Source organism: Cinclus cinclus, chromosome 3 (genome assembly GCF_963662255.1).
Source record: "Cinclus cinclus chromosome 3, bCinCin1.1, whole genome shotgun sequence".
Lineage (NCBI taxonomy): Eukaryota > Metazoa > Chordata > Aves > Passeriformes > Cinclidae > Cinclus > Cinclus cinclus.
In genome coordinates this window covers 75398416-76551848 of record NC_085048.1, presented here as the reverse complement: position 1 = coordinate 76551848, position 1153433 = coordinate 75398416, and the positions used below count along the sequence as shown (strand labels likewise).

The 1153433-nt window shown below is 39.3% G+C and overlaps 18 protein-coding genes across 27 annotated transcripts; 7 read left to right on the top strand and 11 right to left on the bottom strand.

Moving 5' to 3' along the window:
• The first annotated feature begins 37726 nt into the window (after positions 1-37726).
• RASGRP3 (RAS guanyl releasing protein 3) lies at positions 37727-65544 on the top strand. The gene is made up of 16 exons (XM_062489016.1): positions 37727-37796; positions 39323-39425; positions 40066-40128; positions 41258-41389; positions 42235-42382; positions 43956-44129; positions 44545-44661; positions 44964-45239; positions 50803-50880; positions 54668-54784; positions 56970-57085; positions 57871-58018; positions 61578-61614; positions 64040-64165; positions 64661-65025; positions 65536-65544. Exons 1-16 carry the CDS (start codon positions 37727-37729, stop codon positions 65542-65544), a joined length of 2079 nt encoding a protein of 692 aa, XP_062345000.1.
• Positions 65545-73645: 8101 nt separating this feature from the next.
• Positions 73646-91286, bottom strand: FAM98A (family with sequence similarity 98 member A). The gene is made up of 9 exons (XM_062490244.1): positions 91263-91286; positions 90980-91058; positions 87975-88123; positions 86269-86403; positions 83250-83431; positions 80959-81039; positions 79576-79692; positions 76998-77165; positions 73646-75503 (listed from the first exon to the last, which is right to left on the bottom strand). Exons 2-9 carry the CDS (start codon positions 91030-91032, stop codon positions 74754-74756), a joined length of 1635 nt encoding a protein of 544 aa, XP_062346228.1. The 5' UTR covers positions 91033-91058; positions 91263-91286; the 3' UTR covers positions 73646-74753.
• A 10965-nt stretch (positions 91287-102251) lies between these two features.
• Positions 102252-127406, bottom strand: ZNF318 (zinc finger protein 318). Its single transcript, XM_062489183.1, has 10 exons — positions 126391-127406; positions 122556-122701; positions 117074-117707; positions 114534-115958; positions 111978-112077; positions 110946-111232; positions 107580-107783; positions 107008-107107; positions 105893-106011; positions 102252-105501 (listed from the first exon to the last, which is right to left on the bottom strand). The coding sequence occupies exons 1-10, from the start codon at positions 126754-126756 to the stop codon at positions 102745-102747; spliced, it is 6138 nt and encodes a 2045-aa protein (XP_062345167.1). The 5' UTR covers positions 126757-127406; the 3' UTR covers positions 102252-102744.
• Positions 127407-133235: 5829 nt separating this feature from the next.
• ABCC10 (ATP binding cassette subfamily C member 10) lies at positions 133236-148421 on the top strand. Its single transcript, XM_062489182.1, has 21 exons — positions 133236-133411; positions 134328-135696; positions 136514-136741; positions 136944-137100; positions 137792-137931; positions 138392-138471; positions 138614-138785; positions 139777-139875; positions 140097-140286; positions 140658-140735; positions 141113-141304; positions 141729-141864; positions 142252-142447; positions 143166-143509; positions 143644-143813; positions 144121-144281; positions 144723-144976; positions 145270-145415; positions 145854-145951; positions 146147-146259; positions 148233-148421. The coding sequence occupies exons 1-21, from the start codon at positions 133251-133253 to the stop codon at positions 148366-148368; spliced, it is 4620 nt and encodes a 1539-aa protein (XP_062345166.1). The 5' UTR covers positions 133236-133250; the 3' UTR covers positions 148369-148421.
• Positions 148422-150837: 2416 nt separating this feature from the next.
• Positions 150838-159671, bottom strand: DLK2 (delta like non-canonical Notch ligand 2). The gene is made up of 6 exons (XM_062489181.1): positions 159647-159671; positions 157099-157200; positions 155488-155551; positions 152937-153067; positions 152200-152344; positions 150838-151615 (listed from the first exon to the last, which is right to left on the bottom strand). Exons 2-6 carry the CDS (start codon positions 157169-157171, stop codon positions 150838-150840), a joined length of 1191 nt encoding a protein of 396 aa, XP_062345165.1. The 5' UTR covers positions 157172-157200; positions 159647-159671.
• Positions 159672-169755: 10084 nt separating this feature from the next.
• Positions 169756-209244, top strand: TJAP1 (tight junction associated protein 1). Of its 5 annotated transcripts, XM_062490239.1 has the most exons (11): positions 169756-169856; positions 170862-170936; positions 192658-192752; positions 194846-194899; positions 196939-197097; positions 200147-200175; positions 200847-201008; positions 201625-201691; positions 203389-203496; positions 204186-204269; positions 205960-209244. In XM_062490239.1, the coding sequence occupies exons 5-11, from the start codon at positions 196972-196974 to the stop codon at positions 207274-207276; spliced, it is 1893 nt and encodes a 630-aa protein (XP_062346223.1). In that variant the 5' UTR covers positions 169756-169856; positions 170862-170936; positions 192658-192752; positions 194846-194899; positions 196939-196971; the 3' UTR covers positions 207277-209244. The 5 variants fall into 5 exon arrangements, with proteins under 5 accessions (XP_062346223.1, XP_062346221.1, XP_062346224.1 ...); XM_062490237.1 differs by lacking the exon at positions 194846-194899; XM_062490240.1 differs by lacking the exon at positions 196939-197097.
• A 1968-nt stretch (positions 209245-211212) lies between these two features.
• Positions 211213-217116, bottom strand: LRRC73 (leucine rich repeat containing 73). Of its 2 annotated transcripts, none has more exons than XM_062490243.1 (6): positions 216845-217116; positions 216212-216372; positions 215100-215222; positions 213804-213904; positions 213058-213247; positions 211213-211504 (listed from the first exon to the last, which is right to left on the bottom strand). In XM_062490243.1, exons 1-6 carry the CDS (start codon positions 217114-217116, stop codon positions 211434-211436), a joined length of 918 nt encoding a protein of 305 aa, XP_062346227.1. In that variant the 3' UTR covers positions 211213-211433. The 2 variants fall into 2 exon arrangements, with proteins under 2 accessions (XP_062346227.1, XP_062346226.1); XM_062490242.1 differs by having other exon boundaries at positions 213064-213247.
• A 4756-nt stretch (positions 217117-221872) lies between these two features.
• Positions 221873-227055, bottom strand: YIPF3 (Yip1 domain family member 3). The gene is made up of 9 exons (XM_062490236.1): positions 226955-227055; positions 226675-226881; positions 226486-226592; positions 225841-225886; positions 225460-225552; positions 224988-225119; positions 224358-224471; positions 223786-223909; positions 221873-222430 (listed from the first exon to the last, which is right to left on the bottom strand). The coding sequence occupies exons 1-9, from the start codon at positions 227033-227035 to the stop codon at positions 222309-222311; spliced, it is 1026 nt and encodes a 341-aa protein (XP_062346220.1). The 5' UTR covers positions 227036-227055; the 3' UTR covers positions 221873-222308.
• Positions 227056-227140: 85 nt separating this feature from the next.
• Positions 227141-230297, top strand: POLR1C (RNA polymerase I and III subunit C). 2 transcript variants are annotated; one of them, XM_062489179.1, is made up of 9 exons: positions 227141-227209; positions 227292-227363; positions 227455-227562; positions 228043-228175; positions 228280-228399; positions 228603-228755; positions 228929-229078; positions 229593-229709; positions 230025-230297. In XM_062489179.1, exons 1-9 carry the CDS (start codon positions 227141-227143, stop codon positions 230141-230143), a joined length of 1041 nt encoding a protein of 346 aa, XP_062345163.1. In that variant the 3' UTR covers positions 230144-230297. The 2 variants fall into 2 exon arrangements, with proteins under 2 accessions (XP_062345163.1, XP_062345164.1); XM_062489180.1 differs by lacking the exon at positions 228280-228399.
• Positions 230298-231474: 1177 nt separating this feature from the next.
• Positions 231475-261221, bottom strand: XPO5 (exportin 5). Of its 4 annotated transcripts, XR_009933068.1 has the most exons (34): positions 261117-261221; positions 260722-260843; positions 260055-260127; positions 259360-259497; positions 258866-259048; positions 257790-257831; positions 256925-256951; positions 256443-256628; positions 255678-255754; positions 255110-255209; positions 253829-253912; positions 253308-253433; positions 252990-253080; positions 251196-251324; positions 250337-250452; positions 249397-249552; positions 248943-248984; positions 248220-248327; positions 246759-246958; positions 246023-246122; positions 244919-245100; positions 240046-240146; positions 238879-238975; positions 238208-238344; positions 237511-237608; positions 236999-237045; positions 236709-236803; positions 235811-235873; positions 235247-235329; positions 234429-234536; positions 234111-234248; positions 233784-233948; positions 233056-233251; positions 231475-231489 (listed from the first exon to the last, which is right to left on the bottom strand). XR_009933068.1 is itself a non-coding variant. In XM_062490232.1 (33 exons), the coding sequence occupies exons 1-33, from the start codon at positions 261219-261221 to the stop codon at positions 233111-233113; spliced, it is 3660 nt and encodes a 1219-aa protein (XP_062346216.1). In that variant the 3' UTR covers positions 231533-233110. The 4 variants fall into 4 exon arrangements, 3 of the variants coding, with proteins under 3 accessions (XP_062346216.1, XP_062346219.1, XP_062346218.1); XM_062490232.1 differs by lacking the exon at positions 231475-231489 and having other exon boundaries at positions 231533-233251; XM_062490235.1 differs by lacking the exons at positions 231475-231489; positions 257790-257831 and having other exon boundaries at positions 231533-233251; positions 248220-248309; positions 250337-250475; positions 251192-251324.
• Positions 261222-261531: 310 nt separating this feature from the next.
• POLH (DNA polymerase eta) lies at positions 261532-271487 on the top strand. Its single transcript, XM_062489178.1, has 10 exons — positions 261532-261668; positions 261767-261901; positions 261988-262199; positions 262463-262632; positions 265814-265917; positions 266777-266896; positions 267517-267640; positions 268803-268868; positions 269538-269701; positions 270484-271487. Exons 1-10 carry the CDS (start codon positions 261532-261534, stop codon positions 271346-271348), a joined length of 2097 nt encoding a protein of 698 aa, XP_062345162.1. The 3' UTR covers positions 271349-271487.
• Positions 271488-273570: 2083 nt separating this feature from the next.
• On the bottom strand, positions 273571-284372 carry GTPBP2 (GTP binding protein 2). The gene is made up of 12 exons (XM_062490231.1): positions 283965-284372; positions 281736-281762; positions 280951-281135; positions 280537-280645; positions 279792-279989; positions 279341-279515; positions 278483-278702; positions 277925-278060; positions 277458-277516; positions 276568-276739; positions 276125-276289; positions 273571-275757 (listed from the first exon to the last, which is right to left on the bottom strand). Exons 1-12 carry the CDS (start codon positions 284145-284147, stop codon positions 275560-275562), a joined length of 1827 nt encoding a protein of 608 aa, XP_062346215.1. The 5' UTR covers positions 284148-284372; the 3' UTR covers positions 273571-275559.
• A 934-nt stretch (positions 284373-285306) lies between these two features.
• On the top strand, positions 285307-288701 carry MAD2L1BP (MAD2L1 binding protein). The gene is made up of 2 exons (XM_062489177.1): positions 285307-285598; positions 286216-288701. The coding sequence occupies exons 1-2, from the start codon at positions 285413-285415 to the stop codon at positions 286744-286746; spliced, it is 717 nt and encodes a 238-aa protein (XP_062345161.1). The 5' UTR covers positions 285307-285412; the 3' UTR covers positions 286747-288701.
• Positions 288702-288796: 95 nt separating this feature from the next.
• Positions 288797-297998, bottom strand: LOC134042084 (epoxide hydrolase 1-like). The gene is given in 10 exon segments (XM_062489176.1): positions 288797-288998; positions 289961-290086; positions 290418-290526; positions 292390-292604; positions 292918-293047; positions 293410-293640; positions 294405-294585; positions 295382-295595; positions 296470-296493; positions 297859-297998. Coding segments are annotated over 10 exon segments (1572 nt in total).
• A 4231-nt stretch (positions 297999-302229) lies between these two features.
• On the bottom strand, positions 302230-316861 carry LOC134041949 (plasminogen-like). Its single transcript, XM_062489015.1, has 14 exons — positions 316813-316861; positions 313833-313968; positions 313100-313206; positions 311917-312031; positions 310572-310735; positions 309876-310005; positions 309634-309752; positions 308011-308173; positions 307025-307155; positions 306030-306189; positions 304365-304555; positions 303574-303592; positions 303236-303245; positions 302230-302388 (listed from the first exon to the last, which is right to left on the bottom strand). The coding sequence occupies exons 1-14, from the start codon at positions 316859-316861 to the stop codon at positions 302230-302232; spliced, it is 1653 nt and encodes a 550-aa protein (XP_062344999.1).
• Positions 316862-372508: 55647 nt separating this feature from the next.
• MAP3K4 (mitogen-activated protein kinase kinase kinase 4) lies at positions 372509-436674 on the top strand. The gene is made up of 27 exons (XM_062490230.1): positions 372509-372575; positions 385377-385567; positions 389535-390916; positions 394717-394959; positions 399025-399171; positions 400353-400510; positions 400851-400967; positions 401357-401456; positions 401538-401621; positions 403682-403948; positions 405777-405926; positions 406902-407063; positions 409508-409641; positions 411184-411262; positions 413301-413379; positions 415471-415567; positions 416466-416582; positions 420087-420187; positions 421267-421347; positions 422863-423054; positions 423697-423767; positions 425950-426066; positions 427447-427606; positions 434127-434249; positions 434782-434888; positions 435095-435274; positions 436204-436674. The coding sequence occupies exons 1-27, from the start codon at positions 372544-372546 to the stop codon at positions 436222-436224; spliced, it is 4692 nt and encodes a 1563-aa protein (XP_062346214.1). The 5' UTR covers positions 372509-372543; the 3' UTR covers positions 436225-436674.
• A 3616-nt stretch (positions 436675-440290) lies between these two features.
• AGPAT4 (1-acylglycerol-3-phosphate O-acyltransferase 4) lies at positions 440291-496660 on the bottom strand. Its single transcript, XM_062489174.1, has 8 exons — positions 496359-496660; positions 472173-472342; positions 463939-464100; positions 461508-461661; positions 455017-455119; positions 453620-453695; positions 448024-448222; positions 440291-440530 (listed from the first exon to the last, which is right to left on the bottom strand). The coding sequence occupies exons 1-8, from the start codon at positions 496534-496536 to the stop codon at positions 440433-440435; spliced, it is 1140 nt and encodes a 379-aa protein (XP_062345158.1). The 5' UTR covers positions 496537-496660; the 3' UTR covers positions 440291-440432.
• Positions 496661-535657: 38997 nt separating this feature from the next.
• On the bottom strand, positions 535658-1098834 carry PRKN (parkin RBR E3 ubiquitin protein ligase). The gene is made up of 12 exons (XM_062489014.1): positions 1098753-1098834; positions 1092896-1093059; positions 1001910-1002147; positions 978752-978870; positions 909783-909866; positions 880497-880612; positions 802477-802613; positions 655871-655932; positions 644310-644459; positions 551824-551910; positions 538811-538928; positions 535658-535767 (listed from the first exon to the last, which is right to left on the bottom strand). Exons 1-12 carry the CDS (start codon positions 1098832-1098834, stop codon positions 535658-535660), a joined length of 1467 nt encoding a protein of 488 aa, XP_062344998.1.
• Between the last annotated feature and the right edge of the window lie 54599 nt (positions 1098835-1153433).

Here is a 1153433-nt window from a genome sequence, read left to right as displayed (position 1 = left end):
TCTCCAGGACAGGCCAAACAAAAGGTCCCTGCAGTGTCTCTCTCACACTTTGATTCCCTTGTACTTCTAATGTCTCTGGCTTAGTTCCATCTGATTTCCACTGTCATCTCTTCATTCTTCTGTGCAAGTGCAGTTGACAGTATCTGTTAATATGAAGACTTTCCCAACTAATTTTGGTGCAACTCAATTTTTGGTGCACTCAACTGACTTCAGTGACTGACACACACTCCCAGTTTATAAGTGATTTTCTGACACTTCAAAACTTTAAAAATTAAAACAATTTAAAACTGTGAGGCATGAAGTGTCTAAAACCTTTTGAAAGACTAGCGACACTAGAGACATTTGCTAATTATAAACTTTTTCTCTGTGTTTCACAGCAAGTAGTATCTCACTGAACCCTTGCAACTCCCCTGTTGGAAGACACATGGACTGAACTGTAATTAAAAGGCAAATTGTAAGAGTCAAAACAAGATTTTTAAACTCTGGGTTTCAAGGGTTAACTTATCTTCATATAAATCATTTTATTGTGAAATTATAAATGGAATGGGGTATCATCAGCTTGCAAAATTTGTTAATGTTATAATTAGCAAGTATTAATAAAAGTTAATAGAATTCTGCCATTGCACAGCCAGCAGAAGATCTGAGTCTGACACCAGCTGTTCAACAACTGGACAGAAATTTAAGCGAATATTATAAAGGCTTGGGGATACAGTAGGAGAGACCAAGCCCTTAGGATTTATTTGGGCTGAACGCTGAAGGAAAGGGGGGTGTTCCGAGGGAAGCTGGATTTGGGCAGCTAAGATATTTTCTGTCCTCCTGACCTGTCACTAGAGGTCAGCGCAGCTCCTGCTGTGTCACGCTGTCCTCCTTGAAGGAACGTTTAGGAAAAGCCCCAGCTCCTAGAGGCAAACAGTGGCCTTAAGGAACAGCTTCAAGACAGAATTTGTGTTTCTGCAATGGGAGAACGGGAAGCCCCAGAAAAAGAACATAGCTGGAACTGAAAAGCCTGAGCCCAAAATCAGCATAAAAGCACTCTAGAAGTTGAAAGTTTCTTGCAGAGCAACTGAGTGTAGCAATGGCTATTTTAAAAGCAGCAATTAGCCTAAGGTAGAAGTTGTCACCTAGCAAGTCCAGCTGACTAACACTTTCAGAGCTCTTCCTGATGTATGAAAAATAAACTGTTTAATCTCCATGCATAACAAAATTCCTACCCCAGGCTGAGAACAGCTGGTCTAGCTCATGTAAATCTAGCTAATACATGCAGGACAAGGAGACAGGGAAAGCATTAACTGCTCTGGAACAGTTCCTGAATAAAAAAAAAAAAAGTAACAGACACTCATCTTCCCAACATAACAAAACAGATATCCACTGTGATCCTTGATGTCAATGAATAAACCTCATGGTTTGGGACTCTCTCTATGTGCCTCTAGTCCTGTCCCTGGGGGCTCACAAGGGCCAGCCAGGAGCAGCCAGCTACCACAGCACCTGATGAGAATCGCGGTGGAGCAGCTCTTCCTCTTCCTTTTAGAGGAGGAGACGGCAGCAATCAGCTCCTCTCAAGACAGGTGCAAGCAGAGAGATTTGGCACTGAAGAAATGTCACCTTGTGGCAGGCAAATTAGTCACCTCCCCTCCTTGCATGTGTTCCGGTAGGATTTCTCGTGTTCAACCCACCACTCCAGCAGGAGAGCACAAGTTTGTCAGCATGACTCAGGCTCCAACAAAGAACCACATAGCAATACCCCAAAAAGCCCTTTAGAACAGGCTGCCCTACCTCAAATGGCAGCAAAGAGGCTTGGGCTGCAATCTTTCCATAAACTCACACAAAGACATTTAGCACAACTTAACCTAACCTGTCTCCCCTGTTCTGGCAGATGCAGGAAATCAACATCTTAAAATCCAAAAATGTTTGGTCAGCGTTCGGTTACGCCTCTTGGCATAGTGGCAAAGGAAACAAGGAGAACAAAATCATACAGACATATGGGGGAAGTAACTCATCCCAGTCAATGAATTATAACTAAGCAAAATTGGTGCAAATAAGAACCTGATTCCTTAACCCGAACAAAAAGCAGAAAGATTTTAGCCATTTTAAAATATTTTCTTCCCTAATCTATATCTGACTGTGAGGATAAGTAAAATAAGTCAACCAATTCCTGTAGGAAGTATTGTTGCCAGGGATGCATTAGCTGTAAAATGTATTATCACTCTTTCTTTAATACACTATATACAAAGGAGGGGGAAAAATGTAACTGCTACGTGCTTTCTCACTTTTTTCCCTCTGAAACTTCAGTTCTAAAAGATATGTATTATAATAAATGCAAGAGTAGAAAAAATCTGAAGTCTGAAGTGCAGGACTGTAATTCCTGAGGTCATCTAACCATTCCTAATACCTTTGAGTCATAGTGCTTGGGAGTCCAAAACAGGCACCTTGCTGAGCCAAGTGCCATAAAAGAGACTTTCTCCCAACAGAGGTACCACATGAGAAAATAAGATGGATAGAGGTGGGAAAAGTATGCAAATAAATGAGATAATGCTAGTAACAGTGGAGAGAGCAGCTGCCTACCTTGTACAGACACAGGATGCTGTCAGGAATGGGGATTTCTGGCATGGCATCCTGAGCAGTCAGGAGAGCAGAGACACCACTCACAAAGATGGACATGACCAGAAGAACCTGCTTGAGATAATTTCTGAATTTTATGCAACCCCTTTTACCTTTCTGAAACAAAACACCGCCTGCTGCCCTGCAGCAACAGTGTTGACATTTTTGGAGGATGGTGGCACAAAGCAGAGTTTTGCTAAACAGTGTAGTAATGTGGCAGTTTGTAGCAGCTTCTCACAAGGGGGAAAGAAAGCACATGGGTGCTTGCATGACAATTTTACAAGTGGAAATAACATGAAATTGTAAGGTGTCTGGAATAAAACCAAATTACACATACCCTGAGCAGGACTGAAGTAAAGTAGCCCACAAAGAACCTTGAATATAAAGCTGTGACTGAAAAGGGAACAGGAGAAACACAAAATGCAGTTTAAAAAATAAAAAAAAGAAGAAGAAAGATTAAAAGCAGAAATGAAATTACAAACAGCATTAGATTTCCAAATGAAAGGATTACTTCCTGTGCGACCTTTGGCAAATTACTCTATTTTCTTATCAATACCACGGAGATAATATTTCCTGTTGTCACCACACCCCTAAAAGCTTTAAACTCCTTGTTGTTTGTAGAGAAATCAATCACAGAGAAAGGTGATGGGGATGTACAGAAGGTTCAGGCCTTAAGAACTTTAATATTCTGTAAGTGAAGTTTTAACTTTAATCTTCACTATTAAGCTGCCATCCGATTTAAGTCGTGTTCTTTGAGGTATGGAATAAAAAAAATGCATTATGTTTTGGTAAGCAAGGAGGTGAAGAATAAATCAGACTACAGTTTGTCGTCATCCTTCATGGCCATGCAGCCCATCAAAAGCACAGAGAAATAGATTATGGCATAAGGAATTACAGTCCCCAGCTGTGCTAAACTCATGAGGCCACCAACACACTGGGCAGACAATCAGTCTTCTACTTGTATGTTGATGCACAGCCTGAGTCTAACCTGCCATTTTGCCTTAATTTTTTTAAGATCATCATGAATAGTTCTTCACCATGCATCTTTAGGGATGTGTCTATATTTTGATAATTTGCTTGAGTGGCAGAGGAAAGAAAACCAATAAATCTTCCGTACAGTGATCATAAGCTACAATTAAAAAGGCTCTTAAACTCACAGCTCCTCAGCTGCTGTGAATTGGCACAGACACATTAAAACCAATTGGCAGGATTCCTCAGACAGCTCAGATCAGTGCCACTCCACTGAAGCTGATGAAGCAACCCCAATTTGTAGAAGCTGGGGATCTGGCCCACAACCTGCACTTCAGTCCAGAAAGACCATCTGTGTTTAACAGAATCAGAAATCAAAAGGAAAGGCCCTGTAATTTACTGTCAGTATTACTGTCACAAGTGATTTCCATGATGTTAAGTCAGGTAGACTAAACAAGAGCTATAGAAGATAAAAACTAGTTCTTTGTTTCTTCCTCTGCATAGTTTTACCAGTAAAAGTTATGTAATTTCTTGCAACGTATTCTACAAGGCAATGAAATGTGAAGGCAAGAAGGAGAGAACTGAGGAGGTAAGAGGGACAGGAATAACAAATAAGAAATTCAAGCTACTTAATGAATTACAGGCACTAAAGTGTGCTTCCCTGCTCATGCTGATGTCAAACCCATTCCCCGATGTCAGTGGAAAGAGTGGCATTACACAACTCTGCTCAGCAGCCCAAGGGAGGGGCATCATGAATGCAGAGAAGCTTCAGGTAGTTCCATTTTTTATTTTGGAAGCTGTACTGAAAATCCTCCATATTCAGCTTTCAAGGGAATTTGGATACCACTGTTAGCATTCTAATTGTTAAAAGCCAGATGCAGAATTAAAACTAACACAGCAATCAGCACAGGGGGATTGGGTGGGGGAGTGTTGAGGGGAGAGCATATCAGCGCATCTAAATTCATGTTTTGTGGCTCAGTGGTAGAAATCAGTATTATTAGTGCAAAGCCCCTCTGAGGTGTCCAGCAAAAAGCAGGGCTTCTGTCATGCTGCCACGTGATAACTCAGTCCTAAGTTTTCTATGGTGAGGAATTCGTGATTCTCTGTACTTTGAAGAAGCTGCATCTGCACACAGGAACTCACTGAAAAGAGAGAGTTTGTTTATGTCTGTAACACATGCACACATGCATTTATTTTCAGGGCACAGAATGTAAATGGACTGCTTTGAGTTCCATGGGACCAAGCACATCCTAACCCTAACCCCTAATACACAGTGGTAACACCACAGTGTTAACTGTATCTGCTCGGGCAGTCATTGTTTGTCCTGGAGACTAATCCATAAGGATGAGTGACAATGAGACAGACAGAGAACATACATCTCTTCAGCTTTTACATGGGAAAAATTTCCTGCACTACAAGCATCTGCCTTCAGTAACAATTTCTCACCCTGCTCCAAGCTCTCTTGTGGCTCCACCAATCAATTGTACCTGATCAATTCCCAGGGGAAAGTCTGTAGTGAAAACTCTGAAGATCTCTTTCAAGACAGGCTCTCCTCAGGACTGAAATGGTAAAGTGGGAGTGAGAAAATTTGCACACTGGGTGAGAATTTTTTCCAGTGTGCAAAGTCATAATGAGTGAGGGGAGTAATTCTGCCTTAACCTTCCAATCTAATTTTAATGTTTAGAGATATTTTTGAATGACACTGAGAAAATACGTGTGTGATTTTGAAAGAAAGGCTACCAGCAAAATCAGTGCAAGCAGGCTTGTGCAGTTGGGCTCTACTGGCACGGTGCTGACACAAGACAAGCAGCTATTCCAGACTAAGCCTCTCCAGGGCTCTGGCACTGCTTGGTGCTAACAGCACACAGAGCATGTGTGATGCAAATTCAAGTCTGTAACCACTAGTAACTCACTGAGAGGATTTAAGATTTCAACCAAACTACATCTGAATAAAGGTGTGCGCAAGTTTATTACAGATAAGCAGCTTTGCATTTCAGTGCTGTTATACTGTGGAGACCAAGTTTGCAGAAACAGAGTAAGGTCTATTCCACAGCTGCTCAATCGACTTTCACACGTTGCCAATCCTTCAGCCTTGGTTTGAGGTCCAAAAGAGCCAGAAAGACTGCAGCTTGCCTTCAGTCATCTCCATGACAGATTCTTTTAAGCAAAAGCTGGTTTCATGTTTCAGCTGAAGTTGGTATTTGATCTGCTGTTCACTACAAAGGATTACATTTCTCTTAGTCAGATTTGTAGGACATGATCTGCAAAGATCAACATCTTCCAAAGGCTTTCTGCCTGTCTCCTAAATATGATTATTAACACAAGAAAAAAGTACCATAAATATCGTAACTTTCGTGTCCTTCTGTAAATTAAATTATTGCTTTTAAAAAGAGTTTTGCCTGGAACATTTCATTTTGGTTTAACTTTATTTTAAAAAGCACTTTCAAGGAAAACCTTGGTCTTGGTCTTAATTCTCAAAAAATCAACAATGTTTATTAGTAGACTACTATGTCTCTTCCTTTTTTTTTTTTTTCATAAGCACACACATTCTTGTCATGGCAGACAGGATCTTTGCAAAGTTCTCAACAAGCCAACTTTCCTGAGGATGATTTTATATAAACTGCTCTGGCATCATGTGGTCTACCTAAGGTTAACACAGGTTTACTAGTTCATACATAAAACAGCATACTGGCTAATAATCATGATCCTTGTCTACATAATGTCTGAAAAAAACGGTTTAAGGTTCTTCAAATTCCTTAAGTGCCACAGGTCCTTAACTCTCACCACTTTCAGTGTGACCCCTTATCTGTGTATTTCAAATACAAATCTTAAACAGAAGAAAGATTTTTTTTTTTCATGTACATAGCAACAGCTATCTTTCAAGTCTCTGCCTTCCCACTAAAATAATCACCAATCCCAAACCATGCATAAGAGTCTTCAGTAAACACACAGCTATTCTACCATAAAATTACCAATGTAAAAAGCAGCAGAAAGGTTTTTTACAGTGATTTACTTAATTTATATAAAGTGAAGGAAAGGCATGTACCCTTGACATCGGAAGATGTAGGGATAGGGCGAAGAGATACAGATAAATACCTCGCTGTATTCCCATCTTAACTGAGTACAATGTGAAAACTGTTGGGTTTTTTTTTCCCCAGCTTGAGAGAGGCTTAGAAGCTTGGTATGTATTTTTACAACAACTAAGTTGAAAATAATTAAATTGGAACTTCTGTTTTTTTTAAAAAAGCACATCAAAGTAATTATTTTTCTCAAATTAATTCATGGAACATATTTGAGGATTTCAACATAGTTGCTGAGACCTATAGATGTACAGCCATCTTCATTGAATACGTGCACAGCAATTCTGTTTCCCTGCACATAAACACACTTAGTTTGCCTAAACACTTCTAGTCTGCAGGATAAGTTCCACTAAGGAAGAGAGTACTCAGACAAAATGAAGATTCATAGACCTTAAATGTCATAATTAAACCTGGAAGATTTGCACATCCTGAAAAACATATTTTGTCTTCTTAAAGCATGTTAGCTAACTTTGCCCTCTTTTCTAACAGAAAAAAAAAATCATTTTTTCCAGCTCTCATATCTCAAAGAAATTCAAATATTTAACCATAATTAAATCCTTTCAGGAATTTATAATTACTCAAGAGACTAAGGCCTACTGCTACTATGTTTCCTCCTTTTTTTTTTTTTTTTTGTTTGTGGAGTACAAAAGATGACATCCTAGCTTGTTTTTGAACAAGTGTTTTCCTCATGCAAAGAGAACTGTGTCTCTAGACCAATCCCTACCAAATTCTTTTACTTATATTGGCAGGGGAGGGCAAAACCCCCTAAGATCTTTCCTTTGTTTAAATGCATTTCCTGCCTTCCTTACGGCTATAGACTGTGTTGTGACAGGCCTATTTATAGTCCAAAGAAAGGAAAAAGCACCACTGGAGGCAGGAAAACTAAGTTGGGAAAGAATAGAAGGAAGTGTGGCTGCCATTTAGCCAAACAATCTAGAACTAATTGAGCTCAAAGGAGCCCCAGCTGCTGGGAGTGAGCAGAGCACAATCCTGCTTCTCTCTCCTGCCAGGGCTGCTGACTGGGAGAATCATGGGCAGGACACTGCTGGGAGCAAATAACCTCAGCATCTTGATATCCTGAGAAGAACTCTTTCAAAAAAGGAGAGCAATGCAAGTTGGATACCTATCAAATTAAGGTAAGTGCCTCCTTCTGGCATTTCTGCTTGCTCCACTTCTTTTCACATGTGGTCAGGCTGGTAAAGGAAAAAAGAATGAGCTTTGAAGAATGAATGGCAACTGACTTTTAGATAAAGGTTTGGCAGGATGTCTGATTTACAGATATAGAAATCTTAATTCAATTATGGATTCCTCAGGGATTTTCTTAAGCACAAGAAGCCTTTGCTATAAATCCATAACATAACTTTGCTGTTTTCCTGACTTGTGCCATGTTCATCTTATAGACTGTGATGAAGGACTAGAGAAATGTTATGGTAAATGTATGCCCCAAAGGAAAATATTATGTCAACTCTGCATTCGTTTAAAAATACAGATTTAGAGAAAACAGAGGGAGGGAGAAGTATATGAAATATATATTTATACAGGATGTGTTAATATGGAATATTGAAACATATCAAAATGTACATAATGCAAGTTTTATGTTAATTTAGTCTTATGATGTACACTTGAAGGTAGGAACTTAGCCTGAATTAAAGTACCTGAAGGTTTCTAGGGTTTTAGAATTTATTATGGCAGGTAATTGTGTGTATGCATGTACACAAAAGTATACTATGTATAGATATCAAATCAAGATACAATATTCATTGTCACTTGCATTGCAGTACCACATGTTACCATTCTGAGGTCTCATTTAAACAATGACAATAGACTATGAGTGGAAATTTTTAATCTGCTTATTTTCAGATACTATACACAATATTATACTATCATGACTGCATATGTAAAAAGTTCCATTTTAAGATAGATCAGAGTACATACCATTCTAATTCACTGAGTTGCCATCAGCAAGGCAGACTTCTAAGATGGAAAAAATTGAGTTTTTTAAGACTATTTGATTTCTTCAACTCTCAACACATCCTTTGCACTTCTAACAAAGGAAATGCTGTTGTGATTTGCAGGCAGCAGAATAGAAGGTTTCCATGATGCAAATTTTATCTTCGTTGAAAGATCTATGAGCATAACCTTTGTATTAGTCTCATTAACACATTGCCTCTAAGCATATGCTATTCAGATTATTCATTTGTTATTCAGATGTTGTCCAGGATTAGCAGTTTATGGTCAAAAGTTGCTGGTGAGTAAAAAGGAAGTGTGATGTGTTGTTATTCTACTGTATCCCCATAGGATGCTATTATGTTTAGAGTCTGCTATTGTGAAGATAGCAAGGCAGGATGTCATCCATGTAGGTGAAAAGCTGCGATAGGACAATTGTAAACAGCAGCAGTTAGCTGGAAAGCTGATCCAGGGAGGTGCCAAGCAGCAATTCCAATGAAGCAGATGTAAGCCAACACTCATGGAAAGGCCTTTCTTTGTCTGATTTCAAAGCATACTCAGCATGTGCAGTAATTCTCAGTTCTAGGTGGTTATAAGCCTGGTCTTGTGAAGACCAAAATGACAGTAGAACTAGAAGCTTACACAGATATTTGCAAGAGAAAGCTCTTTGGACTGCAACTAGCATTGCATGCTCTCATGTAGGTAACACTCCCTGCTTTCAATTTCAGTAACTGATTTCCCTGCACAAAAACTAAGCAGAAACAGGAAAAAAAGAGTGTTTTAATTTGAAAATTTAGAAAGCATTGTAATTTCTGGTATTGAATAAATGCAATCATTTCCATGAGATGCCAATTGCACAGTGACTACAATACAACTAAAGAGTACACACTGTATCATTCAGATTTATGCAGGACAGTTGCACTCACCACATTGTTTTAAAGCTTGGTACCACTGAATGAATTTGCATGAATGTAGCAAAACAGAAACCTTTCCTCAGCTATAAGGAGGATATCATTTACAAATTAGGCAGTTGCATTGTAGTTTACAGGAAAAGGTGATCAAAAACGTACTGATGCACTTTCACATTTGCCTTTGGAAAAAATACTATAGATGGCACTTAAAAATTCCCTAATGAATACTCTCAATAAACACATATTAAGATTTGTTTCTAAACTGCAAGAGTGCACATGTTCATGAGTTCAAAGTTTGCAAACCAAGGGTTTTATCCTGAAGATAGAACCATGAGGAAAAAATAATTCACAGAAGGAGTGATTGGGCACCGGAATGGGCTGCCCTTGGAGGTGGTTGAGTCACTGTCCCTGGAGGTGTTTTAAAAAAGACTGGACGTGCTACTCAGTGCCATGGTTTAGCTGATAAGGTCATTACCTTAGGTCACAGGTTGGATTTGATGATCTCAAAGGTCTTTTCCAAAGCTGTTCTGTGATTTCAGAAGGCCATAGAATGAAATTTACACCCCAGCACCTTAGAAAATCTTACCACCTGCTAGGGTCTAAGTACTCTGCAGGAGATTGTTTCTACATAAACACTTTTGAGTGTTCACAAGTACTAACACGGCTGCAATTATTAAAGCTGCAAGCTAAAATTTAAATATGAGAATTTGATATACCAGAAGGAAGCTGAGGTTCACATGCTTCCTACCTCGGCATTATTTTGCCAGGTAATTAAAGAGGTTTAGGGTTGTCAAATAAATACTTCAGTCAGCTGTCACTACTGTGTGGGCAGTGTGGATTTCTGGTTCCAGGAAAGCTGGCTGACTTGAGGAAAAATCACATGACTTAAAAAATAATGCACTTTGGGTGACAAGTCATGCCATGCTTTCCTACAAAGCTAGTTCAGGTTTAGTAAGATTTATTATTCCTCATGCAATTGCTCCGATGTAAGCATCTTAATTTCTCTCTAAGCCCTTATTCTACTATACCAGACACTCTTACAAGGAGGCTTTGTGCTCTGAGTCACAGTCAGGCCCACTAAGATTTTAGAGGGGAAAAAAGAGTGGAGAATTACAAGTGTTTGGAGCAGTCAAAGCAAGATTTTTTGAGAACACATGTACAGTCTACAGTAGTCTCACTCAAAAAACAGAACAGGGGAAGAGGGCACACGAAAAGAAACCCAGTTAAAGCACACTAAGAAGTCAACCTTAAATATTAGTATCAAAATAGTTCTAAGAGGAGATGCAGCTGTTAAATACAAGAGAAATGTAAGTGTTAAAAAAATAATTTCTTTGATAATGTCTAAAACACCCAGCTCATAACTATGTGCTGAATAACATCCTGACTCACAAAAATGTTTATGCAGGTGCTTAAATTTAAGCATATGGGTAGTCTCATTGATTTTCAAGCAAAATTATTTCAACAGACTGATAAAATTTAAAGCCTGGTAGAGTCATTAGATCATCTAGTCTGACTACAAACACAGCATGTTAATTTCACTGTTTCTCTTATCCAAAACCCAAAACCCTTATCTGACCCTTATCTTATCCAAAACCCTTCCCTGCTTACAACAGAAGGGTATGGACATAGTATGTTCATGATAAAATTTAAGGGGAAGATCACAGCGCTCTACACGCATGAGTAGAGACCCACAGCAGTGAGAATTGTTCAGGTTGGCACAAATCCTTTAGCTCAAATGGGAATTAAATGTGCAGGCTTTGCACCAACTTACTGCACGAGGGTGAAGGTCAATGTGTGTATGGAAGAGGGAAGAGACTTCGCCCAGAAGTCTCTGTGCTATCACAAAAAGCCATTAACTTTACTTTGGTTGCTTTCCTGCTCTTCTAGCGGACTAGAAAAGTACTGTTGCATAAGTAAGGATTAAAAAAAAAAAAAAGCTTCTTTAAAATCAATTTTTATGCCAAAGTGCAGCTATATTTTTTTACCTTAAGTTCTGTCATTCACCTTGGACCTTGTGCAAATTGTGGTTCAAAATAAGGAGCCATTGTTCAGGAACAGATGAAACATAGCTATATTAACCAAATAGAAAAATACACCTAGAATGAATTTGTCAAATCTCTTACATGGTCTCACCTAGGCAGTTTTAAAAGACTTATTATCTGAACAACAGATGAGAAAAAGTGGGAGACTTGACCTGGCGTCTCTTTTCTAAGGATTAGTAGCAGTGGGTTTCTGCTGCATGAACACACAGCCAGCAGAGTGCTGTTGAAGGATCTATACAATATATGGTACTAAAAAAAAAAAAAAAAAGAAGAGAGAGAGAGAAGAGGGGGAACAAGAAAGACTGTCTTGGAATATAAGTCCATCTTGACAATAGCCATGCAGGTATCTTCATGTCTTAGGTTACCACAAAAAAAAAAAATCTGTTGGCTTTGAGAAGTATTTTTGTCTCTATCTTCTTCCTATTTATGAGGAGTTTCAGGCTTGGTAATCTTGTTACTTAGTATAGTATTTCCTGGGAAGCAGAGGGGTACCCTAGGGGAAGGAGAAGTTTGTCCCGGCTTTTGGCAGCAAAGGGAAATGACAAACACTCTACCTTATGTAGAGGTAGATTCAGTCCCCACCTCTTTCCTAAACTCACTGCAGCAATTTGTCTCATTTCTACAGTGGATGTCACCTCTGAAGTGTCCCTTCCCAAGGCCCTGTCTAGTAATGCTTGCAGACCCATTTATCACAATTGTTCCCCACAGATTCTGTGGGCTCAAACAACTGCACAGTGCAAAACACAGCCTTGCTCTGAGGGTTCTGTAGTGCAGCACCACACAGCCCCAGGAAAATGAAAATGCAAAGTGGCCACCCTGTTGCCAGTATTGCAATGAAGTTGTGCCACTTGGTCAAGGTAGCAGAAATGCAGAACAACCAGAGCAGTTATGGTGTGACACTGAGCATCGTGTGCAGTCTGTTCTGCCAACATGGTCCAACCATGTACCAAATAACTCCATTGGTGGGGCTGGAAAAAGGAATTTAAAGTCAAGCTAACAGATCTGGCATTGTCTCACTAATTGATTAATGACTGCTTACATTATAGAGCTGTAATTCACTTGAGTAAGAAAGAACAAAAATTAATGTGTACCAACATCTTTGTTTTGACAGCTCAGCATTCTTAGGATCCTTTATATTCTAACACACCTTATTTTTCCAGCATAGTGCTCCATAGTATTATGCTCCATAGTGCTCCATTTTGTACTATTAACATACCACAATTATCTTGGAAGGCTGGGGACAAAGATAAATCTTCAAAGATGAGCTCATTACTAAAGGGTAAAGGAAACCCAAACTCAGTCTAAATTGAACTATAAAATATGCTTCATAATTTCATAAATGGGAACAGGCAAGGTAGAGAAGTGGGTTAATGCTGAATTTTTCCATGCTGCTTGACCTTCTTCCAAATCATCGATAGTCTCTTATTTCCCTCTTAAAAGAAAGAATTTTCCTATTATCTTCACATAATGCTGTAGTTTTATACTGGAACACAGCCTATGTGGAATTATGGACCCAGCACACCACTCTAATATAATTCTATTCATTCAAACATGTTTTATTACAGATTACTGTCTTAAGCAATATTTAAAAGCAGTAAAAATATTAAAGAGGAGGATAATGTCTTCATACCACTAAAATAAATGGAACTGGAACTAACAACAGAGAAGGGCCCAGAGTAAAACAAGTGTAAATCCAGCAGTTATATATAGAGACCTTGGGCCCCAAGGGCCTCTGACATACAAAATATTAAGCATTGTGACTATAATAAGCAAATCTCCTCTCAACTAAGGAGCATGGAAAAAATAGCCTCCCTCTTGTCTTTGCATTGAATACTTCATAGGTAGTGGGAAGACACAGATGGATGCAAATTCACTCATCTCAGAGTAAGCTGTTAGCATGAACCCTGAGACATCTGCAGCAGATTTCAGACAGGCTGCTGGATAACAGTCTGACTGATAAACATGCTGCAAGTTGGACTAAATGGAGATCTTGCCTGACAGTTCTGTCAGGGTAGGCATTTGTGGTCCGTGCCTCCTTTTACAGTGCATAAAATTGTGATGGTTCATAAGCAAACAGTCCATTAATTTTCAGTATTTTGACAGAAACTGTTAAAAAAGTAAGGTGTCTTTCTAGAGAGAAGAAAGAAATAAGCTTGATTTTTGCTCTTTTCTGGGTCTGTTACTAGACTCCATTGTTTCCACTCTTGCAATGTCCATGCAAATGGACCATGTCACACTGCAACATGGAATGTAGTGCTCTAAGTTGATATTTGGATACTCACTACCAGCCTATGCTGCATCACTGGGGAAAGACTGACTTACCAAACCAAGAACCACACTGACATCAGTGGTGACAACATTTTTATCAAAATTAATAAGTTAAAAAAAAACATTTTTCACTATTCATGTGTAATACACATTTGACAGGCAATATTCTCTCTATTGTAAAATTAGAGTGAAGAGCATTCTCAGAAATGATTTATACATGACAAAGTTGACAGCAGTTGAACTTAAAATAGGAGAGATAAGTAAAATGTAGAAAGGTATTTTGGTAAAACAGAAATAAATGCATTTTAAAACATGTTCACTGAATTGAAAACTTTCTGTGCAACTGTAATTTCATTTAAAATCTATGAGAGAGGATGGCATGAAGAACTCTGGACTCTTGTATTTGTTTGCACCTAGTGTGGTGAAAAACCATACTTACTGGAGATTTTTAAATGGTAATGGAAATAGTGATTAGCTCAAACTTACCAGATGCAGAAAAACAACAAAAACTGAGAGCTGCTGTACATTCAACATTACAGCAATGCCCTGTCCTTGTTCAGCACATCACTTACAATGAGGGATGGCTGGAGAAACCTAGAGGACAAACCTCTTCCAATGCACCAGTCTGTTTAGAAATATTCAACTTCCATCTAGACAGTATAGTAAAAAAACACCTTTATGACAGATGTGCTTTTGTGCTGCTGTATCTAAGTCTAGAATTACTGGAACACACTCTTCAAACTTCGTTTCTGAAATGAGAACATCTGCCCTCTGGAATATAACTATTCAGTGTAGTTGGTAATAGACAATGAGGAGCTTCTCTTGCTTTGTTTTTTTGTTTTGTTTTGTTTTGTTTTGTTTTGTTTTGTTTTGTTTTGTTTTGTAATCACGGGTCTATTGTCACTGCTACAGAAGATGTCCTTAGTGCCTGCTATCACTGCATGGCACAATTTCACCCTACCTCTTAGCAAGGGAGATGCCAGCCCGCTTTAGCATTCACAGTGCAGAACGATTCATATTTCTCATTCCACCTCTGTACTTCAAGGTGAAACAAAACCAAGTAAAGCAAACTGGGAATAGCAATGTCCTCACAATAGTAGTAACAATTTTAATAATTAAAATTTCTTATGTCTATATAAGGAAGAAATCATAAATTTCCAGCTTCTCTGTGAATACTGTGGGCTTTGGAAAGGCAGGAAGGAATAAGTTTGATGAGGATTGTCTTGTGAATGGGAGTATTATTGTTTGAGTAGGTTTGAGGTTTTCATTCATCCAATCAGTCATTGTCATCCCCTTTCTAAATCTGAGAACCAAAGACACAGTAAAAACAGGACCATCCTCTATTTTTCATGCCAAATTTGTAATCCCTAAAATCTAGTATCTCCCTATACTTCTTTAAAGAAAATATCACATAAGTTAAGATACAATTACCATTAACCTGCAGCTGTGAGCACCCAACATTTCCACAAACCAGTGCACAGATTCCAAGCTGGACATCAAGAGGAGGAAAGAAGGAAAATGAGGGAGATCCCACCAGTAATGTACATGAGAGAAAAGGCTGCCTTCCACCTTTATCATTAAGCTTCATCCTTCCACCTCCTTTCTCTACCTCCTGGATTCTCTCTCCTTTACTCTTATAGGTCTGAGCTTCATAGCTGGATGATGTTCATCCAAGCAGATCCTGGTCCCTTCAAACTGAAATATCCCATCCTATCCCATCCCATCCCTTCCAGTCCAGGTATACTGTTTCTGGGTTTTCCACTAAGCAGACCAAGCACTTAGGAGAAAACTAAGAGCCATCCAAAAGTGGTGGGAAGACAGCCTAGAGGACAAGCCAGAGCCCCTCTGGAACATGGCATGAGAAGCACTGAGGGCACAGACTACTGGTAGAGTGGCTTGATTCCCAGAGAATTCAGGAGTCACAGTAACAAGTGAAAACCTTTGTCAGAGGCTTATAGCTGGGCTGAATGTTTACTAGGTCAACAAAAAAAATCATGCCTGCCATGGTGCAACTGAGCTGTCAGAAAACAAGTTTGTACTTCACAGACTAGAACTACTACTGTTTTTCAACCTGAAAGAAATGTTTAAAAGAACACAATAATTTTTTTTCATCCATGATTTCTGACATTAGAATTATTGGATATTTTAGCTTAATTCACAAACTCTGAATTTCAGAGGGGTACACAGCCTATCAAACTTCCATTTAAATTATTATTTTCTCATATTCTTAAACCACCAAAGGACATTGTTTTCCAGTGAAAAGCAACCAGCAGCCTTGACCCTGAGCATTGTTCTGGGCTTGCATCAGGACATTTAATTGATGATATAAAGAATGGACTGATTTCCAGGGATGCCCTAATTTGATAACTTATCCTTTCAACTCTTACTGTCTTAGAGGTAACGTGACTACTTTGTGCACCCTTGGGCACGAAAGGGGAGGTACACTGTGCATTTGCAGTACTCCTGTGCCCCCTAGAGCATTGCTTTGAAGAACCTGGAACTGACTTAGATTGCTAGGGCTGGAATATAGCCCATAAATGTTTAAAACTGATCTAATGTAATGCAAGGTTGAGAGCCTTATATGCAATATTTTCAGCAAAATTTCCTGTCTGTTATGCCACTCATATGTCCTTTAGCTGGAAGCTGTGTGTAAGAGCTGTAAGAGCTATTTATAGCAGCCCCTTTAACCACACTTAAGTATTTATAAAACATCCTGTCTAGTGAAGGCTTCCATGCTCTGCTTTCATTCACTCTAGCTGATAGTGAAGGCTATATAATATCTGGGACAGTGAAGTAGACCAGCAAACCAGGCAGTTTTTCTGTTAGGTTTGAGTTCCATATATTCTAAAACCTGAAGTCGAATAGTAGGGCAGCCATTTAGGAAACAAAGGTAGCAACACAGACTTACAGCTAATATAACCTGGCCGTTATCTCCTCTTCCATAAGTCTTGCATCCTGTTCCATAAATTCCAGAAGAACATGTTAACAGAAAAGAGACATTTTCAGGCAACCCATAAAACAGATGTCCATAACTGCCATATGCAGAAAATAACTCTATAGTTCAAAATTCTTCACAGTATCAAACCACTGATGTTGAGATAAGCTCCCTATCAGTGATCAATTTCTAAATTAAAACACCTACAATAAATTAAATTACACATAAGCAAGACATAGCCAAGTGCATCTATAAATAAATAAATAAGATAAACAACAGTTAAAAAGAAGCCACGAAAAGAAAGCCTCCCCTACAGAAAGGAGAGGCTCTGGATCAGTTAAAGCAAAAATTTTCCTGATCTCAACCCAAACCAGAATGGACAACTATTCTATTCTTTAGTTCTTTGAGGCTATTCTAAAAGCTATCCATAGTATGTGACAATAAAAATTTCACCTTACATGCACATATCCCCATCAAGTGCTAACTTGAAATAAGTGTATTTATTTTTGTTGCTCCTTTTCAGTTTTTCCCATGTCTCATTTCAGCATGAGAAATCTGTGTTCATCTCTTAGTTTTTATTTGAGGCATTAATCAAAGAATCTTTTGAGTTGTAAGGAATCCACAAGGATCATCATGTCCTACTTGCAAATGAACATCCACAGAGAAAGAAATGTACCTATTTCAATCCAGTCTTCATTTGTTTTCTCAACAGAAGAAGGCAGAATATTGCTGTGTTCCACACAGCAAAGCTTTTGTCATATTTAAGAGGCTATCTGATAGATGTAAGAACACAGCACTTAATTTTTTGTGGCTGCGTTAACTACCTGATCTTCTTTTGTATGTCAGTATTTCTTTTTAAAAACAGGAAAGAATAAAAGGGAAAACCTCAACAAAAATTTTAAGACCTTTACTTTTTAAATGTTTTTTATTATTTCTCTGTTCTGCTTCACAATGACTTAAAATTGTCTGTCTAGCACGAGGATAGATAAACTTTTTCCCACCTAAACCGCAGCTTATGGCAGTGTTTACAGAGCCATAAAATTTAATTTATTTGTCTATTCCTTTCAGAAAGTACAAAGGCTACTTTCCTTTCTAGGGAGTGCGTCCCAGGTTGTTTGTGGAATATTGACATTCAGTCTCTATCATCAAATTATGTTCCTGTGTGGAGCATGACTACCAAATAAAGATGGCTATTCAATGCAGAGTGATGACATTGTACTCTGTGCTATTTCAAATGGCCCAGGTACTTACCAGCATTTAATCAATTATATCAACAGTTGCTGATAAATGAAAAAGAGTGCAGTTGAGACTGCATAAACAGAGAAATGGACAAAGTAATATAAATTGTATTTGTAGACAACTAGATTATTTTGGAACACATTTCAGTCATGCTTCCTTCAGTATCAACAGGGAGTAATTTTGTAAGAAGTTGTAAAGAAATTTAGGACTAATTTTAAAGCTGCATGTAAAGTTCTGTTACCCTTGATCTCAGTGAGTTTTAGGAGAAATGGAATGGCATTTATCAAGGATAGCTCATTTGGTCAATGGGCCGTGCCTTAAAGCACAGTGAGTGCCTTCTCCGGTTCTGTGATCCACGGTCAGGGTCTGCTGGAGTTTCCAACTCAGTTCTGCCAGGGCAGCTCTTGCTCCATTTTGGAACCTGCCATTCCTCCAGTGGTCTAAATTTAAATGAACTCGCTCCTCATGGGCTTATTTCTCGTTTTTAAATTCATCGTTTATCCAACCTCCTTTTTAAAGCCTCCTCAGCAGTTGTGCTGGCCCCTGGTTCACAGAGCCCCGTGCCCTGGGACAGTCCCTTGGAGTGTCCCAGGATGACACGAGGAGCAGCTTGCTGAGCTGCCCAGCCTGACTGTGCATCAGGACACACCTGCAGTAAACATTCCCTCTTTTCCAGGCCTTCCTCCTGCAGGCCTGGTACAAAGCTCGAGCCCTTTGAGCAGGAATCCCAAGGCCAGGGCTCCTTCACCCCCCAGGCTGGGACAAGAGTCTCCCCACAGCTGGATACGCCCGTGTCCGGCCAGGTTAAGGGAGCTCCTCCAAGGCAGGAGCTTGTTCTCTGAAAACTTGTTTGCCCAGAGTCCTGAGAATGGGGAGAAGCTCACAAAGGCAGGCGTGGATAATTAGTGCAAGGGCTTCTTCCCTGCTCCAGGCTATGCCGGCAGGTTTTGTAACCATGTGCTGGTTTATATAATATAAGGAGCTGGGTAAGGTCAAAGGAAGCAACCCGAGTTACCCTTTGTTACTGCAGACTTCGTCTTCAGGGATTTGCAGGCTTTCATTGGATTTTGACAAATGTGCCCACTAGGTATGTCAGTCTACCTCAACAATTTTAAAAACAGGCACCTGGCTCTCAGAAATTCCTTTAATTTGTCCAAATCTCAGTTGCAGCACTATTTATTGGGGCACTTTTGTATTTCAGAAAAATGTCCTATAATGCCCTTTGCAATCCAATGAGGCTGTGCCATCCTGCAGGATCTGGATTGCTTGCCAAACACCAAAATACCATTAACACGTCCTATACTAGGTATGGCAATTGCCTGCATCCTTTCAGTCTTGCTAATTTGTGGTACTTCTAGGGTTTCATCACGGTGTATCCTGTATGTGGGACAGGAATTTCAGAAATTCAGATAATTATATTTTGCACCTCACCCTCGAACTACCATTGACTGTACACCTTTGTCCTTAAATACCTGAATACCTTTTAAATGTGTGACCAAGCTAAAGGGAGTTAAGTGTAAAGTCTCAGTTGAATTCCAGAAATGTGTGACTACCTATCACCCTGGAAAATTCCATCAAAACCTGTTCCTTTCTTGACTTCAGCATTTCTCCTTCATTTGTCCTACATCTGGGAACATGGGGATAGGGATGCTTTTTTTCTTGCTTTCTCTGTTTAGACTTATAGTTCTCACCTCAAAAGGTCTATCTCAGTCTGACTGTACAATGTCTGGCAAAATGCAGCCACATAACCCATGATGTAAAAACGCCAGATGCCAAAATTGAAATGACCTCCAGTATTAATACCCATTACTCTACTGTCCAAACACAAAAGATAGTAAAGTTACCCTTAAGAACAATTAATCCCCAAAAGTAGGACTGTTCATGAATTTTGCATGATCTCTGGAGTGGCCTGGCATTAAAGACACCAGGAATGCAACAGTATTTTAAATTTTCTTGCTCCTGTTTAAATCCCTGTATTAAAATACAGCAAAGTCTGAAGTCAGAAAAAAACCTGAAGTGATCAACAGGGATGTGTTTAACTTTCCACTTGTGCTGCCCCTACTGTCGATTAAGGCTTATCTACTGTTTGGTGTTAGTCATTAAAAAAAAAAAAAAAAAAAAAAAAGAAACCTACTGACAAAAAACAGAAGTTATGGAGCACATAGCACCACATTTCCAGGCAAATGCTTTAGCAAAGGCTGCTATTACGAAAAGGATTTTCTAATAGGGGGAATAATGATCTTCAGAATCTAACCTCCTGGCACGGCAGTGAGATTTATCAGGAGGGGCATGTGACTAGTTAAGACACACAGCCCCAGCTTGAAGGAAACAGCTGCTCATTTCATGCCTTAGCACTTGGCAGCTGGACAAGGAGGGGTGATGTTTGTGTTGAATACTTCTGCAAGATCCAAGCACAGTAAGTGATTTTCCCTGTATTTTTTTTTTCCTAAACTATTACTGCTTTCCCATTTCCATCCTAAACCTTTCATAAAAATGCTTGAAAGGTTGAAGCATATTTTTGAAACTTCATTAATAAGCAGTCATTCATGCTCAGATTGCCTGTGTTTTTGTGACCTGTGATTTACAGCATTGTTTTTGGTCTTGCGGGAACAATGCAGGTACGGTGTTTTGCCCTCGTGCTAGCTAGGAAGGGAATATGGTGCTTATTTACTCAGACGATGGAGTGAGGAGGCTGTTTATGATGACTGTATTTTCCTTTCTCTGTAGAGATAGTCAATAGGTAGTGATGCAACTTGAGTATAGAGAAATTTCAGTGTTTGGCTTAAAAGTACTAGGGTAAGGAATTGACAGAGGTACTCCCTCAAAATAGTGTGATCAATCTGAACAAAATTGCTTGCAACTTGTTACTTTCTGGGAGTGAATGCAGAGATTTTTTTGAAAGGAAAAGGTAGAAGTGGAGTAATGCAGGAAGACTGATGATATACTGATAAAGACATTAATTGAGCCATTCTGAATAATAGTGCATAATTAAATTGTGAAGTCCTCCCTAAAAAAACAGGAAAGGAGTCCCCTAAATATGTCCAAGTTCTTAATTCAATTTATTTTTGGGTTTTTTATGTTTTGTGGTTTTGCTTCATGAATGATTGATGCTCCTGTCTGATAACTTCAGGCCGTAAGAGTAAAAAATTTTCTTTTAAAACCAGAGTGTAGGATACATAAAAAGGAACTTTTGATCAATTATTTACATAGGGATGAATCAGCTTTCTTTGGAGGAAGACTTAATGGGAATGGGAGCAGAAGAATGAATGATGGATCTTGATATGTGACAAGACTAAGGTGCTCTGGAGAAGGTTAAAGAAACAGACAGAGCAGTGGGGTCCTGTTGAGGAAGGTCTAAGAGTAAAAACACTGACAGGTTGCATACAGTCTCTCCTTTAAAGGTGGGGAGAACAAACTTTTCAAAGATTTCTTGCGTAAGTCTTTGAAGACTTCTACTTTTCTTTTAAACATAGTTTATGATTTTGACAGTTAATTGGAAATTTTATAGAAAAATGTCAATTGGTTTCAATTGTTCACAAAACCAGAAGTCTGTGCGGCTTCCTGCCTGCTTGTGTCTCCAAGGGCAGACTGCCTTTGAACCAAGAGCTGAAGTGCTCTCAGCACACTGCAGCCCTCCCACAGGGATACTGTGGAACATCCTTAACAGAGCAGACCTACAGCTCCTGAGGTACCTGGTGTTGTGTCAGGTGCCCCTGGTGCCCTGGGTACCTTGGCTGCAGTGGGGCCCCTCCAGCCTGTCCACATCTCCATTCCATGTGGGGCAGGGAGAATAACTTGTTTCCTGTCACTTTTTATTCTGATCCCACAATAAGTTTATTTTTCTTCAGAACTGTAGGAATTCTGCTTTTTGAGTAAGATTATGCCATGGTGTGCTTGTTTCCAGACACTGTATTTTGTGTTTGTATTGAGTGCTCTCTGTTAAGGAAACTTTCCAGGACTGCTGAAGGACAATGCTGTAAACCCAAGTTAAACCACAAATCCACCAGAAAAGAGGTATGAGCTCAGTCCATACCTGCTGTAACTTCTTCATCCCTGCTTCTCCACAACTACTGTGCCAGAAGGTTGATGCAAAGCCACATGGCTCTGCACCAGCTGGACTGTGAGCCAGCTATATGTGCCTCTTGTGCAGATGATTAATCCTCCAGCAGTGCTGGGAAATAAGTGTGATATAAAAGAGACAACATGATGATTACAAAGTAAACATTAGATAACTGCACTACCTGAGCTGAATGTCTGAAAACATCTTGTTACAGGGGTAAATTAATTGTCTCAAAGAAATGTGGTGGGAGACCTGAGTTTTGTGCCTCTTTACTGTTGGTTATAAAGGTAACTTACAATCAAGGAGAATAACTCATCACTTGGATCTGCAAAGTTTAATTCAAAAACCCCCGCTTTATTTACAGCTTCCAGCTGTCATTACTGTATAGGATTCTGAATTAAATTCAGTACTCACAACTAGACTTCTAAATTCCCTGTCCACAAAATGAAGAAACAACATCACAAGATTCTCAAGAATATTTTTGTTTTAATCCTTATCACGAACTCATTTTGGTAAGAATATTTACTGTAAACACAGCCATTGTACTTTGAGAAATAAGTGTAGTCTTCACGCTTTCCTCACTTTTTGGCTTTTCTTATGAATTCTAAGTGCAATATCTGTCACTGCAACATCAGTCACTGAACACCACTGGTGCAGGCACTGATTTTGCACTTGAGCAGAAAACACAACCTCTGTACCACCACCTTTTAGTATTATTTTATAATATCCTGATCTCATAAAAAACAACACTCAGCTTCTTGAATATACACCCCCATTATGCTCATGTAAGTCAAGGCAGGTCTGCATAGGCATGAAGCACATTAATTAAATTTCAGCATTCTTTGTTCAGGGAAGTGCTCTACCCTTGCATTTCCCCTTGATGCGTCTCTAGGAAGTCCAATATATAACTGAAAGTTCACCCTGGAATTTTTTTTTATTACGTTGTACAGGAGATTGGGCAACAGTGGGGACATTGTTGTCCCTGTGCAGAAGCTCAGTGCAGACCCTTGTCACAGAGAAAATCATGAGGTTCCTGTTAAATCTTTTCCCTTTACTCTGATGAAATTATCAGGGCAGCTTGGCAGTTCTCTGAATGGATGTATTTCTGCTTTATATCAAAACATCTAGCTGAGGAGCAGCTGCACTTGTGCTAGCCCCTCTCTCTAGTTGAGAATGCCATTGTACCAAGGAGCCACTCCCAGGATATTCTCAAATAAAGAGCGGAAACTACTCTTAAAAATACTGCAAGGGCATTTTTTTTCCTAAGCTACTGAGGCCTGGCTACAGTACATTTGTACAGGTACTATAAAACACTTGCATTGAGTTTTTTCTTTTGACATATTTATGGTATATTCACTTTTCACTGCTGAATTTCATAAATTTGTTTTCATGTTGGCCCTTTCTTACAAGTCAGAAATAGCAAGATTTTATACCTAAGAATTTGAATCAAAAGCTTGAAACAAATTCTCAGATATTCCGATTTTTGCTCTTCATTACTTTTCTCTGTGTTTTTTTTTCTATTCAATGTGTATAGCCAGTGAAGTAGTACTTTTTCATTGATAGGTTTTCTTATTGGTAAGATAACGTATCTAAAAACCACCTGGCCACCAGAACAGAGGTGTTGTGATGGGTGAGGGAGGACATGGGGCTTTTCTCTTGTAATGAATGTAAAAGATTATCAGCTACAAGCACCAGCAACAACAACAAAAGAGATTTAGTGAGTCCAGTTCAGCTACGAAGACTAATCCTGCAAATACATAGGTATTTGCTGAGCTGAATTCATGAGAGATCCCATCAGAAAGCTCAGCTAACCTCTAAGTGTGTATGAAGTCAGGATCAACGTGTGAGTGTGTGGAAATACCCACAAGGCTGATGTTTACAGCTCAGCAGAAAATACAATTACCCCTGAGAACTACTCTGGTTGTTTTGGTGGCCATCTGCTGTCTCACTTCTCTGAATAACTGCTCCCCTTGACCACATTCAAATAAGTGAAATGGTTTGACTCTCTCTACGGAGTACTCTCCCACCTGTGATTTATGCATATGCTCCTTACTAATGATCTGGAATTTCTTGGGCAAGAGGAGTGGGCTTCAGCATCTTGCGAACCTGCCAGGCATAATAATACGTGCTAAATTAGTGAGACCTGACCTATTCTTGTTCAGATACCTCATATATTTGGTTCCTTCAAAGAGAAAATAACTGTATCATCTTGAATTAACACAAATTTAATATTAGTGATTCAGCAGTATATCTACTTTGGACTATCACAAAAGTCATACCAAGCTTAAAATACAGTACCTGATATACATAATATTGATATTACGTGTTATATATATCAACACACTTCCATATACAACTCCTTCCAGTCCTGTTAAAGCTGTCTCTCTTTTCAACCCCTTCTATGGAAACCTGCTCCACTCAGAGCAGTGATGAGCTTGTGCAAGGGGGTCTGGAGTGTAGGTGTGTGCAGGAACAGGATCTCAGAGATGAACCAGGATTTTCCATGGTTTCTGAAGTATATTTTACTCCCCAGGCCTGAAACAGGTTGAAGATTTTCAACACAGAAATCAGTCTTAGAGACTGGAATTTACGTTAGTCATACATATTATGGTCAAATAGACTGAACATGGTTTGTAGGGGGGGGTATTTGCATGCTTGCTAAACATGTTGATAAGGCTGCCTTTGACACATGACCAAACATTTGTTGCAATGCTGCGCTCTTATTCATGTTCTTTAGAAAGATGAATATTTCTCCAGCTTAAACTCTGGTCTCAACAAATTGAATTTCCTTAATCTGAGGTAGCATTATTACAGATAGGCTTCTATTCATAACCCATAATTCACTTAGGTCCACCCAACCCATAATCTTGGTGCTGGTTGTGTGGCACACATTGGTCATTTTTTTGTTTCACAGCAACATACTGTTTGAGCCCAGAGCTTGTTTGGAAATTTCTGATATTGCTAGTGGGAAGTAAAAAAAAAAAAAAAAAAAAAAAAAAAAAAAAAAAAAAAAAAGCTTATGCAAATACATAATTGATTACCAGTGGAGAAAATTACATCAGAAGAGGTTTGCTGAATTAGGGGTTGAGTCAACTCACTATCTGGATACATAGTGATTTTTGTCCTCCAAATCAGAATAGCCATGACATTCCAGCCTTATCACACTGCTCATGAAACAGCTTCCTTAACAGACTAATAATAATCTCCTCTGCTAAAGATGTCTTGCCTGCTTTAGCTTGCTTACTCATGTTCTACTTTGCTGAATTCATGAACACATACTTCCTGGAACAGCTGCCACCCTTCCTAAAACTCTTGGTTTCCAGGCCCTGCCCTAATGACTGTCTGTATATTTTTATCTGAAGTAGGAATTGGGGCAGGAACTAGAATTTACCTTTTTCCCCTCTTCTTGAGTGAGTGCTCTCCCCCTTAAATTACACAGTCATGCTCTTGCTTGCTTGCTCCCTGCAGACCAGCGAAATGTCATTATTTCATGTCATATGGAATTACACTGAGGTTCTGAGGATGGTAGATCTTCTCTGTAGTCTCAGCCAAAATAGCATGAGATCTGCAATCCTTCCATTAACTGGAAGAGTTGATCCTGTACCTCCCATAGCTTTAAGGAGTGTTCACAGGTCTCTTCTTCTTAAAGAATTCAGGCGTCATGACTGTACCTATGTAGTTTGGGATTGACATGTTAGATGTGACTAAAGGATGCTTTACACAGACAAGGCAGAGGACTTCTGTGTGTACAGGTCCCAAAAGGATTTAGGAGCAACCTAAGTAGGGAGCTTCTTGATGTTACTGACTCAGATTTTAATATCAGAAATGCAGAAAAAGGTTACAAGCTCTAGACAGTCACCTTCTGGGGTGAAGAGGTGAGAAGTGAGAGACCAGACTGAGAAATACACCCCTGGAGTCAGGCCATAGGAGTAAAAGGGAGCCAGGATTTGGGCTTCTAATCCTTCTTTTGGATCTAGCTCTCAGCTCATATTGCAGAACTAAAATAAGAGACGTGGTTTTCAGATTAATGTACCTTAAATTTGTCTTGTGTCTGTGTTTCAAAACATTTTCCTTTTTGAATACTTGAATTGATTTAATGATATTGAATTAGAAATTGGTGTAAAATTTGATTTTAGCATGGTTATCTGGTATACTAGTGCTTATAGAAATATAGTTTGCTCCTGTAAGTAAACTTGAAAAGGATTGAGCTGTTTTTGAAAACCTGACTGCAACAGCAGCCAGCCTTTCAGTGCTAAATACTGGGGGAAGAAAAACAAGTCTCTAAGCTGTTAAATCAGCTTTTAAACCAAGATCTTCCCAACCCCTTCACCCTTTAATTTCTTCCCCTTACTTGACCACATTTTTCACTTGATCTTAGCTTTACTACATAACCACAGGATTTTGGGTTTTTTTTAATTATTGGAGTTTAGCAGATCTGTAAGGAAATTCTCTGATAAGATCCCTAAATTTGATAATGATATGCTAAGGAGTAAAGACTGATGAGTGTCCCCTATAAATTCAAAACAAACAGCTTTGGATTAATTCAATAAGTCTTTCAAGTTGCTTGGAATGGTCTGAACTGGCCACTGCAAAGTTGTTATACTACCAATTAACTTGCAGGGGCTTAATCTACCATGCCAAAAGCGTACTGGGTAGAGTATGTGATTCTCAGCTGTTACAGCTACAGCAACTGCTCTTGTTGCTTTTCAAATAATGGTGAATCTTTAGCTTACATGAGCTTTAAAGAACTACAGTGTTATATCTTAAGACATGAGCTCTGCAAACTTAACCAATGGGTGTTGATAAGGTTTGTTTTTCTGAAGTCTTATGGTAGTAGTGTGTTCTGTGGCTATGGAAGTAGGATGTTTGTGTAGCTGCAGTCCTGTGTTAAATAGTCTTTCATACAATAAATGCATAACTGCCAAAATAATATTAGCAAAATAAATATCAAAGTTGCTTTTTTGAAGTATTACTTATTAAATCAGGAACGGTAAGATGCTTTTCCTCTTTTCTTTTTTGAGATTTTTTTTTTACACTGCTCCTTCCCCTTTTTCAAGTTGTCTTGCTGTTCTCTATATTTTTATATACAGCACATTCTTACATTACTTTCTTTTTAAAGAAGGCATTTAACTTGTTGGCTGCAAGCAGTCTTATTGTCAGAAAGGTATGTGGTTATTAATAAAACTCACTCTGGTCCAAGAGTGTGGATATAGGAATATAGGAACTGTGGTGACACTGTTATCATATCCTGAGCTCTGTAGACTTCTTGTATCATAAACAGTTTTAGAGGTTTGCTGTTTCTTCATGTTTGTACTAACCAATGCACGTTCCTTAGTAGATTGCTTTGTGAGGAAACAAATTTTAGTCAGCTCACTGATGGTTGCTTTGTTACCTCTGAAAAAAAGTATACAATCTAGTCAGACTGACTAAAACCAGCTAATAATCTCTTTACTGCTCATTTCTGTTGGAGGCTTGGTATTGGAAAAAACTCTGAACTGGCCCAAGAAGCACCGTATGCCTGTTTTTAAAATGCTCTCTTTGCATCATTAAGAAATCTGAAGTTGCCATTGTTCCACCCATCTTCCCAAGGGAAACTCACAAGTAATAACTAGGGGTGAGAAACTGCTTACGTATTTTGATGTCCAGCTTCTGCTGACAGAATTCCAAAAAAGATAGATACTGGATCTCTCCTGAACTTCCAGGCTGCGTTTTTACCAGCCTCTTGCAGGCCTGCTTGCCTGTGAGTCGTGAGGCACTGGTGACTTCTGCAGCAGCAAAGCCATGGCACCACCCAAGCCAGGCATCCCTGCTTCATGTGAGTGTGCAGGAGACTGCAATTTGCATGAGCTCCAAGGGTCACACAGCAGGTCTGTCTGCACCATGTGTGTCTGTCACTGTTTCCTAGCATGCCATTTTAATTTGCACTCTCTCTCTAAAGAGACACAGCTCTCAAATGAATGGCAGCTGCCACCGGGGACTGACAAGGGTTGTTGGCCATTAGCAACTGGTCCAACCACCCTGCTAGTGTGGGACCTATTAACAGGTCTGTGGGGAAATAGCAGTTACATGTGAACCATTTTCTACGTTCATCAAAGGGAAAACAAAGGATTATCCAATTACAAATGCACCATAACAGCCAAAAGAGCAAAAGCAGCCAAAGCTCTGTCCTGCCCTCTGTCCTTTTCACGCTGTCTTGCTCCATCTCAGACATCCAGTTTCCCATTGCTTAAGTCTCTGAAAGCCTCTTCCTGCCTTTATTGTTTTGCCAGCTGCTGCCTTCAATTTGCTGCACTGATAAGTACTTCCCAGGCTGTAAATATGTGGTCGAGACGTTTCTGAAGGCAATCTAGGTTTTGATTGCAGTCACAGGAGGAAAGGTCAGCAGCAAAACTGCTCTCACTACACAAAGAGGCCACTCCTCACACTAGAGTAGATATAGATTGTGAATTCATGGGGAGAGATGCGAAGGAATGTAGGGGTTACCAGGACTTGAGAAGAAAAAAATGAAATTGCACTTCACCTCCCCTTTTCACAAGGTGATACCCTTGCTTTTAGTAGATGTACAGTAACTGCAGTTGTTCTTCAGTTTGAGAAAGGCCAGAAACCAGAAAGAGTGAGAAATCAAATATATTCATCATTGCTGAAGATGATAGAAGGTAAGTAGGAGGTGTTGAGTTCTCCCTAGTGGTACCTGTGACTGCAGGTAATGATTTTGTCTTACCTTGATGCAACATAACTGCAGAGGTGGCCAGTGGAAGAGGGGGAGCATTTTAGAATTTTACTTTTTGGGACACTTAGCTATAATCTCTACTGTTTGGGTGACCAGCACAAGGCTGTAGAGATGGGTGCACTTGAGGAGCCCCATAGGTGTCTGCAATTCCTGTGGCATCATTACAAAGGGCAGCAAAATGTTTGCAGTGAGGCTGCCTCCCAATGTGGGGGCCAGAAAGTACTACTCTATGAGTAGTTAGTCTACAGTGGGAAACAACTAGAAATTACAGAATGATATGGAGTGGAAAAGCTTTTTCTAAGGGAAAAATTGATTTAGAAGCTATGGGTTTGTTAGACAAGAACTTGATACCCAACTTAGGGAATTTTAATACAAGTTATGTGCTCTTATCACTCTTCTTTGCCTTAAAATTGATTGAAAAGTTGTGTGAAACTAAAAGCAGTGCTGACTTCTAAACTGTCATAACTCTTGGAATATTTAACAGCTTGAAAGAAGTCACTACCCAGGGACTGTGCTATTACTGAAAATTTTTGGCTTAATTAAAAATAAGACATACCAAGCATTGTGGTAGATTTCAAGCTGAACATACAGGAAAGTCTAGGCAGATAGGTTCTAGGATTTCTTAGTAATCTAATTTAAAAATAAGTGTGATTTTTCTGGCTTGTCTTGAAGAGAACATAGCTGATAAAGATAAACAACAATAAAATATTAAAGTATTTTTTAACAGATATAATGAATATTCTAGTGGTTTGTCTTTCAGAACTGAATGGCTGATTACTTCCCCAGATGTTTGTTTCTTTTTTTAAATAACCTAAAGAATTGTTCTTTACTTGGGCTGGACCAGCCTCATTATAGGCATGTAATAGTATAACCAGTTGTGAATATTCACTGGTAAAATGCATTTTAACCCTGACTAGGCTAACAAAGCAGACTTGCTCTTGAAAGATACTCTGTGCAAGTCTGTGAATAACAAAGGTAATTGCCAGGAGTTTCTTGGAAGGCTTACAGGCAGTAGTATAACTTATTGGAGGTACTGATGGTGTCTTGCTAGGCTTCTGAAAAAAAGATCAAGTTAGAGTGTGTGAAACTCTTACTGGTGTTGCTGTCCTCTCTCTCGGTGCTGGATATCTCTAATGTGTCTGAAGCACAAAGACTGTCAGAAAAGCTGCATCCCCTGGTGCCACACAAGTTAATCAAATATCTGATTTTGGTAATTTGACTTTACTGGGAATAGCAAAATCATTTTCAAGACAAATCTACTGAGAAGTATGGCTGGGAGTTTTCCTTCTCTTGGAAACAAACTATAGTCTTCCTTAGCTCTCCCTTTAAACTATTGATGTATTTTGGGCAGCTCTACTACCCTGACCCATGGAAAGTGGCAGATGTCATCAGCATAGCATATGGAACAAACCAAGGATGTCTGCTCAGATTTTACTGACATTTATTAGCTGGAGTTAAAATGACAGAGGCAAATACCAACAAAGTAAATACAGGAAACAAATATAGAAGTGGGTGGGACAAACCTAAAGTATGATAGATAATCAATTCCATGAAACTATAATATTGCAATTGGGAATGTAACCTTTGTTGTTTTTACAAATCCAGTTATTAAGCTGTCCATTATATTAAGTGAATTATAAGGGAGAAAACCTGGAGGGGGTGGTGGTGGTAGAGGTGTTATGTTGTCTCTGAAATAATTTTGGTTATGTTTCACAAAAGGAATGCTAAACAAAATGCTCTCTAAGCAGCTGAAGTCTTAATCAAGTGACTTTCTGAGTACTGAAAATTTTTGGTTATGTGATGGTCCATTGGCATTCCTCATGATTTCTGTAAGCTTCGTTTTTATCTTATGTCAGCATGCATTGTACTCCATATGCTAATTTATGAACTTGTACAAGACACTGTGATCTTATGTGCCTGGGTCTGAACTAAAAGCTGGGTAGTCCATGTGAGTGGATCCATATATCCACTTAGTCTCTTACCTGTGGCCCTATTAATTTAACCTCTGTTCCCACAGAAGATATCTAGGGATTGAAGTGGCTTATAATGCCCTTCTGTGTTGATTGGGTGACTCATGAAAGATAATATTAAACTTAGTGGAGCCTTCTCTCAAAATTAAATATAATAAAATATATTTTGAACATTTGTAGCTTGAATACTTTTGTTCTAAGGCACAAATGTGCATCCCTTAGAGGCTATACGGGATATAAGTAGCAAGGTTTTGGCAGCAGAGAGTCTGCAGGAATGGTCTCTGTGGGAGGAGGCCAAGGGCTGCCCTGTGTCAGACACAGCTACTTCCAGCTGTCTTTGCAGGGACCCCATGCAGCTGAGCCCATCAGCCAAGATTGTGGCACCTCTGGAAAAACACATTCAAAAAAAGGCAGAAAATTCTGAGGAGGGGGAAACATGGAGAGAACAAGTGAATGAATAGGAGGAGGGAAGAAGAGAGGGAATAATAAGGTCAGAGGAAATGGAGGTGCTCTGCTGCAGAGCAAATACTTCCCTGAAGAGCCTCTGGACCATTGATAAGTTCATGGAAGAGCAAGTGCACCTCTGAAGGGACTGTGGCCCACAGAGAACCCATGCTGGAGCACAGGACCAGAGTGAGAAGGGAGCAGCAGAGAAGTACAGACCCTGACCTCATGCACTACTTGTTGTCTCACCAAAGGATTGGCTTTAGCTAGCCACCAGCAGAGTACCTGTCCTAAGCTCTTTTCAAACACAGATATCCTACTCTGTTGTTTAGTGTCTTTTGAAGTTCCCCTTTGGAAAAAAAAAAAAAAAGTGAATCAAAGCAAAGCAATAGGGTGCAGGCAGGTGTGCAACAAAGGTGAATGAGTACTGGGAAGTCAGATGAGCCCAAGACTCCCATATTCCATTTTCATTCCTCTCCTGCCCACAGCAGGACTTGTATCTTGCATTCATGGAGCAGTGTCACAATCTCTCCCTTGTGCTGTGTCCCTGCTCCATACAACAAACATCATTGGCAAGCCAGATGTGCCATCCTGCAGCCAGCTGCATGTGATGGCTGAGGTCACAGGCTGGGCAGAAGCAGTGGCATTAAGCTGCCTGACAGTCCAGCATCTCTGCCCGGTCCTGCCCGTGTCAGACCCTGGAGAAACCTGACCCCTGTGCCACTTGCTCAGAGTTTTCTAGAAATAGAGCCATGTGTACTGTAATAAATAAACTGGTACTGACCAGCTACAAGAAATAAGTAATGCTGGGAGAGTGTGAACTCCAGGAGCCACACAGTAGGCAACCTAAGATTGTGCTGATTTGAGCCCAAACAGATGTCTTGATTGCACCTAGAATCCAGCTGGGATTCTTGTTATGGTACTTACAGTCATTTACGTGGAGACTAATAACAGGAAAGGGTCTTACTGTGTGTGAGAGTCTCCATTACATCTACGGGGTAGAAGATGACCCCTGTCCTGAAGAGCTCATCCTGGATATGATTAAGACAGAATAATGGAGAAAAGTGTAGCAAGGGAAGGTACCCTTAAACTTTCTCATGAGACTCATGATTTCTTCTCAATTTCTTTTTCTACATACTGCTATTGATTGGATTTCCAAGTTGAACTGCTCCCACTTAGCACTCCAGCTGCCAGGTGGAAGCTGTTTAATGCAAGCATTCACTGATGTGTTGTGTAGGCTTGGAGGAGGGAGGATGAGGGGGGGTCTGGCTTATTGAAAACCTCAAGAATGTCCTAATCTTGCAAAGAATGCAAGTCTTCTGTATGCAGGCCTCTGGAAAGTTTATAGCTAAACTGAGACCCACAAAGGTGCCTCTGTACCAAGGTGGGACTCTTTGTATGTGCCTCTATTTATTGTCTTTAAGTAGAAGGAAAATAACACACTTTTAATAAATTGGGAAAATGCTACACGTACATTTAATTTGGCCTGGCTAAAAAGTTGCTTGAATTTAATTTAGCTGAGTAAATATTTCCCTGTATGTCAAATTTAAGCCTATTTAAAACTGGCTTATTGATTTAGTTTGCACCTGTAACTGATACAATTTGCCTGAAATCCACCCAAGAGTGCCCACACATGGATTTGCACAGGCTCGACATTTTAATGTTATTTAAACTGCTGTAGGTTGTGGGTGTGGACCTCCCCTTAGTATCCTCCAGCAGTAGAAGTGAAGTCTTTTAGTTTTACTAAAACAGTAAAACCAGTAACCAACATTTAAACCTTGGCTTCATGCTGCCCACCCTGTTCACACCATTTGGTGCTTTTGCACAAGATCACAAGTTTGCTGGCAGAGTATCCTGTTTCTTCTAAAAATTAATGTATTGAACCTGACCACATCTGTCTCCAGAGCTCACAGCCCACATACTTGTTTCAAGTAATCTATCAAGGCAGTCCATAATAGTACCATCTCAAGACTTCCAAAATGTTGAACACAAAATACCATTACACTGCACAAAAATACTAAGGAAACCCATCTACTCAAATGAACTGTGTGCGTGTGGCAGTCAGGGTGATGGCAGGACTTGGAAGGAACTCTTTTAGTTCAGTCCATGGCAATCTTCTAACCTCTGAGCACATCATTGCAGTTGTTTCTGCTTTCCTCCTAGGGAGGAAGTGCACATCCCATTATAGAAATATTTAATAAAATAAATCATGGTATGCCTGACACCATGACTTGGTTCATAGGGGTATTATGGATGTCTCTATTGCCTAAATGAAGGAGAAAAAGCGGCTGGCTTTGAGTGAGTGCTAAGGTCTATGTTGATGGTATCACTGCTGTTTCAGTCTTCACCTATTCCTGATTATCCCCTGAAATCCCCTCCCAGCATGTGGAGGGCTGCCAGCAAGACTTGAAGGGGAAACTGTAGTTCCAAGTGATAAAGAAATGAAAATGTCTGGCTCTGAAGGACTGTGTGCCTCTTGTGTCCTTAACAGCCTATGTTAATAACAGTAAACTCAATTTGATTTGTAACTCCATTATAAGGCAAAAATTTATTTATTAGTTTCATTGCAGTGGGCAATCGTTCCCTGAAACAGCTGGATGGCAATAAGATATTTCAGTGTTCTGCTGGAAAGCAGCTGAGGGCAGAGATTCTCAAAGTTATCTTTGTTTGGAAGTCCAACTGTGCTTTTTGGCAATTAATTTTTTAATAATAGCCACATGTTTAAAACATTTTTATTTTTTTTATATGTAGAAAAACTGCTATGATTCTATTTAATTTTGTGTCTTTCTTGTACTGAACTGGTGACAGAATATATTTTATTTAATCTATGTAGATGGAATTTAGATTTGTATTTTACTCATCCATCTCTACAGGTGCTGGTGTGTGGTTGGATACCATTGTGGCATGGTTATAGACAATTCCTTTATTGTTTTAGTAGAACAGCAGTGCTTAATCACACAAGTAATGATGTAATGGTTGTAGGTTTTGGAGTCTGTAGTCAAGAGATGTGATATCAGGTTTTGGCTCAGACCCAGTCCGCCAGTTCTTCACTCAGTGGAAATGTTTTATTCTTCTTTAAGAATCATTATTATAATAATGCTCTGACCTTTAAAGGTCAGGTAGGCTGTTTGGGAGGACAGCACTGTAATGTCAGGATCTAGGTGTCTGCTACTTAAGTAGTTGATGTAAAATTGAAGAAAAACAGCAAAGCTTCAATTTCACCCAGGGTATTATTTGTTAATTACTATATGGCTGTCTTTATACTGTTGTCAGCAGAAGACAGAGAGGATACTTTCCTATGTTATATTTTATGATTGATGGGAATTCCAACAAAACTTAAAAGCCAAGTAAAATTCTTCCACTCCTACATTTCATGCTCAGCACATTTCTAGGCTTAGACGGAAAATGTAATAGGTTTTCCTTGTTTAATTGTTTGAAGTACTGACTAAAAAATATTTTGAAATGGCAAATTATTTTGTTTTTTCTCCTCTTGAAAGAAAACCTTAGTCTGATGAATCTGGAATAGCTAGATAGCTGGCTTTGAGAAAATTACACCAGTTATTATTTTAGCACTTAGAGAAGGATTTGGGTATGGTCAAAAAGTAAAAGCACCCTCAAAGTGGGATTCTAGGAAAAGTTAAGTGTACAAAGTAGTGAGATTGAATAACACTGCACAGCTACTGGTTAACTCTGAAAGCAAACCAAGCAAATGCTCTGTTTACTTCTTTTTTTTTAATTACTTAAACAGTCTTGGGAAGAAAGACTAATCCTAGGGTAACCATGGGTCCTGTGGCCTGACCAGATTAGAGAGCCACACGTCTCTCTGCATTCTCTTGTTCACACAGCTTTGGGTTTTGGTGTTTGCCCAGTTCTAGCAGGAAGGGTTGAGGCTGCCCAGCCCAGCCCCAGAGCCAACCCTCAGGACACCACTTGTCACACAGGCTTGAGGCCAAGGACCACTCTGTACCCACCTCCTCCTCTTTCCTAAGGGCGTGCTCTGTCTACTGTTGTGTGAAAGGATTCGTTTTGTTTCCCTTTGGTTTATTGCAAGCAGCATCTCTGTGTGATTCCTAGAAAATCAGATGTGTTCTTTCAAGAGGGGGTTCTGCACCACCAAATTTGGAGGAGAATGCTTTCTTCCACCTAGGAGGAAGGGGCAGGATCTAATATTTGCACCTCTCTGATCAAGTTTCTTGTTGGCTGGCTTGGACTGTGACATTGTGTGTGCACTGACTGGTATAAACTCCCTATTCCATGAGCTGTGTTTGCATCCTCCAGGATCCTCTCAATTTCAGGGAAGAGAGTGTCATGTCTAAATCATTGCTGGATGGGACCGGAAAGAACCTGTCTGTAGGAGCACATCTAAAAATACTACTATGGAATCATAGGATTTTTTTTAGGTTGGAAATGACTTTAAGGTCATCAAATCCAACCATTAACAAAACACTGCCAAGTCCTTCACCAAACCATGTCCCTAAGTGCCACATACTCACATCTTTTACATGCCTGCAGGGATGGTGACTCAACCACTTCCCTGGACAGCCTGTGCTTGGCAACCCTTCCAGTGAAGTTTACCCCTAATAGCCAATCTAAATTTCTCCCCTGGTGGAACTTGAGACCATTTCCTCTCATTCTGTTGCATGTTTCCTGGGAGAAAAGGCCAGCCCCCAATTGCTACAAGCTCCTTTCAGGCAGTTGCAGAGGGTGGTAAAGTCTTCCCTCAGTCTACCTCTTTTCAGACTGAACAATGATGGCTCTCTCAGCTGCTCCTCATTGGACTTGCATCTTTGCCTGAAGAGAATATTTTTAAGCTCTTCCAAGCAAAACACTGCTGCGCACTCTAAACAGGCTCAGCACTGCAGGACTCTGAGGCTGGCTCTGTAGAGGAGTGTCCAGTGCAGGACCCTTGTCCAGGTGCTGGGATGCAATGCACTGTGCTGCTAGAGCACCCCTGACCAGCCAGTGGTGTCCTAAATGGATATGAGGTGCAGGTGGGAGCTAGCATAGGCCAGCAATGAGCAGCTTACATATGCCAAGTCTGCTTGGGAGGTGGAGAGACTTCACTGATGGAGCTGCAGGACTGCCGGGGGTCATGGTTGGTTCAATGGTGCAGATCTACCCTGAATGAGAAGGGATTTCTCCTCTTTCTGGGAGCTGGGAGTTGTGTCAGGATGTGTTATCCCTGCCTTTTGCCGAAGAGGGAGCACACCTGGGTATGACCTGGCTGGCTGGAGCAGCACCAGCAGGGCCAGTAGAGCTGCCACTGCCTGGCATCCCTTGGGTGGCTGGACCACAAGTGATGTTTGCAGAGCTGCAAACAGACAGAGACACAGCTCAGTGTGACACTCTGTGTTCAGTGTAACACCGGCCAGTGGCACGGGGCTCGGGGTGGTTATGTAAAAAAGGGTGAAGAATGCCAGTCCTACTAGGACTGGGACTGTGAGGTCTGTAATATGGTGGGTTTGAAAAACTTGGTATTTGGGGGTGAATTAAAGCAGGTATATAGTTCATCAGTGCTTTGCATGACCAGCTTTAAAAAGCGGATGTTATGGGCAATGACTTCTAAAAATGAATTTCCCAAATTCCTGTGTTGGTTCACTTCAAAGACTATTTTAGTTCTAGGCTTGGCTATTTTTTTTTTTTGATAAGTTGCTGGATGTACTTGTTTGTTCAAACACTTGGTGCGATCAGGCAGTACTGGGGCTTAGCCACAGATAGATAATAAAATACTGATTAGTTCTTTAAACATAACCTGTAAAATCACTTCTGAAAACTTGTAACACAGTATTCTGTGCATCTTCAGGTAAAACGATATTTGATATTTAAATGCATAATAGATGCATAATAAAATTTAGAATTTCTGTATGCATTCAGCTCTCTGTGACTGCCCAGCTACCGTGGGAAGATTTATTTTCATTTAAAAAGCTGATCTTAAGGTCCTTTGAAAAATTGACTCCTAGTTTAATATTTGCTGTGAACTTAATTAAACACTTTATGTGGTCTGTGCCAATTAAGACCATTAGCATTATCATGAACCAGTAACCTCAGGGGGAAAAATGGTTATGCTTAAAAACATAAAAGTAGGGTTATTAACTAAAAGTGACTTACAAAGTATAAATAGAATGGCTTGAACAAAATGTGCGTCATTGTACATGCAGGCCCTCATTTACCATCTGCTTTCTGTTTTATGACCCTGGCTATGGATTTATTTTGTGCGAGTGGACAAACAGTTGGACAATGCTTAGAAACACCAGCTGGAATGTAGGGAAAGCTTATGGCAATCTTTCACTTGCTGTATATCATGTGGGGGAAAAAGCAGTTTATGGAAAAGTTGAGTTGAACTGTAAGCATTGCATCCTGATAATTCTTACATATAGTCATATAATTATGATTTCTTTTACTTTCTTCAGATTTTCACTGAAGTCCAGCTAAGAATGCAACCAACAAAATAGAGTGAAAAAGCTGGACATTTGAAGAAGCATCCTTCTACTTGGTGAAAATGTCTCTTATTTTTTGACAACGATTAAAAGACAATGGGGTCAAACAGTCTTGGAAAGGCTGCAACATTAGATGAGCTTTTGAACACTTGTATTGAAATGTTTGGTATGCTCTTTCAATATTTTATTTTGTTGTTATTGAAATAAATATTTTAGTATAAATCCTGCTGTTCTCTGGTTTAGCCAATCTTTCTTTTGGCTAAGAACACTTCTGTTCTGTAAAATTTTCCATGTTTCAATTTGGCCCAGAATCACAGACGCCAGAATTTTAATCACATGCATACTGTATTCCATTTTCTTAATAGAGATAATGCACAATTGTGGGTATGGTGGTTTTTGAAATGCTGGCCTTTACCAAGAGAAATGTTTAGATGAATTAGTCAAGGAGTTATTTCTGGCATTGATCTTTGTCCTGAGTGGTTACACAGCTGTGGTTTTGACCAGTCATTTTTTTTAAGGTTTTTCGAATCATCATACAATAATTGGCAAGAATATGACCTAAGACTCATGTAATATTTTTGCTCTTATTAATATGTGTTGTACCAGGTCTGAGGGAAAGAAGTGATGAAAAAGACCTTGATCCATAACACCATTAATCATTACATATATCACGTTGTAGTCAAATGAGTTCATGGATGGGCTTAAGTATTTTCTAATGGGGCTTTGATTCACAAAGCTACATTTAGATTCTCTGGAGATGCAGGACATCTTGATTGGAATGATCTACTAATTTTTTTGCCATGTGAAGAGAAACAAGTATCTAAATGTGAGAGGGACTGAACAATTGAGGGATGGACAGACCTTGTTACCAGCTGCAGTGAATCCCATATATCCATTTCTGTTGGCCACTATCAAACTTGCTGCTCTAGAACTTAATTAAAGTATTGGCAGAGCCCACGCGCTTGTAGTCTGCTGGAAATAGTGTCTCTTCTTGTGTACACACTCTCTTGACTCTCACACAAGTCCATGTGTGGCTCCTGTTTCATATCATCTACTGTCTTCTAAAAAAGTGACAGACAGAGAATAATCTAACATTGCAGATGTTGGGGAAGACTGATGGTCAGCCAGTCTGCCAGGGAATAACTCTGTGTAGTTTCAGTGGCTACCCTGCAAAGACACAAAGGTCTCTATTAGGCAGCTGGAGATGTGACCTTGGGCACAGATGTGAAGTGCTGCTTTAACATTGAATTCCTTGAAGCAGATCCATTTTAAAAAATAATTTAATGGCTAACTTAAAGCTATAAAGCTGCAATAAAATAAATACTGGAAGTAGTTATATATAAATTATCTTCCCACTCTCTTGATGGACTAATTTTGGATTTGTCCTTAGCTTACTGGCACTGTCTGTATATAAAATTTAGCATAGTCCTGCCCCTGCCCTACTTATTTTTCTGTGGCCTGTTATCTGCACTGCTTTGGGTTTTTTCCTCTGCTTAAATAGCTGTCACTGTATTCTAGTGTGCTAGCAAGTTAACTGTTCAAGGGCAGTTTTTATGCTCTGGTGGTCTTTCCTAACTTTTTGTTAGATAACAAGCCAACATTACCACTTTTGATCCTTTCTATCTGACTGTGCTTAAGAATAAGAGCTCCTCTCTTTCATGATGGGGTTAGCTCATTGTTTCTCTTTTGCAGATGACAAAGGAAACCCATGCTCCAGCCATTTGCCAAGAACCTTTCTTTTAATGCATCGGTGGTATCTGCCTTCCACAGAGCTGGCTGGCAAGCTTCTGTCCACATATCCTTTCCCAAAGTGCTGCAAATTGGCATTACAGTGTCAAGAGCAGATTGGTTTCCTGACTGCTTGTAAAAATGTGCCAATTAATAAGTGACAAACAGGGTTTAGAGGTGAATTTTTCTTCAACATAAAAGGTGGAAGAGAGCTTCTTTATGCTCACATAAAGACCTTGTGGGCTTTCTCAATATGTTCAAGAATACTGACTTTGCATCAACCTTGAATAACTACGAATATGAGGGCAAGATAACTTTTCAAGTGTATCATAGCAGATTGACCTTTGACTACTATGAATTTTTAGTGGCATCTAAACATCTGTATGTCATTTATACTTCTTAATTCAGTAATCATAACTATTATCCTATTTGGTTAGCCAGAGCTGGCAAGAAGACTTTCAGTAGAATATTCAGAATTGTAGAATAGAGGTATTCTTGATTGGGGAAGCGGGGGGGAAATGGGCAGCCAGGAAATAATCTCTGTCTCCTATGATGATGTGAAAGTAAATGAAATATCACAGGTAATGTGGTCATCTCTAGAAGAAAAGTCTGATGCTTTTTAAAATTGACCTGGTCTAATATCAGCCTCCAGTGAATAAAAACAACATTTCTGAATCAAGACTCAAAGCTTTCTTTAGCTGACATACTTATAGAGACGCCGAAGGGGAGAACTGCAATGAATTCAGATTGAAAATCTGCTACTTCATGAGGTAAATGCACTTCTGGTCCTCTAGCATTTTGGTTTTATGTTTCTGTTAATACTATCAATGTAACCTAGTTTGTTTGGATTTTATTACTTGGTCTTCATTCTGCAGTGAAGAATGTGTGAAGTACACACATTCTGTATGTTTAAAACAATTAAGTTGATCAATCCAGCTTTTAAGACACTTAACTGCATCGAGCTAAAAAGTTGACAGAAAACTTACATTATGATTTATATGGCTCATGGTTGTTATGATTTATCAGCCTCTCAGATGGCAACAAGTTCAGTGCCACACAGAGGAGAGACACATTTTGTTTCCAGCTGTAACTTAGTGTAGGAGAAGAAAATTGTCTCTGGTCTGTAGACTTCAATTCGTGCAATCCCTACATAGTTTATGGCGACAGGAGTGTGTTAGTGATGCCGAAGTTCTTAAAAGCTGGGTGTATTCCAAAGCCTGCACTAGCTGCTCTGACCTTGTTTCCATGGGAAAGCTTTCATGTCTTGGGCTGTTCTTATGCAGGAACATTTCCCTGTAAAAGAGAAAGCATGAATTTTTAAGTAATCATGATACATCTTGCTTCACTCAAATGTTTTTTCCTCCTTCCTCTGGATTAAATTACATCACTGAGAAGAAAGGTGAGGGGTTTTACTGCAGCCAGAGCTGATAAAGCCTTTTCCACTCCACCTTACGTGGAGGAGGGGGTTTACATGGATTGCATGTAAGCTTATGTGGCTTACATCTGCTTTACACGGTTATCTTTTCCATTGAAAAGTCTGTTCTGAGCAGACAAAGTGGTCTCATTTGGACAGGAACTAAGTGCAAGTGTTATCTAGGTGTCCTGGCAGCCTGAGTCGGGGCACTGTGTGTGCCTTCTGTGAACGTCACCTGGGACATCACTTTAAATTTGCATTTCAATAGAATGCTGCTTTGTTGAGCTGTTGTGAATTAAGAAAAATTAAAAGATAAAGTGGCTTTGGCCATTTCAGGAAGGAACATGCTGAGTTCACTCTCTCTGTCTAAAGAAGTGTGGATCTGAAATATGTCCTATTTAAAAAATCTATGTAAAATATATGCAGCCACTGAATGTTATACCTGAGTCTCTGGAAATCTCTTACCTGCTGTCTGTGTATTTCAGATACTGGATTTTGGAATTTCCTGCAGAGTTCAACTTAGATCTGGGGCTGATTCGTTTGACTGAAGAGTTTCAAGAAGTAGCCAGCCAGCTGGGATATGAGGATCACATCCATCTTATTGATATCTCCAGCATGTAAGCATGTCATGTCAAGGACATCTTTGTGTCTGGAACAGCAGAATTCTAGTTCTGTACAAAGTATAAAAATATTGAGGTGCTTACAATATTGCCTTTAAATTTGAAGCTACTAAAAATTTGAAGTTCTAGTTACACAGTAAAAAGAAAATTCCTGTCTGTATGTAAATTTTTCATGCAAACAGGAAATAAATTATTTTTCTGACAAAGAAAGTGCCAATTAGTAGTGATTAGTATGACTTTTTTGCCTACAAGTTTTCATACAAAATAACAAGCAGTGTAATGACTGGCATCCTGTGTAAATCTTGGATCTTCTCAGGGAAGCTTTCTTGTCCTCTCATCTGTTAGTTTTTTTGCAATGTTTTCTATTATTTAACTGGAGAATTTTTAGCATTCACATATGTAGTTGCATTGCATCAAAATGATTACAACTACCATTTCCTTGACAAGCTGGAATGAAAGTTACCTGTTAAACATCACCAGACATGCTTTTGCATCTCATCTGATATTGTAGATTTTCTTTTAAAATATGGCAATTGCACAGTATTTGGCTGTCTCTGTTGTTCCATTACTTCAGGGACCTGTGGACTTACAGAGGAAAGATTAATCCTTGATGTTATCCAAATATGTTTTTGCTCTGTATCAGAATCAGTAGTGCACCCAAAATTCCCATCTTCTGTTACATTCTAGAACAGGTCTTATTCTATGTGTTTGTAACATGCTGGATGTCACAGTCCAGATGTCTCATGGTCCTTCTGTGGTCAATTTTACATGATGTATTCCAGCTGTGGGCTACACTGGCATACACCCAAACAGAAGTGAGACTTATTCCTGTTCTGTTGCAGTCCTTCCTATGACTGGATGAGAAGAGTTACACAGAGGAAGAAGATTTCCAAGAAAGGAAAAGCCTGCCTGCTGTTTGACCATCTGGAGCCCATTGAGCTAGCTGAACATCTCACTTTTCTGGAGCATAAATCTTTTAGGAGAATTTCTGTAAGAAGCCCACAGCTTTGCCACTTGCAATTAGGAGCCTGTCTTTAAAAAGTGTTCACATCCTTTCACATTTATGAATTTTTTCTCAACGTTTCAGTGTAGTGAATCCTTATACATCTCTCATATGATATACATAGCCATGCACTTCCTTTGACCTTTTTGTGCCTGATGGCTTTTGACACAGGGAGATTCAATCACAGTTGCTTCTTTTCACAGAGGATTGGACAAGTACAAGAGGCAAAAGTGGATGAAAATTAAAGTTGAAGCTAAAACAAAACAAATGAGTAAGACAACTGCCAAAAGAAATGGTGATTTCTGCTGGCAAATATCCATATGAAAGGGTCACGTGATGTTACTGTATCAGGTGGCAAATGGAAGAGTACATTCTCAAGATGATAAATCAGACTTTTTTTTGAAAGTGTTTAGGGGAATGAGAGAAATCAAACTCCCAAACTAAGAAAAATGTATGAGATTATTTGTTTATTTCAAGGGAGGAAGAAAAAAGAGATCAATGAGGAGCTGAGACCAGTCTAAAGAGAATCACTTTTGATGTTGCTTAATAATGTTCAAAGGTTAATTACTCTAGACTTCAAAATACAGGAAAACACCCTACTGTGATCTCTGCAACACTAACCTCAAAGAAGGAGGGAAGGACTAGAAAAAAGGCATGGATTTCTATTTAGATTTAAGGTGCATTTCAATTCCTCTGGGGGGAATCCAGGAAGAAAACTCAAACATGCAATGAATTTTCTTTTGTTTTCCTTGCTCTTTCTAACGTCTCTGTTAATTCTTCTCTGTTAATTGTTCTTAATTCTTGCATTTTGCTATCGCAGAGGATTCTCTGCAACCAGTGAGAGTTAATTAATCTTGTACTATTTGTTCTCTCAAAGATATGTAATTGTAGAATATGATTAGTCTGAACTCCGTCTTTGGTTTTACCTGTTTAAAAAAATGGGGAAGAAGGAAGGGCAGTGTTAACTATAAGAAGAAAAAAATGTATTATCTGAACACTGAAATACTGTTTATCTGCAGCTAGGAGAGAAGCATCTGTTGTGTTAGAGTGTCTTGTATGTTATTCTAGCTGGCTGGTTTTGATGAGCTGAACCCATCTTGTCTTGCATCACTAGCACCTCCCCACACAAGCTAAAATTTTGTCATAAGTTACTGAGAATCTCCCTTCAAGCTACAGCCAAAAACTGTTTTTCAAACATTTAGGGAAATTTAATTTTTGGGATCCTATAGAGTACCATGGCTTGGAGGTGTCAAATGCAACTGCACAGAATAAAATGTGTAAGTAAATGATAGGAAAGACGGAAGAAGCAATCACAGTCATCTTGCAGGCTTCTATATTTCCTGACACACAAACAAGTTGGAAGTCGACATTTAAGGAAAAGCCACACCAAAACAACAGCAAAAAAGATTTTAAGGAAGAGCTGTTGTGCAGCAGGGTCTGCTGACCCTGAGTCATGGTCACTTTCTGAAAAAGAGGAGCTTTAAAAAGAAAAGTATCAAAGTTTCAATTTGATGCACCAGTTTGTCCACTGTTCTACTGAAAGTGTCTTTTCTCTGTTAGTTCACAGACTACCAAAGTTATGTGATCCATGGCTGCTTGGAGAACAATCCTACTTTGGAGAGATCTATTGCTTTATTTAATGGTATCTCTAAATGGGTCCAGCTCATGGTTCTCAGCAAGCCAACACCCCAGCAAAGAGCAGAAGTAATCACAAAGTTTATCAATGTCGCACAGGTAAGTCCTGCACATGAGTCTTTTTCTTCCAGTATAAAGCAGGAATATAAATGGAGATTACAGTAAACAAATTAGTTGATGCTTTTTGTGTTATTTCCTCAGTGAATAGCCTGTTCAACATCACTGGAGGTTATTTGTTCAGGTGTGTTTTGCCTGCACCTTTTAATTAGTAGATATAATTTTATAATAGTTTTTCTTTGTTGTATTCCAGTTGGCAACTGTCACTATTGTGTGTTTCTTCTGGAGCTAAGCCAATTAAAAAACTAAATACTGAACCATTCTGCTAGTCCCTGGCTTAGTGACTTCTGCTTTAGCCATGATGGGTTGTCTCCTTTTACTTGTTGTGTGTGACACTGAGTAGCTGCTACTTGTATTTTGTTAATTTTTCATTATGCATGATTTATCTCTCCTGCAGAAGCTCCTTCACCTCCAGAACTTCAACACACTGATGGCAGTTGTGGGAGGTCTAAGCCACAGCTCCATTTCTCGCCTGAAAGAGACTCATTCTCATCTGTCCTCAGAAGTCACAAAGGTATGATGGACTGCAGAATATAGACATATTGAGGTGCATATCACCTCCTTGAGGTCTGGTGGGTTCTGCAGTGCAGGTGTCTCACCAGCACAGTATTTGGATCATTGCAGAGCATCCCGAAAGGCATTTGGTTGCATTCCTCTCAATGGAGCAGGATAAGCTCACAGAGATCCTCTGGCAGGCTGCCTGTGCCAGAGAGGAAATTAACACTGTTGACACCCTGACAAGAGTTGTGCTCATTTAAAGATTAAGGAAATGCAATGAATGCTTTCACAGAGACTTGCTTCTCTGGCTATTTGTAGGACTGGAACGAAATGACTGAGCTGGTCTCTTCCAATGGAAACTACTGCAACTACCGCAAGGCTTTTGCTGACTGTGTTGGCTTCAAAATTCCTATTTTAGGAGTCCATTTGAAAGACTTGATTGCTGTCCATGTCATTTTTCCTGATTGGATAGATGAGAACAAAGTAAACATAGTGAAAATGCAGCAGCTTTCCATCACCTTGAGTGAACTGGTTTCCCTGCAAACTGCGTCTCATCATTTAGAGCCTAATTTGGATTTAATTAACCTGCTAACTGTAAGTATTGAACAGGTTTCAACTCACTGCTGTGATTCAATGTTGAGTGTCAGTAGGAATACTCATATCTATAAAGTTAAGTGCATATTGTTATCTTGAAAAAGAAAAGAGAAAAAAATACAAAACAGAAATAAATTCACATGAGATGTTAAGAAAGTCAAAGAGTTTCACTACAGTTGTATGTTATGGTTGAAAGCAGCAACAGGATTGTTATAAATTACCTGTTTTAAGAATGACAGATGGAGAGCTGTGTTTATGTTAGGAGAAGTAAACACTCAGTTCTGACTACTTGGAATGGAGTCTTATGTCCCCTCTGGAATGACTGGGTGACATACTGGCATGAACACACAAGAGAAATTCCAGCTCGAGCATCATTCTGGTTTTGCTCCCCTGTGCTTTCCATGTGACACAGTACACTTCCTATCCAGTAAATAAAAATGTGATGGATTTATACTGGAGCTGATCAGGTACAGAACTTTGCATTGAGGAAGCTGACAAATATGAGCCTGAGCTTGGAGAAACAAAGTTGGTGTGTATACACCTATGGCTTCACTGTAATAAGGAATGGGAAAGTTTGGGGGAATTGGAAAACCTTCTTCAGTTGTGCCTTGTGTGGAACAACCTGGGAACAAATCTTAATCCTGGTTAGTGGGACAGGAAAGAGTAGGCACCAGATGTTGACCCCTGCAACAGTCCTGTAACTTAAATTTTGAACTATAAATGAAGATATTTATTATCTTGTTTTGTTTTTGTAGGGACTGAGAGCTGCTTTCTTGTGACACTCTTTCCCTTCCTGGTCATTTCTTACAAGCTTGGCTTTCAATTGGGGAAAGTGAAACCTCAGGCTTTAGGGAACTGAGCAGTAAAAAAGTGAGTCCAAAAGGGTAGAAATTAGACAATGTGAAGTGAGAGATGGAAGCTGAACTGCTGCTACCACTTTCATTAGGTGTTCTTTCTTGTTGGTGACAGCCTGCTTTCCAAAAGGAGCAGAAAGCTAAAGATTTTTTTAAGACCTTGCAGGTTTTTATATATTCAACATTGTATCAGCCTGAGCTCACATAGCATATCTGCTTTTCAATTTTTAAAAAATGTTTTCCTTGGTTTTTTGTTTTGTTTTTTTTTTTGTTTTTCAGCAAAATGACAGGGATTTTATTTGTATGTCTGTATTTCTTTGTGTACTCCATTTACTAGGAGAAGTAATTGAGTACATGATGGGTACTTTCTCATTTACAATACCCTGATGCATTCATTCATAATATAACTCTGCTGACTTTTTTACAGTTGAGCCAATCTGATCGTAAAAACAAATGAAGTTGCATTCTGCAATGTTGATTCCAGACCTGATCAAGGGTTATAAATAAGGTAGAAAGGTGTAGGTAACCTAAAACCTTTCCAGGTTCTGGAAATTCTGTCTCCACATCAGTCACTGGAAGTGTAGTCGTGGATCAAGTACATTTGTGTGGGAGTATTGATTTGAAATGGTGACTTCTAGAACAGGAAAAAAACAACAAATTTCTATGAAAAGTTCCTGGACCAGAATTTTGATACATACCATAATATGAATATTCTCATTTTTCTTCCTGTATTTAGATTTTTTTCCTTATCTGTGTATATGAATACAATACTTTTTTTTTACACTAGTCTCTTAAATAGTAATAATGGATTAATATTGTAGATTAAAAATTTCTGTCTACCTTTTTGTTGAAAATAAAGTTTTTAATTATTGGCTAGGTTCAGAGAAAGAGGAGAAGAAAAGGTTTGCAACCTAAAGCTGACAAGAACTGACAACTAAAAGCAATTGACCTTGTTGTGTGCAAGTGGTCTTTTAGCAGATTTAGCCTCTCGTGCTGCCTATGTCATCTTCAGTTTTCAGAGCATGAAAAATTAACCATTCTTTTTATTGCTGGGTCTTATCTCTCTAATGTCAACTGCAAAATGTTTTTCCATCCTTACCTTATTTAGAGAAACTCCCTTTCAAATCCAGTAAGCAAATATAAATGGGTACAATGTTTTTCAGTTGTGTGTAAAGCAGCTGACCCAATTGTTTCTTCCCTTCTGCTGTTTTCCCACTGAGCAGCTTCTGTCTGGGCAAGCTTTTAGTCAGTCTCTTGTCCTGATAAACAGTGTGTAAATCCCTTGCCTGGCCTCCCTCCCTTGCAGTGTTGCCTTTTACACTGCATTTAGCAAGTGCCTGGTCTGTGCTTGCTAGACAGGTCAGTCACTGGGTGCTGGATTGCTAGTCCAGCATCTTGCACAAAAAGATAAAACTGGCATCTCATGGGCATGTGGGAATATGGCCTGGTTTTTCTCTTCCTCGGTGGTAGAGTCCTAAGGAGATGATACCTTTCAAGTGGCTTGGATATGGTGATGTTTGGGGAGACTTTGATAAGAGCTATGAAGTGAGGACTTGAGTTAAATGCTTGTGTGAGTGGTGGGTAGTAAACTTCAGGCCAATTGCTCAAGGTGCTTGCATGCATTTTAGAGATGTTATTTTGAGTATAGACCAAAAGGTTTCATGGGGAGCAAGAGGACTCTTGGTTTCAGTGGTAGCTGCTGTATGGTCAACAGTTTGGAAAGTTGATCTTCTCATGCCTTAAATGTCTGCATACAAATTTAGAAGTCTGCTTTCACCCCATGCCCACAAGTTACCATCTCACCTCCTCTTTTTATAAGCATTTTAGCTTTGAACAAGCAGCTTAAAGAAGCTAGCATTTTGCATGGAAGTTAGCATGCCCCGAACAAGGGAAAGGTTTGCTGTATGGACAGCAGGGACACGTGTCAGGTTTACTGGCACGGGAGGCTGTGAAAGCTGAGGGCGATGCAAGTCCTGCCTTGGGCTGTGTAAATGAGTCTGAATTACATGGGCAAGCCAAGTAGATGTGTTACAATTCAGCTGCCAGTGAGCCAGAGTATGTTACATGAAGATGGACTCACTTCTTTACTGCATGATTGCTCTTAGTCTGTGATTATTTCTCTTTTCCTGACTTACTGGCCACACTTGCTCCTCCTGCACCGAACCTTGTACCTGGTTCTGTACCACTCCCTGGAATCCAAGATGTAGTGAAAGAGGACCTAAACACAAGCTTGGCAATGTAGCAGAGAGGGAAAACAGCTTTAATGACAGTTTTGTCATTAGAAAACTTGTATTTGGTAAGGATGCTTAAGGGATGATCTTACCTGCTGTGCAGTATTTCTACACTGGTTTGTTTTTTTTTCACAATGTGGATAAAAACCTGTGGGTACATATTTTATCACTTTCTGTGCATTAGAAGTGGATCTCAGTTTCTCAACTAGACCACAGTGTATTTATTTATATGAAGTGTGTTAAAACTTAAATGGTGCCACCATTTTTCCCTCACGATTTTTATGTCTCAGTATCTATTTATCTAACCTGTTCTGAGACTATATGCAAATGACTGGAAAGTCCCAGTCATTTGTACAGTCTAGTGAAGAGAATGAGAACTACCTAAACAATCAAACTGAAAGTCACCCTCCCTAACTTGTGTTCAGTAAGTTCCAGTTAAAAAACAAAAAAAAAAGTCATGCGCTTCTGACCACTCCCCTCTCAATGCCCCTCCAAATTGCTCAGGAAAAAAAAAAATAGGACAGCAATGATAGTCAAATTAGAATAGAAACTGCCACTCACTGTAAAGCTTATTCTAAGAAAACTCTTATTATACTTTATTTGTCAGGGCAAAACTGTAAATAAAATATAAAATGAATGCTTACATAACTGCATAATCATCATGCTTGTCATTTTTGTGCTAATGTATGAAACTTCTGAACTAGACAATACCTTGTCCACTGCATGCTTACACATTGTGCCTAATGAAGTTAAAACCAATGCTTAAGATAAGGTCACATAATTCAGGGAGGGAGAGATACAAGCTTGCTCCATAAATACTAATGCATTTCCACTCCCAAATCCACACCCAGTTCATCTGGCCTGCTGAGAAAACTGCTCTTACACAGGAACCAGACAACGCCTTTTGAGCTACCAATTCTGCTCAGTCTGTTCTCAATTCCCAGTCTGACCTGATAACAGCATGCACTCCCAGTGCTGCTTATTTTGTGTCTCCAATGAACCTCAGAATAGAGTCACTGAACACTTCACCACGTGAACTATGTTTATTACAGCACTTACTGGTTTAACTTTGTCTTTAGGACGGGCCCTTAACTAAACCTGTGTCAGCAGCTTGCTGGCTGGGTAAAGGAACCTACAGGATGCACAGCCTTTCACTGTGCCCTTAATTACAAAGTGCAAAAATCAGCAGTGTTTCAGCTAGACAAATGCAATAATGTGATCTCCAGACTTCTCTAAAGCCATGTGTTTGCTTTGGGAGCCTATCTTGGGAAAGGGTACAACTTGTGTCTTACTCATCGCACAAAATTGTGTCTGAAAGCGGGTGGTCCCTAGAGGTGGTTCTGCAGTAGGTGTCACTGGTCCTGCTGCTACTTGGCACTTGAGATTCTCTAAAAATAACCTTCTGTTACAGTTGTTTAGTCAGTAATAAGTCTATCTGTCTGCTCGGGAAAATCCTTTTAACTCAATCTTGGCTTAATTGGGGATTTGCAAGGTGGATGATAACTTCAAATCGTGTCAATTCTTCAAAACCAGTTAATTGCAGGGACATGACACGCAATGTTTTTTTCCTCTCGTTGAAAAACATTAGCTACAGAGTTAATTAGCTTTTTCCTTCATCACTCCAAGAGAGGAGGAATTTACAGCAGGCATTGATCAGTGCAAGACCCCAGATGCCAAAGTAAAAACAGATTCATCCTACTTCAAGCGTATTTATGTAACTTCTTTTTTTCTCAATAAATCCTTTTGGGAAAAGAATGAGAACATGATAGAAAAGTTTTTCACTTATCTAGAAACAGCTGGAAGGCAATTTGCCTTATTGCTGAGAGGTGACCGGGAGCACGCTGGGCTGGGCTAAACTGGGACTGCTCTCAATGGAGCATTTTTCTGCATCAACAGCAGTGGCAAACCCACCCTGCCTCTCCCAGGCCTGTCTGCCCAGGGTTTCCAGAGAGGTGTTTGCTGCACAGGCTGATCTCTATAGAAGAGGTGCACCACTATGACCCCTCTTGAGGAACAAAATTTGACCAGATTAAAATCTGAAATCCTTCTGGCCTGGCCCCTCTATGACTACTGTCCTGAAGTTTTTTTCATTCACCAGGTTTTCTCTGAGATCTCTCATGAGCATTGAGCTGCTAGAAGGCAGTGGCTTGTGTAGGGGTGGTCTTTGGAGCCAATGTCCCTCTTTGCATGAGGTCAGCATGCAGCCCCTCTCACCTGTGTGGGGTCAGGGTGAGGGTTGTGCCAGCTCTCAAGTGCAGTGCCCGATGTGAGCAGCAGCGTGTGCTTCACCAGCCTGGGTTGTGTTCACTGTGGAAATCCACTTTCCCAGCAGCTGCATGCGGCCTTGGCACGTCTCCTGAACTCAGAGTAGCAAAACATTGTGTTTACCTTCAGTGGGAGGTGTATCTCATCTTACAAGCCTACACATCCAGCCCAGTCTACTAAACATTTCTGTTTTTCATTCTTTCGTACATATAGCTGTCCCTGGACCTCTACCACACTGAGGATGACATTTACAAGCTCTCGCTGGTGCTGGAGCCAAGGAACTCCAAATCTGTATGTCATCTTTTACTGCATTTTGACATATTGCTTATTTTGTCTGCATGCAGTTGATTTAAATTTTTAAATGACAGTTAATGTGTTTCCTTATTCATATGTACATAAAAACTTTTTAGCTTTTTCTTCTTTTAGCTTTTTTTCTTTAGTTGTACTTGTGTAGAAAACACAGGCACTATTTATAGGTTTTAGTGCATATTGGGAGAAATAAATAGTGGAACATGCCAGATTTCACTGTTAATTATTTTTCAACAAAACCTCTGCAAGTCCTGGAAAACAAAGTTCTGCTTTAGATATATATCCTTTATAAGTTTATATTAATTATTTATTGTGTGATCCTTAGATGATTTTCTGGATGCTGGTGCAGTTACATAAAACAACACTGCATTTAAATATTTGTGTAAGGCAAGGCAAATAATCACCTTAGTATTTTAAAAGTGCTTTGGTATAATTGGCTGCATCTTAGGCTCTCAAGCAATGTTTTAACAGATGAGAATAGATATTAATCTTTACTTGGTTATGTGCAACTGAAGATAATGCTGCATTCATGCATTTTTCTTTATTTTTGAAACTCAAAGGATACAGCTAAATCTCATAATTAACAGTTGAATTTCACTTCAAGTATTATTTCTTCTGCTACCAAAGGTTGGGGACTCTGCTTTCCTCTGAGCATTTCTTCAGTGTGCTAACATTCTTACTGCCTTTCATATCCAGCCTGTGATGGTCTCAGGCTGAGCCCTCTCAAGTCCGACAGCAGCAGAAGAGTGGCTGGAAATGCTTCACAGGGGGTGAGAGCAGGGTCCAGGAGTCTGAGATTATGCATTCCAGTGCTTTTTAAGGTTTTGAAGCATTCTTAAAAGCAAGCAAGGAAGCAGAACCCTTTAATTTCCGAGTATAAGGCTTCTCTAGGGTTTAAAATTGTTAATCACCCTTGGAGACCGGTTTGAGGACTATGTGTGTGTGCTCCCAGTGATGTATTTTGAGCAATGATAAGGAAACTAATGAGGATTTCCAGACTCAACATTAGCTCAGCCTGAACATTTGAAATTCCATTACTGAGTCTCCAGTCCTTGTTGGATACAATTTGACCACAACAGTTGCTGCTTATTTCGGTCATTCTGGGTCCCTCATGCTCTTATTACTGTCAGCAAAGTTGAAATGTTGTGGCCCTATGCTGTGGAAGGACTAATGGACCGCTACTGTAAACGAAGAAAATTATCATATTGCCACTTTGATCTCCAGCCGGAGCTGTAAACAGGACAAAAGCAATACAGTGTGTGAACTTTAACAGTGCCCAGCAGTTGTGGGAGATTTCTGCATAAGGATCAATGAATAACCAGTGACATTGAGCTATTGCAGCACCCTGATGGGTAAAAAGCTGCAGCTGAATCGACAGAAGCCGGACTATTTGAAGCTTGCTTCTCTTTGATGGAGTGCCAAAGCACACAGCCTCTATTAGAGGGGAAAGAATCTGTAGGGCTTTTGTATGTGGAAAAAATTGTCAAAGGCAACGTGACAGCATAGTTATGTCATTCCAACTGCTTCTGGATTTATTGTTATATGGGTACCACTCCCATGCAGGTGCACCATGGAGGAAATGCCTCACACTGCTGCAATCGTTTTGGAGGCAAAAGTGGAGCTGATGTGTTAGCATATGAGTCTGCTGTCAACAGGGACTTGAGCAAGACTTTCCTTCTGCTAAAACTGGGAGGAGAATCTTCAGTCAGTCATAGCAGTCTAAAAAAACACTGAGGAATGACCACCAGCTGTAGTACAGGACCTCCTTGCCACAATGTCCTGTTTTTCCACACCCATTAGTGAACTTCTTGTTGGGAATTTTTACTAATACAGCTGTTGTCTAGAGGACAACTCTGCCTCGTAAAATTATGCCACTGATGATGCACTTAGGTGATTTCTTTTGGTTTGCATTAGAATTCATTTCAGTGCCAAAATACGTAGATGCTTGCAAACATCTGAAAATGCTTTCTTAGTCTACAATACCATGGTCCCTGTGCTGGTGAAATAAATAGGAGATACAATCTGAATCTCAAACTGCATAACCAGATACAGTGTTTTGGAATGTTTAATAAATTCAGCTTGGTAGTCTCTAATGAGTTAGCGCCTTTCCTCATAGGATGCATTTCGAATACATAAGTAAAATTATGGTTGTTCATTTGAGTCTATGAGTACAATAGAAGGAACATGAGGATTTCATTGCAACTTGTCAAAAAATTCCATAAAAATTTAATGAGGCTTCAACTGAAATAGCCCAGAAGGAAGAGGATGACTCTAGTGGACTCAGTCTCTGCCACTGTGCACTCAGACCAGCAGATGTTAAAAACTCCCTGTGAGGTCTTGGTAGTCTAGCACCACACTGACACTTTTAACGTGGATGCTTTGAGTCAGTGCTTTTTTTGGCAAATAGACCTGGATGTCCAGGTTCACTGTACTTCTTATGGAGATTGAATTTTGTTGATATAGGGGTGTTTTCCTCCCAAACTTACTTCTGCACATTTGTATGGGTCAAAATCTATCAAGGCATTGATAAAAGCTGTTCTAATACTTGAAAAAGGAAAAGTCAAATCAATAAAGCAACCCACTAACAAATCCTTTTCTTCTTTTCCAACCAAAAACAGTAAAATGGTCACAAGCCTGTGACCATTTTCCATCTGGATGTCAAAGTGTACAATGCCATTGTTACACACAATGATATTTGTCACATCTTTACATGTCTTAATTGTCTCCCTTTCAAGTCACACCAATTCAGAACAAGACAAATGAGATCCAGATTCTTTGTTCATCAGCTAACACAGGGGCCTTGTGAGACTGTGAACCCTTTCCCTTCTGATCCAAAACACACTGAATTTTTTCTGCTTGACACTGCTTCACCTGCTAGATGTCCAGTGCCAGATGCAGGGAAAGGCCAGTTTGATTTGTAGTGTTTTTCACTCTCACTGGTTATTTTTGAATCCTTATCTGAAAATGTGTTCAGGTTTGTCCAATATTTTCTGCTTGAAGAATCTGAACTGCATTCCCGAGCTACTCCCAAAACACTGTAGTGGGATGGAGGGAGTCAGGCATCCACTGAGCTGTCAGCTACTGTTTTGACAAGACCAAGAAATTTTAAAAATATAATAGTCTGGCTGGTGTTATCTGCAGATCAAGTCAAAGGTTAGAGCCTTTCTACTCAAGCTGCCTAGATGAATCAAGCTGTGCATCCTGGCACATCTCAACTGGAAACCAGCAGGATTGCTGAGCACAATTCTGCCCCTGCTTCTGCATCCTGCTGTCTTGCTGGAGTAGGAACTTATTCAGGTTGTGGCAGTCCCTCATGTGGCTTCTGGGCATGGTCCCTCCAGCAGGGAGCTGGGGGCAGACTGTGGTGATCTCCTCAGAGGTTTTACTGAGGAACAAAACAGTTTTCTGGGCTTACATATTTCTGATGCCCACTGTATCCAAAAACCTTACAGACCCTCCTTCCTTCCCTCTTCCTTCAAGTGTCACTGCTGTTGAACCCTCTGGAGATGTCAGTGAGGAAAGACTGCTTGGATTTGCTGCTGGGTGGTGGCAGTGTAGCTGCAAAGTGCCACAGAGAGCCTGACTGAAGCTGTTAGTGAAGACAAGCAGCCCTTTAAAACCTTGCCTGATGTTTTGCTAAGGACATTTTTACAGCAAAAGTACTCCAGCAATTTGTGGTTGTAGCTCTGACATTTTGAGATGCTTTTAATGGGAAATTCAATGTCTTAATTCAGATTTGAAAGTCTTTGTGTTTTGATCCATCTCTCAGCAGCCTACCTCCCCAACCACCCCCAACAAGCCAGTAGTGCCACTGGAGTGGGCATCTGGAGTGGTACCTAAACCTGACCCTACAGTCATCAACAAGCACATCCGGAAGCTGGTGGATGTAAGTATTTGGAACATTGCACTGGTCTGAGAGAATTACAGATTTGATGTTTTCAACATTATAATTAATTTCAAGCTTATAATGGGATTGTTATGGTTGAGGTGAATTTCAGACATACCATAACAAATTTGAGCCATTACTGACACATTAAGAAATATTTATTTTATTCCTGAATTCAGCAGTGGGATTAATAAATAGATAGGTTTCTGGGTGCAAAGGAGCAATCTTTCACAAGCATCCAAAATCTGACTGTGTTTAATAGATTTGTCTAGCAAATATAAATTCAGAGGGCAAAGTTTAGCTTTTGCAGCTCTAGACACACAGTTCATGTCTGGTAACAGACAGCTGAAAAGAAAGCAACTCGGAAACAAGGTTTCATACATTAATAGGTCAAATGAAGTTTTCTGGTAACTTTATTTCTGGTTTTCAACTTGCTGTTATTTTACTGTCCAGAGCATGTTTGGTATGGTAAAGATAGCATTATCTTGGCGTCACGTTAAAAATGGGGACAAGAGGTCACGCAGAATTAGATCTGGGATCTTCTAGCTTCAGTTTAGAAGGTGATGTGTTGTTCTAGGTAATGTAAACAAAGTTAAGCACGTCCATATTCCTTTAGAGAGACTGAACCTTTCTTTCTGCTTTCTACAAATTATTAAGTAACTCTGGGAGGAAAAATTAAATTCTGACTTTGTGTTACAGATCACTAATTGGGGTTATGTTGTTAAGATAACCTAAACAAACTCTTCAGTTCTCTCACCCAGACTTCAAATATATCTTGCAGTTTACTTTTTGTTCATGCCCTTTTAAAGAAAAAAGTTTCAGTTTTCTTCTAATGTGAGATGCCAGAAATGCACATGCTGTTCCTGAAGTGCTTTTGTCAGTGCCATATATGTTGATAAAAATGACTCCACATCCAAACCTCGCTTGTTAAATAGGAAGCCTTCCACAATTCCTTTATCTTTCCAGAATGTGCTGGGTGGGAGTTTATGTTTGTTTCTATAGTTGAGGGAGTTGCAGTTCCCCATTCCACAATTTTTGCCTGCTTCGGGACATATGATCTAGAGTTTGACAGGATTAAACCATGGTTTGGGGCTTTTGTGGATACAGTTTACTAAAAGGCTCACACCACTCTGTACAGCTGTTTTCCCTTTGCCAATATTTGTTGTTTACTTGCTGCTTTGAGTTGTGCTTTTATCCATTGTTTTTATTACAAAAAGTGTTGAATACTAATTGGGTTTGTGTTTTGGTTCCTTCTTTACAATGTTTTTTCAATGTCTGCCAGTCTTGGGTTAATAATTTGGTAGAAATGGATTTCATCAGGTCCTTGTTAAAACAAGAATACAGATGCCTTTCAGGGCTCTTGGCATATTAATTGAATGTCTTTATCAACAAAATTCTAATCTAATGAAGGAGTCTGTACTTCACTATGTGCCTTTCAGATAGTTGACTTTGACACTCATGTTTTTCCCATCAGCATCACACATAGCTTTAACACCCCTTGCACATCTCTGCAAACAGGAAGACAGAATATAATAACTCCTTAGCAGCTAAGGAGGGCACCCATCACTGTATGTGACCTTTTAAATTTCATCTCATGTCTGGTTTTACTTAGTAGCAGGTTGGGGTGGGTTGATGGAAGAGAATGGTTGTGTTAGACACAAATCATGATTGGGGTGTCAAAATATTTAGTAAACAAAACAGATTGAAATAGTACTGTGGCAGAGTAGAGGTGACCACCTAAGCCAAAACCATCAGAAATACTCATGAGAAAACTGCTGTTGTTTTTGTTTTATTTCTTCTCTTTTTTTCATGATTTAAAATTATACTTATTGAAGCAAAGGAAATATATCCTCACCTGGGGCAGAATTTTAGTGACATATCCAGCAAAGAAGAAAAGTAAAGCAAGAGTAATAATGTGTGAAGAGGTGTGGAGTATCATCACTAGATAAATGCTGACGTCAAGTTTTCTTTAAAAATTAGCCATTTTTCCTGTAGAGTCCAATAATATGCATATTGAAATACTAAACAAAAATAAAAGGAATGAAGCAGATGTGACAGAGCACCTGAATAGCTGTACAGAACATTAAGTTACATGTAATTATAATGTTGGAGAAGCTGTTATAGGTTCAGGATAGGCTAGATAATAATACAATAATATATATATATATTTTTTTTTTTTCCCCAGTCTGTCTTTAGGAACTACGATCATGACCACGATGGTTATATATCTCAGGAAGACTTTGAAAGTATAACTGCCAACTTCCCCTTCTTGGACTCTTTCTGTGTGCTGGACAAAGACCAGTAAGCTTAGAGATCTCTTTGTGGTGCTTTTTTTGCCCCCTTTTCCTCAATTTAAAAATTCAGAAAATACAAATATTGAAGAAACAACATCTCCTAAGTTTCTTGGGTTTGACAAGATTACCAAAAGGCAAATTTAAATTATCATTTAAATTCTTATACTCTAGTCAGTTCTTTAAGCCCTGGATTGGAGTCCTGCTTTGCCTGGTACTTTAAAAATAATTTCTCTAATAGCTTAATGACAAATTCCTGCTGGGACTGAGTCAAAACCCTAGAGTACTTTGAAACTACAGTGGAGATGCTCTATCCAGACCAGGCATCAGACTGATGAAACAAAAAAGGTTCTCTACAGCACAGGGGAAGTTAATGCATATAGCAGAGGGGGTAACAAATATTCTAGAAGGTATACATAACAGTGATTTCCTAGGCAGTTTGTCTTGATAATTCTTGTTGTCCAGAATCTCTGGCTGTGAAGGCTGGTGGCCAGCCAGAGGCATAACCACTTGTTCTGTGTAAGCAGTAAGTCAAGCTCCTTCATTTAGTGTCCTGGTCTGTGCTCTCATAGCACTAACAGGTGAGATAACAAGGTTCGTGCTGTGAGTTCAATGTTACTGTTTAAAGAAAGATAAGAACCACAAAGGCTGTGAGGGTTTTTTCCTTCCAGGACTGTTGCAGCTCTTTCAAAGGATGTGCTTTGTGTGCTGCATGCTTTCTACAATGAGAAAACCCCAAATATTTCAGTGCCATGAGCAGTGACAGGTCTACTCTCCTTTTTATTTCCCTTACAGAGATGGTCTCATAAGCAAAGAAGAAATGATGGCTTACTTTCTGAGAGCTAAATCACAGTTTCAGTGTAAAATGGGACCAGGGTTTATTCATAACTTTCAGGAAATGACCTATCTTAAGCCAACTTTCTGCGAGCACTGTGCAGGATTTGTAAGTATGATTTTAATAATAGCATATCTTAAAAACAGCTTTTTAGCCTTTAATGTATATTGGGGTGGAACTGGTTCCATACATTGCTGAAGTCTCTTGGCCAAATAATATCTCATGGCGTTCAGAAGCACAAAACATTTACTCATGTTGAAGGTGTGCTATCCAATTTTGATTTAGCAGTTTCTGAAAACTGGCATTTGTAAGAATTTCTGTTGGGGGGAACAAAATTACGTTAGCTAAAGGATGTTAAGGACTCTAGGAATGGTCTTACTTGGTTTATCTTAAGTTCTTTAGTTTGGCTTGATTTCCCATGTAAACAAGCTCAAGGGAAAATAGATGTCTGGAGCAGACGATGTAAATGAAGCAAAAGCTGTTCTTTCTCAGGAAATTGCACATGGCAACATAGATATGTTCATAATTCTCTGAACAGCTGTAACAGCCCTAAATTTCTCTCTATTGAATTAACAGATCTTCTAATTTGGTAAAGAAATCAAAAGTGCTTCCAGCAGTTCTGTACTATAAGAATTTTAAAGAATTTATTAGGTTTTGTTTGTTTGTTTGTTTGTTTGGGCTTTTTGTTTTGTTTTGTTTTTAAATTTACTTTTTCTCTCAGCCATAACTTACCAGATGCCACTTATTAGTGCTCTGTACATATCTGAGAAAGGATTGGTTTTGTGGACATTTGTGTTGCTTGTAAACCTTCTGTAAGTTTTCCACTTCAAACCAAATATAGTAAAGAATAAAGAATTGCTATGATATAGAAGTTATTTTAGTGAACACACTTGGCTGAAACCAAGTGTCCACATTTAGACAGCTAAAGCAGTAAGGGCAGAAGGCCACGTTGTCTGCTTGTGTGTGGCTCACATAACAGGCTGTAAACTCAGACCCTGTCCCTGCTCTCCAGAACAGATCTGCCTCTGCACTCAGCGGTAATTTTATTCCATGATCTTTTACACTAAACAATATTTCTTCATGGTTGAAAGTAACAACAACACCACTGTGTAGCACAAAAACTTGCCTCCTTTCAGACCTGCTCTGGCCTTCTTGCTCTATTCCCTGCTCCTATTTTCCACTCGCTTCTTTTGCAACATGTCAGCTTTGTTTGGATGCTTGGAGCCCCTATCACAACCGCTGCCACTGATTAATGCCATGGGGAAGAAGGAATTCCGCCTATTTCCGCTAGAGCTGCAAAAGCTCTGGAGGTGACATGGTCAGTGCTGACGTAGGGGTGTGCTGGTAGGTCCCGAGCTGACAGCTCCAGCAGATCCATGGGGCAGGAACACTGGCCTGAGCCTATTGTTCCAGGCTGCCTTGGGAAGACGTCATTGCGTTTGTGACACTCAGTGTGTGTTTGGAAGGCTTCCACAGCAAAGCAAGGCCCAAGGACTGCCCTGAAACATCCTCTCCTGCAGACATTTTTCTCCTGCATCAATTTTCTAATTGGCCATTGTTAGGTTTTTCATGTCTCCCTGATTACATCCAGTGCAGGAATACAAATGTGTAAGGGGTTGTACAGGAAATGGAAATAAGGTCATTTTTCCCATCAGCTCACTGAAGTCATTGGCATTGTTCTGTGGATGAGTTGGACTGATAGGACAGGAACCAGCTACAGAATCTACTGCATATTTGTTCTGCATTTCAGTACTACTCATCCACGGGTGGAAACCTAATTTGAAACTGATGCACTGATTCACAGTCAAAATAATGTGCACTGACCATGCAGCAGGATGAATTGACATGACAGTGCAATGCACACAGTTATTAAAAGGATACAAACTTTGAAGGTCAAGCTAAGACCTGATGCCATTAAGCAGCACAAAGTTGATATGCCCATGGCCAGTCGCAGTTCTGTCCCAAAGCTGGAGTTGCACCACGTGGCAGGTAGGTGACCGGCCGTCCTGCTAAGCTTTATAATCTGAATTTGCACAGATCCTCTTACCTTGGAGCTGGCTCAAGCCAGCTTTGCAGCAAAGCTGTGTCAGACATGTTCAAAGCTTTAGGTCAGAATCATGACATGACACTTCAGCTAAGCTTTCACTGTGGTGTGTAACCACAACAGTGATACCAAATTTGAGTGGGAGGAAGGTGCAGAGATAAGAAGGTGAGGAGAGAGATCTTCAGTGGGAACAGATTAGAGCTTAAATGAAGTAACAATCCATATCTCTTACAGTGATCCTGTAAAAGAGATCTGGGAATATAGGTCATTGCTGCTCTTTCAAGAGGGACTGGGGTGCTCCCCTGTCACTGCCTGAGCACAGCAACTGCATTGACTGTGCACATATGTGGCATTAGCAAGGAAAGGATAAGCCACAGGCCTTCTATGGACCCAGGTTCCACTGTTGTCCTTTCTGGTCTTTTGTTCACCATTCTTCTACCTTGTCTAATCTATTTCGGCTCTCTCCAGACACCCATTTTTGCTTGCTATTTCTTTTGTGCAGTGTGTGGAGTTTGGGTTTGTTTTGGTGTTTTTGGTTTGTTATTTTTTTTTTTTACCTAGAATATTTCCATTCTTTTTATTTTACTCTTTACTTTGTATTCCAAATGGTCTTCATGTCTTCCTTTTGAACCTTTCTTCAGCAACCATATTCACCCCCTGCTCTCTGTACATGGATACTTATGAATCTGGTGAGGAGCTGCAGGCAGTTTCAGTTTGCCTGGATGTGCTCACCCTCCCTGGTGAATGAGTTCAGGAAAAATAAACACCAGAGTCCCAGGTTTTTTTTTTCCTTTTATGCTAGAGTTAGAAAATACTGCCCCTTCCTCTCACTGCCTCTCAAGAGTGGAAATGCTTGTTTTCATAACGCCATGGCTGTATATATAGTGCTTCTGAGTACATAGAAAACAATTTGCTAGAGAGTTTCCCTGTTTCCAAGCAACCCTGCTCATGCGGCAGTGAAAGATTCCCAAAAGTGGGACCACATGCACTGGCCCTTGGTTGTTTAGCATTTGGTAGTTGCAAGTGTACGTTGTCAAGACCAGCTTCTGAAGGCAGGCAAAGACAGAATTTAATGGCTTTTCTGCCTGTTTCATTCTTCATCTGTTTGGATTTTTCTGTTTAAGTTGGAAAAGCAGGTGTGCAAATCAGATTGCCACGTCTAGGTGTGCTGGGAACCAGTATGGGAACCAAGAACCTAGCTTTTATCCTCAGTGGTGTTTTCTTCTGCTGTGTGTGAATATTATGGGTCAGTGATGTATCTGGAGAATGGATGTACACAGGAAATTCTCCTACAGATAACATTAAGGAGCCTAGAAGCAGAATGTGCTTGGTTGTTTTCACTAAGCTTGATATGATAGCACATTTTAACCCATTTCTGGAAGCAAATGTCATCTGTGTCTCTCCACTCGTAGTCCCATTACTACAAGTAAGTAGCAGAAGTAAGGGAGAAGCCACACAAGTCTTATCACAATTCGAGGGGGAGGTCTGCCTGACAGGAAGGGTGTTAAGAGCAGTTGTATCCTGTTTGTGCTTTTGTAGCCATTGGTACTTCCTCATTGTGACCTTGTTTTCCTTCCAGCTTTCTTTTCTAATTCCTTGACGTTCTTTTGCCTTTCTTTGCAGCTCTGGGGTATAATCAAACAAGGCTACAAATGCAAAGGTAAATAAATATTACAAGGATTTTTTTTTTTCAAGCTACAGGTGGTGGGTTTTAGTACAAGTCAGTCAACCATACCTTTAACTAAAATGGCATATATTCAAACACATCTTACATCTACATTTGGTACTGTCCATGAGCAGTTAGTTCTGACACACTATGAAGTTTCACTGCATTAGAGAAAATACCACCCAATAGGAATGCACAGATTCTGTGAGATAAAGGTTCAAAGCAGCCCCTGACTCCATTAGCTGTCACTTTCTACCAGTAAAGACCTTGTAAGTTGGAAAACCAAGTGTTCTTATCCTAACACACTGAGACATCCTGAAATATATCCCCTGAGACTTGGGTCAGGAAAATGTCTGCTGGCAACAGTTTGTCATGTACATCCATGTGCCCGTAGGGAAGCCTACTTGCAATTTAATAGTGGCTGAGCTAGAAATAGAGAAATATTTAATTCCTAGACTGCCCAGCAGATCTCATTGCAAGATCTTCTTTGGATATTAAACTTATAAAAAATCCTAGAGCTCTTATATCCCTATCCTTTGCTTTCATAAAGAATTTAATTTCTTATGCAGTACTTGCACTGTATTAAGCAGGTCAGGCCAAAAAGGACATTGTAGTGGTCTTCATTGGCTTTAAAATCCTGGACCTATTTATTTCTCAAGCAGCCCAACTCTGGCTGAAGGGCACTGTTGATTTTCATAGCTATAGCTACATTTCAGTTATTAACAGGGGAACATTCACATTTGTACTCTTTTCCCTTAGTCTTACACAAACTCCAAGGAAAAGGATAAGGAATTCACAGTAATTTTTTTTAAGATATACAATACTCCTGTCTCTCTCCAGCCACACACCTCTCTTGCTCAGAGTGGGATGGGGGGAAACAGATAAATCAATTTATGTAATTCAGATATTCCTGTTTACTGACATCTTAGAAGCTTTGAAAGGGCTGGTTGCAAGCTATAGTTTTACTGGTAGGATGACAAAAGGAAGGTAAAGTTTCGTCACACCAACCTGTAAACTCAATCTGAGATCTGAAAGTTCAGCTTCTGTCCTGCATCACTGCCTGTAGCAGTGACCCAGTGGAGACTGAGCAAAAGTGGTTCTGTAAAGTCAAAGTTACAGGCAATGAAGCATGAAAGTAAGAGAGCAGAGCTGCTTGCTCAGATCCTGCAGTCGTCAACAGATGTGAGGGTGCCTGCCTTTTATTGCAGCAGCTACCAGCTACTCTGTGTTCCAGCATCACTGCAGTGTGACCCCCCTTGGGGATGAACTCTGAGCACAGAGCTGTCCTCCTCTGTTTGAACCTCTGACACAGCAAGGGGAGGGAGGGAGTTCCTCCTTTCAGGCCTGCTGCTTACCCCAGCCCTGTGAGTAATGAGATAAAAGCTAGACTTCTTGGTCTGCAAGTGATAGGAGTCCTGCACTTCAAGACAGATCTTTAGTGTATCTGAGAGGGCATGTTACCACTGAGGCAGAGAAAATCAGAGCTGGACATGTACTGCTGTATTAGTCATAGGAACAAGAAAACAGAACTTTCACCCATCATGCCAGCAGTGCTGCCCTTAGCAGAGTGGTTCTCACAGCAGAGTCAGAAATGCAGCATCTTGACAGTGCTCACCTAGAACAAAATGTAGGGCTATGGAGCAGCAATAGAGAAACAAGGGAGATGGGAATTTTTAAACTATGAAAAAGGGTATGGAGGAAAAAGAGATTGTGTTTGGGGCACATCCTCTACCCTTCAGCTCTTTCTTGCATATAAGATCCATACTCCAGCCACACTTCACATAAATTTATCTAGTGATGATGTATCCACAGTGCTTTAAATCCCAGCAGAGGCTTGGAGTGCAGGTACTGACAAAGTCTTGTGTGGATGATACACTTCCACAGAGCTCATTCATGTGCAAACACTGCTTACTGAGCTACCCAGACTAGTTTTAACCTACAGTAGTCTACATTGACCTCCAGCAGTCCTTCCAGATGCTCAGGGTATGGATGCTCTGGTGTCTTCTATCCAAACCTGTTTACTATAATGGGCCCTGCTGGGTCAAATCAAAGCCAGCCAAATAAATACCCTCCCCCCACCTTGAGGGGACTCATGCAGTAGAGCGGAAGTTTTATGTATAGCATTCACAGGATCATATCATTCCACAGCTCTTCCTTGAGACTATTTTATTATTAAAACACCATCTTCTCTCTTCTCTTCTGCTGCCATTTTTCTATTAATGGCTGTCATGAAAATGATCCATTTCTTAGTAATGCCCTTCACACCAAATGATCCATTTCTGTAACGCCCTTCACACCTTCTCTCAAACTTTTTGTTCCTCCAAAGTCCCTTCTTAGTATCTGCCTGCTAATAGCCCTGAGGGATTACCAGATAGTTGTGGCTTTCCATTTGATGACTTGACAATTTCTTTCTTTACAGATTGTGGTGCCAACTGTCACAAGCAATGCAGAGACCTGCTTGTGCTGGCATGCAGGAAATTTTCCAGAGGAACTTCAGTAGGCAGCAACCACGGGTCTCTGCCTAGCAGTCCATCTCTGCCTCCAGGTGAAAGCAGTTTTCCTCCTGTTTTAAACCATTTCTGGAATCCTCTCTAATGGCCAGTGTCAATGTTATTTTTTTCTTTGTATCAACACACAGAGCAGCACTTTTCACTGCACTATGGCTTGTGTTCAGTCCTCAGATTACAATATCCTTTTCTCCAGTGATGGCCTTAGTGTCCTGTCTAAGGCTCATTGTCCTCCTTACTGGCACACCTACCCCAGCTGAAAAGAAATTGTACTTCTCCTTTTTTGTCACTTAGGAGCAAGGAGACTTAGGGCACAATTCTAGCACTGCCTTGCCCCCTGAGCATGCAGATGGTGAGACAATAAAATCTGTGCACACAGTGTCAGAAACAGTTTCCAAGCAGCATATGGATATTGATAATTATTGCTCTACTTCATGTAAAGGTTACCTCCCACCCTCCCCCAAGCTTGTTACCTTTTTATAAAGACCTTGAAGCAGAATACTTAAACAAAACAATTCCACCCTCTCTTTCAGTCCAAGATGAAGTATTTGAATTTCCCAGTGTTGCTGCAGAACATCAGGACCTTGATGGCAGAGCTATCACCCTTGTCACTGGCTCTTCAAGGAAAATTTCCGTGCGGCTGCAGCGGGTGACCACCAGCCAAGCAACGCAGACAGAACCACTCTGGCACGAGCCAGGCTGGAATGATTCAGGTTCTCATACTTTCCCCAAAATGAAATCCAAATTCCACGGAAAAACTGGGAAGAACAAAGGCTTTGCAAAGTGGGAGAATGAAAAATCCAGCATGCAGGCTGACCTAGAGCTAGAAGCCGAGGCCCCACAAGATATACAGGATCACAGTGGAATAGAAACCCTCCCAGAAAGACAGGAATCTGAGGTGAGTTCCAGAAGAAGCCAAGACAGTTTAAAATCTGCTACAGTCTGAAGTCTCATAATGTTATTTGATAGATTTCAGGATGCTTTTTCATTCAAATTTGCCATTGCTTTTTGCACAAGAATTGCTTTCAGAAGAATGCTAATCATCCACAGATGCCTGTTTTCTACACTGCAGTATACACGTTTACTATGGCACTGTAACTGGCAGTTTGGGTTTTGATGTCAGTATGTGCTTTTTAGGAGTTGGGTACTTTTCATTTTGAAAACCATTAAAATAGCCTGGTGGATATTTGGCCACCTTCTGTGCTGTTGAACTCTCGCACTGCACAGTTCAGGGCTCCATGACAGACCCACAGCAATTACCATTCTGACAAATACAGGAGTCCAGGCCAGGCCAGGTTATTGATCTGATGGCTGTTGCTGTCATCCATAAAGCTTATACTTCCAAAGCCTCATGCTTTTAATGACCATCTCTGCCAGCATGTAAATGCTTATTTTCTTCTGCTTGCAGGATAGCTGATTGCTCACTCTGAAGCACAGAAAACTGAATATGACAACTACAGCAAGTGTTGATGGACTGTGACAGACCACATTTGGCCATAAGGAGTGTTCCCATACCTCATCCTTTTAAGCCCAACCATTGCCCTATTTTCTTAGCTGAGAGGTGTTTCAAGGCACTATTTATTTTCTCACGAGTAAGCCATTTGGATGAACATCGCACAGCCACAGCAGAACAGATCTCTGCGCTCAGTGTTTTCTTTTGTATGACTTCTGTGGAAACTTCCTCTACATGCCAGTGAGGATAGATTTGGCCTTCTTTAAATGCACTGCATCATTTCGGTATGTCTGCCAGCAACAGCAATGGTGAGGATAGAAGCCAAGCATCCCAGTTTGTTCAAATAACACTCCTTTCCTGAGGCTTGTCATGATCATTTAAGGAAAGAAGTGTGTGTGTGTGTGTGTTGATTAAATCTCAAACAAAAATCTCTCACAAAGTCCTCTATACTGAAATTCTTTGCACACCTGGGGTTTTGAATTTTGGCCATGTTTACATTGCTACAGTGAACGTAGTGGTGTTCAGCACAGTGATACCAGTTCCCAGACTGGGATCCGTCAAAGAGGCAGCAGCTGGCTGAGACTGAAGGAATTCCATGACACTATGTGCTTGTCTGGTTACACCACAATGGAGAAGGGTCACCTTTGCCAGCACTGATTATGGTAACATTAGTACACAATAAACACTTCAGTTTTAAGTGTGTCTGTGTGTGTGTGTATGTTTGTGCCTGTGTATATATGTGGATGTGATACTTTCCTCTGGTTAGAAAGATGTACATGTTAAGACTCAATGTTCTGAAGAGCCATCTCCAAATCAGCAGTTTGCTAAGGTAGGATCTAGCACCTGAATCTATAATGGTCTGGTTTCAAATTGCATTTCCAAAACCATTAAGTTATGGAAAGAGGACAGCACTCATCTGGAAAAAGAGAAAAACAGAACACCACAAAGCTCAAACCTGAAAGACTGACACAGATGTTAGTCTTCATATTACATCTCCCCACAACAACAGGGGTGTGTGTGGTTGGGTGTATGCAGCACACACTCTGACTTAAAGCCATCCAGCTATAAGATATCCTACAAAATTCAAGTTATTGCTCCCTTCAACATGTTATAAGCCTTCAAGATGAGAGCAATTCCATAGATTTCCCTAACACAAAACTGACAGCTGCATTCCTCAGCAGTAATTTGACTGTAAACTGCACTGAGAGTACATGATGCCTGCTCAGGTTTGCATCTTGCAGGTTTTATTTTCCAACATAACCAGCCACAATAATAAAGTTGTGGAGATTAAAAAAAATATTTTAAAAAATTATCTTTACTTTTATAAACTCAAAGAGAAATAAGCCCTGCACAAGCATTGTTTTTCAAACTAGGATGAGGGCCAGAAGTACACTTCACTCTTACACTGTTGTGGGCAAAGAACAAGCATTAGCAAAAACATGGTCTTGATTTCCTGTGGTGGGTCAGCTGAGGGGTCACAGCCAGCTGACTGCACAGCCACCGTTACAGTGCACGGCTTGCTCACAATGAAAATGATGTGGTGGAGAATTTGAATAGGGAAATTTGGTTATGATCCAGGCTGTTGATGGATCTGTTGAGATAAGCCTCTTAATGCTCTATAAATGACATGTTCATGAGCAACTTCATTCTTAACATTACATAGTTTTGACCAGTGTTTCGTCTGTAGACCTCAGCTCATTTCTTGTAGGTTTTTAAAAGTTATGTGTAGCTCTTGACTTACTCATCAATAAATGTCTTGCAAGCCTGGTAGCTTCATTCAGTTATACGCTTTCCTCAGCAGCAGTTGCAGATCAGGGATAGTCTGCAGGCTCACACAGCTGATCCTGCAAAGCAAAATACTGCAGCCTCCAAGGAGATTCACAAAACCATTAAGGTTGGAAAAGACCTCTAAGATCATCAAGTCAAATCACCCTGTCAACTAAACCATGGCACTAAACACCAAATCCAGTTGTTTCTTGAAATCCAAGGATGGTGACTCTACCACCTCCCTGGGCAGTCTACTCCAATGTTTAACAACCCTGTCCAGGAAGAAATTCTTCCTGAAATTCTTCATGAAATTGAGAAGGGATAGGTGAAAATTTCAAGCACCTGCTACAGCTGGAAACCCTTTGTTTCAGGCATTTAAGGAAGGGGAACACAGAGTGTGTTGTTAGCAGGAAGCATTCATGGCCATTGAAAAAAAGAAAGACACTGAGTAGAAATCCAGCCATTTTTCTCTCCCCAAAAGGAATAGATTTATCATAGACAATGTAATAATTTTAAAAGCATTCAGTCTGTTCACAGAATGTGGATTGCCTACTTCCACAGCAGGAAATCTGAGCAGGGAGAGCTGACAGGGTTTGAACAAATGTTTTAAGAAGTTGATGTAAGATGAGCTATGAGCTTTTTTTTTTTTCCTGTAGGGAGGCCTGAAAATACAAAATTTAGAAAATCTTTTTCTCTTCTTATTTCAAGTGGGCATCTTTTTCTGAACAGGGGAAAGATTTTCTTCACAAAACCAGTATTAGTTCCCCAATCTAGGCAAAGGAACAAAGAGTTTCTTATTCACTTTAACTTAACAAAATGCAGAAAGCATCAGCCATCAGAGTCCCTGCCTGAGCTATGTCTTTGCTGGTCTTGGTGAAATCGTGCCTGCTAGAAGTACAGCAATTCCAGGAGAGTGTCCAGGAGAATGTGCGTCATAATGACAACAATGCTGGATTAATGAAGTAGCTAAAGTCAGATACAATCCCAAATGATGCTGGATACTTCCACCCCATCCATTCTCCCCTGTCTCAGGATCTTTTAAAAGACATGGGGGGAGACTGAGGGATTGTTTAAAAAACAAACTCCCCATAAACACCACACAGTGGAAAGAAGGAAGATGATGTCAAACCTTATTTACAACTTGGTCAGCAAATGCCAAAGAATACAAGCAATAAGAGTAGGTGAAAAATGCAAGTGCTTGGATAGACCCAGTAAGAGATTATTTAGCTGTTTGAGCCAAACCCACTAGGACTTTCTGTGCTTGTGTAAAACTTCTCCAAAGCCTCATGTTGCACATAAGAGAGCTTCAGCTTTGCTTCCAACTTTATGGAGTAGCCCTGAGTGCTTCTCAAGGAGTCAGGAGGACATCTGGCTCCCTCAGAGTGAAACGCAAAGTCAGGTTTGAACCACAACTCTCTCCTCTGCTCTAAACATCCCCAGTTTCACCCTCCTCTGTCCCCCATTCCCAGTCCTGCTCAGCTTTTAGGCTTTAAAACAATAAACCCAGCTTTACAAAGAAACTTGTTTTTAGAAAAAAGATATCTTCTCAGAGGTGAAGTCTTGGGCAGGGGGTAGGGAGAATATGCTTGCTGACCAGAACTAGTCTGAAGCATAGATTTTCCCTGCTAAAAAAGCTGAGCCATCTTCCTTTCAGTACAGCAGATGAGCTAAGCTGCAGAACAAGGTTAGGGGCAGCCATTGCCTAAAATTATACTTTTCTTTCCAAAATTAAACAGCCTGTCACCTCTGTGAAATGTTGCTCAAGGTCTCCTCTACAGAAGTGAAAGCACGCCCTACGCACTGCCCCAATAAGGTCTTCCCTATGGTAAGCCTGGAAGCTTTTGGCTGAGATAGCCTGAACAGCCACAGGAGGATCTTTGCAGCCTTGGACACTATTTCTAGAAGCTTTAGGCATCTCTATGGGAAATAGATTTCACATGAAAAAAAAAAACAACAAAACAAAACAAAGCCCATAAAAACAGAGAACAAATAACAAGACAGACAAAGAGTAAATGCAGGAAGAAGCATACTAAAAGACCTCTTTCTCTATGTCACACCAAGAATGGAAGGGGATCCCAAAGGGGACCAAAAGGGTGGAGGGAGAAAGGGAGAGAAGGAATGAAGGAGGGAAGGAAGGAGTGAATGCATATTTTGTGGAGATAGGAGGCATGAGAAACAAGGGTTTGTTTGTTTTGTTACTGTTATAGAGAAAAAAAAAAATCACATCAAGGTTGCTTCTTTCAGCATCAGCCTGCTAACTGATGAACATCCATACAGCACAAAAAAAAAAACAGTTCCAAGCACTTCTCAAGAAAGCCTTGACAAAAGAGTTGGCTCACCCAGGATCACTGCAAATGATAAAATGGATGCAACTTTGGAAAAAGTTTTTATCAGCACTGATCTGGATTTTCAAAATAAGCATTACAGCCAACAGGCTAAACTCATTGGAAAAAGCTGTGCTGAACTTTGAAGTGCTGTTTACAGCTGCTGACAATCTGGTCCTAGGAGACAGAAAAGCCATCAGCAAAAGGCTACCCCTGGGGCAGTATGAAATTTAGCCAAAAAGTCTGCTTTTTCCATGACTGGAGCTAATGCCGGAAAGTTTAAAAGAGTCCTTATCACCTTCATCTCTGCTTCATGTGTGAAAACGAGTTATGACCTTCCACCTGCCCACAGCATAGGCAGACTCCCTCTTTCTTGAGTTTTACAATAGTGTTTTCCTACTTTTCGTACTTGTTTTTCTCTCCTCTGTTGTGGGAAAGACCCACGTGGACAAAAGGGGAAATTACTGGACAATAAAGGGGAAACAATGACACTGACAGCAATCAGAGCTGTAAAAAGCACAAAATAAACACAAAGGGAAATTATTTTTTCCCTTCTACCCTTGTTTGTCAAGCCATTAGAGGTGTGATTTCTTTTCAGCCAAAGAAGGGAGAAGGCAATGTCTACAGCCAGTAATAGTACTTGCTTTTTCAGATTGTGTCCCCTTGAAAAGCACTAATCTGAAATAAGCAAGCACCTGAGTATGCTGAGAGCCTACACAGGGGAAGCACCTCAGCATATTGCTCTCCAATCACAACACTGCTGTGACTCCAACCTAAGGGCTGGCTAGAAGGCTGATAAAGCAAACTTGAAGTTCAGCATGAGCCAGCCTGTTTGGGACTGCTAAATCATGCTCAATACATTAAAAACACATTGCTACATCTGTACTATTCCTTGCTGTCCAGAGAAATCAGAAGTTCAGAGAGCAGAATCACAAGCCTGACAGTTAAGGACACCTGGACTCTCTACTGCAGTCTAAATATGGCAGAACTAAGACTAAATTATGTGCAATAAAAAGGCATTTGAGGGCTTTTGTTTGCAGGTCTTCATTAACTTAACAGGAAGCTGAATTAACTTCTAGTACCCCAAGAATTGACACAAGCCTTTTGGACACTCAAGTGTCATCAGATCCCAGTGAGAATCCTTATTCCCCACTGCATTTCTCCCACTTCAGCAGTTTAATTTTCATTTCCTATGTGCATAACCTGTCACAGGGAATATTCCTACACCACAAGACTTTTCAAGCTCCAACCACTTCTCCTAACTATCTACTGTCATGAATCTTGCTTCCCTTCTCCCCAGTCCTATCTTATATACTTGACTGGTAAGCCTGTAGATCCTAATTGAGCCAGAGGTTGGTTGAGGCACTTGCCACTTTGCTCAATTCAGATACAAGCAAGTTTCATGGAGACACACAGCCAAAGCCTTAAGGTAGGTTACCCATCATATGTTCTGGCTGAGAAGGCTAATCCATAGCTTGAGGAGCCCCTCTGGGGCCATCAGCCATCATGGCACATCACCAGAGAGCTGCACACTTCAGGATCTTGGCTGCTGAAGTAGAGGAATCTCATCAAGCAGGAGATTACCAGCCAGCTAAAGAGAAAACTACTCAGGGATCAGCTACAAGCCAGAAGGCTCTCTGGGGTGAGTTATGTATGGTGCAAGCTCAGTTTGATCCACTTTCCCTTGTGGGACTCCCTTGCACAGTAAGAAATAATTTTTTTTTCTCTTCCTCAGACCTGCAAGGAAAACCCAACTATCACTACAGTGCATATGGATCATGGTATTCCAAGTCAAAGTAATACACATGATGTGGGAAGTAAGTGTGCCTCCCTTTCCCTAAAGCTGTGCTACTGCACAGTGACACTGCTTAAGAGACAGGGATCCTAACAGAGGGAATGGAAAGGCAATGCAAGTGAAACCTTCAGGAAACAAAAGCCGCTATAGAAAAAAAGGCAGATGGAAAAAACAGAACAAGATGCCTACAGTTTGTGGGAGAAGAGTGGCAAGAACAGGAAGGCCAAGAGGAAGAACACTGTTCTCCTTGCTTGCTTACTTAATTGCCTTTTTTAATCTGCTGGAATTCTGCTTTTGATCAAGATGCACAATGAAACCAAGCATGTATATCCAATCCACCCCAGTCTAATAATATCCACAAACCATCTCTCCTCTCCCAGCTTCTATTTAAGAGATTCCTCCCACTGCAACAGTGCAGGAATCATGTTTGGAAAACAGTAAATATCAGAGCATCATACAGAGAATAACAAAGTGGTGGCTGTTTGCTTTCATTAATCAAAGCTGTTCTCTCCACATATACAAAGCTTGTTTTCTCTGGGGAACAAAGAAGTCACAGCACACTAGGAGGAAACAATAGAGTAAGGAAAAACAACAACAGCTGGCAGAAGCAAAGTGTTTTCTTTCCTGCTGGAAGAGTAAAACCTCCTGTTTTTGCCTTTTTTTTTTTTTTTTTTTTAACTTTCCCCCTCAAACAGCAATAAACTGCAACTTGGCTTGCCCTAAGTCCTGGAAGAGGGACGAGAAGAAGCAACATATTTTGATGAGAAAAAGCTATCTGGGAGGAGGAAGGGGAAGCTCCTACCCCACGCCAGCATCAATTCACCCTGTCACAGTGTGCAAAGGTGACACTCTCCACTGCAGCAACAGCTACAGTCTTGCAGAGGAACTGGCAGCTCTGGCACAGAAAGCAATCTCTGAATGTGTTGATGTAATTCCAGCTGGGGCTCTCTCTGAAGAGCCTCCCGAGTTCCCTCTTGCTAGGAACAAGTTTACTGCACTCTTAATGCACTGATAGAAAACACCATCCTCTTTGCAGTGAGGGGTGTGAAGAAAAGCAGAAGCTGTCATCTTGAAGATATTACATTTCCAGAAAAAAGCTCTTTTAATTTGTCAAACTCTTTACATTTGCTAGTCCAGAACTGTAGGAATCCTAACTCTTAAAAAAACCCCAACTGATTATTTTTGCATGTCTGCAGCTAGTCACCAGCTAATGTTCATGACAAGGTATTACCTTCCCACAGGGGAGACACCTCTCTGGAGAACGTTGCTCTAAGAAACCATCAGTAAACCTTTGTGAAGCAGCAACATTCAGTTTTAGATGCTGATAATTTGAATGGTGTTAAGCAGAGACAGATCTGCATCAGTGATCCTCAAAGACCTGGATTCAATACAGAAATCTTTTCCCTCATCAGGCTTGTTAAATTTGTTTGAAACACTAAAGGAAAAAAGCCATTAAGTCAGATTCCCAAGCGCCTTTCTCAGAGACCTTTGCTTCCAAACCCGTGAATCACTAGCAGCATCTAGTGGCCACACTAAATCAAACAGATTTTCAGGTTGACCGTGGCGTGAAATACAGGCAGAACAGTTCTAATGTTTTTTAGGTTATTTACATTACGACCTTGAATTACAGCAACACCAGCATTACAGAGATTCTCTCAGATACTCATGCTAATACTGTAAGCCAAGGAACTCCCTGCCTGCATCAATCTGGATTCATCCCCAAGGACAAAACAGGTAGACTCTGCCATCATCACAGCCCCTGCTACAGTGATCTGAGCACAGCAGCAAGAACCTACATTTCCACAAGGCTGGAAAGCATCAGGAAGTTCCCAGAAGCAGCATACCAAGTTCACATGGCATGCAGGAGCATAACGTGGGAGACATGTGCTCACACAGCCTAAGAATAACTTTACACAGCAAGAGTATTACGAACTGCTACACCAGGTCAGAGACAAAACAGAACAGAACGTAAGTCACAGCAACTGAAGGCGAGTTCCTCCCACCTGGCTCCTGTTCTGACAGCTCCTCAAAGGGCAGAATGCTTGTTACAGCTGGGGCAACTACAAAATATAAAATAGATTGAAATTAAAAAAAAGAAATTGAGACAGAAATCCCCATGGATTTCCAGCTACTGTAGCAACTGCTTTTTACTGTCAAGGAAAAGAAACTAAACCAAACAGAACATACAGATACTTTTATTGCTCACCTTTTATACAACAGCACACCTTCAGCCATTTTCTTTCACAGCTTTTTGACAATGTTTATGTACACAAAAAACCCAGCAAGAAGCATTATGTGGCTTTCAGTAAAGAAAAAAACCCAAACATTAGAACACCAAACTCAGCCAGGTTTCGTTTTTCTGCAGCAATAATAAAAGGGCTTCCTCCAGGCAGGAACTAATCTTCCCAGGCCGTAGTGCATTTCTTTAAAAAGACAACCCCCAAAACAAACTGCCCTAGATTTGCTGAGCCAGTGGTATTAACTTGCAAATAAAATAAACTTCAGTTTGTCATTTCTTCCAGCTGATTTCAAGTAAAAATTAGGTTTGGAGGAGGAGCAACTTGTTTTGGATGGATGCAGGTCAGTTTGAATTGCTACACCTAACTAGAGGCCTACACACACTATCGGTTCACAATTTAGCTTAGTTTGAAATGATCTTTGCAGATTTTGGCGGCGGTCAGTCTTCAGAGTTGAGCGGGTAGGAAAACGTTGTTTAGCAGGAGATAAGGCTACTGAACATGGCATCCACAGTAGAGCTCAGATAACACAAAACCCCGTTCATTAGAGGAGTTCCCTGTGCGCACACACATGCGCTAGAATGTCATCATGACTGAAACAAGAGGTCAGCAAGCCGTAAAGAACACTCCAGACTGGTTTAGAACGTGAATCTCAACAATGATTTGAAGGGAAAAATGCAGAAGTTCTACTGTGTACTGTAATAGACAAATTTGACAGTATTTGGTACTCCTCCAAATCAAAAGAGAAGGCGAACACAGCAGGCACATTTAGAACAAAAGTGTTTTGAGCAGAGGGAACCAGTCCAACATTCAGAAAGCATGGCTATTAGTTGATGCAGGGGGTAGTGACAATGTCTTTCATTCAAACAGGTAGAGGTGGGTGGGGAGAGGTCTACGCAAAGTTGTGCTTTGCTCTATGCAAAACATCCCACCCGAAGATATTCTACCTGCTGTGTACAAACCTGTACTAATTCAAGCAGCATTAAGTCAGGCCTCTGAAACCAGGTTTCTATTATGTGAGCTCTGCTGAAGTGTAAATTTTGAGCAGCCTCAGCTGGTGAAGTGTCTTCCTTGCCCAAAGCCAGATTGATTATATTGATAACCTCCATGCTGGAAGTGCTGCTCAAACTGCCCTCCTTGATTAAAGTTCTGTCCCCCTCTGCCCCCCCAGCCACCTCCTTGACCTCCTCGGCCACCGCGGCCACCACGGCCACCCCTCCCTCCTCCACGCCCACCCCCTCGGTCACTGTGGGACCCACCATCTTGGTATCTGTTGTCTTGCTGGTAGCCACCGCCACCACCCCCTTGGTAGCCACTTCCAGAATAAGAAGATGACTGGTAGCCACCATAGCCTCCTCCTTGGTAGCCACCACCACCACCATGGTAGCCACCTGTTTGAAAACCTGCATCTCTGTAGCTGCTCTCCCTGTAGCTGCCATCCTGGTAGCCACCACTTCCACCATCTGTCCAGCCTCCTTGAAGTTTGTTTCCTCTTCCTCCTCCTCTGCCACCATGATCATAACCACCACGTCCTCCTCGTCCCCCTCGATCATGGCTTCCTTGTTCATGACCTCCTCGCCCTCCATATGAGTCATAGCCTCCTCTTCCTCCTCGGTCGTGACCCCCATGGTCATAACCTCCCCGCCCTCCATAGGAAGAGTCGTAGCCACCTCTTCCTCCTCTGCCACCACCTTGCTGCGAGCCACCCTCTGGTCTTTTCTGCCACGGTGGCATCTCAGGAGGTGGAGGTTCAATTTCATTGGGCCTTCCTCCTCTGTCGGGCACTCTGCCCATTAGCACCTGCAAAGGGAAAGGGAGCATTGCCATAGGAGTTGTGACACCTCACACTAGAGTCACATTTACTGAGACACACAACAGACAGAACCCACTCAAAGATTTTTACATCCAGAGGCAAATTTTGTGTGTTTGAATATGAGACCTCTGTCTCCAGTTAACAAAACTTAAACATGGAATTATCTAGTACTTGAAGCACTGCTAGCAAAACAAGTCAGGAGACCTGCGCTTTGTGTTCAAATGGCAGGCACACCATCCATCATAGGCAGTACCAACAGTCTTTAACTATTAGTGTAGAATGCTGAACTCAAATAAGCACAAGTATAATGCAATACAGTCTCTCCTAACTAGTGCTCCGAGTTGCTGTAGAAGCCATTGACTTGGTAAAGGGAAGAAAATTTATTTTTCAGTGAGGATATACAGAAACTTAACAGACAGGTATGAGATGCACTGATCAGAGTGGAACAAGACTCTAGAGGTCTTTAGCTAAGGATGGTGTGACCTTAAAAATTTAGCAAGGCAAAATGGGATAGGACATTTTTACTGCTTGAAGTTTTAAAACTATATAACAAAGGAACTTCATGGAAGTAGGCTACTTTGCTATTTCATGCTACTGTCTTGGAAAACATTTAATATTGATAATGGAGGTAAGCTAACAGATAATGCATCAGCAGCAGTGCAGTACTGCATTCCTACTAAAACATACATACAATCTGATGATAGAGTCAATCTGTCTTACCACTTAATTTCTTACACACCAACAACACTAAAAAGGTGCAGAAATTATTTGGGTTAGATGGGCTGTGGACAAAACAGCTGTCCTCTCCTAAATTAGAGCTTTACCTGAGGTACAGCTGGTATTCAAAAGGTAGAAGAGCATGCACCTATCCCCACAATTTTAAAGCACCAAGTATGCTGCTGTACATAGCAACTGAGCTGCAAGTTCAGTACATATACTTTTGTGAGTCTGTTACTCTTGTAAAATCCTAATTTTTGGTACAAGGCAATTGTTTAGTCTAATTCATGTTTCTACTATGTCATTATTAGAACTATACAATTGAGTGTAATCTATTTGTGTACCCAGGCCAATGTAACTTGTGGGATCTTGCCTTGTGATCTTAGTACATTCTATGTACACGGACCAGAAACACAGTTGCTATGTATGTAGGTGTTATTTTAGACATGGTGACAGAATCAGGTAGCAGTAGGGTAATGGCTTCAGTAATTCTGGTAAGACACAGCAGGCCTACTCCCACCGAAAGTATCCAACGTATTTCAGCAATTTTTACTGCCCCAAAGAAAAAACACTGTGAACCTCAACAGCTGAAATGGCACTAGCCATAATCCATTGATGCATTATCTGGAATATACAAACACCAAGTTTCTTATCCTTTATTTCCAAATTCCACTTACAATCCTGAAAAAAATATGATTTATTACTACATTAGTTACTTAAATGTTCCTAAAATATTTAAGGTACCTTAAAGGTACCAAAGGTACCTTATTAATGGCACATGCAGTCTTCTCTCGGATGGACCCGCTGCTCGTTCTCATAATCTTTGACAGATCTTGCCGAGCTGCCAAAAGATTTGCAACTGATATAGTGCACTTAGTAGATAAGAGGGCACGTTTTGGCTGGTAGACTTTAGCCAGTTTTTCTGTTTGACTCTGTCAGAGCAAAGAAAAACAAAACCCAGTCAGTTAAAGCAATGGGACATCTCATCAAAAGAATCAAATCAGCACTGAATAATAAGCCACTACTACAAACAGAACAAAAACTTAACATAAAATCAGTGATAATCACTTTATAATTGAGGATTACTTCAATAAAAGTAGCATTTGTCACATTAATTTCTTAAGTAAATAGGAAACACAGTTCTGACTGAAATGCCAAGACATCAATGAGCTGACAATTTTCACAATATATACATGCATTACTTCCAGGCAATCAAACACAGAATAGAAGTGTGCCACATAGTTAAATGAATTACTGCTAGAATCCAGAAGATACTGAAAGGGAAACACATTTGTGTTTAGCTTCCAGACCTCCTGTGCCTTCAACCCTGACCTGCACCCATTCCAGTTGGGCCAGCATCACCCCATCTCCAACATTTATCAGCAGAAAAATGTCCTGTTAACTCTTTTCACTCTTCATTACAGTCAGCTTCTTCACAAAGACAAGGCACCAAGAGGGACTGGCAGAGCTAGAAATTAGATCCTACACTCAACTTCGCCTTGCATGCAAAGTCTCTTCCTCTACTGCCTTTCAGCGTTAACCATTCTGGCTTTTTTGAACACCTCAAAAGTTTACCAGCTGAGACACAGAGTTACTACACAAGTTACCTCTCTCTTCAGTTATCAAGAGAGTATAATGTGTGAAGCAGTTAGGATAAACCAAACTGCAATCTGAATACAGATGATGGCAGTGGGGATAGGCAAACCTGGGTTTCCAACCTATCTTAACAGTGCAAAAACTTAGGAACACATTTTAAGATCCTAAAATCTTATTTTCCACCCAAAGGCAGAAAACTGGAATATGACACTGGTGAAAGGTAGGAGAACCAAAAGTATTCACCAGAGTACTGGTGTGTTTTTCCCTGGTAAGTCTGACTGAGCTCTGAGCACAGTATTTCAGTCCTGTGATACTATCTTAGATGAAACTTGAAATTTTATCTTTAAAAAATCCCTAATAACAGACTGCAAGGGGTTTTTCCTCCGGTGTTTCCTCTACCTGGAGAAATTTCTAGTTAGTCATACTGTTGCATTCTGATGCTTTCCAAAAAAAAAAAAGAAAAAAAAAAAAAAAAAAAAAAAAAAAAAAAAAAAAAGGAATTATCATCTTGCTAAAAGTTACTGTTAAACTGTATTGCATGTCTGGAATACTACAGCAACAATTCTACAAATCTGTGTTGTTATACTTCTAAAAAAAATTTGCATTTTAATAGATATAAATGCATATACACAATTTGTGGGTTTTGAGAAAATATTTTGTGTAGCTTGTCAAGTTCAAAAACATGTAAGAATTCCTAGGAAAAAACCAAAACCACATGAATAAAGGTGCCAAAGCTGTAACACAGTTAGAAATCACATAATAATTCACAATTTTGCTAATTTTTATTCACTATGAAAATATTTAAACAGTCAGCTAGTTCTTCAGTTATCTACTAAAAAAAGCCTGAAGAATACAAAGTGTAATAGAGAGTGCACCAGCAGAAATCCTACTGAGATGATGAAAGAAAATGGGACGGGTCACAGCTTATTATTAAAGGATAGTTGCTTTTTGAAAAAACACTTATGAAGAAAAACCACTCAATGTTCTCAACATTCTATGTGTCACGGTTTAGCACTAGTAACTCAGTCTCAAACACTGTCAGCAGCATACTTAACACCATGCTAGCAGATCTGGCTTAGTCCTGGAAAATAAATTATATGTACTGTTTTTTAAAAATCCTGTAATTTCTGAGACAGAAAATAGGGAAACCATGCACCTATTTCTAAAAGCAGAATATGTATCATGTACTCAAGGGAAAAGAGATGTCACGTCACAGCCACTTGCATGGCTCAAAGACAAAAGAAGCACATAAAGCATTACCCTATGAGGTAAGAACAAGCAGTGCCTTAGCTGCTTTTCTCACATGCATCTGTGGAGCTGTGACTGCAGACACACTTTGAGTTAAGGAAATATTATTGCTGTGGACAGCACAAAGTAAGATAAGGGATGATCAACAGGAAGATGCTTTTCTATCATCACACAAGACACAGCATTTAATAGTTCACATTATGATCCTCTGAACATGATTGGATCAGTAATCTCTACTTTTCCAGTGGCTTTGGTGTGTAGTTACACAGTCCGACTTCTCATTTTACATACTGATTTAAAACCCAACAAATCAGTTTTAAGTAAAATATTTTTAGTCATCTTCCATTGTCATAAACTCCTTTAGAAACTCAAAACAAAAGCAGACAATTCCTGTGATTATTTTTGACTCATGAAGATCAAAACAACGATGCAGTTTTCCAGAGATACTTATCATAAAAGGCTAACATCAACCAGGACTTCACAGCAAGGTGTCTGTACCTTAGCTCTATCTGACCAGCCAAAGGATTGCACAGTAACATCCAAACGTTTGACTAACAGTTTTCTTCGGACTTCATATTCGTTGACTATGGCTTGATTAATTGCTTCAATTTTTTCCTGAAACAAAAAAGTGAAAACATAATCTATAGATTAAAGTGTTTCTACTTAATAAACTATGTGGATGAAATACAGCATGACACGGAGATACAATGCAGGGCTTAGGACTGCAATTATCTACCTTGTCAAATGAAGACCCAACAGCCAAGCTATGCCTGCTGATGTTATTTTCCTGAAGCTTCCAATGTTCATTTTAAGCCTTCTACCATTTCTAACAGCACAAAAACTGCACACACTACTGAGGCATTTCTCAACATCCACCAGGACAGAGAAGCAAAGGTGAGAAGATACTACAGGCAACAAGCTGTAGCAAGGGCATACGTAACTCCTAAGAAACAGGACGTGCCTTCTTAAAAACTAGTAAGCTTAAGGACAAAGATAGAGCAAAGATAAAGGACTAAAAGTAAGTACAGTACTGTAAGAGGATCTTGATTAAAGTACAATCTGTATACAGGCATAATAAGAAAGGGCTCTATAGGAAAAAGTGAGAAACACCTGGTAGCAGACAGTGGTTTAGTTTGAGCAGCAGGTGAGATATGCACCATTAGGTAAATAATATTTGTATTTAAAGAGGCCTGGCTGGAGGGGGGGCAGCAGGGCCCACTTTGAGTCCCAACAATAGCAGCACTGAAGCAGCTTGCTTCAGCTTTAAGCAAGAGAGACAAGAGAGACCTGAAGTCTTGCAACAGCAGCCATAGCTTTTAGCTCGGTGCAGCAGCAATGATTAACCCAGACACCATGCTCCTAGTACAGCAGGTGACAAATCCCAGCTGGAGAAGATAATGGTTCCACAGCTTGAGTGTACAATGTCTCTCCCAGCTCCTACCAGCATACTCACTGCCTCTTGGAGAGGCTAGGAAGGAAGCAGACTACTCCAAGTGAGAAAAAGAATGGGACATTATGAACAGACTCAGTTTTGCTACAAAGAAGCCCCAGAAGCAGGCATAACACCATCTCAGCAGGACTAGGTCACACAGACAGTGCTGGCAAATGGCAGGACAGGAAGGTTTAAGCTACTGCACAAGCATGCTTGTCAGCACCACCATTGTAGGTATCTCATTTTGGAAAAGTTTAGACTGTACCTGGACCTAAAGATTCATGAGTCTCAGCTGCTGTACATTTATTGCACCAAGATATGCATTATACTGCAAGAAATTATCATCTTGTCTTCAGAAAGAGAAAAATCATTTTGCAACACACAGAATCAAGATCAATACTTGGTATACTTGAAAAGGGCAATGGGCTCTAATATCTGCAACTACTCACCCAGTGAGCTGGTCCTAGTTGTTTCTTCAGTAAAGGTTTTCCAACATGATTAGGTGGAACCTTTGCTAGAGTTTCCTTCAGCTATTAGGAGACATAAAAAAATAAGCTTCAGCTAAAAAAATTAGTTTTTCAATATTCAAATTAAAGGACAGGACTGTTGAAGTGAAAGGAATGACAGAGCAGCCTCCTATATCAAGTTATTTCCTCTAGAACAGAGAGCCAAGCACACTTGTTTTGGAAAGCAACTGCTTTTAGATTTCTGGAAGTCTCAGCTATAATTATTTAAAAATTAAGAGAAGGAACTGTAGCACAGATCTACATTTAAAACAGACACCATGAGGTACTGCTACTCTTGAAGCCAAGGGGATTATTCTACACATGCTCTCTTTAATCCAGAAAAAAACCCCACATTAGTATAAAAACGCTTACATTAAGACTATGTGAAATATAATATGACCCAAAGAAGCCAACTCTTTACAATCAAAAAGAGAAAAATCTTTAATATGAAGCTTTCATTCTAGTATGCATTTTAGGAGTCTGGGCACAACTTAAATTATCTACGCCATCTCAAAATTTCTTGGGATTTCAATGGGGAAGAAATGCAGTAGCAGTGACAAAAACTTCCAAAGTAGTTTGGGGAAAAAAAAAAACACCAACCTGTGTATTCCAGCACGTGATCTAACACATCCAGTGACCTTGTTTTCCAATGGTACTGAGCCAAATCTATTTAAGATTTTAAACCTATGTGCTTTCAAATAGCAGAGGCAGTTCATTCAGGTATCAGCAGTTCATTTTTTAATGTGGTGGATCATTAAAAGAGCCAACTATACAAAGATCTTACTCCAAACTGTATTATATGTGTGAAGAAAAAGCTTGATTTTCACACATTAAATCAGAATACTGCCATTCTAAGACTCACTTTTTAAAAACAAGAATATTGTGATGCATTTTCATTTACAAAGTGAAGTAAATTTTTCAGTTATTAGCTTTAATTTCTCATTCTCAAATACTGCTAACATTTGAAGTATTCAGACTGTAAACATTAGTTATATACAATTTTTGCTAAAACTGTGGGTTAGAAATTCCTGCTTGTATTTCATTATGCTGTAAGGATGCTTAAGGAGGAGGGAGGTTTAAGTCATTGAGAGACTATTCATTTAACCTTACTAGGACAGTAAAAGAGGAGTATGTTAGGAAAACATAAGAGAATTCTCAGATGAAAAGGATTTTAATTTACTTTATATTCTGTATTTTTAGAGAGTCTCTTTCAATAGCAAAGCTTCCTAGCATTGACCATTATGAATATTTTCTACCTTTTATATAAAGAGAAGTACAGCATTTCTTATGTGTCTGTTAGTGCCCACAATAATTCCAAAACAGAAAATAAACTGCTTCCATTCTTCACCTTGACTTCTGATGGAAAATCATCCTCCTCCTTCTCTCCTTAAACAGATCAAACCAAACTGATATCTTGCATAGAAGCAAAACAGTCTTCAGCTTCTTGGTTTTGTTCAAGCAAAATGCAACTAAAAGGTCTTGTCAAACTCTGAAAGTGTTCTGGGGAGCTTTCCAATCACAGAATTGGAAGGGAGCCATATCTGTTCTTTAAAGTTAAGGGTTGTCTTCTGCCGTTTCCTACCTGCTCTTCTGCTCATCCCCTATCCTACAAATTAAGTCACTAAATGCAATTTAAAAGCTTTCTGTCCCTGACCCTTGGTCTGTGCACTGGATAGTCCATTCCATTTAATTTTGTGATTTATAAAAGTGACTCAAAAGTAATTTTTTTTTTTTTTAAATCACAACAGCCTGGAGAACACACACATGCAAGGAATAAAAATAAATGGAATCAGAAGAATTGATGAAGTCTTAGGGGAAAAGGTTTTAAGTTTTACTTTTACACCACCTTTTAACCAAAACATCTTTAAAACATTAGGTTCCTATACAAATTTGTCTAGGTGTATTTCTCAAACAACATTTCTCTTTAACATTCTTCCTGAGGCCTAAGCTGAGTTTTTACTATGTCTTCTGCAACAAGCGATGGCATCAAAACCTTGAGTGACCCTGGAAGGCAATGATAGCAGTAGTTCCTGACCTCATGGCCTTGGCATGGAAAAAGCCTTTAAAATAATTTTCAAAATTCCAACTCTTTGTATATGCAGTAAAACATTAACTCTCCTTAATAATTAAAATACTGGAGTTTCACAATAGGCAAATCTCGCCCAGATTGCAGAACTACTTTCCATCAAAACAATAACATCATAAATTCCAGTTTCTCTTCCTTTGGATCTTACTTTTTTTTCAATTCCGCTGAAGAACTGGAACATCGTTATGTTGGCAGGAGGCTTGGACATGCCTAAAGCAATACAGATGCCTTTTAGCTCCTGAAAGACTTCACTGCCACCTTCCTGGGCTTTTTTAGGAGGGGCATTCACACACAGCATTCTGGCAGCTTCCAGTTCAGAGATGAGGTATGCTGGGGTAAGAAAAATTAGATTTGACCATCAGATATAGCAGAGTTAAGTTATTTTAGAGCCAGTGAAATCTCAAGTGCTTACAACCAACAAATATGCAAACGGACTGTTTTACATAGAGTGAGGGATAGAAATTTTCTATCAACAGAACACCCATATTTACAATTATAGAGCTCAGTGCTAGAAACACAACAAACAGAGGACAGGTTTAGTACAACCAATTAAAGCCTGGAAAAAAATCCCCACAATTCCAGCAGGTATTAATCCTAGAGTTCAACAGAGCACAGCTCTTTTCCTTCAGGTTTAGCCCAACAAAGACAGGAAACTAGGAACATGGAAACAAGCAAGATGAGAGACTGGGATGTGTATTTTAGGGTAGACAAGCAAGCACTTCTTGAGACTCTAGGAAACAAGCAAGAAAATTAGTAGAGAGAAGTGAAATGTTGGATCAACCTCCTCTACTTCCCCATGCAAAACGTAGAGTGGAAGAATAATTCCACTGAGAAGTACTATTGAGAATTCATGTTTACAATAACTTCAGAAAGGAAGGCTGTAACTGATGAAATAGAAGATAGAAAGGCTGAAGTTTTCTTCAAGACCAGAACTGTAGGAGCCTACCATTACACTGTAGCTCCTTTATCAAACAAAAAGAGAAAAATCAAAATCACAATTTCGGTATATGCCCAGAATTTCAGCATCAGGTATCATTTACAGTGATATAAAACACCTTTGTTTGCAGGTGTCACAACTTTAAAGTTTGAATTTTCTTTAAATGCACAGGTTTAACAGCACTTCTCTCCTTAATCATAGTGAGGGCCCATAGCAATGATGTACAGAAATGCTTTAAAAATAAGAAAAACTGATCCTGCAGACACACTTGTGAGCAGGGAGGCAAACCCATGGCTATACAAAAGAAACTTATAAATAAAACTGGGACAGATAAAAAGATTAAGAAAAGAACAGAGCATTTTAATGATCTCCAGAATTTCTTCTAGAATGTCTTCTGCTAAAGATACAGAATATCTTATAAATAAAACAAAATCTTAGAATACGTAAAGCAATGAAGCATCCTTAGTAAGTTCTTTCAGCAACACTTCATACAGGTCTTTCTTACATTGAGCTTTCAATTAATTACACTCTTTTCAGGCCCAGCGAAAAAGAAACTAGCATGAGAATTTTGTTTCAAAGATTTAGAGATCACATTTAAGCTATCTTCAACCTCCTCGGACAATGACAGAAATTTCTAAGTCTATCACTAAAACAAATGGTCTTTAGAAAGCAATTCTTTTTTACACAGCTCTTCTGAAGCAGCCTGAAACTCTTGTACTTTTTGTTTTTGCAGATGCCAGTACCTAACATTGTATTCTAGTGATGCTGCACCTTAAGACAACCAATCCTAACTACTTGGGTTTATTTGGCGCTTTCCTCTCCCAGCAATACCGCTACATCTTCCAAGTGGCAAACCGTGCTGCATTTCATTAAAATGCAAAATACCCTGCCATGTCATTACAGAGGGTTATCCTGTTTCTCCCAAAAAAAACCCTAGTTTTATAGCTCACGTACAACAGGATACCTAATCAGTTCACTTAACGCAGCTAAAGAAAGCTATGCAACTATGGCAGCACACAAAAAAAAAGAGAAGCTGGCACTACTGCAACTTCACATTTGACAGTAAACACAGTATTCCTGCCAGATGGGATACCACAGTTCAGCTCCTGAACATGGCCTTATATTACCAAAACGTACACCCCAAAGGACCTCTGGGATAAACTCTGTGTCACAGACAAGCCAAATTTATTAAATGGCATGGCTTACAGAAAACGAGCTGAAGGGGAGATTGTTAGAGTTACAAACTATTTTAAGTGCAAAAACTACCTCACTTCATTTGACATTTTTTAACATACTATAAAAAAAAATATTCAGATTAAGTCTAATCATCTTTCTCCTACTGTTGAAATACAGGAACCTACTCTGTTAATAATTTCTTGTATCTCACATGAAGGCAGCACTAAATTTCTGGTTTGAAAAGTTAAAGAATCAGCAGCAACTGAGGAAGCAAATAAAACATTAAGTCATCTTGAAATTATAATTAGATTAAAATTAGCACTACAGTTTCTAACTCTGAGGCTTGTGGGTTTTTTAATATGAATTAATATCACACACCTTTAAAAAATTCAAGTACTCTTTCTTCTCCTCTAACATTTCATAAGCAGAAAAAAGAAAACAATTTAGCTATTGTGATCTGATGGGTGGAAAAGGGAAGACACCACCACTGCTAATGGTAATTTCCTTTCAATCAGCAGAAAGCAACAGTGAAGCTATTTACTAAGGACGAAGATCAAAAGAACTGGGAGTTGGGATAAAACATTCTCTCTTTCATAACAATTCCAACTGCTGTCAGTGTAGGAAAATTCAAGTTTTGTTGCACCTTGCAAGTAGTCACACTGGGAGCCTCTAAAATTATGATGAGTCTGATGTTACTGGTCATTTTTACAACCATGCTAAGTAGAGTTCAGTGGCTAAATTCTAGCAGAAGTCTTCAAATAATTCCCTCTTTGCTGTGCCTTTTGAGAATTAAGAGGACGGGGCTTTTTGCTCATCAATGTGAAAAAGGTTAACACTCAAGAATATTTTCCATCATATACCAGGCACATATTGACTGGTAAACCCAGAAGTACAATATTCTGATGCTGTAAATGACAGTAAAAATAATACATACTTTTAGGTAACTATAGTGCAGTACGTTGTGGTAAAGAAAGCAGTATCTCATTAAGTTAAGAAACAGTACTATGAATCTTGCAGAAAACCAGATTTGCTTGCAAGCACCCTTTTAACTTACTAAGCAGCAAGAGACAGTTCTTTTGATTATGAAGGCGTTTTGTCACATCTCCTGACGTTAATGATGCATATGGACAGTTCATTTCAGACAGCAACCCACTCATTTCAAGCTGAAATTCTTCTGCTTCATTTGGACCTTAGAAAGAAAAGAAAAATCATTCATTCACTGCTAGTATATATATATGGGGCTATTATTAGAATGAATTAGCTATTTTTAAAAGTAAATCTTTTGCTGGAATTGCTATTTAATATTAAGACCTGTTTTTAATGGAGGTTAAGTGCATTTTTTGGGTTCCTCCAAGACACAGCACAACCTATTTGGAACCATGACATGCTTCATTAATATAAAATTATGTTTCACTGACAGCTTTTCCAAGCTAATACAGACAGGTACTGGCAACTTCTACAATCAAAAACATCATACATTTTACAGGCCCTATTTTAAATAACAATCATCTCTTCCCATTACAAATGGGTCAGATGGTTATGACAAAGTCACGAATAATTAATATGGCTTATGAGTTATCCTTATTACTGTAAGCTCACATTTGTCAAATGATTTTATTTCATATCAATATCCTTTAAAAATAATTAAGTCATGTAAACCAAACATTTGACTGATATTTCTGTCAAAAAACTACTGAAACTAATCAGAATTTGTTGGGCTAAAAAAAAAAAAAAAAAAGTGATGAGAAGTAACATTTTTTTTATCTTTTGGAAAGAGACTTCAACCCTAAATGTCTTGCTATTCCCAAACTCAAGACATACAAACTGAAGGTAGGACCTGATGGTACCCCATCAGGTATCAGGTACCCCGTCAGTTTCTACTCCTGTGTTTCAAGAATTTGAAATAGGTGTTGGAAGACTTCTGGATTTTATTTTTACACAAGACATAGAATAGGAACTTTATACTACTAGAAGGGGTGAGATATTGTATTATTACACAGAAAGAATGTGAAATACACTCAAAGAAGAAAGAATGAACATGTCAGAAAAAGAGAAAGGAAAGTAACAGATGCTGAGGTAAAAGGCAGAAACCTTTGGCCACTGTGTAAACACAAAGCCAAGCTCATAAAGGCATTATGAGTTAATATATTAGATATTTAGGAATATGGGTTATCATATTAATTTAATAGGTTATCATATCAATTGAATCTGTAGAATGTCATGACAAGAAAATAATTTTTTCTTTGAAAGCTAAGGTTTCCTTCCTTCACCAAAATGAAAAACCATCTTTTTCAGGCTCCTTCTCAGAGTGCTTTACGAAGACTGAAAAATTCACAGCAAGCACAGAGTTAAGGGAATCAACAGCCGAAGAAAATACAGCTAATGTAGTCATGAGAAAGTTACCTTGAACAGCAGCACTACTAACATCAAAACTACAAACAGAAGCATGGAAATAAAAGTATTCTCACAATCTAATAAAAACCCCACTAGCATTAATGTTTCCATAAATCTAGGAACTTTAAAACACAATATGTTTGAACAATTAAAAGCAAAAGCTGTTTTCAGAGGAAAGACTGTTTGATCACTATTATTACTACCTCTACTGACTGTTCATTAGGCAGATTTGAGGTGGAAAATATCCAAAATCCAGCAGTGTGCAGACAACACTCCCTGGTACAACAGATATTGCCAGCCCTAATCTCTGTGGCATGCAAGAACACACATTAAGTGTGTGTTTGTGCTGGAGTTATGACTACTTACTGTTGGTTGCCTGCACGTTTTCCTCTAGTTTACAGAACAGCCGTAACTCAGATACCAACCAAGCACAGAGTTTGGTGAATTCAGGGGAGCTGGCTCCATGAGAGACAGCCTGAGCCAGCGCTCCGTCGTCTAACAACGGACCTTTGTAACTGAGAAGTAAAACAAAAGTGCAGTTTATTAATGTTTCTTGTGAACAATGTCCTTCGATAGATTTGTTTTATGCTGTATACATACTGAGAGCCACAACCAGTGCTGATCTCCTGGAGTGATTCCTGGACTGAACTATAGCAAAAACCACACTGAAAACATCACAGTAAAGTCAGAATTTGTGTGCACGTTAACTTACCATCAAATATCATCAAACATTTCCTCCTCAAGAATGTTACTGTGTACTGTGGCAACTTCTCTGCCTCCATCTCCTGAAGATGTTACTGACAAAAGACACATCCAGGGCAACTGCAGTCTCAAAGAATCCTTCCTGAGCTCTACATACTGCTTTGCAGTATGCTGGATAATTACTGCTGAACAAGTGCATCTTTTTTTGCCATTTCCTATCACATATGAAAGGGTTGCCCTACAAAACAAAGCCTTTGATAGAAATACTAAAGTGATCTGCATGACGATATCCTCTCTTAAAAAACCAACCTCCCGAAATATATACAAGAAAAATTAATGGAATTGGTTCTTTGCATAAGCAAAATAAGCCAAAAATATCACAGCTAGTGTAAGAAAGCATGAGTTTATAGATTAGATCTCACAAAACATAGCTTTCAGGACATCTGTGTACTGATAATCTCTTCGGGGGAGAATGAAGAGTAGGGAGAAGGCTGCCTTATTAACCAGATAGAAGCACAAGTCAGAGTTTACCTGAGTATTTTAGAAAAAAAAAATGTACAATATTATTTTGATACACTGCCCCCAAAAGAGAAAGACATCCAAGAGTGCCCACAACCAACCGAAACCTCTCTTGGGCACCTCTGGACAAAGTCACCCACTACATCACAACAATCCAGTGAGTCCAGGCAAGTCTTGGCCAACCTCAGGAATTAAAAAAAAAAAAAAATCTCAAATTGAAATATAATTCTCCTCACTCTGCTCCTGTGCTTAATACCCCATACAAAGGATTTGGCCTTCACTGTAGTGGATTGTTACTTCAGCCAAGTAAAATGAAAAAGCCACACTCAAAAATAACTTCTACCTCACAGAGCACCTTGACTTGAGACACAGTTAATCTACTGGCAGCTGGTGGAAAGCTCTAATCTCATGTATTACAACCCTACTGCATGACCACAGTAAGATGGACACTTCAAGAGGCTAATTAGAGCCAGTTTCAGTCCCATCCCACAGACATTTCAGACCTACATGTGTAGGTCTGGAAACATCTGGGACTCAGAACATAAACATCAAGTTACAGATCAAAGCAGAAAGGAAGCAACTGCAATCCTTTTGCTTGGGCAGGATTGGGATTTAAGTCTCTGCTCAGATCTTCTAGAGGAACCTTTTCTAGACTTTTTCTTTAACAGAGATAACATCTTGAGTGTTATTTCTCGTAATTATGACTTCAGCTACACATCAATCCGGCCAATAATCCAACTTGCAGATTCCCAACTGCAACAAGCTTTTTCCTTCTGTTTCTGCCAATGGCACATGTTCCAGAGTTATGCTCTCTTTTGGTAACATCGTGCTATCCCATCTGTTTGCGTTTTCAACAGTTCAACAAACTGATTTACAAGAGGCCACCATCTGAACACCTTGAGCATAATTACAAAAAGAAACAGTTCTCTAACATGCAATGCTATAAGAAAAAAATCAAGTGATATATTACAATTATCTTCAGTATCTGATGAGAAAAATTAAGCTGAACCATGAAGACCATGGAGCTACTGCCAAAGCATAAATCTTCAAACACCCCAGTCTTTCCAGACACCAAGAATCAGAAGTCCTTTGGGCACATGCAGTAGTTTTCCCAGTTGTTACCAATATTGCTGCAATCATATGTCTTTCATCCTCCAAATTCTCTTTTTTTCACTGTTGTCAATTTTGCTTCACATAACTTACTTGTAAATCTACTTTCACTATTTGCTTTACTTAATCATGTCAAAAATAAACAACACTTTCTGTCTATAACTGCACAAGTCACAGCTCCTTCAAGCAACAAGTATCATTTTAAACATGACAGAAAAAAGAAACCAATCACAGTATTTTCACTGCAGCAGAGTTGCCTCTTCACATTTCAGTCAGAGAAATACATGCCAAAACAGAAGCCTATTTGTCAAGCTTTGCAACTATCATCACTAACTTAGCCTGGAAATACAATCTTTGTTGGAGCATAGTGACTCTAGCCACAAAGTGACTTATGGGAATGGGGCCAATGTGATTAAATACAGCTGTTTGCATAGAACCAGCAGCAGAAGTGAAATTGTAGCTGCCTGTCCTCTGAACTCTCAACAGTTTACAGACATAAAAGCTTACAGCAGGATGCGCACTCCATGCTCTCCCTTTCATACTTAGGCAACCTTTACCAACTCTGACAAGCTAACAGGTTTACACAGCAAAAACTCACTATGCTATATTACGCTATTACATTTTAAAAATGTAAGGAGGAAAAGCACTTGCTCATTTGCAATTCTTTTTACTTCGTTCCCCCCCCGCAATAAATACGAAGTCTGAAAGTTTTCTTCTTGTCTGACATATCTCTTTATCCCCTCCCACCCTCAGACAGGGCCGCTGCATTCAAGAACCAAGGCGACCAGCTCGCAGGGAGGAGTGACATGCTCGCCAAGGCCGTGCACCTGAAAAGCTGCCCCGTCTGGCCTGAGGCATCAGCAGCAACCCCGCTCTGGGGGCGACTCTGACGAAAAGGGACCGCTCCAGGCGCTGCCCCGAGCCGCGGCCCCCAGGAGCGACAGCGGCCCCGCCCCGAGGCGCTGTGTCCCATGCCGGGGCCGCCCTCTGCTCCCGGCCCACTCCGGGAGTATCCCGCCCCCCCACCCCCAGACACGTACCCCAGGTCCTCCAGCGACTCCAGCACATCGTTCTCCAGGAGCTCGAACTCCATCCTGCGGCGGGGCACGAGGGGTGGACCTGCGCGACAGCGGGACTCAGCGCCACCAATACTCGCACTCCCACCGCCCGCCATTCCTCCCTTCTCTAGCCCATCCCGGCCTCGTGGGAGAGGCACAACGCTCACCCCCTGCCCTGCGGTGAGGGAGAGCCCCCGGCGCCGCAGCCCCTCTCGCCACGCAGCCCATGCCCGCCCTCCTTCCCGAGCCCCGCGGGCCCACGCACCTCTCTCGCAGCTGCGCCGCCGACTGCCGGGTTGGCATCTCAGGGCGGGGAGCGCGGTGCCGCAGGCCCCCGGCCTCACTCTTCACCCGGCTTCTCTAAGGCCGCCCATCCCGGTGCCTGACGGGCGCCGCCTCCGTCCGCGGCGGTCTCCGCCTATCCGCCGAGCGGAGCACCATTGCTAAACTGGGACACGGGTGTGACGCCGGACAACGGGCCGTTTTTGTGGGAGAGGAGCCCGGGACGAGCCAAGGATCTCAGTTTTGTGTTCAGGCGCCAACAAGGGCAGACCCGGAAGAAGGACTCCGCCCTCTTCGCCGCGCAGCCCGCGCAGGAATGTGCTGCGGTGAGCGGCATCGCGGCAACGGGGTGAGGAGGGAGGGAGGACGGGGCGGCGGAAGGGTCAAACCGCGCAAGGGGGCGAGAGTGCGTCCCTACCCTGCAGGACCCCGAGCCGCAGCCGGGACCACAAATCCCGGCGTGCCTTGCGAGTGTCAGGGGTTTCTAGCGGGGGGTGCTCGGCGCCGAATAAAATTAATAAATCGAAACAGTTTCAGTTCAATTACTGAATGGAATCCCCGGGGCTCGTTTCTCTCTCTGCTTCCTGGCCCGGCGGCGCGGGCTGCAGCGATGCCGCGGTGGTTTCGGGATGCTGAAGGCAGCGCTGGACGGGCTGAGCTTGTGCTGGCCGGGAAACTCCTCGAGGTGATGCTCTGGCAGCTTCTAAAAAAATTATTTTAAATTCCGCGGGGGCAGGGGTGGAGTGTAACAGTGTTCACTTTTTCCAGTTGCTCAGCTGCTTCAAGCTGTATAGTGGTTAGTACAGTGTAGCCACAGCCCGCTTACAATTTTTTTAAAAAAGGGAAGAGATAAAGGCTTCTGACAAGCTGCCTTATGGTGGGCTGTGAGATTTACCTGTTTCTCCTTTAGTCCATTCATTTCTGATTCAAAGCATCTCAAGTGTTGTGCTTGGGAGCCTTGCCTGGGTGCATAGTCTAAACTGAAGATCTGGGGGATTTTGATTTTCCTCACAAATTCAACACTGCTGCTGAAAGCTCGTGACCTTTTACTTGTTTGGTTGACTTGGGGGGATTCTGTTTGACTTTGTTGTTTTGGTGGGGGTTTTGTTGTTTGGGGTGGGATTTTTTTATTTGTTTTGTTTTGGATTTTTTTTTTGTTTAAATTTAATTGTTATGTAATGTTTGTGTTCACTTTGCTTGTACAGGTGGAAGTATACAAAGCTGGGCAGTACATCCACAGTCTGACTCTGCTCAGTTGCTGCTGCTGCTTGTGGTCGTCATAATGTTTAGCCCTTATTTCTGAACCTTCTTTTCTTGTCCTAAATATAGGGTTTAAAATCATTCACAGGAGCAGGCAGTACATTAAGCAATTCATTTTGTCCCATGAACACTGTTCCCGTGTCCACTCTTAAATCTGCACATGTTGAGAAGCAAGGATTTTGTGCTAATTTCATGAGGACATTTGCTGTCATCTACATTTACTGCTCAGATAAGCATGGGCACAGAAGGCTCATATTCATCTTGGCACCCAGCTGATGACATCTGTCTTTTGAAACAAATAAATATATTTCTCTCTTGGGTACAGTCATGCCAACACTAGGGGGTAGGGATAATTTGGAAGGCATCTTCTCCGGTTTGTATCACTCAGTTCCCTAACTACTTTAATGTCCCTTCTGTGCTGTGAGAACCACCAGTTTCTTGAAAAACATAAGGATTTTGTGGCTAGGGATGCTAAACTGGAGCAGACAGCTACAATTTTCTCCTGGGAACAGAGATGAGAGCTTTGCTTTGTCATTGCGTTTTAATCAGCCATGATTTTTTTCTTCTTACCAACACAGGGTTTTACACCACAGAAATTCTGGAGGCATGGGAGGTGTGAATGGCCACTGTGCAGCATCCTGGCCTCCCTAGAAGAAATTAATTTTAACACTGGACAGTTTTTGTTTTGAGTACAAGTGCATCTTGAACAAAATAATACTGTCCTGAGCAGTTTGCTCTTGCACAATTAGATCCATAGCTCTGCAGACCAGTTACTTCTGAAAGCAGCAGCCACTTGGGCTCTTGGCTCAGGAAAGGGCTGTAACTGGGTTAGACTTCCCTGGGCTACACAAGGTTCTGCAGATTTGTGAACCTGCAGAACTGAGTTCAACTCTCCTTGGGTTTGTTCTCTCCCTGGGGCAGGAGCTGTAGGGCCAGGAGTTCAGTGTGTCCCTGAGGCATCTTGACTGCAACATCATGGCTGGAGCCATATATGACTCCCTACACTGGGTCACCACTGGAAAATCCATGTAGTACTGATTTCTCCTATGGGAAGAAGCAAACCAGCCCAGACTGCTGCTGTCCTCTTCAAGGGACCCCTGTAAACCTTCCTGGCCCCTTTAGCTCTGAGGGATGGGAATGTATGTCCTGGATATTGGCCAGGTGCTCCCAGGCCGTTACATACAGGTTAAGGAAGTTGGCAGCCCAAATATATTTATTCTGAGAGGTGTGAGGTGCTTCACTGCTTGAATGCCAGTTGTCATTAAACAAAGACAATTGGTTTCCTGTGTACTTGCTTTTGTGATTGATTGGTTTTGGTGTTGGAGATGCTGTGAGCTCTGACTGAAGATAAACTACTTCCTCCTGTGCAAATTCTCTCACAGCTAATATTAATAAAGTAAACCTGTAGCCCTCCTTCAGCTTTGTACCACAAGAACCTGTCAACAGTGGGGAGAAGGCTTGTTGAACTTGCCCAGGTCACTGAAGACACACCCTGATGGTTTAAACCTCACTTCCACAGGAAAGCTAGCCAAAGACAACAACTTTAAGGCAGGCTTTATTTCATTACAGACAAATTATTTTCACAGGGTTTACACCACCCCACCTCAGGTCTTGCCTGTTGGTTGGCTCTGTGCTTGTCAAAAATCCCATGACAGAGGTATGAAATATGAAATCTGTACTTGCAGAACAGCATGAAAAACACGAGTGTTACCAGATGCAGAGTGGTAAAGTGCTGCTAAGCACTTCGGTATCAAAATCGATTTTTTTTTTTTTTTTACTACTTTCTCTGAGGATGCTGCAGTTTCTTCAGTGTCTGGATGCCACAGAATCCAGCCACTGTGCTGCAGCTAAGAGCCCACTGTTTGCCAGACACACAGCTGGATTTGCCAGGTATCAAGGAATGTCAGTTCTGGCTCAGAGCATGCCCTGGTTAGCCAAATGGCCTGCTGGGTAGTACTAAATGAAACCAGACCCACGAAAGATCAAGAGCAGGACTAGGACAAATGACACTTCCCCTACTATTCACCAGCTTCTGACTACTTCCATCTCCCCAGACTTTCTTCAGTCCTTACTGCTGTGCCATCAGGTTCTGCCTAAGAGGATTAGGGACGAGAGGGTACCAGGGCGAGCTGACAGGGGGATTGCCCAAGGCCGGTCATTGAGTGGATCTGCAGTCTGTGGGTGCCAGCAAACTGAGTGGGGCAGTGAGCCTTGAGGTCTTGCCATGATCAAGTATCTGCAGCTGGAATGAACAAGGATCCAGGGCTGGCTACTGGATAAATGAGTATCTGTCCTGTTACTAAGGAGACCCATGCTGTATGTCTTCTCTGTATGTTTCACTGCAGACCTTAATTCCAGAGAGGGGAAAAGGATTATGGTATTGGTCCTGTTTCCATTTGCAGAAGTGCTATTTTCTGGTTTTATATGTGTTTATCTGTGTGGCTGGCCCCTTGCACACACATCAGTGTGTTTGCGTGCTCACTGGGAGTACACACGCAGCCTTGATGCTGCCTGGACCTGGTGAGACAAAGAAGCAGGAAGCTTCACTTCTGTTGGGCTACTAGCTGTACAGACCATGTTCCTGAATATTTTCTGGAGCAGCCGGATCTCTGCTGCTGTGATGTTTTGATTATGATTGAAGTACAGGCCATTCCTTCCAAGCAGGCTGTTGGAACCCACCCCTGCATTACACCTCTGTAGTAATTAGTTGTTTAGTCAGCCTCTGCAGTAGCAATTAAGGAAGGAGAAAGAGAAAGTGGATCTGTAACACAACAAGCTAAAAGCTGGCAATTCAATACTTAAGATTATACTGGTAGGTATGACTGACTGTGTGAAGACTGTGTGGCAAAAACAATTTCTAAAATGTTCTTCCCTGAGCAGCAGCAACAAACTAGTTTGTGGGGTTTTATCATATATAAAGCAGGATGAGGCTATCTACACACTAGAAAGTGATCTCTCACAGATTATTTTCGAGAATAATCAAATCTATGATAAATCTTCGGAAAAAAAAATAAGCACAGGCTGTCTTTATTCTTTTACATGGCTGGCAGCTGCTGTCAGGACATTTTTGTTGGTGAAACACAGCACCACTTCCCTTGAGATGAAATACTTGTGCCAAGAGTTAACAAGGCACTTCGGTGAACACATGACAAAGAAGTTTACATGAATAATTTAACAGGGTAGCTGAGTTTAAAAATAGCTGCAAGATTCTAAATTAAGTACAGACACAGGAGCTTTAAAAAGCCTTTTCCCCTCCTTTAAGCAGCTCTTCCAAGGGATAGAGAAAGGCCCATAAAGGCCCTATGAATCTAGAAGAGTTAGAATCCAGTGCCCTCTTTTGCCTCTATTAATACCTTGTAGTAGCTTGCATTTTTAAAATCCTCTTTAGAGAATAATTTTCAAACAAACAACACTCAGGAATCAGTATAATTTCATAAAAGTTTAATGTTTGTTTTTTAAAATCACACTATTTAATTGAGAGAAAGGAATCCACATATACAGAGTCTTATTGGATGCTGGCAAAAGAGTTTAAATTAGAGATATATCCATGACCAGCAGATTTAACCAGTAAGAATATAGACAAAACCTCACTGATTAGTCACATTAATAATAATGAAAAGAATGTGCCCTTGTACCAAAGGGAGGAGCAAAACATACCATTCCAGTCATGCAAATCTGCACTCACCTTCTCAGAACACGTTTCCAGAAGTCTGGCAGTTCTAGATAACATTTTCTTAGCTCCTGTGGAAAGTAATCACGAGCAGCAAAGACAAAGACTTGTTACAGCAAACTATGTTCATCCTAAAAATCCCACTTGCTGGAGCATCTGGTGGGTTTGACTGCTACAATCCCAAATCTTAGGCCCTTTTAATTGTTTCCCTCTGCTCTACATCAACACGTTTCAATAGCTAAACAGCTAATCTGGAAGGAATTTGTCAAACTGTTAGATTTGATGGACAATGACTCAAACAATCTGTCACTTGCAAAAGTAGCGGGTGCTTTGCTGAGGTGCATGGTCACAGCCCAGGTGCAGAGGGGGCTACAGCTGGGGTTTGAGCCAGATGAGGGAGAAGGCCAATGAAAAGATCCTTTGGAAGTGGGGGCATTCACACATCAGCCTGAAGGTGTTCAACCCTCCCGACAGAGCATAACTGGCTAAACTACACTGTCATGAGAGGGAGGCAGCTGTCATGCCTTAGGTGTCATAAACCACAAAGACCCCCAAAGTGCCCTCAAACTAATTTCTGAGGTCTTTCACCTATCCGTTCTTTATTTTCTTTTCTTTACATATTTTCTTACATGTTATCTTTATGCTTCTGTATTGTTATATTTCTACAGATAATAATCAAACCAGCTACATACCTCCTACCATTTGCAACCAAATTGTTCTAAAACAAACCTAGCATATAAACACTGGTCCTTTAGTGTCATTTCACTCTGATCCAACCCAAGTGATGTATTATTAACAAGAACCTCAGTTACCCCCCTTCAGGAATGGGTTGTAACACAAGCATAATATAAAATGAAAACAGCTGTCAATGAACACACTGTGAATGCAGACAGTTCACTAGGAGAAGGGATTTGTAAGAAGTAGGATAACTAAAAGCCATGTATTTGATGCTTTAATCTAGGATGTTAACCATATAAAGCATAAGGTTTCATTTTACAAACCTGAAATAAACCTTCAACGTGTAAGCCTTTCTTGCATTCTGAAGCACAAATTCAACTATTGGAGAAGTAATTACACATCATTTACTATCTTGGATGATCTCTCTTGTGTAGACTTTATAGCAGCTTGAGGCAGGTTGTCCATGCCTGTATCTTGTATCAAACCAGATGGATCAAATGTGAATGATGGAGGACTATAGCAATGCAAATATCTTTTTTTTTTTTTTCAGCCAGCCAAACTGAACCCATTGCATGACTTCATTGCACTGAATACATAAAATAGAAGTGTGAATTAATTCTGTAACCCTAGGTTGGACATGACAGAGATACACTGATTTTGAACCATTCTCTCACATTGGTAAAGCAATAGAACATGGAAAACTAACTAGCAGAGCGCTTGAAATATAAACAGTACCTGGAAATCACCACATTAAATGGGTTTAATTGCATTCAGCCTTCAGTTCTTAAGAGAAAATGCAGTGACTGATACTCCTTTGCTAATGGACTTTTTATTTTTTTTCCCCCACTAATCAAGCATGTCTAAATACCCATCTTGCAGGTACCTAGCTACAAGACTCCTCTCATCTAATTACTGGCATTTGCATTTAACTCCTGTTTTTTTCATCTCTGACAGGATATGAATACAGCTTAATGTGAGGTGTGATATGAAGTCCATCCCTATAATTTCTTCACCAGATAGCTATTAACAGGGCTTTTCATCCATCACAGCTACCATGGCTCCTAAAGCATTATTTTGTTTCTACATTCACCTTAAGTTTGTAACCAAATTAAACAGGGTAGCAACACAAATGGCTTGTAGTATTTCAGTGTTGCTTAGGTACTGGTTGAAAACTCCCCCTCAAAAGCAGCTTCTTGATGAAAAATTATATTTGATTAAGAATTGAAAACATTACCTTGTGTGCTCTACTGTCTGTAAAACGAAGATTCTTCAGTCAGGCTGCTGGGAAAGGGAATACTATTTGCCTTGAAGCAGCTCTGATGTCGGTTTTATTTCCAGCAGGTGTTCAACTATTCTCCACCACCTGCCCAACCAATTCTAATGGCTCTGCTCTCTGTAACCCCAGTTGATGGACAGCTTCACAGCAATGGTCACAGAAGCTTGACTCATTTTACCAGAGCCTAGAACTGCTAACATATGGTAATCAGCCTTCTCATCACATGCAAAAAGACAGCCCAAGAAGAGGTGGAGGTGGGATCAGAAAACAAACCCCAGAAACTAATTCTAACTGTGGAGCCTTGGATTTCTGCTCTAAGGCAGAAATAAACAGTCTGCAGCTGCGTTATTCTGCTCAAGTTGGTTATAAACATGAATACATCCATATTGTCTGAAAACAGATCACAGAAAGGATAGTCTAGCAACCATAACTTGCATCTCTCTCTTCTTCATGCCAGACAGAAGGAATCAAGCAAAATAAATTTTATGGCTGTTTTATACTCTGGCACGTAGCACAGTGCTGGCACGTAGCCTGTTTGCACATAACCATGCAGCAGGCATAGAAGGACTGAGTTGTCTCAGAGAATGATTTCGCTCCCTTTAACCTTGTGTAATGTTCTAAGAGAATAAACCAACACTGTATTACATCAGGCATCACATGAAAACCTGTCTCAGGTGATTTCTCTTGCCCTGTGCACTAAAGAAACAGTTTTGTCATGCTTTGGGATGCACTGGTTTGACGGAAGGTTCTGCCGATTTTTTTTTATAAAACCTTCAGCTATCACCACTTACTTTCATAGGTATTTCTAAAACTGTTAGGGGTTTACCAGGATAAAAAAAATAATTCACCGTTGCCCACATTTCCTATTGTTCCACGAGAAAATTTAAGTTCTTTGTGGAGCTTCTCTTAGATAAGAATAACGCATTTATTTCCACCCTTGGCAAAAATTAAGGAATCATAAAACCACAAAGATTAGAAAAGACTTCTAAGATCATGGAGTCCAACCATTAACCCAGCACCATTGTGTTCACCACTGACCCATGTCCTCAAGTGCCACATCCCCATGTCTTTTGAATACTTCCAGGGATGATGATTCTGGAAAATCTCTACAAACAGCAGAGACCTTATATCTTAATCTACTACTTATACTTTTTACCACTAGGGTACAAATGCTTTTGCAAAAAATTTACTAACAGAATGATGGTTGCTACATTTCTTCCCTGATCACACACTATTTAAAATTCTAAAACAATTCTCCCAAAAGCCTATCTACTGCTTAGTTAAAACTTAGTCAAAGACAAAATTCCAGCAAACTAGAATCAAGGTTTATGTATCCAACAGACTACTCCAGGAAAATTTCTGTGTTTTGCCTAAAACATTTGAAGGTTTCTTCTCTTTTCCAAACATTCAAAGAGACTGAAACAAGTATTAAAAACCCATCTGGCCTTCAAACAGACTGATAGGATGAATGCAGCTTTTCTATGTGTCTTCTCCCACTGCTTCTTAATCAAATTTTGTTTTGCAACAAACTTCATCCAGGATAAAGGATGTGCCAGCCTCCATCATGACAAACTAAAGGTTACAGCATCAGATGAAGATTCAAGAGTTAATCCATTATTCTTTGACTTTACTAGGTATTTGTGCCTGTAGTGTAAAGATACAAACATTCAAACTATATGTTTCCTTCCTATCAGAAGCTTTCTGAAAACCAGGGAAAAGGTAACTCCTTATCCTTTATCCAGTTTTTACAAAATTATGTCAGGAAGGAGAGGTAATGTATTGCACCATTCAAAGAGACAAGTAAATCCCCATTAACTCACCCCTCCTCCTGAGGATCTGGAAGAGTCCAAGGCCAGCCTAGAAATTAGGCTTCCCAGTCAGTGCACTATGCTACAGCTCTGCCAGCACAGGGGTCGAGTACAGTGGATAAATCATATACTGCAAGCCTCTGGAAATCACAAGAAAAAAAAAGGGGGAAAAAAAAAACCATAAATAAAAATACATGCAATTTCATAAAATTACATTGTTAATGTCTCTTGTCTGCCAATTGGCCTAGATATCATCATGTACACCACCCATTATGTCCTTGCCCATTCCAGCGGTTCAAGGATTACGTGTACTCTTCCCCCAATAGAGACTGAATTAATCTTCCTTCCAGGAGTAAAGAGCCCTACCTCCTCACAGGGATAGAATAAAGGTCATGAATAAAAGCAGTATTTAATTTAGACCACAGGAAAGTTCAGATTCTGGAAAGCTTTACGCATTTATGGGGTAACAACTCCAAGTTTCTCCTTTTCAAAGTTCTTGCTTGCCCTTGGTGCTAGCTCCTCTCCGCTCATGGCCAGCCAGGTTCAGCACTGACCATGACCACTAATTGCAGAAGTAACTGTAGAGCACAGAACAAGGATAATGGAATTATATTGTCCTTTCCCTAAAAATGAAGTTAATTTTTAAAATTAAGTTCCACAGATTACACAGCTTTGCATAAGGTTGTCTGAAGATTGTCCAGATTATTCCATCTGCCACTGTATGCAGTGAGACCTTCACAAAAAACAAATCTGCAAAAGGAAACTAACCAGAAATCACGTGTGTATTCCAAAACAGCACCATCTAAAGTGCAGAACTCTAAAAAAAAAAAAACAGCCTTCCCTTTAACATTTCCCTTCCCTGCACTTGTATCTCTCAATACAAGGCAGGCAAGAAAATCAATTCCCCTCTTCCTCTGTGGATTTACAAGAGACCAGGCACTTTACTGAAAAAATTGGAAAGAAAATGTCGGGAAAAATTTATCTGTCAAATGTAAACAAACTCAGGTATAAAATAAAAAAAGTACAGATGAAAATCAAGAAACAACTTCAAAGGACTTTTTAATAAACCAGGATTTAAGCAATATCCACTCATTGCCCAACTCCATTTTAAACTATCAAAGCATGTCAAACCTTGCCTTCTTTGGTTTTGACAGTTAATCAGCTATCTGATATAAGTAGGGCAAAAATACTAACAAAGATTTCCTATATTCAATGCAGTAATTGCTTAACATCATAAAACCAGCTCAAAGATACTTTCTCAAAACTCTCTTCCCTCCTTAATTACCTTTTTACTGCTGACTTGACCGTTTATACTAGACTTCCAAATGCAGTTTAGACAGTTCTTACTTCTTCATAAGTACTTCTTCATAAGACTCTGAAAAACATTTCATACCTTCCTCACATACAGTCATGGAAAACGAAGACAAATGGTGATTTTGCCTTCTCCAGAGGTCCACATGCAGGTAGTGATTACAGAAATTCAAGCTCTGCTGGTGTCCCACCCTGACACTGCACCTCTGGTTTTACACAGGGTTCAGGACTTCAAACAAACTTCCACTGATGATGTTGACAGTAGTTCTTCCATTGACTTCAGCTGGGAATAAACTGTTTTTTATTGAGCATGATAACTGTTGAGTATCTTCATCATCTACAGTTTCTCCATTTTATTAACTACTACAGGAGTCAGAAACTAATTGAAATAAAACACTTTTACTGAGTTAAGGAAAAAAAAGAAAACCAAGAAGAAAGCCTTGTTGACCTCTGTATGTTTATTTTTTTTAACAATTTACAAATAAAAATGTTATATTTATCCAAGGAAACACATTTAATACTTTAGTCTTTAACAAGCTATACAAATGAGAACCATCACACTCAATAGTTCAAGGACCATTCAGGGTAGGCATGCATGTGTCTGTATCACATGGAGCGAGTCCAATTCCTGACACCAGGGTTCTGATCTTCTTACTTCTTCAGAGCTGGTCAGCTGCTAAATGATTTAACACAAATAGTTACTGGATCACAATAAAATGAAAGAAAGCCTATTTCAAATCACGTAAGTGACCTCAATATGTCTGGTCCAGGTGTCAGGCCACAGAGCCTTACCGATTAGTTTTCTTCTCCAAAAGCCAGTCGGGACAGATTTTCTCCCCTTGTTTACTGATGTGGCATCCATACATGTGCTTATACAATACAGTGAAACACCTTAAGTACAGATGTAATACAACAGTAATTACAAATCACAGAGACAGATAAACAGATGAACAAAATCAACTCTAAACACATTCTTGCATTTCAAACAACAAAAGTAAACAAACCCATGCATTACAGTTCAAAGAAATTTTCAGTTTTAGTTCTTCTGCAAGTCTCCATTTCCTCAGTTCTAAATTGCTGTTCTTGAGCTTGTCTCAGCAGCTGGGCTACTCATGGTGTTACTGACACAAACTGGGTGAGCTGGAAATAACCCAGGAATGGTCAAAGAATAAAAGCCCCAAAATGAAGAAGACGCACGCATTATAAACGGGATTCCATTTTAATAGCAGAGTGTAGAAAAGAAATTGGCAAAAAAATTCACATGAAAAAACATTTTACACAATTAATTATGTACAGAATAAAGTATGTGACTGCCTTCCAATGACTTATGTTTCACTTTAGTCAAGTCCTACCACAGAATGCAAAATACACCCAAAACTCTCAGCTGGAAGAAAAACAAACAAAAAACATATACATAATCCCAGCTCTGGCTCCTCAAATATTGGGACTGGCTGGGTTTACTTCAACCCACTGGGCTTTCAGCTATGCTTTCAGCGATTCCTGAATTCCTTGTAGCTTGCAAACTACTGTCAGGAACTTCTGTTTGCTCAATCTTCTTGCTCTGGATGGTGCACATTCCCTTGCCTCCTGAGCCACCCACCTTCCCATGTCTTTCTTTGAGCCCAGGCATTAAAGTTTCCACACACCCAGAAGCCTGACCTTCTGTGCTGCCTCTGTCACAACTCAGTGACGGCATTTCATCAGCACCACCTTTGCTCTCCTTCACTTGCACAAGTATCTCAGAGGTGGGAGAAATGCCCTGCATTTCTACAACTGGCATGACCACTTCTGTAGTGTCACTATTTGAGGTCTCTGATCCAGGCTGCAGCATAGGTTTCTGAGAAATCCGTGTGCAAATTTTGTCTTCACAACTACCAGAAGTCAATGTAGCAAAATCAGTAATCTCAGTTTCATTAACTGTTCTTTCAATGCCCAGTTTTTTAAGTTTACTGGATTCCAGCCTAATGGACGCAATAGTTTCTAGTTTTGTGACTTCTTCTGTATTTTCCTTTGAAAGTCCTGCTGAAAGGATGCTGAAACATTCATGTTTTACTTTATTGTCTCCCAAATTGAAATCAGTGCTTTTCAACTCAAGGTCTGCTTTCTGGGAGGGTGTCTTCATGTGTTTCACATCCTCTGATGGTCTCTTGAAAAGAAAATTATCTGATCTTGCATCAGATCCAGTGTGTCCTAATGACTTTTTTTCATTTTCAGGTACTAATTCCAGACTGGATCTCAGTTCAACAATGTTTGAGCAAGTACTGACTAACTGTTCAACTCCCTGCTTCTGGGTTTGGTTATCCAATACTGTATGGCCTGAAGGTTTAGGGTGAAGTTTTTCTTGAGCTTCTAATAGAGTACTTCCAGTTTCTGTCTGTCCCTCTGTCAATTCTGAAGCATTAGCCTCATTAGAACCGGATTTTATTTCTGGATTTGGAGCATTTGATAGATCCCAAACACTTTCAGAACAAGAATGAGTTTTGACTATCTGTTCCTTTCCATTACTAGTTCTGGAAGTGCCCCAGAGTAAGTCTGGACTATCAGTTTCTGAGTGAGTTCTACAGTTATCATTTAACTTTTCCTCTACCAAACAGGAATTTCCCAAACTTTGAATTTCATTCTGTATCTCAGGTAACAAAGTCTTTGGGTGTAGGCTATGCTTAGGCTTTACTGCTTTCATTTCCCAGTCTTTTGTCTTTGTTTCTTTCTCCAAGGTAGCAGGAACATTTGTGTTTGTATCTGGAGTTTTATTTCCGTCTTCCTGTCCAATCTTCTCTTGGACCTCAGTTTTCTGTAGATCACAGAATTCCAGACTGCCTGCCTGCTCTCCACCTCCTGTATAAACAAGTCCAATTTCTGCAGGCATCTGGATACCAGAAACAGGGCTCTTTTCTGGTAATTCTGTGACTGACATTTCTGATAGGTGAGACTGAAGTGATTTCTTGTTCATTTCAGCCTGATTTTCAACAGGAGCCAAACTCCCAGTAACTTGATTATTACACTGTGAGGAATCCACATTCTCAGAATCCTCTTTCAACGAGGATGAGCTACTGATTGTTCTGTGGTTTGCAGGTAAGTCTGCAGGTTTTGTTATGTTAAGGTTTTCTCCATTTGGAAGTGCAGAACTTGCAAGCTTGCTGTCAGCTGAAGCCTTTCCACCACTACTATAGAAAATATCATAGAGATCTTTAGCATTGGCTGTGGCCAAGCAAGAATTTCGTTTCTCTATCTTTTTTGCTTGTTCACTGAAAGCAGTTGAAGGTGGTGGTGGTCTCACAGGTGCTGCCAACATTGTCTGTTCACTTTCAGACACACCTGGAGCTACTTCATCTGCAGGAATGACAGCTGCTGGCTGGACTGCTGGAGGAGGACAGGGTGGAGGTAGTCTATCTACAGTCTGAGAAGACTCATTTTTCTCTGCTGCTTTCAAATCCTCCTCTGAGCCTTTTAAAATTACTTCTTCTCCTCCAAAAGCTTTCGATATGATATCTGGAGGCAGTAGAAGATCTGCACTTGTTTCTTTTACCACTGGCAGTGGTTTAGTGGTAGTTCCAGAGGATTTTATAGATAAAAAGGTGTTCAAAGGTGGTGGTTTACTAACTGTTGCAGCATTAGACTTCCTGAAAATCATGGTGGGGACTGGTAGATTGGGAAGAATTTTTGTCGGTGGTGGTGTGGAAACAACTGGTATCCATGGGCTAGTGTGTGGAATAACAGTTTTCCCAGACAGCTTGATTTCAATGGGCTTGATATGGGATTTCACAGACTGACACTTGTTCTCCTCTTTGTTTCCTTCTGCATTCTCTTCCTTTGGAATAGCTCCTGGGGTTTTATCCTCTCTCTCAGCCTTTTTCCAGCTGAATTTCCCAAAGGAGGTCTGGCTTGGTGATTCCTTTTTAGATTCCTCTTTCTTTTCTTCTTTCTTCTCCTCTGTCTTCTCTTCCTTCTTTAGCTTTACCATGATACCCATTTTTCGCCCAGAGGAATCTGTTTTGCCTTGAGTTTCATTATTCCCTTCTCCAGACTCCGGGATGCTCTTTACTTCCTCCTTCTTTATTACTTTTGGGGTTTTCTCATCCTTCTCTTCCTTCTGTTTCTCAACCAGTTTCCGTTTCAGCTCGTTTTGCCGCCTGCGCTCTGTTTCCAGAACTACAGCTAATCCAGCTTGACGGTCTAGATTTCTCCTCTCTTCATAGAGTGGGTTTTCATCTATGTATTTCTGTGGAAATGAACAGCAACATTTTAGCCACCATTTCCATGAAAACAAATGAATAAATAGATGTAGCTCTGACAATTCTGACTTATTCAGTAAGTGCCATCTCAACACTAGGAAAACAGTGAACTTTATCCTAGCAAGAAACTGAGGTACTACAGACTGCTTGCAGCAGTGCTGTTACTTTACAGAAGACACTGTTTCAGCTTCATGCAGAGAAAGTATCTCTATGTACTGATGTAGTGGGAAGTTCTGCTTATTTAGTTCAGTAGAATGCAGTGAGGATAACCAAATACATATAGTCCAAGGAGTTAAATGTTATTCTTCAGGAAAAGAAGACACAACAAGCGGAAGCTAACGCAGGGAATGTCTCTTTCCTAGTACACCAGTTACCAACCTTATATTTATCATTGTGGGGATGACTTTTCACATGCTGCTCTGCTGAGATTTGATCTCCAAAAAATTCATGACAGAGCTGGCAATAATATCCAGTGATGGGAATCAGAAACTCAGAGCCTGAAAAGGCCAAAGAAAATTATCAGAGAAATGAAACTTAATAAAAGCCAAGCTCTTAACAAAATTGGTCAAAGAACAACAACAAAACCTCTAGTAATGTTCTTTTTTGGAACATCTAAGGCTCTCCTTACAGTTACATTATAGGAAACACCACTACCAGGAACAAACATGTAAAGTGAAGAAGTTTATTGCTATGGTTCAAGATTTAAGTGCTCTCCATTGTATTAAAGTAATTGAGTATTCAAGCAGGTTAACATTTCTTACAGTCTTGATCGATTTTCCATCTTTCTGGTATAGTCTACTGAAATACTAAACACCTGGTTTATAAACAGAACACAAATATTTTCATTTAACTTCAGCAAGATTGCATCCTTGTGCCTACAGAACCTGCTACAGTTACCTAAAACACTGCAGATTCTTCTTTAGTGGGTACTACTAGAAATATGCAACAGATTAATGAGTTTATCACTGGCAGACCCTTTAGACATTCATATTTTAAATCCTTTATTAATTTTTAACTCAGTTACAGCTCCTTCCATATGTCTCTCTCACATTATCTGTATCTGCACTATAACAAGTGTCAATTTTCAGGGAGACCTCTGCTAAAAATGTACTGAATGGAAAAGTCTGCTACAAGACTGTGTGGAATACTGTGCAAGATCTACCCAAATACTCCCAGCTCTTGTGGTCATGCTCTAAATTCTAAGATGTTGGCAAAAATTACTTCAGAACTACACTGAAAGACAACTGGTATTCAAAATATAAAACTGATCTTTAAAAAGAAGGGAAGAAACCACATTTTTCCTACACTCTTGTTTCATGACCTTTTCTACAAGAACAGCCAATAAACTAAATAATTTCCCTTTTTCCTAATAATATGGTATCTATATGTGCTTCTATACCAAGGTGAAGTTTTGAAAATCCCTTTCTCTGAGCAAGTGGAACCTGCTGGAGGGCAAAGAGGGATGATAGCTGAGTTAATAAAAATTAACATACCTTTGGCAGGAACCGTTATCTTATCAATGCGTTTTATGGAGTCTTGTTTGGTCTCACTCTGGGTCTTCGAAGCCCAAGGTCTGTTGTAAGGATCCAGGGTCTATTTGCACAGTGACAGAGGTATATATGCTCATATATTACACTAGCAAGGCAAGTACACTTGTCTTTTTCCTTTTTAATATCCTTTCAGAACACTGAACATTAAAATCAACGTGCAAATATTTACAAGAACTAATTTTCCTCTCTTTTCCCTCCCGTTTTGCAATTTACAATGACAAAATAACCTGTGAAAAGTGTAGAATGTAAATGACCGCAAAGAACAGGTAAACACGTGAAACACAAGTGGCAAACCCGAGCAAACTGAACACAGGCCCCATTTACACTATTTGGAATACACCAGTAGCTGTACAACTGCTCAAGTCCAATACTAGGGGAAAATAATTTGATAGGATACTTCTTGGGTTTGTTACTACTTCCGGTTCTCTTGTAAAATGCAGTTCTGTGATGTATGTTTTAGTGTTAATATTCATAGCAATATGAAATGCACTTAGTGAAGGAAGCCTGCAACATACCTGTCTGTGTTTCTTATTATGCATGTGTGTGAAAAAGTCAAACATGGTCCCGCAGATGGTATTGCAGTCTTTGCACCAGTGGTTCCCTGCATCATAATATTCATAAATATTGGCCAACTGGAAAGGATGTTTGGAGGACTGTGAAGAGGATTCTGCTGGCTTCGGGCTTCTACCTCTCGATTTTTCATTAGTAGTTTTTGATTCCTAAATTAAACAGAAGGAAACACTTCTCTAAGACAAGGCAGGACAGACAAAATGCTCTAGAACTCAGAACCTGCCTCCAGCAGAAGCCATACATACAAAAAAAAAATAAAAATGTATCACCTGCTTTTCAGCTCCCAGGTTAATTCCACTTTTTCAGAGAGCTGGTATTGCTGACTAAGTTGTAGCATGGCTGCAGTGAAGAGTTTCCAATAAAAGTCCAATAAGATGTAATGGCGGGATGGTTGTAGGTAATCAAGGAACCAAATTAACAAATTCCCTGTGGCATGCACCCTTCCCACTTTATTGGTTTCACATAACAGTTCCAATTTACCATACTAGCCAAACAGTGCCCAGAAGACTTCAAATCGTTCCCCTAGAGGCTCCTAGAAGTTACTGTAAAAGTAGCTTGGATGAAAGCAGAATGGAAAAGGAAGCAAAAATCAGTTGACTAAAAGTATTTAACTCCATCGGTTTTAGCAGATTGAGTGTTCCTGAATTCCCCAGAAAACTTGTTGCTTAATAATAAAAGAAGGATGGTGTTTTGTCAATTACCTAAGCAAATTAGGTGAAGGATCTTGTGATTTAAACATGTGATGTATGCACTTACATTGATCTGTACAGAAAGACACCATAAAGTGATATACAGAACATTTTAGGACTTTATCCAAAACTAATACTAAACTAACACTTGTAGCAAAACAAGTATTATCTGAAATATACCATGAATGAACCCTGGTAATTTAGATTACAATAGTACTAGATGTATTTTGAGTTCTGAGTTACATTTTCAATGGCATAAAGTCTATCATGTTATCATTTTGCATGGCAGTCTGGAAAAAACAGCATGTTAATTTAGCAGACTCAAAGTGGTTGTGTGATTTCCAAGTCATTCACTACCAGCACAGAACAAATTTATTTAAGCAGATTCAAAATTGTCAAATAGTATCTGCCTTACTTTAAATTCCTAAACACCACCCCCCACAGCATGCATTGTAAATCAAAGAATGAAGAAACCGCCAGACCACTATGCATGACCACTATGCAGATATCCATATCCCAATATAATCTAGTTCTTGGTAGCAGAATAAGAAGTAACCCAATGACCATTTGCATGTATTCTGTCAGCAAGAACATAGCAGACATTCTCTTGAACAATGAGATCAACTTATGATCTGCAGGAGGTGCAGGGAAGGATTTTCACAATGTCACACAAGCATCAATGTTTATGTTATTTATAGACATGCACCTATAATAATACTATCTCAGTAAGAACTTTAAAAAGACAATGCTTCTCAGACAGGTGACAGCCCACTCTTAACTCCAGTTTGTGCATTACCCCAGTTCAAAGATGCCTTTATAATTTGCTACTATTTAGAGCCCAGACAGGGTGATCTGTTTGTTTAGCACAGTAACAGTGGCTTCATCTCTGCACTGACTATGTAAGTACAACACACAGACACAGGGTCAGTAGCAAGGGACCACAAGGTACCTTGCAAGTAAGAAGAAAGGCAAAGGCTTTTGTCCTCACATTGGCAGAGACAACCTGTCTCATTGCCTGCCATCATTCTTTTCGTGAAAAAAAGTTACCAATCACAATTACAATGTCAATTTTAGAGGCTGAAGGCCTACATATAAATGAAAATATTAAATGTTTCTGCCCAGCACTCACAATTTTCCATGTTAAAATAAGGAACGATGAAAAGGAGATCATGTCATTATGGGTTTGGACGACACAAACAACACAAATTAAAATAATAAAAAATACATTCACATGTGCCATAGCTCAGGAAAAGAAAACAATATAACTTAATGCAATGTAGGACATAACAAACATTTTTGTCTATTTAGTTTTATGAAGTGCTGACTGAAGCAAATGATTTTTTAAAATAAGTGGACAGTAAACTTCAGAGATGTTTCGAGAAACAACAAAAAAACAAAATCAAGTCTTTAAATTAAACGTACCTAATGAGTTCTCAGACCACAATAAAACATAAGGAAAATTTTACAGGTTAAGTGTATTTGAGTGATTTTGTAGGAAACACAGAATCACAAAATCGGTAAGGCTGGAAGGGACCACAGTGGATCATCTGGTCCAACCTCCATGATCAAGCAAGGTCATCCCAGAGCACATGGCACAGGACTGTGTTCAGATGCTACTGGAATATCTCCAGTGAGGAAGAATCCACAACCTCTCTGGGCAATCTGTTCCAGTGCTCTGTCACCCACACACTTAAAGAAATTCTTCCTCACATTCAGCTGGAACTTCCTGTGCATTGGTTTCTGCCCACTGCCACTTGTCCTATTGCTCAGCACCACTGAGAAGAACCTGGCTCCACACTCTTGACATCCTCCCTTCAGATAAACTGATGAAGTGCCTTCTCAGTTTTCCTTATGCCTCTTACCCTACTAATGTTTTCCTCCCTGCAAAAAATGTATATGCTAAGTTCTACAGAAAATTCATCTACAACTTCCCATCAGCTATTTCTGTTGCATATTTGAATAAACACCTGAAAAGCAGGGTAACTGATTTCCTGAAAACAAGCATAACCTTTCAGATGGTAGGAATAGCATCCATCCCACTTTCGAAGTAAAACTATCTTCTGGCATGCAGTAAGCCTGTTATGGTACATCCAGCACAGAGTAGTACAGACCATGTCAGAGAGACCATACTGATGCATACTGACATTTCTTAAGTACACAAAAAACATGTTACGCTGACCATCACCTTCAAGTCCTGTGATTTGTTACTATCATTACCCAGTGAGAAGACCAACATGCTCCCAACTTTCAGAAAGCTTTGCTGCTATAAACACTCCTCCCTGAAAGGCCATGACAGAAATTCTGTAGAGAAAAAAGGTCTGTCCTGGTACGGTATTGAGACCAAACAGCTATGCACACTCACGATACTGTTCAATCCAACCAACACCTCAGCAAAACCAAGATAAAAAACAGTAAGCGGGGCTGAACTGCACAAAACCTGAGGAACATTATATACACTGATAGATTGACTCTCGCCTGCATGCACCATCAAAGCCAGTGTATGAGACGTGGTAACAATTGATATCAAATGATCCCTTAGTGAAATGTTTGGGACCAGCTGTCTCCCCAGTGCCCTCTTCTCTTAGTGGGAAAATCATTAGCACGCAAACGGTAAGACTTTACCTTGCTGGAGGAAGATGTTTTCTCTACACCTTTTGCATTTTCTGACTTGCTGCTCTTTTCTAAGGAATCTTTAGTTTCCACAGATGGTTTCCGGGGTTTTTCAAATATGTTAATCCCCAGGATTTGTGCTACTTTGTCAAGCTCAGACTGCTTCTTGTCGGCTGCATCAGATTCTTTATGCAGCTCTGCAATCTCCTTCATAATATTCTCTTGTAGTCTGTTCACCTCAACCAACAAGGGGTCTTTGTGTCCGTCCTTCTCACGACGTTTTTTCCTCAACATCTCTCCTGAGCCAATCAAAGAAGCAGAAGAGTCAGAAATGCACCAGGAAGACTGACTTTAGAGCTGTGCAGTAATTCCAACAACAAGTAAAATACTAATATAAAATTTTATGGCTAAATCTTCACTATAAAGTTGTAAGGATGGAACTGACTCTCAGGTACAGCGTCACTAAATCAGCATGACGTGCTATCTATAAGGACTATCATAACACACATACTAAGAGAGGCACCATAATCCTCCAGAGTATCAATTTAATAATCATTATTTCCCTGCACAACCAAACAAGCAAAACTTAAATTGCATATTCTAACCTGAAAGTATCATTTTCCAAAGGTGAGGGAATTAAGTATTTACTTGGACCAAACAAGATTTAAAGACACAAAAAATTAGCTCTCTTGAGATAGGACCTTTCCATCTCCAGATAAGATTCATGAAAAATTGAAAGGCACAATAACATTTTCAGTTACTCTTTCTCACTTCTTCTAAAGAAGCACTAAAATGCATAAGGTACAACTTCTTTAGCTTATCAAGGCAAGAAGATGCAAGAGCAACTGTTTGCTCAAATTTTGATGCAATTGATCTTAATATAGTAACTAGGTCATTGCCTTCTCAAGAGTTGTGCATTGCCAGGAGTATGAAAATACATTATGGACTATTATTATTTTGGTCCTCCTTCTGTTAGATACCAGGACTTATGACACATTCCTATGGGGGAGAAAAAAGAAGCGGTGGCTGGGTAATGCACTTTACCTTGCTGTTTACGAAGCCTGTCCAATTCAGTCTTGAGATAGTAAAGCTTCTTCTGCCGTGCTTCTCGATCATTCTTCAGTTTTTCTCTCTCTTCTATCACCTAAATAAATTGGAAGGTGTCTGGATTTTCTTCTCTTCCCAACACAAGTTAATCAGTCTTGCAAGAACGACAGGAAGACCTCAGCTTTCCAGACACAGAACACTGCTCGTTATTCCCAAAACGTACGTGAGTATTGTAACACAATAAATACACCTCTCCCTCTGTATCTGAAGGTAACTACTGTGTGGTCATGCTTCAACCAAGTTTGTAGGCAATGTTTTTCCTTTTGGGCAGTGTATTAGTCTAAACTGCTGTTTGTTGCACCACTTTCCAAGGCCCTTAGGCTCAGCTGACTATCTTCTACAGGGCTAATCAAGATCAATGTCAAATGGCTGTTCAAAACTCATGCAGTGTTTGTACAGCTAGCACGGTCCATCAGCCTTCACAGCCTTTCACCTTGCCTCCTGCTTTGACTCTGGCCCATTTTAGATATTAGTTAGGTTTTGCTTCAAATTGACATGAAACATCAGAATGAAATGTGTTTCTTGTTCACTAAAGTAAATCATGGCATCAGAAGCTCACAAATCCTTTTTTCACTGGTTTTCACTGATTCTCATAGAAGGAAACAAAGCAATATGCTAAAATGAAACCTGAAAGGTTTTTTCAGTTTCTCTTCCAGCTTCATTTTTCAAGAGACAATTCCCTTTTTTTTTACCTTCACAAGGCTCTTAAAACTTACTACAAATTCCTCCCTTAACAAACAAGTGATCTTGACTTCCCTAGACAATCACTTCCACTACAGCAATGTCAATGTTGGCAGGATCCCTGAATCCTTCCTGAAGTAGCTCTACCAACACAGTTAAGCAACATCTTAAAAATCGTAAGGGATTTTTTAATTATTATTTTGGTTTTGTATGCTATTTTTTTTTATCATCAAAGCACCATTCTCGCCTTCTGAGTTTTCTGCAGCATGGGGGCACCCAGTGGAGCATGCAAATTTTTATACTCCAAGCCATCTCAGCAAAAACTCAGTGGACTAAGCCCAAGTCAAAGATTTCTGTAGTGCAGACAAAGCCTTGGAAGTTCTAACAAGATGCACGGATGAGCTACCAGGGTATGTCAGGGCACGAGAAAACCACACACCTTTAGCAAAGATAGCTCTTCCAAAAGTACTAAATTTCATTAGGAACAAAATTTCAGCTGTGTCAGCTGAAGAAATTATTATTCCTGCAAGCACCGGAAGGTCACTTATTTGCAGATGTAGCACTTCATGTAAGGCAAGAAAAGGCTCTTACAATAAAAGAGCATATTGCAGCCTCAGTAGCTAAAGGGGGTTTGAAAGAAAAATGGATACAGGTATTTCACCAAGGTCTGCAGCCACAGGAAAAGTGGAAAAGTTTCAAACTAAAAGAGGGTAGATTTAAACTAGATGTAAAGTATTTTTTTACAAGGAGGATGGTGTGGCATGGAAACAGTTTTCCCATAGATCGTGGACTCCCCAGTCCTGAAGTGTTCAAGGCCAGGCTGAATGGTGCTCTGAGTAACCTGGTCTAGTGGAGCATGTCCCTGTCTATGGCAGTGGGGTTGGAACTAGATGATTTTTTAATTGTCCCCTCTTACTCAAATAATTCTATGCCCTTATTTTAACAACAAAGACCAAGTGGACACCAGTCTGAAAACGTAAACAACTTTTGGGAATCCTCCAGTTCTTTGACAGTTGTGTAACTACAGTTTCCTATTTTAAAATACATTCTTCCCCACTACTCTCTAATTATTGTACAAACCAAGATAATTAGAAGTGGGAAACATTAACATGCATGACCTGAACTGGTGTCAGAGCCTCCAAGCAGAGTTTTCCCTAAATTCTTTTCATATTGTGATTTCTGTTAAGAGAATTAATATAAATGTAGAGGGAAGACTGTATGTGATGGTGAATTAAGATATCCTTTAGTATGTATTTAAGAATGTCTAATGCAGGTATAGCCTGGTATACACGGTACCATGGTATACATGGTATTTTTTACAATGTAGCACGTTCAGCTGGAGCTTCCTGCATTTCAGTTTGGGCCTCTTGCCTCTTGTTCTGCCACAGGACATCAGTAAAAAAAACCCATTTTATTTTCTTTACACTGTCCCTTCAGATTTTTACATATCTCCAGATATCTTCAGTTATTTCAGTATCTAAATCTCAGCAGAATAAAGCCAAGCTGTGGCAACCATGTGCTTTCTCTGTAAGATTTTGGCTGGTCCAAAGAAATTCAACTTTGTTTTTGATTTCATCTGTTCTGCCATAGTCGATGGCATACAACTTTGGGAGACTTAAAATGCATTTTTTGTATCACAGATTAATACAGACAAACGCTTAGAAATCTTCAACGGAAGTAAACTAGGTCAAACTATTTTTTAAACTGGAGCAACTCAGGAAAAAAAATACGCACCTGAAGAGAAAAAAAAAGCTTCCACCCCACCAATCATGCAACCCAACACATTCTGAAGTATCAGAATACCTAACATACCTTCTGCTTTTGAGCTGCCCGATTTTTTTCATCCGATATTCTTTCTGTGGTATTTTTGAGAGGGTGTGACGACAGACGAAGGGGTGCTTTGGAATGAGAAGGAGTGGTAGGGACTTGAACAAGCACAGACCCATCTCTTTTTACATCAGGGACATCCTTTCCCAGAGAGACTGTCTCAATCACCCGGAGATTGGGACGTGTGGGGTTCGCTGACATGGCCATAGTAAGAAGACCATGAGCTTCTGGTAGCGTAGGATTAGGCTGCTGGGCAGGGGGGTACATGGGCCAGCCAGGGGCTGCATATGCCATATAGTGCCCATATGCATCGTATCCTGGAGGAGCCATTGTGGGAGGGGGATAGTTTTGGGGCATTTGAGCGGCAGTGTAGTGGGAATAGTTGGGAATTTGGTATTGGGAAACAGAAGTAGGCGTAGGTGGCAAACTAGGAGGAGTTGGTGGAATTGAAGGAATGAGAGAGACAGAAGGAAGAGGCTGTTCTGGTGCATGAGGAGGTATCTCCTGTCCCACCAGCTTGTTCTTAGTATAGTCTGATTTCTGAAGAGAGGACACATCTTTAGACTGCTGGAAAGAGCCCGGAGGTGACGCTGAACGCTGCTGGCCTGACTCTGGAGAACGGGTGTCACTGCGGCTGCGGCGCAGCTCCCAAGCGTCCAGTCTGCGAGTGTCCGAAGAGCGACGATCCGGAGAACGAGACGCCAGCTTTTTGCCATGAAGGCGTTCCTGGGTACGAACAGCCAGTTTTCCAATTTCAGCAACACCAATGTCAAGTCCAATGGTTTTGAGTAAGTCGTGGATCTTTGCATACTCTGCGTTTGGCTCTTCTAAAGGATCCGTCTTGGCAGCTGGAGCAGGAGAAGGAGGTGGGCTCATTTTCTGTATTATTATCTCACTGCTACAACTCTCTGGGGGCTTCTCTATGGGGACAGATTCAATTTTGGTCTCCTCATCCTCATCACCATAAAGAAATTTCTCTTCATCCTCAATGTCAGGAAAGCTACGCCTCCTCTTCTCCTGAGCACTGACAGAATCAGCCATCATGCCCAGAATTCGGGAGAAACCACTGCCATCCTGACTGGCCCTCTCGTGAGGCAGCAGGAAGTCAGTATGGCGATCAGTGGGCTCTGACTTGGGTTCTACTTTTTCTTTGTGACTTAAGAAGTTTCCAAACTTCTCTTCAAATGTCAAAGTTTGGTCTTTGGGAGGCCCAGAGAGTGGTTTCCACTCATACAAATCCTCACACAACTCCTGGTTTGAAGACTCCACAAGAGAGCCTTTGTTAAACCGTTTGAGAAAGTTTTCCACTTCAGAGGCAAAAGGAGCTATGTTGTTGCTCTGGGGCAAAGAAGGCTGACTAGAAAGAGGAAGATCCTTGCTGGGGGCTGGACTGCTTGAAAAGCCCTCGGGCTGAAAGAGAGAGGATACTATTTACTTCTAAGGCACTATGCACCTCACAGAACAAAGGAACATGTTCATTTCTCCTTGAGTTCACAGCTGAATAAAAGTGTTAGAAGAGACAACACACAGTTGAAAGAGAACACAACAGATTACAAATCAAGTTGCCTGGTGATTCTGGAATGCCATGTCCAACAATGAATGCTTATCTCAGAGAACACACAAAATCACAATTATATTTCACAAATTTTTTGCAAGAAATAAGAACTTAAATTTTTTAAATTGAAACCCTGTTACATAATTTTGGGTATGCTTTGAGTTACAGTCACACAGGATTTCAACACCTTAATTCAGGTAAAAACTACTGCATTGGGGTTATTCTCAGCCACTTCTTCAGATATTCGTAATTAATGCTATATTAAATAGCATTTCCAGTAATAGGTATGGAATGCGATCCTCAGTATCGGAGCACTCCTGAGATAAATATGTCACTGTAAAACCAACACTGATCAGTACATCAGGCAAATCAAAGTGATATGTTAAAACACAAAAAGTCAGTTTATCACAGTAGTCACAGCCACTTATCTGTCCATTGCTCTAATTTTGAGACTCAATTGGTATAGGTTTGGTACAAATTAAGGAGGGCTGATGCCAGCCTATAGTCCAAAGTGAACAAAACAAGGAAATTCAGAAGCTGTTTTCAGACAGAGGTACTGAGGATGCATTAGGCAGTTATCTAAGTCTATAAAGAAACAAGAAAGAGACACTGTGACAGGGAAAGAGCTTCAATCAATATCCTGACTGCCTGTAGTACTATGAGAGTCAGCTTTTCTATGAAAGCTGGCCCAGATCTCTGCATCCTGGGTTGCTGAATTTCCACAAAGACATTTTATTCTGTCTCAGATTACATGGTTCCTGATTAAATGTCATAACCATTTAGAAGTTTCTAATGCACTTCAAATTGATACAGCCCTGCAGAAAGGTACCTGTCCTCTTAAAGACAGGAAGGGAAACAAAGGGAAACAAAGATTTGGCTTTTCTAATTTGGAAATCAAACTAAAATTCTGTATCATGAAGTAACTCTTCTGGAAAGTAGAAGCACATAGACAGACACAGAGAGACCAAACCTGAACAGCAGACTCTACTTCCATCTCTACTCGTTTCTTCAAAATAGATTTTTTGGGCATGGGTGGGATTTCTTCAGGCCTATATGTATACCGAGGCTCAGAAGTCTGTAATGTGTTAGTCAAGCCAGGAATTGCATAGCCACTGCCTGAAACATCATGATTCAAGTTTCTGCTGCGCTCTTCTTCTTCTCTTTTCCTCCTTGCTCGGTCAAGCTCTCGGAATTCTTCATTCAGGTATGATGGGCTCAGGCTTCTACTACGGCTGCGGCTTCGTCTGCGGTAGTTTCGCGTTCCTGACGAGAAAACCTGATGCTCTCCACTCACACCATGCATCTTCTCATCCTTTTCATACCGTGGACGCTTTATTTCTCGTCCCCTCTCCTCTGCCCTCAGCGGGTAGGGGGATCTCCTCAGTTTGTCACCATCTCTGTCAGACCCACGAGGCAGCTCCTCCCGACGACCATAGTGTGGACTGTAATCTGAACGGTGGAGGAAAACATCTCGGTTACGGTAATCTTCATCATGCCTCGGAATGAAGGGACTTGAAGGCTGATCTTCATGTGCTGGGTATCTCTCAAGGCCTCGAGGACACGTGAGGCTTCTTGTGAATATTGGACCATCAGCCATATCATCCCTGTGTAAGAGAAACACAGAAGAGAAGTACTTAAATCAGATTAAACAAAGTCTTACTCCTACTCAAGGGTAAGAAATTTCCAAACCAGTTTCAAAATTATGTCTTCCCTCACTTAACAGAACCAACATTTTATGTACTTAAAAGGCAGGGTAGAGAGAAAGACTTATTTTTAATGGTACTGTACTTCCCTCCTAGGAAGTTTACCTGCAAACACAGTGACATGAACCATTTAACTCACAGTGAGGAATAAGAGCCTTGAAAAATTGATAGGATGGATTCGTTTCTGTGAATGTGAGAGACTACAGGTTTTAGAAAAACCCTACTATCATATTTCAGACCACAATCTCTTTCCTCACCTCTCCCAGTAAGATGCCAAGGTCAGATTTCCTATTAATTAATCAAGGTGTAATTCAGTTTCACACTAGCAAATGCAACCAGATCCTCTTTTTAACTTCAGCTGTGGACAAGGACCACAAATTGTATCAAGATTTTCTTTTGCAACAGATACGCAGACAGCACTGTCACTAATCACATGAACCCCATAGCTAAAAAAGGCACAGTTTCTGATATCTATAAACCAGTGAAATTAAGTGTAATGGTACCATTCTTCTGTGCCAGCCCCTGCACTATTACACACAGTGGATGTGCAACCGTTACAACATCAGAATAACCAGCTTCTTCTCTTGGAGTATCTGCTTTTGGACCTATTCCTACAGACATCTACAATTAGTGGTACTGTTTTAACTAAGGCCTTTTCCCTATGCCTAAAAACTTTTGTTACTTTTCTTCAGATAAGGCAGAAACAAACCAAAACACTTCAAAAGTTACCAGCTGGCAGTTTTACTCATTGATATTTCAGAAACTAGCAAGATCGTCCAAGAAAGGAAATGTGTTCCCTAAGTGACATCAATGAGACAGAAGACTCTTTCCTGAGCGAATCAATTTGAGATAAACTATGTAAAATGGCCTGAACCCACAAAAATCACCTCCTCCTACTAAAAAAGGTCCCTCCATATATTTAAGAAGGGACAAATCAAGTCATGCCAGAGAACATCTTCAAAAAGTCTGCAAATAAATTACAGCCCCAGTTTTTCACAACAGACGAAAGAATAAGAGAGATGCACAGACAAGGTCTTTTTATTGGGTATTTTTAGTTTATACATGCATATTTAAGAACAAAATCAACATAAAACTTCACTTTACCTTGCATCATTGCAAAGCATTTATTAGATACTGTATCAGTCCAACACATCTTATAAAACAAATATGGTATGCACCTGTACCCACTGTATGACATGGTATCTTTCCAGTTTTCAGAGAACTACACTTATCAACCTCCTCCAAAAGCACAAAAATATCTAAAAACAGGTAAATTAAATTTCATAAATAAATGTTTTCACAGCCTACATAAAGATATGTCTATTCCCAGCAGCGTGTTTTCTGAGAGCCTGCTAAACCTGTACAAGCTCCATGAACACACCTGATGGAGTAACAGATGTGTTTCACTATATACCTTCAGCTGATTTTTATGCAAATAAAATTATTTAGGTGCACATCTGGCAGCTGTCACCTATAATTCAAACACTAACTGCAGTGACAAAGCAGAGGAATTTTTAATCATCCTCTGGAAAGAAAGGAACAGCAAACCTAATACATTTAAAACTAGTAAGACACTACAAATACACTCTGAATAGCTAAAATGCAAATTTAAAACCTGAAAATTAAATACAGATGTGGGAAAAATTATTATGTGCCTTAAAGGATTGTTTGAAACACGTTTTCTGTGTGTACAGTCCAATAGAGTTACATCCCTCTTAATTGGTTTGGATGATTTCAGCCAGTGATGTCCACTATTGGCCACAGCATCTCCAAGAGAGGACACAAGGTGGTACCACTGTGACCATGCCAATTCTTTCACCATCAAAGAATCCCTGGAATTTGCTGTTTCAGAGATGGAAAACAGACCACAGGCTACACACACATGATGCCTCAGAGACCTACAACTAGTGTAAGGTAATTTACTTTTTGGCATGTTTATTCACATACAAAGAAATAGAAATAAATAGTGTTATTCTGCAGTCAGCAATCAGCAGGACTCCACTTTAACACACAGTCTTTGAATAGGGAGTCAGATGAGCTGTTCATACTCAAGCCAACTGTTACTCTTGATATTATGCCAAAAAACACTATTTCAGAACACAGCTTAATGCAGACCAAGTCTCTGAAGTGATTTGGTCTTTTGTATTAACCTTAGATGAAAGGATTGGTGGGACACACTCTGTATCTTGTGCCAGATAGTAGTAGAATGTCTTAAAAATACTGAGAGCAGGAGAGATGGAACACAGGGAGAGATAAAATATTTATTTTTCACTTTGAGAGGCTGAGATTCTAGAAGACAAAAAAACACTTACTGGTCTAAGCAGGAGACTGAAGCTGCTTAGGTGACCTTGAAGACCCAGTCCAGCAGCATTCAGTGTGCCTATATAGACATGTGCAGGAGACCAGCTGCCCTAGAAACTTGAGGCAAGTTCTTACAGATGTTCTAGGATGGACCTGCATGTCAACATGCACCCTGAGAAAGTCTCCTCAGTATCCTGAAAATCCACTGCTGCAGGAGACTCTAAAAGCCTCCCTGATTTCCCTCCTTTGGTATTTTATTTTCTTTACAGACCAATGAACCTCTCTACCATCCCAAGGCCCTACAAATTACAGAGAATAATGTGTCAAAGTGATTGCTTGAAATAACAAAGTAGAGAAGTTAGCAAAAATAGCTGAGAATAACTAAATTCAGAATTATTTGCTCCAATTATTTCAAAAATTGAAGAGACATCTTCAGGAAACATTTTTAACACTTTTTTCTTTTGCCGTATTTTTTTAACTAGAATGAGAACAAACTACATGCCAAATAAAAATGTGGTATGAGCAGTAACAATAAGGACCATTTTATAGCCCAGTGACAGATATAAAGTCAGTATCCTGGTACCAGGGCAGCCTCTCGGAGAGGGGAAAAAACACTTGATGCAAAATACCTGATAAACAATGTCCTTAACCAAATATTAACTGTCTTTTGAAAACAAATAAAATGGCTGGCAGTGAAGAAACTTAGAATTCAGAAGTAGTACCCATACCCAGATGCTTTAGGAAAAGCTAACAGGTGACTTGGTTGTCACATAATTTAAGCTTCTAGACAATGGACATCACTCAGAAAAGTGCAGCCAGCACAGATTAGACCAAAAAAAAAATCAAAACAAACAAACAAACAAACAAACAAACAAACAAAAACTTGCATACTTACACTACAAATACAAGGAAGTCACTTAGTGATTATAAAGTCTACATGGTCTCAACTTTATCTTCTTCTCATTCTAACTCATCTGTCACTTTTAAACCTCCTCTGGAGTCTATGCTTACTATTCTTTTTCACATCTATGGGTTCTGTAATAGAGAAGTCAACTTTTGTGATTTCTCACATTAAATAAACTCTGCTATACCTGATATTACTTATAACCATGCATCAGCATCACAGAACAAGTTAAATCTAAAATCTCACCTGAGAACATGAAGCAATGGCACAAATGCCACCACCCCCTGCCCACAAATGTTCCTAATTTGCCAGAGAAGTGCCAGTTCCCGACATATCACTTCTTTTTCCTTCCAACCACTGTACTCCCTGAGCATACACACTCATTCTATTTAGAAGATTGCAGACTGCACAGGGGATTTACAAATCAAACACTGATGCCAAGAGAACTGAGGTAAAGGCATAAAAGTGACAGTACCAAAAGACAAACTCTCATTTGGTTTTCTACACCTGCTGAAATGGAACTTTACACCTGAGAAAGACAGGAAATTAATTGATTCTGCTCACTTCCCTCGCTCTCTTTTTTTTTTTTTAACAGTTGATGATATTTGCATCAAAAATGGAAGTGGTAATGTGTTTTTTTTCTGTGCTAGATGCTTATCCCTGACCTGAAAGTGCAGCTGTATGCTCCAGGGCACAAGCTATGCCATCTTTAATTTTGCAATTCAAGACAAAGAGAATTATTTACACAGTTTTCTGATTTTCTTTCTTTTGCCAGATTATACTGGTCCTCCTACTGCACACAAAGAGTGCCAAATTGTATCTACTAATATTTATACTTCAGTGTTCACAGCATTATTTTTAACACAAAAGAATTCTCTCCATTAACTGTTTCTCTCTAATTTCAGTCAAGAGATCCTAAGAATTCTGACACTTCCTTTATAATGTATGAGACTGTCTGACTCTATTCTCTTCCGCAAGGTTTTTTAAGTCAAAATAATAATCTCCTTCAAGCTGCTCTGGAGTTTTCTTCTAGACTAGTCTCAAAAAATTAGGAAAGTAGAGAATTCCTCCCAGTAAATGAGGAATTTAATGGTTTACACTATCCTTATACCAAACAACCTTCCTTTCAGTAAGGACTAGGTACGTTCATAAGAAACAGAAGGTGGCTGAAGCAGTGAAATGTCAAATGAAGCGCCTCCATGTGACATCCCACCCTTAAGGGGAAGGAAGCACTGGAGGGATTTACACCACACTCCCTCCAACAACACATGATGTGCATACTTAGTTTATATGGAGTTTAGAAGCGGACGACAAAAATTAGAGAAGAAATATCTGTTTATAGTTACACAGGCAGAGACTTTTGCTCAGGAATTCCCTGCACCACAACTTGCGAGAGGCTGGGGGAATGTTACTGGGAAGCATCGTTACATGCTTACCCTCATTCCCTAGGCATTCAGTGGGCTAACGAGATGTTTGGTCTCACCCACTAGAGCAATTCCCACGCTGTTTCACCCACGTGAATCCCAACCTGTGGAGGACCATACCTGTCACTCAGGTTATCAATTGGTGAGCCCAGTCTATCAGGCAGCCTCCTTCGCTCTGGTGTGCCAATGCAGTACCGGTCATTACCAACAGTAATCCGCAAACTGTGTTCCAGCGAAGACTCAGAGCGGAGACTCGGCGAGCGCCTCTGTGAATTGAAGAGAGAGTGCAAGCCCATCAATCAGGGGATTTTAATCTCAGCTACAGAAAGGAAAGTGATTCTGCTCTGCTTAAGAAATTTGACTTTGGGGGATGGATCAATTCAAAAAAATCAAGCTAGAAGAACAACTGTTCCAAATACTTCAATTCTATTTAGTTACTAAAGAAAGGGGAGGGTATTGACCGCATTTAACTTTCTCACCCCAGGTGCTAATAACATGCTCTATATTTAAATTACCTATAAATTTTCAACTCAAAAATACATTTCATAAAGCACCATTTTGGAAGACATAAAACCAAAGAGAAAGTCACAAAGTTCCAAATTTGCTGCTGTTCTTTCTTTGTAGAGAAAAAGCAGCTAAATAAATGTTGCATAGAAAACAGTGCCAGGAATTTCTTCATAAAGTGTCTGGATTTCTGGCCCTTTACAACTTTAGTAACAACATGAACTGAAATATAAACCAGTGCAAACAAAGATTTTCCTAGCAGTGATGTTTTTAACAGTTTTCCTCACCTCATTCTGCTTTTAGCAGATAAACACAACATAATATTAAAAATACCAATGCCACTAGAAATACCTTCTGTAAGCGTCTAAAATTACCATTACCATTATTTATTACTGGTAGAGATAAACCAGAGTAAACTAAATAAAGTTGCCTCTGAAAAATCTACATGAGCTCATTATCTCTGCACAGACCTTCCTTTGTACACATACACAGTACACAAAACACCACCACTGCTAAGTTATGCTTAACTAGTTATGCCTCACATTATTCTGAAATATAGCATTGGAATACAGGAATTATCAGAGCTAGGAGGAGTTCCATAAAAACCAGATGAGACTGCCTAAAGACAGAGATACTTGATATGTTTTTTTAAACCGACACAATATAGATTCTGCTTAACACAAAGCAGTGAAACAGCTTCAGTTCTGCAAAACCAGTCATGCACTGCACACCAATTTGACTGCTGAAAACTGCACTAGCAAGCAGCAGGTGCACTGAATTGTCTGCATCCACCCTGAGAACAGGTAGCAGGTTCAGCTCAATCCTCCAAGAGACCAAAAGAACAGCACATAATCTCCAACAAAAGCAAAGTATTTTCCTTACAAATTTACCTAACAAAATTCACTTGCAGTACAAATCTGTACTAGAACCCATTGTGCATACAGCTTTATTCTACGGTAATATATTAAAGATTTCTGTTTTGTTCCATTAAGCTGAATCCCAGCATTTATCAAAACACACTTTAATTACATTTTAAGACCAATTGCCTCGTCCAGCACAATATAATCCTGCAACAGCCTGGCTGAGACACAACATATTCAAGGTGCATGTGTCTCATACAAACACATTCTGAAGGCTCACTTGTGCCCATTGTAACACTGAATTTTGAGGGCTGCCTCAAGAAATTACTACCTTCAAGGCCATCTTCTTGTCATCAAGACTGTGGGCATATAGATGACAATCACCTCCACTGAAGACAGAGAAGTGATGATTACATCTCAGAACAAACTCTGGGCAAAGGAAAAAAACAGTTTACACTAAGAATGTTTGGGATGTTTGGATTGCTTATTACTGACCTATACAAATTGCCCAGAGACAGCAGTTAGGGCAGTAAACATTTGAACTTCATGATTTTTTAATTTTTTTTTCTTAACTGGAGAAATTCCAGTTTTAAAAGGTTTTTGTATCTGGAGCACTGAACACCACCACTAGTCATACCTATGTGTGCACTGCACTGCATTTTTCTCCCTTCCTGTTCTGTCACCTAAACCACATTTACTACTGCCATATTACTGAACAGGTTGCATACCTGTTTGTCATTTCTCCATTCTGTGTTGACCCCACATGCTCCAGTCCTCTAATCTCAGCCAATTTTCTTACAAGAAAGCAAAGAAGCTAAAACAAAACCTTTAAAAAGAACAAGCACGCAGGTCAGCAGGGATAAATAAAAGCAGCCTTTCAAGAACAAATAAAAGTCTGCCAAAATCTCTCACTGTAAAGCCCTGACCTTCTTCTCTTCCATTACATATCTGAGTACTCACCCCAAACCTTTGCTGTCACTCCATGTTCTTCCAATCACCACAAAATTTTCCTCAGCTATTGAGAAACTAACACCATCCCTACTTACAACATCCAGTACATGGCTTCACTGCCAGCATCCCAGTTATGCACAACAAAATGTGTAACGATGCTGTAACCTGGAAATGCATGTACTCCATCTCACAAATAATAACAATTTTGAAAACAAAAATCACAACAATAATAAAAAAACAACCCAAAAGAACTCCCAGAATCAAGGAAATTTAGTAAGAAATCTCTAAGGCTGCTGCTTTCATACTCCAATTCATATACAGGATAGGGACAATAACCTGGAACTTGTACTCAAATATTTTCTCCATTTCAACCCAATACCCTTATCCCATCAGTGTCTTCATTCTTCATACTACATCTCCCACCCTTATGCACATGTGATGTCCCTCTTTCAAGTCCTCTTTCCTTGCTGCAACTTAAATCCCTCTTCCTCAGGCTCCTGAATTCATGTCCTTTCAGTGACAGCTCCAAAATTCCACTTACTAAAATATTTGTGTAACTCTCCACATCTGCACATTTTGTATTCATGAGCTTCTGAAGAGAGAGGGTCTTTAGTTATAAAAGCCTAAAAATTTAATTAAAACTTTACCCTAACCAGTCATGATAACCCAACATATTTGCTGTCTGCTGTTTCCATCATATTTAGTTCCACTCTTTGGAACGCCTGAGCACACGGGAGAGGGTAAAATATAGTGCAGAGCATGACAGAAAGGCAAGTATAACGTTCTTTCCAAATGTATGTGCGCTGGATTGAGTGACCATGACTGGAATACCCCAGGTATGGAAATCTCTTCTTTCACGGTTAATACAAACTCACAATGAACTTTTTACACACCACACACATCTCAGAGTCACCAGACAAAACAATCACCGCACCAAGGAGCAGCAAGACAAAAACTGAGCGAATCCCACCCACACAAAAACAGAACAAAAAAAAATCTTCACACTTTGATTTATTACGAAGGCGCCTGCATCCAAGATGCCATCCACTACAGACGCCAAAACAGACATGCCCAAATCAGACTTTGCCAAGACAAAGTGAGAAGACTGGAACACCCTGCGCACAGCCCCAACTACAAAGCAGCGCCTACCGAAGAACACCTCTCCAAGATATAAATCAGTAACAGCCCTCTTTGTACGCCCGCCGTGACAGCAAAAAGGATTCAGACAAAGTGCTCATTCAACATGCTATCTAAAAAGTTATACTCCCGTAAGTTAAATGATATTTATGCACTAACGCAACCCAATGTGTTATATGGAGGAAAACAACTAGTTACATCCCCTGCCTTAGCGAAAAGACAGCATCATCTTTGAACCTTCTCTAAAATGGCTCTAACCAGTAAGACAAATAAAAACGCAATGGAAATTGGTGGGGAAACATCACTTAAAATTGAAATCAATAATTTTTTTTCCCATTTGACTCTCTAAGGAATAAGGGGGAAATAGCCGCTCTCCCTCCGCACAGGGAGAGCCCGGGGCCGGTGTCATTTTGCAAGGGCCCCGCCAAGTTTGGGGCACTGACAGCCCCCGGGCGAGGGGGCAGGACCCGCACCGAGCCCCCTCGGTGTACCGCTGTATTTACCCGGCTGCTGCCGCCGTCTCCGTGCTCGCTGCCCCGGCGGCCCCGGGGCCCGCCGAGCCCCGCTCCTCCCGGCGGCGACGGCAACCTCCGGCTGCGGTGCGGCGACGGGGACCGGCGGCAGGGCCCGCGGTGGCCCGATGGGGAGCGGTGGCGGCGGAGCGGCGGCGGACGGGGCGAAGCGGAGCGCGGCGGCGAGGCGGCGGCGCAAGCGGCGGCGGGCATCGGCGGAGGAGGGCGGCCGTGGCCTTGCCCCGGCCCCGACGTGCTGAAGCGGGAGGCGCGGGACGCCGACGAGCCGCCCTCCTTCAGCCGGTGGGAGGAGGACGAAGATGAGGGGCCGGAGCGGCCGCTGCCAGAGCGGTACATGATGGCGCCAGTGGCCCGGGGGTCCCGCGGCTCCTCCGGACCGGCCCCCCCGCCGGCGTGCGCGCTCCCGAGCCGGGCGGGGGAGGTGGGAGCCCGGGCGGGGGGGCGGTGCCTGGGGACGCCCGCACAAAATGGCGGCGGCCGGCGCTGCGTGATGTGTGGCGGGGCCGGAGTCGAGGGCTCCCGTTGCGTTCGGCCGTGCGGCGCCTCTTTGCCTCCCTCCGCGCTTCGGTTCCTGGCGGCTGTGACTTGGGTGGCTTTGTTTTTTTTTTTTTTTTTTTTTTTTTTTCTTTTGTCGTTTGGGATTATTGTTGCTATTGTTCGCTTGCTTTTGTTGTTCCCCCCCACACGCGCTCTGTGCTGTGGAGCTGGTCGGTGCGGGTGTGTTGTCTTCCAGCAGAAAGCGTGTTCTAAAGCGATCCTTGCCTGATCGATCAGGCGGTGCTGAGGTCGAGCTTCTAGCTCAGAAAACTCCTGAAGCAGCTTCCGTGCTCTTAGTTGCCGGGAGCAGGGATGGCGGGGTAGGAAATGGCTTCCCGCCTCCTCCCTCTCCTACCTGAGCGCCTACCGCGGGACAGTGGCTGAACACATTTCTCTTGTTGGGGCTGGGGGCTGTCTCCGGAGAAGAATAGGGTTTTCAGATGGGCTAGCGGTCAAAAGAAGCGAAAGCAAAGAAATGAAGGTTCACGTAAAACTCCTTAGCTTCATTTTCGAAATCCGCGAGCATTTTATATGCAATTTGTATTTTCTTGTTAGCCGGATGACGTGTGAAGGCTTGTATTTGAAGAGCCAGTTGATTTTTTGGGTGAAATTTTGGTTGTGTGTTTGGGAATGTATTTGCTCAAACATAGGCACCATTTTGAAGCATACTATTTTTAAGTAGTAGTAACAAAGAGCAGCAGGATGGTGATCTGTCTGATAAGCTGTTTCTGCTGGGAATGGCTTAGTACAATTGTATTAAAGATGACCCCCTCTCGAGATGCTCTGAATGACTGCAACACTACCCAGGCTCAGGAAATGCACTCAATCATCAAAATAAGCATGAGCTATATAAAGATTTATTTTCTATTACCATTGTCCTCTATAATCACCTTTCTGTCCTAAGGCTTGCAGTGTTTGTCAGCGACCTTAAGTCAGCTATAAGAATTTCATCTTTGAGGATGTGCAGCAGACTGTGGAGCTGCTGCTTGTGAGACCAATGGATGCTCAACTTATTCCAATTAACTACCCTAAGCAGCAGGCTTGGTGACACCCAGAGAAGCAGAACACTTTCATATAACCACAAAACTGATGTGTGTGTTGGAATTTCCCCTTTAGTTTTTTGTGGCAGATCAAATGCAAGTAGCTTATCACTAAAACGAATGTACTGTTCTTGAAATGTGTTGGGGTTTTTATTCAAAGGAGGAACATGTTTTCATGCCTTAGTGTCAGGTGTCTGCATCAAGCACACAGTTTCACCAACTGAAGTAAATAAAAATAGCTAAGTGCAATAAAAAGAGTGAGAAAAATTACTTGTTTGTTTTTGGACATGTCTTCCACACTGTTGCTTTTGTTATGTCAGTTTTTAACTACAGTTTGGTTTTAAAACAGACAAGTAAAAAGCCACAAACCCAAGAAACTCAGCAAAGCATATTTAAATTTAATTTTCTATAATAGTTATGCATCTAATATCTAAACATTTTGCAAAATGCCAGAAATTTTCTAACTTTTTTGCCTTATACCCAAAGGAGGCCTACAGGAGATATTCTGGTTGTTTCTAATCACAGATTTTAGTGGCATTTGGAAGGTGAAAGAATCCAGAAAATAAAAACTGAAAAGAAAGTTCATTAAAGTGTCTTATTTGCACACCAGCAAGAAAACTGCTCATGAGAGAAATGGTAAAAAGAAAGCAAACATCCTGTGTGATGTGATGTTAAAAGACTTTGTAAGAGAAAAATTCCATTTGTTGGAGACTGACCAGTGTTCATTAGCATTTTCTAGTACCCTGTCATCTTACTGAGCATTACCTTACAATTAACAATTTGTAATTGCAATTTATAAACTCATTTTCAACTAGATGTAGTACCATCTTTTAACCACATGCCTCACTAAGTTAAATGTTTAAAGAGACTGAGCATACATAGTAGGATCCAGCTAAATTATTCCTAAAAGCAGTACTGAAATCTGGGCCAAATGGTGCAGAGCAAGTTGAGAGTTTTCACATCTTTGGAAGTGGAAGCACTACAGTTTGTCTCAGGGATTAAAAAAGTCAGGCAAGGTCCTTACCTGTTTTGTAAAAGTTTCTGTAACATTCCTGCAATTGGTGCTCTAGACTCTCAATGGATGATAGAGGTGCCAGTCAGTCTGTTCTGCTAGAAGTTCAGCGCCTAAACTCTTTGGAATTCCAAGGCTCATAGTTGAACTTGCAATTAGCTGCTGCTTGGAGATATTTTTAGCTAATTGGGTGCTGAGGGCAATGTTGAGGTAATAAGGTGTCTCTGAATTCTCATTAGTCCCCAAATAAGAAAGGGGAGCAAATTACATTCAGAAAGAACAGAATAAGAAAAATTAGGAGAAGCTTTGTATAAAAAAGTAAACAGAAATTGGAACTGAAGTTAATTCAGGTTGGACCATTAGGTAAAGAAGCAGACCAGTAAAAGAGAAAAACGTAATACCTTAATTATAATTTTTTACCTTCTTGTCTGAGTCAAAACTAGATCCAAGGGCATGAGACAACTATCTAAAGTGGAATGGCAAGTCTATGAGTAACAACAAAGACAGTTTCTGTGTTTCTCTTACAGAATTGGTGTTATCATGAGGAGATGCAGGAGAAGATACTCCTCTGTCTCCTGAACTTGGCATTAATTTTTTCCCTGGAAAACAGGGCACAATATCTATCTTGTGCCTTCAGGTCCAGGCAAAGCAGCGTGTTCATGAAAAATTTTGGACGGAGCCAAGTAATCAAACCTTCCTTGGCTGTGTCGTCATGGAATTTGAGGATGGTTCAGCTGATAGCAGAGTCCTGGCTGGGAGCACAGAAAACGCATCCAAATAGACAATTGCTTTCAGAAATTTTACATCTATAATTACAAGGTTGATAATTCTGAATTTAAGGCTTGTCTAGGCTGGCTTCTGTTTCAGCTCAATATTTACTTATAGCTGGGAAGTGGAATGGGCATGCAGCCTACAGACTCCCTGAGTCCTGGGATTGGTGTTAAGTAATCTGTTACAAAACAAATGCATCAGAGAAGGGGGGGGTGTCAGTCTCCCTTTGCCAGATAGTGCTGTCTCTTTGGGATTTATCAACCCAGAGCATTAACGAACTCTGGATAATAGTGAATAAAATCTGGCCTGCGTGGCCTGTGGAGGTGGATTAAATTAAACCTAATGTTGATGGGGTTTTTTTAAATTTTGAATGCTCTGGGTTTTTTTTTAATAATTGCCAGGTGTATTGTTATTTATAGTGCACAAGGTACTTTGTAAGCAATATAGCCACCAGCCTGTACTCCACGTGCTGCCCATCTTAAATCAGTCAAATACATAGCAGTAAATGGCATAGACAGCAATATTCAGGAAATAACCAAAAGGAAGAATGTCTACTTAAATTCTTGCTGTGATGCTCTTTAAATACACTTATGCAGAACAGGCAAAGTGATTTCAGATTAGTTAGAGTGGATTGGTATTTTCCTGGCATTCCTTTTTTACTATCCTTTGTGTTAGTTTTCCTGTATATATAGGTAATGCTGTCTGGACCAAAAAGGAATCTGTGGTATATGAAAGTTGTCCACCTTTCAGGTGAAATGATAAAGTTCATGGTTTTGAACTTGAAGAGGTTAGGAGAGGTAAGCAAGCAGGATGCAGCACCTGAAAAAAAAAGAATGCTAAATACAGTGTAGCCAAATGGAAAAGCTCTGAGAGTGATTAGCTCAGAGGAGAAAGGTTGTCCTTTGTTGATATCCAAGAACTCTGGTATCTCGCTAAGACACAGAAAGTACTTGTTTGGGGTTGTGGGTATTTTGGGGCTATTTGTTTGATTGGTTTTGGACATTTTATAATTGTTTGGTTTTGTTTGTTTGTTTTCATTTGGAAATAAATAAGACATCAGAACCATGAAACATGAAATCTGAAATCAGCTTCACTTGTGTGCAATTTAGTGCTTCAACCTCACACAACCCTTACTTGTTGTTTTGAGAGTTTTCTGCTTTCACAGCATTTTCTTTGAAGGGAAGCTTCCCTGAGCAGAGAGAGCATAAAACTTACTCTCAAAGCCTCTTCAGGAAGTTTAGTCTAGAAACCTTTGGATGACCTGCGGGGGAAAAGAGCAGGCTGGCCTAATACAGTGTACAGTATGAGTAGCTTGGTCATGTAAAGGCAACCTTGCAACTCTGACACACGAATATTGCTTTCAGGCATGTGAGAAAAGATGATTAAACAAGGAGGGAGGGAGAGAGAGACTTGCAGAGAAAATGCACTCTCCTGCTCCTTTCAAGGAAACTGTGGTTAGAGTAGTGTGGCCACTGAGCTCTTGCTCTTGTCTCTGCTGTTCCACACTCAGACAGATTGCCCTGTTTTCTCAGGAATGTAACTGATACTTCCCTTTCTCAGCACTGCACTGGTAACACCTCCAAGCTCAAAATGCCTTTTGTATCTCTGGTGAGCTGCATGTTGAAAGTAAAGTTTTCTACCTGTGATGTGTTATTTACAGAGATATGCTTAAAACCCTGGCAATAGAGTAATGAGGGGGGTTTGGGACAATTGAAACATTTGGATCATCACCTATAAAAATCACCAGTAGCAGCTAAAATTGCTAGGTAGTGCGGTGACATTTACAGCTCTTTGCTGTTACTGTACAATAGTCCAGAGCAGATGGAGCTGGATGTCCTCTCCAGTTTGCTTTCTCTCATTGGGAAAGTTCTCCATTTACTCCCCCCACCCCAATGCAACATACTGTCATAGTAAAGAATGAGTGTCACATTTGGGAGTGCTGCTTGCATGTGCACTCCAGACAGTCACTGAACACAACACAGGTGAAACAGAGAGGATTCGTTTACCCTGTGTTATTCAGATGGTTGTGTCAGGTTAACACCACAATCTCTCACTGTGCCAGACCTCTGCCACTGTGAGTAGACTGATGTGTTAGTGGAGCTCTTTATAGTAATGTCATTTTCATCTTGTAGAACGGTCTACACACAAAGAATGCTGCACCTGTAAAAGTACATTTATACCTGTAAACACTACCTGGGCTATACCTGCAGATGTTTGCATATCACAGTGCTTCATAAATATGCCTGTGTTGGTTTACACGGTGACACTGCAAATCTGTAATGTGCATCCGGTGCTGTGAGCCAAAAATCATAGGAGAAGGAGGGGACGGATAAGATCACCGGGACAGAACTAGAGGAATTTTGAGGGAAATCACCCTTGTTCACGGCTGGAGCCTGGTTTTTAGCCTGGGTAATTTATACTTTTTAACCGGAAGGTAGAAGTCTGAGCGGGCTGTGCCTGCTGCATTGCTTGACTCTCGCGTCTCAGCCCGTCCTGTGGCTCGGGCCCGGATCCCCCTCGGGCTGCGCCGCGCCCTCCGGGCCGCCAGGGGCGCGCGGGCCCCGCGCCGCCGGGGAGCCGAGGTACCGGGGCGGGGGGCGGCGGGGCACCCGGGGGGAGCCCGCCCGGCTCCGGGAACGTGTTGGCCGCAGAGCCCGCCCCCGGCACGAAGGGGAGGTGCCCGAGCTGGCGCCGGTCCAGGCCTGCGCTGGAGCCGCTGTGGCGGGGTCGCAGCCGCTGTGCTGCAGTGCCCCCGCCTGAGTGCCGAGCTCGGCGCGGCGCTCAGCCCGTGGCGCTCAGCCGGCCCCGGGCTGCAGATGGGATGGGCTGGTAGGAGCAGAAATCCTTATAAAGCCGACGCCTGCCCAGGTGTGCTTCAGTCCGCGAGGCACGCAGAGGGGGCTGGTTCGACAGTCCTGTGTCGCTTAGAGGTACCGCCTGCTTGCCAGGATGGACACCAGCACCCTCCCCTGCCGTCCCGGGGGTGTTTCATGTTACACGCTGCCTTAAGGAGTACCGTGGTGGGAAGCGTTGTGAACATGGAGATAGAATGAATAGGTTATTGCTTAAGCAACTCAAAATATTTTTCATACCGATCCATAGAAAGGAAGGTACTTCCTCATGCTACTTAGAGCGGATAAACTCGCCGTGGGGGGAAAAAAGATCAACCTGGAAATAAGAAAACTTCACAAGGCATTGCAGTCCTGGGGTGACTTAAGGGAATAAACAATATAATTTATTTTAAGATGTAGTTTGATCATTTTATGAAGTAGATTATGATTGTGAGTGAACAATAGCTTGGACTAGTCCAATAGGCTTGGACTATGACCCAGGAACTTGCTTCTAGCTCTATGTTAATTACTCATCACTCCATCTTGGACTGGGGCTGTAGTTTTTATGTTTTTTTACCTCATGCTGCTTTTTCTTTACCCTAGGACATCCTGTCTCTCACACTGAATTACCAGCAAAGGATGGAGAACATCCTGGCTAGTTTGTGTGGGACCAGCCCAGAAGATCCACTCCCTGTGTGGATTCATGGCAGCATTGGCCATTGCTTTAACCAGCTGACATTAAATGTGATTCCTCATGTGATACTTGCAGTGGTCAGTGCCTGCTTCCTTGGCACTCCGAGGTATGACAACTGACTTGTCTGGCTCTTGATTATTGTGCAGGACTGGAGGTGGGTGGGAAGGCTGGAAATTGTATCTCGCTATCATGTGCTGAATATATAATTAGGGAAGGACAAAATAATATAATGCTTATATTTGTCAGCATCCATCTTAATTCAGTGTACTGAAAGGAATCCATAAAAAAAAGAGGGGATTATGGGCATAAAATCACAGGAAGTAATTAAAAACTTTTTCAGTGAATGAGGACTGGGGAAACAGGGAGCACTCTGGGAGAGGATATAAATCCAAGGTGGCATAGAAGATGTATATAAGACAGTAAGGAGTTCAGAGGAAATGAAAAATTGTTTTTCTGTTTACCTTCTTTTGAAATTTGTAAGCATGACAACATTCACTGATACTGAAAGGCCACAAAGAATCTAGTGATAATGAAGTATTTTGATGGGCAATAGATGATAGACTTCACAAGCACAGCATCACTGAAACTAACAGTGATAAAGATAATGATTTTAGAAAAAATATCCCACAGACAAGGAAATCAAGGATCAGAGATGTGACACAGAGAATTTTGTAATCCAAGATTTGTGTTAGAGGTTAAATATACTTTTTTTTTGCTGTTAATCCTGGAGTCTAATTTGACCGCAAAGTATCATAGTTTGCAAACAAATTTCTGTAAAGAAATGCTTTTCTTTGGTAGCATCTAAATCTCTGGTATTGACCAAAGAGTGGGCTATATTGCCCTGGTGTAGTTTAATGCCTACAGTCAGAAAAAGTTACAGATCTAGGGAGGTATATCCGGACAGTTAAGTAGGAGTGGATGTATAAACATGGAGGAGAAGAGAGGAAGAAAGGGCAGTACTGACTGAGAGGTAGTGGAATTTCAACTGTAATTTATTTCACTGCTCTGTCCTCCTCCTCAAGGTCTGGCTCCGGTGTGCCTTGCAGGCCAAGCTGGGGATGGAGAATTGCGACCTCCTTTGTACTTGCTGGCCTATTCTTTGCTGACACCATCCCAGCCACCATTTCCCAGCAGGAGCTAGGCCCTGTGTACCTGGAAGTGCTGGCCAATGGCACCGCTGCACTGACATGGCTGGTGCATGGCTTTGCTCTTCTCATGCTCTGCAGGTCGATTCATGGCTTCAGCAGGGGCCCTGCAGTCCTGGCTCTCCTCACTCTCCTACCCCTACCTTCCTTCATCATCACACTAGTGTGGTACTGCCAGAGTGGGACAGCTTGGTCCCCTTCCCACCCCGGGGTCTCCTGCAGGTTTGCCATTCTCTGTCTGCAGCTGGCCTCTCTGCTTGCCTATGTGATCAGCTACCTCTTCCCCACTGCTGGCAGGCAAGACTTCCTCTCCATCAATCGCTCCTGGCAACAAGACCAGCCCATCTCAGAGCCAGGGATCCCAGTGCCTGGCCAGCAGAGAGTGGCAGAAGATGGTGAGAGCTGGCTCTCACGCTTCTTTTACACCTGGATGAACCCCCTTATGAAGCTTGGCTACCAGCAGAAGCTGAACCAGCCACAGGATGTCTATGTGCTTCCTCGCCAGCTCCAGGCTGCCAGGGTCTGTGGCCGGTTCTACTCTTGCTGGCAGAAGAAGGCAGCTCTTCACCAAGCAGAGGAGGAGACGGTGTCTCTTACCAGCCCAATCATTGCTGGAGGTAATGGGAATAATGATGCTCCAGACAGCCCACACCATGCCCAAAAAGCTGTGCGCCTCGTGTCAGTCCTGCATGCAGCCTTTGGGCTTCGTTTCTACACCCTAGGACTTCTCAAGCTGTCTGGCAGTCTGCTGGATTTTTCAGGTCCTCTGCTTCTGAACTTGCTGGTGAACTTCATGGAGTCACGGCAGGAGCCCCTGAGCCATGGGGTTCTGTATGCCCTCGGGCTCTTTGCTGGCTCCTTCCTGGGTGCTCTCTTGCGGAACCAGTTCAGCTACGAGATGAACAAGATGGCGCTGATGGTGCGGGCCGCCGTCATCTCTGCCATCTACCGCAAGGCTCTGCGTGTCAGCAGCACCAGCCTTGCCCGCTTCACTGTGGGGGAAATTGTCAACTTCATGAGCACGGACACCAATAGGTTGGTCAACTTCTGCCGCAGCTTCCACGAGCTGTGGAGCCTGCCTGTCCAGCTTGCCATTACCCTCTACCTCCTCCACCAGCAAGTGGGGGTAGCCTTTCTGGGAGGCATGGCCCTGGCTCTGCTCCTCGTGCCCATCAACAAGATCATAGCTAACCGCATCATGGCAAACAATGAGAAGATGCTGAAACACAAGGACACACGAGTCAAGGTGAGGGGCATCGGTATCTCTCTGGGTTTGTAGTTTTTCCTTGTTTGTCCCCGAATGTTGGCTTCTTGGCCACTAGTCATGATCCAAGGCAGATTAATTGAATTGCAGCTGTTGAGAAAAATGCCATAAGGGGCAAAAACGCACACACATGCACACACACACACACACTTAGGTCAAAAATGTTTCAGGGTGATGTAGTTTCACCACCACCCATAAAATCATGAACCTTTAGAGTTGTATCTCATTATGCTGAACTTTCTCCAACTGTTGTATGACTGGTTTGCTGAATAAAGTCTCTCTTGTTAGTTTTCTTTAATACTGGGCAGAGGAACAGTCAGCTTGCTCTACATCTGCTGACCTGAGAGCAGAAATGAGGAGACTGCATCCTACAGGGACACCAGAGTTCTGGAAATTAACCTGTCTGGCTCTGGATACAGACTAGCTGTGTCAGGGCAGGACCAGGCCTGAGAGCCGGGTGTTATTTCAAGGCACTGTCAGGTCCCCACAAGTAAATAGTGTCCAGGCTGGAGCTAGCAATTCCACACATCCCTTCACCTGCCTTGTTCATATTTCACTTGGAAATTAGTATCATATTTTCATATTTTCAGTTTTCCTGAGTTGGACACAGCATGGGTGGCTGAAGAAGCTGGTGGGGTGAATGAGCACAGTTTCCGGTAGTTGTCACTTGTCTTTGTTAGCAATAAATGGTTCCTAACATCTCTAGCCTGACCCTTAGCAGGAGACAACTGCACACCCAGGCACAGCCCAGGCTGCCTGGACACTGTTTGCCTAATGTTCTTTTCCTCGTTGCCTACAGCTAATGACAGAATTCCTATATGGCATTCGTGTGGTCAAGTTTTATGCCTGGGAGAAGCATTTCAGCAGCAGGATAAATGCCTGCCGGGCTAAGGAGCTGCAGAAGGTGCGGGCCGTCAGTTACCTGGATGCTTTGTGCGTGTACATGTGGGCAGCAGTGCCTGTTGTTGTCTCCATCGCCATCTTCGTCACCTATGTCCTGTTGGGTCACCAGCTCACTGCCACAAAGGTGAGTAGGTAGTAGGGAGAGCTCCAAACATGTCCTGGGCAGAACACAGTCCACAGTGGAACTGAAGTCCTGAGGCATCCTCTCTGGGAAATGAACCCAGCCCATGTCTCTCCACAGCTCTTCAGGCTCTCACTGGTGAAGCTGTTCGGAGGATACAAGGGAAGTACTGCTCCGGCTCATGGCTGTTTGCTTACCCACGCAGGTGTTCACAGCATTGGCCCTTGTTGGGATGCTTATTCTACCCCTCAACGGCTTCCCTTGGGTGTTGAATGCGATCTTGGAGGCCAAAGTTTCCCTGGATCGAATCCAGCAATTCTTTGAACTCATGGACCAGGACCTGGAAGCATATTATGCCCTAGGTAATGGTTAAGGAATCTGCCAGGCCTGAGACTCTGGTCAGCAGGCATTCAGAGCAGAGAACTGAGGTGCAAGGCCCAGGGGCAGTACTAGAGAGCAGCTGGCTGTCACCCTGTTATTCAAGATGTTCAGTTGGGTAGAGGCAGAGTGGATACACTTAGCTTCTCTTAATTTCTGTGGAAAGCAGGAGACAAGGCTATAATATTCCACTTTACCAACCATAAGCCACTGCTTGTCCTCACAGAGCCATTAGTGTCCCAGTAGAACAAGCAGCTCTCTCTGTCCTTTGACTAAAGCTCTTCTGAAGCTGAAGCCATCAAGAAACTTAAGTGGCTGCCCCTCTCCTGAGCCATATTAGCTCCCTTTCCTTCTTTCATTGCCTTAGGCCAGGTCCCTACTTTTCTTTTACCTTCAGCAATAATAAAACCATGTTATATCCTTACAGTGTCTCCCTGACAGCCATGTGCATCTGGTGTGAGCTGGAGACAGGAGGGTTGGAAGAAGGGATGTATAAGTTTAAGGGCAACTCAGTAGACAAGAGTCTCATTCTGTGGTTGGGTTAAGGGCATCATGAAGTGCCCATCCATGGTCTCTGCATTTGGGAACAAACCTGATGGTATTTGTGATGCCAGGGGCCTTTAATTTTCTGGTCTTCCCATAACAGTGCTTTGCTGTTCCACTTTTCACCTGTAGATAGTCCTTCAGATACTACTACTGCCATGGAGATGCACTATGCAGCCTTCTCCTGGGTGCCAGTTGAGGAGGAAAGCACCAGGCAGCCCTCATCCACAGGCACTCTGCAACTGCACATTGAGAACCTGTCAGTGAAAAAGGTGAGCAAGGACATGGGAGGTAACACAGAAAAATGGTACTAGAGAAAAAATACTGGAAACTAGAAATAATGGAGCAGAGGTGGCATGTTCTCCTCAGTTTAGGAGCTGTGCATCAAAATCTTCTCTTAGTCAAAAGGCACAGGATGCATATTACATCTCAGAGCTGAGAAGTGCTAGACAACATCCACAGTTTACTGACGGGAGATGAACTACTTCTCTCTGATTTCTACTATTGCTGCAGGAGACAACAGGACAGGGAACAGAGCAAGGCTCTGGAGTTTACACTCCTTGCAAATCTGTGTCCTGTCATATCAGGAGTCTGGTTTACCAGACTGTGCTGCTGGATGTGTGAGCTGATCCTAGCAGCCAGCCTACTTACAGGCTATGAGTGGCTCAAGAAATCTGGACAAGCTACCCTGTTTTAGCACATCAGGTTGCTTCTTTTCATTTCCCTTTGCAGGGAGCGCTCCTGGGGGTTGTTGGGAAGGTTGGCTCTGGCAAAAGCTCTCTGCTTGCAGCCATCACTGGAGAGCTCATTAAGTAAGTAGCCTAAAGACTTTTTCCTGCCTGGTCCTTCCATACCACGGCATGTGGGAACTGTCCAGTGTGACTTGTAGGTAATTTTGATCTGTCAGCAGTTTTTCTTTGTTGCCCTCTGTACTCACTTCTGTTATGCTTGCAGACAAGGTGGACAAGTGTATGTTTGTGACCTGGAGCAAGGATTTGGTCTGGCCACACAGGAGCCTTGGATACAGTTTACCACTGTCCGTGAAAACATCCTTTTTGGGCGAGAATATGATGCCGGGCTGTACGAGGAGGTGCTGGAGGCCTGTGCCCTCTCTGAGGACCTAAAAGTGAGTGCCTAGACTGTAAACCTGCCTGGGCCTTCTTGGTGGGCTTTTACATCCATCCTGAGCCTCACGAGGATCAGTCTTTATTCTTTCAGGGTGTGGACTGCTTTTCTAATGTCCCATCACACAGTGTTGCTCTGATCACCAACCCCACACCATTCCTGGTATGCCCATACATTTTTAAGGTGTGAAGTCACTCTTGTAGTACTTTGGATGATTTCTTCTGCTGCTGAGCCAAAAGCTCTTCATCTTGAGGAAAGGAGTTGTTCTTGCAGACCTGATTACTGTTGGGTTTTACAGGCAGAATCTATCAGCACCTGATGCTTTTTTTTGGAGAGGGGGATCAGAAGCAACTTCTTTGGGATTTGGAAGGGCTAAGTCAGTGCTCCTGACATACATTCTAAATTTGAGGTTTATGACTGTATTAGCCAGTAAACCTGGCTGTATATATGGTAGGAAGCTAGCCTTCTCCCGGTTTATAAGCTTATGCCTGATTTTCTGAAGTGACAAGCTTTAGCCGCTTCTGTTTGTTTTGCTTGGAGCTATGAATACTCTGTAAAGGCAAGATTTTTATTTGAGATTTAGTAGAATAAACCTATGCTACCAAACCAAGAGGAGACTTATTTCCAGATACTGAAATTTGGTAATTTTTATCGCCACACTGTTTGGAAGGACCCTGACATAATTTTGATGCACACAGAGCTCTTGTTCTCACAGAAAATTGCTGTGTGAAATTACCTTGGACCAGAAGTTGCTCTCAATGGGTAGTTCAGATGTGACCACCCTATTCTGGAGTGCAAGAGATTTTCATTGCATAAATAAAGCTTGCCAGTTGTCTGTAGAACCACTGTATAGACTGTTGCATTGTTTAATTGTTAGTAAGGTGTCAGCTTTAGAAATTACTGCCAGAGATTGCAGAGGGGCCCCTGTGTCCTGGGTTTGGGTCCCCAGAAGTTTCCTGTCCCTTTCTAAATTATTTTCTTGAATATTTCAGATTTTACCAGCAGGTGACCAGACAGAGGTGGGTGAAAATGGTGTGACACTCAGTGGGGGACAGAAGGCTCGAATAGCCCTTGCCAGAGCCATTTACCAGGTAAATAACAAAGGAGTTACTGTGTAGCAGATCATGCCAAGTCAAATATAAAGAGGTTGGAAGCACTCAGCTGTACAGTGAGCTCTGGCAGCATGTCTTTAAAGCATACTGTGCTGGCCTAAAGATGATGCCACATGGAAACACTTGGACTGTTCTCTACAGCGCTGCCTGCTCCAGCAGGGCCAGCAGCTGTATCCTTTTTTCTTTTGTCTCCCTCCCAGGAGAAAGAACTTTACCTCCTTGATGATCCCCTGGCTGCTGTTGATGCAGATGTAGCCAACCATATTATGCGGAAATGCATTTTTGGAGCTCTCAAACATAAGACCAGGGTCCTTTGCACTCACAGGACAGAGTTTCTGGAGAAGGCTGATGCCTTGTTGCTGATGGACAATGGCAGGATAGTTAAGACAGGTACACTGTCTGTTTTCTCAGGCATTCACTTGTGCCTTTGTCTTGGAGTGGCTTGAGGGAATTAGATTAACTAGTGGGAACCCAGTGATAAAAGAGGACACTGAGAACATTGCATATGGGCAAAGTTGGAGTGGAAGAGAATGTGCAGATGTGCAGATAAAACAGGACAGCCCTAGATGTGGGGAGCTGATGAAGCAGAGGGATGTAACAGGTTGAATGGAGTGGAGCCTTCAAGGTTACAGTTGCTGTATAATGTAGGGAATGTTATGAGAGAACAAAACTGGGTCATTTCAGAGCAAGAGGCAGTGGGAAGGTGGAAAGTTGTCACCTGTTCCTCACAGATGCTGAAGAATTTCCATGTCTCTTCTCAGGCACACCAGCTGATATCCTGCCGCTTGTTGAAGCCTTCCCCAAATTCAAGGATACAAACAAGGGGCATAAGGATAAAGGTCTGTTCCTGATGAACTTAAGGGTAGCTGGGGGAGTGCAGCTGACCGTCCAGTAAGAACCTGTGCCTGATGGCTGCTGGCCTTAGAGCAGAACTCCCATCATCTTTTTCTGCTGTGGCAGTGCTGATATGTGGGTGATGTATGCACAGAAGGACAGGAGGCCCATGTATCATTGGGTATTGGTCTGGAGCAGTATTTGAACCTGTTTCACTTGCAGTCCAGTTTTGGATGAAGAAATGCCAGGGTTGGTGCACTTGTCTTGAAAGTGGGGGAAAAAAAGTGTCCCTCGTAGTTCAGACTTGCTCTGTTCAGTTAGGTACAGCTGCAGGAAGAATTTAACACTGGACTAACCTTTGCTTTTGCATCCATTTCCACAGCCCCTAATGAACAAGGACAGGAAGAGGCCATAAAGACAGAGGCAGAAGAACCAACCCAAAACAGTAATCTCATCCACAAGGAGGAAGAGAAAAAAGAAGGGGCAGTGGCTTTTGAGGTGTACAAGGCCTATTGGATGGCAATGGGTAGCTGCTTGGCAATATCAATCCTCTTCTCACTGTTCCTGATGCAAGGTGAGGCAGTGACCCAGCAGCACATCTCTCTTTAGACACTCCTCTCCTCTTGTCTCATTCCCTGGTTGCATGGAGTCCAGAAGAAAAGACACCAGGGCTTTAAACACTCTCCCTGTAGCAGGAAGACCACTTTTCCCCAAATTAAAGTAGCTCAAAGAGCTACCCTAGTAGGGAGGAGGTACATGTGGGAACTGTACCTGGCATCTTAATGCTGCATTTGCATTACTGTACCTCTGTAGCAGTGCTCTGTCACTGCTGCAGCTCAAGGCCCCTTGCTCCTGCTCTACTACTAACAGGGGAGAGACTATACTGGGCAGCAAGACTATGCTAAAATTATCCAGCAGCTTCCCCTTCAGCTTGTCTACTTTATATTTGCTGATTCAAAAGCAGAAATTCTCTTTCCGTTGTCTGTCTTTCTCTGTAGCATCCAGAAATATCTCGGATTGGTGGCTGTCATACTGGATCTCCAGCATATCCCAGACAGCAAATACCTCTGTGATGGCCTGCTCAGTTTCCCTGCCTTCCCCAGAGCTGCTTCTCTTCTCCACTGCTGGGCTTTTGTAAGTGAATATGGCCCAGAGGTGCCAAAGGAAGCTGGAAATGTCCTTAAGTGCATTTCCTGTGAAGATCCTGGAGGGCAGGCATAGATAAATTGACTATTTCACTTCAGGGGATGTGTGTGGCTGCTTTGACAAAGAGAATCAAAACCCCTGACCTGATGATGTGCCCAAACAAAAGGCTTCTGTTTGGGGCTGATGGAAGACCATCTAGCTGCATTGTAATCAGGGTATTTGTCCCAGCATGCCAAAGGGGTGTAACAGGAGTATCAGGCTAAAGTATCCTGATTTCTCCTGGAATATGCTCTTGGGTTCTTGTGCCCTGTCTGTGAGTTTACTCACATATCAGGAGGATGTTGGCAGATTCATAATCCTCCTCCTTTTTTCCAGTTCCCCCATTCAAGATTTGGTCAAGACCCCAGCCCCTCACAATGGCTCAGAGGATGTGAATTTCTACCTGATAGTTTATGGGAGTATTGCAGGGGCCAACTCCCTCTTCACCATCATTCGGGCGTTCCTTTTTGCTTTTGGCGCTGTCCGTGCTGCTAGTGTCATTCATGACCGACTGCTGCAAAGGATTCTAAAGGTAATGGGCATAAAGTCCAGAGCAAGCTGACATTCTTCTCATAGCTGGGAGTAAGGGTGTGGGAGATCAATTAAGGTTTCTATTTGTACTGGCTGGTAGGATGGTATTCAAAGAAGGGCTGCACCACAACCAGCACAAGGGGCCAGTGAGTTGGGGTTCAAAATGAGTCCTATTCATTCCATGGAAGGATGATTTATGGCTCCCACCTGCATCTATTCACTCATTAGGCTTAGATGTGTAGCCAAATGAGGCCAGTCAAGTCAAAGTAGCTTTTACAGGAGTTCAGGTTTAGATGAGATTGGAAGGAGTCATTAAGCAAGATCTAGGGCTGATCTGGCACATGTCAGTTAACTTTGTTCATGTTTTTGGCTTCCTTGGTTCCTCAGGCTAGAGTTAGGATAGTGAGATTGGAAGTTTGGATTAGAAGCTAGATTTGCCTCACTACTGTTAGGCCATCATGGTGTTTGAGTGCCTGTTTTCTCAGTAGCTGTCAGCCGTTCTATATAGAAGGAGTACTTCTTTTTACCATGCAAACAACGTGAGTTGTTTGGCTGCTAGTGGATGCTGGCTTTGGAGGCTGAGGCAAGGAAGTGGGTTGTGGTGGCCACCGCCTTGTGGCCTTATCTGCTCCCCTTGGTGCTCCTCTCCTGCACACTGTTCTGTGATTGGATCTCACCACAGCTGACTGGCTCTTACTGTCTGGTTCCCTTACTGACAGGCCACAGTCACCTTCTTTGACACCACACCAATAGGCCGGATCCTGAACCGCTTCTCCTCAGACATATACTGTGTGGATGACAACCTGCCATTTATACTCAACATCTTCCTAGCCAACATCTACGGGCTCTTGGGCATGGTGGTGATAATGACCTATGGCCTCCCTTGGATTGGCCTGGTCTTGCTCCCTCTGGCTGTAGTCTACTTCTTCATTCAGCGCTATTACCGATTCACATCCCGGGAGCTGAAGCGCCTCTACAGTGTCACCCTGTCTCCCATTTACACCCACTTCTCAGAGACCCTCTCAGGACTGAGCACTATCAGAGCCATGCGGGCAGCAAAGAGGTGAGCAGAGCTTTGGATTTATAGGCCAAGGCCTTCCTCTTGTGGGGCTGGTTATAGGATGGATGGAATGCCCTTAGTCTGGGGCAGCAGGAGTGGAATTAGAGTAGTGCAAACCTCTATTGTGTGCCTGACAGGTTTGAGTTAGAGAATCAGCTGCGTCTGGAGCAGAACCAGCGCTGCCTCTTTGCCAGCAACACAGTGATGGAGTGGCTGGACATCCGCTTGCAGATGATTGGGGTTGCTGTGGTTACTGCTATTGCAGGGATTGCCATCATCCAGCACCAGAAGCAGCTGGGAAATCCAGGTAAACTGCCGGGGACTGATCTGTGTCCACTCCTAGGCTGTGCCCAAGGGGTTTCTTCTCTCCCAGCCAAGAGCTACACATTTTCCTACAGTGGGGTAAGATCCAGAGCTCTTGCTTCCTGCCCCTAGCAAGTCACCCACAGTGTAGTGCTTCAGCTCTTGTCTCTGCTCCTGTGTATCTGCAACCTCAAGTTGCAGACTCAGACTCCAGAGTCCTAAATTTTCCTTCTATTATTTTTTGTCTGCCCACCAAGATGCCAGCTCCTTCCCTACCAGCGACATTCTTGCTTATGCTTTTGTCCTCACAGGACTTGTGGGCTTGTCACTCTCATATGCCCTGTCTGTCACAAACCTGCTCTCAGGCCTCATTGCCAGTTTCACTCAGACAGAGATCATGATGGTGAGTGTGGAGCGGACAGAGGAGTACACCACAGACACACCCATGGAGCCCCAGGATAAACTGGTCCAGGTAAAAGCTCAAATGTGTTCTTAGGTACTGGCTGAGTACTCATCTTCTGGGTCTTTGCCCTGCACTTGCCCAGGGTTACAGTGAATGGGTGGAGGACCCTTGATCAGAAAAGGGATCAAAAAAGGATCAAAAAGCCAGAAACCACCTTGATCACTCATATTTTACCAGTATATCTCCAGGGGAGGATGAATTTCTGGCAGGAACTGGTAAAGGCTAGAGTGATGGGAAGGAGTAGGGAAGCAGAATGGGTGCTAGATACAAGCTGTGATGGAACAACAAGCCTAGGGGTGGGCTGGAGGTGGGACTGGGCCATATGTTGGTTCTGCTCAGAAGCCAAGCTACCATCTAAAGGGAGGGATGGGGCCTGGACTGTGGGGAGAAGATGCCGAAGATGACAATCTGTCATTATCATACCCTTTCTCACCTGTGTATCCCTCTTAGGTCTCTACTGACTGGCCAAGTGAGGGACTTGTAGAGTTCCAACAAGTGGTCCTGGCATACAGAGCAGGCTTGCCAAATGCACTTGATGGTGTGAGCTTCACTGTTTACCCTGGAGAGAAGCTGGGGATTGTGGGTCGCACAGGATCTGGGAAATCCACCCTTTTCTTGGCCCTTTTCCGTATGGTGGAGATGAAATCAGGCCGGATTCTCCTGGATGGTGTTGACAGCCAGCTGGTGGGCTTGGAGGAGCTGAGGTATGGGTGAGCAGAGTGAAAGGTAGCTGATGGTGGCTGGATGCCAAAGTAAAGAGTGAGGAGCAAAGGACTCACTATTGTGGCATCTTCTTTTCTGATTGTGGCAGGTTTTTACGAGTCTCCCTGTTATTTCTTGACAGTTGTGCTAAGGAAGTCAGGCTGAATATGTGACCCATGTCTCTGTGCCTCTAAGATTTGTAGCAAACTAAGACACTCCATGAAAAAAGAAATAGCAGATCTTTGCTTTTCTGCGGAACCCATCCCATGAGCCCTCAGCTTTCTTTTGCTTGCAGATCTAGGCTGGCCATCATCCCGCAGGATCCATTTTTGTTCAGTGGCTCAGTCAGAGAAAACCTGGACCCCCAGGGAAAATGGACGGATGCTGAGCTCCGTGAGGTGCTGGAGCAGTGCCACCTGTGGGATGCTGTTACTCAGATGGGTGAGTTGGAAACCAGTGAGAAGCAGCTGATGGGTGCGGGTTCTGCAAGAGGAGAGAAGGCCTTAGCTCAGGCAGGGAGCTGAGGTGGATGCAGTAGGGAATGGGTTAGGCAAGGCCATGCTAGAACCAGTGTGGAAACAGGTCAGTAGGACCCAGTGGCATTCCCTGACATTTAGGACTGGCAGGTGATGCATTGGGTGGCAGAATTTAGCTGGTGAGACCAGGCCTCAGTGGGTTTTAGAGAAGTAGCTGAGAGATAAGCCAGAACCCTTAGTTTTAAGGAAACTGTGCCAGATGTTGCTTGTGTCTAAGTGTAAAGGCTCCAGTTCCTAAGGCCTGAGCAGAATTGGGATTTTGTGTGCTACTGGGAAAACCTTGGACTGGTGGAGCTGTTTGCGGCCCTGTGCAGATGATGACTGCTGATCTTGATTCTTGCAGGTGGACTGGATAGCAATCTGGGAGAGAGGGGAAAGAGTCTGTCTGTGGGACAGAGGCAGCTGGTGTGTCTGGCCAGAGCCCTCCTGACGCAGGCCAAGGTGAGTGCACTGCCTCCATCGGAGCTGCTGGTGGCTGTCTGGGGCAGCAGAGGAGAGCGCTGCAGAATCAGAGGTGTAATTTGGAGGTGTAATGGGAACAGATATCCTGTGCTAATTTCCCAGGCTGTCTCTAGGCAGGGAGTGGGGTCTCTGCTGTGGTGCTTGGGCACTCCCTTCACTCTCTGTCCCTGGCAGGTGCTGTGCATTGATGAGGCCACAGCCAGTGTGGATGAGAAGACAGACCAGCTGCTGCAGCAGACCATCCGCCAGCGCTTCGCTGACAAAACTGTTTTGACAATTGCTCACAGGTATGGAAGAACCTCTGTGCCTAAAGTCATCCTGCCACTCACTGGGAGAAAGTGGCTGCACATGCCATGCCTGGGCCTCAAGCTGAGCACAGAGGTCTCTGTGAGAAGGTTTTTCAAGTGCCAAAGCTGGACCTTGCCTTTTGCCTTTTCTGCTGGGTGCTGGGAACAACTGATGTGAAAAGGAGAAAATGTACCCAGAAGTTGTGTCAGCAAAGAGCAAAATGCCATCTCGTATCACAGATTTCTCTTCCTAGGCACTGCCTGCTGGGATGAGTAGGGCAGGTGAATCTTTCCTTGTGGTTCTCCCAAATTAGGGTGAGGAGTAATGGAGAACTATGCTAGGGGAAGGGGCAATGTGGAGACTGTGGAGGAGCAGGTGTCCCCTGGCTCAGTAGAGGGCAGTACAGGACAGCCAGCAGCAAAGGGCTGCGGTCAGCCCCTGAATAGTTCTGTTTTCCAAAATCCTGAGTTTTAGTCCCAGCCTGCACCTTATGCCAGTAAGGTAGACACAGCCTAGGCAGGACAGGACAACAGTGATTGCCCCACATCTGAGAGTTTAAGAGTAGAATCAGTGGATGGTTGCAGCCAGAGGGAGGAGGGCAAAACATGAATACTGCAGAGAAGGGATGGTGTTCTCTGCTCTTATTCTTCCCAAGTGGAGAAGCATTTGGAGAATGGTTATGCAACTGTATGGAGGGTGTTTTCAAAGCACAGAGGTTACCACCAAAATAAAAATCAAATGAGCAGGTGGCAGGGGCTGGTGTCCTGCTGCACAGGAGTGGGAGTGATGGATGACAGGCAGGGTGGGCTGGGCCTGGCAAGTAAATCAAGTGGGTCTTGTTATATACATCGTGTGGGAGGGAAGCAGGAGGGGTGTGAAGGGAATGTGGTTCCTACACTAGGGATGTTAGGCATAAATAGAATAGAAGTGCAAGGGCACTGTGGGCTGAGATGTATTTGGGTTGGGCGTGGGGAAGCCACCTTTGATGGGGGAGTAATTAAAGAGGAGAAGCAGCAGAGGAAGGTGTGGCAAAAGGCAAAGCAGCAAGACGGAGTTGAAGATGGCCCCAGCCCCTTTTCCACTGGGATGAAGAGCAATGGGGGAGAGCAGTTAGAAGAGAAGAGTGATGATGGGGTTGTTTTGTATCCATGTTTTTCCATGCCGTTCAGCTTTGGGTGAAATCCAGGATGAGAAGTGACTCTGTACTTGTCTCTTGCCCCTCCAAGTCATTTCCAGTGCTGCAGCCTGCACTCTCTTGGAGATGAATGTGTAACCAGAGTCTTGAACTCTGTGATGCCTTTTACCTGCTCAAATCCTGAGCTGTACCTTTCTTGTGACTTACAGCTTCTTAGGGCTGTAGTTTCACACTGAACAGTGCATGACTGTGCAAAAACATTCCTGCTGTCCTGTCGTCCCTATCCAGAGCCAGAGGCTGCTGCTCTGCTGGCAGTCTGGGCAGACCTGGGCACATGTACGTGCAGTGGGTCCTGTGGTTGGCTGTCTGGCAGCTACAGATCCAGTGGTGGTGGTAGCATAAGCAAAGATGCCAGACTGCAGGGGAGTAACAGCTGATGCACAATTTCTACTGTCCTTGGGAGGTGGCAGGAGAGGAAATGTTGAGGCAGAAAAAGCAACTCACTAACCCCTGCAGGGATGGAGACATTTTGTGCAACCCCAGAATCAGGCATGCCCTGAGCTTCGCCCCCACAGAACTTCACTCTGCGCTTCTGGTGCCCTGCCATGCCCAGCAACTGGAAGGTATCACGATGCTCTCCTAAGAGGTGCTGCATTTCAGCAATGAGCAGAGGCTCTATGGGAAGCTGCACTGCACTATGACCTTGAGTGCAGACGGAGATCCTCCACAGCTCCTAATGCTGGACATGTCTTGGGCCACCCTTAACAGCAGGGGAAGCGGTATCCAGAGCTTCTTCTCACATCCACCAACCTGTGTCTTGGCATTTGTTGTCCACAGGCTGAACACCATCCTGGACTCAGACCGTGTCCTGGTAATGCAAGCTGGGAGAGTGGCAGAGCTGGATTCACCTGCCTCCCTAAGCCAGAAAGATGGCTCCTTGTTCCAGCGCCTCCTGCACAGCAGGCAGCAGTGACCTCCCTCCTGGGCTCAGCCCAGGCAGCCTTTCCAGCTGGCTTTCCTCTCACCTCAGACACCAGCCCTGTCCCTGCAGGGCCAGGAGCTGCTGAGGACAGGGAGGGGCTTATTCCTGCCTGCAGGCAGCAATTGTGTGTCCTCAGGGATGGGAGTGTGGCACTGTTGCCTCTCTCTATTAAAATAAGGAAGATGCAACCTGCTGTTTAGAGTTATGCAAACTCTAAACAAGCTCTATGCAAGTCTGGTTGGTGGGATCCTGCTTCCCCGCCAAGGCTTCCCTTTGAGACTACAGAGGGATTTTCTACTCACTGAAGAATCAGTAATTCCTAGTTTGAGACTTAGTCTCACAGATGTAATGTAAAATAAAGTGGAAATAGCCTCGTGAAGCTGTTAATTCAGGTTCTTGCCCCTTTTCCTTACCACCTATTTCCTTATGAGGTACAAGAATGGTGCCCTCTCTGCACAGACAACCCTACTTACTCCCTACTATTCCCAGAAGGTTTTTCCAAGCTCAGAAGGTTGCACCTAAGGACCTTGCTGCTTTTCCTCTGGTTTTCAGTGGAGGAGGCCTTCCCCTGACAGGGCAAGAATGCAATTACATTAAAGGCCTCTAAGGCTAGTTTTTTTTCAAGACGGCTCCTTCAAGGAAAATTCTCTTCCTTCTGCCCTGCTCCCAGCTGCACAAACCCACAGCTGACTTCAGTTTTAGGATCTCACTCTTACCCTTGGCACCTGGGACTCCTTCCCAACACTCTCAAGGCAATGATCGCCCACACCTTTGCTATGCTGCCCAGGGGTAGGAGCCATGCCCATCCCTGCAGACAGAAAATAAGGCAGGACAACTCCTGTGCCACAATCTGGGTTTGCATTCTTGAGGGAAGTGATGGAGATATTCAGCAAGTTGCTGAGCAACATGATCTACTTGCATCTGCTGAGAGCAGGAGGTTGGTGTTCAGAGGTTCCTTGCAACCTAAATTGTATCATGATTCTCTGATACACTGTTTCTGGGCTTGTAGTTGTTTTATTTGATAAAGGTATATCATCCATCCATGTATTAAAAAAATAATCTTTCTGATGAAGCTCCAGTCCCCTCTCCCAGGTCTCACTCCTGCCTGAGCAGTCACTGCTTGGATCACTTCACACCACCTTGAACCCAGCTCTGCAACCCTCCAAGCCAGTAGTAGGGTTTGGGTTGTGGGGAGTTTTGCCCCACTGCTTAGCTGCCTATGCCCATGAGGAGGTACAGAAATCTCTGGTCTTGGGAGAGAGCCACTGATTGCTGCACACCAGACCAGCACAGGCAGGAGCAGATCTCATACACAGCCTAAATAACCTGACCATCTACTGCCTCTTAGCCATGCTTTCTTTAGCAGTGGTGGAGAAGGCAGTTCTGTGTCTGCTTCCCATATTAATCCCAGGCTCAGTAGCCTGTCCTCACATCCACTGTGGGGAATTTATCCTTTGTTCTATTGAGAAATGCTGCAATGATTGATTTGAGGTTAGAGTTAGCTGCCTGCATCAGAATGAATGGGAGAGGAAAGGAGGATCCTGTATTGCTCCTGTACCAGCCACAGCATAGCCTTTTCCTTCTCCAGCTTTGCCTATGAGCACATATGAGAAGGACCAGAGGAACTCAGAGGAGAGCAAATAGTGAGGAAGAAGTGCACTCTGCAGAGGCAAAGGATCTTGGTTATTCATGAGACCAGAAAGGACGGCTTGGTAAGTGGGTCAGAGACCCCTGGATTATCAGGCGGAAAGTACAAAACATGTTTGTAACTCCAAGTCTGACAGCAAGAGAAGGGTGCATCAGCCAGGGCAGAAGAAGGGCATGAGACCTGCAATGAGTTTTGAAGTTTCTTTGAACTGGCTCACAGAACCACAAAGCCAGGGAGCAAGGGTGTTTGCTCACTCCCTAGGGACATGGCATTTGAAATTACAGCCTCCAGAAACAGCCAGGAACTTTTAAGACCCATGCAGCCACAACTGTCCCAAAGGCCCCAGAAGAAGCATCCCAACACCAGCAAAAATGAGGATAAAGCCCCTTCCCATAGTCACAGAGAGGCATTACAAAGGGTCTGGCAGGATTTCGGCTTGCAAGAGGGCTGTACCCTCCTCAGCACTACCTGTCCTGTTTCTGAGTGCTGGTGTCAGATTATGCCAGTGCTTGCATGGCAGGGGCTGCTGCAAGCAGCACACCATCGCTGCCCTGCAGGGCTGGCCCAACATTAGCCCTGCCTTCAAATGCCCATGGGTGCCAGCTGAGCCAGCCAGACCCAGGCCAGGAGACAGCACAGACCCAGGCAGGGCCACCACACCAATGCTCAACAACCAGGGTTTTGTTGATATGTTTGCTGCCCTGGGAGCCCTTCCCCGCTGCCCAGTCATGCTGGTGTGGTTCCACAGGGTGCAGTTTGAGGGGTTTGCCAGCATGATGACCTGACAGGGCCTGGTTCAGAGTTCTCGCAGCTCACAGCTCTGTGGTCTTCCTTGGCTCAATCAAGATGGTGTTGAGCATGCCCACCTGACACTCCTGGTCTTGGAGCTTTCTTGCAGCCTGAGAAGGGCTTTGGCACCAGTTCGACCTTTGACGGCCTCTCTGCCAGTTCCTCAGCATTAGCAGGACAGTGATGAGGACCAGCACTGCTGTCAACACCCCGAACACCAGTACTGTCACCAGCTGGGCTTCACTCAGCCCTGAGTCCCTTTGGGTCACCACCTCCTTCACAGAGATTTTCAACAACCCTCCCCCCGGCTCTTTCTCACTGTGGTTGGCCACACGCCGCCCTGTGACCACAGTCCTGATGGGCTCTGGCTGCGTCACCCCCAGCATCTCACCAGTGGTGCTTTTCACACCTCCAGCATTCTCATGGTTTGCAGGGTGGTAGGGAGGAGACCAGGTGGGCTCAGGGACAGAGATCTCACAGGTTTTGCCAGTGAAACGGTCAGGACACAAGCAGTCATAGTCATTGATGCGGTCATAGCACTTTGCCCCATTTTTGCACGGCTGGCTGGCGCAGTCATTGATGTTGATGGTGCAGAAACGCCCTTCAAAGCCCACCTGGCACTGGCAGGAGAAGCGGTTGACACCATCGTGGCAGGTGGCCCCGTTGGCACAGGGGCGCATCAGGCAGTCGTCCACATCGTGCTCACAGAGAGCCCCCACAAAGCCAGCGAGACACCGGCAGGTGAAGTTATTGGCAAAGCCATTTTCATCTTGACATTGCCCACCATTCTTGCATGGAGACCTGTGTGGAGAGAGCAAGGATAGGTCATGGCTCTGGAGACCAAGCACCTTCCCCCACCTCAGGGAGGTAAACACACAGAGCTGCTTGCATGGTCAGTGTGTTCAGCTCTCTCCTTGGCGGCAGCTATCTCTAGAAGACTGGGTGGGAGTTCCTGTCTCCTTGAGTGAGAGGCCATGGGACCTCCTCAAAGGCTGTGGCTGCGCACAGGCCCACCAGCCCCCAGGGAAGGTCTTCAGCCAAATGATCTGAAGAGGAAACACGCCTTCCTGATACTTCCCAAAGGCATCATGGATGTCAGCTCATCACGCCTACAGCAGTTTGGCTGCCTGGGAGATAGGATGTCCCAGGCATTATGAACAGATTCCTGTCCTCCTACAGCAGGGACAGGAATCTGTTCAGATTGCAGCAAAGACCTTGCCCTGGTGGGACTGTGTACTGCATGCTTCTAAACCAAAGCCAAAGGTGATTTTGGCTTAACTCCATTAGTGCATGGAAATTCAGAGAAAATGAGCCAAGCTGGGCCTGCACTTGGCAGTGTGTGACCCGAAGTTAATGCTATGTGCAATCTCACTGCAGTGTCTTACCCTGCCTTCTCACATGGCCCTGTCTTCATCTCACAGTCCTTCCCATGGAAACCTTCTGGACACAAGCAGGAGTACTCCCCATCTCGATCATAGATGCACTGTGCCCCGTTCTGGCAGGGGGACTGGTGTTCACAGATGTGTATGTCTGAGGGGAAAAAACAGTGTGAATTAGAGAGAAAAGAGGGTTGATGTGGCCGACAGTGAAAACACAACCCACCAAACCCCCTGGGGAATGGAGAAATGACAGGAGCTTCTGTCTTCTTCCCTCCAGTAGGCAGCTGCAGCAACAGAAGTGCAGTGCCTGTGTGGTTGTGAGGAAGCAGTGCATGCCAACTGTCTGACCAGTGGAGACCCCCAGTACAGACGAGTCCCTGGGGCTGGAGAAGGGGAGTCCCCCAGCCACCTGCTGAAGGCAGGAAGCCTTGGGAAGAGCAGGGGATGATGCAGCATGGGAAATACAATTAGCTGATCTGCTCCATTTCCTGAGGCAGGCCAGTGCCATGCCAGCTCGAGCCATACAGCCAGGGAATAGGTGTCAGCAGTCTGATCTCTTTTGAAGGAAGGGAATTGTCCCAGTTGTGGCAGCCAGGCAAAATCCCGTTTCCCAGGCAGCCAAAATGGCTTCACCCAGGTGGCTTCACCTGGCTACACTGGCTATGCTGGCTGACATATCCATGAGGGTGTTCTGGGCTTCTGCCCTCAGCACCAAAGGCGGGGTTGTCAAGCCCACGACTCACCTTTGTCACAGAACTTGCCGGCCCAGCCGGTGTGACAGATGCACTGCCAGGGTTGGTGGCACGTCCCGTGAAGACAGCCCGGCATACGCACACACTCCTCGCAGTACTCCCCCTCCCAGCCTGGATCGCACCTGCAGGAGCACAGGGCATTGCAGCATAATCACATCCCAGCATGAGCTGCAGAAAAGCTGGCTTTGTGCTGTGCAGGGCTCCCACAGACACAGCAGTGCTCAGAAACCCTCCCAAACGAACCATGGACCTCCTAGCTCCCTCCTCCAGAGGTAAGTACTGGCATCTCATCTGTCCAAGGAAGCAAGCAGAGCAGGAGCAGACACCCTCTGCATCCAGGAAGGGTGAGTCGCCAGCAGCAGAGTTCAGCAGCTTCACTTTCACTGCCCACATCCCTCTGCTCTCCTCCAACCAGCTGCTCTGTATACACGACTGCATTAGCTCAACAATTCCCGTGCTTCCCACAGCAGGCAGCCACTCTGAAAGGCAAAGAAAAACCCACCCCCTAACCCTGAGCTTCTTGAGGGAAAGGGACAAGAGGCTGCTGAGGTTCGTGTGTTCCACTGCTCCTCTCTGCATTATAATGTGTGTCATTTTTTTGGCTGGAGTGCACGATAATCCAGCTGTGAAACCTCGCTTGCTCTCGCTGGTGCACAGAATAGACTTATCAGCCAGCTCACAAGGAGAGCACGATGGGAAAACCTGTAGCACACAACGAGTGTTCTGGCCCCAGAAGAGCAAGGCAGTGACAATGACTAAGTAAAGCCAAGCTGCATTGCTCCAGTGGCAGGAATCCCTCAGACCTGCCAGATCCAAGGCGGAAAGCAAGTGATAACAAGAAGAGAGCTGAGAGAAGGTGGCATCAAGCCACAGCAAAACTCGAACCAGCACAAAATGAAACCTAGCAAAAACAACACAGTTTCTAGAGTAAGAAAGGGTGTTCATTTTCATGGCTGGGGCTCATTTCAGCACAATGTGTGGTGACTGCAGTTTTTCTGGGATGGTCCACAGCTGCACTTTCAAACCTGGAATGGCTGTCATCACTGCATGTTGTTCCAAAGAGATGAGGAGTGAGGAAAATGTTAAATATATATATATATATATATATATATATATATATATATATATATATATATATATATATATATATGTATGTTTGTATATATGTATTAATCATAGATTTTTCTATGGGATTGGAGGTGATACCTGGACAGCCCTGAGCAGAGGGATGTGGACACCCTTATCCCCCAGTACCTGCAAGGAGCAGGCACCATCAACCCTTCTTCAAAAGGGAGCTGGCCAACCTAAAAATTGCCAGGGATAGAGCCAGGTAAACAGCCAAGTCTCCCTGAGTTTGAGGTGATTTGAGCTACTGCAAAGCCACAAGGTTCAGCAATGTTATGGAGGCCTGAAATCAGCAGCAGCAACTCATGTGCAGAAAGATCTGCAGCTGGGACACCTGCCACATGGTGACGTGTGGCCTTTCTCACCAGGGGCTTTGCAGCACCCTGCTCTCCCAACCAGCCACAGCTGCTAAAAGGGCTCAGGGACAAGCCTATGCAGCTGCAAACAGGGGCCCAGCCAAACCAGAGCTGGACACTCCCCGATGTGGCAGTCAGCAAGAACAAGTGGCCCAGGTGTGGTGTGACACTGGGGACTGTCCTGTGGAAGGGGACTGACCATGCCCTGGCAAGAAGAACAGGGTGGCATGGGCATTCTGTCCCCTTGCAGCCACAGGTGTCCCAGCCAGCCCAAAGCCAACCTTTGCCTCTTGGTGCTGCCTTATAGAATGGGGGCTCCAGATGGTCCTGCAGTGGGACAACAGGCAGTCCATCTACGGCAGTTCAGAGCAGTTATATGGGTGCTTCCCAGGCTGCAGTGCAGGGTCAGCCTCTGAGCTCTGACCCTGCAGGATCTGGGCACCAGCTGGAGCTGGGATGCCAAGTACCACATGTGCACTTCTGCTGCTGTAGCTCACAGCTTGCTGGTAAACCCTTTATGAAAACATCCAGAGATCCCCACCACAGCTCAGGCTCCTGAGAGGGGACCCCTGAAGCCCTCAGCTATAAGCATGACTGGAAGTTCTTTTCTTCCATGCCCCAGGGAGAGCACCTCCACCTCAATCAGTGACGAGGCCAAGCAATCTGGCCAACCCTCATGCCTGCCCTGCTGCCTGACGACTTTCCTTCATCATACCTGAGCTGAGCCTGAAGGCTGCTGCCCATCACCCAGGCATGGCCAGGCTGTCCTAGGCTTCCCTCTAGACAAAAGGGGCTCAGCAGAGTAACACTGGTGAGTGAGTGAAGGTGAGCACCCTGGAAGCACAGGAGCAAAGGCTAGAGGGGACCAGCAAGAGGCTGAGGCATCAAAATCTCTCACTCCAGAAGGTGTCAGGTAAGAAGAGAGCATCGATTTCAGGTGTGGGTGAGTGGAGGAGGAGATGCTTCAGCTCTGAGCAGGGGTGTAGGCACCATGGACACAGTGTCAAGGGGGAGAGAGCAGTTACAGTCAGGAGCAGCAGAGAGCCAAAGACAAGCCATACCTGCACTTCCCATCCTGGTCACAGCAGCCGTGGGCGAGATTGCAGCGCTCACTGCAGTCATCTCCTAAAAGACAAGAGGCATGTGGACTTGGATTAAGCAGAGACTATAGGTGATTCCATATCTGCCTGTGGCCCTGGGTGTTGCCTTAAGTGCTCATCCTGCCAGAACTGTAAGGTGGGGGACCTTCCTTTCACTGCTGGATACCACACTAGAAATAAGGATTTCATGATAACCCAACCAACAGTAATGCTGTATTTATTGAGAAATGGGGCTCTGCTTCAAAACTACCCAGTCATCTTTCCCACCTTTTCTCTGCTGCCTCCCTTAGATCTTGGACCCTTTTGGGCAAGAGTTGGGGTTGCCCATGCACTAAGACAACCTGTGAATAGGGACTGACCCATCTGGGACCTTGGTCCCACAGTCTTGCAGCAAGTATGATGGGAAAACTCAGGGCCAAGGACTGCAAGGGGCACAAAGGATGAAACTAGAAAGAAAGATTCTTATTTACCTCCCAGGGTGCTGTTGTCCCCAAGAACAGCTATTGGCACAGAGCAGTCTGACAGGGGCTACTGCCCTCTTCCAGGACCCAGTTGCCAGCACTCCCCTTCCAGCACCGGGAAGCAGGACTTGGCATCACATGGGGCTAGGTATCCAGTTCTGTTTATTTATTTAAAAGCTACAGAAGCTGTAACTGAGCCATGGCCTCGCTGTGCCACTTCTCATCCTCTCCTTTGTGCCAGGTGCTCTCTTTCATTCCACCTTCCCCCCTTCCCCATCACTTGCTTGCATCTTAGCTCCACAGGGGAGCTGGTTCACTCTGGCTCCACAAGCAGTAGAACTAGAGCAAATGTCAAGAAACAGAGGCTTGCTCCAGAACTCTTGTGTTGAGTCTTATCTCCCAGGCCAAGGCCAGGAGGTGAATGTCCTTACCTGAGCCCCTCCATCCTGGACTGAAGCAGATTAAAGCCCCCATGCCTAGAGATGCATTCAGGCTTCCCCAAGCAGCATTTTGTACTGCCTGGGAAAATGAGCAGGGGAAGAAATCCTTTGTGCATGCAATTTTACTGCAGTGAGGCAGAAGGTCCCATTGCACAGGGTAAGAGCCTCCTAAAACAAGTCACTATGGAGCTGGAGCAGCATCCTGGGACTGCTCAGCTCCAAGCCTGGGTTATCACCACCTTTCCTATTTGTAACCATCTCTCCTGGCACATGGCTTTAGGAATTCATTGCTTATCTGGAGGAGGGATAGAGCAAACTAATCTTTGGGAAATTATTCAGTCTCATTGGATCCAGGGTTAGCTGTTCACTTTTGGGACCTTCTTCCCCCTGAACAAGATCATTTGTTTGGGAACCCATTCACCCCGAGAGGGACAGAGCAGCAGGGATGTCTGTACCAGTCTGCTCAGCCACTGCCACCCCTGTGGCCAAGAGTTTCTAAGGTGTCTCCAGTGTCACACCCCAGGTGATTAATGACTGGGCAGCATTTTCTGCTTTTCCAGGTCAGACCATCTCTATTTTACATGGAAAACCAAGGAGACTTCAGCAATGCCAAGGACAAGGTTTGGAAAGATGGATATGAAAGAGAAGGACCCATGTCTACAGAGACTCACCTTGTACAAGCTGGTGATGGGCCAAGAGGATCCAAATCAAGGACATGAGCTGGAGACAGAAACTCCTGAGCATGGTCAGTGTGGCCCCACCGAGATGAACACCTACAGAGAGAAAAAGAGCGAGCTCAGCAAAATCCCTCTGCTGACACCACAGCTTCATTTCATACATCCCTTCCTCTCTACTGCCCGGGAGTTCTGAGTTAAAACATCCAGTTTTTATACAGACTTGTCAACACACTCCTCTCTGTCCATCCAGACTCCTTCCTCTAAGTCAATGTTAGAGCACTAAGAATTAAAAATCTTTTGAAAATGTGCATACAGGAGAATCTAGTGTGCACACTCAATCCTGACTGTGTAATAGCTCAGGCTATTAAACCACATCTTCCAGCATCCACCCCTGGTAGCTCCTGTCAAGAGATCAGAAACCTCCAGAAATACATACCCAGCTGTGAGGACCTTCATCTTCCCTCCCTAGATCTAGGAGGCTTCAGCTTTGTGCTAAATAAGGTCCTCTCATGCACATTTGAATGAATAGATGGGCTGAGCATTCTGCACAGTGCCCAGGCTGCTTTTCAAACCCTGCAGGAGAGCAGGGAGCCCAGTAGACCTAGCAGAGGAGCAGGCAGTAAACAGCAGCTCTCTTTCATTGTCCAAACAAGAGAGTGTAGCAACAGGCACTAGAGCTGGGCTGCAGCCCCCGGCAGGAAATGTGAACACACACCTCTCACTAGGTGCAGTCCTTTTCCTCAGCTGTCCTGCAGAGAGCCCCGTCAGCCCAAGGTTCCTGCACCCATCTATTTTTCCGACCGCCTCCTGCCCTCTTGAAGTAGCATTAAATACTTTCCAAAAGTGCTTCATTCCCTCCCAGCCTTCTGGGGTTGTTAAGGGCAGGAAATTCGAGGGTGATATCATAAATATATTACTGTAATGAGATGGGAGGGGTTAAACAGTTCTCTTAGGAGAACGGTGAAGGTATGGAGCAGACTCTATCCAGCTGCGTGGGTGTGATGAACATGGGCCATTCCACTTTCAGCTTGACTCTTTAGCTCTGGAAGGTTATGTTTGGTCCATAGTTGTGTGAGAGATTTCTAAGATGGAGACATAAGTCCTCCCAGCAACCTACACATGCACTGCAGGAAGAGGTTTTGGGGTCCCTGCTAAGAGCTTCACCTGCCTGGACCAGAAAAAATAGCCCATAAAAACAATGATGTTGCTTGAAGCATCTCCCCAGCAAACAAACCACCACCAACGAAGGATGCAGCATTTTCAGAGGGGCTACAGGATATTACTGTCACTGCCCCAGCCATATCCCACCATGGATTGCTCCATCCTCTCTCCCCACAGTCCCTTTGACACCATGCTTGCAGGACCCTCCTTCACCTCCTGCCCCTAAACACTGGGTAGTGGTAAACAGCTGCTGCATTTCAGGGGAGGGTGAAGCAATTGCTATGAAACTTACAAAATAATTTAGAGATGAAGAGTGAGGATCATGTTCCTCCAGGGCTGTGAAAAGCATAAGCTCCAATCACATGCTAAAGGCTGTTTTCTCCCCACAGCTCCCCAATAGAGGCGCAGCCTCTCAGACCTCCTGACGTAGCCATCCCATGGGTACTGCTCCCAGCAGAACCCCCGGGGCTGCCCCGGACCGAGGCATCCTGGGCAGCAGCTGGTGCCCAGGAGAAGTGTGAGCAGGTCCCACATGGGCAGGCCTGGCTTTGGGTCACAAGGACACGGGCGAGGGATCTCCATCCGTCCCACTCGTCCACCTCTGCCTGGCCGGGCTGGGGGCTACCAGACCTCCAGGTGCTGCGAGGACGCCCCGGATTCTATTAACCTCCCTCTCGAGGGTATTAGGGACCGCTGTGCGCTTGGGGACTACCAGGGACATCCTCAGGATGTGGGGTATCAGGCATTGCCCCTAGTCTGAAGGCTATCGGGACCCCTCCGGACTGCGGTCCGGGAGCAGGGCTGGAACCCGGGGGATGCCGCGCCGCTGCGGCTCGCCGCGCCTGTCCCCCCGCCCCCCCTCCCCCCAGGGCTTTGGGACCACCCCAAGCCCCAGTGCCCCCCGGAGGGGCACGGCCACGGGGGTGCTCGCCTTCCCCACCCCACCCCACCGCACGGCCGCCCCCGGAGACACCCTGGGCGCAGCCCCGCCGGTGGCCCTGCGGCCGGGGCGGCGGCGGGGAGAGGGAGGACCGGCGGGGCTGGGGGCTGCGGGTCCCCGCGGCGCTGTCCCCCGGGCCCTGCTCACCTCGGCGTCGCGGCGGCTGGCGGGGCTATCGCGGGGCGCGGCGGCGGGGGGCGGCCATGCCCGGTGCGGCGGCGGCGGGGCTGGCGAGGCGATCGCGGGGCTGCGGAGGGAGCTGCCGCTGCCGCCGCCGCGTGTGCCGCGCCGCTCCGCCCGCCGCCGCCGCCGCCGTGCAGCCCCGGCCGCCTGCCAGCGGCTGCGTGTGCCTGCACATCCCCGCTCCCTCCCCGGGACATCCCGCCTCCCGCCGCCCCAAACCGCAGGCAGCCCCCGACCCGGCCCGCCCTGCCCGCTCACCCCTGCCCTGCTCCCGCCGCCGGGGACGGGGGGAACCCCGGCACGGCCCGGGGGAGCTGCGGCTGCGAGGGCTCGCCGGCCCCGGCCCCCAGCACCGATCGTAGAGCACGGAGAGGTGTCCCGGGCTGGCCATTCCCCGCAGGGGCGAGGCCTTGCTGGGGGTACCCCCGCCAGGGGCTCGGGGGGCTGCAGCGCTCGCTGGGGCAGGGGCGCGGTCCCGCCGGGCGCTGAGCCTCTCCGCCCGGAGCCCCTCTCAGAAACAGGTGCGCCAGGATGCTAGGCTTCGTTTTGCTCAGATTATCTGAAATAGTACTAATAAGTACTATTACATTAGTAATTAGTACATTAGTACTAATAGTACTAATACACCTCCTGCAGTGCCTCCCTGATGTCCCCGGGGTCCACTAAAACGCCCCCACCGGCAAACTGTAGGGTTAAGAAGCCCCATCCTTAAAATAAAGGTTCAACTTGTAGCAGTCACCCCACAAGAAAAGAAGCCATTCAGAGAAGCTGTGGTTCCCAGTATCTCTCTTGCTGCCACTCACAAGATGTGGACATCAGCACTTCAGTGGACAATAAGGAATGATAAGTCAGCTGTGGGAGAGGGTCTGGGCTGTCACATCTTCAGAAGAAACAGCTGCCCACTCTCCTCCTCACCCTGCTACCTGCAGTAGCCTTCCTGCTACTTGACAAGATTGTATCCATCACCTTCAAAGGTCCTAGCAATCCTTAATTAGATTACAAGTTCGCATCAGTCATCTCTTTTCTACTGCTGTATCCCACAAGGTTTGCTGTTTTTCACCAGGAAGGAAGAAGAACCATGTCCTACAGGCACTTAATAGATGCTTTCACACTCCATCTCATCTCATTAGACAAAGCTCGACCCATCCCTGCTAATTCCTCCAGTCCCCCCAGCCCTCTGCAGCTCCTGACAGCCCTGTCAGCACCCTGTGGCAGCCACCGGTAGTTCTGCAGGGCCCAGGACCCAGTAACAGCCCAGGCAGCAAACCCATCCAAGCCAAGGTCTCTGCCAGCTCTGAGCAGGGACCCCTGCTTGCTCATCCTTGGCATGGCTGGACAACACAACGCATCTGAGTGACAAAATGGGGGCCTACCACCCTGCCTACCTCTGCAGGAGTGCCTCCTTCCTGCCTCCTTCCTGTTCTCCTGTCAGCCAGGAGCCCTGTTCCTTTCCTTGCCCTCCTCCTCCTCCTGTATCTATCATGACACAGACAGAGGGATGGAGAAGCCCAAACCTCCTGCTTAGGTTGCTCCATCAGCTCTTTGGATATTTATGAGACAAGTGTGCTCCAGCTCTATCCTGAGATGCTTCCTGTGATTCTACATCCATTTTCATCCCCTGATCCCTCATAGCCAGCTCAACCTGCTTTTGAGCCCTGACTCCTACTATGTCTGGACCTTACAACAAAAAGGAGAGGGGAAGGCTGAGGGCAAAGCACAGCTTCTGGTACTTGATTTAAAACTGGACAGCCTTCCCTTCCAACACTGCAGCTCTAGGACCTAGAATAATCCACACTTCTGCTTTGACACCCACAACACCCTGCTTTGCACTCTTTGCCAGTCATGGTTGGAGGCCAAGGGTTTACTGGCAACACCTCCAACACTGAGTGTAGGCTGCTCAGTCTCACCCTCACTTCCTCCTTGAAATCCTACCACCTTCAGTAACTGTGTCAGATAGAACACCGCCTCCTGCAGCATCCTCATCTGCTCCCACATTCCTCTGCTGGGATCTGCCCTGGTCCTCACCACACTGCACTGCAACGTCATTGCACAGCCATGCCCGGGTGCTCTTAAACCTCACTTGGCTAAACGTGCCTAAGAAAACCCTCTGGATGCTGTGTGTGCATTTGAATGGGCAGATAGGAGGGGCCTGCAGAGGGACCCCGACATATGCTGGTAGCCATAAGTATCTGCATCCACAGCAGAGCGCTGTGAGAGGGGGAGATGAGGTTAGGTTGCAGACAGCAGAATGGGACTCGTGGCTCTCCCCGTGCTGCCTCTGTTGGAGGTGAGAGATGTGCCACCAAGTGAGGGTTGTCCAGGCTGAGGAGGTAAAGTTTGTTGCTGAAGATCTGAGCTCCGAGGAAGGGGAATGAACAAAATCCAGGGTGGGATTTCAGAAGGTGGGATATCTGAGGAATTGCGTTTTGTGGTTTGAGGTTTTGTTTTGCATGTGAATATCACAGAGAGAAGCAGGCAGGGATGGACAGGAGTAAAAGGGGAATACAGAGGAAGGAGAAGGGACTCATGCAATGTGGATCTTAGGTGCACTCCTTCCTCCACACTGAAGGGCTCCTGTCCCATCCCCAGGCACAATCCTGTGTCTCAGGCTTGCTGTGTCAGTCCATGGACTGCCCACTACTATTTAATCAGAGCAGCTCTATTTGTAGACCCAAGAAATGGGCATTGAGGGGTTTCCTGTGCCTGGCTTAGACCCTGCTCTACTAGGCTCTGATCCCTGCCATGCCATCCCTATAAGCATCTCAGATGGAACAGCTGCTGGGTCAGAATTAGGAAGGATTTTTTCCTAGCCATAAGAGTCCCTCCATGGCTCTTCACTCCAGTGAAGGAAATCCCACAAAGCAGGCACCTGGAGTGGGAACTGGAGCAACCTCTTGTCATGGTTTGCTCTCCAATGCATGTCAGATGAAGACTCCCTCCCCCACCATCATCCCAACACACCATCACCACTGACAGACAGAGGGAGGAATTACCTGTCAAAACCAGCTGAAGCTGCTGCCCTTTCTTCCAGAGTCTGGAACCTGCACCTTGGAGGCAGCCAGACATCAGGGACAAGAAACAGATGCTGGACTGAGAAAACAAATAATGTTGCCTCTTCTCCTTCACGAAGAAGCCTTCTCCAGAGCAGAAACTCTTCCCTGTGCAGAAGTCCAGAGAAATTTACCCTCTCCTGCTCACTCTAATTCCTCAAGAAAGGCAGAAAAGCAGCACAAAGAAGCTGGAGAAAGACTGCAAACACTTCTGAGCTGCCAACTCAAATGATCATCCTCTTCAGCTTTTGCTCTGGGTCACCCTCTCTGCCTTAAGCACAGCACCAGCCCGGGGTCTCTAGGTCAAAACAAATGTTCTCCCCCATCCCACCCCCCTTGCTTTTCAATTCCACCCCAGCCCACAACAAACAGCAGCTCGCTGGCCCTACAGCCATGTAACCCAACCCCAGCCATTGTTCCCCTTCCACAAGGTCTATATTTGACTTTGCAGCAGCACCGTGGCTGTGCATGTGTGTGTGTGTGTGTGTGTGTGTGTGTGTGTGTGTGTGTGCATATGTGTGCACACTCTGCATACACACACTCCGATATTTGTTCAGAGCCTCATTCCCCAGATGCCCGGGATTGCTTAGAAATAGCTTCCATGGGCAGTAGGTGTTTGTGCCTTCAGCGGGGAAGTGGAGGGGGCAGGCAAAAGAGAAGCGGGGAGGGGGTGGAAGTTGAAGGTAGAAAACCTCCACGGTCTTTTCTCACAGTTTGCACCATCTCAATGCTCTGCCATTCTGTGGAGCATGGCCAGGCTGGCAGACAGCAATGCATGCACTCAACAGCGGAACTGATGGCATATCTGAGGAATGATGGAGAAAAGGACAAGCTGTGGTCTTGATGACTCTATCTGGTGTTATCCTGCCCCAAGTTTTGCTCTCTGGTGGCAAAAATGCAATTAAGCCTTCAAAAACTCTTCAAATCTTCCTAGGTCTCTGGCTGAGACTGCCAGAAATGCCTCTGGGAAGTACCCAATTCCCCTAGCCTGGTGGCTTTGCAGGGGGATTTGCATTTCCCTTTGCCTCAGGGAATGGGAGCTGCCCTTGGATTCACCTTCCTACGTTCCAGTACTGCACTAAGAGGAGCCATCCTGGGCTACCCCAAGATGTTTGTATTTGCCCAAAACCTCCAGGAATGCTGCTCAAGTCCACTGTCACAGTCCCTGTGACCCTGGAGTATCTGGGAATGCTGCCTAGACTTGGCATGAGCTTCTTTTATTTGTTTCTTTTGCAACCTACCAGGACGTAAGGCAAAATGAGGAAAAAGTGCTATCCAAATGAATGACAAGGAGGATTACTTTCATCCTAAACACTGATGATCCAGTCAGCTCATTGCCACTGGCTAACAAGAAAAGGCATTAATTTAAAAAAACCTGACTAGACGTTTATATAGACAATGAGAATAAATAGGAGTGAACTCCAAAGAGCTATAAACCCTCTTGCTTCAGGGCACTGAAGATGAGTTCTAGGCAATGGTATAAGGAGCAGCTTTCCACAAAGGCAGATTCTGCAGTAATTTTGTGCAGGGCAATGTTTGTACCTTTCCCAGAGCCACACAGACCCAGCCCTGGAAGACAAAGGATGCTGGTCATGGGCAGGCACTATCCATGCATACCCACTGCACATATTTACTATCAGCAAGGCCATGGCAGGATGAACTGTGTGGATGCCCTGGTGGTGCCTGTGAGATGTCCTGGAGAGGTGATTCCTCTCCAGGTGTTCAAAGCCAAGTGTGAGCCTCCATCCAAGCTTCTGATCATCAACTTGCTTCTCCTGCTCTCAAAGCCAGATGCAGGGAGTACCTCATCATCAGGGATGCTGCTTCCTGAGAGGTGGTCTGCACTCTCCACTGATCTCCAAGCAGCTGCTCTCTTGGGACTAGCTAAAATCTGACTGCCTGCTGGACTACTCCACTAAAACAGATCCTCTGAGTGTGGGAGAATGCATGTGTCATTGTGATGGGCCTGAGTTCAGTACCTGACAGCCTTCAAACATACTGTGAGGAACAGCAAAAATAAGCATAAATCACATGTTATTTTTGAAATACAGATTCATCAAATTCACCCTCAGTACTTCAATCCAAGACAAGACAAAAGTACCAGGGAAAAAAAAAATAAAGATTGAATTCTGGCAGAAAAACATCTAGAATTGAAGAGGGGGGGGAAGAAATTGAGGGGTATATATATGGAGGACAGTTAGAGAAAAGAGTGTCCCCACAGCCTGTGTCCCCACAGCTCAAAAGGCTGAGTAAGTCCACTTCAAAAAACCCTCATGAGTTCATGAGAAGGTGTAGGATCTTGTTTTGCCCTGTGATTTCTGGCTTCCCTCTGTGTGCATGTACAACAGCTAATGTCAGGGCTCTCCCAAGGGCACCGATTCAGGGGGTGTATCCATTCCCCCCACCTGCCTCCTGCTGCTGGGAGGAGGTCTGGAAGGATTGGAGCAGGAAGGAGATGTCTGCCAGGCTTTCCCTTTCCTGGCACACACCTGTGGGTGCCTCCAAGCCCATCTCCAGCTACGTGGTCTCCCTTTGCCTTTCCAGCTGGCAGCTCTAGCAATGAAACCTCTTAATCTCACCAGGAGCATGCAAGCATTTAATGGGAGACTCTTGAAGCAAACCTTTTGTACTTTCTTGGTGCTTGCCTCTGAGCTTGCTCCTGGGTGTTTACAGAGGATGGTGTATCTTGGTGTTTGCAGTGAAACCTGGCAGGAGAGCCTGTTGTAGAGAATGTCAAGGTCATTTCATGAAACTATGGCCTGTGCTTAGAAAGACTTGAACCCTGGCTGCAGAGGAGTCCATAATTAGCAGCCCCAGGGGATGTGGACAAGTGTTGGGAGGGAGGCTAATTGTAGACTGACTGTCTCCTTGGCCTTCAGCAGCTCCCGTGAAGCAGAGAAGTGGTGTGCTCAGCCAAGCACCAAGCGTGTCCTAGGGAAAGGTAATTCCTCCCTGGCCTGCCTGGACCTGTCCCTATAAACAACAAGAGCTCCACAGAGAGAGCAGTGCTGCAGATTTCATGAAAAAAAAGTCTCTGTGAGCTGGAGGCACATGCTAGGCACACAGAAGGGCTCCTTGAGAGAAAACACACAGCCATGTGTGTCTACACGGTAGAGTCCACTAGTCCCTGCTCTGCCTCAGAGGGTTTGGGGGATCAGCTACTGCTTCCCCATTTGTGTACCATGGTGAAGTGCCAACCCCTGCACCCCAGTGTGTGGTGTTCTCCCCTTGCATGCAGCGAACACTGTGCCCAAACCCGATGGAGCCCCGTCTGCCTGCACACACCAAGGAGAGCTGGTGTTACACCTAACCCTCTGCCACCTCCCCGTATTCTCCGATGAGACATCCCCCCCCTTCCTCTCCACATACTTTTAATTCAGTTCATTTCCAACACTTTATTAGCATGACGAGCTAAACAAGTTTTGACGAAGGGGAAGGGAGGCAAAGTCCTTTGAGTCTGAGGCTGACACAGTGACTCCAGCCTTTGCTTCCCATGGGGTTTTGCCTTGCATTGGAGCAGCCATCCTGCCTGTCAGGCACATTCCTTCCACTCCTTCACCAAGGCAAATCACTGGCCATTGAAGGAGGGCCCTTCAGTCTCTGCTGCACAGCAATGCTCATACTGGATTTAGCACTCAGTGGGCTGAAGAATTTACAATGAGCTTTGGTGGGGTTAAGGTGAGGCTGCCAGGAGGTGAAACTGTGCAGTGCTGGGGCAGCTCCTTCTGTAGGGAGTTGACCTCAAGGAGCAGTGGTATCTGTGGTGTAGGTCCCAGCTGGGAACTGAATTTTTCTGGAAATAATACCCTATATAAGGTCACAGCCCAATACCTGGTCCCTTGCAGAGACCTGCAACTGTGCAGGTAAGAGCTGGAGGCACCTGTACAGGGCTCGGTACAAGAGCTGGGATCATGGCATGGAGCTGGCGGTGAGCAGAGAAATGAGTGGGATGCCACAGACAAATACTTGAGGTCAGAAAATCCCAATTTCAGCTGCCTGCCCCCAGGAGTGATGCAGCCAGCACAAAGTGAGTGCAAAGAGCACAAATATACCACTGCCAGGTTCTGTGCTCTGCGCACCTCGGCAACAGGCAAGAGCTTACTGTTGCCATACAATTTTATGGCTAGTTAGAAATGGCCAGTAGGGGTCACTGATATATATTAATTTTATTCCATTTTTATATACACATATTTATAAATATATAGAAGACTTGCATAGACAGCAATTGTAATTGGCAAGCATTGATATGCAGCGTATTCTTCAAGCATACAGGCTGGAGGGAAAGTGCCCCTGTGTATGTTTGAAATACCAGAGTGAGCTGTACGTTGTGCTCTGCTCAAACCCAGTGATGGCATGAAACCACCAAGCTGTGCCAAGCACCGGGGTGCTGCAATGGTGGATTTTTTCATTGTTCCATGACAATCTTCTCTTTGATATTGCCAGAGGTGCTTTGAGAGAGATTCAAGAGATTCAGAGATTCAAGCCTTGAGAGCAGGATATTGCATCTGCTTGTGTTTCTGTGCAGTGTCCAGCACAACTACATCCCAGCCACAACGGGTGCCTTTGGGCAGTCCCATAAGACTAATAAATAGCATTTTGGATTGGATTGGGTCAGCACTGTTCTGTTCTTCAGCCACCAATGCTAGGAAATGTGTTTGCTTGAGAAAAGACTCCACTGTTTTTTGGATGTTGAATCTCTATTAAACTCAAAATTGAGTCCCAGCCCTCACTCTTATGTAGTGGGATGGCCTGAACTATACACGTGGGTATGTTTTTAGCAACTGTTTTATTGGTGGGTTGGCTGTATTTGTCGGGTAGGTGTATGCTCCAGGCATACTGGCAGAATGTGGCTGTCCAATTCGACATCCACAGACTTGTTTGACTGTCACAGGCTGGCAGTATTTCACTGATCTTATTGTTCCTGAAATGCTGTTAGTTTTGGGGGCTGAGCTCCTCTTGTATTGGCATATCCCAGAGTGAAAGCTCTGCTCAAACTGTCTCACCTCTTCTGGTTTTGTTAGGCTCAGCCCATCCATGAAACATCTTTTGCCTCTGAGGGTTTCCAGGCTGATGTCTGCTGGGGAATCCTCAGTGCAGAGGATTAGAGAAGAGATTAGATTAGTTGGAGAAGTAGCCTAGAAGGCAAGTATTTCATAGGAGTCCCTTCACCACTGCAACTCTCAGGCAGGTGACAGCCTCCAAGTCAGCCACCAAGGGGTTGTCCAGCAGCCGCCAGCTTCCCCACTTGACCAGGTTTGATGGAAAACTTGAGAGGACCAAGCCTGCACTGCCTTCTTCTGGTGGGGAGATATTATTTCCGGCATCTCCTTTTTCACTGGCCAAGACCATAGGCACTTCAGAGGGATTTGTCCCTCCACAGGGTGGCACCTGCCCCTCCAGGGGTTCCTTTTATTCAGTTACAAGGGTCTATATAAAGTGCTGCCAGCTGGAAAGTATTTTGAAGAGATTCCTCCCTGCTCTTCACTAAGGGTCATAAATTCAGCTGGTATTTGAGAGAATCTCAAATGTACATCCAGGACTGTTTGCTGAGGGCTTTACATCCGCCAGAGGCCCCTTAAAATAAAAGGATTATTGGGAGTCAAGTGTTAGATTACCTGGTGCTTGTTAATTGAACTTCAGAGGCTTTAGTGAGCAACTGGCTCTAGCAGGGAGCTGCACTTTGGTATTAATGGTGTTATATAAATGAATATAATGTAACCTAACGTCATGCTTCTGCATCATGTCGCATCTCTTGGCTCAGGGCAATAGTGAGTCCAGCTCACAAGCATACCGGATATGGGGAAAGGCAGGGTGGATGCATGTGGAGAGGAAGAAGGATTGCAAATCAAGGCCTTTGGGATCTGAGGGAAGAGTTTTTTGGTGCTCGGAGCAGGTGACTGGTGCTCAGCCAGCCCAAGCCGAGTTCCTGTCTCCCTTTGGCAGCCTGACTTTGAGGTCTGATTTTTGAGAAGAGTCCAGTTTAATGGAAGCAGTAAATGACGAGACCATCTGAAAATCAGCCTCTCTTCTTCCTACAGGACTTATTTCACCTAGACTTGGAAGAAGCTTGAAGATCCTACTCTGACAAGTCATTAAAAGAAAGCAAAGTACTCTAATCATTGCTGCCATCAGTGCTCACCCACGGAAACCTGAACAGACCACAGCTGTGAAGGCTCTGAGGCAGCAAGGCTCTGTGGAAATGAGAAACCTCATCAGCTATGAAAATTTCATCAGCTGGTGCTGTGGAAGCAAGAATCTGGAAGTGCAGAGCAGATGGACAGCCTGGATTCTTGGAGCCATTGTCCTTCTGCTTGTTATCTGACTCCAGCACAGGGAGGATTTGGAGAATTTATGGGGGCACAAGTACTGACGGCTTTCTTGAAATATCCCTGGCTGACGCGTGGTGTGGTGCAGACAGCACTTGCTGGGTGCTTGGCAGACGTTTTTGCACAATATTCCCAAGGTCATGGAAGCGGCGTCCTGCTGACCACCTGTTTTTTATTGTGTAAGAGAGGGGACCATTTGGGCAGAGTCTGCAGTACTGTGAGCCTGGTACTACCTGAATGTAAATCTGAAGGCTTTGTAAATGTAGTAGTACATTGAAGAACATAGTGTAAATTCTATGAGGACTTCTCTGAACTGGGCAAATTTCCTCAGAACTAGGCTCCATTATTTACTGTGTGAATCATAGATTCATGAGATGTTTGTGAAAGAATGGATAACAGGAAATGGAAGCAGTGGGTGAGTCTATGTACTGGGCAAGAGAAGTAACAGAAACAGCACCTGTCTGAGCTCAGAGTTGAATAAAAGGGGTGATTTGGTTAGAAATTAAAATGTACTCGTTTTTCAAAGACCCAATACTAGAACAACAGTGGAAGATTTTGTGTCAGGGTTTGCCTAGCTTTTGCCTGGTACATGCTGTCCTCAGCACCTCTCCTTTAGGAGGCAGACAGGTGTCCTTGGGGGGGTTGCAGGTGAGTTTCTCCATTTACTCCTCTACCTTTCTCCTTACCTCTCCACCTAGTCCCACAGTTGGGTTTGTATTTCCCTTTTGACAGGCTGAGTTACGTTCCAGGCTGTGGGGTCGTTTCTTAGAACAGGGCACGCGTAAGAAGGGTCGGGAGCCGGTCCAGTCCCCAGGCACGGCCAGCGGCACCTCCCGTCCCGCCGCCCCTCGCGCTGCCGGGACCGCCCTGCCCCGCCCCGCCCCCCCGCGCGTGCCGTCCGATGACGCAGCCACGCTGCGACGTGGGGATTCCGCCGGATTACCCGGCGTGCCCCGCGGCAAAATGGCGGCCTAAGGCGAGAGCGCGGGGCCGGGCGGGGGCAAAGTTTGGGGCGGGGCCGAACCGGGGCCGAACCGGGGCCGAACCAGCTGCAAAGTCAGTGGGACCCCTGGTGGAGCCGAGCCCGACCGGGTCAGAGCCGGGCTGGGGCTCCGGAGGCGGGGAGCGGGGAATGCGACCGGCTGGGGACGAAGCCCCGGGCGTGGGCCCCTACGCCCCGGGCCTCTGCGGGCTTCGGGCGGCGCTCAGCGAGTGGGGTGGACCTTTCTGTTCACGTGTGTGGCGAGGAATTGTAGAGTTCCCCGAGGACAGCGGGTTCGGGCGGGTCGCACCGTGGGCGGGGGTGGGGAGCGGTGTCAGACAAGTGGGGCAGGGGCCGGGTGCGGGAGGGTGCCACAGCCCCGGCCCTAGGGAAGGGACGGTCTCCGTGGGGAAGTGTGGGATACCACTGACTCAGCCAACAGTGCGTTACCGAGCTTTCCCGGGGAGAGACCCGTGTCAGGGGGCAGTGCACTCAGGGGATCGGCACACAGAACCGTAACCGTTCTGAGTGATGGAGAGTTAGGTGGTGTGATTGAGAATTAGATGGTGTGGGGGATCAGAAGGCAGTGTCTCTGTAGGGAGCGTTGCTGAAGTAGGAGCTGCAAAGAGGAATAGGTCTGGACCAGCATGTTAAAGAACTGGAATGTAACTGGCAGAGGCAGGGTTGGAAGCGAAGAATCAGCCTTCTGGTGTCAGTAGGGGTTAATAGGAAATTCTCTGCCAGCCTGGACATCCTCTCTAGTGCAAGGGATGCTTCCCCCTATAGAACTAGTGTGCAGCCTCTGGGAACATGGGGAGACTTTAAAGGAAAACAGGTGAACAGTAAATATTGTACTGCTTCTGACTCTGAGCTTGAGCACTCTGCATAGAGTAGAATAAAAGATGGAGTGCTAATATGCAGATTTTTAGGTATGCATGAGGTTGCATTGGTAGGCATCAGGGTGTGCAAATGATACACAAATCTGGCAAGGCTGAGAATGGCCTAGATCTGAGAGGTGCCAGGTGGATCTAGTCCACTGAAAAGAATTGTCCATCACATGTAGATAGTTCTGTGCCAGTGAAAGCTTTTCAGAGCTGTGCATTTCTGTTTTACAGATTCAGAGGAGGAGCCAGGATGAAGGGCCTATGTAAGATGAAGCAATGAATCCTTACTGAAGCATCAGACAGCAGGTAAGAGAGCCAGGAACCAGGTGATGCTGAGTCAGACTGTGTTCTTCTTGTACCACTACTCAATTTCTTTGAGAACATATGAACCACATGCTTGAAACACTGGCCTTTCGGTGGTGTTCTCTGCATCACAGTAGGCCTGTGTTGCCAGAATTGAGAGGCCACGGGTGTCAGTGAAATGGGAGTCACCCTGAGGAATTCAGCAAGAGCTTCTGGAAAGAAAAGTTCAGTTAAAGATTTAGGGCAGTGCTCTTGACATGTGGTCTGGGAAAGCGGTCTTAGCTGTGCTTTATCAGTGCCAAAGTAGCAATGCTGTCTGTATAATTCACAAGGGATATGCCCAGCCATAATCCAAATGAAATCCTTTCTGATGATCCTGCTCTTGCAGTAATAGCCATGTCAAAGTTAGGTGGTTCTAGTCACCCTCTCTTCTGTCAGATTATTTGTTCTACCACATTATTTTTCCACAAAAACTTTTAACTGTTCCATTGATGGGTGGTATAGGTGTACCTGAGCTCACTGTTGAGATCCAATTTAGAGGAGCAGTTGTTTGGTACCCAGCAGCTGGTTTTTTTGATTGTGCGCTGTCAGATCACCTTTATAACGTTTCCTTTCTCCTTCACTTCCTAGTGGATCACTGCAGAAAGCATCTATATCCCAGCAGTGCTTTGCATACAGTGTGATTTAGCTTCTGGGTGTTAAATCAGCATTTAAAGTACCAGGTCTTAGCTGTGGTATCGAGAGGAGTTTTTTATTCCTTCCCAGGCCCCCAGTGCTTTTGAAATCCTGTGGATGCATTTCAGCAGGGCCAGTGGAATTCCAAAGTGCAGCCCATGGTTATCTCCATCTTTAATATTAACAAGACATTGGGTCAGGAGGGGATGAGTTACTTGCCAAGACCTGTTGCCTCTTCAGTCTCCAAACCAGCTTTCTGAACTAAAGATGACCTTGTGTGCTTTTCCACTCTGTTTAAAGTTGTTTGTTGGCTGCTGCTAAGTCACTTGCTTTGCAGCCAACAAACCCTCAATTCTTATCTCTGCCATTCACTCTAAATACAATAATGGCATAGCTTGTCAGGGAGATAGGTTAAAGCCTTAAAAAATTTGCAAGTCTGCCTGCTTCTTGTCCCAGAGCAGAACAAATGAAGTCAGATGGAACGAATGATTTTTGGTCGGCATGCTGGTCTGAATGGTACCAGAGCTGGCTTGGAGAAAGGCAGCTGGTTGTGACATGTGTTTTTAAAAAAGTGAAGTGTTTTTAAAAAGGTGAAGAAGGCCATGCTATTTGAGTGGTAGCAAAGTAAACAAGTTTTAGTAAAATGTAACTGTATTTTTTTGGTAGTTGATTTCATAATTGTGATTCTTAGAGGCTGATGGTTTTTCTGAAGGTGAACTCCCTAACCTGTTAAAATGTCTGTCACGTTTTATGGAGAAACCACTGAACTGGATTCTGAGATTTCCATGTATCACCACATTTACAGTGTAAACCCGAGAAGCAGTTCTGTAGGTTAGGTCCTGACAGATTTACTGTGTTGTGTATTTGTTGTCACTGGCCTCACTTCTCCAGCACAGAGTGATAACAGAACTCTCTGCCTTACATGTTGCTGGGAGAATTGCAACACGTGGAGGTCTCAAATGAGCCTGCATGTGATACAGATCAAGGGTAGGATTCCTCTGCTAGTAAATGAGGATCTGGCTTGAGACCTTTTTGATTCATCTTGCTCTTTTTACTGGGCTTGTCAGGATCTGGAATTGTCATAATAGAGCACATTTTCTTGACCATTTGACTTGATTAGTGCTTTGAGAGTAAATTTAAGGTTCTGAAACTGGGTACATTCATCTCCTTGCTTAAGGGCTTTTGGTTAGGAAGGTATCCCCTTTCTGTATGACACCCTGAGCTTTGGAGAGAGAGTGCTTGTTGGCATTCATGCCAGCTGTGTGTATTTCGGATCACTAGTAATTGAGTAAATGTGATCTTTTCTGAGATTCGTTTAGCGTGGGACTGCAAAGGAGCTATGTGTGTAACCTATGCAAACAGGATGAATGCCTTAGGGCATTAAATCATCCATCCTGTTCCCCTGCCAGTTCCCCTACCTGAGGGCTTTTCCTTAGATCTAGATTGGCTGAGTCTGTAACTGTAGTAGGAAGAATGTTACTTTTTAAAGTTGAAATACCTTTACAGCTGAATGGAGGGGAAGAGAGATGCTATGGTCAGAAAGATACCTAATTTCTGCTGCAAATTTATTGTGTTCAGTTCATTACTGTTTCTTACTCTTCATTCTTTGTTTGGAAAATATGATTAACAGTGGTTTTACTAGGGATTTGAGGATGAACCCATAAGCACGTAGATGCTTAGATGCTGTGGTATTTAATGCTTTAGTAAAGCTTGGTGGAGGAGAAATGAAAAGGATATTTCAAGCTGTGACTTCAAGATGAAGCAGACCTTTGTCTGATCCATTGTCCTGTGTATTCTGTAGCATGGTGAAATTGCTATGGAGTGCAAGTCAGGCCCTGCCTTGTTCAAGGCAAGTGGGCACTCTGACACCTCACTGTTTTTGCCTTCCCGGGAATTATTGCTTGTTTTGTTCATGTCTAACTTTGCCTGAACCTTTTTGACTTCCAGGACAATTTTCTTTTTTTTGCTTTGTTCGTTCCATTCTCGGAAACTGTTCTCTTCGTTGTTAGGATGTTCATGTATGGTTTTATCCCAAATATGCTCAGCCAGAGAGGGCCAAAAGCAGCAGCATGCAGGATGTTTTGTAGTTGCAATGACATGAGCAAGCGTCTCCAGAGTGACATCCTGGGAGCTGCTCTTAGGAAGGAAATGGCATGGAAAACCATGTAGGAGTGTGAGAATAGCTTTGCAATGGTTGGAATGCAGTATAAGCATCACTTGGGTGGGCTCAGTTTTCCTCTGCTTTTCGGCAATGCTGGGTGCCAAGCCTGAGGAAGACTGCCATGCAGGGGTGAAGGAGCTGGAATGTATTTCTTCAGTTGAGGTGAATGCAATTCAGTGAAACTGATAGGCATCAAACCGAATAATGATTTTAAAGTATTTTCACATGATGTCTAATCTGTGGAAATTCACTACCGCATAATAGTGCTGAGGCGAAGAACTGAGCGGGATTCAGAAAAGATCAAGCACTTAGGAGTGGAAATGTTCAGACTTGCTTTAGTTAAAGAACTTGTTTTAGAAGGTGTATTTTTCATACCTAATACAATCTCTTAACAGGTAAAGGTTTGAAGAAAGGGCAGTATGTTCCATAATTGTCCACTGAGGCTTCTTGCTCCAGCTACTGAACCATCTAAATGTATTGGTCTGTGTCAGGGGCAAAGTATTGAATCACTTATGTGCTATGTTAGGTTGTTTGCTGACCTTGCTTTTTGTGGTAACAGCATTAAGGTAAAAAAACAAAACAACAAATCACCAAACAAAGAACAAATCCACAAAGCACTGCATCTGCTCTGATTAGTCATGTTAGTTGAGGATTTTAAGCTGATGAAGAGCAGGGTCTGTGGAAAGACAGTGTGGTTTGTAGAGGAGGACCATCTTACTGAAGAACATGGAGACGTGCAGCTATTGTCTTTTCATGCTGAGTAGTCGAGCAAAGCACTTGCTGCTCCTTCTCTTTGCTTGTAAGAGGGAAAAGAATGTGTGGAGTTTGGCCTCTCCACATTGCAGTCTTGTGAACTTTAGTCTGTAAGGTGTCTGAAAGGCAGGGCTTTAAGGCTGTTCAAGTGAGTTCTGGTATATTGTAGCATGAGCCTCAGTGTACTAATGTCTGTGAAGACAGTTTGTGTCCTGTGCTTATGTCCAATCTTTTGAGGATCAGGAGAATCATCAGTGCTGCAAGTAGGTATAAATTCCATTTGACGCATAGGCTAATAAAGATAAGTGGCAGTGGCATGAAGATTTGTATAAAAAGCTGTTTTTTTGGTAATGTTTGTCTAAATGCAAGGGGAGCTGAAGGAAAGAAGTCTGTATGTGTATTTTCAGAGACAGAAGCAGGATATGTAAACCTCAAGATCCCTGTATGGGCCCTATCGGCTTCTCTGGGAACAACATGTGCTTTAGGGCACAACTTAACCCTTTCATGGCACGACTAATAGCTGAGAATAAACAGTTACCGACTTTCATGAAAGTTTTGTGTTGCTGTTAAAGTGAAATGCGTCAGGATTGGAAAGTAAGCTTTCCTGCAAGGCTTAGACTGATTTTTAGGCAGAGAGTATCTGCTCAGCTTCTGGTGGCAAGAGAGAACTGACTTAAATTTTTGGTTTCTTAAGGGACAGCGAATTCAGGCGTGGAAGTCCCACAGTGACTTCCGTGTCTTTGGTTGAGTTCTGTATTTGTATTTTAGCTTTGTGATAAAGCTGGCTTTGGTAATGCTGTAGGAGTCATAACTGGATTTTCTTACTCTTGTGTTTAGTCTCTCAGTTGTCCAGCTGTGTTAATGTAACACTCATGCACAAATATTTCTGAAATCAAAAGGGACAGATGAGGTAGTCTCTCTAGCTATTGAGGAATTACACATAGGCTCATAAAAAGCCTTAGGCGAGTTTTACTTTATAGCATTTGTTTCAAAAGAATATAGGTTATTTTCCCAAGGTAATAATTAGATAATTGTTGTGGCTGTAAGGTTTTTGACCATTATTTTGGCATATATTACTCAGAGTAAGTGGTTTTAGACCTGCATATGTCTTGCTTCGCAAGCTCGCTGCAATTCTCAGAGGTGCCTTGCTGCTCTGTCTCCTAAATCAGATTTCTTCTTGCAGCTTTAGTGTTCATTAGTGATGACTCTGCTGCTGCCCAATGGGAAGGTTAAAAATATTCTATGATTTGAAATCTGGTGTCTCTCACAGAACTGAATAGTGATTGCAGTTAATGCTGCTGTTCTGGGGCTTTTTCCCTGGAGTATTTTATTTATAATTTTTTCTTTATTTAGAACTTTTCTCCCTTCTCCTGTATCTGTGGGAGACTTGTACCCAGTGTATTGTATGAAAAGTACTTTCAAATGTGGGAAAAGACAAAAGTGGAAAATGGCAGGATTTTTGACTTAGAATTAAGTTGTTTTAAGTAACCTTTCTTGAGAATGGATTTCAAGTTTACATCCTGCCTTTAAGCGTATTTATTTTTCTGAGCAGAAAGTGTCTTGTGTGCTAAAGTAAGCAAAATATCTTTATTTCCCTTTTAGAATTTAAGCATTGCTTACATTACAGTAAATGAATACTGGGAGGTAAAAACTTTGCTCAGAAGGGTTTTCTCAGGTAACTGCATTTTGCTAGAAATACACTCTGTTATTAGATGTCTGTGTAGGCACTCAACTCAATTTCTTCTAGGACTAATGTGGAGAGTCATTTTTGGCAAATATCCCATACAGGTTTGGTTTGATTCCTGAAAGCAAATCACCCTTGCTGGGCTGCAGAATTTTGGTAGATTCTACTTTTAAGTGTATTTATTTTTCCATGATTAGATGATGCCTTTGCATATAGGTCCCAAGGTGTATCTGAGATGGCTGTAACAGAATTCAGTGTCATCAAGGCCCCAGCTGGATGGGGCTGTATTAGTGTGCAGCTCCAGAGATGATTTACTGCCTGACTGACAACTCGCAATATAAACATTAGTCCAAGCATGATCTTGTCCCAAAGCCCCGCCTACACAGGGAGCCAAGAGTCTTCCTGCCACGCGCCATAAATCATTTATGGTTTGCTCATGCCTGTACATTTGAAAAGCAGCTGTGGAGTGGGGATTAGCAGTTTGCAGAAGGCCCGTGTGGGGCTAAATTAGGGTCTCTTGTTCTGGTGGTGAATACCAGTATTGGAATAGCAGGAGTGCTTCTCGGCAGTGGAAGACGATTTACTCTGCGAATGGGGGTGGGTGCAGGATATATGTGAGGGTACAGCAGCCAGGATTGTAACGCTCCAGTTTGATCTCTGATGCCTGATTGATAGTTGCCCAGCACTGCGTGGGATTGAACAAGTCATTGTTAGTTCTGTGGGTTTAACATTTTATTTATGTATTTATTATTTCTATGTATTTTACACGTACGTATAGAGACACGAAACGTAAGCCTGCTTCTTCTGTCTCCTAGGAGCTGAAGGATGATAGAGTTTTTCAGTGTTTTTTTCTCGGTGTGAAGAGTGATTTCCCTTTTGCTAGCCCATGGTAGCAGAATCAAATTATGTGCAAGGCCATTTGGGGCTTCACAACTAATTTTAAGCCTTTATAAGAAGTTTTACTGTGCTACTTGGATTTATGACAGCTTTGTGACTTCAACTCCCAAAGTAAAACTATTTTTGTGCTGGCTGCGATAATTTAAATTACCTCCTCGAGCTTCTAATGACTACCTCGTGTTTATGGTGAAAGCTCCCTTTTATCCAATCCCTAAAAGCACAATCTGTCTGGTAATGTAACTCTAAATGTATTGGTACTTTATATCAATGTTAAGTACAACAGAGCCTAAAGTCTCTGGATACCTTCAAGTCTTCCAGTAATAAAGAGAATATGCAGGTTTTGCTGTGGAAATGGGACTAGACAGTAGAGTTCAGAGATCTCCTGTGTGCTGGCTGAAGGACCAGCTGCTGAGTAAAGCAGATACAAGTAGATCATTTTCAGCTGGGTTGGTTACTCATTAACAATCCTTTCTTGGGTGGGTTGAATAAGAATCCAGGCAGAATGTGTCAGCAGGGTGTCCCCTCTAGATGCCTCCGCTGAACATGAGTGCTTCTGGATGGTACTGTGAAGATCCACAGGGCCATGGGCAGAAACAGTGGACTGTCGGTGAAGCAGGTGATTGTTTCCAAAAGGACACAATAAGGAGACTTCTTACTATTTTGTTGAAGCTTTTGCATGGGCTTCTCTCTCAAATAAGACCATTTTCCTGGAGCTTTCCATTGTGCTCTCTTCTGTGGGAGTTCTGGGGATGGTAGCTGGAAGGGTTGATCCTAGTCTTATTTTAATCTTGGAGTTGCCACCATTTTTCTTATTACTTTTGGCAAAAGGCTGTATAGTCTGATTCTTTCTGCTCTGCTGAGATGGAGGCCAGATAGCACCAAATATATTTGTGGCTGTTTGTGTGGGCATTTTGAGATTTGGAAGGCACTTTGCTAATGAGCTGTAGGTCATTTCATGTCAGATTGGCTGAATTTCCATTGAGCTGGTTCTTTGCTGTGGCAATGCATATGGACTGTCTGTTTGGGGATCCCTATTACCTATCTCAGATGGAGAGGGCTTTCCTCCTCTTTGCTACCTCCTCTCTCCCCACAAGAAAAAAATCATCTGGAGAGCTGTTAACCTCCAGACTGAATTAGGTGTTTTGCTGTTACTTATGTAGACCTTTCAGATGTATACAGACGTTAGAGAGGGGCGTGGATATGTGATCATATTTTGAGCTTTCCCTCCTTCTTGTTTTTGATACTGAAGTTGGAATTCACCCTTCCCTTTTCCTGGGAACTAATGTGAAGGAAGTGCTGTCACCCAGAGCAAAGCTCAATCTGCTTGCCTCGAGGTCCTGCCTCTTCAGGTTAGGACTTTGTCTGACTTCCACAGGCAGCAGTTTGTTTATGAGCTTTTGTGAACCTTGTGGGGTAGGTCTGAGAGGTACTACTGTTCAGAGCAATGGAAATTTCAACTCAGCCAGGAAAGGGAAGGGAAGAAGTAGAGTTAGTGCAGTTAACTCTTCCCCCCACCACACTCTTCTTTCTTGCCTGTTTCCTCACCTGCCCAGCTGTGTAGTAGGTTAGCAGTACGTGTCTGTTCTTATTCTTATGAAAGTAGACTTTGTTCTCTGAAGACTGCTAATCATGCCCCATGGGGGTGTAATCAGTTATAAGGTATTTAATGCAGTGCAGGCGGGAACAGGCTGCCTGGCTGGGCTGGCAGATTGCAACACTACAATTATAAAGGGCCCCTTTCCCCCACTCACCCACCCACCCATCAGTGGCAGGATGAGGGTACCTTGAAACAGTATTGAATCTATGAAAAGCAAAGATGTAGTGGGGGAAGGGAGAGGAGAGGCTGTAGAGGCAGCTCCTATTCTGGGAAACAGGCAGACCTGCATTCTGTGAGAGCTGCAGCCATTGCAGGTTGCACTGTTGAGACTTGTGGAGTTCGGTGGCGTCACCATCGAAGTGATTGCACAGGGATGGCCCTTGGCAATGTGTAGAATAGCAGGGGCTTCCATCCTGTCTGAAATGGGTTTTCTTGTGGTGGCTGGGGTTGGAGAGGTATGGAGTGGTTAGAAGGGGAGAAGCCCATTCTCCTCCATGCAGTGATTTAGACACCTAATCTGTAAATCCTGCCAGGCTTCTATTTATATCTTTGGATATAAATCTATTGGTAAATTTGGGCTTTCATGCCTCATTCTTCCAAGTGCTGGAGCTACTGCAGCTTACTGAAGGGAACAGGTAGCCTGAGGCCTTGAATTTGAACAGGCATGAGAAAGTCTACTGGACCTCGGTCTGGTCTTGTTACTTAATATCAGATCCTTTCCCTTTGTAAGGGCCTTGAAATGCACATGTGGGGTGTGGAGCAGCTGGGCTGCAAGCCTTATAAATCATCCCTGTTCCAGCAGCCTGCTAGATGCATCGGCTTGTCTCTGGAGTTTATGGCTGCATTGACCTTTCCCTCCCAGGCTCCCCAGAGGTTACAGTGTTTCAGCCCTTAATTTGTTCTCTCTGAATTTCCTGACACTGTTTTGTGTCTGTTACATTCAAGTCCCTTACATTCTTGCTGCAGTGCTCTTGAGAGTGTTGGTTTTCCTGTTTGGTGCTGAGGAAGCACTGGCTATTGAGTCTCAGAGTTAGGCCTTAGCACTGGGTGATGGATTTTTAAGGTTTTCAGGAGTGAGTTGTTGTTTAGTTATGTTGCACAGAATAAGTGCAGATTCACAATGTGGGGAGCTCACAATATAGACTTGAGAATTCTGCTGACAGTTTCACATCTGAGGCATCCTTCAGAGTAACTTCATATTTGAGGATGTGAATTCTTTGGAAAACTTCAGGATTGTAGGAGTGCTGCATGAAGGAGCAATGTTTTATCTGACAAGAGCACAGAATCTCTTTGCAACTCTAAAATGATGAGGCTCTGAGATAAGAGGTTACTTGATGTCTTGGGTATTTGTGCATTAAGTTTTTCTTCTCTTGATCACTGAAATGACCCGGTGTCAGTGCTGTAGTGGAAGAATGTTGTACAGTGAAGGTCAGATCTCTCTGTGTGGACAGTGGAGATAAGCATTTACAGACGGATTTCGCTGTAATGAGGAAGTGCCTCTGACCCAGAGAAGCTACTTAAGGTAGAATGGTTTCCTAGGGTTAGAAAAACACCCAGATCCTTCCAAGTGTCCCTGTTGCCCAAAGTCAACTTCTTATTCAGAAGTTGCCCTGCCCCCTCAGCACAAGAGGTCTCAGTGTTACATTTGCCCCTTGTCTTATAGGAAAAGTCAGGGAAATTAGCTTCCCAGGCTAGTGAACAGAGCTGTTCCTGCTCTGGACTGTGGCTACTTCCTAACCCAGGCGTCAGCTCTTCTCCCTGTGGCTTTGCATGCCCAGTTGAGAACCCTCCTGCCTTACTCTGTTTCTCTCATCCCATGGGTTCGAGAAATTGCCTGGAGAACTTGACCCTCACACAAATGAATTTGGGACTGAATCTCTCGGGGTCCTGACAGTGGCCATGCAGGCAGGTGTGAGGACAGAGCATGGTGGGTGTCAGCAGGGTGGGTGTGTGGGCTTGCTACTTGTTTTCCTTCTCCGCCTGGTGAGGAATGCAATGTGTTTGCCTTCCTTGGCCTGCGGTTGCAGCTGCATTCCTGCAGTGGGAGTCAGCACGGCGGCGGGCGGCGTGCTGTTCGTGCCCCGTGGCTACATGCTTTCAGCTCCACATCAAAGGTTTGTTTAGTGTGTAGCTTGTGCCATTCTTGGCCACACCTGGTGGCCTGCAGGCATGCAGGAGGTGGAGTCTGGCTGTGTTTGCAGATGGCATTCAGGGTTCAGACTTCTTGCTTGTGGAAAAGCTGGAGCTGAATCCTTGCTAAACAACCCCAGGAATGCACCGGGAGAGCTGAGCGGCACAGTCACTCCAGGGGCATGTCCTAGCAGCAATGTTTCCTTTATAGCTGCAGCAAAATAACTCATGCCTGCTTCTCCAAAGGAACTGACTGTTTGCTTGGGTGTGTTGTACGGTTTAATTTACACCGATAAGGCAAATTAAGGTTGGCTCGTCCCCCCTGCAGCCTGTGTGCTCTTGGCAATCAGCAGATGATTGAGTGGTTTTGTGCCATCCAGCTCTGCTCAGTACATGAGATGTCTGCCTGGAGATGGACTGGCTCTGGGATTCAACCTGGGTAGGAGTGTTTTCCCCACTCAGTGGGTAAATGTTCTGTTCCAGCTTCTGGAAAAATCTTTCTTTTTCTAGCTGGTGCCCCAAGAGCGGAGGACAGGAAGTTTGCTGAAGGATGGCAGATCAAGATGTAGCTGTTATTTTGGGATCCTTGACATGTTGTCTGTTTCGAAAAATGGTCACTAGTTTGCTATGCACCCAGCATGCAAGCCATCTTTGTCCTCTCTACAAGTCTTTCATTTGCCTGGCACAGGGAACTGTGATCCCATTTGGTAGTGTTATTGTGGGCAGCCCATAGGCAAGGCTTGTGGAAGTAACAGCAGACCATCTTCTGTGTTCTGGGTAAGCCCTGGGCTGTTCATTATCCAGTTTGCTTGGATCTTTTGCAGTTTCCCTTTTGGCAATTTCTAGTAGCCTGAAAGTCTGTGACTTGCCACTCATGTCCTTACTAAAGTTAATCTTCTGCAGAAGACCTCCCTGCTGCCATTCTTAGACACTAGCAGGAATGAAAGAATTTGCTCTTAGAAGTCCTCTGACTTTATAGCTTAGTTTTTGCTTTTTAGCTGTCACCATGCTCTCCACGTGAGTCACTGCAGAGCTCACTGCAAACAGGTCCATGTCACCCTCTCTCTAGAAGGTTGTATCACTTTCAAAGCAGGATCTCAGTGACAGGTGATAAAGGGAATGTTACTTGTTCCAAGGCTCTTAGCATTGTGAAACAGTTGGAAATTATTCACTTTGGGCTCTCTTCTCTTTTGATTTTGTGTAAACTGTGCATTTTATTTCAAACTAGTTGCCACTGACTTAATACGTGACTATTAGGGTTTGGATGCTGAGAAAGTGCGTTGCCTGAATCTTCGTTTTCCTTCCTCTGTTCTGTAGTGGCAGACTGGACAATATGCCCTGCAGCAGCAGGAGGTGGTAGCAAAATACAAGTAAGTCTAAAGTTGGATTGTGTGGCAGGTTACTGATAGAACATTTAAGTGTGTATAATCATTGTCATACGGGCTGTTTCAGCTTTGTCATGTGATATGGGCTATGGCTGCAAAGATGGAGGTCTTGTTTTGAATTACATACTGCTGCGGCTAACGCCTTTCAATTGCCAGGAAAGGAGTGAGGGAATAAGAATGAAACAGATCTGACATTGGCCAAGGAGGAAGTACGGCTGATTATTGGCCTTTTATTATCCCTCCTGTCAGTGAGTTTTAATATGTTGTGGAGTAACTCCTTGTTTTGGCTTCCCTGCTGCCCTTCAAGACTGTAGGAATCCAGGCCTCTGTGCTCCTGTATCCAGTCCCGGGCCGTGTGTTCCTCTGGCTAGAGCTGTAACCCTTCCAAGTAGCTAGATCTCCCCCTGGTGGAATAGAGAACAGAAGGCATGGCTATGTGGATGGAAAAACTGGGAATTGGTCTGATCCTGGGGCACCTTGAGCCGGCAGCAGATGCGGTGTTTGTCCAGTTGAGACATTCCTTAGTCCAGAGTCACAGACTCAGCAGAGCTGCACTCGTGCAGCTGCATGAAGCTGAAGGCATGAGTAAACAGCTCACTGTTGTTACTGAGCAAACACCTTGTCTGCACAACATCTGCCTGGCTATGTGCTGGCATTCCTCCATGGTCTTTGCTCTTAGATGAGCAGTGAGCTACTAGCTCTTTGGGTTCTTGTCTGACACTTGACAAAAAAAAGGTACCTGGAACGTGGTGGCTTGCTTTCTTTAAGATATATGAGGTTTATTAGTCCTAAGTTAGAGCATCAATTGAGGATGACTTCATTTGTAGCTCAACTATTTCACGTTCTCTGCTTGCTCTCTGAGGAGCTGCATATGGTTTACTTATGGGGGATCTACAGGAGGGAGCCCTGTGTAGGGGAAGAGCTTGTCTGTTTAACATTACTAAAGAGGAGTGTTTTTCCTTAACCTTAGAATAATTAATGGACTTGTGCTATCCCAAAGGACAACAGTGGTAAAGGCATTCAATTTTACAAGAGCAATGCCAGGCATGGGATGTAAAGTATTCTGCAGGAGCTGACCTTGTGGTAAACTGAAGTGATGGGCCTTTGCTGCAATTGCCCTTTGGGACCATTGATGCTCATAATTAGCTCCAGCTGAAGAACAGTAGTAGTGCTAGCAATGATGACAGATGTGGAAGGAGGTAGTTGATGAGAGCTCTCTCTGACTCATCTGCCACAAAGAGAAGTTGTCTGAGGGAAGAGCTGAAGCAATTCAGCTTGGTCACAAGTGGGGGATCTGTGGTTATCCTTCTCCAAGGGAGGAAAGTAGACCTGGGAGGTACAGTACAGTATGTACAGAAGGACAAGCAGTGCAGCCCATGACTGCTGTTGTAGCCCATGACAGGCAGCCTCCCTGGGCAGGGCAGGGCATGGAGATGTGAGTCCCCTCTGCTCTGGCTGGGATCCTGCTGTTGAAAGGACTGACTGGAGCCCAGGGGAACAGGGAGAGAGGAGCCGTAGTCAGTTGCGTGCTTTACACAGGTCATCAGTAAAAGATAGATGGGTGGATCTGTTTGTTTTTCCTAAGCTGGATTAAGCCATGTTATATTTCTGTAGTTGAACTCAGAATGAAATCTCTCAGTAGTTCAATGGTGCTGAAGACTAAGGGAATAATTTTTTAAAAAAACCAACCAAAACCAAAAAACCCAAACCAAACAAATGAGGCAAACTGAGGCAGATTAACTACAGGACCACACCACAAAAAAATAGAGAAGATGCTCCAGGGTTACATGCTGCTTCAGGAGCCATGCTGCTGTATTGTTTACAGAGTTGAGACAAGTTTTGTGCCTGTTCCTGCCCCTGGCTCAGGCTCTGAATCTGCTAGGCCAAAAGCATGGATTTGAAAGGCGTCTCCTTGTTCTGCCTTTGTGGCCTGTTGAGATGAATACTGCCAGCGTGTACAGGATTGGATGCTCTTACACTCAGCATTGTGCCTGGATACAGAGGCTGACTGGAAGTCAATGAGGAGTACTTGTTTCAGTCTCCAAAGTAGGCAGTGGCATGGGTTAAGTGGGAGATCTCTGTGCCTGGTAGGAATCCTGCTTTGCAAAGGAGTCAGTAACAACACCATTTGTAACCTCTGGGAAGTAAAAGGGCCAGGATATAATCAGCTTTGGGAAAGGGCTGAAGGGCTGTGGTGACCCCTTTTCTCTTTCATCCCTTTGTTTGGATAGTTTTATTCCTCAAACACCACTTTGCTTCTCTCAGTGCTGCTCTGCTTTTCCCTGCCAGCTTGCAGCAAATTATTGTTCATTGTAGGTGATGCGAGGTTCAGGCAGCTTGGTTGAAGAAAACCCCACGGGTATCCTCACACAACACTGGTATTGCTAGTTTTACTTCATTATGCTGGCTGCTGTATGTATTCAGTGCCACAGAGATCATAAAATATTTCTGTGCTAGATCTTCTCTGATGAATAGCGCAGAGGATGTCTCAAGTTTCCATGGCAATGCTTCTGAATGTGCTTCTGTCACCAAAGAAAGAGGGACTTCCAGTTGATTAAGATTTGAGGATTTTGTCTGAGAAGGGGATGGTGGTGAAACTGCATATTAGTTGTTTGCCTGCCTTTGGATGTGCCTCTGACTGATACATAATCTGGAGGGAGAGGAAGCTGACATTTGGCTAATGGCAGAGATGGCCTGTGTCGTGCAAACTACAGCTGGACCCCTGGACATGCTTAACTGTTCAGCTACAGATGCAGCTGCACAATCACTCAACAGTTAAGCCTGTACCATTCTCTGCCTCTCATATCTGACCATCTGCTAGGGAAAAGCTAATTAAACCAGAACGATTCTTGCTGGGATTAAACCCCAGCAGCAAAAAAAATTGAGTATAGTACAAATATTGTTCTATTACTGGATCAGGGTTGCTGCTTTATTTGTTCTTATAAAAAACTGCAGGCTATTCAACTCACTTGCTGTCAGGTAGGTGTTTAGCTCATGCACACTTTCCTTCTCTTATATCCCAGATCATTCTTGTTTTAAGTGCAAGAAATAAGGCTGTCTTGCTGAATTTTTGTGCAGTTCCTTTCTTATGACAGCTAAGTCTGTTTTTATTTAACTTGCAACTTAAGGCAAAACCAGTCCAGAAGGCTGGGGTTTTGCTCCTAGTGCTTCATTTTCTCTACTTATGGAATGGAAATTGTTCCTACCTTCTTTGCATGTATTTATGGTGAGAATGAATCCTAGAGTTAATGCAGGGCCACTTATCTTTATAGTTGCACCACTGTGAATCTGAGACCTAAGAGCAAACAGTTTATTGCAAAAATACATCTGCGTATAACTTTGAGAGTTGAAGTTTAAATCCTGTAAAAAAGAAAATGTGTAAGTGTGGTTCCCTTAGTTGCTGAATTCTTGTGTACCTATAGTCTTTGATGCCATGTGATATGGGCTTCAAAATAAATAAAAAAAAAAAAAAGGGAACTTACAAGTCAGGTCGATTTCAGGGCTGCTGTGTGTATTCAAGTGACAGTTCACCACTTTATTCAGAGTTGTGGCAGTTTTGTTTCTGAAGGCCGATGAGGGATTTAGTTCTCTTTAAGGGGCTCTGAGAGTATTCTTGATAATGTCATTCTCTGCTAAACATGGAAAACTTGCACTGAAGAGGAAATTAGTTCTGCACAGTGTAGCTCAGAGGCAGCAGTAGAAGGTGGCCCTGAGGAGAGAGAAATGCTTGTGTTGCTGGTATGGATGTGAGGAAGACTGATAAGCTCAAAGTGACACGATTGAAAAAGCAGGTAGAGATGAAAGAGTGCCAAGACAATGAAGATAAATTTAATCTTGATATTCAGGGGGAAGAGTTCAAATAGTTTTTAATGAAGAATGAAAAGAACACTACTAATTTTAGAATTGTTGAAATTTAATTTTGACAGATATGTTTCCTGAGGAAACGCTGTAGGAGCTGAGGAGATATGAGAGATGGTGTTAGAGTGTGGGTTTGTAGCATGTTAGGCTGTGACCTAGGACTTCGTTTGTATATGTGCTTAACATACAGTTAACAGGAGAACATATTTTGGTAGAAGAGGGTCAGTAGTAAGACTGTGCCTGGGGGCAGGAAGATAACGTGCTCTAACTCCACACTGCAGTTCACTCAGATAAATTGTTGGTGAGCCATACCCTTAGGAATGAGCAAGTGGGGAACATTGTCTTCCAGGAACTGCTCCAGGTATGTTGGACATCAGCAAGCAAAAGCTGTGTGGGAGTATGGAAAATAGAGAGCGAGTATTTGTGATCACCCTTTCCATCTTGCTTGGGGAAGGTAGAGACATTCTTGAGCTGCACTGGTCTGAGCATTGTTATGATGTTTATTTGGCATAGGATTAATAAAACTTTCAAGACATATAAATGTCAATACTTTTAATATCTTACTATACCTTGTGTAGTGTACTTAGCTTACTTTGATTCTGAGAGAGGCCACACTGTTGTGGGTTTGGGGTTTTTTGGAAGGAAAAAACCCCAAACCAAACACAAAAACAACAAAACCTTTGGACATAGAAAAGTGCAAAAAAGGGTTAATGTCAATATCGGTAAGGATTTTGCCATTGCAGGGAAGTTGTACTGATTTAACTTAATCAGATTAGGGACAGCTGTGATTATATTAGTGCAGCATTCCTGTATAGGCATCCTTAATTTAGTTTGTGTCTGGTATCTATCTATTTAACTTAAGTTGTTTCAATGTAAAGTGCTCTTAAACTGAATTAAGAACATTTGCCCAGGAGCGTTATACTGCTTTATATTATTTTCTATGTCAATTTAATTTAGTACAGTGTATATGTAGACAAGACCTTGGGGAAAAAGCTGATCCTTTTTATTACTTGCTGAACAGTCTGTCATGTTTGGCTGCAGCCATGTGATCATGGAATGAAAGAGCCTGTTGTGGTGCATGTTGGTGGAGGATGGGTGAGCTGATCATTGTGAGCCTTTGTACAACTTGGTCATTCTTAGCCTTAGTGTTCAATTAAAGTAGGGTGATCGTCCTTGTAAATGAGGCTTTTTTTCTGTCTAGAGCAGATGTGAGACCCCTGTCATGTTAAGTTTTGCCCTCAGCCTACCAGTAAAAGTACCTGCAACATGGTTAGTGTCCTGTTTAGGCAGCAAAATCAACATCTTAAAACTTGGCACAAATGTTTAATGTTTGAAAAAAATTGGATGTCTGAGCAGGTTTGAGCTGGATTTTGCTACTTTTCTTCATCCATAGCTGGAAGTAAATGTCACCCAATTTTGATGCTGTTTCCTTCCTGGTCTGTGTCTCCCAACAGTATGTGCCACCTGTTACATGTGGTGACTTACACACATACAGAACTTAAGGCCAAGGAGTAAGTACTGCAGATGTCAGTTCTCTTTTCTGTTTTGGATAAATCTAGTCAATACATCTTGTGTTCTGCTTGCTGGTAAAGGCTCTGTGGGAACAAAATGGCACGTGAATTACTTTGCAAGCATGGTTGTAGTGATAGCATTTCAGAATAAAGCTGACTACTGTAAACAGCCGTCTTTTTTTTTGAAATTTGTTTTAGTCAGCACCTGCAAGCGTTAGGGTTGGACTTAGCGCCTCCTCAGCATTGCAGATGCTCTGTAGGCTAGGTCATTGTAGCAACTTGTCCATCTGTCCTCTGTAAATAATGCAAATAATGTGCTCTGCTCTATTGTCCCACTGTGTAGATACTGCATAGTGTGTCAGCCATCTGTGCATCACTGAGACTCTCGGACAGAGGGCATGTTTTGGAGAGTGGATTGTGGCAAGTGTATAGTTGAATGCTCCAGCAATGGAGCATTCTCTAGCATTACTGTATCTCTGCTAGAGGGACATTCAGTTCCTGGCACTGAAGAGATGGAGACTGCAGTTTGCCCAGAACGTCTGAACCAAAGCTTGAAACAGGAGGACTGCTGATATTAAGTGCTGGGGGTTGTGTGAGACTTAGGGACTACTTACAGGGGCTGATAGTCTGCCTCTCAGTAGTTGAAAAATTTAAGCTGCTTCTGACCTTGTCCTAATTAAATGCCTTTTGGTTTTATGCTCTGGGAAGGCAATGTATGATTTTCCCCCTCTTCTTCCCCTCCTACACAGCACAGGATATGACAGAGGTCTGGGAAAGGAATTCCTGCATGGTGATTTTCTACAGAAAGCTCCCTCTTTCAGCTCTCTTCAAATGTTTGCTTGTTGTAGCCCTTCCCTTGCTTGTATTTCAGAAAGTTTAAGGCCATGACTCCCAAATTTCCCTTGTATGACCTACCAGCTTCATCCAGATACATGTTGTTAAGGGTATCAAGATTTGCTTTTTCTAGCTGGGTCCAGATACTTCCAGAAACTTCTGAGAGTTCTCCTACTCTCCATGAGTTTTTATCTAATGTTCTGTTCTTTCTTTAAATTTCTGAGCAATATACTCTAGAAGTCTCATGGGAGATCTTAAAAGAACAGGTAAGAAGACAGAGTGAGGAAGGACATGAAACCCAGGGTGCTAAGATGAAGAGACTCTGAAAGTTTGTAGCGTAAACTACCTTGTGAGACTTGGAAGGATCACTGAACAAACTAAACATGCTTCTGGTGTGTCAGCAGTTCTGAATGAGAAGCTGTCATTAGCCCTTGATGTAGCTGTCTGTGCTAGAGGTAACTTGGTAAATGACTTTTTGCTGAGCTGGTTCTTGTGCAATTTCAGGTGTAGCCATTAAAGGTGGTTCTATGCTTTATATGCATTAAATAGCTTGTGCTCATTTCCTGGTCAAAATCTCCCCTGGGTATTTTTATTCTCCATTAACATTCCTTCTGGGGATTAAATTCTGGTCCTTTGCTTCCTGTCCTGTTCCTGTTCAGATGTTAATCAGCTGTTGCATTGTATTCCAGTTACATGTTAGTGATGCTAGCATTTCTTGGTCAGTGTTGACCAGTCCTGGCTTCTATAGAAGAATTAGGGAAGCTAAGCTACTCTTAGCACAGCAGAAAGTAGATAATAAAATGCACACTTAAGTACAGGGTCTGAGATCTCTGTGTTGTGGAAGGAGAGAACAGGACTGTAGGAAACGTGTGATTCTGATAATTTTTAAGAGTATTCTGCGTGATGCAGCGGATATGACTGATACATGATATGTCCTGTGGTATTTCCATTCAACAAGAACTATGTATGACTGGAGTCCAGGGATTTCATTTTCTTTGGAAATGTGTTAGGTGTTAAGTAGGGCTTGTTACATGGACTGTTGTTCAACAACTAGCCTGATCCCTTTTTCTTGATAGCTCCTGGAATTGTTCCCATGCAGAGAACAGGGGTTTCTGCCTAACAGTCAAGGTTAATTGGTACGGAAAAGCAGAAATGAGCAATAATCCTCCTGAAACTCAATTTTAATCCAAGGGTCACTATAATGCTATTACTCAGATCTGAATTGTGAGCATTAACATATGAGCAGAGCTGAGCTGTGAGTCTGCACTTGGAGCTGTCATCCTTTTATTTTAAAATGAGCTTCAACACAGCCAGCAGTAGAATGGATCTGAACATTCTTTTGAGATGCCTTCTCTGAATGAAAAGATCTCTCTCATTAAATGTTAAAGGGGCCTTCAGTAACCTTGCAGTCCTTTTCAATTGTGCTTGGCACCAGCAGTCTACAGGTGCTGCTTTTAATTTCACACAGCTTGTTTTTCTGTCCTGGACAGACATCCATTGGTGCAGTTATTGCATTGTCCATCTCCTTGGTTAGTTGTCTTGTTCAGGCTTTCTGCAGCAGCTTCTCAGGTAGTCTGGCTTGAGACTTTCGGAAGCTAACATTTCCTCTATCCATAAGCCCAGGAAGGGAACTAGACAAAACACTCTTGTGTTTGCTTTTCATGAAGCTAGTCAGGAGGTACTGATGCCTCCTAAAGCAGGATATGCAAATATCCTGTATTGGATATGCATGCAGAATATAAGTTGGTCCACAGAGAGCAAATATTCCAGGTTTACCGTGGTGGTGAGATGTGTTACAGGACATTTGTTTTTCCTACTTGTGGGTATTGTACCTGCAAGATTTTGAGTGTGCTGACTCTGATAGCCACAAAAAATATTTCTGTAGTGTTAGAAACAAATGTAACTGTGGTTGTGTTATGGAATGTATTTTTTCAGTAATACAGGTTTATCTTTCTGAATAAAAAGCAGTGCTAAAGAAATGCTGCTGGTAAGAGGAAAAAGCTGGAAAGGTGATGTAGTACCTGAAATAAGAAAATTTATCTGCTTCATAATCACTGTATTTCTCCTGAGGAAGGGACACTGCTGACCCTTAGCACTGGTAAGAAGGCAGTTTTATAAGGTCAGAAAAGGCAACACAAGAGAAGGTGATGATGAGCAAAAGCCTGCAAGTCCTCTGCCTCTTGGCAGGGAATGTTTAGCTGCTGCAGCTACAAGCAGGCAGAAGTTGTGTGCATCCTAGAACCAAAGTGTTGCCTACCTCAGGCCTCAAGGGACTTGCCAAATATCAGGAAGAGACAGTAGGTGCCTACAAATGTTGCCCTTTTTATTTCTCTTGTTCTTTCCCTTTTTGTCCAGAGCATTCCTGTTTGCACCTTCCTTTTTCTGCTAGGGGCCTCTTTCTTGTTACTGGAGATAAAGCCGTGCTTATGGGTGGTGGTGTGGTTTTGTATGCAAGCCAAGTGGCTGTTTATTCTGTACAGGGCCCACAGAACTGTCTTAAGCAATTCTGTGCGAGTTGACATCTCTTTGTGGTGTGTGGTGAAGGTTTTGCCTTTCTCAGATCACACAGAGAACAGAGCTACCCTGCAACTGGATTTTACACTGAGGGATCTCTCTGGTAAAACCAGCTAGAGTCAAGCTTGTGTGCTGCCTGTGCAGCTGCACTCCGTCGCTATGTTGTGGTTAATCTGTGCTGGCAACCAAGTGTCACACAGGCACTTGGTCATCCCCCTGTGCTCCCATGGGGATGGAGAGAACGGGGAAAAAGTAAAACTTGTTGGTTGGGGTTAGAGCAGTTTAATAATTGAAATAAAGTAAAATTTAATAACAGTTGTAATGGAGAGAAGGAGAGAGGAATAAAACCCAAGAAAAACAGGTGATGCACAGTGCAATTGGTCTCCACCTGCTGACTAATGCCCAGCCTGTCCCTGAGCAGCAGTTGGCCCTTCCCAGCAACTCCCCTCAGTTTATATACTAAGCATGATGCCATTAAGTATGGAATAGTCCCTTGCTTTTGAGCCAGCTGTCCTGACTGTGCTTCTTCCTAGCTTCTCATCCACCTTGTCACTGGCACGAGACACTGAAAATTCCTTGAGTTAGAGTAAGCATTGCATAGTAACAGCTAAACCATCAGTGTGTTACCAGCATCATTCTTATCCCAAATCCAAACCACATCACTCTACCAGCTACCAGAAAGAAAATTAACTCTGTCCCAGCTGTAACCAGGACATGGTGTCCCTGTGAAGAAAGAGTTTGTGTGTGTTTTGTCAGTGTTAGCTTTGTGGCCCTCAATAAGCCATTCCAGTGAAGCTGTAATTGTCAGTGAGCTTAGAAGTCAGACTGGAACAACAGTGGGCAATAGCTAGAAGACAACAGAATTGGACCTACTGCAGGTGATAGACTCGTATAAAGAGGACTGTAAATGTTAAGGAATATTACTGATGAGAGGTAGAAATGATGGATAAAAGGAACTAGGAGTTTAAGTTTCCTCTTGTGTTGCAGTGCTAATTAGAATAGCTGAAGAGCTGCTTCCTGCTGTAGCTCCAGGCTAAAATTGAGCTTCTGCAGGGTAGTCTTAATGTGGACTTGACAGCAAGCTCCTTCAGAGAGAGGCTTGTGAATAGTGTGATGAGCAGAATTAGTCCCTTCTTCTATTTCTGGATATTACCTATATCCATTTCTGCTTTGGAGCACAAGGTCCATCTGTTCTGCTGAGAGTATCTGCTCCTCTCTGAACAGAGGTGTGGTGAATTGAATGACCTCGGGATTCTCATTCCGTGGTAGCAAGAGATGCTCAGGTATTGTAATTGTAGATGAGGAGGCCTTTGCTGTGCTGTTCACTGCAGGGATGTCTGCAAAACAAAATTAGGTTGGTGTGGCAGAGCGGTTGAAGCAGAATGATGGCTACTGGATTCTTGATGGTGGAATGCAGGTGGGGGAGCAGTGACCCCTGGAGCTATGGAGGAAATACATCTGCCTTTCCAAGGTCAGTTACTGGTCTGCACAGGCATCCTGCTTGATGGAGAGATGATTAAAAGACCTGTGCTTTCTGAGATACAGTGATGATGTGGAGCTTTTACAGTGGAGGCACTTGGCATTAGATAGTAGTCTGACGATGCAGAAGTTTGCTGTTGACTTCTGCCCTGGCACCTGGCTATGGGTTGCTCTGAGCATGCCTGGTTGTTTCCATGTTTTGTGCTGATAGGTGACAGACACCAAGTTTCCTTTCTCATGTTTCAGGAGCTGTTGGCCAGATGCTGCTGAATGCTGACAGGAGAAAGCTGATTTGGAGACAAACGACCAGAAATGTTTGGACACGTCGTCACTTTGGATCTGTAAGTCTTTGTTTGAGGGAAAGTTACTTGGCAGCCCTGTGAGTTTTTGAGTATCTATGGAAATTCTCAGATAATGAAGGTAGATTTCAAGTCCTGGTATCTTTTCCTGATAAGTGGGGATGGAGATGGCAGGTTAACATAGTTGCTGCCTCTAGGGTAGGAAGCAGGAGAGCTCTGTTTGAGCCTGAGGAACTGTGTGCTGAGAGACAGGGAGGCCTTTGGCATGTTCCTTTTGAGCACAGCTGCAGTGGAAACATGTGTGGACCCATGGGTGCAGCTTTTCCTGGAAGCCTCTGTCTGTCTGCCATGTGGCTGGTGGTTATGCCTTGATGCTGAACCAGCTTCTGCTGGGAGTTGATGGAAAAGCAGATTTAAACTATGCTGGCCTGATCCTTCCTGGAGGTGCATGTTCTTTCTCTCTTTCTGCCCTCATGCTTTAGTTTGTCCCACAGAGCAATTCCACTGTTGTGAAGCTGTTTTTCCCTGTGCTAGTTGAGACCCGACTCCAGCATTGTAGCAAGGAAAGGGGCCAGACAGCTTGTTAGGGCAGGGCCAGCACTGGGGCACCTCTTCAGTTTGTTTTGGCAAAGCTTGATTTTGCATGGTCCTGGTTGCCTGCTTGTTCCATTCACCTTCAGTCTGACTCTCCTTGCATGTGTATAACTGCTCCACACCCTGCCTCCTGTCCCACCTCCCAGGGCTTCATGCCACTGAAGTGGAAAAAGTAGCAAGCAGCAATAGTGCTTCAGGGAAAGGAAGGCTTTACTGAAGTCTCTCATGCTAGTGGCAGAGTGATGGCCACAAAAACTACTCCCTTACAGCTGACTAACCCAGATTAACCCAATTCTCTTACTGTAGTGATAGGTACCTGTTGTGGCTTGATTTCCACTGGCAGCTGAGCATAACTCAGCTGTTGGCTCGCTTCTCACCCCTCGGTGGAATGGGGAGAGATTTGGGAAAAAAGTAAAATTTTTTTGGTTGACATGTAGACAGTTAAAGGTACAGAAAAGGGAGGAATCATAATAAAATAAGCAGAATGTACAAAACAAGGGATGCACAGTGCAATTGCTCACTACCTGCTGACCAATGCCCAGCCAATTCCTGAGCGGTGGCCCCTTGCCAGCTTTCCCCCTAGTTTGTGTACTGGCCATGATGCCATATGCTGTGGTACATCCCTTTGGACAGTGGGGTCAGCTGTCCTGGCCATGTCCCCTTTCAGCTTCTTGTGCCTCTCAGCCTGCTCACTGATAGGGTGAGAAGTTGAAAACTCTTTGCCTTAATATAAACACCACTTACCAACATCTAAAATATCAATGTGTTATCAACATTATTCTCATCCCAAATCCAAAGCATAGCACTTACTAGCTACTAGAAAGAAAATTAACTCTATCCCAGACTAAACCAGTTAAATACCTCAGGCTTTGACCAGAGGGGAAAGTTTTTTCTGAACCTGTTTTGTATCCCTGCTTGGCTGGATATTTTACAGAAGCCTGTTAAGAGCAAGGTAGAGTATGATATACTGCTTGATGGAAGTCAGAGAGTAGCTTGCCTTCCTCCCTTGTGGAGGTGTGGGTTATCATAGCTCTAGGCACAAATGTTTTGGCTCAAACAAGAGCCTGATAATTGCCAGCTCATTTGTGGGTGGAAAGCACTGACCTAAAAAGATGAGTGAGATACTTGTTAGCATCACCAAACTTCTGTACTGAAGGCTCCACAGTTAACATCCCTCTGCAGTGGCAGGAAGATTAGCTGGAAGGGTCCCATTCTAAAGGAGGTTTGTTTAGTCCTTTCGGGAGCCAATGTTGCTTTGAAGCCATTGCTTCATGAGTTTTGAGTTTATGTGATTCCAGTTACTTGAGTGCCTTGAACGTTTCCTTGCCATGTGCCTTTCCGACTCTTGCTGGGCTATGTGGCCAAGTATTTCTCAGTTCATTTTCTTTACTTTCAGAAGACCTGATGTGGGTTGAGGTGGGTGCCTAGAATGAGGCACCCCAGTTGTCTGTGGCTGTAAATATTCCCTATGCATTACATATTTATGGGATGAGATTTCAAGCTGGCTGTTTTGGTAGATGCTAAGCTATTTGTTTCTCCAGGTCATCTGAGTGAGTGTTGTGGCTTCATGAGGCTTTGAATCTGAGCCCAGGCAGGTAAGTGCTAATGTTCTTATGAACTAGAGAAATGATTGTGATTTCAGCTAGGCATATCTTCATGATCATCTCCTGTCCTTAGCCTGGCAGAAATTGAGGGAAGAGTCCCCTAGACCACCTGTTTGATAGTGGGCCATTTACAAACCATCTTCTGGTCAGGTTTTCAGCCTTTCTCTTTGAAAAAAAAAAGAGAAATGTCTTCCCAGAAATCAGACCTATCTGTTTTGCTTAGGGATGCAGTGAAATGTGCATTCAGTATTATGGATGTATTTTTTTAAGTATTAGAGATCTCTGCATCTAATTAAGTCTTTTTAGGAGAAGGGACTTTGAGGGAATGACTGCAGCAAGGACAAAGTCCCAGCAGTCTGATGGGGGAGATTAACAGGTTCGTCCTAGGAAGTTGTGTTGTGGAAAGAGAAACTTGTGAGCTTGTGTTTATAGCAGAGTGAAGGACGGTTTGCAAATGTACCTGTGAATTATAAAGCCTGTTATGGCTTGGGACTGCTCTGTGCTTGGTGCAGACACCTCCCACTTGCCTTCCTCTCAAGGGAACTCAGTCTGGGTGTCAAAAGAGGCAGGTAGATTAGTGTGGATAAGAATTGGAGAGAATTCTCGAGGCTCCATTTAAACTCTTTACCATGTAAAATGCCACTGTCCAACACACAAAGTGAATGAAGTCTGCTGTGTCACAGTGACTGCAGGTGTGCAAAGGGGAGTTGTGTGGCCCTGCTTGTAGAAGTGGGGAGAGAGTGTGATCTGAGTGGACACAGGTCCTGCACTTTGAAGGGCTGCAGGTCAGGTGCTGAGGATTGCAGAGATGCTAGGCTTCCTGAGTGTAAGGGTCCTGCAAGGGAAATGAGAATGAGCACTTGCTCCAAATATAGGACAACTATGAATGATGCATATGTTGTCACTGAGGAAAGTCTGGTATTGGGCTCTGCAGTGCCTGCTTGATAGCTCTGAGACTTCTTGCCTTGTGTACAGCTGAGTGGTTGACATTTGGGCTGCTGTGGGGAAGTCTTCCTGCCCTCAACAGATAGAAAGGAAGGTGTTTCTTCCACGTGTGAAAGACAGCTGCTTTTTTTCTTCGCTGTTTTTTGCTCTTGTACTGCTCCTGCAGCAGGAAGAATTCCAGCATAGCTAGGGTCAAGGAACTAATCTTTTCACTAGTGGTACAGCTGCAAGTCTATATATTGTGCACTTATTCACTGTAAGGGTGGTGAGACACTGGAACAGGTTGCCTGGAGAAGTTGTGAACTCCTGGAGGTTCAAGGCCAGGCTGGATGGGGCTCTGAACAACCTGGTCTAGTGGAACGTGTCCCTGCCCACAGCAGGGGAGTTGGAACGAGATGATCTTTAAGGTCCCTTCCAACCCAAACCATTCTGTGATTCTGTGTTTCAAAATCTGGTCTTAAGTACCAAGGGGTCAAAAACATTGTTCCCTAATTTCATGCCACCTGTGATTTGGGGATTGTCTTTGCCTTTTCTATCAGACTAATCAGTTGTTCTTTTGACAAATCTCCTGTGGTCTGCTGCACTAGGGTCCCAGTGTAAGCCAAAAAGTTCTGGGCTCTTTAATGGCTGAAGTCTCCTCCCACATAGTCCCTGCTGACAGTGACAGGACATGATCAATAACTCCTGCTCCAGCTGTCACTGCTGCCTGTAAGGCTTGCAGTTTCCATATTGAAAAAGGCCTTTCCTAAAGAGCCTAATCAATATGCTGCTGTGAGGTCTATTCTCATTTGCTATATATAATCCGGACACACACAGTTACGTGAGTGAGCGTGTGTAGAGGGGGAAGAGGATGTGCCAGCCCTCTGCTCTCACTGCCTGGGAGAAGGACACAGCTGCCTCTTACTTTGTTCCCTCTCCTGCAGCTGCTGCTCAAGGCTTGTGGCTACATCCTTTACCTACTCTATTAGCACTCTGGATGGGGACCTGCTCTGGGACTCCAGGGGAGCCGAATTCCTGCTGGGTCACTTCTAGGTTCAATGGAGCAGCCGTGACTGTGTCTTCTGTGCACTTTCTGCTGTTGGTAGGTAACTCGCTTTCGGAGCCACGCAGGTGGGAGGATGTCGAGCACAGCCCCGTCAAAGAAGCCTTACCGCAAGGCGCCCCCGCAGCATCGTGAAATCCGACATGAGGTACCCATCATTCGTGATGACCAGGATGGAGTGATCTTGGCTGAGCAGAGTCAGGTAACAACTTGCCGGGTGACAAAGGGCTTAACACCATTGCACCAGCAAATAGGGTTTAGTTACACCGAGGCAGGCCAGCTCGAGCAGGCAGAGGGGTTTGAGGTTTGCAACCTGAACTTCTCCTCATCGTGGTCCCTGGAGTCCAGCAGTGAGAAGGAAGTGGCAGGGTGCAGAGCAGAGTTGAACGTCAAGAGCCAGACTGTCTCTCCAGCACTTCAGCGTGGAGGGAAGATGGGGCAGCGAAGTGGGAAGCGGTGCCCAAACCGCAGTCACGGGCACCGCAGCAAATTTGTGAGCCGTAGCATGGAGACAGTTCTGGTGTCTGGAGATGAAAGACACCATCCCACTTCTTCTTTCAAGAGCAGAAGCCTGGAACGCTCACTTATATTTAAAGAGCCTCCTGAAGTCCTGACACCGAGGAAATTTCGTGTCTCCTCTACACACCTGCCTCTCAAAGGGATCCTAAAGCAGACCACCATGACTGGCTCATGCCCTGAGAGCTTATGCAAGTCCCGCTCAGTAGAGACACTTTGCCACGGTGGTGGCTCACGCAAATACAGTGATCCTCAGCTCTGCCTCAGCCCTAGGGAGAAGCGCTCCCTGGAGCAAAGCAGCAGCAGGGCCACTGACTCTGTCAAGCGCAGGGAGAAGATCACAGAGGAAAAACTGCAGTTCTCCAAATTCCTGGATGAGATTACCCAGCGGGTGCTGTGTCCCAACCGCTTGCGCTCACTGGGAGAGACCAGGGGAGCAGAACAAGACCAGAACTCTCCCCCTTTTCCCAGAAGCTCCGTGCCAGAAGGCCAAGGGGAAGGTCGCCCGAAAGGGGTCAAAACCAAGCATGCAACTGAAAGATCCCCCTGCCCAAGCAGAAGAAAAGCAGAAAAGAAAAGTGAGGGTCTGGGAATGGCTTCGGGCCAGAGAAAGTACGCTGAGGAAGCTGAGAGAGTTTCCAGACTAAGAAAAAAACCTGTCCTTGGGAGGAAGGACAGTAAGGGAAAACTCCATTCCTTGGAGAGAAGGGTAATAGATCTGTGTCAGTATGAGCTGCAGCAGCTGGGAGACCTGGGGCTGGCAGGGACACCCTCTGGGCAGCAGCATTCACTGTCTTCATGGAAAAGCAGTGCAGAGGGCAGAAGGGATGAAAGCAGTCCCTGTTCACAGCTATTACAGCCACACCATCAGTGTGCTAAGCTTGGGCAGAAGCGTGCAGTGGAGCCGAACTACCCAGAGAAAGCATCCTGCTCCACTCCAACATGCTGGAGTCGGGAGGAGGGGTCTACCCCATCTAGATCATCCCCTTCCTTCAACCTGGCACTAAACAAGGTAGGTGCCAGGGTCACCAACTTGCAGGCAGGGCTCTCACAAAGGCCAAACCCCTACCTGGATCTCATCTAGTCTGTAATGCCAGGGCAGAGAGTGAGAGCAGGCCCTCAGACCTCATGTTGTGGGTGCTTAATCACCAGAAGCTGCTCCCTTGTGGATGCCACTCACGGCTGTCCTACAGGTTGGGTGTATCTTCCTGGGAGTAACCAGCTTCCCTTTGGCCCCAGGAATTAAGGAAGGTAGAAATTGGTGCTCTTCTCCCCAGTGCAGACTTCCCAGGTGTTTGCTGGTTGAAGGCCCTTCAGGCTGCTGGGCAGTAAGTGTGTGAATGAGGCAGGAAGCTCTGCTGTCAGGAGGTGCTGGGATGTTCCTGGTACTTTGTGTGTGCCCTGTGCCTGGCTGTCTCAGGGCACTGGATCTTTGTATGATGGCTGTTTCAAGTCTTTTAAGCTTTCTCCTCTTTGCTTTACGGCAATGCCATTTTCTTGTATTAATAAGAATCACATTGTCTCCTTTGCCTGGTCACTATCATCTCCTGTTTGTATATTTGTAGGGATAGGGGAGGCAGTTACTAGATAATTCTGTGTGAATTAGCTGATTGCCATGTGGAGTCAGGAGGTGAGAAAATAATGGATTGAATCTTTGCCCTTAAGAACAGAAGGGTGTATACAGGTGTTAAAGACCATTTTCTTAAAGCGTGAATTAATGAAGGAAGCAGCCCTGTGATGTCTTAAGGCCAGAACTGGGATGGTGTACCTTGTGGAATTGTTAGCAGATCAACAGCCTCATCCTTGGCTGTCTGACACGGTCTGTCAGCCCAGAGCTGACCATGACACTAATAGACTATCTGAAGTGTGGCAGCACTTGGGTTTGTGAAGTGCTCTTGGTATCAAGCACCAAAAATAACCCATGGGCAGTTTGGATTTTGTGAGAATGGTCAGTCTTGGGCTTTTACAAAAAATATAGTTGCTTCTAGTGCTAATTAACTATCTCCTAGTCATCCTGACAGGCAGCAGCCATCTCATGAGTTAGCACTGAGTTCAAAATAGCTGAGCTGTGTGCTCTTGCCACTGTTTTCTGTCTCCTTGTTCTGCAGGGCCCTGCTCCAGCTATCTCTGGGGGTGTTGCCTATAACATTTTCTTTTACAGGCTTTTCTGACCTTTAGGGTTTCTTCTGCTATCCTAGAATAGTTACAGTGGCTGGTTTCAGGTCTGTAGAAAGAAACCTATTTTGCGGCACAATCTGGGTGGTATAATTGGTAGCCACATTTTTCAGCTCTCAAATGATTCCCATGATTTTTGTGGGGTTCCATGGGCCCCACAAGTGATTGCTGTGGTGACAAGTGAATCCTGTGTATGCTGGCCTGTGAGATTCCTGCTGCCCACCAGCTGTGGATGTGGAGGAAGATGAAACACCTGCTAAGGTGGTGATGTTACACGAGATGCTGAGATTGCACCATGGGAGGGTAAAGTTACCTAACTTGTGTGGTGGTTTCTCGTCCATCTCTTCTACCCTGAACCAGAATAAACAGTGTGTTTTTTATCAGACAGCTGAGCAGTGTGTACAAATCCTTGTAGCTCTAAGCTTACCTAGTATGAACTGTCAGAGCAGGGGAGGAGGAGTCACACCTAGGGTCTAGCAACCAAGACTGCCTTTTAGGACAGTGTGAGAAACCAACTCCTCTTCTGAAAGAATCTCACAGCTGTTTTCTTCCCTGTGCAGGAACCCTTGACGGATGCAGAAAGGATGAAGTAAGTGTCCTGCTCTCCCTTTATGCCTGTCATACTGCAATGGTGTGGGTGCTGATTCCTCACATATTGCCTGTGCCACCTGTGCAATGAAGCTGACTGGCCCTGCAGGCTCCTCTCAGATCTTCAGTCTTCTTGGGGCTGTGTGGGCAGAGCTTTGGTCTGTGCCTTGCCAACCTGTGCCTTGCATGTCCCTCCTGCTAGGGAACATGGACCCCCAGTGCAGATGCACGCAGAGAAGTTGGTGGGTGTGAAAGAAAGTAGAAGTAGTCTTTAACAGAGGTGGAGAGAGGATTTTTCCCTTCTATTCTTCTAACCTGGACTGGGATAAATTATTGATTGGTTTTCATTCATCAGTGAGAGACACCGGAGCTGTGCAGCTCATCTGTCTAATTTATGCAAGCACTGTAACCTGAGAGGGAGCTGGGAGCTGTGGCTGGCCAGCTGGCACATGCTTCTTTGCCCTTGTTTCAGGCAAGAGTTTTTTGTCTGTCTTCTCTGACAGAGATGTACCTCTTGCTTCATGTGTTGGAGTCTCCTGAGCGTTCAGCTCCTGACTTTCTGGGGTGCCTGTGAGGGCTCTTGGGCCCTAGTGCAGGGCAGCAGGGTGGGGGTGCTGTTGTGGAACACTCCTTGTGCACTCAGTGGTACCTTGCTCCTGGTTCCTGCCCCAGGCTACTGCAACATGAGAATGAGGAGCTTCGTCGAAGGCTGACATATGTGACTAACAAAATGGAGGCAATGGAGAGGGAACTGGAGTCAGGTCAAGACTACCTGGAGATGGAACTGGGCCAGAACCGTGAGGAGCTGGAGAAGTTCAAGGACAAATTCCGTAGGTATGACAAAGAAAATGAGAGGGGTGGAGTTAGAAAGATCCCTCTCACCAAAGACTCCCTCAGCTGGCATGAGCAGACTGTGTCCTGTTGTGCAAATCAGAGGTGTGCTGCATCCTTGAAAAGGTGCACCTCCAGAGTCTAGGGGAGATAAAGGCTCTGCAGCCATTGTTTCTTCCCAGGTACAGTGTAGGAATGCTGCCAGCATGAAAGGCTGATGACAGGGAATTCTTCATCTGTTGGATGTAAGCACGTGTGCAAAACACACCACTGGTGGCTGCAAGAAAATACATCATTGCTTTACCTGAAAAGTACCTCGGTTAAAAATCAGTGCCAGTCACTGGTCACGTGCTTAGAGGTGACATAGCTCAGAGGAATCCTCCAAAGTCATCTACATCCCCTCCTGCAGGATCCTTTCACCCTGCCAGCCTCATCTTGTCTCCAGTAACTTGGGGTCTGAAAGCCATCATGTATCAGAGGTGAGGCATAGTTAATATGCCTGGTTATCTTAGTAGCAGTCTTTCTGAGTTCTAGAGTTGGTGGTTTTCTTAGCAGCTATGAAGGCAACTTGAGTGGGTGCCCGAGATCCATTCCCAAGCATACAATCTTGTTTCTGTAGGTTGCAGAATAGCTACACTGCTTCCCAGAGAACCAATCAGGACCTGGAGGAGAAGCTGCATGCCCTGGTGAGTGCACTATTAAGTCTCTAGAGAGATGAGACCAGTGTGTGTTAGGAGCAGATGGGGGAAGGGACCCTGTCTTTACCCAGCAGATGTGGCAGTGGGTGAGGGGTGAGATTCTGGCCGTGACCATCTACTCCCCATTCCGGCTGGTGTCATGAGTGGTTTTCTTGATTTACAGAACCCATACTTGGTCATGCATGAGCGCTTTGGTTCTTCACAACATAATCGCATGGTATTCCGTCATGTTGCTTCAGTCCCTCTCAAAATGCCAGGGATGTGTCAGCTAGTCTTGGGGTGGTCATCCTGGGAGGATGGGGGCAGTCAGAGCAGAGCCAATGTGTGTGGATGTCTGTTGTGTGCATTCATAACACTCATGGCTGTTTCTTTTCTCTCCCTCCCTCTCTCTTTCTCTCTCTCCTCCCCATGCTGCCGCTGGCACACTCTGGGCGCACTCACCTCTCAGGCCTCTCTCAGCCAAAGCTGGATTTTTGCAGTTGCGTCTTTTCGTTTGTGTGTTTTTCCTTTTTCCTCTTTACGTGTCTCAGCCTGTTGGTTTCATTGTCAATCCCACATACACCATCTCAGATGGAGGGGCCCCAGCCCTCGTCCAGCCAAGGGCTCACCTGGTATCCAGCAGCTGCCCACAGATGCAGCAGGTCCTAGCTTGCAGGGCTCTATCTTAAGAGTGTTTGACTCTGAGCCAGCTGGAGCGTGGCATGTTGGGAAGTGGTGCCCATAAGCAGTGGCCCTGCACAAGGTGTGGATGGCTGTGAGCCTTGTTTGCTCCCTTTCCTTCCCCTTCTCAGCTGTGAGCAGGCAAGTCAAATAGCTGAGGTGCTGATTGCCTCCATGTAGCCCAGGATGAGATTTCTTTGGTTCTAGAACTTGAATTTCTTGGGTTAATATTCACTCCCAGTTATTCATTGTGCTGGTGCCTTAAGAGACTGCATACTGGGGAAGTACTGGCTCCCTTATCCCCTTGCGTGCTGCTATGCTGTACCCATGATGCACAGCTGGCCCTGCTGGTCCCAGCCTCACAACACCCTTGGGCAGTTTAGAAGAACTTCCTGAGACAGTGACATCTTGGTTGTTCTGAGTTTTTATCCCTCTTTGCTGTTACATCTGGGTCTCTGTCAGCCCTGTACCTGAACTGTTAGGGAGTCTGAAGAGGCAAGGTTTGCTGCTTTAGGGAGGACATTTGCTGAACTTCAGATTAAGCGACAGGTCCTTTTACTTACTAGAGCAAGGCTTAAACACTTTCAAGATGGTGCCTTCCTCCTTTTGTCCATTCAGTATTGACTGCTGAATCTTTTCAGGCAGTATTGTTTCAGTTTCCCCAGGAAGGAGGGCTGGGTATCACAGTCTCAGAGGTATTTGCTACCAGTGGCAGGTTGAGATTGATTGCTCAAAACCACCAGCTTTTTGTGAGGTACCATGGGAACCTGGTGCTTCAGGAAGAGATACTGCATTAAGGAGGCTCAGACTCAACCTGTTGCCTCTGTAGCTAGCAGAGCAGCTGGTCCCATTTGGCTTTTGGAATCACCTTCCTTTGAAGAGGGTTGTCTCCCTTGTCTGTCTGTCTGTCTGGAAGTTTTTTGTATCCCAGCTGAACATATCATTGTGCTATGCTTGGGCTGAGGTGGGTGATGAAGCCGGGTTCTGTGCTAGGGAGTTTTAAGCCTGATGTTCTTGCATCCCAGATTAAAAAGGCAGAAATGGACCGCAAGACGCTGGACTGGGAGATTGTAGAGCTCACTAATAAATTGCTTGATGCCAAAACTACCATCAATAAGCTGGAGGAACTCAATGTAAGTGTCAGTCTGCAAATGGTTATGAAAGCGTGTGGGGTTTTCCTTTGGTTTAGTCATTAGTGTAAAGGAGCACATTAATGATTGCAGTGTGTATGGCAGTGCAGGAACTATACATGATAGCAGGGACAGACAAGCAGAAGAGGATCTGAGAAGCTGAACAGGGAAGAACAGATCTTCAAGTTTGATGTATTTGCTCTTTTAGGCTTAGGGTCTGACCTGAGTCTGGGCTGTACCTATGGAGGGGTCATTCACTCCAGAGCTGGGAGGGAGCTGATGCCTTTTCTACACCATTAATACCAGAAGTTTCTGGATCCAGTGCTTGACTCAATTAACTGCTCTCAACTCCCTCCAGTCTGTCTACATCATCAGATGTGGCTGAGCTGTGGGATGGGAGGGAAAATCTAGTGGGGTTTTTGGGGCTGATTAAGATCTCCAGAGGGAGAGGGGCTTGCTACACTGACAAAGGATACTCCAGCAACAGGAACTGGACTTGAAAGGGACACCTTGGCTGAGTTGTAAGAAAATACACGAAAGTATGGGGAGGAGGGAATGGCAGTGCCCGCATGAGCAATTCATCAGATGCCTCTTCTGGTTTTTGTTCAAGCAGTATCTGGTCAGGTGGTGCGTTTTTGGGTAAGAGTTTGTGTGAGTCTGACAGTGTTGCACACCTGTGCCCTCTCTTGCAGGAACGCTATCGACAGGACTGTAACCTTGCAGTACAGCTGCTCAAGTGTAACAAGTCTCACTTCAGGAACCACAAGTTTGCTGATGTGAGTAGTAATCCTGCTACTACTAATCCTGGGGAAGAAGGCCTCATGGGCTTTGACTGCATTTTGCTTTCTCCACAGGGCTGCTGGCCTCTCATCCTTCAGTCTCAGAGGTGGGGGGAGGTTCCTGTTCCCACTCCCACTGAGAAGGCAGCACAGAGCTTCTGCCAGCTCCTCTTTCATGACAGCTCCATTTCACAATTCAGCCAGGAGCTGTTATAAAAAGCACAATAACCTTGAACTTGATAGCCTGCTGGGTGCATGCTGGCAGCTGGCAAGAGGACAGACCTCTGTCTTACTCTGCGCCATCCTTTTTCCTTCCTCACCTGGCCACATGGAAGGGCCATACTGCCTCATAAGAAGCAGAAGTAGTCTGACCTGATGTCACTTACTACTCTGAGGAGAAGTGTGTGAGGCAGCGTTCAGGGTTTTCTGGGCCTTCTGAGCAAGAGAAGCTGGTACCAACTCACTCCCCCTTGTGGGGAGGGATGAAGGTGGGGGCAGTTCAGCTCATCCTGCTCTCATCTCCTTTCACATTAGTGGCATCGGTTCTTTGGCTGAAAGTATTGTCCAGGCCCTTAGCCCAGCTCTCTCTTTGCCATAACATCTAGTCTCTGTCCCTTCTTGTGTTTCTCTCAGCAAAACTACATGCTTGTCTTTTTTAACTTAGCAGGTGACCACTATGTCACCCTCCCCCATTGTGTCTCAAATTAGCACTCTTGAGGTCATTGTATCAGTTACTGCTGGGGTAACCTTGACCTCTCTCCCAGCTGTCCCCCATCTCTGGAGCTTTGAAATCTGCTCCCCCAGAATGCTGTGTTCCACATGGCTGCCACTGGAGGGGGTTTGGTGCTGAGCAGCTGTGCAGACAGCCTGCCTCAAAGACAGCTGTTTTTATGCAGTGTGTCCTGCATACCCAGATGTGGTGCATTTTCCTTCTGGCTGTGATGGGACAGACCTTGCTGTGCCACTGAGTTGCTTGGGGACCTCTGCTCTCCCCTTCATGCTTCACTTGCCTGTGGTGACCCAGGTGAGGGCAGTTTGGCAGGGTAATGGGGAGAGCAGTAGTGCCCATTTACAGCAGAAGGGGTAGTGATTACCCCCTGTGGAGATCCCAGTCTAACAACTTTGGTAATAAGCCCTATGTTTGTCTTTCTGACATGGGGAGAGCGAGGAAGCGGAGTGACATGTTGGAGTTGGTAGGAACACAGGAAGGCATCGATCCTGGTCTGCAGGCAGGCTGCCAAGGCAGCATGGCTGCAATTATGCATTCAGGGAGTGCTGTGGATCTCAGCAGTGGGGGCTGTAGAGTCACTTCAGTGCAACCACCAGCTGATTTTCCACAGATCAATAGACCCTTTCCTAGCATGTGCTGGCTGGGCCTTATCTCTGTGCTCACAGGCATGTGGGACTGAGCCCACGTGTTGTCTTTACCTGTTGACTTTGCCAAACGGAGCCTGTGAACCATGGCCTAGAAGCATGACTGCTGTGACAGCTAGAGAACCTTGTTAGTCACTCCTGGGGCAGGTTTGCTTTGAAAAAAGATACCCTTCTGAAGGCAAAGTAGGTGAATGATAAGGGTCAAGATAATGACTACAAAATACACATGTAGGTTGGTTGGAAAAGGCAGATTATATGAAACTAAATGGCTTGCATGGCAGCCCTCTTCTAATGTCCTTTTCCTTCTCCCTAGCTTCCTTACGAGCTGCAGGACATGGTGAATAAGCATTTGCACAGCACACAGGAGTCTGCAGGCCCTGGCCAAGAGATAGCCCACACCTTGGCTCCATCTGATGTTGTGCCCACCTCAGTCATCGCCAGAGTCTTGGAGAAACCAGAATCTCTGGTTCTGAATTCAGCCAAGTCTAGCAGTGGCAACTGTCCCATGGCTGAGGATGTCTTTGTGCATGTGGACATGAGTGGAGCCCTTTCTGATGCCTGCAACAGTGCAGGGCAGATGGGGAAGGAGGGAGGAGATGCAGGAAAACAGCAGAATGGTGGCTGCAAGCCACAGAGTAGTGTGGAAAGTGTGCCTGAGGAGGTACCTGCCTTTGAGAAGCTAAGCCCATACCCTACTCCCTCACCTCCGCATCCTATGTACCCAGGGCGCAAAGTGATTGAATTCTCTGAGGACAAGGTAAGGATCCCAAAGAACAGCCCCCTGCCCAACTGTACATATGCTACACGCCAGGCCATCTCCCTCAGCCTGGTACAGAGCGAAGATGAGAGCTGCGACAGGCACCGGACACTCCCCAGCAGCCCTGCTTCAGAAGGACGCCATTCAGCCTCCAGCTGTTCCTGTCAGCAGTCCCCCAAAGCAGCCAGGGCTCACGGTTCTTCCCAGAGCAGCCCGTTCAGCAGCCCTCCCCAAATCCCGAGCGCCTTTGCCAGCTCTGCCAGCTCTGAGGAGGACCTGCTGGCTAACTGGCAGCGTATGTTTGTGGATAAGGCACCCCCCACCTCGGAGCGAGTGCTGATGAATCGCACAGCTTTCAGCCGTGACACAGCCCCCGAGCTCCAGAAGAGGTTCAGCCGCTCCATGCAGGAGCTGGGTAGGGCAGCGTCAGCTTACTCAGATGGTGAGGAGTCTGCACAGAGCTGCAGCTGGACCGTGAGCCGGGACTCGAGCGTGGACACAGACAGCACCGAGTCCAGAGCCCGCAGGAGCCATTTCTCCTCAGACTATGGTACAGATTTCTCCCAGGATGAAGCTCAGAAGCTGTTGCTTGAAAGCAGCGGAGGTGCTGCTGAGCCTGAAAGCCCCTCACCAGAGAAGCACAAGGACTATGTAGACCTTGGCTTGCCTGAGAGCCCAGCCGAGGAGAGAGAAATGCTGCTCCGGGGAAACAAGGAGAGCAGCCAGGGAGGTATCCAAGAGGAAAGCGGAGAAGGCAGGGTCAAGCCTCCTTTCATTCGGCCGCACCGCAGCCCCAAGAGGATGGGGGTGCACCACTTACATCGCAAAGACAGTCTGACACAAGCCCAGGAACAGGGCAACCTTCTCAGCTGAGGCGGAGCAAGAAGCAGCCACGCTTAGCAGAGCTGTGGGATGCCCTCATCAGTCTACCTGAGGGAGAAGCCTCCCTTAATACTCTCCTCCACAGGGAAATGTGCTCTGAGGTTTTATATTTCCCCAGCACCTCAGACCCACAGTACAAGCACACATGGTGTGCAGAAGCACACCCACTGCCCTGACACACTCGCAGCTCTCTTCACAGCCTCACACTGGTGCCTGTACCAGAGCTAGTTCTTGGTACCCCTTGTCTTGGTGCCTGTGCCTCTTTTTGCTCTCCTCCCCCTTCCTACTCAGGTACCTGAGGCCCTGGGTGCTCTCGAGTTGTTTCCCCACAGCTGCTCTGCTCTCTTTTAACTTGTGCCAACAGGGCAGAGTGCCTGTGTGGTGGTGTCTGATTCCCTGGGAGCCCCAGGGGCTGTGAGTGGGGCATGAGGACTCTCCCAGCAGATGGCTGTGTGCCGTGGGGATGTGCTGGGATTGCTGGTGTCTCATTTTCCTCCTGGGTTTTGTTTTCCCCAGCCGCCCACTAGGTGGGCCTCCAAAATCTGCCTCTGCAAGGTCGCTGTTGTGTGTCTCCAGGGCTGGGCTCTGCACCTTGGTCCTCACTGGGGCAATGCACAGGGGCTGGTGCTGTGGTGTGGGGCACAGGTGCTGCCTGCTGAGGTGGTTCAGGGAGGCAGTGCCTGCTGGGTGCTGGGGTTTGTGTTTGTATGTCTCCTCCCTCACACCTCTTCCCCTGCTCTCTGTGCTGTTTTGTTTGAACGGTGCTGATGTTTTGCTCTTGGGTGGGCTTCTTTCTTCTTTCCAAGCCTTTGGTTTTGGGGTGTATTGTTTTTTTCTTTCTCCCACCCTGTATAAACAGACACAGCGTTGGCAGCCAGTCTGATGCCTGCACTGAGGGTGTGTTGAGGAGTCTCAGCTATCAGAGCTGCACTTCCCTCTGATCCTGGCCTCCAGCCTGCAGAAACCCCTCCAGATTCAAGAACAAGGTCTTGCCCCAGGCAAGCAAGGCGTGAAGGATGCTACCGGGCTTTTCTGGGAAGGGCTTGGTGCAGGGCCAGCAGAGATGTGAGGGCAGCATGCTGAGGAGCTGCTCCCTGCAGATGCACTACCTCATGGCTCGGCAGCAGCCGTTCACCAGGGTCTCCTTGCACGCCCCCTTCTCTGGGGAGCTCCAGGCTCTGGTGCTTCTCTGGGGCCTCCCTTTCTGGGTGGAGCTCTCTGTGTGTTTTTCCTAGCCTAGTGTGATATTGTGTGACTTTTCTTCTCAGTCTTGTGTGCTCAGTGTCTTGTTGGGGGGGAGGGAAGGGGAGAGGTCTGTAGATGTAGGTATTTTTTTGAGGGCTTAAAAAGCCCAGGCCTCCTATTTTAATTTTGTCCTGTGCCCTTGTCTGTCTGGTGTTTCTTGGCTTCCATGGGGGTACAGGGCAGAGAACAGCCCAATTCCCTTCACCATACCCCCTTCAAACCCTGCCCTCAGCCTGCTGTCTGGTTTTTGAGTTGCGTTTGTGTTGTCCTCTCACCCTACACCATGTGGGCTCTCCATTGGGCTGGAGGAGAGCATCCTTCTCTCCAGGAGGGAGCATCTGTTAATATGCTTACATCAAGATTTGCAGCCAAGAGCTGTCTGGGGGCCCTGCTCCCCTCCCCAAACTCCTGTCTCTGTAAAGGGCTTGCAGCTTGTAGCTGGGGCCAGCCAGGGCTTCAGCTTGGGCCTGGAGGCTCCAGGGCCAGTGAAAGGGAGCTGCAGGCCTCTCTGGCAAGCTGTGTAGGTTGTTTTATGTACCCTGGGCAGAGCTGCTGCCTACACACTCACCTTGTTTCCCACCTAGAACAGTTGTGGAGCTGGATACCACCCTCTAGTGGGGGAGGTGGGACTCAGTATTTCACTGCAGTGTTTCTCTGCAGGCAGGCTGGTGCTGAGAGAGGGATCTGCTGATCCTGCAGAGTGTTTATCTCCCCTGTCTCGGTTGTGGAGGGGTGGGGGGGGGGGGTATCTTTGTGTTTGCTGCCATCAGCCACTCCACTGCTATATTTCTCTTGTTCTTCTGCAGCACTGCTGAGGGTTTGCATCTACAGCAGCTGCCAGATCCCACCTCACTGATGTCACCTGGGGTTGGCTGCTCACTGAGTGAGCTACTTTGGCTCTGAGGCTGCTGGTGGCCTGCAGTGGGGGAGGCATTGCCCCCCAGGGCTCAGCCCCATCTCCCATGAATCCTGGCATGCTGGTCAGTGGACAAAACTTTTGCTGAGGCAGCTGAACCGAGCTGGCCTTGCTCTGCATTTGGTTGAAGTAGACTGAAAAGCAAAACAGTGAAGTGGAGGGTTGGCAAAGGTATGCATTCCTGCCCACCTCCAGCAGTATTGGCTCTTGGGCCTTGAGCCCATCCCACTTCCAGTGTCCCAACTCCAGACTGTTAATCTGTAACTAATGTGTTTTTTTCTGAGATTTTCAAACTGATGTATATTTTAAGACCAGAAATAAACTATTTTAAAAGTAGATGGCAGTGGCTATATTGTACTTGATAAGACCGGGACTGGTGTATTCCTGGGCATGTGAGGGTGTAGAGCTACTCATGGTACAGTGTTCCAAGTTGGTTGAACTGTGTGTGCCACCCATTGTCTCTTCCAGGGAGAGTGATCCTGTGATCTGTAAGCTGGTGCTGAATGTACCTCTCAGTGTTACTTGTAAGATTCTGCCTGCCCCATTTCACATATTTTGCTGGCTGTACTGATCTGTCTTGGTAGACCTCCACATCCTCAGCTAGCATAAGGTGTAGCTAATCCTTTAATAGTGGTTGGTTTTCTTGGGAGTCCCAGCTTTTTGGAGTCATCTGAGAGTATCGGTTCACTTCAGAAACTGAGTGACTGGGACCACTTAACATGCCCCCTTGCTGGGTTTCCTAAGAGGTTTATAATTCTAGATTCCGTATTTTGTGGGAGGAGGAAGGACTGGGGGTGACTGGACATACCCCAGACAGGAAGCCCTTCAACCATGAGGCAGAGAGGTCTGCAGGATACTGATACAGACACTTGAAAGCATTTCCTTTTCACATTGAAGGGTGCTGCAGAAGTCAAGAGGACTGTCGTGAGTTTTCCTAAACTTCCCACATTCTGCTGCCTGTCTTTCTGACCCGGCTGCATGCAAGCCTAACACTGGAAAGAGTGTCTTGTTTCTTTGTCCCCGTAATTAATGATTTTATTCCTTGTTCCCTTGAGTAGCAGCTGCTGCCACAATTTAATCTTCTAGCCTAATCTGAGCCTTGAAACACGATCTTCCTTGTCAGCAAGGGACGCTTGGCCAAGCAGCTCAACCCACGGTGCTGGTGCAGGCTGAAGCCTTCACCAGGGTGTGTAAGGCTGATGTCAAGCTCCCTGCAGAGCTAGATTAGCCATCGCTTCCTCCTGGCATGAGGGAGGGCCTGGGGGACAGAAAATCGGGCTGTCACCGACCTGTCCGCAGGGCCGGGCCCGACTCGTGGAGCCTCGGGAGGCGCGGGAGAGAGAGCCCGTGAGGCGGCGGGCGAGGGGGCTGGCGCCCCCTGCCGGCGCTCCGAGCCCGCGGCTCCTGCCCGTGCCTGGCCTGGACGGGCCCCGAGCGCCTGCCGCGCCTGGCACCGGCCCGTCCCTGTCGGTACAGGCCGGGACCTGCCAGGCCCTGCCCGTCCCTGTCGGTACATGCCGGGACCTGCCAGGCCCTGCCCGCATCTGCCGCTCTCTGCCCACACCCGCTGGTCCCAGCCGGTACCTGCCGGCGCCCGCCCTCCCAGGGTCGCACAGTGGCGGAGGCGGACACTGCCGAGTGGTGCCACCACATCTGTGACCTTTATAAAAGTCTCATCGCGACAGCAGTACAAGCGATAGAAAGGACATCTCTTATACACATCTGAATAAATACAGCCTGCAGGCGCAGCCGGGCGTAGGGGTGGCAGGGCGGCGTGAGCTATACATGCGGCGACGGGGACAATCACAAGCGGCCGACGAGGCGTGTGACGGCACAGAGACGTGTGTAGAGGTTTGGTCGGAGCAGGCTCCTGCGCTCAGAGCCGAGGGAGGCAGCGACAGGAGGTGAGATGTGTGAGAAGAGGGCTGGGGAGCCCCGCGGAGGCCGGGGCGGGCTGTGCTCGGCAGAAGCAGGCAGGGTAGCCCAGCTACATCTCTGTTTCTGCTAAGAGGCTGTCACCGAGGCCTGACGTCATCAGGACCATCTGGGAGCTGGAATCTGTGTCGAGACAGGGAGAGAACCGTGAGCCGATCCGGCTGCCGGAGAGCGCAGGGCTGTACTCCGGATCCAGAGGTGAGGATGAGGAATTAAAACACCGCAGGGTGGGAAGAGAACTCCTGAGAAGTGTGAGATTAAGTAGGAACTAGGCCTGCTCTGGGCACGCTGCAGAACAGAATGGATTTTTGAGGAGAGGGAGAAAGAGACAGCAACAAGAGGCCAGAGGAACATCAGGTCCGAGGACCCCCACATGCAAGTGATCCTGGTTGTGCTGGCCCAGCTGTGCCCTTACCCAACCCTGCACAGGCCTTTAAATCTGCACTCATTGTGTGTTCTTCAGTAGAGAGACAGTGTCCAGGGGGGCAGGCTTCAGGCTGCACACCCACCAGCACCACACAGGGTGGTTGGTGTTGCCTTCCAGAGTGCAGGGAATGCCATGGGCAATCAGCCATGTTACAGCAGCAGAGGCGTGGAAATACTGATTTTCTGCAGTGCATGAATGGAGGGTTTGTGCAGCCTTCCCCTGCCTGACTCGGGGAGCTGAGGGCAGGTTGCTGGCTCTGCCATGGCTAAGAGCAACAGCCAGGAACACTGTGACTCTCCTCACAGCAAGTGAATCAACTGCAAGGAGAATGTAAGTAAGAAACTTAACAGGGAACCAGTTTCCCATCCAGAAGCCTTTTGAAACTGAAAAAAAAAATAAATCTGTTTGTTCCTGGATGGGAGGGAGGAAATCTCTAGTGGCAGTCCTGCACATTCAAAACTACTGCAGGGAAATCTCTATTTCAGGAAGTGATTTCTGGAAACTAGATCCAAAACTTGGCCAAACTGTCACTAAATGATTTTTATGGGTTTAATAGATGAGGATCCAAATATTTTGAGGCTCAAGGATTGGTTGTGCTTGTCTGCTGGTAGTCTGATACGAGAATTGTGAGGGGTGAAGGACAAATGAAGGTAAAAAAGGCAAACCCTCAAACCAGCTGGATCACAAGATAGGCATGACAGAATACAATATCACATATGGAAACTACACCGAACAGGCTACTGCTATCTCCATAATATACCTTTTTTCTATTACAAACAACAGACAGACAGTGGCACCTAGCTAACCACTCACATCTTTGGGACGTAGAGATAGGAACAGCTGATGCTGTGCGGATTGCAGGGAGGTTCTGGAAACAGTGAGGAATGACACAGGTTTTGGCTAGGATATCTGGCAAAGGCTCCCTCCTGCCCTTGAGTTTTAAGACTTTCAGATTTCGTTCCTGCAGCATCAGGAAAAATGCCTCAGAGGTACCGTTTCCACTCTTTGCAGCAGCTGCATTGTCCTTGGAGGCTGCCTTTCCCAGAGCATCACGGCCCAACGCTATTTGACATGAAGGTCACGCCTGGAGGCATACATATTCCATGGAGGTTGTATGTATTCCAGTTCATGGGGAGAAGGGACAGACCCATTCACCAACCCCACTGCAAGAGGCCAGTGGCACTGGAAACACCCCAGACATGCCAGTTCTTGCCCCTCAGCTCCTGCCCCCCAGCCCAGCTCCCAGAGCTCTTACTGTTCTGACAGATCCAGGGGTTCTTCTCCCTGGCTGTGACTTCATGGGCCTCCGTCTCCTCCTCTTCCTCACCCTCTGAGAGAAGATCAGAGATCTGCTGCTGCAGCTCGGGACTAATGTTGTTCTCTGCCAGGATGAGCGTTCGTAGGGCTGTGGGGTAATTCTCTACCATGTCCAGCAAGGTCTGGGGGAGAGTGAGATAAACAGGCTGACAAGCATCACAAAGACTGAGCAGAAAGAGTGTCAAGTGCTTTGTCTCCCTGCAAACTCCAGCCCTCCTCTCTTTACTTCTATCTTCCCTTGGCCTTGACCTCCCTTCATCAGGCTTTATGAAAGACTGAGGACTTCCCATCTTCCTGTGGGAAGAGCCAAGCTTGGATTTTCTGGCTCTGTCTAAAGAAGGGACTGCTCTACACTGCTGCTGTCACATATCCAGGCCCCATTCCCTCTTACCACTAGAAGCTGGAGATCTGAGAGGAGAGTCTGTGTAACTGAGCCTTGGCCTGTGTTTATCCACAGAGATTTAATTCTGATTCTCAGACAAAACTCCAACCTCATTTCTTCCAAGAAAGCAGCCAGGGGAAAGCAAGAACCCCGCTGGGTGCAGGGAGGGAAAGGGGTGTGTGTGGACTCCAGTGTGTGGTTGGAGGCAGGTGTGGGTCCTGGGGCCTCTGCAGACACCCCTGACCTGCGCCCTTGAAGTGTCAGTGATGCTGTAGAGTAACCGTGGGCTCCCATACCTGAGCTGACTGGTTGGTAAGTCCTGTTCCCTCCAAGTCCAGCACTTCAAGGGTTCGACTGGAGGCCACAGCAACAGCGAGCATCCCGGCTACCTGGTCACCTGTGGGAGGAGCAAACCAGGGCTGTTAGCAGTGCCTGCCTTCCCTCATGTAATGACATGCCCTCATGCACCTGGGGCTGTCATGGGAACATCCTCTGAGTATTTCTGCCATCAGACAACCTTCCAAACCAGTTACCTCATGGCAGAAAAAAAGCTGTTAACTGAGAAAAGAGACAAGGAAAGGTGCACCATTTTGTGGTTATGGGAACAGTCATTGATTATCAGGGGGAATACAAAGGAACACAGATTTGTTTTATTCCCCAAAGAACCATATCTTCCCCAATCTCTTTCCTACTCAAGGAGGCAAGGGCCTTTAACAGTCCCTGTAGGGCATCCCAGGCAAAGAATAGGAGCTTCAGTCTAGGGAAAGGCTGAGTCAGACAGAGGACTGCACCAGCTGGCAGACTGCCTCCCTGGAAAGGGGGTAGAGTTTGATGGGGGGATGCAGCAGGATGAGGAGCATTGAAGACTGATGTTGGTGAAGAGACACGACTCCAGAATGTGTTCTCACATTCTCTGTTGAGTGCCAAGATGCCATACAACCGTGACACCTTCTCTTGGAACAAAACCCAGACTGCTGTCAAGTAACACCTTGGGGCTTTTCCTGTCCAAGGGAAACTACCTGGTCAGAGAAGAGGGCCTGGGGGAGACTCTGCTTGCAAACAGGTTGAAGAGGGGAGTATGATCCTGATGCTCAGAGCGGCATGGCCTGATCTCCTCCTCACCACCTTGCAGCAGAGCAGGAGAGAGTTTGTTTCTATGGCAACGAGTGCCAGGCTCTCCTCCTCCTCCTCCCTGCTGCTCCAGGAAGATGAAGGGGGAGTGCAGGGACATACTGCATCTGCCAAGCCAGCTTCAGCACCCAGGGCTTCAGGAAGAAGGGAGACATGGAGGGTCAAACGTGACGACAAAGGTGGCGGAGTAGGCAAGGCACAGCCTCCTTTCTGCACCTCCCTGCAGGGCATGTCGCCACCTCACACAAGCAGAGCAGTGAGGGTGGCTTCCCCTATAGCTGAAGGTGCCTGGCAGGGAGAACTTGCTGCTGGGGAACAGAGGGCACCTATGCAAAGAACTGCCCCATCCTACTGTTGATGTTTTGCCATCTTTCCAGAGCTTGGTCCCTGGTCACCCACTGGTGCACATCACACGAACGCTGAGAGGCAGGAGTGCTCCTCCTCCCTGGCCCCCAGCTTACCTAGGGGGTTGTAGTCCAGGTTCAGCACGCGGAGCTGTGAGCTGTGAGCCACTGCAATGGCTAGGCGTCCCCAGCCTTTACTTGTGATGCCTGGGTTGGCACTCAGTGTTAGCTCTTTAAGGCCTGGAGAAGAGAGAGAAGCCAAACCAGAGCCTCAGGGTCCCAAAGCAGTCACAGGAGAACTTGTTCAGCTCACCAGAACAGCTTTGGGTTGTGTCCCCTCCACTCTGTAGGGCTTAAGGGCTTGGTTTGCTCTGACAGCTGTCATCATGTATTTCAGTGATCAGTGAAATATTTCACTGCCTTCAGCGGTGGCCCTTCATTTGACCATGCTGCAACTGCCCCATCTATCTGCTCTCCCAACCTGCGTCCTGCTTACCCTAAATAGCAAACACAATGGAAGCTGAAGAAGGTGGCATGAGGTGACAGGCTGGAGAGAGGACAACAGGGACAGTAGTCTCTGAAGCCTGCACCTGAGAGGGGTGGCCAGCAAAGATAACAGCATCTGTGGCATTATGCACACACAGAGGTGGAGGGGCTGGGAAAAAGTGGAAAGCACTTTAAAAGTCAGAAGAAAGTGGTATTACCTCAGCACATGCCAGCTCTCAGCTTGAGTGGGCCACTGGCCTCACACCACCAAAGACCATTCCCTGCAAAGACCTGAGTCTTGGCACGAAGGCTGTGACCATGCAATTACATACTCATGGAGTGCTCCCTCAAGCAGGGACAACTCCCAGGCACTGATAATAAAGCTAAGTGCTGAGGTAGGGGCGCACCAGATATTTATCTATGGTGATTATCAACACACAAATGCAAAATAATTAATTCAAAGTCCAGACTGTCCTCTCCTCCAGTTTCAAATGCTGCTGACATGAACCAGAAGCAACCTGTTAGTCCCTGAGCTCCAAACTGCCAGCAGGAAACACAAACCTGCCAAAGGGAACCACTTGTCTATTGCTCGACTTATCTGCTTTTCTTAAGGGAAAGAAGTCCTTAGCCCTGGCAAACCATAGAGCCTGCCTCCTCCAGGGCTGAGGATTTAGTGCTGCATACATCTGATCTATGTGAGAGCTCCACCAGTCACTGAGCAGCCCACAGCCCCTGGTGCTTACCAGACTTGGCCCCATCAGGCGGCAGGAGCCCACAGATAAGGTTGATGCCTTCATCACCCAGCATGCAGTCTCCTAGATCCAGAGCCACCAGCGAGGGGTGGATGGAGAGAGCAGGGTTGAGGAGGGCCAAGCCTGCATCTGTCAGGGGACTCCCATGGAGGCTGTGCAGGTAAAAGGGAAAATTACTACGGAGCCTTCTTCCTGGGGGCTAACTAACCTGACAGGGAGGAAGAAGCAGACAAAATGAGGTGGATGACAAATACTGACCCCAAGTGGGCAAAAAGCTTTGGAAAGCCTCTGTCGCTAGGGTTGGCTGGGCGCTACGGTGGCCCTCCTCTCCAGGCTGGGACGAGGGGTGCAGGGTATGCCAGCGTTGGAGCGGCAGCCCCCATCACCGGGGCCGGAGGACCGGGACTGAGAGGCAGGGCCGTACCCAGCCAGCGGGGACAGAGGTGGCTCCCTCCCAGCCAGGTGACGGGCAGGGGCTTATCCTCCGCAGCGTCAAGGGCATTTTCCCTCCGACAAGACACAAATTCAGGGGCCGGGCCCCGAGCTGATAGTCCCCAGAAAGAGTCGTCCCAGCCCGGGAGGGGCCGGGGCCCCCTCGGCAGCCCCCGCCCCACTGTTACTTACAAGAGGGACTGAACGGAGCGGTTCGTCTTCAGGGCCTCGGCCAGTTGCTTGACGCGGTTGATGTTGGAGACGATGCCCAGGTTGAGGTTGAGCTGCGCGAGGGAGCGGGACTCGGCCACCCCGCGGCAGACGTGCCCGAAGTCCCGCTCGGAGAGCTGGCAGCCCCGCAGCGACAGCAGCCGCACCGAGTTCTCCCGCAGGCTCTCGCAGATGTCCCGGATCTCCGCCCCCGACAGCGTCTCCCCGGAGATCTGGATAGACCCCGGCAGCATCTTCCTCCGGCTCGGAGCGCCGCCGATCCCGGGGCCGCGCCGCCCGGGCGCCGGGGCAGAGCCGCGCTGCGCGCTGCCGGCCGGGGCGGGCGCCGCCGCCGCTGCTGCCGCCGCCGCTGCCGGCCAGTCCCGGCCCGGCCCACCGCAGCCCCGGGGGCGGCACCGCGCTGCCTCACCGGCGGCCGCCGGGCCGCCCCGCTCCGCCCGACGGGGCGGCGGGACCCAGGGTAGCCATCGGCGGGGGCTGATCCGCACCGGGGCGCGGAGTCGCGCCGCCCCGCAGCGCCGGGCGGGGGCCGGGCAGCCCCGCGGGTCCCCGCCCCGCTCCGCCCGCACCTGCCGAGCCGCCCCGCCTTCCCCCGGCCGCCGCTCCGGGCCCTTCTCCCCGCACGGCCGGCGCCTCCTCGCGGAACGGAGCGGGCGTGGAGGGGCGTCCGGCACCCCTCATCCCACCCCGGCGTCTCGGGCGCCGACGCCATTCGAAGCCCTCGGGGGCTGACGGCAGCGCCCGCTGGCCTGAGGAGATGGCGGGGCCGGGGCCGGCCGGGCTGGGTCCCGGACCCTGGAGGCGCAGGAGGGGATGGAAGGTGGAAGAAGCATCTGGGAAAGGCTCTCCATGCCAGTTCCACTCCCACCTGGGGAAAGGGCCCCAAGCCATTGGGCCATGGCACACCCTGGTTGCTTGGTCCGAGGAGCTGTGGTGTTCCATGGCTTCAGTGGCGTTTAATACTTAAACCTACTAAACCTGAATCCTCGACCTATGATTTAGTGGCGAGGTCAGTCTAATCTGCCACTCATACCTAGAGCTTGTAAGAGCCAGTGCTTGGAGGCAGCTGCTTGGAGGTGAAAGTTGGAGGGTTGGGGAAGGGCCACAGAATTCTTTATCCCTGAGCACACAGCTCCTGCCCTCAGCCTGACCTGAAATATGCAGAGCACACCCCAGCTCCTGCTAATTCACAGGTATGGATCACAGGGATTTGTACCCTCTCTCCCCCGTTGAGTAATCCTGTACTTTGAGAGATATAGGAAGCAGGGCCCCTGTATTTTCAACTTCACTGAGCTGAAAAAGGAAGGCAGTGATGTGGAAATTAGGTTAAACCGCCTAAGTAGGCAGCTTTCTGCACGTAACTAATCTGGTTGCTGCATATAGCAGTGCTCAAGTGAATTCCAACCCAGTGGGTAACACTGGGAAAAAAACAGGCTCCTCTGCTTGGTTTGCAGGCCAAGGCCCAGGAGAGAGGGGATGGAAAGTGAAGAGAAAAATAGTGTGGAGGGGGATATGGAGCACTTCTCCATTGAAATGGTGGAGCAGATCACCTGAGCTGAGGATGCATGTTAAGTCCTGAATGAGGTAAGGAGAGGAGCAGCTTTAAGACTTTGGCTTAAACTCCCAGTGTGGGTATCGCCACACCCTATCTGTTCTCTAGAGTACCTACAGCCCCCTCTTTCTTTCCCTGTTGCACGGAGATGCACGACCTTTATACTGCTCCTGCAAGATACACCAAGAACTGACCACTGGCCTTGCAATATGAGCAGCAGCTGCAAGCATACAGCTGTGGTACAGCTGTGGTACTGTGGCTTATCTCTAAGGTCACATTAAAAGACCCAGGTGAGAATGGGATCCTAAGTATTGCAGGATGGTGAAGGACAAAAGACTGGATTTCAGTGTTATAGGTGGGGGGGGGGGGGGGGGGGGGGGCGGGAGGGGCCCAAGAAAATCCCAGCTGCTGCTACTGCATGTAGATCAACTAGAAGGCCACACTCAGACTCACCTTTCAATTACTGCCGGGCACTACTCAACCCATGCTTTTTTAACACAGGCTATTATTAGAGAGGTGCTTGGAGGAGAGCCCTTGGGACAAGTCCCGCTTCCACTGACAGCAGCAGTCCCAAAACACTGATGAAGATGCCCTAGTGCCTTTTCACTGCCTATTGTCAGGAGCCAGAGCACACAGAGGAGACAAGTATCCCACCTACTTTATTCTCAATTCATTGAAAAAAGTGACACAGGAGCTAACAGTCCAAAGCTTTGGCTCACCAAACCTAATGCAGGGCTATGCAGAGGGGACTTTGGCAATGCTATTTTGTGTAGGACTAGATGTTTCTTCCTTGTCATGTGCAGTTACCCAACAGGTATGAGGAAGGTCATTTATTGTTTACCTGCTGGGGGCAGAAAGAGTGGTGCCATTGAGAGTCAACACATAAATGGAGAAAAATAGTGGATGAACAGCAACTACAGTGAGAGTAGACACAGGAAAGGAAACTAATGGGAGAAGAAAGAGCCTACCTATAGCCCAAAATCACAACTAAGGTGACCATTAGTGCAACAAGGATAGACTGTAAGAAGAGTTGGACTCTCAGGTACTGCATAGGAGAGGAGGAGGTCATAGATGCTTTAATATTAATTTTCAGCTTTAATATACATCTTTCTAATCTAACAGCTTTATATGTTTGTTCCATATTAAATAGAGGGGCTTACGCAGAGCTATTTTTACTCAAAAGGGGGAAATGATGAGTGGGTTATTTCAGATTTGCTGCAAGGGAGAAAAATTATTTGAGATTTGCTGCAAGAGCTGTGGCAGGGAAAACAAAGGCAGAGGTAGTGTTGCATGATAGGGTTTTAATGCTTGTTCTGATAACTAGAGGACTTGAGTAAGCATTGAGATGCCCTCCCACAAGGACTTTATTAAGCCTGCATGCTCAGCATGCTCCCTGGAACTGCAGCATGCATGCATTTCCCTGAGAAAACGTGTCCTTCTCTGTCAGTGAAAGGCAATGCTGAAGCTTTCAGCTGAGTACTGAATTTCTGGCAGTAAAGAACAGTTCAGCTTCCAGCTGCTGCTGCACAGAGAATTAATCAGGGCTGAAGAACTGGAGCAGAAGCCCCACAGGTTCCAAGAAAGTGGTTGGTTGTCACCCTGATCATGTCCCCAGCTGACACAATACAGAAGCTGCTTGGAGGAAGTATGAGGAGTTTGCTCACTGCTCTCCACTGTGCTTTGAGTAAAAACACAGGGCACCCCTCTGGTTCAGCTGAATGGCTCAGTGCAGGAGGGAGCACAGCTGTTCTCCAATTATGTCGTAGATCAGCAATGGTACAATTTGGTGCAGAATGATTTTTAATTCTCAGCTGAACTTACTCCAGTGACAATTGTCTCTTTCTCTTTTCCTCCCCCCAGCCAGTACTTCCAGAGTTTGCACCAAGAGAAACAGATCCATTCTAGGCTGCCAGGGCAAGAACTTGGAATTAGAAACAAACCTCCCATGGAGATATAAAGAGAGAAATACCAGAAGCAGCATTACAAACTAACACTTCCATTTTGTCAAGTTTTGAAGTAATAGAAATTCTAGGAGCTTAAAGTGGTTCAATTGGTCCAAAAACTCCCATGGAGACTACTAGCCAAAATAATTGACAATTCCCCCAAGTAGCTTGCTCTGAGTGCTGTTCTTCAGCCAAAATGTTTCCCAAGGATGGGGGTCAGGAGAGGAGAAGAGAGTGAGGAACCTGTCTGTTAACGCATGTGATTGTTAGCAGAGAAGCTTTTTGCTCTTGAAAGGGGAACAAATTATGAATGCGGGAATAAGCAAATAGTGGAAAGTGGGGTACTGTGACTGAAAATAATCAAGTCGTGTCCAGTGACATTTTTTTCAACTGAAGCAGATGACCAACCTGATTACAGTAGCTGGCACTATCTTCTTCCCTTTTATTGCACCTTGGCACTAGCGTGAATGCCACTACAGCTGCATCCTCTCCCACTAACACAAAAAAGGGACCAAAGTGCAGTTCTGACACCCTGCTTTGTGCACTTGTGGGCACACCAAGGGCAAGATCCTGGGTTTTTTTCTGCCTGAGTTTAAAGATAAGCTTCTTTGAGGGGTAGCTCTTCTCCCCCAGAAGTCCAGAACTACTGGGAGTGAAAAGATGAAAGCCAGTTACCAGCTAACAGCTTCTACTTGCAGACCAGCAGAAATTCATGCAGTGAGAGAAGGGTGGATTACTCAGTTGTGCATTACTGCAGTGCAGGTAAGCCTAGACTGGGATGCTCTCCTTACCCATCCTTACTAGAGTTTTCCTGCATCAATACACTGGAAATTAATATGCTAACTTTATTTCTGTTACATACTCTGCTTTTTCTCCCTTTGTTAATTGGAAAGACCAGAGAGAAGGCTGCCAGAGGCCCTCAAGGCCCCAGGAGTCCTTTAAAAAATAAAGCCTAGACTCAGCTTGAAAAGCCAGGCAGTACACGGCAGAACGGGTGTGTGGGAAACCAAATGCCACTCCTGCCCAGAGGTGACAGTCCTATGGCTGGGAGACATGAGGGCCAGCAGCACAAGGGTGGGCTGAACTGGCCTCCTAATAGAAATATCCACTGAAGACCTTGCACAAGCATGCTGCCCTGCGTGTCCTACAGAGCAACACGGGCAGAAGGGTGGCAGGAAAGGTACAGTGAAAGCATGGGGATAGATATATTTCTAACACACAGAGCAGAAGGGATGGTGAGGTGAGATAGCAGCTTGGAACAAGTGAAGAGAGAGGGATCAATATGGAACATGACAAGAAAGAGAATGTGGTTAAACACTCTGCTGTTCCTGAAAATTGCCAGAGGAAGTGAAGTTCCGGTGCCTTTTGAACTACTATGCCTTTGAAAAATGTGCCCAAAACAGGACCTGTGTCACAGAACATCTGAAGAAGGACAGAAGAAAATTGCAAAGAATCCTGCTTTGAGTCTAGGACAGGACAGATGAAGGCGCAGAGACCCAAACACCATGCTCCCATCAGGCAAGCAGGCTCAAGCAGAAGACATCACTCAGCACCAACATCAACTTTAATTCTTCCCTCTTCAGGACAGGAACAGGGCAGATACTCCTGGAGTTACATCAGCAAGCAGAAAGAGGGCTAAGGAACAAACTGTACTGGGAAATCCCAGCTAAACATGCAGGCAACAGAACCACTCTACTCAAGACAGCCCAGACCTGGATGGGGGAGAGTGTAGCTCTTCTGAGTCACTGAGGTGTGACTCACCTCCGCTGAGTCCACTCAGCTGCCCAAAACTGTAACGCAGAAGACGGGTCCAGGAAAGCAAAACCAAGTTGTCTTCTCGTTGTTCTGTCCTGTTCCTAAGAGGCAGCAGGTTACTGTGGCCCTATGCAGCCCCAAAAGTAGTGAAGGAAGCAAGTCCAAGTCTGTAAAACTACAGGGTCAATGCAATGGTTTTGGCTGTTGTGTTCAATACAGCATTGGAAACAACTGGAATGTCTCGGGCAACTCTCTGAAAGGGTGGCATGTTGGGTCCTTCCAGTGTGTCCAGAATACCTGCAGAACAGAAAAAAAGAGAGAGATCAAGAGTTAGTTCAGCTAATAGCAGATGGCACATTTCTTCTTGCTTTTCTCTCTGTCCAGGTAGTGGTTGAGGGTGGCAGGTGAAGCACTTGCAGGCAGGGAGAGGAGACATCTAGCCCCAAAGACTGAACAGGAGGAAACACTTCCATCCAGACACCAGAGTACACACCAGAGCTTGTGCATGGGGCAGGAAAACTACATATTCCCAAGATGAACACAGATCCTTTTGCTTTGAGGGTGTCAGATCCAGTCCCCTGCAATTTGACCTGAATGCAGGTACTGCCGGAGATGTTGCTCTGCTGAGGGAAATTGATAAAATCCAGTTTCTACTTCATCCCACCACAGAACTCGCTCTTAGACCAAGACTCACCCTGACATACACTTGCAGACTCACATTAGGAGCTGCAGCTGTGCTGCACTGTGGAATTTTTGTCACTGCAACAACAAACAGACCATGCCCGGCAGGAAATACACAGACTGATGCAAATGTTCTCATGTCTCTGTCAACTACCCTCTTAAGACTGCTAATCAGTTTTGGAGTGCCTTGAGGAAAATTGCTTGGAGTATATTTTATTCTATTTCATCTGCCAAAAAGCTGCAGATCAGAACCTTTGCCATAAGAGCAGATTCAGGAAAGACAAGATTTATATCTAAGAGGACTTGCAATGCTATGTATAACCCCTAATTATGCAGATTTATCAGCAATATCACAAACAGGTCTGGCTGTGTAAACTCATAGAAGAGACTTGCAGAATTGCATATTTAGGGATCTGGAAACTCTCTAGAGATGGGGTGGTTGGTTTTGGTTTTTTTTCCAAGGAGATTGGGACTTTGTTAAAAAAAAACAAGAAGAAACATGGAAGGAGGACCTGAACATGCATGGCCTGGTTAACAGTACCAGCTAGGGAAGATACAGCTTCTGCTATCTTTGCTATACAAAATAAGATAAAAAACAGATGTTAAACAAAGAAGGAAAAACACTTATGACACATTTCCTGATCAGAGAAAAGCAACCTGACTTCAACAGTATTCAGGAAGAGGCTGGACATCTGCATGCAAGAACAGTCAGTGCTGTTACACTTGTGGGTCCTGCCTCCCAAGTTGGGTCTTAAGTGCTAAAACTCAGTGCACAGTAACTGATATTTACGTGCTGCCCTACTTGAACAGCTTCTTCTAAAAAAATCTAGTGGCAGTCATTTTAAGAGTTGGAAACTGGCACAAATGTCCAAAGGACAGCTTCAAACTGTCCATCCTTTCTCCCAGAGAGAGAAAAAACAACTTTTCTTCTCCCAGGTCTAATAGGATGTCTTTGTATCTCCCTTGCTTACCTTCTACCACCTTGTGATACGCAAAGTGCAGATAGAGGAGGAAAAGCATATGCAGAGCAGCAAGAGTCCCACACAGGATGAGCCGCTGGGTATGTCCCACGGTGCGTGACACCAACACAGCAACCTAGGAGAGAGGAGGTGATCAGAGACAAGGCAGCTGCTACCTGAGCCTCTGGCACTGCACTGAAGAACACATGGAAGAACAGGGCCAAACAGTGAGAATCTGCAGAAATGCTGCACTGAGTATTTTTCGCAGTTTTCACCAACAAATTTAGAGTAATTGGACACTGTTTTGTGTAGGTGAACCTTGCCCAGTCTTGCCAAGAGCGCAGGATGCTCAGGCATGGCTCTCCGCAGCAGCAAGGGAGTAAAGGAACCTCCTGCAGCTGTTAAAATGGGTGAGGATATTAATGCAAGCAGCACCTCCATACACCAGTGGCCAAATTATGCAGAAGCATAATTTTCTTCACAGCAGTTTGGCTGTGAAATGAACCACGTCAAGGAACAGAAAGCAAACGCTTCCCTTTCTTTTTTTGTCTCAGGAAGAGGACCCCAGGCTGCCTGTCCCTTACCATTCGTAGTGTAGAGAGTCCACCAACAACCAACCAGAAGACATAGAAGAGGGAGTGGAAGTGGATGTTATAGGTGACAAAGAGAGTGATGCAGTGTCCAAAGAGACCGTAGCCCTGACGAAACAAAAATGTCCATGTTACAAGCACCAGTCCCACACAAAGGGCCATTGATGAAGAGCATGAACAGCCTATTCCTGCAACACTTCATCATGGCAAAGCCTCAAAAACCACTAATTCACTGCCAAACAGTCAACTAGAACAACTTTAACAGCAGCTCACAGACAGATCATCTGTCTGAAGGATTCACAGGCATGTCAGAGATTGCAACAACATGGGAAACAGAGGAAAGATCCTCTAATCCCAGAGAAATTGGAGTCTCCTGGCTTTTTATCACCAGGTTCTCAAATCAGAAAGTGCAAAGAAGGAAACCTGAATGAAGGAAGTGCCTCTTTGTACTACTGCTGTGCCTGGGAAGGGGCAGGTCAGAAGAACATCCTGGAATTCTAGGTTGTCCCACTGCAGTTTCCTGGGACCAGCAATTATGAAGATTTTTCCTGTTCTCTGGGAAAAGCTTGTTCTGGAACACCATACAGCCAATGTGCATCATAGGGCAGCTCCATGAGTACGTACCAACAGTGAGAGCATCTGCACCATCGTAATTTGGGCATTGCACAGATATGCCAGGAAATACATGAACGATGAGACACCCAGCCAGTAACCGAAGCAGGTGCCAATGGCTGTGCCCATCAGTGTGCCTTCCCTCTGTGGAGACAGTGCCAGGATGAGGAGAACTCAAAGGAGTGACCTGCCAGCACCCAAATTAACCAACCCCTGAGAGTCCCAGACCCTTTGTAGGCATCATCAAACAGCTGGCCAGCAGCATTCAGGGGGCCACAGAACCTACACCCCAAGCTCTCCCAGCAGCAGAGTATCAAGACTTTCTGGTATATCCTTCCTCCCACCCCCAAACCAACATCCTCAAATCAATTTGCTCAGCCAGATGCTTATTCAGTTATAGAAGAGGTTTCCTCTCCTTTTCTAGCATCATTACAGCAACCCAGAGCCCAGACAAACCACCACTTATCACTGAAACTCGACGTACAATGATGGTGTCTGAGGTCTTCATTCCATGCAAAAGAATGGCCACCAGTGTGAAAACCAGCATGAGGGGTCCATACAGCTCGCCTGCAATCTTCTACAGGAGGAGACAGGTGAGGGAAAGTTTGATTGGAATCCCTGAACACAGGGTCCCCACCACAGGCAATGTAAGAAGTGCACTGGATGGAGTTTATCACCTAGGTTATCGCCTGAGGTTAGGTGACAGCACACTGAGGTTTGCAACAACCATGCAAAGGAGCCACCAACATTTTCAGGGAGAACACCTAACAAACTCAGTCCCTAATAACATGGATTATTAGTTTTACAAGGTGTCTGTGTGACCGTCACTTGCCCGTGGAGTCTGATTCAGCAAAAGGGAACTCACCTGTGGGAAATTAATCATCTTCACAGGAATCATGGACTCCAGCAGTCTGCATCGCAGGAAATAAGGAAATGAAAACAGAAGCAGGAAAAACAACAGGATAGTTAACAAAATGCTTCAGAAATAAAAGATCCCATATACCCATTACCAGTGTTTGCTGTTGTGTTGAAAGGCTCTGAGGGACAGAGGATTCTTTCTAAAGGGTCAGTCAGGGTCACTAAAGAAAGGAAACCTTACTGTTGGGGGGTTAACTTTGCTGAAGGAGGTTCATTGAAAATGTTTACGGGTCTGCTCAGGGAGGAGAGATCATTGACACAGCGGCAGGAAGGACAGGTAACTCTCCTCATAAAAACTCACAAAACTTTGCCTTGTTGGACACAACTGTGTTGCAAACCCAACAAAAGCCACGTAAGGCAGTCAAGTACGAAAAGAGCCCTTTCTTCTGTCCTGAGCAGCAAAGCCAGGTGACAGGGCCGCCAGCCCAGCCACGGGACCTCACTAAGGCGAGCTGGACAAGGCACAGTGTGTTTGCCCAGACGTGAGTCTTCCCGCAGGGCTGACAGCCCACTCCTGCTTGCTCGCTCGGAGCTGACCGCCAGACTCCTGCAAGCACGGAGCCGGCTGCCTCCCCTCGCCGGGGCTGCCCACCTGGCTCGCACTTGGACGGGCTCCACATCGAAGTAGGGCCGGAGAATGTCGATGTTGGCGTAGAGGCTGAAGGCCCTGGAGGCTTGTCTCTTCCCCACCTGCCACATCTGCGGAGAGAGGGAATCGGGCAGCGGCCGGGCGGGCCGGCAGGGACCGCGGCTCCGGGGGCGGCCGGGGCACAGCGCTCACCTGGTCTGCGACCTGCCGGCCCAGCTGCCCCCGCAGTCCCTTCATGCCCAGGAACTCCCCGTCCTCCTCCTCGCCGGCGCCCGCCTCGCCCTCCGCCTCCTCCTCCTCCTCCTCCTTCATGCGCTGGTGCATCTCCCCCATGTCCTCGAAGCTGGATCCCGACGTGTCGTCCATATTCTCCATGTCGATGACGGCGGAGCCGCCACCCTGCGCCGGGGCAGACACGGTGTCAGCACCCACCCGGCCCGGCCCAGCCCCGCCGCCCCCGGCCCGGCCCCACCTGCATATTGTCCTCGAAGCCGCCCCATTCGGCGGCGGGAGCACCGCTCCTACCGCCGCCCGCCGCCCCCGGCGCGGCCATAGCTCCCAGCCCGGCCCCGCCGCGCTGGCCCGGATGGGCGGGAGCCGGATGTGACGGCGGCCGTGGAGCGGCTCCCGGGGCCCGGGAGCGCCGCCCATCGCCCCCATGGCGGCCAGGAGGGCCACGGACGAGATGCGGGACCGCGTGGTGCTGGGCGAGTTCGGCGTCCGCAACGTGAGCCACCCCGGCGGGACGGGGCGGGGAGCGGCCGGCGCCCGCAGCCCCTCACGGCCCCGCCTGTGCCCTCTCCTCGCAGGTCCACACCACCGACTTCCCCGGGAACTACCCCGGCTACGAGGACGCCTGGGACCAGCGGCGCTTCGAGGAGGTGGGTGAGCGGCGCCGGCGGCCGGGGCTGTCTGCGGGCGTGCGGGGTCTGCCCTGCGGCCGGTGTGACCCGCGGTGCGCGGCTCCCGCAGGCGTTCCGCGTGGACGTGATCCGTGAGGAAGAGGACACCCTGGAGTTCGACATGGTGGGCATCGACGCCGCCATCGCCAATGCCTTCCGCCGCATCCTGCTCGCCGAGGTACCGCCGCTCCGGGGCTGCTGGCCCAAGACTTGCTTGACAGGGAGCGTGGAACGTCCAGCCTTGTGTCAGCCCTTGCGGAGAGCTGCGAGAAGCGCACGTTCATTCCGCACGTGTGCCAGGAGCCCAAAGAGAATTAGGGGTTCAGCAGCATATAGGAATGCTGTTGGTAGTGTCTGCGGGTCAGCCTTTTCGACACAGCTGTGCTGCCAACCTATAATGCTGACAAGTGCTAAAAGGTTGACGATACCCCAAAGCCCTTTCTCCTGCCCTTCACTTGTGATTGATCCTTAAAAAAAATGGGGATGGGAGTAGATGGGGTATAAGGGTATATTGTGTACCCTGATTTGGCAGAAATAGCACTCAAAATAGTCTGCATGGCAGTTATTTGTGGGAGAGAAGGAACACTTGAGATAGATATTCTCTTGACATGTAGTTCAACTGTTGTCTTAGGCTGACTTGATCTCTTGTCTCCCTGAGGTGCCGACGATGGCTGTAGAGAAGGTCTTTGTGTACAACAACACATCCATTGTGCAGGATGAAATTCTGGCTCATCGGTTGGGCCTCATCCCCATCCGAGCTGACCCTCGGCTCTTTGAGTACAGAAATCAAGGTGAGAGTCTTGGATAGAATAGAAATAGTGAAGGTTTATCTCAAAGTAGGAAATCGGGGTTGTGTAAACTGAGCAGAAATGTAATTTTGAATGCTTCTTCCCAGGAGATCAGGAAGGCACTGAAATTGATACTCTGCAGTTTCAGCTGAAAATCAAATGCAAACGAAACCCTCAGGCTGCCAAGGAATCATCTGATCCTGATGAACTGTATTTCAATCATAAAGGTGAGATCTCTCCTAAAAATAGGTGCTGTTTTTCCTTTTTGGTCTAGGAAGACAGGACTTGGGTTGTTTTCTCAGCCCTGTATGCTCACAGGGAGAGTTGATTCCATTCTGCTCAACTTAATTTTTGCTATCTCTAGTCCTGTACAGGTGAGTGACCTGCTTTGAGGCAGCAGCTGGCTGATGCTTGTGGCTTCTCTTTGCAGTGTACAGTAAACACATGACATGGGTGCCCTTGGGGAATCAGACAGACCTTTTTCCAGATGCTGACTTCCGACCTGTTCACGATGACATCCTCATTGCACTGTTGCGACCTGGACAGGAAATAGATGTACTTATGCACTGTGTCAAGGGTATAGGTGAGTCGTGGCTCCTGGTGCAGTGGGACAAGGAATGTCAAGTGCTTGGACTATAGGGCACTGTGGTATGATGGGGAAGGGTGGAGAACTGGCTTTCACCGTGGAACTTTAGGCCCCAGCAACCTTGTTCCCTGAGGCCTGCTCTCACCCGTGACTCTTAACTCTTCATACAGGTAAAGATCATGCCAAGTTTTCTCCTGTGGCCACAGCCAGTTATCGACTGCTTCCTGACATTACTCTCCTGCAGCCTGTTGAGGATGAGGCAGCTGAGACATTGCAGAAGTGCTTTTCCCCTGGGGTCATTGAGATCCAGAATATCAATGGTACTTTTTTTCCTGCTCTAAGTGCCTTGTTCCTTGCAAGCTTTAGTATAGACTGATTTGAGGTTAGAGCCAAACTTTGCAGGAACAAAACCACATTGTGATGTTGCCTTGCTGAATGGTTCATGCTCTTTTAAGCCTGGTTTTATGGATGAGTGGCTGCCACATGCAGATGTGTTGGGTGATGAACAGGGATGCATTGGATACCTGTCCACAGAGCTCTGCAGCTGCTGACTGCAGCTTCCAGTGGTGTTCAGTTGTGACACTGGGTAGTGAGCTTGCTCTTTCCAGCAGCTGAGTGTGGAGACTTCTTGTGTCTTTTGAGGGGTGCATGTAGGCTTCATGTTTGGGTTTTTCTGCCAGGCTGGAGTTTGATGTTGGGTATATACGAATTCTTTATATTGGTGTCTTCCCTGCCTTTGGTGAGGGGGGAGTGCCTGTTTGAGGTAAGCATGTGCAGTGACCATAAGGCACCCACCTGCTGCAATCTGCCCATCTTGTTTCATCTTTCCGTTAGGAAAAAAGGTGGCAAGAGTAGCCAATGCACGGCTGGACACTTTCAGCAGAGAAGTTTTCCGACATGAGAGTCTGAAAAACCTTGTTCGCCTGGCGAGAGTACGGAACCATTACATCTGTGAGTGCCTGGTTTTCCAGAGTCCTGACATGGTTTGTGTGAACAAGCAGTGACTGGCCAGCGTATGTGGCTGGCTCTGTTCCTCTCTCCACCCTCAGCCTCTGAATCCATACATTCAGAATGCAGTGGGTAACTGCTTGCTTTGGGGTTGAATCTCTTGGTGCTTCCTGTTGGCAAAGGTGACTGCTGCTCTGGCTGTGAATATCTGGTTTGCTGCAGTGAGGTGTAAGGGGAGGGACAGAAGCATGGAGCTAGGCGCATGGAGGCTGAGGCTGCCTCATGGCTGTACTGACTTGTGTCTGTTTCTCTGTGCAGTCTCAGTGGAGTCGACAGGTATCCTGCCTCCAGATGTGCTGGTGAGTGAAGCCATCAAGATCCTGATGGGGAAGTGTCAGCGCTTCCTGAATGAGCTGGACTCTGCGTCTATGGAGTGACCAGGCTGTAGCTGGGAAGGCAGAAACCTGCACTGCTGTTCTGGGCTTCCTGCACCTGCCTCTGGGGGCGATTCCTCTTCCATAGGCAGGAGGGTTCATAGGGGCTTGCTAAGAATCCAAGGACTATCTCTGGATTTTTCTGTTGGTAATGAGCTGCAGTAAGGAGATGCACTAAAATAAAGGCTTTTTTAAAAAAGCCGTCTCCTGTGCCATTCACAATTGTGAAACCATAATACATGGAGAAGAAAGTGGCAGCAGGTCTAAGTAAGTAACAGCATTTATTTTAGATGGTGTGCAGTGAGTGAATAGACTGATAGGGCAGTGTAGTAAAGCACTTCACACCAGGTCAGTGAGGTTTGACGAGTTGGTGTTAGAGCACAGCAGTTTGGCAAGTGTTTCAGACCAGCTCTGGGATGGTTAATATGGTAGAGAAAAGGCTGTACTGTCAGAGGACTGGAACACCTCTCCTTATCTGGAAATTGAGACAGCTGGGATTATTCAGCCTGGAGAACAAGAAAGCTCCAGGGAGACCTTATTCTGGCCTTTCAGTATATAGAGGCGGCATAGAGAAAAACTTCCCCAGGGTCTGTAGTGAAAGGCAAAGGGGCAACAGGTTTGAACTGGAAGACAGACTTGCACCGAACATTAGATATTCTTTACAATGAGGGTGAAGGTAATTTGTCACAGGTTGCCCAGAGCTGTGAATGCCCCATCCCTGGAAGTGTTCAAGGCCAGGTTAGATGGGGCATTGAGCAGTGTGGTTGAGTGTTAAGAGTTGAAAATCTCTGGACATACTGGTGTGTCCCAGTTGCTGAAGTCAATCCACACTATAGTGCTGGACTTTAGCAAGTAAGTAGAATCAAAGTTCTGTTTCCTTGGGGTAGAATTACATAGAGCATAAACATCCTATTAGGGTGAATATGCTGTAGGGAGGAGGTACACTCTGCATCCTGGCTCCCACCCCAACCTGTCCCATTACATGCTGCAAATCCAGGCATATGCTGCACTTGCATATCACATTTTATCACTGTCTGTCTATCTCTGTGCTATTGCTTTGCATATTTACGGGACTGACCCTTGAATAGCCTAAGGGTTTTGCTTTGACAACACACACCCCTCAAGCTGGGATCTAGAATTAAAATAAACTAGCAGTGAGTAGCAAATAAATACTTCAAAAATGCAGTTTCCCCTTCACCTAATTAAACTATATAGTCTGGAATGGTTCATCCCCTCTCTGACAGTGTACTGACCACTAGCAAAGGTGCCTCCGTTGTGGTAGCTGGAAAAAGGAATGCTGAGAAATCTCCAGGCAGGTAGTCTGGCCACATCAGAGGCCTCTGATCTTACTGAAACAGATAAAAGAATAAAAATGAAACATGACACCACGTGTATGAAACTGGAATAGCTTTACTGACATTCAGGTGTAACACAACCAGTTCAGAGACAGCTTCGGATTTAAACATTCCTACAAAAAAGGTTTAAAATCCATTTTACAAAAAACCCCTTGTGTCTAGCATGAAGTCACAGAATGTTAAAAATATCACAACACAATAAATACACCCAGCCTTTGCTAGAGCCAGGAGCCATGTTAGCTCAGAGGTTAAAAAAGTTTGAGGCTAGGGAGAAAAGTGGAGGGTGCTGGTGGAACAGCAGGGGCAGGAGGGTGAGTGGATGCCCAAGGCCTGCTCTTCCTCTCTGCACTCCCACAAGTCCCACCTCCAGCCTTCTTGTCCAGTCTGTCCATGTGGAGACACCACTTTTCCACCTACCACAGTTTATTACTGGTTCCATCTCCTGAATGGCAAAACTGCCAGCTAGCTCTGGACAGACCCTCCCAGCTTTGCGCTAATTCTAGGGTAGATTGTGTAGTATTTGTCATGTAAGAATAAACAGCTTTGCAGACTGGAGTGGCTTCATAAGAGTCCTACCACGTCGAAAACCCAGTTTCTGACCTGGCTCCCCACTGTAAACTGCAGTATAAAGCTCACCCTTCCTGCCCCACCATGCAATTCTCTGAGAAGTACCAGACTGGTTAAAAACACGGGCTACTGTCACCTCCACTGCAACAGGGTGAGGAGATGCCTTCTGGATTGCAGGTGCTTCAGGTATTGGTCCAGATTTTATTTACGCTGCGCTGGCCAAGTTCTAGTCTACAGGGTGTGGTAAAATGAAAAAAAAAAAAAAAAAAAAAAAAAAGAAAAAAAAAAGGAAAAAAATGTCCTGCTCCCCCTGAGAGATGTCCAAGAAAGGCTGGCACAAAGTAAAAGCCTTCCAATTTGGCTCTGGGTAGAACAAGCTGTATGATCATATCTATACATACATATGTATATATATGACAGTGTCTGCCTCTTTCTAGAGAACAGTTGCACCTTAGAAAGGCTGATCTCACAGGAGATCCTGGAGCACTGCTAGGCTTCCTGGCACGCAGCCCTCAGCCCAAGGCTCAGCATCCTGGAGGGAAACAGATTCAGCAGAATTCCAGTCCACTAGGGACAAGTGCTGATAAGCATGACAGGAGTGTCCAATGTGTTCCCTACAAAGCCTGGCTACTAGCACCCAGAGGAAGATTAGGGTAGCCCCTTTTCACATGGCACACTACTCTGCCTTTTGCAATAATCCTAAACCCCAAGGGAGGATGAGGTGGAGCAAGAGTGACCCGAGGCTACAAGATGATCAGGCTTTACCCTAATGAGGTCTATGGACTTGGCTCCCACCTTGCAGAGAAGCAGAGGTGTAAAGATGCTCATCCAGTGGAGGGGAAGGAGTCAGGAGAAGAGCTTAATATTGACTGGTTCAAATGCCACCGCAGGCCCCATCCCAGTGTATGGAAAAGAAGGGGACAGGACCCGTAAGGGGCTTTATTCAGATGAATGCTTGTGGAGGCGGTGACAAGGAGAATCTAATGTGCTTACTATGAGGAGAGACAAATTATAAGGTTGGGGAGGAGACGGCTGCAGCATCCCAGGCTTAGGGTTCAAAGAGTACATTGAAGCCCTCTCCATCCTCGTTTTCTAGCACATCTGTCTCCAGTGATGGCTTCACCTTTTTGAAGAGAGATGGAAGGTTCCGGATATGAACCTCCTTGCGGAACTGCTCCCCGATGGGCTTCTGCGGAGGACAGAGAGGCAGGCATCAGTCATTACTGTCTCCATACCCACACTCAGCTCAGGGGCAGCTTGCTTGCACATCAGAGACAGACCCCAGGTTCTGAGCAATCCTTAGGTCTGGACCCTGTCCTTGCATTTTTAGGAATTTCAGGCCTGGCCTTTCCCAAGTGCCAGGGCACTGAGGTAACCTTTAGAATACCAGCTCCCCAGCTTCTAATTCAATGTCAAAGGCTCCACCACCACCATCCTCACAGAAGTCCAATGCCCATCCAGCAGCTTCAATCATTTTAACACCCTGTTTCCCTGGGCACCCTTGTGCAAGGTACCCACAGCCTCTCAGTGAGAGGCCATTGTTGGAGGGGCTGCTCAGTCTGCTGGACCTCCAGGGTGAAGAGAGGAAGAACAAACACTGAGAACATGCTGCAACAGCCTCCTGGTTGGGAAGGGGGGTGGTTGGTGAGAGGAGGCAGGCTGGCCACCCCATCACTTCTGCAGCATACAGCTGTGAAATTTTCCTCCAGGATATCACTTACCCCAATGCAACCTGAGATGAGGCGCTTGAAGTGATCCTTCCGGCGCTTGTCTGCCACTTTCTGTAGTGTTGGGTTGAGAAGCTTTGAATCAAACTGCTCCAAAGAGTCCAGCTGGATGTCTGGGATCTGCTCCATCACTGCCTTCAGCTCACCATAGCGAGGCCGCTGCATGGAGAAGTACCATTAACACAGCTCTGCTATAACAGCCTTGCCCTCCTTGGGGGCCATTAATTCTTCTGGGCATTAACCCACTGGGCATGTGATCAGTTTTCACCATTCCCCTCACATTCCTCAACCTCACATGTGGATAAGAACAGAATTTCTCACCAAGGCCTCGTAGATCTGGAAAGCCAGGTGGACAAGAGCTGCCATGCAGCCATCGTGTTGCCCATGTACCTGTAAGCCCTTCAGCACACTTGTGAAAAACCAGGACACAGCATCGGGAAGGAGGTTTCCTGGAAGCACCTGGGGAAGAAGCACTGTCAGCACTGAAGTAACATGCTGGTACATAACCACCTTTCTGCAACAGCTTGCTCTTCCTGAGGGAGAAGGTGCCCAGGGGTGAAGCAGCCACGCTTCTCACAACGTTCAGAGCTTCCTCTTCCAACCCTGACAGAACTAATCCCATCTTCCTCCCAGAGGTACCTGTTTGAGCAGCGGCCAGCAAAGCTGTGTTGTGGTTCTTTGGCAGGACAAGGTGTCCTTCCAGGATAGGGATGTGTAGGCAGTGATCAGCACTGCAGTGCAAACATCCTGAAAAGGAGTCAGAGAGGAAAACCAGTCAGAGAAACTATTTCCTACTTCCAGCATTCAAACCTGATGGGAGCCAAGAAGAAATCAAGAGAATCTGCAGGAGCTTCTGAGAATCCTGCATCTTACTGTTGCTCCAGTGGAAGGTGTTCACCCAGTGTGCACCATCATAACCATGAGGGACCAGTGTTAAGTTAACCTGCTCCCTTCATCTCCCTGGGAAAGACCCTGAAGCACTCAGGGACTCCCCTCAGCTGCTACTCTCAAGTCACTGCAACAACTTCTACAAGAGCTTCTGAGACATCCACAGCAGAGTACTCTGCACAATGGGTGGTATTAGCACTGTGGCTCCTGTACCACCTCAGGCAGATTTTACAGAAAAACAAAGCTGGATGAAGTTCTTCTTCATGAAGACTGGGGCCCAGGATGAAGGCAGAGCCAGGGAGCACCCTGGGGGCTGAATGCCCAGGGCCTTTCCCCCAGAAGCACTGAGGTTCTGTAGCTGTGTTATAACTGGATCCCAAGCCCCATTTGCTTTGTGGCTTCTGCAAGGCCCTTAAAAGCCATGCATGCTCCCAAGAGGTGATTCCCACATGGGGAACACTCCGGCAGCCTAGACCTAGATCTAGACACTGCAGCAGTGTCTGGCTGCAGAGCAGACAAGTGTGGCAGAGTGCAGAGAAAGGATGGTGGCAGTCAGAGCACGTTCTTACCTCTTGCTTCATCAGACACTTGCCGAGCTCAGTGAGCTCTGCGTTGGCAGGGGGAGTCACGTCCGTGGCCATCGCCTCATCATCTGCAGAGCAAAGGCTGCACTGTGAACGTGGCCTCCCAGGGACTGAGGGGGACACAGGCAGGCTGCAAGAACTAAGCTGGGAGCCAGGAGTCAGCACACAGAATCAGTGTCCTGGCACAGCTTACCGAGATCATCTATTTTGAAGCAAAAAGCACCCACCCTATGTGAGGCAGGAAGGGCATGCAACTGGCTACCTTCAGCTCTTGGGAAACTTCCCATCCCTTTCTGCTCCTCAGCCCACTTCTCAGGACCTTAAGAACCAGCTGCTCCAATATGCCACCTGTGAACCTTACAGCACATTAGTTTCCAGGCTAGACTGGATTTTTCTGTGGCCCCCAGACACACTGGGCAGGATAGAGCTGGAGGCTTTTACCAAATCTATACCCCAACACAGAACTTCCAGCCTCCCCCTAAGAAACAGGAAAGGAACAGTGCTTGTGTACACCAAGGGCAGGAAAGGCAAAGGTAGGCATTTACTTACCATCTCCATCTACAGCAGCAGTAGTGTTCTGTTCAACACCTTTCTTAGAAACACAGCAAACAGCTGCAAAAACAGTTGCAGATCAGAGGAGCAGAAAAAGAAAGCTGCTACTGCAGAACATGCAGAGATTATCCTACAGACTCTGATGGGCTCACAGGTGCTTCAAGCTCCCCCAGCTCTTACAGGGAATCTGAAGAATCAGAAAGCCCAGTATAAAAGCTCAATACTGCACTATCTGGAAGGCTGTAACACCCCACCCACAGCACCTTCCCACAGTGGAACCTGTTGCACAGTGGTTGATTCATACTACTAAGAACCAGGAATACGCAAAACCATCTGAAGCCCATAACCCAAGAAGAACACTGACTTAAAGGAAAAAAGGCCAGTCAAAAAAAGAGATAGAAGACTGAGCTCTGTAATCTCCATGGAATCAATTTCCCCAGCCTCTCTGCACAAAGCCATGCTGACACAAAAATGATGTTGGAGAAGGGGAACACAAGGGAGGCTGCTTTAGGGGAGGGACTCTTCCCTTACTTCTGGTTAGAGACATGGCAATTGCCAGCAACAAAACTGCTCTCCACTTGGCTAGTCCACAAATCCATGTCCCATACTGGGCTCCAAAGCACCCAATTCCCTGTAGGACTAGATTCCTACAGGAACGGAGCCAAAACCATGGAGCCCTAGAAGCTAACAAAAGGAAGGATCTCTCTTCTAAGGTTTAAAATTATCTCTTACTAGCTAAGATTATGGCAGGGCTGTCTCACATCTGCCTTCTCATGGTTATGTTATATACTACTGATAGTTACAATTAAGTTTCACTGCACACTGGGAATTCCTGTTGTCCTCTTCAGGGAAAACTTCCCAAATATCTCAGAAGACCTAGCCTGATTTCACTTACTGGCGAGATCCATGACTTCTCGAGTCAGCAGCCTGACCAGCTGTTCCTCAAGCATCTCCTGAGACTCGGGGTTGTCATCTGCAGCATCATCCTCACTGAGGAGAACAGGTTTTAGTTTGACAGGAGCCAATGTCTTCAAGTACCCCCTCTGCCCAAACACAGGGAATGAGCCACCAGTGTGTCTTTCAGCCCTCACTGGCAGGGCTGTTCCTGGGCAAAGGGCCACATAAAAGACCAAATCTCCATCCCATTCTCCCTCTCCCTCTTTGTACCAAGGGGTGGAAGCTTACCAGAGCATGCTTCGCTGGTTGATCACCTGCCATTTCTGGGACAACCTCTGTTCAAGACAAAAGGAAGGATCAGATCTGGACACAGAGCAAAGAGACCCAAGCAATAGCTGCTGGCAGAAGCACAAGAGCTTTAAATACAGCTCTCACACCAAGACATATTTTGAACGGCAGGAGGACTGGTACCAACTGTGTTGGCATGTGAGTGAGCTGTCATGAAAATGACAGGACATGAAAAAAAAAACAACAAAAACCAACGCATAAACCCAAAAAGTCTCAGGGCTGCAGGTTGAGAAGTTCATGTCCAGCTTTGAACTCACAGCAAGTGGTGCTATGCAACAGCCAGGGTTCAAGGCACTTTAAAGCACCCCCAGAACATCAAAATCATTAAGCATCAAGGCTCTGCCCTTGTCTCTGCTGGCTCTGTATAGACAGACATTCTCACATGCTGCTGCCAGCTGCTACAGAGAGCCAGGGCTGTCAAGGAACAGGCGCTGAACAAGCTGTTTTCTTACCATGTGCAGGTAAGTAAAGAGTGGTCCCAGCATGGGGCAGACAAGGGTTTCATAGTATTCTGAGGGGCATGAAAGTACTAAGGGCTTCACAAACACACCTGCACAGACCAGTTAAGGAAGAGATCCAACACATAAGGCCAGCTGCTAGGGAGACGGCAGCACAGTGCCCAAGCCAGCCCATTCCTCTGGGAGACCAAGGGACAGACACCTGGAAGCCCACCTTCTCACAGCCCTGAATTAACAAGTGGCATCTCTATAGAGCAAGAACATCAGTTATTCAGCTCTTTTCCTGACAGTTCAGCTGAGAAAGTGAAGGGTGCTTAGCACCCATCTCCTTAGCTGTGAAACTGAATGTCTACTCCTGGAAAGTAGGTTAGGAAACCCACGTGATCTCTCAGAGAAGCACATTCTAATGTCAAGCTCCTCACTATCTAACCCCCTTAGCACTAGAAGGCACTACTCACCTCTCACAGTGCCTCCAGAACCACACAAATCTTTTGCATTTATTCTGACCCCATGCACTGCTCACTCTGCTTGTGCCCTCCTAGGCTCACACCTCATCCACACTGGGTGTATCCCTGTTTGTTTAACTCCTCAAACACCTTTCTTTGTCTTGGCCATACTGAAAACAATAAAGGGTTTAAATTTATGTCTTCAGAGCCTCCCAAGCTGGCCTGAGACAGTGATGGAAGGATACGGAGCATGGGGCGCAGTCTGTAATCAGGAATGTTGTTGAGGTTGTTGAAAGCAGAGCTGAGGAGCTGGGTGGCGAGACCCTCAACAGTGTAGAAATCCTGTTGCATGGAGGGGCCTGCATTTCCCAGGATGTGAAAACTTCAACAAAAAACAAGTTAATTACAAGTCTGCTAGATAAGTACCACGTCTCTGATCTGCAAAGGCTACAAGTACTATCATCTCGAGACTACACAGTTGTCACATTGCTAAACAAACACTACAAAGGAATTTTAGCACAATATCTCTTTTTTGGGGGGATACCAGCAGAGGGACAATGAATTAAGCATTTAAGCACTACAAGGTACTTTCAAGTGCTGATGTACCCTGATACATAATTAGAAGTGGCAAAAGAGACAAATTAGATCAGGATATCAGGTAAGTGCACCAATCTGACTACCTAGCTGCAGAACAGCTAAAAGCAGATCCCCATTTTGAGGTAGTTTTTCCTGACAGCTCTATGTCTGTGTGGCAGGTTACAAGCACTGAATATAGGCCACCACTACAGCTTGTACTTGGATATTACAGGATACGCTCACATGAGAAGTCTACCTGTAAAGGAAGTCAGGACCCCACAATAACCTACTGCTCTGGCTGTGCAGTGCTGGATTGTGCTGAGAGACGAGGTGCTCTTACCAGTTGTCGTAGAGGGTACAAAAGAAGCCCTGCATCCTTTCTAAGACCGTTTTGTAAACAGGAGAGTCATAAAGTTCCAACAAAGGCTGAGGGAGACCTGTGGAAAGGAATGAGCTTCAGTTACATTAATGTTGCATGAATGGGAGAGCATGGTGTACCTTCAGAGCACGCTGGCCAGACCCCAGCCAGCTTGATGGCAGCTAGACAGAGATCAGCCAGGTTCAGGTTGGTTGCACCCAGAGCAGAGGTGTTTCCACTGAGGTTGTTGTAGCTGCCCTATTTCTCTCTTATTTCTAAAGTAGAACTTACTTGAGCTATTAGAATAGAGTCAGCAGCAAAGCTGACAGTTGTTGCAGCTCCTCCAATAGCTCAACCCTTCAGGTTTGTATTCTCTGCCAGGATACAAGCTACTGTCAAACTACAATACTAAAAAGTTTAGAGCAGAGATCAAGGCGCTGCTGTTTTATGTGCAGGAGCTCACAGACAAAGAGTTTTTTAAGTCACAGAAAACAGATAAAGGAAGCATATCCTCATTTCATAAATACCAAATGGAGAAAGAAAGGCAAAGCTACTTGTCCAAAATATTTTACTGTCTGTCAAAACCTGATATTAAACCCCAATTTCCAAAGTCATGATCCACAGTTTATCCACAAGGCCACCCCATTCTGCTTGGCTGCAAAGGCTTCTGTATTCACAAGCTCAAACCTGTTTCAAGAAGGTTACAAAGGCCTCTTTCTAATATGTTGTCTATAAACAAATGCCAGGGCTGCACTGCACAACTTGCCTCTTGCCCTCCAGGACAGGTCTCTGTACCAGCACTCAGGGCTCCTTCTGAGCACTAATTCTGCTCAAAGGCAGACAACTACAGCACCCTTCAGCCTCTGCAGTCTGAAATGCCATGTTGCAGAGACCACCACGATCCCATTGATGGGATAAGAAGTTTGGCAGTGTACCCTTCAATGCATGCAGAAGAAACCAATGTGTCTGAGACCAATAACTTATTTAACGTCTTAGTTTCAGCTGGTTCTAACCACAGCTGAGCTGCAAAAACTATGAAGAAGCTAGTCCTCCAGCCCTATTTTACTTTCACTGTTATGGACAGAACACTAACTCAAATTATCTCTTCAGAATCTGCCCATACATTCTTCCTGAAGAGAAGCCTCTTACCTAGAATAGCATTCTTCTCCACCTCCAACATGTCCAAGGCCTTTGCAAATGTATCCCCCAGCCTAGCCACCATCTCTGGCATGTAGAGGTTGTTGTGAGTCCTGAAACAGAAGAGCACTTGATTTATATTAATGCAAGTCAACCTCTTTTTGCCCTTGACAGTGGAATCCTCTCCTTCAGCTTGTGGACAGCTCTTCTGAGGCAGATGATGAGGAAGGTGAGACCACGCACATGTGCATGGGATCCCCCTTCCTCACCTGCAAAAATATTGGGGAAGCTGACCCAACAGACATGGAGTGACTCCACCTCACGTCCTGAATCTCCTGGCTGCCCCTTCCACTTATTTCAGTTCATCCCACCCCTTGCAAAGCACTGGCAGTAAAAACTCCCAGCAATTCTCCAGATGATGCTGGGAACAACTTATTAGCTTGGCCAAAGGGATCAGAGAACGTATTTTTAAAACTGACAAGACATGGATTCTGTAGTCTCAAAAGATCTTCTGCATCTAAGGCCCCTGCAGAGGGAGGGGTTGTTTCAGCTCCAAAATACACACACTGCCCCTCAGGGATGGGTCACAGTCCCCAGGATGGCAGGTGGCATTGGAGGGACTCTAGTGAGAACACCAGTCTGATCAGATGTTACTCATGGCAGGCACACGTGCCCCCTGGACAACCCATCCAGCTGGGAACAATTCCGCATCATAGGAAGTGGCCACAGTCAGCTGTCTGCAAGGGACACCAATTCAGCCATGGGTGGCTGGTTCTTGCCATCCAGGCCAAAATAGGTCCCCTCTCTTAGCCAAGGTACTGACTCAGAGCTGGACACAGCAGGGGTGTCTCTCTCACCTACCTCTCTCCTTTGAGACCTCAGACCTCCACTCTGGGTGTCGCCAGCTGCACACAGCACAAATCCTGCAGCCTCCTCCAAAACTGCAATGCCATTGTACCTGCTGCTAGAGGTGATCAAGGGCAACTCAGTATCTCCCCCTTGAGCAGCGTTTCCCAAAGCAGGGGGTACATGGGAATGGCTGGGGCAAGGGAGGGTAGACAGACCTCAGGATGTTCTCCAAAGTGTCAGCTTTCACTCATGTATTCATTATTGGTTTTTGGTTGTTTTTTTTAAGGTCTATGTTCATAATTCTGGCAACCCTGATGCAGTGATGTCTGCCTGCATTTGCAGAAAGCTCCAAAACCGCAACTATCCTGTTTCTCTCTGCAAGTGTTAAATACTTCCCTGCTCACTGCACATGAGGAAGGCAAGTATGTGAAGTTCATAAGAAAGAGCTACACAAATGACTTCTTAATGACTCATACTCTCATTCTGGGGTGGATCTAACACCATGCAACAGGCCTCAAAAGGGCACAAGTTGATTCTTCTTTGTCAAGAAGGGCCAGGGAACATTCCAGCTTCCACACTGGTTAATGTTGCCCCACTGAATCAAAAGGTTGTACATTTCTGCTTGAGGCTATGCTGAAATCTAGCCACTAAATCTCTTGTATGTCTCCTGCCCACTCCACGCCAGCGTTGGCTTTGTCTCACACTGGGCGGAAGGCCAGTGGGGAAAATGCAGGGACTGTGGAATTGCAAAGGCGAACTGTGAAATCCCACTGCACTAACTCCAGCAGGACAAGCAGTATATCCTGAAGGTATAGACATGGTACCTAGTTGTTCCAGAGTCCTGGAAGTATTTTCTTAAGTCAGAGTTGGGAGGCAGATGTTCACTTACAGGGCAAGCTGTCTTAATACTTTAGTAAGTTCCCGGTGGGAATGGAGAGAAAATGGCCAACCACCCACTCTCCATGGGAGTTAGAAAGGCATTCAACAGCCCTCATATACGATGATGCAGCCCCGAGGCATGTTCCAGCTGAGACTTATCAGCACACCTGGGCACCCCACACACAGGACAACAGTAAAACTAATTTCAAGAGACATTTATGCTTTACAGAAGACAACCAAAGGATATGGCAGGACTTGAGGGATTTTCAGTGATGGTTACAGCTCTGCTAGAAAGAGTATCTGATGCCTAGAGAGAACAGCTTGTAAACAAGAAGATGAGTCCTTTAGGATAGTCCATGATTGAAAAATTTTTTCCAAAGCTGGAGCTGTCTACAATGAAAATGCGTACAGCATCCATGTCTACCCAAGAATTCTTTCACCAGCATTAATGCTTCAGCAATGTCAGCACCTCGTCAATAGGAGTTCCAAAAAAGCCTTTGTCTAAGCAAAGCATTTGCTGAGCCTAAGCACTTAATTTGTAACAAAACACGAACAAATCCCAGCACAATAAAGGCTCTGCACCAATCAGGTCATGCAGCTACTGACTGCAGAAATTGCACCAAGGTGGTTGAAAAATCATTATTTGGGTTTAAATTCAGGAGTGAACAGTTTAAGCCAGAAGCTAGAAAACATCAAAATGAAATGAGGCATCACAGAGGACAGGAGAATCATTACTCTGAAAATTGCAAGCAGTGATTAATAAAGGAACCTCGAAATAAATCATTAAATATAGCTACCAACAGAGACTAATACAGGTAGGTACAATAGGATGCCACGCAAAACTACCTTATTCTTCTCAGTTGTTTGATCTCACCCATGACCTACCACCTTTAAGCTACTTACCACCCTGGCAAAGGCCCAATGGCTTAACAGCTTCACTGCTTCTGTCTGCTAACACAGCAGCAGAATGCTACACACTATCCAGAGAGCAGCAGACCCACCTGCTCAGCCTGAAAAACCCTCTTTGCTAGCACACTGGCTCTCGGTTCAGCTGCTCAGCAGGATCCATGCTACTGCTACTTGCAGATCTGCTCACACAGAAACCAACACATCCTGCAGGGACTTCCCACAAAAGCATGTGGGCAACACTGGATGCTGCTTATCCCTACAGAGAGTTGCCTAATGGCACAGATATAAGAAAAGCATCTATCCCCACGTAGTAATGCAACAATGTCCCTGAAGGCATCCTAAATACAGGCAGCTTTCCTGCCAAGCAGCCCTCCTCATATCCCTGTACCTCCTGCCTGCTGACAGGTGGCTACGGATTCCACATTCTCCTGTATGACCCACATTAGAGAGGGCTTGAGGAAGACATACATGGAAAAGGCATGTGAAGTCAGCAAGGAACTCAACAGGAGCTCCATAGCACAGACCCAGCTTTGCCAAAAAGGCATAAGCATCATCATCAACACTTGCACTGAACAACTATGAGCTTGCACTTGTCAGAGGCCTATATATCCAGCAGCAGTAATGGAAAAATATGAAGCATAAAGATTTACTGTTCTTAATAAACCATTCATTAGTTCTTGGAGCATCCAGCCTTAAGAAAAGCCCATATACCTCTGAGTGAAGTATGGGTTTCTCCACGTACGTTACTACCATGTGCACAGAAAATATTTCAGCCTGCAGGTGAGATGCTTGAACACCAGAGATGCACTATCTCAAAAAAAGCCCAAACCAGCCATGGAGCCTCTTCCTTTATATATTGGATTGAGAACATCGCTCATGTGTTCTTTTGGAGGTGGTAAACAGCCAGGCACAAAGTTTCTGCTTCTTCACAGAAGTGGTGACAGAAGCTAGATGACAGTTTCCTAAGTTTGTTGTAACAGAGATCTCAAGTGATTTTACTACGACACAAGTTCTGGTAAGAACAGTGATTGCACGAGGAGTAAGTGTCTGGTGCAGCCTGTTGAGACCTTGGGCACTGGTTCAGTTGGTCTCACACAACGTGACACATGGCAGGCACTGGAAGAAATGGCACGAGGCTACTGCTTCTCAGGGCAATTCTACCTAACCTCTTCTGGAAGCTCATCAATAGATCTTCAGCCTTATAGTATAAAAGGCAAAAACACTTCAAGCACAGTTCCGTAGGTCTACTTGGTCACTGGCTGAAGTACCACACCCTGTACTACCTAGAGTTTTGTGATGAGGAACACTGCCAGCGTAGGCCAAGACAGCATGTATTTGTCCCAACAGTCCAGCATGTTGCTTCTCTCTGGAAGCAGCACATTCCTGAGCACAGTGACTACTAAACATACTTGACTAGACAGAGCTCAGGTAACACGGCCCCTTTCCCTTACAAACTCAGGAGCTGAAAAATCTAAGTGGATCTGAAAATGCTCTTTCTCAAAAGGCCTCTGCCAAGGATAGAGCATCAAGTTTTCAAGCATGTAACATGCTATCTCACAAAATTGTCCCCTAAGTCTGGCAAAATCCCAGTGTCAGGAGTTACCCTGAAAGAGACCTTTCCTTTGTAATTCTGGGAACTGTATTATTCAGGATTTTCCTTTCCTGCCTTTCCTTGCTCCCTCCTCTGGCTGCCCCAGACCTACATAACACTGGTGACATGAAGAGAGGCACTGCATGGTAGCAACAGCCTGAAAGTATGCATCCACTGATCTCAAAAGCAGAAAGTGCTTCAGGAGGCTGCTGCTCATGTTCAGCAAAGCCAGCTTAATTTAACACTGAAGAGAGAACAATGTGAACAGGATGCGATGAGAGCTGGGACTGCCCTGGTGGTGACAGGACAGGTGGCCTTGTAGGGGCTGAGGGCAGAGCAGAGATGTTAGTTGACAAATCATTAACTGGGTGGCAGAACTACAGCACTGGAGGTGGGGGAGGCAACCCCAGCACAAGCGCCCTTTAACTTTGATGGCCTCTTGTAGGCCATGCCAGTGAACATTCAGAAGGCTCCCAGTTTTCCCAGTGCAATTCCCCACTGTGAACAGTCAGGAACAGTACTTGGGCACTGACACCAGCCTGTATTTCCATTGGCTTCACTGGGCAAACAAGCTCTGAGCATTCCATGTATTTATCACAGTTTGGCTTTCAGAGATTTTTAAGTCAACATAAATGATTTCAAGTCAACTTGACCCACCTTATGAGAGCAAGTAAATTGTCAAAAAGCTTCAGGACCTGCTCAGTGCAGGGATTACGGTACATTGGAGTTCCACTGGGCAGGTATCCCAAAAAGAATCCTCCAGCTTTTGCCTCCTCGGTAGCAGCAGGCCAACGAGCTCGTTTCACAACTCCCAGAATGGTGTACACACAAAAGCTAATCTGCAGCAGGAGACGTGGAGAAAGCATTTCTTAGCCAGATCACAATCTGAATCAACAGGTTCTCAGAGAAACATGTCATCATCCCATCTCAAAGGGAATGTTCTACAGTGAGCCTAACCTGGTGACAGGAAGAAACTGGTGAGTTTCTACCATGAAAATACAGCAAACAACCATGCTGTATTCCATCAACTTCAGAGAGCCCCGGCCATGGCAGTATGGCCTAAGAATTTACCATCAGACAAAGCATCAAATGCATACCATCTCATGAGCATGCAAGCAGCCAGGTAGGCTGCTAGAAGTAAGAGTCTAGACCATCAGCTCCTCACGTCCTTCATGTGCTGGGACAGATGCAGGATCTGAGATGACACCAACTGCATTAGCCCCAAATCACAAGCACATCTCTACGGACTGCATTTCAGTTTCTTCTACAGATCTAAGAACAGCAACTCCATTTGGCAGTCCAAGTGAAGACTTATACACTAACAACTCAACACAGGTCTCCTCAGATGAATTTTAATCATATTCTGTGCTCCAGGCTTAGCATCATGTTTTCAATCCTGCCTGATTTAAAAAGCACAAAAATTCACTGTGCCATATTTCCAAAAATCATCTAAATCAATTGCTTCTCCAAAACCAAACTATTAAACAAAGAGAAGGAAACAGTGCTTCACTCTGATAAATAATGTGTTTTTGCATGGCCTGCATGCTCTTTACTGTAGCTTAAACAGCAAAGGCCAGCCTGCTGTTCTGTAACATGAGAAACCTATTGATCTGCATTCTAAAGAAGTACATGATCAGGAGTAATGATCATGTACTTGTGTTATAGGAGTAATCTCATGTGTAATCGCAAGATAAATGGGGGATGGAGGGAGGCAGATCTCCTTTCACTAATGATTACACCTCTCCTGGTAATGATACTCACTCTAGACCGGTTCAGACCACTAGGATCTTCCAAGACAGGATCAGCAATTTTGTTGTCTGCACCCACGTAGGATATAAAGGCTTCAGGATCTGAGAGGACTCTGGCAGTAGCAAAAGAGAGCAGTGGGATTACTGTTTGTACCAGGAATTTAAGCAGAACTTTGCACTGGCAATAAACATCTAACAAATACAGAGCAGGCTAGAGAGGCTAGGTACTACTACATCCTGTGCATGGGTACATAATTAAAAAGCCTCAGAGATATGTACACCCTCCAAACATTATCAATTCTCTTTGGCTGTGGAATCTAAAAGCTTCAAGTCTCTTATGAAGATGGCCATGCTGGGAAAGCTCTTGTAACATGCCCAGCTACCCAGAGCAGCAAGACATCTCAGCTTTAGTAACAACTTAGCTTCCTAGCTTCTCCTGGGGATGAGCAAGGATATCTTTAGTTTCTCAATTTCTGCAAACGCTTTGAGCATGCTGGGGAATGTTCCTGTATTACCTCAATCAACTCTTACCCAGAATTTTTCAGTTAACAGCATTTAGTCTGTTAGCAGTTTCTGAACTGTAAAAGAGCTATTAGCACAATGACTGCCCACGGCACAGGAAGTCAAGAGGCAGCCCACCACCCTTCCATGGCTTGTGTGTTTCTTTACTGGGCACAGCATTACCTCATCAACATCTCCAGCTCCAAGTTGGAGAAGAAATGACCAACAGAAAGAAAAATAACCCATACCTCTGCATCTCTGGGGAGAGCCATAAGCCAGCCACAGGAGCCATGAGCTCCTCCAGGAAAGCCTTCTGTCGCTCATAGTCCTTAAATTGGTTGCTGATGAGCACAAGGGCCTCCATAAGAGCACACTTCTCCATCTGCGTCAGAAGTAGCTCATTTGACAGCAGCTGTTTCACGTGGTTGTACAACATCTCAAAGTTTGGCTAGAAAACACATCCAAGTAGAAAAGCATCACGCATTTGGTATGGAGGAGGGCCACTGGGGGAGGTAGAGAAGGGGGGGACTGTGCAGCTGGAGGAGCATGTCTGTTACCTTTTCTCAACATAGCCATCTCCTCCTCACACTCAAGCTTCTCTGCATATTCAATCTAAGAGAACTTCTATTGTTCCCTCTATCATTATTCTGCATCCATTTTACTTTAACTCTCCAGAACGACTGAAATAAGAGGAGGAAATACCTTCCTAGGCAGTTACATCTCTTAGAGCAGTATCACACCTTAAAGCAGTTCTGGTGCTTTTATTTGCCCACAGAAAGCACCTTGCTTCTTTGGCCAGACGTCGGATTCTACCATCTCTTTACTTGTGGTAAGTAACAATTCATATGGTTACAAAGAATGCCACAGGAACTGTTGCATTTCTTCCCTTCCTTTCTCCAGTTGCCACCACATCTACCCATAATCTTGTACAAGCAATCATCCCCTTCAGCAAAGTCCTCTGAATATCTTTTGGGGCAACTCTGGGTCCTTGACTCTTCTAGTGAGGATGTCTGGCTGGCCATGGGAAAGAGACAGCTATAGCTCAAGGACCAATAAAGTGGAACAAAAACCAACCCATTAGTTCTTAGCACCAACTGCAGAATGCAGTCTGGAACCTCCGAATTACCTAAATTAAAATCCTTTAAATCCTTTGTTTAAACAACCAATGTCCTATGGTCCTCCCATAATCCCAGCTCCCGCTCCACAGAAACACATCTAAAGAATGTTGCATGCAGAGACTGTTTACTTCAGCAAAACAAACAAAACACAACTCATGGAATTTAAATGTACCTGTCTTCTAGTCTCCTCAAGCTCATCCAGAAAACAAATACTCTCCCTTTTCCTCCTATGTTCTGTTAACATTAGAAAATCTAATGATTAGCTATGCTAGTGTCTTCAGCTAAGGAGAATCAACTGATTAGGTGATAACATGGACATTCAGCAAACATACCCATGAAACCAATGCAGTGCTGCTTGTATCCTCCTCATCATCCCTCTTACATTTAACCCACCCATCTAAAATTCAACTCCTCAGGCAGTAATTTTTTCAGCAGGGAAGAGAGAGGTACAGGGAATAAAAAACTATGCCATTTGTGCAGCAGGAATGTTTCTTGCAAGGAAAGCAGAGACTGTAGCCAAGGAAGCTGAAGATCCCATGAAACCCAACTGAAACTGAGGTAATACTCTTTATGACAGTTGCATTTACATACCAGGACAAGCTGAGGGTAATCCCGGCACATCTTTATGATTGAGGAGCACGCGTGCCTTCTCACATTCTTCACTGCTCGAGTTCTAGGAGCCTGGACAGACACAACAAACTTCAATGCAACAAAACAAAAGTTCAGCCAAATGCAGGGTATCTTCAAGAGACAAATTCATTATATATAGATTTCTGCACTGTTGAGCACAGATCAAAAAAAACATTTCCATGCCTCCCCTGCTACCTCCAATCAATCATGCAGCAACCAAATTTCTTCTGAAGCAGCAGTCAACTCAAGAAGTCCATGTTTAAACAAGCTGTACCTCAGGAGTGAGGATGCCATGGCTCTTACTAACTATTTCTAGACTCCAAACACTCCTTAAATAATTAGTGGGTTTACAGCCATCCTTCAGAGCCACATGTACCAAGTACTGAAAGAATAGCCAGGGCTAATGAAGGGATTTCACTCTCAGGAAGGCCAGCACTGACTGGGGAACTTAGTGTACTGGCCTTAGAGCACACCTGTGGCCTTCTAAGCTTGTGAGACAAAGCTTGGTAGGCTACGTCAACCACAGAGACCAGCAATATCTAGAGACTCCCCAGCTTTTCAGGAGCAGAACTACACTTGAGAAGCCTACTACAGCAGAGTCTTCAGACTCAGGATGCTCTCTCCAGTAGAATATGGTTTGATCCAACTGTTATAGCTCATTAGTAGATAATAATTCAGACATACCTTACTTTCTTCTACAACTTCAAAGGTAACTGAAGCAAACAGCTGTGAGAAAAGGGAGGAAAAACCAAAAAACTCGTATCATTTGTTAATATTCAGCACTCATGTCTGAGCTCAAGGAAGAGGTAATAAAGATTTTAGTGCAACTTCATTGAAGTCAGTGAAAAACTCCTGAGTGAGCTGAAAGATGAATCATCAATAAAGTACGGCCTTGAAATAGAACATGGCCAGAGCATGCACTTAATACTAAGATTTAAGGCTAAGAACTACAAAATTTGGGTTAATTGACATTACTCTTCTTGTGACAAGCCTCAGCCTCAGATTCTCTCCCATCTTTAACATGAAGCATAGTCCTTTCCTGACAGCAACACCGAGAGGACTGATTCCTGCAGTTTAGTCCAAGAGTCCTGCACCACAAAAAACTGATCTGGTTTTAGCAGGGTCTGCACGTACCTACCTTGGAAAGTACTTGCGGGAGGTATTCTGGTCGGTAAGTGACAAATGGAAAGAGAGCAGAGACATTGGTGAGCACACAGGAGAGGATGAGAGGATCTTTTGTTTCAAAATTAAGGACAAGCTGCAGCAGATCTATGCCATCATTCACTGGGATTTCCTACAAGGGTAGGAAAAAAAAAAAGGAAAGTAAAAGGCAGGCAACACTCAATACTTCAACCTGTAGTATGGCTCCTACAAAACCTAGGAAAAAAGCTGAGGCATAAAGGACAGCAGCATCACCACTGTTGGCAGGGCAGTCTTTGAGATATCAGTCTCTAGTCCCAGACTGGGAAAGGCAAATTTCCTGTCTCAGTCTGTCTCCCAATTCTCTTGACACTGTCCAACAGATTCCATGCTTAACCAACTGTATTGACCCATATAATTATTCTACTGTGATTAGACTGATGAGTGCACGAGCAGCTTAATCTAATGAAAAAATCAAGTCAGTCTACATCAAACTGATCCTTCTGATTTGCCTGCTCTTGAACAAAAGACAGAGAGAAAATGCTTCTGATCTACTCTCTGGGCATAGTTCCTCTCATTTAATTAAAAGTTTTAAATTTTTTTTAAAAATCTAGTAAGAGGATAATTAAATAAACTCAATAATTTTATCCTTAAGCAATCTCTTCTCTAGAAAGGCACTATGTAAAAGCATGTCACCTGAGCACTCTCCTGTGACTTCTCATCCCATAGTGTCCAAAACTAAGACACACCAGTATCAGTTTGGTGTCATCAAAAGAAGGGTCATTATTCCTCATGAGAATGGCTCACCAAACAATCTGGGTTTTGCATGGAGGTAACCAGTTACTAAAAACTGCTCAAGGATAACATAACTGCAAAAACCCACTGGTGTGGACCCAGAAGAAGCCAGGAGAGAAGGCAGGAGCATGGGATACACATACATCTTTATCCATGGTTCGAAACATCTGGCTGATGATGCTCTCCGAGAAGAAGGTCATGGCATCCCACTGCACAAAGGATGGAGAGAAGATGGAGCAGAGACCTTCGCCTGTCTTAGCTGAAATGAAGAGAACACTGGAGCTCTCACCATGCCCCTCAACAGCAGCCTGGGAAGCTCTTGTGCTGCAACTCCTTAGCACTCAAGTATTTTAAGCACACAGTTCTCCCTGCAGATACCTGGCAGTGATGCACCGGGAGCAATTAACGTAATCCCATGTGATTTGCATCATTCAGGTGAAGGCTCGTGAGACATAAGTCTTTGAGGTACTATGCAGAGCAATATGAACAAATCAGAGAAGGGAAAAGAAGGGAGACCACATGCCTAGATTCAGCACTGCAGGCAAGACTGCCCTCAGTGTGACTTTGCAGAGCACCAAGCAGCCTTCCTTCACAGCAAGGAAAACAAAGTGAATGACAAGGGATTTGCCAGATATGCATAGCTTCCCCAACATAACTAATTAATATGTTACAAAGATAAAATGGCCCAAATAATTGTAAAATTGTATCAGAGGGACAGCTGTACCTGTTCTGCAGAGAGATTCTGGGGAAAGAAAGGAGGAGCCAGGGACTTTACTTATTCCATAAGTAGACTCCAAAGCGATAAATTAGGGAAGGGGTGGGTTTGACTTGGTTTTGCTTTTAACTTGCAAAAAACTTAAAAGCCTGAAAATCTAGCACGGAGTCTTAGCTACCACTTAAAAAACTTCCAATGACATAAAAAAAAAAAAAAGGCCAAGAAGTTTCTTCTTGGCTTTAATGAAAAAATAAATCCCATATCCCTGATTTTTTCAGGTAACCTACAGTTCATGGGTCCAGTATCAACAGGAGCTGTGAGTTGGTACTTCAGCCATTCACCGGCCATCTGGAAGCCAGTTAGAGGGTCCAGACGACAAGCCATTCTCATCACCTCTCCTTGCTGGGCTCGAAAAGCTGCAGGGAAAAATCACACACCAAGAAACCAGCTGATGCTGCAAATTTTGCAGACCCACAAACATTATGGACTTTTGCTTTGGCAACAGCTGTGTAGCAGCCACAGATACACAAACAGTAAAGCAGGTACAACAGCATGGGCAATTTTGGAAGTGATTAAAGCAGGCAAAAAACCAACGGACTAACATTTAAAAAGTACAATTAAAATGCAGTATGAATTATGAAAATCTATGCTGATGTCTTTTCCTGGTCTTAAAAAATTGAGAGCCAGAGATGGTTAAAGGATGAGGGGTTTTTACCTCGGTATTTTAATAAGGGCCTTTATTGGTGCACCACTTCGGCAAGGTGCATTGCAGCACCTTCTACCTTACCAAGGTAAAAACCCCTTATCCCTTAACCATGTCTGGCTCTCATTTTTTCATACCAGGAAAAGGCATCAATGCTAAAGCAGATTTACTACAATTAAGCTGCTATTCTTCACATAAAATACTCTTCAAACTATAAACGTTTACTGCTTACAGAGCATCTTGGGATACTGAGAAAAAATACCACCATTAGATAACTGCCACTTCCTTTATCTAAACACACTTTTCCTAGATTATTCAACTAATGACAAATTTGAACTCAAAACTCTGTTGCATTGTTTTCAATTTCAAAAATACTAAAAACAAAATACAGAACAGGAATTTCACTTGTTTCAAAATATTCCAGTGCATGACCACACAAAAAAAAATCAGGTCTGCTGACTACACAGATGCAACTTGCATTGTTTAATAAAGTTGTGTTGCCAAGTAATTTTATTTTGTGTTTCAAATTAGTTATATTTTCTTATATAAGTAATGTCTTCAATATAACTTAGTCCTCTAAAACTATTTCAGATTCTGGCTTTATGCATTTAGCTACTTTATAACTTCTACCTAAACGGATTTATCACAGTAAGTAGAACTATCTAGTAAGCAATAAGAAAATGCAACACTTAAAATCTTCAGACATAAAGGTAAAAAGTGAAAATTTATATAAATTATTCAGTGTATTCTCACACCCACCAAATTAATACCAAACTATACCAGTAGTACCAAGTACCAGTTAGTACCAAACTACAACAGCCAGTGAGAAAACCAACTTCAGTTTTGGGAAGAAAAACACAAAATGAAAAAAAAAAGTAAAATCATTAATATCCAGTGCTGGTTTAAGATCCCAATTAAATTTGGCTATTTGAATTTCTCAGCTCTAGCTATTGATACTAAACCAAAAGCTTCCTACCAAGGCCAAGACATTTTCTTTCTCAAATGACATCTAAAGTCTTCTGTAAGCTGACTTCCTCTCCTAACCTGAGCACGACTTGAAGCTGTATGATTTCCTCCTCTAGGTGACCAAAAGACACATTTGCTTTGACACCGGAATGCTATTATAATGGCCATCTATCTGACAGCCAGCAAAACAACAGCAAATAGTAAAATTAACACATGAGCTGCCCCAGGAAAATCCTAACTTAATTTACTCCAAGATCCAGACTTAAAAAGCTGAGAAACAAATTGAACATTAAATGGAACAAATAAAACAAAAGTCACCAATCCAATTTGGTAGGCTCCAAGCTCAGCCAGTGACTAAAAGCAGGGAGGCAGGGACAGAAAACAGAATGCACAAAGGGTCATGGCAACTTACAATTGAAAAAGGCATTGAAGTCCTCATCACTGTCAAAATCAAAACGGGAGTATTCACAGCTGGGGCTGTCTGCTTTGGAAGGAAAGCCCACCTGGAGACAAAGTGGAAAAAGTCAGGAAGAAAGGTAAGTCACCCATCACATCTAACACCAGCTTCAAGGAGATGAAGGCTGGAGACACGAGCAAGATACAACTGTGCACTCAGCAGCCTGGAGATCATGTCTGGCCACGACATAACAAAAATGTAGTTTCTTCCCCCATGACCCACAGGCCACGTTCACCAGACACCTTCTCACAACCAACTGTGATTTCCACATACCTTCACCAGGTTGGTCATAGATGCACGGAGATACTTGGGAACGACAGCCAGCAACAAAGGATCATGAGACAGAACTTCATGCCGAAAGAGGGCTCCCCATGTGATCTGGGTGGAAGAGCGCAGAAACTGGGGGAAGAAGAGAGAAAAGAGAAGCAGAGGATTTCAGTGCTGGAATTTCCACTGCTAACATTAAGTGCTGCTATCAGAGAGCAACAGCAAATTATACTGGCCATCAAGTTGAGGCCAAGGCACCTTGAAGGCACAACCCAAATTCCCAGAAAGCAAAAAATCTTTAATACTAGGGCTGGTTGCAAATTCTGCATTTTCTGCTCAGTTCTCTGTGCCAGGAACTGCTCCTGATGGGATGGCAATGGAGAACACCCTGCCTTTCAGGCTTTCAGCTGAAATGGAGAGCCTAGTGAGCAATATTAAGCATCTGAAGTTCTGCAGTTTTCTACTGGCTAGCTCAATTATGCATTCACACACACAGACACACGTGAGACTTTCAGCCCTTTACATACCTGGCTGGGATGGGTTGTGAAGGCTAAAAATGACTCAAGGTATTTTCCAAAGTTGGCTGGCGTTTCCACATCACAATCTGAGCCCTATGAGGAACATGAAGTATTTCAGACAAAATACTAACTTTATGGCAGGCTGGGCTCACAAATGGTATGTTTCAGGGTAAAGCAGGAGCACTACATCCAAGGCCATAGACTGTAAAGGAGCAGAGACAGAAACACTGAACAACCGATTTTTTTCTGAAATCAGTATAGCCCAAGGAGCATCAAGTTCTGTTGACCAGCCTGGAGGTGCTGGAGACACTACTACCCTCATTCAAGAGCAAAGGGTAACTTCTCACATAATGGAGTTGCATTAAAACCGAATTCACAACCACTGCTGCTGCCATGAGTCACAACTGTACTTCTATTGGGTCAAACCCATGCAGTATTACCAAAGTAGTGTAATTCAAACTGAAGAATTTCACAAGAATATACACCCAGATAATTTCACTCTACTTCTCCAAATGTTATGTGCATTTAACATATGGATATCCATGACCAGTAACTTTCTTGGAAGTTTGTCAGGAAATTAAGTTTTGCAGGGAGCCATAAATTCAAGGTTTTGCTGCTTCTCAGAAATTATAACATGACCTAAGAGACTTTACTTTGCTCTATCACTTTTACAGGCTGCTTGCTTCAATCTCCTCACAAACAGCATCTTTCAACAAGCCTGCTCTCTTTATTGTAGAATGAGCTGAACGGAGGGAGTGGAAATTCAGCACCAGCATGGCATGAATAGTATGAATTTTCATCTTCATCTCAAGATTGACACAAAACATTACAAAGATGAACAGCAGGAACAAAACCCGCTTCTTCCTTCAGCTTGAGAGAGTCTTGATAGAAGAACAGACAGGTATACTCTCTGAGTTATTTTTATTGGGAAATTTAAAAGGCTTCCAAAAGAAGACTAGATTTTCTGTAGCAGTAGCCAACTAAAAACTTGATCAATTTTCAGTGAAGCTCAGCATATTACAGAGGTTATAGGAAATAGTTCTTGATGACAGCAAAGCCCTGGCATCATTTGGGGTCCCTCCAGTCTATCTTCCTATGACTTGGCAGGATACAGTTAACCCACTTAAAAGCAGAGCCATTTCTGCCTTTTGGAAATGCATAGAGAGAACCCCCTACAGCTGCCAAAAGTGCAGAGAGAACCCTGGCCCTACCTTAGATCAGGGCTGTCTCAAGCCCCAGCCCTAAACACTAGCCCTGCCAGGGTTGCTGTTGGTATTAATAAAGACTTACTAGCAACGCACATAGCTGGCTGCCCAATGCGCACAAAACTTGGCAAAGTCTCTTCAAGAAAACATAGTGCTTCTCCACCAGGCCTTCTCCATCTGCTGTCCTGGGAATGAGGGAAGGGGAGAAAAACAAGATCACAGTTACTCAGGCTGTAGCTGTCAGGGACACTGTTGTCTATGTTGTAGATAAAAAGAGGACTAGAGTGGAATTTGATTTTATCACAGTGGGATTTTCTTTGCTATTATCAAGAAAAATTTATTGGTTTATATGGCTTTATTGGCATCTGAAAACCTCTGAAATTGTCTCTTTGAAAGAGTTCCCCCCTCCTGATCAGTTTCAGGCTAAAACAGAAAGCCAGAGAAGCTGTGATATTTTCACCTCTTTGTCTTTCAATTATGGGTTTTGAAAAAAAAAAAACAATCTGGTTTTCCAGGTTTTGCAAAAGAAATGGCGGTTTTGTCTCTTCCTATCCAGTCCCCACTTTCTTTGCTTAAGCAACAGGATCTTTTACACCTACAAAGCCATTTGTATGCAGTTTTGTGTGAAATCACAGCAGCACCACGGTACTCACTGGGCAGCAGAGAGGATGCAGTGCATGGCAACATCTCCAAACAAGACCATCAGAGGCTTCCGATCCTCCAGCTTACCCTACGCACAAAACACACCACATGCCTCAATTTTAACACAACTATTTATTCCCATCTACATAAATACTTATTTCCATCTGCAAGCAAAATTAGGTGAGTCACAGTTTTCTTTACATCTGGGGAGGGGCTTAGAGTCCACATATGATTTAAGGAAAAACTTGTCAAAATTCCAAGGTACCTGATCTAAAAAAAATTGTCCAAGCAATCCCACCACAGGAACTTTAAATGACAAAACCGACCCTGAGACATTATTTTTTATTCACAGAAGACTGGCTAGCTATTTGCAGCCAGCTGATAGCCACTCAGCCCTGACACTCAGCTGCTTGTGAATGAATGGGTCAAATCACCTGTTTGGATCCTGCTGTCATTTCTCTGAGCTGCCAGGTGACACAGCTGATTACACTGTTTTCCACTTCACAGTTGTAGGAAGTGAGGGGTAAAAGGTCAGTGGGGACTTCCAAGTTCAAACAGCAAGGAGAAGCGAGCACAGAATTTGGAGAGGGCTGCAATGGTTGTTCTATGTATTGTGCTGGCCTGACATTTCCACAAAATATCATTAACAGATTCAGTTAAATTTGCATTTTGATTCTCAGATAAAAGGGCAAAAGCATTGCTCAGTCTGAAGAATTATACAGGAGAACAGGAGAAATATAAAAGGGAGCCAGAAGACCTGGGGAAAAAGAACTCACTTTCCTGCTGACAGCAATCAGGAGACACTCTGCTGCTCCAACTTGGAGTTCAGGTTCATTCAGGAGTAGACACAACATCTCCAAGAGCTTGCAGTTGTCTGCTGTAATATGGCTAAGGGCTACCCAGTCAATGTAGCCAGCCAAAGTGTTGAGTGCCGCTATCCCCACACGACAGTTTGCCTGGGCCTGTGAACAGAGAGGAAGCACAAGGTCACAGCCACAGAAAAACACCAATTGCCATCTAAAGCCACTCACTCCCAGAAGTAACAGTACCAAGAACCCCCATGAGAAAGTGAGAGATTTGGATCCTTCTGCTGCCACTCCTCACTTGTCTCGTTCTCAAGGGGTTTGTATCAAGAGTGAACAAATCCATCTGCATGAAACTGCAGGCAACAGACTCAAAAGCCTGAGAAAAGCCTAGTTCTAAGTAACCTTCATCTTAAGAATTACTAATGAGCTAACTCCCATATTGCTCCACTCACCTTTGGTTCCTGAGCCAAATCAGTCTTCTGAAAAAGAAAACAAGAGAGGGTAAGTGAACAGCTACAGCACACACTTCCACCCAGCCACTGCTGACAGGCTTATCCTAGAGGACACAGCCAAAAAAGAGGCTGCATCACAGTCTCATACTTAGGACACTGCTGCAGCCAACGAAGTTACCTCTGCAGCCCCCAGACAGCTAAGACAACAGGACAATGAATTGCCAGGTTAAGCCACAATTCCCTTCTCATCCAAAAGGTAACACTCCAGTCAGCAGGCACAACGGAGACACGGGACAAAAAGGAAAGGCATTTTGGTACATCCTAGAGGCTTCCAGGAAATAAACCTTTGACCTTTTAAGAGCATCTTACACCCAAAAGCCAGACTCCGAAAAGATGCTGGTGGCTTTTAAGACTCAGGTCTGAAAGGGTGATTTATCAACAGTCAGAAAGACAGCTGGAGAGAGCTGGAGCAGTGACTTACAGCCTGACTCCCAGGCCTAGGACACTCAACAGCAACAATGCACTGCCTGTACCATCTTTTTGCCTAATGCAAACAAGTCCTACAGATATTCAGGTTTGGTTTGTTTTTAAGATGCAAATATACCACAAGCATTTCTTTCTACTGCAAGGTTTTGGTTTGGACTATTCATTGCAGTGATTTTCTAAGTTAATCAGCTTGAGTCCCAAACATTTAATATATGACCCACCGCATACACACCTTTATTAATCCATCATACTTATAAAGACTGCACACCATTATGGTTTTGGGGACCTGTCCATCATCTCCCCCAGTCTGTGAGCAGGCAGGTGAACACCCAACCCTCAGTAATAACCCTGTGCACAAATAGCCCAAAGATCTGCTAACCTGTGGAGTGGTGAGGCCTTCTTGTTCCTGGGGTGCTCCAACCTTGCCAATCAGAAAGATTCCACCATTAGAGGAAGCAGCCACACTTCAGAGCCTCAAGCATTGCAATGCAAACCTTACCTGGAAATGTATTTCAACCAGACTACAAAACACACAAGGGTCACCCTCCCACCACCATGAACCGCACAGAAAACTGGCTGCTCTACCGGGGGGGGGGGGGGAGGGGGTTGATCAGACTGACAGTGCATCAGGAAGGTGTACTGAAGTCAGGCATAAAAAGGGTTTTTCATTGGTTACCAGTTTCACATTTAGTATTAACTCTGGATTTTAATTCAGGGGAAAAAAGAATATGAGATACGACTATGAAACTAGTTTCTAGTTTGGTTTTTCAACTGTGCTTCACTCTCAAATCCACTTCCTTTTCACAGGAATGGACTGGGGTAGAGACTCCCCTCCATTATCCGTTGTGACTGACAGTGTGACTGCACATCTCTGATTCTACGCAAGAATTCAGAAAAGAAATCTGTTTACACAAAACCAGAAAAGCATTCTTCACTACAACTTCGCAAAAAAATGGGCTTCCTGACTTGAGCTCTTGGAGAAAAGGACCAGAGGCCCAGAAGCAAGTTGAGACATCAGAAACTCATGCATTTTGGTGCATCATCTCTAATGTAGCACTGCAGCATGAGAGAGCAGACACGACTCCTGGATGGCATCTCTTAATCACTGTGTGTTACATAAACCACCCTAAATTACCTGTTTCTGCCACAACCACACCTTCACTTTGCTAAGCTGTACACCCATGGTGCCAGCACGTATTCCAACAGTATGGATGAAGCATGCATACAGTCAAGCCATTTACACTAGCAAAATCAAAGTACCAACACAAACACTGTCAGCTTCGTGTGTTCAGTCTCTCTGATCAGCACCAGATTCCCAGGCCATAACAGATCCCTACCTCAGAGTGGCAGCAACAGATTCAGTTTCTGCATTTGTTTCCCCAACAATTTGCAAGCTGCATCCCAATTTCTAAATGCTTCCAGCACACACTAAACCCAAGGGAAGGAGACTCTTACCATGCATCTGTACTTGCTGACGTTCTGCTGCAGGGCAGTTAGTAGGAAGCTGAAGATCTTTTCCATGTTCTGGGTGAGGGTTTGCTGGATATCTCGTCGCCGCTGGGTGGGTAGAGTTTGAAAAGTCACCACATCCTCTGCCAAACGTAGGAGGATGAACATCACCAGTTCTGTCTGAGTTTCCTGATGTCCCAAAGTGAAATACACTCCATCAGCACAGTCCAAACATTAAAATCTCTAGCGACTAGCTCAAAGATGTGGAGAGAAAGCAAGCATGCATGAAGACATAGGTCACACGTTGAGAAAAATAAAACAAAAGGATGGCCTTCTTTCTGCTAGAGTCATTTCAGGATACCTTAATCTTACAGGGCTTTTGAGTCCATCACCAACCTGTCTCACTTGACCATGAGTGAATTATATTTTCCTCAGGATGATGGAAGACTGAACCCCATACTAAGAGCAAGCAAAAGAGACCAGACAGCTGTGTTTCATACCCCTTGCTTGGAGAGGGTATCCAGCTCCTTTAGCATGTCAGGCCAGTGCTGAGGCCATTCCCGCTTGATCATCTCCACCACAATGCGAGACAGTACATCCTTAATGTGACTCTCCTCCTCCAGGATACTTTGAGTTCCCTGTGACAGAAAGGGGACAGTTACACAAAACAGCGAGCATCAGGCATTTATAACTCTGACCCAAGAAACACAGTGTTTGCAAACATTCTAAACCACTAAAACAAAACAAAACAAAACAAACCAAAACACTCTTCATTGCAGATACATTAGATGACACTCCTATGCTCCCATGCATCCATAGCTAATAAACTCTGGGAACCAGAAGGATTCTCCTCAAAAGCAGGTCACTTGGTCACGAGAGCAATCACAACAACAGAGAAAACACGACTAAGATAACAGCTTTAGTATTTTTGCAAAGGATAAGAACATCCGTAGTTACTGAATTTCCTCCTAAGGAAAGAAAAAGTGCCTTATATGTGTTATACAAGTCTCACAACTTCCTGCCATGTAAGGTAACATGGCTATTCACCTGAATAAGCACTGAAACAACCAGAGACACAAAGCAAAAAAGCAACGAAATGCAAAACTGCATTTAGATCCTCTGTGCTAATTAACTGGAGTATTTTTTAGTTTTGCTCTCACATTTCAGAGAACAGCCTGGGGGAGCAGGTACTTACACTGGATATGAGGCCCATAACATTGTTCTTTAGATAAACCTTTTCTAGGCGAGGCATATTGTTCCAGCGGTATCTGTTAAAAATAAACATACAGAAAGGAAACCAAGTCAAAACATTTGTAACGGTCTCTGACTTCACTCTCAAGGAACCATTGCTTCTTCACCTAAACTACAGACACCACAGTTCCCTGCCTCTGCCAACACCAATCCCTTAATAAAAAGACTGAGTTAAAACTGCTGTTGGCAAATGGGCGTACCCCCCGAGGTCAACAGACACCAGAAGCAGCAGCGAAAGCACAAAGCATATGGTCTGTAGAGGCGGCAGAGAAAGGAATCTCAGAACAGAACTAATACAAAGCCTCTTTGTTAGCAGGAGACCAATGACACAACACTGCAAAGACCTGCTCGTAACCCAGTGTGCTTATTTTCATCTTGTGATGTCAACATGTCTTACAGCTCAGTGAATTCACCTTTGCAACCTGTCTGAAATCAATTCTCTCCTCTCCTTCTTTTACGGAAAAAGAAAAAATTCCAGAGCAAGACTGTAACTGTCCTCTGCTGCAGAACAAACTCCCGGGGGCATGAGGTGCCGGAATAGTCACTGATCCCTGGGTGGCGGCAGGCCGGGACCCGTCCCCGGCTCAGCGGCACGGGACGAGCTGACTTACTTGACCACATGCTCCAGGATCTGCAGGCCGAAGTGCCGGACGATGGCCGTCTGCGTCTTCTCCGCTAGCTTCAGCCCGCAGGGCACGCAGATGGGGCACTTCTCCTTGAACTCCTCGCAGAACTAGGGGAGGGAAGGCCGGGACGCGTACGCGCAGTCACACACCGGGGCAGGAGGTGGCAGTCCCATCCCTGGCAGAGCACGCTGGGGGACACGCGGCCGCCCGACCCCCGCTGCCTGCAGACGCCTCCCAGCACCTCAGGGGACGCCCGGGACCGGCCCGCCAGGCTCTCGCTCGCCCGCCCGGGTCCGTGCGGACGGGGCACCCGCGTGGCCGGAGCCCGGCGCCCTCCTTCCCTCCGTCCCTCTCTCCCTCCGTCCCCGGCCGGGCGGTACCTTGAGGGCCTCCAGGCGGTACCGCTGAGTGGACGCCGGGTCCATGATGACGGTCACCGCCTTCACCAGCTGCTCGCAGAGGCCGCTCACCTGCTCGGCGGACATGGCGGCAGCGGCGGGCGGGCGCGCGCCACCGGCCACCCACGGGAGGGACGAGCGAGGCAGCCGGGACGCAGCTCCGCGCATGCGCCTCGAGGGGCACAGGGACACGGGGAGAACGCGGGCGCCGCGCACCGTCGCGGCGGGGACACGCGCACGCCCCACCGCACCCCCGAGAACTACGGTTCCCGGCGTGCCCCACGCGGAAAGTACGGGTGCCGCAAAGCGGCGGGCCGAGGCGGGGCTCTCCGCCCCACCGAGCGGGCGGTTATTCAATCATTCACTCAGTCGGGCGGGAGCCGGTGGCGGCGGCGAGATGTCGCGGGGCCGGGAGCGCGTGGTGGCCCTGGTAGACATGGACTGCTTCTTCATGCAGGTGGAGCAGCGCCTCGACCCGCAGCTGCGCGGCCGCCCTTGCGCCGTGGTGCAGTACACCGAGTGGCAGGGCGGCGGGTAGGTAGGCGAGCCGCCTTGGTGACCCCAGCTCCTCGTCCCACCCCGCTCCCCGCGGGGCCGGGCCCGCCCTGCACTTCACCTCCGTGTCTTGGCAGGATCATCGCGGTGAGCTACGAGGCGCGCGCCTTCGGCGTGTCCCGCGGGATGTGGGCGTCGGAGGCGCGGGCGCTGTGCCCCGAGCTGGCGCTGGCCCGGGTGCCGCAGGCGCGGGGCAAGGCGGACCTCACACGGTGAGAGCGGGGGCCGGGGGTGGCGGCGGCGCGAACCTCCCTGGTGGCGCGGGGCGGCGGCTGAGCCCGTGCCCGCCGCCCGGCAGGTACCGGGAGGCCAGCGCCGAAGTGATGCAGGTGCTGTCGCGCTTCGCCGCCATCGAGCGCGCGAGCATCGACGAGGCGTACCTGGACCTGACGGGCAGCGCGCGCCGCCGGCTGCGCGACCTGCGCGGGCGCCCCCTGGCGGCCGCGCTGCTGCCCAGCACCTTCGTGCAGGGACTGCCCGGAGAGCCCGGCGCCGATCCCGGCGGGAAGGGTACGCACCGACCCCCGCCCCCCGGGAAGGACCCGCTCTGCCTGCTTTGTCTCCCCCGAATCGCGAGCGCGGTTAATGGGGTCTGTGTTTTCCGCCGTGAGTGGCTTTTAGGGTGCCCGCTTCTTCTCCCTGTGGCGGGAATGCACTTACAGAAGCCTGCGGCTGCTGGCTGGGACTGGCTGATGCTGCTGGTCCCTTTGCTGGGCTCAGCAAGAAGTGCCATATCGTGTCCCCTTGTGATCTCTTTTATGTCCCTTTTCTAGAGGAGCTCCGGCAGCGTGGTTTGGAGGAGTGGCTTGCGTCGCTCTCTTTCGATAACCCCGACTGTCCTGACCTGCAGCTGACCATGGGCGCAGTAATTGTGGAAGAAATTAGGGTGGCAGTGGAAGCAGCTACCGGATTCAGGTGTTCAGCTGGCATCTCACACAACAAGGTATGTGCGTAGAACATCAGCCTTGTTTTTTCTGGGTAGCAGAGTCAGAACATGCTGTAGATGCTCTCCTATACTTACAAGTGTCCTGTAGAAGATGAATCAAGGTGGGAATATGGTCATGTGTGATCACACCTTCAGAGAAATCATGAGACATCTGGAAATAGGAGGAGTTGTTTCACCAGAGCTGTGGCCTGGACAGTCAGCAATCCACTCATTTACTGCCTGGATTCTTGCTGTATGCTAATGAGTGAGCTCACTAGGAAGAAAAGGGGTTTAAGTCTTCCAGAAATGTTTCCTGTAGAAAAAAAACAATCATAAAGCAGGTAATCTTCGCCTCGAGTTTCAGGTAACAGTCACTGTAGCCAGTTTTACTGACACAAATTCCCAGCGACTCGGCAGCAGAAGAACACCAGGCTGGGGCACCAAGGTGAGCTGGGTCGATTTTTGTCTTTCTGGTGAGTCAGTGTTTACCCTGCTGGCCATGGGGATTTGGGTGATGCTCAGCCAGCTGCTGAGAGCAGCCACAGGAGCTCTTGGTGCATGACAGCAGCTGCAGGAACAAACTGACTTTGACAGAGGGTTTCCTGCTGGGTGAAAGGCAGGCTAGTTTACTGAGAGCACCTCTTTTCTTCTGCCGACAAGGGGCTTATTTATACAGGTATGACTTATAAAGTCAGGCTCTGACTTAAAAAAAAAAAAAAGAAAGAAAATTAATACTAAATGGATGCTTTGGAGTTCAAGGAAGATATATTTCATTTTAGACTGCTGCAGAAACAGCTGGTACTACTGCCAGCTGTACACAGGGACTGGAACTGGTTTTACACTGGCTCCGTTTGAAACTAGAGCAGATTGTGAGGCAGAAATGAGCTAGCTTGAGGAAGGCCACTGGTGTAGAAATTTCTGGTGGAAGGTATGTTCAATTTGCCTTTCTCCTTTTTTTTTATTAATAACAAGAGAACTTCCCTGATATTCCTAGCACTTCTCCTAGCTTCCATTTTATATGCCAGCTTTTTTGTTGTTGTTGTTGTTGTTGTTGTTGTTGTTTGTTTTTTTTGAGAGAGTAAGGACATTGTGAGGTACTTTGCTATCCCTGAAGAACTGTGTATCTGTAGCAGCAAGCACAGTGCAGAGATCACCACAGCATACTTGTGGCTGTGCAGAACAAAAGGGGTGCTCTCAGTAAACCAGCCTGCCTTTCACTCGGCAGGAAATCCTCTGTAGCTACAGCATCAAAGTCATCAAAGTCAGTTTGTTCCTGCAGCTGCTGTCATGCACCAAAAGCTCCTGTGGCTGCTCTCAGCAGCTGGCTGAGCACCACCCAAATCCCCATGGCCAGCAAGGTAAACACTGACTCACCAGAAAGGCAAAATGCAACCCAACTCATCTCAGTGCCCTGATCTGGTGTGCTTCTGCCACCAAGTTGCTGGGAATTTGTGTCAGTAAAAACCATTCTCAGGGTACAGTGACTGTTACCTGAAACTTGAGGTGAAGATTACCTGCTTTATGCTTGTTTTTTTTCTACAGAAAACTCTCCCAGGAACTGCTTTTCCCAATGAAAGTACCTTGTTAGAGTACACCAGGAACTCAGATGATGAATAAGACCAAAAAACCTGGAGGATAACAGCATGGTTTTATCAAGAACCACTCATGGCAAAGTCAAATTCATCTATGTGCCCTCTTTGACAGCATAAGTAGACAAATGTGCAGGAAAGACTACAGATGTGAGGTGTCAACATTAAAGTTTCTAACATACATCACCCTAAGATGAATAACTTGATGATGACACTGTAGCAGACAACATGACTGAAGTTGTCTGAAGGGCATGCATCTTGCTAAAGAAAATATTACTGTTTCCCACAGTGATATTGTTCAGTGAGTTGCACTCAAACTGGGATGTGTAGAGTGAGATCCTGGTGGCATCTGTCCAAGGTCTGCTAAGAACGAGTATTTTCACTGAAGCCTACAGAGCGGGAACAGCTGTATGAATTCAGCTGTTGCACAGATGGACCTCAGGGCCTCATCTGTGAAAGTTCTGAGATGAAATTAGAGTTGAAAATTCTGAGCTTGAAAAAGCTTAGAATCAATCTGAAATCACTAAACAGTGCTTTTTATGCTCCTCTTATGTTTACTGCCTGTTTTTGTGGTTTATAGAGAAAAAGCAACCAGCAGGATTTTGGCTAAGTCACAGTAAGTCAGGAAGTAGCCTGGAGTTGTTGTGGACAAGGAGCAGGATGAGCCAGTAATATAAGTGCTCTTACAGAAATGCCAAATCCTGTTTTAGCATGTGCAGTTTACAGAAGGTGTTAGAAAAAGTAAATGATTTCTCCCCATGAAGTCTCAGTGATTGGTTTGGCTTCCAGCTCATCTCTTTATGAGGTGGGTAAACTTGGAAGTCTCCAGCCAGACAAGAAAAACAGTGATTGGACATCTGAAAAAGGATCTTTGTCTTGAAACGAGTTCAAATGTATGTAAGCCTGTAAAATGGACTGTTAATAAACATCATAGCTCAATAGGCAGGCAAGAAATTCTGCTTAGTTACAGGATGTATGGCAAAGCAGTGAAAGAGGAAGTTATTAGAGTTGTTCAATAAAACCTCAAACACCCAGCTAAATGTACTTCAAACTGGTCTGTGTATTTTTGACCCTGTGGTATCTTAGAGTGGGAAGGGAAGCTGTTTAGAACATGCCTTCCGGGCTAGCAATTCTGCATATTAAAGGTTTCCTTTTGCAGCACTGTGCTGCTGCAGACCTCACAGAGAGACTATTCAAATAGTGCCGTTGAGAAAAAGTAAGACAAACAGAAAATTAAGGAAAAAGACGTACTGGGAGACATAGCCTGGAGAGGACTATGAACATGCTGTGGAAGCTCTAGCATGCTTGCCTGATGGAAAACTGTAGCAACCACAACAGATGATAGATCTTTATCTGCATGGAGTAGGAGTTCAGCAATTCACAGAACTGAAGCCTGGGAGCAGCTTTGCTTTCAGAGTACCCAGCTAGTGCATGTCAAATCCTGAGGTGGATACTGCCTAAGAGCAAGCAGTGGTGCAGCCTGCACATATCCTAGCAGCTATTCCGAAGGCAGCTCTTAGATGTGATGCAGCACAAGCTGTTGGGTGGAGTCACTTTAGGCCAGTGCACGGTGTATAATAACTGAGTTTCCACCCTCTTCTGTGTTACAGACACTGGCCAAACTGGCCTGTGGGTTGAACAAGCCCAACCGCCAGACACTGGTGTCTGCACGATTTGTGCCACAGCTCTTCAGCCAACTGCCCGTCAGTAGCATGTAAGTACCAGGGAGCTGCTGCTTTAGTGCAGCCTGGGGCTGCTCCTGGCCACCTCAGCACAGCAATTTGATGCTCACTGATAGCAGCCAGTAGAGGCTCTCAGCTCCACAGTAACTGCTCGTCAATGTAGGGAACAAATAGAGGGAATCCTGACAATGATCCCTCGTGGCTGTGAGCAACAGTTCAGGGGGAATGTGCTTAGGAAGTTTCAGCCCTGCTGCTGAAGAAACCACAGTCCAAAAGCCCACTAGCAGCCTGTGGGCATCCTTTCCCAGGGTAAGGCTATGGTCAGGATGACTACTCGGGTGCATAGGTGAAAGCCAGAAACAACTGTAGGCAGGGAGGCCATAGCTGTTCCCGAGTGTGAGTAACAGGTGTGCTCACAGAGAGCAGGTATGGTTTTCTTTTGAGCATCCATACTGTGCACAAGTACTTTTCCTGGTGTAGGGAAGTGTTACCAGCTCTGCTGCTCCAGAGGAATGGATCTCTAATCCTGTTTTCCAGACCTGCACTGCTGTTCTCTGTTTTCTGTGTCTTGCAAGGGATGGAGAGGGATGTGTGTGGGAAAGAAGGTAGCTGTATGTGAGGCATTCTTCGGAGCATGGTTTGGGATCAGATGGAGCTGAGGGAGAAGCACTAAAATTGGAGGACCCAAGGAGCAGTTCCTACATAAACTCCTGTGTGTCCTTTTACTGTGAACAGAAGAGCTGTTATGTGCCAAGTGTTCCTTTTGTCCTGCTAGTTCCTAGTAGCTTCTAGCTGTCCTCATCTAGAAACAGTTGCTGCAACGAGACTTGTCACAATCTTCATATGATGCTTCATTTGTGTTTTCACTTTTTCTTTGTTTCTCTGCCCTAGCCGTAACCTGGGAGGCAAGCTTGGCACTGCTATCACAGACATCCTGGGAGTAGAGTACATTGGGGAGCTGACACAATTCAGTGAGACTGAGCTCCAGACACATTTTGGAGACAAAACTGGGTAATGATGAACCACTGACCACAGCTTGGCTCTTGGCAGGAATTGAGACTTCCTTTCAGTCACAGAACCTTTTTAGGTTGTTCTGCTGTGATTAGGAAGGTTGGAAGGTAAAATTTCAGTGGCATCTTTGGGAAGCATTGATCTATCGGGCCCACAGCAGGTTTCCAATCTTGCCTGCTCTCAGGCACCCTCCCCAGGATAATTGCTTGTCAGCCAGCGCCTCAGCCTTCCTCTACAGCATCCAAGGATGGGGTCAAAGAGCTGTTTCTGTGCAGGTGGGAAGAGGGCAGTCGTGACAGTTTCATCACAGAGGAAATTACAAGGCTGGACTGGTGCCTGAAACATAACTTCTGGGCCCAGAGCAGCTGTTGGACTGCCCTGCAGACTGGTGAACTGTTTCCACTTCAGGAGAAGAGGTGGAGGAGTTGTGCTGACAGGCAGTTGAGGCCTGAAGGAATCCTGCCTGTTCAGCTGTGGCTGCAGCTGTAGAGCTGGGGATGAGAGACAGTCACAGCTTGCACTGAGTTGAAAGCAGGGCTCAGCAGGAGACTGACATGCTCCCTAGTGATGCCTGTCTGTCTGTAGCTGCCTTAACCTCATGCTTCCCCTGTGGCTTTCAGGTCTTGGCTCTATGACTTGTGCAGAGGAATTGAAGAGGAACCTGTCAAAAATCGGTACCTGCCTCTGTCTATTGGCTGCAGCAAGAACTTCCCTGGGAAGTTAGCCCTGGCCACACAGAAGGCGGTAGGAGAAGCCTACATCTAGCATAAGGCTTGGCTTTCGCACTGGAGAAGATAAGACCAGCTTGCAAAACTGCTGCTTTTCTGTACAATTATGCCCTGAAACTCAGACTAGAGGCTCAGTGGGAGAGGGTGGTTTGAGCTCTGGAAGTCCCTGTTGACAGAAATGTGTTGCAGCTGGGCTGGGGGTCTGTCAGACCCTGGCTTCCGCCTGACTTCTTGGATAGCGAGGTCCCACAAGGAACAGCTTGTCCTGGAGTCTAGGCAGTCTCAGACACAAAGGTACCGATATGCAAGCAAGGCCTGGATTTGAGGCAATCAACTCTTACAGTGATTTCAGCTTGGCTTGCAAGGTACCTCGGCTAACGCTGGGATGAGAGACCAGGAAGCGCTGTACAGACATTCCACAGAGTTCTTTATTGTCTTCTTCTGCAAAGAGTGTCCAGTGATGGCATCATTCCGCTGAACTGGGTAAAAGTAGAGGTTTTTATAGGGAGAGTATGGCTTGACAGAATGACCAATGGTTTGGGGCTGAGGAAATGTGACCATGAGTTTTACGAGGACATAAAGTGGGGTCCGAAGCAAGGAGAAGGGTCTCTTAGCCTAGTCACTGTGACTGAGCAATTCTTATCTAGGGGATAGTTCTCCAAGGAGGCCTTATGAGGGGCCCTGCTCCCTCCACAGAAATGCATTAACAAACTCCTGCAAAAAGACGTCCATCCTGGTTGTAATTTCCATGAGCAAAACTGGGCCTGTGCTATTTGAAAGTTATTCACAGTGCCAAGCTTCAAGAGCATGGTTGCTAGAAAGAAGGTAGCTAGCCCAAATAAAGAGGCAGGCTGTGCTTTAGATATTAGCTGGGGTGAGTTTCCCACTGAGCTGCAGGAAGATGGAAAGAGAAATCCAGGACAGGGAACCTGGATTACTTGGCAGAGTCTAGTAGTAATGCAGAGCTTCTATGGTATCTACAATGTCCTTGCCTGCAGTGTTGGATCCCAGGTGGACTGATTTCTCAAGGGTTACTACAGATTTGGCACCTTACAATAGTCTTGTCCATTCCAGTCTGATCCCCCACCAGTATTCCCCCTTGTGCACAGCATTGTTCTTTTATTGTGATGCTGCTGTAAGCAGAGGCCCAACCTGTCTCTTACCTCTGCTTTGTCCAGGTGCAGCACTGGCTCCTGCAGATGGCCTTGGAGCTGGAGTCCAGACTGAACAAGGACAGGATCCAGGTAAGGAGGGGAGGCCCAGGGACACAAGGAGGCACATAGTGCATTTGCACCATGAGTGGTTTGCAGGAGGCTGAGGGTGGTATGTGGGAGGGGAGGAAATCTGTTCACCACAGATGTGTGCCTGTGTGCTGAGCTGTCCCAAGTAGAGAGGTGTGCAGAAGCATGGCCAGACAGGATGGTTTTGCCCCAGAACGCTGCAGGGTTAAGAACAATCCTTGTCCCATGCTTTAGGATGCAGGGATCTGAAAGCCACTGCACCATCATTCTGCTGCACTGCTGCTCCCTTGCAAGCCCTTTGCTGGCACAGGAGCGCCCGTGGGCTGTGAGAGGAAGCACTGGGCTCCTGTCTGGATGGTAGGCTGCAGGCCAGGGTAGGAGCAATCCACAAGCTTTGGCACTGGGGCCAGTGGGGCCAAAAAAGGTGTGGAGCTGCCTTTGAAGGAAAGCAAGGACTAGCTGTTTCCCATCCTGTGTGGCACAGCTGTGCAAGCACTTGTTGTGTATCCCATCCCTTGGCAATCAGGCCGGGCAGGACATGTCCCACCCCACCATCAGGGGATGGCAGCTGGGGTCTGGCGGGGGGGCGCTCCAGGCAGGGAACAGTCCCCTCGGCTGTTCCTGCCCCTTCCTGCAGGAGTCGCTGGAAGCACAGCTCTACTCTCTCGGCAGAACCACCGCGTGGCCCGGCAGCTGATGGTGGTGATCCGCCAGCAAGGGGACACCCGCGTGTCGCGTCTGTGCGCCCTGTCCCGCTATGATGCACAGAAAATGTGTAGTGATGCCTTCACCCTCATCCAAAACTGTAACGTGGCTGGGGCTCACCAGGCAGCATGGTGAGTGTGGGACAAAGTGGGTCACTTCTGTCAGGACTTGTTCTGATGTGGGAGGTACTGGACAAGCCAGAGACCTTTTGGAAAGGAACTCAAGTGAAATTGAGTGGCAGGAAAAGTAGTTCCCAGCACCCTCATGGTAGATTGCAGCAACCTTAGCGGTAGGACAGCCTGGCCTCTTCTGAGCCGCACGTTTGTTGACACATTTCTGTACTTGGAGGTGTGGATTGCTACTGCCTGGGGTTTGTCCAGCTGGAGCAAGGCTGTCCTGGCCCTGCTGGGCTGAAGAAGTTAGCTAAGCCTTGTTGTATCCTAAGGACAAAGCTTTTTGTGAGGAAGCCATTGGGGCAGGAAGAAAAATGAAAGTACACAACTCCTGTCTTCAGCATTTCCTTCCTTCCTTCCTTCTGTTCTGCAGTGAAAGCAAGAAGGTCCTGTCTGTTAAACTCTGACAAGGCTGCTGCTCCTTAAGGACTCTCTCATCTCACAGCAGCTTCAGCCTGTAGTGGACTGAAAGTCCAGGCTGGCAGTTAGCTGCTCCGGCTACAGTGCCCTTCTTATGGGAATTGCTGCTTTGGAAAGAGGGGTTCTGCTTTGCCCAACACAGCCTGCTATATCTGTTATGGAGATAGCAGTACTTTGTCAGAGCAAGCATCTCTCCCACCCCTTGCCAGATACTACAGTTTCCCTGCCCGTGAATGTTCTGTGTTGTTTAAATTCTTACCTCAAAAGATTTCTTGCTTTCCAGGCTGGTGTCTGAGCTCATGTTGGTCTGTCCTTTGCAGGTCTCCACCGCTGATTTCAGTGCAACTCTCAGCAAGCAAGTTCTCGGAGCCTGTCACCCTCTCTACAGGCATTACCACCTTCCTGACAGGTGACACCCAGCCTGATGGCACTGCCACCACAAGCCAAAACACCACATCTTGTGGGAGGGCCAAAATCAAGTTCTTTAGGAGCCCAAGCAAAGAGCTTCGGCAGAAGCCAGCGAGCGCTATTGAGTCATTCTTCCAAAAGGCAGCAGAACGACAGCTGTCACAGGCAGCGGCAGCAAGCAGCTTGCCCACTGCTGCCACTGCAGAGTCAGCTGTGCCCAGCTCCCCAGAGCACCAAGAGAGAGCTGCTGTTGGCTTGCCTGTTAGACTTGCCTCTGTGCAGTGTGACCTGGAGTCCCCTGTGAAGCAGAGTCACAGCGATGCCAGCCCTACTTCTCCATACAAGAGGCTTTCCCAGGAGAAGTTGCAATCAGATACTACACAAACACCCTCAACTCCACCCAGCTCCAGGACCCTTCTGAAATTACAACCAGCTATTGAGGGAAATGAGAATTTGCCACCTTCTCCTGAGCTCACCCTGCTCCCTCCTGCCTCTCCAGGGGACCAGCAGCGCTGTGAGAAGTGTGGCCAGCTCGTGCTAGTGTGGGAGTTCCCAGAGCACATGGACTACCACTTTGCTCTGGAGCTGCAAAGCTCTTTCCTGGAGCCCAGCCCTCCCATGGCTTCAGAAGCAGCTCCCAATGCAAAGGCTGTGGCTTCCAGGTCTCCTGCCAAGGCAAAGAATAAGCCCAAGACTCCAGCAGGATCAAATGCGAAACGACCCAAAGAAGGTGTGACAAAAACTTTAGATTTTTTCTTTAAGCCCTTACCTCCTTAAATCCCAGCCACACTGGGTGTTTTTAAAGAATCAGTATTTTTAAAGAATCAGTATTTTTAAAACAATCGTGTTTTTAAACATGGTTAAAAGTTTTATACTGCCTGTCGGGTTCTAATGTGGAAAAATCTAATAAATTATCTCCGCCCCAAGTCTGTGAGGACCCCGGAACTCATGAACTGTGTAGATGTAGCCAGTTTAGCTGGTGGCAGCTAAGCCTGTTTCTGCCTGGTGCTACTAGAAGCTGAATGGTACTTTCACCTACACCTCTTACCATAGGTATTTCTATGGCATCATTGCTCACTAATTCTGTTCCTCCTATAAAAGTAGCCACTCTTAAGTGCAGCGGCTTATCCCAGACAATCTCCAGGTAACCCTTGGCTTGAACCCATCTAATCACTCAGTACGAATCCTTCAACTCGTGGTTCTACTCTGGCTGCAGTTGAAGGCCCCACACTTACTATGTAATTTATGGTAGCTTAGCCCTGTTTTTCCTTCTCCTGTCCACCTGGAAGACACTGATTTTTACTCCCTCCTTCCCACACTCCAGGATTTGTTATAGATGGTTTGACAGTTCCCTCTGTTTAGCAGTCCATTACATGATGATTATCAGCAACTCAGGAGCACACAGGACTGCTCCTGTCATATAAGATTTGAGGAAGCAGTAGCTGCGTGGGCATACTTTTTGAAAACTTTGCATTAATTCCTAATAATTGCTATTGACGCATAAACAGTCTACTGCTAGAGCCCTCACTGTAAGTGATAGAAAACATGGCTAGAAAACAGACAGAAAAATGGATAGAAAAGAATCACAAAGCCCACTGTGAAAGCTTTTGTCTGGTGTAGAATGCATAACCACATTTTTCCTCCGTCCCAGACTGAATACTACTAAATACAACTTGCTGACAGGTATCTGTTCTGACTGTGCTCTGCCAAATGACTTGTTCAGCTCTTTGGGCCACAGGTCATAGTAAAGTGGCCACTCCAGAGCTCCACAGGTTACAACAGCCAACAGAGCAGAGTATCATGGTGGGGACAATCGGGCACTGAAGAGGGTGAGACTGGCTCCGGGGCAAGAGAAGTGCTTGCCCTCAGCTGTCTGTCAGGGCTCAGCTCTGCTGCAGTGCCAGCTGCGTGGAGCCCGCCAGAAGCTCTGCTTCCAATAATTTGAATGTGGCTCTTACGGCGGGGAGAAAGAATGTGCCACGTCAAGGCAGCACTGGGTGGGGTCAGGATATGCATTACAGGGAATTTCGTCAGCTGCAGGCTTCCCTTCCTTGGGTAGTGGGGGAGAGAGCCTTTCAGGCAGCAATGATGCAAATTGCAGCTCTGTATCTACGTGCTATTTTCTGATCTGCATCATCCTAAATGCAGCTGTTGAGCTGCTGTCTCCTTCCAGCACACAGCCTGTGCTGGGATGCTGCTCTATTACTGTCAGTGGAGTCTAATATTTGACAACACAGATGTGAGATTTCAAGAACAAAAAGCTCATTCTGGTGCGTGCAGTTCTGGTAATCACTAGAGGAAGGAATTATGGAGTCACTCCCACTAATGACAGTCCTAACATTGCAAAGTGACAAGTTTCCCAAAGTACTCTCATGAAGAGAAACAGCAACCAGTCTGGCAGGATTGCCTCATCTCCTGTGACAGTGGCACATCTCATTTCCTAAGTGTCTGGCAGGACTGGACTCTGCAGATGCCACTATCTGACACAAAAACAAGTTTAGAAGAGGCAAATCCTTTCGGTCACAAGTCATCTCCACAGGGAAACCTACTTGTCCTAAGGGAACAACCTGTTTTCATGGGGACGAGGCAAGTCACAAACCTCATGATAAGGTCGAAGCTATTTTAAAAACAAATCACCAGTTAGATGTGTGCCCTAGAAAGCGTCTCTTTAATTAGGCTCTGGGGGAATTTATGACTGTGAGGAGGCTCTCGCCGCAGCCTGTTCCGCCCACAACAGCCCAAAGTGCTGTGCTCAGGGTGACGTGGCTGCCTGTCACCTCGGGCTGCACACCCAGGCTTACTCAGATAAGCCGGGAGCGCAAGATTGTAAACAGGAGCGCGTGCATTCTTTCCACAGCACTGCGTGGTATTTATAGGGCTGAACACAGGAAGCTTAGGAATGGGTGAAGGGTAGCCAGCTCCAACTGTGACCTAGCTCCAAGGGCAGCAGGGTAAGAGCCCAGCTCCACCCTCACTCATTGTACAACTCAGCCACAAGCTCAATAAAACATCTTTATTCTGTACATTTATATAGATGCTTGGAGAACAGGGACAATCCCCAGCACTAGAAAAATTCAAGACAACAAAACAGCAATTATGAAGAGCATGGCACCAAGAACAGTCATGCCACAGATGGCAGGGATGAGGTGAGACCAGCCATGAGCTGTTTCAGAAAAGGTCACAGCACCCCCCTTTGGGGCAAAAAACACCAGTGCTGCTGCAAAGAGCTGGAGTCCCCCACGCCCAGGCAATTTTCTTTGTGACCCACTAGCACCAGAAGAAAGAGCCTGCTGGCAGCTGGGGCCTGTCCTTCTTGCAGGCATTGGTGCAAAGACTGTCATTTGAATACCCGGCCCACTGCTAGAACAGGAAAAAAAAGGGATCCTGCTTGAGCAGTGACCATGAGCCAGCATCTCCTTTCTCTCTGCTGGGGATGCAGCAGTCTTCAGCTGGATCTGGTGCTCCCTCCAAGGGACAGGTCATTCCTGTAACACTTAAGCTGCCTTCCCTCCATTTATTCCACCACTTGACAGGCTTCCTCCCACCTCAGCACGCTCTTGGCAGGGTGCTGCCCCCACCTTCCCACCCTGCAGTGGCCTCACCCAGCACAGAGACCCACATCCGTCCCTGCACAGGGACGGCAGAAGGGCCACTTGGGTGTCCAAGGGCAATCACAGGCCCTCGCCCTTCTCTTTAGTCAGGGCTAGCAGGCCACCACACCAACCAGCAGGGCTTGGTGAAGGCCTTTTGCTCACAGCAGACACATTTGGTCTAACAGTCAACAATAAAACCAAAAGCCTATGTACAGCTTTACAGACCCTGCTGCACCCTCCAGGCAACACAGCAGAGCTGCATGACAGAGTGGGAGACCTGTGCTCCACTCTACACAGAGTCCTTGCTGGCAACATCAGCTTTCCTCTAATAAACACCAGTGGCAATGGAAAGAAAGGAATTCTTGCTCCAAGAGAAATAAAAATCCTGCCACTGTCACAACAGAACCAGTTGTTACCTGGTTTTGTGTAGGTAACACAGCCTGTCCTCCTCACACATTAAGGCAAGCATGTGAGGAACAAGGTGGGCTAGGACCAACCACACCAGGGAACCCGCTGCAAATCACTGCTACCAATATGTAGATGGCACCTTCAGGTGAACATCCATGGAAACAACCTGCTCACTCCAGCATAGGCCCAGGCCCTGCTCTGCTCCACAGAATGGCCTCCTGTACTGCTGCTGCAAGGAACAGATGCAAATACAAACTCTGTGTTCATGATGTTATGTCAGAAGGCTGTGCCACTCAGAGCAGCCACAGCTTCCTGGGAGTCAGAAAGAGGATGCTGATGAAATATGTACATGTGAGTGGGGAACAGGACATCTGTCCAACAGTAGGAGACTCAGACTGGAGTAACACAAAACCGATGCACAAATGGACACACAGCAGATTAAAGTCAGCCAAGATTCAAATGGTTAAAAAGTGTCCTGAAAGCATTCTGAGATGTTCAGCCAAGCCCGCTGTGGGTAGCATGGCCTCTTCCATCTCCTGCACAGAAGGATGTGCTGAAGGATGACTTGAGAGAACACTGTTATCAACCCAGTGCTCAGAGAGCAGAAACGGGACCAGACCTTGTGTCAGAGATGGAAAAACATCCCTTCGCTGCTTGTCTTCAAGCGTGCTGTGCCTCCCAACCAGCAATTTTCAAACAGTAATCAAAGCCAAAACTTGCTTGCCCAGGTCTGCAGGTACCTCTGATCTATTCTGAAGGAGGGCAGGGTAATGAAAGCTGCAGGTGATGTGGAGGACATGCTTAACTTGTCCCACGTACGGCACTGAATGCAAGAAACTCTCCCATGCTCCATCTCACAGTGCAGAGGAGGGACATCCACACTAGAACGGGACAGCAGCAGCTCCAGGCATTGCTCAGCAAGCCACAGGAGCTTCCAGCCTTCTCCCCAGGTGCTGGTGAGTGGAGATTTCTCTGACCTACTGGTAGTCAGAAGCTCAGCTGTCCAGGTGCCAGGGACTCCTCCAGGCTGTTTTCTTTGGTGGTGATGGCTTGGAGGTCAGTGACATGCCCAATGCCTTTGGTGACTCCTTCACGGAAAAGTAGTTTGGCTCCAATCTTCAAGTATTCAGGATGCTTGATGAACCTGAAACAGACAACTGCCTTCTCGCCTGTCCGCAGCTTGTCCTGAAAAGGAAAATGGGAGACCTTAGACCCATCTCCCAAGATGATGAATGCATATGTGGATGGTAAGAAGATGAGGCAAATGAGCAGCCTTCTTCAGACTGCATGGCTTGAGCCTTTCTCATTACTGTATACATAAGAAGAGACAGGAAGACGCAAGCTCTGAAGAATGGAGAGTTCACCTCTCTTCTTTAACATGTTTGGAGGAAAAGCAACCAAATGGGCAGGATAAAGAGCTACAATCTGCTCCTAGGAAGAGAGATAGCTACTCAAAATACCAGCAGCCCCCAGCTCCACTAGAGGGTGTGGAGGAATCCCAACAAACCCCACAAGGAGGCCCATCTTCCTCCCTTTTCTTCCCCTGGCCTACCTTTCCATGGATCTTCTCTACGATAGCCGTCTGTCGCACATTCCCCACGTGCACCGTCACCTGAAACCCCTTCCGGAAAGTTGTGGCATGGAATAACAGCACAATCTCGGCTTCAAACACTGAGCAGATGGTGGGGTTCATTTCTGGGCTCACCATGACCATACCCTGCAGAACAACCCAAGACTCAGACCAGTTAGGGCCAGTCCACTTGCTTCTGAACAGCTCCCAAAACCACAAATACACCTCCACTCTGTAACTTGGGCTTGCATCCCACTCTCAGCCTTGTACTCATTGTACTTTGTAACCTGGCCATTTCCTCCCCTTCCAGCAAGTTTCCTGCAATCATTTCTACTTCATTCCCACCCTACCAACGGGAGGTGTCCAGAGAAGCCTCCAGCCCTGCTCACTGGACCAGTGAAGAACCTGGCAACAGCAGGACTAACCTTGCGCAGCAGGGAGCGGTCGAAGGGTCCGAGGGCCAGGGTGGCTGCCTGCCCAGCCCGCAGCACACGGCAGGCAGAGCGGTTCCGTTGGATACTGCACACTTTCAACCGCAGGAACTTCCCATCGTCAGTGGGACCAACCACCAAGTTCTCCCCTTCTCGGCAGATCCCACTGCCCAGGGAAGAAGAGCAGGACACAGTTAATCCCACGTTTCACCCTCCAAGATTAACCTGAACAAATTCCCCAGGGACAAGTCTTTGGACTCTTACCCTGGACCAACTAACAGGGACACAAAGCTGCTGAGAATCGAGATTTCTTACAGCAGGAGTGAGAGCCACACTATCACTCTTAAGAATCCCAAGTACAGACAAGGGCCACTGCACCCCCAGTGCTCTGCCACACTGCTTAGTTTCTGGTGGAGAGACCTCAGATGACAATCCTTCAGTGTGGATGTGCTGGTGGCAAACTGCTCTGATAGTTCCTGAACACAGAGGGACAGCTGCCTTTTCATGGGGTAGCATGCAGTTAACCCCTGCTGGAATCAGAGAGGATCTACCTTTTACATTTCCTCCCCCTACTTGAGGAAGGAAGAAAGCAACTCCTTAGGATTACACCTAACCTCTGCCAACTCTAGATTCCAGCATGCCTTCTTTCAGCATGTTTCAGGACACATTCCTAATACAGCACCTTTAGAGCAGACTGTCTGCTTGCCACTGTATTACCAATGGTCTAGTCATGTCACTTCCCAACACCCTGAAGGGCTCGACTCTCACTTGGCTCAGTCAGGACTGAGCCTCACGCAGCTTCCATTTCTGCAGCAGGTGACTCTAACCTTGTGGGAACTCCAGCAACAATTCATATCCACACATATCTGCCTAAGCTCACTTACCTTGACAGAGTTCCTCCCACAACAGTCCCCACCTCTGGCACTGTATAAATTTCATCAACCTGCAGCAAGGCAACACAAATAAGCTGCTCAGACAGGCAACTATGAAAGAGCACTCCAGAATGAGAACAAAGAGCTTGACCCTTGTGTGAAAGGAGGTGATCACTCTGCTGGTCATTGGATGCCGTCAACAGAGCTTCACCAACTCCCACTACCCTCCCATTAGAGAAACAAACCTCTGCCTTTCAAACAGCAGACAGAGAAATTATCCCTGAGACAGACATCTCATGGTTAAGACAGATCCAGCCTACCAGGCTTTTTTCAAGGACCAATTTCCTTTTTCTAATGTCTCTCAATAGTCCAGGAGTTCACCATATCTCTACCCGTGGTGTTCAAATTTCCCAAACGTTTCTCCCATGGCACAGCAATGAGTCCAGTATCAGAACTGGAAACAAACTACCCTTACCCACCTGAAATTCTGTAAGTTGCTGCATTAATTCTTCCTGCTCTTTACTGTTGGTCAGTGGAGGGAGAATGTTGAGGAAGACTTTCAAGAGATCCAGGTTCTCCCCAGAAACACTGGACAGTGTGAAGATTGGGGTGATGCTGTCAGACACAAATAGACAGAAATAAGCAGAAGGCCACAGTGCAGCTCCAGAGGGTTTCTGAGATTCTGAATCTACTGAGACCTGCAGGAAGATGGCTACTACACCAGTAATTGGCTAAAGCAGGAAGGCTAGGTACAACTCCACAGTAACCCTTGCCTCAATGTTTGGTCAAAGCACCAATCCCTTGTCAACACATATTTTTCTCATGAAGTAACTCTAATGCAGCCTTTGCTCCCAGAGCCCAGAAAAATGTCTAGGAGGTGAAAATGCTTTCTTGGAGAATGGAAAGGTAGGAAACTTGACAAGGAGCAGAGATGTTCAAGATGAAGTCACCTCCCAAGTGTTCACCCTTCCCCAGCTCCGCATGGCAGCCCAGTCTGAATTGCCTGCTCCCAACAGAAGAAAGGAATAGTCCCTTACTTGGGAGATTGTGCAAACTGTTGTGCTGCTGTAACAGCATCGTCGTCTGAATTCACAGGTAGGGGGAGCTTGTTACAGCCTGGTTGCTTCAGAATTCGCTCCAGCTGCTTCACTGTCCGTTCCACGGTAGCTTTTGAACACAAGTCAACTTTGCTGATGACAATGAAGAAGGGGACCTTGAGGGCCATGGCCAAGCCCAAGTGCTCTCGTGTTGTGCCCGCTGCAGGAGACAAGAAAGAGTGTAGGTGCAGCAGCAGTCACTGCTGTAGCTTGTTGATGCTGATAGCTGTGTCTCCTGGCTATCCCATGGGCCCACTCTAGAGATTTCACTGTAACTGCATAGGTCATCACGCATCAAAAAAACGCAATTATTATTTTAAACAAAACCAAACATCAGTCCAGAAAAATAAAAACCACCAAGAAATTTTGTGACTGATCTGTCTGCTTCAGAAAGATGCAGTAGTTTTCATTCTTTGGCCAAAGTTTGCCAGAGAACAGTCACAAAAATGTCAGCGATAGATGTGGGAGAACTCCAGATGCGTTTTTACAAGACTTTGGGATTCAGCACCCCTAAGAATACGTCAAAGTTGTTTTCTTTTCTGAGAAACACAGCCCCAAATCCCAAACAAAGCCTCCCTGTCCAGGGTACAGTTTAATGTGGTCTACAGCTGGTAAGAGGATCCCAGATCTACTCCCCTCCCAGGCACTCACAGACACTGGCTTACAAGATATCAGTAGAAGCTTACAAATGGATAAACTTTTCTGACAACCATTTACAGCTGACAAGGACCCATTCCCCCCATTCTCCATTCCTCTTCACATGTTGCAGTCAATCCATGCAGGCAGGGCAACACTCACCAATGCCAGTGTTGGCGCTAACCACCAGCATGGCAAAGTCTGGGCAGTAGCTAGTGAGGCCAAAAATGGTTGTTTTCAGATACTTGTGATGGCCAGCCAGGTCAATGAAAGTGATCATTTTGGAAGAACTCTCACAGATCTCTTCTGCTGTCCGGGAGTCACTGTAATTTACCACCTAAAGGGACAAGGAACTTGTGAGAGAGGCAGCCCCAGTAGACAAGTAAAGAAAACCCAGGTCTTACCTACCCACTTTGATGTCAGAATTACTAAGTAGAGATCATACCCCATGGGTGCAAGAAACAGTGTTGCAAATGGACAACCAGCACTCAGGTTAAGCTCAAGGGACACAGAACCGTGCCACCTCTCTTCCCTCCTGTCCCACTCACAGTTCTAACAGCAGGATAATCCTATTTTCCTCCAGCTTCCTGAGTTCAGCAACCCACTCTCTTACCTCTCCTTTGCTGTTGAAGCCGAGGATCTCAAAGCTGATGCTTGATGTTCTTCCTGACTGGATTTCATGAAGATGTCGGAAGAGGTTGAGGCGTGCTCTGCCCCGCCCATTGTCCAGCTCTCCTTGTGTTAGGACACCCAACAGTGTTGACTTCCCTGAGTCCACATTCCCTAGGACAGCTACTCGAAGGTCTAAGAACTACAGGAAAAAGAACAAAGAAATCATTAAACTTAACCATTGTTGTGCTGAGTGCACAAGCACTACTGGGCAGTGGAGATGCAGCTCAGAGAGCTTCCCTACATCAGGGACTCTATGCAGTTTAATCTTGGCTCAGATTCCACTCCTGCTCCAAGCAAACCACTGCCCAGCAGTTGTGATACACTCTCTAGAGTTGAGATATGACATACCAGGCTTTGGTATCACAAAAAGGCCATTTGCTGTAGCAAAGCTCTAAATCCTTCCTTGTTTGCCCATGGGTCTGCATCAGAATCACTGCCATAGAAGTGAAATAATTTTCCACCTCTCATCCAGGCAATCTCCTGCACTGACATCTGCCTCAATCACAATCTTGGAGATAAGAAGCATTATCATCAAGCCTCCCTCTGCCAGCCCGTTAAAGCATCTCCTATGGGAAAACATCTGACAAAGTGCCTCTAGGATTCGGGCTCCCATCCCAAAAGGAAGCTGCTCGTACGAAGCTTCTAGGTCTACAGGAGCAGAAAACAGCCAAACCACAGGTCCCTACCTGCTGGTTGTCAGGCACCTTTCGGACAAGCACCTCCGTTATCTTCCTTGGAACATCGCTGTCATAATCGACCTCCCTCTCCCGCAGCACTGTAATGTCAGCCCCAACCCTGCCACAAAGACAAAAGGAACCAGTGAGACACATTTGTACTTGACTGCTCTTGCACCTCTATGATAACAGCTGACAAAGCTATTGGGATGAAGGCTGGGGATAGCAGGGAAGGAGCCTCAAGCTTTCAGCCAAAAGCCCTGTAACTTTCCTCATGTTTCCAGAGCCTCAGGACTGAAGGAGTGTAAGTCATACAGGGGCTTTGTAGGATGGAACTGCCAGCTGCTCAGGGGACTCCAGGAAGGGAGCCTCTCTACCAGAGGCTGTTCACACTCGTGGGCCCTGCAGATGGAAGGGAGCACGTACTTCTCTGCCATCCGGCGCAGTGTCTTGAGCGAGGCTCGCATCTCCTCTTCTGAGAGGCCCACCAGCAGCCCATTGTCCTCCACACCAATCTGATAGACAGCCTCACCTCGGCCCTCTTGTAGTCGCCACTTCATCTGTGTCACCAGGTGCTCAAAGCGGTACTGCGAGGGGTTCACCAGCTTTAGCTGTTTAACAGAGGGGTAGTTCTAGTCGCAGCCTAGATGCAGAGGCAGTCTCATTGCCCAATTCTGTGAAGCAATGCTCCCAACTCTGACCCACCTCTAGAAAGCACTGCCTGTATTAGTGTCTGAACAGAAGCCATGGGACAGGTGAGATAGGGTTTCACAAAGGTACAAACATATGGTAGAACTTCCCTGCCTCATGACAAAGGGATCTGTACCCTGCCTGCTGCTGGGTTAAAGACAACGCTCTGGGATCAATCTGTGATCCAGGAGTCAGTAAATGCAAATAGCAGAGCGGCCACAAGCAAAGTGGCAAACCATTTTCAGGGGTATCTGCAACTCTCTCTCAAGAAAAATAGAGTAGGCATCATATACTAGAAGAAATTCCTAAAAATGAGTACTGAGATCAAACTTTTCCAGCTCAGAATACTAGGTAAAGCTTGGCACAGAGATACAGAAGGTGAATGGTAGTTCCTTAGTGCAGTATCCAATTTTCTGTCCTTTCCTTGGCCAAGTTACCCATAGGCTGACTTTAGTGAAGTTACTCACTGTAAAATAACCCTCTGGGAGGAAGACCACCTTCTGCAACCTCAAAAGACTCACCTTGTACTCGATGTTCCCATCTTCTGCCTGGTCAGAGAATGAAACAAGACAGAAGAGTTAGATGCTGTGTCCACAGGGAATTCTACAGGCACCAGCTGCCCATATATTCTGAAGCTGGCGCTAAGGATTTCAAAGAGAAGGAAAGTGGCAAAAAGAGAGTGTGTTAGGCCCCAGCCTTCTGCCATTCTTTCCTACACTCAACTAGAACATTCCTTATGGTTTGTTTGTGCTGTTTGCATCCTACATCACGAACACCAGAGGACAAAACCAGAGTGGGACACAAGGGTAATAGTGTTGGGGGGGGTGTTTCTGGACAGTAAAGAATAGGGCCAGCCTAACAGTCACAGAGAGAGAGAGAGTTCCAGTTTCAAAAAGGCACAAGCCAGCATATTATTTAAAGTCTCTCCCCTCATCCATCCATGACCCACAAAATGCCACCCACAGCATCCCACTCCCACCCTATCCAGCAGCTTCCATCCATCCAATGTGCAAAAAAAAAAAGGCTTGAGAACAAAAGCTTCTGCTTCCTTTCCTGCTCAGTGATACTCTCCATCACTCAATTTGTTTTTCACTGACTTATTTCCACATCCTTATGTATCTTCCCTCAACAAGGAAGGACTACAGACATAAAAAAGAAAGGTAATGACTCCTTTGCCAGCTAGTCACTGGCCAGAGTTCTGGAGAAACAGACCTGATTGGGACTGTCTGTACACAATATGCTCAGAAGTACTTTCTCAGGAAAGGCTGAAGCCAAATGGGGTTGTAACAGAAAGGCCTGGGTATTCATCAAGCTCACTTCAACCAAAACAGGCTCCAGCTTTCCGAAATGAATATCTCATTTTACAGGTAGATACACAATATTTAAGTAATTTTTCCCGTTGATTCAGTATAAGGACCACTAAGAAAGGGCTGGAGCTCTCAGGAAGCCACATACTCTATCAGTCTAAACGGGCTGGCAACAGTAAGCACTTCCTTTTCCTCTGGACACCTATTTGCTTGTCAGGAGAAGCAACAGCCCTCTCCTTGCCTTCCAGCTCAGCTCTTAACCACAGCAGTGCTTACAGTGGCAAAAGGCCAAAAGTAAGTTCCGAATTGTCAGCTCAGTTCTCTGGCAGCAGAGCTGTGCCATGAGAAAAAAGTACTTGTAGCAGGTTTTCCTCTCTTGCCATCTACCAGCTTCCCAGTTCTAAGAAAAAAAATCCATTCACCTACTACAGTCATCTAAATAAAGGAGTGGGTCTTCTCCAAGGCACTTGAGACTAGAAAAGCAACAAGCCTAGACTTGCTGGGGCACACACTGCACAGGATAGCCAGAAACAGGAAGCTGTGTGGAAACCACAGGGGACTGTCCAGCCTCCAGCCTAAAGGAACAAGAATTAAACTGCAGCTGCAGGGCACTACCTGTGGAGAAGATCTAACAGTAGCAAAGTGCTGTTTCCCCATCTTCCCAAGAGTCCCATGCCTGCCTTGTGGAAGAACTGCTCCCTCCCAGCACAGGCTATTATATATTTTACAGAAAGCTCGCTGACTACGGCTGAGCAATTGAGTCCAAGCCAATGTAATTCTCCCCACAGTGACAGTTGTATGAGAGTAGTGACAACTGCCCCAGCTGAGCACACAAACACGTACTCCCAATGCCCCTTCTTCCTGCTGCAAGGGACAAGTGCCTCACCCTTCGTCCATACCAGCTGCAGCCCTATGTAAGGAAACAGCTGTCAAATTAGCTGGGAAGGGAGTCACCAGAACCCGTCTGGCAGCTGGAAAGCGGCTCAGACCCACCAGATCGTCTCCCGGGGAGAGAGAGATGCAAACGGGATGTTTGGAACTACGAGGTGAGCAAAGCTTTATTTTCGAAGCTATTTGGATCGCAGGCGGCAAAGCACCCACAGACAGACGCCAGGCAGCGCGATACCTCTCACGGACAGGGTCCGGTGAACCCCGCAGGGAAATCGCTGGTACCGGGGGGTACCGAAGGAGAGTGCGGGGCAAGCTCCCGGGGCCGGACTGCAGGACCGCTCCTACGGCTGCTGTCAGCCCGACGCCTGCACGGCCGCGGCACCTCCAGCCAGACCCGCCACCCACCCTGCGGGGTCCGGCCGTGGTGCCGACACGCTGTGCGGGGGGGACAGGCCCTCCGGACCCTCCCGCCCTCAGCGGCGGCTCCCCCGCCCCCGGGCCTGGTCCCGCTCCCTCCCCGGCTGACAGGACGCGGCGGCCGCCGGAGCTCACCTCGGGCGGCAGGTACGGGGGGTTGTTGGCCTTCCCTCCGCGGCTCCGCCCGTTCTTCTTCTTCGTCTTCGAGCCACCGCCGCCGCCAGGCGCGGCCCCCCCGCGTCCGCGCAGCGCTGCGCCTGCCCCGCCGCCCGCCGGCCGACAGCAGCCCCCGAACAGCTCCGACACCCGCGAGTCCATGGCGGACACCGCGGCCCCGCCGCCCCGCTGCAGAGCCCGCTCCGCTCCCCGCCCGGCCCCGCCAGCCCGGCTCCGGCGTCACCGACCGCCGCGCGGCGCCCCGGGAAAGCGAGTCCCGCCCGCCTACAACGCCGAGAACGCAGCGCGCACCGCCCGCTCGAAACTACAACTCCCGGCGTGCTCAGCGGCGCGACCCGCTCACTCCCCTACGGGTTCTATTGGCGGGGGTTGATGGGAATTGGAGTCTAAGGGAGAGGGCGCCGCCTGTCGGCCGCGGCCAACAACGTGGGAATGCCGCCGCTCCCCGGACCCCGCTCGCCGGTATCCGCGGACGCCCGTGGGTTACCCCACTGCAGTTCGCAGCCCCGGGTTCCCTGGCTATTGACATTGAGCGATCAGTCAGACTGGCTTCGGAAAACTGGGACGCTTTCGAAGCTGTTTGGCATTGGAGGTACCTCATGACTACCCAGAGGCAGCAGCCCAATACAGAGCGATCCCAAAGGACACATTTAAGATCAAGCGGGGGTGGGGGAGGGGAGGGGGCGCGGCGGCCGAAACAGCAAAAGATCCTCTAACTGTGTGCCGCATCCCTGCGCTAAGTGTACTCCCGGTCTCCAGTTCCACGGCCACTGCGCCTTCTCTTTCCCCGCCGCATGCCCTGGGGAAGGCGACGCTGGATGATTGTTTGCGTACAACAGACACCCTCCCTGGCGCTGTGCCCGCGTGGCCGCTGTTCCTCTAAAGCAGCCTCGGAGCGGCTCCTCTCGCCGTCCCTCCCTCCACTCGCCGTGCGCTGGTGGCGGCACCCAATGGGGCGGCGGGTGCAATGTTTCCAAACACGGCGCTCCGTGCACGCTCCCCGCCTCCGCCTCCTCGCGGCAGCGCGAGTGCAGCTCCTCCGCAAGACACCGGAGCCGCCAGGGCTGCCGGCAGCGGGGCAAAGGACAGCGAAGCCGCTTCCTGCGGCTCTCCCCGGACAGCCCTGCAATAAACAGGCGTACCTCCCGCCACGGCCTGATCCGGTCGGCCCCGGGACAGGACCGGGACGGCGAGCGGAGGGGCGGGGCTACACTGAGACCACGCCTCCTGCACGCCCACCAATCGCGGCGTCTCCCCCGCCGGAGGGCGCACGGCGCGGCCCGTGCGCCCCTCCCGTGAGGCACCGCGCCGGCGGCATTTAAACCCGGGGCGGCCGTTGGGGAGGACTGTTACTGCTTCCTTCTTCCCTGACGCTGGCGGGCCTGGATCGTGGCGGAGGCGGCGGGATGAGGCCCCAGGGGGATCGGTCGGTGCTGGGCAGCCCCGCGGTGGCCGTGGCGTTCCCGGGAGCTGTGTGCCGAGGCAGCGGCTACCGCTTCGCCTGCGAGCTCCTGAAGCACGTCCTGCACCAGCGGAACCAGCTCCCGCTGCCCTACGAGCAGCTCGCGTACTTCTGTCGGCGGGCGGCCCAGGTGAGGCCGCGGGGTCATCCCCGTGCTTGGAGGTGGCTCCCGGGCTGGGGGGTTAGTGGGGCCGTGGCGTTTGGGTTTTGCTTGTTCTGTTCTCGCTCGGTGACTCGCACAGCAACGTGTCGCTGCTTTTAAAGTAAGGCGCTTTTTGCGGCTGTATCCCTGAACGTTACCCCTTCTTTTAAAAACAAGGCGGAAGGCAACGTTAAATTTAGGCTGCTGAAGGTGTCGACGAATTGCTCGTAACTGGTTGTTTCCTACTTTCCTCTCAAAGCTTATTACTACTTTGTTACGCTAAAACCTCTAAGCAAAAGGAAAAAAAAGCTATTAAGTGATTTCAGAGCGATCTTTGAAGATGGGCTTCTAATTCCTGTTGGAATTCATCAGTGGTGTGATTCAGAGTCAAACTGTGTAGTTATGGATTGTGCTTTTGTGTTCCTCTTATCTCCTGATGTGGAGAGAAAGTGTGCATCTTCCTGATGTGGGTATCTATAGCTTTCAAAATGAACACAAATCACTTGTTCCTTGACTCTCTGGGATGGGCCATGCTTTCTGCAGAGTATATTAGAACAAATACATGTTCATAATTAAATGTACTAATCTGAATTTTTGTTTTCCAGGATGGAGATGGAACTGGGAAGCCACTCTCCCTGGGTTTGGCAAGCAGAAAGTGCCAGCAGCTGCTGATGGAATTGGAGGGATTGTTCCAGCACCTGGAAGTCATGTTTAGTCTGACGCTGGTTCCTCGGGTTCTTTTCCTACTTGGTGGCAATGTCATGAACCCCAAGGAGCTCTATGAGCTGAACTTGGAAGGGTTCTGTGAGGGTGCTGCTGAAGAGAGCCTCCAGATTGCACCCTGTGTTCGACAGCTCTTTCACCGCCTCTTTGTTGCTGATGTCTTCAGTGAACTTAAGGCTCTCCCTGTCACAGGAACTCTTGTCCTGGTCCAGGGACACCGTGACTGTGGTGTTGAGTGGTTCCGGCCCAAGCTCAACTACCAAGTGCCGACCCGAGGGAGGAAGCTGACTGTTAAGTTGTCCTGTGATGGAGGCCTCCATGTTAGTGCTTCACCTCCACAGCATGCTGCACCTGCTTGGGAGGACTATGTCTGGTTCCAAGCACCAGTGACCCTCAAAGGCGTTAGTGAATGAATGGTTTCCATGGAAATTTAATTGGAATATTGATTAACTTTTTTATTTAGATCTTAATTTTAGCAAATGCAACCATGTATTTTTGAACCATGTCTGTATGAGTTTTTTCTTCATGATGTCTACTGACTTCCTATAGCTTGCTGTGCTCATCTATTGTCCTTATTTCCTTAGCTGTTGAAGGCAAATCCCCTTTAAGGTGCAGTTGCACACAGGTCCAGTGATTCTTTAGGGACCTGATCTGTGACATGGAATGAATTACTTTGTCGGGAGTAAAAGTCCCCTGCTTTGCGCTTGCTGAACTGGAAAATGCTGGTCACATACAATCTCCTTCTGGGTTTTTAATATGGTCATTTTCTGACCCTGCCTTTGCCATGCTGTCCATAGGCTGTCTTCAGTGAAGCTACTTCCTGCAGAATAACTCTTTGGGAGGAAAACCATCTGCAGTCCTTAAAAGGCTCCCCATAGCAAGAAGCCCAGAGGGCAAAACTGGAGCAGGACACAGAAGTAATATTGTTGAAAAGGGATTTATTTCCAGCTAGTAAGGAATGGGGCTGGATGAAGGCATTTCCTCTGCAAAGGACTGGAACCACCAGGGCTGCTATGGAGGTGGGCAGAGCTGTGTCCAGGGGCCCCTTGGCAACCCTGCAAGCAACAGCCACAGCTGCTGTGGTGTGCCCCCCACTTGAGTACTCAAGTGTTTGCCCATATATTTGATAAAATTACACTTGATCATGACTCACTCTCTGTTCTGTAACATTCCAAAGTAAAACTTTTCAAACTGAAAAGTCTTGTAGCTAGTGCTGCCTTGAAGATTGAAAGAGACAGGCACAGTGGAGGCCTAACAGCCCTGACAATTGGTTAGATATAATATTAAAAGTAAGCAGTTTCTTTGCTAACCCTCTTCAGAGAAAGGTAGAAGTGCTGCCCCAATAATGGAAGATTGCTCTCACTTGAGGAAAAAACTTACACTTGAACACTTCGGAAATGTGTGGAAGTCAGGGAATGGGATCAGGTTTTGTGCTATCCTTACCTGCCAAATTACTTTTCTTAGTCAAATTGTATCACTTAGAATTGAGCCTGTTTTTCTGGGCTGGTGTCTACTGCAGAACAGGACAGGGAGAGAAGCCCTGAGAGTAGTGTGTTAGAGCTAGGTTTCTGCTGGAGTTGTCTTCAGTCAGCTGGGCAGTTATCTATGCTGTAATGAGCTTTCAGTGGCTTCAAATAACTCCATCCCATTTGAAGAGAAATGTGAACCTACTGGTAGTGAGGGTGCTTGGTGTTACGAATCAAAAATGCGCAATGGGGGTGATAAGAACCCTTTGTTGAGGAGGGTAAAGATTGAAGTAACCCTCTATACTTGGTGCATATTTTAACTTTGACCTTTTGGGATGGAATGAGATGATAAAAGTAGTAGGAGCTTCAGTTGGTATTTTTGAGTTTGGGGAACACTAGAGTGCTCTCTCTGCTCTATTATCCATTAATATCTGTTTGCAATGTGGAGTAGCTGCTTCTTAAGCTAGTTCTGGGGAAAATATTAGAGGGAAGAAAGGTGCCTGATGTGCAGGTGCCCACTTGAATATGAAATCCTAGGTCTCTTGAAGGAAATACAACTTCACTGTAGGAGTGTTTGTGCTCAGGAGATCAAACCCATTTGTGCTTCCTCCAAAGCTGCTTGTAACATGTATTTAAGGTGCCCAAGTGTTTAAAGAAGCTTTTAAACAGAAGCCTTGACCCCTTCCTTTCACCTCTCTTCCTCAGATGAGTGCAATGTTACTGCAACAAACTGTTTACATATTCTATTATACTTGAACTATGAATGCAGAAATGATATGGTGCTGGAGATGAAAGAACACAAGATGCTTTTTGATTTTTTTTTTCTTATGAAAGCATGTGGAGTTTGACTTAAAAAAATCAGTGGTGTAATTATTATCAAAATAAAATGCTGGTTTCTATAAGTGATTATCTTGAGGGATTAAACAAATGTGGTCTAAAGGTCTGCTACTGGCAGAACAACTTGCTTCCATTCTGTGCATGTATTTCAGCTGCAGGGTCACAGCTGTTCCACTTTTTGGACAAACTGCATGATGTCTTGTGCCAGAAGCTTTGGTTCCTCAAAGGCAGCAAAATGCCCTCCACGTGGCATGTAAGAGTAAGTGATGATGTTCTTGTAGACGTCCTTTGCCCAGACACGTGGTACATGTACAATCTCCTGAGGAAAAGCTGCAATCCCTGTGGGGACGTGTACGCCAACCCTAGAAGACATAAGTGAATTGCATTGATGAGGCAAGTCCTGGGGGATGTGTATAAAAACCTGTCTCTTGTAACACATTCAGCTGGAGAAGTGTCCCCACTTCGTGCAGCGCACCTTGTGGTCTGCACTCTGCTGAGGAGCTTCATTTCTATTTAGGTATCATTGAGTTTAAGAAGATTATACCTGTAGAGGTGTAAAGTAGAGCCAACTTTGTGCAGAGGTTGATCTTGAAATGTTTCCCATCTTTTGAGTTTGATTTTTGTAAGCTTCAGTGTTGTGCTACATGACAAGATACCACAACTCTTTGGAGAAATGAGCCAGCTCCTGTTTGCTTTAGAATTTGGTCCCAAATGCATAACAAATGACTCGAGAAGAAAGGTGGGCTGGTTCGGTCCACAAAGGAGAAGACTCCTCCATTTGTTTAGATGATCAGTTACTTGGAGAAGTCTGCTCAAGCAACATTTTGTGGTCAGCCTCTCTTACAATCATCATGTTAATGTACAGGCTGTCACAAGGTGCTGGGTTTCAAGTACTGCTCTCCAAATGGCTGTTCCAGGTTTGTGCTTAATTCTTGTAGTCCTTAGCTTATCCTCCAGCAAGCAGTAGCCTTCCTAATTTATTTTCAACTTTTCTCTTAGATGTGCCCGTGATCTTCAGTTTTGTTTTTATTGAACTGAGCTACAAGTGACATTTGTTTGGTGAATAAGTATATAGACTTACATTTTCAATACAAGGCTGTGCTTGGTGCTTTGGTAAGTCTTTTGCATTGTCTTGGCTGCAAGCTAACTTGTGCTTCATAAGTGCAAAAGAAAAGTGACCCTAAACTATATCAAAAGCATGTAAGAATTTGGAGTTTAATTTTTTCTTAAAACTAAATAAATTAGCTGTTGTAGGTGATCTAACCATTGATACAGGCAAATGTTTCAACCTCATTTGCAACCTTGCAACTTGCCATGCAATTACCTGTTATGAACACTTAGATCAGGGTCCTTGGAAAAGTTTTCCTTGTAGTATCGCATTGAGGGCACAATGGAGGATGTCACCCAATAAATCATCACATTGGTCAGAAGGTCATCAAGAGAGTATTTGCTGTTGAGAGAGAGAGGAAGAAATATAAGTGGAAGCTGTTCCTCAGTGCTCCATAGTGAGCTCATGCCCTGAAGGACTCTGTCCCTCTTAATCACCGCTTATTTTCAAGCAGCAAATGAATTGGCACCTGTGTGTCCAGAGAAAAACCATGTGATGTGGAAGCAGTGGTGTGCAGGCAGTCTGCTATAAGTGTAAACTACTGCTTGTCATGTCAGCCTTTCATCCTTAAATTTCAGCTTGGATGGGCCAGTATTTTACTGTATCCTCGTATTAGTTCCTAGCAGTTATTCTTTCAATGAGACTTCTCATGGAATAGCATCTGTTTTCCTACCTCTCCAGGCCTCCATCATCTTGATGCAGAAATGATTTGTCTGTCCAGGTTGAGAATTTCTCCAAGATATATGCAGCAAGCCCCACCGGGGAGTCATTCAATCCACAACCTAATTGAGGAAAAGAGAAGAACTGTTGCAGTGGCCTGGCATTGCAATACTTCATTGCAAATTAAACTGCACTTTCATGAAGTGTTCAGGGTTTTCTAGAGACTTCAGTAGAGTCTGTATTTATTTATCCCTTACAGAACTTTATTTGTGACAAATTCCCTGCAGAGGAGTTCTGGCCATAACTGAGGGCCCTACAAATTGTTGATTTCCTATATAAAATAAGCTGAGAGCTAAGGAAGTCCCATTGTCTTCTTGGTGATGTGTAGCAGAAGCAGCAAATTCAAATGTAAACAGATGACACTCATAAAAGAAGTTTCAGATGAAATATTTGGGAGCACTGTCTTGCTTAGGATGGGATGTATTCCTCTGTTTCTAAAATGTATCAAAGAAACAGGGCTAACAGGAATGCAACAGGTTCTGAATATCATGGATTCTGTGGTTTGTTTGGTTTTTTTTTTTTTCAGCTTGCAGAATTGTTTTAGTCTTTGATCCAGCTGATTTTTGAGAGCACTACCTTTGACTCATGGATTCTCTCATATGGCAGCAGCCAAACTTTAACCCACTATGATTTTCTTCCTCCAATTAAACTGCTTTGAACTTTGTTTATACCAGTTTTTATCAGCTTCTTTATCAACCAGTCACTTATAAACCAAAGCTTGGGTGGCTGTCAATTTTATATCTAATTATTAACTTTTAGTCATAGAGAAGTTAGGATCTTGTTAAAGGCTATAGGTGTCAGCATAGATTTCTGTGATTCTCTTCCTCTCTTGGAACCTGCTGATTTATTCCTGTGCTTGAATTCTTATGTTAACTAGTTTTAATCCTTTTCTTAATACAGTTCAATTTCTTAAGAATGCTGGGGGAGGGGTTTCAACAAAATAGTTTTGGAAATTATATAAGTTCCAGTAGTGGATCTACAGTTGTTTGATTGTGCCACAGCTCTGATTCTGGAAGCATTATTTCCCTATGATATTATCCCCTGTAAATCACCTCTTCTTGTTTAAACCATTCTGTCAGATTCCTGATCAGAGACTGGACATACTAATTTTCATTTTTCACTTTTGGCCCTTAAAAACACTGAAGCAACCAGAAACACCACCACAACCACAACTCCTTCCCACCTGGTATATTGTTTATCTCCTTTTATTTTTTTTGGATTTGTGATCACTTCAAGCAATAGTCTAGGCATTCATTGGCATTCCAATTTGAGGTTCTTCTCCTTTGGTGAATTGCTGGGATGGGGGCTATTTGTTCTCTGGTCTCCAAATCTGACACCAGCCTGCAACAGCTCTGCTGTCTTTCCTGATGAGGGATTATTTCAGTAAAACAATACCCCAGAATCCTGTCTAGTGGGGACTGATGCAAAGAACTCCTTTAAGCATTATGAAATGGCCATATCTTTCTTCACAGTCCTTACCCACTGGCCCCAGGACGTCAGCATTCTGGCTTTTCAGGTGTTTGAGCTTTGTCTACCTTTCTGCAACTTTCACGTTGCACCTCCTTGCTTGTGATTTTGTTGTTGTTGTTTTCAGCCCCATTTACTTCTTGAAGCTTCAGTTTAGGACCCTGAGGACCCTGTGTTTTACTTCTTGAGAGACTCTTTGGAAAGGGGTTCATTCCCAAGACAAATGGCATGCTATTTAAAAGACCTTGAAAAGTTATACTTGACATCTCCATCTTTCTTTGAGTGGTTTCTTTGAACTTCATTTTGCACAGTTCTCATCCCCAGGAACTCATTGTCTACATGGGTCTTATACTCAGTCACCAGAACTCCTTGCTTCTCAAATTTGGCTTGCCTCTGTTTTCATGTACCACAAGTGATTAGTGTACCATGTTCACAGGGATACAGAGAAAGTACGTTACCGGCAGTGTCTGGTTTGGTGGCTTGGATGTGTAAGTATCCAGACTCTCGCAGGACGTCATACACATTCTTCTGCATGAAAGGGTAGAAACGTCGAGCATCTTCCCTGCTAAAGCCTACAAGCCATGGAACATAAGCCCCAAGCATTGTACTAATCAACCTTCCCAAACTTTGTCTGGCGATGAAAACCAGATTCAGATGCAGCCCCTTCACAGATCTAAAAGTAAGTTAAGGAATAGACTGTTAAATCAAGCAATTTTGTCTCCAAGTTTTCTAGAAAACAAGTCTGACTGCAGCTGTGAGATGAACACTAGACTGGATCAAGTACCCAAATTCAGATTGATTAAAAAAAAAATCAATTCTCTACAAAGCATCTGAATGCAATTGAATATGCAGGATGGGGTTGTCCATGAAGGAAACAAAGCAGAAGGGTTTAAGAAGCAGGGCAAACAGAAGGTAGGACTATGGAGCCAGAGCATAGGGTAGGAACTGGAGGCAGCTTTTCTGCACTGACTTCCTTTGCTACTTACTGTGGCAGCATCTGGGCCATGTTTGTGGTAATGCGAGATCCCCAGTCTCCTCCCTGTATGTAGTATTCCTTGAAGCCCAATCTGTTCATCAGCTTATGAAATATCCGAGCAGTTGCTATGGAGTCAAACTCTGTAGGTAAAGAGAAACACAGGGCATCTGGTTGTTCCTCCCCTGGCCAAAGACAATGACCTGAGAGAGGCCTGTGTGTGTGGAGCTGTAGGAAGGGACAGTGTGCAACACTGCTGTGCCTCACTCCTTGGAAAGAAAGTGAACACAAGATGAAAGAAATTCAGTGGAAAGGGAAATCAGACCTGACTTCCAGTTACCATTGTGTTGCAAATCTCCACAGCCAGCCCCAGAGCCTCAGCCACATGGTCCTTAGTGAAGAGCCAGGCATCTGCACTCACAAACTGCAGTGCCCAGGGCTGCCAGGGATGGTTGAGGTTTTACTCCAAAAACTGCAATTCCAAGAGAGCCTTTTCATTGCTTACCTTTCTGGTGAGGAGCCTCTGAGAAGCCATATCCTGGGATGGAGGGGCAGATGACCTCAAACACCACATCACCCTCATTCAGGCCATGCTTGGCTGGCTCTGTGAGCAGAGGGATGATCTTGTAGAACTCATAGAAGGAGCCGGGCCAGCCATGGACCATCAGCAGAGGTTGAACAGCTCGACCATGAGGAACATAGGATGGCTTCACATGGATAAAATGGATATCAATTCCTGCCACACATTCAAGAAAGAAAAATTAAAGTTCTGGGATCATGACAGTTTCTTTTCTGGATTCTATAGAAGGAGGGTGGCAAAGCTGTAATTAGGCAAAACTATAGTTAGCATCTGGAGCAGAATTTCTACAGTCAACCCACTGCAAGAAGATGCCTGGCTGAAAGGGGATGCCTGGCATAGTATCTGTTGTCTCATCTTTTACATACAGACAGAGATATTGGGGTCACTGGAGATTAGCATCCATCTTCTGAGAAACTTGTCTTAGCGTATACAAGTAGACCTGCACTTGAATGAATAGCATAATGTGAGTAAGACACATGCAAAAACATTACATTAGTTAAAAGAGAAACATGAGAAAGGGCATGATAGAAGTCTAACTTAGAGATCACTTATGTATAATCTGGCTAAACTCTCCTGGGTAGAGTACTTTGTGGCAGGGAGGGATATTCCAGCCTCAGTCTGGCTAAATGTTGTGGTTTTCAAAGGTGGCTTCAAGGCAATGGCTGAAGAGCACCTCATCATTAGTTAGCATGGGTTCAGAGGCAGATGAAGCCCATCTTGAAGCAGACCTCCCTTGCTACTGAGTAATGGTCTTAATCCCTAAAAGGTTATTAATATTAGAGCCTCCACTAGTTATATTTCACTGGTATCACTAAGCTGTTACACAGCGGTTACCTGAAATATTGTCACTTCTTACACATCCCCCCTTCTTGCTGTGCATTTCTGAGTGAAACCTGTGCAAGCCACAGAGGCCCCCTCACCTTCAATGGTGGTGTGGAAGTGGGGGTATTTGTTCAGCATTTCCACTTGCTTGTGCCAGTCAAACTGATTCCTCCAGTAGGCCACCACCTTCTGCAGGTAGGTGGAGTTGAAGCCATAGTGGAAGGCGGCTCCTTCCACGTGTGGTGTGAAGCGGAACCGATCCAGGCGCTGGTGCAAATCCTGTGGAAGAGAGCCCTTCTTGCCAGGCTGTCCAGCTGCTGGCATGTGCCCTGTGCCAGGGCAGGGAGAGACAGGCTCTCCTGGCTCTGCTGACTTTTGTTTTGCTCTCTGGGACACCACAAGCCCGCCTGAAGAAGTGCCATACTCTATATAACCTCCTGAATTGTTTATATGGGAATACAGTTTTCTACAGGGTACAAGTTCCCCATGGGCACCCAAGAGTACTGGGTCCTACTCTTGGCTTGCTGCTAGCTCACTTCAGGATTTTTGGCACTATGGGCTTGGCAGCACTGCCAGTTGGGAGAATAAGAATCTCACCTTGATCTGCTGGCTGATACTAGGTCAGATAGGCATGCAGGGATAGAGGATCTGCAACTCAGTCAAGATGGCATCCCTCTTCAGCCTTGCAACTCTTTCCTATGTGGAAGCCCCTCAATCCTGCCCTATTGCTGCCACTGCTGTCCCAATGCCCTCCTGCCCTGGTCCAGCATCCACAGACCCACTGTTAAAGTCTGCTGCTCAAAGCATGGCCCTCCTGCAGGAGAAGCCCCAGTTTGCACAGATGGGTTGTTGTCTCAGAAAGTCTTTAGGGGACACTGCAATGGACTGGAGCTCCAATCCCCTTCATGAAGAATGGTGAGCCAGAGCATCATCTAATGGAGCTGGGTAGCCGCCCTGGCACATGGAAGTGCCCTGCTGTCACCCCCAAGGCATCACCTTGAAGCAATGAGGTGGGTGATTCAAGTGCCTCTCCCTCACAGCTTTGTGCACCTCCTTATCCCCCAGCCAGTGGTACCTCGATTTCTTTGTCAGATGTTTCAATCTTGAAGGGACGGATGCTTGCATCTTCTTTCCCTTTGAGGGGCCTTTCACCTGAGCCCCACCACCCATCACCCATGTCAATAGTCTTCATCTTGTGTCCAGATCTGAGCCAGTAAAGCAGCATCCCTCCAACCCCCAGGGCAGCTGCAGGGACCAGGACTGCATTCTTCTGAGAATATTCAAAAGACCTGTGGAGGCACACAATTGCTTGTGTTCAACAACAGCAGTGTCAAAGAGACTTGGGCTGAGACTTGTTTGCACATCCATTGGCACTGAGCATGGACAAAGGCCTACAAATCCCAGGCAGTTAGCAGGGACTGGGCATTTCTGGGTTTTTTTTGAAGATCACAGGTGAGATTTGGGGCAGGGTTCTGTCTACCAAGGCTTCCTAGGGGTCTCAAGTCCTTGCTGATCAGGACTTGCTGATCATAAGTCTTCCTTGTCCCTTTCCTTATGAAGCAGGATGGCTAGGGGGACAAAGTTCAATAGGATACAGGCCACTCTACTTTGAGGCAGATACTGCAGTGAATGAAACAGTAGCAGTTGGACTTGTCCAGGACTAAAAACTGCATGGGCAGAGTGGGCTGAGGAGCAGGAAAAGAGACACAAGTCTTCAGCTGCTGAAGAGAGCTGGATGTGCTGGACATGCTCCACTTGCCAGTGCTTCATACACAGCTCCCCTACAGATTCCATCATCTCTTAGGGCAATCCTGGCTGTTCCCCCTAGCTGTCAAGTAAGGAGTGTCTGCTGGTGCTCCTGTTTCTGTTCTATATAGCAAAGTCCCAGACTTGAGGTGTGGGAACTAAGTTATCAGAGCTGGAGTTTACAGACATGCAGTCCTAAATATAGTGCACCTTCCCCTCCCTTGGACTTGTGGTTCAAGTTCTACAGCTCCCCTTGAGCATTTGTAGAGGTTTCTGGGGCTCCTGCAGGGGTCTGCAAGGAGCCTGTGAGTAAAGATTTTGTTGCTGTTGTTATCCAGAGTGCAGGATGATGCTGTGCCCCAATCAGGGCACTAACCAAAAGAAGAGACCGCAGCACAGAACAGCTCTTCCACTCACCTGATTCTGGACAAGATGCTCTCCCTACAAAAGAGAAAAAAACAGAAAGGTCCTTACAGTCTGATATTGTTGTCCCATGTCCCATTCCATTGTGGATGGTGCAAAGAATGTGCCCTGCCAGCAGCACTCATTGCCCAGGGTTGCAAACACATGCTGTTTAGCCACCTGGCAACATCTGCCATTATTTTTCCTCATCTTTGGAAAGGATGGGCAGAGAGGGGCTCACAAAGCACTGCCTCTGTACAAAGTGACAATGTGTTCTGGGCTGTGCTTTAGCTAGATAATTTGTTGCTCTAATATTCCCTCCTTCAGCACAATTTAGACAAAAGGCAGTAAACGACTGCATAGGGGTCCTTGCAGTGTTTCGTCCTGTGAGCAGCTCTGTAACCTCCGCCAAGAAAATAGTTTACTTTGACTGCTGCGTTGCAATAGGTGCACAGCCACAGCAGGGGAATTCCAAGTTCCAGGGTTATTCTGCTGCCAGCCATGTGGTGCTGCTCGTGATGCAGGGCTGGCACCAGCAGAGGCTTGTGGGACCCTTCCCTGTTCAGAGTTTAATGAGTTGCTGCGCTTTTGACACTTCTAGCTACTCCTGACTGCATATCACGTCTTTAGGTCTCCCCCTGCCTGATAGAGGAAGAAAGTATCCTCTTCGGTTCCCTTTAAGCCTAGCAGATTCTGGTACAAAAGCACAGTCTAAAAACCTGGCAACAATAGAAGGAAGTCTCGTTACTCTGCCTCATGGAACACAGCCACACTAGGGAGTTCTTTAGTATAATAATTATAGTACTTTGAGAAAACAAACCAAATCAAATGCCGAAAAACAAAAAGACTTGCTAATCCATGAAAACTCAAGTCCACTGGGAGTTTTTTATCACGCAGAATTGTTTCCCTCTGCTGTCTGAAGTGTGGAGTTTTTTATCACGCAGAATTGTTTCCCTCTGCTGTCTGAAGTGTGGAACCTGGAGCCTGTACTGGATATCCTGGTAGCCTCCAAGGCAGTTTGGTAACACTTGCTGAGACAGCCTATGTGTGATTTTTTTTTTTCCCTTAAGTCACTTCCAGGCATGGAAGAACAGGGCTCCTAAGATCACATAGCTTATGCAACAGGTAGCAATCTCCCCCTGCACTTACACCCTGGAGGTGGGTGAGCAGAGGTGTGAAGCCCTCCAGGCAGTAGCACAAGCCCTGCGCTGTCCCAGAAGCAGCTCCCTGAGCGACACAAAAGCAGGCTCAGAGGACCGGCACCTCCTCCGCACTCATGCTCAGGGGACCTCAGCTGCCTACTCCCACTCTCCCACGACCTGGTGACCCTCCCGGGGCTTTCTCTCCCCCGGCCTCGGGGAGCTCAGTGCGGAGTCCCTCCTCCCCGTGCCGAGCCGATCTCACCATGCGTTTGGAAGGATGTCCCGCCACATGTCTGCTCGTCCTTGCCTGGCCGCTGCTCCGAGTGAGGACACAATCCCGGTGTCTCCTCTCCGGCTTTCTCTTCCGCAGTGACGTTTTCTCGGGGACAACCCAAACTACATCGTCCATCAGTGCCGCCTATTGCCTGCGTGTGCAGCTGCAGATTGACGAAGTCCAGCGTGCAGCAGGAACAGCCCTGTGCTATATCAGCACCGGCTGGATGCCCAGTGTACAGAAAGCGACCCTGCAGAGGCTGGCCCGAGGTCCCGGCCCAGGCTGTGCCAACACCGCGTCCTTAAAGCAAAGGCCAGCTGGGTTACAGAGCCCGTACCGAGCCCTAGAGCGGGAACTCGGGCCAGCAGCCTGAGGGAAGGGATTCTTCACTCTCTTCAGCGCTCCCGAGAACACGTCGGGATTGCCGCAGCCACTTCTGGCCTTGCTGGTAGAGGACGGACCGGGGTGGGCCCAGCCTTGGAGGTGCAGGGCCACAAGCTGCTGGGGGGGCTGCGCCGTGGGGTGTATGAGGAAGGCAAAGAAGCATCTCCATCCTGGAGAGGAAAGAGTGAAGGGTGGGATCTTATTGATCTTACTGCTGCCTATAGTTAACCAGTTTGGAGAAACTCAGGGAAAACGGACCCAGAGTCATCCTAGAGGAGCAGCAGCCGGTGAAGGACAAAAATGCAATGACACAAATTGTAACAAGAGAAGTTAAGGTTAGATATGAGGAGAAATGGCTCCTCTACCGAGGTATTCAGATGCTGGGAACTGGGCTCCATAGAGGATGTGGGATTTTCATCCTTGGGGGCATTCCAAATTTGACAGGAACAAGGCACTGAACAATCTGACATACCTGAACCTGTTCTGAGCAGGTGTTGGAATGAGCTCGCCTCCAGGTGTCCCTTGCAACGTGTACAGCACTTGGCCGTATTCCAGGTGCACTCATGATTTGCAGCAGCCAAAACATAAAGGAAAAGTTCTGGTTTTAATTTTCTGCAGAAATCAATGCTATGTTTTAGTTCAGGTACCTAGATTTCATTTTCCCCGTGGCTGGTAAGAGTCCTGGATAAAGGCTTCTCCTTCATAGGAATTTGACACCTTGGGTAAATGAGAGTTCAAAGCCTAAGGAGTTTTGGGTGGGGGGGATAGTGAGCAGAAGAGCAGTATGGAAAAAAGAATTTATGCATGGAAGAGGAAGATGAATCACTGACATATTATGCACTATGCTCAGTATTTTGCCTTTTACATTTTCAACAAAAACACGTGCTTTGCTAAGGATTATTCTCCTTGCTTCTGTGAGTGGCAGAGCAGTGGCAGGGAGATTGTCACCAGGGTTTTATTTGCTTCCAGTCAAGAAAGACTTCATCCTTCTGTTACTTTGTTCTGCCTCTCAGAAGCCTCTAGTTAAAGATTCTTCTCTGCTGTGCTGTCTCTGTTATTAAGCTTCCAAATAGCATACATTAGTGGAAAGTTTTATAAACAAAAGAGAGAATTATAAGAGTAGGAGGAACAAAAATTAAACACAGCTTTCTTGCTTTTTTATGTTGACAGCTTATGTTTCCAGGCAAGTACATAGTAGAAGAAGCATTTATACTGCATAAGATCCACAATGACCCTGTGGGTTTCCTAAATCAGAATGTTGTTAAAACAAAAATTTGTAATGTGCCTAAGTAGTGACTTACATATATTCAGATACTGACCGATGTTTATGAATCCAGTCCCCATGGCAAAAAGCACAGGAAACACTCCCAAGACCTCCACATTCCGGGAGTCAGCAATGGTTCAAAATGAGATATTTACCAAGTTCTTCCCCATAAACAGTTACCTCTGATTATCCAGCCAGCTCCTAGAGCTGATGATTACTACCTCTTGGTGGTAACTTGCTCCCATTTTGTTGTTTTGTGCTGCAAGCCCTGAGCACTGTGCAGCCTGCCCACCTCTCCTTCCGGCACAGTGCTGCAACTCTGAGACTGCACGTACCCAAATGTCCTTTCTGCTGCAACTTCTGTGTCTTCCCTGGCTTCAGGACATGAGTTTGGATTTGTACAACCACATGACCATCAGGATGTGTCATGGATGGCATTGGATGCAAATATTTCCAAATGTGAAGGGGCACCATTAATGCCTTCTGCCCTGAACTGGTGTCACTTTGCTATCATTATTCAGTGTCTCATGGCACTCTGAGGTGCCATGTGAAGCTTGACTGGTGACTGACCAAATTGGGGTGGTCAAATCTTCTGTGCAGAGTAGCATTTTAGGTGTGCATAGCCACTCTCCAAACCATTTTCATTCCAACACCACAAAGGAATTTTTTGGCATGTGGTTGATTTGTCATTAATGATTTCATAATAATTGTGTGTCCTTGGACACTCACACTCAGCCCTGCCCTTTTGTTATGGAATTAGCATATCAAACCACAGAACTGAAGGTGATTTTACCACACCCTGCAACAAAATTAATTAAGTTAGAAGGTCAGAGAATTTCTGAAAATTTTACTGGGGAAATGAAATTGCGCTTTCTGAAGAGGAGGCACGTGGTAAAGGACTCTAGTTTTTTACCATACTGTTTCATACTGTTGCATGAAAAATTTAAAGTTGTTAGAAGGGGGAGAACTGATCCCTCTGCCCCTGCTCCAACATGTGATAAAAGTCCTGGGAGTGTGTGGGAAGTGGTGGGATCCCTAACAGTGCCCAAGAAGGAGCTGATACCCTGTCAGCCTTCTTCCAGATTCTTGCTACTCATTCCAAAATTTAAAGATCAGGCTCGAAACAAAAGACTCTGGGATCCACCCCCAGCTGTCAAGTTCAAGTATCGAAAATAGTTGTGTAAATTGTCTAATGTTAGATAATATTAAATTTCACAAAATGAAAGTGTTGCCTCCAAAAACACACTGGAAATCATGGATGATCTGCTTGACTCCTTGGGTGCTGAAAGATTGCTGCATGAACTCCCACTGCCTAGAGCCTGATTGTTCTGTGGTTTTTGGACTCAGGAGGTGCTGAAGGGAAAGAACTTTATAAAGGGATATTAGCTAGATTTCTGTCCCTTCCAGGAGTTTCAGCAAGCTTCCCCCTTCTTTCCTTTCTTCTCTGTCTAGTAGATCGGAGCAGCAGAGGACAGATCCCAGTGCAGCGGTTCCAGCCTATTGTCCTGAGACACGGGGTGGTTGTCAGAGGCTGGATAAGCTGTCTCAAACCAGTGCTGGTGTGTGGGTGGTTGAGGATGGGTCAGGCCTTGCTTCTGGTGACACAGTGCCCCAGCCCCCCAGCCTGGCTGAGCTGCCAATCAATCAATCAATCAGTCATTCAGTCATTCAATCAATCAATCAATCAATCACTAGAGGCTGTGCTAACCCAGCTCCTGATTCTTTCCAGGTGTAGACAGGAAAGGATTAAAAGAAAGATTTAGGCTGGAGGACCACCAAAGGGTTTGGTTAATTAGAAAAGGCTTATGGTCTGCAATCATGATCCTGAAAATGTCAGGATATGCTGAGGAGATTGCTATGAATGTTATTTTACCTTTGACTCCCACCCCTGAGGCAATCCAGACCATTTTAGTTAGTAGAGTTGTACTGTATGTAATTTCCCATGATGTCCACTGACCTTTTCTCTCTTTGTGCATACAAGTTCTGGGAATCAGCCTGAAACCTGCTTGGTGGGAGGAATAAGGTTGATGGTCTGGGACATGTATATTTGTTTGGGTCATAGGGATACCTGGATGTGTAAGACAGTGGAGTCCAAAAGGCAAGGTGGCCTAAATTGAATTTGCTAAGCTCTTTTGGAACTCAGCTTTCAAGTCCAGCAAGTATCAGAAAGACTTGTGTAACATAAGGTCTCACAGGTTTAAAGGTTTCTAGGTCACATGGGCTAAGTAAATGCTAAGTACTCAATTAATGCTAAGTAGTGCTATGATAAGTAGTTTTATGTTGAATGGGGTGTCATTTTTAAAGCTTGTGCCAAAGTTCCTTTATTTTCTATGTTTTTGCCAGTAAGCTTTTGTTTGATTTTTCAGCTCTTGAGAATATCTGGCTGGGATTTCTCTTTGTGTCAACTAGTGTCAACTAGTGAACTTTAATTCCTGGATTTAAGTATTTGGGGTGTAACAGGGGTGAAGTAGGAGCCTTACAGCTTCTGTCACATGCAGCCATGGCTGACTCACACAGGTACAACACGGTTACTCTGACAGACAGTAGCAATTGGTCAGCGTGGCTCTTGCTTTGCAATAGCTGCTTAGTGGTATTTATTCAGGATTCCTATGAATTATTACATAATTTTTAAAACCAGTTGTAAAACCATGCTTGGAATATTGTTTCTGACACAGGGACTCCTTTCCAGAAAAATTGGCCTGCATCCAGATTCAGTGGGAAGCCACTGCATTCTTGATCCAAGAAAGAAAACCAGGAATTTGGATAAATCCAGGCTTTGATGGCTGGGTATAGTCCAGTCCCCAAGAGGTGGCTCGATATTGAACAAATCTGTCCTTCTCTTGGCAGACCAGAGGTCCTCCAACTTCAGCCTAGGGAGAAAAAGAGAGTATAAAGCAACTCCTCTAGTAATGGGGACACTAGGCATGCAAAACAGCAAAATACTGGCAGGAATGATATTGTAGATCCAAAGGCTTTAAAATGTGACTGACACAAGGACTGTAGAGAGAGAAAGTGTTTTATTAGACTTGCTGGAATAAAAAAATTGGGGGAGGGGGGAGGAGGGGGTGACCCCTTGTCTCAAAGCATACAGGCCAAGCTTGATCTGGACAAAAATAATTTAACTGTTTTAATGCTGTCAAAACATTAACCTTAAAATGCAGATGTAGCAGGATATGAATACATAAGTCTGATGATTTTTTACTCTATCAATGAACATACTGCCCACAGTCTCTAAGTCCAGGCCATGTAATACAGGCTTTGCTTCAGGTGAGTGGGATATTCACAACACTGGGCTACTATGAGTAAGATATTACCCTACAGAATTTTCCTGCAATTCTTGTTGACTGTGTGAGTTAAGAAAAAAATGTGTATATCTTAATTCTTAGGTTTCATGCAGGAATGTTGAGCTTCTGAAACTTTTTGTGAACCCTGAAAGTCCAAATTATATGCATTTACCTGCTTATAGTCAAAGTTAGATTATTCTTACCCCACAGTTATCTATTCTTCTCAAAGTAAATTCACCACAAAATTAATGATATTTAACACTTCTATTCATAAATTCAGCCTGATTATATATTCATATCAAGGAACTTCAGGCTAAACATTTTCTGTAACATATTGCAAATATCTGGAAAGACTTTAGGTTTTTTTGCTAAATTGGTATCAGTAGGCACTTTCAAGAGCAACTTTTGTTTCCAAGGACATTGCTACAGGTACTCTTTTTCTGCTGCATATAAGAGCACAAAATTCAGTTTAGGAATGTGTCCTTGGTTCAACCCTGGCACCTTCCTTTGCAAAATAAGTAACTCATGCAAAGCTGCGCTATACTTTATTAATGTCATACCACTTTGACCAATGTGGACTAATAATTAAGGAAGTAATAAAACAGGACAGAGCGAAACCTCATTTATCTAATTTTGCAAAACAAAGCTGCCTGTGCACAATACAAGCTGAGGTCACCCTCCTGAAGCATAAAGCAAAACTCAAGTGACATTTTTATTATTATAACAGCCACCCATTTCAATAGCACACAGCTAGAGAAATACTAGAAATACCTGTTCTCCTCTTGTTCAACTAAAAGAAAAAGACATCATTCAGAATGCATTGCAAAATGACATAGGCTACAGGACATATACTAACATAATGCAGCAGTACAGATCTGAAAGCTGTGGGAGGGATGGAAGTGTTACACTGCAGGCTTAGTCAGTGTCCTGGTTTTGGCTTAGAGTTAATTTTCATTTTGGTAGCTGGTACAGTGCCGTGTTTTAGGTATAGTATCAGAATAACAATTTTAACACACTGATATTTTGGTTGTTGTTGTAAGTACTGCTTACTCAAACTCAAAGACTTTCCAGTTTGCCCTTCTCTACCAGTGAGGAGTTGCACAAGAAGCTGGGCAGAACATGGGCGGGACAGCTGACCTGGACTGGCCACAGGGATATTCCATCCCATAGAACAACATGCTTATTACATACATGGAGCCACTAATTGCTGCTCAGAGACCAGCTGGGCATTGGTCAGCAATTGTATTGTGTGTCACTTTTGTTCCTTGGGTTTCATACCTCTCTCATGATTTTGTTACAATTATTATTACTATTACTATTATTATTATTATAGTTATTGTACATAATTTTGTTTCAACTATTAAACCATTCTTATCTCATGAGTTTTACTTCTTTAAAATTCTCCTCCCCACCAAAGAAGGGATGGGGGAATGAGTGAACAGCTGCATGGTACTTAGTTTCTGGCTGTGGTTAAACCATGACACTCAAGAATAATTTTGATAGGTTGCTATTTCCTTTACCCAAAGACTCTACGGGAGGTGATGCTTATAGCCAGCTGTTACCAGATGTGGTGGGTGTAGTCTGGCCAGTGTTTTGTTCCATCATTCCAGGGAAGACATTCAGTGCAGGCTCTTGTGTTTGATCATCACACCTCTTGAGATTGCAGTACTCCCATATCGTGTTGGGGTCAGTGGTGAAACACCACGGGCTGCTGTCACCATCTGGGTTTCTACAATAGTTGAATCTCAAATCCCTGCACAAATACAGTCAAGAGTTGTGCTGCATAAGATTGAAAATAAGCTTAGGAATATATTGACAAAACTATGTATTATGTACATCTACTATGTACAAAAAGATAGATTTACTGTTGGTTTTACTTATAGCCAGATAGCCTATTACCAGCAAACAAATCTGTGGTTGTGATACTAGTGAAGAGTTGTATTTCACATAGGAGTCTTGAATATGTTTATGCATAAGGAAACAATTCAACTACTGGCTTATACTCTGGCTGTAATATTACAATGTATATTTAAATTGCCCCATAAGGCAATTATTTTAATTTACAAGTAGGTGTGTGTAAGCATACACAATTGTGAGAATGTATGAATTAGTAATAAATATGCAGGAAGATTCATACTATTGGAGGTAACTTAGGCTTTTCCAAATTTTTTTTAAATGTCAAAAGGTTCCTTCTCATATTCAGAATGGCAAACAAATGCTTAAGCAATTGATCCCTTCTTACACCCCCAAAACCCCATTTCTACTGACTTCAGTGGGACCACTTCCATGTCTGTGCTTGCTGGGGCATGGGGGAGTAGAATTTCTCTTTGCAATAATGTGCAGAGTTGCAGTATTTCCCTGTCCTGAATCACAGCACAGTCTCAGAATAAAAAAGAACTGAAATGCTTTTTCTCTGAATATGACAGAACACACGAATTCCACACTTTTCCAGCTTGATTTCAATTTTTAAAAATGCTTTTGAAAGTTGCCATCCCCTCTGAGGCTGTTCCAGTTTTTTGATGCCAAAATATAACTGAAAATCTCAAATTATTTAGGATGACAGCATAAAAAGGGCAAAGCATTAGAAAAGTATGAAGCTTCCTGCTCATAATCCACTAAGCATGATGGATTTCCTCACAATTGCTCCTGTAATTGTAATCCCATTGCTCTCCTTCCCTTACTGAAAACTGGCACATTAGTGATTTTGACTGTCAGTGATCCAGTCATTCCTGGTCCAATTTTGTTAATCTGAAGAAGATAAATCAAGGGGAAATTTCAGTGTATGCAATTTTGGGTGCCTGATTCCATATGCAAAGAGCATTTATTTGGTATTTCTAAGCATGACATATCTGACTTCATGTTTTGTACCATAAGTGCTGTGTCCTTCCCAGATTAAATCATTAGATAGGCCACATGAAAAGGTCTCAAATTCATAAACAAAACACATATTTCAGTAGATGCCTTGTCTCTGGACAAAAATCTCCTGGTGTTGGTTGCAGACAATCAGATTTAAGAGTAGGGGACACAGCTGTCTTTTACTCAAAATTTAGACAACAAGAAAATACAACTCTTACAAATAAGACTAACAGAAAACATTTCAGTACCTTAGAAAAGTTCTCTTTTATCGATATATTCCCTAGCAGTGTGTTAAAGCATAGCTATGCAAAGATAATATGACCAGCAATAGTTATTGCCAGAGAGAGCAAGAGAAGGTGAGGTAAACATACGCGTCCGGGAATCTGTCCGGGGTTTTTATGTGCGTGTGTGGGAACATGGAGCTCCAGGCCTGGCACTGCTTTCCTGATACAGTGACAGAAGTTGTGCCACGATAACTCTGGCCTTTGCCTCGGTAGCACTCTTCTGTTAGGGGAACTTGTGCAGGCACATCTGCAGCGAACAACAGAAACTGGTCTTTGGCATCGTAATGTTAATATTGTTACTGAGCAGGCACAAGAAAGCCTCAAACACACAGGATGACAAAAATGAATGATTCGTTTATGCAGACAGTATCCAGTGAAGTCATCACACCTGCAGCAGAAGGGCATTTCCAAAGACACTGAGAAAACTCACAGTTTTAACATCTTATGTTAGATGATTTTCAGTGCAGGGTTTACCAGTTAGTTTCATTTTGGGCACAAGTGAACATGTGAGAATTAAAGATAAGAGAGTTCTCATGCAAAATCCTCAAAGATGAGATACTTGTGATTTTGCCCATGATATTTCTCAAACAGACATTATGTTAAATTTCAATCTTTCTATTATCCTTTTTCTTGTGCTAAGACTTACTTGTTAATTTTGTGCTTAAATGACTTAATATTTCAATGTGATTTTTAATTACGTTGAAAGCTCTTGTCCTCATTTATGGCTAATTTCCAAAAATAGAAGTTACTTTTATTCAGAATTTTTTCATCTCTTTAAACCTTTTCAGTTTTCAATAAACTTTCTATAATTGGCCTACCTTTGGGAAGAAAGGAATATAAAAACATAAATATCTTTGATTGCGTAATTCGTCTGTTGAGTCAGCTCGTGATTTGCATCTTTCACTGTATTTCCCTAATAACTGAAAGTTTAATATTTGGCAGATTTTGCAACATGCCAGGCAGACAAACATTAAGAATGACAAAGTGACTGAAAAAAAAAGATTGAATACATTTACAATATGAAACAATAAATCTTTCACTGTTTTAAAGTCCTTATCTCAAGTACAGTCCACTATTCATACCAGCAATCCCTTGTTCTGTCCTGTCACAGGGAGGAATTGTGCAATATTCCCATCTAATGCTGCTGTTCGTGGTGTAGCACCAAGGCTTCTTCTCTCCATCAGGGTTTCTACAGTAGTTTTCCTCTAAACCCCTTAAAACAGGAGACAGGAACACTGCTTTAAACCACTCATAGAAATTGTTGTGTGCATGACTATTAACAACTACTGCACATGGAATTCAACTCAGTGGTGTATTTATTCTTTTTTGGAGATTGATCAACTCATGTACCCCTCCTTTGGGACTAATCCATGGTCTTCGACTTCACAGTCTAAATGCTGAAGATAGAGTAAGAACTTTTCCAATGCTTACACTTTCTGCTCTTGTTGTTGAGGTCAAGATGCAGCAGTAAGATCTGACTTCTAAGCAGAAGGCACCCTGAGATTATAGTAAGAACCAGGCAAGGCTGGATGTAACATCCTGGAAGTGTGTACATAGGAGCACTGGTGCATGCTGCTCTCTGCCCTGTGAGAGTGGACAGGGTTTCACCTCCCTAGGAAAACTTGCAGGATCAAACTACAGAGATATAAGCCAGGTCAGTCCCAATTCTTCCTGCACATCAGTAATGCTCTTCAAACACAGTTCCTCTGACCTTGGAGCACAAGAATGCATTGGAGTATGTTGTCCTTGGAGCATCACTCTTCAGAAGAGTAATGCATTGAATATGTCCCAAAACACAGCCAAGGGATTCTTAACATAAAAGTAGTGAAGTAAGTATATCTCTGTTGTGGGATGTGGAGGAGACAAGTGAGAAAAACACGTGAGAATAAACAAAGAGGCAGAAAAAATTGAAGAGCAAGACCTGAACAGAAGTAATGAGCACTGAGAAACATCGAGAATTACAACTTAACAACATAAATGAGGAAAACCTGTCCTCCTCTTGCCTCTACATCTCGATTGATAGGGAATAACAGTTTCGTATTTGTTAGAATGATGAGGCTCAGCTTACTTGCAGGGATATCTGTCAGGAATCCAGCCATGTTTGTGAGGAACCTGTGTGTTCCATTGTTGACAGGCATTTCCTGATTCAGTGGTGGCAATCCTTCCTCGATAGTTTTCACCTTTCCCTGAAAGGCACTGGGAGTCTAGGCCAGAGACTGGTGGGGGTGTAGCTGTAACAGAAAAAGAAAAGAAAGAAAAGGAGAGGGCAGGGGAGGGGAGAAAAATACTGGTAAATAGTGCTTTCAAAAATATATAAATGCCTTTGTTTCTGTAATGTTGAAGATTTTTTTTTTCTTTCAGCAGAGGTTACACTGTTTAAACGCCATGTCAAAATAAAAGAAGACATTTTTATGGGCCTCCCGACTGCCAGATGGATATCCTGTGTCTGCTCTTTTACAGCAGCCAGTAAATAACTTTGCTGGGTTGAGCCAGACTCTGTGCCTACTGTCCCCTGAGAGCAGAAACAGGAAAGGCAGTAAGTAGTCTTGTACAGTCTTGTAAACCCAAGTGAGATGGAGTACAGTAATATAACACATGCAGGTAGCATGGAAGGGCAGAAAGGACCAAGAAGAAATTGTGAGAGAAAGCAGAGCAGCCTTTGGAGCTGAGCCTCTGGAGTCAGTGAAGTAGGAAAGAAGGACAGAAGGAATAGTGAAAGAAAGAAAGAAAGAAAGTGAAATGGTCTGCCATGTGGGGAACAGCAAAGAAAATAAGAGTAATGATCAGAGGCATGAGCCTCCAGGGCGCAAATGGAAAATGAATTTACAGCACGTACCTATAATATACAGAATTTCCCAAGGACATGAGTTTGACCCTAAAAGGTCATATGTTCCTTAAATTTTAGTTTTAAGCACAGGATGGAAATGCTATGGTAACTGTAAAAATTTATCATATGAAAATCTATAAATAATTATTCTGACATCTGTAATTAAGCATGCTGAAGAGAACTACATCTAGCAAACACACACCACTGCTTAGGGCACTGGCAGATGCAGATACATAAGAAAGCTATCTCTAGATATATCTAAATTATATATCTATATTTTTTTTTTTGTTGAAGTGCAATCCACTTCTACAATTGGGAGTGTTACCTCTTAATTCAGTGCCTTGGAAATATCCAGATTTAGTGTGCTCAGCTTAATGGGTTAAGCTAGCTCACTGATAAGTCAGGTTTTTCTCCTAAGGCCTGAACTTGTTTCTCAGGATTCATCCCTTGCTTAGAAAAAGGCAATGCTGGCTGTGCAGATCAGACCCAGGTAAAATATCACAGTATGGCCACATGGTAATTTAGATGATTTCCATGAGTTGGCAGATCAGCAGTGAACTACCACCTGATTCAACCTTAATGCCTTGCCTCCCAGGTAAGTTGAAAAGTGAAGTGCTTAAAGGCAAATTATGTTTTCCCATAACATCTTTGACCGTATCACATCTGGTGACACCTTCATCCTCACTGACCATACATCATTTTACATAATAGAAGTTTAATGAGTGATTTTGCTTATTAATGTGCACTTTCCCTGGCTCACAGAGATACCTCTAGGTTACTCAGAACTGTGGTTTCTTGTCTTCCCCCTCCCTGCATAATTTTAATAAGCTATCCTCTGAAGTGATCTCAAGAAATCAAACTCACTGCAACGAGGAATGTTGCAGTATTCCCAGCGTTTATTTGGGTTGGTAGTGAAACACCAGGGCCGAAGTTCACCATCAGGATTGCGGCAGTAATTCATCTTCAGATCCTTTTCTGGATAGCTGTACATTGAAAGTGAAGGAGAAACTTATGAGTCAGCAACAGCCATGTGCAGCAATGAGGCTGTCTGCAGGCAGGATCTCCCAGGCTCTGTGGGAATGAGTTCAGTTCTGAGTGTCACTCACTGTTTCAAGATAAATCCATGCATATGAGGCTCTTGTACATCCCAACGTTGGCACTCAAATCCAGACTCTGTTCTTGAAACTTCTCCATGGTAATCCTCACCATTACACTGCATGCACTCCCCTATGGGTCCTAGGCAGAAGGAAAACAAAGCAAGGAATGCTCCAGCCTATTAATGGAAGATTATGCTGAAAGGATAAGTGTGGTTTGCTCCAGCTAACAATGAAGGGAAATCAGAAGACCTTGCATTACAGCCTAGTCAAATTAATAATGCTTCAGGAATAGGTTTCATTTGCAGGGAGGAATTTGTCACGTATCTGTATGTACTGTTGGCAATGGGAGTTCAGTGTGGGTCACAGCACTTGGGTCAGTCTTTACTCTGGTTACAATTAAATAATAAATCACTGGTGTAAGAGCAATATAGTCTTTAACCAGATTATTGCAGTTCTCTGCCAGTAGAGGCAAAAGTAACAAGACAGATAAAGATAAAGCAAACAATATCAGCAAATGATTAAAAAAATTTAGTTCTTCCATATTTGCAAAATAAATTTGATAACTCAAGCCAATTAGGAAAACAACCTCTCTGCTGAGAACTTCTTAAATTCTAATTTGAAAAAAAACTGTAGAAATAAAGCACAAAAAAGTAGCAGGAATAATATTACCTACTTGAACATCCTTTCTCTGTAAAGTAAACATACCTTCTCCAGTGTGAGTGATCTGGTCCTCACACTCTGGGATGGCACAGTAATCAAATCTCACATCAGGATCTGTTGTGTAACACCAGGGTCCACTTTCATCTGCATCAGGGTTTCTGCAGTAATTTTCTTCCAATCCTGCATTGGGGTATTTTTCAGGTGTATAACTGTAGAAGTATGAAAACTCTATTTTAATGCCAGTACTTTAGTGGTGCAGAAGGGAAATGTCCAGCTCACTCAGCTAGCTGTGAATTTTATTCATTCACAGTAAAAATGAGAGATACAGATTTCCCATTGTAAGCCATAAACGAAAATTGAAAAATCATTCCTAACTGCAATTATTAGTAACTTCCTCCTTAGCCCCAGCTGCCAGTAAGAAGTGAGCTTACAGGCTGTAAGGACAATGACACTCTCAAAGGAAAATTGTTGTCTTTAATATGTGCATCCAGTTGATCTAAATAGCTTACTACAACCTGTGGCTCTGTCATGTGTTTGTCTTAATGGAACTACTTTAAAAGTTGTGTTTTTCTAGAAATTATTCACCAAACACAACTAGGTCTCACAGAGATCTGAACCAAGTGATGCTAAGCTTCTTCCTATGGTAATCTTCCCAGAGAAGACTAAATTACTATATTACTTTTAAATTCTCTGGATAAGTGTATCTGAGTATTTAATTAGAATAACAAAATTTTTTTTTTTTTTTAATAAAACTTCAACATAGATCAGAGAAAACAGGACCTCTGCTTTCCCACTTGCTTCACTGAGCCCAATGGCAGCTTGCCCTGAGAAGACTCTACCTAGTCAAATCCATTTGGCCCTTGGATACTTTTCTCAATATTTTTTCTTTTTCTTTTTCTTTTTCTTTTTCTTTTTCTTTTTCTTTTTCTTTTTCTTTTTCTTTTTCTTTTTCTTTTTCTTTTTCTTTTTCTTTTTCTTTTTCTTTTTCTTTTTCTTTTTCCTTTCCTTTTTTCTCTGTCTGTATGGCCTGGAGTTGGACAGATATCACTCCATACAGAGGAGAGTAATTATGACCCCTCAGTTACCAATAACAAAAATCTTCACCGTGTTGAGAAAAGGAGCATTTAATTTGCTTTAGACACCTGACATTTAGACACAACTTCTTTAGCTTTCCTTATCCAGATCATTGCAGTTCTCTGCCAGTAGAGTAAAAAGTAACAAGAGAGATGAAGATAAAGCTGTTTTTAAAAGTCACCTGACAGAAGGATTTGATAACTTGCACTATAAATACATATATATACACATACATATATATATATGTATATATATGAATATGAGGAAACTTTGAAAAGGTTCAAAACAACAGAAAGAAATGTAAATAGAGACATACTTTGGTTTGTGGGGCATTTTTTCTGCCCACTTCTGGCATGGAATACCCCTCTGAGTCTTGGCTTCTGTTCCTCTGTAGTCTGTCCCAATCCCTCTTCTACACTGCATGAGGTAAACTGAAATGGAATCAAATTTCTTAATTCAGTGGTGTTATAACATTCATTTACTGGTACTGACAACCTGCAGATGTACCTGAAGCTCATCTGTACATGATGAACCATGTTTTACTTATGCTTTGAACCTCTTGTGTCTGCAAACATTCTATTATGTATTTTAAAATAAATTAGTTATAGCTATTAGGCATCTAAAGAGAAAAAATTCTGAAGCATTGTTATAAAGCTATAAAATGAAGTCAAGAGAACAGCTATATCAAGTTTGTGATATGCAAAAAAACCAACAAAAGCATGCTTATATTATCATAATACTGGGAGAAACAGGAATGTCTTTCACCATCATCTGGAGGTTCTTGGCAAGGCATTATTCATAAGCACATTTGTAGTGTGAGTGTCATTCTTCCAGCTACCCCTTTGAGCCAGGAAATACTTAGTTATCAAAATACATGTCACGTAAGTGGCCCCCAAACCTTTGATTCATCTTAGCCTCAGGCTGTCCCAGGTATTTTTCTAGTGGGATTCCAAGACAGAGAATGCAAATCATGTTGATGGTGCTTTTATTGGCAACATGCACTGAAAAATCTCCAGTTATTGAGGGCAGTGATCTTGATTTCCCCTTCCTTTTCCCCTTTCTTGTTTGCACAAGAAGAATCTTCCCAAACCTCAAAATATAAAATTAAAATGTTAGAGCAAGGACAGGAGACCAATTTGCTAGGAAAAAATTGGTTCCTCCTAAATTATTTTATCCTGTCTAAATAGTAAAGCTGGACACATCTGACACCCGGGGAGAGGAGGCAAAGACTATATAATTGGGTCTGGCAGGAAGACAAGAAGTAACTTTCCAGTTAAAATGGCACATGGAGACCACCATGGAATGTGATCTTGGCCTTGATATTTGATCCTTCTTGAACAGCATTTTTAGTAATGTGTCTTCTTTCTGTTTGGTCCCCAAATTCTCTATTAGTTTTCTGCCCTATACAGGAATTTGCTCCAGCACTGCAGCAAAGAACAGAAGGAAGCCATTAGAATAGGCTTGTTTAGTAAATATGTAGCATCTTACTGTACACATACTTATCTTCTCATAAAGAGCTGTGTCCGTGCTGCTGAATGCCACGGTCATTTTAGCATTTTCAGCCAGTGTTAAACACTCTAGCTTTTTCCTGGTGAATAGGAAAGCCCTGTTGAAATTTAGAAGGAAGTAATATTGACATAGGAAGAAATATCTTAAATTAAATTCAAACTATTCAACTCATAATTATTTTTCTATAAATTATTAATTTGCTTGCACTGTCTTATATTCATTCTTATCTTTCAGACACTGCAATCAATATATTAGACACTAAGAGGTTAGCATTATCTACTACTCTCAAGTGGCTCACTTATTCAGGATATATGACTACATGAATAAATTATTGTGTGGGGAACTAGAAACTGCGTTGGCAAAACATTAGCAACAGCATCCTGTCTGCTCAGGTTAGTGTCTGTCCCTACAATGAATTAGAAACCTTGCACTCTTGTGAAACAAAACAGCATCCAGCTAAAGAGGCTCAAACAGTTCTTCATGTAATGTTGGATAAGAAGAGGAACTTGAACATTTACTATAAAATGAGTAGTGTGTTGTAAATCCACTCTTTACTTGATCTTGTAATTTATGGGTGGAGATAAGTCACAAGCTAAAGGCACAGGGATGGGAGACCCTGCTCTAGGCAGAGCTGCGGCAGAATGGGGATGGTTCTGAGTAGGAATGTATCATTGATATGCAGACACCCACAATGGCACAGTTTTAAAATTCAACAGAAATTACCTGCAGGTAAAATTTCTTTCAGCTTCACATTTGCCTGCACATTCTTTTTCATTATTTGTCTTGTAAAACTGTTTGTTTCGAGTAAATATCCAAACACCGTCTGTTCTTAAATAGGCATCCAGTATATCTCCTTTCACTAGAATGGAAGGAAAGGAATCAGACATTGCAAATGAGAATTCTGCAGTTAAGATCTTGGGGTTTCAGTCCCATTTTCCATGTAGCTTGGACAGATGAAAACACAATTTATTTTGCATGATTCTGGGTAGAAGATTATAAACTGTTGAGGTAATTTCTGTCTCCTAACAGAATCACAGCTGAATGACTGCAACACGTCATGGGAGAAAGAGGAAGAAGAAAGATGTAGAGCCAGTTCTGATTACAGTTATGCATGAGTTTGAAGCTAAAAGCAAAAAATGTGAAACAAGAGTGAGGGGGATCAGAGAGAGAGACTAAACGGTGTCAACACCAACCTGACAAAGATGAAGGGAAGTGATACCCATATCAAGGTTTTGAAGAAGCAGGGATTAGGTAGATGGGAGATTATGACCTGTCATATGGATTGTGCAATCCCTGCAGCTTCATTGGTCTCTGCCTAGTTGTTTGTCCCAAGATGTCCTGCCCTAGAGCAAGAAACTTCAGTCACAAAATTACTGTATAGCCTTTTACAATGCTACACAAACCATTGTTTTATTGCAATGGGTTGAGCAGACTTAGTAATGAAATTGGCAGCCTGCATCTCTGTTGCAACAAATGAACTCAAGGTTTTAAATTAGTAAATCAGCCAGTATCATTAGATGTGAAAGCTACATATGCATAAGATTTATATTATGTACCTGCTAAAACATCTAACACACCTCTAAAATACTTTTGCTCACAATGAAGTTTACCATCTAATTGATTTTCTTCTTTTTATGTCTAAAAAGATTCTGTGTTTCTGTTCCTACTTTCCACAGGAGTTTATTTCCATCTCCAGCATCAGGTTACAATGTTGCATAAGTGATATGGTTTAATTATTTCACTTTTTCAATGTAGATTATTATTGACAGATACAGGAAGTTCATAATTCTGTACAGCATGCTCACAGGTAATGTTGTGAATCTTTCATTTATGCACTCATATTAGTGGCTGAATTCAGTGCAATATCACTCCAGCGTTACCAATTCCCATGACATGTGGGCCATTCATCACCTACCTATGTATGACAGAGATTCATACAAAATAAAATATATTTGGGCCACTAAAGAAAGTAAGGTTATTAACTACCTGACGCATTTTCTGTGTCTCTTTACAGAGTTGGCTCAATGCTATAAAACCTGAATCCTGCATGTCTTAAGAAATCCCTGACACTGAGGCTTCCCATATCTAGTCCTACTGTTACACCAGGACTATGCAGAGCACCAGTAGCCTAGCCTACTAACTTCTCCTGATGGATTCAGTAAACAAGTGCTTCCTTTTCTGTTTTTTTTCTTAAGTTAACTGAGGCCACTGTTCCAGGGAACTAGAAAAAGAAAATACTCCTGTTCAAACTTTATTTACTCATCTTAAAACTCTGTGTTTCTTCAAAGAGTTTTACTTTAGATACTATTCCTTTTCAGTAACTATAAGGAAAAAAAATTATTACACTTGGATTAAGAATGAATACATGAGAATTTGGATGACATGCACAAGCTAAAAGGCAACTTATATTGGCAGAAATTTAGATAATAGAAAAGAAAAGGTGATGCTGGCTGCCTGAAAAACACTGCAAAGTGTAAAAATAAAATAATATAAGAAAATAATATAAGAGATTTGAAATGTATCAGGGAATATATTAGTCTGACTAAAATCTATATAAACCCAGATATTGCCCAGGATAATTGAACAGAATATTCAAATATATGTGAACAAACAAATGTCTTTATTTCCATAAGCATCTTTCCAGATTTGACCAGTACTAACCCAGAAGGCATAAAAATTGGCTCTAAGGCAGTTATGGACCATCATTTTTGAGCAAGTCAGCTAGAGTTGATAACAATGAACAAATAAAACCCCCCACTTTCTCAGTTGTCTTTTATAACTTGGTACAATCATACAACGATGTCCCTGGTATGCTGACCTTAAGTGTCTGAACTACTAAAAACTCATAAAAACTGTACTGATACATATTTATCAGTACTTTTAAAAAGTCATTTAAGTGCCATGCAATTATATATAATTTCAAAATAAAAGAGAGTATGGTATCTGATTGAAATCTGTTTGAAATATGTACTACACATGGAATATTTATTTACAGAATTTGTAGATAACCTAGAAATCCATATATTACCATCAGTGGAACACCTATCTTCTTTCAAAGTTGTAAGAAAGAATTCTGGCATATTCCTGGAAAAAGTGATCTAGGTTACTGGGGAGTAAATTTCTACCTACTCCCTCCAGAAAACAAGGGAAAACATTTTATTGTGTTTGACAACAGAAGATGTGAAATTGCTGGAATATAAAGGAGCCTGTTAATTTTTAATTTTGTTTTAAATATTCCATTTCAAGGCTTTAAAACTCCTATCATAAGGGATGAAAATCAGTATCACTGTGCTTAACAGTGCTTGGCAATAAACACAGCTTTACCTTTAGCATTTGATCGAAAGCCTGCTGAAATTAGAGATAACTTCTCACTGGCCACTATGGCTTTTGTACAAGCCTTTGACAGGCTGCATCCCAAGGGTGCCCCTATCTCTGGACATGGGAAATATTTGCTTGGGGCCATTAGTTGCCCACGCAGACAGCAAGGCTGCTAATCTTCTGGTGTTGCTAATGAACACAACCCTGGGGCAGCCGTAGCTCTCGATTTACTCAACAGCAGCTCTTTCTGACCAGCAAGGCCCAAACCCATCATTGTCCGGAAAATGAGTGACACATTTACTTAGGGACCTCCCCTCACCACATGGAGTTTCCTAGTGTTTGGCCTCAGTCTCACCTAGGCAAGCAGAAGGCAAAGGACTCTTACCTGAGCTGAGCAAGAAAAGAAAGAGAAAGGCAGCTTTGCTAATCCCCATTTTGGCCCAGCTGGCGGGTGCTGGAAGTTGTGTATGTTGGTGCACAAAGTTTTATTGACTCACACTGGAGTGAGGCAGCATCAAACAAATAAGGCAGGAAGATTAAGTTAATCATTCTCCCGTGCTGTGTCCACCTTGCCATCAAAACAACCAATCAAACCAACCTTGAATTGGATGGATTACCAAATCAGGCTCAATAATTTCTACTGGATACTGGGAAATGTGAAGGCACTTCTTTTGTGAGAGGACATGTTTGTGTGTTTTTGGTTTTGTTTTTGTTTTTATCAGATTGCTTGGCATCACTTTGTTAAGGTAAAGACGAGGATCACAGTGGTGGGAAGTATGGGAACAAGACACAATCCACACACCTAATTCTATATCGTCCTGGGATTCAGCTTTAGGTCCCAATAGTATTTCCAATCAGAGACTTGGACTGATTTAGATTAGAACTGCTGCTGATTTATGCTCCTATGTGAGTCAGTTCCCCAAAATAGACCCTGATAATGCTAACTCTGTATCAGAATTGTTTTTAACAGCCTCCAATGCTTTTTCTGGAGGAAAGAAAATTACTTCCCTCAGCTTTTTTCCATTTCTGGTTTAGTTTCTGTTGTTCATGACTTGGGAGGCATTATTTACTTTGGTTCAGTGTATGATGTGCTTTGACCTCCAGGCAAAGCTGCTGATACCTCAAGTCTCCCCATACCTCAGGGTGTATGCAGGGTGCTCCATGCATTTCAGGAACATCTGTCACATCTGTCAACCCCATGGGGCTCAGCTAAGGCAGGCCGGGCATTCCTAGCCATAGTGCCTTCAGGAGTTTCTACTGGTTTGCCTGGCCAGCCAGGGTAGCCTTTAGCAGGGATTGGGAGGGCAGAGGAGAGCGACAGCTGGGAGGAAGGTGGGAGTCCTGCATATTCCCTTCTGTGCTGGCAATCACTTGGGGTAGAGGCAGTGGTCAAAAGGTACATGCCTCCAGGGTACCGCTAGGAAATGCACCTGGGGCTGCTGAGGAGGCAGTGGCCCTTTTGTGGGCTTTTTGCCTCAGCTTTGTCAGACTGCAGAGAGCTCTTAGTAGGTAACCAATGTGTAACCTGCTGTGAGAATAATCAGGAGTGACACTAGTAGGAAAACAAGTCTTTGTTTCGTAACTGTTTTGTGGTGAGTTGTGTCTATATGCCAACACATCCACAGCTCATCTGCATCCTAACCTACACAGTCTGTTTTTGAACATATCATTCAACCTGTATTGTATCTGGGAGAAGGATATTCCTACAGGGATGTTCCTACAAGGCTTCAGAAAATCGGTGGTTGAACAGAGAAAAGAAGCCAAAATTTCCATGAAGACACTCATGGTGGAAGCTATCACCAGTCACTTCTGCTTGGCCAGCCAGTAGGTCTGTACCCTCCAACCAGCATGTCAGCACATGCATAGATGAATCCTGGGGGCACATGGCTGTGGAAGAGCCAGGCTGTCCTCATGGAAGCTGGGAGCAACTCACAGAGATATTATGGGGACATGAATGGAAGGAGCAGGAGTAGAGGACCCTTTTGGGGGAGGCGGGTAGAAGGGCATGCAGGACCTGAAAATTTCCCAGTTTAATACAGCAGAGAAGTGGGGTCACCAAGAGATCCAGTGGGACATGATGAGCAGGGATATGAGCTATGGGGACCCAAGCCTTGCTTTTTCTGTCATTGACAGCACTGCCTGCTCTGTTCTCAGATAGCAAATGCCATAGACTACAGATGCAGAAGTCTGAAACCACTGTAGATCTGCTAGCAAGTAGTCTTTTCTCTTGCATTTCATTTATATCTTAGAACAATCAAAAGTAGAGAGATTTTTATGTCCATGTTCTAATAGCAACAAATAAAATCACATCTTTGCTGATGAAAACGATGCTGTAATCCCGCTTTACGTTGTGTGAGATTTTCTGGAGAACGTGTTGTGCTGACAGTGTCCAGAAGGGTGCAGCAGACGACAGCTTTTGAAAAAAGTGAGTGACATCAAATCCCCAGCATGAAAAAAAACCCGCCAGATCACACTCAGGATACGTTGTCAGGCGATGTTTGGCGCAAGTTAATTCATATAGCAGCTCAAGCATATAAAGAAATTTTTTGCATGTAAATGTGCTTTTCTTTTCTTTCTCAGTTTCCCCTTTTCTTTCCTGCCTTAATACAACAGGTTTCAGATTGGCTTGAACTTGTACAAATAGGTTTGAAAGCTTCATTTTCTCAATGCAATACTGCATGTAGGAAAGACAGCATGCAAGTGTGAAATACAGATTAAAATCAGAATGAGAAAGAGTGAGGGGAAAAAAGCAAAATGTAATATTATCACTGTAAGGTACTGAAAAACATAATAAAGGGTATGATGCAGTGAAGAAAAGCACCTCTTTGAAGCAGAGAAAACCCAACAATTTTGTGAGAAAATAGTACAGATTTAAAAAAATAGGAAAATTGTAAGGAGAAGAAATTATGTGATTGAAAAGAAAAATAAATATTGATAAAACAAATAAGTTCAAAGTAGTTTTCTTAAAATTAATTTGGAAAAAAAACACAGATAAAGATGTGAACAATAATGAAAACATACAAAAAAAAAGGAAAAAAAAAGAAAAAAGATAATGTGAATGTCCAGTATCAAATTATAAAATATTTTCATTAGGCTTTTATCTTGGAGAAAGAAAGAAAGATTAGTACACACTTGCTCATTCTATACTTTTGCTATGGAACATAGTACTGGCTTGGAGTGTGTATTTTCTTTAAGAGTTGAGCAGAGGACTAGTTATTTAATCACAGTGTTACCTTCAGCCACAGGTTCACTCAATTCTGTCAGTGGACTCAGAGGGCTTTTAGACAGGCCTTGTATAAGTTTTAATCACCCTGTACTCGGCACTGGTGAGGTCACACCTCAGGTCCTGTGTCCAGCTCTGGGCCCTGCTCACCAAGAAGGACATTGAGGTGCTGGAGCATGTCCAGAGAAGGGCAACAGAGCTGGTGAAGGGTCTGGAGCACAAGTCCTGTGAGGAGTGGCTGAGGGAGCTGGGGGTGTTTAGCCTGGAGAAAAGGAGGCTCGGGGAAGACCTGAAATTTTGCCTGGGGAGATTTTTGGATCTTCACGACTAGAAACTTCAGAAACAGATTTGATAAACATCTGGAAGACATTTTAGATCTGTATATGTTCTTACACCATGATGGCTGAACTCAATAATCCTTTTCATTGCCTTTTTCTTCTCATTCTGTGAATTAGATTTGTGACACCTAAACAATTCCTCAACACAGCTCAATAGAGCAACTCTCTATAAGCCATTACCAATAATGTTTCTTTCTCTGTAGAATGGCTTTGCACCTTCTGTCTTCCTTCTTCACTGATACACTCTCAGCTTACAGACATGAAGCAAAGAAATGCATTTCCAGAACTCCAGACCAATTCACTTAAGAGTTGGGCTTGAGGACCCCTCCGGGTTCCTTCCAAGTCAGAATATTCTGTGATTCTTGAATACTCACTTTCCCTCTGTGCCCAGTACTGTGCCCATGACCTGCCTTGGTTATATCTGCATGCCCTGCTCAGCTGGCAGGCTGCAGATCTGTGATGTGGGTCACCTCTTAGAGCCCTTTGGTTTCCTTCGGGAAAAGTACAGCACACTGAATCCTTGCCCCAGGAAGACTGACTGATCAGAATAACTCCCTTCAAAGAAAGAAAAGTCTTTCCTAAATCACTCTGGGAACACAGTGAAATGTTCTTTCTCAAGACATCTCCAGTATGAGTCTAGAAGCAACATCATTTTATTCAAGTGATGGCTTCCTCTGCCCCAGGGGCACACCAAGAACAGTTGGTTTGCCCCTGCTTTTCACAACATAATTGCGACTCCTGGAGTTGCCTTACCTTGACAGCTCTGTTGTTTTCAGCTGGGGTGCCCCCAGCTATGATGTGAAATGCAAGTCAGACGTGTTTAGGCCTGATCCCTGGCCTCTGCAAGTTCTGCAGCTGATGAGGGAGGCTTTGTGTCCTGCTGGCATCCACCAAACTGGGCTCTGGCTCCCACCCAGCAGCTGCTTTCCTGCCTCAGGCTCTCATACTCCAGCTTCTCAGCACCAGCACTACAGGCATTACCAGCATGCTCCCAGCTCTGCTGGAAGCTCTTGGAATAGCTGGATAATGAATTATCAGACAATAAAATGCTTTAGGAAAACATCTTGACCAAAAGGACCTTGATAAATAAGAGACTGATATTTACTTTAGTTTATATGACCCTAACATATTGGTATATAAATGAGACCCACCCAAAGGACTGAGTATTCTCAAGGAATGTACTCAGAGGAATGATGCTCTTGTCCATAGTCATAAACAGCTGGTTGTCCAGGCCTAACTCCTTCCAAAACTGAACACTGCTACAGCTTTTTACCTTTGAGGAAAGTTTGAGGTACAGGCCTAGAGCTCATTTCCTCCTGCAATTGTTTGTTCCCATATATTCTTCCCCTGCATGTGAATACCAACAAATGTATCTTTAATTTGAAATGTAGTGCATACACCCAAGTTTGTGCCCTTTCCTATACCAATTGAAGTAGAAATAAGCCCCCAGAAGCCACCTAATCAGTCTCCCTTCCGTCAAACAGAATCAACTCTATGATATCCTTCCTGACTGCCACTTGGACAACCCCAGGTTAAAAACCTCCCAGGACACCCTTCTCAGAAAAGCAGCTAAGAATTATCCTTACTGTTAAGGCTTTCCTGTGTCTAACTGAAAGGGTTTTGCCATACTATAGTTCTTTCATATCTTACAGTATGTGGGAAATTAGGAAGGCATCAAATAGCAGAATTGCAAAAAAATAACCCAGAATAGTAGAAGCTTCATGGTTTCTGCTAGTTCCTCTGCAAGGATGGGTTAGGTTTACATAATATAGCCAATATAATGGCTGGTTTTCTTGAAATGCATTCAGACAACTGGATGCAATACTAAGTTTGAAGAACACTTCAAGTAAAACTCACATAAATTATACACATATTTATTATTCATATAAATTATTAATATTCATTCCATATTAATGATAAATACCATCATTGTTAAAGCAAGCAGGCATATGATGGTAGTGCCTCAAAAAGCTGTTTAATAGCAAGTATCTGAGCTGACATTATTGTGATGACTGCTCAGAGTGTCTCATAGCCCTCTACAGAGCCATAGTCTTATGGCCACTCCTGTGACATGTGGCCTGAGACTCTTCACTTGCATTCCACTTGTACCAGCCATGCTGTTCTTTATCCCAGCAAAGTTTTCACACAAGCAATGCAAGAGGGGTTGCCAGGGCTGCATCCCTGGTGTTCACTGTGTTTTTCTTGTCTATCCTTGTCCCACAAATGGTCCTCAACATCTTCATTGTAGCCACAGACAAATCCAGACACCTGCTGGTGGTCTAACATGTTAGATGATAAATCCCCTCCTGGCAGATGGTAAACCTTGGGCTAAAAGCTCACTTCCAGAAATTTAGGTCATAAAAAAGCCTGTTCCAGGATGACTTTACACAAGAAGGTCTCCTACCTCTGCTGTGAAACACTGGAGCATGGAGCATGGACAGGGAGCATGGCAGCTCCTGCAGAGTGCCAAGATTTCTGTGCAGCCAGCTGGGAGAAGGCTGTGCTGGGAAGCTGCCTGAGCCAGACAGGCACTTCTTGTGCTCCTGCACCCTCCCTGCTGCAGGGGTCACTGGCTGGAGACGACCAAGGTGGGAGCAGGGAATCAAACAGGAAGGCACAAACCCTTTCCTGATGCAAGGACCATGGAGAATGCGGTCTTGCTCCCTAAGGAACTCTCCATATCCCACCTCTAGATAGGAGCAGCAGCTGGGGGTCACCAGGGTAGCCCCAGCACCAGGCATCTGGCACTTCCCTGGGGATGGGGATGGGCTGAGCCTGTGCAGGTGGGCTTGGCTTTGTGAGGCCCATGGCTGGTCAGGACCGTGGGGAACTGGAGACCAGCCCTTATAGTCAGGGATGATGTCTTGGACATCTTGGACATGATGTCTTGGACCATGGGGGAGCTCTGTGTGCCTGGGCAGGAACATCCAGGGCTTGTGGTGCCTGACAGGGCAGTTACAGGACAGGGAACTGAGGAAACAGGAGCTTATTTCTCTCCGTCTTACACCCATGCCATTACTCAATCATCCTTCTCCTCTGCACTTCTCCCCAGATTGATCTGCCATTCAGCCCTGTGGGAAAGAGTCCAAGGTCAGAGGCATTTCTGTAGGGAAAAACCTGCAAATGCAGGTTCATTCAGTGGAGAAACTGAAAATTCAGAACACCTGACTGCCTATTTTCTTTACTTGCACAAATGCATCACCAACTAGGACCTTTTTTCCTGACTTTTTTTTCTGTGCTTGCATCTACTGTGACTTTTCCTGAATGGTTCTGGGCAGGGAGCTGGACTGGCACAGGAAAAACTGGCACAATCACCTCTTACAGCCCTCGGGAAGAACTTACTCATTTTGTGGAGACATTTCACTGAGCAGAGAGATAAAAATCTGCTATGACATCTACTAGTACGTGTTTTATTTGGTTTCAAGTAAATGTCAAAACTGACCATACGAGCAAAACAAGTTACAATGATGGACAATATTTTACATGAACATTGTATAGGCTACATAGCTCTGCCTTCACCTTGCTTCTTTCGTATTTCTCAGGTATTGCATCACAGTTTATTTTTCTGTCCTAAACCATGCTTCCCTGTGAGGGAAATCTTGTTCCTTCTCATCTGAGTAGAGCGTTTCCCACCCAAACCTCTCCTTTCTCCCTGACAGACGTAGTAGTGATCAGCTGCATATGCTGTCACAGGTCACTTGTCAGTGATTGAGATTCACCAGCCCAAAATAAATACCAAACAAGTGTAATGGCAACATAAATTTAATTTAAATGTACTGCCAGCAGTCAACTGAGTGCAGAGGTAGGAGCAAATGTTGTCTGGCAAAATGAAGACAATATACTGTTTGTCCAATTGTAACTAAGAGTGTAGGGATGCCCAATGTCTTCAGCTTCTGGTCTCCAGCAAATCTGCAACTTAGCTTGTGTTGTTGGCAACTAGACTTTCAAGAAAAAAAAAAAAAAGGTAGCACTCTCTTTCCTGTAAAGGATAAGTTTTTAGGAAATCACAAGAGCTGAAACTATTTCACCTTCAAAACCACACTAGAATACATGCTTTTGGATATAGTTCCTTTTAACAACAGTCTTATTTTCCTTGGAAACCACTTTATTTGACATTAAATTCCTACAGCAGAAGCTACTGCCCTTTATATTAGGACATGCTGGCCAATCCATGCTGTAATGAGCTATTTTTATACTCTTCCCTTTTCTGAAGTAAGGTCATGCCACGTTCTTCCCCGATGAGTTAGCAAACAGATTCCTAGTACCACAATCTTCTGTCCTCTGTGCAGCTGTTGCCCAGATTCTCCTATTGCTTCTCCTCTGCTTCTGGAGTTTCATACTGTCAGATTATGCAGATTTGTTTCTTGACACTCTGTGCTTTTTCACAGCAGGGACTGAAACAATACAGTCTTTAGCTCTGTTGCTTCTTGGCTAGAGACATCAAGAGGAGGTATTTGTGTAAAAAAAAGTGTATAGATTGGCTGTCTCTTGTGAGAGCGAAGAGAGACCTACCTACCTAAAGGTAGGACAGGTCCAGAAAGTGTCCCTTTGGACACTTACAGAAAATTTTTTCATTTCCTCTTCCCCTGCAGTTAAACCTGCATGTGTGAGAACATATCCAGGGACAGAGTGCTCAGGAAATGATAAAAAAATCAGTGCAACCCCTCAACCATCTGCAAAACTTGCAGATTTAGGGACTTGTAAATGCCTTTTTAAGATTTAGCCTGACATTTGCAAATTCAATGCATACTTAGGTACCCTGGGAAAGAGGCCTTGATGTTCAGAGGCTTTGTGAAAATGTGATTTCTATTCTGCAGCTGGGCTTCACATTTAACAATGGAAAACAAGCCCACTTGATCTGGCAAACTGGAAATAAATTTAACTGTCCATCTTGGGAATCCTTCCAGAAAGCATATTAGCTTTAATCACCCTTTTCTCAGGGAGTTAAACTGTTGCTTATGTTTGAAAAATATATTTTCTTTCAACAACCTTACCTACTGCTAGAAGAAGGGAGAAAAGAGGGTTGCTGCTAAAGCAGCGTCTATAATTTTTTTCCCAGTCAAGGGTATTTGGTATTACTATGATAGTATGTCTGGTAAATAGAGTGTGCAGCTAGATCAGAACACTATTTAAAATTCAATAGCTCAGCTGCGTGGCTTGTTCAACAAATTATTCCTTACACTGAGCAAAAACGGTCTTTTTCATCCACTTTAGCACTTTATCTATGTACATCTTAAGCACAGAGTCACAGATAAGCTATGACCAGATCTTCTTTAGAAAGCTTAGATAACCAGCATCAGTGGAAAACATCAAAAAAAGCAGGACTTTAGGAGTAAAGAACATACATAGAAGTGCAGCTTATGCTGGGCAGAGCACAGCCAGCACCTGCATTACTGTGAACTCTTCCATAACTACATCTATTTTGGGTATTTTTGTCACCTTAACTGCATGAGAACAATTAAGGTGGAAAAAGCTATCCGTTCAGTTACCTTCTGAAGATGTGGGGATCATTTTGAGGAATGACAATCCTTTGATTCTCAGGGTTCCACCCCTCACAAATAAAGGTGGAAAAGACTTCATTATTTGCTTCTTCATGCTGTAATGGTAGTCTAAAAACATGGGCAAGACAAGATTTATAGATGGACTTAGTATTTTTCTCTTAGATCAACTATTACAGCTGAAAAAATGAGACAAGTTTTGTGCACACAAAGTCCTTCCTTGGGCCTTAAACTCCTCTAATTTTTACAGCCAAACCAGCTCTAAAAATAGGTTGTGTCAATAAACGAAGTAGCAAGAGAATCAAGAGATACACAGGAGTGAGACAGAGCAGGTTGGTTCACATACACTGCAAGTCCTTATTATATACTATGAAGAAAGTATTTTTGTAAAGGTTTAATCAGAATAATATGACCTAGCTAACCAATTCAATTTTATAACAAATATGCAGGGATCATAGTGCAGTCAATATGCAGGTTTTATATGATCGTGGAATTACACATTATCTAGAAGTATTGAAATTTGTTTTTTTTCCCATTAATCCTCTGAGAAAAGCAGGACTTGTAACAGATTCTTATTTTCTCCCTAATGCAAGGGACATCACACACAGAACACCAAACTGCTGACTGGATTTAATACAAAAATGTTTTAAACAAGAACATCCAGTTGAAAGAGGCTAATCCCTCAAAATTTTTGTTTAAGAACAAAACAGCATTTTGAACTATTTTTTGACCCTTGTACAGTAGCTGGTATAAAGAAATCTGTTCATTTTTTTTTAAAGTTTGATTAGGTTAAAAGTCACCACCAACTTTTGAAAATTATTATTAAAAATATTTGTTTCACGTTTAAAACCATGACAAACTAGAAAACTTAGTTCATGGGCAAGGTTGAGATTGACAATGCAGCAAATGAGTTTATTAATTACTGATTAAACTAGTTACTGATGGAATAGTATCTGTACCCCTACCATGGAGAAAGATTTTATGAGGAAGGTATAAAATCCTTAACATATTACCTGACATGCCAAATATTTCTGTCTGCATATAAAAACTATAAAATTATGCAACCTATTCCTTCTAAACCAGTATATAACAGAAATGTAGCTATTATAGCAGAGTGCACACTCCCTGAAGACAAAACTGAGTGAAAAAAAAAATTACAGAAATCCAAATCAGATTAGTAGTCTTAAACTAACCTGATTGTCTACTGAATTGTAGATACTGATAATAAAAACTCCCTGGGTAAGTAAATCATCCTTTATCAAATTCTTCTGATTTTCAAAGCATATTTTGTTTATTTGAGTTGTTTGGGTTTTTATCCCTCTCTCTCTCTAGCTCCCCATTTTATAGGATTTTCCTATGAGAGGTAAAAAGGAATATCTATGCACTGTTAGTCTTTGTTATTTAGAGTAAGTATTTTAGTAAAAATGGCAGGGAAAATCAACATTGAAACAAGGCAAGTTTTTGAAGGATATAGGTGAAAGTTTTATCAGTTTCTGTTAGGTATATGTAAGGTTATTAAGCACAGCATGAATGAAACCATAGGCACTAAGTGCATAGTGATAAGATGAAAGAACAGTGATATTTTTAGGGAAGTGATACAGGTATTTAATTTTGTAATGCCTTAATGCTTTGAGTATGAAAGCTTTGTAAGTCAAGTAATAAGAGAACTTTCAGTTTTGCATTTTTGAGATAATGAAGTCAAGACACTTGCAAAATTAATGTTGAATTACTGTTAGTCTTCTAATAATAGGAGTGCTGAAAGTACAGAATCATCCAATCAAATAAGATAATGATAGTCTGCTGAGTATATCCTCTAATGCATATTACATGTGTGAAGTGGAATCTTTAAGGATAAAAACTGCAAGTTTGGTGTTCAGTTAGAAAGTGAACTGTTGCTGTAGTGTTCTCTCTGATACATAACATCTTCTCAGCTCTTGCCAAGATGTTAACACCTGTTAGGGTTTTATTTTCCTTGAAAACTTACTAGATATTAATACCTGTCCTATGTCTTTCTATTCTACAAGTGTGTGTTCATTATAACAAATAACCGCTATACATATTTTTTTAGGGAATAGCTATTAAATTGCTCTTTATCATCTGTACAGAATATTCAATATGGAAAATAACCAAGGTACTTGCTCAAAAACTTTTTCAGCTCTACTGAACTGAAGCAGAAGTATCAAATGAGGACTGGATAAAAGAGAGCAACCTCTTAACTGATAATATTTTACAGCTAACCTGGCTTTAGGACTGCAATGAAACAGTGCACTTCCGTCTATATATATCACTGTAAGCATTAAAAATTTGGCCATCAGAATTTACAAAACAGATGCTGAAGAATGAAAAAAGGAGTCAGGCTGGCTTTTGATATCTTTGTTGACTCTACAGAGAAATTAACAAAAAATGCATTCTTAAAAAAAGTAATGTTACAAATAACAAAATTCACCACTCAGTGAAAAGTTAAAAAAATTTACTGCTAATTGTTCTGTGTTCTCCAAGGAGAAGATAAAGAGGATGAAAGTCTTATGCAGTGGGTATTTGAATCTAGTCCAGAGTAGTAGTTAAACACAGGCTGAAAATTATTCCTGGGGCTATGAGTGCAGATGATTTTTTGGGGCATATTGACATTCCTAGAGGATGTATTGACATTTCTAGACAGCATGCCTGTCTTCTTCTTAAAGATGACACTTCATTATATTCTCAGAAAGAAAGACAATGCTCCTTGTGGTGCATTCTAGGAGTGGTATTTTTTGTATACAGGGACAACTGTCATTGGAATGAGGCATTGAAGAATGAACGTGCCAGTGCAAAGCAAAATATTAAAAAAACTACGCTGAGATTTGAGGTTCTTTCGAATTACACTGCATGGCAAAGACTGAAATGAGTTATAGCTTCTTTGTGTTCTTTTCCTCTGTTGCATGTCTTAAATTATGGAGAAGTAAAATCTATTTATGTATCTTAACAGATAATAGGACAACCTTTCTCAGCCTCACTCTGATATAAATAATTTCCACACAGGGCAGAACATTTACAGCTGAGACATGACTTGTTTAAGCAAAGTACCTATTACAATTTTAGACTCCCTAGGGAATTCTGAGGGGGCTCCAGCTGCCACTTGAGAAAGAACTGTGTCTCCTTCATATCCTATAACTTTTCTGCTGGCAAGAACCTGAAGATTTCTAAATGACCTTAATTGTCTATTTTGGGGCAGTTAAATCATACCTCTGATCTGTATACACTGAGACAAGGTGGGTACTAAGGATCTGATACCATTTGGTTGTAAACAACAGTGCTAAAGTCTTGCCTCAGTCTGCCTAATGGAGAAGTCTTGGAGCTGGACACTTCACATGTACCTGGATCTTGTGTCCTCCAGTTCTGAGACTCTGGAACAGTTCTGAATTTGCCATATACAAAACTGAAGACAAAGCTCTTCCCATTTCCACCAAATCAGACCCTGAAAAAAATTACACCTAATTCCAATTGCCAAGTATAAGAAACTTCTAAAACAGAAGGCTTCTTTGCTGACTATATTCTTCTGCCTGCATAGCATCTGGAGGGGAAAATAATCCTTGTCCTTGGCAATTGGTATGATGGATGTTAGGTAAGTTCCAGAGGATGTAGACTACCAAAGCCACACTCTGCTGTCTAAAAGGCATTCACAGCCAAAGCCTGCTCATGGAGAATTCTCTCCCATAATTTAGCTTGATGTCTTCACAGCCTATGAGAGTACCTGAGAAAAAACTGGACGTATGGCCATTAATAATACAGCAGATCAGCAAAAAGGTTGAGAACACGAAGGACTCAAAACAAATAAAACCTTTATGAGAGCTAGAAATAGGTGTGGGATTCAGCTGCACAGAGAAGGGGAGGTTTTAAATGGATGCATTACCTGGTTTTATTGTAGAATGCACTGAAATAGTAGTATGCACAGAGCATACTGAAAGGGGGGAACAAGTTATCCCTTTGGCTAATTATTAGAATGTTAGTTTATTTTCATTTATAATGGATGATTTTTCCTCAGATTTTAATGTAATTTTTTTGTAGCGGTGGAAATCTTTTATTTCGAATACCATACTGCTTTCCAGGAGAGGGCAGTCCATTCCCAGGGTCAGTTGGCTTCCACAGCGTTCCTCATCCAAGAAGTGTCCAAAGGCAGGAAGTTTTTTGGCAGGTTACAACCAAGACCCCAAGATGTGGGTACATTTTATGCAAAGCTGTCTTGGATAAGAAAAACTAAAGGTTCTCCACTGTCTCCCTGAAGAAGAAAGAATGCAAATATGCTAGAGGGAGTACATCACAAACCAGTAATGTGTAAAAAGGAGGCATTACACAGAGGTGGAATGAATGTACAACCACAGCTGTACAAAGGCTAATGAATACCATACCCAGAACTTTGGCCAGGGAAGAGTTCTCTCTATCCCACAGTTACTGTAAGTCTAACATGGGCAAGTGCCAGATTCTGCACGTGGGACAGGGCAACCCAGGTTGTGTGTATAGACTGGGGAATGAGAAACTGGAAAGCAGTGTTGTGGAAAGGGACCTGGGGGTCCTGGTCAATGGGAAGTTGAACATGACCAGAGTCAGCAGTGCCCTGGCAGCCAGGAGGGAAAACTCTGGCAAGGGAGGGGATTGTCCTGCTCTGCTCTGCACTGGGGCAGCCTCACCTTGAGTGACGGGGGCAGTTCTGGGTGCCACAATATAAAAATGATATTAAACTACTAGAGAGTGTCAGAAGAAGGGCCATGAGGATGGTGAAGGGCCTTGTGGGGAAGCTGTATGAGAACAGCTGAGGTCACTTGGTTCATTGAGTCTGGAGGAGACTGAGGGGAGGCCTCACTGTGTTCTTTAACATCCTCACAAGGGGAAGAGGAGGGGCAGGTACAGATCTCTTTTCTATGGTGACCAGTGACAGGTCATGGGAATGGCTTGAAACTGAATTGAAGAGCTGTAGGATGGATATTAGGAAAATATTTTTCACACAGAGGGTGGTTGGGCACTGGAACAGGCTCCCCAGGGATATGGTCACAGCACTGAGCTTGACAGAGTTCAAGAAGCATTTGGACAACACTCAGGGCCCATGGTGTGACTCTTGGAGTGTCTTGAGCTGGGCCAGAAGTTTGACTCAATGATCCTGCTGGCTCCCTTCCAGCTCAGTATATTCTATGTTTCTGTGACTCTACAAGGGCAAAAAGCTCTAGACACAGACAGGAGCTAAGACTGGACTTTGGTTTAACGTAATTTCATTCTTCAATTAATTTCATTACTTTTCATATTTTTATAGAACAATGTCAGGGATTTTTTCTGAAAACACAATGTATTGAGTCAGACTGTGTTTCTTCCCTTACAATCATGCCTGTGCTCCTTCTACTTGTCTCTGCCAGGTATGTGATTCATCCAAGGGAGCTTTGAAGTCTGCTCTGGAGTAAAAAGCAGGGTAGCCACATCACCAAGATCCAACAGCTAAAGTAATTAGCCTTAACAGCGTCTGGAAGAGTCACTCCTGAGCTTGTCTGAGATAGTATGTTCATGTATTGTATTTCATGGTTACTGGCACCCACAGGAGATACCGATTCCTGAGCTGGTGCCACAGCACTAGTGAGGTGCTCAGCAGGAGTTAGTGAGTGCTCGTGGCACTGCATCGTAACCTGCACTGCAGGATGTAAAACGTGTAATTTAGGAATGTAATAAAACTCAAGGAAGGAGGCTCATTCTCTCATGAACTCCATTTGCTCATGTGCTTACGTACACAGGCACTTGAAGCACCTCTCGGCCTGGACCTCTGCATCCAAGCAGTCTGCCCAGCATCACTGGTGGGGGACAAGGGATTCTGGCTCCTGAGTCCTCATCATGTCTTTAGGGTTATTTTTGATTTGCAATGGCTAAAACGTTTTTGGACAGATCTTTTAAATCATTTAGGAGCCAGGGATGTAATGGGGCAGTGCTTTTCTGCAGCCTGTCTTCCTGATCAGTTACAGAAAAAGGAATGGCACAATGGGGTGTGCAGTCATGTAGTTCAAGTGCTATGAAAGGAAGTCAAGGCACAATACATACCTTTCAGGTCTTACATTTTAGCTGGAGGCTAAAGCATATATCACCTGAGTAATAATCTAAGAATTGAACTGTAAAGGCTGACAGAATATTTTTATTTGCTTGGAGAATCAAACAGAAACTTGAAATACAGTCATGAACAGTAGTATACCAAATCAGTGAATATATTGACAGGATCAAATAATTTGAAAAGTAAACCTCTCAGAGCAATGTACTTTCTTCAGGCTTGCAATAAGAATAAAAAAAAGATAATAGTCAATAATAATAGTCAGTGGTTTAGGGTAAAAACCTTCATACTACAGACATGAAGAACAGAGGAATTCATTGCTAGGGAAGCATACCTGTTGTTTTTATTAGGAAGTCACTGTTAAGTTAGGAATATGTATGAAACTTTTAATTTAATCCCAGTTCACTATATTATCTGGAAATTGGACCTAGATATTTTCTAAATTGTTTTTTAGTGTATTTTCTATCTCACTATCTACCCAAATTACAGTCAAATCCATTTTCTACAAGTTCCTTCAGAGTCTGAGACAGGTGCTGAGGGCAAGTGTGTTTGGTAGGCTGGAGGATGTATCCTCCAAAGGGCAACAGTGACCGTAGCACAGTCTCTGTTCCCTCCTACTCTTCAGTGGTAGTGTATTGTCTAGGTGGGCAATTATAAATAGTCATGCATATAAATAAATGTGCATAAAAACGACTAAGTTTGAGAACTTTTTTTCTTTTGCAGAACTCAAAGGGAAATTTTTGTTAGCTGAATTTTCCTTTTCCTGAGAATTTTACCTTCCTCTTCCCCTTCATCGAGAGTTTTGAACCTGTGAACTTAAGGAAGCTCTAGGGTTTCTGTTTGTTTCTGAATGTGCTTTCATTAATCTGTGGTTGTGCCTTGTGACATGTCCCTTGCTCAAGCCCACTCCCCAATCCTAAATCATCTGCCACTCCTGCCAGACATCAGGTATAACCTGTCACAGTGCCAGGATCATACTTTTTCTTGCTGATGCAGATAATTTCACAAATGACCATTGTCTCCTCAGCAGCAGCATCTACAGCCCATCTCAGAGGGTGATCTGTGTCCATGCCCAGAACTGGGTGTACTACTAACTCCTTAGATAAATACATATAATCTTCTCCTTGTACTTCACTCATGTCAATGCTGGAAATGTACATTCAATGCTCCTAGTCCTCCCAGCCCAATTGGTAATGATTTCAGTATCAGGATGTCCTTTGTTGAAGAGGGGACAAAGACTACGTGTATCCTAGTAAACTAAATGTGACCAGAGCCTGGACCTGCACGTGATGGAGGAAGCTGTTCAAACATTAGCACATTCCCTGGCACAGCTCTGGCCCATGCTGGCCAGCATGGTCTCACAGAGTGCCAAGACATAGTTTTGGGAGCTAAGACAGTCTTGGGGCTTTTTTGGTGAGCAGGGCAACTGTGCATTTCTCTCTTGATAAAACCCAGCAGTGTTTGTAGAGTCTTAACTGCAGGCTGTACAAATGTTTTGACTGGAGAAGTAATGTCCCATGATGTAGCATTCCTTTCATAAGTAGGATTTTACCATAAAAGTAAAAAGGTTCTCTTTTTCTGTATAAGAAATTGAGAAAACAAAAGGTGAGTTCTGTATAATTTTTAAGTTGAAGGATGCATGAGCACATATGCGTGTGAATTTGATTGAGAACTCCCAACCTAACTATATATAAATATATATATATATATATACATATATATATAATGATAGTTATAATGAATTCAGTGAGCATTTCCCTGCATAAGATCTTGCACTATGATGATTGGATAGGACAGTGATCACTGGATGGGACAGTGCAGGGAATGATTTTCTCTCCCCAAGAATTTAAAAGAGCTCAATTAATTTTTGTGTCCTGAGTCAGAGCAGGGATAAGGTCTCCAGCAGTTTCACAAACAGAATAATTTCACACACATAAAAAATCGTTGTTCAGAAGAGTGTGATTTAGGATGGAACATAAAATAAGAGATGAGTTGTAGGCAGGTTTGAACAGAGATTTATGTGGGAAGAAATCACAATATACTGGGGGGATTTTGGGGAAAAAAGATTGATGAGAAAGCTGAAAAAGAGTCAGTTAAATTAACAGTATTTGTCTTATTGTTGCCATTACAGTTTACAGCTAATGGCAGCCTTGCTACAAATTGTGATTACTTTGCCATATAAAACACAGTCCAGGTCACTGATGAATGACAAGCTGTTCAAGTTTTCCATATATTGTTCTCTAAAGCACTTTAAAGGCTATTGCAGTTCTCACAAATATTTATAAAGTGATGGTTTTGGAAAGCAGACAGCTATTTTGCCATATGTCTGAATTGCTGTTCTTCAATATGTTCTTGAAGAGTAATGGCAACTCTTAAAATTTCAAGGGCAATTTAAAGGGATCCTCTTCATTTACATTTAGTCCACAATTTCAGTATTGTGAAAAAATGACTGAAGGGTCATATTTAATATTTGGAAACATGATTTTTTTTTTTTTTTAATCCAGCACATTCTCTTCTACTTTTAAGTACTGTAAGGCAATTATGTGGGAAGTAAGAGCAGCTGGCTAACATAACACAGAAAATGCAAACCAATTATATGCATTTGGGAGACCCCTTACTGTTCTGTTGTGACAACGTGGCATCCCCAAGCTCCAGGCTTGCCATTCCTTTTCCGTGAAAGGAACTAATCTATGGCAATTCAAATTTCTGCATTGACATATAAGCATGTATAATGAACAGCAGAAATCAGTCCCTTAATTTCATTTATTGTTTAAATTTAACACCCCTCCCCCCCCCCCAATCCCCTCAGCATTTAGGAAATATGTAAAAGTGATTTAAAAACAACGGACAGATTAGTAAGCAGTCACAAGAATGATTGAGAACAGAGACCAGAAGGCATTTTTAAGGGTGTCTGGAACAACTTCATGCAACAGATGGTACTTGGTAGGAGCACTTGCATTTCAATTTCACTTTGGCATGCTGCATTTGTTTGTATGCAAAGCCTTCACAATAGAGCTCAAAAATTTATTGAAATACAATTTTTCATGAGTAAGATTTAGGAGATTAATGTCCAGGACTAAAAAAAAAATATTATTATACTTTCATTTTTTTTCTCCTCATTTTCACTTTCCCCCCACCCACATGAAATAAGAAATGTGGAGTACAGCAGTTTAAATTCACCAACTATCTTTAGTTGTGTTCTTTCTGATACATTCTTATATTTTCTTACAGATAAAAGGAAAAGTAGAATTCTCTAATTTGTCAATCAGCAAACTTAAAATCTTCAGTGTCAGATACCCCAGTGATCAAAAGTCTCTATTTTCTACCCCTGGCTGAGAAAAATTTGCAGCATACACACAAGATCAATAAACAATCAATCGTGCTGAGGAGAGTTTTAGTAAAGACTTTTACATGATCCCACTCCACCAGGCTCAGAAGTGTAGATCAGAAAGGAGGTTGAGTGAGAGGCTGAAAAAAAAAATGTGAAAAGTCAGCTGGAAATGGGAAACTGTAGAGAGCAGGAAAAAGTGAGAATAAGAGAAGAAAAAGGTATGATGAGAAGCACTACAGGTTACAGAAAAGTAGGAGTACTCTCTCCTTAGGAGAAGCCAAACCTATGTCCTTTCTTCTATGTATAGTAACTGGATTTTATCAAACTACATTTTAGAGATTCATATGAAAAAATCCAGTGGTAACAATAGAAATGCTCTAAATTCACATGTAAAGCAAATATTTGATTCAAAATAAAACAAACACAGAAGGATCTAAATGTTGTTTCATACTTAAATATATCTTACTCTCATGGTTTACACTCTGGGATACCACAGTAATTCAGTGTGGTGTCAGGATCAGTTGTGAAACATCATGGTCTATTTTCATTCCCATCAGGTTTCTTGCAGTAGTATTTTTCAAACCCCACATGAGTGAAAATTTAATCTCTAAAGCTGTAATAGAAAGGAAAATATAACAAAATAAGTGAAGCTTTTTTTTTGGTTTTAATATTTTCCAAATGTTTGTGGCTCAGTTCATGAAACCTGAAAGCCAAGAAAATGGATACTCCCCTTTTGGATCCCATGTGTCTGCCTGAATATTTTTCCATAAGATAAGCTGTCATAAAAAGGCTCTCCATTACCCTGGAACACCCACCAGACATATATCCACAGTTTACAGGGAATTCAACAGTCTCAAAGGGCAACAGTACTCCTCTGCATTTTCATGCAGCATCAGCTATTTGACTTTTATTGCCATTCCTATTGTTCTAACCTACAAGTTTTAAAAGAGGTTCACACAAAGAGCTGTTGATTTTTTATTTTTTTTTTAAGATATAGAGGGGATACTGATTAAACTACAGAAGTTTTCCAGTAACACACATCATACCTGTTTGAATCCACCTGAAGAGCAAACAGGCCTTTTTGCATGCTTCTCATTAAGTAACACCAACATATGGGCAGAAAAAGGTGCATCAATGTAATGACAGTATTTCAGTTTCATTTCTCACATACTGTCTGTTACCCAACAAAAAAAATCCTGTCTCCATTTAAGGATGTGTAAGTGAGTGTTATTTTTTTCCAAGAGCGTGTTTTGCCTGAACAAGAACCACAAAACTGGAAGAAGCATATGATACAATTTTAATCAAAATGGGATGAATTACACAGTGTCTTAAAAACATATTTGTCTTGCTTACTTTTATGGTAAGAGATAAAAGTCACAGTGAGAGATATATGGAGGAAATTATTCACTATAAATTAACTACAGCAAAATGTAACTCTCTTTTCTAATCTGTGGTATAGTATTGCTAAAATATGCTATTAATGGATATTTCAGAAATGATCACTCATAATATTTAGACAAATATGGCAAGATCAAACACTGATGTGTGGATTGTGCTACCCACCCTGTTCTGGCATAGCACCCTCTTCAGAGTTCTCTCTCTTATTCCTCTATAATATCCTGCCCCCTCTTTTCTTTTCTTTTCTTTTCTTTTCTTTTCTTTTCTTTTCTTTTCTTTTCTTTTCTTTTCTTTTCTTTTCTTTTCTTTTCTTTTCTTTTCTTTTCTTTTCTTTTCTTTTCTTTTCTTTTCTTTTCTTTTTTTCTTTTTTTCTTTTCTTTTCTTTTCTTTTCTTTTCTTTTCTTTTCTTTTCTTTTCTTTTCTTTTCTTTTCTTTTCTTTTCTTTTCTTTTCTTTTCTTTTCTTTTCTTTTCTTTTCTTTTCTTTTCTTTTCTTTTCTTTTCTTTTCTTTTCTTTTTCTTTTTCTTTTTCTTTTTCTTTTCATTTCATTTTCTTTTTCTTTTTCTTTCTTTTTTTTTCCCACTCTAGAAGATAATCTAAAACAAAATACACCACCGATGAATCAGTATCCCTTTATATATGCCTTGCCTAACTGATATTCTGCACTTAGCACTTGATGTTCTGCACTTCTGTATCTAGCATATTTCAAACCCTGGTCCTAACAAAAACCTATGTGTTATTCCACCACCATTAATAAAGTAAAATTAGAGATATTAACAGAGTACTTAAAAAAGGAAACTCTTTAAAGTTGTCTAGTTTTCAACAGGAAGGCCCTGTTGAAACCAAGAGGGGAAAAGACATGAAGGCTGTTTCATTCAAGCTGTTCTGTTACACTTTCTGACAGCCTGTGACTTCATCTACAGCTTCCCATGCAGCATTTGCATTAAAATGTTATTTCTTTCATTTCCTTTAATGGTGACAAACTGAGTAAAGCTCATTTTCCTGGGAATGGTACAGGGTAATGTTGCTGGAATAAGTAGTGAGGAACAGAGAAGGAAGGGCAAAGACAGAGCCTTTAGCAGTACAGAGTATTGCTTCTGAAGATGGATATTAGCTGAGAGCTTAGCAGAGGGGTCTTCCCAATCAATGCCTTCATACTTTGCACTGTTCCATTTTATATCTCACTCCCAGTTATCTGGCATGCCTTGCTCACAGCAGAGACTTGAGGAAAAATAAAAGCAAAATTAGGAGTTAATCAAATGAGATATGAAGGAAGGCCTTGGAAGTATGTAGACAGTAGGCAGAACACTCCTCTGACAACCCCTTCCAGGATTATAAAGCAGTGAATTTGTGAGCCATCTGTGACTCCCTGAATATCTAATCTCAAATTCTCTGTGTGCTTCAAAATAGTTCCAGTTCAGTTACTCATTCATTTTTTTTTTTTTCACAGAGGAATGTGCGTTCTAACTGGTACAAGCTAAACAGCAGAGTATTCAGGTGGGGTGCATATTCAAGTGGAAGTGAGAATTAATTGACTCTCTAAGCAGAAGCAAGAAAAGGAAAATGTGGCTTAAACACCTGCCTGACAGGGACTTCAAAATAAAAATGTAAAAACTGATTTCAAAACATAAGCAATATTATCATCATGGTTTGAAGCCCATTCTACTATAAGCATGGGAATAGCAGAAGAAAATTGGTTAGGACAACAACAATAATGAATGGACCTATTTGCTTTTTCAGACACTTCTCTTAGAAATGAAATTAGGTAATCAGAAATATTTAAGTGGCACAATACTGTAATAACTGGAAGTAATAAGGATGATCAGATTTAATAACAGTTGTTAATAACCCAAAGTACACAAAGCACATCATTGCTATATTTTATAATTTTTTCTATGTATATGTCACATGGTATTTCTGAATTATTACAGAATTGTACAAAATTTATTAACATGCTTGTTGGTATATCTTAAAAATGCAGTTACAACAGCAAAATAGGCTTTTTAATGTTAAAATGAAAACATACATTTTTGGTGCTACATGAAAGCTGATTATGTACTGTGTTCACTGTACTATTTACCTCAAATGTCCAAAACTTTAACAGATAAACTAGAAAGCAATATAAATCCTTTTAAAAGTTTATCAGATTATTTCGCATTTTGTAAAGGTAATTGCATTTCTTTAAAAAACAAATCCTGCAAGATCTTGGCAAATGAAAATTATTTTTAAATGTCCTAAAGTCTACTTTGGTCCTATTTTTATATGCAATAAGAAATCTTCATCAACATGCAGCTGCAGAAATAAACAAATGTTTTTGTCCCTTTACTCATAGTGCTTTTTAAAAGTTTGAAATTCAGAAAAAGGAGGATTAAAATTAGGATTGCTAAATTGTGAAATATTTCTTAGCAACAGACGAGCAGATACGGGAGCAGTTCCACATTTCAGTAGTGTTTAATAGATGTCATTTTAACTGAGATGGAATAGAACATTGTTTTAGACTTAAAAAAAATCTCATTCTAAGAATGTCGGGAACATATTGTCATCAAAACTCTATCCTTTCCCCAAAAACAACTATAAAGGGATAACCAGGGAAGTGACCCTGGATAACAGGGTATCCAAGTAGGGCAGTTTTTCTAGCATTACTCCAGCCAGCCATTTTCATACCAGTGTGATGACATCCTAATTTCTCAATCTTGGGATCTATATCTTAATCCCCTCCTTAATTCATAGAGAATTTTGCAACAGCTTGTTAGGAGCATGGCACTCATTTTCATGCCTGTGCCAGCACCTCCAAAAAGTTATTTCTCAAAGAAAAAGATTATATCTGCAGATTCTGTTGATAGGTCTTTAATGTGGAACAAATTTACTAATATTTGTGCATTAAATCTATGTATGACTGTTTTTAGAAAATAGATGAATAATTTAATAAAGACCCTTGGTTTTTGTAATTCTCAGCTACCATAGGTCTGATGCTCTGGCAGTGACTGGAGCTGGTCAGGAAATCTGAAAATCACAAAGTGACTTCATAAACTTGACACTGAAAATATCTGCGTTTGACTTTACTAATTCAAATGCAAGAGCAAATAAATATTTCCCGAGCACAGAAATCTAAGAGAAAGACAGCTTTCCCAATCCCTGTTTTGATCCAGCTGGCTGGGCTTGAAGTTGTGTGTGCAAGTGCATAAACTTTTATTGATTCCCACCAGAGTTACACATCAGCAAACAAATGTGGCAAATGAAGTTAATAATTTCCTCTTTTCCAACCTCCATTTTTTAATCTCCAAACATGACCTGGAACATAAGATGTTACAAAATAACATTTAAATGTTTGTACTAGGTGTTGGAAAAGGTAAAATATGCTTTTGTCTTACTAAATATGCTTAGTCCTCTCAAATAAAATATAGCTAATATTGCTGAAAATCATGGACAATGTGTCTGAGCAGAATCCTGGTCTCTGCATGTTCAAGCCCAATTGTCTGTGCTATAAAAGGGTTACCTACATAATAAGGAATACAGGACTGAAAAGGACCTTCAATCCATTTCCCTGCAATTGGAGAGCTGTATCATGCCATCATACAACAGAATTATCAAAGTTCATTATAAAACTGTGGATGTAGAAATAGTATCTCCTACATACTACTGCAAGCAGGAAAGCTGCTTTTAACTCCTACAGACCCAGAAGAAAACATAAAAGCAAGGACCAAGGTAAACTGGGAAGCAATCTCAAACTTCTCTAACAGGATCTTCTAACAGAAGTCTGTGTGCTGAAAACTGTTTCTGAGTGCCTGCAAAGCCTAGTATTGCACAGCCTCCATAGAGTCTGGCTCTCCCTGGAGTGCCAGTGGCTTATTTCAAATGACTTTCACTTGTGGAAGTTCCTAGCTCCATGGACAGAGGAGAGATGCTTTAGTCTAGGGAGGTAGGTGCCACCTGGAATCCAACCTCATGGCAGATGGGGAAAACCAATTCAACAGAGGGAGAAAAAGCAGCAAATAAGGTTTAATTCTCCTTTGGATTGTCAACTGCTACGCAACTGCAGTTTTCTAGAAAGGACTGAAAACGCTGCAAAATGTACAATAGTCCTGTCATTTGACCTCAATGGTTAAATTTCTTCACCAGCCAGGCCCTCAAACACTTAGGGTCTCCATGGATTGGCTGTATGATGGAATAATTAACATTGATCTCAAGCTTGACCACGTTCAGGTACACTGAAGGACAGGAGTAGTATTCCACATTATCTTGAAAAACTGGAGGAGCAGTCAGGGAAAAAAAGGGCAGTGTAAGGCCTTAATTTTGTCCATATAAAGAAATTATGGAAAATTTATTAGAAAATAGGTAGATGTATAGGAAATGTGTCAAAAGGAAACTGATCACCCTGATGTTCACAAACTGAAGAAGGGTTAGTACCAAGATCATTCAGTTTTGACATAGCATCTCCAAAGGCAGTGTTAGAGAGCACTCTAAGAATGGCCAAAAATACTGAAATATTATTTGTGAAAAAAGCCTGTAAGATAGGTTTCTTGACATTAAGAGAAAACCAGAAGTTCTGTGGCAGTGGGAAGGTAGATATTCAGATGTTCAAGAGACTCTGTTTTCATGATGGATAGGCTTAAATTTAAATTTGGAAGACTCAAGGCAGACATAAAGCATCACCAGTTGGTCAAGGGAGGTGATTGTCCCATTCTGCTCTGTACTGGTCACAAGGTGATTTCACCTTGAATATTGTGTGCAGTTTTGGGTGCCACTATATAAGTAGGATATGAAGCTATCAGAGTGATCAAAGGAGAGCCTCAAAGATGGTGAAGGGTCTTGAGGAGAAGACATATGAGGAATGGCTGAGGTCACTTGGTCTGCTCAGCCTGGAGAAGAGAATCCTGAGGACAGCCCTGACTGCAGTTACACCTTCCTTGTGAAGGGAAGAAGAGAGGCAGGCACTGATCTCTGCTCTGTGCTGACCAGGGACAGGACCTTAGGGAATGGCCTGGAGTTGTGTCAGGGGAGGTTTAGGTTGGGTATTAGGAGAAGGTTCTTCACCCAGAGGGTGATTGGGCACTGGAACATCTCCCCAGGGAAGTGGTCACAGCATCAAACCTGACGGAGTTGGAGAAGCATTTGGACAATGCCCTTGGACAAACAGTGTGACTCTTTGGGGGAATGCTGTGCAAGGCCAGCACATTGACTGGATGACCCTTGTGGGTCCCTTCCAACTCTGCATGTTCTGTAATTCTGTGGTCTGTCATGGCACAAAAAGAAAGTTCTGAATTAAATCAGCTGAAAAGATGTGTTAAGAACAGGTTACAAATCTCTCATAGGACTGATGTTGAAAACGTTGCACCGTTGTAGGAGAGGAGGATAGAACAGGTGGACTAGTGTTTTGGAATGGACAACCAAAAAAATAAGATCTTTTTTTGAATTATACTTACCAAATTCAAATAGCAAAACCTGGGAATGCTAGAGGGGATAAATTACCCAGAATGAAGAGGAGGATGAAAGGATTATCCAAAAGACAGATTAACAGAGGGATTTTCTGAAACTCAGTACCTTGCCCCTGAGCCCCAGCATTCAGTCATGTGAAATGACAGCACCTGGGGAATATACAGTAAAATATTTTGGCATCTTACTTGTACTAAAAAGAAATGTAAAGCAGAGTTCCACACACTTAACTTAAGATAAACTTAAGATATTAGGTAAATACTGATTTCCAACTAGTCTGTAACTGATTAGTCACTGTTCGGATTCCCTTTCCAACCATCTGAGGAATAGGTGTTTGGAAACAGTTTGTCTGACTAAACATATATGTCTGCTTTGGGATGAGCCACATCCTGGGAACTCTCATTTCTCTAATTGACTACAAATGGAATTTAGTGTGATGAACTTGTCAGGAGACATCTACACTGTAGATCTCTGCATTTGATCAGATAAATCCACCTACACTGTACATAGTTGCATTGAAGAAAAGCTTGCTTCATTTCCATTTGTTCCCAAGAATATGCTGAGCAAGTTCTACTTCAACGTGCTCACCATGTTGCCATTGATGGTGTGGAAAGAACCGAGAACCTCTGGGCATTTTAATTTACCTTTTTTTTCCCCCCCTGCTGAGATACTAGGTGAAAGAACTGATTTCTCATCAAATTGGTTGGGGCTGACCACACATCCTTTCTTTGAACTACAAGAAGGGTCTCTTCTACCATAATGCAATGTTTTGTATATGACTACAGACTCTTCTGTGTGTTAACTTTTTATTTTTACCGACATTTCTTTCTTATAACTAGGCAGCCTAATGTTTCAGCCATTTCATTAAGTTTGGGGGACAAATGCTGAAATAACGTGGCAAAAGATAATTGAGAAAACTAAAAGGTGAAGTATTTCCCTTGCCTGGAAAAGAAGAGACTCTGAGGAAGAAATATTTACAGGAGTGAGAGAGATTTTACATTATAGGCAGAAGTCACCTATCTGGCTTTAAAGATCCTCAGAAGCTGCTAAAGTTTCAGCATTTTGACAAGTTCTTGAAATAGGACAGTACATGACTGTGATGGTTTCTGTGATGACCTGTGAGGTACTGTGGTGCAGACTTTTACTTAGGATAGCTGCAATATCTAAGCAGCTTTGCCACTCAAAGCCCTAAGTCAGGATGTAAAATTGATAAAGCATTCGTTTTCCATAATAGTAGCCCTCATACACACTTTTACAAAGTTTCATTATTGTCCGTATTACAGACATGTTCATACTATCAAAACAGGTTTTTGGCATTTCCATGTGTTAAGCTAATCACTAACAGCTTTTTGCTTTTTATTATTTAGCTTTTATTGTCACATCATTAACTGGTGAGATATTCTTTCCTCTGCAAAAACTAAAATAAAAAAGCCAAATAGGCAAATGAATGAACTACTGCTATATTTCATTCAATGTGCACATGAAAATGAGATCATCAAAATGTTGCTGCATTCAAAAGGAGTTGTCACAGACTTCAATGGATTCAAAATATCATTGCTGGCAATACGTACAGACAACTGACCACACTTTAAAATGTAAATGTATAAAGAAGAGAAACCGAATAATAGCTGGTCTATTTTCAGTGCTTTATCAATATTTTCAGTTCAAAGTAACATAACTTTTTTTGATATGCTTTTTCTAAAGAGTTGTTAAGAGTTTAACAGAACGATTTTCTCCAGAACATATCTACTTAAAGTATGGCATCCAAGTCTAAACCCATGCACACTTGTAAAAGTCAGGTTAGTTCACTGACATATCTTGGATGTTACCATCCATCATTTATTTCCTTAAAATATATATGGACACTGCTACTTTTGAGAATATATGCTGATATTAAAAAAACCCTAGAATATTATTAGTATTTCTGTGGATTAATTAGATTCATGTTTCAAGATATCTTGAGTCAAACTTCACAAATAAATAGATATTTTATTCTACACGCAGGATACTGTACTGAGAAATGACATACATCTTTCTGAAATTCTCACAATTCCTCATTCAGTACTAATGTCTAAGGACAAAGAACAATGTAAGAAAGTAATTTTTTTTTCCATTGAAAGAACACACACATACACACACACACCTCACATGTTCAGCTCTTTTCTGTAGCAGGCAGCATGTGAAACTATGAGGAAGAAGAGTCTCTTTCAAGGAGAGCTCTCAGTTGAAGGCTGCACAGGTATTATAGTAACACTGACATGCTACCTTCCACTGATACTCTTTCATTTCAGTAGTTGTGCCCATTTTTTAAACTATATCACTTTGTCATGCTCACTGTTATTTGTTTACTGCTGAGGACAGTGAGGGCTGAAAATCACCACTCAAGAATGTGGAACACCAATGAAAGTATCTCCCTTCTCCACAAATGGTCTTCGTTTCCTGAGGGGAAAAAAGCAAAAATAGGAGTAAAATGCATACCTTCTATATACCTTCTAATTGTTCTACCTCCAATTTACTAAATATTTTACTGTGGTTGCAATTAATGAGCATTCTATACGAAAAGTGGGAGGCAGTCTTTTGTCCTTAGGCAGCAAAAAGACATGCAGCATAACTGCATGTGAACTGAAACCATACTTCAGTCTGGGCAGAAGACAGTACTGAAACATTTTTTGCTACTGAATTTGCCTTGGTCTTTGGATCAGCCAAAGGGATGGAAGTTAAAGTAGGCTTTGGTTTTAAAAGCACTGAAACTGAATTTTTGCTGATCCAACCCACCCTTTGATCTTACTACATATCTGCATAAATTTTCCTTAAGAAAGCACTGTTCTGTGGATGCATGGAATCGTGCTGCTTATGAATTTTTATTTGGAAAAAAGGCATTAACAGGACAAGTTCAAAAATTATAAAGATCCTAGTAACCACAACATCACATGTAGGCAGGAGGTATTTGGTTTCCAACTGAGTTAATTTCCAACTCCTTTGCTATTTCCTAGCTCATTCCATTGAGCTAAATTTATATGGAAACTTGACTCTCGTCCCTTCTCTTTTCCCTTCACTCCTTGCTCCCTTGCTGAAACGATTAAAAGGACCAGAAAGGAAAAAGAGGAGTGATTCAAGATCAAAATGTCAGTGCTGATGGAAAAGAGAGCTGTGCAATGGAGAATTTAAACATGATACCCAGAGAGAAATTTTCACCTGTTTGTGTTTGCAAAGTCACAGAAATGTTGCAGAGCACTGTAGCTGTTATTTACTGAGCTGGATGGCTCCCATGATACCAGTGGTGTTTTGCTAACTTGAACAGGCCTGCAACAATAAAAGGAGTAACAAGGAAGGTATGAGTAAAGGTAAAAAATTCAAGGTATTTTCCTTATCTTGCAGCCTGTGAGATGGATAACTAAATCGCTGGCACTTGCCTTCTCTTCCCAGTAAAGTAACTGGTTATTGAAGTAAGAACAGATCACAATAGCTTTGCCTTGAGTATATGCTGCTCTTGAGGGTGCAAAGGTTTGACCCTGGCAAGTGTATTGAAGGATTCCTGCATCATTAAAACCAGGTGAAAAAAGAGGAGGATACATGAAATAAAAAGCAGAAGACTAAGCACTTAAGAAGGTAGTGAAAGAAACATTGGCAATAAAAGGACAGTAAGAGACAAAGTTATGAAAATGCTATGAAATGCATTAAATAGCAAGACAAAAATTAAGGTTTCACATCCACTTGATCTAGAAGACCTCAGTATCCAGTAATAACATTTAATTACTATATTTATTATAATTATTTATTGTAATTATTATATTTAATTACTAATATGTAACTTTTTCTTGTGTCCCCTGCCCAGTTGTTGTTGGGCAGGGGAAGGTTACAAGGTTTGTGAGTGCTGGCCTTTCAGGCACTCAGCTTCATGGTTTCTCACAGAAACCTGTAGTTTCCAGCTGGCATAAAAAGACCGGGAGAGCAGCTCAGACTTTTTCCACAGGCTTTATTATCGTCCATGAAGGGGTCAGGCTACAAATCCAAAGATGGGGGCTCACACATGTACCTTTATAGGGTTTGGGGGGATCACAAGCAAACCAATGGAAAACAGGGTTAACACATTTTGGCCAACTACATTATCTTTCTTTGTTTGGGACAACCAATTATAAAGAACCAAACCTAACCACTAATACTCTAAAAAGGTAAGAAGAAGAACTTGCATTTTTCTAACATGAGTCATTCTAAACAAGTAATTTTTCTTATCTCAAAGAAGGTTCCAGGGGGCAGTCACAAGACTGATTGCAGAGGGATTCATCTCCTCTACCCTAATATAATTTTATTTAATGTGCAAACATAGAGAAAAAACCTGTGCACACAGCACATACACCATGCATACACATTGACATGCATATTCATGCACCATGTACACTCACTGCTCTCTGCCAGTATTAAGGTGGTGGAGAGTCACAAGGGTAAAAGTGAGTAAATTTGTAGGCTGAGATAAAGACAGTTTGACAAGTAAAATTACACATGCAAGCAAAGCAAAACAAGGAATTTATTCACTACACCACATGGGCAGGCAGGTGTGGGGCCATCTCTAGGAAAGCAGGGCTCTGTCACAAGTAACAGTCACTTGGGAAGACAAACAACATCACTCTGAATGTTGCCTCTGGCTCCTTCCTCCCTCCGCTTCAGATGCTGAGCATGACATCATATGATATGGGATATCCCTGTGGTCAGCTCTCCTGACAGTGTCCCTTCCCAACTCCTTGTGCACACCCAGCTCACTCACTGGTGGGGTGGGGTGAGAGGCAGGAAAGGCCTTGGCTCTGCATAAGCTCAGCTCTACAATAAACAAAACATTCCTGTACTATCAGCACTGTTTCCACCACAAATTCAAACCACAGCCCCTTACCATCCACTGTGAAGAAAATCAACTCCATCCCAGTCAAAACCAGCTCTGGAAGAAAGCAAATGTATGGAACACGAAAAGAAACCAATAGTTTTTATTAGACAAGTACATGGAAAATTAGACACAGAGATTCCATTTAAAATGTACTTTATTAGGGTAGGAAAAATCATTTCAATACCCTGCTCTTCGTACATTCTCAGGCTGACGTTACAAGAGCCAGCAGCAAGTCATGGTCATCCATGAAGTACAAGTATCTGCACAGCTTCCTTCCACCATGCACACGTAGGCAGAGCTATTTCCTTTGCTGATCTGCATTTTTTTTTCCTCTGATATCTGATGTTTCACAGCTCTCCACTGATAAATATATGGCAATGACAGTGAAAAAGGAGTAGGATAGCAGTCATGGGGAGTGGTGTAACAGACAGTAGGCACAGTGTTTTTCACAGTATCTCAGTGTTCACTTGTTTTCCAAAGTGAATGAGCTTGGTGACCTTTAAATCTGTTTGTGCTGCTTCTGCAGTTTGCTTTTTACCCGCTGCCACTCCACCCAAGCCACCGGACCCTGTTACATGTTCAGCACATCACAATTCTGGAACAGGCCATTATATATGCAGTAAGTACTAAAGTTATTTTAAACTTCTGTGGTTTGCTTTCTTTAGGTTCCAGTCTTGCCTGGGGTTTTTCATTGCTTTGGTAGCTCATTTTTTCTTTTGTTGTACAAGATCCGAAAGAACTGTTTATTATTAATTGTGATTATCATCCTGATTGGTATTGCTATGAGTTCTGACAGCAATTGGGACCCAGGGCTTGGTACTATACAGGTCAGCATGGCAGAAGAAAGGGCTTTGGAGGTAAAATGGAGTAGAAAAGATAAAAAAATATTGATCAAGTTTAGAGAACAAGAGTGTCAAGGCTGAAAGCCTTGGTCACTTACACTCTTTGCAGACCTCTGTGCATCTTCCTTACATAGCACCTGTGACAATGCCATACCACCTACCTTTCCATCTATGGTGGCAGCCTGCAGAGGAGCAGGGGGTCTGCTGCATTCTGCACCCTGTGGGATGGCACCCCAAGTCCTGCATGCTGAACCCCAGCACCAGGTGACCCACTTTGCATAAAGCAGTGTTCCTTGCACTCCCAGTGAGTGAAGCAAGGGTGTAAACACGTGCTTATCTGCTTCTGTGATCAGTGATTAGTGAGGTTTTGCTTGTTCAAAGGTTTAGAAATGGAAAATACTGTCTGTCTGCTGAGAGTTCTGGTTACATGAACATGGTCACATGGTTACTGGTGAGCCTCAAGGCATGTTCCTACTGAGGATGTGGAGCAGCTGGTATTTTAAGTATCTAGCCTCTATGATTTGTCCAGATCACTGTAGAACTGAGTTTAGCTTAAAAGAACCTCCGTGTTTTCAGAAGAAAGTGAATTCTCCTTTTCTGGTCATAAAATTTTATTTTGTATGTGTTCATGCTTTCCTGATCTGTGAAGCCCAAAGATCTAGTATATTAACAGAGGTGCTTTAGGCTACACTGGGAGCTAGATCTTATGGGAAGTAAAAAAATAATTTTGTTTCTCTCTTATTTTCTTTCCCTGGTGTTTGGGATGTATATTTGTTATCCTATGGATGAGAACAAGCGATTAGACTGGATTATTTGAAGATGTCAATGTCCCTGGATCCTAGAAAAATTGACTGAAGTGCCTGCATATTCCTACTATACAATATTACAGATACTTACTTCAAGCTAATCTCGGTGTAGTAAGAATTTAAATAATTTCTGTCTTTAGAGAGGACTTTGCTGGCAAATAAAACCTAGATGCTGCAGCTTTTCTTACATATCCAGTGTATACAAATTTTAAATTTTCAGGGACGTATGAAGGCAAACGTAAAAATCCAATTCTATATGCCAAAAACTAATCAAAAAATATTTTGAATTTTTAAGACTACTTTGATTAACTAGTAAAATATTCCTTTTCCGAGTTGGAAAAGAAAAGTTGGGAAAAGGAAAAAAAGTTGGAAAGTTCAGATAAACTGGAATTTAAAGTGCCAAACAGGATGGCTTAACCTTCATGATACAGCTTTGGTGCTTTAAGATATTGTTGTCAGGGTGTTTCAGTATTCATGGGTTGGAGACAGAGAAGACACACATCCCAGAGCTTCCATATGACAACAGCATGTTTTATTGTTCAGAGCCCTCTTGTATAGGAGATCCAAAAGTCCCTGGTGCAGACAGCTGACTGGTCCCACTCCCTGACCAGTGAGATGTCTGCAGCCCAGGCTGGAATGACATTGGGTGAAGTCCCTGTCTGGGTTTGAATATAACCTGTCATTGTCCACCCAGGGGCTGGCCTGTGGAACCAGGCTGGGTCTCTTGTTTATAGCTGAATTAATTACCCAGTACAAGCCAGCTTGTACTCCAACAACTGCTCCTTTCCTTTATTATTAAAAACTGCAAACTGCTGTCTGTTTTCCTACCTGCAAGGGCCCACTGCAGATAGGGTGACAGAAGACAGCATGGGTTTAATTTGAACGAGGTTTTTGACAAACTCTGCTCCCCGAGTTACTGACGCGTTCCATGTATCACTGGAGCTGCAGCGTTCATGTCTAGGAGCTGTTAGGTGAGAACTACTAATATTACAATCTTCCAGGCTAGCATGTCACAAGCTATTTGCTTAGAAGTTAAAAGTTAGCATTACAGTTAATAAACAATTTAACTCAAAACCCTTTCATTTAAAACCACACACATTTCTACTACTTATTTCTCCCCCTTTCTTTGTTTTATTAATATTTATTGAAATAATTCCTTAACTCTATAAACAAGAAAACATTCAACCTTTTAAACTGGAATTATAACTTAACTCTATAAATAGAAACATTCAACTTTAGAACTGTGAGAAAAAAAACAATTTGTCAGAAGAAACAATTTGTAAACAGAAAAAACAATTTGTAAACAAATAAAGTCCTTATATGAGCTGCCATTTCAAGAGTTCCAGATTTCCATGAGGTAGATAAACAAGTTGTTTCAATCACTGTTCTACACATGGCTCCACTATATCCACTGTGTTCTGGTGTCCGTGGAAACAAGCATATCCCCATCCTCAGGTAATAAGATTCTATGGATCTCCCCACCTATTGGTCATAAGGTCTTGCACCATTACCTTGGGTTTCAGCAACTGATCATTGCTGGATGACTGTAGTGATAGAAAGTGATTTTAAAGGACTGGGTTCTGGGACTTTTCTAATATTTTCAGATGATTTAGTGTATAGATTAGCTTTAGCTTTAGCTATCCTGCTCTGTGGGGGTCTCACCACACATTCCTCCCTTTTGTTTTTCAAGTGTACATTTTAAAGTGCCATGTGCTCTTTCCACGATGGCTTGTCCTGTTGCTAATTTAGGAATTCCAGTGTGGTGTAACACACCCCAGAGCTGTAGGAAATGTCTTGTTTTCTGTGATGCGTAAGCAGGACTGTTGTTTGTTTGGATGGTATAGAGGATAGCTAAAGCAGCAAAGGCAGAGTGCCAACGTGTGATGGCATCCTGACCTTTCCCTCCTGTGTGTACTGTAGCCCATATTGCTGATGAAAAGGTGTCAATTGAGACACATACTTCAGGTGGCCAAATTCAGGGATGTGAGTGACGTCAGTTTGCCAGACTTGCCAAGCACGAAGTCCAGGAGGGTTTACCCACACCTGCAGTGGAGCAGTGTGGCCTTGGCATTCAGCACAGATGTTAACAATGTTATGGGCCTCTGTGTTTGACAGCTGAAATTGCTGCTGTAAGGCCCAAACACCTTGGTGGAAGAACTCACATGATGCCTTTGCTTTTGCTAGCATATCTATCTGGCTGTGGTGCTGTCCAGGCATGGGCAGGTAGCTTATCTGCTCAAACATTGCCCTCTGTGATGAAATCTGGTAAGTTTGTGTGATTCCTTATGTGCAATATGTAATAGGGACAAGTTCTGGCTTGGATGGTACAGCACAGAGTTTTTAGTAAGTTAAATAGTGGTACATTTCCTTTAGTAGTGCTTGATCTAATCTCTGTGTGGTATCAGCAACATAGGCAGAATCAGTCACAGCATTTAGAGGAGTGTAGGGAGAATGATGGAATGCCATAGCTACAGCCCATAGCTCTACTAATTGGGGTGATCCACTCTCACACTCCTCCAACTGTCTGCCACTCACATTCCTCTTTCCATGTTACAATGGCCTTTCCTGTTTTCTCAGAGTCATCAGTAAACATTGTAACAACCTTTTAAGGCTGTTTGGCTGTCTGAAGCTTTCAAAGATAGTGCAGTTTCTTCACTTAACTCCAGCCATCTATGGCTTGGTAAATGAAAAGTGACTTGTCCAGAAAAATTTTGCAAGGCAGTCACTTTGCAAGGCTGTGCAATTAGCAAAACACCATTTAAACCATTATTGTGTCACAGGAATAAAGATTTTTGCAGGATCTCCAGCATTCAATGGAAACACCTCTGATGACATTTGATAATTAATTGCGCAATTAACTCAAACACTGTGGGTGACGTCTTTTTTGGTTGGTGAGGTAAAAACACTCACTCTGGAATGTGCAAAGGGTCCAGCCACTGTCCAATAATACCAGTAATATGAAAATTGACATAGAGAATGAACACAGAGATACACACCTCTGGGCATATCTGGTGGACTTGTCTATTTGTGATAGCTTGCTCTGCTGTTTTGAGAGCAGCTTTTGCCTCTGGGGTTAAGTTTTTGGGAGAAGTTAATTCAGGATCACCTTTTAAGAGGTAAAATGAAGGTGCTCACTGTGAATTTGTTAATTCTAGATATGGTCAGACCCAAAAGTTTTTTATGCATTATTTAGAGTCCAAATTTTAGTAGAAAACTTAGTTGTTTGTGGCTGTACAGTTTAGTACATTACTTAGAGTATTTCCAGGGTGCTTGCTGCTGCACCTTCTCTGGCGCTACCTGCAACCCAAATGTTTTTAATGCTTGCAACAGGTTTGGCTGAATCTGAGACAGTTCTTCTTTTGTTTGGGTTGCTGTCAAACTATCATCTAGTATAGATGGTACAGTATGTCCCTAGGAATTGTTCTCTCCTGGATTAGAGTACCTGTGCCACATACCACTGTCTTTATGGCTTGGGGAAGAAAATGCCATTGATAACATTGCACTGGCGCAGCTTTATTAATGGAGGGCACTGTAAGAGCAAACTTTGGGGCATCATCTGGGTGTAAACAATCTTTCAAGTCCACAATCAGAATGTCCCAGGAAGCAGGTATCATTGTAGGGGATGGCATACCAGGTTGTAAAGCACCCGTGCTCTCCATTATGGAATTAATTTTTCTCAGGTCATGGAGTAACCTCCACTTGCCAGACTTCTTTTTATGAAGTCTGGCAAGGGGAGTGTTCCAAGGGAGTTCCTTGGTGTGTTCCAAGGGCTCATAGATGGCTCTGTGTGTCCCTGAACCAGCTGTTCCTGTACCAGGATTCCTGTACCACACTGGCTGAGTTGTAAGCCATAATGCGTGACACTTTACGCCTTGCAATACAGTGGCCCCTGTTAAAAATCCATCCCCACCCGGACTCCCCAGCAGACAAAACATCTCTCCCCCACAGGTTCAGTGGTGCAGCAGTATGGCTGGATTGTAGCTGTTTGGGCCTTAGGATTTTTGATCAACACAGGATTGCTGCTCAAGCTTCTCTGTGTGGTCCCTCTGACGCCAGCACGGGCAGATCCTGCAGGTGTGGTAGGCCACAATGAAGGCCATATGCTGGTAGAGATGATGGTGATGTCTGCCCCGTATCAATCGTCCCACTGACCTTTATCTGCGAAGGCATCTTAACAGTGCAATCCATATCAGGTCTTTGATCACCCATGACCCGAGTCCAGTATACCTGGGGCTGTACTGTCGATCCGAAGCCTCAGTCTCCTCGCTCCCTAGAATCTGCTTTGGGGACAGAAGACTTAAAAATAATGAGTTGTGCAATTCTGGTTTTAGCAGGGATGGAGTACAGGTGGAGTAGGGGTGGATACCATGGCTTATATTTGTCCTGTAAAATCAGCATCTGTGACACTGGGGTGCACAAAGATACCTTGCATCGTGGCACTGGACCTTCCTAGAAGCAGTGCATGCAGTCCTTTCCCTACGGGCCCCTGGGAAAGGGACTTTATGTACCTGCAATGAGTTTATGGTTATTGGGATTGTGGTGGATACATCCATGCTATCTGATCCTCTTGTCCTGACTGTGAGCTGCTCACACAGGCTTGTACTGGAGGGTGGGAAAACACTTGTATCATCACACATTTCCTTTCCATGCTCGGTGTCTTGTTTCCCTGGTCCTTGAGAGGTTGTCCATTAACATGAAATTTGGTCTTGGCATACCTTGGCAGTATGTCCAAATCTCCCACATCAGTTGCACTTTTTATTCATACCCCTCTGTCCTCAAAATGTCCTCCGTGGTACGGACTGGTATAGACAGTTTTCCCTCATGTGGCCTTGTTGTCCACATTTGTAGCAACAGAGTGTTTGTTTATGGGGTGCTCTAATAGCAGCTGCCATAGCATTAGCTAATATATCCATGCTGTGAGACATAGTCCTAACCTTAGAACATGCATTTATCATGTCCTCTAGGGATGGATTCTCTTTAGGTAATGCATCTATAATCTTTCTACACTCCTCATTTGCATTATCTCGTGCCAACTATAGTATTAACTGGCTCCTTGCATCAGTTTGCTATCTGTTTTTCCACAGCATCTTGTAAACGTTCTATGAAATGCATATATAGTTCACTGGGGCTTTGTCTTCCTGAAAACCTTTGGGTAGGCACAGACATATCTGCAATTTTGGTTAGTGATCACATTGCTAAGTCCTTTGCTTGGACTAGGACTAAAGGATTCAGGCGTGCTTGGGTCTGTGGGTTATGCATGGGATGCAGTCCCATAAGCTGAGAAACCCCTACCCCAAAACGTGGGCCCTGCTGTGAAGATCTTGGATTTTGCAGTTCCAGGTCTTCTGCATATGACCTCCAGGCCGATTCAAACATCATATATTGCAGTGGAGTACAGAGTAATTTTGCAATTTGCTTCATATCATAGGTGGTTAATTCACTAGAAGTGATAGACTGAAGCATATTTGCAACAGCAGGGGATCCCAACCCGTGTTTAGAAGCCATTTGCCGTAACTCTGAAAGGATTTGCCAATTAAAGTGTGCCCAAGTATTTGTTGGGTGTTGTCCCATTACCAACTGGGAATGCTCCAATTGCTCCCTCCCCGTGCCGCCAGTCTCCTGATGATGGTGAAAACACTGGCACAGAAATTAATGCAGCCGCTTCTACATCCGCAAATTCCCTCGCTTTTAGCTTTACCTCCATCCAGAAGATTACCGGGTCTTGAGCGGGGATGGTTTCTGCTCGGAATACTGAAAAGGCTGGAGCTGGTGTCGGCAGAGCTGCAGGGGCTTCCTCGGGTTGTTGGGACTTGGCTGTAGGTGCGACGGTGCCGCGGCAGCAGCAGGAGCGGGGCCGGGAGCGGGATTCAGCGCCGCGGAGCTGGCGGCTCCTGCTTCCGGTGTAGTTCCGGGTGTGACGTAACACCAACATCCGGCACCTGCAGTGACATCATCCCGGGCCCCACCGCCGTGTGGCAGCGGCAGGCGGCCTGGCGTTTCCACGGTGACGAGGGGTGTGGGTGGCTCTGGTGGTGAGGGGGCGGTCCCGGGAGCGGCGTGGAGCTGCCTGGGGGTCGCAGGCTCTGCAGCCAAAATGCCGGCGTGGTGCGGCCCGGGACAGGAGCTCTGTGCAGGCGCGGGGCGCTCCGGCGCCTCCCAGCATCTCGGCGCGGGCGCGCCTTCACCGCTCGCTGTGGTTCCTCCGACCGCCGGGGCCTCACCACGCGGGGCAATGGCATAACGTGGCTCCTTGTCACCCGCCGCAGTCGTGGAAAGCGGCTCGCCAGGCAGCGGTGCCGGCAGAGGGGCCATGTCATCTGGCCGCCTCCTCTGAGGGATTGGAAGGATGCTCAAGTCCCCCGCTATCTCCTCCCATGGCGCCCAGTCCTCGCCATGTGCCCCGGCAATTTAACAGTCTCATCACATCTAAAATAAGTTTCCAAGGCTTTATGACTTTTATTGTGCTTTCGTCGCCTCTGGAAGCTGGTTGCATTCTAAATTGGCCAGTTTGTGCCCAAGTATTCCAATCAAGGGCAGCTTCTTTAGTTATGTCTATACCATGGTTCTCAGCCCATGTTACTAAAGCTAACAACGTCCATTTGTCATATTCTACCGCCCATTCTTCTGAAAGAAGCGACCGTACCTTCAAAACTGGATCCATTCCCCCCATAGCTCCAGTGGTTGTTTTCTTGTGTTTTCAGGGGTAAGTACAGAAGAATTCCCAATCTGAGCGCCTTTCCATCGCAAACAGCTCTGCTCACTCTATTATTGCAGCTTTTTGCTGCTGGGTCAGGCTCTCCTCGACTCGGTTTTTTTCTTTTTTCAGCTTTTCGCTGTAGGGACACAAGGGGTCACCAAGTGTTTCAGTATTCATGGGTCAGAGACAGAGAGAACACACACCCCAGAGCTTCCATATGACAACAGCATGTTTTATTGTTCAGATCCCTCTTGTATAGGAGATTCAAAAATCCCTGGTGCAGACAGCTGACTGGTCCCACTCCCTGACCGGTGAGATGTCTGCAGCCCAGGCTGGAATGACATTGGGTGAAGTCCCTGTCTGGGTTTGAATATAACCTGTCATTGTCCACCCAGGGGCTGGCCTGTGGAACCAGGCTGGGTCTCTTGTTTAAAGCCAAATTAATTACCTGTACTGCTACATCAGTGTTGGACCATTTCCTTTCATCTGTCTTCTCTGTGGGCTCACCTTCCTAAAAGAGCGCATCCGAGTCCTGCACGTCAGCCTCCGAGCAAAATGGCTTGGCTGATTTTAAAAGCCCCCATGTGATGGGGCTCAGCCCGAACTTCCTGCCTCGCACTCAGGCAAGCAACTTGCGAGTGACTCTCGGATAGATTGGCAGCAGTCGCCTGCAGCAATCACTACTGTGCAACGACTGCTAGGAAATGGTAACTTTTCAAGCCATTACAGCTGTTTCCAAATAAAACCCGATTTAGATTGCAGCCAGATAAAATGTTTCAGCTGTCCCTGAGACCAGATCACACCTCAGATTATTCACACAATTATCCCTCCACATTCTGCCATTAATGAGCTGGTTTGTTTTCTTGTTCATACAACAATGGAACAGAAAAGCTGGGCAGGAAAAGCACTGACTAGTGAGGCAGCAGCAAACAGCTGGGATGATAATCTTTTCATCCAGCTCATCTTAAGAGTTCACCTGCCTCTCCTTTACAGAGCACATTGACGTGACTAAGGCAGCAGAGGAAAGCGAGTGGTGGGACCTGCGGTGGTAGCAGATGTGCCTACGGTATATCCATACAGTCTGTCCCTGGCTGTGGGAATAGCAGGTGGCTAAGGATGAGGCCATCCTCTGATGGTCAGAGATGCGACTGCTTCACACACAGAAACACTAGGTTGGAAGAGACCTTCAAGATCATCGAATCCAACCCACGCGTCTGCTTGCTTTCTCGCAGGCTGGTGTGAGCTCCCGCACTTCGCTCTGCTTATTAGCAGTGGATCGGTGAGTGCTGTGCCCCCACAAACCTGTGTGCTCAGGGCGCCGGGATGGCTTAATCGGGCAGAGTCGCTGCCATTGCTGCTCTGTAGCAGACAGCAGGGTGATGTGAGCCGAGGGGAAAGGGAGAAGTCTCCCTATTCCTATCACTACCGAGAAATTCCCCACAGCAGTTATTCCTCTCAGCTGGTCATCCATAATAACTCTGTTCAGAAGGGCAGATACTGTCAGAGACGAGTTCTATCACAGGTCACCTCTGAGTCACCGCAGTGAGTCACTGCTGTCTGGCCTTGCCACTGGCTATGGAGCTCCCCGCCCCCCCCCCCCCCCCCCCCCCTTCCCCCCAGCTGCAGCCCTGCGTGGGAAGGCACAGTCTTCTTCTGTGACTCGTCTTTTCTTCCAGTGTCCTGTTGCTGCTGACCCCTTGGCTGCTGCCCCAGCATGGCTCACCCAGGCTTGTGTCCCTATCTGGGGTACCTCAGCAGGCCCATAAAAAAGTCAGGTAGTAAATCATTCCTTGGAGAGTGACAAGCAAGCATATAGCAAGCTTGGTTTTTACTAGGTTTGTGATAAGGTTGGAGGAAAATTAATTGGGCTCATGATTGATGCATTTAGATGGACATAGAAAAAAAGTGCAACTTCTCCTGGCTTGAGTGCAGAACTGCAGCTCCTGGAGCCTGACAGGCTGTTCTGACCGGGAAGTTTGGTGAATGAACTGAACCAATGAGCCCATCCATCCGTTTCACTGATGAGCAGGAAAGGGCCTTACACTCAGCCTGAGCTGCTGGACCTAGCTCTGCTTCAGGCTGTTACTCTACCTGGGATAAGAAGTAAAGAAAGGGACAGAGAACTGAGGGGTCCAACACAGACAGTAAAACCAAAAATTTTACAAAAAAGTTTGCAAACACTTCACAAATATCAAGAATGGCAGAGAAGGCTTCTACACTTTCAGCCAGTTTCTCTGGGTCATATGGTAGTGAAAAATAAAAAAAAAGATGAGTTATACAATTTTGATGAGAACCTCCTCCTGCCATTCTAATAGCTATTTAGATTTACATGGAAAGGAGTCTTTAGGACACAACAAGGCATTACAAACAAATGAAATTATTTAACAGAAATAAAATTACCTTGTGCACATGCTGAAATGGAGTAAGAAGTTCTGCCTCTATATATAATGCAAACTTCCTTTTGTTCTAATTGCCCGTCCTTCTAGTTTTATGGCCTTTTAAATCCCCTCCTTTTCAAGGAACAAGCTGGCATTCAGTGTCATAGGAAAGAATCCAAGTTTGGAGGCGTCTTTGTAGAGAAACAAAACTGTGAACGCAGTTTCTCTCAAAGGAGAAATTGAGTGTTTAGGGCTCTTGGCTAACTGTCATGCTTGTCCCTACAGATGCACAAATGTAACACTAGCAAGGACCTTTTGCATATTTTTTTCCATGCTGCGCTGTGTTCTTTTCACTGTGTTCAGTGTGACTTTTTCTGCTGGGTATAGGCTTGGAAGATGGACTGATAAACAGACTGTGTGCTTGTTTAATCACATTTTAAAAATCCTCTGGATGAACATGTGAGTTTTGCGTTTCACTCTACAACATTTCATTACGCAACTGAGTAGTGTAGTAGCCATTACCATTAATAAAATGGTTTTTGTCTTTATTTAACATGACAGAACTAACTACTGAATATGCAATTATCAAAACAAAGTACAGCCAAGTACTTTGCAGTTCTTTATATCTAGTTTGCAGTTTCTACATAGCTAAACACATATATGTGTGTGTAGTAAATATATATATGTATAAAATCTCACAGCATCAGGCTGAAGGAACTCAACTGAAAAAAAATCTTACATTTTTTAGATAGTCTTGAAAGGGTGGAACATCACATGTGGTTACCCAGGTAGCTGGTGTGAATGTTGACTGAAGGGCAGGATTTCAAGTCTACAGAACCCATAGAAGGACAGAAAACCCCCTTTTATTTCTTGCAGTGCTCAGGCCTGTTTTCTTTTCAGTGTCTTGTTGATGTCACAACTTGCTGAGTGTGAGAGAAGGGGGAAAATGGGAAGGAAGTGCAGTTTCTCAGGTCACAGAAGATCTTTGGAGGAGCTGATGCAGAAGGACTGCTGTGGCAGGTCATATTGCATAGTCATTGCATAGTTCACTCTGCATAATTTTTCATTTTACACATAATTGTAGTTTCTAACACTAACAGGATAAATCAGTGTGTCTTAACCTCTCACTGATACACTAATGGTGTAATTTGGAGTGATTTTAAGATAATTTTCCCCACATAAACCAGAATATCGGTAGCTGATTCCTGGAGGACACTACAGAGACTAAAAATCAGGGATGTTCATGTCCTTCCTTGTGTATCCTTAATGAAAAGTTAAGGTCCATTGAATAATGTGCAAGAATCTGCCATGCAGGAGCTATTAAGACATCACAACACAGCCAGCTACTTTTGGCAAATACAGTAATCCAAATGACCTTGGGCACAGTTTTAAATCTGTTAATCTTTAGATTCATTACCAGAGTTGAACATGCTAGTGTATTTTGCAAACACATCCTATTAAAATACAGGTAACATATTCATATGGGTATATATATGAATAAGATAAGAAATGTACAGATAGCAATAAATAGCAAATAACGTATGAGTTTTGCACCACAGAAGCAGGATGATACAAGTTTTAGAAAGGAAGCACACACAGGAATTCTAGGCAGAATAAGTTACTTAAAATGAAAATGAGACATGGAGAAATTTCCATCATAGTATCTCCGAGGCAACAGCATGGGCACATGCCTGTTTACAGGCCAGACTATTGCAATATTGTTCAGTTTTATCTTGGAGAAAGAGAGTTTCCCACAAGGACTCCCTGTTCTGAATAAAGCACCAAAAAATCCTCTTTTTCTAAAATTCTTTTTGTTTGTGGGTTAGAGGGGTTTTTTGCACTGATCAATATAAGGAGGACTTACCTGTGGTCTGTCTTGCTCTCCTGGGCTAGCACTCAGGGAAGAGCTAGTGCCCTGTGGAGGTGCAACTGGGAGTGGCTGGCACTTGCACAAGCCATACTCAGGTGAGACAGGCTGGTTGCTACTCTGAGGAACTGTTGGACACGTTCTGATTCTGGACATTAAAGTACACATATTTGGGATTTGTATTGGAGAAGTTGTAAGGAGTTTCTGTAGTATAGAGGCTGACAAAACAGAAAAGTAGGGGCACGTTTTAAATGTAATAGTATTAATTTACATCTAAAGTACATAAATGTGTCAGGAGGCACATATGGATGATAAGAAAACTTACCTGTATCACTCCAGATGTCAGCTTTAAAACTCTGTATTCTGAAATGAGGATTTCTTCCAGATAGAAGCCTGACCAAATTTCTTCATTTGCTTATTATAGCTTTGGGCTACAATAGCCCAAAAGGCACTCGGTGAGACTAGGAATTGGCCAAAATTATTATTTACTTAACACTTACAGTATAACAGTAATACAGTATATTCAGTCAGATTATCCAGCATTGTAATGTTAAAAAAGTAAATGGTGGTTTCTGTCCCAAAGGATTAACTGTCTAAAAGATAAGACATACGTGACTGGATAAAATCAACAAATCAATCAGACCTGGGCAGAAAAGAGCAGAAAAGGCAGGTAATTGGTTAAGGCTTGTCTGGTCTGTTCTCAGTCAGGAACAGATTCTACAGTTTCTCAAATATATGGCTTCTGAGATCACAGTTTTTTTCCACTTCAAAAGGAAATAAAGTTTTTGCCTGGTGATCTTGCCCTTTTGGAAGTGCAATCAGTTTGAATGCTGTTGCTTTATGCAGCATACTTAAAGGATAAGTGATAGAAGAAGAGGAGGAGTGTTCTCAGAGTAGCTCCTGTCAGTCTCTGCTGCTGTTGAGAGGTAAGAGAAGAGAACTTCAGATCCAAGTTGCATACTGATTTTTGTGGACATGTCCTGCTAACTGCCAAAGTCTGTGTTTCTTTTTTTAGCAGCTTAGATGGCTTTTACCAAGCATAAATATAGACTGCACAAATAGTGAGAAGCTATTTTTGAATATTTTGGTCACCGCTAAATACAGAATTGCTAATCCAGAAGTCATGATTCAAGCCCCCAGAATGAAAAGACTGGCCTAATTATATGTAAATATTTTTTTATTTTCACTCTGTTTTGCTTACCAAAACTTCAGAATATTTCTGTATCATGTCTTCAACAACCATTCTACAAAACTGAAGACAATAATTTTATCTGAATTTGTATTTAGCTCTAATTCACACGGTTCTTGGAGCTGTGACTTAAAAAAAATTATTCCAAATGATCTGAGGCAAGATAATTTCTTCACTTATCTGCCTAAGTGTCTGTTATAACAGTAGCTGTAATCTCTTTAATCAAAAAGGGAAATGTCAACAGTGAGCAGACAGAGCAGCAGAGGACTGAGGCACCATTCATCTCCCACCTTCCTTTGTCTTCATAAATTTGATGAGAGGGGAGCACAGTGCCTCTCCTGTGCAAGGCTGACAGCTCACAGCAGAACAGCAACAACCTTCTGAGTGAGGCACTTGCTCATAGAGCAGAAGCACATCGTGAATGTCACACGGCACACAAATATCGTGGTACAAATGTCAAACACTCCGAGCAATTCTTACAACAGGCATTAGCATGGACTTGTTTGATGAATGTTTTGTGCAAGTAATTCCAATTTGTGACGCATTTTGGAGAGTTTCTTTTGTTGTTGTTACTTTGCAATTTAAAAAGCATCTCATAAGCAGAACATGTGTCTAACTTTGTCCACTGAAATGAAAATAATATATTGCTTAGGCCCAATATGTTTTAGTGCACCCTCAGCTTCTACTCCCCAGCAAATTTTAAATTTGGCCAATGTTGCTACTGCCTCAGACTTCCTGCAATAATGGTTTATTGTCTAGTCATTTATTGTCATTCCCTTGAAATGACCCATTTTTAAGCAATCAGTGTCACAAGAGCTGGTGACTCTCTCATGTCTAAGAGCCCTTGCAAATGTATTTTTATAGACAAAGTACCCTTCATTCACTATTGTATTTTTCCTGGAAACACCTCAAAACCAAATTCATACAGGGGGAATACACTGGCCTTTGCAACAGTGCAGATTAGCAAATTTCTCTTCTATAAAATACTTCTAGCCTCCCTTTCTACTGAAAACTGGTTTTGGTGAAAATTAACAAATTTGTCCTAGCACCATAATATCTCTTATTAGTTCAGTAGTCTTTCATCCAATTCCTGTTCTAATTTCTGCTTGCTCTTGTGAGGTACATGTTTTGCTTTACAGGGGCATCCTTAATAAGTTGACTAAATGTGTTTCTGTAAAAATAATGCCAGGTTATTTTTGCCTGCAGCTCTCAATGATGGTTGCGTGTTTCTTTAACCCTCTCTCCTTCTTAAAAGCTTCAGAGTTTGCTTGATACCTTTGAGGAAACAAATAGTCTGACAGGGAAGGGCAAGGGCAGGGCTTGCATCACCCTGGCCTGTTCCTGCTTGTTGAGCCAGCTCGACAGCCCAAGTCAGAGGTTACACCTTCCCTAAACAGGTGTAACTTGAATACTCCTCCAAATGTGCTAGACAGCCGGGACATAGGAACCAGAGTCCCTGAACAATTTCTTCTGGGCTTTTTTCTTGTGGCTGAGTGCTGATGTCTAACCAGAGGCAGAGCCCTTCCCTGTCACCCTGTGTGTGCCCTACCCTTGCAGATAGCACCCAGCTTGTGGCGTGGGTGTGACTCACCCCACAGCACCCTGAAAGTCAGGTCAGTAGGGGCCATGCACTCTGCCATGACCCATGGAGGTAGGGATGGAGCACTTGTGCAAAGGAGAGATGAGCAGAAGCTCTGCAGAGCAATTCCCCTTGGGCTCCTGGCAGGTGAGCACTCCACAGACCAGGAGCAGGCAGCCTGTGACAAACATGAGCTGGCCCAAGAGAAGCCTGGCCTTCTGCTGCAACTTCATTCTCCTGCAAAACCACGGGGATTTCTTGCCCAGTCACTGCTGTATTTGCAGCTCTTGTATTTTGCCAATGTTCTATTTAAGCTTTAGCCCTACCAAATGCAGATTAAACACATACCTATCTACCCTTGCAAAGGTGTTCATGGATACTAAACATTGCATTGACCTCTGTGCATTTCCGTTTTACACAGAAAATGAAAACCAGACCAGCTTGGTTTAAAGACCTTGAATTAGACTTTAATTGTTAGAATTAATTATCTTATGCGGGTGGAGGCTAGGGGGTTGGAAAAATTTCTCATCTAGCACTTTAGGGAAATTTGAACCTTGAACATCAAGGGTTGCCAGCAGCACTAAAAAGTACATGCATGCTTTTGTTTATAGCCAAAGAATCTGGGTACTGCTCTGATAATATATTTGGCTTATGGGAAGTGTGCAGCTGGACAAGCATTCAACAGCTCAGCCATGCAGCCTGTTCCTCAGAGAGTCCCTTGCCCTTGGCAAAACAAAAAAACATACATCTTTCTGGCGCTGAAACGGGAACTTTGTTTATTGACAGGAATAAACTTTTTTTCTTCTTGTAAGCACAATAAATGACACTTTCACAGCAAGCTAATGATGGGTGTCTATAATGCACGGCAGTAGCAGCCCTATTATTGATGTAGTTATACTGGTAAAAATGCACACATTATTATAGTTTTATGTTGCGATGTGAAGAGATTCTATTATGCTCATAAGCAGTGCTAGAGTTGTATTCATAGCTCTGCCAGTTTGCCCCACTATAAATACACCAAGAAAACCTTTTTCAGCTTGTCAGATTGCACAGAAATAAATATCATCACTCTCAAGGAGAATGCTTTGGAACAAAGTGCCATGTAATCCAAATGTGTGGAAGCTGAAAAAAAAAATCCAGCAATGTGCGGAGGTGAGAAGCATGGTTGATATAAAGGCATCATAATAAATTACATAATCTAAACATCAATCAATTATTTTTATGGCAGACTTCTTACTTTGAAAAAAAATCAGTTAAATTCAGTGCAAGCAATCATTGTTAAATGAATACTTAACCCAGGTCAATATATATTCTGCAACAGAAATATTACATTTCTAAATTAAAATGAAATTAAATGAAATTAAAAAAAATAAAAATTATGAAATATATTACAAAGATACTGTTAGAAAACCTAGCAAAATTGCTTTGTAAATATCTTATAGGTAAGATGGCTGATTCTTTATGGCTCTGAGTACACAAACTGTATGTTTAAATAAGTTTCAGATTATTTTTATAGGCCCACAGCCACATTTTCATAATCAGCTTCTAGGACTCTGACAGCCAATATGAGCATAAACCTTTTATACTGAACTTCGTGTTTATGCACAAATACAAGGGCTCCATAAATGCCAAGGTGGCAATCAGATTCACTTCTGGTTTGTGCTAAAAATTGCAAATTGTATAATGTGAAGAAAACTTGTCAGTTCACTTTTAGTTACCAAAATGCTGATGATTAAGTAGGAAAGACATTCAGTGGTATATTTAATATGCTGTTGGCTTGCTACTGCTTTCTCAGGCAAAAATATTTTAAATTCAAATAAAGATCATTTGGAAGTTCACAGGAAACAAGATTCTGTGATGATGTGACACCTACAGCTTGTGACTTTCTAGGACACTCATACTCACTGCATTACATCAGAGTAATTCTGATACCTCTGCCCTTATCCTTTTTAGACAAGTGATGAGGCAGGCAAAACACCACTTTCTGAAGTCTATCTGAGTTAGTTACTTCAGGGAGAGAGATGTATTTACAGTTAAATTCTCTTACTCAAAAACGTGGTGGGCAGGCTGACGTGGAAACAACAAGGGGATCTGGAATAGCTGCAGTAAACATAGCATGAAATGTAACTGAAAAATAATGGTGCTATAGCTCTTGTGTACTTGCCATGCTGAACATGCTTACAGATTATTTTCAAATATAGGTAGTGTGATAATTAAAATATATCAGAAAGCTCAGCTGAGGTACTGTGCCATGAATAGGGAATAGCACAGAGCCATTCATCTTTTGGTTGGGCAAACCTCACTGAGAAAAAACAACTGCTGAAATCAGAGTAGTCTAAGCTTTTCAGAATCTGGCTTTGTACAAATGATTATGGGTGTCACATTCACTTTTTGCAGAGCAGCAAAGCTGACTGCATCCAAATAATGACAGGCTTGGTTTATTTGGCATGTAAAATGCAAAGATATATAATTTATGCAATTTGAATATCAGGATTCTGTATCATTTAAAATACAAAAGCATGGTTAATGTTAATAGTTTTTTAGAAGTTTCTTAAAACAATCCATGTAGTTGAAATATAATTTTTTTTTAATGCAGTATTGTTGGTTTTGCTGTAAAACCTCATTAGTAGGAAATGGCACAACTTTGGAAAGGAAGATGCTCATAAAGCTGTGATTTTACCCACATATTTGGTATTGTGCACATTCTTCTGACAGAAAGCTACAATTTACTAGGCAGAAATGGTTACTTAACAGCATTATGAACAATATATTTTAGAATAAGTTAATTCTTACTGTCAATATTTCTTTATTAAAAATTCATTAATTTAAAATCACCACAATTCACAACAAAATTATAAATAGTACCAAAAGTTTTTGGAGCTGTGTGTTTTTAAATAGTCTCCTAGAGAACTTTCTGTTTAAGAGGTTGCTTGTAAGTCAAAAGTATTTATGACATCAGCCACAGAGTGGCTGAGGTGGACAGGTTCCCCTGGAGATCACCTCATCTCAACCCTCTGCTTAAAGCAGTGTGAGCAGGAGCAGGTTCTTCAGGGCCACAACCAGACAGGTTTTGAATATCTCTAAGGATGGTGATTCCACAACCTCTCTGAGCAGCCCATGTCATTGTTTGACCACTCTCATGATAAGGACAGTCTTTTTTTCAAGTTTAAACAGAATTTTTCATGGTTTATGCATTGCTTCTAGTCTTTTCACAGGTCACCACTGGGGAGAGCCTGGCTCCACCTTCTTTACTCTGCCCCATCAAATATTTATATGCATTGGTAAGATCCTCCTGACCCTTCTCTTCTCCAGACTGAATATTTCCAGCTCCTCTCCTCAGATCTCAGATGCTCCACAACCTTCACTACCTTTATGGACTTGCCAGACCCATTCCTGCATGTCCCTATCTCTTTTGTGATTGGGAGTCCAGAACAAAACTGTCATTTGGGGATGTTTTAGAAATGTATAAATGCAAATTTTAATGCAAAAGTTTGAACTGAAATGTTATTATTGAAATTTGAAATCCAGGTAAGAATAGCAATGCTATTTTTCAATAAACTGTAACTGTACATTTAGAAACATAGTATGTATTAGAGTAATCTTCCATAGCTTATAGAATACCTAACTCTTTGTTCTGTGAATAGTCATCCATGCCTAATGAAGACCATGACTGCTTCAGACAGAGGGCCTATAGCCCAAGTGTCCATCTAAAGAGTTAGTTGGAAGATTAATACTTCTATGATCTCACCTCTGGCAGGTTACAGCTATCCAACATGTGATAAAGTTTTGCAGCTGATCCATATGAATTCTTCTGGCAGGTGAATAAGCACACTCTAGTCAGGAGTCCATCACCAATACTACTGAACGAATAATGTGTACTTGCCCTGTTGAAAACTGGGTGCTGAATCTCCAGATCAGCATTTTTCTCCTAGCTCAGCGTGCCACAACATCCATGCATTGTTGGAAAGCTGGAGTCTTTTAACCAAGTTTAGTTTTATATTAGTGCCTCAGTGCGCATGCCAAGTAGTAGGTCTAATTGACTGGTATGTCTCCTGAGATTAGGGGTGAGAGAAATTTCTCTCCTGGACATCACACTATCCATAGATAACAGCAGAAGCAGGGCTCCAACATGCCATAGCATTCAGCCTGAAAGAGAGGAGAAACCAAGCAATTTCAGATCCTCAGCTTCAACAGGGCCATCCTGTTATCAAACAATACATTATCTCGTTCCATTTTCTGTGGACAGGAACAAAAACTAACACAATTTTGACCCCTTTGTATTTCTGATTATCACCACATCTGAAGAGCAACTGCAGTGGAATTGGTAGGCTTTGGACTGAAATTTAGAATTAAAATTACTACTCCTAAAATTTATCAATGCCCATTGTATCGTGACAGTCATAGTGAAATCCACCCAAAGATGTTGATAGAAACCATCTTTTAAACAAACAGCTCAGGAGAAAATCTCACATGGATCTCAGGTCCCTAACACAAAGGTCATAATCTGGATTCCTCAGCTCGCTGTAGCTGGAAAGACTGCTGTGCCAGGACAGCATATAAGCACACGTCATTCCACAGTTATTTCAAGTGCTGTGAGCTATGTCTCCTAGCATGGATGTGCCTTAAAATAAGCATCCATTCCTGTGAGGAAGAGGAAATGCAAATCAATTATAGAAATAATGACAGGGACCAATAAGATGAAAATAAGAATAAAAATTTCTGAATGCATTGAAATAGTGTCAAGTGGTGGGCGTTTACCTTTTTATAGTGTTTTGTACTGCAGGAAATGTGTAAGTATTTAGAAGGATGAAAATAGTTATGTTAACAATGATGGAACAGCTTTTTTTAAGTAGTGAAATGGACAGAAATGAAAAAATAAAACCTGAGGCACTGCAGAATGGGACTCAGCTGGGAGTTGTAGAATAAGATACTATTTTACTATGCTCTAGTTAGGAGGGCTTTGCAACAAACAGGGAATATCTTAATTCCTTTTGATGTTCACCAGAACTGAGCCATCAACAAGATGACACCACAAAACTCACCTTGTGAAGTTGTGGGGACAACACTATTCCAGATGATTCAGAGTAAAAGGAGGAAATTAATCCTATAAACATTTATATGTATGAGTAACTGTTCTCCCAGGGTTGTCCCACTGATTTCAGTATGCCTATTATATAAGTGAACTGATGTGTATGTAAGTGTTTGCAAGGATTAACATTTAATGAAGATTAAAATGTTCTCATGGCTGTTTGTAACTCCATCCAGCTGATACAACAGCCAGGAACTGGTGGGGTAGAGGAAAATGCCAGCTACGCTGCTTTTCTCTGATTACTCTCACTTATAAAAAGCTGTTGGAAGGAGACATGGACAGCTCCTGTCTTCCTAGACAGGGAAGTTTGATAAAAATCTCACAGCTGTTTTCTGCTGGGATAATGCAGCTGCTGTAAGGCAAACACAGAAAGAATCTCAGCTGCACAACCAGATATTTTAAAAGATATAGGCTGGAACTTTTTTTTGTGCTTTCTGGGATGATGGAAATAAGAAGAATCACTTTTATGAATTTTGGTATAAGCAACTAGTCAAACTTGCAAGATGCTTGAAAACATGTTGAAAGAGTTACGTGCAGCAATGCATTGAATTGCACTCTGAGGCACACACAGAAGACAGACGGATATGCACTGGGCCTACAAATATGGTTTCAAAGAATTGGCCCCAGTTCTTCACTGGAGCTTCTTTGAATGTGAAATTAATGTAGTGAACACAAATGCAGACAAGCATTTGGTCCTGTTTATAAATACCCTTGGCTGCTTATTGAGTATGTCTATTATACAGCCGAGGAAAGAATTAAAATATGATTTAGCAAGAGCCAAACTAGCTTTAAGCAAGCTTACTCTGTTGTTGATAGTCAAGTTCAAGTAGCACTGGATTCAGTGCAGCTGATTTTCACAGGTCCAAAATCATTCTTGGGAAGATATAAACTGCTGTAGCCAGACTGTTACATGTGTCAACATTTTCAGTTTTAGATAATTTCTATGTCCACTGCCTTGGTATCTTTGAGGAGCAGTCAGTGGGTTTAGCTATGCCCAGCTTTACAGACACTGAGCCTGAAGACCAGCTTTACACAGTAAAAGCATACAGCTTTAAGCACAACTGGATTTTTACTTCTCTCACATAGGCCATGCCATTCATTTTAATAACTCAGAGGCAGTGCTACATAGAGTTGCTTTTTAGTTGTTTTTTTTTTTTTTTTTTTTTAGACAGGAAGTACCTAAAAAATAATACCCAGTTGAAGTGATAAAACAATAATCACAGGAATGTCTCTGACCTCATGCTGCTCTTACTAACAAATACTCCTTGAATAGTGGTGAATTAATGGTACTGAGCCCTGTGCAATCTAACATGCAGCTTGTGAGATGACAGCGCTCAGACAAAAATATTCCACCTCCGTCAAGTTAGCTGGATCCTATTATAGCACGGGTGTTAAACCATGCTGCTGAACAAGCTTTGGCAGCTATCATGCCAGCTTCCCAAGTGAATGAATCACAGCAGTAACGGGTCATTGAACAAGGGTATATACAGTGGGACTCCTTAATTTCTTTCAGCTTCACACTCCAAATCAATTGCAGCAAAGCTCAGATAACACTGAAAACTGAGTTCTGTTTCTTTCAATGACACCCCGAACCTGATCTTCTGTGAGAACAACGAAATTGTAGATGGAGGAATCTGCATATGCCCAGGTAGAAACACATCTTGGTATTTTATTTGGACTCTGGCGACACTAGTTGCAATGTCTACATTAGAAATGGTGGCAGGTTGTGTTCTTGATATTAAATGTAGGTATTGTTCATGTTATACTCTTCATTGCATTGCAGAAGAGCATTTCTAATCTATGACCAAGAAAAAAATGAATATTGTCTTCAGCACATTTTACTAAATCTAAACTAACTATACCTAGCAGGCTGTTTTGTAGTGTCTGATTAACTTTGCTTTTACTTTTTAACAGCTTTCATTAGAATTAAAATAAGTAACTTATTTGAAGGAAAAACTAATTGTACAAAGCTGGTTTTGTCAAGAATTTGATTTTTCTTTTTTGTATGCAGTTCACACAGTGAAAAACAATCTGATTACTAGATTTCATTTACTGACATAAAACCCGACAAAACTAAGTTGTGCCTTATTCTGAGTAACATTCATAATGTGAAAAATACAACATTTGGAAGTTTTGTCTTGTACAAGAACCAGGAGAAAAAAATTTAAATATATTCTTATAACATATTTATTTACCTACATGGACCAAATCTTCCTTTGTCTTCATTAGGATTTTTGGTATATAGAAAATAACTGGAGAAATGGCAAATGGCAAAAGCACAGCTGCATGTACAATTTGGTCTAATACGTGTGATGAATTGAGGAGGAAGGAATAACAGAATATATGCCCAAGAACAGATAGGAATTTCAAGGGTAGTTGCAGTAGAAATTTGAAAATGCTATTTGGAAGACCTATTTTTGTTATTAGGATGCTATTGCCATGTCAAATTTATAGTGCAAGTTCTAGGACTGCTACTGTAATAAAAGGCATGTACAAGAAGTTATTTCTAAGCAGTTGCAGCATCTGCTAAATTATAAAGCCAGATGTTTTCTGAAAAAAAAGAAGAAAATTAATTTTAAAACTTCTGAAAACAGAACTTAAACTGAAATAAGTTTGTCCATTTAGACAGTTACTTGTTTCCTGCCTTTTTTTTTTTTTAACCTGGAATTTTGGAGTCACAATTGTGCCACATCAGACAATAAAATCCATTCCTAATATTTAAATTCAATTTTCTTACAGACAGATGCTACTTATTGCAATGTGTTTTTTAATATTGTGCCTTCTTCTGTTCCAGTAGTACAACCAGTGAACAATTTCATATATCAGTTTCCATGCACCTATGAAATATTGATATGTTTAAACTCAGAAGCTGACAAGGAGTCTTCGAAATAAGATGATATTCCTTAAAAGAAGCCAAAAAATAATTAAAATAATTTTTTGGCATATCAATTTTTTAAGACCTCTGTATCCTTGAAATTTTTTTCTCTGCTAAATATTATCCCTGTATAGGCTCTGAGACTCTTATGTCATCTGATGTTTCCTGTACTATCACCTCCAAATATTCCTGCATCTCTTAATTTCTTCCCAAGTTCTCTGTAAGGCCTTTCATAAATTTCTCCCCTTACAATCTTCTCATTGATGCCAGGAGCTATGTTGCTCACTATGATCAATTGCAGATAAAGAAGCATCTCTCCATCAAATTGACGGCCTTGCTTTGCTTGGTCAGTATCTGTAGTTGTAGGATATTTTCTGTGATATACCACAAGAATGTGACACAACACAATATTTGGGGTTGCCCTAAAGGGAAAGGGGAAAATGAATACAGGGAAGAGTTTTCTGGACCACCTTGTTTGAGAGGTTGCAGTGAATCCCGGTTTATTTCTGTAAATTATCTTGATATTTACAGAAAGTAGTGGAAGTGGTCAGTCCCCATTTCTGTCTTTGCCAAGGGTCCTTGTGATGTCTCCACTTCCACACCATTGCATCTATGGCAAAATCAGTATCAGATGTTTTTTCTTAGTTTATGAAAACTGTGCTTCTAACCAACCACTGGACTGACTGTTTTGATAGAAGAAGCAAAGAGGCTGAAATATTTTGCCATGATTGCTAAATACATCTCTGCCCTGCAAACAGCTGCAGAGATGGTGTGAGACAATGATCCCTAACTGAAAAGTATGTTCAAATTTAATCTGTAACATTGACTCTTTGTTATTTGTGAACATACTAAAAACACATGCATACTGTGAAGTAAGCAGCATTACCTTAGATAATGTATGTTTTTTATGGAGATGAAAACTAATTTATTAGGTTAGCACTTCCAAATTTTTGACTTTCAGCTATGGTTTCTAAGTTCACCATGACAGGTTAGTGGGAATACATTGCGTGTACCTGCCACTGGAACTGCTTTATGGTTTTGGGGTCAAGTACTCGAGCAAAAGTCTTTAACATGCTAAATATGGCATTTTGCCATTACATGAAGTATCTTAACTAGTGATTCTTGACATAAATACTGAATGTCTTGATGTTTCAATGTCATGATCATCAGGGTCATGGTGATTCAGGTATCTTTCTTCACCTATGGAAAGCAGTCTAAGTGGCTTCCTACATAAGGTTATTTATCTGGTCCTGCATTTTAAAGCATGCATTCATTAAGATGATAAATCGTAAATAGTATTAAGATGAGATAGTAGAAGTATATCATCTTAATATCCTGCATTTCAACTTAAAAAAATATATTTTATTTCAGAGGGACTGTTGAATTTGTTTCCCAAATTTCGACAGAGAGGTGGACAACTTTATTTCATAAACAGTAACTTTACAAGTGAATTTTGGTATCAGACTAGAAAGTTGCAAATTTCCTGTACAGTGATTGAAGGAACTGGTGCATAAATGCAGAATCTAGAACTGATTCTAGTCCAAAGCCCAAATTTCACCCATCAAAAATACTGCATTTGCTTTGTACATACATCAATGATGCCAGGGTTTGTTGCTGTGCTTCCAGTCCCGTAACGCAGGTGTGGCTCACCGACCCCAACAATTAAACGACCCATGGCACTTTTCTGCCATTGACGTGTGCTAATATTGATATTGACATTCCAGCCAACCTACAGTTCAGGAAATCACATTTTCCTCCTTGTATTTCCAGCTGGATAATGTGACTCCAGTTCTCTGTCCAAGAATGATAACCAGTGCTGCTGGGGCGTTTAAAAAGTCCAGGTTCATAAATTCAAACAAGTTACTCTGTCAGCAGGCAGAGTATAAAAGACAGAAGATTATTCTTCTATGCACGCCCCCAAAGGGGACCTCGAGGGTCTCTCACGCCTTCCACCCGCTTGGATCCGGCCGCAGTCGCTCCAGCCCCCGCAGGCTCCGGACTTCGGGCCAGCACGGCTGCCGGGAGCTGGCACCTGCCGAGAGAAACCATCTTCCCCTGAGCAGTTACATTTTCCTTCTCTCTCTGTCTGCCGGCGGTGTGGGAACGAGCAGCGGCAGCGCCCGCGGAACCCGCAGCGAGCGGCCGCAGGCAGCGCCCGACAACTCCGCCACGGGGGCAGGGAGGGGGCGGCAGCGCCCGCCGCGCCCCCATCACGGCTACGCCTCGGTAGAAACACGGCCCCTCGCGGGGAACTGCGGAGATGTGATTTCCACAGAGCCGGAGGGAAGCAGCGCTGTCCCACAGCCTGTCCCGACCCCGCGGCCGGGAGGGGGAAACCCGCACCAGCAGCCGCCCTCCGCCCGGCCGCCGTGGAGCGAGCGCCTCTGGCGCGGCCGGTCCCTCCTGGCGCGCCGTAGCGATGCTGCCGGCGCCGCTGCCCTCGGAGGCTGTTCCCAAGATGGCGGCCGCGCGGGCGGCTCTCCGAGGCCGCGCTCCTGCAGCCGGGTAGGGACCCGCTGCCCTCCTCCTGCTGCTCCTGCTCCTCGCTGCAGCCCCGCGCCGCGTACTGGGGCCCGCCGCCATGCCGGTCCCGGTGCATGCATGAGAGACGCCGCCGCGCTGGTCTGTGCCGCCGCCGCCGCCATGGAGGAGCCGCCGCCGTCGCCGCCGGGGAGGTCAGTACCCAGCGCTGCCTCACGGGAAGCTCCGTGCAGGGAGCGATGCCGGGCGGGGGCTGCGAGCGCCGGGGCCGGGGGTGCACGCTCTGCCGCCCGCGCCCGGCCCCTCCGCGCTGCAGAACCTGCGGCTGCTGCTGCTTCAGCGCTTCTGCAGAGCGCCCACGGAGCGAGAAGGTGGTTCGATAAGGAATCTCTAGTGGCTGCGGTGGCTAAGGCAGTGTTTTGTGGGCGCTTTGCACTTAGAAGCAAATCGTTTCCTTTGCCCCCAGCCTCGCAGCAGTGCGGGCGGGTGTGTCGGGGCACTGCCCGCCCGGCTGTCGGGGTCGGGCCGGAGGTGCGGAAGCTGCAGAGCGGAGAGGGAGCAGCAGCTGGAGCCCGCGGGAGGCTGACGGAGCGTGACCTGTGCTCCTTGACTTGTGAACTGCAGCGATAAAAGCGCTGCCCTCTTGAAAGGGTGTCTCGTGTTTATGGCAGCCGTGATTAAAATCGGGTTCTCTGGCGTGCCGGTGAAACAGCAAGGGTCATGGAATATCGCTGCTGGCAGCATTGCAATCGATAGTTGTAAGAGGATAGAGTTAAAAAAAGAAAAAGCGTTCACAAAGAAGTGTTGTGATGCCTCAAAGCTTTGTGCAACTGTTGTCACCTCCTGAATGTTCTGACCTGCAGATTGCCTTTTTGCAAGCCTCCATCTGTGCCCTGCTGAGAGATGGGGATGCAAATTACTTTATGGTTTAGTGTTTCCAGCTGGCTGCAGAAGTATTGCATAAGTCCAAGTTATTAATTCCGTGGCAGTTATTTCTCATTTTTGAATAACATCCTATTGAGGCACTTTACTTCTCACTAGCAGGCATTCGGGAAACTTTTTTAAAACACTTGTGTGATCAATTGCTACTATAAGGCAGTAGTAAGGTGCACTGTGTTCCAGGTGTACTGTGCACAAAATCTTCTGTCGTATTGCTGAGATTGTTCTTGAATATTGCAAGCTGCTGTTTTTTACTGATGGAATAAAAAGGAAGTGGTGATGTGCTCCTGTGTGAGTCAAGACTATGGGGTTGAACAATGCCTTCGAGTTTTCATTAATGTGCATCAGTGATTTGTTTTTCTGTCATGAGAATGCCAATATCAGAAGAGATATAAAATCAGTAAGATTTAACAGAAATATTATGAAATACAAGTGCTGTAGGGCAACTGAATTTGTAAGCTTCTAAGTTCCTTTTCAAAGGACTCTTCAAAGACTTAATACTGCAGGTTAAGGAGAAAATGATTTAAAATGAAGTTTGTAAAACAGCATGACCCTAGACCTGGGCTGTCTTTATGTAGAAGAGTAATGGAAAAACACCCAGGCATTTCCTGTGCAGGGCCATTTCTGACCTCTGCTGGATTCTGCTTATTACAGGACAGTTTATATGAGTCGGATATGGGTGTGGGTGATGTGATGACAACTTTACCCAGCAAATGAAAATTGAATTAGCTATTTCGAAGTGAGCTGGTGGGTGGGAAGGGGATGTCTCAAAACAATTAGGTAGCCTTAATTTGTGTAGGGTAATGCATGTACTCCATCCACTGTGATTCACTTGTGTGTGTACTTTGTGTGTCAACTTCATACCTGCTTTTTTGGCTTTATGCAGCACTTGCTTTTACTTAAATGTAATACAAGTAAAGTATCTGAAGCTTTTTCCAACATGATTACTTTTGATTTCAGTGTTGGAGTTCATCATTAGGTGTTTATTCTTGGGCCTGTGAGGTCAGAATCTTGTTGAAATTGGTTTATTTTGCACAGGCTTGGGTGTTTGAAATCCATGTGATGGCAGATCGCTTTTGGTCCTGTCTGTATAGTATGAATGTGTTCTTATGATAAAGAGTTCTGGCTGGTGTTGAAGTGCATTGCTATAAAGCATTCTCTTTAAGTTAAATTTATTTCTGGTGGAGAAGTATTCAGTCATTCTGAATTAGCAATACACCTGTATTTGTTTAATAAACGGAGCTTATTGATTTGTTGTTTTGAGACTGCCTTGTATGAGAAATCTGCTTTGCTTTGTGTGAGGGGTCTGTCTTTTCTTAGAATATAAATGCAATGGCACATTTTATAAACTGAAGGCAAACATAAAATATATTTATGGCTTTTTTTGAATTATACAGTCCTTAGTCAAAAGTATTGGATTGTGAATCCCTCTCCAAAAGCACACCGTTTTTCCAAGGTCTTCCTTTCTTTCTGGAAACACTTTGGTGGGGGTAGAAAGGGAGGGCAGCTCTAAACTGAAAAATGCTCAGGGAACGTATGAGCAGATGTTGATTTTGCGATAGAATTACACTTTAACCCTGGATAGCATGCAGTGGTTATGGATAAGTGAAAAGATAATACTGGAAAGTTTTGTGAAGAATTCACATTTAAGTATTAGTCCTTAAAACAAGTGGAAAATTTTCAAGATAAGGTGTTCTCACTTAGACAATGCAGATTGCTAATTAAAACAGATGTGCTTGGTGCTTCTTGATTATTACCCATAGGCTTTGAATTTCCAAAGCCCAATTTTAGGCTTTTCCAAGAATTTCTGGTACAAAATTCACTGCAGAGAAAAAGGAGGCCTTAAGCGTGTCCTTTGTTGGGACTTTGTCTTTTGTTTAGAGGCACTGCAAAGGCATGAAGAGCTGTGGGGCTGCCCTGACTTGGGCCTTGATTGCTTGTAGCCCTCTTTTCTCCTGTCAAACATCCAGTGCAAGGGGTGAAGGGAAGGACTAAAGCTGTGAATGAAGTGGGACAGAATTGTGAATTATGTGCAGGCTTTCTCCTTGCTGGGGAACATTTCAGTCGTCTGTCTATCAGATTTGCTGTCTCGAGGATGACAATGAATTGAGCTGGCAGTCTGCAGCATCTGTGGGTTGTGGGAAGCCTGAGGTTATGTCATGAATTGTACTCAACATGTTTTTCTGCTTGCCAAACTATCTGTATGTCTGCTAGTATATAAGCAGTGAAAGAGTTTATTTTGTTAACTTAAGATCATAGCTTCAGTGGGAAAAATGATTTAAGTATATAGAGCTTTGCCACAGTTCTTTTCCCCCCCCCATGCATTTAAATGAGGTAAAATGTAATCTCTATTCTACATGTATGCATTTTCTTGTTTACATGTGCAAGATTGGAATGAACGACTGATTGCTCCACCTACGCACGAACACACATGCAGTGCTAGTTGAGGTGTCTTTGGCATTTGTAGCAGTAAGGACTAGTCTGTGTTGTGTGGCTGCTTGGGTTGCTTTTATGTCTGTTAATTAGTGCTGTCTGTGTCAAAGTTGGTTTTACTATTATGTAAGCTAGTGATATTGATCTTTGTGGAATGCAAACTGTGCTGTGATAAACACAAATCTACTGAATTTAAAGGAAAGTGTAAGGGGATATGAAGTAACTCTTACTTCAGGGAGCTAATTGGGATTTTTAGAGGCTTATAAAGATTTGGCTTCCATGACAACCAAATTTCTGAAATTATATACAAACCACTCTTCTAAACTGCATCTAAAATAGATTTAGAAGACAATTTTTCATAGTATCAACTCCTAGTCAGTAGTGTGTTGACCTCTGTCAGCACAAGCATCTCAGCTCATTTCTTCAGTTGAGTGGTTGGATTTGTTGCTGTCTACAATACTTATGTTTGCAGAACTGTTACTTTCTTTCAGTTTTATTCTTCTCTCAGATGTTAACTCCACTGATTCTACATTTAGTTTGTAATTTAATAGCTAAATAATTTTTGAATTTTAAACAATAACTTAGAAGCTTATTTATTTAAAGAGTTAAAAGGGGTCCCATGCTCACTCTTGGCTTACTGCAAATGTAAAGCAAAATGAGAATGTTTGCCTTTGACATCTGAATTTGAGTATTACTGAATTGTCAAATGTTCACTTGAGTCCAGTCCAAGAGCCCTATGTGTAAATTTGTCATGAAACCAAATCAGGTTTATTTTGGAGCCAGACAAGATGGGATGTAACTGTTGTGCTAATAATGAATGTCTCTTGCAATCTTAGGGTAGAAGGAGGAAATTGGTTGTGTTCCTTCTGTGTCGTGTTGATATTCAGTGATACTGAGTGTCATGTGTTGCTTTCTAATGTGGTGTAAATTACAGTTTATTCTGCCCTTGGCTTACTTGTGCTTCTGGTTTATTTGCAGTTGCTTTTCCTGAGAGCAGTATTTCTAAAGTTTTTTACCATCTTGGCTGTAGAACATCCATTCAATAAGTTATATAAGGCCACAGTTACTCATGTCTCTATTACTTCTTGGCCTCACTGTAGAGCTCTCCATGGATGCGACCACTGAGCTTTTGGGATGGTCCAAATAGTGCAGAGTACTGAAGTCCCATTGCATTGCACAGATTTTCCAAACATCACAGACATGAAGTCCAGCGTGCCATGCTCAGACACCAGCTTCCATTGAAAACCTATTTAACTTTCAGTGCTCCACCTTCAGGGTTCTGGTAGACTTTATTTAAAGGATGTGCTGAAACTTTGGGATCATAACCGGCTGTTAGCTTTTTCTTATCTAGGGATGGAACTTTCTGCCAGAGGAATAGAGTGTGGGGGAAGAATGGCTGTTACAGTTATTTTTATGTTTTATCACAGGTCTGTGCATTTCCCAGTTTATCACTTTTATACATTGTACATTTATAGTTGAACCTAGCAGCCGAACACACTTTTCCCAGTTTTCCAGAAAATCCATGCAGATGTGTTAATACAGATTTTTCATAAATAGTTCTTACTTGAGTATGCTTTACAGTATTTGTGTGGCTTGAGATCTTGGTATCTCATCTGTGCAGGTGCCAAGAGCTTAATTGCAGCACTTACCCTTTGAATTGATACTGTGCTATGTAGTGGTCAAACATCATTAGTGAGGAAATGATATTTCAGAGATTCTTATTTAAAAAAAAAATCAGTTCAAATTCCCAAATATGATCTAGGGTATAGTTGAGGATGAAGAAGTAGCACTAATGGAGAAGTATGGGGTCTGTATTGGAAGAAGTATGGAATCAATGAATATTTTAGTATCAGTTGTTAAGTGGAGAGAGCTGGATACTAACTGGGCTGGGTGAAGCTGTCTTAGCTCCTGTTTCTACAGTTCTAACCTTTGATCCATTTGCAGCCTCACTTGGCAAGCTTAGAAATGGATGTGGAAACCTAGCAAACCCATAAACACTTTTACACTTTACTGCACACTATGGAGCTAGAATTAAATAGTTTTTTTTTCTTTTGAAATAAAATATGGCATAGTTTTAATCAAATAATTATTTGAGGGAAAACTCTGAGATTAATCTACTGTAAATGCTGTTACATCGTGGTTTAAATTTGTATGAAAACTGACAATAATCCAAGATGGAAAAAATAGTTAAGTCTTCTCTGTTTTCAAATTTTCTAGTAAAAAAGAACAGAAAGTTCTGAGTATTTTTTTTTCTGAGATGAGAACATGAAAAGCTGCCAAAACTTTTATAAGAGCTCTATTTTATTTATTTTTTATACTTATTCCTAGTTGGTATAACTTGTGGAAGGAAGAATTGCTTCCTTAGATTGTTTGAATATGTCTCAGTAGTGCTTATAACTATTTGCTATAAAAAGTTATGACTACTACTTTGCATTCGGCTTAATTTATTCTTGAATCAATGTTTGCCAATTTCTTCTTCTTGAAATTTACCATGTTCTAATCAGCCAAAAGGTGCTTCAATACCTCACCACTCTTCCAATAGCTTTTGTTAGATTTTTCTGTGTCTTTGTCTTTCTGTTGTAAATATAGTAAGCACATATAGAAGCTTCTGCCCAGGAATATAGGAGAATTTTGGGAAAAGTGCCAGAGTAGTAATAATTTGCAGAATGGACTCTGGTAGCTGCCAGATCTTGAGAAGGAGAAAATTCTGTTAAATTTTTCTGTTAAACAGAAATGTGCTTGTAAGTACATTAGTGCTGTAAGGAAATTTATGATGCCTAGTCAGATATGTGCTTGAGGTCTGCTGTATAAATGGTGTGTTCTCACCTGCTGGGTCCTTCTGTTCTAATCAAACAGCTTAATTGAGAGTTTCCAAGGAGGAAAAGTTGCTGGGAACCAATTACAGTATAACTGTTTAGCTCAAAGTTGTACATTAGTCTTTTCCCCAGTAATGACTTCCATTTTTTCCTTGGTGATTTCTGCAGAAATAGTGGTGGTTTTGTCACAGTGAAGTCTTGCTCCACTCCACTGTTTGTGTTGCAGTAGAAGTACTTGCTTTATATTGCTCCCTCAGCTGATGTGGAATTTACTGTACTTTGTTCTTAACTGTTGTCAGGGTTGTAGTTTGCAGTGGGTGGCACACGTTTCATAGCAGCCTTGAATGTCTGCATTTGTGCAGCCCTGCTACAGGCTGGTTTTCAAAGATAAACAAGGTGTAAATAGTGAAAAAAGTGGGGCTTTTCAAGGGTTACTGTTACATCCTGACAATTCACGAATGAAGTTTTAGTGTTTCTGTCTTTTTTCTGTGTTCACAATCCCTTGTTCATAGGTTAATGTATAAAAAAACCTACTGGAGTTATGTAATCCATCACTTCTTGGTTGTGATACCAGTATTACCTTAAGCATTTTCCTGCCCAAGTATTTTGCTTTTATTGTTGCTGCAAGTAAAAATCTGCATTAATTTTGCGACTGACTCAGCTAAAAATTACTGTTCTCATCTCCTAACATCTCTTGCCCTCCCTCAGCTACGAATGTCTGCCACATGAAATGTGCTAGCGTGACATTAAGTACATTTGGCTGCCTAATCAAAATTAAAGTGGCTGAAGTAGTAAAAACACTGCTAACAAAGCCATTCCAGCTAAGCTGGATTGTTTTGGCAGCACCAGTGAAAAACCAGGGCTGGTACTTTAAGTTATACCTGTGCATCTTGGGTGCTGGCGACTTCTGGCAAAGTGTCTAGAAAGCAGAAGGGCCAGACAGTCATGTAAAATTGCTTCATGTGCAGTCAGAAGAGAGTGACTAAGGGCACGATTTCCCTTAACACTCAGCAGGCTGCATTCTTTGCCCTGGTGTCTCTGCATTCTGCCCCGGTCTCTCTACAAGAGAATGCCGGGGTCGGGAAGGATGTAGTGGAGGAGCTTGGCTGTCACATGGCTGTGGGTATTCGCTTGTGGGTATTGACCTGACCGGCAGATGGTGCACCAAAAGAGCAATGGTTTTTTTTCCCTGTAAGGTCGGTGATTGAGGTCACATGATTGTTGCCTTCTGTGCAGAAGAGACGGCAAAAAGGGCAGGGATGTGCAACCTGGGAAGCAAAAGGTGCACTGGAACAGGTTCTCTTTCTTACTGTGTCATCTTACTGTGACTGTAGTGTTGGTAATTTCTGAGGGTCCTCACTGTAAAAAGTTGTGTGAATAGCTTTGCATTTCATAGTTAATTTTTTTAATATTGCTTCCTTTTTTTTCTGCTCTTGCAAGTGTATCTGCTGTAAGCTGTTTTAATGCAAACTTAGATTCTGTAAGATTTGCATATGTAGACATACCAGATGAAAGATACAAGTGCTTTTTTGCATGTTGTGTCAGGAGTAAAATTACTATCTGCTATAAGTAAATTCTTTGCTCTCCTTTTCTCCTGTCCAGCTATCAGCTTTTTCTTTCCAATATGCTGGTTGTTCATTCCTAGGCTGCAGAGATAAATGATCACATATCCTGCCTTCTTCTGATTCCTCTGGGAGAAAAAAAAATGTAGCTATGTACTGCTGAATTTGAATATTTCTTAAAACTGAAATTGTTATGCTGGCACTGTATCTTCTTTAAAATATAATTTGAAACTTCCTACCTGTAAGTGCTGTGCCAGACATAAACAGGGTGCACATAGAAAAAAAAAATACAGCTTTATTTGTACATACTGTGTGCAAATTCCTGCTATGCTGTAATAAAAAATATAATTAAAAAAACCCAACAAGATGTTTTCCTTGCCCTCTACTGAAGACTTCCTTTTGCTGCATTTAGGGCAGTTTATAGTAAGTGCAGTAGCATCAAACACTTCATTTTTGTCTTCACACGTGTAGCAGATCTTTGAAAATACCTTATCCAAAGCTGGATTTTTAGTTGCTTATGCTTTCGATTCAGCAGCCTTTCAGAACCATGTCCATTTATTTAAGCTTACAGCTTCCCTCAGAACGTAATTTTAAGAAAATGGTTAAAATTTAGGGGAGCATGATGCTTCCCTAATACTGCAACGTAACACTGGTGTTTACACCAGGTAGCTGTCTGTACTGTAGCAGTACTTCAGGTTTTTCCATCTTGTTCTCCTGATTAGGTTGTCTAATACTCAGTCCAGTACCAACTGAATACTTTATTGTTTTTCTACTTGACAAGGTGCAAAGGTGGATACCTAAACATTCTGTTTGCTTTTTGCATTACCAGCAGCTGTTGAGTGATGACAATTCTTGTCAGAATATTATTTGAAATAGACTGGTTGCAGCTACCTTTAGGGAGAGCTTCCTTAACTTTAACAAGATGTGTTTGGCAGTGTGTAGCCTGTTTTTTTGCTACTTTTGCTGACTGGGAATGTGCATTGCGAAGAATAGACAAATTATCTTTGTCTTCCTGTGTTAATTATCAAGCTGAATGTGAGTTAAGGAGTATATATTTGAAAAATAGACACTTTGCTTTTAAAACAAAGCCACTGAATGTCAAGAGCTTGGTAATTTGTTGCTGGACCCCGTACAGATATTGCTGTTCTCTGTATGAAAATGGTGGGCTGCTGTAAGAGGTGTTGAGAAAGAGCCTCACTGATTCCTGCCTGGTGTGATGTCTTTGAAACTGCAGGAAGCTGTTTACAGCAGCAGTGTCTGGAGTGCGCAGCTTCCAAACCCTTGTGGTGGGTGATGATCCTGGCTCCTGTGTGGTAACTGCCTATCTCAAATTTCTTGCCATGTGCTTGTAGTCCAGTCCATCGACCTCTACTGCTCTGATCCCCAACGATCGTCTAAACTGCATGTGGGATGATAAGGAATGGCTGAACCTGAGTTAATTGTGTAGGTGCCTAATATATTAGTACACTGGCTTATAAGGAGGTTAGCTGATAGAAGGGGGAGAGTAAAAAGATGTTTCCCCCATATAGCTGTTACAGTTTTTAGGATGCTGTCCCATTAATGGCTATTACAAACTTTGCAAGTTTGCATAATGCTCCAGGAAAGTGCAGAAATACTGGTTAAAAATGGTATTCCTCAGTGTGACTTTAGCCTAATTAATTGTAATGTTCCCATGTGATCTTCAGTGATCTTTTAATCTGTTAGTTTATTTTTAGTGATTAATGAATGTATATTTCCAAAGGTTGTGGCCTTTATCAATAGTGGTGGTTACCAGACTTTTTACTCCCTGTCTTGCTGCTTCAAATTTCATACCTTAATTTATGTCCCCCTTCCTATTTTTATTTCCAGGCCTTTGAAAATCTAGAAGAATTATCTTGTTTTTCATCACTGAGCTGGAATTGTAGATGCATTGCCCTCACTTTTGCTTAGTTAAAAAAAATAAATAAAAATCCCTTTGTCATGTAGAAGTGCAAATTAAAGAAACTATGTATTCTGTCTTTTCAGATTCTGGTTTAAATGCACCCTGGTGTAACATACAGTAGTTACTTTCTGAAAACATTCTTGGTTTGTTGGGTTTTGTTGGGTGCATTTCAGAGCTGTCAAGGTGTTTGCTTTGATTGTTGTTTTTACCATACTGCTGTTAAAACTCTCCCAATATTTGTGATTTATGCATCCTGGCTACCGTCTTTCTTCTATTCCAAGAGTTAATTTTTAAGAAGCATTTTTCTCATTAAAATTGAGGCTGGGACCTGTAAGTAGAATATGAAAATGATGCACTTCTAGCTTACCTTGTAGGGATTTGGTTTAGGCTGCTATTGGCAAGTAATAACTGCATTTGTCACATTTCTAGCTTTCACTTTTTGTGTGTAAGCCTAATTAAGATTTGGATGGTTCTCACTGGCTGTGGGGGAGAAAACCTGCATATCTTGGTAGCTATGAAGAAATTAGCCTTGATTAATGTTTCTCAACCCTGGTTGCAACAGTATTTGGGAACCAACAATTCTAATAACCAACACTATAATCTGATTCAGGCTTGCCAGCACTGCCTTTTATAGATTGGCAGATTTAATTAGTCTATGGTTAATTAATGACAGTAAATAAGACACAAACATTGCAAATGCTGTGTTCAGTAATCTGTAAAAATCAATAACTGATTTTAATACTAGTGTTGCTGCTGAAGATCATATATCTGGTGTTGTCTGGATTAGAAAAAATGATCCTAGCATGTCCAAGGTGATGTAGCTGCTCTAGTTCAGACCTTGTATATTTAGTGCATTGTTGTAGCATAAAGCTTGCACTGGTGAAACAGAATCAGTGTGTTAATTGGCACTGATTTGAGTTCTGAGTTGAGGTATAGTCTTTGCACACAAGCCCTAAACTGAGCATGCTGGATTTTTAAAACTTGCTTTGCAACTTGTGCCTTTCTCTCTCTAAGCAGACCAGCCAGCTTTGGTTAGATCATCTCACCAGCTCCTAACAAGATTGGGTCTGTTGTTATGAACGAGACCGCAATTTCTTGTTTTGTGATATGATTTCAAGTGCCGCATGTTTTGTGTTGTCTGCTGCGCTTCTTATCAAAGAACATCTTACTAAATTACCCAGCAAAAATGGTTGAATGTTAAGTAAGTCATACGGGATGCTGCTGTGTAGGTATTTATGTAATTCATGTGTGAGGTTGGAGGGTAGTTTGGATACTTCTGGAGCTCATGCCTTCTCATCGGACATAGCAAGAAACAAACAAGGTAGAATTATAGAATCACTTAGTTTGAAAAAGACCTCTAAGATTGAGTCTGACTGTAAAATAACACATGCAAGTCCACCAATAATCCATGTCCTATAAGGGCCACATATACAGATCTTTCAAATGCCTCCAGTGAAAGTGACCAAAATAACCTTAAGCTCTTTAAAGATCACTTAATTCGGTTTGGTGGGGAGGTTTGATCATTAGGTTCTTTGAAGAGGTTGCTTTCTTTAAAACAGAAGGAAAACAGTGTTTTCACTGGTCTTTCTTAATGAGGTAACTTGTCCTAGTTTAAAATTGCCTTGGAGACCTAACGTGAGTGTTTGCAGGATGTGTTCTGCCAGCCTCCACAAAAAGCATCAGCACCCCACCCTGTGCCTTGCCAGGCCAGTGAGATCACTGAAAACAATAAGTGGTTCCATAAACACTGGAACTAATGACTTCTGTTTTATGTGGTTTGGTCTCTTGTGGTTGATTTGTCTTTGACAAGATCAGAGGGTTGTTCTCTACCTGGAGTGTTTTTTGCAGTAGGGCTGTTTGCAAGTGTTCTCAGAAATAAAGCTCTGCTGGTGTCCAAAAAGATGTAAACTTGAGTTCCATTTTCCCAGCTCAGCGCTTACAAGATCTGTTTCTCTTACTCATCCACCTGTTTTCACAAAATCTGTAGGAACAATTGTAAGACTTCTTTTTAATATTTGGACAATGAGGGTTGGTTAAATCACATTGCTAAGATGCTGTAACAGCATGTTATCCCGAGGCAAAAGAACCGGACTAAAAGTATTGGTGATTCTGTGTGGTTGTCACTATGACCAGATTGTAGGGCACTCCTAAGACTCTAGGTGGTGCTGCGTTATCATCTGGGTCATTTTTGTTGGGTAACCAATAAAATTTATCTCCAGAGGTTGGTGAACTTGCCTGTTGCCTTCTCAAATCTGAAGTAGTAGAGTGAGAAGAGTAAAGTGAAAAGAGTATTTTATGCACTAAATGTTCTGTGGCTTTGTAGAGAACATGACTGTTCTGCATGCTAAGTATTTATTTCTGTTTATAGCTAAAGGCCAAGAAAAGGTACAGTATCTGTGTTTTGTTTGTTTTTGTTAGCCTTATTGCTGTTATACTTGCTGGCAGCATTCTGACATATTTCTTCTGCAGTAACTCAGGCTCATTTCATTAGCGTATCGTAACATTCCTTGTCTACCCCTAAAATAGTAGCAAATCAAATACAATTTGTGATTCTAGTGAAGTTGAAGTTACTGGGTACTGATGCTGTCTTGCACTGATTTAGACTGACTGTTTCTTTGCCTCAGTGTCTTTTACTACAGTCAGGAGTTATTGAGTGTTCTGTAGAGTTGTTGTTTGCTGACCTGCTTCTGAAATAAGTGAAGGAATAGAGGCAAACAGCTTCTTTTCTTTCTTTGAAAATCGTATGTGTTCTTTACCCTGATATGTGCTAAAGCAAGAGAATTGCATGTATGGCACCACTGGGGAGTGATTGTATTTATTTATGATATTAATGAAAAATATTTTCAGATCTAGATAAAAGTTTTGTGAAGGGTGGGAGAGTGATGTTAGAAGTTGACTTTGTGGTATGAGGGGTTTAGGGGGTGGAGGATGAAAGGGAGGTCCTTTGCTGTTGTCCCTGTTAATGGTTGGATTTGTCTTGCATGATGTTTGTGTGTTTGAACCTTTGTTTATTTCATGCGGCTTTTAGTTTAGGCTTGTCACAAGATTTGTCAGAAAGAGATACATATATATGTATGTTTACATTGTGTTCTTCTAGTGACACTCTGCCTATACCATCCTCTTTGTATGTTGCCTATTATTTTTTTGATTGGAAACTTATCCTTAGATATATGAAAAAAAACTGAGGTAAACATATGTGGATGTGGCAGTAAAATATAGAAGTTTGGCTGTGGTTGGGATTTGTGGATGAATTAGCTTTCTAAACAGATACTGCAAATAAAATTCCTTTATCTTGAATGTAATGGTTTATCTTGTTCTCTGCAGGAAAGAGTGCAAATCAGGAGATGCTACTTCCAAGATCTCAGAATTGGACCCTGAGGAATTATCAGATGAAGCTAGTGCTGACACTTTCTATGGCGCTTCTCCCCCTAGTACACCCCGCCAGATGAAGCGTATGTCAACAAAGCATCAGAAAAACAATGTCGGCAGACCTGCTGGCCGCTCCACTTTGAAAGGTAGGTGTGGTATCTTGGTTTGTTTCCTAAAAGGCCTGTCGATAACCTCGTGAAGGGTTTATACAGAAGGTGGAGCTGGATACTGAGGTACAGCGAGAGAACAGGAGGCAGCTGTCCTGAGTTGCAAGAAGAGAAAACTTTCGGGTATTAGAAGAAAAATTTTACGATCAGAGTGCTTAAACAGTGAAGTTTACCAGAGGGATTTTTCTCTTGTGAAATCTCTGTCTTTGGAGATGTCTAAAACAGAACTGGTTACGATCATGAGCAGGCTAAACTAGTTTTGAAATAAACCCGGTTTTGAGCAGAAAGTTGGAAAAAACAACTTTCAGAAGTATTTTTTAATCCCTTTTTTTAATCCCTTTTTTTTTTACAGATTCTGTGATCTGTACTAACACCATGGTTGCTTTTCTGCTCAGTTTTCATGTTCTGCAGCACTTCACAGGCTATTTATTGCAAAATACAGTTTTCAGTGGTAATTCTTTACTCTTTAATATCAGTGAAGCATTTAAAGTGGTTACTCCTGCTTGCTTCTGATGCTTCAGTATAAAGAGATAATGGGGGAAAACCCATACTTGTTATGCCTTTTTTCCTAATGTTGCTAAGTAATGGTACCAAACAATAAAACCTTTTAGCTTAAAGTGATTTTTTTTTTGTTATTGAAATTGCATGGGTGCATAAAAGCCATTTAAGATTGTATATTCAGTGTTTTTGTACAGAATACAACTAGGTTTTTTGTGGTTTTTTTGTTTGTTTGTTTAATATATTTTTAAACAAATAACAGATTCTGTCAGACAGTTATTTTCCAGTTATGGCAGCTTGACTATTGCCAGTTAATGTTTTGGAAGCAATTTTTAAAATTGCTTCACATGAAACAAAGAAATATTAGAGTGCATAGCAAGGAGAACGTTTTTGAGGTAAAATGTAGGGAAGAAGGTAAATTGTTTGGGGTGACTAAGGGAATACAGTCAATTCTTTGGTTGTGTAGGGCTGTGAAATGCAAATTCATAATGAAAGAAGGGCCAATACAAACATTTTCCAAAGCTCCTGTTTCTGTTTCACTTCATGCAACCTTAAAACAATGTCACTGAAGAGAGCATTCAACAAAATATGTCTTCCTTATATGAAATTACAGAGAGATCTTGTTACTCTGCCACTTAACTGTAGGCATTGGAATTATTAAGCCTCTTTAACTTTGCTAAAAGGCATATTAAAAAGCCAGTAAAATTCCTCAGTTGCAACATTAATTCTGTTTTAACCCTTCTATTTTAGATTGGTTATGTAAACTTTTCTTACTTATGGTGGTTTTATTTGTTGTTGTTTCATTATGTGCTTTAAAAAGAGTTAGTTAGTTTCTAAACAAAGACATTGTGATACTAAAGAAATATAACTTATTATATTTCATTCTTAGTCTTTGCTTGTGAGCACATATGTAACATTGATACCTTTATGAGAAACAAGGAGTTGATGCTTATTACTGCTTATAGATTTTGAGTTTTTGGAGCAAGGTCTTTCTATTTGTGAGGATAATGGTTCTTCTGGCATGATACTATCCTGTTCTTTGTTACCATGAACATCTTAAAATATGGTTGCATTTTTCTGATTAATTGGATAGTGTTGTGTAAAGTATCTTTTTCTGGAAAGTTCATAGTTTTTTTGTTTGTTTGTTTGTTTTAAACTTTGCCCTTATGTACCATCTCAGAGCAGTTATTTTGTATTATGAAGAGGAAAAAAAAAAGCCACTCGAAAACCTTGTGGAGTAGTTTGTTGATGTTGAATGCATATGCTCTTACTGAGCTTGAATGGTTATGCTTAAGTAAGATAATTCATTCAGGGATTGGTTTGATGTAGCTGATCACTTAAAAAAGTAAATTTGAAATAACTTTTTAGATGTTTGCAATTAAGATTTAAGGTATATTTATTTAGACAACTGAAAGAATTTTGGGAGTTAGGGGCTTGGCTTACTGGTGCTTCTGATACTTGGTTGTTTAATTTCTGTCATATCAAGTTCTTTACAACTTGCATTCAGTATCCAAACATGAATTGATGCAATAATCTGTTTAGTTTCTGAGTTGTTTCTCATGTAGCCAGAGTTCTGTGGGGCTCACATTTTTCTAAGCAAAAGGCATTTCTGAAGTGCCTGTGTCTCCTGAGCTCCATGAATGCTTGCTGACTTACTGAAGTGTTAGCTTCTCCGTGTACTATATAACAGCAGTGCCTATGTCTGCTTTTTAGTATAAAATGTTTGCAGTTTCATACTTGAAAGGGAGCCACTGTTCACCCTGCTTTCCTACCCTCATCATGTTCTTCACGTGCATTTTGTCATATTTTATTTTAATGACCAGTTTAACATCTCAGACTTCACCAAATGCTTCCTCATCCTATCAACTGATAGTAGCTTAGTTGTGAAACCCCCTGCCCTTTGTAGCATTAAAAGTAATCACAACTCAAAGTTTGTTAGTACAGCTGAACTTTTTTTGCAAATTAATTGAAGTCTATATATATATATATGCACATGCAATATTTATATATGTTGCAGTACTGCAATACAATTATAACAATAATATTAATTTATTGCAGGACTGTCAGGTGTGTTTGAATCATTGGTGTCTATTTGAGAGGATTTTGAAACAATTTGTAGATTACTGTGCCTGCACTTTGTTAAGAATGATGAACATTCAAATATTATGGCTTTTTGGATGTCTAATAATGAATAGTTTTAAACTTAGCTTTCTTACAGTGTATTGTGGTGGTGTGGGGAATCTGAAGATTGATCATAAAGGAGAATAACATGTTAAAAATGCAAACTGAAGGGATCTAGAATGTAATTTAAGAAAGTGATCTTCACATGTAATACGATTTTAATTTATTTTGCAAGGCCACCAAAAATCTTCAACATCAAAGTGCTGTTAGGGGTTGATTCATTTCTAATCTCCCTGAAGTCTGTGTGAAGTGGGTGTATGTTTCATCTCTGTCAAGCTCCATTTTCAGTCTTGCCTGCCAATGCAAAATACCCCTTCCTGCATTTTGCCTGGCCTAGCTCTATGGTTAATGAAAATACACAAAGTATTTGGCCATCATTCTGAAAGTCTTTTCTGTTCTTGAGTGAGCAGGGGCCCTGTGACCATGGAGCTTGTTCCTGCTGCTGAGCAATTGGAACTACTGCACTTGAGTAGTCTGTATACAGGTGATTCTCTTCTGCCTACCACTACTTCTGAGAGAAAGGATCACTCTTTTCATGCCAAGTAGTTCCTCCTATTCTGATCTGCAAAGCCTAGACTGAAGTGCTTTTCAGAGTTCTGCGGAAAAGTGTCAAGGTTTGCTGCTCCTGAGGAGAGAACAGGAAGCGAGGAGGAGATGGCACCTTTAGGTGGGAAAGGAACAGCATAGCAAGGAAGAAAGCAAGTGTTTGTGTGTTGTGACAGTGGGAAGGTAGGCTCAAGGTGTTAAGGCAGGGTATTCAGATGACAGTGAGGTTCACAGAACCAAGATCAACCTTGAGGCAGGATTGGTACATTCAAGCTAAATTTCAAAACTGATATATACTCCAGCTTTTATGAAATTGCACATGCAATCTAGTCTCTTTAATTGACTTTGATGCTGTAATAATGCTTTGCTGCATTTTGAGTTTTTGTTTGGGAGGTTGTGTGACAAATGTATATAAAATGAGCTTGGAAACTATTATTTTCCTTTTGATCATACTCAGTTCTCAGTAGATGGCATACTCAAGATGAGAATTCTCTGAGATCCTTTCTACAAAAGAGGTAAAGCAAGAGAAAAAATCCTTTGCTTTAGTGTATACTAGTGGTAACTTCTAATAGTAAGACTACATTTTACTTCTATCCATGCCTATTTTGTTTTATTCATGTTAAGCACTTTTATGTTTAAACCTAAGAAAAGTGATTTGGAACTGAGTTGAAAACTGCTTGTTCTTGTTGCTGCAATCACATTCTTTTTTCTTTACTTACAGAAAAGATGAGTGTGCCATCTCAGTCTTTGCATAAAGACAATGGGAAAACCATTGAGAATGTAGAGGAGCACAGCTATAAGCAAGGGAAAAAGATCAGAGATGCCCTAAGGACAACAGAACGAGATCACAAGAAAAATGTGCAGTGCTCATTTATGTTAGACTCAGTTGGTGGATCTCTGCCAAAAAAAACAATTCCAGATGTTGATCTCAATAAGCCTTACCTCAGCCTTGGCTGTAGCCATGCTAAGCTTCCTGTCTCTGTGCCCATGCCAATACCCAGAACTACACGCCAGACTTCTAGGACTGATTGCCCGGCAGACCGCTTAAAATTCTTTGAAACCCTGCGACTTCTGTTAAAACTTACCTCAGTCTCGAAGAAAAAGGACAGGGAACAAAGAGGACAGGAAAACACCTCCTCTGTCTGGTTGAACCGATCCAACGAACTGATCTGGCTGGAGCTGCAAGCTTGGCACGCTGGCCGGAGCATTAATGACCAAGACCTCTATCTCTATGCAGCCCGTCAAGCTATCCCTGATATCATCAATGAAATCCTCACCTTCAAAGTGGACTATGGAAGCTTCTCCTTGGTAAAAAATGGAGCTAGTCTCAATGGTACTTCAGGAGAAGGAGTTTGCAGATCAACACATGGAACTAGTGCTTTGGTTTACTCAAGTTACCATGAACACCTCCATCGCCAGCGGGTCTCATTTGAGCAGGTAAAGCGAATAATGGAGCTGCTGGAGTACATAGAAGCACTTTATCCATCTCTGCAGGCTCTTCAAAAGGACTATGAAAAATATGCTGCAAAGGACTTCCAAGACAGGGTGCAGGCACTTTGTCTATGGTTAAATATTACAAAAGACTTAAACCAGAAATTAAGGATTATGGGAACTGTATTGGGCATCAAAAATCTTTCTGACATTGGCTGGCCAGTGTTTGAAATTCCTTCTCCTCGACTGTCTAAGGACAATGATCCAGATGATGAAGACATTGATAGGGAAACAGAAGTAAAGGAGTCCTCAGGAACATGCATAGAGGAGAGTGATGGTGAAGAACAAATCTCTGAGGAGAATGTTGAGGAACTTAGACAAGCCATCAAGAACAATTTTACTAATAAGCCAAATTTTGACTTTCAAGACCATTTTTCAAGGAGGCTTGATAGGCTTGAATCTGAGGATGACTCTACTTCCTGGGTTATTCCAGAATGCAGTGCTGAGGGAAGCTGCAGCCAGCACTGTTTGACCTCTATTTACAGGCCGTTTGTTGATAAAGCACTGAAGCAAATGGGGTTGAGGAAACTGATTTTAAGACTGCACAAGCTAATGCATGGTTCATTGCAAAGGGCCCGTATGGCGTTGGTAAGGAGTGATCACCAGCTGGAGGTAGGTTACTAGTGTACATGGATAACAGGAGTACCTCCTTGCTGTATTGTTCCGAACTGAAAATGTAGGAGTTGGGATCTTAGGAACATTTTGGTTGCTTAGTTGGTTTTTGAAAAACAGTGTATATTATGATTAGGAGCCCAGTTCTCCTTCCACAGAAATGAATCTGTTGTTTGACTGAATTTGTGTGAAGCCCAAGCTTCATACTCTGTTCTTGTTTGTAACTGAAATGATGTTTTTGTGATAACATCTTTGTTCATTATATTTTCTAATGTCTAAACAAGTCGGAAAAATCACTGTGGAAAATCAGGCCCAACAGTTGAATTGTGAGAAAAATCAACTATGGAGGTGGTAATTTTTCTTGTCTTCAAGACTGGATGTTTTTCTGCAAGACAATCTTTATAAAAATGTCACTGTAGTTTTTTTGGTGGTTTTTCTCGTCTGCATAAATGAAGTACTCTGGTGGCACATTATGTTTGAGGAGAGAGGGGATAAATGAATGGACTCAACCTTGAAATCTGTGAGAACAAGTCATATTAGTGTGTTTCATTCTTTAGCTGTCTTTTAGCTTAATTAATGTTTTTCTATGGGTCATTTTATATTCTTAATTATGAATGACTGAGTTAATAAAACCAATGTAGGAATGAAGCAGTTTAGTGAAGGACATTAGTTTCATATTGTAAGATATGGTGATTAATTCTTTCAAGACAGAGTATTGTTCCTTAATATAAACTGTTATCGAACTCATAGGCATCTTTATACTAGGAAGAATTGGTGGTAAGGATTACTTGCTCTCCTTGGTAAAGTGGCACTGTGACTTTGGATAAAGGCATCTCTTAGCCAACATGCTCATTCTGATACAGATACCATATGTAGTCTTTAAAACATTGCAGATCTCTTAATGTTGATTGTCACATTTGCAAAAGGAAAAAGAATCGCTGATCTCCTTTAGAGGTTATTTTTTTAGGATGAATAAATTGATGAATATAAAGCTATTTTATTTTGAAAGCTTTTATTTGTACTGTTACTAGTGTAGATATTACTGTAGAAATGAAGTTATTAGTCTACATAAAATATATATTTATATTATAAATATATATTTTTTATAGAAAATTATAAATATATTTTATTTATTCTCTAATTGGTTTCTGCTTGTGTTTGAAAAAGTTGCTTTGGAAATGAGTGAACATTTCATTAGTGTCAAGTGCCTAAGCAAAACTTGCAGGTACCTTGTTGCAGTAACCAAAAGCACCCCCAAACCACATACACTTAGAAAGTTCAGCTCAATATATAGGTTGAAATAAATCTAAAAAAATCAAAGTAAGCAAGACATAATATGGGGTTATTGAAAATGGACTTTGAATATATTTTTGAAACTGCTAAATACCTCAAAAGTTTTGACTGCATAAAGGTTTTTAGAACAAGTTAATGAAACATTAAGTAGCTAGAGTTTTTGCTGCAGCTTCACAGAATTAAACTTTCTGCTAATACAGTGTTGGATGACCGGTATAAGATGTAAGGTTAATCTTTTATCCCTTCTCTTCCTTTGTGACTACTTTGAATGTTCATTTTCAGTAATTACTACCTTTTCTCTGGAATATTATTCTCTTTTAAGAAACGGTTTTTAGTAAAGGTGAACCTTATAAATTGTAAACTTCTTTCCTGCACCAGCATTTAAGGGACATTATCAGAGAAAACACAAACAACTCTGTCAGTATTGTGGTACTTAGCAGCAAAATATGACTTTATGCTAAAATGGAAGAGATGGGTTTCAATTGCTTGGTCTTTGCATATGACAATTCTTTGAATGTCGTGTCTTTTTTTCTTAGTGCAGTTCAGTCTGATATTTGTATGCAGACAGAGTTGTTACTATTCTGTTAATCTTTATTGTTTCTGTTACTTTTGTAACCTGACTCTGTGTTTATGTGTATACTTACACTTCTAAGTCTCTGGACATACTTTTGTTTCTGTTGTTGCTTAAACAGCATCTAAAACACATCTAAAATGTGCTTTCTGTATTCTTCCACTGTATATATTTTAATGCTCATTTCATCCTAAATATGTGTAAATCTTTATACATATTCCTGTTCTTAGTGTTTTCTAAAGCGTGTTTAATTCCTCTGTAGGCTCTGATACTTTAACAGGGCTCTAGGCATTATGGAGTCCATTCTGTGTAAAAGTTGTTCAATTTCATTCTTGGTGAAGATGGACAATATTTCTAACTTTAGGCCGTGAAATCAGATGTTATTTTAATAGAACATATTTATGCTTATGTACCCTGTTTGTTGTTTATTCAGCCAGCTGCACTTTTCAAGTGATTTTTGTATGATCTCAATAAACAGCTTAGAGCTTTTCTTGAGGTTCTTATAAGAAGTATTTGAAGCATTTCAGATTGGGCCTGCAGAAGATTAAGATTAGTCAGATTGAACAATAGAAGTTTAGGTGTCTAGTACTAAGCCCTAATGTCATTTACTGTTATCCTTGATGCTAGAAAAGGATATACAGATTTATTCGATTTGGCTGTTATTTTTGCTCATCGACTAGTTCTTTAATATATTTATAAGAACTGAATTTCCCCAAACTATATTTGCATCACCATGAGGATTGTATTTCTTAAATTTTTTTGTTGTACCATAGAATAGAATAACATGATCTCTTCGTTAATGAAAAGTCTTTGTACAAAAATATTTAGCTCTGATGCTATTTTGGTGCTCTATGTTCCTTTTAAAGAGAGTAAAAAGAAGACATTAATACTCCATCTAAGAAAATATGTTTTTAAATATGTGTTTTCATTTTCTGCTAAATTATGAGCTTAAAAGGTTTGTTAAACTTTCTAGGCAGTAGTTTTATAATTTATTATTTTCATGCTCTTAATACTGGAAATGTTTTTCTCCCTTTTGTAGGGATGTTTTTAAATTCAGCTGAAGAAAAACCTAGAAAATCTTAGTTATGTCTACTATCTGAATGAAGGATATTCAGATGATGTAGTTAGCAGCTGAAAAATTAGAATAAGAATAAAACAAAGTTAATCTAAAACAAGTGTTGTCCTTAAATGACATGTTGCTATCTTTAGGAGCTACACATACTGTGCAGTACAACTTTCTTTCTAAATTAAGCCCCAGAGTACCTCCATGAGCAGCCTTGCTTAGAATGTTATCACAAGATAAATAGTTTTGATTTCTAGGGTGTTTATTTCATAGTCTCAATTTTTTTCTCTAATTAGAGAAGTAATTTTATTTAAATGGAATCTTAATGTAAATGAAAAGTAAGTTTATTATTAAAAAAAACAACAAAAATCCCCAAAACAACAAACCAGCTTGATGTCTATATTCCATCTTCCTTTTTTAAACAGTTTAAATTTAAAATATGCCATAATTCAAAAGTTACTTTTTCAGTACTTTGGCTTAGGTTAGCTAGTGACATTTCTTTGAATATTGCATTAATTTACAATGTGGAGTTTTATGTCAATATATGCATTATGTATTTGAAAAGGAATGAGGTTAGGTACCTCATATAGCTTAGTGTGCAGTTGTTTCTCTAGATAATGTCATAAGAGAAACATAAAGTGATTTTTTTCATTCCCGAGGGTCCATAGTTGTTTTTCCTGAGACTGATGATCCTTAAAAAAGAAGTTAGCTTTGAAATTCCCCCAATGATATAAACTTGAAACTTGTGTGGTTGACTTGTCAGCTAACAGACTATTACCTTTTAAAAATACTTCTGTGCATGCTACTTTAAACACATCCAAAATCCTAAAGAATTTTAAAGATCCTTTTCATGATACCTATTTTTTGTTACAGTTTTCAGAATTTCCAGATCCCATGTTATGTTCAGATTATGTGCAGTTACTAAATTTCCCACCTTGTTGCGAGCAAAAATGCAGTGCTGTATCATGGGAGGAGTTGAAATCCATGGATTTGCCATCTTTTGAACCTGCATTCTTAGTTCTCTGCCGAGTCCTGCTCAATGTTATCCATGAATGTCTCAAGCTGAGGTTGGAACAAAGGCCTGCTGGGGAGCCATCTCTTTTGAGTATTAAACAGGTTTGCTTCAGTTGCTTTTTTAATATATATTTCCTGAATGAAATATTTTGTCATTTCATTTTAATTCAGTGTCAGTTTAAAGAGGATTAGTATAAGAAATTACAATGTATAATTATGTAATAATTTTTGTAAATAGTCTTGTATTTCATATGGCAATCTGCTTTTTGCATAATAAATAACTGGTCATGTATAGCTCTCTGATTTAGGCTTCCATATCAAAACTGGTGATTAAAAATATTACTATCCAACAAAAGTAAACAGTATTAGTTTAATTTGCATTATAAGCTATATAATCTTCTCTAGCACATGTCTTCCTCTGTTTGGGTTTCTTAGGCAATGTAAGTAGTTTTAAGGGTCTGTATTTTTTTTTTTTTGATTTTTTTTCTATTATGAATGTAAGACATCTGCTAACATGCAGTAGTCACATAGTGAAAGTTAATTAAGAAGAAAAATGAAATAAAAAAAATTTTCCCCAGCCTACTGTATTATTTTCTGTGTACAGTGACCCAAGATCGTCAGTCCTGTCACTGGTTGAGAATATTGTATAAGGATTTCTGTTCTGGAGGCTCTCAGGTACAATGAAGGCTGTTTACATCAATGCCAGTTCTCAAAAGATAGTCCAGGACCTACTAAATTCATCTGATCTCCCTGCATCCTGGCAAGCATAACCAAACCAGGGTTTTATCAGTTGATCTCTAAGGGTAAACATCTAAATAATCTTTTGGACTGATTATGATCTCACATTCCACTCATTTGCTGATCCAAAATCCATTGCTGTGTTACTTTGTGGTCCCAAATAAATTTGACCTCTCTTCCTTCCCCTCCTATGCTCTCCCTTGCTCTCCCCATTGATTGAAGCCTACAGTTTCAACCACAGCAGTCATAGAATAATAAGTTGCAGAGCATACTATGCTGTTGAGCACAATGTACCCTTCAGAGATGGGGGTGATTTTGTTTTTTTCCTCCCTTAACATTTTGTGTGCTCCTTGTGGACTCCAAGTTAAGTAAAAAGTAAAACTTTCCTCCTGGAAAACAATGTGTTTGTACCAGGCTGTTCTGGTGGTGGATACTGTCTTACTGATGACACTGAAAAAAATGAATTCAACTCGGCAAATGCTTCCTTTCCCACACAATATTTCTGAACAGGCAAAGGAGCTGTGGAGAATGTTTCACAAATAGATCTGTTTGTTTCCTGAAGAATTATAATTCCTAAAAACTTGAGCATTCTTGAAAACAGAGTCCAGGAGCCTTGTATTATTCTGCAAATTCACAGAGTATTACAGAATTACAGGGAAGACTGGATTTGAGATACTCTGGTCCAACCTTCTGGAATCTGGATCCTACGGTTAGATTGATCCCCAAATTAGGTTGTTTTATTGTCATTTCAAAGAATTGTCAGCAGGTTGAGGGAGGCAATCCTGCTCCTCTCCTCAAGCCCTAGTGAGGTGCACTGAGCTCCAGTTCTGAGCTCCTCGGTACAAGAGAGACATGGAGCTCCTGGACTGGGTCCAGTGGACGACAAAGATGATTAGGGGCTTAGAACATCTCTCCTGTGAGGAAAGGCTGAGGGAGTTGGACCTGTTCATCCTTGGGAAGAGACAGCTGAGAGGGAACTTCTTCAATGTCCTGCATCACACTGTAGCCATCAGAAGCTGACCATCTGAAATACAATCAACCCAGCTATCGTCAGTCATGCTGTTCTCCTGGCCACTGGGTAGGGATGCAGAACTTGTACACAGCTCAAGACAGCTGGGCCATCTTAACTGCAGACATAACATTTTTCAATTCTTTGAAAAATGACTTGTTCAGGAAGGTATTGTTCAGGAAGGAGAGCTGATGCTGCAGTATAGGGTTATGGAAGTGGCACTGCTCCGCTTCCTTCTGTAAGATGGTCTCCTGGGTAGGGTGTTATGCATTGGCTTTCTCTGCATTGAGGGCCAGAGCCAGTGCTTTATTGTTGTACTTTTCTCTGCAACTCCCCTCTAGGCATTGGAAATCTGTCATTAAATTCCCCTTGCATATTCTCTTTTCAAGGCTGAAAAAACCCAATCCCTGAATTGGTCTTTGTATGCAAGTAGCACACCACAGTCTGTTTTTTGTAGTGATTGATATAGTGAATCTTATTTGAGACACTGAGAACTTTAAGTGTCTCTTGCTTTTTGGTACCATTTGAAATATGTAACAGTACTGTGTGAATGCAGCAGGTATGCTAGTCTTGTTATTCAAAATTTTCAAGGTAATACTAAATTTTTGTATTAGTAGCATGATAATTGTATTAAAAAAATCTGATTTTCAATAAAAAGGAAAAGGAAACTAACACAGATTATATGCCTTTTACAATGTGCCTTTCCTCCTGTCCTGTCTTGCTGCCTTCTTCCTTTTTGTCCATGCTTCACTTTCAGTACTAGTTTTAGTAATCCTGATAATCCTGTGTTATTGAAGAGAGCTGTTCTCCTTTAAAGGCAGTTTAGTACTTGGGCAGTTCAAGATGGTTCTCAGATTCAGCATTCGTGTTTGAGAGGTGGATGAGTGTGTGTGCGCATGTGAGTTATTTCTGTTTGTTTGATAAATTTGGTATTGTCTTGCCCCACCTGCTTTGAGAAAATAATTTATTGTATAAGCTGCCTAAACAGAAAGCAACCCATCACAACAACCCATTGTGATAAAATTTTCAGTTTAAGATGTGTATTCTTTCATGTGGTCATTATGCACCAAAATTTTGTTTGTCCACTGCCTCGTGAATTTCAGTTTCAAAAGTTGATATTAAGATTAACTCTGCTTTTTTTTTGTAAATCCTATATTCTGTTACTCAATAGTATAGCCCTGTAAAAGAGTATTATTTAAATAAACTCCAATTTCAATGAAGTTTTTCAAGTTTATTTTGGAATGGATGTGCATTGAAGGGGAAAAGGACCCCATTGGTCAACACAAAGTGCACTGGATGTGATTGAGTGAAGAAGGACATTAATTTTAAAGTTTATGACATGTTAGGGATATAGAAGTATCCTTTTGAATTTCCATCTTATAAAAATCACTTTTTTTTTACCACTTTTTACCTAATTTGGTACATTTTAATCTAGAGTTCAGACTATTATCCTTGTTTCCTCTGTACATCAGGGAACACACCATAATGTGTTCTGGCCTGTAAAGGATTCCAAGGACTGTGGTCATAGTAATAGCATTCTTGTATGTTTTTGCTTTTGTGCCATTATAATTTCTCATACATTGAGTCCACTGTATTGATATATTACTTAGTCAGGAGAGCCATTATAGAAGATTTAAAAAAACATTAATCAGCCAACAGTTCCATTCCCTCTGACCCTCAGAAAAGATCAGGGATTGTCAAACCTGAAGACTGATGATGATTTCAGAATACGCAATCAGCATTTGAAAGGCTTCTGAAAGAAAGGCGTTTGTTAGTGTAGGTTTGAAATGTTCCTTGCTCGTTGTGTACTCCTGTACCTGTGGTTGTGCATGTCTCTTGAAATAGATGAAGACCAAGCTTTCAGGGAGAGGTGACAGCTCTTCCAAAGGCAACCCCTTCTGCAGTTGAAAAGAGAACTTTCCTCATCTTAGTTTTGCCCAGGGAGGCAACAAAAAGCCACTAATTGTTTTCAGGCCTGGTACGGATTTTGGAGTTGAGGGCACAGGAGATTGACAGTGAATTCTCTGTAGTAAAACATTTCTCTAAGCATATGTTACACACATTGTATATTTTTCCTGACTTGCTTCCATCGAAAGTGGTGATTTCGTGACTCTGAGCCCCTTTGCCCCTTTCTAAACTAATTATCCAGTAAGCTGCTTGCTGTGGCATTTTGCAGGGAGTAAGTCTGAAACATCTGCCTCCATCTCGATTTACATTGATGTGGCAAATAATAGGATTGCAATTAAGTAATCCTGGAAAACTAGTGACGTCTTTACTGCGGACGTGTAGAGCAACTATTTGTTTCAAAAAGCTGTAGAAATTATTTAAAGGCAAACTAACATACACAAACTGGGCTGACAAGGGGTGAATTTAAGAGTAATGTCTTGACTGATGGCAGTGTTGGGGTTTTTCTCTTGCAGCTAGTGAGAGAGTGTAAAGAAGTTCTGAAGGGTGGACTCCTAATGAAGCAATATTACCAGTTCATGTTACGGGAAGTTTTAGATGACTTACAGAAGATTGATTGCAACATTGATTCTTTTGAAGAGGATCTTCATAAAATGTTAATGGTAAGCTTCATAAAAGAGAGTTCAGATAAGTGTATTAATCTGAATACTCCTAATAGAAGTCTGTTATCTCTTTTAGGGATAGTTGCCCTTTTTTTTTTTCTTTTCCTACTTTGATACAAATTTATTGTTTTAATGGACTTGTAAAAGTAACACAGAAACCGGTGCTGTTTTAGCAATGTTTTTAGCAGTACCAGATTTTGTTATGTGGTACAGTTTACCTATAAATTGCCTGTATTTACCAAAAATGGTTCATATATAGAACAGTAAATTTCATAAGTTTGAACTAAACTTTTAATAATCTTTTAATATTGAATAAAATAGGATTTTTTAACTAACATTGTATCTTGCTGTATTGGCATTGCATTAATGTAATACCTTATTTTTAATGCATATTTATTGTTGCAATTAGTTAAAGAAGTCTTTTTAAGAAAAACCGTTGGCCTGTGAAAGATAGGGATTGGAACTGGATAATCCCTAAGGTCCTTTTCAACCCAAAACATTCCATGAATCTATGATCTTGGCATTTTGACAGTGTAGTCTGAAAATACTTGAAACCAATGGAAAGTATCTTAACCATTTTTGAGGAGGTATATTCTGGATTATTGAACTGAAACAAATTGCAGGCAAATTTTTTCCATTCAATAGAATCCTGAAGGGCAGATGGTTGAAGAAAAATTGAATTTACCTGTATTTTTATATTGGTTTAAAACAGGAGTAAATAAAGGTGAGAGATAAGACTTGATATAAACACAAAGTGTAATGTAGGATCTCAGAAACTGTTTCACAGCACCTATCCATATCCCATGGGATATGGTTAGGTAAAACCTTGTGATGTAATCCATTTAATAAAAGGTTTAGAGACTGTTTCTCAGCAGTTCAGCTTTAAAACCTCTGGCTACTGTGGGTATTTGCTAATAGAATGGTAAATAGCAGCACAGCAAGCAAGGTGGTCAGTATTTTCAGGAAGGTATTGTGGAGACATAGAATTTAATACTTGCTGAGCCATAAATTGCACCTTTTATATGAAAACTTGGGAGCACATTTTCAGTTGGAGCAAATGAAAATTATTGTAGAAATATCTTCTAAAAATTGTATAATACTGAATTTGTTGATTTGAGAAGTTTTAGTCCTTAACACCTTGTGTAACAATTTTTGTTTAAATTATGTCTTTCCTTGTTCAGGTTTACTTTGACTATATGCGAAGCTGGATCCAAATGCTGCAGCAGTTGCCTCAAGCATCCCATAGTTTAAAAAATTTATTGGAGGAAGAATGGAATTTCACCAAAGAAATAACTCCTTATATAAGAGGAGGTGAAGCTCAAGCTGGAAAACTATTTTGGTAAGTTTTATTTAATTCCTATCCTTATGTTTTTGCTTTATACCAGAGGGGTAAAACCCCCCTATACCAGAGGGATATTCCAGTCAGCACTTGTTGGGGTTCCCAGATGGGTCTTCTTGAGATGTCATTAAGCAACTGGTAGTCTTTGTGTATGTATGGATCATTGCAGTGGCTGTACTTGTAGGATGCAGTAGGTGCAGGTGGCTTCTCTGGTCCCCAAGATGCTGCTTGTTTCTGTACGTGGATTTGGCAACAGCTCTCTTGCATTAAGAAGGAAGAAGTTTAAGATGCCGTGCTACTTCAATAAGACTCTGAAGTTCCACCGTTTCTGTTGCTACAGTGATATTGCAGGAATGCTGTTGAAGTCTACAGGAAAATTTTTGGATTCTGGACTACAAGACAGTTGTGATGAATTTTGGGCCAGTGCTGATGACAGTACTGCATCAGATGAAATCAGGTATTAAGCCTTTTGGCTTAATAACAGTAAAACATGTATGTTTAACTCTGACAGATGCATAATTTATTTTATTCATTGTAATGCAAGCTTGGTAAATGCAAGGCTCCATAGACTGTGCCACCATATTTCTGTATGCAGTATTAATGAACTATCATTTTGATTTTTTTGAAGCTAGTAACCTTCTGTTTAATTTGGGCTGTGAGAGGTTGTTTATGTAATGATATTTGAATTAGATTTTTATATTCTTGCCAAAAAATGTGCCTTTCATGTTCAACTTACTTGTCAGCTGCTTGCAAATATTTATGTTCTTTTTACTAATATATATGTAAATAATTATTTTCTAATGGGTGTATAAGTGTAATATGATTTCTTTTCTGCCAATGTTTCAGGAGGTCTGTTATAGAGACTAGCCGAGCACTGAAAGAGCTGTTCCATGAAGCTAGAGAAAGGGCCTCCAAAGCTCTTGGTTTTGCTAAAATGCTGAGGAAGGTAAGATAAAAAAGAGGAGGCTTTGTTAAATGCTTTAAAGAAATTTAGTCTGAAAGCATATTCCTTTGTCATTATTTGTAGGACCTTGAAATAGCAGCAGAATTTGCCTTGTCAGCCCCTGTGCGAGATCTCCTGAATGCTCTGAAAACAAAAGAGTATGTGAAGGTAAATTCACATAGGTAATAAGATGTAGAGGCATGAAAGTGTACTGAGTATGCTAAGCAGAATGCCAAATATTGTCACGCTTTAGTTTTTTACTGGGACACCTATATTTCAACATTTAAAGTGTTGTGTATTTAATATTGAATTGAGGTAGTCAAATTCTGTACTTGTGCTTGTATGAGTGAGAATGCTAGTCTGTATTTTGGGAAATCAGTGTCTTAATTCCTTGTTTTTCCAAAGATTTTCTTTGTGACTGATGCAAAACCTTTCTGTTTAATAATGCTTAGTAATGAGTGCTATGAAACAAATGCTTTCAAATCTATAAGGTGAATGGATACATGTAGATAATCTCAGACTATAGACCTGTGCTTTGCTTTTATAAAGCAGCAGTGTTATAGTGGAGGTCTGCTTTAGCAAGCTTCCTAGAGAGTACTAAGGACATGAGAAATGCAGGGACTCTGTTTTGGTCTAGAGTAACTGTTGCTAGAAAACTGTTATACAGTGAAAGTAAGTTAAGCTCTTGGTGCTCTGTATTTACTGCAATGTAAAGTCCCACATCTGTGGTTTTGCAAAATTCCTTAAAAATTCCTGGGTTAACAAGTCTTTTTTTGTAGTTTAAGTTGTTTGCTTCAACAGGTTAAATGTATTTGGATCTGCTGTTCTTTTTTGTCCTCCATACATTTAATATACGTATAATTTACAGTTGGGAGATAACACACTAACCTTTTGGTGACATAATTCTTGTTAGATTTATGTAAATGTTTGCTAAATACAGAAATTTGTTTAAGGGGACACAGGCAAGTTCATAGGAGAGAAGTTTGTAAAGGGTTGTAAATATGTGGATAAAACAACTGGCTCAGCAGGGCCCTAGTCTGTGAATTGTTTGAGTTGGAAAATAGCCAGGGAAATCAGGATATGTTTACTTAAAAAAATATTGTCCCCTGAGTATGTAGTCTTGGCTGCTTCAAGACACCATATTAATTTTAGACCTTTTAAAGATTGTATATTTTTATTAAGTACAATTCTTAAGAAAAAATTGTGTCTTGAGTTTGACACATCTGTTATACATGGGTTGAATGGCACACATTCTGATAATGTGCTCTTTATATAATGGCCCTCTAATATCATGTAGGGAGGGAGCTTAAATTTTTAACAGCCTTTTCAGGCAGATGCTCATTAGTTTTGAGAATCTGATTTCACTCTTAGTAACAACCATCCAGAATTTTGCATTGGCCTACAGATTATAACAGTTTTAGTTATAACATATGTCTGCCTAATGGTAGAAGTGCAGAATGCAGTGTCTTGTCTTAGCTTGATGATATCACACTCTGAAAAGAGAGAATTTAACTCTGTGAGTCAATTACCTTATATCAGGTCAGCTATATTGCTGTTTTACTGTTTTCACAGTCTGCTTCTGATGCCTAATTTGGTTGAAGTATTGCTACCAATGTGACAGATACAATTGGTACTAGTTTTTAAGTAGTAACAGTATTTTATAATAAGAGAATGCTCTAATTTGACTTAATCTAGCTTTTATGAAAGTGGAAGAATAACTGATACTTTTTTAGACAGGTTTTTGTTTACTCTTTGTCTTTTGTAGTCATAGAGAAATGCAGGAATTCTGAAGGCATTTTTATTTTAATACTCCACTCTGTTGACTAACTTACTTTTTAAAATGTGTAAATATATTTTATACTTGACTATGTATACATATGTGTATATATGTATATAGTATATATGTATATATAGTTCATATATAGTATATATATGAAACTGGACTTCTTTTGTAACAAGATTCCTTTAGAAGAATATGTAGAAGGATTAACTTGAAGTACACAGAGAGAAGTCATTTTGGTGATCCAGTGGGTTTCAAAAGAAATAATTTATAATGCATTTTTACTTTCAATGCAAAAATAGCTGAAGGTATCATTTTAGTATGTATATTGTACAGCTTTTTAGGTGGAGATTCTTCCTGTTGCTTAAATGATACTACCTCTTTTATATTTTTTATTTTTCATAAAAGACAATGAGATTCACTCATTCAGTCTGTTTCCTTTCTACAGGTACAAATTCCCGGACTCGAGAGTTTACAAGTATTTGTACCAGGTAGTATTGCGGGGGAAAAGTCTGTGATTTTGCAGCTCCTCAATGCAGCTGCTGGGAAGGATTGCTCCAAGGATTCAGATGAGCTTACCTACGAGGCCTACTTGCTAATGACCAAACACAGTGACAAAGACCATGAATTGGATGACAGCTGGAGTTCATGGGAGGGTCAGCTGGTCAAAGTAGTGCCACAAGTTGAAACTGTTGATACGCTGCGCACCATGCAGGTGGGTTTGGTCTTATTTCCCCACTGTTTGTCATCTGCATACTTCTGGGAATGCATATTCAGTCAGATTAACTGGAGTGATTCAAATGAAGCATGTGTCCTTTTATAGGAAATAAAAAGTTGTATTTACGAATAAGTTTGATTCTTAGTTGTATTAAATGCAAATATTAAATGGCTTGTAGCGTTTCCTGCTAGGATCAGTCTTTACAAATGTGACTTTTTAAGAGTTGTACTTGTATAATAAATAGAGATACTTTTAATATCTAGTTGGGTGTTCAGAAGTGTGGGTAAGACTTGAAAACTGAACATTTTATTAAGAAGTCATCGGTCTCCAAGAACATGTGATGGTTGTGTGCTTTCCATACACTGAGGCGTGAAGCCAGTTAGTCTTGATTTTGGAAGAATTGTGACATTTAATGTTAAATTTCTCTGGAAGCTACAGGATGTTCAACAGTTCTGCAGGAAGAAATGTTTCTAGTCATACTTTCCTTCTTCCTAAGCCAACTGGATTTCCCTGCCAGCAGTTCTGCTGCACTCTGACAGCTGCGCCAGCTCCCTGCCCCTTGTATTCTCATATCTTTAATGTTAAGCTATATGAATTTTCCTTTTGGTATGTCATTCAGTTCTTCGGATCCCTGCCATAAATGGGCTGTACTGGCCACGAAGAGAGTGACTTTCCATGTCACTGTGACTGACCTTTGGCATTCAGAGGGTTCTAGCAATTACAGGCAGTTGAAAAAATCACTCCTCTACATACTGTTGCTTTTAACCTGCAAACGTGTTTCTTGTTTGCCTGTTGTTCCAATTGTACAATAAAAAAGCAGCCTTTGATTAAGTGCTTAGAAGTTCTTCAGATTTCTGTCAAAGTTAGTATTTAATTCAGAAAATGGAAACAGCAATAGATGAAAATTACAAATGACTTCTTCCACATGTGAGTGTACATAAAACACTATATGTGTGTGTTTATATGTCTGTAGCACTTACTAGGTTTTTTAAAATCCAGGATTGAAAGGTTAGAAAATAAAATGTCCTTCAGAAAGATTCTGCCTTAAAAAAAATCCATTTTGGTTGCAAGCTAGAGAAAATGTAAGGTGTTAGTTAAATACTCATCAAATGAAAGAACCTCATCAACACTTAAAGAATTTTGAGCATGGGATTACTCTCTGGGGAGGAGGTATTGAAAATCAGGATAAAGTAGGTCTTTTTTTGTGAGTAACTTGTTGCAGATGCATTGTCTGTAGTTTGAAATCACCAGAGCTTAGTATGGCAGCACCATCTGTGACCGTATGCAATATGATATTGACTTGTGCGATATAAGAGCTCTGGTTTCCAAAACACATCACATGTTGATAGTTTTCAAAATTTGAGCAAATAGACTGTGTTAAATCTGTGTCTTCCCCTATTCAACAGTGAGCTGTTGTTCTGAAGTATGATATGTTTCTTGGATAAAACCTCTTTGTTTATGTGCCGATAGTTTTTTCCGTCTGCTTTGAGAAAATACAATTATTTTTGCTTAGCTTTTGTGAATTGGTAATCTGAAGATAATTTATTGCACTGTTTCCCATATTTTCCAGAAGTGAACAGGACCATATTCCCCATGAAAACTTGCTGAGGCATTTACCATAATGGAACTCTGCTCACTAGATGACAGTTTGAGTTTAGTTGCCAGCATCAAGCTTTTCTGTGAGAATTTAGATTTTTATGTAATAGTGATGGGAGGTCTTTCGTATATTAGAATTTAAAAAATTCTGATTGAAATCTAGTGGTATTTGGTATATTTTTACAGAGAGAATTTTCTTTACAAGAAGTAGTGGTGTCTTGTATTCTAGGTTGATAACCTCCTCCTTGTAGTCATTCAGTCTGCCCACCTTGTGAGTCAGAGAAAAGCTTTCCAGCAGTCTATTGAAGGGCTCATATCTCTGCACCAGGAACAGACATCCAGCCAACCAATCATTGCCAAAGCTCTACAGCAGCTAAAGGTAAGCAGGTTTGGGGACTGTTTATCAAAACTGATAGTGCTTTACTCATTGATAAGTGAAAAAGTGGAAGAAGATTTGATTGCAAAGCTAATGGCATATTTTGCAGTTGTAAGTTATGTGGTAGTCCTCTATGGACTTCACTTTCTGTTTTAGCAAATGACTTGTGAGTGCATTTCTGAGCTATATTGGTGTAATCATTTCTGCATTGGGTAATTGGGAAACAAGTCTATAATGCAGATGAAATACCATAACAACAGAGTGCATACCTCTTTGGGTGGCAGCAATATTGAATTGAAAGAAAGTCTATGATTTTCTAAAGCCAAGTTCTATGAAAATCAATGATCTGCAACAAACAACTTTTCTTCCTATATTTGAAAATGCACAAGTGGGTAGTCTGTCTGTTTCTTTTCTCTTGGATTTGGTGTGGGTTTTTAAATCTTTCTTTGCTTGTTTTGTGTGTGTGGTGTGGTGGTGTTTGTTTGTTTTGCTTTTTTTTTGATGAGTGTTTTCTTTGATGGGTTTGGTTTGTTTGTTTTTTTTGGCTTCAAGTGGCAGTACCAAGTCCCTGCATTCAACAGAGGCTGTGTCCATATTCCAAGGTGAAAGTAGAACCAAAGGCTTGGTCACCCTATAGATAGTAGAACTCATTTTCTGCTTTCTTGTCTGTCTGGTTTTAGTTGGATGATTTTGTTTGTGTTTTTTTTTTTGTTGGTTCTCTGCTCACCCTTTTGCTGTCTGTGTTTTAAAAGTAAATCATGTGCAAGCAAACTTTATATAATACTTGAGTTAATTACAAGACTTGCTTAATGCAATTGCTGGAAAATGTTTTTCCAAAACTGAATGAAATTTTGTGGCATTATAGTAATTTTTCATTTAAAATAATGTAATTGTTAGATAAATGTTTGTCTTATATTTGACAATTGACAAGGCTAAGTAATATTTTGCTGACCCCCTACCCTTTTTGTTGTTACTTAGAACGATGCATTACAGCTATGCAACAAGATAAGCAGTGCCATTGATAGAGTTGATCACATGTTCACATCTGAGTTTGATGCTGAAGTTGACGAATCTGAATCTGCCACTTTGCAGCAATACTACCGGGAAGCCATGATTCAGGGTTATAATTTTGGGTTTGAGGTAAGAAAACAAAACCCAATTGAAATGTGTGGTTTTGCATTGGTGCAAATAAGGTAACTAGTAACTATGAAAATACAAAGAATTTATGGAACTATTGAAATATTTAGGTTGGAAAAGACCTTTAAGATAATCACTTCCAGTTGTTAACTCACCACCACCAGGTCCACCACTGAACCATGTCTACATCTACACATCTTTTCAGTAACTCCAGGGATGGGAGCTCAGCCACTTCCTGCAGCCTGTTCTAATGCCTGACTGCTCTTCCAGTGAAGAAATTGTTCCTAATATCCAGTCTAAACTTCCCCTGGCTCAATTTAAGGCTATTTTCTCTTGTCCTAACACTTGGGAGAGGAGACTGATACCCACCTCAGTATAACCTCCTTTCAGGTAGTTGTAGAAAGCAGTGAGGTTCCACCTGTGCCTCCTTTTCTCCAGGCTAAACAACCCCAGCTCCCTGAGCCACTCCTCACAAGACTTGTGCTCCAGCTTTGTTGCCTTTCCCTGGTCTTGTTCCAACACCTCAGTGTCTTTGTTGTAGTGAGGGGCCCAACACAATATTTGAGGTGCAAGCTTAGCAGTGCCATTACTGCCCCAGTTCTGCTGGCCACATTATTGCTGATAGAAGCCAGGATGCCATTGGCATTCTTGGCTCCCTGGGCACACACTGGCTCATGTCCAGCCAGTTGTCAGCCAGCACCCTCAGGTCTTTTTACCCCAGACAACTTTCCAGCCACTCTTCCCCCAGTTCGTAGTGCTACATGGGATTGCTGTGACCCAACTGCAGGATCTGGCATTTGACCATGTTGAACCTCACACCATGGGACTTGGTCCAACAATCCAGCCTGTCCAGAACCCTCTGCAGGGCCTTCCTGCCCTCCAGCAGATCAGCACTCCCACTCAGCTTGGCGTTGGCTGTGAATTGACTGAGGGTGCCCTCGATCCCCTGGTCCACATCATTGATAAAGACATAAAACACGACTGGCCCCAAAACTGAGTCCTGGCTCACCCGATAGTGACCAGCTGCCAGCAGGGTGTAACACCACTCACCACCACTCACTAGGCCTGGCCATCCTGCTGGTTTTTTACACAGCAAACAGTGAACCTCTATCCACACCATGAGCAGCCAGCTTCCACGGAAGAATGCTGTGGAAAACAATGTCTAAAGCTTTACTAAAATATAGGTAGATGACATCCACAACCTTTCCCTGGTCCACTAAGTGGCTTACCTTCTCATAGAACTAGGTCAGTCAAGTAGGACCTACTTGTCACAAACCCATGGTGCCTGGGCCTAATCTCCTGGTTGTCCTGTACTAGATGATCCATAACTTTCAAACTGACAGGTCCGTTGTTTTCTGGATCTCCCTTGCAGTCCTACATGTAGATGGGCCTCACATTCGGTAATTTCTAGTGAACTGTGATTTCCCAGTTTTAGCAGAACGTAATAAAAAAATGTGCTGCCTCAGAAATTTTACTTGAGAATAATTTAAAGGCAGCAGATGAATCTGATAAATCTGTTAAATGAGCAATGCCTGGAAATCTGAAAAGCTTTTAAGAACTTGATGATTTCAGGTATAGTCTTGTAATCTCTGCTGCTTGGCAGCATTTTAGATGATATCAGAATCATGACAGGTGGAAAAGACCTCCAAGATCAAGTCCAACCTTCAGCTGAGTGAGTCAAATGCTCACAAAACCATATCACAAAGGGCCATATTTACTCATTTTTTTAATACTTCCAAGGATGGTGACTACCACCCTGTGGTTTAACTTTCCTTCTCACTGTTTTTCAGCCTAGAATAGCATAATACTGTAACATGAGACATTCCTTCAGAGTTTATGGTGGTTCCTTGAGGCAATGCAGGCTTTTGAGTACTTGCCTTAAAGTGTGGGCATTCAAAATGTTATGTTCAGATGCTTCACCTGCTTTTTTATTTGATTCATCTGGGCTTTGTAAGTTTTTTTTTAATTTTCCTAAAATTGTTAATTTTTTTTTACCTTAACTAGGTACTTCTAGTATAGTCTTATAAGAAATAGTTGGTATTTGTTTGATGTTTAAATGTACACAACTGGCTTTTTTATTCCCTGTTGTTAATACAATATAACTAAAAATAAACACTACTTTGCAGTTCAGTCTCTGGCTAGAGAACCAGATGTTTATGTAGGATGTTTCTTCAGTGATGTGTACACTGTTAAACATCGGCACGTGCCTGATACACACAGAAAAATGCAGTGTGGCTTAGTACTGCCTTTTGCTGTAGCATATTTTGTATAATATTTTTCTTGATTAATTTTTTGTCTATAAATAGGCAACTGCTTGCATAAAATAATTTTGTCTAAAAATAGGATGTGACTGTTACCATACTGTAGAGTTTTGTTAGGTTGCAAATACTCCGGTGGATATTGTTCTTCTTATTAATATGTGAAAAGTAATCTTTAGTTTCTTACAGTACCATAAAGAAGTTGTTCGCCTGATGTCTGGAGAATTCAGGCAGAAAATTGGAGACAAATATATCAACTTTGCCAGAAAATGGATGAATTATGTGCTAACAAAATGTGAGAGTGGCCGAGGCACTCGACCCAGGTAACAGCCAACTTGTTACTGCCATGGTAGTTTTTGGTAGAGCTGAAGGGTTGGGCTCAAAAAATTGGAATAAATGAAGTGACATCTGGCTGGCAGCCAGTCACTAGGGTGTTTCTTGGGACTCAGTTTTGGGGCCAGTCTTTTCAATGTTTTTTCAGTGACCTGGATACAGGAGTTGTGTACATACCAAATAAGTTTTCCATACTAAATTAGGAGGTGATATTGATTCCCTCAAGGGCACAGAGACTATACAGAGAGACCTTGAGGGCTGGACAATATCCAGCCTTATGAAATCTAACAAGGGCAAGTGTCAGATTTTGCACCTGGGTTGCTCTAACTCTGGGTATCCATATAGATAAGATACCAAGAGATTGGAGTGCAGCCATTCAGAAAGAGACCTCAGGATTCTTGCTGATTGTAAGCTTTGAGTCAGGAATGTGCCCAGGTGGGGAAAAGGGCCAACTATATCTCAGGATGCCTTAGGCACAATAGATCTGACCACCTGGAAGGAGTTGATTGTACCACCATGTTTAGCATTGGTGCAGCCTCATGTTGAGTACTCTGTGCACTTTTGGGCTCCACAATATAAGAAGGACATAAAAATATTGCAGCAGGTCTAAAGAAGGTGAAGATGGTGAAAGGACTAAAGGACAAGATGTAATGAGGAGTAGTTAAGAATACTAGGTCTGCTCAGCTTAGGGAAGAGGAAAATGAGTTGCTGTCTGCAACTTCTTCTTGTCTTCTCTCTGGTGACTGGAAAAGAGGAAATGGCTTAAAGTTGCATTTGGGGAGGTTCGGATTGGGTATTAGGAAAAAGTTCTTCACTCAGAGGTGGTCAAGCACTGGAAAAAGCTCTCCAGGAAAATGGTCATGGCCCCAGGCCTGCTGGTGTTGAAGAACCATTTGGCCTGTGCTCTTAACTTCTCTATTGCCCTTTGTGGAGTGAGAAGTTGAATTCTGATGGTCCATGTGTGCCTCTTCCAACTCAAGATATGCTGTGATTCTGTTTGTATTTTGTAGGTTGTGGCTGCTAGTTAAGTAGGTCAAAGAGAAGGCAGTGGGGGGACAGCAGGTGGCTGAAGACACAGCTCACTCTTTGCCAATCTAGGCCATGAAACCACTGATGCCCAGTTGTTACTAATCAGATAGTTCATGAAATCTTCAGTATCCTTTCAGTCTGGTTTCAGAAAGGAGACTTTGGGCAGGGATTGCAGTGGTTTTGCTTGTTACTCTCAAATTATGGTTGAGTTGATAATGCTGTTTGGAAGATAGCATGTGTGTGGGTGTAGATACATAGCATGGCTTGCTAACCTTATTTGGCAGTGCCCTTGCTAAAGTCAGTCTTTATCTGAATATAACTGGATAAAAAGTAACATCTTTGTTTTATATATTAGTCTGTTTTCTAAATGAGGATTTTATCATAATTTACAGAGGAAAAATAATTAACTATTGTTTAATGGTCTTAGATGTGGTTGAAACTCTTAATGATGGCTTTAGCCAAAGACTGTTTCATTTTCTGTCTTTTCTTTTTCTTTTACATAGATGGGCAACTCAAGGTTTTGATTTTCTTCAAGCCATTGAGCCAGCATTTATTTCAGCTCTCCCAGAAGATGACTTCTTGGTATGGATAAGTTTTTTTTATGGTGTTTATTTGTAAATGCTTGTGAAGCTATCAGTATATGTTTTGCAGGGATACTTTTTATAAAATGACATCTGAACAGAGATGCAGTTCTGAAACAATTGCTGTTGTATATCACTGTTGATGCTGCTGTCTCTTCCTGTTTGTTGGATTCTGAAAAGAAGTAGATTTGTGACCATAGCCAGTAATGGTTTCAGTTTGCTGACAAGTTGCTGGTACTGTCTTGGGAGGCCACCTCCCTTTGTTTCTTGGAAAGTTGACAGCAGCTTTCTGTCAGAGATTTATAGTTGCCATAATTAATGTCTAAATGTAAGCTTCTGAAGCTTAACTAATACCCAGAGTTCAGCTGTGGTTATGAATACAAAATCACTGTCACTTAATTTTTTTTAAACTTTTAAATAGTTCCAACATGAAACAGACTTTAAGACTTTAAAGCATCTTTCTTCTGTTTTTATTATGAAAAAAAACAGCAGACTAAAGCTGGCTTTTTTGTCTGCTCTGCTTTCCTCCTTTTCCTGTTCTGGGAATTTATTTCTCTGATCTTGGTACAATACTAAAGAGAAGTGAAAGCACAGTTGCCACAAAATAACAGCATGTGAGTGTCAGCACCTCTTGATTTTTACTGATTTCAAGATGTGTTATGAAATGCCTACCGCATTAGTCTTCCATAATACAGAAAATACATGTTTTAGTCTTTTTTTTTTTTCCACGTGTGTTTTTATCTGGATCTCTCTAGTCAATCATGTGTTAGTTCTGAATTTGTGTTGTTGGGAAAGGGTTGTCTGCCTTAATCACAGAATTAAGCTGGTATTTAGAGTACTCTGATACTTCAGCTTTAGGAAGTTGTCCCTCAGATTCTGCTTTGGCGCAGTTTCTGAAACAGACTTTGAACAAGTAAGGGGGAAAGAAAGTGGGGAGCCCAAAACCTTAACTGCATTTCTGAGCCTTTTTCTGTCTTAAGAAAGAAAAAAAGGATTTCAGTTTTGGAGATCATCCCTTGAAGCTGCTTTGATTCATCTGTATAGCACAGATCACAGTATTTTACCTAGAAATGGCAATGTCAATCCTGATCTCTTAGATACTACATCATGTCATGGAAGAATGATGGTCTAATTCTAGAGCTCTACATTTCAAGATGAAATTCTAGCTCAGTCTGTGTTGCTAAAATATGCCAGTCTCAAGCTCAATGCTTCTTTAGTTTTATAATTCTGTTTATTCTTAGTCCTTGAATTTCCCCATCTTCACTAAGTTTTTTAATTTCTGGAACAAATTTTGGCTGCAGAGTGAATGGCATATAGAAATGACCTTCATAGCAGCTTTACTACTTTGTGAAGATGCATTATATCCCTGGTATTCAGACAAGTACATTGAACTAGAGAAAGATTTAAGAACTTGTCCAGGATTATATACACATTGAATAGGACACCTAATAATTTGGCTCAACTTGAGTGATGAACCTGAGGCCCAGTTCAGTGATTTTAACTTGTAAAATCCCTTTCATGAAAGTTTTGATAGCTTCATGGATAGGTAGTATTTCTTTTAATATGCAGGGTTTAATATTTTTTGTTTTACAGATTTTCATCTTGAGATTCAGGCCATCATATTATCACTGAATTTTTTAGGTTTCTTCTTGGGATGTGAAGGGGGAGACCAGAGAAGGTTGTGACAGCTTTTTCCAGGAAATGTGATTTTAATTATATTAACAATGAACATGAAGTTCCAATGTCTTTATATTTTGAAATATTCTTCATGATATGTCGCTGTTCAGTTCTTACTGTTAGGTAATTTTGACAAGGACAAAAGGCAAGACAAAATGCAGACTTCCTAGCTTTAAAAAAATCAATTAAGTCAAAATGCTGATGTGGATCCAGAAGTGTAATATAATAGGTAGACTATAGGGGTGCTTATCTGACAGATTACATACTTGAGCAATGTAATTTTTCTGCCATGAGCTTTGTCATATGACTATCAACCTTCTTGTTAACAAAACATCACAACTTTTTATGTTTGTCTTTCCTAGAGTTTACAAGCACTGATGAATGAGTGCATTGGCCATGTTATTGGAAAACCTCACAGTCCTGTTACAGGTTTGTACCTTGGTAAGGCAGAAGTTACTGGAGTTTGTTCTGGAGCTTTCCTGCTGCTCTTACAGAATTTTGATTGTAAAGTGCTTTTAAAATGCAAGAAATACCAATAAAAGTATTTTCAATCTATTTGTGATTGTTGATGTGAAACCATTACTGCCTGATAAAGTGTAAATATGTGGTAGTTTTACCAAGAAATTTCAAAGCTTTACAGATTCTTTCGTCTGATTTTGTCCTTCCTGTTAAGTCCTGAAAATCTTACAGGAAGGGGCTGTGTTGTTTAAAGATTGGGTAAAAGTGTGATTTTAACTTTAAGAAGACAGTTACAGCTCCCTCTCCCAAACTTTCATTGTGACGCTGCAGTTATTAACACTTCGGCAGCACAGATGTTTTTGCTACTAATGGACTTAATATATTATCAAGTACACAAGAGTTATACATGGCAGCTGTGCAAAACAGTTCTCTGATATAAAATATGGCATAATGTGAAATACATCTTTATAAATGCTGATATCATTAGAGTGAAATCAACATATTTGATGATGCATCTTGAGAAAAGAATGTTTTGTCTGCTGTGTGTGCCTTTTACTCATTTCTTTCTCAGCACTGTTTCTGTCTTCCTCCTCTCAACTTCATTGACTGGTTTACTTTTCCAAATACTTTTTCATCTTTTTTATTTTTCTCCTGGTGTCCATGTCCTGGGCAGGCTTGATGATAGATGACCTGAGGGGAGGGTAATTGCCTCCATCAGAGGAGTTTTTCCAGTTTTTCAGGAAAGCTTGTTTTGATACCATTTTGATGAGAAAGTCTTATAGCTGACAAACCTTTTGCAGTGAAAGATAGTCAAAGAAGCATAGTCTAAAATCAAATCTAGCTAAATTCTTTACAGTGATGCAAGACCTTCACTTGCAGTACATTGTACATTTATGTGCATTCACTTTCAGTACTGTTGTTGAGAGGGAGGCCTGTTTTAGTGAAATCACCGGCATGATGATGCCAAGAAACTCTTATAAATGCTGTTGCAGACACTGCAGATCACACAAACTAAATTGCTTGACAGCTTTTGTCTCAGAGGCATGGGGAGGGGGTGACACAGATGAATGGTGTAGATTTGAACAGCAGCCTGAAACTGAAGGATGAAAATCCACTGTGGTCTTTACCCCTTTTCCCAGAGTTGAGGATCCAGTTGGGTTCACACTGCTGCCTCTAGACATACAGCTGTGTATCTCCTGGTGTTTTATCCTCTCTTTTTACTTTGTGAAACAGCTGGTGTCTACCTGGGTGGGTTAGGATCTGCCTTCTGGGTCTCCTGCTAGCATATTTGCCAATTACAGCAGGACAACCAACACCTGGCCCTGCCATCTTTTGCTTGCTCTAGTAGTGCAAACAAGGCAGAAATTTGGCTCCCTGAGATGAACCTAGCCTGGCAGAAAGTACTGACTCATGGTTTGGTGGGCAAGCAGCTGTCTTGAGATGTGACTGCCACGGTATCTTACTGTTAAAGGAGGAGTTGTGAGGGCAGATGGTGCAGGCTGCTCTTGGAGGCACTGAAGTAGGTATAAAGACAATGACTACTCATTTAGGTTTTGTCCTGTCCATTTGCACCACTTCCTTGGGCCAGACTGTCATGGGGGACATTAGTTTGGGTAAAACTGTCATATGTGGGGTTTTTCGGCAGATTAATTTGCATTCCATTATTGTCTTAGAAAGCTTAATTCTTTTGGAAAGGAACAAAAGAATGCTCTTGGGTTTGCTAACTATTATTTGGTTTATATTTATTTTACAATAAGAGTAATTTTTGAAGTAGAAATAATTAAGTTTTTATGAAGTATGTACACATTTTCTAATGGCTAGTTTTCGACTATCTGGAAAATTTTCATTATTTTATGGATGAATTGAGTAATAAAAAAATGAAAAGTATTAATACATACAATTAATTTATTTAAAGTTGGAATAATACATATTTTTCTTAAAGGAAAGAAAATATGTGCCAGTTCGCACGTAACTCTATAAATAGGAATTAGTTTAAATTTTTTTGTCTTGGAATGGCCCTTAAGAGAGTTTTTCTGAGATCTGAGTAAATGTGATCTGTTTTTATGTTTGCAGCTGTTCATCGAAACAGTCCCCGTCCTGTAAAAGTGCCTCGGTGCCATAGTGATCCACCAAATCCTCATCTCATCATCCCCACGCCTGAAGGCTTCAGGTATTGAGCATTAATTAGTACAGCATTTTAAACTGTTTCATCATCTCTTGGCTATGCTGAATGTCAGTAAGTGGAACACCTTTCCTTTCCCTTTGAGGGCAAAGCAGATAGAAAAAAATAGCATATAAGTGATCCAGATTTTGTTGATGTGCTTTTAAGGACAACACAAATTTCCTTTTCTTGCTGCTTGCCTACCTGCCTTTCTGTTGGTGCATGCATTCTGACTTTGAAGTCATTCTTATCCCATCTTTCCTGAAACCAGTGTTTCAATGTAAAAAGCTTTAATTCAGTGAAAACTGCTCATTAACAAGACTTTTATTTCCTTCCACACTTTGAATAGCTGCCTAAGTTCCTGTAGCAGTGCTTTCTCTAATTTACATACATGGGAGTTAAAACTGTAGCATTCTGAAATATGGTGGCATTTCTGCGTCATTACCAACCTGCTGTGAATAACTTAAAACAGTGGATCTTTTCTTCTGCCTTTGAAGGAGTTGATATGAGAGTTATTGCAAAAATAGTTAAAAAAAAAATCTGAAATAAAAATCTCCATGCATAATTTTACACAGAAGGCCCTATTTTTCAAGAGTCTGATGACAGTGAGAAACTATGGAGTTGACATTATGTTCAGAAGCAACTTAGCTTTTCCAGAAACTAGTAGTATCCTAAAGATTTGAATATTTTTGTTTTGAGGATTATTATTATTATTATTGTATACATTGTCAGTGACAAAGCTTCTGAGACCCAAAGTTATTCCACATAAAAATATTTATTTATTTGAAAACCTTCTAAAATCAGGCATCACTATACACGCTTCAATATTTTGTTTCTCAAACAAAATTTCAACTCCGTACATTTTTTTTTTAAAAACTGTTTCCTGAAGTTTTTCTCCTTGCCACAGCACACGGAGTGTCCCTTGCGATGCGCGGAGCCATGGCAGTGTTGCTGTGAGTCGCCCCGCTCCCATTGGGAGCGACTCTGCCCAGCCCAAACCTCTCAGCAGTGCAAATGAGACCAGGTAGCTGCGCTCCGTGACGTAGCAGACTCATCCTCCCTACATCACCCACATAACTGTTCCCACATACATCCTAATAGCTCGTTTGCACCGCGCTCTTCCCTCCCATCGTCTCTTCCGCTGGCTCCTTCATTCATGTTCCACTTGAGCAAAATCACGTGTCTTAGAAATTGATGATGAGACCACTTTCAGTTTCAAAGTGCCCGAACAGCGTGGTAGTTAAAGCATGCAGTTCTGATGTAGATGACAGATTTGCTCAGTAAAATGTCCACGCAATGAACATACGCCAGTCAACTCATTGGTATAACTTCGGTAAATAATTAGTGCTGATAACTAACACTTAGAATCACAGAATCACTTCCACTAAGATAACTGCAAGATACGACTACGCACAAGGATTTTAATTTTTTTTCATGTTAGCTAATGGTTTTGATATTGTTATTGTCTGTCATAAATACTTTGAAATACTGTATAGTGGTAAATGCAAAATTAAACACATGAGGATTTTTAAAAATCATTTCTTGCTACACCTTGGCTTCTTAGGGTGATGCAGAATAAACTTAGTATGAAAGAAACTATTCTTGTATCAGGATATGTAACAGAAACTTCTTCTGTATCATCGCAAGTGACTTTTATTTTTTTTTTGTACAGACCTATGTTAGTATCTTTCTTGCTTTTTGACCTTTGATTTGGCTGTTATAATTTCAGACTTGGTATTCTTCCCACATTACAGTCAGACCACTGACATAACTTCCAGCTTTATTTTACCTTTTTGGTTTCCCCTGCACCCCTGACTGTGAGAAGCCTGCTTTTAAGACAGTGGTGTTACCTTAGGGTTTAAAAATAGCTTTTCGGATTCTTATTTCTACTGCAGAGTACTGAAAGTTCTTTGGGATAGAAATTCATGTGAATGGATACATATATCTGGCTACATCACACAGCTGGTGGAGAAAAAAAAGAGGTTGTGAAGGAACAATATGTTGATTGTGACCAAAGCAAACTTGGATATAATTTCATTATAAATTGTTTTGTGATAAATAATTTTCGGTTGTGACTCATCAGAGCTATTTATCCTTCATGCCTCTATTTTAAGCCCCCTCATGAAAAAGAGTAGGCAGTAGTCTAAAGCATTTGAGTAGTCCTTTCAAGTAAGTAACATTCTAGAGAATTTTCACTGAGAGGTTATGGCAGCTTGTTAAGCTGACAGTGGGATGGATAATTAGTGTATATTGTTAAGACTTGAATTTTTCTTTGAATTCTCAGCTTTTTTTCTGAAACCATTTTTCTGATGGTTGTTCATAAAATTTCACATGATCTTGTTTTTTTAATGCACCGTCTGAATTTTTAAGTAGTGCTTAATACCCTGTATGATCTAGGAGTAGTTTGAAGAAAAGAATTATGAAAGCAGAGACAGTTTTGAAGGCTGCTGGGTTCTTTTCAGGGATTTTGTTTATTGAGGAAAGCAAAAAATTATAGTGTAATAGTTTTCTACAATTTTTTTTTGGTTTAGTATAGTTAAAAGAAAGTTGCAGACTTTGATGCATTGCAGTCTTAATTACGAATTTTGTTTATTTGTGCTCCAAAAGAGAAACAGAATATTTTGGATCAATGAAATGTTTTGTGGTTTGGCAAAGTGTGAATTCCAGTGCTGGAACAGCATGAAGACAGAAACTTTGTACACTTTCCAGAAACTCTTTAGACATTTAAGACGTGATTATAAGCATTAAATATCTATGAAAAGTTGGCTGTAGGAACTTGGTAAATCAATTGTACTAGGCAGTGCATAGTGCACAAATGCCACCATAGTTCTAGTGAAGCTTTTCTTAACAACAACAACAACAATAATCAAATGAAAAAAACCCAGTATAGTATAACTAGAAATTAAAATCCAAAGCACAAATACCTGGTTGTTTACATCGAGGTTTCTGATATTTACACATTTATGCTAGGTATATGTTTATAAACTTTATAGATGGTCAATTTTTGAACTAACTGTGGTTATTATTCATAATTTTGTCATTTATCCAGGATTGAAACCAAAAATGATCAAGCATTCTTCTCTTTTGCTATAATTTTTGCCTAATAATATGCACATAGATTTTCTAGATCAGTAAAAGGTGTGGGTGCCTAAGATGGGCCTGAAATGGGATTTAGGTACCTGCATTCAAAGCTATGGTGCTTAGGCCTGTTCAGCTGCTGCCTTGTTTTAGAGGTGGTGTAGCTTTGCTTGTTTTTAAGCATTTCGTGCAGCAGGAATTGTGGCTGTCTATGTGCTGAGAACCACCTTAGCTTTCTTGCTCATTAAAACCTCAACTTCCTGAAGAATAATGAGGATTTTCACTAGTTTAGTTTCAGTTCCTGCTCAAACTTGTAAAATCTCGTTGGGCAATAGTAGGAGGTGCAAAACAGACATTGTATGGAGAACATTTGCATGGGAGTAGGTTGTGTGTGGTTTTTTGCTTCTGTTCTCAAGGTTGTAGTGGTAGGGTTTTTTTGTGTTTGGTTTTTTAAACTATTTCTAGTTAATACTCAGATACAATTTAGAAACAACTATAGGACTGGTAGTCCTCTCATATGCCTGTGTAAACCTTGTGATGTATCTTTCATCTTTTTGTAGTTGCTAGCTTTCAGTGAAGGATTTAGCTTTTCAGTAACATTTATCTTATGCCTCTGAAGCATTATACTAAAGGAGACATCAGTCACAATTCTTCCCCATCAAACTCTAAAAATTGAAGGGGAGCCATTTCCAAAAGGGTAAAAAGAATTCCACAAGGAATTTACAACTTTAAAATGAGTGGCCTAGTTGTTGTCTGGGACTGGAGGAAGGTGCCTGAAGAATTTAAGTCTTGTTTCTCTTAATATTATTTTCCTTTCTGTTCAGCTTTCTTGTTCATCTGGCTCTTACTCTGGGGCATCTGATCCCACTCTGTGCTGTCTGGAAGAAGTGGGGCCTCTAAGTGATCAGGCTGCTGTCATTTAACAGTGTCCTTCCTGTCAACCAGCTCATGTTTCTTTCCACTAGTTCTGACTTAAATGACTATGGACTATGACTGTATTTGCAGTGCACTAGGCACATATGAATTCAGTTACTACCTTTCATCTGGTGATGTGGCTCACATTATCTACCCAGCTGAATCACTTCTTATATATCCAACCCTGGCACAAGCTGCACCCTGTAGCAGCTGTCTTAGTAGTAGGTTACAAATTGTGAAAATGGATTCTGTTGCTATGGGAAAGAAACAGTTTGAAGCAGTTTATGCTTTGGAAGCTTAGGGCTTTTTCATGGAGCAGCATAACTAAAATCATCTAAAAATCTTCATTTGAGGGAAAAAGAGCATAGATAATATTTTCTTATTACCTTTCGGCATCATTTTTTCTTTCATGTGGCTTTCATGGTTCATATCCTAGGTTTCAGAGGTTCTGTCTCTGAAAATTTGCAGTTAAATTAGCATTGCACTAATTAAATGCAAATGACAAGTTAATTAGTATGATGGCTCTTTTTAACAGGGGTTCCAGTGTCCCTGAAAATGATCGACTTGCTTCAATAGCAGCTGAGTTGCAGTTCAGATCCCTTAGTCGTCACTCCAGCCCCACTGAAGAGCGAGAAGGTGATTGTCACAGTAACAAATTGTGACCTGGATGTGCAAATGCTTTATGTCATTAACATATTTCTCTCTGTTCCCGGTTCTCATCCTTTCCAAAATTTTTTTCACCTCATCGCATTCAGATATCTTAAAGTTTTTGTTGTTGGCTTATATGGTCACAGGAAGTCCTTTTGTTCTTGGATATATCCACTATTCTCTTGCCATTCATACTGTTTCTGAATTGTATCTGAAGGGATTTCCTGGTGCTTTACTAAGTTCCAGTGTTCAAAATTAAATTAGTAATGCAATTTCTGAATTATATACCCCATTTGATAGTAAATTTCGGAACACTGTTAATGAAGTATGAACTGGATCTAGCAGGAAAGTCAAGTGTTTTCTGTCCAGTTCTTTATCCCTGCAGTATCCGTATTACAAATACTTGCTGTTGTTCGAATCCTGGATGAAAGGACAGGGTGTGTGACTTGATGCCCTGATCAGGGCTTCTCCTTCAGGTTTCCCCAGCCCCTGTATATGTGGTATTTATTACAACAGTTATCTTGGAAGATTGATTGTGCAAATTAAAAGGAAGTACAAAATATGAACCAAAATAGAGTTGATATTGTGGTCATCCTCACTGGATTCCATAGCGAGAAATGCCTTAAAAATCTATATTAAAAGGTGTGGGAGGTGTTTTTCATCTTTGTTAGTTTTAGGCAAATGTTAAAAATACTTTCTGCCTCATGCTTATTCCATTTTTTTTTTGTATATATGTGAATAAGAAGGTGGCTTAGGTGACAAATCTCATTCTAAGAGACCTTAGAAAATTTTTTTTCCTGCAGATATCTTGCATGTTTGATTCTGTGTGCCCTGGCTTGAAGTGCTTTCTTAGGTTGTGGAAGGACATCTCTGTTTCTATATAAATTAAATACTATTTTATAATTTGTTTTCTAAAGATGAGTTGATTTTGATTTCAAGAGCATATACTACTATACATGTAGGGTGTATTAGTCTTATATATAAGATATCTGCTTCTACTGAAAATAGTGGCATAATCCTTAATATGAGATAAAGCTACTTTTGTGCTCACACTGTTATTTCTCTAGAGCCGTTGTATCCAAAAGGAGATTCCAGTGTTTCATCCCGGCGGAGCTGGGAGCTCAGAACTTTAATCAACCAGACCAAAGGTAGGTGTTCAGGAGTCACTATAAGGTAATGTCTGTTAGACCAGTGCTGTCCTGGAAGGTTGGATTTTATTGTGGATTGTGAAGAGGTTTTCACAGCTTTATACATAAGAAGGAGAAAAAATAAAACCCTGATTACGGGTATGGGATATTGCTAAGAGAATCACAAGGTGTACTTTTTGAGGTAGGCGTAATTAAACTTTATAAAAGTTAATTCTTTTCAGTTTCTGAAAGGTACTAGCAGTGTTCTACAGAGTTGAGTTCATTTGTTACTATGTAGAAATTGTAGAAGTTCGCTGTCTCTATTCAGTGCCCAATTACAGACCATAGGAAGCACTTCCTCCCTTCCCAAGGTCTGTCCCCAGTGTGGGATTTTCTTCTCTTGGGTGTCTAATAGTGTGTGATCCCACACACTGTTCCCTAAATTTAAGGCTGTTGTGGGGCCCCTTCCTCTCTGTCTCCCTACTGATTTGCATGAAACTGAAAGTAAGTTCATAACTTCAGACACTCCTGTACTGTACAGATCCGTACATGAAGCTTGCTTGCATGTATTGTGGGAAACATGAGTGTGAGGGAAGAACCTTGTGAAACCTGAGAAAAACATTTCTGTCACATTGGAAGTTGGTCTCCTTATGTGTCTTACACAGAACACAGGAGGAATTACAAACTCTTGTTTTGAAATCAGGAAGTCAGAACATAAATACTGAAGGAATTTGAGTTTGTTTAAATTGAAAAAGAAGAATGAGGATAAACTTGACAATTTCTAGAAGATTGCTGTAATGGGAACTGGTTTTACTGTCCACTGTGAATAAGACAAATATTTTTGTTTAAAACTACAGCGAGGTACGTTTAGTATAGAGGAAGTTATGGGTAATTATGGGTAGGGAAGTAGAATATATAGTTTTGGGAGTATCATCTCCATCCTTTGGAGATTGCCAGGAACAGGTTAGGCTACTGGTGTCTACAGTGACAGGAGTATAATTTTTGTGCTTTACTAGGAGGGGATGAACTAACACTGCCCTGAGATCTCTCTGGTCTCATTCACTGGGATGCTGTTCCATTATAAGACTTGTGAGCTGGACTTTCTAATAACTCCACATCTTTGAAATAACAGATGCCATGGGTCTTTCAAGAAACCTCTCATATTTCTGAAGAACAAAACCTTACCTGTCCTTCTTTCCTTAGTACTTTTATGACCCTAACATATTTCCACTATCAGAGATTAGTTACAGGTCAAATGCAACAAGTGTGTTGCATTTCATAGATGTGATTTTCTTGAATCAAGTAAGATATGATTAGAGAAGTACCACTGTTCTCATTTTACCTTTGTTTCGTATGTGATTCCTAAGTGATAGTTTCATAAGTGATTGTTAAAATGTCTTATTATTTTCCTACATCTTCATTAGACTCACAAAATAGTTTTCTTTTAACTCTGGTTACTTCACGTGATACCAGAAGATAACAAAATATAACGGTGAATATTTCTTAATCAAGGAAATTGTTCATCACTCTTTTTAGACACTGCTTCCAAGCAAGCCCCAATGGAAGCTGTTCAAAAGTCTGTGCAGTTGTTTGAAGAAAGGAGATACAGAGAGATGAGAAGGAAGAACATCATTGGCCAAGTTTGTGACACACCGAAATCTTACGATAATGTCATGCATGTAGGTTTGAGAAAAGTGACTTTCAAGTGGCAGAGAGGAAACAAAATTGGTATGTTCTTTACACTTTCATTTATCTAGCTAAAATACCAAACTTAGTATTTGTGAAGGAAATCAAAGACTTCAAAAATCTTGGATCTCTGCATAGGGATTGTCAGCTTTACTGAAATCAAAATATTAAACTATTAATACTAAATTATTGTGCCTAGGATTTTCTTAATGTAGAGGGTCACTGAAGTTTTCACTGGTCAAGTAACAGGAAACAAGGAGAAGGATTTGGTTAGGACAGTTACTTAGGTATGGTCTCGTGCTACCTGCACGTGCTTAACACTATATAATGTTCAAGTTCTACATTTGGAAGAACCAGAAATATGAATGGAAATGAGTTGGAACTCTGGCATTTAATTCACCAATCTTATTGTTTTCCCCATATGATCATATTTTAGTCTCTGGTTTGGGATTTTGGGGGAAAATCTTTGTTTTTGAGAAGTTTTCTTTCAGGTCAGCTGATAATGTTTTTATTTTTATTCAGCTTGAATTCAGGGCTATGAATGTGGTATTGTTACAGTTAAAAGCTACTTGGAGTTTTAAATTAAAAGGAGGGTAAAGAGCAGTGATGTTTCCTCATTGCACCTGATGTACCTGTTTCTTATTGAAGGTAGTATACTGAATTTTTCTTACTCCAACTTTGCAGGTGAAGGCCAGTATGGAAAGGTCTATACCTGTATCAGTGTTGACACTGGAGAGCTGATGGCTATGAAAGAAGTGAGTACTGTGAATACAAGAATCACTACTGCCCTTGTGTTTTTCCTAAACCAAATGTGGGTGATGTAGGGGGCACTGAAGGTTTCTGCACACTGCTGTTAGCTAATGGGGAGAGGGTGGGAAGACAAATTGTTTCTTCATATAGCCACAGCTGCTGTTAGCACTTTTTCCTCAAGTGTCTTTCAGTTCATAACTTAAAATTTAAATTAATGTAAAATGGATAATAAAATAATTTTACTGATCTCATAGGATGATTGTGAATTTAAATGGATGCTTAATATATGTGAACTTCCATTAAGAGATTTTAAATAATTTTGAAAGATTAGTGAAGACTGTACACAAATTTATATTTTACTTTGCGGTGTTTCCTCTCACACTTTATTATTTTTTCTTCGTTCCTTAGAGCAAAAGATAGGAAGTGTGACATCAGATGTTTTTCAGCTTCTCCTATAGTGTGAGCTAGGTTGAGTCACAAAACTGCTGACTAACTTGGTGGGTACAGAAAATCTAGTTTTCAGGATAGAAGTAAGTAAAGCTGTGTAGGTGTAGAGATCTGTTTCCCCTACAACACCTTGTGGTTGTTTTTATTTTAAATTATTGTTTAGTTTTAATGCATTTCTACATCTTTAGACAGCTGCAACCATTAACTGTCACAGCAGTTACTGTGACAGCCATTGGTTATTGCAGCAGTTACATTTTATGAGCCAGTTCTTATACGTGCACACACACACACACACACACACACAAAAAAAAAATATGAATGTGATCTCCAAGGTGTAGGAAACCAAGACTGGGCTTGTGCTTAACTTCTTGTACCATACTTAGTCACTGACTAATGCCAACACTTGAGATTTTGTTGCTGTTGTGGTTTTCTTTCTCCTGATGAAATAACATTTCCCCCCTGCCAACAGTTGCACTCTGTTTCTGTAATTCAAAGTTGATTTCTAGATGCAGATGCTGTTTACGGATTAGCATGTGTGTGCTCTTTAGGGGAAGCTGAAGTAAACTCATAAATAGATTTTGTTTGACAGATCTTTGTTTCACTAGGTTTGAATGAAAACTGTTTGCAACATCCATATAAAAGGCTTTTTTGGATTTTTTAAGAATAACTTGGGAGAAGATAGTTTTATTGTTTCTTTTTTTTTTTTTTTTAACTGGTTAAGAACACTGCATTCCTCTGCCCTTGCACCAGGATTTTTTTACACTGTATTACCTCAACCACGGTTTCACTAAAATAACTTCAAATTATAGTGGACAAGCTTTACTACAAATACATAGTATGCAACTATGCATTAGGGAATATGTAACATACTTGAATATAATTTTTCATCTTTTTGTAATCTTTATATATTTTTTTTTTGCCACTGCTTGAATACAAACTGCATCCTGGAACTGTTGCCCATAACGTAACAATCATAACATCCTAGCAACTGAAGGCAATATATGTGCATTTATTTCTGTAGCAGTTGTTCTGCACTCAATTAATGAAGCTTCTGATTCCTTACAATATGTTAAAAGTAGCATCTTCCATAACTTACTATTCATTTTGCTTATCTTTGCGTGGTTAGAAGCTGTAAATCAGTTTCTCAGAGCACCTGATAATGTTTTTCCTCATTGAACAGTCCATCATACCATATTGTAGGAGAAGTAATGAAAACCTGTTTCTTCCATCAAGATCTTTGATTGTATTTGTTCCATGCCACACCTTTTCCTTGCAGCTGCCCCGTTCTCAGTGAATAAACCCCTCAAAGAGATCCCTTAGACTCTCTGGTGATGAAGTACCTGGCAAAAAGTCTTTGTTGAATGATAGCTCTCTCTGACCTTACTTTCAGATTCTCTTGTATTGTGTCTGTCTACCACACTTAAGCTAGAAGGCAAGCACAGAAGAGATATATATGTGCAAATGAGTTTATTGACACGTTTAAGTAATAAAATTTTGCTCTTATAAGGTATATAAATCATCATAGTTGTAGGTAATTTTCCAGAAATAGCTTAGTGTGCTTTGTTTGTTTCAGTCTGGGGATGGAGAGGGGCATTTTGGGGCTTTCTGTGTGACGGTGCTATTGAGCAACAACAACAACAACAGCTTTTTGTTGTGTTTGAGTTTAGGATGGGTTGTTTGCTTTTTTTGTTCCTTATTAATTTGAAATAGCAGCAAAATAATGACAAATGTTTCTTGCAGATAAGATTTCAACCTAATGATCACAAAACTATCAAGGAAACAGCTGATGAACTGAAGATTTTTGAAGGCATCAAACACCCTAATCTGGTTCGTTATTTTGGTGTGGAGCTCCACAGGGTAAGAAGACATAAATTATGGGGGCTTTTTTATAAAGCAAAGAAAAAATTTTAAGATGCTTTGCACTGTTGGACGTTTTTACATGAGAACATTCTAGCTAATCTTGTGTGGTTATCTCTGTAATAGCAGTGTGTCTTTTTTCCTCTGGATATTGAAGTCTCTGAAACATAGTTTGGAGAGACTTTTTTGGAACTGGTACATAAACAGAGAAGACTTAAAATAAGTTAATAGAGTGAATAATCCTGGAGCTATTGTATGCTGCTACTCTGTTGAACTGGTCTAAAAGCAAGTTGTATCATACATGGTATGGCAACTTCTGTATGTAGATAAAGACTAGACAGGCTAAAACTCATCCCTATTAGCAGCAAAGGCTGTACTTGTATTGTATCATGTTGATTCCTGGAAAAATCTTGTGCTGGCATTTAAGTCTTGATGCCAGACAAGTATTGGAATTTGGCTAGCTTGCTTGAGCAGCAGAACTATTGAAATGTATTTTTCTACGGAGTTGGATTCCAGAGTTGTGTGCTGAGATACCCAACTTTTAATTACTCTCTGCTTTTCACATGCTTTTCCCACTTGTGAGTCTCAAGTCCTGATGTCTTGCTGGCAATTGCTGCTTGGATTTGACTGATTTGGTCAATAGGGGATAAGTTGTTTTGGTGACCCATTGCTGGTTTAGAAGGGAACACAGGCTGCTTTATGCAGTTCTCTATTTGGAGACACAAATTTGGGTGTCTGTGCCACTGGGTCATTGGTTTCTCAGACTAGTTTCTAAGAGCTTGGTGTCTTTGCCATCTTTTTACATTAATTCAGTCTGTCTGAAATCAACTGGGCTTGGAGACAGAGTGGGAGCAGAAACAGCTTTTCATTGAAGTGAGTTAGAGTTGGCATGCTTGTTCAAGCCACAATGAAGAACAAAAAACTTGCCCATTCTAAGCAATCAGCACATGATTGCTGCAGGAACTGAGACAGAGAGAAGGGATAAAAAGCAAGCCAAAACCATAATTTTGTGCCCTTTTCTCCCCCCCACCTTCTCTAAATAAGGAAATAATGTCTATAAATTTCTGTGTAATACACCTGCACAGTTTCCAGAGTGTCTTTTGGTTGATGCCAAATTTTATTACTGTATTTTTATACTGCTGAATAGTAGCAATTATGTACAAGTGATGCAGATAGGCATGCAGCAGAGAGTTTCCATAGCTGTGCAATAGAATATGTTAGGTTGCAGCATGCTAGAGAGAATAGAGTTCTGAAGAGATGATTTATTCAGTATTTCATGGTGATACTTTCATTATTTATTTCATGATCAAAAAGTTTATCTTAATTCAGTGTTTAAAATAAAAATATGCCAAATGAAATCTGGTTTGGTTCCCAAAACAGGAAGAAATGTACATCTTCATGGAGTACTGTGATGAGGGCACTCTGGAGGAGGTATCAAAACTGGGCCTTCAGGAGCATGTCATTAGGCTGTACTCAAAGCAGATCACGATTGCTATTAATGTACTACATGAACATGGTATTGTTCATCGAGACATTAAAGGTAATGTTAACCAAAAAGGTAATGTTGTTGTTTCAGTGTGGTAGATGAGAGCAGTGGGAAGGATGGGGGGGATGTATTTGCATATTTAGTGTGCATTATCTGTGCAGCCATTATTTGTATAAAGCCTTCCACTAACTTTTCAGTTTACAAGTTATTGGCTAGTTTCATGCTTTTTCTTTTAAGCGTGGATTGTAAAAAACATTTTCAGTTGTCATTTCAAACTCATAAATTTTGCCCATGATTTATATATATATTTTTAGAGGTCGTTAAGATTATTGGGGATTTAGCTAAACTCAGTTATTAGTCCTTGCATTTTTAGTACTAATGTACTGAGTTATGTAATGCTGTTTTCCTTCTTGTCTGTGCAAATAAGTGATATTTTCTGGAGCTGACAGGCAGTGTACAATGCTAGAGTTGTGCATCAGAACTTTTTCTCGTGATTCCATTTTCCCAAAGAGTTTTGGAATTTCAGATGAATGGCTGAATAAACTTAGTAACAAAACTGTTGTTAAAAGAACTTGAGTGATTTCAGGATATCCCTTCATCTAGTGTTTTTTTCCCATACATTTATCTTCTCGTGCCTGGCTGTCAGCATTTGCGTACATAATTAGCAGACTGAAACTACAGTAACCAAAGGGGGGTTGGGCTTGGCATTTAAGATACCCAGTGTCAGTCCTCATTTCAGGTTCATTTTATTTTTTCTGCGCCTTCCAACAACATCCTCCATGTCCGGTTATCTTGGTTTTTTTTAGTCTGGCATATTTGGCTCTCCGAAGGCAGGAAGCTTAGGTGAAGGTAGGGGAAGCAATGCGCACAATGTGCCCTGTGAATGCTCATTTTGTGACAAGGCAGTGCAACCCAACGATGCTGGGTTTCTATGTCCCTCTTGCTCACAGGGTTTTGAATCACCGCAGCAGTGTAGGAGGTTCCCAGTTGCTCTTGGTCCTTTGGCCTCGTGCTTCTCATTTGGGAAAAGAACTATCTACGATCCAGAGGCCTTCCACCCAGGTAGGCCACTCTTGAGTTAGTTTTGGCTTTTTTTTTTTTTTTTCTAGAAAACACTTTCCCTCAACTCCCATTCCCCAGCAATCTTACCTTTTCTGGTTCTCCTTCCTCACCAAAGGTTTCTCTCCAGTTGTGGATTTTCCTTTGTGCTTTTCACAGTTCCCTCCTTGCCCTTTTCTTGATCATTCCTTGTCCAGGTTCTGCTTAGCTGGATTATGCTCTCCTGGAAGCTTGTTGTGATCAAATTCCAAGTCTGGCTTACAGGGATTTCTTTTGTGCTGCTCAATGTCATTGATGATATCTGGATATGTTTCCAAATAGATCTTCTGCTCTTCAGGGAAACACATGGAGTGAGAAAAGTTGTTTAACAGAACTGAAGTGTTGTGGTACCTGAGAGCATTTTTGTCGCAATAGGTTCCTTATGTCAAATGTTGGAGTGTTTCTTGAGAGTAACAGAGGGTTATTGCAGGCACATCTGTGTATAGACCTTCCTGTAACTCCATGGCAGACTATAAAGACAGACCACAGAGGGTATTTTTATAAAGGTTACTGGATGCATTGGAAGTCTTTTGCTCACTGGCTTCTTTTATGCTGACATTGCATCCCAAAATTTTAAGGCTAACAGCAGTAAAGAACACTTTAATTTTAATTTTAATTTTGTCTCTTGTGTAGAGTGGTACTCTTATTTTTTTGATTGGGATGAATGACATGCAGACTGTTAAAACTGCTTTCCTATGAAAATCTCACTGTCAGATCACACAAGATCTCGCATGGCCAGTTTGGTAAACATCACTGTGGATCTATTTCTTTTAGCAGCAGATAAGCAATTCTTATAATGATTGTTTATCTGTATCCTGCAAGATACCTCTACTTGGTGTCTGCAAGTACCTTGTGCTCATAAACAGACTTTTGGTTAGCAGCGTCCCCTTGTGCCATCGTTGTCTTTCAGATGCTATTATGGCATCCAGCTCTATGTGGGTAAAAGACAAAGCAAGATGCAGCTGCCAAAAACGTTTTTCAATCTGTGGTGGTGAGGGTAGATGGAGGGTTGTGTTGGCTGGTTGTTACATTTGGCTGCACTGCTTTTGCTTAGTCTGCAACATTGTGAAAAGCAGGTGGTGCTGGTCTGTAGCAGGTGATAGTCTCTTAATCTCTATTCTGGGTATTGAATTTTAACTCCTGTGGCTAAACCCAGTTTCCTTGGTTAGGAATTACTTCACTTTTCGTAAGGAAGCTGTTCTGGTCAGTGATGCAGAGTGATGGAATGTTTAATGCTGGAGGGAACCTGTGGACATCTTTGAGCCCTCTGTCCTAAACAGGGCCAGCCTTAATATCAGATCCAATGTCAGGTTAGGTCAGATTGCTCAGGACATTGTTGAGGTGAGATACATCTGCATGTCCAGGGATGGAGAGGCCTTGTTCCAATGACTGACCTATCCCCACTGTGAAAAGCTTTTTCCTGATAGCTCCCTGGAATCTGCAAAGGTTGCTGTTGTGTCCATTGCTGCATGACCATTTCACAGTGTGGCTTTGAGGGAAAAGTCTGTTTCTGCAGTCTTGCTATCCTCCCATTCCACATCTGAAAGCAGCAATAAATCCTGTGCACACACACTCTCCCACGAGGATCCCTTCTTCAAGCTGAGCAAACCCATCTCGTAGCCTTTCCTTGTAGGTTGGGTGCACCAGCCCTCTGAACATCTTGATGTTCAAAACCCACTGTCCTGGGTTTGCTCCAGTGTGTCATTGTCTCTCTTGTGCTGGAGAGCCTAAAAACAAGTCACAGCACTTGGCGTGGTCTCACAAGTCCTGAATTGAGAGGAATGGTGGATTCTCTTCTCTCTTTCAGGAGAGAAGGGCATGTTCCTGAACAGTGCTTGGATGAATACAGAAAATGAAAGGATTGTATCTGAAGCTTTAGTAAATCAGAAACCTGTGAATGAGATGCTCTATACCAAAAAAGTCTTCATCAGACTGCTACTGTGTAATTGTCTTCTTGTAACCTTGTTGTTAGCTCAAAACATCTGCTATCCTGTCTTCCTGATGAGCACAAAGGAAGGAATGTCATTCAGCAAGAGCTGAAAAACTGCAACAGGAGACTGTGGGCATGTGTCATGCTCTCTAAGAGATGAGAAAAAGAGTATGCGTAAGCTGATTTTCTCATCCAAGGGTAGCATTTGGCCTGCTTGTTTCTTGGATGAACTTGGCTGCTGCATGGCTTAAGCACTGGCTGTGGAATGTCTGAGCTGCCTCTTTTTCTGGAATTACAGCACAGCCTTCAGTGGGGCTCTTTGTACTGCTCCATGGACTCACAGGATTTCCACCAAAACTTTTGGACTATCATGCTAGTGCAGTTTCCACTGTTCTTACTAGGGGGCTGATTTGGCAGAGATACAGGGCATGAAACTTGAATCTAAATGCTTTAGTTTTTGGCTGCTCTAGCAGGAGTGTGGCTTTTGACACTGGCTCTTCACAGTGTGCCCAGGAGGACCTGTGGTGTTACAGCAGGAGGGCTGTGCACAACTGGGCAACCTCCTGCCTCTGCCACGTTCATCCAGTGATGGTGCTTCAGACAGTGCAGGTGTAAGGGAAGAGAAGGAACAGATGGGGGTGGTCCTTTTCTGCTGTTTTCCTCATGGTCTTTGGTTTTATTTTGCCTGTTAACCATGCAGATATGTAGGAGTTTGGTTACATTCCCAGTAATGTTAACTGTCAAAGGTAAAAAAGCATTGGGCATCTGCAAAGTACTGACCTCTTGTCTGCTGTGCTTACACAGATCCAGCTGGATTCTGTGCAGGTTTCATTTCCCCTTTTCAAAGACTCCTTCTGCAGTCTGGTCTTGGTTTCTGAACAAAAGCCTGTTTACAAAACAGGCTCCAGTGATACCACATCAGTGGAAGCTGACAAAGTGTCTGCAACATGAGTCTTCAAGTGCTGTCTCTGTCTTCTTGCTGAAACTTTGCTTTAGTTTTCATGGTTATACTTAGGCTAAATTGTCATTACTTTTTATTAAAAGGGACAAAGTCTAGTTTGAAAGGCCTTGGAAGAAGGTTTTGAAGTGTATTAAATGAAACGATTCCACTAGCCTAAATTGTGTCAGAAGAGATTGTTGCACTTCACTGCCAGGCTCCATCCACTGTAGTAGTTGGAAACACTTTGTAGCCTTATGTGAAATTTTCATGTTGCTTTCTTGAGGAATGGAAACACAGGTTTCCAGAACATCCTTGAAAAGGTGTTTGCTAGCAAGGACTGTTTTTCCTAAGCTCTTTGTTTAGGCTAAGTACACCTTCTTTCTATCTGACAAGCAACTGCTTGAAAACATTGGAAAAGCAGTTGACAGTTCAAAGGAAGAAGCTGTCACTCTCCTGTTGCATTGCCCATACTTGGTCTCCCATCAAGCAGCCTTCTGGTACTGCTTTGTGTCTTTCTGGGTCCTTCATTCAAGAAGCTTGAGGAATGGTCTACCCAACTCCATTACACACACCTGTGGTTGCAGGGTGACTGAACACAGGCCTCACTGATGGCAAACTGCAGAATCCTGTGTAAGAATTCTGGAGGATGTGCAAGCAGCTGAATGCCAGAAGTGGAAAACCTTTGCACACAATGTGGAGTTGTATTCCCTAAACGTTAATTCTTTCAAGACTCGTAAAAGTCTACAGTAACTAAAGGTTGGAATTTAATTCTGTTAATGATTTTGCTCACCCATTAATTGCTGCTCTATGCAACACCTCTTGGACTAAATAGTTATCAACTATCATCAGAGTAGTCAGAGAGTCCTTTGAGAAATGGGGGCAGGGTTTTGGCATCATTGACCTGCACTGCCTTTTTTTAACTTGAGCTTTTTGAGGATTCTTTGTATTCTTTATACATATCTTGGGGATGCCCAACCAGGTAAATGGGAAAGTTATTTACTAAGACTAACACAAAGGAGGAGCAGCCAAGAATTTCTGCACTGCTGAAGGTGGAACAAAAGTGAGAAACTTTGTAAGGTGCTATTGAGATGAGCCATTTTTGAATGAATCTTTTGTGTGACATGGGAAGAAGCTACATGTAGTGAAATCCCCATCTCCCCACTCCTAGAATAGGTGAGCAGCTTGTTTTGTGCATGCTACCCATCTTTCCTCAAAAACGATCACAGCTGAAGCTCTGTTTCTGCCAGGTTACACTTGCAAGCTACTTGTGCTTTCATTGTGATACTTGCAGAGTCCAGAATGTGGCCTGACATAAGGAGCTTCTTCTGCTTTACCTGTTTTCTGTTGCTGTCAAAATGAATATTTTGGCAGGATGTTGAATGAAAGAAAACCACAGGTTGTCAAAACCACTTGGTTTATTTTGTATTGTTGTGTTGACCAACAGACTTGAAGCCACTTGCAGATTCCCTTTGGAGATTTTAAACTATGCCAGGGAAGTTCTAATGTAAACTGCCAGTATAGCAATTTACTGTAATGGTAGTACTCCTCCAGAAATTATTCTGGAAGTAAAGTGCACTTGGTAGTGTACATAACAAAATGCTCTGAACTGTTTTGCAAGTCAGCTGTGACCATAGGGTCATTAAGGTTGGGAAAGATCTCGCAAGATGGAGTCCAGCCTTGGACAAACCACTGAGTGCCATGCCGAGTTGTGTCTCGTACACTTCCAAGGTTGCTGACTCCACTACCTCCCTGGGCAGCCTGTTTCAATGCCTGACCACTCTTTCAGTGAAGAAATTCCTCCTGATGTCCAACCTGAACCTCCCCTGGTATAGCTTGAGACCATTTGCTCTTGTCGCTTGGTAGAAGAGGCAGATCCCCACCTGGCTACACATCCTCCTTTCAGGCAGTTGTAGAGACCAACAAGGTCACCCCTGAGCCTTCTTTTCTCCAGGCTAAACACCCCCAGCTCCCTCAGGCACTCTTCACAGGATTCGTGCTCCAGACCCTTCACCAGCTCTGCTGCCCTCTGGACTTGCTCCAGCACCTCAAGGTCCTTCTTGTAGACCGGGGCCCAGAGCTGGACACAGCACTTGAGATGCAGACTCACCAGAGCAGAGTACAGGGGGATGATGCCTTCCCTCATCCTGCTGGCCACACTGTTTTTATTGATAACTATGATACCATCTGTCTTGACTCAGAAGAACTGAAGAGATACTAGTGGGAGTGACTCAGCAATGGCCTCTGCTAGGAAGCTGTATCTTCTGAGTTTAATGCTCACGAGGAGAAGCACTGGAATTCCTGAAGGAGGAGTTTCTTGTAACAAGCTTGTATGGAAAACTGTTTAATTTGCCTGCCATACTGCTTTTTCTTTCTTTTTTTTTTTCCCATTTGAACACATTTGTCAACTTTCAGTACACTTGATGTTAGCACAAACCCACCAGAACATCTTTAATGCTGTCATATTCCACACTTAATTTACAGGTAAAGCTCTAAGTGTGAATTCAGCTATTATCTGCTGCAACTTCCAAGGCAATATTGAGAAGCCCTCATTCCTCAATTCAGCTCTGTTTTAAACAAGTGTGTCTGTGTTTCCTTGTGTTTCCTAGGAGCCAACATCTTTCTTACCTCATCTGGACTGATTAAACTAGGAGACTTCGGCTGCTCAGTGAAGTTGAAGAACAATACCCAGACAATGCCTGGAGAAGTGAACAGTACCTTGGGGACTGCAGGTAAGGAAGCTTGTGCTAGGCAGGTACTTGTCTAGTTAGCATAAAAGAAGATACATCTCCCAGAAGTTTGGAGTGGAACCACGTGTTACAGGAAAACTTGATTTTACCTTAGCTAGTTTTGTGCTCTACATCCTGAAGCCAAAACAATCAGTGAATGATACAATGTGAGAGTTACAGTTGTATTTGTCTGTAACTACAGAGATGCTGGAGCATGTTTTCTGGGGTTGTATGTTTCTCTACAGCCTTACTGAAACAGTACTCTTCACTAAACAAAGTGCTTAATCGATTTTCAGAAAATGGCAGTAACTGAAAGCATGTAAGCAGCATTTCAATACCCCTCTTCAAACTGAAGGGCAGTTGTGCTGAGAAGTGTTGAAGAACAAGAAACCAGCAAATGGCAAAACTTACAAGAAAACCTGAGTAGTAATTAATTGGGTATTTTAAAAAGCATTTGGTTTACCCAGTCAGTCACTTGATGTATACTGTTCCTTCTGCTGTATGAACTGATGGCATCATGTATGTTGTTTCAAAGCATACATGGCTCCAGAAGTAATCACCAGAGCTAAAGGAGAAGGGCATGGACGTGCAGCAGACATCTGGAGCCTGGGCTGTGTTGTCATAGAGATGGTCACAGGCAAGGTAGGCATGTTTCATGTACTGATGAAATGCCAACTGTTCTCAGAAATTTTTCTGCAAATTCTGGTCCTACTCTCAGCAGTTTGTCACACTTCAGTCTGCAAAGACTGGGATGGCTTTTAATCTCCTAGAGCACAGAAATACATGCTCTAGTGGGCAGGAAGTTACTCACTAAAGCTTGCACTTAGCAATGCTGTTACCTGTTGCAGAGGCCTTGGCATGAATATGAGCACAACTTCCAGATCATGTATAAAGTGGGGATGGGTCATAAACCTCCTATTCCTGACAAAGTGAGCCCAGAAGGGAAAGACTTCCTTTGCCACTGCCTGGAAAGTGACCCAAAGATGAGGTGGACAGCCAGCCAGCTTCTTGATCATCCTTTTGTCAAGGTTTGTTTGATGACTTCAGCTACAAAAACTGCAGATGGGAATGGGGAACAGCTTTTAGTTGGCTTCTTTGTTCTCAGTGATGCCACAGGGGTTGGTACCATGGTGAGGGGCTGGCAGAGGTTGATGCTGTCCAGGAAATATGGATTGGCAGCTTTCCAGAACCATGTATTGTTTTCAGCAAGCATGTGACTATAGGATGTGGTGTGCACCGTGCAATAAACTTTCACTACTGTTCTGGAATGCGTTATCTTTGTGTTAAAAAGATGAGTCAGGCTCCAACTCAGTGGTAGCTAATTGGATCTGAAGGGCTCTGCAGCAAAAACTTCAAGTACAAACGCACAGGTTTTCAGAGATAAGGGCCCCCCTCTATAAAAAGTGAAACCAGTACATGCTTGAGAACTTGCATTCTTTTGCTGCTTTTCTTTTAAGTTCATACTTAAGGGTAAGGTCGTATTGAATGTTTATCTGGCAGCCGCTGTAACAGTCTGCAGTTGTTGCATGAACTATAGTGTGATGCTTTCCTTAAGAACAGGCAAATATTCACAGCTACAAATTGAGCTGTATTAGTTAATTTTTTTTTTTTTAAGGAAGTGCAGCAGGTTATTGAATTCTATCTCATTTTCAAGCATAAAGTTGATCACTTTGGTGTTCCAGTTCAGTAGCAGTGTTTTTGGGATCATTACCCATCTCTCATCAGTGCAGCTGTAGCAGATCCCATCCATCAGAGGTGGACACTACTTTAGGCACCTAAAGGATGCACGGTGACAGTGAGAATGTCAGTACTCCCATACAAACACCTGTAATGCATTACTGTGGAACAAAGGAAAGAAAAAACTTCAAAGATGTGAAGGTGCTAAAGAAATTGATCCATTATCATCTTGCTGCAGGAGGGAGATGGCTGAAGTAATTGCCTTTTACTACCTTCACAGGTTTGCACAGACGAAGAATGAAGTTACTCAATCTCTGGCCTTTTCTATTCTGACAAGATTTGAATCACTACTGTATGTAATATTTACATAAAGACTGTGCTGACAGTGTAAAAGTTGACCTTAACGAAGACTGCACAAGTGACAGTGTCACTTCTTCTGCTGCTCCTGTACATTTTACTCGGCACGTGTTGCTCACGTGGCGTCCGCAAGTTGGAAGAAGCTGCATGTTTCAGTGAAAGTGCCATTACTACTGTATATGGACCATACCCTATTTGTTCCTTCTCATTTGATTGAGAAAACTTGTATTGTTAATATGTAGTATTTTTGAACTCCCTAAGTTCAGAAAAATGCTGTAGTGTTATCAGGCGTTATGGACCTTGTTTTTTAATCTGTTTGAGTGCACTGACTGTGAACTTTTACTGGGGTTTTTGTTTATTTGTTTTTGGCAAGCTTCGGATTTGTTATGCACAAGGCTGATTAATGAAATTTAAAAAAAAAAAAAGGTTTTTCTCAATAAATGGTTTATTTTAGGAGATATTGGTGAAGGGTTTTTCTTCAAAAATAAATGTAGGCCTATGTCACATTTTAAACTTTTTTTGCAACATTGGGTTAAGACTGCTCAGCTGACCTAACTGGAATAAGCTGCTCTCATATTGCAATAGTCAGTGTTTTGTCACATTTCAAGATGAGTAGTATGAGATGCTTCTTACACAAAAGAGAAGCAAAGTTCTCCCTTTCTTTGCCTCCTGAGAAAAGAGGGTGATGGGCAATTCCTGACACTGCCTTTTATCTAAGGAATAACTTCTTTCTTGAATGTATGCAGTGTGAACAGGGACTGCTCTGCATGGCATTTTTGTCTTCTCGGGCAGAACTGTACAAGCTGATTGTTGTGTTCTGTTTGGCAAAACCAAGAACCTACTGTTAACCTTTTGAAAACTGACTTCTGGTCCTGGGCTTTCATTTCCCCACCACACCTCAGTTGTCATCAGCCTCAGAAAAGGGAGATTAGAAGTGGTTAACAATTGGAAGACTGCAATGCATGATCTAATTGATTTTTTTTAAACTTGCTATTACAAACAGGTGACTTAACTTGCACTAGTGTTTACAAGTAACTGTTTTTACATATTCCTGTTACAGCCTTAGACTTAAAAAAGAGAACTTAAAACTTGCTTTTAATATTTGTTTTTATAATCTAGTGTCTCATCTCATCTTGATCCACAAATCCTTGATTAGTTATAGGTATGGGGTGAGTTGTCAAGGAGGTACCACAAAATCTGACATTTCCATCTAGAAGGGTATGAGCCTTGCTGTGCGTATCACCTGTGTGTGTATTCAGGCTCTCAAAAATATAATGCTGAAATTAAGCAAAGACTTTCCCTTCTTTTCAGTGCTCTATTTTTAGTTGTGTGATAGGAGGGGAAATATGTTGTCATCCTCAGTAAAGGACAATGAAAGAAGCGAAAGCTTGCTGTGTGCATCACTTTGCAGTATAACAGAAGTATCGGAGTTGTGTCCTCACTTGCCTTCTTTCAGGTGCCCTTGAACAGAGACAGGAACTGTAGACAGCTTTTAGGAGTCAGGATAGAGGTGACAAACTGTTACCAGTTTGTTCTTACCAACCAAAAGAAAACTCATTCACTGCATACTAGCTTTATATATATTTTTATTTTTGTATAAACAAACATTAAGACTAATTTTGTTAAGGCAGTTGTAGAACATACAGTTGCTTGTGGGGATGAGGGGCAAGCACTTTTAGTTCTTTAAACAGAGTGAACTGGACAAGTTTAATTTTGGCAAGGACCATTAACCTTTCTTTTGTTTGTCAGTGAGTGCTGGAAGGGCCTCAGTGGTGTGCCAGGACTTGCAAGAGTGCTTAGGAGGATGGATCCAGGAGCAGCATGTTTGGTCCTCAGCCTGAGGGTTGGTACCAGGGAAATGGGTATGAAATCATCTCTGTATTTACTTGTTTGGTGCTTTCCTCTGGGAGAAGGGCACTGCACGCAGTTGGAGGGGAAAGGACTAAGATTCATAAGGAATGCCAAATGTCTTCCTTACTGTAACCATGTTAAATCTGTGGCTCTTAGAAGTCAGAACTGCCTCTGTCACTCCAGGAGTATGTATTTGCTGCTCAGAACTACTCACCCACTACCCCAAGAAAAGGCCACTGGGTCTGCCAGGTGATAATCACAGCGAAATGCTACCCGGGAGAGGCCTTTCCTTTCTCCCATCCTACCCATTTTCCAACTCGTGTCTACAGTGCCTTCAGGATGGCTTGTTAAGCCTGAGCATTACTACAGGATGCAATACTCAGTTTTTCACTGTTAAGAGTGTTATAGCAAAGAGAGTACAGGGCATGTGCTTTATTAAGTAGCATTGTAAATATTACAGTATTTTCTACTCTTGGGCTCTTAAAAAGTACATCTGAGCCCATGAACCCCCTCTGTTCATGACACTGAATGACCTAGTCCCAAAAGCTTCCTGAAAGCATAGGGAATGCATGTGTACACAAGATGTGTGAGGCAAAAAGCTCCCAAAGCACTCTCTCACACATCACATGGCTTATTCCTTCCTTCGTGTTGTAAATTTTACTGCCTCCACTAATCCCTAAACTTGACTTACTGCTCCATGCTAAAAGCACTACTTCATCTGCTTTTTAGGTGCTGAATATTAAAAAAGTGAGTTTCTAGATTATCTGATGTACTGAATAGCAAATACATATTTCATGGAATGATTTAACAGTGTTGTATTAGCCTGTTTCTTCTGGCCTCAGTTTTATTATATGAAAAGAGCAATGTTTTTCATACCAGCAGCTAGAATAAGACTACTCACTTTCTTCACTAGAGACTATCATGGTTTAGTCCTGTGCTGAGCAAAAACAACTATCTTTGAAAGTGTCAATCACAGCCTCCACTATTCAGTGCCAGGATCTGTACTTAAAACAACTGGGATTTTTTTCCAATGATAGCTGCTGTTAGTTAATGTCCCCTCTTTTCCTTTTTTTTTTCCCCTGCTTTCAACAAGTTATTTCTGGTAACCTGCAGATCCTTTACTCTGGAAGTCTAGAAACAGGAGGTGGCTGCCCTGAAATCAGTACGAGGGATATCCAAGCAACCCCACTTTTCTCAGAGCTTGATTCTAGTTTTATTTAATTCAGAAGGGTGCAAAATCAAGACAGACTTTAAAAAATCAGCCATACCCACTGTCCTAGGTCTCTCTCCTAGCTCCTCCTCTTCCCCAGAAGAAGATAATTTATTTACTATTACTTCAGGCTGACTATTATGAGGCACCAAGTAAACTAATTTATCAGAAAAGACAGACAAGCAGATTAATTAGGATCACAACAGTATGGGTGTGGGGCATCCATTTTAATGCACACTTTGCATTATTTCACTATACCATGCCCAGTTATTTTCTTTCCACAACTGTTAGGATGGCGTGGAATTTTAAGTAGCATTTAGAGCCAAGAGGAATTCTACTACCTCAGTTTTTTCAAACTAAAAATGGCATTTACTATGAGGATTTGCAGGTTTGAGCTATCCCTTGGATGTATGGTCTGAGGAAAGAGAGGGCAGTGGGTAACTTGCTCTGCTCTGACCATGAAGCCAAATTCTGATCCAGGTTATGCTACTGCCAGGGTCCAGTGTCTGGATGTCCAGGGGGGCCTGGCTGAAGTTTTGAAGGGCCCATATAGTGCACACTGTGGGAATAAGTTCTAGATGTACAAAAACTCTATGATAGTTCTGCCAGTTCAGCAGAGCTGCTTCAGTCCAATACTGCTATAACCAAGCACAACATCCTGCTGTACTGTATTTAAACACTGACAGGTTATGGTTGTTAAACTGTGTGATCTACACAACTATCAAGTTTAATAATCTTGTAACAATCTTCTGACTTTAAAGCCTGCACCTCTGGTTAGTTTCCAGGTAAAGTCTCTTCATACAAGCATGCTGGAATTTTTTTTTTTCTTCAAAACTTAAGACACTTCATAGGAAAACAAACCAACCACACATGTGCAAACCTGTTGTTGAGAGCATATGAAGAAGTGCATCATTCCAGCATGTCACCCAGCCCAAATCCCAGAGAAAAACAACAGGAGCACAAATCCAGATATGCACGGCACCTACTCGTCCTCTGATCTCGCTTGAAAGACCATGATATGCACTCAAGAGTTTTCAGCAGTTGCATTTGTTCCCTTTGGATTGAAGCAGTTTGTGAAGGTGCTACTTTTGTTACTTGTTGCCTTTTTGTTGCTTGTTGTCATTGTTGCCATAGGTGGAGCCCTTGTCAATTTCTGTAACCCCGATCATCCATCTGACACCAACAGAAGCTGCAAAACAAACACAGTTAAAGCTGCTGCTTGAGGCAAGGCCTGAAGATCCATACTGGTGTAGCATCATGAAAGAGATCTTGGATGAAAGGTGCATTCGATGCTCCCACACCTCCACATCGACCTATTTGCCTATGGCATCTCATGAAGGAAGAGCCTGAGGCTGAACATGTCCCCTCCCAGCAGCAGGGAAGAGGCTACAAGGAACCAGGATGGGTGTGAGAGGCACAGGCATGCACAGCCCTTTGTGCCAGGGCAAGGGAATCCTGCTGGCTTTCAACAGCCCCTCTGGAAGAGCACAAGCAAGTGCAAGGGAACTTCAGATCTTGATAAACAAAAAAAAACAAACAAAAAAGGTAAGTTGTGGCATTTGTTAATGATAGCTCATGAAAAACTCTATTACAAGAAACCAGGTATATTTTGTATTTAGAATACCTTCATAGATGATTCACTGGTAATAATTCACCATGTGCAAGGATTATTTTATTTATTTATCTGTAGCACTTAAAGTGACTAAATTGAATGCAACCTAACCTAAACTCCTTCCCTCACACTTTTGGTTTCTTTGTAAAGGGGCTCAGCTGCCCAAAATCTGTTACTCCTCAAGCTTCTGCTCAGCTACTGTACACATTCAGAACTGCCATGCTTCTTTCAGGCCTAAACCTATTAGGAAGTCACAAACATCTTCCCTCTGATCAGAATGCTTTCCAAAAAAAGGAACCCAAACCAAACCAAAAAAAAAAAAAGAAAAAAAAAAAAGAAGAAAGCCAACAAAGCCTCCCCTGAGCCTCCAAATCTCACAGTCTTTCTGACTGATGGTGAAAGGGCCCAGTAAGGTGAGCTGCTCTAAATGTCTCATTCCCCTCAGTCTTTACTTCTCTGGACAAATACTCCCCAGCCAAAGGACTCTTCATGGTTAAGTCAGTGCCTGAGATCACCAAGAGAATCCAGAGGTTTCATCCAACTACCAGGCATCCCTTGTGGACCACAGGGCTGCTACAACATCGTGTCCTGGCATTGGCTTTCTCTTTAGCAGTGGAAAGGGAGGGGGCTGTCAGCTGGCAAACAGTGCTGCCCTGTGCTTTACCAGCTGCTACTTGGCACAGCTACATCAGCCACAAAGAGCCATCACTACAGACTCCTGCTGTGTAGTCTGACAGTAAATTGACAGTTTTAAAAACTGAGTGCAAGTGGTAACTGGATACCAGGGATGAGTCACACGTGATGGACACTGGGAAGCTGGTCTGCCCATGGGGCTGCCCTCGGGTCTTGTGGATGCCAGGAAAGCAAGGCCCTCTCACAGGCAGAGCTGTGCAGTGACCAGTCCAGAAAGGGAGCTGGCTCTGAGGACACTCACTGTCACTTACACTCCACTCTCAGCCCATGAATAGAAACACACACCACTGAGACAGACAAAGGGCTTCACTCACAGACAGACAAGAAAGAAAGAAAGAAAGAAAGAAAGAAAGAAAACCATCTCTGACATTTAACTGGCCATGAGTTAGGGAACACAAGAGAAAGATCCAATATCTAGCCTGCAGTCTGGGATCATAACATAATAGTAAGCATGGAATCATTAAGATTTTAACCACAAGAAATAGAAAGAGCATCTGGAGATGGACACGGAGCAAAAATATGAGTAGCTGTTACAGCAGCCACACATCATATTGGGGATTTCATCCAGTTCCAAGAATGCCTGTGCACAAAAAAACTAGGTCAGCAGTTCAGATGTCTTTTTTTTTGGCAGCTGCCACTGCCTTCTATCCCCACTTCACCCTGTAGCCTTCAGCACCCTGGGGAAAGTGGGGTGCAAGGAGAAGAGGACTACTCATGTTTGTCAAGCACGTGGAAAGCACGTTCCGTCCTTGCACTGTCCCCTTGCCTCAGCTCTCCTGGAGCCTCAGTGCAGACCTGAGCAACACCATCACATTTAAGGATTTATTCACTCGAGTTTTTTTACATACAACTGTAGTAAAAGGAACTTCAGGGTTTTTTTCTTCAAGAAAGGGGAGAAAGGGATATCAAACAGAAGCTAATCAGCAGCACCTAACTTTGTATCTGTGATGGCTTAAGACCACCCTGAGAAGTGCATGAGATGCTGTTGGCTGAAGCATTCCTGTGCTACTCCACAGCAAACTGAGGTAACTGAGCTCCTGCATCTTTGTACCCACCATTAGTCAGCATCCAAAAGATGCAGGAGGTTGCTGAGGACCTGCTCTGCTTGCTGGAGTGCTGGGGGCTCAAGGAGGGCTGAGCTCACACCACCAAGAGAGCCAATAGTGTAATCTCTTTCTTGGAACACATTTTAGCTCCAAGAAAACTACCACCTCCACATGTACTATCTCATCCCTCAGCAAACCTTAGCTCAAAAGGATTTCCACCTTTTCTCTTACAGCTCAGGATTTTTTCTCATCTGTTACCCTGCCTTTTTACCACGCAGCAAGTGGTATAAGCAGCACAGCAGGCAGGGGCATAAAAATTCCCCACATATAGTTTGTGCTTGAGTATATAGGTTATCCATTGAAATGAAGATTTGTACAACTAAAGACTGTATGAATGGTGGACATTTCCATTGAGGGTCTATCCTACATATTATCAAGGAGAAGAAACAAGCAACAGACTCACACAAAAATGCAAAAAACCCACCCCAAGTCCCCCTATTTCTAGGTACCAGGCTGAAAGGCCAGACTAGCTGGCAGCTCCGCCAAAAGGCAGAATCAACACAGGCATGATCCTGCACGTGGTTTGTATCCTGTTGTAAAACTTTCAACAACTCTGCTGGCTTGTCCCCTCCTCACCTTCCATCCATCTCAACCTGCAGGCATTGCCAGTCTCGCTGCCCAGGTCATATCGTGCTCCAGCACGTGCTCTAGCTCCTGGACACTGCCACGTCCCAGGGTTTGCAATGTGATTCCACACACACAGTGCACAGCACACACACAGTAGTTCCCTGGAATCCGAGCTGGCTCACCACTACTTGCACTGGGTTCAGATGGACACGTCTCTCGCCTACAACTGATACATTAGCTGCTGGCTCCACGACATCAGCCCAGATGCCACTGTGTTTTCAGCATTAAACATGGAATAATAGCTGCTGCTCTCTTTAAAAACTCTCTCGTCTTCTGCATACATTCCCCTTTTAACTGCTGTTGACAGCTTTACAATAAATTACTTCTAGAGCACGGAGGGTGGGTGTCCTCCTTAACAAAAGTTATCAAAACACGAAAGACAACCCAACATTTGGTTCTTTGAAGCCAAATGAGACTGGGGAAGAAGGAGGATGAAAAAAAGAAGCTGCTGTCAAATACAGATACTGACATTTGACAGACATGCTCGCTGCTTCAGCACCAAAATATCAGCACCAAGTTTTAAATTGTTGCTGTGAGCTAAGTACCTAAGCCTCTTGCCATGTGTCCTGTGAAACGAAAGCTGGTTTTCAAAACACTTTTGTCACTCAAACTACTTGGGCATTTATCCTCTGGAGCAGCAACTGCCTTGTAGTAAGTAGTATTCAAGTAATGTCACAAAGGGCTCCCAGTTCCCGACCAGCGGTAAGGTATGAGCACAGTGGATGACTGTTGGGAGTATAAACAGCCAAGCTGCTGCACAGCAAAGCGTAAGGGGACAGAATCCACAGTATAAAGAAATGTCATTTATTAAGGGCTGAGCTAAGCAAGCAGAGCTGTACATACATTGGTTATTTGTCCTTAGATCTCAGAGTCAGGGTCTGAGGGATTACTGTCCTTCCACTCCAGCTCCAGTGGAGCACTTTTCTTACAGCTCTTTCCACCTGAACAGCCAGTTACTTACAAGGCAGTGTTTTACTGGAGAGCACAATACACAGAAACTAGCCAAAGGACAAATGTAAATCTAGAAACAATGCAGTGAGTACCAGGTAAAAGGACCTCCTAGTTACTCTGCCCTATCACAAAAGGTTTATTTTGTGCTTCTCTGCACCTGTATCAGGTACTGAAAACCAGCAATCTTCTACAATGGACTATGAGGGACTGCAGTAAAATTCCTGATTCTGGAGTATCAGGTGAGTTGTCAAAATGCCATAGAAAAAAACCAAACCACTACCCGTGTGCTTCTGTTATAAACAGTGAGAAAAGGTCTGCTAGGAGCAATGGGAAGAGCTGATTCTGTCATCTGATAAATCCCTCCATTCTACAGAAACACCTTCCTTTTACACTGTTAAGCTACCAAGTACAATTATCACACCCACTGTAAAGACAGCAAACACAGTCCCTCCCTGCTTTGCTGTGACTGGCTGTGCTGGGCAGACAGTTCCAGCTGCCACCAAGAGCCACAAACTCCAAATTGTGTTTGCTCCACTGTCTCCCAGCCACTGCAGGAGTCACTTTGGAGCCCTTGCCTAAAGCTGGAGGCAAACTGCAGAATAAGATACTGCTTGCTCCTCTGTCAACAGATGGCTGCAACACATCCAGAAGATTTGTGTCAGAGACCCCCTCTCTTAGGATACAGGACACAGTTAGGGGAGAATGGCCTTGCTACAGAAACTCAGCTGTTGGTTACGAAAGTCACCATGACAGCTTGGGCTGAGGGTTTTTCCTGCTTCCACAGAAAGAGACCAATTACTCCCAAACACAGGTTTCAAAGGAATATAGTAAAACAGAAAGTCTATAACATGCTAAGGTAACTGTTGTTCTTTTTGGCATCTAATGACACATCCAGTTTTAAGTGACCAGGATAAACCAGCTCTACGTTTTGTTTGGTTTGACTAATGGCTGAGCTTTTTTCCACTCCCATGTATTCTCTTCCCTTCACAGCTTTACAGTGGCTGCTATCTGCTCATAAGTGACATAATCTTTCTCATTCCCTGGTCATCAGTCTGACTGGGCAGCAGCCTCTACCAGGGGTCCTCCACTGCAGGGCAAATTCCAGGCAATTGCAGGCACTTCGGGACTGGCCGCGGTGCCACGTGTGAAATGGGAACTGAGCTGCTGCAGAGCCAGCAGAGGGCTGCAAGATGCACCAGCCCACAGGCAGGGAAGGTGTGTATAGAGCAGCAGTGCACACCACACATCCTTAAGGTGTTCTCTGCTGGGCTTTGGCAGCCTAGGAGTTCACACCCAATGTTGCTGCACATTCTGGCATCAGGCTGCTGCTCGAGTCTTCTGGCAGCTCCAGTATTACAGATAAATCCTTCGGATTATCACTGCATTCAAGAGATGACTCAGAGCAGCCTGCTTATTAACCTTTCATTGTGGCTAGAAGCAGAAGAATGGTAAGTGGGCAGTAAGACAGCAAGAAAAGGGGGAAAAAAAGAAAATAAGGTAGTTCTTGCTGTCTATTCTTGGTAGCATCATAGGTTTTTTTCCTTTACAGGGTCTTTCTCCTTGATAAAGAAAAGATGTGACCTAGGTCACCAATGGCAAGATTGTATTAGGCTTAGGGTACAGGGTGAGGGGGGTGTGGTGTCACTCAGCTGAATTATAAAGGGCTAAATCCAAAACTATCACAAATGCTGCAATGCCAAGCAGTAAAACAGTCACCCCTGAGGTTAAACTCCAGAAACCCTGAATGGTGTGAGGCTCCCTGTGGAGGGTTCATAAGGCATGGAGCACTTTGAAATGGCACCCAACCAACCAGTCTGCTAAGTGGAGAAACTGAATCAAAAGGAAAATGCTGAAGGAAAGATGAGAACTTCAAACCATTTTGCAGTAGCTATGCTTCAGTGCACCATTAGGCCACCATTCCACAATCCAGCACCAAACAGACTAGGCCAGCATTTCTTGCAAAGGCAGAACAAACGTCCTCTTGAGCAAATTGCCATGCAGTAGCATTTGCAATGGTGTCACACCTCGTCCCACCCACTGCCCTTTACCCACTTTGCACAGGAGCACAGGGGAGGCTGATCCACCTTTCTCTGCAAGTGACAGGGATTTGAATTTCCATTGCCTCCCATTCCTAGCACACCCCAACCACAGTGCTCATTCCACACTCCCATCCTCTTCACCAGACAGAGAAGGGGAAGGGGGCATTGCTTGTGACTTCCAGCAAGTAAGCTGAGTGGAAAAGGAGGTTTTAATTTGTAGTTGCTGCTGCAAGGAATTCTTACACATTTTACACAAAGCATTTCCAGGCTGACAAGCACCAACAATTTCTCCAGATGAAGACAAGAACTCAGGATTCTATTTTGCTTCTTTCTTCTACCCTGTCCACCTAATGTAACAACTATTGTGCTGGACCTTATCCATGCTCATTTTCCTTCCTCTCTTTCCCTCTCCTCTGGCTCAAAGAACCAGCAAGGAAATTTCCTGCCTGCATACACACACACACACACACACACAAATTGTCCCTTCTCCAATTACCTCTATAAGAAGCATCAACAGGAGCTCAATGCATCATTTGTGCATTTTTGGTGGACAGTTTCTGAAAAATAATACTGTGTGCCTACCACATCAAACTCTTCGCAGATGGCTAAAAGGATGTTAGTTAATCTTGATCAATCTAGCTCAAGATTCAGACTTCTGAGAATGCAAAGAAATGTTATGTGCTAGGAACAATTTCCTGGGTAGTGAGCAAGGATCCACTTCTGAGACAAGAAAATGCTCCACATTTTCCTATCTCCTCTATGTTGCTATTCTGGACATAGCTTTTTAAGTCAGCTCTGTATCCGAGTTCTCTCAGAGCCAGGAAGACTGTGAAGTTCTGTTTCTTTTTCCAGGGTTGTTTGTAATATACACAGCTATGAAGGTGATGAAGTCATACATACCTATGGTGGTCAGTGCAATCACAGAAAATATTTGCTTTAAAAATGTATGGCTTATTCTGGAAGAGAACTTATTCTTCAAACCAGCACTAAGTCACAGATACCCAGATATGATGCAATTTGCTAAACTGACCAGGTTCCTGCTTCCATGAAGAACACCAAATAAGATCTCCCTCCCTTTCTTTGGGCCAGTTCCTTGTTCTGTTCTCCTTCCTCCTCTTAAATATCATACTAGTTGAAGTACAAACCAAGGCAGGTCAGAACTGCCACAGGAACTGTAGGTATCGCCTGTGACAGTCCATGCCCTGTGCTACATAAATCAGAGTAAATGGCCACAACGGGCTGTGCTTTATCACAAGTTCCTGGATTACCAGTGTATGACACATCAGACTATGACTGAAAAGCATTCTCAAAGGAATAAATTACCCTTGTGCCACTCTTCTAAGTATTTAAAGTAGAATACAACAACACACAACACAAGAAATGAAAGCCTTTTGTAGGCAACCCACTGAGAAGTCACTGTTTGAATTCTACAGAAACAGAAAATTTTGTATGAAGCTCTTACAAAAAACAGTACAACTATAAAAAAGTAAACAAAAAATAATCTTTTAAACCCTAGTCCAGGCTAGAGTGGACATACTAGATGGGTTGTTTCATCTTGGGTTGAATTCAAAAATCATCTTTATATTTAGCAAACCTCAGTAAATCCTACTGGGCAGTTACCCTGTAAGTAATCTTTTTGTATCAGAAAACTTACCTATTATAATGACAAATGCAAAACTAGCCAGTGTCAGTGATGATCCACTATTGATCATGTTGATGAGCAGCTTGAACAAAGGATATAGCAGCAATAAGGCCCAGAAAAGCCAGTTCAAAAGTGTCCATGGTCGACGGGGTGGTACTGTAGGGACTGCTGGGTAGGTTCCTGTGCGGTAATATTCTTCCTGGAATGCATCCTAGTAGAACAAAGGAGAGCAACAATTTAATCCCCATCTGCCAACAAAACTAGTCATTCCTGGCTTTGATGTTCCTCCTTCTGGAGGCTTGTAACCACATGGGAAGATCAAAGACCAGCTGATGGCTGGAAAGCTTGTACTTTGAAGTCAATTAACACAGAGTCACAAAAAAAAAAAAGGAAAAAAAAAGGAAAAAAAAAAGAGAGAGGAAGCATACACTGATGTGTGAAAACTTTCTTTCTCCTACACACAGCAGCCTGAAAAATGCCATACCTGGAGAGCACAGCAGCCTAGGAAAACAGGAGGGATGATGGGATGTACACTCCTGCAGCAATGCAGACATCACTGCTGAGCTTCCTCTGAGCTCCTCAGAGAGCACTACTCTCTGAGCAGGAACCACAGCCACTGCCCAAAAATAGCAGGTAAGCCAGGAAGTGTCTGGGCTCCATATTCAGCAGCATCCTCTGTCCCCTCTTGTTTTTTCCAACTGCTGCTCTCAAACAGCACCCACAAAACTATCAGAAGACGTGACCAGGCACCATTTTGTCCCACACTCTGAAGCACCACCACCTCCTGTCTTTGTCCCATGGACACAGTCTTGTTCACCTCTTGCTTCCATGGTGCTCGTGGTAGGAAGTTTGGGTACTGAACCTCTCTACAGGCAGTTTAATGTGTAAACAGTACAAAATCTCTCACTGGCTTTGAGCAAATGACTCAACCTTTAAGTACAATACAGGGAGCATAATGACATGGGGGTTGGTTTTTTTCTGTTCTGTAGCATCTGTTTTTAAAACAGATGCTTTAAATGAGAGACTTTGAATTCAGTACCTTCCTTTATAGCCCAAGTGGGTGAATAGCATTGCATTTACTGATCTCATCAACCCAAGATATCAAAAGTGGGTGGGGGAAAACCCCCCTCCCTCCCTCCTTGTTCAAAAGCAAAGATTATTAATTTTTTATCTATGTATCTTTGTTACCACAAAAAAAATGGTTAATTAATAAAGTCAGGATTAGACTGACATAAAAAATTCCCTTAATCAGAAGGAAGTATGATATTTCTTTAAAGAAAGGATTTTTGATTTCTAAAAATTCTAGGAAAGTCGAGACTAATAACTGAAAGAGTATTTTTTTCTACTACACTATGATTTTACACTTACACTCCAGCTGACACAAACAATTCTTTACTTATTTAATAGCAACTTGAGCAATTACAAGCTGTTACCACTTATCTATTTCAAAGTGAATGTTCAACTTTTAAGGGATTATGCAGGAATTAAAGCACTGTACTCTCTTTGAGATTACAAAAATCGTGTTTGACTCATGTGAGCTGGACTGTAGTGGGATCACTGTGGCTAACTACTGAGCCATCTTCAACAGAGCTCACAGCATATGAAGTTTTCTTCACAGTACAGTGAAGACTGCTTTACAATGCAGAGCTACTCATCATCAGTAAACTGAATTTACTACATACAGTTAGGTTTCCAAATACTGGTATTACCCAGGAAAGTGAAGAATTCCCGACTATTGCTGGCACTGCCATTAGAGGGCCTGCTACTACAGAGAGCAGGACACTTGAAACAAGTGCAGCAGGGTTTTCTTTGTTGGCTCTGCACAGCATGAGGGGCAGCAAAACCACTGACCACACCTCACCGAGAGACTTGAGACAGATGGAAAACAAATGCAAAAGGCAAAACAATGTCAATGCCAACAGCTCCATCACATTTCCCACTCTTGTGGGGAACAGCTCTTCAGTTAGGATTCTTTACCCTTAAATATGTTCATTCACTTGCAAAAGGCATCTATGGGTTCATCTGTCTTGAAAGCTTTTGCAAGGGTACCTATGATACCCAGCAACAAGTCAGGCTTTAAATAGATAATACACCTCACCATTTCCTAAAATCACCTTACTCACATTAAGTTCCTTTAATTCCTCTGCCTACAGAGCTTCTTTTTTGTTTGTAATAAATTCCATCCATGCAGGTATCACATTCCAACACGGAAACATGCTCCCCCTATTGCCCCATTAAATCTAAGTTACTTCAGACAGTGAGGGGGAGGGGTAATGCAGTGAGGGGAAATCAGGGAACATCCATCTCCTTGTGAGAGGCTAACTGGATTTCTCCTCCCCATTCCCACCAGGAGGTCTGACGGTAGAGGTATACTGTGGCCCCTTCGTGAAGAAGCCCACAAAGAATGAGTATCCAAAAATATAACCTTTGTTCCCAAACCACTGGAGTTCTGTACACTTCTCCTCTTCAGTTAGGCTTTGCTGATTCCCTAGGACATTCCTGTATATATTTTTGGACCCTGTTTTCCAAGCTTCTCTTATAAGCAAGAAGAATTAGAAGCTTGCTCTCTTTTTAATGGAAATTAATGTTCTCAAGCAGAACTTCTACTTCAGGCACTGAGGCTGTAAGGAGATTAAAAAAAAGAAAACAAACATGCAAGGACTAGCAGAGTTGTGACTACTTTATATTACCTCATCAGACCTGCCAAAAAAGATCCTCAACCCAGTCCTTGTATAAGTCAAAGGGAGCCTTTCTAGCAATGGCAGCTAAAAAAAAAAAAGAAAGAAATAAAACGAAGAGGCAATGTGTAACCCAAATTGAACTTGTGTTATAATTTGGAACTAACTGATACAGTGCTGGCCATATGTGGAAGGACAAAATCTACCCCACCCCGGTGAGGAAGAAGCATATGGACATGGTATTGACTGCAAGCCTGGAAAAGGAAGGAGAACAATGTTTGGTTTAGAGCAGCAGCACAATGCCACTGTTCATCTGGCAGGACTCTGTTCAACTGCATTTGTAGCAGTGACTAAGCCAAAAAATGAAGTGTTAAATAGCAAGAACATAAACATGACAGGCTCCCAGGGAGAAGTACCTCAGATAGAGGTACATGTAAGTGAGATCAGACAGGAAGGTAAAAACAACAGAATAAGCTTTTCTTAAGGACCCTCACTCTTTAGCTGATGTCAATATGGGGAAATAAATATTTTTTTAAAAAAATTAATGCCCCTCCATGTACACGTACAGTAACTCCTGATTTCATTACTCATTCCAACAGCTCTGCAATCCTGGTCCATCTTGAGTGCACAGACCTTGACCTCAGCACTTGTGGCACTCTCCAGCCACTAAATCATGCTACTACAGTAGAATTCAGCACACTGTATGAGTCTTGAAAAACTACAGCAAAATTATCAAACTTATTGAGAATAACAGACGGCACAGGGAACCATAATGCGTGTTAAAATAGAGTCTCAGCTTTCCAGTAGCGTGCACATCTTGTCTTTGAAACAGCAGCTGAAGTGCTGCAACCAAAACAGACAAAGCAGGGGATGCATGTATAACTTGCAATTAATTACTGCCCTCTGAATAACATTTTTTAACATTATAACATAAATGTTTTCTGACTCTGAAGATGATCTGAAACAGAATTAATTTTTGGAAACAGCACCTGGGCAGCACTGCTGTTTGTTATCCGACCTAATAGCCTATTGCCATTTTAAAATACAGGTCAGAAAGGTGGAATAAAATTATATTTTACCCTGCAGGTGGACTTTCATCATCTCAGAACTCTGGAAGAAGTTATCCCTGCTCTATATTCTGCCAGTCTGATTTTACAAAGACATGGGCTTCAGTAAACCAGGAATGACTGCAAAGAAATAGGTTTCACTAAAGTAAAACAGCTGGAGAAAGAGAAACCTGTTGCCTTCAGAGAAAAACTAAAATCACCACCAAAAATCCCAAACTAAAACACAAACAAACAACTCCCTCCAGCCCTAATCAATCAAAAACATTCACATAGCCTAAAAAGGTTTTAGTGGAATGGAAAACTGAACACACCATACTTCACTCCTTGATGCAAAACTTCACTCCTGTACTAAATAGGAAACCAGAGACTTAACCAACCAGCAAATGAAGTTGTCATGAAGAACAGCTATGAAGAATACTATGATATACTGTACAGTATAATATTATGAAGGATAGAAGTACACTCTCTTTACACTAGAAGCAACCGTTTGCCAAAGAGGGAATAACAGAAAAATCTTGGAGTGCATTACTGCAACTATGTAATAAAGGATTCAGGAAAACAATCACCACATTCACACTTATGTTCTTGTCTTACAAACATCTGAATAGTTCTCTGGGACATGAAACAGGGCTACAAAGTCACACTAGCAGAAAGTGGACTTCTGCAGTGTTGAGCAAAAGGACCATGTGCATGTACATGGACCTGTGGGTAACACCTTGCTTTCCTGCACAGGTGCTGGGGGTTGTGCCTGAATCAGGGCACAAACTATGAGAAGGGGGATCAAGAGGCAAAGGGAGTAGACCTACAAATGAGGTTCCAAGACACATTTACTTTCCACATTCCTGTAAGCAAGCTGCTTAGAGGAGCTATGAATTACACCAGAAACAGTCATGGTTTGAAACTGAGAACAGCCAGGGCACTATCAATACAAAAATGTTAATGTGGTGTCCAGGGAAGAGCACAACAAATGGCACAGCAGAATTTTGCTGTCCTAGCAAGAGGAAACCAAACCACTCTGTAATTTCTAAATCCAAAGCACTGCTGCATTCCAGTGTGAATACATAACTTTGGTCAAGGTATTGAAGCAAAGAAAGCTGCCAGGCCCTCATGCCATGCATACCTATGACTCCCACTGATTGAGATGGGAGTACTGTGTGCATTCAAAAAGCACATCCCCCAACAACTATCTCCAATAGCCACAAAAACAGCCCAGAAGAAAGATTCTGAGAGACTGAAGGAATAATATGAAAACATTTGCAAAAAAGAAAAAAACAAACAAACAAACAAAAAAACCACTGGGCATCTACAAACATAATCATTATTATTCTCTCCCCATCCTATTAAATTGGAATCTTAAATGCATGCCTTCTATACCCACAGTGTGAAAACAATTTATCAGCTTGTCCTTTTAATGCTGGATTTGTGCCTTGGTAAAAAAGGCAGGGAAAAACAAGGGACAAAAATACTAATACAGTGAAGAAAATATTTTATTTAGCCAACAAATTCTTGATTAAGAAAGTGTCTTCTAGGGGAAGGGTATCTTTCTAGCAATCAGAACGCAGTAAGGCAATTTTGGTTTTTGCATCCTAATGCTTTTAAAGAAAAGGCTTAAACTGCTGTAGAAAGGTTTGCTCAAGCTTTCTTCCTGTTGCTGTATGTATAAAATGAAAGTGATCATGACTGGCACCATGAGATCAGTTTGTATATGGAGAAACAGAGCACCTACCCTGAAAAATCTAACAAACCAACTCATTCCAAAGCCTCCGAATTAGGACACTACACATGCACACTATAAAGGTCTACTAGCACTATAAATAAGCAAGCACTGGTGGCTCCCAAGTGCTGTCTTGACAGAAAACCAACCTTTTCTTGATATAGTTTGTGGAGCCAGGTAGAACATTCCTGCTCATCTTTTGGGACATCCTCTAGTGGAATCCGCCTGCCAATGATAAACAAGAGAAATTGAAGAATATTAAATACTTTGACTTTCATGAACAGCACTTGCATTATACAGACAGATTATCTGACAGAAGACTCACTACAATTTTCACCTTTTTTAAACTTGTGGAACACCTACAGCACTTCAACAAACAAATAGGGAGGAAATTTTGAAGAAATCTATGATAGTCCCCAACTAATTGTCAGAACAAATTTAGCCATGAGGTTTACCCTGCCTGTAACAGCTTTATAGGATGGGCAAGCAGCTACCCTAGGTTGTGAAAAGCAATTTCCATGCTGTGACAGACTGACTTGCAGCAGGTTGGAATGGTGCAAAGGGAGACGCAGCAAGAGGAACTCCTCTGCTCTGCTGGAGCTGACATCCACAGGCAGGCTCTGTGAATGCCATCCAGCCAGGATGTGCACACCAAACAGGAGGACACCAAGGTGAGCTACCACGTGGAACGAGGAATCAAGAGAAACTTGATTTTTATCCTCGGACAAAAACAGTTCTGAAATAAATACTTTTTCAAACAGGCAGAAAAGGAGAAGCAGAAAGAAAAGGTCACCCTATTCCACTTCATGTTGCTTTCCAGGATAAAGCAACTGGACCAACTCACTGGTCCAGGATAGCTCTTAGGGGATTATGATGAACTCCTGGTCTCTTGCAGCATCACTTCTAGGCTCCTGTGTTCCAACCCTACATCATCACATGCCCTGATGCCTGTAGCAGAGGTGATGCTGGTAGAACCTCACCTGGGAATTGGCTCTTTCCCATTAAAATCATGGGAATCCATTAGGGTATTCATAATTTATAGAAACCCTAATGAAAAGGAATCCAGGTAATGTTTTTTTTCATTAAACAACCCCCTTCTTGGTAGGGAGGACGCAGCTGTCAAATACATCAACAATGACCAGATGGGAAAATCCTGAGCCTGACCTCCACCAGAGGAAACTGGGACTATCTCTGGAACTCCTGTGCCAGAGAGACAGGTATAGTCAACTCCACCTGAACACTTAGATTGTGTTTGGTATTTTGGCCAAGAAAGTGAAAAGAGGCCCCAATGCTGCTGCTGAGCTAACAGACACACAAATGAATAAAAAAAACCAACAAACAAAAATTTCTGTAGATGTTTATGGGCTCCTCACATACTTATAATCACAGAACTTTACCAGAAACACTTCCTAACTGAAGTTCAGTGAAGCCAGGTTGGTAGAGATCTGCTTTCTGTTACCCACTTGAAAACATTCCCATATTTGACCAAGTGTGATTCCAAAGTACATACTCCTGCTTACAAGGAATTAAAATATGGATTACTTGCCTTACATATAAATCTGCATGGTATTTCTTTCCATTTAGAACTCCCAGCAATGTTGGATTTTCATTATTTCTGAAATTAAGGGTAGAATCATAGACTGCAGAAACTACAAGAAGAAAAACAGGTCATGTGTTTACTGTAGTAATACAATGGAAATAAGTAATTCTCTCTCAGACAAGGAGAACATTTAAGTAAGTCATCAGCAATAGCACCACAGGTTGAGTGGCCACCAAAGTCAAAATGACAATGGAATATTCAACATGCAGGTTTTCAGAAGCCAAATAACCAGTGACTCTTCCAGGAACTGCACCAGCAGAATGGAAGGTTTGCTCTCCATCCACCCCTGCCTCCTTCCTCATCAGGTGCAAAATGATGGGAACAGGGAACACAGTTAACAGCTTCTGACAGAATTCACTTACGATTTCCTAGGAGTCAAATGGTTGCAGAACCATTACCTTTTTCAGTTCACTGTGAATCAACAACTACCCCCTAAATCTGAGGAAACAACCAGGCAGATACACAATTTACAAACAATGAACAATAAATACTCTTTGACTAAGAACAGGTAAAGTGTGTGTGAGAGAGACCTCCTACAGCAGGAGGGCTTAATGCAGCCATAAATGGCCGGAGTCCATGTCCATTATTTGGTAACTCAGGCACTTCCTCTGGGGCAAAGGCAGAGGGAGAATGACACACCACATCTTATATGAGCTGGCTGCTGCTGCTATGAAGACATGCAGATGTGAGGAATAGAACATAGAAGTTCCACCGAACAAAACTGCAGCCAAACTTCCAGCACTGAGAAAACTGTGTAGCTCAGGACTGAGCTGGAACTGTAAAACCATTTGCAAAGGCTGATGGCAGATAAACTAAAAGAGCAGTAACAAGCAGTTTCTACAGAAAAAGCATTCACTGTTTAAACCACATGAAGTGTTGCAAAAGTTTATCTGAACACATCCTTAGATACACTCTTTTCCTGATGTCACACAATTACCAGAGAACGATTAATTTTCCTGATAATGAAATGAGTTGTGCTTCATGGTATGAACTCCACCAGCAATGACAGCAAAAAAACTTTAGATTTTTTGTCACAAAAATGACTAAGAAGCGTTTTCATGTGTAGCCTGTGGTATGTTACGTTTTCTGCTTTAGAGTTTTGCAATAATGAGTAAAAATGCATGTGGTGAACCTTTATTGTTAGACCTCTTGACCCACCTAAGAAAGACTTATTACACAGGACAGATTTGCTCTTGGTCTTGAAACTTCTCCAGCGAAATATGATTTGGTCTCAGCATTCATCTCCCAGAAACTCACCACATCATTTGTTACAGTAAAACTGGATTCATAGTGGAGAATAGAACAGCCTGGCTTCAGTGCTGAGAGGAAATCCTGAAAACAAAGGCCAAACCCCTGTCACTGCAAAAAGACTCTGTCCCTCACTAACAACTCCATTCTCTTCCTATTACAGTTGGGTTCTTAACCCAAACTCAAAACTAAAAACAAGTCAAAATCTACTTCAAGCACTCTACTTTCCCTGTAAAATACAAGTATGAAATGACTTCTTTTTAATCAATTATCTGCCTCCATTTTTAAGCTTCTTAGTGCAGAAGGATTTTACTAATCTACTCTAATTTACTAATCCAATGTAATTGAAGAAAAACAAGAGCTCAGTTTGGTTTATGTAGTGTAAGCTTCTTAGTTTTTTCTTTAATAGCATGAGATTATTCTAACAACAGCGGTGTTAGAATAACAAGCAAAAAGTATGTTATACTCATGTTATAGTATGTTATACGAAGCAAAGTATGATATACATAACACTTTTTCTTCCACCTCTTACAAGGCATCTACATTTGAGTTTTTATACGAATTGGGTTTTTGTTGAGACACATTGGAAGACAGTTCTCCTGTTCTGAAAAAACTTCTGTGGACAGGAACATCTTTATGTGCTGACAGTCTTACACAGAGCTTTCCTCTTCTCCACAGGGAAAACTAAATGCTATTCCAGTTTCTAACTGATCTGTAGTTTAATACTCAGTCTAGTACATTTTAGTAACACACTGAAATCTTTTGGTGCAAAGCAGTGCCAAACCCTAGACAATGACAGCAATGTGCAGGAGTAAACAGACCTCTGCTATCCAGATATACCTGAAGATAACTGAAGATTTTAGCTTCCTCATTTGGAGAGTGCAGGAAAAGAATAACAATGGAAGTGTCCAAGAAAAAGGCTGCATGAAATTAAAATTTGCCAGAAAGCATCCACAGTCAAAGCAGCACTAGCACGCTGCATGACACACTAGAACTGGTTATCAGTAAACATGGATTTTGTAACTGCATAATTAGAATTGGACATCTCATGACTTTCTTGTCCAAAAGCTGAAGAGACAAGAAAATCCACATTCTAAAACAAGTAAAAAAATAACTCCATAGTATCTTGAAAACATTGCAACTGTCTTGCTTTCAGGCTAATATAAACAGCATTTGAGAAGTTTTGCTTCAATTTTGAAATATCTTTTCAAAGTAGTTGTATCTCAGACATATCTCTTTTTCATTAAAAACCAAACACAAATATTTGAAAGCCTTTTCTTTCTGTCAAAAAAACGATTAGGGGATTTTTGTTGTTGTTTTCTAATCTCTGCCCAGCTTTTTTTCATGTCATTAACTTTTGGTTCCTTCTACAGCATTCTGACAGGCAGCTAAGTACTTAAGAATTTAAGACTTAATTTCTTAAATTCAACCTAAAAAAAAAAAAAAAAATCTTCGGATTACATACCTAGAGAGGATTTTTCTTACTTTGACTGTCCTCTTGAATTTCACGCATTATTTTGTAGCCATGGTGGATTATGCCAAGATGATTCACTGACAAATCAACCTACAGGCAATGAATATGGCTACATGCATCTTCATACTAGCACAAAATGATCTGAAGACTGGAAAAAGGAGGTAAAGGTACAGTGACATTCACTGTACTGCTGATGTGACACCACCCTGACACAATCCTTTGATTTTAATCCTTTGATTTCATTAATCAAGTCAGATTGAACAAAAACCACTCATCCTCTCAAACTTGGTTACTTGCTCTGGATGATAAATAGAAGCCCACCTGAAAAAAAATTAAAAATCTAGCACTAAGATACAGTTCATGGGGAAAAGAAGTCATTGCAATAACCCCAAACACTGTCATACTGAACTCCATGAGAGTATCACCCTGGAATTTATTCTCATGCATTCCCTCTGTGCCAGCAGTTCCCATCATGCACAACTGGAAGAAAAGTTACACAACAAAACTTGAGCTTATCTAAAAATCCATTGTGAAGTACATGTTTAAGTGCAAGTCTTAACTAAATAAAAGCAGCTGAAAGGAACTGCCTGATACATGGCCAGAAAATAAAAGTAACAGTTAAATATATCTTTTGTACTATTTGAGACATCTACTTTTACTGCAAGTAAAGGACGAATGTTTTAGAAATAGATTTGCATTTTCATTTGCTTCCGTGAACAGTACAGGTAGCAAACAGCAATTTTTAATGAAAGTGAACAGCTTCTAGAAATTAAGTTCCTGAGGACTGCATCTGTAAAACCATACTGGGAGGAATGGTCACCAACAAAAATATCAGAACAAGTTCAGAAAATATTAAAAGCATTTCTTTAATAATCGAATAATGTATGGAGATCTGAACTTCTGAAAGCCAAGTTTTGGAGGAAGAAATTCCATTATCACTTATGAAAGAAATCAGTTAGGAGGGAAGGTTCTTCACTTGTTACTTTGCATTAAAGGTGTTTTTATCCAAATACATCTGCTTATGCTGACAGATATGGTATCACTGGCATGGAGGCAGCTTCCAGTATATGAACATTAAATAAACTCTTTCTGAAACTAAATTTTTCAAAACAGGTGGGCTTGCCAGACTGATGTCACCAATGTCTATTTCCAGCTACTGCAGAACTCCTTCAGACCTCCTTCCAGAGTGACTGCAGCAGTAGCATTAAGACTTAATCCAAAGTTTTGAAGAGTACAGACCTGTGATCTCTGCTGCCATGGGTACATTACAGCTACAGCCATAGAAACCAGCAAGTACCCATCCTGTAGTACTACAGCCTCTGACAAGCTGAATCACACCCTGGTCAGAAAGGAGGAAAAGAAATGGGACAGGAGCTCTGTCACATCCAACTGTGAACTTGGCTCCACTGCTATGTCCTGCTGCAGCTACATCCCTTAGCAAGGCACTCCAGCCAGGCCCACCACCCTTGTGGGAGGACAGAAGCTGCATTAGTCTAAACGGCAAAACCCAAAATGGGCTCAGGCAGCTCAGCACCAGTCTCTCACTTTCACAGATGCACAGGGATATGATATGACCTAACTTCCAGATAGTATTACATTTCCAGACCATGGACTGCCAAAAGAAACTGTCATCACATTCTTTATTCAAAAAACATGCATGGACTTACTTATTATCTGTACATAATAGTGTTACAAAGAGTTCTAAAAAATAAGACATCGTTTTCAGATGCTCTTTACATGAACCCCTTATTTCTACAGGAGAGAAACATACAGTAACCCAAGCAGTAATCTATCTCCCTCTCATTGGAAAAAGCAACAAGGCAAGTAAAGCAACAAACCTAGAAGAACCTGCAACACCAGTTTGGGTCATCAAACTCTCAGAGGTTTGGTTGGATCTTTAAGCTCAGTTTTTGCTGAAACTGTGTATGAGAAGTTATGACTCTGCTTCTCCTTGAACCTTCACAGGGAAATACTGCCTTGTCACTGGCCTGACACTGCTCAATCTAGCAAGTTACAGCTTCTGGATTGAAGCAGTGACTTATATTCCCCTAAAGAAATAAGTAATCCAGCAACCTCAGTCTTCTTTTTCTGAAGGTACCTCAAATATTTAGGGTACTAGTAAGTGTTGTGGTAGTGTGTTGCATGAATGTCCAAAACTTTTTATAAATGTCACTTGGGTTTTCTAAAGTTGTTTCCTTTTGGAATGTTTTCCCATGGATCAGCTACTTATCCCCACTCATGCCGTATTTTGTCTGCATTACACAGAGCACTGAAAATAACAAAATCACCACCAAAATACTTGTTCCTGATTCCCAGCTCAGGGCATTAGAGGCCACAGAGCTTTGACTCATCCCTTCTTCTGTGTCTCAAGTCTACTACCCTTGCCCTCAACAGAACAGTCACCCTTATTCAAAAGGCAAGGTTATACTGTGCTCTTAAGGGGGTGGCTAGATGCTTCACATAACTTGCCTCTTCTTCATGGATCACAAGGATCACAAAGGATCCAAGCTCTGCTATCCGTCTTGGGGGTGGAAAGTTGTGGGTGCCTGGGAAGCTACAACAGTGGTATGATCTACCTGGTTTGCCAGAGGATAATTAGAAGAAATACAAGAGACAGCAAGCCAGCTGACTGGGAAGCTTTTCTTACAGCAGCTATCCCAGATATGCCACATGAAAACATGTCTTCAAAGACAAAAGAAGTTTTGACATTAACTTCAGTCAAGCTGGAACATTTTCTTCTAAACCATAAACCAATTTTCTCTTTCTTACATATCAGCCATCTAGCACACAAACCTACCAGACCCCAAAGACCCTGTAAAATACTACAGCTACTTAGCACTGTCTTTACTTTGCCCCTGAAATACACAGCAGAAGACTCTGATAAATAGTATTAGTCAAAGAATATAACTTCACAGGCAACATGTGCAATATTCTTACTTGATGACACTTTGAAGTTGGCAAATGCAAGTAACCAGAAACAAATGGGGAGCTCAAAACAATATTAATGAAGAAAAATTTGCTCATGTTCTGTAATGTATAAACTGTTTATAAATTTCACCTACATGTATCTTCAGGAAAGGTCTACTCCCCTTTCTCAGCTCTATTAAGAAACTCTAAAGAGCAAATCTATATGGAAATTTAAAGTAGAGTATTTTTTGATTTAAGAACTGCATTATTTGAGGTAGTCATTTACCACAATAAATTATTTTAAGACACACTGCCTCAGACTCTTTACTGATGCATTTGTTTTGTTTAGAATAGAATTGCTTAGCAAATACTAAGAAATACTATCCTTTGGCAACAGGTACAAAATATGTAACAAAATATAAGTACCAATTGGTGCAAAATATGCAACTGAGATTCCCCAACACAGTCACAGTTAACAAATCATAACAATAATAAATTAACACTCCCCCCCAAAAAAAAACCCAAAAAACAAAAAAACCCAAACAAACAAATGAAAAAAAAAAAACAAACCCAAACCCAAAAACAAAACAAAACAAAACAAAACAAAAAAAAAACCCCACAACAAAATCAACCCCACAAACTGATTCAGGACTTCATTAATAAAACCAAAAGCTAGTGAAAAAATAGTCTGAAAGCATCCCAGCATTTTTCTGCTAGGGCACATGCTAGAGGGAATAGAAAAGCGTGGCAAACTGTCAGCAGTTAGAGGAAATAACCATTTAGCATTGTCCCCTGTGACTTTCCTTACCTACATTTCTCAAACACTGCACGGTGACAGCAAATCCTTTTGTTCGTGGCAAGAGGTGGTACTTGAGCTTGGGCAGACCTTTGGCTTCAGCTACCTGCATGCTGATCTGGTGCTTCTGTTCTGTGAACCTTGTGCCCTCACAATGAATCAGGAACTAAAACCAAAAGACAACTACAGTTAGACAGAATCTCAGGTCTTCTGCTGACTGAGCAGAGGTCTCTCTAATTCCCACCAGCACAACCCAGATTAACACTGGTAGCAGGGACAGGTTAGCCACATACACATTTATGCAATTTATTTGACTTAGATAAAAAATCCCAACCAACCAAAAAAACAAAACAAAACTCCCAAAAATACCCAAAAAAACCCCAAAAAACAAACAACCCCCCCCACAAACAAAAAAAAAAAACCAAACCAAACAAAAAAGAACAAAAAAAACCCCCACAAAACACAAAAATAACAAAAACAAAAAAACAACAAAACACAAACCAACCCAAACCCCCAAATCCAAACTCTCATGCAACTTGTCATCTGGTTTGAACTTCAGCCTTTAGGCTTTAACATCTGCTGTGCTACTTGCTATCAGAGTGACTTGGTTTCCCTGAGTCACTCCATCTCTAATGAGCTGTTAGAAAACACTAAAAACACGCCTGTTGTAAATCTCTCTCTGATGGTGAAGTGTTCAAGTATCGCAGCATCTAAAACTTGCTAAGTGTCAAAACCAAACATATTTCTACGAAATGCTTCAGTGCCCAGCTTGTTTGCTCTCACTCTAACCTGCTTGCTTTCCCTATGGCACTTGAGGTCCATGGACAACTTCAGAATGTAACTGATGCCAGTGAGAGCAGCTGATAACAGATGTGAGGCTGCACATGCAGGACAACTGAAGGACTCCTGCTCTTATGAACTATGCAGGGAAGTCAGACATGAATAATCTTGTCACTGGCAGGCAGAGGAGAACACACAGATCTTTGCAGATTTACCACTTGCTCATCTGCTTTTTGCCAAGCATGAATGCAAAGTAACACATTAGAGAGCACTGCCAAATCACACAAATTAAGTCCTCATAACCTGTAGCAAAAATGTAGCCAAAAAAGACAGGAGATTTTGAAGAAACTAGCCAAGTGGTCAGCTTCAGTTCTAGCTCATCCCAGAGTGCTTTCACTCTGTGTTGCAGGCATAATGTTATTAGATTGATGAGACACAGAAAATCTCTCTAGTTCACTTAGCATGCTTTGCCTTGTCTACCTTCCAAGGTGCTGTTGTTGTGCCTTTTAACATTATGTCATCATACAAAAACAAATTAAAAACTGCACACTGCAATAACCCCAGGTGTACATCAACAATTATTTCCCTTCCACAGGTACAGCTCCTTTTTAGCAATCCCTCTACAGGAGTAGCTACAGCATGGTGGTGGCTTGTGCTCACTGATTACGGTTGAGCTGCCTATGTGTATTGAAAAGTCACAGAGCACAGACAAATCTCTGGAGAGAAACTGAAACTAATATCCCAGAATCACTCCTTTGCTAGATAGCCTCCTGCCTGGAAGTCACTTAAACACTGAAGAACAGATATTAGTTTTGATTGCTTAGCTTTCATTTAAAGCAATGACAATTAACAAAAGAAATTTGTTTCACAGCATGAGAAAAATAGTATATACATCTTCACAGCAATAGTTTCTGTAAGCCCCAGGGACGCTGCTTAAGATTCCATTTCTTTAACTGAATTGCACTCTTGCCATCACTAGCTCAGAAGAACTGCAATTTGTATGATTTCTGAGAAGAGGAAAAATTCAAAGGCTTTTCATTCTCAGATAAGGAAATGCCAGCACTGAATACTAAAAAATTACGCTGATGCAAAAAGTGAAACTTTCTTGTTACTGAAGAGCAACACCAATCCTCTCCCTGGAACACAGTCAATGGCTCCATCAGGCCACTTCTCTAACCAGATGGCTTCCACTTCTACTGGGTCATATCTGACCAAACACCTTACCAGGAATGGCAGAATCACAGGGGAGGAGAAAACACTAGTATGAACTCTGCAATCCAAGGTGAGATGGGAGCTTGATGTGCTCCAATACAACACTGCACATGCATCTGTTGCAAAGCCATGAACCCCTGCATCTACCTCTATCCAGCGCCTGTAATTAGAGAACCACAAAATTTACTGAGGGGAACACAGTGCAGGCATTTTTGCAGTAATATCTGTGGGGCTCTCTGTAGGGCTCCATACTACAGAGAAGGAAACAGACAACACAGTACATTGGAAACTCCAAAGTGAATTCAGTTGAGAGAATCCTCCTGATACTCCCAAGGAAGCTAATGAATTAAAAGTCTCAGGAGCAACCTGGCAAGCATCACATACTGCCTGTGCCTCTCATTCCTGCTGAGCACTACAGCACCTCACACTCCACTTGTTAGCCATCACTCACCCAGAAGTTTTCAGGGTAGTCCCTGAGATTGAGCAACTTCTGTACGACTGTTTTCCGGTCTTCCTCCCACTTGCGCTTGCAGAAGACTATCTCTAGGAAATACCACATCCAGCCAATGATGGGCATGTAGGAGAGCTCCTTCTTTGCAAGCACTTTGGAACTCTGCAAGACAGAATCAAAGCAAGTCAAACAAGAGTTAAACCACTTAAGAGTGCACTGTGGGTGTAACACTTGCATAGTTAGACACAAATGTATTGATTCATATTGACAAGACCCAGTTTTAACAACAGTGTAAAAGCGAAACAAATAAAAATAAGCTGCTCTCCTATGACAGAACAGTCAAATCTTATCTCAGGTATCTTCATGGAAGACTTCCAGAATTAAATATATTAGATTGTGCATTGCTCCATCCTACCCAAACACTGAAACCCAAAAGGGAAGCCAAATTCCTTCAGACATGGAGGAATACATGTAAATGACACGAGCTGTATCAATCAAAATTCTTAATTCAATCAGATCCTGGCACTGGCATCTCAATTTCCTTTAAGATACCTTGAAACTGTGCTTCTCCCCAAAGCTGAGGCATCTCAACATGGGAAAAAAAAGAAAGAAAGAGAGAGAGAGAAAAAGCAGAGTCACAGAGATATTACAGCAAAACATACTGATGCTCTGCACACACAGTTTACCAAGACAAGAAACCTTAAACACTAGGAACAACAGCAGCAATAAGAATCCTTAATTTGCATTCAATTTTGTTCATGAAAGGGCAGCGATACTTAGAGTAGTGAATTTCTCTTCAAAGCATACTTCTGGAGTAGGAAAAAACAAAAAAAGTCCTCTTCCTGTCTCACAGGTGTGACAGGCATTGAAGTGACTGGTCCAGACACTCCGCAGGAAGTCTGTGACTTTTCAAGCATTCAACATGTTCTGTAAATTAATCCTACTCCAGAATTTAACTCTGTTATCATCTCAGACTATCATCCCCTAGGGCAGGAGAACTGATGCCATGTGCTCCTTTCCTGTCTTCCAAGCCAGCCTATCCTGGTGAGCTGTCTTACATTTCACTTGGTTATTTAATCAACAAAATGGCACATGTGAGTGTTGTGCCCATAAAGAAATTCAGCATTTCCTAAAACACAGTGACATTTCCTTAGAAGAAAGATGGAGTAATTACAGTCCAGTTTCTGACCATTATATTATTATAAGCTAGCCCATCAAAAAACTCTGCAGATGGATTCCAGGACATGGCTTTTGGCTAGAAATTACTTATTGGTAGAAGTTACCACCAACAGAAAATATCTACTTTTATTTTTTAGTCACTCTTGTTCATTTGGCTGCTACAGCAAGATATGACCTAATTCTTTATCTCAGCTGACTTTTTTCATCTGCTCTCCTTCCTCGAGAAGGAAAATACCTTAAATAATTAAGCTATCTAAAAGCTCATAAAACTGGAAGGCAAGTGTACATCACACAGCTTCACCAGCAACTGTTACACAGAAGCAGAACAAAGGATGACAGAGTTCCATTTTTAAGAAGGCAGGAGGAAATTTATCAATCTCTATCAAACGATTTAATGCTTTGCAATAATAGTGCTTCCTCTTGAGCATTTGAGAATTTCGTAGTTTCAGTGATGGGCTCAGATCAGGACTCCAAACCACTGCTCCCCTGAGAAGCAGCTGCAGTAATTTCAGTTTCAAGCCATGGTGTACATTAGTCCCCATTACATGACAGCAACCACACTGAACCCAGCCTCTTCTTCCAGCTCCCCAAACTGGGCACAGAGAAACAAGCTCTCCTTTCACCACTTCCCTGCACAATGAGGCCAACAGCAGCCCTATACCACCACCCACCCCCCCCCCCGTAAAAGAGAAAGGACCTCAACATGCTCTTAAAGTTTATTTACAGCAAGTGTTCAGTGTCATAAGAACTACCATAAACTAATGTAAGTGTACTCTGCATAGAGTGCACACGGCCTCTAGAACACAGTGTCAGAACAGACAATGTAATAGTCCTCCTGCAGACTTTAAAGTGCAGAAATTATAGTCCAAAAAGCTAGCTAAAATGACTATTTCACCATACCTATTTTCTAATACTTTACATATTTTAAGAAGAGCATGAGTTACACAAGAGGCAGGAGAGAAATTGCATCTAGCTCAGTGAGACCAAGAAATGATCCTGTGAGAGAAGATGTTCTGTAGCACAGGTATAACCCCAAAAGCACAGTAGATGTCCGAACTCTTCCCTGAGGCACGTGCTTATTCTCCTACTGTGCTGACACATTTTTACAATTTAGAAGCGCTCTTTTAAAAGACACGTATGACTCCTTAGATGCACATAGAAATAAATGAAACCACCTCACACTATTTTATGCACCCATCTGTTGTAGGAATAGTAGGAAGGCTAACAACAGAACTAAAAACAGAGACAAAGGAAGCTCCTCAGTGCATTTTGCTGGCAAAGGTGCTCCTGTGAGGGAGGAAAACATTAGGCCTCCCCTCAGAAGCTGCCATACAGACTGGGGAATGGGAGGCTTGAAAGCAGTGCTGCAGGAAGGGACCTGGGGGTCCTGGTCACTGGCAAGTTGAATGTGAGCCAGCAGTGCCCTGGCAGCCAGGGGGTCCCACCCTGTCCTGGGGGACATCAGGTACAGCATCACAGCCAGGCAAGGGAGGGACTGTCCTGCTCTGCTCTGAGCTGGGGCAGCCTCACCTCCAGTGCTGGGGACAGGTCTGGATGCCATAACATAAAACATTAAACTATTAGAGAGTGTCCAAAGGAGGACAACAAAGATGGTGAAGGACCTTGAGGGGAAGCCTCCACAAGGAATGGCTGAGGTCACTTGGTCTGTTCATCCTGAAGAGCAGACTGAGGACAGCCCTCACTGCAGTTACACCTTCCTTGTGAGGGGAAGAGGAGGGGCAGGCACTGATCTCTGCTCTGTGCTGACCAGGGACAGGACCTGAGGGAATGGCCTGGAGTTGTGTCAGGGGAGGTTTAGGTTGGGTATTAGGAGAAGGTTTTTCACCCTACAGGCTTTAACACTAGAACAGGCTCCCCAAGGAAGTGGTCACAGCACCAGCCTGACAAAAAGTTCAAGAAGCATTTGAACAACACTCTTGGGCACCTGATGTGATTCCTGGGGATGGTGCTGTGCAGGATCAGGAGCTGGACTTGATGACCCTTGTGGGTCCCTTCCAATTCTGCATGTTCCATGATCCCTCTTACAATAACTAGAGCTTTAACTAGTGCTGTTCTGTTTCAGTCATCTACTCATGCACAGCTCCTGTGAAAATACCATGGGGGAAAAATGCAACTCTTGTTGACTTCAGCCACTAACTTTTCCTTTAGTAAAGTGCTTTGGTAAACATGTGACCATTACCTCTAACCTTCAAATTCAGCTTGTTCAACAGAAAAATAATCACTAAAAAGGGCTGATTTATTCCACATAAGCTGTCTTTTTGAAGGAAGTCAAACATTTTCAGAATGTTTGTAATGCTCAGAACTGTCTAATTTCAACAGATGTTTAATGAAATTACCACTGGACAGGGACAACTTATCTACAGTACTAACATTTTAACCCAGGTTAATTTCTTTCGGCCAAGTTTGTTCAAATGAAATACCCACAGAGCTCTCCTTTCATGAATGACTGCACTAACATCACCTGAAAAAAACTATTGTTACAAACTTGCTTTAGTGCACTTGCCCAATTATGCTGTCAAATAAAGATAATCTGGATTCTACATGTCTAGCCTCAGTTATTCAACACCTCTTGTTTAAAGAACACAATAAACAGCATGAATCAACGTGCAAGTTAAGTGTCCAACAAAACTTGTTCTCGAATTTTAAAACAAGTTCATTGTACTGCAAACCATTATCAACAGCAATCTGCCTTGTAAATTATTTTCTCTGCAGGCTGCCTTCAGCACTGACATACTTTCAATGATTCTGACTGCTCTACTTTTGAAATATATCACTCCTTCATATTATACTCTCTGGGATATCATGAAGGCAAGGTACATTTCTCTAGTCCCTCAAAGCCATCATTCCAGAAATTTAGTTATGCTCCTAATTCCTCACATTTCAGATTGAATAGAACTTCTCCATGTTGGAAAAGTAACACAAACTTATCTCTAGCAAGCCTGATTTTTGTCCCTTTACCACTTCAAATCTAGTTTAAAAATCTGTTAATATATTAAAATGCACAAAAAACCTACTGTGCCCACACACCTATTAGGCTCTTACAATAATATAATAAAGTATCCTCTCACACCTACATTTAAGGTCGCACTCAGCTTTTCAAACAGCAAGCTTCAACTCCCAAATAAAATTAAGTTTCCTGATATATGGAAAAGGTAGTTAAGGTTAAAACCAGCAGGTTTAGCTTTAAAGCACAGGCATTTTTTTGCCAATATTAGTGTCTTTCTCAGACAAATGGTTGTTAAAACTACTAAAAATCTATTTTATTGCTGCATTGTCAGACTAAACAACGAAGTATTGAATCCAGGCAGGAAGCATATTAAAGTGCTTTTTGGTAAGAATCCTGAATAACAGCTCCCTCCTCAGAACTTGCCCATGTCCTGATTTTGAGTTCTGGTGTCCATTGGGCCTCTTTTCAAGAGGATGGTTAGCAACACACCTTGAGGAAACTAAGGGCTACTAATGCATTTAGTGGGGACACAGTGGCTAGGCTGTCCCAACTTAGTAAATCCTAGTACTGGAATGTCACAGGCAGGAAAAGGGAAGGACACAGCATAGAGCAGAGAACCTCATGCCATACACGTGCAAGACCTGAGTCCTTAGAAGAACACTTAGGTTCACAAACCTAAAAACAGGCAAGAGACTATGCCACTCCCACTCCATCTCCCAAAAACAGAAAAAAATCCCAAACCCTAAACCACACTGATAAATCAAAGCCACACTAATACGGCTTTATAAACTCACAGGGATTATGGAAATTTAGCTATAATGAGAATTCCAGTCCAGGAGAAGAAATATAAGAGAAGGAGCAGACAAATGTGAAGACTGAATGTTTCACCCAAGACCAGGAAGGGCAGGGCAGCTTTCAAAAGGGAAAGGCTTTACTTTTTTTTTTTTTTTTTTTTTTTTGCAACCAAAGGGGCAAGACAGGTTTAAGGATGTTTAACATTGTTTTCAAATAAACAAAAACAATGACTGGATTTCAGCTAGAATAGAGCTAATTTTCTTCCCAGTAGCTGTGTTTTGTGTTTAGGAGGAGAATAATGTTGATAACACATGGATGTTTTAGTTGTTGCTAAGCAGTGTTTACACTATATCAAGGACTCTTGCTTCTCACCATCCTGCCAGCAAGTAGACTGGCGGACACAAAGAGCTGGGAAGAGACACAGCAGGACAGCTGACTCAAACTAGCCAAAGGGATATTCCATACCATTTCATGTTATGCTCAGTATATAAACTAGGGGGAAAGATGGCTGGGGACTGCTGCTAAGGAACTGGACTGTGGTGAACAACTCCACTGTGGATAATTTTATACACTCTGATTCTTTTATCATCAACATCATTATCATTACTTTTGTCCCTTCCTTTTCTGTACTATTAAACTCTACCTCAACTCCAAATTCCTCCCCTCCCCCAATTCTCTCCCCCATCCCATGGGAGACAGGGAATAAGCAAGTGGCTGCGTGGTGTTTAGCTGCCTGGATGGTTAAACAACGACAACCAAACAAAAAATGACAACATTCAAGGGCTTCATTACAGAAATATTCAAGCTGTAAAATACTCAGAGTTTGAACACATGCTTGTGACACTCTTAAGAGCATTGCTGTTGTCTGACAGATCTGCAGGCCACAGCTGGATGCCACAACAAAGCCATTCTGCCTGCTGCAGCCAGGTATTTAGTTCCAACTCCTTTGGCTCTAAGCTGTCTTCACCTTCTCCCTCTTCCCCCTCCCCAGTCATCTTTCCTTTCTTTACTGGATTAGTTAAGGCAGAAAAGAGATAGAGTATCTAAAACATCACCAAACACTGCATCCAAGCATCATTAACAGATACAGGAGACTGCATGTGCAAGATTTCCTTTTCAGCAGCGGCACACATGAGATCAGCTGAGTAAGGTGTTGGCTGATACCCAACGTTTGCATAGAAACTTCACAGAGTATACAAGCAAACATCATTAAATCTAAACACCCATTGGCTCACAACATTCCTGAGCTACAAACAGGAGGCTGTGACACCTCAGAAAGCCCTCTGTATACACACCTCTATCCTATAACTCTTTTCCTAAACATCAGTCCTAATGGTTCATACATTCCTAACTGTGCAGCCACACCATGACCTGAAACTTCACACAGTGGAAGTCATGTAAGGCAGCACAAGTCAAACCAACCTACACTCCCCATCACTGCACAATCAACTATCCTTGCACTGGCCCAAGACAAGTACCAGTACAGCAATACAGACAATCCAATCAGGAAAATTACTGCTTGTTATTTTCCATTCTTTATGTTTTTTTTTAAACATGGCTTAAGAAGAACTTGGGCTGATTGCCCCAAGAGGGAAATGCACTGCTTTGTTAAGTAAAGACAGCCTATGCAAATGAGAGCATGTGGAAACTATTTCTTCCGGGAACAGTTTCTGGGAAGTAAAACCACAGTACATTACTCAGGACTGAAATAATTTTGTGTTGGTTTTAGTGTTGGTTGTTTGGGGTTTTTGTTTTTGCTTTGTTGTTAAAAAATAAAAAAGCAAATACACAACCAGCATATATCAGTTCCTAAAATAGTGCTAAAGTTAGCATAAATGCAAACTGAGTAATAAATGCAAGGAACCAAAAATAATATATATATTTTTCAGTTAGTGCAGCACAGTAATTTCAACAGTTGTTTCTGCATTGTGGTTTCCTTATGTGTCGGTAACAACATTAAAAACTAAAACAGAATCCTCATTAATTTGGAAAACTGTTTTAAAAATTGCAGCTAGTGAGATTCCATCCAACCGCACAGTAACAATGTGAAAAAAGGTATTTTTGGCCTTGTAGGTCCCTATTACTTTGTACAGAAACAATCCTTCCATTTTCTACATTGGTGTTTTCTGAAGAAGTACCTGACCCTTGAAAACACAGCTTTATTTAGAGAACTCAGGCCATTTGGCTTACAAAATCAGACTGTACTACAGCACCACTGTTTTTACACTTACATTTGCCTGCTAGGCTTTCCTACATCTCCTACTGTTCCATGCCATCCTCCAGATCTGTGCTCAAGTCCTAGACAGTATGGCAGAAGCGTTTTTCAGAAGCCAACAGCCATTCTGGTTACACAGAGAGCCTGTAATGCTTAGGTTCACTTTCCTCCGCTTTTAAGGTCCCTTTTTATGTTCTTGTTAAAAAGACTGCCATTATTGTAATTTGAAAGTGACAGAAATGGTGCCTAAATGTCCAGAAAATGCAGAGTCCAAAGGGAAGGCCACATAAATCAGAGGTTCACACAGTCCAAGGTCAGGACTTTTAACAGTGGCCAGTATCAAAGCTAGAAGTATGCTGCAGAACACTGCCAAAATGAGTCATTAGTCTTCTTTCTTATGAGGAGGAACCCTTATCTAAATCCCTTATAGACAGAGAATATCATCACCCTGACAGAATGAAGTCAGGCTGATTTTGATGTGGGCTTGAATTATCCCCCTGATCTGACAGGGGAAACAAAGAAGCAACCCTGAAAACAAACACACATGAACTCCTGGCTTAATGTAGCAATGCATTCAACTATGAATTACTCATTCCTCTCCCATCCCTTACTGCTTTTAGCTGGTCACTGCTTTCACTTAAGATGGCTGCTCTTTCATTTTGAGAGAGGCAGACTACATCATTCAAACTCTAGGTATGGATTTGTAAGACTACACTGGAAAAACCAAACAAATTCTGTAATTTAACTGGGAAAGAATCACAGGATAGCCCATACTTATGCAGTACAATGAACTGCTATAGTTACTTAGTAAACACACAGAAATAACTGTGATGATCTCCACAGGTTAAGAAAATATCTCCTTCATCAGCTTTAACTGCAATGCTTTTAAAATCTGTGGTTTCCCGAGCCATCCTGTCTCCACATACTTGCACTGCACTGCTTTAGGTTAACCTCTAATTCTGGACAGCAGCTGAGTGAATTTCAAGCATGGATCTGTTAATTCAAAAACACAGTTAACTTATTTTGGGTTTTTTTTTCACATCCTAGGAGATTTATCTTAAATACTAAGTAACTCACCCCCAAGACCCCAAATCTCTCACAAAAGTTCCAACCACAGAGAAAGTCAATTTCGAAGTTGTGATTAAGGATTACGATGGCATTCTCCTTCCCGTACTTGTGGTAATTCTCTGGGTCAGTGTAAAGGGTGCAGTCGGTGCCTGACCACCATTCCAGCAACATCACCATCTCTGAAAAAAAGAACGAGAAATATGTGAATGTACACAGTATATGTAAAACCACCAGTAACATGTTGAAACGTCAGCCACCTCAATGGTATGTGGCAAAGAAAGTGCTTTAATGAAGAACATGTAAGAGGGCTGCTTAAAACAAAGCTATCTTTACAAGCTGGAAAGTGGCTTCTCAGCAGTATCCTAGTGACTATCATATGCCTTTCATTTCCTATTTGCTTGTTCCATTATCAAGCACAGGCTTGTACTGTATGCTTTGTATTTATTTGCTTGGAAAAGTCTGACCACAAGACTCGTGAATCAAATCCTTATTTAGCGAAATCACTCTGGTCTGGGGCACAGGAAGTTGAGGTGAGTCAGTAAAGCCAAGAAGCTCAGAGAGCTCTATCTCCATAGAGATGGAAAAAGAAAATCTAAAAGCAATGGCTCTCCTAAAGCAACCCATGTCTTGAGCTGGGGGTACTATGGGACTAAATGAAAGCTGTGTCTGAGACTGAAAAGGAGTTAAGGGACACGTTTTCTTCCTGTCAAAGCTGTCAAGAAAGTCCTGAACCAAAGCAAAGGTCTAATGCAAGGGGTTATTCTTTGTTAAGTGAAATGTATCTCCCTGGTGCCACATGAATGCCTCTGCTGGAAGGATGAGACGTTCAAGATGCTGTCCCAGCTTAAGCCAGAAGGCACCAAAAATGAGTCACCTCAGGAAAGATCAAAACCAGGCCAGTCTTTGAAACACATTTGAATTCCTTTCCATTTTAGTCCCCTACTGGTCAGAACAAGTGACAGAAAACAGAAACCAGCCAGGAACAGGTCTACATTTCCAGTCATCATGAGTAAAACTAACTGCCTGAAGATCTTGGATGACATTGTGCTACACACTGGAGAACAGGCATTAATGATGTGAATGAATTCTAACAGTGCTACAGGCAGGCTAATAGACAATCTCTACTCAGGTAACATTACCTTAATATGATAAAAGCGTGTTTATGGTACAGATAAATGACTGACTTGTCAGTCCACCTGCTTACTTCTAATCAGGGAATGTGACTACAACTGCAGCAGGAGTACATTATTACTCAGTGCATGCTCTTATGCATCAAAACAATAGCCTGAGATGTGGAGGGAGATGCTAACCAGGGAATGGCAGATTTCACTGACTGCAAACTAATTTTTCAGTGAAAACCAAAAATGTTCCCATCTCAGCGAGGCAGCTCTGAAGATACAGAAGCATATACCTTGAAGACTTCCTCTGCAAAGGGCTGCCTTGTGAAACACACCTAATGTTGTAGCTTTCTATTAGATATATACTAGAAATAAAAACCCTTCACTCCCCAAAACACAGCAAAATTGAATAACAGGTGAGGGAAAAAAACCCAGCCCACATTGTAATTTGCAAACTTTTGTGGAATCTACAGTCATATCCTAGGGCAGAACACAATCACAGAAAAGAAAGGAAATTAGTGACAAGATTAGATCTTTTGTTTAACTAGCAATCCAACTAAAAGAAAAAATGACTGCCACATGACTTTCCCTCTTTTTAACACTTAGTGCCATTAAATCTATTCCCTCTGGTAAAAAAAAGAAAAAGGCAGAGATGACGATGGTAAGGCTCTCTTGAGAAAAAAAGCCAAATTTACCTGAGAAAAAGTCCTCCCACTTCAAGTGCAGATTTTTGATTTGTCTTTCACTAAGGAATTTGAACAAAACTAATAACATACCATGAATCTCATTATACAGATGTGCCATATGCATAGAGCTCTTTAGTTTCATATATTCAGTTTCAAATACAGTCCAAAAAAGCACAGGCAGAAATATTTCTGGATGTGCTTTGATTTTTCAGGTTTCACATAAGCAAGACTTTTGTTGCAGGCACTGAACACCACTGTATTTAAATACAGTAAGTAAATGCCATCTGCCAGCGTCTAATATCTTAACACGTTTCTTTCCCTCATCTTTCCTATTCCTTCTTTCCCCTTCTTTCTAGCTTCCTTTCTCCTTGTGGATCTCCAGCAACGATAAGTAGTGTCAGTTTGTGCTACTCTTGCATTCTGTCACCAGCTTACTTCCACAACCTTCCACAGAAATTTATTACCCAGAAACCTGCTGTGGTGGCTCAGCCACACAAGGTCACCTGTTCATACTCTCCTCCCTCCTTCACAGTACAGAGATGATCAGAGGAAGCTTCTCCCTTTGTACACCAGTCATACCGTATAAGCAGAAATCAACTGCATAGTGGGAAGAAAAATAGATTCTTTTGGCCCTTAAATGAGGTTTTGTCAATACCCCAACAGAGCTGATGAATACGTATTCAACCACATCGTGATGGTTTCTACCTTTCAAAGCAATTCCTCTAGTGAGACTGTCAAACAATTATGGCAAAGGAAGGAGAAAAAACAGAACTTTAAATTTCCACTCCCTGCTTTGAAGGCAGAGTCCTTGCAGTGCATTACAAGTGCATTGCAGAGAGAAATCATGACGTCAAATACTTAATATGGATACCCATGTGCTTAGGAATTTTGAGCTTTTTTTACCTTTCTGAAATAAAAAAGACTCATCCTGCTTCGAAGAATACCCCTACCTCCTGCAAGTGTAGATCATTTCCTTGCCCTTCACTGCACATATCCGAGCTGCTTCAATCCCAGCACTTCCAGAACAAGTAACCAGCAAGAAAATCTCCAAGACAGAGCTGAACTGAAAGTCATTAGATGAAAAAATAACATTTATGAGAAGAAGGGAAACGCACAGAGTTTAGTAAGACTTCCACCTCAAAGTTTTGCAAGAATGAGTCATTACAACAGTTAACACTGTTCTGTAGAAGGTGTTAGTAATTCCTTCAGCTAACTACTCTTGATAAGGACCAGATGACCTGCTGTGTTTCCTTCCAACCTTCTCCAATCTGTGATTATGTGATAAACCACGGAAATATTTGCTTACAAGATTAACTATAAATTACCTATTTTCAAGTTCCATTCAAAGCATAATCCTGTATCACCTCAACAGGTACAATAATTTGCAGATCTCAAGTAAGTGCATAACCTTATTTAAAGAGCTACAGAACTGTTTGCCCCCATGACATCCTTCATCTCCTTAAATCTCTTAATTTTCTTTAATCTCTGTATCAAGGCAACAGCAAGAAAAAGAACTCAGGAAATTCTTATGGGAATATATGGTAAAAGCATAGCAAACTCTCCAATACAAATAAAAGCAAGACAAGTGGGCAAACTGTGACCACCATTTCAAAGAGCAGACAGGATGAATGGCTGCAGGACAAATGACTGCACTGCACAGAACAGAACACCAGGAAGGATGAGACGTCCAAGATGGGGAAAGCATTTTAAAAAATGCAAAATTAAGGCTAAAGACAGACTGACAAGTAACTTAGTCTACAGTCAGTACCTATCTGTGGATAAGTGACTTGCAATAACTTACTACCTTTCCAGATTTTCAGACTACATCTATTAGAGGCACCTCCTAAGCATTCTTCATAGAATGAAGTCTACAGGTAACTAAGAAAGCAAGTCTATATCTTCCCTAGACTACTTAACCCTTCTGTGTATCACAGACAGGGTTAAACCTCTGAATTAACTGCAAAGCTGTCTAAGAGTTTTTCAAAATACTTCCAAGTATTCCTTACACAGGTTATTCTAGTGTTTCACTCTGCCATCTAACCTGATCGGGCGTTTATTTCTGGTCTCTACTTCCTTCTTCTCTGCAGGAGCTGCAAGTAATTATGAGGAAAACTTGAAAGCAGGAATTCTGCTTGCATTGATTAGGCACATGAAACTAGAGCTCAGAGCTAAATATTGCTACATGTCTACAGGAAAATTTTTCTGAGTAACTTATTATTATAAAAAACATATATATCTTTCCTGTGAGGGGCAACAAAAACTAGTTCTTGTGGGATAAAAGCCCTGCAGGTGGGAAATTAAGCAATGCCTCTCCCCCTTCCCCAAGATAAGTAGGAGGTCATTCAGGGAGCACAGCTAGACAAAGCATCAGCTTTCCAGCTTCAGATTCTCTTTCATGCATGTGTTGCACCAACGAGGTATAATGAGTTAATGGAGTTATCTGGTTCACTGCAACATAGAGATCTAGTCCTCCACCTGTAGGAAAATGCTTAGGATGCCTGGCTTTCTGTGATTTTGTAGGTTTAAACAGAAGACCAAAATCCAGCCCCGTCTTTCCTTAGCACCACCACGCCTCATTCCCTACCCCCACAACCTTCTGCAGCTGGTAAAACCACTGGTATCTGTGGACTTGCTTTCCCTTCCCTTAAAGCTGTCTTGCAGCAAGAGTACTGGCTGATGGAAGGGAGGGGTTATGGGGAATCATGCACACAAATTTAAAAATAAAAACATCAAAACCCTTCTCTCTTGCCTTCAGGTCTGGTTTTGCAGATTTTTGCCCCAGTCTCCTTGAAAGACCCTATAAGCAATTCCCTTGAATAACACTTCAACTAATTACAAGTCTCTGCGTTTAACGACAGAAATCACCAACAGAGAGGAAGGAAGAAATGGTGACTTTCAATTCCCCACTCATCACTGGATTGCTTGGAGTTACTGGATGTGCTTGCAAGGAAAAATTAGATAAGTACAGCACAGCCCTTTCATATATTTGGGTTCCAAGTCACATTAATTTCAGTGTTTGCTTGTAGGAAATAATTTTAACGTACTTTTCTTCAACAATCATATATTCCAACACAGATCATGTGCTGCATTTGCCACAAATTACTGAGGACAGTATAGCATGTGCTGATCAAAGGAGTTAGTACAACAAACAGTGAAAGAAAACATGCTGCTTGGCAAGTTCCTATGACACAGACATATGTTTTGTATGGACATGAAATCAGGCAGTTGCATCTCTTCCGGATGTGGTTTCTTGTCCAAAATGTTGCTGGCTTTCTCTACTGCATGCAGAAGCAGCACCACAGAGGAACTGCTCAGCAAAGAGCAAATGGTTACAGCTTATTCACTGCAAGTCACTGTGCAAAAGGAACACCTGTCTTGTTCCAATACTTTCTTTTCAGCAGTTTCCCATAGACAAGCACACACATCCCCAAAAAATTTTTTTTTTTATTTAGGCATCCATGGTCTACTTGTTGGTTTTAGTACTTTAAGCCTGCTTATCTTTAAGAAATAGTGTCCCTTCCAAGCTATTTGAATAAACCATTCACTGTTATGAATGGTACATCATGACCAGTAGGTTTATTATGGAGACCTCGCTTCTCCACAGGAATGACGTTATCAGCAGAAGAGTGCTGACAGCCTGAAAGGAAGTGCTAAAGCTACCAACCCCAGCTAGCAGGTGATCCTGAGAAGCTTGTGGGAAGAAGTCACTGATGCCCTTAGAGTAGCAAGTAATTAAGAAACAACATGTACCTGTCCTGGGAACACATGCATGCTTTCCATGTTGCTGGATACACATGAGTAACTTCTGCTTCCTCCTAAAGAAAGCCTAATGTATAATACTCTAAGACCAGTCAGAAGATAGCTGGAAAGGACGATTATGAAGCTATTGTTTATGTCACCTCCACAATACCTGTGTACCTCCAACACAGTATTCCACAGACAATTCTGTCACTGTCTGTTTTACATGCCTCCTCTCTCTAAATATATACGTACCAACTCTCCTTCCTCTGACAGGCTAAATGGGTAAATCAACTGTTTTAACCGACTGTTCTCAACCTGAATTTAACCTGAATATTGCAATTTATCTTTTAAACTTGAAGAGGACTTTTGGCATGCAAATCCTTTCCAGTTTTTCAGGTATGTCACAACTGGTCTAATAAAAACGATACTTTTGACGACAAATCATTTACATGATCCATTTTCCTTAACCCTCTCCCAGCTGTGCTCAACCAGACAACATCATCCCAAATAGTAAAGACAACGTATGCTAGAGTCTCCTGTTAACTGTGAGGACAGGCAGTGCCTGTCACAGTACTTCATGACTGTAAAACAGCACTGCTCACAAGTAATTCCCACCAAACCCACAGCCTGTGGAGGAGCCCCACACCAGAGCTGGGGGGTGCCTAAAGGAAGCTGTGACTCCATTGGAGACAGGCTGGAGCAGCCTGTCCTTGAAGGACTGTACCCCATGGAAGAGTGACCCATGCTGAAGCAGTTTTAGGAGGACTGTTTGCCTGTGGAATGGACTCACCTTGCACTAGCTCACAGGGAGCTGCTACTTGTGAGATGGACTCACACTGGAGAAATTCTTGGAAAACTGTCTTCTGTGGGAGGGACCCCACAGTGCAGCAGAGGAATGACTCCTCTCCCTGATCAGTGGGAGGAACCATGGGTGAGAAACTGAGCATAAACCCCATTCCCTGTCTCCTTGTGCCACTGGGGTAGGAGGTAGATCTGGGAAGGAGGGAGGGGTGGGGAAAAGTGTTTTTAAGGGCTTATTTTACTTCTCATTATTCTGCTGTGATTTTGTTAGTAATAAATTCACTTAATATCTCTAAGTTGAGCCTGTTTTGCCTGTGATGGTATTTAATAAGTGATTTCTCTCTTGGTCCTTGCCTCAATTCATGACCACTTTGTTAAATTTTCTCTCCTCTGTCCAGCTGCAGAGGGGAATCAGTGAAAGGCTTTGGTAGGTGCCTGACACCTGGACAGAAGTAGCCCATGACACATGCACATCAACAATATGTTTTGCTGAGGTGGCTTGTTAGGATGCAGAAGGAACTCTGCAGAGTTATACACCAAGTGGTTATGTCACAACTGCTATGTGAGGTCTGTAATATAAAGCAGATTTTTCTGAGTAAGAAATATCATGAAAATTTCTGCTCTGTCTTAGTAGAAGGAAGCATCTTATCTCAGTGAGCAGTAGCTGGTGTCAGGTTCTTTGAATATTAGATTATGTTTTTTATTAAATTATTCAGTATTTGATGTACACAAACCAGGAAGTCTAGGACATTAATCTGTACAAGCACAGATAGGCAGAAGAGATGAGTGCTGAGAGAAGAAACTTGAAAAAAGTAGGTGAAAAAACTTAAAATAAGGCATCAACTGTTCTGCAGTGATCAGTAACTCAGCATTTGACAGCCCTTATCTGATTAGTTTGGGCTTGCACAGCAACTACTTTCTAAAGAGATAAACAACCTTCTTATTCTGGCACACAGACTCACCTGGGACAAAGCAAAACATAATCTGATCCATCACATATCCCTCTCCTGTCAGGCCTTCATCAAGTATTACCCCACATCATGCCTTACCCCTGGGGTAGCTTGTGTGTCCCACTGATAAAGCTGTTGAAGCAATGAAGCTTAAATGATGTTACTTCAGTTCTTATTTGTAGGGTTAGGGTGGCATATTGCTCTCTAAATCCCGAAACAGAAGCTTAAATGAAAGCAGGGTGACTTACATGAAGTTTAAGTAAGTGCAATCTTAAACTGATAGAATAAAAAAATCAAATCTAGTATTACAGAGTTGTTACAAATCCAGTCTCATAAAACATCAAATAAAAAAGTACTTGTCATCAGGTATTCAAGTCTCTACAGTTTTGAAGTATTTTTCTGATGCCAGAAAGGGATGCCAGGAAAAAAAGGGACTTCAAATCTACCACTTCCAGGCAATGTTAAGTCATTCACTTAGCACTATAAAAGAAATTCCTATTAATAAACTTTGTGGATGATACAAAGTCAGAACAGAGTTTAAGAATCAGATGACCTTGAGAGGTAAGGTAACAAATAAGGAATTAATTTTGATGGGACACATCATCGCATCATACCTTGCAGAACTAGTAAAAATAGAGCCTCAGTTTGGAAATTACTAAATACCACTAGCACAAGAACACCCATGTCTAAAGCGACTGAAAATACAGGCATCCAATATTCTGAGGGTTCTTCTGATTACTCTGTCAGATAAAAATGCTTAGCAGCTTTGTAAACTGAATAAGAATCATCTTAAAAATGCTACATTATACCACTGCTAGAAATTCAATGATTCTAGTGCTATTCTCTGCAATCAGGAAAAAAAGTGAGATTTTTCAGACTGCCTTACAGACCTCTCTCCCCTCTTCCTTCACTGCTTGAGAAACACACTGCAGATTAAGAAACACTTTGCTACCCTGACTGGACCAGGGGGAAGACAAGAGTCTTGCAGCAATGAGCAAAGGCTTCTGTTTAAGCAGGGAAGCACCAGACAGAAACCTTTCCCAAGGAAGTTCTCTGTTGAAAATTGCCTTCCAGGAGGCCAGGACCTCAAAATTCGAGTATCCAAATAAGCAAGTTAATAGATGCCAGTCGTACCTTGTATTTATTCAATCACAATTGACTTCTTTGACATGAGTCATTAGCATGTCCTTAATTATAGGGTGATCAGCACTGTCCACACTCAGGTCTCATGCTTTCATTCAGAACAGAAGTACACACATTCATGTGATTGGGTATATTTTGCCATATGCATTAGGGAAGTTATTTGACTCAAGTGAATAATATTTAACTCACGTGTTTAGTAGGAAGACTTGTTCTCACACAATTTTTCTCCTTCTTGCATGCATTCTTGCAACAGCCTTAATTTCTATATATACAAATTTATCCTCCTTAGTTTCACATGAAAAATCAAAAATTTGGGCTTTAGAAGGAAAGCATTTCAAAACAAGAGAGAAAATTCCATTATTTCTGATACTCTAAATCCCCGCCATCAACACATTTAACCTGCATTTTCAGCTACTGACAAGAACTGACATGAATTTATCTCTGAGAAAAATGACTGATGATACAAAAAAACTGTGAGGTGCCAAAGCAAGCAATCTCCAGCACAAATTGGTAGAAAAGTAAATTAGGGAACTGAACAAAAAGTAAATTAAATCCTAAGAAAATCTGCAGTGTTGTAAAATAAAGCTTCTAGTCATCAAGAATTACATTTCATGGAGGTGTAAACACATAAAAAGAAGGAACTACAGTGTCTACAGAATGGCAGAACAAGAAAATCAGGGATAATGGCTTCTATGGTTTCTAATTTTTTCCAGTAACATTTAAATTTGGATTTTGATCTCAGATAACTGGTGCACTCAGAAGAAATATCTACATATTTCCAGATATAATACATCACAAACTAATAATTTTTAGATTCAAGTCAAGGCATATAACTTCTACTTATTCTCTTATGCACAATTCAATAATGAACAATTCTGAATATCAATAATGGAATTAAAAACTGACCAAGTACCTGTATTACATCATCAGAGTTAATGGTGAATAACCATGGAATTTCTATCACTGAGAACACTGTTCAGAACAAAACCATTACTCATTTTCCACTTGCATTCTATGAATTCCCTCTTTCTGCCTGTAATCTTACAGCATCTCATCACGTGAGGTCTTGAGAGACAAGAACTATGTCCCAGTGCTTATTTTAGCTTCTTAATCCCTATCAGTGACTTTCACAAAATGTTCTTTAAGGGACAATAAGGTCAGAAACTACAAATCAAACAAATGGCTTTCATGAATTAAAAATAAAGTACTACAGATCAAATACACCTATCAAGTATCAGGCTGTGATTTTTGTACAGGCTGGGTGCAGCCTGTAACCCTTCAAGATGATGTTATCCAAACATATAAATATACAAAACTCCCTACTTTTTTCTCACTGAAGAATGGAATACACATGAGAAAGTTAAATTCTGTTAAGATAAACATATACGCAAAGTATACAACAATATTACACCACACTTAAGGGCACTAGTGCCTCTCAATTCACATTTAGCTTGATTGTGTTTGCATTTCTTTTTCCTCAAAGCTTTTAGAAAACTAATCCACTGCTGGAACATCACAACCTGCTCAGGCAGCCTACAGATCATGTGCTTCAGCAGATGAGGATGCAAATGTGCCATTTGCTTGTCTAACCTCTCACTGCTCAAACTGAAAAGGTATCCACACAAAAAAAAAGCATTACTTGTGTAATGTCTTCCTGCTATGTAGTCCCAGTGGCTCAGTATAACTGCAAAAATTCTCCACAAAGAGGTAATAAGCTTCCCCCCCGTATCTAGTGCAAGCAACAGCATTGTATTATTAGAACTATTTGTGTTGAATACTCTTCCTAGAAAACAGAGGTTTAGCTTACACGGTCCACATAGAAATCTTGCATCATCAACAGCCTCTGAGTTTAACCTCATCTATTAATTTTCCAGAGAGAGAACCTCTGGAAGTTACAAAAGGCAGGCTTTGCTTCTCTGGTTACCCAAGCCATTTTCCTATTCAGTGCTTTGCAAATTATGAATAGTAGCAGCCAGACACCATTTCAGGCTGGCACAGGAGAAACAGTTTGAAAGGCACAATCTGACTTGTCATAGCAGTATTAAAATAGTAGTAGTAAAAACCTGTCATACAAACAGGTCATGCACATGTCAGGAGTAGAGAAGTATCACAAAATCATATGCACTACTGATATCTCTGGCAACTTTTTCATGAGTACTTCTGGCACCACAGAAAAAAAAAAACCCCTAACTTTTCAAGATTTAACAAGGGAAAACAACATTACATAAAGTATACCAGGTACCAAATATTATACCATGACAAACTGATCAAAACCGTAGAGGAATGCCAGAAAAAAAAAAAAGAGAAAAGAATAAAAAAAAAACCAAGAGAAGAAACAAAAGCCTATTGCAAGTCAGTTATTTTCTAGAATTTAGCTTTAATCCTTTCTGAATTACCTTTACCACCTTGGTTGCCTCAACTGTCTCAAAATAAAAGACACAAAGGATCCATGTGACTCACCAACTTGGATGCAGCATTTATCAGCTTGCAAAACAACAGGGGCTTCCCACCTTTCAGGCCACACACACTACTGGTTTACCATGGATCAGAATACTCTGCTTTAACTCATGCAGGCTGATACTTCCTCTTTGCCAAGGAAGATCTACAGCTTTTTAGAAACAATTCTTCTTGAAGGCCATCCAGACTTCCCATAGGATTTCAAACATGCAAAATTAAGAGAAGCACAGTAGCAGCATCAACTCTATATCAAATGCAAACTGCACCTTTTAGGCTGCCAGCTGGCACTGTGCCAGAGGTATTTGTGGTTCTGTGCAGCACATTTGGATCTCCTCTAAAATCTTGCCTAAAAAGCAGGAAAGCAGAAAGCTGGTGCAAATAAACACTACTTAGTGCTTGAGTTTACCAAGCTGTATTTGAAAGCTTTGACAAGAACCTCCTCTGGTACTGGTACTGCTGATTCAATGTCTTTGCAACATCTCGCACCACAGTAGAACTAAGAAAAAGCAACAGGAAGAGCCTTGAGATCCTATCTAATTAGGGGCTTGTAATTTGAAAATGGTGTAATTTCTACCAGTTCAAATCTTTCTCCAAGTGGGACTGCCATGAAATCCAACTGCAATGGAAGAATCATCAGATTGTTCAGCTGAAAGACAGAAATCACTCATGTCCTAGGTTGCTGTGAGCATCATTCCTTTTTTTTCTGACTGGCAAGCTTTTTTCTGACTGCCAAGGCTGTGACTGAGAAGCTTGCAAGAAAAGCTTCTAGCTTCAGCTAGATGTCATGCAAATGTTTTTCCAACAGTCTGCCTCTGCGGGACAAAGCTTGCATGGAGGCTTCCACAAGGAAAAACTCAATCCACAGTCTTCCAAATCTAGATGTTGCACAGTGTATCTGATCACTCCTTGACTTAGTAAAGCAGTGGGCAAGCGAGCAGGTCTCAAGGTTCAACATGGAAGACTTTGATTTATGAACTTTATGCAAGAGGTACATACTCTTGAGGAGTACAGCTTCTTCTACTAAGAGTTTAGCATCAAATCTGAAAAGCAAGTCTCTACTCTTAGTGAAGAAAAAAATAGCTGAACAGCAAAGAAAAAATAAATCTGAAAGAAGATTCAAAACGCTGTTTTAAAATACACATCATTTTTGCAAATCAGAGCTGGCCATTTATCAAAAAGCTGACACAACAAGGAATGTGAACAGGAAGGAGGGTTTCACCTGCCATCTACCATTCCTGGGAGGGAGGGATAGAGGGAGCCCTAGGCTGGCCAGAGCCCACTGCTCACCCCTTAGATGAAGAGACTTAAGGCAGGGCATGCAGGGTACAGAAGCAATCTTCAGGCAAGCATGCAAGGCAGAGTTATTTTACAGGGCACACATAGGCTGCTGAAAGGAGCTCACTGGTAATTGTTCAAAGGCATGCACTACACAAAGGCAGCCAGTGACTAGATATGCTAAAAGGAACACTTCATAAAGTGTGTAATTTTGAACATTAAAGTACAAACAAAGCTTTCACTTTAAAGTAGTAACAAATCACTTCTGCCCATCACTTACTAATTTGTCAACACAACTTCAAGATAAAAATCATAGATGAGGAGAGACACCAAGTATATTGTGCTCTTAAAAACCAAACCAAACCAAACCAAACCAAACCAAAACATTGATGGTGCACAGATTTTTTTCCCTCCACTTTTCTTTATTTCCTTCAAACACACACTGACATTTACTTAAGTTGGCCAGATTCTCTCTCAACTGGCATAAAATAATCTTTGTATTTGGTCTAGTTATATTAACACCATGCTGAGTTACACAAAATAAGGATTATACTCATCACACCTACTACAAAGCTAAAGCTTTATCTGTGCTTTGATCTTCTTAGCAATTTCACCTCAGTGCTTGCTTAGTCATAGAATTAAAACCTGCATATACATGTGCATAAAGTGGCAAATGTATTAAGTGAAAAATACGTTGCTTTATTAAAACATTATGGCTTTAATTTTGAAGGCTGACATCACATAATGATAGTTCTGTGCTTGCTGTGTCTCAGCTCCATGGCCAAGATCCATTTTATTTTCTTATAAAATTAAGACAATGAAACACTATCAATAGAAAGGGGATTCAGCCTTTTTGATGGGCTGTCATCAGTGGTTTCTCAGATGAAATGCACCAAACAAAATACACTACAAACAGTTTAATATAGCCAAGACAGCGTTCCTGTAATGCAGCCAAGCTGAAATTGCTTTGAGAATCATGATCAGAATCAGATTTAATGCAAGATCTTAAATGCACAAGCCTTCAGAGTATACAGAAAGCCAGAGTGGGCTTTCCTCATAGGGGCTATGGTAGGAACTGAAAACTTGTGGTTAAGACCTGTAAATTAAGGCATGTCTCTAGTATTTGAACAGCATTTGCTCTGAGCACAAGCCTTGCACAGGATCCTTCCAGTTACTGCATGTGTAATGGCACATCACCCAATTTCCTCACTTCACTCCAGTTCCCATTCCCATACTACCTTCCTTCTCAAAACAGACACACACCATTCCAGTTTAATCACATAGATTATCTCCTTCTAACACAGTATCCACAAAATGTAAAATCCAGCATTTCTTCAGGTGAGGAAGAAATCATAAGTCAGCATATGTAGTCTTGAGAAAACTTTCAAGTGATCCTGCTCTAATGCAGTTCTGAGCTAGAGGAGAGGAGAAATACGGAAACCAGTTTCGTTCAATTCTTTAGCCACTGTTCCTTTTAAACTATCTCCATGCTGCAAGTTACAAAGCAACCATCCTTCACAAAAAAACCAAAAAATGGCTGCACACTTCAAACACTTAATTTCACAGCTTTTTTTCTGTCTTTTATCCTCACACAATCTGCCTACAAAAGAGCTTCTTCTCTCCAAGTTACACAGTGTATGGAACAAAGCCAGCCTCATAAGTACAATGGGTTTAACACATACAGATCTGCAGTAGTCAGTGTTTTGAAATGCTCTTTTCAAATCCTTTGGGAAAATTAATTATTTAACAGCCACGTGTCAGAGATATTTGTCTCACATCTGAAGGCTCCTGTTATTCTTCTTCCCCAAGGAATTTAGCAGTACTCCCACGTTTCAACAAACCAGCAGTTCCTGGCTTGGTAACAGGACCAGTCAGTGAAGAAAACAGTCAACCAGGAGTTTTCTCCTGCTGCTTTGTCCACCTGGACAGCCCCCAAAGGTCAGCACAAAGCTCCTTGTTGAAGGCCTAATGAAGCACTGAAGGGAGCAGCAGGAATGACTTTCCAAACATAATACCAGCAATCAGTAACAGTGCCTTTCCAGACAGACAAGTTGGTCTCAGAGGTTTCTTCAGTTACTAGCATTTATTTTTCATATCTCAAGGAGAGACATCCTACAGAAGTACCCACCTACAATAGGCACTGCTCATATACGAAAGCAGAAAGCCTTCCTCTTCCTTTTTTCAGTCTTCCTTACTTAAAAATGCAATCATGATTACAGGACTGCTTTACAGCAAGAAATCAATGACACAAATTGGAAATAAAGGACAGACTCCAGCATCCGGACTCTATATGAAGGTCAAAGACAGCATTATCACTACCACACTATTTAGGGTAAAGTATTCAACTTTATTTTCCACTTTCTAATACTGTTCACAGGAACCACCTTTGAAAAACAGTCCTGAAGATTCCTATGGAACTCAAATGTCCTATACAACCCAGGAGGAACCTAGCATACCACTACTCTTAAGAGAGGCCCAATTCCCATCCCCACCTTTCCAACACAGAAAAATAACTTTTCAAGAACTTATTTATACAGCATTTACACTGAGCAACAGCATAGGACAGCTCACTTCCAAAAATTTTAAGTCGCTAAATTCAAAAGTGTAACTCACACAGCTTGAGCTGCTTCTGGGATATTGTTTGTTGTTCTGCTCACCTGCACTTGAATAATTATCTATTTACCAATCATTTGATTTCCACATGAAGAAATCTATCACATCTCAAAGATTCATGAACATCCATTCAAGTTTTTTAATTCTCACCTGACAACCGCATGTATCAAAAAGAAGCTACAAGCTATCATTGTAACAACCAGAGAAATTTAAATCACCTTTCAAGAAACCCTGAATTTTAGGGACAAATTAATAAAGAAAATGTAAGAGAGACAAGCTTCATGGTAAGCTTTAATACAAGTTTGAATCTTCTGAACTCTACGTATTTAAAAAATACTGAAAATATACTGTACTACTAAAAGGAAAATACACTATGGTCTCAATTTTAAACTAGAGAAATTAAGTACATAAACATAAAGAGGTATGTCAGCTATTTTGCCTGTATCTCTCTCCTTTATGAGCACAAAAGGCAATAGACGCTTAAATAATAAAGTTTTAATTTATATATTTTGGTGGGTAAAAATATAACCCAATCCATACAATGCAAACATTTTTTCTGAATACTGCAAGCTTAACATCTCCCTCCCTATCTTTTGCCTTTGTACAAAGAATAGCAGAAGTCAGTCATCAAGGCCCTAAACTACATGAGTTTGAAAGAAGCAACATATTCTTCAGTTCTCTATAGTTAGATTTCCAGTATAATAAAGTCCTCAGCAAACTGTGCAGGATTAATACATTGCACACCTTTAGAAGAGATACTCCGTGAGCAAAGGGAAATACCTGGAAAATGTCAGAGAATGGTATGAGATTCCTAGGGAAATCCAGTAGGATAGAAGAGTAGCTCATTTTCAGCAGCAAAGCTGTATTAATGACAGCCCTGACAAAAGCCTCCCAGCTGCAGTTTTCCAAAACGCAAGGGTAAGCTTTACAAGTGCCATCAAGAAATGGAGTTGGTGCAATCACTATTTATTTTTCCTTACCTAACACAGGAGGATACATTAATTCATCAAAATCTTTCATTAGCAGTGTATATTGATCTGGGGATCATTTAAGCAAGGTCATATAAGTACAGCATAAGAGCAGTACAAAATTTATATACAAATGAAAAATACCTCATGCATTTGGAAGCTCACTTGTTTATAACTCCCAAAGAAAAGCCACACTTGGAGATGCAATATACAGGAGATTCAATTTAGAAACACAGCTAAGTGAACTTAGAACCACGAGAGAAAAGAAATGTTAGTTATTGACACACGCAATTTGCTTGAGTACAGAAAGCACACTGAAGTACTAATAAAAGTATGCCAACTGAAGAGCAAAACAATCAGTACACAAACAAGTGCACTGTAATCTCTTTATGGCTCCTTATTTTGTTTCAAATGCTATTTTGGCAAAGAACAAGACAGGTCTGGAAAACAGGTAACTGCCTTTCCAAAACCACGCAGATGAAAAAACTGTTTTGCACACAATTTTATTTGGCTTCTTATTCACAGTTAAAGGATTCCTCCTTCTGAATATGGTGTTGGAAGAAACATGTTTAAGCATATACTACTCCAAGATGGATGTACAGGAAACTCAGCAACAGTCTCAGAAGTGAGAAAACAAAAACACTACAGTCCTTAAGTAAGAAGCCTTAACCTGAAGGCTGCAAGCAAATTACAGGAAACAAACACCTAGCCACAGAAGAGTGCCAAGCATGTACACTGAGAAGCTTTCATCTCAAGTGTCACACAGAAAAACCTCAACTATCTGCTGAGAAGACGTACTTTTTCCTACTGGCTAGGAAATCCTCCCGCAAAAAAATAGTCAGTGTGCTGGCTTTACCCAAACTAAAACAGTCAGATACCAGATACTTCCACTGGACCAGCTGCTGAAATTCTTGTTACAGGATGAGCCTGAAAACCTACTCCATGAAAACTTGCTGCTATGTGACTATGATTTGGGATAAGGAAGAACCATTTAGATGTATACTTTCAGGGGTGCACATTGCCCAAAAGGGAGCAGGAGGGGGTATGTAGCAAATGAGACAAAGCAATGCACCTCACTTGAATGTTACACCAGAAGATCTCTTCCCTGACCAAACACAGGAGAATTCAGAGTTCCCACAGCAGTCATTCCCGTGGAGGTACTGTGCTTCCCTAGAAAGGGCTGGATTACTGCTAGTTTGTGTTCACTTGCAACTGGTGATGACTGAGCTACTCTCTGCATCTTTGCATGAAGTTTCCACATCATCCAGGGACTACCCTTCAGTTTCAGTACCATTTCAGCAACAAAATCAGGCCTATAGCTAAAATGCAGTTTCTACAAATATGAAATTATCTTTTGATTGTGATATTCACCCTTAAATGAATAAACAACTGCAGCATCAGAATGTCTTCAGAACCTGTGCTATATCATGGGTGATTAGATATCATGTTCCCGAACAATGCAATGTCAGACAGAAATGCTTTTGCATAAATGCTCCAAAATTTACCCCAGTTCAGGAATCTAGGAAGCTTGCTGGCCAGATCTAATGTTTAACAGAAGGTGCTAGAATCTTTGTGATGTGAGATGCTAGACACCAAACAGAATGCAGATCACCTACTGCTTCTCTGCCGTCTCTCTTTCCAGTCTACAGGCTATCAGCATCATACTTCGAATCAGCAATACAATGGGAAAAAAAAATAGAAAATGAAGACAGGTGACCTCTACAAAGGCTCCAGCAACAACAAAATACTATCAGTGACAGTGAAGATGCCCTTTTCATTAAAGATCAGACTAAGTGCCTCTCTAGCTCTTTACTAGTCTTGTACAGAAAGCATCAGTATCAAAAGTTTTTTTCACATTCATTTTCATATAAAGCAGTCCCTTTCTCCTGAACTGAGAGCTGAGCATAACAGATCATATCCCCTGTAGGCTGAACTAGGAACCCTGGTAAAGGTCATGCACAGATGTCATTCAAACACACCTTTACCACGCTCATGCAGCATGCCTGCAATCAGCATGCAGTCTTGTGTGATCCATTCAAGCTCACTGTCAATACTTGAACACCTACAAAAACTGAGTAACAACACCTGCAGGTAGCACAAAGTGAGGAGGACTGAAATGTTATTAGTTGATACAGCAAGTTAATGATAGTAGGGAAAATATGGAGGCATATGCTAGGCACTTCCACAAACACAATCTGGGAAAAAAGTTCAAGCTGTGATGGATGCAGCAAACACACACGCGCACACACACACATACTTTATCTTACTCTACCAGTAAAACAATGGAAGATCTGGTGTGGTAGTTGCTCCTTCTGTTTTTCCAAATTAAAGTAGATAAAGTTAAGGTTTGGTGTTCAGATAACCAGAAGCACTGTCGTAAGTACCCAACAGGTATAAAATGGTATTGGAAAATAGGCTGAAGGAAGACTTCAATGAATTAGAGTACATGACTTCTGGGTAGATGTTTTCCACTGAAGTTTATTTTTTCTAGCTTATCTACATTAAAACTAACATGGGCATTTTCTTAGTACACTCTATTTCCAGTTATTGCCATTGGCTTGGCTTGAAAGAAAAAGAGAAGGCTAAGGCTATGGTCTAGTTTTCTAAAGGTTCAAATAAACATCTTCCCTTTGCAAGACTATCAAATCTGGCCTCAAATTTTCCCCCAGTAGTTGTTGTAAACTTTCCACAGTCTTCACCAGTGGCTTTGTATGGACGTGGTATGTAGAATTCAGAGAATAAAGGCTTACGTAGACAAGCACCTCTTGAGAAAAATACATTTAGCACAGATTACTCAAAACAACATTTCAGAGAGGCTAAGAAAGCAGTTTTAAGTGTCCTATGAAAACTCTTTGCTACATCAATATTGACAAGCATAATTCAGGTTGCTTTATAAATAAAATACTAGAGGACTGTGTTAAGGACACTGTGCCATACTTTTGACAACAGCAGACTGCTTCCTCTGCAGCATAAGATGGTGGTAAAGTGGAGGAAGAAGAAAGTCCCACCTCTCTGGGCACCTCTTGCTTACCAGCCCTTCCCAACTACTTAATTGTACCAAAGGAGAGGATTCGCCTCCCTGCCTCAGCACCACCTTCATACAAACAAGTAAAATGGCTGAGGGCTCCTCTAAACCCCAAGAAAAAACCGACAGGATTAGCAAAGCCCTGATACTACCACAGAGCTTTGTTCAGCTATTCATTCCTCACACTGCAAAACCTATAGTTGCACATAGGAAGGAGTTAGCTTTACTTTGTTATAACAGTAAGACAAGATGATGGAACTTGAAGCAGTTCTCAATTTCCTCCAGTTTTGTTTCTAGGAAGCTCAGTCATAGGAAGAATCAGTTTCCATCATGTTTTTGCTGCAGTCAATGAGCAGGCATCAGGGTGCCTCTTTCTGTGCAAACAAGGGCCTTCCCCTCAGCAGGATCTACAAACTGCAGCCTACGTAGTGTAACTTTACCCAGAGGTGTAATAACACCCCTTTCATGGCACAACAATAGGTGTTAGTACTACAATAATTTATTTATGAAGGCAGATTAGAAGCTAAATTGATTGCTTTAAGGCTCTTGCACACCTGTCCACACAACCGTGTCGTTACTGCCAGGTCTGTTGTCAGTGCAACGTTCACCTGGTGCAGAGTCAGCACGAGGCCAGTTTGCCTCTCACCCTGGGAGCACAAGAAGCTTATTTCCAAGAACAAGAGGACAAGATGAGGACTGCTTTACTCACAGGCAAATACCTCCCACTCAGCACCCCTAAAGAAGCCATGTATCCTGTATGTGTATATCCCAGTCACACAGTCCAGGTACACATCCTGAACAGTCCACAGCAGCCCAGCACACTCTGCTTGACCTGGGGTTACACTTCCACAGCAAGCTAGCACAAACTGATTTGGGAAGTACAAACCACTTTCCCACTGCCCAGCAAGCTCTGCAGCCATGTGCATGAACCATATGGCATGAACCCAAGACAACCTGCTCCCTCTGTGTGCCTGGCCAATTTCACAGGCTACTGCAGAATAGCTGGGTGTAGCCCCGGTGGTGATTTCCTGTCAGATAAGAGGGAGGAGTAAGGTATATTCCCACCTCTTCCAATTCAGGCACAAACAGCATCTATGAGAACTGTGATGTACTCCACAGTGCTTCCTACTGTGGTTCTCCATCTTTTAGAAAAAGAAACTGAAGATAAAATGCTCCTAAATTATTTAAAAATAAAACCCAAGATTGATTGCTTGCCCAGCCTTTGCTCTTATGCCAACTTTCAAGCACACTTATGTTTGAAATTTTTATTGTTATTACCCTATTGAGGTTTGCAGTGTTCAATTTCCTTATTAGGATGCATGATGTTGATTTCAGTATGAGGGACTTTATCTGGGTTGTCATTTTACAAAAGGTGAGGTGGATTACCAGGCAGTTGAACCAATCCATGACTATATATCTGAAGCCAGAAAATATATTCTGCAAGTTAGAAGCTCAAAGATTTTGGTGTCTTGTTTTTATTTTGGGAGGGTTGTTAGGTTCTTGTGTGTGTGGTCTCTTTTGTTGTTTGTTTCGGGGCTTTTGTTTGTTTGTTTAAACATGAAAGAGGGTGCATAACCCTTACCAATCATGTGGCTCATTTCAACACCAGCACAGACAAAAGTTTGTTCTTTTGGAGCTGGATGTCCTCTCTTTGCAATAACACTCTTCAGTAAAGGTCAAAACATATAGAGGACTAGATCTAACCCTTACTCTGTAGGTATTTGTCAAATGGGATAACAGGATCAAACAGGAAGAGTGTATTTATAGTAAAGTATGAGAAGTATCTTGGAGATAAAAAAGCAACCCAAACTGCAATGTGGAGAATGGATAACTCACCCTTTAGAGAGCATCCCCAATGCTATTACATAGTGGAGCAGGTCAACAGAGAAGCTAAGCTCACCCTGTTGACTCACAATTGGTTTCAAGAAAGGCAATTCTCATAATCAGTTACTGAAGGCAACTTGGTATGTGCCATTAGATCTGCTCTGTTTCATTAAAAGCAAATTGTTGCTCTAGTTAATCCTTCTGACCATCGATTCAAACTGGAAACCAGGTTTTCAGCTCTTCTCTAACTTGCATTGATGAAAAGTTTGATGTCTGGGTTTAGTTCTCTGGGCTGTCAGTAGTTATGGTGGGAAGCTGTAATGCAGGTGCCAAACTCACAGCAGAGAAGCAGCAGCTTGCACAGCTACCTGCGCTCAACTAGCACACCACAGTTAATCCACGCAGCCAGCTCATGGCATGAAACTGCTGAAGGGTCTGCAGCACAAGTCTTATGAGGAGCAACTGAGGGAGAAAAGGCAGATCAGGGGAGACCTTATCATTCACTACAGCTACCTGAAAGCAGGCTGTAGCCAAGTGGTGGTTGGCCTCTTTTCCCAAGTAAAAAGTGACAGGACAAGAGGAAACTGATTCAAGTTTCAGCCAGAAAGGTTTAGATTCGATATTTGGGAAACTTTCTTAATGGAAAGGATTGTCAAGCACTGGAATAGGCTGCCCTGAGTCATCATCCTTGGAGATAGTTAAAAGCTGTTTGGATGTGGCCCTCAGGGACACGGTTTAATGGTGGATTTGGCAGTGCCGAGCTGACAGTTGGACTCAATCACAAGGGTCTTTTCCAACCTTAATGATTCCATGATTCTGTGATATTCTGAAAGTATTCTGTGATACTTTAACTTGAGCTGGTCTGATTTGATCCATGTGAACAGAGAAGCACGCCAACTCAAGCTGTACTACTCAAGTGAGGGCAAGTCATTAATTACAATAATGCTTTAGCTTCCCATATGCATTATGACAGCAGACAGTGCATGAGAAGAAGTGAGAACATTACGTTCTTATACAGGAAGGAGAAAGGAAGAAAAAGGGTGTAGGAAAATACCACTGCTTGAAATACAAAAACCCCCAGCTTGCCCAAAGAGCAAGCATCAAAGACAAAATAACTCTCCAATTTCGTGGAGAGAGTTATCTCTACCTTTGACATCAAATGGAAAACAACTGAACTTGCAGGATCTAAGGACAACTGCTGCTTTCATTTCATTTTTCAATTAAACCATGCCTGCTCTATTTCACTCTTTGGTTGACCCGGTGACTCAGGCTGTATCAGATTCAAGACAACATGATGTTTGTCACCACTGCAAAAGCACATGCCTCTTCATATTCTCCAACGCCAAATCTCATTGTCTCCAACTGTAGGCTGTTTCCATGACTTTCATGAGACACATACAGACCTGACTTATTAGTCACCACATCAGTGGCCCCCAAAACACATCCATTTTGATTAATTGGTCTTTAGTTTTTTGAAATACTTTTTCAAATTAACTATCATTTTCCCCTTTCCAAATATCACTTAGGTAAGAGTGACTCATCGAATGCTAGTTTGCTCTGTTGTAAAGCTAAAATAAATAACTTAGACATACTTTGCTCGGAGCATGACTGGGCAAAAACCTCACAGCACAATCTATTCCAGTGGCATTGACACTGAGGACTAGATCAGCAACCCTGAGTGCAAAGCCATGTGCCCCACAAAGGACAAGCACACAGGATTACTCCCTCTTCCATACTGTCCATTCCCTAGATCAGACCAGACTGAAGGATTCAGCCTGAAGACTGTAAAATAGCTGGTATCTCTGCACTAATTAGCCAGAAGCAAGAATGGGCCAGAAGGCATTGCATGAAAAATAATAATATATACCTATACACAGCTGTACAGTATCTTCTTCATGCCATGGCTTCAAACATACACTATGCTGCCAGGCAAAAGATAAAACCCTGGCCATATTCAATGCCACTGTTTGTACATACAAATGAATAGCACTTGCAAACCCACTACTTCAGGGACATACACACAGAGAAAATTAATTTTTTCAGAAGGAACATCCTCTCTCCATTACAGAAATAATAAAACAGCATCCCAAATTTATTTGGGCCCATACACTGTGATGCATTTGAAATTTAAGTCAAAAGTATGTTTTAAAAAACTCTTTGAATAGTTGCTCATCAGAGTCACTGATGAAAGATAAATAATCCCTAGTGGCCCCCAAGTTGAGGCATGTGACAGATTTCTACCTCACACAGTTTATTTTGAATACTAACAAGGTTCTTCCGTTTCAGGTTCCTAGTAGCAGAAAAGGTTACTTGAAATAAACCATTTTGCTGCATTTCTACAGCACAATTGTTAAATGCTGTATGCAGGGTTGTTTCCCCCAGTATGAAAACATCTGCAAGTAACTTAGAAGTGACAAAACATAGCACTTGAATCATCTTTAGGGAGCAACAAAAAGCGTGCATTTTGCAACAGTTTCCTTCTAAGAAAGTACTTTTGAGTTTCAGAAAGGCCCAGGGAAATCTGCTTGGAAGGTGGACACATTTAACAGCACATTCCTAAACATTGAATGTGGGTAAATTAGCATTTCTATAACTGCTTCTGTGAAGAATTCTCTCTGCTGTAAGTTAATGCAGTTGCATGGAAGTCAGAAGCAGCAGTACAATAAAATGCTGAAACTGCAGTTGTAGCTCTCTAAAACCAAATATATAAGCAAACTGATTATAACTAAAAAAACTGCACATGCTCTGATAATTCACTGTTGTCAGGTGAAGATTCCACCAAACTCCTACTAATAGAGAACACACAAATGGGTACAGCTCTCACTCACTGCACTGGAACTGACTGTTTTTTCAAGTGCCAGTCAACTGTCACATCTCACAGCAGTTTCAAAGGTCTGGTCTATCTACAACATCCTGAGCTCATGCCCTCATCTCCCCCTGAAAAATAAATATCATTGCAATCCCTGCTTCTTTCAACTGGTTACAGGGTACCTGCTGTATTCTGAATTATAACTACATGCATATACTAAATACATACAGATGCACCTTAACACCTGAAATACTATTCAAAGAAAAAACAGTTTATAATTGGCTTAAGAAAGAAGTACATGACATCTAAGATTTTTCCTTTTTTTTCTGTTATTTGCCAGTCCTGAAGAGGATTTGAACATAAAACATTTATACCAAGATCATAACCAAAATCATGGATGATAAAAAGATTGAAAGCATTATTGGAAGTGACTTGTTAACACTGTAAGCCTTATAGATAACAGCTAAACTTGCTGAGGTGAATTATTTAGTCAATATTTCTCATTTGGTTTAATGAAACATGATGGATAGCCAAATGAGAGGCAATCTTACTTCAACATACTGAGTCAAGCTAGCATCCCACTATAAAAGAGCAAAATATTTCAGCACATGGAGACATTTCAACAAGGCAAAATCTGCTATAGGAAGCAGACATGACCTTTATACAAGTTTTGAAATCCAGAACTTTTCTACCAATGCCCTTAGGACAAAATACAGAAATACGTTAAAAAAAACAAACCAAACAAACAAACAAACAAAAAAAAAAACAACAAAAAAAAATCTTACGGCTTGAAATGCAGTAAGCCAGCCTGCAGTTGATCTTCCTGAATAGTTGCTTGTTGATTGGCCAAAGTATAAGTGTAAAGAGTTGAATGAAGTTAATGATCAGTCCTGACACTATAAATATGTAGCAGATCAGAAGGTGGCAAATGAATTGCGACTTCAGAAAGCCAACGATGTCCATGATTTGCTGAGAAAGCAAGAGGGTACCTTCAGACACAAAATTCAGAAGACAACCTGCAAAACCAAATAGTATCAGCAGTTACAGAGTGCATTTATTTCTATAGACAGACTTAAAACAGACTTAATGCTAACACTTAAATTAAATGTACTGTAGGAAATGGCCTGATGTCAGTATTTGCAAAAGTAACAACCAAAAGAGAATACTGTATTTGTGAATCAATTTACATTTGGCTTTGGAAACAAATTTTTAAATTTAATCTCAACTCTGCAAAAACTGTGAGCGTATGAGTCCACTCCATGGACTACAATACTCTTCTGTGAGGTCTTCACTGATAAAATACAAGCAAATATTTTGGTTTGAAGAATATGACAGCTTTGATATGAACTTACATTTCTATCTAAATTGTCTGTACTTCATAAGATATACCTCTGTCATCTTCAAGAGCAGCTCCAAAGTAAACACAAGCTTTAGAGCTTGGTTAGGAGATATGCCTTTCTCCACGAGCTATGCCAGCCATGGCCCCCAACAAGAGGTAGCAGCAGCTTCTTAATTCCAGCTTTATTGTCCTCTTCTCCTCTCATACTCAAATAACAGCTGATTTTGGCAAGAGAATAAAAGCTTGGCTATGTACAATACATACAATTTGTTCAGTTATTCCTTGACACTGATTCTGTCAGTTGCAATCCATAAACCCAGAAATGAAACATCAATAACAGTACTAACCCGTGACCCAGCAGGGTTTCCAGAAAGGAATCAACTCTAATGTTACTTATGAAATGTTTGTATAATTTTGGAAAGGTCCAGTCCAACCTCAGCAATTGAGCATTCAAAGGAAATGTCCTCTGCAGAGTATTCTGACCTATCAAATATTGTACTGACCTCCCCCTACCATCACTACCACCACTGCTGGAATGAAGACACATCTCTCAGTAAACACAACCCCCAGTATTCTGAATACAGTTAGACAGGAGGTGCTTCTGCCATCCTCTCCATTCCCCCACTGTTTCCCTCTCTGTTTTCCCAGGGAGGAAGCCCTGAGACAGTATTTCCAAATAGTGCCAGTCGCATGCAATAATAAAACAGAAGCTGTCAGCAGCCTAGAGAATTAACTAATGAAAAAAATCTTTAGTCCTATCCTTTTAGTTTATATGAGACCCCATTATGTGAGGCACTGAGTCAAGATCAGTGTCCTGAAACATTTGTTTTACTGCCCTTTGCTGACTCTGCTCACCACAGCAAAGAGCACACACAAGAACTGCTGCAGAGCCTTCGGAAGTTATTTAGTCAGTTTTTCAACCGCAAGGAAGGTGAGGAAAAATTTAAGAAAGAGAATCAGTACTGTTGTATAATTTATATAAAGAGTGTGTGGCAGTCCCAAGCCTATTATCAGCAGACAAAATGTGCCCTTTTGTTCCCTTTATCTTGCTGTACTATTCAGTACCACAGCTGACACCAGCTGTAGCTCAGAATGGCAGAACAGGCCTCTATTCATTGTAGTAACTACTGTCATGGTACTTGCAAGAAGCTTTTCAAGCTTTAACAAACCTTCCCATTAAAGATATGATTCTTAGGGTGGCAGACAATTTAGTAGCTTGGGCTTTGACCAAAGGCTTTGTTTTTGACGGCTAAGCAGAATGAGAAATGTTGTCTAGTAGAAACCACTGCTGTGTTTCTTCTCTAACCCTTCCACTGAACACTCAGAAGACAAAGCCAAACAATCAAAAAGAAAAAGGCAGCAACCTTCTTTAAAACAGTTAGAAGCAACCAGTTACCTGCAAGTGGATGGTTTCAAAGACTCTACAGTGTCCAAAACCTTGATAACTGGGTTTTATCCTACTGTCCTTGGTTAAAACTGATCAGAATGGTTTTTGTGCTAGTCTGCCTATTTAATTCTAGCCCACAGGATCACACTAACATAATTCCCAGAGATCAGTAAGACATGGGTTAAAACGTAACACAGCGGCCACAAATAAAGACTGAAGCACTGTTTACTTTGTGAAGACCTGAAAACTCATTATTTGATATAATCAACATAAATCTACTGCAGTAAGCAGCTGACAGACAGACTTTGTAAAAAAAAAATTACTGGGTTAACTCGTGGACAAAAAGACTATTTCTCTTTTTTTTGTTACCTTTTAGTATTAACAGATCTCAAACTTTATTAAAATGTTACATTTATGTGAATCATTTACTTCCTGCTGGCTCTTTAAAATAAAACTTCACAGAAATAAACAAATATGAAATAACCCTGATAAAATATCATTGCCTTACAATTTTATTAATCTACAATGGAATGTCTGAAAGTAATTAATTCCTCACTTTCCTCCTTCAGCCATTAAACTTCAATTCAGTAACACTTCAGGGGGCTGCTTTAAGGCAAACTAAATCTATTAAAGCAGAACCATTCAAAGCCATCTAACCTAACTTGCAAAAGGAACAAGAAATGAGAGACACTGCTTAAACTCTTATTTTCTGAAAAGTGGGGACTATGCAGAGAAATTTTCTCTTTTGACTAAATGGAATGTTTTACTATAAAATGTACAACCTAAACATGGTATACAGAATGATTGCTAAGTTTCTGTTTCTCAGACATAAGCTCATTCTTGTAAGATTTTTCTGGACTGTTTTCATTACCAAAACTCTAAGAATATAATTTATTCTTGGTACAAGTAACAAAAAGCATTAGCTCTGATCTTTCTGAGGTCCAGAAACAAGGGGTTAAGAGTCCACAGGAACACCTTACACTTACTCTTGTTTTCCTGAAAGTCCTCATGGGTAACATCAACATAACACCACTTGAAGTGATAGAAGAGTCAGGTCTTTAATTCTTAATCCATGAGGCTCGTTTAATAAATTAGTGATTTCCTCATAGATAATGACTGAAAATTACAGCAATCTTTTAAAAAACAAAAGGACAAATCAATGCATTTTCCCAGAAGCAGAAGCTATTAAGACCAGAATGCTGCCAAGAAGCTCTCTTCTATGAAGCACCCCTTAAAATTAAGTAGGAGAAAATGGCTAGCTAGAGCATCGAAACCAGATAGGTACTTTCTTTCTAGTTTTCCTTTGGACACAGAACAAGACTCAAACCTCAAATGTCTGTTTAGGGACCAAGTCAACAAACATCTATGCATGTGACTAAGAAGTCACATGTTGAGGTTTAAAAGCAAATTACATGACTATTCATTCTACCTCTTTTCCCTCCAACATCCATTCTTCAGCAAGACATACTGTGTTCGCTTCTTCAACTACCCTCAGCATTTCCTTCTGCTTAGATTAACTGACCAGGAGGACACAAGTGATATGCCAAGTGAAGAACTCTATGCCAGGAGAGGCTGCTGCCAGTGAACAAGTTCTATTTCATACTTCCAAATCAGTAAGTGTTTTGAAACTACAACTAGAGATTTCAAAGAACACAACTGTTTGCATTTTTAGAGAAAGCACACTAATGAAGTAAAGAAGTGTCACCCACTATTTCCAAAGTTCACGTTCCATATAGAGTTCTTGGACTGTGGAAAGCAACACGGATATGTATCTGACAGCATCTAGATCGAGCTGATATCACCCACTTAGGAAGAGATGTAAGTTAGCACTGTATCTCTTTTTTTCAGTACATATTTCAAGCTTACATAAAAGTTTTCACTTAAATCTAGTCTTTGATTCAGTCCTCAAATGCTTTGCTGTAAGTTAAAAAAAGCCAGCCAGATGATGATGCCTATTCTTGCATTTTCTCGTCTAAACCAGATTCTTGGAAGGATGAGTTGCAAAGACTATTGTGAAAATATGCTCAGGTCAGATTAAGCAGTTTCAGTAGTGCCTTTTAAGTCACCATCAGTTCCCACCAAAATCCCTGTATTTGGCACTGGTAAGGCCACAGTTGAGTACTGCATCCATTTCTGAGCCCCTCACTACAAGGAGGACATTGAGGTGCTGGAGCATGTCCAGAGAAGGGCAACGGAGCTGGTGAAGGGTCTGGAGCACAAGTCCTGTGAGGAGTGGCTGAGGGAGCTGGGGGTGTTTAGCCTGGAAAAAAGGAGACTCAGGAGTGACCTTATCACTCTCTGCAGCTCCCTGAAAGGAGGGTATAGCCAGGTGGGGCCAGCTTCTCTCAGGCAACCAGGGACAGGACAGAAGGACACAGTCTTTAAGCTGTGAGGGAGAAGGTTCAGGCTGGACATCAAGAATAATTTCTTCACAGAGGGGATGATTAGACATTAGAATGGGCTGTCCAGAGAGGTGGTGGAATCACTAACCCTGGAGGTATTTAAAGAAAAGACTGGACCTGGCACTCAGTGCCATGGTCTGGTTGACAGGGTGGTGTTCTCACAGGCTGGACTCTATCTCTGAGGTCTTTTCCAACCTAACTGATTCTGTGAAAAGACCACAGACAGCAGCACTGCATATACATCAGAGTCTACTTTAGCAGTGCTGCTGTACATGAAATACCTATGCAAACCAAGCCACAGAAAGCTCCTGTGCTCTTTCTGTCAGTTAGCATCAAGCTAACAAGTGAGGCTGCATCCATGTGTATATTCATCTGCAAGAAGATTGTATCTGTAGGTATCTGTACACACCACACAAAAAACCCCCCAAATCTGGAGGAAGAGTTATCTGTTTGTCTCATGCTTAATTAGGGTCTGAATCACTTTCCACCCGCCCAGCCCCCTTCCCCCCCCCCCCCCCAACAAAGGCAACTACTAGAGATTTTTTTCACTGCCCTTCTTTGTTATCAGCTGATAATAAGCTATATTAAATTTCTCCAAGTAGAGTCTGTTTTTACCATGACGGGAACTGGTGAATGACCTCCCCTGTCCTTATCTCAACCCACAAACTTTGATGTCCTATTTTCTTCCCTTGTCCTGCTGAGGAAGGGAAGTGAACAGTTTGATGTAAACCTGTAAGTCAGCCAAGGTCAACCCATCACAATTTCCCAAAAAAGTCCCAACCTGGGGAATAACTTGAGTGTATCTTAAGACCTTCCCCAAAGTTAAGGGAACTAAGGAATGCTTTTATATTTCTGTGAGGAGTCCTGCATTCCTGAGCTGCATATTGTTACAATGGAGAGAACAGTCAGTCTGGCTGTTTCAAAAGCTGAAGAATGAATACCATCTACTAGCAAGATTTAGAATTTCAAATTCATATACTTGCTGTAGAACTGACTTACTGTTTATCTTCTAGCAAGCAGAGAGATAATTTATGTTAGCAGAGTGTAAACTGAAGAAATTAAACTAATCTGGGAGTTTTCAAATTATTGTTGCAACATAATGCTTTCCCCTTCTCCCTTTCAAATTGTCTTCCTGCTGCAATCTAATGTAGGGAAAACAGCTACACAAACTCTGCATGCCTGCCAGGGCACAAGTCCTCTGTGTACACATACCTTACTGGCAAAACGCATAGCAGAGCCCCTGTTAGACTCAATGCTTGTCCCAAGGTAGCAAACTGTTTATACAGCAAGGTGAGGAGGATGACAGCAGTTCAAGAGAGGCATGTGTAGGCTGGGAAGGAGTGGGAAAGATGGGGAGCAGCTGCTCAAGTTCTGGTGAGAAGCAGTTCAGTCTTGCTCCTCTTTCCAGAAGCATGAAATATTCAGGCAGAAGGGAGATGAACCTAAACACATACCAATACAAAACTCCTTGGAGATGCAACATTTAGAGACTGTAGGGGTTGATGCTGAGAGGAGGTATTTATTTGGAAAGAATAAACCCCTTGGAGTTAAGCACTTCTGTCCCAAGCTTCTAAAGAGATCCTCAAAAAACACATTGGGGTGAAGTACATCAGTTACCTCGGGTGCAGAACATGAAATTCACAAAAAATAGCACTGAAAGGCAAGTTTCTTCTTTCCAAAATGCCAAGTGTTGCTGTTCAACTGTTTTCTACACAGATATCTGTACTTTAATAAGTTCTTATATATGCATATAAATATATATATAAAGCACAATTATCTGCAATTTGTTTGGGAAAAGTAAAATAAAGGGCTGTGTTAAGATACTCAAGATGTAAATGAGTTTATCAGAGTTCAGTCCCAGAGATGATGGAGTCTCTCTGTTTCCTTTTTAACTTTATTACTTTGAGTTCATTAACCTAAAAAGTCACTTGCACTGACAACAAGAGCAGCAACACATACAAGTAAAATTTAGGGACTAAGCAAGACAGCAGGACTCAACAGTAAAAAAAAATTACAAGAAAGTATACCAAGAATTTAAGCAGGATGTGGGCTATGAAGTCACACTAACAAAAGCAACCTGGATAGTTCCTCAAAAAAGATATCATGTGCTCATGGACAATTTAATACTTCTTTTCATGGACAACATTAAGTGTTGAATCAAAGGTAACCAGAGCCACATGTTACCATCATCTGGCACTCTATTAAAACAAAAAAACAACAACAACAAAAAACCAAAAAAACCTCAAACAACAAAAAACCCAACAACCCCACAAAGATGCTTGCACAAAGTAACTTCAGTGACTAATGGCATTCTGCAAAAGTATAGGTGGTTTGTTAAATTACCGATTCTGAATGTTTACAACAAATAGAGCCTTAGCAAATATAAATGAACCTATGTCCATCTGTAAGTAGAGATACTTTTGCATCTATAATACATGAAATTTTGTACTGAACAGTCATGGATCAATTGGGGCAACTGTTCATTTGCAGTAGAGAGACCAGAGTCGGTCTAGTTAAGGCATTTATCCTCAATCCACAGCCTAAGAAAAATCTCTCAAGGATGAGATCCACACTATCACTACTTACACAGGAAATTAACACATTAAAAACTACAGAGGCAGCAAGAGCAGTACAGCAGGATGTTGCCACCTGCATTGTAATACTTATCCAGCATCAAGGGCACACTGATCAGCTATTCTCCACTGGGCATTTCAGGAATAGATCCAACACAAGAGTAACTACTGAGTTCTTCAGTGGTTAATATAAAAACATTTATTTTAAAAGAGCCCAAATAAATGGGGGTAACAAAGAAGGCCAACAAAGGATTATTCAGGAGCTAGTAAAAAAAAACAGGGTTGCTTTTTAAAATTGTGCTGGGAGTACAAACATTCTCTTGATAAGAGATAAGCTTTGGAAAGGAGGCCTCTCCTATGAAGACGCATAACTTACACCACTGATTGCACTCACCTTGTTCTAAGAACTATAAATTACATTCACAGCAACACAAAGGGTCAGCACAAGGAACAGGGACTGCCTATACAGTCTCAACAGACCTCAAAATACTTCCCCTGCATCCAAACCACGTTTATGTGTGAGGCAACACAGAAACATGGATCACATTTACTTCAAAGCTTCAAATAGTTAATCTTCCTATTCTTACCCACAATGAGTTGCAAAGTTAGACTGCAAAAGTATCACTGCCTAACTCCAGCTCTGCAAGAAACAGACCTCTATCACACAAGCAGTTCTATCCAGGCAGAAGAGTTTGACATCCTCTCAGCAGACATAGCAACATGAGCAAGTCCATTTCTCTATGTGAGATCAAATCCTTCATGTATACAGGATTAGAAAGCAGTGTGGACTTCGTCAATTTTTTCCCCGTATCTATCCATCCCCTCTGACACGAAAGCTATAGCCATTCAGAAGACACTAGGGAAATAAACCTGGAAAGATCCCTGCTGCTGCTCCCCTCTGACCTCCCCTGGTAGAGAGCTTGTGAAAGTTACATGGTAAATCCAGAACACCAAAACCACAACCTGCCACTTCCCCAGGCTCCAGCTTTCAACACAACATGGTACTTTTCATACTCCTTTACTTGCCTTCTTGCTCACATTTTCCTTGCAATACCTCTTTAAAAGCTACACATAGAGAGCAGAGAGAGAATGGACACATCCCACAAGGACCTCCAGTGGAAGCAGATGATGCAATAGGTATAAACACTTTTGTACAGCCCAGGATGTATGTGCTGACCTCCCTTCCTTTCTTCATTCCTCAAGAAATATAAGTCAAGTATTCAGCAGCCTGGATGGCTCTGTACTATACCAGTTACAACTTTAGCACCAAGTGGGCAGTATTACATGCACGTGCACACAAATATACATCCCTCCTATTAGTCTTACCTGAGAAGGAATCAAAGGCATTGACAGATGCTACAAAGACATCAATCAGAAGATCAAAGTCATCAGCACTGGGAAAAGGGTAGCTTTCTTTCCTCACTCCCATATAAAGACCTCTTTATATTTTCTGGAATTGTGATTTGCATTTTAGTAATTTTGGGCAGTGTCTTAAAGCCTTTTCCTAGGAGTCTAATTCCTAACTTGTGTGGCTTTGTTGTTTGATTAAAACAAACAAACAAAAACAAAACACACACAAAAAAAAAAAAAAAAAAACCCCAGAAACAAACAAACAAAAACCCAGAAAGTACAACTACAGAACAACATAGAATTTGTGGCGGCAGGAATCTTAAAAAAAAAAAAAAAAATTTGGAAAGTGGCAGAGACTGAGCATGAGTCACTGAGCTCAGAAAGACACCACAGTGACAGCATTGCTGGTTTCAAGTGCGACTTCCACCACCGAGCTGTGGGCTGCTGACAAATTTTCTACTGTCCCCAAAACCCCAGTGTGACTACTTCTGATGAGGTGCCTCTCTCTGAGCTGCTGTATGGCCCCTGGCTGGAGACAACCATGTTCTCCTCCTGGGTGGGTCTGAGCCCTGCAGCCCATGCTGCCATAGATGCAACAGGTACCCAGCACAGACCACATTCTTTGTGCTGCCAAGTCACACGGTATGAGCCAACAGCACCCACCTTCTCCATCAGGGAATGCAAAAGCTTCCAGTACAAATCACAAGACATTGTTAACCGTGCTGGAAACAAAGAGTGCCATTCACTTAATTACAGCTTCAAGTGAGCTGTTAGGTCTTTGTAACTTCTGTGACAGGAGAAGGACTCCTTCACCTGAGCCATTTGCATATTTTTAATTAACATGAAGCAACATTAGTATGCTCTTTGAACACTAAGGAAAGATTAAACAGAAAAAGACTCACAAGGCTTTTTTTTTTTTAACCTCCAAGTACTGATTTAATTTGTCTGCATGCTATCATATGACGCTGAAGAGTATGAAGTAGCTGGATTTCTCCTTTATGGAAATCTCATCCCAAAACTGGAAATGACAATGCAAACAAAAGATGTAGCCACACCAAGACAGAGATACACAGGATATTAATACTTATTCATTAAATATGGTTTAATGATTCTTTCTGTAGAAAATAGTTTAACTGAAGAATGAAGCTTCCAGATTTATTATTCAAAGAAAGCCAACTCATGGCCCTAAGAGGTAACACCCAATACTTAAAAAAACCCATCTTATAGCTGAGATGTGGATAGCATGGTTCCAAAAATTATGATCCCAGCTACAGTTAAAGGTTCAGATGCACCTACCCAGGAAACAACCAGACATCCAGATGCCAGGTAAAAACCCAAATTAACATGGTGACAGCTTTACCCACCTATTAGCAGTCGCATTCTACATCAGTTTTTACTCACCTCTGTCTCATGATACAAGTGCTCAGAGCTATTTTGCTACAACATGAACTAGCAATACTTTCAGCCTCCTCGCTCCCCCTGACCATCAGTCCCCTAACAGCTTGATTTAATTTGAGAACTTCAGAGAATAAAGGCCTTTATCACAGGCACCAGTAATAAAGGGAGGTTTCATTTTGGACCTGACTCAAATTGTGTTGAAGCCAGAAGAAATCTCTCAACAAGTTTCAATTGTCTTTGTTGTTTAGCAAATATTATGACTCCAAAACAGCCAAACGTGATGTAACTAATCAATGATCTTGTATTCTCAGTACCTAAAGCCAGGGCAAGTTGAAAAACACCTTAAACATCCAACAATATAATTCGGAGAGTGTTTGATCTGACTGTATTTACTTTACTGGATGGCAAGTGTGCAGATGTTAACAGTTCATAAACATGCAGTTAAGAATCCAGGAACATTTTCATAAATTTTGAATTCAACTAAGCATTAGATACACCAACACCTACCTGGATTTTCTACATCACTGAACAACTGCATGTGCCCAGGTCCTTTTAAAAGAAGACTGGCTTTGAGCATTTTTTCTGCTTACTTTAAATATTTTTGAGACACTTTTACAGGACTTAATTCAAAATGAAGCTTTTCTCCGTCTCCTTCTTGGGTGAAATGTAATATTTATGCACACTCTCAGAGGCCTAGGTATGTGAAAAACCTACAGTGAGCCAGAATCACAGAATTAACCCCTGACCAACCACCTGTGACTTGAAGGGGGGAACCTCATAAATGATTCAAGTGCAATTGTAGTCTGCTTGCAGGCAGAACACTTCTAGAGCTTCCAGAAGTGCAAAGCAGTATCTGCAGTAATAGCATTTTCAAAATTGCTCAAAAACACAGTAATAAGAGGCAAACAATAAAGTGTGAAGACACAGATAATGTGGAGACAGGGAGAGAAGCAGGACAGTTTAACTTTCACAAAGTAGCTGACACTTGAAATCATATGCCATTTCCATATATACACTTCCTCCAAATATATTTCTTTCCCAGTCTTTAACACCGGGAGTAAAGTCAAGTCTTACTTTTTTTTTTTTTTTTCTGATAGGTGAAAAAACCTGCATTATCTGCCAACTGAACCAGCATGGACAAATCTTTACATCCACCTGGATCCTGCTGGGAAAACGTGACTGAAATTTAACTTCATCGGTCCAATCAAAAGGAAATCTAGGGCACATCAGAGGTTTTTCAGATGTTAATAAACAGTCCTACATGCAACTGAAATCAGTGTGCTTGTCTTTGCCCACAAATCCTAGACCTCTGTCAAGTAAAACCTCTCTCAGTGACCTCTACCTCTGACTCCTTTCCAGCCCAGAACTGGTTAATTGCCTTTCCCTGTTCATGTTATTTATGCTGCAGTAGAAACCTCAAGCCAGGTCAGCCCTTTCGCACAAAGCACAAAATAATTTCAGTGTAAAGCTCTTAGTGGCAGAACATGACACAAAAGACAGAAGAGCAGAAGGTCAAAACAGTGGCGTAAGAAGTAAAAAGGTTTTAAGTTCAAGTTGAAGAACACACCACTAGCAGGACCATAACCCAGCATCTCCTGGTGGGGCGCTCACTACAATTGCTGAACTAACTGCTCTGCTTGGTTCCTATTGCATAGCTTACGTGCCTTTTCAGCAAACCCATTGCAGCTAGCATATTTTCCTCACATTATTATTAAAGAGGGGTCTTTGCAGCATCTTCATACTTGCCACAACACACAGTCACTCTCATTCATTTCCATTTCTTCCTTCTCTGACCTCACCTCGGACCCTACCTCCTCTCCAGTTAGAGGCACTGGAGGAAGACAGGGGAAAAGCATGAAAATGAAGTGAGTCAGCAGTTTCTGAGCAGCAGAATGCACACAAGCATTAGTCAGAGGTGATTAGGGTACTCACCACAGCCAGATGTGAATGAGCCCAAGACCACCAAACTACAGACTGGTGAGCAAACTTTCCCAAACACCTGAAAATGAATCACTGGGCAAGGCCACCCCACAGATAAAGCACTTCAGGGAAAAAACACATTCTCAGCTGCCACATACGAGTGCTGAAAGGCAACAAAGCACACAGGGTACTGTTCTGTCACATTTCTACTTCCCTTACAAAATGCCCACTGCAATCAGTACAGCTGAATCAAAGAACCTGATGAGACATTTGCCCTGACTGGTATAATGTTCTCCTTAAGAAGTGAGGCCCACAGCTCCAAAAGCTTTTCCTGAGTACAGCACATGCACTGTTGCCCTCCTGCTCATCTGCTCCCTTACCAGGACACACAGGACAGCAGTAGTAGTGATGCAATTACTAAGGAAGTGGTGGTCCACATCGTGCAGTGGAAACTGGAATTCTTACCATTTAAGACCAAATTGCTAACGCAAGTTCTAAGGGCCACAAGTGCTCATTTGCAGTACAAGAATACTTGCTACTCTCAGCACAGCCATGACTGTGTTGTCATGCAGAGTGAGATTTGTAGGGGTATTGTTGCCAGTCTTCACCTTCCAGAAATAAAATCAAGGGTACACAACAGAAAAAAAACAACCCACCCTTTTCAGCAAGGCCAAGTACAGCTGTAGGATTCTCATCCATCATCTGCAAGAGAGCCCTTCTCCTACAAAACTCTTCTCTGTTATGGTACAGTAAGTCCATTAAACTGTGAATGATGTACAACCATCACTCCAGGAGAGCACACATCACTTGAGAGAGATTTGGGCTGGACAGAGCAAGACTTACTGTAAAAACACCTCCCCACCAAAATGACACCTAATGAGTTTCAAGAAACACAGTTAATTACTGTACTCTGGGCACAACATTCTCTGTTCTGTGACTCTGAGCAAGTACTAACCTCTCTGTACAATTTCTCCACTCCTAAAATACATTACTTCCACCTTGTTGTGAGGCATTTATTAAAGTGCTTGCGAACAACACAACTAAACTTTACTTAAGAGCAACCTTTATCCATAAGCAGCTTGCAATATGTTCTCTCTCCTCTGCAGGCCTCCTTCCACACTGAAGGAAGGAAGGAAGGAATAAATTCCACGTATTCTTCCACATGAAACCTGGCCCTGTCATCCATAAAACACAGTTCAAGTTTCATTTTTTGAAACAGCTTCTTTAGGTATTGTTAATGCAAAACATTAATGGGGAGAGCAAAGCTATACATAATATTTACATGAATTTCTAAAGTGAATAAATATGTACTTTAATCCATAGTATTTGGAAAACCACAGCATTGTATCAAGATACAAGCAGCTAGAGAAAGAAAATAACAGCAAACATTTAGAGTACATCAACTACTCTACTGATCCATGCAGTCAGCCTTTACACAGTAGTTCTGGCATACATAAACAGACCTCTGTACGTTTACACTAATTTTATCCTTCACATGAGAAGTTAGAATAAAAAAGCCTGCAAATTTCATCTTAAGTTGTTTCACAACAGTTTCTCTACTCCACCAGTTTTAAATTCTTCTGCTACTCACTCTAGTGTGAAGTCATTACCAGCACAAGCTGAGACTACAATCGCCTGGTACAACTTCCTGGGCCAGAGGCATTACTGTTTTTAAATAAATGCTTGGGTTTTTTTGTGTTTGAGAGTTTCTGGCATCCTTCTACCTTCTTGTAAAGCATTTTCAGTTTCTATGTAGCAGCAAGGTTGCTCTCTCCCACACAAGCACCTGCAAGTTTTTTACTTCATTTTTAGATGCCTGCACAGGGGTTTAAAAACACGACTTTTAGAAAAGTGTAACAAGGATAAGGACCAGAACTCTTGGTGTGACATTGTTGAAACAGACTTCCGCGGGTTGTTTTCTCAGCCATTCGCGTAAGCGCTCACTTGTTGAAATAAATGCTTAAAAGCATTACTTGTTATTTAAGTAATGGTCACCACATAGTATCAGCCGACACACCTTAGCTCAGTTCGCAGCCATTATTTAATTCGGCTTAAATATGTTGATGAACAGACGCCGACAGGTGAAAGGTAGAGCTCCTCCAACACGCGAGCCCATCACCGGGGAGGCAGACTGCCCCTCTCCCCGCCTCAGCTCACGGACTCCCGGCTACGGCGCTCGGAGCAGCCGCCACGACCGACCCGAGCCCGAGCGCTCCGGCCCCCGCCGGGGCACGCCGCACCGGAGCGGCGCCTCCGGGCAGGCGGCAGCGAGCGGGCGATGGCACCGCACCCGCCCATTCCCGGGACAACCGCACCGCCCGCCCCATCCCCAGCCCCATCCCCGGCCACCGCTAGCCGCGCCGCGCGGCCGGCGCCGAAAGGAGAGGGGAAGGGGCGGCACGGCCGCCCGGCGCGGCAGAGGGGGCTCGGCGGGGCCGGGCCGCCGTAGCTCCGCCGTTTCCACGGAAACCCCGGCGCGGGCAGAGCTCGCCGCACAAAGGGGGCCCGCAGGCGGCAGGAAAATTCTCGGCGGCCGCGGGAGAAACGGCGCGGGTCCGGGCGGCGGGAGCGACCCAGCCCGGCGCTGAATAAATCAGGGAACTTGCACTCGCAGCCCACCGCACGCCCCGGCGGCGGCTGCCGGTCCCTCGCCTCACCGCCACAGCGCGCCGGGGGGCGGCAGCTGGCTCGGGGCTGGTTTTTCCGTCCGGGGCAACACGACGGGCGCAGGAGGGAGGGCGGCCCCGCACCTGCGGGGCGCGGAAGGCGCCAGGGGGAGAGCACGTACCTGGCGCCGGCGGGCCGGGACACGCGTGCCGCGCTGGGGCGCCGTGAGCGGGCGGCGGCCCAGCCGCACCGGCTGCCACTACTTTGCACGCGGCGGGCGCGGGCGGGCGGCTCGGGCGGGGCCGCCAGGCTCCACCCGCCGGGCGGCTCCACTCTGGGAACAGAGCCCCCCCTTCGCCTTCCCTTCCCGCGGTCAGCATGTCACTTCCTCCGAGGGCGGTGGGAAGGGGCGACCCCTCCCCGCATCCGCCTCGCCTTGCCTGCGGGGCGCCGCCGGAGCGGAGCAGGGGAGCTGCTGGTGCTGCGCCGCGGCTGAGGAAGGGCCGCGGGCTCAGGGGAGGGAGGGGGAGCCGGGGGAGGGGCGGCCCCGGCCCCGGCCCCGGCCCCGGGGAAGGGGCGAGGCACAGCGCCCGTCCCCTGAGCGTCGCCGGTGCTGATAGGAGCCGAGTGCTCGTCATCCCTTGCCGGGGCATACGCGGAGTGATGCGCACCTGTGACTGTCTGACCCTTCAAGTAGAAAAGGACAACCAAAAGGAGCTCCACGGCCTGAACGCTGAGGAAAAAGATAAATGCCGTGGCTGCCATCCAAGTACCGAGTACCCTGACGCACAATATTCACTCTGCGACGAAGCAAACATTTGCTGCTAGGCTCTGATTGTGGGGTGAAAGGCAGCTTCTACAGAAAATAGAGAACAGCAGGAACAGAGTCTGTGATAAACACCCAAAGCATTGGAAGGTGATGGTGACTGGGAGGACACAGCACTGGGTGTCTGGTTATAGCGGGGCTGGCAGGCCATGAGCTGGATAGAGCAATGCCCTGTTACAGTCCCTGTCAATAAGCAGCCGCGTAGAATCCCTGTTTCCCTTCAATGTAAAATGAACGCAAATTTAACGCTTGTAATGGTTTAACTCCAGTCGACACTTACTGCCTAGGCATCAGTCACTGTCTGCTGAGCACTTGTACTGTGCATCTCTTTCTGGGGTTTCATTCCTTTTCATTACATTTATCGTTATTGTTGCTATTATCATTAGTACTACTGCTGTTAGGGAGCAGCAGTGGCAAGGCTGCTGCTCAAGGGAGGAAAAGCCTGGAGCTGAGGGCAGCCACACCACAGGCAGTGTATTCACCGGCCAGAGCAGTTTCCCACCAGTTCCTGATCAGGGCAGTGGCAGCACAGTGCAGCTCCACCACAGAAGTAGACAAGATGAAGCAATGAAACAGGTCTAAAGAGTGTGCAAAGAGCAGCAGAAGATAAGGCCACAGCTGGAAACAGAGCTACAGTAGTGTTGGGAAAGAAGGCAGGAGACCAAACCAAACGTGTGTATATACCAGAAAGCTCTGACAGGGACTAAAGGCCCAGACCTGGGCTTAAATGGAGCTCTGACCCATGGGCCGTGTGTGTGGGGCCTAGGTGAGGCAGGGCAGGGTTATCAAGATGTGCCATCAGTGCCCTGACAAGTTCCTGCTGATGGGATGTGTTTATTGTGCTGTTCAGGAGGTCAAGATTTAGTCACCTTCCCATTTGGCCATGAAGGAGTTGAATCTTAGTCACTGACCAGTGGTCTAGCTGCTGAACTGCTACATACCGAGAGACTGGTAAAGGGAATTTCTTGAGCCATAATTTAAAAGTATGACCCTGTGGCTGCATTTTGGAAAATGGCTAATTCCAGGCAGAGGGAAAAAGCTTAAAATCCATGAATGAGGCAGTTAATTATGGAGAGTGGCTAGGTTTGTAGCACAGCCATGTCCAAAGCATCCCCAACCATCTACTTGAAGCAGATTTGTGTACTACATGTACAGATTCATGGGGTATTATTCCAGCGTATCTTACCCAGCATCCAGGTGTTATCCTGAGGGTCCAAAAAGCCAAGGGTCCAAAAGTCAGGCACTCTTATGCTGAGTGTGGTGGTTTCTCAACATGTTTTACTTAGTTTTCCTTGCAACCAAACTCTCTACAGCTGGTTATTTGTATGTTCTGATTTTCTGTGAAGCCATAATAAAAATCTGTCTTCTTGCTTTCATTAGTGTTAAGCTGCAGCTGAATGTAACATGATTTATGGATGCTTTACACCTTAGAAAACTTTTCACTGGAGAGGCAAATTCTAGTTTTGATATAGTACATCTATTTTTTAAAAGACTACCAGGAATATATGAATAATAAGCCCCTCTTATTTAAATGGGGTAATAAAAGGTAAGTGATGTGAAGCTGCTAGATACCATGGTAATGACTGAGACTAAAAAGCACCTAGAAAAAAATACCTCTGTGTTAAGAGCAGGTCTTGTGATATCCTCACTGAGTATTTTCTAGGTGGTGGAACAAAGAGGATAAAAAGAAATCAGATTCTTTTTCTGTAAGCTCTGCCCTCCAGAGCACTGAATGGAGTATGTCTCAATTCTGGTATTCTTTGTACTGAGTGCTTGGTTTGCACCCTCAGTGCAGTTTTTTTACTTGTTGCTTGTGGGTATGCAAATACTGTATTTGCATTAGGCAGGATTCAAGAGCTGAGTCAGGAACTTAGACCAGGCAATGATGCCTCCCAGCTATCTATCACTGTGTGAAATGGGTGATTTTTCAGTGAGTTTCTGTGTAAGAAATAAACATAACAAAAACATGATAACAACAACAACAGTAACAAGCCAAAATCCCAAAAACAAACACCAAACCATCCCCGCCCCCAGTGCCACTAGGTGAAGTGTGCACTCCACTTGGTGAGGAAACCAGGTATCTCTCATGGCTGAAGCAAAATTGACTGTTTCCTGGTTCTCATAGCTGGACCCCAACCCTGCTCACCATGTGTACTTTTAAATGACTGGTGAATTTGACTTTGGAAATTTTATTGCAGGCAAAAGCTTGTCTGTCGTGGAAACTTCTGCAGTGCTACTTATGCCAGCCTAGAGAAGAGAGGCAGGACCCTTGGTGCTGATGCTGCCAAACTGATAGTGTGGATACTAACATAGTGATATGCTGGGATACTCTGCCATGAGCAGCTGGACTCGAGAGGTCCAGTTTGCTCTTGCTGCATGTCTTATGGTTAGAATCTCCAATATCTAATAAGGTATGGGTTATAAAATGCCCATTTCCTTCATTTAAAAGCATTCATAATGGTCCTCTTCTGTGTAGACTGAGTATAATAAAGGCTGAACTGCAGGCTGTCCCTCCATGCCAGCAATAACAGGAAGTCTTTCCTGTACTTGGCTTATCCGTCTTTATGAAAACTGTGGGAAAGTAATTGTGTCTGAGATCTCTGCTGCTTTTTGGGGATTGATTAAAATCTGCTAACAAGGTCAGGCAGGAATTATAGTAAGGATTGATGTGTACAGTATGACTGCACAATCCTTTCCCACTAGGAAACCACATGAAAATATCTACACAAAGGTTAATATAGGCTGACAGTTTATTTAGGTATGGAAACCAGAAATGAAAGGTACTGATGCAATCCATTGTTGTAATGAGAGAAGTCATAATGCAAATGCAGGTGTACCAGTTTAAATAGGCCAGTGGGGGAGTGGTGTTGAAAATGACAACCCCTCCCTGTGTAACTAATTCTTCTGGGCAAGTTTTTCTAGTGTGGACTAACACCAACTGTGACACCTGCTGTCTTCTCCTCTACCTCAGTTGTATGGTGGATCCACTGTTTTCATATAGAAACCCCCACTTCCCTTCAAAGAAGCCACACAGTACTCATAAATGGAAACATCTTGTTAAAACTAAACCTTGGGGCCACAGGTAATTTTAGAATAGACTCATTCTTTAATTGAATAGGCATTAGCAAAAGAGCTAACTTTGTTGTGAAACAAGTTACAGGAATTTAAGCTCCAGACTGTCCAGTTTCACCCTTTACAAAGTCTAGACCATACAGAAATAATACTGACTGAGATGCCAAATCCCATTTCTTTGAACATGTTTATTCTTTCAGCATGCTTTATATTCTGCAACAAGTCTATGATTACTAATCTGTTATGTAAATTCTTTACAATTTTAAAAGAATACAATTCCTTTAGTAAATACCAAGGATCCTACCACACAAAATGTTTTCCAAATTACTCTTTTCAGAATTATGCCACATATTTTCTCATCTGCTGAAATCCATAAAATAAATACTCCTCAAACATGTGTAAATATTATTTATGCAGCTGTTTTAAACATTCAACTTGAGCCTGTAAATATTATTTATGTAGCTGTTTTAAACATTCAACTTGAGCCTAACTATGAAGAGGTGAGAGGATCCTTTCTTTCTCTTTACACATGTATCTACTACAAATGTCACAGAATTGTTTTTCTTGTTTTCTTAAAGCTTGATTAAAGTGAAGACTTCTGCATGGACCAGTTTGGGCTGAAACTTGGTGACTCAGGTGACTGGCTTTAGATATTCCTACACGTACAGGTGACAAACCAGATATTCTAGACACACACACAGACATGCATGCACACACATTTACGCACATACAAACACCTACCCCATGGCAGGAGAAGTCTTGCAGCTCTGATTAAGCATGGTTAAGAGTGTGATAAAATGGTGAGGGCTTCAGCGGCACCTTGGAAATGCAGAGATGCAACATCTGTTGCTGTCATGGCCATCGGTGTACATGGGTAGAATTCCTCTAAGATCTTAGAGGAAACATCTCTCTGGGGCTGCAAAGGTAAGGGCTGTTTAGAGGGTACTCAGGAAACTGCAGAAAAGCTCAGATAAGGAACTGCAAAAGAAAAACCTTGGTTGGAACACTTGGAAGCTGGAGTAGCACAGACACTGTAAAAAGAAATGCTGTTTATGCGTAACTGTTTACATCAAGGAAGCACGGCACACTGGCTGCTCTCCAGGTCTTCAAGGGCAGTGCCTAATTTGCATATGTAGTTACAAAGACATTTACAGTCAGAAACAAATCACACAATTATTCTTGTTGCTTGCATATGTACATTTCCTCACCTAGAAGAGAAAATAACTACTTCAGTATGATGAGAACAAGGCTGCCACAGTAGTGTGTAGAGATGAGTTATGTGTGCCTGCCATTTTGAGCTTTCTACAAATTTACATAAAAGGGAAATCCCTGCAGTAAGTGGGCCCTTCTTGATCTAGCTTGTATTAATTCTTTAGCAGTATCCTCACCCCACCCATAAAAGACAGCAGCTTTAAACCGCACTTAGAACATTCATTCTGCCAGGTAACAACTCTAGTTCCATTGGAGTTAGTGTTTATCTGTTCAATCACACAGAATTGGAAAGGTAATTAAAAAAACTTTTAAGAAGAGCAAGGGAAAATACTCACACATTGCTCAGAACATACTACCTGCTGCAGGCCCTCTCACCAACCCCACACCATATTATCCCTACTGGAAACACAAGACAGGACTCAACTCTCCTCTTAGAAACTGTAGATGTCTCCACCCCATGTTCTCCTACATGCTGCTTTTGTAAAGACAGCTTTATCTGATGGGATAAAGGGAGCTATTTCCCAAGAAGGGTCTACTTCCCAAGAAGCTTATGGGATAAACCATGGTTTGAGTGCTAGAAAATAATCACTAAGCAACAGTCATTATATAGGGTCTTCACATCATTAGTAGATATAATTTTTTAAAAATTTCTATGTAGTCTTATGTATTTGAAGAGCAGATTTGGGTGAATTTTTTATCTGTATACTTTAGTAGAGCCCACTAATGATTCATAAAGGTCCTTCACTTTAGAGACATTGTGTGAAGTATGGTTATTGATCACTTACAGGCTAATCCTCTCTGTCAGCAAATTTGACTCCTCAAAAATTGAGCTCACTGACATTCTGTACAGTTGCTTTCTTTCTCATAATGAGCCACTGGTTGATGAAATAGATTTTTAAATAAAAAGGCACTAGCTAAAAGCTAATGGGGTAAAAGCTGGATACTTACAGTTTTTATAAATGTCTGTTACACAAATTAAGGAATGAAATAATTTGAAACATCATTTTTGGTACTAAATTGCAGAAAGAGATTGCATGATACTTGATAACAGGAAATACAAATAGCATTAGCAGCTCAGGATTTAGAGAAAAGGAGTAAAAGAGCCAGTTAAGATCTTGTACTGGTTTTGCCTTGGGCTGTCAAATATTTGTGATGTGACTGAAAAAATACAGTACACTACAGACTTCACTGAATGGAGCAGATCTATGTTCTCTGAAAAGAGTAAAGGACACTCTATTTCCTCTAATTTCTTCCTGTTGACCTTTCTTCCCCACTGAAGTGATGGTTTAGGGAACCGACGTAATTCCAGTGTCCCAAGACATCTTATCTCTTCATTTTCTATAGTTTGGCCTGATCTTGCTCCCAGTGGCATTTCCGTGATTTCAGTAGATGCAGACACAGCTTCAGAACAGGCTATTGAGTAAGGATAGTGTATTAAGAAAATTACTACCTTCCAGAGAAAAGGAAAACAGTTCCTGAATCTAAAACTCTTTAGTGAGTATGGAAACCTTAGAACAGAAGAGTTTTACATAAAATAGTTGAAAATCTCTGGCTTCTACCAATCATTTACCTGTGAATTCTAACCATAGTGTTTTATACAGGTTCCAGTTCTGTATCATGTCATGCTGTCCCCTAAGGCAAAATTTAAAAGGATTTGCCAGGGATCTAAGAAAGGCATGTAATCCTGGGATACAGTTTGGTAGAAGTAAACTAGGTAATATTGCCACACCACTTCAGAGGTTCTCTACAACCATTATCAGACACAAAAAACCCAGGCCTTTTCTGTAGGAGCTTGCTTTTGCCTTCAACTGCTCCCATGTGATGTCTGTGTTTTGTCCACCTCAGTCCTAAGTGTGTGGCTTCCAGCACAAATCACAACAGCCCCCAGGAGTTTCAGCATAAGGGCTGTGATTCTCTGTGTACACTAGAAATCAGCCCTTCCATCATTTTGGTTTGAGTTGGAAGGGATCTTAGAGATCATTTAGTTCCAACCATATGCCGTGGGCAGGTACACCTTCCACTAGACCAGGTTGCTCAAAGCCTGGTCTGGCCTTGAACACCTCCAGGGTTGGGGCATCCAGAGCTTCTCTGGGCCGCCTGTGCCAGAGCCTCATCACCCTCTCAGTAAAGAACTTCTTCCCGATATCTAATCTAAATCTACCCTCTTTCAGCTTAAGGCCATTCCCTCTTCTCTTATCACTACATGCCTTGTAAAAAGTCCCTCCCCAGTGTTTTTGTGTGCCCCTTTCAGGTACTGAAAGACCACAATGAGGTCTCCCTGGAGTCTTCTCTTTTCCAGGCTGAACAACTGCAACTTTGCTGGCACGACTTTGTAGAAAATGTGCTGCAGCCCCCTGATCATTTTTTTGGCCCTCCTCTGGACAGGCTCCAGCAAGTTCACATCATTCCTATGGCTGGGGGTTCCCGAGCTGCATGCTGCACTCCATGTGGGGTTTCATGAGAGTGGAGTAGAGGAGGAGAATCACTTCCTTTGACTTGCTTTGGATGCAGCCCAGGGTCCATGTTTACTTCATGGCACAAGCTTACCCATGGTATCATTTTCTCTTCTGTTCTTTGATTCTGTGAAAAGCAAGCTGAGGCTAGGGGATAGCTAGGGGTATGAATTATAACAATGCATGGAGGTAGTCAGCAGTCTGGATCCAGCAAAAGATGGTGGCAAATCAGAGTCTGTTTATTCAGGCAACTCCTTTGTAGTCAATGTGAAACAGCATTGTGAATTTGAAATTGCAATCTACTTCCTTTGGAAAAATATCACTGCACTAGATAGTAGGTAGCAAGCTCTTACAAACCATTGGCAGGATGTTCTGAAATCAGTCTTCAGGTTCCTTGAGCATCACATTGTTTGAAACTGCTGGGTCCCTTGTCACCAATTTAATACATTTATCAAACCTGAGGCAAAGGCCTTGCTCCAAATACCTCTCCTACAGGAAACTGTGCTAAGTGACCTTATGGCTAAATGCCCAAATGGCTCAGCCAGAAATTGGGCACTACTCCCACTTGGCCCTGGAAGAATGAACCTCTTTGAGATGGCCACCTAAAGCTGGTACTAAGATATTAAAGTGGCGCCTTAGAACAGTTGCTAAGTGTGGCCTTATCAGAGGGCTGCCTGCTTCACAAATCCCTCATGAAAAATTGTTGGATACTGTACTTGGAATGGACTGTTTTCTGAGAAAGATTAACTTTATAGCTCCACATCAGAATCGCTCAGCTAGGCATGTTTTTGTATTAGATGGTACAATGAAGTTTTACAGAAAATGCAGTAGAAAACACAGAAGTACTGAAGCTGGGTGCAGTACATATCAGATCATTTATGTGTGATACATTAAAAACTCATGGGGCAAAGAATCTGGGTTGCTGCTAGGAGAAACCTCTTGCTCTATGAAGAGTTCTCAGTGTCATCCTACTGTCATTTGTCACAGGAATTCAGGTGCCTTGACCTCAAGCCATCAGTGTTAACAAAAAAAGGCTTGTTGTGCATACATGCAGATCCTGGTGAGCCCATCAGCTCCTGAGCTCAGCCCCAGCTGTTTGATGCAGGTTTGGCACAACCAGTCTCAGAGTGATTTGACACTATTTAATTTGCATGCTCACTTCCATGCTAGCAGTATGTTATTAATCCTACAAACCTACAATCCTACAAACTGATTTATATTTTTTCCCAACATTAATAACATAGTTAATATCATTTTCTACTCATCAGCTGCCAGATGACAAGGAATCACTGGTCCAGGAAACTGAGCTCTGGGATCTGTCAGTCAGTCACCTGGCAATTCAACCGTAAAACAGTCTACATAAGCACTCTGTATCTGCTGCTTTTTACAAATTTTGAATCACAGGTTCCTCAGATACTAATAAAACTAACAAAGCCTGCTGCCTCCTAAGCTTGGTATCCATAATGGCAGCATGAATCAGAATTGGCTACACTAACTGCAGTAGATCGACAGCACTGAGCAGTCCCATTTCATTAAAGAGAGCATCTCATCACCAGCTGCTCCTTGGAGACAAATGGTTGTATCTGGCTTCCTAAACACTGCTTTCTCTTGCCACCCCCAGGGACTAATAGCATTTGAGACATCAGTGACCTCATAGTCTGAGTATTTTGTATGCTGGAGATGTCTCTTCTATCCCAATGTCTGATTCTCCTGTCCTTTTTCTTCACAAGTGGAATTGCAAACAGTAAAATAAAATAAAATATATTTTTTTTTAAAAGGTGGTTTTTTTTCCAACACAGCCAAAACCCATGGCTGAAAAATCTCCACCTTATACTAGCATTTTTCCTAGACCTACACCAGTCAGTGTGATATCATCCTGATAATTATTTAAAAAGTGTGGTGCCAGGGGGACAACTTACTGCTTGGCAGGTATGAAATGTTTTTTCCTCTCTCATTTCAAATACCTCATTTAGGCAAAAAAATTAACCCTGAAACCAAATCCCATGCAGTGGCACTGGTCAGATGATTGCAATCCTAAGTGGACTTTCCCTCCTGCATTGATTTGTGCCTCAGGGTCTTTCTCCAAATCCACTTGAAATTATTAAAGCTTCTACAAAGGCAAGGGCTTTTGTCACTCCTCAATTTACTGCAGTGTAAGGATCTTGCAGCTGGTGCTACATTCACTTACCAAGACAAGTGGACTTTCAAACAGCAATTCCCTGCATGTGCAGGAACCTTCATCACGTGATAAGACAAGTGATGTTTGCACAACCTCATGGTGAAGACTTCTGCGTGGAGCAGAAGGCTTCATCCAACAGCCAAAAGAGATTCCTGGGCTCCTGTGCTGAATCCCTGTGTATCACAAATGAAGGGGTCCAGCTGCTTTCACAACATTTTGTGGATTTTGCCACTGAGTTTCAGCTCTTCTGTAAATGGAACAGGACCTTGTGGGAATATGATGTGTCTCTGATAGTAACTTGCCCTCTGTCAGTGTCTGTTAGTACAACAGAGCTCACAGAAGTGAGGTGGGAGGGAGGAAGTACAAGCCACCTGGCTCATGACACCTTAAAGGTATAAACAGTCTTCTCCTAAACACTAGACAATATGAAGCACAATAAGGCTTTGTAAGAACTGCTGAAATATTGTTAATAATACTCCACAGTGAAATGGAGGCAACAAATGACAAGTTTCTGCAGCAGAAGTTGCTTAATTCTGTGGATGAACTATTTTATTTTAAATATCTATGGGAACTTAAAAACCATTTCTGAATCAGGAAATGGAGGGAAACAAATAGACAAGATGCATCTTCCCATATGAAAGTAGTTCTTGAAAGCCTTGGACATTTTTTTTTTTACTTAAAAGCAATTCATTTTTGTCTCACTTTAGTTGCCTGTATTCTAAAACTGTGCCTAGAAGCTGGTTATTAAGAGTGCATTTTTGGAAGCAGAATCATCAGTACTTTAAAGTAATGTAAAGAAAATTATTTTTTATTGAATGCAAATGAAAGCCAGCACAGTAATGGCAGAGAGAGTGGGTTACCAGAGAGCAAATGCTCAGGAGGGAAAAAACACAGTAAGGTGAAACTTTCCTGAATTCAGGTATCAGCCCCGATGATTACCTTGCACTACTGTGTGTGGCACTCAAGCTGATAAAAATAGAGTTATTAAGAAGATCCCTAAGTGTTTGTGGAACAGTTGATTGCATCATCTTAATTAGACAAGAACAGAATTCCTTAATGTTGTGTTCTTCTCAGTACCTGTGTGACTGCAAATCTCTTTGGGGAAGGTTGTGGGTGCTCCCTTTGGGGTGACTTGGGGCTATTTGGGGCAGGTGGGAATGGGATAGACCTTCAGCTCTGGAGAGAGGAAGCTATGGACTGGCCTGACACGTATTTACTCAATGTAGAATGCAGGAAATTTGCCTTCCGATGGCTAAATATTTATCAGGCCGTGAACTATAAACAGGTATAGCTGTTTAATTCATGTCAGCCTGGTGTAGCACCGTAAATTTCTCTGACACTAGGTACTGGCTTGCACTAGAGGAGACTGTGGCCCTTAATCTGTGCTTTGCCAACACAGCCAAGGGGTTTTGAGCAGACAGACTGTGAGAAATTTCACAGGGCACTTTCAGATGTTACTGGTCTCTTGTCTGTCCTTCCTGCCCTCTTGGGTTTTTGATCCTGTGGAAGACAAAGGAGCAATGTGTGACTGTCCTAACTGTCCCAAGGCATAGGCCAAATTTTCAAGAAAATCACTCCTGAAGGTGAAGTACTCAATGCTCACCGTTCTTTGGAAAAAGGCAAGTAACAGAAGAAGGGCAGGGTACTCAGACAGGCACAGGAGTATCTTCAGCCACTTCAGCAAAATTCTTCAGAGGACATTTGCCAAGGTCCTTGCTGACATTGGATCGATGCAGAAAGGCATAGAAGGTGTAATGACTGACTGCCCACAGTTAGCTCTCCCAAGGAGGAGATCTGATGTGCAACAGAACTTGAAATGACTCTGAGTAGTAAAATGTGGCTACAGCATGAGATTTCAAGCTCTGTAGAACTAATAAGTGTTTTAAACCAGCGTTTCAGTTTTGATTTATGTGTGTGCTACACACACACACACACACATAAACAGCTAAATGGATGCTGCAAAGTCAGTCGCTCAAAGATGGAATGCCAGAATTAAAGTGACCTTTGCAAATTTACTGCCTCCTCTGTGGGTCTTCATATGTTACATAGGTTTCAGTTCACATGGCTGCCCAGTCCTTTTTCCACAGACTGTTGCATATTCAGAGCAAAGACCAAACAAGCCTAATTTAATGAGGAGTTGTTTAAAACTGTTTTATCATCCTGTTCAATGTTTGTGGCAGCAACACTAGCTAATATTTATGGTGTGCTGTTTAAACCCTCATGGGTGTTTTTGATAATACTGTCATAGTGTTCAGGTCTATTTTCACAAATTGTGAATTGAAGCCAGGGGCATGAGTCTGATCCTGCTATTGTTATCCCAAGTGGTGAGTAACTTCCTTCATGATTACTGGTGCTGCTCTTCAGAAAAAGGAAAGAGAATTCAGGTCTAATTTATAGCTGGTGTTTTGTGCTGCTTCTGTATGCCCCTGTCCTTGCACCAAAAGGATATGTGGGAATGTGACAATTATCACCTGGGATGAATTAGGTTCTCACCAGATATATTGAATGAACTTAAAATAAGTGCAAAGAGGAGGAATCAGGATTGTCAGTGAGGGAGGGGTGTGTCATTAAGTCCAGATATTGTTCTGCAAGTGCAGTTTTTCCATTACTTTTTCAGAGTGTCCAGTCACATAAATCCTCATGTGTAGTTCCTTCTAGATGTAAGGCTTGGCCCTCCTGGCTGGTACAGACTGAAGTATGCAGAGGCAGCCTGAACAGCAGCACAGGAAAGAGGTGATAAAATTGTTTTATCATCCTACTTAAGAGCTTCCTCTGTACTATAACACAGGCAATTTGATAACCCAGCCATTTGTGTGTACAGGGTCAAAACATTGTCCCTTAGCTATAACAGCTACCAACGTAATTAATGAAAATTACAGTGTTTGGATCTAAGAGATTGTAATGGCAAAAGGAAAAAGCATGCCTAATACTTTCCTTTACAGCAAAGCTTCCAAACTGAAATTTCCTACCACTGCTCACTCTTCAAGCAATTCTTGGTGAAACAAAAAGATGCTTGCTTTGTCTATTTCAGGTCATAAGCTAAAACTGAAGCAAAACTATCTCCTGGGGTTGGTTGGCTTGCCTTTTTTTTTTTTTTTTTGCTATTAAATGAGAAATGTTGAATAATATTTGGAGGAACTGTTGCTCCTCAGCAATTTACTACAGAAGGAGCTATTTTGTCACAGAATAATTGTGCCAGAGCTTTTTGCAAGTACATATTAATGCATTTTGCCAGGAAAGTCATCAGATGTGGGTAGAACGCATATCATATTCCAGTGTTCTTAATTTTCTGCATTGGTTGACTTGTCTATAACAACGTTCATTTTTGATGCAAAGGCATCAACGTTTTTGATTCAATGAATGAAACCTGACTGAAGTGTTGCTCCTCTGTGGTTGTTCGGCAGGTTTTTGGTACCACCACTTAGGAAGTTTGCAATTCAAGATTTGCAATGTCTTTATCTAGTAACAAATGGAAAAAGTTGTTCATAAATAGCTTATTTTTTCCTTTCTCACTAAAAAAGGACACAATCAAACTGCACAGGATCTATAACTACATAAGAAGATTTTAATATTACTATATTTGGTCTCAGAATATGGAAGTCTTAGAGTCTCCAGAAACCTAAATCCTACTTTGGAGAAATGGTTTCTGACAAGCCATTGCTGTCTGCAGAGCAGTGGCTTCAGGTGCACTGAAGCCACTAACCTGGTGGTACTGCCATTTGTTAAAATATTACGTGTGATATTGAGTAATTTCCTGATGAGTGAAGTGGGTTGTTTTTCTTTCTGAGGAAAAAAATATGTAAAAGAGCTTTGGAGGTATCTTAAAAATTCCTTTCAACATAAAGAAATGAGAACGTTATCCATCCTATAGAGTAGTATATATTCCAAGAAGCATATGGAGGGGATATAATCCTACCTGCTATACCTCCTTTATATTCTCCCAAATGTCTATAGAATGCAATTTATGTTGGCCCTATTCAGTGGTATAAGACAGAATTCTAGGGAAAATGCTTGAAAGTGCATAAATGACAAAAAAGGCAAAACACTATTTTAACTTAAGGTTTCTTAGGTACTGCAATGAACACTAGCAAAAATTCTTTCAAAAGGTTTCTCATTTAATTTTTTAAAAAAACTTATTATCTAGCAATATAGTTTATATTCTGCCAATCACCATACTACAATGATTTCAATAAAAATGAAGCAAAACACACTTTTAAAAATCCCCTATGAGATGTCAAACTAAATAGGGTAATACAAGGATTATGTGGCAGTATTTTAAACACTGGCACTTACTGATAAAAAGCCATTATAATCCCCTTTGGAAACTCTTCCTATTCACTCCTTGCTGATAAATGGGCCCAGCCTGGAATCTGGCAGACTGAAGAACAAGATCACTGAAAGGCACCTTTATGTCTTTCCTGCTCTCATCTTTCCCCTGAGTGTTACATTTTTTGAAGCTTCATGAAGTGATAAAGTTGGTTCTATAATCCCTGTTTCACTGGGCTACTGGCACTACAGAAAACTGTTCAACTGTAGTCAGCTGTGACTCAGATGTCCTCCCTGGTGAGCTGGGAGGTGCACTGCCTTTGTCCTGATGTTCTTTAAAGAGTAGCCAAAAGCAGGCGGGCTGCTGCTGGTGTCATCCCACCAACTCGAGATATTTAATGGAGATAGCAGAATTAGGGAGTGTAGTTGCTCCAGACTTCATCTGCAATCAAAGGGAGAAGCAGGCAGACACTTGGTGAAAATGAATCAGATAATTTTTATAATTTTCATCACTGATGTGTTTTAATTATTGCCAACCTTATTCTCCTCATGAGTCAGTTGAAACATCACTCAGTAACACGACAGGAAAGGCCCAGCTTTTGCGTTGAATCCAACAAACTTCTTCATGCTTCCTGTACAGCCCCAAAAGAGGGGGTGGAGTGGGTGTGTCTTAATCCATTTACCAGAACCACCTAGCCAAATGTGGGCAATAATTTCCCCCTTAAATTATTGGGGATCTTCTGATCTCAATTTGAAGCAGAAATTAGGCTTGGACTGGGAATGATTAATGCTTTGTGTAACCATCATTTAATGAAAGAATGAGGCTGTTTAGCCAGTAGCTTGGTGAGAATTTCATGCAGCTATCTGGGCTTTGGCTACCTTCCTTGCTGTCTCCCTCTGTCTGTCTATGCAGCTGTCTGTCAGTCCTCCCACAGAGGCTGTTCAAAGTTAGCCAGTTTTTGCAAAGTAATTTATAAAAATAGCCTGCCAGTCAAGTACAGAAAACCTGTTAATGCTCACACTGAGAAGAAAAGCCCTTAATCCTTAGTTCCAGCCATGTTTGGCTCAGAGCATGAGGCACCCAAGGCAGGAGGGATGCATGGTGCCGTGACCAGAGATGTAGCAGCATCCTGCACTGGCCAGTGTAAGGCAAGCTGCTTGCACTGAGTCTGACTGGTACAGACCCGATTCTCCTCCTACAGCTGGTATGGTGCTGGGTTTTGGATTTGTGACTAAAACAGTGTTGATAGCATGCAAGTGTTTTATCTGATGCTGAACAATGGTTGCACAGCATCAAGGCTTTCTGGTTTTCCCACTTGGGTACCTCATTGACTGGCTTGGGCAAGAGGTTCGGAGGAGACACAACTGGGGCAGCTGAGCTGAATTGACCAGGGCAATATTCCAAGCCATATAACATCATGCCCATCAATAAAACCTGGGAGACTGTCTTTCTAAAGTAGCCATTACGCAGAGACTGCTTGGGCATCCATCTGCTTGTGGGAGGTGGTAAGGGTTTGCTTTTGTATCACTATTATGATTATTTTTTTTCATACCTTTAGTTATTGAACTGTCTTTGTCTTGACCCATGAGATTTTCTTCTTGCTTTTGCTCTGCCTACTCTCTCCCCCATCCTGCTGGATGTGGGAGTGAGTGATCATTTAAGTGAGCACTTAGTTGCTGGTCAGCGTCAACCCACTGCATTAATCTACATCTGCATGAATTCTACCAATAGCAGCAGAGGTAAACCTTCAGGATAAAAAGCTGAAACATGTTTGGCAAACAATTACATAACTTGCCCACACTGGAGGTATTCAAGCCCAGACACATTGAACATAGCAGATTTACAGTACTGTAAAGTAGTAAAAAAATATCATGTAGCACATGAAAAAAAATTGAGAATACAAACATACATCAGCTGATTATCAAAGGATGTTTCTGTACTTGTTCACTTTGCAGTAACCTATATCCTGAGATGCACGGCAGCAGCCATCTAGAGCTCTATAAATTAAGAAACTAAGAAAAAGAAAGCCATAAAGAAAGTGTAGATGCCTCATAAACCAGAAGCACATCACTTGGAAACGAGGTGAAGAATGTTTTGTGTGAGGTAGACTATCGTAGGATGATTATGAATTGCCAGCATGATGTCTCATTGAACAACATGTTACGATCTGGCATGTGTCAGGTGTGGTTCCACTAGAGACACAGAGGCATAAATGCCATAGAAGGTGGTGGTACAACCACACCTGCATCTTATGCCAAAGTCTATAATTCATACTTGATTCTAGGATGTTTACCAAAATATTTATTCAAACTTTAAAGCTTGGCCTATTAAGCCTAATAAAATGAGTGAGGTGGAAATATGATTGCTGTCTCTTCCACCCAATCAGGGAACAAAGGGAATAGGAAACATTAACAAGAAAACAAAAACATTAAACTTGCCAGTGATACTGATATAATGATACATAATTATAAGGTGACTATTAATACCTTGGCATGAAAAAGTTGCTCATCACTAGGAGCTGGGATCACGTTGCAGAATTGCTTTGCCATGAAAGCAAATGGGACTTAAAAACTTGTCACGACAATCTGTAACTTCATGGAAAGACTTGCATAACAAGATGTCTGTGATAGTAGATGGACACAACAAGCCAATAAGAGCTTTATACTCCTGAGATCTTAATAGCCTGAAAGGGAAAGAAATTACGGGACATTAAGTATAAGGAAAACCTCCTGGTATGGAGGTCTCTCTGGTAATGGCATTGACTAGCAAAGGAAGCTGCTGGATCTGAGACAACCACATTAATAGGAAACATTTCTGGATCTCTCTTTCTACTTTTAAGCAATTAAATAATTCATTGAATAGTTCCCAAAGATGGAATTTTAATTTAGGAGTAGGTGAACACAATGCTGTAGGAACATATATGAAGGGATCTCATAAAAACATCTTATCTGTCAAGGCTTAACTACTTTTAAATAAGTTCTCTCCTCCATAATGGAGTTAAGGCAGTAAAAAACATTATTTCTTTGGGCCAAGCAGTGCTACATAATAATAAGTATTCAACATTTATCTGAGACTTGCTAAAGTTCTGCTAAGGCCTTTTACAATCTAATAAAAATGTCTAAATAAACACAACCAGCAAAATACTCTGACGTTTATACTGTTTGCTGGAAACAGAACAGGAAAGTGACACTGGGTGCAGTTATTACAAAGGGCTCTGGATCATGGACTTCTTTGTTATTTGAAGAAGCAAATGTATTGATTTAAAGTTCCTAAGGGCCAGATTTTTCCATCCTGCAGAGCATTCAGAATCAGAGAAAAAGTTTCAACTGTTCTCTTTTATGTATGTGCACTACCTTTGCCTGGACACTCAAAGAAGGTAGTTTTTAAGAAGTACATGTGATTGTGACCTTTGACTACCTGGCCTTTTTTGGAATCCCAAGTGGGAGCTGAGCCCTTACAAATATCAAGCATGACAGCAGTCTGTGCCTCAGCTCACCTAGATGATGACACAGTTGATGTGTAAGCAGTTGGTTGAACTGCCCCAGCCATCACTCATTGCAGAGGTCTTTTGGAATGAGTCCTTCCTGAGAAGAGAGGGGACTTATGAGTTTTTCAGACCAGCAAAAGCCTTTAAAAAATACTCCAATATAATGGCATGAATAAATATGTATATTTGCTGATCTACAGATGATTTTCTATAATGCACTTGTCTACCAAGCCTAGTGTCAGGTAGGTCTGTGGCACTGCTGTACTGGAAAAAGCTAGAAAAATAGGCTTTCTGTTGTGTAGACTTCGCTTTGTATTTTTATTTATTTGGTTCTACCCCAGAGCTCACACAATAAAGGAGACTAAAAATGAAGTGCCACTGATCATTTTTAATTTGTGCACAGTAAATGTCATTGAGAAGAGATCACTGCTTCAGGAGAAGATATTCTACCATGTTGGAGCTTATTGCTAGCACTGATTTGAAGCCCATGTTTGCTTTCTGTAAAATCCAACAGGATGAGGCAACAGAAATAGCCTTTGTCATTGTACTTTTGAAATAAAATAAGGAACTGAATGATTGCTACTCAGTTAATTAGCACCTTAATATTTGCTAAGCAAAGCCTGAATAATATTTTGGTAAAATGTTAGATTTAGTTACATTGCCACTTAAACTTAGAAGCTTGAATCAAAAATTATTTCAGCTTCATTAAGTGACTGAGTTTAATGTAAATATCACAGTCATTTCGGCCTATAAGAAGAAGATTTTAAAAAAACCAAACAAACCTGGCATTTGTTGTTTCACTGAGTACTTCAAAAATGTCACTATAGCTTAGTGAGGTTGGGTTTTTTTCTGATTTTTAACTCCATCAGCTGTGGAACAGATGGACTTCAGGTTTTCATTAAAAAAATTCAAACCCTTCGACCATATTGTGATCTCCTTGCTTTGGAAAATCACAGTGCAGAGCTTTCCAGGTTTAGCTTACAGGCATAAACAAACTCAGTTGGCTGAATCTATTCAGGAGCATTTAGCATCCATTCCAAGAAAAACATTATATTGGCCCCAATAGAAGTGTCTGAATACTACTTCATTGTATTGACTGCCCGTTTCCATTTTAGCATTATCTTTTGAGCATTACTTAAGGCCATCATTCAGCCAACTTTTGGCCTGGTAACAGCAGCTGAAGCTGGCAGGCTGTCAGGGTTACTGTTTACTGATTACTGTCTGAGGCAGACAATGCAATCATACACCAAGTAAGAATGCATGTACAGTCTGTTGCTTCAGATGTACTTAACTAAAGGGTTTTAAAACCAGTGTGACATCGCTGCTTGATGGATTTTAGTTTGGACCAAAATGAGGTGGAGAGAATATGAGCATGAATATGCCTTTTAGATTAAATATTTAACTGACAAACAGACAAAATGAAACTGGGACATCAAGTTCTCCCAGAGATCTCCTATGCACTGCTAAAGTACCAAACTAAATAGTGTTTTCAAAGTCTAAATTAGTCTTCCCCCAGTGAAGCCAGCAGTAAAATTCCCAGTGATTGCAAAGGATGTCAGGTTAGATCATTGTTCTTTAGGCCTCTGAAAATCCTATCTTTAAAAAAAATTATTTCTTTGTGTCCCTAATATCACACTGGTGTTCCCTGGACCTTAAACTTGAAACTTGCTCCCTGCATCCCTAAGCCTGTGTCACCACCATCCCAGCACACGGGTGGCCTCCACTTTGGTGCAGCCAGATTTTCCCAGTTGTGAGGAAAGGGATGATGTGCATTTGAGCTGTTGTTTTGCCTCCATGCAGTCTGGTTGTACTCTCTGGACTGAATTCCCCGACTGTAAAATAAAGGCCTACATGGATAGGCCATACTTCCCTGCCTACATGGATTATGTGAATTCCTCAAGCTTTCTAGGGATAAAAGCCAGAAAGTAATTTAACAGGTGATGTCTTGCTGCATATTTTATCTACTGGCATAGAACCATTACTCCATTATTCAGAAAAATGGAGACAGAGACAAGAAAAACAAATTAAAAGCAAAGGAAAAAGCACTATTAATAATAATGAAGAAATTTGAAGTGGCATGTTTTCTAAAAAAAGATATTCCTATGGATACACAAAGCACTACATTACATATGATTCTCCGTATGATTAAATGAGCTTTGCCTACCTTTCTGCTTCCTTAAAGCCACTGATATTTTTTCTGGCAGCACATACTTACCCAGATTATGAGAAGACACTATTGAGAGCACATACTCCAATAGTTTCTAGGCAATCAAGCAAACTTTTAGAGCATTAAACTGTCTGAAGATGAGACACACACACCTGGAAACCAGTACGTGACACACAAGTGGAATCACATGGGCAAACACACAGAACACATACACAAATAAACATAATAGTTGACAACCAGTAGACAAACATGCTTGAAAAAAAAGGGAGACGTGCTTTTCAAAATTTGCTAATTAGAGATAGAAATATTTCTTCAAAGTCTGTAAATAAATCAGAAAAAAATGTAAAGTAGTATATTTGTCTCTTCTTGTTGAATCACTGTTAATACTGTCATATACATCGACATGAAGGAATTTAAGGACCATCAGGAACCACTGGACATGGGGTTTCCTTCTCCTGGAAACTTTCATCTTGTGTTGTCTTCTTCAGGCTTTTCTGTTGCTTAGTGAGGAACTGAAGGAAGAATGAGAATTTTGCTGCCTGGAAACAAAACCTAGCTGTTAAGAGGTACTGTGGCTCTCTGTCTCTGTGTAGGGTTTCTCTCCATCAGCCATCACCATATGTCCTGTTTACAGAGGGGATAATGGGACAATTTTTTTTCATAGTATCTGGTACAGTGCTTGTGATTGGATTTAGCATGAGAATAATGTTGACAACACACTGATGTTTCAGTTGTTGCTAAATAATACTTAAGTAAAGGACTTTCCAGTTTCCCATGCTCCACTAGTGAAGAGGTGCACACAAAGCTGGGAGGGAGCATGGCCAGGACAGCTGACATGGCCTGGCCAAAGGGATATTCCACACCACAGAAGGACATGCTCAGTACATAAACAAGGGGAGTCAGCTGAGAGGGGCTGATCACTACTCAGGGCAGGGATGGGCATCAGTGGGTCGGTAGTGACCAATTGCATTGTTCAGCACATGTTCTTCTTGGGTTTTATTCCTTTTTCTCTTTTGGTTGTCTCCATGTTCCTTATTATGATTCCATGATGATGATGATGATGATGATGATGATGATGATGATGATATTTTACTTTATTCTGATTATCAAGCAGTTCTTATCTCAACCCACAGGTTTTACCTTTTTCAGAGTGGCGTTAGGGAGGCACAGCACATGACCAGCTGTGTGGTACTCAGCTTTCTGACTGGTTAAAGCATGACACCATACTCATCAAACACTGCTTCAGACAAATTAGGTCAGCATGGGGCTAACCAATCTTCAGAGTTGATTTTATGCTTCATGCTTCCAATCTTGTTGCAAGGGTTGCTTGCTGAGCTTCCCACACATGATGATTTACTTGTGTAACGGTTTGAGCAGCACAGTCAAAATGAGGAACATAACAGTTGTTGCTGTTAACTCAAAGTGTGAGAAAATCTGGCACAAAGGGCTGAATCTTCCCAGTCTTCCAGGACAGCAGAATCTCTTGGAATCTAGCCTCTCACCACCAAGTGCCTCATGTTTCCCTGCAAAAATACCAATTTCACTCCAGTTTACACGATCTACCACATGTTCAGGCAAAAACTACCACACTCATTTGCAATAGAGATGGTACCTTACTTTTCATATGTAAATAGCATTTTGCTTTGCTTGCTGTTCTTTCAGAGCTTGACTCTTACTTCCCATCAGTGGGGTGCCATTTACTGAATTTTTTCTTTAAAGTGTACCCTTTAAAATGAAATAATCTGGCTTGTGTTTTGTGATGAGATGACAGACATATAAATGGTATTTAAGTCAAAGTCACAGCTCCCAAAGTATTATTTACTTTAAACTTTGAGATATGCTCTTTCCTGAGGTATCCAAATTGCTATGTATTTTCTTCTTAATATACTTGGTATTTGGATTTCATTTCCAGCTGGAATTAAATATTAGATTTTTGTTGTAGTTATGGAGCTGAATTATTATAATGATAATTACTGTTGAATATTTAAGCATACATCCTGTACTTAATCCATTTAACATGCACTAAAGGATCCCGGATTGCAGTACCAAGAACAAGTCTGTAATTATTTTAATCTGAAAGATGAAGAAGGTTCAAGGTAAAGAGAATTCAATTAACAAAGCCAAACCTTGATGTGAAAAGGTAGAGATTTCTTGTTTTTTGCTTTATAGCTCCACAATAAATCACCTTCTTATAACATACAGTTAAATGTCATTGTTTCCAGAGTGTATTGCTAGGAGAGAACATAAACCCACAAGCTTTTGAAAACTTCTCATCTGCTTAAGCCCTCAGGTTTGTTACCTTCTTTCATGCTTGAGTCCTGTTTCTCTTCATTAACCCTTCATGGCTGCCCAGGACCACTTCCAGAGATGTGTGAGCCAACTGTGAGGAAGCGTTTGCCAAGGCTGGCTTCATGAATGCCAGCAAGCAATGCCAGTGTTCAAAGTTCTAAAAAAAGGAAGATTCCCCTCCTCATGAAGCGAGCCAAGAGTGTGCAGGAGCACACAAAACAGATCCTGTGCATCCTGTCAGGAGCTGTGCCTAGTCTCTGGCAGGAATGCTGCCATCACACCTCAAGTCATGAGCAATTGTACTAAAGACTTAGCAGGATACACCATACACATGCACAACAAACTTCAGAAGCTACTGAACCGACCAGAGAGCTAAAGTTGAGTGAGGTGAATTTCACTCTGATATTTCAGAACTGAAATAAGAGGAGCAATCTGAATAGACACTGAAAGGTTGGATTATTCTGTTCTGTTTTGCTTCAAATTGCAAACTAAAATTTATTTTTTCAAGACATTTTCGATATATTTTTTTAAATGGCACTTTCCGTGAAAAAAAAAAAAAGAAGTTACCAGTGTAGGATATTTTAGGTTCAATTCAAACATCTCTGTAGGAATTCCAGCATTCTTACGGTGTCAACAGAGCATTAATCCTGAATTTTCATACCCTTTAAACTGTGGAAACTATGAGAATCTTAGAGTAAAGAGAAATCAGATCAACAGCCTGTACCATCCCCAAGTCTGTGCATGGAGACATAGTATTCACACTATACTGAGTGTTAGAGAAGATCAGGATCTGTTAAATTCCACAGAATACACATTTGTTTTTGGTAGAGTGCAAAATCTGGTCTTTGTAACACAACCTTGAGTCAGTGCTGGAACTCCTTTCTTTATTCTCCTTTCCTGCCCTTGCTTACATCTCAGACAAATGCTCGTAATGCTGTTCTCTGACAAGTTCTTCTAAAAAAGAGGTGTTGGTATTCTAGCCTGATGACTCATGCCTGGCATGTCCTTCCCAGGCCAGAAAAAAATATGGAGCTGGTCTGTAATCCATTGTCTTCAATGGACCCTGGTCCAGGGGTATAAATCACATATTTCTATGTAACAATTAAAATATTAATGTGTTAGGTCAGACTCGAACAGTCAGTGAAACTGCCTTATAATGAATAACTTCTTCCTATATGAGAAAGACACTAAAAAAAAAGAATAAAACAGAAGCAGACTCAGACTTCTTTAATTCTGGATATTTTAGAATACAAAATATAGTGATGAACTCCCATGTAACACATGATCAGAGTAAAATTAAGCATTGTTACTTTTCCCCTGGCCTGCTGGAAATTAGCCATATAAATTATAAAATAGACCCGGATATAGGAAATCAAATAATGAGATAATCAGAGCTCACAGTAAAATACCCCTGTTAAGACAAAATACTTAAATGAGCCAAATTGTGGCATTCAATTGCACTCCTACACTTCATTGCAGCTACTCCTGCATAAATTTTAGTTCAGCAGTTCCAAACAGGAAAATTAGCTTTGGGAAATGTCCATTTTCTTCTCATTGCCACTTCTTTTCTTTCTCATTTTCTTAAATTCTACCGGTTCACTCTCTCATTTTTTGGTACCTCATGCCTTCATTCTTTTGTTTCCTCACACTTCTAATGTCATGTCCAATTTAGACAGATGAGTATTCCACTGCTTTTAGCAACTGGACACTTTTTCTAGTGACATTTTTTATGGGAATTTTTTTATGCCTCAAGCTTCATGCTCTGTACTGATATGAGGCACACAAATATTTCAGGACTCTACAGTCATGCCATACAAAATATTAGCTCAAACTTGAAAAAAGAAGACCATGGATGTGGAATTTATTTTGTGTTAACATTATGTTTTGATCAAAGGGCTAGCCTCTCAGCTGGGAGTTTGAATCAGTCAAGGCAATGCATGACCCACCCAATATTTTTGTACTCACTTTGCATTCAAATGAAAAAAAGAAAGTTTAAAATTTTGACTGCTTTATTTATTGTGCGTTTTTTTTTTCCCCCAGAACTAAATTGTGCATATCCTTACATGGTGTGTTAGATATGGATATTACCCATTTCATTTCAGAGTAAAACATCAATGTAAAGATCACAAACAGTAAAATCATTCAGACTTGGGAATGCTATTAAACTTTACTTACTGGGTTAACATGGTAAAATGAAGCTGTCCCTCTGCCCCACACCATTAGAACAATGAATATATTTTCAGAATCATACCCATATTCTCATTTAGAAGAATCATGGTAGAGAAAAGCCCTGAGAAGTCTCCTCCTGCCTCACTTTGCCACATCCAAAGCATCCCATAAGCACATGAAAAATGAAGCCCTGTGAGTGTATCTTGCACAACACTTAATTTGATCCAGTCACCACTGCACCAACAGCACGGATAGGGCTGAAACTGCATCCTTAGCTAAACTTCCCATGGTAACAAATTCTATAATGAGTAGGTAGGCTGGCTTTGTGTTGTATATCACAAATACACTCGCACAAGTGCAGCATAAAGCTGGGCGTTTCCATGAGAATTTTGCCCTGCAGAAAGCCTTTTAGGAAGAAACCCTGAGAAAACATTAAGAGCCACAGCTTTCCCTCTGACAAAAATGCTGTTAAGAAATACTTCCTTGAAATCAAAAATTGTGCTGAATGAGCGAAGAAGTGATCAAAGGAAAATAGCATATTATGCAGGAAACATCTTCCATGCCTCTTGATGCTTGCACACTGACACACACACACACACATATGCAGGCTGCTCCCTCTTGCAAGAGTTTTGGATTCCTGACTATAAATGTCAAGTAAGGTTCCTCACAGTAACCCTGCCAACTCTCCATGTTGACAGACTGCACAAGTTCAAAAAGTTGTAATTTACCCCTGTTCGTACCATGATGAGCAAGTCTGTCCATTAAAACAGTTTTTTTTTTTACCTACTGGATTCAAAAGCCTTTGCACAACTTCAGTGTGATTTTGGTATGATTGCATATGCAGTAAAGCATAAAACCAACAAACTAGGCCAACTTCTGAACTCTGTGTCCCTACAACCACTGGGATTTTTGTATAAGCAAGTGGTTCAGAATTTTGCCCTGATTAAAACCAAGCTTTAGCAGCAACACGACCTGGCCTCAGCACTTCTAGTCAAACCAGTGATCTCCCATGCAGGTTCTGTTCCACTCCAGGCCACAGTTCCAGCACCACTCAAATCTGCACTGAGGGCGAGGACATTTCATGTGCATGCAGCCACCTGCAAAACAGCAACAGAATGGCTCTGATACTTGGAAAACACTTGGAGATGTTAATCCACAATTAAGAGTATTAAAATCAACTTTCTTAAACGTTAATTTGCCAGCAAAGTAAATTATTTAATAAAAGAAAAGTACAAACCCGAAAAATATTACTGTTGGCTTTCTCAAATCTGCTACTCTTCTCTTATTGTGTTATTAAAGCACATTATTTAATGTGCTTTTCTAGGTAGGAGGAAATTAAAAAAGACTATGCTAGAGATAGGGAAAAGAGATGATAGTCTGTGGCCTCTCAAAGCAGTCCTGGATGTACCTCCTCAAGGTTACTCTATGCTAGTCCTGTTTACCTTCTAGCTGTGAGCCAGAAGATAAACAAAATTTAATTATTTTTTGAATTTGGATTCAAAGATTTGAAAGATTTGCAAAGCTGGTGAATCAGGAGGTACAGACTTTGGTGGCTGACTGCTGATTACACAAAAATGACATTAGTAATTTAAGCTGACTTGACCTTTTTAGTATCTGAAGCAGCCTTTTGATCACATCAATGTTTTTTGCATGTTGGATTTCTTTCTTCTCCATACCATGAGAGCAGCTTTAATTTCTCTGCTCACAACCTTGATCAAAAGTTTATTTTGTAATATATAAAAACATTAACATTGTCAAAGTTCATTACAGAAATACCGTTCAAATTGAAATTATGTTGCTTACCACACAAAGAGATCTCTTGTATAATTCAAACTGAGAGAAAAGCATGCACTTTGAAGAAATGCTGAAATGTCATCTTGGTTTGACTCCAAATGGTGATGGGAGGTACATGAAGTGTGTGTTCCCTACTGTATGAGCTCCTACCCTTACACCACATTTTTTGAAAATGCCACTCCAGAATGTTTTTCAGAAGGCAAAAACAAACAAAAATTAGTTTGTTAAAATAGGCCTGTCTGCTTCACCTGACAGAGAGAGAAAACCACTTGTGATAGCAAGGTCTATTTGTCAGTTTGTATCTTTGTCTAAGAAATGCAATGCGACAGAAAGATTTTTATCTTATTCAAATGTAAACATACAAATGGCCATCCTCCATGTTATGGTTTACTTAAAGTTTAGATCCAGTCCTCTCTTACAGTTTGTATTAAGCCATCACTGGCTAAAACTCATCTCAGTCCTGCTGCAGGACCCAAACCCAACAGGTGTCCTCTGTGAAATGTGTGTCCTCCCTGCTAAGCTACATAAATCATGTTACTCTCTGCTACATGGCAACTGAGATCAGCAGTGGAGAGTGCCTCAAGCAACAGGACCTACAGCTCTATGAGTACAGCAGCCGTCTGAGAGACATAGATGTGTGTTTAAACTCACTCAGGCTGGGGACCGAGCTGTGGGAAAGTTCTTCTCACTTCAGCTAGTACAGGAAAGTTACTGGCATCCAGAAATATTCTACGATGCCCGTAGTTTACATGGGCTATTATAGAAAAGTTATTGGCATTGTCACTGCCCCTTGTAAAAGACACTGTCCACAGAATTTTTGGGGAAGGAAAGCAGAATTATTCTCCTGTGTGGATTTAGTGTACTCCTCCCAGATGAGGACTGCTGGCAGACCTCAGGATACAGCTGTCAGTCTCTTGACAGCAGCTATACTTTGGCAGCTCTGAAATGCTTCTTTAAGTTTACAAATGGCAGCCTAGAAGCTGGCGTGTGCAGCACCCATGACCAAAGAAGAAGGCAAACACTGCACTTTTTAAGCTTCATGCTTTTATTTGCAAAATGACAGAATCACTGAGGTGGGAAGGTCACTTAAGAGATCATCCAATCCAAAACTCTGCTCAAAGCAGGGCAACTAAAGTAGGGTGCTCAGAGTCCAAGAGAAAGTAAAGGTCTTACCACTCCTTTGAACCTAACCAGAAGGGTTTTTTTGTTTGGCTGTGCAAAACTCTTGAATATAAATAGTCACCATTAAAATTTTTCTATTTCTAATCAAATTAAAATTTCTGGTTTTCAGTCTGTTCTACAAATATGTAAAATTTTTCTTGACCTAACCCTCTGTTATCTCGCTTCTGCTGCCCACCTTGTTGTCTATGCTATGCCAAATCTTGTCTCACCTTCCGACTCTTCAATTCAAACTTTTTTTTCCTTCTGCTTCTTGTGTCCCCCACTTTCCATCTGCCAACTGCCTTCTTTTCTTTCCTCAAACTCCAGATTTCAGGATTTTGTCCTGTTTCTTCCCCAGTAATATTTCTGCAGTGTCACTGCTCCAAGTGTTCTCCCCTTGCAGTTCATAGTGCCTTATTTGGCATTTTCAGTGTCCCATGTGAATGCCACAAAACTGAGAAGCATCCTCTAAATATTTGCATAATGTTTAGGCAATCACGTTAATATATTTTTATTAATTAATATAAATACAATTAAGTCTTGGAACAGTATTAACCTTTAAAGTACAGTCTATTTATCATTCCTGTTCATCGTTCTAAACATCCCAGTGCCAGCAGATTACTTTTCTTCCTACATGGTAAGCACTGATTAATGAAAACTTTGTCAGGACTCATGTTGCTTCCTCTAACTTGCTCTTCTACCATAGGCATGTGGCTGGGTTGGGATTAATCTCACCCAAATTCAGCATTGTACTGTGCAGACATCTACAGCAGGACTAATTCTTCATACCCCACTTTTAGGTGTGATTTTCTGACCTATATATGTTCTGCTTCATTGTGAGATGAGTTTTACCCTACAAATATTACTTTTCCCAGTGACAATGGAAAGTCTAGATAACTAGCTGGATATCCAGTCATATGAATGCTACATCCAGTGCCCCATTTCCCCTATCTAAAAAATAGCTGGACATATTATTAGGCTTAATGAGCGGTTTTAGAACTAAATGATTTAGAGTTAGTGTTTTCAAGACAATTTAGATAAGGTGAGACAGGGAATTATTCAAGCATTTTATGCTCTCCCCCTCTTGGAATAATGTCATGCATATATACACCTGCACATTCATACATTTATACTGTAAAATGAATTTTAAGAGATGGGTAAGTACAAGATGTCTAATAAACTTACCATTTTTTTCTACTGGAATATTGCAGTTGGGGCATGGCTTGGTTGTCTTCTTGATTGTTTCTCTAGATGCTTCTTCCCATCGAGCTTGCATGGCTGCATGTTCATCAACTACATACCCCTGCAAAGAGAGAGAGAGAGAGAGAGAGAGAGAGAGAGCACTCACTGGGGCATCCAGCTGTGCTGCAAATACAAAAAGACAGGTAAAGCAGGAGGGAAGGCGAAGGAGGAGTCAGGTGAATCTGGCTGACAACAGCACATGTTAGACACCACAGGTTTGATTCTGCTTCAGGGATTAAAGCCCTTCTTGTGAGAAAAGCAGAAACACCAAGGAAGTGCAATGTTTGGTAATGCAGGATGGTGGGGTGCCTGGAAGGAAATTGTTTTTCATAATAAAATGTAGTCTGAGTTTCCAATGTAACTCTACACAAATATAACAGGCACAAAGGGGAAACATCAACATTTTGGAAAAAAAGTAAAAAAAACCCATTCGTGAGCAATGAAAGCTCCCCAGATAGACTGACACAGAAGGAAAAAGTTATCATGAAAAGTATAAAAGGGACTCCCATGTTTGTCCTATTTATGACTGGGACAAAATTACATAATCTACACAAGTGGCCTATTCTGCTGTTTCCTGCCTAAAATGATAGTACAAGGACAAAAGAAATGGCAGTGCCTTGGGTAATTTCCATCACACGAGGTTGGCAACTATGTGAACAGTACCTATAAACAATGCACATAGGTTCCAACCTTGAAGCTCTGCTCTCTCCATTCATAATATGGTTTTATTCAAGCGTGTGGGAAAATGATGAACTGAAACAAAACTATTTAATTTATAATGGTTGCTTTAAGTTCTTAGTGTATACTGTCTAAATACTTATAGCCTTCTATGTGGATAGACTTTTGCATTTATTTATATGGATAATTTTTAATATATTTATTTCTAGTATGACAGAAAAAAGAAATTGGCCCAACTTTAAACAATATAGCAAAGCTATAACTCTACTTGAATTCTGGTCATCTAGTATTGATAAAACATATAAGTTGTGTCATGGAATAGTGCCTCAATTTTAGTTTTTGGCTGAGATGACCTTAGTTAAAATTGAATAACAAAGACCAACATCTGTAGAAATTTATTTCCAGCTCATCTAGTGGCCATTGCAATATGCATTTAAGGAAAAACCAAACCAAAACAGAAGACAACAGAAAACCCCCACACTGTGTTTTATTCAGGAAACATCAATAATATGTTTGCCACTGTTCATTTTACAACCTACATCAGTCTCCTCAGTCTGTGAATGCCTTTTGTTGCTCCTCACTTAGTATATCCAATTTGCTAATCTTTTTGATGTAGAGGTGACAAAAGCGAACAAAGTCTCTTCATCTGTATCCTAGAAATGACTTTTACTTTTGTCTCTGTGCTTGTGGAGAGGGAACTCGGCCCTGCACCCTGCTGGATTATTCAGCAATTCGGCAGAAAGCTGACCTCTATACAACAGCACATTAGTAAGTTCTGGGAAATAGAAAAAGCTGCTCAAGCTAATAGCAAAGAACATAATCTAGTATTGATTTTTCAACACCTACATCCTTAAGGAAGGATGACTTCTGCAAGCAATCTGAGCTAGCTCAGAGAGGCAAAGCAGGAGAGTGGGGAACACTTGACCCAGGTCTCAGTTTTCCTTGTGACAAATAAGATGATATCTCATTTTGATGGGGACTCTTGCTTGGCATGCATACAGATGAAAATCACTACAGCAGTGACAAAACATTGCTATTCTTTTCAGAAGCACTATATAAGAAGACCAGACATATTTTAAATTTTTGTAATCAGTCCAGAAGACCTTTATAGTGTCTCTGTTTTCTCAAACAGTCTAAATCCAGTGTTTTAATACTTGCAAACATACTCCTTTCTCCATCTTCATGTCTTTGTTGTGACCTAACAGCAAAGGACACTGAGGCAAAATTTCACATACCAAATTGCTAACTTTATTTGTATAAACATTTTTGATCTTAGTTCTGAAAACAAAACTGGGAGACCTTAGGAATAACTAAAAGAAACATCTTCTAGCCACACACATGCAGTTCACCAAGAGCAAATTGCTGAAAACAGCAGTGAATTATTGTTTTAGTATTTTCCATTGCAAAAATTCTAGCGTGAACTAGATACAGCAGCATGACATTTCAGCTCACTAGAGCTGAAACATCCCTCCTATTCCCAGACTTGCTGCATCTAAGTTAAAAACTTTCTTCTGCATGAACCAAATGCAGAGAAATGGTGTAGTGATGGAGTCCCTCTGATTCAGTGAAGAAATCATACCATCCAGATTTATAAGCTTTCAGTGTTCATGTCCTTTATGTAGTGCTCCACACCCAGTGATGGCAAGCACACATACATTTATCTGCATTTTTTCATCCAACAATAAAGAAAAGGTGTATGGCAATTCTTCATTACCAGTGTCTATTTAAATCATGTTCTTACATCCTAAACTAGCAAACCTATTCGTCTTGTCAATGGCCTAGGTCTGTCAAGCAGAGGGGTCTCTAACTTTGCTTGTTCTGGCTGGTCTTGGATAGGAAGTTCAGAGATGCTCCAGGTGGGCATCACACATCAGCTTGCTGAGGACAGGAGATTTTGATCACTTCTGATACTCACTCAACACAATATTCTCTAGTTCCCCAGTTAATCTGGAATATTTGTCCCAGCACTATGGAAAAGCTACTAGATTTCATCCATGCTATTTTACGAGTAATTTTTTTGATTCTCAGCTGTGCTGCATATTCTGACCAGGAATGAATAGCCATAAATAACAGCAAGCTACAGAAAGCTAAAGAAAGAGCTGCTGTAAGCACTGTTCAATATCCCCCCTGCATTATTACCTCAGGGAGACGGGAGGAAAAGTCTGTATTATTATCTCTGGGTCACACTGAAGGACATAGATTTACTTCTTTTTCTATGCTGAGTCTTTTAGAAAAACTAACAGGGATAAAGAGACCAGAGAGACTGCCAAGGACCATACAACAATACAAAACCATGTACATGGAATGCTTTCTTTGCAGTTAATCAATATCATGGAGTACTGGAAAGAGATCTGCAGGGACAGAAAGCATCTTGAAATAGAAATAAAGGGTCCTTCTTAGAGCAGCATCTCATTCAGGTGATAGAGTACACAGCGACCTGTCAGGAGAACTACTTCGAAGCAAATGAAGAATGTACTCACAGAGAGCAACTAAGCAGTACCATCTAGATTAAAAACATTCAAGACAAAGCTTCTTGTTCAAAATACTGGAAGTCTTAGATACACAATGCTGAATTTTGACACCCACCAAATTATATACTGCCTTATGTTAGCACGCCTCTTTTATGATCGTGCTTATTTTGCCTGGTATAGATGACATATGAAAACTGAAGACCCGTAATTCAGAACAGAATATGCAACTGTTAAGTTTCTTTGTGCATTGCTTCAAGTGGATGTAATTTCTGTATTCCTGCTTGTTTGCTCTTGGTGCTTCATCTCTCCCTGATAAGCAAAAAAGCTGGTCATGCATAACTTTAAAAATGTGTTCCAGTGAAGATTTTTTTAAATCTGAAATGCATTTGCTTTTGATCAGAAATGTTTGGTTTTAAGAGAATTTTACTTGCAAAAATAAGCTTTTATTTAGGGTAATAGAAATATGTAAAATTATTTCACTTTATGTGAAGTACAGAATTTTAAGAAGGTTTAGATATCTCAAAACAGGAAATATTATTCATTTTCTAACAAGATTATGAGAAAAGCTTTGTATACTTGAAAGCATTTGAAAGACAAAGAGTAATTCATTGTGCCTGAGCAATGTGCATCCCACCATAATATTTAGGTTAACAAAGCCCACTAGAGCTAGAGCTCTAAGCAAAAGCAACCTCAGCTGTTGAAGTGTGTGCTACAATGGATGGTGACAGTCCAACTTAAATTTATTCTGTCTTCTTGGCTGTTTTATCAACAGGGCTGTTTTATCTACATGATCACATGAATTAACATGCTGTCATGTTTATTGGTGCCTTTTACTGCAGTGGGTAAAAATAGCAGGTGTCTAGGGCACTAGATAGGCTAGAGGGTTTTGGAAGAAAATGCATTATTTGAGCCACTTCAGAGTCAAAATCTCACTGAGAGAGACATGTATAGCTATGGGACTATTACTCTGTTTTAGAGACAGATTTAGGCTAATCAAAATGCTAAAATGTGGCTATAGATAAGGAACAGAGAAGATACTCGTTCAGTGAGAATATGTTTCATGCACAGGAAAAATAGAGGTGCCAGTACTACAATGACCTGGTTAAATCCACATGAAGCAGCTTTGTGTGAGCCAATTTGTCTAGTGTGCCTGGGGAATTCTGACATAAAATGAAAGAGCCTCTTTCTGATGACAGCAACTAGTTAAAATCAAATTGATATACACAGGGTATTATACTGGATACAAGATGAAAGAGTGCTCTGGTTGGGTGACACTGCACATCAAGGTTCTCACTCTGTGTATTGCAGCCATTCATATGATGAATTAAATTCAGGTAGATGGTGAATATTGAATTTGCACTGCTCTAAAGCTGAAAATATAATCTAATACAGGTCATTCTTACATAACTGTTTTCCATGAGTGGAATAAAGAACGTGCCTTCTCTCATAAGTGGCAACACAGCTGAAAATTACTGTCAGCTTAAACTCATAAACAAAAGCAGTCTGTCACATCTTTTTTACTTTGCTGCTGCCCAAAATAGGAAAGCTAAAATTTTCTCTATATAGTTATCGCCTATTTCTCATTACACAGCAAGTTAAGACCTATTCTCAGATTTCCTCTGGTGCATCTTTATTTATAACACAGAGATTAATTTTACAGGACATTTCCTGGTTATAGTTATTTTTCTTGCTTCTCTAATTAGGCACCCGTGGGTTGAAATGTCCTGAGCTTGACATTGTGTATATACCAAATACTAAACCCCTGAGCCTCAGTTTCTTATTCAGTTATTTAAGATATTTTAGAAATCAAGCTAGGTGTGCCATTCCTTGTACAGCCATGTTTTATTTAACTTTTCAAATTTATCTGATGAGGAAAAAAAAAAAATCAGTGGCCTAATAATAGATATTCCACATTTCATACTGTGACTCAGGACTCATTGAAAGATACTGTGTACGATGAACCTTTCCAGTAGCTTTTCCTTTCACTAAAATGCAGAGAAATAATTAATGTTTTTTGTGGTTAGCATTTACTATTAGAGACCAGGCTTCACAACCCTCCCTACGCGCTTGCTGGAAATCTACAGCATGGGAGGTTGGCAGCTGTTCTTGCACCATGGAAAAGGAAGCCTGGCAGGCAATGCCTGAACATTTCATACCCCCTACTGTCAACTCCGAGACCTGCACACAGGAGGCAGCGAGAGGAGAAGATGGGCTGGAGGCTCACCTGCAGCCCAAGGGAGCTGGGAGCTTTCCCAGGAGCTACATTCCAGCAGCCTTCGGCAGGATGCTAGGTGCTGTGACAGGCTTTCCTGGATGTGTGTGTGCACGAGTGCATGGATGTGCAAACTTTAAGTTGCACCTGTGCAGCAAAAAACCACGTCTGGAAAGTGATCCAATGGGTCTGCTTTGAGCCAACCCTTTGCCTGAGACACGATGCCTGAGTCAGGTCAGAGCCCAGAAACTCTGGTTAGAGTGCAGCCAGGGCCCTGGAAGCGTGTCCCGATGAAGAGGATCATGTTTGCCCTGACTCAGCTGAGCCACTGATTGCTCTGCTTTTGGTTAGGTCTGAGGGGTTCCTGGGCTCACAGGGGTGCTGGATAAATTTTATGCTGCCAGTTGCAGAACAGCGAAGCTGTTACCTGGATCCTACATTAGCTACTCGAGGACTGCGAAGGCCGAGTTCCAAACAAGGAACAGCTGAAGTTTGATTTGAAGGTGGTGGGTCTAGGAAGGGCTTTGGGATTTGGGTGACGAAGGCCTCCAGCTTAGGGCTGCTGCCAGGACAGGTAGTGTCCCACAGGTTAAGAGCGGAGTTGAAGACAAATTTTACAGCCCTAGGTATAAATTTACACTGGAAGAGACTGTAGATGAAGGTTTAGAACATGTATCTTTATGCCTCAGTAAAAATTGTATTGCTGTTTCTTGTAAGAGATTGCAGCCTTTGTGCCAAGACAGCACCATGAGCCTCAGGACCCATCAGGCTTTATCTGAACTTATCTTGGCATGCCTAAAGATTTGGTTTAGCCCGTGACAGCAATTATTTAATGACCTGATGACTATTCCTTTGTGCTTTTGCTTTTGTACAATTTTTATATTACTACATGGTTCCATGTATTTTTGCAACTAACAGGCAGGAATGACCATTAAAGGTCAGAACAAACTGTCTCTGACCCTACAATAAAACGCTACACAGAAGACTAACGGCATGGGATGATAGAAGAGGCCCTGAAAGCAGAGGCACAGGATGATATGTGAGACACCAGCATTATAAACCACACTCAGGTGCTCAGTTACCCAAATACAGCCTTGAGGGATGGGTAAGAACAGTCTTGAGGACATAAAACAAAATGAAGGCATAACTTGGGTAAACACACCAACATTGGCTTGTGTGTCAGAGAAGGAGTCTGTTAACAAAAACATAGGACTGACTCCAAGCAGATTATATAATAAGAAGGGGGGGAAAAAAAGCCTTCAATATCAACATCATGCTCCTTCTGATAAAGGATTCACTATACCGGCCCATTTCAGACTGCAGCTATTGAGCCTAGAACCCAGAGAAGCAGTGCAAGGTTAAAATTAACACCAGGGAAATTAGTGTTACCTGAAAGTTTGCATATCCTTTATTTTAACTATAATTTGAACTGTAACTTCTAGTGTTTTTGTAAATGGGCTAAAAATACTTAACTGATTAGCTAAGACATTGATAAAATTAGCAATACATTTTTTACTTTGCATATACAGTGAACATGGTCTGAACATCTTTAGCAGGTAATGAGATTTTCAAGGTAACAAAATGGCAGAAATTTACACCACCTAGTGTGTGACCTGTGTGCAAGAAATGGTAAGAATTTTTAGCTGCACCAGCAACTAAAAATTAATACTTAGAGAAGGATTTTACTGGACTGCAGGGATTTCAGGGCCAGACTTTCTAGAACAGACTCCTTTTCAGATTAGGTGGAATTAAGGTATGGACTAAGACTAGTTATGTTCTGACAGGATTTTTAAGGTGTTTGGTAGGACAAGATAATCATCAGCTTCTCAGAGACAGTTTGTCCACAGAACCAACTTTTAAATAACACATTTCATCCAGATTGTGTTACCTTTTTTCCCCTCAAACACTTGTGACTCAGTGCCCAACATTCTACTCACTTATTTACATAGGCACCATTTTTACATCAATGTCATTGCTATTACAGTTTCCCTTGCCAGTGTCTCATCAGCATGCCCAACACCAAAACCATCCTGAAGCTACTCTGAAAAAGTTCAAACCTAATATGTGGCCACATTTTATTGTCCAGTTGTTAGTGAGCAAGAAGGTGTATTGCTTATCCTTGTAAAAGGAAAAGAAAACCTAGAAAGGTTTGTGCTAGGAAAGCTAGGCTAATTTTAAGATGGGGACTTACAAAGTTGGTTTACGGCTAGGTTCCCCACCAGTACAGACTGTCTGTGTGTGAGGTTAAAAGAGGCCAGGAAGTTTGGTTTTGTGGTGCACAGAGCTGGGACTATGCGGTTATTTCTAAACCTAAATCTGGCTGGAGTCACCTTTACCGTGTCATTGATTCCATCATGCACACTGTGCCTTTTAATTCATCCAATATGATTTCTTCTGTCATCCCAAAATTCAAATGGCTCCAGTAGGCTGCAATGGTTTTAAAGCAAAGCTTCTCAACTGATATTGCCACAGATAAATTTTATTTTCCCTGAAATAATCTAATTTACACACTAAAATGGGAAATAATCAGTCCTGCACCACTAAGTAAATGTTTAAGATAAGCTTCCAATGGCCTATCTGGGCAAAAAGTAGGTATTTCAGCAGAAAGAGAACATTTTATCCTTCCCAATGCAATATCTGTGCACAGATCTGAAAGGTCATGATATGCCAGTAGTTAAAGCTAGCCTGCTCTCTGCATGCTTGCTGCTGAGTTTGCCTTTTCTACCCCAAGCAGCAAGAAATGCCATTTAGCTTCCCTAAAGCTTCCAACTCTTTTATTTGGAACAGGCTTTGAAAGATCCACATATGGCACCTGCTTTATCCCTCCTACATCCTGCAGTCGTGGTTCCCCTCTTCCTTCTTCCTGCCAACTTATCCCAATCCCCCTTCCATCCTTCCCTACCCTCCTTCACAGTCCCACCAGCCACACTCCCCTGACTTTACCTCTGGCTTCCTTCTCCCTCCTTTTGGCATCTGGCCAAGCACAGCCCCATTTCACCACCACCATTTATGCTTCCTGTACTCTCATAGCTGTGCCATGTCATTTCACATCTTTATTTTTCTCTTTCTGGAGCTTCTACTCCATCTGACACATTACAGTCCCTCCAGTCAGCTCTTAGCTTTCACGGACACTCAAATATCACAGAATCACAGAATGACTATTTTGGAAGAGACCTTCAAGATTATTGAGTCCAACCCATGCCCTAAGACCTCAACTAAACCATGGTACCAAGTGCCATATCCAGTCTTTTTTAAAACACATCCAGGGATGGTGACTCCACCATCTCCCCGGGCAGACCATTCCAGTACTTTTTAATTCTTTCTGTGAAATACTTCTTCCTAATATCCGATCTAATTTTCCCTTGGTACAACTTGAGAGATATATCAGGCTCTGTCTTTCCTTCTGTCTCTCTTTCTCCAAGTCTTCCCAAATTGGTGGCAGGCTCTGAGGGTACCATCGGACCTTGCTGTCTCAGTTCCCCACTAATCCCTGCATCCTGTTCATGGCTCAGGAACCCATGTCACTGCCTGGTGGCACTGCAGCAGGACCTGTCTCCAGCTCCCCACATCCCTGCCCAGCCCATTCATAGCTGCCTATGGACCCACCTTCCACCTTGTTGGCTCATGCCTGTCCTCAGGCCCTGTCTTGACACATGGGATGTCTCCAGGAAGTAGACAACCCTTTGCAGTGCCCTGACACACCTTAGGAGAGCTGCACGGAGTGCTACCACAGCTCTTCCTGCTCTCTCTGCTGCCATCAACTATGGTCACCCAATTCCTCTACCACAACTCTCCTTTCTGGATTTTCTTTCACCTCTTTCACACTTCTCATGCTCCACCATGTTCACCTCTGCCACGCTGACTTAGGCCCATACCTGCCTACAGTGTTTCATATTGCTGAACATCAGAGACCTGCAGGCATTTGCAGCAATGTGAAGGCAAGAAAAGATCCTTTCACTACTACAGCCACTACAGACTAAAGCAAACCCTGCATTTTTCTTTTTGGAAGTATTTCCCTGAAACTGATTGTGTATCCTGTGCCTGTTCTGGAGAGGAACACTTTAGTGGCAGTGTGTTTATCTGATCCTTAAATTCGACAGGCAGAAGTTGTGGCAATAAGATGTCTTGATAAAATAAATTATATGGAAAGGATCCAGACAGGAGTCAAATTGCATGAGCTGGACACAACCCTGGAAATGTATTATTCCTACCTTGAAACAGACCATGGGCAAAGATAAAACAAATCTTCTCACTCCTCACTACAATCACAGAAAGTTAGGTCTGACACACAGACCTGTGCACCCAGCAGGTGATGCCAAGCAGAACAGACAGTCTGAAAGCACAGTGGATAAATGTTTACACTAATTTCAGGGAAAGAGATGGGAACTGTCCCACAGGCCCTGCTCTCCATAAATGCCCCCCAAATGGTTTGTGTGCTGGTATGGGAGCCCAGTGTGCAGGGCGGCTCTGCAGCGATGCTGGGTGAGTGAAAAAATCGGCATCTCACCGGCATCTCACCGGCGCCTCACCGACATCTCACCGGCGCCTCACCGGCATCTCACCGACATCTCACCGGCGCCTCACCGACATCTCACCGGCGCCTCACCGGCGCCTCACCAACATCTCACCAGCATCTCACCGACACCTCACCGGCACCTCACCGGCACCTCACCGGCACCTCACCGGCGCCTCACCAGCATCTCACCGACACCTCACCGGCACCTCACCGGCACCTCACCGGCACCTCACCGGCGCCTCACCGGCGCCTCACCGACATCTCACCGACGCCTCACCGACGCCTCACCGACATCTCACCGACATCTCACTGACATCTCACCGGCGCCTCACCGGCGCCTCACCGACATCTCACCGACATCTCACCGGCGCCTCACCGACATCTCACCGGCGCCTCACCGGCATCTCACCGACGCCTCACCGGCATCTCACCGATGCCTCACCGGCATCTCACCGGCGCCTCACCGACATCTCACCAACGCCTCACCGACATCTCACCGGCGCCTCACCGGCATCTCACCGACGCCTCACCGACGCCTCACCGGCACCTCACCGATGCCTCACCGGCATCTCACCGACGCCTCACCGGCATCTCACCGATGCCTCACCGGCATCTCACCGACGCCTCACCGACATCTCACCGACACCTGTGCTTGTCCTGCTGCTGCTACCGCTCGGTTTGCTCGCCCGGCTCAGGGAAAGGAGGGAAAACATTCCTTCAGTGGCACAGCACCGCCTCGTGGAGACGTTCAATTAATGCAGCTCTCAGTTTTTTAAGGGAGGAGGAGGAGGACCGAAATCTATTAACTTCAGCTTTCACTGGAGTCTCAGTGAACCCTGTGGTCTTGTCTATGCAGGGGACCTGATGTGTATAGCTGCAAGAGTTCTTCTGGTGCTATCATTTAGCTATTCTGGAACAGTTCCTTGAGAGTACAGGAAATTTTTCAGGAACATTCATGTGACACTAGAACTACAATAATAGTCAACTTTGCTAAATTAACAGGTCTAATTGGGTGCAATTCATGTGCTGTGAGATTGAATCAGATGGGTGAAGTTCTCCCATCATTATAGGGAAAAGCTAAGGCAATATTAAAATATTTAAAATAAATTACTTTTTCCTATGCTATTCTGATTCTTCCTGGCATACCTTTATCTCTTCCTTGGAAGATAAAAGCTACGTGAACTCTAGCTGTCACAGAGCCAACACTGTTGAAGTAACTTTTAATGTGCCATGACAACTTTCAGTACTCTAGGCAAATCTCTAAGCATAAATAACTTAATGAATATAGAGCTCTCAGTTCATGTTGAGATGTATTCAAGGTCTAGCTCAGTTTAATTCAGGGAAGACATTAAGCCTTAGTCTCCTGCTTTATTACACTGTTGGATGCTTAAGCATCTCTCAATGTCTCTGTTGAAGTTGCTTTCTTTCAATATATAAATGTGAATGGGAACCGGAAGAATGCTCTAAGGCTATTGCAAATAAACTGTTCTTCATAGAGGGCAGCTAAGCTGCAAATCTCCTTATTACATATATATCTGGCTTCAGAAATGGGTTGCACAAATTCATGGAAAAAAAATTGCTGATAGCCACTAAGCATAAAATACCACATGTGCATCACAAATCATTAGAGGCTGGGAAAGTAGATGGATTTAGGGTCTGATACAATACACAAGTTCCAGGTCAACCCTGACTGACTACAAGGATACAGGCTGTTTCATTCTGTTTCAACTACTGCTAATTTTTTTTATAAATCAGAAGAGCTTCACTAAGAAAGTTTAAAGAGAAGAATCTCTACACAGGTCATGACCTAGCGCAAGGTCTGCAAAGTATGGCATATGGATCACCTCCAGGTAGCACATGGCAAAGATTCCCAGTAGAATTTCAGCTCCCTGCCAGTCTGTGTGTTCAGTGAGTCTCCAAAAGCCAACCTCAGACAGAGCCTGCCTGCAGGCAGTTACAGGAGCTTGGCACACCTCCCTGAGACCTGGCTGGATGCAAGCCCCCATCAGCACCTGCCCACAAACTGCCAGATATCTGAGTACCAGTTTTCTGCTTCCTATTAGTGCAGCCTGGGCATCAAGCAGTGAGATATTTAATGGGGCATGCTTCCTTTTCTTTCTTTCTTTCTTTCTTTCTTTCTTTCTTTCTTTCTTTCTTTCTTTCTTTCTTTCTTTCTTTCTTTCTTTCTTTCTTTCCTTTCTTTCTTTCCTTTCTTTCTTTCTTTCCTTTCTTTCCTTTCTTTCCTTTCTTTCCTTTCTTTCCTTTCTTTCTTTTCTTTCTTTTCTTTCTTTCTCTTTCTTTCTTTCTTTCCTTTCTTTCTTTTCTTTCTTTCTCTTTCTTTCTTTCTTTCCTTTCTTTCTTTCTTTTCTTTCTTTCTTTCTTTCTCTTTCTTTTCTTCCTGTCTTTCCTTTCTTTCCTTTCTTTCTTTCTTTCTCTTTCTTTCTTTCTTTCTCTCTCTTTTTTAATTTTTTTTTTTAAGTTGGAAAGACTGTGGTTTACATGATTTATTTATTTCAAGGGAAACTTGAATCTCAAACAAAGAGAAATGCCAGGAGAGAAAAACTATTTCCTGTCCAGGTCTATAGCTTCAAAATTATAGAGCAGCCTAGAATAATTATCATCTAACAGCTTGCAGCCTAGGCAATCTATTTTTTATTTCTGTAAGCTAAAACATAAATTACCAGTAGTATTTTCTGCATAGGCTGTATAAAAGTCCTGTTATTCAGCACAATCCCACATGATTTCCTGACTGGTGCACTGCAAATAAACTGAAAGGCAGCAAGACTATACAAAGCCTTTCAAAAGTGTTCACATTGAATAGAGACAACCCTGGAAGCCCACTGGGAAGGTCTTTTCTTTATCAACTGATGGCAAAGCCCTATGTGCTCCTGACAGGACTCAGCTACTCTATCAATAAAAGAGGCTGAAATTCACTGTGAAGCCAATTCGGCAACTCCGATGGCTGGAGTAATTCAGCATGAACATAATTGCTTTTACTTAGGATTATAATTAGGACCCGTTTGACAAATGTCACTCTGGCTGGGCCAGGGATAATGATCAGAAGTTATGAGATCCATACCTTCTGAGCTGTGGCTCCCTGTGGGCTGAGGAGAGAATTGCATTCCCCTTCATGGAATTCTTCTTTACATTCACGGCAGAACACGGACTGGAAAACAAACCAAAGCATACCAGTCAGAAAAACACATTAGGGACATAGACAGCAGGTTACAATCATGAAGAGTCATACAACAGATGATCCCTTGACCTTTTCTTCCCATTAAATTCCCATAATCCTCCTAATTGTGCATCTTATTATACTCTCTGATCATTAACACAACTTTTTTGCTGTTTATTATTGTACATTTAATCGGTGAAGTAATGTAAATGCCATTATTAAAAATGAGGTTTTGCAACATGGTTCATTTAGGGATGTAAAGTCATACTAGATAGTTCTGGGTATGCTTTTCCCGCTGTGAAATCTATTTTAGAAGAAGGGTGATGGCTGAAAAAAGCTGTTCTGCTGTATAGTGTTTGCTAATTGAAATAGTCTATTCATAGTTCTGAATCAAATGCCTTCTCTATAGAAAACTATTGCTGACTTTGCTAGGGGATGACCACTTTATAAAAGGCCATATGAAATACCATTTTCTAGGAAATTATATCCTTCCCATAGACCTTTATAGGATGATTCAAAAAATCCATAGAAAGAACACAATGATAGGCCACTTAACACAGGGCTTAGGGGTGTACCTAGACCTTTATTGCATTTTTAGCATTGTTCTGGTTTTATCCTCCTTAAATAACATGTTCTTTACATAAGAAAAGCAATATTCTTCCTTGAAAAGTAATGTCTTTTGCAGATAAGTGAAACAATTCTCCCTAGCTCAGTCTGACTGCCTCTGCCACCTAAAGTAGTTCATATGTATCAGGTTTGATGCTTTTTTTTAAAGTCTAAAATGAAGATATCTGACTTGACATGTGTCAAAATCTTTGACCCATCAATGCTGAATTAAATTCTGTGTCCTTGCAGGTAAGGGGAAAAGTCAATAATGTAGAATGGATTCTCTTATGCTGTTTTAAAGCTATGCTGTCTTGATGCAACTGCAGACTCTGAAAGATCTCTCAGTGGTAAGCCATTCTGACTTGCATTATAAGCAAGGCTGAAAAAACAGCCTTGATTTATAGATACAGAGCTGCATTCACATGTAATGAATAAAGGATATCAGGAGGACATGACACTAGAACATTTGTCTGCCAGTAATTCCAGCTTTTGTATTTTCATTTTGAACTCATTCAAGATGCATTTTCCCTTTTCCAAGAAGCACTGAAGAATCATATTTTATTGTCATGCTAAAGAAACTGCCATTTATGAAAAGAAGCATTGTGCAAGTCCAAAAGGATTGATCCTGTTATTCAGAAAGTCAGGGAAATTTAGAGCCGTGGAGTGCAGGGAGCGTTCTAACTTACAGAGATATCAAACCTAATCACTTGTTTGCTTTCATGTCACTTCTCCCTCTATTTTGTCAATGATCTAAAATGTTTTGTTTTACTTCAACCAACACTGATTTGTTAATTCACTTGTGGTTGTTAGCAAACAGCTTCACAATGGAGGCACATTTTTGCGGGGTATGTTGTATGGGGGGCTGCACTGTTTTAATAGAGCATCATTTAAATACAACAACGATTTGCAGTGCATTTTGCACTGCAAAAGTTTGGGCATGCTAAGATCTGCTTAAACGTGTAGAGAGAGTTACTTTCAGTTTCCATCTGCATACCTAAGGTCTTAAAGACTTGTTATCCCCTAACATTTAAGGTTAGGCCTGGGTTTAATTGAATTTCCTACTGTGCATCGTACTCTCTTTTTCCTTTGTGACTTTATTTCCTTATGGGCACATCTGACTGACACCATTTGTCTGATAGTGTTTTGTATACACTTGCTTTATCACTGCCTTATCACACAATGCCTCAGCTGGCTTTCCTTACTCTAATCTCTCTTTTCCCATGCAAGCACAATGTTAAACCTTTCATAAACATTGTAAAAGGAGAAATAACGAAGAAAGAGAAGAAAAACAACCAGGGCATATATTTTGCAGAGACATTCTGGCTGGCTAGTTTATGTGGCATTGGTGTTTATTACAATAATAAAATTCATAAGCTCCTGCAGTACTATTTAAGATGTGAAATGCATTTTCTCATTACAGAGGCCATATTTTATACTTGCCTTTGAAATAAATGATCTTCAGTACCAGTGTTACTAATGTTTTCCCCACAGGCCTATTGGAAACATTCATGAGTGTATAACTGGGCCTTTCACTAACAACTGTATATCCTGCAAGTAAATCTGTGAGTTGGCCTGCCACATTCTTGTAATGAAACAAAGCCTGATTTTTTTTTTTGTGAGACAGGATACTCTTTTCACATCTTATTAGATAATGGATGAGATGTAGAATCAGTTCTGTGGCAAAGAAACACCCCAGAGGCTGATCATTGTGTCTGAATAAATAGGCATCTCCCAACACAAATGCATTAAGCACTCCCTTTTTATGGCAAAGCATGAATCATAAAGAAAAGGCATGTCACCTACAACAAAGAGCAGTTTGTGATAGTTTTATTCATTTTTTTACTTTCAGACATGAAAAATATGATAAATTTTGAGTAACAAAATACAGTTGCAGAAAGCAACTGCAAAAATGCTGTCAGTTAACTTGTGTTTTATGGCTTCATTAATATTAATACAGTTACTTTGCCCTTGGAAAGGAAAGGATTTGATGTTCAGTCAGGATTTAATACTTTTGCATAAATTTTATATTAGTAAGTGTTGAAAATTACTGTAAGTAGTGTAATTACTAATAATAGTCACACTTTCTTTTCCTTCTTGTGCCAAAAGAAAAGACTGGCAGATTGCTGTGATAATATAAACAGCAGATAAACTTTCTATATCTTTATGCATTAAGCACTTGGTGTTGTTACCCTTGAAAGATTCTTTGGTTGGAAAACAACCAACAAAAAGAATAAATCTCAAAGGTTCAAACCTACCCCTGCATTGAAAAAGAGGATTAGCAGGGAAATCCCCAAAGCACTTTAGGGATTTAGGCACTGGAAATTAATATAACCTGTGTGTGGGCTATTACAGACTTTTGAGTATCTGTAAAAATGTATGAGATAGGCCCAAGCAGAAATCCTAAATCCAGTGACCTCAGAATAGGGTATTAAAAACCTCAACAGGGATTCAGATCCTATTTTAAAAATCTTCCTATGGTTATGATTATACAAGCAAAAGGTAAATTCAGACCAAACTCTGGTCACTTCTGTGGAATTCAAACCCCACAGATGATGTCTGCAATGATGATGAATAAAAACTAGGGTGGTAAAATGAATCTTCAGTCTCAGTTATTCCTGAGTGGCCCATTTGTAGTGTTTTAAGTTTTGGAAGTGGAAGCAGAATGTAGCTCCTTTTTTTTTTTTTTTTTTTTTTGGATGAAAGCAAAGTAAGTTTCTCACTTGCGTGCTATGCTGCTTGGTTTTTCAGAAGTAAGATTTTACCATTTCCTTTTTTACAACATTTCAAAGATTTGCTTTCCCTTGGATTACAGCTCTCATTCTCTGCCTTGCCTACTGCAAATGCCTTTTCTTTGGTCTCTGATATCTCCCTATAGTGCTTTATAAATATTACTGTTAAAATTATCTTTCTTCCAACTTCAATAAAATACTCCCATTCTCTGCACAAAGCTTCAAGTTTGAGCTCCCTTCTTTTATTTTAAAGTCACTCCTTAACTCAGATATTCCATTTCTTTTTCACCTCTACCACCTTCCATATGTCTACAAAGCAGAATGCAGGGAAGTTTGTAGTGAGGCAGTCACAGACAAGGTTTAATCTGGAGCACTGTAGGTGCACTGCTGGGACTTCTGTGCAAGTAAAAACTCAAGCACATACCCAGGTTTCTTACCAGCCTTCTGCAATCCATGTTGAAATCTGAACTATAGTTATCATTATTGGGTTTGTACTGAAGACAGACCATGTTTTAGCCAAGATTTGTCTTCCAAAGCAAACATTCACATCCAGATTAAAGAAATCAGGTGAGGAAAGATGCACTCATACCTCTGGTACAGTTTCACTGGGTCTTCAAAATCACTTTCAAATTTTGTACCTAATGTCTACTTTGACTCTTCCTAGTTTCAGCTTTAAAATAAAGAGACTTTCAGTATCCCATACTTTCTTCCTGTGAAGGTGATTAGGTACTGTATTTAAGACACCTCTGAAGCTTGTTTATCCTAAACAGAGAAAATCCTAAGCTTCTCACTGGTTAAACCATTCATCCTCTCTCTCTCCTCCAGCCCCAAATCACATTTGCTGCACTTTTCTGAGGATTGTCTTGTTTTTGTCACTAGTTATATTTGACTAATCTGTATCACGGCTCTGCTGCATCAGCAAAGTTTTATTATATACTTCTGAATCACTGTTGAGTATTGAATCCTGACAGGTTTGCTGACAGTCCCTGACACATGCTGCTACTGATACCCTGCTTTGCAAAGATTCTTCAAAGAAAACACAGCTTTCTGTGATCTGCCACTTCTTATGCCCGAAGCATGATGAGGCATCCATCCTGCATCACCTAACAGTGAGACAATGCTGCTGCTCAGACCCCAACCATACCAGTTGGAACCCAGCCCACTAAAACCTTTTATTGATATAATATGGTGATGAATTCTTTATGAGAATATTGTCTAGTTTGAGGTCTTACAAAAAAACTTGAAGAAATTGATTTTGTGCAATTACTTTTTCTTATCAAACTCGTAATTTCATCATAGAATGAAATTAATTTACTTCTACTGTGACCTGTTGTCACTGAGAATATACTGACTTGTAAAGTCCTAGAATAAACACTTCTTCTACCTTTCCTCTTTTTATCATTCCTCATTCAGCGGTGGCTGTCTGGACCCTCCAATACTGATGAGAATTATGACAATTAAAAGCTACTGAGTGCAGGCAGGATCAAGATCTTCATCAGTACTGGAGAAAAACTAGTACACAAGCAAAACAAATCTTCTTAAAGACCATAACTATAGGAACAAAGAAAACCAACACAGATCTCACCTTTCATTTAAAATGCAGTGCTTGCAACTTTTACCTTCTTTCTCAGGTAAACAAGTACTTCAAGAAATCAACACTTCTACTCACTCTTTCTTCGAATATCAAGCTCGAAACCAAACAAAAAGAGTGCTATAATTCATGCTAAGGCTGAAATAAACCACAGCTGACAAGTGTTAATTCTATTATTTACTGAGCTGCCAGAAAATGCACTTTAAGTGCTCTTGTAATGTGAGAAGGCTATAGTATAGTCTAAAGAGAATCCCAGAGAAGCCATGTATAATCTAAGATACATATGGAACTAAATAGACATTTTTATGTCTTCAAAACCAGTTTGGTTATATATTGCAGATCAAAGCAAAATAAGCATTCTAACATACTTGCACAGCTTTGATCACCACACCATGAGAACATCTTGGAACTGTAAGAAAACCTCTTTCATTGCATGCCAGTGAAGCAAGAGAGGACTGCTATGAGTGTTTCAGTGACTGAAGCCTAATTTGCAGAAAACCTGGGCCACAGATCTCTAAAATTTGAGGATCTTAATTCAGTTGATATGCATACCTAAATGCCACTGAGGATCCACACTAAAGGCATTTGTCCAAGATCACATAGCAGCAGTAAAGAAGAAAATTTCCGGTTTTTAGACATTGGATTCCCCCAATAGCTATCTCAGATAATTCATCTAAAGAACTACATCCCGGTTTCATAAGGTCAAAACTTTACTAATATAGGCAATCAGTGAAGTATTTCCATGCTTTTCCCCCATCTCTTTTGTAAATGAAAATGTAATGGAGGACTGTAACTAAGTAGCTGCCAATCACACAGAACATCCTGAGTTCCAACCACCGAATAATTCTATGGTACAGAGAAAATGAATAGTTGTTTGCGCTTTATCAGAATAACAGGATTTTTTTTTTACTGGACTTTTTAAAACTGAAGAGTGTTTTATTAAGTAGTAGTACAAACAAAAGACTGGATAGGTAAAAAATTAATTATCTTGAACCGGACAACATCAACATCTGGTGAAAAAACTTCCTTGAAAATGTAAAATATTATAATGCACCAAGTTTCAATCCTGAATGAGCTTTTGTAGTCAAACTATAGGCTGCTGACTGGAGCAAACATTTATATTAAAAATACGAGCATGCCTTATGGGGAATCAAAGCAATCAGAAAGTGACAAATAGAATGACCCAAGTTGTCTCTCTATAGCACATCTATTTAGAAAAATGTGGTTTCCAAATGCACTTTCCAAAGTGCAAAATACATTATAGTGGCCAAGAAGTACATACAGAATTTTTAATTTTTCTTCTAGAAAAGGCCCCAAACCCCAGATTTCTCAGAAAAAGATTTTACCATGCTGCATGACTGTCAAGTAAGACAGGACTCGGATCTTGGTGAGAGTTCAGACCCCCATAAACACAAACTGAGTATTTTTTGCTCTGAAATGATGAACTTTGGTATTTATTTCCACCCAAAGTCAATTAAAACCACCCCCCCTCCCACCCTCTGCGAAGGTCACAGTCCTTGTAATGCTGCTGCTGTAAACCAGACATCTCAGATACTGGATTGACTTTGCCTCTGGCACTTCATTATATCCAGAACCAAGTGTGAAACCATCATCCACACACCCTGTCTTTTGATATTTCCTTTCCTTACAGCAGGAAACTTTAAAAGCAGAATATTTACCATCTGGAGTAGCTATGTTTACTCAGAATTTGTGGCTTTGCCAATTGCCAGTTAAAGAAAAACACGCAAATACTACAATGAAGATAAACGCCACAGTAGAAAAAGCATTCATCTCTACTGACACCGATTTTATCAGATATAAGGAAATTGCAAAGAACAGTAGTACTTGCAAAGCAATTTTGGTCTTTTTCCTTATAATAAAGTACACACATTTACTATGCATATTTCAGCTAAAATCAAACTTTTGTGAGAAGCATGACAATCTGTCAAAACATGGTTTCAAGAATACAGCTGCATTCTCTGTGCAGCTTTTGCAATCCAAGGGCAATTTGCCATCAATAGTGTAAGAGGCAATTTTCTATAAACATAAAAAGCTTTAAGCATAGGACTGCATCAAGATTTCAATGTTTTCCTTTAGAACCTGAAAGTAAAAGTCAGCTTCCTGACTTCTGAAAAACAACCCATGGGCTCATTACCTAAGATCTAGACGATGGCATTTACATCTGAAGCCTCTTCAGTGAGTACTGGTGAGTTTGTGCCTAGAGCCAAACACACTGTCCTGGAGCTTGCCTTACATCAGGCAGCATTAACCTAGAAGGTGGGCTGGTTAAAATGAACAGCATAAGCTCAGAAAAACCTGTCCCAGACCTCCCCAAACCTAATTTGCTGATTTATGTGGACCGGCAATCTTATTTCTGCTCCCCAACCCCCTTGTTTGTTGCCTTGTAGTCTAAGTACTTCAAGGAATAGAAAATAAAAAAGTAGGGTCAGACACAGGTACTTCTCTCAGAAGTGACTTCAGGCCTTCTGTGGGAGAAGAGGAAATGCCCTTTCCAAATTTCTCTAGCCATACCTACACACAAGGGTATTACACAATCTTGCTTTTGTTCATATTGGCTAGGATGTGAGACTTATCAGCCCATCCCAGAAAATAAGAAGAAAAAGCCCACAAAGGAGGGTTAGTAACAAGATGATGTGGTATATGGTATACTGAAAGTGTGAAAAACTTGTTGGTTGTGATATTATGTGCACATAAGAGAGTTATATCTTGTTATCATTGAATGATCTACCTGGTAGCTTGACTATCCAAGCAAATGAGTTCAAACACTCCACGGTTTTCAAAGCAGACCATGGCTTTGGTTGTCGAAACAGGCATAGATGGCCCTGGCAGAGTTGCACTGCTCTAACTGGAAGCAGAACAATATTGTGCCCTGAAGCACTAAGAAGGGATGCCCAGTTAGATGCCAACCAAACTACTGCTGGAAAAGGAAGCCAAACAAGCTTTAACAAAGTAAGCAGCTGCCTACAGCATCAGGCTGCTAAACCCTGCAGGGCATTTGCGTCCCTGTTACTTACCTGTGCCAGAGCTGTGGACAGCAAGCAGAGAGAGCAAGGCTTCTAGCTTGTCATGCTACAGGAACTCTGACAAGACCTTAGATGTTAAACATTTCTACTTTGAGGAGCTCTTCCTAGCCCCAGAAACAGCTGCTGCCACAGAGTCTGACCCCTCCATCAGGACCAGCTGTCACAGCTACTCATCCTCCTCTCCTCTTAATTCCTTTGTACCCGCTTCTCCTCTCTGCCTTCTCATTTCTGTGCAGCTGTAGCGTAGACTCTTTCCTTCTTCAGATGGAAAAACTGAGTTTTACTTGCAAGTTGCGCTGCTGAGACACTTTGGGGTATCCCTGCTGGAAGTCTTAGGGCCATACCAGTAATCTGTAGCTAATGCAGCTGTAGTGTATTTGGGACCTGGACTATTCTCTCCACATGGTGCTGTATTATGCTGGGTAGAGGTTTCAGTACTGCTTGGGGATGTAGAACTGCAGAGATCCCTTACTTCCCTCTGCAGTACAGACATGACAAAGGAATTTAATTATTAGGTTCTCGCTGGCCCCACTGGAGAGAAAAAACAATTGCGTATTGACTTAAATCTGTTCCCATTTATGTAACTTTAGTAAGTCGTACAGACACCTAATCACATCTATCTGGCCTATAATGTTTACCAATTTCATGCCTGGATGACTAATAAAATGCAAAGTGGATGCAGGTTAATATAAGATTTCTACAAATGATTTCCATAATAAATTACAAAGTATTTATAGGAGGAAGCATTGAAAAAATCCCAATATCACTGCCACCTTATAATTTACTGGAATGTCTTAGAAGCTAGATGCAAGGGATAAGGCGATTAGTAATTTATGAATAAAAGGGACAATTTTAAAGCAGTTGGAGATGTAAAATGTATTAAACCAGGATTTTAAAAAGACTTTTTGTAATCTAGTGCTTATAATTCCCTGGTTTATATCATAAATGAATGCAGTATTTCACTTAAAACTGATAAAAAGGAAAAAATAAAAGTAAAATATGAGCAAAACTCTAACTATGTAATATATATAGGCACATATTAAAACAGAAACTGTGTGTCTTTCCCACATACGGTGGTAGAAATCCTCTGTCACTCATCGGAACAATATAGTATTTACCCCAGATCAGATAAAGTCAGAGCATGAGTCACATTGTAAAGAAAATAAAGCAAGAGTGTATGTTGTCATCAGTCAAATGGATACAAAGAAGTAGTGAAATTTTGCATGGAAGAAAGCATTATTTTTAGGAACTAGGATGCAAAGAGGGAAAATGATAGCTTTCTTGAGATGACTTTAGAAAGGGTGAGAGAATGCATTTTATAACAAGTATAACTAACTGAGTGGCTATTTTTTCCTGCAGAACATGCAACACTACAACCGTGATGTAAAAACTTGATTTTTTTTTCCAACAAAGTAGTTGAAATTTACATTAAAATATCACATTTTCCAGGTTTGAAAATGATGTTTTATTGCTGAATGCATATATCAGTTCATAAGAAATGTAATGAGGAATGAATTTTACTGCCTGTGGCCTTAGCTCCTGCTTCAGCAGCTTTAGAGTTCTATTAATATGCCCTTAAAAAGTACAACAAACCTATTTCCATATGATAATACTGCTGCTCTGCATGCATGCCCTGGGCATTTGAGCATCTAGCTGCACATTTATATGTGCAAACAGACCTGGAAATCTGACGGGTTCATTAATGTGGTTCTTGAAATGAACTACTGACCATGCGGGCAGGAAAGCTGATGAGAGCTAAGCAATTACCCAGTGCTTAATTCACACTGAGCTGCAATAGAAATCAGGACACTCCTTTCCTTGCATGTTTTTTAAAATATCCCTAATGGAGTGAAGGCACCCCACATGCAAACTTTTATTTTGTGCAATTTGGACTGTGTTCTTGTGCAAGATGTACATGGTTCATCTCCCGGTTGTCGGAATTCATCGACATTAAAAAAAGCCCTCCCAGCAACATTGAAAACTTCCCGAAGATGGCAGCAGTGACACAGGAATCGACACAAGCTGGCTTGGCTAAGCTTTTGCAGTTGAAAAAGATTCTTAAAAAATCATAGTCAACAGCTATGATCCAGTCCAGGGTTACTAACAGCTGATACACCCAAAACCAGTCCTGACAAGAGAGTCTCATAAAGAAGAAATGGTATTCAGATGCACTGAAACACATAAAATAGAGCAAGGGGTGCTCCCTGTTTCAAGGGCATTGCATCTCCTCTTGAATCTGGTGACAGCTGAAGCCATGTGAAAAGAACACCCTTCTGAATATGACCATCGAGCAAACAACATAACATAAATAATGTATCTGGGATAACTGTGGTGACGTTAAGTGTTTTATTGGGTTCATGATATCTCCTACTTGTAGCACTTGCTTTTTAGTACTGTAAGCACATATCTAGTTTAGGTACTAGGGAGAGCATAAAATAATGAACAGATTTGTGTGTCTCTGTGTTCTCAGGAAATACCTAGCTTCTGCACAAAGATCCAGAGAGCATGCCTTCCCTCTCAGTGACCAGATTAAGGGCATTAAGATTTCTCTGAGAGAAATTTTGTTTTTTCATTTGCTTGTTTGGGTCTTTTTTTATTTTTTATTTATTTTTTTGAGGGGAGAGGGGAAGGAATTACCTCAAGTCTTTATTTTACTTCTAATTTATGTTTGTCTTATGAAGAAGCAAATCTTTTAAAATTAGGGCATAATCTACAGTCAGCAAATCCTATCCGTGTGCTCTACAAGGAACAGCGCCACTCAGTTCAACAGCTGCTTCTTTAAAATTCTGAATGTGAACAGCACTTTACTGGAAATACTAAAAAACACCACAAAAACAAACCAACCAACCAACAACCCACAAAACAACAAACAACCCTGTCACACCCCCAAAAAACCCAACAAAGAAACCAAACCCAAAAAAATCCCCCCAAAACCTAAACAAAAACAAACAAACAAAACAAACAAACAAACAAAACCCAAACAACCCTGCATGAGCGGATTCTAATTGAAGGTGTCTCTAAGTCTGAATATTGACACTGTAAAACACTGAGAAACTTTGGATAAATTTCAAAGATAGATGAAGACTTGGTGTTAAGCCTCAGTGTAAAATTAGATGTAGACAGACCTTGGATCTCCACCAACTCCAAACTCTGAAGGATGGATTTAGACCAAGGATCTACAATTCCAATTAACCTGAAATGGGAATAAACTAAAATAAATATTGTTTAGGAGTGAGAAAGAAATTGCAAGATTTTTTTAAAGCCATCATATTTGGTTCTTCTGAACGGAGGACCATCTTTGTGAAATGTTCTATAAACATTGCTGGAGAAAGCATTGGAATAAGGATGAAAATACCATGCTTCATCTTTCAAGGAAAAAAGCAGATGCTTTCTGAAAAAGAAGGCCTAATCAAAAAACAATGACAGCTGGACTGGTTTATGCCAGGAATATCTTGTCACAATGCAGAGCTCCCATTAAGTGTACTTCAATATCTGTACCTTCCTTTTGGTGCAAAGCCTAGCTGTGTGGCTTCAAGTACCTTTATTTTTAAACAGGAATGTTTTTTTCAAACTTACAGAACCTGTGCTTATTGTATTCACAGTGTATATACCTAGTCAATAATGTGACTTCTTGTCTGACCTTTCAAACTAATACTTTTCTAGTTTGTTGGTCCTAGATATTACTGTGAATTAATTATACAAACTACAAAAAAATGATCCCTGAAATGTGAGATCAGAACATTGTCTGGTTTACAGGAAATACAGTTTGGCACTTGTCTCAGCACTGTTTTGAAATACCACACAATAAACATTTTATTGCAAAAGAAACTCCATTTGGATTCTGAATACATACACACATTTATAAAACCTGCAAATATTGTCCTGTATCAGCATATACTGACAGGTAGCAAGATCCCTGTCTACAAAAGATATGCTCCATAAATATTTCATGTTTATCAAGATAATTTTACCACTCAGCAATTTACTTTTCTTTGGATTTTTGACGTCTACAAATCACCCAAGAAGCACTACATTTCTCTTATTGCCTGGGAGGCAACACAGCAAGGCACAAGAAATCTAGAAGGTTCTGGGAGTGCATTGATGACAATTCCTTGACACAAAGGATGGAGGAGCCAACAAGGGGACGTGGTCTGCTGCACTTCCATCAAGGAAGAACTAGGTGCATATGTGAAGACTGGAGGCAGCCTAGGCTGCAGCAGCCCTGAATTGATGGAGTTTGAAATCTTGAGAGGAGGGGATAAGGCAAAAAGCAGGAGCAGAAATCTGGACTCCAGGAGAACCTACTTTGGCCTATTTAGGGCCAAAGAGTGCCATGGTAGCTGGCCCTGGAGAAAACAAGGGTTGTGGACAGCAGCTGATGTTCAAGGATCACCTCCTCCAGCTCAACAGTGGTCCATCCTGATCACCAGGAAGTCAACTAAAAATAGTAGGAGACCTGCTTGATGAATAAGAAGCTCCTGACAAAATTCAGACATAAAAATGAAACATGCAAGAGGCTGCAGCAAGGATGCAGAAGGACTATAAAGACACTATTCAAATGTGGGCTTAGAAAAGCCAAAACCCACCCTAGACTCAAAATGGTAAGGGATACAAAAGGCATCAAGGATTTCTGCAAGTACATCAGCAACAAAAGGAGGACCAAAGAAAATGTGGGTCTGCTGATGAATTGGGCATGGAATTTGGTGAGAAAGTATATGGAAAAAGCCAGTGCAGTCCTAGGACACATAAGTACCATAATTTCACTGCTACTAAACTATGATATGCAATTACACTCTGCATGGCACAACAAATAACATTAAACCAAAGTGCAGCTGTTCACCCTTTCCTCAGCACAGTCAGAAAAGCAGATGCAATCCTTAAAGCCCAAGGAAATGTGTATCTGCATGTGCATGAGTACAGAAGGATGACTCCAGCCTGGAACTTCTGAAAAACATGGGAGTACACCAGACCTCTGCATAAAAATAGCTTATGAATGACTAAAAAAATATGCGTGAAAGAGTCTTGGTTCAAAAGATCCACTTGGAGAAGACGAATCTAACATCGCGCATTTGAATACCAGTGCTGGCTGAAACAAAGTTTGAATGAAATCTAGGAAAGCATGAGCCAGGCCCTCCAAGTGCCTCTAGGACAACCTTGTGCCTACTGACAGGTCTTGTTCTCGGAACTCTGACCTGGTACTTTTTTTGGTTTCTGGAATTAATTACTATAATGGAAATTATCTAGGTCTTTAGAATAAACATGCATGGCTGAAGAATTCCTCATTCATGTACTGCCTCTAAGAAACCAGTGTGATAGGGCTTACTGTTTGTTTTTAATAAGAAAGGGAGTTCAAGAATTCATCTTATGTGATAATTAGATTGTGGTCTGATGACCTGATTATATGTGAAAGTTCTTGCTATCATGGCCAGTTCTTGGGCTTGTGCAAATGGGCATGACTCCATTTTCTCCAGTGGAGCTACATTAATTTACAGCTGCTCAGGATCAGAGCCTACCCGCCTGTTTCTGACACCTAGGATATGAATTCATATGGCTGTATGGCACCAAGATTCACTAGTCAAGCACAGCACACACCTAAATATTTCTCATTTGATATTCTGCTGCAGTAATACACCTCCTCCTGGGCTCCCCCACCTCACTACTCTTCTTATTCATTCCCTCTAAATTAACTTTTTCCTTCAATTTCTCTAGCTACATTTACATCTTGACTCTCTTGATTGCATTCCTGAAACAAAATTCAAGCTATTCACTAACTTTATTTTTTATTTTTTCCCTATGCCTTTAAAAACCTTTTGTCTTAAAGCTATTGAAATTGCATTTTTTCCCCTCCCTCTCTCCCAGTACATTCATTTTCCTTTTGTTAATACCTGGAAGCATCACTCTTCTTTCTCACATTGCTCCTGAAGATAGAAAGAACCTCATAATTGCTGTTAGAAAAGCAATAATACAACTATAACAATGCTAACAATACCACTATACCACCAACAAAGAACAATACTACTGTCAAACAAAAGGTGTATAATTTCCTCCTCTCATCCCCTTCCCTGCTCTCAAAACACTTGGAAGTAGCCACACCTGGAAGCCTTCCAGCCATGAAGGCACATGACTTTGGTGGATTCATGTGATAGGAACAAAAAGGTATGTGCTTGGAGACACTCACCCTTCAGGCATTCTATGCAAATGAGCCAATGGTAATTAGGGTAGCATGAGCCAAATTCTGTATTCAGGACTCACATAGAAAGCAGATAATTAATCAAGGGGGAAAAAAAAGGAAGAAAATTTGCTTTTTAAAATATATTATTCAGATATAACTGATCCTGGGGAAATTATTAATGTGTGTCTAAACCCCACAATTTAAACATACATGCGGCTCTATTCTGTTGCTAATAATTTTTTTTGTTTGTTTGTTTTTTGTTTTGGGGGGGTTGGTTATTTTTTGCACAAATCAGAGGAAAAACTAACATACCCCTGGGTCACTCATAAATAGAAATGTATCATTATCCTTGAAATAATTATAATCTGGGGGAAAAATGTAGTTTTTTTATCTTCTCCCCTCAAAATTCAAATTCCTTTGCTATTGGGAGTTTAATGCAAAGACAAGAGAAAATAGCCACAATTAGTGCATGACCCCACAGTACTTTTATTCTTTGGCTTCAAAGATAACCTACCAGCTCACACAGAAAACAAAAAAAAAGGTTACTGGTTCTAACTGTCTTAAAAGCACTCAACAATAATGACTCCTAACCACTACAGCTCTCAGTTGTCTTACTGCTGTATTTGGGGGCTATTACTATTATTATTACTGTTGATAAATAAGCATCCATAAGAAAACCTTGTCTGTAGGCTTCAATATCTTACCTTTGTGTGGTATATTTACTTACTTCAACTGTGTGCCACTATCTCTTTCTGATTTCAATCTCATTTTTGGATACATAGGAAGTTGGAATTTTTCTATAAGCAGCAAAACAAAAAGAGGCAAAGCATAACTGCTTGTACTGAGGTGGCAAAATAGCATTTATCAGATAGAGATGGACTTTAATTTGCTCCTGTAAGTTGTGATATCCGGTATTTTCCCAGTGGAGAATCAAGTGTGCATCATTTTTTCTCAGCTGCTTCATGAGAAAATTGTAGTTCATGAAAACCTGGGAGGTATTAACAGGAAAAGGATGCAATTTGACTTACAGTTCAAGTTATCAATATTTTCCATTAACAGAGAGTGCTATGCTTTTAAATTAAAAATGGTCCAAAGCTACAAAATTCAAGGTTTGTATCAACATTTTGTTCAGTCTCATGTTCGAGGAACAATTTGGAAATTAATCCCACACTTGGGTTTAGCTCATTTTATACAGCCTTTGCTTGTGCACTCTAGCTCTTGAGGAGCCAGTATCCACTTTCAGGAGTTTATTGAATGCTTATCACTTGTTAAGATTAGATTCAAAAGTCAGAAACAACTGTTTGCTCTAGCCTGGATGCTTGAACTGTCTATCTGTCTGCTCAGTACACACATACACACACACACAGCCCTCCAGCAGAATTACATGACAGCACCTGTTCTTGATGAGGCACATACAAGCTTCCAAGGTGAAACAACCTTACAAGATGCAAACCCATGATCTTCTGTATTTATAGTATGTGTACACCACCAAAACTATTAATATGACAATAGATCAAAAAAAGAAATTTGAAGTTGTGGAATAATACACACATTTCCTATTTTTGAAAAGCCTTCCTCTAAAGAAAAGGAATTTCTCTGATTTTTGACAGATGCTACTGCTGCTGTGGGATCCAATTATATGTTTTGTCTTGCATAATGAGTGCTAAAGATATATACACATGGCATTACACAAGGAATTAAGATGTATAATTGCAAAATGGCTGCTAGGGATGCATACACATGGCATTACACAAGGAATTAAGATGTATAATTCTTAATGAGAGTGATGTCTAATGCCTGAGAGTAGCAGGCTAGACATTAGGTCCCCATTAAGAATAGGCTTAATTTAAAGCATTTGAATAGTCTCACTCAAATCAATCTCAAGTATAAGCAGATGTTTAAGCAAATTTTTTCATTAGGACTTTATTCCTAATGCACAGTACATATTTAATTCAGATTTTCTAAGAGCTTGTATTAGAAATATATAAAACCAAGCAACTAAAGCACATGATTACCTCTATGAAGCCTTCCCAATATGTAATCTTTTTGCACCTGACAATCTACTAGTCAACCTACAGGAAGTCTTTGTAAATCTTGTTTTATTCATGCCTTCTCTACTGAATTTCTTTCTTAAACAAGAAAATAATTTGACATACTGGCAGTGTTCTTGGTGTTTCTGTTGGGCCATCTCAACCCTCTAGCAGCTCTGCACCCAACGTGTGTCCCAACTTGTAGGGGTTTTCAAAGGAAACTAGTGTTATGCCTATCCCTTTCTTGACTTTGGTGTGAGTGTCTTCCCGTTACGCACATCCGAGGTACGACGGATGCACATCTCAGCGCTGAGCTGCAGACAATGGGACAGCTATAAACACACAGAAGCAGCACTTCTGTTAAGACCCTGACAGCATCCTTGTCCATCAGCCACACAAACGGAAAGGCTTAACGGGAGGTGTGCTACTCTGAGATAACACATGCCTTGTGGGTGTTGAGGAGTGTGAGGCAGAGGCAAATGCTTTTAGTGACCTGCCAGTGTTATCTTGCAGCAACATACACACCTTAGGATATCCTACAAAATTATAAAATAGCCCCAAACTCACAGAAAATTATTATTATTATTTTAATGTAACAAATAAACAAAAGAAATGAGGTGCATAATAATTAAATGGCCAGTAAAGAGCAAATAGCTCATGAAATGTTTAATTTCTGGACTGCTGAGGAGAACAACAGACAGGGACACAGGTGAATGAAATAAAATGTCACGTACATTCTACATGCTATTCAAGCATAGCAATTTCCCCAAAAGGTCCTTCATTAAAACAAGAATGAAATAATGGAAGAGATAGTTTGGAAAGATTTTTTTTCCATGTGCCTTAACATTTCTCAAGACACACTGCTATTTATAATTCTGATTGGCATTTAAAATGTCATAGTTACTCTACTGGATCATACCACAGCCCTGTAGAGACACAAATTTTGCAACCTGCTATGTAATTCATCTATCTATCTATCTATCTATCTATCTATCTATCTATCTATCTATCTGTAACTAGAATAATTCAGTGTTTCCAATGAAACAAAATTTAGTGGGTTCAAGTTTGCTAGAAAATATGGAATTTTTTTCTAACGGATTCTTTCAAACCAATAATCATCACTATTCATTTATCAAACAACAGCAAGTAATGGATCAATTTGCTTGGAAATCTTGCAACCCTACATGATATTTTAGCAAGCATCAGGGTCTATTCTGGATTTACAGTATTTTGCTTTTTGCAATTAAGGTAAAAAAAAAAAAAAAAAAAAAAAAAAAAAAGGCCAGTTCAGCTAAATGGGATAAGTACTAAGAGATACAAACAAGAAAATTCCAGTTCCCTCTTGCAGAAACCTTTCAATAATGCCATTAACAAAGTTTCTGAATTTTACTCTTTGAAAACAGAAAATGCTTTCTAATTTCGTTGGCCAATCGATTACAGATAAGATGCAAGGGAAACTTGTCCAGACCATTTCAAAGAACAACCAGTACCTGTCCTCTTTGTCCTGCGGGTACGTATTGGTGTTGTCTGTCATAACAGTTCAAGTACTGGTTACAAATGAACATTTTAAACATCTCAGCAGAAGACTTAGTGTCCTCTTGCAGCAGTGGGTTCCACGCTAGTCAATTGTTTCACATTCAAGAGTGAGTTTCTCTTGTGTTTTTTTTTTTTTTCCCGTGAGTAAAGGTTATAAAAAACACATATTCAGAACTAAAATACAGCCTTGACGCAAAAGCAGATGAATGAATGAACACCTCAAAATTCAGGCAGCATAACATCAAGACTATACATTGTAAGAATTTCTTAAGATGTTATTTTAGTTGTAAAGATACATTATAAATCCACACCTGATATTTCTCCAGTTGCTTCACATGCTATTACTTATCTCATAAATATGACATAAATAAATTTGAAATATGCTGTGATATCCCATTCAAGGGCAAGATCTTTGGAAACAGTTAATATCTCTTGCTGGACCAGTTGGTACAGGTAGAATATTGAGCAGGGCTGTTGGATGTATACTGGCTTATTCAGTTTAAACCAAACCCAAAAACTTCTCAATTTTAGGAGTTCCCTGGAACAAAAAAAAATTCAGGAAGCTTTTCTATAAGCATTAGCAATCAAGAAGAAAGTTTTGCAGACATTTGTATACTGAGTTTGAGAGTAATATGGATTTTCTGATGTTTAATCAGGTTTGAGGTTATAATGTAGCTCAGGACACTTGAAAATTCTCTTTTTCTCTTCTATCCCACTACCTATTAATACAATTTGTGGAAATATTTTTGATAACATACAGTTAAAATTGGCCCCATAGGTTACCTTACACACCCTAAAGGGGTGTGAGAGATCAGCAAAGACATAGAAACAGTGCTGTTCCATGAGACCAATTTCCATACAAAAACAGGATAAAAAAAGTGAGCTCATCTCACACTGACAGGCAAAGTCTGCTGATAAAGAGGGAGCAGGAACGTGGAACAGATACACAGTGATGAAAACAGGGTAAGCTCTCACAGAGTAGAGAGCAGGGTGACATGTCCCATTGTTAAATCTGCTCCTCTGTGCTCTACATATCATTTTCTTTCGTGCTCCTATAAGTCTCTATCCCTTTTTCTGCTGTATGTTCTGAAAGGAAGAGAGATACCTTTTAAAGGCCTTCAATAGGTTTTTGGTAACCTATTTTATTGGATCATTAGCCTTCATTATGTTTCCATCATCTGATTTTCACATTACTGAGCTTCATTTTTTTGCTCTCTCTGACTGTGAAAAAAGAAATGCACCTATTTCCAGGTTAGCTTTTTGTATGCTAAACCCAAACACTTTCAATAGATTACTCTAAAGGTGTTCTTTTCTTTTTTTTCCCTCTTGAAAGAAAACTTCACATTTTCCAGCATTTCAGTGCTTAACTGTTTGAAACTTGTCATCATTTTGGTTGTCCTGCTTTGTTCCTTTGTTTCAAGAGCAATTACACCCAGAGGAACAGGACATAATAGGCGTTACAGCATTTTTGATGCAATGTAAGTGGTGTCTTATGTAACAGTACCATCCCCTCCTAGGCTTTGCTTCACTTTGTTTACCCCAGTAATACAATCAAGCATCTGATTTGCTTTCAGCACTGCAGCTGTGTTTTATTCCAAAGGCTTTAGGGACTTTTCTATAAACAACTCCCCAATCTCTCTCATATCAAATAATCCCCATTCTGGAAGGATTTTTTTTTTTTTCCTGTGAGTGCTGATTAACAAGGTGGCTAAGCAGAAGTTGTTTCTTTTCAACCTTCCTACCAATTCATTAATGATAAGACAACAACACAGTGCCTGCAACACTACTGCTGTTTCCAAGAGAGAGAATTTTGATGTCATAAGCAAATGTGAGGTCATGGACAAAACATATCAAAAAAAGCCAGAAGAAAGCTAAATATAGGCTCATTCCCATGCCATTATCAGCTAGTGGTAATTCATGAATCATCTATGTCTATTTAATACTATGAGAGCTCATAACTTATGTTGATGCTCCTCCAGAGATGACAAAACAATAACATTTTAAAGGTATTTGTTTTACGGTTTCGTGATTAATGAGGCTTTGAGCTGATTCACTTCTACACTCACTGCAGCAGAGGGTATTCACAAGTATACATGAAGCAAGGGCAAACAGATTGACACATCAAACATAACCCATTTACCACACACATAAAATGCAGAGTAAACAAATATCTTAGAGCTGTAGAATGATTTCCATATTATGTGCACAACAAACATATACATTGGATACAAACATGTATATTGTTTGTAGTTGGCTCTGTAGTCACAGCAATGTCATGCTTTCACTAAGAAAGTCCAGAATGGAGAAGAGGAAAGCCACATTTTGTCTTGTCATGGTTGCTGCCCTCTGGGTCCTGTGCTACACTCCCAGGGGAGCAGGAACTTGCTTGCTGCCCCAGTGAACATGGATGCAGGGCAAACTCTGGGAGTATGGAGTGAGACCTGGCATTTGGGACATGAATGTAGGGTGGGAATCTCCCAGGAGGCACTGGAGATGTATATGAAGAAGGGAGCAAATCCACAACTAAGTCCTCGCAGATAGCTGATGAGTTCTTAAAGATCTGGAGGGCTCTCTACAAGGTTGATGCAGCCTAAAAAGCCACTAACACTTGATGGAAAGCAAAATGGAAGTAATGGCACATGTAACAACATGCTGAAAGATTTAGCTTATCAAAGATATATTTATTTAATGTCTTGGCCACTGACTTTTGTATGTTAAAAATTATTGCCTCATTCTAATTCAGTATATGAGATATAAATATGCATATATAGTTCTGAGTGTATGTGTGCGTATACATAAATATAAAAAGAGTATATGTAGTACTTGGTTTGGTATGTTTTTAGTAAAATCTCTCCAGAAGTGGAAAATTCTTTACTGTTTTATTTTTTTTTCCTGTCCTCTTCCAGCATGCTTTTCTTTTTAAGGAGAAGTGGGCCAGTTCAGCATTACATCTTCTGGATAGTTGGAGGTCCTGCTGTAATATACAGTAAGAATTCATTACTGTCCAGTTCGGGTAAATACCTGTAGGGTTCAAAGGATAAGTCAATTATGACTCTTTCCTCTAATTACTATTTTATAGTGATTAATCTTCACTGTGTTTGTCTTTCAGTCTCTTCATGTGAATCAACTTTAAGTAAATACATGAATTATATTGAAACAAAATCTAATCATGGGGGAGAGGTTTTCATATCTTCTGAACAACATTAAGCTGTTTATTAAAACTGACTTAACCTCTAGGATTATGCAATCCCTTTTGATGTGTATTTGGAAAGGGGTTTGTGAAGGGAATCCTGTGGCTTCAAGTACAGTAGACACAGTTGAGATCCACCTGCAAAAAACTGAGTAAGATGCTCTGCAGCAGTCTCACCCAGGGTCCAAAGCACATCTAGTTCTGTCTCCCACATAAGCTTCCCCATTTCAGTGATGCATGTCTTCAGAGATCCAAAGACTTACTGATGAGAGAGAAGTATGAGAGGAAGTCCAGGCAAAAGAAAGGCTTCAGCTCCTGACTGTGCAGACATCCTCAGCCCAACATTTATCAGTCTTTCAGAAGTGTAGCTGGGTTCCCAGTAAAGGACTATAAAAAGGCAGTACCTTCAAATGCTTTTCTACTCTGCTTTTTCTATACAGAGGAACAGTGTTGGTGTGTACTTCAGGCTAGATCCAATAAAGGATGTGGGTGCACAGAAGCTAAAAACTGCAGTATTTAATGTCATAGAATGAAATACAATCACACAGGTACAGAAATCTGATTTAGGTTTTTAAAAGCAGCACAGAAAGGCCTACACAGAACTAAATAGGTGGTATTTTGTAAGCAGACACAACAAAGAGAAAAAAAGCCCAACAGACAGCCAGTTTTTGTAGTGCAAGCGTGGTGTGAGTGGAGCTCCCTGGAGATGCTTGCCAGGAGCTGCTGTTTGCCACACCCTGCCAGGAGCTTGCAGCAAGATGAAAAAGTTTGCAAATGACAGTACACTGTTTAGAGGCAGAGATGAAAACAGCTTGTAAAGACCTGCAGAAAAACCTTCTAAGATTGGATGATAAAGCAGTGAGTTAAATTCATTGTATGTTTTTGTGGCTATGTACTCTGATTCAGTACCAGATTTAGGAAGTACCAAACAAAAATAGTAGGAGTGAAATTCAAAGCAGCTGCCTGGAAGGAAGCAGCTCCTCATGCCATGCACAACATGTTCATGGACCTTAGAGCCAAAGGATGTTACACAAGCTGACAACGTACACCTTTCCAAGAGAACCTGGCCAAGTGCACAGCAGACAAATCCAAAGGAAATAATTATGGACGCATCTGTCTCAGGAAGTATCCTTAGTTAACTGGAGTCTGAGAAATGTAGAAGTATTACACTTGCTTCTTCTCATCCTACTCTGTCCTAGGGATCTGCATATGGCTACTCCTGGTGACACCAGAGCTGGCATAGCCCAGGTGCAGAGTCCAGGTGTGTGCCAGTGCTTGGCCTGGGACAGGGATGCTGCAGGGCCAGGTGGGGCTCAGTGAGGCTGGATGAACTGCCCAGGGTGGCACAGGTGGGAGCACAGTAATACTGTGCAATTCACTGTCACACAGATTTAGAACTGGGAATTACTGTGCTACTGGTACCATGGCAGTGGTGCTGCCATCGGTACCACCCACAGCTGCTACCAACAAGCTCTGGCAGTAGGAACTTGTTGGGCAATAGAGCCAAAAAGGAGGTCCTACATCAGCTATACCAGGTGACTGCAGGAGCTACAGTGAGCTGATCCACCCTTACTGTGTTGAGGGTCGTGTCAATGCCAGAAGAAACTCAAAATGGAAAGCATGCCTCACTCCTTTACAACTTCATTTGCACTAAGCTGCATTTTCTGCGATGCCCCTGCTGGAGGAGCCACTCAGAAACTCATTCCTTGTACGTGAGATGCTGACTACGTAGAAATAGATCTGGCACTACATTAAGCAATAAAAAACTGTATATGGAATGAGAATTTAAAATCAAATTTAAAATGCAGGGCTTCAAAACCAATTCTTCTCCCCAGTCTGTTACAAATTACATAGCCTTTAGTATAAGCTTAAAGAAACAGCAGTTCTTGACAGCAGTTAACCTCTTTTTTTCATTACTGGGGCTTTTCCAGTTCCTTCAGATCAATAACATTCCTATGTGTCTTTATAAATTTGAGTAGCAGAAGCTGAGCCCATCTTGCTTTTCTGCTGAAAAGTCGAAGCAAAAACGTATTTTAGTAGATATTTGAAACAGGGAGATTAAATTCTCTCTTAGTTATGCCATGAACAAAAGGCAAGAGAGAATGTTATATAACTTGGGACACTTTCTACCCTTCAATTTCTTCAGATCACAGTTATTTTTGTAATTTATTTTTTTATATTGCTTTTTGCAATCCTGAGAGTTTTTTTAATGTGAACTGACTAGGTTAAAAGGCGCCTGTACATCATAACCTATTAAAAAGCATACCCCTCTTTGCTTTATAAAACTGACATTGCTTTTACATCTTGCTGTTTACTTTTAGAAGCAGCTGGAATAATTGAATGAGGCAATCCACATCTACTCTTCTATCCAGTAAGTTTCAAACCAAAATTTAATTCAAGATCTTTTATACAAACACTGAACTTTGCCTTCAGTGCTGTAGGACTAATGTGGAAGTTAAAGCAAACAGATTGTTCACTGATCAATGGATATTTTAAAAGAACAAAATCACAAGGGAAAATGTGTATTGATTTTAAGATACTTCACAGATCGATTTTACATTTATAATCTGAGCAAATTTAATCTGATAATTTTCTTTTAAAATTAAGTTATACTTTATATTAGTATTTTCTAAGTAGATACTTTGCAAATGGAGGAAACCAGGCTACTTATGTATGTATCCCCTCATATTTTAAAGGGTTTTGTAGAAAATTGTCACAGTGGATAGAATTATAAAAAGCCTATTTTCCAAGATAGCTAAAGCTTGTATACATCTTTAACTATAAATATAGGTGAATGTACACCAGCTGGATTTTTTAACTACTCAGATAGCCAAGTAAAAATGCAAGTTGATACTGAATAATTTACAACTTGATTACTTTTTAGATAATGACAGGAAAACAAAGGCAATGCTTTGGTCTCCTTTTACTAGGAACATCAGAAAAATCCATCATATCTTTCCAAAGGCAATAGAGGAGTTTTTGACAAGATGCTGAAACAGTCAGACAGCATACACAGATTTGCAACTAAATTTGGTTTACTAGCAGGGATTCTTTTGTGAGTGGAAGCCATTCTGACTTCTAAATCTATTTTTGGAGCTCTATGTTTCCTTCTGCAAGTAACACATCCGTGGAATTATTGTTGTTATTGCTTATTATTACTATTATTAATTCTGTTGAAATAATAGTGCTCTAACATCAGTTGTTGAACTAGTACTTTCATAATAATTTCCAGGGTAGATAACAGTAACCTGAAACACTCATTTCTATCTGAGAAGTGGAAAAGGAATATTGTCTTCTGATTCTGGTTCTTCTTTTAGCTGATATCTCTGGCAAGTCACAACCCCTGAATCTTATCCCTTGCACTTTTGAATGACTCTGGGATGTACTTCAGAAACTTCTGAAATGTGCAAACTGAAATCCCTCATGTGGTGGACAGAGGATAGATCCCTTCTGACTTCTACCCATGGCACTGGCTCTCATTCTTCCTTTTCCAGGAATCCATACCACTCTACCTACAAGAATTTGAAAATTCTGGTGAAGGACCCATGCACTGAATAAAGCACTTCCTAATGCTTAAGAGAGGAAGTTGAGCACTGTGGATTTCGGGAAGCCCCTGCGAGCATCTTCACTCTGCTGAAAGCAGAGAGAGCAGAACCTTCCTCTCCTTGGCACAGCTTGGGCACACTGGGGCTGCCTGAGGCACCTCCTGCCTGAGGTGACACGGAGGGGGCGAGCACTTATCAGCTTTTGTAAGGAACCTGTCACTAGCAACAAAATGGAGCCAACTGTAACCTAGGAAACTGCTGTGAAATATCCACAGAGCAACTGAACACAACTGCTGCGCACCAGCACAGACATCTGAAAATTGCCCTTCGAGCTACCGAAAAAAAACCAGGGTTCCTCATTAATGAGCTTTAAAAGGGGCTATCCAAGAGCTGGGAGCTTGGTCCATGGCTGCTCAATGGGAGCAGGAGGTTTCTCTGCAAAGCAGAAATTAGCGGCTCCGCTGTCTCCCAAAAGTGGGGCTCCAGTGCAAACATGACAGCAGCCTTAATTCAGGGCCCTGAACATATTTTCATCTTACATGTGAGGTTTACAAGCAGTTTTTCAAAATTTATATTACAAGGTATGCATTCCATAAAACCTTAGAAAAAGCCCTTGACCCAAAAAGAACATGTTAAACAAAAGAGCTGTAAGGGAAAGAATGGGATATGCAGGCTGCATGCAAAGGAAATGTCTGTGATACAGTCTGTACACATTTAAGCAAATTTCCTCCCATTCAGCTGGGGTGTAGTTTTTGTTGTTGTTTTTGTTTGGGCTTTTGTTTGTTTGTTTTGTTTTCCCAAATGCAATTAGTTCTGAATTTCAAAGCTCTAGGATGTTCCCTAGGAGCACACCACCCACACCCCCTCAGTTTCAGACTTCCTGACCTGCTACTCATCTCAGCAGTCCGTCCTGGTAAACTTAACAGAAGCTTAAAAAAAATCAGAAGCATTTCCCAGCAGTAGGAAGGACTCATTCCCTTTTGGATAGAAATACCTGAATGCCCAAGATCAAAAAAACCTGAAAATTCTTCAATGTCATTGAGCAATTCTGAACCCATGTACCTTTGCCACATGCAAACTCCATTCCACAGGTGATCTTAATTCTGCGTTTCCTAACCAGCAAAAGCCTTTTGTAAGCACAAAAGATTCTGGCAACTTTAGTTATGAATGTGACTAATTCTTGTATTCAATCATCAGGAGCATATCCTATGATTGCCTATCACACAATGATAGAGTAAGAAACCAGAATCTGTATTTTCATATGAAAGGCCACTCCTTTCACATTTTTCTCTGTCTTTTTCCCTTTCTTCCCGAAGTGCAAAATACCAGTGTCCTAACTGTGTACATATTTATTTGAAATATATAAAACAGAACTTTTGAGTTACAATTACTGCAACCAGAAAATCAGACCTTGAAGATTTCTTACATCCCAGTGAAGCATAGGCTTTTATAAGATTCTCAGTAAAAGCAAGAGAAAATGAACAAAGTTTGGATCTGGTTTTAAACTTCCGCCCACAGATTTTAATACTTAATCATACAATAAACTTTGGAATTTCATTCAAAGACCCATCTCTATGCTGAATATTGTTAAGAACACAAAGTTCATATGAACACTCACATTAACATTATCAGGAATTCACAGCTCTGGGACACATAGATCATCATTTACTGTACTTGATGAACTTTCTGAACTGTGATAGGAAAATAGATCAAACAACAGGCAAAAGGAGTTGGGTTTTTAACACTATTTTCTTAAACTACTTTTATAGTGTAATACAAGAGAACAGGGAATTGTTTGAAAAAGGATTTTATATACATATGCAGCATCCTGGGATTTTTTTTTTTCAGATGAAGCTCAGGGCTAATTATGTATGAAAGGCAAGTTATTCTCTCAACCAACAGAGGATGGTCTCTGTAGATCAGAATATCAACAGAGAACTGTGGTAAAATCCTTTAGTTGTCAAAGACTACATTATACATGGGCTGTAAATGAATGTATTTCAGTTCTAAATTCAGACACTCTTTCCATTTACAGAAAATTAAACTTATTCTAAAAAGAAGAAATATCGAGTATTCACTCTCTTTCTAAAATTATCGGACAGCTTCACTGGTTAATGACATACAGCCTGTCATTCCTCCAAAAACCTGTGAAAACCACAGGTGCTGTGTCACTAATTCACCGTTCCCATAATTAATAAAACCATAGGGATGGAGCAGGCTTTATCAGAAACAATATCAACATACCCAAGGCCTTGTATCACTTATGATACATTGCCAGTGACCGTGACTAAGAAGGTAAGTGCACAACGATGCCTGTGCAGCTGTATATGCTAATATGACATTTTCTTAACTTCTGACTTCCAAGCTCTTCATCCATAGTATTTTTGCAATGGATTTTGAAAAGGAGCTTATTTATCTTTGGAAAAGCTAATGTCTTTTCCAGGTCTTGGTTATGATTACTTACTCTTCTGAGGCTATACAGTGTCAAGAGAGCTTAGCAGTAAGTGTTGAGGATCACAGAGAAAATAATGTAGAAATAAATGAATTTTCTTCTGCATATGAAGAAAATGGTTGTCCCGCTCAGTTTATCAAGCTGTATTTGTGACTAGAAGTACCTCATGGATTCAACACATGCCTCCATGCAGTGCCATGCACCGACTACATTTGTCATGAGTGTGTTTCAACTATAGTTTGACCAAAGGCTTTAAAGATATTCAGTACAAATATGGTTCCTCTTAAAATGCCCATGTTTTTCCATGTTGTAGCCAGATACCAAGCAATAAGCTGCCTATTGGTTCAAATAAAGCAAAGAAGAATGCACGCAGAAACTTCCTGCTTTGCTTTGTAAAATTCACAAATCTTTTACAATGGATACTTCAGACTGCTTGCAACTTAGATGCCAGCTACAAACCATGCAGGGAAAATGTCCTCATCTTCCAGTGCTCTAAATGTGGGTCTGCTTTCATAGGAAAATTCTATTCCATTGAACGTCAGATTATGCAAAATGCAGATTGAAGAATAAATAATAACAGCTTATATGAATGAAAAGGAAGAGATTCTCCTTCATGACACTCATTTCTATTTCTGCTTATCTGTTTATGTCTCTGTTCTGAGCAATGCATTTTTCCACATGCTGGACTGATTCTGAAGCACTTCCTAAGCCAGTCCTGCCTGGCAGGGACATATCAAGGTGACCCTGTCTAGACAGGGCTGTTGGATAGCAAGATGCTGCTGTCTTCCCACAAGATTTGGTCAAACTGCCTTACAAGACATTTAATAAGGGTGAAAGCAGATGACAAGAGCTTTTCCTTTAGCCTCTGGCTTTTCTTGGCCTAGGGCAGCCCTTGAATTTACAAGGGCACCAGCTGCTAGAAAGTCTTTAAGAGAGGCAGAGCTGTATAAAGAATCTCCCCAGAAGATGAATGCAGCCCTGGGCATGCTGGGGAACAGACATGTTGCTGAGCATATGTCTAGGTCACAAATTTGAAATACCAGGATTTCAGTTTCCCTTGGGGAAACTCTAGACCCAGAGGGAAAATCTCCAACTGAGTTACCAGACCCTTCTCTCCCCCTTTTCCACCCCAAAAAATAAACAAAACAAGACTTCCCCTGCCAAAAGCAAGAGGGAAAAAAAGAAAAATGAAGGAAATGAGGTTTGTCCCTAGCCGCTTAAAAGAGACAGTGCAGTCCTGCCCCCACACCCAACTAAAGACAAAGTCCAGGTATCTTTGAAGGGCAAAATTTACTCTAAGAATGGCCAAATTCAAAAGTAATTTACTTTTGTGGCACATTTATACCTACACACACAGGAAAACCCAACTCCAAGTATGACTAAAATAAAGAATTTAGTTCTGAAAAGGTTGTGTTGGCTCACAGGATGTCTGCCGAGGGAGCGTGCAATCTGTGCCTCTTTTTATACTCTTGACACCAGAGGAGAATGGAATGAGGGAAATTACATCTGAAATAGCAAATGTAGAGGTTTTGAGTCACCACCCAGAAGCGTCTTTTTATAGATGAAAACTGCAATCGTTTTGACAAGCAAAGTGTAGTTGGGTGTTCTTTGTATAATTTGACTTATCTGGGTTTTCTTTTTATAGATCCTTTTCCTGCCCACAATGGCAATTTCCTGTTTACTGCCTTTTCCAAGTACCACATTCCTTTGTTTTCATTTGTAATTAAGACATTAAAAATTACAGCAGTGTTCAGTCATAAAAACTGAATATTGTTCCATGCTTTACTAGTAGAATTGTTTTGTTCTTACAGACAATGGAGGAGAAGAGAGAAAGTAAAATTATTTATTTGTTTAATCACAGCAAGTATATTCTCCAGAATGAAAATAACCATTAATTTCTCAATTCTGACTTTTCTATTAGAGGTCAATTCTATTTATAAGGGAATGGGAATTGTTATTTGTGACTCTTTATTGCTAATGAGTTTAATGTGTTCTGCAAATATTTCTGTGCAATATGACATGCAATTTATTCTTGTGAACATTAGTACAAATAACACTTGATGGAATTATATGTTTGCAATGGGAAGTCAGGAAGCCCAACCATTCTTAAGATTAACCCATATTTATTTTTTAATTGAGTTACTACTCTGGAGAAAAAGCATTGAATAACATTACAGTTCCAAAAAGAAACATTACCACTAGAAAGAAAAAAAAAAAGGTCTTCCAAATTATGCAATCATTAGCTAACTCAAATATGGAATATTTTCGACATAGCTAACTCAAATGTGGAATATTTTCAATATTTTTAATGCTCTTATATAACTTAGCATCCATTCAGAGAAAAAACGATAGAAGGGAAAGCAATAAAACTGTACCTGTACTGCTTTGCTAAGCCCAGTACATCATATCTAATACTACTGGCTATGTAAATTCAATATTTGCATCATTTATGAAAATGTTTGATTCACTAATTGTGCAAATTTAAACCTATGTTTTTGAAAAGCTATAGTATGCATAAGGTCTTCCAGTCTTAGTAGAATTCAGTTTTGTTTGGCATCAGTTTTCATACACTGGTTCTTGTTAAACTCTTACATTATTAGTTTTAAAATCCTCTGATGGATTAGAAAAATCCATTAGTACTGGCCCCAGGAAGAGGATCAGTCATCCCTCCGTATCTTATGCTTACTTAAATGAATTGAGCAGTTTCAATTTTTAAGGCATTTTTTTCCAGTTCTGGAATAAAATTTATCAGATCCTCCTCAAATTTTCAGCTGCTCCCAGTCAACTGTTCCCTTAGGTATTCTCACATTCGAGATTCACATATTTCTGTTGCATCATTCTGGGAGTGCATGGGTGGTTGAATGGGTTACAACCCAGAGATCTGTGTCAAGGTCACCTCTTTCTTAAATGTAATATATTCAGGAGGTAATTGTACAGCTGTGCAGGTATATTAAAGTACATTTGGTTTGTGATCTCAGTGGCTGAGAATGAGTGCATCTGTGTCTACAGTTCCTATCAGTCTTTGTGCCATCCACCAGTTCCCTGATGGGTCATTTCCATTTATCTCCAGATCACTGATTAAAGTGTGGCTTTGTACCAATGTCTATGAAAGTCCAATGAAATCACTCCCATCCAGGATAATTTCTCATTGGCAACAGATTTTTGACATCTGTTCAGTACATTAGAATGTCATAAGTCACAAAGTCAGACCCCTTGCAATAAATCATAATGTAGCGTTTCTATCCAATTACATTCATCAAGCAAATCTGCCATGACATCTGAGATTTAAATCAAGTTTGTTGACAAGAGTTTCTCTTTAGAAAGTCATGCTGTCTGAAATTGATTACTTTCTTGTCCTTTAAGTCTTTATTAATTTAATTTCATTTGCACTTTCTTGTTTTTGTCAGGAATAGGTGTCAGACTAACCAGCACTTGGGACATCCCTCTTGATATTTTTAATAGGGAAAAGACACTATATACTGCAACAACAGCTGGCATTTCATCACTGTTGTTATTTCATTTTACCAGTCCAATATTAACTAGCAAGAGCACCAAAAGACTTTAGATCACCTTATCTAGGATTTCTGAACATGGATTATAGAAGCTACCTATTTAGAAATACTAATGCCAAGCTCAAATTTATGCAGTCCTTCCAAGTTAGCAAAAGTCTGGAAAGTCTGTGTGTGAAATAAAATGCCTTATGATACTTTTGTCCAAATACAGAGCTACAATATTTATGGTACACTATTGATAATTTTGCTGACTGAATCAAAAGATGAGACTACCAAACTGAGGTTTCTTTAACATTGGATGTACTTGTCTTGGTTATTCTTATCTTTTAAATTTTTCATATCTCTAGAAATCATGCATATTTGTTTAGCTCAATCTCTAATTTCTTTTATTAATTTTCTATTCTTGACAAATTCCAATTGATATTAACAATAACCTAATTTATCTTCATCCTATTTGTCATATACTGCTCTCTAGTTCTGTTTAATATCTGCTTTAGATAAACTGGAAGCCAAAGTTGCCTTTACCCTACTATGGCAAATAAAGCATTATGTTTCTTGAATACTGAATCGTTACTATCTATCTATCAATCCATTTTTAAGAGTTCATTCTTCATTTCAAGAACAGTTTATGTAATATTTATATTTATATTTGAAAATATGTAACACCTGTACTCCAAATTTAGCAATCATATTTTGTGAAAATATTCCTTCTTCATTGTGCTCCAGTGAACACATGATACATTTTGTACCATTAAATATTTATGTAAGCAGTCATGCTTGCAAAATCTACAGAATAAAGTGCTTTAGAAGGCAGGAACAAGCCTGATGGCTTTGGCCTGTGCATTTCAATATTATTATCACTTTATGACTGCCTGCTGACATTTTGAAAATATTCATAAACTGGTTTCCTTACTAAAATCTCTAACAATTCAATAAAATTGTTTTCTTCTATATCTTCCTAATTCAGCCTTTTAGTAACTTCCATGAAGAATTTAAACTCTATACTGGTTGTTGTCAGGACAATAGGCTGAGAAATTTAGTTAATACCTCACTCCCAATTAATGAAAATATGTGGAATTTATTAAGAATGCTGAGAAGTTGCTCATTATAGCTGCTGAGATACAGTTTAATCTATATCTCTATGCATAAAATAATCTAGAAAGGAATTTATCTGTATCTTCACTGGAGATGGTCAGGGTTTGAGATAGACCTGGATCTGGATTGGGAACTGAAAATACTGTAACATTTATTTTGGGCTTCCTGAGATTAGACAGAGTACACACATAAATTGGTACCTCCAAAAGTGATTTTAAAGCTAATGCTTAGTGAGGGAAATGTGTCTGCCATTACTCCTCTGTGCTAAACTCTAGCCTCTGGTGAAGTGAAAAAGTGCAGCTGCACATTTCCTACTCAATATAGCATTTCTTACATGGCTAGCAAATATGAATTCTGGTAAAAGGCTTCTATTAAATCTATGGATGACAATAGGGCTGGATATTGAAGCATTTCCCTATTAAAGCTGGTGGTCTTCAGTAGAATTTTTTCCTCATTGATCATCTTTCTGGCTGTCTGTGCTCACACAGAAATCAATGACACAGGATTGCAACTCCTCACCAAAACTTTGCAGGTCCTTGTTGACTAAGTGGCATTTTTCAAAACTCTCCTTGAACAGACTATAAAGAACTTACACAGTAATGTAGCTGTAGCTTCTGAAGCTTTTTGAACTCAGTCTGGATGAAGTACAGGGAACAGTAAGGAGCAGTCTGCACTGGCAGAAGGGTGAACTGGATGGCATTTCCTAACTCTGCCATTTCAGAGCCTCAGAAACTTATAAAAACAAGCAGTGCTTAAAAAAACCAGTCACTGAGAGTTAGATCTCATGAGTGCTTAAGCATACCTAATAGGACTCATCTACCAAAAAATAAAAAACTTTTCCCTGATTTTATAAGCATTTTGATGTGCAGGGTTTATAGTCATGACCAAAAGCCATCTATCTCAGAATCAATGGAGCTTCAGAACAATTTTACTTACATTTTGCTCCTTGAGGTATCATGTACAGTGAGAGAGAGTTCATGACAGTGTATTTCAGTAGTGTCAAAACTATTGGTCTGGGATGGGACAGCACACTATTAAGTTCACTGTTAATTATTAAAAGAGAAAGTGCTTGCCATGGTTCTACCACAGTCCCACACATGAAGGAAAGGCAGTGAGAATGGCATTGTGTGCTGAACTTCATTAACCTATCCCATTTCTTAATCCAGACTGAAGTAAGCACAGTGATGATTGCTTTCTACAGTCTAGGCTAATTTGTACAGCAAGCAATTTGTGCAGCTCTGTAGCACTGCTGCTTTAGAGATAGAATGTGATCTAGAATGTGAGTAGGAAACTCACATTTCCTACTCCCGTTGTTCTGCAAGGCCCACACAGCAAGCACAGAGAATCAAGCAGGGCAGGTTATTTCTCTGTTAATTGATCAGAATGGCACATAGGACAGACAATAATCTTCCTGCACACTGTGTTTAAAGGAAATTCAATCTTTCTGAAGGATGAAAAACATATACATTTGCCATCTGAATTTCAAGTATTATAATTATCCACAGTTATATGCAAGTGAGATAAAAAGGAATCTTCCTTTAGTTTTAACAATATCTAAAGGTGAAAACAAACGGATCTACTTGGAACTGTAAAATACATCTGAGATCAATGACAATTTGATTGGTAGCCAAAGCATTAAACAGGTGAAAACAAAACAAGGAACATCAAAAGAAGGAGATTTTGCTTGTTGTTTAGGTTTTGAACCAATTCAAACTACATGGAAGGTCCCCAAAATAAGTTTCACATGACAACTACTTTCACGCGTGGAATCTGAATTTCAAAATTCTCAATTTCGAGCTCTGTTTGGATGAGATCGTATCTCCAATTAAACTAAAAGCACACACTTTTGTCACTTCTTGAGGGAAACCAACAAAAGCCTTTGCACCTTGGGAAAAATCAATCTTACACAGACACTGTCCCCACACTAATGCAACTAGGCTTTCGTGAACTATCCATTCGTTCTCTGGGAAGAAAACAAAATTTTGAAAGCGAAGGACAGATTAATGTTTGAACTTGAACTACTGGATTTTGCCTATGAAGCTATTTAAATTTGACATCTTATTAAGTCTCTGAGAGATGAAGTGACAGCTAGAAAGTCCGTGATACATCAGAAGTAGTGACACGCCATGACAAGAGTCAACAGCACCGATGTCCTTGGCAGTAGGAGAATCCTTAATCTACAGACACCTTTCAAAGTTTGGTTCAGTTTGATGCCCTCAATTAAGAAAAGATGTCCCCAAAATTTCAATCACATTTTATTAAATTCACAGTTTTCAGAGTTCACTGCCATGCTAGAATTTTATTAATACAATTGAAGACTTGTCAGATGTATTATCTTAGCCTTGTTGTACTGTCCTATGTACCAAGCTGACCATCCTAAAGCTGATACTGTAAGAAAACTTCTGCTTACATATGTAGTGACAAAGAGGGTGCAAATTTCTACTTCAAAATTTCCCTTAAAGTAGATCAATATTGCTGAAGAGATATAAGGTACTGGGAACAGCTTTGGGAGGAGATAGTTTACTACAGAAATTTACACTTATTTTTTAGGTATCGATAAAGTAATTGAAATGTCCTAAACTGGAGTTGAAGCCAAGGATGTCTTTCAGTTATTCTCAAAACTGGTTTTTCCCCAGTTTTCTCTTCAGTCTCATTTTAGCTTTCTTTCCTAATGAAAGACAAAGATATGTTGGTTTTGCAGTTTTCTGTGTTTGCAGAGCCACTTAAGAAGTGTTTTTTCTTTTTTTTGTTTTTTTTTTTGGGGTTTTTTGTTTTTTTTTTTGTTTTTTTGTAAAATAACAGAGCACTGGTTTGCTGTCCCTCTATTTTTGCCTTCATTAGTTGTAAGGTGAATTCATCCTTTTCCTCTTAGCCTAGTCCAGAATTGTGTGTGGGTAGGTAAGAATGAATTAAACACTGGTTTCATATTGTTTGTCTTAGCTGTAACAGGGTTTAATAAAGTCCTCTTTGTGGTTTAAAGTGATTTATTTGTATGCCTCACAGAGAGGACCTTTCTTTGAGAATTGCTCCTACTGAGGACAAAGAGAAAAAGTTGAAATAGCTTAACACTTGAAGCTGCTTAACACACTAGGAATTAGAAGTCATCCATCATTTGTAAGAACAGTCTTATCCATTCAAATGTTTTCTTATTTTGTGCTCTACTATGTACGTGCTCCCATATGGTCAAGCTACTTGATCATAGTTTCTTAATTGTAGTAATGGGATGAACACTAAAGAATTCTAGCATAATCACTAACCTGAGCTATTTCTTTACTTTTTCTAGCAAAATTAATCCACATCTACAAGCTGTTTGTTTATTTTTTTCTAGCAAAATGGATCCACATCTGCTACTTCCACAGGAATCTCAATTTGCAGGCTGACAGGTTTGCTCATGATACCATTCTGTTATACAGGAAAAGATAACAAAAGATGTCCTGCCCAAACATGGAAAAGTTTATCACCACTATGTGTCATTTTCCAGGTTTGTATACATTGGACTTCAGTGATTTTCATTTGGCAGACATACTGTAAACTTTGAATTTTATAAGGCTGCAAAAATAGCTGCAATGTTTATATAAAATTTACCTACCTAAACTACTGATTAACTGAAACCTCAAAAGTTCTTGAAGAATTTTTGAGAAGTTTTCTCTGTACATCATTTCTAAGTGAAGGTGACAAACAACTCTCAACTGAGTTTGGGATTTTTGATAGTAGATTTCCACTTTCATAGAGCCTTTACAGGTCCCAACAAGTAGCAAAACCCATCCATCATTCTAAAGGGTCACTGCTGGCAGCTCCCAATTCCTCTCTTACAAATTCAATGTCTTTACATGGTCTAAACCCATGAGTAATGCTTTGCAATCATTGCAGTCTTGCATGGTTGCATCAGGCAGCACTTCCTAAGTATCCTGAACTTTGGTCCCAGCAGGATAGAGAATGAATTTCTCCTTCCTTCTCCTTTTAAATCAAATATATTATAAGCAACTAAGACTTTCTCCAAGCAATCTATTGTTTTCTACCCAAATAGTGCACTATGTTTTTAGCATCTGACAAGTCAAGAATGTGAAAAACATAAAAGCCTGACATCTTCCACAGCATGTCTAAGCAAAGGAGTCAGAAAATACAGCTGGAGGGTTTGGGTGGAGCAGACATACCCTGTGTGACTCTGTCTGACTTTAATATGGAACAGATGGGGCTCTATGCCACTAGATATTTCTACTGTTCAGCATTGATGCTGAAAGTATATGGTTCTTATTGTAGGCTTGAAGGTTTAATTTGCTGCAGTTTTTTAAGTGTGCTGAATTATAACTCCATTAGATTGTTTACAGGTGTTTTTCCATAGGTCTGAAGTGCTGTCTTTTAATTTCCAACAGTTATTTTTCTAGCCACAAGCTCAGCATGCACTATAATACATTACTATTACTATTACTATTACTATACCTCTGAAGATGCACTGGAACACTCAGCTCTGTTTCTAAGATGAAAAAACACCATGAAATTACTGCTCATGCCATATTCAGTCATCAAAGCCCACTACCACAAAGGGAGTTGTTAAAAGGTGACAAACTTAAAAGGAACCATTCTGTGGGTCTGGCATTTTCCCTACATAATTTAAAGAGATTTCTTCAAAAATTTAAGGCTCTTACTTCCTCAAAACTTGGTTTAAGACAGTGAGTCTTGCAGAGATAAAGGAGGCATCAGGTTTTCCATACAAGTGTTTTCCATGTCCCCAAAGATTAGTGATGGAGTAGAGCTCTTCATGCCTAACACTGTATATTATGACATGCAAAAGGCTACTCCGGCTAACGTTTACCTGTCATCTGATAATGAACATGTAAAAAGTGATTTAGCTCTGATTCACATGGCCACATGTCTGTGGACATTTGGATTTTCAGATTATTTCAACAGTTACATATTTTGCCTTGAAAAATGTCAGAATATTTCCATTCAGAAATATTTGTTGTATCTGCATTGACATATATCTAATTATTGGATCCTGGGAATATAAAACCAATGTTTCATCCCAAACTGTGTGAAAGCAACAATAAAGTTGGACTATACCACAAGGGTAAAAAATAAAATAAATTATACCATGATTCTTCCAAGGCACAATGCTGAAAAAAATATACTCCTTCATCTTAGTCATATTGCACCAAACATTCTTTTAAACATACGGATCTCTTTTCAATGTTTGATACCTTATACCAGAGATAATTATTTAGCTATTCAGACTGGTTCTCTGATGCACTTAAATGAAGCAACACCCTACTATAAGAAAAAAAAATAAAAATACAAGAGTGATTTTTGTTTGGGTGTTTATCAGGCTCCTTTTCATGCTAGTGAGGCCCTTAAAAAATCCCAGATTATTCCATTAGTGCTAAAATTATTTTCTTCTTTGATATTCACCAATTGTATGCAGAATAACTTAGAAGTCATTGTTAAGTTCCCAGGTGGGTAATGAACTGAGCTCCTCATTTCTTCCCACCAGAATCAACTGTCCTGACTCTACCCTTTTTCTGAAGTACAGTGGGTGACAAAAGGATATTAGCATTCTCATAGACTTCTTTCTCAAAGGAATAAGAAGTGTTCTCATCCACCAAAGAACCTTTTCTGTTAACAGGCTAATGGGAATGGTTCTGGTAGAATTCCTGTATGTTAAGAGACCAACTCATGAAGTCACTCTCCGGGTTTTCATAGTACAAGTTGAATGGGTCTGTGAACACGGCAAGTGCTACTAGCAGGAGTTGCAGCTTACCCTAAAGATACCACCTTGTTAATTTAAAAACTGTGTGCCTTATAGTTCCAAAACCATATCTATAAATTCATACATATGCTGAGCTGAAACCTGAAAAGAGGAGCAAGAATTTCCTAAGCTAAAAAACATCACATGCTCTGCAGCTCCCTTTTTGGAGTTTCCTTAGTGGGAAAATCTGCTTTCTTATAGTCACAGAAATAGGCTTGTGTGGTCAGTGACTGCCATTGTTCACAGATTAACTGAGAAATATGAATTTCTACTGTATCATAAGATGCTTAAGAAGGTGTTTCAAGCCTAAATTGATCAAATTAAAAAGACTTACTTATTATATATTTATATTCTTCCACATAACTTATTTTAAAGCATCATATTTGAGTAACATATCTATTTAATTTAGATTATGTTCTTTAATTCAACCTCTTTGGGGCACTGCAAGATCAAGCTAAAATACCCTGAGTATTTTCTGAGTTGTTTAAAATACCTTAGTAGAAAACTGTTTACTTTGTCTCTTTATCACAATAACATCTTAAAATAATTATGACTTCTGTATATATCTTAGCAAAAGAAGTACTTGGCAGGGGCAGCAGGGACTCAGTTGTTATTTCCAGATAATGCTTCCTCCTGATACAATTCCACCATTTTGATAGGAACAATATCATTCTATCCAGAATAACTTATTTTACCCCTTGCATTACAGCTAAGAAATTAAACTTATTCTACTGTTGGAATCTAAACAGATGTGAAATAGCTTGTCTAGGTATTACACACAGAAATAAAACACTTAGGACTGTACAACAGCCTATTACAGAGATAAAATGGTGCAATCCTGATAAAATATAGAAAAGGAAAAGAAACATTATTTCATTGTGAGAGTGTTTTGTGGATAGCAAGCAATAAAGCAACATTGATTTTATGTGCTATAATTACTGGACAGTGCAGAAAGACTGCAGTTTTATATTTCTTAGGTCTGTGTCATCTCTAACTATTTTTGTGGGATTTTTTTTCTTGATTTTTGGTTTTTTTCCCTCTGCAAGCTGCTTTCTTGAGATTCTCTTTTATAATTAAGTTTAGTTTCTGGTGTTTGGCCCCTACTTTTCTTTGGAAACCTCTACTGTGATCAGCGTGAATAGCATTTTTACAAAGGTAACTCTAAAAACTGTTACACTGTGCAATCAGACATCTAGCCACACTTCAGACGAGCCAGACATATTTAAAAATATTATGTCTTGGAAAGGCAGCCCTTGAGAAGCTGTAAAAAATGAGGAGAAAAGAGGACTGGGTAGAGGAACAAAGTTCTGGGAGATCAGTAAATGTGAAGACATGGAAAAAGAGCTCAAGGCTAACCTTCCACTGTATGAACAGCATTGATGATGAACAACAGGGGTTTCTTCTTTTTTTATTGTTTGTTTTTAGAGGACAGCACAGGGGAGATGTCTAGGAAAATGTAGTATTTGATGGACTTTTGATAACTGCAATGCTTTAGACACATTTAAAGATACAACTTGAGAATTTAAAATTTGTATTTTGAAGTATTATTTCCAAGATTTAGTAAACAGGTGGAAATATGTACATTTCCCTCCTTTGTTTCTCTTGACCAGCTTGCGAGACAGATTGAATGAGACAGATTTATACATTCTGGTCCGAAAAAAAATCACTACTGCAGGAAGAAACCCAAATGTCTGGGATACCTTAGGAGTTTAGTCTTCAGGTGAACACAAACTAGACAATCAGATGAAAATAAATCACATACATAGAGCTATGAATACTTAATCTGGGAAGAACGTGCAGCAGGATTGGAAGGAAAATATTTGAGAATGTGGGGTTCAGATAGGAAAGTGCCCTATTTCACATTGTGGCAAACTGGCCACTGCTGAGGATCTGCATAACCCTGAGCTCACAGCTGAAGACTCCACAATCAAGGACAGTGATTACACCCTCTGGCATTTTTATCTGAATTAATACCAGCAGCAACAGCTTTATTTCTCCTAGATTGCTCATTTAACAGAAGAAAGTGGAAATGACACCTCACATACAAAACCTGTTAAACTCACTGTATTGGACACATAATAAAAATAGCTGATACTTCAATATTTTCATTGGCATACCCTGCTAATATGGCAAAGCATTAAAACACATACATCTTTCCTAACATAAATCACCAGCTACTTCTTACTCCTTATTCCTACTTGCTGCTCATTTCAAACACATGGTGCTAGTTGATTGTAATATTTGTGTGGCATTGCAATCTGAATCTCATCACACCACATTTCTTCACTTTTAGTCATCCTGCATGTAATCCACTAAGCCAGCTTTCTCTACTCATACCACAATTGAAATTTTAAACCCCATTTTGTGTCTATTAATACAATCAGATATCTTTTTAATAACCCTTTGTCATATATTTGAGGCAATAATAAGACTGCTGATAGGAGGACTGAATTTCTTTTCTTCCCAGGCCAGATTATGCCCTAAGCTCATTTTACTGATACTTAACTTAGGCAGCAGGGTTTATAACCAGACTACATTTGCACTAATGACTCACCACAGCAATGAATGCTCTCTAAACATTTGGAAGTTATATAAGATTTATGGTATTAATTTCTTAATACCTCTTTTTCACAGATCCAGAGCTGCTTTCTAGTAAGGTTTTAATACCAGATAGTCCTTTCATAATTCGTGGCATAAATAGGTAGCATTTAAAATAGGTGAGATTAAAGCATTTGGAAATAATGTTGCTGATGCCTCATACATGTATTTAAAGAATATCATGTGTAAAGATAATAAGAAAGAAAACCTCTTAAAAAACTTCGGGGCCCTTACAAGCATTTTAAGCTCTGATTTGACAGATAAAATGAGGTATAAGTTACCTAAGGCTAAATATTTAATTGTGGGCTCCTGACACTGAACACCTGTTTCCACATTTAAATTTCAGGGCTATGTGAATAAATATTACCCAAAAGGAGATGTTTTTGCAATTAAATAACTATTGGGGGTACTAAGTATCTTATTTTTGTTTCCATTTCTCTTGGAGAATTTTTTTACTATTCCACAGTTCCCAGTGGTACCGTTTTACCACACAGGTCGGGGAGAAGCCATCTAATGTGAAAAATGCATCTGTAAGCCAAAGTGACAAATACCACCAAGAAGCTATTGACAAATACCTACTTATTACAATAGTGAATAAGACACTACCATTTTATTGTGCCACCATTCGCTTTTTGGTGACTATTTTAGACAGTCAAGTGAAAATATGTCCCTTAGGTACTTGTCAGTTTTATTTGTTAACTGTAGTAGTAGCAGAAGCCATAAACCTTACATCAGGGCCTTTGTCTTGAAAACGAAACCCTATGTAGCAATTTTCCTCTTGTGGTGAAAAAATAGCCAAGATTTAAAAGTACTAAAGAAGCACAGAAGAACTAATATGAACTCCTGATTCTAAACTAATTAATGATTCTGTTAACTACAGTAATAATCTGAAATGATTAATGGCTTAGATAATGTAGCAATATTCATGCATTCTGAAGGCATACAATGGGTATGCAGTTTTCTTCTTTTTCTGGTGTCACTATCAAAATGGACAAAAAAATATATTGCTATATTCATTCTACCCCCAGGCAGCTCTGTGGTATGAAAAAGAAATCACGTATGGTAATAAGTATCAAACAAATGGTACCATAAAAGCTTATCCATTTATATTAAAATCTTTTCTGTGATCTGAAAGAAAGTAATGAAAACCCCAGCAAATACAGTTTACAGGCCTGCATGAGGCTTGAGACCATTTGTCACATAAGCTCAGACTCATCTATCATTAGAGGTCAGCAGTGAAAAAGAAAACAGATTCCCAGAAGCCCCAAAGAAAAATGTTCTTGAAACAGCAAGGTCATGCAGCAGTATGTACTTGAGAAACACAAAGGTCTATCACATCAAACAATGGCAGTGTGTGTGTGTGTGTGCCACTGAAACCTGAGAGATGGTGGTGGTGAGCCCCAGGGTGCAGTGCTGAACTTCCTCTGCCTTGGTACATCTTTGGTCACTCATGCTAAGGCCAAATCTAATTCCTTTCCTAGTTTGACTGGTTTAGTTTTATCCTCGCAGGAGACAGCACAATTCCAGTGGCAAAACGATTTGTTCAGCAACACAAAAAAGGCATATATTATGACCCCACCCCCCCCAAAAAAAATCATTAAATGACAACATCTGCTAATTATGGAGAGTCCAGAAAAAGGTCTTAGTATCACTTAAATACTCCTTAAATCTTCATGCTAGACCTCCTACTCAGAAGTGAATTATGTGGAACATTTTAGCAAAAGCACGAGAAAGCAACAGAGATTCTGAAATATTATTTATGCTTATATATATATATATATATATATATATATATGTATTATACTTTACTATTAGTGATAGTTCAGCATGACTAAGGTTAATGGTGGGTTTATCTTTGTGTATTAATCAAAGGCCTTATTCAGGCTCCTTCACTGAGAAGTGCTGAGCAGCTGCACAGGCACAGCCATGGTCTTGCTTGCTGCCTCACCTTAGGGCTCCCTTTGTTTAGGTCTGTGTGTTTGCCTCTACAATGTGAAATCACTTCACTGAAGGACTGAAGCTCCTGGTTTACTGCTCAGCTCTGTAAAAATGAGCAGAGAGTTTGTGGAAAGTATTAACTCAGTTACTTTTTATTAAATAAGTGACATGCAAAAAAGCCTACAGATATTTGAGAAGAAGACATTCTTTCAATGTATTTGCTCTTGCATCCCCTTCCTTTAAAGCTGAATGATTCACCCCTGGTGAAATTGTGAGGACTTCGTCTGCCTCAATAGGGTCCTAAAACACATCATCTCTATTTCCACTGAGGAAAATGGTCAGAGGCATAGAGCTGTCTGTGCTTTTATAACCTTTCACTTTTCTGTGGCATAGACTCCTGATCCACTTTGACAGGTTAATACACATCACTTATAGGCAACGTCACCCCTGCTAAGCTAACTGTCTTGCACAGAAGTCAACCTATTGCCCCGAATCAATTCTTTTCCAGGGACAGAAGACCTGTAACTGAAGACTCATTCTTGTCAATCCTGTGCCCATGCTTCCTGAGGTTCTCATCCCACACAATTAAAACTGGGGGAAAAAAAACCCCAAGAAAGTAAAAACGCTCTCAGGCTCACATGAAAGAAATAATCCTCAGCATCAGTCAGAAACTCAGAAATGGATTTTAAAGAGATTATTCAAGTCATCACCCTTGCTATGAGCCATGAATTTCTTTTTGGGTTTTCTGGTCTCACTTGCTGGATGTGTAAATTCCAAAATAATGGTTTCCTAATTTTTTTTTTTTAGTGAAATTTCAGCCACGACCAGCCTCTTAATGATAATTTGCTATTCCATATTGCAATCATATATTTCTTTTACTTTTCTTCTGTGCTATATCTATCTACTGGTACTTGATTTACAGCTACTTATTACTATAACTTTTCCATGTCAAACTGCCTTATTTTGGTGATTTTTAACTAAGCAGGGTCAGGCAGTTTGAGTCTCTCAGATAACCATCAATAATGTAAAATACAGTGTGTGATAGACATAAGTGAAACTAGATCTAAATATATTGACATATGCATTAAGTGTCTGGCATCAGTATTACCATGGCAGTACACAAAGCATGACACAGTTATATTACCATAAGTAGGAAAGAAGATTAATGTGTTTTATCTCTTTATGTCATCATGCAGAAAATGAGATCTTAATCCTGCTTTCTACGTGGGCCAAGAATATACTGTCAATTACTAGTGCTTCTATTCTATTTCTTGCACATTTGCTGGATTGCTATCAGTAGTAATATTACAATGCTTATTTAAGATTTTCTCCCATAGAAAAGCTGTTCATTCAACCTTCTCTCAATATAATGATGCACTATGCCTTCCCCTTACTTTCACCATCATACCTTTCTGTTCCCCGTTAAACCTCGGCATTTCTCAGATATTGTCCTCTTCTGTGCCTTCATTAAATATTTTACCCTAGTCTTCTTCCTGACTGCTGCCATACCCATTCTCCTCCTTCTTTCCACTTTCATTCCCTTTGGTGTGTTTGGGTTTTAGATTTTGCTCACTCCTCTCTAATCTGACATTTCTTTGTTTCCACAACTCTGTCCTCTCCATAGTCTCTAGAAAAGGATAAGTTACTCCTTCAGCTTAAGTGACTTCTTGACCCTTTTTTACTGTTTTTGGGTGCAACAGTTCTAAGGATTCTGTTCTTAATGTCTTTCTCTTTGTATAATATATTTTGGGGTGATTCAATCTGTAGATGTATATTTAACTTGACAATAGGCCTCCTTGTCTACTACATACTTCCATTTTCCATCCACAATACATTTTCATGTATCTACAGTCTTCTCATAGATTTGTAGCCATGCTATAAATATAAATATGTTTAAATTAGAGCTCTTTATTTTTCTCCCTACTGTATCTTTTTACTTCCATGGGAAAGAGAACTACACCCCATGTGTAACTCTGTACTCACAGTTCATTTTTATCTCTTTCATTTCTTTGTGATGCTTTGAAGTGTTTCTTCTATTCATACATGCATCTGGAAACATTTGATGAGAGCTGTGCTGGCTTGTGTTCTGGTTAATAAAACATCCCCTTTTCTTGCTTGCATTATGATTGCTATTGCAGAGATCATCTATCTAACCAGTAACTTTAGTTATTTCCCCCTCCCTCTGCATCCACCTTCATCTTTTTTTTTTTTCTGTACATATTTAAGCAAAAGCTATCTGTCATCTTTGCAAGACCTTTCACAGACTATTGTTTCTTTACATACCATCTGTCATTCACCAACACAAAATATTGATTCCCATCCTTATCAGTCCACTGCGATAATGTCAGCCTCAAAGATCTGACTGTATTACTGCTTTCTACCTCAGTGCACTTCCAGCTCAGAAAAGCTCCCTATAAATAGCTGCACAGAATTTCTTCTTCAAGTTTCACATCCTCCACAGTGAAGTATCTGCTTGCTTTAATGTCTACCTACAAAAATACTTGAGAACAATTAGGAAACTCATCTGCCGAGATTTTCCTGTTTGCAGTCCTGTCACATAAGTTCCCAAATACCTTTACTTCTCTGTCTCTATCTTTTGTCTTGTGTCTCACCCTTTTATTGTTGTTACCATATTTTTTTTCTTTATTCTTTTTCTTTCTTTTTATTTGATATGTTTCACAGTGGGATTTCTTCCTTGGCTATTCCAAATAAATTGCACAGCAAAAAGAAAAAAAAAACCAAAAAAACCAAAAAAACCTCCTACATGTCTGAATACACGTATGAGTTGGTAGCAACACTATATTTAAAGTCAGAGGGAGAACAAAATTAGATTAATGAAGTTAAGAGTTTCAAACTAAGTATTACACTTAAGTATTTCTTAATTCTACTTAATGTTTAAAGCTCCTTTCAAAACAGTTTAAAACTGCAAACTCTCCAAAAGGATGGATTTATTATAAAATGCACAGAAATAAAATTTTGTATTAAGATACAGACTATATCTTTAAAAAATCAGTTTTAAGAGAGATGGATTATGGAGTAAAAAAAAACAAACAGAAAATTATCTGTTCCTTTTCCCATCCATTCTTGCAAAATGCTACTGAAGATACAAAGTAGCTATCAGTAATTTCCAAAAAAGACCATTCCAATATTAGTGTCATGGTAATTGCCTATCACTACCCTTAGTAAGCCTATAAGGAAACATTGTTTAAAATCTATAGCTGCATTCCCAGAAAAATCAAAAACTTTCAAAATCTTGACACACACTGGTTCTTCGTCCTGAATGACCACACCAAGATGCCCAAGATACTTTCCAACCACACAACAGAAAAAAAACCACACAGATCCATAATTAGGTGTAAATCCTTTGGCTGAATGAAAGGCTATTATTGAGCCTGAAAATGGAGTTTGGAAATCCAGAATGCTGTATGTGCAATGCTACACATTATAACCAAGAACATTAGGGAGTCTATTATACAGAGGCAACCACACGCCCACACAATAAAAGCACTGTGCTCGTGTTGTCTTCCCTTTGTAAAGCTTTTGTGGAAAAAATGATAATAATAAAAACATATAGAGCAATTTTGAGTCAGGAATGAAAAGGCTGAAAAATCATTATCTGACACAGGGAGAACTATCATATGGAAAATTACTACCTTTAGTATTACCCTGAATGCTTGAAATGCTTTATAGAAAAATGAGAAACATTTTTTTCTTATTACTAAGCTTTCAAAAAAATTTTGTATGTGCAGTACAATTCTACTAGAATGAGGTGCACTTAGCTCTACGGTGTGCCGAGCACTCAGATGCTCAGATGCCAAACAGTATTAGCCATTCACAAAAGTCCTGGGAGTCTGGCTTACTGTTGGAAACTTCTGATACAGTCTTCAGAATTTAGAAATGCCTTTTCATTTTTAACATCTCTGTGAAAAAGGAAGACTGAAATGTTAATTAGTAGAGTGATAAGAAATGTAAAACAAACCTTTTCACACTAATCCACCAGTCAGCAAGACATTATCTTGCTGTACTTCCTTCAGTCTTTGTGATCCTGTCATGTTACCAGGGTGATATAACTTAAGTACCACAAAACAGCAGCCTGCCTATTTACACCCACAACATCTTCTGAAACATATGTGAGTTGCCCTAGCACTTCACAAATCAAAAGAAAATATTTATTTTATTCTCCTTTATTAGATTTAAATCACACTGACTAGACTTAGGGACAGGAAACACAAGGAACAGGACTGTCACGGTCCCACAGTGTAACAGGGGACTTTGCCTCTTTTAAATTTAAGTCACAGTTTCTCAGCAGTACAACAAAATTGTCTCCACAAAATATTGTGGCAAGGCCACACTGTCCTTTCAGTAGTGGGACACATGTTTTGAAGTTTTTTGAGGCACTTTCTACAAGTCACTTTTGAGCCTTGAACATTGAACAAGCATCAGAAAAGGAATGGGCGAAAAACAATCAGAACTGTTTCAGTTAAAAAATTTGTTTTAGTGGCAGAGAAAGGTCTATACGAGTTTTTATTTTCTTTGTTTCTGGCCCATAACCTTTAGAGAATTATTTCTAGTTCAGTTTTCCCTTTTAGCTCTAAGGCAGCAACTACAGGACAGGTGGAATAAGAATCTCTCTCCATTAAGAGATCCAGATTGCACTTTAATTGACAATTCACAGATGAAATTATAAAATTACTGGCTTTAAGTTAATGAAATCAATGTATAATATTTTTCTTGTAGTGACAGTGAGCCACTTCTGAGTGAGTGAAAGGAAGCTGGTAGGAGCAAAGGAGTGTTTGGGACACTGCAGCAGGAGACAGCATCTTTACAGTAACACATTCCCCCATCTCTTTACAATATCTTGGGGGTTCAGCCTTCAGTTGGTATTGAGTTCTCAGAGGCACAAAGCTCTGAGATTTTACTAGAAAAAGCAAGGTCCTTTCTGTGCATTTTTTTTTTGTTTGTTTTGTTTGGGCTTTTATTTGTTTGCTTGGTTTTTGTTTTAAATATTAAATACTTAGAATATTTTAATATGGGGAGTGGCATGTTGCTCAGCAGGTCTGAAATCTCAATACTGTCCTGCATTTCTGAAGCCAGATCTTCAGCTGTTGTAAACTGATATAGATGTTCTGTTTTCAGTGAAGCAATGCCAATTTACATCAACTGGGAATTGAAACTACATCTGGTAAAGCATTCTTGGATCTTGGACACATAATAAAAATTAATACTAATTCAACAAATAGTTACTGTAGATAATTAATAACAGAAACACTTACTAAATTTTCACCTGTCAAGTGGAGAATATTTTTATTTCAGTCCTTTATCAAATAAGCAACCAGTTTCAAACAAAAAGTATTTATCTTTGAATAAATGCTTCATTTATTTCTGCTAAAACTCTTCAAAAATTGTTTGAGAATGCTCTACTAAACAAGATCTGGGAGGGTAAATTCAAGTATTAAATGGTGGATAATTTTTCTTATAGTTTTCCTTCTTTTTACTCATGTGTACTCCTCTGTGATTATACGGTTGACGTTTTTCATGAAACATGCTGAGGCCAGAGTGAGTGTAGCTTTATGAAATTAAATAGATTGTGTGCTATCATTGTCTCATTCAGTCCACAGAAAACCCCAAGTTGCATAGCAAGCAATGGTAAAAGAGCACTCAACCAATCAGGTTCACAGGCACCTTCAGAATGGAAAGACTGGTTTGAACTCATCATGAGCAAGATGCAAATACATACATTTTTTAATTCACAGAAAAGTAAAAAAGGACAGTCTCTGTCACCTGGCAATGCGTAAGATACTGTGAAAAGCACAATCCTGCTGAATGGATCAAATCATCAGCAAGACTGAACATCTCCCACCATGGATTATATATATATATATGAACCAAATGGAGAGATACACAATTTTGCTTTACAGATGCTGCAGCTTCACAGTCACAGGATACAGTGTTCTTTTAGGACTAAGAGATTATTTATTTATTTTGCTTTTCCAGTGGTAGAGTAGAATTTCTTATCTGATTTTGCATACACTGCATGGGTAGTATGGCAAATGCTTTCCCATTAGGGAATGGTTAATAGCTTTCTGAATTAGTCTGAAGCCTAAGGCAAGGAGTGGATGGGTAGTACATTTGACCAGTCATTAAAGTGTCTTTTGCTGCAAAGGAAACCCTGCAAGCTACAATGTTTCATGGGTTTCACATTAGCAGGATATGTGACCCCTACACCAAAGTTTTTATGCAGTAAGTAGCTTTTGAATAGTTCTGATAAAATTGGGAAATCTTCTTTTCACCTTGCTGCAAGCAGGTGACATATCCTAAAATCCAAACTGTATGCTAAGGACTGCTGCAAGGATGTTTTCAGGAAAAAAATGGGGTAGCCCTATTTTCTGTAGATAAATGTAAGTTTTATATTTATTAAAATAAATATTTTAAATTACCACTTAATTCAACAGCATAAGCTCAAAATCATAGCACTTTTTACACTTTTACTCTTCATTCAGAGCAGACTTCTTCACTGGTGCAATCTAACAGATTTGAAAAATTCACCAGTTGGTATGGGAGACACGATGTCCACACTATTAATGTTTCAGGAGCTTTATTTCAGACCAGCTTTAGTCTGTCTTCTGGACTGAGTGCTCATTAGCAGCAGGAATGCATGATATAAGCTCCTGGACCTCATCCTTCAGTTTAATTTCTTCAGGACAAAAGGCCAGTTGATGTACCCTGAGACCACATGATGATGTGAATCAAAGTGCAGTGAGTGGGAAATGAAATTTGCTTAAAATTGACTCTTCTGAGATAAGAATGCTAAGACCAACACACATTATGATATTCTGAGGTATTATTACTTTTAAACAATATTATTTCTACTGTGAAGTTTGTAATTCTTTAAAATACGAATGTTCCCCCTGCTGTTCCTTTCCACCATTATTCATCCTGACAGTTTGTGCAGAGTTTTAAATTGACCAAATATTTAACTAAATGAAAGAAATAAAGAAAAAATACTTTTGTATTACCATGATGGTCTAAACAGTACCTTTTGAAATCTTTCTGATACGAGAAAAAATAGATGAGGACACAGAAAATTATGAAAATTGTTTGCATGATGCACCCCAAAATCTGAAAGGAAAACAGTCCAATTTTTATCTTTTGATTATGGATTAAATCTGTTTGTTCAAACAGTTTGTCATCTACACGAGCCAGGGGACCTACATTCTGGAGGTATGGTTCAGTCTGGCTTTGGGACACTAAGTGTGGCCAAGAACACCAGAGAGCTGTGAAGGATTAGCTGGCACTACATAAAACACCTGCAATTTAGAATTGGAACACTCTGATACAAAATTTTCTCACTACTTACTACACCATAATCAATGATAAAACAGGGAATTATGCATATATTCTAACGAGATCAAACTTCATTTTGTGTCATAACTCAGCAGCCTAAATTCTACCTAACTTCAGTGTTCAGAGCTTCCAGTTAGCTAGTTCCAGGTCCATTGATTTAGGCTGGTTTTAGATAGAGATCCCAGTAGATTTAGTTAATGATTAATCTTCACTTAATCCTTATCAGTTGTGATCAAGTTATTGTCTACTTGGTTTCAGAGTTATATGAGGCAATGGTATGTCCATAGTTCTACCAAAATTAGAAAACTGCAAAGGAACCTGTACTGTTGTGCAGGTATTTTTTGAAATGGCTCGCCTAGGAACTGCTCAAGGAGGTCTCCAGTTATGGCCAATATCAGTTTCTTCATAAGAGAAAAGAGACTTCCTATAACACATTTTCCTTTGGCTCTGACTTATCCTGGCAATTTCTCTTTTGGCTTCTGATCCCATCTTTTAATCTCAGAATTTTTTTCAAAGTAATCACAGATCAAACTTCCCTGATGTTAGTACTCTTCAAAGAAAAAGTGAAATCTTTCTGGCAGACACAGATCTATCTTCTTGTATATCTGTGTATCTGATCACCACTCATATTTTTTATAGTTTAATTTCTTTTTCCTCTCCCACTGCTTGTTAAAGCATCAGGGTGCTGCTTGGTATATGCTGGCAGTTTCATTGAAGTCCATGCAGCTCTGCTAACTTTCACCTTCTAACAATCAGGCACACAACATGTCTTTAAATTCAGGACAAAGAGCTGGAGCTCTGGGCTGCACAGCAAAACCAACTCACCCTTGTGTATTAAAAGCTTTTCTTTCTCAAGGATGTTTGAATACTGTGAGCATGAATTTTACTACTGAAATGTTGATCTTGATTGTATACCAGAGATACCTAAAGCAGCTTCGGACTTTTCTTTGCTATTCAAACCCCTAAAACTACCTCACATATTTCATATTCTCACTAATTGCTTTGACAGATAACAATGGGGATATTTACTCTGTCACTTATTCTAGAACAGAAGGGCTGGGATGATTCTGCTTCCTCAGCTATCTGAAAATGAAAAGGTGTCAGAAATGGATTCTTTCTCTTGACTCACCATAGCACCAGGTCTGCACTGCAGGGTCAAGGTATTTACATCTGCAGAGAGGCTATACTTTGAAAAGCAATTTAAGCAAAAAATAGATTATCAATCACATAGTATTTTAGCTCTCTGTATATGATACAGGAACAGACAGCTGTTTGGAAACTTCTTTTTGGCTTGAAACCCTATTATCCACAGTACCACTTGATGCTCCTAGATGGATGATCTCTTGGCTGACTCCGACTCTGGGTGGAGCTGTGCCATCTGAACACATGTGCCATCTAAATTACTTGGACAGGATCACTAGAGGTTCAGTGCCAAGTGACTGTAGGTTTAGACAGGCAGCATACCTAATATTGGAAGTCCTGGCTCCTTCATAAAAAATCCCATTCTCTCTGACAATGCTGAAAAATTGGCTTTACTTTCCATCCAATATGTGATTGCACCTGTTGGTGCTTAGAGAGATCCTCCCTCTCCAGCCAAATCCTTGTGGCAATAAATGACCATTCAAATGGTTTTAAGCAAGGAGGCTCTTCAATGACCTAGGAAATTAAAACCCGCTTTATTTGGATATTAGAAAACTAAGTAGGTGTGTTCAAAACTGAAAGGCCTCTAGGGACTCCTCAATACAATCACAAATTCTCTTTTGGTATGTCTGACCTCATTGTGGCAAGTCCAATTAAATTAAACATCTTTTAAAAAACACTGCAGAGTATGGTATCAGGATGCCATTTAAGGAGCCACGCCTAACATGCTGCCTACCTGTGTCTATATACATGCTTCCTCATAAAATCTGGACAGCTACCCAAATTATGTTTCATTAGATAAGCTGCCCAGAAGAGATGAAAAATTGCCAACAATTCAGAAAATGTTCAACTGCACAGAGTGCTGATGGGAAGAAATACTGGCCAAATTGCTTATGCAGGCACAGTTCTGGGAATTTTCTGCTCTACAAAATAATTAGCTTATTAAATCACTTACTGGAAGGCAATCAAATACCAAACCCCAGCTTCCAGTGACCACACAACAAAGCTAACTAGAGTGGTTACTATCACTTTGTTACCAAGGTTGTATATGTTGTGGCTCTATTTAGGTGCAGATTTGCAGGAAGAAAATCTTACAATATCAAAAAGAGCTGCCCTGCTAGGAAATCTTTACCTCTCCATCAAAGCTACAGATGCATCCAGCCTTGGATGATTTACAAACTCAGTGAACTAATTGAGTCTTGGAGTAGCTGTGCTTGGACGTGGTATAAAAGCCCCTAACTAATGATCAATCATATGAGTATCTGAGGGACTTATTCAGGAAGAGAACAGCCCTGTATTGAAGAATATGGTACAAACCCAACCACTTCAGACAACAGATTTTTTTCTTTTTCCTAGGAAAGTTGCTGAAGAATAAGAGAGCAGAGAAGAGCTATGATTTTAAATCAGTATCAGTTGTGAGATGAGAGTGCCAGAGACGAACCACAACGACCGCAACTCCACCACACTTGGTCCTGACTCCTGGTGGGACATGCCATGGTAACAGTGGAATGAACTCCTACTTCATGGTTGGGTATCTCCACCCAGCACACACAGGAGAGACAAAAAGACAAAAACCAGATGTCAGCTGACATGTTATTAACTGAAAAACTACTGGGTGAGCTGAGGTGAACTTCAATGCAATACAAACTGGCATACATTACCCTAATTAAACAGTAGGACTCTCAAGGAAGCAAGGAGTTTTTTTAAATTAACTTAGATGATGCTTTTCCTGAGGAAAAGCCAGAAGCACTTAATATTCCAATGCAGTTAATTTTCAGAAAGATGTATTCTTTCTATTTTCAAAATATCAAGCATGATTTTTAACCAAGTACAGAAAAATAGCAGTACTGTTTTTCGTTTGGGAGGATTTTAAGTCACACTTGTTGATTTAAACAACACTGTTTACATCCAGGCACTCAAAGGCAGTTAAAGGACTGATCTTTAGATATCCCATTATCCACTAAAAATTCACTAGAAGTTTATTTTCTGCCTGTTGGTGGAATCTAAAGATTACTAGAATTAAATACAATTTTTTTTTCAGTGCATAACAATATGATTTCAAGCAATTCTGTTCCACTTTTCTATGATTTTATTCACTGCCTAACAACACTGCCTTTTAGTTCCTTTCAGGAATTCAAGGCACAATGCAGCTGATGTTTTGTACCTATTTGTTTTCCTGGGGTATCTCCACAGGGAACTTGGGACATAGTATTGTTCCAGTAGGAGTTTTTGTTTTGCTGTTTAGATTAACAGAAATTTATATATGTGCCAGGGGAAACAAGGTTAGAAAACCATCCCTCTGGAGGAATGGTAAGCAGTATGGTAGTTGCTTATTCCTTCTAAAATGAGCATCAGGAAAGGAAAATTTTTAGACGTGATAAATAGAAAAATATCCTCATCTGTTTACACACCCAAACAGGCATACAGACTCACATTTTATATACAAAAAATTGCCATCTTTGAAACAGCCACAGTAGAATAATTTCCCAAGATGAAGGTTCTTCAAACATCTTCAGCTTATCACCTAAATACTGTAAATTTCTATTATGTTCTACAGAAAGGAACCTTGATGGGCAAGGAAAGAACCTGCTTTGCTTCTTCCTTAAATCTCTGTGTTTAGCCCATAATCAAACAATAATCACCAGAAAGACAAACTGACCACCTTTGAAGAGATAATGTGTCATGGGATAGCAGCTTCTGTAGCACCAAAGTAATTTAGGAACACAAGACACATTCAGGTTCAGAAGGATACCTGCTTCTTAACCTCTCTGATGCTTTTAAAAATCCCCTGCTGTTTTGGTTTTATTGTCTCAGAGTTACCCAGGCAATTCCACTCACTGCAATGGAATTATTTGTGATTCACAGTGGAGTACATAAGAGGAATATGATACCCTTCATCTCTGCATGACAAAAGGACTTCCTCTTTTTCCAAGGGAGAGTTTTTAATTTAAATGGTTAGACTCAGAAACAGGAGTATGGAACCCCTGAGGCTTTGAACAAGTTTCTTAAACTTGCAATTCCAGGCCTTCTATCTATAGAAAGTGGAGTAATACTTTCCCTCAGAGTAACAAATAGCTGTTAATGAGAGTGCCTGCTGCCTCCTGCTATGGGACAGGTGTCTCACTGATGGGGCCAAGAAAAGAAAGGGGATTTCTTACCAAAGCACTTGCTCATAATGCCTACAACAAATGCTGTAATTCACATATGTAACGTATTCAAAATGCGTGTTAAACAGAAATACTGTTTTGGGGTGTAAAACCACTGCCATTACCTGTTATTCTATTTTAATATAATCTTCCAGTTGTTAATATTTTATGGCACATGCATATTTTCATATTTTTCCATTAAGAGTTATATTCTTACTAAAACATTCCTGGCCTGCACCAGTGGAACATGTATTTAGTAGCTCCTAACCCAAAGCAGATTCTTACATTACTTCAAGTTTGAGATGCTGAAGTAATGTGATAAATCTCACAGTTCATCTCCTACACCTTGTTCAGCAAAAAACTACCTTGGCACTATGCCCTGGTGGGCACACTGTGTTGGCTTTTGACCTGCTGGCATTGCTGCCTGTATCTCTCCCTAGCACTGTCTCACTGATGCATCCCTGAGAGGGATTTCTACTTGGACATCATAAACAATGTATAAGCTAAAGATGCAAAGCATCACCTATGTGAAAAGAGCCCCGTTAGCTCAGTAGTTATTGTCAAGCAGCTGGTATTTGGATCAGCTCTCTTCCCTGTCCTCTTTTTCTTCCAGAGTGGTGTGGTAAACACAGCTCATTGCCTCTGACAAGGAAAACACTTTCCTGCATGTCTAGCAACACCACAGGAGTAGAAGCTTTAAGTACTCTCTGCAGTCTCTCCCTCCCAGAGCCAGAATAAACTGTAGGGTAAATACAGCAGCCTTCAAGTGTAAAAGGAGTACAGCATTGCACTACAATATTGAATTAAATTCCTTAGCAAAGCAAACTGATAACCACTGAAACTTTTTATCTTGACTATTCAAAAACTTTTTCAGACTTCCTATCAAGACTCAAGATGGCAGAATGGAAAATATTTTGAAACACAGATGTTTAAAAAATCTTACACTCCTGAATTCAAAATTTTTAAACCAGTTAAAAAAGTTTCATGTTTGGGTGCAAATGAAGTCATGAAGGAGGAGCAGAAATAACAGCAGGAGATCAGTCTATCAGCAGAAGCCGGATACTTTCTTTGGGAGCACTTCTAGCTAATCTTATAATTCAATAACTTTTACCTACATCAGTGAATCATCATTCTGCTATTTATTAAATTCTTCTGTAGTCACAAAATCCTGTCAAGGTTCTCCTTTCATTTTAAATCTGTCAGGCTTCATTCCTAGTCCCCACAGACCATTTTTATGATGATAATGCTGAGAAGTCTACATTAAGTGAGATAGAAAGAAAATGGAAAAATCCTTGAAATCAAGCAGAGTTCATATTTCTTAAACTACTGCAATAACCTACTGTACACTTCAGCTGAATATTGTTTGTAATATCTTCCCTTGAGTACTGCTGTAGTGTTGGAAACTAGTACTTTAGCAAATTGAGCAGAAAATGTAGCATTTCTTTTGGCTCTACCTTCTACTGATATAACGCAGTCTTGTTTGTCTTTTTAATTTAGCTTTTTAAAAAGAAACACCACACAAGGAATATTTGCTGCATCGCCAATTCCAGTATATAGCTACAGATTGTGACACAGAAATTGTATCTAGCTGCTCTGGAACTAAGAAAAGCAGCTCTTCCTCTCCTAGAATATAATGGTGGCGCAGTTGTGGTGGGCCCTCCCAGAGATCTAGGGCAATGAACAAGAACTCTTACAAAAATTGTTTTGTTGGAGGGATGAAGACATGACAAAACACACTTTATGCCCTGTTAAGGAAAAAATATTTTCCAGCCTTCTTAGGTAATGGAGTGGAATTGTTATTAAAAAGTACCTTCCTACTATTCAACCTAGGTCCTCAAAATTCCTAAACCTTGCATCTGACCACACTTCTTTCTTGACTTTTCCCTTCCTTTCTAACAATCCAACCCCCGGGGCCAGTGCTGTGCTCTGCTGTTCATGGGAAAGGGAATTGGGCCTTGGTCATACTTGTCACCACTTTTCCAGCTGATCTTGCTGCCTCTAGCAGATCTTTCATGTCTAGCCTTGTGCATGTTCCTATGATTAATAATAATCTGAAAATAATGGCAATATTGACAAAATAGATAAAATATAAATATGTGCAGGGAAATAGACTTTTTGGTTTCTCAGTAATATGGCTTTCAATACTTTTTTGAAAGCAAAATTTTGAACTATACCTTGTTTAACAAAGAAACTATAAAATTAATCTGAACTGATTCTTGACCATACTAAATCTTCCAAGAAAATATGAAGAAATCCCTGAATGAACTCTCTGTGGTTTTAAATAACATAACAAGATTATTCCAAGGGTTTTTTTGTACTTCAAAGACACTGTAGAAGAGACTAATGCCTGTTTTCATCCTTGCACCACAATGTGGTAAGTAATGGTCAAAAATATTTTTTCTGTAGGCTGAGGTACAGGCAAGGGAGAAAATGTCATACTTCATTAATCCTCTGGGGACCTGCAGTAGGTGTTTATGGGAATTTAAATACAAAAGCAAAGAGATGAACCTTGAAAAAATATGCATGATTGTTAAATAACGTAAACAAAATGGGATGTCTTGAATGCACCATGCTGAAGGAAGTGTGTTTACTTGATAGAGGCAAGAAATTTTTCAACATAATTTCATCCTTGTGTAATTCTTCACTGTTTATGACTACTAGAAATTACTGCTTTGACTAGAACAGACAACTTTTCAGGGAAAAAGCTAAATAATTTGCTATCATGCATTGGAAGCTTTCATTCTTTCAAGCTGTCCCATCATTGTAATCACCTGTTTTACGGTGTGCAAATTGCCAGACTTGATGAATCGTTGTTGGAGTCCCTTTGCATATGACAATTTGGTGTAAATATTTCAAATAAGTTATATAAAAACCACTAAGTCAGTCAAAACCATTGCCCTATATGTTTGCAATGACTCAATGAGCAAGAGTTCTTTGCACAGAAGAAAGCTCAGCTTTAGTAGATGCTACAGTTTGACAATGAATAAACAGACATGCAAATGAATTCCTGACACTGAAGTATTAAAGTTTTTGCACAAATGAATCCACGGATAAAGCTGAATCTACAAAAGAATATAAACACATCAAATGGAGGGAAAAAAAAATCAAGGATGCATCAACATGAGCACTGTAATTTGGAGCAAAATTACACTTTCAAAACAGAACTCCTAACCACCTTCACCTACAACACATTGGTTCACGTTTTGATTTTCTTACTACACTGAACTGAAAGATGTGCTCCAAGAGGTCACTTAATGCCGTGTGCTGCTTTTGGACATTATGTCTCTAGGATGGATTAGAACTACCCTGAAGCAGAACTCTACAGTGTAACCAGTATGGTATTTCATTTTGCAGATCCATTATTGTGACTCCGTTTGCTAATACAGAAAAAGCCTATGCTGGCAGGACTGTGAACTACAGCGTACTCAAGTAGGAAATGATCCTCTGCAGGTTTTGAGGAGATTCACACCTCAAATTGGATTGTGTTGCAGTCTGCAGATTAAACTTTAGTTTAGCATACATACAGCTGCAAATACAAATTACTTCAGGTTGAGAGTCATAATGCTGCCACCTGAAGAACTTTAGATGTGTGTCGGAAGTTTGGATTCACATTTTTTATCTCGGAGTCTCATCTGCTCATTCACTTTCCAGTTCTACATGAAATGAGAGATAAAATCTTGACCCCATTCAACCTAATGAGAATTTTGCCACGACATCAGTGGAACAGGGGTGTCATTGCTAAAATGCGTTTCAATGCAATGCCTACAGACCATTTGACAAAGCTCCTACTAGAATGGAGTTGAACTTAGTGAAAACACAACATGCAGTCATCCAAGAACACATCAAACAGCATATTTAGGAAATTCCCCCTTAAGCCTGTTAAGGTTCTAAGTGTCCTCTGCTCCATGAACATTTGAATGCCCAGTACACTGAAACGCCTACACACCTGCTGTTACAGACCTCAAATAAGGATATAATGTATAAAGTAGGAATATCAGGCACAGTCATATTAGTTCCAAAAAGGAAAATTTGCAAATTTCTCATCAGCTACTGATGGCAAAATGCATTTAGAGTTCATGCTCTCTCCCACCAAAATACAATGAGGCTCTGAAACAATTTCTTAGGCTGCAAACTCTCATTGCTTGCATTTATACACATTACTATTTTCACAAGCAAGAAAGTTGAAATAATGTTTTAGAAGAACCTTCTCTTAAGCACTGAGATAATATGGTATAATATATAATGCCAGAGGCTGCTAAATCCAATATCACTGATGGATTAACCACCAAACATTAATAACTATAAGTAAAACTGGAATAAGAAAACCACTTTCATTTAGAAGGGGCTATTAATAATCCAGCAACAAAGCAAAGAGACTTTCTATATGTGCATAAATATGGAAAAATGACACCTCACAAGCTGCAAACATAAATTTATAGGAAAAGCCAACACAAACCCACTTATTTTGTCCTATATTTTGTCATAAAACATATTTTGAATTACAGAAAACTGTGGCCTAGAGGTGTTAGATCTAGATGGTTCAAGGAACCATCTTATCATCATTAGTTCATTAATGCAGCGCTAGCCAAAACTCTAAAATCTGAGTTTTGCTCAGTAGGTTGCATGGAATGGACTGCTACCCTGAATTAGTTTCCAGAGGACAAAGGTTCATGTTATGAGTTAACAAGCACACAGCCGAGAGACCAAGAAGAAAGAAAAGAGATTTGTGACTCAGTTAATTTGCTTGTTCAAGAGACAGTCTTCAGGTTGAAGCACTAGCATGCTGACATGGGACAGGGGCAGCCTACTACAATGTGCATGACTCTTGCTTTCCAGAGCCCTCCACTGACAGTGATTACAACGGCTGCAACTAGATTAATTGGGAAAAACAAATTTAGACAGACAGTAATTCACTACCTTTAAACCAGATATTTAAAGAAGGACTGGGATTCGCTTGTAATTTATATTGAAAGGAAAACAAGTTCCAGTGATGTGACAGCATTTCTCTACTACAAAAAACAATTAAAAAACCCTTTACTAAATAAATTTCATTTGATTGAAATTTTGCTCCTTACTGACTATTATCTTAGTCTTTAGCAACTCAAAGGAGCAGCCTTTTTATTAAGGGGTCAAAGACCAAAGATCATATTCTGTGTTTTTGTATAAAAAGATGCATTTGATGACATTCCATTTTCTACTGTTTACCTAACTTCCCTTCCATATGCTCCCAGTGATAGCAGAATTAATTTTCACATAACATTGAAATTTTGCCTAAGCACACAGGAATAATCTTTTTCTACAGCATTTTCTGGGAAGCAAAGTTTCCAGCAAATTAATATATATGCATGCTCCTTCATGTCTTTGTCCCTAGCTGGTTGGGGGTTGACAGAATTTATTTTTAGCCTGTGCTTCCACTTATCCCACATCTCTGCCCATTTTCTTGGAAAAAAGTATGGATAAGTATACCTTCACCCACAGACAGACATGAGTTGTAAGCAACTCACAGAATTACTGTAATTATGCTACCAAATGGAGATTCATTTTCTGGGCTACAAGTATGTCAGAGAAACTTAGATGTAAAAGAGAAGAAAGTGGTTTGACAAAGACTTTTTTTTATTTTTAGTTGAAATGCCAGTATAGCAACATTAATTTAATGCAGAGGTGCTTTTAATGCAACTCTTTATACTAATAGTAGGAACACATAGCTAATCTCTAAGTTTTAAAAATGTGGGACCTAAAAGTCCATTAATAGTACATTAAAATGTGAAGAGTATCAAAAAGATGTCCAGTTAAGGCTCCAAAATATAAATCAAGTTTGGATGCTAATATATGTGGGGAAAAAGCTTTTTTATTCTCTGTTAAGATTTAAGATAACTGATTACAAATTTTAATATTTTCTAAATTCTAAAACATCCAAAATAATTTTTCTCCTGTCAGCTTACTGACGTACCTCGATGACATTCCATGCTAGTTTTCAGCAGTGCTTTTAACATAAACTTCCTTCATTTTTGATATTTTGTCTATTACTGTTTTATGCTTGTATATTAGATGAGTAAATCCTGTAACTCTTTCTCTGCCTGAGAACTGAACCACTCTCTGAGGATGCTCAGTTATATCAATGGACTTCAGTGGAAAAAAGTAACAACTGTTGCTTCCTGCTGTCAGAGTTTCAGGGGACAACACAGCTACTGGCAATAATATATATATATATATATATATATATATATATATATATATATATATATATATATATATACTAGATAATGGCTGTGGTGATGCTGGTTCTAATGCTCCTGGTGCATAAATGAAACTCTTCAATGACTTCCTACCGACTATATCAATGACATTTGAGGGAAAGGTTTGCATGATGGGGCTGCCTGGTCTTTCCAAGGGAATCTGCATCACAAGGAATGGCCTGTGGATAGCACGTGCATGGTGATATTTTGAGTCCGGGCTGAGTTAGCAACACACACAGACTCTTCAGTTCAGGGTGTTTGCTTCATGGATGAGTATCAGTGGTAGGGCAGGGGATGAACACTAACACTGAGAGGTCAGGGTTGCATTCCAAGAGGCACCTTACAGACAGGAAATAGAAAGGCAGCTCCTCACTTCAGTAAGCTTAATGCAGTACCGAGCACGGACTCCCCCAGCGCTATTTTTGCAAACTGTTCAGGGTTTATCTACAGTGTAAGAAGCTTTATTGCTAATTCACCTTTTAAAAGTGCTGGACATTAGGAATAGTTTTTACACACAGGCCTGAAAATCAGTGCAGATAAAAAAGCAGATCATTCAAATTAATTAAATTTCAGTGCCTAAAGTGACTACGGGACAGGCAAGCAGGCTTGAATAAAGCTGACTGCCAAAGAGTTCAGGCTGCTTTCCAAATGCAGCTCTTTAAAAGTTAGTAGAATAAGGACTAGTGTGAGTGCAACAGAAGCAGAAAGTGTTCTACTTGAGTTTTACTTTAGAATTTCCAAAGGGTTTTGAATAATTTCTCTGATTTTATTCAGGGCTGCTAAAAGTGTTACTAACTTGCAATCTAATAATTGCAAAGTTTACTTGGATGTTTTAGCACCAGGAGCCACCTGATTAGTTTTGAGTTAAAGCAAATATGTCTTTGAAAAGCTTGGGAACATGATTTACCTGTAGCCTAATGATACAAAACTCTTCTTGTCAATAGAAGAACCTGATCACTCATTACCGAAGCCTCATCATCAAAGCAGAAAATATTCTTTAAAGCTATTCAGCAGCATAATGGTAGCTTCCTAATTAAAAGTAAATTAACTGCTGAAGACTCTACTAAGTAATATCCAGAAAAACAAAGCTTTTTTCAACAGGAAAGATTTTTTTTCAATTATCTTCAGAAGCTCCTCAAAGAATTTGTGTATGATGAGTAGACAATTATCACTAAATCTTGAGAAACATACTTGCATAATTTCCTCTGGACTCCTCACACTTCTTGTTGATTGAAGTTAATTGCTTGTGTGACCTCCTGCAAGCTAAAAACCAATTTTACTTTTATAAAGGGCACTCTTTATAAATGTGTTCTTTTCCTGACCACATAAAATGGGAATCTGGTTAAGTTCATAATACACAAAAAAAACAGAGCTCAGAAAGCTTTATAAAAGAGTTTCTAACATATAAATAATTAAAGTCCAAGTTTTCATCACTGAATTTTCTTTTCATTAAGTCTTTTAGAAGCAGAGAATATTTCCACTACAGAAAGTAGAACTGGGTTATGAAAACTTTCTGAAAGCCTGTTTATCCCCCTCTGCTCTATGGGAGCTGTACTACTGTGTGCCACTGCTGGCAACTGGAATGTTTTCCCCAATCTCATAGAGGGTGACAATTGCAAGAACCAAATATTCAGAGAAATCCAAGCAAGTCCACAGTGACTTAGTGATATAACTGACTTGATTTTACAATTACTGTGTCATGATGCAGGGTGGTCCAGTTGAAGGAGAAATGCAGTTCCAAAAGGTGAAGGAAAAACTAGTTCATTGGGTGTCCAACATGGAAATATGTGACTCTCCAAATTATAAAGGCTTCTGTAAGTTTTTCCATGACCTATATCACTGTCCAGGGTATCAGTGGCACTGCAGGTGGTGACTGTCTGTTTAACAAGCCCCTACTTTCTTGTTATTAGATTTACAAAGGGCTTCTTTAAGACATTCTTACAGACATTCTCTGTATACCTGTACTAGCTGCCAACCTGAAAGAGGAATGCTTTATTAGTACACAGAGACAGGACATCTAACAATGGAAAAATAGCCTAAGGATACTCTGCAAGACTCTGATTGATTCAGATTGCACTGAGGTTGAATACCTACTATTAGCCATTAGCAGTTGGAGTTTCATTAATCTTCTTACCTTAGAAACCACAGGCAACTCCCCTGCAATACAGTAGCATTAGCAATTTACTATTCTTTTATCATGGTTTAAAGTATTCTGACTTTGACAGCTACTCCTATGGCTGATTTTTTTTTTCTGAATGATGTTGTGTTAATGGCTAAAATTTATTACTTCTCATTTTTGCCTCTCCAGAGGAGAGAACCAGTATGGAGTTATTTTTTTCCCCTGATCTTTGATTATTACATAATTTCTGTATATTCTTTTATATTCAGAGACTTGTTATTCTGTAAACTTTATTTTATTTATCTGATAAACTAATAAATGTGACTTTCCAACTTGCAAAGTTCTACACATAGCATTTCTGCAGCATATGTGAATAAGCAGCAAAAAATGCAGCAAAGTAGTCAAAATAGCAAAATCTCTAAAATTCCCAGTTAAGGATCCAATAGCATTGTTACCTCAGCCAACTTGACAAGTCTGTATATTTTACAATGTATACTGCAGATTCAATTATGATCTCTAAATTAAATGTTGAAAGAAAGACAGTTATAGATAATACTTTCTATAGATAGCATCAGTTATTATCTTGGGAATGGATAGAATCTATCTTTATGGATAGATAAATTCATCTACTTTCCTCCTCTTTTGAGTTCTGCCCTGCTACCCCCCTTCAACTATTCATTATGCAGTTTTTGTGAATCATTTATTTGTCTTTGAATCTAATTTCTTATGCTGGAATGAAGAAAATATTTGCAAACCACTATCTAATTTTCTTAGTATCTTCAGGAGCTACAGGGTTGACCCGGCTCAAAATGAACCATAATAATCTGCCAGGGACCATTATATAAGCAAGAAACAGTCAAAATGCAGAAGCATGTCAAAGGTCCTCCTCAGGGCATTTCCTAGTTGTTTTACACTGCCCAAATACTGCAAAGCAGCAAAAAGTTGAAGATCTGGTTCTTAGCTATTGAAAACGTGATCTCCTAAAATATTTCTGTTAACTGGTATGGCAGTTAAAACATCTACCAGAGTAAATCCTCTAGGAAACTTGTCCTGCACAGTCTAAGTCTTGAAGAAAAGAAAAGGAAATAACTAAGCAGAAAGCAAACTAACCTAGATAATTGGAATGTTACTGTAATATGTTGGTTATATGTTGGTAATATGTTACTGTTACCTCTTGCTTCCTTCCCCTCTCTACCCCCCTTCTGGTCAACACTTCCTTTTTCGTGCCAATTTCAAGGTTTTAGTTCTGATGCAAAGATTCTAACTTTTCCATGGTATTAGTAATAGAGGCAGCCTGTAAAATGGAGACAATTCCAATGCAGGAAGTATAGAATTGCACACTGGAAATATGATGATGCTAATCCAACACCTGCTCAGTGACAGAGGCCCAGTGATGCTCAGTCATCCCCTAAAGCACTCTGTCTAAACTCAGTTCAGATCCACAGTGAATGAAACTGAAGCTCCACCAGTGAGACATGTATTTGTACTCATGTAAATGGCCAGATCAGATAACAAAATATCTGATGAAAAACTATCCCCCCATCCACCAGTTTTTATCTGACTGGTTTAGGGGTTTTTTTGACTGCTAAGTGCTTTATAACCTTTTTAAAATGAAAGCAGCCAGTCTGATCCTACTTGTGATAGGAGATTTCTATTTAGATTATGTTCATTAATTGAACAGCAAATTAGGCCCATAGATACTACAGTTTGTTTTATCACACTACTTTATCTGAATTAGGAAGAGAATTATCACCCTACTATGTGAAAGAGCATATGTTCAGCTCTTTCTGGTAAGCAAGGCTGAGTAGAAGTTGCTGTGAACAAATGCAAACCAAGAACTTAAAATCTGAGACCCTGCTGAAATGTAACTTTGGGAAAAGTTGATGCAGGTACTATATAATTCATGGATTGTATAATTCTGGTAGCTGTGCTCCCAGATCATCCCAGTTTATGGTTTCAATGTAGTTATTATTTTAAAATGGGACTGCGGTAGGCAGAAAATTGGAGGTCCAAGAACACAAACAGTTAGTACTCTATGGAACAAACTGTGCCAACCAGGCAGCACTCTCTAAATAACAAAAATTACCAGGTGCATTAGACAGACACCACTCATCAATTTGGAAGACTTAACAATTTTTAGTACTGTAAATTTTCTCCTTGCAGTGTAAGACAGAATTCAGAAAAAAAAAACCCAAAACCAACTATTTATCTTTCACTATAGGTTTTTCTCCCTTGACTACTAGATTTAAAGAGTAATATTCTGATATATTAACTCAACAACAGACTGAGAGATCCTCATTTCAACACTATTAGCACCTCAGGATATTACTAAATGTATTCTCTAATAACAGTGATTCTTGTTCAAATGCACAGGGTTCAATTTGTTGCCCCTCATGAGATTTAGAAAAGAGCAACCTAATGACTTTGTTTCTGTCTCTAGGTTGCTGAACAGTGATTATGCAGAGCAGTCTCATTAATTGTCTCTGCTCATGAAACATAAGAAATGGCAATATTCAATTTTTTTTTCACCATTTGGAAGTTTTGATGAAGAAAAATATACCAAAACCTTCAGCTATGCACCCATTTTATAACAAAAGTAAATACCTAATGAAATAAAGAGGTATAACTGCTGATTAAAAATTGAGCAGTAATTTTTTTGTTTTATCTTTGAAGATTTGAAATTTTTCGGGTGAGGTTGATTTCTAATCTTGGTCAGATATGTCAGTACAACAGTATCAAAGGTAATTTAAAATCAGAAAAATCATAGCATTTCTAGTGAAGAGAGAGTTTTGACCACCTTCTCATACTAAATCACATTCTGTAACAGTTCTGCTAGAGTCAATACAATTCCCGTTACTGTATTTTACTGATAATATAAAATAATTTATGGTAGTGAAGTCAAGGAACCACATTCACAAGCAGGTTCATGATGTAACAGCCACTGAACCAACACAAAACTTGGCACACATTTGACACTCATAAGTAAGAGGATGACTCAAAATATCATCACTGCAAATAATGCCACCATAGCCTATCTCTCAGAAATATAATTACTCCCTTGTAAACACTCAGCTCAACCTGTTTATGTGATTTTAATCCCATATAAACTCTAAATTTACTAGATGTAAAAACATCTGAAAAACATGGGGGTCTCAATCCTTTGAAATCAGACCACCAGCAGCCCCCAAAGTGTCTTATAAATCTTCAGTTTCCAGGAGCAAGCACTAGAATGGAACTTTTTGTGAGTCTGCAGAGTGGTGATAGCAACTACCAGCATTCCTGTGCAGCAGAGTCCCCTCGCTGGATGTGAGGGAACTACTCTGCTCCAGCTGTCCAGCAGCACTGATGGTCCCCAACTGACTGTCCACAGCTTAAGCTATGCTTTCCCTTATTAAACCACAGCAACTTCTAAATATTCCTGCTTAGTCGAGGAGTGACATGGAAGCCTGCTGCATGACGTTTTGGGATCCTGGAAATTAAATCATTGTCTTCATAAGGCTTCCTCCACAGTCCTCAAGATGCATTTACAAATTGCTAGATTTCTTAATTCTTAATGTCTCAGTGACAATTTGTCTTTCTCAAAGGTGTGTGATTTTAAATGGTCTTTCACTCTATTATTATCCCCATTGTTTGTTTAATTTTTGATAGCTTATAGTGAATTCAGAAGAAAAAAAAGGCTGATGTTATTATTTCTTTGACCCAACAAACGTAAAAATTGGTTAGACAAACCCATTATACCACACCATATGCTTCACAAAAGTGGGTGTTTAACACTTGTGCCAAAGTTCTCTAAAAATATTTAGAATAATCTCCAGTCAGTTGACTAACATGAACCAAACAGGTTTTATTTCCTGATAGATTTTATCCCATCCCGTGATGAATATCTTTTCCAAGTAAAAGACAGAGGCTGCAGCTCCCAGCATGTGGAGGGCCTTCAAATAATACCAAGATAATTCTTCTTTATAACTCTGTGCCAGACTGGCTTTGTTGATATGCTGCTAGTTATCTGAAGATCCTATTATCTCTTCTCATGCTTATCCTTTCAACAGAGACACTTGCTGAGAACAGTATAGTTGAGGGAGAGAATATGCTATCTTTTTGTTCAAGCCATCTGTCTGTTTTAACACATTTAGCATGGCCTCTTTCATTTACTCTTCTTTTAAGTTTATAGACACCTTTGGGATATTTACTGGATAGACAGAACTGCATGAAAGGTCTCCTGTTTGTGTGGTTATTTTTGATTTTTGTTTGTGTTTTTCTTTGGAGGGGTGGGGATAGAACCTTCTGAAACTACAGAATAAATAGGTTTGCCATTCAGTGTTACTTGATGATCCCAGAGAAGGCAAAATCCTTTTCCACGTTCTCAACAAGGAAAGCAAATTTAGCAGGTGTGAATTATATTCACTTACAGTTGGTTGAACCCGACCAACACTATTTGTGAATTTGGCATGGGCTAGGAAGACAGGTTGCGTGGATTCTCCTTTTCTGACTATAGTCTCAAAAATCAAACAAGCATGGAAGCAGATGACAAGCAGACAGCAGTTCTCTCTTCTGTTCGAGGAGCCTTGAACCCTCATCTCTCAGAGGAAATTCCTGAGCACCACCGTATGTTAGGATAACTATCCTTGAAAGTACTTCAAAGATCATCAAATGAACAATGTTGGAAAAGTATTTCCTACCTCCTAGTGAGAGGGGGAGTTGTAGTTCCTTTTCCTCCTTCATTGATCTGACTTAAATCTAGCCCAGAATTTCTGTTGCTTTGTTTATAACAGAAATATTCTACAGAAGTGAAACAGACCAGTTTGGGCCAAAGAAAACTTTTTTTTTAATATGATATGTTGTTGTTTTCCTTTGGCGAATTGAAGTATTTTCATTAGATGGCTGAACCAAAAGATCAGTCATTCATGTGTTCCCTTTATTGATCACAGGATGTAAATAAGAAATTTAGACTCAGAACACACTTTAGAAAGAAGATCCATCCCTGTCCTCTGTGATTCTCTCGTGCAAAATGAGCACCATGACTGAAAGCAAAAAGCAAGGAAGCAAAGGCCTAGAAAGGATAGATTTGAGTCTATTGTTTTCTAAACTCAGCAGTATTTAAACTGAAGCTGTAAATTTTTTTTTTTGCTCTTTATGCAAACAGAACTACATTTACCAGTGAGGACTGAGAGTCTGAAAATTGTCCATTGCTTTATATGCCACGCCAAGAAATATTATCATGAAAAAAGAACAGAATCTACCTAAAATAGAAAATAATCTCAATAAAATCAAAAGTAATCTCAGTAACCACAATTTTTTTAGTTTAAGTGCTCAATCTATAATGGTAAAATAACATTTTGGGTAACTATTCCTTTAAAATGGTCACAGAAGTGCTGTGAGAATTGCTGTTAGAGAGAACAAGGAGTAAGTTGTGTTAACAGGGAACACTAGTTTTGAGGGGAACACTAATTTCTAGGAGACCCTGAAACCTTTGGTGTCTACAAGTATCATCAGTTGAAAATAAATATATGCCATTATCTTCTGGATTTTGTTTCCTTAGCGTCAGGATGAGGACCAATGGTGCAAGTAGTGAGTTGCAAAGTTACTGTGTGGTTCAAGGAGCAGACGGCTTGCTTTCTGAAAAAAAATCTGCCAAAAAAATCCTCCATTTCTGCAGGAGAAATGTTAGACTGAGAAAAAAAATCTCAGTTTTGTGGTGAAAACTTCTATGGTGGCATTCATTTTTATCGTGAGATGGACTTTGTCTCACTGTGACCTTTCAGCTGCACTACAGGCGAGAATTTTTAAAATTCACTCTCTTTTTCACACACACCATAAATGCCACTATAAAAATTCTCTAATATTAAATCTTCATTATTAATATGAATTTTTTAACAGCCTCTAAATTTAATAAATCTGTACCAAAGTTTTAAGTCGCAGGTTTTCAAATAAGTTTTAACGAAGAGGTGCACTTTAGTGATCTGGACACATGCAGTGTCCTGAGTGTAGCCAGTGATGAGATTTACTGCTCAAAAGTCAACACTATTGGGAGAGCATTCTGCTGTCATTTCAATAAGAATTTAAATGGAACAATGAATGAAGAGAAAAATGTACACGCATTACTACTTTATTGTGGGAACTATTATTGGCTTTCAATGATAAAGTCTTACATAAGGAAATGTCACATCTCAGACACTGAGATATCTTGTTCTGCACATCTGCTTATCTCATGTTCACCGTTTAAACATAACCCATACTCCTTGTTGCTATAAAGGAGACTGGATATAAAAGAGCAATATGAAATATGTTGGAAAATGAGAAGATTCATCTGAGAATACTGAGAATATTATTAATACCATACAATATGTTCATAATGACCCCACTGAAAAAGAGCAGCATTTAAACTCTGAAAAATCAAATGGCTAACTTTAAACAACTTAAAACACCTTAACAAATAATAAAAAAAATCTTTCACTTGTATAATATGCGTGAATTGGCAGAATTATCACTGTCAGTAGGTCTACTGAAAATGAGATTTCCAGAAAAATGGGAATTCTGTGAAAGGGAATTTATCAAACTATATCAAAGAGGATTTATTAAAAACCTGGAAAATTCCTAAATTGTTTCACTTTTTTTTTTTTTCCACTTTCAGACTCCAAACTTAGAATTGTTTGGCAAGTATCTCTATGCTACTTCTCCTCACATACATTCTCACATCACTTTAGTTTGTAAACTCAGTTGTCCTCAGATAAACTAAGATTCCCTACTTTCATTTATCTCTATTTCATGCCTTTGAAAGCAAAATGTCTTAAAGTTGACTTAAAGTTTATTTCTTTGTATAATGAATAATAGGGCTATGCTCAGCTCTATAATGCCTTTGCCTTAAACATTTCCAAAGACAAGACCAAGAAACTCCATGGAGGAGCAATTTAGCAGAGAACTTTGCTAATTCTTAAACAGCTTCTGATCAGGTTTGGTATAGCTGTGGATGAGGAGGAAGGGTGATTTCATGTTCCACCAAGTCATGACCCAGTCACTTCTGGGCCAATCTCAGACACAGTAAACTTTCAGTGAGGCTATTTTATCTTAAATTGACTTTCCCTAGTGCTAATCTGATTAATCCAGTTTTACTGCTGTGAACGGATGGATTAGTATAAAGAGATCAGCAGGGGAGTTAAGAAGATAGCCTGGACTATTTCAGATTCTCTTCTATTCCATTAATTTGTAAATGCAAACATAAAATCAAGTCAGGAGTGATTTCCATTAAAAGCTACAGAGTACTCAAAGCCAAAGTAATCATATGCAGTTTCCGAGTTCTTTGTATTGCAATGATTTTTTAGCTATATTTGGTATGTACAGTTTGTTCTAAACACAACAGCAAGTAAATAAGGGCATGCATATTGGCCATATCTACAGACTTCACCATCTGCATCCCACCCCCTCAAGTACCTCCAAGAACTTCTCTTTTAGGTTACTGTCACCTTGGCACCTTTAAATCAGTCTCATTGTGTTCCTTCTTAATAGAGTTTCAATGCCAATACATTAATGAAAAACGCATGAAACAACATAATTAGCACAGGACAACAAACATAGAAATTATATTTCAAATAATGGTGCTTGTTTTTCATGTTTATATGGATTCATTGTATTTCCAATATGGAATAGTTTGTCATATATTTTCAATAAGATGTAAGATATAAATAAGGGTCTGGATGGTATAAAGTCTCCTATATCTAGAACTTGAATAATATTTATAATAAAGTACAAAAATGATGAAAAACATGCAACACGTTGTGATGCAGGGGCATCAGTTATATAGTAAACGTAATTCAAAGTGGAACTGGAAACTGGAAAATTGCTGGAGAGAGAGTTCTTGTTTTTCTTTCCTTCACTTGTTGTGACTAAAATATGCATATATATCTGCAATTCAATACTCACCTCAATTAATGGAAAAAAATTCCGCTCATAATATTTACACGAAACTCTTTTAGGTGTGTTTTATTTTCCTTATTGACTTATGAGTAAAATCATCTATGTCCTAGTAGGTAGTGGCCAAATCTCCCTGATATTTTTGTCACATTTAAAAAAAGTAAGCTATTGTTTGGTTTCTTCTCTTTCTGTAAAGTTGGCTGTTTATTACTGCATCTACTGGAAAATCTTACATATAAGAGTGAAATATATACTTACATATATTCAGTTATATATTCACATATGCCTATAATTCTTAATTCATTAAGCACAACAAACATTTCTGGTTTAGGAACCATAGTGTTCTAAGCATTATACAAATGAAGATGACACAAAGAAGATGCCTAGCCAAAGAATACAGTTGAAAATTTGAAATGGTAGGATATATTATATAGACACAACAGTATTACATCACAGCATCTATAGGCAGAGAGAAGAAAAAACCCATCTGTCAGTATTTGGAAAAGAATTCCAAAAGGATACCTGTAAACAATAATTCTGAGATAGCTGTGAGTCAGCTAAATCTGAAATCAAGACCTATCAAAATATTAGTCCTAGATCCAGGCTATAGAGATTACAGGATTCCCTCAAGGGACAGCAGGTAAATGCTGGCAAAACCTCAGTCTTATAGTGTACGTATCAACATACAAAATAAAGTGGTTAAAAATATAGTAACCTATAGATTAACTGATAATGTTTGGGTAATGTTTGGGTTCTTCTATTTTTACAATAACCCTGCTATGGAAAATAAGTGGCAAATTGAAAAGAGACACTGCTGTGAAAAAATGCCTGTTAAAATGAACTCTAAAAATCTTAAAATTATCTGACAAAAATTGTAAAACAACAACAAAAAAATCACATTAAAATCCATTTTTCTGGGTTTCAAAAATTAACTATCAGAGCCTTTCCTATGCAAAAAATTGCATTTTTATAGATTAAATAATGATGAGGTTGGTGCTAGGATTTTTTGGGAGATTACATGGTGCTTTTTAAAGACTTTCTCAATCTGACTGGAATAAATTATAAAATTTAGTTTTCATTCTTCCATGCAAAAATAAAGGTTCTTCCTATCTTGCACCTCATTATCCATTTTGCCAAGATACAGGCTGAAGGTCTATGATAGTTTCATATGATGATATCAGCTATAATCTAAGTAAAATCAAGCAAACCTTTCTCACTGATATCAGGCAAAAGGGTGACCAGGGCAATATGAGCAGTTACATTTTCAATGAGCATGTCAACTCTGGAAGTTAAAACTTAATTATTTTTTAAACTTCCAATTTTAAAACCTTCAGAAAGACTTTGAGAATGAAAACAGGCAGTAGGGAAGAAGCCTCACTGGTGTATTTCATAATACATATATTGTAACTGGCTGTTTAAAGTAAAAAAAAAAGAAAAAAAAAAGAAAAAAAATAGTTGACATATCCTGGGCATGTCCTAGTCGGTTTAATTCAGACTAAAACCTGAGAGCCCATTTAATGTTTATAAATTCTTTCTCCATCTCTAAAAATGGTGTAGCTTTTGCAGTCATAAGAGACATCTGGAAGCACTGAGGCACAATTAAGTAAGCTAAGGTTAAGGCTGTTTACTGAACCTCACTACATTGAGAGTTCAAACTACTTTTTTTTGCATCTTAGAAAGAAAATTATTTTAGCTCTCACTGAATATTTACATGCTTCTTATTCCAAAATTTATTGACAGAACTTCTGATTTATTCTATGACATAATGATCATGGTCTCCAAGGCGGGTTTGCTACAGTTACGTGTAGCCTTTAAGAACTTTTAAAGCAGACCTAATTATTAAGTATGCTTTAACACTCCCGCCCCTTTTTTATCAGCAAATTGTATCATACAGCTCATGTTGTACTTACCTACATCATGGTGCAACTACAGACATGAAGATACAGGCTGTCACACCCTACTGGTGCTCTGCTTCCTCTTAAGATCACCAGAAAATTATTTCTGCCATTACCATAGTCTAGCTTCATAAATGTAGTCACCACCATAATAACTCTCTCCAACAAAAGCGAACATACATTAACATTAATAAGCCATTGAATGAGACTCCAGAAAACTCACATTTCTCTTTCATTAGTTGACTTAAAATCTAAGTTAGAATATCAATGGAAAAAAAAGGCAAAGTGATAAAAGTTACTCAAGGGGTTAAGAGTATTTTATGGTATGCGTGCAAAAAGAGAAGAGGGACAAAAATAAACCTCAGTTTGTGAGAGTCTCTCTCTCAAAGTGGAGGTTTAAAAGCTGGTACTTAGCAAGAATGTTCTGAAATTGTGTCTCTGTAGGGCATTAAAAAAATCCATTAATGACATGTCTTCTGTTGTTGAAGTGTCTGTTATGAGGCTCAGGCTGTGTGAAAGCCTGTGTCTCCACAAGAGAGTTATGACAGGCTTGTCGGGAGGCAAAGGAGATGGCTGAAGATGGATATGTGCTGCCCTGTTGACAAGTGGTGGGGACAGGCAAGGAGATGGATCAGTAAAAATTTCCATTAAATCAAGAAACACACAACTTGCCCCTAAGATCACCTCTGATAGTTTCTTAGACCAGCTGCTTTCCTGACACCCTACTGAGGAACAAATTGCTTTCCTAGCAGGACATTTGGACACTCCTGCATTAATAGATATGGATCCCAGCATGCCAAGCCAAGCAAGAAGGCAATTTAATATGAGCAACACTGTCATCTCAATTTAGGACAACAGTTAGGATGCCCTACAGGGCATTGCAACAGCTTCTAGAAGTACACAGTGTAAGACATTCTTTCTGTCTTTAGGCTATAGAAAGCTGGTATTTCTAGTAAATAGCCAAGCCAAGGAGAATGGAAAATGTAAATGCATAGATGACAACAGCATTGTACTGTCGAGGAGCATCAGTTTCAATTCGAAGGCCTTTCATTTCTCTAGAGAACTGCAGCAAAACTTGCAGGGAAAGAAGAGAGAAAACCTTGAGGAGACAGGAATAACAATAGGCAGGCATTTCATTTTCAGGTGGAGGCAAATTTCAGAACAAAAATTTAGCCAGTTCAGACAGCTGTCTAGTATAACTGGATAGCAGTTTTAATAAACAGGGAGAGCATAGAAAATTTTAGTATGTACTTTCTGATATTGAATGCTTTTAAAATCTGTAAATCATGCTTTTATTTTTGCAGAATCCAGTCCTCATTGCAATCTGCAGCAAATTCTTAGGGGGGAATAACGTGAACTTGTTGTACTTTGAAAACAGTGTGTGCTATCGTGGGGCAAGGTCTCCACAGCTATCTGGAAACAAGGACTGGGAGTTCCCTGGGTTACCAAGGCCTGCATTCTTGCAAGTCTTAATTAGTTTTGTGAAGCAATGATTCTTTGAATGTATTTGGGAAGAGAAGGATGAATAGTGGCATCATCTGATGAAGAAGAGAACAAGACTTTTTCTGAACCTGACTATTTCTTTAGGAAGGAAACCTCCTCAAAGTCTGAGGAAGATGTTTCAGGATTAAGTGGCATTGCAGTCAAACTGCCTTGGAAGGCAGTTTCAGAAGGCAGTCAAAAACTTAGGGCTGTTGGAAGGCACTTAGGAGTGACTATAAGAGAAAGGGAGTGAGCAAACCTGTGTCTTAACTGGAAAAGAGAAGTGTTTCCTCTATGACAAAGCAAAATTATGACCCCTTATCTAGATATCTTGATCAAGGATGCTTAAGAAAAAGTATTCCCTGATTATCTACCATAAGTACACTGATATTCAAAACATTTCCATCAGCAGTGCAGGCGCAATGTTCTGAAAGTGTTCCCCTGTGCACAACAGTGCGTGCCCCTGGGTGCAGGTGTAGAATTACATCATGGGTCCAGACATCTAACCAGGATCAGGAAGACATTACAGGCAGATTTGCTCCCTGAGAAAGATATACCACTTCAAATCTTCTCTATGAGCATGGGGTTTAACAGAAGTGTTGAGGGTAAGTTTTGTCTTCTGTCTTCAGGGACCCTGCTCCAGGGTTCCTCCTCAAATGGGAGCTTCTGTGCTCCATACGCAGATGGTGCGAACAGAAACAGCATCATTATTTGGTTTGCAACTCACCAGTTCCAGAAGCAACTCTAGGATGTCTAGATAACTCCTACTCTGACAAAACCAGCAGCTGCAGGGGAGGGCCAAACACTTTTGTCAGGAGTGTAATTGGACAGGGGACCCTTTTGACTACAATTCTCTATTGTTCATACAATTTTCTTTTTCAAAGTAACAAGAAAATAGAAGGTGCGGTATTCTGGTGGCTTTATACATTATAAGCCCAATGCACAGCCAACATATGATGCAAAAGACCTGTGCTGTCACTTGAGAAGAAAGAGGATGTAGATAATTGTTGACTGCATTGCCAAAAATGTGATTCCCCAGCTCTACTGGTATCTCGGCTGCAGGAAGCTGTTTCTGGTCTCTCATGTGTCACATGAGTTAGTCAGATGGTGTCATTCAGGGCTCTGTAACTTTAAATTGATGTTGAGTAGAGTGAGAATACAGGTTTGTGGAAGCAGTGGCTGTTTGGAAGAAATCCCCCCTTCCCCAAGTCCCAAAGCATTATGAAGAGTATGAGAGCTATAATAATTAAAAAAACCCCCATCCAGATATTAGGAGCTACACAGTTAACCACCTGTGAAATTATGCCATAAAACCTAACAAATTCCTTCTTGGTAAGGAAATGTCTAGACATTTGCTTTATATTCTCTGAGCTCTGCTCAGTTCTTCAAACTATCTTTTTGTGTAACAAAACCAATCAGTTGCTTGTTAAAACATTCTAGGATAAGCAGCAACTACAATTTTCCTGAATCTTGACTAATCTTCAAAATGACACTGTATGTGACAGACAACAACATGCAGCTGATACTTCCAGGTTATTTTTCACCATTGCTTTGAAGCACATGGAATGAAACAACTCTCTGAGTAAACAAATCAAAGTGGTAGTCACTCACTCCAAATGTGTGGTGGAGCAAGTCACAACATCAGAAAAAAAAATCTTCCTCTTTCCTTTGCTGAGAGGCCCACATTGAAGAATGAAATAATTCAGAATATTTTATGAAGCATTTACATAGTACTTCTAATAATGTAAACCAGGAATTTTAAATTTAATGAGTAGTATTTTAGTGGAATGATTTTGTGCCATTCTTATCTCTGTAGCTGTTTACAGAGCTCACTTGTATGAAAACCAGAATGTTAACTTGTGGAGTTATTCCAGTCCTGTCCTTTAATCTTATTGACTGCACACTTAGCTGGTCACTAATTAAAATTCCTTGATCCACAATCAAATGCTAAGCAATTCAGTACAAGTTCTAAAGGCACGACAGCTGCAGTTAAACTGTGCTACATGGTGGTGTAACTGAACTAGGTAAACCTCCTTGTTTCATCTGACACTGCCTATCGTGGTCAGAAAGGGTAGACTGTGCTAATTTGAAAAAAAAAAATATTAGCTTTACATTAAAATGAAAGGTTGAAAGTTGAATCGCTGGCTTTTAATGTCCACTTTCACTTTTCTTCACCATACGAGATTTTCAGGTTTAAAAGACTACAAGGAGGTAAAGCTTTCCAAAACTAGTCCTGAGACAGCAGATCTAAAAAAGGCCATATATGAAGAGTTAATCATTCCCTAGAAAAGAATGATGATTTCCCTGCTCAGCTGAGTGAAAAACTGCATGCGGGAGGTGCTATCATTATTAAGAAATTGGAACTACCATGAGCTGCTTAGAATACCAAACAAAGCAGTTGGCCAGAAGAATGAAAGTAGCCAATGCTAAAAGTTATGTTAGGGGAAAAGATAACTCCCAGCTAAGGTTCCCATTAGCTCTTGCCATCTACCTGATGATTCAAGTTTAAAATACCAATCATAACTAGTTCATCAGAAATAATCATAACGTGACAAAATATTGTTAAATATTAATAATGCTTATTTTCAGAAGCTAAGTTTTATGTTATAGGCGTATTGCTTGCAAGCCACACAACCATCCTTTCAAAATCAAATGAAAATATTTTCAGATTTTTGACAAAAACACATGCTTTAATATGCTTTTCTAGGCATAGTCAAATGTATGAATCAATACAAAACCTAAGGATTTTGCTCAATTCCTAAATACACTTCTAGCCTATACTAAGATTACTTGTTCTGGTACCAGTAAGATAAATGGAGTTCCCTGCTCTTAATATTTTTGTGCAATTTCTCTCAACTGTTTAAAGGTATCATATAGGCATATGTGCAAAACCATCTTCTTAAATTATTGGAGAAACTTTGAATAACTACATTTTCTATTCTGATTGCTGTCATTCAAATATTTCTTCAACTTCCATTTATGATGACTTTTCTTTGGCTATGGCATGAACTCCTATACTTTTAATATAAAAACAGATTAAATAAAAGGTGCGACTGAACTTGATTGTCAAATTTGTTTTATCTGGTTTAAGAGACTATTTTGAAAAAGCCTCACATGACAAGGAAACTCAGATATGAACATTCTTCCACTCCTAAAAGCCTAATACTTTTCCTTACTCACCTTCGCCATATATTCAAATATAAAAGTTTAGCTACAGAAGTCTGAAAAGTGGCCATACACACACACAAAAAAGTCTTTGCAACTGTTCATTGAATTCCAAAATAAAAGGAGGCTCTATGAAAAGGATTATGTGATTCGCAAAATAAAAATATCATTGGCAAAATGCCACAGAGAGCACAGTTATTCTACAGGAGTTCCTTTCAATGAATAAGACTTCTCTGGTGCTTGCAATTATTCAGAAATGCAACTTTTGCTGAATTGTGTGTACACAGGTAATGTTTTCTGTGTAAATTCACAGGCACATCTTAACAGAGAGATAAAATGGGAAAACTGAAAAAAGTCTTCTAGAAAGTAATGTATCAGGAACAGAGTTATTTGAAAACAATAATAAGACTTGATGTAAGTGCTGCATTTGAGAGGACTGTACAAGGTGAGAAAATAAAACTATACACAAAGAAAGATAAAAAAACACACACACATGAGAAATAGAAATGCTATAAGAATAGCTAAGTGCTGAGAACCAATATACTAAAAATAAAATATGGAGGGAATTAAGTGAATCTAACTGTACCCAAAAGACTTAAGATAAATATGAACTTTTACCCAAAGAACTGAGAGTAATTTTCTGGTTTAAAACATAATTAGTTGAAAATACCTGAAAAAGACAAACTGAAATACTCCTTCACTTCCTTGATAAAAGCTCTGGAGGCTTTACCTCAAACGTGTTTTCCAGACAATTTGGTAAGGAAGGGGGGAAGGGTGAAACCGCAAGACAAATGATAGAATTCAAGGCATGGAAAACCCACATGCACCTACACACACACCAGAGCACAGCTATGCATCTTTAAATCTGAGAAAGATATCTAAAAGTAACAAGTTGGTCCAAAGGACAGAGGAGAAAGTAGTACTGAAGAACTATCATGCACAAAAAGGTTTCTGGAGCTCAGTGATGATGACTTGCTTCCATACTTTAATGTGCAGTCAAGGGGAAATACAACAAAATAATTGCAAGATTTATGTCACATTCACAAAATGTGAATGACCTTTTCTATGAGAAAAAAGACAGGCACACAGACAATTTCCTGCCTTTTACACAGTCCTATGCCTCAAGTTCCACAATTGCCATGAACATTTTCAACCAAATCAGTTACTGAATGGGACCAGTTACAGTGTGGACTTTCCTGTGTCATTTCCAGACTGTTCAAAGAACTGGGAGATGGATCAAACATTTTGGAGCTCTGAAACTGTGGACTGTATGAACAAGATAGATTTCTTTTTTAAAGGTTAAGTTCAATGTTTCTTGCCTCATGAAATGTCCACGGTGATTTTAGACACAGTGGCCAGTTTATTCTGTGTTATCATGAAGCATCAGCAGTGCCATTTCATAAGCAGCTGGCTATTTGAAGGAAAAAATATTATCTAATGAAATCCTGGCACTGGGAACTCACAAGAGAGGTGAAAGAACTAATGTGACTGAGCTAGGACTGGCTTTCTGTAAAGCAGTATTTAGAAAGACTCCATGGGTATGAACTCAACTTAGGTTTATATATGTTAGTTGCTGATAGCATATAGGCTTTCTGCAATATTGCACTTATTGGATTTTATCTGTTTCAGCTGGCTTTTATTTGGGACTCAGTATTTCTACAGCAAAGTCTGCTGCAGATTGGAATGAGCAGGGAGTCAAGCAGCTTTGGAGAAGTTGTTGATGGCACATCTCAGCAATTTATCTTCCGAACCAAGTGAAATGGGAAGAGGCCAGGAAAGAAGGTCCTTTTCTTGGATAAGAAGCATGTGAAAATGGACATCTTCCTTCTTTGACTGAACAATAACATCGGAAAAGAAAACAGGGCTGTTCTTGTTCCCTTGCTGTGTTATTTTGGATGAGGAGAAATAATTACTGTGATTTATAAAAGTCAGTCCAGCATTTTTCTTTCCTCCACTACAACACTGCTGACTCAAGATCAGGTTGTGCTCCCAGATCATCTTCTACCCTGTTGCTGTCTTTCTACGTGTTTTTTTCTCTTAACATACAGTTGTTTACACCTGTCTACATAAGAAAATTTATATTTATTCTTACTGAATTGCTATTGCATTCCAAAACGTTTTCTGTCCCCCTGCTACATATCCTATGCAAATTTAATAACCTTACTCTATAATCACTCTTCAAGGCATCAGAGAAAATACTAAAATCTATCAACCTAAGGACAGATTTGAAGTAACTCTCTGTTTTAATTGTGAAATGCTGATAAATAGTCTATCCATAGCTTTCCAAGTAATTATATATGCACCTAATGAAATTATCATGTGGTCTTGTATTCCTAGTTCACTTTTGTGAATTTTATATGAAACAACATGAGAAGCTTTGATGAATTCAATTCAGAAAACATCAGCTACCTCTCTCCTACCCACAAGTCCTGTTACTGTGGCAAAGTAAGTTAGATTGATGTGATAAACTCTTGCTAAGACCATGCTTCTTGAGATCTTATCTTCTTGTCCTCTTTCTTATTACTAGTAATCTAATTATTTGCTACATTTTCTCCTCAGGAATTCAAGTTAAAACCACTTGTCTGTAAATCTCAGATTATGGTGGGGGTTTTTTTCTCTTTAGACATAGATTTCATGCTTTGCCCTTTGCAAAATCTTTCCTACCCTATTCTTAGAGGTGATGATTAATGTACTGGATTTTCTTCAGCCATTCCTACAAGAAAAATTTTCATTAAGTGAAGTGGATTTGAAAACGTGTCTTTATGGTGTCCTTTCTCCACTATAGTGGGTATTTTTAGTTCTGTTTCACTGGATTTAGCTCTGCTAACCATCTAAGCAGGTTTGACATTTTAAATTTAGATTTAAACATAAAAGTAAACACTTTTGCCATCTTGAAGCATTTTAATGATACAGAGTCCTCTCAATGAGAAGCCAACTAAAAGCTTCCTTACCTGTCATGTTACTGTTTCTCTTACTTCTTTGTGGAAAGCCTTCTGAACACTATTTGGCAGACTTTCTATTAAAAATATTTGATTTCATACCTTGCACTTTCTGACTGCCCCTGTGTTTCTTTTTTTTTTTCTAGCTGTTCAAAATGATACAATAACATATGCATGCTTACATTTTGCATTCACGTCTTTCTTACTTTTCAGGTCGTAGAAAGGTTCATTATTCAAGCAAGTTTGTCTCTCCTTAGCATTCCTAATCCTCCTTTACACTGAGATAATTTACCATTGTGACTTCATGATTTCTTTACTGATTTATCAGCTCCCTCTTTTTACTTAGAACTGATTTCGTATTAGTTAGATAAGAATGCCTATTTCTACCTTCCAGAAGTCACTGTTTTCCTCTTGCCTCTCTTGAAGAAGTAATGTTTAGTCTGATTGATTTTTTGTTTGCTTTTGTCTAAAGGACTTATTCTAAAACAATCTATGTCTATAAGATTAAAACTTTGTTTATTTCAGGAGTTGACTGCTGGTCATTCATATGAAAGAATTTAAATACAGTTTTTTTCTAAAGCATAATGAAGGGGAACGTGCTTGAATTACACTGATAACATTTTTGCAATCACAAAACTTTTGCAGATGTTATTAGGGCAATTTATTTCTGCCGTGTGTCGCCTCTTCAGCAGGAATACTCTGCATGGGTTAAATGTTTTTTAATGCAGTTTTTGAATAGCTATATGTCACACTCTGAAAATAAAGACTGAACTGTTCATTCTATGTGGACTGAAATCATGCAAGAGATCTTTTCCTAATAATTAATGTCACACCCCACTGGGACAAACACTATTTGCATGGCTTATAATAAAAACAATTCAAAAACACTAATGTGTTTCCCTGAACACTGAAAGCTTGTGATGCATTTTATGAAAACACCACTGGTGAGAACCACAGCAGCATATAAAACCTATTATTGCACTGTACATTTATTGTACAGTTTATTTCCTCTTTGATTTATTTAACTCACCAATTACCAGTTGTTGTCACTCCTCTCATAGCAGGATATGGTGGGTTTCTAGCTCAGAGCAATGCTACTGTTTGGCAGCCACATTTTTTTCCATCTCCAAAACCAGAACATTTTCCCAAATAACTTTAGGTAACTACTTCAGGCCCATGAAAAGCTTCCTGTCAGTGTAATGTGATCCTTGAAGATACTTGCAAACGCAAAATTTGGTATCCAATCAATATACATTCACAAAAAATTCTGCAATGACTGGGAAGTCGTGTAAAATATCACGGCCATGTGGCCAGGCCATTCTTTATACAACTGATGCTTAAACATCTTTGTGAAGCTTTCTCCCACTTAACAGACCACTCACTCTGTGCACACCTGCTGTTGTCCCCTGGCTCCTTGCACACCCACACATGGCAAACATGCTGCTCATGATATCATAGGACAGGAGGGTTGGGAGGGATATTAAAGATCACCAAGCTGCAATCCCCCTGCCATGGGCACCACCTGCCATGTCACCCACCAGTTCAGGTTACTGTAACCATCCCAATTCTATGTTGATTTACACAAAGGCATGGCAGGTAGTTTCCCATAATTCTGAATACATGCAGCCAAAGCACATACACTCTCATCTATACTTTTATTCCTTTATGCCAGGGTTGTCCATCAAAGGATGTAATAAATTCTAGGTTTTCCTTATAGAATCCACATTTTCAGACTCTGATTGGGATCGGTGGAGAACCCATCCTCCTTATGATCTGGTATTCTCCATCTCAGCCTGCTTACTAGGGATCTAATAACCAACCTCATATAAAGTCACAGCTCTGAGCAGAGAAGGCAAGTTAATGTTCCTGTTGTCCCCTTCCAGGCTGTTCCTGCAAAATGGAGGAACAACTTCTCACTTCGAGTCAAGTAAAAGGCACAAATATATTGATGTGTTGGTGAGAGTTTTGAATAATCAGGAAATTCTCATCATATCTTCTCAGACCTCACCTTAAGGCTGCCCTCACTTTCTTATTTAGTCCTCCTCCATCTCCAGTGGGAACTTGTGATTAAAGTTTTGATCTCCTGGTGGTTTTTTAAGTTTTCAGCTTTCTGATTTAGGTCAAAAATCACTGAAAGTCTATGCCAACAACAGGTATATACAACTATTCAACTATTTTGTTTTTTTGGAATGATGTTTCTCAATTAGATTTTAACATAAGAGTCCTTACCATAAAAACTAAGAAATTTCAAAAAGTATGTTTAAGAGGCCTACAAGAAGTTCCCTAAATAAAACAAAGGAATAAAATTCACATGAATTTTAATTTGAAGAGAAAAGTAAGTAGAAAACAAAGCTTTCTTTATATATGAGAATGTTGTAGAAGATGCCTCATGCCTATTTTTTGTTTGCAGACTATATTGACTATATTTAATAATAAACATTGGCTCCAGACTGGTGGTCTGAAATTCAGTATTTTTAATATAACTATTTCAGGTATGCATAAGAGACTTATCAATGTCATTATCTGATTTTACATATGTGAGCATTTTTTTACTGGCATAAAAATGACAGAGGTACATACAAAACTTGTTACTGCTATTTGATATTTCTTTAGGGAAACAAGGTCCAGTTTTACCAGCCTGTTTTACTCCTCATTTAATTTAGTCTGAACAAGTGAGCCACCAGTACCTTTAAGCCTTTCTTTTTATCTCTTTATTTATTCCTTTTAAGTGCCAGTGAAATAGATTTACTATCATGTTAGTGATTGTCAGTCAATATAATGTGAGAGCTTTTGGAAAAAAAAAATATGTGGTATGAATGATTCAATTTTTTCTGAAATATAAGGATAAAATGGACTTAACTGAGTCTTGGTTATCCACCCATGATTTTTTGCCCTTAGCTGAGGTCTCCATTCAAAGACATATTTTAATATCCTTACCAGAATTTTTACTTCTCTCTCTCATGAGTGTTTTATGGGCACACACTGCATTCTTGTTTTCTATTATTTCCCAGTGAATAACAGTTGGTCCTGTTCTCCAAACCCATGTCCTTGCTTTTCATTCAGAATGATATTACTGTGTAAGGGATGTCTTCTATTTAATTAAGTCATTATATTTTCATTTTATTTCACTTTCATAGTTTGCCCTTGACTTTGCAACATTTTCCTTACTCCCCTTTTTATAGCTTAGTGACCTTAATACCACTGTTAAAGTTGAGAAGCAACTTGTATTCTAAACTAACTTTCAGAAGCTTTTAACTTTACCCAGATATTCTCTTTCAGGCTGAGTGTTTGTTATGCTTTGATAGAAGGGGATTTTTTGTTTAAAACTTCATAAGCATTATCTATTTGTTTTGAGTTATCTAACTTAAAAAGACAGCAGTTTTGCAGCAATCAAGACAGTTTTCAGATGCTTTTTTTGACTCTGATAATTGAAAATCAGCTTTGTTTCAGCACTTCAAAATAAACTTTGATTTTGGAATGGTGGCTTACTATCTCTTTGAAATGGTTTTGAAATAATAAAGTTTTGCATGTGACATCATTATTAAATACCTTACTGAAATAACAGTGGTGAGGGAATTAATCTTAGAATAACTCTGTTGGAATTAATCTTAGAATAACTCTTTATTTTAAAAAGCTATTAATTTTTGTATGAGAACTACATTTAGCTATACTTTAAATATTTTTAATGCCAATTTCATCCCACTCTTTGTGGAGCGTAGCCTAAAGAGATGTATTACAGAGTCCAGTCAGCCTGGATTCTACACAGTACAGAGAAGTAATGCAACACATGCAATGAAAAATAAACATTTCTCTTGTACTGGCGAAATAATAAGGAGTAGCTTTGCTTTGTTCTACCAACATACTGTTGTAACTGTAATGTGTTTGAAAAAGCTTTTCCTTAAAGATCCAGTGAGAAACCCTATATAACTGTAAACCCAAGAGGAACACTGGGAAGCTTTACACAGCATCTTGTTTGTCATCACAAAAGAAATATTCTCCAGGAAAATATCAATGCACAATACCATCCCTATGGTATGCTTGTACTCTGCATTTTCTGCCATTCCTTTTTTTATCACAAAGACTTTCATAGTCTTGGTAATCTACCATTTTGTGCTCTCCACATGAAGAATGGGGTGGTAGTCTTGCAAAAATGAACCAAGAGCATGGCTGACCAACAGAGATTTTATGTATTTGCAGAGTCAAAATAAAGTTGAGAAAGACATTCTTTGGGCATTTCTTTGATCAGCTGTTAAAGAAATACAAAAGCTTGCAAGCATTTTTACTCTTTTTAGTAAAAAGTCTCATTATTTGAAATGACAAATGACTGTTTTTCCTGTTTATACTTACACCGAATAGACTTAAACCCCAAATCTCTATTATTTTTTTTTTTTTACTCTGACATCCAACAACATGAAGCCTACAAGTGCCACAAAAACAGTAGAAAGACACGGTTTTTTCAGTGTCTGTGTAAGCTGCTCACTTTATGAATCTTGTGATTTGCTTCTAAGTTGGGCTACAGGCTAGAATTATACCAGCTACATGATGAGGACAATTCTTCTTTAGCATTCAGAACTTTGAATTTTTTTTCCTGGCTAAGCTAAAAATGCCAGTTAATAGATTCATTTTAATCTAAAGTCTTAAAATGCCAGGCAATGGCTTCATTTTAATCTAAAGTCTTATTGTTCTGGTCCTAGCTCTTTACTCCATCATTTCTCGTTGATTAAGCACCTCCTGCTTTTTTACAATAATGCAATAATACAATCCAAAGTGCTTCAGGAGGCCTTCATATGAAACTTCATATGAAAGGCAATAAATAGGCTCATTTGATTAATATTTATTTTCCTTTCATTTATAAGTGATTTCCTGCATTCAGCCCATGTTTCCCTTTCCTGTTCAAATACGGAATTTTTTTAGAAGATTGCTCAAGTAAGCCTCTTGCACAGTTAGAATCCTCCCCTTGGCGGCTGCCATTCTCAACCAGCACATCCTGTCCTGATTGCATTATTGTTCCCTCTCCAATGATTCAATGATAGATCTGTTTATTCATACCAAATCTTCCACTAACACCTAGTTCTGATAATTCACAAATTCATTTGTATTTGTCTTACTGATTATGAAACTGCAGTCAGGATATGAACTATATCAGCAAGAAAGATCAGGCACCTGATGTGGTCTGGGACAGGCTGCTATAACCAGGACGTTGTAATCTATTACCTGAAGGATACACAGGTTGATTTAAAATGGCCACACTTTTCTATCATGTCCAAACTGTTTCTTTCTATCAAATAAGGGAGAATAATCTTATTCTGTATGTCAGTGAAATATAAAGAACAGAATACAAAGCTCTGTTTTTCATACATGCAGAATCAACGGGCAAATCCCATTAAGAGTTTATTTTTACTTCTTTCTGATTTTTACACTTCATGTCTTTTCTGATGGGCCACATGATAATACACTGTCCCCTGTCACACATATTTCTAGGCACTTCTCTGAAGAGGAGAGTAGTAAGAAAATAGCAGTTGCAAGTTCTCTCCAGTCATAAACTTCCATTATACTTAAGACTAGATAGAATTACGAGTTCATCTAATATAATCTCCTGAGCATCATAAGCCATTAAACATCACCCAGATACTGCCACGTGGAGCCCAATTACTTTAATTAGACAAGAGCACTTCAGTCGTCAAGAGACTAAACTGTGCCGTGCCACAGGCATAGTCCAAAATAGACAGAGGTGTCATCAAAGCCTGTGTCTCTTCAAATAACAAGGAACTTCTAGGTGATAAATGCCCCCTAAATTCCTGGAGATGGTATTTAGCTTATACACCAACTCTGGCACAGAATATAAGTCTCTGACAATAAGCTCTAAGAGAAAATTTTTACTTTGCTTCAGATTCAGTGACCAATTTATCCTGACCTCAGCATGACACCATGATACACTCAATGGGTGCCTAAAACAGGAATCTCTCCAGAGAAGGTACATTTTTGGAGATCTTTTTCCACAACTATGTGCTAAAATCAATTTGTGGTGAGCTGTGTATTTTAAATTATGCACATTTTTTCATTGCATCTACTGTAAAATGCTGCTCTCTTTCCCCATGTGAAGAAAATGGAAGCCCAGGCATCTTTGGCTCTGAAAACTAAATACTGAACAAGTGACAAAGTCGAGTGTTTGGTGTCTCTAATGTGACACTCCCTAGCACCCTTCCAGGGGATTGTTTGATCTAACAGTTTATAAGGACTAAGAGTTAGTTGATAAATCCTAAAATCAACTACTGATGTGATTTTAAACCCACCTGGAATTTTATCTCATCCCTCAATTTAAAATGTGTCTCAAATGCTTGCAACTTTAGCTCACTCGTATGTCAGACAAATTGTTTAAATTGGGAGCATTTATCTTCTGCAAAACAATTGTTACAAATCCCAGTCTGAGCTGGTTTACATTCACAGACATCAGTTTTATCCTCTCTAGTTCCTAGGTCTGTGTGTCCAGTTTTGACTTATCTTTACAAGCAAGAACTTGATTTTACCCTAGTTTTCTCTAATACAATTTCCCTGACTCAAATACAGTGTTATTCTTATATCTGTGATATGTCTAGATTGCAGACAACATAATCTTCCATCCTCTTTTGGGTAACTACCTCTTTTCTCTGTTTCCTTGATCCTGTCTTAGAACACATATGACAGATTTTAATGGTTTTAAATTTTACCAGGTAGGCCACAGAATAATAAGTCAAGCAAAAACAACTGAAGACACTGCACTTCCAATTTGCAATGTGTAAGTACAAAGCCATTTTCCAGATGTCTGCATGATGCAGAAGTCAGGTAAAAGCTATACCCTACATAAATCAAGGGATACAGACTTTTATCACATGATATAAGTAATCCCATAATATTCTGGAGATCTAGCAGATGAAACTAATGAAATTTCAGTTTTAGCTCACACCAAATGGAAGAGAATTGTTTATTGTCTAACCATATCTTTCCAGCTAGTATTTCATGATTTGTGATGTAAAGGAAAAAGAAGTTATTCTTCTACTATTAAACCAAGTGCAAGTAATTGATTTGTTTTCTTTATAAAAGTATTTATTTTTCTTTTGGTAGTCCTGTGAAATAATGTGATCCATATTATTAAAAATGGAAACATTCTCTAGATTGCTTTATGCACTCACTGCTAACAGTCACCAGATCAGTAAATTGCCCTGTGCTGCAAGACATGGGCAATGGAAATAATGCACCTTGGCAGCAATACATAGCTGGCTAATTCCACAGTGCAATTCCGGGGTAAACACTTCATTAAAACAGTATCATTCTACTACATTTTTAAAAGTCCCATGCTTTTACAGGTAATTTTAACCTGTGTAAAACAGTACCAAAAAAAGCCCACAAAATCCAAAAAGAATTCTGGTCAGCCTGTCATATTTTTGCAATTGAACAACTTGCTCAGCTACTGAAGCATAATGTGTCAACAAGATGGAATTCCACTTTCTAAAGGCTAGAGTGCCCACTCAATAGAAGAAAGCAATACATGATTACTGCTAAGAGCTTGTGGCACAGTGCTAGCAACTCAACAATTAGAAATAATAGAAAATGTCTGTCTCATTTTCATTCCCCTTGAAAACACTCCCTATACAATATTATGAAACACTCCTGCTGTGAGTTGGTTTCTTAATTGCAGCAATATCTTCAGCTATTACCTTTTCCATGGTCACACCTTTCTGGTGAATTCTCTTAAAAGCAAAAATTTAATGACATACAGAACAAGGACAGAAGGACAGATACCTGAAATGTAATAACAAGGAGTAACCCTTCAATTTTGCAACAGCTACTAGATAGCAGCAATCTCCTATTTCCATTTTAGTGTTTTGCAAATGACATAAAGGTCTCAAGGTCTTTTATTTCTGAATTATTCCTCTGTTTTTCAAAACTGTGGAGCCTCTACTTTCTGCTTCAACTTCCATTCCCATCTTAAAACTTAAAAACTTCCCAACTTAAAACTGAAAAACACACAGCCCTTCTTCACCCATGACCTTTTATTCATCTGATTACAAAATTGAAAAAATTTTTTTCAGTGCAAATACCTTCAAAGGTTGTCTTGGATTACTACTACTCTTCTTGACTATCTTAATATCTCAAATTATTTAAAAAATTGCCTATTTTCTCTTTATATACATTAAACCTTCTCCTGGTACTACAAACAGAGAAACAAAGTACATGCCCTGAACCACACATTTATACCTACATCTTTGTTTGAAGATAAAGTCCTTGAGGTTAGTCAGACATTTTAACATTTTTGACTAGACACTACAGATGGAATAACGTGATAAAACCAGACTCAAGAGTGACAGGAATTAGAGAAAGTCCATATTGATCATGACAATGTGTTGCATTAAAACTGAACTTTGCAATAAAGGAGTTATAACTTCCAGTTGTGCAAACTGCTTTTTACTTCAAAAACGCTTGTGCACTTTCACATATATGACACAGTATTTGCAAGCTGGTTCAGATTCCAGAGGAAGTATAGATGCATTCACATAGCACTTCAACTGGCATATAAAGTCCTAAATTAAACAACTCTGTTCCAGAAGTTTAGAAGGACATACATTACTAACAAAACCATCATTTGAATTGTCAGAATTAAGTGGATAAGAACTTGTTGCTTGGAATTTTTTATAATTCAGATTTGTGTCCTCAAGACAAAAGATTTTCCCCAATTGTTTGGGGTTTTCCTACGTGCGTATCACTGAATTTAACAAAGACATTACTGAAGATGAGATGTGTCTGCTAGGACATGCACGAACACATGATGATATATCAAAAAAACCCCCAACTTTGCAAGCAACAGGAATATGTATTGCACTTCTCACCTGTTTTAGTGTCCTCTATTCTATTAAGCTTACTGAAAAAGCAGACAATTATTAATCCTACAAATATGGTGCAATTGCTTTTGACATATGCTTCCTTCGCCATGGAAGAAGAATGCAAGAAGAAATCAATGGGAAAAAATTTCTGGGCAGAGTGAAATTGCCTTAGGGATTTTGTTTTATGCAATACAACAGCCTAGGAATTCTATTTATAAGGAAGACGTGGTATTTATATCTATTGATTTTTTCAGGGCCCTCTTGTAGTCTGCAGCCATAAAATTTCACCTGTCCTAGATGGGAACACATCTCTTGATGGTCTTCAATGTACTATGTTTATGGAAAAGTAAATATGGTGTAAAAGATGAAATAACCCCAAATTTTGTGTTCCCTTTGCAAAACTATAAAATTTACTTTATCATTGCACATTAAATACACTACATTTGAGTACCTACCTGCAGATTGGATTTTCACATTAGGGGATCTCAAAGAAAAACATAAAAAACATCAGTTAGGTCAGCTTATTCCTAAGATCTTTTAAATTGTCACTCAGACCTTAGTATAGTTTAGAGCGGTCTCAGGACCTCCATGGACCTTCAAGAGTCAGGTCTCCTAACCAGGGATTATCGAACAACAGCCAATTTTTGGAAATCATTCTTCTTTGTGCTGATATATGCTATGCTAGAAATGAATAAACTCAAGGAGAAAAGACGGGCAGAGGCTCTGTATCCAGTATCCTGTATCTCCCTTCTCACTCCATTTCAAGGGATAGGTCAACTGATATTGCATGCTGCAAAACATTCACCACTGTTGCTGCACAACACTGTGGATGCAAAATCTGGGATGCAAAATCTGGGAAGCAGTTACACATCAGTCAGTTATCATTCCACTGAAAGATACTGACATGGAATGTTTTGCAAGGCAACTGAGCCGTATGTGTAGAAACCAAGGCACACTTCTTAACAAACAAGTCGTATAGTCCCTTTTGAAGATCCATTCTAACCTCTTTTTAACTCCAAGCTTCTTTAATGTGCAGTAAGTAATATGCCAATATAATATAAAACAAGACAAAAATGTTTTATTCATAAAGCTTTTGTATGTCTTGTTTACCACTGCTGTTCCTGTACCTAGGCCAGCTGGTACAATATGAACTATCTGCTATGTTTTGTTGCTGTTTTCTAGCATTAAATATGTCAAGATTTTATAGCTGAGCAATGGAAGTTCGTAACAAAAGTCTGATGCATAGTAATGAAGGCAGAATAGTGTATAATAGTATTGTCTTAGTAAATAAATTAATAAGTTTATGGCTAATAATAAAAAATACGGAAGATTAGACATCAGTAGAGTCAGTCAGTGGTACCACAACATGAATTTAGGTGAGGAATATCCATAATCATTAAAAGGATATCTGCATGCTCCTATTCAGTAAAAATAAACCTTTAGTATTGGGTGGTTTTTATTTGCTTGTTTGTTTTTTTTGCCTGAAAGCCTGAACAGATCGCAGTGCCTGACTGCAAAGGGTACATATGGGGATGCTTACATTTAAACCTCTTTCCTTATCTTTTCGGTACAGTTCTGTATAGGTATTTACCAGACTCTTTCTAGGCCCTGTCTGTTGCTGTTTTCAAATTTCCCAAGACAAAGCAAAATCCATCTTTTAACTTTACCAAAGGCCCTTTTAGCAAATTATAAGCACTCTCCTGGAGATTCACATCTCCCTTTGATACCATTGGCAGATCCTCTGCAAAAACAAATTCTATTTTCCCATTCCACAAAACAGAAGAATAAATCGAGGAATCCAAAATGTCTGCATCCTAGCCTAGCTCAGTCACGTGTACATTTTTCATTATTCCTTTAGTTTTGGTCATGGTCCTTGTATGTTTGGGACTGCCTCCCACTGTTATCTCACTGAATATTGGAATATTTATTTTGCTTCCTTCCCTGGTGACTAGGTTATTCTTTTTTGGGTTCCTTTACTTCTGTAAAATGGCTGCTGAAATACCTTCTCACTCACAGTCTTGACTCTCTCTTGACCACCTGTCCTTCCTCTCTCCCCTGAGTCATCTCATCAGCAAGTCAAAATCCTCAGCTACCTGACAGTGTTAGCTACCAAAACATACCCATTCAGGCCTGAACAATCAATTTGTTTTGTTCAATAGACAGCTATTTCTCTGCAAGAACTTTTGTGTGAATAAAATGGGCCAGTGATGTTGGCTATAACTTCTGCTGTTATCAATATGAACTTCAACCAAACACAGAGGTTCAAATACCCTAAAAGAGACTCTACATATCTGAAGTACAGCTTAAATAATGATGCAGATATTCATAAAGAATCTCCAGCTTCACACTACTTTTCTTATTTCTTTGCTTAGCAGCTTCAGAAAGGAATGCATTTCTAATCTAAGAGGTACAGGTTTTAAGTATTGCAAGACATCTTTTGCAGTCTATTTTTTGGATGGATAATAGGGACATTCTTCATCTCTTTGAGGGCTTTTCTTTGAGCTTGTAAATCATGCATACTCTTATGAGGGAATGCTGAGCTCTGAAATGGATCTTCTGGGATTCCATAAAAATTAGTGGAAGGCCTTCACACTGAAAAAGGTTAGGTTTTGACTGGGAAAAACCACACCACAGTTTAAGAATAGAAAACACTGAAAACGACTTAATGAACTAAAAATAAATAGCTTTTCTAATTGTCTTGGTGTACTTGCAGGTGGATCTTTACCTTCAGCCAACTTTATCACCAGCATCTAACTTCTCTGCTAGGACCATCACAACAGGAAGTCTGTGACAAAATCTCCTTGAAGTTACCACTTTTTAGGGTGCAAAAAAAGATGCAAAGGCATATATTTTCATTCCGTTCCATTATGGATTCTGAGGGAGGACCTTAATGTTACCAAAATTTGGCTTCCAGACCACCTCCTGCTTCTCATTTCAGCCTCAGTGAATTGTACCCTGTAATATTCAAGACATCACATAATTCCAAACAAAGGGTGAGCTTACACTCAAGACTGCAGATCTGATCAGTACCCAGCACAGTGCAGAGTCCTTAGAAGGAAACAGAGCAGTTTGCTAAACCAGGCAATGTATCAATCCTTTACGCTATGTACACTTTATTTACAGGGCATTTGCAGATTCAGAATGATGATGAATGAAGCTGCAAAATACAGCATGATTTTCACCACTTCCAGGCAGAAACCTGAACAAAAATGATATGTGATGTTATCTTTTTTAACCAATCCTTAGTAGTTAATCTAGAGACATTCCCCTTTGTTTATGCAGTCATGTTTCTTATTACTTTCCCAGATTCTGCTTTATTTGGTAGCCCCATATCTGCTCAGTAAATTTGGGCAGCACTCTGTTTTACATGCACCACTGCATGGACAGATAGGAAGTCTTACCAAGGTCGACAGATGCTAACCTACTCAAAGAAGAAAAGTTACTGCCACTTCCTAGTTCAGCAAACTATTATTCTTCCATGGTATCAGTTTGGGCAACATCAAAACTGCAATAAAAAGTGCATTTTCCACAAGAAGGACAGCAGAAAGAGTAACCTAGTATTTTACAAATACAGATATTTTATCTTCTCTCATAGTGTTTGTGGGATTCTGCCATAATGCCAACTATGGAAAGAGTCACATAGTGCAAACACCAGTTAGTCACTCTGACCAAACATTTAATAGGTTCCTTTATCTATAGATTTATCTCTACATACATCCATTTTCCCCAAAGCTTGATTCTTGTAAAGTACTTGCTTTTTCTACTGCCAAAAATGTTGATGGTCCATACAATGTGGTATCTTAGCAAAAGTATTTTCAAGTTTCATCTGATTTTGATTTCCATAAATTCACCATTAATTGTTCATTCCCATTGCTTAAAAGTAATTTTTATGAGTAAACAAAAATATTTCTATTTCTTTTCATCGTGTATTCTAATGTGCACAAGCAATGTCACTGCAGTGTCAGGAACAGGCTATACTATCTCTTTTTTTTTCTGTAAAAAAATTAATACAATGAATGGTTTAAGATCCTGTTCATTTTTGCTAGGTTCTAGGAGAAGAAAGTCAGAGCGCATTTGGATTTTTGTTTGCACAGTTCAATTTCTACCTGTAACTACTCAGCAACTTCTTAAACCAAATAAAGCAAAGAATTATGGAATGGACACATTCTACATTATGAAGTCATCATTCCTAAGCCATTGTGTTATATTTAAATTGTTTATTGGGCTGTGTTACCCCACTCTGGTGTGAAGGGGAGTTCAGAGTCACTGAGGGAAAAGGTAAAAAAGCCAACCATATTTTCCCCCTTGGTCTTAGCTTGTTCGTTACACAATGTCAATTATTTCCCACACCACTAGAAGGAAAATGCAGGTTCTTACCCCACAGCCTATCCCGTTGCCTGGTTCACAGACGATTCTCCTCAGCCCTGGCTCAGGAAGCAGACCTGCCCCACAGCCAGGGGTTGGACACAGCACTCCTCCCATCTGCAGCACACATTCCTCGGCCCCATAGCGCTGGTAGCGGCTGTACTACAACACAGCAGAACACACTGGTGTTTAACTCCTAGCATCATGCAAAGAAAACCCCCAAATCCTTGAGTTTGACTATCCCACATAATGCAGTCAATTGTCCCAATGTCTCACATGCTAAGTTCAGGTTATTTGTCAAAAGTCTAAAATTTTGCGGTATTATTAAATGGGGTGTCACTCTGCTCTAGCTCACATCATGTGTATTGTTTTCTGGCTCACAGCCATTTTCGCCACCAGAAGACTTTGTGGGATATTAAAATCAAGAAAACAGCAGACTGTTTCTGTAAGTAACATTGATTAGACTTATATTAATATAAAAATATTATAAACACAATAAAAATAATCCAACAGAGAAATTATAACTCCTGTGTACAGCACTGAAGAGAACACACAAAAAAACCCCTTCAGGGATCTATAGCTAGAAGCAAGGTAATGTTTTAGACCTCAAGGGCTGTAAAAATTCACCTAGGCAACTTTATTTGAAAAGCAAGCTTATCATTAAACTGATCAGCAGAATAATGCTTATATGCATCCATTTCAATGTTACGTTAATTTTTTTCCCATGTCTCACATGACATTTTCTTAAATTTTTTCACTCTCATTTAATTCCATCCTGATAGCCTAAAAGGCCATGGACATGCCTTAATTTTAATTTTAATTATGGAGACACTGACTCACAGCAATATTAAGTAACATGCTCAGTGAAAAAATGCCTGCTCTAAAATGACTGATGTCACTGCAATAGCTTCCCCATGTCTAATTTACCCTGCTTTCAGCCAGAGATAAGCTGAGATAGTACAAATCATGCTGTGTACATGTAAATCACATCCACTCTTGGTTTCTTGGTGTTGGTGCAGTTCCACACCAGTGGCTGTATAACCACTGTAAACCAGACTTCAGGTTCACCTCAATCTGCTCTATTGTGGAAGGAAATAAATAAAAGCATCTGGTCCTAACAGCCGCAATGAAAACAGGCAAATCCAAAAGGCCAAAGAGGAAGGGAGTAGGTATGAATTTTCTCTGTAAGCAGACTTTATGGTGTGCTAAAGAAACAAAACAGAACTTTATGTTACAGCACTCACAACAGTATTTAGTGCGTTATAAGATTTTATCCCATAATGGCTCATGAAAATACTGTTCCCTTTTTTGGGAGGACAGAAAATAAAAAAATCATCTTTCTCCAATCCACACCATTCTCGAAAGAAATCTTCAAAGAAAATGGAAGCTTTAGGACAAACACTTCATACACACAGCATATAAAGAAAAATTGTAAATTCCAAAGAAAGCTCTACCACACATCATCTGGGTACATTTCAGAAGATTCTTCTGCAAATGCTGTCACAACATGTCTTGTTAAACTGGCTTCTTAAAATAATATTAGAGTTCTTAAAAGACTATAACATGTACACAAAAGTTTGCATCACAAAAAAAAAAAACAAACTAAAAGGATCCAACTTTGTTAATTAACGAAAAATCCAAATAACCTCTGAAAAGAAAAAAAAAATCTAAATGGGGAAAAAGACTTAAAAATACCTTTCAGTGTATAAACAACAGCCAGAAATTCTGACTTAAGAATCTTGTATTTGGAAAATAAGAGTATTTTGAGAAATGTGCAAGACATATCTGCAAAGTCTTCTTGTATGTGGGGGTTCAAGAAGTCAACTGGTTTTCCTGCGTTATTATTATCCTGGAACCCAGAGCAATGCCATAAATATTTAGTGTTGGATGTTCTCAATTTTCAGCAAAGCTTGTGATCCTTCTACTAAATATGTGTTGAGTGAGTCATTTGGCTAGCCTTTATAGAAATATAGGTAACCATAGCTCCAAAACTCTCTAGTAGCCTAATTTTAATTCAGGGCACAAACTGAAAGACCTCTAGGTGAGGATGGTGATTGTCTTACCCTGTTGAGAGGGAACTTTGTGCTGCATGTGGGATTATTAACAGCTTCTCATTATGAAGGCAAACACCAGTGACACTGTGGCTGAGATTCTGACAGCATTTACAGTAAAAATTCTCAGCAGAAAAAAAAAAGACTATACTTTCCAGCCATTAACTAAAAGGGCCTGGAGAGATTTTCTATTCCCCTCACTTAATTTTTTTAAAATTTATCTTTTTAGGGGAAGATACAGAATAAACAGAATATAAATGTCCAGTTTACCTACAGGCAAGGTGAACAGCAACATCATTTTCTGTCCAACAAATCTGACATTTTATTATACTGGTTCAGTGCAGGACTCATGCCAAATAGGGTTGGCACCCTCACTGGTGATTCTCACACTATAACAGCCAAAAAAATGATCTAGAAAAGATTCTGCAAAATTCATTTGCATATCTTGATATCTAGTTACCAGCCTGTATTCTGCCTTCAAATTCCAGATACCTTTATGTAATTTTCCAATTTCTATTTCCTTGTGTCCTGCTCAATTAAAACCCAGCAACCAGCTGAAACACAAAGTAGCAGAACATATACATGTTTGCTGCCATAACACAATCTACACAACATATGTGGATTTGTATTCTTTATTCAGTGGCCTGAAACAAAATGGCTCACTTTACATTAAGGGTGCACTTATAAAAAACTTGTAAAGGACCAATACAATTATCATTAATTATTAATTAACCTTTCGCATATAGTGACAGACCATATGTATTAAGAGACATTTTTTCCTATACACCACAACCATACATATCATACCAGACTAAAAATGCATTTAACATGCATTAAGCAAGTCAGTTTTCAAGAGCCCTTAAATGTCTTTGAGGCCCATGATGTGTTTTTGATCACATTTCCAGATAAGATATTTAAGGATATTACAGCACACAGCACCCACTTCGCCTCTTAACTGGAGACCTAATGTAGAATTAATTGAGTTTAGTTTGAATTTCCACAGTGATGATGCCTGTAGTTACACTGGTTGTGTAGACTTCTTTTATTATTAACAGGAGAGATGAGATGGAATTCATCTTTACTCCTTAGATTTGTACAGCAGCATAAGAACTGAGCCTTCAAGTGCCTTGTTTTTTTTTAAAAATAATGAGAGATTAGGCAACTTCCTAGATAATGGCACCTGAAATTAGGTGACTCTTACAATAGCTGCTTTAGTTCCAATAATTCTGATCCTAACTCACCTGCCCTAAGCTATTTTTAAAACCAAGGCTTAGGTATCGAAATAACTTAGAATGTGAACCACCTCACAGAACTTTAACTCATCTAAAATGACTCATCTAGCCTAAACAAGGCTCCAAATGAATGAGAACAAATAGGATCTCAAGGAGGGCATTTACCCTGACTTAGACATGATGTCTAGGATAGATAAGATCAATCACCCTATGGAAGTGCTATGGCTGAAGCTGAGAAAACTAACTTAGGCTAGATATCTAACATGCAAAGAGCTGTCACTGAAAGACGAATCTAGCTCTTCTGTCCATTCAAAGTACTTCACAGTATCTATTACTCAATTTTTATCAGTGTGCCTCCTATTTAGAGATGCACTCATCATGTGTAAAGTTGTTCTGCATGCTACAAGGAGGAAAGTATCTCCAATTATTTTTAGGAAAAACCTCTCACAAAGTATAATACCTGGGAAACTTGATGGAACTGGCATTCATGGCACCTGATTTCATTCCTGGCAGCAGCACAGCCTTCCTGTGGCTTTCATGTAAGTCATTTAATCTATGCTTCTCATCAGTTCCCCATTTGTAAAGAGGAAGAATGATACTTTCTGATTTCAATGTAATGTTAAGAGGCAAAACCATTAATAGTCATGAGGACGTCAAATACTATGGTAATGAGTGGCATAAAATTACACAGAAATCACCAACCATCTACTGCTGCTAGAAAGCAGCTTCCAGGCAAAGCATGTCAGGCATTTATATGCTACTGTAATAAGGTCCTCAGTAATACAGGTTGGTAAATAGTTGCTGGATTCCCCCATAACTATATATTTAAATGCCTATTTTGAAAAACAAAACAAAATAAAGCTTCATAAATACAATTTATTCTAAAACATTGGTGCTAAGACAGTTAAAGGTATATGAACAAGGTAGTTGTAAATCATTGTTTTTTTTTCTCTGAAAACTGCATCCCTTTGTGAACCTTCCCCTCAAATTGTGAATTGCCCCAGTCAGCCCAAATCTATACTTTTCAGGGAATAATATTTGGAGTGGAAAAAGCTCTACTTATAAGCTCTACTTACGGTATTTTGACCATAGAACAAAGTTATTTTGTGTAATCTTTGTTTGAAAAGCCTTTAGATTATAAATTACAGTATGGCATAGACACGGAGGCTGGATAATTGTAGCCATTTATTCCTTGCTCTCTGCTTTCCAGGTTGGGATGGTTTCCCTTGAGTCTTAGAATGATACTGGGTTTTCAAGCAGTGAAAATCAATCATTTGATGTTGTAAATCAAGGGTAATATAAATGAAATCTCTGGTCTGACACAGGAATACCAGGTTAACCACAGATTGCAGTCTTTTCAGTTACACTGAGATTCAGATACCAAAAAGAAACTGAAATGCACCTGGATGTACAAAACTCCTGAAAAACACACTTTGTGAACACAGTGATTCATGGCTGTGTCAATTAATTTACAAATTATGATTTAATATCATAGAATTATAGCATGGATAGGGTTGGAAGGATTCTCAAAGGTCATTTATTCCAATCCCCCTGGCACAGGACACATGCCTTGAGCCATTTTAATTTTGCTTTTACGCTTTGGGCATTGTTTGTTTTTATTTTCCTTTTTTTCACCCTACACATCTAAAAGCATCTGCTCAGTAGCAGCCTTGCAGACAACTCTGGACAAAAGTATAACAGTAGATGTAAAGGCCAAATTTCTGAAACGTAATTCAATTACTTGTTTCTTTAACTGCATGTAAGAGTCTCAGAGGAAAGCAAATCTACTTTCTGGAGTCAGATTGTTTTTACTGCTTCTATAAATCAAATAACCATCTGTGTGTTTCAAAATTAGATTGTGGAGGCTATGAGTCCATAATGTAGACTAAGCACTTTATTTATATGTATTATGCACATACAAAAGCTCCAAGAATTAGTTCCATAATGTAATTAGGCAACTTACAGTATGAAACCAGTAGTACTCCTTGGACTAGTAAAAATACATACAAATGTGTAATCTAAATACAGATTAAAAAGTGATGAACTGACATGCCTCTCCATGGACACCCCTAATTTATTTTTCCTGAGTTTTTGAGCTTCTCTGCTGGCCCCTGGTCTGATTGGAAGAGCAAGTTCAGAGCAACAGCTCCTTAATACCACAGGAGTACCCAAGAAAGACAAGCACCTCTAGAGGGCTGGAATTTGCCTGACTGTAGAGTCATGGAAAACTGGATAAGGCAGTTTTTTGAAGAAAATATTTAGGAAAATATATATTTAGGAAATTTAGGAAACCTCTAACTGGACCAGTGCACCACAATTCACAGACAGAATTAAACTGGAGTAGAGACAGGGAGGAATAAAAACAAAAAGATTGCAGTGAGTGAAATGATATGAAAGCAAGAACAAGGTGATGAATATGAAAATAGGAAATACAGAACAGAGGATATTGAAACAGGTTGTATTGGAAATCAAACTGAATATATGAAGGGCAATATGTAATGAAGATAGGGGACTGAGCACTGTGGAAAGGATTAGCACTGTATTTATAAACTACTGGAAGTTTGGGATCTTCCAGTGGGTATTTGGGGGATCAGTCTGAATAGACTGAATGCCAGACAAACATTTGGTTTCTTCTGACCCTTGTGGAGCTCAAATGCACATTCCTCTTTCTGCTGCAAGTAACAGCCATCAAGGCTGTAATTGATGCAAGGTAATCTGTTCAGCTGATGCTGTTGCAAACTGTGGAACATTTTCAGTGTAGTAGCTACTGGCTCCCAATTCTCAGGTCACAAGAGTGAACACATGCATATTTCCTGAAAGCAGATCAAAGCTATCCAAGGAATGCAAGGAGTCCTAACTTCCACATGCACCCAAGATCCTGAACACTGGGGGTCAAATCTTCCCTCTGAAATAAATAAAAGCTGGGGGGAACAGAAATTTGAATTCTGTATAAAATGACACATTTTCTTTTTTTGGTTTTAACAGAAAAATAAATTCCTTTGAATTAGTTTTGACAAAGTACCTTCTACTTTCTTTCTCTTCATCCTTTATTTCAGCGGTTGAACCAAAATATATGACTTTTACTTGCCTACTGTACAATAAGTTCAAAAAGCGTAAGAATGTAGAGATATTCTGCTTATGACAAGAATTTAAAGGCTAAAGTTATGATAATCCAGAAGCAACAAAACTGAGGAATTCACATGAACCTCAATTACCTCTGAGTGAGGTGGTTAGGAGACATTGCAGGCAGGTATAGTGTAGGAAGGAAAGAGAGGCATATCACTAGTCAAATGAAGTTACAAGACTATAAAGTCTGTCGTGAAGCTCCAGCTATTAAAAAAAAAAGGTGGTGTAAAGAGGATCAAGAGTTCAATGCAGTAGTCCTAGAGAACAAGCAATGGGACTGTGGTGACAAATCAAAAAGGTGGGCCAAATGAGATGGAGAGAAAAGAAATATTAGATGGAAAAATGGCAGAGACTGAGAGATGTCTGTAGGTATCACTTGCACTGAATAGTTGCTGAAGCCAAGGGACTGGGTGGGAAGCCACAGAGGTGTAAGAAATTACACTGGCAAAGATAAAGGTTTTGGAATACTAACAAAATAGCTTTGTCTTAGTAGTTATGAACTGGAGAAATCATCCAGTGAAAAATTATTTTGCTTTTTAACTAATTAGAATTACTTGGATGTAGCTTATATTTTTTCCAAGTGTAGTTATCAAAAAATCTTAACTCAGATATACTTCAGAAGCACTTTGTTGATCACATTTGACAGTTTCCTGTACTAAACTCAGCTGATTAATTAGAATTGTCATATGACATTATTTTTGTCTGAACAGGTAAATATATATCAATTACTTTAGGACTGACCTGACATGAATATTCAGTAACACACATTTGAAAAAAAAAATTCCTCTAGCAAGTATTGCAATTAAAAAAAAAAAATCAACCTTGTCACACTCACACATTGTAGACAAAATCCTTCCAAGCCTCAACTAATGTCAAATGATCTCTAACCATGCTGTGTTAATTTCATACTTGATTTCTGTATCTTCTAAAGTTGCAGCTCACTGTAAAATCTAGCATAAGCCCACACCACCTCTGAAGAGCACGTGGATGTGCATCTGCAAATTTTCAAAACAGGTTATTCTATGCTATTCTTTGCGTACATTTTCCCTAATTGTCAAGGAGATGTGGGGGAAAAAAACCCAAACCCCGAAAACGCTAAACCAAAGTCCTACAAAAAAAAGCAACCAAACAAACAATCCCCCCCAAAACTGTCCCCATGCAGGCTTGCTCAGATTCCAGGGATATATTGATGCTCAGAGCAGTTGTAAAATAAGTGAGTAGTGATATGAGTTTCAGTAGCAGCTGATAGGAGAGATCTGTTAAAACTGATCGTTCCCCTGTCAAAATATCAAGGAACTGGCCAATACATTCTGCAAAGTTGTCAGAGCAGATGATGTAACAGAAGAGCCAGCTATACATTACTTAGCAGCTTCCCTTCCTGCCACTAGCAAATCATCTGCTTCATCTGTGCTGTGACCTGTTGGGGGCACTCAGGTATAGCAGCAGATTGCTTGTTCTTGCGTTACTTGTTTTCCCTTCCAGCCTTCTTATTCGTGAATCACAATATTCAATTTAAACAATTATGCAAGATTTTTTTTTTATCACTTTGGGGACAAGAGGGAAGCTTCTCATAGAGTCATTAGGGAGATTCCATAACAGTTCACTGCAAGTCATCTTGCTATATTGATATATTGTGGTGTTTATGCTTGGAGTGTTTTCTCTGCTGTCTCTGGCATTGTCTTGTAGAATTACCTGCCTTCCACTGTATTTGAAGAGGGCCCATGTTTGGAGCATTTTTAGCATATAATTGTAATCACCTTGCACTATCACCACTTGTAGAAACATTTAGTTGCAGAGACAGCCAGCCTGACAGGGCAAACGGCTACTGCAGGAGACTTTCTTAGCTCCCCACTTACTAAATTTTTCAATCCTATCCTGACTGTACCTCAGGTACTTAAGAAATGGAGGAGGTAGCCAGCAGATTGGGCTGCACCCATTAATCTAGGGGAATTAGAAGGATTATGAAAAGTGAGAACAAATTGCAAGAGAAAGCTCAACCGAGCTTTGGGCAATTAGAAAGCTTCAGGCTTTACCCCTCCCGGGACTCCTCGTGCAGGAGACTCTCTCTATCTTGTACAGACTTTGGTGGACTGGGAGAGTCTGTGACAAGGGGGTCCAAAAGAAACCAGACAAAGCTGCTTCTGGAGGCTCTCCCTGGATCAGACACTCTGGCACCATTTCAAAGCCTCAAATATCAAGTGGGGCAGCAATCTGCTGCTGAATGTTTGTGTTGAATTTTCAGCCAATTACTCGGGAAGCTGGTTTTATGTGGTAAGTTAGGTATCCACAATGCATATCATGTACCAGGGAAGCTTGTAGTCTTCTATTTCACCATGCAGGCTGTGCTTGTGTCTTTCCATAAGGTCCAAAACTGATTATCTCTTTAAACACTATCTTGTTGCCACTGGCTAAGCCTAAAATGACAGACTTTCCAGCTAGAATAAATTTCCCATAATGTATGCTCCTAATGGAATAGAAGACATGGAAATTTTACATGTCCAGGAGACTACCAAGAAGTTTGATTATTTGAACAAGAGCCTTATTATTATACAACTCCTTTAAGAAAATATTAATCATCAACTCTTCACACTTCTGTTTCTCAGAATTAGTTTTACATTAATATAAAGATATTTCAGACAGATAGGCCGACGTATGTTTTCAAGAGGTTTGATCCTGAAAGCCATTCAAAACCTTTCTTTCCTAATGACATAAAAACCCATTACAAATGGTGAGTATTTACATTTATATGAGCATTTATATGGTCAGTTTATTTATATTTTTATTTACAGGAAACAAATGCTCAGTGAACAAAAGAGGGAAACCAGGGTTTTTTTTTTTTTGCTTGAACTCTGTGGAATGGGAGATATGCAACATAGGAAACATGTTAGTGCTGGTGGAGTGGTGGAAAAGAAAGAGGCTGGGAATACTTAGTCTTTCAGTACTGAGAGGTATAACAGGATCTAAAGTCTGCAAGTGATTTGTAAACAAAGAATAGATGCTTTTCTAGGCAATATACTGCAGTTTAAACAAGAATTAATCCAAAAAAGTCATGTAATGTGTATTCTAAAGTAGATCAGAACAGATTATCACAATAGTCCTTTCTGCTTTTATAATCTGGCCTTAAATACATAAGCACTTTAAAAATAAATCAAGATTGCATATGAGGCAGGAACATGTTCCTATTTTTCTTTGGCTATTGCTTGGAGTGTAAGAAAATATATGATGGTTTATAATACTGAAATTGTAAGGAGCCTGGTTAAAAGAGTGTTATGAATTAATTATGATTTTTTTTTCTGTCTAGTAGGCATGACAACAGAAAAAGAAACATTTTAGGTATTTTTAAAAAGCAAATATCTAACTATATAAATATAAGAAATAAATAGATAGTCACATGAATAAGAACTTTGCCTCTAATTCCCTTCTTTCTTCATTTAGATGTATTTTAATTTTTTTTTTGTCTTGGTTTTGCACCAATTTATTTCCTGACTATCAAATTGTGTGCCAACTTCAAACAAAGCTACTGCGGTCTTCACGATAACAATGCTTTTGTAGGGACAGAATATATTTGCAACAATCCTTATACATATATGGGCTAATGGAGTAATTCAAGCCTCATGACAATGCTCACTATTTGCAAAGAAAGTCCATAAGTTAAATATTGCTCTGTCAGTAGTCATTAGTCAGGCTAAGGTCCACAACTCCATTCTAGGGCTTTTCCAGGGGAGCTGTCAAGTCTGTCTGATTCAGCCCTCTCTCTCATACTTGCAGTCTTTTGGCTTAACTGTTCCTTACTTTTCCTTCAAATTTCTCCTTTTGTCCCACTCTACCTAGACTGATTAGCTTCACCTCTTCACACAGCTTAAGTGCAGATCTTCCTTTATTTACCAGTCTCTTCAGCAAGCTTCTGTATTTGGTCACCTTCTTCCAGCCCTTGGTCCACTCTTCTTGACAGACCCTTATCCTTATCATTCTGGTTTCTGCTCCCAACCCCTCCCATGAAATAACCCATCTCTTCATTCTACCCAAGCTTCATCTCACTCTGCCCTCCATTTGTCAGGTAGCTCTAATTGGTCTCTTGGCCCCATCAAACCTGGTCATAACTTCTTTTATTTCCTCTTCTGAAGTCCTCAATCTCACCAGATTCCTGATTCCAATATCTCTTGTTAAGGAAAAGCTGAGCCCCTGAGAAACATTACTTGTGACTGTCTTTAACAACTGAAATGGGGGGGTTGGTGCAGGAAAAGTGGAAGTCTAGAAATTGTAACAGCGGCTATAATTGTAATAGAAAAAGAGAGTGTGACAGGGGGAAAAGAGAAGCAACAGGGTGTTCTTGACAATACATTCTTATTTAAAAATGATGAAACAAGACACTGAATTAACAACTCAGGAGCTGCTCCCACCTCTGTCACAGGCCTCATACAACCTTGTGCAAGTCCCTTGATGCCAGGTTCATTAAAGGATGTGGATATTGTCATGTACAACACACTAATGTTGGGCTTTCAGCCCCTTGGTCCCTAGCACCTGCAGCTCTGTCATACAGTCAGGCTTTGCAACCACTACCTTAGGAGGGATACTTCAGAAAAAAAGAAAACTTGAATTTCAGAAGCATTGAGCATTTGCAAATTCAGCTTGTCTCTCAAAATATAGGGCCATTTCTCAATACCTCTGTATGTTAATTTCATTATTGACAAAATAGTAACCGACCTTCTTGTGAGTGCTGTAAAGCATACTTTATTTATGCTTTCCTAAGGTTGCTCTGCAGAAAGTTTTCTGAGTGCAAAGCACAGGTATAATTATGAGAAACACTCTTTTAAAAGAGAAAAAAGGACACACAAATGGATGGATAATATCAGGAGTAGCTGTAAGTACCAATCCCATAGTGAGATTGTTTGTCTGTCTGCTCCTTTAGCAAGTTTACTGCTGCAGTGAAAAGCCGAAAAATTGTGGCAGGTAGCAGATGTACCAATTAATAACCTGTCAAGGCTGATGGATAGAATGAAAAAAGCCCCAACTCTCACATATAACTCCTGTGTGGTTTATTCTCCACATTTTAGGTCTTTGGGGGTCATGAGATACACTCTGTTTCCCTGGAGAGAGATGAAGCTGTCTCATTAGCGTCTATCTTTCATGACATTAAGACGCTGCCTTTGAGATGCTAACTGACCTGTTCTTCTCCCAGAATCCTGAAGTGATGAAGTTCTTTAATCAAGGAATCTGAACAGCCAGCTGTTGAAAAGAAACAAAAATAGGCGTTTTAGAGCTTCCTGTCAGTGCAGTTTCAGCATAAGACACATAGATGCAGAGATGATAGAATATACAGATAGCCTTAGATAAAGAAGATTAGAAAGATTAGCCATGGCTCTGCAGGCACCAGAATACTGAAAACCATCTATCAAATAATCCTTCCACATTGCTGAGCATGCTACCAAGAACACTTAGAAAGGTTATATTCCGAATATTTTAGCCCTTTCCCCAAAGGACTGCAAACAATAGCAAGATGAAAAGGGCAGCACTGTCTGCCAGATAACACCAACCCTTAGTATAAGCCAAAAAGCCTGTTAAAAGAGGATCTCACATCAAAATGTTGGAGCTGCCCAAAGCTGAATTCTGATTCACACAACAGGTTTGGATTCATTTCTAAGAATAATACATGCTTTTCCTGGTTCCCTGAAGGATTAAATAGACCCCACAGATCACTTTAATTTTGGCTGTCACACATATAACCCATTTTACATATATGTGGCTGTTACCTGCTGGTGTTAACACACAAACCAAGAACACAGGCAGAGGAGTGATTTACCAGAATTTTGCAATGAGATTAATTTTCAATCACTACAAACTTTCACATCCGTACCAGCCAATAAAGAAGACTATGTCTTGCTGACTGCCATGCACTTTAGTGACCTACTCAGGCTGTGGTTACCTTCCTGGGAATGATATCCAAGGATGCCGTACACTACTTTTGCAAATGACTTTTGTATACTACTAGATTAATTCCTGTCAAGGGATGAAAGTGCAGACTGTGAAAGCTATCTGGGCTTTACTATTTCTACCATAAATTGAAGCAATTTTGTTAGCAGAGAAAATTTCTTAGAAGGAATTCAGAGCATAGTTCCCCTCAGAAAATGGGAGGAACCATGGCCTTTATCAACCTGGTTTTCTGCTGATGCTACTACAAATAGTTACCTTTCACTCTTAATTTCACTGCCATTAAAAGAATACAAATAAATTTGGACATAACTATCAGGAAGTCTCCGCCAGCACCACGGTTTACTCAAGGCCAGTGAGACATAGCCTACACTCACACTTGCTGCTGGCATAGCTCTCTTAGGGATGAAGGAAAAGACTACACTTGAAAGCAACATAACTAAAAAGGCAAAAAATGAACATTAGACACAATTACACTAGTACAAGTCTTGTATTCACATAATTTTTCCACTTGGGGAACTGATTTAAATGTTACTCAAGTCAATCTTTTACTGGTAAATGTTTTTATCTTCGTTCTGAGGAGGAACAAGTGAAGAATGCCCCATCTACATAACTTCATCAGCAAACCCTTTCAAAGCTAAGACAAGGTTTGAAGTTCACCCAGGTTTAAGCATGTATTAAGAATTGCCTATTAATGAAATGTCTGTTACAAAATATTAGTATTTCTTCCCATGTAATGAAACCTATTATATTCTTACATGCTTCTTTTCACCCACCTCTTCCTCATGTACAAGGGTATTCACAAATTTGAATGTGTGATTTAGTAAGTTAATATTTCTTAATCAGATTTTATTCTCGACTTCTAGAACCATGACCTGTGTGTCACTTTTAAATTTCTTTTCTGATTTTCTCCATGCTTTATTCTTCCTCAATGCACTTAATTGTCCTTGCTACTCCTACCACAGAATCACTGCTATGCAGCACTTTCTTGTATTCTCACTGGGATTTACATCTCCATCCAGCTCTGTCTCACTAACTTCTTGACCCGAGCTCTGAGTTGTAGCCCAGAACTGTTGTCTTTGTGTTTCAAATCAAATCTTATTGTATAAAACATAGTTCCTCTCTCTTAGGCTCAAGTTCTTACATAATTAGCAATACATTTTCCTGCATGTGATTTTCCCTGAAAATATCTGCATTGATTGTATACTGCCATAGGAGTTTCTAAGTGTAGAGGATAATTATGATTTCATGTAATGCTGCCTGTTAATCTTTGACAGATGTTAGCTTTAGAATACCAACTAAACTACATTCTGCTTTTTGGAGTCCTTACAGCTTCTACTACAATCAAGTATTTCTTTATTCCCTCTTATCCTTTCCAATTTACCATTCACTAAACTCCTCAAAATTGGAAGGTTTCCTTTTTCTTTTCTAGCAAGAACATTTTCTCTCCATTGTCCTTGATATCCTATTTCCTGAGTACCTTCTTTTTTTGCCCCAAAAATCCATCCTATTCTGCTTTAACACATAAATTATATAATGTCCCCTTTAAGAGCTCCTTACACGCATCATCTCTTTCTTCCATACAAGCTGGGGTTCAGAATGGATTAAGAGCAGCCCTGCTGAGAATTTAGGGGTGCTGGGGGTGAGAGGCTGGACATGAGCTGGCAAGGAGCACTTGCAGCCCAGAAACCAAACATGCCCTAGGCTGAATCCAAAGCAGTGTGGGCAGCAGGAGGGAGGGGATCCTATCCCTCTGCTCTTCTCAGACCCCACCTGCAGTCCTGCATCCAGCTCTAGGGCCCCCAGAACATCAGAAGGATGTGGATGTGTAGGAGTTGGTCCAGAGCAAGATCACCAAGACCAGAGGGCTGGACCACCTGCCCTATTAGGAAACATGAGAGAATTGGGATTATTCAGTCTGGAAAACAGAAGGTTTGGGGGAGACAGTATAGCAGCTTTCCAGAACTTGGTGGGGGCTTATAAGAAAGATGAGGACTTTTTAGCACGGCCTGTGGTGAAAGGACAAGGGGTAATGGTTTTAAACTGCAGGATGGTTGATTTAGATTAGATATAAGGAATAAGTGCTTTCATGGTGAGGGTGGTGAAACACTGGAATGGGTTGCCCCATTCAAGGTCGGGCTGGCCAGGGCTCTGAGAAACCTGATCTAGTTGAAGGTGATGCTGCCTATTGCAGGGAGCCTGGACTAGATGACCTTTAAATGTCCCTTCTATTATTCTATGAAAAACGTGCATGTTTAACTGTTACTAGTCATCCGCTGCTTCATCCTCTTCCAAATGCAATATTTTATACAGTATGTTTTTCAGAGACTTGCCCAACCTAGTTTTCAATCTTTTCATACTTCAGATTTTCACTGGATCTTGCTTAGCTGATTATACAACAGATCCTGATGTTACTAGCAAAGAGAGAGCTTAACACCTGTGTCACTGTTGGCATGATTCTTTCCAGCAATGAGTTCAGAAATGTCAAATGCATACAATATTGAATTATACTGACATATCTTAACAGTCTGCTGTCTTTAAGAAGTCATCTCAGACTGTCACATTTCAAAAGCAAAAATTTCAGAAAAAAAAGAAATATTCCTTTTTTAATATATATTTCTTAATATATATTCCTGAGCATATTTTGGATGTTTCCCATTTCTATTTTTAATTTCTCCTTTTCTGTAAGTTAACCTTTGTAAAACATGCTCTAACACTGTAACCTATTTTTAACAAATATCTGTGAGTTTTGAAAAAGTCTTGGACTATGTTAAATTCCTGAAGTGTAACTAGAGACAAAGGTTATGACAAATAAAATAATAATTCCATAAATAAAACATAAAGAGACTTAAAAAAACCCCTCTCTGCTGAAAACCAGTAAAAACTATTTGTTTGCTTACCCAGAGATTCCTCCATTTATCCACCAACATATTAACGTATATGAAAACACACACGGAAACTTGAAAATTATTAGTAGTTAAGCATAGCACCTGACAGGTTCACTGGCAAACTACACACATCAAACATTTATAGAAAAGTGCGTTTTCTACGTCTCTGATGTGAAACTAGTACATGCCAAATGACATAAATAAACTTTACAGATTTCTTTCATTTTGTATAGAATGCTTTGAGGATTAGTTTTTATGCCCTGTGTCCTACAGAACCCCTTAAAATGAATGGTCTCATCAATTACCAAAACGTTTCACTCCCTCTCCCCAGTTATTACTTGAGAAGTACAAACCTTCATGAAACATCCATAGATGTAAACCAAACAACAGGAATATTAAAAAAATAATCATTAATAATTACACATAAGAGTTTGAAAGGAAACAGTGCAAAAGCATGGACAATTGGCTTTAATCAGAAGCCAAAACTCAGGATTGAGGACACCTCCAGACAGATAAAATGGCAGCTAAATTATTTATTTATTGACTCTTTCAGCTCACATTCAAACCTTTGCTTCAGCTACAGTGAATGTTATAGGTTTTTGCTAGCTATGAAGGTAGAGCAAGAGATAAGAAAGATAAAACTGACTCAAATATTAAATAATTTTATACCACTTTTAACTCTGTCATAGTTCCATTGACCTTAGAGCAATCAGAGACATAAAACTAATTTGATGTTTTAGGAATGAGCCTAAGTCTAAGCAGGAAAACAATGAAGGGATAATGCCTAGTTCAAAGGACCAGTAGCTTTATAAAATCACAACACACAATTTTTTTGCCTCTATTTAAAGTTTTATTACTTAAATTAAATTTAAGCATTTTATTTGCTTCAATACATTCCATCACATACCAGTTTACTTGTTTGAATAATTTTGTGGTTACTTGTTTCTCATATTGCTTTATAATTTAACTCCAAATGCTGCACCCATGAATGAAAGGTCCATTTAAAGTTACAGAAATGGGTTACTGTAAACTTGCAATTTACACTGTTGTATTCTCTTCATAAATATATTTTTAATCTGTTCACATAAGTGCATGTATCTCAAAGAGAAGAATAAAGATTTAGGAATGATGGTTTGATGTCTCCTAATATCATAAATACCCTCATTTCAATTGGTCTGAGCACACATTTTCAACTAAATTTGTAATTTAACTATGATTCTAACTATGACCAATTTAATTACCTAAATCTTCGCATATTTTTTCTAAGACCGAATTAGCTTCTGGGCTTTTTTCCCCCCCGTTTAAAATTATTCCCCTGTATGACTTATGTTCTTCTGAGAGAAGTCAAAGGAAAAATTAAACCAACCCTTTACTGTTGAATTATAAAGGCAATGCCCAGAGTGGGGCTGTCCCAGTGCTCCTGTCCTGTCCACCAGCACCTGGGTGGAGGTGCCCTGCCCCAGTCACTCAGAGAACCAAAGAAAATCACAAAACAGCTTCACTGACCACAGTTAGAAGCATATGGATCTCCACTGCAGGGTTGTGCGCTACATCTTCTCCCATACGTTTGCAGCATTATTTCATGCTTTACATTTTAAATTTCATCTTTCCCCAGACGGTATAGTTGTGTGAGATTCATTTCAATGCATTTAAGCATCAAAATGTTGACTATATGAGTCTAATATATTCCCTGCATGCTTCCTTTATAGTTGATAGAAGGAAGACATGCTTTCACAGGGTAATTCCCACCATCCAAGACAGGCACAAAAGAAAAAAAAATCCCCTTATTTCCATTAAGTGAGGAGATTAAGGTGACTTGGCAAGATTCACACAAGCAACTTTTAGACTTTTAAAGTTAGAATATTTGAATTTCATTCAACAGCTGCAATTCCAATCATTTTTACACAAGCTTAACACTGGAGCATGTACATTTCCCCCTCACATTTAGCTCCATGCAAACTAAGCCTTTAAATTATGAGCACAGTGCAACTTCCATTACTCTCACTTAGAATTTATGTCTGCATCAACACTTGTTAATTCTGAAAAGTACATCCCTTTTGTGGGCTCTGAACATAACCATGCACGAATATCTATCAGTGTCCTTCAAAGGATATCTTTTCACAGTGCTAATTGCTAGACCAAGCTTGCCACTGGAAAATGTTTTAAAGACTTGAGAACAACCACTTCATGCTTAGAAAATTAACAGCTATGTTGGCTTCTTTTTTTCCTGACTTTAGTATAGGTATAAAAAATGTTCCGTATTCAAAAACATAGTCATAAAAATCTGTCAGTGCAGCAGCCTAATGGAAGTAATGGCAAAACAACAACAGTTACATATATACATCTATGTGTATATATATATATGTATTTATAGATGCTTTTAATATATATATTTATTTATATATATAAAACATCTAAATGTATGTATCTATATGCATATGTATATACATATATGCATATTTACATAGATATACACGTATATAGATTTACACACACACACACACACACATATATATATATACGTATGTGTAGACAAGTGCAAGCTGGCCTGCTATGCATGCACAGCAAGGAAAGGTGGCTAGGGAATCCTGCAGCTCAGAGGTGTTTCTTACAGCAGGTGTGCATCCATAGCACAGCCAGCCTCAGGTACAGTGGGACAGGGATTGGGACTCCTGGTGTGAGTACAAGTTACTCAGCACGGCACAGACAACACTGTTGAGTTAGCAGCAACGGCAGGAAGAGCACAGCCCTGCACTGAGTATAATAACAATAGGAGTGGAAACAGGGCAGTAAGAAAGCTGGAGTCAGACTAGACTTTCACACAAAACTTGTTTGAAGTCCCATAACTAGAGTGCATTAATTTGTTACGTCACTTTCCCAGTGACATAAAATTTCCAATTTCTCCTCCAAATTGTTCAACTATCTGGAATATTTTGTAAACCCCTACACCTTTCTGCTGTCTGCATTTCTTCCAGTGAAAAGCAATTCTGTGCTGGAGACACTGCAGCCGTTCTTATGGGAACTGACAGTGATTTCAAAGTATGAAGTGACTTCACTGTGCTTAATTAAATGCTTAGATGTTACCAGTGAACTTTACTCATTATAATGTTACGTGAATGTGAACAAACACAAAACTAAGGAGACTGTCTGGAATGCATAAATATTTTACTGAAAAGAGAAAAAGATATTATGAAGAATATAAAGCAGGTAATTTATAGAATATAAGCATATAAGGTTTTATTTGGAATACTGCTTGTTCATTGTGAAAAGATGTTGAAGTATTTTCTCACAGATCCTAGAGAAGGATATTACTACAGCCATTTTCACTATATTTTTACAACACTCATGAGCAATACTTAGGTGAATAGTAAATTATTGAGACTTTTTTTCTTGTTGCCCACATAATTTCCTCATGTGGACAACATTAGAACTTAATTAATTTGTATATGTACACTTACATTTACATCTTCCTTTGTATAAAAAAGATTTATTTTTTTAAAAAAAGAAAGGTAATAAAACAGTTCTGTTGATAACTTGTCATCTCAAGTCCCATGCCTTACATCTGCAAGTCTGAAAATGCAGAGGATTCCCAGGAGCACACAGCTTCATCTGGAGCATCAGTTATTACTAACAGTCATTAATCAAAAAATCACATGTCAGACTCAAAACCCTCTCATTAAATCAATCAGCCGTATGTTTGACAATTGGGGGACAGCCCTTTGGTACCCAAATTTCTTCTATTGGCCACCTTACAATTGGTGTAAAAAGCTGCCTATCCAGCAAAACCAAATAAAGTAAACTAAAAAACGACATGCAATTCTGTACTTGTACTCAGGCCATTTTAATAATCACCAGTTTGCAGATGATATTTTTCTGTACAATAATCTAGATGAGTAGATACACAAATATATGCCCGAAACAAGACACATTAGAGTGCTTCAATATTATAGATTGGTTTGGGGAAAACAAATTGTAAAAAGCTTATTTCAAAAGCAAGAAGTATTGAATTCTGTCTTTTCAAAGTCAGCAGGCATGTATTTAGATTGCAAAGCTCAGCTCTGGACCTGGGCAATGCTGAACCAAAGATGACAAGCAACACTTGCATGTGGTTTCTGTACCCAGGGGTCAACATGGTGAAGATCTTTCCTCTAAGTCTTTAAATCTCTCTAAAACTACAAATGGTGGAGCATCTCAAGCAAACTATCACAGCAACAGTGAAGTCAATGGTGCTTACAGATATCTGTACCAACAAACAAATTGACTACGTACAGAAAATATAATAATTTGTTAAAACTACTGCGTGCCAGTAAAGGACATATTTAATTGCTACATTTTCAAAGGTCAATCCGCAACAAGAAACTTTTTCTCTTAAAAAGAATCAGAATCAAAGCATCATTTTCTCTTCATTAATGACCTAATCAAACAGTATCATGTTAATTTGCCTTTTTGTTTGATTGACTTCTGATAGCTGAAGTTAGTAAAAGGACCTATACATTATTTGACTATCAAATATGCTGCTGAAGATACTAGTAAAGAAAGCTTCATGAAAGCTGGATTGTCAGGACAAAACACCTGTCCTGTTCTAACCAGTCACTAGAGAAGTTAGATGTTAGTTTCCCAGCTGACTAGGTTACATCTTTGTGTGCTCTTAAATTCAAAACCCTCCAGAGACACAGAGCACATTTTTTATCTCTCATGAAGTACTTGTGAAAGAATTCTGCAAACGGACTGCAACAGAGTTGGGAAAGGATCACATGAAGTGGCTGTAGCAAATTCTGCTGGTCTGGCTTTCTCACATTGCACACAGCTCTGGCTTTCACTATGCTGTTACTCACTGCTTTTTTAAATGATGCTTTAAAGCCAAATGACGAGAAGTAATGAACCATATTAGGCATTTTCTGCTAAGGTCTTTCTTTTAATCTTTACCACAAAAAATATCAGCAGGAATACTGACCTGCCATTTCGCTTTAGAACCTTGCTTCCTTTTTGCATATTTAAAACAACATTTAAACCACACTTGCACAAGTAATGTTTAGTCGCATCAGCATTCAAACCCTGAACTGCTTTGAGTTCTGCAATGCCAGCAAGCCACTGCTTGTTATTTCTGGCAGTTTTTTGTATATTCTGTACGCTATGTAACAAACAGTTGAAAGAGTCTTTCAGAGGGGGGAAATTTTCTAAGAAATAGTATTCAGTATTGCCCAAGAAACTGAGACTTCAGGGCAACCACGCAATAGTGCAAACATATTTGATGAATAGTCTGTACCATCTGCTTGCTCAATATTTCAGCTTAAATTATATGTGCAAATTCACCCACACAATTCTCAGGAGAGTCAGTGAACACCAAACTCATGCAACACAACAAATTCCATGCTGTCTATCTGTAATGAGAAATTGAGCTATGACCTTTACTGCTCACATACAGAAGCTTCAGAAGCAAAAATCCAAAGGAAACTCCCTTCTTCCCATGCAATGGGAAGATTTGATTATTGCCAAACTAAATTTTACAGAAAACATTTTTTTTAATGCTTCTTAATTAACAGAAGTAATTTCTACAGTTTCTTTACATCAAAGAGGACAAGTCTAGGGCTCCTACCACAGCCAGGGGATTATATATATATTTTATTTGAGATATAAGAGCACTATTTTAAACTTCTTTTGGAAGACTCACATCTTCTACCATATCAACTGTGGAAGTGAAAATCTCATTGCAGGAATCTAGCCTGAAAGGAGCTCTTCATTCTCAGTTTGCTAGGTTTTTAGCTCTATCAGCTCAATTCATGAAAGCTCATCTTTTATTCAAAAAGTAGTTGAAATCGCTGAAGAAAACTCTGTTCTCTCAAATTCCCACCTTCATGCTGGCATTGGCCTTTGATGATGATCAGTACCTTTGAGAAGGGAAGGGAGAGGTCAGGAGCTTTCAGCATGTGGTGGAGACTTTATGAAAGAGGAGATTGTCTTCTCAGGGAAAATCCAACTATCCCTGAATAAAAGTCAACACAAGGCAAAAATAACTATAGAAGAATTTCATTTGCTAGTTACTGAAGGGCAAATCTTTAAAAAATTCCAATTTCTGAATCCAGAACTAAGCAAGTATAATATAGAAATGCTAAAAGGTTTCTAAGCTGAAATTAAACTAAAGTTCATGTGGATGTTTACCAGCTGATGGCTCAATAACAGAAATATATTTGTCATGGTAAACAATATTGCAAAGCCCAAATGCTGAGAATCAGATTTGGGAAGTAAATATTTATCGTTTGTACTTTTAAAAGTTGAATTAAGGAAAATGCTCTCCTAGAATTTTGAAAGTCATAGACAAAACCCCAGTTTCATATTGTAATAAATTTCCATGTCATTTGTATTTACCAAGTGAGGTTATTACCCTGACTATGTAAAGTAGAATAAAGGCACTGCAACATCAAGAAAGATGTGGCCAGAGAATAAACACAGTTTTCCATCTTTTTGACTCCAAAACTACTGTTTAATGATATTAGAATACAATTCTTAAAGGTTATTTTCTGTCCACAGTACAGGAAAATCAATATGCCAAGCTAAAAAAAAAAAAAAAAACTGCAGAAAAACCAAGATTCACACATGCAGTTCTCACTCTCTTACACATGCATAAGCATGCACAAAATTACTATTGGAGAGAGGACAATGGCAAACAATATCCAGTGACCCAGAAACAGCAATGCCTTTCTTTCGAATTTTGCATTTCTTTTTTTTTATCCAGGATATGACATCATTCTGTATAAACAGTATATAAAAAATGCTATTCCTTTAATCTATGAAGCATTTATAAATCTTCAACATGAGCCTTTCACTGAGAGCTTAGACAAATATTTAAATTGCTGCATAAATGATTCAGACTACAAGGCAAGCCCAGGCTACTCTAAAAATAAATGTTCATGGACAATAAGCCCATCCAACCAAAAGAGAATTTTAAAAAGCCACAGAATATATAATGTCTCTCAGAATAGTACAGACATATCTGGATGAATGGCTATGATTTCCTCCTTTTCATGGAGATTTTAAGACAGAAAATGATTTCTAGAACTCTAAAGAATGAAGCAATTGTCTAAAAGTGACCTGCACTCTTGTGAAGGAGTTCTAATCTTAATTGATAAGTAATTGTGATATTTTTTTTCCTCCTTTGCAGCAGCAATACATGTGTGCATATCTTGCTGTTCTCTGTGAGGGAACATGGAAAAGTTCCACTTAGGAAATGAGGACAGTTTTGCATTTCACTGTAATCAGATCAAATAGGGCAGGTGGCAACTCTGCAGGCAACATAATTATGGAAAATGCCTGTGTTCAATTCAAACTGTCCTTCCAGTCTTGAGGTCTGATAGGACATCATAGTGCAATCTTTTTACATTTTACTGGCAGCTCAGAATACAGAAGTCCACTGAAGGGGGACTACATACTGCTTTCATTTTTTTGTCTGTACAAATCCAGACAAATAATACACATGTTCTTCCATATTTGCTCTAACATAAGAAGGAGAGTGTTCCTGGGAGTGCAAAAGCTGGTGTGGGATGAAACCTAAAGTTAAATACAGAAGAAAAAGTAATTAAGTCACTATGCAGGTCTAAATCTAATAACATTGTGTGAGGCAGGCTAATCCTGCATTACAAACAGTGATTCGTGTTTCTACTGTAAAAAGCCTGACAGGCAGGCATAAATACAAGATATCATACTGTCTGTTCATCTAACAGAAAAGAATTGAAACGACCTGAGAGATTCCCCAAAGAGAAAGTGTTAAGGATTTTTCTGATTTTATATTGATATACTGGCCCTATACTTGAACAGATCGCTCATGATGAATAGCTGGCAAAACGCATTTGAAATAAGCTGAAAATGTAATGCAAAATTCTACTCCACATTAAAGGGATGATACAGCCAGGTTCATTTAGAATATTACTCCTCTGAAGACACCCCAAGCACTACAATAACAAATGTTATATCAAAGAGGCACTCGGCAACAAATGCAATATGAGTCTCCGTGAGGCAATTTTTCAGTATGTCAGAATTACAATATCACTCTGAGGAAACAAATTAAGCAGCACAAACTTGGCTGTTGGGATCACTTTATTAGCAATACAGTGTTTTCTCATAAAGAACGCTTTTCTTTGGATCTGTCAATGGGATGGTCTATCCGTTTTATTGGTGCACAACTTCATATTTGCTTATGAAATGAAAGAAACACTCTTTCTGCCCACACTAAAAATAAAATTGAGAAAACAAAAATAAATTCCCAATCATCCTGATACTCTACAGCCGAAGTCCACCCCAACGTATGTTTTCTTAATCAGCAGGGATAAACACTTTAATGACAAGGGATAAAACTAGCACAGTAGTATCAGTGAAGAAATAACAAATTATTTCTACCTTGTGGAGGAATATCTATTTTTAAAAACCCATAGGTTTCTGCAAAATATTTTTTAAAATTCTGCTTTGGTTAGTCATCATGCTGATATAAGAATTGATTAAATTTTTTCCCTTGTGCATAAAAGAGGAAACAGCCCTTGCCAGGTGGACAGGCCACAGGCTCTTTCAATGAGTCAGAGGAGGCTGTGTTTGCACTGTAGTGATAAAATTCCAAGGCTGTCACAATTTACCTACAGCTCAGCGTCTGCAGTGGACGAGGAACACAGTGGGAAATGGATATGCTTTACTATGTGCAGGGCAGGAGAGAACCCCCACAGCTCAGCATTATGCCATCAGACTCATCGCTACGCTGAAGTGAATTAGTGCAAGCAATTTCATGAGATTACGCCAGCAATTTGGTACAGAACAGCTGCCACACCACACTGCAGGATTCTCCCTCTGGTTTTTACTTACATGACCATGAATAACTTCTGAGTTAATCCAGAGCAACAGAATCTATCCTTGATCTTTTCCACTTCACACAGAGATATGCTATGCCTTACAATTAATTGGTCTTTAAACCTTTTAAAAACTAAAAATAATTCCATTAGCACAAGTTCAATATATCTTCATTAAATCAGACACTCTATACAATGCTATTTCTTCTGATATTTGAATTACTTCCCCTATCTAGACCATGCCCATTAATTCCCTCATCTAAAATTTTTTTTTTCTGTATTCCTTTAACAGTGTGGGGTTCCTGAGATGTGTGCCTGAAGACAGAACAGACAGATGGGTGTAGGACCAAATCTCCAACCTTAGTTACTGCATGTATGAAACCCCACAGGGTACACAACTGCAGAGGGTTATGGGGGTGTGAACGTGTTCTTTCCCTCTCACCCTTTGGTAATAGGTATTGCTGCATCAATCATTTCCAATCACCAAAAAATTTTTTTTTTTTTTTTTTAATTTATACTAGTGGGATTCTAAACTGACTGTCACTATGAATGCGGATGCAGACACTAGAAATCGAGACTGCAATGTCTCTGAACTTGATGCTAACCTTTAATTAGGTTGATAAGCCAAGTAAGTAAGAACTGGTGTCCCCCTAGGAAACCCCTCTGCCTCCAGCATGTACAGCTGCTCTTTGCCCAGCAACAGATAATCAGAGCTCAGACAAGAGTGCCCTTTGTTTATTTTCTTTTACAAAATGGAAAGTCAAATTATTGAAACTAATGATAAGGTTCAGCTTTTTTTTCCCCCCCTCATGTCATTAAAATGCTCACTTGACTTTGCTTCATTTCAGGAGATCACTGAGCTGTGGTTATATAAAATAACAACATTAGGTCTCATAGCTTGTACATTTACCTTTTGACACCACATTAACTATTTTTTTTCTATAAAGTACTTCTAAGTAGTCATTTATATGTTAACTACTGAACTCTGTATCCTTTTCTGCCTTTCAATATTACACTGCTTGCTATGTATTTTCCATTTGTGTCTGTTACGTCATGGATCAGAAATTCACTCCATGTACTTCTGTCTGGCTCCAGAATACCATCATGCATGACATTTCAGAGACACTTTATTCCTGACTGAGAATTATTGGATATACAGCTATAAAAGCATACATAAAAGCTAAAAGCCCTTAGAAATACTTGGAGGGGAAACAAAACATCCCTTAAGCATCAAATTGGTTGGAAATTCTTCATACTGCTCTTCTATACCAATTCCTGCAGGATTTGCTTTCTGTTGTAGCTTAGCTCCTGTCTGCTTCAGGAAAAAGATTGTCAATTATGATAAATGATTCTGTATGGCAGGATTTAGACTCATACTACAGAAAACTATATGTAATGAGATTATCTGTTTCTTTCTTAAGGATCAATAATTTATTTATAGGCAGGGGCCTCAAAGGTTAATTTTTAGTGCTTTACTCACCGAGCTACCCAGCACTCAAACGACTTGTAAGAGACATACAATCAGAACTGGCTAATCCACATCAGCTTGTTTAAAAAAACTGTCAGATTAACAAATCAATGATACACACTACGAAATTGGTTTCTACTTAAAAGCTGACTGGATTTACACAGTTTACATGCAGCACAAATCCTGTTTTCATGTAATTTAGCAAGGATTCTGGGCAAAGTGATTCTCTCTTCTCCTGTCAATTTCCAAGACATAAACTGGCCAGCAGAAATCCTACTGCAGTTTGATGGATGTCTATTGTGGGAAATGGGAGGAGGGGAAAAAAGAGAAAAGTAGTATTTTTGATGTTTGGCTATAGGTTGCTGTCACTGATCATTTTCCTATCCCTGCTTCCACAGATACCTGTGACTTTCCATTTAGAGAGTTTTCCCCTGCTTTACTGGTTTTACCAAGAAGTATGCCATGCCTAACTTGTGACACATTGATATGTTCATTCAACAGCCCATTGCAGGGCTTGCATGAATGTAATAGTGATGAGTGCCACATTCCTGCTTTTTTCACCCATTTCGACATTTTAATTCTGCTCACACCTCTTGCAGTCATTATAAGAGAGTCACATACCTGGCTGCATTCAAGCAGTCTCTGGCCTTGAATGCAAACTAAACTTCGCTGCAACAAATTCTTTGCACATGTCATTTCTCTCTCTGTCTTTTTCCCTTTCTAGCTATGTATTTATAGTTCTCCTTTGAAGGTTGTGGAGCATTATCTAGTTTTATTTTTATTTTTTTTACTTTGGGATTTTGATGGAAAGTGGGTTTTGGGAGCACAACACACTTCAGATCATTAGGACTATATCCACCTTCACTGGGAAGATAACAAATCAAGGTGGCAAATATCTGAAAGGTACAATAACAATTTTTGTGCAATGGTCAGTGAATTAGAGCAGTTGTGATATAAAACTGATTCAGATGACAGGTGCTTAATCAACTGAAACTTCAGCAACTCTAGTAATAGTTTCCTAACTTCTTACTCTACCTGGAAAATATCATCAGAAGACAAACATAAATATTTGCAATGAAAAAATATATCACAGTGTCAGTTTGTATTTTTTTCATTCTTGTATCTACAGATCCTACTGAACTGAAGGTTAATGCTAACATTCAAAGACAGGCTGTGCATAATCTAAGAGGACATGCGACATTTTTATGTTTCAGGCTAATGCTTTGTGTCTTTGTTCTTCAGGAAAGTCTCATGTAGGAAAGTAAGCTAATGTCATTGACTATCTCAATATTAAATATATAAATAAATAAACAGAGACAAAGCAAAACACAACTGAAGTGCCTGAAATAAGTGGCATGTACACAGTACAGTAAACAATTCTGCTGAGCAGCCTACTAATTTGTCCCAATCTACCACAACCAATTACTGCTGCCTCAGAGACTCCTTATCTCAGATTTTCCAAGCCAGCTACCCACTATTTCTTGATAAAAGACATAGCAGTATTTCAGAAAATTGCAGATTAGATAAAGAAGAAACCCAGTGTTAGAAGTAATTGCCTGTGTTTTTTCCCTCAGCTATCCAATCCTCTATCCAAACAGTTGAAACGCTACCTTCCAAGTTAGGTCTCGGTAATCCATTTGTATTGGCTACAAAATAATAGTCTTGACAATATTGTAGAGACGTTGTTCTTAGCATTAATGTCTGCTAGAAAAAGATGGGAAAATAATCTTTGAAAGGTCAGCAAGAGCAAAAAAGGACTGTGTTGAATTGGACCCCCACAATACTGGCTGGACATAACACACACACTCATGACAGAGTTGCAACACTAAGCTCCACCATGCACAAAAGGTAGAAATCATTCAACCCTGCTTCTTCCTCCTTCCTCTTCCTTCTCATCCCTCTTCTGGGAAAAAAAAAGGTATCTTTGGTTTGGGAGAACCTGGAGCTGGCTGTAAGTACTATAGATAAACAAATGAACTGAACCTAACACAAAATCCACCTCTCAGTACCCCATCTCTGGAACAAGTCAGTAACAGATACCAAGAGAAAAGCATAATGAGAAAAGGGTTAAATATGTTGTGTTTCATCCTTATCTGCACACTGCCATTTAGGGGACATTCTTTGGTAGAAGATGCAATCAGATCCCCTTCCTCCCTCTTGGGAAGTCTCCATTTATGTATCTAGCAGCTTTGAGAACCCTGAATACTTTTGGTCTCTTCAATTTCTTTAAGCACTGAGTTCTGTAATTTTAATTTGCAGCATGTGAGTTTCCTCCTTTTGCTTTACATGCGCTACCTCATAATACGGCTCCCTCCGGTTTTCACTTAATAAGAATGGATAAATTCCTACTACTTATTTCCATTATGATTTTTAGAAAACTTTATCACATCTTTATCCAGATGACTCTTGTCAGAAGAGAAAAATAAGCATTTCATCACACACAAATGATTCCTTACCTCCGGCCATCTTTGCTGCTCTATGTTTAAACGATAGCTAGTACTTTCTTTTTTAGAGACAAAAACCAAAACTGCTATTAGAATGTGCAGAGCAGGCTGCATTCTTGATTTTCCATAGAGAAATAACATTTCGTCATTCCTAAAACTCCTAAGATCTGAATTGCCCTTTTGATTTTCATCTAGTGCTCAGATGATATTTTCAATGAACCACCCAGACAAGAGGCCGGACAAATGAAGCAGCAGATGAGAGACAAGTGCCACTCTGTCTGCTTTTGCCTTTGGACACTCCAAATGATCCCACCTCTGCTTCCTAAGATGGCTTCCTTGGTGTTCAAAAACACCAGCAGTGTCATGCTGACAGTCAGCTCCGTAAACTGAATTGCTTTATTACTCCATCCTTGCACCTGGGCAGTGCAGCAGCACCCTTGCAGCCAGCTCAGGACGTGGCCATGAACTCCATCAGCCTAAGTCAACTTCATGGCTTCACCTCGGCTTGCCCCAGCACAGGGACTTCCCCGGTGATCACAGGGCTGTGGTAACCCTGCCTGGCACGCCCCACTGGCCTGGCATGGCACAGCTGCCTCCCTACTGCCCCAGAATCACTGTGCTGCAAGATATCCTGCCAGCAAGTAGTCTCTAGACAAGACTGCAGAATGCCTTACCTAGTCTCTAAGAAGTTAAGAACATGGAAGCTAAACTGTGGTGTGAGATAGAAGGGCAGGAAACAAAACGGACATAAGTCTGATAATCCAAAACTAACACTGGAAAATGAACAACTAAATGCTTTTTTTCTGAAAGTTGAAATCAAGGGACAAAGGAGCAGGATAGCAAACAAATAGAAATAACAAAGAAAATTAGCATCAGCCTAGTTCTTTTCATCTTCTAAAGGACCAAGATTTCTCTAAGAGCACTATATTTACCCTGTATTATGTAGCCTTGCAATTTTCCTCATAAAGATCAGGCAATAACAAGAAAATTACAAGGATCATTAAATTTTCTGACAGATGAAATGGCACAGGATTGGAAATTCAACACTAGACAATAACTGATGTTCACTGGAATTTCTCCACTGTCCCCAAAACATGCTATTAAATTATGTAAGAAATGAGTAGGGTAGGTAACCCCTAGCTACACCACATTCACCAAGGCACTGTATTCTGTATAGGATATCCCAGCTTCTTGTCTTTCCATCAACGCAAAAAAGAAATGGAGACAGAAAGCACTTTTGCGTATGTGCCTTACAGAGTTGAATTTCAAAACTATGAAGAATGATCTCTCTATACCCCAGATGTGAAACCCTGGAGCTTCATAAAGAGACAAAGCTCCTTGCTCCTGTGCACGAATCATGCTGGAGCACTTGCTCTTTAGTAGAGCCTGTATTCAGCTCATGCAGAAAAATCCTGAGGATGAAACAAAAAATTTGTGTGGTGTCCTTAGTTTTCTTCTCTGTGCTAGGAGAAACAAGGACTTCAAACCTAGACAGCATTTGGCCCATAATAATTGGAAAAGGAAATCTCCATTTGTAGCTTAGTCTATCATCTGCAGATCCCTCTGCAGGTTTGGTTTGTTGGGTTTTTTCATCTGTTGTCTTCTGAGGATAAGCTCTTTTTCGATTACAAATCCTGATTATGTAAAGTATGCCGCACCTAGCTGTGCAAAGGTGATAAACTAATTTTTATTTATATTATAGCTGGTCTGAAAGCCTTCTGTCTATTAATAACCTCACTGTGCTAAATAGTGGGTGAACGTGTCACATTAAACAGATGATAAAGTAATTTGTGTGTCGACAAGAGGATGCCATGTGTGATAGAATACATGGAACAGAATGCATGGCAGATTCCCCAAGAGAGGGGCCTGAAGCAGAACAAGAAAGCTGCCCATTCCTTTGTGCTGTGGGTATAATGACCAATGCAAAACTGGGATTTCAACTTTGTCTCTCAGCATTGTAAGCTCTGAGTTTGGCCTCACTTGGTGATCTTACATAAAAAAAATATATATACTGCCATGCCAAAGATAATTCTCCAACTACTCTTTACAAACAGAAAACCATAAATCCCATGTCTTGAACTTACAAAATATATATACCAACAATCTTCAGCTGACTCAAAGCTGTGTTTGACAATGATAAGTCACTGCTGCCATGTGATTACCTTGGGAACCTCAACTGAATGCAAGAACAATTGAAAGTTCAAACATCTGGCTCTGAATCCTCACTTTATGACTTTGTGGAGAAAGAACAGCCACAGGTGCATGACAAAACATCAGTTCCATATTTTCTGACTCTTCTCTTGAAGTCTTCATAGTATTTAAATATAGCTCACTCAATATTAATGTAGGTGTTATATAAGATATATAAGATCTGCCTCCCACAACATCTTTTATGTAATACATTAATGTACATGTTACTTAAGAGACTCAAGTCTTATCCTTAAGATAAGTGTCCATAAGAAAAAAACAGTTTAAATTAGTAATTCCTGTGTGCTAGGTACAGCCTGTTTCTTTTTCCTCTTCTTTAATTAACCTGGCTCATTTACCTGGTTTGCTGGAAAAGGAGTTATTAGAGTCCAGCCATTACTAGCCCTGAAGGTTGCATGAAAAGCCAGAGGATGCCATTTAAGTACCAGCTTTCACATAATTATTCTGCTTTAGCAATACAACTATTTTTAAAGCAAAATTTAGGACCAGAAGCTCTATTTTAGACATAATTTAGTTAATAAATTGCTTCATTGTTAGCATGCACTCTTCAGTTTATTTGGTCTGTAATGCTCTCCTGTGATCATTATGATAGATCTGAGTTCAGTGCTCAAAAAAGGAGCTTTCTCAATTTTGAAGGAAGTAGAGCTTTGCTGGACAGGAGGGTAGATCATAACCCCAGCAGCCAAAATAATAATTTGTAGCTAGTGAACAGAGAAGACCAAATGGGGATATTTTCAGTAGGAAATTTGATGGTAGTTGCACAGAATGAGTAGACAAGGATTGAAGCTTATAAGAAAAAATAGAGAACACTGAAGACACGCACCAGCAGCAAAGCTATTTTTCATGTCAGGTTTTCTTTAACCTGCAAACTCTCAGGGCCAGACCTATTAGCACACTGATCGTGATGCTGTGACCCAGGCACTGGCACTGGACATTTGTGGGTCTGTGGCTTGTATTTTCCTGAGAAACAAGGCCAGAAAGCAGATGGGTTGCAGCTGTAGTTACCAGCATCCCACTAATGCAAGGAACGATGCAGAACAAGGGGGCTGTGCTGAGACACAGCTGTAACCAGAGAGACCTCACTGAGAGCAACATTCATACAGTAGGTGAGGAGGCATCCCACTGACAGAAGAGATGACTGCACATCTCCCAGGTTTAAATGGCCCCTCTGCAGGGAAAAACATGGTCACTTTGCTGGTAGAGTGTTATACTCTGTAGTAGGAACTGATACATGGAAAGAACTAATAACAGACAAAAATTTAACCAAGAATTGGTTGCAAGCCTGAAAGTGACAAAAGCAGCCCCTTGCCACATATGCTAGAAACACAGGTCATGTGCTGCTTATCAGAAGCATGAGACCACTGAAAAATTGCTACAGCACATACACATGAGCTCTGTCCTTGCCCATGCTGGCCTGCAAGGACATGAGCTGTCCAAAATGTACAATGATTTTGGTAATATCTAAAGGATTGTGGGTCTCTAAGCACACATGAAGAGATGGTGGTTCCAGGTCTATTCCCATTAATCCTTTTGGAGAAGTGTCAAAGATCAGATAAACACAGATATGATCCAGAGGTAAGTATAGGTGGCTTTGACAGGAACATTAGTTCTCTCAACCATGGAGTGGTGTTCCATAAACACCGCTTCCCAAAATCATCTCAAGATAGTTAAAGAAATGGACGAAACAAACTTAGAACTTTCTGCAATGAACTTTGAGAACTCAGGGAGAGCAGGTTTGCCTAGCAAAACCAGAGAAAAACATCTTCAAGTCCTTGACTTATAAGAAATAATAACAAACTTAAATAGCTGGACTGACAGTACACTTGATGTTGACAAGATCCTTGCCCCTAAGAAGAATTTTGGCTGACCTATCACTCAAGATCCTCTGTGAATTCCAACTGACGGTGATAGCTCCAGGGTCTGTGTTCAGTGTTTTTCATTTCTCCATATTTCACATGCAATTTTTCTAACAGTGACACATATTAACATTTGTGCATCACACAATTTACAATTCCACTCAAGAGGACTGGGAATGAAGTGAGATATTAAGAGGTACAGTCCTTACCCCTTCCACCCCTAACCTCGACAGCCAAACAAAAGCTAAGTTATCTTGTGGCATGATTCTCAGCAGCCTATGGAGCATTTTCATTTTTTCCAAGTGCAGTGTTTTAAATATATTTTGGCATTAAGAAACTGCTCAGCATGCCTTAAACAGACACCCCCTTTCTCCTCAACACTCACTAGAGTCTCTGATGGCAGCTCCACAGCTCTGTGCCATCAGCCAGGAAGGGAAATCTTTGCTGACTACATGATGTCACCTCAATTTTGCACTCTGATGAGGGCCTGGATGTGCTCCATGACAGCGTGTCAACATTAAAAAAGATAAAAAGGCTGCTGTTGTAGAAAAAGGTAAATGGAGATCACCAAATACAAATGTGGGCTGCATAGTATTTATGAATCTCTTATCTATACAAAACATACAGGTTTACCTATCACTGGGGAAACCACTTCATGTCTTTGTCTAATTTCCCTTTCATGTGTAGCATATATGATTTTCTAATGAAATCAAATTTGTATCACCATAAGGTAATACACTAATAAATATTTAAAAGGAAACAATTTTGGAAGGGCATATCCCTGACCTAAAGCCATTCTGTAATGATAAACTTAAAATGGATTTAAAATAAATGTGTGGAACGAAAATGCAGCAAAAAGAAAATTGAATATTCACCCCCTAAAGAAGAAATAAAAAAACCCCTACCAATATACAGCAAGGTGAGTACCCCAAGACTTCAACTAAGTAAATCCTAGCACTTACATACGGAAGTATGATTCTAATCAATAATCCACAGCATTTATGTGTAAAGATGTCCAGGGGGCTGCGGCTGCCTCACAAGTGCTCTGGACAAAAATAAATCAGGACTTTGCCTTATGTGAACTGGGATTTGATGTGACCTTCATGCTGCAGCCCTGTCAAGCTGTAGCAATGATGAATGCAATCAGACAGCTATTAGACACTGTTCTAATTTAGACATAGCAAAAACTATTGAGTAATGTCAAATGAAACAAAAAGCAAGACTGGAGTGTGAAAGGGCTTTAGTTCCCTTTAGGTAAAATTCAAAGGACTTTGTAACATCAAGGCCTTGCTGAGCTGGGCATGAAGGCCTTGGAAGAGATGAGGCAAACTATCGACTGAATATGGCATAATCCTGTCACAATCCTCAGAGAAAGCTTTAAATTTCTACAGGGATGCTGTGTTTTTGCGAACTTTTGAGCTAGGCAGTTAAAAAAATTTTAAAAGTTTGCCTTTCTTTTGTTCCCTTGTCAACAACACCTAAAAGATTACTTCTTAAGCAAGAAACATGTGAAGCAAAGTAGAATTTATTTCAATAGTGTTTAATCATCTCAGTCAAGATCATTCCTATGAAGAATACTGGAATAATTTTATGTGCATCAATATCTATATAACCAAAAAGAAATGGGACTGAAACCTTCTCCCAGAACCTGAACTATTTTCAATCTTTTAACACATGGCTGAATATGATCCCCAAGCCTCTTCAAAAACTTATGTGGAAAAAGTTCTGTATAAAACTTATGTATAAAAGTTCTATCCTATATAGTCAAGTGTGAAAGATTTGAAACATTTTAAGAGTCTATGAAGCTGTTCCTAGAATTGTCTTTTTAGCTACACACTGGCTTAGAGATATTCAGTTTCACTTGTTCAGATTTTTTAAGAAAATAGAGAATGTTTGAGGATGGAAAAAAAAATAATTATCTGCTGATCAGATGTGAACAGTTTTTCAGCCTTTGCCAGATTGGAGAAAGTCTACAGAAGAGTCCAGGTCTAATAGAGGGATTAAACAGAGGTTGGAAATAATTTTAAGGACAAATTCTTTGCCAGATTGGAGAAAGTCTACAGAAGAGTCCAGGTCTAATAGAGGGATTAAACAGAGGTTGGAAATAATTTTAAGGACAAATTCTGGCTGGAACTTAGAAGTGACTTTATGGTTTTAAAAGCAAATTCCTGCTGGACTCACCATGAAACTTAAATTGTCCTCGTCCTAAATCATATCGGCATAGCTATTAGGCTGGAATAAATGACATGATGCCAAATGCACGAAAAAGGATCCAACAAACTATGAGATCCCAAAAGGTCAGAAGTGGAGGAAACAGGAGTTGTAATCCTAAAAGGATTATCTCCTGCTGGTTTTGACTATTCATTGGGGTGCAGAGTAGGTCTGCATGGAGCTGATCCAGCTGGAAGGCACACCCCTGAAAAGCAGTGGGACTCATTCAGCCCTACAAAGATATCAGGTAATCTAAACTAAATGAATCAGTCTCTGTAGAACAGAGACAACATTGTGAGCAATTTGGACTTGAAATTGCTTGAATGGTCTTTGCAATATTTGCTAAACACTGTCAAACTAGTCAGAACCCCAGCTTTACTACAGGAAAGTGCAAATCTAGACACAAATATTTCTGTACTTTTGTCAGAAATTATACCTCAGCATAATTTTTCAGGACTAATCTGCCTGAGGACAAGTCTACCCAAGGGAGCTTCAGCAGGTCTAACAACTTGTTGATGCTAGATCAATGTTATCAGGACTACTAATATAGACAATTTTGCTGGGCCAATGAAAGTCAGACAAAACCCCTGGAAATTTAAGACAAATTCTAGGAGATCAAGAAAGAGAAACTGCTTTTCTTCTGTAAAACAGGTTCAAGTCCTCCTATAGCAACATAGGTGACACATTGGCTGCTTCTCCAGTCTTAAAAAAATGTGATGGTAATTTACATAAATTATCAGAATGGGTCCTGGTCTATTTATGACCCTAGGACTGTACTAATATAGTACCTGAGAATAGTTTCAGAGCAATCACATGTCAGGATCCATTTCCCAAAGCCTTTCTGCTTGCAGATGCCCTGGATTGGAGGTTTGAAGAACTCCCCGGCATAGTCATAAGCAACCTTTGGGCACCTGCCTCCCTTCCTTTTCACTTTTAATTCACTGCTCTAGATACCAAGTCCAAATCTGTGGAAAAAACTTCCTACTTCTGCCTAACACCACACATGAAAAGGTGCTGAATGTTCCCTTATTGATCTCTAGTGTTATAACACAAGAACAGACCCAGACTAGATCAATTACTCCCTCAGTTGGAGTTAGTATTAACTCACTATTTAATTCAGTGAAAGCAAAGTTCAAGCTCTCATTGTCCTGAAACAGGAGCAGAGTTCGGTTTTATGAAAAGACAATGCAGATGTGATGCTTAGGGCAAAAGGTAAATTCTTTCCAAAGAAAATCTCAGTCCAAGCAAAGAGTGGAAATGTAATTTGTTATCTGCCAAGTCCTATTAGTGAAATTACGAACAACCTTACTTTCTGGGGTGAAGATTTCTGAAATCTAGGTTTTGATTTATGTTATGTCTTGAGGATTAAAACACTAAAGATTTACAATAATTGTGACAGCTGGAGGAAAGAGAAGTAAAATCATTTGATATGTTAAAACTTGTGTACGAACTGCTGTATTATCTCACCAATTGTTTCAATGACTAAACTCAAAGGCTTCTATCAAAGAAATTCCCAGTTGTAATAACACTATGAATTACTGGCAGTTTGTGGATTATTCATTTCAGTGGCCACAAGTTCCCTTTCCTTTGAGACCTCATGAACTTCAACTGCATTAGATTTATGGCTCTACTTTGGAAATCATTACTTAAATTTAGTTAGGAATTATTATCTTCTCTTACAAATTGTTAACATTAAGTTGCCTGTAGTGAAAGGTTTTATAGATAAAAACTTTGTAAGTTTAGATTTAATAAGGGCTTAATTTTCACTGGTCAGCAGATAGATATGCAGCTGTATCAAGTCTCAGAAGCAGTTTAAATGACTGCTAATTTCCTAAAAGAGACAAAAGTTAAACTTATATTTTTTATTTTAGAGCTTTACATTCTGTTCCAGAATGTTTAAATGTAGAAACCACACATAATTACCAGTATAAAAGCCGGGTAAATTTGTATACTTCACTGAGTATTTCAGTACTTGTGGAGGGCTTTGGCAGCTCCAACACAGAGCTCCTTAACTCTGCCCTGAGGGCACGGAAGATTACCATTAGACACACTCAAGGGGTTCAGCTCTCATTCCCTTTTGAAAAAGAAGAAAAGGTTCAAAAGGGCAAATGATAACACAAGGAGTTACAGTGAAGGAAATGCACACAACACACATAGCTGGAAAGCAGTGTTGTACTTCTAGCCAAGGGTACTGCAGAAATGTTTAATGTTCAGTAATCATGTGCATACTTGCACTGATGCATTTGTAAGCAAAGCATCAGATCTGGCCGCTTTCCAAACAAAATAAGCAACATCGGATTAGAAATACTCATTTTACCAGCAAGTGAACTCATATACATTTTCTGAAAAGCAGGAAGTCAAGGGGCAGCATACAAACCTGTTTAAAATTGTATATTTAAAGAATAGTGTTAACTTCTGTTCTACATGCATGCTTTCAGAGTGACACAACCTTTACATGACCTATGCTGCCCATAAAAACCTGCTCTCTTACTCAAGCCTGTAGTTTTGTTTTTGGATTATTTTTTTGGGGGAGGGGGGGAGGGGGGAGGGGAATTGGACATTGGAATTTGCAGTGTAATTATTTATGACACTGCCAGAGCTGTATATTTACAAGGATTACTTGAAAATTTTAAATGGAATGGCCACTGCACTATGAAACCAAGTGACTGCATAAAGATTAGATGCTAATTAGATGCTTCAAGATGCTTTAGCTGTGTTTCTCATGTTTTGGTTTAAACATAAATTTACTGCTGAATTTTTCTAGTTTATAATGCTTGATTTTGGAAGAAAAGATATAATCTCTGCAATTCAGGAGAGTACACTTACTAGTAAAGGACCTTGCAAAACCAGTCATTTTAAAATAAATATTTTAGATCTACAATGAAAATCAAATTGTTAGTGTAAGCAATGGCATTCAAAGTTCCATTGTAAAATTATTGTTATACAATTGGATAAAATATGCATCACATAAATCAAGACTCTTCAAACTTAAAATAAACTTCCACAATACTGCTTATAAGACATACAAAGAATTAAATTGGTAAAAACAGCTGTCCAAAAGGTTTTTTAAAAAGGGTCTTAGTCGTTTTTAGACAATTCACAAACACGTAAAGGGAAAAATTTAAAAAAGAAAATAAAATTATTTATATCTGCAAAGATTGAGCTTAGTCTGCAGCAGAAAAGCAACAGCTTTGACTCTGAGGAGCAAGTTTCCTAAATTCATACCTGAACTGGGTCTATCATAACTACGGTGTTATGATAGCTTAGAAATGTCATTGGATACATAACTCTGTAATTAGCAGTGAAAGTTAAATACATTATCACTATTATAACACTAAAATTTTAAAAATCTGAAAACTGAGTATATTCAAAATAGAAATACTATCCTTAGAATCTCACAGAGAAAGCTATGCTTGCCAATTAGCAAAAAATCTGCAATACCTTAGTTTTTTATTACAAGTATTAATCAAAATGCCCACATGTGAAAAACCCCTTCACTTCAGTAAAACTATCCACATAGTCAGCTGATGTTTTTATAGAACATTCATTTGTCATTCCAAAGCTCCCTAAACAAATGTTGGAATGCTACCAAAACAGTTCCAAATGTCAGTGTATTTGTATTTTCCAAATTTTGATGATTATTTCAAAATGGTACTTGACTGATTTTTAAGCTATTTTTAGAGGGAAAGTTCTCATGATGTACTGTGACCTTGAATTTTCTTTCAACTACCCATCGAAAAACAAAAATTCTCTGCTTTAAGCCCCACAGGTTAGAGCATGAAGTTAAAACCAGACATGAGTCTTTGAAGATGTTGTCTCTTTCCAACAGTTCCTCTCCCTTTTCTCCTGCTCCACCCTGTAGATAGGTTATAAAGTCATGAAATTATATACATTAAATTTCCTTTTTATACAATTCTGGAATCTAGCATAGACACTTCAGAAAGACCTCAGATTGGACAGTTAAAGCAGTTTTGCTACTATTCCCCAAATATAATTACCTGTTCTGAAAGTGAATGCAGTGTACAACTGGAGACAGCTTGCTTGCCATAGCACACTACACCTGCGTTGTTTTCACTCCCAAAGATGCTATCAACACAAAATGTTAAGTATTGCAATGGCCATTTCAAATAATCTATGTTTTCTTTTACAGTTTTAAATGTTAATAGCACTTCAAAACCTGTATTCCTCAAACTGGCTACTGGAAAATTTCAGTTTAATGGAGATAATAATTAATAATGAATTTATAATGCAATTAGGGTTTGAAGGACCTAATTAAAATTGGGTATCATTAAGTTCATCATTATCTTGTCAAAATACACAATAAAATGAAATTAAAATCTCTTCCTTCTGGCCATTTTTCTAAAAGTCAGGTTTTTAAAGATCATCCAAAATTTGAAGGACAATTGAGTTTCATCATATCCTTAATGATCTAAAAAGATCTGAGAAAAATTTTCCCTCCATTTCGCCCCTTTAATTTATCCTCACAGTAAAGTTAATAGATTGCAGAAATACCCAGTTTTATGGAAATGTGCAGGAAAAAATATGTTCGTTTCTGAAGGAGCTACTGACACAGTACTGGTCTCTGACCCCAACAAAGCACAAAGCACTGTGCATAGCAAAGGCAACTACAGCAGCAGGTGTCAATGGGGGAGCTTTCCAATTGACTGCTCTGTGAAGGGTTGGGCGTGGAACAGACAACTGGGAAATGTGAAAAACATCATCCCACACAACATCTTTTCCTTGCTGTTGAGCAGACATTATGAATTACATAGGACAACTGCCCATATTAAAAAAAGCATTGCAAATCTGTCATCATGACCCTGTGGGAGTCAACCCAACTGGTTCCTCTGGTTTACATCTCAATGCAGCCCTAAAAATGCAGCCTTGGTCCGCTTCTGGAGATGGCCAGGAGCTGGGATACAGAGTCAAATACTTCAGGCATACCTGAAACTGGCTCTGCTGTCAAAAAATGGTGCATAGAAGTGTGATGTGAGAGAGGGGCAGCAAGGTAAGTCTATGAAATAAAGCTCTGAGAGCAGGAAAATTCTTAGAATTACAGCCTTGAGTAAAGGAATATTCTTAGAAAGGAATATTTTGGAATGAATGTTCCCCAAAAGGCATTGGGTACCATGAAAACAAAACACCTTTTCATGCTTTGAAGCTGAAACACATTGTCTTCTTCTACGTCTGAATAAACAGGGATTTTTTCATAAACTAATGAGCTTCCTCCAAGACAGCACCTCAAGCTTTAAGCATTCTTCTATCCAGAAAACTCACAGGAGCAGGCAAGGCAAGTGCTCTCCAACTGGCTTTTCAGTGAAGTGCTATCAAGTATTTCCAGTGATAATGTTGATTAAATCTCCTTGTACAAATGTATTCTAGAAGAGAAATTGATTAAATAGTTGGTCCCGATGGGGACCAATATAATTGGTGTGTATGATGTTGTAGTCTAGACACCTCCAAGGACTGACTGCATTAACCAATGGCAGCAGCAAGGCCAAGGGAATGGGTTTCTCCAGGCCATTATTCTCTCAGCCATGCCAATCCAACCACTTGTGAATCTGATTACAGAGACATTCAGATCACGTATGCTTTCTTGCTTTGCTTAAGTAAAATAGTGATTTGCTTTACTTCACTTCCTGAACTCAGAAAGATCAGTACCAACACCAGTGAAGAGTTAGTAAAAAAAAGATGCGAGGGCAAGAGGGGATGATGTGAAGGGAGAGAGTGCATATGAATGACTTGAGATATTTTTACTACTGAACACATCATTCCATCTAAGCATACCCTTAAACTTTGGTGTCACAGGAGAAGTAAAACCCAGTGCTTGGGTAAGAATTGCTGTAAAAGTCATCAAGAATATAGGAAGGCAGCCATAGAGTAACAGGTCAGATTTTATTTAAGCAATACAGTAAACCAAATCTAGAATGAAAATATGACTCTTTCCTGGGAGAAACAACTTCTCGTTCCAAAATGGTTCTTTTCAATCCTGCATTTCAAAAGGAATTTTCATGTGCTTTTAGCTTCTAATCTCAGAATATCCTTTACTTCAGATTTAGTGTATTTGAAAATAAATAATAGAAAAAAAACCATTGAAAGAATGTTTGAGGAAAGTGGGATCAGCCAGAAACAGTGAAAATACTTACTGTCTCAAGAAATAAGGGGAATTAGAGGTAGAGGTGTACAGTATGAAGACCATAAAACCAGAACAATAATAACACTAATCTCAGTGGTAGTATTAAAAAAGCATAAAAGCTGCAAGATTAGGAATGTTCAGGCAACTTCTGTCTGCATGTAATGTTTTGGCACATCATTAGAAACCTCCAGTGATGTGGTAGGTCTCATGTCAGGAGGGCAGCTGGCAAAGATAAGGCTCATTGGAGTCATGAGGATAACTTTAAAAAACTGAATCGTAAGACTTAAGAGATACATTAGCATTCTGACTCTGCCCCACTCCTGCACAGAATGAAATATTTATTTGAGGGACTGAGTGTGTTATAGAATCTTCAACTGCTGTAAGGATATCTACCTTCTTAGAAGGTATTTGTTTTACTTAAAACTCATTAGAACAAAGAAAGAAAACTGACTATTCGCCCTTAAATCTGAATACTGTGTAAAATAGTGTCACACTTGATTGGATCATTTTATTGTCATGTCAGCTTGTGCAGGAATATTTCAAAATATTCTGAGACACCACTGCAGCAAAGAGAGCGTTCCATTTTATACACTCCACTCGTAAATACTTCAGCTTCATCCCTTTTCTCAAATACTGTAGTGTGTAAAGGCAAATGGTAGGGGAGAAAGTCAGATTTAAGAGGTGTCATTAAAGTAGTTACACAATTTGTCAATACTCCTGTTGAGCTTCTTGAGCATGAAATACTGTACTGGGGAGGCACTGCAGAAAAGTGGCAATGCAGGTTACCAGACAGAAAACAGCAGAATTTCATTAATATTGCTGAACTCCTAGCAATTTCAATCCCTCCACCAACTTGATATGTTTTATGCTTCCTTCCCTTCCACCCAGGGAAAAGCTGCACTAGAGGCTTACACTCAGTTTTATAACTTAACCCTACCTACAAACTATACATCAATACAGAACTAATTGTGCATAAAATTTAAATTCCATTGCACTGTTACATAAAAATACAAAATGCTCCAGCAGTATAATGGCTGGTACCGAGTTCAATCCAATAAGGGTTGCCCAAGGCAAGTCATACAATGCAATTACCTATCACACACTCAAACTATTTTCTTTCACAACATTACTTTTATTATTCAATGTATAAATGTAATTTTAATCTGCAAGACCATTGAGGATATTAAAGTGGCACTCATGTCTTACCTTCAGTAAGTGTAATTAAAAATATTTTAAAATTTAGTTTGGAGGAATGATTCTAGTGCAAGAAAGAGCTAGATATTGCCTTCAACCTAGATTATAAAACAGATATTAGAGGAAAGGAAATAAAAAGGCTTTGACTTTTTTTCTTCCCCTTTCCTCCTGGAGCAAGAGGTGTTTTATTTTCCAGATGAAGGTAATGTGGAAATGGGACTATGGATAAAGAGACATCCCTATTTCAATATGGGAAGCAGAAGTGCTGAATATTCATTGCTCTACAACCTGTGCATTCATTTGGATGACTGTAGTGTTGCATTCTGCCTAGCAGCATTTGTACTCACCCTGCACAGCTGTGACTGATGATGGAAAGTGCTGAAACAATGAATGAGCCAGACCGGCTGTGTCAGCAAGAAACCAGAGCCGAGTAGAAATCTCTGCAGGAAAGTGCTGGGATAAAAGGATGAAAAGGAAAGTGCCACTCACAATCAAATTGGATGTGGAACTGAAGAGACTTCTGCTTTGATCTGGCACCCCTCTGTATGATCCCATGATTTTTTATGACCTGCCTGGGGAGAGGGTTTATTCCAGTGCCAAATGGACCTGCTCCTTCAGCACTAACAAGGGATTTTAGAGCCTCTTCTATCAAGTTTAGACTCTTGACTGGTGAAAAGACATAGTGGATAAGAACTGCTATGCTAATAATCCCTACTGAATATTAGCAGTTTTTAGTGAACCCATACAAAACACACTCTGATCTTCTGGCTGTTATTTTGGGTTCTCTGGTGTATTAGTGTTACACATGTGCAAGGAAATAACTGGTACAATTCAAGTTTCAGGAACACAGGAAAACAAAATGACAGAAATATCATTCCTGCTGTTTGAGCTGAAATACTGAGGAATCAATTTATCAATAATAAATAGGAAAAAAAAAAACAACAAAAAAAACCCCTTCAGGAAAGGATGTGATAATTCTAGGAAAAACCCAAAATACAGAGTGCTGTGGCCCTCATCCAAGAAATCACCTGGGTTTTTTTCCCCTGAAGAGTTTGTTCTGAGTATTTTCTGAATTTTAAAGAGGGGTACAAATGCTTCTGAATTGACATAGCTAGCTTTTCTCTGGATTAAGTTGGCAGATTTATAAAGTATTCTCCCAATTTTCTTTATTCTTCAACCTTGCTTATTAAACTAATACTAATGCTTGAAATTCCCACTTTGTTAATCTACCAAGTGATAACTTGATACAAATAAACAGGGCTCCCCTCTTAAATCTCAGTGCAAGTAAAAGATACTTTAAAGTTTAAAAACCTAAGCATAAATAGTTATACAAAATATGCTACCATTTACTGGTTCAAATGTGGATAGATTTCAGATTAAGTGGTTCTTGAACAAAACAACTACACAAAGGTCAAATAATGAAATACATAGGTGACTAATATATCCTCATGGTTTTTTGATGATTTTTCTATTAGCATTGTGAAAATAAGGATTACAGAGAATTTTTAATTCCATATTTTTTCTTATATTTTCCACTGCAAATTAATAAAACTTCTATGTATTTTCTGGTCTATAATATTTTTTTTTTGCTTCCAGAAAATACACCTCTTTAGGCTTGTATCTTTCTACATTACTTCACAGAAAATATAATAAAATATCAGTCAAATTATATTGACAGTCAGAAAGGGACTAAATCATTTTGCAATATATCCTGTATAACATATATCTCTTAATCTCTAACTTTTGTGGAAGAGCTAGCAAATGAAAGCTGGGACTCAATTCCAATAGTATGCTTTAGGTAGCTAAGTTCCTTACTCCTTCTTGTCCCAAACTTCTCAAGCTCATGCAGGAAAGAATCATTCCCAACATGCACACAGGACATGAAATTCATAAGAACTAGGATTTTTATCCTTTTGTCTACTTCCCTGTAAACTTCTGTAGCCATCTCACTCCCGTCTTCTTCATACACTTTGAAAAATCTTCCCCACAGCAAGGACTGCTGTTCTTTTCAACTTCCCCATCATTTTTTTATGTTACTTTAGATCATCTTTATTATTTTATCATTTTTAGTTGTTAAACTTCCTCAGTCAAAAATGGAGTAGGGTATCTGCAAAATACAGAAAACTCAGTGCTGTAAATCCTTGTAAACTGGGACAATATAATTTACCTTCTGCTATGTTATGGCATACCTGGTCACTGGCCTAATCCTACAAACATTTATTCAGGTCAACATCATCTCAGTGGCTTAACCATAAGATTTCTGAAATGACACTTCTAAGAAGCAATTTATGGAAATACATCTTATTACAGCTTTAAACATGAAAAGATACCATGAAGTGAAAAAAAAAAAAAAGAAAAAAAAAAAAGAAAAAGAGACTTAGGAATTTTAAGGTCACCTTGAAGCATTAGGGGCAGTACACTTGCTGAAATACTAGAGTAAGGAAATGTGAAAATTTGTTTCTCTTGCCATTCAATAGAAAAAAAAAATACATTTTGAGATATTCCCAGTGGCTCCTAAATATTAATAGTGACCTAATACTGTTTGGTTTACTGGTCAATACAAAAGAGACCATGACGGCTGGCTTGGATACAGATCTTTAAGCATCCCTTCTTTTCCAATACAAAATTATGCAGATGCATACATCCAGACATTCTCTTGTCACTATCATTGAATCCCTAAAGTTCCTTTCCTTTCTAGGCAAGAGTTTATCATTCTGTTATGCTACTGGTCTGAATATGGATAGGAAAAATGAGATGATAAAAACTAGAGATGCATGGGTCCTCTGTGAGGTGCTTGTTTCAGTGAGGGTCCTCTGTGAATCATAATAAACTCTGTGGGTCACTTAATAATAAAGATCTCAGAAGACTGGGTTTTTTTCAAGCCATGAAAGAACATCTGGGTCCAAAGCCATATGTTATAAGAAAGGTAAACATGAGCTCTTAGCTGAAAAAAATTCACTATTATGGTTATTTAAATTTGCAGAAATGAACGTAGTGATCCTGGAAAAACGCAGCTATTTCAGCTTTGCATATAACAGCTCCAAAACTAACACTGTGCATCCACTGAAAATCCACATCTGTGTAGTGTCCTAGTCTTAAAGGAATGTCAAGAAACTTAAAAGTCATGCTGTGAATGGGGGGAGAAAAGATCTACGAGAGTGATTTGCATCTGAAGAAAATCTTACAGTGATGAACTGAGGAACTTAATCTGTTACTCTTATTGAAAAAGAAGATTGAGAAGTGACTTGATTTCAACAGATAAGTATTGTCATCACAAAAAAATCCAACCAAGACAAAAACCACCTGGATAGTACATGATAGTATAATCTAGTGGTGAAACACTTAATGAGAGCTACTGCTGGAAGCTGAGGCCAGTAAAATCCACATAAGGATGAAGCAATAGAGCATAATTTTTTTTTGTAAGAAGATGGCTGATTAACCTCCTAGAACTAACTAGAAAGAAAACTGGAAGTTCCTTGTGACTTCCCAATACAAATCCAGTGTCTTTCTGAAAGTTTTGATTTTGCCAAATAGTTATACTTGTCAGATTATGGGATTTCAGGAGCAAATGTGCAAAATAAAATGGTATATGACACATAGGCTATCAGACTAAATTACTTAATTATGCATCCTAAATGTAAAATCTACACATCTGTTAAATCAGAATACTGATTTGTGTGGCTACAGTCCAAACACTGTGATTCAGAAACTGATGGGCAGAGAGGATTCATTAGCAGTGAAACTATTGTGACCCAGATATGTAAAGGGGCTAAAAGATACCAGAAGCCCATGAAAGATGGCTCTGAGGAGCATTCACCTGTCATTGACAAAATACTGCATGACCTATCATTACAGGGGTGACACTAACTGCTCAAAGATCCCATTCATCCTTAAGGTGACTCAAAATTGCCAAGTTAAACAGTGAACAATTCCCTACTTTGTCCATCTTCTATTCCTAAAATTTGTTTGGATACTAATATTTTAAAAAAATCAAACAGACACTGAACAGGCCAGGGAAGTAGATAGGGAGCCTAAATAAAAATAATGTTTATAATCTGATGGACTTCTGAAATCAAAACAAAGCAAATAAAATATAAAATCATTTGTTGAAAGAGTTAACTCAAGAAATGAATTTATCAGGGTAAACCTGACAGTCTGTCTTTATTCTTAGAGATGAAAACATACTTCACCACATGGAAGAACCTAGTGCTATGAAATTCGTATCAAATGTAACACAAATGTTCAATCTCCACCCTGTATGTTATAATGATTTTGAAATCAGTTGTTTCCAAACTTCCTGGATCACAGACTAATCTATCTTCCAAATTAAAATTGTACCATTAAGGTGTTAGTTGCAAGTAGGTAGTAAAATTTCTGTGGACCACCTGAGGGCTGTTGTCCAGCTGGGTCACTGCTTGCCTGTTTACAGAACAAGAAACATCATCTGAGAACAGAGTTATCTCAAGACCTACAGCCTCAGAAATGCAGATAATCCCTAAGATAAAAATTGGGGTGTTTGAAATTACTGGTGCAATGAAGTAATTTTCACTTTTCATGACACTGAGGAATAAAGTAGAACAATTAGTCATCCTTCTCATTGTCAATACTTTAGCCTTCAGATTGAGTTTTACACACGGATTTTTCTGAAAAACATGGTTAAGATTATGCAGTTGATTATATAAAGGGTTATTGTATTACTATTATTTGTGGTATGAGACAGAGAAAAATAGGACATGCCATGCCCTGCTGGTTGGGAATCTGGTTGGTATGACTGAAATATGCATTGTTGGTGCTTCAAACAATAGAAACAATTTTTAATGGACTAAAAGCTGATAAAACACACTGCCCCGTTATGTGATAATCCATCAAACTGAAAACTCCTAAAACTGCTGTGAAATTGTAGTGATGATATTCCAACAAGGTATTTGTAGGCTAAGATGTTGTTGCACCAAGGATTTTGATAAGATATAAATAAAGTCAATGTATCTGCAGAGGATTTCAATAGAATATTGAATTAAGTAGGTCACTGTGTACTAAATGAAGCTGAACATACAGAAGGAAAGAATATGTGAACATGTTCCTTTTAACTGATTAAAGCACACAATATATTTTGAAACATCTCTCTCGGACACTATTGTATGTGAAAGGACATGTTTAAAAAGCAGCTCTTAAAAAAAATGTTAATTTTAACAGCTAGTGGTCCTCTTGTTGTGCCACGTCTAGTAAAATGTATGAAAGGGCTAAAAAATTAGTAGGAAGATCTGACTTTATAGAAATGCTTCTTTGGCTTTATAAATAGAGAACGTTAAATATCCTCATTTCCCCTGGAGTCTGCCAGTGGATCTCTGCATTAATTTTAGCATGCCTAACATGAGCTGAGTCTCACAAAATTAGCAAGTGTGAACTACATTTCATCAGTCTCAGGATATCTGATGGTAAGCAGTCTATTTTACTAACATCCAAACTGGACAAAAATCATCTTTATGCCAGTGATGGTCCTGATCCCTGACTCTGCCAGACAGTCTACATGGGATAATTTGTCATTACGGCTAATAGGTGATCTGTAAAATATGACATACAAATAAAATACATGCACACACACAAGCATCTCTGAAAACTCGCTTACAGAAGAAATAATTGAAAAATAATGATATTTTGAGTTTAAGTTCAAAATTAGAGTTTAAGTAACAAAATACGGTGCAAAACTATTTACATAAATTATTCTGAAAAGCACAGAGGAAAGGCACAACTTTGGACTATTAAGATGTGATACATTTCTTTACTTTAATGAATGCAATTCAAAATTTAAACTGTACTTTTTTTCCCCTCTTCCCTGTTTTCAGATAAGTTTAGGTTTTGCTCTCTTTAATGTGTTTTCACAAAGAAAGTGGGCCACATAACGAGCCACTGCCTCCAAACTTACTTGCCATACTTTGGAAAGCCTGAAAGTAGATGAAAGGTAAAGGAAGACAAAATGCAAGAAAGATAAAATACCAAACAATTGGATTTATACCTAAGTAGCCGGGCAAGTTTGCTTGAAGTATTCACAGTACCCTTCATGCATAAACAGTATCATCCTTCACTATTCATGGACTGTGTTTACTTTTTACCATCCTCAAATGTGCAGCAATTTCTGCCTTGTTTACATGTTACAGAATCCTTCTGGCTTCTATATTGCAGTCTGTACTGCAGCAATATGTAAGAATGCATTTCTAAAAGCATTTCTCAAAAATTAATGGGAAGCAATGTTATATACTCTAGAGCCTAAAACAATATAACCTCTTTCAGGGATTTAGATTATAAGATGATCGTAGATGAGTTTGGGTTAATTCTTTTCAGTGCTGTTGCACAGCATAAATTGAGCTAGAGAAATACACTCATGGAGAAAAAAAAAATTGGCATGGGACATATTGATTTGGTTGGAGAAAATAGAATTTTAATCAAACATTTGCTGTGTTTACTCTAATTTCTGTAATGCTGTTGTGTACAATCACATTTTTTCACTGCTGCATGAGCTGGAAAGCCATTTTCTTTCTTCATCAATTACTGTAACACCTGCATATTCACTCAAAGCTGATGGAACAACCATTCATTATTTCCCTAATACTTTAGTATGTCTATTTATGTAGAAAGCCAAAGAACTTAATGAATGAAAAATACACGAGACAGCTTGTTAAATATGAAGGAATTGCATAATTTCCATAACCACATAGACAGTCCTAAAGTTTTCTGGGTACAACCTAGACTATTTTAAAAACCTGCTACTGAACTTCTTGCTGGAATAGTAACATATGCTCCAAATGGGGCTCATTCCTGTTGTGCTTTGTCCCAGTTCTGCTGCTTAGTATGGATATTATGACAGTGAGGACAATTTCCACAGAGGGAAATTGTGTCAAATCTCAATCTGCTACAGTACATTAAATTTCATAGGTTTAATGCTGAGTCCTGTAGACACCAGCACAATTTTCTTTGGGTTGTTATTTAATAGGACATAAAAGTGTTAATATTTTGACTTGATGAACTTGCTTTTTCCTTTCAGGAACAGACAGTTATGAAAAGTTACAGTGGCACATTAGTTACAGTAATTTGGTTTTGGGACACAAGCAGAAACAAATAAAATCCATTAACAGAGCCAGTAGCTATAGCCAAAGCTAATAAAAAGGGCTAAAAGCAATTTATAAAAAGGAGTCTTAAATGGCTACAAAAGAAAGAAAATTTAAAGTGATCTTAGGAGTAACGGAAACAATATTGTTTTTCCAATACTTTGGCTAATGCTTTTAATTTTAAAACACTTAGCTATATATATGAGTAATGCAGAAATTCCATTTGTTTTCCTTAGTTTCACAGATTTACTTACTTAAAACGTTCATGAGACATTTCTTAACAGGCATCAAACATGACAAATAAACCCCAGTCCAGAAAAATGGACACTCCCACTGTAATTCTGGGTCTATAACCAGCTCTGAATTATCTTTTCTTGTTAACGGTGGAATAACTAGTGATGCATTATTTTTAAAAAAGCAATTCTATGTTGTTATGCATTATTTGCAGTACTATTTTCTTTTTTTCTTTCAATCATCTCCAGATAGAGATGAATAATGAATCTGATCCAAATAACATATTTAAATTTTTCTGAAATTAGGTACTTTGAGTGATACTGCTAGCTAACAGATCCCAAGGAACAATGCTGAGGACACCACAGTGAAAAAAGAAAAAGATGGATTCCAGAAGAGGCAGAAAGGACTAATAATAGTAGCAATAATCAGTACCACTTTAAAGCAGAATGAGATATTATTTATTTATAAATCAGTGTGCTACATGCCAGGTTTTTCTTGACTCGGGAAAGCAAAATACTGTTCTGTTTTCACTAGACCTTTGGCAAAAATAACATGACAGGTGACCTGGAAATGGACTCAGGGACATCATTGGGTTCATATCATTAATGATAAGGCATGCAGCTTTGTGTTGCTTGCATTATCTGGAAATGATTCAAGACACTATGGGTTACAGAAAGCACTCTAATGACATGAGGTGTGTAGTCAGTGGAACCAAGCCCATTAGGAAAACCAGCCACCTCACAAATTTATGTGCTGCTTACATTGCTGCTTCGTGGCTGTGGGTGGGATACCTTATTTCCTAAGGGAAATAAAGAGTAACATTTTATTGCTCTAGGGACTGAAACTTGCAGCATAAAAATCAAAAATAGTTATAACTAGAAGCAGGCTCTAGCACAGGGACTCTTCTCCATTAAACAACAGATAAATTTATCTCTCCTCTTAATTGTCAGAATGTTAAAAATGTCTGTGCAGGCTTATGTAGGGATAAAGGGGATAAATCCCAGTAAGCCACAGCATGAACATGCAGCAGGTCTATAAACACTCCTATTTTATTTTGGCCACTGAGTATGTACTCCTTTTGGAAACTGCAGTTACGTGCCTCATGCAGATGTAATTTACAGGTATGGGACAACGAGTTTCCATGGGGAAAGCTGACAAGGAAAGTACAGATTGGTAGCTGTCAGGCAGGTAATTGCCTACTCCCTCTGCTCTTACACTAGGGTAAAGGTAGCCAAACCAAACAACCATGTTCTGGGAATATTCATAACATTTCATCATTGCATGAATGTTCCCCATGCCATTTAGTAAAAGGAGTAGATTTCATAATCTCCAGCAGGGTTCAGGAAGCTGGCAGCCCATCATCTATCCGGTGAGTAGGTTACTGAAAGCACACCTCAGGAGACTCCAGTAACAAGATTTCAACTTTTAATGACCCAAGAAAAAAACTGGAGAGAAACACAGAATGTCACAGTTCATACTCATTTTCACAGTACAAAACTGACTCTGAGTCAGCCCGTTGCTCTGAAAGGAACAGAAATTTCTCCGAGAGCTGGAGCCGAACATGACAGCAGCACTTAAGACAATAACAGTATCCCTTTACACATATTACAATGAGTGAAGGCTGTCATCTCCAGACACTATCTTATCATTTACAACTCTGCCCTTTATCAAGAGACATGTGTCCTTTACCATAGCAAGACACAGGCAAAAAGCAAGAGGGAAACCACTAACTTTTAAAAGAACATATTTAAATTTGACACCACACTAAAAAAACCTAAACTTGATGACCCAAGCAATTGCTGCAGAAAAATCTGCTATGGGAATTACCAAACCCCCCTACAATTTTCATCTATTACTACACGATGATACCAAATTTTTGGTTCAGAGTTTCAACACTTAAGGAGACTCCTATATCTATGGTCACACTCAGATTTTCAATTACTAGTTTCTAGACTGGCTAACACTCTTGGAGTACTTTTCTTCAGAAAAGGCCAGAAGGCTACAAAAAACCCCAAAACCAAAAAATAAACAAACAACTAAAGCAAAGCACAAAACCCCAGATTCCATATTCAGTACAATTCTAATTTCATTTTGCTAGATGTAACAATGGCAGAAGCAAAGTGAAGTGAAAGTAGATTCCCTAGTAAGAGATGCAGAGAACCATCTTCCAGCCACAGATGGGAAGCTGTAGAGGAGAAGCAGGCTTGCTCCTATAGGCTTGCTTCCACATCCTGATATGATTTTCTCATAGTGTTTCTCTTTTCCCTGAGGGAAAAATGTGCCCAGTGGCATAGGAGAACATCATCAGAGACAAGAACTTTGGTTGGAGTCAGTATGTCAAACAAAGGAATAAAAGGGGAAAATAAAAAGAGAAACACTCCAGTAACTTGATAGTTCCCACTGTACAGTTTGGGAGAACATAGAAAATTTCCCTTGTGCTTTCTGTCACTAGAAAATGAGTTATACGAAGTGAACCTAGAAACCATGCCATATTTTTGTAGGAGTGAACCTGAAGGACACTGTAAAGAATTAGTGACTATTCTCTAGTTGAGGAGATTTTATAATTGTATAAAAGATGCTCTTCAAGTTGGAATTACTCTGAAAATGCTAACTCATATATATATTTTCTGCCTCTCAGGGTGTAAAGAGTCAAGTTAGCTTTAAGATCTGGCTTATTTGAGTCAGAGAGATCTTCAGCTCAAGGATAATACAGATTTTGCTTTGGTACTATTCAGGAGGCTAGCAATAAATAAAGAGAGGTAAGGTAAAAGATTTCACACTAAATAATAGGCACACTTGGCAGTACTGTAGGGTCAAAAGAACTCAAAGAGAGGAGAACACAGTGATGAATTGAGCAATTCACAGCTGCTGGAGTCTTGTGTCAAACCATATTTATCTCCAGTAGGTGTTTTCAGCTAGAAACATCAAGGTATGATTAAGAGACCACTTCATGTCTTCTGGCACCTTCTAAAGTGCAGACACGGGGTCTAATTTTGAGTCAGAACAGTAGATAGCCAATGTCCTAATCCTTGTCCACAGCTAATGTGGGCACTTACCACCATTCTGAGTGCTTTGTAAGTTTACTAAAGGTGTGAGATAGGAAGAAACTGGCTGGCCATTTTCTGTCTTAAAACAGTTCAAAAACCCAGAAAGAAGAGGTGTGGAGTGGAGTCCTTCTCTGAGTTCCTGCCAGCAAAAGCTGGTACAACCATCCTTCCCTTTACTCCATGAAAACATTTTCCTCTTTATTCTGTTTGAAGATACTCAGATGGAGGGGCTTTGGCTTACAAATGCCCCTTTAGCAGGTAAACAAAAAGGTCTTGCACATAACAATGAATTAACCTATATAGCTCCTCTGTTGTTCAATTCAAAAGAGCTCTTGGAGGAAATGGGGAAAAATTGTGCTCTGGTAAAGGTGAAGAAGCCAGACAATTAAAAATGAAACGTGAATATCAGAGGGAAGTGCACCTGGTAAAATCTCCAGCCTTTTGTAAAGAAATTAGTGTATCTATGAATCCAGATGTGAGGAGTTACAGACAAATATCTGCAATACATTCTTTCAAATCTGTTTGTTCATAGCAATGAAAAAGGAAAATTAATTTAGAAGAAACCAAGTTCCAGTCTGTCAGCAGACTGTCAGAAAAAGAACAGAGAGGAAGGAACCCATCCCAATAGTATTCTGCTGGCATTAAAAAAAAAAGCAAGGCTTGGTCTCGCTAGCCTTTCAAAAGACTCAAATAGATCTTAGATAATCAGAGAATCAGACAAATGGTTAACAAATTTGGAAGCAGACAGTGTCATATGGGCAGAAGTAAAAGCAAGTAAAAGTAGCAGAGCTAGAAAAAATCAAGAAAAAGACTAGAGAAGAACAAGGAGGCTGTTTCTGTTTGTCTGTCTCCTTCTTACCACTCCAGGGTTAAAAATATATATATTTTTTTTTTTTATCTCCCAAGTATCTTGTACCTCATAATTGCTGTGAAATTGCACTGCTTACTCATATAGTAGCAGAACTGTTGAGCTGTTACACAAAAGGTGAAGTTAAATTCATTTGTTTATATATTTTGACTGAGAAGTAATTTACAAAACAGGAAGAAGCCTAAGGAAAGGACATGATTTACATATAATATTTGATTCATATTACCAATATATAGATAATTTGGACCTCATGTTTGATATTTTAATCTATATCATATTAACACAATATTATTTAATATATTAGGTAGTTTTATATGTTTTATGTACAATTATGTACTGTATATGACATTATCTACCGTTATGTCACTCTGCTGAACCTCTTATGGGAGTAAAAGCTCATTATTGCTTAAATGGATTGAATTTATTGAAAAGGAAGTGAATTGATGAGTAAACAGGCTGCAATATTCTAATACAAATAGGTGATGAGGGAGCACCCACAAGAAATCAAAGCAGTAACCTGACATTCTTTTGTTAACAAGATATTAGTACTAGGAAAAAAGAAGGAACTCCTGGGATCTACAGTAACATTTGGATTATTGTAAATGGAAAAATGATCTGTATTTCCACATTAGGAAGGGTTGTCATTATTTTCAGTAAGTGTTTCAATGTGTGGTCAATTTGACTAACATTTCCTTTCTCCATGTGGTGGAAAAGAAAACGTGTCTCCTAACAAGCGGAAAGGAGAACGTAATTTTAACAGCTATCACTTGACTTTGCCCTTAGAATTAATTTGGTGACATAACCTTTGCTCACCCCTCACAAGGGCCCATAAAGGATAGTCTTGTTGCCATCAGACTGTTGATAAATCCCATCTGTGCACTTGCCCTGGAACACCATCCAGAATTCAGGACTGAAATTAGATATATTTTGTCCTTCAAGAGGTACACACACTGTTTATTGTATCAGAACGAAAACTATACAGCAATCTGCTCCAGCTAATCTCCTTCCATCATTGAGAAACAAGGAGATGAAGAGACAGAACCAGGATGTTGCTAGTGAAGAAGGCACACACACCATGTTTCCTGACTTTTCAGTTTAAGTTTGCATCATTTAACTCTACCTTATTTTTTCTCAATGTGTTATAAACTCTTAATTTCTGTTCTACAGAGTTTTGAGTAGAAGTCCCATTTTTGGGAAAACTCAAGGTAGCAGTGGTGACCTCAAGTCTGAGCAGTTTATCTCAGCAAGACCCAGACCTACTCTCAGGTGAGATTCTGGCAATTGTAAGCAACAGCTAATCTGGTAACTAATATATTTTCCTTCAGAAACAGAGAAGGTTCTCATCAGGCTGTTGGCATGAACCTTTGATTACCATTAAAAAAAAAAAGAGTCTGTGTGCACATAGAAGCTTGGGAGCTGTGTTGCCAATTCAGAGTAATAGGTGCACCTTCACAATACCATAACTTTCAAGCTGACAGTGAGAAGACCATTGGAAGAACACCCCAGGAACCCTGCAGATTCAGTTTAACAATGCTTCTCTACCTTTACACAATCTTCTCATTAATATAGATGAAGCCTAAAGTCATGAAAGCAGAGGAAGAAGCAAAACTTGATGGTGCCTGGGCAATATGAGTTGGAAAACACAATATAAAAGCAAATACAATCAGCTCATTAACTTTCAGATGTACACTATGTGGCCAGACAAACTTTGTAAGGTTTTGTCATGTAGAATCTTTATGCTTCTAACTACTGGATCCATTTGTTAGCTGGTTAGTCCAAAAGTTGTTCCAGTTTTTTTTTTTTTTTTCTGGGGAGCACAGAAGTATATCCATCAATGAAAGCCCTCTACAATTTTCTCCAAGGATATCCTGATTTTCTTCCTCAATCTCTTCTGTAGCCAAATGCTAGAACTCAAGCTGGCCAAACAGATTATTATTTTAAAGGACTAAGGCAATGCTCTTGCATGAAGCTAAAGCCAACAGTATTAAAGTTAGAGGCCCATAGACCATCAACATTATCCATTAACAGGCCTGAGCTTCTAATCCTTTATGAAGGGGTTTAACAGCTCAACAAAGTACTGAAAATAAAATATTTTAAATAAAATGCATTTTACAAACAAGTATTTTGATGCAAGATACAATGTATTTTTTTTCTCTTTTATTCACTTTAATAGCTTTGTGCAGTCACATAAAAACAGGATAGGCTTTCAAAGGGCTCATCTGCTCCTGGCTATTATTAAATACTTGGAATCACAATAATGTTCTTATGACATAGGTCTTGCCACAGCAACCAATTATTTGTATCAATTCGATTTCGTGAAATAATAAGATGAACACTTAAAATTCAAACTCATGTAAGTAACATTATTATTAAAAACAGGAGATAGAAAACTACAGAAAGCATTTGTTTGTACAATCAGAAGAGTCAGTAAATATGCAGACTGTTCTCCTCTGTCTGCCATGAAATGACACTATGTTAAGAAGTGATCTGACTTTCTCTATTATAAATGACTACATAGACTGAGAGGAAGACTCCTTTGGTTTCAACTCCACTCCTCACTACCCAATTGCTGCACTGCATCTTTTCAGCTTAATGGGAACAAAAATTTAAAACTCTGCACTATTTTAGTATTTCAAACAAAAAATTGAAGGAAGCTTGAAAGAATAGAAAATAATGGGACAATATTCCTTTCACAAGTTTTTACTCCTTACATCATGAAAAACATCTTGTACATATGCATTTTACCAAAATGTTCTTTCCAGTAGGTCTATATTTGATCACCCTAAGCAGTGTGGTATAAATTGCTTTATCTTTGATTACTTTTACTATCTTGCAACTCTCTCAAATCCTTATATCTCTTTTAAATCCTTATATCTCTTTTAAAGAATACTCTAATCCTGTATGGATACAAAGTCCAGGTCGATTTAAACCCTACATGGCAATCAGAAGGAATTGTGACACTACTGAACATGAAATGCTATTGAATTGATCTGCTGTTTTTGATACCATTCCTACATTTTCCCTCCAGCACGTATCAACAATTATCCACGTGGCTGCCCTTGAAATGTTTTTACTTAGAGCATTTTAAAGAGAGGTCCTCAGCCATTATCAGAGTGACATTTGCATCAAGTAAACTAGGTGTCTCAGACTTTCCTTTGAAAGTGCTGAGAGACTTAAATAGCTCACACCTCAAAACAAATTACACCCTCTAGATATTACTTAAAAACAAACTATTATCATTCTAGCTAAATCCGCAGTTCATAGCTCTTTATTAGAGTACCTATAGAATAAAGCTTTAATATCGTTTAGCCTTTGTTAACTAAAATTCAGCTTCTAAAAGACTATTGCAATTCTTGCAATATTCCCCCTAGTAGCATTTTCTATTTTAAACATCTGTTAAAAATCAGTAGCATTAACTTAATGGGATAATCTGGCTGGGCTCTTTCAAAATTAATCAAACAAATTAGCATTATGGACTTTTAACGGAGACTGAAAAGAGCTGATTAGAATGCCACACATTAAAGTAACAAGCACATCTGTACTGGGGCAAAGAATTCTCAGCAAAGAGGTTTCCATGGTGCAAAGCACATTTAGGATCTTATAGCTGATGTGTGTGCATGAAGTGATAAAGGAAAATCCTACATCAACTGAAATACACTTCAAATAAATAATTGGCAAAACAAAAGTATTTCTGTCCTTCCTGCACCTTCCCCTGTCAATGAAGAAGTCAGATAATTGCATAATGATAAATGACTGAGACACACTGTTCCCAGACATTCGTAATGGCTCATATAATACTGAGATGTGCTGCTATAAGATTCGCCCAGTGGAAAAAAAAGGGCAATCTTAGTTCAATCCAGCTGTAGAGAATATCTATCTTACACATTCACCCTCAGTTTAAAATAAAAAATATATATTGCAGTTATACTCAAAGACTTCTTCGTTATGCAAATTCTCAAACCACAAAGCTTCAGACGTGATGTGTAATATTGATAAGACAAACAGTGACAAGAAATTTTAAAATGTCATCAGATTCAACATGCATCAGCAATCAACATTCCAGCCTGCCTGCAAATATCTCCTAAAAGTGAAATGCAGAAGCAAAATCTCTTCTGAAATTTCCAGTTCTTCCAGGTTACTAATATGTAGAGGTACTGTGAATAAAGGGCTCTCCCAGTATCATATGTGAAATTCCCTTAATTCTTGGACCTCCTTATAAGGAGAAAAAATAAAGGAAAATAAAGATAAAAAGTAGGGGGGAGTAGAGTTAATGAATTTATTTTATTTTTTTAATGTAAATAAATAAAAATAAATAATTTTTAAATAAAAATTTAGAAATAAGAGAAAAAATATATGAATGAAAATTCAAATTTATGTATTCAGTGCTCTCCTCTAGTTTTGTTTCTATTTGCATTGCTATTTCTCTTTCGAGGATGACATTACAGAAGGATGTTCAATATGGCCTGTGCTGTGTAGGAGATGAGATGCTTATGATGGTATATTTCTGATCCTAAAGTCTATTCCCCTACCATAATACTAAGGTTTGCAATATTTCCCATGTACTGGCAGGTGTATGCTGCTTCATCCCTTGTTCCCTCGAATGCTTTTGTAATTGTTGGTCTTACAGGGGTAGAGTCTTTTACCATCATCCACTTTTCTTTCAGACTTCTCATTTAGCTTTGTCTTTCCCATTTAATCCATCTGGATTCAAATCCATTCTTCCATCCACTGTTTGTGCTGCTTATGTGTCCTCCAATTTCCTTTCTTGCCTCAATTTGGATCTGTTCAGGTCAGAATGTGGAGACCCTGTTTGCTACTCTCCTCTGCATAGGCCAGCATGGCAGGTTCCAGTTTTCACTGGGTATTGCACAGGACAGAAATAAACATGGCTAATGACAACATTGGAATGAGGTGGATTTTTCTTATCATTAAAAAATGTTAGAGGCCATAATGCACCATACAACTGAGTGCTGATTTCCTCACTGAGTGTGCTGGAAAGCCATGGCTAAGTGCTGTATGAGAGCTGAGCTCAGATAAGGAAGCTGAAAAAGAGGTTACTTTGCTGAAGGACTGTTGAAGGAATTTCATAAAAGTTAAAGCCATCACTGCTTTTGGCAGGTGTTTTATGAACAGGTTTTGTCCAAAGTGTCCCTAGTTACCTAGCAAGAAAGAATATAAAGCAGAAGAGATGAAGATATCAGGTCAGAAGGACTAAGTTCAAAACAGAGCAGAACTATGTAACTCTGCAAGTATTTATGCATTTGAATGTCAGACCCCAATCGTGATTCTGGCCTGTCAGGCTGTTAATGCTAGAAGTCACAGTGGTACCTGACAGCTGGTGCAAATTCTGAAAACCTGGGATGCAGGTATTTTTGACTCTGCAGATTTGTATCAGGAAAGTTCCAGTAATGTTCAACACGCACAAGTGAAATAAAACAAACAAACAAAGTTGCAAAGCATAGGGCTATTTAATCAGTTCACTGAACTCTTTAAACATTAGCGTTTATTTATGATGTTCATGATTTTAGATTAGATTGAACACAGAATTAACAACCTTTACTGAATATGCTGTGTCAGCTCACACAAGCATCTCATTGGAAAGAAATAGCAACTGGTGGAATATGAGACCTCTCATACGAGTTAATAGAACATAACCAGGAACAGGATTTGAGATGGGGTTCCAGAACAAATGAGACTTATTGAACAACAGTATGAATGAGTTTTACAAACTTGTAACTTTGTGGCACGTTTTGCTGCTTGATCATTTCTATTTTGTAGTTATACTTCTGCAAGCTAGATCCATGACATTCTTTATGTCTTGCTGATATTACTTACCCCAGTTGTCCACTTAAATTTACTACATATAAAAGCCAAAAGCACATTACCTCCAAGAGCTTTGGGAAGTTACATAATCTGAATCAATTTCATTACCATAAATAAATGTCAAATAGCTGACATGCATTTTCTCTGATTAAACTGTCAAGGGCAAGAACATGCTGGAAGACTGTCTCATTGTTTTATTCCTCTTATGGTAAAAAAGGGGGAAAAAAGTGTGAAGAAAAAATTAGTATCTTACAGGTGATCTTTGCCTAACAAAAAAAGTGAGGCAATACTTTCCAAAGACAAAGAAATGACCTAGTAGTCCATTTCATTCGTAACTAATGAATTCTGATGGTGGAAAAGAAATCTGAATGCTTGAGTCATACTGCTCTACCTTCAAGCCTTGTTTTAAGTTTTTCTGCCCTCAGTTTATGAAGAAAACACACAGATGTTTCCATTTTCTACTCATCTCAAAATGTAGAGAATAATGCTTGCTCAAATTATTCACCCTCTAAAAGTGGATAAAATTTTTGAGAACTGTTTCCTAATGCTTTATTGCTTGAAGACCTCTAGAAACACCTATTTTTCACCTTTGAGGGTAAGGGAGTTTGAAATGACAGGCTCAATTGTCAATGACTGCTTTTCTTGACTGGGGTTTCAGCTGAAAGACAATCCTTCCTCTGGTAGCAGATGTACAGGTTCACAGGTTTAGTACAAAACAGCACCTTTAAAACACCTTGGATTTCAAACCAGTCACTTTTAAGGTACTAACCTTTATAAATAGTAAATAAATAAAGAATTGTCGAATAGTGTGATTAAGTTGTAATCTTGATTTTGAAATTTGTTATAGAAATTCAAAGACATGATTTCTCATAACAATAGAGCACTTTTGACTCAGACATTCATATCCTGTACATGTGCCTCTTCCCAAAACTGTTATTCCTTCCTGTTGCTTTAGCTCCTACAAAATACATACACTGTTGAGCACTGTTCATTAGTGTCAAAACACAAGTATACTTTAAATACTCTTCTCATGCATTATGCTTTAGAAAGGGCAGACTGAAAGAATGTCAAAAGTAAATGGATTGAAAATAATAGTTAAGTGTCACCTAAAGGAGATAAAGTTCCTCAAACTGGAAGTATTACTAATTTATATGTTCTCTTAATCAAAATTGCTTAAGGAAAAGTATAGTTACATTAGCCAACAAATGTAGTTAATTTATTGATTGTTATTTGCAATATATTATTTCTGAGCTTAACCTTGAAAAATTTGTTTTGACAAAACCTTTTTGGAACAAACTCAGCCTTGTTTGTTACGGAGTTAAAAGCAGGAAAAGATTGAAAATGTGCATTTTGAAAGACCAGTGATCAGAAATTGACTACTGCCCCATTGTATTACATTTCATTAAAAAGGAGAGAATCAGCAACAAGTTCTCAGAAGAGGCAGCACAGGATGATGTACTGCCCCACCTGGGTGTGGGATGTGGATTTTGAATAGCAGGAGTGGCAGCTCTCACTTGCGATCCTGACCCTAAAGACCCGGAGGAAATTATCAATGAAGAACACTCCCAAAAGCAGCTTCCACAGTTGTGTTACCTGTGACCAGGCACCTTTCCTGTCCCAGCTACACAAATCCCTGATTTGTCTAACTTTCAAGAGGTTAGAGCTAGCTGTGCACCATTCTTGCATAAACTTGGCTTTGGGCTCAGTTAAAAGAATGTTCAATGTAAATGAATGTGGAGTTTGTTTAGTTAGACTAATGCAGACACCAAACTACCTTTGAGCTAGTTCAATTGAAATAGCTGTATTGATTTTACAGATTTGTCTGCTAGGTAATTTCCTTTGGATTTGCAATCTTTACTTTGCTTCCTGATTTTTTATTCATCTTGTGCTGAGTCCCTGCTGTTCACTTGTTTCTCTGTTAACAACTGTATATAATATAAGGCACAATGAGTTTTCAACTGCAGCATGAAAAACTGACTCCATGGAAACTGAGGAATTACCTCAATACCCTACCTGCCTCCAGCAGTGCTCCACACAAAACACAGCAAACAATACTGAAGAGCAAACTAAAATCCTCTCTGTGTTAGGCCTGTCCTATAACACTGAATGGGAGAGGTAAAAGGAAGCTTCCCTTTCTACTTAAGATTGCTGCAATCTCTATCATCAATACAGCACAGTTGCCACACTTATTAAAAAATCAAAAAGGGAGTAGAAACAATGGAAGAAGTTGGCCATGAATGGACAGAGACATTTGAAAAGGAGTATATGTGAACAGGAAAATAAATAAAAAAAAATAAAAGGAAAAAAGGGTCTCCTGTCATTCAGAGAGAATTTCAGCTTTTTCATTTGCTCAACATCTCTTAGCAGACCTCACTGGGTGAGAATTTGGCTGTTAGCCTAAGATAACCCACCAGAACAGCTCACAGCCTGGTCAGGTGTGGCATCAAATCTGAACTTGTAAGTCCTACTGAATATTCAGTGAGTAAAGAAAGAGAAATGCAGATATCTCCACTGCAGTCTGCAGCTTATCCTGCCTTACATCCAGTGTTTGAACACTGGTTGTCTAGTGCCTCAGTCACCAGGAGGCCAACTCTGCAATGAAGGTAAAAAAGCCCCAAATCTCAGAAATTTACACGGAATCCCACAACCATATTTTTCACTATGCTAGTAGTATATCCTGAAAAGAAAATTGTTTATGAGTTTTTACATGAAATAAAGTTTATGATTTTTTTTGATTCAAAATTGCTACAGAATGAAGTATATCATTAGAAAGATTGTTGGGCTCATTTTACAAACACAAAACAAAGAGTTGAATTTTCCATCACTCTGAGGAATTTAATGAAGTAACTAGACACTAAGCCTTTTCCAAAATTCTGATCAGAGAAATAAAAATGTGATCTATGGTTCCCCTTAAGTAACCGACTATTATTGTAGTCACTGTTGCCATTGGTCATTGTTAAAAGCATATTTTGATAAAAACTGCCATAAAGGCAAAATTCAGCATAATCCTGGCATAAAAAGAATTGTATCAGTGTTTAAAACTTAAAGTACACTAGAAAACTGAGTTGCAATTTTTAAGACAGAAAAAAAATATAGCACAAATATGTGCTAACTCCTAGGTCTGAAATGAACTTTACACGCCACCAGTAAGTGCTGAGAACAAATTTGTCTCATGAAGATTAGTTTAAATAGCCTCAGGGGAAGTTATTACACATTCTGTATAGGTGGAATTTATGACAAGTAAAAAATAAGGGGCAAGAATAGATGCTGCATACATCAGACTGCATCACTTTTTTGTTATTGTGAAGAAATTATCATAGAGGTTTGCTAATACAACTGAAAATGGTGCGGCCTATTTAGCTTCTGAAAGCTAATTTCATACTGCCATAGATATCTGCATAAGCCATACATCAGAGAATGGGAGAAAGAAATAAAAGTAGGTTAAAAGCCCACAACTGATTACAAAATGCAACATATTCTGAAAACATTGATTAGAAAAATGAAAAATAAACCCTAGAAAATATGACTCAAGGATAGTTCTCTAGGCAAGATTTCTATTTACAGAATCAGTGCACTACTAATTCAGCTTCTTAAGTTTTTAGCAATGGAAGGTTAACGAAGAAAGTAAGATAAAATATTCTACTTTGAACAACTTGGGTTTTAGGAGCATTAGCCCTTTTTCTGCTTCTCAAAAACATTCAACAAAAAACACAACTTACAAAATTTGATATAAAACTCTAAAAGCCTTTATGGGACATTCTAAATGCATATGATTATGAAGGAATATATTGGAATGGCCACAGAGACATATGCAGATGATGCAAAAAGTCATTTTATATTCAGGACTGCTGAAAAACCAGATGTGATTATTAGCCAATTCAACAATATCGGTTCAAAAGGAGACAGAAAGTATTGGCCTGTCTAATGATAACATTTTTCAGTTGTTAAATAAAAAATACAGATTCCAACATCTATATGGATTAATGCTTAATGCGCGCAACACTTTCAAGGATCTGCATTTTAAATCTTTCAAAACCCCCTGAGCTTTTAGCAATAGAGCAGCTTGTGATTAAACAACTGTCACAATTATCTAGATTTCTCATCCCTGAGTTCAAAAGGAGGAGACAAATGTTCAGTATTAGGTGACAATTGTACTTAATGAGTAATAATTCATATTTTAGCAAAGCCCTCCTATTAGAATATGATATTTTTGTGTGTGGCAAAGTAAGATTGCACAAGACCTATTATCTGTATCTAAGGCAATAATTTCTTGTGAAAGTACATAGCTGTATTTCTTTTAATGTATATTTGTATTTTTATACAGAGACTAATATACCTTCTTATGGAAAATTATTACAGTCTGCTTAAATATAAAGAATACTTTAGGAGCTTAATGAAAATTTATTTTAGTATAACACATCTATGAAAAATTTCAGCTACTAAGACAGGCATATAGTCATAAAGTTTTTATAAACTATAGCAGACTCTGTTTTTGATAAAACTCTTCCAACTGACACTCAATTCAGTGTGAAATCTAGGTTAAAATGTCTGAATGCTGAGCAACTTTCATGTAGTTCAGACACAGGGGATAGAGGTTGATTACCTGGTACCATTTCACATAGGATCTTTCTATCTGCAGACATTCCTGCGATGCTGTTGCCTAGTGCAAAAATGCTATGCTCTCATGCAGAACCTGAAAATTAAGCCCAATTAAGATGCAGTGCCAGATGACAAAAACCATAGCCCATGTCCATTGTAATATGGCACTTACAACATTTGCTGCTGTAGGAGTTTTTAATTGTGTGGCAAAACTCAGCAGTGTTTTTATATTAATTGAGATGGGAATGGCAAGGTTCAGTCCAGCAGCAAAGAGAAGGAGAAAGATGCTCTGGACAGTCTATGAATGTAAATACAATTGTTGCACTTGAGGGAAAAACCTGTATGCTGAATATTTACTACAATTAGCCAAACCGTATGTCTGCAAGAGATCTCACTGCTCACCCAACACTCTTAATGGGTTCCCTTGACAATACTCCTTGTTAGTACTCTCTAGGATGCAGATAGACATGAGAAGGGTCATGGAAACATGTACTGTATCAGACCAAAAGCTGAAGAGAAAGATATAACCTCAGAGATTTCAAGAAAGTCTTTATCTCCAAGGATAAATGGGAGAAATTAACAGCAATTTCTGCTGATAATTGTGGCAGACTTCAAGCTGCATTTTGTGTTATCTCTTTGGACAATCATTTATCTGCAAGTCTCTATGACAAAATAGGTATGCCAATTGACATGGGAAGATTGACAATTCACAATCAATAATATTTGACCACAGATACCATTGTCAAAAAATCTTACATGGAAGATTAAGAGCCCTCTAGCAGATAGAAAAAGATAAGACATGTCTAAAAACCACAGCAAACAATACTGTCTCAGCAGACATGTGTGGGATATATGTCTACTCTTAGGGAGATTTTCTGGCAATGAGCGTATTTGTGAAATAAGACTCTTCCACTCTAAAAGGAACATGTCATTATTAGATTAATTGGATTTTGAATTATAGAAAACAGTAGTAGATCAAGACCTCATTCAATAACACAACTCCTGACAGGTAAAATAAGTCTAATAAAATATCTCAAAAACTATGAGTAGAAAAATTAATAAAATGGGTAAAAAATTCATTTCAGGATGCAAAAGACAAACAGCACCTTAATAAAACTTGATGAAACCAGTAAAATATAAAAATTATTTAGCTCCAATGAGCAACTAAGAATTTACAGAAAGTAATTTCTAGGGATCTTGTCAATGGAACAAGGACCACAAACTGTCTTGAAAATGTTGTTTCATTGGCTTGTAGTTGGGGTCATCTATAGTTTGGCTATTCAGTCCTGTATTGCCATATGCACTAATTCAGGAAAGAAGGGAAGTGAAGAAAACATGTACATTACCTCTTCCAATAACAAAATCAAGAATCCCTCCTGTAAACTCAAGAGGAAGCTTGATTTTAGAACAGGATTTTGTTGTGTCTTTAACGATTCTTGAATCAAAAAGAGAGTAGTTTTATAGTAAACCTAGATCAAAAAATCTTCTTGTTAAAATTATTTAACCCATCTTTTAAACATTTTATTTGTGGTCTAACATCAGCAAATAATTAAAATTTGCCTTTGCAATTTTCATCCTTGAGCACTGGTGGACGAAGTGTTGAATCTGATGGCCTGTGCACCAAGTCCAGAGACAAAATTCATAATGAAAAAATAGTTAAAGGAATCTAACAGTACCATTATTTGAGGCAGAAGATTGATAGTAATACTGCCTATCATCTTACTGATTTTCTGTTCTGCAAAATGTCACATAAAATCTTGACTAAAATATCTTTAGGAACACTGAAGTTGCGCACTGCATATAATCTTTGAGCTCTTGGTCCAGTAAATGGGTTCTCAGGTATCAAATAAAATCGTTATCATCCTACACAAAGCAAGAAAACAAAATTTCATTTTTCTGCAACTGTGATTTAGTACATTGAGTAGCATGTGGAACTGTGAATAATAATTATAATAATTACTGTGGTTTGTAACAAGCAAGTTGTGGGCTGATGGATCCAGCATTTTTCATTAAGAGATACCTGATGAACAGGTATGGTGCTTACAAAAGCCACATTCGAAGTTGGGTATAGATGAGCTACACCTGTACAATCATACAGCCCATCCAAGTGAGGCAAGACATTAATGCTAGCTAGAGTTAAAAGATTAAGCAGAGACTGAAAACACAGAAAAAAGCTTCTTCTACTGATGAGCTATTAAATAGAGGCTACAATCAAGTCCAGTTTTGCTACTGTAAATGTCAAGCAATGACAGTGAACCAAGTGGTAGTTCACACTTCATCTCAGCAAACCTGAGACATTTAGAATGAGCTTGACAGATTTCATCATGTGATGTGAAAAGCTATTCTGCTTCAGTCAGATAGGATAATCACAGCTTTCTTTGAACAGTCTGAGCCAGTCTGTGAAAATACTGGTTGCTGAGACCTAAAGGAAGACTAATTTGTTAATAATCCAATTCTCTTTCCAGTATTAGATATAATCCAATGTAACAGCTCCATAGCACCTTGCTGGTCAAAAGGTGCAATCCCGTCCCCCTTCTGGAGCAACAGAGTAACTCATTGAGGTCATCTTCAGCATGCTAATTTTCTGATAAAATGAAATAAATTTTCAGTACTCCAACTGAAACTCCAACTTCAGTTGGGATGCTCTCCAACCCCTGTTCTTTTCTGCAAATGGAAATATTCTCTATGGAGACTTTTCCCCGGAGAAATTAACTCTCACTTTTTTTTTTAATTTATTTTGGAGATGTAAGGACGACCGACACTTCTCAGAGTGTCCACTGAAGAAGAGAAGAAGGTTCAGTCAGTGGCAATACCAAAAAATCACAGAACTTTTAATCTGTTTCAAATTATATATAACCTATTTTGGTTAAAAAAATACATTAGTCTGCTCATCAGAGGTTACTTCCTCGAGATACACAGGGATTTTATAAAAGAAGGGAACAATACTCTGTGCCACGCTGACGTGGCTTCGGGTTTGTCCCATTAAGGCCTGAATTACTCCTTAATCTATTCCTAGTGAGCAGCAACAAGTGAAACATTTTGTGAATGTTTGCAGACTGTTGGTGTGTCAATTGAAAGAAAAATGATACGCCAGAATATTGGCATCTGACAGAAATGGAATACTGTTAGTTAAATCTCCTTTTTATCTGTGGCTTTAAACAGCTAAGGTCCCTGGAGTGGCCAAAAATATCCACGTGAGAGAAGTGTCTCAACACGCAAATAACGAGAAAGTCTTTGCTCTCCGACTAAAAACTGGGATCAAACATCATATCTTCTGGAATCCCCTGCATTTATTACTAGAATTGTCTTCTAAGAACCACTGCTATTTAAGGATTTAGGAAAATAGCTGCAATTACAACCGTGAAAAAAACCTGTCAGAGTCCTTTTCTAAATTCCTGCAGTAGAAACCCCCTAAAAAGACAGTAAAGGCAAGGACTCTATAGAATCACAGTCAGCTCAGTATATGGAGGTCAAAATTGCAGCACAGCCACAGAAAGGGTTCCCTTAACCCACAAGGAACAAAAAAATGAAGTCTTAGTTTTCTTGACCTTCTCAGTGCATGCAGCAGCTGCCAGAGAGGAAGGGCTACAGGAAATTTAGTATTTTATCCTGGAATGCAGGACCCTCCTCCCTCTCATCTAGACATTTTTCTCCTGCCCATCTTTCCCTAAGACTGTATTGTTTCAAATTACACATGCTGGAACTCAAGCCCTGCAGTAACAGCCAGGAAAAAATTAGAAACTGAATAATGGTGGAGGTTCAAGACCACGTTTTATGCAGAAGCTCATTCGAGGGGAATAGTCAAAGACGAAACTAATCTATTTAAAAGCTACAGGAATGACTAATAGCATCATATGCCACTCTATGAAAAACTGCAGCTCCTACTGGTAATTAAAGTAGGCTTTCCCAGAAAAAAGGAACTGGAGGGCTTTGAGGCTAGTGCCCAGAGTTGAGAACTCCCTTTGTAGAGTTGCTACACTGAGAGGAGGTGCAATGGAGCACAGGAGCATAGTGTGACAGAAAAATACTTTTCATCAAGATAAAAACTCAGAGGACAATCTGAATAAAATGGGGTCATGATACACAGTAAAAAGGTAGAATTAGAGCTTCACCTGTAGTACTGCCGAAGATGGACCGTTTTAATGGTTGTATTGGTCTATGAGGAACAAAAATACACCCTCAAGGAAGCAATAAGCAGGTTTCAACAACAATGAAATACTGTGGGCACTTTGCTTTAGGCAAGTACAGAAGGATTAGTTCTACTCAGCAGAACACTGGAAGAAAGAGAGAGGAAACACAGTGTTCTTCACTCATTTAAAAACTACCGAGGGATACACAAAGACAAGAGGCTTAGCACATGGACCCATTAACACTTGCAGATGCAGTGTGGGTATACAGAAAGATAAACACTCAGAAAAACTCTGTTATATTTTTTTCCCCTCTGCTTTAAAGAAACATTGCTTGCTGTGTTTCTAAAGCCAGTGAGTAAACTTAAGTATGTCTGAAGCAGCTTATTTAAATGCATCATCTGAAAAGCACAGCATTTGTTGATATTTTCCTCACAGTACACAAGTAACCCACCCCTGCCACACACAGACACAAAAAAGTAAAAAGAGATGTTGGGTTAAAAAATTTAAAATTATAAGAACTGTTAAATTTAGCACCTAAAATTCCAGGATTATACTGACTTTTGTCCGACAGTCCACAAAGTATAGCATAAAATATCATGAGACATGCAGAACAAAGGCAGAACATAATAGTATTCCTGGTGCAAAAGGGAAAATCTTATTGAAAAAAGAAAACCAAAACCAACAAAACCAAACAGGCTTCCCTGTATATTCTGGATGAAATATTAGAGTTTTCAAAATCTTAATCATAAGCTAACTAACCATGCACTCCTTTCACATATCATATAGAACATATGGGCTCCTACAAAAACTGCAACATGATTCAAACTTTGTCTTAGGAGGTCCAAAAAATGAGTAAGATCACACTTTTGAAATTAAAAGTTAGCCACACATTTCAAAGTGGATTGGAGTGGTCATGCCTGGCAATTATTTTGTTACTTTGTTGCAGTGTTTTTATTAAAGAAAAAGGAATTCACTGTGTTTTAAGACTTTTAACTGGTGCTTGACTGGTCTACTTGTTTAAACTTGAAAATCTTTTATAAGCAGTAAGGCCTATGGAAAATTAATTTTTCTTTTAATTTGGTGGGGTTTTTTAATTTTTTTATATTACTGTGAATACTGTAGGGTACCTAAGGAGAGGTAACTAATAGCTGCTGCTGTTTTCTATTTGTTAATGCAAGCACTCTTTTATCAATTAGTTTTGAACAGTTACACCCATCATCTGTTAGCACTGAACAAAAATCAATGAATATTTGGAAACAAAAAAAAGTGAATATAGATGACAATAAGAGCCAAAAAGACAATCCAGGAAATTAAATCCACCCCTCCCTCGAGAATGAATCACTTCAGTTTATAATACTGAATACGGGTGTGGGAGTAGTAGAGAGTAGGATGAAAAAATAAGTGCCAGCAGTAAATATTTTTTTCCTTAAATCAGTACAAATATTTTAAGGTTTAAAAATGTTTGAAATGCTGATGCAGGCATCTCTTTTATCATTTTCAGGAATAGCTATTAGCATCCTAGATGAGGAACTTGCTTAATGCTTTTAATATCTCAACCACATTAAACAACTGGTTTTGTTTACATATTCGAGCGCTAAACATATTTTAAAGTGAAAACATATCTTGCAAATTTTGTGTATTTTGAGCCTATTTTCAGTCTTGTGTTTTTAGCCTTTTGGTACACTTTGTTTTTAAAGCAGAGTTAGCATGAAAAAAGCATAATTTAATTGAGCAATAAAGATCCTAATATTTTCATGCATCTAAGAAATTTAATATGCTCTGCAATTCACTGAAATAAAATAAATTCAATAAGGTTTTGCTATCCCCCAATCATTGTTTAGTTATGCTTTTATTACCAGTGTGGTTTGCATGATGGGTAAAGAAGTGACAGCACAGAAGCCTGAGTCCTCTGCAAATGTAGCAGCTAGGAATAGTTCAAGTGGAAGCAATGCAAAGTTACTCCACCCGTGCAGATCCACTTCACATCCAACTTAAAGTGCCATCTCTTCCGAATCAAAATGGCCAGTCAGATTGCATGTTCACCCAATTTTTTACCCTCATGTGGACTTCCAACTGTGCCAAACTGGGGGTGATGGTTCTGTAATGTTCTTTCCAACATGCCAACAACCAACACTTCAGAAGGATTTAAATAAGAGCTTCCAAAGCTGCATAAAAGATACTTCCTTCAGGGAAGACAGTAGAGATGAAGAGATAATAAAGGCCTACACAAATAAACAAACACTAGTCTGACATTTAAATGTCTATCTGATAAGGTGCAATTGAAATTTCAAACTTTGATTCAGACTTCTGCATTAGTTACAAGGCATAATCCTTTCTATTTCATTTCAAATCCCTGCAATGGACTCTTTCAGCATAGTTTTAGTGCAGCATTATGTCATGAAGCAAGAATCAAAGCTAACATGCAATATATGGGTCTTGTGCAAATTATCCATGACCACTACTAAGAATTATTTATGGCATTATTGCTATTGATATTATTACTAGTACCATCAGCATAACATCTAGATCAAGTACAGATCAAGTGATTCATTCTGGACAAACAATTAATAAAAATATAGTCTATGTACTATGGGTCTTTCAATCTAATTCACAGCAGAAAACGCAACCAAACATACCCTAAAACACAACAAAAGAGCAACAGCAAGGAAATAAACAGTGTCAGAAAGACAAACTGACTAGCACAATAGCCAGTAATATTGCAGAGGAGCCGTATAAACTTTCTAAACAAGCCATATTCACTTCAAGGACCTGTGCCAATGCATCTGCAATGCCATTTCTTTTGGCATTGAAGCTACAGAGGCTTCCTCCTCCTTTCCATTTATCACTGCTCAGAAAATCAAATTACTCACTTGCCATAACCTATTGCAACTTCTTAAGGATTCACCATGTCAAGAACTACTGATATGAAAGCAAGAGTAATGTAAATCATATTGAATTTTTCTCTGCATGTAAAAAGAAATATATATTAATGAGACATCTCTATCGGGTGTATTGAGAAATCTGATACATTTATTTGTTACAGATGAAACTGCATAAAGGAACTTCACTAAGACTAATTACCACAAAGGGCTGAGCTCTAAATCCTACCAAACCCAGCTCAGTGAAGAAATCTGACCAGAATCTTTGGCTCTAATAGGGAAATCAGCCCAGGGGCAAAACTTTGGTGACCATGCAAAGAACAAAACTCATGAGTTCTATAAGGATATAAGCATCAACAAGAAGAACCCATTCCTCTTCCAAGTTCCCCAAGTGAGCCCCCTGCTACAAAGATTTTGTGTGTCTTCCCTTTCCATGGAGTTTCTGAGACATGATGCTTTTTCTGGATGCAAGTCAAATGACTATGGGAGTCTTACTCTGCCTGAAGTCCTCTGCAGGTATCTATGGCATAACTCAATTACAAAATGTAAAGGAAATGCCTCAAAAAAAGAGTGATGCGTGATGAGCTCCTCCCATGCCAAAAAAGGTGTTTTCATTGCACTCTGACTGTTGATTCCTCTTAAGGAAGCACTTGCAACTTCTAATGCTTGACACTGGAATTTTGGCATTTAGGTGCACAGAAGAAAGATGATGCCGTGTAACAGCCTTGTAACAAGTGAACCTATTACCCTACATAATCTCCTCCCATGTCATATTTTGATTCATCAGGTTACAACAAAAAGCAGAAGGCATTATTTAGATAAACTTTCCATTCCTAAAACCTTTTCAAGCCCTTTGTTTCTGCAAAATCAATTGACAAATATAGTAGGCAATATTTCCAACTACCAAAATAAGAAAATTGCACTTAAAAAAAAGGAATGGGGGGGGGAGGGGGGAGGGAAGAGGATGTATTAAAAGGGGAAAAAAAGCCATTACCCTAAAGCTCTCCAAAAATATGCTTAAGAAGAAAATGCTCACAACTCAAAACCAGAGAAATAACCAGTTAAAAATAGATTCTATCTGCCAGCATCCATCATCCTTTCCCTGTTTGTCAAGACTCTACAGCCTTGAGCTGTGCTTTAATTCAAAATGGTAAATTAAGTTCATCCTTATTTAATCTCAATTTAATAAATTACTGCTAAACGGTCCTTCTGGTAATTGATTAACATAAAATAATGGCTTTTCAGGAGGTCACTCAAAGCCATTCTGAGCTGGAGAAGAGCTAGTCCACATCATTATAAGGTTTTCACTCAGCTAATATGTATCTACTTCTCCTTTAATTTTGGGGGTTTGGTTAACATTTCTATAAGATGATATTTTTCTAGAAATACAATTTTGGATCATTTAATGAGAAAATTAAAATTCAGTACTAAATATTTAGCTTTATTACAGTTCACGTTGATACTGTCATTCAACTGTTGTTCTGTAGAAATGTAGTATTAGATAAGAGTCCTAGAACCTCCCCCTTGGTCTCTTGGTGTCCTTAAGGAAAAAAAAAAAGGGGCAGCATTAAACAGGTCTGTTAAAGAATGCTAGAATTCTAGCTCTAACTAAAATACCAAGACTAACCTGCAGCTTAATATAAATCAGTCTTGAAAGGCAGGTTGGGAAACTGTATTTTAGTGCTCAGGAAAAAGGTTTTCTGTTAGTCCATTCAGCTGGTGTGAGATAAGAGCTATTCAGGTTAATCATGTGCAATACTATCTGTTTTAGACTTTGATTTGGATGCAGTTGTGGAATATTTGGAGCAAGCAAGAGTAAAACTATCTTGATATGCCTGTTCTTCCTCAAAGTCACAGCAAATGAAAAAATTAATAATGCTAATGAACTAAAGCCTCTATAGAGCTAGCAGAGAGAGAGTCAAAATGCATAGTTTTTCAAGAGTGTTTGATTTTTTTTGAAAGAACCTTAGTTTCCAATACTAGTATATTGGTAACAGCAACGTGATCTAACCATGGATAAGTAAGTCCCCTAAGTCCCCTATTTCTAAAGACATTAGTCGAGACTACACTAAATTCATTGACAAAAAGTTTAATAAGATGCAAACTAAGAGTTAAGTGTAAAGACAGCTGTAATGTCCCAGATTGCATCTTACCATATTTGATTTTTTTTCCTTGCTTCATCTTGAATATCTTGATAAAGATAAAAAGTCTTGGCAGCTATTGCAACAAAAAAGTTTAGAGAGCTATACCCTCCAGCATCCCAAGATGAGATGAGAAGTTTAAACCATGAGAAATACCTTACAAGTGAAAGATAACTCAGAACTCCTCCTGCCCAAACATGAAGTTTTATTCCAATTTGAAACATTAGGATGCAGAAAAAGCATTTTCTCCTCCCTTCATCTTGATTCAGTTGGTCCACCACAAAAACAATTTATGCAAGAGTTTAGACATATCAGATGGCAAAAATCACGCACCTTAAAAATCTTTCTCATTTCTTTGATGGAAAATGAAAAAAAAAAAAGACATCATAATGAATGATAGGCATTAACTGGAAATTTGGCCAGTTACTCCATATTATACATTCATATCTCAATAGAAGGTACACCATGTGTTTTCTGGTTTTGTTTTGTTTTTTAAAAATTTTGCTTCAGCTGAAACTTCTATTAAGCCCAATTATTTGGCTTATAGTGGTAAAAAAAGTCTTTTGAAACATTTGGAAAGGAATTCAGATTCTTAATAACAATAACAATGTAAAATTTGCTCTTTAGAGGAAATTCTAGGTGTGCAAGCAGAAGATTTTGGATAAAGGTCAGATTTTAAATTATAATAGTTATGCATTTTTAAAATCACAGATTCTCTTTGCTGGTAGAATTAACATAGAGAATGTTAATTCTAGGCAGGGGTTCTAGGCAGGGTTAATTCTAGGCTGGGTTAATTCTAAGGCAGGGGGTTCTGTGTTGTTCTGGATCACCAACATTATTAAGTTTATAAAATTTATTAGTAGAGTAAATTCTGATTGACCCTCTCAGCATTAAAGGCATAGCAATGATCACTTCTAAGGCTAACAGTTCTGCCAGATTGGTCAAATCTGAGAATGACACGTGAAGCTTTAGCATCTTCTGCCACATGATCAGAACTCAGAAAGAAGCAGCTTTTGGGCAGTCTGTGCCTTATAGCCCTCAATTACCTCTGACAGTCAGTGTTACAATATAATGTCCACCAGACAGACTGCACCATGGTGATAATAAAATGATTAAGTAGCTAAAAGGCAGACAGTAGGAAAAAAAAAAAAGAAAGAGAATGTTCTGCTTTCTAAAGTCAAAAAGGAAATGAAATTCTGTGAAAATGAACAAATAAAACCCAGAAAGGTTTCTCCTAAGTTATATGAGATGGCATCTTAGCACCTATTAATTAGCTTTTCTGATAGAGAGAAGTATTTGACCTGGATATTCATGAAGTCAAATCTCCTTTTTGGGTGTCCTATAATTATGCACTTCCAACTGCCTCAGTGTTCATAGGAGAGAATATTTTTCTCCTGTCACTAATATCTTCTCTGATCTCTGTTTCCATCATCTCACCCTCAACACAACATAAAATGTGAAATGGAGTAAACTGAAAAGCAGTGGCACATGGTACTTCTCAATACAAAGGAAATTTGTTGTGTTTGAACCATAACAAGCCAGGTACCAGAGCAGCAGGTAGAATCCAAGAGAGAACAATTTTCCATGGCTACCTCTCCTTGAATACATCACAGTGGGACCAAAAGGAGACAACTTCTAACATTTAAAAATATGTCTGAAAACCGTACCCAACAACTACAACCATATTTATTATTATTTAAGTTCTGTGAGCTTTCTTCCAATTCCAGTTCACTCAGCTTCCTTTCAATTTCAGCTCACTCCAGGTCATTCACTCAGTGAATGTGCTTCCAAGAGCAATCCAGTACACAAATACAAAACACTTCTACTTCACAACAAACATAATCAGATTCTTCTTGATGTCCACACAAGGTTTTTCAGTTGCAGGTCTACACTAGATATAGGCAAATATTATTAAAATACTCTATAAATGTCTATTATACTTTAACAATGAAAATTTACTTGTGAGTTTTCCTGAAGACTTGTAAGTTCAAATCAATATCCTTGAATGACCTTTATTAGCTGGGATAGTTGCTGTATCCACTTCACTCAATAAAATCTACTTACATTGAAAGGAACGGAAGAGTATAGAATTGAGCTTTTGCTTCTGTTTTGCTAGGTATTATATTCTGGTGGAAGGTTTTTTTCTCTTCTAGTGAAGCCTGTGGTCTAAAGCTCAGGCTTTGTGACTTAGATATGAAGAGCAGCAACATCAACAACTGCCTGTGCATGTTGCACAACCACTTTCTGAATGCAAAGAAATGGTTACTACAGCTGATGGCAGCTGTCTTCTTACAGTACTGTGCATTTGTAGAACACATAACCATATTGTGAATTACAAGAACAACCTATTCTATAACAAACATTTATAAATACCCTTGCAAAACTGAAATGTGTATTTTTAGCCCAGCCATTTGCTCAAGGAAAAGAAAGAAAAATCAAGTTACTGGATGAAGATAAATCATAAAATAGTGTAGTGTCATGGGTGTGGTGAGAAAATTCCGAGCCAAACCCTGTACACCTGGTAAGTATTGAATAAAGAAATGAAAGGAATTTTCTATGTAGTTGAAGGAATTCCACTGAAATTGCTTTTGCTACAACAACATAGTGAGAAAAAAAACCTAATCAGAAGCAGAGGAGATGTATTATGTTCCATGTGTTTAAATGAACGAGACCCGAAAAAAAAAAAAAACAAACCACAAATGAACGAACAAAAAAGCCAGGAAATAGCAAATATAGCAGCAGGATAAAATACTGTATTTAGCAGAATGAGCAACAAAGCTCACAAAAATTTCCAGGTTCTAGCTGCAGCCATAAGGAAACCTCCAACAGTCCAAGGCCAGGTCAACAGTGCTCTTCAAGCCACAAAAGCAGGTAAGGACTAACAAGCAAGGTCTCTCTTTACATTATGGCTCTTAGTGCTGCTGCCGACCCTGGTCATGAACAAATTTCTTCGTTCCTCTACACACCAGTTTCCCTCAGAGGTAAAATGTGAAGAAATGCACTAGTTTTCTTTGTCATAAATTTTTGGATTTACAAAGCACTCTACAATAATCTGAAATACCATGCAGTTCACTTTCAAGGACTTCAAAGATTGAACAGATGTTGGTGAGAGAAAATAACATCCTTAACATGTCTTGCTCCAAAAGCTTCTTTTTCATACACTGAGATAACAAATTAGGTTTCAATTGCAAAACTTCAGAAATGTATAATTTTGTCAAAAGTAACAAGAATAAAATGATGAATGAAAGTATCAAATATTGCAACTCAGGATCATCATGGATGAAACTGAAGCTGAGATTTTTAACAGTGTTTGTTGTCATTCTCAGGATGTCTTATATTAATATGGATCTATCTGGTAAGCAAACCAGTCAAATAAAATTTTTCAGTCATTGATTCTCTTCTAGTTTAGAAAATCAGGTATATTGAATTCATTAATCCATAGAGAACAAGCAGAATGTCTTAGCATGAGAAAATCTATGCTATTAGCTATTACAGTTGGCAGGCAGACAGTTTTTGCAACTAAGCTTGCAAATACATTGTAGCTGACATCAGCACAATATAGAAGGGATTTTCTATTACCACTCCCAATCATTTATATAGATCACAGCTCTAGGATTAGTCCTTAGTTTGATTTTTCAGGTTCAAATCCTTTTCTAAATCTTGTTGTTTCTGTATGATAACATTTGTCTCTTAACTGATCTGACTTATAACTCTGCATGCTAAATTGGTAGAATAGAATAACAAGAATATTTTCAAGAAACATTTTAAGAACTTGTTTCAACCCTCATAGTTGCATCTCAATTATTGTTCATCTTCCCGAGAAAACACCATGTAATAAATATGCTAGCATTTCTCTCAGGCAAAAAAAAAGATGGATATGTCTCTCCAGGAAGAAATTTGCAGCAGGGCTAGAGCACATCCTTGGCCAGAGCAAACAAAGGACAAGAAACTGAGCTGCTTCAACAGTTGATATTGTTAATACTCTAACTTTTGCCATTGTAACATGGTCACAAAATCTAAATTTCTTTTTTACCTGAGTAGGTCTGGAATTCTTAAGAGGGAATAAACAGGGTAGAGAGCCACTGATATCTAAGCAGAAGTATCACACTGATCAGTGCAGCCTTAAGATGCCTGTCTCTTACTTAGGCTCCTAAATAACATTGACTTCAAGACACTGGTAGGATCCCCAGTATTTTCTTGGTTCATGCCCAAGAACTGCAAAATGCCTGCCAAAATCCCAGCCAATAACAACACATCTCTCTTATTCTGAGATAGCAAACAAATTTGAGAAAGCTGTAATCACATCTGATTTTTAACTTAAAACAAATTTACTGATTCAAAATACAGTAAACTTTACTGTATTGTGCACAGGCACATTAAAATGGTTCCTAAATCACTTCAATATCAAGGCTGTTAATGCTGCAGATATTGGTGCAATGAAATAATGTTACAAAAATTAACTGTATATATGCACCAATATTCCACTTTAAAAACTGCCAGACTTCTTTGTTTCAGGAACCTTAAATTATGCATGAAAAAAATGAGATTTTTGTGTAACATTTGACATCGATTTACTTTGCTGTCATAGCTGTCAATTTATAAAATGTTGCTGTCTCTGTTGCTTAAATGATATGTGATCTGGTAAAATGGAACCTAGACTGTTTTGAGGAAGGCAGAGGAAGAGAAATGGAAGGGAAAATTCCTAGACACAGTGTCAAGCTTATACACTGACAAAAAATACAGGAGTTTTCAAGAAAAGGAGAGATGACCCCAGTTTCAAGTGATTATGTTCTCTCAGTTCTCCACCTTCTTGTCCAGCCTTTAGTTAGAAAATAACTTCTCACTATTTTTAACTCTTTTGTTTCACAAAGTACAGTTCATAGTACTTGTCTCTCTGACTGTAATCATGACAGGCAACACAGGCTTTTTGTATGAAGTTATTAAAATTGAAACTCTCAGGTAATAATTTTTGACCCAGTCTCTTTCTGTGTCTTGATTCAGTTGAAATTTAGAAAAACTCCAAATGTATTTCTCTCAAACTGGTATATTTCTTCAATTGTATTATGTAAAATTAAGTCACTTCATGAAATATGTTTTAAGGAAAAAAAAATCTCTGAATTTTATTAGATTTCTCCTCTTATTAGGGTGAAATGTTGATGCTTACTGCTTGCAGTCACTGGTTTAGCATTATGAGTATGGTAATAATACACAAATAACAAACAAAAATACAAATCTCTATATACATATTTAAACAAAAGATTCTGATAAATCTGTAAAAATAAAATAGAATAGCAGGAGCATGCTAATATGATATCTTTGACAATGATTTGTTGGCTGAAGTTTGGTAAATAAGGAGACATCTTTACCTCCATGGAGACTGTCTAAATGCACTCTGCTGGGAACAAACCAATCCCATTAAAAGCCATGAGACATGAACCAAGTCTCAGAGCATATAAAATGAGACCATGTCCAGTCAAGCTGCTACCCAAAAAGTGCTCCATGTTTCACCTTTCTCTGCCAGTGTTGGGGAAGGCCAAAGATTACAAGATAGTGGGAGACAGCCAGACTCTTTTTTTTTTTTCGGATCAGAGCAGAGGTGACCTTGCCAACATGGAAAATGCTACGGTACGTAGTACCCAATTGGTATGCATAAAATTAGCAGCAGAGAACTCCAGTTTACAGAGTTTTCAATGTGTCACATAGGACACAGTCCCTAAGAGACAAAGCAACAGCCTGTAATTTAATGACAACATTACTTGATTTCTTCAACTGGGAATTTTGATAATCTGTGCTTTACCTAATGCTTTTGGCATCATAATAAATGAAACCAGCTATTACGCTCACTACAATAACATGCAGCAAACAGATTACATAAATAATTCCGACTAATTGTACAGAAAAATACCCCATTATATTTCCATAACAAAGCAACTGGCACATGATGAGCATAGCATAAATCTGCTGAGACTATATGACCAACTTTGACAAAATCTACTGAACCCATCAGCCCCAAAGCCAACACTGTGGAGTGCCAATGACATTTTCTGCTACAAACACCAACACTGAGGCACGTTGGTAAACTGCACATTTCATTTTAGCACTAAAACCCTATCTATATCTGTACAGAGAGGTCCTGGAACAGAATCTTCATTGTGGGTGGATTAGAGCATATTATTGCCCCCCAGATGGAAATTGCCCCCCAGACAGATATCTCTTGTTAAGAATTGTATTAGTTTTTTGTTTCAAATAATTACATAAATATAATTTAGAACATCATTTTAGTATACCGGTTTGGAAATTACTTGTGCTTTCTGAATACCATGAATTCTCCCCACTCTTGGTAAGTTTACACACACATCCTACACTACTTTTTTTCTGCCTTTTCCCTTCTGACACACAGAATAAATTAAATTTGTGCATTTTTCCTCTACTAAAAATCTGTTGCCTTCTGCTGTAAGAAGAATTACAGAGAATTAAAAACAGTGGAGGTCTTTTGGAGGTATTGCGTATTTTTCTAGTTTCAGTGTAGCTAACTCATCCACCCAACACATTCAGTCAACCTGTCTACTGTAAAATTTCTTTTCAGTTGAGAATAATACTTAAGGACAGTAAACTGGAATTTTTTTTTTCTCTCTGTATTATGGTGAAGGAAAGGTGTTAAATTACGTTCTTGTCTGTGATGCCTAAAAGACTGCTGAGAATATTCCTAAATTTAAAACTGGAGTTATAAAACCCACATGCACTTGATGATTTAAAAGAATAAAAGAGGAAGAAACTAATAAATTTAGAAGAACAACCAGATAGCAAGCAGGCTGATCTTTATTTTTTCCCTAACACACTATAACTACATTTAAAATATGTCTATATTTGTTGCCCCTTAAGAGTAACATTAAACATAAACACACTGTTCAGAGCCCTGCTGCTTGTCAAATTGCTACCCACAAAGTGTTCTATGCTTCACCCCTCTCCATCAGTGTTGGGGAAGGCCAAGGATTACAAGATAGTGGGAGGCAGCCAGACCATTTTTTTCAGATCAGATCAGAGGTATCCTGGCCAACATGGAAAATGTTACAATCTTCAGCTTACTTCCAGTATGTACAACCTCATATTTGGCATGTTGAATTTCATTTGCTTTCACACTGCCTAATCCTACATCTGCATTAGAAGCCAGTAGAGTTCCTTGAAATTTTCTCTGGCCTGAATTTTTAAACCTCATTTGAAAATTTAAATAACCAATATTCAGAGTATTTGGAGATTCACAGTGCCTCATGATTTTAGTTGTGGCGTAGATATTCTGTATTTGTGAAGACCAATTCTACAATAGCTAATATCATGCTGTAGCCAGAAAAAAATTATTATGGAATAAGTTAATGCAAAGAGAAATGTCATACACAGAGAATGCAAAGCAGTTCCTCCAGTCTACTTAGCGAGAACAAGATTGACTCAGATGGAATGGGTTATGTTTTGCATAATGCAGCCCAGGACATTAGACTGGGGAAGCAATAAATGTTTATTTGTTCATCAGTTTTTTGCTTGTTTTAATTTTAGTCTAAGAAACAATATCAAAGAAAAGGAGGATAAGAGCTTACAAATATGGACAAAGGAACTTCAAGGAGGTGAGAAACAGTGTTCTCCATGAGCACAGCCAGTAGAGGACAATGCAAATGAATCATAGCCAAAGAGATTCAGTTCATCTGTTCCAGGAAGCCTGCAAAGGACAGGTGAACACTGGAGAAAAGGTGAACTTTGTGTTGCTGGAACTTTTTGGAGATCAAACCATTTAGGCATGACATAACTGACTCGCCTTTGGGAAGGTGGATGGACAGAGACCTCAAGAAGTTCTTCCAGACTGTGGTTTCCAACTCTGCATGTAAGGCTATTAATGCTTTAGAGGTTTCATTCTCACCAGCTTTTTACTGTTTTACCCCTTGGACACCTCCCAAAGCACACCAGTCTGTTAGAGGTGCATCAGCAATGCAGCTGCAACAATTGTCATGTTAATTCTCCCAGAGAGAAGGAAGGCAACAAATAGACATGGATGGATTGCTGTCATTGAAATTCCTTTAGAAAAGCAATGCCAAAATAGGATTACCAAAATGGAAACACATGATGGCATGTTTGAACAGGTATTAGGAGACATTAGGTTTTCACAAATCCCCATATAGGGAGAAAATTCTGCTTTTGTACCAAATTTTTATTCTTACAGTACCAATATGCATTTTAAGAGGGAATAAGAACTTATGTTCATCATGAAAAACAATTCTATTCCTATTTATTTATGTATTTAAGAGGCATCAGTCATCAATTTAGCTGAGCAGACACTAGGCACAACTTCCTATATATCGATTATTATATCTATATATTCCTAGTTCCTAGTTGAAGATAGTGCTATTATATATTTCCAACAAAAAATCAGGCTACACAAAGGGATATCACAAATACGGTGCCTAATAGGTGTTCTCCTACCCATGGCCCTACTGGGTATATCAAGTCTTAATGAACAGAAGATTTTGTTCCTAACATTCACATAACTCACAGATTTAGCCACCCAACATAAACACAACCATTTGACATAATTACTTCAGTCTGGGGTACTGATGCAATTGAAATTGGTAGAGATGCAAATATTATGGAAAATCTATCTGTATCATAATTAGCAAAATGCAAACCAGGACATGGCAGTTGCTTCTTTTCAATCATTAAATGCTTCACCAAGCAATACTAAAACATTAAAATATATTCAGATGTATCATTATTCTGCTTAGCCCAGAAGCATTGGCACTATAATAAAAGAAATCACTATAAAGGTTGTGAAACAGCAACTTTGGCTACTTTGCAAATAGTAAATGTCATTACAAGGCATATGAACTTGTAGAAAATACTACCTGATATGGCTGGAACTCCCTTTAACTCTTCTACTTTCCCTCATCTCTTACACTTCCTGGCCCTCCTTCCTTTCCCCACCTGCCTTGACCTGTTTTAAGAAAGAACGTGGAAAGCAATCCAAGTCTGGGATAATAAGTGGGAATCCAATTAGTATCTCCCTTGCTGGCTACAAAGGCAATTGAATGTGCAAGTTTCCAAAAGTTTAAAAAGTAGTTTTAAATTACTAAACATGCTTGGCAGAGTTTAGCTATGTATCCTGATGTTTCCATTGCAGCTCAGGCCCACAGAGACATTAGGGAGTCACACAATTCACACTTACAAAGAAACTAGAAGAAAAAAATTAGTGCAAGTGGATTTTAAAATCGATTAGCTAGTTTTCAAACAAGAAAACAATTCAGTTCGTTCTGCTAAGAAAATAACAATGGAATTCAAATATTAAATTTAATTCTTAAAGACTTTTTATCTCTTATTTCCCCTGCCAATGGGTAAATTTTGGAAAATAATACCTGCATTGAAAAAGCTTATATGTGCAGATTTTGAGCAAATTTTATCTTTCCCTGGAACATCAGTTTTTCCTAAAGTTACTATACTAAATTACCAGACCAGACATTTTGAATCCTTTTCATTTCTATGATGATAATCACACCTCTTTGTTCATTACCTTATGCAAAGCATTATAAATGAGAGACAGCACATTTCTGCTTTTGTCCTGTAGCTTTGTTTTTACAATCAGCCTGTCCTTGATTATAAATGAAGTTAGAGTTAGAACTTGTATGTGACCTCAGTTTCAATAAACTTACAAATAAATATATTTCTAGCTCTACATGTAGAACACTTTAAAAAAGCCCTCATACAAAAATTTAAAAGGCTGTCAGAATGACAGTAGGCTATGGTTGCACCATTTTCCATTTTCATTATAATTACCATTATAGGTACAGATTCACCCTACTGCATTATTCTCTCTTGTTGCAACCCAGGCACAAGAACAAGCTATCAGAATTTGAATGCTTCATATATTCTGTAAGTTAAGTACAGTCCTGTATGGCTTTGACCTTTTCAATATTCCATAATTTGACTGACTGGCTACTCTAATTTTTCCCCTGTTTACAGTCTCAGAAACCTGTGGGGAAGAAGCAAAATGTCCAGCCAATCAAAATACTGAACACTGAAAAGATCAAAGTAGTAAAACATACTACAGTCTCTCACAGAATATATTAGACTTTAAAATTTTCATATCACACTATAAAAAGATAACATTTTCCCCTGAAACTCTAGATACTATTAAAGTGGATCACTAGTGCAGCAAAGGTGGTATCACTAAACCCATTAACACAATTTATACTACTCGTACATTCTTGGTTTAGGTTGTTACACATTTCCTTAAATAATGAGCTCTTTCCTAGCACTGAATTTAAATCACATTTAACTATAGTTTCATAACTTCAATGCAGACTCATGACTTTCCCAAATGTCTTGCAGTTTTGGAAACTGCAGGGTTAGATGCTTCTAAACAATAATCAACATTTCTGACCTAGCACTACATGGAAGCTTTTAATTTTCTCTGTGACGCTGGATAAGTCTAGTCACATAATGGTAATTTTATATTTATTTTTGTTTACATGACTCAATTGCACTCTTCCAGCAGTGAGCAAATAGCAGTAGGAGCAGGTGACACATACACAAAAAAAATCCACTGCTTTGCCAATACAACTAGAAGCAAAGAAAACCAAGGCATCTTACTATGTCAAAGATGTTAATGGTATACAATGAACACAAGAGATTAAAAATTAAATGTAAACAACATTGAGATGATATAATCTGAATCCTTTATGGATTCATTCCCATGCAATCATTGCAGCTTAATTGGGTTATGGTACTATAATGTATTACCCTGTTATCACAATGCCTATTTCTTTATGTGCTTGCTAATAAAACAGATGCAAACAAGATGAAGAGCACTAATAAGATTTGATTTGTAATTCTTCCCTTGAAAACGCCCAAAGAACAGACACTCTTGTTGACATTCTTATCAAACAGGTTGTCCTGTTTGATACCTTTTGAATGCAAATTTCTAATGCTTGCTCTTAACAACTTTCCAAACCAACTCATAGTCAATTTTAAAAGTTCGCCCCTATAATCCATATACATCAGAATCTTGGCCTCCTCTTTAGCAGCAGGCAACTGCTGTTAACAACGAGGGTCAAATACTACACAAAATTTGCTCATCCTGCTTGCAAATCTGCCTTTGGTGGTATGATCAGACAGCAGCTGCAGTCGTCAAGGAAACAGAAAGAAGTTGTTTCAAATCAACCTTCACACTGGAACAACAAATATGTCATATAAGACAATAGAAAGTTATAATATTTGCAAGTAGGACAATATTTAGTGCTATAAAATTTATAATTTAATAATTAAATGGCAAAAAAACAGCAAAGTGAGTCATCTAATTTACTGCACTGTGCTGGTGAATGATGTCTGCAGGCAACAGAGCAGAGCAGTAAGCCTGAATCTTCCTCACCTACTAATCACTTGGTTGATCTCATGCTGTGTGCTCTGCTGCTCTTTCTCCCTTCCTATTGCATTACACTTATCATGTATCCCATTCTGTTATTTTTTATCTCTCTCATGACTGCTTCTTTCATTGTCTCACTGAAATGGTTTAACAGAGCTACAAGTCTTACATTCCCAAGAAAAAATACTATCCTGAAAGTTGCTCTACATGTGAACTGAAAAGAAATATCTGTAACAAGATGTACACTAGGACTCTACTGAGTAACACTAGTAATTTGAGAGGGATCAAGGAGAAATTACCCAAGTGCTTCTATATCACTGTCTACAGAGACCTGAAAGGAGGTTGTAGTGGGGTGAGGTTTGGTCTCTTCTGCCAGGAAACAGGCAATGACAAGAAGAAATGACCTCATGTTGTGCCAGTGGATGTCTAGACTGGATATTAGAAAAAAATTTCTTCACCAAAAGGTTTCTCAGGCATTGGAACAGGCTGTCCAGGAAAGTGGTCAAGTCAATATGCCTGGGAAGAACTTAAAAGTAGTGTAGATGTGGCATTTAGGGACATGGTTTAGTGGTGGCCTTGGCAATGTTGGGTTTGCAGTTGGACTTGGTGATCTTAGAGGTCTTTTCCAACCTAAAATATTCTCTGATTCCATGATTATCAACACAGAGTCCAAGCAAGTAGATAGAAAGTTTGGCAATTTGTGTAGGATGTGATAAGACATGATAGAGGTAAATGTCTGGCAGGGAAAAGAAATTAGATCAACATATATTTTATAAACTGGTTTATGAATAAACTTAGATTGGAAATTGAATGATAGCTTTTGACAATTAGGGGAATATGTTTCTGTAGAAAGATCCAAAAAATAGCAAATGAAGAAAAATATCTCCACCTTGAAAAGCAAAGGATAACTAGAATGTCAAGTGTTTTCATTGCAAATAATTTTTCTGCATCACTTTTTACAGCTTTGGTGAATAGAAGAATTACTTTTACTCCTGACATTACCAAAGGATGATAATTACTCTTATTTTCTAGGTATGTTTGGTAAAATTTAAGAAGGAATAGATATAGAGATTTCTCAATGAGTTACACAAAGTAAAATTAAGCTTGTGATATTGTGTGAGACAATCCCTTTCCAAAGCAATTGCAGTTGTTAAGAGAAACATGGACTGGAAAAGAGACTATTTCCCATTTGAAAGCATCCATAAATTCTCAACAAACAATAAAGGACATATAATTTCTTCTGTCTCAGATGCTGATAGAAGAAAGTCTGCACTGACCACTGACAGTCTGCTTGGTAACATATGTCTTAAAACCCTGGGAACATCTTCCAAAATACCACCAGAACATTTATGCTACCATTTATAAAAATGCTACCAGGAAATTTAGAGTTACTGAATTATAAGCACTGTACTTTATGGAACAGCTGAAGAATGAAGATGCCAAATCTCAAGCATTACTATCTGGCAGGTAGCCGAACAGAAATCAATCCAGATCTAAAGGAAAATCTCCTCTACACTAAGGGGAGATATAAAGAGAGATGGAAAGTAGAAATGGGGTTCAGCTCCAAGTCAAGTTGCTACTGCAATCAAAAAATATCTGTTTGTCACTATGCCATAAAATTGGTTGCTTGCTGACTTGTTGATAATGTAGAAGACACTGGTAAGAAGGACCCTTTAATCACTTCTATAACTGAAAGTATCCCTGGAAGCTGGGTGCATGGAAACATGGCGAGTTCTCCAGGTGAGTCTAGCATACAATACTCCGAGCTGTCCTCACAATCACAAGCTCATATTTGCTCATATTACTATTTAACTGAATGTGAAGGAGGGTGTTATCAAACAGGTTTTGATTTAATATGTTAATAACTTTACATATGGAAGATTAGTCTTTTGAGTTTTTCTCTGTGGTTGATGGTGAAAAATTCCTTTCTCCAGTTCAAAGCACCGACCTAATTTTGGTGCTCAGGGTCATTTGCTGGAGAGCTTGCTATCCTTAGTTATATTGAAAAATAAAGGTGCCTGGCTCCACAAAGCCAGGATTATCCTTTGTAGGTATCCACTATATAGCTATGGAAGAATATTTTCACAAATGAAGACTGGGAAAAAGAAATTTAAAGATGGAGGAAGAAAGTGACATTTAAAAATCATTATTACTACATAATGCACTGAAAAACATGAATATTAATTTCTCAAAATAGTTTGTTTTGTGAGACTACATGTAAAAAATCCTCAAACAACCCCCTCAAAAACACACACCTTTTTCTGTGAATTACTCCTAAGTTTTATAAATATCAGGTCACAAAAAAAAAAAATTTGGATGCAGAAAAAACTGTAACAGGAAAAGAGGTGGGGTAGGCGGAACTTATAAGAACCTTCTCTTGTATTGTCTGCTTTTACAAAAGGCTTTTACTAAGTTTTAGGATCCATCCCCTTTCCATTTTGGAACTAAAGCCTTAGTGAGATGTGAAAATATTCTGAAACATTTTTCTTGTGAGAGAGCCTATTTTCATGATGCTTTGCTCCTACAAGTTGGAGAATTAATGACTTTCTCTCAAAAGCCTTTTGTAGAGAGATCTCCAATACCATTTAGTAAACTGAAGAGGTCAGAATAAACACCTAGATCTTTGTTTTCCAACTAGCTAAGCAGCTTTTAAAGTTTACTGAATTGATGCCACGGGGACCAGGTAGCATTAAATAACCTTAGTGGATTAGTGACCTGGGATTTAGTGTGAAATACAAGTAAGAAAAATGTTCACAAGGATAAGCTGAGGCAAAAGAAGTTTCCTGGTGCTCCTTCTCCAGACAAGGAATGCAGACACAGGGTCCTCCTAATCAGGAGCCCTGCTACACCACTCCACATCTCCCTGAATGTTCAGGATAACAACTGCTCTGTTGTTGGTCATCTCCTCTGTTCTTGCCATCCCTTCAGCAACAGGTATGTGGAAGATAAACACAAGGCAACAGTTAAGAAATAAAATAGCTTATTTCAGAGTATAATTATTAGAATTAATGATATATGCATCACTAATAATGAATTCCAAACTTTTATCTACAATGTGTGTTTTCCACATTTCCAGTGAGGTTTCAATGATATCTATGAGCTCTTCAGATGGTTCATAAAACGGCACATCAAAATGAAGCTGTATTTGAAAACAAGACCACAACTGAGCACAAATGAGTGAAGAACTTAAGGACACAATGAGTGGGTGGACACATGCAAAGGAATAGCATATGTCAGCACTACCAATTAACAAGTATCAAGTGTGTAGCTGTTTTATTACTTGCTGAAATAACTCTAATTTTGTTCCTCTCTTTGTCTGATTTCCATGAATATTTCCTTTTCTATGAAACACTAATATTTTTCTCAAAAATCTTCCTCTCACCACCCATACCCTGTGATGATGATTTCCCCCACTTCTGGGGAAGGGGAAGAGAGGAAAAAGTGGAAATTGAAAAGAAACCTGGAAATATAGATTTTAAATATCATAATAATGTGAGGGATATAACAAATTCTGTTATATGGAGACATTCACGGGTGTTCTGACACAGATTTGGTATAGATGTTTTTGTATGATGGAAGCCCATTACAGAGACATCTCAGAGCTAAATTGCTTCATTGGATTCTACATTCTGCCTCTACAGATTTCATTTGCCATCTCTAGTGAATTCCCATGTATTTCCTATTCTATTTGCTTCATAAAAGTCCTGTTTTAAACATGGTTAATTTGTCTCCTGATAATGAGCATACAGTCATATGATACCTAGCTGTTCAAAATCTCTCTGTAGGAAGTAAGCACACAGCATGAATTTGATCTCAGACCTCCTCTGCTCTTCCCCTTTTGTCTCATGTAGCAGATGCAGAAAAAGAACATAGGTTCAAGAAAACAAATTAAATTTCAACTGCTGGCATTATCTTTGACAACATTACTAGTCAGAACCCTGGAATATAAACCATGCTTTCTTGATAATGATGCTAGTTGCTGAAAGAGATCACAGAAGACATTCTTACACAAGAGGGAGTGACTGTAGTGAAATCAGCAGAAACAGGGATAAGAAAAGCATTACACAACTTTTCCTGAAAAGCTATACAGACCAAATCTTCTCATTAATTACTTCATCATTATTCATAAAATACCTTGAATAGTTTATTAGTACATCTGAGTATTATGATAGGGATTTACTTGTATCTCAATATAACAATCAAAATTCATTATGTCCTCAAATTAAATCTGCAAATATGCAGTTCCATTTTTGACTGTTACTCTAAAAGAAATAAACAAAGAACAGTCAAGCTGATTTTATATGTGATAAATGCAGATTGAAAGATTTATATAGAAGCTTTGGTTTGGTTTTTATGCTGTTAAAGACAGACTTAAATTCAGACTGGATACAGGACAAAATTCTGTGTAGGTGGGCCTATGCAAGAAAATGTCATAGTCACATTAACTGTATCACCAAGGAATAGTTATAGGTACAAGTAGGATGTCATTACTGAATTTCATGGTAAAACATTTGGTAACTTCCAAGAGGAACAGAAGTAAGCATAGGATGAACTATTTTTATCAGTTTACACTTTTCACCCAAGAAGTCTATGCTTGTAAGTGTCAGATTCCTTCCTAAATTTCCTCTCCCACATTTTGTCTTCTTTTCATTCTCTTCCCTTTTGTCTTATAAGACACAGGCTATCCCTTTGGGGCCTGAAAGATGAAGGAACAAGATTACAGGGACGTACAAATACTCTCATGTTGATGTGCTAGGAAGATAACACAACCATTTCACACTTGTTGACTCCATCTTCCAAGGAACCAACAGCCCTGCTGTCCAAGGGAAGCGGAACACAGCCCTCTATTTTCTGTTTAATTCTAACTACTAAAACTTGTGATGTCTTAGAGAAGGCCAGGAAACAACAGAAACAACACATCTTCCTTCCCTTTCCCTTTCAAGTTATAGAAAATGCCAACGTGTTACAATAGGGGTAGATCTCTATGAACTGACCATGAAACTCAAAGTGCTGGATAAATTGCATGGCTGTAGCAGTCAGTCAGCAACTAGCTGTTCCTATACCTGCCAAAGAAAGAGATGCCCCTGTTCAATGAAAGATAAGGTAATACTGTCACTGGTATTGTGAACATGCTTCAGAATGCTCCCATGTTACAAAGGCAAACACAATTTCAAAATCTTGGATGTCATCAGACTCGAATGCAAAGCTGAAGTGTTTTGTCCCTCTGAGTCAATTGCATCTTGCAGAAACAAAAGACATCGAAGCCTAATAAGCATGTTTACATCTACAATAAATTGGAAGACTGTGACTTGCAGGACTAGAAGGGACAAGTATTACAAGGTATATTTAAAAGACAATGCTTCCATTCCTGCTGGAAAAAAAACCACCAAAAACCCAAAAAAACAGCTGCAAAAATATTTTTTCTTATCACCATATGTTAACCATAGATGGGAAATCTTAGCAGCTTTGGAAAACAAATAAATATCAAAAGCAGTAGGGGAAAAATCTTGATTCTCTTAGGAGTTCAAAAATAAAACTGGAAGTAAATAAAGGAGCAAAAATAAATAAATAGCAAAAATGCAGCATTTGACTTATTAAGTGCTTTTTTCTCCCCCCTTTATTTTTCCCTTATAAAATGCAATGAATATTATGATTGAGCTTCTATACTGCATGGAAGTCAGAATATTTATCCTGATTTTAGTGGAGTTCAGAACAGTTCAATTCCTGTGCCATGCAGGTTTATGTGCAGTGGGCCAGGGTAAATGTACTGCAAAATCACTGCACAATTTACACAGCTAAAAAGACAATGGAAAAAGCGATGACCTCACTGCTGAGAAGACAGTAGGAGTAAAGACAAAAGGATTGGCACACATAGTGTGGTGCTATGCTGTAAACACTCACTGTACATACAATGCAGTAACCTTTCCATACGAAAAGTTGTGCACCAAACCTGCTGGAACAATTTCTCTTGCCTGTATTGATTAGGAAATGGTATAATTATTTATATGTATCTACTTCTCTGCTTGAGGAAATGATTAAAGCAAAAATTAATTTGTGCTTGCTGATTTATCAAAGAATTCCATAAACAGCAATGGAACATAGGACTACTGCAAATAATGGAAAGCATTAGAAAGAAGGAAATGACTGCAGGTCAGTAAGAGATTCTGGTATTAGAAAAAAATAAATCTCATTCACTAGAAGTCCAGAGAAACACGTGCTACAAATATAACTCATGCTGAAATAAGATGCTTGGGAAGAAAATGGACTAAAAATCAGGAGCCCTTAAACAACTCACAGTTCACAGTAATCCTGGGGAAACAATGCACGCTTCAGAAATTAGCATATAGAAATCAATTTAAAAATGAATATTCACTAATTCAGATATTGAAGCAGAGAAATATCTGAGTTCTTTGCTGTGATTTATTAGATGTCTTTGGTTTCCTCAATTACAAATTAAATCAATGCATAATCTGGAAACACAAAAAACTAAAACTCACTTAAATATCTGATTCCTAATACTTAGGCTTTGCAATTTGCCATACAGAGTAAATTTTCAGCTGGGTTAAATTATAGGAATATTAGGCTTCAAATAAAAACAACACTCAGACTTCAGCAATTCACAACTAATACTTTTCTTTTGTAATTCAGATCAATAAACACAGGCAATTTATTTTTGAAATTTGCTGTATTTTCTTGTTGAAAAATACCACACTTGCTGAATTTTCCAAATAGGCATACCACCATTTTTAACATTATCCCAACCTACTGTCACCACATGCTGATGCAGGCATTATGCCACATTCTGGCCATCTACATTACAAAATTTATATTCCTACTCTGTCACATAGCACTTACTGAAAACATCATAACACCCTCTTAATGATTTAACAAGTAAAATGACAAATATAGGTTCTGAATATGAGCCTGTCCCCAGAGACATGGCTTTATATTTTTTAACTCACCTATTAATCCTCCTCTTTTTTGTCCAAAGATCTGGAATGTATTTTTGCTCTTTCTTCTTATTCCTTTGTGTACTACTAAAAGAAGTTACTATACCGTGTCTTATTCCTTTTTTTTCAGTTATCTATCATGCATACATGTTTGGGTGCTGGCTAGCAAAGAAACAAAGAGTCAAGACAGCACCTATAAACTCAGTGACACAGCTTATAGGTGGAAAAACAGGACGGAAATTTACATTGCAGTAGTGGATGACATCAACTATAGACATTCCTTCTATTTTTTTTTTACTATTTGAAGCTTTTGACTGTTTAAGGCTTTGCGGGCTGCTTGGATGAACCTTAACATTCCAGCAATACACTGACCTTAACATTCCAGCAATACACTGACCTTAACATTCCAGCAATACACTGCAAACAGGATCAAGCCTAAAGCTGAAAGACCTGCAGCTCATTTTCAAGAATCAGCTCAGGCAAAGGTACCCTTAGGATCCGTATTAGAAGTCAACCACAGGTCAAACACGTATAAGAAATACACCTACAGGAAAATGGAAGACAAATCTCAGTTATTCAGCAAATTTCCTATGCTGAAAATACAACAAATATGGTAGATTCTAAAGAAATTCCACACAAAAGCTGCTAGAAAAACAGTGAGTTTATGAACCAGTTTCATAACATGCATAACTGAATACAAGACATTCAAGTCAATGTGTCATCCTGCAGAGAAAGAAATAGCTGACCAAGCTGACTTCCAAGTTGTAATGACCCAGGAAGTATGAGACAGGGAAAAACAGCAAGAAAAAAGCAGAGATTAACCAACTGTCATTGGACATTCAACAGATTTGGAAGACTATTATATATGAATCCAAAGCTATTAGTCATTGTATGCAAATAATTTGATTTCTTTTCTTTGAAATGTATTATTTCAGGGATTCCCTTTAATATTTTGTAGTGCAGCAATATTACCTGCTTTCCAGTAATTAACAGCTACAGTGTTCCAGAAACCACCATCACTGGGAGCCTACAAGAAGATCACACAATAGAATTTTCCTATGATTTTTTTTCTTCCCCTTGGCATTTAATTTCTCTAAGCTACTGACTGAATTAAATGAAAACCTGAAAAACATTAGATAAAGCTGTTTTTTTTTTAAATTTTGTCATGTAACCACTTTTCTTAGCAATCAAAGCTGCAACTGTACAAAATAAAACATTCTTCACAGCCCTCCAAAATACCAGTCCTTTACAACTAATAGTGAAAAACATATCCTTTTCCTGAGCAGGAGGCCATACATAGTGTGTATATAGAATCTTCATTCAGGTGGTTCACAAGTGAGTCAGAAGCAACCATACAACTTCAAGATCTTCACTAGATATCAGAATGCTCTGGAAATGAGAATCATTCACTGTTCCCTAAACTCATAGTAACATAGACTCTGAGACAACTGACTGGCTGGCTTGTTCCATCTTCAACCATTCGCCAAGGTAAACTTTTGTACAAAAGCAATTTTTGGCTTTTTATCTTGTATTTGTCACTCTTCATTCAGAGCCTGATTTTTCTTAGGATTGTTCCAGGTGCAGTACATAATGAATACTCCTAATTTTGTAGTAAGGGGACTCCCAAAATTCAAAGAAAAATTGCCTTTATACTGCAGGGGAAGAAAAACCTACTACTTTCCAAGTGTAGGCAGAACAACTAGATTAACTGGAAGAGGCTCAAAGAAATAAGAATATTTAGGTAGGAATGCATGAAAGGACCTTTACATCTTCAAGCACTGCCCACATTAGATGTCTCAAAAGGGTCACAGGGCATGTGCGAGAAAAAAAGCAAGGGAACTAAGGTGTCTCCCTTGCCATTAGTAATGAGGAAACAAAAGCCTAGACCTCACTGCCTGAGAGGTAATTTTAAAGGCATCCCAAGATGAATTCCTCTTTTCTCTACAAAGTATTTCCTGCTTGGAAGCAGTAGCTTACTCTGGTTCTGGTGCCTACTTTTCAAGAGTAGGGGTTGTCTTCTCTGCTTGTGCCTCAACAAGGAAGGGGAGAGGGCACATCTGGGGGTGGGATGGAAAGGAAGAGCATTTTCACAAAAACTGTGATGGATACAGAACCAGATACAGAAAGTAGGACATTTTCCTCAGTTATCCCATTTGCTGCAGCTGTACAGTAATGTCAGATTGTAATCAGGACAGCACGCAGTGTAAAGAGCTCATAGGAGACACTGCAGCTTCAATTCAGCTGGAGAGAAAAGCCAAAATAGTACAAATGGTCATGTATTTTCATAAAGATCAGTGGACTTAGCTCCCTGCTTAGTTTTCACTGAATTGCTGGCTGTAGAGTTATGACTAATGAATCCATAATACTGCAAAGGTGTGATTAAACTTCAGCATGACAAATGCTTATGTGTTTCTGTATGTTCTATAACATCTGCAAGTGCTGGCTTCACTCATTAAAAGAAAAACAGACCCTAATTTCTAAAAAATGGAAGTTGCAAAATAAAAACCATCACTCAGAGCATAAATAGACTGAGAAAGGTATTTCAAAATAAAGGTAATTATTGTAGGGATTTCTGAGTCACCCTCTCTTGGCATTCATCTAACTGAAAAATTACATAATTTGTGACACCAGCTACACAATTGCAAGAGATAAGCTACTTTAAGAAGTCTCTGTCCTGATTTAATATTGGTTGATCAATTCCAGAAAAATAAAATATTCTACTCTTTAAATGCTTATCATATTGTTTAAATATTAGAGATTAAACTTTTCATCTTGATTGCCAAATCAGTATTATACAGGTTGGAAATCTGTTTATGGTCTCTTACAGTAGGAGCACTACCTACCAGTGTCAGATGACAGCGTTTTGAAGCCTCCGGCTGGTGGCAGCTTTCTTGCTGTAACATGACAAGTGTAATTAAAACTGTTTCCAGATACATTTGCATTTTGTTACTGATGAAAAGTGTTTTATGTATCTTCAGACTGACCAGCAACAGTCCTAACTTTTCCTATAATTTTGCTTTAGGATCTGCAGACTGAAGTGAACAATAAGGGCTGAAAGACTTTCAGAATAATAAGGTTACTATTTTGTCAAAGACCAAGGCAGAAAAAGCAATGAACTTATGCCAGAATAAAACAAGTATGACAAGAAGTTTTCCTCTGACTGTGGTCAGTACTTCTCACAACTTTTGGTAAACTACAAAGAAATACTTCAAAATAACATTTGTTAAATAATGGTAAACATGAAGATGTGGGGAAAAAAAATAGGTAAAATCAAGTAATTAAGCATGAGTACTAGTCAAGGTAATGAAAAAAGCAAACTCCATCTTACCAGAAGATTGAAATAAATTGCATGCATCTGAAGATACCAAAATTAACCAGAACCACAACTCTAGTGCTAAATAAGCAAATTATTATGAAATTTCATATCAGCACTGAAGCTCTAGTGCCAAAAGCTACAAACCTACACCTTTGTAAAAGATGCAGATATTCGGTTCTAAATGAGAAATACACAGCTCAGTCTATTCTAAGGCATGATGATTTAGGAAACTTGACATTACAGAGTCACTATTACCAGGCAAGTAAGGCAGAAGTTACATTGCTGAGGAAGGATGGTACATTAGCTATCACCTGAAAAAGCTGTCATGACTGTAGGTAGGAAAAGGAAGATATTTTCAGTTGATAGTTCAGTGGAATTAACATGTGAAAGAGCTGAAGAAAAGTGGACCTCTATCTAAACTTCCCAAGTAATTCTAATCAAAACTGTTCACGAAGCTTTTCATTAGCAAATTACTTCAGGCAAACACAAACCCACAGATTATATTTCTAGAGAAAAATGACAGATCCTCCACTTTTCTCTCAAACACAAATATGCAGGAGCATATTTCCAGTATTTCTGCAAGACAAAGAGATACTGTTCAATCAACATAAATGATTGGTTGCATTTTCATATTCAGTAATGCATTAGATTCTTCTGCTCAGGAGTTTTTAGTAACATAAGATTTTATGTGATATTTATAATTTAAACACTAACCAGTTTTGATTCCAAATATGCATCCAGATCATAAACACATAAGTCATTCTCTGAAAAAAACATTATTTTCTACATAAAACTGCTCATTTAATGATTCTATCAATAGATTTATTATTATTTTCATTAATTTCTATTTTATAGAGTTATAAAAGTTGTTTAGGCAGTTTTGATTTTAGGACATGGGTTGCCTTCTGTTGCAAATCCCTAATCTACTTGTAATTAAGAGATACCATAGCTAAAAGTCTTTAACTGTATATGAATCTCTGAGAATCAATATTTAGGGTCACCTCTATCCCTTTTTCTTACACTACATGCAACTTTTGACATATCAGAGGAAGACAGAGTACAAGTGGACAGCACCAGGTTAGACAACTTGTCCAAAGGAGTTTGGAGTTCATGAAGGCTCAGTACTTTATCTTTTATGAAATGCAAATAGTTATATATTCCTTGATCCTTTCCTGAGCCATTGATGTTGGCTCTGGGAGAACCTGCCATTCATCACAGGTGAACTTTATGTCCACACCATTGAAATGGCCCAGTGTTTTCTATGATGTAGTCATGGAGTTTTCAGGCTTTATAGATTATTTCTAAACCTAACAATTACTTAAGGGGAAAATAATAAAATATACTGCAAGTGTGTCACAGGATATGTTTCCAGATTATCTTATATTCAGTCAGTGTCTCCTGTTGCATTTTTAATCCAAGAGATAAAACAGGTATCTGCACATTAATTTCCCTTGTCTTCACAAATTTTATTAGTAAATCAAGAAGAAGCAACAGGTGAGTAGTCTCATATACTGAGCAAGGTAATTTTGCATCCTCCTTAACCAAGGAGATGTAGTTCTTGCTACATTCCTTGTTTTACAACAGGGAAATGAGAATGTGAAGGTGTTCAAGAGAGGTCAGACTACGGGAAAACTGAGGGAAAGTTTGATAAAATTTTTGATAAAAAACCTGTCTAAAATAGCAGAACTATTTTAGACAATAATTGGTAGAATTAATGAAAAATGCCAAGGTTAATATGTGTAAAACATCAATTTAGATTTACATTTTAAATTAATTAACCTATAAATTACAGAGCTTTCCAAACTTTCCACATCACTCCCTTCCCTGTGTTTCCTTCCCAGTCTCCTTACACCAGGGCTGCAGAGGACTGCTTGGCATGAAACTTAGTTGGTCTTCAAGCATATTGTCACTTCAGAACCCCGTTTTGAGAGAAATGGGAGCCCTTCCCAACACTGCAGCCTGTTCAGCTGGTCTAAGGGACCAGAGAAAGGTGAGACTCTCATCTCTGTCTCCTGTGAGCTGTGCCAGTGACAAGAAATCACACCTCACACTCTGGGCTTAGCACCCCTGCCTCTAAGACAGTGATTGTGGCAGAAGATGGTGGCACATGTTTTATCAATTTCAGGAGAGGCACAAGTTTAGGACAGCTGACAACAACTCATTTTTCAGCATAAAAGACTCTTTCAGTTAAAAGAAAAAAAAAAAGCCTGATAATAATGAGTCCTAAATTTTATATGCATACCTTCTATTTGATATTCATGGGCACAGAATCATACTATAGCATTTTCAGAATAATTTTGGAAAGCTGACCAGCACTTTACACAAAACATGAAGAGTGTCTAGACTCCAAAAAGTATTAAAATCAATTGTGGGACTATAGATTACTCCATCATGCATTATCCAAAGATGGTAACTGCAGGTTAGCATTCCATCTACATCTAAGGCTAACAAGATGCTACAAAATTGCAAAAAAATTAAGTTATTGTCTGACATCACTGTACATAATAAACAACATATGTCCTCCAATTCATAAGGGAATTAAAAGGGAATACATTTATTGTACATGTACCAACCTCTGATGCAACTCTATGGAAATAGACAAAGAGTCACTTGGCCAAATAGCACATACAAAGGAAATAGGTCAGATTTTAAGGTTAGTGTGTAAGCAGATTCAAAAGCCAATGGGATCAGTGTATGCCTTCATTTTCTCAATAGCATTTGCTAGTAATTATAGCAATGCCAGTCAAATCACACTAACTCCATGCTTCTGAAAAAACCCAACAATATTTCAGCCAGAAATACTGCATGTTGTTGTCATGTTCTTCCACAATATAATGTCGTGGCAGGAGCTAAAGTTAATTTGAAAATAAAAAGATCTTTTTAATACTTGATACCAGGCTTGGAGGCACTGCCTGTCATCCATGAGTGAAGCAAACTTGTAACATAAAACCCAAATTTTCATTCCACAGAGAACATCAGAATTTGACCATCTGATCTTAAAAAAAAAATAAAACCCAAACAAATATAGAATGTGTCATAAATGCACACCCATTTGAGAAAACTGCTTGTCTAAATAAATGCAAATCTGGAAAAAATCTATTCCTGAAGATCCCAGGGAAGTCTATGTTTCTCCATTCTTAGATTGTTTTTTGTTGTTGTTGTTGTTAGTTTGTGCGGGTTTTTTAGGTTGGTTTTTATTCTTGTTTATTTTGTTCTTCTCTTGTTGTTTTTTTTTTTCTTTTTGTGAGATGAAATTGGAATAGTACAGCTCTCCAACTGGTCCTATACTAGGTCTTTGGCTTGAAAAGCAAGAGAAAATAATGTGCAGCACCACTGAGGACAAAAGGTAGTGGTAACTGTTTAGAAGGAAGAGAGTAAGGAAATGTTCATTAAGAAAAGGTTTTCAGAACTCAGAGATCACACTGGCTGAAGAACTCCTTCCAGCACAAACCAAAGGGATAAACATTATTGCTCAGAACTGACTCCATACTGATAAGGTTTTGAAACAATGTGAACCTGGCACAGAGAGAAGCCACTGAAACAAACAAACATACCCAGCTGCAGCAAGAAACCTGCAGGCCACATTCCAGAGGCTCAAAAATGTCACTAAATCCATAAATATTAGTGCTCCTATTTATATGTAATGCTCAGAGAGGCATGCACCTTCTGAAATCAATAAGCAATGTTTCAAACTACTCCAGCTTCCCCAAATTTAATCATCATTAAAACATCTATGATGGTTCCTCCACAAGGGACTTAATATTCCTTGATATTCTTATGTATAATTACTTCTTATAATCAGTGCATAGCTATTAAGTGATGTACTGCTAAACCTCCAGGTTTCAAATGGATAAATATTAGCCTAATGTGCTCAATCAATGCATAGAAATAACTTTAAGCACTTTTCCTGCAAGGGAAAATATTTACCATATATCATAGTTAGATTAGCTTCAGGCACTAAGCAGCTGCTAGAGGAGGAGTGAAAGCCTGGAAATCACTTTAAAAGTCCTTGCATTTCTGTGAAGGACATCTTCAACAGAGAGGGAGAAAAGAAGCAGTGAGATCCACTACCTTGAGCTTCCCATAAAACTGAGTACTTAGGATCAGAACCATGTCAGAATATTTGTTTCATGAGACACAAAATGATCCTTTCCATAGGAAAAAAAAAAAAAATCACTAGAGGATACAAAGGGCTTCTCATCACTACTGAATTTTTCAATCAAAATTATTCCAGCAGTTCTGGATTAAGAGTTTACACTGTAGCTGAGGACATGCCCAGCAAGATACCAAATTAATATGTTAGAGTAAACCATACAATTCTTAAACAATATTATTATTATTGCTTCTAATACTATTACTAATAATAGTTGAAAGATTACCTTCTGTACTTCTGAATCAGAAGATGAGGGGAAGTTGGACTAATTTCTACATAACTTAGAGAAACTGCTGTAATGTATTCAAACTGCACTGCTTGATTTTTTCTTTATCCCCGCATAATAAAATAAATAAGAAAATGCAAATAGTGCTTTTCAGGTTCTTTCTAGCCCAAGAAAAATTCAAGGGTAGTGTTATGATCCAGATAATGCTAAGTTTTGATAAAGCTGCAGGTACATTTGGATACAAAGCTAGAAAACTACACACTTTCTTTTCTGCTGCAGAAATATAAATCTTCCTTTATCAAATACATCACATGTATACAATAATGCTAACATTTTTTCTTACTTTTTAAAAATTTATCAAATTAACCGTTATTTCCTCAAATGTATGAAAAGCGAGATGATTTATAAATGGATATGTTAAGTAAAGATATAATTTTCCAAATTACAAGCTGTTCAGTATCTTATCACTGTTCTCCCTTTTGTCATTTATTATCAAAGTTGAAGATTTTATCATGTATGGGAACAAAAATAACAGAATTCATAAATCTTATCTAAATACTCTGTAGTTGTGTTGCAATTCTTTTGCCATTGCTGTTCCTATTCCAAATACTCAAAGCTGCTTCTGCCACATGCAATTTAGCATTCTGAACCTTGCTCATTTTGCTCCTTTGTTTGATTTTTACCTCATGATATAGCCAATAAGTGACCATCTACAGACAAACACCATATTATGAATTAATTTTAAATAAAATACCTATTGTTTGCCCTCCTTTTGAATTAGTTCATGGCTAAACTATGAGCAATTTTACTTTAAAAATTACCCATATTTCAGGTTCTTGAAAAGAAATAACATTTTTGAAAGGAATATATTGTCTTTGCATGAAAAGAGTACCCTTCATGAAAGAAAAGTATGCTTTCTTGGGAGCTTAACTGAAATTCAATACTATTCTTCTGATAAAAAATTGTTGGTACTGATTAACATTACTAAAACTGAGCAATTACTTAAAAGCAGAGGGCAAGAGGGTCAAACAAAAATTATCTCAACCATGGTTTTGAAAAGAAAGTTTTCTCAACTTCTGAAAAATAGCTACACAATGTGAGGACAGAATTATGTTTCTTTTACCTCAGACTCTTGCTTTATGCATTATTTCTTATTTCACATACAGTGAAACAGCTGTGACCTCTAATAAATCAGGGTATTTATTCTTTTTCTTTAGCTCTTTTTCAGTGCTTTCTTAATGAATTTGATGAGAAGCTAATATCAGCAAGTACAGAAATTACATGCTCCTGCCATTTTAGCAAATATAAAGGACAAAAAAAGCTGCAAGGAAAAGCTCCTCACATTACTGTGGATCAGTCTAAGGAGCCAATGGAAGGAGCAGGATAAAATCAGAGTTTTGGTGCCTTAGTTGAAAATAAGATCAACAAATGCCAGTTTTCCAGCATATTTTTTGCCAAATTTGAATGCGACTGAGTATTCTCTTCATTTTTCAGAACAGAACAGAAGGGTCATTTTAAGCCAGAATTTCAAATACAGATAACAAAATTTCACGTTACTGGATCATGAAAGCTGAAATCACTATTTCCTGAAGGCATTCTTCATCTTTCATTAGCCAAGAAAATTTTTCCAACCATGATATCTGCCAGCTCACCGAAGTAACCAGCCAGTGACGCTAAATAGACTAATTTCTTTTATTGCAGAAGACAGTTCTTGTTCAGAGTTGAAACACATTGGCTCACTAATGTAGGAAATTACTGGGATTCATGGTCATTACTTTTCTTTTCTGTTAATGGATACAAATCTTTATCCTCCAGGTTTTCTAACCCTGTTTTCTAATGCAAGATTTACATGATAAATATCTAATTTCACCAACCAGCAGAATTGTTGCAAGGTTTTGAAAAGTATATGTACATGCACTGAGCTAAATTATGTATATCTGCAAAACAAAGCAATAAAAATTACTGCAGAACTTGTACAGTTAAAACTTCATTTAAGAACAGATCCAGCATACATATGCAAAAGGAGGACAGGAAACAGCTTCTGGTGAAATAATCAGTTTTCTTCCATTTTCTGTGCTAGGTCCATGACAGTTATTTCACCTCCTCCTGCTCCATCTGTTACACTAGTTACTTACTTCTTCAAATATGAAAGAATCAGGTTCACAGCTGTAACACTTGGAATAATGCATCTCTTGGAAGGAGTGGTTTTGCACAGAAGACAATATAGATTTTTTTTTGGGGGGGGCAAATATAGCTCAAATTCAATTGATATGAACAAGTGGCTTGAGTGCCAAAAATGCTTACTACTCATCAGCTCTCACCATTCTCAGTGGGAACTGCTGGCTGCTGAGTGCTTTTGAAAATAATTTTCTCTGTACTAGATGCCTGACTTGGAACTGCAGCAATATGTAGTCATTTTTAAAGCCTGACCCAATGATATTTATTGTTTTATTATGAGGCATAATAAAAAGGATAAGATCATTTCTTTAGGACTATGTACTGTACAGTTGTACAGTCCTATAAAAAATTAGAGGAACAAGTAGCAAAGATAAAATGTGCATTCACTAAAGTGGTTAACATGACCAATTAACATTATGCAAGTAAATGAGCTATTTGTTATTGCATTTCAAAAGAAATAATATTTGCATGCTCAATTTACCTCATAGAAAAGGATCTAATCTGCTGATTCCCAAATACATTGTGAAAAGAAACGTGCAAGTGAAATCAGTGGCTAATTGCACACATAAACCCTATACTGGCTTGATTGCAATAGTTCCTCTTCCCATAAAAATGCACAGATTCAGTTTATGCATTCAAATAATCTAATTTTGCCAGGTGTCTATTAAACTGAATTTGCCATTGCAAGATGCAGTTGAGGGCATTAAAAAAACTTGTGGAGTGCAACTCTGTAATACAAAAGTGACTCCATGTGAATTTTATACTGTTCCACAGCCAACTAATTCAGATTCTACTGTCTTTGTTAGATTTTAGTTCTTAACTCATTACTGAAGCACAGTTCAAGGATGAGTGGAATACTTTATGTTCATTATTTGTACCCATAATTATTTGATAAAACCTTGCTACAGGTCTACCGTTGTGTTAGTCACTGATAAAGAGTTTTGCAGAGTGTATATCATCACTTAATAGCAAAATTATTTACCTATGTGTCCTAGAAACGAAATCTGCAAGATCAGCCTAAAGTACTGGGGAAATGGGGAGTACTGTTGAAGATAAACATCTCTTTCCCAGCCTCATTTCAATAGTCTCACTGCAGGTATTTCCTGATTATTCAAATAATGCAGAATTAAAAAAAAAAAATTCTGCAAGACTACGAATTTAGTTTTTCTTGCAATGAGTTGTATAACTCTCATGACTCTGAATATTTATAGGAAGAAATATGAGGATCAGAAATGTCTATTAGAAGAATCTCATGGAAAGGGCAAGAAGAAAATCATTGGAGGAAGTTTAAAACAGCAGCTATAATACACAAAAAAGCATCCAACCAACATTTATTTTCATATTGTGGGCTAACTTGAATTTTCAGTGCTGCTAAAGAAAGTGGTTTAGTTGCAGACACGGTATATTTAGCAGTACTCACAACCACAATAAGGACTGCATAGCATCACCATTGTTTCATCATTATTCAGAGTGCAAACAGCATAAAGGGTTCAACACAAACTCCACATTTGTTTCAGGATCACAAACTCCTTCATGACTCCTTGTGAATGAAGCATAGAGAAACTTTTGGAATGAGGTAACTCTATCAGTAATTCTGCACCTGGCACGAGACACTACCTGAGCATCAAGGGAACTGGCAGCTTTGCAAGATTTGCAAGCGTGACCTCATTATGCACTGATGAACTAATAATGGTGTCAGCTGCCACCGCCAGCTCCTTGGACAGATGAAGAGCCAGCAGTGTCATAGAATGCACACACTAAATTCCTTGTTCCTGCTGAATGCAGGGGTGTAAGTTTGTAAGTTTTTCTGAGGCATATGTCAAGGATGGAGCATATGAAAAAGCCTTTGCAATACCCCATCACATCTCCATCTAAGAAACCAAAAACTTAAGAAATATTAGCCCTGTTTTAGACCTTTCTCCTACATCCTTGAAATTAATGCTCTTCTTTATCACTTGACCAAAATAAAAATGATCCAAAGCCCATTCAGATCATCACAGAAACCTTTCTCATTTTCACTAGCTCTCTGGGTAACAACAAACCTCCAGGATTCAACAACAATCTTCTTTCCAGCTTGTCTAATCAGGACTAAGTTTCTTCTCCTCTTGTAGTCTACTCAAGCAAATTCACTTCTGCAATGAAAAGCTGATATTCTAGAGGAAAACCCAGAAATCCTTAATTCTCTGTAAACACAGGAGAATTCACTGTGCTGAAGTACTGAAGAAATGTTTCCAAGGAAACCTCAATGGAAAGAGAGCTTCATCTGATTTCCTCTTTTTATATCGGATATCAATTAAAATGAGCGGTGTCCTAAGGTTTGCAAAACTTTTCTACTGAACTCTGGCCAATTCATGACTTCAAAGAAACTGCAGCTACAACTGAAAACTAAGTGTCAGACTCTTATTTGATTGAATGAGCATCCATTCTACAATTTTTAGAGCATAATTAAACTGAGCAACAGTGTTTGGCAGTTAGGTCATTATGAATTCATGCAAACTGATATTAAAGTTAAGCCCACATCTACCCTTTTGTGTGCTTATATTTGAACACTTTGTTTAATGATGCTGGTTTCAGAGGAGCTGAATTACTTTTGGAAGGTATCACATATGGATCCAACTTCAAATGAACTGCTAAGAAGCAGTTCTGCAAAGGCTTATTACAGTTTTGTAATACATCATATATAACTTTATTAACCAAATTCTATAATGCTCTCTCTTCACTGGCCCGAAGACTTGATGAGCAATAGCATCTGGGAAACCAGCCACTGAGTTCTTACTTGCTCTGATAATTTTAAGCAGCAAGCTGCAGGCTTCATTTTAATTTCCTTCCCATACCTATCTTTCCTCATTACCAGCTGGATATTTCAGAATTAAATACGTATTGGAATGACGTCTAGAATTTCCAAATCCATCCTCCTGGTCAGACTTAAATAGCTTTTCTCGAGAAAACGGCTTTCATCACCTCAGGAGAAAGGCGAAAGTCTCTTGTGAATGAGTTTATGAGGTGCCTCAATGGGCCAGATAACACAATTCTAACAGTAAGGTATGGTGTCCACACAAATGACACACACATAGATAGCTCTGAAAATCCCATCATGAGAAGGAAAGAAGGAAGCAAACCAGGATCTCCCAGAAAACAGAGAATTCAGAATTAACAGACTACAGCATTTTATAATTAGTAGGAATTCCACTGATAATGTTTCACATGATATTTAGCCTATTAAAGCATAATCTGGATTTCCTGTGAGGAATGGAAAAGACTAAGAGCTAATAAGAGTGGGGAGGGAGCACTGTTCTACACTGTACAAAACTCTCCCCATAGAAGCCAGGTCTGGTTTCTTTGATAAAGACTAACTTGAGTAGGATTTGTGGTTTCAGTAAACGAGTTGCTTTTGTGAAAAGTAAGCCTTAGAGATACTAAGGACTTTATAGGAGGCTATAAGTAACACTGGAGAGCAGGGATTTTATGCTGGACACCCTATAGACATTTAACTGGCTTTAACAGATTACTTGTCATTCACAAAGAAGTTGGAGACAGGAAGCTGCCTACGTGCCAAGAACTTCTGTTACAGAAAATGACCTTTTCTGATATGGGGCACTATTTGGTCCATATTTTTCTGGTAAACTTACACCCCTCTGAAACTCAGAGTCCAAACATATATATGCATACACGTACACAAACACACATATATATGAATGAATGATTCAGTATGCATCGTTCTTTCTCCTCTAATCATTCACACAAGTAACAATCACTTTAAAACATATTTCACTAGTCCATTATCTACAAAACCCCTCAATTTGACATGACCTTCAAATTGACTATGCAGTTAATTCAAATTGCATATACGCTTTAATTAAATATCATCTAGGGACAGTGATTAAGGGAATGTCTGTCAATTTCAAAGTGAAATATAGCTTTCCACTGTAAGATCTACGTGCTTCTAAACTTTGCTCTATCCTCCGCTTTTTTTACTGTTCAGACAATATTGTTATCAACAATGATAACAAGAACTACATAAACTGCAACAAAATCCTCTAAAACAGCTTGGTTACAAACATACTCCATTATTTGGCATGATTATAATTCCTTGTCTGAAATAGGAATCTAAACAGCTAAATGTCCTAGATCCTGGCCAATAGGAATGCATAGGTGGCTTCTTCGAGACTCACAGAGATTAACAGATGTAAATAAGAAGCATATTTAAAAATATATAATGAAATAATATTCTCTAAAGTCTAAGCGTATACAGGCTGGAAAAAGCCTTGTCAGCAATCTATCATATAAATGTTCTTCTTTAGCAGCTAAGTATCTTTCCAGGAACTCTTGGTTTCAAAGCAGAACAGTATGCCTTTTCCAACACTACTCAAAAACAAAAATGGAAAAAATAATAGACTGGCTCAGAAAGATAAAAGCCCAAAAACCAACAGCCTTAGAAAGATATTTAGCTGAGAAGAAACACTGTTGTGTGCCAATAAAAATTATGAAAAAGAGAAATGGTGAGGAAAACCGCAAGCAAATAGGAACTTCTGTGACAACACAAGCATGGCCCAAGCTTTGAAAAGATAGGAAAATTTACTGTGGGAAATTTCTAATAATCTTATTATTAATCAAAGCTGGGCACAACTAAAGCCCACTTTAAAATAAGTAAACAGAGAATTTAGAAATTAATCTCTGGCTAGATTAAATTTCTATTTATTTGAAAAGAGGTAAAATTCAGAAAAAAAAATGATAAACTAATGCCTGTCAGGTGAGATACATAAAGTGCAAAATTATTAACACTCAGTGCTTTCGCTTTTATGCAAGCAGTACTTTGGGAGTCATGAAGACCAAGGAAGAGCTTCAGGAGTGCTGTTTTAGTCTGCATGATTACCACTAGTGCCAAAGATAGCAAGCACTAGTGGGATCAATAAAGAGTCCTTGGCAGGTAAATACTGTTTCTGCAAATTGTGCAGTTTACTTTGTGAAAGGATAAAAGCACAGCTAAAGATTGCCAGTGTCTTCTAACAGTATTCCATGGAAAGTCAGTGGATTACGTGAGCAGGACTACATAAAGCCAGCTTTTTGGCAATGAGATGAAGAAATTAAAAAGGCTAGTAAAGGACAGTCGCAGAACTCATCAAATGAGAAATAAGTGTGACTATGTCTAACAGTGTTGCTAAAATAAGATAGCGTGATCATGCAATTTTCCTTTTACAGGGAAGACTTACTGCCATAAACTAAATTACTACACCATTCAATAGTACACAGGGATAAATGCTTGACCAATTTAGAAAGACATCACTTACACTGAATTCTTGGAATGGTCCATGTGTTTTACCTCTTAATGGTTTTGGATTTTTTTTATTTTATTTCAGTGGTGAAGAAAGGAAAGGAGAACAAGAGTTTCACTTGTTAATCTTGTCTGTGGTTTTCTGCCACTCAATGCATGAAATAGCATGTCTTTATTCAACTTACACGTCCAATAAGTATACAATGTCCATAAAAATAATTCCTCTTCAATCAAAGGTGTTGGCCAAAAAAAGTATAAATGCCTGATTCCTCTGAGAAATATGACTTCCTACAGAAATAATGTGATTTGTGATACTTTAGAAACAGGGTACTGTAGAAAACTGTCCTAGGAATAGGGAGAGCTGTACATTATCAGGCAAGTCATTTCACCTCTCCATGCTTAAATGGGAAACGAGACTAGAAAACACTATTTACTTCAAAAAGAGAAAAAAAAAGAAATAGCATTTTATAACATTGTACATAAACTTTTAAAATGGGGCTATAAATATGCTTTTTGTAGAAAGCCTATGAAGCAATCAGAAACGGTAATGTTTAACCGAGTGACGTATTTGAAAATAGAAAGAACCTCTATGTACATATGGCTTGCTATGCCTTCCAAAAAACTTTATATAGCTAACTTTGCTTCAAGTCAAACACAATTTTTCCCCTAAGAAAACATTCAGCTTTTATTTTAAAGATGCTTGTGATGAAGAATCCATTACAAACCTTGATAACATGAAATAATGTTTAACTTCCTTCACTGTTCAAAATGCTGTATTTTTTTTGTCTTCAGCACCACTGCCTGATACAGCAGTGGTGTAAATCACTACTATCAAAATTCTGTCTCCCAAACATGTAGCTATACTCATTAAGTCATGTATTGAGGTTTTCATAATTAAACAAAGCAGACTTGGCCACTTACTCCCTTGTACTCCATGAAACTATTTTCCTTTAGATCTGGACATCCATTATCCCTTCTGATGAGATTTATGGGACTCTATACTGAACTCTCCACAGTATTCAACTTCTTAGAGCACTGAATTCAGAATGACAGAAATTCTGCCAGACTGCTGGAACTCTTAGCACACTGCCAAAAATGGGAGTAAAGGTTGTCTTTTTCCGTTTTGTGATATCCACCTGATTATATAGAAATACTTTAGCTCTGCATACTGTAGAGTTACACCAAGATCAGTGTCAGACTGATTTTTCAATATGACCCACTGAATAATTTCCAGACTAAGCACTTTTGAGGAATGGATTCCTTGTTTTCATAAATATAATTAATGTTCCTTTTCCAGATGTATTTCCCTAATGAAATGTCTACATTTCTTTTCTTAATTTGTCAACTTAGTAAGGTTGTTCTGCATCACTTATATTTTCTCTTTATTTACAGTTAATCAATAATTTTTCTGCAATTGCTTCTTTCATAGAATTTAAATACATCCAAGAATATTTTACCTTAAACATCATGTTTCTGTTACAATCAAGGAGTCTAATTCCTCATTTGACATTTGAAACCTTTCACCAAATAACAAAAAAAACCTGCACCATGTACTTTGTGCTCTTCTATTACATTAAGATCTATTGCCTTACTAAACTATGCCAAGAGGCTTTTATAAGCCTGTTTTATTCAAAGTTACTATTTTTCTAACAAAACCCTTAATGTCATGAAAATGACAAGTATAATGCTTAAAATACATTTTCCACAAGTAACTTTCAGTAGTTTTTAACATTATCCTTTTCTAGGTCTCCATTACTTGAGTCTGAAAGCAAAATGACAGACCTTCAGTTACCTGAGTTTTCTGGCTTTTCCTTTCTGAAACATTAATTAGCAAAAATTGTTCCCCATACCTTCTTTCGTATGAACATGAGTCTGCAAAGATTCTCAGCTAGTTTTAAATATGGTTGTGACACGAGGGGACCAACCTGTGCCACCTGACACCGTTCCAAAATAAAAATACCAAAAAATAATAAAAATGCTTTTGTTGTTCTGATAAGTGGAAGATGTTAAAAAACTTGAAAGCAAACTTTGCGTTAGAAAATGAACCAGAACAAGAGCAGAAATGTCTTTTAACATTAGTCTAGCAGAATCTGGTTCATCTTGTTGGGAAACTCCAGAAAAACAGTTTCAAAAAGTCTTGACAAAAGACCTGAATGTGCCAGGAAGCCTGTTTATTTACAGCCTTGTCACAAAATGGAGCTGTCCCCCAGAGCAGGAGGCCCTCAGGGAAGCAGCAGGGAAATTTTGGGGCCAGCCCATCCCCTGCTCGGCCACCTGCCCGTGCCCCTGTGCTCCAGGGGTTGTGGCAGCAGCAGGCTCTCATTCCTGGCCCCACAGGTCTGTGAAACCACTGCTAAAGCATTCCATACCACTGCAGCTACACTGCATGCTACGTGTGATCAAACAGCCTTCACAGCATTTTTAAAACAGCATAGTGTAGGGCTGAATCAGATTTAGCACCGATACAGCACATTTGGGATGAACCATAACATCATATTCACCCTGTCCAAACAAAATTTATGGCTCTGGCCCTCTTTCAAAAACCTTTCTATCTACATTTTTCTAAGTTTCAATGCAATTGTACTCCTTAACCTAGGCTTCTATTTTAGTTTTAATTATCTTTACTTGAGGTTTCCTGCATGGAAATTACCTCTATGAATCAGTACCATCTGATTTTTATTTTTTCATCAAATATGTTATGACAGAGGTAGTTAACAGGTTTCCTTCCCTAAGCTTTGAGACCTCTTACTGGTAACATGCCTGTTTTCTTAACACGTTCTGAAGTGCAAGTATTAATTAGAGCTTAACAAAGATTGCCAAAAAAGAATCTATTTTGGCACACTATCCATTTTTCAAAAGTGTGTTTAGCTTGAAAACAGAAAAATAAATATTTCTTTATATATTAACCATCAAGGATGTATTATTAATATATCTAAAGATGACTAAACAGCTTACAAACAACATTTTTTTGGTTAATTTTTCTCTACATATTCAAAAATACTTAAGTAAGAGAAAGATTCTCAGATGAGAATAACAGATAAATTAGATCAACAGAAAACACAAGCTTAGGTAGTAAAAGACTAAAAATCCCCTGAAATAACAGATAGGGAAGATTCCTAGATCAATGGAAGATATATTGGCAACAATTCTTTTCTAGATGAAAAGCCTGAGACTAATTTCTTAAAAAATTAATATTTAATAACTTTGCATTTGCACTGGGCTAGACTGCTACTTCCAAATTAAATTGGCTTATAAGTTTTTATAAGAATCACTGGTCTCAAAGACACTTAAAGGTACATTTTCAGCACATTGCCTAGGAATTAACAGTAATAGGATTTATGCAATGAAGTCCTTTCACAACACTTTAAATATTAATCTGCTGAGATATTAATTCAGTGTTGTTGCATAAGGTAAATGGAAGAATCTTGATCTAACAGTTTTATACTATGAGCTAAATATGTGCAACAGTTTGAGTCTCTCCAATGAAACAACATAGCTGCATTAAGCAGTGATTTGAAAAAAATTCAACTCCCATTGAAGATTTATGTTGCAAAACAAATTTCTTTGTATAGAAGATTAAAATGGTCAAATTCACCAAAACAGCATACCTACCAGTACAAAAAAATTGATCTTTGGAGAATAGTAGTTCTTAAGGGCTGCTATGTAAAAATTAACTGGACACACAAAGTTCAGGTCTTGGATCAAATTTTTTCTATATTTTGAACACTTTGAATATTTTTTATTTATCCCATCTCACTGGCATTTTTAACAGAGAAATTTCCATTAACTTCACCAAATACAGGATATAAAAATGATTGAATATTGTACTAATTTGGTACCGGCCTATTGATAATTGAATTACAACTCACATTTTGCTTACTTTTATTTTGATACAGTATTGATATCCTGGTTTATTCAGAAGTGGAACCTTATTTGTCAAAAAGGGAAAAAGTTTTTTAAAAATAACCTCCAGCAAACCCCCCCAAAAATACAGGAGAATCTATTTCTGTGCCTTTTCTAAAACAGAATTTAGAAATCTCAGGATTGCTTTCCATATGTTTTTATCTCTTTACCATTTTTGCTTTGACTTCTGGGGAAAAAACCCCAGAAACTAAAGAAAAATAAATAATTAAAATAAATAAATAAATAAATAAATAAAATCTTAACGTTAAACCACATTATAATCGTACTTCCCAAGTCACCAAGTATGAATATTTCTATCTATAGGCAGCTACTTCTTAAAACCCTTATCTGAGATTTATCATGCTGTATCATAAAAGGGTTAAGGCTGTTAACATCCACAAAACCTTGTTCTAGAAAAGGAGCTTTCTATGGTTAGAGGAGTTATATTTTGAATCCTAAGCTGATCTTTGGACAGTTTATACCCATTTGGTTTTATGTCAACATAGTTCTTTAGCTCTTCTCATGCTCTAATATTTATCATATCTGCAACATCTGTAGGCAGGAGTTACATTCCCTCTCAGATCTTCATTTTTTTAGGTTAAAGGAACAAATTCTTTTGGCTTCACTCCCATTCTCCTTTTAACCTCACAATATGGTGGTTTCATCAGGTTTCCTGAGCTAGCAACCAGAACATGTAGTATGATGTGGGCACCTGCCCAGACTATAATGAAATAAAAGTCTGCCCACAAATTTACACAATGTCTTACATTTATTTTTAATTGCTTTAGTATCTGACACTGCAATTGTCTGTTACTGTACAAGGCTTCATATATATCACAAAGTTAGTACATGCAGGTGTGATATCGTCAGCTGATACTCAGATGATCAGTGCTGTGCTAACTCTTCCACCCAGTCTTTGCAAAATGGGGCTGCACACACTTGAAAAGGTCAAGCAGAGTGTCTTCACTGCTCTGGGCTAAGAGCACATACAGGGCACTGACCATAGCTCAGGTGATGCACTGCAATTCACAGAACAAAAAAGTAAACCTGAAATTCTTCGTATTTTACCATGTTTTATACCTTACTGCTAACTTCCACTGAATTATTATGCCAGATAGTAAAAAAGTCTGGTGGAATGGCCAGCCACCAGCAGCAGCTTTATTGCCAACTGCTCAGCCAAAGGCACTAAGAGTTCAGTCAGTCAGCAGAGTCATCAAGCACACAGTGGTGACTGGTTTTGAAGAGTCTGATGCTCTTACAATTTCTGGTAGATAATAGAACACAGACAAAGCCAGCAACTCTAGTCCTGTTCTAAAGTAGTAAATGAAAGTAAGTTTTCCCCCAGGAGTTAAGTAAATTATTTTTCTGCGGTTTGGAACACAGGTATACAGTTCACTAAATTTGTAATTTCACTCAGGCATAGGAACACACAGGTAGCTAACCAGTGCTCTACAGAACAATTGTGATTTTCAAATATAGTTCATAACAAATACATCAAAATGACATTTCTGAATATCATGATTTGACCAATAAAAATTTCACTGACATAACAAATTCAGTGCTCAAACTAATGCTCCTGAAACCTCAGTAGTAAAGGCAAGAAAGATTTCTGACATGCCTTGGATATTCCTTTCTGCAGAGTTTTTTATCTTCTTGTCTTGAAAGTATCCTTTGAATTTCATATATGCAAGCCCATGGCTTCTCTCCTGACCACTCTTAGCTACGGCATTAATTTTCAATTCTGAATTGTTTTATATTTGTACTGCGGAGTCATGAATTCACTCTCTCTTTTTTTTTTTTTTTTTTTTAACCATGCTCTGTATTGCACTGATGTGCAAGACCTCATTGTCCGGAACACAGAGGTTCTTTACATCACACCACATGCACATAAATAATTATCCATGTAGCAGTTTCTCACTTCTACTTGCTTTAGATGACTGAAAAATATAGGACAATGAATGTAGTGTTACATATATTAAGTAATTTTGCTATGACTTAAACACTTCCTAAAAATCAAATCTAACGAACTGTAAATTAGAAAATGAAGCATAATTAATTGTAAAATTTAACTTGAACCTTTAGTTGTGTAAGAAAAAAATATCAGCAGATAAAAACCACTTGAACATGTATATTTTCATACTCTTTCTTTGTTACTTGACATATCAGAGAAACATCTATATCAACTAGTGTAGTAAAATTGTTGCTTACTCAATTTGAGAACATTTTATATATTGCTACCAACAAAGAGCAAAGATTTTCAACTTTCATGCCAGAGATGAAGAAGTAATTTTTTTAGAGAAGTGCTTGTTTGGGCTGCTGCTGTTGAAATACTGTAATTTCCTAGCCAAGGTATCTTTTAATAAGTCTGGTTATGCTTTATCTCTCTTTGATGAAATATATGTATTCATTATTTCTTTTCTGTGTATGTACTTCATATGCAATACATGGAAACAACACAGGGCTATCCATAATATATAACACATGAGGCAGGTTCTAAAAAATGTCTTACACAGGCCTGATAGAAACTGTACTATGACACGCTTGTGTTCTACCTCGTATCAGACTTGGAATTGCTAAGTTCTCTGTGGTAATTATTTCCAATAGGAAATGAATAATTTAGGGGCTGTGAAATAATGATTCCAGATTTGGGAATTACAAAAATACTCCTCAGGATATCTACTCAGCTGTTGGTCTAACTTTGACCAATACCAAGACATGATGCTTCAATTTCCCATCAGTAAAGTAGGAATACTGATATTGCTCTTTTTTATGAGTGCAATTTAAGAGCAGCAGTGGAAGCTGTATAAGAACACAAAACATTAAATACATCTGAAAAAGGGTACTATTTCCTATTATCAATTAATAAGTAGAAGCAATCCTAAACCTGTGGCTTACTTATGTCTCTCTGCTGGGTCATGTCTACTATGTAAGAATTTAGAGCTTCCTTGTACTTGCTATTCAAGTATTTGGCTACAATAAAGCAATAAAGGAACACATATTGCTTTGTGAAGTTTGAAGCAAAAAAGTAGGTATTCCTCCTACTACAACTTCAAATGTATGAAATATGGCTATGAAAGAAAGCAGCAATTTGTGATCAGCCACAAGGCAGATATGAAATGCACCAAATCTGACATTTTTGGCAGATTTCTTTTTAATGGTTATGAGGAGAGACAGAATTGGGGGGGGGGGGGGAACGACTTTAAAAGTACATACAAAACTTTAAAAATGTAAAATTGTTATGGCAATGTAACTGGAGCCTAGTTTTTTACTTAGCTTACCTGGAAACTAAGTTTAACTATACCATGTGTGATGCAGCCTACATATTGACCTACTGATGCAGCCTCATGAGCATATAAAGGAAGAAGTTAAAAAGGACATTGTGCTTCCAACTGCTTTTTAAAATGTTCTTGTTTACCAACAAGGAGTGATACAAGGAGCAAACAAATGAAAAAGAATTGCTATACTGATCTATCTAACCCTTCCATTTTGAAAAGACAGATATTTCTAGCCTAATCTTATTCTTCTTCACCAAACACAATGGTATCCGCTGATTGATTTCAGGTAAAGCTACATCAACATGTAGCATATTTGTACTTACGTCATACTCCATAGATGGGACTGCTTTCATAAAAAAGCAAAAAATGCAGAATGAATCTCTTGAATTTTTCTCCACATTAAAAAAAAAAAAATCTTTCACAGGCATTTTCATGTTATAAAAATTTTCCCTCTTTTTGCCCTGCTCCAATAAATGGAACCTCAGGAAACATATTCAGAAATGCAATTCTGCATACATTATGGCAGAGAGTTAATGGAATATGCTATGAATCCCTGTAGGAAAATTACAAGGGTCCAAACTTTATGGGACAAAAAAGAAACATGATATTCTTATGGTAGACATGGATCTACCTCATGTCTGAGGTGTCTGAATGTCTACAGATAACTGTGAAGCACATGGAAGTGCTCACATTTCTTGCAGTAAATCCTTGTCCTACTCACCCTGTCGCAAGAAAAATTAATATAAGCCAACATGTGTAAGGACTGATAGCAGCATATTATATTAGAGCACAGTAGAGTCACAGCGCTGCCAAGTCTCTCCTGATGATGTGAGGAATACAAATACAGAGGTACATAGAATATGCACACATAATGTATATACAACCTGCACTAATACCTCATAAAGAGAAGCAGAACAACTATGCATGAAAGAACAGTGAAAAGAACTAAGAAACCTCTTCTACATGGAATCAATAGCTAACAGAAATGATATTTTAGCAAAGTGAGCAATAATGGAGAGCTACAGAGGATCTCAATGTATAATGTCTCGTCCTGTTCAAGAACAGGGCAGTTTTCACTTTTGTCTAAAACCTAAGTATTTTAATCATCCAAGCATTTCTTACTGAAACTAGGTAGCATCAACTAGATGGCTCCATGGGAACCCCCTTCAAAGCACACTTTACCACAGCACAGATTTGTCAATTAACATTTCAACTATTTATTCCAGAATACCTTGAACAGAACAATGATACATACAAAACCAGAATGACAGCTGTGTAGTGCTGGCTGAGAATTTCAGCAAGACTGAAAGCATTGTTTCAACTGTGTGCTGGTTTTGGCTGAGGTGGAGCTAATTTTCTTCACAGTAGCTGGTAAGAGGCTGTGATTTGGATTTAGTTGGAATCAGTACTGAAAATACAGGGATGCTTTTGCTATTGTTGAGCATCATTTACACAGCATCAAGGCCCTTTTCTGCTTGTCACCCCACCAGTGAGGGGGGTGGGGGATGCACAAGTAGATGTGAGGGGACATGGCTGGGATGGCTGATCCCTACGGATCAAAGGGATATGCCAGACTATGTGTGTTCATGCTCAGCACAGGCAGCTGGGGGAAGTTTGGTGGAGGGAGCTGCTTCCTGGGGACTGTCTGGGCATCAGTTATTTGGCAGTGAACAATCATTTTTATTTGCATCACTTGCCTTTCTTGGGTTTTATATCTCTCTCTTTGCTATTTGCCTTTCATTAAAATTTCTTATCACTAGTATTACTGAATTTTATTTAAATTATTAAACTGTTCTTACCTGAACCCATGAGTTTGCTCACTTTTACCCTGCTAATTATCTCCCCAGTCCCACTGCTGGGAGACAGTGAATGAGCAGCTGTGTGGTACTTATTTGCCGTCTGGGGTTGAACCACAACAAATAGCTTTTAATTTCTGGATACAATACAATAGAACGTGTGCTCATATGATATCAATCTCACCCGAGGACTTCAGAGACATGCCAGTTGAATACACCTGGCAACACTCCTTGAGCTTTTCTGTTATTCCAGATATTAAATTTACAGGATTTGGTTTCCCACAGAGCTGAGTCTCTGAATGCCAAGACTGAAGCATTTACTTCTTAAAAATAGCAACCTCTGTTTCCCAGAGCAATTTCTACTTTTTCATGAAGCCACCTAATAACTGAGTCTAGGCAGAAACTAGTATTGCTCCCAAAAGCAGTTCTATATCTGCTCACTTTAATGTCAAAGTATATCAATCACAAACACGAACAAAATTTAGATACTTTATGGGTTTTAATTTAAGCTTACATGATTTCTCATGAATGATGTCAGGCTTTGTGCTATACCTAGATTCTACACCTGATTTCAACAGCAGAAACCACAACTGTTTTAACAATATTTGTAATTAGAAGATTTAATGAAATACTATTCTTCCTTTTCTCAAAATAACTGCCACAAAGCATTACTTTGTTGTTTTGGTACTGCTTTTCCAGATATTTGATAGATAGCAGAAGTGCAGCCAAGGTATCAAGTACTTAGCAGTACAGACATCAGGTGCCAGGACAATAGAGTGCCAAAGATATTGGCAAGCTCAGTTTTGAAATATTGTCCTGTTTTGGGAAAGTGACAGAAGCAAGCCAAAATGCATTGGTAATACATTATTTCAAACAAATACTTCATCCAGTACTGAAATTGCCAGAATTAAGCATCAAGAATTATTCTGTTCTGCAAATGAGGGAATGCTGTTAATTTTGTGAACTTCCTAAAAAATAACTAAAAGGTCCTGGACACAGCACGCAAACCACTGAGAAAGAAATTGATCAACAGCAGGTTCAGCTAAACCCAGAGCCACATATGACAGTATCTTGATATGCTTGGCAGTAAGTGGAGACTTTGTTCCATCAAACAAACACATATAAAAATTAATGAAAGGCATTTGAAGATACGCTACAATGAAACTAAATCAAACCCCATATTAATGACTGAAATGATAGACATAGCCAAAGACAGAATGTGGAAGATGTCCTTAAAAAAATTCAGAAGTGAATGGTGATTAACTCTCAAGGTAAGTTGGCTTACATTCTCCTGAATTTAAAGCTTCGTGGTCCACTCTTGAAAGTGAATACCTGGTATAAGCTCCTTGAGCAGTATCTTTCTTGGTGTCCCTAATGAAGGTGACAACATGCATGCCAAATAAGATAGTCAATAAACAATCAGCAGCATTTTTCAGAATTTTTATATCAGAGAACTATGGAAAAAAAAAAAAGAGTACCAAGTACAAATTGCTGACATTCATGCTAGCATGCAATACTGTGCTAGTAACATGATATTTATTACACTGTGGAGAATTTCTACAAGAAACCTGGAATGCAAAACCAAGAGGACAGCAGTAAGTATACTATGCTCCCTGACAGACTCTAGCACACTAGACTACTAAAAAGTAGTTTTGAAGTAGTATGCTTTGCACACCATTTTCATGACTTTTGAAAAGGCTTCTTGTCCCAAAGGGGTTACATTCTTGTCTGGGTTTTGGAATGGTATGCCCCTATTTAATACTCCAACTGAAAGGTCCATGAGCACCTCCTCGCCCTCCCCACCCACCACAATAGGAGGCACAAAAGGCAGATTATGGGTTGGGATAAGAACAAATTACTGGAAACAGCAATGAAAGAAGGAAATGCACGGTAACAGCAACAGTATTAATAACAAATGTATACAAGAGACAGTGATCCACATACAAGGTCCATGAGATAATGGACAATGTCTGAAAATGCCCCAGGTTTTTTAGGACCAGAAGCCACACCCTGCTCTTCAGAAGCCTGAGAGTCCCTTTCTCTTCACCCCACCCCCAGCAATGATGTGAGGTGGTACAAAGTAACCTCTGGGTCCTGGCCAAAACTAGGAAACGTTCTCACTGTAATATGTCAACATCAAAACAAAGAAAAGAAATGCAAAGGTAGAGCAAGGATCATGCTGAAATGAAAGAAAAGAAGTGGCTTATATCACAAACAGTATTGATGTAAATGTTAATAAGGCATCAGATTTAGTGGAAATGTGAAAAGGCAGTGGATATACAGGGACAAGAGAGGAGGTAAGAATAAACAGAAAGATCTGTTTGGGAGGATGCAGAAGTTCTCATGAAGCAGAGTTCTACAGTGCAGATGTAGGACGTTGGGACTTCTGAAATCTGACAGCAAGATCTGATGTCTCAGAACAACAGTATGCTGACACCAGACTGATATTTTTTGACTGCACCTGTGCACATGTGGTAAAGTCTAAACGGCCCTACCTTGTGCTACATGGTCCTAAAAAATATCTACGACACTGTCCGGAAGCACAACTCAGCAGCATTCTAACTTATTGGCTGACTCAAATATCCTGCCCTGCAGCCTCAGAAGCATTGTATGCTGTAAGAGTTGTCAAAAGGTTTGGTTTTATATAAGACAAGAAAATGTTTTGACTTTGTTTAAGGAAAGGCTTGCTTCCTTTACTGCTGCATTTTTCATTATTACATGGCATCTAGGACAGGCATGCTCCTGAGGATAAACAAATCAGTGAGCAAATACACTGTGCCACAGCTGCAAGTTTTGTCACTACGCCTCAGTCCAGTAAAGTCACAGAATAGGGCCTGCTTGTGAGAGTCAGCTCAGGCCCCTTGGTTGCAAATGCAGAGCACTGCGGTCAGGATTCTTCCATGACCCAGTTTCTTTCAGAAAAACCTGACTATTTCCACCTGGGTGCACAAAAGGTAGGATTCACAGAAATGCCACCAGCCTTTCAGAAGAGAAAGCAGATGCTCAGATTAAAAGGCTGATACAGAAAAGTATGATGATATAAATAGTGTCTTCACGAGGACATAACTTTCAGAACTCTGAGTACATTCTAAAATATGAGAGGTGCTCTTACACTTACTCTTTGAGAAGACTGTTTTTTATTACAGCTTCTCTGATAAGATGAACTGCCTACCTTTAAGAAAATTGGGATCTGGAAAGACTGTATTCAGGTCAAGATGCACCATGTTCACTTTGGTGTACTTTGCTTAGTAATTTTAAAATTATGTCTTTATTTTCAGGAGAACATAAATGTTCTCTAAATCAAATTAATTAGAAGTTTGGGCAATGGACTCCTCCTTTATGTAATTTCAGAAATAGTTATTCCCTCCCTTTCAAGACCAAATAATATATATTTCTTTTCAGCCTTCTCATTCAAACTAGAAAATCCATATTTTTGCAATATCTCCCACACAAAGTTTATGGATCCCAAACTTTTCTACAGGTGTTGTTGAAAAGGCACAGGAAAAAGCTTGTGTTCCTTCCTTAGATAAGCACGTGCTATCTGGCAGTTGAGAAAAATAACCTAATCTTTTGCCATCAGAGAATCCTTCAAAAAAGATTAATGTTGCAATAGCAGGACATTTTCTCTTCTGTTGTTTTGGTTGATACTAAATTTGCAGCAAGAGGAAGGAGCTGTAGGCACATAAGGACATGTGGACAGGGAGAAACGTCCATCTGCTATCGACATAGCCCATTAACAAGCTGAACACACTTTGAGAACCTTTGTTTATTTATCCTTGATGTACCTGTGCTCCTACCATAAATTCATCAGAACTTTCACAAAAGAATTTTAATGAAGACAGTAAAAATTTTATCCAAAACAGAAAACAGCAAAAACTGGGAAAGCATTTCCCTTACGGAAAGCAAAATACTCTTAACATGGCTACAAAAAATGATCATATTCAGCTCTCTACAAAGTTCAAATCATAATTTTGGATCCATATACCACCTGTGCAATTACTCTCTGATATCTCAGATGGAATTATACTACTAAAAATTCCTGTTGTGGCTACAATTTAAATTTATTCCAGCCCAAAAGGGTTGGAATGGATACCAAATTTCGTAGACAACATTATAAACACAGAAAACACAAAAATAGTGCTACTTAATCTGTAGCTGATGCTTAAGGGTCTCTGGAGTCCATTCCCAGTGCCTTGTGTACCTGGGAGATTGCCTCCTTAAACATGCCAGAGCTGGTGTTTATAACGGAGCTTCAAGTCAGTAGAGATTAATGACATCAAAATTTTGGCAGAAAACAGAAATGAAATTCTCTTCCAAATCAATTTACAGCAGCACTAAAAGTAATTTCAAACCTGATTCAAGAAGGGCTGGTGATGCCTATTCCAAAGAGGTTCATTTTGTTTTGCAGCAAGAATAAACAAAATGCTATAGGACCTTGTGGAGGCTCTATACCAAACTGGCTGGCAGCAACTATTTCAGGATCCAACAGAATTTTTCCCTATCTCAAGATAAGATGCTCATAGAAATATTTGAATCATCTGGAAAACAAAGCCATGCCTTACTGTACAAAGGAAAAATCAGACTGGACAAGCAGCTAAAGAAGATTGATATTACATTGTTCGGAGAAGCCCACTTTAAACTTTTGTTTCATTTTAGAGATTTCATTTGATTCCCAAAGGCTTACATTTGGAAGACAACTAAAATCTCTCATGATATTTCTCATTCTTAGAGAAGTTTAGGAGATACTTGAGAAAGCAGTGACCATGAGAGTAACAGAGTCTGTGACACCTGTCCATGACCTGGTTACCTTACATCTGGGGACATGGTTTAGGTATCCACAGTGGCAGCAGAGCACATCAACTATAATCAAAGCAAAAGTGAGAAGAGCACACACAACAAAAAGCATGAAAAGCAGGAAAAACTGTCACAAATATTTTAAAAAATTATTTTCAGCTGAAGTTTGGGATTTATGCATGCAGAGTGGTGGATTGTACTCTGGATTCAGTCTGTGCTGGTTGGAACTTAGTGCTCCAAGTCAATGAAGGATGCTCAGCATCGTAGCTGAGCATAAAAGGCATCCTTCATAAAAGGACAGGTCCTTATATATGTGAGTTTCCAAATTTTGCTGTAAAACCAAGGGGTTACCCCTTGCTCTCCAGGGGAAGGCCTACTGAACAGAGATGGAGTGGGAGATTAAATGTGTTGGCTTTCATCATAAATCTGTCAGAGTTTTAATAACTCAAGATCATATAGCATCAACCACCACTAAGCTAGGAAGAGGCCTGAATTTGATCTTTAGAATTTGCTCAAATCTCAATTGGAGGGTAGGGTCATTGGCTTTATAATAAGACATTAGAAATTTCCAGGTTCCTCCTCTCTTTCCCCTTTAGCCTTGAACAAACACATAGAGGCACATAAACATCCTGAATAGGTTTATTCCAAAAACTATTAATTATACAGGAGCACTGATATTGTGAGCAGTGATATGTGCAGCATATCTGAACAATGATAAAAAAAAACACTACAGACCAAGAATAGCCCACATTTTGATGCTCAGTTCACTGAGGTCTATATCAATGTGTTAATAACAGAATACTATAAAAATATAGAGTGAGGGACTGCAAAGCAGAATATGGAGTTGTGTGACTGTCTGTAACATTTAATGCACAATTTTCAACATTCTTTTCCTTAATATGAACCCATACTTAGTAGCACCAAAGAATGACAGCACACCAGCACATGTACTTTCAATAGAGGGGATGAAGCAAACAGTGAAGTGACCAAAGCCAGAGAGAAATAATCCCATATATACCATACTATAATGTTACTAAACGGGACTCTCAAACACAGTCATAAAAAAACCCACATTTCTTTCCAGTTTGAAAAAAATAGACTGGTATTCTTTTCTAAATGGAGCATTTCAATGCTGGTTCTTTGTTCAGCCCTTCATGGAACAGTGTGGTGTGTAAAATCTGTCTAAAAAAGCAGTCCCTCTCTCTCTTTTTGTCTTTCTGCTACTATGGATATGACATCATTTTTGCCAACCGTTGCTAAGTCATGAACAGAAGGAGCATTTCCTTTTCTCACATAGAGGGCAGGCTATGAGCCAGAGCTTCCAAGAGACACAATGTTCTCTTTATGCAGCCAGGGAAAACAGTAAGAGAGGGCTGCCGATGGTCTGGGAAATGGCGGGCAGCCATCGAGCACACAAAGCTCACAGCACTGCCTGGCCAGACTCAGTTCCCACTAAATTGGTGGCCTATTTTCTCATTTCAAAGAAGGGACAGGGAGGGAGAGTGGGGAGCAAAGTAAAAAGCTCTATATCTTTGTCACTCAACCCTTGCTGAGGCAACCACGGGTCCATTGCCATCATAGTGATGGCTGCATCCACTGTTGGAGAACAGGAGAGGGAGCACTTATGGTGGATCCAGGAGCTGCTTCTCCTAACCCCACTTCCATGCTGCACCTGTTAAGTGTTTGTGTTGTCGCTGGAGGGACAACAGAAGTTTCCAAAATGAAAATATGTTTGATCCAAAAAGGATCCAGAATTCAATTACAGTCAAATTGAGAACTGCTATAAGACATGTATTTTCTGGATGCTTGCAGACTTAAATGCAGGTCCTGAAGTCCCAAGTTTTTTTCCTAGCAGGTGAAAGTACTGTTAATGATCCATGCAAATACCATACAAGAAAGGATTTTCAGTAGATGAGCTCTGATTATTTCACGCATAGTGACAGTGATGTAGATTATACTGCTGCAGTTTACAAAGTCCAACACATTAAGCATTTTGGTAATTGAAAAAAGTTCTACATATTTACTTTTCAGAAAATCAATCAATGAAGCCTGTCTTCTTCAACACTTAGGAAAATGTTACAACTGAAAGCATAGCTGACTTTCTTATAGGTCAGAAAATTTTCATAGGTCACATTGTGTGACTTAGAGTGAGGAAAGGCAAATGTGCACATTTTCTTTAAGAGAAGAGATGATTTTTTTTTTCCTTATTGAAGCTATTCATCACTTACTAATTTAACTTACAAAAGACAGACTATGGTTACTTTTGCTTAGCTCTGTCCTAGACAAAAATTAGGACTTCCTGCATCTCAGATAATGGCACCAACCAGGGAAATCAATTGTCTTTTGATTTTGAAGAATCTGAGTGCAATGGAAAAGTGATGACATTTCTAAAAGAAAGTGGGGAGGATGGGGGAGAAGAAGAAAAAAGATGCTGCTTCCATAAGACAGAGGATGTATTTATATTCGATCTAAAGTACTACTCTTCCAGTCCACTCTATCTAAGGCTTCCATAGGCTGCCATTTTCCCTTGGGATAAAAATTTACTTGCGCTAAGTTACCACAGAAATGGGTAAAGATTAGAAATACATGTTCCCATTTTCTCATAATTCCTAATTTGTGCAACAAAACAAGAAAACACAAATACACATTGATTTAAGCCCTGCTTCCAACTTGCTGCTCCTGTAAAAAACACCAGAAGGGGACACTAAATGAAAGATTTTTATACTTACAGATATGTAAGGTTTCTCTTAACATGGTTAATGGTAGCAAGCTCATATATTAAGAAGCTTCTCCAAAGTGAAGCACCCCTTCAATACTTCCAATATCTTTGGCCTTCCTACAGAAATAATTTTAAATAAATGAATTTCATCAATACTGGCAGCTATGTGACACAGGCATGTTTTGCTGACACATGAAAGAGTTGATATATGGTGGGTGCCATGCTGTGTAAGCTAGAAGACAGTGTGTGTTTGCATTTCTGAACAGAGATGTGTGTGTAAGTTCTGCTAAGTTTTAAGTGTGAACTTTTCCAAGCAATTGTCATCAATTCATTAAAAATTGACTCAAGTAGTCTGACAGGATAGGATTAGCATATATGACATGACCTGTGCCATAAGAGACAAAACTTCTAGCTCCTGCTCACACTTAGATACAGCACCATGAATAAGCAGTGAGCTTCTGTCCTCAGTCATCAAGGCAGGGCTTGATCTTACCCTCAAATATTAAGGCAGGTGTCTTGTAAAATCAGCTACTCTACTATGACTGCATCTGATATTACAAGACACCGAGCGATGTGTGCTGGCTTTCAGAGTGCATAAAATAACCCTTCCCCAATAAGCCTTTCTGCAAAAACAACAACAAAAAAGAGATGAGAGCTGAATACAGGCATATGGAAAATAACCCTATGACCCCATCTTCAGTGAAAGGAAGAAAAAAAATGGCAGCAGAATATACATATAAATTCCCAGAGTTCAACTGAATCACAGCATCAGACACAAGGAATTTATATTAAGCCTTTTACCACACTTTGGACTCGACTGATGGCATTTGTTTGTAGTTCACTCGCGCCTGAATGCCCAGGAAGGAAGTGAAGTGAATGTGCAATGTTGAGCTTGCAGGATATGTTGCTTGATAGGGTGCTGGCATCAGTAGGGTTCATTTTCTTCTCAGACCCCAGAGCTGCACAAGTGTATTATTGTGTGCTTTTGTGCAACACCAGGGAAGCTGGAACAATTCCACAAACTATATGGATGAAAAGATGGAATGCATCATCCCACAAAAATGCACTCTTTTTTCCTCCTCCCCTCTCAAGAGATTGCTTAAAAAGGGGAAAACGTGATCTCCTTTGTAAATCTTTCACAGTCCTTTATTTTGTGTTTGTACTGAGTTTCTTTTAAGCAAACATGAAGCTGGAGCTCAAATATTACAGTAATGTAAGGAAACTGTTCTTGCTATGAGAATTCCCAGCACTGCAGATTCATGTTCTTTTACACATGCAAACTCAATGCCTTAGAGCTTTGCAGAAGTTTTTAACCCAGTCTAGCTTTCTGCTGTACTTTCTTGTCATTCACTCGTTAAAAAACTTAAATTTTGTGTTCCCCTACTCCTCAACAGACTAAGGCAAAATCAGATTTACATGAATCAACACAAAAACCTGTGGATTAACAGGGAAAATATCAAAACCAAATAATTCATCTGTGAGAGCAACTTCTCATCAAAATTCACAACACTTGAATTCTACTTGCATTAATTATTCAGGACAGTTTACTAAGGAGAATATTAATAACATGTCTGCTTCTTTTTTTACCAGATGAACAACTTTTTGTTAATTAGCTACAGAATAACTAGCATCATCAGGACAGAAATGTGCCACCAGGGGAAAGAATGCTACTAATGTAATAAAACATTAAAAGAGATAATGAACCTAGTCAATAAATAACCATGGGGATTTTCGTCAACGAAAAGTATGATTTTTCATATTTGATGAGGCTGAAGCTTATGGAGTCTTTGAGAAATTGCTAGAAACTATTAAAGTTCCACAACCAGACTGGTTTATAAATGGATTTAAAAGAATGCAAACAAGAATTGGGCTGCTTACTCTCTGTTTCAACTGACATATATGGTGGCAATGTAAAAAATGAGCAGAAAGGGTTTGATGTATGTGCAGCATGATTATACTGTATCAATGGAAAAGAAAAAGTTTAAGCTAATTAATCTTTTCAAGTGAATTAAATGGGTTCTATTAAACACTCAATCATTTTCTAAAATCAGTACATTGCAATATCTGGAACACCTCGGAAGTGTCAGTGACTTTAAAATGGAAAGGGAAAAAACTGACTAGCTCTGTGCAGAAGCAGTCTACACTCTTCTGTGAGTAGTAATAATTTCCCTATTTCTATCAACAAGAAAAAAAATAATAATTTTATAAAAAAATGTAGAAAATTTGATCTTTAGACTCTTTAGTGTGGTAAAAATGTATCCTTATATCCATGTCAGAAAATTTCAGTCTGTCATTTTAAAGAACCATTAACCCCTAGTGTTAGGTGATGGATAATTCAAAGATGAAAAATCAAAAAATAAATTAATCTTGAAGGATTGTTTGGGGCTGTACCTTTTAAATACAGCAGTAATTTCAAGAAGCTTTGTATGTAGAAAGTGTTTCAGCATTCATCTAGACATTTAAAAAGCAATTTGAATACAAAAGCAGTGAATTGTATCTGCTTTACCTTTCTGGGACAGTGACCAATTTCCCTAAATTAAACAAGATGCAACAAGATTTGTTATATATATGGCCTAGAAGATTTTTTTCCACACAGATTTGCTTCTCTTTTATTAAGCCATGTTGAAGTTGCTCTGACTCAATTTCTTATGCCAAATAAACTAAGTTTCACACATCCATTCATGTCCCTTCCAAACAGCAGGGGCTGCTGTGTAGTCAGCTACTTCGCCTAAAGGGTAAATAAAAGGAAATGGAAATCACCTGCACAATAAATAAATTAAATCTTGTAGGATGGCCCATGCATTAGAAAGGGCTGAGCATAATGAGACATCTCATCAGTGTAAGAGTAAAAGGAAAAGTCATATTAATCTCAAATCCTCTTGGAAATGATCCATTATAGATAGCCTGCTGCAGAATTTTGAGGAGAGGCTCCTCCACTATTACTTCTTGGACATTTTTCATTACTGCATACTGCCAGGAATACCTGAATGACAGAATTTATGAGTTATGATGGCACAAATTTAGAACTGCAGATGATACCACACATGTCCATCTTACCCCCTCTTGAAGTGAGACTTATCACAGGATATCAAAATCCACACTGGTCTGTATTTTCTGAACCTAAAACTGTATTTCCATTCAGAAAGTGAAGTTTTGCCTTCAAATAAACCTTCAAACATATATCAATAGGAAGGAATTCACCCCATAGAACAGCCAGAATTTTAGGTATAGAGAATGAAGGGTGTTTTCCAGAAAAAAAAAAAAAATTGAGCAGAAAGTAACAAATTACATAACTTCTCATAGAGATGAAACAGAATGCGGACCCACAAATCAACATTACTTACTCATTTTTCCATTCAAACCTATTTTTATTTCCCAGCTTTAAACAGAAATGGAGAAGTGAGTATCTATTAAGTAAACAGGACCACAGTTCAATCGAGAGAACAAAGAGAGTTTTGAAATCCAATTTCCAAAACCAATCCAGTTTAGTTACAGATTTTTCCTGAACAGCTCTCCCAACTGAGTATTCAATTTTCCAAATACTGCTGCTTTTTTTTCCAAAAATTTTTAATTATGATGAACTTTTAAATTATCTTTCCTCATTATTCACAGTTCTGGTGGACTGCTTATCCCTTGTTTAAACCTTCACATCCATATAAAACCCTACACTCATTCTATTTGATTATGAGTGCAAAAATAATGTTAAGTTTGAACCCTTAAACTCAGTTAAGTAAGGAAGTAATAATCCCTCAGATGTTGTATAATTGCTGCTGGTGATGCTAAGAAGTTATGTGGTACCTGGACTACCTTTAATATATTTATAAGAAGGTTTGGATAAGATTCAAAAAAACCCAGACATTCACAATATTTTTAAACCATAAATTTCTGATAGAACTATTTGGTGTTAATATCCCTTTACAAAATCTCTGTTGACAAGTCTGTATAACGTGACAGGTGGAAAACAAAGTGCAGCTCCAAGTTACAACCTGGAGGAAAAAAATTCATCTGAGAAGAAATGTTATTTCTGTAGAAAATTATTATTATTTGGTTTAACTTAAGGATCAGTTCAGTAGACTCTCTCTCTACTGTCAAAGACCATGTCACAAAAGTAATGCAAACTGGAACATATGAACAAATCAACCCTGGCTTATGCTGGCATAATAAACCACTGTGATTAAATTATTATTGCCCTTTTGAAATGGAAGAAGATACACTAACCAATTCATTGTTGGAAAAAAAAGAAATATCACTGGAACTAATTTAGTTCTAACTAGAGATAACTTGCACTTGTTTTCTTTCAGTTACAGTAGCAGTAACTCAACAGAAACTTAATCACCATAAAACTAAATTAAGTGCTTTCATCCCTGAACCATGAGTTAAATTTCTTTAGATTTATTGATTGGATCACTCTACTACTGTACAACTGCTGTTTGAAATCTATGGATGGCGCAGAGTCTTATTTTGCACAGAAATGAAAAGAAATCTTTTCTGCAACTAATGGACCAAAACATATAGGTGAGGGATGTAAGGTCAAAGGGGTGACCTCAATAGAATGCAACAGTATCAAGAGCTCATCTGGAGAACTCCACTTATCAGTGAACACATGCCCCATGTAGTGGTGTCCAAAATGGCAGAAAGTAGCACCATTTTTAATTTATTCATATTAACTACATACAAGTTCATCTAGACACAACATACATGGTTGAGAAAAAGTATGAAAATGTGTGTGAATATAAATGAGTACAGATACCTGTTTGTATCTTTGAATGTGCAGTCCTAGAAAAAGAAAGCATACAATTTTTCTGGTGTGCTGATACTGCCCACCTCCTGATGGCCTCTGGTGTATTTAGGGATTATGTTTGTACAGAACTGGAAATTTCCATCCATTTTTCTCTAAGTTAAATATCTACCACTCACCTATAAGCTGACCCCTGGTCACAGCTGAGACCTCCAGGCTGTAAGGAGATATTTTATCTTTAAGAAGTGACCTTAGTCCCCTGACTTCAGTGAACCCAATGGGCGACCTAAACAGCTGCAACAGATTCTAGTGCTCAAATGGAAAATTCTGCACATCAGTGAAAAAAACCCTGAACCAAAACAAAAACAACAAAACCCCACAAGCCAACAAACCTACTGAAATCCACAAGTTATTTGTAACTACGCTACAAAAGTAGGTTATTCAATATATCTCATTTTCCCTTGGGATCTCACATGATTTTTATATGCTAATTTTACTGAAAACGTGATTTGTTTTGTCTGATTTGTTTCCATAGATAAGGGACTGATTTTTAGCAATTAAGTGGTGTTTTAAGCTTACTGCAGTGCACAGGTTCCAATATCTAAACATGACATGGAGCTCAAAATGAAGCTGCATTCCTTGCTTCTCAAAGGTTGTGCTCAATCTTCACTGCAACCTGAATCCTCTTCTTGATTTAGTATGTGATATAACACATGGACCCACAGGCACAATACTTCAGCCTTGTGCCCTGAGAATTGTGAGTCTCAGAAAGCAGGAGGACGCTTATCAGAAGACCTAATAGGGAGTCTAATCCTGGAGATAAGAATAATGTGGAGTGAGGATGTGGAGAAGGGAAGAGGTGGTGCTGAATCCTTTCAATTGCTTGAATGATGCTGTAAACTCTTCAATTTATACATTTATCTACTTTCCACATCTGGTTTACATGTCTAGATAAACATTTTGTTTTGGCATTTTGATGGAATCATACAAGGCAGAACTTTAAAAAACATAAAAATCCTAAAGTCCTCCATAGTGTTGTACTGTGATTTCCAATATCTTTTCCCATTTGATTAAAACCCATAAATAAACAACTATAGTGTGGCATGGATTTATATGCAGCACCCCCAATTGATTTCAGTGGGTTTTGCTTCGAAAAATCAATAGTGTGACACACCACAAAGATAGACAATAATTTTTTCCTACTTAAAAAAACCCAAAATACATTAATTATGACAAATTGAAAATTGGTTTTTAATATTCATTTTCTTGGATTACGGCATGTACTACTTGGAAGTAAAATAAAAATACAACCAGAGAGAACGGATCCTGCTTCTTTGCAAAAGCAAAATGGTATGTAAAAGACAAGTAGTAGAAGAACAAGATAAAAACAAAGATAGTGATGGCATCAAAACATTAAGCACGTAAGAGCATCACTAATGCATTAAGCAAGTAAAATAGGAGTTTATACAGAAAATCATACATATAAAAGAAAAATATTTAAAAAAAACAAAACCAGTGAACTTTGCAAAGTTAATTTGTTTATTGTCAGCTATGACAAAAACTCAAGTAATATATTCAGGACAACAAATTACCAAACTTTTTAATTGGACAGTTATCAGAAATTCAAAGATAAGCCTCTGCTGTATTTTCTGCTATTGTAAAGGGGCGCAATTATCATGAACGTTGAAACAAATCCTGTACCACAAATATTGAAAGCTATGAAAATTGAGTTCATCTGATGGAGAGTGATATAGTACACTAGAATGTTTAGCTTCAAAAAACAAGAGCAACAAGAACAACAAATACATTAAGAAATAATAATGATACATAACTACAACAGCTACTTCATCCTTTCCTTTTTTTGGTCTCTTTCAGCACATAATGGAGTGCTGAATTTTCCTAGGATGTATGAAAATAGGACACGCAGCAGATATTCTTCCAAAAAGCACTTTCCCTCCACCCCCCCAATCTAAACAAAAACATTGCACCAAATTCACCTACAACCCATATTTCAATGTTTTAATGCCTAAATTCCTTGAATACTTTAAGGGGTTCTCAATACCTGTTTCACTTAGAGACTTTCTGCTGAGCTACACAAAAATGTGGCTTGTTAGAGCTGGGTGGGTATGTTTGGTGATAATCTTATCATTCAGCAGTAATAGAGAGGAACAGCCTAACTTCTTTATTCACTATTTTTGATTCCACAAATCAATGTTCAGGCCTTTCAAGGGCCATGAAGATGATTTATTAATCTGGAAAATAAGATTGCTTGCTATAACTGTGATTTGGGGAATAATTCTTTGGGTGTTTTTTAGACACTTTTATTGCTTCAGCTTATTGAAGGAAACAAAACACTAGCTTTGTTTATCAAGGAAAGCAAAAGAGATTAAGACAAAAGTGTTATCTGTATAAAAATATTTTTAGGTTTAAAGCAACCAAAATTCTAAATACTTCTAAAAATAGTCTTCTACATAAGTCACACGAAATTTGCATGAAGTTGTTATGGCAACTCTCTTTTTTAACAAAAGGAAATAACAGAAGCATGTACTTAGGCAAAACTGATGGAACACCATCATGTTGAGGATCTTAATAAAATATAGAACCGTTTATGCAAAATTTTGTTGTAATTATTATATGTTAGTGTTACCAGAATACTCTTTTGGGAAGAGATACAATGTTCCCAGAAAGTATATCTTTATGATCACTTGTTAAGGTGATCTCTCTTCTTCTCCTAGTTTTTACTAGCCATAAATATTGCATGTGGTTGGTTGTCACATTTTAATTTCCCAATATCAGGAGCAAAAATGGATCAACTCAACTTATCTCTAATGGTCAGTGCTTCACTGAGGTAAGGATCATGGGTATAGATTATAATAGTGCCTTGGAAATACCTCCTTAGTCACATCAAATTGATTTTAAAATGGCAGATTTCATTCCAATATCAATGGTACAAAACAAACTATAGCACTATGAATTTGGTATTTCTATATAAAAAGGTTTCCCTAACTTTAATGAAGATCACAGTCACTGGACACCCATGTTCCTTATTCATTCTAGTGAAGAAAATGCATACATTCACACTTCAGAAACTGGGGTGGGGGGAATACTAATTAGAAAGGAAAGGCCACATTACATATTGCTGAAGATCTCCCTTTTAGCAGACATGCAAAATCCTACCTACGTTTTATCCCTTTCCTTTGTTCTCTTACATCCTTATGATGTTTTTCACAAAGTCAATTTAATCTTGAGGAGAACAAATGTCACCTGTAAGTCACTTTGCTTCGCTTCATTAATTATGCTTTTTGCATAATACAACCAAGAAACAGATTTTTTTTCTGATAGCCACATATGATTGTGATAGAAATGGTATGTTACAAGCAGCACTAATGTAAAGCAATAGCAGAATTAAAAAGAAACAAAACAAAACAAAAAAGCAGAAAAAAAGCAAATGTGGCATTTTCCTCTTGAAGTTTAAATGAATAATCTCCAAAGAAAAGTAATGACAGAGCAAAGAAATACTGTGAGCCAACTCCGTTTTAATGTAGACCAAAAAAAAAGGAGGAAGAATAAATTGGTCAGAGCCTGCATTCCATTGATATATCTAAGCTGTACTGAGGACTACTTTGCTCAAGATTGCGCCCAGCAGACAAAGACCCAAGTTAAGGGCAGAGCAAAGACAAACTGGCCAAAGGGAACTCCAGGAGGTACTGTGCCTCACTGCTTCTGTTTTACAGACTCAGGGGCAACCCTTTATTCAATCTATTCAAAAAGCATTAACTCAGAGTCTCACCACTTCGTTTGAAAACTGTGACATCTTCTTAGAAGTGCAAATTCACAAGAAAAATCTTCCTTTTGGTGTAAGCTGAACAGTGATTTCATTGAGCAACTGCCAATTTTTCTACTACACATTGTTAAAAGTAACAAAGAAGTATGAGGAGGAAAGGAGAAAAGAAAAGAGTTCATTGAGCTCAGCAAATTGTACAAAGCTGGGTCTAGAGAGTAGTTCATTTAGGCCTTGCAAAAACATTGGATTGCCTCCAAAGCGGAGACTTTACAGACTTTCTTCATAGCAGAGTGTCAATACATCCAGGGAGGTTTGCCTTCCATGGGAAGAAATGGGCATTTGTCTAGCCCATTTTGTAGTCCTATGAAGAGCTACTGTTCAGGCCTGTGACTGAGCTGGCACGGGTTATACGTACAGGCTGCCCAGGACCACCACAACTAGAATGGATCCATGAAAGGGATCTCCAGTGTGTGTCTATTCATCAGCACCCTCCCACCCCACCCCCACATTTAAGAAAGGACAGGTACATAGTCTCTGTTTGCTGTTAAACAGAACTATGAGAAAATGAGGAAATTTCAAAGTTCAGTCCCAGAGAAATAAAAATTCACATGGAAGGCAAATCCCTTCTGTGTGCATAATGCATACACTCACTTTTGCTATGTCAAAAAGCACGGCTTCTTTATTTGTTACAGAAATTTTAATTCTATGTCATAGGAGAACAAGCTGTACACATATTAAAAAAATCATGTATCGTCAGCTAAGATTTCCTGGAGGTTCAGATAACAGCTATAAAATGTTCACACCTAGAATCAGATTTATCTTCCAGATTTGTTTGGAGAAAAACAAAGTAGTTAGCATTTAATGGGAATGGTTTATCTCCAAAGCCTACAAATTAAAAATTTTAAAATTATAAAAGAAGCAAAGAGAAAAAAAAAAAGCCAACAAAAAACAAATAAACAAAAAAACATGATCCAGAAGAACTTATTCAGCAATACAGACACAGTGACTCTGTCCTTGCTTGGGGCTGTACAAATACCCAAAACCTTGTCAAAATCCTATCCTGTGGTAACATGTAAATTCTGCTGCCTTTGCTGCTGGAACCACTAAATCCGTGTTTTACCCACACTGTGTGGCAGCCAGCAAATTTTCTTTTTTTCAGTAAGAAACAGACACCACAGAAGCCACAGCCCATTCACTAAGAATAGAGATTGTATGGACATTATTCAAACATTCGGCACCATAGAGGGATTCTTTTGGTGATGCATTTTCTCTCTGAGAGCATTTTGTACTACCTCTCTGAGAATGTACTGAGAATTTTTACATGGTCATTGTCTATTTTCATGGCAAAACTACGTGTGGCTCTCCATGTGCACACACCTACTTGTTTATGGACTTGCTTTTACTCACTTAGACACACCAATGGGAAAATATAGCCCCTTTTCAAAGCTGTACAAACAACAATAAATCACATACATTTAGATCTATTATTCTTACAGTTTTAAGATTGTTATAATGCATTCTAACTGGAAACTTGGCAACATAAATTACAATAAATTCGTAGCTTGGTAATAGACAGAAGGCCATTAAGGAAAGACTTTGTTGACTAGGGTTCATGGATCACATTCTAAGAAACAGCTCGTTTTATTTTCATGAAGCCTAACTTATAACCTTGGCTACAAAACAACAGAATTAACTGGCAGAATAGGGACAATTTATGATATTTTAGGGAAACATCATGCTCTGATTTGAAAATGCACAGAAGTTCAGTGGACTCAATTTTACATTTAATTAAGGTGACTTCCAGATTGGACTTTTAAATTTAATAATCATCTAAACAAATTACTTTTTATTTTGTGCTGAAGTTCTTAATTTCAGTAATCTACTTTGAAGCCTAAGCCACTCACACTGATATAGCAAAAAATTGTTTAATCAAAGGTTACATATGATGATAAATTGGAATGGCATTTGTTCTTCTGCCCTTTTAATGCAAGAAAAATAAGTGACCTTCTAATCAACCTGTCCAATGACTTCTTCCAGACCTCTATTTTACAGGATATTACAGTTAAACAAAAATTACAATTACACAGAAAGCAGAAAACAGCCATGAACAAAACTCTGAGATTTTTAAGACTACAAGGGTATGGCATAAAATGCAGTCATTATCTTACTGACAGTAAAGTAATAAATCGTAGTCATTACCCTACTGGAAGCTAACTTATGAAACAGGTTGATGCCTATGATGAGACACACAGATTTGGAGAGGATTAGGTCCTTCTGTCCAACACTGAGACATACTTGACAATGTGGAAAGGGCAGCATGAAAAGGAAACCAATTCTGGACACAGTGGGAAGAAATGCAGGTACCCTCATCATGCCCCTCACACGCCCACTCTCTGTCATTGGCCTTTCTTGGGCTGCTGCTTCTATGCTGGTGTCAGAATAACTGTGTGTGTCTGAAGCCCCTCCAAAGGGGTGGAGGATCCACTAGGAAGCATCAAAGTGAGGGTGCAGAGGAGTTGCCCAAATACTGGGGGGAGCAGGAAGCAGGGAGGACTGACATGTGCCTCTGGGATCAAAGCTTTTTCTACATCCTTGAGTACTTCATGAATGATTAAGTAACTACCTTGCACAGGTGACACTCTCATAAATCTACAGAAATACCACTGGCCTGACACTGACTGAAAAGAGGTGAAGACTCAGAATAATTAGTAAAGACAGCAAATCATATTTAAAGCCAATGTTTGAAGCACACAATGCCAATGCGAACAGAGTGTGCAGTATACACGGGGCCTTTGCAGCTGCATAATATGTGGTATCTTTAGCTGAAAGGAAAAACAAAGGGAAGATGAGACTGAAGTGAAATAAAGACATCCAGAATCAAGGAAACATCTCAATAGCTCTCTCTACTATTCTCTGTCATCAAAGACATGTCTATAGAACAGTATCAAAGCATACTCACCATGCTTTTTAACTCACACACCATTTTTCATCTACAATGACTTGGTAAAAATGCCAAGGAAAGAAAAGAGAATTTACCCAAACCCTGCAGTCTTAAAGGATTGGGGCAAGTTAAGGCATGTCTCCTAGTAGTAATATGAAAATCTGTTGCAATACCTTGACGCACTAGGAATTTAATTTTTTTCTAAGGTGCCCTGCATCTTTAAGTGACCACAGCTACAACTTATTTGCCTTAAAAGTTTCCTGAGAATCGCCTCAGTTTATAAACCACTATGAATTTCTTCATTGCTGCCAAATATTAATTGAAACAATTAACAGTGAAGAATGTGTAGGTGCAAAAATATTAGTACCACATAATTCTTTCTACTTAAGAGGTCCTTACTGGATTATTGCAGAAATGCTCTGGAGTTCTAATTACCTATGGAAGTCCCACAAGGTTACTACAGAACATGGTAATTAGACAGTTGTAATATAAGGTGTTAGCGGGGGATTGAGGATTTGTGCTAAGAAGCATGGTGCTTTCATGGCTATTTACTTTGCAGAGTACCAGAATTTAATGGAATTTGGTGGAAATCTCCAATGACAGATATAGTTAAACGGTGGGAGAAATATCTTAATAGGGATTCAGAATCCGATGAGGGGAGACTAGCTCTACTACACCATGATCTTTATATGAATAAAAATTACTCAAGTGCTAAGATTTTTATAGAATTTTTTACAACCCTGATCAAATATTAAATGCAAAATACTTTCAGTTTTTCACACAAAATGTTTCATTCAAACAAAGGCCATTTGACCATTTCCCTGTCACTGGTAAAGAAAAAAAACAACTTAGGCCACTTTCTGTGGGTGACAGCACACAATAAAATGATGCAGCTGATGTTGTGTGCAGAAGCCTTTGATTTCCTTGCTCAAAGGACAAAGTCCCCAGTGACAGAGTGGTGTTAAAGCAAAAGGTCAGGACAAGGTTCAAGCTTGGCTCTGCAGCAAGACACTTGAACTATTCTGCTGTGACATCCCATTCAGCAATTCAGTATTAATAGTTTTTAACTACACCTGAATGTATGGATAAAATAGAGGTAGAAGGTTATTTAAAAATACAAAGGAGAATGCTATTTAATTACATTAAGATAAAGGGTAAATTTGGAATAGATGAAATTGAATTAAGTAGCAGTACTACAAATTGAGACTGATAAGCAGGAGAGAAAAATATGTTCCCAAGTGTTTCTGTTCCATACAGCTCATGCATTGTAAATGTGACTTTGTAGGTCTGCAGCCATCCACACACCTCAGTACTTGATGGAGAAGGGGAGTGAGAAAACTTGACACTAAGATTCAGCCTTTTTCCATCTTTACAGCTCTGTGGATAAACAACTGAAGAGATGCTTATTACTGGACAAAGTGGAAGGTAGTGGAAAATCCATCTCTAAATATTTTCTTAACATTTTATATGACAGTTACTATATCTCATTTGCTCATGATGGCTAACATTCAATCAAAAAACCCAGTCTTCCACAATGCTATAGGAACAGTCTTCCACAAGACTGTCTGTATAGAGGTGAAATTCACCTTTCTTAGCTAAGCATATACCAAGGTTAGATCACGTTCATTATAAGAATGGTTATATTGCCATTTAATCTTCTTTATCCTCTCCTGTCACTAAAATATATCTCTCAGCTTTGTAAGTCAGGCTGAATAATAGAAAGTTTACATAATTCTGAAGAACATTTAATACTTAATTTTTTAATTTAAACCCTCCCACATTACTATCTAGGTACAAGTATTTAAAATGCATATATTCTATCGCTATTATTTCAGTTAAGCAATTATCCACAGAGATGCACAAACATCACAAGCTTCTTCTATCACACATACAAATTCACATAAAGGCAAAAACATAAGACTCCAGATAAAACTTTCCCTAATACTTTCAGCTGCTTTTTAAAATCACAGCCATATTTTTCATTCCTCTGATTCTGAGTATATGACCTTCTTGCCTGCCTCTGCACATCATTCAATTTGTGACAACTAAATCACAATTGCTACTTGTATTTGTTCATGACAGTGACTCATATCTGTGAAAGTTAAATCCTGGCTTCTATGATCCTGGACCAATTAGAGCAAATTTATTTTGCCATTTTAAACTCAATGTTAATTAAGAGCTTGTTACCTTTTGCAGGTTTTTCTAATGGGTTTGCTGTGGAACTGCCAAGATATGAAAATCCATATGTGACTATTTTTCCATGGATTGAGAAGATATCCTCCCAGACAGAATTAAAAAAAAAAAAAAAAGAAAGAAAAAGAAAAAGGAAAGGAGAGAGATTCACCCTCAATGACTATCTCCTTTCAGAAAAGAAAAGGTCTTTCCAAACATTAAAGTAAGGAGTTAAAAGCAAAGACAGAAGTTTGCTGGGCTGACCAAAGGACTAATCCTGAAAAGCTGATCTCTTTTCATTCAATATAAAAGAATGGCCAAAGGACCAAAGGAACAAGAAGCCAGGAGGAATGATGAAAATGCATGAAAGCAGGAACTAGGCTGAAAGCACATGTCTCCTCTAACACAACAGAAGGATGAGATGGTTGGAAGTTTAATGCTAACAACCAACCTTCCCTGGCCCAGTTAGCAAACTCAGTAGTGTTATCTCACTTTATGAAGGTTAGAAAATACTAACATATTCATTGAAAGTCACTCCTTTCATCCAGTCAACATGTACATCTAAAAGTTTCACAATCTTTTATCTCATCCACCTCCTAATGGGAGAGAGTAGTGTAGCACAGTGTAGCTCACAGCTTTCCAATGGATGCTGGGAAGTTTTGTTTATTGACTTATTGCGCTATGTGAAGCGTAAACGGATTTTCTCATTGTTTAGATGTATCCAAAGCTTTCACATTCTGGGTACTGACAAGATGTAACTGGTTAGCAGTCCTACTAAGTAACAGATTTACACCTTGAGGAAATATCTTCTCATGGTATATACTGGAAGTGCTAATTGACTTTTATTTCCTAATAACCATTGAAACTATGAAGTTTGGAAAAGCTGGTGATTTCAAAGAACTGTAAATTAGACAGTAAATTAAGACATCTTTCAGAGTGTCAAGTCTATATATGAAAATCTTTAAAAAGTAGTATTTAAGCTCTTGTCCTCTGAAATGAATTAAAGAAGTCATCAATAAGTCAATCGTAACTGTCCTAATGCAGGGAATCTATTAACATCATATGTGTAATTACTACTACCTTAAGTAATCAGGAAAGTAATGCAATTGCCTTTTCCTGCATCAGCAGAATGGCAGTATGGAAAAAAAAAATCTGAGCTGCAGCTAAGACATTTAGGACATTTGACATTATGCCTCAGGAGCTGGACTCTTAAAAAATGATCTGACAGTCTCTTCCCTCACCTTCCCATACTACACATTCACAGTTTTTTAACACATGGACTGATTATGCATAGAAGTACAAATTAAAATAATCACTGAATAATAAGTCCTGAAAAATTAAGCATACAGACCGAGGAAAGGTACCTGATAAGTATCTAAGGGAATAATGGATATAAGAATTCATAATGTATTAGAGAGCAGAGAATCGGGAAAGATAACTGACCTTAAGATGATTCTTTTTTTCAATGAGTTCTTGTGTGTTTGCCAGATCAGTTGACCAGGTATCATGCAAATCCCTGGGAAACCACTCTATGGTTTCCAGCAATTGAGAAAAATCACTGCAATGCCAAACCTGCCTAATGCAGAGTCAAAACAGATCCCTTCTTCAAAAGTTCACAGAATCACAGACTGTGCTGAGCTGGAAGGGACCCACAAGGGTCATCAAGTCCAACTCCTTACCCTGCACAGAACCATCCCCACAAGTCACAGCATGGCCCAGGAGTATTGTCTAAATGCTTCTTGAACTCTGTCACACCAGGTTTGATGCTGTGACCACTTCCCTGGGGAGCCTTGTCCAGGGCCCAAGCACCCTCTGGATAAAGAACGTTTTCTAATACCCAACCTAAACCTCCCCTGACACAACTCCAGGCCATTCCTTCAGGTCCTGTCCCTGGTCAGCACAGAGCAGAGATCAGAGCCTGCCCCTCCTCTTCCCCTCACAAGGAAGGTGTAACTGCAGTCAGGGCTGTCCTCAGTCTTGTCTGGGTTGAAAGAAAAAGTGACCTCAGTCATTCTTTGTACAGCTTCTCCTCAAGGTCCTTCACCATCTTTGTTCCTCTCCCTGGGACACTCTCTAATCACTTTATCTCTTTCTTATGTTATGTCACCCAGACCTGCCCCCAGCACTGGAGGTGAGGCTGCCCCAGCTCAGAGCAGAGCAGGACAATGCCCTCCCTTACCAGGCTGTGATGCTGTGCCTGATGTCCCCCAGGACAGGGTGGGACCCCCTGGCTGCCCGGGCACTGCTGACTCTTGTTTACCTTGCCATCAACCAGGACACCCAGGTCCCTTTCCTCAGCACTGCTCTCCAGCCTCTCATTCCCCAGCCTGTCCATACATCCAGGGTGGTCCCATCCCAGGTACAGAATCCGACGCTGTTGAATTTCATGCAGGTGGTGATTGCCCAGCTCTGTGGTTTGTTGAGGTCTCTTCTGCAGGGTCTCCCTGCCCTCAAGGGACTCAACAGCTCCTCCCAGTTTTGTATCATCTATGAACTTGCTCTGTATCCCTTCCAGTCCTGTGTCCAAGTCATTTATGAAGATGTTGAAGAGCACAGGCCTGAGGATGGAGCCCTGTGGAGCCCCACTAGTGACAGGTCCCCAGCCTGATGTCACCTCATTCACTGTAACCCTTTGTGCCTGACCCGTGAGCCAGTTGCTCACCCTTTCCATGATGTGTTTATCCAGCTGCATGCTGGACATTTTGTCCAGGAGGATCCTGTGAAAGACAGTATCAAAAGCTTTACTGAAATCCAAGAAGATTACATGACTAGCTTCCCCTTGATCAGCTAGATGGGATACCTTGTCAGAAAAGGAAATGAAGTTTGATAAGCAGGACTTTCCTGTTCTTGCCTTAGAGGTGATAAAAGTTTTTTTTTTTAAAAGGCATTAGAAAGAGAAAAATTAAATTTAGGAATGGGAATTAAAATAATTGAGAGAAAATAAAGAGAAGGTAAAGACTCTCTTTCTGCATCCCACTTTTTCCTTTCCAAAGAAAACCCAACCCAAACCCAGAAATATACAGATGACAGTATCTGTGCCAAGAAAGAGTACGGGGAACTTTACTGTCCCATAAGGCCACCGAAAATGGTGACATCAGGAAATATGATTGGGACCGATGCACTTATAGAAAGGGACAGCTTGACCATATTAAACCTGGCTGCATTTCATTCACTCCATAGGTTCTGACTCTTTCAGAAGACATTAGCACTGACAAAGCTGACTGCCAACAATTTCTGTATTCAGAGTTTGCAATTAGAGTGGAGGTGGTAGATGATAAAAGCAGGGAAGAGACATAATAAAACAAATAAACAGAGTAAAAGGTAAAACTGGTCAATGGAGTTAAAGAAAAGGGATGGAAAGCAAATTAGACTCCTCATGCTGCCAAAGCAATAAAACAGTGAGAGTCTGGGAAAGAAGAGAGAAAAGAAAATTGGTGAAGTTCAATCAGGAATGGAAAGGAAATGACCCAGTAAGAATAAAATGAGGCACAGAGCACAGATAAAGAGAGTTACATGGGAAGGAATTAAAGAGTGGAAAGAGTGTCCCTGCACTGAGGACATCAGGACATCTCAGTTGACTAAAAACGAATAGGAAAAACACAAAGGAGTGGGAGAGAGAAAATGAGGGGTGCAATTAGATGTTAAAACTGAAGAATTGAAAGAAACACCTGCCATTTAAATATTCCAGTAAACTTGAGAGGAAATACTGCACCTGAGCAAGCTGAAGTGGCAAGATCTGAATGTTCACAGAAAGGATGCCAAGTAATGAGACTGAGGGACTCCAGGATGTGTGTTACTGGCATGATGGCATGACTTGTAACATGATCCATTCAGTTCTAGATATACCAGCACATACTCCTTTGAGTTTTCCACTAAGTAACTCTGATTATAAAGTATATTTAAAAAGCCAAGCAAGGTACAATTCGTTTAAGTACACCATAATCCTGTAGTGTGATCAGATGCAAGCAAGCACTAAAGTAACAGAATAAAATCCATTTTCAGTTTATGCTCTGAAGTCTATAGGTCTGATATCACATCTAATGTGTAAATGCAAATTTTAAAGTAATTTCAGAAGAAACCTGAAGTACATTTGATTAATATTTCATTAATGGTCTGTGGTGCTGCCTTGAAACACATGGACATACAGAACCAAAATACACCAGAATCACTTTTAACAGCACACTTTGAAATCAGTATGTCTTTCCCAATGGGCAACTTTTTCAGGACTATATCTCTCATTGATGCTTCCATCTACCACTAATGTTCTTTCTCCCAGCTGGACCACTGTTTAGAGCTGTCCCACTGCACAAGTAAGCCAGATATCTGGATTTCTAAATGATTATTTTTTGCTTATGAAGCTATGTTTTAGAGTCATAATATGTTCCTAAGTCTTAGCTCCATTCTGGGCACTGTACCACCATATACAACAGGATCTGTTACATACATATGCTATTTTCCCCTAGAACTGACATCCAAAGTAATGAAAGTCCTTTCCCAGCCACCAAGGATTTTATAAGCATTATCAGTAATGTAGTTGACTGCACTATTTGCAGGGAATATTCACCCATTTACAGTGAAGGAATAGACAGATGCCATGCTGACCGCTTCAGAGAGCAGGAAAGGACTTTTAGAAACGGGGGTTCTAATAGAGCTATCGTGTCCCATTTCACTTCTAATAACTGTGATGTCTTCGTGTCCTTCAGCAGGGTTTCCAAGATGCTAACCACTCAGAGCTTAATAGGCATATAGATTCTCACTAGCCAGCAAAATTAGATGACAGAATAATTTTCTACCAACTTTTTCTTGTGCTTATATTTATCTCAATGTAATTCCCACAATATCTAATGGCATTGCAGTTTTGCTTCTGTTTTTCACAGATGTTTAGTGACTCATCCAGTCATCTTTAAGTCTTGCAACATTATGCATAGTTTGATTCATCTTCCTTTGCATATTTTAGTATTGTTCTCACTGAATCTCTGTCTTTTAAAACATTTTCTACAGTCTTATAAATTGCATCTTCCCCCCCCCCCAGGATTTCCTTTAACTGCCCTTTTAATTTCTTGTGGAGATTCAAGCTTATAATAGTAAGGACCAATGAACCTCCCTTTGAGCTAGATTGAAAAAACTAAATCCATGCTTTATGTTAAGTTCATAGCTTCTAAGTAAAGCAGACACATGTGAAGAAGTTATAAGCACTAGTGTCAAATATAATTTATTCCTTAAATGTAGTCTTAGAGCATGGAAGAAGTCATTAAGAAGAGATAAGATAAAAAGAAGGCCAAGTAGCCCAGAAAAAAAGGTGAATCGATAGGGTGTGCAAAAAGTTGGTAGCTGTGGGTAAAATTAAAGAGTGGCTTGAGAAAACAGCCAAGGGGAAGAGGCAACCACAATAAAACAACAGCTGTCTGAAAGATCCTTTCATTTCATTTTTCTCAGAGAACACGCATTGGCTTGAACATCTCTCCAGTCTTAACCCTGAAGACCGAAAGGTGGAGAGAACTAAATTATCAGCTACACTGCAATTATCCCCAGAGCGAGGTGATCACACGGAATCACACGGCTGTGAGCCTCTAAAGAGTATGGAAGGAGGAGACAGTGCCAATTCCATGCCTTCTTCCTGCAGCCAACTGTCTCTCTTTCACTTCTGCAGCTGTTCCTACTGGTTGGAGTCCACTTCCATCCTTCATGTTTGCTTATTTATCTTAACATTTATTCTCACCTTCATTCATTTTCCTACACCTACACAAGTTTTACATTACATTGTACCACAGTATGGTAAAAAATCAAAGGTTTTGGGTTTGAGGTTTTTTTTGTTTGTTTCATTGTTTTTTTTTTTTTTTAGTGAAATGTGTAATGAGTTAAAGCAAAGCAAAAAAAAGAAAAAAAAAAACCAAGAACAACAAAAAACAAACAGGAAAAAAAGAACAGAATATTCCACAGAAGGGGAAAGAATGTAAGAATAAAACATAAAAAAAATTATTAAAAATAGAGGCAGAAACTCTTATGATAACTGACCACTTCTAAACTATGCATGCTTCACATTATGATGATAAATGTTTATAGTTTCTTAATAGTCAGTGGTTCAGCTCTTCTACGATAAGATAAAGAATCATATCCAAATAACTTCATTTGAAGCTGTGAAGAGAAATACTTTAAAGGAAAACATGATTTCATTAAATGAAATAGAAAAACAGTACGACAATTTCTGAGACTTCTCGACTTCTAACCCAAAAGCTATACTTTTCTACATATAATTATGTGCATGCGTGAGTATGTACACATATGTATTCTGTTCAAATATATATGCATACTAGTCCCTCACATATACAAATATTTATGTTTATATAAAATGCATAATATGAGTTTGTAATGGATAAAATAAACAGTGGCAAAACCATGAGGGAGCTATGCAATTCATCCTAACTGAGCAATAGTAAGACATAAAATGGCATAATTCATCCTGTATTCTATATATATTTTACAAATATATTCCTATAAAAATGTTAAAAAGAGTTTTATAAATTTTATTAGCATTATTTTTCATATCCATCTGCCTGTAGAAACAGGCTCCTTTAGTACTAAGATTCCAACTGCAGAGGGCCCTGAGGGAGAGGAATAGTATAATATTTTTTAAAACCTCTCAAATTATGCAAAGAAGATTTCCAACATATAAAAAGTGTCATAAGCTTAAAGTCTGCTGTGAGCTAAAAGCATGTGCCAATAGAAATCAAGGGTTCTTCCCTTAGAGCATAAAGTTTCCATTTTCATTCCTTAGATCTGCAAGATATCTCTAATCGGCACCAGCACTGAACTGTGCCCAGACCAGCTCTTCAAAAATCTAACTTTTAGCAGTGCTTGTGCACATTCTGAGAAGACAAAATGAGAAAAACAAACAAAAATGTTTCCCTTGCAAGTTGTACTAACAAAAGCACAACCTGATATTCTTTCGAAGTCTGGGAGTTGATAAAAGCCACTACAGATGCAGAGAACTTGGAAATGATCACATGAATACCTAATACTTTACACCATGTGAGACACAAATACAATAAGTGACTTTTCCACGAGTCAGACTGGCTGAGCAGGCACACGAGGGAAACTGCACACAGTGATATTTGGGAGCAGCCCCATAGGAAGATTATTGCACAGCCTGACTTTAAATTTGCCCTCCTACGTGTAGGCTATCAGTAGCTACTACAAATTATATAAACAAAAGACAGAGTTTTATTTTATACATGTGGAAATGGAAACAATTGTTTTGACAATACATTTTGCAGCTCTAGCATAAAAAAAAGTGATTCAAGACTGTTAGAGAAGGGCAGCTTCTGAGTGGTGATTTTCTCAAAAAGCCTGGAAAATCTCATTTCTCCATGGGAAAAAATAAAACCATTCTAAGCCCAATACACAAAGTTACATTTCTCTAGCAACTTAGAAGAAATAGAGGAGTTCTAAAATAAGGGGAAAGCCTCATGTGACAGAATTGAAGAACATACAATATGTGCTTAAGAGAATTCTTTGAATAAGTGTTTAAACATGAATACCTATGGTAATAATTCACGCTTAAAAGCAGTCAGTTTAATTGTAATAATATTTTACTTTTAGCTTGATAATTTTATTATTATATATAGACATTCAATATCAGTAGGGTGACTAGATGAGGAAAAGGTCAGAGAAAGACTTAGTCAATATAGTCAAATTTACCTGATAAAGTTAAATAATATATGTCCCGTAATGAAAAAAAAATAAAAACAAAGAAAAGTTAAATAAAGTTGTACTTGTGCAATTGAATTGCATTATCCTCCCAGCATAAATTTTTTATTGCAATGAAGTTAAGATGATATAAAGTGAAAGCAAAATACAGATATCTGCACACATATCAAACTTGATAGACAAGGATCAGAAATGCATACCTAGAGTAATTTTAATAACTTTTACAAGTATTCAAAACAAGTTAAGTCAGGACTACTCTTTGCAGGTAGAAATCACTGCATTACATTTTGCTTAGATTTGCCCAAATCTGGGTGTAAGTCTATGTCTACATGCTGCCAGATCAGCAGTTTGTAAGTGGGAGGATGAAGCAAGCCAAGATTTCAGTGTTATCTCTTCCAAATTTTTTTTGGTGCATTAGCAACCATTTTCTGGCTGCAAACAATACCATACTGTATGTGTCATAGTGTTAGTACTGTGCCTTAATTTCAGATGGAAAACTGCCTCTCAAAATAGAGCAAAGAGTAAATTCAAAAAGAACGTCATCATACCAGAACTGTGAGAAACCAGAAAAGACAGAGGACCATATTTCCAGGTTCCTTGGATATATCACAACATATGCCCTAAAGAACATTTTATATTTAAAACCTCTCCAAAATACTGAATTGTTATTCATAAGAAGACTCTTCTGTGCTTTTGAATCCTGAGGACTAGAATTTAATCTCATTTTGTCTTTATTGTTGGCATAAATCCACATTTTCCAGTAGTATCTAAGGTAAGAAATTTATCTAAGAAGTATCCTTTGTTTTCTGGTCTCCATTGAAATGGCCAGGAAGCTTTCTACATACATCCCCCAACTTTTTGAATTTGGGAGAGTTGTGCTACTGGGAGGAATTTCAATATTTCAATTAAAACCAAAAGGTTTTCCCCATCCCATATACTTTCTAATTTCAGGATTCAAATGACTACCTTTTTAAACCCTCGGGAAGAAGGATTTGAAACCATGAGTATTTTAGCTTATATTTTCAAACACCAAAATCTACCTCAAACTCACATTAATTTCACTGGGAGCATCCATCATAATCCTGCCATTTTAAAAATATGCAAGTCAGGTAATTATAGGATGATAAGCTACACTTCAGAAAACTGCTCTTAAATTACTATACAGATTTCTAGTACAAACAAGCTCTCTTGATTGCAACTTTTATTTTTTAATACTTAACTTATGAGATAATATGAATTACATTGCACTTTTAACTATCATAGTTAATGTTACCATATTAATCATCTTTGAGAAGAATCTTGGTCACACACCAGTCCTGATTTCTGGAATGCCAAAACTGTAATTATAAATCTCCTTATATTCCACGTAATATCACTTCAATTATCCTACTTTCCTCTCAGTCTGTAAAAACTGATTGCCAACTGCTGTTGGCTGCTTTTTGAGAGATACAGAAAGTGACCTTAACACACCCATAGCAGCCATATGAGGATCATGCTAAAGTTAGGAAATTTTCCCAGTGCAACAGCAGCAGGGGCTATCCTGAATTTCATTGTCATAGTCTGCTGAATGCCATCACTTACACAACTCTTATGGCATCTAGAGAACAAACCCAGCACAGAGATATCCTACTCTAAAGGAATACTTTCTCCTTACCAAATTTTAGCTACTTTCCTGGCTCCAGTAAGGCTAAAACAAAAGCACAGGTTAAACCATCTTGCATTTGCTCTAAGGTTGGACCTTGCTATCTGTGCTAAATCCTGCTCTGCTTCAGTCTGTAATTAGAGTGAGACATCAATCCACTGTGTTATATATTTCTTAGTTCTAGAAATGCTGTAAATGTCTACTGTTTTGGAAACAAAATTAGAATAATACAATGAACTGGGGGGTGTTTTCTTGAAAGGGTTTTATATGTCAAATCTATTATAGAGTGCCGCTTAACTGGGACTTAGTATAAAAGCAATGTAACAAAGGAGGGAAAACACTTTCATGAGCTTCATCCAGTACATAAAATCCACTATTATGCTTTCCTGCATTTGGATAGTCATTCAAGGCATGAGGGGTAGAAATTACTTTTGAATACAATGTGTTTTGAAATAAAGTGTTTTTCAGGTTAGGATGTATTTCCATATATATGCTGCAAAAATACAAGGAAAATGGGTTTACTTAGAAATAATAAACCAGTCCACTGAATCAGTCCATCCTGATGATACTGATGCTATCTAGCAATGAGGTTGATGTACGAAAATTTATTTATCCAGAAAAGTATTCAGATTCATGCATAAACATAAGCATTTGAATATGAACCAACCAGGTTAAGCATTGGCCAATTATGCATGTTCCTGTGCAGAAGAGCAATATTCATTGGTGAAGGACCTAATATAATCAGCAGAAATTCCAGAAGTTTCTGAAAGGAGGGAAAAAAAGGAGTGAGCTGCAAGTTACCTGCAATAAGAGCGATAAGTAAAAGATGTATGAGTCTGAAGTTACCCTAGAATGAAACAAAGAAATGGGTACAGAATGATGTTAAGAATGTTTTTTTAGAATTTCTTGCTCTTATGTATTGTGGAAGACATGAAATACAGCAGAAAAATTTTGGCCCTGTAGAGGAAGTGATCAAATATAGGCAAAATGCGACCATTTTGTCCTGAGCTTTTGATGTTTCTGTGGTAGGAAATAGGTTTAATGTAACATGCCCATAAATCCTGATGAAGTCAGGAAGAGATAGAGAGGAGGATATACCAGGCTTCCAAATCAATACACTAATTTTTTTTTTTTACTGAACAATATTTTACATTTGTTTTGAAAATGAAAATATTTTAAATGCTGACAGTATTTTGCATATTTAGCAGGACACAATATTTACTTTGGAATAAAATGCAATGTCAAGAAATTGATTCTTCAGATAATTCCTCAACTATTTTTTACTATGAAAATTCTACTTATCACTAAATAGTGTAAATATATGATTTGCACGTACTTCTGCCTTGATATATTTTCTGCCAATAATTATTTCTAAAATTTTAGAAAAATAAAACTAATTTATCAAGTGGACTTCCACAGCACTTAAAAATGCACAGCAAATACAGAGTCACACCAAGTAAATTCAGGACAGTGTTAATGATAGTGTACGGAAGCTAGTCTATAAATTCTTGATTAAGGAAAAACCCAGAGTAAAAGGCACAAATTGAGAGAGGGAAGAATGTATTCGAGCAGAATAATAACTCCCTGTGGACTGGCATGCACACTGAACAAAATTACTTATTTTAATTCTGACATATATTAGACATTCAGTTCTCTTGCTAGTAACTAGTTATGGCCAAAGTATGCAATTCATTATTCATACCATCATAAGAGAAAACCATCACGTCCACTGCAAAGATGCTATGGAGTTTCAGACCTGAAATGTGCTCTAGTTTTTAATAACTGCTGACTAGATTTAGCTTGATTCATTAGTGGCCTCAAAACTCCCTATTCAGATAGTATGCCATATGGAAATATGGCTGCTTGCTCTTTACTGCTCATCTTTCTATTGAGAACACTAAGAAGATGGCTGTTTTAAAGCAGAATTAATTTTGAAGCCTTTGCAGAAATACTAGAGCACTGTATAGAAATGTTAAAAAAACCCCACTGCATTAATAACATTTTTGCATTGTCTTGGTTTGGTATTTTGAGATGGTGGAGTGTTGATTTTGCAAAAAATATATTCTCAAGCGTATCGGATCTGTACAGAAAATAAAAAAAATTCACACTCCGTACCCCAGAGGCTAGAATTACTTCCTTCTCAAATAAATAATTAGGCAGATTTACAAAATGCACATTATTTTCCCAAGTGAATGGAACGGCTCCAAGCGATTAAATACATAATTAAGTTGTTTTTCCAAAATGCTTATTATTTACCTGAGAGTCTCATCACAGACTCCTGGTAAATACTATCTCCCTGCTAGCAGTTATTACCAAAAACGCCTCCATAATTTCCAGCCTTCCTCCAGCAGTGATATCAACAGCAGATATTACTTGGAGCCATGGATCACAGAAAAAGCATAACCTTGCTGTGCCAGGGAGCCCATTTAATGACAAGCTGAGCTCACTTGTATCTGGCATTGCACTCTTTCATTTTCCAAACACAGTACAAAACAAACCAAAGAACTTTTCAGTTGTTTAGTTCATGTTTTAGCTGTCCAGAAATTCTGCTGAAGGCTGTGCCTATGCGTGCTTATGTGCTTGCAAGTCTACAGAAGAAAACAGAAAAAAGCCACCAAGTTCTTTTTAGCTGTTTTCTACCTGGTAAGGACAATGAAGGGAATGTGTTTTTAATAATCAAGCCTTTGAGCCCTGCCCTCCATTTGACACAAGGTTCTCTTTCCCAAGCAGCTGTCTTGGGCCAGGTTGTCAGAGCGTACCAACCTTCACTTGTAACTACTCCCATTGCCTCTTTCCAGGGGACACACAGTCACAGTGCCAGGCATTCAACAGGTGTGTGTGAATATTCCTGCTCACCAGGTGGGAAAGAAAAAGGTCAGGCAATAAGACCTAGCTGGTTCTCCTATGCAGCCGAGGAACAATAACAAATGCCCTTTTTCTAGTTATCACAGACAAAAAATATGACCCTCAGAAGCAACCCCTTATCATTACTCCACCTCCAGAGTCAGTTTTCCTTATGCTTTTATGTGCCCAGAGGCATCACTGCTTTGTGGTCCATCCTTACAGAAGAGTGGCTAGAATCTCAATCAGAATAAAAGAGGGCAGGAGATGGAAAAGTATGACAACGTGAAGTAGAGAAAAGAAAGACAAAAGGAGAAATGAAGAGCAAGAGAAAAATGTAGAAAAAAATCAGAGGGTGTGCCAGGAATATTTAGGGATCAGCAAATAAGGCAACAGAGATGGGCAGACAACAAAGGGAATGTCAGTGAAGGACAGAATAGAAAATATATTTTACTTCCCAGAAACCAATAAATAAATAAATCATGAAAAGAAATACTGCAGAATCAAGACAGGCATATTCTTGGGGAAAAATAAAGAAAAGGAACAAGTCGAGGAAGAAATCAGAACTAAGCATAAGAATTTTAATGGGCACATCTTTGTCACTGTATTTCACAGCTGTGTCATTTGTCTGGTTTTTAACACCATCAGCTAAGCTATTTATGTTTTACACATAGCTGTACACATATGTTTTACATTGATATGTTTTATACAGATACATATGAATTCACAGTCACAAGCAAATACCTTAAATGGGGGTGAGAATTTCTTCAGATTTCCACTTTGTTATTAATACAGTAAAACTCTATGTGAATATTTTGGTTATTTCTGTGAAAGCCTAACAGTAAAAAATTCCTAAAGCAGTGCTATCTCATGCAGTGTTAGACACAAAGCTGAAGGTAGAGTAGCTGAGGTACGCACCAAGTGGCAAAAACTGCACACTTTGCCAGGTCATTGCTTTTATAGCAGTACCTCATTTTTTATGAGGTTTAAAAAGAGACATCTAGGGCAAAGGGTAACAGAGAGAGAAGAAAGCAGGTACTGACTGACAGGCAGTGTGCTCGCAGTCACCCACTAGGATGCTGATAGATGGTCTCAGTTTCAAATATGACTGTTTCCTAACACTTTGATCTCTGTTACAAATAAATGGATTTTAGGATGCATCTTCAGTCTAGGCCTGCCCAAGACACCTAAGGTTTAACATTTCACACATTCTGTCAACTTATGAATGTTTTTGTAATACAACTTATTATTAACTATTGAAATTTATCCATGAGCATTCGCAGTGAGCAAGGTATGCCAAGGTATTAACAAGAAAAGTGTGAATATTGAAATTTAATTGTTAGTGAAGGACATGACTAACAAGAGTCTGTCAGGTTTCACTTCCACAGGTGTTTCAGAAATGGGAAAGTCTTGTAAGAACTTCATTCACCCTTATTTAAACAATGTATAAGTAAAATATACATTTCATTGTCATTCTCAACTAACTGTAACTCATGTTTCTTTATTACCACCTTGGCTATGAGTCAGACTGAAAGGTGTACTAGGAAAGTCCTTTCTTGGAAGGTGTCCCTGATTCTGTCCAGCTCTGCTTGACAGAATCATCATACTCTGCAAACTCCAGTGTTAGTTTCATTCCTGATATTTATGCGTTTATGTTAAAAAAAAAAGCAGTAAATATAGATATTAAATTGTTCTGGCAAATCCTATTGTCCTATTAGTTTCACTGAAATAATAAAGCAACATTGGTTTTAAATTGGGAAAATGAAGCAAACATTTCTAACCAGCCCAAATTTATCAGGCATCAAAGCAAAAAAACTAACTGCAAGCATCCTAATAACTCCTTTATAAGAGCATATTAAAACTCAGCATCTGATTGAGCACATAAACTTTCTATCTTAATGAATCTAGACTTATTTCCAAATAAGACTACTCTTTTATCATATGGTGGAAAATTTCTATAAGCAACAGATAATTATAACTAATAATTTCCATGCGTATAAGAAGGGAAGGAAACAAGGCTTCCAAATGACACTAGGTGATGTGATGGTTTTGTAATGTGAAAAAGGATTCCCCATGGGCCAGAATGAGAATATTTTTATTGCATACAGACCTTTCAGTCACAAATAGTTTTGTTCACCATTACATTGGACTGAATTTGACCCAGATACACACAATCAAAATTTCTTCCCTAAATTACACATCTTATGTTCTTTCCCCCATTTATTTGTTGTCTTGAAATACCTTTCTGGGGAGATAAAATTTATTGAGAAGAAGTTTGAAGCATGTTCTTTTTATAACCCTCACTTCCACCTACATTGTGCAATCATTTAACACATCTGCTACATGAAGAACAAATCTGATTTAAGAGTTTTAATAAGGCCTCACATCAATAAATTATAACAGATTGGTGATTAGTAGTATTATTTATATGCAATATTTTTTTACCCCTTATAATGCTGATGTCTGCTTCACAGGGATTAATTATTTTCATAATTTTGTCTAAGTAGTAATATAGAAAATGTCAAAAAGAAAATTAGATTTTCACTTCCCAGACACAGAAATTTAATTAAAGCCAACTCCTTCTTGAAGGGAAATGTCCTTAGCTGGTTCTGTGATATGGCAGCGGCTCTACATGCTGCCATGTGGGAGACCAAGGCTCAGAAAGTGACTCAGGGAATATTAATCACTAGGCTTCGGAGACTAAACACATGCTGAATGTGCCACAGTTGGTCCCAGCAGGTTATTTATGGAGTATATAAGTTAGCAGACAGCAGTGATTTCTTACAAAGGCCGCTGCTTGCACAGCCCACCTCAGGGATTATGGCGTTATACCGAAAGAAACCCTCTGCTTGGATAAAAACTGATCCATTAGGAAATCCCTAATTATCCAAACATGAAAGGTCAGCTTCCCCTCATGCTGCATGAGTGTAAGATAAAGACCTCAAATGAATTCCAGCTGTAAAAATCATCTTCTTCAATCTCTTGGACATTTTTAGGACAAATGTGTTTCCAGTCTGGGCAAGAACAGTCCGCATATAAACTACTGAACAACTGTCATGGAAAGTTAAATTCCAGCTTTATGAGAGAAACTGGAGGCATTATTACTCATTTTACCTACCCCCACTCTTTAGATCTTTCTTATTTCATGCCTTGAAGAGCCACCGACACTTCTCCTTAATTCCCAGCCTCTTCAGACTCTCAGTTCCCTCCCTTCATGACTCTTCTTTCTACTCTTCCCTATATTATTATTTATTATTGTTCCTTTCTTCTATTAATCTCAATTGTTCCCATCTTTTCACCCAGACTTCCACATGAGCATTAATTGCCTGTGGACTAGAATGGGAGCACTGAGCAAGGCCATTCAGGACTTGGAACACCATCTGTGGACAACTCATTGTAGTCCAGGTTCAGAATGCATCTGCAGCCATGAGTGAACACAAAAGTGCCTTTTCAGAAGCTGACCCTTCTTTCTTAAAAAAATTATTTTTCTGGAGAAAAAAGGCATCAAAAGGATACAGACAAAATCATTGTACTTGCTGTAACAGCACCTATATAAGATGAATTAGAAAACAGCTTGAATTAAAAACCCATCCAAGGAGTTCAGTATAAAGTTGATGACTAATAAGATCATATAATTTTATTTTACTGTTCATGTATGTGATAAGTTTTCTCAATCAGATGGCAACATAAAAGTGACTTGTCAACCAACTACGAACATCAACTAATCATTGTAAGGTAAACAAGTATGGGCTGAAGTGCTTTCAGTTAGAACAAATACCTTTCATATCCAAAGACAAAGTCACAGCTTTCACTGACTCCAGCTGAGACAAAAATTCACCTCTGTTTCAGCTGGACACAGAAATGGTGAAAGACAGATACAGCCCTCTGCACACATTTCTGCCACTGCTCCAGTATGTTTGTTTTATGTTGACTCAGGCCAGCTCATTTCATAGGACAAGAAGTGTGCTTTGAAAGTTAATTTCTACTTTCTTTTTAAAGTAAATTAATTTCTATGCAAGATTTTTTCATTATCTCTTGTCCTTCATTATTGCTAACCAGACTAAGCCTATGTGCACTGTCATGTCTATGCAATTTACAACTGAAATATATTGCAATAGAAGGATTAGTGAAAGATAAGGAAGAAAAACACCTATGGGTAAGACATCTCACGCAGAATTTAATTATGGCCACTCAGATTTCTGTTAAGTATCACATTGTATGATTTCACTGTAGCTGCTCCCAGTGAAGAATCCAATGGCTGCTTCAAATATACCATGGGATCAAGCTCTCCTTGTTTTTTATATTTGGAAGCTGTTTAGATAAGAATTTGGCAACCTGTAGCCACAGAAACAGCACAAAGACTTGAGGGAACAAACCTCAGATGTCACTGCTTGAACTTCAGTCAACACTGAAAATAGAAATGAAAGAGCTGCTGTGACTTCTATGTCCTTTGAGCTAGTCTCATGAGCTTGTGCTTGCAAAGGAACACAAAAAAACACTTGATATACTGTTAGTTAATGTTTATTTTATGATCACAGTGAGAGGAGAATGCGCCAGACCATAAAAAATTCTTCAGGAAGCTATTTCAGGAAACTTCCACAAATTCAACTAATCCTTGAGAGTAAAAATCTGGTTTTATCTATATGTTTTTGGCTCCCTTCTCTGTCAAAGTCTGCTTCTGTATATTTCATACCAACAAGAAATTATGAAAAATTTACTGCTGCCAAAAATTTAACAGCTCCCAAATAACAAACTTGAAGAGCACTTTGCATTAATTTCTAAATATGCAAATGTGTATGTTAAAATCCCTTTTATTTTATTCCTCTAATAATCACTCCCATTTCCTAAATTTCATGCTTTCCTAAGGTATCTCACATGTTTTTAATTAAGCAGGGTTATTGTAGAGCACAGACTTTAGAAACTGTTGACATACTGAGGCTTCATACCAGGAAACTGTTATTTCTTATACCAACTGGTTCACTTTAGGCCCCACCAAACTCTGCGTGCTTCTACATTACATTCTTAAGAAGGTTCTGTTCCTAGAACACTGACCTTCACTTTAAAACCCCTTGCATACACACACCTTCTGAAATTTATTGGAGCTTTTGTCCATAACAGAAAAGATTCAAACACACTATATGGTGTGGTCAAATCACAGTTTTCTTCCTCCCTTCTACTTGCAAACTTTGCATAAGCTGTTCATTCTCCCCTTTTCTACAAGGTTACAATGGGTTTGAAAGATGATTCAGAGATTCATGACTGCTTTGACATACTGTTATTAGACAAATAGCATGTAATGTGGATAAAAAATTTAATCTAGGTCTAGAAGCTTTACTTCAGTGGAACGTGATTCTTGAGGCAATTTATTATACTTTAAAGCTTTAGTCCTTTTTATTAGCAGTTTCATACACAAATTGGCATAATTCTCCTTATTTATTTATATATATATATATCTGTGATAAAATCAGATTACTTCCAGATACAATACTGTTTTACAGTCATCAGGAGATCTGCATCTTTTATCTGGATTCCTTTAAAATACATCAGACGTATGATTACTCAGAAGAAATTAAGTGATACAAAGATATTTTCTGCAAAGTGCCTACAGCAGTGTAAAACCTTGCCTTTCCTTGGTATCACCAACTTTTTTACTACCAAAGAACTGTGGAAGTCTATTTTACATTAGGGACCAAGATTCATAATGCTCTAATGCTGTTTTACAAGTGCAACAGTGTTCATAGGAACATAATGTGTTTAAAAGAGGTAATACAATGTATATTTGTATACAATTCCTTCTTCCAGGTAATGCTGTAAGATTCTTTGCCCAGCACAGTAACTAAAAAGCCATAAATGATCATTCATGCATATGCAAATCCATCCCTCTAAGCACCTTATTAATTTTTTCAAAGATACTCGGAGGTCACCACTCATGGAAATCTCTATGCATGAAGCCTCATTAATAAAAGACACCACACAGAGAGATGGGATAGATTTCTGTTGATATTTAACAAGGGCAGAGAGTATAATCTGTAACATTTACTTTTTTATTTTAATGACCAATGAAATTTGGCCAGATCCTATCTGCAAGTGCTTCCTCTGAGCTGATGCAGTGGGTTTGAGTCGTGGGGCTGCTGCCACACTCCTGTGAGCAGCTAATCCTGTCAATGCACCAGTTACTGTGCTCAGAGCTCTGGTCCTCAACACTGGCTGTTCTCAGCTGGAGTACTGCCTGGCACACGAATAGCAGCTGAACACTAAGGAATTAATGCTGTTCTTCCAAAAATCACAGCAATGACACATTTTGTTTTGGAACAAAGTGAAGCTATGGCACTATTGAGGTGATATATCATAGCTCATCAGCTGAGATGATAGCTTTCTTTTGAACACTTCTTATCTCCTGCTTAATTAGGCCCAAAACAGAAATCAAAGCAAAGCAAGGATATAACCACACAAAATACCTGTATGCAATGAAAAGCATCCTCTGGCACATCTGTGACAGGAAGAAAGAAATTAAACCTACTTGAGAAGCCCTGTTTATCTGAAATCCCTAGATCCTTTCCAGCTCAAGTTATCATACACTTGTGATGATAACACTGATCTCATCTGTCACACTGACCCTTTGCTGTAGCAGCTGCTGTTTATTTTTATTCTGTTGTGTGTGTGGTGCTTTCACCTCTAGGTTGATCCAATAAAAGATATAAAAAAAAACTTGCTATGTTGGTACATTCCCTTGATAAAAATCGGGAACAGTGAGTCAAATGTTAATGGAAACTGCAGGCTATGTTCATTATGTTATCTCTATTTTTGAAAAACACTAAAATGAACAGAACTAATTGGAAGCGCCAACAATTTAAATATGCTTAATTACAAATCAAACCCTCCTGTACAATTTGAGGGCAATGTGTGCACATATGCCTTGAAGAAATAGTTTTTAAGTCAATCTACACTTAAATGAAAATGATCAAATAACTTCTAAAAAATCTAAACCTCAAACTTCAAGACATCACAATCACTATTTAAGCATTAAGACTGTGGTGTAAAAAAATACATGTATTTATGCAGACTCTTTTGAGCTGTCTGTGCAACCTGGTCAGCTACTGAAACATAAATCTCATCAGAGTGAATATGACTTTGTTTTGTATTCATTTTAGAAGAAGGTTCAAACGAGCCTCTAACTATTCTGTAAAGCTCAGACCTAATATTTTTATTTTTTTTTTACTTTGAGTCATTCTCTATTAGATATAGCATGTATTAAACCCACATTGCCAGAATAAGAAAGGTCTTTTCTTGGCATATCCCATAGTGTTCATTCCTGTCAAGGAGAATTCATTTGAGCATTCACTGGGGTAATTAGAAAAAGCTGTGTCAAAGAGTGCTTTATCATACCCACATGTAAATAAAAACTGCAAATTGCAGTTGCAAAAGAAAGTTTGCGAACTGTATAGACTGCAAAAATGCCATCTTTTGCTATTCAGTAGAAGTACCATGATAAGTGGAAAAGAAAATTATGTGATGCTGTTGTGAAAGTTTCTTAACTAAATTCATTGGTGAGAGCTGCTGCATCCATATCTATAAAGGAGGCTAAAACCTCTTGGATCTGAACAGTAGGAAGGGGTTGACAACGCAGGCACGCCTCCTTCTCTCAGGTATAACGAAACTCAGTCTCATGACTTTCTCAAAGAACAAAAAATAATCATTAGTTCCTAACTCAAGTATAACTTAATACTAGAGACAACAAAATGACCTATATATCAGAAATTTAGGTTCAGACAGCTGCAGAAATGAACCAGTGAAATTACAACAGCCCAGTTTAGATTCTTCATTATGCAATGCATGTTGAAAGATAATACTTTCAAGTGCACTTTTTTTTTTAAATGCAAAACTGCTAACATAACAGACAATGGACAGAGGTAGCAATCAATGAGAGAGAAAGAGTATTGCAATTCTATTACTATTACTACTGATATTAGAACTGCTTCAAGATACAGTATTTTGAAAACAACTTTCTGATTTGGGGAATTCTGAAACTCTGAGATTAGCAATATTTTAGTCTTCCCATATTTAGCTACTGTAACACTTAGAGTATAACACAGTTGAGGCTAGATTGGCAGCAATAGCTTCTTTTTCACTCCCTCAGCTGAACTCTATCTCACTCGAACAGCAGAAGTACACCCATCCTTTGTGCATCCTTTAGAGCATCCCTTTCTTAAGCCAAACCCATGCCTCCATCACTACTCCAAGACAGAAATTGCAACCCTGAGCATCCCAGCACCATCTTCTTGTGTGTTCTCCACATCCCATCCCTACTCTGCTTCCACTGTTCAATTCCCATAATATTCAACTTCAGCAAACAGAAAAGAGAAAAAGACTAGCTGGCAACTGCCAGTTAGGGGTAAAAACTGAAAACTTTATGGTCTCCTCTCTGAGAAAAAAAATAGCTTCTGAACTAAACAACTGGAGTTGAAGATATATAGAAAAAATCCTAATAAAAGTTTAGTGCAGTATGGCTAGCAATGGGTTTACAGACAGAAGAGGCAGAAGGGTCATTAGTTTGACATATCAGCCTGAACTGGAGGAAGCCCTGTGACACCAGCCACAGCAGCAAGGAGGCCCACAAGAAGGAGAAAGATGAGCTGTCTGCTGCACCACTGGCATAACTGATTAACCTAAGGAGCTAACAGAAGAAAATGGAAGAAAATCAATAAAAGAGGGGGGGAAAAAAAGGAAGGACTCTACTCAAGCAGCTTATTAATTTGCGTGGGAGCAGCAAACGGATTAACTTCTGGAGGAGCATGGAAGGAGGCTGAGAAATTGACCACACAGTAATATGCTAATGTAAAGGTCAAGGAAAGAACACTGGGTATAAAGTTCTGGTTCAGTTTCTCATGAAAGGTTTCCCTACACAACATGAAAAATTACATTGTGTAGGATGACATCAGTGTATAAATGCAGTAGCTGTTTAGGGGGAAGGAAAATTAGACCTGGAAACACAGCACATAAACAGCAATTCTAGTGAAATGTGAAGAAACACTGCTTGCTTGTTCATGAAGCAATTAAAAATAAATAATTTTAAATATTTCTTAATACTGTACTTTCAATATCCTCAAGGTATGTTCTCAGACTAAATAGATGCCACTCTGCTAAGAACTGTGAATTTTTCTCCCATCTAGTGGGGTTTGAAACTTATTCATCAGCCATTCAGGTAACCAGGTAAATCCATCTTCTCTGCAGCTTCTAATATGCTGTAAAATGATTCTCCTACCATGATACAGCACTTGAGACAAACATACATGTTCCCATTCTATTTTAGCACCAAGAAAAAAGAATGCTATGTATAGAATATACTTCTTCATAGCAAAATTTTTGACAACTTTACAGTCCACACGCCAGAATAATTGAATCAATTCTCAAAACAGATCCTCTATATTCCATTTAACTCTTTGTTTAGTTAAGTCAAACTTTGTTTCCTACTCAAGTAAAACACATAACTACATTTCATTAAATGAGGTGACAAGTAGAAGTAATTAACTTCACCAAAAGGAAGATTATTTAAAATTCCTGTTGCAGTCCTCTCTCACTAGTACTTGAAGACAGACCAAGAAAGTTAATAATTAACTTAATTTGAAAGTGAAAATGTGGAGGTCAAGGTATTTTGTTTTTTCTTTTAGCCAGAGTGTAATGCTCTCATCTGCCTGCACTTCACGATTATAAAATACTAATACTTTCTTCACTAATGTGAAGAAAGCAAACATTTGATTTTAAAAGAAATGCCCTTTAAAATCCAGTTAATTCTCCAGTTCGCATGCTTAGCAAAATCCGCTTCAATATTCAAATATTTTCTCCGACAAATTAAACAAATCCTATGAATGTAGTATAATCCCACTGATATATACAAAACTAATAGGCGATAGAATAAATCTTACCCTGAAATCAAAATCACATTAAAAAATAAATTTAAAAAATAATGGCCTTAAACATACCTACACAGGGGAGAGAATAACCCAGCTCCGGGTCGTGGATGAACTGGCGGTCATTCAGCATGGTCACACAGTATAAATGGAAGCAATCCAGACAAATGACATGGCGATGCACACATTGGAACACAAGCACAGGACTCCTGTTAAAGACAAAGTAATGAGAGTGATGAGCAAGGACTGGACTGAACTCCACAAAAAGCTTTATTTCAAACTTCTAATTCAATAGTAATTTGAAATTCATAGTACACAGGATTTTTACATACATTAAAATAGAACTTATCCTGGCATATTGCAGCACTTTTAAAAGGAGATGGTTTCTAACATTAATCAGATAGGTGGAAATGGAAGTAAAGCTTTGCAGAAAATTTGCTGAAAAACGAAACCTAAAGCAAGAAGAGTCCTTTAGTAAAAGATATTCTTTGTATGAGGTGACGAAAGATCATATATGGTAAAACACCAAATGACAATAGGTAGGATAAGATAGGAATGTGACAATCTAAAAAAGCTAAATATTTTGTGAAAAACACCACGTGCCTTCAGCCTCTCAAGGCAGCCATTTGAGATCTGCAAAAAAGGCATTCTCTTAGTAATAATAAGTAATTCAGCTTCTCATCAGAGGTGTGGGATTCAATTTTGGAGTGAGTCACCTAAACTTAAGTGCTGGGTATAAATACCAGCCCATACGGGAAGTGAGAAATTCTTGCTACAATACACCTAGTGCAGGCTGGAGCTGATGAGCCTTTAGGTACCTCCAGTAGGGTGAGCTCAATCACCAGTTTGGCTCCATTGCCTGTATGGGCTAAGTCTCCATGGACCATTACAGCAGTGCAGACACCCATCACACATGCAGAGACCTAACTAAATATGGCTACCCCAAGCCTGACACAATTCTGCTTGTGGAGATGCCAAGGAAACACTTGGAGTAAGTGAGGACAAACAGTTTTACTCCTGAGTCAGCCTGCACTCGGAGACCCTCCAGTAACAGTCACAGCAAGGAGAGCCAGAGAGCCAGTGGTTTCCAAAAGCCTGCCCAGGACCAGCACACTGAAGGTGAAAGAAAAATTGAGTAACACAGAAAATATTACACACACATGAAACGTGCCTTCGCTGCAGGAATATGCTGATCAAACCTAATGGTTTTGCTCTAGTATAGGTTAACTTCTGCTAACTCCTCATGGACATAACTGTCTGTTCCAAAATGAAGTGTGCTATACATTTTTTCTTATCTTTCAGAGCTATTACCAACCTCAAGTCTCAAAAGGGCAGAAATAAAGAGAGATGTGTTAAACTGAACACAACAGTGAGATTTCCATTCAAATCCTGAATTGTTTTACTCTTTTAATTTGCTTGTGAGTGAACACAGGCAGAAATTTATCACAAATTTCAATCTTTTTAGCAACTACGAAGAAGTAGACTTAATTTTAGAAATAAAATTATGAATTCTCACACATTAATGGTACTCCAGGAGACAAGTATTGGAATACAAAATGAAATACAGGAAGACTTGCGATAAAATCATTAGAATTAGAAATACTGCTACATCTTCTCTAAAACCTACTGGATGATGCTTTGAAAACTGCCTGAAACAGTAAAACACAAAGGCTTCAATGTGGAAATACTGCTTCCAAATGCAATCAGCAATTTCACATACTGTATATGAGCATTTAATCTTCCATGAAAATATGTTTTAGTATTGTACATACTATAGAATTCACGGCAGTGTGTTAGTATCTCCAAAAATATAATCTCTGTGTTTTAAGGATTTTCTTGAATAAAGCAGCTTAAAACTGAATTAAATAAACCCTCCCCATTACTAATCCTTATTAGTTGCCCACTTGCTGTTCTGAATGTACCAAATAATAATTTTAAAAAGACAGCTGTAAGGCAAAATGAGAAGCTGATCTCTATGACTTCAGCTCTGGATGGCCACCAAATGGAGAAGCAGAGGAGCAGTTATCTTGTCCTACAGTGCAAAAGTCCCTATGGGCACCAGTCAAATGTAACCTTTAGAAAAGCATCCCCAATATTTCTTCTTAAATTGCAGATATAATCAAATTTGCCTGTAGTTTTAATGGATATCTCACTTCAAGTGTTAATTGCTCTTTTGTATTACTGCAGTGTCTGAGTATATTTTCCTGTTTCACAGGAAGCTCCCTGGTTCTAAATTCACACCTCTCTGACCTTCACTTCAAAGACAAAATACATGTGTGTGGTGAAGTGCATGAGAAAGCCATTAAAAATGGAGTATGTTTAAAAAGTCAGACCAGAAATGAAAATACTGTTATTAATATTTCCACCTAAACTTGTAGGAAATCAATACTAGCAGCACTTCATTATGCAAAAGAACTAATATGCTCAGTTTCTGCTGTAAATTATTTTGTGATAATTGATTTTGCTTATTAATGTATCACAACTGTCTAAAATCAAAACTAAAGTCTCCAGAAGGGGCATAGCAAACATGTACATATTTGTACATATTACTTGTACATGAATCTTTATTTATCTTAAATAAATAACCTGCATCTTTATTTTATCTTAAAAAATGCTATCTTTTAACACCATCAGACTCCAAGCAACGTGTACAAGATAGATATAAATCTGGGTTCTGACTGTGTCAGAAAAAACAAGCTTGGCTTTCACAGCTCTTACACTGCCCGCTAGTTTTTCAGCCCAGGCTATCTGTGTCCTAAGGCTTTGAGAAACTCAGTCTGTATGCAAGGCAGATTTATCCAAATTCATTTGGCATTGGAACAATTGCTGCAGTCCAACATTTGCAGATCTTGTATCAAAAGAAAGCAATTCTAGTTTCAAAGGGGCATAAAATTCTTGTTCCTGAGATCAATAAAGATGAAGATGGAGAGATAATGTTCAAAATGACCAGGTGAAGTTAGTGAATACTCATTTAGGATAACCCCAAGAGTTACTGATAGAAGCCTTTCTTGAAAAAAAACTCTATTTATTTTAGAAAGGAGTATTATGAAAGTAAAAAAAAAAAATAAAAAAATTCCACAGTGTAACAGGGTCCCTTCCTCAACCTAACACAACAGACTAGTAATGTAAATCTGATATATATTTTAGAAAGTGTTTCATAGGTTCCATTTATATAATGTGTTTGGCTGAATTAGAGGCTTCATGAGAATAATATATAAGAAAAATGTTTCTCACAGCAAGGGATAAATTGGTCCTTTTTGTTCACCAATTAGGAATGTAACCACTTTTAAAAATTGAAAATCTAACATTATCCATGCATCCCCAGAAATCTCCATAAGAAGAAACTCACTCCTGTGCTTGGATTCCTTTTCATTAGAATTTTACCAGCGTGCATTGACTTAAATGAAAAATAAAGGCAACCCTACATGTTTCTGCTCCTTATTGGATAACTGTGGCACAACAACAGCACCAGTGGAAGTGCTTTCTGGTCCATATGCCCTTTCCTCCCTCTCTCCCTCCAGAGCAGCAAGGTACAGATAATTTTCAGAGAACACCACAGGATAGTGGCTAAAAAAAGATACAGACTTGATCTTGTTTAGATAAGAAACATTCTGAGAAATTGATTGTTCTAGTACACCAACAAAAATCTCAAGATGGTTATTACTGTACTGAAATTGAGTCCAATGGCTATGGATGTGAGGAGCTACTTAGCATACGGAATTATTTGTAGACATAACAGTGGATCAGTTGATATATCTTGCAATGCCTACTGAAAAATATATGGAGCAATTTCTCTCCTTTCTTGGTACTCAATGTTTCGAAAAAAGCTAAACTGAATAAAGGTTAAACAGCACACCACATATATGAGACCATTATTTTTTAGAAAATGTGAGCAGCCAGAGTGTGAAGCATTTTGGGGCAAGGAATACATCTAAGCATGTAGAAGTATGTGAAAATCATGTTGGACAAATCTGTGAAAATGCCTTGAGGTCATTTCTAGGTGACAGTTTGATTTTTCTCACCTCAATCTTGAAATCTTAACCTAATAATAATAAAAAACCTTAGCAGCTGACTATAAGGCTGCCTTGATGGGATTACAGTCAGCAAAGCCAAAAGAGCCATGTGGGATTAATTTCTCTGCAGTGAAGAAATATGAATGCACACAGCTATATCAGAGTCCTTAACCCCAACTATGAGTACTATATTTATCATAAAACACTTCTGTATTTCTAGCACATTTTTTCACTTTGGCAATCTTCCTGTACTTCAAAAAGCTTTCTATATAAGCACTGTGAAAAAAATTAATTTCTAAATGGATCACTATGTCATTCTAAAGCAGATGTATTTTAGGTTTCAGGTCAACACCATTCAAAAAAAAGTGAATCACTAAAAAAAAAACTGTGTAAGGAAAATATAAACTTTGGTGACACAGGCACTCTCCTGCTTCATAAACAATAAAAAAAATCAAACAGAAATACTGTCCTTGAGCAACAGTCAATCAGTTTTGGCTCTATCCTTGTAGAAGAACAAAATCACAATGCCCAAATTATACCTCCATCATGTGGCTTCCACACAGAACTGTATGTAGAAGAATATAGTCTTCTAATTCCTACAAAGCTAGTGACACTTCTGGCTTGCCTGTCTATCACACACATTCCATGATCTTATTCATAGCTATTGAAAGAATTGCCTGTTTATGATGCTTTAAGAGCATGGTTTTGTTACCATGAAAATACTTCCAGGTACTTTCTAATTGAATATGTTATTAACATCCATTAGGAAGATGCTAATATTTGTATAAAATATAAATATAGAAAGTATAGAAAAATTGCCACAGTCATTTGTGGTTCAGAATTTATAGAGTTTGCAGGAAAGTAGAGCAGCAAATCCTGCTTTTTAATGAGCAATATACTATTATGGATTAATAGAAACAGTGACTTATCAGTTACAGGGAACTTGTGAGTAACAATGCAGGCCCCAAATATTTAGACAAGGTTAGACATCTGAAATGGGTATCAAGACCTTACCTGAGAAAAGAAAAACTACAAAGAAAAGTACTAAGAAAGTAATATCAGTGATATGACTTTGCAGTCAAGAATCCATCTTTCATGGACTTTTAGGAACAAAAAAAAGGCACATCCCTACTTTTCCTTTCCTAAGGGATGAAAATACATCTTTACATAGGCTGTGCTAATTAAAAAACCCAGTATATATAAATACAGTATTATCAGAAAACTAACATATTAAGTCCCTTAAAGCAATAACAACAACAACAAAATCCCTGTTTTTTGGTCTTTGATCACGTGCCACACAATGCATCAAAGGTCATGAAATGAAGGTTATGAACACCATGAGACATCACTGTTCAAGCTTAAGTTTTCTGGCTGTGCTTCTGTATAAAAATGTATTCTGACCCACAGCTGTTAACTTAAAGAGGCATTGGCAAGTGAAATCTGACCTATTTTTTCCTGTTACAGGTTTTCCTGTAAAATGTGCTTTCATGTTTCTTATTTCTACTGGAAAGCAGCGCCAAGAGGCCAGAACCCAGAAACAGCCTGACTGTACTAAACCAGAATATGAGAGGAAAAAACAGGCACGCTTAAAATTAGTGCACAGGATGGCAAGTACTCCTTTCAGCAGTGTTCCTGTTAACTCTGTTAAGGGCTTTTTCAGGGTATGGAAATGGTACACATTATTGCCTGTAAAATCTCTGATCACTGTGGCAGGCAACAGCATCTGCTACCCAAGGACACGGGCAAGAGAATTCTATGTTACATGCACTGGTACATTCAAATTAGTACCTGGAACTGTGAGTGTGCTCTGCCTGCTTGCTCAGACATGCCTTGTATGAGCTCTGTGTTCAGACACAATAATCACCCTTGCCACTAAGGGTTGAATCATGATATCAAGTAGTAGAAGGCGATCAGGCTGGAGGAGAAACATCATGTAATCTACCAGATTCAGTTCACAGTGCTCCTCTGCACAGCAAATAACCAACAAACCCGACATGCTTTGAAAGAAGATGGGTAAAACCTACTTCTTTTTCACCATCTGTGCTTGTAAAACCTCGCTAATGCTCCACTGGAGAGAAAAAGGTCTTGGTAATAGAAGGAAAAGACAACAAATGTGAACAAAGGCACAGCCCACAAACTGCCCTAACCCAAACCCTGGTTTTCCTGCTAGTTTCCCTCTGTAACTTGCTGAGATCCAGCTTACTGTGAGCTGATTCCTTCACACTGACACTTTGGCATGCAATGACCTCCCAAACTTGTGCCCCTTGTACTCTCAGCTTTTGCCACCAAAGGGTGGCCAAATGTTTCTTTCACCCCTCCCTAGATTTAAACCAGGTCACAGCAGAGTTTCCTGTCCTCTGAGACAGCACAAGCAAAACTGCTCATCTCTGACAGTCCACAGCAGTCACACACTCCTGTTGGCCCAAGGAGCCTTCCTTGCACAGACTCAGAACTTTCTGACTGGAGTATCTGACTGACTGCACACAGTAAGAAATCAGCATCATTTGCTTTTCAGGAAAAAAATAAAAAAACCCCAACCCATCAAGGTAACCAATGAAGTCGAGAGAATGATGAGAAATCACAATAGGAGGAAGAAGGCCTAACTTCACCTGTACTATTTTCAGCAAACTATCTTTCGGTAATTAAGGATGAACAAATGAAAAAAGGCAAAATGCTTTCATACACTAATGGCGTTTTATTCTCCTGATTGGTTCCACTGGGCCTACTGAGGTCATGTTGATTTCTTTCAAGAATTTAAACCTTATTTAGTAATCTTATTTTAGTTTTCCTCTAGTCAGTAGAATTAATATTGTCAGAAAATCTTCTTATGCCACTGGTATGCAATTGTCTACGTTGCTAAATTGTTAGAATGGGCCCTGACATGGTTTTTAGGCTTGCCAAATAGCAAAGTCCCTAACACATCTTGGGCAAGGTCCAGGGCTTACTGTGTGCTGTCTCCAACAGGCAACAGCAGTCTGCATGTGGACACTCGGGTTTAAAAACTAAGAGTACTGTAATACAGATTTGTGACAACAGAGTTTTAGTTTGGGACTGTTTCCTTATTACCACATCTTGACAATTTTTTTTTTATTTTTCCATTCCTGAAATCAAACCTTTTGTGACAGCCTGTGAAAATCAATGTGTCTGTAAATACATTGTACAGAAAAATGTTCCAACACAAAAGATAAGACACAATCACGAGCTCTTTTTGCCTTCCCTGGAAAAGGTAAAAGAGAAAAATAATATTGCATATTATCTTAAGGGATGCTATCATATTATACTTTTCATTCCCTGGGACTCCAGGAGGGACTAGAACTTTTGGATAAAGCACGTCTCCACTGTGTAAATTTCAGTTATTCCCTTCCAGTTAGCTTTGAAAATACACTCTGGTGCATGAACTTTAGGACTGTGTTTCTTAACCACAGAAGAAAAAAAAAAAAAAAAAATTGGAAAACAAAGTAAGGTAGAGAAGCAGAGAAGAGGGGAGAGAAAAGAAAGATGGAAGAGAGAACAGAAGGTAGAAGGGATACATTAAGTGCATATTAAGTGCATTTGCTCTTAGAGAATTATCCTTAATATTATGTTTTATGCTTTTTCTCATCTTTCTTTTCAAATAAGGATATTCAATTTATATGTTGATCCAAACAATAACTTGAAGGTGCTCCCCGTTAAATGAGTCTTCAATCTGAACCGAAGTTATGATTATTGTCTTATTAAAAAAAATCACCCTAAAGCTATTGTTATAACAAGACATTTCTTTATAGAAATCCCCCTTTTTTAGCTCCTTACTGTCTTCAAAATTTTGAGATAATATTTTATCCTTTCTTCCTTGAGGCAAATACTTTAGCATAAATGTCAAGATGCAGTTATCTGAGAACACCTTCTGCATCAGCATTTCCACTCAAAGGAAAGAACAAGCCTTGGGCTAGTAAGTCTCACAGAAGGCATTCTGACTTGACAGATTTTAAATGTTCAAAGCAGTTGATTATCTTTAGTAATCTGAAGAAAATAGTTTGTACCATCCACCAAAAAATTGTACTAGGAGAGAAAGTGGCTTCTTACGTCATATTCATATTGTGAATTTCTGTTTCTGATTTTATTACAGCCCTGTGTAACAACTGTAAAATTTAAATGCCCAACATGCACTCAACTCTATGCTTAAATTTAATTTCCCTCCTCCTTCTTCTTCCCTACATGCCAACTTCTAGAACTTAAAAGAGTAAATGAAATCAACTTTCTGACTAGGAAAAAGCCAACACCACCACACCCTCCCCACCCAAATTAAGTTGTAAACCCAAAAAATTATTATAAATTTTTGAAAGTGTAATTTCTGAATTTGTAACTGGGACAATAAAAATGTGCAGAAAATTCTCAAGATGTATAGCTATTGAACCCAATTAAAAAGAACATTGTGAAAGTTCAAAAAACTCTAGGTGCTTGTTTTCTATTTAATCTCAGCATCCATTTTCATTAGTTATATACTGCCTAATTGGGTGCTAGCTGGCTGGTCGGTCTTCTTTCAAGGAATGTATATATGTATGAGGTTTCAGGTCATGTACTTCTCTTTGCACAGGAGAATTTAGGAAAAATCTGCCTACCTGACCTAATAATCTGTGTAACTCTAAGGAAGACTGACATCAATCCAAATATAACTTTGCATTCCCACAGGAATACCAGATCTTGACACCCAAACAATGTGCAGAGTACAGTGAAAGTCAATAAGATATAAACCCATGAGATATATCCCTCTTCTACACTTACTGAATATTGCAGGAATGGAAGAAAAGGTATTCACAATACTGCTTTGTAATATCATCTCTGAAAATCTTGTGGAAACTGTTTGTGATGATAACAAGAACTGTCATATGACAGAAGATTCACTGTAGGAAAAAAAATTGTGGTGGCCGTTCCCTCAGTTCTTCAAGCAGAACAGGTTTTCAGGTAATGAAATAATGATATACTATTCATATAAATGTCACAGAATTTATATGAAGACTCTTACTGGAAAATGAGTGTGCCTGAAAGGCCACACATCTCAAGGATCTCACTAAAACTTCACTTTTGTCACAAGCTTTCCATTGTTTTGATAAAGCATCTTACTTCCCACCTCACATGTAGCTAGTTATGTGGACTGACACGGGGTGAGGGAAAAGGCATGTGGAATTTTGATCTTACATTTTCCATGTCCTCCCTGACCATTTGCTTAAAGAAAAGGATGCAGCAAGCAAACTCTGCAACTTTCTCATTGGGACATAAGAGCCACAATTATCAACACTAATGAATAGTTTTGACTTGTTATGTCTATCCCAAAACACGTGGATCATTCCCACGGAGACTATTCATACTGAGTCTTCTGTTACACACTCTCTCTGCTGGAAGAAGTAACCTGGCCTTGGGACATCTTATAGGTAGAAATTTGATATATATCCCCATAATTTCTAAGGAAGAAAAAAAGAATGATAAATTCAGAAATATTAAAAGGCATTCACTAAGGTAAGTTATCTTCTGACTTCAACTTCCTTTTGACAACTCCCTGAACACACCATCCTTAACTGTATATGAGCTGGGGTCAGGATTATAATCTAGCTATTAGGAAAAAAAGGAGAAATAAAAAGAGAAAGGAAATCAAATGGAAAACAAGGAAACCCATGATTTGACATAATAATAAATAAAACTTGTTTGACATTTAAAATAGTGAGCTGGAGATGCCCTGCAACCAGTATGGATAATATGACTACTTAATTTCATAATCTACCTACATTTATTCGCAGGCTGATCAAACCATAATCAATATACAGAAATCTTTCACTACAAATTGTGGATTTCTTCCATTACCATGACAAAGAGAGTATATTTCCACATGGATTCTAAGAGCTGGCTCAGCCCTAAGAATCTGTACACCACTAAAATATGTCCAAGGAATACATTCTAACTCTGTTACAAAACCCTTCCTGCTCCTTTTCTTGTTCAGTATCAGCAGAGATACTTTATTATGCAAAACATACTGACAAAACAAACAGAGCACCATTTAATTCAAAATGTAACCAAAAATAACAAACATTTCCCCAAACAAGAGTTTATGGAACTCTTGTATTTTCTGTTTCAAATTATAGAACAATATGTGAAAAAAATAATAGCCCCACCTTGGCATTTACCAGTGATCACTGGAAATTAGAACATTCACCAATCCCTATCCTACTTTTAAGGGAAGCATTCTGGCTATTGCACTTTCTTTAATCATTTGAAACATTAGATATGAAAGCTGTACTCCAAGGTATAGTTTTTACCTCTAAGTTTTACTTGGAGTTTTTATATTCATAAGTTCCTAAAAATCAGTGCTATTATAAAAGAGGATATTCACCTACTTTGTTTCAGAAAAAAACTTTAGGCAGATAAGAATATAGAGAAATGACTTGATCAGGTTTTGTTTACTTTGGATGCCATGCAAAAATAACCTCTGAGATTAAGACTGTATATGGCAAAAAATAAAGAGGTTTTTTCTGTCTTAATAATCGAGCAAAGGGACATTTGGTAAAATGTAGTTTGTAGACTGTAGTCAGATAGAATAAGGACAAAAACTCAACCGCATAAATGCAGATTTCCTGCCTTGAAACCCTAAGAGATTCTTAGAGAAAAGCCACTATTAAATTAGGGGAGTCTTGCCTCTTTATTACATTTCAAAATAATCAAAATGCCACATGGTATATGGCTCTATTCACAGAATAAACTCCAATACTTCCCTGGGATATTAAATTCCATATCCTCAGTTACAACTCATGTACATGACCCGTATAAAATATTATTCAATTACATTATTATAGAGTTTATGTGCAACAATACTGAGAAATTAAATGTCAATAGATGCTTGATATTTATTTTTAAAATAATTCTAATTAATGTATTTTCTACCACATATATACTGTGAAATTCTAGTCTCACAAAGACAGAAACTTTTCTGGTAATAATGAAGGGAACCTTGAAATTCACTGATGAGGACTGGAGGGCATATAGAAAATGCAGCGGTGCAAATTATGTTAACAAGTAAACACGGGGAGAGAAAAACTTGTCTGAAATCATGCATCCTCCTCTCAGTACAATTTCATGTCTTAGAAAGCAGTTTATATTCAGGATTTATGCTTCCTTCAAGAGAAAGGGTGCTGTCTTAGGCCTGGCCACACTCATTTCTAAACAGATGGACACAGCATAGACTTTGATTAGCACAAAAACAATGACTGGATCTGGTAGGAATTTGTTGTTGCTTCTCTACATTAAAACAGAAATGCGCTGCATTTCTGCAGAAGAACAATTACATAACATCAGTGAAAAACTACACAGAACGCTGGCATTTAAGTTTCCAAAATGATTAACAGAAAAGTTAAGACTCGTCACTTCTTTCCTAGATCTGATTCTCTTTGAATTATAACCATTTGCTAAAATGTCATTTACTTTATCTGACCACAATTTGCCCTTACACTTCTTTGAATAAATACAAAGATATAATTCAATGCGAAAAAGAACATCTTGTATTGACAGGGGCATACCAGGTGTTTTAATCACATCTAAAAAATTTAATTGCACAGCAGCTGCATACAGAAAGCATGTTGCACCTGTACATCTGCTTAATTTTAGCTGAAAACATTCTGCTTTAGCATTCATTGGACATCTTTGCATTTTTAAGTGGAGGGTGACAGAAAGTTCATTTCTGAAAGAAAACTGAGAAAAGTTTTACCGAAACTTCTTTGTCAAAATGGTGTCTTTCTCCCCTCACCCTAAATACTATAATCAACCTGTTTTTCTTATCAGTTATTCAGGAGTTTGGAGCACTGGTTAAGGCCACTGAATCTCACTGCTGTACTTCACCTGACCCAATTCATAGTTCAGAATGAGTTCAGAAAAAATGCATCAGCCAAGCTAAATCAGTAAATGCAATAAGGCATCTTTTTTTTTAGGATGCTCACTGTACAACTGTTAACACCAGGCTTCCTAGCAGTTGCATCTTTGACTACACAGATACTGGAGCAGACTCTGCCTCACTTCTCCGTTGTGGAAACTTCACAAACTGGAAGCAACGTGCAATCTGAGAAGGAAAAAAGAGAAAAGAAGCAACCAAAACAAATATAACCCTTGAAATGACAACTACTAGGAACAGCCAGCAATCCAACAGTATGGATTCAATATAAAGCTCTTACAGAAACTGCCAAACCCTCTGAGCATGGTTGATCCCCCAAAGAAGGTTCAGGCCAATTCTTATCAAAACTGACTCACACGTTTCCCATTATATAAGGCACAAATTATGTTTCCCACTCTGTGGAACATTAGCTACCCTGACAAGGATGTGTTCAGCCATGTGTGATTCATTAGGTTTTCCTTCTGTTTCTGAACATGAGCTGTAGAAGAGAGCAGCCCTTGAACCCCAGCCTGCTTTGGCAAAGTGTGAGGAGTCAATGACATTTCCTTGTCTTGTGGCATCCGAAACCCGCAGCCCCCGGCGCTCTGAATCACCACACTACACGTGCTCTGCTGGTTTTATATGGAGTGGTGCAGGTTTATAAATAGTGCCTGCACAGGGTTTCAGTGCACTTGGAAAAGGACATTTTTATTTGAGGACTGGCCTCACTACAGACAACCTTGTTACGAGGGGTGAGGTTTATCTGATTAGAGGCAACACTATTAGTATTCAGGACACATTTCCAAGTGCATATGACATGTCAGCTGCTTACACATCTTCCAATTCTGCTTCACATATTCCTTTTAAAGTTAAACATGAAGTGACAGAAGTGTAGAAATATCTGTGTCCTGCACTCTGTGAACATAACAGCTAAAAAAACCACCTTGACATGTCAGCTGACAACAGAAGAAATATCCCCGATCCCTGTTGAGGCATTGCGATTCCTAACATCAACTACTTGTAACAGAGAGGAGAACTGAAAAAATAGAATAATGAACTTCACAACTAAATACATACATAAAAAAGCATGAAGAAATTTGTTTGCATGCCCCTAGTCAGAGTTTCAGCCTTTGCTTCTCTTTGTGTATGTACATCTACCTATTATAATTTACAGAGACATCCCAGAGATCTAAACATATGGCTAGCTAGTTGTTTATTTCAGGTATTTGTAACTATTTTCTTTTTAAAGATATTTTACTGCATCTTCTGTTGACAGATATAACACTTTCAGCAGCCAGTTCTTCTATTCAATCACTTGAATAAATGAAGCACTCCCTGCAGCAACTCACTTTCCCTCAACATTAATTCCCTAATACTTTGGGTTTTTTCTCTCTTTTCTCCAGGTCCCTACTTCAACATCTCTCTAATTCTATCTTCAGCTATCATTCTCAAATTAAGGCCAATTTATTGTACAAATTCCAGCTTCTAGGAACATGGGGGCAACAGGTAGAGTTTCATTGATGATAAACACAGCACGCTGTACATTGCCAAAGAATTTCTTCTTAGTGTTATTCATATTTAATTTTACATTCAAGTAACTACTAAGAAAATTTTAACCTTTTAGTATTCAATTTTTGAGAAGCCATGTGATGAAATAAGACCTTTTCTTTTACCCAATAATTGGATTGGTGGGGTTGATTATGTTATGTACACTCTTGGCATGGGGTAGGAGTGGGGGTGGAATGGAACTGCACCTCTTTAAAAGCCACACGTGTCCACATGACCTTCAACATCCTGTACATGCTGTAAATTCCATGGGACACATTTCTTATGTACCTAGAAAAGTGAAGAGCTTCAGCAACCTTCTCTAGATTCTTATCTGTACTCAGAGGATGGGGCCTAAATTTAATCATGCTTAGTTCTGCATTAATCAGAATTGACTACACACTGAGGACAGTGAAACTATAGTCAGCTGTAAAACCAATGGGAGATCAAAATTTTCTGGTAAACAAAGTACTCACAACTCTCTCTTATAATATTTCTCAGATACTGGGTCACAAATGGAATCATTGGGAAACTGCAGCAAAAATGTCACATGTCAATGGAATAATCTTAAAGAGGCCAAAATTTTCAGTCAGGTCATACAGATAACAGCAGTGCGCATTTTAAAGATGATACAAAAATACTTGTCTTCAAAATGGACAAAGAGGTCACCTGAAAAGTTTGAGGAACTCCTAGCCATTTTATCTAATTTACTTGGTTTTTATTTATTATTCACTATAGTTATTTGTGTAAGCATCTTATATTCCAAAAGGTCACTATTCTTATCTGTCATGGACATTGCAAAAAAATGTCTAGCTGAGATAAAACTAATGCACCTGTTTCTGGAAAGTAAGTACCTTCAAATCTTTTCTGATGGTAATATTAATGCTCCACAAGTGACACTTAATCACCCTAGAAAGCAACTGTGTTAGTGGAATATGTAGTTGCTAAGTGAAATGTGTAAATGTGTAACTTGCTGATCCAAGTGATAGAGGAGCAACAAGGAAAGGTGCTCTGCTAGCTTTCATGCTTGAAAAATGAGGGAATTGTTGGATATGTGAGGGTTGAAGGCAGCCTTGGCTGCAGAGCCCATGAGACAGTGCAATTCTGGATCCTGAAAGGAAGAGGCAGAACAAAATGCAAGATTACAACCCTGGCCTTTAGGAGAGCAGAATTCAGCTTTTTCAAGGACACTGAGTTGAGTGTGTCAGCAATAAGCTCTTGCCACAGAAACAGCTAATGGTACCATGGGCTGAGTTAGGAGGGAGTCAGGAGGGGTGTTGATCCTACTCCTCTACTCAGCACTGGAGAAACAAACACTCCCAGCCTGCAGGGTCCTGTTCTGTGCTCCCCAGGACAAGAGAGGCAGAGAGCTCCAAGAGAGATTCCAGCACAGAGCTGTTAAAATGATTAATGGATGGGAGCATCTGCCCTATAAGGAAAGGCTGAGGGAGCTGGGGCTGTTTAGCGTGGGGAAGAAAATCCTCAATGGAACCTCATCAAAAGAAAGGATTCTGAAGGGAAGGTGTAAAGAAGACAGACAGGCTCTGTTCTGCGGTGCCTGGTGAGAGAACCAGAGACAAAGGGCATAAACTGAAACACAGGAGCTTCTAGCCAAACATAAGGAGAAACATTTATACTTTGAATGTGACCAAGAGACAGGTTGTGGGGTTTCCATCTTTGGAGATATTCCAAAGCCATCTGGAAATGGTGTGAGCAACTTGCTCTAGGTAATCCTGCTTGAGCACAGTCCAGGAACAGAAGACCTCCAGATGTCCCTTTTAACCATAACTGGTTTTTGTGTCAGTGGTTTTGTCAATGAGATGTTACCATACAGAAGAACAAACAAAGCTAAAAATTACTGTTACATAAAAGTAATGCAGAGTTGCACTGTTCATTAATAAAAGGCAACTAACTTCAGCCGAATACTGCAACCCCAAACTGAAGAGTGTACAACAAAAGGGGTTCTGGGCAATGTAATTTTTAAACAGAAGAGAGTTATGAGAATGGATTATTTTATTTTGGTCATGGTGAGATCACATGTACTAACTTTAGTAAGCACAGTATCCTTTCACTCCCATGAGAAACAAAACTGCTTGCAGGGCTCCTCTGTACCCTTGTTTAATCTGTGACATTGCAATTGGAATTTGTCACTCTAGGAGCTACATCTGATGTTACAGCCTGAAGCAGAGCTCAACCAAAATAAACAATCTGCTCTATTCTGCTTAGACTAATACGACAGTGATGTAAGCCCCAGCACAGTGGAAAATGCATAAATGGGCTGCCACACAGAACATGCACACATAAAAACAGCAACACAGCTCAAGTTTTATTACTAATACACATCACATGTAAGAAGCCTTGCTTGGACTTTGCTTTTCTACACAACAGTATTTTTTTGTGTGTTAATGTGGAAAACATGCTTATTATTTCAAAGGACCCTAGGAACTTTGTGCTGCACAGAGAAAACATCACTTTCCTTAAAAAAAAAAAAAAAAGTTGCATCAAGGATTTGTTTTACCACAACTTGTGCACAATTATTAGGGTGGGAGAGGATTATATTATCATAAGCATTCCACAGCGACTCAGCTGTGCAATATTTGTCCCAATATCTTGTGTTTGAATAGAGTATTTTCCCTTCCCTCTCTGTATTTCTCTCTCTCTCTGATATTTGATTTAGGGTCTCTGGAGCTTTGCCAGTGCTAGGCTGTTCGTTCCAGTTGCACATACAGGCTCATTTATGCAAATAGTCACGTTGAAACCCTAATCTGGTTATTCCTTCTACTCGGGATCACTCCATCAGAAGGAGGATGGGGACAAAAATGCTGTACATAATTCTGTTAAATTCATCAGTCAGAACGGCTGACTTAAATCTAGAGCCTTACATACAGTGATTTTTCCTTTTCTCTGTCCCCAAGCTAAGAGAGCCCTGCAAAGGCAACTAACTGAGCAGGTCACATTTTTCTATAAAGTTACAAGAGGTTATCCTGTTCAAATAATTTTATTTCAGGGAAAAAGGAGGATGCAGTGGAAAAGAAAGCAACAAGGTCACTTCAATAACATCACAGAATATTTTGTAACTGCCTTGCTATTTATGTATTTTTATCTTCAAAGATGCATTTTCACACAGAGCATTTTTATACGAAAAGCCAAGAAAAACCAGCAGCAACAACAAAGATAATTATGTAAATAAAGTATTTTGTGAAAGTTAAGGGCTAGAAAGCAAAATCCTTCTCTCTTGACATCAGGCACAATTTACATGGTCCCACGCAAGCTTTCCCAAGTTGTCCTGCTGTGACCTCAGCCCTCATCTGTAATACCATTTTCTCAAAGGACATGAGGTTATCTGTTCTGGGTGAGAGCTCATCTCCCGTGCTCCATCTCATCACGGACCTCTACATGAGCCCAGCTAAAGTGTAGCCATTAAAATTTAAGATGAATGCCGTGGAGGACACTTCAAAAGCAACCGCCACACGTTCACCTTCTGCAGAGACAGAGGCGGCCTTCTCCAAGCATCCTGCCCTGTCCCTGTCCCGTTCCCTGTCCCGTTCCCTGCCGGCAGCCCAAGCCTGGAGCTGCCCGTCCCCCGGTGCCGGGCTGGGCTCATCCAGCACTTCGGGCTGGAGCACTGCAGTACAGCAACCTCAGAAACCCTCGTGGTTTCTCCAGCTCTTACTCTAAGCCGCTTGTCCTAACACTACACCCTGCTACTAAAAGCACCGTGCTTTGCGTGCACTTGTTTGTATTCTCGAGCTGTATCTCGGCCTGGATGCGGGTATTTCCCAAAGCCTCCCTTCCCCCAGCAGCAGGCTCCCGACAGCCGAGATCCTCAGATCTGCCCCTAGATGGGGATACTGTCCGCAAATCGCTGTGCTGGGATTACAAATTCCATTCTCCCAGCGCAAGAAAATAAAATTAAGTACTGACTATTTATTAATCTCTGGCCCATTTATGAACCCCCTCATCCTTCTTACATACTTCTCTGGCCAGGGCTGACACACGCCAGGGATCACATTAAAGCCTTTAACCCTTTCTCATCCCTTTTCTACACTGCAATAAGACATATTTTCACATAAGACTAGATACAAAAAGGAAGAGCTAACAGCTGCTCCAAGAAAACTCTGGATGCTTCCTAGATCAGCAGCAGCCAGCAAGTGATGTAGGGACAATTGTCATGAGAACTGATATATTTCAACAAGATATAATAATGCTGGAAACACCAAGGGGATGTATGTGTTAATTTTTCAGTTTAATTCATATGCCACATAGTATCTTTCCCATTTATGTGAAGTTATCTTCTTCATATTAATTTCTATTTTCAGCTTGGCACTTTTCTCAGCTGGTTGCAACTAACTACCACTATGCGGAAAAGTCAAAGCAAACCCCTAGAGAATACATTTGTTACCCAAATAAAATTATTTCGTTTTTTCCCCATGTTTTTTGCCAGATAACAAGAGTGATTTCACATAGCAGAATGAACAATGAGTATATAAAGAGATTCAACAATTTAGTTGGCATACTCACAGGTCCCTTTCCACTTCATTGCATCAGGAACCTGTTCCATGCTGGCCTGCGTCTCTTAAAGTCATTCCCACTTACACTTGGAGTGCAACTCACTGTCATATAAACTGGAGATGTTTTATATGCACTATGTGCTAGTATAAATGGAGAAAGGCATGAAGCAAAGAATTTGTTCTCTATGATTACTAGTCTTTGCCAAAGTGATTGTTATGGCATTTTTTTTCTACTCTAACTTGAGAGACAGATCCTGTAGTTTGTTTCCCAGAATTTCTTCTAGAAAATCTGTATGTTCAACTTTTTGTAAAATAAATTCATAGAAAAGATGAGAGTTATTGGCACTTCTGTATAAAAATAAAAAAATTAAATGATTCTATGATAAACAAACAAAAAAAAAGAAAGAAAAAAATGGAATGGATTAAAGAGCATGCATAGTGAAACAAAGCAGGCAATCAAATAGAAGTAGACAGAATAATTATAGATGTCTGAAAAACACTCCAGATGGCATTTTGGGCATCACAGTTAATAAGCAGGCTGTTTCAGGGGACCAGCATGTTAGCACATTATTGCAACAACTGGAAACCAGCAGCTGAAGCATGTCTGCCTGATTATCCAGGGAGCAGGCTACATGCAGTAGCTAAACCCAAAAATTTACAGTGCCTGAATGCTTATTGGTATGGCAGGTTCAGGAACCCATTTTTCTTAACAGTAATATGCTGAAATGGAGCTACCATAGACAAAATTACCACTCACTTCATGAAGAAGAGGTCGCAGGCCAGTTAATCCAGTCTAAGTTTGAGCATTTAGAAAAGGTATCTTTTTGGCATTAATTACCCAGCTCTATATATTTAAACTAAAATTTTTATACTTCTGCTCAGATGAAAATCAAGCTGGTCACTACGCTTTCCTCTCCCAGTGCAAATTAATTTTAGTAAAAGCAACAATTACAGCAGAAAACGAGTTTCTGCTATGATTTAATTTTAATGCTTTTTTCAGCATTGGAATCTGAAAACGACTTCTGCAGTTGCAACTGTTGGGGTTGAATGTTAAATTGCATGCCAAAATAAGCTTGATATCTTGTCAGTTATCTTCCCAAATGGAATACATCATCTTCAGTACAGCAAAGAGTCCCATTGCTGATATGCAACCCTCAGGAAATGTATTTCAGGGATGGAAGGTCTGATATTTCCATCAAGTAGAAAGACTCTTAGCAACACCCATACCATAGTAAGACCTGAACCTGTTCTAAAATGGCAGTTCTGTGAAAATATAATATGTGATATTCTCCCAAATGTCAGAAATAATGTCCATTTTTATTTTCAATTTCAAATCACGGTTACACCATAGAACTCTCAGTGATCCAAAATCAGAGACCGACTCCACAGCTTTAGCTCTGGAATCAGAAGCGTCCTCACTGAGTATCTTCATTCTTTTTCTCTGATTCCTGTGTTTAGTTTCCTCACTAATGACTCCTCAGATCTCTTGAACAGATCTACACATAAAAATCCTAACCAAAAACTCAAAGCAAACAAACAAACCAAACCCTTAACATTAACCCTGGAGATACTAACAAAATAAATACAGGTATTTTTAATAATTTCTATAGCTTACAATATGTTAACTGCTTGCTTAAAAAAAAAAACAAAAAAACCACCACAGATCTCAGCTGCTTCTGGATATGGAAAAAAAAAACACCCTTATAAGTACTGTAGAACACATTTGTCAATTGAAGCATTTGCAGTGTCCTCCCACCTCCCCAAGGACATTAGATGCTTGTTCTGAAAACAGAAAATAAATAGAGTGTGATTTTTTATTGTTGTTGTTCGTTTGGTTTATTTTGCCTGGGATCATTATTATGTCACCATTTCAGAAAACACATACTTGTGTACATCCTGGGTGCAACATCTGGCACTGCCTTTGTTAAACTTCGTACAGCTGGCAATTGACCAGCCCTGTCATTGCCCAGGTCTCTGTGCAGGGCCTCTCTTGTTTCAAGGGAGTCAACAGCTCCTCCCAATTTACTATCACTGGCAAACTTAGTGCATCCTTGAGTAGCTTGTCGACATTTCTTCTAAAATAAAGTAACTGCAAAAAAATCTAGAAAGACTGTCATGAGAAAAAACATACATAGGGGCTTCGTTTGGTAATTTATACTGGATAAAATGTGCATCCTGATTTGACAGGGTTCTGTGGATGGCAAGATCTTGTCTTTTTCCTTCACACTCCATAATTTTTACCAGCAGAGGAAAACAAACGAAGTATCCAAATCAAAGCAAAATGTAAGCTGAAAAGCTAAGAAATTCAACACAAGTCACAAAACAGACAAATATATGTGTTCTCAAAATGTAAGTTTACATTACACACACTTGGAGCATAATTAATTAAGAAGTAAATTCAACAAGGAAAATCAGAGTACTGAGTATTATTTATGCCCAGCTTGATTAAGTAAACTTTGTGGAAGAGGCTTTAGCTTTTCTTGGACTAACTCTGAAGCACTGCATGCCAGATAAGCCACAAGGGAAAGAAAAGGCATGAAAAAAAGCTCAAAAATTCAAAGGCTGCCAAGTTTTCTATTGTCAGTTCAAGAGTTTCCATCCACCCCGTACATAGAAATTTCCTTGAGCAGCATCTAGACTATGGCAGTAAGTTATGGAAACTTCAAAGAAACATAAAAGAAGCATAACAGAAGTTTAGTTTGCCAGCATCAGAGCAATGTCTCACACACTTGCTCTGAAGGAGCTGTAAATAGAAATGGCCCACCTTTGCCAGACAGGATTTTAATGGAGTTTGGATACTAATATGCTTTGGCATTTCTCTGACCTCCTTTATATTATGAGCACCTTATTCCTCTTCTCTCTTTACCTTATGTATCTCCCTTTTGTGAGCTGCTAAAACATTTGACAAAACTTCTAGAGACTTCTTCCCTTTTACTATTAATCTCACTATCAGTGAAATAGTGAGTTAAATTAATATCCCTTAAAAAAATCACAAGACATACACAAAACCTTTCCGAAAGCCCAAGAACCCAAAAAATGCTCTCAAAATTATGATTTAAATCTTTTCCTGATTATTCCTTTGCTTTTTCTTTCTTTTGTTATTTGCCCTAGATGTCCTTTTTTTGTTTCCTCCAAAGTCCACAACATAATTTCTTGAAGAGTTATCGACATATAACAAAGAAAAAAAAGCAAAGCAAAGGAAAATACCCTCAGAAAGGATATTTTCACCCAGACTCCATCAGAAGAAAATCAGCCAAGTCCTGAAATGGTACATGAAGCCGTATTATGGACTCTGCTTAGGCACAGCAATATGCTGTCTGTAGGCCATCTTCAGTGGAAGATTAGATTTAGTTAAGAAATATTTATTTGAATGTATTAATTGATCCTCAACATTGAGGCCACTTAAGAACCACTAGAAAGATGGCTTCTGAGTTTGAGTTTTTCGGGATTTTCAGTGCGAATTCCTTGCACTAAAATAAATCAAAGTGGTTACAACAGAAGGAAGATACTCACGGAGCTTCTATGAATTACCAGCTCATGAAAATGCCACTGTTTTACTAGATGTTCTTAGATAAAGGTGACTACTATTCATTATTTGAATTATACACATACCCAAAGATACAGGGCAGAATGATGGATCATCATTCTGGGCACAATATAAAACAGAGAATGAAAGACAATTCCTAACATAAGAGAGATAGGAATCTACACAAACAAAAGAGGTAAAAAGGCATTGGGAAATGAAACGACTTGTCTGGAATAATATGCACCTCTTTGACCAGATGAACAACAGAGACAGCATGTAGGTGGCCAGAATCAGGATGAGGGTCTGAAAGCTGTGGTTCACAGCATCACAGTGGGAAGAGAATGAGTGTCTTTCACAAACAATCTAAATCAAGACATTTATCTCAAACAGAGAAAAATAACTAGAGCCTACAATTACTATGATTGCCATGTGATGTGGTGCTGGATTTTCCCCAGCTAGTTCCCAGCAGTTGCCTGCTCCCAGGAAGCAGCTCAGTCTGAGATACAGCTGTAGGGCTTAAGCTCTATGGCACAGGCTGCCAAGTGTCGAGGGCAGGAGCAAGAACAAGGGAGAAGTCTTCCGTATGGTGTCCAAAAGAGCTTAGCCCAAGGAAAGGTCAGGGGCAAAAAGACCCCGAATACATCTGTGCAGGAGCTTATATACAAGGGAGTCCTCAGGGGGAGGGTGCAATCTTTAACAAACAGGAAAAACACAGGGGAGGATCATAGGGCAGGATTCACAATATGCAAAATGGGGAACACAAGGGGAGGGAACAGATCAAATCAATGGGGCTTGGAATATTAGGGGATTTTCAAGGGGATTTCCAGAATAAGTGGCGGGTACAATGTGGGATTGACAATTCAGAAGGAGGAGGGTCGGAGAACATTCTATAACAAAAGGTAGGTCTTAAGGAAGATTGACAACTGGGTAGCAGGGTACAATTCTGGCTGAATCAACAATGCAAAGGAACAAACCATTGGGAACAAAAAACACACAACAGCCATGGTCACAGGCCCAGGGAATTGAATATCCTTCTTACGTTCTTGGGAAAATTCAAACTGTGAAAAATTTACTAATTTCTTAGAAAAGCAGGTAAAAGAAGAAGTGATTAGGCAGGCACCATAATCTGTGCAGAAATTTGCATCAATACTAGACAGTGATGGTGGATGAAGAAGATCCTACAGTAGCTTCCATTGAAAGGTTGCTGGGGCCAGCAATAGGAGAACAGAATATCACAAACTCGAGGGAAACTGAATTCAGGAATAAGCTTCGAATAAGTGTTTTCCTGAGGAAAGTAGCATTTACAAACAGACAAGATTAATTATCTGTTAGACTAAAACAAAACAAAAAAAAGAAATAAGATGGTAGCTCAGGTTACTAATGAAAACAGTTTATTAATGATTAATCTTTTCCCTTGTGAGGCACAGTAAAACCCCACAATTTAGTATGATTAGAGGCCTTTTCTGCTTGTGTTCCTCACTGAGAACCTTGATTATGAAGAGAGGAAATTGCTCAGGATAAAAGAGCCTGTCAGAGCACAGGTGAAAACTTTTCAAGTTCACAATTGCTCTACATGTCTCTTTGGGCTCTCTGTCTCTCATTTTCAACATATTCAAATCATTGTGTCATCAGGATTTTTGTTAGCATAATGCTGTAGAAAAGTGAGACTGTAAAATGAAACTGCTAAATCCCAGCTTTAGTCTCTAATGACTGCCCATCAAAAATGTTCAGATTACCTGTCAAAGATAAGATGTTTTAAAATTTCTAGATCTTCAAGCCATGTGGGAACCCAAAAATCCCAGCACTGCTGCCTTTGATAATTATGTCAGCAAAGTGCAGTAACTTGCCCTTTATAGCAATTCTGCATTTCCCAGATAGGAAAACAAGAAAAAAACAAAAAAAACCCAAAACAACAACAACAACAACAAAAAAAACCCCAAACAAACAAAAAAAAAGCCCCTACACTTCTGAGTAAAATAAGTAAGTTTAAATATGATACATGGTTAATAGTTGTATAAAATGGTCTTCTTGACAAAGCATTACAAGAACTCAAGAATTCGTAACATGCATTTTCATGAAAGGCTCGATGTCCCCGCAAATTAGGCAGAAGCTTCAGGTTTGGAAGAAGTATATTGAGGTTCCTCTGTCAGAGCTATGCTGGACATACACAGAGAGGTCTTTTCTATACAGACAACTAACTACAACAGATCCTGAGCAACAATTACTTCACAATAAAAATCCTTCTATAGTTACCATGTTTGAAGTCACTGTATTATGCAGATATTCTGCTCCAGACTAGTAAGTTCTTGTTTAGAAATACAGCAAGTTATGCAGACTGCAACAGTTACTATGAGAATAGTTTTTCCATTTAAATCCTTTCTTGCAACATCATTAATCCATGTTTTGCTAATACAGAGATGAATAAATAATATTTCTTTACCTCAAAAAACGAGGGTAATTAAAGAAAGAAAAATCCCATTTGTTAGTATTTTTTAGAACTCCCTTAGTAATAAACCCAATATAAAGGATTTTGAGTAATAAAGTCAATAGTGAAGTAAAGGATATTAGATGTATAACTTATGCTGCTTACTTAGAACCAGTGGAAATATAAAGAAAAAAAATCTCATCTTTTCACTCCCTAAAAATAAATCACTTTTTTTGAACTGCCTAGAATACATTATACTTCATTATATCATTACACTGTTTCAGAAACTAGGGACTGAAAACTTCTAGGAGGGTGGGCAATATAAAAATATCTGCCAATGGAATTTGCTGCAGTTCAGGAGTGATCTTTATAAAACTTAATGGAATGTCATTGTGTCTTGCTTTGTTGAAACTGTATTTGTACCTACTCTTTATGACAAAGATTTATTTTATTTTTTTATAAGCATCTTTTCTCGGAGGGCATTTTACTGAATATGACTTTCTGCTCAGAGATAGAAGCTTCCAGGGCTCTGATATGCATAAAGGTAACAAACAGCCTGGTAGTACTGTCAGATGTATCAGAAATCTGACAGGAAGAGAGAAGGGAAAACGAAGGATTGATTCTAACTAGTTCAGACTTTGAAATTTTCGAATGCAGATTATTTTTCAATATTATATTTTTACTAAAACCATATAAAATAGACCAAATACTCTTGAAAACATTTGTCATCTTTCCTCTTTTATGCCTCAACTCCGCTTCACTGGTTCCTCTGAATTCGACTCTTTATACATGGCATTAAATTACAGTATTACAGGTATTTATGGCTGCAGTTCAGGTAACCAAGAATACTGCTGATTTTGAAAAGCAAATGAATCTGCATTTTAAATTTTTTCTTCTTCTTTTAAGAGGGGATAATTTTTGTTTGTTTTTGGAGTAAAAGTTTCCAAATTACTTCCTCGGGAATATTAATATTCTGGATGGTAATGCAGATAATTTTCTAACACTTGTGCATTCAAAAATGACATGATACAAAATTAAAAGGAAATCTGATAACTGGGTTTCTGACGTTACTCAGGTAGTTACAGGATGCCCCCCCCCCCATTTTTTTTTTTCCAATAGAGAGAAAACACAGTGGCATCCTGTGCACTGAAGGGAATTTTTCTGACCTCCACTGCATATCTGTTCTAGAGTTGAAACAGTCAGAATGTTTTGAAGGAGAGCCCTTGTGATAACTTAAAAAACACTGTAGGGTATAAAAAGTTCCTTAAGAACATGCAATAAGTTCCCCTCCATCATGGCAGACAAGCCTTAGACAAGTATCTTTCTGTGCACACAATAAAAATTCAGAGAGCTCTGTATTTGCATACATGATAAAGACATCCAGTACAGTGCTGAAAATACACTGGAGACCAAGCACTACCCTAATGTTTAAGTTAAGTATATTATATGTTTTACTGGAGAGAATTTGGGAGCAGAACTGTTTAAGCATCTGAAACTGTCTATATACAAAACAATACAGAATCTACTCATAGAAGGAGCTCAGCTGGCTTCATCCCTCCTAGATATATGCTGGAAAACTAATGACCTGGGATAAGACCACAGTCACCATGCAAACAATTAAATTGTACTTATTACTGTTGCTTTTTTTCACCTACTCAGCTTTCAAAAAGTAAAATACTTTGAACATTGTCTACTGATTCCACTGCAATTTTTAACCAAACAAGCCTGCACTTTTTTTACCTCTTAAACAATATTTCCAATCCATAGGTGCAAAATATAATTAAATAAGAACTTGAGTAATGCATACAGAACAGTAACTGCTGAGGAACAGTGCTGCCCCTTAAGTAGCTACTTACTCCACTATATTCATGTCCTGTATAATGATTTTTTCACAGTTGTTTTCTAAAAGATGCTGTATATGTCATATCAAGAACATGGAGATAATACTTGAGTTTGTTTAAATGAAACAAGAACTGGCATAAGGTTAACTTTACTGTTGTTACAGCATAAAGTTGTAAAGACAAGCCAGTGACTTTAAACTGTTCACAGTATTTATTATCTGAACGCTGCTGCAAAATGCATTTTTATAGCCTCAGCACTTGGTAGGCATTAAATAGCTGTCAGAAGAGATTTCAAGAGTAACCTTGTTAAGTTTTAACACAGATTTTGCAGTGCAGCACAGCCAGCCTCACCAAAATTGCCTAGCTCAGGTATAAGCAGCTACACACAATCTTACATAAGTTTAGTGTGTCCTTCCCTGTCTTTACAGGACTTCAAACCGTCTGCCACCCCACTTTGTGCTTCTGCATGCTGAACTCCCCTCTCCATGCACATGGAGAAGTGGAGGAGGTCACTGGGGAACTACCAGACCTTGAGTGGTTTAGTTACCACTCTGGATATAAATTGTCCAGGTCCTCATTCCAAGTGAATGAGAAATTATCTGTCTGGCTGTTCAATACTACAAGTCATACCAGCTAAAAGGATTTGGAGCATGGACACACTATACCTGGGAAAAAGCCTGGTCCAATTCTTCACTTCAGGAATAACCTGACACTTTCAAAAAATTAAAGAAAACCCAAAAACATATATACACTATAGGTACACTTCAGCACTTTAATAACAGAAATAGTAGATATGTGCAAACAAGGGGGCAAGAAAGAAAATGGAGATAAATAGGGAGAGAAGGTGAACATGTGCACTTCCCCTCCGCCGTCAATACTGTTATATGTAACAGGAATGTAGGAAAATAAAAATTAGTCTGAATTACAAAAATTGCATGTCTAGACCTAATTGGTTTGCAGTTCACTGGAACTCACTATGTCTGCTTTTCATTGGTTGTAAATCACCAGGCTGAATGACTTTATCACAATTAACAATGATGCTTTAAGTGACAAAATGAAAATTCAGAAAAATAAGTAAACATACTCAGAATTACAGGGAAAATAAGCAGGCATTCATACTATTTGGTCTTCATCATGCTTCAGGTTTGTAAATGTATGAATAAGGAATCCTGCAGCATCTGCAATCGATTCTCCTAATTACAGTGATATATTGAGAACTTCAGTGAAAACCATTTCCTCTAATACCAACACAGTATCTTACTGTAATATACTTGATCAAGCTACTTTGACAACTGTATATAGATTAGGTTTAATTTTGAGACCCTAAACATATTGGCCTAAACAGAATGCTAGGAAAGAAGGACAACTTACGAGCAATACTTTGGAAATATTTCCTATTAATGAAAGAATAAGAATATCAGAGAGAAGGAGATTGCAATTGCTAGCACTGGAAATATTTCCAATGTGTCACTGATTTAAAATGTAAAATAGAAAGGTGCTGACAGATGGTTTTTCTAATGAGCAGGAATGAGAAAAAGCATTAGATCTTAATTAGTGTGGAATAGTCCCTTAAACAGAGTGAAATATTTGGAATTTAGAAGACTAACAAATTTTCAATTTTTGTGTGTAATAGAATACAGAAAAAATTCATCAAAATTTGACCTCTTTCTTGTGAGAAAAGCAGGTCTCAGTATGTAGAAATTTGGGTGGGCCAGCTGCAGCTCACAAGACCTGGGATCCAAGCAGATAATACTCAGTGGGATTGCTTATTTTTTTAAAATTAATTGAAAAAATAAAGCTAACTATGTGTAATGCTTCCTTTTTCAGAGTACTGAATTTCTCTACTACAGTTTCCTTAGTGGAACTTTCAACATTTTTGGTTTTAACTCCAGTTTTGGGCAAGTCTCCCAGGCTGCAGGATTCAGGCACAGGACATTGGAGTGGAAGATCAGTTGGCAAAACTGGTGAGTGGATACCAGGTGGACAATTTGGAAAGCAAAAATCTACATTATATTTGATCCAGACTACATATGAGAAAAAGAAAATTTCCAGGTGAGCTAGGGGGGGCACTATGAGCTTCTCCCATGGGAGACAGAATGAAGAAGCAGGTACAGAAATAATTAGCAGAGATATAATTAAAGAGGTAAAAGTAGAAGATGAGGCAACAAAAGTGGTCAAGGGCAAAATCTTAAAACATGCTAAAATAGAGGACTTACTCAAGAGAGTTTTCAAGAACAGCCACTAAAAAAAGAGGGGAGTGACAGAACAGCTGAGTGAGGGCTCTCACGAGAACTTAGAGGATAAAGGTGCTGAGGAAGAGAAAAAGGAGCTAGCCCAGAACAAGAAAGCCAAGCAGAAGTTTTCTCAGGGTTAGGGTACACTTAAAACACTGACACTGTGCCAGAATAAAAGTAGTTACGGCTGCATTACAAGCAGATTCTCTGGAGAGGAGAGTGTGGCATCTGTTGAAAACACACAGGGCAACATGGTCTAATCTGTTCTGTACAGGTACTTACACCATGCTCACCACCAAAATGCAAATGAACTCCAGCAGTGCATTAAGCTACATGATTAACATCTGCTAGTAGCTGTGCTAATTTCCATCATTCTAAACCAGTGAGAGTTAAGGAAGCTCTTAAAAACAGGCCTTTTCAAGGCAGGAAGGCACTTAATGGATAGTCAGGTTAATATACATCCCACTGAGATCTGTCAAGACTGTAAATCACCATCCTAGGATAGATTTCTATTTATCCAGAGACTACAGTGTTCATTGCAGGTAGCATCATGACATAGTCCTTGAAAGGCTAAGAGTTACAGGAAGTAATTTTCCAAGTAGGCTGCCTACAGTTTACAGAAGAATTTTACAATGAACACATTTAAGGGAGGGATCCCAGTTAAATCCCTGAGGCCTGACTTCTTTTAATTTACAACAAGTTGATCCTATGTGACACCTGGTACTTTCAGTACTTTTCCTTATTTTAACCCTGCATAAGGAAGAAGAAAAACAGGTTTTCAAAATCATGGCTAACTTCTCCCAAATTGTTCTAACTCACACACCAATGATAGTGATCCCTGTATTTTGAACTATATGAAAGAATATTTCCATGAGATCTAGGACCTGAATAATGTCAACTCACACTTGTCTTATTAATGTCTTGCAGATTGGACTATTCTAATGTGAAATAGGCCTATATTCTGGGCAGAAACTAAAAGGAGGCATGATATGCATTGAGAATTCTAAAATGAAAAGAGGCACAGTAATGTCATGAAGGCTATACCTGTTTTTCTCACTAAATTTCTCAAGGAAATAGACCTAGATCACACTCTTACCATGTTTCTTTAGAACTGCCACTGAAAGATTTATAAAGGTACACATAGAGATTGACTGTCTAACATCCACGATGCATATGCCAGTGTTTCAAAAACTGATTACAACTATTACATTGGGTTATACCCCTCCTAAGTTGTCAAAATTGAAATATAGTCTGCTTTCAAAAGTTTTATTAATCAACATTACAGTCTAAATAAAAATATTTTCAACATAAGTACTTTGTAAATCCTTCCACTGTATGGCTTTACAGATGGAAAGATGCCTAATTCTAATTTACAGCACTGACTTCCAAGCTTTCTGGTATCTTCATTATCTTATTCAATAAGCAGGACTGAATTTCTCCTGAACACTGGGTCTGTGCCGTAAACCACTGGATAACAAGACCTCCCTCTAATATTTAGTTTCAACTTACTGAACACAAAGTCAAACCCTGGATCCAGACTGTGATAAATATGCCACTGATGGTTTGTTTACCCACCATTTCACTTCGGGATATCTTTTTGAATAGCACCTGAATCAACCAGAAATCCAGTGGCTACCAACTTCGACATTTTTGTGCTTACCATTTACTCCTAAAGTCATCTGAAATCCCTGTATGATGTCCCAGCTAGCAACCCCTGTATCATCTCCAGCAAGTTAGCACAAAAAAGGATTAAGAGAGGACCATCTAGTCTAAAACATAGCTACATCATTTACTGAACAATCACTTAATCACTGTGGTTATTCACTTTCTGTCTATTAAGTGTTTTAAGTACTGCAAAGAATTGAAAGTAAGCCTGGCAGTTTTCCTACAAAGTGCCTGCCTACTACATAACAAATAATTGTTCCTGTCCATCACAATTCAGATGATGTTTTTATGATTCAAGGACCTTGACATAAGGGTTTTTTGAGCAGCATATTATTTTTCTGATGAGGTGGGTACCACAAAGCCATACTTCTAAAAGGCTTCTCTTGACTCCTTTCAAAAGGAGATAGAACAGCATCATTATTGTCCTCAGGATCAGTAAAACGTGTGGGTGGCTGCATGGAAACAGTATTATACAGTGTGGGTAATCGCTTAGTTGTGCCTTTCAGCTAACTAAGCTTAGGCTTGTTTATTTGTCTTGATTAGCCACACAAGTCAGCTTGAATGTTTCACTTCTGCAAGAAATTTCCCAAGCACCTCAGTCTTCATTTTATTGTCTGAACAGAAAATTGATATTGATAAAGAACACTGTTTGACAGTACATAACTTCACTACAAAACCTTTTTCTGCTAGTTTTACATCTCAAAGAGAAGGAAAACCCCATAACATTACTAGTGTGTACACTGGACTTTATAATAAATTTATTTTTGCAAACTAACTGGAGGCAAAACTCTTCAAGAAAGAAAAAAATTCTGATAAAACTGATATGTAAAGAAAAATCAAAAGGTTTAACAGAGTTCTCTTCCAGGGGATGACTAACGTTTTTGGCACAGTATATTCTCATACACTATGAACAAAAAGAAAAGAAAACAACAACAACAACAGCAACAAAAAAAACTAGCTCTATTTCCCTCAGCTGTCCCCTGTACTAAGGAAAAGAAAAACTGAAGCTCTTTTTTTTTTTTTCCTCCTGACAGCTGCTATGCCACAACAGGCTCACTATCCTGCTGTGGGCTGACACCTCTTTGTCAAGTGGGTTGTTTCCTAATGTTGCAAAGACTGAAGGACTAGCTGAAATGGCAACACAGCCATGATGATGACTGAGGATAAGATTTTCAAAATGTTCAAGTCATTTATGATCATGGATACCATTGACAGTTAATTAAGTCTCATACATGCTTTTAAGACAAATCAAACAAACAAATGCTTTTAAGAGAAACAAATCTATCTTCAAAAACTCACTGTAAGATTTTCTCTAGCTCATAGTGAATAGAGTATAAAGAAGAACACATATAAAAGATGGAGTAGTGTTTTGTATGAAATTAAACTCCTTGATTCTATACCTTGCATCCTTTTCTTCTGTAAATAAAAGTTTTTAGGTAACTCCTTGTTGTAGATGGGCTTGTCTCTAAAAACTCTTAAAAAAGACATTTCATTCTGTAGAACACATATGAAGATATAGGAAGTATTCTAAAAATCCTGGAAGTTTGGATTATAGGTAATGATCGACATCTTTCTTTAGAACATCCTACATTTGATTTGAAAACTATACCAAGTGCAAGAAGTGAAATTGTGGAGATAGGACTTGCTTTCATGGCATGCAGAATGCTTCAGTCATGTTCTTACAGCCATAGATTCAAGAAGCTGTAAAACTTTTCCAAAAAAATGCCTTTTGCAAAGCACCACAGACAGTTGGGAACTTCTGGACAGTTCAGCACTTCAGATGCATTCTGGCCATATGTCCTCTGAAGGTAGCTTGACAAAGTGAGGCTAAAAAGGACCATTAGCTATAGGTTGCCCTTACATGAAAGAAGAAAGTGAAAAGTCTGGTTAGACTTAGTCACATATCTAATGGTACTGAGACAACAAATGCAAATGGCAGAACATATTGTCAACTGGGATTCAGCATAATTTATACAACTTTCCTTGCAGAAAACCTTGAAAGTGCTTGCTGTGCTGGTTTGTGCCTTCCTCTGGAATGTCAAATGCACACAAAAAAGAAAGAGTTTGGGGCAAGAGTACTGAAGATTTAATCCTGCTCTGCTAAAAGATATAGTATGCCCAGTGCAGTTCAACATGCCAGTCTGTATTTCTTGCCCTGATTAGCAAACAGCACTACTTTACTGTATCTCAATTTATGGCTGTGTGATAGCCAGCTTCAGTTGCTGTCAGTCATGCATCCCTTAAGGAAATTAATCATGATCACAATTTTGCACTGTGACTCTGCAAAGACTTTGTCATTAAAAAGCTTGATTATCCTTGTTAGTAAGGTTTTTAAACTTTCAGGTACAACCACTTGTTCTCAAAGCTTATATTGGGGAAACACTTGTTAAGGATAACTAAGCAACATACTAACTCACACTTTTTCTTACCTCTGCTAGAATAGCTTCTTTATTCTAATTAACTAATGTGAGAAGCCATTGCAGCTGCTACGAAGATATATAATATCATATAGTTTTTAGTAGAGGGGAAAGCTCTGAGTCATCCTGCCATGAAAAAAGTGTTTTTCTGTTTAGATGTCAGTGCTGTAAAACAATTTTTGAGACCTCCTTTTTTACTGTTTGGCATTTTGGATGAAGTGATGTGGAAAGGGTAAACTGATTTATACCCTAAAGTGGCATTACTAGTACATAGCTCAGACCAAGCTACTGTCAGAAAAGTAAGGTTAAAAGAGAAAAAAGTCAGAGAGCTGATGCACTACCTCAAGTACAACGTAAGAGTCAGCTGGACAGCTCAGATCCTGTCTCAGGCAAAGTAGTGTGAGGATGCTACAGACCCAGTGTGCAGACCATAGCAAAGTGGCACAGGGCAAAGCAGCCTCCAAAATCAGACCAGCACAAAAATGCCCCTGGGCCCTGCAGCCCACAAGTAAGGCATGAAAGTAATTGTTTGTTATTCCTTGTTTCCAACAAGTACAGAGCTTATCTTTTCAGACCTCAGAGTCAAAAAAGAGCAACTAAAATCAGTCTCAGATTTTCCTGGTGATATAACGCAAACTGGGATTGAGGGGCTGGAACACAGACACACTGAGCCAAACGAGATAGATAGCAAGGTGGTCCAGTCGAGGCCCCATGCTGGAGAGAAACTAAATTTAAATATACTTTCCTTGATGGTTCATATGAGTTGCTATTTCTTAATCTATGAAGACAGATAGATGCAAAGATGCCAGAATGACGAAACTGAAGGAGGTATTTGGAAAATGTGAAGGAAGTATCTGTATGCCTGCTTTAAAGCTGTGATCTAGTGCAGAGCCATTTTACACTTAAGTGAAATTGTCCGTGATCAGAATTCCCTGCAATACCTTAGGGGCAAAAAAATAACATGCAAAAACACTTCAATAAATGTTTCTGAATACAAAGGTCAGAGAAAAACCAAACTCCTTCCAAGATTACATTATCAGGAAAGATTCCCAGAGTGAGTGAAACATCAATAAAAATAAAAGAGACTTGAGAACACAAGATGAAAATTGTTTGCTTGCAATTATTCCATTTCTTTTTTTGTGATGTGCCTTTCTCTTGACACATTTATCCCAAAAGGATACTGGATTTTCATAGTACAAATATCGTACAAAAAATATGGAATTCTCTCCTAAAGAAAACTACAGAAGCACATACTAAAAATACAGAAAATAATTTTCTGATGTTCAAAACACTGAATCTTTACTTCCCTGGTTATGTCTGCTATTAAATGATTGAACAGCAGACAAATTAAGATACACTATTAATAAAGACAAATTAGGATACACTATTTCAAACAAATAGTGCAATTAGTTACCTAACCAATGGAAGGGGAGAAATCTATTAAGAATTTGCTAACATATGATTATTTTAATAAGCAGGTGTTTTATTTTGCAGCCTGTACATATCTTCATGAAAAATTTCAAAATATACAAATATGCATTCTTGCCTTTGTCTTGAAAACATATTTGTACATATTTCATATGAACATGGGGAAGCATTTAGGTTGCTATTCAAATAAACTAGTCCAAATGTGCACTCATTTAGAATGTCTTTCTGCATATGCAGATCAGGTAAGTCTGTGACCTTTTTTCACATTTAACCAATTTGCTTAGCAAAATATGCATTTTTAGATTTCTGGTAGAAACAGATCACGGATAATGCTTCATAATTTAGATACTTCAGCCTAAACCTAATAGAGCAAGCCCGAGTATCCACAAAGTATTTCAAGCACAAGAGAAGAGCTTTTAACAAAAGAAGCTACTGACACTGTGATACTTTGCCAGGCAAGTTGTTATACCAGGAAAGTATAACCTAGAAAGTGTCTAATCTAAAAAAGGTGCCAGTCTCAACTTCTCTCACAGTCATGCCCAGAATTTTAAAGAGATAAACTACCAAGCATTTTATTAATACTGAATATTAAGATGAATATTTAATCACTTCTGCAGATTTTTAAACAAAGATAAGACATTACAGAGGAAAACAGATGCCTGTACTAATAAAGAATACATTGAATGTTTTTCACTGTTTTCGACTATGAAAAGCAATCTTTATTTTTTTAAGAAATCAATTGATTTTGAATGAGCTGGTGTTGGTAGGGCTCAAATAGTCCCTTTTCAAGGATTCTGAGGGCTGAATTCATGTGCTTCCTTGCACAAAATGAGTTTCTAGTATTTTCTGAGCATGCTTATGACAGCCCCTTTACCAGCCCTACATTTTCAGACATAAACTGCATACAGGGAACAAATAGGTCTGCTCTATAAGAAGCTCTGATCCTTCTGTACTAAGTGCTGGCAAAGAGAACCGTTAGTGGTTTCTAATATTTTTACATGAGACACTAAAAGGTCTCTTCTCACTATTCACAAATATCAGTGAATACCTGGATGCCAAAACACAAAGTGAGGATGCAGAGCTATTTGTACTCTGCACACCACTGAAAAGCAGCTGCCTAGTCCCTTCTTCCATCTAACATAGAAAATGCTGCCAAATATGTTACAGGGCATCAGGTTGAGACTGAAGCATATTGCTGAAGACTAGCTGGTAAAAGTAGATCTCAGGGAAATGGGTGTGATACCAGCAGAGTGACAGAAGCTGTAGGAGTTAATGTCAAGTTTATACATGGCCCTTTTTCTGAGACTTTACCTACTTTTTACTCAAATTTGCAATTTTGGAGTACTCTGACTCTTGTTGCTATTAGTGAATCAAACTGTTAGGGTGTTACAGCAGAATTTTTCATAGCTGCATGACCAGAAGAATGAAACCGCCCTACTGCTTCCATCTATTTGCATTGAATTCCCACTCCTTTCCAGTGAGGTATCCTAGCCACAGGTTTACGTATTCCTTTAGTTATAACACTGCACCTGACTTAGGTGCCTTTAGGATGGAGTATCAGGTAAATCCTGAATGATTAATAATAACGCTCCTCCATTAATGAGCACCGTATGGCAAATATGACTTACTATTTGGATTATGGTTGTGCCTAATAATTTGCACTAACGCCAAGGCTCAGTTTTTCTAGGTAGTGAAGAAAAAAATTCTTCCTCTAAAACCTACATCATGTAAAAGATGGCTAAAAAGATTAGATTAACTTAGGGACATGACATTGTTTACATGACAACATGGAAAAGAGCAACAGCAAGAAGCATTTTGCACCAGTCTTGATCTCTTGTCTTGTAACAAATACTTCATCCAATGGATTAAGTTGCACTGCTGTGAATGATTCTCCTGATGCATTTTGCAAGGTAAGATTAATTTTGCATAAGCCATTTGCAAATACCACCCTAAATCTTATAAAGCAGGGACTCCAAGGTAATTAGTGCAATTTGGTTCTTCTTTGAAAGCATACAGAGTCTGTATTTAAGAACTGATCCTGAATTTCATCAATATTTGTGGAACATGATGATCATATCTAGAATTTGAAACCACTTAAAGATAGAAAATGAAAGTAGAATATAAATTATCCATCATCAGAACCTCAGTATAGGAAAAAAATGTATTTATAAAAGAACTGATGATACATGAGATTCACACTGATTTAGCCCTTAACAGGCTGGCATGCTTTATTTTATGGTATAATATAATCACAGTGGCACTTTTTTATTGTTCAACTTCAACTCTTTTGTATCCTATAAATGGCATTAGATAAGTCTATAAATAATAATGTGGTAGCTAATTGGGCCACAGACTTTTTTTTTTTTGTTCTTCCTTAATGCATTCTATGCTATAAAAACAGAGTGAGGCTGGCAGCCATAGGAAAAATAAGCATGATTAGGCTTCCCTGTGTGTAATTGCACATTTGAATAGCTGGTTAAGTGGGTGTGTATTATATTTTACTGCCACAAGTTCAGGAAATACAGATCAATTGAATAAAGCCAAAATGAAAATTAGAATTTTTTTTCATCTAATACTACAACATTTTGCATTCCATACTAATAAAGAGACTTAGAGATGTTTTAGCGGGACTGCTCTCCTTTATCCTTACTGTCTTCTATTTCAACAAGCAGCTTACATGCTCAAATTCAGCTACAGAGGCAGGATGAAAAAAAACATATCAAATACAGTAAAGCAAAATTTGCAATACCTTTAAAAGGCATAATAGTATAAAAATAAGTATGACAAATCTCTCAGAGTCTTCTAGGACAGAAGGCAAGTGCTAATGACAGACTGTATTAGCTGGCATTTCTCTTTTCTAGCCCTATGTCAAGGAGAAAGGCATCTTTTCAGGAGGCATAAAATTAGGTACTGTGCCAGGAAGACCAAGTGGCGTGTCCTACTTTTAAGAAAAATACTACCAGTTTGAACATATATGGACTACTGCAGTGGTTTGAGAAGTGATTCTCAAACTAATAACTCAACATATTACTTAATCAAACTTTCCTTCATGCTCCAAGTATGATTTTCTGAATGAGAAGACAGAAAAGTCAGGTGATTCATAGGTATAGCTCTACAGGTTTATGTGGGCATAGATGGGGCAACTTTATGGTGACTGTGACATCACACTGGTGATCTTGACCCTTGCTTCAGTTGGTTTGGTTTTTCACACCATTTTACTCTAACTACCACTGATGGGTAAGTAATTTTCTGGTGAATGTCAGGCTATCATAAAAAACCTCATGTTATCTTTATATATTCTCATATATATTTCTTTATATATGTTTTTATTGCAGTCAGACAAAGAAAGAAGCTCACCATCCTCTGTGAGCTTGTCAATGATATGAATCTCCAAGGATACAACAGTAAACACAGAATACTAAGACATAGCCAGAACCAGAGGAAGCCAGCAAGCTACCTAAACAGCCCAGTAGCTGTTTCTTTGGTCTCATTTAGGATGGAATCTCAACATTAATTCTTTCAATTCTTACTCCTGTGGTTTATTTTCATTCCTTGAAAATAAATTATATGGTAATTTTTTTGGTATTTTGTTTTTTATTTAGCCCTGAAATCACATTCTGCTTAGCCATGGCACCTGTCTAGTATGTTATACATTTTTAAAATTGACTAAAGTACAAACTGACTGCCAGAGAATATTGCCTGTTCAATTAAAATTTAGGCTGGGTGCCTTAGAAATTAGGTATTGACAGTGTCCTCAACAATAGTCTCACACAAGCAATATGGGAAAAGAGAGTTCACACAACATTTCTATGATGGTATGCACATGTCATTTAATGCTTCTCAGAGTAATTATCAGCATCAGGGCTTGAAACTTTGTCTAGCCAAAGTTCACAACATCCTGCAGGATTGACTAGAGAGCACACCTTTTACCTCTAGCACCAGTCTTGGAATGATAACAAAGACAGGACCAGACTTGAAGAGATAACTTCCAAACGAACCAGACAAAGGAAAGAGAAACTTGAAAGAAACAAAGTTGAAAAATGCAGAATAAGTTATTAGGCTGCACTGAGGCATAAATGAAAAAACTGAGTACCTCCTTAAATAAGTACATACTAACCACAAATTATGCAGAGCAAGAGAGTGAGTTGAGTCATACTTCAACAAGGCATGCATGTGACATATGTAATACACCAAAGGCAATTATTATGCTCTCTCCACTGCTGAAGAATACTTTTCCTAGTTTTGAGCACCCAAATTTAAGGGAAATATGGCTAAATTAGCTTTTTCAAAAATAAACAGCAGAGCATTAAGTCTTCTGGTAAACATGAGTTATATAGAGAGACTGTAGGGATTAACTTTGTGCAAATTAGAAAAGAGATAAAGGGGATATCATGGAGGGTTTCCAGTAGGCAAACAGACAGAAGAATACAGTGACCATCTGCTCCTAATGTCCATAGGCAGAAAGACTTCAAAACATCAGCCTGCCTACCAGAGCAGAAGACACAAGACATCCTTTCTTGTAGTAAAGAACAGATATTCCATGGAACAGACTGCTTGGAAGAGACAGCGTCTCTATCCTCAGAGGTTTTTAGGGACAAGCTAGACAAATATCACTCTGGATTAATTTCAGCATATTTGATCCTGCCATGGATGACAGGTTTGATTAAGTGGGCCCATGAGGTCCATCTACTTCTACATTTCCATGACAGTCTTCATTCTGGCTTTTCTTAATCAAATGAAGTCTTAAGCTTTTGAGTTCTCCCTGCAGACTCAAACAGGTTTTACTCTATTTTTCCCTTTCTAATGTTAATATGCTAAAAGTCCCCTGTGCTTACCACAAGTCAAACAACTTCTTTGGCATTCTCAAATAATTTGAGCATTGAACTAGTTCTCTCTATTCTAGGTCTTGCTATAGAAGTGCAAGTAAATAATCCAGGAGACATAAAATGCTGGGAGACATAAAATTAACTAATGCATCTGTTATTAATGACAACAGGTAATTCAGCAAAACTGAAAGATTATAAACAAAAAAAAAAGAAAAAATTCTACACTAGTGGGGTAGTGAAATTTTTGTATGACTTGACCTCAAAATCATGTTCCAGAAACTTGAAATTTTGATTCCTGAGAACTGGCCTTTAAAAAAAAAAAAAAAGACAGAAAATGATAAGAAGCTGCCTATGAAGAGATCCTCCTTTCAGCTACTTAATAATTTTCAATATTATCTTAATAATTTTATGAAATATGCCTCTTTTTCACAGGAATTTGCCAAATTGTATAGCAATGCAATTTGGAGGTAAATAGTAGATAACTACCTATAGAGAAATTGAGTGAGAAGATGTTTTGATTGAGATAGAAGATTCTGTTCTATCATCTTTTCTTCCATTCTTTTGTCATCCAGCGGTCTTCATTATATGGAGAGAATATTTTGTATACCATAAACAGTTTAGAACGTTAACTGGAAGTGAAAACTTCAACAACTATAGAAGCACTTAAATTATTTTTCCAAAACTTACATCAATATTTTTGTTTCCAATCTAACTAAGAACACTACATAAATTTATTAACATATGCTGTTTTGCACCTACATTTCAAAAAGGACTGGCAGGAACCAGAGCTGGTCTGATACAATAAACACACAAACCCTGTAACTCCTACTAAATTTGACCATGAAAATTTTGCAAGGATGAATAGAACCAAACCAAATACATGATGAATATTAATAGAAGTGAAAATAGCAGAAGTTTACCTAATTTTTTCAGCTATAAATTTAGTTTGGATTAAGTTTGTAATCAGCATATCTCGACTCTGTGTTTGCTCAGGCTTTGGCAACTTTTCAAGAGTTTTTTCAAACACAGAGAAATCTGAGTCTGTAACAGTTTGATACTAAAATATAAATGGAGAAGAGACAATATTTTTAATGACATTAAACCATGATGTTTTGAGGGCATTGTCAAAGTAGATGTGCATAACACTGAATATGTAATAAAAATGATTGAATTTTCTCTTTACTTGTAAAGTTTAGTAAAAATATTGACACGATTAAATGTCTGACTCAAAGCTCCACTTTGTAGTAACACAAATACTTTCAACTTTGCTAAACTGAATTACTTATTTGAGCTCCTAGAAAGATGCAACCTGTGTTATGAGTGAACAGAAAAGTGCATGACTGAAATGCATTCCTGCATGCATTACTTCTCTGTATAACTCCTTTAACAACTTTTTCTCCAGGGTAATTCTAGTGGGCAGCAAAAATCAGATGTTAGCACAATTCTTGTATTACGTACTTCAGGTCATCCTTGCTATACAATTACTCTTTATTTCACTAACCTAAACCAACTCCTTTTCACCTCTTCATATTAATTTGCAATCCAGGTGTACATCAGCACCATAAAAAATAAATTGAAGGTATTCTTTGGGCTTTCTCAAAGAGTGGAAACAGACAAATTCTGTCTCAGCACAGAGACTGTTTCTTAACACAGCCCATCCACAGCAGGGCACACCAATTCTGTGTGACTGCTTCTGGAACCCTAAGTTCATTAATTTACCAATGCCTTTGTGTTGCTCAGGAGACCACAAAGCAAACAATAAAAAGGAGCTTTATCAACACAGAGGTAACAAATATGTCAAACAATCTCTCCCTGTATAGCACCTAGTTTAATCATCTAGGCTTTCTAGACAGTTAAAATGACTTTAGAAGGCAGTTAAAAATTCATATTCTATTGTATAAAATGCATTATATTATCACACTAGTAATCAATATGATATTTACAATTAGTTAAGGGTGGGATGGGGTTCCTCAGCACCAATCTTACTCAGAAGCTCTCCTTTCATGGCTGGAAGTGCCTAAGTTCTACCTTAGAACTTATTCATGGCCAGTCTACGTGAATTTTCTTATTTCTGCCCATTAATAAGTTTTGATGTGTTGTTTTTTTTACCCTTCAGAGTTATCAATGTAAATTTTTCTCTTATTTCCTGGAATTCATTTCAATAAAATATACTCTAAATATTACTCCAATGCAATGCTGATCTCCTAGGAAATCTTGAAGATCAGTTAAAAATTAAATAAATCAGAAATTATTCATAGGGAATCAAGGAGAATGTCCAAAGTGGACATGGAGTAGGTCTTTCATTAATGATTCTAGACTAAGTGAGGAAGTCCCTGCTAAAGTTTTTATCTAATACAGACTGAAGGACTTATTAGCAAATAAAATCTGCTATTTATGCTAGTATCAAGGGTTAAAGAAAATGAACACTGAGGACACCTTTCCATATTCCCGGGGCTTCTTCAAGTGATAATCTTTGGTTTTCCTTTCCCTATGATTGAGAATCTGTCACAAGTGTAGTAAAAAAGTATAGCACAAATGATACAGATGTCCATGCATTAATATGACTGGTGGGAGGATTCATGTGGAGAACTAAGATGGATATTAAGCAGGTATTGCTACATACAATCAGGAAATGAGAAAAATTAGATGTGCATATCATATATGATTGAGCAGGAAAAGAATGGTGGATTATAAAATAATCCAAAATAAACTTGCTTAAGGTTTGTTATGATGGTCCTACTTTGGCTTATATTGTAGAGGGATTTCAATACCACAGAAGTGGTGATAAAGTAGCAAAGGTAAACAATTCAAAGCTGGGGTTTAAAAGTAGTGGAAGTAATAGGGACTTCAGACGTCCTGTTCCAGATTTACATCTGATTAAAAGATCACTGGGTGCATGGATATCAACAAAAAACATATAACCAGGTCCAAAAGAAGAGGATATGAGAATATTCAAAGTTCTTATCAAGTACACTCAGCTGCTTGACTGAACATGGTTCAGTAGAAGTAATTTCTGAGTAATACTGTGACGAATGGAAGGAGGAGTGCAGGAGTGATACGACAGCTTCCTTGCTCTTATCATCACTTTCGCTTATTTATTTACTGACAAGGTTACCTGAAGGTATTTGGCTAAAAATATAACATGGAAAACTGGGAAAGGAAGAAGAATCACTTGGATTAGGAAAGATGAAATAAAATTATTAAATTAAATGTTTACCCAAATTTTACTTTTAATTCTCCTGTTGACTCCTATGAATTGATAGAGCACAAAAAATGGGCAGCTATAGTAGTGTATGTACTGCAGATGTATCCACAGAGGCAGACACAGCTGTGCACAGCCGACACAGATGTTTTATTTTTGTTAGCTCTCAGATTTTAGGAGGAGATTACTCACAGCTGTTGCAAACAGAAAAATAATTTACTGGCACTAATCCTCCTGTGAGTGGGACTCACAGCACCCATCCTAGAGATAGGGTTACTTGCTGCTTTAGGCAAGGAGATAAATGCCCATTTCCCCTCCTCTTTCAGACAACAGTCATTAGCTGTTAAAGCCCTAGGTGAATGTTTTTGCAGTACTGTACTTGTCCCTAGGAGGTACTGCAATGACACTTTAGATGAGTAAGAGCAGTATCTGCAGTTGCATTGAGGATGAAAATTATAGGTCAGAAAGAAATTTCTCCCTGTGGTCCAGTATTACAGAACCTTGTGCTTCATGGGCTTTTGCAGCTTCCTTTCAAACATCTTTCACTGCTCATTTATGGAAAATAACATTACATAGAATACATCAATTGTCATTTACAATGAAACCTACATTCTCATGATGTTTTTGTTACTTTCATAATCTTTTAGCTTGATTTAATATCAGGCAATCAAACTTCTCAAAAAGAAAAAGAGTGTACTGAATTCAGTTGAATTATCATATATGATCACAGATATGTTTTTCCCTTGATGTTCAGGACATGCTATAATACTTCCCTCTCCATATTTTCTGCTGACTAATAATAATAATAATAATAATAATAATAATAATAATAATAATAATAACAATAATAATAATAATTACATTGCTACATTCCCCCAGTTAAAACAACTTCGTTTTTAAAATGCAATCTTGTTTTTAAATTTGAAAGCAAAAGTGTTCTGCACTAAAAATAACTGGCATCACTTCTTGCCGAAGAAATTAGTATAAAATATCTGCTATTTTACATGTTTGGGCACAGTTCTTCATAGGTACCATAACAGTCCTACTAGAATCAATTAATGTGATTTAATTCTACAGGAATTGATACAGTTTATTGTTAATTGATGTAGCACATCAGTTTAGAACTCAAGTATATGATAACTGCTGAACAGGTGAATTCTGGTGTGTAAACCCACCACAACTATTCACCTGCTTATGCCCTCTACATAGAAAAAAATAAAAAATCATACATATGCTTGCTCCAACAGGTACCAATAGTCAAGTAATACTCAAGCGTCAGTAGTCCAGATTCCGTCCATTCCCCAGCCCTTCAAAAGTTAACAAATATAGGCATAGTATGAAATCACTAACTTCTACATGTGTATATATTTGCTCTGAAGTCAGGCATGAAATTCTCCAGCTTCCTCTTCTATCATTTCACTACTTTTGCATTCTTTTAATTGATACCACTTTTGAGATGGCACCTCTGTCTTCTTAAAAGCCATTCCATAATCAAAAACCAAAATAAAATTATCTTTTAAAATTATCTTCTCCCAAATGAACTACTTCAGTCATGAATGAACTGTTGTCAGTTCTTCCACTAACAGCGCATAAGGGCCAATAATCTTTTGAGCATTTGCAGAAATGCCTTCTCTTTCCCTTGTTCTGGTTCTTAAGCACTTTATGGCTGAATTTTTGGGTGAGCAATAAGAACAACTGCATAATGCTAATACCTGCTCCTGTGTTCTACAAACAGTTTCAAAGTAGGGAAGTGCCCCAGTACAATAGGTGCCACAACAATACAACAAACAAATCCCTGTTCCTGCTGTGTCCTTCTCAGGGACTGCTGGCTGAATGCTTGCTGCTGGCCACCAAGCAGCATGACACATTTGTTCTGCTGTGTCCTTTATGCAGTATGGTGCTCATAAAAGAGCTTTATAAAATCCGGTGTGAAACATCACCAGCGCATATGATTCCTACAGAGATCATATAAGGAAAAACAAAAAAGCAACTCTGGAGGGAAAAGAAGTGAAGATCTAGACTGACACAGGCATGCTTGGCCATGTACCAGAACTACAGATTTTTCCAACAGAGCAGTAGCCCTCCTAACAAACTTGTAAGAAAGTAAAGCTCATAGCCATGTTATTAAAAAAAAAAAAAAAATCTCAACCTATTTCAAAGAAACTTGTTTTCCACAATGTAATTTCCAGAAGGTGCTAAGCTATGCTTGTGAGAGTGCTGTGAAAAAGACTGAAAAGGAAAATGGGAACTTTTATATGGATGTCATCTACCTTCAGAAAGGCTTTTGACACTTTCTCCCATAACATCCTTGTAGGTAATCACAGGAAATGTGGGTTGGATGAATGAACAGTGAGGTGGATCAAGAACTGGCTGAATGGCAGAGCTCAGAAGGCTGTAATGAGTGGAGCAGACTCCAGTTGGAGGCCTGTAGTCAGTGGCATTCCCTGGGGATCAATACTAGGTCCTGTCTTATTCAAGTTATTTATCAGCAACCTGGATGAAGTGATAGGAAGCACCCTAAGTTTTCTGATGACCCAAAACTGGGGGGAATGGCTCATCCACATGAAGGCTGTGCTGCCATTCAGTGGGACCTTGATAGGCTGGAAAGTTGGGCAGAGAAAAACCTGATGAGGTTCAACAAGGACATGTGCAGGGTCCTGCAGCTGTGGAGGAATGACCCCAAGTACCAGCACAGGCTGGGGACTGACCTCCTAGAGAGCAGCCCTGCTGAGGAGGACATGGGAGTCTTGCTGGATGGAAAGCTGACCAGAGCCACCAGTGCTGTTGTGGCCAGGTGGATCAATGGGATCCTGGGGTGCATTGGGAACAGCGTGGCCAGCAGGTTGAGGGAGGTGATCTTCCTGCTCTAGATGGCCTTGGTGAGGCCACGTCTGTAATACTATGTCCAGTTCTGGGCTCTTCAGTACAAGAAAGATAAAGAGGCTGGAGCATCTCTGTCCTGAGAACAGACTGCAGGAGTTGGGCCTGTTTAGTTCAGCTCACAAGACTGAGAGACCTCAGACCTCATCAGTACATACAAATTTCTCAAAGTTGGGTGCCAGAGGTTTCTCTTGTGTGGTGCCACCTGCTCTAGGTAATCCTACCTTGGCAGGGTAGTTGGACTGGATGACCTCCAGAGGTCCTTTCCAACCCAGACTATCCTGTGATTCTGTGAAATGGACAAAACCTGGCAAGCCTTACAGTTCTGTATTATCTGAATGCATTGTCTGTAAAATAAGTTGCACAAAGCAACAAGAGTGATGGTTTATGCATAGGACAGCAGCAATCAAGAACTGTATTTTTATGGGATAGTCATGACAGGTTTTAAAATAATATATATGTAGAAATAGATAGTACATTAAAAACATGCTATTTTAGAATTCCACATAAATGAAGACCAAAATCCAAAATTTTAAATAATATTAACTGCATGCATTAAAAATAATAATAAAAAAAATCTTCCAATTGAAAATATGTTAGGAGTAATAATTTTCTAAGTCACCAAGCCTAAGATCCCACTCTTGCTTAAATATGTATTTACATTCATTTGTTGGGGTTTTTTCCCCAGGAGAATTCCAAAGCAGATTAGACTTCAGTATCATGGTTTGCTTTTTTCATTTGAGACACTACTGAAAGTCTTCCTAATGATGATCAGCTTTCTGTGGCTAGGTAAAGTTCATGGAGAACTGATGCATACTTTTTCTTTTACAGAATAGCCTATAAAGCAGCAAGGTTTAGGAATAATTTAAATAATTGTATTTCCTTCCACATGGTAGTAGAAAATAAACTCTACAAGAGTTTATGTGTCTAAAGGAGACAAAATGTGTAGCTACTGAACTCACAGATCCAAAGCAAAATAGAACCCATTAAGATTCTGTCTTCGTTATTTTCTCAATATTCTAAAATTCCACTTGAAAGGAGTTTGACCACAGTTTCTTGTCACCCCAACAGCTAGCTTTGTCAGATTGTCAGATAATTGTCAGATGTCATGGCCATCTACATAAGAAGGCATGTATGATGAAAATGAGGTCTAAGGACTGAATTTCTCAAATCTACCTCAAGGAAAACTTTGCTTTTATGAGATATTCTTTTCAGAAAGGAAATTGGTCATTGTTAAATTCCCTTTCATTTGCCAAAACACGTTATCTCACCACACAATTCAATGATACATTTTTATCCCCTATTATTTTTATTCTGTTATTTTACTCCCTTCTTTATCATGAGAAGTTGATCCTTTCCTTATTAAATCAGTGGAAGAATACCTATTGAACTGAATGGTAAAGAGAGTGAGCAGCCCTGCCATCAATATAAGTATTAATTCTGATTTACCACTCATAGGGTGGTCCCTTAAAACATGCTGTATGATCACAGAGAGACAAATCATTGCCTTAGTGAAGGCAGCAAAGGCAAACGTTTTCTGTGATGTGCCACTCAAAAAGCTGCATATTAAGTGAACACAACAAATTTGAAGAACAACATGCATATTTTCTGGTGATTCAATTCGCTTTTGAGCTTTTAGCTGAGAGGAAATCCTGGTGGCACTCTTTTACAATTTCTGAATGGACTATTGCCTGTAAAATAGAATTTTTTGAGAGCTTAGAAAGGAAAATGCTACTGGATTTCTTCCCCTGCATCCTCAGGCTGATGTACAGCCTCTATCTTGACTCATACATGTGGCCCCACAGTGAGATTGTGTGCCATTATACCAAAGAAGTAATATTGCTATTGCATGCATGAAAGCTCTCCTGTAGATGCCTGTGGAGTCATACAGATTAGGATTCAAAAAGAAGTTACAAGGCAGCTGCGAGGTCTTTTCTCTTATGGTAAGAGGTACAGAGGTTTCTCCTAGTGAGCATGCTCACAATTTCAGTTTTAGAGGTGGTAATTTTTATTTTTTATCCAATCCTAATCACATTTGCTGACTAGACAGACAAAAATCATTATTACTACAACAAAATCAACAGAAGTGCTGTGAGAATGCAATTGTTTCTAGGTGTTAGTGTTAGTTATCTGTCAACTGTTCTGGAGTACCTCCCTAGAAAAATTAGCTCATCCAATCAAGAAAGGGAAGCAAAATAGAAGCAAGCCAAATGGAATAGTCAAAGTCAATGGATCTGCAAGCATACTGAAGCACTCAGGTCTGTTTGGATTAGACAACTGCACCAGTCCATGTTCAAACTGAATATTTTTTAATGGAATTTCAGAAACACATATACACTTCAGACAAAGACAGGAGCCCTAAAGACAAAATAGGAAATGCAACACACCAGGTATTTCACTTCCTACACTGGGATAGTACTTCCGTGACAAAGCTGGATTAAAAATACATATTTGAAATGATCCTTTTATTGTATATGTTTCATATATGCTGACATGTGAAATACACTTTAAGATGTAACATAGCTGTTACTGTTACATGAGAATTTCAAAAGGAATGATTTTTCAAGGGAAGATTTACAATTCAAAATGTTGATTGGTCTAAGGATTGTGAATCAAATCTCTGACAGCATTGAAATGCTTTTCATTTATGTGTTGAACAGTTTACCAAAAAAGGCATAAGAATATAAGTTGTCGTTCCTTCATCTGCATTTTACATCTAGTTCATGAATTTTCTAACAATAAAATTGGTGTTGGTAGGAGTTAAGACCAATTTATGAGACACAAGTCATTCAGTGATGACTAGGATTTTTAACACAGGCCCATTATGACAAGGCAGATTTTGGGTGAAGGCAGTTAAAATAATGAAATACTGCCTATTGTAGGTAGTAATCAAAATGGAAAAGCTTTATCAGAGATGTCTAATACTGAAGAAGTCAATCAGATGAAAGATTTAGTGAAGTGAGACACTGAACAGGTAAAACCTGTATGGAGGTATGAAACCATTAAAAAGAGTGCAAAATACTTCAGCCAAGAGTATCACTCACTCTTTGTTGAGAAAACTACTTCCTTAATCTGTACAGAATAATCACACTAAGAGAGTAGCTATGCATAGCTGCTCTAATTGAGGTGGAATAGCCTGCATACTTGTCCCAGATGACTTGCTATGACCAAGCTATATTTAGATTCAGAAAAATCTGAACACATTTTAAAGCATTTGAAACTAAATATATACAAACTAGATAAAGCTCTCCAGAATTTCTTGCAATGTATTGTGATATTGTGTTCATATGGAAGTTGAAGGTGAAGTGTTATCTTAATTTTTTTTTTAAGTTACAATTTATTTTCAATTTCCATTTTTGGTAGCTCAAAATTCACTGTGAGTTCACTGAGGCAAGCATAAAGTGCCCAGCTTGCATTAGTAACTCCATGACTCTTAAAATGCATGTAAAAAAAGAAAGCGTAAAGCACTATCATTATGTTGTGCAGCTAAACAGCTGTTCAGTTTTTTCTCCTACACTGACTTTTCTATTTCTAGATGAGTGCCAAATTCCATTGCAAGAGTTCATGCAAGATGAAGATTTATTTATTCTGTCCTGGAGACAGCATTCTTGCTTTTACTTTTACTTCCCCCCCCCCCCCCCCCCCATTATTTTCTGTATTTTTCTAAGATAAAAGCCACCAAAACTATAACAGTCTTGCTACCACAACACACTCAACTGTTATTTTCCAGAAAAGCATTCACTGGTTTCACAGTCACAGTGATTCTTCCATGATGGACCACAGCCCCTTCTCCATGAGATATAAAAAGTGCATAAATGACAGCACTAAACCAATAGAGAACAGCAGGGATATCAGACAAATAGACTTCCTGCTGCCACAAGGTTTACATCAGCATTCCTTAATAAAATATTTTGGATCCTTCATTGTTAATGAGAAGAAAAATACAGACAATTTTACAACTTTACTACAGGAACTTTAAACTTTTTGAAAATCAAAATTATTTTTGAAAGGATTTTGATGGCAAAAACTGTGGTTAGCCTCCTTTAAGATTTCTTATTTTCCAGTTTTGGAGTGCTTGGCTTTTCTACCCTCATGGTCTTTTGATGTAAACAAGAAGACATAATCTACATAGTACCTAATAAATTGGGGAGCATCTCAGGGTATTCTTTTTGAGGTAGGGTTCAATTACAGTCATTTGCACATTATCACAAATATATGATTTACCTCCTTATTTATCTGAAATAGTATACACATATATACATGTATAATATTATAATTAGATTGAAGTCTAAAATTATATAGGGCAATGACTTCATTGCACAATAGCTGCAGTCCTGTGGCAGTTACAGAACAGCTGTAGCCAAGCACTGAAAGACAAAGAGCTACTTTGCCACTCAGTGAAGCTGCTGATCATTATTGAGACATTCAGAAATCTGCAGCTGTTGAAGCAGTATTTGTGTTAAGTCTGCTTCCAACAGGGATGACAGGTAAGGAAAATCTGAAAGATGACAATAATTGCCAAGGTCGGTCCTCATACATCAACATGAAGGGATGCAACAAGTCTCAGAACTACCTCTGCTTGCAAAGCGCTCCCTGAGAATGGCCATTGCAGTTTCTACCTGGGAAATGAATGGAGCTAGAGCAGCCAGTGCTAACACTGGCATAATCCTGGGAATGCAACAGCCACCCAGAAGAAAGGGCAGCCTTGGCAAGTACTAAAATACTTTGCTTCTTAAAGTGTGGCCTGCCATAACAAAACACCTCTCCCATAATTGTTTTTAAACAGCTTCAGCCCATTCATCCTGCCTTTTAAGCACACAGCTGCTTTTTAAAAAAAATATCCACATAAATCCAACTACTGTTTCTGAAAGTGTGCCCCTCTCTTTTCTCCCAAATCTTAGGAGTAATTTAATACCTGACAGTGAGGAAAAAAAACCAAGTTTTTCTGCAGCAACAGGTAAATACTCTGAAGAGCAGCAAGCACTACGAAGAATTGCAAGAGATTCTTGCCTTTGTTAATGAAACATTCATTTTAATTGGCAACAAATTAGCTTAATCTTCTCCAAACTGAAGTCTATTTTGCCCCTGACAGTAATTGGTAAGGAATCTTCCTGTCTTTATCTGGGCTCATGAGCTTTCTTCCTCCCGTTCTTCCTTTACATCAGAGAGGGAGCAAACAAGCAGCTAGGTGGGAGTGTGGCTTTTAGCCAAGTCTAACCCACCACAGAGGGACATCGACAGAGAAGATTTTGCATTACTCTTGGTATGTCCTGGTTGTATGATAGGGGTTACAGCAAAACACCAAGTGATTTTCCCATGCCCAAGTAGAGCTGCAGTTGGAGTAATCACACAGGTATGTTTTACACTAGGCCACACATAGGGAGTTATTCACTCTTTACAGACTTCAGAGAACTAGCACTCTTAGGTTTTAATATGTCTTTTTCTTTGTTCTCCCTCTCATTGTTACCATCTTAGTGCTTTTCTGAAGCTCATAACATACAAAAGCTAAGTTTCTGTATCTGTTTTGTTCCACAACTTAAACCTTTCTCCTCATTCTGGTTTGCCACAGCTTTCTGCCTTAAGTCCACTCCTTAGCTTAAGTTTGGACAAGAAATCAAACAGCAGGTCAGCTTCACCACATATCAGGAAATAAAACAAAAATAATTTTCTGGAACAGAAATCTTATTACACTCCCAGCCCAGACTCACTTGGAGACTATGGTGCTTGCAATTTAGTCTTAATAATTAATAAAGCTCCAGGGTTTTTTTTTGTTGTTGTTGTTTGTTTGGGTTTTTTTGTTTGTTTGTTTTTTTAATTCATACTGTTTTTAAAAGATATTTTCATGGCGACCCTACACTCAGACACATAGATCTCATTGCTGAGAAAAAGCAGCAGCTGCCACTCCAATGCTGCATCAGTCCACATACAGATGAACAGCAGTGCATTCACTTCGCTATGCTATTTTTCCTTTGTCAACAACATCACAATTTTGCTCCTAAAAGCCCCAAGGGAATACTAGGAGCTGCTTCAGCTGCTGAAAAGAATAATATAAGAGTCACTTCCCCACTTTTCTTTATTTATTGAAAGACAGTTTACTTGTGTTAAAAGAGCCAGGCACAGAGGGACCAGGATGTATTGCCATTTGCTCTTTACACCCACCTATCTCCCATCATTCAGTGTGTACAGTCTGCAAAAACAGGCATAAAAAACAATCTCAGAAGTGGCAAAGACGAGATCAGACATTGTGATACCAGAAAAGAGATCTTCCCACCAGACTGAAAGAGATGCTAAAGACCTATAGAAAAGGAGAAGTCTGAAAAGTCCCAACTGTTTCTTGTTTCTATCCTAACCTTATCTTCCACCAGCAATGCATCAAATCAGTGCAGCACGCTGCATTCCAGAACCAGATCCAAGACACTACATTGTCACTTGTGCCACAGTCATGGCTGTGGCACATATTTAGCCATAAGAACTACAATTATAAAAAGTGTACTTTGCAATATGGACCAATATAAAAACAAATTTTCTGGTTGTCAACAACAACAACAACAACCTAAGATTCTTGAATAAAAAAGGTCTATAATACAGACCTTTAGGTTTTAATGTTGGTTGCAATATCAGCCTTTCATATGAATACCACTTTATTTACCTTAACAAATTGCTACTTCAGTAAATAGCTAAAATTTCATTGATGACTGTTATAATTTCTCTGCATTTTTAGAGTTTACAGGGAGGCACTAAAAATGTTATATGATAAGTCTGTAGGCTAAATAGTACTAAATAGCAATCAAATTAGTTTGAGACATCTGTTAAAGGATAGTTTAATATTTACTACTGTGATTTAAAAAATGTTATGTTTAATTTTAAAGGGTTCTCAACCTTTAGTTTTCAAGATTTTTTTAGTCTCTGACAGATATATTGGAAGCCAATTAATACATTACATTAACGTGCCATCTAATTTTTTTCACAGAGCAGAAGACACACTATTCTTTCTTCTGCAGTATTAATTATTTTAAAAGTATATTTAAAAATTTTATTTTTATATATCTCCTCAGTCTTGCTTGATATGAGGCTTAAAAAATGAAATTTAATCTGCTCTTTGCTGATGAAGAAGGTGAACAGATGTTATGTTGAAACACACAAAATATACCAGATACAGATAGCAAAGATGCTTTTTGGGAAAATTACTTTGAAACTGTTATGCCAGATAGTATATAATGATGGCTGTTCCCAGCAAAGTTTGATCTAAACACATGAAGAGCTGAAAGCCAATTTACAACAAAACACACACAAAAAATAATTTAAAAATTAAAAAAAAAAAAAAGAGGAAAGAATTTTTTAAAAATACAATCTTACAAACCATGTTCACTGATATCTTGCACAGTAAGTAATACATTCCCCTAGAGAGCATAATTGCTAGGTGTCCACCTGGGAATACAGGCTTTTTGCTTTGGAAGATTTCACTTTTTCATCATGGTGAAAAAGATAGCTAATTTGATTTCAAATTCGCTTTTTTTAGTTCCAGTCAATGGATACAGGAAAAAAAAAAAAGGAAAAAAAAATCCTGTTTTGAGAATGATCTCTTGCTTTTGCTATGTGTGTGGCTACACTGGCCAACATTTCACAATTGAAATGTGAGAGAGACCTTTATATGCCATTTCTAATTGACAGCTGTTTTGGAGTTTTTATAACTATTCTGTCTGCTGATATGCTATTACAGGAATACCATAGAATATATTACACACTTCTGTGTAGCCCTAACTTTAATCTTAAATGCCTTCTCACAATTTTTAGGGCACCTACATCCACAACAGACTGCCACTGCCATTCTGCTTATGGGGACCTACACCTTAAATGAGTCAGTGAAAGTTTTTGAAGGTCACAGAGGGAGTCTGTATCAGAGAGAGAACATGAATGCAACCTTATCCAGGTCTGGGCTGGACACTTGGGCATCATCTTTTTCTTAGCTCTTGCTGACATTGTTTACAGCCCTGTGGCAGTGGGCCACAGATGGGCTTTAAGTTACACAGACACTGGTGATAAAGAGAGGGGGTTAAAGTAACAGATCTGTACTTCCAAGCTGAGAGAATCATCCTTTCTCAGTAAATGCCAAAAAAACCTGTTCATGTTTTGTATGTCTATTCTTGATAGAATGCATATAAAATAAATAATTTTGAAAAAAAGTAAATGAGATGCATCAATCCTACTTTGCAATAGATAAGGGGTTACAGAGCATCCAAAACCTGTTTGGTTTTATCCATTTCTTCTCTCTCAATTTTTGTACTTTGTCCCTATCCTTAACCTGTGCCCCAGAGAAAGAGTAAACAGCTGCTAACAGTGCCAATAACACTCAACAGTTCATGTTCCCTTAACTCTTTACCCAGGCTGAAGTAACCACATTTGGTATGCATTCTACTCTGCAGCATCCTGGAAAACTGCAGTTTGAACCTGTTTTTCAATTTAGCAGTAATGTACTCTGGCCAGTAATATGTTACAAAGCCAGCTGGTCTTCCTTAGCCTTTCACCCTAGTTTAATCTTTTAGTGTTCCATGGACACCTCATCTGCTCTGGGCTGCTGTAACCTTCAACTGTGTATCATATTTGTTGTATTCTTTTACATAGCCTTCACCTTCCTATTGTGAAAGGCAAAGGCACTGGCAATAGCATTAAAAATCAAAGTAATCTATCAATTATTTCAGATTTGAAATAAATAAGCCAGTAAAAGAATGTGAACCATTATTGGTATGTATTTAAAAAAAACTAAATCAAAGATAAATATAACGCGTTTATATTTTTGGCTCCCTATTAAAGAATTTCATTCATAACCACATGTACAAATACACATATGCAAGTATATATACATCCCTACACCTGCACAGATGTGCAAATGCACATGCACTTGTTCACAAACACACAGCTACTTTGTATGCTCAGTCACAGAAGAGGAAAACTCTTTTTTTACAGAATGATTTGGCTATTAGCACAGCAAGAAACTGACAACAACAATAGAGAGGAAAGAACATACTATTTAGAAATTTAGACAAATTGGCCTCAAAGTATAGAAAAAAGATCAACTAACTTTGCAGTTAATAAACTCAGAAAAAATGTGTAAAGTACTTAAGTTGATATGCATTACAAATCTCAAACTTCTCAGATCTTGGGACACAGGAAATATTCAGGCTTCATTCTATAAAGTGTCTGCTTTTCTTTTAGTGTAGCAAAGATGGAGAATTATAGATTTCTCTATACACATGTTAAAAATTTTAGGAACGGTGGATATGATATTAGCAGTGTCCATATATATGGTTTTACTTAGTAGTTTACTTTTAATGCAGTTCTCTAAACTCTTCAGCAATGTATTTGAAGGAAAGGATTTCCAAAGCAAAAACCATTTTTATTGTTGTACTGAAATAGGCATATTGTTTCTACTGCAAGGTAGTATGTTTGGACTGCAGCAAAAAGGCAGAAAAAATTGATTTTGTGTAAGCTTGTTTGTGATTTGCTGGACAAAAAATAAGCTATAAAGAAACATACATGTTTGCTTTTTTAAAATATAATTTCAATTTTCCAGTTATCAATACAAATCAGGAATACTTAGCAAACATAATTTACATTTTTGAAATTCAGAGTGTGGTCCTTTTTCTCCTTCGAATTAAAGTAATCAAACCTTATTTGCAGTTTTCACATTATTACTGTTTGAGGAGTAATTGTGAGGATTCCAGAAGCACAATAAGCATGTATGAACTGAAGGGAAAGTATGTCTCTTCAGCACCTACTTAATTCGCAAAGAGTGACTAGAACATCACCCATTAATGAAGAATCAGGTGATGCTATTTAAGTTCCAGCATTTTTAGCTCACAATCTTAGACAAAGTTCTCTGTCCTTCATATTTAGAGCACAAACATCATCATAAGTACATGTATAATAGAACAGTTTAAAGGCTGAATATCTTACATATAATATTATTATTCTAATATGCACTCTGCAGTCTCAAAGGCAAGGCTACATAGTATATTTCTGAACTAAATTCTAGCAGTAAAAACCATGTAATTTGTGTCCTAATAATGTCTCTATTTCTTATTTTAGCCTGACATCTGGTATCACAGCAGACTTCCGCCACCTGCAAGGTCAGGAAAATGCAGACATCTCAATGTTTACTGACTATAGCATTACTGGAAAGACTTTTACATTAGTAGGACGGCTTCTATTTCTTCACAAGTGTCTCCCATATACAAAATAATAAGTGTGAAAAAGGCAATCCTAAAAAGGTACAAAACTGGAAACAAGCATTAAAATGACGCTCCTGGTTAATGAAAGAAACAATTATGGCACACAACCCTCAACACGTAACTAAGTCAGAAGGCCTTCATAAACCCAGACACAATGACTTCCTAGTTTGTCATTCTGCTATGGTATACATGGCCTTTACCTGCAGAGGATGCTGTGTTGCCAAGTGCAGCTGTAGCAGCCTGGCAGCATTTTGCACCCAACCTCTGGGTCAAGCACAGATCCCATCAGCCTAAAGCCTCACATGCAGCTTCAACTCCCCAACTCATAACAAAACACATCACTGTGCTACCAGCTATCCCAGAAAACCCCAACAAATTCACACACTTCTGCGCAAAGAGGCTTCTGGGTTCATTAAGCTTAAACAGTCAATTTTTTCTTTGCCATCTGCTAACTTATCCTGAAGACTTGTCTCAGTCTCATCCACCATGGTTACTGGAATAGCATCTGTCCACCTGCCATCCTGACAGGTTGGAATTAGAATATTTTTAGATACTAATTACTAAAATGTCAAGTTCAAGAGAACTTTCCTGACCTTGTGCTGCCATTTAAAACTCTTCAGCTGAGGTCCACCAGAGAAGCCAGCTGCACTGAAGCAGCAGATAGGGGAAGGAGCGTGATAATGGCGTAGGCAGCCAAGCCTAACCTCGCCCACTCACTGTTCGACAGCTGATATGCTACAGTCACTTGAGACTTCTTCTCAGAATATTGTTTTCCTACCTGGTAGGACAGCAAATTCCCTGACCTCAATTTCAACATGATATGTAGTTCTTTGAAACAGTGTAAGCTACAGAAATCCTCTTGTTTTTCTTTAAAAAATATGTTTTTCTTCCAAATGCGATTCAATTAACATATCTTTTTAAAATGTACTAAAATCCCCTTTCCAACACCAAAGTAATTTTTCAACTGGTATAGTCACTTTTTTGTTTTTTCACGCAAAGCTGAATTTTAGTTCATATAGTCTCCATGGGCCAAACTAATCCTTGCCTTATCACTGGAGCTTAGCAAAATTGTAAGAAGAAAAAGAATTTGGATCAAACATTTCTGTCTAAGGTACAGCTGCTAGAAGATGTCCAAACACCGTAATTTATCCCATATATTTAAAAAACCTGTTTCTACACTACCAGTTTGACTCCAAATATGTATCTAAACCTGTAACAATTATGAAAAGAGTATCACCTTTTAAAAAGCAAGTAATTGTTGATACTGCTGGAATAAAAGGCACTGATGAATAAGTCTTGTGATGATGGCCAAAACCTGACAAAGGTAATTCAGCAGCAGAAAATATATCTGAAATAAACCTAATTTCATTTAATGAATTATTTTGGGTGACATTTTTTCCATTCTCTGTTCCTGATGCTTGATATTTAGTTGTGACAGAACTTCTATGCGTCCAGATGGACTAAACACCCTTAGATTTTTGTTATTTTTCTGTCTTCAAATTAATTTTAGTCCTTGCTTGGCCACAAGAGGCATATAAGAAAACAGCAGTACAACTTCTATATTAATAACACTTGTTATCTGTTGCTTTGAAATAACCAGATGCCTCAGTCAGGGAGTTACACTGCTGTTGTAGATAAAATCAAAGGCAGAGGCACAGATCATTTTTCTTTTGAGGAGCTAAGTACAAAACTAAAGTGGGATGACAAAAATGAGCATTCAGAAGTTCACCCAGAGCTTGGGTTGGATCTCTTTGCCATCTGCTGTCTGCAGGAGCTGCCCTGCAGCTGCCTGCCAGCATAGCACTCCGGGAGCCCCACACTGCACCATGGCAGGAGGAGCTCCTGAATCTGGTTGCCAGCAGAAGAGTGGTGCAGAGAAGACCTTTTTTCCCTACTCTGCAATTCCCTGCATTAGCTGGAGAGATTCTCTAGACTAGTAGAAATACCTGAAGATTTGCATTTTTGTTAACTCAACAAATGATCTCACTGATAAAGGTTGTGAAGATATCCAAGTCCCTTGAGAGTAAACAAGATCCTCAAGGGCTCAGCAGTTATCAAACACATGCTGCTTAATTCAGCGTCCCCTTGCAAGCCCACAGCTTTGTATGTGTTGGTTTTGGCTCCTGTTACACAATTCTTTTTTAGCCTGTAAAATAGATGCACTAAATGGTCATCTGGCATGGTAGTTTGGTTTGTGTCAACTACCACAAAGCATTTGACAAAACCAAATACACAGCATACACAACAATACAGCATACTCTTAACTACTAAATCTTGCCATGCTTTACTTTTCGAAAGCAAAAGCAAGCACAAAAGCCTTCCACATCTAGAGCACAAACTTGGAACTGTGATTCAGGATGGCTACAATTCATCTTTTAAGATATGAGGCAAACTGACTTGCCTCACTTGTCCATGAAAATCCCTGCCATGAAATGGAGGTGCATGAGTATTTACATTGAAAAAAAGCCAATAATTGAGCAGAGACTGCATCTGGAAAAGTATCTACAGAGGGCATGACTGCATCTTCCTATAGCAGAGATAAGCAGTTAGCCACTTAAAGCCACTGCAGACTACTTGCAGTACTGTTGCTAACATATGCTTATGGAATCAGGATCTAATTTCTCATAATCTCAGTGTTCCAGTATCTTGGACCTCTACTCTGTGGGAACATGATTGTTTAGGGCAGGATTGCCCCTTGGGGTGTGTGCCCTTAATTTATTGCTGCAGGGTTGAGTAACATACCAAGCACAGAATCATTCATGTTTTATTAAAATTAATTTCAAGGGATTGTTGGTTTTAGGAAGCATGTATAGGACTGTTCAGATGCTTTGGCAAAACAATACCAGCAACAAGGAGTCATAAAAATGTTTCCTTTATTCATTCCTTTTACTGTAAGATAAATTAGTTCTAGACTTAGAGTATACCAAGAAAAGTTAAAAAAGCAACAGGAAACTCCTGTTATTTCATCCTAGTTCCTCTGATTTCTCATGTCTGTTGTGCATTGCTGCTTCTGAAAGGAGTCCCCTTTGTCTAACATGTGTCTTTAGGATCTGCACATCTGGGTCAGCACAATAAAAGAGTTGTTTGTGAGACCTGGCTCTCCCTACCAAATGTAGACGGGTTTTCTTTATGCTCATCTCTGATATTCATAGGAATATTTCTTTCAAAGTGCCTGTTTTCTGATCTTTTCTAGGCGTGTGAAGACAGTAGAAAATAATTGCTTTGTCTGGTAGATAATTTATTGTCTGAGACTATTTTAAGGTGAAGAGATACCACCTGCTATAAGAGGTCTCGTTTGCTAAGTGGCAATTACAGGCGGAAACCAAAAATGGAAAGAAAGAACTGCTGATGGCTTCTTGGAATATTTCAGCTGCTTTAAAGTGAGGCTGAACCAGAAATTCCCATTTCAAAGGGAAAAGGGAAAAAGAGGTGGGTGAGGAGAGCAGTCCTACTGCAAGAAGTAGAAGAGAGCAGAAGCTTTCTGTAGCACAACCAGCACTGTGCAGATGTACACAAGACAGAGACCACACCTCACTATGTACAAGAGCACACCTCCACTACGGGCACTACAAATGCACCAGATGTGGTATCATGATGGTCTGTACAGAAGAATCACTTATCAATGCTGCATTTTCTGAAACCAACTTTTAGTGTGATCAACAGCTTTGGTTACAAGGAGAGCAAAACCATTAATTTTGTTATTGTGTCACAAATCAGAGAAAAAGGAATAAAATTAAAGTCCAAAGTGACTAATCAAATTTACTTGACAAGTACTAATTCACTTTGATCTATCCCTCACCATAATTTCATTGGCAGGTAAACCATACATATTTATAAAAGTGGCAACAGGCTGCTGTTGTTCTGTTTGCAATTTACAGTAACAAAGAATTCATTTAGATTACCATACTTGAAGTCCCAAGGTGACTCTGCCGTGGTTACAGGCCCCCTGCTATGCAGGATACCTAACATAATAAAGAACAAAGGAAAACAATGCTACACTGAGACCAGGGCTCCTGGGTAATCAATTCAGGTATTTACAGCTGAAACAATAGCTCTGTGCAAATCAGCATCCTTACTAAACTTTGCAGATAGAAACCCCAGGGAACTCAGGAAGTGTCTGCCTGCAAAGCAGCTGATTACTCTGAATTACTTCTGTTTTGTTACAGCATTATTGTTTCCCATCATAATAAACACTAAATGATTGTTTAAGAAAAAGACATAAGAGGTGCAACCAAATGTGCAAGGTACACCTCTCTTCCAGAATTGTGGATTGCCATATTGGTCAGCAAATGCAGCTGTCAAGAAAAGGAGGTCAGTATCAACCTTGCCCTTGTGAAGCACCATTACCAGACTCACCTGTTTGGTTCTCCTTTTTTTTTTTTATGCTTGTTTCTAACCTTACAGACTTTAGGGGAAAAAAAATGCAAGTATGGACCCAGAGAAAGCCAGTTTAATCAATCTACTGATGCTTACATTTTTGGCACATAGATAGGGCTGCTTGTCTCCCCATTTTGCTCTTCCTATTGGAAGAGCAAAGCAAAGAAAAAGCAACTTCATTGGCACTGCCTCCCCTCCAGTGCTTTGCCTCATGAAGGCAAGATATCCTACAAGACCCCATCTTTCACAGTGGAAGAGACCCTAATTCTGCATATCCACAGATTTCCTAAATATTTTACTAATACAAAGAAAATTACATTTAGGCACATTTTGGAATGTTAAAATATCAAGTTATAGAGTCACCCCAAGACATTTTCTTCTCTGAACTAGCAATTAATCTTTTAGAGAGGTTGAGAAAGGCTGACTTTCCTTGTCTGTCCATGAAAATCCCTGCCATAAAATGGAGAGGTTTGACTTTTCACATCAAGTGCGAAATGTGCCTTGCACTGATTTGTGAGCTGTTAAGAAAAAAATATTTGAAGCAGAAGTTACTTCAATGAGGAATTTTTTTCAACACTTCCCAAAATAAAATGCTACACGAGTTTATTTTAAAAATGTTCCCACCTGGAGAAAAATTAGATGGTCTAGTTGATACACTATTGCCTGTGGCACCATCAAAGTAATGGTTTGTTTAAACTTGCTTTTGCACCAGCAAATGAACACTCACTAACCAACTGTTCCCCATGCCTTCTGCAGGCTGGTGTTGAAACGTGCAACAGTGTCCAAGAACTGAATTTCATCTCAGCAACAAGTACATTGCCTTTTACACTACACACATCCTATATCTCATCCTATATCTCAGTCACTAGCACGTTCCCATGAAGAATATCTGAGCTGCTTCTGCTGTATTTTTTCACAAATATGTCATCCATGTTAGTTGGCTGACTGATCAAAAGTATGAGACCAAAACAGCAGGAAACACAGAATTGTCACCATAAACTGAAATTTCAGTAATACAACATTTGCAGCATGGATACATTCCCTCCCAAGAAACAGGATTCTGAGGAAGTCAAGGAGACAAAGTCTGGAAATATCGCGAATTGGCAATTTTTCAGTTTTCAAAAAAATGATGCCAAGGACCAGTTCATATGGACTTGGCATCTGAAGAACCTCTCTGTATCCTGGATGGAGCTGAAAAACAGTGCAAAATGCATGGGGAGTCACTTCACATCTGAGTACTCAAGTTCCTTCGTGAGAAGCTGGAATATTTTTCCTTATGCTGAGACTCTTAGTGCCGTGCTTGTGGGATTGCCCATATGCACACACCCAACAGCTTGAACACTGTACAGAGTGACAGATCTCTCTTCAGTCACTGCCAGCAGTGTCTAAGCAGTTCCTTAGTCAGTGACGTTCCCACCGCACACAAACACATCACAGACTGATTATGGACTGAAGTGTGATTGCTAAGTTTTGGGAAGAACACCTATCTGAAAAGTATTATGGAAAAGAACAATAAGAATAACGCATCCCTTACAATAATCAAAGATAAGAAAGAAAATCAGAATTATTTTTTTTTAAGCCTGACAATAGATTAGCTAGAAATTAATTACTGAATAACGTAATGCACTTAACTTCTAAAATACAGGGGACAGTGGTAACATTTTGGAAGGCTACCACTATTTTTGGGCCCGGATTTTGAATGGGGGACTGCTATGCGATGTACAGTAAGAAAAAAGGAAAATAGAAAAAAAGATATACATAGTAGTTTTGTCTCTATGTCCATTCTCTACTGTCTACTAAACTAAATGTGCACATATTCAGCTCAATCACCTGCAAAATTACAATGGTTATGAAGTACTTTGTATTTTAATTTTGTAACACTAACTGAAAGGCTGCTATTTTGTTTAGTCATACCTCCAATACAAAATTGTCATAGAACTGGGTTTTTGGAATTGCTATTCAATGCCCAGAAGTGTCAATTACTTAGAGAAACAGATTCTTGTAGAAACCAGGAAGCAGTAAAGAACAGAAGTCAGTTGAGTTCAGAGAAGACATATGGTAACTTTTAGTATGTTACTAAGTTAATTTTTTAAATGAATGGTCAGTCACAGCAATGAATTTCAAATGAAGAAAGGGCAGAAGAAATCTGTCAAACATGGAAAATAAAAAGACAATAAAGTATAAAAAATGAAAAGCCAGACTCTGCAATACCTCCAAGAAGATATTTACTGAAGAAAAGTAAATTATTTTTCTGGCTTTAACAAATGAAATATGAATAATTTTTTTGTTGGAAGTTGTTACCTAGCAGTTGGGCAAGCTTAGTTCCAAATCCAAATGCTACATGCAAAAGGAGTTTCACATGGAAATAATTTTCATGCACTCAGGGTAAATAGAGCTCCAGACAGTAAATAAGCCACAAATGGGATGCAATTATTGATTCAAACCATTTTACTTTTAGTTCAAATCAAGCAATGTAAGCTCACATAAAATACAGAGAAACAAGAGAACAAAATAGAGAAAAAAAATCTAGTATGGCAAGAGAGAAAAACAGTCCAGAGAAGTAGAGTAAATGACAGATACAGCGAATGAAAAAAAAATAACAAACTGTAGTTTTAAAAGAAAAGCATGCCTACTGTTTTGGGACTGAGAATCAACAACGGCAAAATATGTCCTTCTACAGGCAACTGATAGTGGGAAACAATTACATTTTTCTTAATTAAATTTCTTAACTGAATTGTTAAGAAACAATTAAGTAAAATGGAGTACCAGAAAATTTAGGGTGAAAAAGGAAAAGCATTCTTCAGGGTAAAACCTACAAAAATGTAGAATACAAACTTCAATAGGATATTCTACAAGTCCTGTTCTCAAAAGTCCTTTAATCTAGGCAAAATTTCAGGGGCTTTTTAGTTAAAATGAAAAAACAAAACTCTTAAACTTATCAAGATTCCCTTTCAAGATGGAAAGGTAATCTTGATAAGTTTAACAGTTTTGTTATTTGAGGATTTTTGTGTGGTTTTTGTTTCTTTGGGCTTTTTTAATGTTCCTTTTTCTGAGCACAAGTAGCTAAGCCTGGTATATGTGCCATTATGAAAAGTTAAGTTTTGGGATATGAAAAAGCACAAAGCAAGTGGCACAATTTTGCAATTGGCACCAAGCTGGCTGTTATTCTGGTCACTAAAATGGTCTGTCCAGATAAAATATAAAGTAGTACACAAATGGTTGCAGGTGACCAATCTGCTTTGGTTCTGCTTTTGTGGTGTACCTTGGCAAGCATTACCTTCACTGCCACAGCATCCCACAGCTATGAGAATTGCAGCTTTGTTATTTGACTCAATTATTAGGCATTTAATTTAATAAGCCTTTACATTCCAGGGTAAATATATCTCTGTTTTGGTATTTAGTTAAAATATGCTTTGTGAATTCTTTATTTTAGTCTCTTGAAGGGTAAACGTATTTCAACAACCTTGATTGTCAAAATATACATGTAGGTCACAAAGCAAGCAAAGCTTCAGCCACAAAGCTCTATTTTCAGAAGTTCCCGTGAAATTATCTCTTCACCTAGAAGGCATCATTAAAAGAGATTTAGAAATACAGAATAAAATAAACTAAAAAAAAAAAAAATCATTCTGAAAGTGGGAGTTCAGAAGTTGTTAATAGCTCACCCAGCAGAGAAAATTCATGTCACTGCCATTTAAGATTATGACAATAAAGCTATATCATAAAATCAGCACATAAAATATTTCACTCTATAAAAGTTTTTAATTGCTTCTTTTTAAATCAAACAAACAAAACTGAAGGTTGCCAATCAAATACAAATAAGTAGAGCTCTGGGGTAGTTTGTAAAAAGGAAAAACTTGGGCATCTAAGAAGAAATTAAGGCAGGACTTTCAGAGTAGAATGAGTTGGAGAGGTAGGTACTTGCCAGAGACAGGGAGAATAAACTCAAGCATAAGCACAGATAAGCAAAAAAGCATTGAGAATCTGATAACACTAAAGCAGCCTAAGGAAAATAATGTCACTTGAATTAAAACTTATGAAAGTCCAAAATTTATTTTTCTTTAGATTACTCAGTGTTGAATCCATGAACTGTCAACTATGCATGAAAGCATAGTTGAAAACAACTTTCCACTATATTTAAAATTCTTTGTCTTGGAATGCATCAGGATGGTAGTCTTGACTATTTTGTTTTTGTTTTTTATCTCATTGGTCTCAATTTGTATTTTGTCCAAGCAGCCAATTTTCCAGACAAATATTATCTGAAGCCTTCCTGGTAAAAATTTATCAAAATAGAAAAAAAGATCTCTTTTTACAGAAAAAACCAAAACAATCCAACCAATAAACCCTACAGAAGTCTCTGCATTGGGTCTCAAACACAGAATCAAAATCCCACCCATGGCAGCAGATACCATTCTCACCAGAATGTGATACTTAATTCCTAGTTTCACTCTGGAGAGTGAGCAAGGGATAAGCAAGCAATAAAATCACTTATTTGCAACTTGCTCCATGCATACTTTGATTGGTTTAACAACTTTTGACCAGATATTAATTTTCACCATGAAATAATTCTAACAGTGACAAGTCTTATTTGAAAACCTAACATTTTTCTGGAACCTGAATGTATACCACATTCTTGGCTATGCAACAACCCTTGCTGGCTGTTTGTCTCTTCCAACAATTTGCAAGCAGCAAGCTACCTGTGTTAGCTGATTCAGTGAAGTCCTGCCAATTTTATGCTAACCTCACTAGCTGAGCAAAACAGCAAAGTTGTATAAATGAAGAACAACACATAACGACTGCAACCATACGAAAAAACTTCTCGCACCTGTAAAATGTTGAAAAACAAGAAGTTGTTCTGTATGGGAAAACTATAATTTATCAAGGACCCACAGTTAAGAAAAAAAGTAGGCTCTCTCACTTCACTGTGCTAAAAGTCAAACCTAGAAGAAGGCAAGCAAGCAAGCCTTCCAATATTTCTTTCAGTACATGAGGGAAGCAGCTTAATCAGACCCAAACCTGACAGCACAACATTCTGCAATAAAAAGTTTGGGATGTTTAGAGTGTCAGTCAAGCCACAGTAGATGATAACCTGTAACATGTGCAAAAGGTACTCATTCCACCTCACAGTATGCAACACATCATTGCTGGATGACTCAATTTTCAAAAGTAATATCAAAGTATCCGAAGAAATCTCATACAGGTGCAGTGGTTCCACACATTTGTGCTCCTTAGCTCTGTTCAAAATTTTTTAAGTTTTTGTTGTTATGACCCCAATATTTTGTTCTCTGACAGGCTATAAACACTCAAAAAAATGTTAGTACAGATCAGAGTTTGCAAAGTCTTCATTCATTTGATTTCCTTTCCACAGACAGCTATTGCAAAGCCAGTTACACAGGCAGCCTTTCAGAAATCCAAGGCACAAAGTGGACTGTGTTTCAAAACATACAGAATATTTCACCTACAGGCAACTGAGCCTAGGTTAAACTGTTGCTTCTCTGATTTCTGCTTTTAATTAAATAACCATTTTTTCCTATGAATTATTGACTTCAAGCCTACTGTACTAACTGGAACGGTAAACCCACACTTTAGTTAAACCTAAGAAAAGTACAGTGTCATCAAAGCAGCAAAGAAAGTTTAAATATCAAAGAAACATGATAGTGTATGGAGACCAAGAGTATTTTTTTTAAATAGGAACTTCCACAAGAGAATGTCCAATAACTGAACAAGGAAGAAAGTTTCCAATTTTTAGTCCCCAAATCAGTTTTTTATTTTAAGCTTCTTTATTACCACTGAAAAGGTAATTATTCATCTCCCTCAGGTCTTGAAACTCATCTACCTGGACACAGACAGTTACCCCCACTGAGATTTTGCAAATACCTCCTCTTAGGTTATCTGTATACCTTTGTTCATGGCTCTCAAAATCAAAATATTGTGACCTAACCTTGACAAGACAAGCTATTAGACAAGAAAAAATTTGTAAGGGGTAGCTGAAAATAAATAAATAAATAAATAAATAAATAAATAAATAAATAAATAAAAGCTAATGAGGATAAGCATTCTTCTGCTGGCATATTTAGCCACTACTCACACGTTCAGAGTCAAGCATATGTTTAAATAATATCTTATTCTAGAACTTGAGCACTCACAGCTTTACAGAATCAATCTTTCATTGGCATATGATTATATGCACAGTAGGAAAACCCATTCTAAAATAAAATAAACAAAACTGCAATGCAATGTTAAAGATGCAACTGAATATTAAAAAGAAACACAATTCTGAAAATAAACCTATTTACCTGGAGGATGTTTTTCACTCTGGTATATGGTAAACAATAAGACACATATCAGTAAATCCTATGTGGAAAAGCATTTTTAAAGGTAGCCATTTCAATGGAATACTCTGCCCAAGTGTCAAAAACTATTACTTAGCATTAGTACTTAAAACCGAGGTCAATGCAATACTGCCCAATCTGCTTCATCCTGAATTAAAAAAAAAAACAAACTTCTTATAACAAAGTTCAACTACATGACTGTGTATACAGCTTGTTTAAAACAATCAGAAAACAATTTTCTTTTAAAATAAAAAAAAAATAAAGTTAAAATGCTTGCTGGTATAAAAGTGACCTCTTGAACATTCTTGGAAGATCTAATGTAAAGCCTTCATTCTCTTTTTCCTCCCCCTTTCCTTTTTTTCCCCTTTGACTAAAAAAAAAAATATTCTTTGCAGAATCTATTAAACACAGCAGGGAGAAGGAGAGACAAGTGAAGAAAAGAATTCAAAGGATATTCTCCTGACTTCCTTAGGAGCTTAATACAATCTTATGAATCTTGTAGAAGAAGAAGAAAAAACATCCATACATTTGGAAAAAAAACAAACAAACTCAAAAAAGGAAAGGAACACATACACAGAGTAATAGTATTATATTTCTTGATCAGCAACTAGATTCCAAAGGAATGCTCACTTTTCTGTAACATTTTGAAAGGCCAAGAATATTGCTCAACATTCTAAGAAAAATAATTTAATCAGAGATATTTTTAACATGTTTTAGTACTAGCGTTGATGCTTTAACACTTAGTAAATACCATCTGAAATGCAAACATGCATAATGTATTTTCTACAAAACAGGACACTCTAAAACAGAATGAACAAAATGATAAATATCTCTCTGAGAACAGGGGGTCATTACAAGGCACCAGGATACCCAGCAAAGTAGAACATAAATAATATAAAATAGATTTTTCATATGCATACTGATTAGCTCAGATAATCAGAAAAGACAGCAAAGGGTCAAGAAAAGAGCTCTTTCCAGTGAAATTCATTCTCATGACAGCAGACATTTCCAGAACTGTCTTATTCTCTAAAAAATAAAAACAAATCCCCTTGAATATTCACTATTAGATCTGCTTCCTGTGATGAAAAGCATTATAAATCCTACTTCACACTGAGAGACTCATTAAAGACATGACTACTTCTTGGATGTGAGGATATCACTGAGAAAGTGCAGGATGATTAGATTGGATGAGTCTAGGCTCTGACCAAGCAAAGCACGTACACCTGCATTTATATCCTGTTGGTTTTGATGGGATTATTCAGATGCAGGAAGCTAAACACAGCTTTAACTAGTTACTGAGATGAGGTCACAGTTTGGTTCTAAATGTTCTGCAGAACTCAAACCACCATAGAGACCCTATCAACATGATAAGGACACCTCTTTAGAAATAATTTTATTCCTTTCTATTATAAACAACATATTTTATTAAAGGTATCAGAGAAGAAAAAAAAATTTCTCAGGAGATTCAATTTCTTTGTCCTAAATAGGGAAATGCACTACAGCCAGAATACAAATTGCCAAGTGGCCAACTAAGATATGTATATTCTACCCATTCTTTCTAGTTTCAGATACTAGAATGCCTTAACTTTGAGAGACAAAAAAATCCAACAAAAACATCTCCACTTTTGGTACCCAGATTTTTTGACATGGAACACAAAAAGTAGGGGTGCAGGGAATGCTATGTTTTACACCTCTGTATCTTGGCACATTACAGATGTTCAAGACTAGCTACTATTCAGTCTTGCCTTCTGTTTTTCATTTTATCACTAGCAAAAATTCTTTGCATGCCTTTTGCTAGTTTAATGACTTATTAAAACAATACCTTACATACCTATTCACGTAACACAAATTTGATCGGCAGCAAGATTGAGAGGGATGTGTAGAATGCTTTCAATTGCATTTTATTTCTCAATTCTGTCTTCCAGAAGGTGGTGATTCATTAACAAAAACATAATTTAAATACAAACAGAGAGTTAGAAAGTCAAAAGTAGAATAATTTACAAGCCTCTAATTAATAAATAAATTAATTTTTGAAACCAAGTTTTTGCAGCTTGCCAATGCTACCAAATAACAATAAATGTACTACATTTTGGATTGCAGAAAAAGGCAAGTTTTCAAACAGTCCTTCTTACTGTTGAAGGAAACGAGGTCTTAAATGCAGGGCACTCTCCATACTTTTCCCAAGCACCACTTTGTTTTCAGGTTTAGGCAATCATAACTCAACTCTTTGTCTTCTTACGGTGCCAAAACTTACACCATGTAAAATCAATAAAGCAACCCAAAATATCTGAGTAGCTGAAGAAGACACTTAGCACACCAGACATACAGTGTCTTTAAAACATGAAACAGAGGATGTAATAAGATAATTCACAAAATCTGTGGCACAAGAATTAAATACAGAGGAAAGTACTATGGATTGCCTCAAGCCAGAATCACCTAATAGCATTAAAAGAGAGAGGAATTACCATTAGAGTCTATGAGATACTCTAAGCACCCCTCAAGGGCCTGCATATGCTTCACTTGCTTTATGTGAAGCCTTGCATCCCTTAGAGTACAATTTTGTTAATCAGTTTTCAAGGTCACAGCTGAATGAAAGAGGGACAGGCTGTGAATCCATACACAATACTTATTTCTGGAAAAGTCATCGTTTTATTTATGTGAAAATGATCTGTAGTTATGCAGTACATAAGTCTTAACCTGAAACACTTAGATAATAAAAAAAATATTCCAACTCACAAAACTCTTTGCATAATCAAAGTCTAAAGGGTCAAGGAGAGAGAAGTGTCTTTTTAATTAAAATTACTTTAGCAGATACATGCAAAAATGTGTCCCCACAAAACAATAATGACTGTTTTGCCTGAAATTATGGATATATTTGAAGGACAAGACAGAAAAAGATCTATTCCTCAAAATCTCAACGATGGGGTTCTTTAAAATGTTTTTCCTCTCTTGTTTTGGTATTTTAATTTAAAAACAAAATTGAATTACAAATGCATTGAACTGAATAAATGACTTTCTGAAGCTGTTTTATATCTATATAACCAGACTGAACCATATTGCACAGCCTCAGTCTCACCACCTGCTTTCTGATCAGGATATGCTCTGACACCTCTTGAAGCACATACAGCAAAAGCAAATAAATATAACTTCTTTTGTCAGGAAATCCAATAAACTCCAGCAAGGTTAGAGAATCCATAGGGAGTAAAGGCACAGTCTTGCTCATGAGTACAGTTCAAGATTGACATCAGCATTGTCAGCCTGTTTCCAAAGAGGTTGGACAGATCCACAGAGGTGACATCTGAGTGCAGTCATCTTTCCTGCACTGTGTACATCAGTGGGCTGGTCCTGGCTTTCTTGGCAGCTTTTTGGCTGAGGCTGCCTTTAGTGGTTACAGAGAACATACCTTATAGGAAGTGGTATGATTGTTCTCTTTGTTGCTTCCAACAAAACAAAAAGAATGAGTAATTTTTAAAATGCAAATGGAATTTGCATGCCAAAAGAGCACTGTCTGGTTCCTACTTTCACCAGAAATACGAGCAGATTTGTTTCCTGTGTAAAGTGAAATAAGAATAGAATGTGGGGGGAGGAAACGTTTATAAGTGCAATGCACTTCAAATAGCTGAAGCCTGCTTACAGAGAAGAAAGACAAAGAAACAAGTATATATACATAAGAATGTATATATGTATTATTTATAAATATGTATGAAAAATGAATCAAAACTCCATTTTACTTAGTAAACATGTAGGCGTACATACCCTTAAAGGGAAACAAGACTGAAAGGGACTCAGAGCAGGGTTTTGTAAAAGTTTGCTGTGGTAGTAAACCTCTGAAATGTCTGCACAGAAAAGCAACACTTTTGTTAACTCATATATTCAGTAGAGTAGGTATCATTTTCCCCTTATCTTGTTGCCCAGCAACACACATTTTCTCTACTATTTTACTCACTTTTCACTACCACTAAACTCTTTCAGGAACATGTCCAGCCACAGTCACAGTTGATCTTCAGAGATCAGCTGCAACACTTATTTCCTTGGCAAGAAAAAGTCATGCCACTGTAATTGGAGAAATATTAAGAAAAGAAATTCAATCATTTTGATGGACAAATGCACTTGCTTTCACCCTGTTTACTGTGTACAGTGATATGGAATTACTTTAACATAAACTAAAACAAACATGTCAAGTGAAAATACAAGTCTTAGCACAGGTTTGTAACAATATAAAAATATGTTTTTATTGGTGTACTTTTTCTTGTGGTATTCTTACATTAACATGCCAGTGCAGTATTACTACCATTTAAAAAGTTGTACTGGGAAAATTATTATTCCCTTAATTGTGTACATTTTCAACCATTTTCAAATGTTTGCACACAGCTCCCTTAACATGTCACAGATATTGACAGACTCTAAGAGATTTTGATTGACTTTGATTATGATGTATTTCTTGCCATTTTCAAACCACACTGCAAATCACCATCTTTTTGCACCAAGTTCATAACAGTTATGTATTAATAACTTAACTTGACTTTTGTCTATTTTCCCTTATGGGACTAAATTTACTTTCTATGCACTTGCCTGACCCTGCCCTGGATTTTCTCTTTATAAGGAAACTTTAATTTTGCTAGTAACTTAGTTGACAAAACTTAGTATATCACAGAAAAATTCCCACTAAAAAAATTATTGTAATTTATCATTATGCAACAATTATACTATTATTGCAATAATTTACTATTTCAAAATTGCTATGTTTTAAAGTCAACATATAGTTAAGTTTACTAAATGAAGCTTTATACAAATACATTCATCAGGAAGACGAAGGAGTTTCTCTGAAGATCTAAAAAAATTTAGAACCCTACTGGTTTCTCTTACAGAACAAAATAAGTAACCGACTCTTTCTAAGACTGCCTTCAGAAACTGTTTGTTTTTCAGAAACAACCTTCAACAGCCAAAGAATTAACAAGAGGGAAGAGAGCTATCAATGATCATGAGTTGCTAAGTTAAAAAGCAAAAAAAGTAATTCCAACTAATAAATTCCATTATAGTTCCATCAAGACTGTAATGTACCAAGGGCTTTGCACGCTTAGTGCAGACTGTCAATAGAAGATGTGTGAAATATTTTCATTAGACTGTCAGTCAGTACGCTGCTATGACAATTCATTCTACAACACGGTTTAGAGAGAAATGTAGCAGTATGTGTCCCTATTTATTATATGTACACAATGAACATATTTCTCCAACATATTCCTCAATCCGTCCCTTGTTTACCCAACATTTTGTACCCATGTGCCCCTGACTACGATGCACATCAAAAATACGATTATAGAATATGAGTGGTACCTTGCCTCAGATATCTGTTGAAATGTAAACACGTAAACACTTGCCATCAAATTCCATCAAAATGTTTATCTGAATTACACATTTTTAAAATCTGATAATTCCTATGGAGCTATTTGACTGAGGAGCTGAATGACTCTCCAAGACATTACCCAGGACAACAGACACTCTTCCATATTAGACCATTAAGTGACTCTATGAAGAACCAGTAGCATTTCAATAAGTCCTCTACATATTATGACAGGTTCTCTGTCTTATGAGTAGCCCTTCATGTATCTGATTTCAGAAATTATGTCCTGGTACATTTGCCTAATAACGCTATTTTCAATATTTCCTAACTTCCTGCAATTGAAATGATTCCGTTGTGTGCATATTAAGGTTTTTGCTGCTGGGAAGATTCATTCTGTCTTGGATATTTTCACTCTTGTATCTCTATGCTGTAAAAGCCAACCAGATCTTTCACAAACATTTTCCCTTCCTTCCCCTTGCTGAAATGCAAGATGAGCCAAACCACTGGCTGCTCAGCAGAGAGCAACAGTTCAGCTCCTCCCCAAACCATCTCCTTAATGCCTCAATTGAGGCCTGGGAGGAACATCTCTGCAATTTGTTCACCTTGTTCCCTCAGACCTCAGGTCTCTGCTGAGAGGATGAGGCTTGCTAATTACTATGATCACCTTTGATGGTGCCTTTGCAATAGAGATATCTCTCCGAAACAACTGGATTATGACCTCCAATAACAATTCCCATAGGTCACTACTCCGCTATCAGATGGTGAAAATATTCAGTTAATACTAGCCTTGCCTGAAGCAAAACTAACCAGAGATGAAAATGTTTTGTCTATTGTGTTAAGGAATTAATTTTAAAAAGAAAGAAAAGAAAGTCCCAGGCACCTGAACCTGAAAACATCTATGGGAGAAAAGACATACTGTGGGCTTGCAAGTTTCGAAAGAGTCTCTTTGAACAATGTCCTAAAAACATTTGCTACTCTGCTTTTCTTGGAGATTACAAATAAATTCTAACTTTAAAATTTAAATTTACAATATTTGAACTCAATTACATTCATTAGCTATCATTTTTCATTGATTATATGCAAGTATTCATACTCAGGTTTCTTCAGAATATTTTAGAAGTGAGGCTTATGAAATCTTGGATATGTTATACTTGGATACCTGACACACTAGAACTGATTCACCCAAAACCATTTAAACTTTTAAGTTGTGTCTTGCAACATGAATAAAATACAGAAGAAATCTACAAAAAGCAGATTTCACTGTATTAGTCATGCCATAAATTAGAATGGGAGAGAACATACAACATAGAATATAGAGCCTATTGATAATATTCTGGATTCTGCAGGCTTCAGTGGAAATGTCAAAGGCAAAATGAAATTAAGGGCATTTATTTTATCCCACGAGTGTCAGGAGATGCACATTATTGAAATAAATTCAAATCAGAAATGAAATTCACTTGTGACATAAAAATTCTCATTCATGGCTGTTTCACAAACTCAGACATACCACACACCATTATATTTATGTTCACAAACACATGGGCAAATGTAAAAAAAAAAAAATCCACAAAAATCAGCAGGCAATCAATACATTCCTTCCCATTTGTCCTTTCTGTTAACTGTATGCTAACATGTATGCCAAGCAAAGGAATAGCATAGAGAAAACCCTCTGTGTCATAAAGAAGGAAAGGTAGGCAGGCTTTATTCTCCCAGATGAAGAGAAATTCATGATTGATGTCCAGCACAGGAGACGAGTGAGGTTGTATAAAATCCTCCTCACTTGTCCTCTGCTGGCAAAGGATATAGCCAATGTGACAGTGCAATAGCTTTGCCAACACACTCATCTGTTCCCAGATGTGTGGAAGCTGGAAGCTCTCTCACTGAGATGCAGCTGCAGTGCAGATCTTAACAGATTCAGAGGCAGAGCAGTAAGAGCTGCACTGCTGTCCTGTCATTGCCATAGGGGGCTGCTGTATTCTAGTGATTATAATTCAAGAGAAAGATAAAGGCAATTGAATTTAATACACAAAGCAGATCTTCCAGTAGCCCATGGTACAAGTCTTTGAGTCTGAAATCCATGGTGTGTACCTCAGAGGAAATTAAGGTCACTTATTGGCACTACCAGACTTGGTTCACATTTTAAAAAGATCACCAGAATTCTCAACAAAAGGTTTTCTCTGCATGGTTTTGCTTGTATCAGAACTCAAATATTACAGCTGTAACAAGAGTATTGTATAAGTTACCTTATTGGGGAATAGGAAGAAAAAAAAAGCTCTAAATCAATTAGTATCAGTTCTTTGTTTTGTATCTGATTTCCTGCTTTAAATAAGTGATTCTGAAGAAATCTCATTAATTTAAGGAACATTAGGGAATAAAGCAGTCGACATTGTCCCTAATGGTCATAGTGCTTAGACAAAGTAGACTTAATTCTTATAAAAATCTTTTTATACTCCTCTGAACTACTCAAGGTATATAAAGCCAGCAGAATTTAACAGAGATTTGGAGCAGAGACCACATTATCAGGAAGGGTCACAGAGAGGGAAAAAGTACTTCAAAAAATAATAGCTAAATAAAATATAGATGTAATAACTTGTTTGGATTATAATGGCTCAATGGATAAATTTAGGATCCTATGTCCCAGAAGCAAAGAGAAATAGCAATTATAAGTCTAGAATAAGGTGCCATTTACTCTTCTGAAAACATCACATGGGTAATGTCTTTTAGTGGACATGGTCTTCATTTTCATCTCAGACAACAACAGAAGGTCCCTGGTAAAACTCTCTTGAAATAACAGCAGAATTGACTTGAATAAAATTTGTCCTACAGCTCCTTCACTAAGAAAATGTTAACAGTTCTCAAACAAATCACAGACTTTTCCGAGTCGAAATGGACTTACAAGAATCAAGTGCAACTTTTATGTGAATGGCCTGCACAGGGATCAAACCCACAACACTGACATTAGCACCATGCTCCAACCAATGGAACTCATTGGTAGCTATCAAAAGCTGAATTTTGCAAATTGTGTCTTGTAGCACTGGATCCAAATAATCAGCTAAAGATTCTGGAATTATTTTAATACCATGGCTGACCTGCTACCTCGTCTATTTCTTGTCATCATCACTGCTATATTCCTCCTCTGAAACTCTCTCCACTTTTTTTTTTTTTAAATACAGACTGCATTAATACAATATATCTTTTAAAAGAGGAAAGAAAGAAAGAAAGAAAAGGCAAATTATTTCCGGTATCTCTAAACAATACTTAAACTGTAATTGAAGACATATTTTGCTTCATAGCAACATGCAACATTAATGCACAGTACAGTACAAAATGTAGGTCAATAAAGAACATGGTACATCTATGTCAATAATAAGATCATAAAGATCAACATCCAAAATATGGAATTCAAAAAACCCTAATCACCATAATAAACTTGGGGAGATGGTCTTCTTCAGGCATATGAAATCCACAGGTAAAAGCCACAACAGAAAATAATTCACATATGTATTTATTTTGAAGTAAACAATTCCATCCCTTTCCAATTTAGGAATACTACCCCATAAAAAACAAAAAACAACAAACAACTCATCTGTCTCAGTTCTCTACAATAGAGGAAATGAGCAAGGAGGAGTGATACGAGAATGTCACAAACTACTGCTGGAGGGGAAAAATTCTAACTTGTACTTTGACTTCGGGGGGGAAAAAAAAAAGACTGAAAAAAATGGCTTATTAGGCACTAGTGAGAAGTTTAGGAGGCCCAAAGTAATCCCACACAAACCAGACTAACACACTTATTCCAAACAATGCAGCCATTCATTCTTTATTGTCTGAAGGAGAAGAGAGCTGCCCATTTATGTCCAACAGGACTTCCCACACTACATTCATTTTTTTCCCTCTCACTGCTGACCTTCTCCATTACCCTCCTGCCCATGGAATCAAATGTGATCACAGATTTGATTTGCCTGAAAAGAACTATGACAAAGACATTACATCACAGCTATCCTTGAAGAGTAACTAGCATATGCACTACTATCACCACTAGCAGAAATTCTCACTTCCAACTCCAGTATGAGAAAGTCCAACGAGCAGAAAAACATATAAGAAGTTCCATTGTTTAAACAAAGCAAAACGTTTCTTCGTTCAAAATGATGAATCAGGGATTTATCAGGCTAGAAAAAATAAATCTGATAACACCAAGTACTTCTCCTTCTAGAGAATTCCTTTTACCTATTAAGTGACAGTATGTCCTATATAACTTTTACACTTATCTGTATCTGCTGAAAGGTAAAAATAATGGTGCCTTTAGGAACTGTACCCTACCGAGTTCGTGAAAGATGACGTGAGGCATTTCTGTTTCACACGTTTTATTTTTACACTGTTTAAAACTGCTGTTATTCCTGAGTCTGATTTATGGGTACCCTGGGGTACTCCTAACCCCTTTTGTTGTTATTTCTACTGGAAACAGTTGACAATAGCAGATCTTCCCTCGAGGATTGCACAGTTTTAGTATTTGTTTCAACTTCCAGCCATTTGCTCAACCTATTAAAGCTTCTTCAAAGACATAGAAGAGCAACCCATCACCTTGAATGCTACAGGAAAAAAAAATTCATAAAGACTGCCAATTCACACTAACTCTGCTGTAGATAAGCAGAACCCATTGGAAGGCATTACACTACATAAAATACTGCCTATGGATTTAGCATAGCCCTATAAGGGTGTTTGGCTTTCAACTAGTTCACTGTAGTGGTCAGAGTTACATGAAAACATTTTATATAAAATATAAACCTAAGACAAACTATGTGTATCTAATGTAAACTTAAGAATAAAAACTGGCAACAGACTAGCACTGCTTTCACTTCATATTTTTTCTATATAGGAGAGTACACTACTGCCTTATGTAAGACTCTTAGGAGCTTTGCAAACCTTGCTAAAACTATAAAAATGTTCTACCAAGAATCTTGTAACTTAATTGCTCTGCCTGTGGTGGACTAACTGTCAAAGATAAATAGATGGAAACACCAAGAGTTATGGTGTACGCTGCTGCAAACAAAAATATTAATAAAAATGCAAATACTACCTCATTGACATCTTTTCCTGTTTGGTGTCTTGTTGTTGGTTTGGGATTTTTTTTCAGAAAAAAAAAGGAAGAAAAATCTACGTTGAAGAATAAGCCCAAATCTCTTATTTTACTATAGCGAAGTTAATACAAAGTAATAACTAATGTACCAAACACAGTTGATCCTCTTTTTCACATGAATGCTACAGAAGAATGAAGGTAGGTTTCACAAAATAAACTGTAGAGCACTACTTTTCACCTGCATAAGTGTATTAGAAAGTAATTTCCAGTGCAATCATATAAATATTTAACTGAAGGAAAAAGATTATGGCTATTTATGTAATTTCTTGTGATTACATACAAATATTATGAGAATGCTAGATTGGAGAAAGGAATTAGAAACTAAAAACACCAAAAAACATGAGTGGAGATTTTTTAAGCAGCCCAAGATTTTGCAATGACCTTTTCATAACTGATAAATGTTTTCATTGTACGATCTCGCTCTTTTCGATGGTCAAAACTTACATTTGACTTACAGTCATCCTTGCAACTGGTGAAAGACCAAAGCAGAAACTAAACAACTAGCTTTAATTGTAAAATTATTTAATCCATTCAAAGATACGTGTGAAATTCTATTTTAACAACTTGCAGGACTTGCCATACAAAAAATAAAATAGTAAAATAGTATCTTGGGTTTTCGTATCACTTACAAATGTCTAGTAGGACACAAAAGTGCATGGGAGCCTTTTATGGCTTTAAAAAAAACATCTAAATTCTGAAAGATAATCAGAATTTATTGTACGGACACATTCTCAAAAGTTTAGTTATCATAGAAATGTGTATCAATATTTTGACATGATGAGACAGAATAAATTTCTTACATTTTGCTTCTTTTAATGATGTTACCCAGAAAGGAGATTTCACACAACTTTTTTTTCCTATATTTTCTTTTTTCTTTTTTTTTTTTAATTTTTTGGATGGTTCTGTTTTTGTTTAATTGAGAATGTAATAGAAACACAGCAAATTCTCAGGAACAGACAACTTTTCCTGCAGTCCAGAAATACTTAGAGTTCTTGAGAACTCTGTGGACACAGATCCCAGACATGGGTACAGTTTATCCCAAAAAACAGCTATCAGCAAGTCTCACCCCTTTGTTGTACTACATATAGTTCAGTGAGCTCTTCTGAAACTTCCTGGGCCCCACACAGGAAATACTGGGACATAAAAAACCCTTTTCCATTCCATCTTATTGCTAGGATAAAAAGTGTTCTTTTGCTGTACATCTACAATAGTTGGGTTTCAGCTCCCAAGCTGGCTATGAGGAAGCACCAGGTTACACAGCTCTGTGCAGGACATCTGTCAGTCATTTCCATCTCGTTTGGGATTGGGGATCAGCCCTTGGCCCCCTTATATTTAGCAGTACAGACATGCACTAGGGGTCTGCATTTCAGTTAGCCAAGTCATTCTCTTGGCCAGGGAATTTTTAGAAGGGGCACAAGAACCAGCCAATTTTGAGTAGCTGAGTCTGCACCCTTGCTACAAAATGCTGACATACCAATTTGGCAGACACTGATATTTGGTCTTTGTTTAATCTGTACCTAAGAGCCAGTTCTGTAAATACACCACAAAGGATGCTTCCAAAACCAGCTCTTTCCAGAAGACACACTGTATGAATCAGTACAGACTTCAAGTGTCCTTTCCAATTTCTCCCTTCTGACCAACAACTACTATTATTTCACAATTCTCTTTACACTTTTGCATAAAATATCTCCTAGCCAGTAGATAAATGTGCTTCAGGTAATTCTTCACTACAATGGTAGCTGTCTTTTTCAGGCAATTGGTTTTTATTCCAGGCATTTGCAAGTAATGGATATTCTTGAATAGATGTCCCAAATACCACATGCAAAGATGGATTACAGAATTTCAAACTACAATAAACACAAACATGAGAACAGAACCCATTTTACTTTGATTTATAGAACAAACACCAAGAAGTTAATTTCTTCAGGAACAGTCTGTCCCCCCAAAAAATCCAGTTCTTTCCCTGGCTCTTGAATACATATTAGTAGAAAATATCTACATACTTATCCCGCTATCTTGAGCACTTGAGGTTTTAGTTAGAACTTAAGTAGTCAGATTTCGACCTGCAACACGACTACGGTACGAAAATATGAACTGCAATTTTATCAGCAAAACAAATAACACACCTGAAAATATGACCCATTTTTCACCATGTTACCAGGGGGAAAAAAACCTCAGCCCTTAAAAGGGAAAACGAAGAAAGAAAAAGAGGCTCTTTGGAAGTGATAAGCACTATGAAGCACTGAGACTGTACATCTCTGACAATTTCTGTTGTACTTACCGAATATCTGTGCATGTTATACATGTGATACAGCGGCTGTTTGTTGTAACGAGGTTTAAAGCCACAGATGTTTCACTGTCAGTGGTTGGGTGTGCTCCACATTTAAAGTAGAACTCCTGAAATATTGAAGGAGAGATAAAGAGAAGATTACATACCTGCTGCTCCTGTCCTTCCTTTATCTTTGGGTAACGGACATTTGAGAGAACAGACAAATCACCACTGCCAACAGCAAAGGAGGACAATCATTAGGAAGGGTTTGCAAGGGATCCCTTGCAAAAATACCAGTCTAGGTGTGTATTTGGTTCAGCGCCTTTCCCAGCAAATAAGATATCAGTGTGACACCTTCTGTGATCTTCTGGATTTGTAAAAAATCAAAAATTCACTTCATCTAGACTTTCTGTAAGTATAGTCATCAAAGGCAAAATACTAACCATTTTCAATATGCATTAATATTGCCACTATCTTTTATTGTTACAGATATTAGCATTTTCTGAACTCTACAATATAAAATTTTAGCTCTAAAATAGTGGTCTGGCCTTGCTCTTGTGATGTTGGAAATCTTTAAGATACAATTTTCCCATCCTAATAAAGGAAAGCTCTACCTCTCTTGTAGCCCATATCACATTTGCAAGTACATAGTGCTTGAATTAAGTTGCTTTAGCCTCTTAGACTGCTTTAATTAGCATAGTACTTTTCACACAAATGTGTGTTTTGTTCTCTTCCACTGCACCCCAGGGAAGGCCATAAGAAACATGCTATTTTTCGATCAGATTTTCTTACAAGAAATTGGTCTAAATGTCCAAATCACCCTAAGCATATGTAAATAAAAGCAGTCTGAAGACACATGCTTTGCAATAGGAGCCACAGATTAAAGTTTGTAATTTCTTTGTTGCTATGAGACCTTCATTCCAGTAACAAATTGTGGAGGCTTGGAATGAAAACAAGGTATAAATGAAATGTGAATTGGAACATAAGGGTAAAAAACATTGGAAGAAAGGATAAGGCATAAAAAAATTACAATTGTTGAAAACATCAAGGCACTAACATCACAGTTTATTCTCAAGAAACCTGGCCTTGGTAAAAAAATACTAAGAAAACAAGGAAAAAACCCCCCAAACTAACTGCAGCAAGAGAAGAAAAAAAAGACAGTGAATAAATCAGCAGCATTTCCTAACGACTTCTGAAGGTGGGACAAGATGGAGGAAAAAAAAAAATACAGCTACTGTCAACTATTTTAGGATGAAAAAGTCACATCCAGCCCTCAGCATCAGGAGCCATTCAAAAGCCATGAAAAAGACATGCCAGCTATTTGCTAGTGACACTCACAGTTCCTACCTACACAATGTGGACACGTATTGCAGCATTCACTAATACATGAGTAAAAGAGAACGTATGGATGAATGAAAATGAAAAAAATCAGTTCTGTTTAATACAAAATCCCCTTTCCCTCTCTAAAAGGTTGCATTATTTCCTGCAGTACCGTACTAAAAGCAGTCCATGCAGACTCTTACCTTCTCAATGCCTACAGACTTGCAGTAGGGAGCTCTTTGCAAAACAGCTGTCATTTATGTTTTGGGGTTTTTTCCCTCTGTGGTGATGATTATTTAGCTGCATTATGTATTTCTGCACAAGACAAATACAGTACTATGCAGTTCCGTGCCACACTAAGGTGGAATTCGGTAATTGGAGTATGAGAAGTATTAAAGTAACCTTCCTCCTAGGTTAGTCCCTCTTGCTTGTCACAGAAGTGCTGATATATGCAATAAATTCAGCAATATATTCATACCCTGCAATAACTGAAGGACACAGTGCCTGAAGCATGTATGTGGTGAGAGTACAGTTTAAAGGCAAGCCTATTCCTTAAAGTCATTGTTCATAAGACTTCTGAAAGAAGTCACCAGTACATGTTTCTACACAGCTAAATGATCTTTGTGTCCTGTTTCATAACATCAGGAAGTAGTCCCAGGCAAGAAAATATGCTTAAAGTCATCCTTAGACAAGACTTCAGACTTCCCAAGTTTTCAGTCTTGCTCAAAACACAGATATACACACATCTTTTAAATATCAGCTTAACATGAAGCATTTCAGCTTCAAATGAGTCAATGGATCTACACATTCATCCAGAATAACCTTACACAATCTGTAATTTCAATTTATTTTCAACCTTTAAAAATGTATCCATTGGTCTTCACATTATTTGCTAATAGGTTTTAGCGCTTAAGTTTCTTTGTCCTTTAATTTGAGTTTATTTTGTTCAAATTAAATTTTAAGAAGGATTTATTTCAATGTAGAAGATACATATTTCTTTGCTTCAGTATATCTTCTCATGCAGCTAAAACAATATTGAAAAATCACAGAAACTACGGGCAAGGAAACATACAAAAAAATTGATAAAAGTATTTACCCATTAGAATAAAAACTTATTTGGATCACAAACAAAAAGAGCAATAAAGGTACTAAGCTCTGAACTAATTGAAATAGGTTTAGACCTATTTTTCTCTCTAATGAGCATCTGTTTGGTGATTATAATGGTTTTTGATAATACTTCATGATAGTTCTTGTCATAAAAGGCATTTAATGAAGAAGGTAAAGAAAACCATGCAAATCTTATTCCATGGAAAGAGAGACAGAAAGGGAAAAATAGCCAAGAGTCTTGTGCTACAGTCCCAAAATATTTCTGCTGTATCTTGAGGAAAATTACTTCTCAATATTTCTGTTTATCAGTCCAAACACTGCTTTAAGAAAACTCCTCTAATTAAATTTATGATGTGTTTCAGTATTGCTGAATTGAGAACATTATGGAATGTGAAAACACTGTTTAATATAACAAAAGAAAACCTTGCCACTTTCCAAAGCTATCCATTCAAAGACTCCCTGCTTGACTAAACTGCAATTAAAGAAATAGTAAATCTTAATATTAAATACAAGCAGAACAGAGAGCTCATTAAAAATACAGGAAAAAATCCCTCAAGATTACGTGTCAAGTACTTTTTCAGAAGAAATCCTGAAGATTAAAGAATAAAAGAGTTATTCACAACAGATCTGTTGAGACTAGCAGTATACCCTTGGAAAATCAAACTATCAACCCAAACAAAGCACAGTTCTACACAATCAATGCAATAGTCTGTCTCTGGAGGTCTGAGACCTCAGTGCTGTGCTGGGAGTCAGAAGTACAGGAAAAGATGAGAATGCAATATGCTGAGTGTCTGACAGCTCTGCAGTAGTGTGGACTTCATTTCCACATTTTTAATAGTTCTTTTGTTTTCTTCAGTAATACACATTCCATCTGTTTAAAAGCTTTTAAAAGTCACGAAACCAATTAATTTTCCAGCTGCATATAGAAATTTATGTTGCCTAGTTTTGCACATTGCATAAATACACAATCCACAAGTATTGATTTGCTCAATCTACCACATTTTCCACAGATTTAACATACTTTATTATGACAGGGCACATACCTATGAAGTTATCACTACAGATAACCCATCAGCACAAGCTGCTTCTCAATTGCTTCCAGCAATGAAATTACTGAAAGCAAAATATAAGAGGGAGGAGTGTAGTCACTTCTCACTCTCCATCCTTGCATTTCACTAGGCAAGTAAATATAGCTATTCTTTTATTTAGTCTTTCCTCTATTGTATGGAACCCTAAGGAGGGAAATTTGATGGATTTTTTTAATCCAAATCATTTATGTTCTAATATTAATCTCTAAAAAGGCATAGAGACCTAGAAGCCAGCCAATTTAAGACTAATATTCTAAATTAGTCTCAAACTGTAAAATTCATACAAGCAGTAGCTACTTCTTAAGGTTGATGTTGATATCAAAATGTCTCTAAACTTATGCTCTGTGAGACAGTACTTTCATAATGTTCACTTTATAATAAAAAAACACATACGTTACAGAATAACATTGAATGAGCAAAAATTCATGCAGTCTACATCAGTAACTGACTACATCTAAAATGATTTAAAATAGAAGAAATCACATTATTCCTCCTTTCTGCACATGTCTTTTTAGGTACAAAAATCTTTCTGATTATTGTAAGCATTGCTGTTCAGCAATGAGTAAGGATATCAAGGAATTACTGCAAAAGAAGAGACAAAATTTAGTGCTTTTCTTAGTTCTAAAAGTGAGTAGTTTTATGGTCACCTTCTACTGCAGTGAATACCTTTAGATCATTTTCTTGCCTAAAGGCATGGTTCCCATGAAACTGTGAACATTCTATTTAACACTATAAACGTCTTCCTTTTGGCAGGGTATCTGATAGATTGTCATTCAGAGAAGGGAGCAGGCATCACTCTTACATGCTGTGTCATTTTCTTCACTCCTGTTATCGCTTTTGTGTCACACAACATCATAAAAAGTGCACGAGGGAAGAAAAGGTTCAAAGATAGATGGTCAATGTTAGCTAATTTTTATGAAACTCAAGAAAAAAATGCTTAAATTTTTCAACCCCCCCAATCTTCTTTGATATTTTACTAAAAGTATCTCTCTATAAACTCTCTTTTCAAATGAACCAGGGGTTTACATACCCCTAACTTCTGATGATAACTGAATTGTCTTCTATATAGTCAAGTAACCAATATAAGTGAGATCAAAGTTATACACAAACCATCAGGGGGAAGGCAGACTGAAAAAGGCCTAGAAGAAACGTTACCCTTTTGATATATGTTCTCAAGTCCAGTTTACACACAGTCAGAAAAAACCCACTAGTCTTTGCTAAGTACCACCAAGATAGCCTGCACCTTGTGTACAACACATACACATAAAAATACATGTTCCCTTGCTTCTCATTCTGTGCTGTGTAAGTTGGCTGAACTAAAAAAACTCGGGCAGATTTCTTATTCCCAGTTGTTAATAAACTACAAAACAACGTGATGGTATTTTTTTTCCTCAACTGTCCACACATGTTTATTTAGGATTGATAGACAAGTAATTTTTGAATGTTTTACAGCCATTGAAGGTGTGGTTTTAATTTAAAAAAAATATTAGTAAACTTAAATCCCATTTCAACTATATCATCATGATTATCCCCAAGAAAGAGAGAAAACTTCAATGCTATTCTGGCACATCCCTGTGATAATAATTTATTTGCTTTTGAAACTGAAAAATTTAGTAGATATTCAGTGGATATGAGGAAAGGTTGAAGGACACTCACTTCAGCTGTGGAATAAAATATTTCTTCTGGGATGTTCTGGGAAAGACTAAGCTTAACTCTGTGCAGAGTATTTTCAGGGTCCCACATCCCAGAAGAACTACAGGCAGTTTTCCAAGCCATAGAAATATCTCTGTGACAGAAACAAACAAATAAATCTAAAACATATGGAACAGGCACTTCTTTTAAAGTTACATAAATAAAAACATCAGAACTACATTGGCTAACTACTATGAGGAAGGTTGTAGAACCAAAGAGCAATTAAAGATTTTTAGTGCTAAATGACTTTGTGATAGACTCCTGAATGCATTACATACACAAGACTGCTCCACCTTCTTCTGTGAGCAAACAGTCTTTTGGCTATCTCTGGTTACTGGAAGATATCTTGCTCAAAATAGTGGCAGTTCCCCCATGCATCTCACCAAATACTACCAAAAACCTCCAATCAGGTACTGAGCATGGTAAGCATCACCTAGTAGCATTTATGTGGTGACTGCTGCTCTGCATGGCTTGGCATTGCTAAGCAAACACTGAGACCTAAACAGCTGTTAAGGAAGAAAGTTATTACCCAAATATCAAATATTTTCAGTAGAGTTGGGCTTATGGTAAAAAACTACATAAATAAAACAAATAGCTACTGACACTTTAAACAAGCAAATTCTTCTGTCTCTATGCTTGGAATTCATCTGGAACTGTTATTATTATACTTGTAGATGAGAAGTTAACCTTAGGCTCTGCTACTGTCATCAGCACTATTTCCTTTTGAGATGCTCTCCATTCAAGAACATTTTTCTCCTACTTGAGATTCCAATCAAAATCAAACCTTTTCTCTATGGATTTCCTGTGATTCTTAAACTTGATACTTCTTAAACTTGACCATGATATAATTGATGTAAACATTATTCCTGAGGGCAGCTGACTTCCCTAAACTGAAAAATGCAGCTTCCCCTGGGCACAACTAAGTGGATCAGCTCCTAGGCAAACAAGGGATAAACACAGCTCTCATGTCTCAGTGGTTAAGGACAAATAAACAGTTAACTCATTTTAAAGGGAAAAGATTTATGTATAGTATTAAATCAGCATTTAAACTGAATCAGGTAGGTCCTTAAGGCTGTTTCAATGTTTAAAAGAAATACAGGAATTGATCACTAGAAACAATATAATAATGCATGTGATTAATTGCTAATTTTCTATTAAGATTTAGCAGAAAAATATTCAAGGTTGTTAAGTGACAGAAGATTTGAAGTTCCTTAGGACAGATTTTATGAATACTTCAATGCAATTATTAACTATGTTGCTCACTTTAATAATTTACATGCCAAAACTAATAAAAATATCTAAAAAGGATAATCATTTCACTCAGGCAATATTTCTTCACCGTTAAAAAACCACCACAAACTTAAAGTAATTGTTCCTGCTAGAAAGAGGAGACCCTGTGAAAACCTCATCTCAGATCTAAACATTCAGAATGGAATCAGAAAAATCAGCAAGACTGAAAAGACAAGCATGCCACCTATAACAGCATACTTTATATATATTTCTACAGAAATTTCCCCATCCCTTCCACCTTCAAACTCACAGAATCCCTGTTATTGAACATCCTGGAGATGGCAATTCACAGCCACGGTCAAAACTGTGGACTTCAAAAGAAATGCCTTTATAGGATGCAAGGAGGAAAACTGATATTCCAAGAGAGATCAGATGTTATACAATAAGCCTTGCTAATAAACTGCCAATAACTAAGCTGACCTCAAAGATAAGTTGCAGTATCTTCAGATGCAACAAAGAGCAATAAAATGCTAATATATTAAATTTTAATGTTTGTAAGTACTATATACTTATTTAATTTGGCAAGAGACAAAAGCAGCATAAAAATGTAGAAGAAATCTGAGCATCTCTCTAATACCTGCTTCTGACTGAACCCCTGTGCCCTTCTCAAAATGCCTCTGGCTAGGAAGGGCTGTTATTCATACTAAAAGCTCTTTAAGATGAGTATCTTTTGTCAACTCTTTGTTTGGGCTTGGTCTTGGTGAAAACATCACCTCTGACCTGTGTGAAGGCTGGAGGATAGAGGGAGTGAACTTTTAAAATTATCATTACATTTTTGAGATGAGTAGCATTCAGGAGCAGAAATGCTATCCTCCTCTGTCTATTCAGACTTTCTCTTCTTTTCAACTGTAACACTTGCAATCTAAATGTGTCCAAGTGCCTAAAAGACACATACTTCAGAGAAAGAAGTGTCAGTATCTCCTACAGTATCTCTATTTAATTCTTGTTTGACTTCAATTAAATTCATATAAGAAAAATATTAAAAATACACAGTTCCAATTCTTTGTCTCAGAATTTAACGTATTAACCATGCCTTTTATTCAGTAAGGAATATTAAAAACAATTGGTTGCATAATAACTACTTGAACAGAAAGCCTTTGATATGGAAAATATTTGAGTGCAGCAGGATTACAGGACAGGAAATATACATACTACTCATGAATCTTTAGAAGACCTAGCATTTTAGTTCTGAACCAAGTCACTTAGGCCAAGGTTTAGGAATATAAAAATGTATCTAAAACTCATCATAAATCATTTTCATGAGACACTTTTAGGGACAGGCAATAGTAACAGACTATTGTAATTATACCTAGATCCCACTTTTATCCAGATTCTTTTAAAACATGAACAAAAATCAAGGTGAAAAACCCAATCTGTTTATGCATTTATTCCCCTTGCCAAGGATAAAGATTTATATCTTTAATTTTCCATAATTCATTGGAAGAATAGAGATATTGCTCAAAATTTTTTGCCAGGACAGCTACAGTACCATTCAGTTTTTATTCAGACATTAGATGTGATATAACCAAGATTACTGATGACTGAAAAAAAGCTTGTCTATCTATTGTCCACACTAAACCCCTGTGTAGTTACTGATTTTTTAAAAAGTCTAAACAGAGGAGCAAGTTATATTTAAGATTAAGATAACTGGTGTGATGGGTTATTATCTATACAAGTTTATAATGACACCTGGTCTCTGAATAAAACATGAAACTATACTTTTCTTGGAATTTTCTGTATAACCAAAGCAGTAAGAAATGTTGTACCTATCATATAATTTTCTTTTCTTGTCTACTAGAAACAACAAGGTGGAAAAATAGAACACAAGTGCCTTGGAAATCCCTTAGCTGCTGCTGCCCACACAATACTATTTCAACCATGCAGGGAGATACTCTGTGGGAAAGTGACTCTTCACATTTTTAACAGCAACATTCCTCATTTGCTTTGCTCACCTAAAGGCAACCACACAACACACTTGCTTTTCTCTGCAAGTGGTGACTTGAGGTCTAACAAGTATTCACTAATTCTGCTGTCATTCATTCAAGTAACAGAATTTCCATGACACAAATGCAAAATAACATAGTTCTTCTATCACCCATTTCCTCAATGTATAGACAAAGAAATGAAGGCTGTAGGACATTGTGTGTCCTTATAATTGATCTCTGTCTGGAATGTTACCTTGCAGTGGAATCAAAGGCCCTATAGACAGCCAATCCCAAAAAATGCCTAACTAATAGGTCACAGGTACTGCAATGCCTGTGGCATGTAAATATACAGTAGTATAGTTTAACTAAATAACTTTTCAATCAGAACAGTCACACTTTAATATAAAATACTATGAAAGCTTTACGCATTCCTTTCTCTGAAAGAATGTAAACACTTCCCCTTCCCTTCTCTGCTCCTAACTTTTTTCATCCAATGCCATCTCTGACCAACACTAACTTTTGGGCTGAACCAAGACTGCAGGTGTCAGGATGATGAAATTACCTAGCCCAGACTCCAGAGCCCAAAACAAATTGTTCTGTTGAATTTGTTCATCAGCACACAGATTATTTTGGAAAAATCCCTTTGAATTACTTGAGCCACAGAAAAAGTTTCTTTCAGAGTAGCTTCTTACAACATATTATAATCATCATATCCTGAACACTAGTGCTGATTCCTGGGACTAAAACTTTCCCATCAGCCTCTTTTAAAGTAGAATCCAACTGTCTAAATTTGCTATCAAGTGTTTCCTGTAGAGAATAAACTCTTTACTTTGAGTATAATTTCCTCTGACAATCAGATTTTGATTTTTATGTGAACAAAAGCCATGAAAAGGGCTCAAGGAGAGAAGAAACTAGAATACTACATGATAGCGGATCCTCAGGCAGTGCTTCTTATGGCACAAAAAAGTTGCTTGTAATTACAGGCTCGAGTGACTTGTTTATCTTCCAACCATGTTAGCAAGCACTTAGGGTAAAGACAGTAATCAAACCTTCAAAATAACTACAGAAAAAAAAAATCTAAAAAGTAGAAGAAACAGGACTCCTATACTTGAGTTATAAATATTGCAGAGGTGACACTCCATTGTAAGGTCTCAAAGAAGTTTCAGAAGTCCACAGAGTTAACAAATCACAATGCCTAAGTACATAATTTCTTTAATGGACTATTACTTTTTCTTGAGTATTCTGTATGGCAGGAGTAATTCCAAAGTCTAGTCAGTTAATACTGATGGTCTTTCTGCAATACATGCAGTAGATTTCCATTCATCTGATCTTGTCACAACTGAAAAATATAAGTTTTGTCCATGCCTTGATATCAAAGAGACTAGACAGGCTTGAAGCCTCAAAAAAAGGTATTTTTTAACTCAATAGTAATTTTAAAAAAATGACTGTTATTTTCGGGTTTAGGTTTCCAGCCTTTAACTAATATCACCTATGTCCTAGAGCCCCATGTCCATCCATTAACCATATAGATGATCTACAAGTCTCTAACACAGCTGAAAGACAGTACTAAGACACCTTTCATTTAGCGCTATGGCTGCCTCAGGGGGAGCATCAGTATTTATGTGATGACACTGGGCAGACAGAATTAGGCTGTAATACTACAGGAGTGGCTCTTTGCTTCATCTCTGTGTCTTCAGCTTTGAAAAACAGGACAGTTTGTTCTGTCATCTTCCCAAAGCCTGTCATAGATCAAGATATGAATGAGAATGAACCAGCCAAGACTGCCCAGTTACGATGGAAACAGTGAGAGGAGGAGAGGGATGAAATGGCAGAAATGTTTTTATCTCCCTCTGTACAAGGTATGCCTGCCTTGTAAAAACAGTAGGGTTTTTTTAGTTCTATTTGACACCCAGAGGTTTGTGGCTTATCTTTTGATTCATGTTCTTTTTCATGATAATATATTGTTAGCACAACTACAGCTACGCCATCCTTAAGTCTTACTAGAGTTCTACTAAATCATTTGGGTTCATGCTCTTAATATTCTCCTTTTCACAAAAATGCTTAGGAGCAGGTCTCGTGTCCTACCAACAGAGGTAATGTCTAACCACATAGAACAAGACACATTAAACCATAATATTTGAGAAAATTCTGCAAAGCTTTTCCAGTAGTTATTTTTTTCAGATTTGTTGCAATACCTATTATTTTTTTTTTCAGATTTGTTCAACTGCCACAGTTGATGAGGTTGAGATTAATTTTAGTAAATTTGGAATTTTTTCCTTTCCTCTGGTTTCCTAGTTTAAGCCTTGTCTTCTGAATGGACTGAGAAGACAGATGAGATATTTGTGTGGTAGCACACAAACTGAGACTTTCTTAAAACAAAAAGCAATCAAAATATTCTGCACAATAGCCAAAATATGTGATACACAGGAAAAGGACCAATGATGCAAAACATAACCACATGAATACCCTAATTCTAATAGCTGATTCATATTGACATCTTCCAAGAAGGGGAGAAGGCTATGCATATGTTTAGTTAATTTTATCCATTTCAGCTATGTAACCCTACACAAGGAAGAATGTTTTCTTCCACTTGTGTGCAATGAGATAAAGAGGTTTTATTGGCAAGATAAATATTTAGTCAGTATTTTAAATACCAAAATCTGAACTATAGTATCTAGCATAAACACCTCACCAACTTATGAAGAGCAAATATATGACTATTTTTTTACACTATTAAGACATTTAAAAACCCAAATGTATACAGTGTTGATATGGAGTTGAATAAATCCCTAACTAATAAAATGGTACTATAGCCTGAACTCTTGAAAAGCTTTTCCCCAGAGGTTCTTACAGGTTAACAGATGCTCTTGAAAGTTACAGAGGGCTGCAGTAAATGAAGTGAGTAGAAGGGACAAACAAACAAAAAGTCCTTAAAAATTCCCACCAAAACCCACTCTTCTCTTTGGCTAATCTTATACTGCAGAATTCTCTAAAGTCTCTGCAGCAAACTGACAGTTTCCTGGAATTTAGTTTTATGCTGTCACCATCCTTTTTTTCAAAAATATTTTCTATACACAATATGTAGGGATGAGCTAGATGCAATACATATGCAAGATGAGCTAGAAAATATAAGTCACAGTGGGAAATTCATTATCTCCTGTATAATCTTGTTGGGAAAAAAAAATCCATTTTTTGTTTGCATACTCTTACCTACAGTTTATAGCATAAGAAATCTGAAAAATGCAGTAAATAAGTTAAACAAGCATTTAATACAAAAGCCATTATTTCATGCACATACCAGTACAGAATAAGCCAACATTTCTCAGTAGATGACAGCACAGTGTCACATCTGAAAAGGCATTTTGCACTATTAAAGCCAGAAAGATGTGGCTATTCTTCCTTTAAGATAATTTAATGCATAAATATATTATCTAGTGTAGATGGTTGTTTGCATAACTTTAGTATAATGCTGATGAAGCCTTGATAGACTGTTTTCACTAATGCGACAATTTTTTCCTAACAAACCATTGTCTGTTTACATTGTCTTCACTGCAAAAAAAAACAAGCAGAAACAAAACCCTATGTTTTTTTCCTAAATTAAAAAATCCTGAAGTGAATAAGGCTACATCTACACTAGCAAACAGCTTGTTGTTAAAAACAATCCAAGAGCATTTTAGAGTGATTGAACAAGTCATCCGCACAGTTGCAGGGTTAGCAAGGTCCCTGACAGTCTTTAGGTGGTTGCCAGCCAGCACATCACCTAGGCAGAGATAAGGAGCAGGCACACCCAGATATGGTCTGTGGCTTCCATCCCTGTTTTAGGGACTGAGAAAACTTACTAGCTATAGATAACCTATGGCCTTCAGGCACCAGGAATTTTACCAGCAATATTTGACCTTGTGGACCCCTGAGGAACACTAAATGGGGCATGGTTTTGCTTATCTCACTACTTCTGGAAACACATTATCTCCCTAACTGCTGCTAATTCCCAGTCCAGTTTCCTCTAGGCTTCTGACCAGCTAGGCAACTGAGAGCAAAACCTTTTTACACTTCTCCATTGCTAAACAGTTTCTGATCCACTATTCTTTTGAATAGATTTCTACCCGGAGAAATAGCATGTAAATACATACTTAGTGAAAAGAATGTAATAGAAATTCATGCTCTCACTCTGAAAGAACAGTAATATAGTTTGAAAATGTGACTAAAAATGGGTTTACACACCAGCAAAATCTTTAAAAGAGCATAAACAGCTCTTGAATTATTTTCCCAAACAACATACATTAAGTTATGCATTTGACATTTCAAAAATTATTTTTATTATAAGATCTGCCTTACAAACTAAAATGGCCAAAGTTTAAACTTGAAAATTACCTCAAAAATCTATTTAAGGAAAAAAAAAAGAACTCCCAGAACTTTAAAATCTGTTTATTACTAAACAAATTTGCTTCAATTTTACATAAGGAAAAGGGATAATTTGAAAGACAGAAATGCATTACCAAAATAATTGCCTTCTAATGGGATAAAAGAATAAAAAAGGACATATTGCCAAAGACATTAAACAAAAACAATTGTCTAGATGCATTGTCTTAGTCGCAGAATTTCAAACACACCATGTTGAGTCCCCAAGGTTGTGAACACATGGGTTTCAAGCTGACCCTGACTTACAGGTGTGTGGTGCCAGAGCCAGACACAGATCAGAAATAGTGATCTTTTTCACTCCGCTTCCTGGGTAGGATGAGGAGCTTACAGGGGCAACTGAGCCAACAGTACAAATTTGGTCTCACAAATGTTGTGTTCATGCAAACATAACAAGTCTATTATAACACTTATTATGACACATCTTTCCTCAGACTACAAAATTTTGCCATAGATAGCATAAGCAATTAATCAGCCAGAGTTCGCCAAACACTGCCCTGTGTTTACTGCTGCCTTCACAGTTTCCTAACTGCTATTCTTTCTGTACACACATTATCTCATTTAATAGCAGCAAGCTCACGGCTTGGAAACAAACTTTCCATCATGAAGCCTACATATTCATGAATATGTAGGAGAAAAGTAGGAAGACCTTGGATAAGTAAAATAATCCCTTTTGGGCAATTAGTAGCCAAAATGAGAATTACAATTGTCTGTAAAACACACACTCCATTCTAATGTTCAGGCCTGCAAATTATAAAAAAGTGTGTCCTTTAAATTTCAGAGAGAAATTATAGCTGGATATCAGGTGTGGTTTTGCCTTGCCTACTTCACATGTTTACAGTTTTAACTCCTCATCTGCTATCCTGCTATGATCTAGTCATGAGGAAATACACCTTGCCACTTAAACAGGCCCTGCCATAGAAATATGGTCCAGCCCTTACAACCATAAGTAGTCTGCCCAGTCACTTTTTTCCAATCCATAACTCAGCAATGCTTTGGAAAACACACACAATTACACAGAAAGTAGAAACCCTGTATTTAGCCCTTTCCTGAGCACGCAGAGCTCTTTATTTAGCTCCTAGCAGAGCGGGTATGCAACTGCACTCCTACAGACACAAATACCTAGCTCATGTGCTCAGTATTTTATCCAGCCTGACACACCAAGTGCTTAATTAGTGCTGAACTCGGAGACTAGGACAGTATAGCCAAGGCACAACACACTCTGCACTCAAGATTACCATCTGCAAAAGATGCTAAGCCCAAAAGACGATCCCCCATGTACTGCTCCCATTGGGAATTCTGGTATATTTCAGACAAAAGGCACAGAAGCCACAACTGCTCTCAGTCACAAGCCTAGCAGTGATACTGGTGCCATTTTGCAGTAACTTAGCAGTTAAAGCATCTTTTTCTCCATGGACTGTATGAAACAATCAACAAATATTTCACTTATATCAAAAGTCTACCCTCAACAGAAATTAATTCCAAAGAAGCAGACACCCTCCAAATTAAGTGGGTTCAGATCTCTACATGGAGTATTATCTAAAACAAGATGTAGGCTGTGCCTTTACATTGTTGAAAGCTGGGAGAAGAGTCACACTGAGTGCAATTTTTCCAATGGGTTTTTCCCTTACCCATGAAGAACATAATCAGAGAGAACAAAAATTCATGGACAATAAGATACCACAGATATAACAATCCAGTGTTTTCACAAAATTGAAAGAGAGTTCCAGCTGTGTAGTTCTTATACATCTATGGACCTGAGCCAGATTGCAACTGAGATTCCCAACAGGCACCCTAAAACATCATGGTCCAAAACTGGAGAGACAGCAAGTCCATCCTAATGTTACAAAAAATAATCTGACCTTCTCTACATGCAATAACAATAAGCAAAAAATGAATACAGAACAACACATCTTGTTACTATGGTGTGCCATCTCCTAGGTAACCCATACTGTTTATTCTGATCTCCCAATCACAGGAGCTTTCTGAAAACCAAAATGAGAAACAGGCCTTCAAGGTGCCTCTGCCCATGGCAGGAAGTTGGAATGAGACAATCTTTAAGATCCCTTCCAGCCCAAACCATTGTATAATTCATTGAAAGCATGCTCCAAGATGCTGGTTAAAATATTCAAAACTAACTCAGTGTCTGATATATGTGATATTTTAAAATCATTAAAATTATTATGTTATTTAATAATTTTAAATAAATTTATTAAATGTAAATAATTAATTTATTTTATTAAATTAAATTTTACTAAATTTATTATTTTGAAATCACTAAAAAAATTAACAGAGGAAATAGTGTTACTTTAAACACAACTGTAAAGATTATGTTAATGTATGTCAGTTATTTGATTTGAAGAGCTTTCAACCTTGCAATTTTTACCACTTTATCTGTGGATGCTTTTTTGGGCGGGGATGGTTAGGGTTTTTATTTTTTGGCAGCAGTGAGTGGAGATGATAATATGGATCAAATGTTTTCCATCATGTTTCTTCTCTTTGTCATATACTTTGTATGTATATTCCTATATATTTTAAGGAGTACTTATGACTTTTACAGATACTTAGAAAACAAAATATTTTAAATCAAAGTTTAAATGAACTGTACAAATTTATTAGGTCGGGTTTCTCTGAGCTAAAAATATTGGTTAGGAGATTCTACAGAACACAAATGCTCTAGCAAAACCTGTAAATTGCAAGAATTAAGTTATCACAAGAAATCCTTATTGACAGGTTAGTGATTCTGCAAGCAATGCACTACCACCAACCATTAAGAATAAGCTTCCAGAAATGACTTTGTAGGTGCCACCTCTAACACATAAAAGTCAGAGCATCTTTAATAGGTATCTCCACAGCAAATTTCATTACTTTTCCCCATTTACAAACTCAAATTCACGTGGGGCTAATAGTTCCATTTGTAAAGAATGGGATGTGCACATTTACAATTCCTCCTAATGGCACTGTAACAGTGGTATTTGATGAAAAGTTAATTCTTAGTAATTACTTCATAAGCATTAAAAATAGCCATTTCTTCTGTGCAGCAGAGAACTATAAAATACTGATGCAACTTGAAGAATTCTGTGCCATTCCTAATGTTGCAATGGTGGGGTAGCAGGAGAGTGAAGCAGGTTTATGCATCAAATGGAAGAAACCTACTTTTCACTAGAACATTCTTTCCCTCATTTCCTGGCAGCAGTTTAACCATCTGTAGCTCCTAAGAGCAATTCATAACCACAGTTAGTTTGCCCACATACATTTAAATGCCACAGTGGAAAAACTCAGACATTTCATTTTGGAATGCCCCAAACATTTACTGAAGTCCCAAAGAGCTGCCATGATGTACAGTACAACTGAACAGCAGATGTTAAATACCATGAAACACAGAATTGCACAAATATTTGAAAGAGAACTGTTGCAATCCTTACTGTCAAAAATTGTGGATAACATGTTCTTAAAAAGTTATTTCATTTTTTTAAACCATATGTTTCTAACCATTCATTGTGCTAAAGCAAGGGAAAAGCACTTCTGACCATCCTCCCAACAAACAGACCAAAACACTGAGTATTTCTACTGACAATTGCTAGACCTTCACTGAAAAATTTTTATATATTTATCCAAGCAATTATTTATGCATTCAGATTGATGTCCCAAATGCGGCAGGTGCCTAAAACATAGAGCATTGTTAACCTCAGCAGAGTATTTGTATATTTAAAGTTGGGTATATATTCTAAATATCTTTCTGAATTAGGCCATTAAGACAGAAAACAGAATCCAGAAGACATTTGTTATTAGAATTTAAGCCTTCTAGACTCAAAATAACATAAATTTTCCTTATACTTGACTTCTCTGAGCTAGAAATACACATTGTAAACTCAATACAACCCCTTAAGCCTTGCCCCAGATAGCTATACTAGGAGAATTCAGCCATTTCTGACAGCAGCTAGTTGACAATCACCCATCACATTAGCATGAACCATGAGAGACAGAGCCCATTTATAGGTTGCAGCAGTTCCAATATGAATTACCTTGCAGCCCCTGGTGAGAGAAGCTCACAGGTAATGCCATTGACTGCAGTATCTCACACCACCACATCCTATAAATAGTGCACGCTTATTTTAAATTCAGTTCCGATTTGTAAAAAATCAGCTAATTTCATAAGGTGCATGCACAGAAGCAGACAACACAAATTCAAGTTTACAAACTGGTCCTAAATCAGCTACAGGCACAATTTCTTAGAAATAGTCAGACCAAAAATAGCAGACAATTGTTAATCAAAACCTAATACCTTCATGTTTAAGAATCCCAGACCAGAACATTAAGCATGAAAAATATAGGTGGGAAACAGATTTAATGCCAAGGTAAATTTTATGGCAGCTTTTAGATCTAACAGAATATCTCACATAGTGTGTCAGCCTGCAAATTGACACAGTTATTAAACAATCAGTAACAGTACTTGCCGCATGTGAATAAAGAAACTGTGTTCTTGCATTGTAAATGCTGCCTGACATATGAGAGACTCCTCTGTAACCATACTGTACCCTAACAAAATCACCTTCATCTGACTAGATTGCTGATAGATGATTGCACAAATATGTGGCATGCTTGAATGGTAATCCAAGACTTCAATCATCAGCAATGGAATTGCACCAGCTGCAGACACTAACATACTGTTTAAATGTCATGTGCAGTGAGCAACAAAAAGATTCAGTCAAAGTGTTACTGAAATCAATTGAATTACAAAAATCTATCCCTGAGCACATTAGACACATTGACAGAGTACATACAAAAATATATATCAAATAAGATAAGTTTGAAAGAAAATGTGGGTCTTCTTTGCGAAACAAGCAACAGAACAAATGTGATGTTAGGGTTTGGATCTGACTTTATTGGGTCTTCATGAGTTTCTTTCTCTGGCGTTCATATAATTCTATTTTGTCCATAGTTTTCAACTACTGCTTCCCAGTTTGTTCAGATCCCCAAATACCTGCATGTTTCCTACAACTCGAATGGACAAAATACATGAATGGTATAACAGTGTCCAAATAATATGTGAAAACAACTTGGTCAACATCAAGCAAAAATAGAGCAGCTGTAACGCCAGTCTCACTACTAAGCTCAAGACCAAATGATGGCAATAACACATGCCATTGAGAATCTCTCACATCTCCTTCCCGTGGCAGAGCAGAACACACTGGACTTGGATTCCACTTGCCTGTTGTGTTCATGCTAGTTGTAGCTAAGACTGGATGGATGGATGGATGGATGTGGAGACCCTAAAAGGCATTCCCAGTTTGGGAGACATAAAAATCTTCTCTCATAGCAAACCCTGTTCTGTCAGGCCAATGTACCCTTGATCTGTTCCTGGGTCAGTCCATGTCCCTTCCCTGTCCCTCAAGCTTTCAGTCACTCCCACCCTGTTCCCCTGTTGATTCTCATGCCCTAACCCCACCCCTGTACTGCCCCCATGTCCCCTGGTAATTGGTCCCTGTTACTTCTTCTCCCGCCACGATTATCCCATGTACTCAACCTGGACTCTTATTATCACAAGACCTTTGCCTTTTGCCCCTGACTCTGGACTGTCCACACGTGTGGCTGTAATAAACATCACTGTGGAACCCATGCAAAGGCCCTTCCCACTTCTTTACCTGCAAACACCCTAACAGCTATGCTGATTGCAATAGATGGATGGATATTGAAAAAAATTACATGGATTATGAAAAATATAGTCATATTTATCCTTTCTGTCTGAATCTGATGATCACCATTTTCCATAAGAGAAGAGAGAATGGAGAACAGAGTAACTGTTGGTGACAAACATTTCCCCACATGAAATCATAGAGCAGACCATTCAATCCTAGATCTTGTCTTTAGTAGGAAGTTAACAGTAGATGCTTAGAATGCGTGCTAATAATAAAAACTTGAATATAGTATTTGGCAAAAACCTGTTCTTAATCTCCAGCAATTTATTGTTCAGAAACTTTATAAATCAGAAGGAGTCTTCATATTTAACAGTTCACATTGGATTTTTCTTCCATTAGTTTGTTACTATTTGAATACATTGCAACTTCCACAATACATCATGGTAAAGAGTGCTTAAGTTTAATTATGTAATGGGCAAAAAGGAATCTACCTGTGGCTTATTTGAACAACAAAATAACAGCAAAAGGACACTGCATCAGACTGAAATAGGATGCTATAATCATACAATATGAAGTTTTTATGATAGCCAAGACAGCCGAGGTACAGAATAAGTTCCTTGCTGCAATGCATCATCAGCACGTTCTTCAGACATTTCTAGAAGTAAAACACCTTTAAAACATGAAAGGTGAATTTATATTCAGTTTTGGTTTGCAAATTCAAAATCTACCTTTCAGCAGTCAAAGGATTTATTACAAGAATGATCCAGGATTTGGTCAGATGAACATAAGCTGTGCTCTGCTCACTTTCTGTATCATTGAACCCTTGATACTGACAGTCTCAAGGAGGATAGAAATGATAATTTATAAAAATTAACTTACTTTTCAGTGAAACCAGGGGCATCAAATAATTTGAAGAAAAGCTGTTAGCGTGCTAGTATACAGTTATCTGTCTTTCCAAAGGTGTCGCTGATTTCTAGTACAGGACAAATTTTTTACTCACCTGAAACTGCCTTTCATCAAATGATGAAGTCTCTACTCCATCTGAATAATTTTTCAAGAGCTCTATCATTGATGAAGACGCAAAGTTCTGTTCAAAACAACTGCTTATTTTCAAAAGGCAGTTGTGAAGGGCAATGAGAAACTAGCAGCTGAGCACAATCACATAAATTGCTCATGTAAGACAGAATAAAACACTGAAAGCATGCTTAATGCTCATATTTTCAAGAAAAGGTTTTCTGGAACTGAACTACAGATGAAAAAATAAAACAAGCAACAAAGATGGTGGTGGTAGTGGGTTTTTTCCCTCTATTTGGCAATGTTAACAACTGAAGCACAACATCCAAAACAGCAGAGGATTTATTCGAAAAAATCATTCATAATCTTCAACATTTTTTGTTTGATCTTTTACAAAATGATGGCATTTCCACACATGCAAATAAAATTGGTGGTATCAATACAGGAAAGATGAGATAAATTTCCTGAGACCATTCAGCACAGAGCAAAAATAACTTTGGGTTTGCCAGCATTTTTATGAAAAGTTCAGCTCAGAAAAACTATTAGCAATTTTAAATTATTGGCAAGATGTGAAAACTGATAAACAGTTTCAATGAGTTTGCTTGTCTCAGTTTTAAGACTTTTATAGTAAAAAAAAAGAAAAATGCATAATTAATATATAAAAACAACTGATCTAAATCATACCTCTAAAGTGTGCTACTAATGGGTTTTGATACAGACACAGTCTGTGGCCCATGAAAAACCAGCCAATATACTGCAGAAATATTGTGTTTCCACTGATGAGGACTGAATAAGTATTCACTTTAAAAAACAAACAAACAAACAAAAAAAACCACAAAAACCCAAAACAAACAAAAAAGGGGAGAAATCTTAATTATAAAAGCTTTTACTTCTATTTCCAAGATAAATAATTTTGCTTTTTGTCCCTGTATAGAATTAATTCTATTTTATAATTCAGTTTTTCACCTATCATTGATTTTTCTGAACTGAGAAGCAAAATAACAGAATGTTTTTATAAAGGAAAAATTAGTCTACTTCAGAATGAGGTTACTTTGAGAATATGTGTTAAAAGAAGATCCAATTATGGTTTCCTAAAGAAGAATCTGAAAAGAAATGTAGAGTCCACATAATTTGGAGCAAGAATGGAAAGAACCTCAAAACACATTAAAAAATGTTTAAATACCACAGTAAGTCAACTGCTGTGTGTCTTCACAATCAAGCATTTGAAGTAAATATTGTCAATCTCTAATGGCTATGAAGTATATAAATTTAAAGGCCTAACCAAAATCAACAAAATACAATCACAGCACTTTCACAAGTTATTCCAAAGCCTCAAGGTGTTGTTTTCAGTACTGTTCACCTCTTCTTTACTCCTCTAAAAATGCACTGATGGGTATAAAAAACCACCCACATTTAGAGAGGGTTTAAAATACAGAGCTTTACAGGAACAGAACCACATTATGTCATCATTTAGGGCAACTTTATGGGCAATTTTCAGTATGGAAACCTGACACCAGCACTACATAAAATACATAGCTAATATGGTGATTGATTAATAAAAGAGGGATCTGTAATTAATGCCAATCAATGAGGATTTATGGTAACCTGACTCTCTCAAACTAACCTGACACTTTTATGAGATACAAATTTAGAAGAACATCATAATAGCGATGTGGGAATTTACCCAGATTTATGTGTAGCATTTGATATGGTACTGACATTTTGATTAAGAAACTAGAACGCTATGAGATCAGTGTAAGAGAAACTTAACTGATATGTTTCAAAATGTAATTTCCCACAGCGAATCATCCAGTATCTGTTTTTCAAGGTGACTTCCAGTGATCATCTCCTAGCCCTATGCTATTAAAAACATTTCTTAAATATCTGGATGAAGGCAAAAAGTAACTACTCATAAGTACTACAGATGGCCCAAAATCTGAGAGAGTAGGAACAATGAAACTTAAAAGTCACTGACAAAGCCACAAAAACAGCTCATCTGAGAAAAAAAAACATGATATGGCATTTCAAAGCAGCCAGAAATGAAGTCACACCATTAGGAGAAAGGGCCATTCTGTCCAGTGAGGCAGCAACTTGAAATGACTGAGATTTTTGTAGATAATCAGCCAAACTGGAAACCTCAGGATGCATTATAGTTACATTGTTTAATTAAACAGCTGGATATCAACACATGTAAGCAGTGTATCACTCCTATAGTTTGCACCAGTGGCATCACTACTATAAAACAGTGCCGTATTATTTAATTTGGTGAATAAATAGGTTTGTGAAGAGAAATGGCTTTAAAAATGTATTTGAAAAAAATCTCTGAAATTGTTTGTTTGCCCTTCTTGTATCACAAAATAGAAAAGAAAACAAACTACAGCAATGGGTCTGGTCTGCTTGTTAATTAACTTGAATTTATGTTTTATTCTTTTTACTTGCCACAGCACTGGGCATAAAATGACAAAGCCCTTAAATAGTAGAAGCAAAGGTCAGAGAATCTGGTAGATATGAAAGACTCTCAAATTTGCATTGTATGGTATTTGAATAAATCTCCTCTAAGAGAGCATCTTTCCCATCCATATATGGAAAAGTATGAGGTACTCAATAACTACTTTTGTCTTCAATGGTAATGCTCCAGGCACCCCATCAAATCACAGAAGGCAAAGGTAAGGACTGGGAGAATGAAGAACTACTCACTGTGGGACATCAGGTTTGAGACCATCTAAGGTACCTGAAGTTGCACAAGTCCATGGGACCTGATGAGATGCATCTGTGGGTCCTCAGGTTAATGAAATTTCTAAGCCATTGTTCATCTTATTTGAGAAGTCATGGCAGTCCAGTGAAGTGCTCACTGACTGGACAAGGGTAAATACAACCCCCATTTATAGAAGGGGAAAAGAGAACTGCAAGCCAGTCAGTCACATCTCTGCCCCAGCAGGATTAGGGAGTGGATCCTCCTTGAAACTGTGCTAAGGCACATGGAAAATAAAGTGACTGACGACAGTCAACATGGCTTCACTAAGGGAAAAGGGTGCCTGACAGATTTGGTGGCTTTCTGCAAAGAGGCTACCGTGGTGGTGGGTGAAGGAGGATTAATTGACATCAACTATGTGATCTCAAATGCAGAACATTTGACATTTTCACTCCCAACATCCTTGTTTCTTAACTAGCCAGGGATGGATTTGACAGATGGACTGCTGGGGGGATAAGGAATATCAGGAAGAAGTTTTTCACAGAAGGAATAATAAAGTATTGGAATGTTTTGCCTGGGGAGGTGGTAGAGTCACCATCCCTGGATGTATTTAAAAAAAAAACCAAACTGGATGTGGCACCTGGTGCCATGGTCTAGTTGGGATGTGAGGCCATAGGTTGGACTTGATGATTGTGGAGGTCTCTTCCAACCTACTTATTCTGTGATTCTGTGAATTGGCTGGATGGTTGCACTTATACAGTCATGGTTGATACCTCAATGCCCAAGTGAAGATCAGTGACAAATGGCATCCCTTGGGGATTGGCACTGAGACTGGCACAGTTTAACATCTTTATTGCCAACATGGACAGCCGGATTGAGCACACCTTTAGCAACTTTGCTGATGACACCAAATTCTGCCATGCTTTTGAAAGGCTGGAGGAAAGGGCTGCCATTCAGAGGGGAGGGATGCCATCCAGGCTTGAGAGGGGCCTCATTAAGCTCAACAAGGCCAGGTGCAGTCTCAAGTACAAGCAGAGGCTGGGAGGAGAACAGATTGAGAACAGCCCTGGTGAGAAAAACATGGGGGATGAGAAGATACCCAGCAGTGTATGCTCACAGCCCAGGAAGCTACCTCTATCCTGGGCTGCATCCAAAGCAGCAGGATCAGTAGGTCAAAGGAAAAGACTCTCCCCCTCTACTCTGCCCTCACAATGTCCCACTTGGAACACTGCACCCAGTTCTGGGGACCCCAGAAGAGGAAGGACATGGACCTGTCGGAGCAGATCCAGCACAGACAGTAAGATGATCAGCACCTGGAGCACCTCTCCTATAAAGACAAGCTAAGAAATTGGGGGTTGTTCATCCCGGATAAGAGAAGGCTCTGGGGTGACATTAGAAGACCCTTCCAATTCCTGAAGGGGGCCTACAAGAAGGCTGAAAAGGGACTTTTCAAAAGGGAATGTCGTGACAGAACACTTAAACTGAGAGAGAGTAGGTTTAGATTAGATATTAGGAACAAATTCTTTACTGTGAGAGTGGTGAGGAATTGGCACAGGTTGCCCAGAGAATCTGTGGATGCCCCATCCCTGGAAGTGTTCAAGGCCAGGTTGGATGGGGCTTTGAGCAGCCTGGTCCAGTGGAAGGCGTCATTGCCCACGGTGAGAAGGTTGGAATAAGATGAACAGTGCCTTCCAACTGAGGCCATACTAGAAATCTATGAAGACTGGATAAAGAACTTGTCATAATGGGTGAGGGAACTGAGATTGTTTAGCCTGAAGAAAAGGCTTGGGGCAACCGTATTGTCTCTACAATTCCCTGAAAGGGTTTTGAAGCCAGGTGGGGGTCTGCCTCTTCTCCCAGCCAACTGGTGACAAGACAAGAGGACACAGCCTCAAGCTGTGCCAGGGGCAGCTCAAATCGGACACTGGGAACAATTTCTTCATGGAAGGGGTTGGTAATCATTGGAACAGATTGTTGTGGCACTTAGTGCTATGGCCTAGTTGAGAATGCAGTGATTGATCAAAGGCTAGACTTCATGATCTTGGAAGTCTTTTCCAACTAAAACCATTCTGTGTTAAGAATTCTTGCATCAATTTAATATTTCCTGAAGTAAGATTATCTGGTATTTTAATTAGCACGCCTACTCCATCATACTCACTGTGAGGTTTTTTTATTAGCATATATTATCTGGATCACTCTCTAATGCATAAGGCAAACTAACATGGATGGCACTGAAATAAATTAAAAAGGCAAGGTCAAAAGGCTTCTTGGTATCAAGAAACATCCCAGAATAAAAAAAAATAAATACTCTCAATAATACTGTTGTTGAAAAGATTATAATGGCTCCAGGAACAGACAGACATAGTACCTCATTGTATAAAAAGAATAACAAATAAATACTATAGCAATGTATCAGACCTTCCCTATAATGAGATGATAGCCCTTTACTATATTCATATTTTGATAACATCATTACATTTACTACTTCGCTCATGATATTTTAACTGCTACAGGACTTATTTCTGTTCTCAACTAAAACTGAGGTCTGAGCTAATCAGAGCAAAATGAGATGAAAAATGAAACATATTTCATCTGAACGGTGATGTTTGAAAATAATAGCTTTGAACACTTGAAAGAAAAAAATCATTTAGCAAGCTGCATATTTAAAACATACAAGCTGAACACTGTTCCCTTGATTTCTTAGTCCAAACTTTCCGATGAGCACACATTCTCTGTGGAACAGACTATGAAGAGAACGCATAATATTGCTGTCCTCAGTGCCAAACCTAATGACAATAAAGAAGCAGGGAAGGAAAAATATGCAAAATGATCAAAAATTTCAATATAGAAAAAAAAATTAAATTGCAAGATTCAAAATCACAGAGGAATGGGAATAACATTAAGAAAAGCCAGATAATTAAAAAAAATTAACATGCTTCCTATGGCAATCTCTTTGCTTTCAAACATACCCTACAACAGTGAGACTATTGTATCATACAGTGGAATTGGGCTATTGAAAATCATGTATAATGGTGAATAATAAACATTAGAACAAAGTGACCAAACTTGGAATATAAATCTTTGTTTTGGGCAAAGGAGACTACTATGAGCTTGATAAGGGTGTACAGATATTTTTTTTAAAATTCAGTATTTAGAGGTGACTCCAAAAGTTCACAGAAATCCTATTGCTTCTTTTAGAAATGGTTTGTTGAAGCCTAGCATGTTCCAGTAACTGGAGCAGAGATGATAATGCTATTCAGTTATGAGGACAATTGATGCAGTCTTCATCAGAAACAAAGAACTCAAGCTAACATTAGCGACATATAAATATACTTCTCTTTCAGTTTGATATATTTCCATTAGAGTGATTTTAATTATTCCTTATTCCCAGTAGTTTAAGCCATATCTGACCTATAATTCTCTTTAACCCTTTCATTACTGAGATTTTCAAGTCTACAGCAACTCTTTTTGCACATCAAATGAGAATCCCAAGAACACATACAGAACATGATAATTTTTTCCACAGGTTTCTAAAGTTCAAAAATGTTGCCCTACAATTTGCCTTGGGGACATAGAAATATCTTTCAGAAACTGATGCATGTTCACTAAAATGAGGACCTAACGTGCAGTGCAGTGGATTTCTATGAAATCACCACTCCAGTGGTTTACAGTGGTATTACACCTCTGTCTCACTATGAAAAGATGCATTATTTCTGAGGCTCTTTTGAAAAAGCATGAGTTCACATGAGAAAGCAAATGTAATATTTTTATATACGGAAGTCGAATAAGTCCTTAAGCAGAAATTCACTTCAATGGATGATGAAAAATATTCTGTATGTATTTTAGAGAACTGCAAATGTCTAACAGGAACACTCCTTCAGTAATAATTGATTTGAATAAAGAAAGGCTAAATAAAGAGTTTAGTATGACAGGTATTCTGGTCGCTTGTAAAAATGAACATGAATCCACAAAAATTATATCAAAAATACCCTTGGGACCTGTTTTAGTGGTGGGCTTGGCAGTGCTAGGTTAACAGTTGGACTTGATTATTTTTTTCCACACCTGTTTCCAAGTGCACCTGCACAGCTACATACAACGTTTCTGACTGAAAGTGTTTTGAGACAGACACCAAAAGTACAAGGTTCTCTTTCATTTAATGAATGGTCCTAATTTGTGAAACAGTTTGAAAGAGTGGTTTAAATCCACATTTAAAACAGCTAAAGTTGATTCTTCCATTTTTGAATATAATTAAAGTTTCTTATAAAAGTGACTTTTCTACAATTGTAGACACATAAGTGTTCATAGCAGCTTCATCTTTTTGAAGCTGTAGAAGTTCAAAGTGATTCTGAATGACTGCAATTAATGTGAAAAAAACCCACACTGACCTTTGCTTGGGAGCATATTGGAACACATACTGAACACAGTGCACTTAACATTAACACAGCCACTATGTCATCTACAAATCGTCTATAAATTCTATATAACTGAACTGAAATTTGATTTCCATTGTTCTCTCATACTGTCAATTATTCTATTTTAATTTTTGCAACCAAAAGTTTAAAAGTCTGTCATTCTGTCAAGAGACTAAATTTCATACTAAAATACATACAAACTAGTATTTTGGGGGAAAACACATTACGTTGTGGTTTTGTATGTTGCAAATTGGTGCTTATAGAAATTGAAAACTTATGAAAAATCAATTTTTAAATGAAACATGTCTTGGGGGAGAAAGAAGGGAGGATTTTTTTCCCTTAAATAGAAGTATTTGCAGTTTGTTGATAATTTACAAGCAAGAGCCCTAAAGCTTCTTCATCACATATTATTGTAAAGAAGCACATATGCTGTGGAACTGTTTAAGAGACAAAACATAGCTCCACAAACTTTGTCAGAACAATGCAAAAATGAATATTTAATGATAAAATGCAACTTAATCTTCCAAAGACTAACAGGCAAGAAAAGCTTCGAGGTTTCAACCCATGATTTAGTTATGGTTATTTTTATTCTGTTCCAAGCAGTCAGACACTTTTACCAGAGCAGAAAAGAATGGAAAATCCTTGGAAATACATCTGTAGGATCTCTATTATTTCCCACTTGGAGCAAGACACAAAACAAAAGTCTTAGTGATTTAAGTCTTCAAACTGGAAGATTTCCCAGAAAGTAAAGATGTGTTTTCACAGTGATTGAGGCTAAAGAAAAACAAACCATCCCAAAACACAAGAAAGATATCTTTCAGCAACCAGAGGATCTCAACAAGCCTTCAATTCAAATGTCTGATGCAGGGTTACCTACCCACTGGATACTTGGGTAAAAAAAGAAGTTAAATGCACTTAAGCGCTTAGTTTTTCTTGATTAGATTGATATTGTTGGAAATTCTGATTGAAAAATCATTATAATTAGAGGTGTTCTTGCACATCAGTCTGGTTCAGTTCTAACACTATTGGATAGGGTGGCTGTAGCTGATAAAGTGAAAATGTGTCAGTTTGGAAATAAAGAAACGACACATTTTTGTAGTAACAGCCTCATGCCTGTAGTTCAGGTTGTCTCAAGCTACATTAGTACCATGTCTCTGTAATACAGGGTGTCTTCTGAAATTTGTTCAGTGATGCCTTACTGAGAGATAACACTGATCCTTGGCTCTGCTAAGTATACAACTTGCCAGTGGGATTGACAGCAACTGGAGTCACGGGGCTTAGCTGACTGGGTATTGGTTGTTTGCGGCAGCACCAGATTTTAGTTTTATGGTTAGTGTTTTTTGGTTTTTTTTCTCTCTCCACAAAGAGGGCATTTTGTTTCATTTTCTGCTTTTAAAAAATAAGAATTGATTCAACGAGGGAATGGGTTGTAATTCAGCAGTCAGGGTTGCCAAAAGTGTCATTATTTCACTACCTTTTTCACAAATACACTGGATAACAAAAGCTGTAAGTTGGCAGCAGCAATCAGTCAGGTATATTCTGCCAATAGATGACAAAACTGGGAATTGCACTGCCCAGAGAATAGCATTTGAATGTCTAACACCTGCCACTTTCAAGGTCGTGGTCTTTGTGTGTCTTTCCAGCCCAGGACATTCTGTGATTCCTGGGTGACTCAGCCACTGCTACAAGGTGCACACCACGAAGCAAAAAAGCAATGGTTGCCAGACCTCAGTTTCTGTTGACTGTGCATGGTCTCAGCCATAAATCTCATGCTATTAAAACAATCATTTAGCATCTAAAGTTAGATAAAAATATTTCCTGGCACCATCTGTGGCAAAGAAGAGACACCTCTGGAACTATATGGAAGCACCACTTCACAGCTCACTCGCTAGGGAAGACAAAGAGAAAGTTACACCAGAGTAGGTGAGCTACTCTGGAAAAAGGAGTTTGTGTAGCTTCAATCTGCAAATCATTAATGAATAGAATCTTTTTATACATAGGAAATTCGAATTTACCTTTAAAATCTCTGTCCTGAAAGGACACCCAAATTAAGCTTTTTCCTGAGAAGGAATTACCCAAAGTCTTAGGACTCTAGTATTAAATGCTATAAATATCTAATACATGCAAAGATATAAGTGTACACAAATAACGTTTTGAAAAAAATTGAGAAATCTACACTCGTTTTTACTCAGTCTTTTAATTTATGTCACTTCAAGAAAAAAAACAAAAAAACAAAAGATGCAGGAGAAAAACTGCAAAGTGATCATCATGAAGAACTTACTCCTATGGGCAAAGCCCAATATGCAAGTTCTGATATGCAATATGACATGGAAAGTTTAAGCATTCAAGGCAAAGATATACATACCAATTACAAAATAAGCATTGACAGAAATATTTAAATACTACATCCCACATTTAACCTACATCCCACATTTCAACCATACTTGAAAAATCTGAGAGTTCTACTTCAGTGGAAAAGATGAAATAAAATTATTTTCTCCTTCATTCCAAATAGCATCTGACCAAAGTTCCTCCCATTTGCAAAACATCAGATATTTATTATCTGATGCTGAACAGCTCTTTTGAAGTGTACCATACCTGTCTGTTCACATTCATTACTGAAATTCTAACATGGTTAGAATTGTTACAAAGAATTATTCTCGTAAGTGCCACAGTACTTGGGGAAACCTGACAAAATCTTACCGCTGTGTTTCCCGTGCACCCTCGGGACTGGCAAACACCTCCTATTCTGTTGGGAATCAGCACGTCATCCCAGCAAGATGGGCCCTTCAAAATAAAACCAAAGCATACAAAGATTATAATTTACTTCAAAAATAAACATATAAAACTTTCTTTTGTTGCTGCTTTTCCTCCTCTTGTTTCTTTTAAATTTTTAGCAAGACAGTTTTATCATGATTACACTGAGAGAGATCATTCAGGTTATATAACAATTTTTACCAGTAAAGCCCAGTCACAGACAGGACACGTGGTCCTTCCACCCTAAAGTCAGAGTTGTGAACAGGCATTTTCTCAGCTAAAAACAGGGACTGAGTTTATCATAATTAAAAAGCTACAAAAACTCACTTTTTGGTTCAACACTGTTTAAACACGGGCCTGCAGCTGACTAGGGGGAAAAAGGGAAAACAGATAATCGTTGGAAGTACAATATAATATTAGAAAAACTGTAAATACATTTCTTGGCTCTAGATAAGACCTTTACGCAGCTGTAATACAACATCATGAAAATGTTAAATGAGAATTATTATTAGACTTCTGGATATTTACATTAAAGTCAGTATTTATTACTCATTATTAAAGAAACCTAAAAATCTCCTAACCTCTCACAACAAAGCAATATAAAAACCCAGAAAAAAAACCAGACAGGAAATACTTAGCAAATTTTACAATTACTTTTTGAATATACACAGTTCACTTATGACTGTATTACAAAACAAAAAAAAATAAAGATTGCAAATCATCAGTATTTCACATCTGCAAAATAGTGTGATTAACAGGATGATCAAAGAAAATTTATATATATATAATAGCATATATAGGAACATTTATAAAAATATTTTGCATCACAAAAAAATTGACACTTATATGCTTTCTCCTCTTATACTAATTTCACACCAATTAATATTTAATTCACAGACAATAAAATTAACCTAAGCAATAGATATGAAGTTTACAGGTATCCACATACACAACAGAAATAAACAACTAAGGTATCAAAAATGGCAACATTTGGTACTTAGATTACTTGGATTTTGGAATAGAATCAGTGCCCAGGAATTAGCAGAAAATCTTTATCCAGAAGAGAAATTATGGCAGTCAAGATGTTAACCACATTAGTGAAATTAGTGCCTACTTAAAACACAGTTGATTTACAAAGTAATCCAGTGTCACATTTAGATCCATCTCTTTTTAATTCTGTATGAGGCACTTCTTCAGCTTTTTGTGGGCACAGCTGAAATGATTTTGGAATTCTCTTAGTAGTGTGAATTTAGTTATAAAACATTTATCCAGCCTATCTGGAAAGTTGGGTAAAACAACTTGGTCTTCACTGAGCTCCACTCTCTAATGTCATTCAGCTGAAGTGCTGGCAGTTGAGTTAAGTAAAAAAAAAAAAAAAAAAAGCTTTAACACATATAAGTTGAATTGCAGGCAGCCACAGGGGTGGTAAATCATAGCTTTGAGTCCTTGGGTAAACACAGCTGCAGTGGAGATAGTATAAAGTAATAATACTTGATATTGGGGGACAGGGGGAACCACCTTGAATTAATGATTTAAAACATTTGAAAAATAAAGTTTTCCATCAATTATTCCAGTGAATTTTGGCCTCTCATGAAGTTCTAGCATTCCAGAAATTTAGCAGGAAGAACAGTAAGGCCACCTTGAGATGCTGCACAAAGAGCTACTACCTCCTTTTAATTGCTTTCCCCTTAGTAGTTCAAAATTTTGTTTGATGTCCCCCATTTATTTATTTTTCCCCATGCCACCTAAGCTTGCAAGCTTTGCATCTAGATCTCTAGCATTCCTTCCACAGCAGCTTACTTTTCAGGAAGGAAAGTAATCTACCTTCCCATTTCTCATATAGATGCTGTTCCTTATCTTTTACTTTTTATCTCTTATTAGCTCTTCCAGCTCTATCATTTTGGAATATGAGGAACATCACACAGTACGCATGACTTACATATTGGACCAGTGAATAGGAAGATGATGCCTATGACTTTGTTCAAGTCCTCCTAAATACTTATTAAATGTAATTTACTTTGCTGATGGTTACTAAGCACCAAGGCAGCATTTTGGTGGAGTTATCTATCAGAGTTCCTAGATCTCATTTCTACATATACCATCTATCTCAAAATCCATCTCCTATATATAAAATCTGGAGGGTATTTTTCCCAGCGCACATCCCTTAACAGGGATGTACGTTGAATTTCATCAGCCATTTCAACAGCAGTTGAAATGTGCACCCTAAGGCCCACAGAGAGGCTTCTAGTAGGTACTTTCCAGGTTCTCCCATACTGAACCCATCTGTTTGTTTGCAAGGATGAGCCAGCTGTATTCCCTCACTCTCCAGGTCTACAGCAATCACATAATGGACCTGTACAGTTTCTAATCCTGTTACAGTTTAAATAGACTCAATGCCAGTTTTTTTTATGCTGTTTGCAGGTAAGAAACTTCAGGAGTTTTGCCTGCCTAACTGCATTTTAATATTTAAGGTACTGGAATTATGGGGTCTTTTTGGCTTTCTAGTAGTTCAGTTGTCACTGTTCAAGATCACTTCTTCATTAGTAACATTATAAACCAGGTCCTCCTTCTCTTGGAGTTTCTTTGATCAACTTTTCCAGAATATAACCTGATAGCATCCAGAAGTTGACTCTCAGGATCACAGCTTGAAACTATAAATTATATAATTTACATTAAAGCAATTTAAATATCCCAGTTTGTCCTACACTTTCAAGCTTTTACATTTCCCCAGCATGTTAAGCTTGCTATCATTATCTGGTCACACTGTTGTTAAAAGGAGTAATTTTTTCCCCTTTTGAGGCCTGGAATTTTAATCCATAAGGATAACACCTAACTCACTGACTTTTTAGCGACAACCAAGACCAACAAGTTAATATTTCATTAACATCTGTCCCTCTTCCTTCATATTCATTAACACACATTTATTGAAATATTTCTTTTTCCAAATCAGATGAATAGATGAATTAAAATAAAATTAAAAAAAAAGATAGAGAGAAGTAAGAAGCAAGTGTGCTTTATAAAACTTGGGATCTAAGAAGGGATAGGGGAGAGCACTCATTTGAATAAAAAATCTTGGAAACATATTTACTCAAACCCCAGGAAAAGTCTTTTTTTTTTTTTTTTTTAAATCTGGTACTGGTGACATGGGACAATGATGTTTTTTCCTGTTTCTTCATCCTTGTGTGATTAATAGGAGATTCTCAAAGTTAATGATGCTACACCGGCATATACATAAAAAATAGTCACACCAAGAAAATTTAAAAGAGTGTATAGAAGCAGCTCCACAGGTACATTATCAGCTCTGGTACTAATTATCTTGATTTCATAAGAATAAAATTCTATAATTTTTATAAGAAAAAACTTCTTAGAGGAATTAATATTTTACTTCACTGAAGTTATATCAGGTGAAAACGCCCAAAGTACTCATTAGTTTTCAGGTCTGGGTATATAATCACAAAACAGTAAAAAGGCATAATAATTGTCAAGCTAGGGAAAAAACCGCAAAACATCCACAGTACCATTTATAAGGCTGAGGTTCTAGAAAAAATGCATTTTTTAAAGAAATCGAAAAGGGATGAATTTATGCAGGGCTGACTACCACTAGAATTTAACCACTACAAGTAGCACATACCAGGTCCAAATCTGCTTAGTATGATACTATATTTTATTTATTAACAGTAGCAATAATAGTAGGAATTTTGCAGTCACCTTTAAGTTCCCATTTCCAAGAGAAAACTAGTCCACTGCATGTCTTGATAGGAACTTACAGTGCTCTCCTTGTCTGCCATCATTTCCTCACAATACTTCCCAAGCACACAAGAGTACCTTGCAGACAAGGCAGCTCACTATTTGAAATAAAAATGACATCTTCCACTAAAGGCATGTTAGAGCACACACACATGGAACTAGGAGCACGGTTCCACACTATCAGCAACTATCAACTGTTCACTCACACTGCAGCTAACAACTTGCTGTTTTTTCCTTCATGACAATCCCCCACAATGTTCATCACTTCTTTACTTCAACTCTTATGATAGGCATAAAACCTGTACTACAGACAGATGCATTTAACTTTTCTGGTAACATTAACCATACCTAGCTTTAAGCCTACAGTGGTTTCTTTTTTCTGTTCTAGCAAAAGTTAGATCAAGTTCTTAAAACAAAAGGCACTGATCCAGCAGGAATTATAGACTGGTAGAATATAATGGTTTTCAGCCTGTTTGGTATTGATGAGCGGAGAGGAAAACGTAATGCAACAATAAACCCCAATCAGCCAGAGAGCCCCTATTTCACACCTCATTTTCCAAATTAGTAAGAGGAAAAATCTCCTTTTCCACATCTGTTCTTGGCATTCTTCATGGCCGTATTTTATTATTAATGCTAACCTAACACACTTTCAAAAGACTTAGTGCGCTTGAAAATTTTAGTTTTCCACCTTCAAAACAAAAATAGAAGAAAAGACATTCGTCCTTGAAGAACACAGTGCATTCAAAATGTTAATGTTTCTGTAGCGACAGTACTACTAAATGTCATTGCTATAATTGCATCAAAACACAATTAGGAATTCTGGCAAGATAAACACTTTGAAATGCAATTTTTGTATCATTCATTCTTGAGTCTAAGAAAAGCCTGTCAACCTGCAGGCCTGCCAATCACTTGTGGTGTTATAACACTGCAGGCTCTAGTGTTTGTAATTATTAGTTCGCATTAATCAAGAACGTAGTTTGAGAGGAACAAAGCCTTCTGATTGCGAGATTAAAGCAACTGCCCCTCTTGTATCCAGCCAAATGGCTCACAGAGAAAGTTGTGCATTAAAATAAATGCATCAGAGAAGTTTTTTCCAGAGTATAAATAGGAAAAGCACAGAATAAAGAAAGAAATAGACCACCACTGAATAGAAAAAGTAATAACAAATGTACTTAAGTATTTCCCAAATAACTAGGTATGGAAATTTCTGTGTTTTGAGCATATGGCAGTTGTTCCTTCCCTTTGGAGGAGAAGACAGGAAAAAAAAAAAAAACCTTGGTGAATGATATATTAAGGTGAAGTGAAATTCCTAAGCAGCATAAGAACAGGGAGGACTGAGATGTTTTTTCAAAGTATGAGGGAAGCACTGAAAGTCTGTGTACGTTTCACTAGTATATTGTACTGATACCCAGTACGGAGGGCAGTACAGTACATCCTACTCTCAGGGTCTTTTTATCCTGTAGCTAAGATCCAATATGTATTGTATAACCAAAACTAAATTTTCATCAAGAATATCTTAAAAAAAAAATTAAAAATCCCCCAAAAATCCCCCAAACCGGAAAGACCATCTAGAGATCTTGGATTACAAATTATTCAAAATGTGGTTGCTGACAGAACTGTTGACCTGTGAAGTCAGGGAAAGGTCAGAAGCAGAGGTCAGTGATAGAAACCAGTGATTCATCAGACTCCACCACTTGAAAGGCTAGAAACTATCCATTGCTCAATGCTTTGTATTTTCCCTGCTTTATATTCTCCTCTAGTGAACAATATGCAGCAGAATATCATTAAAACACATCTTTGTACCTGCTACTATCTACATGAGAGATATAAATCATTAAAATGTTGAGCAAATGACCCAACCACGGAAAAACTATTAATGCAGAAGGATTTTTAAAGTTATGTAAGAAATAATTTCAGGTCTTGAGAGGATTTAAAAGGCAGCAGAGGGGACATGGGAAAAGTATTAAATCTGATGCAAATCATGCAAACATTCGGGTTCCTCTGCAAAGTTATGGCTACTGACTTGTCTGTGTGAGAGCAGTTGAAGAGCTAAGCATTGTATAGGGAACCCTCAGCATGATTTCAACATCTTGAGAGAGTAAGACAGAAAAAACCACCCAAAATACAAAGGTTTGCTAAACAGAAATTGATTTACATTTTGCCACTAACAGCAGTATCCACACCAAGCTACCACAATTCACTGCTTCCACTGCCAGTACAGGTGGACAATTCTGGCTCTCAGAAACAGTAGGAACCAAGATGTATCCTAATGGTAAGCATGCATCTCTCCTATGAGAAAAGACTGAAAGAAGTAGTTTTTTCCAGTCTGGAGAAATGAAGACTTATGGGTGAACTAAACAGAGCCTTTCACCACCTTAAGGGAACTTACAGGAAAGATGGATGGGGACTTTTACAAGAGCGTGTAGTGACAGGACAAGGGGGAATGGATGGCTTTGAGCTAAAAGAGAGTAGGTTTTGATTCAGCATGAGGAAAGAATTCCATGCTAGGAGAGTGGTGATGCACTGGAACAGGTTGTCAAAGAACTTGTGGATGCCCTATCCCTGGAAAAGTTCAAGGCCAGGTTGGAAAGTGCACTGAGAAACCTGGTTTAGTGCAAGATGTCCTAGCCCATGTCAGAAGGCCAAATGATCTTTAAGGTCCCTTCCAAACAACTTACTACATGATTTCTACTAAATACTTAAATAGCATACAGATATTATTTTTTCCCAAGTAAAACTATGAACCACAGCATGGAATCTAGCATAAAATGCACTTCTCCAAATTCCCAAAGCCCAGTCTATCAGCATCCCTCATGAGAAATAGAAGATAAAAATAGTTTCTAAAAGAGATAACTATTGAATTAGCCAGGAGGTTCTTGATAGTCTTTTACAGATGTTCTACTTAAAACACTTGAAAATTTATTACTGTAGATAATCTGTTGAAAGGAAAAACTGTAAGATTGGCAACTTCTAGGACCAAAATCATCAGCTTAACCACAAACCTTAACACAAAGGTAGAGGTAATTAAAGTTTACCTACAACTTATGCAGACCTACAAATATCATTTGCAATATGGAGAGATTAATTTTTGTTCCAAATATATATATATATATCTGACAAGACTTATACAAACTGACTAGCACATGGGGGACACATGATTGCAGGTAGAACTAACCAATTGACTGTGGACTGACTTTGACATGGAATCTCCCATAGAGCAGGGAGAACAGTATAGAAAAAGACTACTAACTGAGTCTTTGGGTTGGTTTTAAAGAGGTTTTAGATATAGGACTGGGAAGACTGGAGTTAACTGCTCAGTCAAAACAGCACATTAAAGAATCCATCAGAAGGAATGTTTTTCTTATTATTGACTTTGGTTATTAGACCAAATCAATAAAGCACATAGATAGCTTTATTTATATACGAAACAGTATTGAAGAAAAGTCAATCACATGCTTTAAGTCCTTGTGGGGATTGAACCTACTGGTTTGATTTATAGTAGGATCTTAGAGACAAAATTTTCCTTTTAGAGTGGCTAGCTTAATTATTAAATTGACAGTTCTATGTCAAGAGTTATAACTCTTCCAAAATTAAGTAGCAGACAATCAGCTTGCAGATGTGTAATTATGAACATTCCTGCATGATAGCTATTTCAAATGAAATATGAGAGGACCACATCTGTAACTTAAAATGTAGGTAAGTATAGTAAAAATAATCGTGTTGTTTTATTGATCATTGCCTTTTCATTCTTAACACAGGTTTCTTCATAAAAAAATAAAATAATAAAAGAAAACACATTAATGAGATGCTTTTAATAAGTTCTGGTCTTTCTTTCATACTGTTTATAGTACAAGGATTTACAAGCTTAAAATCCTTTTATGAGCCTTCATTATTTAGTTGTGATTCATCCTACTGGACCACAACTAAATAATGAAAGCTCATAAAAGACACCCAAGATAAAGGTATGCAGATTCATCTTTTCCTTGATAATATTTCACAGCGTGCATTGTGCTGCCAGCACAAACACTCGTATATAAGCAAAAGAAAACTATTAAAATTATTCAAAGTGCATTTTTAAACATCTATTTTGGTTGGTTCTTCCCAGAAAAAAAGGGGCAAAAAGAGAATACAGATCATTCAAATAAAACTAGAGCCGAAAAACTGAACAAAGTACTTGTGCTGCTGCTCTAAACTTTAGTCTTGAATGAAAGAGATAGAATATAAGAACAAGTGGATGTAAAGCCTCCGAAATTAAACAACCGAACTTCATTCAAATAATTTGTCAAACTAATGATTTCTAATCTATAAATTCTATCTAGATGGCATTAAATACTTTTTCAAGGCTGAAAGAAGAAAAGACAACTGGAGAAAATACCTGTCATTCTCTAAACATGTCATGTACTTACTGTATCCATTGAAATTATAGCATTAAAAAAATAAACTAAAATCCAGTTACAAGTGTAAACACCAGCAGATTTCACTGAGATCAGTGTAACAGGGATAGAATAAAGCCCTCTGGCTTCAGTTGCTGTTTCTGCTGTAGTGACTTTTCAGGGCTTCTTCCACACGGGAACAGGCAGAAGACAGGGAGCTAAGGGACAGGAGATATCAAAACAACTAAGACTCATCCCTGTTCTCTCTCCAGCTGGAATGTGTGCACAGTTATTTGAGCCACAACTGTCAGCATACAAAAAGTAGTATGTTCTGAGGGTTTTTGGCTGTGATCAGAAAGCCCAAAGGCTGTTTTGCTTCCCTATGTAAAACACTCCTCTTTCCATGCTTTTCCCTCCTAAGTCACAGTTGCAAGCTGCAAAAATGGACAGAACTTGGATTAAATTTATTGTGTTGCTCATCTTCTTCTGATGTGGCAGCTGCCCTCAGCACATGAATTTTTTCCTGCTGGACTTTCTGGCACAGACGAGCAGCCCAGCACCAGTGGGTGCTCCACACAAGGTGAGAGGAGGATGCCGGGGCCTGATCAGGGTCCTTGGGGCATTGACAGACTTGGCACAATTTTGAAAGAGAAGTGTTTAGCACAAGAATAGTTTATCAATAACCTACAAGTCAGAGAGGAGGAGCTCTCCAGAGGAGCTGCAGAGGAGTGTCAACCATTCAGAGGTGAAGCACTTTCAGGATCAGGCATCAAAGCTTCATGTCTTTCAGCTCCCCAGAAGTGGGTGGCAGCATTAACATTCAGAAAACATATTTTGAATTCAGTACAAAACCATGTTGCTGATTCTGGAACTTGTAATAAACCAGGATTATGCTGAACTTTCTATTTTTTTAAGGCAAAACTCTCAGAACAGAGTAGGTGAAGAAACATTTTCTGTGTGAAGGTATTTTTTCACCAATTACCACTACAATCCCATGTCAAATATGAAACCATTTTATCTAAAAGTTTTGAGCTACAGAAGTATTTCTGCAACTCCATACATTTTAGGCAGAGAAGATTATGCCAGTCCTGAAATTTGGATGCATCATATGCTACATCTGCATGGAAAATATACGGACAAAAAGATGAAGTAGCACACAAAAATAAAAAAAATCTAAACTACATCAGTATACAAGTCAAGGTCTGCAGTTAACATATTGCTAATAATGCCAACTAGACACCTTGCAATTCAAACTAATACGAGCTGAAGTTAAACAAAGGCAATAAACCAAAGACATAAAATAAAAAACAAGTCTCATGAACACTCCACAGAAATAATTTAATCCAGATGTTATAATAGCATGTCAGATACTTTTTTTTTTTTTTTAACTAGGATGAAAAAGCTACAATTCCATTTGGCAGAGAGATAAAGCTAGAGCACTGCCACTCTAGGCAATATTCAGAGAAGCCTTCAGCCCATAGATTCACTTCTGTAAGGCACCATTGGACAACATGTCCAGAGACAACTGTCCATTCAACCACCCAGGCTATGGTAAATCCACATGGCATGGCTACTGCCCTTGGCTACATGTTCCTGCCATTCCCTTTCCTTCGCTGAGTTGTCATCGACTGCTTCCTTATTTCTGCTCTTTGTCCAAAGGATTTCTCTCCCATTCCTGTGGAAAGACACATGCCCACCCCAAGGATACTATATATATATATATATATATATCTTTAAAAAACCCCAGCTAACCAAGCACAAAACTAAAAAAAGCCCAAAACACCAAACAAACAAAAAAAGCCCCTCACCCCAGAATCCATTCCACATTTTTACTAAGAGAAGATTTCTCAACTAATCTCTAAAGCTGAAGGGCCACTAGCAAGAGATCTGCTTTATAAGGTGTTTGATTTTTTTTTTTTTTTACTTACTGCAGTTATATAAAACTATAAAAATCAAGATTACACACTACAGTATCTGAGGAAAATAGATTTCTATATCATCCATTTTTGATTTTACACATAATCAGAAACCCTGAAAGACAAAACCATATCCATTTCAGCAAGAATACTTCAACGTTCCAAAAGGAAAGGCTATAGGATAGCAAAGATTTTTTTTTTCTAAAAACGGACAGTGAAACCAAACTATTGTCTTTGATTTTTTAATCTGAATTCTACAATTACTATAAACTTTAGATATGCACCAATGTATTCACAAACAAGATAGTCTTTATTTTAGCTATTAAGAAATACATATAGCCCTGTATCAAGTGCATTATTCAGATTCAAGAACCATTTAAGACTACATTGTATGCACAATGTTTTTAGAGTTTGTATTTTTTTTTTCTCAAACATGATCTGTTACCACACATAAAAGAAAATATGATCCTTTAAGCATTTTACATGAGAACATAACCACTGTTAAAGAATTAACGTTGGACCAGGCAGCTCAGTATCCTGCCTTTGCCATCAAGATACTGAATATACTGGAAGGAGTTGGTCTAAACCACTCACTGAATCATGGCATTCTTTAGGTTGCAAGGGACGTTTTAAGGCCATCTACTCCAACCTCCGTGCAAGAAACAGTGACAGCTCCAACTAGATCAGGTTGCTCAGAGCCCCGTGAATCTGACCTTGAATGTTTCCAGGGATGGGGCGTGCACCACCTCTCTGGCAGCCTGTTCCAGTGTCTTACCCCCCCACACTGAGGGAAACATCTTCCTTATTTCCAATGTACACAGACTCTCTCTTCCAGGTAAAGCCATTACCCTTGCCCTGCCAAACAGGCCCCACTGTCTGTCCACGTCCTTCTTAGAAGGCCCCTTTAAGCATTGAAAGGCCACAACCCTGTTCCCTGTTCCCTTCTCGTCTTCAGGCTGAACAACCTCAACGCTCTCAGCCTGTCTTTCAAGTAGAGGTGCTCCAGCTCTCACAACATTTTTGTGGCATGACCTGTCTTATTAAAACAGAGATAGTCCTATAATCTAGTATCGAATTTCCCAACTTTTTCTTACCCTAAAGCAGCGCCTTAAAAAACAGCTCAGTCTTTTGTTCCATTTCATCCCTCCCTCTGTGCATGATTCTTGAATTATTTTGAATTATTCCTGACTAATTTTCTACATATTGGCACAACCAGAAAATACATTAAGCTCATTCTTATGGCTTTCACAGAAATCAAGGAAAATGTGAATGCGCTTAGGCTAAAGGGACATTTGAAATTAACTCTCCAATTTTCTAATGGGAAGCTCTTGAGGCCCCTGCATAACAGTAAAGGGTGTCCCAACACCTGAATTTTATAAGAACTTTGTCTAGTTTGTGCATACAAGGTAATCTCTGTGGATATCTTGCTGGATAAGCCTTTGAAGAATATTAAGCAGAAGAAGTGCCTCATTTCTTTATGCCTGCTCTGAATCATTTATATAATTCTAACAGCTGGTTTTCTTAAATAAGAGGGATTTGGGGCATAAGCATTGACTTTCCCTGTGCTCCAGTGTTCTGAAGAGATGCCCACAAGGCTTAAAGGGGAACACAGCAAGATATCACCGGGATAACCCCACCCCATATCCACCCTCCCTGTTTCAGGCTCATCTGTGCTTTTCTAGATTCAGCTTTTGATTTCCTTCCACACAAAAGAGTCAGATACACTCTGCTGTAAAATTATAAACTCTCAAGACACAGATGGTACATCAGAAGCTACTTCACACACATTAGAAAGAACAGAAATAAGTTACTTTAAAAGGTGACTGCTATCAGGATATTTTGAAATGCATAATTCAGGACAGATCAGCTAGAAGCTACATAAGACATCATTTAATTTCACAGTGAAGTTCAGATTTCCACTGAATTCTGAACAGCCTGAGAAAAAGATTTTAATTTTGTAGACAAGATATCTGTATTTCATTTACAAAAGTTATGACTTGCATTCAAATTACTGAATCCATTTCAGGCTAAGACTACCTGTTTTACCAAGTATGCTAATAATTTCAGAAAAGAGTAGGCTCTCAGACATAAAATCAGGATACTTCAACACTGGCATGACAGTCATTTCAAACTTATTTGCATTTCCACAGACTTTAATACATTTCATTCTGAAGACAGAGATCCCTTCTTTTGAAATCTCATTCAATATCTGTTTTGTCACATGGAAAGAAAACAAATATATTATTTAAATGCTTGGCATTTTATAATAACATTTTAACTATCACTGTGATGTTTTCCTTGCTTATGGCTCAGTGCAAACCGTGACAACAAATAAAAATGATTAACTGGAATTAATATTATGATTAATTCATAGTTCAGTGCCTATGGCAGTGGCCTAATCAGTACTTTTTATTTATTTGTTATTATCAGGCTTAGCTATAACAAATTTGGCATGATAATGAAAAGAATATAGAACTGGCACTTTAATCAGAACATAGACGTGTAGTACAATATATATTAGTAAAGCAGGCAGAACTTCCTCAAATACACACACATACACACAAACCAGCACAATTGTTCTTTACAACTCCGTTCTGCTATTCCAGGTCTCGCATACCTCACATATTTCTCTGAGACTCATTCCCTATATGAGGCACAAGCTGTTCATCTTTATTTCAAGTTTTGGTCTGGTCTGAACAGGCACTACATCTCCAGAGCAACTAATAGCCCAGAATTGTATTCCGTGAACAAGATAATTATAATTTAAGGCAGTGCCTTCTCTTCACAAAGATAGAACATATGTACACCCATCACCTTTATAGAGTGGTCTGTACACAAGAAATCTTAGTGGATTATCTCCTTTTTGCAAAAATTGATACCAGATACTACAGAGCAAGCAACTCTAAAGAAAGCCAAAAGGGTAAAATACATTGAGTCTGTTTTGGATAAGAGGGAAATAAAGTAATTCATCATCTTTGCACAACTTTTTTACCTTCATCCCTCAAGTTATGACATCTTTTACTTGTCTATACCTTGAAATGTAATAAAAGGTACGAAAAGGATGCCATACAAAGTTGGAGTTTCTTTGTGGGGAGGGGGAATAACGAGGGCAACAAATCAGAAAAGGATCTAACATCTCTTTTCATAGCTTTACTGATGAGGAATGCCAATAAGAGCCAAAATCAGGAAAACAGTACATAATAAATAAAAACCCCTCTAATATACATGAGTAATAGTGCTATTTTACACATCAGTATTATGTCACCCTCCTTTTAATTCATGCCAATATTCCTCCATTATTTCAATTTGAACAATCAATAGAAGATCACAAGTTTTCCCTCTTATACAAAAATTTCTACAATTTTCCACAGTGATGAACACCAAAAAATGTTTTGAAGTTACTGTGCATTTAGACAATACTTTTTTATTTGAGAAAGGAAAAAAAAAAAAAACAAACAAAACAACTCACACCTTAAAATTTTAAGCAAAGTAAAGAATACACACTCATGCTCTCCAGTTCCTGAGCTCTTTCCTGCTAAATTCTTTCAAGGTTCCTCAAGCAGAAAAATACTTCTGAAAATAAGCTTTATTCTCTAGAGCATTTGTGCTCCCACCACACAGGCTATAGATAGATATTTATGCATGATAGCTACTCACAAGCATTTAACTGCACTGTGCAAATATCCATGTGCTGCATGGACAAATTCCCATCAGGTATAACTCCTTTGAGACAAAGGGTCACAAAAAATCAAAGAAGAAAATCCTATTACAAACAGGAAAAAGAAGACTGAAATTTTGGAGTAATCAAATACCTGCTTTGGAGAAAGTGTTTTTAGGCCAATATCTAACAGGAATAGCTGGGATTTGAAAAAAGAAGTTTCTGTTCAGAGGTCTCTCTTGCCTACTGAGTGGCTGCATAAATGAGACTTTCTCTCTTGGCCCACCATTTTCTAAATCCATAATATAATAAATTTCTTGATATTGCCTCGGAGCTATTTAGAAATATTCACTTTAAATTTAGCATTAAGCCAAAAACAAAACAAAGAAAAAAACAAACAAACAAAAAAACAAACCCAAAAAAAACCCCAAAAACCCGAGCATTGATTTAGAAATAAAAGTTATTATAGCAATGTGCTGGTTGTGCATTGAAGGCACCCGGAGGGAGGGCATACAAGGATAGTTTTTCTCCCTGAGAACTGTGTGAGTTGATGGGACCCACTGGAGGCTGGTTTGGTTGTTGACAGCCTGAGAAACCAATTGGAGAAGTTAGTTCGCCTCCATGAATTCACATTTTGAAGCAAGTAAAGCCCCAGGAAAGCATCCTTTGTTTCTGGCCTCTCACAAGTTAACACCAATTCCAACCAGGGGCTCCAAGGACCAGGGAGGGGAGGGGAAGAGGAGAGGGAGAGGAGAGTTGGCTGAAAATCATTTTGTAAGCTATAGGGATAGACTGTACTACACTAAAAATTCCTATAAACTGTGGGAAAAGACACGGGGGGTTGGAGTGTTCAGAAGATCCTTTGCCCCAAGGGAAAAAAGGGATCGCTGTCCCGGGGGTGAAGAATGAACAGAGAAAAAGAGAGATAAAGAGGACTTTTGCTTTTAAAGAGTTCACTCTTAAAAGTAAATACCCCATGAGTTTAGCATGGCCCATAAACACAGTTCGGGAGAGCTGTGAAGAAGGGAGAAGTCAGTGAAAAGTGAAGCCGCAAGAGAACTGATGTTTTTCCTTGTGAAAAAAACCCTATAGCCAAACAAAGAGGAGACTTCTTTCTCTAAAGTGAACGGAAAAAGATTATTTAAGTTGGTAACTGACAAGTGTTTCTGTATGTTGCTGTTAAGAAAATGTGGGAGGCAGGAGGAGGGGGTGGTCTGAAAGTTTTATTCTAAATTTATTATTTTCTTTGTGTTTTTAATAAAGTTTTTCTTTACACTCTTTTAAGTTTTAGGCCTGCCTTGCTTTTGCTCCTAATTTCATTTCACAACTGAATTTGAGTATATTGAAATTGGCAAATCTAAACTATAACAAGCAATGAAACTTTGAAGTAGTCCTACTGGCTCTTGTTATAAAATTGTATTTTCCAATGAAATTGGAAGAAGGATTTGTTCTCTTTAGATCTTTAAAAAAATCCTTAATCAGTATTCTCTGGTACTATAATTTTTAATTCTCTTCAGGAGACTTAGAGATTGTATTTCCTATAACACTAAGGGAAACTGCTTCTTTTTAAGCTCAGAAAAACAAACTTGTCTTTTACAATCATGGTTTGCAATTAACTTCTTGTCTTTAATATAAGCATAGAATTAATCTATCAACTCATGCATTGTCACTTTCGTCTAATTACACTGAATGATCACAGAAAATACACTTCATTACAAAAAAATATGCACATGTTGGTAAGTGTCCATGCACCCACTATTTTAAAGCATTTCCTTGGAAAGCCTTCTCAAGGTGGGAGGGGAAACAACAACAGCAGCAACAACAAAAAAAATAAACACAAAGAAATCCCCAGCCCTTAACAGCGGATTTATAGATGTTTAATGTTTTCCATTATAGCAATCTCCATTATCTCATAGTGATATGCATTTGTCAGCTATATTCAGCCTTGTCTCATTTGTTATAAAAGCAATGACCTTTCAAACACGTTCCTAGCCTTCCTTTAAAAGAAATAACCACAAACATGCATGTGAGTGTCAGTGAAGTGGAAAATTAGCCTTTTGAAACACGTAAACCATGCTCACCACTGTATTAAGGAAACTGTGGAACTGAACAACAACAACAAGCATGCTGAGCCACATAAGGCTGATTTCACTGTGCATGCTCCTAAAAGAAGTCCTTGACATTGTGAATGTTTGCCTTGCATATAGGTCCCAGAGCCAAACCTCCATCTGGAAGAGATTTGAACTACCATCCAGAGGCATTTCAGGATCTGAACCAAAAGGTTTACAGCATTACAATCCAGTTAATTCTATTGCTTCTAATTCCAGCTGGACTTAAAGTCTTATCTCTGCACTCCAGGCCTTCAGATACAGCCTATCACAGTAACACCAATTCCCAGAGAATTCAACTCCATGACCCAAGTGAGATTAAATCCCTCCAGATAGCCCAAGTAAATGGCTCATAACTCGTTTCTGTCACTTTCACTAATGCCTTTGTACCGTGAAAGAAACCAGCAAAGGTGTAAATATCTAAAAATTATTAACTGCACTTTTTCTCTTAACTCCTATCAGTGATTCCAGTTGTCTGGTTCCTGCTGAGAACATCACAGATATTTACTGGCTGAACTTTCTGTTTAAATACTGCACTAATCAGCTACTGAATACTTGTACTGTATACCTGAGTGTAGCTATTTTTGATGAAACGCACACACATAGACATGGAAATACAAATAAATAGAGAAACATCAAAAAGAAGAGGAGCTACATCTTTGATGTAACCTGGATTTAAGCTCCCTCAAGTCAGGTAATCCCACAGCACATTTTGTGTTAAGTAGTTTCACCCAAAAGAAAGCAGATATAAGCTGAAAGGAAGCATTTCAAGATGTGAGATATTGAGTTTCTCTTTATCAGGACACATATATTTTAATAAACTGAAGGCACGATTCCCAAATATTCCTTTAGAATAAATGAAAGGTAATTATCTTCTTAAAACACTGTAGTTTAATAAAGAAACTTTCCTGTGCAAAGCAAGGCCTGAATAAACACCTGTAGCACACACCTGGATGGTTGTGTTGGTTCAACACCTGGTTGTTGAACAAAGGTACCAGCTTTATTTTTTATTTAATGTTTTGCTTGTGTTTGGTTCTTGTTTTCCCAGAGAATGACTTTGGAGGTACATAAGAAGAAGGAAATAAGGAAGGGGTAAATAAACAGAATTGCTTCCCAAAGCAGCTTCCAGAATTAAAAAGAAATATGTTCCATTAGGAAATTTCTAAAGATTCCAGTAGGAAAGCAATCAGAAACATTCAAGTGTCTGGAGCTTGTAATTCCAGGCTTATGAAGTTCTATCTGTCCAGAGCACTGAAGACAAAAAAACCAAACAAACAAAACAAACAACCAAACAAACAAAAACGAAACAAGCCAAAAAACCACCTACCAGAAGCACTGCTCTTTTCTTTCCAGGCTAAGAAAGGGACCCTAAAAAGCCTTTGGACACAGTAGATATCCACCATCAAACTCCATCCTTGCACAACACTAAGAAAACTCTCCCTCGGGACTTCTTCTGGCAGTTTCCCTTCAAGACTGAGGCAGAACACAGGCACAGGAGCACCCCACAACAGGTGAGCAGGATTATCACTAACAGTTGTATACCAGATGCAGCTGAGTTCCCAAATCAGAAGGGTGACTGCCAGCTGGGGCACTGGCATCATCAGTGATAGGGTTGTTGGTGGACCTTTGCTGGGTGCTAAAGCTACAGGACAAAGGCTTGGCCCTGTGTGCTGAGACAGCACCTGGATTCACTTGCAGACTAGGCAGTAAAAGTCATCTAGGCTAATGCAGGGAAAAGCTGAGGCAATCAAGATCTGGGGACAGAAGCTCTGGACTCTGTAAATGCTAATGGCTACACTTAGGTCACATCCTTGCTGGTGGAGAACAGGGAACATGAACATCTGTATTTTTAATCAGATATTGGGGGATGCCAGCATTACTGCTGGGAAGATGTACACAAAACCCCTTTTCTGGTAGTAAGTCCAGAGCACACTCAACTGTTCTCAGGGTGCTGTCACCTAAACCGGTTAAAACATTTACATGAAAATTACTCAGAATTAAGAAATGCAAAGGAAGCACTTCCTGTTTAACAGTCAAAGCAGCCGGGGAAGCTGAAACTCTGTTTATGGCTCATTTAAGTAGCTTTAAGTAGAAAAGAACATTGTGGCTGTGCAAACCCAATGAAGTTAGATCTGCCAGATTTACTTAGCAAAAGGGAAATTACTCGGTGTTAGTGAAGCAGGTGATTCATATTTGGTTTTAATATGAAAATGAGGACACATCCTAGCCAGCAGAGCTGAGTTAGTTAACCAGTTGTAAGACTGAAGATATGTTAAAAGACAAAAAGCCTTAATAATCTTCTTTGTGGCACATAATAAATTACCATAACAAAGGCAAAAAACTAGCCGCTGTTTTTAATAATCTGTATATTATATCTTGTGTTATATAGATCCTAAGAAAACACTGTACATTCATCAGCATTTGCCATATTTTGTTTTACCTTAGCAAGCTTTTAAATTCTGAACAAGTTAAATGGCATGGTGGATTCACCCAGCTGAGACTGTCTTTATTTGATTTCAATAATATTTATGCAAACTAGCAACTTTATTTATTGGTATTTATCCAAAATACTGAAGCTACTAAGCATGTTAAGCATACTTCCATACCCTGTGTACCCTTTTTAAGTGACACCAATTAATGAGGCCATATTTTTTTCCTACATTAACACTGGTTGTCTCTATTGAGACAAGAGGTTCAGGCTCTAAATATTTTAGATACTGCACCACTTAGTTTTGGAAGGGTTATGCAACTACAATGGCAAAGACCTACTGTGGAAATTGTGATGCACCAGAAAATCGCAGCTCCACTGACAGTCAGACTCCTATTTTTGAAAGCCTGGTCCAGAGATACATTCAGTGGTATTTATTTAACTAAGTATAGACATTTATGTGTGAGCAAGATTGCCTATGCTATCTTTGTAATGGAGAAAAATACATAGCTTCGGAGTTGGATCATCTTATTCTCAAGTAAATGTCTAGCACAGGTCGGATGATTTGTGTCCTGAAATTGTCTATTCCTTTTTACCACAACATAGAGTGAACTCCAGTATGAGTATCTGTGTGATAAATGTTTAAGTTTAGGTGAGGGGAATCTATTTCTTACTGATACTCACATGGAAGAGAACTGGTTTTGCTTTGCCAGATCTAACAATTACTGAAGAGCTGTTTTCATTAAAACAACTGCTGATATTGTTTACACCTCTTCAGGAGATATGAAGTAAGGGAAAATCTGATTCATAATCAAAGGGGCTTATAGCAGTGATATATCTTTAGCACATATCCATACAGCAAATGAAGAAATAAGTGTTTGAATTGTAATAGAGGCTTATTTAATAAGGCATAATAATGGGAATGAAAAGTGGCATTACCAACATAGAGGAAAATGTCTGATGGGAAAACTTAACTGTGTTTAGACTTACCCAAATCCCCTTGGCCACAATGTGAAGCATAGAGATTAGGTGAACAATGTGTATCTGAAGACAGAAGTAAGCAGGGGCAGGCAAGAAATCTTCAACCAGAAATATTTTCAAAATAGAATAAAAAGTACATTAGTGTGGGTCAGAATTATATGCTTATGTGTCTGCCAATGTTGAACTTGAAAAATAACCAGTAATTAGCATTTTTCTGTCTCAAAGATGAATAAATGAAACTGACAGTTAAAAGAGAAGTTTGCTTCCTGTGTTTTTTTTTGCTTTTTGAAAATGCTGGAAATATTAATCTGAAATCAGATCAAATCATTACAACTATATTAGTGAGCATCTAGTTAAGGCTGAAAGAGACTTTATTTTATAAAATTTCAGTTAGATTTTGTATTTTAGAGAACCCTGAAATTGTATTACATATGGAGAGTTTCCATTCTTACTTTGCCATCTAGCTTACATTTTTATTTGACGATGCTCCTTTTTTTTTTTTTTTTTATTAAAGATGAAAAAACTCCTGCCTTCTGATTCAGGAAATAGATTTAACAAAATTAAAAAGGGATATAATGCTTGGGCTTTCTTGCATGTGATTACATGCTGGAATACTATAAGCCAAATTGATGAATACATCAACTGCCAGGTTAGCATGATCATCAATCAATCTGCAGATTACTAACACACTTAAATTCATTGACAATGTGCATTATAAATGCACATTAATGAGCATTGAAATAAGCAACAAGTAGATCCTAGAACACCTTGGACAACAGTAATGGTCTTGAGCAAAGCTGTTTTCCTCTTTTACATAGATTTATATGGTTCCTCACAGCTGAAAGTAGGGGTCCACAGTGATTTTTTGTTAATAAGTATTATGTACAAAACAAGTACACATACAGTTTTTCTTGAGCCTTAATTACACCTCTGCAATGAAATGAGAATACCTCTTTATCTGAGCAGGTGTATGTATTAAATTCCTGGAAGAGGTCACACTGGCTCAGCAACTCGCTGTCACAGCAGTCCAGCTGCTTAACCAAGTCAGAATGTATTGCTGTGGCAAGGCAGAGAAGGATTTAAGCTTTCAGAGAAGAGAGCTGAGTCCAGACTCATTAGACTTTATCTCAAATAGGAAGCAAAGAAATAAAGGGCCTTCATAAAAGGACAGTTTAGGTATCCTAGGGTAAAACTTCTCATGAGAAAAATTAAATTTGGAGATGTGTACTTTTTATCTTTCGCTTTTAGCAAAGCTGGCAGTGGTTCTAACAATACAAAAGGCTTAAGATTATGCTCTACACAAAAGAAGGACATGAGTTTAATTTTACTCCTTTTTTGTCTGTTATAAAAAGTACCTGGATCTTTGGTGTCTTTGACAACAAAGATAGGAGTGCCACTTTGCACTTTCAAAGCAGCTTGCCATTTTCAACAGCTGAATATATTTTATCCCAAAGTACATTCTTCTAGAAATGAATCTAGTATATTGCTCAAGTATCATACTGAACTGCACATCTATGATTGATGTATTTTTAAATATTTTTAATATAATTAAAATATTTTCTTTAGAGAAACATTTTGTGTTTTATCTCTGTAATTTTTGACTACAGTCTGTGTTCCTTAATTACTAGTACAAGACATAATGATTTGACATGAACAAAATAAAAATCCGAGTTATGCACAAAGCTGAGAACAAATGTTAAAATGTACTGCCAGTCCACAAACTGGATATGAATTGTGTCTTTGCAGAGCTTTGTATTTCAAAGCCTTGTAAAAAAAGCAATTCTGAGACCTTGCTGAGTGCAGATCACATTTTTAGATACCTAACCTAAAAGAGGACTTAAAGGTCATCAAGCCTGATTACATTCTGTTCAATACAATAAAGTGCAGCCATGTGTAAATTCTTATTGGGCAAATTATGAGTGATTCATGGCAGATTTTTCATTAGAATGTAATGTCTTCTTTTCTGTAAAGTCAATATTATGATCTACAGTTATTTCTTAGAGATATTTCTATTAATCTAAACAGGAGGAGAGATGTTATTATTTGTACCATTTTTATCTGCATGCAGTATATCCAAAAGCAAAGTTACATTTAAAACAGTCTACCCCTCTGCCATTACAAAGCTCTCAGTCACAAACTTAACAGGAAGGGTGGTTTCTTACAATACCTAAAAACTTTGCTATTATCCCTAGTATTTGTTTTGTCAAGGTAGGATTATCATAAATAAATAGAAATTCTTGTAACTTACTTAAGCACTACTTTCTGTCAATCTGCATCCATGTTTTTCTCTCTGTGATCATCACAGCCCTCTATTTACTTCTTAAAGGTTACAGAAAACCATCCTTGCCTGCTCTTTAGAAGATAGCCACTTCAAAGACTCTTTTGAAAATGAACAGCCTTTAACAATGTTTGATACTAAGCCAGAAAAGGGCATGGACTAAGTAACAAAGAGGGAACGCTTAAGTTAGCACTGTGGGAAATAAATGCCAAAAATTCATTTTATCACACAAATGAAATTCTCTTTTCCCAAAATAACTCTCTGCTCCACACATGCATATGGCAGAACCCTTCAGTGCAGATAGCCTGTTTGTATATTTGAAACCCTGTTCTCAACATACCAACTACTTCTTTCTTCAGTACTCAGACATTGTTCTGTTCAGGCTCAGATGGGGACTGGAGCTTATGATGAGTTTCTGGATCTGAGTTTTGGCATTGAAAGTGTCTGGGTGTTTGGTTTACGGATCTCAATGAGCAAGCTATGCTTCTCTTCAGAAGAAAGAGAGCAGCTGCTACACCCAGTCATCTTCTGTTGGTTTAGCAGCAGGCAAGAACATAGCACTATGTTTCTATATTTGAGTGCGACTTGGATTAGAAGTGTAAAAGCTTAAAATAAACCCCAAAAGAACTAAAAAGAAAAAAGCTAATTCCTTTTTTTGTTTGGTTGTTTTTTTGTTTGTTTTCAAAAGACTGCCATTAACAGAAGAGGGAAAATTATTAAAGACCATGACTGTACAACTACCAAGAAAACAAGATTTTAAATAAAATAAGGCAATATAAGAGAATGAAATTGTTTTGGGATAGTTTTATGCTGTAACTTCAACAGATTGTAAATATTTACCTCAAGAGCAACATAAATCGAAATTATTTGTTACGTAAAAATGTACAATTAAGTAATTTCCACAAATAATCTCATACAAGACAGCTAACTAGAGGCTATAATTATAAAATACAAAATAAAGTATTTCAAGGGTTTCAAGAGATAATTTTGGCTTTGTTTGCATGCTGGAGGGAAACACGACAGTAGCAAACTGTGTCTAAAAACATTTATGTCGCACATTATCATAGTAGAGGAGGATGTGGGATGACTAATGTGAGAATCCCAAGTGGAATATTTCCAGATCTTTCTGGGTCTTCTATAGAGCAATGGACAGGATTATAAGAACTGTAAAAACTCCTAATTTGTACACCCAACTTTATAGCTAATGTCCTTTCTGTTAGTTGAAAAAATTTTAAATCTAAAACCAATTTTTATAAAGCTGACTTTCAGGGTTGCTGTATACTACAAAACAAGCTAATTATAAGTAGTTATTAATATTAATTGTGATCACTTGGCTATAGAAAATATACTTTGCATACTGAACATTACAAGTTTACAAAATATGTATTTCTCTTAAAAATTAAAAAAAAAAAAAAAGGACCTTATTTTGCAGATGGTAAATCAGTGACCGAGTGGATAATCTGCAAAAGTCTATCCTATTTTCCATCTTTTGTTTACCTAACTAGAAACTTTGTTGTAATCTGCTCCCCTCTCCCACGTTAAAAGTCCTAAAGACTATAGGTACTTAATTACTAGCAAGAAATTGGAGGAACTTTATCAGCTCAGGTTTCCTCTATCTTTTAAGTTGCTCGAGTGGAATAACAGTAGTCCATCTGTGAAGAATTATTACTATTAGAACTATCCTGTGAGTGATGCGGAATAAAGCCATTTCACAGTAATGTGTGCCCTGAAAATGGCTCTGATTCAGCAAGGTATGCAACTGAATGCTTGAAATTTACATATAGTACCATTGGCCTGGGCAGCTGTATGGTAAAAATTGAGTAATATTTAAAATGGATATATGTAAAGGAAAAGAATCAAACTTCTGTAAGCAGTTGTATTTCCTGAGTCTGATTCTAATTCAACCTCTGACTAAACTCTAAGATCAATAAAAAGTAATGCACAATCTAGAGTCTTGGTTTCTGGAAACAGGCAAACAGTATTTCATAAATTTCTCTTTCATTGAATTGAAATGTCAATTATTCAATGAGCCTTTTTGTAATGTATTCCAAAACTAATCTTCTAAAAATCCACCTATGTAGTTTTCCTAATGAAAAACTAATCAGACAAATAAAAAAGCAAACAGATCTAAATGATGAAGTTAATATAGCCTTGAGAACAAGGTTTGTGATCATAATACCATATCTCAGCTTTCTCTCTCCTGCACTGCCAGCCTCCTTGTTACTTGATAAAAGTTTCTGTTTTGGTTTTCCAGGAGCATTTATAATATCTAAAACTGATCTCTAACTCCATAGTTTTAAAAATAATACAAACAAAATCTTTGACAATAATTTTCTCTATCAAATACTAATATATTAATGTTAATGTAAGTAATTCTTTATGGAACCAGTGTATCCTTAGAAGCCCTAATGTAGCAACTCAAGCACGGGGTTAAACTTTCAAGCCTGAAAACACTCCCCATTGAAATAATGAGCTTTGATGCCAGTTATAGGCTTGAGCCAGTTATGCTTCATGAATCTTACTCAGCTCCCTGAACTTGCATAGCTGCTGTACATTTCAAGGTATCACTGAAGTAAGAAACACACAGAGCAAACTTTGTTACGGATCCTAACATCCCCACCTTTCAGGAATTTATCTGAACTCCAAGGCATGCTAGCTCTCTGGAGGTAATGAGGTAAGTCCATGTAGCTTAAATATGAGATGAATTTCTGATACGTTTAACAAAATGAAGAGAATTTGCAGAAACAACAATGGGTTATAATGCATTACAAAGCAGTGACAACGGGGAACAGAAATCTAATCTGCAATGAGCTGGAGTATTTTGTCAGAAGATCCAATAAATTACTTCAAATTTGCACAGTCTACTGTTTATGGTTTTCTTCCCCATTAAACTCTTTTGCTGTTGTTTATAACAATTTGTCTCAGAAAGCTTTCATTAATTTTTTAATATTTATGTTTTCTATGGATAACAACTAAGAGTCATAGCAGAGGCTAGTCAAAAATAGATTCTATTTTTAGGTTTGTTTTATCTGTAATTGCATTGTAATAGCTTTCTACTTGGACATGAGAGTAAATAAAATAAAGCTGAAGTATTCTATAATATAGAAACTTCCACCTAAACAGTATTTTAATTGAAATATTAGTGTAGGTTCTCAGATATTGCAGAAAGGAATGTCATTAATAAAACAAAGAGGTATTTAAATGAAGTTACTGTCTAAAATAAGCACCTTGATAATTAATACTGCCAATGTCTTGGATAAGAAACATCGTTTAATGGAGACAGCTTGAAATTCATGTAAGAAATTTATCACCACAATCAGTTTTATTTGCTAACTACACAGAGGAAACATGTTTCCAGAAATGGTTCTATGTATTGATACATTTGTACTTTTCCCTTATAAATCACGAGGATTACTTTTTATTTACTTCCTTCTTTCTGAAATAAAAACACAGGGTGGCTGAGGGATCAAGTCAATTCCAGTTTTATGCAACTGCGCTTCTTCATAAAAAGTTGTCAAATTCAAAGCTGCCTATAAAATATCTACACACTATCAGACCATGACCACAACATTTCTTTTGTGTCCTAAAAACAAACTGAAGATGTGCAGTTAAAAAGTAAATAAAATTCAAAAATAAAAAGCCAAAGCCACAACCATGTTGTTACACAGGGGCTAGAAATTTGTTTAACTCCAAGCACATTTGTGGGTTTTATCACAGAAAAAATGAGAGGATTTTATTGTAACAGAAAACAACTGCATACATTTTTTATTTAGCTATGGCTTTTTCCATTACTTCTGAAGAGAAGGGAAACCTCAAACCCAGCAATTCAAGCTAAATTACATGTCTAGGTACTGAGGTATCCTTCCAGGCTCTTGCAAATTATTAGCAGAAATCCTGGAATCATTACATAATAAAACCCTACACATTGCAAAGAAAACCATAATTCCATCCTCATAATCCCTTGAAAATTCTCACTCAATTACAGAACTGATGAATAGGAAGCAACCTTTTGAGATCATCTAAAACAAGCACCCTGCTCTAACTAGGATCAGCCTGTTGCCCAGCCCTGCATCCAGGTGGGTTTTAAATATCTCCAAGGGTTGAGACTTCACAATCTCTTTGGACAACCTGTTTTAAAGTATGCCCATGCCTCTTCTGCATGGTCAGAACTTCTGAAATGGTCACTGAACAACACTGGGAAAGCAATGTCTCCTTCGTGTCCTCCCATCAGGTGTTTACACAATCACTTGTATGTTAAACACTAAAATTAAAGTCGGTTTTATTATTGTGTTTTCACATTCATCTCTGAGTTCTTGATGCTCTTTGCTATTATCTCACTTCCTTCTCACAGTAATTTTTTACAATGTCCTCCTTTTCCCACAGTTTGCGCTCACTGCCTACCTTTCTTCTCCTTGCCCAGTAGCCTTTGTTCAATAGCCTATTAGTTTCCCACACCAACCCTTTTTTCATTTCATTGTCTTCTGTCTTGGAAGGTCCCGTACCAACTTTCCTTGCCTCTGTTCTTTTCTCACTTTCTTACTTTTCCCTCTGCTCCCAAATTTCACTTACTGCTTTCCTTTTTTCTCCCTCAAACAAGGCCATTATTTTTCACAGTTCCACCAGCTCCCATCCATACCTTTTAGGGACAGAAGAGAGAAACTGCATGTCAGAAACCTTTCCGTGTAATGAGCTCTGCCATGATTAAGACTCACTTGCTGGATAAAGCAAAGCAAATTTATAACATAACCATATGCTTATCTCTTGCAGAAATACAGGGTTTCTCCTCAAAGGAGGATATGTGAGGGTCTACTGGCAGGTGAGCAGCGTGGGGTGCAGGGGCTGCTGGGTGGTGGCAGAAGAGAAGCATGACCATGGCAGCTGGCTAATTATGCTACAAAGAACTTGGCTGGTTTTTAATTCCCTTTTTGCATTTTATCAGAAGATTTGTTGGAGTCTGTGGAATAGGATGTAGATGGTCCTTGGTAATATTTTTTTTTGCTGTTCCTTCAAGTGAAGAGAAGAAATAGTTTGTTACAAGGGCTAGCTCTTGCTGCTTGCCCTAGAAGCTGCCTTCATCATTTAAAGGTCTAGCCTAGGAGTTCTTAAAGGAAAGGCTTAAGGACAGACAGAAGGCACAGGTTAAAACACACATAATCTTTTAGGAAACTATTGTAATAAATAGCTAAAAAATTATAGAATAAATTACATACAAAGATAATGGCCCTATAAACAACTACTTAACTTACATAACGTTGTGCTTTATGACACCCAAATAATTGCTTTGCATGTGGTACAACAAATATAATAAAACCATTTATTACATGGAAAAATTCTGGCAATGTATGTTACTTGGAAACATTTTGCATCAACTTTTTCTCAACTCATATTCGCTTTTAACATGTGAAATTTCATCAGGAATGTCTCAGCCCATTATACTTCTAAGATAAAGTGTGTTCCATGCAATTTGCTACAGGAAGCACCTTTCAGATAAAACATTAAAAGCTAGTAACGATCAGAAGCACTGAAGACCAGAAATTCTAATAGATATTAAAAAAAATGTACTTGCTCAGCACCCTTAAAATAGATGACTTGGTCCAGTTTTGTGTTAGTGTGCACACCAAAGCCACAGTGCACAATTTGCATGTACATCATTATTATTTTAAGCCTTTATAAAGTCACCCATGAGTGACTTTAGAAGTTAAAGTGATGTGGAGTCAGAAATATTTGGAGCATCCTTCATGCCTTGAATTTTATGAATAACACTTAAAAAAAGCCCCCCAAAACAATGAAGTGCAGTTGCACCAGATTCACAGTGTAGCTGTTCCTCTGTCCCCACTGTAGAGTTTAATTCACCATTTCTGTCTGCTTGCAGCTCTCTGACCTATGAATCAGGCACTTCTCTAAGATGAGAAAACTCATACCTGGAAGTCCTTTACAGTAAGTGCTCTTTATTTCTCTGCACCTTAGTTTAACTATCTGCAAAACATGTAGGATGATAACAAATTTCTGTTGCACAGCATGACCACAATTTGAATTAAGTACTGAGCAATGATTAAAAAAAATATCAACATATCTGGGAAGCTATTTGGGATATTTGAAATTAAGATGCAAAGGTCACTGCAACAAGTGAAAAAACACAAGAAAATAGTGTATATATCAAAAAACCCCAATTTATTTCTGCATTCCCTTCTTGTCAAGAAAAAGAGAAAGAGAGAAAAAAATTAAGAAGCAAAAAAGAACGCAAACCCAGTATGTCACTTCAAATATCAGTATACACATGGAGAATATATATGTGGTGGTGTGTTTGAATGGAAAAAATGGTCCTTTAACCTTGCAAATTTTACAAGATTTTCCTAGGTGCTGGTAAGTTTATTTAAATAAAGATTCTCTCCATGCTGGCATTTCCAAAAAACAGTATTATATAAATGTTTATAAGAACAAGTGAATTCAGAAAATGAGCTACTTCAAAATCACAAAAGAGTTATATTCTTTTAATTTTTTAAATTAAAAAAAAAATATATATCTATAAGCACATATAGTTTTTACTTACGAGCAAGATCTTACTCTGTAACTTCACATAACCTATTCCTGATCCTGCTTTTTCTCTGTCAGGTGTGACAGAAATGTCTCAGTTTACACATAATCCACAGAAATAAAACATGTTTTTAAACTACAATCTTTTTGAACAAATAGGAAATAGAAACTTCCCAATAAAATATCCTGGCTCATTTAATGATACAATTCATATTCTATTTTTTACCAAAATATGCTGTTTTAAATTAAATCCATTGTTCTTCAATTTTTTATCTAGTTTTTGAGCTACAGCTCTTTCAAGGGAGTCTGAGATGTATTAACTATATGCACCTTCCCATATTCATTAATAAATAATTTAGTAAACTATGATGATGCATCATTCCAACACACTTTCTGTAAAAAACCTCAGTGGATTTGAGCATGATTAAAATCATGCTATTGTACTACTGACAGGCACATACAACCTGCAATGCTCTGAACAGAAGCTTCTCCTCACAGAGAATCCCTGAACTGTCTGCACAGGAGTGCAGCATGCACACTGAATATCCAAACAGTACAGAACAAATGCCTTAAGGTATGAGACATCAGCTGTAAATCAAGCACCCTTTCCATGCTGCTCCCTAGCGATTGACCAAACATCCCCACTGACTGGAATGGACTTTGGATCAGATCCTACATATTCCCACATTTTTTTTTGTTTTTTTCAAGGTGCTACAGCAATGAGGATATAGATAGGAGTGATTGTCTTCTTTCTCCTAGGCTGAAGCCCCAGGACTACAGGCACAGTTCTCACTTTTTTTGGCATGCACCACAGATTCTCCCTGAGTGCTGGAATGGGAGGGGGCAGAGGCTGGGGCAGGGAGAGAAGAAAATCTGCATTTGATCCTCAGCCTTTAAGGAGCACCTGTCAGGATTTTGTTCCCTTTAGAAATGCAATACAAAGACTTCTCAGGGCTGGAGCTGAAAGTGAATAACTGTACAGTTTTGACTAGTTGCTCAAGGCATGTTTGTGCAAGAATCACTTCTAAAAATGCCACATACCCATTGTTAAGTGAGAAATATCATGGAGGATATTCTCGTGTGACTTTATAAAAAAAAAGGGGGGGGGGAGGGAATCAACACAAGTGACAGTACAAAAAATTACCTCTCTTGATGGAATTTTTGGTGTTGAGAAAAGGACAGTGAATGAGATAAGTAAGGGATGACAGTGAGATGGAGTACAATAGAGGTTTATTATTTCTCCCACTTATCTGTGGCACAGCTAAGTCAGCCCCTTGTTGACTCTGGCAGATTTATACAGATGGTGCTTTTTAAGCATGTGAACTGTCCTTGAGTGGTGCCTCCAGCTCATAAGACATATTTTACTGTAACATCAAGAATTAGTTTCTTGTTTTCCCACCTTTCCCTCTCCCACACTGTTGTGGAGCAAAGGGCATGTTTTACTGATCTTTTATATCAGTAGCTTTCTCTTTGGGGGATTGAAATTGATGTTTCAGAGGATTGTCCTTGCTTTGTTATTTAAGAGTAAGAAGTGCTATGACTATAGAAGATGCTGAGGTTACAATTTGCTACATATGGCAATATGTGGCAATGTCATGACAATGTGAACAAAGCCTTACAAGGTGGCTCTTACATCACTGATTTTTCCATTTTTGTTTTTCAAAACTGTAACCTTATCAATCAGCCACTTGCTTCTGAACTATGTTTTTATTTTGCAGTGGGAGTTAACAGAAATGCAGGTAAATTTGTACATCTGAGATAAAGCATTTACTGGCAGTTAAGACTAAGAGGAAGTACCAGGAATGCTTCAAACCATAAGAATAAATACATTAAGAAGATATTACAGTTTTCCCAAACTGTATTTTGTAGATGGGTGAATTTTAGAATTACACACTTGCATCTAAAATTTCACTTAGGCTTTCCCAATATAAAATTGCACACCCTATTATTGCAGTCTTATATTGGCACTAAATCACACCATTAATGCTACAGCATGCTCACCTCCATGGATCCAGTTTTATGAAACAGAGTTTAGATCTCAGAGTTATACTTGGACGTATTATTTCAAAGTATTGTGTCAGGAAGATAAAGTAGTTTTCACCCAAATCCAAAGATCAAGGGATTGCTAGGATCACCCATTGCTGCTACCTTAACTGAAAATCGTGGAAATGAATTACTTTATCTTTAAATTCTGTTTCATTCTAATTAACTAAGAAGTTAGCATGTCCTTTTTTCTGTCCCTGTTGGTGTTTAGCTTTTACCTGCAAACAATTTGATATTGCTGAGTCACATATAAAGCATGGTGGTAGAGCAGATGAGATGTCTCACCACAGCTCCCAGGCTTTCTTAAGACTTCTGCTGAAATTGGCTGTGTGTATAGATTGGGAAGTCCCGTGTTTATTGACACACTGTTCAATGAATTCAACCTCTTTTATTGGTTACAGAAATTAGTTCACTCTAAGAACATCCTTCAGGATGATAAGACCTGAGAGCTCTTTGGCTTTCTTTTTGCCATTTCATTTTCATCACCCATAACTAATAACTAAGCTTGCAATAGTTGAATGAAATTCTGCCACTTTGTGCTATCTTAATATATTCAGTAAGACAATTCTGAAATATCTGTAACTTGCCTATAATAGTTAAATAATGTTATAAAATACATTAATTTCTCTGATCATTTTGATGATGTTGGCTATGCAGCTGAAAGGTGATAATTCCAACAAGAAATAATTACTGACAGTCAGGAAAGCAGATAAATACTTTTCAAAGCCCCGTTCTCTTACCTTCAGTAAATTGTGCAGGTGCTATTTGCTCAGGTCGTGTTGAGATCAATACTGCAATTGTACAAGACAGAGAGAAGCCAGGTAGGAAATTATGGGAGAGGAAAAACATGAAGAAACCAGAGGTCTTGAGAGTGGCACAGAAAAAAGGCCCCAAAAGCAGAGAGGGAAAAAAAATAAAAGGCTGTCTGGAAGCTGACTGAAGCCTGCTTACCAGGAATAGAGTATTTTGGATTCAGACTGACCGGTATGGATACTTGTTTGCATTAAAACAGCCTTGTCTTCATATACGTTGTTCCTATTATTAAATTAAACAGTAGTTTGTTTCAAATAAGCTGGTTTGTGTCACAAAATTCATCTTTTTCCAAAAGATACTGCAGGAATAACTAACACAACCAGACATTTTGAACAATTACAACTGGCAGCAAGACTGCAGTAAATCGGTGAGGGAGTCATATAAACTGGGGCAGGAGCTATTAGATTGAAGACTGAGATGAAATGTCTTTAAAAATTACCTGTAATGACACACACACACAAAAAAAATCTGCCTTTGTGCACTGGGAAACTGAAGTTTCAGGTTTGATCTGAAAAACATACCCATATTCTGTAAAATTTTAAATGAATCAATATTACATTTCTACATTTTAAACTGAGAAGACAGCGCAATTGAAAAGAAGGAAATCCAGTGTGGAGTTGCTTGGCTCACCCTATCTCTTGAAAATGTTGCTTTCCATGAGAATATCAACTAAATAGAGAAAAAGCAAAAATAACTTCTTCCTAAGCATTTAATTTTTCAGATTTTCAAAGTATAAACAGGAACATTAAGAAAAGTCATTACATGACTGTGACATTTACCAGGGGAAAAAAAACCAAACAAAAAACAAACAAACAAACAAACAAACAAAAAAAAAAAACAAAACCAAAAAAACCACAAAAAACCTTGGGACATGGAAGTTCTGCGGGCAAATAATTATCTGCAGTGTTTCAAGCATAGAAAAGCCCAGATATCTAAGAGGCAAAAGCTCTAGTTCCCTAAGCTAGCTATACTCACAGGAAGATTGAGAGCTCTTCCTTTGCAGCAGCCCTACTAGACATCCTGAGTTAAATGGAAATAGGACAGTGAGTCCTAACATGTAAGTGCTGCCTGGCCTGTCCATCCTCTCTCCCAGATTCATGACCAACAGGAGGTAAATGGGTGTCCCTCTCATCTCCATGGGCTTTGTCAGAAGCTCTAAGAATGACAGCAACTGAGCAACTTAGGGTTTCTGCAGGCTTGGGATTGGTTTGTGATAGACATAAGGATCAAACCCAGGTTTAAAAAGGGCTTTTTATTTCCCCTAGTATCCAGCCTTTTCTTCTGGAAGCACAGATTCCTTGCTGCAGCACATCGTTTTCACAGCTCAAATGTTTGACTTTGATAAGGTTCATTACACGTCTACTACCTCACTGCAATAGCACTCCATACAGGAGCAATTAATTTTATTATATAATTTCTAAAGCTATTAAGTATAACAAATAGAAGAGGAGATTCTCAAAATAATTAATAAGCTATATGATACAGATCTATTTCTAAAATATCTATTCTTTCACATTGATGGTGGTACAAAGTAGGAATTATGCAGATTATTTTAACTAATAAGCTTGGAATTGAAAGGAAATGGGGTGATAAAAACCCTGTGCAGTGAGCTTCACAGCCAGGCAAGGACATTTGGGTTTTCAAGCAGGCATTTTGGCCACAAAGACCAGAAAGATGTCAGTTCTGCAACGGCTAGACTACTACAAACTTGTTAAAATCTATCTTTGTGCAGTGTGCTCTAAGTATACAATAACCATAACGCACATGGGTCTTACCTGCGATCTGTAACACTGAAATTACTTATATATTCTTTCTCTGTGTGTACACTCTGTGTACCCTGGCTTGTTTTTCCTGAACATCAGTTGCTCCTCTACCCATCTCTATTCTTTCTTGTATAAATACAACGTATGGCACTGTTCTCTCTGCTGAAAAGAATTTTCTTTCAAGCCAGTTGTATCATGATTAACTTTTATAACTATGTTTTAAGAGACACTGCATAGTCACATCATTCATCTTATCCTAACAAGAATCACAATATATGTGAATGTAAGCAAGCTCTAGAAAGCAGCCAGCTATGAACTGACACCAGTTATGCATCCACATAGCACAGGCTACAAAAAGCCAGCTGGACCTAGCACCATTTGGGATGAGTGAGAGCATTACTTTTCCTGGAGACAAAACATGCCACCCCAGGGAATCATACAAAATAAAATTTTTTCCAAAATTATTCTTATATTTTTTTCCTTAGCTATTTAAAATACAGTTGCTTAATACCTTGCTTATAGTATTTAAGATCCCCCTGGCAAAACTCCCAAAAGTGGAAAGACATGGTACTGGTATTTTTGCACTTCTTTTTTTGCAATGTTAAATTGCTCATCAAATTTTTTCATTGAAGCCATTTCATAGGCAATAGAACAATATTCCTGGTTGTACTTAATATGAGGCAGCTAGCATTAATAAAATTGATTTTCCAGTTTCTCTCCCCCGTAACAGTTAGCAAAGTCAGATGCAAATTGCATCCACCTGTATCAAGGAGATATTGACTTCCAGGAGAGTACAGGAAAAGTTACTGACAGCAGAAATGTCTTACTGTCAAGGAGACTCTGGAGGATGCATAGATTTTACAGAAAGCCAGCATCCTCAAGTCTTCCTATTCTCTTAGGAAAATCATCTGTTTTTGAGGATGATGCAAGTGTAGAGTTTGGTTTTACTTCCCAGACTGTAACATTTCTCTGAACAGACTTTCCACCATCAAGAGAATATCAGACACCTTGAGGTACAGTTTCCTGAGTATTAATTGCTCATGGTATTTCAAGAGAAAACACCCTACTGAATTGCAAAACAGATCACTGAACAATTTCAATCAAATCCTTTTACTAAAAATATTTTCAATGAATCTTTAAATGTCTCAAACTAAAATAAAATTCAGACTAATGTAATCTCTCACTTGTTTAGACCTGGAGATGGAAAAGTGTTGCTGTGACAAAAATTCTTCCATCTTTTGTTTTCTGTGAAACTTTCAGCAACAGGTCTCAGCAATATTAAAAAGAAAAGGGCATTTTCTAATGAGTAACTGTTTGAGCTTATGCAATAGAAGGCTCTATAATGACAATTTCAGACTGTCATCTTGATTTTGTCTATCTAAACATTCAGAGTTACTTTCATTTACTATAAGTAATTAAAGAACATTTTTACTCAAAGTTGTGAATTTGTGTTTGTCGTCAACATGTTATTTAGAATTAAGTTATGATGTCAGCTAATTGTTCTCATCTAAGGGAAAACAGCTAAACTCTTCCTCTTCCTTGGCATCAAAACAAGCGCTGAAAGACCAGGCCACCTTGTTTTCTTTTCTAGTCCAGAGTTTCAGGAAAAAAAAGAATCAGAAAAACATATTATGACAGCTAATCATTTGCAAACATACAACTCTTTCAACATCTGCCATGTTCAGCTTCATTTTATAGGATCTGTCTTGGCAATATAAATTGTGCTTGCCTTCAGATGTTCTCTGTGCCACACAGTGAAGAAAAACAATCATGACAACTGAAAAATAAAGCACACGATGGGGGCAGGGAGGGAGCCGAGAATGTAGAATCTGTTCACTTTTCTGTATTTATTTTAAAAGAGTTTTATGTTAGCTTTCCCATATTCTTTATGCAGCATAGTTCTGCCAATGGACGAAAAGTGACAACTATTGCATTCATGAAAGGTGCCAAACAACCTCAAGCGTTTCCAAAAGAATCCCCTGAAACAGCTGCACAAAAAGAAAGCAATTTATTCCAGCACACACAGGTGAATTATGTCAGTAAAAATTTATTGCTACAAGAAGTTTTTTTTGGTTTTTTAGACACAGAGGCTATATTGTAAGCATTCCAAGAAATGCAGCAATTGGGAAATACAAATTTCATATGAAAACTATGAAGGAGAGAAGGTAACCGTGCAGAATACTGCATCATCATCATCATGGCTCACTGCATAACTGAAAGGGTTACTATAACTTCCCTTTTTAAATACTTGCTATACTTAAAAGATTATTGCTATGAGTTAAACACAATAAAAATAAGTCTGGCAACATACCACATACTATATAATACATACCAAAAAGGTTTTAATCAGTCCATTTCACTCAACTGTATTTTCCATAAATATACAGACTCCACATAAAATGTTAGCAGTGTTAATACATACTGTCCATGTGTATGAGAGGCTAGGTGCTTTTCCACTCTTGAAAACAGGTTAATCAAGGAATAAAATCATGTATTTATAATAAATTCTTATAGAGTACAACACTGTGCAATTCGAAATACTTGAAAAATTGTCTATAAGCAGCAGTGGCACTTGCCTTGATCATACTGGTCTATATATGTACAATATGCTACAGAGCAATTCTTCCATGAGTATCAAACTTAATACAAAACATAATTGAGGTTCCTCAGTGGTGAATTGGTATTGTTTTAAATACAATGTAAGAAAAAGCACTTCTTTTCAATTTGAAAAGACAAAAGACTTTACCTAAACCTAAGAAAAAATAAAAATTCTTTCATAGTAATAGAAAAGATAGGAAAAAAAGGACATTGTTTCAGAAGCCTACTATTAAAACAATGTTAAAGCACATTAGAAAAGTTTGGTTTGTGCTTGAACACAGTCTTGTCAACAATATCTTTGAATGTGTGGTTATGTCACAGATGATCTAATGAGACACTGTCCATAATTAATAATTTGCAAATCTTACAACCAAACATCTTTAAAACATCTTATCATACTATCAACCAATACTCCATTTAATCACGTTAAGCAAAACATTTGTTTCTATCTCTGTCATGATAAACAATCCTATGAAAATTACTAAACAATTATCTTTTTTTTCCCACTTAATTTCCTTTTATTGAAGGAGTTTAATATTTAATGTAATTCAAGAAGAATGGAAAAGAAAGTGCTCCAGAGGATTGGATGCAATCTTGGAACCACTAAACCTTGCACCTTGTCAGCTCTGTTATGACTTCCAGGCTGAAAGGGTCTGTGGTGATCTGTGAGGATCCACATACATTTCCAAGAGCAATGATAAAATAAAGCAGCTTCTTCATTCATTCAGTGTACTTCCTCTAATTTACTAAGGAGACCCCAGACTTTACTCTGAAACACTAGCAGGCCTCCTGAAGCTCCCTGGAATTGCTGCTTAAATGAAAAATCTCAAAAAGTCTGTTTCTGATTTTGTGGCAGCTCATGTGTGCTGGCTGTAAGAGATGCAGAAAGCAGAGCACTGTGCTTCTTTCCAGCTGAGCTCCTGGAGCCACCACCAAGGTAGAGCCTCAAACAGATCCCTACAAACACTTGGGATCTGGCCAAACACTGGCTTGCAGGGGTTGGGAAAAGCATAAGCAGTCCAGAAAACATAGTGCAAAGAGCCTATTTTTGAGCCTAAGAGCTAAATTTGTGCTAGTAAATAAAGTATAAATTACTGAACACAGAAACAGATGGATATTAAGAAAATAACCAAAGCATGCTGGAAATGAAAATACCCGTCCAAGTTATAACTGAAGTGTGTAATCTCTAATGTACACATTTATCTTAGAGGAATCCTGTCAAGCTGTTCCTCATGACTTTTTCAGCATTTGTTACCAGGCTGTGAGATTGTGGAAACTTTTGCTTTGATAGAGACTGAATTATTGATGAGCCAGAGGAATCGCTGCCAGTCTCTGGGGAAGCTTTCCCCACTGTCCTGGTTTCAGCTGGGATAGAGCTAATTTCTTCTCAGCAGCTGGTATGGTGCAGTGTTTTGGATTCAATATGAGAATAATGCTGGTAAGACACTGATGTGTAGGTTGTTCCTAAGTCATGTTCATCCTAAATCAAGGATTTTCAGCGTCTCATGCTCTACCAGTGAGGAGGTACACAAAAAAAGATGGGAGGGAGCATGGCCATGACAGCTGACTCAAACTGGCCAGAGGGATATCCCACACCATAGAAAATCCTGCCCAGAATATAAACTGGGCAAGTTACCCAGGTGGGGTCTGGCATCATTCAGTGGGTGGTGAGCAATTTTATTGTGCATTAGTTGTGTTTTTAGTTTTTATTAACATTATTTGCTACTATTGCCATATTTCACATAATTTCAATTATTAAACTGTTGTCTCAACATGAAAGTTTTAATTTTGGTTCTCCTCCCCTTTCCACCAGGGTGGGGGGAGATGAGTGAGCAGCTGTGTGGCTGCCAGCTGGGTTTACACCAGGACACTCAGGGACAGTGCTGCAGCTCACACCTGTGACACAGAGACCCCTCTGAAACACATCTCTCATTCATCTTTCCCTTTTTGCTGAATTCTTCAAAGAGCTGCAATCACACAACAAAACGAATCAAAGCGATATAACTCTTCACAATTCTACTTGGGCTTTGCCAATCCTTGAAGTAAAAATCTGTTTCCCTAACAGAAAATAGAAACCCTAAACAAGGTTAGATTTTTTTTCGTATTTGTCAGCATAAGATCATTAGGAAGATATTAATAAATTTGGGGGTGGGGAAGGGGAGATAAAGAACACAGACCCTGTTCATTTGCTTTGAAGTTGCAGAAAAAGAATTAAAAACTTTTTGAAAATGTAAAACCAGTGACTGAAGTACATTCTACATCTTACTGTGGCAACATCTGGCCAAAGCAAGTGCTTGTTACTCTACTGATACAACCATGTTTTTGTGGCACATCTAACCTAGTTCTAGTAAGCACAACTGTGCTTACCAAACTGCTTTCTCCCAAGCAAATTAAGCCACTGCTGTAGTACCAAAATTTTACATTGTTTTTATGTGGGAATTTAGAATACGTTATGTCTCAACATGAGACTGAGTCCAGGGGAAATGCTTGCAGAATGGCAGCAGATTAATAAAATACCAACCTATTCTGCTTGGCTTTTTAATTACCGAGTAAACAGGAAAGCAAATAACGTGCACAAGCAAGAAAAAATAAATGCATAAATTTAAATGACAGATTATGTTTCTAATAACAACAAAGCACGGTGGCTTGCCAAAGCTATTAATATAGTTTAATTATATCACAGGTAAGATTTGGGTATAAATAATATGTAAGGCATCTCATACCAGAGTAAAATAATTTGCTAAAATGCATTTGGACAGACACTTTATCATCTTTCATAAAGCAATTTTTTTTGGAATCCCAAAGAAACATGCCTGTGTCTCTGAAGGGACTTCCATTACAAATTTATACATGGTTTTAAAATCTTTTATCCTCATGTAAATACAGAAATAATTTATATTCTAGGACTAGAAGGAGAGGTGAAAAATTAATACTTGGATATTTTCTATAACTAAAAGGTATTCACAGTCACTATAAGCAAGATGGATGAGCCAGGAGGGGAGAAGGATGGGATGCATAAGCCAGAGCTGAAAAGTGGATTATTGATTTTAACCATCAGGCAGACGTCAAGCTGTGGCAGTCACACATAATAAGCAACATATGATTCAAATTTCCCTTTAATTTCATGGACACTCTGCCTAAGAGGGTTCATTGCTTTTGATTGGGTTTTCTTTTGTTTGTTTGTTTTGTTGTTTTTTTTTTTTTATTCAGGATGATTTGACAAAATTTGTTTTTGCTGTTCCACCTTTATCGTTGGTGTTTTATTTTCTACAGCATTTTAAGAGAGAAGATGGACTAGTAAATGCTGCTGATTAAAAAAAAAAAAAATCAGCTTGCTAAGGAAACCAAAATTACATCCTAAGCTAGGATTTCCACTGTCTGTCCAAGCAGTCTGAATCAAACTGATGAAACTAAACCAATGATTTCTGTTAAATTCCACTTGTACTACATATATATGTGTGCATATGTATGTTTGCCTTGTTTTAAATAATAATTGTAATTTTTTCAATTGCTACATAACTGAAAAAATGCTGACTTAGTATTTTACAGTGAATTTTATGTGAAGAACTAGAAAGTACTTTATGTTGGGATTCCTTTTACATCCCATCAACACATTGCACCATTACATCACATGGGGAAAAAAAGATCTTTGGGACTGCTGTGCTGCAGAAAATACACTTCAAACATACAAGCTATCTAAATGTGAATTGATTCCTTTGCACAGTACTATTGCTGAGAATTTTGTCCTTCACTATAATAAGACAGAACTGTAGCTTACTAATCTCTCCATATGATTTTAGCATGTAACTAGAGAAGAATTGGCTTCAGTTTGAAAATAATTATATAAATTTTGAGCAACTTTTAATTCACCTATTATAACAGTTTGCAGTTTATGATCCCCCCAAAATATATGAGTCTATTTGTAAGAAGGAATATTTGGTTAATGCCTAAAATAAGCTAAAATAGAAAAGGATATAATAGTATAGTCATAAACTCTAAGATTCACCAATGTTTGCACTGAAATGCATACTCCTAAAACATAGTAGCTGGTAACCATCTCAAATGATTAAAACAATTCCATATTTAGGGGACCAGCTTTTATCTAACTCTAAGGACCAATTATAACAGCACAGCAAAAGGTACAGGCAGAGTACAAAACCAATACAGAATAAGGACTCAACAAAACCTTAATAAGAAAAAATAGAAGAGAATAAATATGTGAATGCAAGAAAAATAAAATCTAAAACCATAAACAAAATATGACCAAAACTGCTTAGGAAAAGAACTGGAAAGAAATCCACAAACAAGAAAAATCTGGTAAAACTAAAAACCTATAGACATTAATTTTGGTTAGGTCTGACATTACTAGGCAGTATTTCAGGAAGAAACATGCAACAAAAGAAACTTCCCTTTATGAAGTATGCAATTTTTTTTCTCTACTAGTAGTACAGTTACTATTGAAAATACAGTATATGCATTTAACAACTAAAAAGCATTGAATTCTGTACTCTGAATACTTCTAGGGCAGAAGAATCAGAAGCATAACGAATTTCTTAACCTTCCCACCTAATTGGATTTAATTTTTAAATGGACCTACTTATGGACTTCCAGGAAATTCATTCTCTGCTCAAGAAAAGATGCAATTTTTTGAGGATAAACTATTTTTAGAACAGAACTATAAAGGAAACAATGAATATGGCTTAACTGCAAAAAGCATTGTGAAACCTTGATAAGAATGAGGAAAAAAATTGAAAAAAAATCAGGTGGAAAGCCCTTTTGTGTGCACAACTGAAGAACTGCTTCCAATTTCTAGCAGACCAGAGAAGATGATTCACTTTATGATAATCATGACCCATTTTAAGATCTGCTCCAAACCAGCTGACTCAATGGCCACTGTCTGCTTATAGACTGACAGGTTAAAATGTGAAACCTAAACACTAACATCACCTTGAAGAATGCTGTCTCAGGATGGTTAGTAGGTCCAGAAAACATGTCTGGAGTGTAAGAAAGATGGAATGTAAATGTTAAGTGTGCATAGCAAGGGAGATGACTAATATTTGCAGTATATTCAGTGATTCAATATTGAAGTTTTAATGAAACCACATCTAACTTCCCACATCGTTTAGGAAAAGATTTGAAGGCAAATGCCACCATGAAAGAAACTATATATTTGTGATTTCTCAGAACTCGAGAAACAGTAGGGAGAACTATTATCAATTTTGCCATTATCAAATGAAGGGGGGAAAATATAAACATAAAAGCTAACAATTTAAGTCTCTGGCATATGGTAAATGAATAACATCTTGATTCCCACTAACCTACAAGTAGGGTAGGACAGTGTAGTCACATGCAATATGTACCTACTGTGGTATAGGTATAAAGCAGCATAAATATTCAGTTAATTCAGGAGAAACAAAACTATTCCTGAGGAGGGCCTTTCTTTAAATTTTTGTATATAATACAACACATTTCTCTTACCAGCTTTTATAAGGCACAAAGAATCATCTTTAGATGTCACAGTGGACACAGCTTCAGGAGCTGTTTTGTGTGACTCCCTGAAATTGCCCTCAGCTGAAATTACACTCAGCTGGCTTAATTTTAGCCGATGGCTTTTCTTTGCATTTGGCTTTTTTTTATGTCTGGAATTTTCGCTTGAAAGTTACAATCTATTATTTCAATGCTCCATCAGCCACCTGCCTTGGAACTTGTTGTAATTGCTTGATTAGTTGTAATAAACTTACTTTCCTATCTGCAACACACTGCAACACAGAGAGGTGCAACTTAGATCACTAACACAATGCATTATTGAACAGCCCAAATTAAAAGGGAATACAATTAAGGTTGCTATGTGTCTGGATGATGGATGCTCTTTGTTTTCCTCTTTTTAAATCATGAATCTAGTTTTCTGTCTCACCAGTTCAGCTTGCAAATCTTCCACAGAAGATTTTTAACATCGTATGTTTCTAGGGAAGTGGCAACTCTCTCCATCCCAATGACCTCTGATAGCTGACATCCTGTCCCCCACTCCATTTTCCCATATCTGATTACAATAGGGAAAGGTCAGAATTTTTACTTCAGGTAACCTTGTGCTCATGGGACCTGACAATCAAAGAAAAAACTTAGTATGGAGGAAAATAAATGGAAGTGGTCCCTTAGCCTCACAGTTCTTTGGGATGTCTGATTTTTTCTCATACTAAAGTCCCTCAAAAGAAGCAATGTAAATTAATTCCATAAGCTACGAATAATTTGACTCTCCAAAAAGCCTACTGTTACGGCAGGAAAAACAAGAGGTAGCTCAAGAAGGAATCATATGGAAACAGATAAAGCGGCAATGAAGTTTCCTCACATCATTGGAAAACCTGCAGAATTTCCTGAGAATTAGCTGAAGATTCTATGATCTATCTTGTCCTTGTGTCAAAAAAAAGCTACCTGTGAAGAAATCCTAACTACTACAACTGTTCAAAATCAAGGGGTAACAAATATAGCAGTATTTTACAGTATTTTTAATGTTTTCCCTTATTGCATAAATGACATGCTTTTGATATACCAATGCTTACCAAAAAATTATAACATTCAGAGGCTTGATAACTCCATGTAGCATTTCTAAATCAACAGATCTCTTCACATTAAACAATAAAGTTCTGACACAATGTCTCAGAAAATCTCCATGTAAATCCACATATGCTTGGCCTTCTAACTGGCCTGTTTGGAAACCAGCTGTAAGATTGGTTACACAAGTGAGTACTGAAAGGTATGTAAGGAAGGTGCCAGTATGTTAAGGAGATGTGACTTCAGGCTGGCCTTATTTCAACATACTATGAACTATTGCTATAGTCAGGTTGAGAATTTCTCTTTAAAGGTCTACTTCAAATGTTCCAACATCAGCATTCTTGTGCATACCAAACTGGATAGAATAGTTTATATATACATTGAGTGGGAAATTCACAAAGAAGTCTGGTCATTAAACAATAAAATGTGATGTGATTTGAAACTCATCTAAAGGTAAAATAATAATTCTAGGAAATATATTCTGAGAACCTCTCTTTCAGAGAAAAAGATAATTCTGAAAGACATGATGTGGTGTGATGTCACAGCAGTTGGTGATGTTGAGATGAGAACATAATGAAAGGAAAAGGGCCAATATACATTTCCTCTATGTGCATCAAAGGTACTCCATGACTGGAAAGAATAATAAAATGCATTTCCTATCCAGATCTTGCATTACAGCACCTTTGTTTAATTCTCTTTCCAGAATATTCAGATATATGCATACAACAACCAGGGTAACAAATTCCTACACATTGAAAGGCTGTACCTTGCCAAAGAAAGATTAAAGGATAAAGCAAATAAAAAGGAAGCACGTAAGAATAAACTGTCAGGCAACAGAAAAGCAAAATATGAAAAAAAAATCCACAAAAATCATTTAAAAGATTTATTCTTGTTGTTATAAAATATGTGCATTTAACAACTATTAATGTATTAATCCTAAATTACCCTAGTGAAATAAGCATGCATTATTTATCTTTTTTGTTCTTTTAGAGAATATATATTGGTTTCCAGTTCACTGAAGTATTTACTGAAGTATTACATTTAAGCACTTGACTAATTTCAGCTAACTGAACTACAAATATCTTACTTATTCAGGACCCCTATTTATAGACTCCTTAAATATCCATCCTGATGAATAAAATGCTAGAAGAGCAAAAAATTTTAAGTTCTCTGAGGTTCTAACCCAATGCCTTTGCGAGAGCTGATTTTTCTTTTTCTCCTATTCCTTAAGCTCACAAAAAGAGCAGCAGAAGCCAAAGGCACCCATAAACATAGCCAGGAGATTAGCAACACTGGTAAACATTGAATATTGAGCTATATCAGGCATTAGCAGAGAGATAAAGCAGTAGACTATTATGCTTTTTTCCTACATCTTGCCAATATTTCTTTTATGTAACAGTAAACACTCTTGTGTTGCTCAGTAAATTCACAATGACATCTATAGTATTAAACATAGATCAGAAAACATAAAGCTTAACCTGCGTGCATGGATCAGAATTTATAAAGCATGCTGAACTGTCTTCCTTTTGCTCTTGTCTATTATATACTCAATAATTCAATAAAACTAGTCCAGTAAAGAATAGGACTGAATACCAAGTTTCCTGTATTTATATTATTTGGTAAGAAAAAAAAATTGACATAGAAGAACTGGACAATTGTATATTTAAAACAGTGAAATTTAACCACCATCTGTTACCCTCTAAGGCAGCTTTCATTAAGGCCATCACCTCTTCATGAGTCACTACAGGGAGCTATCATTAACATTAGCCATGATTAATGAGGATGTTGCCAATTAAAATTATTCCACTATAAAGCTTAGCAACATTCTGACAGTGTCACATAGCCTAACTACCACCTTCATCCTCTCAGATGCCTCATTAAAAAAACGTCCCTGTTGCAGTTTAGATTATAATGCAAATTCTGGGAGGTTCTTCTTGGTTACAGGGACAGGTTGGTCCTTTCAGGCTGCCTCTGGAAAGTACCAAAATGCAATCACTGAAAGAAGAGTCTGCACCCTCTATAATATAGGGGGTTAAAAAAAACAATCAGGTAAGTGGTAAGAAATCCCTTATTATTGTAAATCTACAGCAACTTAATTCTAAACAGTATGTTTCAATATGTTGCTGTTTATTAAACTACCATTAAATGTCATTGTAAAGAAAACAGTCTTTGAGAACCTATTTTCCCCTTTCCTCTGAACACCCCATATCTTTTATTTCTTTTTCATTTGCTTATTGAAGCTAAGTAGCAGAGTGATCAGAGTGATTTATGTTTGGATCTTTGAATGGATTCAAAAGAGAAAACCTGTCTTTTCTGTTTGGTTCTTCCACTCAAAATCTCTCTCTTATGACAAGTGGGAACAGTTCAACCAGAAATAAGTATGACAAATTACATACTCATTTTTTCAGGAAGAAAATGAGTTTCCTGCTTTGGTCTTACCATATAATACTGGCCATATTTCCACTCTTACAGCTTGTCCATCAGGCATGTACAGCGTGGAACTGCAGTAAAACAATGAACTATTTTAATCACACAAAATGCATGTTAGGTAAAGGAAATAAGTTTTAGTTTGATGCATGGTGAACATAAAACCAGAACACATTAGAAGGATGTAGAAGTAACCATGAAGGAACTGAAAGCCTCATGAAAAAAGTGATGAAAATTATGTGACCTGTTCCTAAAGCATTTCTGCTGTTTAAATTATACTTTAACCTTATTAAATAGTGGTTCAAAATGTTGATATAAATAAGTAGTGCAGGAAAGGTGAACAACTAGGTGAAGGAGTTTTATTAAATGCATTACAATAGTCTATATTGTAGTCAAATATCACTGCCAAAATAGCAGAAGAACTCCAAGATAAAATTTTTAAAATGTCTGTTTGTTTAGACAGCTGTGCTCTGAGGCTTTCCAAAACTAAAATTATAGCAGTTATGCTAAAATCAATCTTATTTCCTGCTACTATAAATACAAAAGGAAGGAAAAAAAAAGGTAAACCATCATTAAAGTACAACATCACAAAGGAAACTCATATAATTAAATCAATGGTATCCCTGACTGAACACTGCTTGTTCCTTTCTTTCACAGCTGCCCTTTCTGTGGTTGCTTGGAAAGCACTGTGCCACTAGAGCATACTGCTTCTGAAGGGCTTGGTGCTTCTCCTGCACAGAGAGACAGCCCCTCACTGCTGAGCAAAAGGACACAGAAAATGCAGCCAGCAGACTGACCCTAGTCCAGCTCCACAGGCTCCTGCTTACTTTGGGTTTTGGCCAGCTGAAGCACTTCCAGGAAAAACCTAATATTTGTGAATTTATTCTATTATTTCAAAAGGGAACTGTGAAATCTTGGAGATCTGTAAAGATTGTATCTCAAATGCAATTTACCATTTTTGTTCCTTATTTATAGTCTGTACTTTGTTTACCTAAAACAATTAACCGTGGCTGGTTGGTTGCATAAACTACTATTAAGCAGAAGTTCAATAAATCCTTTTTTATTAAAATAGGGAAAAAATTAACATTCCTAATGCCAGTGATGTTACATATGTCTTTTTAAAGAACTTTCTAGGAGGTAGAAAATATTACCAAGAAATTAATTCTTCCCTTTACCAAGTTTCATTTAGAATCTTCTGTGTGAGTACAAACCCCAAAAGAACCATCTCACCATTGACATTTACCTACAAACATCAATGTATTCTCTGGTACTGTTAAAAATACTTAAAGCAGCTGTCTTCCTTCTTAAAGTCTACACTGTGCTGCAGACTGAAATTCTAGAAAACTTTATTTTGCTTTGTTAGTAGCTGAATGTACTGTCAAAAATCAATCATAATGTGTCTGCTGAAAGCTTTGATTGGAAGACAAATCGACTCAGACCTAACTCTTCATCTTTAACAGGGCCCATTTCTATTGTACTGATCACTGCAAACACTGAGAAACAGACATAGAAATGTCTACCACTCTTTTGCTTCCTACTGTGCTTAGGAGAAAATATTTTGTTTCTAGACTTGTAGGAGAAAATATTTTGTTTCTAGACTTGTGTAAATTAGTATGAGAAAAACAGATAGAAGGGAAATTGCCAGAAGGGTTGCTTTAAGAAATTTATACTGCATTTAATTCTGAAATGTTCCCATGTGCTAGTTCCTCTACAATTCTGTTTAGTCACCTACCTCCTCTACAGCATCTACCTATTCCAACAGCTTAAACCAGTTCCAGTTTTTCATAGAGGATCCTTTGTATCCTCACAAAGGAATGCTTAGCTCACTTGAAACTTGGATTTCAGAGACACTCTGAACACTGGGGAGAATGGACCCTCAAGAAACACATGGCATGGGCACACTACGAACAGCCAAATGGACAAAAGTTGTCAAGAGCAAAGCTGAAGGAATGTCTGTGGTTTCATAAATCCTTAAATCTTCTATCAAAGCTACTTTGTTCAAACCAATATAAAGATTACCCATTAATTCTTTTTGACCTGCCTGTTACTAGTTTTATGCTTATCAGTACCTATATTCTACCTATGTAGCTGATCAAAGTGGAGCCCAAGAACATAAGTTTCAATTGCTTCCAAAATCTTGTTTAGTAGAAGCACACAGAATCCTTCAGAATAAACAAAAGGACTTCTGTAACTCATAGGATATTGTTATAATTGCTAAGCAAAATAAGGTTAATAAGAAACTTCTCAGCATCTACTGGAAGGACAGTGCAATATCTGCATGGCACCAATGTTCCCTAAAAATCCAGTACAAAAATAATCTAATACAGCAAGCAAAGAATATAAATTATATTAATTAAAGTTCAAAAAGTCATCAAAATAGCTTGTTTTCAGTGTCTAAAACTTAAGAGAGTACTACAGACCACTTGCTTCTTGGCAGAGAAAAAGGTGGTCAGCTAGCTAGGCTTTGTAGAGGATTGTGTGTGTTAAGTAGATGCAGATCTGTTGCTATCACAAGAAAATATTCATCCATGTGCCAGCTGGCTTGTGGCTAGGTAAACTATACCTTGAGTTTGTGTATTTCAAACACTTTTAACAAGTGAAGTGAAGGTCTGCAGGGTATGTTCACACACGAGACCTCAGTGTTGTTATGAAAGGTGGAATCACAACAGTTTCTTAGGTAAACACTAATTAGTGACTGTCTATTAGAGAATCCAAACATGGCTGTATGGTTAGAAAAAAGTCAGTGAGAAAAAGCAGACTGCCAACTCTATGTGTTCAAAGGTACTTGCATTTCCAGAGCTGAGTGCTTTGCACATGTAATTTCCCAACTCCAGGGTGCACAAATGTTAAACTGGGGGGGGGAATATTGTGGGCAATGAAAGTGAGAAAAGCTGTACCTATTGCATGCTAGTAGTAGGGGAAGGAAAAGGCACAGATCCAAACACCCACTAAGTATAGCAGAACTGGCACAGGCAATGAGAAAATGCATGTCCTCACACGAAAGCAAAGAAGCTTGTGTTTAGGTACATTTACTGATGAAAGTTATTAGAGTGTTTTCCAATTTAAAAAAGCCTCCTTTTATCTTTATGTGAAGCAAGATTTTGCTAAAACTTTTCTGTGGTAAATATTGCTCACTTGTTCTCATTAATCAAATTCAATGTTTGAAACTGCCACAAGTCCCTATAATATTTTCCTAATGACCATCACTTTTTGACTTTACATCCCACTGTTTTTCTGTAGCCTAAATAACTGCCTTAAACTTCATCACCTCTAGCAGATACAGAAACAACATAAATGACAGAGCTCCAGGCTGAGAGAAGTGAGATGGAAGGAAAACAGCAAAGTTGGTATCTTTTGTGGCTGAAGACCGATAAAATCCTGAAATCATGATTCAGATGACTATACAAATAGGACATGAAAAATTCTAGTGGTTTTAAGCCAGACAGTAACCCAGAAAATGAACACAGCACATTGCAAAATCTAAACAGCTCTGTAAAATAGTGTGACACTTCCAAAAAAACACTTTTAGTCCAACAGGCTGTCACCACACAGCCCTCTTTGAATGAGAGTACTACTAAACAACATCACTTCTACTTATTGCTGTCACCCACAGTGAGCTGCAGATCCCACTAACCTTACGAACTAGAAAATGCATCTTTCTAACTATTAACATAGACACACACTCAAATATTTCCAAAGCAAATTGTGTAGAAAATGAGCAGACAACTTGCAGAATTGAATGGGAATGTGCATGCACAAAAGAAAGCATCAGTCAAAGGATCTCTGCAAGCATGCAGTCACATGTTGCTCTGGAAGAGTCATGTTGACAGCATGCCTAACTTCACATCTGTAGGACTTCCAAAGATGTTTATCGAAGCATATTTTTGAGGATGCATGCATTCATATTCTGATTTTACACTGTACAACCTATGGGGAGAGAGTAAGGTTCATTTCATAATCCTCTTTAGATCCCAGAGTGCATGTACCTGGGACAAATAGAAAAGACTTTTGTATTACCCAGCCATAGTCTCTTCAGTTGGTTATTTCTTTATATTACTAGTGACATCCAGCCCTCTGCTTAGAAACCTGGCAGTTAAGATATCATAGATGCTTGTGAGGAGTCGGTGGAAAATGGGAGGTTTCCCATCAGAGATGAGTTTATGCAACTTTTCTGAAGTCGCTAAGAGAAGATTCCTCCAGCCACATCTTCTAATCACAAGTTTTCCACAAGGAAGTTTAAACTGAGTTATATTCTGCCTAGAACAGCCGTTAAGAAAAGCTCTTGTATACTGAGAAGATGAAGACAGCACTTTTAGATGGCAATGATTTACTTAGTCATTATATTTAATTCTAAATCATAAAATATGAATCTGTTCAGCAGTCCTGGAGTGCTGCTGTAGGAGTGGCTTCTCCTGTTGAAAATGCCTCCACAATCAATCTTTTGACATGGAGCATTTTTCTGCCTCTGTTTCTGAACTGGAAGAATCCTCTAGCCAACTTATGTTGAGAAGGAGCATATTTATTTGCCATGCTGCCTGCCGGAACAGCTGTGTCCTAGACCTCAGAAAATGGAACATTTTCTTGAATGTCGACGTTTGCAGAAAGACTTTTTTTTCCCTTCATATCTTTGAAAAGCAATGCCAGATGTTGAGCAGTGAATTACCCAGTATATGTGACACCTAATGGGTATCACAGGAAAAAGAATTCTAATGAGTGACTTAGGGTTTTATTTTAGGGTTTTTTAGGTACACAGTACCTGGGAGGAACTGGAGAACCCCACTTGCTATGGTACTTTATTCTAAATGATTCAAAGTACCAGCAGTATAAAGGAGAATTACTCAGTTTAACATACATTAACAACTTTCCCTCTGATGACCCAGAATATCTATTCAATAAAATAATTAAAACATTTTAAACTAAAGCTTTTTAACAAAAATTTGAAGTGATAATAAGCATCTAGTCTAGATCAGGTGTATTTCTGCAGTTTTCAGGCAATATTAACAATAATTTTTGCACCTATTTCATATGGTCTGCTATATCTGAGATAGATACCTTGAAGACTTTGTATATATCTTTGTGATAATTCTTAGGTAAATTCTACAGTTTCATGCATATTCTACCAGGTATTAATATTCAAAGTTCTCAACATTCTTCCACTACACCTGGGGAGCTGACCAGCTAAAAAGGCCCTCTGCAAAAAAAGGTAGTCCTACTGGACAATGAACAAGCAACATGTTATTGTGGCAAAGAGCAGGCTGTGGACCATCTTTGGAGATGCAGCCCAACCAGACATGTTGGGCATGTAATTTGTCTGGGGCTAAATTTGCTTCCCTCTGAGCTCCTGCAGAAAGTCTTTACAGAAGGATGAATCCGGATCCCTGAGAGAGACACTTTAAATACTATCATTTTCACTGGAGTTATTATTTGGGACAGGCTTCTTGTTTATTTATTTTAAAGACATCATTGTAAACAGGAACACTCAACTTGAATATGAGTCAGAGTGTGGTTTCGATATTACATGATGGATTTCATTGCTCAACAGAGAATATCAGGATTGTAAATTAAGGGATGAGAGTCTCTGGTAGCTGTCTTGAGCTGGAAATCTGAGATATTGACATCTATTGATTTTACAGCTCACCAGGGCATTGCATAGGGATCCATCAGGATAGTACCTCAGATACAGCAAAAGATCAAATAACAAAATATATTTAAAGTACAAGAGTTAGGAATTTGAACACCACAGTTTTAGGGGAAAGCGTTTACATGTTGTTGGGAACTTTCAGAAGCAAAAATGTACCACTGGAAAACATAACATCCCCCTTCTCTAATAAATTCTATCTACTCCACAACATTGCCTACATTTTCTGAAAATCTTTGCCCCAAGTTAAGCAGATCTATATTAATAAACACAGTTAGTAACCTTTGTGAGCTGTGTGACAATTTCTGTCATGGTTTAGAAACCCTTAGGGCTTGATGACATTCATCAAAATATACTGCTGAGCACTCATGTATTTCTCTCAAGCAGTTTTCCTAAAAGATGAAAGCAGCATTTACAGAAGTTACAGAGTTACACAAAAGCAGCAAAAGGATTTAATCAATTAATAGTTCTGGCAACACAGAGCTAATATGAACACTATCACTTTACCTTTCTCAATACCAGACCCTAACTATTAATGATGCCAGTTATTGATCCATGAGAATTTCATTTATAAAATAACATTTTCAGAGGTGATATAAAAAACAAGCTCTTTTCCTGAGCCTTTGATATCTCAGCTCAAATACCAAGATTTTATTAAATCCTATGCCTGCAGAGATAAAAACTAAATATTTCTCTGCAATTAAAGAAGCCTTTTCAGTCATAAACACTTCTTTTACCTATTCCACTTTTAATAAATATTTTATTCAGAATAAAATGAGAGGGGGATTAAAAATAATAGTTTTCAAATTTATGGCATAATACTTCAAAATCTTAGACTATTTCTCTGAAGTATTTGATTAATATACCTTACCCTTGACTTGATTTAAAGGCTTCCTTACATTCCTCCACTATCACTCTGTTATAATAATGCAGTGGTTAAAATATGTACCTTGGAAAAGCCTTAAGATGTGCACTTAAAAAAATATACTTCACCGGAGGAGATTAATATAACTCAAAAGGCTGAATACAGTAATGGTTGGTCAAAACCTATTCTGCAGAAAATATTTCCATTAGAAAGGACACATAAAATATACCAGCTTCAGCCCACAGAGGTTTTCGGTATACGAACAGAGCTCTCCTAGTACATATTTAGATAAATGATCAGAGTATGGCTTTGTGGCCAAATAATATTTAAGAGCACACACTCTGAGAGAATCACACAGTTTCTTATGATCCACACTCTACACGGAAGTCATGGAGCAAAAACACTTGTCAGTGGGGTGGTGGTGGTCAGAATGTTTTCCCCATGTGTATTTGGATTCCTTTACTTGAAAACCTTCATTAAAGAAATGAGATCAATGCTGTGCCATGACAATGACAAAGGAGCACAAATTATTTTTGATTCCTGGTTGTCAAGAACTGAATTTAATTGCCATGGTTAGGAATTAAAAAAAAAAAATACCAAAACCACATTGCTAGAATCTATCATATGTTACAGTACAACAGGTTAGAAACAATAGTTTCCAAAAATGTGACTGCATTTTAAACTAAAAGACATAAATCAAGACTACACACTTGATTTGACACGCTACAGATACTTTACAGGCCTAAGATAAAAGGCAGGGTTTTTTCACACTTTGTAAGTTGTCTTATTTCAGCAAAGAGAAAGGGCAAAATACTTTTGCAAGCAATAAGCTGACTTTTTTTGAAGGAAAATCAGTGTTATACTGATGACTTTTGTCCAAAGTCACCAACACAAAACATCAAAGTATTACTTTTACTAATAACTTCATCCTCTATTAAAAAACCCTAAATTTTTACTTCAATACAAAAGCTTAAAGCATTTATCAATTTATTTATCTATAGTTTTTATTTGTATAAGACAAATTCAGAGAGGATATCCTACTTTCTCAACACTCTAATCTGCTTTTCATAGAAGAATTAAGATTATCTTTTGAAATTCAATCGGGTGAACAGGCAAACCAAGTTAGTAGTAACCATGCACAAACCTAGTAAGATATTCCAAAAAAAACTCCTGAACAAACAGTTGTCAACCTGCTACTGTTTCTGTTTTCTTGTACCAAGAAATCTGAAGTGACTTCAACCAACTGTAAGATAGTGACTGCTTTATTTTATGTCAATGTTTTTACCAGCAGCTGCTCCACTGTAAAACTTCTCATTTACCAGGAAGTACAAGGGGCAAAATTATAAGAACAAAGGTGAGAATGACACTTTGGTACCTGAGAGCAATTAAATGCAAAAGCAAAGAGCCCAGCAGTGTCCCACAGAAAGCAAATGCTTTAACCGCATGGCTGCCTGCCTCATTACACAGAGAAATATAGTCTTGCAAGCTTTGCCTTCATTCTGTGCTGTGTGGAATAACAAATGCCAGCATTTCATTGAACAGCTGTTACAGTGAATTTATGAAGTACATACTCTTCATCTTCCTCTGTACCTTCCCTTTTTTTCCTCCCTTGATCAGGCATCAAGCAAAACAGGCATCACTGAATCTGTTTCCTACTTTTTCCATTACTTATTTATGTATGTCTGCTCTGGGGCAATACAGGATGGTGGGAGATGTGGGAAACATTTTGCACATCACTGTTGCAAGATAGTACTAGTATAAATGGCACAGATATAGCAAAGTATCTTCCCACAGGCACTAATTAAAAAGCAGTAAGCTCATTTGAAAAGCATTTGCTTCCATTTTTTCCTTCAGTATTCAATGCACTGAAGTTTTTCTCCTTTCTTCCCTGATTACAACTACACATTAAAATCTGAGACAAATGAAAGTAGGAGATAGAAATAAAAAAAAAAAAAAAAAAAAAAACACAAAACCCAAATGCCTTACAGTTACAGTTTTCTGACTAGAGAGCCTTACTTTTAGAAAACTGGCTTTGAAAGAGCTGCTTATTAACAAAAACCTGGGTTCTGAAAACAGGCTTCTGGCTTGACTACCAGTTTGTATGAAATATCAATGTTTGCATATTTTCTACAAAATGCTATCTTCTTTAATAGTTACCACTTATCTGTCACTGTTAAGGGCCAGTATTACAACATGTGCATAAATTGTATATTTCTGTGTGAACATATAAGGCTAGCCAGGTTATATTCTGACACCCGAGCAAAAGCAAAATCAGTGCAATTAAATGAAGATGGTTCACTTTGCCTGTAAATAAAATGCACACAGCTGAGAGAGCAAAAATTGGGAACAAAAAATTGAGACCTCAGAGGTCAGCAATGGGGAAAGAAGGGAGTTGGAGAAAGAAAGGAAAAGGGAAAGCATTTCACTTTTGCATTGGCTGATCAACAACTATCTCTTTACTTCCTGCAATTCCAAATTCTCTGTTGTCTCTTTGCTTATACATCTGGTCACTATATAAAGACATCAAACAAAGAAACTTCAGTAAAATTTTTTGGTGTCTGAATAGGGAGCAAAACACATTTTAATATTGAGGAACCAAGGACTCAATCCTTGCTTTTCTGCTGAAGGAGATAGGTGAAGATTCTAAGCCAAAGAACTGAGTCATAACCTGTAACTCTACTTCCTGTAAGTCTGTAAGACTCCTTGGTCTCCATCCCCCTGAGATAATGTAACTAGATTCAATAAAGTGCATTTAATTAATTGATTAACTTCTAATCGAGACTTTAAACAGGAAAGAGCTGCCTGCTCATCCTGTGTAATGGGATGCTGAAGTTCCTACTCTGTTTTTCATAAAAAACAGACTTTATTTCTACAACAGAACTGTAGAGGTAACAACTAAAGGGCTATGTTAGGTACTTGTAGAAGTCTGGACATGGCAAATTGGAGTTTATCTTATGTACAAACATACCAGAGAAGTGGAGTCAGCTGTCCAGTACTGAGTTCCTGATCTTCTGTCTGTGGGGTCCAAGTTAGCAAATTTAAAGCCCATTTCAGTTCATTTGCAGGTCTAGAGTTAACCTACTACAGTCTGCAGTGAAGAAGTGTATGGAGTGTGGTTAAGATTTCTATCCCTCATCCCACAATGCATTTCAATATTTGAATTTATGTCTTTCCCTCCCCATGAATACTTCCTGTATTCACACTCAGAGTATAAAACATTTTCCTTTAGAAAGAAAAATACTGTGCAAGAAAAATAATATAATTCTATAAAGAATTACCCTTTTATCTCACTAAGAAAGAAAAAGAATCTTCTTGCATAAATACATATATTCTCTCCTTCACTCTGTAAATCATGAACAGGGAAACAAAAGCTCCTGGTGGGTTGAAGAGGTAATACAGAATGAACAGGAATAACTTTTGCATTATGGCATCTTATCTGTTGAAAGAAACCACATGTTCTGAAAGTGATATGCTTGGGCCTGGGGCAGGAGAAGAAAGAAAACAAAATATAATTGACAAATGTACTTTATATTGGAATGTGAAGGAAGTGTTAAACAGCTGACCCTTCAGCACCAAGGTGTGTCACAGTGGTTAGGAAGCTCCTCTGGTAACCACCAACATGGTGGGAAATTCTGCTCTGTTCTCTAATTTATGAGGACCATCTCACAGGCAAACAGGCTAGAAATTTAAAATTAATCCCCAAATTCAAGTGTAGACAGGTGGTGACAGGAATCTAAATCTAGGAAACTAAATTACCATTTTTGCAAATCTCTTGACATAGTTAATGAAAGATTTACTTTTCTCACAAGAGGAATTTTCAATTCCATCCTTGCTACTGGCATCTGAACTGAAAACACTTGTGTATCAAATTTTCTAAATACTATTACAAAGATAGAAAATCATGATGGAAAGTTTCTACCACAACACAAAGGCAGGAAAGGTTTGCTTCAGCCATAAAGACTTCAGAAGGTGATGAAAAGGAGAGTAAAACTTTTGAAGATTAATTTTTCACAGGGACTTAATTTTCCTTTCACTTTTATGGGTGAGGGTTGAGTATAACTTTACTCAAGTCAGGTGTTGTAGGTCTAAAAGTTTTACTTCAATGTAAAACAGTTATAAGTGAGAGAATAAACCACCTGCTTTTTATGAACTTTCAGTCTATAGATAACTGTGCTTGGTTAATAAACACTAGAACAAAGGTATTACTCTAATATATTTACAGGATAAGTTAATTAACCAAGAAGAAATGCAGTATATTGATGAATATATACAAAGACCTTGTGTACAAGAAAACTGTGAGTTTTAAACCATGAGTAGGCATAATATAATGGAAAAATAAAGAGAGAACTGTATTCTTGTTTCTTACACAGCACTCCTGTTAAAAATTGTGTGTCTCTGCATATCAGTGCCAGCCAGGAATCGCACACAGGGACTGGTGCCTGGAGAGACTCTCAGCCAGTGGGACTTCCTACAAAGTTACACTTCATGGATTTTGTTGTTTACTTGATTTTACACTGTACTGAAACTAGACTGGAACTTTAAAAATAACACAGCTGAAGCCAAGTAAAGTGCTGTTTAAAATTCAATTTACTTATCAGTTTCTATTTGTCCAAAAGAGACCAATTCTTTCCACTTATTCCCAAACTGAAGTTTTATTCCAATGTAGACATGCTGCTGGTGGTGACAAATGGAGAAGCCTCTTCCCTCATGATTCCCATGTGAATGGTATTTTACACACACACACAAAACTATGTTCTCCTTGTCCTCCCTCAAAAAGTCCTCATCTGTGTTATACCTCCTCTCCTGAGTCCTGTTTGCAAAGTGAGAGCAGGAGGAAAGCCAAAGAGTTGCTACAGACAATCATGTCCTTCATTTCAAATTGAGACTTATTGCCAATAAATTCACCAAATTTTAGCTGTATACTTGAGGTCTAAATAAAGTTGCGATGGACCACAAAATAACTTTTTTTTTTAATATATGCTCACCCAATTTTTGTATAAATATGAGATACTTTGTTAATAGGTGTGCTGCATTCTGCTGAGTTTTAGCTCTGAATGAAGTAGGTAGAAAAATCCTTGCAATTTCATTCTAATTGTAAAGGCATACTTAGATATTTCACCCCATATATTACAAGAACAAAGATATTAACTGAGACAAATATCAATAAACAGATATAGATTCTACAAGATATCAAAGCTATTGACAATAAAACATTAAGTACTGCATAACAACCAGAATTAATAAAATAAATACTTTCCTTCTCCCACTTTATTCTACTATATTTTGCTTTCAGGAGGTTAACTAGGGTTTTTACATCATCCCACTAGATTTTGCAACCATATGGTCAAATGGAGAACACAGCGACTAAGTGGTAGACTTCCAGCCTCAACAATCTGCATTTGAAAACGAGCAGATCCATATGTTTCTCTTCTTCCCTGACTCTCTCTCTCTCCTTTTTTTTTTTTTGTGTGTCCTGTACCAGTTGCTACAAAACTTGTTCTTTTTTTGCCTAAGAATAGGATTTGCAGAAACACTTTGTACTCTGAGACAGTTTAAATTCCTGACAATACAGGAAGCTTAGAGTTTGTTCCTTAAAAAGAGCCTTTCCCAGAAGTTAATCTACTGCCTTAGGTTTTAACAGCAGCTTTCGGATTTATGTATAATTGGAGAACATTTATGTATAATTAAAGCACATACCAACAGGTATGTCTAATGGAAATTGTTTTCTAAGTAGGATGCATCTATTTACTGTAACCTAGTGCTGAGATTGTTGCAGCCTAACTCCTTATAGGTCTAATTTCTGAAATTGCTAGCTACACATTGTTGAGACTCATTAAAAATCAGTATTAATGGCATGAAGGTTTTTGATCTTTTCTTTACCTTTAACCTCAATGTCACTTAAAATACTGGCATAGGCCAGATTCTGGACCAGCTGTTTTCAGGTGAAATCTTCTTTCTTCAGCTGAAGGAATAATAAACACAGGATCTACTATTTTATGCATTTAGTTATTTCATACATATTCCATACATATCTGTTTTGCACAGAAAATCCTTGCTGCAAGACAAAAAAATCCAGATAAGAGGTGGGGCTGCTCATGGAATATGCTCTAATAAATGAAGTATATCACTCCTAATATGCTTGATCATATTCAGTTTTAATCAGTACTTGACTATTTAGAGATGAATCTTTAAAGAGGAGGGAGAATAGAGTATTCAGTTACACTTATTCTCACTTGTGTATTGTTTGTGGGTCTCACATAACCCTATTACTGTAAAGGGAGTAAAATCAGGCACTGATTTGGCTCACTAGCCAAGTAGCCCTTCTCTTTTGAGAGAAGCCCCCAGTTCAATTTCTCGCTGGAATGGATTTTTCACAAATAATGATAATCCTTCATTTAGTGTTTACACACTTGGTTGCCTCTTAGCATTCCTGCCTGTCATATCAAATTTTAAAATTCTATTGAAAATTGCCAGTATTCATTTATGCATTAGTTGGTTTCATTATAGTTATGGACAAGCTGGCATTCAACAAATTTTGCATGAGGAAGTAATAGTCACGATTTTATCAGAATATAACAGGACCCATACCAAATTTTGCTTAGTTTTCTTGTGACATGTTACTGTCCATGCATGTCCAACATATGCAGCCAGCACAAAACGAGTAGTGGCAAAAAGTAAACTATTTTTACTCCCACCTTCTTTCTCCCCTTGTCACCTAAGACAGACAAAAAGCACCCAGGCTCCCTAGTTTATTTTATCAGAGAATACAGGGTGAAATGGATTGTATCTAAACATGTCACCTCCCTGAACTATACAGGAAGACCTAACACACCACACAAAGTTCAAATAAGAAAGCTACAGATTTCCAGTTCTCTTTAATAGAATATATAAATTGAAATATGCTAGAAAGAAGTAAAAGCAGAAGAGTCAAATGGGAAAAAAATATTTTCCAGCAGACCACTAATGTTTTAAATAAAATTAAAAAATTGGTAGTTACAAGAACCTTAATCTAGCAATTTCATTCTAGTTGAAGTAATAAAGCCTATGAATTCCATTTTCCTCTTTAAATTACTGTCTTGCCAAAATTTCAAAATCAGTAATCATCATTGGCCCTGAATTTCAAAAAACAGCTTCTTAAACCAGCAAAAGAAAGCAGCACTGAGACAGAAGGGAACAGAGAACCAAAGAGAAAACCTGCTGGCTCTTCTTTCTGATCCCAGTTCAGCCTAGAATCTGAACCACCCCATCCTGTATTCCTCTTAATTGGGTGGGCCACAGGGTTGGAGAAAATCAGGTCTAACATATGATGGCATCAACTGAACAATTATAAACACACATTAAAGAAATATTGTCATGACATCAGGACTTGTAGGGAAATTAAGAGAAAAATGAAAATAATAAAAGCAGTCTTGGACACTGTTCCAAGACTTAGAGTGAGGGAACATTAGTTTATTTTTTAAATCCATCCTCAATAAATAAATTTTTACATCACCAGCAAGACTGATGGTATTTTATGGCATGGTCTTATACCAAAAAACCCCACCATGAATAACACCACATAATAAACACAATACCAAAAATGCAAGCAAAAAAGTGAAAGAAAACATAAATACAACTATTGCATAGTGAAAGCACCCTTGCTTCCCTAAATTTGTATTGTGACTTTTGTTTGTTTTTCCTTTTAAGAATATTTAAAGAATTTTTAGTATTGTGCAAAACCACAGAGTGTCCTTTTCTATTAATCCAGAATAAAAGCAACCCTCAATTTGTCACTTTACAACTGCCCGAACTAATTTATAGCCTATAAGAGAGGAGATGAGTATAGAAACTGAAGGCACCTGACTGCAGAATTTTAAATCCATTTTTCTTCTCACCAAAAGTACTGCCACACTTCCTTCAGGCAGACACTCAGTCTGGGGACTTGACCTCAAGAGAAAGGTTCATGAGGCTCAAGATTCATGCAAGTAACCAGAAAGCCTTTCAGTTCAGTGGTTGTTTCTTTAAAAAAATTGTATGAAAGTATTTCTAACCACATATAGAAGAAGCTTGGAAGTTTTGGACCTGAACTAAAACACATATAACTACAGATTCAGAAGAGATTGCATATTTAAACAAAATTATTCTCCCACTCTTAAGCCCCACCTAAAACACCAGGAAAAGCTTGGGTTAAACACATTCCTGCTTATTTACACAAGTTTATTAGCTCAAAACAAAACAAAAAAACCCCAAAACAATTAGACCTGACTGAAATGGAAAGCCTAACTTCAGGGCAATAAATTTTCTCCATCTGAAACTAAATGTTTCAAATCAAGCAAGTCAAAATATGCATAGATAACATGAACATCCAGAAAGCACATGTTGCTCAGAGCACGACAGTGCAAAATAGTACATCCTCTTAGACACACAGGAGAGTATATGAGAAGACAGGCAATCTGCAACGTGGGCAAGAAAGAATACACTTTAGGGAAATGTTTTTTACATGTTTTAGGAATAGACCCTACCATCTATATTGATAACAGACAAATAACACCATCTTTGGTCATTTTTTCAAAGTTATAAACATTCCTCTGCAACACTCCCAAGTCAGGATGAGGCAGCAGTGTTTTCATCTGGCAAGATATGTGCAGAGCTAAGCAGAAGAAAGCCAGCAAAAACATCTCTTGGTGCTCTTTAGAGGAACCTGAGGCATCAGCTAAAATGCAGTGCATTACTCTGAAAAAAGGCAGCTTCTGCCAACTGAACTGACTTTTTTTGACTGCACTTATGAAAATAAGGACGTACGGAACATACTGGTCTTAATTATTAAATCCTGAATTCATTTTTTTCTTTAATAAAGCAATAAAATCTAGAACTTAGGGATGTACAGACAGATTCAAAACAACTGCAAAGTGTTTCCATCATCAGATCATAAACAGCTGATGTGCACATGCAGATCAAATCCAAATAAATATACCACTGATACTCTCTTCATTCATCTTTTATGACAGTGTGCAAACAAAGCCTAGAAAACTTTCAGGGTTCAATGTTACATATATACTTGTATAGTTATTTTTAAAAAAAAGGAACTGGACTCCAAAGATAATCAAGTTCTTAACACAGAAGCATTTATGATATTTCAAAACTACCCCATAACAAACATAACCTCTTCTACATTCAAGATGTATCACTAAACTTTTTTTTTTTTTCCTGCATGATGTAGCAAGCTTTAAATATATGCAATTACTACAGGGGACCAAGAATGTTTTATCCAGTTGCTTGCATTGGGAGAACTTAAATAAGTACTAAGAATTTATTAGTGGTCTGTTAACTAGTCATCACCCCCAAGAAGAAGGCAAAACCCTTCATTAGAACACCACATACCTCTGCCAAGAAATTTAAATCAATATAACTACCTTGTTTGAGGCTCCATCATGTTAATAGATGTGTTATAGTAATGAAGCTCTGAGGAAAGGTTTAATGAATTTGACCTCAATACCTTTAGATCACAAACCTATCCAAGCAAGTCTAATCAATGTAACTTAAAATTAGCTGATTTTTTGGTTTGAGATGTCTGAGTTTTACTTACGTAACATTTAAGTACCCCAAACCTTTCTTATTAATTCAGTCCAAAACAAGGAAAAACAGCAAAAGCTGAGACATTCTGAATGTAAAGATTTGGAATGATTTCTTCCAGAGTGACTTAGAAAAAATACCTGTTTATAGTTCTTTTAGAGGTAAACATTCCCTTTACTATGTTTTAAATTAACCATTAAAAATATCAATAACTTTAATAATAATAATAATAATCATCATTATTATATGATGATGATTATTGTTATTGTCATTAAGAAAATACACCAGCTTTTAATGGAGATGAAGATACACTTGCAACAAAATAGTTTGACATTTTCTACCTCTGCTACTGCAATACCTTAAGTACATATACTTATTTTGTCCTCCTGAGCTAGCTGGTGCCTTACCTATTCCAGCATTTTAAAATCTAGGATGAAAATTACTGACTCTTTAGATTTGTTTAATACTGGGTAGACAGAAGTTTGGATGTACTTTAATAAAGAAATCAAATTAGGTGAGTTATGCACAGGGACATCACAATCTCAGTGGCAGCTGCCATACTGGAAAACAAACAAACAAACAAACAAAAAAAAAGCCACACTGTTACATCCTATTATTTGTTTGTAATACATTCCAGCAACACATTCACAGCACACTTTGGTCTTATTGAGTAGAAGAGGGTTCCAGGATAGATCAAGAAGGATTTGCCAACATATGCAACTATGGCTGTGATATCTAGAGTGCTGATGCATATTCACATTTCAACATAAAAAGGCTAAGAGACTTTAGAAAGACGACCCTTCTTTGTGAGAGGAGGAGTTGCTGTATGGAGAGAAGGCCATCTTTCCACATAGTTAAGACAATGACAGCAGTGCTGCCAAAAATTAGTATGTAACTTTTCACTTCCCTGGAGAACAATACTCATCTGTAGGTGCAATGTGCAAGCAGAGGGAAAGAGCATTACCTCTCTCATTACATTTCTGCCCCCAAGACTAGGCGGCCCCAGACTGCCCCCCAAACTAAAGCTGAATAAGGCTTACTTATCACATCTGTTGGCACTGCCTTTTGTTTTTCCCCCAAAAAAGTATATATCTAAACAAAAATACATAACATTAATAGAAATAGCACAAGACCTATAAGGTGAAAGAGTTTAAATTCCACATTTGATCTACATTTATGTACTCGGAGAATGCAATATTACATGAAAAAATTTCAAAAGCAACTAATATTTTTGACAAAACAAGCATTACTCTGAGCATGGTATTTTTTTACTAGTCCCAGGCCTTCCATGATATACCGACATTAGGGGTGATCTCACCTCCTTGTATAAATATCTGAAGGGAGAATAAAAAGAAGACAGAGCCAGTCTCTTTTCAGAGGTGTCTGGAGACAGGACCAGAGGCAATGGGCACAAAGTGAAACACAGGAGCTGCTGCCTGAGCAAAGGAGCAACTGCTGCACTGCGAGGGTCATGGCGTGCTGACACAGGTTGGACAGAGAGCCCATGGAGTCTCTGTGTTTGGAGATATTCAAAAGGACTTGGGCAAGTGGCTCCAAGTGGCCCTGCTCGAGCAGGGAGGGTTGGACCAGGTGACCTTCAGAGCCCCCTTTCAATCTCAACCATTCTGTGAGTCTGCTTCCTGATATCACAGCAACTGCAAGTGCAAGATACACTGAACACCATCTGTATTACTAGGCATAAATCTATCCTCTCTGGAAAAAGGGTTTATTAGATATTTGATTAGGAAACTCATGTAAAAGTCTTATCTGAAAGTAAATTTGGTAACTGTTTTCCTTTTCATTTATGACTATTGTCACCCAGGCTGGAGAAACTCACTCTAGGCTTCACATTAAAAGGCAGTTTTATTTCACAGCATGACTTGAAGCAGTTCATAATACTGAAGTCATTTTCCCTCTTTCCAGTGGTATTTTTTTCTAGCTTTTAAGACACTTTATAATGTGTAACCTCACTGAAAACACATACTGCAATAAATATTATAAATCATGCATAGATATCTCAGAGCTTCTAATAGAATTGAGTTAAAATATAGTTTCTTATCCTATTAAAATAACTTACATGATTTTTTCAACTTAGAGGCAAAACTGTTTCCTTTGCCAAGTTTATTTCATACATGAAAGAATTGCTGTTCCTGTCTTTTGAAATGGATGAGATTTTTTTTTTTTCATAAATCAAATATGTGTTTTCATTTACTGTATATTACAGTTTATGTCCAATGTAATGAAATTTTTCTTAAGGGATATTTAAAAATAAATGAAAGAGGTAGCTAAGAGCCTGAATAAAAAACCATGTCAAGTCTTCTGAATCTTTCCAACTGTTCTCTTCAGATGGAGCTGAGCATTTTGGAAGTCATCCCTAATGGCATTGTGACTATGTGAGACAGGTGCAAAAGTGAGGCTGTCCTTTAAGAGGTTCAGAATGAAGTGAGATTTAGAGCCAAAGAGAGAAGCTGAGAAGAAAGAATAAAAATTGTTGTAAAATAATAATTTGCAGCTACAAAGTGTTGAGCTTTCTTATTTCTGTAAGTGCCAAGGTATCATTAGCAGACCCCAGGAATTTCTGCTGGACTAGCCTCCCCAGGATGCATCTGGATTAGATGATGATATATTAGAAAAATATACCATATCATCAAAGAAAACAGACTTTTAAAGATAGAATGCAGGCATTATCCTGTTTTGGGTTTTTTCTGACATCCATGTTATTAAAAGCAATGAAGATGCTTGATGAGCAATGGCAAAATCAGACTTGCAGGTGCCCTGCCATCATCTTTAGGGAAGTTGAAGCAGTAATTCCAAATTCAGAGTCAGCTCAGCGCTAAATTTATTTTATGCTGATGCTGTGCACCAAGTCACTGCAAGCAATGTGAAAACCATAAGGAAGAGTAGATGACATGAATTCCTTGTGTGAATGGCAGTCTCTGCAGCTCACATTCAGCATTCCTGTTACCATCAGATCACTTCATAAGAGAAAGGAGTGCACAAAAAAAGTACATTTCCCTGTGCTGCAGGTAGGGAGAAGATCAAAATAATGCCTTATGTCTTTCTGGAATCCTAGCTCAGCTGGGCTTGGCCTACACAACAGAATAATGCATCTGTATTTAAGATGTTCCCTCTCTCTCAGAAAACACTGGTTCATTAGGAAAAAAACATTAGGCTTACAATTAAGAGCGCTGACTCAATATAACTAATGAAGAAGGATTTCCTGATTCTGTGGAAACCCTGGGAAAAATTGTTTGAAGAGCTTATTTTCTCTGGCCTAGTCTTCTCAAGACAGCATTAACATCAGTGCCCAGTGGTGGCAATTAAGATGTCAGAATTGAGGCATTTTTCATTATTTATGTAGAAAGAAGCACATATATTGAGTATGTGTAATTTCCTGTAAATGCTACTTCTGTCAGCCAAATGCAGGGAAATTAAGCTATTTTTGCACTAACACATTCATTAGCAGGAACCCAACAATAAATGGTTGTTCCACATTTGTTAGTTTGACCAAGGAGTCACACATTACAGTGGTAACTTTTCAATAGAAGTATTTTAATACATAGTGTTTGTCATGTGTAAGATGTAATATATATCAGAAACATTTGTATCCTCCCAGAGCACATGTAATTTTGGAGAGACAAATACCTGTTACCCATTCTCAAGAATTCAATCACATTTTTAATATCTTCCCAGCCTGTAAATGAGATAACACTTGTTCACATACACTTCCATGGCTGTTTGTTTTGCAGTTTAGCTTTAAAGGACAAATTGATTTTTTGTAATCTGTTTGCCATATTACCCCAGTAGTGTAACTATCAGAGGGGAGAAGCTGACTCAGCAACAGTAAGGACTACATAATTTCAGAGCTGATACTTGCCCCTTTTCTTTCAGTCAGCTTTGCTCTGATGCAGTGAGCAGTACTCTTTCCTTTCTCTGCCACTGAGGGAGGACACAAGTAGATAATTCCAGGAAAAAAATGTGACCTTAAATGAGTGGTGGTGAGAGGTTATGCACTGTGAAATGGAGTTTTACAATGATATATTTTTTAAAAAAACAGAGATCAAAAGTATACTACCTTTTTATTTTATATTATTGTAAAATCTCTGCTAAGTTTTTACTAATCAAAAAGAAACCACCCTATTAAAATAGGTTAAATGGAGCAAGGAAGTAAGAACTCAAAGCAAATTACTGTATTACAGACCTTTCTCTTCCTAGGAAATAGGAAAATACCAAATTCCAAACACTGTACTATCCATCATCTATTAGTAGGACCACTTACACCATTTATGATCTGTTATTTATCAGTCACTGAAAGGCATTCAGGAAACTTGTGCAAAACTGTGATGTACCACACAGCCTATGCTGACAAACCACCCAAATCACAAGCCTTTCATGGTTCCAGAGAAACAAAATTCTGCAAATGTCCATTTCTTTGCTAGGTTTAAGATTAAAAGAAATAGATGTAAGCAAAATCCTTAATTTGATAAACAATGGAAGAGCAGCTCTGTGGCAGAGACAGTTTAACAAAACCTGTGAAGTCAGGAGGCTCCTCTGGAGCACAGAGGGCAGGAACAGCAATGGGACAGTACTCACCAGATGTGCTGTAAGGGACAGAATCTAAATCTTATCTCAGCTGCAGGGAGTTAGATATGAATATAACTCCCCATGTCTGAAAAGATCTGACATAATGACGTGAACACTTGCAAAGCATAGAGAAGCTATGACAAACTCCTTTGGTGCTTGTGCTAGATGATGCACTGAAAACTCAGTGCTAACTAGCAAGGGGAGAAGGAGAAGGAGAAGGAGAAGGAGAAGGAGAAGGAGAAGGAGAAGGAGAAGGAGAAGAAGGAGAACCAACTAGCAATGAGTCCCCACACCAGAAATGGCCTCCCCACAGCACCTGTGCCTCACTAGGGAGGCCTGAAGTCTATTGGTCACACTTCAATCCAGACCCTTACTCTAGTTGAATTCTGAATTAGGACAGATACCAAATCAAATGTTCCTCTCTTTTTTTTTTTTTTTTTTTTTTTTTTTTTTTTTTTTTTTTTTTTTTTTACCAGGAGTACACACAGAATCGGATACATTGGAAAAGTGTGGGTTTGTGTATAGCAGGGTGCATATCAGTTCTCAGAATCTGGCCTTCCATTCACAGATACACATTTTCCTTCACAGTAGAGGCCAAACACTGTGAATGTTAACACTGCTACAGCTCCAAAAGAAGGACTGCAAATGTGACTGTTCTAATTAGACCCTTTTGTGTGGGTTTTTGTTTGTTTATTTTGACTTTTCTGTTCCTTTGTTGTTTGGGGTTTTTTTTTGATTTTTGTTTTGTTTTTTTTTTTTTTTCTGGAAAGAGGAATACCCTAATTATCTGCACATCTTCAAGCTATATGATAAAAATTACTGGTAGGCCTGTAGGTGGCCTACACAAGACTCCCACAAACCAATCTTTACAGATACCTTTTGTGCTTGATTAATTAGAGAAATTAGGGAGATGCAATATTTTTACAGTGACATTTCCTTATAATTAAATTAGCCTGCATACATCTCCCATAAAGCATTAGGTCATTAAATTTTTGTAAAGTGCCAGGTAAGTGCCAACTCTAAAATGACAAATTTAGTATTTAGTTGCATGTCCTTGGTAAAAACAAAAACAGTGGTCTCCTTAATTTAATAGAAAAAATGTATCATAAATCTAATCTGAGCATCATATATTAAAATAATGCTATGCAAATAGGCATGACTGCTAAATATGGTTTTAGAATAAGACTACTTAAATGAATAAGTAATATTTTAAATGTCAGTCAACACACCATGAAAAAAGAAGGCTCAATTTAATTAGACTGGTCATTTGTAGCTTAGGTAGTCAAAGGATTAGCATGTAGAGTAAGTGAAGGCTGCACAAAGCTTTGTGCAGGTTTTACACAGGTATTCACTTTCATCTCAATAAAAGATTTAGTGTAACAAAGGCTGGCTTACAGAGTGCTTTGGTGCTTACGGCACAAAAGAGCTACTCAAGAAACTTGCTGTGTTGCCATGTAAGGGTCAGGCACAGTTTACCAAGACTGGGGTGAAAAAAGAGATAAAAACAAAAAACAAAAAAACTGGCTTTGCTGATAGAACTGTGGTATAGTGGTACAGACAAGTTTTTTAAGAGTTTGTTTATGTCAACTTTATTTTGACTAATTTCTCTATAAAAGGAGAATAACTGTAGTACCAGTAGAGAGGATATCTATCAGCAATCAGTGGTACAGCCCAATGGGATTGGAGGGGAAAGACAGAGGGTCTGGGGTAATATTAACTTGAACTTTTTTAAACCTTTTTAGCAGACTTTGCCAACTGTAGACTGCAATGCATTGAAGAAAGCAGGGCAAATACAGCTCACTTGGTGTGAGAGCCACACTTTTGCCTGGCCTTAACACAGAGCGGTCTCTGTACAGTAAGAAATAAGTCTTAGTACATATTAGAATCCACTACAACTGGAAATATTTTCTGTTTCCTAGGAAAGTGCACCAGAAGAGAAGGTGAGGCAGGCGCATAAAAAATCTGCACCTACTGTTTATAACCACAGGACTGAGACAGATGCTGTGTGTTTATAAAACAGACTGTTGCATAGCACATTCATGACATTAAGAGCGCCCATATTGCAAATGCTGCACTTTGGAAGCCCATAGGACTGCCAGCCCAAACTGCAGGAACAGCATGCACACTGTTCCTAACTACTGCGCTCTGCTTCAATGCGAGAGGAAAAGAATGATAAGAGATTTTCTTCATTTTGGGGAGAAAGCAACAAGAATCTCAAGTGCAAATTATTTTCACAGCCAAGAATTATTTGAAAACTAAAACAGAATAAAATTATCATTTTAAACTCTCCAGAGAATATCTCCCTTTCCTCTTTTGTACTTTTATGCTGAAGTACCTTATAAAATCTTCTGAAAGCTGGCATTTTTTGAATCAACCTTGAAAATTGGAACACCTTCCACTACAAGTTTCCAGCTACTTTGCTTTCATATGTACTATAACATATGCTAATAGAAAGAAGAAGCAGCTGTAATCTGCTCATTCAATTGAATTTATCAGCCTGCATATATTTATTGTGTCATTGAACCCATATTTGCCAAAAGAATGTAGGCCCACATACATTCCAAGCAAACAGAAGTTATTTATAGGTATACCATAGTGAAACTTCTTATAATAGCATTTCCACCATAGAGTTATGAGGAGTTTCTCAGAGACAATACAGGGGTGATGTTTTTAGGGTTTGTTTGGTTTGGTTTTTTTTAAGTCTCCAAAACAAAGAACAGCACAGATACTGTGAAAGCTGAAAAGTTTGGAAATTTATTTAGGTTTATTTAACACAAGGAATGCAATGATCCCAAATTAAACAGCACAGATGTGAAAGTCATAATTTTCAAAAGTGGACATGCTGAAGGAAGCTGCTGAGTCTAGCAAAGGACTTGTGTTGTGTGATGTCAATGGAATCTATTAGATTCAGACTGATATAGTGATAAAAGCAGTGCCTTTCAGCAGCACTGACCTCATGTATACAACCTGAATACAATATTGTCTGTGTTTATATCCACTGGAAATTAATGGTGTCTTCATTTATATGTGATTCAAGCCTATACTAATCACCAATATTTAAATACAAATTTTGAGAGAAAAAGAATCCCCTTAGATGTGTTCTTCTGGAACATAACAAAATGCAACACTTTGAAGCCTCTGAAATAAATCAGAGATCATTGGTTAATTCAGGAATAGCACACAAAGCTTGGGGGCATTGTGCTTGTGGCTCTCTGAATTAGATGTGTTTGAATTTTTTGAGCACAAAGCTGAAACTTCAAACCACAGCAAAAGACAAATTTAAACACTTGAATGTGGGTTGAATATGAAAGTTCCCTATAACCAAGCCATAGCATGGTATGGGCTCAGTCTTCTTCAAAACCTAAGCTTTTCACATAACAAACCTGGTTGTCAAACACCAATTTAGGAGAGAGGTAGGACTCTCATTCAACAGTTACATAACCAGTGAAATTTAGTAGCACTCAGAAAAAAAACTTCAAAATTTTACACTACTGCACATTCAACTCTCTCCCCAACATTCTCTCACTTTAGGGTGCAAGCCAAGCTTGAGAGATCTCTTACTAGTTTTCTGTGCAAGAACAATAACTTCCTTGTCTTTACATGCTGCAACAGGGCTGGATGGATAAATACTCTCAAGTACACATCCATTCAAAAACTTCTGTCCTCAGCCCATAATGGTCACAACCTAGATCTGAATTCAGGTCTTTCTGAAGCCTTAACAGCTCCAAGCCTTGAATAAACATCTTTTTAGGACATACGTATTTGTACAGATTGTGCATACAATCAGGTTAATCACTAGTCCTTAAAATAAAGAGCTAAGTATTTATTTCAAGGGCTGGCGCTCTAGTCTGCACCACGTTCCTTGTATATGTTCCAAGTAATGGAAACAAGTGAGTAAAATTTTCAACATCCATTGAATTACTCTTCTCAGATATAAACAGTAAGGAAAAAAAAAAAGTAGGACTACATATATACATATCCATATGTATGCAAATAGAAAAGACTAGATATGTCATCTCCATACACCCCAAAACCTTGAAATAAATCCAAAAAAGCTTACCCTTGCCAGCGTCAGGGTTCCTTGTTTACACACACTGCAACGGACCCTCAGTTTTCCAGGCTTCACAGCTTGGCAGAAATTTTTGCAAAAAACATAAAAACTGTTGTAACTTGCTGCACCTGTCAAGAGGAAAAACAAACAAACAGAAAATAAACATTTTGATGTGTACTGAAAATCAGGAGCAAACTGTCATGAAAGCATTCTGACTCTATTAGTGATATATTAAAATGATTTTAAGTTCTGAAGACAGCTTTGCAATCATCTTTTTTTGCCTGATCTAGTTCCTAACAGCTTCCAGTAACTCCTGCTTCTTGATGAATAAATACAGGGGAACTACACCTGTAATGCCTCCAGAGCTTACCACTGATGAGCACCAACTGAAATCCTTGGCAAGTGATGTATGAGATTAATTACCCCCTCCCTCCATAATTTGCATCTCACTTCTAGTCTAAAATTGTCCAGCTTCAATTTTTAGGAGGTCAAATTGCTTGAAAATTTCTTTAGATGAAGTTTAAAAGATTAATTTGACTGATATCATAAAAAGAAAACAATTATTTAATTTAGCAAATTTACTTCTATTCATGAAAGACTGGAAGCCAATTCCTTATTCTTGATGGTAGCCTTATAACCTTGCAAAGTTTGCAAAGTGCTGCCAAGATATTAGGCCAAGTAAATTTTCAAGGAAAATGAGATGAAACGCATTCTGTTCTGTGAAAGTATGGAACAGAATGTGATGTGAAGAGAATTGTGAAAGCCCAGGGCAATGCTAATGAATTTGATTTCACAGGCAATGCTGATCACTGTTTTGAGTGAGGCATTTTTTAGAATAGCTATGGTTATTCCTTACAAAATATCCCTGGCATGGTTTTAATCTAGACTGGACAGCTCCAAGTTCAGAGACTCAAGCTTATAATAAGAAGTTGAAATGAGACCAGAGTAAAGTTTGAAACAAAAATTTCTCAATATCAAGAGGAGATTTGACCCATTAACAGTGGTGGACTTCAGAATCAGTAGTAGTTCCTTAGAGGTGAAAAGTTTTTCACTGTAGTTCTCCCTATTGTCTTATTTCTCCCTACATTCATCAGCAATACATGTTTTATGCACATTTGAAGCCTAGCACATTACCACAGTAAATGTGATATGATCTGGAATAATTTTTTAAACATGGCTGACTTCCTTTATTTGTACATGTCCATCACACAGTAAAGGGTCAGACCCAATGTTCTGCCAATGCAAAATGCCGATCGATTACATTTTATACCTATTCATGGCTGTTCTTATTTAAACGTGCTCAAATATAGTAGAGATGCAACTCAAATGCAATTTCAGTTTCCAAAACTCAACCTCAGTGAACCATCATCCAAAAAATCCTTCTTTCTGAGAAAAAGTATGCATATGTCTACAAAGATTACGTACACTGTTGAAAGAAATTTTGTAACACCTTTTCCATTTTTCAGAAACATTAGCTACATGAGAGTATATCAGTGATGCATCCAAAACTAATTTTAGTCAACTGATCTGTCAAGTGCTTTCATGATGCCTCCTTGGAAAGTATTGACCACCATGGCAGAACATAAAGTATTACAGAATTTAAATGGAATTCAGTTTTTGTGGGAAATGATACACACCCATACATTCACACACTTACACACTTTTCATATGAATAATTGCAAGTCAAAGACTGAGAACACACCTCTCGAATCAGTCTAAAACACAGTTCTGGGATTAAAATAGTTAAATTAAAGGAAAAAATGCTTATACTGAACTATTTAATATATGATACAATGTTGTAAAACTTAATATGATGAAGTTTTGAACATCTGGGTATCCATTCACTCATATTTTGCTGGAGGCTCTGATTACTGGAACTGAGAGCATATCTGGATTGGAATTGATTTGAGCTAAAATCCAAATCAAAAATTTAACTATGGTGCAGCATATGAGAAGGAGGACACTTGCAAGTGACTTAGTTTTACTTTTGGCAGTTCCTCTATGCAGGATCAGCAGAACAATCAATAACAGTAAAGGTCAATGCCTTCAGCGCAATTCAAAGGGAATGCTCCATGACTTAAGAAAATAAGAATTGCTAGTAGAGGTCCACAGTAAACAAGATGATTTCAGCCACTTATTCCCGGCTTGGTCTCCACAGCAGGAAGTGAGACCAGAGCCCATTATCTATTCTGTTATCACTAGTCCTCTCCCATTGTTCCAATTTCCTATGTGGGCTGTCTAATGAGTCTACTGAAATTGTTCCTTTTATTCACACTCATCCTGAGTAATTCTGTGGTGCCAGTGCTAACTGTCCTAGTTCAGTCCTACACTCCAAACTGATTCCTGGCATAACTCTAATGAAATCCTTCCAGTTAAACAGAACCATCTTATTGAGTGCATGAGCCCTTACAGCATAAAATAATTTGTTAATTGGCTGATGCTTTTCCAGATCCAGTCCTCCATTCCCTTCTGTCTTGTGTCCCTGTCTCACATTTTATGCCAAGGATTAAAATTTATTTCAAGGACTAAAACACTAGAGGCAGGAATCATGCTCTCTCTCTGCTCTGTGTTCTAAGCTCATTCCATCTGGACCCAAAGATAAAATTATTTTATTGATAATAGACTGCAAAATATTCACCAGATAGTGTGGCATAAATCAGCATGACTGAATACTGCAGTAAAAAATAGTAGTCATAGGAGAGGCCTAAAATGAGACATATTGCTGATTTACTATAGAGGATAAATCTTATGCATTAGCTTGATATTTGCTCTGTGCAAAAATAGACTACATTAGCTCAATATTCATTTTTCTTAGCACTTTCAATTTTGTTTTTGGTTTTCATGAATATAAAAAGTCCCCCCAAAGACATTCCCTGCACACAAATTTGAAACACAAGAAACAGATTTATAATATAATGGGTTGGAGCAGTTAAGCAGCACAGATCTATTCAGAGACACAGAATAACTTTAGAAATATCTGCTATAGCAAGGAAGCTGGAAAGGCACAATATGACAAGAGGAATACACTGATTTTAGATGGAATGTGTTAAATGGAGATTTTTCAGCAACGCATTCACCATTTCATGCAGATGTGGGGATCACATTCTCACAAAGTGCAGTCACATCATTAGGTGCATGTCATGAGCAGCATCACCAGGCAAAACAAAGACTTAATTAAAGATGCAAATTCTGCAAGTAGGCTTACAGTACGACACTGATGACCAGCATTAAGATTTTTACTGATTTGTTCATGTCACTGACTATATCAGCATGGCTGTTGGCTGAGATTGCATCCTTTTGGAACCCTTTTTAAAGAGAAACTGAAAGACACAGGATCAAGGAAATCTGTCTTATGCACCAGCTCTGTCATATCAATATTAACAAAGAATGTAATTATGGCACAGTGCCAGTAATCACTAAAAGTGCTGCAGAACCAACCATATAAGTAAATGTATGAGGCACACAACTTTTGGGTATATAACTTTAAAAACTAATCAGAATTCAGAACACAATCTCTGTTTTGCAGTTTCCACTTCCAAATATTATCATCTAATGCCACTTATTACATGCAAGTTTTAGGAAAATGTTAAATGGTTTTCTTTATGGAGTTCATTTAATTAAGTTGCCTTTACTAACCAAAAAAGAAAAAAAAGCCACCAGGATGATATGAATACAAGAGACCTCTCATTTACAATCTTTGTCAAGACCTGTCCTCTCACCATAATAAGCCACACTCTCTCTTTTCTACCTCCTCAAAGCTAATTTCCTTACAAATATCACATCACAAAAAAAAAAAGTCCTAAAACTGTTTTCTCCCTTTAGTATTTTATATATATAAAAAAATGAAGTAGCTTTGTCTAATGCCAAATGTTTTATACTGTCTTCACATATAGGTTTTTAAGCTCCTTAGGACCTGAATTACTTCCTTATTTCTGTGTTGTTAATGATGACCATGCTCTGGGAGCTTTGTACATGTTAGTCATAGCACAGACCAATTATTTTGATATGCATGACTAGTTGATGAGAAAACATTAGTCATAATGACTATAGACTTGATCCTGGAATCTCTAATCTGTCAAAACACCCATTATCATCTATATGACTGTTTAAGGAATAAAATCTAAATAGGGACATTAGTAGTAAACCTACTGTTTTCATTTGAACTGCATTTTCATATAGATCATACTGATTACTGAATCTTCCCTATAATCACCTATTTAAAACAGGACACAGCTACAGGAAATATTTCAACAGATTGAAAACTACATAAAGCTAGCACTGTTTCAGATTCCATTATATTTACATTTAGACTAGTTGTAATTTGTAAAATTACAAATTTAGACTGACTGTCAGAGATCCCAGACAATTTTGTCAATTTGCATCCATATAATGAAAAATAACACAGTTAAAAGAGAGAGAAAGAGAGAAAGAGAGAAAATACTCTTCCAGCTGCGTTCACTTTAAGGACTTGGTTTGATTTAACACAGTAGGAGGAAAAACATCTGAAGTACAAACCCAGAAGGCTTAAACTAGTGAAAATTTCCTCAAAATGCTAAGTTAAATTTAAAAAAAAAATCTGTAGATTGCACTTCTGGACCCAAAATATGAGAAATTACTTACAAGATCTAACTCACTTTGCAAATACACAACTGGTATATTTTGTCTATTAACTTTTGCCCTCTAAGCACTTTTCTTTGTCTGCAAAGATTTCACAGAGCACATAGCTTTCCTCCCCAGACCCATGTATGTGGATGCACACATTCATAAACTTTTCTACCTGTTCTATATTATACTTCCTCTTAATTATGCCTATCTAATTTAGAACATGAAAAAGGTATTTATTTAACAGTTACATTCATCTAAACCAATTACGATATATTCCAGTTAGAAAAATTGACTTATATGGTTTGATTCAATTAATCCTAAAGTAGATATAAAAACATACAAACATGTCAGATAAGTTGTGTCTAAAAGGGTCTGTTTCTCTCTGTTGTGGGGATTTAGAACCATAAGGTGTGGTAGAAATATCTACTTTGCAAACCTCAAAAACAGGAAGACGAATCCTACTTAGTAATGCCATGCAAAAGAGCTTATGACTAAGAGATGAAGAATTCTGCAGTATGGATAACAATATAAAATGGAAAACACCTGAAAAAACTCAACAAACCAACCACAACTCCTTTTCTTCTCCTTTTCTCCTCAAATAGGACTTACAGAATGTCTATGGATCTCAGGTAATTAAAGTATATGGAATATACATGTATATATAAAAAAAAAGGATGTGTCACAGTTACAAGGACTAAAATTTTAAGAAGAGTTGAAATTTGGCTGAAGAGAGTGTAATTCCAAAGAGGTGGAGTATGAGAAGTTACTTGACAAAGACTATGGGGCACACTTAACTTTTTAATACATTTTTAGTGAAAAATTTTGTGTGAGAAAAAAACAACCAGGAAACATCTATGAATTAAAAATATGCAAAAAGCACAGCATTTGATCTATCTTAAATTACTGGAATCCAGGATATTAGTATACTAGGCTTTCTCTTCCAATAATTATCGTGAAAGAAAAACCATCTTCACTTTTCTGAACCTCGGTATCATTTACTTTCACTTATTTTATATTTCACTCAAATCCTTCATTATCTTGTTACCCATCTAACTTCTGTAATTACCTTTTCCTTGTCTCATTCCCTTTCCTGACCTCTATATAAGTTTCTCCTTTCTCTTACCTCTCACAGTATATCTTTCTCTCCTTCAGCTTGCTCTCTGGTTTTCAGACAAAGGAGCAAAATTCAACCTTAATGCTCATATTTACAACAAGAGTGAAGGATTAAAAAAAAAGAGGAAAAAAGCCCCCAAAATACAATTGTGATGATTCTGACAGACAGGAAAACATGGAATAAAAAATCCTCAAACAACCAGAAATTTCATGAAACTGCTGAAAGCTTGGCAAATAATACATGGGAGAAAAACAGTGTTACAAAAACAAAGGGTACTTAAAAGTCTTAAAAGGTATCCCATAAAATGTACTTCTTGTGCATGAGGAAACCACTATGCAGCAATTGTGATGTTCCCCACAACTCTCCACCCTGAGCTGTTTTTACATCACTGAAGGCACCCAGTGTGACCTGTGGTGATGACAACTGGCTGAGCCTGGTTTATTTGCAGCTGAAGGTAGCAACTTCTGAGTTTATGCCTAAGCACGTGAAGGCAAGTGAAGATGCTCCAGAAGTCTGTGTGGGTCACACAGATCATGCAGTGTAAGCTTCAGTATGAGCAGCAGATCCAATTCATCACAGTTTTAGCAAATAAACTAAGAAATGTTTAAAAATTAAATCAGTGGTCATCAGGAAAGTCCATAAGGACAAGGCTGGTTCTATGTCAGACCAGAAAAACAAGAATATACAAGATATGCATCCAGACACAGCGCACTTAAAGACACAGCTCAGGGACTGAACAAAGGAAAGGACCTGAGCTTAAATGTACCTCCTGGGCCAGTGGGCCCACTGGGGACGTGTGAGGTGAAAACCTCTGACGAGGCTTCCAACAGCTCTTTCTCACAAAGCTCTTTTAATAAAAGTCTGACCCAAGGTTACACAACTGCCCATTTCACAACTGGCCTTTGACACAACTAGCTAAACACCGAAGGAGGGAGGGAGGGAGGGAGGTGGAAGAAGTCAAAATAATGGCTATTCCTACTGAGTTACTTCTCTGCAATAGCTTCCTAATTATATCCTGTGTCCCAAAAAACCCAGCCCTACTCAACTACAATTACAACTCAAGTAATTACAACTATGAAAGGCTGGAACCAGCAGCAATATTCTTGCTGTTAGCTTTGTTACACTCTGTCACCCTAATACATGACGTTCTGGAAAAGTTTGTTTTTCAGAGCACCCAAGGAATACTGAGGTATAATAATGAGGTAGTAAGGTTTATAGCAGATAACTAATTTATTCAAGGTACTAAAACTTTATCCTTGGAAGTGGTAAAGGCCTTCTTGGATGGGGCTTTGACCAAACTGGTCTGGTGGAAGGTGTTGCTGCCCAAGGAAGGGGATTGGAACTAGAAGATTTCTAAGGACCTTTCCAACTCAAATAATTCTATGATTAAAAGAACCTTTCTCAGCAGTTTTGAAATAGAAATTGTATTGTTACTGAATGACATGCAAAATTCTCTTGTATTCAAATGCATAGTTAAAATATGGGAAATAGAGTTCAGGAATAAATTATGAGTTTTCTCAGTACAGTCCCAAAAGAAAATTGTTACAGGACTTGAGTATTCACCATCAGAAAAACAGAAATGAACAGTGAAATGACAAAGTTTGCTAGTTATATGATTTTTTTCCAGATAGTAAAACTTAAGGCCAACCAGAAAAAACCAAAACACTGAAGACTGCAGGATGCTGAGTAAAAGTAAAATGAAAAATTAAATTCATTGTAGATATATATTTGTAGGAAAAATAATTTTACCCAAACGGTGATGGTCTTGACTAGTTATTTTCACACAAAAACAAGATCTTGGGGCTATAATAGCTAGCTCTATGAAAATTTCAGCTCAATGCTCAGTAGCAATCAAAAAAGTAAATTGAATTCTAGGAATTATTAAGAGAGGAATTGAAAACCAAACAAAAAACAATCAAAAAACAAAACAAAACAAACAAACAGAAAACCCACAAAACCAAATCCACCCCAGAAAACAGATGTACAAAACCAGTAAAAATTCATTATCTCCTCCATATTTAGTAGCATGTGCAATTCTATCTTTGTTTTGCATTCATAAATTCCACATATACTTCTTTCACAGGACTGTTTATTAATGTACTAAATAACTTGTTAATGCTTTTATTCTGACATTTCAGTGTCACAAAACATAGCACAATAACAGTGTACCACAGAAGCTGTCCTTTTGAATGAGCTGTGGTACCTTTTTTCATTTTCAATGCCCTGCATGTCAGACTCCTTAGTCTAAAGTTCTCACATAATTAGAATTTTAATGGCAATTTACTTCTCTTAGAAATGAAAGAGAGATGGAAAATGGCTCATGGAAGATGTATCTGTAACTTAGTTGATACAATGTTTTTCAATACAGACAGAAAATACCACTACCAGCACTTTTAAAATTGAACTATTTAGTTTCTGAAATGTGCTATTTAATGATATAAGTAACTTATTATTTCAGTAAAAGTAACATTTTGAGGAAGTTCCTTAGCTGGTTTTACAAGTGAAAAGACATAAATTGACAATCTTTCTCTTAAAGGCTTATCCAGAAAAATGGAAAAGATTGAATATAAATTGCACTTTACTATGCTCTGTTACCTCAACATAATTGCATGGTCATTGCATCACTTTTATATAATGCAACACCAGGAATATATTGTAAACAGTAGGAATGATTTTAAGAAAAAGGTCAGCTTACAATTTCACATACTCTGTTCACATATGCTCGAAACTGGAATGTTGCATGTACAACAATATCCTTTTGCATTTAGAAGACAGTTTTGAAAATACAAACCTAAGTCAAGAGGTTTCTTTATCTCCTTAAACCATTGACCAAAAGGGTTTGGGAAGAAGGTATACTAGTTTTTCCAGGTTATTAAAACCAGCCAAGGTATTTAAGCAATGGACAGTAATCAGCATCTCTTTAAAACACTTCAGTTATGACATATGCTAAGAGCTAGCTTCCTTCTGTAGAGGAAGGAAAATACAGAGCAAAGTATTTCAGGAAAAGAAGGAAAGACAGACAAAGAGAAAGACAGAGTGCACTCTAAACTCAGAGCTTAAATCTCAAAGTTTCTCTAGCTCTGCATTAACTAACAGAATTCCCCATCCACAGATTAGTTGAAAGGCAGCAAGATTCATCATATTGAAGTTAAAAATGCAGAAAATGGCATCATAGTAGTCCTCATTGACACGTATACATGCAGAGTCTGCTGAGCATCTACGTCTGTTATTTGATAAGAAGCATGGAAATAATAGTCTCAGACTTTGAAACAGTGGTAGTAACTAATCCTATCCTTGCAACTCTTACAGATGCCTCAACACATCTAAAAATTCCTCACAGAGAGGTGATGGTACCTATGATCTAGTGATGCCCCTTGCTATGCCAAGATACATAATTCTACACAGGAAAGCTTTGTGCTTCAGCTCATGTCCTTTCACCACTGCAAATCAGGGGGACCCTTTGGGGTGGCTCCAGCCAGAGGAACCTGATGATCTGAGCATCTTCATAAACAATAGGAAAACACACTTTGTTATCCAGAAGGAATCAAATGGCTTCTCTATCAGAATTAATAAAGCTAATGTTGACGTTCCTAAGTAGATATCTGTAACTTTTAATTACCCCTTTTTCCTTTAATGCCAACCTATGATGAAGTGAGAACGCAGTAATTTGCAGGCCCATTGAGCCTTCTCAGTAAGAGATGTTATCAATATATATGGTTCATTCACCTATATGTTCTTTGATTCATCAGTTATTATATATATATATATATTATACTATATGTACAGTGTCTTCAAATGTAACAAGGTATGAAATGTTCATTGCATTTTAGAGGCTAGACTGCAAAGCAATTATCTGCTCAAGATTAATTTAACCAAGTCCTGCTATCATTCTTCAACCTGTCAATTTAGGAAACCACCCTCTTCCCCTTGTTCCCATTCCTACCACATGACCTGTAGAGCCTCCACTCCTCACCACCCTATGTAGAGCACAGAGTTTTAGCAGCTGCTTGTTACCCTACTCCCAATCAGTGTGACAGCAAACCACAGGCTGCTAGCTGAACTCTCAGTTGCTCCCTGGGGTGCCACACCAATCAATTAAACAAATTGATTTTGTAGAATGGTTTTCTTCAAGTTAAACAGAAATGCGTAAAGACTGTTTTGTACATTTGACTTGAGATGTGCTTCATACCTCTTAATCTCTACAAAAGCCTGTTCTCCTCCTGCTGTCTCACATAAACCTAAGAAAGCTGATTTGTTGTTTTTCTTTCCATACAATGCTTTTCACAGTTTGACAAAGTTTTGTGCTGGAGGAGTTCTCCTTTCTAGTGTTGAATTCCCAACTCACACTATAAAGTGGAAGACATTCCTGCAGAGTCTAAAGAGAAAAGGTTTCATCCCAATGCTTCCCTATCTCCTTCATCAGTAAGCATTTGATCTCTAGTTGATTCTCTTGAAGAATTAAGATAATCTAGAGAATAATCAAGGTACTCTAGCTGTATCTCCAGTACCTAATGCAGATTCCTGTTCTACTGTGTATCTGTGCAGGAGTTAATCAACCCTGCAGTTCTGCCCTATTTATAGTATATTTATAAGCCATTTAGCCAGAGAAAATTTCTTCAGAGGGGCTACAGGAAAACAGAGATAACAAAACAAAATATGATAGAGATTGTGCAGAAAAGCAGAATGTTAGATGTTTTTAGACATGGCAATGTTTCATGAAGATGTTTTATTTGTCTACATATTGCTGGTCAAACACAGATCTTCGTGCCTGGATAGCAAATATAAAATCTGTTTGCTCACATTTACACTGGTACATTTAGTGTACCTGAAAAACTTCTATTACAGATTAGGAGACAAAATGTTGAGGACTGGAAAACATTTCTGTTTGAAAGAGATTTTTTTGCGTTTCTATCCTAAATAGTTCACAATATAAAGAAGACATTGCTCAAGATGAGTCAAATACTAGCTCAACTATGGCCCTCATTATGTTCCCAACAAATAAAAAATTACTGTGAACAATGCTATGGGGTTTAGAAACAAGGACAAGATGATCTATAGCTATTCATCCCATTTTGGGTATCAAGAGGGATTAAAATGCAATATCCATAATCACTACTCTGCATCAAATCAGGAATTTAGATCATAACATTTCACAGCTGAAGGTAGTGGAGATTTTGCTATTTATTTCATTATTTTTAGAATAAATACACCATTCTTTTGAAGAAAACTAAAATTTGCTTGTGAAAAGTCCCTGAGAATGTTAATTATGACCTTCATCTGGCCAAACCTCCAGCACTTCATCTAAAACACTACTGATGTTTGATTCAGCTACTCCAAAAATAATTAGTGGAAGCTAATTATTAGGGAAGAGTTGCAGTAGAAAAAAATTCGGTTGCTAAGTGAGACACCTTTAAATCAGAAATCTACTGTTGCTAGTTATAGTTTCCTTCCAGCAATATATGCTGAGCATTTATTGTGTGATAAAGCTAAAGAGCCAACTGTGGTGAACAAAAGGAGGAACTGTGGCTCCTGCTACTTTTGCTGCTCAAGAGAACTTTTGATCTTTTTTATAATTTTGGTTAAACCACGTTCAAAAAAAAAGGCAACAAGATAATGTCAGCCAGCACTGAAAACCAGGATACCGGGGTTTTTAATAAAATCCCAGACAAGTTGTGCAGTGTTGCAAGAAGATGAACATCAATGAGTACAGCATACGATGAACAGACTCAGCTTGGAGCACAATGTCTTTCTGTTCCTTCTCCCTACACATGAAGACACCATTTCCATAGCCATATATTTCTTTTTCTCTATTCCTGTCTTTTGACAGGTAAATGTCAAGACCCACAGAACTAACTGCTACTGCAGCAGGACGTCATGGAAGCTTGGAAAGAGACTGATGGTGCTCAGCAAACATGATGGCTCTCAAGGACCCTCGGGGCACTTTGCTCCAGGAGGCAGTTGCCACCTTTGATATTTCAAGCTGTGTTTTGCTGAGTGGGAGGATAGTTAAAATAAGAACATAACTACATATCTACCTATCTATCTATCTATCTATCTATCTATCTATCATCTCTCTATCTCAACCACATGCATTTTGCTTGGGTTTGCAATGTAGTTGCAGATATGCTACTCCAGAAATGCAGAAAACATTACAGGTAGACAGACTATCAAAACTTAATTTGAAGAATTCATCTGCAAATAACCAGTTATATAAGTAGTTGATTGTAACTGCTAATATATTAATGATATATAACTGAAAATATATTATATACTCATAGAATCTGTCATGTTTTCAAGAAAAGACCTAAGGCTGAATACTCACAGAGGTGTTAACAGTACAGATAGACTTGTAAGATACAATTTCAGGTGTATGAGTGCATATAAAGATTCATCTTTTTTTTCAACTAGCATTTGAAAATAGTATTTTGAATCTTAAGATTAGTGATTAACTAGGAACATCCAGATCCTGGATACCTCACTAAGAAAACTGTGATTCTGAGAGAGTAGTTGCACAAAAAATTGGTGCCACAGCACATGTAATCCAGCTAAGAAATATTCTTGTTTTACTGTAGCATACTGTCTCCTACACGAAAGGCAGAGCAAGGAAAACATTTTCTTAGTTTATTTTCCTTTCAGTTCAATAACGTGATGCTTTGACCTATCTAGGCCAAACTTTCTGTCCAGTGCCAATAGATCTCATAGAATACCAACATTTCAGAAATTTGTAGAAAATATTTATCAATTACAAACAATGATAAATGTTGCTAAATATGCATCTTCTGTTCCAACTTAATAAAATCTTAATTGCTGGACATAGTGTAGGCAATGTTGTTTCATGTACCAATGTGTAAGGAAGAACAAGGTTTACACAAAAGGTTCAGTGTACCTCAGAGTAGGAAGAAAGAAACCCTGCACTGAAGGGTATTTGGAAATCCACATAAAACTGATAATCTCAGTTTTTATGATTAGATATTATCTAAAAGAAATAAAGAAGTGAACAAACACAGAGAAAAAAAAACAGAGGCAAAAAGAATTATTAACACTAACTGAAATTGCAGTTGGCAGTCTGTGAAGAGAATTGTGAATAGACATGAAGGTCCATTGGCATGACTAACAATGGTCACTCAAATAGCGCTGAAAATGTGAAATTTTCACCAAAACAAAGCTGATGGTAAAATCCTAAAGACTTTTGATACAGCAGTGCAGGAGCACGCACTGACTTTAATTCTGTTTTTCTGTGAGTAGGAATTAGAACTTCTGACTTAATTGTCCATTTTCCTACAATGGCCACTTTCCTTAAAAACAACAACAACAAACAAACCCCTCCCACCCACAAAAACAAAATTAAAAAAAAAAAAACACCAAACCAAAAACAGAGAATCTGTCTTCTCCTGCCAAATACAATGATCTTTTTCTTTCACAGAAGTTCGAATTTAGTCCCACTGAAATATTTGTATTTATAAGGAGAAAGCTGTGTTTTGCAAAGCTTTTTATCATTTGCTATCAACAGAATTTTTTAATCTCTTCCATGTAATTACTTTCTGCAGATCAAGCCTTTTTAATAGATCTGTTCTCCCAATGTCCTTGTTATGTGTGCAGAGCTCCCAATGACATTAATGAATGTTGAGCACACGACTTGAGCACAAGAGTGATTCCTGTTATTTCAAGTGCTAAGAGCTCCTAACAGAGACCATGTAGGGCAAGCACTAAACTGCACAGTGGCAGTAACTACTGTTTTTTTAATGAACTTTAGGCATTCTTAAAATGCCATGGGATAAAGCCCTGGAGGAAAGAGTACAAGAAAACTGGTTAATATTCAAGGATCATCTCTTACAAGGTTAGGAGTGATGCATCCCAACATGGAGGAAGTCAGGAGGCCTTCATGGATGAATATGGAGCTCTTGGACAAATCAAAACACAAAATGAAATCATACAGAGGATGGAAGCAAGGACAGACAGCCTTGGAGGAATACCCAGAGGTTGTCCAAGTAGCCAGGGATCAAGTCAGGATAGCTAAAGCCCTGATAGAATCAAATGTGTTCAGGAACATCAAGGACAATAAGAAAAGCTTCTATAGGTAGGTCAGTGATAAAAGTTAAAAAGGAAGACTAGGGAAAGTGTGGGCCTGCTCAAAAAAGAAACAGGAGCACGATTTACCCAGGACGTGGAAAAGACTGAGATACTCAGTAACTTTTCCATCTCAGTCTTTACCAGTAAGTGCTCCAAGCAGCAGAAGGCAAAGGCACGGATAGGTAGAATGAAGGAATGTGCAGGTGGAGACCAGTGACAAGTGATGTTCCTCATGGGTCACCTTTGTCGGTGACACGGATAATGGTGAAGTGCTGTGGTGCAATTGAGACACTGGAGGGAAGGGATCCCATCCAGAGGCACCCTGACACTTGAGAGATGGGCTACACAAACCTCATGAAGTTCAACAAGGCCAAGTGCAAGGCTCTGCATGTGAGTCAGAGCAATCCCAAACACAATCACAGGCTGGGCATGGCTTGAGAATGGTTTGAGACAAGCCCTGAGGAGAAGGTCTTGGGGGTGTTGGTGAATGAGAAGATGTGCAGCATGCATTCACAGCCCAGAAAGCCACCTCTGTCCCAGACTGCATCCAGAGAACCATGGCCAGCAGGGCAAGGGAGGTGATCCTCCCCCTGTACTCTCATGATAGCCCACCTGCAGACGTGTATCCAGTTCTGCAGTCCCCAGCAAAAGGATGTGGATGTGTTGGAGTGGATCTAGAAGGCCCAGGAGATGATCAGAGGTCTGGAGCACCTCTCCTGTAGAGAAGCTGAGAGAGTTGAGGTTGTTGCACCCAGAGATGGGATGGCATCAAGAGCCCTTTTAGCAGCATTCCCATACCTAAATGGGACTACCAGCAAGTTGGGGAGGGAGTTTTTGCAAGGGCATGCAGCAATAGAACAGGGGAGAATGGCTCTAAGATAACAGAGAGCAGGTTTAGGTTGGATATAAGAAAGAAGTTCTTTACTGTGAGGGTGGTGAGGCATTGGAACAAGTTGACCAGAGACACTGTGGATGCCCCAACCCTAGCAAGTTGGATGAGGCTTTGAGTAACCTGGTCTAGTGAAAGGTGTCCATGGCAGAGAGGTTAGAACTACATGATCTTTAAGATCCCTCCCAACTCAAACCATTCTATGATTTTATGATTTTTTTTCTTGTGCCTCATATTGGACTCTTCCTGTCAAAAAGAATCATCCTAAAACTCTATTATCAATGTTTTTATGTGTAAGAGATGTTTCCTAAGTGTTACTTTCCTATGTTTCCTAGTAGCATCAGTAATAAATTAATATAAACAATTATTCTGGAAAACATAAAATGTAGTTTTGTTTAATTGGTACAGAACATTTTCCACCTACAAATCCCATCTCCTGCTGGGGGTATAAAGATGCAAGTGATGCACTTGAGAAAGAAAGTCCATCCATGTGGTCCCCTATAAACAATCAAAATACATTGCAAGAACACAACTCTCTTCCACCCCACCCCTGGACACAGGAGTCAGCAAATACTGTTCAATTTACATGGAAGGGCCTTTAAAAACAATAAAGTAATAAGACACGTTCATGAGAGATAATTATGCCATGTAAAGATAAGCATTCCCGGAAGAGCTTTAGCCTCTATTAGAAAAGAGCATTTTTTACATTTTTCCTCTCAAATTAATTTCACAGACATGCAAGGTGTGATGGGAAAACGGCACCATTCTCATCAGTGTTAAAAGCATATGATATGAATGAGGTCTCCAGCATGGCACTGCCTGCAATAAATTATCAAGTGTGCGTTCTGTTTTCTGAAATGGGCTCAATTTATCATTTTATTGAAAAGGTTCCATTATGCTAATGTCTTATAAAATCACTTTCTGCTGTTGCTAGAAGGTGAAGAGGGGATATCAATTTTTATATATAGAATTTGGAAGTATTGCAGCAGTGAATTGTCAAGGGTTAATAACCCTAACAGAAGATAAAATATACATAAGAGGAAACTTCCAAGGACTTTGTAATGACAAATTTTCATAACCCCACTAGAGCCAGAATAGCTTTGTTAAGCTTAACTCTCTTAAAAGAAATGTTGACAGAATTAGCAATAGTTAATTTCTGGGCTGAAAACTCTCCCTCTCTTCTCCAATTAGCCCTTGAATTGACACTGGAGATTGTTCTTTCCCAATGAAGATCAGAATAGAAAATATCATTACCATTCTTGTCAATTTGCCCAGATAAAAAATATGAAGGATAATGAAAGAGGGATACATGGGTGATGATTTGAAAAGAGGAATACTCCTTCTCTAAATAAAACTTTCTGTAATAAGAACATTACTCTTTTGAATTATTGTTTACAAAACAGGAAAGTATTAAAAGAAGAGAACTAGATTTAGATAGGCAATATGTTTGATCTCGCATAATAGCAATTCTGTGGTTTTGTGGTCTGTATTCAAAACACCTCTTATTTTGCTGTGCATCAAAAAACCAGAGATCTGTTTCAGAAACATTATCCTGTTTTTAAAAGGAAAGATTAGGGCATGCCTTCCCTTCCTCTGAACGTACTCATAGAGCATAATCCAAGGAAGTACAGTATCAAGAGGGATAATTTAATATGTACTGACAATAACAAGCTGCCCAGAGAAGGAGTTGAGTCACCATTCCTGGAGGGATTTAAAGTTCAGCTGTGGCGCTTAAGGACATAGTTTCATGGTGGACTTGGTAGTGATGTGTTAATCTTTGGACTCCATGACCTTAAGGTCTCTTCCAACCTAAACAATTCCATGATTCTACGACTGCAATATATTTTAGCAGTTGAAAAGAAGTGCAGCTAGAGCACTTTAACACTATCTCGTTGTAGCATCAATAAAAACCCTTCTGGATCTCACAGCTTCAAACATGGATCACAGTTCAACAACTCCTGTCATACAACATTTACCATTTTGGGAACTTCAAATTTTTGGAAAATTCTCATTCGATACATAGGAAATATTTAGTGCAATTGAGTTAAAATTAAATTCAGTGTCTCTTTACACTATGAAAATTATATTGCCATACTCCTCTATTAATACACATGGATTTTTAGACCTGAGATGCATATACTTAAAAGGTGGTTACTTCTGAAAAACATGTTCTAACACTGTGACAGTCTAGTTAGGCACAATGTGCAAGCATTTTGCATCAAGTATGTGAGTAATGTGACTACCACAGGAACAAAGAAATGTGTAGTTGCACACATCTTTGTCTCAAGAGGCATCCTCAAAAGCTTGTAAAACAAAACAAAACATGCATGAGAGACTGCAAATGGGTAGAACATCTCCCATATGTTCCACAGGTATGAAACACCCATGAAAGGTAGCTGGAAAAATAAAAAACAATGGAAGCAGTGAAGAGCACAAAAGAGATTCAGGACAGGGACAAGTAGTATAAAACTATCAAATAAAAAAGGAAAACTGGAGAAGAAGGAAGACAAGTGCTTTAGTTCCAGTTTCTCTTTTAAAAGAACTGTCAGGCCAAATGAACTCAACTTTTGTGACTACAACACATCTGTGCCATGAACATGGCATCAGGTTATGGCATTGTATATTGACAGCAAATTTAAGATAAAAGGCCTAACAGTGAAAGTCTAACAGTTTAATGTATGTAATGAATGCACAGTGATAGCACTTAGCAATGTGCTGTACCTAACCACTAGCACAGAGAGAGCCATCAATGCAGGAATTTTGCAAAAATTTGTTTTGAACTTAAAAATGGAATTGTACATGCAATAAATTTACAGTGTGTAATGAAGAAAAATGCAGCCTTTCTTCCCAGAAATTATTTGTTAAAATCAGGATTGGTATATTATTTCTGAGTTGGTATTTTATTCTGCATTTCTTAAAAAGGTAAATTAATAACTTCCTTTTTTTGGGGTGCAGATTGATCCTCAAATTAGTATTGCATTTAATATTTAAGAGTTTGTAAAATAATACCTCATAAAAAAATCTGAATCAAATATAGGCTAAATCACAACGTGGTGCTTCATGCATTTTCATTTAAATTAAAAGTAGTTCAATCCTTATACAAAAGTAAACTGTCAGGGCACCAAATCCAAAAATAAATAGTAGCCTAACTAGTTACTTGAATATGACTACTGAAAGAATACATTGGTTGCATATTAAGTAATTAATAGTACTTTTTCTTATGCAGCAATATGAATCTTATTCAAATGGATATCTGTGAAAGAGGACTATCATAAGAATCATGTAACCCCCAGGAAATGCTGTATTAATGTTTCAAGTAATTTAAGAAAGTTCAGCATAAGCACTCCGGTAATTTGTTTTTCGAACAAAATTTTGATAACTCTAGGAAAAAGAGCCTAATTACTAAATATAAATTCTACAGAATACTGATTTTCCTTCTGCAAACTACTGGTTTACAGTACCTTGGACCCAAAGTATATTTGATTTATTAATTAATTTTATAATTAATCTACAAATTATTTTTACACATGCCAAAAGAAAAGTCTTTATACTGATTAATTTCCTTTGAAAAAAATGCAGTTAAATGACATGAGAAATTTTAGGAATCCTTTTCTATCTCTTTTAATGGAATAGTAAATTCTTAGATATTTGGACTGGTAACACAGAAAAGCAATATTAGGTCAGAGCTTCATGTTTCTGAGTGACAATAAAAATGTTCTTTCAATGCTGGAAGACATTTTGAATGGATGAGTGCTCACGTTTTCATGAAATTCTCAAAAAGGAATAAGAAATAGCTGCAGTTGTTCTCAACTCGGTACTGGGTAGTCCTACTCAGCCTAACACCACATGCAAATGGGGAGGTAGATGTACACCATAACCCTGCCCAGCCTGGATCTAATTTGAGGTTATAAAGTCTATAAAACTGTGAAGTAATTTTACAGTAGTTCAGGAGTTTAGACTGTTCATTTACTTAAAACAGATTTGGTACAGGAATTCTTATTCTTTTAGGCTTTTTGAGTAAAAGAGCTATAAAAAAGTGTAGTATCAATTAGAGGGGACAGGAATTTTTAATACACAGTCATAAGAATACTATTCAAAAACTTTTTGTACAATGTCAGCAATTTCCATGGTTAAGTTGATATGGGTGTTTTTATTCATCAGGGCTTGCCTCAGAAGTATTCACAGATCTGACTAGTCACACCCTAAACTGTGGCTTTCCCTTGTAAGTGTTTTTACTGTCTCTTTCATGGAATCAGACCCTTACATGGAATGGGCACCAGTTCATCACTTCACCCATCACTAACAATACTGAGGTTTTGGTAATGACAGCTTCATCAGCTTTAACTGATACTTATATTATTTGGAAAGATAAGAAGATTTAACATATATTAAGTTTTGGTAAAGCATTGCCTCATTAGACGGAAAGCAATCAATCGCCCTTTTTGCTAGAATTTACAGCTTGGCACGCCTAAGTCAGTATATACCAGTACTTTATTAACTCTCCTCTGAAGAGAAGAACATGGAAAAATAAAGAAACAGAGGTGCCTTGCATGCAAGCATTTGTAAAAGTCTACCTAAAGAACATCAGGGTTTTGGGGTTTTTTGGAACGGACCAGATGAACATTCATTTAAAAGTTGAAAATAAAAGAATCTAAGTAATGATGACCATATCTACTTGATTCAGACAAAATAATAAACCAGCTGATAATGGATTAACCTGGGAATTACATAATTAACAACATTCATGTCATCTTACAGAAAACAGATTCTGTTGAACTATTTTTTGATATTACAAATTTGCTTGACATCAGTCATGCAATTTAGAAAGGGGAGGGAATGAGTATCTGCAGCCTGACTTCCTGCCTAGCACTATCTATATTACTTGTAGGTTGAAGTCCGATCTTCATGTTTCAGAAAAAATGTTCTACCTTTTTTTTGTTTGCTTGTTTTTTCTTTTTTTTTTTTTTTGTTTGTTTAAATGGACAAATATGGAGAATTCTTGTAAGCTAGGATAACTTGCATTGGTGGTTGATTTCCTGGCAAGTTAAAATCCATGTGTGGTATTTGTATTTGCTGGCTGGCACTTTCTAGACAATGAGAGCTAAAATCCTAAGATAGATGGTAAGATCCAATATTCCCACTTTACCAAATTTCTGCTCCACAGATGCCAGAACAAATATAAACCAATCATGGTGTGCATTTGTAGGATTCTCATTACTCTTCTCCTTAACATTCTAACAGTTTAGACATCAAAACAGTGTGTTATACAAGTTTTAGTTATGCAAGTGTCAAAAGCAGAGAAAAAACATGTTCTCCACTCCACTCCGTATTCTTTTATACTTCCAAATATCCTATTGGCTTTCTTGAATCTTAAATCATGATGCAGTCTCATATTTGGCAGATGAGTCATACAAACCCTTATATTTTACAGATTCATTTTATTCAGGTAGAAATCAGAGAATCAGAGAATTGTTAAGGTTAGAAAAGACTTCTAAGGTCATTGAGTCCAACCATTATCTCTTCATCTTATTAATGTATCTACTGATATACAACCATTATGGAATATGTTTTCATTTACTTACATTGTGTTTATTAAACCACTTTGTCCCAGATATTGGACAGGTGCAAATTATGAGAAATTAGGAGGGGGTGAGGTAGAATGAAAGTCCTGTGCTGAGATTATTTTACATGTCTGCTAGACATCACACAATGTATTCAGAACAAAGAAACAACAACAAAAACAAACCAAAAAAAAAAAAGAAAAAAATCCAAATCTCCAAGAACATCATCAACAACAGGAAAAAAAAAACTGAGAAGAAAAGGCATTTCTACTGCTTTCGTCTGCAAACACAGGAAACCTGGAATTCTTTGATGTAGAGATAATTTGGATCCAATGTCATATTTTTTTTTTTAGCTTGCTAATGACTTTCAAACTTCTGAATTTCTCATAGAGAAACACACCGTAGTCTAAAAAGCACAATGCATGTAAGATGCATCTCCAGACCAGTCAGGAGTTGCTTTCATTACTCACACAAGAGTGGGGTTGAGCTGGAAGGAGGATGTCCTGTTACATGCTTCTGCATGGAGCAAATGATACCCTTGGTGGAGACACACTGCCAGGCCATAGGGTTTTTCTCTCATCAAGTGCAGCAGTTCATGCTACCTAAGTATATTGCTTATATAACAGCAGTACAGCACAGCAAGAGTTGCCTCTCTCTTGGTTTGTCTAGTAAAATTTTACATTTTGGCCTCTAAGTGTACACGGGAATACTTCAAAAATACTAATTTAGCAGTCAAATGTTGCAAAAGGTTCTGGGAGAAGGTCTCGTGATGTGAATAATACCACAAACCTTTTTCCTCCGAATTTAAATGAGATCAAATAAAATCAGGGCAGGAACATGGGGTCAGCATAACAAATAAAAATAACTTTGGCTTCAGAAAGACTTAAGTCTCAGTGTTTACTGCTGCAATTATGGAATAGCTGGGTAGCATGTCAGAATAAACAATATTAAATTAATTAATTAATTAAACATTTGCCTCTAAACTGTATGTTTAAATTTGTCATCTACACACAGAAAAATAAAGATTATACTTCATTCACCTGACTATGTTGCTACTGTAGACTGATCATCAAAATCATTCATCTCCTAAGATAACAGCTTGGTAAATAGAATTTCAGCTATCAGTGATGGTACCTGCTTTCTTCAGCCACTCATTCCTACTACTATTAGCCGTATCATTTATGCCAAAGAAAATCCTTGCTACACAGTAAAGTTTACTGCAAAATTGATCTTGGAATAATCTTCCTTTAATTTCTTTTTTTTTCCTTTTAATTTTTTAAGGGACTACAAATTAACTCGCCCAAAATCCATAAGGAAAAATATAGCTCCCTATAATGAACAAAGGGGTGGAGCTGAACAGACAGGAGGACAAACTTTAAAAGTGAGAATCAAAACAAGGAAAGAAATTAATAGGCCTTTAAAAAGTACTTATTATTAACATCCTTTCACAAAGATCTATCAGTCATTAGAGTGGCTTTTTTTTTCTTTTTTTTTCTTCTATGACAAAATGCCTTTATAATTTAATCACAGATAAAACTAGCCCACATATTTTGTCAATACATGTTGTTCTCCTGCATTCTGCCATGAAAATATCTGCTGCAACATAAGACACCTATCAGTTTATACTTAGCTTCACAGAGTTTGTAGTCTGTGGACAAACAAGGCACATGACACATTTTAAAAGTCCTTACACATGTATAAACTATTCTGTGAAGTAATGTACAGCTATTAAATATGTGTACATATGTAAAGTAATGAAAAAAATAAATATGTGATAATATTTAAAAGCTCATAGTTTTGCTTTACTTCTGAGAGTAAGCCCAGGTTGAAGCCCTGTCCCAAGTTTACTAGATTTAAATCAGCATGCATCCCTCTTATCTCATTACTCATTCAGATTGGGAGATGTGGATCATTAAGCTGGGTACTAATTTGCTCCTAAACTGCACTCATTCATCATTAGTTGGCAGTGAGAGGTTGACCAAATCAGTTGTGGAATACTTCTGTGACCCTCCCATGGATTGTATATTTTCTGCATGAGCTACTTAATAAATTCTCTAGAAGTTATTTTAACAGTTTTAGTAGCCATTTTGTTAAGCAAGATGTTCTCTGCGGCCAGGTTAGTCACAGAGGTATCTCTGTCATATTCACAATTTGTCTTCTGTACTCTGGATATATTTGCTATTACCTTCTGTTCTGTGAAAAAGGGATACTTGTGTACTGCTCTTTATAAAAAGACATCTCTGATGGACAATTATAATCAATCACAACAAAATATGGTATTGCACAGAATGATGTATCTTCACTGGGGCAACACAGTGTTGGTAAGATCATTTTGCAGTAACTTGTGCCTTAGATTATTTTTTTCAATGAAAATATTCTCAGTAATCATTTGGTGGATGAAGAACTACAAATGTCCATAGTATGAATCATCACCATCATGTGTTGTGCCAGCGAAGCTTCAACAAATATTAAATTGATTGTAAGTACTTTTTAATAAATTGTATGGGTATGAAAGCAACACAACAGATTGGGAATTAAGCATATTTGCAAGGCGTACGCTGCCCAACATTCTAGTTATGGAAACTTCTGTAATGGAAATTTTACAGAGACTATCTTTTCCCTTCTCACAAACTTCTGGAGGTTTTGCCATCTTATAATAATTTATAAAACTATGAGCATAATACAAGTTAGAGACAGGAGTAACATAAGAAATCACTAATTTTATCCACAAAGCAAAATTATTTTGTAAGAAGACAGATTGGATGCTTATCACCTTAATATTGTTGTATTTCTTGTTTAATAAATAAAATAAACCATATATTTTGGGAGAATTTCCCCTGTGGTATGGAGCTAGAACTGTTCACCCTAAGAAAGAAAAAGACACATATTTAAAAATGTATATTGAAATGTTCAAAGTCACATAATTACCTGATTTTTCAGAGGGAAGTGAAACACTGTTTTTACCAGGATCCAGAATAACTGCCAGCCCTGCAGAGACTGATGGGAGGATGCTGGTACTGAGATCTATACGAGTTAAACTCTCAGGTTCTCTTTTCAAGGCTTTTAGAACACCACCAACACAGCTATCTTCTGTCTTCTCCTTGTTCTGACTGTTCTGTGGACTCTCAACAATATGCACAATGCTCTGCTGGGCCAGGTCACAGTTCTGCAACACAAAACCAAAATCACAATAAATAATTAATTGTGACATAATGGACAAAATTCCTCTATCTTCAATTTGTTAAATGGTCTCCAAATCATTTTGGGGAGAATTTCAGTGTGCAGTAATGGAGTTTAAAGCGAACTGACAAGTGTAAATTGCTGGAATTAGGATTACTTGCATTACCAAAAGGGTCACAACACTTACAAGTGCTAAACACTTAACAAAGAAATAGTGGACCAGAGCCAACAGCTCTAAATAAGTCAGGTTTATTGGCACAAAGTAAAAAATCTCCAATGGGAGCACTACTGAATCAAGCACTAAGAATATTCAACATTTAAGAGGCACTTGCACAGAAAATGCTGAAACACACTCCTCATGTAGCAATTTAGGGTAAAACTTGATGATTACAGAGAGTTCATGAACAAGCTACTCCAAAATATTTTTATAATTACGAATATGAAAGATGACGCTACTGATGAAGATAGATACTATTTCTTCTCTGTAATGTAATTTTCAGTCTAAATCTGGTTTTAGATATAGATTCAGTGTGAGTTTCCCATTCTTTACAAAAATGGCATTTAACTTTTGACTTTACACTGAGAGAAAGCTTGTGGAAGATCTCACGACTGTTGTGGTCTTTCATGATGAAACAAAAGAACTGCTAGCCATTTTAGACCAAAATGAGACCATTTTATGTTCTCAAATATACAGAAGCTTCTCCTCCTTTTCAGTCCTTACCAGAGGTGATTTTTAGACAGTCTTTCCAGATCTTGCATCTTAGGAGACAGCCGGGTAAATAAGGGTCTCATGAAAGGTTTATACATGATAAATCAGGATGGGTTTCCCAACTTGTTCAGCATTTTCACAATACAGAACAGAAAAGCAATATATTACGTCACAACTAGAAATTATAGAGATTATAGAAGACCTGGCATTAATGAAGGTCTTTCGAGAAAAACTTGTATTGAACTTTCCACAACACATCTTGCAAGAAAAATTGTTCTTTATTGGGTGATTCCTTCTGAAGACCCTCACCTAATTCTCCAGTGTCATGAATGAACAGAAACATCAGCCTACACAAAAAGTATGTAGTCTGTCAAAAAATTAATTTTCTAACTCCCTGCAGCATCATTACGTTGGCCATCTCTGCTGTGACATGTCAAGACAGGTTGTTGAATGTATTTGGGAGAAGCAAAGAGAAGAAAGAATTCCGAACCATTTGTCTCTGTGCTCACACAATATTTTACAATTGTAATTTGTATATGCAATATACATATATGCACATGTATATGCATATACATGCAATTTGAATTGCAAAATATCCTTTTACAGATATTTTAGTGCTCTTTACACCCTCATTCTCCCATGCTTTCTTCTACCACTTCTATTCTGGTCTCTTTTCTGTTGAGTGGTTTTCCTTCATTCTCTTATATTATCCCTCCACACTTTCTTTCTTATGCTATGCAATTTAAAGGACAAAAATCTGGGTTTTGTTTTGTTTTAACTGAATTTTTAATAACACACTCTCTCCTTAGTGAAGCAGTAATCAGCCAGCAGAGATTTGTCAGAGCAAGGACACTGCAGCCTTAATATTCAATCAAAGCAATTATTAGATTTCAACCTTAGAACATTATGTTGACATTAAAGGTCTCCTTTTTTGTTGTTGGTTTTTTTGGGTTTTTTTTGGTACAACTTGTTGCCCACTGCATTTTAACAAGATCCATTTAAATAGCTCAATAATTTCATTCATTAACACAGTATACAAAGTATGTCTGTCACTATAAAACTTCTCCCACTACAAATACTGAGCCATATTAAATAATTTAGTAATCTAAAATAAATTAATAATGAAATTAATAACTAGGTAAATGAGGAGCTCAAAAATTATTTGCTCAGTTACAGTGAGAGTTTAATAAGAGAAAGAGGTATGTACGTAAAAACTCACAACCTTGGAAACCCCTAATAAAGTGCCAATCAGTCATACTCTGTTTTAATGATCACCACTTCTGGCAGTTTTGCTTGCTTAAGCGGACCCTGTTCTGCCCTTCATTTTTTTCTCAATATTTAACGTCCTTCTCAGTTGGTTGTTTTGGGTTTTTTTTATTTTTTTGAAGCTTGCATCAGATCCTGATTCATCTCACTGCCTGATACTGTGCTACAATCACACTGAGGGGATAGTGCATATCAGAGAATAAAAGGGCTGGAAAGAGCTAAAACAAAATGCCCCCACAGTTCCACCACAAACTTTTTCAACCATTCTTGCTTCATCTTGGCTGCTGTGCATGTATATATGCTTGGGAATACCAAGTGATCTTTTAAAGGGCTTTGTGGCTAGCTTAGAAACAGTGGAAGGGCTGACAAAAAAGAACTCCATCTTACCTACTATTCCCTCTTCAACAATATCAAGAACTACGTACTTCAAAAAAGATGTAAAATTTGCACTTTAGGCAATTCTATAGACTGCCTCAGCTGGTTAGAGTACGGTGCTAACAATGCCAAGGTTGTGGGTTTGATCCCTGCATGAGCCATTCACTTCAGAGTTGGACTCAATGATCCTTGTGGGTCTCCTCCAACTCAGAATATTCTGTACTTCTGTATATGACCATAGCAACAATGCCTTTTTAGTATTTCCCTTAATAAAATTTTAAAAAGACAAGTGAACATGTTGTATCTTAGCTTTCTTCCATCTATTTATCTAAAACAAAAACAAGTTTTGACAGATTGAACATCACTAATGATGATGACAGTGTAGATAACAGTCACAAGAAAGCTTTATTAGCAGATCTCAGGATAACTTTCAACAAGAGCAGGTAGGAGAAAAAAACATCCTTTGACTTTTACCATGTGCAGATTGAATATGGAAGTCACTGAACAATAACAAACATGGAATCCTGAGTACATTTGAATTGAATTTGGCTTCTATTTAAAGGAGGAAAGTAATCCTCAACCTCTGCAAGAAAAGTGAAAAAATGGTACAATAAGAAAATAAAAAAAGAGTTGTGATCATATATTAATTGTGGAGAGATATGGATGGGAATACAACCAAGCATTTACCAGAATATGGGTAAGTAATGCTTTATAGCAGATTACATTTCATGGACAATAGATGAGCGAAGTCTGGAGCTTTTTCTTTGAAAAAAGAGGTAGAATTCTGACTATTTCTGTGAGAGTTTAGGTTGTGCCTTAGGTTGAAATTGTAAGGTACGATTGTTTATGTCAATGTCCATTTTGTTTCCTTTGTGTATTTGTTTTATGCCTCAGGAAATATTATTTTGAGTATATCTATTATTAGTGATTCTAGAGATATTGTCTTGTCTTATCTGTTGATACAAATTAATGCCTGTGTGCCATATTCCAATGAGAAATGCTGCAAGTGTATAAAAAGTAGATTGTGAACTATATTCTTTCACTAGGGCAAAGGGAACTGAGAAGATCCAAAAATTATGCAACTCAGTAATATGGACTGGTTCTTTAGAGAAAATGGGTTTTGTCCAACTTGGGAAAATGAATTCATATCAGAGAAAATTAATATTAAAACTTTCCTTTTTTTCATTCAAGCCTTTTACCTATTTTTTTTTCCTTCTTTCTGAATTCTCCAGTTGAATTTCAAAAGGCTGAATCAGCACATCCTAAATGAACAACACAACTTTGGTGCTGAGAGCTGTTGCCTAACTAGAAGGTCAGCTGGGAAGACTGAAATAAATTATGAGAAAGGAAAAGATGACTGTGTTTAAGTTCCTCTGAAATCCTCTTGCTAGGCTCTGGGGAGACCTCACTGCAGTCTCTAAGGAGACAGGGAAAAAAAAAAAGAAAGAGGGACTTCTTACATGAGCAGATAGTGAAAGGCCAATGGGAAACACTTTTAGACAAGAAGATTAGATGTCAGGAAGAAATTCTTCACTGAAAGAGTGGTGAGGCATCAGAACAGGCTGCCCTGAGAAGCTGTGGCTGCCCCATCACTGGAAGAATCCAAGGCCAGGCTACCTGGGGCCGTGTGATCTAGTGAGTGGCATCCATGTGCACAGTGAGGGGGTGGGAACTAGATAATCTTCATTGACCCTTCCAACCCAAACCATTCCGTGATTCTGACAGATTCATGCTTGGTATCTTCTTCACAACATATTTTGATGCTAATACAAATACTGTAAGTTTTCTCAAACAAATGTAAAGCCAATTAGAGAAGTCATATTTTCTGAAGTGCAATACACTTTATTTTGAAATGTTTTATTTAAAGAAACATTAGATCAGAATATTTTGAATCTGAAGCTCTGTATGTGAATATAAAAATCTTGTGATGTTTTGTCTTGAAAAGGAATTAGATAAATTTCCATTTCCTGCTAACCATGAGTTGGGAGTTTTAAGGTGTTGAGGTATTTTCTTATTGAATATTAAACACAAAGAGAAATTCTTCACACTACAATACCTATGATTCAGTTTGAAATTCCAACTTTTATGTTACCTGGAGATTCACACCTTTACCCATGAATCCCTGGTGTCTATTGTGGATACAGTAACAGTGGAATTATCTAATTGCTGCCTATTTAGATAAAGCAGATAATAGACTGCCTGATGCAGTCTAGTTTTTGTTTTGTTTTTCCCTTAAAAAGAGCTCAACACATCTCTTCAAACCAATAGGACCCCATGTAAAAGTGTAGATGACACACTGATTTTATTGGGAAAATACTTTTTCAAGGATAATGTAGAGAGACAGTAAAGATGACCTTCTAAACACACAAATAAGCATATGAAGTTCCCAGAAGAGAGACAAAAAAAAAGCTCAGCAAGTCTTACTCAACTGTTGCTGTAACCCTTTCACAAGGACAGAGTCCAGGTCTCAAAAGCTGCAGAAACAGAAAGGAAATCAATTGGAAGAGGAATACTGTTTCATCCCCTGATCACAGTGAATGCAAAAAAGCAAGAAGAAAGCAACTCCATGAAAATACACTTTATTACATAAGAAGTTAAAGCTAGTATATTAATGAATTTGAAAAACAAAGACTACCTAAAATAAAAGATACAGATACGGCAACAATATTCTGTTGAGCCATGTTGGCTTAAGAAATCTAAAGCAAGATTTGCGAGAAGACTTAATATCTTTTATTTGATCAGCTAATGTAGAAAGAAAAATCAGCTTCTGGGCTCAGAGAGTCTTATGCAGGTCATGGCAAGGGGAAACCTGAAGGGAAAATTAAGCCCTGTTAAAATAATGAAGCAAATCAGCACTCTGATCTAATATCACCATCCATTTGTGTGAATGCTGACTGCTCAATGGCAGTGAACTAAATATTGCTCCACATGGGGCAAGGGAAAAAAGCCAGTGCACCACCAGAACTAGATTTCATGGACTACTTAGCAGTTAAATTCCAGCAATCAGAAAATACTTGCTCTTTTATGATGCTATGGAATACATCTATATTTGATTTCAGTTCACCTTTTCAATATTTTCAGAGTTATACATTACTGTTCCAGTTTAGCATTCAGACTATTGTGAGTGCTAAGCAACACCTAGAAGTAGAAGGAAAAACAAATGTATTATTGAAAGCACCACACATTCAAATAAATGTGATGAGAAGGCAGAAAATCCTTCACTTAGCAGAAGAGTTAACTCAAACACATTCAAATTTAGGTTCTATAATTTTTTAGCAAAGAGAATAGTTGATGAACAACAGGAAATAAGGACATACTGTGGGATTTACTACAGTCCCTTCAGCCAGTGGTCCCTCTATTCAACAAGAAACCCTGACTAGCATTTACAAAAATAAAATCCCCTGATTTATAGTCAAAGACAATATTCATGTATTACAAAGATTCTGCACTGAATGATACTCATTAAAAATAAGTTAAAAAGTTAGGATTTTATACAGACTAGTCCCTTAATGAGTTAATAATTTGCTGGAAATGGAAATGTATTCAAGTAAGTCAGAATTCCCCCTATTCCTTCACTTACAAATCACTTCATGCTTCATTTCCATCTTTTTCACATTATAACACAAAAATTTAATGCTAATTTCTAGCTCAGTGGAGGGAATGCAGAGTTAATGCTCAGTTAGGAACATTGCAGGGTTATTACTTTTTGTACACAATCTAAGACCTTAGCAATGCTATATACATATTTCTAAATGGCATTACTAATAAAATTACAACAGTAATATGATAACTTTTCTTGCATGTAGATCTTTTAGCATGAATTCTCTGAAGATATATTAACCCTTATAACAAATAAAAATGTTTTATTGGCAGCACAGGAGACAATTTGCAATATTAAAATACCTGCTTAGATTATTGTTATTCCCTTCAAAACTCTGCATAATGATCTGCAAAAGACACAGAAGGCAGGAAAACTTTTCGATATTATGTTTACAAAGCTATTAGTATCTCCACAGTGACATTAAGAACATATCATGTGATATAAAATGGAAGAGAAATAGTAAAATGAACATTAAATTAATGTAAAACTTTTTTTCAGTAAATGAACAACTTTTCCTTTCTTGTAATTTCATAAATTGTGCACAAAGAATAACCTACAAACCCGCCACTTATTATAATGCCTGTATAGAAAGCAACAGGACAATGAGAAGCTTATAATGCTACATTAAAAATGAATAGTTAAGTTCTCATGACCATTTGCTTTCCTCCTAAATGCAGTTGAGTGCATCTCATTATTATTCCATCTTCCACTCTGAACTACCTGATAGAATTTATATTCTCTAAACATGTTATCTCCAGTAGTAAACATAAAAAAAGAAAGCTTTTTATTTACGAAGTATGGATTGCATTTTCCATTGCTCTAATTTCTTCTCAAGCCACACTGAAACAGAAGAAGTAACAAGTGTATTCTGTAAATGCTTGAATGAATTACATTTGGGCACATTTTGGTCTGGGTTAAATGGTAATAAAAGGTACTGAGCTCAGAAAAGGTCTCATAAGCAAGCACTGTTCACAATCTGCAGAGTGCAGCATGACCTCAGCACTGTGGACTATATGTCGTTTGACTGACATAACATCTAATTTTTATTTCCTCTTCTCCTTAAATTCTTCTTTGAGAAGATTCATCTCAGCAAGGCAGACACAGCCAATCTGCTTACACTTCTGTGTCTTCACTTAAGGCATGCATTAAGTATTAGTGAGTATGTGAGGAGCTGGCATAAAAGTGGCCCCACACTGACACCAAATAAATGTCAGGACATTACTGAGACATAAATTCTATTTGAAAAACTGGAGAGTCACTTACTATACAGACTCTGAAAATATTTTAAATACTTCGGTAGTCTCTCATGTTGATGGGGCCCTATGGTGGCAGCTAGAGAGCTGCAGAATGGAATTTGGAAAATTCCCTTCTCCAAAGATCTCTGAAAGAATTCCTATGTATTCTAAATACTCCACTGTAGAAGGTAAATTTTTCCTGTGAATTTATTGTCTAGTGCATCAAAAGTTTAATAGCTATAAATATTTATTTCAATTACTTCAACTAATCATTCACAGATGCCTTTTTCATGCTTTATGGCCAGCACCCGGTATACATCCCAACCAAGGAACACTTTGGTCTTCTATTTTTCCCAGATCATGCATCTATATATCAGTTTGAGCAGCTGCTATGAGAACAGCTGTAAATAAAGCCTAGTGAGCACTCTATGTGGCCCTACTTGGTAACTTTTTAACTTCCTAGTATAAACATGGACAAGAGGTCAAATATTTTCCACAGTTTTCTTTGATTTTACTTGAAGATTTGCTTTTAAACCAGCAGCTTCTATGACAGGTGAAAATGGTCTCAGATTTTAGTTTTGGACTATACCTACCAAAATATCCCAGCATGATAATGCTGGAAAATCTATGCAGTGCAATATTTTGCAGCACACCTACATATCCAGCTAGACTTTACTTCAGGGCTAGTTTTCAGACATATAGTTCTGCATGTTACAAAAGACACAATTTATAGATTCTTCCCAATCCCTAATGGGGGATCTGTGCCATATCAGAAAACTCCCTTACAATAAATTAATCCCTGTGCCCACTGCATATGGGCTTTGTCACCTCATTTATTCCCCCCCCCCCCCCCCCCTTATGAAATCATGCCTAATTTTAAAAGGGAGAAAACTCACATTGAGGTTTGACCTGGCAGGCACCTAAACATCCCACAGCCACTCTCTCAGTTCTCTGCACCCACCTTGCCTCTCAGTGGGATTGGGAGCTTGGGGGGGATGTGAATAAAAGTAAAACTTCTGAGTTGGGATAGTTTACTAGGACAGAAAAGAAAGGGGAAAAAGTCCAATAATAATAAATCAAGTTATATGCAACACAATTTTGCTCACCACACCCCCAGTTCCTGAGCAGCAGCCCTTGGCCAGCTATCCCCCTTGTTTATATTCTGATGGATATAAGGGGCCATAGAGTGTGGAATATCCCTTGGCCAGTTGGGGTAAGTTTTTTTGGCTGTGTCCCCTCACAACTATTACTGCCCCTGCAGCCTGCTTGCTGCTGGGGTGGGGTGAAAAGACAAAAAGCCCTTGACTCTGTGTAAACACTGCTTAGCAAGAACTGAAATGTCAGCATGTTAGCAACCTTATTCTCATCCTAAATCCAAAACACAGCACTGTACCAGCCACTGGGAAGAAAATTAACTCTATCCCAACCAAATTCGCAATCGCACACTAGTAAAAACAAGGTGAATGCTATCAAGATAGAAATAATTAAAATTTGATATTCAAGTGAAAAGATCATTTTTATACCTCTAAGTAATCTGTGTGATTTTTCAAAGAAAACATCTAGCATAAATAGAAAAAAAGACAATATATGAATTCAGACCGATTCTGCTAAATAACCAACATATATATTAAGCATAGCATTATAAAAGGGAGATGAGAATACCTTGTTGAGTTACAAATGAAAGATGGTTTTGAACATCACAAGAGAATTATGATCCATTAATAAGATTCAAAAAAAACCAAACTGCTTTGACTGCTTTGAGTGTAGTTTTACCCATCCCTGGGAAAAAAAAAGTCCAGTTTTCCCTTGAGGCAATTAAATTCTAATACGGAAATCTACAATGATGCAACACCAAGCTATGACACAGAGGTTCAGTATTCAGATTTTGTCAGAAAAACATAGATTATTAAGACAAACAGGTTCCTGAAAATTATTTTGAAGATTTTTTTTGTATCATTACATTCTCCTACATACATTCAGTTTACAATGTGTCATATACTCTTGATAGGCATGTCACACATAAGTCCAAACACTTTGCTAAAAAATTTGGAAGATTAGGACCTTTCCAGATGGATGAGCAATTGTATGATTTCAATTCAGATCAAGATACAGATTCTGAAAACACATGCAGGAAGAATGTCTATGAGCATTCATGGAGAAGGAAAATGTGCTGTAAAATTGAGACGTGCCATGGTTTCAAAAATTTAAAATTTTACTGAGATGGAGATTTCTTCAAGTCCATCAGGCTTGTCTAAATAAAGAATCAAGCAAGCAACCTAATTTGCACTACCAAATACTGCAGACCAAAAGAAATAGCTTTCCGCAGCAAAATGGTTCGTGTCCAGGACCGAACATACACACTATAAAGTTTGGGGGTGTTTTAAGTTTAGTCTACCTCTAGTCTTGGCTCTTTTGCAACTTTAAAAGGTAAAGTTCTGAAATTTATCTCCCTATTTAATTTCAATCAAAAGGCATCTGCTTTATTTGCAGTGAGGATGCTCCAAGATGCAAGACAAAACATGGTAAATGGGGATGATCAGGAGACCTATTTCAAAAGTTGACTCCTATTTCAAGCTAAGACATTAGTCCAGACATACATTCAGTTTCTGATTCTGAGCTCTCATCAAAGAAATCAGCAGAGACATTTCAGATTATCTGACAGAGGTGTATTACTGTTGATTAAAGGTATCAGCTTCATTAAAATAGCCACAACTGCTGTCTAGTTGCATACTTTTGTGCAGTGATTTGCTGGAAGTTACATTTATCTACATTTACAGAGAGTAAAGGAAATACATAAAGTACTGTAAAAACACGAAATAAAGATCAGTAATTGCATGCTGTCCTCTCTTCAAAACTAAACCACCTCTGTTTAATAGATCAGCTGACCATTTCTTCCTACAGCGTGGAGATTCAACAGATTTTACAACTGTTAACTTTCTACTGGTGTATCAAGTAAAACCACCTCAGTGATTTCCCCAGAGAATCAGGCCTGGTTTGCTTGGCTAGCTCCACTAAAAATCAATTTAAAAAACCTATTATTTTAAAAACAAATATCTTGTTAGCAGTTGTGCCAAGAAAGCATATAAACTCCTGTGAACTTTCCTTAGCAATGGGAATTAAGCTTTGCAAACCTGGACTTTTAAATAATCCTTGTCTTAAAGATCCACCAGCTGTACAGTACAGACATTTTAAAGCCAGAAATCAGGTTACTCAGCCTTACAATTAAGGGAAGAAAAGAATCCAAGACAAAGTCAATGACTGTCACACTACAATAAGAGAAAGCAGAGAGACTACCAGCACAGCTTCCAGCTCTTTGTGGCAGGGTTTGTCTTGTCACACAGTAAGCATTGTCCATTGTAGAACACTTTTTATCAGGCTGGATGCATACTCCAATGGGCAAGATGCACACCTCACTCTCAGAGCACTTCTTAGTCTTAATCATGGCTTCATGGTGTGAGAACACTTTCTGACTTCAGCCAGGGACCAGCTTTAACAGTCCTGGAATTCTCACTTTATTGGGAAGCAAAAGGTGACACTCCTCTTATTCCTGCAAGGATCAACATTCAATTTGTAGTACAGATGCTACAAATTCATCTACCTAAAACTCTTTGATCTTGTCCAGCTTCAGCTTAGGTCCCTCTCTAAAAGGGACTAAGAACATTCATGTCAATGACAAAACACAGTCACATTTATTTTTTTAAATTTTCTTTTGTTTTCATCCCCATTGCCTTGAGTGAGAAAAGCTCTGAAATTAATTAAATGACAGCATGTCTGTCTTTAGAAGTACAGAGTTACGAGTGATCTGGGGATTATATTTGCATGCTTTTATCAGTGTCCACTTGAATGATGCTAAACTTGGCTGGCTGCAATTAACAGGATAGAAAGCTGAAACCCTTACAAGTATAAATTATCCTTTCTTCAAAAAAAGCTGCCACTGGAATTGAAAGCAGAAAAGATGCAGGGGAAACAGTGATGGGCCAGTTTGAGTGGATGTGGAGGGCCACAAATCTGGGATCTTCCCTGTTTTGCTACCAAGTGAAGGAATTTTCCTTATTCAAGGTTGGTACATTTGTGTAAGTTAAACACAAAGGACAGCAGATAAAAATGTGCAAATTTAAATACATTATTTATTTTTCTATATCTAAAATGTTTAGAAATATGTATTTTTTCATTTAAGTAGGCGACCCAAATTGATTTTACTTGGGTTCTAGTCACAGTTCTTCAGAGCTTCCCGGGCTTTCATGCCTTTAGGTAAATTACAACAAGCAAGAATTCCTTTACATTTATTTCTATCACTTGTCCTGTGACTGAGGAGGGGAGGCAGAATCAAATTGGGCCAAAGTTTGCAATGTTATCTGCAAATCATTAGGATCCATTCTCGGGCTTTGAATTTTGGTTGTCACAGGGCACTGCCAGTTCAAGATTGTTTTCGAGATATGGAAGGATGGGGCTTTCACACAAACCAGGTCGGATGAGAGACTCCTCTGCTGGGCTCAAGCTTCATCTCCTCAGACTTTAGCATTATTTTAGTTGATTCTGGAGATGCAGCACCTAAGCTGTGTATTCAAGTCCCAGCAAGCTGCACACTCACACCCAGGAATGCAAGCTGCCTCAGGGCACTCGTTGTTGCTATTTATCCCCTTTTAAGATACAGCCACAAGGCACGCATAAAAATTGTAGAATTTTGCACCATAAAGCTTTATGTATAAAGCCCAAAAGTCCTAAAAATGATACAGGTTCTACTGCAGGAGTTTAATGTTCTTAAAATGAGAATACTACACTTGTAAGTCTGTGCTGTCATTTTTTGACTGCAATGATAAATGACAACCTCCCACTTAACCGGGGGACAAAAGGAAACAAAGACGTTTACAAAAGGTACCTTTTCCAAATCAGCAAAAGGTATATTTTCCAGAAGTTAATAAAAGGTGTTATTTTTTTTTTTTTTAATACTTAAAAAAATGTCATTCAGTTTGTATTAATCATAATACATCAGTATTTCAGGAGCTGTAGTGCCACAGAGACCATGTGGGATGAGTAATCCTCTGCCTGCCCCTGGCACCCAGGATGTGTGCAGAACAAAAATGCACAGAAGCAGACTCAGCTTGGCTTAGGACAAACACCACTGCACCACGTATGCAGACAGCATTGATACACCTACAAAGACAAAATGATGCAATTCACTACTAAAAGCTGTCTTGTCATGATTGAAAGGAAAAGCTAATTTTAGTCTGTGCTCCACAAACTGCACAAATCAGTGAGTGATAAAGATGAAAACATAGTTATACATATTTAAGTTACACTTGATGGTTTCTCTAAATGAACATATGCAAATGCTTGAAGCCCAGGGGCAGCTCCTTCTTGCACTCAGGACATTTACTTAGTTTTCCGAGCTAATATTTAATCTAGTATTCAGCAAAACATCATTAATTACTTTCATAAATTCCTAATATCCTGTGAGATGTCTTTTTGCTCTGAGCTGCAAAACAGAATCTTCAAATGCCTTCCTCAAGGAAGTGCAACAATCTTCATTCTACAGTCCTTTTAATTGTAAGAAAAGATAATTTTTAGTTTTCATCTTATTGCTTAATGGTGATCCTTGTAGTTTGAAAGAACACTATAATATTGTATTTTGGTAGGAAGAATAGGAGGATTACAGTACAAAGCTCAGTTAAAGAACTGGTGTGGTTTAAAAGAGTAATTCAATAAAAAGGAAGAGTAATAGGTACAGTGAATGGCTTGAAAGGATCTCCATCTCACCCACCATCAGATACTTTAAGGGAGTTTATAAGAAACTGTAGATGGCGGTTACAGCAAAATCTTACACCTAAATTTAGTGTTAGCATCCATTAATTTTCTAGTCTTTCTAGATATTTTTATTATTTGTACATAGCTATTCGGTTTTAGAACACAAATGGAAAACTTCTAGGAAGTCCACTGCCTTGATCCCAATGGGGCTGTCAACACAGTGGCTGTAGTATTTGTACTCAAACTACAGCACTCATACTGTAACTTCCACTACACCACACATTTAAAACAGAAGAATGACAATTTCTAATATCCAGTCACTTTATAGCCATTATTTTAGATTCGCTTATCATGTCATTCACTGATTTTCTCTCTCGCATCGGGAGTTCAAGTATTTTCAAGTATTTCAAGTATTCTCTTCTAGAAAAGTTTTCTCTGGTACTGGCAATTGTACATGACTCACAATCCTTTCCACAGCTGCTCTTCTGATCTGACCTCAAGCATTTGATTATTGTAGCAGCCCTGCAATGTGCCAGGAGAAATAAAAAGGAGAAAAAAAAAAAAACAAACTGCTAAGAAGTGTGGCAGCATCTGCACAGCTAGTGTCTAGACTGAACTGTAATACAGCGTGGTGCAGTTTTAATGGATGATACTCCTCTGCTTCATGGAATCCTTTTCTTCCCCTGCTCTTGCATTTTCCTGTTTGTTTAAATTGGAGATAAAATCAAGTTCCACAAGAAACAAGAATTCTACAAGAATATTGCAGAATACCTGCATAAGTATTTTTTTTATTGTTTAAACCCTTAAGTTCTATTTAATGGATTTGAAAAAACAAACAAACAAACAAAAAAACTAGATAGGGCAGACTGCCCTGGCAGCAGTCAATGTAATTCAACACAAATCCATAGAAGAGGATTGATCTTACTGAGCTTATCTCTAATAAAATATCAGTTTACAAATACTGATTCTTAGTGTGTTAACTTAGGCTCTCTTTGCTCTGAAAAATATTTTTATACCTACTTTCATACCAGATGAGCACCCAAGTATTTTATAAAAGATGACAGAAAAAATATATTATATAAAGCTGAGAAGAGGCAAACTTATATCAAAAACAGAAAAGGAAGTAATGAATTTGCCTGAACCAATCTCTTATTTCATGACCTCATCATGCTGAAGCTGCCTATCTATTTCAGAACAAGTTATAAATATTAAAATGAATTTTTTTGCATGTCTTATCAAAAGCCTCCAATATCAATTGTTTTCACAAATGTTTTCTCCTGCAAGCAGTGAATGCCTCTTCATCAATCTTTTATCAAAAACAATCTTGTTCTGATTTCAGTCTTATCAGAGAAAGTACTCCTTTGTTGTTTTGGTTTTTTCCCCTCCCTTTCTTGGCAGAAGGTACATGAATATCATTTTACACATGACTGTGGCTGCATCTCCATCAATCAAGAAACAAAAAGTAAGTGTGAAGTATATATCATGGCCCTGCAGAGCTCGGAACAGTAGAAACATTTGTGCCTGATAGTGACAAAGCAGGAAAGCAAGTGCACACATCTACGTTAATGTGCAAATATTCCTTGTGACAGGGAATTCTTGCATTTCCGAATATTTCTAAAGATAAATGGTCTGCAGTGGGGAGCTGTGCAGGGAGAGGCCACAACATATCACATGCCAGTCACAGCTGAGCCCAGACACCTTTGTACTGGGTGACAAAACACATAGAGTGCCAAAACTGCAGTCAGGCAGGCGAGCTGGCAGCACCCCAGCTCCAGCCTACTTATGGAATACCTGCAGGCACCAGGGTGAAGAAGATGCACACGGAGATCGATGGCTGGAGGCGCGTGACTGAGGAGACAGAAGGAGATGTGCTGCTCAAAGTGCTGTGGAGGCAACAGCCAGAGGCATTCTTCGAAGGAATGTCCCCTGCCAAAAAGGGTTATTTGCAGGGAACTTCAGCCCACGGGGGCAAGCTGTGCCAGGGTGGGGACATCCCTGAGGGACTGCAGCCCAAGGCACCCCTCACTGTGGAGGAACACCTCTGAAGGACTGAAACTCACAGGTGAACCTTGTCTGGCAGGGACATAAAGAACAAAGGACAGACAAAGGAAAACCAGAAAGGAGTGCCAGAGAGAAACCATGATGCGCTTTACTCCAATAATGTACATCACCTGTGCTGCCCATTTCCTCACCAACAGGGCTGTGAGAGACAGACCACAGCCAGCAGTAAAAACAAGGGGACTGCAGATTAGGAAGGGGAAGACGGGGTTTTTATTTATGTTTTCTTTTTTGACTCGATACCCAATTCAGTGTTCAGAAGTTTCTGTTAATTGACAATAAAATAAATCTAGCAAATATTCCAAGTCCATAATATTTGGCCCACAATACTTGCTTGATCTCCTTGAGCCAAAAAAGCATTGAGAACTATCCAGTCTGAGGCTCATTTTAAATGCCATCTAGGACTGTGGGGGAACAAAACATTCTCAACAAATACCACGATTTCTACTGCTAAAGCTGGACAACAACCAAAGTTTCAATATATCTGAACAAGATCCTCAGTTTGTACAAATAAATGTCATTCCAAAAGTCTCACAGCACACCAAGGCCAATGCACAGTGACAGAGATGCAGAACAGAATGAGCTGCTGCAGTGACAAAAGGTTGAATATATAATGATGTTTATAGGAGAGACAAAGAGGCTGCAAAATTCCCATTTTTGACTCCTCAGGGAAAGAAAAAACAACACAATAAACATAAATAAAACCACCTTAAGAGAAAAGGGAAAAAAGTTAAAAAATAAGTTAAATTAATGGGCAAATGACTGGAGCCTTGTGCTCCCCACACAAAGTGCTACACATGTGTTTGCTTCATGAGTATGCATTGGGTTGTTCCTGCCACTCAGAGGAAGAATCTTGTCTTGAATATCCCATACAGAGGAGGACTAAGAGCTTCATTTAGATAAATCCATAAATGAAATTTACAGCTGTAGGGGCAGACTACACCTAAGACACTCCAACCAGGTTCTCAGCTCCTGGGGCTCCTAAGGAGAAAAGCTTCATGGCAGGAAAGTGCTAAATTGAATCACAGGAGAATTAAACCCAGTGGCAGGATCATCACAGATCCCCACCTTGTCACCATGCCTTCTCACATGGACAATGTCTGTGAGCACAGATGAAGACTGGCAGGAGGACTCAACCATTAGGCACAAAAACTGCTGGGTTCTAGGAACATATTTGGACTTGTTCCTACTCAGTACAGAAGTGGCAGAGTTGTAGTGTGTTAGGAGAATGCTGGAGACAAGAATGCTGATTTGTCAGTGTTGACTTTGGGGGTAAAAAATCCTGGGTGGGGGGGATGTTATATAGTCATGAATGACACACAGAAGGTGATGGAAGAATGATTATTCTTCTTTAAATATTAAGGAAGCATCTGATAAAAATACCAGGTGTAGGGTAAAGGCTTTAATTCTTCATGAAAAAATTTGTATTTTATTTCTGTGTACTTGCTTTGTCACAAGGTGCAGGGAGGTTGAGGGGGATGTGTTTGAGGATTAGAAAATCACCATCAGATGGGGAAGCAGTCTTTTAACCCTTAAAGCCAGCACTTTAAGTGTAAGGACTCTCCCACTATGCTCTTTATTTTTATCCCTAGTGTTTTGTTGGGATTTTTTTGTTGTTGTTGTTTTATTATTTTGTTTGTTTGTTTTGTTTTTTTAGGTTTTTTTTGTTTGTTTGCTTTTTTTTAAATTATTTTGATATCTGACTGAATGCCTACAGGATAGATTGGCAGATTTGGTAAAGACTTTCCTTCCTACATGAGGTGTTAGTAACGCAAACAATAAAAAAATTCTCTTTTTAGAGGACACTTAAGTATGACAAATGCAAACATTTAACAATTTCATCATGTACCTGATGAAAAGAGGCAAAATGTTGCTAACTGGAGGCTGGAGAGAAAGTACATATGATGCTTTCTCATCCGGAAGTTACTGGTAGCTACCAGGTTAAGGTTCAAGCTAAAGTTTTCCACCATTTACTCCTAAGGAAAATCTCTCAAAATGTCTTTCTTTTTGATTTTTCTCCTCTAACATGGCCTCAATAGCAGATTTTGCAGCTAATAATAAAGGTCTCGAAGATATGAGCCATAAAAGTAAATATGCTAATCTTTTAAGAAAGCAATAACTTTGTGTCATTATGAAGAGAAGATTAGTCACTAAAACACTATTCCATTTTTCTGCTGACAGTAAGTAAAAGAAAACTTATTTCATATTATATTTCATTTCCATTCACATTAAGAATTTAGAAGATGCATATTTATAATGATCCTTAAATTACTGTGAGATCCAAAATTGCAACGCTTTGTTCTTAAGAAGATTTTAGTGGTTTAAACTAGTACTAGAAAGACAGTGTCTAATGTTATACAAAACAGACAGAATGGTAGAGCCTACTGATATTATCTTGAGGTTTGTGTGTGAAAATTGTCATGGTAAATATGCTCTGCAATACTGAAATGCATGATGACATATTTTTCTAAGTAAGAAAATTTGCTAAATTTCTTTAAATTTTGAATGTTAATGTATGGATATGCAGAGGACAGTAATTGTACTCTGGTAAAGAGCACTTCAGCAAATTTTTGTCATGCTTTTTTTCAGCTCAGTTTTTTCAAACAGTCTTGAGGTACCAGCTTACAAATGCATATAAAGTCCTTAGGATATACACACAAATGTGCTTCATAAATATGTGGCATTAATATAGTTTGCAATAATAATTACTGAACCTGGGAAGAAACTAAAAATGAAGATTCCCATTACCTGCTGTGAAAACTTAATAAACAAATTCCTATTAGACATTAATTTATATTTGTTTTGAGGGGTTTTTTTTTGTTTGTTTGGTTTTTGGTTGGTTTATTTTTTTCCCACAGGGATGAGGTACAAAACATACAGAAGCATTTAATGAAAATATCCTGTAGGCTGAGGGGTTTATTGTGTCAATTCCTCAACATCAGTCATTACTTTGCTCTGGTCTACATTTGTCATACTGTATTACTACTTTTTAAGTACTTTTAAGTATCTGCAATTTTATTTTTTATTTTTTAATTTTTTTAAATTTTTTTATATTTTATCTTTTTTTTCCTGCAGAATTCTGCGTAAGGGTCAATGTTCAGGGAAAAAAATCTCACCTTAAGGAATTCAGATCCTTGTAAGAATGAGACCAAAGAAAAATCCAATGTTTTTACCTCATTAGAAATACTTCTGATGATAATGAACTTGGTGGTGATGGTACAAAAGTTTAGTAGCTGGAACAGGATCTTAGACTATGAATGTGAGAAAAGGGCTCAGCTTAATGATACATGAAGTTCAATAAACAAGTTGTCAGACAAGGAATGGGATTTGAAGAAAAAGCCTGGGCAAATGGCCACAGGGACAGATTCCACAAGTAGACAGGGACTAGACACCAAATGAGAGAAAAGGGAGAATGACGCCAAAGTCAGACTGAAAAGGAAATGTGAGATACAGTCATGAGCAAAGAAAATAGAAAAGTCAAAGGCCACAAGAGCACTTTTCTTTCTTTAAACCATAATGGAACCTGGAAGCTACAATCTCTGTTAGAAAATATAAATTAAACTAGATGGCAAAGTGCTTCCCAAGTACTTCACTTCCTCCCTGAGTTTGACAAGGGATGATTGTAACATAGTGCAACATTGGTTACCCTGTTATTTAATGTGGCAAAGGTCTGTGGGATGTTTTGGGATGTATTAGTGATTTCAAATCTGTCACTGATTTTCAATTTTTTTTCAAATTTTCAGGCCCAGTAAAGGCTTTAATTATTGACATAATAAATTACATAATTAATTTTTTTCCCCTACAGGATCTCTGCTTCATTCAGGAACAGAACTATCTGTGAGGCTGTGATGGAAGCTCTTTTTCAAAAGACAAAAGAAATACCTTTTGTTTCCATAAATAGAAGGGGGTTGAGCAAATAAACGTATAAACTCCCCAAGCGCTCTTAAAAGAAAAGACTAAAGAATGCATCCTTAAAAAGTTGTGTTTTGGTAAGCAAGTTAACTTATGTTTCAGATGTGTTATTTAATTAGTTATTTCAATTTTCTGTATATCTATCTTAAAACATAAATGCTATGCAATAAGAAAAATCTTGGAAGTTAAATTACTGTGAAACAAGATGAAAAAAATTGAGAGGCTACCTTTATAAAATCCTGACTATTCTGTCAAAAACAGGAGTCTGGCTGGGTCATTAAAGGTTATATCATAAACCATGTGGAACACTCGCAAGAAGATGCAAAAATCTATTTTCCCTCTAATCCATAGCAGGTTATAGTATATTATTCTGTTTTTTCTTTATTCCAAGACAAATGCATCTTGGCAGAAATTATGTTTTCTTTTCTTTTTGCATTACTTGGCTGTTCCTTAATGAGAACAGACAGGCTAGGGTGTTTTTAAAGCTTTCATGAAGGACAGAAAAAGCCAGCTCATATAGAGGAATGCTTATGATGAACACATTCCTGTTTGTGTTTAAAAGTGATTAAGACAGTGGCAATTTCAAGTTCATCTGTTTTACTCAGAGGTCTGAAAAAAAATAGATAATTTGAAATATTTTACCAGACATAAGCAAAAATTGGAATTTGCTGTGCCATAATTATCTGAGATATATTATTCATGTTATTCTATTTGCTAGATGGTCATATTTGGAAGAATGTTCCTTTTACAGAGCCTCAGCTGTTACCAGACTGGTATGGAATTGGATACTGATGAATGTACAAATTGTCATTACCACAAACTTCATTAGCAGCTAAGATGGTCATATGTCCATATATCCAGAATAAACAAAGAGACAAGATGCAGTTGGCTCAATCCATCATGGGAAAATGCAGACTGTTACAAAATTAAAATCTGGTTCTGAACTATTGGAAGTCATCTCAGAACAAAGTCTAAATAGTCAAATGACAGCAATTTGTGCAATAATGGCTGGGTGTCTTAATATTTTATGTCAAGTGTCTGTTAGTTTTCCATTTGTGACACCATGCTCCACAGCGTGAAACTCATATATTTTTTATGACTTTCCCCAAACTTAGGACATCTTATAGGGTAACCTATAATCAGTTAATAAATAGTAAATAAACAAAGCTATGAAGATCAAAGGGTACGAGGCCTCCTGGGTTTTTTTTTTGTTTGTTTGTTTGGGGTTTTTTTTTGTTTGTTTTGTTTTTGGGTTTTGTTTCTTTTTTTTAATAACCATCTAGCCCTTGTGCTGAAACCTAATATATGATAATATAGTCCAGAAAATAAAAAAATCAAGTCTGGTAAATCCCAGAGCTCCTGGACACTGCTTAGAAAGTTAATATGAAAGCTTGGGGAATATATGAGAGCTTAGGGAATTTATGGAAACGCTCTCTGGGACAGAGAAAAGAACTAAAAGGAGAACACAGAGGAGAACATGGCAGAATTTCCAAATACTCTGTGAGAGAATGTCAACTTTATCATGTCTCCCCTTGGAAGCTGTAAGGGACATTTTGAATGTCATAGCTGGGCACAAGTCCTCCCTCTAGTCCAAAAGCTATCATGTCCACAGCACGTGGATGCAACCTTGTGCTGAGGATACAGGACAAGCACAGGGATGGGCTGACGTGTTCGGGATGCGCTGACGTGTTCGGGATGCCTGTCTGCACACACATCCTATGGCAACCCAAGGGCAGCTGCGTTCACCACACGAAGTTGCAGCACCATAGTTGACATTTGCTTTTACAGCAAGATCAGATGGCTTGGCCACTGTTCCTTGTGTGCACACCTCTACTGAGCCTGCAGTCATCTCAGAACAAAGTCTAAATACCTCTTGGAGCTGAACACAGTGTGTTCTGTAAAGCAGCACACCAGATTTAGCCACCATATGTCCACCCCTCTACCAGTACACATTGCTTAATATCTCTTGGTCATTTTCTAGGTATTATGATCCAATCTGAGGACAGAAAAGTTGGCTCTGCTGCCAGATGTTTTCAGGCACTAATTCCTGCTGTTCCAGCCCTCCTCTACATAGTGTTTTTTTCTCTGTGAATTATCTAATGCAAGTATTACTTCAGATAGGAAACAAGACACTTCAACATAAGGGACCTTACCTGTTTTTTCATATCTTGGTTTATAAAATTGCACTTAGTAACATTTATTACCTTTTTTTGGTCTCCCTGACACAAGTTATTGTTCCTCTATTTCAAGGACACACTCAGAAAAACTATGTTATTTTCATATTTTAAAATGTAATACTCTTCATAGAAAAATCCAATAAAAAGAGAGCTCTTAGCTCAAGATGTGACCACTTCATTCAACCAAAGTTGAAAAAAAAATCCTAAAATTGCAGTAGCACTTTTCAGCAATAACAAAGTAGTACATGGCTAACTTGATATACAAAGGGAGGGAGAAGGACAAAACAAGCCTGAAAAAAACTTAAGAAAGGGTTTTTCATTATAATCTCTCTAGGAAAAAAATGTGGAAAAGTTGCTAGAGGCATTACCATGGGCTGACTTATCTTTCAGATATTATCATGAAAACCTGTTGAAGTCTTTAGTTATTTGAGTGAACAGTTATCTAAACTTTGCACACAAGCACAGTAGATTTTTGTCCCAGCAAAGAAAGATGTAACTGGATAAACATGTATTTCTGTATGATTCAGATTTTCTTAAAATAGCTTTGCTGTATTCCTGTTCACACGATTCTGTTTGCTGACCTAAATGTATTACACAGAGAAAACAAAACCTAAGCAGAGAAAAACAATTCTGGATCATTTTTAATAGGAAAGAAAGTGAAGGCACTGAAGAAATTAATCACTTCGATAGTCAGTTTTGATGGTCATTTTTGGCAGTACTTGAATCCAAGGAACAGATATGTTGAGAGAACACTGCATTTTTTTTAAATGAGTAAGGTTTAATGAGTTATGAATGTTAGTACATAAAGGAAAAGAAGATGGAATATTAAGAAATAGTAATGAACATTCAAGAAAACATAAATATTACAAGTAATTGATACAGATATTAAAAAACAGGAAAACTCACAAACATCAATGAGCAGTTTAATAAGAAAATGCAGTAAGAGATAAGGAATAAAAGATTTATAAGCACGTACTGTAAATAGGAAATGAGGGGACAAAGTAGAAAAAAATGTGACTAAATGGAAACCCAGAGAGTCCATAGGTGTTGTGCTAAAATTCACTACTTTGTAAGGTCATGATATAGCCTTTTATTATTTGAGGGCCCCTGCTGTAAGGAGCGGCCAAAAGGTTTTAATTATGCCACAGAGACAGAGGGCAGAAGCTAAGTGCCAGCAGATGTTCAGGCTGAGCTGAGTGCAGCGTGGCTCCACCCAGGTTTCTGCCATGATACATCGGCATCTTGGGTCTGTGTAAATTCACACAGAATTCTCTGTGAACTGACCCCGGGCCCAACACTGACTCCTCTATAAACAGCATAGATCTACCCAGTCCCACACTTATGTGAACATCACAATTCTTCTCCTCTTTGGAAATGGCATTCCCATTTTTCTTTAATTCACAGACCTGCTTCCTGCATCTTCTTTTCACTGACGAAGATCTGAATTTTGCCTTCTTTCTTCATCCCTGTATTTATAACATGTAGCATCACATAAAATTTACACAGCCTGCTGACCTTGATAAGAGTTTTTTCAGGCATTTCAGGTATTTTAGGCACCCTGAATATTGTGGATATGCATACCTAAAAGTTTGTGCAAGTATATAGCACGAGTCAAGTTGTCCTCTCCATCTGAATTTCTCTTTTTTTTTTTTTTTGAGGAAGAAAAACACTTCCTTCTTACTTAGTATTCTTTAGTTTTCTTTACTCTCCGAGCCTGTTTACCTTCTTCTCTGCATGTTCCAGTACAGGATCCACAAAGAGGAATGTAATTTAATTGGAATATTTGTTGAAGATGAACAGGATACTCATACCACTACCTACCAAATGTTCCTGCAGCACAAACAATGTATGTTAGTACTGGTACTAGCTGAAATAACTTATTTGTGCATTTATATGCAGAAATAGAGGCACCTAAGAGCTTTGTGAACTTTTCCAGTTTCCAGTGTAAATTAAACACCTAAATGTTTAATCAACTGCTTAAGAAAAATCAAGCATTTATAACAGCAACAGAGGAATTTTCGATGCCTGGACCAATGAATAGGTTTCTCTCAGCTATATCCAAGGCTGTATTAGTGACAGATATTATTTTTTATTTTAATATATTATTTCTCTCATTTATATTCAGACTAAATATAACTGAATACAACATGAAGACACTAGATCAAAATGTACTTCCCCTTCATAAATTCTTATACCAAATTGTGCTGGTAAAAATATCAGACAAGGAATTCCTAAAATAGAGTCTTGAAAATGATTGGCCAAGGTAACCAGTTTCTCAGTCAAATCTCCTCTGAGAATAATATAGTCATGAAGAGGATATAGGGAAATAATTTCTGCGTTCTAGTCCAGAATAAAAAAAACCAAACCCTTAAAGAACACCTTTTCTTCCCTCAAGCCCTCCTTCCTCCCTGCTGACAGTGAAGGAAGACAGGGCATGGGGGTTTTGGTCAGTTCATCACTGAGATTTTCTGTGGCTGCTCTGGGAGAGGTGTCCATCCCCTTTGAGGTAATGGGGTAACTCCCTTAGGAGACAGTTCTCTGTGAAATTCTCCAGCATGGCTCCAAATCTCACGAGCAGCAGTCCTTCCAAAACTGCTGCTGTGTGAGTCCCTCCCATGAGCACACAGTCCTCCCAAAACTGCTGTGGCGTGGGTCACTCTTCCAGGGATCCCCATGGGTTGCAGGGGCACAGCTGCTTCACCATGGTCTCACCACAGGCTGCAGAGGAATCTCAGCTCTTGTGTCTGGAGCATCTCCTCTCCTACTTCTCCACTGACCTTGGTGTCTCCATGTTGTTTCTCCCTTCACTCCTACTCTGAAAAATTAAAACTGCACCCCCACCTTTGCTTTGATTTCTTCTTAAATATATCATCACAGAGGTGTTACCAACCTCTCTCATTGGCCCAGCTTTGGCCAGCAGCATGTCCATCTTCAGAGCCATCAAAAATTGGCTCTGCTGGACATGGTGGAAGCTTCCAGCAGCTTCTCAAAGAAGTCATCTCAGTGGCCCCCCTGCTACCAAAAACCAGGCCATGCAAATCCAACACAATTATTCATAATAATTTTGGACCTTTTGTACATATCAGCTTACTTTATAGGTGCATGATGCTATTCCTGCAACATAGTGAAGCCTTAGTATTCAATTAAAATTATCTTGGTGTCTTTTCTGGCTTCTGATCTAATATCTTTGAAACCCCCCGTGTCCAAAAATAGGTGAGAGGAGATTTTCAACTGCACACACTGAAAAGTTAATTAGTAAATATTGTCCAATGAATATATCTATCATGCAGTGACAAATAAGCACGGATTTCAGATGTTCTGACTGTTTATCATAGGCTATCATAGTCAAGAGAAATAATCACTTTGTTTAACATATACTCTCTTGTTCAATGATGAAAGGACAACAGAACTTGAAAATAAATGGGCAACAAAATTAAAGAAATAGCACTTTATATTGATGCAAAAAGTAATGAGAGATGAAAAAGATATAAAATAAAAATTATTTTAATGGGAAATAAGCAGGGTTTTAAAAAGCATTATGGAGTTAAAAAAGGAATTTGAAGAGTGGCAGAGCCCACTGATAAAGACAGAAAAAAAATAGATAATGCAAAAGAATTGCACAAAATATTTTTACTCTCCGTTTGCAGAGAGGAATGAAAGAGTAACTATATCCTGTAAGGGTGAAGAAGTTTCCATCCTAATAGCACCCCGTGTGGATGTTGAAACATATATAAGCAGTTCTAAGTCGAAAGACTTAGCTAGTCTAAGGGAAGATCTCTGACTTGTTATTTTAACTTGTACTTAAGTGTGAAATACTATTCTTTAATACTGAAAACAAGCAAGATAACCTGCTTGCTCCAGCATAAGACAAGTAGCTGAATGTAAGTCTGAAGAAAAAGAAAATCAAAACTTTATAAACAATGCACCTTAATATAAAGCTTTAAAAATATATGTATTATCCTTCTGTGTCAACAAGACTATAGGGAAAGGTAGATCTTGCCAGACAAAATGTTTCCTTTTTTAACATGGAAATGAGCAGCTTGGCTGAGAAAGATAACTTCCTTTGCCCGTAAGAGTAACTTAAAGAGTTGCCTTTCCTTCCCCCTCAGCCTGTTGCAGAGCTGTTCCAGCATTCCAGCTGCTTTTCCAGCAAGTCTGTGGAACTGCCCTGCAAACAGGATGAGAGACTTGACTACATTTGAAACAACACCTTTCCCCTCATTTTTAATATTTTCCACATTCCTTTAGCCAGTTCAATCATGGTTACATAAATCTTAATAAAAGGCATGGAGCTGCATGGCATACCTAGGAGTAAGAGACTGAAGGTGAAAAGATTCATTCCTATGAGCTAAAATTGCTACCAAATCCCCCATTTCATAGAACTATCACCTGCTACTGTAAGAATTCATTCTCAAATGGGGCTCTTCTAAGGATTTTTACACAGTCATTGATATAAAGCCTGGAGCAACACTTCCTTTTTCAATAGTATGTGATTAAATACACAGTTGTATCTGATGTGTACAGTTTTAATCTTAATTATTCTTATGAATGAGCTAGACTGGCACAGGCAAGCCTTGAACTGTTGTTTCTTACACAGCGTTATCCAGCTTTCTCTTTCTCACACTCGTGCAACCTGCCAAGCTTCCTCTCTCAAGTCTGTAAGCAGGTAGCTTCTTGATCTGACTGGCTTGGCTTCTGTTCAGGTCAGGCATGGACATGTGGTCACTGCACTGGAGAGGAATATTTTACCAGTCTTACCAAAGAAAACAGCCTGTAGCTTCTTCTGTAGCTTCTTCCATTAAACTACATACTGGTGCTTAACACATACATACCCTTTAGCTATATTTACAATTGTGTAAAGATCAGAGAACAGTCTGATAAGAGCAATTAAATAATTGGTTGTCTGAATTCTTTAAACAGCATCTGTTGACCACTACCGGCAGAAGAAGCAGGATAAAAATAGAAAGTCTCGTATTTGAGATACATCTGAGATGTTTTTGTTAGCTGCATTTCAGTCAAAGAATTTTAAAAGGCTAGTACAGAAATAAAATCAGAGGATTTTTCTGTATCACATGATAGGAAATTATTTTAAATTGGGGAAATAAACTAGGGGCTGGTTACAAATTATAAGAGTAGCTTAAAGTATTATAAGTAACTTAAAGAAGATCTCAAAACAAATAAACAATAAAAATATAATTCTGGAATTTAATTTTCTTATAACTTAAGACCCCCCCGTATGAGAAATCACAGTAATATGTTTGTCCCTGTCAACACTAGATTGATTAGACAGGACCTATATGTTTATTTTCTACTTCCTAACTCATTCAGTGTCACTTACCGTCTACCCAAATACTTCTAATTCGTTTCTTTAAATTAAATTCGTTGCATATTTTGTGTAAGAGCAACATATAAATAGATCTTTTTACATTAAAAACAACTCCACACTTCTGGAATAATCCCCTGACATTTGCACTCAGCATGTTTTAGCAACAGGAGAAAACACCTATCCTCAATTTGCTCCCCATATACATAATTATACTAACACATGGTGATTTAACACTGTGAGACAAAATGATCCCAAGGGTTTTCTCTAGCTGGAAGTCTCCAAGTCACTGTAAAAGAGCAGAAGGCCCTGACTGTACAGCATGTGTTTTTATTTACAGTGACGCTCTTACTGATGGCCTTATAAGCAAGTTAGTCCCCATACTAAGCTCCATCCATGCAGTCAGAGCTGTACTAGTTGTCCCACCCAAAACAGTTTAAAGCAGGTACCCTCCTGACTAAACTCCAATGGCTCCCTAACTGTGGACACAATTTAATCAGGATATCACAGGCTTTTCTACTTCTTTAACATGGTGGGATCCTCTTCTTTACCAGTACTGTAAGTTTAAAGCAGAGACAACACAGCCACTCCAGAACCAAGCATGGAAAATAGATGAGAGGGTAAAATGACCAAAAAACCAAAACCAAAACAGAAAACCTAGACCAAAATAGTAGAAAGAAAGTTAGGATTTTATCTCCTGACTGTGAATTTGTTTCACACTTTCTTTTTCCTTTCAACAATATTATGGTAGGAAATATCATACATATTTTTCTCTTAGGCTACAGTGCTCTTACCACAATGGGATCCTGAATAGTGCTTCCTGAAAAAACACATACATCTACAAGGATCTATATACATAACTCTTCAGCTACTGTAAACATTATAGAACTATTCATCCTTATGAATTCAGGAGACATCTGACAGAAAAGCCAAAGAGCAGTCTGAGAGGGACTTAGAATCTGTCCCTTCCTTGGGTCTCAAAGGCAATTTTGAGTCATGCCATGATAAAAGACATCCAGCTCTGTGTGGTCTCACTGGGACACTTGCTGGGGTATCTAAAGTCAGACTATACAAACATTATATGTACAAATCACTTATTTTCACTATCAGAACACTATGAAACCTGAGCTGTAATCTGTCAACTGCTGGGACAGACCTCAACATGTCAGAAAAAAAAAAAAGGATAAAACCTAATCCAACTAGAAATACAGAAAACTAAAGTCAACAGAGCACAATTACTCTGTCTAGAACTCAGACAGGGTGTAGAAACAAGTTCTCAAAGATGTCAAAAAACCCTCAATCATCATACGTTTCAGGTTGCCTCTTTTCTGTCTGGTTGAATTAAAAGGTAAGAGTTGAAGGCTGAACAACAACATAAATAAGGATTATAGCATACATTGCAAAAAAGCAAAACTCTCCCTCCAGTATGCCAGAAGTTCAGTTCAATCTTTCATCAAGACCTGCAAGAACAGTGAAGATGTTTTGCTTTTCATTCTCAGGACATAGTAAAGTGAACCTTGAATTATTTATTTTGGTGTCCATAATATTGTGTTTCCTTACCATCAGCATGAAATATTGTTTATGACTCTGAGATGCCAAATTTTGAAGCCTAGTCAACTGCAGCCATTTTCATAGCACACCTATGGAAGGCAGAAAGGCTTCAGAAAAGGCAGTGTTTAATTTCACAGTGATCATCCTTTATAATTTCAACCATTTTGCTACCAAGCAAAATTCCAGTGTACACAAAAAATTGACTTGCATGACTTATACCAACTGATACACATAAAATGGTATTTTGCTCAACACTCACCTCCTTTGTCGTACCCCCACAGAAAAAAACAACAAATTCCTCCACAGAAAAAAAAAAAACAAACAAATTCCTCCACACTCTCACTTGCCTGGGCAAAGGAGTGGGCAAATTTACAAGTTTTTTAAAATGTTGTGGCCATGAACCCCTTCATTTAAGAAAATAACTGAAATTTCTTTATGTTCATTTCTGAAACAAAAGTCTAATAAAAAGTTGTGAATTTGGTCTGTGAGACAAACCACCATCTGGAGCTCACTGAGATAAAAAGAGAGAAAGCTTCCTTTCATCAAGGGTCATACTGAGGGTCACAGTGAAGTGCTAGCAATAATCTGCTGCTTCAGAGACTGCCTTAAAATCTTGCACCCTTTGCAAAAGAAAAATAAAGACATATATTATCTGCCTGGTGATGCTGAAGATTAGAAGAAATATTTATGACACGTCTTTTATGAAAGTATTAGCAGAATTTAGATGGTTTCATAATTCCTTTGAGAAGACAACACCACCAAACTGGGAAACAGAAGTCAAATACAATTAAACAAATAATATTTTGATATGCTGTTATGTTAAGGGATACTACCCAAAGGCAAATTCTAAAGTTGTCCTTTTATTAATTGCCTAAGGATTAAAAAATATTAATGATAGTTACAATGACGTACACCTTTTACATTATGCAAATCTTAGACTTCAGCTTTAATCTCCTACTTAACAGTGAGAATTGCTCTTGCCTGAGGTCCCTACTACTCAAACTTCAAGAGATTAAAAATAGCTCTCCAAACCATATAACTTTTCTTTTATATAAAACAACCTAAACCTTTATGGAATGGAAAAATGTCAGTAAGGAACTTAAAAAATAACCATGTTCCTCTCCTAAAAAATACCCCATTTGAGATTGCAGCCATTTTCTGGATGGTATTAGATTCCCAAACTGAGATTGTGGAGCTCTGCTGAATCCCAGCAGTCTGTCAGGTGAGCAGAGACTCCTGTGTACACAGGCACATTTGTAAGAATAGGAGAATAAATACCCTAATTCACAGAAAATGAAGGTTTCTTTAAGGAATAGGTGTGTCCATCTATTTCTGCTTTGTCCAAGACCCTCATTAAAACAATGGTGTATGGGATGACTCAGAGCAGACCAGCACCTTCTTCATACTTTGAAAGGCTACCCTAAAAATTGGAAGATGCTACCTTCAGCTACTGTTTAAGTCTAAAGGTCTTGCTCAGAATTGAAGGCTGAGACAGGTTATTGTGTAAGAAATATTATTTCCTTAGAAGTTGAAGGAGGCAAACCAAAAGATATTCCATAAATTAAGTCCAAAGAAAACAGTATGGTTTTTTCAGTGCCTTTGCCAAAAGTGAACTTCTATCCACAAAATCTATTTTACAACATATGTTTTGAATCAGCACAAAGTACACTGAAACATAAACAAATGTTGGTCACAATTGGTTTGAAACTGGATCAAAAATTCTGAAAAACTGGTTAAAAATACACAGGAATAATATATAATTTATTCATTTCAGAATGTGTCTGAATACTGATTTATTTTGCAAATTACGTACATTGTGGGGTCAGAAGATGCAGAGTCAAGATGTGATGGGAAAATTAGGTAATACAGGCAGAGGAGTGCTGGAAATTATGATCACTTGTGGGATTTCACACCACAGAAATAACACCCCAAGAGATTAAAATACCCAATAAAGAAAAAAAAATTTCTGACCTTTTTGAAAGAGAGAACAAGTTTGTCATACAGAGAATTTCATTAAATTAAGTACAGCACTGCAAGGCAAGTAGCTTGTATTTCCCTAAACATAAGAACTGTAGGCATCTATTATAAGGTGGTCTGTAGTCAAGGACAAGCAGCTGCCACCCCTGGTTCTGATTGGTGCTTGTCTGGTCTCAAAATCACCTCTCTGTTTAGGCTCTCCTCGGAGACTTAACACTCAAGCATCTATAATTCCTTCTTTCATCAGACAAGTATCTTCCAGGTTCTATCCTCCAAACAGTCCAGACACCTTGTATTTCAGTAGTTAAGACTGGAATGGTCCTGACTAAATCACTCGCTCCTGTAAAGAACTCTCCTCATCTTACCAATTCACTTTACAGAACAGTTTCAGAAGTAACTGCACAGCTACAACTGAGCAGGAGGTTAATGAGAGTAGGACTCCTTAGACACATCATACAGACTGTGTTTGTGCTACAAGTCAAGATGTAAGTCTCTAAAACACACAGGTATCTGCTTTCCTTAGACTGTGTTGGGACAGATGAACTCCATCAGACAGATGAGTAAGAAGAATGCTCCAGCTTGGAGGGGAACTTGGTATGCTCCAGCAGGAAATCTCCAAGCAACTAGACTATAAAGTGTGTCAGGAATAGGAAAGAATGAGAGAAAAACAGAACACAGTAGTGGAAGAGACACTTAAGAGAAGGAAGCTGAAAAGGTAAGCTTTAGAGGTAATGGAGAAAAGCCCAGTGTTTTATCCCTTAGAGTAGGCTGACACTAAATTGAACCCATCCAGAAGGACACAGTAAAGAAAAAGCAAAGATATTAATAAATTGCTTTTATTTCTATTACTTACTATGTAATCAATTTTGAGTTTTCCCAATTTAAAAAGTTATAAGCTTATGAAAGCATGTAGTAAGGAGGAGTTGTTGAGTAAGAGCTACTGAGTGAGTTTAAAAGATACTTCACTATAAAAACAGATCTAGGTAAATCCTAAAACCACCTTTTCGACCAAGCTGGGTGGCATCACAAGTTTAAGGAATAACCACACTAACATTAGCAAAGCAGTATTTATGATTTTGTGGTGGACTTGGAGTATCAGGAGTAATTCTCATTTTTACGGATTCCAGCATGAGAGTAGACCTTAAACCTTCACTGAAGTAGTGCTAGGACTCTCTAGAGCACATTTACTGTGATTCAGTACAGTAAATATAACTACAATTAAGCTAACTTATCTTAGAAAAAAAAGAGAAAAATTTTAATATAAGATTTTTTATTTGGTTAATATTAAAAAGCTGCATATTCCACAGTGAGTTTCCAATTCACAATTAACTAGTCATTTTAATTGAGCTTACTTTTACAAAAACTTTGTTTTAAACAAAACCCCAAGAGGTGGTAGGTTTCATTTGCATTTTGTTCAGTTTTTTCCATTGCCGTGAAAGGCACTATTTGGCTCTTATAACTGTTCAAAGAATGTCATTGAAGTCCTGAATTATATTTGATGTAAACCTTTTATATTTAATTTAAATGATTTAGCCTTACATATTGGATCAACAAATATGGAAAAAAATGCCATGCAGGTAATCTTCATTAAAGAATGAGTAAAAGACTTCTTGAAATTAAGTATTCAGCAAAATCTGAGTATTCTGCAATACCTTTCTTAAAAAACTATTGCCATGGTTGGCCTACTTTTCCACATTTTTTCCTATATGTCATGAAGGTTATTATTTCATTTTGACATATTTATTTTTTCCTATGACAGATCTGTATTCAACAGACAGATTAAATGAGTATGTATGTGTTTGACTTACAAATATCTTAAACATTTCATACATATATATATATACATATATACATATATACATATACATATATATATATATATATATATATATATATTCCCTACAAAGAAGTAAAAGAATCAGGCAGGCCATAGTAAAACCCCCTGCCTGATCTTCAAATAACAAGGGAACAAAAAAGTTTGCACTACGACAGTTTATGCTTCTACAGTTTATGAGAGGAGACAAATATTCACATCACCAAAATACACTTGCATTCAATTTTGCTAAAAATCTTTTTTTTTTAAAAAATGATAGATCTAAAAACCAAAGATGATAAAAAGAATCACAAGAGTTTTCCCAATAGATTTAGACTTACGATTTTCATAATCCTAAGGGAATTTAAACTTCAGATTTGCTGCTAAGTTATCAGTAGACAGAAAAAGATGGTGAGAATATTTCCAGCGGAGAACCAACACATTTTATGAAAATCAAAGATGACAAGCTCACAAGTTGCAAAGAAGCATAACTTGTACTGTTAATATTATTCATCAGGTTGAAGCCTTTTTCAAAATATGCCAGGGGATAGTACAAGGTTGGCAGCTACTCTCTGGGAAGTTTTATTTTGTCAAGAATTTCATAGATGTGATTATGCTGTGTAATTTTAATATATTTTACCAGAGTCCTTCAGGCATGGTTGACACTCTCCTGAAAAATATATCAACAAAATTGGTGAAGCACTTCAACATACGCAGTATCATTTACATTAGTCTGGCTGAATAATTGCAAGAAAATTAAAACTTCCTACTGAGTTATTTAGCACTATTTGCTTATTTGTTATTTGGTGCTACCTGGTTATTAAATGTAAGTCCTCACTATAACAGATGACCATATATTATGTATTTATCCAGAAGGGTACGCAAGAAAAAGCATTCTTTGCCCTTCACAGCTGACAAGTGAGAACTCTACTTCAATGCGTTATTCCACAAACAAATTTAAAATATAAGTACCAAAATTTATATATTAAAATAAAATGGAGTGCCAGGAAATAATGGAAAACATATTTGGTTTATGTTTGCACCAGAAGGGAATTGATGAGGCACAGCAAGTTCAAGTATTTCAAAGCAAATAACTAAACCAATGCTACAAACACCAGAAAATCTCTTCTGTTTACTCTAAGTCAACATGAAGGAAAAAGCATCTGATTTACCTCATTTAGGGCTGTACTGGGTTGGTGAGGCAAGGTTTGGGAGCAGAGGGAGCTATAGAAGTGGTTTCTGTGTGAAGCTGCCAGAAGTTTCCAGCAGCTTCCCCTGTGTCTGACAGACCCAGTGCCAGCCAGCTCCCACATGGACCTGATGCCAGCCATAGCTAAAACCATCAGCAACAGTTTCTGGGATAATGATTTCAGAAAGGGGTGAGAATATGCGAGAAAAACATCCCTGTAAACACTCAGACCAGCAAAGAACGAGTGGGAGAAAATGCTCTAGATGCTGGAGCAGATTCTCCTGCAGCCCGTGGTGCAGATCACGGTGAGAGAGCTGTGTCCCTGACATCCATGAAGGTCCATAGTGGTGCAGAGGTCCAGCTGCAGCCCATCGAGGAGCCCCATAACAGAGCAGGTTTATGCTCAAAGGAGGCCGAGACACAATGGAAAGCCAGTGCTGAAACAGGCTCCTGGCAGGACTTGTGAATCTGTGGACGCAGAGGCCCACGCAGAAGCAGGTTTGCTGGAAGAATTTGTGATTCCATGGGGGAACCATGCTGGAGCAGCCTGTTTCTAGAATGTTACACCCCATGGAAGAGACCTTCCCTGCAGCATTTCCTGAAGAACTGCAGCTCATGGGAAGGATCCATGATGTTTAGAGGACTGCCTCCCATGAAATGGACCTCTCAGGCTGGAGCCTGGAAAGACTGAGGAATACAGAGGTGATGGTGAGACAAGGCAACAGCTTGTCCAGAGAAGCTGTCACCAGTGGAAGTATACAAGGCCAGGTTGGATGGGACTCTAAGCAACCTGAGCTAGTGAAAGGTATCCCTTCCCATGGCAGGGGGTTGGACTAAATGATCTTTGAAGGTCCTTTCTAATCCAAATAATTCTGTGATTCTGTGCTTCTGAGCCCTTCTCCTAAGGAGAAAGGAGAGACAGAGACAAGGTGTGACGAACTGACTGCAACTTCCCTGTCCCCTTACACTACTGCAAGGAGAAGACAATAGGAATCAGGAGAAAAGTCAAACACGGGGAGAAGGGAGGGCTAGAGTGAGGGTGGTTTTAAGTTTTCTTAATATCATACTCTGCTTTAATTTATAATACTTTTTATTTTTTTCCCCAAGTCGAGTCTGTTTTGCCTGTGATGGTTAATAGTCAGTGAGCTCTCCCTGCCCTTCTGTAAACCTATGAGCCTTTTGTTCTATTTTCTATTCCCTGTCCAGCTGAGGAAAGAAGTGACAGAGCAGCTTTGGTGGGTCAGCCTATCACAAATACCTAACTAGAGACACCAAACAAGCACTTTTCCTGAGAGATTTTAGAGAGTAACTGAAGCTTTCTTGACCAGTTTCCCATCTCTATCTGTGACCAAAAGAAAATGTAAAATGTTCAGAATCTGTAGCATATATAAAAATAAAATGCATTTTTTTCCTATTGTCTGGAGCAAACCAGTAACAACATTGAAGCATGGGATTATTTAAATGAAATACAAATATGCCACACAGGCACAATGATTGATATTTTCTTTAGTTATGTCTAAGGAGTATTTATAAATTCATCAGTTGCACCTGCACATCTAATGCTCATATGTCTAACTACAGGACTTCACCTATCCTATCATATAGACACGTTGATTCGTTCTTTTTGTTCCATCATGAGATAATTTTCCTTCTTTTCCTTCCCGACTCTTCAAATACAATTTCCACAACCTCATTATGTGTTTTAAAATGTTTCTATAATTACACAAGAAATAATATTGCATGTCTCTTTACTTGAGTGATCACAGAAATAAAAAAAAAAAATTATCACAGGGAAAATATTGCAACTTTATGGAAGGAGGAATTCAGAATTCTATTAGGTTTTACATTTGCAATAATTATAAATTTCCTAAAGTGTGAAAATCAGCTCAGAACAGCCTGAATTACAATAATATATAAAAACAAAGGAGTGCTACATAAATTTCTTCAAGACAAACTGCTGTGCTCTCAAATCAGGTCTTTTAAAATATTACATCCTAGGCCCTGTCTCTCAGAGTATTCATTATATAATAAAAGCTCAGTATAGGTGAAACCACTATCTCATCAAAGTCAAAACATGTTTTGACATTTGCTTCAATAGAGCCTCAAACCATTGTAAGATCAAAAGACACAAACATGCAGAGAAAAAAAAAAAACAGAAATATACATAAAGCCAGAGTTTTTTTCTGAACTTTCTTTAAAAAGCAATTTATGGTCTCTCCTTGTATAAAGAACTTTACAATTAGACCAATTTCTCATTTCAGTAGGGATAGTCGGATGAAAGATAATGCATCACCAAATCCCAAACATTCAATTAGGGTTTACAGATTTGTGGGTGTGTTTTCTTTGTGCTTTCATGCATGTGTGTTTTCATGCATTCTTTTTCTTGACCCATGTATGTATTTCAATTCTCGAACAACTCAAGTCCTCTGACGTTTCAGTGGTATGTTTATATAACACAGGACAGTTTATCCAATTAGCCATTCCGGTTCTAAAAGTTAAAACCACCCATCTGGCACATAACTTGATGCCAACTGTTAAGCACTGAACTGAGAGAGGATCATGAAAAAATGCTAATTCTCTTCATGTTTTGCATGAGAACAGTAGAATGAATATGGAGGCTATTATGTGAAAATGATTGAGGCATGCCTCATTAACAGCATCTTCTACTCTTTCCTCCAGTCAATGATTCAAATAATGTCAAGCCAACATTCTCAGAAAATGTGTAAGGAATTTGGCAGGTAGTTCAGCTTTCCGGCTCATTTTACAAGTACTTCCAGCAAAATCCAAGTCAAACAGTCATCTCCTTCAAAGACTGTTCTCTAAAATTATACCAGACTAGTGTTAAAGAGGAGGTTACCGAAACTTGCTTTTGCTTTAGTAGTGGTAAGCTATACTATGTACAAAGGGAGCAATAGGGATTTGAATCTCTAGAATTGCACCTTATTATATGAATAAAGAGGCATTTCAGATGTCTTTCGGATAGTTTCATGGATTAAATCTATAAATATGACTATGGGAGTCAGTGCCCTGGTGGCAACACCAGCCCTGAGTGCCCTTTCCCTACCCCACTGGGTTCCCCCATGACCTAGGACCCCACATCAGCTCCTGCTCCAAAGATTGTGCAGCAGGGCTGGTCTCCAGCTCCCCACAGACCTACCTGGTCTTTTCCCAGGGAGGTGCCCAGTGCCTGGCTCTGGGGCTGCCCATGCCTGGACAGGGTGGGGACAGGCCCTGGCCCCTGACACCCCCAGCTCCCAGGAAACCCTGATACTTGAATAGCATATTCAATCAGTTATTTATTTATAATATTTTATAAGTACGTGATTTATATTATTTTAAAATATTTATAACAGAATATTTAAGCAGTTATTTATTCTACCTAATGCACTAAGACAATTATCATATTCAAACCATTAACTTATTATAAACTGCCCTTATTAACCATATATTTCATGTATTGCTTTCTCTGGTCAACCCTGCAAAAGGATGGCTTATGGTGATAAAGTGCTTGAGATGGCCAGGTTAAAATAACCCTTCAAGGAGGTAAAATAAGACTAAATATTTAAAAACCTTTAATAACACAGCAGATCCCGTAGGCATAGAGTCCCTGTTAGAAACTAAGAACAGAGGTCTAAGACCAAAAGAAGCATCCTGGTAGGCCCTGAGGAGGATGGTTACAGGTGCAGAATATTCACTGTTGCTCTTGCTCCTTCCTCTTGTCCACTAAAAAGCCACAAATATTCATTGTTTGGTGTAGGTTGTGATCCAAAGTTGTTGTTTGTTTGTTTTTTTTCATTTCCATCTTAATGCGACAAAATTGGTAGATAATTTCCAAATACACAATAATTCATGTCAAAACCAATGAGAATTTTTCTAAATGCAAATCAGCAAATAGGCTGCCTGCTATGTTTCTATCTTAAAAGTATGCTGAGGTAGTCCTTCATGCAAACACTAAGATTCAGTCTCAAATTTCATATTCTGGTATGTACTGTCCTAGTCCTTCTATCAATAAATAAAATAAACTCAGCTGGCCAAAGGGCCATCTATCCTAGCAGCCCTATTTTCAATAGTGGCTACAAATAGCAGATGGGAGAGATAAAATAGGCCAAGCATATATGACACTTCCCTTTCACTCTACAAATCTCCATTTATTTTCAGCTTATGGATTTCCAAAGCTGGATAAGGATTGTGTGAATTATCTACTGGTAAGGCAACATTCTGTCTGGATCATGGCACTACTTTTTGGCTTTGGTGCTGCAAAAGATAGCCATTATAACTGATAATAAAAACCAAAATAAAACAGAAAATAAAGCTCAAAGAAAGGGGTTAGCTGTTTTTAAGGGATATGCCAGTTCAATAAAATTTAAAAATAAGTTTTAAAACCTCTCAGAATAAAACTTAATAATTTCAAAGGGTGCTGAGGAATTCCATTGCAGAGAATGAGACTAAAAATGTCTACCCCTGATGTATCAAGAATTGGGTGAGATACAGCAGTCTTTGCACAGGAGCCCAGGAAAAATATACTGCTACAAACCTCATTGCTCAGGTCTTCTCAGTGCAGTCAAAGCTCGGCTCTATGGAGGTGTATTCACATGTACTTTTTTCAAAGGTTCACATCTCTTTCTAACACCCCAATTTCTACTTCATTTTCAATAACTACAGTTTGTGGCTCTGCTATCATACAACTATGGGTGAGAAAACAGCATCATTTTCAAAAATAATAACTTTCTTCTAGATCAAAAATCTATGCTTCTGTCTCTACCCAATTTTAGGAAGGGACAGGGTCAATATTCCAAAGCACAAGATTCCATTAAGTTTCAATACTTTTTCTTAAAGAAATTCAAGAGATGACACACTATTAAATACATATTTTTAAAATTCCAAAGTGGAGAACAGAAATATTACTGAAACTGTCTTGAGCAGGGCTCTTTGTCTCTGCACATGTCAATTGCTGAAAATACCAATATCTGCTTAGAGTTTATGAAAACCATTGAAATTCCACAATGCCACTGATTCCTGCCAGCACAAATGGAGTCTCAACATTGTTCCACAATTTATGTAACTAAATGAATAAGTTTTATTTTTCTTAATCAAATAGAGATGACAACATAAAAACTAGAGCCTTTAATTTGTCAAATATCTACTGAGAAAACTAGAGATATTTAAAAAATCACAAAACATTATACAATTTTTTCTAAGTGTTAATTTTTGATTGTATACTATATGCAAACTTCTCTCCATTAGGAATTTTCTAGAGAAATAATCTATATAATGTATTTCAAGGTATGAATTTTTTTTATACATAGATTAAATTGGGGGAAGATTTTTTTTGTTTTTTTTTTTTTTCATAACCGAAGCTGGGAAAAGCTGCTGCAATAATATTCATGTTCCAATGCAGTCTTAAGCAAATAAGTTGCTACTCAGTCTCCATAATATCTCTCTCATTGTCAGTGGCAGCTGGAATATCAGCAGGTTTTCATCTATTATCATTACTTACTAGGCTTGATGATGATTACTGTGCCAGTTGAGTCTGGGATCAAGTAATTAGTACTTGTAACTGAGAATGCGAGCCTTATCACAGCTTCTGCCACTCTCATGGTAAATGTAAAGATAAAAGCATGTTCTGTATGACTGTATTTAGTGGGAAGTTTATATTCTAATGGAGAGCCATGACATTATCCCTGAAATTTTAGTGAGATATTCCTAAGTGACCAGTTTTCAAAATTAGTCTTCTGAGTAGAATTAATACTTCCTACTTTCATAACCTGTAAAGAACACCTTATGCTGAGTGGTCCAAAACCTGCATAGAAGAAAGTTTTGTCTGGGATTGTGTCTTTTATAAGATTTAAAAATGTTAGTCTTTTACACTGGCATAGCATATATGGTCTCCACAACGTCAGCATCATCCTCACCTTACATCCACCTGCAGAAGGACACATGGAGTATTGGCCAAGACCCCCAGTGCTGCTTTGGCCCCACTCCACTGAGTGGATGCCCTCCACTGCCTGCTGAGTGTCTGCCTTGGAAATGCCCAGGCAGAGAAGACCCAGAGGGAGAATGACACTAAACATATCACAGAGAGTTTGCCAACTGCCCTTGCTCCTTATGTCGCCTCCCGTCCTGTTTCTTGGGATGCTCATGAATGTCTATGAATGATGTCAGAAGGAACCCAAGTTTGAACTGCTCCATGCAATTCTAATAAAGTTATGCCACTATTCACACAATAAGACCACAGGGCTATAAAACATGAGAAAAATACTATGAACAACTTTGAAATAAATGAGCTATAGCTAAAAAAAATCCTGTATACAAGAGATGTATGAAATGATCTTCCCCAAAAATCTCCAAATACTAAGGGATGAGAGAGAAATACATTTCTTCCGGGAAAATGACATAATATGTAATGAAGAAATACAGAACTAGATACGGATAGTGTAAATACCTTAAAACAAAAGCTGTTTTTAAAAAAAAAAATCAAACTGTAATCATTCCTTAAAAGAAGAAAACACTAATTTAAAACTGAAGGGGAAAAAGCCCCACATGTTTCTGTAAAATTTACCATTAATAGGCTTTTCCAGTAGAGATAAAACTTGAGAATTTTGTTCCATGTTATAAAGATTAATGTAAGTTTATATTATAATATATAACTATTTTTAGAACACTTTCACCAAACTTGTAGTACTCTATCAGTAAATAGAGATTTCTTTAAATTAAGTATGGTATATTTCAGCTAACTTTAAAATATTAATAATTTCAACTTTTATTCTAGGTACAGACTTGAGGAATATTTTAATAACTAGCATAAAACAATTATTATTTGGTTTATACAGCATAATCCATTACTAAGCAATATTTATCACATCTACATTGAACAACTTTATTTCCTACATAGAAAAATTACTGAACTGTGGCCACTCCAATTTTATAAATTGGAACACAGCCAGTGTGCCACAGTCCTGAGAGTTACACGGTGGAAAGTGATAATCACTGAATAGTAAAGCTTCTGGTAAAAAAATTCTATTAAAAATACTTAATCCACTGGACTATGAAAATTTCATACTGTTGTCATATTTATGGTTCCAAATTTTCAGGAAAGAGGAGGGAAAGGAAACAAAAGAAAGAGAATTACATAAAAATATTTTTATTTGGAAATGACAATTTTTTCTCTCAGTTAGATATGAGTAAAGAAATTTTTCTTGTAACAGAAGTATATTAATAAAATACTTATAAATAAAATAAGTAAAAATTTGCCTTGGATCAGAAAATGTCTGAAAGACAAAACTTCCCTTTTTCTTTCAAATTATGAAAATGAGGATCTGGACAATGACAGGAAGCTGGAACCTGAAGCTTAAGTGCATTCCTGCAGTTGATAAAGGACAAAAAAATACTGAATCTTGGAATGGACGATGGTTTTTCCAAGAGGCAGTGCATCAGGGAATTCATAATAATAATTTTTGTGATCATCATAGCAAAACTACTAATCAACCTTTTTTTTTTCTTTTTTAAGATGGTATTTGAGTTTATACAGCATTAGAGAACATAAAACCACTGGGGAAACAAAAGTTTATTCCTCAAAAGACTTCAAAAGAGATGGAAGAGGACTGAGCCTGACTCTTTCCAGATGAGCCATTAGCTGCTATTAGGGCTCTCCTGAAAAATATGGAAGACTGATTCTGGCACCACATTAAATGTTACAGAGATGTAATTCGGTCTCTCAAATACTGTGCTGTTTTCTCATGAAGACACTTGAATGTCATCAGATCTGAAAGAGAATCATATTTCCAAACCCCGATATGTTTCGCAAAATGGCATTCCTCTTTTTTTGGCTATTACTACTGAGTGCATGACTTCCATTGACATTTTTGACAGAATTGACAGTTTTGAAAAATATTTCTATTGTGCAAAATGAGCATTTCCAAGGAAAAATTACTTCCCCAGATATAATTAATTTCTTTTTCATATTCTCATGCATTTTGCTTTTTACAAGAAAGCACAAGATACTCGATTCTGATGTTAGAAGCAGCAGCAATTTCATTTAGAAAAAAAGAATGATGTTTTTAAATTTCTGCACAATCCCTTCTAAACTAAGAATATTTGCCTTGACAAAACTGTCTTATAAAGAAAGGCACATTGTAATTTAACTGCCTTGGATCAGCTGAAGCTAGTGACAGTGCCATCCTTATTATGTTGTTCCCATTCTATCCTAATCTGTTTCTAAATACTGATGAATTTATTAATCTCATCCAGATAGTCTCACTTCCAAGATATGACCATGTCTTAGTGTCAAATACAAATGAAGCCAAATTTCCATACTTAAACTAAAGCTGTTAAAGTATCACACAATAACGCATGTGCAGATTTAGTTCAGAATCTCATTTACCACGGTTTTGTCAGAAAAATCCTTAGTATTCAAGAGCTGCAAAAGTTGGATGATTATCTAGTACATTTTTAAAAATTCCTTGGCAGTATTACCAAATATACTGAATTTAAACACATTTGTATAGATACATTCAGGTCATGTCAGTTTTAATCACCAGAGTTTCCAGTTACTATTAAAATCTCTACTATATCTCTGTGTTGCTATTATTAGTCTTTCAAGATAAAAGCAATTTATACTTCATTATTCTTAGAGTCCTTAGGGCATACTTGGCATATGTAGCATTCTGTATAAATGTTTTAGATTAATCATATAAAAATTGAAGGAAAATATCTGCTTTCATAATATGTTGTTGAATATAGGATACAAGTGTTTGACAACAGGGTGTTTACTTCCAGGTTATGAGCTCAAATTCAACATGAAGCTAAAAAACAAAGGTATCACCAGGTACTAAACCATCTATGACTTTTATTAAATGAAAGTCACCGATTTTAGAGTCAGTCATGACTATTATGATTTTCAGGTCTGGGTCCAGATTCAGTTTTCGTCACAAAGCTCTACAGAGTAATTTCATCATAAAATCTATTAATTATATAAGGTAAAACATTTGTTTTTAAAATACATCCTTCTTGGTTTACACTTCATCTGATGAAGAATCTACTCTACTGTAATATCCACTTCACTATGAAGAATGTGTCAGTGTCCACTTAGGTAAGAGAATGTTACAAAACACATTAAAAAAAAAAGAAGACAAAAGCCTTTTGGTGTACATGGCAATGCACAGAAATGTCCTTTTCCAAGAGAGATGGAATAGTGCTCAAAGAAAAAAAAAAACAAAAACATCCAACAAACAAGTACTATTTTTGAGTAAAATATAAAGTGAGAAACACATAAGAAAAGGGGTCTGCAACCAAGTAAATTGCACCAGAACCAGATTCACAGGCTTTATACACTTTCTTTATACCTACCTCTTCCCATCAGATCGTATTAAAAAGAATATATTTATTTTGCTTTATTGTTCATTGATTTCAGCTGTTTTTCTTGTTACAGACACAGCACTGCATTTTTTATTTAAAAAATACATTTCAAGTTGTATAGCTGAATCCCAGCTCATTAATCAACAATGTAGAATGCGGTATTTTAACTGTAAAATAGAGCACAAACTACTCAAAATGTTTTACTTTAATGCTTTATAAATAGTGGCTAATACTTCAGCTATATAAAATGAGTTACTGATAGCTCAGTGCATTCCTATTTGAAGTGCAGAAAGCTTCAAATTTTTCATTTGTATATAATTAGGCTCTAAATTTCAATTATTTTCTCTACAAAGAAGGCAGAAAGTAGAGATAAAACATGAACTATCTTCTGTACCCATGTCATTTAATCACCATCACTTCACAGTCTAAAGTAGAAAGTCTTTCTCAGTCATCTAATGAATGAGTTACTCCTGTTATTGAATATAGGAACATGATTGAAGAGGACTAACTTTTGCATCATTTAAAAAAATTAGTGGAAAAAAACAATGTGTGAGTTTTAAAGACTAGGTAAGGCTAGTGAGTGGAATATTTAAAATGTCTTTCAGGAGGAAAAAAAAAACAAATTAAAAAAAATGTTTTTGCTCAGTAAATTTGATGCATGCCCATCCATGAGACTTGTTTGTCTTCCTGAATAAAGTTGTAAAAGTCCTTCCCTAAGTTTTTAAAGTTTTGGAAGTGCTTAATTCCAGCACAGGCAGAATTGAATAAAAAAGACTTCTTTGTACACTATGGTTTTCGTTGATCACTTACCAATAAATTAACACTATACAAACCAGTGGGTAGCAAAGGGGTTGCATACGTGACATTGAAAGTGGATTTTGAAAGTGCTGTCTTTTGTCTCTCCAGCATTCTCAATATTCATATATAAAAAACAAAATCTTGGTTTAAAGCTCCAGCCTCAGGCTCAGCCTTGAGAAACAGCAATTAGAATCTCCCTGTTAATTGGAAAATGTCAAGTACAATTTAGAAGGAAAACAGAGAAAGTGTAGAAGCACAGTTCAAAGCTTAAATTTTTTTTTGCTCAGATAACATACTTTAAACATATTTATTACTTTGGGGAAGAATTGATCTATTTGTTTTAAAATTTTGAAGCACATTTTCCTACTTTCCTACCTGATTTCCTTTTTTTTTCCCCTATTGTCCCAGTGGATCAAAAGAAATTCATGTGGTTTCTATTTAGTCCAACGCATTTTAAACTCAACTGTATTGCAACTGTACTGCAAACGTTACCAGTTATCCTCTCTGTCCAGATGGTCTGTTTTCCTGTTTGATATTCCTATTATGGAGTCTCACAGAAAGTAGACCAACATTTCTACTCACTCTGCCCTTACTCTTAACTTACAGTGCTAGTGCATCTGAATGAAAATATTTCAAAAAAACATATTTTCAACATAACAAGTAATTATTTTAAAAAATATAAGTTCTCAGAATAGTAAATTTTCCCAAAATTTATATTTAAAAAAATTTAAATGGTCTCATTTGATAAGATATTAGAACTCGATATATCAAAATCGGTTCTCATGCATTTAATAATGCATGAAATAAAAAAAACCACCTCTGCTGAAAATAGGCATGCTAGTCTTCAGATGAATGAAATTTTCAGGAAGTCATGTGTGCCTGTGAAGTGGTGCTTATAATAAAAGTGCCTCTCAGCTACAGTGGTATTGTGTACTTAAGCACATCTTCTACTTTGTTTGATTTGCAGCCAATATTCTGATATAAAACGAATCATCCTTCTATGTTTTTTTTCTGTGGAACTGTTTGTTTTGCTGACTGTAGAGCAGTGCACATGACACAGCTGATAAGGAATCCATATTCATGCCACCCTGTGCCTGTGCCTACATCCTGTTTAGTTCTATGGAAGCTGACACAGCTGCAAGAAAGATACTACATTATGTCTTAAAAGAGCTTGTCTGACTAGATCAGTTCATCCTGGCAATGCTTCTGAAAAACACCTTTATGGATAAGGACTTCACAGTCAAGTCCTCGTGAATGTTCTCATTTCAGGAACCTTAATGAAGCATCACAGTTACAGCAGTTTGCATGTTTCTGTTCTATCATTTCATTTTTCTGTACTTGATGACTGGCTACTTGAACAACCACGATGCATTTAAAATTCATAAATGGATGTTAACATAATACTAGCAATGAAGGGTTTTTTGCATGACACTGAGGACAGAAGACAGGAGATGAAAAAGGCTTTGCAGGTACAAGATGTATTATTAGATCCTGAAATACATTTTTTTTTGGTGAATTTTCCTTGTCATCACTTCAGAAGTACTCTGCAAGTTTAAGCACATGCATGGCTTTGCATTCCCACTTTCCTTTACCCACTGGTATCAGAACCTGAACAAGCCTGACACTTTAATGGAAGGAATAGATCATTGTATTCTGTTTAATTACAATTTGCTTCTGTTGAACTTCAGTTACCTGTTGGTTTTGCTTTGGTATTGTTGTTTCTGTTTGTCTTCATTATCAATTCTTTTAACTCTGAATTCCCCCAAAGGCTTGATTAGCAACATGCACTTTAATGGGGAAAATTACTACCTTTGTGCCTTGCAAGATTTAGAAATGGCAGTTATAGAAAGCTTCCGTTACAGATTTTGCTCTGAAGCCAAGTCTTTGAAGCAAAACTAATACTGCCTAACTTCAGCAATATTATTTTGTGAGCTCTCTAGCAAGCCATTTCTTATAAAATTCACAGTAAGGCTGACATTTTTTGCTTTATATCCATAGAGGGACACAAATTTGTTTTCAAAAACTCCACATCTTTAGAGATTTTAGACTAATTTCAGGCTGCCTGACTGCCACAGTCTTTGTGCATCTGTTGCATCTGCTGCCAGACCCACTGTTCATCTACACTTAACTCTTCTCAGCAGTGTTCTCCATAAGGACATATTGCAGAGGATGAGAAACCGTAATCTCTGCATTACCACCAGCAGCCATATCCACCCTTAGATGTTTCACAGTCACACAGTACCTGCAGATACACCAATAATCCAGCAATGTTATATTTTTTTCTTTTTATAGCATAATTTTATCAGATGGTGAACATTTTCTTCCAATAACAACATTCTTTAGCACATCCCAAGCTCTATGTTGCTTTCTGCTCTATTCTAAAAATCTCCCTGCTTTCTAATTTGAATGTCCTGATATTTTACATTTCCTTAAGCTTGTTTTCAGTCATAGTTTGAAAGTCAAGTTTTAAAAACACCATATCTTGTAGTAGCTTTCTTGAACAGGAACTTGATCTCAGGGAGGAGAAATGGATGGACTCTCCAAGGAAATGCAGAAGGTGCATCTCCTGCAATAGGTTAAATCCACCTGGACCCAAAGGTAAAGGTAGGGATTCTAACATTGTATGCTCACTCCTGAGACCTCCATATGATCTAAATGGATCTAAATTCCCAATAAATTCCTATTACATAGAAATGTTAATATGAGAACACTGCTAGTGAGGAATCTCTAGTCAGTGAACACTGACTAGAGATTAAAGTAAAGAACAGCACTTGGCCTTAAAACAACCTGTAATCAATACCAAGCCACCACAGATGAAGAGTCTCAAAAAACTGAATGGACAAAGGTAATGTCCTGCATATACCACAGATCTACCAGACTCAAAAAGCCCTGCAGACAAACTATGCAGCTTCCAAAAAATCCCTGATACTTCTGAGTTTGACACTGCTCTAGAGAAGGGAAACAGTATATAAAATGTGCTAAAGACTAATCTCTGCTTTTCAGGCTGGCAACAGAGCAGTTTTTATTCACTTGCCAGGATCACTCGAAATGGAACTGCAGCATCTTAAGTGCCTGCTGGGAACAGGTCCCAGCATATGCTGTTGACTCAAGCCACTTCTGAGGACTGTCTGGGAAATTACTAGGTTGGAGCACATCAGAGCTACAACAGAGATTATGCTGGTAATAAAATGCATGCATGGCTGCTTAGCAGTGCTTAATCCCTTGCCACTGCCCAGCTCCATTCTCTCATAAACACACAAGCCAGGTGACCAGTGCTGATGCACTGAAGTTGTTGTACTGCAAACAGCAGTACCAGAACTGTCACTGCTTTTCTAACATACTGCATGGTCCTTGTACGCCTGCTGTGATGCATGGGCTTACACAAGACTCTTACACAAGAAGGATGCAGCTGCAGTAGCAAAAGTCAGACTGAGGAGTCTTTAGAAAAGTATTTATTGGCATAAATTTCACCCTTTTTATAGAAGCAGTAGCTCAGGACCCAGCTTTCACATAACAACACAAGTGTGACTTTTTATATGAGGATTTAAGTTATACAGATCTGCCATAGAAACTATAAGTATAAAGACATGAGAACTGATGCAACTGAGGTTGCCGTGGAACATCCTAAATAGAACATTATCCATAGGATTGCTGAAGTTGCATTTGAAGCTGATCTCAGTCTATAATTAAAAAAAAAAATACAAAACCCACCCAAGAGAGCAGACAACAGACAGCAAGCTTATATAGTGCTACAATTTACGTTCAATAGTTTACTATTAAAAAATTAACTAAAGATGAGGCGTTTCCTTAGACAAAAAGACTTGTAGCATATTATGTAAAAACATCAGCTTATTCTATGTTAAACATCTCACTGAACTTCATTTAAGAGTGAAGTTTCTTCCATAGCAGAAGCTTCCAAGAATACACACACAGGATCTTGGCATTTACCTTGAAAGTGTGAGCACAAGAGGTCTCAGAGGCATGAATAGTTATAGCACAAATTGCAAATAGAAAATTACACTCTCTTAAGATTTCATGCCAATGGAGGAGACCAAGACATCATATATCCAACACAGATGCACTATACAATAAACAATCTGAACACAAAACTTCCTAATAAGGAAAATCATCAAAAGAGTTTCCTAAGCTGGACAAGTCTTTTTCAAACATCTAACATTCCCTGTTGAATAGAAACAGAACTTAGGCAATTAGATCAGGCTAAACACAGAGTTTTTAGATGGCTATAATGTGGAAAAATGTACCATCCTCTTAATATGGCCTTAATTTGCTGATACAGCAGCTTCCCAAACCAGAACTTAGTTCCACCCAAAAAGAACATACAAAGCTGCATAAAGGAGAGAAAATCTGACAAAGGAGGTCAAACTTAGAGAAAAAATCCCAAATAAAATCAGTAAAAACTATGCTGATGATCAAAATCTAAGGATACTGAGAGACACCTACTACTTAATATAGATCCTATAAAAATATCAAGAACTTCTGTGCATTGAAAAGAATGTGACTACGCTGGGGGTTTTTTGTCCTTCATTCTTTCAGGAGGGAAGGATACCTTTATCCTTCACTTAGGATATTCCCAGAGAATTATTAGGTCACACACAGATTGCTTCAGATGTGAAGCTGCGCATCCCATGACTCCAGGAACTGGCAAAAAATATACCTACTTCCTACGTTTCTCTTATTTTTATTTTTTTTTCTTTGTTTCTTCTCCAAGTGCTGTCTGACAGCTAGTTTGGCCTGGGTTTCTTTTTCCCCAGAATTATGCCACTCATTATCTTAGAGCATTACCTTACTATTTTAGGTCAGATCTAACATGGAAAGAGTAATCAAGCAAGAACTGGTATGAAACAACAGAAGAAAATATCAGTGGGAGCTGAGATTATAATTTGAGTGATTTCAGCGTTTCACTACAGATGGGTGGAACTGCTGTTCTACATATTTTCCAGGCTTCCTAATTCATACTATGCATATTATCACCAGTGGCAAAATTGTAGCAGCAAGGCTTTCCCCATACAAAACAGTGTCACAGTATCTAAAACACAGCCACATCTTTTCATTTTTAAAGGTCTTTTGACTCTGCTCATCTCAGCTGCATCGTTTATATAACAGATCTGTTAAAATTTATGACCCTTCTAGCAATAAATAATGGAGGTAGTATGAAATCATTTCAGTCAGAAACTGAAGGGAAATTCAATACTGTAAACTCAGTCAACTGGAAACCCGAATTTCAAATCATAGGGCAAAATTTATTACAATGAGATCTGCAGCAGTTCTACTATTCATTTTTACCACTTCTATGCAAGTACCCTCTTCAATCAATGCAAGAATTTGACTTTGCCATTTTCAGATATAAAATGTTTTTTGCTCTAAGGAAACTTCCTTTCCATACACAGTACCTTTATTCTAACTTCTACCACATCTGCCCTTTGGAAATTTCTGGAGTGTCTCTAATTTTAGTGGCTTCTCTGTAATTAAGGTATTGCTTGTATTTCTCCAGTTTTCATAACAAAATAGTGAGAATTAAGTATTGCTACCAGGAAAGATAGCACTATTTTAACATGTGTTTGCCATGGAAAGAAAATAATATGTGTCTCGGAAAATTGAGAAAATTTTTAGATATATTGAGTATAGAGTTTGCATCATTTACAGACATGTTTCCCACACATAGATCCCCATTTCTGCTTACTGTCCTTGCTCTTTCTCATATAGTCACTCAGTTATAATAATATTCAGTGTTTAATATAGAACTCAGTAACTACTCAGCAATTATTGGAAGCATTTTAGGCAAAAGCTCACAGCTGTTAACCTAAACAGAAGTCACTCTTATCTTGTTAAGACTTGTAACATGTTACTAAAATAAAATAATAATTAAATAATTTCTCTTGAGGGTTTCAGTCTTGAATCCTATGTGCAGCTATAAACTGGTGCAGACTCAACAGGAAACTCGTAAGGATTTTGTGACATTTCTTCTGCCCATACTTCACATCTGATCTATTTTTAGAGCACTGACTTTTGAGCATACATTTTTAGTAATGTCTTTGGGATTTTTGTTCACACAGTGTTAGAAGATGCATTTAAGATAATTGTTATCCAGTCACACGCTATTCTATGGTCCAGGCATGCCCATGAATGAAAACAGGTTTGAAAGTGTGTCAGGATTTTTTTCCAGGGCTTGTACTCACTCCTTATGTTGACTAATTTTCTTTATTAATTGATTTTTTTTTTTACCCCAGAGTAGTGATATAATAATGCTTAATATGTTACTTAGGAAAGACAGAAATATGTTTTTCCAGGAATAATGTTATTTAGGAGTGTGACCTCTCAGCATAATATCAAACTAAACTATTAGGTGTACAACTAATTAAAATTTTTCTTCATATAAAAGCTAAGAGAGTCCTTTTCCAAGCATGCATGGGTTCAATAAAAAACAGAAGCTATTTTCAATCTGCCTTTGATGAGGAGTTATGCTAATTTGGAAGAGGATACTTTAACCATAGTCTGGCATTACATGGTCCTGAGTTTATTCTTTCGTAATTAAATACAACAGCTAAAAAAATAACTCTAAGTTGTTCGGTACAAAAGCTCTGCAATTTTTCATGTCCTTTTTCTCTTAATAAATAAATATATTTAGCTTACACATGGAATTCTTAAATAGTCAGCATTTAGCTGAATATTGTTCTCACTTGTTTTTACTTTGAAAGTCAATGAAAGCAGAAAACAGGAAAGGTTGAATACTTTTGAAAATTTTCCCTCAGTTTGTGATGGAGGGAAGAATAGAAATAAAGGCCTATTTTCATATTACTTGGTTTTAAAATCCTTACCGTATTAGTTGGAGGTGACTTAATCTTCCTGCATGCATGGAAAAATGCAGGAAAAGCAGCAGGGAGCAAAAGAACTATCCAACAAAATGCTTGACCTATTACACCAGGTCTCACAGGTGTGTTAGCAATCTTAACAACAGGAGAGCTTTGGGGTGCATAGAGGGTACTTTTCTGTACAAAACCAGTGAGAAATAGGTCAGTGAAATTTGGATGAGAAATCTGACTTAATTAGATAAGGAGTATTGTAAATATCACTGAATTAGCATGAAAAGGAGCACAGTTAAGTGCAAATGCTACCATAGGAAGGGTCTCTAAATCATGAGAAAGCCTCTCTCCCCAGCTGAGCCATTTAATAATCCCTACAATCTCAATGCAAGACAGTTTTCTCTTACTTTATGATTCCTACTGCAGAGCATAAAATGGCTCAAAAAAAGCTGTTTTGCAGCCAAAATGTAACTGCTTAACAAGTGACTGAATGCAAAACAGAACTAAGAAAACTGAATCAAATTATAAAATCTGGATGCTGTGGCATCAACCCTGAGACACGTATTTCAACACTGTGGGGCCAACCACTTTGTAAGAATGAAAGTAGATTGTTAAGAATACGGCATGGAAAACAAAGATTAATTTGTACCAATTATATTGGTTTTATTTCTCAGGATGTCTCTCCTTTCCTCCCCTTTTTCAACACTATCTGAGAAAAAAATGGAAAGCTAAGTATTATGATCAATATAATGCCTTCTTCAGAATTCATGAAGTAAAAATGAAATCATTTATTATAATTATCAACATTACTAGGAATAACCGTGATAGTGAAAGCCATCAAGAATAATTTCATGTTTCATTCCCTTTCTCTTGGCCTAGAATGAATATTTGGGAATCCTACTGCACCAAATCAGATTTTTCTGTTGGGCCTTCATCCTTGATTTCATGGAAGCAGGGTACCCTTTTCTTTGATGTCATTACCTAAAAGATTGCTGCTTGTATTAGATTCTATTCTTTATTAAAAAAGTTAAAATTTATCACATGACAGTAAATCTAATTCAGAAGACACTGAGCTGATATCAAAATGCTCTGATTATAAACTGCCTATTGTAGAACTAAGAAAACATTAAGGATTAACAGTTATTTGGTTACATACTCTGAAAGTAGTCTTAATCCTCTATTCAACACTGAATTTACCCTTTACAAATGAAGATGAGAAACCCGCTATTTAGGGAAGTTTCAAAACTCAATAGGATTTTCATGCTCAATTTTAGAAAGAGTTTTTCTTTTGTATTTTATCTGGCTAAAAGATGGTTAGATGGTTCTTCAATCTCTCCAGTATATTTGGGAGCCATGTTTTCAAGGTTATCATCTATACTAACAGTAAGTACATAAACATTATCAAATGAACAAAGAATAAAACTGGATTTAGGAAGTTATGCAAAATGAAGGAAGATTAAACACAAACAAAAAATCTCAGAAATGCAGAAGAAGATGTGAGTTTAACTAGAACAAAAATAATATTTTATGAGTGTGAAAACATTGGTTAGTTTTCTGGTTGGATTGTGCTTTCAGCAGCAAGTCAAATACCAGCATTTCTGGATCATATTTTCTGTGTGAAGACTGAAATACTATAAAATAATCTTTGCTGTGATCATTCTAAATAATTGCACTGTTTTTCTTCTATTTAATATTCAGTTTGTATTATAGTACCTCTTTTCTACTCCTCCACATTTTCATTATTTAGATTTTCTATGAAATGGTAAAACATTGAAATATTTTCTGTTCATATCATGCATGAGTGTTCACATCACAGAATTCCACTAATTTTTTGCAAAGTGATGGAAAATGCAATGGATTATTAAGTAAAAGACTGAACAGAAAAGAATAGAAATATAGAAAAAAAACAACAATCATCCGTACATATATTGAAGAACTAATCTGTTTTAAATGCCAAAGGAATTACCATCACAGTAACTGTCAAAGATATTTATCAACTGGAACTTTAAATCAAGGTCTTAAGTATTATTTATAAATAACTGCATATCAGATTAGCCTCTATCCTCCCTTAATTCAATGACAAAATGAATAACTTTCCTTAGTTCTCTGTGTTCATTGAAAACCCAATTGAGTATTTAAAAGTTTTTTCTTACATTTCTTGCTACATATTCTTTTATGCTCCTTTACTTTTATGCAGACTTACAGAAAATGCAGTTTGGCTATCAACTTTAAAATATCTACCATGTCTTAAAGTGTTTTGAAATGTTCAGTAAATAAATAAATAAATATTTTAAAAAAGAGAAAGAGAAAAGAAAGTTGTTTTCACAGTCTAGTCTTATGTACAAAAGGAAAAGAAGTTTCAAGTCAACATTTTTATCATTGAGGTATTTTCTCAAGTCATGAAGAAGGAGTTCCTAAAATAAAAATACTAAAAGAATAAAATCATACTGTGAGCGATAGCAAAGCTTTCCAGAAGTACTCAGTCTCCCTAATTCTATCACCTGACCATCTGGTAATGCCACCTCATGTTCTGCATAAACGTTCAGTAGTGGACATTGTCTCATCTAATTTCCCAGAACGAGATGAATGACAACATTCTGCTTTTGCATGATCCTGCAGTAAAGCATATAAATCTAGCTGGTGAAAATTCACTGCATTGCTATGTCACCATATGCTTCCCAGCAGGAGAGGCTGGAGAAATGAATTCTTATATGAAAAGATTCAAGCCTTCTGTTTAACTTAAGGGTTCACTCTCTGAAAAAGGGTAAGGTTTTTTTTAAAAAAATGATACTCTGAAGGCAGCCAAAGAAAGAAACAATCAAAAATGGCACGTCTTTTCTGATGCTCAATTAATGAAAGAGAAAACAAAACAAAACAACAAAAAGGCAAAACTTTAATTCTTTGAAAGTATCTTTACCTTACTTTGCTGTTTGCTGTCAGCATATAACAGCTGACATATTGATACCTGCCACTCATCAGCATCTCAGGAGTGATACGAGTGATAAACAGTCCTTTAGCCTGTGTGAAGTGATAAAAGAGTAACACTGTTGCACACAGAATGAAAGATGCTTCCAGCCATCCCAACTTCAAATATGCTAAGAAAAAAGTATTATGAAATTTATGTGAAAATGAAAAATTCGAGCACTTCCGAATCCCTTCTGTTATTCATTTAGATAGGTAAGTAATTGAATTTCATGCTGCCACAGATTTTCAAAAGGTCACAGATTAAAAAAAACAAACCTATGAATAACTGTAGAAGTTGTCAGGTTTGAAGCTGGAGATTTTGGCAGCCAGGATGGGTGCAGCTGTAGCCCTGGCTACCTAACAAGTTGTGATAAATAGCTTAGACACCTGGGAGACCAAGGCTTTAAAGAGAAAATGTGTCTTTTTCTTTCCAATATGAAGTCTGGAAAAGAAACTCTGATTGGGAGCCAGCTCTTCTACTGTATTCTTTTGAAAAGCCTAACCACAATTTTGCCTAACCAACTCAGTTTATTTTAAATTATTGTTGTTTATAGTTCAGCATGGTTGAAGCTCTCATATGAAATTTGGGCTAATTTTTACTATGTACCTCAAAGGAAAAAAAAAAATGAGCAAAGAGCCTGGAATAGATAAGATTCTTGTGAAAACACAAGGTCCAGATAAAAGTTGCTGAAAGGCAAAAGGAAGAACAAGTTTCCAGGTCTCCTAGATAACATTACTATTCTTATGCATATGCTACTTCTCCCTTTTCAAAAAAGAATAACGTTTACATTTCAAAGCTAACAGTTTGGATTCAAACTACCTATAACTACATAAAAATGAGGAATTTGTCATCCCACCATCTCAGAAATAATATTGCAAGATGCCTGAATGATCAGAAGTTCAGCAATATACAACTACAGCACCTGCTTACCTTCTTCCCCACAGTTTGGAAAGTTATCTTTGGAACAGCAGGAAATGTTGAAATGAATCCTTAAAACCTACTGCACCCTGCCATGATGGGAGATCACTACAGCAGATCTGTAGCTTTGCTCTCACAGACTGTGTGGACAGAGAGATGCATATATCTTTTTAAAACAAAGAATGAAATCAATGCTGTTAGTGAATGAGGCTGAAAACAATCCTACAGAATGTCAAATACACAGAATGGTCTGCCAAGCAAAACACAATGGAAAATAAAATGAACAAGAATTACTGAATTAGATATTGAATCCACAGACTCACATTTAGCAAAGGGCTCAAGTGGTCAAAACAAAATTATTAACCAAAAAAAAAAAAAGCAACTGCAAGGGAAGTCACTCACTCACAGTAATAATGTTTTTAGCATGTGGTGAACTAAAAGAGGAAGATAAAAGCATTCTTTAGTATTTTGAATGAATTTCCCCCCATTTTTTGACAATTTATGTTACAATGACTACCATAACTTTTTACAAAATGAGACACTTCACAGTGTTAAGAGAAAGTTTTCCCCCAGATAAAACTTATCAACAGTTGTACTTCTTTATCAAAAGCAAAAGTATTACATAAAACTTTAATTTACCCTATAATAAGACCACAGGAAGACTCACAAGATCAGTATAAAATAGTGTTTTATAACAGGACAGCTATAACTATCTTTTTCATAATCCCAGGTTAGCACATGATACTAACTTTCATTTGGAGAAAGGAGGATAAAATTCATTTTCTCCCTGTAATTATCTGACATTTTGTAAATCAACAAACTTCAAATGTCAACATCCATTTAGATCAGTGAGAAAGGAGCGATGCCATGAAAATTAAAAGGAATCTCAGGAGGCACTACAGTAAAATACACTGCAGGAAAAAAATCAAATCATGGAAAATTAATATTTTTTTGCTTTTCCAAATTTGTTTATTTCAACCTTTGCTTATGAATATCATCAAAGCTAACATTCAAAGCATAAAATAAGTCTGCTAGGACAGATATTCTGATTCTAATCATTAACAGTTCTTTCATCCTTCCACTTTCTACTCATAAGCGATTCCACTGATACTTTAAAACAATTTTTGTCATTAATTGGAAGTTGGTCTTCATGACAAAGTAGATAAATGCTGAGATCAACTTTTAGAATGAAATACTGTGAAAGCTTTAGGCTGTAGTGAAAATTAGACGAGCGAAAGAAAGTCCAACATATTAAAAGAGCCTTTCATCACAACTGAAATATTTTCATAAGAAACTTTGGCACCCCACTCAGCACCTTTGAAGCTGGCTGCAAAACAAAACCATCCATGGTATTAGCTGTGTAGAAGCAAATGAAGGGATTTGTGTAGAAATATCTTTCAGAGTGGTGAAACCATGGCTTGTGAACATCAGTCAGCTTGGAAATGGCTGCATTTTCACTGTGTACATTGGCTTTGTACTTACTATGGCTAAGGTTTTAGAAGTATTCTTAAGTTGTTTAAAGACATTAAAGAATTATTTCTTTAATTCCACCCTTTTAGCCAGCTGTGATGAATTGATGACATACATTGACTGAGAATTTGTAGAGGAATCAGTCGTAAGTATTCTGCTAAATTTTGGACCAGATGTATACAGATTAAGACTATTACACAAAAATTTACTATTTTCTTCTGCTGTTCATGTCTATGTGAGTAATTATGGCTAAATATCAAAGTCACACCTTCAATTCAAATAGAAATAAGCATATAAAAAGAAATTAAAATGAAAACTAGTATAAAAACACTAGGGTTCAAGTATCATCTCTATACAGAAAAGGTATTACTGAATGAATTTAAGAAATCACACCCAAAGCTTATATTACATTACTCTATGCAAACACTAAAGACTTGGAAAAGGAATCAAAATAAGCCAAGAAATGTTCCAGAAAAGACTATTAAAAATTACCTTTTTCTTAAAATTTCGTTTTATAGATAATTTATTATTTCTTAAAATACATAGCTGCCATTTAATGGCTTAAAAAGGAATATGTAATTCTATGGGACTGTGTTCAATGGTAATATCAGTGCTATGTCATTGCCATTCAATTCCCTCTTGCAGTATTTGAATACATTTCTTACAAGCACATTGTGATGTCACCTTGAATAAATTTTAATACAGTACCTATGAAAACTATTTATACAGTTTACTGATGACTCAAACACTATTGAAGGTACCATGATTCAAGACATATGGGGTGTTTCTGTAATTGGGACTCAGTTGCAAAGACACTTGAACATTAACGGGAACTCAAAGCTTTTCTACTTATTTTCCATCTTGTTTTTCTGAAGCACTTACTAAGAAGGGGAAAAAAGGCATAAAAAAACCCCATTTACTCAGATCAACTAAACATGCTGGATAGAAATTTTCATTTACAACCAAATTAACTTACAATATTTCAGCAGAGTCAGTAGTAGAGGCAACAAAGAGTATTATCTTGCACATCCTTATTCACCTGAAAGTCTAATTAGCATGAATATTTACAGTGCCAGGTGCCTTGAAAGAAATTGTATTTGCATACATCCTGTGAAAATAATATAGAATTTAATGTGTACTTTGTGATCATAGGATGCAACAGAAGTTTGTAAACAAAGACCACCTTGTTCACCTTCAAAATTCATGCAGAGTTGTGGAGTTGTCTACAGCAATTTTTCCTGTTAATTTGGCAGGCGATTTACTATCCACAGTTCTTTACAGAAATTCCAGTTTGTTTTTTGACCAGGGAATTGATGTCAAAATCAATTTGATAAGCAAAGTTTTTCTTTATTCCACCACTCTAAGTAATAGCTAATGAGTAGATAGGTGGAGACCACATGCAGAATACCTAGGCCAGTGTGGCAAAAAGTTAAGAGAAGAGAAGCCTCAACGATCAATAAGCACAATGTCAATTGCCAGTAAATTAAAATAGGAAGTGAGACACAAAGAAATACACTTAAAAATCAAAGAATTCTTTCCTTCTAAATCTCCAGAGTAGAGAAATTACACACAAAGCAAGACAAATGCCAGCTGTTCAAATAAATTACAGATCAACACAAAGGAATCAAGTAAGCCCCGCCAGAGCACACTGAGGCTGTCTGCAGACACCAAGCAAGGAGAACAAACTGCTTTCCAGCAGCCAACAGTCTCTGGAGCAATTTCTGTAAAAGGTACCAACAGGAAACTGAAATATGAGCTTGCTTTTCACTTAAGAAATGAGAAAGCAACATAATTCATGCTCTTTATCCCTATTCATTTCAGAAAGCTGTGTAACAAAGCCAAATCCACACCTTTATTGGCTTACAAACTTAAATGCTGTAGGAGAACACAAATCCCAGAAAAGCCTGGTAACTCTACTGCCCTCTTAGAAAACATAAAGAACAGCCGTTTGCTTATCAGATAAACAGCCAGATCCGAAATATTCAAAGCAATCAATTTTCCTCTCAGATTTTAGACTAATGTCTGACCAAGAGACAACCATCTTAGGAAGTTCATAATAGTACTTCTGTAATTAAAACAAGCTTCCAGGTTACCAGCTATGTGCTATTCAGTCAGCTCTGGCAAGCTGGGGACGAGCTGGCAAAGGAACTGCAAACTTCAAAGAAAGCTCTCAAATATCCAATCCCAGAATAAAAAAAAATACCCACTCTTAATACTTTATCTTGGAAGCTCACAGTGGTTAGACAGTGACCTTTACAAGATTACCCTAACATGGAAGGAAATCAGCCCCTCTCTAAAGTCCTCTCGAATTTGTAATAGAAGATGGCTGTGTGACTGATGTTTGTTGGGAAAAAGAAAGGGGAGAAAAAGGCTTAAATGTCTTCCAACGTAAGCTAAAGTTCTGATTTACTTTCAAAGGACTAATGACAGCTGACTGCCAATATACAGTATGCAAAACACCAATCAGTCCATCAACTAGGACAGGGCAGAATGCATCTTCCAGCTACCTAATATTCTTTTTCCCCTTATGAATTTGCTCATTTTAACAATATGAACAGGCTGATTCTTTCAAATATTTCCTTTGTTCCCCCCCGTCCTCCAAACATCCTATTCAGTCTGGCAAAAAAAAAAAGTTTAGAGAAAATGACAGAGATTCAAGAGACACATTTCAAAGTTATAACTGTTGTTATCCTCTATTTATTAAGCACAGGTGGAGAGTGGAGAGTAGATCTGCCAGACAGTTTTTTCTGTCTTTTCATAGAACAAAAACAATTTTTACACTGAAAACATCTAGCTATCAGCCATTTATGTATTATTATATTTCCTGAGTCCTCAACAGGTGTGGAAAATTTTGAGCTGTTCTACAGAATTAAGAAAAAAGCCCTTTCTATTTAAGGCTATTAAACATATACTATCTGCTTCCTAATGTCAGCTTCTGTTCTTGTGATTCAAAAGCTTAATTTCTCCTCTTACTGCTGATATATTGCTTTTTGCTGTTTCATCACCACAGCCTGCAATATCAAATTCACTTTAGACAGCCACAGAGTCTGTATACAGACCAGCCATCTATGATGCTCTAAAAATCAAAATAACTTGTGGGGAAGAAGCATGAATAATATCTCACCAGTTTTGTTTTTTTTTTCTTTTTAATTAAACCAAGTAGCCCAGCCAGTTGTTTTCAATGCCCCCTGGATATTAAGTATAGAACAACAACAACAAATGCGACAGCCTTAAAACATGAATCAGTTACATTCTGAAAAATAAAATTAGTCTTGAGTTTGGATCATATGTTATTTGAAAGCAGTCTCAGTTTCTACCACTAATGCAGTGCAACCATCAAACATAGGTTTTGTTATGTAATATATGATGATCCTCCTCAGTTTTCAAACATTTAGATATACAGACTACATAAGCTGTATTTACATTAGCATTCTGGCTCAGAGTACTGAAGTTTTGAATAGAATCCATGAACTACATATAATAAAGATGTTGATGTTTTAATACAAAATCCTTGATCAACTGATCCCTTCCTATCCTATTCAATTATTTGTTAATGTAGGCAACAGCTATGGAAGACTACAGAAAACGTGCCAGCATGTCACAGAACACGGACTGAAATCAAACCTCTCACAAACAATTCTGAACTAAGAATGTTCTGAACATCATTAGTCAAGCCATGATGGCATTCTTAACAGTATTGTAATATTGTAGTGTTCCCATTTGCCTTTTAGGAATTGTTTCACTCACATATTTAGCATAAAAATCCCTGTGTGGTACTTTGCATTTTCAGCAATCTTAAATTTAGGTAGCATTTTAGAATATACAGGAGATGCCTGTAAAATATTTTCCTATTACTCCTACTAGCATCAAGGGTGACATTTATTTACTGCATTTCATCACAGTTCAAAATAACTAGATGTATGAGGCCTATTTATTTTTGACCGATGAGATATAAACAAAGCTCCTGGGATGTTGTGCCACTTCAGGGCCAATTTGCAGCAAGGATCAGAGAATTTTGCAGCTTATCTGTGACAGCGAGAGATTCAAGACATGGAGACAGCACAGGCAGCACACATGGGGAAGCTGCACAAAAACATCATGCCCTCTTTAATCATTATTGTTGGTACAGTGAAAATTTTATATCCCCTTCTGCTAAGGAAGCTTTTCCTTTGAGACAGCAATCACAGCTCCTCGCAGATGAAAAATCACCAGGCAGTAAGAAGGACTCTGGAAGGCCAGATTGGGTGGCGAACATCCGGCTCTGTGCACAGGGGCAGAGTGGCAGGACCAGGCTGCTGGGATGGGGCTGTGAGCAGTGGGGCCAGCCCCCTCGCTGGGGAGCTGCCTCTCCCCATGCCCGAGGGGCTGCAGCCATCCCTGTGCCTGGCCATGAATCTCCTGACCCCGACTCAAAGTCCCAGGCCAGCTCCAATGTGCTGCACTGCTGTGACTAGCCCAAAGTGCAGGGATCGGGCTCATGGAGCGCATGGAGCTTGGCACAGTGTCGAGACTTCTTGGGTCTGGATCTTCAAAGAGACAAGAGCAATTGTTGGTTGCTGCAAGGTTGTTTATTGCAGAAATACATCAGTCTTGAAGGCAGAGAGTTCAGAGTACTAAAATCCATGCTAAAGCTTTCTGGCATAGAGTCCCAAATAGAAGCAGCAGCATCTCCCTGGTATTTGTTCTCTTCTTCTTCTTCTTCTTCCTTTCTTTCCTTTTCTTCTTCCTTTTTAACCCTCACCTCAATACAGGGGATTTTATTCATAAATTATCCAATCAGCTAGAAACACGATTCTAAACCATACTCTGTACACCTATCAGAACTTAATTCTAAAGTACAAAGGTAGTGTCAGTTCTTACATATAATTTACACATATAATTCTATCTATTCACATAAATGATTCTATCTGTTTTATCTAGAAATGCAAGCAATGTTCTGCTATGTTTTCTTTATGTCTGGAGCTAAGTTACTAAACATAAAACTAGGCTTTAGGGCTTTTTACTCTCTTACAGCACTTACAGTATATTCCTACTTACTTAAAACTAAAACACTTCTACTTCACATCTGTGTGGTTTAATATATTTTGATTCCTCTAATGGCTTTAATTCAATCCCTGTGCTCTTTTCCCTCTCTGAGGGACTCAGAGAGGCTTCTATTTTATACACTCCACACAGCACAGGACAGGACAGCTGCTTCACTACAGCCCGACACGGACTCACTGCCACAGCAGCTATCCTGTGTTACCTACCTGGGAAAAACACACAGGCCAAGAGGTACAGACATACTTCCAAAGTGAATTAAACCTCTTGTAATAAAGGCCAAGCTTCTCCTATCAGAGGTATAAATCTTATCCTGTGAAATCTCAGGCTAAAATTTCCTGAGATTAACAATCCTAAATTTGTGAACTGATGAAGATTTACAGTGTTTTCAAATAACCAATAGGGCCATTCAAGCAGAGCACAGGTGTCAGGTAGAGCTGTGGGCAGCAGGCACAGAGTGGCTGTAGCTAGGAACTGGATTCCCAGCACAGGTGAAGCTCAGCAGGATTTGCCTTCAGAGAGCTACAAGGGACTATGGCCTCCATCCCTCCAGACCTTTGGTCTCACAGCTGGGTGCAAGTTGAGATGCACTGAGATGGAAAATACTATGTATTGGTTTGACCTTCATCTTGTTGGCAGGGCAAGTTGAGGAGTGCCATAATATTTTCGAATATATAAACAAGATCACTAAATAAAAATTAGAAATTATTCCCTTTGCTAAATTAAGGACACAGGGGAATAAAAATACAAAGAAGCTGTTTCTGGTGAAAAAAGGCAGCAAGACTTGTTTGCTAAAGGAACATTTAAAACAACCTCTCTCCCCATAGCCTGGAAGATGTGGCTCTCAGGTAGTAACCAGAGAGTTCCATTCCTAACCTTGTTTACTGCTAGACTTCTTTTCCTCTTTTATTACATTTATTCTTTGAAAAAGTGTTTTCAATTCACCTGGAGTAATTGTCAGGAGAATTCTTTCATTCCTTATCTTTTACAATTCCTTTTTTTATCCTGTAAACTGTTGATACTTGAATGCACTGTGATTTGTTCCTTGCTTCTCATTTTCATTACCATTTTCCTTCTAGCACTTAATGTGTTTCAACTACCATTTCTTTGAGTAATACAAAGGGCAAAAGCCGACTTTTATTTTGCCTTCCTACTGTCACTATACAAACCATCTTATTACCTTTTGTTCAATTACAGACACTGTTTTAATGCGCACTACACTTTCTAGTGCATTCCTAAAGCCTTACTTTCCACACCTCCGCCCTTCTTAAAGACTGCAACCAAAGAGGCCATTAGTACACTGACTTTCTTTCTCAAAAAAGCTTGTTTCTTGTTGTATTTCTCCAGACATTTTATAGTATTCAGTCCTTACCCATGTCAGAGTCCCTGAGAATGTAAAATTTACATCCAGCAAAGGATAACAGATGTAGGCATGTCACAAACATAATTTAATTGCACCTACCTCAGGTAACAGTCATAATGGCAAGGTAGGATGCATAAGATTTTGTTCAGCCTGTTTGCTCAGAGAAGCTTCTTCAGTCCACACAGCCCATGTGGAGCTGACACAGCAACCATGACCCAGGCTAGACAGACACTCGGGCTGGCTCCAGATGCTGCTCGCACAGTAACCCAAATAATGTGCAAACATATGCCTAATTTCTTTTCAGGGGAGCTTTAGACAAACTACCAAAATAAAGCTGTTAGCTAATGACTGCATTTCCAAACAGTCTGCCAGGAGAAGAAGCTGACTTCTCGAATTTGAAATGCCAGGTCAATTAAACATTTCATAAAGGGATCAATAAATCAATTAAATTTGGAGATATGTTTTGGGTATATTTTCAGCTCAGTAGCTGTAGTCTAATTTTGACTGAATTATCAACTAGGTGGTTAAATTGGAGAGCTAAAAATGAAATGAATGAAAGTTGAGCAAAGTAAATACACAGCACTAAAACCCAACTATGCTAGCTGAAATTATTGTTTCATATATTAAATCAACTGATTCACAAAACACATTTGGTTATTATGATTTAATGCCTTATCAACTGAAATCCATCTCTGCAGCTATATGTGATTGGCAAGCGTTATGAAGGCAAAACATTATGCAAAAACATAGAAACAAACAACCATGATTCTGCAATGCATTGAAAAGATAGTGCAAAGAAAGCCTGGTGCCAACAGTTATTCATCTACTAGTCAATACATAGTAAAGTAAAAAAATAACACACAGTGCTAGAAAACACTATGAAAAGTGAAAAACAAGATGTAAACCATAGAGTAAAGATAGAAAGACTAGCCAAAATCTATAAACCTATCCCAGTACACTGATTAAACTCTAATTTTTTTAGCATTTGCTCCCCATAAGGCTCTAAAATAAGGAAGTAACTCTCAGAATATGCACAGAATGATAGAATCACAAAATGAGTTTCATAAAAAAAGTATACTTTTTACCTTTTCTTTGTACATTTTAAACAGTTTAAGTTTATATATTTCATTCATTAGACAACAAACTCAAAAATAGATTGCAAAATAATGTGAAATTTCATGAAAGCATCTCAGCTCAGTCTAACAACACTTCAAAGAGTGATTTAGTTAAATCCAATAAGTAGGATTACATGCAGATGTCAATCAATAGGTGTTCCATGCCTATCTGTATTTATAAAAAAATGAAATATCACGCTTAATAATTACTTCCTAAATTTCCTTCTTATCTAAAATAGCTTGAAGAAAACTGTGCACAAACATGTTACAGTATGCCTGTCTTCTGCAGATCCACACTGTGCATTAGTATTTGGTAATGAAACCCATTTTCTGCCTTAAAATTCTGGATAATTTGTACAAGAAAAAATGCAAAATGATTTTTTAAATTGCCCAGGCAGATCTAGGAGTAAAAAAAAAAGAAAGAAGGGAAAAACTATAGAACCAATAAAAATTTATCTTAAAATTTTCCTTGAATTGGAAAATTAAAGAAATCCAGGCACCCTTCTCTTTCAATGATGTCTGCTTGAACAGACTTTCTGCAAGGTAAGTAACAAAAGATCCAAATGAGAGCCTAAACATACTTCAAAGTTTACAGCTAAAAGTATTTTTCAGAGTTGGTATATAATATGGTTATCTGGTATTTAAAGTCAATGAAGTATAATTTGAGATTTCTCTTGTAAAAATATTGGCATACTCAGAAAGAAAATAAATCCTATGCAATCCAACAAGGTATTTCAGAAGCCTACAGTGAATTACAGCACTACAGTGGTAAATAAGCAAGCAAGCAAACAGAAACTGCTCACTTCTGCCTTCTTTGTGCAAACCAATTAAACTGATTGATCAGTAAATCCTTTCAGTGCAAGTATTTCTCTTAACCAGTCAAAGGGTCACACAAGTAGGCTTCTGGCCAATGTTTTGTGCTGCTGACACAGCCAACTTTCCATGGCTCTATGTTTGTCACTGACAAATGCCAGAGGCACCTTGCTCCTGGGATTTGACTGTAAAGGTACCACTGTGCATCAGGAACTCATTCTCAAGGTGTAATGGGAAAGCCAGCAAAGAGGCTAATTTGCAACTTTGCCATTCTGTTTTTCTCCAGGATATAATTCAGTTAAATATATTCTCCAAGGACTTGTGGGCTGTGTACGTTCTTTCATGGCTATCAAAGCGCAGCATGAATGGAAAGTTAAAAAATAAAATAATAAACCACAATATCAATGAAAAACCAGAATCATATGTGTTACTCATAAAATCAGGATGCTATGGGATATTTAGCTGTCCCAATGAAAAGAAGGGGAGTCAGTACAAAAGGCTTTAATTTCCCTTTCTAGGGGCCATGTATTGTCATGTCTCAAGTGTCTCTCTCCTCAGTATCTGAGGGAAGCAGCACAAGAGAAACCAAATGGGAAAGGAGCTGACAGTGCACAGATCCATTGGTGCCTCAGAGATGATCACAATACACAGGCGAATTCCTTTATGCCCACAGAATATCTCCCTCCAACAGACCGGCTGAACAAAAAGATGCTTTTATAACAGTACAAACAGCAAGGTAAAAAAAGACAGTGGATTCTGCAAAACAAGCAGCATTTCTTGGAGCCCCCTTGTACCTTACTTATCTACCCTTCCCAGGAAGCTCATTGCCTGATGAGCCCCTGCTCTACCAATCCTATGTTGAGAGACGGTTAAACAAGCATACTCTTAAAATTTGTTCAAGCTAAGGAAATACTGAAAGCTAATTAAAATCTATCAACACTGATAGAAAGACCGTCCGCTGCCCAGATAACTGCAGACAGAAAAACAAACCAGCCCTTCACCATCCACACATATACCTTTTAGGGAATAGGTTGGTAACAGTGATTTTCACCAGGGGAAATATCAAAAGTTTCCATCAATGCTGGTATAGATTTAGCAAAGTCTCACAATCCACTTTGGAGCCCAAAATGTCTTTTTATATTCCTCGCTTTCAACTCAGGTTACTGAATGGAGGCTCAGAAGCCTTTAGGATGCTGTTGCTTTAAGAAGTATACCTGCAGTGTACTACTGTGAGAATTTGAACTTCTTAATTTTGCCTGAGTTGAAATTACCATATTTTTAATATATATTTTTTTTCCTATTCATAGTTTTACATCCCTAAGTCCCAAAATGTCAGGGGTATAAAATTTTGCAAGGCACGTTTTTTTCATTCCTTCATGTCACATTTTCTAACTTTCAGTGAACTGTGACTTTCTCTGTTAGCCAGGACCACTGGCAAATGACTGAAAGTGGCTCCATAAATGCTTCTGTTGGGTCTTCCAGCTGCTTGGCTGGATCCCATCTGGCTTCACAACTTGTGTGTATTAAGGGGTGTGCCCAGCCACTGACCATTTCCCCTCACATTACTGGGGGCTGCATTTTGTGCCCCATTGCCATCTCAAGCTCAGGGCTGAGTACTCTGAGAAGAAGTGACCTTCTAAGGTGGCAAATGTATTTATAGAAACATTTTTATTGTCTTTCATGCAGAAGCCAGATTAAGTCCTACTTGGGTTTTGGCCCTTCTAATTTTCTTCCTTCATAACCTAAGACAGCACCAGAGGTATTTAATTAACACCTATTTTATTCTATTATATCTTATTTGAAGCTGAAAATTATGCATGAAAAATGTTTTTTTGAATCCTCTTAGTATAAGCTAATCAACTGTTTAATGCTTGATAGCTAAAAAAATTAAATTGCAAATGTGTACTTAAACAGAAAAAGCTAATTAATTTATAATGAAAATCACTGGAAGAAAATAAAAACAAAAAACCACACATTCATAGCACACATTTTTAATCTCAGTTTTGCATTTCAGGGTCCAAATTCACAGTGACTTCTGATGCTGCTGTAATTTAATTTCTATTTTTTGAAAGATGGAATGAAAGGCAAGATCTATTGTCTTTTACATATATATATATATATATATATGTAAGCCTAAAGCAAATATTATCATCCAGCTTCATTAAATGCTTAGGCTGGTTAAAGAATACATGTAGGACAATATAAGTTGCAAAACTAGAAATAACAAACAAGACAATAGGATCTACACAGGGCTGCCCAGGCATTTTTCAGCTATGAATTTCATCAGAAGATGTTAATTTCTTAAATTAACTGTAGACCCATACTAGTTTCAATGATTCATTTATAGGGAAAGGTTTCTTCAGCCATAAATGACATTTCTGGGGTGAGATCCATCCACAGTCCAAACTGAAAGCCCAGGTTGTCACAGAAGCCCTGAATCAGAGCCCGTGCTTGGGTTCCAGCCAGCTGCCTCTGTGCAGGGGCACATCACAATCAATACCTGAAGTATTAATGCACCAGTTCATGATCCTTTCCACAGCTCAGTCAAGTATAAAGGAAGAATCAGATTCAGATTCAGGCCTCGCTTTGAATCCTTTTACACTTAATATTACCAGCAAAATCTACCCCACTTTGAATTACCAAGAGAAAAAGGAAACAAGAAAATATTTTGGTGCATTTTAAACAAAATTAAGTTTGGAGAAGCCCACATTGGAAAGAGTGCATCTCAGTTGGAAGAAAGAGTATTTATTGATAGGTTTGCATGAAGATGGAAACAGCTTTGTGGAATTTGTACTGTAAAGAGAGGAAAGTTTTCTCACATTTACTTTTGAATATTTAGAGTTTCTGTCAAAAGTCTGTTGTTCAGACCTCAAGTAAATAGAAGAGACAATTTTGTCTTTGTCAATATTGATAAACAATTATTTACAGCATTATAGTAAATACCCAGGAGTGTCTTTTGCTGGTGAAAATACTCCTAATGATACAGCATTGAAATAGTTATTTGAATGAAATACCATTAAAAGTAAGATTTTTCTCTTCTACCCCAAGACCCATGTCTGCATCAAGCTTTTACCAGCACTACTGAATCACTTTTATCCACTTCTTAACCTACACAGCTATCCCTGCAACTTCCTAAAAGCAGAGTAAGCCTCAGTGCATGTCTATTGACCCATCATTCTGTGGGTTAGTTATGGGCTACAAGAAACTAGAGAATGAACAGAATTTAAAAGACAATTCAGAAGAAAATATGTGAAGGCAGTATGAGGATTCGTAAGGGAAAATTACAAAGGCATACTTCTTTCAAAATATTTTTTGACCATTGCCAATCAGCCTCCTTAGATTTTTAGATCATGCAACAACTCCAATATGTTTCACCAGTGTTCATGAAACAAACACCTTTCTGTTTTCCTCTAAGAAAGAATAAAATGTCTCCATTTTATATGTGAATGTAAATGTCTGGACTATTTATACTGATACAGAACTCATACTTTCCCTTGGTGATACAATTTCTGGTGCTTCCAACTTAATGTATTATTTTTGACTTCAGAAAAAAAATAACCAAAATATTACTAAATGACTAAGCAACAGAAACACTACTGATTTGTTTATTATGATGTCAGAAATTTTGTCCTTTGTTACCTTCTGTGACTTATAGACAAGCAATTGACCCTTCTTGACATGATGAAGCTTATGAGAGAAAAAACAAAACAAAAAACAAACAAAAAAAACCCCAAGAAACATTAAATTCATAGTATGCAAGTAGTAAATTAATTTTCCAGATTAGGTGCCAAATTTCAGAAGGAACACGAAACTCAAATTTTGGCAAGAATTGACTGTGCATCCAAATCCCAGTGTCACTATGCATTTTTTACATACCTCTTTTTCCATTCAGCTGTGTAGAGTGTGTTTCTTCATTTTGTGCCTAAAACTGTCTGCAAGCTCTCTTTATACTGATGGACAGAATTTGATTTCTCTCTGTTTTGCATTTATCGGCTTCTGCATAAAAAAAAATATTCTTGCCACGTACTATGTAAGTGGAGATACAACCTAATTAAACCTGCCAGTTAGATGATCCCATTTTCAGCTGATGATAACTCAGCACTTACTCCAGCCCTCCAACACATAGAAATCCATACCTCTGGAAACTAGACTAGAGTCTGATTAGTCAATAAGAAATCTGTATCAATAGACTCTCTCCCCCTTTGGCGTTAGCAGCAAACTAATACATAGAGAGTCTGGTAGCTCAGGGGGGAGAAGCTGTTTAGTTAGAATTCAAGTCTCCAGCATCCTGAGTGACACTGTCAGGCAAGAGGTTTTCAGTAGTCCAGCCTATGACAGCTTTCTTAAAGGAAATGAGGAATTGTCCACAATAGCATACTGCAGAAGCACACCGAGGTTGCAAAGTCAAGCACTTGAGAGCTGGGAAATGCCAGGCTGAGTTGACAGCGTAAAATTAATTCTCTGCTTCCTGCACACAGGTCTACACATTGTGGTATAATTTTAATAACCTCATTGGATACTGTTTTTACCACGCAACATCACTCAGCCCACCAGCTTAATGCAGAAAGCAGCTGAATTAACATTGTACCAACAGCCATAAAAATGCCATGTTCAACCTTCAGGTGCTTGACTTTGCAACAAAAGTTACATTCTTTTTACACAAACCTGAATAAAATTTGAATTATATAAGAACACACAGATTTGGAGGAATAATGCAGCATGAAGGGGATGAATATTTATATATGACCAGCATCAATGTGATTAATAACAATAGCAGAAGGTGTTAATATCTACATGGTTGAAATACTTTGCAAACACAAAGCCGCCATCATAATTTAGATATTTCAAACAATTTCACAAACCTACAACATTATTACTTGTGACCTTAACACTTCCAATAAGAAACTGCAGTATAAGAAAGATAATTAAGACCAAAACAGAAAACTGATATGCACTACAATGCGCTGATTATTCTTCAAGTTTAGCATAATCTGAAAAGGGAAAATATCTGCCCTTTTGTAAAAAGTGAGTGGGTGTCTTTCTATGATGCAGTGGGGTTTTACTGGCATTAGCTTTACAAAATTATCTGTACATAAAAGATGTAACTGAGTAAGAACCAGAAACTGGCCCAAGAGATGCACTAATGTCAACAGCTCCAGCCCTATGGCATAGCCAGTCATCTGGAAAATTGAGGCTATATTTAGTTCACATTTTCATGCTTTTATTAGCAAAAATCAGTTAGGGCTAAAACAATGCAGGGTAAATTTGTTATTTCAGATTAAATTATTTTTTTTTTACATAATATTTGCTTGTTTTTGCACAGAAGTGAGTCTAATATTTTCCCCAATTTACAAATATCCTCTGCACTCAAAACCATATAACTGCTGTCAAATCAAAGGGGTAGCATAGCTCCCTTTGTCTCATCACTTCTTGCTGCGATGCATCATATTGTTATTAACTGCAATACCATATAATAAAAAAATAACAAAATGCAAATAAAAAGGCTCTCATTTAGAAACACATCCTCACTGCTCAGTTGTAATACAGTGCTGAATCCAAATATTTCCCTACAGACATAGAACAGAACTCAGTAACCAAGATATCTTCTTTTCTTTTTTCTCTTGCAGTGGATACTTTTAATCTCATAGGTTCTGCAGCAAACAAATAACTTGATTAAGAATAAATATTTTGATATTTATTATCTACCTATTAAGTAGACAGATAAAGATATAATCATGATTATATCAGTTCTTTGCTTCTCATAACATGGAACTGTTTGTTTCTTTTCTTTCTGGCTATCTGCTCTGAAGGAATTTTTCTAACAGTCTCTACAAAGACACCAGAAATTTCTAAACAAATAGCTGGCTTTTTTATGAAATAGAACCAAATTACATGGAAAGTCTTATGTCACAGTCATCATTCCACTTATTTTTTAAAATGAATTGTCCCTTCTAAGCCTCATTAAAACAAAAAAAAAAATCAATCGGAAGCACTGAAGACTGAATTCAGTCTTCATTAATTGCTTCCACACACTGCTGCTCTCTGCATTCACAAATTTGTCTTGTCAGCACCAAATCTGGAATATTTCTTCTCAGCCAGGCCTGTTGCTTCAATTCCAATTTCCCAGCATCCAGCCTCAACTCCAGCTATCAGACACATAGTTAGATGGCTGTTTCTTTCACTATTTCTGAAAACACAAGTAGCAAATTCTTTGAAAAAGGATAGCTCTATGGGAAGCAAATTTAATGCAGGACATTAAGTAAACCGATGTCATCATTAGTGGAAATGCCAAGTTCATTATAGCAGATGTTTCAGCTGAAGATTGCTACGCATTAAAAGCTCAAAACAAATGTGCAGAGCATTCACCATTTGATTTAGAGTGTCTGTTCCCAAGCTTACACAATTCAGCCAGAAGTGGCTAGGGGCATCATTGCCTTGTCTGTGGCAGGAGCAGAGTTCTGGCTGGACATTCCTGAAACATATCCTGCACACAGCCTGACAAGGATCATTTTCATCAGCACTTGGACATGTAAGATCTTGGTGAAGCACAGAAGGCAAAAGCCACAGCTAATGCCAGTAGAGGCTGAAAAGAGCTCTAGTAAGGTAAGAGCAAGGAACCTCTTGAAACCATACTGCACACGTCGTTACAGAAACATCTCCATTTGTAGGGATCAGGTGGTGTGATTCTTGTAAATTGTACTGCTTTCTACAAGCTTTACAGTTCTGGAATGGACCTGCCTTGTCTTCAAACAGAGAACAGCGGGTGAAGCCAATTATCAGGAATAGTGATTTCTGAGGTTTTTGTAATTTTCTAGAATATAATTTTAGTGTATTTACTTTTATATATATACTTTTAGAGTACAAAATACTTTCCTGCCTTTAAGGCACAAAGTAATTCACTGGAATAATAAATGCCAACAGTAATTTAAAAAATACAAAGGACAAACTGTGTTCTAAAAGAAATAAAATTTAAAAATTCACGTGTTTTGAAAAACTTTTTCTAAATCTCTTTCCTAACATTGTAATTCAGTTTTTCAATAGAAGTCTTAGTTTGATTTATAGGAACATACTAACTGCAGCTGACTCTTCTGAAAGCACTAGCAGTCTGAAACTGAAGAATAAAATAATAAAAAAAACAAACCTCTAGATGAACATAAGGAACCCATACTTCACGGTCTGCCTCAATCTTGCATAGGCCATGTTATAAGGGAGTCCAAAAAATACTGCTTCACAGAGAAAAATATTTCAATATTGCCTTATTCCCATGATTTAGATGCAAGGTTCTTTTTTGTACTTAAAAAGCCCTTCCTCTGCCCTTCCTGGAACAGGCCAGCCAGAAACCACTTCAGTCAGTGATCATACAGAAGAAATGTTTTCTTTCCAAGTTTCATGTATGAACAAGTGAATTAGGACCCTGCACACGACAATGCAACAAACATTTAAACAGATAATGTAAGTCAGCATCAATTAGGTGTTCACTGAAAAAGGCTAAAGCATCAGAGGTCCAAAGAAAGGTAAGGGAAAGAAGCTGTAATACATAAACTTGGAGACCAGAATTAAAGCAACAGTTCAAAAGCAATCTGTACCTAAAAAAAGCCCAAACCAAAACAACAACAAAAACAAAACAAAGCAAACAAAAAACCCCCAAAAACCACAAAAACCCCAAAAAGCAAACAAAAACCCCTAGCCATTTCAATTAACAAATAATTTCAGCTGACTGAAAAGATCTGTGAAGTTTTGCAATTATTCTTGCAAAGGCCTGAACATGTACTTGGCTCTTGTGACACCAGCCTCACACGGAGTCTTTAAATATAGCTCCATGTTCTTGCAGATCCACTTGCAGCACCCAGCAGTTCACAAGTGACATGTGAATACACTTGCTACAGGAATTTCTTTTTTCATTGATGTCAAATTTATACTGAGTTGTTTCTGTTCTGCTAAGTCCATTACATTGCCCACAAAACAGTACATCAAAAATTTACTCCAATTGATGATTTCTTTTCAAGCAACAGTCCAATAAAAATAACTATTTTACATTTACTAGGATAAGAATGTCTCAAAATTAATCCATCCAGAGTGGAGTCAAGGATTTGATGTGAAAAGTTCAGTTCTGGGAGAGTTAAAAATCATTGCTGGATTTTCTTTTTACAAAGCGTATTCATTTATAGCACTGTTAAAAAAGAGAAATAATCTAATTTTATTTTCACAACTGAAAACAAGTTCTCAACTGGGCAGCTTTCATCAATCCAGCACATATATCAAAATATCTTATTGATGAAAATAAGAATACCTCGTAAATAAACCTTTTCTTTTCCTCCTGAACTACTCTGATTTCATACTTTATAGCTGTATGAACAGATATTTCTCACATGAAAAAAAAAAATTCCCACTTCCTTTTCTTCTGCCACAGAAATGACCTGCAAAGAATAAACACTTAGGATTGTATTGAGTTTTTTTATTTATGATAGACACAGGTCCCCTTGGAAGCTGCTCAAAAACCATTGATACCTTTTTTTTTTTTTCCAACAGGAGAGAGTCCTTTTGACCTGTTCATTCTTTCCCTGGAAATCACAACTGATTAATTTGGATGCTGAAATTACTCCAGTCATATTAATAATAAAACATAATTTAGAATATTAAATACTTTGATGTTGTTCATTTGAATGAAAAAAACCACTCCATAAGAATAACAGACTCCATAATTTCAAGCTCTCCTCTCTTAAAGAAATCCACTACAGACAACAAAATCCTACTTAGTTAAATGTGAAATTCAAACATGAAAAGGATTGGGCTACCTTTAAGGAGAAGTGGTTTAGGGTCACACTTTTTTCTATTACAAAAAGAATAAAGGAAGGTTGGTTTATCAGTCATTGTGTGTGTATTTTATTTTTTTATTGCATTTTTATTTACTCTGTACATACTTTCCTTTAACCTTGCAGGTTAAACCTTTCTTATAACCTTGCCGGGTCTGCCCTCTGTGTTCAGTTTTCACTGTAATAAAAGGACAGCATATGCTGCAATATTTCTCTGCTTTACACTTCCTTGAGTGTAAAGATCCCAGTACCAGCTCTCCAACTCTAGGGAAAACGTTCCTCTGAAAAAAATAATCATCCTTCAGCTAAAACACCACAGAAAAAGGTATGGTAGCCACAATCAGAACAATGTATCTAGCTTTACATATATTTTTTTTAGAACACTTAGACAGGAAACTATCATCCATGGCTAAAGTACTTCTTGAATTAGAGATCTGAACAGAAGTCTTCCAGAAGGGATTCTTCTGTCAATGAATGAAGAGAGAGCTTTTCTGGTACCTTAAATAACATCTTAGGAAAACAAATAAACTGGCAGTTGATTTCCAAATTTAAGTGAAATTCAAATAACACTCTGGGGCTCTAAAGGAGAGTGCAATAGAGACCCTGTGCTGAAAAATAAAAGAGGGAAGGCAGCAGTGTGGGAAGTATTTGAAAAATCACTTAGGAGCAAAGGCTTTCTCCTCCAATCCTGCTGCAGGACATGACCATCGATTCAAACAGCTGGTACATTAATGATGTAAGGACTAGATTAATGTGCCACAGCAGAACTGGGTCTTTTATTACCAGGGCAGGGAAGAAATGCACAGAAGAGAAGCCTCCGAACAAATACTTAATGGATCTTAGCCTCAAAAATAATAAATTTCCCATGTATATAATGTATCTAAATACAGCTGGAAAATTGCCAGCCTACTTTCCAGACTATTCCAATTTGAGTTGTCCTGTCTTTTGGATTTGTGTGAAACACTGTGTTAATAATACTGGGATGTTTTTGTTATTGCTGAGCAGGGCTTACACAGAAGCTATTAGCTATCCCATTCCCTGCCTCTTTCCAAGAATCTTTCTCATGAGAACCTGCTTCACTGGCAGGTCCTTGTATGAGTATCTCTTACCTATAGGAACAGGTGTTCCAGGAGAACAGGGCCTCATCACATGCAATGGCTACCTGGAAGTCAAACACTCCACATGTCCCACATTTACTCCTTCTTCTCCCCTCGTGTTTTGCTGAGCATGATGCCATATAGTCTGGAATATCCCTTTGGTCAGTTTGGGTCACACATCCTGGCTGTGTCTCCTCCCAGTCTCCCATGCACCCCCAACTTCCCCATCAATGTGGCAGAAAAGCAGAGAAGGCCTTGGCCAACACAGGAGAGGAATAGTTTGGAAGGTAGGCTGGCAATTTTCCAGTGGCTATTTCTTCATCTGCTCTTTCTGAAGCTGAAGTTTAGCTATTGGCAGCATTCCTGGACCTCATAACTGTAGTACCTCCGGTATAGGACACAGCTGCCTTTATCCTCTCACCTAACATCCAGACCCAGCTGGTAGCTGTAGACATCATTAAGTTGTTTGTTCATTGAGAGAGTCCTAACTACCCTGGAAAAAGCAGGATGCTGCTCTATGCTCTCAACATGTGAAGATGCCAAATGACACCCACTGAATACTGGAGTCACACTGTAAATTAGTCCTTGAAATCAGCAAGACACCTAAGTGTGTGCCAGCCGGAGTGATACTCATGTCTTCTGAACCGGAGAGTTCCATGTGTAACGCCAGAATCTTGCATGGTATGGGAACTCATTATGAAAATAACCAGATAGATCATCAAAAAATGTTTCGCTTAATATGTATTTGGAAGTTGTAAATGCTTTGTATAATAGCATTTTTGCCTGCATTAGAATGTGTTTTAGTGGGAAACACTAAGGAATACATTTTTATTCCCTGACATTTGCTAATAATGAAGAAATAATTGATACTAATCAGTGTTAATGCCTGCTATTAGAAATCACTGACAAAATAACCACATTTTGCCATAAAAACAATAGCCAACACTGTTACAGAAAGATATTTAGCACTTAAACTGGAAAAAAAAAAAAGAAATGTGTACTTTCTAATGATGGTATAATGAGGAATAGTTTGTGCTGAATCAAAAAAAGTAAGCAATTTCATAATTACATAATATAAATTCATTCATTGTGACATGGTAAAACTGGTAAAATATTTGGCAGACATCTACAAACTGCAAGGACCAGAACAGTGGGGGCACAAGAACAGCAAGTGTTGATTGACCAGGTTAAAACGGGCAGAGAGACAGCAGAGAATGAACCCACCTGCCAAGGCAAGCCTGGGGAATGAGGGCCCACAGAAGAGAGCAACATGAGCTCCAGAGACCAGAACTTAGTGCTGGAATTTTTAAGAGCAAACTCTGTTTTAAGTGGGTCAAAGAACCTCCAGTATAGTTACAATAAATCATCTTAATCTATATTTACCTCTTGCATTTACTTACCTACTTAAAAGAACAAGAGCACTTGCTAGTTTACTATTATTTTAATTGATGTTTTATCTTGCTGGGCCTGGGGATCGAAATCTGAAGAATTTTTTTTTTATTGCTATCTTTCTTCTATTGACTGAAAAGAGAACAAGCTCTGAAGAGAAGTTACTTAGGAAGATATACATTAATGTTGGATAAAGATAACTTTGTCCATCAATATATATCAAAATAAAATACTTTATTTCTTTTTAATTAGCAGAGGGAAAATTTTAAGAGTGATCACTATATGCCCCAGAAGTGTCTGAAGTAAGCAGATAGCTACTATGACCCTGTCAAGAAATGTTGCAACATTGGATTTATTTTTTTTTTCTTTTCTTTCCCCTGGATTTAATGAAGAAAAAGAGATTGAATGGAACCACAGGAAGGATCATGAATTTCAATTATCTTCCATCCTGCACACCACTTTGAATTCAAGGCCTAGTTTGGTATTTCCCCCTGATCCTAAGCTTTGGTAGATTGCTCTAAGATTCATATTTTTATAATACTGCCTGAGAGTCTCTCTATTCAGAAAAAAAAAATCTACCAAATATGCTAACAGCAAGTCAAGTTCCCACATGATTTTTTTTTTTTAAATAAAGGTGTTATAGTTATGCTTCAACCACCTCAAAAGTAAGAAGAAACAAATCAACACTTCCTTATAATGGAAGAGGACTATCCATGTAGCATGTGTCAGCAGTAGGTGTGCCACCTAATAAATTCCACTGACTTTGAACCATATCCAAATATAAATTAATATCTAAGTATATATTTATTTTCCTGAAATACCTAACAGCCCAAGTATGGCAGCAGAATTTTAATTTTTTTTTCTTTCTGCAGAAAAATACCCAGTGGAAAAAATGTCTGATGTGTTCAGTGACTGTGAGATTTTTATAAAAAAAAAAAAACCTGAATATTTTCAGAAAAAATAAACAGGACTTCTCAGCTGTTTCCAAAAAGACACTTCAATATTTTGACATGAAGGTCCCTGTTATCTAACCTGAAGCAAAACAGTGAAGTTTTCACAAGGAATGACACACCTTTATCTGAAAAGATAACATCCAGATAAAACTGATTGTATGTATTCTGCAACAGAACATAATATTACCATAGCTGTTGCAGTTATCCTGATGATTTAATAGGCCCTTCAAAGGCTTCCTGAAGTCTGTATGTTCTTCATTTTTCCTCTTGTCTATGAATTGAGAAAAAAAGTCACCCAACACTTCCAACACAGGCAGAAGTAAAATAAATAGTGTAAACTATGTAGGTATTCTGCCAAGATGAAGGTGAGACAATATTTGTCTGAAATTAATAAGTTCAATGAGCTAGTAACTAAGTGCACAGTATTACATCACATGCTGAAAATGAAAACAGAAAGTAGTATGAGCAACTGAAGTGTGACTTTGCATGGAGGGTGGTTGGATTATGAAACAAGTGACGGAGGCCAGCAATTTAGCTGATGTTCATTAGTTTAGAAAAGAATTAGCAGCAAACATTCAGCAACAAATTATATATTTGTTCGTTTGTAACAGAGGCATACCAATATCATTCATATTTTGCTATTATATAATACAAATAATATAAATTTTGCAATTTTCTTAACTAGTCTTTTCCTAGCATTTACCAAATCACAGTTCTTATGCATTAGAAATTTGTAGCAAAACATACTAAAATAGTATTAGCCTGTAATACCCTGAATTTAGCTAAAATGACATTTTTAACATCCAGAAACTGTCAATTAATTGGAGTCTTATTTGGGGGAAAAAAAAAAAAAAAAAAAAAAAGAAAGGGTGTTTCAAGTTAAATAAGTGCACATTTCTGCCAGCTCAAATGTATTTAAAGCTATTTAAAGTTCATTAAATTAAAATTTATTTTGAATTTTATGGTTGTAGTTAGGAGGGAAAATATACTACTGTCAGCTATTACCTCACATTACAAGACAACCACTCTATCAAAAAAAAAAAAAAAAAAAAAAAAAGAGGTAAATTTGGGTATGCTTTGAGGTTTCTTCCCTCTGCACATCCAGTAACAATTATCTCCATAAGATGTATCTCTTAAAGGTACTGAGGCTTTCCAGAGAATGGAAAGCCACTGTGACATAATGACTTCCTGCTGCTTTTTTGGTATGACAGAAACATGATCTGACTCATTTCTCAGGTGTTAGGCACTCTTAATTCTAGATATTCCTAAATAATTCTCTGTCTGAATACACTTCTTTTGAATGATTGCTCTTTTTTGTTAAGACCATATTTCAAAGAAATATTTGAGCAAATATAGCTGTTCCCAGATTAATTCCATGTTAGTTATGCCTGGAAAATACAGGGATTCTGTTCATTTGGTGCTCTTTAATGTGGCAAACCCTAGAAAAAGCCAGGGTATTATATTCTACAGCTTGATTCCATGTCTTCTCCTCTCGAAAACTGTTAGCAATTGAAAACCAGCATAAAATGAAAGGATCCAATTTAAAGCAATGCAACTCTTACTTAATGGCTTCAGGTTTTTTCTGTTCATCTAGAATTTGAACACCATTAGTTTCTGAAGCATTAAAAGAACTTGAAACAACTAGGCCTTCTATTATCAGAACCTGTAATTATATATATAAAGCCTTAAGAACCAGAATATTTAATGAATAATAATAATAGGAAATGTCCTACTTGAACCACGTTTAACCATTCTAGAAAGCATTTTATCAACCCTGATGCAGATCCCCAAACCATTCAAAATCTGAAAAATATGTATGGGATGCAGTTAAGATATATACTTAATGTGAATAAAACCACCAGTAAATATTAATAACTTGAAATGAAAGTTCCTTCCTAGATCTTCCAAATACCTACGACAGGACAAAGGAAACAGTGGCTTGGGGACTAACTTTCTTCTGGGAGCTAGAAAGACTAGAAAGTCATATGTGTACAATACATGCAGGCTACATAGGACATAAAATCTGCTTATGATTATGAAATTTGATATATTTTCCTAAAACCCAAACCACAAATGAACAACACCACTAAAAAGCTCAGAAAATTATATATATTGTCTGGACACACCTATACATACTTCTGAAAGCATGGCATCCTCTCCAAAGGAAACTCTGAAGGGCTACCATGTTTAATAGTTACATGAAACTGTAACCAATCTGCAGTTGCAATGAAATCATTATCATAGAAGACTATGTCACTGTATTTTTCTGCATCACTTTGTAATAAGATCTTTTCATAGAGTTTTCTTACTGTAAAAGCAACAAACCCATGGTTATTCATTGTGGAAATCTTCTGTGTTCATGGGTTAGGGCAGACAGGAAATACAGAATGGAGTTAAATAGAATCAGTTACAAACTATGACCATCTAAATGTAACTTTGAATTCTAAAACTAACAAAAATGTTTGGGTTTTTCTGTTTTTTTTTGTTTGTTTTTTTTTTTTTTGAATGGCAAGAAAAAGTTTCTGTTTTGTTGTTTTTTTAAAAACCAATTTCACGCAATCACAGAATCGTTAGGGTTGGAAGGAACCTCTGGGAATCTAGTCCAACTCCACTGCCCAGGCACATCCACCTTACGGGCATCCTAATGTATGTGTTCATCATTAACATATGCCTTTGCATTCCAGTTCTGTTGTTTCCAAACCAACAGCTGAAAATTAACTGGGAGCAAGCTTTATGTATTATCCAGCCACATATTGCATAACAAAATGCACATCTTCCCAGTGAACTGAAAGGAACACTGCTCTAGGCAGGAGGGAAGAATGTAGCAGCACAGTTCTTCTGCACTCAGTTCAAAATGGGAACGTTCCTTTATGTCCAGCATTTGACCTTTCTTACCTAAAAGCAAATAAATTGAAGAAGATGTAAAGCACAGAACTAACAAAAACATCAAAGCCCAGAAGTTTAAATGGAAGTTTGATAAAAAGGATTGCAAGTCTGAATCATACATTTTCAGCCCCAGGATAGGAAGTAAGTCCGCATAAAGCTGGTCTGTGAGACCTCAGATCATCAACCTGAACTCTGCATTGGAGAAAATCTTGACTACAGCAAACTCAATTGAAAACAACAAAAACAAGAAACAAAAAGTTTGAATAAGAAGTGAATGCAGCATGGTGTGTAGAGAGAGTACTTTTTACACAGCCAGTATACCGTGACTCCACAAGAACTGGAAAGGATCTCCCGCATAGTCTACAAAGGAATAGACTTAAATTCAAGGGCAGCAATATTGACAGGTCGCACTGTAAGTCACTTGGAACTCTTAGTGCAGGTTGTAGCACCTCTTTTAGCTCAAAATTAGCAGTCCACATTCCAGAATGAGTGGCTGCAAATTCATTAATACATTCCAATAAAATCAAATCACATATGAATTACTAAGACAATGAAAAACAGTCAAAAAATGATTAGAATAAAAACATTTCTATCAGAAATATAAGTGAATGCCACAAGTTTTTTTTCTGACCCTTGCAGGAAACTTCCATAGCCAAATAAGTCATGCTGTCTTCAAATAACATTTTTGTCAATAAAATGGAAACAGTCTTCTTCAAAACAACATAAAGTTACAGAACTATGAGGATTACTGAATTATAAGGGCATTAAAAAGCATATTTCAGCCTCCTTCCTGTAGTGTAATGAAGTCAGGACATGACACACAATTCTTCAGTAACAGGATCTCTCATGCTGTCCTCAGTACACATCTTTTAGAAGGCACTGGCATGCTGACAACTTCAAAAGGGACCAAATGAACCTACCACAAAGAGTTTTCAAAGTGGGCAATGGCAAAACAAGCCCCCAAAGCAAACCTCATCCTTCTTGCATTTTATGAAAGGTTATTTCCCTCTCATATATATATATATATATATATATATATATATATATATATATATATATATATATAAATACTTTAATGTAATTTCTCTTATGTAAGCAGCATTAAAAACCCTAGTGTTGACTAATAGCCTCCAGTAAAGTGCAACTTTAAAACGGCAGGTAGTGGCCTAACTAGTGAGCTGGTGTATATCCTGCAGGGCTGTTACTGTTCTCTGCTGCTACAAAAATTCAATTTTTAGTTTTAAGTCTAAATACACAATACATCACACTAAATTACATCACAATGGAAGTAGCATGTCTCTAATGCAGTGAAACAGCAGGCCATATGGAAGTGTCCGTATATGCGAACAAAATTAACTCTCTCTCCAGTTCTATATTTCAATTATTTATTGATAGCAAATTTTTCAATATTTTCTATAGCCCACGGAGGCCTTGCAAAGCCAATCCTTCTTTTTAATAGGAAAATAACATTTCTGAGAGATCTGAATTATTTCAAGAGATAAGTAATTCAAAGATTTCTTTATGACTGACACACACACACCCAGAGATGCAAGGAGATTAAATCCTGTGGCTACTCGAGGCATGAGCCCATTCTGTGTCAATCTTCCTCCATTTGTTTCTGGAGACTGACACTGAGCATTGCTCACAAGTCAGAAATGCATCAATCCTTCAGAGAAACAGGAGAGAGAGCTTTCATTTGCATTCACTTAAACAGATGAGATCAGCAATGAATTCCATCAGAAATGAACACTTCTGGGGATGCTGTTTTTATTACCTCTGCGGTGATAAAGGATGGCATTTACAGAATGGTCCTCTGAAAAGCAAGTGCACAAATCATTGGAAGCGTATAGTGTAGGTACTAATACTGTTATGTGCTACTGCATCCAGTTTCTCCACTCTTCTGAAATCAGAACTCATAGCTCTAATTCATAATAGGGCTAAGTGCTTACTTGGCTGAATAGTGCTTGTATAGCTAACATTTCTGGTTGGAAATATATCCCACGAAATCAACAGCTATGAGTTCAACCTCCCCAAATCTTGTTTCCTACAACATTTAGAATTGCACGTACTTCGGCACTATCTAATTATTCTCTTGCCTTGATGGATTATAGGATAACAATTCCTAGTATCTACCTTCAATAAAAATGGCAAGAAATATTAAGTATGCTGAGCAAGTTTAATATTTTGTTTCAACTTATTGTTGTAAGTAATGAATTCACTGCATAGCTCAAATCAGGTGAATGAGCCAGACTATTTCCTAAATTGGTTTCTCAGACAATAGACCTTCATGAATTACTGATCTTCAATTTGGATTTTTATTTTAAATTCTTTAAAAATGTACTGAATAAATTTCTAGTATTTTTATTTTTGAAAAATATTATGATTTTTCAAGGGAAAAGCATGTAATTTTATCTGATGACAGGCTTAAAAAAATCACTTGGTTCTGATAACCCACTAAGTGGGCCTACCACGTAAGGTTGATTTCTGTCATGTAATCACACCTCTTTTAAAAGTGGTAACATGTTCATCTCTACAATTTTAGGTGTCATACCTGAAATGCACTCCTTTATATCCTCCACAAATAGCCTCACAGTACAAATAATATTAACACTTTGAAAATTTACTGCTTGGTTTTGTTTCGTTTTGCTTTAGATATGGGCTTACCAATGGTTGCTGTCAATTAATCTATCTTTGCAATTCAATTCCTTGGGTTTCCGTGTTTTTGCAGTCATCTGTGGTATATCTCACCCTTCACCTTTATCTTTTGCTTTCCTGCCAGGTAGGACAAACTCTGATACTTCATGAGCCCTGCAATATAATATTTTTTTCTTTGGCTGCTCATCTAATCACCACCACATTTAGTAAATATTATATAAATAAGCATAATCTTCTTTGTCAAACCATCCAGGTCTACCTGAAACCTTTTAATCTGAAATTCGCACAATTCTTCCAGACTTCTGATACTGAGCATGGCATATATTTGTTCATGTATCCTTTCTTCCCCTTGTTACTGTGCTGTGTTGTTGTACCACTTCCTCACTTCATTTATCATAGCATAAAAAAGGATTAAATTATTTTTAGAAAATTAACAGAAGTTTCCACTATTGCTTAGTGACCAGAAACAAAAAATACACTAGTGTTATAAAGCTAAACATCTTAGTACATTGAGAAGAAAGGCACTGCAGTTCTCAGTATTTATAAAGAAGGAAGGGCATTTTCATAAAGAAGAATGTTTCTAATGATATATATTCAACTGGTCACTTTAACTTATTTATTACCATTTATGGTCTTAGAGACATTTTTGCTATTAAGACTCTGATAGTAGAAACATTAACATGCTTTAAAATTTGATTTCTTCTTCCTTTCCTGAAGCTCTGACACTTTAAATTAGATGTGCTTAAATTGTAGTAATAAACACACTGCTGCAAGATAAATAGTAAACAAAAACCCAAAATTACCATCTAGGGTAATGAAAATAAGGCAGGAATAAAGGTTATATGGTATTGGTTAAAGAGGTGAGCAGCTACTATTTTCTTTCCTGAAACATACTTGCATACATTTATTTGTTTTGTACACACAATTTGCTGCATACCATGAAAGATACAAATGAATAGATTGCTACGTTAAAGATGGCAAGGTAGTACAGTAAAAAAATTTTATAGGATAATTTGGAATGAGCTGCAAAAGTAACAAATCATGAAGTCAGAGCTCTGGTACATCACACATACCAAATATATGACAATAAAACTTTTATATGCTTCCATCGTACTGTTTTATGTCAAATATTTAATAGGGAAAAACTGTATTAGAAATGTTTTTGCAGTTTAAAGATGTTTCATTATTATTTTTTTTTTTATTATTAATTCTACCATAAAACTAGAAACTGCGGGGTTTTTCTATGTCTCTTCATGAGAAGTGTAACCTCATCAACTAAAATCTGGCAACATTTACTCACCTTTTCAAAACTACCTAAAATAAGTTGACTCTTTATACATTATCATACATAGATATCTTGGTTTCATACAAGGAGATCAGCAAACAAGGAGGTCACCAGATGATACAAAAGCATATTGCTCAATAAAAGACAGAAACCATGGGTAGAAGGAAATTTCCACTAATTGGCAGATAGAGTAGATCTGCAAGGCAAATTTGTTTTGTCATCCTGTCCCCATTATTTCTTAGGCTGGGTAAGAAAGGACAAAGTTTCCTAAGCTGGTTTAATGGGCAACAGATGTTGGATGGGAACAGGATTTCAAAGTCCTGGAATTGATTGGGAAAAGCAGAAATGGAAGCAGGAAAAGTGGCTTGAACTGTGGGAAATTAATAATAAGAAAAGCAATACAAGTGAATAACACAGTGATCAATTCATTCAGGAACAGCATTGAAATCTGTACTCCACAGGAATGGGAATCACACCCGTAACCTCTATGGATGGAAGGTATATAATTTCACACTAGCTGAGATTCTTCCCCAGGACAGTAAGGATTTTTGTGTTTGTAAGAGAAAAAGGGAGAGAGAAGAAGAGGGAGAGAATAAGTGAGAGAAAAAAAATGAGAGGGAGAGAAAATGATAGGGAGAATGCTGGCTCACGGAATGTCAGTGGTATGATCTTAACAAAATCAAAGGAGACAATTTTTTACCTGAAAAAATGAAATAAGAGCCTGGTGTGTATATGAGGAAAATTATTAATTTGAGGAACAGGTATGCTTTTGTTTCTTTATTTAGTTTTAAATGAAGAGACTAAATTGCATTGCTCTACTGTATTCCTTATTAGTGATTTCTTCAACAGACTTTTAGAGTGCATAAGACAGCTTCTAGGAATTGGAAATGCATTGAGTGTTGCTCAAAGGATACATAAGGAATTACATACATACTTTTGCTTCAATAACTCCTAAATAAATTTCTTCTTTCTCTTTGAGCCTGTACTGGTGTTATTTTCTTTAGGATGACCAACCTTATTTACTTTCGTGGGGCCTTTGCCATCAAAATGCAAATCTTTTTTTTTTTTTTTGTCATTTTTTTCTCCCATCACACATAACAACCATGCCCCTCAGGAATAATTCTGCATTCCCTAGAGTATAGAGCTTCATCTGTGATGAAAACTGTAACGATATATGAAGAATTGAAGTTTCCCTTCAACATTTTCAACTACAATTAATGAAAAATCTTGAAAAAGAAGAAAATAGGGAAACCCAGAACAGCTTATTAAATAGCTGTGTGACCTTGATAGTTAAAAATATAAATGTAGTACAGATGACATTTCAGAGAATCAGAGCTGTAAAGATTGAAATAAGCAGAATTAAAACAAAAGCAAAGAAATAATGGCAAGGAACTACAGGCCACCTTTCTACTGAGGAGGCATATTAGGAACGCTACCTGCTATTAAAAAAATTCCAACACCTCCATTCTTCCTTTACAATTTGAGAAAACATTTTCAATGTTCACAAATACTTCATAGATACTCTGTCTCAATTTACCATTTCTTAATCCAGCAATTTCACTATGTAAAGAATTAATCAATCCTAATTTTTCCTTTGTTTTTTGAGACAATACAAATATTTGCAAATTATTGTTCTATTTCAATTATGAATTATAAAGTACATAGCCTCTATCAATACCTTCTTATTGATGTCATATAGTAGAAGAATGAATACCGTGTTTTTCCTTTGAAGAAAAGGAAGGAAGAAACTAGAAAATATCCCTACCATCCTGACCTTCTCCTTATTCAACTACAGTTTTTGGTAATGTTCTGTATGCTAAACATTTTTTCACCAAAGCAATTTAGAAAGGTGATGAATGAAAGATGTGGGCTGACCTTTCTTTTACTGTCATGATTTAGAGACTCATAAAAGTTATTACACACTGCCACCACTTTAACAACTACAGCTTTTTTAAGTTTTTGCTTACACATTTTCTCTCCTGCAATTTAAAGATGGATCCAAATGATAAAATAGACAGCACTGTAAACATATGAATTGAGCTATACTCATGACAAGGGGAAAATGCTCAACAAGTGTCTGCCTAATACAAGTATATAGGTGGAAAACAAAAGGCACATCTAATATTGGGGCAATATTCAATATAATTTTTTCTGAAATGCTAAATATGTCCTGAAAAGAACTAGAGTGTTTTGCCAGAGGATTTTCTTATCAGCATACTGTATTTCATGCAAACAGTACTGCAGTTTCTCTATCAGACCCATACAAATCAACTGCTCTTTAAAAAATTGATTTCACAAATTTCACTTAATGGCCTCAATACAGTGAATTTTAACTGCCTGAAAGAAAAGAATTTTAAGTAAAATTCATCTGTTTCCTGAACATGTTTGCAAATAAAAGAAGAAAATAGCAACCTTCCATGGAATAAAAAAATAATTAAACAGATTCACAACTTACTGAAACTGTCAGCAAAGGGGAAAACAAACTCATATTTAGAAATCTGGAAATCAATCTAAAAGAGCAGCATATGTCATACAGAAATATTATGAGTCAGTAAGGCTTCTATAAGAACACTTCCACCAGCACCTCTACTTCAGGAACCCTTGAAGCAGACTGAGCAGACAACAGAGAATTCATCTAGGTACCAAAACCCAGACACAACTAGAAATCAAGACCACATCTGTACTGACTGCACACTGAAGAATTTTTGCAAAGAAAATCCTGTCACAGTTTCATCAATCATCAGCAGGCCAGCAAAAACACATTAAGAAATGTCAGAAGAATCAAGAAGGACCCAGAGAATTTCAAAGCCATATTAGAATTTGTAGCCCCTCGTCACAAATGGCCCATTCACTTTTTGAAATTTTCAAGCTCCTTGAAGATAATTTACCCCTCATTTAGATATAGTCAAATATTTCTCACAGTCTTCTAACTCCAGGAAAAACTTAGCATAAAAAGAATAGAGCACAAGTGCATTTAAAAGCAGAACGGAAATGCATTTCTGGGCTTGAAGGTCTCATGTATAAATGCATTTAGGTCTTGATCTGCCAGAACAATTAATAAGCAACGTATCCTCTTTTTTAATTTTACAATTGTACATGAAGATCTTTCCACTATTCTTCCCTACCCATGACAACCTGCTGAAAGAATTCCTGGTTTTGGGTCTATATTAATTAATTGCTTCTACTCATTCCAAAGTGAACTATAATTAGCAGGGAGTTCTTCAACATTCTTCAGAATGTTGAAATACTGAAAATACTCTGGAAAGTAACAACACAGAAAATCTGGAGACCCTGAATTAATATCACAGTAAATATGGCTCTGTGGTACTTTCCACATGCACTGTATGTAACACCAGGAGGCCCAACACAATTCTTGGAAACATTTATTCAACACATCTCTTGTCACAGTGAGTCTGCAGCCATCACAAGAACGAGTGAGCAATATGCCATCTTCTCATTTAGCCAAGTCCACACTACCTGGCAACACAGACTTAGCATCTCTAGATTTCTTTGATAATATATTATACCTAAGTAAAACTCAGCTAGCTTTTCCTGTTTTGAAGAAGTACAATACACATCTCTTCCAGCTTTGCAAGAAAAAAAAACACCTACAGATCAATCGCATATTGACCAAAAATACTGATTGAAACGTGCAAACACAAAATTATTTTTTCTCTTTGAATTTCAAATATGATGATTGATTCTGTCAGTATGTCTATGGGCAATTCTCTACAAGCAGCATTTCAGTATGCAAATGTTGGTTCAACAATTATTCTGTAACCCACAAAACTACTGAGTATCAAAGTTGTTTCTGTGAGTGATTTGGTGTCCTATATATAATACTAGCACAAGGCAGTAACTACGTCAAAAGTCCCAATCTAATCTTTGCATTCCATACTTTATAATTAAACATGGGGTTTTTTTCCTGGTTAGGGATGCATTTTGCACTGTGACACCTGGTTTCTTCTTCGAACCCTCAGTAAAATGAAACAAGGTAATATAACAACTGCTGGAAGTTCTGTTGCACTGGGCTGTGCTTAGAGAGCAGGAAAGTTGCCATACATTTATTTACAAGGTGCTTCTTGGATGAAATGCAATATTGCATTGTTAAAGTACCTGTTCCTGCTAAAAGACAGCACCATTTCTCCCCTATCACTTCTCTTTTCTGTCCTCTGCATAGATGATCATCTATGTTACTACTGCAGTTGTGCCATTCCTTATGTTATGTTATGAGTTATGTTCATGAGCTCACAGTATTTAACAATAACTTCTAGTCATGCTTCTTTGTTTCTTGAATGTATGTACATATAAATTATTTTAGGCAAACATTTATATGGATGGACACAGTCAAAGCCAAATTCATGTGAAACCTAAGCTCCAAGCCTCCAAGCCTATGCTGCAGTCAAATGCAAGCTAACACTGACTCAGAAGCTGTCTCAGGGGACCACAGCTGTTAGCACAAAGCTAACAATCCTGCTACTTACCACATGCTTAGTCTTTTCCTGTTTCAAAGAAAAGTATTTTCTAGCTTTACCTTATAGAGGAAACACTGTCTAAAAGAAATGGTACAGAATTGGAAAACAAGACTTGATTCTATCCCTGCTTTGCTCCTGACTGAGGACAAGCTAAGCTACTGATTCCCATCACATCATTTGTCTGCTTTATTCATTTAGACTATAAGCTCAGCATGGCAGGGAATCACTCCTGCAAACTGTTTGCAAAGAGCTCCTTCACACAAGGGGGTCTGAGCTCTCCAAGAAAGAGGAAGTCTGTACTAATATAATACTATTGCTATTATCAGTAGTAAGTTTCAAATTGCTTGCATTGAGCAAAATTGTTTGTCAATACATACTACAGACTCTACTACCAGAAGCTTTGTTAATTAATTTTGCCATTCTCTGAGGCAATGACAATACTATAAGCAGTTGCCCCCTGTTAGAACACTTCAAGGTCCTGATATGCAGCTACCACCTGTTTATTCTGTTGGTGACTCTGTTATGGTTCTATTCTTCTTTCCATCTTAGACTGCTGCAGGAAGATATTTCCACTATTCTTCTGTACTCAAGACAACCTTTTAAAAGAATTCCTATTTTTGGGTCTATATTAATTAATTATTTCTACTCATTCCAAAGTGAACTGCAATCAGCAGGGAGTTCTTCATCAGTCTTAAGTGACATGGTTTGCTAGGCTTTTAGGAATCAGCTTATTGCTCTAATTCCTTCTTACGAGATTCAAATTTGCAGGTCTCATTCTTCATCCAGTCATTGCCAATCCTTGCTTACCATGGTTCTAATTTCACTACTTGTCCCTTAGTCACTAGCTTAGATACTGATCTCCCCTGTGCGCAGTGGAATCAGCATCTAATCTTTCTTTCTTTTTTCCAGGACAAAACACTTATCTTTGGTACCAAATTAAATGTCTCCACACATATTTCACTTCTCTTCCTCCTACAATTTTTTTACTGTTGTTGTTGATATCAAATTCTTATTTAAGAGCTCGACTTGGCACTTTCTATCTTATAATAATTTCTTTTTAACATCTGTCTATTACTGCTTCATTTATTTTTTTAAGTTTCACCTACCAGAAAAGATTTTGCCTTCTCTCCAAACACAGGAAAATAAACACAGCTTTCAAATTCTCAGTTATGTTTTGTATCAGCTGCCTGAGATTGGAAAGTAGCTGTCAAGCCAAATCTAGTTGTTCTGTGAGCTGTGAAACCAATAAAGTTTGCTGTCCTGGACTATTTCCTATATCCCTGCCCCATACTCCTGCAATTACTGCAGCTTTTCTCATGTCCTCTATAATCTCATTATCTGTAATACCATCAGTTCTTTTTCCTGACCCCTAGATTCTTCCACAGTACTTTGGGCAAATAAGTTCAAAAGCAATTTACAAAAAATGGAAGGACAAAATGGTTTTACCAGAAGATCTATGCTATTGTAAAATGAAATTACTTTAAAGCATCAGCTGAGTAGAATTTTTTTTTATTTTGCATCCAAACCCACAGATCTAGAAAACAAGCATGAGTTAATTTACTCATATGTGATATTAATTGTGAAACTACAGATGCAACATAAATGCCAGTGGTTAGTATTGCACTAGCACCCAAATTTTTATTAGCTTCTGCAAAAAACCCAGACAGCTTACCACAGGAACACAAACATCTCAAATACTCAACTCTTCTTCTTGTGTTAAGAAATTTCCAAGATAAATAAATGCACACAATTAAAAGGAAAAAAAAAAAAAAAAGGAAAGAAAGTACCAAAGTAGAATGCATTCAAATATCAACAATAAAAGTGTAGTTGATACATGCTGATGATATTAATCATTGCAATATTTAAGACACCTAAACACAGAAGTTTGAATTGTACCATTTGAAACAGCTTTTGAATTTCCTATCTGATTTAGAAATCAAAAGTCAAAACAATTACTAAATAATTACTAAATAATAGGAAGTTCTAACTAGACATGATAATTATGACAAAACAAGGAAATTACATCAGGAGGTCTGTATATCCAGAACACAATTTTTAATTTACCCTGGCAACAGACTCTATGTTGTAGCAAACAACAAACTTGGCTGCAAGTGTCAAACTGGGCCGAAAATCTATGTTTCATGCTGACACAAAATGGCAGTAATAACACCTGCAGATTGCAAAGAAAAGCAAAGAGGTTCAGAAGCTTCTGACAGAACAACAAAGACACTCCAATCTAGCAAATGGCAACTGACAACTTCTACAATTCACATGATTGTTTTTCATTCTTACACTTCTATATATATTTTTTCACGTGTATGCGGAGCACACTGCAGGTATGCATCAACACACTATTCACAGCTGATGCACTGGAGACTGACAGCAATTCACATCTCTACACCTTCCTTTGTGCGCCGGAACTCCCTAAAGCCCTTTGCAAAGCAACAAATACCATACCCAAGGAGAAACACTGATAGGTCATCAATACAGTAGCGACTTTCTCTACTCAGGCTTAGAAGCCATTCTGAGTATAACAATATGTATGAAATATGAGTACAAATTAATCTGAATAGTTCTGCATGTGAGGGATCTTTTAGGCAATCACCTGCACTACTACAGGTTGTATCTGCAACTCTTTGGTACCAGTGTAGAAGAATGGCAATTTCATCAAATCAGTATTTGCACGCCGCTGAAAGGCCAGTATGTGTCCCCAAGTATGTGTCCCCAAGCTTCCCAATTGTCTTAGATGTGTGATCTTATGCTAAACTCTGGCTATTGGAGTGAACTGCCAAACGCACACACAGGATAAACAAAACTATTTATAAAGCAACTGCAGCTGCACTGGTAGCAGTAGCAAATAGTTGATAGATAGTTGAAATAGTTGAAAGATAGATAGTTGAACCTATCTTTCAGTGCTTCTTACTGCTCACTACCTACAGATGAACAACCCTCTGCACTTATTGAAGAGAACGGTTCACTAAACTTCAGGAGCTGAAATTCAGATACCTGCTTATAGCGGCTCTTCTGTGCTCCCTGCTCCTCTTTTAGCTTCACATATTTATGAGTTCAGTGGTTTGGAGAACACTTTTGTGAGCTTTCTGATCTGGAACCACCCCTCCAGCACCACACACCTGTGCAGGCACAGCAGCAGCAGCCATGCAGCTATCCTCCAGGGGTCACAATTGGGTTACAAATTCTATAAAATGTGATGACTGTGCAGCCTGATTTAGAGCAATTTATTCACATCCTTCTTCATTAAGATTCAAATGGAATAAGTAAGATAGAAATTGAACAGATACAGAAATTGTGCATGGCTTGCTTCTGTAGTCAGTAAACATTTATTCACTAGGCACAGCTCTCTCTCGTGCTCTCTCTCTCATATTCTCTCTCTTTCCATACCCTTCCTGCTTGCTGTTTTAATGCATAATTAAGAAGGTCAGAATTAATGAAGCAGTGTGGAGTAAAGTTCAAGGAATCCCCAGGCACTATTTATTTTATTAGATCTCAGGCATGAACATCAGATTGGCAGCATTAGAGGCAGAGGCAGTGTAGCTGGCAGCAGTCCAGGCAAGAAGCTACCAAGGGATTCTTACCTGCAGTGTCAAGTCATTGCTGAGCTCCCTCCCTGCAAAAATCACCCGCAGCTGGTCAGCTGGAACTCCCTGTCGCTGGGCAACTGCCTCCTTCAGCTGGAGGATGCTGGAATCTGAACCAACCTCCACGGGGAAGCCATGGCTGGAGTTGAACCTGACAAACACTGAACAAGAGCAAAAGATGTTTTTAAGAGAGGGACATGTTTATACTAGAATGATGACAAGAGGCTTACTCTTCAATTACAGGAAGCATTTACTATTTTCAGAGAAAAGCTATTAAGCTTTTATTTAAGGTCCAGTGTGGTATTTTTAACCCCCTCGGAATAGTTAGTGACCAATACATAAAACCCGCGTGTTTCCCCTTGGCAGTATTAGAAATTACACAGAGCATTTGGAATCAAAAGAAACCCAGCTAGGCAGTTGTCAAAGTAGTGGCTGCCTGGCACAATAGATACTAAGTTCAGTCCTAATCTTCACAGGCACAGGGTACATGCACTTTCTGTGCCCCTTGTGCACTTCACCAACACATATAGCAAATAAATGCAGGAAACTTATATATAATCTGGAGTCAAAATACAGTAAATTAAACAAGGGAAACAAATTCCTTGTTACAAGGTAAAGCACAGTCATACAGAACTAGTTTCCCACAAATATAATTCTACAGAAGATAGTGATGGAGAGGAAATCACACACTAGAAGAAATCAGAACCACAGAATTCTGTATCTGGGAGCGCTGTATTACAGCACAGACTTTCCAGAGTTCACTAAAATATCTGCAGTACATAACTCCTGTCAGCATCCACCTTCAGTGCAGAAAATCACTACTGCACCAGTCATATCATTTTTAGAGCTGCAGCAACTGGTTTATACACCCAGAGAAGCCTGGCAAACAAACTCATAAGCTTCCTGCCATTCAGCTGGCAGAGCTGTTTTTCATAAGAAGCCTGATTGTGCTTGTTGAGCCCTTGGTCAGTGGAATGACTGCAAGACCTATGAAACAAGAAAAAATCCCCATAACATCCATATCAATCACTGAGATTGTATGCACAGTAGACATGTCCCCAATGGACTGCTTCTACCAATACCTTCACAGGCAGGAAGCAAAGAAACTAGCAAAACTCAATAAAAAACAAAAAATAATTTATTTAAATTATACCTGTCACTTAAACTACCTGGGTACTGACTGCAACAACCAGTCTTTTTTAATATTTATTTCTTATTCCCACTACAATGTTTCAGCTGAAGATTTTAATCCTTTGCATTTTTGTTGACTGATAGAAGCATAAGCTCAAAAGTACTTATAGAGTCTAAAGAAATAACCTTTAAAAAGTTAATTAATTTTTTAAAATTAAAAATAGGAGTTTTATTATTTTTCCAATGTACAATCTACCAGGCAACTCCAAAGGTGCCAGATCCTTTAAGAAGATTTAAATCTGGCTGTATTTGCTATCATTGTTTTTCTCAGCCACCAATGTTTTAAGTATTTGCAATTTCACATCTGCAATTCAGACCTGGCTTTAAGGGATAAGGCCATATTACAATAAAATTAAATGCAATATTTTAAGTTTTGTACTTAAAAGTACCCTCTTAATGTACTAAAATGCAGGGTAAGATTGCACAATGCAGTGTTAGGCAGGTGCCCTGCAGGGTGTTATGCAGCTTCCTGCAGTACATCTCCTTATGGGGTTTGATTTCTATTAAAGGGTGTTCTGGGGATAACTGTGCAAGTTGTATATTCACACTGTTCAGAAAAATCAGTGAAATTTGAATTTTATTTTTATTATGGTTTGGAGACCAAAGGAGATTGTATATGACAAAAAGTAGTTACAGCCAATGGCAATGGAACATTTCCCATCTTTCCAGGAACACACAATGCTCAACTGTAACTAAAACTATCCATGCCAATAGAAAGGTAAACTGTTAAATCAATGGGGATTATTTAAATATGCTACACTGTGACTATATATGTCGACATATATTTTAAGATATACTCATATACACATAAAATGCATACATGTGTATCTCCAAAGAGCTTTTCCTAACCAATACATAACCCTCTTTCTCTTTAGTCTTGTAAAAGCCAATGCTATTGGTTCTGGAAATGAAAAAAAAAAATAAAAGAACAAACAAAGAAAACCAGCAGATGCAATGGCTGCAAAACAAACGTGGTGGTAAAACAAAAGCGCTTGATAAAAGATGTATGAAAATAGCACCTTGATAAAAGAAGTATGAAAATAGCACCATTTAAATTAATTGCACAGTGGTATTTATTTTTATAGGCAGTATAAACCAAACATATTCACTGCAAATGTAAGTCAAGTTTGACATCAAGAATCCCAAATCCTTCTCTCAAATAACTTTATTTTTATTTAGTTACAACAGCTATATTCTCTTCCTCGAAATGTGTATGAGGTATCAGAAATTTAGTCTTACAGTTCTTACCACAAGCAAACATGGTAAATGAGTGTGAGTGCATAATTTTGCACTTCACAGCTCAGAAGCCTGAAGAGCTAACTCAGAAAAAATGCTAAAATGCCAAATTTGCTTGCTGGAAAAAATCTAAGCCACAAATATTTTGCCCTTAAGCATTTTTATTCTATTATTTAGTCTGCTATCCAACAACTCTTTTTAATGTAAAAGAACAAAAGAGACCTTTGCTCACTTGCACAGAGCATAAAAAGATTGAAATACAAACCTTCAGTCTGTGGAATAAAACCAGAATTTCATTAATATAATATTTTAAGCTGTCTTTTTAGAAAAAATAAACTTATCTTTTTTTTGACATTTCATCTCAATAAGTAAATAATCAATACCAAGTTGATATTCTTAACAACACGTTATGAGATCCGGGTGAAGATCCAGACCTCATCTAAACAGTACACATATTGAAAAGATTTAGAATTTAAAGTTTGTCCACTGGAATTTAAATAAATATTGACTCAACGGGAGATAAGAGGCCTAAACTGTTGGCAGAAATCCAAACTAAATGAACAGAGTTACTCAGACACAAGTACATGGGGCAGGTGCGTAGGAGAGTTTTAGAATTTCAGTGAAGGTTGGAAGAAACCTTGGTGGCAGGGACCCCTGCCAGAATCTCAACAAGCCACATTCCAGAGTCCTGGGATTCAGCAGCCTGTCTTCTTTGGCAAATCATATCAAAAGTTCCAAAGCTTTAATCTCCACTGGTATTAATCCAACAGGTTTTCCAGTTCTTAATGGAGAAAATAAATGTAAAATATTGGAGAAGCTTAGGGCTTGCCTGTGAACAAACTGTGAAGGCACAGTCTTGATACAGAGAAGCAAAGCAACAGAAGGAATTATGGCAAGAATGAAAGGAAGCTGCAGACAGCTTTACATTGCTGCATGCACAACACAAATTTCCTTTTTTGTTTTGACACAAAATAGCCAATTCTTCTTCTTCCTAAAGTAATGAGCTGCACAATCCTGCTTTGCAGCACACCAAAGAAAATCTATAATATAAATGTATCATTTGTGGCAAAAGAATGTACATATTTAAAATTTAAGCTCTTAGTAAGGTCTAAGATGCCATTCTTCCTATTTAAAAAAAAATGTCACAAAAATTTAACTTAAAGATAGTGTAAAGTATGGGAAACTTTTTTTTATTACTTGTAAAAGCCCTTTCTCTATTTTCTCTACAGGCAAGAGGCCTTTCAAATGTTATTTTACTAAGATTGGGGGGAAAAAATTACACAACAATATCTTTCTGCAGTGATCAGATCCTCTTTGCCTCAGCACACAACTTGAGAACACAACTGTTCTTAGCTCAAAAACCTATATGTAGACTACTTCACACCTGAAAGTATTATCCTTTCCTTTTCAGTATTAAATTTTTCTCATAAACTGTGATTAATAATTTATCCAGTATACTTAACCAGCTTAGTACATTAAAAATTAAAAAATTAGATTAAAACCAGGAAAATTCACAGAAAGGATAAGAAAAGCAAGAAAAGGTAGGAATCGAGATAACATAAAATCCTTGCCTCCTGATAAAGTAGCATAAAAATGTTCTGGAAGTCCTTCTATTACCACACAACTGTATCACCTCTCAAGGCACAGGATGAAGGCAGCTGTTCCAAGTATCTTTTTTATTTCAGTGAATAAAATAAAATCATATAAAACATATTTTTCATATCCCTGGGGCTTCTGCAACTTCAAGCATACAAGATATTGTTCTAGTCTTTTAATCTTTAGACTCAACTACTATTAGATACATTGGTGGACACTTTATAAACCCCAGTCTATACCAGTTGCTGCCTGGAATTTCTACAACCTAAATTGTAGATATGTAACTGTAAGATATATGCAGTGCGAGAAATTAGCAGCAGAGCACAAGATAATGGGATGGCACTCAATCTTTCTCCACAAGTTTTTGTTGCTATTTCCTGGTGCTAGGGGAACTGAAAAAAAAAAAAAAAAAAAAAAAAAAAAAAAAAAAAAAGGAAGGAAATAAAACAAAATACTAAAGAGAAACAAAAAATGGAAAAATACGGGTTGAAGATACTCTGCAAGCTGAGGTCAGGACTGGAAAGGAATAACTCAGAGCCGTGTCAGCCTTGTCAGTTAGTACACGTTAATGAAAGTCCAACCAAATGGTTAAACAACTTCATGCAAAGTTCTTTCAACTTTGACTTTCTACAGCAACTTAAGCAGCCTGGAAGTGATGTGGTTTTTTCTTCACATATCTGTGCATTTAGGTTCTGCACTAGAAGACGAGACCTTCCCAACACCTTTAGTTCCCAAGAGCACTGGAGAGCAGGGTGGTTCAGTTAGCTGTACTTTAGTTTCTCTCTTACTTCCACTATATCAAGTCCCACTTTGGAAGCTGTCACTGCCACAAAGCTCTGGCCAATGGGCTTGGCTAACACTTCCCTTGACAGAAATATGTGATAAAATCTCATAGTCATTGGAATAACCAGTCCCATAGCAATTCATGTGTCCCTTTCATCAATTAGCAAAAATATCCTTAGCACTCTCAATGAAAACTCTCATACAGATGTCTTTTCATCAAAGAGTTGCCAAATTCTGACAATTGGAGCCAAGTTGAGACAGTAGGATCCCAAGTCTTGATGCCCTTGCACTGAATATTCTGCAAAAAATTCCCTTCTTTAGGGAAGGAAATCCAACTACAGAACCTCGGCTGCCTACAAAAGGAGGGAGATAGTGTCTCAGAAATAAATGATTTCACACATTTCAGTCCGTGTGGCCAAAAATCAACATCATTTTGCCATTGCAGCTATCGGGGCATTGGTATGACGTTTTCCTGGAAAAATGCCCTGGCGTGTGTTTTGCTCCAGATCCAGAGCAACAGGTATACGCAATGAAGTTAACCCTGAATTAATGCATTACCACTCGCTGCTGAGCCATGGACACTGGAAGGATTAGGCCTCCTCCATCACTGCATTTGTGAAATAAAATGAATGCACAGTAATGTAAGCCAACTTCACAGCCGCAGCAGAAAAAGAGCCTACACAGGCAATAATTGGCAACTCATTAAGCTGGAGTAATTTGGTTGCTTCTGATCATTTGTAAATTACCTTCACCTAACAAATGATTTTATGATGTAGTCACACAGAGCAATGTAGTAATCTAAAATAAACAACATCTATAAAGCCTCATCCTTGGTAAAGGAATAGACACTCAGGAAAACATATTTAGTGCTGGCTAACGGCAAATGAGTATTGTAAAAAAATGTTCCTTGATCTTTAACTCAAATTTTAAGATTTCTGATGATATTATTTATTTTTAAAGTAAAAATAACAAGTGGTTTTTATTCAAAACACTGTTTAGGGAAAGCAAGACATTATTATTCATAAATTCTAAGTATGTACCAGATTACAGTTTTCTACAAAGTCATGAGCAGCACAGAAAGGGTGAGTAGGGACAGGAGATTCACCTCCATCATAAGATTTAGGGGGCATCATATTAAATTTATATGAGCCATGTTCAACAGAGGCAAAAGTGCTGCGTTTGCCCACACTACCAGCAGCAGGCCTTCTGGAAAACTCTGCCAGAGGAGCGATAGATGCACAATGTATGAATTTGGCTCAAGGGAAGAAAAGAAATGGGCAGTTTCAGGCAGCTCAGCAATCTCTGTAATGGAAACAAACAAACAAAAAATAATATGCACAAGTATGTAATAAATAGTTTATATGTAGATTTTGAGCTCAGAAAAGCAATGCCTTTTAGTCATACGTTGAGCCAAAGAGGAACTTATGACTACAAGAAAAGTAAAAAATAACAGATAGCATCACACAAAATCTTACCCCCCCCCCCCCCCCCAAGTTATATGAAAATACATTTTAAAGCTCCAGTCATTTGAGTTAAAAATAGTTGGAAGGAAATCAGGGAGAAATATCTATGCCTGCCCTATGGTCTTTCTACAGAAGGCTCTCTGCTTATGGTTGCTGCCGGAAACAATAATACACTTAAAGCTTTTTATTACAGGGATTTAACAATCTCTTCTGAAGAAGAGTGCTCTTCTGTAGATGCCCTGGGTTTGTATATCCATACACATACTTCAACAGAATGCACCACTGAGTAATAAGCTGGCAGGTTAACAATTTACTTGTGACTCTTCATGGTACCAAGTAATCAAAACCAAGAACAGAGGCAAATAAAAAAGACAAGAGCTCAGCACTAGTGTGATTTTTCCTCCAGAGCTATGTGTGCACATGCAATTCCTTTCTTCTATTGCAGTGAGGCAATTTTTAAACTCAGCAATTCTCACAGTAACCTAATTTTGTTCTAGGAAGTATGCCTTTTAATCCAAGACATATGCTAAATTTGTCCAGTAAATTATCTCCTTTGATTAATTCACTCAGTTTTACTATTCTCTTTAAGTTGGAGGAATGCATAGCTAGCTAACTCAACGTGACAATTATGTTGGCATCTCCTTTATAAGTCTCTTTAAAAATGCTATTTTCCTTGCTATTTTTGCCCTGATTTACTGACTGCTTATGTCAGCACCAAGCTGCCATGAACTTCCTTGATACAGAATCAACCCAAATTCATGTTTCATTTTAAATAGATGCATACTGTTCTTTAATGTGCTTGGATATGGATAAGAGTCTTACAATTCCACATATTTCAAGCCTTGTGCTACAGCTTTCTGTATTAATAGTAAGTATTATACTTAAAAATAAAATGTATACTCTTGCAGCTTTTAAATTACCCCTGTCCTGTGAAAGAATGAGTCAATATTTTTGCAAAGACAGCATGAGTTCAATGAAATTCATAAGAGGGTCAGAAAATCTGAAGTAGGACATACTGCAATAGCTTTAGGGCTGTAAAGGGAACAGTCAAGGCGAAGACTTCAGTAGGGAGATTCCATCATTTTAACAGTTACACTTATTTGCAGGTCCACATGAAATTTAATATCATTTTCTTGTAGCACCTACATGCATCTAAATACCGGAAGCATTGTTGGACAACCAAAGTTCCAGTCAAACAAATGTATGATAAATATGGCAGCTGTCACACTTGACTAGGGAAGGGGATTTCTCACTTTGTGTTAGATGCTCAGTATAGAACAAAAGAGCATTAAAAAAAAATCATAAAATCCACTTTATAAGGTGGATTAAAATGGCATATATATCATCGGAATGGCTATGCAGAAACAGATTAGTTCCACACATAACAAAAAAACAAAAGTCCCAGAGTGTATCTACATACCTACCTACTGACACGGAAACCTTTGGTTTCACTTTATTTCATTTTCACAAGAACTACGACAAAAAACACCAAGCCAAAATTCCAGGGAACAAACATTGTTACAGTCCTGTTAAGCCCAGGACTGTGGGCTGTATAACTACAACATGGCTGGATGTCATGCAACTGAATGCTTTGCTTGAAGGGAGATGAGGCTGGCTGCTCTGGAGAACAGAAAACTAACAGGGTTTCTTTCTGTGGCGTTTGCAGATCTAATGCCAGCTTTTGAATATCCACATTTCTTTGCTTTTACTCATCCCATTAGAAGGGATCCCAGTATCATTACAATCACATTCTGATTTGTTTTAAAAAGCATGATACATCAATGAAAATTATTTTCTTTATCAAAACCTTAATTTTAAGGCTATGTTCTGCCACCTTTTTTTCTTAAGTGTCTTTCCATTTTACCAATTTATTGATTAATAGTCCTTGACTAGCAGAAAAATAAGTTTTGATGTTCTGGGACAGTCCAACCCCTGCCCTTCACATTTAAATGCTAACCTCACCCTACTCCTTTCGAACTGTGGGCACCATTTTTCTTCCTCCAAGGCCTCTTTCTCACAAGTAAAACTATGGCAGTGGCAGAGCAGCCTGAAGAGACACTACCAGGGAGGGCACTGGGGACACCACCAGCCCTGACTGTCCCTGCCTGGCTTCCCCAGGGACTCTGCACTGTGCCCAGGGCCCCTGGGGTCACAGCCCCTGCCTGAGCCACAACATTTCTGCAGCAACTTGGAGTCTACCCTGATGGGTTCATGTTAAATGCTTAAGGCAAAATTACATCTGTTCAGGATGTAATGTAAAGATGAGTTAAAGATCATAAGTAATTATACTAGCTTTAGTAAAATGATCTTAGCTGGCAGTACAATTTAACCCCTTAAATCAAAAGAGAACTGCAAAATTATGGGTAGCCAAAGAAAAATTACAATTGTGTCATAGGAATGCATACCCAGCTTTTCCTCTGAACTTGTAAAAATAGAAGTTCCTGCAGCTAAGCTTGAAAATTTACCATATATAGAAGATAATTTTCTCCCTCTTGAGCTTTTCAAAATTTTTCCCACCCTTGTTTGGGGTTGGTTTTTTTTAACATCTACTTTTCCTATCTATCTTACAGCCAAATAACAAGCACCTCTAAATCCTTCATACAACAAAACACGTATCAGCCACTTTTGAGAGGAAAAAACATATGGCCCAAACTGACTGCCAAAAATAGTCTGACACACCTACTATAAAACTGTTACTTAGCAGGAAAAGAGAAACACAATTTCAAATATCTCAGTGTCAGACAAGAATCCTAAAAACTCACTATACTGTCTGAGCACAGACACACAGAGAGAAATTTATTAGGCCTGTTTAAAATTTACACAGTATAGTAATTTAAAATCTTAAGGTAAATATATGAAATGTAATATACACATATATATATATTTAAACTCTTCAACTCAGATGCTATTATTCAAGTACAGAGTCAAATCCCATTCACTGAACAGATGTAGACATGAGCATGCCGAGTATGGGCTTCTATCGACAAAAATGCTTATTGGGCACCTGACTCAAATTCTATTACAAAAATGAAAAGTTAAAACCCCCAAATAATGAAATGCCAAAATAGAGTGGGAGGTCTCTCAAGAGACTGAAAAATGGTGATGAACACAGTATACCAATTGAATATGATGGGATGAAAACTGTGAGACTTTTCATGTACAAGCAACTTTGCTTCTGTTTTTTTGTTTGGGTGTTATTAAATCAACTGTAAGCATAGTGAAGCCATGTATAAATTATACATAAGCTCAGCAAATACTGAAGACCATGTGGAGCTATCCTGTGCCATAAATGTACTGGATAAGTTTCTCAACATTTTACTGATTCTCTGCTAATCTGTTTTGCTGGATTTACCTTTATTGTCCAACACACCAGCAACTTTGAGAAAGATAACATAATGATTTCTCTCTTGGTTACATCTGGGTCCATAGATGATGCAAATTTAGATATTTCAAGGCTTGCAGGGTAGATCATGATAGATCAAAATGTCTTAAACATCAGAATACAAAAATTGTTTATCTAGTTAGGTCAAAATTTCCCCAGAAGAGCAGTTTCCCCTACCATATGTATTGAAGCCAAAGAATTTCTGGGCATCGATAATTTTGAAAATGCCAAATAAAGAAAATTTTTCAAAAGATTTGCTATGTCAAAAGCAAAACACACATAAATTAAAATGTGAAATAACAGCTGAATTGATGATGACAGCAGAAATCTGTTCCTTCTTGCTTGTTTTAAAACAGTTTTTAAGTTAAAATATTCATTTCATTAGATCAAAATTAACATATTTCCCCAAAAAAATTTCCTAGGAGCTCCAAATGCAAATTCAAAGAATTCTGAGCAAGGCATGAAGTACAAATTTCTGAATAAGAAGAAAAATAAATCTACATTTGATTGCATGTAATTCTCTATAGACAGGGTATTTTTCACTGGAAAAGTTGAAGTTTTGTGAGAGGCAGCTAGTACAGCCTGCACCTAACATCCCATCTTTGTGAATGGGTCAGTACTGCCAAAATGTATTTCCAAAGAACAGTTCCACAAATTATCTTGCAAAAATGCTGGTTGGTACACCTTATAATGGTGGGTGGAAGACAGAAATGCACCATCACATCTGTGAGGCGTGTGAGGTGCAATACAATTTGAAAGAGAAGAGTTGTTCTTAACTTTTTTGGTTTTAAAGGCTGACTATGCTGAGAAATTATTTCAGCTTGTGGAAGAAAATGTGTAGGACCAGTATTAGGTAATTATTTTGGGCTGTGTGCTCTGTTTCCCTTGTCCCTTGGTAGGAGGAATGATGCTAGAAGAACAAGTTAGTTTTCCATGTGATTTTCTCTTTTCAAAACATATCTTAAAGCCTGACGTAATGGACAGTATTCTTTGCTGAAAATAAATACAAGTTCTTCATTCTAACTATGAATATTCCCAGAAGAAGATCCATCTCAATGTCATGAACACCTCGATATTTCTCAAGATTTCCTTTCCTTCTGTCTTTCTGACAAACTGCAGGCAGCTGCAGCCCATCACTCCCTGTGCCAGTGCATTTGTCAATTAGTTTGAAGGAAATCACCCAGCACAAAAAGAAGAGCTTATGATCAGACAGGAAATTATAGTCTATTATGCAATTTTATTCTTGCCTGTGATTGACTGCACATCAAAGGGCCACTCAGTGGCAGCCACTGATACTTTTTAAGGTAAAAATAGTTCTGCAAAAGCAGATGGTGGAAGCAGACACCAGTAGATCAGAAATGCTGAGTCTGAGTATAGTATACTTTGGAGGAGCCTTTTAGAAAAGAACCAAAAGGATTTTAACACATAATGTTCCTTTACAGTATATTGGCATAACAAACTGTATGGTGTTTTCAGATACAGTGGAAGTCTGCCAAATTCTGATCACAGTTTTCCCTCACACCCTGTTTAGAGTAGTAGGGGCATCAGCACCTGTAAATAGGTGAATTTTTCCACAGCATATGCTCCATACACAGACTTTATCAGTATATGAATTTAAGAGTATTATTAATTCTGCATGCAAATAACCTCACTGAGCTCAGTAAGACTTTAAACATTTTTTTTACAATGATTAGGGATAAAATGATTGTTATGTATAATGTCAACATGTCCATCCAGTAGCACACTTTTAACACCTTAGGAACCCAATTGTGTCACCTTAGGCAAGTGAGAAATGTGAGACAAGAATAAAATCAGAACAAGATGGATTTAAATAAAGCCATTAAATATTCTAAGCCAATCATCTAACTGAAACCACACCTTTGTAATGGCATGTGGGAGCTCTGAGTAGTGACTGAAATTAAAGATTAAATACCATGGAAAGTTAAAGGGCTAGAAATATACAGAAATAGTTAATTTGGTCAGGTATTTAAAAAGGTATTTGGAGGAACTTAGCAGAAAAATTAAATCAGTATAAGAAGAATAAGAATTATGAACAAAAAATGCTGTTCTAAACTGTGTATGTACAACATTAGATAGAAATGTGTGACAATGCTTTTGTAATCCTCATTGTAGACAAGGGGAGTAAAATTTGGACATACTTATCCTTATAAATTATTGTCCTCTGTAAAAAAAAAAAAACATAGTGCTTTTCTTTAGGTTCTCTTCCCTCTAATGAATGATAAATTATAATAAATTATACAGCTGGATCACAACTGAACAGTTAATTCTCAGATAAGAAAAAACTATACTCATTATGCAGGAAGAAAGATACATTAGTAACAAAAGACTTTAAAATATATTTATGATATACATATGCTGGTAATTGCAAAATGGAATATATTTATCATCACATAGATGAAATTCTTTCTTTCTTGAAAAAACCCTAGAAGATCTAGCACATGCCTCATGATATCCAGAGAATTAACATAGGTCATTTTTATGGGGAGGTTTCTTTAAATTTGCCAAAGACACTGTTATTAACTATGCATCCCAAGTAAGATTTTTTTGTGTGATTAATGTGGTTGAAACAGCAACAGCAATTAACTGTTACACTGTGTTAGTGAAACTGTTTCCTTGCCATGATAAACAACTTCTATAAGGATATTATTTACAATAAGCAGAGAAACCAAGAATTTTATTAAATCAGATTTAAAAGGGAATGTTAACCTTCCCCAGCATCCAGAATTTCTGAAGAAAGCTTTTTAATGTGCTTTTCATTCCCAAACCTTACTGGCCTAGTAAAAGGCAAGAAGAGCTAGAATCCTAGAAGTTTCTGGCTTTCACAAGCAAAACAGAACAATGCAGAAGAATCAGAAGAGAGAAAAAAAGAGAGAAAAAAAAAAACTATAGCAGAAAAGAAATAGATGTGATGATGAAGAAAAGGCTTTTCCAGAATAAGAATCATAGAATCCAAAATTAATTGAGTTGGAAAGGACCTTAAAGATCATTTAGTTCTAACCCTCCTGCCATGGGCAGGGACACTGTCCCCTAGACCAGGGTGCTCAGAGCCCCCTCCAGCCTCGCTCTGAACACTGTCAGGGATGGGGCATCCACAGCTTCTCTGGACAACCTATTCCAGTGTCTCACCACCTTCACAGCAAAACATTTCTTTTTAACATCTAATCCAAACCTACTCCTGTTGTAAGGCCATTCCCCCTTGTTCTGTCATTACATGCCCTTGTAAAAAGTCCTTCTCCATGTATGTTGTAGGCTCCCTTCAGATACCAAAAGACTGCAATTAGGTCCCCACAAAGCCTTCTCTTCTCCAGGCTGAACAAATCAAATTCTATCAGACTTTCCTCACAGGAGAGGTGCTCCATCCTGCTAAAAATCTTGGTGTCCCTCCTTCTAGACTCACTACAAGAGGCTGATGTCCTGGGGACCCCTCAGCTGGATGCAACACTGCAGGTGGGATCTCACCAAAGCAGAGGGGCAGAATTCCCTCCCTTACCTTGCTGGCCACACTGCTTTGGATGCAGACCAGGATACAAGTGACTTTCTGGGCTGAAAGTCCCCGTTGCTGGGTCCAGCCTGTCATGCACCAGCACCTCCAAACCCTTCTCCCCAGGGCTGCTCTTCATCTGTTCATCCCCCAGCCTCTGTTGATAACAGGGGTTGAATCAACCCAGGTACAGCACCTAGCACTGGGTCTTGTTAAACAGCAAGAGGTTCCCAAGAGCCCACTTCTCCAGCTTGTCCAGGTCCCTCTGTACAGCATCCACATCCTTCAGGTGTGACACCACTCAGCTTAGTGTCATCTGCAAGCTTGTTGAGGGTGCTAGAGAGGACCTAGAGTCAGTGCATTATTTGGGGAAAAAAGAAAAAAGTAGTCTCTATTTTCCTGTGTAACATAGGTAACTCCTGAAGCAGCATGAAGCTTGTCTTTACTCCAGGCTGCATCAAAGCAGAAACTTGCAAAGAACCCCTAACTCACCCTACAGCTAAGGATACAGGATAGATATCAGTAGAAAAGGATACATTCCAACATTTTTCCTTTTAACGCTTTTCTTAGCTATTCAATGAATAGTGCATATCGTTATTTTTTAAGAACAAAGAATAGAAGGAAAATAAAAAATAACACAGGTAAGAGCCTGCAGTCACTTCAGTGGAAGACAACATGCAAAACTCAGTCAAGTTTTCGCTGTGAACCTGCAAAACCCCTTCCATTCCCTGCCACAGGTCATGAATTTTACAAGGTTAAATATTGATATTAATTTGTCATACAGAAGTTCCACAGGGAACAGTCAGTACTAAATTTACAAGATGCAGATATCTATTTAATAAAAAAAAAACAACGAAGTAATTCAATAAAAGTTACATAAAGCAATAAAAAGCTAAGAAATGTAGTTTACAAAATAAGCCTGTATCATTAACTGAAGCACGGAACAAAAAATTAGTCTGAAAACTTGCAGGAATCCTAAATTAAGTCATGGACAAAAGGACATTGATACAAATATTAGTCTGAAACACTCAACATTGCTTGAACAGCCCTCCTAAAAATGCATAAGCTTAGGTGAAACATATTAGAAATGGTTAAACACTGAGCAAAGATTATCTGGTAGCTCCTTTAGGAGTAATTTACCCATATGCAAACACTGCTTTTATACACATGCACTTTATATAGATATACACATATGCACACTGTGAATGCATATATATATTCCCAAAAAATGGGGAAGTTTCAAGGATCTGATTATTATGAGAAAGGCTGAAAGTGAAACAATCATTACAAAAAGAACTGAAAAAAAACTTGTTTTCTGGATTTAGAAAACTTCCCATCCATAATTCAGGGACAAAGCTTATCACAGCATATATGTGGACTGGTTTCCTTGTTCTACACTGATGATAAGAAGACCTGGGCACTTGTTTTTGGTAACACTCAGTGTGACTGCATCAAATATAGACCTAACTGTTAAGGAATTGTTGAACCACTCCTCACTGTTGGGAGCAACACCAGCAGCTGTGCAGAGCAAGATGGAACACCCAAGGCTAAAATCCTAAGGCTAAATTTTCATGAAGACTTTTGGGTGATATGGAGAGGAACCAGATTAGTCTAGCCCCATATGCAGTTCACTAAATCACCAGTACTAAATGTTTATATGCCACTAAGTAACACAAAGAGAAAAATGTTTGAATCATTTTGACATTTCCATTAAATCTCCATTTTACCACACAGCATATGATGGAAAAATTATGTGAGAAATAATTTTATTTTAAAACTGGAGCCAAAAGCAATACAGCTGATACATTATCAAAAATCCTGACCCCATAAACCACCCTCTAAGAATACCAGGGATCAAGAGCCACAAGATTTATTCTACGTGCTAGGGAGAGAGACATGGAGGCTGTGCAGGGTGTCTGTAGTCCAACAGCAGGACACTGGAGTAGCTTTCCAGAGGTTCAGTTTTGTTCAATTATGATGATATTATAAATATTTTTATTTCCTTGAATATAATATTTATAGAAAACAATCACCATCCTTTTTTATCTTATCTTAGACTTACAGCATCCACAGCTATTGCTGTAATCCTAAGAATTCAGACCAGCTTGAGAGTTTTTATCTAGTGAACTATCACTGTAATTCTCTACATGAGATACCTGTCTTGTGTTTATATGTGCTGAGAACTCTAGTTGTACCATGGATACAGCTTGATTTAATTGTAGAAAGAAGAATTTATTGCAAAGATCCCAGCAAGACTTGCCTAAGGTTGTGAACAGATATTAAATTACCATTGTGCGTTTTTTGAGGAACTGTGATCAACCACTGAAGCCCTACAATAGAAGAAGACTGAGAGGAGATGGCCAAGGGCACTGTGCTCCCAAGGCTCAGGGTAAGATGTAGGGAGTCACTGGTGACAGCAGCTACAAAAACAGCTGAACTTGGCTCTATACAAACAGGCCCACAGGGGGTCTTTGATCTAGATAAATATATCCGTTTAGTGGATCCGCAACTGGTTGTTGTTATTTAATGAACTAACCAATGTTCATCCTCAAGTTAATCCAAAGAGACCAAAATGTCTTCCTGCACGTGCTGGACTAGCACCGGGAGTGTATTCACACTTCTACCAACACAGAGTATTAAATAACACAACTTGAACAAAAAGAGCTCTGAATACCAATGGGCTTGGGCTGACCTCAAACTCCATGTATTCCATCCTGGGGACACCCAGTGCCACAACAATGAGAACATTATACAGACTGGCAATAGGAATCACATTCATATTGTTATTCAACTATATATAGAAGCTGCTGTATTCTGCAAAGAATAATTTCTCCCGGCATTGTGATTTACACATATTGTACTGCTCTGTTAACTCAGAATCCCATACAACATCATACAACTGGGCTCCAAAAGGAATATTCTCCCATGCTTGACATAAAGTACCAACTTATTTACTCATACTGAATCAGCTTTGAAGATCTAGAAGACTATGATCCAGCAGGGAGAAGCAGACAATAATAAAGTGTGTCTAAAGAATAATTCTTAATACAGCAAATAAGACACAGGGGGTGCCTCACTGTGTTTTCCCAGCTCTGAGAACAAACAAAACCTTTGCTAATCAATATACCAAACATACAAAATAACAAAGTCAGAAGTTCATACACAAGAGATAACACAAGTGAAAACAAGCTCAGTATTGAAATGTGACCCTGTGACCTTCATTTGGTTCTGCAGCTGTGTTATGAGGGGAATTTACTCTCCTCTGCCTCCTCACTGAATAGGTGATATTTCAACAGGTCATTTTCAGTAAATTATTTTCAGTATTAGAATTCATCAAGTTAACAGTGGTGATAACTGAAATAGGGCTTGTTCCCTAAACAGTGTTACTTTGTTCAACATGTCATATCAGAGTAAGTTAAAGCCCTTTTAAGCAGGCTTTTATGCTGAGGCAAAGCATACATTAAAGTGATGAATTGGTTGGAATCTGATCAGAGAGAGGTAAATTTGTATTTCTTGCTTGAATAAATTTTACTGTCTTACATTTGGTTTGTAGATTACAGGAGCATACATTTGGTGACAACACAGACCGACTCAAGGAGGTAGATGTTCAACCAGCTCTAAATCATACTGTCATGATTCAGGGAGTAACTGTGGTTTTGTTCTATTGTTTGCAGAAACAAATCATAGCAATACAAGAATAACATAGGGGAAATGACACGCTATATTTCTGTTAATTTTATCCGCATATATAATGCATTTGACATCTTAAAAATTAATTTTTCTAATAGACCCCTTCTAGCTGAGGGATAAGTCATCTCATTATCTGTTGGCCTCTGGCACTAATATCTAGCTTCTTTTACAAAACCTTAAAACCCATACTGTGGGGAGGCTAAATACAATAAATAATAAGCACAATTCTTCAATAATAGATTTGTTTTGTGCTAGGAAATTCTGAATATGATCGCATTCAGAAATATTGAATTAACTTTAAAAACACTAAATAACTTATGTTGTCAGAAGGGATTACAGATGTTTTCTTCAGCTGTCATACCAAATCATTCCCAGCATTCTGATTATTTTAGGACAAATATATATCCTTGGGAAGGAGAACTGAAGCTCTATCATAAAAAAACCAACCAACCACATAAAAAAAAATTCCATCCTACATTTTCCTTAATTAAAAATAGATATTGTCATTCTGATAATACACACCATGATGGTAACATTTCAACATCAGATCCCTCTTGAAGGTCACATCTAATATTTATTTTATACAGCCTTTCTCTGAAACTATATCCACACACTGGTCTCTGAGTAAGGTCAGTCTGAATACAGTACCCAGAAACATCCTGTGTCTGCAATTTTAATCCTGTGTTTTGAAATATGTCTACTAATTCTGAGCATGAAAGAAGAAAAGCATGTACAAGGGGAAAAAAAAAAACAACGTTAGGAGCTCCACTGAGACCTCAAAATAACGCCTAAAGGTAGAATCAAGCTTCATGTTAACAGAAATGTTGGGGCAGCAATTGTCTCTGTCAGAACGATCATTCTCTCAGAAAACAACAGGGTGACAGCAATCACTGCGAGTTTTTCCTTAGGCAATCTGCATAAATACGAAGACAACTTGTTTGGGCCTCACTCCCCACTACCCTGGACTATCACAGACTCCTGCTAGGGAGCGCACGCAGCTGCCTTGGGGAAAGCAAGGCAAAACCAGAGCCTTTGAAGCAAGTTATCCTTTCTCAAGGCAGATCCAAATACTGAATACAAACTAATGACACCTGGAGTTTTTTTCTTTTCTTTTGGGATTTTGGGTTTTAGTTTGGGTTTTAGTTTGGTTGGTTGGGGGTTTTTTGGGTTTTTTTGACACTAAAACCTATCAAATACTAAGAAAATAAATTGCATATTCTGTACATTAAATAAATACAGTAGATAGATTTTCCAGTTTTCAACATTGACTTTCATCAATGTGGTGTGAGGCAGAACAAAGACTGCATGACAAAGAAGAATACCCCCAAAAGTTTGAATACTGCTTCATCAAAATTATCATATCAAAGAATCTGACTTTAGTCACAGATATCATGGCTTCATTAATCAGCAGTTGAAGTACATAAATCTGCATTTTGGGAGATAAAACTCTTTTCCAGAAGTCTGAGATTTAACATCCACATTTTGACAAAAAAACTTGAAGAAAAATAAGGAGAATGGGGAATACTGCTTTCATTTTCACAACACATGTAAATCAAAATTTCTTTGATATTGAAGCTAATGTAATACATATCTTTATAGTGTAGGAAACATGATTTATTATCCTAAAAAACAGCATGCAAGGATTTTAAGTGCTCAAAATGCATGGACTTTAAGCGCTACACCTAGACTGACAAAAGAGATACTCCCAAAAATCTCTTGAGCCACAATCTGTAAACAAAGAAAGTGCAACTGAAGCGACCATAATCACTTTTAGGGTCCATTAGAAGATAAATTGCCTTTCTAATTAACACTATTCACAAACAGATCTTGGAAATACTGCGCATACTTCTGTAAAAAGGATTATGTAAATAACATGTATTTGCAAAATTGTTGACTTTGCTAAGACTTCTATTTATTCAGTGGAGCAATCTAGCAGGTCTATGCAGTAAATAATGTAGGTTTTAAAAACCATCATCCATATGACAATATAAATTTACCCAAAAGCCAAGCTTTAAAGTTTTTTCATCTGAATAATGTATCCAATAAAAAAAGAAAATGCATAATTAACATCTGACCAGAGATATAATATGTATTTTCAGGTGAGTAGTGTGTACATACAGGATGCAGCTGATGTAAATTTTTATATGCAATTACTGTTGCGGGTAAACACTGCATAGTTTATGAGTTTGAATTAGTGGAGTGACACCACAATAAAACTGAGATGAGATTCTAACTTACAAGGTATTTTTTGATTGCTCTAAAAATCAACACATATGCTCTGGAAAACTACTATCCTTAAATGGTGTAGAAACTAAGCTTACTTCTAAAATATATAGTATTTTGCTACTGGATTTTTATCACCTTACCTATTCAAAACTGAAACATCCAACCAAAATTAGTTTTCTTGAGATTCTCTTTCAGATAAACAAAACATCTGTCTCCCTATACAGATAGGGATATGAACTGGTTGGCCCCATAACAGCAGTGCTGTTGTAGTTAGTCCAAATATGTGATTGTGACATAGTTCTAAGGAGACAAGGTGCCTAAAGGCTGCTATAAAGAGATAAAGAGGAAACAGGCTTGAAGGCTCTTCCTCAGATCTGAAATATAAACTACAGACTTCAAAATTACATGGAAGTTGACAATGATGAATCTGTTTTGATGACCTTGGACCACCTAAAGGGATAGGTACACATTACAGTAAATTGTATTAGCAGTAGAAACATTACTGGCAAAAGAGACAGCTGATGAGGTCCTAAGTAGTTGATTAGTTTTACCCATGTAAAACCCTAATTATTTATCCAGGAGAGTATTTGAGACATATAAACTATCAGACACAGCAGTCACCCAGGCTACATCTGTAGTCAATGGAGATAAACTGGTAGGATAAATGGCTCTGCCAAAAATTACTCAATTTCTTCAATTTGAAAAACTGATCTTAGATCAATCCTACCCTTAGCAAGCATTTCCTGAAACACTGCATGCTATTTTCTCATGCCGAGTTATCCATTAAGTCTGGTCACAGGTATATGTCATACATCCTCTGTACTGGGAAGCAATGCTTGAAGATAATGTTAGAGATTATTTATACAAAGCATCTTCAGAACATGTGACACATTACAGCAATTACTTGTGAAGTCTGCAACAAGATCTCATTCATCTTAATGATCTAACGTATAAACCACAATGTTTGGGTTAATGGTACCTCACTAAATGTATTCAATATACATATGATAACCCTTGTGCCCATGGATCTGCTGCATATGTTATCAGCCCCTGTCCTCAGGCTGCTTAATGAGATATTGTCCAGAGTCTAAAAAAACAACTAAATTAATCTGATGCTACTTTCTTAACATTCAATAAAAGGTATAAGACATTTACAAAGCATGCAGTTCAGTAGAAAGACAATCCTCTAGTAAGCTTCAAAAAAAGAAGTTGATGATACTTGCTTATCTTTCTACAGCCTTTCCCAGGAAAAGACTTCCAATGTTAATGTAAGAATTTTACTATTAGACAGATGTACGAGACAATATTCCAACAACAAATTAAATGTGCCGTTATATTTTTTCTAGGACTATCCTCCTCCTTTCATTCCAGCGTAGTCTGCTATTTATGTATAGCCCTTAGCTATCAGCAGTCTTTGCTCCTACAAAACGACCATGATTTCTTTAGACTATAAATGCCAACTTCATGTAGCAAAGAATGAACAGAAACACTGGACAAATTATGTGATTATAAATGGTCCTTGAGGAAGTCTATCTGAACTCAGTGTGAAAACAGAACTTCTGTGCCCCAATTCACAGCTTCACTCAAATGGACCATAATTTGTCTTATAGAAAAAAAAAAGAAAAAAGAAAAAAGAAAAAGCTCTTAGAGTGTTACAAACTGAGATTACTTATCCCATTGAAGTTTGTGACACACTCACCTTATGGATAACTAAAATTCAGTGTTGGCTGATACATTTTTTTCTAAAACTAGCTACAGTTAGTTCTATCTCTTGGTACATTTATTAAATCTTGTGGGAATTATTTAGCTCAAGTGTGTTAAATAAATACAAATCAATCATTACCAAACCAGTGGTGATGTTTATTGAAAACAAATTAGAAAGGTTCTAACTGGAAAGAAGCAATCTGCCTCTATGCACAATTAAAATAAATTTCTCTTCTGCATTCCTCTGCCCTTCCCTCCAAAATACTCTTTCTTCCTCTGACGTTCCTTAACAAATGCTTACAAGAAAACGTTTACTTAGACAGAAATTACTTCATGTTTATAAAGGCCTGACTTTGACATAAAGGTTTCAAATTAATAGATATATATATAAACACATCTATTGACCTATCCTCCAGGATTGAACCAAGTAGAAGAGATGTTAAATGGTCAGATCTAAAGCAAGAGTCCAGATATTCTTTGTGTTACTAGTGGTTATGAGCCTGCACTTTCACATATGGGCAAGGTTGAGTGTTCCAGTACCTCTTTTGTTGCCCATCTCTTTTCTTTGCTAGAAATACTATGTTTCTGGTTAATGCAGTGTGTTTCTTTCCTATAATTTTCTTGCTAAAAAATATTATTTTATGCCCTTGCAATCAAGTAACAAGTTCTCACATAAAATTAATACTATTAGAAGAAGAAACTAGCTTGGAGAAAGAATGAGCTCTATTTCAGTCTGTCTACAAGCTCCCAAAATCACACTGCAGCTCCCTTACAGACTCCATGTTGATGGTACAAGACAACACCTTAAAGGAGAAGTGCAATTAGCTGAAAAGGAGAAGCAAACCAACCAGTGGGACTTTCCCTTTCAATGATTGCTTAACATCATCCTGCAGCTAGTACCACTCTGGGAAGCTGGGTTCTCAAACAATAGAAAAAGGCTACTGGATGAACAGCTGGGTGTTTAATGCCTGTGACCTGACTTCTAGAGATGAAAGTAACGAAACACCAGAAATAGGACAGAGGGAAAAAGTTAAGCTGCTCTCAAAGAGATGGTAGCATTTTCTGAGATGAATTGGAGGACTTTCAGAAACTCATATGGGAAGGAAATGAACCAAAAGGGAAGCCAAATCACTGGCAAGAATACCACAGGAGAGGTAAGTAATTTAAACAAAGGGGAACAAAAACTGGTACTGAAGAGCCAATTTTGGAATAACAGATCTTCCAGGCAAAGAGCAATAAATCATCTTCAAGAAAGAGAGGGAAGAGAGGCTGATAACATTCAGGCCTTAAATAGCAAAGAGCAATCTCATCAACTAAAATTCAGTTGAAATATCAATCAAAACATCTGAGAAGACTGAAAAAATCAGTGTAATTCTACTTAGACACCAAATAGATACGTAAATAAAATTGAATGCTTGGCACAAACTGACAATATCAACTGAACAGGCATGTCTGGCACAACTGAAAGGTGGTCGGCAAGAGATTTATGAACATGGGAATAACTTAGATTGAAATAGACCACAAGGAGAGCCTGTGAAGAATTGTTAATGAATGCTCAAGAACTGATAAAGAGACTAATAAAGTTAACTGAATGAACATGCCTCACAGAATTTCTACAAGTTGAAAGTTACTGGCTAAAAGGAGGAATATAGATTGGGAATATAGATACAGACACTGTATCGGTCTTTTGACTAACATAACAACACTGACTGAATTTATTTAAAAAAAAGGTCATTGAGATGTAAGAAGAAAACACACATTAATGTGAGAACTTTGTGAACAGTCTCATATCAGAGAGGACTATGAGGCCTAAATTTTCAGATACCTTTAGTGACCTTCTCAATTCCTGAGTGTAAAGGACTCCTCCTAGTTGAAATGGAAGTTGTGATCTTAACACACTAAAATTAAACAAAGAAACCTCTTTATTATTACATAACAAACATAAGAACTCCAAAAAAATATAGGTAGGGAACATTTAAGGAAATTAAAAGGAGCTAAAAGGCTGAAGCGCATCAGTGGACTAAGTCTTCAAAGACTCAAACTTACAGTAAATGCGAGCCAGCTCTCATGAAAACTTTAATCAGATATTAGAGAGTCAGGCAAGTTACATGACAAAATAAAAGGCTATTAAAATTAAATAAAATATGAAGGTCTGTTCATGTGATGGAAGCATTAAAGGATGTTAATCATAAGTTATATATTTTTGGGCTACAAATGCAGCCCAACAGGATTTTGAGAAATAACTTGCAAAAGATAAAAAAAAAAAATCATTAAAAAATTATTTCAAATACATTTTAGGCAAGAAAACTGCTATAAAGTCTTTACAGTTATTGAATGATAAAAGCATAACAGAATCTCTCAGGAATGACTCATCTATTACAGAGAAAAGCTCAGATCTTAGGGTAATTTGCAGCCCATGTTCAGGAGCTTAAGTAGATCTATCTTTACGGAAAAAAAAAAAAAAGAAATACAGGAACCTTATCAAATGGAAAATATGAGTGAGAAAATACTAAGAGATAACCATAAACAGCAGCTCTTCTCCAAGACTTCTGAAGAAACCTAAAACATATAATTGTTAGCCAGCTAACTATTAGATGCAAGACACAATTTAAGTCCGGTTCAAGCCAAATCTGTCCTCAAGATTGCTCCAGCAGTGGAATGTGAGGGAAGAGGAGAATGCAAGGAAATTACAGGTCTCCTGGTACAAAGAATAAGCATCTATAGAGTTTTGGTGGAAGAAAGTATTACAAAGAAATCTTTCACTGATGGAAAGGCTGACCATGAGAAAGAAAAGCAATCTGGTGAAAAATGTAATTTGGATTTAAAAAAAAAAAAATCACTATGTCCATTAAAAGACACTTAAAGAAACTAAGCCTATAATAAAGATAAATGCTCCTGCATTATTGACTGATTTAAAAGCAGGAGGGAAAGGACACAAATGAGCAATAGGCTTTTGTAACACCGGAGATTACTGGTAGAATTCTGCAGTAGTGGATGCTGGACCCTCTGTTGTTCATAACAGTCATAAATCATCATGAAAAGAGTTGAAATGTAAAGAGACAAAATAATTTGCATCATAAAACTTTTCTGATATAAAACTAAAATGAAGCAATTTACCAAAACCACAGTATTGAGAGATTTGTTGATAAGATGATACTAAAGCCTATAACAGACTGGAAAACATAGGAAAAAATGTGAACAATGGGCTCTAAATGCCCTCTATGCCTGAGGATAAAGTTTATATGTAGTTTGTTGGAATCATCACATTAATGGCAATTTAAAAGGTAAATTAAGATATTTTTTAAAAAGAAAGGTATAAAGACTAGAACAAAAAAACTATAATTTGCTACAGTATCATTATAGATTTCTTTCATAATTTGAGGAGATAAGCAAAACTTTTACCTCTCCATTTCATAAAGTAAAATAAGAAAAGTTACTGAAAATTGTGATAAGAATACTCAGAGTTTTATTATCTATTGAGGGAGAAGTTAAATTGACAGTAACTTTTAACATGGTAATAGAAAAGTTCAAAGAACCAGGGCTACGTTGTATGTTATGGAAGTAAATATGGGATTGCTGTCTTTAGGGAGAGAAAATTGGCAGAAGGATCATTTGGCACTTTTCTTGCTATCGTTTTTCCTTATTATCTACTACAAGCTACCATAGGAGATAAGATTCTGGTATAGATTGACCTTGGTGTGATTCAGAATAATCAAATCTGATTTTTATATTATTTCCTTTGTAGCTTATGACATGAAGCAGCTTAAATTTTAGTCACATTGGAAGTGGGGGAAAAGAGGGAGGGAGAAAGAGGGAGGGAGAGAGAAGAGGAGAGAGCGAGAAGGAGGGAGCGAGAGAGAGAAAGAGAGGGAGAGAAAGAGAGGGAGAGAAAGAGAGGGAGAGAGAAAGAGAAGGAGAGAGAGAGAGAAAGAGAGAGAGAGAGGAAGAGAGAGAGAGAGAAAGAGAGAGAGAGAGAAAGAGAGAGAGAGAGAAAGAGAGAGAGAGAGAAAGAGAGAGAGAGAGAAAGAGAGAGAGAGAGAAAGAGAGAGAGAGAGAAAGAGAGAGAGAGAGAAAGAGAGAGAGAGAGAAAGAGAGAGAGAGAGAAAGAGAGAGAGAGAGAAAGAGAGAGAGAGAGAAAGAGAGAAAAAAAGAAAATGTACAGAAGTTGCCTAAAACCAGTGCAATTTGAGAACATACAAAAGCAGAGCAGGGCAAAATGGCAGACTTATTAACAAGTAGAAAGTGGGAATTTGAAATTAGACGTGGATATGATCATCAAAAACACAAATGGAAGGAAGATGCCCTGAGGGACTCTTGCATGACCAAAAATGGAAATGAGAGATAGCAAGAGAAACAGAAGGACGTGACTGCCTTAAAACTAATACGGGTTAATATGATCAACAAAATCAAAACCAGATGGAAGGCAAGAAACAAAAATCATTTGGAAGTTCTGATAAATTGTGAAGACCATTTTGAGATTCTAGCCTTATATTTGGATGAGGAAGATGGAAAGAGTAAATGTTGGACTGAACTGGATGTAGCTGAGTGGGAAAGCAGAAAATTAAGCATGTGCTCAAGGAGATAACTAACCAAATGGGAAAGAGATGGAGAACTAATTCATGAATAGTGAAAAAAGGCGTGTTTAGAATAAATGGAAACCAGAGAAAGACAAGGACAGTTTCACGAAGGAGAAAAGAAGAAATATAAAGTAGACTCTAAGGAATGACAGGTGAGTTATGGTTGGACACACTGCCAAGTATCTAGAAAGCACTGCCTTAAAAGTGCTCGATAGTATGATTCAATTAAGCTGTGAAATAATTTTATGATGAATATTATCATTGAGTAAATATGAAGATAAATAAAGTATTATGAATCAATAACATAGATAATCAGCAACGGAGAGAACCAGTTAATCGATAAGTACATATGGATTAATCAATTACAGAATTAAATAATTATCTGGAAAATAAAAATAGCAGTAATTAATTATGTCTAATATGTAAAGAATATAGCCACCAAGAAAAAAAAGCATGCTGAAAATATTAGTCTGGTCTTCCCCTTCACACATTCCTTATCCAGACATAAGGAAGAACATCTAACTGTGAACTTCACTTCATTGTGCTCTTCAGACAACTTATTATCTTTTGTCTGTGGTAGAATTTGTTCAATCCTCAAAAACATCTAGGGAAACTTAAGAAGGAACCTAACCTAACTGCTGCCATCAGAGGTCCCAGTTCCAGTCAAGCATATGCATTGTTTTTGGAGACCTTTAAAGAACAGAGATGCATAAGCCATACAGTCTGTGCACTGCAGACTAGAGGCAGACATCTCCTAATATCATGGCATATGTCCCAGTGTACAGCAATGTTACTGAAATTTTCTGCCTTTCCTTCAGAGTATGTGCCCTGTGTCATCTCCATCCATCTCCTCCATCCCCCATGGAGGGGCCTGCACTTGGGGCTGGCAAATGGAGCACAGAACACAAGGGAGAGCATTCACTTCAGCAGGTAGTGACACCTGGAGGCCAGGTAAGAAGCAGAAGATGATTTTGAATGGCACAGCATGACAGTGTGTAGGAAATAGGATTAGATCACAGGTGTGTGCTTCTAGGGTAAAAGTCACTATCTCTTTGCTGCTATCTCAGCTCACAACACTGCAATGTCTGTAAAGATTGTGTGTCTGGTGATCCAAATGGGAGTACAAACAGCCAAGTACTCCAACGGATGCCTAAATTAATCCAACTTAACTTATTCCTTAATTGACTTCAAAACACTCATTCATGACAACTTCAGTATTTGAATCTTCCCAGAGTTACCAGACAGTTCAACTGGATCTGCCTGAAATAAAAGGCAAATTAAGTTTACAAAGTTGTAAAGCTTTGTGCCAAGCTAAACATGTCTTTTCTTTTAAGGCTAGAAAATGAAGATTTAATTGGTCTAGAGTTCAGCAGAGCTAACACATGGCAGTGAAAGTGTAGAACTTGTAATACCCTCTCTCTGTGGCAGTATCTTACAAACTAAAAAAGGAAAGAAAACCCTATGTGTTATGCTAAAAAATTTTGTTATTACAGTTCCATACGTATTGGCTTTGGGATTATTAATTCTTTAAAGTCTTTGACTTTATGGATACTTAATTAAGTTGTACTTTACAATGTTGTAAGATATCATCACTACAACAGAGAATTAAAGAGATGGATGATATAGAAATTTGAAACAAGAGGAGGGGAACATTTACAGTATTTAAGGGATAGTAGATCATTTCACTATAAACTGGTGGCTTATTATTCAGGGACAACCAGAATTCATGCAGTAATTAGTCACAGAAAGGCAGTGAGACTTTCCAAAGAACAGGTTTCCCAAATTTCTTAAACTTCTTTACTAATTATCAATATTCTTCTGAACATATGGACATCAGAAAAGGCCATCCTGTCCAGTGACACTTCTGTAAATGGCATATATAGGTGCAATTCCAACTGATAGTCCTCAGCTTAATTACAGGAATTACATTTATTCTATCAGCCACCACATCATCTTAAAACTCTTTTTCAATTAACCAGCATCTTTGACGACCCTTACATTATTTCACTGTTATTCCAAATGACCATCCTGTAAAGGTGGCACAAACTTTGCATTATTTTTGTATTTAAACCGATTCTGGTCAGATTAACCAACGTGAATGTACCACCTAAATCACCTTGTAGAACTGATCTACTATAGCTGTGTTAGAGGTGTACCTTCTTCTCCCACTAATGTCAAAGTTTGAAGGTTTTACACACTGTGATTTTATCTCTGATCATCACTAAACAGTACTCTAGTGTGCTCCTGAGTGTAGCTTTATGGTAGAACTGAAAGCACCTTCAACTCTTGCCAAAATTCAAAACAAATCATTAATTTATTCAATGAAACGTGTATCAATAATTAACTTATTCACATGTGAGTCACTGCCCCAGAAAGTCACAAAACTGAAGAACAATTCCCACCCTGGTAGCAGTACTCTAGTCCCAGGAGTAGGCAACACTACTCATGAGTGGATTGTGGTTTTCAATGTGAGTTAACACACTGCAGACTCCTAAAGACTAATTCTTCTGAAAGTGTCTTTCCTTGAAATAAGGATTCTTAGCTCGAGGCAGAATTCCTTGCACATACGTGAGCGTGTAGACTAGTCAGCTCAAGGCTATACATTTTCTTCAAAATCATATCCTTAGACCTTGCAAACTCTGTATGTCTGAACTATCTTTGGAACCATTAGCTTAGAATTCAGTAATTTATCTGCACTGTTTGCTGACATTACTTTTTTAAAAGCACTATTTCTAGAAAATGTCTTCCTTCTACCTTTTACCACTCAGAATTTTAAATAAAAAACCCCTAATACTCTTAAAGAGAGATTAAGGGTGTCAAAATTACCCTGATGCAATGGTTTGAAGCCAAGAAATCTTTTTATACTGCTAAAATACCAGAGGCATTGCACAAATGAGCGTGAAAATGTTTAATCTAAGTTGCTCTTAAATTCTGACTACTTAGCAAACTATTTTCAGCTTATAATATAAACATTAAGTGATACACTGGTATAAAAATATAGGTCAGTTCTTTATTTTAACTGGTTTTGCAAAGTTTATTTCTATTTTGTTTTAAATGAAATAAATGATACTGTAAGACTACAAGAAACTTTGGTGCTATGATCTTCCTGACCACCTGCCTGGTCAGATTTTTTTTCTCTTCACTTTGATTGCTTCTCTTTCATTAGAAATATTTATACTTAAAGAAAACCATTAAAATTTATAATATAATTTTTCTTAAGCAACAGCAGCTTGTGCTTAAAAATGAGGATTTATTCTTGTCATCGCTACTACCTGCAGCAAAATGACCATTGGCTTTAACAGACACAGTGTTTAAGAGGAGTTTAGTTGAAGACCATTAATTTTATTGCACTAAATAGGACTTGTGTTTGACATTTAAAAAAACACAAATGTAAAGAACTGTCATTGTCCAGAAGAACCTGCAGCTTAATTATTTATTCACAACCTATTACAAGTCCTTGCCTGCAAGATAAGAGAATTTTTTCCTTTCTAGATTTAAATTGCTACCTGACAGTATTGCTGTATGGGGAATTAAACTATTGATATCCTCAAACTAAGGAATTCCATATATCTGAATTTGTATATTGAGACGAGCCATATATCTGCAACATAGAACACACTGGAACACAATGGACACAGCTACATGACTTCAAGTCAGAAAAGTCAAATTAAAAAGTAGATGCAACTGCCTAAGGGCAACTTCACAAAAAAAAAAAAAACCCAATCAAATAACAGACTAAAAAATGCCATGGATTAGAAGTAGAAGAAAGTTTCCTAAATTGCATAATTTTTGTTTTGGAATTGAATTGTATGATGATGATTTTTTTTTTTAAAGTGGCTTGCAGGATTTTCCAATGGTACCCTGCTTATTTGTTCACAGACAATGTCAGGTTATACAAGCAAAAGGGGCAAAAAAGTCCTGATATTTTTCTATGCCTAAGTGTATTGAAAACTCATAAATAGTTTTCCATTTTCATATATAAAGGTAATACTGCTTTACACAGAAGGGAAAGTCTTACTTCTTCTTACAGGGAGAAACTTATTATCTATGGGTTGTTTTACAGCATAATTTCTCAAGCAAGGTTCAAGCATTACTTTTTAAAATTAAATGTGCCAAGTTCTTAGAGTACAAAAATGGAAAAGTGATGCTTGGAAAACCAACACTACATATGTAGATTACTGTATCCACTGACCTATCAAATTATTTCTGTATGACAGTAAGAAAGAAATTAATATATAGCTTTATTCAGTCCTGCTACTTGCAATAGAATCCCTGGTAGTTAAATCAGCAGCAGCTGTTTTGCATTTTTATATATGCAAGATACACAAAATGATAGCTCTCATCATAATAAGCATTCATATGCTCACCACAAGACCAACCAAAATACCTAGCATTAGCATGAAAATCTGGCATACAGAGAACCCAAAGAGTCTGTAGGTTTTCAGCTGAGCTTCCTTGTTCTGGAACATGATTAATTTTGAAGAGGAATTAAGTGAATTTGAGATAGCATTGAGGAAGCTTCTTTATAGCCCAAAATATTGAAAGAGAGAGGATTCAACCATACTGAACTAATTTTAGAAAATATGCTTTTAGCAAAAGAAAAGGACATGTACTTATTTATATCTTATTGTCTACAGGTCAAAAGATAATGCAGAAATATCTTTTACCATGTTTGAATCATTAGACTATATATTTTTCTTATCAGCTTACATTAATGAGATATACATTCAGGCTTAAGTATTTTCAACCAGCTAAACTCCACAAAAAATATTGGCTGTCAAAATGTATTGTCTTTAACACAAACTGAATCTTTCCAATTAAAAGTGCTGCTATCCTTCTTTGGTTTTAATTTCATTACATATTTTCTGAGTAATGACTTCCATTTCACTAAGGGACACTCAATTCAAAGCTATAAATTTAGGTACCAAAAGATTCAGATTTCATGAAATCACAGATTAATTGAAAGTTTACAATAATAACTTGGAAGTTTAAAATATTCTTTTTATGATTTTACCCAATAATTGGTAGAGTTTTTGCTATTTCCTGGAAAGCAATTTCTGTTTTCTCTTTCAATAAGCAGGTAGTAAAAACATAACCACATTTACTGTAACAAAAAAATATGGGCCAACAAACAAAGCCTCTCTACTCTTGCTATGCTAAAGAGAACTTCTTGTACTGTCATTACGTAGGACTTCAAACAGGAGAGACAGACACCTTCCTTCAACAAATAGACTCTTACTACACATATTATTCCCTTTGTCTATCTGTAATACAGGATATAAACAAAAACAGTGAACCGGCTCTGCTTTCATCCAGAAAAATGAAAGATGAACATATAATGATGATGACACCAGATATTTACTTTTAAATATGTGTTTGTGTGTGTTAGTATCCCAAATTGTTAATTACAATACCTATTGGAGACACAGTAAAGACCATTGTACTCACAAATGCAGAATTTCAAATATAAATCTGCAATGGCACTGAGCCTTTTTCTTTTTTGCCTTCTTTTCAGGTCATGTGGGTGCATAAGTGCTATGTTAAAAAAAAAAAAGGCACAAGCAAATTACAGTAGTCATTCCTGAGCTACAGCTGCACGATTAAAGTTTTGAGAAATCAGAAATAAGGGTATCACTATTTTATATCAATTTTTTTCTGGCTTTTTCAAGCATTTCCTCAATCCAATGAAAATGTGAAGTAATTGATTCTTAAAGTATAAGTCAATAAAGGAGGACTTTTGTGAGATTACTTATGAAGATTTCTAGCCCACATTCTTGTAATCCAAGGTTATCACTTGTATCATCATACTGACAGGTTTATCTTAATAAGAAATGTTTTGTGCTAGGAGAATTTATGTTTTTATGCTCAATTACAGTTTTATGTTGGAGGTATTAAGCAGGCAATAAAAACAGCCTACCTTACATCTATTATTCATTTTTCACATCCATGGTCATGAAGGTACAATACCCTTGGAAATGTATTTCTCGTGTCCTTATTAAGCAAACAATTCATATTAATTTTGCTTATGTCAAACCTTACCATTTTCAGATGGGAAAATAGTAGGTCATAAATTACATAACCCTACAAGAATGATACTTTCCCTTGATGCCTTCACTTAGAACTGCATTCCCATGACATGAAACACTGCATAAATTGAAAAGGAAATAGTCTCTGCCACAAAGAGTTCTAAAGTCAACAAAACATAAAACAGGAAAACTGATAATCCAAGATTCTCTGCATGTGAGAGGGTCTCATTTGAAGTAAAGCAACATTTCTTTCTAAGCAAAATAAAGAGTATAGCATCCAAGCATAATATCCTAATTGGAAATTTAAGAAATCATACCAAAAATATATAAACATTTGAATATAAACATTTGAAAGGTCCTGAAATTTTCTTTCCTCACCACTACCAGTGTAGTACTGTACATGTTGCTAATGCTGATGAATAATCTGAAACAAAGCTCAATAATCACAGTTTGCTGCAGGTTAAAAAAACAAAGCCTCAACAATGATGTTTATTACCATGACAGGTTAGTTAGGGACCAGTAAAAGCTCTACATGTCCTTTGTGATCTCAATTAATTTGTTACTAAGAAGGATGCCTAAGGAGAAATTTCAGTGTTAACTCTTACTTCCGCACAACACACTGAAATGCTCTAATGCAAAAACTCTCTAAATCCCTATCCTTTATTTCAAGTGACAGTCTGAATCAACTATGCCCTAACATTTTAACTTATTAGGCTAACATAGAGGAATCACAGGAGAGAACCTACTACTGATCATTAGGTAGGCTTTGATTTTCCCATCTTTTAGGGTTTTTGTCCAAAGAACTCATTAATAGGGAACACAGAATCTTTCAGCAGTGTGGTGATACATGAGGTCACTAAGCCCTGACAAGACAGCACAGTGAAACCTGAAGCCTGAAATAAGAACAGTTAGAGGAACAGAGTAATTCATCCATTCATAACTCATCAGCAAATTACACTGCTTGGATTCCTTAAAGATGTACCCAGTAACCAGGTTGGATTAAAGTAAGAACAAAGAAAAATATACTTATTAAAATCTGTTTCTTTGAATGCTCAAAATGCTACAGCCTCCTTATTTTTCTAGGTTCTGATTAATCACAGGACATTCTCTCACAATGAACTAACTACCGGGTATATTCTCGTGGCTACAATGACATCCTGGGAGGGAGAAACTCCACTTTCAGCATTCAAAAAGACCAAAATCCAAAAGCTCATTAAATAAAGCATCTATCAGGCTGAAGATGTATTTAGTCATAAATGTACTTAAAAGCCACAAGTAGGTATTCATTAACAAACCCATTGTAAGAAGCATTATATTCTGTAGACAGGAGGCCCATCTTAAAACCTGGGAATGATATATGTCTTTAAATCCATATGTGCCAGTCCTATATTTATATAGTCATTATTTGGCCACTGTATGATTTTTCCCAGATTTATATTTTTTTCCCAGATTTATTTCCGCAAAATAATGCACAATTTTGCACTGATATTTTTAGGAAATGGCATGGGGGAATCTGAGCAGCGTGCTCACGTTAACATAACCTGATAACAGCAAGTGACATGAGAAGAATTTATGTGCACACAGGGTGTGTGAACAGATATTCCAAAACTGCCTCTTCTGAGAGGGTGTTTGCCCCAAACATGATGAAGTTAAGAGTCATTGTCTGCCTAATGTGACCACCAGCTGGATTAAACAGTAGCAAGGCTTATAAGAGAGTAAAAGTGAGTTTGAAAGGGAGTATTTTAAAAAGGGCAAAAATCTCTCCCTGGGTGGAAACCAGCAGCTGCCAGACAGGGTTTGATATTGCCAGAAGTTGCCCCACTGGCACTGAACCCCACCTGCCAAAGGCTGCCCCTCCCTGCCCTACAGAGAGGGAGGTGAGAGCACGGGGTGTAAGGTGCTGGTCCCTCATCAGCAAGTGGATCAGTGGATCTCGTGGAGCAGTACAGGCAGGTGGGGAGGCATGTGGGGAAGGTGTAAACATGGGAACTGCCCCCACAGGAAAAGGGGGTGTTTGTAACCCACCCCGCGTGTCCCCAGGGGCAGGAGGCATCCAGCTGTGTGAGGCATTTGTGCGTGGTGAGATGAAAACTTCCTGGGAAAGAGTACAAAACACACATTTGCTTGTGTGTTCAGCAAATTCTAAGAATATATTTACAGTCTCTAGGTGTCTCATGTTGTGGTTTATCTGTTGTGTTGCTGACTTTGATTCTGTAAATGTAGTTCACTGATTGCCAGTTAATTACATCTTGTTAATAAATCAATAAACCTCTTCAATCCCTACTCAATTTGGAAAAAAATACACAGCTGTTCCTTGCAATGAGGCTATTCCATTTTGCTATAATTCCTATGAAAGCAAACATAATCTGTTCTAAGAAAGCCAAGTGCCTGCCTTTCTTACTAAATCATAACTCACTTCTGAAATGGACGTGAGCATTGGGGCCAGACGATGTAATGCATCACTATCTACACGGTGGTAGATCACAGAGAAATGGGGAGAGGTATTGTGGGAAGTTTTCTGAAGGTGAAAAAACAATCCTCTCTAGCCTGTGTGCCTGAAGTTAGAAATAAATCATTGTCTATGCCCAGTAACAATGCGTTCTGCAGAAAATACTGCCTGGGGAGCAGCCACGGTCACTGCTAGCTTTGCTCAGCTACACAGGTGGTGTTCAGGAAAATTTCATCTGGGCCATGCTGTTCACTTGACTTAAATCAGCCTTCAAAGTTGCTACTCATAGAGGAAGCATTGCAAAGAACTTTATGTAAGTTTGAATGCACTTTCCTGATCTCAAACACTATTTTTCTCTATATTACTGCTCTTCTGAATACACTTTTTTAGGACAGGTATTGATTACAGATAAAGTGTGAATTCATTGTATGTGAATTGTATAGAATTGAAAATCAATAACCAGAATATTCAGTCTGGTTATTCAATTATCTATGTTCTTTTTACCATGTTTGTGTGCCACTAATATAATTAGAATTCCTACAAACTGTATTGAAATAATGTACTTAACGGGACAACTTGTATGCCTGGGATTTGATCTCTCATATTTGGAAAGCTGAAGGAAAAAAAAAACCTGAATTTTAAATACCCTGTTACAATAATTTGGGTTTAAAAAATACAGGAAAAAATAGCACATATGATATTAAAAAATCCACAATGTCTCCCTCCACCTCCTGCACAAAGCTAAAGGGGCTGTAAAAAAACCCTTTGTCCCAAAAATGATTACGAGGGCTACATAATGTTTCCTGTGCTGTTTCTTTTTTTTAATCCTTCAACATTTTTTGAGAAATTGGGGGAAAAGTATTTAAATCAAAATTCCAACCCATTTCAAGAGCCTAAAAAAGAGCAAATTGCTGTAATGCACTACCATATTGCTAAGTGCTCCTCATGAGGCTCACATAACCATCCTCAGTACACATTCATCTCCTAAAGTACTACTTGGAGAGTTCACACATCAACCCACAAAACCCCTCATGTTCCAGGCTTTGAGAAACACATTAATATTATCAGCATTAAACGGTTTTGCATCATGCAGGACCACTACCAAAGCTCATAGTCTCTGGTGTAGCTGTGTGAATATTTATGCTCTCAGATACAACAGCTGCCAGAGCTCAGTAAGGTTCGGATAGTCAAAGAACAGAGTTCCCTATAATCTTTTCTGAACCTGTCCTACACTTCCTATAAAAGCAGTTTCTACAGACATAAATATGGCAAAATTTTGGTCTCAGATTTGTATACATGTTCTTTATCCAGGAGTCATACACGTTAAGTCGTTCCATTTTGGAAGCAGGAAGATTTTAGGATTCTAAAAGCCAATTTCCATCCTTGCTAACACCATTCCTAAAGATTCAGAGAGGGAAATGCCTCTCTGTGAAAGACAATCCTTGAAGTTCCACAATGCAAGTTAGACATGATGACTTCCATCATATACTAACCATGGAAACTAGCTGTTCATACAATATCCATCACTGCAAGATCTTATCCCTCCTTCCTCCCTTACAGAGTTTAGGCAGAAACTAGTAGATTTTAAAACTGCAGGTATTTAAAAATAGAAGAAATTCTAGATATATCATTCAGTCTGGAAGTGAACTCTCTCTGAAAAAAGACTCAAACTATAAAAATACAAATACTATAAACCATAGCCATTATGACCTCTTTAGGCTTCCCCACCTATTTCAACGCAAAGTGCTGCATTATGTGATGAACACCAAACTGTGACAGTATGACAGATGTGCACAGATGTGTTGGGGCCAGGATGTGCTCCCCACATCCTGTAGTGGGGCCCTCCATGCTCAAGCCCAGACGCCTGGTAAGAGAGCTGGGTTTCATAAGTCTCTGATGCCTTGGAGAACCTCACAAAAATTCCAGAAAAAGCTTCAGGAGCAGAAACTCCTCTGAGCAGCTAGGTTAAGGAGCCTCAGTAGAGGGTCCACACTTCAGAAGATGCTTTTAAGCCAAGGCTCACAGCCCCACCCCTGCTTAAACTGTGCTTCTGCACCCTAACTCTGACCCAGTGACTGATATTCCTGGCTTGACCCTGAACTCACCTCATCACTGTGGAATTTTCTGGTGATATGGTGTGCTGGATCAGCCCCAGTTACTGTCACCCTTCCTGCCTGGGTACTGTGTCACTGCTCCCTTGCCAGTGAGGCCACCACTTCTGACTGCCCTATTATCATGCTTCAGCTCCCATCTTCCCTTGCCTGTTCCTGCTGTTCCCTGACAAGATGGACACATAGCATATTAATTAGATTTTCAGGGAACACAGGCAGGGAACATACACCAGTTCATGAATTCCAAAACTCTTTGGGAAGTAAAACAGTTACAAAAGCACTTTCTGGAGCTCCTAAGGAACAGCCCATCTGAAAGATGAAAATAAAAGAACATAATTGAATCTGGACCACCCAGTGACCCAGTCAGCATTTTAATTTTTAAAACAACAATTTATTTAATTTATGTATTTTGGGGGTAGGTGAGAGCGACTGTAGGTAAACTAACTGAGGCAGTGAGCTCTTGACCAGGAAAAGTGGAAAAGTTAAAAGACAGTAGATTGTTTCTTTTTTCAGCAGGAAAAGGATTAGGTCTCTGTACCAACAAACAAGACTGTGGAACCCTGCCTCTGAGAAATCCTTCTCCTTGCCCCTCAGAGAAGACATGCTTCATAGCTGAAAGTGCACACAGGGAGCATGGCCCTTGAGCCTCACTCCTGGAAAACCCAGCACAGTTTGGCAGTTTGTTAAGGGCTGTTGCAAAGAGATAGGACTAATCAGTTGTCCATATCCGTGGGATATAAAACAAGGTGTAAAGGAGCATAATTGCAACAAGAAAGATTCAGACATTAGGGAAAACTAATGGAAATTACATGGGCAAGGGGAGCTCTGCTGGAACAGAATCTCAGGTGATTGTGGAATCTCAACTGAGAGATCAAAGGAACATGAATGAAGAAACACATTTGTAGAGTTAACTGAAGAGAGAGCAGGGGAAAGGAAATTAGATGACATGTTGAAGTCTCTTTCAGCCTACTGCTTATGATTCATGATCTCTTGATTCTTACTTTGGAGCTGGTAAAACTTATGTGACGAGCAATCATCCTACCTGAGTTTCCTTTGGGGAAAAAAAGAGTCCTGGTAATCGAAACCTGCTGATAGTGCATCCAACTAATGAGTTTTTTATTCCAATGTTCATAAAAAGATTCCTATTCATGAAAAGAAATACAGAAATACATATAGTGCCCTCTGCACATAAATACATTCAAATGAGAACCAAGGAGGAAAATAACATGCTCCCTTCTTAGAACTCAGAGAAACTGGTCAGTAACTAAACCAAAACATGTGACAGAAGGGGAGGAAACTCCCCTCCAAGAAATACACCTACAGAAAATTATGATGTAGCAATTAAGACAATAGAAGAACATACATTACAGATAAACTGCAAAATCTCTGGTCCAGCCATCCAAGCACAATAAAGGTTTGGCTGTTGGCTACAAAGAAGTGCGACATAGTGAAATGAACACACTTATCATTTGCTTTGAAAGACTTGCGTTTAAGAACTATTTTTAACACCAGAATTACTAAAAATAGTTTCAATGGTCCAAAGCACATTAATAATACGTTATTTTCCTAGTTCACCTGCTAAAACCAAGGGTATACATAAGGTACATAAAACAAATGCAGATCAAATGGAAGAATTCAGTTCTACATTAGGATTATGTAAAGAGAAGTTTTACATCAGGATGAGAAATGCTATTGTATCATAACAGAAAAGGGACAAGATCAAAGACAGCACATCTGAAGTTTTCCTTCATACTGGATCTAGTCTGCTATCAAAGCTGCCAGTCGTGGTACTCTATCAGACACTGGGCACCGTCGCATGGCATGAGCTGCACCATCAGCCACGCTTTCACTGCTTCTTACATGGATTAGATGAAGAACTAGTGAATGATTGTATACAGTTATCTATATTTGACTGCTATTTTAAATAATGCAGGAGAACTGAATGGAGTTCATTTGTTCTTTAAGACACAGAGAAATGAGCCTTACAGTCAAAAAAAGCGTCAGGGTTATTGATGCTGTAGAATGCTGAAGCTGGCAAATATTCTCCGGTTTTAAATATACCTGTCAATAGTGAGCTACTAGGCATGCAAGGATACTATAAAACCCAGCCCTAGCTGGCACTTCTTGCCTCACACAGCCAGCTACAACCTGGCTCTCTAATATTTGCTACTGTCAGCCTTCTGTTTTTAGCAGTTCTGGCTTTCAAGCTTGAATCCCAAAACCAGCTTCATAGGCTACAGTAGCTTGTGTAAAAACTTCCGCGTTTCACGCATCCTGCTATATTTGGGACATTTTATTTGATAATCACGATATCTCACTAAAATATTATGTCCTCTAACAGAGTAAAATACACAGTCAAGAAATTAAAATAAATACAATTTTTAAAAAAATCAAAGCTCAACATAAATATGCATGACTTGATCAATCTAAAAATAAAGGAAGGCATATCCTACTCATAACTTTGAAGGTATGATTGCTCTGTCTCTGGAATTTTTTTTGCCTCCAACTATAAGTTCCCGACTTTCTGACATCTTCTAAACTTTCCAATACAAAGTTACTGTACTCTTACCATCTCAAAGAGATGCAATATTCCAAGAGAAATCTGTTAAGTGAAAAAGGCTGGTGGATCATGTCAGTATTTCACAGTAAATAGATCCAGAAATATTCATCTTTTGTAGAGTGACATACTGGTCATGTCTTAAATCCTGGAGATATATTTCCTATCAGTATTACCAGTGGATTAACACTACAGCACTGCAGCAGCACAGTGAAGATGTACTATTCTAAAATAAGTACAGGTAGCTCCAAATCTGTCAGAAAAGAAGGAAATATATGTCCAGAACACCATATATCTTCCTGTCTTAAAAAGTCTTTGCTCCCATTAGAGTACCCTTGGCCATGTAAGAAGGTTTCCAGAAGCAGGTAACACAAAAGAATTGGTTTGAGCCGTTTGTGAGAGCTGCAGGAGCTGCACCACTGTCCCCATGCCCTCAGAGGTGTGCTGGCCTTGCCTGAACTCTGCTGTAGCTGTGGCTGTGTGGGGCACCTAACTTACTGCCTCCCCACTTGACCTTGCATCTCTACCTCAACCCTTTTTTCCCCTCTATTTTTACTTCACTAGCAATGGGAGAGGGCATGTGTGTGAAAAGCTCTCCAGCCCTTTGACAACTGAAGGGTTTAGTTAATGGCACAGGGTACACAGCACGGCTGGTCATTCCCACCTACCCTCACTCTGTCCAGAGGGCACAAAGCACCACGATTATGGACCCAACTTTTGTGACAGAAGTCGCCCCATCTGCTTCTCTGGTTGTTTCAAAAGGCTTCACAGACAAACTACATTAAACTAAGAAACTACCAGCTCAGCTGCTTGAATGTAGTGGTAAGCTTGAGTGAAAACAGGGAAAATGCCTAATATTTCTTGTGGAACACATATGGCACCCTCTGCTAAGAACTGGTTTCCATCATATGAGAAGTCATGCATTTCAGGCATTTGTAGACACCCATGAGTTCCCCCACCACACCCCCAACCTTATATTTAATCCACCTGTGGAGCAGTTCAGACAGTCAGGACAAGTGATAGAGCCACTTGTTTATATAGAATTTTGACAGCTATAATTTCAAAACCTACTGAATCACAGGAAAAACCAAGGGGGAGGTTATTTAAAACAGAAAGTTGCTGCAAGCATATTTCTGTATATTTTCAGGAGTGTACAGATTCTATAAAAGCAGAAATTTTGCATCCTTAGTAAGGATAGAAGAATTCTGATTTCTGTTTTTAATATACTTAACAAATGTTAGGAAAAAAATATTTTAAAGTCAAAATTAATACCTATTCTTTTTATATGCTATTTTTTGCTATTTTAAGAATTAGAATGCAAATAATATACTTATTTTGCAGTATTACATTAGCTTCCTGATTAAGGACATTTTATTTTGGTTTGAGGAAGATGGAAATGTACTCTAGACAGACTCTTCTTAGGCTCACTTTTAATAGAAAAGAAGACTGTATGGTAAACAGCAATTCCCAAACTTTCAAGCTAAGAAATATTTTCTTGTCAAAAGAATGCATCAAATGTATTGACATGCTTCTACCCTACACTATGAAGGATATTTTGGAAGATCCTCTGGTACTGATATTCTGGTAATAAGAATATGCTGCTCATTCAATGATATTCTATGGAAAACAGCATCTTAAGACAGTTAAGTCAAAGTGTTTTAGGTTTCATATGCTAAATAACTCTGTTATCAATACTAAAGGATATTTTTGTCTCCACTGACAATTTCTTTTAATTGTAATTTTCAATTACACTGTCAATTGTTCCTCAGTATAAGAAACGAAAACACTTGACTTAGCCTGCTAACAAATATAACAAAGTGTATTTCCTTTATTCAGGTTTTATATTCAAAGCTGATTTTGACTAAAGGATTTTGATTCTTTTCACAAAGTACCTTGAAATAGGTACACTTTTTTCCCCTGTATAATTCTAGGTTTTGGTTAATTTCTATCTTCTCTTTTGTTTGTTGGTTTTGTTGTTTGTTGCTTTTGGAATATTTTTTTTTTAATAGATGCATAGATGCCTTTTGTAGCTTGCTTTCCTTTACAGGTTAGAACATCAGTCACAAATCCAAAGAAGAAAATATCACCTGCTATAATAATTCTCAGTGGAAAACATATTTGATGTGATACAAGAGGAGCAGCTCTCGCTAAAAAGCTGCTGAGATATTTTTTGCAATTTTTACTATAAATTATGAGTTTCTTCTGGGCAAAGAAAGGGATACAGTAGTCTATAACATATTTTTTTCCATAGTACAGTAAATACAATCATTTACACAGAAGACACTAAAGAAAAATCTCACATCAGGATGCTCTCAGCTCTCATCTGAGCTGAATGCCTGAAAAGAACCTTGCAACTTTTGAAATGTTATTTTCCTAGAGTAATACAGTTTTTCAGATTAAATATTAAGGATTTGATGAATGATGACAAACCTTGAACTGATAAACAAATAAATTTCTCTTACTCATTATTTTTCCTTAAAAGAAAAGAAATGCAAACCCGAGAACTAGACACCAACACTTTCATTCAAAACCACACAGAAATTTCTAAGTAATCTGAAAATATCAGCCATATGATTGAAGATTGAGAGATTAATTAGTTAATAGCTTTTCTTTTTGAGGAAGATCAAGTTTTTATCCATGGCTGCCAACTATGGAAAATACTACAAAAAACATTGTAGAGATGCTGACCACCAATACTCAACGTAGAATTCCTTGTCATCTTTACATAAGAAATAAACACATTGAGTTATTTTTTTATTGGTAGCTCTTTCAGCGTATTTCTTTTTTTGTGATATAAAACAACCATAAAAAATAATTGTGGAAGAGTTGGAAACATAGTTTCACAGAGGACTTAGGAACTTCCAGCTGTACTCACTGCTGCTATGGAAACAATCCCTTTCTTTATCACAGTATCAGCTCTATCCAGCTCTGACATTTGCCTGACCACATATATCATCGTATCTATCCTGTGTAATGACACAAAACTTGAAAAAGATAAGGCAATATTTTTCAAAATCAGCACTAAATAATATTTTCAAGATCGCACAGTTTCAGTATACAAAGAAGCTGCATTTCCTAGAAAAATCCAACAAGTAGGAAATGCACTGTCCCCTTTCTTAGCAATACTATCACTGTTAATGTGTCTCACTCTTCTCCCCCTACTCTTACACATCGTCCAGCTTTTTATAGCAGTTCTTTATTCAATGGAGGAACATCATATTTTCTGCTAGGATATTCAAAATTCCCATGGCAATCCGTCTGGGTGTCTAGGATACCTCTGAGATGGGTAATGCCCCATAGCAGACACATCCAACAGAATCATACCCGTACCAGCAGGCCAGTGAGTACCGAAGGGACAACTGTTAGAGACTGATCAATCTGCAAGTCTGCAATATAAAGAACCTTCCCTTAAAAAATTTTTGGGCCCATTCTTCATTGATAAAAATGATGCAAATTTAAAGGTAAATTTAAGTGTGGCATTTAAGTTGAAAACTATAGCTCTGATGGAAAACTAGCTTCAAAGCACTATGAAAAAAATCCAGTAGTCAGTAGCTCTCTCTGACTCCAATAGTTCAGAAGGTTTTTCAAAAAATTCCTTGAATGATGGGATTTGTTTCCTATCTCACTCTGAGCAAGCTGAACGCTTTCACATCCAGCAAAAAGTGTATGCATTTCAGTGACACGCTGTTTTCTGGAACATACTTGTTTCTGCTACTGAAATTACTTATTTATGTTTGTTTTAAACAAAATGGATGCTGATAAGATGGTTTCACAAGCAACTCTGTAACAACTGTTTTGTGTGCATTAAGTTACTCCACTGAGCATAATGTTTTTGGCAGTGGGGACTTTGTTGCTTATTGACAGCAGAGTATTCATTACCAAAATAATTACTTCTTTGAACATAAGTGAAGACAGTACACACGCCATCCAAATAGTCTGTCCTCTCCCAGGCAAATTACAAATGGGTGGGTGCAACTTGAACACAGTATTTACTTTATCATTACTTTTAATACATGGGCTGTAAAGCCATTTCCCTCAGTTTGTTAGATGGTATAACACACACACAACTTCCTCTAAATGCAAACTTAAGAGATTTTTTTCCAGCTTTAGTGTTTTTTTCTTTAGAATCACTTTCAAGGTTTTCACTCTTACAGCAGAACTGATGAAAATATGATTGCTTTTCATGACTCCTCCTCTGCTGCTGGGTAGGCACATTAAAAAGACATAGCTGTCTATCTCACTGTACCCATGCCATAGTAAAATGTGTGTTATTTACTGATAAAAACCACATGACAGCAGTTTAAAAACAGGATTTATTCTGTCAGTCAAATTAGGGAGGCAGAATATCCTCTATGCCAAGTGATTACTGTCTGGGTCTAAGTGTGGAAAACTGCCAGATCAATTATAATGGTAGAGAAGAGGAAATATGAAGACAGATTGGCTCAATTCTAAGCAGAAGCATCACTAAAAAGAAACCCAGGGACACTTTAATGCAACATCCAATTACTTAAAAGTGCATCATCAGCCTACAGTGCTGTTTTTGTTTATATGGTTTCTTTCTATACAGAGTATTAAGAGGGAAATCAGCATATAGTTGGACAAATCAGGTGTAAATAAAATCCACACTGATACAACCTGTACCTTGATGCTTCTGAGATGCAAATTTCTGAATGTCACTTTTTACAACAAAGGCCCAGAAATACCATGAGAAAACTGAAGATATCAAATGACATTTCTGATGTAATCCTGTTAAAATAGCGCTATTTACCCCTTTGATCTGTAATTGATTTCAAGGGGAAATAAAATAGCTAGATTACTTTCCATACCCAAGTTCCTCCTCTACTGTTCATTAGTTTATGGATAATTTACCTTTCACAATACTGTAGGTAAAAGGATGGTAGTAGCGCTGGTAGCTTAAAGCCACCTAAAACCAATTTATGATATTAGCTTCCTTATCATAAGAGGAAATTACAAAAAGGCAGATAAACATGTTTTGTCTTTTCTTACTATTATTTTTATTAATAGTGTAATTCATCCTCTGGGTTGCACATCTTTATTTCAGGTTCCTACATCTGTTGTGGGGAACATGCACGGGGAATGTGAGTTCCAATAAAAGACCAAGAATTTAGTATTCTTGAGGACAAATTCATCAGCTTTGTATGGTAGGGTCTGATCAGTCTTTAGATGAAGCCTGAAAGAAATTGATGCTGATACAAGTTGCTAAGGTTAATGTTCCACAAGTGGCACAAATTAGTGTCTGATCATTATTTCATAGAAAAATGACATTGTTTTGAATGACATACACCTAAAAACCTGCAGCTCTTACCATCATAAATATTATGAGGCCAAACTAAAAATTAGTATCTAGACATAGATAAAATATAGTAATATGAAATAATGAAGAAACTTTCAGGATTTCATCAGGGGATAATTACATGATGTTGTTTATATGTGAAACTACTAGATTTCTATTTCAAAAACCTTTGGAATGCATTAAAGTTCAGAGACATGCAGAAACATGAAATCATGAAGTTCAAGGTATTTGCACCAAAGTGAAAAGAAAATTAGACCTATTATTTGAAGCCTCCTGCATGAGGACTATTAAAAAGAAGTACAGTATATTAGGTCCTAAGGATATTTTTGCTAGAATTTGAGGAAGTTTTATGAAAAAAAAAGAAAAGGAATGAAATAAATGTTTTACTAAGACTCATAAACTGTAAAAAGGAAAAAAAATAAGATAATAGTATGAGAGCCTTAATATTTTTTGAATCATTGGGAAGAATTCTTCATCTTTAACAGAAGAGAGATTTAAAATTAGTAATATTGCTAGAAGAATTTGAAAATAATCACAGAAGAATCTAATTCTAAGCACTGTTAGTTTGCACTCCATTTGGCATTTTTACTGCACTACTATGAAATTGTATTTATAGTCCATAAATCTATCTTACAAATACAAAGTATTCAAAAGAAAACTACAATTTTATACACTATATAAAACTTCTAACTGATGGCTTTAACTCAGGAATAATCCTACTCCAAAGTACTCTTTGTTAGGGGTCCATTTAATATAACATAAGAAACTGGAGGCAAAATACCATTCAGTTAACTGAAGCTCTGAGTAACTGCTCAGTTTCAATCCAGCCTGTCAATGTGCAGAAATTATATTTCCATCTTGAATATGTAAGCAGGTGAATACAACTCTCTCCATTTCCACCTTATAAATGTAGTACATGAAAAAAGAAAGATCAGTGCTGGAATGCTGTCATTTTCTCTGGTGTCATTCATTTCAAAAGGGTACTGAAAAAAGATGAAGGGAACGAGCTGTGTGAATGACTAAAATTAGAAATAAACTCCATTATAATAAGATAACAAAACTGCAGTCTGGTGTTTTGTTGTTTGGGGGTTTTTTAACCACGAAGAGGTTAAAATTGATGCAACTGCCAATAAATGGATACTGTAATATAATTTTATCTATCTATATATTTATTTTTTCCTGCTGAGGACAAGTAACTACTGAAATAATTTACCCAGGTACAGAAAGCATACTTTATGATTTGAAGCTCTTTAAGAATGACCAGACATCTTTCTTGAAGACATTTTATAGTCCAGACAGAAGTTTTGGTCATAAACCAGAAAGTAGTAAGCAAAATTCTTTGACCTCTGCTCACTAGATCAAACCTGATGATCACTAATGGTCCTATGCTGGTATAACAGTGTATGCATTTTAAATGGTTCTCCACATTACCATTTATTCTTTGTAATGTATCTCAGGACCCAGACTGATGACTCTTCCCTCATGACTGCCTTATCATTATCACTTATCACTAAGTTACTTCATTTCCCTCTGCAAGAAAAATTCAATATATATTTCTCACAGAATGCAACTTAAGCTGATACAGTAATTAAGTCAAGTCAGGCAGAGTAATTTTTAAAACACTCCTGCTTAAGAAAGATGTCTCATACTTTAGGCCAATAGCAGAATATGCATGTACAGAAGCTGAGCATGGCCATCTGCTGTCTAAGGCAAGTGGGAATGGACAACAGTCTGAAGCACTTGACAAGGTCCACAGCTCCTGCTCCTGTAAACCAGGAATACTCTCCCATTTATGTTTTTTATTCTTATCACAGGGGAAACCCTAACTGGCTCTAAATGCAACCATGGAATCTGTCTGCACTTTGCTCACAGACTGAAAAAAAACCAAAAAAAAATCTATATTCTTAACATTACTTGTCTGACTCCATTGGTTCTGTCTCTACCTAAATCACTTGGAAAGTACGGTCAGGCATACTGCAGTATACTACATATACACCCCAGTGGATAAGTAGACCAGCAGAGCCCTTCCTGATCCTATAGATGAGACATGCCTGAAATATTAAGGATACATAGTTAAGCATTCACACAAGAAATGGTGTCATTAAGGCTGAATGAATTTTTTTGCTGCATCTACTTGTGCGCCAAATTTACAGGCTAGATAAGCTATTTTATTATAAGATCACATCACAGTTCAGATATCAGTCAAATTACTCATTACTAGTGTTGCATCCCTACTTCCCTGAAATTTGTGGAACTACAATTTATATGACAGTTTTATGAAGTCTTGTACATTATGGCAAACAGTTCAGTCATCCATTGTGTTAACAAACACAAAAACAAATTATTTGAGGAACAGCATTGGCTTTTAATGCAAGAATTCAAACTGTACTTAATACAGGAATTCAAATATCTAGACATCTGCTATAATACTTCTTTGGATTTCTTTTACAGCACTAAGTTGCTCACTAAGTCACTTCAGTCAATCAGTTGTTCTTCAAGTGCTGTAAACCATATTAATAATAATATGCATACCATATTAATAGCTGAAATTAAATGTATTTCTATGGACATTAGGCAGATTTCAGTAGGCAGATTAATCGAAACAATTAATGTCACTGTCAAGTAGTAATAACTAAAATACTGAGGGGGGATATTTGGAGTGATGATATTTGTCTTCCCAAGGCACTGCTCTGTGTGATAGCAGGGCCCTGCTATCCAGGAGGTAGATAAACACCTGCCTGCCCATGGGAAGCAAGGAATTAATTCCTTGTTTTGCTTTGCTTGCGTACATGGCTTTGGCTTTACCTATTAATTGTCTGTAGCTCAACATACAACTTCTCTCACTTATACTCTTCTGAATCTTTCCCCCATCCCACCACAGAAAGGGACTGAATGAGCAACTGTGTGGGGATAGTTGCAAGCTGGGATTAAATCACAACAATAATATAAATTTTTACTAGTCATGTTTAACTATGTCACCTGGAAGATCTACAGAAACATGTCATCAGGCTAATTCCTTAGCAGATGAACAAATAAATCAACATGCTTTATAATTACATCCCTTCACTCTGAGGTTTGATTTATTCCAGCTCCAGGAACAGCTGCTCTTCCTTGTGTACTACCTTGTAATTTGAACAATTACATTCCAGTGACCCTTCTTGAGGCAAAAATGTACCTTCTATTTTACCAGCTGTTTACCAAAAGGATAGTCTACTTTTCAAGCTGTGCAGTGATCCAAAAAGGATTTCACTAAAGGTCCAATTGTTATAAGAGAAACATGAACTTACTAGTACAGAAAAATGAATACTTGCATGACTGCCAGCATTTGAATGAAGTGACATCTGGTCAAGCTGTCCTCAATATACATAGATTCACAGACCTGTCAGTCATGGTGCTGAGCAAGTTATTTGGAGGACTCCCAGAAAATCTTAAGGACACAAACTACACTATAGAAGGCATGTCATTCCAAAGATTACATACTAGGGCACAAAACAACTTAGTTTTTAAAAACATGTGAGCAATAGCCAGGTAACACAGGTTGAATGGATTCAAGTTATTCTGAAGTAATATTACTATGAAGCCATATCTTGGGGATTCATTTAGAAAAACTTACAGGTATAATGAGTCCATGCTATGTGCATTATTCTAGCTAATAGCCAACTCTCTTCCTTTAGTTCTAAAATTTGTCTTCTTGCTATCATTCAGATCATTCAGAATAAAATATGATATTTACTTCCTTTGAAAAAAAAAATATTTCTAAGAAACAAAAACAGCTTCTTGAACAGATGAAAGTAAACTGTTAATGGTATCAGCTCCTCTTACTTTCCAAAGGTGTACTTCGGTAATATAATAAAGAGAACCACTGAGGGTAGTACAAATATAGCAGATAATTAAGCACAGGAAGAGAACTACTAAAATCAATGGATTTGCATGACTTCATATCAAGTAAGATCATGTTTCAGTAGCATGGAATCCTAGGAAAGCAGAATTTGACTTTATGCATTCTTTGAAAGTCTGAAGGGAGAAGTGTGAAGGACTGTATAAGGGACCTCAATGCATTACTTGGTGTCTTTTTCACATGACATCATTTAGTATTTGAAATGACTCTTGCTTCAATTACTTCCCGTCTACCAACCTAGATACAGTAAAAGGGCATATTTTTTATAATTCCACCTGCAGTAACTGAACTAATTCATCAGTCTTAACAAAGCCAGTGGCTTTGTCCTCCAACCTCCTTCCACTCAAAACCACCAACCATGCCATAAATGAACATAGCTCAGTGACCAAGGAACTCTAAACATATTTATTTTTCTTACTGTATAATTGAAGTTTGACATGTTTTGCTTTCTACTTCTTTGTGTGTGTGTGTTTTGTTTTACTTTATATCTTCTATATAATTTGCAGTCACAAATGACTAAGAGGAAAGTCTGTATTTCACAAAGCACAAACTTCCTTGCCAGCTGCAACAATTATTTCAAAGATTGATACGCTTGTTCAGTAATGCCTTGTCACTCAAAATAACTCTATTTATTGTCTCTCTCTCTACAGGGAAGCCATTCTTCAGCATTATCCCTCACTGCATGTGTCAAGATCTATGAACACTGTGAAAAAAAATTCCATTTTTAAGTCAAAACATATATTTATTATGTAAACAGTCTTCTTAAATTAGGAAAGTAAACCAAAAGAACCTCAAAACATTACAGTTTCAAAACTACACTGTCTGACTGAGTAGGGATTAGCTCTGTTCATAAATTTAAGAATGATTTTCATCTTCCTCTATTTTTCACATTGATCATCTCTCCATTCTGGAGCTTTAGGTGACCAGATTGCTCCCCTTTGTGTGAATTGGGCAATGGTCTTCTAGATTTGCCTTTTTCCTTAACTTGCTCAAAAACTGTTTCTTTCCTGCACGTGGAATCCTGTTTTCCAGTTGCATCCATACGTGGTTGAAAAGTAAAATGAAGAAGCCCATATCAATTGTATGAAAGAAGCCGCTGTAAGACCAGCAGAATGGAACTACTGATTATTGTATACAGAGAAATCTATTTAACTTCTTTAACTTTTTCTGAATTTCAGCAGTTCACGCAAATTTTCTACTTAATGTAGATGTTTTACAAGAGGAGATGACACAAAATTGTTTTACTACCCCTCTATGATTAGCTGATTTAGGTACTTTGTACAATGATCAAGAACAGAGTTGATCTGGAGCTACAGATTTAATATATTTAACATCAATTAACATAATAGCTGGGGATTTTTTTCTTGCAGATTGTATACATGTTAAAAAAATAACAAAACCAGTATTGGCTAATGCTACCTTGGGTACCTTTCCTTTGGTGATATTAACTAGGAAACCCAAAAAGTGAAGACAAATAAGGCACTGAGAATATCGAAGAGAAATTCAAGTAAATGTAAAAATGTGGTGTTGGGGGTTGGTTCTCTCCCTTTTCCCTCTGTGGAATTTTCCCCATTGTCATGCTAAGATACCTGTTGACTGAGCCCTGGTAGAAAGGGGAGGGGAGAGAGAGGAGGGAAACCCCTCGATATCCAAACATCCAGAAGAGCAGACGGAAGGCTCTGGCTCGCCCCATTTTTCCCCCCGCGGAGTTCGGACGAGAAGGACGATCACTGCCTCTGTCCCATCCCTGCCATCCCAGCTTCGGGAGCCATCCTCACTGCTGTCGGACCCTGCCCTGCTGCCTTCTCCCTGTAACCTGCCACCATCCAGCACTCTGCTGAGCACCAGGACCCACACTGTGAGTGGAGGGCTCTCTCTCCATCTCTCTCTCCCCCTGGGACAGCTCTGCCATCACCCCCAGCCCTCCTGCAGCTCTGTGGGACCCGCCCGCCCCCAGCACCGGGAACTGCAGCTCAGGGAAAAGGTGCCTGCAGCCAAAAAACACTGGGACTGAGTTACTGTTCTGTTTGTGGGTAATCTCATAGCTGTTGTTGTTCTTGTTTGTCTTGTTAGATACACTAGTAAAGAACTGTTATTCCTACCCCCATATCTTTGCCTGAGAGCTCCCTTAATTTCAAAATCATGATAATCAGAAGGATCACATTTTTCAGTCTAAAGGGAAGCTTCTGCTTTCCTTAGCAAACACCTGTCTTTCAAACCAGGACATGTGGGTTTAGTTCAGTTTCTGAGATCCGACTAAAACAATTTTTGTTTTTTCTTCCCTCTAGTACCTTTTGAGTTCATTGATTTTCAAACTAATTCCAAAAGAGGAATAGACTACCAAAACTTATAATTCCTCAAATTTAGGGAAACCTGAGAGGTGTAGAAATCAGAAGACATTAAATCATTATCTTCTGAGGACAAAAATCAAACAGAAGGTGGGTATTATACATTCCACTGGGTAGAAGCCTACTTGTACAAGCAGTCTGTGAAAACTACCATGACAAAATATGGCAAGAGATACCAAAACCGAGGCAGAATTTAGCAATATCTTTCTTCTGAATCTCAAGAGAGTTGCCATAGATTTCTTGTATCACAGAAAAAAAACCCATACCAAACAAACTCCCCAAAGTCCAAACCACATAAAAGAGCTTGGAAAGAGAAGATCTTAACTAAGTAATCTGAGATCAAGTTCCATGAGGTGGGCTGTGATTGCATCTGAACTTCAACTGTCAACTAACATTGCTACAGCTCCTTTCCTTTGCTGTGTCCTCATTCCCATTCATCCCTAGAAGACCTCTAAGAAGGCATATGCAACTACCCACCACACAAGACTAGATCAAAAGCTTCTTAATTATCCCATAGTTATGACTAAGAATGCAAATGTATTTCAGTGCAAGCTGGGCAGGTTAACTGCAGTGTCTTTGGAAGTGGGTTAACGTCTACATTGCAACTTCAGTTGCCATATGGTAAATAACATCCCTTGGCTCAGGCCACAGACAATTTTTATGTAGCTCCACCCATCAAAGCACTACCTGCTATATAACATTGTTTTTTTGTTTGTTTGTTTGTTTTGTTTTTGTTTGTTTTTGTTTTTGGGGGGTGGCATTTGACTGCCATTCATTACAATATGAATTAATTTAGCCCAAGTTATTCCTTGTATGGTGTGTACAGAAAACAGCCGTGGCAGATGAGCAACTTGCAGAACTGAAGTCACAATAAAAACATGAGGATGTTAGTGAACGGTGCTGAGCAGAAAAATCTCATCTCATTTCTATGCTGGATTTTCTGTTTGATCCTAGGCCATCAAATCTTCAAATGACAACACGTGTTGCTCTGCAGGGGGTTGGGAGTTGAGTGATTTCATTATATGAGCCAGAGAGCAAAATGAAATGAATTGATAATGGTACATCAGCAATTAATGTAGTAGGGTAATTTTGGTGAGATTCAAATTTCACCATGACTTGATATATCCATCTGCAAATATCTTATCATGCAAGTTATAATTTCTGACTATCATTAAAAGGAATAGTTTTTAAAATTAGAAAAAGGAACCCCAGTTAAATACAAATACCTAAAGATGTGCTGGATGCCAAATATTTCTAAACAACTATTACAGAATGAACTGGTAGCAGATACAGTTAGAGAGAGGAAATTTTCAAGTGGACAAAATTGAGATACAATTTAGGTAAGCATTTATGCAGCTATTTAATTGGGATAGATTTCACTTGCATGAGGCTCTGGCCTATGTTGACCTGTTTAGCAATGTTTGTCTGGATTTCTATTTTACATCTGAATTACAGAAGATTAAATAAAAAAAAAATCTTAAGAATCCCATATCTGTATTATTTAATCATAGTGAAAAGAAGTACTTTAAGTGCTCTGATGCACTGCAAATTTAATCCAGCTTCTGAGAAGATTATGACTGCAATAAGCACTGGATCAGGTCATAGATCAGCAATACATGACAAATACTATCTCTTCCTAACTTGTTCTTAAGTACCTACAGTCATAGAGTAGAACCATGCCTTTCAGTAAGCCATTCTACTCCTCAGCTATTAAGCATCTACTTTTAATAACTCACCTAAACATTAAAATCTTAGCTTAGGGCTACTACTTGACTGCAGAAAAAAGCATAATTAACTTCTGAGATTTTTATGTGCTCAACTCTCTCCTAGCCTATTTTAATTTAGCTACTTTGGTCCCACATGCATCTTTTTTTGAAAAAGCTTGTACACATTTTGCATGCTTCCTTGATGTTTTTTTCATTTTTACTTTATTCTCTCAAAGCTGTAGATAACATGGAATCAATATAACGCAATTATTATGCAGTATGTTATCTGGTTTATGGCTTCATCTGACTCCTTGTGGTCTTTATTGTCTTTTACCCCTAGTTTTGTAATTATGGAGTTTTTTCTGAGGTGTAAGAATTGCACTTTTAATTAGAATGGAAACCCCTTGACAATTCATTCTGAAATGTAACATCTTTTTCTTTAAAGAATAAAGGCAACTTATAAATAGCATAAAGGGACAGTACTACACAGCAGACCACATCAAGTAGACATTACCCTATCCAACTTCAAGAAAGTCTGTTCAAATTACTTTGCACTGAGGAAGTCCATATGGCAAAAGCCAGAATATTCTTATTAAGATATCTGTCACAATGATGCAAAGTATCTCTTTTAAGGGAGCTCACTGGTACTCAAACTAAAAAAAAAAATTAAAAGAACATATTTTAAATACTGGCAACAACAAATACTACTTCCATTTCAAAAAGGTGCTACAAGAATCTTGAATATCAAAAACAGCAATAAATGTGTTCTATTATATCAAATACTAGTTTTCTTCAATCCAGTTATTTTAAACCTTCTGTTAGACAATCAATACAAGAAAAAAAGTTATTCAATTTTTCAAAGGCTAGTGACATCTCGTGCAAAATGTTCTCCGCTTAGGAGGAGAGACTGCAGGAGCTGGACCTGCCTGGACTACAAAACAGACGACTGAGAGGGGATCTCATCAGTACATACAAATACCTCAAAAGGTGGATATCAAGAGAATGGTGCCAGGTCGGTGCCCCGTGACAGGATGAGGAGCAATGTCCATTCTGTTTACTGGGAAAAAACTCTATGGAAAATTTAAAGACAATGCTTACAAAATCCATTTTCAAACCATTTGCTGGTCTTGCTGTCAGGTTTTCCCATCTTAATTTCTAGCTACACTTATTTTGTCCAAATCAAGATTTTACAAAAAGTAATTTTCTTTGCTTTAGTGCTTTCAAAAGAAATCTTTTCCAAAGAAGCTCTCAGGTTTGATCCTGCAAGTCTTCTATTTAAAAATCAAACAGAGACTCTAAGAAAAATTGCAGGATTACACTGATAACATACACTGAAATGAAAACGCAGGCCACTGGAAGTGCTCTATGATATCTCAAAACTAAAACACTTAAGTTCAAAAGGCACAATTTTTTAAGACAAAATCAAATCAGGTTAATGCCAATCAATTAAAAACTCTCAGGATCAAGAACTGTAAGAACAAATATTAAAGCAGGTCTCCAAGATAAACACATTATCAACCAACAAGGGTCAGGGAAATCAAATACAATAAAATACAACAAACAAATTGCCAAAGGTGTTGCAAAGTGGGGGTAATAATGAAGAAATTATCATTTCAATGCAAGAGGACACCTAATTCCTTATGTCCACATCATCATCTACTACCTTGGGAAGTATATTTGTAAACAGTTTTTTATTCCATGTACACTCCACACTGAGTTTTTAATACATGAAGGAATAGCAGTTTGGTACTTACATATACTTGGCCTTAAAACGTAATTTTTCAGTGCTGTGAGTGTTGTTCAACAAAAAAACCAAAACAAAACAAACAAAAAAAACCCACATACTCTCTACTGCTTGTAAGGAAGACATTTTATATGAAAGAATTTTCTACTGTGGGATGAAAGAGATTAGCATGCGTTCAGTAAGATATAGTTACATGCTTCAAATGCTGCTCCTCAAAATGTGTTTTTTCCTGCCAAGACTTATTTATATATCTAGCATCTCATATTACTTCTGTGTATGAAGCACATATTATATAGAATTTTAAGTAGAGATTTTAAAAGCTTTTTGAACTCAGAAGTCAAGTCTGATGTTCAAAGACATATGTCACCTAGGTATATAATTGAAAAGGCCAGACTTACAAAAAAAGTTGAATATATCTTCAGTACACTTCCCAACACAGTTCTCTGTTGAGATCACAAATTATGCCAAAGCATTTTGCACTCACTAATTAAATGTAGGTTCGCCTGTTTTACTGATGCAGAAGCAGAGAGGAATCAGATAAACTACAAAACAGAAGTCACTATCCCAGCCAAGAAAAGGTCACAAAACACCTAACTTTCAATCATTATAAATGGGGGTTTTTTTCACACCATGCTCAAACACAAAGGAGAACAGTCTGTTCTTCAATATTGCTGCAAATGTAAGCATGTAAAAATTAGTTTGCCTACTTTATTTTCACATTTCCTAAATTATATAAAAAACATTATTGGGTTCCATATAATGTAATCTTGGTTTCTTTCTTGCAATAACATGCAACACTTTTAACTTTTAAATATTTTTAAATGTAAAATATGCTTTTAGCTTTCAGGCATTTAAACCTGTTATAAGCACAAATTAAACTTTAATTAAATTACTTTAACAGGAATTTTGAGTGTTCTGCATGCATAGTTTAGGATTGTACAATTCTATAACAAGGCTGACGTGATCAGATGGTTTGACTTTAATAGTTACCATCACATTAAGTAGATTTCTAATTACAGTATGAGTTCCAGAGAGAAAACCACAATTAATGAACATATGACCCAAAGTCTTTCAAATTTAGTGAACTGTGTGAAGTCTGACACATAACATGCCAAATGCAAGTGGGACAGAGAATGAGGAGGGTGAAGTGGAGCATGTAAAATTTTATTTAAGCTCTTAATTCAGTGCCAGTATGAGTCAATCATGAGGAAAACAGCTGCAACTGAAGTCAAGAGAAGCTGTTCTCTGAATACCTGAGGCATGATACATGATGCTAGACCACTCCGGTGCCTCACCTCATTATCTAGGTCCAGAGGATGGTGAAGTACATGTAAAACCCAAGAAACTCCTGACAAAATTGAATGCCTACAGGGAAGAACACAATATAATAGAACAATTATACAATTGCCTCAAATTCAGTAACATGAGCTCAGATATTGTGAAAGCAGATGGGTTTCCAACACATCCTAACTAATGAGAAATTTCGTAGTGGCTGAAGCTTTCCTTCCATAAAAAAAAATATAATCAGCTTTCTAATATATTTTTTAATGCTTGGATCTTAGTCTTACAATTACAAAAGTACTTGTCTTCATATGAATACTTTCAGCCAAGACTTTTTCAGAAGACATAGTTCTTAGCTTTTTACAAAAATAATATTCTCCTTTCTATTTGCTTTAATTGCTTCTTTTCATCAAAGTAATTTCAGTTTTCAAATATTGAAAACTGTGCTGGCTTTCCCAAGTAACCATTGCAAGCACCTTATACTTGTGTTCAGAAGAGTAGAACACACTAGAAAAAAAAATAAATTTGCTGAGTTGGTTTTGGTATGGGGAATTTTTTGGTGATGTTGTTTGGTTGGATGGATTTTCTGGTTTTTTTTTGTTGTTGTTGTTGTTTTTTTGTTTGTGCTTTGGGTTTTTTTTGGCTTTTTGTCTTAAATAACCAGTTATTGTACTACAAATAAAACCAGGAAAGTGGATATAAAAGAAGTTAATTATACTGTTTTTCACCATAAAAATTAAGAGAAAATAAAACAAAAAAAAAAAATACCAGCAACAAAAAAAGTTGCTAAGATGTACATTACTAGCCCGAAACCTAAAGTATTAGATTTTGAAAAAGTGAAATTGATACAATATTTTCTTTACTAACCTGTAGCTACATTTCCTTAGGTTTACATTTTCCACTTGAGAAGATCCAGGGGAATGATTTCTTTCCTCTTGGGGAGATCAGAACATTTTATCTTCAGTGTCATGAAATTACAAAACACATGCAACATCAAAAGTAAAACTTTGTGTCTTTGATCTCAGAATCAGAACAGACATACTGACTGTAATACTAATACACACTGCCTTTTCACTTTCTTTTATGTTCAGAGTAGACTTGTGTGGCCAGAGAAAGACATTTATGGTTTCTTGAGCTCCCAATTTTAACCAAGAGATCTAATGCAGATAATGAGTTTTAAAGAAACCCTGCAGCATATAAGAAACTGGCATACTACAGAGTTCTCTCTTACTGTGCAGTCTATTCAGAAGAAGTTAGGAAGAGATAAGTATTGGGAGAAAGGAAGAAGCTCACAAAATCCTGCAATAGGACATCTTAGTAAGATCTTCTAGGGAAATAAATGGACTTCTCTCATTGCAAATAGCTACGCAGTGGTACTTGCATAGATCAATCAAAATTTTTTTCTGGAACATTAACGGTAGGACTGTTAAAGATTTATTAAACTTCATTTAAAAATGACATATATGTTAGAGGGAAATTATTCTTTTCACCTACTGTGTCCTACTTTGAATGAGCTGCTCTTCTAAAAATTATTTTCAGTTAATAGAAAGAGTATTATATATAACAGCAAGAATCAGAGCAGCATCAGGTGCACTCCTTTGCACTAGATTTGGTATTATGGAACAGGAAGAGGCAATGCTGCAAGTCGAACAATATGTTATTAGGTCTTTTTAAGTTTATTAGGTCTAAATGAAAAATCTACTAGCACCTGTTGAGAGCTGCAGTCCTAAGACCTGAATAGTTTTATCAGTTACATGGAACTTTTTCATTTTTTACAGAAATAGCCAAGGTTACTTGCTCTATTCTAATAAAATCATAAGCCATACAAGCTACAAAATCAATTTTGGTATATTCATAAGCTGTGAATCCTGTGCAGGAGGCCAGCTGCCAATACGGGGAAAAATCATTATTTCCAAGTAGCATCAAGTGCATGTTGTTTGTTAATAAAGCTGTGAAAACAGAATTTTCACTTAACAGTCTAGAAGCTTTTAAATATCTACTCCATATAGTGAGCATGCATTAAAAATATTTTGTGCTTATCACATTAATTTCTGTTTATGTTGACAAATGTTATGTTGCTGTCCTGATAACCTGTAAATTGGTTTAATTTCACAGTCAGGTGGGCTGAGTCCTGGTGTTGCAATTCCTCAGCAGGTCCCTGTAGTGGCAGCAGCAGTATTTGTTTTTTACAATACAGCAGCAGCTGCAAACTCTGATCTAGCAACATGCAAAAAGAACTGGACAGCTATTCCCGAATTGCTCCAACAAGCTTTTTGTATCTCCTCCAGACCAAAGGTAGCAGACCACATGTAAGGACTTAGTGAGTTTATTCAGCAAGCCATCAGCTTCCTGGTGACTCTGCGGACTTGAGAAAATTAATAAACATAGCCAATAAAATAGTTTTTAAGAATATGTCATAGGCTGTATCTCCCTTTCTTCTCCATCTCAATATTTTATAATTGGGAATTATCTTTTTTATCCATGTGAGTTATAAGTTACAGAAGTAAGGCTGTAATAGCTGCCGTACTGCCATCCAAGATCACAGAATACTGATCTGGAAGTTGGAAGGGACACACAAGGATCGGCAAGTCAAAATCTTCAGTGAATGGCCCTTATGGGGATCAAATGCACAACCTTGCCATTGTTAGCAACATGCACAGACCAAAGGAGGTAGTAGTTTGGGCTGCTACACATCTGTGAAAAGAGTCCAAATCAACAGCCATGAAAGCTCAATTCATTTAACCACATAATAAATTAGACTGGAAGAGACCCCTGGAAGTCACACAGTCTGACCTCATGCACTTCCTCCCAGAAAAGTTGTGAGACCCACTGGGCTTAAAGGTATATTCAGAAAACAGCCAACAAAACTGTGTTACATGGCAGGGGAAAAGTCACAAAGATACTGTTCTCATGGCTGCCCACCCTGTTTAATGTTAACTACCCTTAGAACTTTCCTGAGGTACAGGTGAATCAGGCACAAAGGTGTCCAGTAATTTTCATTTAGGTGAGCAACTTCTCACCACTCATACATTGTTCTGCTTTAAATCATTATTCCAGTCCTATGTTATTCTGTCTTCATTAAATATCCATGTCTAAATTGGACTTTAATTTCATCTCCATTGTTCACTGTCATTCACCAAGATCTTCATCAAGCAACTGGTAAAGATTCAAATGGATCAACAATGCAACATTAATGTCCATGAAAATACACTAAAAGTATTTTTCATTGTAGTTCCAAGCTAACGACCTTGCAAAGCATTTTGAAATCTCATATTCAATAGTTCTTATTATTCTTATTTCCTTAGTTATATTTTCATTCCACCATACCACCACCTTTTAGCCTCTCTTCTAAACATTATTAAAATGCAGACACAAACTTAATTAGGTGATGTCTCCCTCCAAAAATTTTTTTTTATTTTTTTGGACCAAAAATAGCAGGGTGAGGATATTACACGCAGAAACAGTTCCCTTTGTAGAAAGGGCTTATGGAATGATAAAATAATTTCCATCACAGAAGCAAATAAAATTTTCTAAAAGTCTGGAAAAGTCCAAGTATTTCCTACATACAGGTTCTAAAGTTCAAGTGTTAGCAAGAGGCCTACCAGAACTGATATTCATGCTTTGAAGCACTAATATAATTTGTATCGATTCAGTCAATAAAACGCATTAATGAAATGGAAGGTTCACATGACTAATTAAATCAAAGGAAGCTGTAATATTAATCCGGACTTGCATCAGTATCTAGAAGCCAGTATGATCATCCAAGCCCAGAGAGAAGTGGCCAATAAAATGGGGTTTTTGCAGCACTACACCTTTATGATTTAAACTACAATTATCTTTGCTTCCCCTTTGTGTGCTTTTTCACCATTATAGTTAAGTGAACTGAAAATCAAAAGCACAATAGCTTCCCACCAATTAATATTTGTAACAATAAACTTGTTTTCAGTATACCTCACCTTGAAAGTAACTGTTGAAGTGAGATAATTTTATTTGTGCATTTTGTTTTTGTGATGTTTGCACAGAGGCTGATGCAGGACTATTAAAAATTGGCACTTACATCCTACTTCAATCACCAGTGAAAGCTAGGACTTTCCAACAGGAATCAAAAATATGAATTAATAAACAATAAATGTACTCACATATGCTCACAGAAAATGACTGCTTGCTTCAGAGACCACTATCAAACAGCAGCCTATTATCAAATTTCACATGTTAAGGTATGTAAATGAAAAACAGTTCTTGTTCACAAACAAATAAAATGACCCTACATTTAGAGATACACATTCCATATAAAATAAATCTGCATTAGGTTTTAAAATTAAGTAGGAGGAAAATTATTTGGATATTTTTAAAAATCTAATATTCCCAAAGTAGAAAGAGCAAACACACTGCCACTGGAGGTTACAAAACTTGGGTCCTGGTAGCTATGAAAAAATGCATAGCAACTTGTGAGAATAAAATTTCCAGGATTACTGTTCTGGCAAAATTCCCAAAGATGTAATTGTTTTCTTGTTACTTGAAAATCCTTCAGGGTTTATCTTGGATTATTTATTCTCCAAATTCTGCACAATGAAAATGTTTAACATATTCCACTATCACTTCCAAAAAGACAGAGTTCACTCTCAGTAATGTACTTACAAACTTTAATTTCTGTTTTAATTTTTCAAAGTGTCCTGCAATTAGTGAAAATACTGAGTAGAAATTCTTTTTATGCTACAAACAATGCATGTAATTACCTAGTTTGTATGCACCATACTTCGCTTTATTGAAATATATCTCAGGAATTATGTCAGTTTCCAAATTCTTCAACTACTACAAGCTTTGTGGTTTCTCTGAAATTGAAATAAATCACTGAAACCTCCATCAGAAAAATTCACATATTTCTGTCCTGTCTCGCTGCCTTAGTGAATCCTCATTAAAGGCAGGAAAGGTAGTGAAATTACAGTCATGACACTGTCAGTGGCAAAATTCCCACTCATTTCGTGGAGACTGGGTTTTAGCTTATGGGTAAGATGTTTTCCAGGACTGGAAAAAAAAGCTGGATCATGTGGAAAAAATTATCTTGGAAAGTGGAATACCTGAAAACTTCCTGAAAACCTGATGTAATAAAACATCATAGCAACAACCTCAACCAAATCTGGAAGCTATTTGCAGGAAAGCAGGAGAGCCTGAAGTGTGAAGGTCAGTACAACCAGTGCAATACTGGCTACTCATGCTGGCAGAATGCTGATGTAGTATCAGATATAAGATCCAATTCATTTTGGGTGATGGACAAACTCAGGTGTCTGCATGGCATTTTAAGCATCACCACTATTCATTTTTAAAGTGCTTTAAATGATGCTAGCAAGAAGATGTCATAATATATAGCAAAGATATACAGATTTTAATGAACTGTCCTGACCAGATATATTTCTATTATATTTGCTGAGTCTGAAAGAAATTAGTTTGTTCGTATGCAGAGACATAGTATTTCAAAAACTTGGGAAACTTTGGATAAGGGAGTGAACTACAACTATGAGTCCCTGAATTCTCATGTCAGCTAACTTACTAATGATACGAGATGAAGTTCAGGCAGTATCTGAAGGCTGCAGTACTGACACACGCTGTACCTGGCACACATTTGCTCAGCTTGTTAGAAGGGTGATTCCCTTGAGTCTTGCGCAAAAATGCACTTGCATCTAAGTACGATGATGTGACAAAGTAATGAGGATGGTGATGGCTTAGGTAGAATGGAGTGCCTTCAGTCCATTT

What these genes read in the sequence shown, in the direction of transcription:
- RASGRP3 (XM_062489016.1), top strand. Translation starts at nt 37,727, where the DNA reads ATGGGGTCAAACAGTCTTGGAAAGGCTGCAACATTAGATGAGCTTTTG. An exon ending in AATCTTTTAGGAGAATTTCT is followed by an intron (nt 42,383 to 43,955) that starts GTAAGAAGCCCA and finishes TTTCTCTGTTAG; the next exon opens with TTCACAGACTACCAAAGTTA. An exon ending in ATTTAATTAACCTGCTAACT is followed by an intron (nt 45,240 to 50,802) that starts GTAAGTATTGAA and finishes TCGTACATATAG; the next exon opens with CTGTCCCTGGACCTCTACCA.
- FAM98A (XM_062490244.1), bottom strand. Translation starts at nt 91,032, where the DNA reads ATGGAGTTCGAGCTCCTGGAGAACGATGTGCTGGAGTCGCTGGAGGAC. An exon ending in AAACGTGCAGGCAACCAACA is followed by an intron (nt 86,404 to 87,974) that starts GTAAGTAGTCAT and finishes TTTCTTTCTAAG; the next exon opens with GTCCAAATGAAGCAGAAGAA. An exon ending in AACTAGGACCAGCTCACTGG is followed by an intron (nt 79,693 to 80,958) that starts GTGAGTAGTTGC and finishes TTTTTGTTTCAG; the next exon opens with GAAAAAATTGAAGCAATTAA.
- ZNF318 (XM_062489183.1), bottom strand. Translation starts at nt 126,756, where the DNA reads ATGTACCGCTCTGGCAGCGGCCGCTCCGGCCCCTCATCTTCGTCCTCC. An exon ending in GAGACGGCGGCAGCAGCCGG is followed by an intron (nt 122,702 to 126,390) that starts GTAAATACAGCG and finishes TTCAATTCACAG; the next exon opens with AGGCGCTCGCCGAGTCTCCG. An exon ending in CAGGCTTCGTAAACAGCAAG is followed by an intron (nt 111,233 to 111,977) that starts GTAAAGTGCATT and finishes TGATTGGCTCAG; the next exon opens with GAGAGATGTTGAGGAAAAAA.
- ABCC10 (XM_062489182.1), top strand. Translation starts at nt 133,251, where the DNA reads ATGGAGAACATCCTGGCTAGTTTGTGTGGGACCAGCCCAGAAGATCCA. An exon ending in AGAACCTGTCAGTGAAAAAG is followed by an intron (nt 137,932 to 138,391) that starts GTGAGCAAGGAC and finishes TTCCCTTTGCAG; the next exon opens with GGAGCGCTCCTGGGGGTTGT. An exon ending in TTCTCCACTGCTGGGCTTTT is followed by an intron (nt 141,865 to 142,251) that starts GTAAGTGAATAT and finishes CCTTTTTTCCAG; the next exon opens with TTCCCCCATTCAAGATTTGG.
- DLK2 (XM_062489181.1), bottom strand. Translation starts at nt 157,171, where the DNA reads ATGCTCAGGAGTTTCTGTCTCCAGCTCATGTCCTTGATTTGGATCCTC. An exon ending in GACCAGGATGGGAAGTGCAG is followed by an intron (nt 153,068 to 155,487) that starts GTATGGCTTGTC and finishes GTGCTCCTGCAG; the next exon opens with GTGCGATCCAGGCTGGGAGG. An exon ending in GGGCCATGTGAGAAGGCAGG is followed by an intron (nt 151,616 to 152,199) that starts GTAAGACACTGC and finishes CTCTCCACACAG; the next exon opens with GTCTCCATGCAAGAATGGTG.
- TJAP1 (XM_062490237.1), top strand. Translation starts at nt 192,672, where the DNA reads ATGCTGCTGAATGCTGACAGGAGAAAGCTGATTTGGAGACAAACGACC. An exon ending in CACGTCGTCACTTTGGATCT is followed by an intron (nt 192,753 to 196,938) that starts GTAAGTCTTTGT and finishes TGCTGTTGGTAG; the next exon opens with GTAACTCGCTTTCGGAGCCA. An exon ending in TTCAAGGACAAATTCCGTAG is followed by an intron (nt 201,009 to 201,624) that starts GTATGACAAAGA and finishes TTGTTTCTGTAG; the next exon opens with GTTGCAGAATAGCTACACTG.
- LRRC73 (XM_062490243.1), bottom strand. Translation starts at nt 217,116, where the DNA reads ATGCTGCCGGGGTCTATCCAGATCTCCGGGGAGACGCTGTCGGGGGCG. An exon ending in CGCTCCGTTCAGTCCCTCTT is followed by an intron (nt 216,373 to 216,844) that starts GTAAGTAACAGT and finishes TTACCTGCACAG; the next exon opens with CCTCCATGGGAGTCCCCTGA. An exon ending in GATCTGTCAGAACAGTAAGA is followed by an intron (nt 211,505 to 213,057) that starts GCTCTGGGAGCT and finishes GTCTCGACACAG; the next exon opens with ATTCCAGCTCCCAGATGGTC.
- YIPF3 (XM_062490236.1), bottom strand. Translation starts at nt 227,035, where the DNA reads ATGGCCGCGCCGGGGGCGGCGGGCGGCGGTAGGAGCGGTGCTCCCGCC. An exon ending in GCTTCGAGGACAATATGCAG is followed by an intron (nt 226,882 to 226,954) that starts GTGGGGCCGGGC and finishes GCCCCGGCGCAG; the next exon opens with GGTGGCGGCTCCGCCGTCAT. An exon ending in CCCGTCCAAGTGCGAGCCAG is followed by an intron (nt 225,887 to 226,485) that starts GTGGGCAGCCCC and finishes CCTGCGATGCAG; the next exon opens with ACTGCTGGAGTCCATGATTC.
- POLR1C (XM_062489179.1), top strand. Translation starts at nt 227,141, where the DNA reads ATGGCGGCCAGGAGGGCCACGGACGAGATGCGGGACCGCGTGGTGCTG. An exon ending in GCACTGTGTCAAGGGTATAG is followed by an intron (nt 228,756 to 228,928) that starts GTGAGTCGTGGC and finishes CTCTTCATACAG; the next exon opens with GTAAAGATCATGCCAAGTTT. An exon ending in TGAGATCCAGAATATCAATG is followed by an intron (nt 229,079 to 229,592) that starts GTACTTTTTTTC and finishes TCTTTCCGTTAG; the next exon opens with GAAAAAAGGTGGCAAGAGTA.
- XPO5 (XM_062490232.1), bottom strand. Translation starts at nt 261,221, where the DNA reads ATGTCCGCCGAGCAGGTGAGCGGCCTCTGCGAGCAGCTGGTGAAGGCG. An exon ending in TCCCGCAAGTACTTTCCAAG is followed by an intron (nt 248,985 to 249,396) that starts GTAGGTACGTGC and finishes CTTTTCTCACAG; the next exon opens with CTGTTTGCTTCAGTTACCTT. An exon ending in AGAAGTCATGGATCTCGCCA is followed by an intron (nt 235,874 to 236,708) that starts GTAAGTGAAATC and finishes CTGTTTTTGCAG; the next exon opens with CTGTTTGCTGTGTTTCTAAG.
- POLH (XM_062489178.1), top strand. Translation starts at nt 261,532, where the DNA reads ATGTCGCGGGGCCGGGAGCGCGTGGTGGCCCTGGTAGACATGGACTGC. An exon ending in GGCAAGGCGGACCTCACACG is followed by an intron (nt 261,902 to 261,987) that starts GTGAGAGCGGGG and finishes GCCGCCCGGCAG; the next exon opens with GTACCGGGAGGCCAGCGCCG. An exon ending in CATTTTGGAGACAAAACTGG is followed by an intron (nt 266,897 to 267,516) that starts GTAATGATGAAC and finishes TGTGGCTTTCAG; the next exon opens with GTCTTGGCTCTATGACTTGT.
- GTPBP2 (XM_062490231.1), bottom strand. Translation starts at nt 284,147, where the DNA reads ATGGACTCGCGGGTGTCGGAGCTGTTCGGGGGCTGCTGTCGGCCGGCG. An exon ending in GCTTCAACAGCAAAGGAGAG is followed by an intron (nt 279,516 to 279,791) that starts GTAAGAGAGTGG and finishes TTGTCCCTTTAG; the next exon opens with GTGGTAAATTACAGTGACTC. An exon ending in TAGCGCCAACACTGGCATTG is followed by an intron (nt 278,703 to 279,340) that starts GTGAGTGTTGCC and finishes TGTCTCCTGCAG; the next exon opens with CGGGCACAACACGAGAGCAC.
- MAD2L1BP (XM_062489177.1), top strand. Translation starts at nt 285,413, where the DNA reads ATGAGGCCCCAGGGGGATCGGTCGGTGCTGGGCAGCCCCGCGGTGGCC. An exon ending in TCTGTCGGCGGGCGGCCCAG is followed by an intron (nt 285,599 to 286,215) that starts GTGAGGCCGCGG and finishes TTTGTTTTCCAG; the next exon opens with GATGGAGATGGAACTGGGAA.
- LOC134041949 (XM_062489015.1), bottom strand. Translation starts at nt 316,861, where the DNA reads ATGGGGATTAGCAAAGCTGCCTTTCTCTTTCTTTTCTTGCTCAGCTCA. An exon ending in AAAATGCCCCACAAACCAAA is followed by an intron (nt 310,736 to 311,916) that starts GTATGTCTCTAT and finishes ATACTTCTACAG; the next exon opens with TTATACACCTGAAAAATACC. An exon ending in CTGCAACATTCCTCGTTGCA is followed by an intron (nt 308,174 to 309,633) that starts GTGAGTTTGATT and finishes TTTCTGTTACAG; the next exon opens with CTACACCCCCACCAGTCTCT.
- MAP3K4 (XM_062490230.1), top strand. Translation starts at nt 372,544, where the DNA reads ATGGAGGAGCCGCCGCCGTCGCCGCCGGGGAG. An exon ending in TGGCCGCTCCACTTTGAAAG is followed by an intron (nt 385,568 to 389,534) that starts GTAGGTGTGGTA and finishes CTTTACTTACAG; the next exon opens with AAAAGATGAGTGTGCCATCT. An exon ending in ACTGCATCAGATGAAATCAG is followed by an intron (nt 400,968 to 401,356) that starts GTATTAAGCCTT and finishes CCAATGTTTCAG; the next exon opens with GAGGTCTGTTATAGAGACTA.
- AGPAT4 (XM_062489174.1), bottom strand. Translation starts at nt 496,536, where the DNA reads ATGGACATCGTTGGCTTTCTGAAGTCGCAATTCATTTGCCACCTTCTG. An exon ending in AGAGATTTGGGGTCTTGGGG is followed by an intron (nt 464,101 to 472,172) that starts GTGAGTTACTTA and finishes TCTGTCTTGCAG; the next exon opens with AGTTCCAAAGTGCTTGCAAA. An exon ending in GCAGTGTTTGAGAAATGTAG is followed by an intron (nt 455,120 to 461,507) that starts GTAAGGAAAGTC and finishes TTCTTCTTGTAG; the next exon opens with TTTCTGCAGTCTATGATTCT.
- PRKN (XM_062489014.1), bottom strand. Translation starts at nt 1,098,834, where the DNA reads ATGCCCCCTAAATCTTATGATGGAGGTGAATCTCCTGTCCCTACTCAC. An exon ending in GGATTCTGGGAGAAGAACAG is followed by an intron (nt 644,460 to 655,870) that starts GTCAGTTAGCAT and finishes GCTGTGTTGTAG; the next exon opens with TACAGCCGCTACCAGCGCTA. An exon ending in AGGGAGCCACAGCTCAGAAG is followed by an intron (nt 538,929 to 551,823) that starts GTATGGATCTCA and finishes CTCTCTTTGCAG; the next exon opens with GGGTATGTAGTTGATGAACA.